Source organism: Lissotriton helveticus, chromosome 8, assembly GCF_964261635.1.
Source record: "Lissotriton helveticus chromosome 8, aLisHel1.1, whole genome shotgun sequence".
Classification (NCBI taxonomy): Eukaryota; Metazoa; Chordata; class Amphibia; order Caudata; family Salamandridae; genus Lissotriton; species Lissotriton helveticus.
Window position 1 is genome coordinate 175,981,611 of NC_136069.1, and position 1,153,433 is coordinate 177,135,043.

The window sequence follows — 1,153,433 nt, forward strand, 5'->3', positions numbered from 1 at the left end:
ACCAACACTCATCCACAATGCACAGGTGGGCTACATTAAAAACAGACTTTCACAGGACAACACACGACTGCTCAGCCACCTCATCAACCAAACAACGCACAGTACAGAACAGGCGGTCATGATAGCACTGGACGCGGAGAAGGCCTTCGACAGAGTATCCTGGCCCTTCCTAGATGCATGCATGCAGAAATTTGGCCTGGGCACTTAGTACAGGACAATGGTCATGGCCCTGTATAACAAACCGAGAGCCAGAGTCGTAGTGAATGGGGGTGCATCTGAAGCTCTGACACTAGAAAGAGGCACGAGGCAAGGCTGCCCCCTATCACCCGGACTCTTCCTGCTAGCACTCGAACCACTGCTAGACATGATAAGGGACAACAAGAACATATCTGGCGTCACAATCAAAGACAAGACGGTGAAACTGGCTGCATACGCTGACGACATCCTCATCACCACTACAAAACCTACGAGATCAATCTCAGCCCTAATGGACACCATAGGAGAATATGCAGCCGCCTGAGGATACAAGCTTAACAAGGACAAATCTGAATGCAAGCCAATGAACGTACACACCACAAGAACCGTGCTGGGGCAATCAGGCCTAGCATGGCAAACAAAACCACTCAAATACCTGGGGCTACTGTTTGGAAGGGACCTAAAAGACACCGTAGAGCACAACGAGGAAGCAATCTTAAGGAAAATAAAAGAGAGACTAGACCTCTGGTCGCCCAAATACACCAGCTGGTGGGGCAGGGTGGAAACAATCAAGATGATGGTAACACCGGTGGTAAACTATACACTCAGCATGCTCCCCCTAGCTATGACGGAAAACTTCCACAAGAAGCTCGAAAAATTATTGAACAAATTCCTATGGAGAGACAAAAGACCAAGAATAAGCCTACAGAAACTGAGACTGACAAAAAACCTGGGTGGACTAAACTTAACGAACTTCAAACACTTCCAAACGGCCTGCCTGGCCAAACAAGGTCTCTTCTGGATCACAAACACCCAAGACTACGAACCAGAGTGGCTGAAGGTAGAAAGGAACATCTTGGGAGGACTAAACCCGATAGCACTACTCACTGCAAACAAACACCCCCTTAGACTAAACCCCATCATCAGACACACCAAAGAGACCCTTGTGAAGGTAGACAAACTTATGGGTCAACGCATCAGAGGAACAAACTGGGAGTCAATCTGGCACAACTCGAAGATACTCTACCAGACCAAAGTCCTCGACAACGAACTATGGATAAAGAGTGGAATCACAACCCCAAACCAGCTAGAAACGAAGAACACCCCACTCACCTTTCAAAACCTCCAACAGCTCCACAGTCTCCCAGATATAGAGCTGTACACATTCCTAAAAATAAAGACGGCCATAACAAGGACAAACCTAAGCAAAACACCACCAACGATAATCAAATACATGGACAACCTCAATGCCACAGGCCACCACACAGCAAAAATATACAAACTACTAAGCCCTCAAAAATCCACGCTGAATAAAAAAGTGATGAACACCTGGGAGGAACTAGCGAAAAGACACCTGAATGACGAAGAAAAAAGCACACTATGGAAATCAGCCACCACCAACAAAGTCACACCACAACTGGCGCAAACAAAATTTTGGCTCCTCCACAGAGCCTACTGGACCCCAGCGAGGCTCCACAAAACAGGTATAAGGAACACAGGAACATGCTGGAATTGCGAAAAAGAGAACGGTAGCCTGGAACACCTCATCTTCGAATGCCAAAAAGTCAGGAACTTCTGAAAGAAGGTAAACAACTTCATCAATGACGTGTTGGGAAAAGACATACCAATCACCTTCGCTGATCTGGCCACAGGGTTCATGACACACAGCCTGGAAAACAAAGAGGAAAGGGATCTAATTGACATCCTACTTCCAGCGGCAGTTAAAATCATATTAACAAACTGGAAAAACACTGCCAAAGCCACCTTCAAAAACTGGATTAACTGGGTCACCTTCCTCAGAGGCGCGGAAAACATCACAGGCAAATACTTGAAAGAACATAACGCCCAAAACGGCATGTGGGAAGCCCTTGATGCACATCTCGAACAAGCCTGACCCTCCCCCTTCTCTCCTTGCTTCTTTCGGTCGGGGGGGACACCGCGCACAAGGAATGTTAAACCCGTACATACCCCCGCCCCCTCTTTGTCTTTCTTTTTTGTGCATACTCTGTACTGTATGTATCCGCTGATATGCATATCTATATTTTAATTTAAAAAATTGGAAATAAAAAAAAAAGGCAAAAAAATGTGGAGTAAAAATATATTTGAGTAGTGTAGCCTTGAATTTTAAAGGCAGCTAGCATTATTTTAAATGTAACTGTGGTGTAAAGGCATGAAGAGTACAATCTGCGGATTAAGGCTTGGGGAGTAAACGTTTGTGATTTATGTCTGATATTCATTAAAAACATATGACAAAGCGTTTCGAGAAGACTCGACAAATTCCTGAATGTGTATTTTTGTAAAGCAAACTATTTTTGAGGACATCAAGTTAAGACATAGAATTGTTTTGGAAACAGTAATTTAAAGTAGGGTATATGTCAGGAAATAGTGCAAAGAGGGAGAACTCTGGAACACAAGTATACTTTAACTCACATTGAAGCAAATAGATGCAAAGAAAGCCAGCGCGCATCATTGACCACTAATCATCAGATTAGTAACAGCAGTAATAGCACCTTGTTTAAACAAACAATGGCTGGTGTTAAGTAGAGAACTATGCGTATTCTCTATTTCACGATCACTTTTGTCACATTTCACATTTAGAAACCCTGTACGCAGCAGATGTTAAAAGGCGTAAATCAAATTCAGAACATTAATACCATCACTGTTAGTTCTGGCAGAGAAATGAGCACAGCCTGAGGCTCAGATATCATAATATAACGCAACTACTATTTCCTGAGTTGTGTAATCTTTTCTTAACTTTGGTGCGTAAAAGTCATTTGTCAGTGAGAACCGTCTGCAATGGAAAATGATTCAAGAAAGTTGAGCACAGCTCCATAATCTATTCAATGTGTTTAGTTACCCCATGACATGTACTAATGAGGTGCACGCTATTATTATTAATGACAAATGGCCCTACAAGCAATAAATAGACAGTCCCAATACTTCAGCGTGCCTGACCAAAGTAAACCCGAACTAGCTGTGCATGAACTCGAAATTGCCACGCACGGTTGAAATCGGAAAAGTGACTTGAGCTGTCTCAGTTACGCCGTCTCAGATCGAGTCACCGCCGGTAGGAAATCACCAGCACGTCAGGACTCTGTACTCGGGTCTGAGTGAAGGATTCATAATTTGTTTCGTAACTGCTGACTCTATGGCTGCACCGCAGAGATCCCATGAGGCCAAGCTGCAGAGCAGCCAATCAGAAGGGCTGCAGCACAGCGCGCGCCGTCACCGTGGGCAGTCAGTTGACCGCACTCTGCCTTCATTCTCCCCAGCTGGGCGGCGCGCGTCCTCCCCGCAGCCCGCAGGTTTGACAGAAGTCAAGGTGCTAAACCAAGAATGAAAATAATTTCAAGAAAATATTCTTTGACTGAGTTACTTGGAGATGAGCTGCGTTTTCGGTTGCTCGGGACTTAAAGGGGTGTACACTTGGAGTAAATGATCTGACCACGTTTGACATTTCGTACGTGAATCTAGCGATCAGCACTTTTTACTCCATTGCTTGAAACCCTTTAGAACGTGTTCTGGAGTAAGGCAATCTAAGGGGGTCATTATTGACTTCTAGCAAAGGCAAATGTGCGACTTGTCCCTCTTTGCTGAGACATAGGAGACACTACATGTCTTGGGGGGCGCAGCCTTCGGGACTCTCCATTGACCCTATACATAGCTGCCAAGGTTTCAGATTGCTATGTGTGAAATTTTCATAATTTTAGTGTAATTATGAGGGACATTTCAAGGACTATGAGTGACACTTTCTCGCGAGCAAAAATCAAGAAATGAAACATATAGGGAAACATAAATATTAGAAATTACACCCATTTGACCAACAAGAAACCCTTACAAGGTTTTAAAACTACTGCAAAGCACCAGAAATTGAAAAGCACTTGTGACCTTGTAACCACCAGATCATAATGTAAAACGAATGAGTAACCATGATATTAAACAAGTTTTTCAGAAGCAGTTAGGTATTAAAGTTCTGTGCACATAAGGTAGACATACACCAAGGTTGGGCAGGGGCACAGGCTGAGGCAGGAAAACATCGAAGCTGGGCTGCTATAGCCTGGTTGGAATGATTGATGTGTTGCCGGACAGATCAACAGAAAAGCCAATTACCAACAGATTGCCATAGCCAGGCTTTGCGACTAGGCCCCTGACTCCTTCCTGGCTATTAATGGTGCGCAGTTGCAGACCATCACAGTGTTGAGTCCAGGGCCTCTCTGTCCCACGTGGGACCCGGCCCAAACAGGATGCAAGGCCCCAACAAAATTCTCACCTCAGCCCTCAGTAGTGTTGCAGGGTGGGCGGAAGAAAAACAACTTGAGTCCTACCTCAGCCAGCCTTTGCCCACTGGGCCCCCCCCTGGATCCCCTCAGGGAATCAATCAGATGCAATCGGTCTTGTCTATGAGGCCTATCGGCTCTACCAATCCATCATGCTGTACTCTTTACAGCATGAACACAAAGAGGAAAAAAAAAGGAGTGATAGAGCATACGTGATCTTATATGTGTGTAATTATGCAAGCGCCTTGTGCATGACCATGTTTCCAAATTGACTCACGAGCCTCTTTTTTGAAATTTTTTTACGAAAGGAATCGGTAAATCACTTTATTTTAAAAAGCGCTTTCCCCCAAATTTTTATTTGAAGTATAAAATTAAAAAGAAATAATTAAAAAACATAGGACTGAGGGGTGGACGGGAGGGGACGGAGAGGGGGGGAAGCAGTACACAAGGGAGAGGAATACTGTGGGATCGGGAGGAGCATGTAAAACGAATTAGAGCAAGAGGAGCATGGGTGAGAAAGAGCATCATGGAGCTGCTCCCATGCTATAGATGATTTGCGTGCAGAAGGATTATCAATGCACGCTGCAAAATTGTGATACTTCCTGTTCTATTTGAATGGCACCTATAAAGTCAAGTCAGAAATTTGTATAGCGCGCTACTCACCCAGAGGGTCTCAAGGCGCTTAAGGGAGAAGGGTTAGTTACTGATCAAACAGCCAGGTTTTGAGTTGCTTTCTGAAGGAGAGGTGGTTCTGCGTGAGACGGAGGTGGGTGGGGAGGGAGTTCCAGGTCTTGGCGCGTAAGTAGGAGAAGGATCTTCCTCCTGTGGTGACTTTTCGGATGCGCGGAATCGCGGCGAGTGCTTGGTTGGAGGAGCGTAGTTGGCGGGTGGAGGTGTAAAAGGTCAGGCGGGTGTTGAGGTATCTGGGTCCTAGGTCGTGGAGGGCCTTGTGTGCGTGGGTGAGGAGACAGAACGTGATTCTCTTGTTGACGGGGAGCCATTGCAGGTCTCTTAGGTGACCGGATATGTGGTTGTGGCGAGGTATGTTTAGGATGAGTCGAGCGGATGCGTTTTGTATGCGTTGAAGTCTTTTTTGCAATTTGGCTGTGGTTCCGGCGTAGAGGGTGTTTCCGTAGTCCATTCGGCTGGTGACAAGTGCTTGGGTGACCGTCTTCCTTGTTTCGGTGGGGATCCATCGAAAGATCTTTCGGAGCATGCATAGGATGTTAAAGCAAGATGATGAGACAGCGTTGACCTGTCTGGTCATCGAGAGGGAGGAGTCTAGGATGAATCCCAAGTTGCGAGCATGGTCCGTTGGTTTGGGTGCGCTGCCTAGGGCCGGGGGCCACCATGGATCGTCCCAGGCAGAGATGATGATCCTAGGACGAGTACTTCCGTCTTGTCAGAGTTCAGTTTTAGGCGGCTATTCTTCATCCATTCGGCTACGTCTTTCATCCCTTCGTGTAGGTTTGTTTTGGCGGTGGTTGGGTCCTTGGTGAGGGAGAGGATCAGCTGGGTGTCGTCTGCGTAGGAGATGATGTTGAGATTGTGTTGGCGTGCGATGGATGCGAGGGGACTCATGTAGACGTTGTAGAGGGTGGGGCTGAGCGATGATCCTTGTGGCACGCCGCAGATGACTTCGGTGGCCTCTGATCTGAAAGGGGGGAGGCGGACTCTCTGGGTTCTTCCTGCAAGGAACGAGATGATCCAATCCAGTGCCTTATCTTGTATCCCGATGTTCCTGAGGCTTTGTACCAGTGTGCGGTGGCAGACCGTGTTGAATGCTGCGGAGAGGTCCAGGAGGATGAGGGCCGCAGTTTCCCCATTGTCGAGCAGTGTCCAGATGTCGTCTGTGGCAGCGATGAGGGCGGTGTCGGTGCTGTGGTTGGCTCGGAAGCCGGACTGCGAGGGGTCGAGGGAACTGTTAGACTCAAGGAAGGCGGCGCTGAGCTCGGCATGTTTCCAGCTTTCTGGGAAAGTAGCGGTGTTGAAGGAGCAGTTGATGATGTCCCGGAGTTGGGGAGCGATGACGGAGTAGGCCTTGTTGAAGATGTGATGGGGCATGGGTCGGTTGGCGATCCGGAGTGGATAGAGTTCATCAAGCGGATGGTGTCATCTGTGCTGATTGGGGTCCAGGCGCGGAGGGTGGTGGTGGGGGGCTTCGGTACATTGGTGAGGGGAGCGGGCTAGTCGCCGAAGCTGTTGTGTGTGTCTGCAATTTTGCTGTGGAAGAACGAGGCCAGAGAGTCGCAGAGGTCTTGAGAGGGAGTGATGCCGTTGTTGCCGGCGCTGGGATTGGTGAGCTCTTTGACAATGCTGAAAAGTTCCTTGCTGTTGTGGGCGTTGTTGTCTAGTCGATCCTTAAATGCTGATTTCTTGGTGGTGCGGATCAGCTGGTGGTGTTTGCGGGTGGCGTTCTTGAGGGCGGTCATGTTGTCTGTGGTTGGGTTTCTTCGCCACGCTTTCTCGAGGGTGCAGCAGTTCTTTTTGGAGTTCTTGAGGTCGTCGTTGAACCAGAAGGCTTTTTTGCTTCCAGGTTTGTTGGGATGGATTTTCAAGGGTGCTAGTTTGTTAGCGCAGTGGGTGATCCACTGTTCGAGGTTGATGGCTGCTTGATTTGGGTCGGTTGATATGGCGGGGGGGTTTCGGTTCAGAGATGTGGTGAGCTGGTCGGAGGTAATTTTGTTCCAGCTTCTGCGGGGAACTTGTTGCGGGTGGTGGTGGGTGGTGGACTTTTTGAAGCTGAAGTGGACGCAGCTGTGGTCCGTCTAGTGGAGTCCCGTGGTGTGATTGAAGGAGATGTGTTTGCTAGAGGAGAAGATTGGGTCGAGCGTGTGACCGGCGTAGTGGGTGGGGGTGTTCACCAGTTGTTTGAGTCCGAGATTGGCGAGGTTATCCAGCAGGGTGGTGGTGTTGTTGTCGTTGTTATTCTCCAGGTGGAAGTTGAGGTCTCCTAGGAGAATGTAGTCATCGGAGGGGAGGGCGTGTGGGCTAACAAAGTCAGCAATGTCTTTGCTGAATTGTGTGCGGGGTCCTGGGGGTCTGTAAATGAGGGTGCCTCTTAGTGTGGTCCTGGGGTCGGTGTGAATCTGGAAGTGGAGGTGCTCGGGGGCTATGAGGGTGTCGTCGGAGTTGGTCGAGATGCGGATGGTGTTCTTGTGGACGATGGCGATGCCTCCTCCTTATTGGTTGGTGCGGTCCCTTCGGATGATCTTGTATCCGATCGGGATGGCTATGGCGATGTCGGGTGCTGAAGAGGCGTTCATCCAGGTTTCCGTGAGAAATGCGACGTCCGGCGACGTGGTGTCGAGTAGGTTCCATAGTTCAATGGCATGTCTGTGGACCGAGCGGGTGTTGATCAGGATGTATTTCAGGTGGTTGTTCTCGGGGCTCTGTTTGGCGTTTGTAGTACTAGTGTGGGTCCTAATGCAGCAGAACTTACAGGATTGGCAGGTGAAGGGTCCATGAGTACGTCCTGGGGCGGCTAGGTGGCAGTCGTGGAGGCGGCCGGTGTTGAGTGCAGTGAGGGTTGCGGCGTCGTAAGTTCGGCGGGAGGGATGGCCTTTGCGGGGGCCAAGGGGTCTGGCGCTGGGCGCGGTCCAGGCGCGGACGGGCGCAGACGGGCTTACCTTTGGCGCGCTCAGGGGGCGCCCGCTGCGCGTGAACACTGCGCGTTTGCCACTCTGACATAAGTGGAGAGTGGAGGGGGGGCGGAGCGAGGGAGGAGCAGCTGGGAGGCGGGAGCGGGGTGGCGAGTGGGTAGGGAAGGAGCGGTGATTGGGCTGAGCAGCGGCAGGGAGCGGGGTGGAGGGGCACAGGGCACAATAAATGGAGTCCAGAACCGAAAACGAAACCAGGGAGGCACAGCGGGCAGCGGTGGCGGCAGCAATCAGGGGGCACAACAATATTAATGCAGGGCAAAAATGAAACAGGCACAACAATTCAAATACAGGGCGAAAAGTAAAACAAAGTGATGTACACGACCAGATCCTTGGCGACCTCAGCAGCTCAGGGGCACACCAGAAGCACAGCGGGCAGCGGGCTGCAATCGAGGGACAGGCACGAGGTGGGTGGAGCGACCGGCTCTGACCAGGTCAGGTCGAGTCACAGCTCCCCGTCTCGTGGCTTGCAGACCTATTCAGCTAGTGGGAGGGAGGAGCAGCTGGGAGGCGGGAGCGGGGTGGCGAGTGGGGAGGGAAGGAGCGGTGATTGGGCTGAGCAGCAGCAGGGAGCGGGGTGGAGGGGCACAGGGCACAATAAATGGAGTCCAGAACCGAAAACGAAACCAGGGAGGCACAGCGGGCAGCGGTGGTGGCAGCAATCAGGGGGCACAACAATATTAATGCAGGGCAAAAACGAAACAGGCACAACAATTCAAATACAGGGCGAAAAGTAAAACAAAGTGATGTACACGACCAGATCCATGGCGACCTCAGCAGCTCAGGGGCACACCAGAAGCACAGCGGGCAGCGGGCAGTAATCGAGGGATAGGCACAAGGCGGGTGGAGCGACCGGCTCTGACCAGGTCAGGTCGAGTCACAGCTCCCCGTCTCGTGGCTTGCAGACCTATTCAGCTAGTGGGAGGGAGGAGCAGCTGGGAGGCGGGAGCGGGGTGGCGAGTGGGGAGGGAAGGAGCGGTGATTGGGCTGAGCAGCGGCAGGGAGCGGGATGGAGGGGCACAGGGCACAACAAATGGAGTCCAGAACCGAAAACGAAACCAGGGAGGCACAGCGGGCAGCGGTGGCGGCAGCAATCAGGGGGCACAACAATATTAATGCAGGGCAAAAACGAAACAGGCACAACAATTCAAATACAGGGCGAAAAGTAAAACAAAGTGATGTACACGACCAGATCCTTGGCGACCTCAGCAGCTCAGGGGCACACCAGAAGCACAGCAGGCAGCGGGCAGCAATCGAGGGACAGTCACGAGGCGGGTGGAGCGACCGGCTATGACCAGGTCAGGTCTATACATGTTGCATAACTTCTATTTGAAACTTTCCTAATTCCATGTATGTGTGCATTGGTGATGCGAGCACAACACAAAACTTGTAATTTTAATTACGCACTGCAGCTGAGAAGACGGGGAGTCTAATCAGCTGCACTGCGTAATTAAAATTACAAGTCAACACAATCAGGTGACTGTACGCACGGCCAGGGTTGGGCACCAGGCAAGGCATGCATACTAGTGACGTTGGTGGATCACAGCTAAGTCGGCAGCCAGGGAGTGTAGTTGTTTAAAAAGCTATGACTACTCTCAGGCCAAAACAAAATAAATCATTACCCCAAAGTGGTCATGATCGCCGCGCCGCTCCTTTCCCAGGTTCACACGCATGGCAGCCAGTGGTACAGATGAGCTTAGTTCTCAGCTACGTAACTTATAAAATAGACTCAACACCGAAAAGTTAGTACTAAATATGCTCACTCGACAGCAGCACCTCCTGGTATCGATTAGGCAAGCCTAATGCTGAGGCACTGCAACAGACGCTGTAATTCAAGAAGCGTTGGATGGCTCATCGCTTAAATTACACGGCAGTCCTCCCTCTCAACCCGCACGCCTGAACAACACCTAACGGTCATCACCCCTGGCCGCTATCCTCCCACACCCTACTCTCCCCCACACCCTGCTCTCCCAGTCCCCACTCTACCTGTAGCTGAGCCCAGCATTTCCGAGATGCAAGGAATCAGTTCCCAGATGTCTTGGTTAAGGTTGGGGCTCTCAAGGCTGGTTGCGTGGTCGGTCCTGTCGTTAATCACCGCAGAGACCTTTAAAATTCTGAAGGAGCTCAGTAAGAAGGAGGGAAAGGTAGACACATTGATTAACTGTGACACCTTTCAGGGATATTTCCTTGAAAAAGTAGCGTCCATATTGTCAGACATTAAGAAAGACAACCCGGTCATACACATCTTGCCACTGTCCCCTTCACACTCCTCAACCCCTACCATCACTAGGTTCCCTGAAATCAATGCTACCTCCCTCAGACAGCTAGTAGCATCCACCAAGTCAGGTTCCCCTGCTGACCCTTGTCCGCCTGATATTTTCCGATTAGCTATCCCGATCTTAGAGGACCAGATCTTAGACCTTTTGAACACCTCATTAGCTACCGGATCATTACCAACCACCTTCAAAGAGGCACGTGTCAAACCATTGATAAAAAAACCTGGGGCAGATCCAACTAGTCTGAAGAACTACAGGCCAATCTCCCAGCTGCCATTTTTATCAAAAGTACTAGAACAACATGTACTAAAATCCCTGTCATCCCTCCTGGAAACCCACCATCTTCTCCAGGAGCGGCAAGCTGGGTTTCGTGCCCACCATAGCACGGAACTAGTAATGCTGTCAGTACTGGATGAGCTCAGATGCATGGCCGACAGTAAAAAGCCAAGCGCCCTGATATTATTAGACCTATCAGCGGCGTTTGATACTGTCGACCATGCACTGCTCCTGGACAGACTAGCTAGGTCCGGGATAAGAGAACAAGCTCTCCAGTGGCTGACAGCCTTCTTATCAGGGAGGACACAGAGGATCCAGTTAGCAGATCAGGTCTCCAAAGTAGGTACCTTAGTCTGTGGAGTCCCGCAAGGGTCTGCGCTTTCTCCACTCTTATTCAACTTATACCTACAACCACTGATAGAATCCCTGGCACACATGGGCTGTAAAGTTTTTAATTACGCCGATGATACTCAGCTATTGCTGAGTATCGATAATACCATATCGGCTCAGTCCTTAGCCCAAGATATATTACGGTTCACAGTGAACTGGATGTCATCCAACCTATTGAAAATAAATCCAGATAAAACGGAGGTTCTTGTAGTTTCTACGTCTACCTCCCCCTGGAATGACTTGTTTTGGCCACAAGAACTTGGACCTACCCCAAAACCTTGCTCTAATGTAAAGAGCCTCGGGATGAAAATTGACCAGGAGCTATCAATGACTAACCAAGTGTCCGCTGTGGTTGGCTCATGCACTAATCTGATCAGGCAGCTACGTAAGCTTGCCCCTCTACTCTCAAGGAGCATGCTCCAAACCATCGTCTCAGCTACTATTGTGTCGAGAATTGATTACGGCAACGCACTATACCTAGGCCTCCCCAAAAACTCCATCAATCGTCTACAGGTCATCCTGAACGACGCAGCCCGCCTGATATTTGGAGTACCTAGGCGGACCCATGCCTCTCCTTTGCTTTATAGGCTACACTGGCTCCCCATGAAACAAAGAGTCGAATTCAAGAGCATGTGCATCTGCCATAAAGCAATCCACGGTCAGGCGCCAGCCTACATAAAAGATAGGCTCAGAATCTATGAACCTAAGCGCGCCCTTAGATCCTCCGATTCCCTCCTGCTATCCTGCCCACGTTTCAAACTGGCAACAAAAGGAGGCAGAGCTTTTTCAGTTCAAGCTCCCACCATCTGGAATAAGCTACCGGAGGTGCTCCGTAGAGAGGCTAACCTTCTCAGGTTTAGGAAAACCCTGAAAACTCTGCTCTTCAAGGACGCATTTACATCTCCGCAGTCAAGTTAACATCTTTATCTCCACTTTGTTCTCTTGTTGCTGTACTTTGTCAGGAGCGCTTTGAGACCTGTTGGTGAGTTGGCGCGATACAAAACTCAGTTAACAATAACAATAACAAATGCAGGGGAAAAGCTGAGGCCAAACATGGGGAAACACCATTGTACAAGCGGTATCCACTGCCCACAACACAGTGGCTTAGCAAGGAGCCTTGAGATGCCCCATCGACTATTAAGCACAATACTTAAGCCCGAGGAGCGTGGACATGGGGATCAACACCGGGGTGGAGGAGGAAGACAGGGATCAGTAAAACCCAGATCGGTTGAAGTAGGAAGACGGTGCGCCAAGCGCTATATAACAGTGAAAGCATATTTATAATGAAGCAGAGTAAAGGGAGTTCACTTTCCAGGCTACACTCACTTTGCTCTCGCCGTGGCTTCAACGACTATGCCCTCGGAGTTTTAGCAGCTGCGTAGAGAGACTGGTGTGCTCCTATGTGCTGAACAACTCCTGCGCAACGGCCTGCCGCAGGCGGCCAGTTCACTCAACTGCTGGAGCACTCTGGTGCGGTGGGTCGGCTCCCTCCGGTGCGTGATTAATTAATTTAAATTAACCGTGGTGCCATCATGCTGAAACTTTCCCTCCAGCCACTGGGGACAGCAGGATGTGTGTGCTACAATACTTTTCCTGACCTCCTGACTTTGAGTCACAGAAGTATGAATGTAGCAAATTGCGCTGCCGGTGGCGAATCCTAGTATACATCATGTTACATTGTAACAGAGTAGCAGCTATAGCTGCAGACTCTGAGCTGGCCCCGGGAGCAGAGTGCAGGGCACGCTGCTACTCCTTCCTTCATCTTTAGTTTCAATACTGCTCAGTGGCCCATGATTACTAGCGCTCCTGCTTGACAGCTCAGGAGACGCTATTATGCGTGACAATGCATTTCAGTGCGGTGATGCAGACCACCAGACTGAAATGCGTTAGTCTAACGCATGATGCGTGATACTTGGCAGGACTGCCTATACAAAGTGCCCGTGGTCTGCAAGTCGTAGATTCCAATAAACTTATAGAATTGCATACATTCTAAATGGAAAAAGTATATTAATGATAAAGGTGGGCATAAAATCACGGTATGCTTTCTTGTTTTTTTTACATGACCTTTGCATCTTAATGCGCTAAGCAAACAAGGGTTGGAGGGTAAAAATGGAAGAATACATAAAATTTTCTCAGTGAAATTCCTAAACCTCAAAATGCAAATAGACTATTCTGAAAGAATGTATGTAGACATTGCTCCAAAAAGTCCAAGGTGCTCTTAATAGTCAATAGTTGCAGAAGATTGGGACCTATACGCAATTTGAAGCTGACCACAGTGGAGCATGGATCTGCTACATCAACGATGTCTGTCCAGGTCAAAGATTTTACCCTCTGACTTTAGTCCTTTAAGCCCCAATCCTCCACAGGAGTAGATTTCTAAAGGCCCCTATGGCTTCAGATGAGGCAAATAGAGACTCACAGGTTTTCAGGCAGAGGCAAACAGCAGGATCCAGCCAGGACCAGTTGCAGCTGGGCAGTTGCATGAAAGAGGTCTCTTGTTTATTGGTTATCCTTGCAGCTCGAATAGGAGGCTAGTCTTACAATACTTTAAATCTACTTCTTTCTCCTGGTCTCCACTATAGCACTGGGCAGTCCTTCAGAACTCTCAGGTTACAGATAGCAGGTCAAGACCTCTTCTATTTTTACTCAGGTCCATGGGCACTCTGAAGAGGGTGACTGGAGGTGCCATATTTAAGCCTAGCACAATCTAGTGGGTGGGAATGACTCCTGGGCATGCTCAAACAATAGGGTAAAAGGTCTTGGGACCAAATATACTTAGTTTAGTTATTTTCAAGATGGAATAAGTCTTCGATCACATTAAACTTGAGGGCTAGGGTTGAATGGGGAGTATATTATGGTAATCCTAATGTATATGGTCATTCTGTGTACTATGGTAATTCTAATATGTCCTGCCATATCTAAAATCCAGTTTAGGCAGCAACTTAACCCCCAGTAAACCCAGAAAATGAAGTCCAGTAGGATAAAAGCAGGGGATGCAGCAACCAGACAGTGGATACACAAGAATTGTCTAGGCATTCTGTTTTCACCCCTTGAAGTCCTCCCCAAGTGTTATACACAAACCCACAAGACAGAATTCTGGTAAGGAAAAAACAAGGACTTCCAGTAACCACACAGTGGATACACAAGAATTGTCTTGGCACCCTGTTTTGCCCTTTGAAGTGTGCCTTAAGTATTATATGTAAAACCCAGCAGACCTGTCAAGCAGGACTTCACACTCAAGCAGTATTTGACAATGCAATGTTAAAAACCATGCTCACAGCTCCCACCCTGCATAACCTATGAGATTCAGGGTAGTCATCTCTGCTCATTCGGGCTGACAATGTTAGTCACAGCTGACCTGTTGTGTAGCTCCTGAGAGTAATTTCACACCTATTCAGATGCTGATCCCTGGCTGAGGGAACTTGGAGAACAAATGCAAATTAGCCTGCAGGAATTTTAGGCAGGCAAAAAGTAACTTTCTTAAAGTTACTTTTCCTTAAGGGTTGTTAAATATATGACTTCATATTGAATTGGGTTTATAATAAATATTAAAAACAATTATTTTTAGTCCTATTCCTGAGATACAGTATCAGCATTTTCATCTGTATTCTGATTTTCTGCATTGAATGGGTACATCTGCCACAGTGAAAAGTAGCTTTTGGGTGCGCGTCACTGTAAAGACTTGTTAACATTAAAGTTCTACATGTCCTACTTGTAAACACCATGCGTCCTTCCTTCTAGTCAACAAAGGGGTGACTGATTAATATTGAAAAGGGTGGTTTTGACCTATCAAAAGGGTTTATTTTGACAAGGCGAATTTCAGTTTTTACACTGCTACGGTGAGGCTACAATGGAAGGTCTGAGGTCAAGTTTTACACTGTCTCTGTGGTGGATGGATCAGTTGGTGCTGCAGTTCCTTAGTAACATTTAACTTAAAGGCCCAGGGTACAACCTGTACCATATATTAGAGACATATTAGAGACATATTGATAAGTTAAACATGCCAATTAGGAGAAGGCCAATTCATCCATGTTCAAAAGGGGGGCAGGCACTTTACCACTGGTTAGCAGCAGTAGAGTACATAGTTCTACAGCCAGTGAAAACAGCCAAAGAACAAATCTAGGGGGACATCACAAAAAAGATGGTTGTTCCCTACAAGTATGTTCTAATAAACACTGCATTAAAATCTTGGCACAGCTCCCAGCTGCGGCATTTTCCACCACCGTAATCTCTGATCATTTTCATTAGAACCACCTCCACCATAGCCACAGTGCTGAGGGCACTGTGGAACCAGGAAATAGATGATTATTGCCAGCCTCTCAATTGACAAACTGTGTGTTCATGAGCAATAATATTTTTATCATATTCAACTGCTCCCATTTTCTCTAGCACTGCACAAGATGGAGGTTGGGAGTTGTTGGAAAATGACCCTCTCTGAAGGTGAAGGGTCACCCCAAACTTTTTACCTTCCTCCTCGTTTTGCTGATTCTTTTTGTTAGCCTTAATACTCTGAGCACTGAACCAATGCTGAAGGGCATGTGCTTCTCCCATAAAACATGGTAATATTGGTTAATCCACATTCGGGATATTTAATACATCTGTAAGTCCCTAGTAGAGTGCACTACCTGTGCTCAGGACCTGTAAATTAAATGATACTGGTGAGTCTACAGCATTGATTGTGCCACCCACACAAGTAGCCTTTTAAAAATGTCTCAGGCCTGCTACTGCTGAATCTATATGTGCAGTGTCACTGCTATGTCGACTTGGCATTTAAAACCACTTGCCCGGCATTATTCCCCCCCTTTTATTACACGTAGGTCACCCCTAAGATAGGACCCAGGTAGGGCAGGGAGCTATGTAAGTAAAAGCTAGAACTTGTACTTTTAGGTTTTCATGTCCTGGTAGTAAAAAAACCTACATTGGTTTTTCACTACTGTACATCTCATAGGTTAAAATTCGGAATTCTTTATTACGTTTGATTAGTGTAATTTCTGATTGAGAAGGAGTAGAGCTGTCATGTTTCATATCATTGGAATGATAATAATAAATCATCTTTGATGGCAAAGTTGGATTTAGCATTACTATTTGTAGAAATGCCACTTTTAGAAAGTTGAAATAATAAGTGTGAAATGCCTGCAAAGAATGTATTTATTTAAATGTTTGATTTTGTAGAAATTCAATATGTCAAATTATGACATTAATAATACAATTCACAATTATTCAAAAAATCTATCCAAGAAGGAAATATTGCTTAAAAAAATAATAATTCAATAGCAGATATTGTAATTTGTATATTCAAAATGATTTAATAAAATACGTATACAAAGGGGTACACAAAAGATCAATCTCAGAAACACATTAACAATGGTTATAGTTGAACAGGGACAACATGGTTTTTGATATTAACAAATGCACATCCCTTCTAAGGGTCTAGTCTGATTCATTTTGAATGCTGTTTCTGTTTAAACCTCACAATTTTCATAGTGGGTGTGTTGGCCATTGAAGTCAGCTCGAGCAACTAATATGAAGTTCGAAATATACCTGCATCCTTAATTAGTGAGTGTAAGGAATGAACAAACACTTTCTTTCTACTGTGTGAGGGCATCGCCTCCACAACTTAAAAAAAATTGTCCCCAGTGATGCATATATTCCTAAATGTAAGGGAGGGAGATGGTTTAAATGGGGAGCAATATATTCTCTCCATCTATTGTAGCAGATTTAGCTTGTATGCATCCCTCAATATATTATTGTACCCTGACCTGTTTTTAAACTCTGCTTAAAAGACAGAGGTCTGTCCTATCTTTTTATGTGAAGAGATTCTGCTAAGATTTAGATGTAATTTGTGACAAGCAACTGTTCAGTTCTTAATAGCGTTAAACCATTCATTCTTTTAAATACAGATCGAAAAAGAAACCTCACCTTCTTACCCATTCTAATGCTAAACCTTTGCAGGTTACCTCTCACACCTAGTTCTGGCACCACTGGAAGCATGCAGGTGTTGGGCAGGGAGGTACTTTGATTGGCCTCTTTGTTATTTTGAAGCTTGGCTTCGAGGCAGCAGTCAGAGAAGGGCTCAGGAGGCCCCGGGGGCTGACGTTTGTGTACCCATATCTTCTGTGTCCCCCACACTTCAAAATCTGGGGGGATAAATCCTGCACATCCCCATGCTTCCTACACCCCTGCCTCTCTGCAGGGTCAACCCCAAACCTTTTGCATTCACTTCTGTTTTCTGAAACCATTTTTGTTGGCTTTTAGGATTTTGCTCTTTACCACTGCTAACCATTGCTATATATCTCTAAAGTGCTTGTGCTCTCCCCCTTAAACATGGTAAGATTGACTTACACTTGATTGGCACATTTCATGTACTTATACGTCTCTTGTAAAGTATTATTATTTGTCCCCAGGGCCTTTAAATTAACTGCTACTAATGGGCCTGCAACGCGTATGTTGCCACCCACTTAAGTAGCCCTTTAAAACAAATTGCAGGCCTGACATTACAGCCTGTGTCTAGTTTTGAACTCCTTTGCCAAAACTACCTTTTTAGTACATATCAGTCACCCCTAGGGCAGTGGCGGCCAGCACAGGTAAACGAGGCTGGGTTGGGTGATAGGGGTGTAAGTCGACAGATGACGGAATAGGTATAGTTAAATAATTAAATTACACCTATTCTGTCATCTGTCAACTTCTCCCCCTGCCGCACCCTGCCACTCCCCACTGCGGTTACCCCTTGCAAAGCGTTGGTACTGCTTGCCAACATGTTGGCTCTCATAAGATGATAAAATGTTGGCCTTTGCTCAACAGGCTAATTCTTTTTTTAAATATGTTTTTATTGATATTTTTGAATTAAGTAAGCATCATACAACATCAATACAATTGTGCCAGAGTATCATTTTCCATATTCCCTATGTAAAAGAACATGGATCACACCTACAATATTTTTGATTCTTGTCAATGTTTAGGCATCTGTTAAATGATACCCATTTCCCACCTTGGTACAATACTTATCCCTGTACAATAGTAACATTTTTTGGTAATGTGTCGGTATCCATTTAATGATTCCCATATCTCATCCTGGTAAACTGTTGGACCTGGCACAATGGTGGTTACTCCTGGCAACTTAAGGGCATTCATGGGATGCTGCTCATTGCCTATCCATGGTAAAATATTGTCCCTCACATCATGTTAATAATTCTTGGCAACTTTTTGATATCCATGGGGCAATGCCTATTGCTCACCTCTGGTAAAAGTCTGGCTTTTCATTGAAAGTGATATTTCTAGGCAACTTTTGTGTATCCATGGCAGGATGCTGTTACTCAGTACTGGCAAAATGCTGGTGCTGGCACAACCCTAGTATTCTTGTCAACGTGTGGACATCCATGGGGTGATGTCTGCTGCCACTTATGGTAAAATGCCAATCTTAGCCTAACAGTGGTAATTCTTGGTAATTGTGGGCCTCCGAATTGCAATAAGGACTAACCCTACAATAATGTTCACCCTGGTACAATGGTAATAATTCCTGGCACATTGTGGGAATTCATGTCACAGAGGTGGTTTTTGCAGTAATGAGTTAATGTTTTCCATATACTGTGGGCATCAATTGCACTCCCATGTCAATTGAGGCTCCTTTAGGGTTGACTTAGTCAGACAATGCTCGTATTTTGTTTGGCTGGTCTTAACTATGCCTTCTTTGGAAAGTGAGGTCTAAATCAAACTAGTCCATTGTTGGAGTAAGATTGACTCTTATGAATTGTCCAAATTTTTAACTGATACCCCGCGTTGTCTATACTTTCAAGAGAATTTGGAAACTGTCAATAAATGGGTGTTTTGGGCCATTGACGGTCTTGCTCCTATCAAACAGTCAAAGTCCACAAACAAGTCCTATGACTCCATGTTTTTTCTCCAGCCATTTGCCTCAGAAAAAGGGGTCTGCAAACAGAAAGAAAAGGGCACCTTAAATATGCTTTAGTGGGCAAGATCACATACAAAATGTTTCTTAACCCTTCCCATGCTGGTGATGGAACTGCTCCGTCACCAGCCTCGGTCGCGCTGTGCTGGTGACGGAGAGGTTCCGTCACGCTGCCCGGTGCTGATTTCGCGCCTGCGCGGCGCGTTCTATTAAGCGGGCGGGGCCGTGACGAAACCGCTCCATCACAAGCACAGCGGTTCCGTCACGAGCATGGGAGCGCCGCGTGGCCCCCCTCCACCCTAGCGCTGCGGCGAAATTGCCGCTGCAGCGAAGGGGTTAAAGGTCATCATAAATCTATTAAGCCACACAGGCTGCTTTGGTCATGAAAAGAATTAACCAGGTGAAGAATCTCTGGCATGAAATCTTTAAATCTTTTCTTTAGTCTAAAGCTTGCAAATTGAACATTCTACCTATGAGATTTTTTGAGAATAAGATTAAAAGACCCCAGGCTGATTTTTTATCCTGAGTCAGGATGTTTATAAGGAGTTAGAACAGACAATGCCCACCCCTAAAGTGGACTTCCCTCCTGACGTCCTACCTGCGATGCCGGATCTCATTATTCCTGTTTTAATAGGTTATTTACCACTTCTCTAGAGACTGCAGTTGTCCCCATGCTTGTAAGCAGGCCAAGATGGTGATGCACCGTTACATCGCAACTTTTACAACGGGAGTCTATTACAACGGAACTTTTACAACGCAGGATCCATTACATCGGATGCCATTACAACGCATGGCATTACATAGCAGATGCTATTACAACGCATGGCATTACATCGTAAGTATTGGTAAGTATTTAATTTTTATTTAATAAATTTAATTAATATTAATTATAATTAAAGGGTTTGGGTTTTGGGGTACAGGGGTGTTTTTAGGTTTCAGGGCAGGGTTTGGGTTTTGGGGTACAGGGGTGTTTTTAGGTTTTAGGGTAGGGTTTGGGTTTTGGGGTACAGGGGTGTTTTTAGGTTTTAGGGCAGGGTTTGGGTTTTGGGGTACAGGGGTGTTTTTAGGTTTCAGGGCAGGGTTTGGGTTTTGGGGTACAGGGGTGTTTTTAGGTTTCAGGGCAGGGTTTGGGTTTTGGGGTACAGGGGTGTTTTTAGGTTTCAGGGCAGGGTTTGGGTTTTGGGGTACAGGGGTGTTTTTAGGTTTCAGGGCAGGGTTTGGGTTTTGGGGTACAGGGGTGTTTTTAGGTTTCAGGGCAGGGTTAGGGTTTTGGGGTACAGGGGTGTTTTTAGGTTTCAGGGCAGGGTTTGGGTTTTGGGGTACAGGGGTGTTTTTAGGTTTCAGGGCAGGGTTTGGGTTTTGGGGTACAGGGGTGTTTTTAGGTTTCAGGGCAGGGTTAGGGTTTTGGGGTACAGGGGTGTTTTTAGGTTTCAGGGCAGGGTTTGGGTTTTGGGGTACAGGGGTGTTTTTAGGTTTCAGGGCAGGGTTTGGGGTTTGGGGTACAGGGGTATTTTTAGGTTTTAGGGTTGGGTTTGGGTTTTGGGGTACAGGGGTGTTTTAGGGTTCAGGGTTGGGTTTGTGCTTAGGGCTAATTAAATTATATTTACCATTTATAAATTAATTAAAATATATTTATTAAATTAAATTAATTATATTATATTAATTACATTTTTTAATTAAATTAATTAAATTAAATAAATTATTTTAATTAATTTAATTTAATTACAATTTTAAAAATATTTAAATTAAATTAATTTCATTATATTAATTAATTAAAATTAATTACAATTTTTATTAAAATTAAATTAAATAAATAGATTTAAATCTATTAAATTAAATTAATTACTATTTTAAAATGTATTTTAATTAAATTAATTAAATTAAATTAATTAAATTAACTTAATTACATTTTTTTTAAAAAGGTATACTTACCTATACTTACGATGTAATGCCATGCGTTGTAATAGCATCTGCTATGTAATGCCATGCGTTGTAATGGCATCCGATGTAATGGATCCTGCGTTGTAAAAATTCCGATGTAACGGAATGCGTTGTAAAAAACCGCGTTGTAGTGACACCAATCCGGCAAAGATGATTTCTCCGCTTAAGAAACCTTCAGTAAATCCTTCTATTATTACTAACTTTAGGTCAATATGGCTCCTGCCTTCAGCAGCCAAAATGCTTGAGAAACATATAAATGTTCAACTTTCAGATTACTTAGAAAAAAAGAATCCCTTACATCCGAGCCAGTCGGGCTTCAGACCCCGACAGACCCCCAACACAGCACTGAAAGCACTTTACTGTAGATGTCTAATTCAATTAAAATCACTGTGGATCAGCGTCAGAACTCCACCTTCATTCTGTTGGATCTGTCGACAGTGTTCAACACTGTTTTCCATACAGTGTTACTGTAGTGATTAAAAGATGTGGGTGTTTGTGGCACTGCATCAGTTTGGATCACTCCTTATGCTCCCTAAAGCAACCCCATTAACTATGGGGTACCTCAGGGCACCTCTTTGAGCCTGAATGTGTATAATATCTATATGACTCTCCTTACTGGCCTTGTTGAGTAATTTGGTTTCAGGGCCATTTCATATGTGGATCTTTAAAACCTGCCTTTCTAGAGTCATTGATTGTATGAGGCTGAATAACTTGAAATGTAATTCTGATATGGTAGAAATTCTACCCTTCGGTTCCGCTGGCGACAATTGAATGGAAAACTGATGGCCAGATAGTCTGCCACCCTCGTGAGGAACCTGGGTGTGAAGTTCGATAACATTTTATCCTTTCGTCCTCAGATGTTGGTGATAGGGTGTTGTTTTTCCTTGCTTCATTCCCTGAAGACATTTCTTGACTTAATCCCTTTAGAATCGCACAAACAGTGGTCCATGCCATGATCACGACAAGGTTAGCTTATGCCAACTTTATGTACCTTGGCCTACTGGACATCCAGATCAATCGTCAGTAAACCATACAGAATGCCACAGCTCGTCTGCTTCCGAAGATTCCTAAATGTTCATCTGTATTGCACCATCTTAAATTTCTCCATTGATTGCTGGTAAAACAGGGGATCTTCTTCAAAGTACACCTTCTGACACATAGAGCCTTTTATCTCCATGGGGCTAAATGTCTTTCTGAGTATTTCCGTCACTATATTATCCAGTTAGAATTTTACAATTCTATGATGCTGTTTTGGTGTGCATCCCTAGTGTGAGGCGATGGGTTCTGCCCATCTAATTCACCCGGATATTTAGCTTTTTAATCACCTTTTCTTAAAAACCTTTTTACTGTGTGTGAGCCTCACAGCTGGTGACTCCCTAACGGTAAATGGACTGCATGTATTTACCGCTAGTGTGCTCCTTTTAAGAGAAGGTTGCTGCGATGCCCCATGGGTGAGGGGCACCTTGCTAGTTATAATGTTTGTGTGCACACAGGTGAGGGCTGTGCGTTTGAGACTACTGTTATGTGCAGCCAGGTAATTGTGCATAGGTAGCCTGGCACAGCGTGTACTCTGTAGGATTGGGTAGTGACCTTGGGTAGGCTCCATAATGTTACACTCATAGGGAAAGTCATTGTGGTTTACTGTCTTGTCTGCAGTCTGTTATACACTTATGGGGAGGACTGCCTTTGAGTGCCATTTCGCTTCCCTTTGGCCTACAGAGACCAGTGATGTATCAAAATGGGGTGGAACCTGTCTGCCAACCCTAAATCTGAGAGTTCAAAGAAGATATCTGTACAGCCTGTGACTCATCCAGTATTGCCATATTTCTCTTCCTCAACTCAGGATCGGAAACCAAGCCTTTTGTCACCCTGCTGTGCCATGTTTATTAGATTTCTCTCCAGAAGCAGGAACAAAGGCCACCTCACACTAAGGGAGCAATTAACAGTGCTTCAGTCAGCTCGTTTGGAGGAAACCAGTAGAGATGATGTATCTGCATCAGGGGATGCTGCGTAGGAAAACATTGGGGGATCCACTCAAGCCATAACTCCCTAGACTCCCCAGGGTGTCTAGTTTTAAGAAATGTGTGGATTTGGTAGGTTCCCCAGATGGCCACCAAGCCCGGGGCAAAATACCCAAGTGACCCCCTTTGAAAAACAAGGTTGTTTTATGATAAGCAATTTTGAAGTCTCCCCAGTATGATTTGGGTAATTTCCTGTTGCGCCCCCTATGCCTACCCACACAAGTGAGGTACCATTTTTATCGGGAGACCTGGGGAAAGCTGGGTGGTAGGAAATGTGTGTCAGCCCAGTGATCCGACAACTTTCCCACACAGAAATGTAAGAAAAACTGGATTATTTTTCTGCTAAATTTAAGGTTTGCAGGGGGTTCTGGGTAGGAAAGCGTTGTGGGGTCCACGCAAGACATATCACGCTGAACTCCACGGGTGTCTAATTTTTTGAGAAATGTGTTGGTTTGGTAGGTTTCCCTAGATGGCCACCGAGCCCTGGGCCACAACCCAGGTGAACCCCTCCTTGCAAAACCAGGTCGTTTTGTGATAGGTAATTTTGATGTCCCCACAATATGTTTTGGGCCCTTGCCTGTCGCGGGTACTTGATCTACCCACACAAGTGAGGTACCATTTTTATCGAAAGACTTTGAGATATGCGGGCTGGGTGGAATTTTGTGGATCCATGCATGTCCCAGAACTTTCCATCACAGAAATGTGAGATAAATGTGTTTTTTTCTTACAAAGTTTGAGGTTTGCAAGGGATTCTGGGTAACAGACACTGGTGAGAGCCTCACAAGTCACCCCATCCTGGATTTCCCTGTGTGTCTAGTTTTAAAAAATGTATAGGTTTGCTAGGTTTCCCTATGTGCCGGCAGAGCTAGGGTTCAAAATCTATTGCTAGGCACTTTGAAAAATAAAGGGTCAGTTTTCACTGTAAAAATGTGGTGTGTCCACGTTGCGTTTTGGGCTGTTTCATGTTGCGGGCACTAGTCCTACACATAGAAGTGAGGTAGCATTTTTATCAGGGGAATTTGGGGAATTTGTGGTGGGTGGAAGTTTGTGGATCACAGAAATATGAGTCCACACATGGACCACACATCACAGAAATATGAGGGAAATGTTGTTTTTCTTTTACAAAGTTTGAGGTCTGCAAGGGATCCTGGGTAACAGAACCTGGTAAGAGCCACTCAAGTAACCCCATCTTGGATTCCTCTGGGCGTCTAGTTTTCAAAAATGTATAGGTTTGCTAGGTTTCCATACGTGCTGGCTGAGCTAGGATTCAAAATCCACGGCTAGCCACTTTTAAAAAAAGGGTCTGTTTTCACTGTAAAAATGTGGCATGTCCATGTTGCATTTCGGGCTGTTTCCTGTCATGGGCACTAGGCCTACCCACACACGTGAGGTACCATTTATATAGGGAGACTTAGGGGAAATCAGAATTGTAGAGCAACTGTTATTACCTATTGGCTTTCTATGCATTTCTGCCCTCCAAATGTAAGACAATGTGTAAAAAAAGAAGTCACTTTGAAAAATGTCCTATAATTCACATGCTCGTATTGGTTACCCACAATTTCAGAGATGTGCAAATAGCTACTGCTGCTAAACTCTATATTTTGTTCCTATTTAGGAAACACATAGGTGTCCTTGATACCTCTTTTTCACTCTTTATATTGTACCAAATGAATTGTTATAAATCCCTTGGTTCACAATAAAAAACCATTGCAAGGTGCAGCTCAGTTATTGTCTCTGGTTTCCTGGGGTTCTTAGTGAACCTACAATTCCTATATATCGCCACAACCAGAAGGATTCAGCGGATGTAACAGTACATTGCTTTAAAAAATCTGTCATACTTAAGGAAGTTACAGGTAAAAACATTGGCACAAATGGCTGCTAGTTTCTATAAAAAACATGTAGGATCTACACAAATGACCCCTTGCTGAACTCAGAATTTTTTCTTCTTTTTAGACATGTACAGCTGTCCAGGATCCATTATTGCTTTAACACCCATTTCTACCACTAACTGGAAGGAGGTTGAAAGCACAAAAAGTAGCAATAATAGGTTATGTCCCAGTAAAATGCCAAAACTGTGTAAAAATGTTGGTTGTCTTACAAAAGTCTGCCTGTCCCTGAAAGCTGTGAAAATTGTGATTTCAGCACCACACACCCTTTGTTGATACCATTTGCAGGGAAAAAACAGATGCTTTCTTCTGCAGCACTTTTTCCCAATTTTTCTCAAAAACCTCCAAAATGTAGCTGTATCGTGGCTAATTTCTGGATCCCCTCCAGGGGAATCCACAAACCGCAGATACTTTTAAAATCCACATGATGTTGGAAGAAAAGGACGCAAATGTGGCTTGGATACCCTATCTGGACAAAAACTTACAGGAGCCTAAGCACAAACTACCCCAAATAGCCCAATAAAGTGGTGGGGCGGCCTAGCAGCGAAAGGGTTAACTCATATGGGCCAGATGTTGCTAAATAGTGAAAATCTATCTCTTACGTTTTTCCAATTGGATCGTGTAAATGTGAATATTATTGCCTAAAGAAGGACCACTAGTGGGCAATACAGAGATTTCAGGTACCTTTTACCTTTACCCAGGATACTGTATGTGTTCTCATGGCTACACATTCTTTAGATACCATGAGATGGCTGCTATGAGTCTCTGACACTATTTGTCTTCGACAATTTTTTCATGTTTGATTGAAGACATTTGTATATTTGTTACACATCTTTGCACTACAGGACATATCGTGCTTTCTACTTGATGTTTTAAGATGGCCACCAGGAGCACAGCATTCTGACAGCTGTCTGTATGTCTAGTCCATGTAGTACTGAAACTCCCTTTTTATCTTATGTTTTATTACATGTACAACCCAGACTTTATAAAATGGATATATACCAACCCTCAGTGCTATCACTGTGTGGCAATGTTTTCTATTCCCAGGATGCTGTGTCCTACTCTGGAACGACACAGCATGTACTCAACATGTCTTGAAGATGACCAACATACATTCTGATACTATTTTGCCTTTTCAGTTATCTTTTCATTATGTCTTGCCTTATGCATCTCGCAGAGCACTTCGTGCTTGCACATATCTTGATGAAATATATGAATTGTATGTATCAAGAGTAACATGTTAGACCAACGTTGGTTCAAGTATTTATTATGTATCTGTATATACATTCTAAGATGGCCGCCACAAGAACAACACTTTGACATAAATATGTATGTGTAGTCCGTTTTTGATGTCTAAACAGGGTATGTAATCATGCTTCACTTGTTATTCTGTGTGTGATCAAGACTGTGCAACAGTTGAAATGCAATACAGAAACGATTAAATTACTTCTGGACTTGCAAACCCTGCCTGAGTGTGCATTTCATTGAACTTGCAGAGGAATATATATATATATATATATATGTGCAAACACCCGAAACGCGTCTGGCCTTTTAAATTGTGATGTGTCTTCGTGATTCTTTATTTTTTCAATTTATCCAAGTGCATTACCGTGCCTAACCAAACGCGTTTCGGCGTACCTGCCGCCTTGCTCGCTCATTTGAGATGTCATCAGTGATGTCACTGACAATGTCATGAATGATGTAATATGTGACATCATCAGCAGTGGATTGCGGGTGCGCGAAATATAGTTAGTACAACTAACTATATAGGAGCAATTTCAGTGGTTTTGTATGAGTGAAATGTCCAGCTAACTATAACACCCCTAAAACTTATAGTTTTTTGAGTGAATTTTAAAGGTTTTTTAAATGCTAATTCCTAACTATATAAGGCCTGAAACCTATGGTCTTTTCAGTGAATTTCAAAGGTTTTTTAATTTCTAATTCCTAACTATATAAGGCCTGAAACCTATGGTTTTTTCAGTGAATTTGCAAGGTTTTTTAAATGCTAATTCCTAACTATATAAGGCCTGAAACCTATGTTTTTTTCAGTGAATTTCAAAGTTTTTTTAATGCTAATTCCTAACTATATAAGACCTGAAAGCCCACCAGGAATCTCCAGTATGCGCCAGGGGACTGCATTGCAGAGAGGTGTAATGAAGCCACGCCCCTTTTTACACTTCTCTGCAACGCAGCCCTCGTGCATGTTTGAAGAGGGGGAACTAATTCCCCTTGCATACTGGGGGCCCCTGGGGGCCAACTAGCCCACCTTGAACCTCCAGTATGCGCCAGGGGGCTGCATTGCAGAGGTGTAATGAGGCTATGCCCCTTGTTACACCTCTCTGCAACGCAGCCCCCTGGCGGGTTTGCAGAGGGGGAACTAATTCCCCTTGCATACTGGGGGTCCCTGGGGGCCAACTAGCCCACCAGGAGCCTCCAGTATGCGCCAGGGGGCTGCATTGCAGAGAGGTGTAATGAGGCCACACCCTTTTTTACACCTCTCTGCAACGCAGCCCCCATGCATGTTTGAAGAGGGGGGAACTAATTCCCCTTGCATACTGGGGGTCCCTCGGGTCCCAACTAGCCCACCTGGAACCTCCAGTATGCGCCAGGGGGCTGCATTGCACAGAGGTGTAATGAGGCTATGCCTCTTTTTGCACCTCTCTGCAACGCAGGCCACTGGCGCGTTTGCAGAGGGAGGACTAATTCCCCTTGCATACTGGGGGGTCCCTGGGTCATATCTGCCCAAACGCCGAAATTCCGAGCGATTGAAAATTACTTTTCTTGAGAAACATTTGGATTTGGATTATCATGTCCTATACTTTGGAATTTTTGAAAGACTGACTTTGAGGATGCTATAAATTACTCAAGTCTGCCCGAATTGTGTGGGTAAAATTGATACCTAGTCACTTTGAATAAGAATGTACTTACGTCTTGTCTAACATTTGGAAGAAATATCTAGTTATATGACAACAGGATACCAACATAACTTGAAGGAAATAAGAACGCCCTGAAGAAGTTCTGTTGTACAGAACGAAACGCGTCAGCTGGCTGTGGTACATAAACTTAAGGAAAATAAAAGCATTTGAATATACACCAAGATTCAGCGCTTCAATAAGGACTCTAAGTGATATGATTTGATTGGACTTATTGTGCAAGTGGTGCTGTGCCAAACTTTGAAATATTCTCCACTACTCTCTACTACTTACTCTCTACTACTCCACTACTCTCTAATACTCACTCTCTACTACTCATTCTCTACTACTCTACTACTCTCTACTACGTTCTCTCTACTACTCACTCCCTACTACTCACTATCTACTACTCTCTACTACTCACTATCTACTACTCTCTACTACTCACTCTCTACTTCTCACTCTCTACTACTCTCTACTACTCACTCTCTACTACTCTCTCTCTACTACTCTCTACTATTCACTCTCTACTACTCACTCTCTACTACTCTCTACTACTCTCTACTACTCACTCTACTACTCACTCTCTACTACTCTCTACTATTCTCTCTCTCTGCTACTCACTCTCTACTACTCTCTACTACTCACTCTTTACTACTCTCTACTACTCACTCTTTACTACTCTCTACTATTTGATATTTGATATTTATGTGCATTTGTATAGCGCTAACGTTCGCTCCCAAGGGGGCATCATGGCGCTGAGCAAGCTGCGGAGAATAACAGGAGGATGGATTTGGAACGGAGGAGACTAGATGGCTGACAGGACAGAGGAGTCTAGCTGTTGGTAGACCCATGTCTTGAGAAGTTTTCTAAAGTTGTTTTCGTTATCTACAGATCTGAGACTGACAGGCAAATTGTTCCAGGCTTTGGCGGCCAGAACATTGAAGGATTTCCCACCCTTGGTCTTATATTTAAATCTGGGGATTAGGACCAGATTTGTCCCAGAAGATCTCAAACAGCGCGGGGGGTTGTAGCGCATGAAACGCTTTGCAAAGTAGCGGGGCCCTGTATTTTGCATTGTTTTGAAAACTGTAAGTAGTAGTTTAAAGAGAATTCTTTTATGCAATGGCATCCAATGCAGCGAATTTAGTGCTGCGGACGCTGATGACCTTCTGGGGAGTTGTAAGACTAGTCGAGTTGCAGCGTGTTGGATGCTCTGCAGCTTTCTGAGAGTAGATTTTTTTACTCCGGCCATAAGGCCATTGCAGTAGTCAAGTCGTGAGAGTATGAGGGCTACCGCGACTGACTTTCTGGCTGCAATTGGGAGGAAATCGAAAAAAGTTTTCAGTGATTTTATTAGTCCAAAGCAGCGGCCGGCAGTGGTCTTGACGTGGTCATCAAAGGAAAGAGATGAGTCAAATTGAACGCCTAGGTTTCTGGCTGATGGAACTGCACTTGGGGGGGCCTCTGATCCAGGGGGCCACCAGTCTTTCGGGCAGAAAGAAAGGTTTTTACCTAATGGGATGATTTCCGTCTTAGCACTGTTGCATTTCAAATGGTTAATGTTTAACCACTTAAAGACATCAGAAAGGCAGTTTTTGAACCGAAGATCAGTGTCGGTCCGCTGCTTGTCAATTGTGACGACCAATTGAGTGTCGTCAGCGTAGGACGTGACAAGAATCCCATGTGATTCTATCACAGCTAAAAGAGGTGCCATATAAATGTTAAAAAACAAAGGACTCAATATGGACCCCTGGGGCACTCCAGATGTAATGAGTTTTTTGCAGGATAGGTGGGGTCCAAGGGACACAGTCTGAGACCTGTTTGATAAAAACGATGAAATCCAGGCAAGGGCTGTGTCAGTCACGCCAATCTCTCGCATTCGATTAATTAGGATGACATGCGAGATGGTGTCGAATGCTGCTGAGAGATCCAACAGGATGAGGACAGCCTGCTTGCCCTCATCCTGCAGGAACTTGATGGAATCAGCTAATTCGATCAGTGCTGTTTCAGTGGAGTGACCGGAGCGGAAGCCTGATTGCTGAGGGTGTAAGATGTTGTGGGCCTCTACAAAAGTTTTTAGCTCTTCATGCACTAAATGCTCCGTGACTTTGCCTAGGATAGGAAGGAGGGAGATGGGACGCATATTCGTCAAATCTGTTGGCGATTTATTCTGTTTTTTCAGTAGGGGTTTTACTGTAGCCATCTTCCATTCGGTAGGTACAAGTCCGGATTCAAGGGATTCATTGATGATAACGTTAATGTAGGGATTGACTGTGTCGATCAAGTGGTGAAGGATGATGGGGGGACAGGAATCGGTAGGCGCTCCTGATTTGCAGGCCCGAATTGCCTTGCTAGTCTGTTGCAGGGAGACAGATTTAAAAGCGGAAAAAAGGGGGTAGTTGACTGTTGCCTCTAAGGGGGTTGTCGGCGGAAGGGGAAAGTCTTTCTGAATATTAACTATTTTGTCGACAAAATAATCTGCAATTTGATTGCAGAGACTCTCTGAGGGAGGTATAGCAGTGGTGAGGACTTTCGGGTGAGTGAAGGACTTGACTATGGTAAAAATAGTTTTTTGGTTTTGGTGTGCTTCCATTATAAGCTTGGTGTAGTATTCCTTTTTGGCTATTTTTATGTCAGAGAGATATAATTTCCTCTGTTGGACATACCTTGTTCTTGAGACCGTATCATATGCTTGTCTCCAGAGTCTCTCTAGTCTCCGACAGAGAAGATGACTCTCTGCTAGGGTCTGGGTGTACCAGGGGGCATTTGGCTTTTTCTTCTTAGGGGCCTTTTCTCGATAGTTGTTGGGCTCAGAATTAGCCGCAACAATTTGGCTCATCCAGGTATGAAAGTTGCGGGAGTCGATTTCGACATCACCAGTTCCAATGGGGGGTGGGGGCACCGGTTGTGACTCTAGTTTAATTCGTTCGGCCACTTTCTTCCAATTTACTGAGAAGGAGGCTTGGGCATGCCTAGGGCTGGGGCGGGTAGTAAGAGGTGTCGTAATGTTAAAAGGAATGAAGTAATGGTCGGTCCAGATTTGGGGTAATGGGGGGGAAGTGGAAAGGGTTGAAAGATTGGTGCATATGCCATCAATAGTGTGGCCGGCACTGTGAGTGGCTGTATTGATGCGTTGGGAGAGTCCAAAGATATTCAGGGACTGTAGGAAGGAAATGGTGTGGGGGTCGACGAGTGAATCCATATGTAGGTTCATGTCGCCAATGAGCGTAAAGTTAGGGTATTGTAACATGAGTGCTCCAAGCGTCTCATCCAGGGAGTTCAGAAAGGAGGTGGGATTGCCAGGCGGGCGATATAGGAGCCCTCCTGATAGGGAGAATGATGCTTTAATTTTAATAGAGAAACCCATGCTTTCCGTGTCCTTAAGGTGACATAAGTCGAATGTGTGGCAGGGAAATGTTTCCTTAATGATAAGTGCTACCCCGCCACCTCTCTACACTCTACTCACTCTCTACTGCTCTCTACTACTCACTCTACTACTTACTCTCTACTACTCTCTACTACTCACTCTCTACTACTCACTCTCTACTACTCTCTACTACTCACTCTACTATTCACTCTACTACTCTCTACTACTCACTCTCTGCTACTCTCTCTACTGCTCTCTACTACTCTCTACTACTCACTCTCTACTCTATTACTCACTCTCTACCTCTCTACCTCTCTCTACTTCTCTCTCTACTAGTCTCTACCTCTCTACCTCTACCTCTCTACCTCTACACCTCTACCTCTCTACCTCTCTCTACACGCACACATATACACATATATATATGCATATGCATTTATGTATGTGTATTTATATATATATATATACATACATATATAAACATATATAATCTGCATATCTATATAAATACAAATATAAATGCATGCATACCTATACATATATGCATACATATGCATATTATTTACATGAAAGTTTTAAAAACACTAATAAAAGCAAAGCTAAAAAGCCACCTCATTACAAACAGAATGGCTTTAACTTAAACGAGGGTGAGATCTATTGCATTTTCAATGCTTGTTTACTTTGGTTCCATCAAGAAGGCATTCAGATGTGTCACACATTTGCCATAAATTCTGAATGTCAGCACTCTAGTTGCTCATTAGATCACTGTAGTAAAGCTACTGCTCACCAGGGAAGTCTGCTGCTAATCATACTTTCTATGGCAAAATGAACCCCCTCATTTTGTTCCTTTTTAAATTAAATGTTTTCAGACTTACCACTTCATTCCAATCAAGATGGCTTCTGGTGTGCCATACTTTTGTCATAAGTAAGAGTGTTAGCGCTCTAGTTGTTCTTTAGAACACTCTGGGACATTCTGTCATTGGGCTATACTTGGGCTACATCTGGGTGATATTTGGGCTACATTTGGGCTCTTTTGTCTCTGGTGGCCATCTTGGGAGACTGCATGTCAGAATGTTTTAATGAAATAGAAGAGGATTTGGGAAGTCACTCAAAATGGGCCCTAATTTTTCTTTCTGCAGCACTAATCATACTTTCTATGGCAAAATATACCCCCTCATTTTGTTCCTTTTTAAATTAAATGTTTTAAGAGTTACCACTTTATTCCAATCAAGATGGCTTCAGGTGTGCCATACCTTTGTAATAAGTAGGACTGTTAGAGCTCTAGTTGTTCTTTAGAACACTCTAGGAGGCTGCAGTAGAACACAAAGAAATCAACTGACAGTCTCTGTCCTTGTTGGATGTACATGTTTTACTGAGAATGTCAGACTTCATTCTCATATGACTGAGAAAGATAATGTGAATTTACAGAAAATATGCTTTCAGTTTAGCTTATAGATCCCCTTCGAAGCCACTGTGGGAAAAGCATGAGATAATAGTTTTCTTTCAAACATGATTCATGATATCCCAGCAGAAGGCTTTTTCACATGGTAAAATCACCTTAGAACACACCACAATTCCTAAAATGAGTATGGTACCATCAACAAATGATTTATAATGTAACTAAAGTCCTAAAAGCCTCTATTAACTACAATGCTTTTTAATGAGGTGCTATCATGTATATTGGTCCCAAGATGGCTGCCAATACTTCTTGGATGAAGTGCTGACAGCCAATCAGATCTCACGATGAGATGTGTGGTTAGGCTCCGCCCAGATATATAAGTGTTTTTGAACTTAATTTTCATAAAAACCACTGGAGCAATTTTCACCAAATATAGCAAAGGCACCTCTGCGTACCAGTCCCTACAATTTTGCCAAGTTTGGTGTAATTCCGTTCAGCGGTTCGGGCTGTAGCCTTGTCAGAACGTCCTATGGAAATTAACATGGGGAAAACACGTTTTGGGACCCCCCTTTTTTCTCAGCCCCCACTTCACAAATCCCCCCGAAACTTTCAGGGAAGGAGCGCAGCGGAGCTGGCAAAAATTTGGGAAAATTACACGCAAATTCCTCAACCGGCGCCAAAGTTATTCCCAAAAGAATGTTGCGGATTTCCTATGGTAGCTAGGTCCTAACTATATATACCTACTGGCTATCGCCAGTAGGTAACATATATATATATATATATATATATATATATATATATATATATATATATATATATATATATATATACATTTCAAAAGCACTCACAATAATGACGTGGCATGTTTGAAATACTTTGTAGTGGAGGCTGTACCTAAGATGCGGAGGGGAGGAAATCGGGAACGCCAACTGAGACAATTGGAGACTAAAATGATTTCGGAGTTTGACAGTAAATGGCCAACTGGGTTAAATAACAATGAAGAGATGCATAATTTCCTCTAATGAGCCCATCTCCCCATGTATCACTCCAAATATTGTTAGACAATTAACACATATGTCACTCTGTTTCTGGTACCCGTATTGATTTACAATGTGTCAGGTTGTTTTCATGATGCTATCTTAATATATAGGTTCCCTAATATTAAGCACAATATGTAAATCTGTCTATTGCTTGAAAACAACACATTTAGAACTTTAACATTGTGCCTGATGATATCTTTTTGTATATATTCTAACATATACATATGTATTTTTCTATTCCTTTTTAGCATTATTCATACCGTTATGAAGAATTATAGAAGGCTATTTATCTGATTTTAACAATATTGTCCTAGGGATATGGGACATTTTATTGTTATTAATATTGATACACTTCTTGAATCATATGGTTTCCACTTTATATAATGTTTCTTTACACAGTCTTGCACAGTTTATGGGCTTTGAACTAGTTCCTGCTTTGTTATTTGCACTATTATAACCATGGAGAATTTATTAGACTTTGTATAAATTCATGCAGTTTTTATAGTCATAAAAAATGAAGTTTTATCATGAAGAAGCAAATCTGCTTTATGTATTTTAGCAGATATTGTAAAAAAGTCAATGTTGTACAATATGATACATGGCGTGCCACTTATATGCAGATTAAGTGATGTATTTAAACTGTTAGCGTTAGTCATACACAGGCATATGCTTCTTCATGTTTTTAAATTATCCTTTACAAAACAGGTTCTGTTTTGATAATGATTCATTTCAAGCATAATATAGAATATAAGATGTCATGATTTATCTTAAGCCTACTTCACAGATTCAACTCGTAATATATGTTTTTTTCCAGTACTAGTTATTTGAAATGAAAATAACATGTATTTCTTCACTCTCTGTGGTCACATGTTTAGCCAGGTACTGAAAGTGAGTGTGCACCTGATAGCATTTACAAACTAATTATGTTCATGGTGAGCACAGTGTAAACAAGGGCTTTTTGAGCTCGAAACGCGTTGTTGCTGAACTTTTGGGTTAAATAAAAGAACATCTTACCTGATCTTCGTGGTCCATCTCCTTCCTCGCCAGCGTTGCAGTACCTGTTTGCTGGAGGTTGTTGGGAGTGCTTCGTTCTATATATTACCTACTGGCGGTCGCCAGTAGGTATATATAGTTAGGATTTTTTCTCTATGGGATTTTTGAAAATTCTATGTCTAATAACTTTGGCGTTTGTGGACGGAATTGGCTGAAATGTTCAGGAAAATGGCACATTTTGTTTCTGAGCAGCCCTTGAAAATCTGGGGGGGTTCGTCAAGGGGGGGCCGAGAAAAAAGGGGGGTCCCAAAACGTGTTTTTAACATTGAGTTTTCCATAGGGCGGTTGGCCTCACTTTTAGCCCGAACGGCTGAATGGATTTGCACGAAACTTGGCAAAATTGTAGGGACTGGTAGCCCGATGTGCCTTTGCTAGGTCTCAATATATGTGCTCCAGTGGATTTTGACAAATTAACGTTCAAAAAAAGATATATATCTGTAACAGCGGACCGGGCAGCGCTCCGGTTCGCGGACTTTTCGCGGTACGGAGCTTTGTGAAGCGAAGCTGATTGGTTCTCCGGCGTCTGTGAACATTCCAAACAGTCCGTAGCGGCCGCCATCTTGTCTCTCGGTAGGATCGAGAGACAAGAGGAGGCCAAAGCGAAGGGGCAAATGACCATAAGGGGGCATAGTAGATCCTCGCTGACCCCCTAGGTTTGATGTGGAGGTTTTAAAAGGGTCCCGCGGGGCAAAAAAAAATAATAATAATAATAATCGAACGGCTGAATGGATTTGCACGAAACTTGGTAAAATATTAGGGACTGGTAGCCCAATGTGCCTTTGCTAGGTCTCAATATATGTGCTCCAGTGGATTTTGAGAAATTAACGTTAAAAAAAAGATATATATCTGTAACAGCGCTCCGCTTCGCGTAACGGAGGTTTGCGAAGCTGATTGGTTCTCCGGCGTCTGTAAACATTGCAAACAGTCCGTAGCGGCCGCCATCTTGTCTCTCGGTAGGATCGAGAGACAAGAGGAGGCCAAAGCGAAGGGGCAAATGACCATAAGGGGGCATAGTAGATCCTCCTTGACCTCTTAGGTTTGATGTGGAGGTTTTAAAAGGGCCCCGCGGGGCAAAAAAAATAATAATAATAATAATCGAACGGCTGAATGGATTTGCACGAAACTTGGCAAAATTGTAGGGACTGGTAGCTCGATGTGCCTTTGCTAGGTCTCAATATATGTGCTTCAGTGGATTTTGAGAAATTAACGTTCAAAAACAAGATATATATCTGTAACAGCGCTCCGCTTCGCGGAGATAAAATTATATCTGTATTACCTAGCTGTTGCTAACACCAGTTAGCGACGGCTAGTAGGAGATAGCGACCATCTTGGGCCCCACTTTGCATGTGAGTGATATTTATCACTAATGACATGCAAAGTGGGCATGCCAAGATGTTAGCGACTGGAAACAGTCGCTAACATCGCTATCTCCTATTATCAACTTTTGGAAATATTCGCGATAAGCGCGAATATCTCCAAAAGCTAGCACCTGCCCTGAGCAGTTCTTAGCCATGTTATCCAATGGGAGGTGGATAACATGGCTAAGAGCATTAGCTCGGTAATGCATGAATATCGCTGAGTTTTCAGCGATATTAATGCATTGCGGTCGTTTTTTATCGTATTTGCGATAAACCTTGATAATAGCAAGGTTTATCTGCGATAATTTCTGACGATGCTTAGCGGTAAAAAAATCGTTGCTAAGCATCGTTAGGGATAAATATCGCTTAACTTTGGTAATATGCCCCAACGTCTGTTAACGTTCGATTCGAAGGAAATCAGGAAGTGTTGAAAAACATTGTCTGCGCCATCTTGTCTTTTTTCAAATGCCACACTTTTGTCGTGCACGGCAGCCATTTTAGATGCCTTGACCAGACCCACTCTGTGCACGCTGTCGATCCTTAGCATGGCTCCCCACCCTCGCAAGCATCTCCCCCAGGCAGTGGTCACCCCCACTCTCTGTCTTATGCATGGGTAATAAACCTCCCCCCATCTGCGCTGCTCTTCCCTGAGAATCACACCCTGTGCCCGCCCGACACCTCCCTTTCGCCCTATTCACTACCGCACCCTCTGACACTCCTTTTCCTCTGTGTCCGATTGTCCAGGCCGGTCCTAGGGTATCAGCTAGCCCTGCAGATGTAGTTTATGGCCCCAGCTGTAAAGAATCACCCCTCTTCAAAGGAGTTATAGTAGATCAAGGCCCACACTCGATGAGATCCGTCACAGCAGACGCGTTCCTATTATCTGAAAACCATCCTGTATTGTGATTGGGGAGGGGACCGAGCCTGAAGCGGAAGATTCCAGGGATGACTCTTTGTACATCAAAGTTTTTACAATTATGTGTCACATTAAAAATATATAGCACTCCGACAAAGTAGTAAGATTATAAAACTTTAATAACTTATAAATATATACAAGAAAACAAAAACAGTAATAACATATAAACATTTTTAGGGAAAAACAACGAAGTAGCGGTCGGCTGTGCGAATAGTCCCAACGCAGCACAACGTCCAGATTTCCGGCGTGGGGCGTCGCGGGGGGTGGGTCATCAGTAGCAAACTGTTGTGCGAATAGTTCCAAGGCAGCAGAACGATGGCACCAAGGTGATGTCCAGTAAGTTGCCGCACTGGTTTTGGTATCCTACAATGCTGCTCCGAATAACGGCGTGGGGCGCCCCGGGGGAGGCGGCGTGAACGGGCCTCTCCAGGTGGAGTGTCATCTGTTGTAGTGGGGCGCCCCTTTACCGTTTCATTTGCCATTCCGTCCGTTTTTGGTCCACTGTGTCAAAAGCCGCAATTCAGCTGAGTTGCGCCCACTCTTGCGGTGCAGCGATAGGCGGCTGTCACAGGACTCTCAAAATGGCGGCAGGCTGTTTCCTTTTTGGGCCTGGTCCACTGAAATGGCCCTGGGACACCTTGGAAATCGGACGCTTGTCTGCTAGGTCTTGGACCCCATTCTCGAAAGCGTCCCCTCCGCCTTGAGGATTCATCAAAAGTTTTGGGGGCCCCCGACTCCTGTAGGCTTCTGGTGGGGAGCGGCTGCCATGATTGCTCGCGGAATGACCACGACGGAGCTACGAGATGGTGGTGCTCTCATGCTGACGCCAGCTTCAGTCTGAAACATCCAGAAACAAGGTGGGGCTTTCATCGTTTGGGGAAAAAAAAAAGTTTTCATCCAATGAAAAGTGTTGTTTTTAGGTCATATGATCAAGCCTTCCATCATTAGGAAACCAAAAGTAAAATGAACCAATGAAAAGTTTTATAAACAAGTCACATGACCTGTTATGCGGCATAGGGTATAAAATGCGGAGAAAATACGTTGGCACGTGAGGCGGCGTCAGTAGCGGACCGATGTGCGAATAGGCCGAAGGCAACACAACGCGCCAAGATCCGGATGGCACCGAGGTGGTGTCCAGCAAGTTGCAGCACTGGTGTGGCCATCCTACAATGCTGAAAGTCGGCGTGGGGCGCCCCGTTGGCCTGTGAGTTTGCGTCAGTAGCGGACCGATGTGCGAATAGGCCGAAGGCAGCACAACGCGCCAAGATCCGGATGGCACCGAGGTGGTGTCTAGTAAGTTGCCGCACTGGTGTGGCCATCCTACAATGTTGAAAGTCGGCGTGGGTCGCCCCGTTGGCCTGTGAGATGGCGGCAGTAGCGGACCGATGTGCGAATGGGGCCAAAGGCAGCGCAACAATATTTTCGGAATAGAAGACACCACAAGGCGCTGAGATGCCAAGATCCGGATGGCACCGAGGTGGTGTCTAGCAAGTTGTGGCACTGGTGTGGCCATCCTACAATGGTAAAAGTCGGCGTGGGGCGCCCTGTTGGCCTGTGAGATGGTGTCAGTAGCGGACTGATGTGCGAATGGGGCCAAAGGCAGCGCAACAATATTTTCTGACTGACACCACAAGGCGCTGAGATGCCAAGATCCGGATGGCACCGAGGTGATGTCTAGCAAGTTGCTGTACTGGTGTGGCCATCCTACAATGGTAAAAGTCGGCGTGGGGCGCCCTGTTGGCCTGTGAGATGGTGTCAGTTGCGGACCGATGTGCGAATGGGGCCAAAGGCAGCGCAACAATATTTTCTGTATGGAAGATACCACTAGGCGTTGAGATGCCAAGATCCGGATGGCACCGAGGTGATGTCTAGCAAGTTGCTGTACTGGTGTGGCCATCCTACAATGCTGAAACTCGGCGTGGGGCGCCCCATTAGCCTGTGAGATGGCGTCAGTAGCGGACCGATGTGTGAATAGGCCGGAACCAGCACAAGGCGCCAAGATCCGGATGTCACCGTGGTGGTTTCATAGTTGAGAGGCACTTCATCTGCAGTGGGGCGCCGAGATCCGGATGGCACCGAGGTGATGTCTAGCAAGTTGCTGTACTGGTGTGGTCATCCTACAATGCTGAAACTCGGCGTGGGGCGCCCTATTAGCCTGTGAGATGGCGTCAGTAGCGGACCGATGTGTGAATGGGGCAAAGGTAGCGCAAGAATATTTTCTGAATAGAAGACACCACAAGGCGCTGAGATGCCAAGATCCGGATGGCACCGAGGTGGTGTCTAGTAAGGTGCACTGGTGTGGTCATCCTACAATGCTGAAACTCGGCGTGGGGCGCCCCATTAGTCTGTGAGATGGCGTCAGTAGCGGACCGATGTGCGAATAGGCCGAAGGCAGCACAACGCGCCAAGATCCGGATGTCACCGTGGTGGTTTCATAGTTGAGAGGCACTTCATCTGCAGTGGGGCGCCGAGATCCGGATGGCACCGAGGTGATGTCTAGCAAGTTGCTGTACTGGTGTGGTCATCCTACAATGCTGAAACTCGGCGTGGGGCGCCCCATTAGCCTGTGAGATGGCGTCAGTAGCGGACCGATGTGCGAATAGGCCGAAGGCAGCACAACGCGCCAAGATCCGGATGTCACCGTGGTGGTTTCATAGTTGAGAGGCACTTCATCTGCAGTGGGGCGCCGAGATCCGGATGGCACCGAGGTGATGTCTAGCAAGTTGCTGTACTGGTGTGGTCATCCTACAATGCTGAAACTCAGCGTGGGGCGCCACATTAGCCTGTGAGATGGCGTCAGTAGCGGACCGATGTGCGAATGGGGCCAAAGGCAGCGCAACAATTTTTTTGGAATAGAAGAGACCACAAGGCGCTGAGATTCGGTTAGCACCGAGGTGGTGTCTAGCAAGCTATGCAGCTGAGTTGCGTGCGCACTTGCGGCGAATAGGTCGAAGGCAGCATAACAATGTTTTCTGAATAGAAGACACCACAAGGCGTTGAGATTCGGTTACCACCGAGGTGATGTCTAGCAAGTTGCCGCACTGGTGTGGCCATCCTACAATACTGCTCCGAATAACGGCGTGGGGTGCCCGAAGGGGGGGGGGGAGGCGGCGTGAACGGGCCTTCCTAGGTGGAGGCTCGTCTGCTGTAGTGGGGCGCCCCTTTACCGTTTCAGTTGCCATTCAGCTGAGTTTCGGCTGCTCTTGATGCTACAGCGACAGGCGGCTGCAACAGGACTCTCAAAATGGCGGCCTGTTCTTTGGATTTGGGCCTGGTCCACTAAAATGGCCCTGGGACACCTTAGAACTCGGACGCTCGATTTTTTTTTCCTTTCCTGTACATGAAAAAAAAGGTAAATGCACGGTACGTTACACGCTTCATCTGCCACGATGAACTCTCCAGAGGAACCGAAAAAAAATATAGTTATGGTAACTATACCATGCATCGTCATATGGAGAGGTGGCACCAATTAATTATAGTGCTGCATAAAAGAGAGATTTGGAGGAGAACCCCTGACCTGCTAGTACATTCATCAAAGAAGTGGCACTGACAGCATCAGAGGCAAGGGAAACGGTCCCAAATATTTAGAAGAACTTTGGAAAGATTAAAATGACATGTTTAGATTGTGGCAATTTAATTTCATGTGGACAGATGAGTGTTACTCTAATAAATACAGCATATGAACATCATCATAGTCGATGGTTGGTAGAGACATTTTGACTATATCCTGGACCTGCCCGTCCTCGCCCAAAATGGCGCCGGAATAAATGGGACTCGTAACTCCTTGTTGTGTACTGGTTGCAGAACCTTGAAATCACGAGATACGTATGCAGTTTTGAAGCACATGGCGGGCGGGGACGAGAATTGATTGAATATTTCGACATCCCTATTGATATTAAGTTCTGATGTGTTATTGATTACTGTACTATTGAAAGTTCGAATTAACGTCACCCATGGTACTTGCCCGCAAATGTATATCTAGATAATTTTATTGTAACTGGCCCTGTCGTATTTTAATTATAAAATGTACGTCCACCGATTCCGTAACTGTTAGACACCTTAGTGCTTGCAACCTAATGGCCCGCCCGTTACGTTCCTCTACAGTGTAAATGTCTACTCATCATATACGATTACAGTTTGCTCCGTGGCCGGCCCACGTGGTTATAGGCTCGTATTTGTATAATGAAATTTTCACAATAAAGGTTTTTAAAAGAAAACATGGTAGTAGTATATACATTGGTAAAGTTTTTAATAATAGTCACTGTTTTAGAATCATTAAAAGGCAAGTGAAATAAAGCAGACCAATTACATGAAGGGTAAAAGGTATAATACGAAGGAACGCAGTAAAGATAAATGGTCAAGGGCTGTTGTGTTTTCTATTCCTGCAACATAAAGTGATCGATAAGAATCTCATATTCAGGCGTATCGGCGACTAAGACAGCAGGTCGACCCTCTTTTGCTCAACGGCTCCGTCATGGGACGAAGAAACGCTCTTTTTCTCGAAAAAAGAATATATTTTACTTGCAGGACAGTTGTAAATTTTCCGGGAAAGTACATTAGCCTGGAACATTATAACATATATTTAAGAAAAAATAATGTTCGGAAGTAATAAAAAGCGTAATTTTTAGGTCATATGACCAAGCCTTTCATCATTAGAATAAGAAAAGTAAAATGAACCAATGAAAAGTTTTATTAACAAGTCACATGACTTGTTATGCTTACGTTACGCGCTGCGCGCCCCGGATGACTTCCGGATGCGCTAACGCGGCACGTCATATGACGCATTACGCGACAACGCAGGTCCAGAATATAGTCAAAATGTCTCCACCAACCAGCGGTCGGAACACAACCCCTTTCAGCAGGCTAAATAGTTCTGTTAAATGACAACAGAAGGGACAGGCAACAAGAACCATCAGTCAAAGAGGGGAGGGCTAGTTCTTCTCTACAGGGTTACATTGGGGCGCTACCGGAACTGATCGAATTGGTAGTCTACAGTGTTTCTGGATGTTTCAGACTGAAGCTGGGGTTAGCATGAGAGCAGTACCATTTCGTAGCTCCGTCGTGGCCATTCCGCAACCAATCATGGCAGCCGCTCTTTATCGTTATTTTGGGCGGGGTGGGTGGCGGAGCCGAGCTGTTTTGCAGCCATCATTGTGTGGAGTTCAGTTCATTTCACTAGTTTTGTATTTGTCATGAGGGGTTGTTCCTAATGTTTCTATTTTAGCGAGGTCAAAAAGAGATCCCATTAGTGGCCTACTGATTTTGCTCGATTCCTTTTCTTTTTTTTTTACACGATTTTTCGTTATCTGCAAAGACTAAACAGAGTATTGCGACTCTGTGTTTGTTTGTAAATAGAGAATGAACCAAAGAGAACCAATTCTAAAACAGTAAATACTTGGATAACAATCAATCAAATGGAGAGAGAAGCAGGCACGACGTATTACAACGGGGGCAAAGGCCTGCGTTAACTACCCTTCACTATGTGCAAAGAGAGAGTACTCCTAATAGAAATGAGGGGGGGGGGGGCACCATTCAAAGCAGATCAGTGTGCATAAACACGAAAATGTTTTCACTTACCACGTACTTGACATTCGACAGCTTATGATATTTGCTATTAAAAAACCATTGAAATTCACTGAAAAAACCATAGGTTATAGACCATATATAGTTAGGAATTAGCATTTACAAAACCTTGAAAATTCACTGAAAAAACCATAGGTTATAGACCATATATAGTTCGGAATTAGCATTTAAAAAACCTTATTTTACTCACACAAAACCATTGAAATTCCATATATAGTTAGTTGCACTAACTATATATCGCGCACCCGCAATCCACTGCTGATGATGTCACATATTACATCATTCATGACATGGTCAGTGACATCACTGATGACATCACTGATGACATCTCAAATGACATCACTGATGACATCACTGATGACATCTCATTTGACATCAATGACCACATCACTGATGATATCATTCATGTGACAATACAATGCATCTCCTCACATTTTAATATAACCTCTGTTTCACCCAGTGTTAAATACAGAGTATAATTTTTGAAACCATTGACACACCAATACTAGTTACTACATATGTACTCACTGATTCCTACGTCTACACACACATTCACTCATTCACCCATACAATCATTCATACATACAATCACTCATCTTTACAACACTATCATATGCACTCATACACCTATACAGACACTCACACTCTGCCACTCATCCATGGAGTTACTCACACACCTAGTCAGTCCTGTAAAGAATCAATCACACTTCCATTTTCTTGTCTATACAGTTAAACATAGAGCACCTTACATTTTCAAACATATACTAACACATACTTACCTTGTTATACAATCATTGATATAAGTACACATTGATCTGCACAGAGTCACACACCTCCCAGCCAGCCACACACACACTCAGTCTCCCATACAAATACTTGGACAATCAATCAATAACCCATATAGTTACTCATATAGCTACTGATCAACACATGCAGCAGTTTACAGAACAACAGACATAATGATGCACAAATTAAGACAGGTTAGTCACTAACCCATGCACTCAGTGAGACACATTTAATCACTCACTCATACAGTCAGTCATGCACCTACTAAATCCTTCGTCGAGACACTTATACATCCACTCATTCTTCAATATGTAAGACATATTTAAACTTTACAGAAACATAAAATCACTGGATGTTGTTATCAGTGATGTCATCAGTGATGTCATTTGAGATGTCATCAGTGATGTCATCAGTGATGTCACTGACCATGTCATGAATGATGTAATATGTGACATCATCAGCAGTGGATTGCGGGTGCGCGATATATAGTTAGTGCAACTAACTATATATGGAATTTCAATGGTTTTGTGTGAGTAAAATAAGGTTTTTTAAATGCTAATTCCTAACTATATATGGTCTATAACCTATGGTTTTTTCAGTGAATTTTCAAGGTTTTGTAAATGCTAATTCCTAACTATATATGGTCTATAACCTATGGTTTTTTCAGTGAATATATATATATATATCACTGCAAAGAACCCTTCAGCACTTCCAGAACGGCGAACTGAGGAAAAACGGACCACCGGGACCTTTTCAATGGCAGATTTTTTCTTTATTTATTCCTTGTTTCCACGACGCGTTTCGGGCATCAAGTACCCTTGATCACATTGCAGGTAAGCAGTACGTCATCATTAATTAATTATACAATTACTCCTTTTTCTCTTTTTAGCGTTTTTTTCACTTTGCACAGCACATGATCGTAAAAAAGTGAAGAAACACTATGGCATATTTATGGCAACGAGACATCAGGAAAGAAAACATTTATACATTACATTGTGTTGGGCTAGCCCTTGAAAGCAGTGTATTATGCAACGACAATTCAGAGCTGATCTATTAAGCCCGAATACATTATTCACCATACATTTAAGCACATAACTGTGATTTAAATAAATAGATAAATATATATTGTCATCTAATTTTTAAAATCACATTAAAACTGCATAAATATACTAAAATATACAATTTATCACATATGTGCAAAATAATACGATGTGCAAAATACTGCAAAAGTGACGATTTATACCAGCATAAATGCTTTTTGCCCTTTTGTGACACAAGTAAAAAGACAGCTGCATAGTGCAGTTATTAATATTCTTTCCAAGGAACTCATATTAAAATGCTTAGTGCTTCTCAATGACCTTGATATATGCCAGTGTTTCATTAAATATATCATGCCCAACTGAATCATACTGAATTGCAAAATGCAGCAATTGAGTTTCTCCTACATCAGAGAAAACTATGGACACCTATTATACATTAGTAATAAGTGATTTAAAAAAAGAGAAGTGATAAAAAGTCATCTAGAAAAAGCGCGAAAAGGCAAATTATCAACACCAGATAGCCACCTGGTGGACAATAGATGAGTGCAAGGAAAAAAAAACCTGTTCTACCAAACATCAAATAGTCAAAAAATCAAAAAATCAAATATCCTATCCCATAAGCCTATTGGATAGTTTCGTTATTCTTGTAATGTTACTCTAAGACAGAGTTGAAGTTGTATAATAGACAATGTCAAGAATAAAATCTTTATTCTATATAATATATATATATATATATATATATATATATATATATATATATATATATATATATATATATACACACACACAATGGTTAATTTTGCTTTATTTTCATTTTGTTTCATTTTGTTTTGCACAATTGCGCCAACTTGTTCCATCGCAGCCCATTTTCAAGGCTGGCTAGGATCCCAACGTCGGCAAGTCCGAGGCAGCAGCCATTACCCCTTGACGACTTTCAACAGCCACAACAAAAGGGTCCATTTCGGGGCATTGTGGTGCTCTTTTTGGGGGGTGTGTCCAACTGCAGGACCAAGCTGTATTATATACACAAAACTCCCTCAAACACGCAGGAAGGCACACTCACAAATCAATGGTTAATTTTGCTCTATTTTCATGTGGACAAGTAGCCTGACGCGTTTCGTTCTTTGCCAACTTTCTCAAAGGCATAGTCCAGTCTTGACCTCCTCACAAACCATTCATCCATTTGCTGGCTTTATAATATTGCCCCTCATTGGACCTCCTCCGTGGATGCAAAATGGAGCATTCTGGGACTTGTGGTTTGCTCAGAAAAATTGTCACAATTAAACCCTCCAGTGGGTAGTACCTGGTCTATTGCTGTCCGTTTTGTTTTGCACAACTGTGCCGACTTGTTCCATCGCAGCCCATTTTCAAGGCTGGCTAGGATCCCAACCTCGGCATATATATATATATACATATTGCTCAGCACGTTTACTGTAAAAACCACAGGTTTCAGGGACGTTATAGTTAGGAATTAGCATTTGGAAAAACCTTAGATATTAACTGATAAAAAACACAGATTTCAGGGACGTTATAGTTAGGCTGACATTTCACACATACAAAACAAGAGAAATGTAGCTCTTATACTTAGCTGAACTAACTATAACTCGCGCCCCCGCAATGCACTGCTGATGACGTCACATATTACATCACTCATGACATGGTCAGTGACATCACTGATCACATCACATCACTGTTCACATCTCAAATTACATCACTGATTACATCACTTATGACATCATCCTGTGAGTGTATATACATATATATACACGCCATGGTGTATTCAAAGAATGAGTGGTTGTATGGTTGTCTGTATGGATGATTTGTTGGGTGCATGACTGACTGTATGAGTGAGTAATTAAACAGGTCTTAGTGATTGAATGGGTGAGTGAATAGTCTGTGTAAATGTGTATATCAGTCTGTCAGTTTGTGTGTAAGTGGCTGCATGGGTTGGTGAATAAGTATGAGTATCTATATGGGTTATTGATTAGTTATTGATTAGTTGTCTGAGTACCTGTATGGGTGCCTGAGTGTCTGTGTGGGTGGGTGAGGGCCTCTGCGACTTCCTGCGATGTATGAATGGGTGAATCCCTGGGTGTATGGCTTCATGATTTTATCTGTGAGGGACAGTATGGTTGAGTGAGTGTGCGTTTGGCTATGTCGGTGAGTGTATGGATGTCTCAGTGGTATATGGGTGAGTAACTGCATATGTGAAAGGCAGTATATGTGAGTGTTGGAGTATACAAGTGACTATGTGTGAGTGAGCAAGTGTGAGAGTGGCTATATGGGTGACTGTGCTTCTGTCAGTGATTGTAGAAGAGGGTAAGTATGTGTTATGAATAAGTGAGGTGGTGTGTGTATAACTGTATAGGTGAGTAAATGGCAGTGTGATTGATTCTTTGGGTGACTGGCTAGGTGTGTGAGTAATTCTATGGGTGAGTGGCGGTGTATCAGTGTCTGTATGGGTGTATGAATGCATATATTAGTTGCTGTATTGATGAGTGACTGTGTGTATGAGTGACTATGGGTGAGTGAGTGGATGTGTGTAGACGTATTAATCAGTGAGTGGGTCTGTACTAACTGGTATTGGTGTGTCTATGGTTTCAAAAATGGTAGTCTGTAGTTTAGAGTGGGTGTATGAACGGTTATATTAGGGTGTGAGGAGGTACATCAGATATTAAGTGGATGATGTCATCAGTGATGTCATTTGAGATGTCATCAGTGATGTGATCAGTGATGTCACTGACCATGTCATGCGTGATGTAATATGTGACATCATCAGCAGTGCATTGTGGGGGCGCAAGTTATATTTAGCTCAGCTAAGTATAACTGCTGAATTTCTCTGGTTTTGTATGAGTGAAATGTCAGCCTAACTATAACGTCCCTGATACCTGTGTTTTTGTGAGTGAGTGTCTATGGCTTTTTAAATGCTCCTTCCTAACTATAACGTCCCTGAAACCTGTGGTTTTTTTCAATGAATTTCTAAGGTTTTTGAAATGCTAATTCCTAACTAGAACGACCCTGAAGCCTGTGTTTTTTTTCAGTGAATTTCTAAGGTTTTCTAAATGCTAATTTCTAACTATACCTACATAGGTAAGATATGTGCAGAAAGAAGGAACAGATATACAGAGGGTGGTAGGAGAAATGCAGAAGGAAGCAACAGAGGTGCGGAAAAAGGCAATAGAAGTGCAGAAAGAGGTGAGAGAAGTATAGAAAGAGACAACAGAGCTGCACAAAGAGAAAAGAGAGGTAGAGAAAAAGGGAAGGCGAGTGTAGAAAGAGGTAATAGGAGTGTAGAGAGAGGCAAGATGGTTGATGACAGAGCCAAGAGAAGTCCAGAAAGAAGCAACAGAAATGTATTAAGAGGCAAGAGAAGTGCAGGAAGAGACAAGAGAAGCACAGAAAGAAGCGAGAGAAGTGCAGAAAGAGGCAAGAGAAGTGCAGAAAGATGCAAAAAATGCGTAGAAAAAGGCAAGAGAGGTACCAAAAAGGCAAGAGAACTGCAAAAAGAACCAACAGAGGTGTAAACAGAAGCCTGAGGCATGTTGAAAGAGGCAAGAGAAGCATAGAAGGGAGCAACAGAGGTGCCGAAAGAGGTAAGAGAACTGTAGAAAGAGGCAAGAGAGGTCCAAAAAGAGGGACAAAGGATGCAGAAAGACACAAGAGGGGTAAAGAAACAAACAAGAGAGGCACAGAAAGTAGCAAGAGGTGTAAACCGAGGCATGAGGCATGTTGAAAGAGGCAAGAGAAGCATAGAAGGGAGCAACAGAGGTGCCGAAAGAGGTAAGAGAAGTGTAGAAAGAATCAAGAGAAGTACCGAAAGTGGCAAGAGAAGTGCAGAAAGAAGCGAAAAAAGACAAGAGAGCTGCATAAAGAACCAACAAAGGTGCAGACAGAGGCAGAAGGGGTGCTGCAAGAGGCAGGAGAAATACAGAAAGAAGCAGCAGAGGTGCAGAAATAGGCAAGAGAACTGTAGAAAGAGGTAAAAGCAGTGCAGAAGAAGGCAATAGAGGTGCAGGAAGAGGGGTGCAGACAGACACAAGAGGGGTGCAGAAACAAGCAAAATAAGCACAGAAAGAGGCAAGAGAAGTGCAGAAAAATGCAAGAGAAGTGCAGAAAGAAGCAAGAGAAGTACCGAAAGAGGCAAGAAAAGTGCAGAAAGAACCAACAGAGGTGCATAAAGAGGCAAGAAACAGCAGAAAGAACCAACAAAGGTGCAGACAGAGGCAGGAGGGGTGCTGCAAGAGGCAAGAGAAGTACAGAAAGAAGCAACAGAGGAGCAGATATAGGCAATAGAAGTACAGAAAGAGGCAAGAGAAGTACAGAAAGGAGCACGAGAAGCACAGAAAGAAGCAAGAAAAGCACAGGAAGAAGCAAGAGAAGTACAGAAAGAAGCAAAGGGAAGTAGAGAAAGAGGCAAGAGATGCACAGAAAAAAGCTAGAGAAGTGCCGAAAGAGGCAAGAAAACATCAGAAAGACCCAACAGAGGTGCAGACAGAGGTGGGAGGGGTGCTGCAAGAGGCAGGAGAAGTGCAGAAAGAAGCAACAGAGGTGAAGAAATAGGCAAAAGAACTGTAGAAAAAGGCAAGAGAGGTGCAGAAGGTGGCAAGAGAGGTACAGAAAGAGGGAAGAGGGGTGCAGAAAGATGCAAGAGGGGTGCAAAAAGAAGCTAGAGAGGTGCAGAAAGAAGCAAGAGAAGTGCAAAAGAAGCAACAGAGGTGCAGAAAGAGGCAGGAGGGGTGAAGAAAGAGGCAAGGCAAGTGTAGAAAGAACCAACAGAGGTGCAGAAAAAGACAATAGAAGTGCAGAAAGAGGCAAGAGAAGTGCTGAAACAGGCAAGAGGTGCAGAAAGAGGGAAGAGGGGTGCCGAAAGAGGCAAGCGAGGTGCAGAAAAAGGCAAGAAGTGCAGAAAGAAGCAACAGAAGTGCAGAAAGAGGCAAGAGGGGTGCAGAAAGAAGCAAGGGGAGTGCAGAAAGAAGCAAGAGAGGTACAGAAAGAAGCTAGAGAAGTGCACAAGAAAGCAACAGGGGTGCAGAAGGAGGCAAGAGAACTGCAGAAAGAGGCAAGGAAGTTGCACAAACAGGCAAACAAGGTGCAGAAAGATGGAACAGGGGTTGGCAATTGTTGGCTGATGGATCTGTAACTGGAAATCAGGTGTCAGTGCTTCAAGATTTCATGGTTCTAGGTGGGCCGACTGAGCCCCACCCGCAAGCTGTACCCAGCTCTAGCCTGCCCACTTATGCGGGGGCGGGGCACACTTTGCAGCAGCCAACTATGGCCACTGTGCTCGTCCTCGATTGCTGCGTGCTGGCTGGCAGCGGGGAGCCCATGGGGGCCCGCTGGGGCTTTTACAGGCTGCAGGTGGTATTATTGTTTTGCCCAGGAGCTGCAGGAGCAGAGAGTACCACAGGAAGAATGTGGGAGGAATGTGGGAGAGATGGACGAGGGGAGGTATGTGGAAGCTTAGCCGCTATGCCTTGGACTCGTGTACCTGCTCTTCTCTTCTGTGTTCAGCGCCGGGTCACTGCACACCGCACTCCGCTCTCCACTAATCCGCAGCAGCCTCTCCTGGTTGCCGCTGTACTGCTAAACTGCACCTCTTTGCCGCCTCCCCTGCTCCGCTCAGCACCTCAGCTCGGTGGCACCAGAACACCACACTGCCTGAACACAGAACCAGAAATAAGCAGCTAGGTAAGTTAGGTTAGGTTTCTCACTTTGCCTCTTTCTGCTCATTTCTGACCTTTATTCTGCCTCTTTCTGTTCATTTCTCACCTCTATTTTGCCACTTTCAGCTCCTTTCTCACCTTTATTTTGCCTCTTTCTTCTCTTTTCCCCAGCACTACGGGGGGAGCCTCAAGGATCCCGTGGTCCCAGCCGGCTCCACACATCCTGTGGGAGCTGGCATTGCTCTTACACAGAGGGTGATGATGAAAACCTTAATGGGTAACCCAATAAACCCTTGGCGTCTTGGGTGCTATAAAGTGAACAGGTGCATGTGCCAACAAGGGAATTGTTTGTGAGATTAATTTTCGTTATTCAAATTATTTCATTTCTAGCAAACTTTCATTATATGTTTACAAAAGAATAATATTCAATTTCCTTTGTCAATAGAGTAACTCTTATAGTTTTAGGTTTCCTTTACATTTGAAAACATCAGCTTTAGTCAAGAAAATATATACAACAAATTAGTCAAATGATAATAATATTTCTAAACACGGGTGAGTAGTAGAAAAATAAATTTTACCGTATTGGAAAATCAAGGGGTATGTAAAGCTCACAATGTAACAGGAAGTTCTATGGTAAAACAGTTATTCATTAGACTTCTCAATGACAATTGTGTACACTTTTTTCTGAAATAAAGATCAGGCAAAATAAGAGAATATAACAAACAAGTGTTGCCTATACAAATCTACTGCAGTAAATAAGTGTGAATGTCGACGTTTCGGTTGATGGGCTGTCGTCTATTCGACCATCTTGAGGACTGTAGAAAATGCTATTGTAGCCCCTTAAGGGATCGATTCGGAAGTAATATGGCAATCAACCAATGAATGTTTGAAACTCGCTTTCTAATCTATGGCAATCAGTCCAAGTCTGAATTGTTGTGTAGCAATGTATACCAAATTTGTTGGTGGGGCAGCGTGGCCTTGTTGCCCGAACCAAACAGAGATCCTTACAATAGGTGAACGAGTGTTGGATCTGGATAACGTAGGTAAGCACAGTTCTGCCGTCTTAGCACAATGCACAAGTTCCTCTCAGTCGACAGCTACACAGAGGGAGCTGCTGGAAAGGCAGCTCCCTCCATGCTGGAGCAATTGTTTCATCTCTTTCACGAGGCAGGAGCACCTTGACAGCTCCCACCCACTGAAAGCAGAGTGTTTGCTTTAGCTTGGCAGGAGCTGTGAGTTTCCCCCAAGCTAAAGCAAACAGCTATATCCCGAGGGTGGGCACCCTGGGACATAGCATGAGCTGTCCCTGGGAGGGTGATAGTGCCCAGGGCCATATATGGTTCCAATAGGGGGGGGGCACGTGGCCCCCCTCCTTTGATTTTCAAGGTCCTGTCCCAGGGAGAGGGCAATCAGCTACATCTAGAGGTAGGAGTGGTGGGTCAAGAAACTGGGGCTTGCTCATAAGAGGTGGGTTCTCATATTTGTTATTAACTGCATAAGGCATAAGACATGTTGGATGTCTTGGATATACTATTTCTCTGACCACGTTAAGGAGTAACATCAGGAAATCTGCATCTTAATGCCTGATAATAAACAATTGGCGGCAGTTCAGAAAATAAGAAGAACATGAAGTGGTGGGCGTCTCTTCTCGTATAATGCTGCCAAGCTTTGGAATCATCTTCCCCTCTGCATCCTCCTGGAGCCAAATTACCTAACCTTTTGATAATTATTAAAAACATATTTGTTTCCCTAACTTTGCCCGGAGTTTGAAGCTGCACCGCTGTTAGCGCTGGGATGCCTCCGGGTAACCACGCACTCTAGAAATGTTTCTTCATTCGTTCATTCATCTTGTCTCCATTCAGCTTGAGAAAGCCCACCACCACCAGCTTTGGATGCTTGTCATGCAGTTTTCAATTGGCACCACAGAATTGTTATCCTACCTATTCAGCTTAATAAGAATCTGGGCTTGTCTCCACAAAACAGCATCTGGAAACCAATGCTGCTCTGTAAAGAAAACAGATGTTGAGCGGTGGGATAGGATACTCTAACATCTATTTAAAATCAAATTTTTCCTCAATCTACTATGTCTCAGTAATGGACTCTTTGGAATACGGTCCAGTTTATAGTCCAGGTTCCACTTGCTTCATTTTTGTAGACGAAAGTGTTGGGGAAATAGTTGTTGTGTTATTTCCAAGACTGGGCTAAAAGAAAGAATATAATTCTAGTTGCAACACAGAAGGTGTTTAATCTGACTACTGTGTAGGTGAGCAAGCACATACCCAGTCTAACCTGATGAGAACATATCCAAGATTGGTTCACAATTACTATATTTGCTCATGATTGTTTATAGTGTCACTTTCACTGCATACATAATCCTTAATAGGTCAATGTGGGAGACTGACCAGTAGGTCATTAACTCTCACTATACCAAGGTAGGAGGATTCACAAATGTAAACATTTCGTTTTACTGAGGATACCCTTGGCTCACCTTTGGCAGTTAGACTTGAGCAGCAAGGTAATTGTAAGACAAACATGTGTAAGATGTTTTGTGCAACCAGTCGAGCCACAACAAAGGTGAAAATTATGTAACTTAAGATTCCATACCAATTTAGTAAAAACAAAAACATTTAATGAGTGAAATACCACAAAGATTTAGAAAAGCAGGTAAGAGATTCGAAAATGATCAAAGAATAAACTTTATGCACATAGGATTCAGTAGTGAAAATACATTCAGCGATTGTCGATGAGGAAATTAAAAAGCCAAAAATGGCTAAAACCCCTCGGGAATGGCGCCTAGGATCTGGAACTCTCTCCCGACCGAAACCAGGCTTATCTCGTCCGCCACACTCTTTAAAAATGAAGTAAAAGCTATCCTCATGGCTAAATACACCTGAACTACTATCTTGATCACTGTTAGTACTCTGCACCAAGCTATACTACATGTTTGACCCTTTTGATTATTTGTATTTAACTGTCTATTACTCACATGTTTAGCTTTGTAACCACCTAGTTGTACTACTTTGTACTCATGTTGGGCTTAGTCGCCACCAATTTGTACTCATGGACCTATTGATTTATCTGTTTAACCATGCTCCCTCATGTACTTCTCTTTGTAAAGCGCTCTGATATCTGCAAGGATCTTGTCCGCGCTATATAAAACTTTCAAAATAAATAAAAATAAGGAAGTATAATCGGGACCTAGGAACAAAAAAGAGCCAATTCATCGGAGGTAGGGGTATGTGCCATCAAACTTTTTACATTTTTAATTCAAAACATTTCTGAAGAAAAATTAGTCCAGTAGGGATAAGCAGGAGAGAGTATCTGAGCAAGGATCCAGTACTTCTGTTATGCAGAGCAGGAACCATCAGTGAGCCTCCGAAATCAATAGAAACAAGCATTAGAAATGCATCCGGGCTCGGATTTATTTGAGTTTGAGCTAATGGCATTGTAAATGCCAATGTATTGTTGCTATGTGTTATGGAGTGTGTTCATGTGGTGTGTACTGCCAGTGATCTCCTTGTGAGTGTGAGAATATTGCACCGTTACTGCCTGTGATGTCCTTCTTGTGAGTGTGAGAAGCTTGCACCTCTGCTGCCTGTGGTCTCCTTGTGAGTGTAAGAAGCTTGCACTGCTGCTGCCTGTGATGTCGTTCTTGTGAGTGAAAGAAGATTGCACCTCAGCTGCCTGTGGTCTCCTTGTGAGTGTAAGAAGCTTGCACAGCTGCTGCCTGTGATGTCCTACTCACTACTCTACTCTACTCACTACTCTACTCACTACTCTGCACTCACTACTCACTACTCTACTCACTACTCTACTCACTACACTACTCACTACTCTGCACTCACTACTCTGCACTCACTACTCACTACTCTACTCACTACTCTACTCACTACTCTACTCACTACTCTACTCACTACTCTAATACTCTACTCACTACTCTACTCACTACTCTGCACTCACTACTCACTACTCTGCACTCACTACTCACTACTCTACTTTCTACGCACTACTCTACTCACTACTCACTACTCTACTTTCTACTCACTACTCTACTCACTACTCACTACTCTACTCACTACTCACTACTCTACTCACTACTCTACTCACTACTCACTACTCTGCACTCACTACTCACTACTCTACTCACTACTCTACTCACTACTCTACTCACTACTCTACTCACTACTCACTACTCTACTCACTACTCACTACTCTACTCACTACTCTACTCACTACTCTACTCACTACTCACTACTCTACTCACTACTCTACTCACTACTCACTACTCTACTCACTACTCACTACTCTGCACTCACTACTCACTACTCTGCTCACTACTCACTACTCTACTCACTACTCACTACTCTCCACTCACTACTCTACTTTCTACTCACTACTCTACTCACTACTCTACTCACTACTCACTACTCACTACTCTACTCACTACTCTGCACTCACTACTTTACTCACTACTCTACTCTACTCACCTCACTACTCTACTCACTACTCTACTCACTACTGACTACTCTACTCACTACTCTGCACTCACTACTCACTACTCTGCTCACTACTCACTACTCTACTCACTACTCACTACTCTCCACTCACTACTCTACTTTCTACTCACTACTCTACTCACTACTCTACTCACTACTCACTACTCACTACTCTACTCACTACTCTGCACTCACTACTTTACTCACTACTCTACTCTACTCACCTCACTACTCTACTCACTACTCTACTCACTACTGACTACTCTACTCACTACTCTGCACTCACTACTCACCTCACTACTCTACTCTACTCTACTCACTACTCACTACTCTGCACTCACTACTCACTACTCTACTCACTACTCTACTCACTACTCTACTCACTACTCTACTCACTACTCACTACTCACTACTCTACTCACTACTCACTACTCTTCTCACTACTTACTACTCTACTCACTACTCTGCACTCAATACTCACTACTCTACTCACTACTCACTACTCTGCACTCACTACTCACTACTCTACTCACTACTCACTACTCTACTCACTACTCACTACTCTACTCACTACTCACTACTCTACTCACTACTCTACTCACTACTCACTACTCTGCACTCACTACTCTACTCACTACTCACTACTCTGCACTCACTACTCACTACTCTGCTCACTACTCACTACTCTACTCACTACTCTACTCACTACTCACTACTCTACTCACTACTCTGCCCTCACTACTCTACTCACTACTCTACTCACTACTCTACTCACTACTCTACTCACTACTCTAAACAATACTCTAAACACTACTCTAAACACTACTCTACTCACTACTCACCTCACTACTCTACTCACTACTCTACTCACTACTCTACTCACTACTCAATACTCTACTCACTACTCTACTCACTACTCTACTCACTACTCTACTCACTACTCACTACTCTACTCACTACTCACTACTCTACTCACTACTCACTACTCTGCACTCACTACTCAACTCACTACTCTACTCACTACTCACTTCTCTACTCACTACTCTACTCACTACTTTCTACTCACTACTCTACTCACTACTCACTACTCTACTCACTACTCACTACTCTACTCACTACTCTAATCACTACTCTACTCACTACTCACTACTCTACTCACTACTCACTACTCTGCCCTCACTACTCTGCACTCACTGCTATGCACTCACTACTCTGCACTCCCTACTCTGCACTCCCTACTCTGCACTCCCTACTCCGCACTCCCATCTCTGCACTCCCTACTCTGCACTCCCTACTCTGCACTCCCTACTCTGCACTCCCTACTCTGCACTCACTACTCTGCCCTCACTACTTTGCCCTCACTACTCTGCACTCTGCCCTCACTACTCTGCCCTCACTACTCTGCCCTCACTACTCTGCACTCTGCCCTCACTACTCTGCCCTCACTACTCTGCCCTCCCTACTCTGCCCTCCTTACTCTGCCCTCACTACTCTGCCCTCACTACTCTACACTCTGCCCTCACTACTCTGCCCTCACTACTATGTGTGTGTGAAATACGTACGTAAAAATCAACTCAAGGTGATGGCAAATAAAACACGCCGCAATCTACATAAATGTTTTTGTTTATTGCGAAAATCTCTGTTAAACTCTAACATATTGAAGGGAGGAGAAAACAGCTACGGAAATGACTCCTCGCAGAGAAGAGGCAAATGTTCGTGTAACAACAGAAATATATTTTCAGAAATATTGAAAGACTGCGCAGTTTTATTTTAGAAGACACGCGGATTGGCGAGGCAAGGGTGCTTGTATGCGAGGTATCTTAAAAAATACTGTGACTGCCCTTGAAGCTACAGGAAACTTCTTTCCATTATCTCAGCGTGAACGTGGCACTCTGACAGCTCCTAATTAAAATGAATGGACTGCCGTGCGCGAAAGGTAAATGTTAAACGCGCGCATGATACATGCAATGCAATGGTGAACGCGCTCACACCATCTGGATTGCATTACACGGGCACTCTGACAGCTCCTAATTAAGATTAATAAGTCTGCCGTGCGCGAAACCGCACACAATATGCCAAATCGGGCGCGCGTAAATTACATATAGCCTATCACGTCAAGGCTACTAAATAGACAGCACAGCGAAGACGAATCACTAGGCAGATGCCAGAAAAAACGCGGCGCGCACTAAAGAATGTGCCAGCAGGACCCCTTTCTGAATTCTTTTTTTTTTTAACACATAAGAGCTCGGAAGCTCCGCCCCCCACTTCGTGGAGGCGTAGGCCCGAGCCCTAAAAAGCTCCAAGAGAAACAAAGGGAGGGCATCATTTACTATATTTTGACACACTGCAGCAAAGCAAACCTTCTTACTGCACTGCCGTGCATCAAAATAGTAATAGAAATATGCTGTATCAACAAGATATGGCGCATTCCTGTCATTCTCCCCTGCGCACAAACAGGAGTCATGTACCAACACAGACACCTTTCTGTCGTTTTGCAATGGTGCCTGCGTTGCAGGTATGCCTTCCTGCACAAAAACAATCATTAATGGCATTTTCCTCTTTCTGTGCGTGCTGCAGAATGCAGCATGCACATAATGAGGAAACAATGAGGAGAAATAAAAGTATTTCTCCTCATTGCACCACTCCTACGCCTCTCCTGGGGAAGCACAGGATTCTGACGCATTCCCGGGTTTACAAAACGTTGTCAATCTGGGAATGTGTCAGGTTCCATGACTGTTGCGTGGGAACACCCCCAGCAACAGCCATGGAACGGCCCTTTCACGCAGAGTAATGTGTGAAAGGAGCCCAGATTTACAAGGCCATGAAAAGTAATGCGGGGTGACTTTACGAGGCCTTATAGATATGAGCAAGGCCATTGTGCTGTCGGCGCATCAAAAAAAGTGATGCACCGACGGCGCAATGTACTTGTAAATGAGGCATGGATTTCTTATGGTTAAAGCTCCATGCAAAGGTGTTGGTTCTGCATAGAACTGTCCATTATTCGTTGTTACTATTGTTTTGTGTGAGCTCACATCTAATCAGTGGGTGCTGCTGTATACCTGTATACAATCCATAATCTGTAGCAATGGATTGCCAGTTTCCGGAGATGGGGAAAGGTCTGAGTCGTGGGTACGGCATTTCCCATTTTTGAGAGTTTTGCACTTGTCATGGGCAGGTGCCACAGTGCACCATCATTCTTTTGGTCGGAGGCCCACAAAAGTTGTATTGTCTCCTTATAGAAAGTAAACTATTTCTTGGATAAATGTTCAGAGTTAGTGCCATTGAACAGTTACATTTTGGAACGCTGATGGGATAATTGCATAGCTTGGACAGGTCCACCAAGACTTCCTAGTATTGTACCAGTTAACTGTACATTCTCCAACTGATCAGAAAACTGTCTCTGGTTCAATGACCTTTTGGTTGCACAGTAACTCGGGCTTCAGGAGTCAGGTGCCCCAGCAAGGAGTAAACTGTTTCATTAAGAGATACGCCTAAAGCAATCCCTAAACTATTGAACACCCACTTTTGTCACAGGTGTGATGCTTTTCGTGCTCCAAAGAGTTTCTTTATATCTGGAGAAGTCTTCAAAGTCCTCAGCAGCACAATCCAAGAAATCAAAGTGAAAGGCCAATATTGTTGAACCCATGGTCATGTTGACTTTGTGGTTTAGTTACGTGTTATCATTATTTGTTTCTTGGTACAACTCTTTCTCTGTGTACAAATAAGCCCCCTTTAGAAATGACAACTTTATTTTAACAAACTTTCTTTTTTATATCCACCAAGTATATATCAAACTCACTCATTACTTTGAAACATAGTGCCTCATTCACAAAGGTCAAGACTGTAAAGTAGGCTCGCAGCCATGATCTGTGTAAATTTCCTGTTTTTCTGGAATCCCGAAAGAAATGAAGGAGATTGCTTTTTCAGACTGTATGTCTACCTTAATTCTGTTGTTTCTCAGAACTACAAATACTGATTGTTACAATAATGTAATTTAATAGCATTTCAGTTTACCAATCTCTTTTGGAAGAGTTGACGTTGGCGAGAATTGAACTCATATCTGATGTCAGCAATGAGCATAACTCACTGAGCTATCTTGCTGGCTTTGAGATTTCCACATGCAGGAATGTAACATTGGAGTGCATTTTTCCAACTTTCTTGTTTTCTCCATGCGTTTCTTTTTTTCTCATGGAGAACCCACTTCCCCAGCTTTGTTGCCTCCCCTTTTCCATCCTGAAAATTGATGTATTCCTGCCATTAACAGGAGTTCACCACTGACTGTTTTCAGGGTAGGTTAATATATACAGATGGTTTGTGAATACTCAAAAATGTGCAAATGCTAAGATGTCCACCATCTTTAAGAGATGTCATAATTATACGGCTCTCACACTCCATGCCAGTCAGCACATTTGCTCACATGGGAAATTGCATCATGGTTGCAAACTGTTAGGTGTGTAAAGCCTATTTTTGAGGACAACATCCCAACAGAAATGGGATTTTGCCAAAATAAATGCTGCTGTGAATCAGGCCCTGTGTTACTAAACCAAGTCAAAACATCCCAGCAACCCCATGCACTCATATATATCTCTGTTTGGTTTGTCTTTTTCAAGCAGACAACAGCACTTTCTCATACCCATTCTGTGGGGTCATTCCACAAAGAAATATCAATCATGACTTGTAGGCATTTATTTATTTGTAGATTTAAGTTTTTTTTTTTTATTCTCAGAGATTTCCAGTATTTATTGGAATTTGTGATAGGTGCAGTTTACCAGGATTATCCATAAGTGTAAGCAGTTACACATTGATTATTAAGGACCCTTATGCACGATTAAATCATCTCCAAAAGTCTGTTTGGAGTTGCTTACTTTTTGAGGTTTTTTCTCCTTTAGGATTTCTTTTCTACAGTGGATAATTCCCTGCTATTTCAGGGTGTTTCCTGCTCATGTCACTTTAAAGATGTAAATCATAACCAAGAAAACCTTTGTAAATACCTACAAACTCAGGAGTCTACAAACCTTTCTGGACATCCCAATCCCAGAACATCCTCTTCCTACGAATGGGAGAGGATTAACTTCCTCGTAATCTGTTTTACACCAAACTAGTGTAATATTATACACTCAAACACAAGTCAGACTGAGCCCCATCACGAAAGGGCCGGTGTTCCTGCAGCCATAATTTCCACGTGCGGGAACATAGGCAGTGGTGGCTCCTCTGCTATGGCAGAGGAGCGTCGCCCCACTACTCTGCGAGCAGTACTTAAAAGAAAAGTAAAATGATAATACCCAGTGTTGTTATCATTTTAGTTTTGTGTTACCTGGTGCGGGTGGGGCTAGACTGCCAGAGAAGGGGCCAGGAGGAGGAGTGGTTGCTCCACTCTAAAGTGCCCATAACAGTCAAGCGCACACTGTATGTTCTGCACCCAGGCTGCATTACAGTCTGGGTGCAGAACATGCCCAGGCCCCCATTCGCCATCTGAGCACTGATCCACTGTGCTCAAACCAATCACAATGCTGCAATGTGATTGGCTAGGGGAGTCAGGAGCCTTGGTGCTTCCTGCTTCCGAGGAGCGAGAGGCAGCGGGAGCGGACCGAGAGGCGGCGGCAGGCCTTAAGGAAATTGGTTTTTTGGGGTTTTTTTTAAATTTACAACCCCATTTACAACCCCTTCTTTCTCCCCTCACCGGTCCTGCCACCTCCAGTAAATAGCAGCCGCCACTGAACTTAAGCTCTATTTTGCCAATCTGAAAATCCAGACGTTACAATCGTGTGCAGATCGGGCAGGGTTTGTGAGCACAAGAGCACCAGGCCCGGCTCCAGGAATTTTTAATTGGGTGGGCCAAGGACGCATTTGGGTGGGCCACTACGGGCTCGATTTGTTGCATATATGTCTAGGCAGGCCTGCTTCAGGGCCCTCTTTTACCTCTTCTTAGTCTTACAAGGCCCAGTAAAACTCACTCTTTTCCAAATCTCTTTTTAATGTTATCACTCACAAAAAGTGTTTTTTCTATGTAATGTTCCTTTGATGGGAAGAGGAGGTTTCTGAGGTGGGAGGATCAGGCAAGTGACACTTCTCTGGCTCCCTCTGTGTGAGCCTTCAGAGAGAATCCCTCTTCATTACTACCTCCACCTGACCACGGACTCTTCAACGCACTCCCTTACAAGCTTGATTAGCCACTATTCCTCTCCAGTGCACCTTATCTCAAAGATGACCTTGGGCTCCGCCCCATGTCAGGCACCATCTCCTGGTAAAAACATTAGTAAAATCACCTTCATACTTAAAACATTGAATAGAGCAATAAATATAATTAGCACGCACTTTAAAGTATGTTCCACAGTGGCCCTTATGGCCCGACTGCTAATTAAATAAACAAAATCAGAAAGGCCATGACAGGGCCGGCTTCAGCGCTGATGCAAAAGTCTTTTTTGGCGCTGCACCAAAAACCTCTTTCTCCATAAATACCTTTACTACCACCTTCCAACAGTGTACCTCATCCGTCCATGCCCCCCTTTTGACCTCTTCCTCGGATTCCCTCACTGCCACACGCCACAAGTGCCCCTCATCTCCCCATAGCCCCTCCCCTTTATGACCTCCTCCTCGGATTCCCTCACTGCCATCCTCCCCCAGTGCCCCTCGTCTCTCTGTAGCCCCTCCCCCTCATGACCTCCTCATCAGACTCCCTCAATACCACCATCCACCCGTGCCCCTCATCTCTCCCTAGCTCCCCCTCCACCCCATGACCTCCTCTTCGGATTCCCTCACTGCCACCCTCCACCAGCGCCCCTCATCTCTCTGTAACCCATCCCCCTCATGACCTCCTCCTTAGACTCCCTCACTACCACCCTCTACCAGTGCCCCTCATCTCTCCCTAGCTTCCCCCTCCACCACATGACCTCTTCCTCGGATTCCCTCACTGTCATCCTCCAACAGTGCCCCTCATCGCTCCATAGCCCCTCCCACTACCTCCTCCTCGGATTCCCTCACTGGCACCCTCCACCAGCGCCCCTCATGTTTACGTATCCCCTCTCTCATATGCATTGAATTTGTTGTATAACGCTGCTCATATCAATGTGGTGTGTCAGTACTTTACACCACGCACACACTTACAGAGACAATGAATCATGCAAGTATGTAAATCAGTCTACAGGGAATGTCACATAAGCCAATGAGGATTACAAGGTGTAGGAATCATAGGTCATCCATTCTGGTGTAGTATATTTTAAGAGGGTTTGGTCTGGGGAAACACAACCTTAGGATTTAAAGAGTATTCCATGGGGGTCAGCTTTACTGATAAAAATGTATATCTGCCCAAACACTCATTTTAGCAACATTAGAATAATGAAAAGACTAGGGAAGTTCTAACTATATCACAAAACAAACAAGCATTGGAAATGCAATAGGTCTCGCACCATTAGAGTTAGTGCTTTTAGAATTGTTTATGGGGTTTTTTTGTCAATGTTTAGCATTTTTGTTTCCTGTAGCCAATGCTAAAGTATTACAAATAAAAAAAGCCATAAACATTTCTAAAAGCTCTAACTGAAATGGTCTGAGAACTATTGCACTGTGTGAGGGTGAGTGAGGGTGAGTGAGGGTGAGGGGTTGAGGGTGAGTGAGAGTGAGGGTGAGTGAGGGTGAGTGAGGGTGAGTGAGGGGGAGTGAGGGTGAGTGAGGGTGAGGGGTTGAGGTTGAGGGTGAGGTGTTGAGGGTGAGTGAGGGTGAGGGTGGGTGAGGGTGAGGGTGAGTGAGGTGTTGAGGGTGAGGGTGAGTGAGGGTGAGGGGTTTTGGGTGAGTGAGGGGGAGTAGTTGAGGCTGAGTGAGGGTGAGTGAGAGTGAGGGTGAGTGAGGGGGTGAGGGGTTGAGGGTGAGTGAGTGAGGGTGAGGGGTTGAGGGTGAGTGAGGGTGAGGGGTTGAGGGTGAGTGAGGGTTTGAGGGTGAGGGGTTGAGGGTGAGTGAGGGTGAGGGGTTTTGGGTGAGTGAGGGGGAGTAGTTGAGGCTGAGTGAGGGTGAGTGAGAGTGAGGGTGAGTGAGGGGTTGAGGGTGAGGGGTTGAGGGTGAGTGAGGATGAGTGAGAGTGAGGGTGAGTGAGGGGTTGAGGGTGAGGGGTTGAGGGTGAGTGAGGGTTTGAGGGTGAGGGGTTGAGGGTGAGTGAGGGTGAGTGAGGGTGAGGGTGAGGGGTTGAGGGGGAGGGGTCAAGGGGGAGGGGTTGAGGGTGAGTGAGGGTGAATGAGTGAGGGTGAGGGGTTGAGGGTGAGTGAGGGTGAGGGTGAGTGAGGGTGAGGGTGAGTGAGGGTGAGGGGTTGAGGGTGAGTGAGGGTGAGGGTGAGGCTGAGGGGTTGAGGGTGAGTGAGAGTGAGTGTTGTGAGAGAGGGGTGATGAGGCCTGGTTGTTGTGAGAGAGGGGTGATGAGTCCTGGTTGTTTTGAGGTACAGCTGATGAGGCCTGGTTGTTGTGCGCTCTGTGTATTTTCACATGGCGTTCTACATTCTTAATGGAGTGCCTGTAACTGTGTATTCCACTCAGTTATCTCCAGTTGCATCTGGAGATCAACCTGGGCGGACGCCTTAGCTGTGCTGCAATAAACCTGCTTGTCTTCTTATCGTGGATTTGGCATCATTGTAATAAAGTCGTTCACTAAAAGAATTACATGAAATTACATTGGGAGATGAGGGTTGGAGGCGAGCTAGTGAGAGAAAGAAGAGGGCCGGCTTTCTGTGTGGAAATGAACACAGAACTGCAGCGGCTCCACTGTGGCGTCTGATAACAAATATTAAACATTATTTATCAGCATTGGGAGCCATTGAGAATGTAACCAGTGATTAGTGCTTATCTACTTCCATCGGATTTCCATTGTCTGCTGCGCAGCGCTCCTAGAGCAATGTTTTGTGCAGCAGGCGCTTAACAACCCCCTTCCCCATGTGTAAATGCACACGCACTATAACTCACTGCAAAGCGTTAAATGTCGCTTCGCCCAACAAATATTCATGACTTGCTGATTGTAGCGAATAAAGCAGATATAAGGCTGGAGACATTGTAGGCGGTGTGAAAAAGCTATGCTGCTTTCTGCCACGCCTATTCCTAATGCTGACATGACATTTTTCGATTACGGCCCCAGGAACGTTTTGGAACTTTGTTTCCTGTGACCGCAAAAACGCAACAGGCTGTTGAACAGCGGCCACCACTGACAGCTTCTGAATGACAGCAAAGTAAATAAAGAGATGGGCGAGCCGCGCAGAACAAAAGAAAGGCATGCTACCGCCATTATTAAAGATGAATAAAGGCACGCGCCGCCATTGTTAATGATGAAGCTACCCAACAAAAAAAAAAATGCAGTAAAACTTTCATTGAATAATTAAAATGTATCAACACATAAAAATGATCATCACTCCCCTAATTGTGCTACTAGATTGCATTAACCAGTTTCGCTGTCGGTGCCCCTCAGCTGAGATTTCAGGGAGAGTGTGTACCCACTGAAAGAACCTCCAGTAACCTCTTTCTTGTTCGTTCTCTGAGGTTCACGGCACAGGAGGACGTTAGTTACGAAGAAGCTGTGGCATGCAGTTACTGTGATTGGAACCTCTGTGCGGAGGAGCATGCGTGGGCTGCTAAAGGGGGCTGGTGGTGTGAAGGTGGCTTAATAGTCTGAAGCAGTAAGGTTAGGAACACGGATGTAAAGGGTACAGCTACAGGAACGTGAAAGCCAGCAGCATGCTTGCCTGAGCCAGAGAAACACTCACAAAGGGAGGAGAGCAAGCATCTGTATACATTAAAGTAAGGCACCCATGAATTGGGTGCCGCTCTAAGCCAGGGAAACGCTCATTCAAATAAACAAGCGAAAGGATCGGAGACACGGCGGGTAAAATAAACAAAAAAAAAAACGAAGCCGGAGGGAAGGGAGGGGAGGGGGGAGGAGAAATGCGACACGGTGGGAAGGGGAGGGGGCGGAGCGGGTCAAATCAACAAACAAGCCGAAGGGAAGAGAGGGGAGGGGGGAGGAGAAATGCGATACTAGATTGCATTAACCAGTTTCGCTGTCGGTGCCCCTCAGCTGAGATTTCAGGGAGAGTGTGTACCCACTGAAAGAACCTCCAGTAACCTCTTTCTTGTTCGTTCTCTGAGGTTCACGGCACAGGAGGACGTTAGTTACGAAGAAGCTGTGGCATGCAGTTACTGTGATTGGAACCTCTGTGCGGAGGAGCATGCGTGGGCTGCTAAAGGGGGCTGGTGGTGTGAAGGTGGCTTAATAGTCTGAAGCAGTAAGGTTAGGAACACGGATGTAAAGGGTACAGCTACAGGAACGTGAAAGCCAGCAGCATGCTTGCCTGAGCCAGAGAAACACTCACAAAGGGAGGAGAGCAAGCATCTGTATACATTAAAGTAAGGCACCCATGAATTGGGTGCCGCTCTAAGCCAGGGAAACGCTCATTCAAATAAACAAGCGAAAGGATCGGAGACACGGCGGGTAAAATAAACAACAAAAAAAACGAAGCCGGAGGGAAGAGAGGGGCGGGGGGAGGAGAAATGCGACACGGTGGGAAGGGGAGGGGGCGGAGCGGGTCAAATCAACAAACAAGCCGAAGGGAAGAGAGGGGAGGGGGGAGGAGAAATGCGACACGGTAAACAAAGACGGACATGCAGGCGCCCGTGACTTTTAAGGTCAATGCGCATGCGCATAAGCTTAATGCGCATGCGCATTGACCTTAAAAGCCACGGGCACTGCAAGGAATCGCCACGATTCCTTGCAGTGTGGATAAAGAGTGGATAACTCGCAATACTCTCGCCTTGCTCGATGCGCATGCGCATCGACAGGCGAGACCTAAAAAAGCAAAGTTCTAATTATACCATTCATGTTTGTTTGCAGCTCTTTGGTGGCAGTTCATTGTTCACTGCCTTTTGTTAGGATTGTAACTTCTGAAGTAACACAAGGATCTCTGTGACAAAGGCAGTAACCCACTGAGCTATCCACATAAAATACAGTGCGTCTTCATTTAAAAAATACTAACAGACAAACGATTGCTCTAAAGCAGGATCATTAATCACCATCTTTATCTGGACATTGCCATTTTGTATTGTTTTATTGTTGACCAGCATTGGCTATGATGAAATGATAAAAACTGTTTAAATGAAGCACATACGAAGTATGCGTCCTGCTGGGCCTGTGCAGATTTTAAAAATAATTTTTTCTGTAACACATTCTCTTACCTACTCCATTAGTCATATTTTGTGTCACAGCCTTATGTGATAAGTAGCTGCAGGGGTCAGGGGGTGACTAGGACTAAACAGACCACTTTTCCGCTGCGCTGCATAGAAAAAGAAATATCAACGCAGCAGGACAGTAGGCAAAGGTTACCAAAGGTTACCGTTGTCAAAGAAAGCATTTGTCCCCTTTCACCATGCAGAGATGAAGGGGTGAAAAAAGTAAACAAAGCCTAATTAACATGTTAATGGTCTTTTAAAGACCTGTTAAGTACTTTGGTGCGGCTGCGATAATCTTAAACTGTCTGTGTGTGTGCGCCCGGGAAGCTGTCTCCCCGGGCTGACACACACGACCTGCGCCTTGCGCCTGTCTTCAAGCCCTCACTGCGAGGGCCAAGGCTCCTGTTTGGGTGGGCCAGGCTCATCTTTGGGTGGGCCGGGCCCACCCGGCCCACCCGCTAGAACCGGGCCTGAAGAGCACCCTGGATCCATATGAGCCCCTTCAATGAAACTTGAAGGAGGGGGTACATGAAATCCTCCCCCACAGTCAGCCCTGAACCTGCTTGCCCCCCTGATGCCACATCCCTGCCCCAGCGTGCTCCTAGTCAGGCCCTGCGTGGTGGTAGCCGCATTTATGAGTGCAACATTCTGTTTTGTGAATTTGCATTCCCAAATCAAGCCATTTGCCACGCGTATGCTGCATTCTCACGCAGAAATGGCACTTTGGAACAATGACTTCAATGTCATTATTTTAGCTCACCTCACGTCAACTAAACAGTAAGGAAGGTAATGATACCAACCATTATTTTCCTCACCCTAGTTAAGTTATACCGAATAAAGAAAAAGTAAGCGAAAAGCTCCGATCCAGCTAAATGAAACCCAAAAATCAAAGTGAAAAGAGACCCCAGGAGATCGCATTTATTTTTTCAAAAAACAAGGTCATAAGTTTCCTTCCTGAAACACAGCAGGAGCCAATCTGGGATCAGCACACATGGGGCTAGCTGCATTCACATTTGTTAAAATACAATTTTTGACGTGCCTTTAAGTGTTTCTAAAAAGTCGGGTACAATTATCATAGGTTGAGGAGCAGAGGCAGTTCAAAAGTATTCCTATATTGAGCCTGTTCAGCGCACAACAGTGCAGCCAGAACCAACCAGCACTGTGATGGATTGAAGCGCCCACTGCCTTCTCATCAGAGATCATTACAGTGGTGTTGCACAAACAGCATCTAACCCTTGAGGTCTGTTAGCTTGTGGGCAGACTGGCTGTCAAAAAAAGCCAGGAACAAGGTGTAAATTACGCAGAGGCGGTTTTCAGGTTCAGACAGCTCTTTGTCCTGTCTCACTTAATATTCAGTGCAATAAATTCAGTGAAAGGGGCATGTGTTCCAAGGAAATACTTATGTAGCTTTAGGTGTGAGTTTACACTTCCCTGGGGCTCTAGAATTTTAGAAAGTTAATACTTCATGGCTTCCAGGCCCCGAGGATATGATAATTGTTGCCTCTCTGGGATGGTACCTTGAAAATCTATTTGCCTGAATACAATTTCAGTAAATGCTATACATCCATATGCAAGTTAAAGCATTAATAGCTGCTGTTGCCTAATTGTGCCGTCTAATCTAATTAAAGGCGCAGTGAAATATTGTGATGAACTCCTTTAATTGCTTTTCTTTCACCAGGTTATTTCTGAGGTCAAATACGTTCTAATATGAGGAAATTACATCGGTATATTAACAATCAAAGACAATATATTGTCTCATCTCGAGCAGTGAGGTTTAATTCTGGAGGAATAATGAAATAGCTCTTGCATTGACTACCCAGTATGTTCTCACTGTCAATCAGTGAGATAGTGTTTCTAATTTCCGCTGCAGTGATGGAAAAGTACATAAGTATTGGAAAATACAATATTTCTCTGCTTTGAAACGTATTGGCTCAGCCACTGCATTTTTTATATTTATCTTAAAAAACAAAATGTATTCACAGATGGCTATCACAGATGCATGCGTGGTTCTTTGAAAGAATTGTCTAATACGTGAAGAAATCCCATTCAAACGTGGCCTTCGTGGAGGCCGATGCATTATTGGTGGCCATCTTTGAAAGCATTTTCTAATATCAACAGATTTTAAGAAAATGGCAGGACAAGAGTATAGAAATTGTAGGTGATTTGGCACGATCTGAATTGATTAAAGGGAAACCTTCAGCTCAGCATTCAAAGCAAGGAAAAAGTTGAAAGAACACACTCATCTTTGCCCTTGAAAGCCATTGCAGAAGTGATTGAGAATCTTTCAATCAACGCAATGCCTCCAATCAAATATTTCTGATCATTTGGCAACTAAAAGAAGTGCACCTGCTGAGGTCTTATTTGTAAGTGCTTAGTGTTGGGGACTAATTTCTGTAAAATGTGCATCTCTGCCAGAATCTAAATAGATTTGTCCACGAAGAATCCATATGCCAACAGCAGCCACAAAACTGCTCTTGAGAAGTGACAGGAAAATAGGCTGGAGCTTGTCCATGATTTTGCATCCTTGAATGTTCTGAACTGTTTAAAAGTTGGAGCCATCAATTCTGCTCTCAATGCAGGAGAAGACTTGAGAGGATAGATTCATCTTTGCTCTGACTGGTAGAACAGAAGTGATTGAGATCTTTTAGGTTGACACAATGACTCCAAGATCATATGGGAGTTTACAGAAGTGCAGCGTTTGCGAAGGCACCTGTTATGTTCATATTGTAAGTAATTCCCATTGAGGTTAATTTTTGTGAATTTTGCATCGGTGCCCGACAGGACAGGTGTATATATATTTCTCCAAGAATTGTTCAAATATCATCAGCAATCGTCCTACTGCTCTTGATAAATAAAGGAAGACCTTTCAGGTGAATTAGCAATCTTAAAACATCTAAAATGATTAAAAGGGGAAACCATCAGATCTGCACCCAGAGAAGGAGAAGATAGGACACACTAGTCTTTGGCCTGACAGTGAGAACAGAAGTAATTGAGACCACATAACTCAAAGCAATGACTCCTCCAATCAAAGACTTCAGATTACTTGGGAAGATAAGAGCACGCCTACTGAGGTGTGTGCTGTATTTATATGTGTAAGTGCTTCCTGTTGATGTTTAGTGTTGGTCTTGGTCCTCTCTACAGGGTCACCACCAAACATTTTGCCTTCACCCCTCCTATTTTCTGAATTTTGTTTAGTTGGCATTAGAACTCTGTGCAGATAACCAGTGATAACCAGTGCGAACGTGCTTGTCCTCTATCCCTAAAACATTGTAAAATTGGCTTACATCTGATTGGCACGTTTTATTTACTTATAAGTCCCTAGTATATGGTACTACATGCACCTGTAAGATGTAGAGCCTGTATTGAAAATGCTATGAGTGGACCTGAAGTATTGTGCCATCCAGTTAAGTAGCACATTAAAACATGTCTCAGGCTTGCCTTTGCCACCTGTGATGCAGTTTTAAAACTTTCAATTGGACCTGGCAAAATAAACATTTTGCCAGGCCTAAACCTTCCCTCTTAATACATATGTCATCCGCTAATGTAGGCCCTAAACCGGTCATGGGGCTAGGTGCATTGTATTTAAAAAGTAGGACATGTGGTTTTAAATTTAACATGGCCTGGTAGTGAAAAACTCCTAAATGTGTTTTTCACTACTGTTAAGCCTATCTCTCCCATTGGAAAACATTGGGTTAGCTTATTACATTTATTAAGCTCACATTTTTTATTGGGAGCAGATACGAATGTCATTTTGGACTTGAACTGTAATTTAAAATCCTCTTTAATGGCAAAGTCAGATTTTAAGTCACATTTCTGAAAAAGCTACTTTTAGAAAGCTTGCATTTTCTTGCCCACCAGTAGCATTTAATTTACTGGCCCTGGGTATCTGAGATACTACTTTACAAGGCACTGACAGGTAGATTAAATATGCCAAACAGGTGTAGACCAATCTTACCATGGTTACCACAGAGAGCACATGCACTTTACACTGGACAGTAGTGCTAAAGTGCCCAGAGTCCTAAAACCAAGACGAGGAGGAAGGCAAAAAGTTCAAAGGTGACCCTGCAAAAAGGGCCAAATCCAACAGGAGCAGATAGGAATGTCATTTTGGACTCAAACTATAATTTAAAATCCTCTTTAATGGCAAAGTCAGATTTTAAGTCACATTTCTGAAAAAGCCACTTTTAGAAAGCTGGCATTCTCTTTCCCCAACCATTTTGTCAGTGTCCTGGGTCACATGACTGTGAATAGCTTAGCTGTTCAGCTTTGTGTGTAACTCCCAGACAGGTCAGAGAGACAAAGGGGGACTAGCTGTTGTCCTGCTTTGAGTGTTGGGTGTGGATCTATTCCCTGCCCCACTCACATTTCAAAAGGCTTGTCTTCAGCACACACAAAGGAACCTAAAACTAGTCTTTTGACACCCCAGACTTCTTGGAGCCTTGGAAGGGAAGGGAAATTCCAGAATGAGATGTGGGGGTAGCCTAGAAGATTCCCCCACTTCAGTGATATAAATATTGGACCCTCAAAACAACTCTTCAGTATACTCCTAGACCTGTGGAAGACTTCAGAAGGATGTTGTGTACTCCAAGAGGACTGCCCTGCTGCTTGAGACCTGCCTTGTACCTCAGAGGACTGTCCTGCTTCTGCCAAAACGCTGCCCTGCTGCTTGAGGCTTGTTTTGCCACCCCCAACCCAGAGGACTGTCCTACTGCTTAATGCTTGCCCTGATGCTTAAGGCCTGCCATGTACCTCAGAGGACAGTCCTGCGGCTACCAGAAGGCTGCCCTGCTGATTGAGGCTTGCTTTGCCCCTCTAGAGGACTGCCCTACTGTTTGAGGCCTGGCTTGCTGATTGAACACAGGATTACCAGAGTGACTCCAAGGACTAGTTGGCTGGCCTCCTGTATGAGCTACAGGGAAATAACAACAAGCTCCAGAGACCTTGACACTTGCATCTGGTCTGCTGGAGTTAGTCCTAGCCCCCCAAGTAGTGCCCCTAAGTCTTGAACCCTTGGTCATGGTGTTAAAAGTGCTGCTCCTGTCTAACCCGAAAAGTTGAGACTTATAAATGTTTTCACTAAAAAATTGTTTGAAAACCTACAGAATATTAGGACCTCACGAACTGTAGGTTGCATTACCCTGTTAAAATGTAACAACAGGCAGAGACAAAATATGTCTGTTCTGGACCTTTAAAACGCAGCAATGGCGTTTCTCCTTCTTTTCGTTTCCTGGGATCAGACAGAGTTTGAGTGTTATAAGTTAAGCACAAGCAGATAAAATTTGATCAGTTTCTAATCTCTACCAGCAGGACGAGTCAGTCAGGCGTAGGGGACATATTTTGTCTCTGCCTGTTGTTACCACAACAGAGGTGATATTCGATTGGGAGTAGTTAGCGGAACAAACCGGATGACTCCCCTTATATTCTCAGGCTGAAATTTAGAAACAAAGTTTTGATTTGCCCTGATGAAGTTCTTCTTATAGAACGAGACGCATTGGCTGTTTGGTGTACATTTCTCAAAATTATAAAGAAGAATAAAGAACTTTGAGTACTTTCAACACTGGATGGACATTTGTAAAGTTATTTTTCTATGGTCATTTCTACAGGGTGGTGCAACCTACAGTTGGTGAAGTGTGTATTGGTTGTTCTAACTGCCCCAGAGGAACGGCAGGGGTAGTGGATTTGCACATGGTGTGAGCATAAGGCTCTGTGCTTGGTTTACAATTTGGAGGGATATTATGTAAAGAGTGAGGTACATCACAAACCTTGGGAGTTTGTATGAGTTAGCTGTTCCCTTGTTGTTTTGTAGAATATTAGGACCTACCTGCTCGCTGATTCGCTCAAGGTGCATCGCCAGTCGGCCCAACTCCATGGGTAGCTCCCGCTACATTCTAAACATTCACCCTCAGTCCAGAGATTTGGGCCTAAATCGATTGTTTTTTTTGCTCACCAGCCATATTCAAATCAGTCTCGACCCTGCTCCCCATGGGAACAGTCCATACCGAACTGCCAGGCCAAGTTCTCCCTGGACCGGAAACAAGCATCCTGGGACTGGTTTCGAGGTATCACCCCTCATTAGCCAGGCTAGCTGGAATCTAGTGTCATAGTGAGCCCAGTACCCACGTCTGGGCATACACTTCCCACTTGGGGTGACTATAGCAACAGAAAAAGAAGATGGACTGAACCTGGCTTGGCAGTTCGGGCTGCACTGTTCCCATGGGGTGCAGGGTTAAGACTGATTTGCATATGGCTGGGTCCAAGCTGGAATGATATAGTGAGCAAGAAAAGGATGGATTTAGGCCCAAATCTCTGTACTTGATGTGAATGTTTGACATTGTTCAGCATTCCATCCATCAACTGTTCTTTTTGTATTTGTCACCCCGACTGGGACAGCATAGAGTGGAGTGGCATAGTGTATCGTGTAGTGTTGTAGAGTGTGTTTGAGTGGAGTGGCATAGTGTGGAGTGGCATAAGTGGAGGGGCAAAGAGCAGAGTGGAGTGAAGTGTTGTAGAGTAGAGGGCGATAGTGTCATATAGAGTCACAGAGTGAAGTAGAGTGGACTAGAGTGGAGTATTGTAGAGTGGAGTGGAGTGTCATAAACGTGGAGTTTCGCAGACTGGAGTGGCATAGCATAAAGAGGAGTAAAGTGGAGTAAAGTGTCATAGAGTGGGGTAGAGTGGTGTGGTGTAGAGGCATAGAGTGGAATAGAGCAGAGTGGTGTAGTGTCCAAGAGTGGTGTGGAGTGTTGTACAGTTTTGTACAGTGGCAGGTTTCAGAGTGGAAGGTTGCAGAGTGGAGGGTTGTAGAGTGCCGTGAAGTGGAGTAGAGTAGCATAGAGTGGAGTGGTGTGTCATTGAGTGGTGTGGAATGCCATAGAGTGGCAGGTTATAGAGTGGAAGGGCTGTAGAGTTGATTGGTGTAGAGTGGTGAAGAATGGCATGGAAGATCATAAAGTGGTGTGGAGGGTCGTAGAGTGGCGTAGAGATTGCAGGGTGGCATGGAGGGTCGTATAGGGGAGTAATAGAGTGAAGGAGTGCAGAATGTCTTAGTGTGCAATAAAGTGTCGTAGAGTGGAGTGTTGTAGAGTGGGGGGATAGAGTATCATAGAGTGGCGTGGCATAGAGTGGAGTGTCATAGAGCAAATGGGCATAGAGGGGAGTGTCATAGGCCAGAGTGTCGTAGAGCTGAGGGGCATGTAGCGGAGGGCTGTATAGTATCCTAAAGTGTCGTAGAGTGGAGTGGCGAAACATGGAGTGGAGTAAAGTGTCTGGATGGAGTAAAGTGAAGTGGTGCAGAGTGGAGTAAAGTGACATAGAGTGGACTGGCAGAGTCGGATGACATGGAGTGGAGCGGCGTAGAGTGGCATAGAGTGGAGTACAGTCACAGAGTAGATTGGTGTAGAGTGGAGTGTCATAGAGTGGCGTAGAGTGTTGTTGAGTGGAGTGGCATAGAGTGGAGTAGAATGTCACCAAATGGAGTGGCACAGATTTGAGTAGAATGGAGTGGAGTGTCATACAGTGGAGTGACAGGGTGAATTGTTGTAGCATAGAGGGGATTATTGTGTTGTAGAGAGGAGTAGCAAAGAGTGGAATAAACTGTCATCGATGGAGTGGCCTAGTGTAGCGTGGAGTAGAGTGGAGTAAAGTGGCTTGGATCGTAGCAGAGTGTAGTGGCATAGAGTGTTGTAGAGTGGAGTGGAGTGGAGTGGTGTAGTGTGCCCCCGAGTGAAGTGGAGTAGCGTATTGTAGAGTGGAGTAGAGCTGAGTGTCACAGAATGTAGTAGAGTGGAGCAGAGTAGTGTGTTGTAGAGTGGAGTGGAGTAGAGAGGAATAGAGTGTAGGAGAGTAGGGTCTGCTTCCTATGGTCACCCCCACTTTTTGCTGTGATTCTCTGGTTTTTCGACTTTAGTGTGTCTGTGGGCCTGCTAAACAGACCCACAGCCCATCTGTTCCCTCTCTAAATTGATTTTTTTTTTTTTTTAAGACCAATGGTCCCAAACTTTATTTAAATTCACAGATAAGCCAGTAAGTGTACATACAGTGTCAGAACAACGGGTTATTGCCACAAACAGCACCTAGCAGATTGCACATGTTAACACAGCAGTTATACATGAGTGAAAATAAACAGTTGCTGGTAGAAATGCATTGGTACATAATTGACTGTGCCAGGGAGTGACTCATGGTGCAGTGTCCGCAGTTCGCAGCACTGCAGAAAGGGCCCAGCGCGTTCAAAAAAGAAAAGTCCACAGTCAGTGCATGAAATTGAGTTCCCTGTACAATGCAGCAGAGGGTAGAGGCAACAACATACCTTCCCATGGGTCATGGGCCGCTGGGTGTCCGCTTCCCAGTCCCGGACGTATCTAAGCAGCTCCATGTGAGATATAGACGAGGAGGTGTGGTCGGGCATGATTAGGGGTACAGTATAATCGGCCTCTGTGTCAACCAAAGAGTGAACTGGGAAGTCTAATACAGGGGGGAGGGAAAAACATTCCAAAAAACTGTTGGACTAGCATTCGTGTGTGTGGTAGTGTACCCAGGATCCTAACTGTGTGTGGTGCATCCGATATGGGCCATGCAGGGGCGGGGACAAGTGAGGAGGCGGCGTCGCCGCGGCTGCGAGGCAAGGGGGGGGGCACAGGCGGCAGGAAGGCAAATGCGGCAGGGGATGTCTCCGCCACACATGGTCTCGGTCACCGGGGGGGGGAGGGGGAGGAGGCGCGCGGAGCGGGGGGAAAGACAGGGGGGGGGAGGGGGGAGGGCAAAGGGGAGGGCGGAGAGAAGGAAAGGGGCGGCGGAGCCCGTGTTAGGTGCGGGCAGCAGTCGAGTGGGCCCTCCCTATGTCGCAACGGGACGGCACTCTATTTCGGCTTGTGTGCATGCGTGGTGATACGCAATCAGGGCAACGTCCCAGTCCTGAGCGATCGGGTATTTCCGGAGTCCAGCGGTTTCCTCCCTGTGAAGTGACACACTCTCCGCACAGGCCCAGGTGGCAAAAGAGCGGCGCCAGTCCGCAGGGCGCGGTGGGTCGGCACTCTTCCAGCGTCGTGTGATAAGACGCTTGGCCGTGATAAGGCCTAAATCCCAAAAGCGCGCCCGCATCTTGGTCTGTTTGGTCCTCTTGTAGAGTCCCAAGAGGCACACTTCCCAAGTCTTGGGAAGAGTTCCGCCCGTGGCCGCCGTCAACATGTCCGAGACCGCAGACCAGTACGGGGTAAGATGAGCGCAGCTCCAGAGTGCATGCAGGAAGTCCGAGTCTCGGAGGCCGCATCTGGGACACGCCGAGGAAGTGAGTCCGAAGTAACGATTCAGTTTGTCTGGAGATAGATATGCCCGGTGGATGATGTAATACTGTATAATCTTGAATCGTGCATTGCGGGGGACGACCCTGGCGCCCGCTAGAATAGCATTCCACTGGTTGTCTGTCCAGTCTGTGCCACGGTCGGCCATCCACTTGTCCCTCAATCTCCGAGAGGAAAATTGCGTGTGGCTGTGTAAGGCTTGTGCAAGCCAATGTACAAGGTGTGAACCATCTCCCATCACGTGCAGGTATTGGATGAGTAGGTGTGTGGACGGCTCGTGACTGAGGTCACCCCACGCCTTTGTCAACTCATGTAGGAGTCTGGCGTGTGTCAGAAATTGACCCACCGGCAGTTCTGTGTCCGTGGCCAAGGTCTCGAAGGGTAACAGCTCCCCGTCGCTGTACAGACCGCCCAGGTCGTCCAAGTCCACCGCAGTCCAGCTGCGTAGTTCGGCCGAGGACAGCGTGCCTGCACCCAGGGGTGTCCCCAGTAGAGGCAGGTTCGGGGCATAGGGCACCGTTTGTTTGGTGAGCCGGAGGCTCCGCACGAGGCACCGCTTCGCCACTGCTACAAGGACCTGCGTGGGGGGGCGGCCCCGCGCCAACGGGTGGAAGAGGGCGAGCGCCTGTACAGGAGATAGGATGGTATCAGCCGTGGCTGTGTCCACTAAGTTCTTACCGCTCAGCCAGTAGGCAACCCACTGCAGCTGTGCTGCCAAGTAATAGAGTTCCTGATTGGGAACCGCTAGGCCTCCAGCGTCCGTGGGTGCAAACAGAGTCTTTAGTGCTACCCGGGGCCTCCCCTTATTCCAGATGAGGCGTCTGGTGAGGGAGTCCAGTTCTCTAAAGATGCGCGCCGGCACATACACTGGCAGATTGGTGTAGTAATAGAGAAGCCGGGGAAGCATTATCATCTTGGTCAGCGCCACTCTGGCGGGCACATTTAACGGGAGGGAATTCCAGAACGTGACCTGGGCCGTAAGCGAGGAAATGGCTCTTATTAGATTCCCCTCCAGGAGGTCTACGGGGTCTCGATATATGAATATCCCAAGGTACCGAAATACCGTCGGGTGCCATCGGAGCGTCTCCCCCATCATGCGTACAGCACACTGCGGCATCTCGCTACCGAACGCATAGGTCTCTGACTTGGCCCAGTTGACACGGAGCCCCAACTTGTCGCCAAATATCTGAAATATGTCCGTGATCGCCGCTGGTATTTGCGTGAGATCTCTGACATATAGCAACAAATCGTCGGCATATAGAGACACTGAGTGGGTGCCATCCGCCAGCGGTATGCCCCAGGCGTCTCCGGAGTTGCGTAGCATCTCGGCCAACGGCTCCATCGCTAAGGCGAATAATATGGGGGAGAGGGGGCAGCCCTGCCTGGTACCTCTCCCGATGCGGATCCTGTCCGAGAACAACCATCCAGTCCGGACCCGGACCTCTGGGGCCTGGTAGAGGAGTCCCACCATCTGTACGTAAGCGTCCCCCAGTTCGTATTTCTCGAGGACTCGGAGGAGGTATGGCCACTCCACCGAGTCGAACGCCTTTTCCAAATCAAGTACGATGCATCCCGAGCGTGGCCAGGCTAGGGTCGCATAACGTTGGATTCTGAAAAAACGGCGTAAATTGTAGGACGTGCTCCGAGTGGGTACGAAGCCATTCTGATCAGAGTGTACCAGGGTGGGGACCAGTGGCGCTAGTCTCCGGGCCAGGGCCGCTGCAAGAATTTTGTAATCGGTATTGAGGAGCGCTAACGGCCTATAGGAGCCGAGGTCGCTCGCTTCTCTACCCGGTTTCAGCAGGGAGACCACGTTAGCCTCGTTCAGGGACGCCGGGAGTTCAGCGTCTTCCAGTGCCGCCCCATACATTTTCAGCAGTTCCGGTATTAATACCAGGGAGTAGGCCTTGTAAAACTCCGCCGGGAGCCCGTCAGGGCCCGGCGCTTTGCAATTGGAGAGGGAGAAAATCACCTCTCGTAACTCCTCACCAGTAAGCGCGGCTCCTAGTTCGGCCTGTTGGGCAGCGGTAGCAGTCGGGAGCTGTAAAGACGCCAGATAGTCTGTGATCTCCACCACCGTGGCCCGTAGCCGCGAGCTGTACAGGGATTTGTAATGCGACGTGAACGCATCATGGATCTGTTTCTGGGTATAGACCTCAACGCCCTGGGTTGTACGGATGGATAGGATCGATGCAGAGTGCGTGTCCTGTCGTACCAACCATGACAGTAGCCTGCCAGGTTTGTCGCCTGTATTGTGGGTGCGTGCGGAATGTGCAGCGAAGTTGATATTCTTTAGGCGCTCCAGCAAAGCAGCGTGGTCCGCTCTGGCCGAGATGAGTTGGGCATCATCTCCCCCCGCTGTTTCCCGTTCTTTATCCAACAGAGCCTCTTCCGCCTGCAGCAGATCTTTCTCCACTTGCCTACGCAAGCTTGCTTGGACACCGAGGCAGCTTCCCTGGGTCACCGCTTTAAAGGCGTCCCACTCGGTTCTCGGGGAGGAGGTCGAGTCAATATTGTCCTCGAAGTACTGTAAGATCTTCCCGGAGATTTCCTCTCGGAATGGACTGTCAAGTAGGAGATCCGGTTGCAGGCGCCACGTTGGTACGGGCGGGCGTGGGCGCTTCCATCCATATACCAGCGTGTGCGGGTTATGGTCTGAGTGTGTCCGGCCTAGGTAGTCAGTGTCAGACACAGAGGGGAGCAGGTCACGGGACAGCATGAATCTGTCCAACCTGACATGTAGGGAATGGGCTCCCGAGTAGTAAGAGTATACCCGGGCGGTGGGGTTCCTGACGCGTGCGTCCTGTAAGTTCCATTGCGTCGCCCAGTCAAGGAGGGCCCTGGATGTCGCCTGTACCGGGGCGATCGCTACCGGGAGGGACGAGCCATCAAGGGAAGCGTCTAGCACGCAGTTGTAATCCCCGCCCATCATCAAGGGTACGTCCGGCCATGACGCCATCGTTGCCGACAGTCGTGTGAAAAATTTCCCCTGTTCCACATTAGGAGCGTAGATGGAGGCTATGACTACCTGCTGCCCGTCAAGTCTGCCCTGTATGAAGACGTAGCGTCCCTCAGTGTCAAGATTGCTGTGTGTTAGTGCAAATGGAACCCCGGGCCGGACCCAGATCAAGGTCCCTCTCGCAAATGCCGAGAAGGTTGTAGCAAATATCTGACCCCTCCACTTACGGCGAAGTGTGGCTACCTCAGTGGCAACTAGGTGTGTCTCTTGGAGCAGTGCAATCTGAATCTGGTGCCTTTTAAGGTAGGAATATACCTGGTATCTGCGTGAGGGTATGTGCATGCCCCGGACATTCCAGGTACAAAATTTAAACGTAGCCATCACAGTGCTGATCACGGTCAAGCACCCATCCCCCCCCCCCCAGTCCCCCACCCGCCCCACCCGCACCCGCGCAGCAGTAGCGAACAATGAGCAGTTTCATCCCACAGCCCCGCCCCGGAACCCAAGGATGCACGCAATAGCAGGACAGTACCAACACTAGTCTCAGAAGGCATAACAGGAACATAAACATAATACCAAAAGGGCAACAACAAAAACAAGTCGCTGCCCAAACGCTCTATCGAGCTCAATCAATCCGTAAGGTCAATGGGGGGATGACTAAATACAGCACTTGAGTTAAACAAGGTAGTTCGGTACGTCCGAAGAGCCGCAGCGGCTCCCTTGCCACGGGCAGTTCCCTCTCTAAATTGATACCATGTACTTTAGGTACATACCAGATTGGTTACTGGGTCACTCTTGTGAGCCCCTGTATAGTGTGCCATAGGTACCCAGGGCATAGGTGCACCTTAGGCCTACCAGGGGCTGCAGCATGTATTGTGCCACCCCTGGTGTGCCTTCCAAACTGACACCACAGGTCTGTTCACACAGCCTGGGTAAGGTGGTGTAATCACTCCTTGCTTAGATATAGTATCCCTATATCTACCTATATATATAGACACACATACACCTATAAGCCACTCCTATCCTAGGCCTCGACAATCCTGGAGGCAGAGTGCTTGGTTTTATGTGAGAGGGTGCCCTAGCATGAGCTGAGCCCCTCTGCAGCTTTCGGAACCATCTCCTTATAGCTGTTCTATGATATAGCCATACCATATACTCTTAAGTGCATTATAATCCTTGCGGTTAATGCTAACTTTGGTTTGGCTTTATCAAAACATGTTGTGTAAGGTGTCAAACACTTTGGAATACTACCCCTTGTCAGTCCTGGCGGCGGGGGTAGCATTCCACCCTTCTAGAGGGAGAAGGCATGTAGTTACTGCTTTACCCGGTTAAAGTTAAACAGAGCCTCAGCATCACAAAATGGATGCTGCTGCCACAGTCACGAGTCTGACCTCCTGCTGCTGGACGAAATTCCGGCAGGGGAGGCCTGGACAATAGGTTTCCTGTCCAGGGAGGTGCTGGCACCTCCCCAGATAGAGCTTTTGTGTATTGGGGCAGGGAGGGCTGCATTCAGTGAATGCTTCTAGACACTGTCTGGGGCACGCATAGCCCAGTTCAAACTGGTTGCTGGGGTACACAGCCCCAGCTCTGGCGTGAAACTGAACAAAGGGAAAGGGGTGTAACCACCCCCTTCTCAGGTCCACCCATAGGAGGGACCTAGCCAGGTAGTCCAGCACCCATCCTTAGTATAAGTATAGGAGCTGTGTCCCTAGGATTTTAGATTACCCTGGATGAATCTTTGAAAGACATATCCTGGACCTTCGACGTTCCATTCTGACTGGAAGACGGAAAATATCTCCCTTGTAGTCAAGGAGTGACCACCCTGTTCAAACAGGCACCAACAGCAACTTTGTCAGTCTGCATTTTTGAGGCTCTTGCCGGATCACAAAGAATCTGCGACACAGGAACTAAACTTCCAGGCTTCTCTGACCCCTACCCATATCCACAGCAAAGCTGAGACCCGTGGCGGACACGAGAGACGTGGGACCGGAACTCCTGGACATCCTGCATTTTGCAAGCTGCACTCCTTCAACGAGGTATCTCGAAGTTGTGCTTTGGGGTGCTTGAAGCCCCAGCCCCGAGCACCATTTTCACTGAAGCCCAGGCCCCCACACTCCACGAGTGTCCCGTGGGCCCCGCTTTTGCATTTGAACTTGATGCATCTTCCTGGTTCCTAGTCCATTGGCTAGTGAGCCCTCTGAAGACCTTTCTTTGAATTTAACTTGCTTTCCTGGTTGCTCCAGGCTTGCTTCAGCTTTTCTGAAAAGGAGAAGTGCCGCAAACCTTGCTGGTCTGCAAAAGAGCCAATCTTTACATCCTGCGTGGGTTGTGGTTACCAAGGCTTGTTGGGTCCAATCTGGATACTGACACTGCAGTTATCTAGATCCATTGTGGGACAGCTCGAATCCAGCATCTAGTCATCGTCGATGCCTCCTGGACCTCATGGCTGAAAAGAGAAGTTCGACTACTTCACCTGAAATCCCCCGACATTGCTTGGTACCTTCATGGTTCCTTCCTGGTCACTGGCTAGTGACCCAGACTCTGTCCCTTCTGCTTTCAAGTTCTTCAGATCTTCTATCCACCATTGGATCCACCCGGACACTTTTCCTCTGGTCGCCTGCAGCACTTCTTTGCAGCTCTCCATAGAAAACTACGACGAAACCCGACACGAAAAGACACCTATGCACCCGGTTTCCCTGGGTGAGGTAAAACGAGTACTCCGGTGCTCCCGTGGGTCTTGACTCTCAAAGTGTCCTATTTTAAAAGGGTTCCATCCTAGTCCATCCGGAAGTGTCCTTTATTTGTATATTTGTAACTTTTACGAACTCCATAGAAAGTCAATGGTAACCCACGCCTGTGTTTAGACACTGCACGCGTCTCCCGTGGGCCTCCTACTTCCTAACCTGTGGTCGATTAGTGCAGCGATTCCACAGGCCCTAGGCCTGCTTTCTAATTCTCTTGAGGTACTTATACCACTTTCTTAGTATATGGTTTGTGAGGCCCCTAGAGCATAACGTATACTGTGCAACTTATCGTATATTAACTGTGTGACTTGTATTGTATTTTGATCTCTGACCTCGTAAAGAGTGCAGAGGGGTTGTGTTTAGATTACATACATATATATTTGATATATACCTTGTGTGGTGTCCTTTCATTTGAAGACTGCTGGTTCATGCTACCACTAGGATAGCTTTCTATAAGGTTGACTTTACAACCGCCATCAATAAGGGTTGATTAGACTGGTGCAAGGTGCCCACTAGAACTAGTGGACATCATATGCCAGGCTAACTTCTCACATAGAGCAGTGCAGAGTGGAGTAGAAAGGCGTTGAGATGAGTGGAGTGGTGTAGAGTGTTCCATAGTGGAGGGGCGCAGAGTGGCATAGAGTTGAATAGAGTGATGTTGTGCGTAGTATGCATGGTGTCGTAGTGCACTGCAATTACAGAAAACATATTTTCAACTGAATTACCATTACATTTGCACAGACATACAGTTTAACTGATAAAATTATACAGCACACAAATGTTAATGTAAGGAAATGACATCACCTAGTGTATTGAATTGTTTTGATTGAATCAAAATATTTGTTTCCAGCATACTTCAGAATTACAAACAAAAAAATGTGCATTGTTTGTGCTTTCCTAATTCTGATATATTCTGAAATATTTGCAGAGTTCATTTAAAGATACTTACATTTTGTGGTAGAACTACGCTTTTCCTTTCATACCCCCAAATTGTCAGATAAATCCTTCCACTCAAAAAAATAAAAGTAAACATCAAGCTTCCTAGACTGAGCCTGACATTTGAATTCTGTCTTTGAATGCTAAGCAAATGTGGCAAGATAAGAACAAAATGTAAAGACCTGTTTACAGAAAGCGAGGGACAAAGACATGCTGAAACAAATAAAGCAAGCGCACAGAAAGCAAGCAAATGTGAGTTACAAACCACAAGGCCAATGGCAAGCAATGGGCAGAATGCTTTCTTAAATCAGCTTTCAGATTTTTCCCATGATGTCTTTAGCACACTACAGCTGCACTGTCTCGTAGGCTTCTACACAAATAGCCAAATAGTTTTCAAAATGTGAATTTGGCATGTATCTGATAGTGATGTATTTCCTATCATTTCAAACTTAGCTAGTTGCAAGGATCTGTGTTCTTTGTTTCCAGTTGTCAGAGTAAGGTACATTTGTTACATTATAGTTGCTGTTTTCAACCCACATTCTTCTAGCCCTATCTGTGTCAAGGACGTAACCGTTAAGTCCTGTGTGTACATCCGGGAAATCCCTTATCTGCATACGTATTTTTCAGCTTCGGGAGCAGGGGAAGTGCTTGCCCTGCCATTTGTATTTGGAGACCTGGGGGAATGAAAGTTTGTGGCTCCCTGCAGATTCCAGAACCTTCCATCACAGAAACATAGCCCTAGGTTGGCTATGTTTTACTGGGTGTTGGCTGAGATAGGGTCCAAAATCTAGAGGAACAGAAATGGTAGAACAAGTGTGATTATAATTTTTCTGGGCCCAGGGAGCCTTCACTTGCGTGGCTGGGTCAGGATCTCCGACCGGGCCCAAGGGCCCCTGGGCTCCATCCTCCAGGCTGCCACAATGCCAAGGGCCCAGGACGTGGTTCATCAGGCCCGGGGAGGCCTCCCTCACTTCGCCTGCATGATAAGATGCCTGCCAGCTCCCAGCTCATGCACTGTCAGGGCCCTCCTCGCAGCCCTGTGCCTGAGGCTCAGCAGGGGTACGAGCATCCAGGCCGGCGGGTCGTCTGAGCTTAGCCATATGGTCGCACTCCATGCTTTACACTGGGGGGACCGGATGGCTGAGCTGCACTGCCAGGCCCCAGGGCAGGAATTCCTGCCCAGGGCTCTGTCCTCCGACCTGCCGCCCTGCCTAATACCCAGGACAGGGGTCCATTTGGTCCAGGGAGGCTTCCCTTACTTGTCCTGGTTCATAAGCTCTGACAGGGCCCCGGCAGACCCTGGGGTGGGTGCTCACCATCCTGGGCTCTGTTCTGAACCAGTTTAATTCCCACACAAATGATTTTCCTAAGTGAAACAATTCAAGAGACTGTTTGTCTGGGATTGGCTAAAATTAAAGAAATGAATGCCCTGACCATTCCCTCAGTTGTCCGCTTCGATAATTGGCAGAGTTTTACAAATTACACAGAAGAACAATTAACTAGCATGGAGCAGAACTATACATTTAATTCTTCGTTTTTTAGTCCTGGTGGGTGGTTATTGTCGCCAGTGGACTTAAATGGCTGTCATACTTGTTTTCTTAATTCCATGCCTGTGATTAAGTCAAGTAGACCTGATCTCCGATACTCTCAGTCAACACATTCTGGTATTGTTAGCACCTAGCTTACTAGATATAGGGTGTGTGCATTGTTAGCACCTACTCAGTAGTAAAGTTATGTCAACAGTAGAACATTCCACACGGTCTGAAGGAAAACAGCATCTTTCTCTCCTGTTCGAGGACATGAATATATCTGATATTCTGTTAGGTCTAAAATCTCCACGTTCTAAAAGATTTATATATGCTACTTATAATGAAATTTGGAAATGTTTCCAAATGGAAGGTGCTGCATGCTTAAGACAAATTGAGCAAGATAATTTAGAAAAAGTGTTAGCTGTTGTTGATAATAGCATTAATATATTGTCATCTCGTATTTATAGCTTGAATAATATTGTGTTGTCTGTTATTGATGTCTGAAAAAAACAGTTAGTTATAGATCCCTTACCTTTGAATTATCCCCAGGCGACAGACTGGATCTGGAAAGTTTTTTCATCTGCACTACCTATGCACGTCGGAAGGTGGCGTTGGTCGGCTCAGCTTCCGTCGTTGGTGTTGTGTCGATGATGTTGCGGTAGCTACTTAGACGCCGCCCTCGCATGCTGACGTTAGTTCTTTCTTTTTTCGCGCCAGTAGTGCAGATCCTGAGAGAGTGGTACCTCCAGTCACTTTTTGACTGAACTTTTTGAGGGACTTTTGTCAATGTCTTTTTGAGTCCTATGACTCCTGGTGCACTTAGGGATGCCCAGCTTCAAGGCTTGCGGATCCTGTTCTTGACTGATGTTGGTTACGGATCGGCACCATGTGTGTCTCTTTTGCCTGGAGCGCGACCACGACCCCAAGTCGTGCTCCGACTGCCAGTCCATGGCTCAAAAGGCTTTGCGGGAGCGGTCCCGAAAGTTTTGTGAGTACCGGCAGTCAGCTCCATGCCATTCGAGGTCCTGGTCACGAGGGAGGTCGAGGAACCCGTCGCGGAGCCATCATCACTCTTCAAAGTGTTCACACTCGGGGTCAGGTAAGTCGAAGCACAAGAAGAAGTCGAAGTAGCATCGTCGCTCTTCGACTACTCCCTGTCGGTAAGCTGACACAATGAGGGATGCGGGCGGTGCTCCTCCCGCGGCTCTGCGTGCGGAGCCTGAAGAGTCAACTCTGAGTTTCTCTCCCTTCCCAGGACCTGGAGTAAGTCCTGCCCAGCTTCGTAAGTTTTACGAGGCGATGCACACCATCTTTGGGCAGCCCGAACCCGCCGGCGTGCCCTCAGGCCCCGTGGACTCGGTTTGGATTCCTAGGCCTTCTTTGCCAGCAGCTCCAGCCCCGGCGCCGCAGGCCCTCCTTAGATCCAGGCCTGGATCCGGATCGGTGCCAGTTGACCTTATTATGCCTCCTCCAGCTACCGCATTCAACGCCGGTCAGAATCCCGCCGGAGTTGACCCCGGCCTCCATCCTGATGTGGACCAGGAGCCAGAGCGGCGTTGTCCGACACCGGATCCGGCACAGAGAGGGGGTTTTTGTGTCCATGTTCACTCCTGGGCTCCCTTTTAAGCCCGATTGGCACCTAGAGGATGATAAGGGGAAGGGTCAGGTGACCCGCAGAATGACCAGTTGGAAAGGGAACAGGACTGGAAAGAGGAACTGGGGGATGCCAGTGGTCTGGACACATCCCCTGACTTTGGCATGTTGTTTCCTCCTACCGTGGCTACGGGGGAGGGAGCTTCATACGCAGTGGTGTTGCATAGGGCGGCCGAGGCTCTCAACCTCGAGCTCCCTACAGTGGCGGTCAGGACTAACCACCTGACGGAGGTGCTTCAACTGCAAGCAAGCTCTTCGGAGCCCCTGCTGCCGTTTGATAAAGCCCTCACCGACATCCTTTTGGGCACCGGGTCCAGGACCAACACGGGGGCTCCCGTGGATAAGATGATTGCCCGACACCACCGTCCAGTTCCGGGTGACCCCACTTTCCTATTCCAACAACCCACCCCTGAGAGCTTGGTGGTCCAAGCCTCTGCCTCCAAGAGCGCATTCGCTACCGCTCCACCGGAGAGGGAATCCAAGAAGCTGGATCATCTAGCGAAGGAAATGTTCTCTTCCGCCAGCTTGGGAATGCGGTCGGTAAAGACTGCATGTCTATTGGGCCGTTATTCCCACTCTGTGTGGGACACTGTTGTGCAGGTGCTGCCTCAGTGTCTGGAGAGGGCCCAGACAGTGCTCTCCCAGGCTATTACCGCCGGGAGGGATGCAGTGAAGTTTACCATCCATTGTGGGCTGGATACCGCCGACTCTCTAGGCAGGACGATTCCCACCTCAGTAGCCCTTCGACGCTATGCCTGGATGAGATCGACTGACTTTTCTGGGGATGTCCAGAATACTCTCATGGACATGCCCTTTGATGGCCGTCGCCTTTTTGGCGACAAAGCGGACAACGCTCTAGAGCATTTCAAGGGCCTACGGGCTACGGACAAGTCCGTGGGCCTCTCCAGCCACCCTGTACAGTCTTCTTTTCCACGAAAGGGGCGCCCCACTACGTTCCGCCCAGAGCCACAGACGATGCAAGTTCCCCAACCTTCGTTGTCCTTGGACGTGGGAACCACCGTCGTGGTTCAGGGGGCCAGAGGGCGGACCAGTCCACCAACACAGCAGCCTCTAAGCCTTCTTAGTTCAACATTTCAGGCCCATCAAATGCCAGTGGGCAGCAGGATTCGCCATCACCTCCTCCACTGGCGCATCATCACGTCGGACAGGTGGGTTTTGCCGATAGTCTGAAGGAGCTACTCCCTCCCCTTCGAGGCTACCCCTCCAGCCATGCCACCCCAGTACCACTGTATGTCGGAGGATCACATGGGCTTTCTCCAACAGGAAGTTACAGCTCTTCTGGCCAAGGGAACCATCAAGCATGTTCCTGTCCCAGAAGTGGGTCGTGGTTGTTACTCCCACTGCTTTCCAGTGCCCCAGAGGGACAAGGGTCTGTGTCCTATCTTGGATCTCAGGAACGTCAATTGCTTCCTCCGGAAGGAAAAGTTCAAGATGTTTACACTCGCTCAGGTCTTGTCTGTCCTCGACCCTGGAGACTGGTTGGTAGTGTTGGACTTGCAGGATGCTTATTTTCACATCCCCGTCCTGCCGGCCCACCGGCGTTACGTGCGGTTCACGGTTGGTCACGAGCACTTTCAGTTTATCGTGCTCCCATTTTGCCTTACCAGCGCCCCTCGGGTGTTTACGAAACTGATGGCAGTGGTCGCAGTTCATCTACGCAGATAACCGGTTCCAGTCTTTCCCTATCTCGACGACTGGCTGTTGAAGGCGGGCTTGCCCCAGATTGTCGTCTCCCACCTCCATTCTACGGCCAACCTCCTGCAATGGCTCGGGTTCTCCACCAGTGTGCCAAAGTGACACCTGATCCCCTCTCAGAAGCTCCTCTTTACCGGAGCGGTTTTGGACACAACATGGTTTTGGGTTCATCCTCCTGAACAGCGAGTCTGGGATATTCTGGCTATGATTCCGATCCCTCAGCCTCTATCCCGGGTTTCGGTCAGGATAACCCTGTGGCTGCTGGGCCTCATGGCCTCCTGCATCCTGCTGGTCGATCATGCCAGGTGGCATATGCAGGCTCTGCAGTAGGACCTGAAGTTCCAGTGGGCGCAGCATCAGGGGAATCTGTCTGATTGAGTCCAGATCTCAAAGGGCACTGCAAGACAACTGCAGTGGTAGCTCACGGACCAGAATTGGGTCAATGGCAGATCCTTCTCCGTTCCCCACCCAGGGCACACAGTGGTGATGGACGCATCCCTTCTAGGATGGGGTGGCCACATGGGAGAGGTGGAGATCAGAGGCCTCTGGTCTCCAGCGGAGTCCTGGCTCCACATCAACCTTCTGGAGCTCCGGGTAATTCGTCTTGCACTGAACGCTGAGGCCTGAGCAACATGGCTGATGCCCTGTGGAGCTGCTAGACAGCTATAAAGGAGATCACCCCTGGTACACCCCCTCAGTGATCCTCATGTAAAGCGCTCTGTTACCTCCAGGTCTAGCCAGCGCTATATAAAACTCTTCAGATAAATAAATAAATAGAATGCATTACTTCCCTCTGACCAGGGAAAAGTAGTGCAGGTGTTCACGGAAATCACCACCGCTATGTGGTACTCCAACAAACATGGCAGGGTGGGGTCGTGGACCCTATGTCAAGAGGCCCTTTGCATCTGGACATGGCTGGAACATCAGGGGATATCCCTGGTGGTACAACACCTGGCAGGTTCCCTGAACGCCAGGGCGGACAAACTCAGCCGCAGGTGCATGATGGAAAAGGAATGGCGTCTTCACTTGGAGGTGATGCAAGGTCTCTTTCAACAGTGGGGAAAGCCTTGGTTAGACCTATTCGCCACCGAAGAGACCGCGCAATGTCAGCAATTCTGCATGTTGGAATTTCCAAGGCGGCACTCGCTAGGTGACGCTTTTCGTCACAAGTGGAGTTGCGGTCTATTGTACGCCTTTCCCCCTATACCACTTCTGCCCAGAGTGCTGAAGAAGATCAAGCGTGACCAGGCCCAAGTCATTCAGGTGGCTCCAGATTGGGCAGGAAGAGTCTGGTATCCCGAGCTGCTCAACATCCTCCGATCTGACTGTCTTTTCGGGAGGATCTTCTGTCGCAGCAGCAGGGGACGGTCCTCCACCCGAACCTGTTCAGCCTCCACCTCCTTGCGTGGAGATTGAGCGGCGGCAGTTGACGTCATTTGACTTGCCTCCCGAAGTTTGTGATGTAATCTTGGCAGCCAGGCGTCCCTCCACTAAGACAGTATACGCCTGCCGGTGGAACAAATTTGTGGCATGGTGCACAGCAAAGGTGGTGGATCCCCTTTATCCCCCTCTTTCTGAGGTTCTCTTGTTCCTTCTCTCTTTGGACCAGCAGGGCTCTGCTCTGGGCACTATCAAGGGCCATCTTTTGGCAATTTCTGCCTTTCTTTGGCTTCCTGATCAGCCTTCTCTCTCTTCAAGTTCCCGGTTGTAAATCGTCTCTTAAAAGGCATAATCTCATTACTTTCCTCTTATTCCCTTCGTTATGCCTCAGTGGGACTTGAACCTGGTATTGACCTATTTAATGTGCGCTGCCTTTGAACCACTTCACAACTGTCCTTTGAGGCTTTTAAGTCTAAAGACTGCATTCCTAGTGGCCATCACATCTGCCAGAAGAGTGAGTGAGCTCCAGGTCCTTTCATCCAAGCCTCCTTTTCTGTCTGTACATCCGGACAAAGTTGTCGTCAGGACTTGTCCATCCTTCCTTCCATAGGCGTGTCATCTCCTTTCACATTGGGCAAACCATCACTGTGCCCACCTTCTTTCCGCCATCGCATCCTTCCAAAGAGGAAGAGAGGCTCTACCGTCTGGACCCAAAACATGCGCTTTCCTTTTATTTGGATCGCACCAAACAGTTCCGGGTGGATGGCCAGCTCTTTCTTGGCTACCTGGGTGCCAAGAAAGGTCGGGCTTTACACAAGGGGACTATCTCCAGATGGGTTGTTTTGTGTATCAAAGCCTGCTATTCTTTAGCAAAAAAGGAGGCTCCAGTGGGGCTGCGCGGCCATTCCACCAGGGCGATGGATGCCACTACTGCTTTGGGATGAGTAGTTCCTCTAAATGACAACTGTCAGGCAGCTACGTGGGCATCGCTGCACACATTTACAAGACACTACTGCTCGACAGCCAAGTCTGGAGAGACGGCTTCTTTGGCCGTTCTGTTCTCCAGGACTCTCTGGTGTGAACTTGGTTCGCAGACCCAGCTCTGGGGTTGGTATTGCTGGGGTATCTTTTCTAAGGTAAGGAATCTATAACTAACAGTTTCTTTCAGATGAATTAGTTACCTTCAGAAATGATATATCTGTAAGAAACATAGGTTAGTTATAGATTCCTTACCGCCCCACCCATCCTCCCCATTCTGCAAACTGATTTCTAGCATTAAGGACATCTTTTCAGGGCCCTAGTTTTGGGCACCAGTGGTCAGTGTCTTGCATGGCTCTGCGTTTCTGGCGCGAGAAGTCATGTACTGAACAGACCCTAATTGCGAAGATTTAGAAGAGTGGTGATGGCTCCGCGACTGGTCCCTCGACGTCCCTCGCGACCGGGACCTCGAACGGCATGGAGCCGACTGCCGGCACTCAAGAAGCTTTCAGGACCGCTCCCACAAAGCCTTTGGAGCCATGGACTGGCAGTCGGAGCACAACTTGGGTTCGTGGTCACTCTCCAGGCAAAAGAGGCACACACGGTGCAGATCCGTAACCGACATCAGGCGAGAACAGGATGCGCAAGCCTTCAAGCCGGGCATCCCTACATGCACCAGGAGTCATAGGACTAACAAAGACGTCGACAAAAGTCGCTAAAAAAATTCTGTCAAAAAGTGACTGGAGGTACTGCTCTCTCCGGATCGCTCTGACTGGCGCGAAAAAAGAAAGCACTGACGTCAGCGCGCGAGGGCGGCATCTAAGTAGTTACAGCGATGTCATCTCGGCGACACGACGCCAACGACTGACATGGAGGCGACCGACACCACCTTCCGACGTGCAGCGGTACTGCTGACTAAAAAAACTTTCCGGATCCAGTCTGAAGCCTGGGGATAATTCTAAGGTAAGGAATCTATAATTAACCTATGTTTCTTACAGATATATCATTACCGAAAGTAAGTAACTTGTTCATTGTGCAGAGTGACATGTCAACGTTGTGTCATGGGCAAAGTCAGCTTAGATCAATTATGCAGTTTAGCTGGACGCTTCAAACACTCACAAATGGGCACATTCAATGGCATTACTTGAATTGCAGTGATTTGTTTCTGCCTTTTAATTTAACATGTGAATTACAATTGATGGCCATGACAGACGCGACCTATACAATGCTGCATTTGGAAAAACTGGAACACCACCCATTCACTAAAGCTGAAACGCCTTCAGCAGTGCAGTTAATACCCGGAGTTATTTCACTGCCTAGACCGACATTTTGATTCACAGCTTGCATGAAACATTTTCCTTTAGGTATACATGAACCCCTAGGTAGCAGTTACATACATGAATTATAGTCACTCCCCTTTGCTTATCTTGGTGAATGTAACGCCAAGGACATTTTTATCACTGGTGAATAATGTGACTCTACTGTCAGACATTCACTTGTTTGTAAACACGTTAAAATCCACAGCCATGCAATACTTCAGCATCCAATTTGGCTTGCTATTTAAAAAGAATCCCAGTTCACGTAATTCTCCCTTACATTACGGTACTTTTTAACGGGAGTTATTTCATGCTTAGTAATCTACAGTGTTGCGGAATACGGACTGCAGTACCGTATATTTTGTCTGTTTCTCAGTTAGTCTCTTGTTGCAACAATGTCTTGTTTTCCCCTCCACATGGCATTGTAGATAGGTCATTATGGCCTTCCATTCCAACTTTAAAGACTGGTATCAAAAAACTAAGCCGACTCACAGCATTATTGTTTCAGCAAGAAATAGCTCTTACATCTGCTTGCGAGACTTTCGAAATGCAGCTGGCTACAACTTCTAGTGAAATACATTCATTGTTAAAGGCTAACCTTCTCCTTCATTTTGGAGAATTTGTGCATCAAATATTTAATGCCTCTAATATGGCAGATCTTGCGCACATTTTAAAGGATATAGGCACCAACCATCTTTGGAGGAATCCCGGCTTCTATGCACTCCATTTTCTCTAGTGTAATGGAGGAGTCCCGTTGCTGTTATTCCTCATTTGCAGCATTCTCGTCCTGTTCCTGCTTCTCTGCAATGGATGCTCCTTGTGAGGGTGCACTGGGACTGCCATCCCTCCAACACTATTGTGAGCGTATGTTTCATATCTCTGGAATGCTTCTACTACAGGATCTGGATCTTGATTGATCTGACATTTCGGCCTGCCTGGTTTATCTTCATGAAACCCGTGTTCCACTGCATCTGGTGTACCTTCGAATGGGCAATGGACATATGATTGTCTTTGCAAACATCCCCTGCCTTGGACTTTGGACTGCTGATGACTCCCTTAGCGACCCTTTTTCAGGACTCTCCCTTGGCTTGCAACTTATACACAATGCAAGTTTTGAGCCACTGGCCTACACGGAGCTGTGCGCATCGGCACATGGACCACGAAAAAAAAGGCTAGGTTGACACAGATGCAGGTTGCCCGGTAACTGTCTCAGCATCAGCTGAAACCGGAGAGCATGTTTGTTCATTGGAGCTCGTGACTTGGGCCATTGACCATGTGCGGAGTCTGATTCCTTCATGGAGTCTTTGGCCTATGAAATGGCAAGTGACAGTATGGATTCCTCTGAAACACTTTAATTATTTTTCCAAATTAGGACTTCTTTTTAATGATAGTTTTCAGTCATTCAATTAATACGTTTACTTTCAAATTACATTTATTATATCTAGTATCTTTCCATGTGCTACTGTCCTGTCCAAAGGGAGGGTGTTGCGTGTTTTCTGCTTGGCCCATTGTAGTTTTCCCTAAGTTACCCTAACTGTGCCCTTTGTAGACCTCATTTTCCATTTCTCACGTTACTATGTAAACACGCTTGCTTTTTGTGTCACATTGTACTTTCACACTGAACCTGAAATGTTTTTGTGTTCTGTTCTTTTCTTGGGATTTAGTCTGAACACCATAAACAAGGTCAAACAACAATGCCCCTTATTATCCTTTCTGGCCAGGCACTAGCACCTAGACATAACACAAGGATGCAGCTGTTATTTGTGTGCACACATGTCCTATCATATAGATGAGTCCATGAACCAAAAACACCCACATGGAAAGAGAGTTCTGAGACAAGAGTGCTGCGTCTGCTGAGATGTAGAACTTCCATCTGTGAATGCTAAGGAACGGGGTCTGCCAATAATCCCAGAGATCTTTGATAGATAATCATTTAGCTTCATTAGCAAGGGAGGGGGGTTCAGGTTACTCTGTCGTATAAAATGACAGGGATTTTTACGGTCGTCTATGGATTATTAACCAGGCTAACAGATTTTTGGATTTGTTTTCTAATTGTGGCACGTATACTGCATTTCAGAGCATGATAGTTTAAATAAATATTCTACACTTCCTTTGTGTCTCCTGGTTATTTCACTGTGGAAAAGTACGAGTGACAGAGTGAAAGGGTGTGTCCTATCACCACGATCCCTGAGAGGGTCGAGAGTGTTGTGTTCTGGGGTTCCAATTCCCTTGTTTCTCTGGTAAGGTTAGGAGGGCAAGTGAGGCACTATAGCTAGTCGGACCCGGACTCATAGATACTGAGGCCAATTCAAGCAACAGTACTGTGTATAGCTGACAGTTTCCTACTTAGAGCACGTGACAAAGCAGGGGCATGGGGGAATCTTTCGTCCCACTGACTGCCATTGTCTGACAATTTACTTTTAGAATTGCAAGTGCAGATTCAGAACAGTGGAAATGTAAAAGTGTCATTTCTCTTCCACTTTCATGGGGAGGGTAGTGAGGCTCAGTGAATAAAACATTGGTAGGTTGTGCATGGCCTGTGTATCTGTGTCATAGGCTGCTCTGAATTCACCTACCATGAAGTCCAAACTATTATGTAAGTAATCAAAATGAACACCCAGATTAACTCTAAAACCCTAATGCAGTAACAGAGAACTTAGGGGTTGGGGAGCGGACATTCCACTTAGGCACTGGACTTCAAGTGAGGAGTTCCCAACAAGGTGTGATCATGGACATTGTAGTTGTTTGATCAGGTCTTTTTAATCTTTCATAACAATGAGGCAGTATATGAAATCAGAACAAGCGGAGAGTGTTATATTTGTGCTAGATGACAGCTAGCCCAGCTAAGAGATGCCTGAGCTTGTAAATTGTAAAACTATTTACTGCAGCTTTTCTCGTGTACAGAAATGGCTTGCAAAATCTCTTTAACCTAGAGGATAGTTCAGATTCCCTGAATAAGGTAAAATGAGAACTTTAAAAAAAAAAGATTTTTAGAAACTCACAATCACACATAGTGCTAGGGCAAAGCTTGTTTTCCAATAGAAGGAAGCACTTCAGAACTCAATTGCTACACCCAGCATATCAAGAATATTGCATACAGAGGCACAGCAAGGTTTCCATTAATCGATTAGGAAGGGTTGTTCAAGAAGTATGAGAACCGTTTTCGTAAAATATAAAAGGCTTGGGGGTGTCCCTCCCACTAGATCCCTCCTCTTTAGTCTCTGGTCTTTCACTACATCTCTCTGTAGAGCCACAGACAAGAATACCACAAAACATGTCACACACGTAGTGCACAATGATGTTCACTTTTCAGTATAATTTTAAAACAGGGCAGCCCCCATTTTAAAACCCTATTCTTTTTCCTGTATCCTTATTCCTCTGGATGTGTTGACAGACCCGAAAAGCATGTAATTAAAAAGGACACCTAGCCATCAACGTCTTTGGCGTATTCTCTTCCGTTTATTAAAACAAATGATTGTAGACTACACCAGGCAAATTTTCAATTACGCTGCATAATTATATCGCATTTTGAAGTACTGGGTTTTTAAGAACCCAGCGGTGCCAGGGAACACACCCTAAGACTTCGAGTCCTTCCTGTCCCAGACTACAGAAACACAGAGTCTTCTAGGTGAAGTCAAAGATCAAATTTATTGGCTGCAGCCAGTAACAGGTATCCTAGAAGTACAACACGGTGTATATTCTCAGGAGACTGCTCAACTTACAAAGCCAGCCATCCCTTTTTATACAAAATATTATGCTTTAAGCAAACATTCCTTATTTTACAGTTGACCATTCACATATTTTGATGACAAAGAAAAAACAGATTCATGATGACAAGCCCATTTTCAGTGTGTCCAACCCACAATCAATTTCCCGGCAAGGCCCAACATTTCCATCAGATATCGGACGGACCCCTAATAAAATCGGGCACCTCCTCCTCGTAAAGCGAGTCATAAAGAAAGAAACAGAGACAGGTGTGTGCGAGATTAGGCATGGTTTGTATGCAATGAAGGGTTTATGGTATGCTGTGCCTTGATCTTAATCTCGATCGGCCACTGGGAGAGGAACTGGCCGAACAGGTTTGGCTTCAGGCAGTGGAGTCAGCTTGCCCAGGTCACACAAAAGTCAGCAAAGGTGTACGTGTCCTTAAGACTCGTTTTGACCTTAGTCATCGGCCTATGTGAGGGCAACCACAAAATGGCTGACATGCACAAAATGGAACCCGAGGGTTCAGGACGAGATTCCTGATTTCAGGATGATCTCGCCACTCGAATGCGACGAAAATGCTCTTACATAGTGTATTCGTCATTCTCGGTCCGCTGATACCAAAATCGTCATGATTCGACGATGTTTATGACGTGGGTCCATAATTTTCAGTACCACAGACCCTCCTTTTGCCCTTACATAGGCAATCAACCTACACACACGCTAATCTGAGTCCAGGTCTATATTCTCAAAATCATTGAGATGTTGCTGTAGCATCATCCTATTGCTTAGCTCGTCCCTTGATACAGGTTTCCTTACACACGATGTAGTACAAAGGCCACATATAGCAGGAGCACACCGTACGCACAGACAGAACAGGAAAAGGATGGCTAAGATCATCCCAATGACCATCAGAATCTTCCATCCCCAGGCGGATATCTGTTCCCAGAACCACCCCATCAACGACCAATCTTCTTTATCCACGTGAATAGATTCAGAGATCTTGTGTAATTTAGAGATGGCCTGGTACACTGTTGGAGCGTTATCTGGAATGAAAGTACAGCAACTCGATTGGATCACTTTGCACACCCCACCTCGGTCTGCAAGTATGACATCTAGCGCAACTCTGTTCTGAAGGGTCATAAGGCGATCCGACTGGAGCTCAGCAGTCAAGTTACTAAGGGCACCGGCAGTTTCAACTACGGTGGATTCAACCACCCTCGTCAATTGCCTTATGTTCCTGCTGTTAACCATAGGTCCCCAAAACGGCAGAAAACCCTTAAAGAAGTCTCCAAATTCTTGTCCCGCAGTGTCTTCTTTACTGAAGAGACCTCTAACTATCCTTGTCTTATGGTAATCTGCCGCAGCTGTGTAGGTGGGTGGCAACAGGAACGAAACAAAACATGTGCCCGAGAAATCAGGGGGCAACCATGTGTAGGCTCTATCATGACAGATGAAATAGGTACCCTTAGCTGCCAGGAACGAAGGGGAAGTCTGAGATGCAAAGACATATGTTTCCGTGCAGATACTTTTTCCTAACTGAGCTCTGGGATTCTTGCCATTACTTGCAGACATAGGTGACCCTGATGGGGTACAATCCAAATCGGGGAGGATCTCTTAGCTCGCTGTTTCTCACTCAGAGTAACTCTGTATCCGGTCACGTTCCATCCAATATATGCTAGTGTCTCATCTCTCGGGATAGTCTCATAGGAAGTATCTTCCCTAATCATATCTACTATACCCTTAACTAGAGCACTATTCTTTGGATTATCTTTTTCAGAACGTAGGGGGTGGACTTCATGTGCATAAATGAACATCGTTCTGTATGCCCACACAGAACCATTATGGCTGAAAGGCAGGACCAGGTAAGGGATACCTTTATCAGTAGTGTGAGGCATAAGACCACACACCCAACAGTTAGTTGTGTTCACTACTAATCGGTGTTGGTGCAAAAGCTGAACAAAGGAGTTATTGATAAACTCTAATCTCCTAGCGGACTCATGTTCAGGTAAAGGGTGAAAAGAATGTGAGGAAACAGTAGAAGGAGGCATGGGCTGTGCTGTGGGTGCAAATGTCACTTGAAAAGAGAATAAAACATATCCTATTAAAAATATCATTATACTAAACAACATGAAAATGCATAATATCAAAAAACGTTTCTTGGTCATCATTCTACAAATTTTAGCTTTAAGGCTCATCTCTTTGGCAGGTCTCTCCATCTCGAAAAACTCCATCCTCTCTAATTGCTGCTCGCGATGGTAGGGTGTTCTATGATAAGGAATGCTTCTGTCAGTCCAGGGCAACTCCCTTAGACCAACCAGAACCGTCGACCTAACGTCTTCGGCTGCACTCTAAAGACTTCGGCAACCGCGACCCTACAGCTGAACCCGGATGGTGGTTCGAAAAACAAAAATAAAAAAGTTTCTCAAATGAGAGAGCTGCACTTTCAAAAATAGCAGAGGAAAGAAATTTTTTTTATTAGTCCATAGTTCTCGGCCTCAGATTATAACGTCTCTTTCCAGGTAATGACTGGTCTTGGAACAAGAGTTCAGGTTCGGTGGTGTCCAATCGAATTGACGGTGGCGCAGCTTCCTGCAAAAGATTGTCACTTTCACGTTCAGAAATTGTTCCTTTTACACGTGCATCGCTGAAAGGCAGAAAGCGAGGTACAGTCTCAGAGTCAGCAATACCCTCCTGGACCCACCGGTCGTACGGCAGAGGCAAAGGAACCCTCTTGCAGTGTACACCGTGGATCCAGTTCTTTTTCCCTTCCACTCGCACGGCTGATCTTGTTGATAGCAGGACTAGGTAGGGGCCTGTCCAGCGGGGCTGATCATTCTTTGTCCGCTGGAAATTTTCCACCAAAATCCACGAACCAGGATTGATAGTGTGACCTGGATCTTCAGAAACCTGAGGCAGAGAATCGTGAACCTGTTGGTGTAAAACACGCAATTTAGCCGTCAGATTATAAAAATAATCAAGCAGTACAGGGTGTTCAATTTCACTGAATTTTGTTGGTCTAGGCACTCCCCATATGTTGGCTGGGCGGCCGAACACGATCTCATATGGACTAAGTCCCACTCGTGAGTGTACAGTCATTCTTGCCGATAGAAGTGCTAATGGTAAGGCATCGGGCCATTTAAGGCCAGAGCTCGCTTGTATTTTGGCCAGTTTCAGTTTTAACGTGCCATTGTAGCACTCTACTAATCCAGCTGATTGGGGGTGATTTGCAGCGTGAAACTTCTGCTGGATTCCTAACCCTTCACATACTTTCTTGATCACTCGAACCACAAATTCACTCCCATTATCACTCCAGACCATTCTCGGCAACCCAAACCTGGGGAAGAATTCTTGACAAGGGTTTTAACTGTGGACATGGCAGTGTTGTCCTTCAGGTTATATGCTTCTACCCATCTTGAAAAGGCACAAACAACAACGAGTACGTATTTTAAGTTGTTGCACCTCTCCATGTGGATGAAATCTAGCTGCAAAACCGCGAACGGATACGTTGGAGGCGCAAAATGACCAGCTGGAGTTGGGGTTCCCCTACCAGGATTGTATTTCAAGCATACCATGCAATTCTTGACCACATTCTCTGCACACTTTGGGATTCTAGAATTTTGCCATACTGGAGCCAACAACTTACAAATCCCTTTCACACGGATGTGTGCCATTCCATGGGCCATTGTAACCACTGCAGGCACATATGCATCGGGTAACAACCATCGCTGATGTTCTGACAATTCAACCCAACAACCATTTGTATCCAATTTACCCGTACTCTCTCTCGATACACTCAACTTTTTCTCTGTGGCTTCAGCTTGAATAGACTTCACACTCTCTATCGTATCTTCACACATTCCAATGTCACCAACCCATCTCGCAGGGCCTGCAACATACATTCAACTCATCACATCCCTCGCTGTTTCTTTTGCGATTTCATCAGCAAATGCATTGCCACGACCAACATCATCAGTAACCTTCTTATGTGCACTGCATTTCACAATCGCGACTTGCAACGGCAAGGTAAGTGACTCAAGAAGCTCATTCACCAACTGACCATGCTGTATCTTGGCTCCATGCGAAGTCAGAAATCCACGTTCTTTCCACAATCGTCCAAAACTATGGGCCACACCAAATGCATACTGGCTGTCAGTATATATAGTCACTTTCATTCCTTTCGACAACACACACGCTCTTGTAAGTGCAATCAACTCTGCTGCATGAGCTGAATTATGTGGGATACGTGCAGCTTCAACAATCGTATGCAAAGTCGTAACAGCATATGCTGCAGTCGTATCACCATTCGGAAGCTTAAAGCATGAACCATCCACCCATAAGGTACCATCACACTCCACAAGAGGAGCGTCTCTGAGATCTACTCTCCCTTTCGTTTCTTCCTCTGTTTTAAGAAAACAATCATGCTGTTCAGAAACATCTGTTTCTGCTACAATCGGCAACAACGTAGCTGGATTCAACGTGTTGCATCTTTTTATGTGCACATGACTCGCTAAAAGTGTCAACTCGTAACCTGACAATCGAGCACTAGTTAAGTGCTGTGTCTTGGTCCTGTTTAACAAAATGTCCACTGCATGTGGAACCATTACAATTAACATATTATTCATCACTAACCCAGCAGCCTGCCGAATAGAAACAGCTGCTGCCGCTGTGGCTCTCAAACAACTCGGCAACGCTCTAGCTACCGGATTCAAATTCGAAGAAAAATACGCGCATGGACGTTGCTTGTCCCCAAAAGACTGTGTCAGCACTACCAATGCACAACCTTCTTTCTCATGGACATACAGTGTAAAAGGCTTACTGTAGTCGGGGGTACCCAACACAGGAGCCGAACACAATGCATCACACAATTCGGTAAAACTTTTCTGACAATCCTCAGACCATGGAAGGGGATTCGGTGTATCTTTACAGGTCAATGCCACCAAAGGTTTGGCCAGTAAAGAAAAATTCGGTATCCATTGCCAGCAATATGACGTGATGCCCAAGAAAGCACGCACTTCTCTCTGTGTCCTTGGCACACTCAATTTTGCAATTGCCTGAATTCTTTCTGGGGTCAGTTTCCTTCCCTCCTTCGATAAGAGATGACCTAGGAAGGTCACTTCTTGTCGACAATATTGCAATTTCGAAAGGGACACTTTGTGATGCAAGTCGGACAAATGACGCAACAATGACAATGTTGCCTCTTTACAAATTTCCTCAGTATCTGCAGCGACTAATAAATCGTCAACGTACTGAATAAGGGTAGCGCCATCAGGTAGACCAATTGTATCAAGCTGTGTTTTTAAAGCCTGACTATATATCGATGGACTCTCACAATAGCCCTGGGGAGCGCATTTGAACCGGAAGCTTCGTCCTCCTAAACAGAAGCCGAAAATATCCCTACTCTCCTCAGCAATTGGGATGCTGAAAAAGGCATTCTTCAGGTCAATCACTGAGAACCAAGTGGCGGAAGCTGGAATCATCGTTAATAAGGCAGTGATATCAGGGACAACTGGAAACTGTGGCACAACTATTTTATTCACCTCTCTAAGATCAATTACAAATCTGTAAACAGGTGGCTGGGAAGGGTCAGTGCGCTTCAAAACAGGCAAAACCGGGCTATTGCAAACGTTGCCTCTTGTTTCTTCAATTACATCTTTTTCAATCAAATCATAAATGATCGCTAGCAACGCTTTCTCACCTTCATTAGAGATCTTGGGGCATATTACCAACAACTAGCGATAATTATCGCTATGTTGGTTTAGCGGCGATATTTTTATCGCCGAGCTGCGGCGATTTTTATCGCTTAGGAGCCTTGATATTATCAAGGTTTATCTCCTAAGTGATAAAAATCGACCGAAATGCATGAATATCGCTGAAAAGTCAGCGATATTCATGCATTACCGAGCTAATGCTCTTAGCCATGTTATCCACCTACCATTGGATAACATGGCTAAGAACTGCTCAGGGGCAGGTGTTAGCTTTTGGAGATATATCTCAAAAAGTTGGTAATAGGAGATAGCGATTTTAGCGACTGTTTCCAGTCGCTAACATCTTGGCACGCCCACTTTGCATGTCATTAGTGATAAATATCACTGACATGCAAAGCGGGGCCCAAGATGGTCGCTATCTCCTACTAGCTGTCGCTAACTGGTGTTAGCGACAGCTAGGTAATAGGGAGATAATTTTATCTCCGCTTTCTTGGCTTTTAAAGCCAAAAAAGCGGAGATAAACCCCCTTGATAATATGCCCCCTTGTTTTGGGGAATGCGTGGCATTTTAACATTCGCTTTCAATGTCACAACATATGGTGGTATTTCCAAAAGACCCACATCATTAGGGCAAGTAGCCCAAAGAATATCAGGAAGAGATAACAATTCTGCCGGAAGTTTATTCTTCGATAAATACATTGAGGAGACCACTTTCTTACCCAGTGTAAGCTGTACTCCTGAAGGAGAACAATACAAGGTTGCATACAATCTTTTCAACATGTCCAATCCTAACAAGTTTTCACCACAACCTGTTGTCAAAATAAGGGGTGCTTCTAATTCACAAGGTCCAACAGAAAGGGACATAGGACTAGAAATCGGGTTCCTAACCGGGGCGCCAGAAAAACCTACTGAAACATTCATTTCGCCAGACAAAGGTGCGCCAGGGAGTTTAGAGTGCATAATGGAACTCTTTGTAGCACCAGTATCCAACAGAAAAGGCTCTGACACACCTGATGTAATCACCTCAACATAAGGTCCACTCTGATCTACTGGAACTGAAACAACTCCCTCTCTTTGTCTATGGCTGTCTTAGCAATCATTACCTTCCATATTTTCATTTTCTGCATACTAGTCATCGGCATAGTATTGAGGCGTCCTATCAGACGCGTTATTCTGCTGATCAAAACTATTCATTGAATTCTGAGGCGGAAAGGAACGTGCATTCTGGGGGAAATTTCCACGTCCTCTACCTCTAGGCGCTTGTGGAACACCTCGACCTCTTGCGCTAGAAACACCATTCATACGCTGTAACAAAGCTGGGCAACTACTTTTAAAATGACCTTCTTCTTTACAATATGCACACTGAGTAGGGCCTACAGGAAAGCGTGGTTGAGAAAACTCAAACCTTTGCGAGTTTCTCTGAAATTGCTGAGGTTGCTGATAATCACGCTGGCCACCACGAGGTGTAAAAAGTTCAATCGGGTCGAGGACAATCGATATTTGCCCGGCGGTATTGCCTCTGTGACCCTCTAGTTATTTAAATCAATGAAGAGGCAGGCGCTGGAGACTGGAAAGCAGGAAACAAGGTTTTTTTATTCTCTCCGGAGGAGAACACAACGAAACGGACAGAAGGTATCGTTCTGAGGTGCTCTAACTGTATTCCTGAGGCCTGGCCTCTTATACACACATTTATGACTTTATTGTAGATTACACATACATGTTAAAGCTTTGATGTACGGAAAAGACATTCTCGGAACTCCCCTTTGGGCCCGTTCCCACACACATTTACAGTTGAAGTCCCCACCCTAGTCACAACAGGTGATGAGCATCGCGCAGCTGGATAATCCGCCGATTCACGGAATGTGGGGGTTTGATCGGATCTCATGGGGTGGGGGCTTTGATCAACCCGGGGATTCTTTGATGGGGGAAGCTTTCTATTGTACGGGGAGGGGCAAGGATGGTATCGGCAGAGCTGGGTGTCGGCTTGGGAACGGGGAGGACAAAACGGGCACACGGGGAAAAAGGGGGTTTGCATCTAAGGGCCGGAGATCATGAAAGGAAAGCAGGGAGGTGTCGCGCTGGGAACAGGATGAGGGCCTGGGGCAGAGCAGCGCCGAAGAAGGGGTTTATGATTCAAGGCAGGTGCAAGCGGGGGGGGTTGGTCAGCGTGCAGGCTTAGTGAAGGCGAAGGGCTATGTCAGGGGCCAGCGGCATGCAAAAGGGTTCGTTCTGATCGGGGCATCTTAGAAAATGGCGGGCGCGCACGACAAGAGTGTGGCATCAGGGGAAGAGGCAAGATGGCGCAGATAATGTTCACCAAATCGTACTAATTTTCAACAGTCCTCCCTTTAACATATTCAAGACATCTTGCTGGGTGTTTTCTATTCGGTTCTACTGAGGTGGGCATGAGAAAGGAAACGGTAGGAACCCTAGATGAAAGAGTTGTAAACAATACATTTTGAGATTTCTCGTTTTTAGGAGGTGCACCTATTTGATAAACTTTGATAAATTTGTTCAGCAGGAAAGTCATAGAAATGCAATACAAAAAACGGTTCTGTAGCGAGCAGCAAGTACATATCATAACGTGAACGGGCAGGTTATTACATATTTCAGATTCGGATTGGAGCATGGATCAATACAATGGCGGCTGGGAGAGAAATGAGGCATAGCAGAAACGGTGATTGAGGATGTCAAATGTTCGAAGTTTACGAGTTCTCATTGTTCTTTGTGGTCTTTCGTTGGCGCTGTTGAGCACCGGCGGTGGAGCTACAAGTCCAGCTCTGTTCTAAGTTCTGCGTTGCAGGGCACGACCCTTTCCTCGCGCTTCCGGTTGGAAAGGTCCTTTTCGCCCTGTGTCCTTTGAGGTGATTGTCAGTAAGTTCAGATGGAAGAAGAGCGTACAAAACAGTCCATAGGGTAGGTCAGGGGGAAAGGGGGATGGAGCAAGGCCAAATTAGGAACAAACTAGGGGAACGAGAGACTTCAAATAGGCGAGCATGTGACCGAATTCAGAGAGCGGGGACTTGTCGACAAGTACTGGACATCGAGCAGGGGCATCAGGTCGACCCTTTCTTCTCATGTTGTCGAAAACAGTGCCTCGTCCTGCCGCTCTTTTCTGTCGTGGTCTCGCCTTGGCTAACGTCGCAGGTGTTCCTTAGTCTGCAGTCAGGCCTCGTGCTCCCACATCCGGTCCTTCTCTCCTCCAACAGCAGTACCCTTAAACAAGTTTGAAAAGACAGTCTTTAGAGAATTTGCAGATGAAGATAATCAAAAAGTCTATTTCTCTCCCAGCTCCAGGCAAAGAATGAAAAATGCCCGTTATGTTAGTGTTCACAACTGGCATATGAATGACCGGTGACGGGTTTGTTGGATTTACTATGACTTTCCTTTACAATTAGTTACTACGCAGGTATTTTGCTGAGAGACGAACATGGCTAAACATTTCCTTTCTATTGATGCATCCTGCTTTTCAACTACTACGGGGTTCATTTCGATGATTTCTTTACCTTGGACTAGTCTGTTAACCTTGTAAAACATCATTCTGGGTCCTAAGTAACCTTTTACAGCCCGATTACTTAATTAGGAAGGACAGGGGTTTTATGGGAAGCAACCAGGGACATATACAGGGGAGGTAACGGGGGTGATCATTTTTTTTTTTTCCGGTTTGGGTATTGCGACAATTCGGGGAGGGGTGGGTCGCGTATTCTGAGGTCCTTGTTTTATACCATAGGAGCCGTTTGACACGTAGTTCCCTTATTTCGGGTCAGATTAGGGAACCTCTGCCGTCTTACCTGTCCTTTCCCTTACGGCCCAACCTTGGCTCATTGACTTCTAGCGGAAAAGGAGAGGTAATGACGCGGCCTCAGGGTGATTGTATTAAAGACAAGTTTTTGTGCAAATACTGACGGTATCTGAAGCCAATTAGGTGGTGTGCTAGGGGTGGCAATCTGCCAATTTCGGGGTTTATCACTCGGAAGAGTGGGAGCGCAAAAATAGAGGGAGAGAGAGAGAGAGAGAGAGAGAGAGAGAGAGAGAGAGAGAGAGAGAGAGAGAGAGAGAGAGAGAGAGAGAGAGAGAGAGAGAGAGAGAGAGAGAGAGAGAGCGTAACGGCAGGCTAAATAGTATACGTGCAACAGAGAGGGTGGCAGTGTATTCAAGAAAGGCTATTTAGTGCATTACACAGTAAAAGGGCATTCACGGGTCTGCGTTAGAATCTTGTAATCATGCAGTTTGAGCATTAGACAGGGTAGAGGGGACGTGCCTTGAGAAAAAGGAAAGAAGAAAGGAGGTACCATGTTGTCGCACTTTCTCGCATTCTCGGTCCTTCGACCAGTTGGGTCAACGTCTCAGTCACACACACATTTCCTCATAGTTTCGCATCATACGTGACATGGGTTCATTCGTCCGGTCAGGTTTAAGGGTGACCACTTTTTATCCGGTTGTGCTAATTTTACGGGTTTGTTCGATACGTGAGTAGTTTGCAGGCGTGCTTAGACACCACCTTGCGGCGCTAGTCCGCTTCGCGTATTAGACATGGCAAGGCTTCAGATCTTCGCCACACCTCGGCTGTAATCTCTGATGTAACCTGCAGAGGGAAAAAAAGGGGGGGGTGGGGGAGACAGCATTCGCGCGCATTCAAATACATGGATTCATAAGTCCTTTACTTACCTCTTACTCGTCTTTCCTCCTCGGGGCAGGGTCCCCGGGGATAGGGTTTCTGGAGTCGAGGGGGGTAGTGTGTCCATATAGGTCGTGTGCGGGGAAACGTAAAAAGGAAACCAGAGGTGCCTAGTGCGAGGTATCTAGTCAGAGGATGTAATTTACTATCGGGATCCTTAAACCTCTTTCAACGCTGTGGCGTTCTAAGGTTCTTCGGTTCTTGGGTCCTTGATACTTTGGAACGTTGTACTTTATAATATTTACATTATTTCATCTCACCCTCCCTTTACATTCCCTCATTTACACCGTTCGTTTTACCCATCCTTGGAAGTCAAGGTCTTCCTCTACGCGAGAGTTCATGAGTCAGTCGTGTACTTTGAAGGCGGAGTGTCGTGTTGTCGATCCGATCCGTCCTCCAGGGCTGGGCAACCATCTTCTTTTAACCTTAAAGAGAGAGCAGAGTAGGGTGCACAAAAAAAAGCTTTCCCGCCGATCCCACATTTTTAAAATAAAGCATGCAATACCCGTCCATAGTTTCAAAAATTTTATTTTGCAAAATCATTTCAGCATATGGATTATGGGGATGCGGTCGTATTTGGCCGGTCGTGGCAACGGCTAAAGTGCGTACAGTGGGGTGTGTCGTTTGCAGCAATAAAACATCGGAAAGTTTTACTCATTCATTTGTAAGGAACTAAAACGTCTATTAATTGGCTGGGGGTTCGGGGGCATTTATTTTCATAATTTAGAAGCATAATCATAATAGCTGTAATCAGATTTCCTATATGCATACCGTACGTGTGCGTCGTAAATGAGGTTTACATCAGTTATAAAAATATAATACATTGTACATTTGTAATCAACATTTGTAATGGGGATTCTTTCATACTGTTCGTCGAGTGAGTTCTCCTTGTCTTTTCTAGCCAAGTGTACAAAGGATCACAAAAAATCTCAGAACATCAAGTTTATATTAGTGCGAAGGAACACCACGAGGCGTTCGTAAGTTCCGATTGATACCAGCGCCATTTTGGGCGGGGCCGGCTCAGTCCGGAAGCAGCATCAGGGGAAATGTTTCCCATTACTGGCAGTTTGGACCAGAGTCCTTTTCGGCAGTTCTAGAATTCATGCTAACGGAAGGTGTGGCAATGTCATGTTTGTTTCGTTGGCGATCAAGGCAGCCGTCCCTTACCGGAAACCTGCGAAGGCCGAAGGTTCCGCCGGGGACCTTTGTAGGATCTTCAAGGCTGCGGAGATGCTGTCGGAGATGGGGGCTCGTGCTCCATGGGGCAAATGTTCGAGTTATATGGCTGGCCAAAGTTACTCTAGTGGCCGGGGCCCGCCTTCCAGCGGACCCAGACGCCATTTTGAGGCCCTACAGGGGCCACTCTCGTCGAGTTTGCAAGAGTGGAAGAGATCCTTCGGAGTGAAAGGAAGAGGTCCCTGTTTTGTGTAAGCGGGACGTTCAGCTGGGGTGCAGCTGTGATGCCCTCACCTGGGGGGGCGCGAGGGAGACTCGTTCGCTTCGTCTCCTTCTCCCGGTGCACCCCATGCCGCTCCTTTTCATCGCCCCGCATGAAGGCCTCTCCACCTCCGGTGTTCCCCAAGTCCTGTGCTCGGTGCTGTGGGAATATGGCCACCATTGCACGTTCGGTGCTGCGCAAGTACTGGGGCGCCACCATGGTGTGTTCGGTGCTGTGGAAGTATTGGCACCATCGCCTGACTGGGGGTGTTCGGCGTCGGGCCAGGGGCTGGGAAACCTCCTACCGGTGGAGGTGGGAGAGGCTCGTCCGCGTCGCCTCTCCCTCCCAGCCCAACTTGGACAAATTGTTGTGGAGGTACGTGCAGGACATCCCGCCGTCCAGGACTGCTGCGGCTGTGACGGAAGAGAAAAGGAAGAGGTGCCTCGTTCTTCTCCGGACATGTGGCGGGACCACTTTAGTCTTTCCAGGCCCGTTGCGGCCGGCCAAGGAGACATGTGGCGGGACTACCTGCAAATGCCCAGGCTGCGGGCTCCTGCCTCTCCTCCGGCTCCCCCATACGTTAAGATTTCCTGACCAAGAGTTGGCGGCCGGGCTCGCCTTATATGGGTTGCCGTTGGTTGGGCGTAGCCGTAACCCTGCCCTACTTTGGAAGGTTCCAGAATGGGGGGGGGGGGCGAATGTTCTGTTTGACTTTCATTTTCTACAGTTTACCGTTATTATTCCTTGTTTGTTGTGCTAAATTAAAAGTTCAAGTTCATTAATGGTCTACGGATTTTGTTTTACCATTTCTTTCTTTCCAGGTTGCTTTTTATGCTAAGTTTCTGCTAACAGAGGTTGAGTAACACGGAAACACGTGTAGAGGGATGACGCAGATTTGTACATTACATACACACAAACTCAGACGGGGAACAGTACAAGTATGACATACAAAGACTCAAGACGAATATAAAACAGTTATTGGTCATAATTATCTCTTTCTGTCTGTGAATTTTAAAACGAGGCTGGGTTCCCGTCTTGACATTGCCCGACCTAGGAGAACTTGAGCATGCCGCTGAGATTTTCCTGGCGAAATCTGTGCCATCGGGCATAATCAAACGTGGTGGTTCTGTCTGGTCTGTCTATGTAAGTCGGGTTCTTCTTTGTCTCGCGCTTTTTCTCGTACTGCCGGTTTGTCGTTCCTGTCGGCCCTTTGCCTTTACTCACGCTCAGTAGAGTCGGGCATTGGGCTTTCCAGTGTCCGACATACCTACAAAAAGCGCATTGGTTTGACCCTAAGTCTGGTCGTCCTTTGCATAGTGTCGGGGGATAAGTCGTGGGTAGCGGTGTCCTGGGGTTGTCCTGTCGGTATATTTCTCTACTTTGTTTGTCCTCGTCTTTTCTCTGTCGTTGCATAGCCTCTCTGCGCCACATACCGAGGCTGTCGAGCATAATTGGCGTTGTCTTATTATTTCGAAGGGCTATTTCTAACGTTTCTATTTTATCAAGGTCAAAGGATCCTGCCAGTGGCCACTGTTTGTCTTGGCTATCTTCGGTATACCTGTGCCATAATTTATTATAAGCTATGGTGACTAACCCATAGTTTATGAACATGTCCTTATTAGGGGTGCCTTCTAGTGGAGCTATATGGTCCACCTCTAACACCCGGTCCGGGCTAAACAGGCTATTTATCAGTGGGGAGAAGACAGACATGACGGCTCGTAACGAGGGACTAAAAAGTCAGCACTGCCTATCTTATCACTAGGTGCAAAGACTAGACAGAATATTTCTATTCTACGTTGTTTGCAGGCAGTGAATACCTCATGGACCAAAAAAAAACCAAAAGACCGATAAATAACAATGGGGAGAATGAGTAGGTCCGCAAAGATCTGCGTTACCTACCCTTTTCACTATCTGCAAAAAGGGCGGTCACTTCCCTGTTTGCAGACAGGGAATCTCCAGGAAACAATATTTTTGCGAACAACAGTTCAGTTTCAAGCAATTATTGAGTGGGGGAGAAAGAAAACAAGCACGGCTGCTACCCTACCTATCCTCCACTGCTTGCAAAGAGAGAGAGCCTGTTGTTTCTCCGTTTGCAGACAGTGAATCTCCAAATAAAAAAAATAAAAATAAAAAGAGCAATACTAGTATTTTTGAACAATCAAGCAATCAAACAAATTTTTTCGCAACTTGTCGTGGCAACACGACCTTACCCGGACCGCATGGACAGTTTCTTGTCTTCCGAATCCAGCGCCCGATCGTCCTCTTTTTCTCGTATTCCTCACGGCACTCCTGATGGTTCCCAGTCAGGACCGTAGATCACTCGAGAGAGGTCTGTTCGGAACTAGTGAAGTTCGGATGATCGGCTGCCAGACGAGGGTCTATTGGGCAAGAGCTCTCCCGACCGTTGCAGTCGTTCACTCTGTCGTCGGGACCTCTCCCACTGGATCCACGAGTCGCTGATGGGCCCCACGTTGGGCGCCAATTGTAAAAAGTTCAATCGGGTCGAGGACAATCGATATTTGCCCGGCGGTATTGCCTCTGTGACCCTCTAGTTATTTAAATCAATGAAGAGGCAGGCGCTGGAGACTGGAAAGCAGGAAACAAGGTTTTTTTATTCTCTCCGGAGGAGAACACAACGAAACGGACAGAAGGTATCGTTCTGAGGTGCTCTAACTGTATTCCTGAGGCCTGGCCTCTTATACACACATTTATGACTTTATTGTAGATTACACATACATGTTAAAGCTTTGATGTACGGAAAAGACATTCTCGGAACTCCCCTTTGGGCCCGTTCCCACACACATTTACAGTTGAAGTCCCCACCCTAGTCACAACAGGTGATGAGCATCGCGCAGCTGGATAATCCGCCGATTCACGGAATGTGGGGGTTTGATCGGATCTCATGGGGTGGGGGCTTTGATCAACCCGGGGATTCTTTGATGGGGGAAGCTTTCTATTGTACGGGGAGGGGCAAGGATGGTATCGGCAGAGCTGGGTGTCGGCTTGGGAACGGGGAGGACAAAACGGGCACACGGGGAAAAAGGGGGTTTGCATCTAAGGGCCGGAGATCATGAAAGGAAAGCAGGGAGGTGTCGCGCTGGGAACAGGATGAGGGCCTGGGGCAGAGCAGCGCCGAAGAAGGGGTTTATGATTCAAGGCAGGTGCAAGCGGGGGGGGTTGGTCAGCGTGCAGGCTTAGTGAAGGCGAAGGGCTATGTCAGGGGCCAGCGGCATGCAAAAGGGTTCGTTCTGATCGGGGCATCTTAGAAAATGGCGGGCGCGCACGACAAGAGTGTGGCATCAGGGGAAGAGGCAAGATGGCGCAGATAATGTTCACCAAATCGTACTAATTTTCAACAGAGGCGGATAAGCTTGCTGTAAAAGAACCTTCGTTTTTAACTCTTTAGTTTTCTTTTCTACTCTATCTTTCTCGTCCTTATCTCTATTTTCGTAATACTGTGCAGTAGCCAATATCTGTGCTGATGAGGAAACGGCCCAAGAACTCTCTGAATCTTTCAATTTTTTACCCAACTCAGGAAGCAAATTATGTACGAACTTGTCAACGAATAGCCGTTGACCACCTTCTGTACTCATATCTTGACCACTGTGGTCGATAAAAGTCTCCTCAAACCTAGTGAAGAAATCAGACACGGTTTCCTCTTTCTTCTGCTTACATGCAGACAATTTGTCCCAATTCACTCGCATAGCAGGCATTAAAGTCTTCATGTAGGTAACGATTTTGCATGGGAGTTCTGCAACTACAGGCTCAGGTTTAGCACCACCAACTTGTCGGCCATCTGCAGCAGCAATATTAGCCCATGTATCACCTAACTCCGGCACATGATCTGTGTGACGAATCAAACCCCATAAAGGCTGTGGAACAACATTTCCAAACAACATGACGATATCGGCTAAATTCCTAATGCATGAGTCTGCAGTTTGAGATAGTTCCTTATAATATCCTGCAGGATTTTTACGGGGGTCAGGCAAAGTCTGCTTAAGGGCCAAAACTTCAGCTCGCTTCCAAGGAACATGTACAAAAACACGCTGAAAATGTGCCGGTATAGCATCGATATTATTAGGGACATCACCTGCAACGGCTTCCTTCCATACCGGAGGAACGTCTCTCATGGGGTATTGTCTTGCTTTCCTCTTAACAGAGGAATCATGTTCAAACAATAACCAAGAAACACCTTCACTCCTAAACGACAACAATGTCGCAACTGCTTTTTCAACATCGGAACCCACAATTGTGCCTTTTGAAAACTCATACCGTACACGACACAGCTCAGGCGGATTGCATTCTAAATCATTTTCTTCCAATTCCTCACTAAGAAAAACACACATTTTCTCAAAAACGTATCTCTGCTTCAGTGCTTCCCACTGATGGAAGACATCCATAACAGAATCTAGCTCATATCTTGTGGGGTCTGTAACCCATTTGTGCGCCAAATAATTCAATGTTTTCCGCTCTCTAGAGTCGGGCATTTGACTACGCAACTGTTTGTGCGTTGAAACAGGGGTCATACTTGTTGCCCCAAAAAGAGGATACAGAAGACTAGCAACTGTATCAGTCATTCTCTGCCGAACAGAAGGAGAAGTCGACGAAAGAACAGGAGGAAAAGCAGAGTGAGGTAAAGCAGATGCAGATGCAGACGCAGAGGCAGTAACAGGAGGAACATCAGAAGAGGTAGTCGGTGCAGTAGGCAGAGTTGTAGGAAGTACAGGGGGATCAGGTAGCAAAGTCAGCGGCCCTTGAGGAGGCTGAGCCGTAGCAGTAGGAGCCAACTGAAGAGGAGCTGGCGGTTGTGGAAGAACCTGAGGCACAGCAATCGGAGGTTGCACAACTAAAGGTTGCGGAGGTGCAGTAGCACTCTGCGCATAGGGGGGTGGCGAATTCAATAAGTGAGACATTAAAGGGTCTTTCTCAAGTTCTTTTGCTGCATTTTGCTGAAGAGGCGGTAAAACTGGATAACATTTATCGATCGCCATTTTACGTTGCCTGTGCAACTGCTCACTCGCTTGTTCTTCCTCATCATCTTTATATTGCATAGCAGCTTGCATTATCGAGATACCCTTTTCTCTTTTATTCTTTTTAGCTAATTTAATTTCTTTCTGTTTGGCTTCTTTTCGCCATAGGCGGAAAGAGTCAAACATCGCCGGCCGGGCTTTCTTCTTGAAAAGTCTAACCTCTAGATTATCTAATATCCCTGTGTCAAAACTATCATATTGGGGCCATTTTAAAACACCATCCTTCCTGGGGTATCGAATCCATACTTCATTATACGTGATGGGGCCCACGCCGTGCTTTACATAGAGTTCATAGGTTGGAGTTCCAATTGGAGGAACCGGACACGAGTCCTCCAATCGGGAATCCCTATTACAACCAAGACAAAACAAATTTCCAAGTCTGCTAAGACCAGGCATCTTCGCTCTCTAGTCTAGCTTCAAACTTCAAAGGATTATCGAAATACGATAGTCTCATGAATACACGAGTCCCTCAGCTTTGATACTTGCAAGTTCCAAATCAAAGATCCCAAGGGGATACCCAAACTAAGAACCAAACTAAGGACTGGGAGACGTTCCACTTATACTTAACTGAGGTATCGATGATGTCACCAGAAGACTCGTCTATCGTTTCGCTCTAAAAATCATCAAAGGGTCCAAGACAGGGCGATAGTCAGGGCAGCAGTCCTTCGTAGCCGTCGGGAAGCGGGGAACCTCGCAGCAAAGACTTTCGGACCACGAACGATATACAGGGGTCGATGAAGTGGTTGGCCTTCCTCCAGAATTTTCACACGAAGCTCCTCACGAACCTCTGGCTTGGACCGGTACCGCTGTAATCGCCCCACGTTGGGCACCAACTGAAGTAATGGGTTTTTAAGAACCCAGCGGTGCCAGGGAGCACACCCTAAGACTTCGAGTCCTTCCTGTCCCAGACTACAGAAACACAGAGTCTTCTAGGTGAAGTCAAAGATCGAATTTATTGGCTGCAGCCAGTAACAGGTATCCTAGAAGTACAACACGGTGTATATTCTCAGGAGACTGCTCAACTTACAAAGCCAGCCATCCCTTTTTATACAAAATATTATGCTTTAGGCAAACATTCCTTATTTTACAGTTGACCATTCACATATTTTGATGACAAAGAAAAAACAGATTCATGATGACAAGCCCATTTTCAGTGTGTCCAACCCACAATCAATTTCCCGGCAAGGCCCAACATTTCCATCAGATATCGGACGGACCCCTAATAAAATCGGGCACCTCCTCCTCGTAAAGCGAGTCATAAAGAAAGAAACAGAGACAGGTGTGTGCGAGATTAGGCATGGTTTGTATGCAATGAAAGGTTTATGGTATGCTGTGCCTTGATCTTAATCTCGATCGGCCACTGGGAGAGGAACTGGCCGAACAGGTTTGGCTTCAGGCAGTGGAGTCAGCTTGCCCAGGTCACACAAAAGTCAGCAAAGGTGTACGTGTCCTTAAGACTCGTTTTGACCTTAGTCATCGGCCTATGTGAGGGCAACCACAAAATGGCTGACATGCACAAAATGGAACCTGAGGGTTCAGGACGAGATTCCTGATTTCAGGGTGATCTCGCCACTCGAATGCGACGAAAATGCTTGTACATAGTGTATTCCTCATTCTCGGTCCGCTGATACCAAAATCGTCATGATTCGACGATGTTTATGACGCGGGTCCAGAATTTTCAGTATCACAATTTATGGTAAAATTATAGCACAGGAACAATGTGAAGTACCAGAACACAAGCTGTTGTTGTTCATGGCACTTTTTATTTTAGAGCTCTCTTTTTTGGATTGAAATGGGTAACCGCATCCTAAATGGACACAAATGCATATTGCACAAAATGCTGGATTTGCATTTTGCCTAATTATTTGTAATTTCAGATAATTTTACTAGAACTGTGCATAATTACACAAAAGCAACCCTTTATCATTAGGAGCCCAGTCATGCCAGGTCACAAAAATATTATGTTTCTCTACAAGGTCTAGCTTTTCTGTTCACAAAGGCTGCACCCTGCACATGCATTCTTAACCTTTCCGTACTTGGAAAAAATCGTGTTCACTCATTAATGGAAAATGGTGGTTTCATTTTATGCCTCACCACTTTCAAACTTCACCCGCCACCCCTGCTTGAAGGACATCAGCTGCTTACAGCCTCCAGGTACGAGCTGGAAAACCCAGTGATTGCAGGGGTTTCAGGTTTGCCTTGCCTGTCACTGTGTGACAGCAACTCTTCACCGGGTGACAGATTGAAGGGAGCCAATATTGTGTGACATACGGTGGCATTGTGTGAGTTTACAAGCCTGTTCTAGGCACTTAACCACCTTAGCATAGCATAGACAGGGTCACTGAAACTATGCAATTTTGTGACAGTGGTGTTTTTTGCATAATTATGGATCTTGTGCATTTGCCACATAATTCATCATCTGCAGATTTAAACAAAAAACCAATTGTTTCTAGCTCAAACGGTTGAAAAGTTACTGGAAATGCAGTTGCAGCGCAGTGAAAGTCCCCTTGCAAAGGTTGACTGGTCTCCTTTCTGTTGCTTATTGCTGTTTTGATGTTAAACTAGTACTAATGAGGTGTAACCTATGCCTAGACAGTGTTAACAAGACCAAAAACGAAAATATAATGAAGTAATACGATCAGAAAATAGGCCGCAGTAAGCCACATCATTTTCTTTTATTTTCCACATCATTTAATTAATCCTTCCGCATAATTTGACCCTCTCCTGCTGCATAATTCAAATGGCTCTGCCCATAGAGTTAAGTACATGTGGTAAAAACAAAGATCACTTGCATAGGATGATAGACATTTTTTTTTTACTCTTTATTCGCAACTGTACAGTGATATTACCAGCATATCCTTTACACTTATAACACAGTACAGTTATTTTCTCGTTTTCTCCCCAACCAAACATGTCAGTCATTTACAAGTACAGCGTGGTATAAATGTCATAGGTAAAAAAAAAAGAAGTACAAAATACCATACACTTTCCCAACATGTATGTCTATGGAAGCGCTTGCACATGCATTAATACACTGTACAAGAAAAACAAAAGAAGGGCCAATACTGAACCTATTATTCAACGTAGTTAATAACAGTCCCACTATGAATAAAACATACCGGTCCGTGATTTTACTAACGTCACTAGTTGTTTTATTTCTTTAACACTAGTATGCATTCAATTTTTAATTTTTAGAACACTTTTTTTGCATGTACAAATTTTTCAAAAAAACAACACAATGGGTTTACATATATACAATATTTATATAAAGCACATCCTACCAAACACATTCATACATCTCACATTCCTATGTACACAAAAAACAATATATACTCCTGTCAAAAAAGTATCTACAAGTTGCTACACGAATAGAATGAATTACATGAATTGTGCAGCTATTTGAATTCAATGCAACGAGAATTAACTCCACTGATTCTCAAATTCAGAGTGGTATTAAATGGAATTTGACAAGAGAGTACTGTCCAACTTAAGGCAAGTCAGGTCGGTCGACGCGTTTCGAACTCCTACATTTTATGGAGTTCTCATCAGGACCAGAACGTTTTCTAAAAGGGAAAACCCAAACGACAAATTTAGGACATTCCCAAGGTGACTCAATGGGAAAACAAGAAATAAACAAATGCAAAAGTGAAAAAGTGAAAAACCGCCAAACCGCACTACATAGCCATACCTTTGCACTATGGTCACACCATTTAGACCAACATACTTCCACAACAACGATCTTCAGACAAGTAGTGGCACTACACAGAAAAGACAATGAAACAAAACATGACTGTCTGTCAAAGTTGTGCCTCGGTAATAATTATGTAACGAGGTAAAGGTACGAGCACTGACCTTTGGAATTGGGGGGCAGAGCACCTGTGATGAAACACAGAGAGAAAGTATTTATTAAAAAGTGACTTGGGTAAAGAACGGAGGGCGGGGGAGATTGGTAACGAGGGGCTTACCTGAGCGGGGCTGCTTCAGATAAAGCCTGCGTCCCTGATTATTCAATAGGGCGGTAAGCCTGTAAAAGCGAAAATGACAGGTCAATATGTAAACCCATTGTGTTGTTTTTTTGAAAAATTTGTACATGCAAAAAAAGTGTTCTAAAAATTAAAAATTGAATGCATACTAGTGTTAAAGAAATAAAACAACTAGTGACGTTAGCAAATTCACGGACCGGTATGTTTTATTCATAGTGGGACTGTTATTAACTACGTTGAATAATAGGTTCAGTATTGGCCCTTCTTTTGTTTTTCTTGTAATTTTGGCTTAGCCTTACTGTTTATCAGCCAAAGCCCTGTTTTGTTTTTCTCTGTATGAGAGCGGACGCTGGTCCGCGAGGCTTCTTGGGGATATTACCTTGTCTTAAATAGATTGAGGTTACCAGTTGTTTGGTGCAATTCGTTTGTCTTCCTGTTTGTTGCATGTTTGTCATCTGTGTTTACACGTTTTCTGTTATTTGTGATGTCTGATAAGGATACGTTCTCGTATACCGAGGACCACATCCAGAAACTAATCAGTGAACCGCCAGTCTTTGCTTCGGCCTCCCTTAGCACTACTGCCAAGACGCAAAACGAATCTGACAGATTGACTAGACTAAAGAAAAAACAAATCAGAACGGACCTACACGGCCACTTTCTACTCCTCCATTTACGTGCAGGTACAATACCATCTGGCCTACAAATCCGTAATACTCCGATGGTCTTCACAGATGACCCTGATTACAAAAAATTCTTTAGTGGCATTGAAACCAAGTGCAGTAGGGACCTTATGGTCCTTACTGTGGAAACTGCACAGAGGATTTCCTTAAAGGAATTAGCCGAGATCTCAGCGCTGGAATTAGAAATTCAAAATAACCAACTCATCACTGATGCAAAGGGATTACTTGAAAAAATAGAAAAAGAAATACTTGAATTCAAAGATTATACAGTTACACAAAAAGGCAGTAAATTTGATCTGGACCAAAGGACCTTTTCATTAGAAACAGTATATCCATTCCTACAGCCTGACTTTTACTCCAGACCAACTCAAAGACGGTTTTTTCAAGAAAATCAAGGACGTTCTCGCACAAAATTCTTGACCTTTTCTGACACGTCCTCTTCCTCGGGAGGTGAGACAGATCAAAGTGATACAAGAACTAATCAATCATATAGAGGAAACCAGCAACAATCTAATCCTCAACCTTTTTTAGGAAGGGGCCAACGCAGAGGGCGCGGCCGGACGCGTCCCAATTACCAACCATGGGAAATGAGGACCAGGAGGCAGTACTACCGGAGCTAGACATCCTGCCTCTATTTAATCTGTCTGATCGTATATTAACACCTTCTGAAATTTCCATTTTAAAGAAAGGGTTATCGTTTGTGCCGGTTCGAGCAACGGACTTCGTCAAAATGAAATTAGAAATCCTTGAATTCTGTCGCAATATCCGATTAAAAATGTTTTTCAAGGATAATCCAATACAAGCAAACAATGAAGTGACTGGGTTTCGCAAGAAATCTTCCTTCTCCCCCCCGTCTACAAAAATCCCCAAGGAGGTACTCACTTTTGAAAGGGCTTTAATGTCAGGTATATCTGCTATAGAAAGCAAAAAACAATTTGTGCATTACAACATTTCAAAAGCAGAAAAAGAGGCTATCACTACCCTTAAAAATGATCGTTCTTTGGTAATAAAAGAGGCAGATAAGGGCGGAGCCATAGTCCTTTGGGATGTTAACAACTACAAAAAAGAGGTCTACCGCCAGCTCAATGACCCACAATGTTATAAAAAGATCAATAAAGACCCAACAAAAGACCTTCAAATGGAATTATCATGCATCCTCCAAGAAGGAAATGGACTGGGCATATTGGGACCTAAGGAATTCATTTTCTTACAGAATAAACATCCAAGGATTCCGACGTTGTACGTCCTCCCGAAGATCCACAAGGACGAAGTGAACCCTCCAGGTCGTCCTATTATTTCAGGGTGTTCATCTCTGATAGAACCTGTTTCAAAATATATTGATTTTTTTCTAAAACCGTTCATAGATGACATACCAGCCCACCTAAGGGATACGACATCTTTCCTCAATCATCTTTCGTCCATCCAATTTGACCCAACTAATCAACTACTAGTTACAATGGACGTAGTGTCTTTATACACGCAGATTCCACAGGATCTAGCGATTGAAACAATTATTCATTTTTTGAACAAAAGAGAACAACCTGCTAGGGTCCCCACTTCATTTTTAGTCCAATTGGCTAAATTTGCTTTGACCAAAAATTATTTTCAATTCGATGAAAATTTTTATTATCAGGTCAAAGGAGTAGCGATGGGCTGGCCATTTGCCCCAGAATTAGCCATTCTGTTTATGGGACTATATGAGGACAAATTCATTTACAATGCCAATCCTTACCTCCAATACATTTCAAAATATCTCAGATACATCGACGATGTTTTTATGATCTGGTCAGGTACGAGTGAGCAGTTGCAAGAATTCATGATCTGGGTAAATCATAGGATGGTGGACATCCAATTCAGTTTTAACTTCTCCAGTAATCAGATAATATTTCTGGACGTACAAGTCTTTGCATCAGATGGGAAACTGGGCACCACACTTTTTCGCAAACCGACAGATCGGAATAAAGCCCTTCACTTTTCTAGTCAACACCCGAGAAGCCTCAGACAAAACTTACTATTCGGCCAATATTTAAGAATAAGGCGTAATTGTTCTACCAAAGAGGAGTTCTTTCGCCATGCCAATGAGTTGTCTGAACGACTAAGCAAAAGGGACTACCCGAAAAAGCTTCTGAAAAACTCTATGAAAAGGGCATGGTGGGTCCCCAGAGAAACACTGCTTACAAAGAAAACACGGCAAGATCAAGGGAGGACAGTATGCGTTACCACATTTGGACCCCAGACACATCAGTTACGCAAACTAGTAATTCAAAACTGGCACTTAGTGAAGGATCTTCACAATGACCTCTCCACTCCCCCTCTTTTCGCATTCAGAAAGGATAAAAGCGTGGCCAACCACATTGTAAGGGCAGCGTTACCAACTACTCCTAAACCTTCATTGAGAGGTATGTTAGGATTACCACCAGTGTCTGGCCATCATAAATGTGGCAATTGCACTTGTTGTGCACAAACCATTGAAGGCTCACTCTTTACATTTAATGGTATTCATTGGAAGCACGCCTCTTTCACGAATTGTCAAACTAAAAACATTATCTATGGAATTGTTTGCCCGTGCCCAAAACTGTACATTGGGAAAACTACCCAAGAAGCAAGACAACGCATTACGCAGCACAAATTGCGTCTCAGGAATCAGACGCAAAATGCACCACTCGTCCTACATTGGCTGACGAAACAACATCAAGAAGATGAATTTAAATGGACTGTTATATCAAAAATTGAGAGTGACTTACGAGGAGGAGATATTGAGGCAAGATTGAGTCAGAGAGAAGCTCTGCTCATAATGAAATATGACACTGCCTCCACTGGCCTGAATGCAATCTCCGAAATATTCAAAGTACAGCCCTGAACTCCCCTTGAGTCTGCGTTTTTCACTTTCTTGTGCTTAATGACACTGTGCTCTGCTTCTCTCATTGTCAGCGTGTGTAAAGTTTCATGAAAAAAATCTCAAGAAACGAGTGTTTGCTCGTTCCGGTCACGTGGGCGCGTCAGACCTCAGTAAACACAGCTGAAGGACAAGGTTTTCTGCACGTCTCAACTAACTGGCGTTCAACGCGGATGTTCCGATTGAAAACGGTAAGCTTCACCGCTTCCCCGTTCCCTGTTAAGCGGATCCGACCCCCGGGCCCCGCAGGCATTGACCTGTCATTTTCGCTTTTACAGGCTTACCGCCCTATTGAATAATCAGCGACGCAGGCTTTATCTGAAGCAGCCCCGCTCGGTAAGCCCCTCGTTACCAATCTCCCCCGCCCTCCGTTCTTTACCCAAGTCACTTTTTAATAAATACTTTCTCTCTGTGTTTCATCACAGGTGCTCTGCCCCCCAATTCCAAAGGTCAGTGCTCGTACCTTTACCTCGTTACATAATTATTACCGAGGCACAACTTTGACAGACAGTCATGTTTTGTTTCATTGTCTTTTCTGTGTAGTGCCACTACTTGTCTGAAGATCGTTGTTGTGGAAGTATGTTGGTCTAAATGGTGTGACCATAGTGCAAAGGTATGGCTATGTAGTGCGGTTTGGCGGTTTTTCACTTTTTCACTTTTGCATTTGTTTATTTCCTGTTTTCCCATTGAGTCACCTTGGGAATGTCCTAAATTTGTCGTTTGGGTTTTCCCTTTTAGAAAACGTTCTGGTCCTGATGAGAACTCCATAAAATGTAGGAGTTCGAAACGCGTCGACCGACCTGACTTGCCTTAAGTTGGACAGTACTCTCTTGTCAAATTCCATTTAATACCACTCTGAATTTGAGAATCAGTGGAGTTAATTCTCGTTGCATTGAATTCAAATAGCTGCACAATTCATGTAATTCATTCTATTCGTGTAGCAACTTGTAGATACTTTTTTGACAGGAGTATATATTGTTTTTTGTGTACATAGGAATGTGAGATGTATGAATGTGTTTGGTAGGATGTGCTTTATATAAATATTGTATATATGTAAACCCATTGTGTTGTTTTTTTGAAAAATTTGTACATGCAAAAAAAGTGTTCTAAAAATTAAAAATTGAATGCATACTAGTGTTAAAGAAATAAAACAACTAGTGACGTTAGTAAAATCACGGACCGGTATGTTTTATTCATAGTGGGACTGTTATTAACTACGTTGAATAATAGGTTCAGTATTGGCCCTTCTTTTGTTTTTCTTGTAATTTTGGCTTAGCCTTACTGTTTATCAGCCAAAGCCCTGTTTTGTTTTTCTCTTAATACACTGTACAGCATTTTATCATCAAGTCTAGCGACCAACAAAATAAAGGATAGGATGATAGACATGTACAATACTCAGGCCCATTTGTAAATATTGTGCAAACAACTCAATAAAACCATGCTATTGTTTGCAAGTAATATTTCACAATTTGTCGTTCACATTATCTTCAAGCAAATATGCATTACATATATTACAAGTTCTTAATTTGAGTCGGCAGTTGGCAGTAGGGGCGCCGCCACTTATTTGTAGGGACCGACACTGATGTTTCTGCATCAGGAATTTATTGAGAACGAGTGAAAAACACACAAACAGAAAAGACGAAGGGAGAAGAAGACAGAAAAAAAATCACAAAAGGAGAAAGCAGCAACCTGCAACAGTGAGCTGAAGGGGGTTCAGAGTGTCTGTAAGTAAAAAAAGTTGCCTGAGGTAGATTTAGGACTCTGCAGCCTTATATTCTGTGAGTGCACATTTAATTACACTGGCCGCATGTTTCAGAGCAGAGCTTGGGCACCGACCCTCTTTCATTTACAAATTAAGCACTGATGGTACAGCAGGTTTTCCTATACTGCACACTTACTATTATTGTATCAGCACTCCACTCTGAAATTGTACAAGGAAATAACCTTTGTTCACCCCAGCAAGTACACACTGTGCATACAATTACGTATTCTGGAAAGATTCTGGAAACGTGTGCCAAATCTGAATTATTAGTGGAATGATCACTGGTGCCTCATTCGTTTTGCTATCATTCTGCTGATTTGTATTTATAATGCGAAGTTATGCATCGTGTGCAATTACTGACAAACAATCGCCAATGTTTGAGGTTTGTCTATAAAGGTACCTGTGCCATGAATGAAATTTCCTGGCAGAACATAACTGCAAGGTAACTTGAGTTATTTTTCCCCATGATGCCCATGTGATTCCTGAAACGCCAGGAAAGGAAGTTTATTTTCATAATGTGTTTGAATTGGTGGTATCTGCAAAACTCTGGTCCAGATGAACCAATATCTGGTCGCAGAATACTCGTCACACATTTCAACAAGTATTTTGTGACCAGTAGAAATTTTTAACAACTCCCCTATGTACTAATACTATACAATCTTATCCTAGAGGGTCGGATTCTGCCCCACCTCAAGAATATTAACGAGGTAGGTCGCAAATTGTGACCCACTACCATTAAGGAAAATCCCTGGGATGATGGCCTTTGGGGTCAGCAGACCACCATGTCTGTGATTGCTTTTTAACAAAGCAAAACTTTTCTTAATGCAGCCTGTTTTTCTTAAAAGAAACGGGACTGTTCTTAGAAAGAAAATTTGTTTGTTTAAGAATTGGCAGTGGTCCCCTAGACCGCTGCCTACTCTTCAATAAACTTTGTTTTCACATGTACAAATGGGAAGGAGCCCCAGGGAACCCCTGCCCTTTGGTGAATACATTAGCACCTCCCTTGAGGTGGAGATAAAATACCAATATAGCGTGATAAGATTTCTGCCAGTAATAATTAATACATAAATACCGATTCTGTATTTGAAAGGGATGCCTACAACACGCTTCTTCCAGAAACCGAATCGGTGTCCATTTTAATCCCATTTTAGTAGTACTCAGAAACCATTTCATACTCCTAAAATGGATTAGAACAATGAAAAAAAGCTAGATTTGAATGTTTGCGACCTTTAAAATGCTTTCTACGTACATCTGACCCTAGAAAAGATAACCTTCTGAAAGGCTCAAGCCCGTACACAGCACAGGAAGATTATTAGGACATTCACAGCTTCTGACATTCCAGGCTTTTTACAAAACAACATATTCATTTCAGGCATGGCCACAAAAATCCAAGGATGCAAAATGCTAAACTATCAGGACTGCTTGAAGCTGTCTCTTTTGGCAAAGGGTTACTTTTGACCAGGTGTCAGCAGAGCTCTACAGGGGAGGATGTGGTCTCATAACTAGACTGCCCTGGGAAACCAAGGTTCAAACCTCGGGGTCGACTTCACATCCTGTGATTCTGGGCACACCACTTAATCTCCCCGTGTCTACCAAAAAAATGAATGTGTCCTTGTGTAACGTAACTGATGCTCATGGAAAGCGCTGCTCCAATACCTTCAAGTCGAGTTCGCGCTATATAAATCTGCAAAAAAAGATATATGTACTTAAATCTGGTGAAGCTTTAGGCACTATAGGAGGTAAAAACGCAGGTGGGAATAGAACGCAGTTGGAGACCTTGAACAAGAACATCCATCCGGAGTTGGGGGCTTTTCTTCTCCTAAACTGGCACCTTTACTCGGGTTCACACATGCTATCTCAAAATCTCCTTTAACATTTAAAGAACGTGACGTTTGCATTTCTTGTGTGTAATTAGGCCTGGTAATGCGACGCCGCGCGGCAGCGGGACAACCATCCATGTGCCGCAGCCCCGCGGAATCACTTCCAGATTTCAACCCAATCTCGCCTGTCTAGACTCTACGTTGCTATTTTTTTTCCCCGCGAGCATCGAGCAGACTCCAGCAAAAAAAAAAAAAAATGCCAGCAACAGAAGGGTTTGTCCCTCTTTCTCATAAAGACGTGGGACAGATCCCCGAGGCGCGCGCGAGAGCTGGGCTCCAGACCCGGTCCCCAGACACGTGTCATCTGAAACTGACGGCGAAGATTATGCAGGCTTCTCAGCGGGTCAGGGCAAAGAAAATAAAAGAGGCTGGAAATGTGTTTCTCATTTCGGGAAATAAAGCAAGTGTGTGTGTGTGTGGGGGGAACCTCTTGACTGGAGTTCAGTTTAGTTTTTTTTTTCTTTAAAGTGCACCGGCCAGGCAGAGATCCTGACTTCACATGGTTTACCGCGCTGTTGAACGAAAAGACCCGTCTAAAAAGGCTATTTTTGGAGGCATAATGTTTTGCCACCCAAGAGACAGGTGCGTTGTACTGTGTGCAGAATGTGTTTCCTAAACAGGCCTAAATAGAGCCAATATGTCTAAAACCACTGTACAGCGGCCTGCCAATAGCCCCGCCCATCCAAGGCCTGCTGAGACCCACGTTTCACAGTTCTTTATGAGCACTCCTGCCTTTTCTGCCAGCAGCAGCAAACGTACCTCAGAGTAATATTTGGAAAAGTGAAACTACATTTTCCAGTATGCTCACTGCTATCGGCTGAACAAGTGTAAGGAAGTAACGCTTTTGTCATGAGAGAGAACTGTTGGGCAGATTAGGGAAGGAATTCATGAAAAATCAGTTTATTTGCGGACTAATATATTGCAAACCACCTATTTCAGGCTGGATTTTTGCCTTCATGGACAGGTTACCCGATAGCGCCGTGCATCATATACATTTTTATTTGAGTCCACCATTTTGTAAATACAAAGTAATGCAACACAGCACATAACGCTCCCCTGCGTTCCCTTACTTTGTTTGAGAAGGCGTTCCAGGGATGGAGCATGGTAATCCCCATACATCCAAACTGGACCACACACACGGATTTTATTGTATTCCCAGATTTACGCTAGTAAACCTGGGAATGCGTCGAAATGCTACGCCTTCTCCAGTGAGGCATAACAAGAAGAAATACGTTTATTTCTCCTCGTTACTTCCCCTTTCTATGTGTGCTGCATTCAGGGCCGGACTGGGAATAAAAACTGGCCCTGGCAAAAAGATGGGCCGGTCCCCCTGGGTGCGGCCGAGCGGTTCGTCAGGGCCAGTTTCGGCCGATTTTGTTACAGGGGCCGATTTTACAGCTATGCGGCAAAAACATCCCTGTAACCAAAATGCCCCCCAGGGCACAAAATCGGCCCCCCACCCCGGCGGCCCGCCGGGGAAACGCCCGGTGCCCGCTATGGCCAGTCCGGCCCTGGCTGCATTCTGCAGCACACATAGAAAAGGGGAAAATGCCTCTAAGAATTGTTTTTAAGAATTGTTTTTGTGCAGGAAGGTGTCCCTTCTTTCACCAAAACAATCCTGTCTACAGCACCATCGTGCAGGGTGCCTGTGTTGGCTCTAGGCAGGCTCAAGTGCGCCAGCACAGGGAGAGAGCTAAAGAGCACCATATCTTAGTAGATATGACGCCTTAGAGCTGTCTCCCTTTCATATAACGCAGTGCAGCAACTGGCCTTGCAAGTAAATCTGCCGCTTCGTCTAATCAGTGCTAGTAAAATGAGCAGGAAATGTAATTTCCATAGTGCATTTGGTTGTTAAATGAAAGTCCGGCACTATAACATGATGTCCGTGATGATACGGAGTCATCTGGAACCTTATTCTAGTGCAGCAATGCTGTGTTGTGGTTCTTCTGGAAGCCAGGAAACAGATCTTTACCAAGGGATGCCATTGACCAATCAGATCAGTTCTCTCATGTGCGGTGTGGACAGCAGGATGTTAGTACTGCCAGTGTGACATCAGTCGCTGAGCTATGCTGTTTCAACTTCACCAACAGGCTGCTCCTTATCCCACACGCCCTCTCCTCCCTGCAGACATGACATAATGTTGTCTGGCTATATAAAGTCCTTGTTCCTTTTCACTCCTACACTCCATGAGCTAGAACAGTTTTTTTCCTCTGAGCCCTTCTATTTGAACTCCTGCCCCAGAATACCACCTCATTAGGCATTTATCACTAACAGAGAAACAAATTACATATTGTAAGTTGGCAACTGATGAACACAGTCCCATCTTAGTAGGTTTCTAACATCATGAATCCCCCAAAACCTCACTCCTTGTGCTTAGAAATACCTGAAGTGCTGCTGTTGCTGTGCGGAACTGATTTATTCAGTCAATATTTATTTTCAGTATATAATGTCAGAGTTCCTTCAGTGAACACATTGGTAGCATTTCCCTTTTAACTGTGTGAGAAGTTAAATAATAATCTGCATAACAAAAAGACAGACTCAGGACACTCCTGCAGGCAAAGTGTTATTGTGGTTCTCATATGTAACCACTCATGAGTTTTGACCTAAATCCCCACCTACAAACATATCTTGACAGGAATTTTCACCAAAACCTTTTTCCTCTTTGAGGCAGGCGAAACGAGGAGACATGTTTTCATTTCTTTGTGTTTTTCCAACTCTGCATGTGTGCTGTATTGTACAGCACACATGTAAAGCGAGAAACGCCTTAAAAATAATATTTGTACTGAAAGGGACCCCTTCCATCCCAAACCTCTGCTTCAGAGAATGCACACACCTTGCACTCTGGCACAAGGGTATGTGCATTGATGCGTGGCTGCCAAAAGTGCACAAGTGCAATGGGAGAGAAAGAATGCACCATATCTTATTAGATATGCAAATTTTTTCCTTCTGCATTTGACGTAAGGCAGTGCAGCAACTTCGGTGCAGCATTTCCTTGCGTCAAAGAATGGTTAATTTGGGCTTTAATCTCACAGAATCTCTCCTACTACTTGTCACTTGATCCTCTTTCACTTTCACTCGCACACACACACATCCTTACACTTACAGAAACATTTTCTCAAACATATGCACACTCTCTATCCTTTAAACATGCTCTCACCGCAGGCACGCCTGCAACATACATTTAAAACTATTTTTACTTACCAGAGCTGCCACCATGGGCCCTAAGTGTGCTCCATTTTTATTTCACTAATAGTGAATAATAAAATATTATTTATTATTAGTATAATAAAAACAGGCAGACAATAAGGAATGCAGAGCCCTTGGTTGTTTTTGCCACCCCTGAGGCCGGGGTTCGCAAGGGCAGTGCCAGGGGTCACAGGGGGCATGCCAGGGGTCACAGCTGCAACCCCCGATGACCCCTAAATTATATCCATTCCCATCCTGGGAAGGCACTTATCTCTACCTTCAGCAGAAAAAAATGCAATATTTTGGGAAATGTCCTTTGAAATATTTATGAAAACAGAAAAAACTATACAACAGGTTGAGATACACTCTGGGAGAGTGTAATTAAGTATTGTTTTTTACATACACAAGAAAAGGTGTTGTTTTTCTTGTGTATGTAAACAAAATAAATCCTTAATTACATTCTCCCAGAGGGTGCGTCTCTAGCTATTTTATAGATTACAAGGCTAATATTTGTCACGGTTGGTTTCCCATTTGAAGATGCACCATTTGAGTTTAAATTGAGGCTGTAGAACTTTGGACTGCCAAATCGATCAGAAGATATATTCAGCCATGCACTGTGGGGACTGTGTGCTATCTATCTATCTATCTATCTATCTATCTATCTATCTATCTATCTATCTATCTATCTATCTATCTATCTATCTATCTATCTATCTATCTATCTACCTACCTACCTACCTATCTATCAATCTGTTTGCCTCTCTATCTATCTAGTGATATGCACATAGGAAGACCACCAGATATCCCCTGGCCATCTAGATGGCTGCTTAAAATAAGATATGAAATACTCACTTAATTCTGAGGTTAAAATTAACAACAAACAACAAGTAGACAAGAAAAGTTTCTGGTCTCCCCCTCTACAATCATCTGTATACTGAGAAAATATGGGATTTCAAATATGAATTGTACCATCTATGGATTTTCCTCTCATATGTTAATTTTGTAATTGATCCAAGTTTATTCCATCTCTGTGGATCACCCAGAATCATTTATTGTCTCAATTTGTGGGAGGATTTGTTTCCATGTATATATTGTTATTTTGTAAGTGTTGAACCCTTATTGTGTAGGACGTATGAGTATGTATGGATATGCTTCTGTTTGGTTGAAGAAATGTGTGTGTGGGATGTAGGATGCGCTTGGATTATTATAATTTTTTGGTGTAATAGTTATGGTGTTTTTATATAAAGCTCAAAATTATATTTATTAAATACATTTGATATTTTTCGCATTCAATGTTTTTGAGGATCATGTTTTGGAAGGCCAGTGTTTCATATATGCAGTACTCATATCAGTGACTATTAGCACATTGGAATTTGTTTACAGGCAGGGAAATTTGGTTTTGATCGTATTCCTGAGTTTCCCCTGTTTTTCTCTGCCTGTTATTAGCTCCCTTCTGCGTGAGTGGTTATGGACAATCAGAATCAAGCAGCACAACAGATTCTTATGATTTTATTTGATTTGAAATTTGTAAAGAGCGACAATCACCCTAAGGCATCTAGGCGCTTGAGACCGACCATCCGGAAGAAGGTTGAAGAGGAAAGTAGCCCGGATAGATGCTAGGCTGAGAAAAGCCAGGTCTTAAGAGCCTTTTTTAATGGTAAAAGACGTGGGATACACCTAAGGGCGAGAGGAAGGGAGTTCCAAAGTTTGCTAGCTGCCACGGAGAATGCTCTGTCCCCCCATTTCCTCTTTTTGTTTCTTGGTACCACCAGTCTCAATTGAAGCGAAGATCGAAGGGGACTACTGGGGTAGCGCCAGCTGAACATAGTTTTTAATCTGTGTGGGTAGGAAATATACAGTGACTTGTGTACCATGCAGAGTGACTTGAAGCTAATATGTTTTTTGATAGGGAGCCAATGCAGGGATTCTAGTCCCTTCCTGGCAGACTGTTTCCTGGGAATATCTAGAACATGTCTTGCCAGTGCATTCTACAGCACCTGAAGTTTGTATTGCATACTCTTATTGGGGAATGTGGAGTGAGTTGCATTTATCGAGTCTGGACATTACCAAGGTCAGTGCTACCTGAATTCATGCTGGTTGTTGGATGAGAGGGAAGAATTCTTTAAGTATATGAGCAAGGTACACTTAGAGATGGTACGGTTCGTGTGAACATTAAAGTTAAGTTCAATATCCATCAGAACTCAAAGGTTCTTTGCCTTCTTGCTTGGAACAGGACAGCAGCCTAAAGATTGAGGCCAACACTTGCTGTTCCATTTTGATGTCCCTGATCCGAATATTATCACTTCTGTTTTCCCCCCTTTAAGTTTCAAGAAGTTAGCAGACATCCATTCTGCCACTTTCGTCAAGAACCCAAGAATGTTTTCTGACATTGAACATGGGCCTTGGGGAAAAATAACCATGATCTGTGTATCATCTGCATATGACACTACCTCCAATCCAAATGAGTGAATCACGGTTGCTAAAGGTGCCACATATGGATTAAAAAGAGTGAGTCTCAGAGAGGATCCCTGCATACTCCACAGGGTAGAACAAAGAAGTCAGAGTGAAAATACTGAAGTTTCACCCTTTAAGATCTCCCTGTCAGGAATGAGGACAGGAGGGCTAGTACGTGATGAGAGACACCAAGATTCTGGAGTCTGTCCTGCAGCAAAATAGGAGAGATGGAATAAAAGACTGCTGACAGATCCAAGAGAATCAGCACCACTCCCTGACCTTCATCCACGGTATGCCTGATGTAATCAGTGGCCGATATTGAAGCCGTTTTTGTCCCATGGTGTTTCCTAATTCCAAACTGAGAGTCACTAAGCCATGATTGTTGTTCTGCACTTTCCATCAGCTGCTTATTGAGATGCAGCTCCAAGATTTTTGCAGGAACTGGAAGCAGGGATATGGGATGATAATTCTTACAGTACCCTAGATCTAGGTTAGGTTTTTCTAAAAGCGGCCTGATATTGGCTTGTTTCCAGCTATGTGGATAAATTCCGGATAGAATCACATTTTACATGAGTTTACATAGGGGCTCTGCTATAGTGTTTGCTGCCAAATGGAGAACTGCAGGTGGAAAAGCCTCCAAGGGTGAACCTGCATGCCTTTTCAGGAGATATTGTGCAACAAGTGGGGGCAAGAGAGCAGAGAATTTTGAGAGACCTCTGTTCTCGCTACAGGGATCCAAAGGTGCTCCATCAATAAGCCTGCTGGATACCAGTGTTTTAGTGGATGATATCCGGGGCTTGGATCAAAGCCTGTGTAAATATCCATAATTTTAGATTGAAAGAAAGTGGTCAGTTGGTCGCAAAACGCTTGTGAGATCTCTGGTTCTGCTATGAGTTGAGAGGTCGAGAGCTGTTGTACTAGTTTGAATAACTCTTTGGTGGAAGATGAGTTTTCAATTTTATATGTACAGTATTTGGAGTTTTCTTCCACCAATACAAGTTTGTATTCCTTAATACTTGATTTGTATAGCGGTCTTTCATGTTCCTCTAGGGTTGCTCTTCAGGCTCGCTCAGAACGACGGCAGGCTTGTTTCACCAGTCTAAGTCGGTCAGTCTGACCCCTAAACCTGCTATAAAAAGCCTGGGTCTTCACATTGATGCGGATCTCTCCATGAGCACCCAAATTGGCTCAGTGATATCGGCATGCTTTGTCCAACTGCGCAAACTGCGCAAGATCAGACGTATTTTTTAGTAAGGAGGCCATCACCCAAATTGCCATAGCCATAATCCTCTCCAAAATTGATAATGGGAACGTCCTCTACATTGGACTCCCACAATTCCAGAGACATCGCCTGCAGATGATTCAAAATCACGCAGCAAGAATCATCTATCTTAAGGATAGGCACTGCCATATCACCCCCCTGCTTAAAGACCTCCACTGGCTTCCAGTGGAGCAACAAGCCTTGTTCAAAGCTGGTTGCATACTCTTCAAAGCAAACCAAGACACCGGCACAAGAGTCATTGTCTCACTGATCAATAAAAACCTACCCAAGCGGACTTTGAGATCCTTGCACCAGAACCTTTTGACGGAGCCCAGAATCCGTCGCAAACATATCGGCGGGCCTAGGTTCTCTTTCCTAGGTCCCATGATCTGGAATGCTTTCCCTGCTTTCCTCAAGCTTGATGGAGACTATCTACGGTTCATAAAACAACTGGCTTTTCACCATGGCCTATAATTAGCTGCATCTGGCTTAAGCTGCACTCTTCTGTCACTTCCTCAGCGCCAAGAAACCTGTTGGTATACGTGCGTTATGCAAATACCCATGTAACATAACATAACATAACATATAGCAGAGGGCTGAAGGACGAAATGTTTTACTGGCATGTAGCTTCAGAGGGGCCAATTTATTAACTGCATATTCCAGCCATGTCGCCCGCTCCAAGATCAGGATCAGGATCCTCATGGGTATGTAGGGAGAATTATTTAGAGTGTTGGTTAGGGTCTCAGCCGAGACTCCTTTCCAGCTTCTAGATCTGTTCGAGGGAAGAGGGGTTCTGTGGTCAGCAGCTATAGATGGGGGAAAAAATCAAATGACACTGCACTATGATCAGACCAATAAATAGGTATGGTATTTTGACAGGTGATTCTTAGATCATTTGAGAAGGTGCTGTCCAGTGTGTGTCCCGCCTTTTGAGTTGGAGCCGTTACTAATTGATGCAGACCGATGCTGGTTGAGCATCTCTAAAAGAGTATTAGGGTCATGATTGTCCCTCTCCTCTAGATGGAAATGAAAGTCCCCTATGATAGTCAGCCAGTTCTCTGCTATAACTGGTTCTAGAAGCTGTTTTAGTTATTGAAGGAACCGCAGTGTAGGTCCTGGGGGGTGTGTAAATCATTAGCCCTCCAAAAGCGCTGGTGGCTGAGAGAAGAGTTTAAAGTGAGTGGCTTCACAGGTGTGGAGAGTCAATCCTGACTCAATGAGTGTTAGAAATGGGATCTCGGGTTGGCTAAAGCCTGCGCCAAAGCCGGATGTATGACGTTACAACGCATGCTTTTACATCGCATGCCTTTACAACACGGTTTTTACATCGCATACCATTACAATGCATAGCGCTTTTGGGTGTTGGATAGTGAATAGTTTAATTTACTATTCCAACTCCAGTCCCCGTGGACACTAGGGAAGGTTATTGGATAGTAAATTAACCTATTCCCTATCCTAGAGCGCCCCCCAGCGCAATGCGTTGTAATAGTTTGCGTTGTAATGACCGCGTTGTAATGGTAGTGCATTGTAAAAGTTTTGTTGTAAGTGATGTTTACCGCCAAAGCCAGGCAGAGACCACCACTCTAGTCAGGGCTTGGGAGTTACACGCCAAAGATAATCCCTGCTCACCCCCTTGGTAGCTTGGCACGAGCAGTCAGGCTTATCCCGGAGGCAATGTGTAAATTGTATGCGCAACACACACACACAGCAGCAACACACTAGGCACACCACAAAAGGAACTCCACACAAGAATATATAAAAATAGCCTTTGTATTACCATAAACACATTACATCATAATCACACAATTTACATTGTGCCAACTGGCACTCGGCAGTATCTACAGGGGATTGTATGCACCTGACAGGGCCAATTGGGCCACTGTCAGAACAATCACAAATCACCAATTGTAAATTTAGCACAAATAATAAATGTAGAGCACAACCAGTAACTACTGGTAAACGTTAGGAACTTAGCATGAGGTTCTGCAAGGTAAACCACACTATGCAATAATCATCACATTAGGCATAAAACATATTAGGCCTAAAAACCCTTAGCCAAACCATATTACGCACTAACCTCATAACCATAAACATCATTAGAGGCATAGATGAGGGCATAAAGGCAGTGCGCAGTAGACATCACATTTAGGCATAAACACAGTGTGCCCCAAGTGGGGGCACAACACATGAAAACTGTCCCCAGGCCAACTGGTCTCTCATAGGGGCTCAAATGCCCAATGTCCAGAATGTCCAGGCGGGCTGTGCACGCAGCAAAGCAAAAGATCAGGCCTAAACGTGGCAGCTGCCCACTACTTGCTGGGCAGCTGTAGAAATTAGCATGGGCACCAGCGTGCCCTCTGAGCCCCTCTCTGGGACTCTGAAACTGGAATGGCCCCCAAGTGTTGCAGCTGCCTTTGCTCTTACAGGGCAGCTGAAATTAGCAAGTCGAACTTGGGCACCACTGCGCCCATGACCCCTCACTGGGGCCCTACGAATAAATTAGGGGCACCGTTGTAGCGCCCGCTGCCAGGTGGGGCAGCTGGTGAAAATAGCACTGGTACTGCGGGGGCTCTAGGAGTCCACACTAGGACTCTCAAACTGGATTGGCCCCCAAGTCCCCGGGTGCCCCCTTACGACAATGTGGCCCCAAAAGAAGTTAGTACGGCAGGGGGGGCGCGGGCACAGGCAATGTGCCCTATGCCCCTCTAATGACTACACCAATGAGCCTTACTCACCGGGCTCTTCTGCAGCTGCATGTGGGGCTCTCCTGCGGCATCTCCGTGGAGCCTCGGAGGCTCCAAGTGATTTAGGCGGCACGTCCTCGTCAAGCAGGCAGTCCGGGGCTCTCTCTTGCTCTCGGGAGCCATGGGGAGAGACGCCGGCTTTCTTCCGTCAGTACAGGAGCGCGGGGTAGGCTCACGTCCACTTCCTGGTTCTGGAAGCGCCCCGCCCACAACAAGGTTGCTCTTTGTGGACTTCCGGGTCACGGCGGTGATCTCGGGTGAGATACGGGGTACGCTCCCGTTCCTAAGCACAAAATCCCTGGCAGGGTGAGCACCTGCTCGGGGTATTACCACCCAAAGTCCCTGGCGGGGTGGGCACCCACTAGGGGTATTACAAAATGACAGCTATACGGTGTAGGCACCAGTTGTCTCACAAATGCGGCAGGCAATGCGGGGTGGGCTCCCGCGGCATAAATAAGCAGAGTTGCGGGGGAATCTCCACGCCGGGGATTCCCCCTCAGAAAGGATCGCAGCCTCGTGCTGCAGGCGAAAACCACAAGCGCTCCTCCTCTTGGCACCACAATAAAGCACTCCTCAGAAATGAAGATTTCGCGCTTCCCAGGCGCTTTAGCACCAAGTTCCCAGGAAGGCAGAAATAGAGCGCTCACCAGGCAACAAAGATATTGCGGTTCCCAGGCTCTTGAGCACCAAGTCAAGAGAAAGTCTTTTGGAATGAAGGGGGGCAAAGGCTGGGCCCAGGCAGGCCAGCTCACTGGGCCCTCCAGCAGGGAGGCAGTCCCGTGTGGCAGTTCCTCCTGACACCTAGCAGCAGCAGCAGGCCCCCCTCAAGTCAGGAACAACAGAGAACCTTTTCATGGGGTCACAGCCCCTTCTTTTATACACATTTTTCCTTTGTTCACTCAGCACAGGGCTGGGGGAAAATCAGATGCAACTAGTTTGGGGGAGCTTTGGAGCACTTTGTTGTGCTCAGCTCCTCTCTCCTTTGTCAGGTGGGGGCTAGGTGCTCAGACGCACCACAGGGGGCGGAGCCAGCATTGTGAAGGAAAGGCACAGCCCTATTCAGGTCCCAGGTACAACTCCTCCCTCCCATCTACATGCAGATCTCCCTATTCACCACTGAACAGACTCATCCTGGCTCCTGGAGCCAAGCACACCATCCAGCCCCTGTCAATCGCAAGCCAGACATGCACTCCACATCAGGCAGGCAGACACACAGCACACAGAAATGCTAACTTCTAAAAGTGGCACTTCTCCAGCAGTCACAATAAATCTGCGCACACCATCGCGCAGCATTTAATCTCACGAGTTTGCACATACCAAACTCGCCCCTGCACTCCTCTCACGCCAGGAATTACCATGGACACAAATATCCCCTTGCATTCCTATGGGAGGGCAGGCTAATCTCACCACATGCACTCAGAGTGCGCACACAGTTTACACTGGGACACAGTGCTAAAGTGCGCACAGGCCAAAAACTACTAATATCAGGTCACATTAAAAGGCAAAAGGTTTATGGGTGAACCTGCCAAAAGGGCCAAGTCCAACGATGAGGCATTTCAATTGTGTTTTAAAAACAATCCCCAACCCCTCCCCATGCTTCCCACCCGTAAATGAAGAAAAATGCATGTATTTAACGGCTTGCTGGCATCTCCGGAGTTGTATGTTTTAAAGACACTTTCATTAATAATCACTTTGATCACTTTGATTTAGTCCCTGCTCCATTAATTTTCATCATCGTTGATATGCCATGACTTAGAACATATTCCCTAAATTGATTGGATCACACTACTCTGATACCCATTGCTTTTCCAAAAACAGACAAGACCCAGTACTTGATATGTTTTGCACTGTAGTCCAGTACTTCAGAGATCATTCCGTAAAGAAAGAAATACAAGGATTTTGTTCCCTCTCAGCATCGAAAATGCATTGATGGGTTTAACAAAAAGGGAGCAAACACTCTTCCACTTCAAGAGTATTATTGCCTATGTGGCCTTTTGCCTGGTGAACCTATTCATCAAAGAAAAATGTACGCACGCTCACTGAAGGAAGATTTGTCCTACAATACCTTCATGAAAACTTAGAGAAAGGCTTCGTTCAGCACTCTATTGCAGGGGACCAATGTTCTTTGTGGTAAAGGTGAATGGACAATACAGGCCATGCATTGAGTATGGAGAACTGAATAACGTTATCAGAAACTTTCCCTCATATGCACGCTTCCTGAGCAGCTTAAATCTGCTGAAAGTTTCTCAAATTTAGATCTCAGCTGGGTGTACAATTTAGAACACGTGCGTGAGGAGTATGAGTGGAGCATGGCATTCAACACCCAATTTGGCCATTTCAAATATCTGCCTCTGTAATGCTCTTGTTGACATCTAGCTTGGATGTATAGATACAAAGTGCCATATCTCAATGACATTTTGATTTGCTCATCTTCCCAAGAGAACTTCAATGTCAGGTTTGAGAAGTGCTGTTGAGGTTAGGAAAGTATATTGAGTATGCATGCCAAATCTACGAAGTGTCTCTGTGATGTTTTAACTATACCCATTTCTCAAATTTGAAATCTCTAAGCAAGGAATAATGTGAAAGCAGTATTAGAGTGGCCCTCTCCAAGAAACGTAAAGGATGTTCAGAAGTTTATTGGTTTTGTCATCATTTTTGCAACAATTCAGAAAGAATTTCTCAGCAGTCCGCCATCTAATTGCTCAATTAACTAAAAAGGGGGTGAAGTGCAGGAGCATGCCTTTAAACTTCTCAAAATACCATTTACTTCTGCTCTGATAAAGAGACCTCTCACTTGCTTACTGCTTTTCACAACCTCCTCCTTTGCCAAGGGAGCTTTACGATCACAAAATTATCCAGAAACGAATGAATTTCATCCAATAGAATTTTACTTCTGAACTTTAACAGACACATGCTATTCATGATTAAGCATTCCTAGTCATCAAGTAATCATTTTCTAATTGGGGACACACTCTGGAAGGAGTTAGAAATAAGATTACAGGATGGATAAATCACAAGAGATTGTTTTACCTCACCACAATGAAATGTGCGAACTCTCTCCATGCTAAATGGACTCTTTTCTTTTCTCCTTTTGCTTATATCATCACATATCGACCTGAGAAACAACATGAAAAAGCAGATGCACTTTCTCATCAGGACTCTGAATCTGATGCAAAGAAAGAAACACTGTGTATTCTAACCCTCTGTGTCTCTTCCACTACAAATGTTTATGACTTTAGACAAGTTCAAAAGGACATCGGAGCACTCAAAGGGATTGAGAAAGAACCCCTACAGATATCAGCTCACAAGGGCCTGTTGTATCAAGATGACACCATGTACTTTCCATGCAAAACAATGCAGTTCAAGTGTCTTAAACGGTACCACGACCCAGGTCACCCTGGTCAGAAAAAGATGACAGACCTTAATACCAGAGACCATTGGCCATCTGATATTAGAAAAAACACCCATAGTTATATTGTCAAATGTTCTGTATGTGCAAAATATAAAGCTTCTGCAGTCCCACTGCAGAAATGTTACAACTTTTCAGCAAACCTCATTCCCAACTGGAACATAATCTCCATGGGCTTTATTGTTGACCTACCTCCTTCACAAGAGTACACCACAGTATTAATGTTAATAAACTAGTTCACAAAGATGAGCCATTATATTCCTTTGAAGCAGTCACCCTTAAAGCTATGGAATTATTCAGACTCATCATTGTGTTTATATTTTTACCTTCATGGTCTGCCTGAGGTCTTTATTACAGACAGAGCAAAATAGTTCCCATCTGGATCAAGTTGATGAAAACGGTTGGTACCAAGCACTTTGAATCTGCTAGTTACTCTCCACAGACAAATGGTAAAAACAACTCTAATCATTCACTGGAACAGTGCCTGCATTGCTTTTTGATGGCCCAGCTCGGTACTTAGTACAGATGGATTTCATTAGTTGGCTTTACTTCTCACTGGGGCACCCACCTTGTTTCTACTCATATGTATTCCTTTCACAAATTATTCCCTAGAAAGTATCTCTGTCAACAGTTCCATTAGTAATCAGTATCCTCATTCTTGCAAAACTCCAAACCATACAGAAAGCCTACCAGCGTTCAGTGAAAGCAAAAGCTGATTACAGGTGTTTCGCCGCAAGGTAACAAAGAAAAGCATTTGATTATGAGGTGGGAGCATGGTCTGCTGGCCTACAAAAAAATTTAACTATTTCTGAGTCCCACTCTGACTTTACTCCTTGCTTTGTGGGACCATTCCTTATCAATAGAAAGATTAGAGTGTCCATTTTACAGTTAGCACTATTTTATTCTGAGTTAAAACCTATGGTCGCAGATGTATCCAACAAGTATCCTCCAATCATGTTAGTTGGGTCACCAGAGTATGAAGTTGAGGAATTAATGGATTCATATATATCTCAAGGCCAGTTTTAATAATTTGTGGCCTAAAAGGGGTATGATATTTCAGAAAGATCTTTGAAACTCACACATTGTGTTCATGCCCCCAGATTGGTGAAGACATTCCATAGATAGATTGTAGTAAATGACTACAAAAACATGCAGGTATATTTGTGGCTTTATCATTATAGACAGGGACTGTGCAGCAGTTAGCATTAACAGTTACAGACAATCCAATTTGAGTTGAGGATTTTATTCATCTCATTGAGAAAACGAGTCTTACCTACTTCACTGTTACCTCGTGACTTTTCAACTTAATCACTCTGGCAATGTTTCACCATCTTTTGTTGTGTACCCCAATGGCAATTCCACAGATATTATCAACCACCATTGGTTCTTTATATTTCACATTGCCTTTTTTAGTGTGACAGGCAGGCACCTTTACCCATACCACATCTCCTACTTCAACATGTTGTTGTAACACTCTTTTCCTCGAATCAAAATATGTCTTCTGGCACTCATGTGCCTTCTCAACATTCTGTATGACAAACTCATGCACATCTTCCATGGCTTTCACCCACCTTGACATCTAACCTGGACATATTTTGCATGAAGGACTACTTCCCCTCAATAATTTAAACAGTGAAACCTTAGTGGAAGAATGTGGAGTAGTACAGTAAAACCTAAGCATCAAACGCACTGTATTTTGTATCACACACTTACTTGCAATGGCCCACTGCACACGGTTGTTCAACACTCTATTCATGCGTTCTACAAGTCTTCATTTGTGGATGATGCAACAAACTTTTACAATGATCAATTCCTCATTGCTGTAGACTATTCTTGAAATTCTACGCTTAAACATTGTTCTCCATTGTCAGAAACAATGGAAGATGGAAAAACCTCTAAGAAGATATCTTTCAGAAAATCGTCTGGAAATAGGCTTTCCTAAAAAATGAATGACTGGCCACTTAGAATAGCAATCGATGACCACCACTGCAAATCAGGATGAAGGAGGCAAAAAGTTAAAAGTGCCAACTAGGTCAATGCCCAGTTTTCCCCATGGTCTGGTAGGGAATCCCATTGGATGCATGTGCAGAGTTCTTACTTTGAACCCCTTTTCTGCATTGGTACATACCACAAAAATCATCCAATCCTATATCCATGAGGGGCTACCAGAAAGCCTCATGCAGCCTGCGCTTTGTCAATGTTTTGCCCAAATGTCCTTCATGTGCTCCACACATTATTCTTGATCTTAACCTTTGGGGTGGTATCAATCTAGCACCACACACCAAAATGCCATCTTCAACAGAAAGTTGAGGTGAAACTTTTTTTGGGGGAAAATCTGTTTATTAGAGTTTTTGTGAATACATATCAACAATAAACAAGATTTCCCAGGTGGCCATACATAATTTGTTATTGCTCAGTACAGACATGTAAAAGTTTACTTTTGCACATATTGAACCGGTCGCAGTTCCTTCTTTTCATCTCTAGGTAATTTTGTGAATAGTTACAGTATCACAGTTACATTTCGATGTCCAAAATCTCGCCTCTCCAGTTCACACGTGAGATCAGACTATTGTGCCTCTTGTGGATGCTTTAGGAACTTCCCTCCTCAGTGGCTCATTCCTCTCCCCTCCCCCTATTTTCACTCTTTTCACCTGCCTGCAGTGGCCCTGTTTGTGTGTTCTGCTCCTGAGCCAGCCGGGTGTGATTGATGTTCCATCAATTAGTTCCGTAGTGGGTCCCCTATATCTCGAGGTCTGGAAGTAATTGGCATTAGCTCTCCGTATGCTATCAGCTGATCCTGGCAGTAGAAGAGGTTGTGCATCCATTCCTTAAACTTAGGTGCTCTGCCCCTTCCCCATTGGCAAGCTATTCTCCGCTTGGCCAATAAAAGCCCCAGGGATGCAAAGTTCCTGACTGATGTTTCTATCTCCGCTGTGTATCCCAGCAGTGTTGTCAGTGGAGTGTTTGGGACTGGGGAGTCAATCATCTGCTAAAGTGCTTGCAGGACTTGTGCCCAGTATTCCTGAATGGCCCACATTCACAAGCCAAGTGCAGGAAGTCTGCTCTTTATTTATTGCATCTTTCGCATCTATCGTTATCTCGGAGTTTAAATCGGTGAAGCCTAACTGGGGTATAATATATACAGTGTAGATATTTGAAGTGTATACAGGGTGTAATCTACTGCTTGCTGACACTTTGCCTGTTTGTTGACAGCAGTATATCCACTGGTCATCATTAATGGCTGTCCCCAGTTCCTCATCCCATTGTGTACAGGATTTCTGTTGCATAGTTGGGCTATGTGATTGGGTGGTTTGGTACAGCATAGAGACCACATGTGTAGGTGTAGTACTTTGGAGCAGGATGTGCAGTGCGACAAGCTTTTCAGGCTCAGAAGGGAAGTCAGGTGTGGCCGTTTTAACCTCCTGATGTAGTCTAACATACAGAAACAGTTCCATTGAGGTGGGTTGGCATTCGCGAAAAAAGGTCTCCCGCGTACAGAAAGTGCCCTTCTCATACAGATCATTCCATGTTAGTCTCCCAGCCCTCTGAAGCATTTGTCGGCAGGCGGTTTGTGCATTACCGGTAGGTCTGGATGGTGTTGTATGCCTAGCAGCCGGCGCAAAGCATGGGTGATTGCAATTGCTTGGCAATTTTCTGCCAGGCTGTATTTGTACAGTCGACTGTCGTCAGGTTTGTTCCTCTCAATTGTTTGGAGGAGCCTAGGAATACTGTGGTAGGGACCGGGTTCATGTAACCCTGTTCCACTGCTAAGAGTGGCATATACGGAGGTGGACTTATCCAGTACTCTGTGCACACTGGAAGTAAAGTTCCAGGTCTGGTGCTTCGAACCCCCTCTTGCAAATGGTTGGGTCATCAGTTTCCCTTTCAGTCTGGGTTGTTTTCCTCCCCAAGCTAATCGTGTCAGCTGGGTCTGAAGAGCTTTTGAAAAAATGCCTTCTGGGCATATACGGGCATATACGGTATATTTATGAATACTTAGAGCTGCTTCAGGAGTATTATCATTTTAATTAGGGAGATTCTTCCCGCTAAGGATGAAGGCATGGATATCCATTTTGTGATTAAATCTGTCAGAGATTCAAGTGTGCAAGCGTAGTTAGTGCGCATCAGTTCTGCCTTGTCTCTCGTTATTGTTATTCCCAAATATTTACTTGTTGCTACGCACCATTTTAGTGGGCAATCAGTCTAAAATCTGCTGACCACTTGAGTGAGGGGGGGTATTTGGGATTTTCTCCAATATATGCGAATTCCCGATAGTAGGCCAAACTGTATGAATTCCCTAAGTAGCAGGTTAAGACTTACGTTGGGTTTCCGTAGGTATAATGTGATGTCATCTGCATACAGGTACACAAAAATCTGCCTGGTTGGGTATATTAACGCATATTCCCTGTGGTGCTGTTGGAGTTTAGCCGCCAGAGGTACCACCGCCAAGGCAAATATGAGGGGGATAGCGGGCATCCTTGTCTTGTTCCCCAGGTGATTTTAAAAGGGGGAGCATGTCCTGTTGATTAGGATTTTTGCTTGTGGCTGGTTATATAGCAGCTGGACCCAGGAAAGAAAGGGAGGGGGAAGTACATACGTTGCAATACGCTCATGAGAAATCAAATGCCTTAGTGGCATCCAAAAACACTGCTACCACCTCTAAATTCAATTCAATTCAATTCAATTAATTTATATAGCGCGCTACATACCCAGCGGGTCTCAAGGCGCTTGAGGAGGGGTGGGGAATTACTTGTCGAATATCCATGTTTTAAGTTGCTTTCTGAAGTCTAGGTGGTTCTGAGTGAGGCGAAGGTGAATGGGAAGTGAGTTCCAGGTTTTAGCCGCCAGGTAGGAGAAGGATCTTCCTCCCATGGTGGTTTTGTTGATGCGAGGTACAACAGCAAGGGCTTGGTTGGAAGAACGTAGCTGGCGGGGGGGGGGTGTAGAAGGAAAGTCGTGTGTTGAGGCATTCGGCTCCAAGTTCGTACAGTGCTTTGTGTGCGTGGGTTAGGAGGCGGAATGTTATCCTCTTATTGACGGGGAGCCAGTGGAGGTTTTTCAGGTGGCCAGAAATGTGGTCTTTACACGGGATGTCTAGTATGAGTCTGGCTGATGCGTTCTGGATGCGTTGGAGTTTTTTCTGAAGTTTTGCGGTGGTGCCGGCGTATAGGGTGTTTCTGTAGTCCAGGCGGCTTGTAACCAGTGCGTGGGTGACCGTTTTTCTAGTTTCGGTGGGGATCCAGCGAAATGTTTTTTTGAGCATGCGGAGAATGTTGAAGCAGGATGATGAGACGGCGGTGACTTGTCTGGTCATCGATAGTGAGGAGTCCAGGATGACGCCCAGGTTCCGTGCGTGGTCCGTCGGGATGGGTGCTTTTCCAAGGGCCTCTGGCCACCAAGAGTCGTCCCAGGCGGAGGGGGAGGTACCTAAGATAAGGACTTCTGTTTCAGACGGCTGTGCTTCATCCACTCGGCTACATCTTTCATTCCTTCATGTAGGTTTGTTTTGGCGGTGTTAGGGTCTTTGGTGAGTGAGAGAATCAGTTGAGTGTCATCAGCGTAGGAGATGATGTTGAGGTTGTGTTGGCGTGCGATGGCCGCGAGGGGGCTCATGTATACGTTGAAGAGGGTGGGGCTGAGTGAAGATCCTTGTGGCACGCCGCAAATGACTTCAGTGGCCTCTGACTTGAATGGTGGGAGGCGGACTCTCTGAGTTCTTCCGGCAAGGAACGAGGTGATCCATTCCAGTGCTTTTCCTTGGATTCCAATGTTTCTGAGGCGTTGTAATAAGGTGCTATGGCAGACTGTGTCGAAGGCTGCTGAGAGGTCGAGGAGGATGAGGGCGACTGTGTCTCCATTGTCCAGTAGAGTTCGAATGTCGTCTGTTGCTGCGATGAGTGCGGTCTCAGTGCTGTGTTTGGCTCGGAAGCCGGACTGTGAGGAGTCAAGGGATTTGTTTGTTTCGAGGAAGGCGGCGAGCTGGTTGTTGACAGCTTTCTCGATGACTTTGGCCGGGAATGGAAGGAGCGAGATGGGGCGGTAGTTTTTGAGTTCAGTGGGGTCTGCTGTAGGTTTTTTCAGAAGGGCGCTGAGTTCGGCGTGTTTCCAGCTTTCCGGGAAGGTGGCGGAGTTGAGGGAGCAGTTGATGACGTCTTGGAGGTGTGGTGCTATGATGGTGTCTGCTTTGTTGAAGATGTGGTGAGGGCATGGGTCTGTGGGGGATCCTGAGTGGATGGAGTTCATCAGGCGGATGGTCTCTTCAGTGGAGATTGGGTTCCAGTCATTAAGGATGTTCAAGGGGGGTGAAGGAGCGGCAGAAGGTTGGGTGGGTTGGTTTCCGGGTTGGTTGTGGAAGCTGTTGTGGATGTCTGCGATTTTGTCGTGGAAGAACGAAGCTAGGGAGTTGCAAAGGGTTTGAGAAGGAGTGATGTCGTTAGAGTTGGCAGTGGGGTTGGTAAACTCTTTGACGATGTTGAATAATTCCTTGTTGTTGTGGGCGTTGTTGTCTAGTCGGTCTTTGAATGCGGCTTTCTTGGCAGTTCGGATCATTTGGTGGTGTATGCGGTTGGCGGTTTTGAAGGCGTCCCTGGTGCTGGTGTTTGGGTCTTTTTTCCAGGCCTTCACAAGGGAGCGACAGAGTTTCTTGGATTTCTTGAGATCCTCGTTGAACCAGGGGGCGTTTTTGCTGCCTAGTTTGATTTGACGTTTTTTCAAGGGTGCTAGGTTGTCGGCGCTGTTGGTTAGCCATTGAGTGAGGTTGATGGCTGCTTGGTTGGCGTTCGAAGAGTGGGTAGGGGGGTTTTGAAGAAGCGATGAGGAGATCTGGTCGATGGTGATTTTGTTCCAGTTTCTTTGTAGAGTAGGTTGAGGATGGTTGTGGGTTATGGTCTTTTTGTAGATAAAATGAACGCAACTGTGGTCCGTCCAATGGAGAGCTGTGGTGTGACTGAAGGAGATATGTGTGCTGGAGGTGAAGATAGGGTCGAGTGTGTGACCTGCGTAGTGAGTGGGGGTATTAACAAGTTGTTTGAGTCCGAGGTTGGCATTAGAGTAAATAGGGTTTGGAGATTATGGGATGTTGCCCATCCGGGCACAAATCCCGATTGATCTGGCAATACCAATACGTTCATTAGTAAACTTAGGCGATTGGCCAAGATTTTCGCTAATATTTTCGCGTCGCAGTTGGTCAGCGACATGGGCCGATACGAATCGCATTTGTCTTGTTGTTTCCCGGGCTTTGGTAGTGATATTATGAGTACCTCCCGTAATGTAGTCGGAAGTGTCCCAAGCTCAAGCGCCTCCTCATAAAGTCTTTTCAATAGTGGGACCAGGCTTTCACTGTATGCTTTATAAAATTCTGCTGTGAGGCCATCCGGGCCTGGGGCCATTCCTGAGTGCAATTGCATTATTGACACCCTAATTACATCCTCTTCAATCTCAGCTGAATGGAACTCCCTCTGACCATCTCCTAACCAGGCTAGCGCTGTGTCTTCGAAGTATGATGCAAATGACATGTGGCGTGTCCTCTGTGTGCTGTAGAGTACAGTGTAACATTTGTGAAATGCCTCCAGGAAGTCTGGTGTTTCCCTGCATATGGTGACCTCTGGCTCCTCCATCTTTAATATAGTGTTAGAGAATCTCGGCTTCCTCCTAAGCTCTGCTAACGTCTTCCCTAACCTTTCTCCTTCCCCAAATTTTTGAGCACGATGCGGCATTCCCTCTCTTCTGTCTCCTGATATTCTGTTAAGTTTTCACTAATCTTCGCTTTTAATTCGCCAGCCTTAGCCCCACCTGGCTGGCACTCTATCTGATGGATATCTGTTTCCAGTCCCCTGGGCGTGTTTCTAATGTCCTGCAGTATGCCCCCTCCCTTTGCGATGCATAGTCCTCTGACAGTGACTTTAAATGCTTCCCAAGCCATGGCAAATGTGGCAACTGTATCTATATTACGCTGAAAGAAATCTGTTATCTCCTGCTGTAATTGCATTTTAAATGGGGCACCTAGGAGGGCATAGGGCGGCAGTTGCCCAGACTGGTATGGCGCTGGTAATCCTGGGGATGTTAGAATTATCACCACTGGGGAGTGGTTGGAATAGGTACGAGCCAGATGTACGGTGCTCGTTAGCCAGGGACCCAGTCCCTTGGAGATCAGCCAATAGTCCAATCTCAAACAGGAGGAGTATGCTGTGGAGTGACATGTGCCTTCTTTACTTGTTTGGTGTAGCACCCTCCATGCATCTAACAGTTTGTGTTCCTGCATCATGTCTTTCATCTGTTGCTGGGCAATCGTTTAGTGATAGGGTTGAGGGTGCGACCTGTCCATACCGGGATTTAATGTGATATTAAAGTCTCCTCCCCACAAAATGTAAGTAGATCCTATAGCCATGATTTTCCCCCAAAGCACTCGGAAGAATTCTGGGTCATCCTTGTTGGGTCCATAGAAGCGAACCGTGGTTAGTGAGTATGACACCAGTTTGCCCCACGTTATGGAATATCGCCTCTGTGGATCTTGCATGGAGTCTTGAGCTATGTAATGGACTCCCTTCTTAATCAATATCGCTGTGCCGCACAAGTATGTTAAATATGTTGCAAAGTTTCGGTGCTCTGCCCAACGTGACGCAAAAGTGTTCGAGCTGGCGGGGCCCAAGTGTGTTTCCTGAAGCATAGCGCAGTGTACGTTGTGTCTATCTAGGTAAGCGAGGAGATGTTGTTTCTTACGCGGATTGTCTAGTCCCCTCACGTTCCACCCCAGAAAATTATAACTAGGTAGGTCAGGTTTTGGCGCCATTTTTGTATCTAGCAATTTGATATTTAGACGGTATGCCACTGCATTCCAGCCTCATGTGCATCAGCCGATCTCTGTACCTGTTTGTCATGTCTATAGCCACCGTTGGCAATATTCCCCCTTTCCCCCCCACCCACATCAGCTTCCCAAACTTGCTGTGTTTGACCTTCCTTCCCTCCCACCCTACAAAAAAGATCCAATTACTGGTTCTCCGCCATCCTCAACGGTCCCCCATCGCCGCACATCTGAAGCTTGTGCCTTGTGCCTTGTGTATTGGGCCTTCCCCATCCCTGTGGGATTTTTCCCAGCCCCCATCCGAAAGATGGTGCAGTATGGCCTACTTTGATAATGTGGTTAGGTCTCACTGTATTGTAGTAGGTCCCTTAACAATGAGGAATTTCTAGCCTTTCTGTTTGCGTTGAGACTAGCTAAAAAATAAAGTGCTAACAAAGGGTACCAAGGAAGACTGCAGAAGAACCAGGCTAACATGCAAAAGAAAATACCCATTGCAGTTCAGGGTTTTCCCCCGGGGGGGATCGCAGGAGGGCCCATCAGTGTCTCCCTGTTAGTTCAGGGGTGCCCTGGCTGTCTTCTGTTGTCCTTTGCACCTGCGGTCTCTGATTATCATATCTTTAATTTGTTGTCCTTCTTTTGTTCATAGCTATCTTTATATTTCCTTTCGCTCCAGTTTTATGGGTTCCTTGTCTTATTGACCAGTCATTCTGTCTTTGACATTGCCGATGGTGACTGCGATCACTCTCAAGATGCTTGAGTTTTTGGGGCTTGTCTAGCTATGCTTTTTAGGTAGTCTGTGACTTGTTCGGGGTTTGTGAAAACATTTATTTCCCCTGGTGTGTCACCCGAAGACGCGCTGAAACAACATCGCATAGGTAATATTGGCTTGTTGTATTTCTTTTTGACAGTGAGAAATGTTCGTCTTACCTCTTGGACCACAATGGTAAAGTCCGAATATATGGCGATGTTGGAGCCTTCAAATGAAATTTTCTGTTTTTCTCATGCTACTCCCAATGCAGTGTCACGGTCACGATAATTAAGTTGTTTGGCGACAATGGGTCTCGGTGAAGCTCCTGGCGGTGGGCGACTTTCAAGCGATCGGTGTGCTCTCTCCACAATGAACACGTCCAAAAATGCTTCTCGTTCAAAGATGGTCTTGAGGAGGTACTCAACATATTCCTCCATTCTTCCAGTGTTCGTAGTTTCTGCCACCACTAAGGTCCTGATGTTATTACGCGAGGAGAGCAATTCTAAATCTTAATTTTTAACTGCTATTACTTTCAGCAGCCGGTCCATGCTCAATAGTTGTTCTTTCTGCCCCATCTCTGTATCCTCGAGCTTGGAGATGTGATGTTCTGCCTCTTTTAGGCACTCATCATATTACTCAATTTTGTGAGTAAATGTGTCCATCCGGGCATTCATGGCGTCCATTTTGGATTCAATCAAATTAAGGCTGGTCTTCATAGTTAAGAGCAGGTCCTTTAGGTCATTGACTGTTGTTTGCTCTTCTGAGGGTGCCTTTTCTGCCATATTTTCGTCTGTATCGTTGTTCTTCACTCAAGTCGATTTCCGAGCCTCAAATTGCAGCTTGGAATGCCTACCGTCACTCTTGCCCATATTGTGGATGTATCACTAAGTTCAAGCGTTGTTGTGCCCCCTAGGTGGGTCCACTATCCCTTATGCTATCAACTGGTGGGTAGGGTTATTTATTTCTGCAGGTCCTGCGCCTTCTTGTGCTGTAGGTTATTGCGTGTTCGCGTATTGCCTTCTCTCTTATAGTCTCCTCTATGCTCCGCTGGCGTGTATATGTCCCATATACTTTTTGCAGGGGTAAAGTTAGTTATGTGGTCTTTGTAGTAAGTGAGGAGGGGTCGTCGTCTGCTTTGTTGTTTCCCCCCTTCCGCACCCTACCCCTAAGCCTGTTGTTCCAATTCACCTTGTAACAAAGAAACAGAAAGAAGGGGGTGGGGGTAGCTCCGGCTCTTTATTATTGGCTTCCAACGCTTCTGCCCTACAGCAGCGTCTTTAGTGTTCGCTCTTTAATATGTTGGGCCGATGCCTCTTGCCTCGTGCGCGGCCTACGCTCTTACACCCTCTGCGCTTGTCTCGGTGTCACATTGCAGTTATTTACTTAGAGGGGAGCGGGAGTCCCCGCCTGTGATTTTCACCCCATGTAGTGTGAAGGCAAGGAGCAGCAGCTTCTTTCCGCTAGTTCTGCCCCCAAGGCCTGGGGGCAGTGGCCATTTTTTGTTGGGTGTTTATTTGGAGGCAGTCCCCCGTGCCTGGCAATCTCCGTTCACTGGCCGCACCGCCTCCCCTGCAGCCCAGCCCCCCTATGCAGCAAGTCTAGTTTTTAACTCGTTCAATTCAGACACACATTTTATAAATTGGAGTTTCTTTGTTTTATTAACATTGTAAAGGTTTTAAATAACCATGTACAATAAAGTATTACTATGCAGCAAGTCCCAGGGCTCAATTTATTTATTTATTTATTTATTTGTAGGTTTATACCGCGCTTGAATCGACTCCCGAAGAAGTATCTCTGCGCCCAACGCCAGTGAACAGGTGGAAGAGAGAAGGACAATCTAATTGAAGGTACTAATACTGGAACAGGAATGTTTTCAACCTTTTCCTAAAGGTAAAGTGGTCCGCACACTGCCTAAGCGGGAGGGGAAGTTTGTTCTATAGTGCTGGGCCAATAGCTGACAAGGCTTTACCACCCTGTCTGATCTTTTTTACCATAGGTACTCGGAGAAGGAGCTGGTTACTGGACTTGAGGGTACGGGCAGGATAATATGAAAGGAATTTTTCTGCCAGAGGGTCCCAGGCCGTGTAAGCCCTTATGGACCACGCAGCAGATCTTAAACGTAACCCTTTGGCGGATTGATAGCCAGTCTAGTTTTTCTAAAAGGGGTTTTGAGGGCGATCTGGGAGGGGCGTTTAGGACTAACCTTGCAGCAGTATTCTGTACCACTTGAAGTCTACCAAGTACTCCGTCATTAGCTGATGCCAACAGCCCGTTGCAATAATCTAAACGACTAAGCACCAGGGCCTGCACCAAAGTTTTCCTAGTGGAGTCTGGAAGAAGGGGGAATACTTTACGGAGGAGTCCTATCACATGAAAGCAGGATCTCACTGTGTTGTTTACATGCTACTTTAAAGATAGATCCTGATCCAATCGTATCCCCAGGTTCTTCACCACCTGCTTGGGGCTGAGGACAGGACCTAAGTCGGAAGGCCACCAGTCAGGGGTCCATAGCATTTTAGCATCCCCGAAAAGCATAACCTCGGTCTTTCCCACATTACACTGTAGGAAATTCGAGGTCATCCACTGGGAGACCGCTTTAATGCCTTCGGAGAAGGATTTTTTGACCTCGGAAGTGAGGGATTTGAATGGGAAAAGGAGCTGAGTGTCATCAGCGTATGACACTGGGATGAAACCAAAAGCTCTCATAATCCTAGCCAGGGGGGCCACGTAGATGTTAAACAGAGTAGGGCTCAAACATGAGCCCTGTGGCACCCCCTTTGTAATCTCTACTGCAGCCGATCGATAAGCGCCCATGTTGACACATTGAGTGCGGTCTGATTGGAAGCTCCTCAACCAGGCCAGTGCCAAACTCTCAAGGCCAATCTCAGCAAGACGCCTGAGCAAGATGTTATGAGATATGGTATCGAACGCTGCCGATAAATCCAACAGCACCAGGACTACCGAATATCCCTTGTCCTGGTACATGCGGAGATCATCTGTTACTGAAAGAAGTGCCGATTCAGTACTATAATTAGGCCTAAAGCCGGACTGGGAGTAGGAATGGGATGTGGGGGCCGGTCAAATCGCTTCCTATGGCAACACGTGGACGGGGGCAGCACCAACACTTACTTCACTTTGGCGCCTCTGTCAGCGGTCAGGAGTTTGCACTGCCTCTCGTTGTGCTGCAGGCCATTTCCCAGCGCACCGCTCAGGTACACCGGTGCGGTCTCCAGGCGCAGAGCTCCCCTCTTCCCTACAGCTTCGGTTTTCTTTGGGCAGTTGTCCGGAATGCTTAGCCCTGTCGCGCCACCTTCAGGCCTTTCTAACTGTTCTCCCGTCTTCTCAGCAGCTGCCTAGTACACGTCTGGGTGTGTACGCCGCTAGCTCCGCCAGATATTTTGCCGTTATCAATCGCTGCCTGTCACTTACAGAAACAGCCCCTTCCCACACCGGTCGATGCAGCTGAGCATCAGTCACCGCTTTGTTCTCATTATTTGGCGATTGGTGGGCTTTTAGGGGAGGATATTAGTGTTTGGTTGTCCCAGGAAGCAAGAGTCTCACACCAGTGCAGCCATCTTGCTCGTGCGCCCTCTAGCACCCCTGTTCAAGAGAAACTTTAACAAAAGTTTGGTACTGGTACGTTACATTTATTTCTTTGGGCCAACCAATTTTCACAAACCTCACGACTTGATACAGTAATTCATCCTTGGCTATCTCTCTCCTCTACTCCATTTCACTTATAGCACACATGCCCTGCATATCAATGGACACTATAAAACAGCTATCATGTTCTTTGTCTTCACTAAATTCTATCTCCTCTTCTTCAAAAGGAACGTTCCATAAAAAATCAGCCCACCATTCTTGTTACCTAGCAAATATGAAAACTCGAAATCATATTGCAAAGGTTTGGTGGGCAACCTGGCGACCCTTGGTGTGTGCTCTTTGATTTTATCCCCAGAGAGGATTTTGACCAAGGGACTGCGGACTGTGCGCAGGATAAAATAATTTCTCCAAATGTAAGAATGGAACTTTCTGATTGCCCACCAACAGGTCAATAGTTCTTTCTCGATCACAGTAAAATTAATTTTGGCTTCTCTCAAGACCCTTGAGACATATCCCAAAGTATTCTCTACAACCTCCATGTTCTGTGTGAGGATTGCACCCAGACCAAAACCACTGGCATCAAAAGTGATAGTGCATTTGTCCTTTGGATCGAAAGGTTCCAGAATGTTGGGACCAACTAACTTCATCCATTCTAAAACTTCTTGACAGCTTTTGTCCCATAGGAACAGTACATTTTTTTGTACAAGTTAGTGAGCGGCTTGACTCTGCACAAGCAATCTGGCACAAATCTCAAATAAAATTCACAAAGTCCAATAATACCAAGATACTCCATGGAGTGACAGATGCGCTATAAAAGTGTCCCCTACATTTACATTTACATTTACATTTACATTTACATTAAAGATTTAAACTCAAAGTTGTCAAAAGGTGTTGTAGCATCTATAATGGCTTTTTCCTAAACCTGGTCTAGGCTCAACACCTTGTTCCAACACCACGTGCCACAAATATTCCACCTTTTATTTTTTAAATATACACTTCTCACTCTTAAGTACAACCCTCTTTTCCTGCATAATGTTCAAAACTTGGATTAATGTGTTGTCATGTTTCTCCTTGGTTTCTCTATATATCAGCACATCATACTAGAAAACTGAAACCTCACTGACCCCCTTTAAAACATGATACTTTGAAAAACAGCTGCTGCTGACGCCAGGCCAAATGGCATTCTACCACATTGGTAAGACCAGATGAGAGACAAATATGCCATAAGATGCCTGAAGATGGGTCCAATACAACCTGGTGGTATGCTGTGGCCAGATCTAATTTAGTAAACGATTTGGACCCATTTATCATTGTCAGCAACTCTGAAAGTTTGGCAGTGGATGGGAATCAACCCAAATATTTTCATTCAGGCTGCGTAAATCTATGCAAACTTGTAAATCCCCATTTTATTTCCTCGCTATGACCAAAGGCAAAAGCCACAAAGACGACTCAATTGGTTCTGTTATGCCCTTGGTGCATAGTTCATTTAGTTATTGTTCCAAATGCTTCTTAACGCTAAACTGTACACTTCTAAGCCTGTGTTTGACTGGTATGGCATCATCTTTTACTTTAACCTGATGAGTAAAACCTTTATAAACAAAAATGAGGGGAGATGGAGGTAAGCGTTAGGTTCATCCTCCAGACTGTGTATGGTTTTTAACGAATCTGTAAATGACAGATCAGAGAACCTAACCAAAGGGAAGGGCTTCAACTAAATGTGAAAAACAACGCACCAAATCAATCAATCAATCAGAGCATTTGTATAGCGCACTCACCCGCAGGGTCTCAAGGCGCTGGGGGGAGGGGGTCCGCTACTGCTCGAACAGCCAGGTCTTGAGCTGCTTCCTGAAGGCGCGGTGGTCCTGGGTGAGGCGGAGGTGGGTCGGAAGGGAGTTCCAAGTCTTGGCGGCCAGGTAGGAGAAAGACCTTCCTCCTGTGGTGGCTCTTCGGATGCGGGGGACGGCGGCAAGGGCGTGGCTGGTCGATCGAAGCTTGCGTTTGGGAGCGTAGAAGTTGAGACGGCTGTTGAGGTATCCTGGTCCTTGGTTGTGTAGGGCTTTGTGTGCGTGGGTGAGGAGCCGGAAGGTGATTCTCTTGTTGACCGGGAGCCAGTGCAGGTCTCTCAGGTGTCCGGAGATGTGGCTGCGGCGGGGGATGTCCAGGATGAGTCATGCTGAGGTGTTCTGGATCCGCTGGAGTCTCTTCTGGAGTTTGGCGGTGGTTCCGGCGTAGAGGGAGTTGCCGTAGTCCAGACGGCTGGTGACGAGGGCCTGGGTGACCGTCTTCCTGGTCTCTGTGGGGATCCAACGGAAGATCTTACGTAGCATGCGCAGGATGTTGAAGCATGACGAGGAGACGGCGTTGACTTGTCTGGTCATGGAGAGGGAGGAGTCCAGGATGAAGCCCAGGTTGCGTGCGTTGTCTGTGGGTTTGGGTGCGCTGCCCAGGGCGGGGGGCCACCAGGAGTCGTCCCAGGCGGAGGGTGAGGATCCCAGGATGAGGACTTCCGTCTTGTCCGAGTTCAGTTTCAGGCGGCTGTTCGACATCCATGTGGCAACGTCTGTCATCCCTTCGTGCAGGTTGGCTCTGGCGGTGGCGGGGTCGTTAGTGAGGGAGAGGATCAGCTGGGTGTCGTTGGCGTAGGAGATGATGTTCAGGTTGTGCTGGCGTGCGATGGCTGCGAGGGGGCTCATGTAGACGTTGAAGAGTGTTGGGCTGAGCGAGGAGCCTTGAGGAACGCCGCAGATGACTTCGGTGGCCTCTGATCTGAACGGGGGGAGGCGGACTCTCTGTGTCCTTCCGGCGAGGAAGGAGGTGATCCACTCCAGTGCCTTCTCCTGGATTCCGACGTTGCTGAGGCGCTGTACTAGGGTACGGTGGCAGACAGTGTCGAAGGCCGCGGAGAGGTCCAGGAGGATGAGGGCCGCTGTTTCTCCGTTGTCGAGCAGGGCTCGGATGTCATCTGTAGCTGCGATCAGGGCGGTCTCGGTGCTGTGGTTGGCCCGGAAGCCAGACTGCGAGAGGTCGAGGGAGCCGTTCGTCTCGAGGAAGGCGGCCAGTTGCTTGTTGACGGTCTTCTCGATGACTTTGACCGGAAACGGGAGCAGCGAGATGGGGCGGTAGTTCTTGAGGTCGGTAGGGTCTGCTGATTGTTTCTTGAGTAGAGCGCTGAGTTCGGCGTGCTTCCAGCTCTCCGGGAAGGTGGCGATGTCGAAGGAGGTGTTGATGATGACCCGCAGGTGGGGTGCGATGACAGCGTCAGCCTTGTTGAAGACGTGGTGAGGGCAGGGGTCTGTCGGAGATCCGGAGTGGATGGAGTTCATCGTGCGGATGGTGTCTTCGGTGCTGATCGGGGTCCAGGCGCGGAGGGTGGTGGAGGGGGGCGGTGGTTCGGTCGTGGCGTGCGTCGGTTGAGTGCTGAAGCTGTTGTGTATGTCTGCGATCTTGTTGTGGAAGTAGGAGGCGAGGGAGTTGCAGAGGTCTTGCGAAGGGGTGATGCCGTTGTTTCCGGCGTTGGGGTTGGAGAGCTCTTTCACGATGTTGAAGAGTTCCTTGCTGTTGTGTGCGTTGTTGTCCAGTCGTTCCTTGAATGCGGTTTTCTTGGTGGCGCGGATCAGTTGGTGGTGTTTTCGGGTGGCGAGCTTGAGGGTAGTCATGTTGTCCGGTGTTGGGTCTCTGCGCCAGGTTTTCTCGAGTGCTCTGCAGTTCTTCTTGGAGCTCTTGAGTTCGTCGTTAAACCATGAGGCTTTCTTGCTGCCGGGTCTGCTCGGCTGGGTCTTCAGAGGGGCGAGGTCGTCTGCGCAGTCGCTGATCCATTTCGTGAGGTTGTTGGCCGCTTGGCTGGGGTTCGTTGTGCTGGTGGCAGGGTTCTTGCTCAGGGAGGTAACGAGCTGGTCTGCAGTGATCTTGTTCCAGCTTCTGCGGGGAACCTGTTGCTGGTGATGGTGGAGCGTGGTTCTTCTGAAGCTGAAGTGGACGCAGCTGTGGTCCGTCCAGTGGAGTCCCGTGGCGTGGCTGAAGGCGATGTCCTTGCAGGAAGAGAAGATCGGGTCGAGTGTGTGTCCGGCGTAGTGGGTGGGGGTGGTCACCAGTTGCTTGAGTCCGAGGTTGGCGAGGTTGTCCAGCAGGGTGGTGGTGTTGCGGTCATTGTTGTTCTCCAGGTGGAAGTTGAGGTCCCCGAGGAGGATGTAGTCGGCGGAGGGGAGGGCGAGCGGGCTGACGAAGTCGGCGATGTCCTCGCTGAATTGTGTGCGTGGTCCCGGGGGTCTGTAGATGAGGGTGCCTCTGAGGATGGTCTTGGGGTTGACGTGGATCTGGAAGTGCAGGTGTTCGGCGGGTGCGAGGTTGTCGTCGGTGTTGGTCGTGATGCGGATGGTGTTCCTGTGGATGATGGCGATGCCTCCTCCTGTCTGGTTGATGCGGTCCCTCCGGATGATCTTGTAGCCGTCTGGGATGGCGATGGCGATGTCGGGCGCTGAGGAGGCGTTCATCCAGGTTTCCGTGAGTAAGGCGACGTCTGGGTCTGTGGTGTCGAGCAGGTTCCAGAGCTCGACGGCGTGTCTGTGGACGGAGCGGGTGTTGAGCAGGATGCACCTCAGGTGGGTGCTGCTGGAGTTCGGCTTGGTGGGTGCTGGTGTGGCGTGGGTCCGGTTGCAGGTGAAGTTGCAGGAGTGGCAGCTGAAGGGTCCGTGGGTGCGTCTCGGTGTGGCTCGGCAGCAGCCCGGGGTTCGGCCGGTGTTGAGTGCGTTGAGTTCGGTGGCGTCGTAGGTCCGTCGGGTCGGCTTCCGTCGGTGGGGGCCAGGGGTCCTGGCGCTGGGTGCGGTCCAGGCACGGACGGGCGCAGACGGGCTTACCTTTGGCGCTCAATCGGTGCTCCCGCTGCGCGCGTCCGCTGCGCGGTCGCTCCGGGGGCATCATAAGAAGGGGGACGGGAGGGCGGGTCTGCTGGTCTGGGCGATCGGCTGGGCCAATGGGCCGGTGGTGGGCGGGGCCGCAGGGGGCCAGCGGCGGGAAAAAGTGGCGAGCGGCGAGCGGGCGGCTCAGCAGAGGCTTGGCCGCTCGGGGGTGCTGGGGGGGCGACGGTGTCGGCAGGCAGGCAGGCAGGCAAGGAGGCTGGCTGGCTATCAGGTCAGCAGGCGAGGGAGCAAGGGGGTGACCCGGCCTCGAGAGGCACAGTGGTCACTCCCGCGCGCAGCCAGGTAATCCCCTTAAGAAGGGGGACGGGAGGTCGGGTCTGCTGGTCTGGGCGATCGGCTGGGCCAATGGGCCGGTGGTGGGCGGGGCCGCAGGGGGCCAGCGGCGGGAAAAAGTGGCGAGCGGCGAGCGGGCGGCTCAGCAGAGGCTGGGCCGCTCGGGGTGCTGGGGGGGCGACGGTGTCGGCAGGCAGGCAGGCAGGCAAGGAGGCTGGCTGGCAAGGAGGCTGGCTGGCTATCAGGTCAGCAGGCGAGGGAGCAAGGGGGTGACCCGGCCTCGAGAGGCACAGTGGTCACTCCCGCGTGCAGCCAGGTAATCCCCTTAAGAAGGGGGACGGGAGGGCGGGTCTGCTGGTCTGGGCGATTGGCTGGGCCAATGGGCCGGTGGAGGGCGGGGCCGCAGGGGGCCAGCGGCAGGAAAAAGTGGCGAGCGGCGAGCGGGCGGCTCAACAGAGGCTGGGCCGCTCGGGGGTGCTGGGGGGGCGACGGTGTCGGCAGGCAGGCAGGCAGGCAAGGAGGCTGGCTGGCAAGGAGGCTGGCTGGCTATCAGGTCAGCAGGCGAGGGAGCAAGGGGGTGACCCGGCCTCGAGAGAAAATTCTCTTCTTGAGTCCCCTCACTCACTAAGGGTTGCCCCTAGGTAACATGCTTCATCATTGGGGCCATCCCAGACAGCTACTGTCTGGGGCGTGCTGCTACTGGCGAAACTACGTAGGAGCACTTTTTGTGAAAAAAGTGTGTAGTGCAGTGTTTGGTGGAGTGGTGATGCTAAAAATACCTAGCTAGTGGGCGATTAATTTATTCCTGCTCCTAGTTGGTATGGATAACAAGGGGTTAATAGTAGGGAGGAAGTTGAACTGTTATGTGTATACTATCCCTAATATTTGGTCGACATGTTTCAAGGTGTTCCCTAAACCTCTTCTTCAGGACCACATGGGGACCAGCTCCATGTGTACCACTCCGTGAGAAAAACAATCCTATACTAAAGAAATAATATATTAAAGAACAGATGCACACCTAATGTGCGAGCAGTACAGTTGAAATCAGAAATTAGACTAGTAGTATCTGTTCAAGGAGATAAAGTGACAAAGAGATTAGTACATATTGCCTACCCACCTCTCACGTGGGCAGGTCCAAACCATATGCAGTGCTTAAATCAATGCGTTCCTCTATAGTTTATGTTGGTGCCCTTAGTAGTAACATTTTTTAATTAGTGCGTGTATCCAGTGTAACATCTTGGAACACATCAGACTACTCTATTGTGAGAAAGCATGGTTAATCGTTGAAAACATTGGTAAAAAAGAAAGAAACACTTGTGAGTAAACATTACAAGACAAAACAAACATTTAAACATACTGTACACAATTTGTAAGAACATTGCCTTATGGACTGCCAGGGTGGAAGGGCTTGTAGTAACCCTAGAAGAATGTATATAAAGTATTTAAGTCAAGGGATGGGCCATAGGTAAAAGCTAAATTCTTGTTAGTTATTCCCCATAGCGTGGCCTGGAGGACAAAATGGGAGTTTATCAGGGATACTGGGTTCCTGTTAGGGAAAAACATCCTACTTGGCTCAGCACTCCTCCGTCAATGACTCCTACTCTTATCCGGGCGGACCGCATATTAGCGTGTCTTCAGCCTGATGCTGTTCAAATACTGGCAGGAAAAGCCGAGTCATGCTTATATGCCTGTAAAGACTAGACCGTGGTTGTAACAAAATGGCCACCTACTTTCGGAACTTTGTCCGCACCATTGTGGGAGGATCATTTTCAGAGTTGGAATTCTTTTTTAAATTAATTTTGTGCATTGTAAAACTGAGGGATAAGTAAATAATCATTTTTTGTCAGCATTTATTGAGGTGATAACCGCAACTGAAAAAAGACTATGACAAAAGAGAACATGAAAAAAAGACTATGAACCAAGGTTAGTGGCCATTTCATTATTGTCAACTTGAAAGGAGAGACTACTCTAAAGCCTATGTTTGATAGTGAGGCAGTAGAATTTAGACTGTTTCTTTTGTATGGTTGTGGAAGAGGTCATTCAGTAATTGCAAGTTCCTTGCATCATGCCAGTGGAGTTACAAAAGTAATTTAGGGTCTCACATGGGAGTCTGTTTGTGGGACCTTTTCTTGGACGTGATTTGAGTACCGTTCGGTCCTCTCATCTGTGACGTAAATAAAATAGTGCTGGAGTGGTATTGGGATTATTATATCTGTATCTCCAATGTACCCAAGGTGTAGTTCCTCTTCTGAACTGTCCCTATGGGATATTATCATTCAGACCTGTCATATCTGTGTGCTATTTGAACACCCATATTTGTACTTTTCAACACACCCCAAATGACATGCGATGGGTAGTGTTAGAACATATGACACACTGTGACAACATCGAACAGAAGCTGCTGGAAAAAGAACAAAGATGGGTGTTCAAATTGCACACAGATCTTGCTATAAGAAATCTGAAGGTTCACGAAAGTGTACCCAGTGTCCTACAAGAACACCCATCGCCCTGAAAAAGATATTCCACCCAATTCAGGTCGAGGTCCAACCCAGAAGGTCGAAGCGTGTTGGCACATTTAAAACAGATGCCAAGAATAATCTTGAATAAGTAATTGGAGCATAAAAAGCACCATCAGTTAAAGCACAATGAAGGTGGCTCACACAGGAACTTCACAATTCACACTCAGACCTCCACAGGACCACACAATATAATTATAGGAGGACCCAACGGTAATAGGTCCCAACATCAAAATGTAAGTTGGACACTTGAATATTAACAGAATTACAAAGATTCAGAATGTACCATAGGATTTGTGCAACGTAGGAAGACACACCTCATTGCTTAGGTTTGTTGTACAAATGTATTCTTTCTTTTAATCATTGTTTCATTTTTGTCACTATATTCATTATTTTTGTGTCATTATGTTACTTGTAAATATGAATGTTATGTTAATTGAAATGTATGGTACTGTTTGTTTTTGGATAAATATGTGATGAAATCCACAATATACATCTTTGACTGAAGGAATCACCTGGCATAGGAGTATTCATTTTGATAATGACAGTTAGGTATTTCATTTGAAAATAAGACATGGGAAATGCTAATCTTTTCTAAAACACAAATCTAAATAAGGACAACTTATTGGTTTAAGCAAAGTAAAGGGACTTGAGTAGCCCTCCGCTTTTGAAATAAATGTAATCTATGGTCTGGGAGGTACTCCCTTGCAGTATACTATATTGAGTCCAACCTCCCCATTCCATAACCGAATCACTCCCCATTAGGAAACTTAGAACTCAACTGAGAGCACACACCTGCAACTACAGCAATGGTCTGCTGTGTGAGTATCACTGCACGCTGAGTAGTAATATGCCAATAATTCCCCAGGGTGTGCGTATTACTGTGCTGAGCTTCAGCTGCAAACATGCACGTATTGAGAATTTCAGTAAAAATCACTAGCGTGTGTGCATCACCACGCTGAGCTTTAACTGCGAACACACACGCTTTGACAATTTCATCAGGGTGTGTGCATCACCGCTCGGTGTCAAAACGCAGCTATAGCTACTTTGCACCCAGCTAACACGCTTAGCGTGTTAATGAAACAACTGGGCTAGGAACAAAAAATAAGCGTCTTTGAGGAAAACGGAAATCCTAAAATGGGTGTTACATCACCTATGTAAGCCAGCTGACATGAGAAAACAACAACTGGTCCGTATGTCCTGCATTCAAGTTGAATTACGTATTTAAAAAATAAAATGGCGTAACACAAGCTACATATGACAGCTGATGTGAACCTAAGTTGGACGGCACTAGGATGTTTCCTTCACAAAATGATCACTCTGGTCTATGTTGTCAAATAGTGCGTGAATGCCAGTTTGTGCCACTACTGCCAGTGTTTGCCCATGCGCACTGACCATATTTCTTCTGTTTGTATGTTTTTTTCCCACTGTGCTAGCGCAATGCTTTAATGCTCCTGGCGTGCTTGTTCTTTTTGTGTTGATAGTGAGTCTGCTGTTTTCCGTTAAGTGAAGTCGTTGACTTGGAAATTTCTTCCAGTGCTGTAGGCAGAGGGACGCTGTGGGGACTCCGATGGCCTCATGGGTTCAGAAGTCACTTCCCATCCTCTTCGCCATAATATTTTGTAGTAAATGACTACAAATATGCACTGGTTTGTGGCATTATTGTTATTGAAAGGAACTACACAGCAGTCAGCACGAACTGTAACAGACAACCCAACTGTCGTTAAACACTCCTACATATAGAATTCTAATGTGGAACTGCATGATACAACTAGGGATGGGTGGAATTTGCGTAGTCGTGTTACGCAAAGTTCAGCGAAATGGTAAAAAATCTCTGCGAGCTGTGCATAATTCCGCGAGCACGTGCAATTGCTTGTTCCGCCCGTTCGCAATGCGTTTTTCCTTTTCGGGGAAGCTGTTTGCGTGCTCGGGGGGAAATATGCTGCGAACTTGCCCATGCGGTCGCGGCCATCTTGTTTCACTTGTCCTGCCCGCTCGTGATGCTTGTTTCCTGTCCGCGAACGCGGATGTCCAATAGCGCGTCCGAGTGACGTGTTCGCGATCGCACACTCTCGTGGGATCGCGGGCCGGCTACCAATATCTCGTGGCGCCGCAAACGGATAGGAAAACTCGTTGGCGAACGTAGGGATCCCGGTAAGTCGCTCCAGCGTGCTCGAACATGCACTTTCAAAGCGCGGACAAGGAAAAAACTCTGCCGCACCATAAATTCCGCAAATTCCGCGAGCAGAGCGGAATTTTCTGCCCAGACCTAGACACAACAAGAGGCTTCTAAAATTCCACAAGTGACTGGAACGTCAACCCTATATTAGCCACTATACAGACCCTTTAAAAGCAAGACCATGGAGTGTTACCCAGCAGGAAGCATTCTTTCGGAAAATTTTGTGGGGGCGAGGTAAGTCAGTATTCAAGTTAGGTAATGGCCTCACAGGGGCTGGAAACGTTGAAGAATGGAATTATTGAATCTTATATGGGTGGGAATAATATACCGCAAATTCCTGGTATTGAACGCATTCTCACTTCCTGGGTTAGGTTCATTTCAAAGTCAAAGCCAAGAGGGGTAGAGACCTATATAGACTTACTGGGACATTAGCTCTGTGCCTGGCCACAAGTTGTGCAATTAAATTGGTGTTTCCTATCCTCTCTTCAGCTCACGCTTGTTTTGCATTCTGCCCTATTTGTTGTCTCCCACTCTGTTCCCTCATTAGTCCCCCTCCTCACTTTGCAGTCTTGGTTGCTTTGTCTCTTGTACATAATTTTTGTAGAGCCTTACATGTGTGTCCAATAACATTCTGGGGCCTCCTCCAGATTCCTGGTCGGCTCAGGCCCTGTCATAGCATCATCCACTGCTGAGCTGGTAAGTCTTGCTTCAGATGTTACCTGTATTTAACATCCAGTTGGTATACATACTGACCTTCTGCCCTATGTCTGCTAGGTGGTCAGATGTACCTAAGATCCATACCATCAAGGCAGACAGGTGCCTTTCCTAGAAACAGACGAGGGACATATTTACAAGGAAATGGCCGAGCGAGGAGCTGCGGCAAAATTACAGCGCTGCACTCTACCATTTTCAAAATGCAGGGATGCGCTGTATGTACATTAATACTGCACATACCTGTGTTTTCCCTAGTACATGCTTTAAAAATAGCTATCTAGCGCTAACATAGACACCCTTGCACTATAGTGCAAGCGCGCCTGCGTTGCAGAGAGTGATTGTTCATGTGCAGGAAGGTATCCCTTCCTGCACATAATCAATAATGGTGGTTAGTTACTTCTATGTGTGCTGCATTGTGCAGTGCACATAGAAGTAGCACATTTTCCATATTTAATAATGGTTTATGTGCAGGAAGGTGTTCCTTCCTGCACATAAACAATCATTAATGGTGTTTTGCTATTTCTATGTGTGCTGCAAAATGCAGCATACATAGAAAAAGCAAAAACGAGGAGAAATAAAAGTATTTCTTCTTGTTGCGCCATTCTAATGTCTGCTAGTGCATGGCATTAGTTCTTGGCACTGCCTCAGATTTACCCATCTCTGTAAATCTGGGGTAGCATCAAAAAGCAATGGGTGTTGTGGTGGAACGCCCACAGCAACACCCATTGCACATCCCTTTCACACAGTTTTCTGTGTGAAAAGGACCATATTTACAAACCTGCATTAAGCCACAAAAGGTTGTTTAACTCCACATTGTAAATATGGAGCAGGGCATTGCGCCACAAGAACGTCTGTAAAAGTGATGTTCCTGTGGCACAATCCCCTTGTAAATATACCCCGAAGTCTCTGAGAGTAAACTCCATTCCTGGATATCTTCCTTACTCCTTTCTCCAGTATACCCTCTAGTCTCTACATCTGGTGGTATTTCTTAGTTCCATAAGACAAAGCCTCAGAAAGGACAAGGGCTTCCAACAGGTCTAAAATATCGAACCCCACATCCCTATGTACTTAAGGCAGATAGGAACCAGTGTTTGGACTATTCACCTTATATGGTTATAAATGTATTCAGGTTGTCCTGTTCACTGTGGAGGATTCATAGATTACAACAATCAGTCAAATAAAGTTGAGGCAGACCACTTCCCCAGGACCAAAGAGTGGGTTCCATCTAAAGCATTCATACCCATGCAGGCTGGTAATCCTGACCTAGAACAGACACAGTGGAGACTCACAATTACCCCTCACATCTCCGGCCACAACTGGAGCTGCAAAAATGAAATGAACCAGGCTGAGTCCTGGAAATCTGTCCACTAGTGGTTTGAGTCTGACTAGTGCTTCTCTTTTAACTTTATGTTTCCCAAGGGATCTCTGCATGTCTCCTAGAGAGCTTCCTATGGTGGAATTGCTATTTGATGTAAGACTCTTGACTCTCCAATACTCCTAAAAGGACAGGGCTGGATCCCTGCACATATGATTGCATTAGTCTGGAAGTTTCACACATTCCTCCAGTCTAGGATTCTCCAACGAGTAGCTGGTGAGCTACTGGTAGTTTTCCAGCTACCTGTACATATCTATCTGGTGTGTAGCCCGGCCTACTAAATTAGAAGATTTTGCTTAGTTGAATTAATATGTGTATATCAAAATGAAAAGCATGTATTTAAGACACAATTGTGTGTATTATTACAACTCATCATTTGATGTTTGTAGAAAAATGGTTGAAGTTCCAATTGGAATGGTTAAATTGCAAATTCTATGGGGGAAAGAGGAGGAGGAGGAGGAGGAGGAGAAGGAGGAGGCTGGGTTGAACAACTCCCCTGCCCTAAGGTGGAGACAGGGTGTCTACCAAATTGGGAAGTTGGGCAGTCACACACACGGTTGGGTGTCATACTTCATCATAGGGCTCGCTCCTCGTCTGGCTGCTGCTGCAATGTCTGACGGGCACCCTATGAGGGGCTCTTTGGCTGAGATCTTTTTCCCAAGCTGTTTGGTGAGGTGCGGGTGTGGGGCCTCGTGGTGTAGGTGTGGGGAACGTGTGTACTGAAGTGGTGTATGGAAGGCTAAAATGAGGCACAGTGGTGCTCCACAACAAAGTTATTCTCCGAGCCCACTGGTCTCAATTGAAAACATAGAAAGTGTCACCGCCGAAGTAGTGGTCAGAGGTGGCTAAGTGTGAATGGTTAACATGTTTCTCCTCTCAGATGTACGAAATCACATGGCGATACGTCAGGACAGGGATACTACACTCCATACACAGTGGTTGGTTACTCGAGGTGAACCAAGCGTTCTAAAACCTAACAGTGAGGTACCTTTTCAATGTATTTAGTATGGACTAAGCTATGCGAAATTAAAGTTATAAACAGAAAAATACAAACCATAAGTAAAACATAAATATTGAACAATCCAGCCTCCAAAATAAAACCAAAATAAAACCATGCATGGGTGGTTAGTGTAACATAAAAAGTGTTTGGCTAGGTCAACACGAAGCAAGATATTTGACAAATATGACATAAAACAGGCACTGAGGTGCGGGTGGTGCTAACCAACCACTGATAAGTACTAGCCAGGAATTAACCCGATTTGGGATATGGTCCGGCTCCCTCAACTAGCTGGTAGAGTAATGCAAGTTACAAAAAGTTAACGTCCTGCTGGTTAAAAGTAAAACAAGGAGATGTAGCCAAGTATGCAGAAACAGTAGTCAAGATGTCACGGAGAGCGAACGCCTGTGGGCATGGAGTCAAGCCCCAGAGGGGGGCAATTGTACTTACAGTTCTCTCAGAAACAAGTGCCGGGAACCTACCCCTTGCTCCGCCTGGTCAGAAATGTGAGGGGTTTGGTCTGGAGAATCCTGTAAAGACAAGGCACAACGCGGAAACCAGAGTGTGCGTACGAGAATGCTCGTACATGTTAGAGCGCGATAGGTCCACATATGGGTGGGGCAGCGGCCTTATTGGATGAGGGCAATACAAAGTAGCACGGGCACATGAGGCTGTATCTCTGTGGCTCGGCGAGATCAGCTCGAGCCATGGGTGAGTGAGATGCCAAAGATACTCAAAATGCTGGGCATAAGTTGAGTTGTGAAAACGTCACCAAGTTAGAAAGTGCTTACATGGGCGAATGTCGTAGTGGTAAATGGACTACAGAGTCCGTATCATTGTGGTATAAGAGACAAGTTGAGCCATTCAGAGGGTGAAATGTCACAGATGTGCATAATATAGGCCACAGCCGAATGCCGAAAACATCACATTATTGGCACATGCAGTCATGTGGGTATGAATGGGCAAAATAGGACATATTGCTGTGGTGTGTGAAATAAGCCTGAGCCAGTAGAGAGTGAGATGTCAATGGCAAGACTCACATAGGCCTCCAGTCGATTACTGATAGTGTCACCATGTCATAAAAGCATTCATGTGGAGTATACCGTGGGGAGTGCGTTTCAAGGCACTATTCAAGGTGGGCATAACAGGGTGGTATCTAGCCAGGTGTTGCCATGGATAGTAGGGGAAATACACCAAGTTGAATCCCCGTGTTATGGGGGTACAAGATAATATGCTCCATAGGGTATACAAAGCCACAGGAGTGCAGGTGCTTTCGTATGGAAGTGTGACCGTGGGCAGGCTGATGGTTGGGGAGGGTGAATTGGTAGCCGTCCCAGAGTAGGATAAGGTGCCATTTTGACGCAATGACAAGGATAACGCCAATGTAGATTCACAGGCGTAATGTATCAGGTGCGGTGAGTTGATACATCAGAGAGTGGTAACAGGTGCGAGGTCCAGTGCTTAGCCAGGGCTGCTATATGGTAACATGATATCCATGTGATAGGTAACTAGGCCAAAGGGTGTCAGAGACACTCTGGAGGACCTATCAGTGGACTTCACTCCAGGAGATGTCCTCGTTGAGTCTGTTCCTGTCGCAGGACAGGTGAAAGATCTAACGTTGTTCCTTCCTGGAGAGTGCTTGCTTGTTCAGGTTAGGGTGTGCTTCAATAATGGTCCATCTCAGACTCTCTGTGGGGTGACCTTTGTCCGCAAAATGTTGACAGAGTATAGTCTGTAGTCTATGGCAGGGAAGGTTGCTATGGTGTTCCATATCCCGACCTTAGCTGCTCTCTTGGTCATGCCAACATAACGTAGGTTGCAGGTCCAGGTGATGGTGATGGTGTAAATGCAGTTGTTGGTATTGCAATTAATGTGTTTCTTTTGAACCCATCTAAAGGGGATGAAAATGGGGGTAGTGGCCTGTAACAGCAGGGCGACCCACAGGGAAGCCTGGTTGTTGCAGTTGTTGTTGGCGTCGGATGGTGGTCACGTGTGGACAAGAAGGTCCCTGAGACTGCTCCTGCATTTAAACGCAAACCTAGGAGTTGGAAGTGTAAGATCCCCTGTCTGTAAGATACGCCAATGTTTCTTGACTATTCTCTTGATTCTGTTAGAATGTGGGGTAAATGTAGTAACATAAGTCAGGACGTCCTCATTGTTCTTGGGATTCTGCTTGAGTAGAACTTCCCTATTATTATTACGGGTCCATTTCCTGGCTGTATTGATGTTATGTGCAGGGTAGTCTTTTTATATACAAGTTGCGGTGCCACCTCATTATAGTCCTGGACAGTGCTGCAGTTACGTCTGAGATACAGGAACTACCCAAAGGGGAGCTTGTCCCTCAAAGCCTTGAAGTGGTGGCTGCCATAAAGTAACAAACTGTTACAGTCTGTGGGGTTTTTGTGAACCGACGTGTGTAGACTGCCCTCTGTCAAGGTAATCTTAAGGTCCAGGAAAGGGATGTGTGTATCAGAGATGGTTCTTGTGAAGTGTAGGTATGGGTTGAGAGTATTGACCCACCTGCAGAACTCATCACATGTAAATCTATCTCCTTTCCAGAGGACCAGGATGTCATCAATATACCTGCGCCATAACAAACATTGCTAACAAACATTGCTAGAGTATGGGTCGGAATTATCAAAAATGCATCTTGCCTCGAAAGCTGCCATATACAGACATGCCAGACTCTGGGCGAAGGTAATCCCCATAAATGTACCATGGGTCTGGTAAAAGAGTTGTTTTTTTAACTGGAAAAAGATCTCAGTTAGAGCCAGGGTGGCACATTCCATGATGAAATTGATCGGTGTGGGGTAGTCCGAGTCTTCTGACCGAAGTGCTGCCTCTGCAACCTCCAAGGTGACTGTCTGGGGGATGTTGGTATAGAGGGCTTCCACATCAAGTGTTACTAGCAACTCAATCTCAGGGGTGGTGTCAAGGGTGTTTATGAGGCACAATACATCCCTTGTGTCCGGTAAGAAGGCGGGGTACTGGTTGGAGGAAATGGTCGCAGAACCGGGATAGTGGTTCAAGTAATGAATCTATCCCGGAAACAATGGGACGCCCTGGTGGGGGGTTTTGGTTCTTATGGATCTTGAGTAGGATATAAAAAATAGGAATCCTCGGATCCTTTTTGACGAAAAAGTCAGCCTCTTTTTGGCTAATCTAGCCCTCAGTTTCGGCAGTAAGCACCTTGGAAGTGATACAGGTCGTCAGGACACCAGTGGGCCCTGATCAACTGGGGTGTAGTACAGTTGATTTGCCAGTTGTTATTGGCATTCTTTGTCATAGTCATCGGTGGATAATATCACAATGGCACCTCCCTTATCTGCTGGCTTGATAGTTATGGAAGGGTCATCAGCCAGAGTGGTGATGGCCGCAGTCTCATCAGAAGAAACATTGTGGAAACGTTGTTTTCTGTTGTTCTTGTCTGCTTCCCTAAAAACTGCCTGTTCGACAGTTAGGCTCTCTTGTAGGAACTGGGTGGCATGGGGGGGAAATCTGGATGGGTTATGCAGGCCTGAGTTATCATGTGGTTGTTCAGGCTTGCCTTGAAAGAAAACCTTCAGGCGTATCTTCCTGAAGAAGTTGTGAAGTTCACAGGATTCACGAAAGTCATCCCGCTTAGGAGTGGGGACAAATCCTACGCCCTTGTTGAGGACCTTCATCTTCAGTCAGTCAGGGGGCCCTGGGATTCGTTCACTATCAGTTTTGTTTGCCTGTCTGGCTCTGGGTCTGTACCTGCTGTTGAGGTGGGGCCTGCCACTGCACCCCCTTGTTTCCTCTTCTGCGTCCTCTTCATCTGCCCCAGCCTCTGTCTAAAAAAGGAGTGGGTGTGTGCCCGAACCTGTAGTAGCATTCTTGCACGCACGTTCTAACCGCTTCCGGTTTCTGCGTTTGGCCTTCCCTGTCACAGGATACTTAATCCGGCTCCAGACCAAACCCCTCACTCTTCCGACCAGGCGGAGCAAGGGGCAGGTTTCCGGTACTGGTTTCCGAGAGAACTGTAAGTGCGATTGCCCCCCATGGGACCTCTTGACTACTGTTTCTGCATACTTGGCTACATCGCCTTGTTTTTCTTTGAACCATTAGCACGTTAACTTTTTGTAACATGCATTCCTCTGCCTGCTACTCGAGGGAGCCGGACCATAACTTGAGTCGGGTGAGTCCCTGGCTAGTACTTATCGGTGGTTGGTTACCACCACCCTCACCTTAGGGCCTGTTTTATGTCACGTTTGTCACATATCTTGCTTCGTGTTAGACTGGCCAAACACTTTTTTATGTTACACTAGCCACCCATGCATGTGAATGTAGCATGGTTTTATTTTGGAGGCTGCTTTGTTCATTATGTATGTTTCACTTAGGATTTATGTTTTTCTGTTTCTAATTTTAACTTTGCATAGGTAGGTCCATCCTAAATAGATTGAAAAGGCACTGCACTGTTAGGTTTTAGAGTTCTTGGTTCACCTCTGAGTAACCAACCACTGTGTAGATAGTGTAGTTTGCATGTCCTGACAAATTGCCACATGATTTCTTACACCTAAGGCGAGAAACATGTTCACCATACATACTTAGCCACCTCTGGCCATTACTTCGGCGGTGGCACTTTCTATGTTTTTAATTGAGATCAGTAGGCTCGGAGAATACATTTATTTTTGTGCACCACTGTGACTTATGTTAGCCTTTGCCACACCACCTCAGTACACACTTTCCCCACACCTACAACACAAGGTCCCAAACCTGCACCTCACCTAACGGCTTGGGAAAACGATCTCTGCCAAAGAGCCCCTCATCGGGGGCCCTTCAGACATTGTAGTGCCGGCCTGTTGAGGAGCAAGCCCTATGATGAGGCATGACACCCAACTGGGTGTGTGAGGGCCCCACTTCCCAATTTGGAAGACACATATTCTGTGGAGCACATATGCTGGACCTTTAAGCGCCCCTGATTCCTCTTTTGTTAAGAGTAAATTGCCAATTCAACTGGGGATTCAACCACTGAGTTGGGTAAAAATAAACATATGTTATTTTAACCCCAAGATACCCTTCACAGTGAACTTGCACTTTACGAATACTCGTTATGTTCTAATATATATACAGTTTATGTTTGAGTGATAAATTAGGCGGCATTGGGGAGATTTATTATGAGCTTGGTTCCAGGTATATCGCAGATATGTCTGTTATGTATTACCCATATAAAGACATTACAAATTGATAAAGCCTTTGTTTACATTAGTGCTAGTATCCCCGCCTGATGCACCTAGGTGATCACTCCTCTTAACTTTGCATGGGTGGCCACTATTGTAATCTTGACTGATTTTATTTATTTAAAAAGTTTTGTATAGCGCGCACATGACCCTAGATGGTATCAGAGTGCTGAATTACGACACATGTAATGGGGGACAATTGTGGCAAAACAGCACCAATAGACAAAATAAAAACAGGTAAATAATTCCATAATAGTGGAGGGGATCAGTATAGCAACAATACAAGATATCACAAGTAGGCAGAAAAGCATGACAAGGTAGGCAGAAGAACATGTATGTTGAATATAGCAGGAAGAGTCGTTCTGACAATAGATGAGGTGGAGCAGACCGTTAAGCAACGAGGACCCGCCAGAGATAGGCTTACACGACAATAGGCCATGACTAAAATTCTAATTCTGAAAAGTACTCATCAGTAAAGCTTTCACTTTCTTTTTGAAGGACACTGTGGATGGATCCAGTCTCGTTTCTGTAGGCAGTGAGTTCCAGATTTTCTGGGCAATACCTGAGAAGGACCGATTCTAAGTTTTTATTTTTTAAATTTTTTTGGTTTAAGCAACAGGGTACTGGAGCCACTGGAGGATTGAGCATTGCCCGAAAGATCTAGCTTTTTTGCGAGGTACAGAGGAGTGTTGAAATGAAAGGCTTTATGGGTCAGATGTAGTCATTATTACAACTGTAGTAATAGTAATCAGGGCTTGAAAATTCCACTGGACCGCTGGCATGGTCGAGCTAAATTTAACAAGGTCGAGCTGTTTTTAGGTCCTACTCACCCTTTCTGGCAAGTAGGAAAACAAACCAACTTTTGTCCTCTGCCTTTGAAAACGGAACAAATGTGACAAGATAACAAGATTTAAAGGCATTTTTATTGCTCACAAAGTTAATGAGCAATAAAGATGCCTTTAAATCTAGTTATCTTGTCACATTTGCTCTGCTTTCAGAGACGGAGGTCAAGTAGGTTGCAGTTAGGTCGAGGACATTTTTTAAGGTACTAGTCCTGCAGGACTATTTCCATTTTGGGGATTTTTCGAGTCCTGGTAATAGCTCAGGATGATTTTCACCGAACATAGGTTGGTCTTAATAGAAAAAAGGTTGGAGGCCCTTCTCTCACCTTATGATTCAATCTCCCTTCCACCAGCAGGTACCCCAGCCTAATGCTGATTGACTCCCTGGCATCCAAACAACCTATTACTTCTCCAACAGGACAGTGATGACTCCAAATGCACTGGCATGCATATGGTATATTATCCGGATTGCTTTCCTTTGTGCAGTTTGTTACCTCTTTGTATTTTTTAAATTTTTTAAATGTACAATGTTCAACCCACAGGGGCAGCTTTAGCACCCAATTTTAATGCTGCATAGCCTCCTCATCACCCATATAATGACGAGAAAAGTTGCAAAGAATTTAACTTTGTAACATCATGAGGCTTACATTTATTTTCAATCTTTCTGAACTTTGCCAAATATTCATAGTTTTAAAAATAAACACATAGCTGAAGAAACTTCCATTGAATATAGTTTGCAACGTCACAGCCCCGCAAAACCACACATTTTGTGGAGTAACCCTGTGTCAATGAAAGATTTTGCAAGTCTTCAGTAAAACAAAAACAACAAAAAAAAAACGTTTTTTCTGGATATTTTCAAACATTGGTAAAATTTTCCAAAGTTGACAAACTTTGCAAAGTCAATAAACGCTAAGCTTTTTGTAGCACCTAGATTTCAGGGTTGAAATGTTAATGCTGCACAGTCCAGATCACACACTTCTATCCGATTAATACTTCAGTAAGGAGTAAATACTGCATTTACAGCTAAAAATAGCCTTACCACTGGCTGTCTGCGAAGGAATTATGGACTCAAAGCCCAGTCACTACAGGTTACTTTACGCTAGTTGTCAAAGCGCATAAAACGGCCCGAAAAATGAAAATAAAGTCTGAATGCATGTTTTTATACCACAACTAATGCATTTGTTGGCAAGGTTCTCTGACAAGCGAAAACCACTTTACAAACTAAAGTCAGAACATTCCCAGTCTGCCACACAGCTCCTATTCTCCCCATAAAGTCACAAATAATTCTCCTGCACAGTTAAATGGAGAGGCTAATGATATATCACTTGCAAAACCCTGGGAGCTGCCTGGAGGAATAAATCTGGCAGAGACTATTATTCACGCTGTAAATATTTAGGCGAGCTGCATATTTTTTTAAGTAGCATCATATCTCTTATGGCATCCGTTTTGTAAAAGTGTTGTCAGCTAAATGTTTGTGACAGATACACAGTATGTTTCCCATCATCTAATCGTGCACATTTTCTCAGTTGATAGGAATTGAGACTTATGCATGTTTACAGAAAAGCCTGTGGTCACCATGTGCTATTAAAAATCCGTGTTTCTTCCTGAACTATCATGGTAGGTCTTGACTACTGCAATATAATCTACACGGGTCTCCCCAAGAAAGTCATCACCGGGTTACAAAGGATATAGAACCAGTCAGCAAGTCAATTTCTTTTATAAGTTCTTGTGGACCTTGGTCAACAGACTGAAGTGGGGCCCTTTGTAGGAAGAGGACCTATTTAAAAGAATAATGCAAATTAAAAGAACCCACACAGCAGATCTGGCATCTGGTGCTGTCTGGTTTATTAACCAAGTTAGCTGCTTCATCAATAATAAGCAGGGTAGTTTTCCTGTCAAATTTGTAAATTGTAAATAAATGTGTCAGTGTGAGTGTGTATCCCTCACAGAGCTGGGGGCATTTGGATTAATGACATCTCTGCCCCACTTTAGAAGGACCAGCAGCCTGAAAGTTCTCAAACTTCCTCAAGCTCTTACATATACGTAGTCTGCGCTTAACATACTCCAATAGAATCCGCTAGAAGCAAGGACCAAATTTATAAACTTCAACCCACCCAAAAGACTACTTTATTCCTTTTGCTGCACGATGAGACTTCCTCTCTTTTCTGTAAAATTCTGCTCTGCCCATGTGGCCAAGTCTGTGCTAGAGAATTATACTAATAAATACTACATTAATAAAGCAGATAGGGGTACAGGCTCAGAATAACTGCAGCAGTAGGCACCACACTATCCACAGCTCCTTCCTTCCTTCGGTGTCTGCAAATTTGATTAAGCAACAATATTTCAAGAGGCTAAAACACGGAGGCAGAACCCTGGGCGTACAATCCCAACAACTTAAATCCAATGGTGAGATCTGCGGTTGCTTCAAAAGCGCAAGGTACTCCGAAGCCTCTTGGTGCTAAAATAAGGACTGATCTTTTTGAAGGAAATCAATACTTAAACAGAAATGTCTTCAAAAATGACTTGAATCTCAGGAGGCTCAGCTAAGCCCCAGGAGAGATAGGAAGGGCATTCCATTATTTTGCTACTGACACACTAAGGCTTTGTGGCTGAATGCTACTGCTCTGGTCATTGGAAGTAAGATAAGTGATTTTGAATTTGATGTAAATGGATGTTCAGAAGTGTGCCAGACAAATTCTTTTGCCAGAATTTCTGGAGTTTGTGATCACAGAGTTCTGTGAACTATGACTAAAGATTTAAAAATTATTCTTTGAGTTGATGAAACACCGGGGTAATATAGCTACCAGGAGCAGCTCCATTTTGGACTAATTGCATTAGAGGTAATGTCCTCTTCGGAGAAAGCTGATAAACTAAAATCTCGTGATAAAGTCTCATAGTCAATTGTATAAGGGCACTGAACCACCAGATTTTCATATTGTTATACAGTGAAAGAGAGAAGAGGTTTTTACAATCTTAGGTTGATAGAAACGTGTTTTGGCAACTTGCATTGCTTGTACATCTAGACAAAGGTTATTATCAATATTGATGGACAAATTCTGAACGAAATTGGCAGGGGTTACCCATGGTCCCATTTCCGTGGGCCATTCTACATTCTTGGGTAAAAGGGAATCCTTAGGGTCAGCAGTAATTTCGATTTCAAGGGGGTTGATTTTAAAAAGTTCATTGACATTCATCATTTAACAAACAACAAGCAAATTGACACTGATAATTAAAGAATTTGATGCGCTATTTTTCTTGACTAGATTAAAGATAAACTGTGTATTGTCAGCTTACATTTAGAAGGTTACACCCATTTTTTTTGTACTTCACTACCAGGGGCTTTATATAAATGTTAAATACCAATGGTGATAGAATTGACCCTTGGGTACCTCCCCATTTAGGATTAGCTGTAAATTGGGTGTGATACACTATCGTCTGTCCATAAGGAAAGAGAAAAAACATTTCCAGACCGTGCTATTGATCCCTATATCTGAGAGTCTTTAAATCAAGATGGTTTGGTCTATTGTGTCGAAGGCCACTAACAATTATAATAAAACTCAGACTCTGGTGCAGTTCAATTTAACGTTTTATGCACTTATGCACCATACTTACACATTTTCGATAACAATGTTCATCCGTATGCATTGTATCAATCAATTAATGTTAGGGGCTGCATTTACAAGTAGTATGACCCACATATATATAAGTGTAATATAAATGTTGTATTCTCTCCTAGTAACTGTATTCGTAGGCTGCGATCTTTTCTCTTGTTGATGATACGACTTGGGCCTAGGCCATAGTTTTTTTTATAAATCCATTGCACATTTCATGTTTTCTGTCATCTACAGGTACCTTATCGAGGAGTGCTCATTAGTAAGAATATAGTCATTATTTATTGCAGAGAACTGTGAGGTTTAGCTTGTCTAATTAAACTTCCTGGTCAGAGTAACTGCTCTCCCCTCCTGCAGCTCCGTTATTGCGCCTCTGCCCCCGCACGATCTGCCTTCCAGGTAAGGTGTTCGAGGACCTCCTTCACCCACAGGCTCCTGCCTGTGCCTCATCCCTGGTGCTCCAGTGGGAGAGCCTTGCTCTTCTGCTGGTCTGCTCTGCCAGCTTTCTGTAGCTTTTGCCTGACTGTGTGTGCCTTGTTTTGGTGCCGCCTCTGTTGCCTTTTTCCCTCTGTGCCTTTCTGTGCCTTTTTTCTCTTTTTTCTCTCTGTGCCTTTATTGTACCCCGTTTTCTCTTTTTTTTTCTCTTTGTGCCTTTATTGTGTCTTTTTTCCCTTTCGCTTCCTCCTTTCTCACTGCCCAGTTTTTCGCTTTGCTCCCTTCCCCACCGCTGCTGCACCCATGGCACCTCCCCCCTGCGTCTTCCCACTCCCACCTCCCAGCTGCTCTCCCTCCCCCAACCCCTACTTAATGCCGGACGTCCGCGGCCCGCCTGCGACCCGACCGCGACCAGCGCCAGGGAACCTGGTCCTCCAACCCACCACCGCTACGACTCAGCAACCCTCCACGCACTCAACAGAAGAAACAATAACTGCCAGCTGTTGACACAGAACAAGACTCCAGGACAGTCCTCCTGCTGACACTGCCGCTGCACTTTCACCCACCTCCTGACCCCCACTGCTACCGCCAACCCACTGGAGGTCAGCGCACCCAAACCCATGAGCTGCATCCTCCTCAACGTACGCTCCCTGCACAGACATGCAGTAGAAATCTGGGATCTCCTCAACACCCTCTAGCGACTTGGACCAACTCCAGCTTCTCACCCGACATCGCAACCTTCCCATCCCAGACGGGTACAAGATCCTGAGGAAGGACCACCCCATTCATTCTAGAGGTGGACTCGCCATCATACACCAAAACTCCCTCCGACTCACTACAGCCAGCACAAACGACTCATCGTCCCCCATGGAACACCTCCATTTCCAGATCCAAATCAATCCCAGAACGACTCTACGTGTCACCCTCGCCTACAGAAATCGCGCCCCGTTCACCACTACCATCACAGACCTCAACGCGCCCCACACCCTCACATCCACAAACTACATACTTCTCAGAGACCTGAATTTCCACCTCGACAACCTCAGCGACCCCAAATCCACCAACCTCCTGGACAACCTCACCACCATCGGACTGAGACAGCTCACCACCACTCCCACCCACAAGGCAGGACAGACCCTCAAGCACATCTTCGCAGGAGGAAACAACTTACTTCAGTCACACCCCGCAACCCCCTGGACTAACCACCACTGCGTCCACTTCTCCTTCTCAAAACCTACCACACACAAGACTACACCATACCCGCATGCAGGAACTGGAGCAAAATCACTGAACAGCACCTCAACTCCACACTCAACCGCTCTCCTCCACCCACCATGACCGACGCCAGCTCTGCAGCCAATGAGCTACACAGATGGCTTACTGACTGCGCAAACACACTCGCCCCCCTCCAGAACTCTGACAGACAATGCACCACGAAAGCCACCTGGTTCACCACTGACCTCCGAGAATCGAAGCACACGTACCAATGACTTGAGAAAGCTTGGAGGAACAGCAAAACCTCAGAAGCACGCACCACCTAGAAGACCGCCATGATAGAACACCATTAAGTCATCAGAACCACAAAGAAGAACTTCATCCAGAACAGAATCCTCTCCAACTCCCGCAACTCTAGTCCTTGGTCTTCACTTTTCTGGCCCCCTTCTTTAGGTCCCCCACCCATCCCTGTTTCCTCGGTTAAAACTCTTGGCTTTAAATTTAATGACCAACTTTCCCTTCACTCTCAAGTCAGTGCGGTTGTTTCCTCAGCTTTTCTTTCCCTACGGACTATTCGTAAAGTCTCCCGGTTTTTCAACCCATCCGCCCTTAAACTTATACTTCTGGCTATGGTGACGTCCCGCTTGGACTACGGCAATGCCCTTTATTGCGGCATGCTGGCGTACCTCATGCGGCGTCTCCAGTTGGTCCAGAACCAGGCAGCTCGCCTCGTGTTTAACCTACCCAAGTCACACCACGTCACCCCCCTCCTCATATCCCTACACTGGCTCCCTGTCCAGCAACGTGCCCTCTTTAAGCTAGGCTGTATCATTTTTAATGTTCGGTCTGGTTCTGCCCCTGCCTTTATCAGCTCTGCTATCCATGATTATACCCCGACCATAGAACTGCGCTCGTCCACCCAACTGCTTCTCACCGTTCCCCGTTTTAAACGGAAAAAATGGGGAGGATCCAAGTTATCAACTGTAGCTCCTGCCTTCTGGAATTCTCTCCCACTTTCCTTGAGATCTTGTCCCCATTATTCCCTTTTCCGTAAAGCTCTTAAAACTTTTCTTTTCTCCCAGGCATTTCCCTTTTAAACCCTTCGCACCTGGCTTCCAGTTCTTTTTCTTCCCCTTGGGTTTGTAGTACTACAAAAAGCGCCATGAAACCGCTTGGTGTACGCGCGCTCTAGAAATATCTTTAAACTCAAACTCAAACTCTAAGGAACTCTTCAGCGAATCCTCCGACATCCCTCCCTCCCAGGACCTCTGCAACAAGGTCAGGACTCTCTACAACTACTTCGACGAATTGAATCAAGGTACCGACACTACACCCACCACCAACCACCAACAACGCCACCCAGCCTACAATCACCGTCTGGACCCCTGTCACCACAAAAGACACCGCTAAGACCATGAGGAGCATACACATTTTCCAAAGAGCCGCCTCTGCTATAGTTCATCTGCACCCTCGTAACAGGCACATTCCCCGACATGGGAAACATTCAGGAGTCAAGCCCCTCCTCAAGAAACCCTCCGCAAACCCAATGGACCTCAAGAACTACAGACCCATTTCTCTCCTCCCCAACGCAGCCAAAGTCACCGAGAAGATCATCAACAACCAGCTCATGAACTTCATCGAATCCAATTCGATCCTTGACACTTCCCAATCTGGATTCCACAGCAACTGTAGCACTGAGCCCACCCTCCTACCCACCATAGAAGACATCTGCACCCTTCACAAATCCCTGATTGATTGATTGAAACTTGAGCCATGGATATGTAGCAAGTAGGGATGGAAAGAGCTCTTGTACAAGGCAGACTGATTGTTACTAACTTGAAGACCACACAGCTGTACTTTCTTTGTTAGACTCTGTTAGACCTGCTCCCAGAGAACTATACTTTCGGATTGGTGGGACGGAGCTTCAAGAACATTCTACTGTGTACTAATTGTCTGTTTCTTAGAATAGTGAGGGTGTTGAGCTTCATGCTTGAATACAGGTTTCACCCACCAGAACCCTAATTTGCCTCTCCCGATGCCGAAGCCATCCTCTTTTAACTTCCCCTTGTCACGTTCGAAGCTTTATTTAGAATAGTGAGGTTTCTTTATCGAACCTATTTACGTTATAATCTGTGTTTTGCACCTCATTATATTTTCCTTCTTCTTTATAATATAAAACTCAGACTGTGTAATTATATGGATATGCACTGCTTTTGAATACATTAATTTTATGAAATTATGGTTATTTGTAACCTGACAAAAATATGCTAATAAGCATTTATGGTTTAGGCACCATCCTCTCTGTCACTATTGTGGAACCAAATTAGTTTCACTGTAATTAAAATGTATTGCTGATTCTAGCTCCTGTTGTAGACGAATCTAGGACTCTATTTAATATTCCCGATGTATGCCCTTATGTGGTTATACCAAATCATATCCTTATATAGGCATAAGAATCATACCCATATTAAGACATAGCCAATGCAGTCCAAGTACGGCAAGGCTACTCCCATAGACTCCTAGAAAGCACAACACGTTCTTAAACAAACCAAGCCTCCAGCAGCCCGGGAATTCCCCCTGTTTCTGTATTGATTTGTCCTAGAACTCCTGGAGTCCTGAAAGAACTGCGAGTTCTTAGTGACGTCTTATGTCCAACCTTACGTCAAACTCGGCCCCTTCCAGGTATAAATATACCAGCATCTGCCCTAGCAAAACACATGGTGGTTTGGAGCAGATTGGCTATTTACTTGCCCGACGCCCTGCTGTAGCGAGTGCCGAAGGAAGCCGACCCTCCCATTGACGCACTGAGAGAGACGCTGTCTTTTCTCCTGCAGAGAAATCCAGCTCCAGTGTTTCCCTGTCACCCTTGCGGGTTGCTGGGAGATCGAGTCCTGAGAGAGAGATACAAGACCTTCTTCATTCTATAACCAAGGTACAGAGCTGATTAGACCCTTAGAGAATTCTCGACTTAGATTCTTGGCAGAAACTATCGTAACTCAAACTATAACTCATTTACTCCTTCCCATGTACTAGGCTTAGGTTAGGTACAACGGGGTAGGCGTATCTTAGAAGCACCAGTTGAGTACGTTTAGTCATCTTTTATCATTGTATGAATTTTATCCATTTTAAGTATCTTATGGCTTAGAAACCATATAAATGCTTTTACAGTATTATTTCATAATACTCCTTTTACTGTACGCACTTTACTTTATGACAAGTATTGCAATTGTAGCAATTCACTTCTCTTGCACGCGAAAGAAGACTGCTCAATAAATAACCACTTTTATTGAAACACCTGTCTCTCTATTTCTCTGCACTTCTGGTGAAAATAAGCATGCACGATTGACTGAGTGAAATAGCTATCTATTGTTTCCGCGACTCCGGAGATAAACTCCTTATTCTTGGGGAAGCAAAGTTGTCATGTTTATGCGGTTGTCAGAAACTAATCCCTTCTTGTGAATTCGAGAAAGTTTCTAGTGACCTCTGAGCTAGCTAGCTACCATAATTAAGTCTAACATATTCAATAGAGACCTAGTCAACCTAAGTCCTACGTATAAACTATTGTTTATGTTATTCCAATGCGCAGAGCCTACTGGGAATATAGGAACTACACTACATGGCGCCCAACATTTGGTAAGGCGATAATTTAACGCTAGATACTAGAGTAACTCAGTCGTGCTTTTCACACAGACCCCTTTTCCCGTAAAAACTCCAATAGACGTCTGGAGTGGGCGAAAGGTTAACATCCGCCAAAACTTAGTAGGAGGAGAATCCTATGTATTAGTTTTTGGTTTAGTCAACGTTAAAGGATACAGTGTTCCAAAATATTGTGCCCCTAATCTTTGTTTCCTTGACACGTGTTCTGCAAACTTTCTGTCAGCAAAAATGCCGGATAGTGAAGACGAAAGGGAAAGAGCTAGAATAGCAGCTCAAGCCGTCCTAGATGACACAGCCCTGCAAAATGACCCGGAAGCAATAATCATCCCAGCAAATGTAAGGAAAACCATAAGTATAAAACTTATAGAAAATGGAGTATCATCAAGAGGTGGTACAGTCATATTTATGGTAGAGGCACATGAAGATCGGCAGACAGAGGTATTCTATTCATGGACAAATTTTCCAGCAGCAAATGCTGTAACACACGAGTTCCACTACTACAAAGTAGAGGAACCTCCAACGGAATACGTTGCCTTCGAGGACGTTGAAATTCCACTAACTTACCAGGAGCATGAGCTCTGGTTTAATGGTGTGGACCTCTTGTTTCTCTGGGTCGACCTGACGCCAGTGGGAATAGCCATGGAGGGATACCTACAGCGCAAAAAGCGAACAACAGCCTACAGGGTTCCCTGTGTGAGTGAGACAGAGGTAAGGGATTAGTTCGCCAGTCCCTAAGCAACGTGTGAAAGCCAATACAAATGCCCAGACAACAACGAGGTAAAGTACGTTTAGGCTGTTTAATGCATCACCAAATGAAAAGATCACTCATCCAGGAAATAAACAATAAAGAAAAGTCAACGATACCCTTCACCGTTCAGCAAGTCCTTGCGGAACCCCCCCTCGGCCGACAATGCCGAGCGAACCGTAGGGCCAACCGTCCTCCGCAAGAGCACCTGTCCTGGTAGCTCACCAACGGAGGACACTGTGCAAAGTAGAGGCCGAAAATGCCTCTCGAGTTCTGCTTGCTGCGGTAGGGTACGAGTTAGGCTGCGGGGTTACTGCACCAGCGGTTAACGTCACCGTTATGAACCCCTTAGCGGTTCTCTGGAGCTTGCCTGCTCTGGAGGACTGCTCAAGACCAATGTCGTTGGTTCAACCCCCTGAGGTAGCAGGCAGGCACTGGGGCCAAACAAGGCAGGGCGGAGGACTCCGCGAACGTTGCTGTGGAAAACGATCCTAGAAGCTCTCAAGGTTCCACACAGGGGTAAGGGAGACAAGCGCTAGCCTCATGCTTCTCCCGGGGTAAGCTAGCGCCGCTAGCGTCCGGCAATATCCGACGCCGCTTCTGACTGGCGGCCGCCATTTATGCCGGGAACAGCCTGCGCATGCGCGCGCACGGCCTTCTGGGTAGTGTAGTTTTCGCGGCGCGGCGATGACGCTGCCTGCTCCGCGCGCTGCCAGTCGAAAGGTGCAGGCTCAGGATGGCGGCTGCCATGACCGCTGTTCGTGCATTTTGCTTCCGGGTAACCGAACCAGGTAGGGGGGAGGTGGGCGGGGGGGTCTTGGGGTGCGAACCTGACAAATGGCACCCTAAAACATCAAAATCACATAAACGGGAACAAATTCCGTTCTGGTTAGCTCAGAAAATTACTCAAATAGAGGCAGCATTCCCTGATAGTACACCTCATAAAAAACACGAAATTCTGACAATCTGTCTACCAATGGGGATCGCACCACATGTGGAAGACTGTGACACTTGGGGAACAGTCTTTGCTTCAATATACACAAAAACACATGGTGTCCCGTCTATGGCGGTTATACCAGACATACTAAGACAGATTAAAAATGAATACGGTCCAGAACCTGCTTTAAATCTAGGTATGAAATTACTGAAAGACTTTAAGCAAGTCTCGGCTATACTACTAGCCAACATAAAAGGAGAAGCAGCATCTGTGGCAATCCGTCAAAAATTGAAAGAAACAGAAATAACAGAACAACCTTTTGAACTTTCCAGAATAATTGAAACATGCTATGAAGAACTAGGTAGAGATAGTTTGGGTGGGAAACCACTAAAACCAAAACTAACTGAAAATCCTGAAAAAACCTTTATTAAGAATAATCTCAATACTGCAAAAAAGAAGTGGAAGGTAATAAACAAATTACTCCCAGAGAAAAACAGTTTCAATCCAGAGGAAGGTCTCCTTAACGGAGGGATAGATCTCCAGAACGGGGGGCAGGTCTCCACAACGGGAGCCCTCTGAAAAAAGATACAACCGTAGAAATAGGGACAATTTAAGAAAACCTGACAGATATCAAGATAATGATACACGTCCCTCTCGATCTTTTCAGACTTCCTCACAGAAATCGGTCAGAACATAAAGAAGAGCGTGTCAAGCCCAAAGACAAGGAACCTGCTCATCAAAGTAAAAAATTACAATTTCCAGAAAAAAAGGTAGCTAGTATTAAAATAAAACATGCCGAGGATTCTGAGGACGCAACTCAAGAACGGAGAATGGGCCCAGACAATGCTAGACAGCGCAGCAGATGTGACCATAGCTCGCAAGATCCTGATGAATCTTCTGGAGACAGTGGACACGAATGAATACATTCAAGTGGAAACTGCAGACACCAGAGTTAGTGTACCCCATAAATTATATGAAATAACATTGCGTATAGAAGGGGACAAAACTAGGAAAATAAGAGGTCTCTTTTGGGAGAATCTATCTAAAGGCTATGATATCCTGCTAGCAGAAAAAGACTGGTCACCAGAGTTTGTCAGGGAGTGCCCACATGGCGAAGAGATGATTATGCCTGCCTTCTCAAATCACATTCCAATTCATAAAAAATACACATATGCTAGGAAATGGGCAGTGGCCCAAGCCCCTGCATTATATAAAAATCATGTAGGATGGGATGAGGATTTTCCTCACCATAAAATTCAGTTAAAAAATCAACCTACTGCACAGAGGCAGTATCCTGTTAAGCAAGAAGCTAAAAAACAAGTCAGGGAGATCTTAGATCAACTTGAATACTTTCCCGTCTCCAAACCGGACGATTCATATTGTCTAGTTTTGGATTACAGACACCTAAATTCTTGTTGCAAAACATTTGCAGTACAAAATTCACACAGTGCAGCACTAATGAATAACATCGTGCGCAAAAAATATAAAACAACATTAGATATTTCAAATGGCTTCTTCTGTCAAAACATTGCACCAGAAAGCAGGTATTTGACCGCTTTCTCCAGTATGGGGGCCCAGGGCAATTTTGTCGTCTCCCCCAGTGATTCAAGAACAACCCAGGATTATTTTCAGCCAGGGTAACAGAGTTACAACAAATTTATGATTATGAGGCATTATCTTATGTTGATGACATCTATCTTACAGACGATGAACTGGAGACACACTTGAAAAGAGTGAACACCATTATACTTGGGTTCGCATCTAAAGGGTACAAATTCAACATTAAAAAATCACAAATTGCCCACCTCGCAGTCCTATTTTTAGGGTATGAGTTATCAAGTGAAGGCAAGAGCCTAGCAGACAACTTCTTAGAGAAATGTGCAGTGCTCCAAGCTCCAAAAACGCTGAAAAACTTACAATCAATTCTAGGTTTCCTGAATTTCGGAAGAACATACATTCTAAACTACGCAGAGAGGTTTAAACCACTCTACGAATTAATAAAACCTGATTTCAAACCAATTAATTGGACACAGAAACACAAAATAATTTTACGATCAATACAAACAGACATGTTAACTAAAACAAAACTGCAAACACGCGAAAACGAACGCAACCTTGTAATCCGAGTCATCCCAGGAAGATGCGGATTTACGTACCTGACCTCTAGTGAGGGAGAAACGGTACCAATAGCTTATAAATCACACTTGTACGCACAAGCTGAAATTAAATTCAGTTCTACTGAAAAAATTCTGAATGCGGTTCAAACTGCTGTAGCAAAAGAAAGAGCCCTAGCACAAGGGAAGAGCATATCTGTTTTAACAGCAGTATCAGCCCTTGAGGCAGTAACAAGACCAAGCATTCCAAATACTATGTCATTAGATCCAAAGTGGATACAATGGGTTGATTCTCTTGCTGCAACAAACGTGATACACGCATTTGATCCCAAAATGAAAAAGCTAGAACATCTAGAATACAAACATGAATGTCATTTGTCGATTGATATTCTGCCTCTCGAACATTACGCCTGTGTAATATACACAGACGCATATGCACAACACTACGTTGTGGATAAACAAGTTTACAATGCGGCATGCGTGATTGTTAAAGGTCGCTGGCGCATAGGTAAATTCAGACCAATGGTCACTAAAACTGAATCACTAAAAAACTGTACAGCTCAGCGAGCTGAACTAAAAGCTTTAAAGATGGCGCTCGAAAATACCGATTGCAAATTCCCCACACTAATAGTGAGCGATTCGTATTACTGCATCCAGTCTTACAATGAATACTTGCAGAACTGGTTTCAAAACAATTTCAAAAATGCAAAAGGTGGCACAATCAAGCATAAAATGCTTTGGGAACAAGTAGTTCTTTTACAGAAAGAACTACAAAAGACTCACGTGATCCATACACTGAGTCATCAACGTGATGGCGTTCACGTTGCAGGGAATTCATTGGCTGATGGGGCCGCAAAGGCAGCTGTGCAAACAGCTTCCGTAGCTGCCATTACCCGGTCAAAAACAAAAATAGACAGCGAGATAAGGCAAGCTGTCAGTGATTCAGTAAAAAACAGTGGTAAGACACTCCCGAAAGGCTTTCCAGTAAAGTACTCATACAGAACTGATGCAAAAAATGCTCCTTTTGCTGTAATCCCTGGAGTGGGGGATAGGGTAATTCCAAACATGGAACACAGGTTAGGACTAATTTTAGCGGCATATGAAGGGCTCGCTTCTGCACATGCTGGTGTTTCCGCCACAGTATCGTTATTAAAACAGAGATATTGGTGGCCACGCATGAGAAAACAGACTAGAAACTATGTTTTAGAATGTGAAATATGCCATAAAATGAAGTTATCAACAGTGAAACGACCTGCACAGACGCCCCTTCTAATCTCAGATAAACCATTAGCATGTGTTTACCTGGACCACTGTGGTCCCTTACAAAGGGATGGCAACTATAAATATATCATGGTCGCAGTGGATTCCTGTACGAGATTCTTTTGGATGTGGCCCCAGCGCTCAGCTGATGCCAGAACTGTTATAAAAGATTTGCGAGTCTTTATCGGCACATACGCAGTTGGCATGCTACACTCTGACCAGGGTCCTGCGTTTAGCTCTCGAGCTTACAAGGAGGCCATTGCCAGCCTGGGCATTGCATTGCGGTACTCTAGTCCTTTCCATCCTGAGGGAAATGCGGTAGTGGAGAGAAAAAACCGTGACATAAAGCAATCTATAACAGCGAGTGTATTAGGTTCGGGTGATGGGTCGGTCAAACATCTAATAAGTGTCCAACGTAGTCTTAATAATCTGCCAAGACATTCTCTAGGTGAAATCACTCCATATGAACTTTTGTTTGGTACAAGAATGATAATCGAAGACCTCGATAGTCAGACTTCAGTGGTGGAACAAAAAACCTTTGATATCAAAGATGGTTTGGCTGTTTTACAGGACTTAAACGAAACAAGAAGAAGTCTAAGTAACACAAAGCTAAAGCCAACGGCCACTGAAGAAAAACCACCTGTCCCAGCAAGACCTGTCAGGATTCCAAGGATTGGGGATCTGGTCAGAGAAAAGATCGCGGTTAAGAAGGAATTTGGGCCTTCTTACAGAAAAGCAGTACCTGTCTTAGCAATCAGCGGAACAAGATCAGTAGTACTACCGCCCCTTGCTGGTAAAAAGGAGAACAGAATTGTATCAATCGACCTGGTAAAACCACAATCATGTGGCCAATAATAAGTAGTAGGCCCAGTGGACTCCCAAGAAGTAGCAGAAGACCAAACCTTGCTACAATCCAAGAGGTTCAAACTGAGAGACTAATCACATTTGATAAACCTACAGTGAATAAAGAAGGACTATGCAACAAAGCCATGGAACTTGTGCCTCTTGAAACCCAAATTGCAACAGTTCGTCAAGAAATACCTGTCTACAATGATGTAGCCTCTGACCATACAAATCCGAAGATTAATGAAAATCCGGAAGCAATTCCAACAATTGACTGAACTGCATCTGGCTACTTCATCAATTTCAATGACTTTTCTGATGATCCAAGTGAACATGAAGACATGCCAGCAAACAAAACTTTGAAAGGAAAAAATAACAGAACTCTTTCATCAACTTGGAGAAACATATCTGATTTCACCATGGATTGAATTGTGCATTGTGTTAGGTGTACTTTTCCTCCTGCTCTGGCTCATTTTGGTTTTAAGCTTGGGAAGAATGATTGATGGAAAATACAGTACAATGGACACAACAAGTCAGAACATCAACTTGGTTCTAAAGCCTCACAGATCTTCTCACATTGAAAAAAGAGAACTATCATCAGTAAACATCACAGCCATTCCTATACCTGGTGGTATAGCATGGGACGCTACTGATTACGACATCTATGGCCCGGTTGAACTCTTGAAATATCCACATCAGTTCAAGGTTTCTTTAAGTGACTTTGTATCACCTAGTACTTTCTCTGATGATTGGGACTTTGATGCTATTAATAATATTATGTCAGATTTAGAAATGATAGCAAAATTTACAGAACATGATTATTTAGAAGGTTCATCAGATTATGAAGAAATGTATTGCTTTAATCATTATGGGCATCACTATTTGCATAAATCTGCTAATCCTAGAAATGCTTTTACTTATAATCAATGGGAACATTGTCCAACACTGCCAAAAGTCAGCGCGAAAACATTTTATGAGAAATTCCCATATTTCTCATGGCTTAATAACACTGATCCAGAAACGTTTTATTTTAAGATTGTAAATAAGACAGGAATGAAAAACATGTTGACAAATACTAAACTGATATATTCTGCAAAATTTTATGAGAAATTGTCTACATTTGGTTTTGCATTTTGGAAAAACAACATTGAGACAAAAACTGTCTGGGGTACAAAAGACTGGCAGGTACAAGGTTTAGAATCATTATTCAGAGCCTGCATGATCCCAGAACAAATAATGTTCCTGAATGACACCATTCAACAAACAACTTGTCTTGGCCTAGCCAAGATAAAGGACTTAAACAAACTGTCTATACCAAAGCCCAAACCTGATAGTAATAGCACTAAGATGTGGAGATAGACGTATCCCATATTTTACACCAAAACATAACTAATCCTAATTGGAGAAAATGGTTGATCTGGCCCACAGACACTAATAACTGTCAAGATAGATTCCTGAACAAAACACAGGGGTTGAACAGAACAGGCCAGCCCCAAGATATTCCCAGAGACAACATCCAGGGATAATAACAACATACAGTGTAGGAAAACTATGCCTTGAATGGCTACAGAAATCCACCCTACCTGAAATTAAGCAACACTTGACCTTTCTTAAAGAAGGGGCTGACTTGTGTGATTTCTTATTGGGACCTCGCAAACAGCGTCAAAAACGTTTCATATACGCCGGTATATATGCTGCTTACAACGAAGCTTAGAAAATAACGCAAATTGAAACTGCAGAAAAAATACGAGAAATTGATCGTATTAATTTGTAAAAAACACTGTCTTTAGTGGACAATGGGTTAACGACTCTGTCCTTCAGAATATATTCACTGGACAGCATTGTATCATCTGCTATTGATATAATAGAACAGGATATGCTAAAGTTACAACAAGGCCAGTCCCAATTACGTTCTATTGTACAATTAGGCTGGACGTTACAAAATCTCCGTTCAGGCTACGTGCCATGGCGACTAATCAACACAACGTCATTGTTTTCTGTCTTTAACCTTACAGATAAACAAATCTCTTTGGCACAAAGAGGGGCAGACTATACGGTGCTGAGCATTGAAAAACTTGAGAGATTACCATTAACAATCTCCGAAAAACCTGTCATTGAATGGATAATACATGGCACCATTACAATTCCGATAACGACTTTTCAGTTTCAATATTGCCAAAAGCACATACCAGCGGGCCTGTATGAAAGGTTGGGTAAAGGGTACATCAAGTCAACCTGGAATTTACCTTACACACATAGATGTTGGAGTGGGGGGAAAAAAGAGGTATTTCTTAGTGGTAACAACTGTAAAAATTCACTACGCGGTACACTTCTGTGTCAAGGAATTAACTTGCATGGAGCCTGCGAAGGTTCATCAAATAACCTTTCATGCCACCTGCACGGCACCCCTGCTACACAAATAGAGCCTTTTTTGAGACAACTTTCCAACGGCAGTTACGTTATGATAAGTGACCGCAGCTGTTGTGGCATGGTGCCAGGAACGGCCTATCTCGTCAGTGTTACATCCAGGGTCACTTGCTGTATGCGAGTATTGTATCCAGACAGCAAACCAGACAAGGAGGCAACATTATGGCCTTCATTGAATATCTCTTCTATTCGAATTTATACTTTAAGCAGAATGAAGTCCATTCTTTTACAAACAACTGTGCCTTTAACTTCGTCTAGAGAAACGTATAATCTGCAAGTCGCAAGGATAGCAGCAGAGATACATGCATTATTATCGACAAATTGCCCCGTGCATTTCGTAGAAATGTTAAGTCAAATCTTAAACATGTCAGATGCCAGTGGCATCGCACATGTATTTTAGACAATTTTTTCGGGACTGTTAGCACCCTTTGAAGCAGTCCTGAGCATCTTCCCGAATTTCGTGCACTCTGTGTTCGGCGGCCTGCCTCTCATCTTGGGACTCGTAGCAGGAATCTTATTTTTGTTCCTTCTGCTCCGATATGGCAAGTCAAGTCACAGACAAAACTCAGGCTACAATGCAAGAGAAGATTCTAGCAATGCGATACCGAGACCGGATTACTAAAGTCCTCGGCTTGGCTTGGCTAAGAGATCTGAATACTACCTGGTTTCTTTCATTCAGACCAATCTGGCAAGATTGCATCCTACCTGTTCTACGATGCCTGCTCTGCGGAGAAGAATGCGTGTTAGACGTCTGTCTCACACTCCCATCAGCAGTACCTATGGATATCGATACATTGTTGGTTCGGTAACGGCTCATGCAACGTGTTGTCCCCAGCGGCTACCTATTCTGATGAAGGCATTCGTTGAGACCTCACCATTACGATTAGGTGGCGGTGAGGTACGAGAGGAAAGCGGCACACAGGTACAACCTTCTGTGACCATTGCTGATCTAGACACCGTGGACGGCAATGCTTCTCACATATGCACTATTTCTACTTTTTCAGACCTGGTCCAACTTTCACCTACTGTCGAATTCTTTGCCAGCCTATCTGAGTTAATGTTCTCTCCTAACAACGAGAATAACTTTTAAAAACACGAGCACACAGCATTCCTGAACTCTGAATTCGGCCTTCAGTTTTGATAAACAGAACTTCTAAAAACTCTGTAACTATTTTTTTTTCCTGAAAGCGAAATTCTTTTTTTCCACGTTCCCAAAATATTTACCTTTTTGGCACATGATACTCTGCTTAAAGTAGAACTATTCTTAGAGAACAAGATTTCTATTTTTAGAAACTCTAGAGACAATATTTTGACCTAGGCTCTAGCACATGTACAGTATTTTATATATTTATTTATTTATTCAAAGTTTTATATAGCGCGAACAAGATCCTTACAGATATCAGAGCGCTTCACAATGACAGGGTAGGGGCAGTAGGAATGAACAGAGGTAATGGGAGAAATGTAGTAGTCACTAACATGAAAGGATAATAATAAAATACATAAAACATATCAATATACAGTCAGGTAAACAGGTAATATAACGGCACAAGTCATTGATCCCATTACAGAGGTGTTCAGGTACACCTTGGGTGTGTGGAAGGCTTATACCAGTGTTTTAGTATAGAGAGCGCACTGAGTGAGGGCATCGGGAGGGTGAATCAGTGACCCAATGTGTCTCATATATTGGTCGGTAGGAAGAAGTAGCGTAGTAGTGTCACCATCAGGTAGAGGTAAAGTGCCAAAGGACAAGGTGAGCATTGATACAAGGAAATGCAGAGTCTCTGATCCAGCACCTATAGGGTTCAGGAGATCTTGGCCAGAAGGATGGTTTTCACCTCTTTCTTGAAGAGTGCAGCGGAGGAGATACGCCTAGTTTCAGGCGGGAGCGCATTCCAGATCCTGGGTGCCATTCCTGAGAAGGAGCGCTTGTAAGTTTTCTCTTTCCTGAATCTACGGGGTTTCAGGAGTAGATTTTTTGAGCTTCTATTGGATCTCGAACCTCCTGATATGGACAATTTTTGAGCGAGGTAGTTGGGTGCATTGTGGTGCACGGCCGCGTGTGTCATAACTGCAATTTTTAGTTGTATTCTGGCTTCAAAAGGCAGCCATTTTAGGGACTTTAAATCTGGGGAAATATGCGAATGTTTTCTTGAGCCAGTAATGAGTCTTGCGGCAGCGTTCAGGGAGGCTCTTAAGGGTGCTGTTGTGGATAGCGGGAGTCCGCTGAGGGTCACAATTCCGTAGTCGATTCGAGGGATGACTAACGCTTGTACAGCAGTTTGGAAGTCTTCAGTCGGGAGGAAGGGTTTGATTTTCCTCAGTGTGTTGATTTGGAAATTAGCTGCTTTTGTGGCTTTGCTGATGTGTTGCTGCATGTTGAGCTTGGCGTCCAGTGTGATGCCTAGGGATTTCGCTGAGTCCACGATGGTGGGTTGGACATTGAGTGCTGTTAGGTTGTTGAGCCATGTTTGGGTGGTGGAAATTTTCGCCGGGGGTGAGATGAGAAGGAACTCAGTTTTCAGAGCATTTAGTTTGAGGTGATTATCGGCTAGCCAAGATTGAGTGTTAATAAGCGTGGAATTCAGATGTTTGATATCTTCCGGAGATTGAAGCTTTAGGTACAGTTGTGTGTCGTCGGCGTACATATGGAATTGGACATTAGAAGCTTGGAGCAAGGTGGCGAGCGGTTCCATGACGAGGTTGAACAAAGTGGGGGAGAGGGAGGATCCTTGTGGAACACCTAGATCTGCAGGCACAGGTGAAGATAGCACATTATCGATCTTGAACTTCTGAGACCGGTTGTGTAGGAAGGACGAAAACCATTTGAGGACCGTTCCCGATAGACCCATTCTAGTGCTTAGCAGCTCCAGCAGGTTCTCATGTTTGACCGTGTCAAATGCTGACGAGAGGTCAAGAAGGATGAGGAGACAGGACTCATTGCGATCAAGAATTTGGAAGGCGTCATCAATTATGTGTGTCATAGCTGTTTCCGTGCTATGTTTCGCTCGGAATCCTGATTGATGAGAATTGAGGAGGTCAAATTGGTCAATGTGTCTTGTTAGTTGTTACAGTCTTGTATAAATATGTGATGAAATGGTCTCAACCCTCTCTTCTGTATTAAGAGCCATTTCATAAATGTAAATTTCATGTTTCATTAAGTCAATATTACAAATGTACTAAAAATATATTATCTGAATGATACCAATGTTTGAAAACGTACAGTATAATACTCATTTTTGTGTATATACCATTTCAAATGCATTTTATGTATTTTGGGGTGAGATGGAAAACACATGCATAGAAATGTTTCGAATTGCTTAGTATTTAGTTATGATGGACATTATACGTGGAGTGGGTGTTGTAGACGAATCTAGGACTCTATTTAATATTCCCAATTTATGCCCTTATGTAGTTATATCAAATCATATCCTTATATAGACATAAGAATCATACCCATATTAAGACATAGCCAATGCAGTCCAAATATGGCAAGGCTACTCCCATAGACTCCTAGAAAGCACAACGCGTTCTTAAACAAAACAAGCCTCCAGCAGCCCAGGAATTCCCCCTGCTTCTGTATTGATTTGTCCTAGAACTCCTGGAGTCCTGAAAGAACTGCGAGTTCTTAGTGACGTCTTATGTCCAACCTTACGTCAAACTCGGCACCTTCCAGGTATACATATACCAGCATCTGCCCTAGCAAAACACACGGTGGTTTGGAGCAGATCGGCTATCTAGTTGCCCGACGCCCTGCTGTAGCGAGTGCCGAAGGAAGCCGACCCTCCCATTGACGCACTGAGAGAGACGCTGTCTTTTCTCCTGCCGAGAAATCCAGCTCCAGTGTTCCCCTGTCACCCTTGTGGGTTGCTGGGAGATCTAGTCCTGAGAGAGAGATACAAGACCTCCTTCATTCTATAACCAAGGTACGGAGATGATTAGACCCTTAGAGAATTCTTGACTTAGATTCTTGGCAGAAACTATCTTAACTCAAACTATAACTCATTTACTCCTTCCCCATGTACTAGGCTTAGGTTAGGTACACCGGGGTCGGCGTATCTTAGAAGCACCAGTTGAGTACGTTTAGTCATCTTTTATCATTGTATGTATTTTATCCATTTTAAGTATCTTATAGCTTAGAAACCATATAAATGCTTTTACAGTATTATTTCATAATACTCCTTTTACTGTACGCACTTTACTTTATGACAAATAGTGCAATTGTAGCAATTCACTTCTCTTGCACGAGAAAGAAGACTGCTCAATAAATAACCACTTTTATTGAAAACGCCAGTCTCTCTATTTCTCTGCACTTCTGGTGAAACTAAGCATGCACGATTGACTGAGTGAAATAGCTATCTATTGTTTCCGCGACTCTGGAGATATACTCCTTATTCTTGGGGGAGCAAAGTTGTCATGTTTATGCGGTTGTCAGAAACTAATCCCTTCTTGTGGATTCGAGAAAGTTTCTAGTGACCTCTGAGCTAGCTGGCATTCATAATTGAGTCTAATATATTCAATAGAGACCTAGTCGACCTAAGTCCTACGTCTAAACTATTGTTTATGTTATTCCAATGCGCAGAGCCTATTGGGAATATAGGAACTACACTACACTCCTTTCAATTGTTTTCAGTCGATAACCAAAGGCCCATACAACCCGTAAAGGACCATGTACAATGACCACATGAGGATCTTCAGGTACAGGTAAATCTGCCCCACCAACTCCAATCTTACCTCTGTCCACTGTTCTTAAATCATCAATTGCAGACAGAAGCTCGAGTTCAGTACTTCCTCTTTGTAAAAATCTAAGACTAGAATGTTTTCATCATAGTTGTATAATTTACTTTAAACAACTCAACCCAATCACAAGCTATTAAATCACAGAGCTATTTACAACTGCTTTCAGCTGAATTCTTTACAGAACCAGGGTCTCAATCAAAAAATATCAGACACAGTTCACAAACAATACTCTTGAACTCCTCCTTTCGCCTCATGCTACTGTATTTTTGTTATCCGCATAGGTTCTCAGAAGTAACAAAATGTGGTCTACAAAGCATTGAAACAAATAAGTAAATAAAAAAATCTACCATTGCCTCATAAATTGTGTAAGGTTTCACCCTGAAGTGTGTGTAATTTATTTTAAGAAAAAAAACTGTATGGGAGGGTAGCTGTTGGTGTACTTGAATATTAATAGTTCATCTAAAAGTAATTATTTGGTAGGTTGACAGGCACGTTTTTATTTATTGAATTAGTTTACTTAAACCCCTTAATATAAAAGTATTATCATCATCTTAAAATGGGCATAGTATAATTTGTTAAAGCAAGAGAAAATGCTAATTTAAAAAAAATATTAATTCATGGCTATGTTTTTTACAATTAAAAATACGTTGTCCTATTGTTAAACATTTCATAGTACAACCAATAAATATTTCGCAAAGCACCATCAAAGCATAACATTAGTTCCATCGTTTATTGTTTTAATGCCTTTAAATGAAAATATCAGCCTTAGATATCTCTTTCATAATTTGAGTAGTTTGGGACTGAAACACAAGACGTGTTCAATAGATGCTTTATAACAGTGTGGTTCCATGGACCATCAAATTGGCGTCTAGGAAGGTAAAGAAGCCTAAACCTCGAAAAAGACTTCTGTGGGTTTTGATATTAGCGTTCATATTCAATAGTCTTTTCATTATATAAAGTTTTTTTATTGTATTTTATACTTGGTGGTCCTGTATCTGTAATATAGTTCTAGATCCAACATAAAGTGTCCCGTCTTGACTGATTTTTTATTAGCAATTTGAATTCTATCCTGCTCATATTTGAAAGTGCTTCAATTATTGGTAATTTATAGTGAAGCAGTAGCAATTGTTAGTTTGATTAGATAAAGATTGTAGTTTCTGAGTTAGACTGGGCAGTTCATTTTCAATAAAGACATTTTTTTTAATTTACTTCTAAGGTGAGGCAATCACAAAAGTAGTAATGAAACTGATGTTATTAATTGCTGTTAATGATGAAAGGCCAAATTTGAGTCTTATGCAACAGTGTGCAGGTGATAGTTTTAGCTTAAAGTTACTTCAAATGCATCGTATAAAAATCTGGTCAAGAATATTTATTGTTTTCAGGCCACGGCTCTGTATAACATTAATAGGGGGTCAGTTTACTTTTTACAGCATTGATAAGATATGGATATTATACGTCAAATTTGAGTCCAATTCGACACCTAGTTAGGAATAGTGGGAAACCTGGTCTTTTCCCCTCTATTATTTAGTTGTACCTGGTCGAAGAAAAAACTGCATACATTATTTTAGTTTCCATTGATTTAACCCATTCAAAATATTGTAGTCTATATCCTGTTTAGTTTTCATGGCAGTCCATTTTTAGTAGTAAAGTTATCAAGCAGTCTGCATACATTAAATGTGTTAGCAATGTGTTGCTAAATTTAAGGGGTCTCACTGTCACTGTGGTCCAAATGTCCAGGAAGATATGCAATATATAGTGAGAAAAGAAGGTGTACTAAAATATATCCTTGTTTTAAGCTATTGGCTGTCCTGATTTCAAGAGTAAATACATTCTTGTTTTAAGCAACTGGATGACCTGATTTCAGGAGTAAGGCCAATACCATCATACAGTTTTATAGTAGCCAGGTTTCTCAGTGCAGATCGACCAGTTCTGGAGCAGTCCGGCCTACATCCTGTTTCTTTCCACTCTATCAAAATCAGTTGAGAAATATAAATTAATATAAAATATTAATAGTTTCTTATCTTTAGTATGCAACACCTTGTTTGCAAGAGTGGCTGTTGCAAAGATGTTAACTGTTGAGTAATGTGTCTGAAACCTGTTTCATGGAATTTTAGTATTTGATTTCCAACTCCCATTGTGACAAGAACTGTAACAGATGTGTGGCAATTTTTTTTATTTCATAGTCAAATAAAGCGATCAAGCCCCTGTTTGTAAATTGATTGTAATATTGACCATTTCCGAGATGGCAAGATTTGGCTGTTTAAAATCATGGTATTATAAAACGCTGTTACAATAAAGTTTTGTTGTCCACCTCTAATGTTGTTACTGCTAATAGGATTGCATCAGGACCTGATGAACGTGATGATTTGCAGCTTTTTATTAGTTTAGCTGCTCTCTCATATGAAATTGAATACGGAGCTGGGTTCCATTTATTGTTTAGAGTCTTCTCCCTATAATTGAACAATGAAGGTTTCCCAGCACCTGTCATTAATATAGCAGTCACATTTTTTCTTTTAGCTTTAATGTTATGATCTGTAATGGGCCAGAATTTGTGACTGCTTTTAAGTTTTATTGCTTTCTAAAATTCTGTCCTTGGTGTTTGTTTATCTCGGTTACAAAATATTTCCTTGTAAGTGTGCCGTTTAGTATTCTGAGAACTAAAACCTCCCTTAGTTTTTTCTTATACTTTTGTTTCATTCTCTGTATAACTATATATTTTTTTGTATTTTACAATGTGGCTGCATTGTTGATCTTAACATGGTAGGATAAAAAGTGGAACACATTACCTATTGATGCCTCCCACTCATTTATGTTTGATGGACTTATCAAATTTTTTCAAGCTATTTAGATCCCATGTAAATTTATGTTCCCACAATTTACTGATTCGCTTGTTAAAGGAACATTTTAATACTATTGTCTTCCTTGCCAACACATTAATATCATCCTTATCAAATATCTTTGCAGAATTTAACTGCTAGCACTTCCACTTTTTAGGTTTATGAACTGAGGTATTTGTTTATACTTCAGTTCAGAATCTCGATCATAGCAGATGCACATTTATAAGAGCAAAAGGATAAACAGGAGCTATAAACTACGCAGAATATTTCCTGCAGTGACAGTTTTATATAAAAGTCAAAAATAATTTATTATTGTAGAGAATAAAATGTAATTAAAAGCAATGTGTCCTGTTAGTGATGATTTGAATTGTTAGCATCCATTCCTCAGAAAGGTCATTGCAGAAGTCAGTTTAAAGTCCAAATTTATGAGGAGAGCAAGCTAGCTATAAGGCACAATTGTAGTTCAAAAAAACTAAATTACATTAAATTAATTACAATTAATAATTTAAAGTTTGTGTTAATGCTCGAGGAGTTATACAATTGATACCAGCTTAGAACTGATTGATACCAGCTTCGAACTGATGGTCACCTATTTGAATCTGGCAAAGGCAGCTCAGACTTCCATCATTCGGAGATCAGCAGAGTGGATACCATTAAATCAGGTTTTAGTAAAACTCAAAATCTAGTATGTTTAATTAAACACTGCCATATTAGGCTCTACATCATAAAAAAATATTCTAGTCCTGGTGCTCAAGCTAAAAAAGTTGAATGTGATATATTATTGGTAAAAAAAAACTAACTTCTGAGAAAGAAGTTCCATATTATGTTATTCAGAGACTGACAATCATGCAAATGCCATACCAGCAATGGTTCTAGGGTGATACCATTATCACATTACCTAATCTATCACTTGGTTCCAGATGTCCTTTGTCACAGGTACAGAACTCCCTCTTACACTACACATCTATATATTGGATTTACCTTAATCACTATGGGGCCGATTAGGATGGCGGATGGACTTGCATCCGTCCGCCATCCCAGAGGTGGAGGGACCGTCCGCATGGGCTGCGGCGGTCCCTCCGTGCAAATTAGGATGTGACCGCCATCCTGGCGGTCACATCCTGGATATTTAATATTGCGGCGGGTGCTGCTTCAAGCAGCACCCGCCGCAATGTTAAAAGTGCATGTTCAACATTTACATGCACAAAGCGGCAGGCACCGCGCGGTGCCTGCCGCTTTGTGCATGTAAATACTGGGGGGTACCATAGGTACCCCCCATGTGCACCCCCCACCCGCCTACACCCTGGGGGCCCGCAACGGGGCCCCAAAATCAAAAGTACACATGCTTTTCCACGGCGGAAAAACCGCCGCGGAAAAGCATGTTTACAAATGCATCCTAATTTGGCTGGCGGTGTCTGATAGACACTGCCAGCCAAATGAGAGCTTTTCCGCCGCGGTTGTAATCCGACCGCGGCGGAAAAGCAGCGGACAGAAACCAAGACCCACCAGCCATCGTAATGCGGCGGTGGGTCTTTGGTGACTCTGCAGAGGATTTTCCGCCTCCTCCGGGCCGGAGGTGGCTTCCGCCGGCCCGGAGGAGGCGGAAAATCCTCCATCCTAATCGGCCCCTATGTGTGGAGCGCTGTGGCAGAGCGCTGTTCACCTGTAGCCCATGAAGATCAAACCTACATGATTAGAAACAGTGTAAGATAGGACACAAAATATGCCAAGCCACCAAAATAAAGGTGGCCCCAAAGAAAACTGTAAGTAGCAGCAATGGGTGAAAGCATGGCCTAGGACTATCTGGCGCTGTGCAACAGCATTGCATGGATAGTGCTGCAGGCAGTGATATGATGGTCAGAGGTCTCATCTTCCCTTACTATTGCTTGCTAATACCGAATTGCGAGAACACCCACTGTGGTTTCTACAGTATGTCTCCCATGTGTTCCTGTTTTCCACTCAAAAAGACACAAACGCTTAGGCTACCCAAAACAAGGGAGTAGTTAGAGGAGATTTTATATGCTCCCTGTAGTGTCTTGCCTGACACAGGGAGACACGGACACACAATATTGTGGAAGAGCTCCTTTATTGCATGCCCTACCTCGTCCTGGTCCATCGGCTAACTGCCGCTCTCGGTCCCTGGCTCCTCCCTTTCCGCCCACCACCAGCCTTCCTCTGGCCGGTCCTAGTGCCCTCTTTACGTGTGTCCATCATAACATCTCCCCCCTCTGTAAACAAAAATAAAAATCTAAAAACACATCATGCTATCTGCATCCTTTACTTTCGCGTCGCTGATGATCGCCGTTCAGATTTCTTCAATGAGGCGCGAAGTTTTTCTCGTGATCCGTTTGGAGCGCGACTGAGGATCAGGAATGTCTTGCTCATGTTCATCAGCAATCATCATCAGTAGTTGTCTGCGGTTTGGTGGTGTCTCTGGTTCTCTTTTCTCAGCTCGCGGTTCAGTCAGTAGTTCCCTGACATTAGGGCTGCACTTCTTCAAGTGCGTCACATTCCAGGTGACTCGTCTTCCGTCGGTTTCCGCGGTAATCATGGTCCCTTTTTGTTGCACCACTTTTAGCGGAGTCTCGTGATATTTGCAGTCTGTCTTTCGGTGCTGTTCTTGCCGTGCCAGCACCCAGTCTCCTTCTTGAATTTCCGTATGTGAGGCATGCCGACGTTCATCTGCATAGTCCTTCATCTTTTCTTTCTTCAGCTTGTCTGTGGCCGCGATCTCCTCATGGTCAGAGTAGAGGTACGGTTCACCCGCTGGGATGCTCATCATTGGTAATCTAGTGCGCACTGGGCGGCCTAGCATGAGGGTGGCAGGACATTTGCCCGTGGTGGAGTGAGGCGTGTTTCGGTAGGCTCTTACCACCTCGTTTAGTGCTGTCTGAGTGTTCTTTCGGGTGAGCTCCGCCTGTTGAATTGCTCTCTTGACCGTGGCCATGAAGCGTTCAACCATTCCGTTCGCTTAGGGCCATAGTGGTGTGATCTTCCGGTGCAAATTCAGCAAAATCGTGGCTGTTGAATGGAGGCCCATTGTCAGATTTCACCATGTGAGGAATGCCCCAGGCAGCAAATACTTCCTCTAGGATTGGTATGGCGCTGGGGGCTTTGGTCGATGGGCACAGCTGTGCAATGGGGAATCTGGAATATTCGTCCATGATGACCAGGACATATTGGCCCGACTTGAATGGCCCAAAGAAGTCAATGGCAACATGCTGCCAGACACCCTCCGGCAGTGGAGACATTTGTAGCGGTGCAGGTGGGTCTAGACGGCTCACAAGCTGACATTGTGGACAATCCTTCAGTGTTGTTTCCACCATTATATACAGTGTTGGGAACCAGACTCTCTCGCGGAGTGCTCTTTTCGTTGCTACTATGCCCCGGTGTCCTTCATGTGCTAGATTTATTACCCCTTGTCTTAGCTGCCGTGGGATCACAATTCTAGTGTCTCTTAATATGAACCCATTGGTCGCTATTGACAGTTCTTCATGGACGTGTTTGAATGCTGCCATCTCTTGGTCGGTTTGTCCATTTGTTTGTGAATGTCGCCAGCTATTCGCTTGCATCCAGCGTTTCACTTCTTGTAGGGTGACGTCAGACTGGGTCGCCTCACAGATGGCTTCCAGCGGAACTGCAGGAGGTGTGGCCTAATCTACCTCGAAGTGGATGTTTCGTCCGCAATCGATTGTTCCGATTCGCTGGTCCTGGTGGGGTGTCTAGACATGTAGTCGGCAGGGTTTGCAGCTTTCCCTGGCTTGTGTATGATGGTGTAGGTATACTCTTGTAGCCTGAGACCCCATCTCTCTGTTCGTGGTGGCATTTTTACTCGAGGATTTCCGAAAATTGTGATCAGAGCTTGGTGATCAGTGACCAGAGTGAAGTCTTTTCCGAAGATGAATATGTGGAAATCTTCACAAGCCCATACAACAGCTAAACTTTCTTTTTCTCGTTGGGCGTATGCTCTCTCCGTGTCTGTTATGTTATGTTATGTTAAATTTAGCTTATAAAGCGCACGTACGCCCGTAGGCTTCATGGCGCTGTAGGAAGTTTTCATAAGCACAACACAACAACAGGAAGACAGTTTAGAACATCTAAGGATAGGCTTCCCTAAAAAGCCAGGTCTTAAAAGCTAGTCTAAAGGCTAGGATATCCTCGTGTGACCTTAAAGAAGCTGGCAAGGAGTTCCAGAGGGAGGCAGCAAGAAAATGAAAGGAGCTGCCGCCCTGACGTAGTTTCCTAACAACCGGCACCGTGAGCAAGCTTTTGTGACCAGAACGGAGGTTGCGAGAGGGGATGTATCTGGCAAGCAGGTTAATGATAAATTTAGGGCCCTTGCCTTGTAGTGCCCTAAAGATAATGCAGCCGGTTTTAAAGGCCGCCCTCTGGGCTACCGGCAGCCAATGCAGATCTGCCAGGCCTAGCCTGATGGACTGCCATTTAGGAAGCCCACAGATCAGCCTGGCCACCTGATTTTGAACCAGCTGCAGCCTCTTGAGCTGCCCGGCTGGAAGGCCCAAATATAAACTGTTTGAGTAGTCCAGCCTAGACAGCACAAGGGCGATGGTCACCTGTATCAGGGCAGAATGGGTAAGGAAATGAGCAATCTTTCTAATCTTGCGCAGCTGAAAGAAGCATGCGGAGACAACTGACCCTACCTGACTTTTCAAGGAGAGGTCTTCACTAAAGGTGACTCCAAGGCTCTTGACCGTGCGGGATTTGGAGGGGGGATTTCCCATCTCCGGAGGCCAAAATTGAGGTCCCCAGCTGAGTTCGCTCTTCCCAGGCAAGATCAGTTCAGTCTTGCCTGGGTTAAGTTTTAGGTGGTTGAGGCCCATCCATCTCTGGATATGAGCCATGGCCTCCCTAAACTCAGTGACAGCATCTGGCGACCCTAGGGGGAAGATCAATTGCAGATCATCTGCGTAGTTAAAGATCCACACTTTGAACTTCCTCAGGGAGTACAAGAGGGGACGCAAGTATAAATTAAATAAAAGGGGAGACAGGGAGGAACCCTGCGGGACGCCACAGTCGTTCTTAATTCTAGGGGCTGTGAAGGTGCCCAGTCTCACTGCTTGAGTTCGGTCAGACAAAAATGATTCCACCCAGCTCAGGGCAGTACCTCTGAGGCCTGCCTGCCCGACACGGCCGACCAAAATAGTGTGGTCGACCGTGACGAATGCAGCAGACAGGTCAAGAAGCACCAGTGCCTGGTGGACGTCCCTGTCTGCATTACACCGAAGTGTATTCTGGACTGCCAGGGTTACCGTCTCGGTCGAATGGCCTGGACGGAACCCAGCTTGATTTGGCTCCAGAAACCTAGTGGTTTCCACAAAGTTGGAAAGGCAATTGGAGACATGAGCCTCCAATATCTTGGATAAGAACGGCAACAGGGATATGGGACGATAATTTGATGAGTCCCGGGGGTCCAGACCTGGTTTATTTATTAGAGGGATAAGCAGGGCATGTTTAAAGCCAGTAGGTACCTTACCCTGAACCAGTGATTTATTTAATAGGGGTAAAATACCCTGAGGGATGGTCTGACCGATTTCCGAGAAGATATGGGGGGGGCAGATGTCATTGGGGGATCCGGACTTTACCCTCGTCAGAAGTGAAGAAAAGGTTTTATCATCAATGGCCGGGAAGGCATCTAGTACAGAGGGATTATAAAAGACGTCATCCAAAGGAAGTGACGTTGGGGAACTGGCGATACTCGATTTAATAGTGACAATTTTTTCTCTGAAAAAATTATTCAGGGAATCACATAACTGCTGCGTAGGGGCTATTGAAGGGGCTGTCCTGTCGTTGTCACAGAGTTCGTTGACTATATTAAAAATATCTTTGGACTTGTTAGATGAAGATAAAATTTTTGTGGAAAAGTAATTGAGTTTGTGTTGACTTAAAATTTTTTGATATTTTTTCCTAGTAACACAGAAGGTTTCCCTGTCCTGTGAGGAGTAGGTGGCTCTCCACTGTCTTTCTTTCTGTCGTACCCCTAATTTAAGTGCTCTAAGTTCCTGGGTGAACCATTTGTGGGCATCATTGCCTCTAATGTTAGATAAGTATACAGAGGGGGCGAACAGATCTGCTGCGTGGAGAAGCCAGGAGGACAGTGCCCTCTCATCAACCTCCAGGTCTTCGCCTAATGGGGGAAGGGTGTTGTTCAACGTGTCCATGAACCCAAGGTGGTCCATGGATTTCCATTTACGGAACTCTTTTCCCATAGGAGGTTTGGCCTTATGCTGCCCTTGGATTTCTAGCGGGAACTGGATGAGATAATGGTCTGACCAAATACAAGGGCTTATAATAGGGGAAAATGGTGGTAAGTTATATGTCCAAATTTGGTCCAGGCTATGACCCTTCTGGTGAGTAGGAAAGTGAATATGTTGGACCAGGTTTAGATCTGTAAGCAGATCCTTCAGTTCTCCAGCCTGGGTGTCTGTCTCTGTTCTATCGAACCAATAATTTAAATCCCCGACTAGGACAGTTTTAGAGTACTTTATTACATGGGAGGCCAGTTGTTCTGCCAAAAGTACTGGATAATTGGCCATGTATTGGGGAGGGCGGTATAACAGAATTAGAGTAAGGGCCCCACTCTCTGAGTCTAGTGTAATTACCAAGTTTTCGGTGTTGGGGAGAGTGAGAGAAGGTAATTCCCGGAAATGAAAAGATTTCAAAATGATTGCTGCTACCCCACCTCCAGCCTTCCCTTGTGCACGATTGGCAGTCAAAATATAATAGTCTGAGGGAAGTGATGCCAGAATGTCCGGCAAGGAATGAGGATTGGTCCATGTTTCGGTCAACAACAGAAGATCTGGTTTTTCTTCCGTCAGGAAAAGAAAGATGTTGACCTGGTTCTTAACTAGGGACCTTGTATTGAGGTAGTAGCATCTCATATTATGTGTTAATAAAGGAGCCGATCGAGGTTCATTCGGCAGTGGTGGAATAGACTGAATATCATCAGCCAGCAGGGGAAGGCGGGAGAGCCCCAGTGTTTGAATACGTGAACAGGTGTGCGAGGGGAGTGAAGAGAGGGCTATTCCTGAGGGGGAGCTAGGTTGTAATGATAATAGATCAAAAGAGGAGTACTTCAAAAAATGGCCAGGGGGTGTGGGCCCGGGTCCCGGTCGGCCGCGGACGGGCGCAGACGGGCTTAACTCAGGCGCGACTCCGGCGCGCCTTCGTCGCGCCCGCTGCGCTCGTCCGCTGCGCTGACACATATGGACCGTTTAAGTAGGGGCGGGACTCGGGGGTGTGGCGGTGATGTCACTGGCCTCGCCTCCCACCTCACCCGAGCAACCCGGCCCAAGATGGCGGCCCCTGCCGCTAAAAGTCCGCTGAAGCGATCAACGCTCAGCCGAGCGCCGGTGCACTCAGGAGGAGTGATCAGGTAGGTGTCCTGGAGTCCGGGGGAGAGACTAGGATCGCGAGTTGGTTCCAAAGTTAAAAAGCGCTCCTCTGCGCTAAATGCGGCGAAGTGTAGATAAAATGATCCAACAATGTCTTTCCGAGTTATGAATGCTGCTGCTAACCTCCTTAGCTGCAGGCGGAGACCCCCTGCCACAGGGTCGTCAGCCTGTGAATGCCAAGGGTAGATTCCAGTCAGCCCTCCTAAGTAGGGGCGGGACTCGGGGGTGTGGCGGTGATGTCACTGGCCTCGCCTCCCACCTCACCCGAGCAACCCGGCCCAAGATGGCGGCCCCTGCCGCTAAAAGTCCGCTGAAGCGATCAACGCTCAGCCGAGCGCCGGTGCACTCAGGAGGAGTGATCAGGTAGGTGTCCTGGAGTCCGGGGGAGAGACTAGGATCGCGAGTTGGTTCCAAAGTTAAAAAGCGCTCCTCTGCACTAAATGCGGCGAAGTGTAGATAAAATGATCCAACAATGTCTTTCCGAGTTATGAATGCTGCTGCTAACCTCCTTAGCTGCAGGCGGAGACCCCCTGCCACAGGGTCGTCAGCCTGTGAATGCCAAGGGTAGATTCCAGTCAGCCCTCCTAAGTAGGGGCGGGACTCGGGGGGGTGGCGGTGATGTCACTGGCCTCGCCTCCCACCTCACCCGAGCAACCCGGCCCAAGATGGCGGCCCCTGACGCTAAAAGTCCGGTGAAGCGATCAACGCTCAGCCGAGCGCCGGTGCACTCAGGAGGAGTGATCAGGTAGGTGTCCTGGAGTCCGGGGGAGAGACTAGGATCACGAGTTGGTTCCAAAGTTAAAAAGCGCTCCTCTGCGCTAAATGCGGCGAAGTGTAGATAAAATGATCCAACAATGTCTTTCCGAGTTATGAATGCTGCTGCTAACCTCCTTAGCTGCAGGCGGAGACCCCCTGCCGCAGGGTCGTCAGCCTGTGAAAGTCTGTTAGACTCCTGCTGGCATATGCTACAATGTGCCTTTGGTCCTCGTCTCTGACATATTGCGCTAGGATGGCCCCTAGGCCTACGGGGCTGGCATCTACTGTTATTTCCGTCTTCTTTTTTGGATTGAAGTACGCCATGTTTTTAGCCGGCTCCACAGCTGCCTTGATCTCTCTGAACGCCCGTTCACATTGGATAGACCACTGAAACGGCTGCCCTTGTTTGGTGGGCATTCTCAGGGGGTGACTTAATGTGGCGTAGTCTGGTATGTATCTAGAGCAGTAGCTAGACATTCCTAGGAATGAGCGTACGTCACCAACGTCAACTGGGCTCGGTGTATCATTGAGCGCTGCTACTTTTTCTGGGTCCGGTTTCATGCCATTTCCGGAGAAGACGTGGCCAAAAAATGTCAGTGTTGGCTTATGAAATTCACACTTGTCCTGATTGAGTGTGAGGTTGGCTTCTGTCAGTGCATGACAGACCCTATCTAGCGCTTTGTCATGTTCTTGAGTGGTTGCTCCATAGACCAAGATGTCATCGCTATAGTTCAGTACATGAGGAACATGGTGAATTGTTCTCCTGATCGCTTCTTGAAAAATTTCTGCTGCTGAGGACACCCCAAAGCTTAGTCTTTTGTATCTGAACAGCCCTAGATGTGTTGAGAATGTCGTGATGTATCTGGACCTCTCATGTAACTCTAATTGGTGATACCCTTTGTTAAGGTTTAGTTTTGAGAAGATCTTGGCTCCGTTGAGTGACGTGATCATGTCACTGATGTGAGGGCCTGGGTGCCTCTCCCTCTCTATCGCCTTGTTAGGTGCTCTCATGTCCACACATAGAAGGACTCTGTTTGTCTCTCCTTTCTTAGGGACCACTACGACCGGGGAGACCCATGGGATTGGCCCCTCGGTCCTTTCTATGATGTCGGCCTCAAGTAAATCTTGCAATTCTTTCTCTATGGCTTCCTGCAGATGAAACAGGATTTTCCGATGGTGTTGTGCCACTGGTGTGATTTGCTCATTGATGTGTAGTCTGATTTGGCAGTTTTTCATCTTCCCACGGCCTTGGAAGAGTTTGGGGAACTTCTTGATGATGTCTGTTTTGTCTGGTTTGTCATCCACTTTGTACAGAATGTCTACCAGCTTCAGTCGTTCAGCGGTGGCCAGACTTAGTAGGCAGTCTGCCTCAGGCCCTTCGATGACATGAATGTAGGTTTGTATCGTGCGATCTAGGTATGATAGATCAGTTGCGAATTTCCCGAGACAGTGGAGTGGTTTCCTTGACATCCACGTGTATACTCCTACATGGGCGTTGGCCAGTTTGGGAGGTGGTTGCATTAGTTGATATTCGGCCACTGGTAGGTAGTTTAGTGACGCCCCACTGTCCATCACAAACTTGGTGTGATGAGAGCCGATTCGGATGTCTAACCGCGGATACTCTTTTAACCGATCAGGATCGGCTACAAAATATACATATTCGTCCCGTTCTTGTGAGATAGGTGATAGTGATCTTGACTCTCTTGATGACGATCGTCGAGATTGATGTGTTCAGCAGGTGTGACAGCTGGATTGTGACGACCCAGTGGATGAATCTCACCTATCCTGTACTGCTCGGACATGGTGACGACTGCTAGAGGGGCGATATTGCCTGTTGTGTTCTCATTGGTCGTCCTTGTGTGACGTCCCACACATGCTTTCAAAGTGGTTGTCTCCACCACACATCCGACATCGTTGGCCTAGGGCCGGGCATGCGTCTGCATGTGGAAAGTCATAGCCGCATCTGTAACACTTTAATTGTCTTTCTGACCTTTTCTTGGTGCGACTTGCGCTTCTGCGTCGGAGACTTGAGGGGTGGTATTGCTTCTTCGATCTGGAAGAGCGCGCTTGAGGTGGGGACTGTCCGTGCACTTGTCGAGACTGCATCCTGAATGCCTGTTCACGTTTCTCATTCTTCCCGGCTTCCATCTTATTTGTGTGTTTGTCTGCTTGATCGTCAACTCTTGTCATCTATTCGATCTCTTCTAGCGGGTAGCTTTTCTTGAGCAGTTTGCGTCTCAAGGGCTCTGACAGGCAGCCTTCTATGATCCTTAGTCGGAGGGCATCCTTGGTGGAGAACTTGTCAAAATCACAATATCTTGCTAAGCGTCTCAAGCGTGTGACAAATGCACTCATTTGCTCGCCTTTCTCTTGCGATGCCAGGTTGAATGTGTATCGCTCATAGTCAACGTTCTTTTTGTGTAGGAACTTGTGGTTGAGTGCTTCATAGACCTTGGCATATGAACCGGTTGACTCAGAAGGCAACTCTTTTATTATCTGGCCCACTTCTTTGCCTACAAGATTCTTGAGAGCGATCAGTTGCTGTCCAGCGTCAGTTACATGGGACTCTGTCATGAAGTCTGTGAAGTCTTCTAGCCATTCTTGCCACGGTAAGCCTATACCCCCACCAGATTCAAGAGTGAGGGGCTCTGGAGGGCATAGGAATGAGACTCCCAACACGCTCATAGGAGCGGGGTCAGCCATTGCACCCGCAAACGTGTCAAATGTGTCACCAAAACCCTTTTCTTGCACTCACCAGTGCTTGTTTATTCTTTCGATTGCACTCGCCAGTGCTTGTTTACTGTTTCCTTTGCACTCGCCAGTGCCTGTTTACTGTTCTAGTTGCACTCGCCAGTGCTTGTTTATTTGTCTTTGCACTCGCCAGAGCTTGTTTGTTTTTCTTTGCACTCGCCAGTGCTTGTTTACTGTTCCTCTTGCACTCGCCAGTGCTTGTTTACTGTTCCACTTGCACTCGCCAGTGCTTGTTTATTCTCTCGATTGCACTAGCCAGTGCTTGTTTGTTTTTCTTTGCACTCGCCAGTGCTTGTTTACGGTTCCACTTGCACTCGCCAGTGCTTGTTTATTCTTTCTATTGCACTCGCCAGTGCTTGTTTACTGTTTCATTTGCACTCACCAGTGCTTGTTTACTCTTTCAGGCCCTTCGCCTGACTGACGGATTGGACAGAATTGCCTGACCTCAAAATGGCCGGTGCGAGAATCTCGTGTACAGCGAGATTTGGCTCGTTTTTTACCGGAGACACCGATGCATTGGTTTTCCACTCGCTCCTTCACTCACCGATCGTTGATTTTGGCTGGCACGCTCTCTTCAGCCTGAACGCCAGGTGAGGTGGCTCTTTTCTTTTCTTTGGCTTCTGCTTCTTTATTTCATCGCCGGGGTGGGCTCCCGGCGAGGCAGGCAGCAACAGGCTCCAGACGCAGGACGTGCCGCATGCACACGCGGTGCGGCGGGGCGAGCTCCGGTCGGGTCACGCACTCTCCCGGATGACTGGGGTGGGCTCCCAGATCGCGAGGATGCTCGCGCTGTGACTCGATCGCCACGCAGTCACCGGCCCACAGTTTTAGGTGCTTCCCCACTCCCAGGAAATGTGCACCGAGTTAGCCACACACACAGGAGTCCTTAACACCTTCGTCGCCAATTGTAGTGTCTATCCTGACACAGGGAGACACGGACACATGATATTGTGGAAGAGCTTCTTTATTGCATGCCCTACCTCGTCCTGGTCCATTGGCTAACTGCCGCTCTCTGTCCCTGGCTCCTCCCTTTCCGCCCACCACCAGCCTTCCTCGGGCTGGTCCTAGTGCCCTCTTTACGTGTGTCCATCATTACACTCCCTCTTTGTTCTTCTCTCACTAGTCTGTAGACAAAGCACCTCTGCTATCCCAGATGTGAGTATGACAGAATGACGACAAGGAGAGATGGGAGAGAAAGAGGCAGAAGAAGAAGAAATTGGAAAATGGGCAGAGAAGTTTACATATAAGGAAAATTAGACATAGAGGACGAGATTTAGTGGTGAGGAAAGGGGTGCTTGGACGAAATACAGAGAGAAAAATATTGCGTGGACAAAATATTGTGTCAAGAACATCGAGGACAAAAATATTGTGAAGGTAATTTTCTATGGGGAAGCAAAGTTTTATTGTACTTAACTCCAGATATACATATCTTGATGACATATATATATATATATCTCTTCAAGGTACGTGGAGTTAAAGTAGTAAATCTATACTTACCTATTTGCACTTGCCTTCTTCATATTTTGATCATCGATATTTAAAAAAAAATCTTTTTATTGACAAAAGCTCGAGAAACCTCATCGTACAGAAACAATATTGTGAGAGCATCAGTTGATCATCGATATTTTTGACAATATTCTGTCCACACAATATTTTTGTCATTGATATTCTATCAGACATTTGAGGAAAGGCATTAGAGAGGTAGGTGGTGTAATTTGTTAGACAATATTTCTGGATCTGTTAATCTACCATACAATTTCTCGCTACTCTAACCTAGATATTATGTACGGATTTGGACAAAACGTCCCCTTATACAGCCACTAAAACAGCCCACCACTTGATATAAACTGTCTTAGACGTAGCCACAAATCTGGTCCACACACTGACCTGACAGACTGGCCCGCTACACTGCCATATTGCATTATAGGCCAGTTCATCCTTGATTAGAATGTGAACTGAAAACTCTCTCTCTGGCCACACAGTTCCCAGTATAATGTCCAGTGCTTAATTTGTGTTTGGCACCGGCACTTAATTGTCAACACAAGCACTCGTGTCTTTTACAAGGTGGCGCCGTCTGGCTAATATAGAGCTGACCACAACAACAGTTAATTATTAATTCAATATACATTAAAAACTACTATTACCTGCTGCCAAAGCCCGTCTTATAGCTTTGGGGGCCTGGAATAGTCTGAATTGTCACACTTGTAGGAGTGAGATGGTTAGTTTTTGTGTTGCTCTCATTGGCAAGATGGCAGGGGTAATGTGTGCTACAAGCTGCAGTGGCCTCCTGACAAAATCCCTGGCCGTTATGTTTAGCATGCCATTACTGCTGACAATTCAACTGCAGCATTTGTCAATTTACATTCCATGTTCCATATTTGGTAATGAGACATGGGCAACAACCAGTGGAAATGGGTGTGCTTCCACACCACTCTCATGCCTACCTCTGCAGATCTCATTCCAAAGGTTTCAGTAGTGCAGTGAGCCCTAGATGCAATCTGGGTAATTGAGGGCCATATTTTCAAACTTGATTTCCATCAAACAGAGCAAGAGCTCCTCTGGCACTGATGATCATTTTGCTTCTTTTTGGTTTTGGGATGATGGGGGGTGTCTCACTAACTTACTTTAATTTCATGAGGTTTGGTAGCACATGATTATTTTAGTCAACTCTCAAGCTATAAATCCGAAATATAATCAGGAGACCTACTTATACAAAGGGCTTTCACCCAGAAAAACGAGCTAATAACCTGCTCATATAAACACACATTGGCTAAGCCAATAGGTCTCGGCAATGCGAGAGCTATTGGTGTTGTCAATGTCTTTTAGCCATGTGCTACAGCAGCACAGCTGCTGTTTAGCACGGCTGAAAATCGTGGCAAAAAGAGCTATGACGTGGCCTTTGCTGTCCATGACACACCACATTTTGTGCTGGCAGGAGGAGCAGGACAAGAAACACAACATGGGAGGTGGAACAAGCAACACAACACGGGAGGGGGTGGAGGGAGTTGGGGAGAAGATTCAGAGGTGGGTAATGTAGGAGGAAACCTGTGATACAATATAATGTTACTTATTCGATACATCCACGCATGCACATTTGCGTGTTCAATGGGGAGTGGGACAGTGCCTTACATCGCGCCTCCCGCCAGTCTGGTGTTAATAATGCTGCTGTAGAGCTCACCTTGGTCATGCCACTGCAGTCCTCCTCATAGTCCTAGCCACTAAGCACAGACGTTAGCTTAATAATATCAGTATGACTTCGACGCTACCTGCAAATGTGTAAACTTGTTGGGTTCCTCTTCTCACTGTGTGCAGCAGCTTGAATTCTTCCTACTTATCAGCGGGACCTTAATACCATGACAGCGCTTGGGTGTCTTGGTACTTGTTGCTGGACTTCAATAATCAAGAACAGTAAAAAAGAACTAAAATGTTCTAAACTATGCTGGCTTTTACAGAATTATGGCGTGGCCCTTAAAACAGTGTTTGTTTGGTAATATTGCCGTAAAAAGTTCAATTGAAGAAAACACCTCCAAGTAAATTCTTAAATTATAAGAAAGACTATTCTTGTCTTGCAGAACATCTTTTACTATAGGTTAAATATTATTTAGTTTCAGGTACTTACTGTAAGCCCATGCATCTATTTTTTACTGATACCTATTTTCCAAAACACGGTGCACATTTTTATTTATCGCTACAATTTTACATGGTACATATTATTTTTCTACTATTTTGTTTTACATGGAATGGCATCTTTTCAAGATGGCTGTAGAACTGCCGCACATTCAACTCACTTTGAAGTCAGAGAAAGAAAAGTAAACAGGTGGTCAAGCAGCGAAGCGGGAGGAGTTTGGGGAACAAGCAAGCAACACTGGGACATGAACAAAAAAAGTACACGCACTTTGAAGTCAGAGAAGGTAATGTAAACAGGACTCCTCAAATAAAAAGGGTTTGACATTTGTTCTTGGTTTTTGAATGCACAGCAAATGTGACAAAATAATAGCAAGTTTTACAGTTTTTTTGTTATACAAACAAAGCTCGGAACGAGTGAAAACATGAGCGCTCCTGTGAAGTGCTCAAAACATAGAAAAAAAGTAGTTCCTAAAACAGTTTCTAGAATGGGAGCAGTGGATGGGTAGTAGTAATTGGTTCAAGCTGTCAGAGAGGTCTAAACACAGGAAGAGGCAGGATGCATGCACGCCATGGACAAATGGGGAAAACAATATGAGAGCAACGATCGAGCCAGCAAATGGGAAGCCTATGGGTGGTCTGAATCCCACAAAGTATATACACAACAGTCTCTTAGAAACAGTGCATGACTGTCTAGCCGAGACCTGAATATGAGAAGCAAATTCTATCGACCTACTCATACAAACCTGAAATACAATCTGCAGACCTACTAATCAGAGGTCTCAGAACCAGAAATGCAAACAGGAGACTTGTTGTTTCAAAGGCTCTAAACCAAAACTACATACAACAGAACTGTTCAGTCAAAAGGACTCTATTCACTACAATCAGTTGTCAAGTGTTTCTTACTTAAACAGCAATGGCTGCTTGCGGCTAAGCTGCTTTTACCTTTAAACCTGAGATGGAATCTAAAAATCTATGTAGTATTAGGGGCTCTATCTTTGGGAACCAATTAGCAATTCTGCCTGTTAGAAAAAAATGGAACTCACACAGCCTTCTGATTTTATCTCTCATGCTCAATGATGCAAATCAGAATTTTGTATTCCTAAGGATGCTCATGGTCCGCTTGCCACTGCCTCATGGGAGGGACTCCCTAATAATTCGAAAAGATTATATTTATATATTACATAGGGAAACGTGCTTTAAGGTGGCAGTCTGGAGGGATGCTCTATAAGGAGATTCTAGGCCATAATCCTGCTCCATGTAAATTCAAACTACCCTCTTCCCTGCCCCAGGTTACATCCCCCTTGATTTGCCTCCACACAGCTTCTTCCATCGGTGAAAGGATCCCCTCAACTGGTCTGCATACTTCGGATCCTGTGTTCTAAAGTTAAAGCCTTTGAGACTGCCTGCAAATGAGCCCCCAAAGTGAATCTTGATGGAATGATGTGAATATGAAAACGACAAACATGAACATTGCCGGCGCCATCTTGCTTAGCGAGGGCCTCTACGTGCGCGTAAGCGGCAACCATTTTAGACACCGCGGCCATTTCGTACTCTGCTAGTCACCTATGTTTCACCCTGACCCTGCTATCATCCCCCAGCGTGCTGACCAAGCCAGAACTATGTACTGGGGCTATAAAACGTTTGTCATCATGACAAGGCCCTGGAGTCGCTTCCCGCCCCAAACCCGTTCGTCCTTTCATCCTCCATGCGCAGGCAAGGTTTTTTGATAACCTCCATCCCTGCACCTGGCTGCTCGATCCAGTCCCAGGTACTGACCAACCCTTGCCGACATAGGTTTATTATACCCACACAGCAGGACTTGTTTCACCAACAAAGGGGCCTGATTTAATCATTGACACAGGCCCTTAGATCTGACCGATCCCATGTGTTTATAGATCCTGTTGAAATGTCCAGCTGCGCGATAGCGATCATCTGTTAGATCTGGGTGGGGGACAATTGCTGCTGGGTTTGTGTGGGAACCTGCCGGGGGCATGGATTCCAAAGATGTTTTACCATGCCAATAAACTTATGCAATGCACCAAAAACTGTATAAAAGGCCAGGCCACGGAGATGCAGTTAGAGTACCTCCCGAAAGCATCCCGGTGTCTGAGTTGATGTGCTCTCCTCTGGAGTAATAAATCTACTTCTTGCCTTCCAGTTTCCAGCACCTGCCTCGTTATTTTGATAGTTAATCATAAAGTAAATTAAAGGGGGTTTGTGCCGAGCAGTATTGGTGGTCTGGAACCGAAACTGCACTTTTACAATTGGCGTCCCAACGCGGGGCCTATCAGCGACACGTGGGTCCGGTAAGAGAGGTCCTAACGACGGAGTGAACATCTAAACGGTTGGAGTTAACCTGGCTTGAGAGGACCCTCGTTTGGCTGCTGATCAACCTGAACTTCACCAGTTCCGAACGGACCTCTCTCAAGTGACCTGCGGTCCTGACTGGGACCTGACAGGAGTGCCGCACTGATATCAGAGTGAGAGGACAAACGGGCGCTGGAAGGGGAAGACAAAGAACTGTCCATACGGTCCGGGTAAGTTCGTGAAAACGACACTCATTTGTTTGATTGATTGATTGTTAGAGCGAATACTAGTATTCCCATTTGAAGTTATTTGAGACATTCCCTGCTTGCAAACTACAGAGAATATGAATATTCTCTCTCTTTGCAGACAGCGAAGAACAGGTAGTGCAGACTTTTGTCTATGGCCCTATTGAGATATTTATATTGACCGATAAATACGTCATGCCTGTTATGTCTAAGTTATTTGGTAATTGTTTTGGACCAGACCGTTTATTAGAGGTCAGTCATCTGGCACCACCGGAGGGCACCCCTACTAAGGACATGTACGTAAAATATGGACTAGCCACTGTAGCTTATAGCGAACTATGGCATAAACGCACTAGGAAAGACCGGGGAAATCAGTGGCCACAGATGGGATCCTTCGACCCCGCTAAAATGGAAGCGCTAGAAATAGCCCTTCACAAAAAGAAAACTACACCAGCTATGCTCGATAGCTTTGGTTTATGGCAAAAAGAAGCAGCCCCTTATTGGGTTCCCCCTAGAGGACAAGGGAATAATGACGACATAAATCATCAGGACGCTAAAGGAAGGGTGGTCTACAATGGGGTATATCAGCCATCGGACAGACAAGACATTCTGAAGTTCCGTAAATCTTTACCGGATTTATGGAAGAATCCTACCGCATTTCAAACAGAACTAGGAAACGCTCTGGGATCGACCATCATGACACTTGCCGACATTGACTTATTCTTTGGGCTATATCTGCCAGCAGATGTATGGAAACAAATTAGGAAGATAGACCACACAGAGCTGCTCGGTTATACCTGGGAACAGCTCGGTGTTCTAGACGAAACCCTGGTCAGAAACCAGTAAAGGCTATATTAGACCTCCCCGACAAGATAGTACAAAAAGTAAACACCATGATCCTGGAGAAAAAGATCGACTGGTCTATAGTAACCACGTGCCGCCAGAAACCACAAGAAGACGTCTCGATGTATTTCTCCAGGTTCAAAACAGTGTTCCCTGATTACAGCGGACAAGACATGTCCACCGCAACCGGACACCACTTGTTTGTCCAAAATTATGTTAAGGGACTGCTGCCAGTAGTATCACAGAAGCTGCAGACCAGCGAAAGCAGTTGGGCAGCCTCTAAACCAGCGGCCATCCTCCAGATGGCCCAGTACTATGAACACCAGAAAAATGAAAATAATAGGGCTACAGAAAAGAAAAAGAAGGATTTGAAGGAACGAGTAATGATAGCGCAACTCCAAGGAGTAAATACAGGAAGGGAGCCATATAAGGGAGGATACCAGCAGAATGCCCCTAGAGCGCAACCGCCCAGAAATAATTCATCAACGCCATATACAGGACGTCAAGACCTAGGACAGGATCAATGCGCGTTTTGTAAAGAATACGGACACTGGAAGTCCCAATGCCCGGTTCTGGTAGGAATCAGTAGGGGCAGAGGGACAAGAGAAATAGTAAATGGACAGAGAGGAAGAGGACGTGGGAGAGGGTACACAAATGAAGCTAGTGAGGAAAGGCCAGGAAGAGCGAACGCATTTGATCATCCCAGACAGAATCAGTACCAACAGTAAGATTACGACAACACATACGACTTTGCATAGGACAGCCAAGGGCAAGGGAGGGATCCAGTTGAGCTCTATGTTGATCAGGAAGGCCCTTATGTTACCGCAAAGGTCCTGGGCACAGAGTCGCCATTTTTGGTAGACACAGGAGCAACACGTAGTGCACTATCCAAACAACTAATCCCAAGGGCACCCTTGTCTGGCTCACATGTGACTTCAATAGGTTTTGATGGTACGCCCTCCACCAACCCTTTGTCCAGACCGATCCCTTTCAATCTTGAAAATAACATTATCGACACGACATTCCTTCTCTCATCCAACACCCCAGATGCCATTATGGGTCTCGACTTGTTGAAGCATTTCCGTGCAACCATCAGATGTTCACCAGACAGGGTACGGGTCATATTATATGACAACCACCAACACCAGAGACATAATCCTTCCCAGCACACGTATCCCATTTCTGAGACCGACACATCCCTACTAGACACTTTGCCATTACATCTGTGGGCTAGGGCTGACTCAGACGTAGGACGAATGATGATTGACCCAGTACACGTGACCATACGACAAGACGCGACTCTACCGAAAATACCACAGTACAAGATATCGCAGAGGGTGAGAAGGCACTGACAGACATAATACACTCACTGGTAGAGGCAGGGATAGTAGAAGAGGTAGTGAGCAATGTTTGCAACAGTCCTATTTTGCCGATCGTAAAGAGACAAGGAGAGGGAGATGGGAAAGCATATCGCTTTATCATCGACCTGCGGGAGGTAAACAAGATTGTAGTGCCACAGTACCCAGTAGTTTCCGACATCACCACCATTCTGACTCTAATTCCGTCCACTGCTACCACTTTCACCGTCATTGATCTAAAAAACGCATTTTTCTCCATGCCTATGCACAAGGACAGCCGCTATCTTTTCACATTTACCCTGAGATCCCGTTCATATAGATTTTGTAGAGCACCCCAGGGGTACACAGAGAGCCCTAGCATCTATAGCCAGGCGCTCAAGAGACAGTTGGACGTCGTACAGTTACCAGACGGGGTAGCACTGATACAATATGTAGACGATATCCTTCTAGCAGCAGACACCACTCCAATAGCCATCACAGCCACCATCCAGCTACTACATTTCCTTGCCGAGAATGGTCACAAAGTTTCCCGAAAGAAACTACAGTTCTGCAAGCCCCAAGTAAAATATTTGGGTCACCTTCTATCGAAGGAAGGGAGGAAACTCACACCCGATAGAATCCAGACAATTCTAGATACTCCCGCCCCCAGGAATCAGAAACAAGTCCGCTCTTTGATAAGCCTCACCGCTTTCTGTCGACAATGGCTGCCGAACTTTAGCCTCATTGTCGAGCCCCTTCTCTCCCTCCTAGCCAAATACATCCCCCTCACCTCTCCCCTGGACACCCGAATGCCAGTCAGCATTCAAAGAATTACGAGATGCCCTTTGTTCAGCATCTGTTCTAGGAACCCCAGACTACTCCAAACCATTCTCCCTCTACACATACGAAAGGGAGGGATGTGCGTTGTCCGTCTTAACACAGTCAATAGGTCACAAACAACGCCCATGTGCATATTTCTCTGCCACTCTCGACCCAGTAGCTAGAGCGCTGCAAGCGTGCTTGCGCTCTGTAGCAGCTGCAGCAGTATCCATACGCCAGAGCGAAGGAATAGTGCTCTCCAACCCAGTCACTGTGTTAGTGCCTCATGCAGTCGACACACTACTCAACCAGACCAAAACCTAACACTTGACTAGCGCACGACTGACAGGATACGAGTTAACCTTGCTGGCACCACACATCACTCTGAAACGATGCACCACCCTCAACCCAGCCACATTGCTACCCCTACCAGAGAACGACCCTAGTGTGACTCCACTGCATGACTGTGTGACACTCACTGACGAACAAACAAAGAGAAGAGTAGATCTCAGAGACACTACCTTTCCAGAGCCAGATGGGGAACTATGGGTGGACGGCTCATGCATCAACCTCCCCGACGGCACCACCTCAGCTGCATACGCCGTCACCACAGCCTGAACCATTCTAGAAACAGCCCGCATTGCCCAATGATCTGCCCAAGCAGCAGAGCTCATTGCCCTCACACAAGCATGTATCTTAGCAGCTGGCACGACAGTAAACATATACACCGACAGCCAATATGCCTTTTGGGTGGTTCACCATTTTGGGATCCTGTGGAGGGAAAGAGGGTTTCTGACTTCACACGGTACACCCATCCTACATGGAGACTTAGTCTCAGCCCTGACAGAAGCAGTCCTCCTCCCTAAGCAGCTAGCAGTGATTAAATGCCAAGCACATAAGAAAGTGACTGATCTCATTGGACAGGGAAATGCACTAGCCGACGTTACTGCCCGAGCCACAGCCGAGGACAGAACCACAACACGAATGTACTTGAGCAAGTCACAAGCTGATAGATGGACTGACGCTAGAATCACTGTAAGGGACATACAAACGACAGGCACACAAGACAAACTGACTGAGTGGGCACGGGTGGGACTAAAAGACGAGGAAGGCTGCTGGAGGACTGCAAATGGAAATAAATGGCTGCTACCAAACGCCTATCTGATCCCCATACAGACCATGGCACATTTACCTGCACACATATGATCTACCCCCATGACTGAACTAATCACCAGGGTATGGCATAACGGCAAGATAGCAGAATCGGCAAAACGGCTAGTGCAGCAATGCATAATATGCCTGCAACACAACCCAGGGAAAGGGACAGTAGTACCACGGAGAGGGTTTGGAGTCCCTGATCACCCCTTTGAGGTCCTCCAAATGGATTACATACAACTAGAAAGGTGCCATGATCTAAAATATGTTCTAGTGATCGTGTGCGCCTTCAGCAAATGAGTGGAGGCATACCCCACTCGTGATAACACTCCCTTAGCTACTGCAAAGGTATTGCTGAAAGAGTTTTTCCCCCGATATGGCCTTTGTAGAATTTTATGGAGCGACAATGGCCCCCACTTCATAGCTGAAGTGATACAGAACATCCTGAAAGGGTTGGGGGTAAAACAAAAGTTCCATGCTGTCTTCCACCTCCAGTCAGCGGGCCTGGTAGAGAGACACAACGCTACACTCAAACTGAAACTAGCGAAGATAGTGGCCACGACTGGGTTGAAATGGCCCAACGCCCTACCATTGGCATTGCTATCAATGCGTTCCACCCCAACTAAACACCGACTGACTCCCTACGAGGTGGTCTTAGGCAGGCCTATGAACATTTGGGCGGCATCGAAACCTACCTCCATTAATGAGGTCCCGGATATACTAATGTCCGATTACCTGTATAAATTGACGAACAAACTAACACTTATCCGCCAACAGGTGCAGCAAGCCATACCAGACGTATCCAGGGGCCCAGGACACGATATCCAGCCTGGAGACTTCGTGCTGGCAAGAAACTTTCAGAGGACGAAGAGTCTAGAACCCAGGTGGACGGGCCCCTGGCAAGTCCTGATCACCACCCGAACTGCCCTTCGAGTGTAAGGAAAACGAAACTGGCTGCACGCACATCATTGCAAGAAATTCTCCCCAACCCTGACAACCGGCGAAGAAGTGGACGTACAGGAAGAGCTGCTAACAAAGGATCGACCAGCCTTGAGTTGCTACCCACAAACAGAGACACTTGAACTGGCAGAGTTTCCCGACCCCACTGTACCATCCAAGAAGGGGTACAACTTGAGATCGTCGAAAGGAGAGTGCTCTGACGAAGCAGGCCACTAACTGAGTCAAAAGTCTCAGATCGGTAGCTACAATCTACAAATGCTACCAGGAGAAACGCTAGACAAAAGTATGTGGTCCTGCCAGTCATCGAGCCTCTTGAAGGTATTGGAAGATCCCGGATGTCCGAAGAACAACAACAAAGACTCTAAAACTGCCAAATTGCTCAGCACAAAGACAATCGCACTTATAGCAGCATCTCTCACCTGTCTCTTGCTAATGGGCACAGTCTGGAACATTGAATAGAGTGCTCCTGCATACAGAACAATGTCACCCACCATGCAACCTAACACCAAGAAAGAACACTATCTGGTGTCACTATCACCACGTCTCCGAGAACGACGCAAAGAATTCTGGAATAATTCTTTCGTACAGCTATTGCATCAGCACAATCTTGCCGCAAATGCCACCAACTGTTGGGTCTGTGGGCTGCTACCACATGCCACTGAACATTCCATTCCTTTCATCCCCTCACCCTTTTCTGTCCACAGATCCTGCCTCGCCTGGCTAATGCTCCTGCAAGAGAGCTACAGAGACAGAGAGTTTGTGTGGGAACCTGCCGGGGGCGGGGATTCCAAAGATGTTTATTCATGCCAATAAACTTTTGCAATGCACCAAAAACTGTATAAAAGGCTGGGCCGCGGAGATGCAGTTAGAGTACCTCCCGAAGGCATCCTGGTGTCTGAGTTGATGTGCTCTCCTCTGGAGTAATAAATCTACTTCTTGCCTTCCAGTTGCCAGCGCCTGCCTCGTTATTTTGATAGATAATCATAAAGTAAATTAAAGGTGGTTTGCGCCGAGCAGTATTGGTGGTCTCGAACCGAAACTGCACATTTACAATGAGGAGTGCTCCTGCTAGTCTCTTCACATTTTTTACTGCCATTTGAGACTGCCATTCACAGGGTGGTCAGCAGCACATGATTGTTAGGTGGCTCCTTGGTCCAGGTCCAGTTTAAATGCCTATGGTGTCCACCTCAACTGGAAGCTGCATCCGGTTGAGGATCAGGAACTAATGCAGCAAGCGTTCGTTCCTGCTGTGGGAGACTGATAACTTCCACCCAATGGCTCAGTCTGTGACCCTGCTGTAGGGCTTTGTCTTAGGGTGGTTTTGGGAGGGGAAACTCTTGGACTGTACCCTTCTGGGTGCCTACTTCCGAGTCCTACCAGAGGGGCCTACCAGAGGTGCCCTACTGCACAACTGAGAAGTGACAGCAGAAGATGACAGAACAGGAATCTTAAAACGCATGAAGAGATACTCTGCATGTCATCCAGTTTTGAAGCAAGCCTTGAAACTCTTACATGATACAGCAGGAATGGTAAGAGTCAGTTGTGAGGGTAGAACATTCCAAATTTCACTAATGTTGTGAAAGAACTAAAGACATACGACTTACAACCTCAGTGGCAAAATTCATATATGGTTAAAAAAACAGAAGTTATTCATCTACCAAAACATTTTCATGCAGTCACTTCACATCACAACAGGACTATTGAATAAATAACTGAAAGTGAAATGCACCAAGACATGGTTTCCTCTGAAAACATGACTCAAACTCAAAAGGGCAAAATTAAAAGGCACATACGAGAGACTGGATGGGTTCTGAATGGAGCATGATCCTAAGGGTTGGAGGCAAGAGTGTCTCTTTTCTTATTTGCTTTGATTGTTTAAATAAAGGCTGAGCTCTTTCAGTAGCCAGAGTGCCATGCTGCCAAAATCAAAACACGTGTTAGGTGACAACCCACCTGCTAGAATGAGTCCCTGGGAAGAAAGAGCCGAGGGCAGACAAAAAACACTGGGTCAACAAGAAAATGTTCTTCTCAGTCCTGGCTCAAGATCATCAATGAAAAAAAGGCAAGACGCCAAAGTACCCCCAAAGTGAGTATACCTGAATTGTGCACCAGGATTCAAGAAGACTAGCCCAGTTCTAAAGAGCAGAAGCGGGGACAAAAATCAAGGACAAAAATAGATGACACAATGGATGATGAAAGCTTAGAAAAGTTCTTCAAATGCGTTGCGGCGTGAGATTTTCATGCACTGACTATATTATATGTGATGGATGCAGGAAATTACATCACAGGAACAAGGGTAAGCCATATTGGATTGAGAAAAAGAAAATCAGAGCAATGAAGTCATCTTCAAATGGTAAGTATGACGTCTGACCACCCCTCCTAACAATAGTCTAAAATATTGGAAAAAAGGCTTCTGGTGACATGAGCCCTATTGAACTTTGGTTTCTAAAATGGTTTCTTTTTAAAATCTAAATGTGACCATCATGAAGGGGGGGATCAGAAGAGACTCCTCACACAAAAGTAAAATATTACATTAATATGTTGAATGCCACGGTGCCAAAAAAGAATTAACCAAGGGCACAATCTAATGGGTTTCCAGTAAAGAAAAAGGATTGATTGAAAAATTGGCATTCTAACAAAATAAATAGTTTGGAAATTAGCACTCTAGAATTGTGGGGAAAGCAAATATCAATCATAGTGAAAAATAGATAGAGCATTCTTTAATGTTTATTAGGTCCCAGGTAATCAGCGGTAGAAAATTGGGACAACAAGAAAAAAAAGGTTATTCTGAGCATATTTCAATAATGGCAATCAGTAGCAAACCAACAGCTGGGCAGATAGTATGGAGATCGTATGGAGAGTTCAAAAACAGGATGAGATTTCCTTAAATGCTGGCATATGTTGACATAATGTTCCTTATAGTTACATGTAGGTCTAGTGTTTTGTTATGTTTGGCTGGTTAATTTGCCAAATGTGACATGCATCAGAGTTTGAGTGCACGTTGATCAGTTAAATAAATGTGGAAATATACAATTATTCTCAAAACACAAAATAAATATGGATAAATACCAATAAGATGGCAAAAAAAATATAGATAAATACAGACGAAAATGTTAAAAAATAAATGCCATAAAGCCCGGAGCCCTAGCTATGAAGATGCAAACAAATTGAGGCCTACTTACAACTCATTCTTTCACACCCTACTTGAGCTTCCTCCCTCCATGGAGCATTATACTTTCTCTATTGGTGCTTCTGAGCACTGGGATTCACTGTCGTCATCCCTCAGTCTTGCACTGCTTCTGTGAACCTTCGGGCAATTGGATATTAAACAATTTTGCTGGAAAAATACTTGTATTCACTTTTTTTAAACCCTTTCACTGGTGAAACCATTTTCCATATATAATTGGAATGTGTGGTTTTATGTCTCAAGTGCTCTATTAAAATTCACTGTCTGCAAAGGGCATAGTGGCAGATTGCAGGGGTAGGATGGGGGGTATCTTCACCAGATCCATTCACCATCTAAGGCGGCTCTCAAAAGGCAACTAGTAACATGACTGTTGTACTTCCACCTTGGTAATGCAGCTACAGCTCCAGGCTGCAAAACACCACCGAGTAACAACATGTGGTACTGCACCCTTCACATTCAGTAAAGTTGTGAGCCTGAATTTGACAATAAGGAGCTTAGGAAGGGTCCTTACAACTGCATCTTTGTAGTCCAGTGAGAATGCAGAAAGGTACTCACTAGAAGCCTTTGGAAATGAAGCCCTGTATGTCAGTAATGATGAAAGGCAGCAAAACACTACCTAGGAATGCTTTGTGGTGGTTCATCCCTAATCACCCCCTCTTGGTTATACAATTGATTAGTCTTTTGCTAGGCTGAAGGACTGCCCAGCATAATCTAGCCAGCGGTCCAGTAAATGAAGCACTAATAGAACTCCTGAGGAAGGTCGTTTAAGGGACAGAGAAGGGCAGGGTGCTGAGAACAGAATAGCTGAAAACTATGAGGTGAACGAAAAAGCTACAGAATACCTTCAAGTGTGCAGATAAAAGGCCCTCAAAAGCCCAGAGATAGACAGGAAGAGTCAGTTCCTTACATTCTTTAGTGTGAAAAAGAAATGAAATCACAAAAATAAACAAAAGAAAATAATATTGTTTTATATAGTAGGCTAGCAATGATACCAGGCTGAAGAATTCTAACTAGTAACAGACTGGGGTACTAAAATCACTAACGCAGCAGTGATGCCAGCTTGTAAAGCATCACTTAGAAAAAGGTGTGGTCAGGGTCGGCCTTGGGAAGGGCAAGCTGGGCACAGGCCCAGGGCGCCAGTATTCCGAGGTGCGCAGCAGGGAGCTGCCTGACTTAATGTTAGGCAAACAGCAGCTCGTCCATTGCACTTGGTCTCAAATGGGTCCTATTAAAGACTTTGGGCCTGATTACAATCTTGGAGGATGGGATACTCCATCACAAACATGACGGATATCCTGTCAGCCGTATTAGAAGTTCTATACGGGGAGAGGTGTGGCGCCACAGCCAGGGTGACTGACGCTGGAATCTGGGGATCACGGTTCAATCCCCGGCTCCGGCGGCAGGTTAGCCCAGCACCATGTGACTCTGGGCAATGGCTCGCTTAATCTTCCCGACGGCCCCAGCGCCTAGAGACCCTTACGGGTGATTGTGCGCTTTACAAATGTGGATTATGATTATAGGATATAATGAAATGTAATATGGCGGACGGGATATCCATCATGTTTGTGAAGGAGTATCACATCTGCCAAGATCATAATCAGACCTTTTGTTTTCAGCCCATAATGTACCTCAGTGTAATTGTTAGCACCCCATCAACCCCCTGCCCTCCTCCAATCTTCCTCATACCTCCTGCCGTCACACTGAAACGACCACCCCATACACAACACACACTTTTTTCAATCCGATTTAGGGCTGGCCGTGGGTGTTGTGGTGCACCCTTGCCATTCACTGACGTTGTAAGGAAGAACTCCATCGAGTAAGGGCTAGTTGAATTGAATCTTAGTAATTCAGTGATGTTACAGTAGTTCTTCTTAGTAGCTGCTTGATGTGGTGCACCACTTGATTACAAACACCACACAGGATGGCTTGTAGTGCTTCCTTTCTGCTCATTCATGGACGATGGCGATCCAGCGGAAGCCCAGGGATGAACACTTCATGAAACCAAATATCTCAATGGGGCCCATACATATTTTCCTAAATGCTCATCCACACTCCCTGGCAAATCCGCTGGGGGATCAAGTTTTGTTATACACTTAAGTTCGGATTAGTTAACTTATTGTAAACTTAAACAATTTAGAACAATATTCAGTATCTAACTAATCTTCACAGATCAACACTCTTTCCTCTGGTCAATGGACCATTAGTTGAGTTAGTTGATGTTGATATTAACAGTTATCTAACTAATTCACAGATCTCAGTGAAATAACCACAGACTTCTGGGTAAGATTCATAAGTTTATCTGAAAATGTAGTCATAAATTAAACACTCATTAATAAAAATTCACAGTGCAAACTCCATCATTCTTCCATGGGAGAGAACAATTCATTTAGTAAACAAGTTCAGTGATACAAAAACACATTCAACAATCAATGCATGAGTGGATAGATGAAGAAACAAAAGGCATCATCAAAATATATTTGCAAAAGAATATGCAAATTTCGAAACAGGATAATAGATACCTAATTTAGAAAATACTGAAAACCACCCCTCTGGCCAAAGTACTGGTGGGGGTCCCCTGAATTAGAATCAGGAGACAAAGACTATAAGACAGAATCAGGATAAGATCGATACTTACTAAACTTCATACAAACCTGACGCACCAGGGCGATTCCCTCTCTTACACTCTCTCCCTCCTCGATATTCTTCCGCAATTTCCGAATCCAATCAGGCTGTCATTTGGATCTGAATCTTCCCAGACTGTTCTCTTCTTCTTTTTTTCCAGCAACTCGATCTGTCTTGACCCTCGATTGTCCTCTTACCATCAGCAGCAGTAGTTAATTATCATTCTTAAGTCACTCTAGTTATAGTCTTCATTTCAACATGTCGCACCCTCAATAGTTGCAAACATTAGTGAAATACAAAACGTGATTGGACGGGGCTAGGGGCGTCTTCATCACACTATACTGTCATATTAATTTTTATTAAAGTTCTATAGTCTCTCAAACCCCCTTCCCCTTTAGCTCATTCACAAAAATGTATTCCCATAGATGTATTGTTGCAATATTTTATAACATTCATTCCAGGCTCCATGGATGAGGTATGCACGTCTTCTTTTTCTCACGTCTTCTGTCCTTGCTCTTTGGCAGTTATTCAACTTGACGGTCATTAGCTCACATTACGAATCCACCAAGCATGCGCGGCTCACTTTCATCCAGCGCCATTTTTTTCCTTCTGTTATCGGCATAGCAGGCCCAAATGTACACTATTAATAAGAGAATCATAAACAGATGTTATTTTCTTACACATATAATTCTCACTGTTCACTACCCACTTCTACTCTATCTTATGTTATTATTATTTTCTCGAGCAAAAGCATTAACAACAGCAGCTTTCTATTAAGTTCAAGCAAGCAGATGCCGGGCATGCGGTGCTTCATGATCCTATGTTAGTCCTTCTTGTGCATGCTTGAGACTTTTCCCTCTCAAAATGAGTCACGTTATCCCTACGCAATTCTAGTTTGCACATGTGTAAAATGTTTTTTCCAACTGAAAGCGGAGTTTAGTCATGTTGCACTTTATTACACATTAATTAAGCATGCATAAAGCTTTCTCCCCTTGTGTTGGTGTAGGGTGTATGTTAGTTTTGTCTCTTCTATAGCTTCAACGATTAGTAATAGTTAATGGAGGATTGCTCTGAGCAAGATTTGTTTTCTTGAATCCTTGTTCGATCAATGGCAGAAGGAGAGATGCCAGTCCTGCTCTGACTGAGCATGCTTGTGTTAGGATGATGGATTGGGTCTTCTCTAGATTGCATCTTTTGAACTATTGAAGAGAGGAGAGTGATCATATGCCTTGAAAATTGAAACAATCATGGCCTTTCAATGGTCTTATTCTAGCTGGGGATCAAAGTGTGAAAGAAGCAGTGTGGGTACCACTGTAGGAGGTGCTGAAGGGGCAGAGTTGAAAAGGGCGGGGCAGAGATCTGGAGCAGCAGACAGAAGGCTGTTCAGGTGCTGAGCAAAAGGAGCTTTAGCTGACATGTGCGGATCAGCAGACTGCAGGGAGGCTGGCACCTGCACTGTATCAGGTCAGAGGTCTGCTCTGCAAATGACAATCAGTGACACAACTGTAGTACAATCATTACTGCAATGCAGCAATGATTCCAGGCTGCAGTGTGTCGCCTAGCAACGGAATGTGTTGATGCACCTCTAAATTCAGTGATATTGCCAGCCAGACCTCCACCTCATTAAGGCCTGTAATGCTGAATCTTTGTAATTCAAAGATACTGTAGATTGACACCCAGTTGTGGCTTGTTGTAAAGCACTCTTGTAACCCAGCAAGGACGACAGACAGAAAAACACCTCCTAGTAACGGTTCTTCGTTTTTTCAGTAAAAACCATTCTGAAGAGACCGGTTCTGATGAACCTTTTATGTCAAAATTATTACCTAAAATGGCTTTCAGCAGAATGACAAAACAAACGTGAAAAACGCCCCCCCCACACCACTCCAGAAAACCCTATTTCCTCTAGTAGTGAGTAGCTAGGCCTTCTCTCTTTCTCCACCATTAATTTACTTCACTTCTCCTAGTCACCCACGTTAGTTTTTTAGGTCTTGCATGAGCCAGCGCATGAGCTGCTCTGGTGAGATTTTTAGTAAGTGGGCTTTCAAAATTCGACCACACACTTTTTGTGTTGCCTAGAGCGTGCGGCCACGCGCACAGTTACACGCACGGGCTCATCTGGCTTTCCTCTGTCGTCATAGCTCATCCACTCTCGTTGGGCACCCTTACAGCGCGCGATCTCGATCACTTACACTTTCACATGCTACGCGGCCGTGTTACTTTCACGGCCGCGCGGCCAATGCTTGTTTCTTTTATTTCTGCAATTCTTTATGACTGCATTTTAGGCACATTTCTTTTGCGTGCAGTGTGTAAAGGGTTTCAGTTTTCTGCCTCTGCTTTTGTTTTACTGACTGTGCATACTTCTTATCTAGGTTTTTATACTTGTGCATCACTGTCTTTGTGTTGTTGCCCCCTTTCTCAAACCCCTCTTTACCGTTTGACATTGGTGTTCATATTCACATGTCCCCTTCTCTGTTTTTTGCACATCTGCTCTGTTTTTATGTTGTCTATTATATCTATGCTTCTGTTTAATTTAGTGTGCACGCAGTGTCTGTCTTTTTCATTTGGCACCCTTACAGCGCGCAATCACTTTCACAGCCGCGCTGCCAATGCTTTTATTTATGAACATGCACTCCATACAACTGCATCTGCAGGCCTCCTTCTCTCCTCAAAGCACGTTTTTTTAATTGCCTCTGCAGGCTGTCTCTAACTTCCCTGTGTTCTTGCAGACTCTTCCCGGCTCATACCTCGTTGGTTCCCCCTTGTGAGTTGTTCACTGTATCCCACCACCCCCTCTCCGCCCGGCAGTGTGCAGTAATTTCATTTATTGCAAGGTTCTTTGCTTGAGTTTTCAGTCTGTAGCCATGGAGTCATGACTGCGTGCCTCTCTCTACAGCAACTGGATTGTATGTATACAGCCGGGAATCCAAGAGTGCAATCGTGCATGTAACCCAGAGAGGCACTGCAGTCACGTAGCTGGCCCTTCCTGTGCAGCAGTGGCAATGTATGCACGTGAGCCTATTATGCTGGTGTGTGTGCGATCACATCGGTGCACAGTAATAGAATCAGTAAGTTTGCTGCAATACAATTACATCTTCTTGGCCTTCAATTTGGATGCACACATTTTTATGGTATAGCACTGTAATCATCCTGTGCATGAATGTGTTTGCAACATATGCATTGTATATGCACAAGCCTTAGTGTTTTAGGAACAGTAACTCTCATCTGTGCCCAGAACGGCAGTCGTTGCTTGTGGACAAACCTGTGTCCTTGATCATCGGAGTGTAACGTACTCGAAATATGTACTTGAACATCTTGTGTAATAAGCAGACATCATGTTTTCATACATACCTATTTTTCATCACTGCAGTGGCATTTGACTCTCCTGTTTAACGGCGTACACGTGCACAACTTTTTGGACACTACTCATTACCTTACAGTCTCTCTGCAGTTACACTCATTGGTCTTGATGCTCAATTATCACCACATATTCACCGGGCGTGAGAGGAGATTAAAACAAGCATTGTTAGTATGTTTTGCCTATGCAAAATCTATTGGCTTTGCAATGTATTTTGCATGCTGCACAGAAGTTGAGCTGGTGTACAACATGGCTCACAAGATCTGGTTCTCTGATAGGGAGACGGGGAGTTGAAGTTTGAAGCTGGGGAAGATATGTGATGAGACAGTCCCTCCTCACTGGAGTCCTGTAAGAGGCCTCCTAGCAAGAGATCAATACTCTGTGGACTGTTTAAATTTAAAGCCCTGCCTGGGGTCCCATTAAATGTTAATCTAGGAGGCATCCAAGGTGCCTGGATTAATGGCTAACTCAGGATATCATTCGTCAAGTAATTAATCACTTAGGGGCATGGCCAAGACACCAAGCATGGCGGACGTGTGAGAGCTGCTTATTACGGTAGCATCTCCTATCTAAAAGCCCCTTTAGGACCCCCCGCCACAACGCAGCATGGGGGGAGCAGCGGTGATCAGTGTCTACCGGGTTTGGCTCTGGAGAGTAAAGAAAAAGCAGAAGAGCGAGACCCAGCACGAGAGCCTCGATTGGCCCAGACGTGACGGCGGTTTGAAGAATACGTAACCCACCCAGGTACGCCTCCGGCTTCGGTTCGAAATACAGGACCAGGGCTGGCGGACCCTACGGCTGAGAAGCAGAATCTGAAACCATGTGGGCGACGCAGTGGAGTGGCCCAGTGGGGTGGGGTGATCTGGTCTGCCACGCCGCAGCTGTGACGCAGGCGATGAGGATGGTAGGGCTAGCGGTGGGAGCCGTGATTGAATGTCATCCGACCAAAGAGCAGCAGAGATTGGGAGTAGAACCGGAGGGGCAGGCTGTGAAGACACACACAGATTAAAGCAGACGGTGTGTCTGATATAGCTGTGCAGTCGAACCGGTAAGTGTGCTGGCTGCACGGGAGGCCCTGGTTCCCAACTGGTTACAAAGCAACCAATTGTTACAACGGGGGCCCGGGGACTGCTGTTGGGCCCCACGCGCTGAGCTCAGGGGGGTGTATAGTATTGAGGCTGTGCCTATGCTGTGAGTGGGTCCAAGCTGAAATTGGGACTGAGCAACAGGGGTTTGCACTGATGCTCAGCCTTCAATGGCAGCCCCGCAACGAAGAGCTTGACTCCCACAGACCAGGAGGACCACACCTGAGACAGAGAGGAGAGGTCCTGAGAGAGTCATGAAGGGGCACGCTCAAAACGAGTCTTTGCGGTCGCCACAGATAAAAGGATTAGGCTGCTCTCCTTACCATTTTGACAATGGAAGAACAGTCTGTACTACAATTAGGACTTAAATTCGTGCCATGTAAAAAGACCGACTACACGAGACTCAAGTTGGAAGTATCGAATTTTGTCGCAAAATTCAACTAAAAACCTTTTTTTGGAATTGTCCATCTTCAACCAACACAGAAGCCACTGGCTTAAGGAACAAATCCACCTTTGTTCCTAGTCAAAATATTCCTAAAGAAGTCCTAGCGTTTGAGCAAGTTTTACTATCGTCTATTGACAAATTACAAAGGGGTCGGAATTTTGTGCAACAAAATATGGGCCAAAAACAACTGCCAGCCATTAAAACATTGAAAGAAGACACTTCAATAGTTATTAAACAGGCCGACAAAGGCGGGGCGGTAGTGGTTTGGGCACGTGACAAATATTTAGCAGAAGGCAACAAACAGGTTAACAACCAAGTCTGGTACAGGCGTCTCTCTGAAGACCCGGTCAATGAAATTCAACAACTTATCTCCGGAATATTAGAGATGGGCCTCCAAGAAGGCTTTCTTGGCAAAAAAGAATACGAATATCTGTCCAAAAAATACCCCAGAACTCCAATCTTGTATTTGTTGCCAAAAATTCACAAAAGCCTCCATGACCCCCCAGGGCGGCCCATTGTTTCAGGCTGCGATTCTTGTCTTGAACCACTATCCCAATATGTGGATTTCTTTCTAAAACCTTTTTTGCAACAAGTAAAATCCTATTTGAGAGATACGACGGACTTCTTGCTAAAGGTAGAGGGAACCCAATTTGACATAGACACCCAACTAATGGTAACGATGGATGTGACCTCCCTCTATACGCAGATCCCACAGGAAGAAGCGTTAGAGGTGATGGAGATCTACTTGGAGATGAGAGAAAGACCGCACCGTGTTCCCACTGCTTTCATTCTAAAGTTGGCCGAGGTTGCATTGAAGAAAAATTATTTTTCATTTAATGGTGCATTTTACATGCAAGTTAAGGGCACCGCGATGGGGTGCCCTTATGCTCCGGAAATGGCCGTATTATATATGGCACAATATGAGGAACGATTTATTGAGTCAAACAACCCATACAAGCAACAGATTGTGCAGTGGTACCGATATATTTATGATGTCTGGCTCCTGTGGCAGGGGAGCCAGACTAGCTTGTTGGGCTTCCACGATTGGTTGAACAACAGACATGAAGACATCAAGTTTTCAATCGCACATAGCAATAAAAAGATGACTTTCTTGGATGTGGAAATAACATGCAATGGAGGAGTTCTAAAATCTTCCCTCTATAAAAAGGATACGGATAGAAATACTATCCTGCATTACAAGAGCGCGCATCCCCGTAACTTGAAGTCTAATCTCCCGTATGGACAACTATTGCGCATCAGGAGAAATTGTACCGATGTGGAAGACTTCTCGTCCAATGCACACGCTTTTAGCAATGAAATGAAAGAAAGAGGTTATCCGAAAAAGCTCTTAAAGCACTCTTGCAAAAGAGCTCGCTTTACTCCTCGAGAAACTCTACTACAAGTTTGACCCAAACCTCCGTTAGAGAGACTGGTCTGTGTCACCACGTTTGGACCTGACACCCACAAGCTAAGGAAATCGGTGCTGAGTAATTGGCACTTATTGGACAACCTTGAATGCCCCTTTCCACGCCCTTTGTTCGCTTACAGGAAAAATCAAAATATAGGCGAACAAATTATGAGGGCTGATGTATCCCTACCAAAAAAGAAAAACGACTTACTGAGTCAATGGAACTTAAAACCAATTACAGGGCACCACAAGTGTGGCACCTGTGTGGCATGTCCCATCACAATCGAGGGCAGTGAGTTCCAACAAGGCGACACCAGATGGAAGCATACAGAATTTTCAAACTGTAAGACCAAAAATGTGGTCTATCTAGTCCAATGTCCTTGCGAAAAGATTTACATTGGTAAAACTACGCAACAGATTAATACTCGGATATGCCAGCATAGGTCACGAATAAAAAATAAGATCATGACTGCTCCAATGGTCGAACATTTCCTATCAGCAAATCATGATGAAAACGATCTGAGATGGACTGTGTTACACACTATCCTCCCCTCAAATCGCATTGTGGATGTAGACAGAATGCTTCTCAAAAAAGAAGCATACTTGATCCTCAAGTTTAATAGTGTACAGAAGGGGCTTAATAACTTGTCTGAAATTGCTAGATTGTAAAAGCATTATTGCCTTGGCGCCATGTAGCAGCCTGGGCGGCCTACTCGTCTCTGCTTGCCTTTTTCGATTAATTCCTGCATTAGATACTCAAGCGGTGCAACCCTTGATGCATTTGCGCAAAATCCAGTTCTGGTTTTGTGCCACCGACATTCCTTTAGACAATAAACTACATGTCCCACAAGTACAAGCTACCCCAGTGAGTCATTTATCTAGGCCAGCACTTCCGGGCTCTGCTTCGTTCACTTGCCGAACAACGGAGACCTGGACTGAGGCTGATACAGGTATGTGGAATCTGCCGCGTCTAGCTTGGTCAAAAGACACACGTGCGCCCAAATAATTTTACAAACGTTGCGGTCTCGCTTTACTTACAGCGGAAGTTTCATCCACACTGACCTGCGAGGATTCAATATTCTGCGTGCTTGAAATACGACGAAGCTACCTGTCAATGGTGCAAGTAAAAGGTACGCCATGAGTTTTTAAAAAAAAACAAACCCGATGCTTAGGGGTTTACTTTTTTACAAAGAGAAAACATATTAAGACTTGTCCTCGTTTTCTCTTGCTTTCAGCGCCCACGATCCCTCCTCCCTGAGGAAATTAGACAGGATACAAAGCTAGAACGGCGAAAGCCGTCAGGGCCTCCAAGTGATTGAAGGTAATTCACATATATCTCACGTAAACATTGTGTGCAAACGCACATGAGGGCATTTGCTTACCTCTCCGATTTTTTCAGGCGGCCCACCTTTTTCCCTTGACTGCACCTTCAGAGGCCCAGATTTATACAGCCAGATTCAGCGTGCATTTCCCCCTGAATTCACTTCGTTTTGCATTTCGGTAGGTTTTACTCCTGCATGAGTGTCACATATTGGGCAGGTGAGCCTACAGGTTCAAATAATAATTTATACTCCCTCCTTTTTCTAATTGTTCTCAACAGACAGACCAACCGCGCCCTGATGAGATTCCAGAGAATCGGTTACTGGAATTGAAACGCGTCGGCTAGTTAGAAAGGATACCATTGAAAATTAGTCCTTTTGACCAGCAACTGCTGGTGTCAAAATTATCCATAAATTATCTGTACTCCTTTCTCACTCTTTACTATATTCTTTTATGTTCTGTTTATTCACTAGAGTTGTAGATTTTGTGTTGTACACATGTCAATATTGTTTTGTTTTGTTGAAAAATTATTAATTATTGATCACATGTCACGTAATTTTGTAGAGTGTAAATATGTACAATAGATAAGTGTCTTTGTGCTGTTTGATGTATCTCCTTCGACAAACTTTGATATAATTGAAAAATTTGTTTGGTATAAATAAAAGTACCTGGTTGAATTTGACAGTGAGCGTTTTCAACTTTCCATAAATGTGGATTCTAACGTAGGTGGTTAGGCAAAGTTTTTGGTGTTTTTGTTTCTCCTTACCCCCAGCATCTGAATCGTGATCTATAAGGCCAAGCCACTTAGGACGCACCTTATCGCACCATTGCCCATTGCTGTTGTCCTTCTCTCAAGTCCTTAATTGGCAGCCATCCCAACCTGGTGATTAGACCCAGCCATGTTGGAAGATACCTGCTTCCAGTAAACATTAAACACTTCCATTTCTGAATACTTCCACAACAATCAAGGCATTGCTAGCTCCTCCCTAATTGAATGGGAGGCCTTTAAAACAGTCATTAGAGAGCTTGTATGGGGCAGACAATAGGGGCTAGAAGGTAACTTCAGAAACATGAAAATGAGATCCACACTTAAGAAAATAGGCTCGATTTCAAAGAACAGCTTTCCGCAAGTAAGAGTAAATATAATCATACTCTGGATAGGCTGCTTACCCTTGATCTCAAATTATACCAATCCAATCCAATCCAAAAGTTCTTTATTTCGGCAATCAAGGCCATAAAAGATGAAAGGAAAACGATAAAATCATCCAGCCATAAAATTTCAATTGACAATAAAAACATCTAATCAATACAATGTTGCAAGAAAAAGTCATAAAAACAGTAGTTAGATTACATCAATGAGGTAGAAAATAATCGATTTACTATGCACTAAAAATTCATCTTCCAGATGAATATTAGCTTTGCAGTAATTGTTTCCTTATAATCCACATAGCTAGTAGGTACTTGGAAAGTGCAAATACAATGCAATTTAAAGTGCTTGATTTTAAGATTCTAAATGCATGTAAACAGTTTCTGAAACCTAGATTCCTACATAGTGGTACCAGCCAGTAATTCCTTGGTCTGCTATAAGTGGGGCAGAAAAGAGCACGTGAATTTCATCCTCCACGCTAGCGCTGCATCCTGGGCAAGATTTATCGTCCGTAGCAGACCATTTGCTTGTGAAGACTTTGAGAGGCAAGGTGCCATACCTCCATTGGATAAAACGTTTCCTTGCAGTAATAGGAAAAATAATATCCATAAATTCTTCAAATTTAAAAGAACTTTTGGAGACCAGGAATTGATCAGTAAGGTTGCCGATTTTTGGGGGTACTTAGACTTTTGTCCTTAAAAATCCTGGTCAGGGATTTGCCGGAGACCTCGCAACAGCCCCGTTCAGGGTCCTCCCACAAGAGATCCAGATCCAGTCGTGAGAATTCTCGTTTGACAAAGGCCAGCCAAGGTATTCTATCAGAACAGCTAAAGCTCAAAACGTGCTTCAGCTCTTGCCTATAGTGTGTCAGTTCTGTGGTAGACCATAACCTATGCCAAAACCTCAGAGGTTTTAGTGCAAGCTCATCGCCTATAGAAGCAAGTCCCAGATCTAATCTTAAGGGTAAAAGAGGAGTGCCTTGTGGTAACGACAAAAACCGTCTGAGGAAATTTGTCTCTACCTTGGTGAGTTCTAAGGTACCGTTGTACCCCCATAATTGTCCGCCATAAAGTGCAGCTGCTCTGGCTTGGGTTTTGTACATCTCCAGTGCAGGGCTTACTGGCTTGAAGGTTGACGAATTTGAGACCTTCAGAATGCCCCCCAGTAGTTGCGATAGCTTTAAATGGGATCTTACTATCTGTGGTCCCCAAGATAGGTTTTCATGCAAAGTTACCCCGAGATATTGGAACGTCGTGACCCTTTCCAACCTGTCCGACCCTAGAGTTGGATTGGGTCTGGTGGTTGCCGAGGGATTTAATACCATAAACTTAGTTTTCTCGGCATTTATCTCAAGGCCATGATCCCTACAGAAGTCCCCAAACCCGTCCAATATCCGTTGGATCCCCATTGGGGATCTGGAGAGCAGGAGAGTAACATCGGCAAACATGATTGCCGGGACCCTCCTGCCTGCCAGCCTTGGGGCGTCATTATTAGGGACATTGTCAAGGTATGATATTACGCCATTGACGTAGAGGCAAAACAGGGTCGGTGCTAGGACACAACCCTGTCTCACCCCTCTGCCAACTGGAAACCTAGGTGACAATGCCCCATCACTTCCACATCTGACCTGGGCGAAATTCCCTTCGTGGAGCCTAATCAATGCATGCAGGAGCAGGGGTGGAACACCCAGTTCCCCGAGAACCGCCCATAATTTCGCTCGCGGCACCAAGTCAAATGCGGACCTGAGGTCCACAAACACCATGTACAGACTGCCTCCCTCTATCTCTGCCGTTTTCCAGAAAAGGAGAACAAGGCAAAAGATCTGGTCCATGGTGGATGTGTTCCTCTTGAATCCTGCCTGGAGGGGACTAAGAATTGCATTGTCCTCCATCCAATCCAAGAGCTGATCTAATAGAAGATGGGCAAAAAGTTTTTGGGGGACATCTATAAGGCTGATCGGCCTGTAGTTGGCTGGGAGCAGAGGAGAGCCCTTTTTAAAAATCGGAACTATCTCTGCACCCAGCCAAGTACAGGGAATCTCCATTCCCCCAAAATTGAATTAAAAATAATATGCAAGTAGGGACCCCAAATCTCTGGTTGGTACCTGAATAAATCTCCTGGCAGTTTATCAAGACCTGGAGCCTTCCCCCTTGCGAGTCTCCCTATTGCATTAAGCACTTCCCCAGTGTGAACTCCAATGGCTCACACTCTGCTGATGGAATTAAGGAGGCTGCCTCTTTGGCCGCAGTGGGTCCGTCAGAATATAGTGCACCAAAATGGGATTCCCATACTGAGGCAGCAATATTTGGCTCTACAGCCGCCTTCCGTTCCCCTGAACCTGTATTAACTAACGACCAGAATTTTCGTGAGTCCCTGGATTCTAGGGCCAATGTTAGATGATGCCATCTGTCCCAGTCACATTCACTCTTAGCATGGGCCATAACCTCTTTGTACTGCCGTCTGAGCTCATGCATTTTATGTTTATTAGTGCCAGACTTAACCGCTAAGATCAGCTCAGGCTTGGCTTTTTTGCATGTAGAGTTGTACCAGGCTGAGGTTGGTGTCCTCTTCTTCCCTCGATTGGACACTGGATAAAAAACTTTTCCCAGCCCATCAACTAGCTCTGCATGAATATGCCCCAGTTTCTCATTAAAATCTGCCGCTAAGGGTTGATTAATCAAATTGTCCATCTCGATAAATTGAGGAAGGGCCAGGTCATAAATTTTTGCTATATTCTATGCAGAGTCCAACAGCTTCCCCCATTTAATCCTACGCCTGTTATTGGATAGTAATAACGCCCCTGTGTCCTGGTCATTTGTTTTAGTAGTAGGACTTTCATTAGGCCCTGGAAAGGCCATTTCCAGACAAAGGGCATTATGATCACTATCAGCCCTCTCCTTTACACTGAAGTCCAAAACCTTGGACCACATGCTTGTTTCCACTAAAATGTAGTCCAAGCGTGATTCATGACCCTTCCTATTGAAGGTACACGTTGAGGGGCTGTCGGACGGAGTACGCCCGTTACAAGCCCTCAAGGCGTTATTCAGGGTAAGGGACATAATCTGTATCTCCGAGGGAGACCATGATTTTGGACTTGGCGATTGGCAAGGGGGAATCCTCCAGTAATCATCCTCACTCATGAGGGCACCCTCCTTTAATCCTGATAGTGGCTCGAACTGGCAGTTGACATCCCCTCCCACCAAAAGCTTTCAGTCAGCTGGTAGTGACCCTAAAAAATTGAATAGTTTGTCTATGGTGGGTGATTCCATTGTCAGACTGACTGGACGTGAATACACATTCACAACAGCTCATTTGGCCATTTGAGAAGTACACACTGGACATCTTCCGAGTGAGTTAACATATTTTCCGCTGTGCAACCTAGATGGGTGGCAACCCAAATTGCAAGGCCTCCTGACGGTCTCCCTTGACCACCCCACCTGGCAGGAACATAGAAGGTTGCAAAGCCCTCCCTCGGGTAGACTCCCCTAGCCCATGTCTCCTGGAACAGACAGATATCGTTGTTATCCACAAGGGAACCCCAGTCTGTGGAATCAAATGTATTAGCAATACCTGCCAAAAATCCATGAAAGTATAGTCATCCTCTTTGGATCCGGTATGGCCACTCTCCCCACGCGGGATTCCCCATCACATTCTGCCTGAGTGGTGGGCGCCCCATCTGGGGAGACCGGCCCAACCAAATCCTCCGAATCGAATACATGATCAGATCCCCCAATGACTACATGAATGTCCAACTGAGAACCTGAGGAACCACTCTTAAGCCTCTTTAGTGCCCGGTCGTCCCCCATGTTGTTGTCAATTTGGGCTCCCATTTCTTCTGCCTGCTCATTGCGGTCGAGTCAGTCTACCGCATCCAGGCAAGCAAACCTGTTCTGCAGGGCTGGGTAACTCTGTGCGGGGGTCTGATTATACGGGGCCCCTTCTAGTCTAACCCCGGAGCGTTTTTGCACTAGGTGCCAACCTCCTACCCTGTCCTGGAAGTTGGCTGGAGGGTAAAAAAAGGACAGCGGGTAGGGCCAGATTAATGACCCGCTACTGTTGTAGCTCCAGTCGCAAATATGCTCAACAGTGCGGGGATTCCTGAAATTGACCAAAATGCAGTCGCCCGGTATAGTTTTGGGCCTACGTCCCACCCATGGAACTCTTCTTACCATCAGTATTTCACTAGCAACATTAGGGGGCAATGGTCTATTTACATTTAGCCAATTTGCCACTTTGTTTTTATGGGACCTGTATGATTCCTTTTCCATTTCCATGTTGCTTAGTTCAGGGACACCAGTCAGGATTACCAAATACGGATTAGTTTCCGGTGGCAAATCAATGCTGGGATTCCTCTTGAATGTTTTCGGGGGCTGAGTCAGTCCCTTCTCCCTTGAATTTATCATGCCCATGGAGCTACTATTACTCAGGTTTTCGCTGCTAGTTACAAAGGGATCCAGGATACAACCTAGGGGCGCGTTGTTGCTATTGATAACACCAACAGATGGAATGGGTGCTTTGTGAGCAGAGGCACCCTCGCACCCAGTATTTGCAGCTGGATTCCCCTGTTCTACTACTTTGAGATTTATCTTAGGTATGATATCCCTTTTGGCCTGATCAAATTGGATGAGCCTTTGCTCAATGCGCCCTAGTCTATCTTCCAATGGTTTCAGCAGGGTCTTAAGCAGGTCACCCAGTATAGTCATTATATGATCATTAGCTACATTAGAACCTGCATCCTGATGAACCACATCCGTGGTGCTTTGGCCTGAATCCTGTTGATGCAATGTCTCTGACCCCTGGACACCCGTGGTATTTTCCACACAAGCTCCCTCGACCACAGATGAAATGACACTTCCAGAGACAACTTTAGCGGTCGCGGCTTTGGCACGCTTCGTTTTCCACCTGCCGCCCACACAAGTCACTGCACGCTTTCGTTTTGAATTGCCCCACCTCTGACTGTCCTTAGTATGTGAGATTGGTTGTTCTTTGGAAGGGTCGACCCGAATTGAAGTGTCCACAGTCAATGGGGATTCCACGATTTGCTGAGGACCCAGTGAGGGGATATGCTCCTCTACGTTGATTGCAGGTGAAGAGTGGACAACGGCTGAAACCAACAACGTGCCTGGTGGTTGCTCGCGCTCCAGCGTGCGAGCATTGGCAATTTTACCCAGCTAGGAGCGTTTCGCCATGGCAAGGTCCTGCGATACACGTCGCTCCATCAGCGATATTCCCTGATCGATCACTGAATTAGCCCTTGTGATAAAGTTATCCAGGGTGCCTGTAAGCTGTCCCCTGGCGGCCATAGTTTTATTTCTCAATTCCCGGGTGGTCATTCCTAATCAAATTTGTTTTGGCTAACACCCAAATAATTGTTCAGTTGCCCTCTTGAATTATGGGTCTTACCAGATGTAAGGCGTAAGGGGGGTGGCCGGGTCCGGGCTTGCTCGGTCTGGAACGGGCTGAAACGGGCGTTGCGGATGAGGAGCCTGTTAATGTAGGGCAGGCAGGCGGGCTGATACCGGTAAGAGGCACCAGCTGTGGTCAAGCAAGGAATGCTGGTCCTCGCAGTCCCGGTATCCCGCTACACAGGGGAAGTCTCCTCTCCTCGTTGGCCCCAATCCAGAACGCTTCAGACAGTCCCTCCAGTGGCCAGGTACAGAGTTCACAGTACACCTCTCAGCGAGCGGCACCCCAAATTATAGTGAAGCTAATTGTGGTGGAAGGGTGTTGTGACTCATAGTTAAGGTGGCATTGGCAACCCGCGGCTGTGCACGGGGAGAGGGCAGGTCGGAGGAATCGTGGGGTACCTGGACATATGCACAGGTGGCATGAGTTGGGTCCAAGGCATCTGGTGTCACCTGTGCATACACCCTTCCATCACAATTAGCTTCACTAGTTAGACACTAGTGACCCTCACCTACAACCACGATTAATCCCTTGATTTTTTAATTCCTTGATTGTCTGCGGAGTGCTTGTCACAGCACACGTCCTGTACACTCACGTATGGCAGGTATTCACTATAAGCATGGTCTGAAAATCCGGTTAGAACTGAAGGTCGAGGATAGGTTCTAAACAAATATCCTTTATGTTCTTTGTCTCCATGTTCCCTTGCAGGCTTACAATTCAGGCAATACATTGTCAGTCCTGATGATGATCCTTAATTTTTAATGGGATCGAAACGCCGTCGACAGTTGATGTAGTTATACACTAGTTCTCCATTGTGTGACTCAATTGTGTTGTACTACATGAGCACAGCTAGATTGATTTTGCTACCTCATTAGCGTCTCACTAGTTTTCTAATTTTGCCTGAGAAATACCTTATCCCTGTAAATATTGTTTTGTTGTTGTGTGCACTGGATGCAGGATTGCGTCCCACTGTAAATTTGTGTGCTATGAAATCCCCTTTTTTATTGTATATTGATTAATAAACAGGGTCCAGCTGGACACCTTATCATTATAGCGCAGATTGTGGCCTTTAATCATTCCAAGTCCCTACAGAAAATTGTAAAGGACCTCTGTTGCTCTATAAACTAATACCCCTGGTCCTTGCTTACCTAGCGGGTTCCCTTGTTCGCTAAAAACAACATGCAATTCGCATAGCGTGAAGTAGCACGAACTATGCAAATTTCGCAAGTGTAGCGTAGTTGGCCGCCCAGGGTAAAAAAAATATATTTAAAAGAAAAGTAGTGAATCACCTCTGATGAGAGAGGACCTGCGGGGTGGAGGGGGGAGTTAATTGACTGATGCCTAGATTCAAGTAGAATGAGTGAATGGGGATGGTGACTGAGGGTGGCCAGAAGGACGTCCAGGGTACCACTTCCACCATCATGGTCTTGGAAAGTAAGGTTTCTCACCCATACTCAGTCAAATATATTCTCAGGATGTGCAGGGAGCAGAATACACATATAATGTGACCTACCACTCCCATAATGGGTGGATACCAGTTGCAGCGGAAATCTCTGACTGCCACAGGGCCTGTGAAAGGGAAAAAAAGACTGCTGCAATGAACACGAGACCTTTGATAATATCATTGAATGCATTCAAGGCCTACTGCGAGTGCTGAGAATACAGCTTAGTTCAGTTTGGATGCATGCATGGCAAGATGCAAATGACAGGGAGTGATGCGAGGGAAAAATATGACTTTCTGAAGCCTCCCTCCATTCTGATCTAAAGACACCCAGATCATCTGTGGCGTTCCCCAAGGATCGTCCTTCAGTCCGACACTCTTCAACGTCTACATGGCACCGTTCGTCAACATCATCTCATACGCCAATGGCACCCAGCTGATCCTCTCCCTCACCAGGGCACCCGCCACCACCAGAACCAACCTCCACGAATGAATGAAGAACAGCCGCCTGAAACTGAACTCGGACAAGAAGGAGGTCCTCATCCTCTGCTCCACCCCCTCCACCTAGGACGACTCCTAGTGGCTGCCCGCGCTGGAAACTACACCAACACCCACTGACCATGCACACAATCTGGCGTTCATCCTGGACTCTTCCCTGTCAATGACCCAGCAAGTCAACGCCGTCTCCTCCTCCTGCTTCAACACCCTCCGCATGCTCCGCAAGATCTACAGATGGATCCCCACTGGAACCAGAAGAACGGTCACCCAGGCCCTCGTCAGCAGAAGACTGGACTACGGCAACGCCCTCTACGCGGGAACCTCTGCCAAACTCCAGAAATGACTACAACGCATACAGAACGCCTCTGCACGACTCATCCTCAACATCCCCCGCCACAGCCACATCACAGCCCACCTGAGAGACCTGCACTGGCTACCCGTCAACAAGAGGATCACTTTCAAGCTCCTCACGCACGCTCACAAAGCACACCACAACACCAGACCAGCATTCCTCAATGAACGACTCACCCTCTACACCCAGAACCGCTGGCTTTGCTCCGCTGACCGCGCCCTCGCCACCGTCCCCCGCATCCGACGAGCGACTGCTGGCGGCAGGTCTTTCTCCCACCTCACTGCCAAGACATGGAAAACCCTCCCCATCGGACTGCAGCAGACCCAGGACCTGCTGACCTTCATGAGACTTCTCAAGACCTGGCTGTTCGAGCTGTAGTCGCACATCTCGGCCCCCCTCCACCACCTCGCAACACTAAAGAGACCCTCACGGGTGAGTAGCACACTTTACAAATGCATTGATTGATTGAGTGATTGATTTCCAACAAGAAGCAATGGTTTGGTGGAAGGTCCTTCAAAGGATAAGAGTAAAAGTAATTTATAAACACAGGATCTCTAGGAAGGCCACTAAGCTTGGTGTAAGTGATGGGAAATGTAATTGGCGCAATAGAAAGTCCCACAGTTAATCATTAAGCTTACTCCCCGACAAACTTTAATAATTGAAATTGTTAATATACTCATGATAGCTTCCCCATACTCTGATGGGGGAGATATTGTACGGGTGAATGGGAACAACTGCACCATTTCCCAGCTCGGATGTATGTGAGAGCAAAGCGGAGGCAGTTTTACTTGAAATTTCCAGGGTGACCAGGCTGGTCCCTGCAAATAAATGTGTGCACCTGTAAATAGGTACCTAGCATTCAGATACACTGACACTCACAGCTTGTCATGAATTCAGTTTGTGATTTCCATTTTTGTTGAGAAGGTAGATCCCCTTTGCTGTTTACTGTTTATTGTAGCAACATCTATGCTGGTGTGAAGGAACTAAAGTGGGAGTAACTGAGAGGCACACCGTACTGCTGGTCTGCAAGAATGTGGCTAGACTGCATCTCTGCTCATCCAGTGATGATTGAATGTTTGCTAGTCTGAACTGATTGTACACCATACTCATGTCACTGATCAAAATAAAAGAAGCAGCAGTGAAACTCTAGAAGGGGCACAAAAGAGGCAGAGTTAGGGGGAGGGCTAAAGGAAGTTGTAAAAATGTAGACATTGAGGAGTAAATAAAGAATTGAACAGAATCGATTAGCTAAAAGACATGAGCACTAGAAACAAAGTACAAGAGATGGACGGAAAAGAAAATAACAAGGTGGGTTAGAGAAAATGATGTGCAGACAGAAAATAGACATAGGGAATAGAAAATAGAGCAATTGCTGGCATGGATGACAACTCACCAAAGCATCAGGGGCAGTGAAAGTGGCATAAATCTGACTGCCAGTGACATCATTGTGGTGCCCCATGTCTCAACCGACCCCTCACTGCTGAGGATCTTGGAGGTCAAGGAGTGGAGCTACAGAAACAGGAGTCTGGGAACCCAGTTTAGCTTCTCTTCCTCTTGCTGCCTTCTGAACCTTAAACAAAGGGTAGCAATTGCTGTACCAGTGTTCCAAAGGCGAGCCAGTGATGAGAGCCGCCACACCACCCTACCCCAATTGACGTCCCCGGGTGCCAGAGATCCAACAGCTACAAAAATGGAGATATGAACCTGACTGAGGTAAAGATAGGAGGATGGGTTAGAGAGATTTAGAGCTTGGGTACATGAGAAAAAGAGGAAGAAGATGAGAAAAAGAGGATCAAGAAGAAAGGTAAACAGAGAGACTTAAAGATAGTGTGTGAGAGAGAGTGCTACAAGAAAGAGAGAGACAGCATTAGAGATATAAATGAAAAGATAGAGGGAAACAGAGAAAGGTAGAGAAGGGAAATGGAGAGAGAGATAAATGGAAAGAAATGATGTAGTAAGAGAATAAAGAAAGGCTTAGAGAATTCGGAGGAGGGTGAGTGAGTGAGATACAGAGGACCATATTTATGAGAGCCTTGCGTCATGTTTGCACCATACAAAGTGGTAAATGCGTGACACAAGGCTCTGAGTCAGATTTATGAAGCCACGTAAAGCCACATTGTGTCTCTTTCAGTGGCCTCATACATCTTGAGTAAGGCAATTCTGCGCAAATCTCTGGGTCATCTTACTCTGCGCAAGGAAGGCGTTCCATGGGCATTGTGCTGGGTGTTCCCACACAACTCCCTTGGCTTTTGATGCATTCCCAGATTTACAAAGACTTGTAAACCTGGGAATGCAACAAAATCTTACTCCTCCCCAGGGCAGGCGTAACAAGTAGAAATATCTTTTTTTCTCCTTGTTTTTTCCTCTTTCTATGCGTGATGGAGGAAAAGGCCTCCATGGATTGTTTTTGTGCAGGAAGGTGCCCCTTCCTCCACTAAAACAACCCTACCCACTTCACAGACACATGTGCACCCTGGTTCAATGGTGCCTAAGTTGGTGCTAGGCTGCCGAAACGACAGAGGGGGAAAGGACAGGTATGCATAGTATTGAATAAATACTATAAATAAGTTCACTTTGACATAGGGCCGTGCAGCAAGGTAACGTGCTGCGCTGCCCTAAACCAAAACCCCATAAATAAGGCTGAGAGTGATAACAAGCACAGAGACAAGGTTACAGAAAAAGAGAGGGAAGGCAGGGCAAGAATAGAGAGCTGTAGAGAGCAAATAATAGAGAGAAAAATGGACAGTATGAGACAAAAAAAGGAAGAGCGAGACCATGAAAGTAAAGGAAATAAAGAGAAGTCAGTAAGAAACATAACGAGAGACAAAGTCCCTCATTTATCAAGGGCTTGCATTTCCACTGCGAAACGCAAGGTGACGCAATGCAATGTAAAGTCAGATTCACTATGCCATGGATCTGCGTGGATTGGAAAATCTGGAGTAACATAAGGCAGTACAAATCCTTACCTTACTCTGCATTGGGAAGGGTGTTACCACGCATCTACCATTGGTTTTTGGTGCATTCTCAGATTTCCTAAGATTATTAAACCTAGGAATGTGTCAAAATGCTACGCCTTCCCAGGTGACGCGTAACAAGGAGAAATATATATTTATATTCATTTCTCCTCGTTATTTAATCTTTCCATGTGTTCTGCAGCACAGGTAGAAAGATGATAGTGCCTCTAAGGATTGTTTTTGTGCATGAATGTGTTCCTTCCTGTACAAAAACAATCCTGCCTGTATCTCAGACACCCTTGCACCATGGCACAAATGTCCCTGTGTTTGTGTTTGGCTGCCACAGCACACCACCGGAGAGAGAGAGCAGAAATGCGCCATGTGTTTGTAATTATGGCACATTCCTGCTCTCTACATTTGATGCAGCAAGTTGTCTTGCTGCGTTGCTCTGCATCAGAATCTGGGCCAAATTTGTGGAAACTAACAGGAGGATGGAAAAAGAAAGGTAGAAAAATAAGCATGCCGGTGCGGGAGCGAGAACAAAAAGGAGAAAAATAGTTGGGGACGTTAGTGACAAATTTCGAGTCAAGGGGTGTGTTGGGTGTGAAAGAGAAAAAAAACAAGCAGAGAAATTGGCTCGTCGAGGAAAGGGTGAACTAGGGGATAGGAGAACAGCTACTTCATCTTCAACAGGATGTAGGAAGAGGTCGTGATGACGAGGAGGGATATTCTCCCCCTATACTGTACAACCCTAGCTCTGAGCCATTCTTGGGGGTTTCTGCCTGTGTTTTTTTTATTTCTCTTTTTTTTCTCTATTATTTTGGCAGACCTTTAGGAATGTCTAGAAGTTAAGGACTTTGCTTCACGGAGCAGAATTCTGCAGCTTGAAAAAGGGAAAGTTATAGACGCGACCACAGAAATGTAAACACGTCTGCAGCTAAAATAACTCGACTTTCATTGAAAACACGCCTCGCTCACAATCAGACTTCTGTGTGCTGCTGGTCTCAATAAAACGGCATACTAATAGCCAGCAATTAATAGATTATGCGGCTGCGCTTTAAAAGGGGCCCTCTTCAGCCGTTCTGCCTATGAAGTCGCCGGGGGAGCTTTCTCTTTAGTCCCGCCATTTTACCGCGAGCTAAAACCGCGAGACTTGGCAAATGTGCTTAGTTACATCAGATTTGTGTAAGCACCGATAAGTCTCGGGATTCCATTCCAACACATAGGCACGCTAGCATACATGCCAACATTTAAGGACCAGGAAGTGGGAGATTTAAAAGAAAAAATCGGGAGAATGAAAATTCCCCATTGATTTCTGATGTAGAAAATGCAATTTCAGGCGGGAGACAGCTAAAATAAAGCCATTTTTGGCTTTTAAAATCGGTAGTCTCCCGCCTGAATCGGGTCTGTTGGCATGTATGCGCTAGCAAGTGTACCCCACCACATTAGTATCATTGTGTGATATTTAATGGCTCCAGGACGTAACACAAGCCATATGAAAGTGTGAACAAGGAGGAGTGTTAAGTTGCTAGTTCCATGCTATCTAAAACACTCACTCGTCCACCAATCTACACACTCCCTGATTCACCCACCAACGTCACTAACTCACTCACCAAGCAGCTCACTCTTTCTGTTCTACCCATGGTTCTTTCCAACCATCCACACACTATCTCATGCACTCACTGATTCACTCATTTACGCACTCACTCACACTCAAGCTCCAATCGCAGATGCATACATTTTCTCTGCTACTGACACACTCAAACATTCACTCACCACCAACACACTCTTTCATTCATCCACTCACTTATGAAGCATGCATTCACTTATTTATTCACAGACACCCTTATTCACTCAGATACTCACTAACACACTTGCTCGCTCACCCATTTGCATAGTAACTCACTTATACGGTCTACACACTAAATAACCCAGCAGTCTACCTCAGAGATGCAGAACCTTTCATCTTCAGATTACCAGTTATTGGTCAATGGCAGGGCCTTAAGTGGGATGAAACAATTAGGGGGACCCTGCAAGGGGAGGTGCCTATATAATTGAGAGTGTGGTTTAAACATAAACACTTGAATTCCCATAGAGTGCCGAGCTACCCGCACATTTGCATAGAGTCACAACTGCAACTGCCATGCGTGAGCATTGCTCTGTGAGCTTTGAAGAGAGGGCAAACATTGGATGACCATGTTTTCTGAACACCTTCTTGTCCCACTGACAAGTACTGAGAGACACTGGCACTCCCTTGAGCCACAAGTCAAATGTGCCCCATTATAAACACCTGTATGCAACTCAATTCGAATGCAAAAACAACAGTTGATGGACAGAATGCAGAACAATGTCATACATTCACCCCACTACAGAGATCTGGGCCTAAATCCATCGTTTTTTTTGCTCATCCTGCCATTCCAGTTTGAGCCCAGCCATATGCAAATCAGTCTTGACCCTGTGCCTCATGGGAACAGTCCAGCCCAAACTGTCAAGCCAGGTCCTCCCTGGACTGGAAACAAGCATCCTAGGACCAGTTTTGAGGTTTCACCCCTTTTCAGCCAGGATAGCTCGATTCCAGTGGCATGGAGAGCACAGGACCTGGGCATACCCGTCCCTCTCGGGGTGACAAGTGCAAAAGCAACAATTGGTGGACAGAATGCAGAACAATGTCATACATTCACCCCAGTACAGAGATCTGGGACTAAATCCATCGTTTTTTTGCTCACCATGCCATTCCAGTTTGAACCCAGCCATATGCAAATCAGTTTTGATCCTGTGCCTCATGGGAACAGTCCAGCCCGAACTGCCAAGCGAGTCATGCATTAGACAAGAGTAATATAATTCGGAAAAAAGGTAACACAGTATCCTGGAAGAAGCAAACACTCACAGGGAATGCAAGGTAAAGCGAAGAACATGAAATCGAAGTAGGACAAACGGGATTACCGTAGAGTTTTTGTACACTCATTGCTCACAACTCAATCAGTGTCTTTGCATGAAAAATAAGCACATGATTACAGGGCCAAAAAGAGACCAGTTTCAATGTCTGTTTGAAATTATAAGCTGGTCTGAAACCTGGGAAACCCGGACCACTTAAAGCCCTGGCCAAGGGTTTTTCCCATTTGGTATTTTGCTTAGTGGTGCATGAGTTGTTTTTTTCAGTTCAGTTGTCAGAGTCAAGGTTTCCACTTCACACAAACTGCCACTATGTTTGATATGTGTGTGCCCTTCAACTATATCATGAGAGAAACAGAGAGGCCAGAGATCGAATTAGTCTACAGAGACTCCACGCCAGATGTATATCTTTACATCGGATGCTGTTACCACCCATAGCTTTATCAGGAATGCAATACTATGCGCCATCAGTGATGTTATAAATACTGGCAATAAACATGTCATGAGTGATGTCAAATGTGAGGGTATGAGTAGTGCATAGTGAGGCGCGAGTTATAGTTACTTCCGGGCTTGAGCTATAATTACTTTAGTTTGCTTTTTCAGTTAATTCCAAAGGTTTTTTGTAATACCTAACTATAACTGTCACTTTAATCTTTGTTTTGTCAGTGAATTTCTATGCTTTTTTTTAAAATAATATTTATTGTTCAGTTCATAACATACAGAACAAAAGCTGAAGAAGAAAAAGAAAAAAACAATGGACAAGCACAGGGATAAATATGTTACAAGCACTCATAACTAGATCTACCAAATATATAATTACACAATAGCGACATTATTATTGCAGCAGGACGTCAAGATGTTGAAGCATAGGCTGCCATACTTTCAGTCCTAATTGTTTCTTTTTCAATGACTTAAGACAATACAAATTATATTCCAAATAAAATATATTGTAAAATTTGGCTCGCCACATTTCGTACGCTGGTGCCTCTGGTTTCAGCCACATTGTAGCTATACACAGTCTAGCCACCGCCATGGCCATAAAAATAAAATAACGATTAGAGTAGTTATTCAGTATGAATTCTGTCCTATTACAGACCCCAAAAAGCAACATTTCCCGATTTATTACGCAAGGCACCTGAGTTGTTTCTAACAAAAATCGTTCAATGCATAAAAAAAGCTGATTTAATTCATTGCAATCAAAAAATATATGTACTATGTCAGCTTCCTCCATTTGGCATCTAAAGCATTTACCATCATACATATCGCCCCACTTCATCATTTTGACTGGTGTATGGTATAAATTAAAGAGGGTTTTATAATGTTGTGTTCTCAAATTTGCAGACATAATTACTTCACTTGCCAAAGCAATCGAAGTTTGTAATGTAAAAACTGAGTTATCTAATCGAACCTGCCATTGAGAATCTTGCAGATCTAGATCGTCTTGTTGCTTAGAAAGTAACATTTCATATAGCATCCCTATCTTTGCCCCTTTATACATAGCTTCAATAAATTCATTACGCAGAATATCCTGTGACCCCACATGTTTATGTAAAAAATCACGTAACTGTAAGTATTTGAAGAAATCATTCTTGGTTATTGTATATGTTACCATTAGATCAGAAAAAGCCATCAATACACCATCCTTATACATATCGCCCAAACAACTTATCCCATTATCACTCCAAACTTTCATCTTTGTATCCCAGAATATCCCCGGGTATAATTCTATAGATTCTAATGGAGTATAGAAATGTAACCGTCTTATGGCCAAAATTTTACATTTCTATGCTTTTTTTAATGTCAGTTAATATCTACATATAAAAGGAAGGTCTATTGGTTTTTTACACACCAATTGGCACTGGCAAGGAATTATTACAATGTCTGTCAATATTCAATATATTTTTTAAAAAGGTTGAGCACACTCTGACTCCACGCAAAATGGCCGCATCCCTTTGACGCTCCCGAGCGTCTTTGACAGTCGAATGGAGATACAGTTTCTGTCCAGTCATGCAACAGAGTTTCTGTCGTCGGAAGGTGAGCACTCCAGGAAATTGGGGCGTTTCAAATTCTTCACAACATTTTAAAGGGTTTTTTAATATACAAAAGTGCTCGGTGATATATATTTGATTTGATGCCGGACATTTTCAATAAACAAAATATTATCTCTTGTGAGGTAAACATTTAAGTCTTATTACGTTGGCAGTGTGGGAGTACTTTGCATTTACTTTTGGGTCAGGACTGTAATTTCCACTTACTTAGCCTCATGGTTATATGGGCTACCAAGGCATTACTTAAAATCACAATTATCAGCTCCTCACTAAGGCGACTTGGAGTATTTAAATTCACATGTGAATACATTCACTGTGGCCTGCATTGCCCTGTGCCCTTTCTATTCGACTTCACTACAGTTGGCACTTTTACTGCCTACCTGCACATTTAGTTGCTTTAATCTAATGTCACACGTGTGAAAATCTGATGTGATGTACCATTAAATGGGGAATTATTATTCGTTCAGTCTTTAATTGACTGAGCTTATCCTTGTCACCATGTGCTCCGTGGTCTACTGACTTTCGTCCTGGTCATTGTTTACTTCTATTCAGCTTTGCTTTACAATGGTTTATCTTGGTCCCCTTACTCCATGTATTTAGCTGTTGATAAGACACATTTAAAGTCCAAGGCGAAATTGCTTTGTGGTTCTTTGGTCCTTCTTGGGAAAGCTTATGGACTGAAATGTGTAACTAAGTCATCCTTCTCCACTGCCAAACCAGTTATCAGGAGATCTTATTATCAATAGGATCTTGGTCAAGAACATCTTTCAGCTACCATGGAGGGGGGATGCGCTCACAAAGGGTCCTCATCTATCTCAGTAATAGGAGCAATTTGAGAGTACCCATCTGGATCTGTTCAAAGACCTAAAAAGACGCTGAATCTTCCTGTAAGTCTCCCTCTCCTTTTACTTTGGAGGACATTATGGAGGAAATTAGGGGCATATTTACTAGGACAGCGATAAATAAACACAACGAGCGCTAAGCGCTTGTTTATTTATCGCCGTCTATCGCAGGAATTTAATGCCCTGGTACAGCGTTATTAACAACGCGTTACTCCAGGGCGATAATATTCCAGGGAAATGGGCCAACATTGCTGGAAAACCAGCGGTGTTTCACCCAAACCGAGATAGCCTTGGTGATACGACCCTGTGGTCGTATCACCATAATCCACCTCCCATGTTAGCTGTGCCTTAGTCAGGAATTTAACAGACGTTAAATTCCTGCTTTAAGGCATAATTAACGGGATTTAAAATAATGCTACCCCTCGTTGATGATATCACAAAGCTGGGTAGCGATATTTTCCCATGGTGTTTTGTTAGGCACGCCTTCTTTGCATCTCATTAGAGATGCAAAGAGAGGCGTGAACAAAACGGGAGCTGAATCAAGGAAACGCGCGTTAGCGTGTCCTTGCAAATAATGCAATATAATTATCGCCGCTTTTCGCCCAAAAATGGACGCAAAAGCAGCGATAATTATATCTTCAGCCCTTGATGATATGCCCCCTAGAGCCTGAAAGTCCTTTGTTGTTGAAATTAGTATCTTGTTTCAGAGTATTGAAGAAAAATGGTCCTTCCATGACCAGCGCATCTCTGCCATTGAACAATGGGTCAGTGATGTGGAAGATTCCACTCCAAATGCTCTTCTCCTTCTAAAAGAAATTACGCAACTTAAGAAAACAACAGAGAATTTGAAAAATAGGAATAGGAAGAACAATCTTATACTATATGGCATACTGGAAAATTCTGAAGGATCTAATATGATTGCCTTCCTACAAAAAGTAATTCCCTCAATAATTCATCTCAGAGACTAAGGTCCTCTTACTATACAAAGGGCTCATTGTTTAGGTCCCAAACCAACACACTCCTCAATTCCAAACCTAGAGGTATCATCAGTCTTTTTCTACAGTTTACAGACTTGATGCAAATGCTGTCAGTGGTGACAGCACCCTACACTGGTCTGAAAACAGAATCTACTTAATGCAAGACGTCTCCAATGCTACTGTCACCGAAAGAAAAAGTTTCCTTTATATGCATCCTCAATTGAAGTCCTTAAGCATTTGATATGGTTAAGTCCATATTTGTTTTTTCAAAATCATATACAAAGATAAACAGTATGCTTTCGAAGGACCGGAAAGTTTGCAAGATTTTCTTTATCAACTGGTCATGAGGATATGTAAACTGTTGCAAATTCTATACCCTGACTTTATTATATCTTTTCTATTTTTCAAGTTGTTCAAATAGCCAATTGTTTATTTAGTTTAGGTTGCTCTACATGAGCTCAAATTGTTGACCCCTGTTTTCCCAATTCTTTTTCAGCATTGGGTCCCAAGAGATGCTCCCATACGTATATGTGTTTTTCCTGCGTAAGTCTTGTACATTGCCATCATTTCTTTTTGTCATTAAGGGTAAGTCCATAGTCTATTTCCTTATTTTGTTCTATATTTGTTGAAGTAGTCCAATTTGGGTTACATTTTTCTTCTCCTCCTTCACATGCAATGTCTCTTTATTTTAGCTTATCATGGCTGTAATAATGATATGTCCATTCTGAGCCATGTTAAGCACATCTTCATTAGGTGCTCTGCACCCCTTGTGTCCTTCGGATCTTCTGTACTGTCATTTTTGTTTCACAAACAATAAAGTCTCTTTTTCCCGCATTGCCTCTTCTACCTACTATTTTAGGTTTTTGATATTTTCCCTTTCACTTTTCCTTTCCTTGTTTCATCTCTTTTATCTCATTCCTCTATTCCCTCTTTTCTTTTCCTATCCTACTCTACTATAAACTGTGTATACCTTCATGTATGTTGCTACAATGTTACAACGTCTATTCCTACCGTAAATCTTAGCGTTATCACGTGGAATTTTAAGGGCGTAAAAAATCCTGTTAAACACCAATGAGTATTGTCACACTTATCTAACCTGAAATGTTAAGTAGGTTTCCTTCAAGAAACCCATCTTACTGAAACAGAAACTCTTATGTTAAAGAAATGTTGGGTTGGTGAAATGTACTTTCCCCCATCTACACTTTGTAAAAATTGTGTCGTTATTCTCTGTCATAAACACCAAAATATCTTATTTATATCTTAAGAATGTGATGTGGAAGGCTGATTGGTTTTAGTCAAGTTTAAGATAAATGAAATCCCCTTTACATTTTTCTGTGTATATGTTCCCACAAACCCGGATCGAGAATTTTCTAAATTGATTTCCAACATGATCACACCGAAAATGTTCTGAGATTTCATATTGGGTGGAGATTACAATCAGATCCTAGACCCATTCCTAGATCACTCATCTTCTACAAAATTCTCTCCACACAAAGCACATAAAACCTTTCAACGCACTATTTCTCAACATTCCCTATCCAACTCCTGGAGAATAGTTAATCTTGATCTTAAGGAATATTCTTTTAACTCTTCCCCCATCATTCTAAAACTAGAATTGATTATAATTTTTTTTGTGCAAAAACCTGCTTTAGCATTTGACTAACTTAGAGATTGTTCTGACTGATCTAGAGATTTTTCATGAACAGATTCATAAGTCAAGATGGAGATTAACAACGCATTACTCTCGTATAAATATTTTCCTACTGCATATGAGTCTTTTGTTTTGGGCTTTTTCAAACAGAATGATCCGGGCGATACTTCCTTTAATTTTGTATGGGATGCTTTTAAAGCTGCATCTAGGGTTTATATTAAATTATGTCTCCTCTGGAAAAAAACTTAATGAAAATGAGGCCGTGGCCCTCTTAACCAATATCAAACACCTTGAACATGCTTACTAAACTTCCAAAACAACAAGACGGATCTGGAAGCGCTGATTGTGGCGAGGATACAATTTAATAAATTATCTACCTAAAAAGCCTGTGGCGCACTGCCTAGAGTTAATGCTCACTATTATGGTGGTAAAAACAGATCAAGTGCATTGCTGGAAAAATACTTAAAATGTAGAAAAGAAAAAAACAACGATAACTGCTCATCTTAAATGCAAAGCCTCTTATGTGGAAAAGTTAAATTTATAAGGGTCTATTCACCATTTCCCGTCTTATCTCAGATAACTCAGCTATTCCTTTTCAAACTCTTTCACATTCATTTAATATACAATCTACATTCCTTAAACAGTATAACATATTGCATGATCTTCTTACACATGCCTAGATAAAATATATCTTGGTCGTTTATATTGCTTATGGTCAAATAAAAAAATGACCAATAAATTCATATACCTTTTATGAGCAATTGGTCTACAAGTGATTACCTCTAAATGGAAATCTGTTGAAAATCTCAACATTAAACACTGGTGAAATTTAGTGTGCCACAATCATAGACTTGCCAGATACAATTTACATTGTTTTCCAATACAATTAAACAAGATATTTTATGGTCACCTCTCACTGCCTACCTTTCTAACGTTGCAAAATCTTATGCTTCTTGATCTTTATTACCAATTCTTCTGTGTTCATTATTACAGTTCTAATGCAGTTTTTACTTGTTTGGAATACTGTGTAATTTTCTGATACTGTATTTCATTTAGATATTGCTTTGGAAGGTAACTTTCTGTATTCTTCCCCCTGTCCTTTCTCTTTCTGTCTTTTCTGTTCCATCCTCCTCATTTGCCTTGATCTTAACAATTGCCATCCATCATTATATTCATTCTTAAAAGCTTTGTATTTCTATTTCTATCGTTTTTCATTGTTTTTTTCTTCATACGATAATATGTTTCTCATGTGGAATGGCAGTATAGTTGCATGTATACCTGTATTGTCAAATAACAATATTAAACCAAACAAAATATAAAAAAGCATGTATAGTCAAACAATATGAAAGATGTGCAAGAATATTTCTTTTACTCTTCTCAAGCCACATGAGGCAGACATAAGGCCAACCACAAGAGACCCCTGCATTACAAAGTTAAAGAGCAAAAGCCCTACTTACATTACAAATATCAACACCTTTTCATGGGTCATGTTCTACAGATGCCAGGAAACAAGGGTTAATTTTTTAAGAATTTCTGGGGGGCTTCTGTTCTGCCTGCAGACCACACAACACCTTAAAATAGGCTGGTGTTATAATATGTAAATTAGCCCACGAAGGGCATTATGGGGTGAGCAGTAAAGCAATAATATATGTTTAAATGCTTATATTACTCTATTATATATTGAGGGGCCGATTCACAGAACTAATCTGAAACAAAATCCTAAACGTACTACTTTTGGTATTCACAGAATGCATTTAATAGTAGTAATGTTAGTATTTTGTCTTAAGTTAATATTTTGTCTTCAGTTTGGATTTTGTCTTAAGTTAGTATTATAGCCTTATAGCCCGCCGTAGAGGGCTATACCGGCTATTAAAGGCCCTCTCCAGCGTTAAAGGCCCCTAGCCGAAGGCGAGGGCTTTTAACAAGGGAGAGGGACTTTAATAGCGGTATAGGCCATCTACGAAGGGCTATAAGGCTATTAGAACATTCTGTCACTAGAGGACAGAATGTTCTAACAAAAAAAACCAAAGCCTTTTGGAAGCGTGAGGGAATTGGAATCCCCTCAGGCTCCCTGAAGCCATTGTTCACAGCCAGAGCTGTGAACAAAGAAACATTGGAATGTTGGAGCTCCAGGCTTATACCAGCCATTATAAGCCCAGAGCACTCCATTGTTTTCAAGGGAGCTCCCAACATTCCAATGTTCTAATTTGTCTTAAGTTAAGATTTTGTCTTGCCAAGCCATGTCTTCCCTGGACCGGAAAGTGTGGCAGGGTATGCTCAGACGTGAGTCCCTTGCTCACTTTGCCACTGGATTCACGCAAGCCGGGCTGAAGACGGCTGGAATGCCACAAACCGGTCCTCGGAAGCTTGTTTCCGGTCCAGGGAAGGCATGCCTTGGCAGTTCGGGCTGGACTGTTCCCATGAGGCACAGGGTCAGACTGATTTGCATATAAGCCATGTCTGAACTGGGGTGGCAGAGTGGGCTAAATAACGGTGATGGATCAAACCCAGATCTTTTGACTGGGTGTGAGTGTTTGATTGGTTCTGATGCTCTGTCCATCACCACCCCCTTTTGTACCGCTTTGGCCGCCATAAGTGTGGCAGGGTATGCTCAGACGTGAGTCCATTGCTCACTTTGCCACTGGAATCAAGCAAGCCGGGCTGAAGACGTCTGGAATGCCAGAAACCGGTCCTCGGAAGCTTGTTTCCGGTCCAGGGAAGGCATGGCTTGGCAGTTCGGACTGGGCTGTTCCCATGAGGCACAGGGTCAGACTGATTTGCATATAGCCATGTCTGAACTGGGGTGGCAGAGTGGGCTAAAGAACGGTGATGGATCAAACCCAGATCTTTTGACTGGGTGTGAGTGTTTGATTGGTCCTGATGCTCCGTCTATCACCACCCCCTTTTGTACATCAGTGAATATATTGGTCATTGACTAGGTTGTATGAATGTCTGTATCAATCTGTGAGATGGTGTCTAAGTGGCTGTAATGTTGGTGAATGGGTACATGAATGGGTGATTGATTGGTTGTCTGAGTGTCTGTATAGGTGTATGAGTGTCTGTGTGGGTGGGTGAGAGGGTGTGTGACTACCCGCATGGATGAGGAGAAGGCGAGTCAGTGGGTGTATGGGTTAGTGAGTGTGTAAGAGAAGGGCTGTATAAGTAACTGAGTGGGTGTATGGCTGTTTCGCTGAGTAAATTGATGTGTCAGTGGTATATGGGTGAGTAAGTGGAAAGGCAATATAGGTGAGTTTTGGAGTATATGAGTGACGGCATGTGTGATGGAAGGAATGTGATAGTGGCTGTATGGGTTAGTGAGTGTGTGTGTGAGGGGCTGTATGTGTGAGTGAGTATGTCTTAATATCTGTATGAATAAGTAAGTAGGTGTGTGTATAACTGTATAGGTGAGTAAATGGCTGCCTATTCAACTCCATAGGTGAGTGAGTAGGTGTGTGAGTAGCTCTATGAGTGACTGACAGTGTGTGAGTGGCTGTATGAGTAGGTATATCAGTGGCTGTATTAGTGAGTGAGCTGGTGTATGAGTAGCTGTATGGGTGACTGAGTGTATGTGTAAGAAGACCTATGACTCAGTAAGTGGGTATGTAAGTACTGGTATGGGTGTGTCAATGGTTTTGAGAAAGCTAGCATGGAAGTTGGAGTGGGTGTAGGTAAAGTTATATTGGGGTGTGAGTAGGTGCGCCAGAGGTTCTGGGGATTTATGAGTGAATGCATAGGTCTCTCAGTGGGTCTATGAGTGGCAGCATGAGTGTCTGAGTGGTTCTGTAAGTGGGTGCATGGTGGGTGCATGAGTGTCTAAATGGATCTGTGAGTGAGTGCATGAGTCTCTCAGTGGGTCTATGAGTGGTAGCATGAGTGTCTGAGTGGTTCTGTAAGTGGGTGCATGGTGGGTGCATGAGTGTCTAAATGGATCTGTGGGTGCATGAGTCTCTCAGTGGGTCTATGACTGTCAGCATGAGTGTCTGAGTGGTTCTCTCAGTGGGTGCATGGGTCTCTGAGTGGGACTGTGAGTGGATACATGAGTCTCTGAGTGTATAACTGACTGGGTGCATACGTCTCTGAGTGGGTCTATGAGTGGCTTTGTGAGTGACTGCATGGGTTTGTGTGTCTAAGTGGGTCTGTGAGTGGATGTATGAGTGTCTGAGTGGATCTGTCAGTAGTTGGGTCTGTGAGTGCGAGGATAAGTCTCTAAGTGGGTGAGTGTAGGAAAGTAGGATCTGCTTCTTATGGTTATCCCCACTTTTTGCTTGATGTTTCACTGTTTCACTAGTCTGACTGGAATCCTGCTAATCAGGTCCCAAGTCTACCTGCTTTCTCCCTAAAATCTTATGCCATGTACTTAGGTACATTTCAGATTGGATACTGGGGTACCCCTGTCAGTCCCTAGTATGTGGTACACATGTACCCAGGGCATAGGTACTACAGAGGCCTAGCATGGGCTGAAGCATGTATTATGCCACCCATGAGATGCCATGCAGAATGGAACTACAGGCCTGCCATTGCAGCCTGTGTAAGATGGTGCATGCACCTCTTACTTTAGATATAGGTTTACTATATCTACAGGTCACTACACTTAAAACCTATCAGTCAGCCCTCTAGCAGGCCTTGACAAACCTAAAGGCAGGGTGCTGGGTTTTATGTGAGAGGGTGCCCCTGGTTGAGCGGAGCACCCCTACAGCCTTCGAAGACCATTCTTCCGGGTTGTCGGTGACGCAGCCAGACACATAGGTAGAGGTGCATTATATGCTAGCGTAAAATGCTATCTTGAAAATGGCTGCAACAAAACATGTTGGTATCAAGCACCTTGGAATCATACCTCCCACACCGGTAACCGGTGTGGGAGGTATGATTTCACCCTTCTGAAGCGAACTTTGTGGGGTACCTGGTCTTCCCGGTACCATCTGTCTCGACCCGGGCAGCACAAAATGGTTGCTGCCAACCAGAGACACATTTCTGCCCTCCTGCTGCTGAGCTAAGCTGGAGCAGGGGTCTGCCACCTCTTCAGGACTTTTTGTTTAAAGAATGTAGGGGGGTGTGCAGACCCCCCATACCTACAGGGATCACCACCTCCCCGGGGTTTTCAATTTAATTAATTAGGGGCACGGGGGAACAGTCACCGGTGAAGGAAACCGTGTACGATGACGCTGAGAAGGAGCAGTGACCACCCGGTGTGCACAAGACAATTGTTTACCATACTAACTGCCTAACGGACTGCCGCTGGACACTGGGCTGAGGGCCTCCGAGGAGGGTAAGAGGGGCCGCCGACTCCGGGGAGTCTTTCACCCCAACGAGTAAGTATTTTGTATGGGGGATGGGTTAAGCAATCTGCTAAGTTGGGGGTGCGGGCGGTTCAAAGTCCGTGTAGCAGGGGGGCAGGGAGGAGGGGAGTTCAGGAGGGGGTTCTTTGCGGGTTTTTTTTGCCCCACGACAAGGGGTATTATTTTTTAGTTGTTTGACTCAAAATGGTAGAGTAAGGCACAACAACAGTGACACAATGACCACCCCACGACAAAGGATACTGCTCCCAACGAGGTTGGCTCAAGATGGAGGGGTAAGACACGATGACAGGGGTAAAATGTGGGACAAGCCACAGCACGGCTCGCGTGGCGGGCCGCACACAGCACGCGCATATATTTCACTCCAGGATAAACATGACACGCGACACACAGACACATCAGATGGAAGTCCTCGGACAACTCCGGTGACACCTCTGCAGTTGCTGTCATGGAATGTACGGGGTCTGGGGGACAAGATTAAGCACGGGCTGGTAATGCAGGGTATTAGAAGATTGGGTCCGACTATAGTTCTTCTTCAAGAGACACACCTAGTGGGCACTGCTAGTCAGGCATTAGATAGACGGGGATATCACATGATAGTACACTCCGAGTTCACTTCAGGATCACGAGGGACAGGCATATTGCTGCGGAAGTCGTCTCCGTTTATACTTCAGTCCACCAAAACGGATGACCAAGGCCGCTTTGTGGCAGCGCATGGGCAATGGGAAGGCAAACCGCTAAACATAGTGTCTGTGTACATTCCACCAGCACTTCATACAGTTGCCTTTCCTGAGCTAGGGAAGTTCCTCCTGGAACTCCCGGAGGGCAACCTTGTCATAGGGGGGACTTCAATGCAGTTGCACACAACACACATGATCGGTTCCCTGTTCGAACACAGACACCTGGTCCCTCCCGGCTTAGCGAATTCCTAGAAGCGCAAGGGCTAGTAGATATCTGGCGGCACATGTACCCCAATGAGCAGCAATACACCTACTACTCCGCTACTCATAATAGTTTGTCCCGCATCGATTACTTTCTCACCCTGGGCGGCGGTCTTCTCACCATAGATGAAGTGCAGATCAAACATAGGGGCATATCGGACCACTCGCCACTGTCACTAACTTTGTCATGCCCGGAGAAGGCCCGTAAAAGGGTATTTCCAATTTTCCCAGGATACCTTAAGATACCGTCCATAAAAAAGGAATTGGAAAAGGTGACCCGGTATTATTTCGCCGAAAACGCGGCCTCGGTGGAATCCCCCACGGTATTATGGGAAGCCTACAAAACAGGCCATTTCGACCATAGCGGGATACAAGCGCGCACAGAGAAGGGAGCTCACAGAACTAGAGTTAGATCTTAACACAGCTAATACAGCGCACATGGCTGACCCGACGGCATACACACTACACTCACTTCAGCTTTGTCAACAGCTCCATGACGACCACTTGAGGCGACAGACAGTAGAAAACATTGCAGCAACCACACATAGAATATATGACGTGGGGGATAAGGCGAGTAAACTCCTGGCCTGGTTGGACAAAAAGAAGGGTGGCAGCAGGAGTATACTGCAATTGCATGATGCAGAGGGGATGTTAGACACGCGCCCCTCAGCGATAATCGATGCACTAGCAGACCACTTTCAGAATGTCTACACCCCTGAAGTCGAAGTGACGGCGGGGGCGGCAATGGCGGCTCTTCGCGATGTATCAACACCGACCCTATCGCAAGACGCGGCGGATGAACTTGAAGCCGAATTGTCGCCAGAGGAGGTGCAATTGGTCATTAATGCGATAAATTCCGGCAAGGCACTAGGCCCTAACGGGATCCCTATCGAACGGTACAAGGCAATGTCGGAAACGCTGAGCGCACCACTGCTGGCCATGTACAAGGAGAGCCTTGAACGGGAGACTTTACCCCTCGATCAGCGGAAGGCGACTATCGTGGCAATTCCGAAGCCGAGCAAGCCGCCCACTGAGTGTGCGTCATATCGCCCGATATCGCTCCTCAATGCTGAAGCTAAAATTCTGGCGAAATTACTGGCTACCAGACTAATGCCACATCTCACGCAGCTGATCCATCCAGATCCATCGGGCTTTATGCCGCATAGGAGTACGGCGTTAAACCTCCGTAGAGTACATGGAGCAGTGGCGGGTGCGCCGCTGTTGACGGAACCTGCAGCCATCCTGTCACTGGATGCCAGGATGGCATTCGATATGGTGGAATGGCAGTATCTGTTTGTGGTACTGACCCACATGGGCTTCGGCCCTAAATTCATTTCCTGGATACGACTCTTATACACGAGTCCAGGGGCACATGTAACGGCGAATGGCCACATTTCCCGTGAGATACCATTGGCCAGGGGGACGAGACAGGGATGCCCGCTCTCACCTCTGCTATTCGCGTTAGTCCTTGAACCACTCGCTACTGTAATTAGAACCACCCCGTTGCTGAGAGGGATACGCTGGGGAGAAAACTGGGAAGACAGAGTCTCCCTTTACGCTGACGACATGCTGATTTATTTGACGGACCCGGAGAAGGGTATCCCGGGACTCCTGACGCTGTGTGATGCACACGGGCGGGCATACGATTAACTGGACGAAATCAGTGATCGATGTACTGCGGGGCCCTTCTCCAACTCTTCCCAGTGGTTGCCCACTAGCAGTAGCGGACACCTCTTTCAAATATTTGGGAATTCACATCACGCACAGCGCCGCCGACTTTTACAAGAGTAATTTACTACCGCTGCTTACTCGATTGAAGAATGATGTGAGACACTGTGATGGGATCGAAATTTGATAACATGCATTATTGGCCTAATATATACAATATAACCTCGTAATTATAAATTCATGTAGTTATAGTTCACTATGATCACCTATTAACTAATGATTCACTTTTGACTTGTTCGCTCCTATTGGTATAAACGGAGCCATTTTGTTTCGTTTCTCTATGTGCAAGTGCTGTTTCCCTGAAATCACGTGGTTACGCTTTCTGCTCGAAACCACGACGGCAGCCAAGCTGCCTACTATAGTTGTTAGCTGGTAGCTCAAGGAAACCCAAGGTCACATCTGCCCTTCTTGTGGGATGCGCACATTCTAGCAGAGCCCGTTCCTGTACTCCCCGGGCTACAGATAGACAGGGAGGCACCTTACTGACCTGCCCCCGGAATAGCTTAGGCCTAGGCTACTAACAAATCAATTGTGCCTTATATGGGTATTCCTCTTGGCGTGCTTTCCTTGTGGGGTGTCATCTTGAACGCATGAAACGTATATATGCTTTGTATTTTGAACATGTAATCAGTCTCCTCTGTTATGTTATGTTATACACATTTTTATAGCGCACAGCTGCCCCAGCAAAGGGGCGTCCCAGCGCTTTTGAACAGGCAAATGGACACATAACACCACACAAACTACAGGACCAGAGCAGGAAAGAGAAAAAGACTAGCAAACATTAGGGAACAGATAAGTTTTGATGGCACTCCTAAATGCGAGCAAATCGTCAAGTGCACGGATGTGGGAGGGAAGAGAGTTCCAGAGTTTGGCAGCCTTAACCCGGAAGGATCGACCTCCAGCCCTACATAACTTGTAACTGTAACCCCTATAGGGCAAAAAATCCTTTAAAAAAATATATGTGCTACAAAAACGTAACAGAGGTGAGCTGCAAATCTGCTGCAAAAATAAAATATGAATTCAGCCCCCAGGTGGACCAGGACCTAGGGGCATTTTTTTTTTAAAGGAGGGGCTCACGGGCACCCCCTCCTAAGGCTTATTGAGCCCTTTGGTCCACCACCTCCCCAGGGTATTATTGATATAAAGGGGGGGCTGCATGGGGCCCCACTCCATTGACTCCATAAGCCCCGGGGACCTCCATTTTCTCAGGAGTTACAGAAGAATTGACGGGGGGCCGCACAAACAACCCCGAGCCCCGGGGACCACAACCTCCCCAGGGCTAAATGAAACCTAATGGGGGGCTGCTGACCCAACTGGATCCCTGGGACCACCACCTCCCTGGGTTCAATTATTTTTTTTAATGGAAGGGCTGCGCAGGCCCCCTTCATGGCCATTTATGACCCCGGGGACCACCAACTCCCCTGGGCCGGCCCATGTAGATCAAAGAATGGGGGCACACGTCCCACCTCTTGGACCCAATAATGGTCCTGCGGAATGCCATCTCCCATGGCCAGCTCCTGCCATGTTCCAGGGTGCCCACCCCTGGGACATAGCTGTTTGCTCTGACTTGGCAGGAGCATTGATAGCTCCCACCAAGTCAGAGCAAACACCCTGCTTCCAGCAAGCGAGAGCAGATAAATGCTCTCGCTTGCTGGAAGCGGAGATTCCATCTGTTTTCCTGCCTGCTGCCAAGCAGGCAAGGAAACAGACAAAATGATTACTTTGACAGACAGGGAATTGCATGTGTAGCAGCTCCCTGTCTGAGAGTAATGCCGGCACCCTCAGGAGACGGAGAGCTGGCTGGGACCGCAGACCTTTAGTTCCACTCGTAGTTCCGGGGAGAAAAGATGAGAAAGAGGCAAAATAAAGGTCAGCAATGAGAAGAAAGAGACAAAATAAAGGTCAGAAATGAGCAGAAAGTGGCAGAATAAAGGTCAGCAATTATCAGAAAGGGGCAAAATAAAGCTGACAAATGCGCAGAAAAAGGCAGAATAAAGGTGAGAAACAAGTAGAAATAAGCAAGATAGAGGTCAGAAATGAGAAAAAAGAGGCAGAATAAAGGTCAGCAACGAGCAGAATGAGCAGAAAGAGGCAAAATAAAGGTGATGAAACAGAAAGAGGCAGGATAAAGGTCATCAACGAGCAGAAAAAGGCAAAAAAAGGTGAGAAACAAGCAGAAAGGCAGAGTTAAACTCAGAAACTTGCGGAAAGTGGCAGAATAAATGTCCGCACTGAGCACAAAAAGGCCAGAAACTCACAGAAAGAGGCAGAAAAAGGGTCAGAAGCGTGCAGAAAGAGGTAGAATGAAGGTCAGAAACGAGCAGAAAGAAGCAAAATAAAGGTGTGAAATGAACAGAAAGATGCAGAACAAAGGTAAGAAATTAGCAGAAAGAGGCAAAATAAAGGTGAGGAAAGAGAAAAAAGAGGCAAAATAAAGGTCAGAAACAAGCAGAAAGAGGCAGAGAAAAGGCCAGAAAAGTGCAGAAAGAGGCATGATAAAGGTGAGAAGCAAGCTGAAAGAAGCAGAATAGAGGTCAGAAATGAAAAAGAGGCAGAATATAGGTCAGAAATGAGCAGAAAGAGGCGAAATAGAGATCAGAAACTAGCAGAAAGAGACAAAATAAAGATCAGAAACAAGCAGAAAGAGGCAAGATCTAGGTCAGAAATGAGCAGAGAGAGCCAAAATACAGGTCATAAACTAGCAAAAAGATGAAAAATAAAGGTCAGCAACAAGTAGAAAGAGGCAAAATAAAGGTCAGAAGTGAACAGAAAAAAACACAGAAAACTAGGGGTGGGTGATAAACTCTGCTCCACCGGTGGAGTTGTCCGAGTTTTACCACTCTGTGCCCCGCTTGGAACGCAGAGTTCGGCAAAAACTCCTTTGCAGAGTGGTTGAGAAAGGGGACCGACTTCCTCCAATGTCTTAACAATCATGCTTCGTTGACTGACTTGTGGCAACAATAGGGGCTCTTGGTCCCCAACGAACATCAGCAGCCAAGTGGACTTCATCTCCCAAACAGTAGTGCGCCAGGAGGCCCTTTTGCAGAGTGGTTGAAAAAGGGGGCAGACCTCTTCCAACGTCTCAGCAATCCCACTGTGGGGGATATGCGAGTGGCAACAATAGGGGTTCTTGGCCCCCAATGACCCTCAGCAGCTAAGGGGACCTCATTAGAGGTGTCCGAGCAATACTCTTCCCGCGCACGAAAATCCACAGAATTTGGCTGAGCTTTTCAGTAACTCAGTGGAATTCACTTTGTGGGCTCCTCCCAGGCCTACAGAAAATGAGCAAAACCCACTCATGCACCCACTCACAGGAAAACACAGACACTCTCATAGCCACTCACAGATCCATTCACTACGTACACCCATACACACACTCTTGCACCCACTTAAAGAATCACTCATACTCTCTCACACCCACTTACAAATCAGCGATGTCATCAGTGATGTCACTGACCATGTCATAAGTGATGTAATGTGAGGTAATATGCTGTGCATTGCACGGGCATAAGTTGTAGTTAGCTCAGGTAACTATAATTGCTAAAGTTCACTGGTTTCATATGAGTAAAATCTGAACTTAACTATAACTATTGCAGTGGGAAAAAAACAAAAATAAATAACATTTTCACATAGGAAATAGATGTTTTGGTTTGCTAATAACTGGTGCCATTTGATGAATTTTCAATTTTTTCCCAATAAAAGTCTCATTCACCTCAGATCCTTCCTGAGTCCCAAAAAATGTTTTCCCAACTTTAGACACAGCTACCACTGAAATGGCTGAACAGAATTACACCATATTTAGCAGAAGACTAGATCTTTGTTAGAAAGTGTGCTTCTGTGATTTGGTGTAAATCTGTTCACCAGTTTTTGAGAATGTAAGGTTCAAAATGTATGTACATTTGATGCCATGGAGTGACTGGGAACCTGACAGATCAAAAGATTCAATCAGATTGACTGCCAGCAGATGTCGTGGCAGCTATTTTAGGACTCTGGACTTGAGTCCCCTGTCCTGAAAATATATTTAAATCACTCAATCAAGGAAATTCCAAAGCGCACAATTGCCAGTGAATACATCCTTGCACTGTGCTTAACAGCTCCAATTCACCCCTATACACCAGATAACATAGTAAAAAACATACTTTGAGCAGCTTTCTGAATTGACTGAGATCTGGTGTCCTCTTAAGAAAAATTGGCTGGCTCTTCCAGAGGAGAAATGCCTGAACCGAGGATGCCCTGCGCTGTCCTGAGAAAGTCTAAAGAGTAGCCTTGGCTGAATGCAAATAGTGGCCAGGGTGATACCTAATAAACTTATCCCACAGGTACACCTGTCCAACCTTATAGGAAGCCCTATGAATAATACACACATACTTAAAGAGAACCCTGTTAGGCAGTGGTAGTGAGGGGGCTGGCTGCCGCAGAATTTTGATCAAATAGTCTGGAGAGCCAAGGAATAAGGAGTTCCCATAGTTTAACTGTATAAGGAGGAAGGCTTGTTGGAAAAAAATATAAGGGGGGCAGCGTAGAGATATCCTGACCCCCTTGGCCTCGTGGCAGTGTCCCCAGTCAAAACAATTATTGTTTTTTAAACTGCACCATTGATCCGCAGTGGATGCACGGATCCAGTTAACTATAACCGGTGAATTTCAGTGTTTTTTAGAGTTTAAAATGTAATGTTTTTAACAGACAATTTCACCTTACTTTACATCGCTTTTACATTTGTATTTTTAAGTGAAAAACGATATAGCCAGATGAAAATGTCAATTAAAACAAAACCTTTTAAACTAAAATAATGACAGAAAATTCAATTGCAGTTATCTCAAGTAGCTATAACTCATGCCCTAAAGTAACTATGACTTGTGCTCTCACCATTCACTGCTAATTACCCCACATAATATATGAATCATGTTCAATGACTGCATTAATGATATCCCCAGTGATATTTGAAATTACACAATTGATAACAACACTGTGCATGGTAAGGGTGTAAGCTATAGCTACTCAAGATAATTATAACTGGTGAATTTCAGTACGTTTGTCAGTTTAAAACATTATTTTTTAACTAAGGTTTTCAGTTATCCGTTTTTACTGATTTTTACAGCTAAATACAGACATAAATAACTCTATTTCCTGCCTGTATTCGTTTTAAAGCTGTAAAACACAGAAAATTGTGCTTCTTGTGAGTGTCTCTCCTTGTTGTCCTTCATGAATGCCAGACCTGCTGCTAAGCAGATACATGCCATGGGAATTTAAAAAGTAGGATGAGATTCCCTTAAATATAGGCATATGTTAAAATATATTTGTATATATTGCCAAAATGTATCTGTTGGTGTAGTGTTTTGTTATATTTGGCTGCTTCATTTGCTAAAACTTGAGTATGAATGCATGATTATAAGTTAAATAAATGTGGCAATATACCATGTTATGACTCAATTTATTCTTAAAACATAAAGTAAATATGGTAAATACCAAACAAAATGTCCCAAAAATAAATATGGATAATGTTAACTAGATAAACACCATAAATCCAGGAGTCCTAGTTTTAACTGACAGTTTCATCCAAGTGTAAGGTGCCTTTAACCTTAGTTTTTTAGTGAATTTCTAAGGTTTTTAATGCAAAGTATTGTAATATTGCAATTCTTAACTATAACGTCACTTTATCTTTTGGGTTTTTTCAGTGATTATATGTTTTTTGTTTCAGTGAATTTCCATGTTTTTTTTAACATGAGTAAAGTAAGTTGTCCATCGCCCTGCGTAGCGTGGGGTTAGCTGCATGTCCTGACCTCAGGCAAGACCCTGTGCCTAATCTCCCACGGGCAGCCAACCCCTGTCGAGCACGGTAAAGGGTTTGACAATGCTTGACAGGATTGGACGCAAGAAAGCAACAGAGGCTAATGTCAATGTGCATTATTGATTGACTCTATCGCAAAATAGCTTTAGGTCATCAGTGTCAAATAATTGGTTACCCTTCTAGGATTTTTTGTTTTCAATTTTAGATTAACTTAGAGATTGTTTTCTTAAAGAGGAAACCATAAATAAACATGCCTACTTACAGTAATAGATACCTGAACAGTGCAGTTTTTCACCCAATAGAACAAAAACAATATTTTATCTACAATAAAGAATCCATTTTATCACTGCATATCCTTGGATAGGCAACAGACACCTCATTCACTCCAACGACTCCCTTGCAGAATAATTGAGAGATTGACTAGGGGTACCATAAGCATACATTTTAAAACATCAAAAACTAAGAGGGATTGTTTCTTTGGGGAGTTCAGAATTCTCAAGTCTGTAAAAATGTGCAGCATCATTAAAGCTATACAGACAAGGCTAAGACGTGATAAATTACTGAAGAACATATTTGCACAACCAACTGTTAATATGCACAAATAATACCTTGAACAATAAATATGTGAAATGTCCCAGAGAACATAATGTGGGAGAGTGCAAACCACCATAAGATAATGGAATGATTCTACTCCAACACAACTTTATAAACCAAGGTAGTTTCAAAAAGTTCCCTTTGCTTTAGAAAAAACCTATTTGTATTTCTATTTTTTTTTTAAATAGCATTACAGTATATTGTGACATGTATTCACATTTACTTTTTGAGGCTGTGTTTCTGCTACAGTGCTTTGGTGTACCATGTGAAAGCTTCATTCAACACTTATCTCTTAACAATAGAAAAGTGTTCCTTTCTAGGCACTCACATTGAAAAGGCTTACAGGTCCTGATTTTGACCATTTTGTTTGCCTTGTTTCACGTAAGAATGGATTTCCACTTTGCCCATGACTGTGGGATAAATGGTGCAGGGTTGAGCCTATTTTAGCATGTATCCGGAGTTAAAATTGCTAATTTTGGAAGAGGAGACAACTTGATCATTAACAATCATACACTATAAAATATTAAAGTTTTGAGTACTGATAATGTAAAATAAGAAACCTACAACTTATATAAAGGCTCATTTATGAAAACAGGTGTGAACTGTGCCATGCCAATGTTACATCATTACATGAGTGAAAATTACACATTTGGGGAACACACAAAGCTTTTTTACTCAAACAAGTGTAATTCAGGAGTGTCAAAAAAAGACAGAGGTGTAAAGTATTATCACAAGTAAAACATACATATGTCATAAACTAAGGTCCTGGTGTCTAGACTGATTCTGGACACCCCGCAGGATATGTCAGCCTACAGACCAGATAGCTCACAGTACCACTATAAGCCCCCTAACCCTACCAAGGAGCGAATATTTCTGGCAACCATTAAACATGGCACCCTTGACCCATCAGGGATCGTGGAAACAGTACAGTACTTTTCGCGGAATCAATCGTGCTCACTTAGCCTCAGAGAGATACACAGAATAAATGCTGGGGAAGTTTTCAATAAGTATTTATTGAAACAGCGTAATTCTAATGTAAAACATGTTTGCTGTGACAATCAGTAGACAGAAGCTAACGTAAGATATTACAAGCACCAACAGTGAATAGAAGGAACAATTCTACCATGGTGCTAATACAGCGAATATATGCAGGCTTATAAACATGACAGTAATCAAGCATACTCCTACGATATGGACCCTACCTAGGTGTACCTAGCATGTATGTGGGTGTGAAGCCAAGAATCCCCTAGGAAAGAGCCAATCCTATTACCTGATGGGAGAGAATGAAGGACCCCGTCTTGGTCACGAGTTGGACACCCCACAAGGGATGTCAGACCACTGTGTGTTGAAGCTTCAGCATGCAGGGACATCTGTGTTTTTGTGTCAGGGTAGAAGTGTCTCCTCCTGTTACCTAGGGAAGGTGTGGTTATTTTATACCAAAAAGATAGCCTCGGGGTTCTACCACAATCGATATGTTGTTAGTATGATTATGTAGATGAGCCTAAATCAATAACTGTAATTGTGCAAAGTGGCCCTGTCACCCTAGGATGAAGATAGCAGTGACTTTTGTACAGGTTATGTTAATCCTGTTATGTACAGGGGTTTTTACTAAGAATCCTCATACATAGTAAATGAGGCTAGTTTCAAGGAAACCAATTGACATTTATTCAATACATAACTGGGTAAAAGGTCAGTGGTAGAACCGTTATGCAGAGCAAGGTAGGACAAATGTAGGTAAAAGGTCACTTTGCTACTTAGGCCTAGGTTAGGAAACAGAACACCCACTCCTCATCTGAGGGTCGATATGGTCAACTAACGCTAAATATATCTTCTAAAACACATAAAAACATTGTCATAAAACCAGTGTCAAAAACATGTTATATGTAAAAAGGATGCTACTACAATTCAAAGCTCTACAAGTCCACTAAGGAATCAATATATGATTAGACTGACCGAGCACATCAAAAGCCATGGTGCTCAGTGAGAGCAGAAGAAAAATAAAACAAAACAATATTTAGCATTCCAATTTGGTTCTGTTTTGGAAAAAGGTAAAATTGTTCCCATCACATGGAGAGCCAAATGCTTATGTGTCCTGTGTGGGAGACACAACATCATTATCCCTCGCATTCGCAGAGAACGGTCCCTGAAACACCTGTTGTATCAGGTCAATGGAGCAAAGGTGATCTTCTCCCATTCCCACAGCAGCTGCTGAGGAAGCACTTAACACCTGTGAGCCTGTTGTAGAGCCGTTGCCCATTCCGCCAGGAGTTGAAGCATCCAGTGGAGGCTCTAAGAATGGCGTCATCATTATGTAAAATGCTGAGGACATTGATGCACGTGGGCCTTTAAGGGGTCCAGTAGTACGTCTATGTCCGGTGGCGCAACTGATGAAAGCGTTAGACACAAGTCCAACACCCATTCGTATCCACAAAACAGGCAGCGAGACACAGGCAAGATGCAGTCAAACCAGACTGGTCTGAACGATAGGAACCAATGCTTGCTTAGATCCCGAAGCCAAGGTGTGCCCAGATGAAGCACTATGCGTTCAAATCAATGTCGGACCAACAGTGCTTTTTCCATGTCTCGATGAACTAGGACGTCCATTGCGAAGCAATAAAATTAAAACCAGGATACCCACTACAAGTAGTAGGACCAACGGAAGCCCTCTAAAAATGCTTCCCAATATGGAGTGTATGCATGCTGGAAAGATTCCAAGGATTGTCTGAAAGGTGCTCCACAGTCCACAGTCCAGAACATATATGTTTTAATAGGTGATACCCCATGGTATCAGATATGTTAATGATACGATGAACCATTTCCCCAAATTGGAGCGGGTAATTCGTACAGACTAGTGCCTGTATCTCAGATGAAGACCTTGCAACCTGGAGATCAAACGTCTCTCGGGCTGAGGTTAAGGCCACATCTTTCTGAAAAAGCCTTTCTTTCAGTTTGCTCAGAGAATCACACTGTATAAAGGAAACATTCAATGAAGGCTATAGCATTGCCTCCCTGACTGTGTGGGTTGGTGGAAAAAATACTTGCCTACAACAAGTAACCCTGGAACCTACTGTGACAAGATTTGCGATGACTGGTACCATCCCACAACAGCCTTGATCATTCAGTAATAAATAGCTCCCATTCGAGAGCAGCTCAAACACTGGATGAATCACGACAGCTGGGGTACCCTTGTTGTAACAGGACAAGTTAGCAACCGAAACATTACAGGTCCCATAAAGTGAAATGTCCTTGCAAACTAAGGACCCACTTAAAGCACTTTCACAGTTTGAACCGTTGAGAGAAACTTGAGTTTCCACATTCGTGCATCTAAATCTGTACGGTAGGAAGGTGCTAGGTGGCGAGGACCAAGATGGCCACACACCAGTGAGGCTCTTGCCAGTCAGGTGCTCGTACAAACATCAGTCTCATCCTGAGTCACTTTTGTACTAAATAATTAGCGGAATCAATATCCTAGTGTCCGGGGGATCCTTTGCAGCTGCTGCTCGACTGCCGGAGTTGCCGCTGTGTACGGATACGCCTGACCTGATCGGCGCCGGCGTGCCGCTTCTGTGTGCCTGAAGTGGCTGCTCGGTCCCATTTTCCACAGGAGCCTGCGGTTTGCTGCTGCTGCTTAGGCTGGGGGCCTCTCCACTGCACCCTCCACGTTGGCCCTCATCCCTGTCTGGCACTACATTGGACCCTCGCTCCAGTTGCAAGGTGAGCAATCGACCTGTCCACAATATTGGGAGCTTGTTGTGGCAGAAAGGCTTGCCTCGCGGTGACGGCCGCCTACATATGCGTGGCGGGGATCCGCTCTCAGAGTGAATGCACTGCGCGTTTCCACAGTGATCTGCGTGTTGTGCAACGTGTTCCCTGAAAGACTCCCTTCTGCCCCATGCGGGCTGCCCGGCTTTCCAAGCTGCCTCTGCAACATACAGTACTGGGCCCCTTGGCAACCTTCTAGGTGCCATTTTCTGCTTGGGCTCTTGACGTTCCTCAGTGACCACAACGGGGGAAGCGATCCTTGTAACAACTGTTGGGCACCGCGGGACTGACATAAGCATACCGTCTGTGATATCTTACTTGAGGACGAAGCTGACGGGTTCCTCCGCTTACTAACGCCCCGAATTAATGTTGCTCTGCATGGCCGCTCTCCCGCCTGCTTGGCAGAGGTGTATATTCCTGCCTGTACCCATCTAGCCAAAATAGATCAATTCTTTCCCGCAACGCTGATCCCAACCAACCCTCTACTTACTCCTGACATCTTCTCTAAATCACACTTGACACTCCTGACACCCACTGTCCCCCTCGCACTCTCCCCCTTCTTCACTTCTCCTTAAGCCCTCCTAACCCATTCCTTCTCCTATTACCACCCTAAACCAGCACTCACACCATTCCACCACTACTCCTCTCATACCCATGCACCAAAAATCACGACCAAAAAACAATGCCTCCTGGCAAAATTTCCTCCCTGTGACTGAGCGTTAAGTCCACAGCATTATTGCTAAATTAAAACCATCCTCCCATACCAAAAACCCCCTCCCTTCTAACCTTGTCCAAGACCTAAAGCACCTCATTGTCCCATCCTGGACCACAATCATCAACACCTCCCTTGCTACTGGAAATGTCCCTAGCTCCCTTCAACTGGGTCAAATCTCCCCCATTATTAAAAACACTAATGTTGATCCTAAAGGCTTAAACAATCTCCGCCCCATCACAAACCTCCCCCTTCTTTCTAAGGCCCTCGAAAAATTTGTCTTGCTCCAATTAGACAAACACAACGAAAAATTCAACCTTCTGGACCCCTTACAATCTGGCTTCAGAAAAGGCTGCAGCACTGAAACTGCCATACTAAACATTGCTGACGACATCCACCACTCCCTTGATAATGGTGAGACATGTCTACTTATCTTCCTTGATCTCTCCGCAGCTTTTGACACTGTTAACCACTTTGCTGTACATAATGTACTCAATGATCGTTTCGGCCTCAATGGAACTACCCACAAATGGTTTGTCTCCTATCTTCAACATCAAACCCAGCAAATTAAAATTCAAGACTGTCTATCTAACCCCACTCCAGTCTACCTATGAGTCTCTCAGGGATCTATTCTCCCTCCCTCTCTCTTTAACCTCTTTATGGAACCCCTCACCCTCATTCTTAAACAAGCTGGTATCAACTACCACCTTTATGCTTTCGACACCCAACTCTACTATAAGATCAAAACCCACTCCGACATCATTCACCTTAATAACACCATCACTAAAATCCAATCCTGGTTCCACCTTAATCATCTGAAACTCAACCCCAAAAAAACTGAAATAATTCTCTTCTCCCCTAAAAACAACCCTCTCCCCATTCAAACCTGGATCTCTGCTCTCTCTCCAACTCAGTAAAATCTCTTGGTATCTCTTGGTATCTCCATTGATAACAGTGTCAACCTCAATGTCCACATCAAAATTTCAGCTAACCTCACTCTTCGTCATCTCAAGAAAATCAAACCCTTTCTCCCAACTGAAGATTTTAAATTAGTAGTTCATTCCCTGGTCATCCATCATGCCATCCTCAACAGAATCCCCAAGGTCCACCTAGCTCCGCTCCACTCAAATCTGTACTCAACCTTGCAGCCAGGCTCATCACCAACTGTAAACGGTTCGACCACATTTCCCCTGCCCTCAAAACTCTCCAATGGCTCCCCATCGAAGGCACATCCACCTACTAAAACGCGTGCATCACACACAAAGTCCTCCACCAAAATGCTTCCTCATACCTTGCAAATAAACTCTGCAAAGCGGGCAGCATACGACCTCTGAGAAGCCCTAACGCTCTCCTCCTTGTCCCACCCCTGCTAAAAAAGAAGTCTACACAATCCTGCTCCTTCTCAAAAAATGCCACCCACATCTGGAACGCCCTCCCCAAAGACCTACAATGTAACCCCTCCTACTCCAGCTTTAAAAAAGACATCAAAATGCATCTCCTCAACAAATATTGGGAGTCTTTACCTGCACCTTAAACTCAATCTGCCATATCTTCTAGGTATTTAACTCTTTGCTCTGTCTAGCTATTTACATGATATGTATAATCGCAAGCCGTTCTTTCTTCTGTTTTTACCTGCTGTTATTCAATGATGTTATTTATTTTGTGTTACTGTTACTAGCTCGGTCGTGTAAAGTGCTCTGATGTTTTGTTATTCCATGATGCTGTATTTTGTTTTCTGACCGTAACTAGCTCTATCATCTAAAGCGCTCTGATACCTTCAGGTCCAGCCAGCGCTATATAAAACCTTTCAAATGAAATAAATCAATCTACGTACGCTGCAACCTGCCCTACCGACCTTGAGGACCCGGCTGTGGCCTAGCAGGTTCTGTACTAACTGGGCTTATCCCTCTTCCCTGAAAGTTGCGGCCTAGTCTGTGGGGGAGCCCAAACTGGTCCATATCTGTGACTGCACGTGAACTGAGTGAACTGAGTGGGTGACTCTTTTCCCCCCTCTCCCAGACGTGCTGTGGAGGCCCTTCTAACGACAGCGGAGCTACTCCTCATCTCGCCCTTGATCAACTGAGCAGGAGTCACTGACCGCTGAAGCCACTTACCCGTCTACACACCCCTGAACTGCACGGCCTGCTCCACGTGTACAATCATAGGGCACACACCTTTGGCATAGTTACAGGCCTACTACACAGATTCAGCCATGGGCAAGACAGACGTGAAACAAACGAAGATACCCTTCAAAGCCCGCAAAACATTTTGGTCTCAATCTTGGGACCAGCCTGCATCTGAACATGGCGAGGGGCAGGAGGAAGACCTGAAAGCACTCCTACTTACGATGCAAAGCAGCCTCACATCAATAGATGCAAAAATTGATGCGATGAATTCCTGCATGGACTCTGTAGTGCCCAAGCTGGAACAACATGGGCACCGGCTGGACGAAGCCGAAAACAAAATCTCTGAACTGGAAGATGGCGCCACAAGCAATAGACAACATCTCTCCCAAATGGACAGACTCCTCAAAATCATCGCAGAGAAAAATGAAGACCTGGAGGCCCGCTCTAGGAGAAACAACATCCTTATCCTAGGCCTGGTGGAGTCGACAATTGCTGGTCGCATGGAAGACTTCATAGAAACGCTCATCATTAAACTGTTCGGGGTTAAGGCATTCTCCGCTCATCTCATCGTAGAAAGAGCACATAGGTCCCTGACTGCGCGCCCAGCACCGGGGTTGCCGCCATGCCCTGTCATAGTCAGATGTGCCCGTCCATTCAACATTATTGGCAACAGGTCTTTTTTAGGAATGTCTAACATGATCCACTCGCCGCTGCAGGCATCGCCAGAGGTGGCCCTTCTAGGCTGCACACATGACTTTGCTCCTGCACACAAGAAGTTTGTCGCCCTGGGCTTTCTAATAGCGAAGCGTAGGGTGGTGTGCCGATGGGGTAGGGCTCAGCCCCCAAATTTAAAGATAGGATACACGACCTTACTACATGGCAGGAACAATCACTCAGTTATGCTGAACTTCTCCCCCCACTTCCAGACCCAGGGATATCTGGAGCCCCTTAACTACATACTTGCTGGCTGCGGAAGCAGCCTCTCCAGATGACATAGGCACTCCTGATAATGATGCAGATCGTGCTCTTCCCCCCCTTATCCCCCTGGGTAGTTTGAGGCATACCCCTTCCCAGATATGGCCCTACAGATGTTCAAGATCGCTCAATAGTTCTCATGTCCCCCAGATCAGTGTCTAATGATCGCCTTTATGTGCAATATGTGATACAGATTGATATTTCGTCTAGTGCTAGCATGACTGTGCTCTTTGTATTTTCTTTTTCCCCTCTTTATCAGATCTCATACGTAAAGCTAGGGAAGGAGGGTTATGTTGCCCCGTTGTGGTGTTTTGATGTAAATTACAGCTGTACTCATCCTCTTTTTTGATGACAAGTCCTTTTGTATTGCTAAAATTTCAATAAATAAAAAAATAAAATAATAATCTGTACGGTAATTCCCAGTACTGGCAGTGTAATATAGCCATGGATTAGCCATTCTGTGGAAGGTGACTCAGTAACGGTGAAAGGTAATTGGTCTAATTTTTTTATGTACAGCATGGTATATTTTGCATCTCCACTTGCCATAACCATCTGTCTTTCTATTAGATTGTATACAGAGAATAGCGTTGTGCTATTGATGTAACATCAGGGCACGTGGCCAAAATGCAATGATTGAAGTGTCCAGCTTAAAAATATAATGGACTGCAATTGCGATTGTCTATGTTGTAGAATAGACAAATCCTTCTCCATTATATCTATTGCCAAAGGCACAATGTTGTCCAGTGGATCAATTCTGGATGATAGTGTGGTCATACCATCGTCGACCACAGCCAAGGCCTTTTCAACGTTCACCTTGTCTATTTTCCGTAGTCTCTCAGCAGTCTCCTGTTGAGAGATTTTCCATAGCTCATTGTAAATAGCATACAAGAAGCGCTTCTGACGTGGCTTCTGGGGACCTAAAAAAAAATCCCTGAGATCCATATCATCTGAGAGAAGGGATAAGTGTTATTTCACTTGGGACAGTGTCAAGGTCTTTAGCCACTCTAGGTATAACTTCCCAACACTGTAAGATATCCCCATCCCTGAGCATTCTCATTGTACACAGCTCTGATCAGGCCTATGGATACTAAACCCTTCAGTGGTACCCCTGAATCGTGACTGACACCTATTTGTGTTGATATGCCAAACCAACTATCCCTTCCAATTGGAGTCTGATTAATTGCAAGAAACATTGTGCAGCATGGCATATAATGTATCCTCACTATGTAGGGAATAGTTTTGCCAACCATCAAAGTGTGTAAGCGAGGGAATCCGAGGTGTGTTCAAGTCCTTGATCTTGGCATGCTCAAGATAGGAAGTCTGTTGCACTGTTTCGTTCAGGAAAATCATTTGATGTGGTACGACGCTTGCTCTAAATAGGGCTTCAGTTCCCTGAACTTGCCATTCTTTAGACTCCCAGACAGATATAGTGTCTATAGTGTCTTTCCAAAAGTCGAAACCATGTACAGACAGCTGGGCAATAAAGGAAGCTGAGTATTTCAGCTTAGTGTTAGTGAGCATATTTTCCTTTGCAGGTGTAGGTGCAAGCCTACAGTAATAACAGGTTGGGTCTGAAGTGTTAAACCCAGAAAAATAAGCAAACTTCTGTGCAAATGTTGTTGAACTACCTTTCGGCGGAGTTGGGCAATGTTCTCATTGATGGTACGTAAAAACATTACGTGGGATTCGTGCTTTATGCAAAAAATGGTGACCATAGTGTTGGTAACAAAACATGGTATCAAAATCAGATGTATCATCATACAATTCACCACTTGAAAATGCAGCAGATTGTTCTAAATCAGACAGCATAGTATTTACAGTTGTTTCAAAGTCCCAATCATCTGAGAAAGTACTGGAGGTAATGATATCACTTAAAGAAATATTAAACAAGTGTGGTATTTTTAAATGTTCAGTGGGACCATATACATCATATGAAACTCTGTCCCAAACTATTCCTTCGGGAACTGGAACTTAGGTAATATTCACTAAGGACAGGCCCCTTTGTTCACGGGGAGATGTTGCATGCGGTTTCAGGACCAAGTTCACATGTTGTACCCCAGAGCGTTCTGGGAGGTAATGTCCATTCAGGAGCAAGGAAAAGACAGTCACTATACCAATCCAAAGGACTAGGAACCGTAGACCAATTGCAATGCAAAACAAAGTAAGTCTTTTTCAGCCAAAGGTAGAAATTATGAATTTGTTGTTCGTGGGGAACAGACGGTGGCAGTAACTCTGGTTCACTTGGAACCGATGAGAAATTGTCAAAATCGATTAAGTAGCCAGACACAGTTCGATCTATCTTTGGTAGCTTTGGTTCTCAGTTGCCTCCCCTCAAGACTTATTCACATAGACGTCGGTATTAGGCTGAATTGAGATCTGTGTGTCATTTGTAGTTTGATGTTGGTCAGTTTCAATGTTGGTAACTCCTTCACTTCATGGAGTGGAGTCTTCAAAGGCTATTAATCTTTCCATCAGAACTTCCTGTATGGTAGCAAGAGGAGATCAGTGGCTACCTAGGAGCCCACGCTGCTTACTGTTGAGTATCGGCCACATAGTGTGGTTTGATCAGATAAATTGAGATGAATCTCTTGTCTTTGCAGCCGGCAAGGGGTGAAAGAAGTACTGTTCTTGTTCCTTCGATAGCCAGGACACATACAGGTGCTCTGTAAGATGGCCCAAATTCTTTTTTTATCCACTATCTTTCCTTTGACCAGGTCCCCAATCTTTGGGACCCAGGGGAGGTCTTGCCGGAACAGCTTTCACTTCTCCATTGGTGGTGCGTTTTACTTGAACGTTGCTTTGTAATGCCCTGGATTCATTGAGTTCCTGTAAAACAGCCAAACGGTCATTGATGTCAAATGGTTTTTCATCCGCCACTGTGCTGCCATAGTCAAGATCTGGTACCCACATTCTTATCCCGAACATGTCTTCATATGGAGTACGGGCCCCCATGGTCTTTCTTGTCATGTTGTTAAGTGCCCTCTAGACCCCATAAAGATGATTGACCCAACTGCCACTTGAGCCTAGATGGTAAGGATTGCTTTAAGTCCCGGTTCTACCTCTCCACGATCAAATTTCCTTCTGGATGATACGGAGGAGTACCGCAATGCTACACCCAAACTTCCCATGGCTTCTTTGTAAGCCCGTGAGCCAAATGCAGGGCTATGGTCGGAATGTAATGTGTTAAATGCGTATGTCCCTATGAAGACTCACAAATCCTTTATAACAGTTCGGGCATCAGCCGAGCGCTGAGGCCAAACCCACAGTAAATTAGAGTATGAATCCACTGCCACCAATATGTATTTGTAAGCCCTAACAGATTGTAAGGGGCTGCAGTGGTCCAAATATATACATGTAAGAGGTCTGTCTGAGATCAGTAGTGGTGTTTGAGTTGGGCATGCTATGGTGGAACCTTTCATCTACTGACAGATGTCGCACTTGAGGACAAAACCCTTGGTCTGTTTTGCAAGACCTGGCCACCAATAATGTTGCTTTAGTAGTGAAACAGTAGCAGTGATACCTGCGTGTGCTGAACCCAGACCCTTGTGTGGAGCTAGGATTAATCCGATCCATGTTTGGTATCACTCTTCGGTTCACTGACAGAATATCGACCCCCATAATATCCCTATACACAAATATCGAGTTTTTAATCTCGATGTCAAAAATATCGACATCCTATATTTATTATTGCAATTACCAAAATATCAACAAAAAATATCGATGTAAAAAATATAGTTGTACAAAATATTGATTTTAATATATATAAATATTAAATATATAAAAAATAAAATTAACTTAAACAAATACATTTGATTTAATATACATTTTAATAAATATAACAAATACAATTAATTAAAAAATGTAAACATACGTATATAAAATGTAGTGTATACATATATATTAACTTTAAAACAATTAATACAATTAATAAACTATTTATTTTAATTTATTTCATAATTGTATTTATAAAAATGTATAAATAAATATATCAATATAAATACATCAATAACATAAAATCTAATAAAAAATTATATTATAAATTAATGGGCACATGCATCAAAATCTGCAATTGCGATTCCTTATTTGCGAAAAATGAGGAATCGCTAATAAGGAATTGCAAAAATCAGTGGATCAAGAAATTCACAATTAAATTGCAATTCCGTAAAAATTGCAACTGCGATTTTTAGTTACTTAGTCGCTAGTAGTGAAATCACTGTTAGAGAATCGCAATCAGCGAAATCGCTAATAGTGAGTTCGTTTCTGATGCAGGTTGATGATATCACAACCAGGAAGTGATGCATCCCATGCTGAATCCAGTGCACGTAAAGAGTCAGAGGAGGAGGCCGACTGCAGGAGCACAGCTGAATGAACCATTTTGGGATTTGGAAAATTGTTCAGGGACATCAGCATGGCTTCAGGATCAACTGGGGAGAAGTCTGCAAATCGCAAGAGGAAGCCGAAATTCAGCGAAAAGGAATTTGAAATCCTCATTGAGGAGGTTGTGAGGAGGCATGACAAGGTTTTTGGAAAGCTGTAACTCCAGGTCCCTGAGTCAAAGAAGAGCGAAATCTGGCTCAGAATCCAATCCAAAGTAAGCGCAGTGGGGGTCACCAACCACACAATATAAGACCTGCGCAAACGCTGGTATGACCTACGCAGCCGTGCAAAGGAGTGGGTTGCTGCCAGACATGTGGAGGCCAAGAAGACAGGAGGAGGACCACAAACAGAAACTGGGAATACACTCCTGGATTACCTAGTGGAGTCCAGACTTCAGCCTGAAGCTGTAATTGGAGTGATGGAGTTGGACACCTCTGCACCAGCCAGTACTTTACAAGGTAAGATGCATGGAAATGTCCATTTGATGCTGAATCCTACAGAAACACCCTCAAGTCAGATCAGGTGTAGTGTTCAGAATCATACTCCATTCCACATTTTACTTGCCACACCCAAATGCATTATGGGGTTAACAGGCAGCAAATCTAATAGGAAAGGCAAGTAGGGAGGAAAACAGCATTGTTGCTTACAAGTACAACAAGAAAGTGGAACATATAGACACTGTGGGGGTCATTTGGATAGTGGGTGGATCGCCACCGCCCGTATGGCGGTGCCGATCTGCCCGCTTAAAACCATCGCACGCTTAGGATTTCCCCCTCGCCACATTACCATGGCGGGGGAGACCCCGGTGGACGGAGAGTCGACCGGGCGGAAAAGCTGCTAACATGGTGGCGGTGTCTGGGAGACACCGCCATCCATATTTGCATTAAAGCGGGGTTGGTGGTGTTTGCCATTGGGGGCCCATAGCGGGCCCCAGGGAACCTGGGGGGTGGGGGGTGCACATGGGTGGTACCTATGGTACCCCCCTGCACCTCCCTGCAGTTCCATGCACAACATGGCAGGCACCGCAAGGTGCCAGCCACGTTGTGCATGGAAGTGCATGACATGCCTTCCTGGCATTGCGGCGGGCGGTGCTGAGAGGACCACCCGCCGCAATGTCAGGAATGCAGGATGCGCCCACCAGTGTGGCAGACGCATCCTAATGTCAGCAACGGGACCCCCGCACCAATGGTGGGCAGTCCTAATCTACGATTGTCCGCCCGCCATCCTAATGGCCCCCTGTGTGTCAGAAAGTAATTTAATGTAACCAGAAAATGCATAATGTGACACACATGTTTTAAAAAGTAAATTAAGATTGCACTGTTTAACATCACAGATGCAGCTGTACAGTAGACAGAGGAATGTGAAGGTGGAGACACCCAGGAGACTCAGGCACAGTCAGGAGTGGCGACACATGTGGCCCAAAAACCACAAACCCTGCACCCACAAGACTCCGGACCACAGTCCCACCACAACTTGCCATGGAAGTAGAGGAGGAGAGCAAACATGATCCCCAAACATCCCAACCTGGGCATACACCATCAACAAGAAAGACCCAATTCTTAGGTGTGGGGCAGCAATGTCCACACCCGGAAGCGCAGGTCAAGGGCACAGATGGGAACAGCAGAGGATGATAGTCCAAATGTCTGGGGTGGGCTGGAGAGCCAAATGCTGAGGGTGCAGCGCCTGCAAGCAAAGAACATGCAATTAATGTCGGCACAACTTTGCACACTGTCAAACAATGTGGCAGACATGAGGGACTGCTTGAAGGAGCTGACTACAGCAGTGGTGGAAGGACATAGACAGTCAAATTAAGCCATACAGGAGCTATGCAGGGTGATTCAGGAGGACCAGGTGTCCCAACGAAGAAGGCATCGCCAATTCTTAGGGTGCTTAGCTAGCTACACCAGACCATCAACTGGCTGAGCACAAACACAGCAGTGCTGTCTCGTCATTCTGTGGCCATGCAGGTCAAAATGAGCCATTGCTGTGGGGATATGACCAGGGGACTGATCCAGGTCACAAATGTAGTTGAGCAATTTCAGACTGCTTCTTCTGGGGGCAGCAATGTATTGGTTGGGGTGGAGAGTGAGGAGGCGTCCAGCCTCAGTAGTCTCTTGGTGCCAGTGACTACATGCTGGAGGTGCACTACTAGGAGTACCACTGCATCAGAAGGCTCCACGAGGGACGTGACTGAGCCCACAGAAAGGTGTTTGGGGGTGCGTGCCTGCAAAAAGTAGGGTGGCATTGGAAGAATAACTCCGATATGGTGATGTCACCATAATCATGCAAATTGTTGTGACTGACATTCAAGTCCAATGATAATGTCATGTAGTAATTTTTTTCACTCACTGTGCTAGTTAGCACCTGGTTTGTGTGTGCATTAACACTACCACATTTATTCATTATACACATCCACCACAGTTAAACCATGCAGTGTCTTGTCTCATCATTACCCACCTTAAAAATAATGCTGTGTAATTTCTGCACATCTCCGTCTCCCTTCTGCTAAGCATTCCCCAGCTGCTGCTTGTGGTGATTGCCCTGGCTGGTTGTCTTCCTCAGACTCGTTGTCAGGCAGTTCCAGGGGTATGCCTCTCCTAGTTGCGATGTGGTGCAACATGGCACAAGTGGACACAATTCTGCAGCAGGTATCTGGTTGGTACTGCAACGCATGGCCAGTCTTATCGAGGCAGCAGAACCTACTTTTCAATATGCCAAAAGTGGGCTCTTTGATGTTTCATGTGGAGATGTGCGGTGCATTGTAACGCTGCTCACTTGTGGTACTTGGGCTGAGGTATGGCATCAGGATGTAGGAGCGCACAGCGCATGGACTGTCACCTACAGGGTAGTAAGCAACAGGTTACTGACTGATGTGAATCACCATTTGCCAAGAGTATGCAAGACATTGAAAGATATGTTTACCAAGCAGATATCCTTTACCAAATTCACCCCCACGGAGACATGTGTGTATGCCACTGTGTCTAAATATGTTGGAGTCAGGTGTGCTGCAAGGGATTGTGCCACTATGTCAGGTAAGGTGTTTTTGGAATGGCAGATGACTCGGATATTAAGTGAATGGTAGGATTTTCTGTTCCTATAAATGTACTAATTCATTGATGGCGGACAAATGGCTACATGAGTTCTGTCAATGCAACCTATTACGTGGGGAAATCGGAGTATCTGATAGAAGTCTAATTTGGTTTGATGCAATTCTTGTGGTGTTGAGGGGAAGCTAATGTGGTGGTGTATCCAGGTCAACATGGCATCAATGAATGATTTGAAAAATCTCGATAGGGCACTTTGTGACACCCGTTCAGCTACAGCTACTATACCCTGAAAGCTACCTGACACTAGTAGGTACAGGGAACATAGGACCTGCACATGAGTGGGTATGTGAGTCTGATGCTGTAGCAGGGGATCTAATTCAGCAATGAAATCAATGAAATCATAGATCATGTCTGCATTTAACCTATACTTGTCATAGATCTATTCCTCTGTCTGCCCAACAATGTAATGCGCACTCTAAAAATGCGCTCCTGTATCCTTCTTCTTCTCTGTGCTGCTGCTCGTAGCCTCATCCTCCTCGCCATGACGTAGAGCGCTGCCATTGTGAAACATTTTGAGGCCTGTTTATATACTTTGCCAATGTTTCCCACCTGTTTCAAGTGTTTCACCTGTTTACCATTTGCCTGAACAATTCAGTAATTTGCGTTCACAAAATTGCGATTTTCCTCAAAATCGCAATTTGCGCTTTTTTATGCATTGCTTTGCGAATCCCAATTTGAGATTCGCAAATAAAAATTCACATGTTTTTTATTCACAACATTGCGATTCTTTGATTTTTGCAATTTTCTTTGATATTCTTTAAATTCTGATGATGCATTGCTAAGGGCTATTTTGCGTGCTCAAACACCTTTGTTAGTGATTCGCAATTTTTGCGCATGGAAAATAGCTTGATGCATGTGTGCCTAAAACATTATACTATTTAAATGTATGTAAAATTACATTTTCAACTTCAGAGAATGCAACAGTAGGGAAAGTGCTGGATAGCAGAGGGGTAAAAATTACTATTATGACTCCAGTCAGAGCAACAGTAGGGATAGTGCTGGATAGCGGAGGGGTAACAATTACTATTCTCACTCCAGTGTTTTCAACAGTAGGAAAAGTGTTGGAAAGCGGAGGGGTAATAATTGCTATTCCCACTCCAGTGAGTGCAACAGTAGAGAAAGTGCTGTATAGCGGATGCGTGAAATTGTATATTCCCACTCCAGTAAGTGCAACAGTAGGGAAAGTGGTGGATAGTGGAGCAATAAAAATTACTATTCCCACTCCACTGAGTGCAACAGTAGAGAAACTGCTGGATAGCGGAGGAGTAAAAATTACTATTCCCACTCCAGAGACTGCAACAGTAGGGAAAGTGTTGGATAGCGGAGGGGTAAAAATTACTATTCCCACTCCAGAGAGTGCAACAGTAGGGAAAGTGTTGGATAACGGAGGGGTAAAAATTACTATTCCCACTCCAGTGTGTGCAACAGTAGGGAATGTGTTGGAAAGTGGAGGGGTAAAAATGTATATTCCCACTCCAGTAAGTGCAACAGTAGAGAAAGTGCTGGAAAGTGGAGGAATAAAAATTACTATTCCCACTCCACTGAGTGCAACAGTAGAGAAACTGCTGGATAGCGGAGGAGTAAATATTACTATTGCCACTCCAGAGAGTGCAACAGTAGGGAAAGTGTTGGATAACGGAGGGGTAAAAATTACTATTTCCACTCCAGTGTGTGCAACAGTAGGGAAAGTATTGGATAGCAGAGGGGTAAAACTTACTATTCCCACTCCAGTGAGTGCAACAGTAGGGAAAGTGCTGGATAGCAGAGGGGTAAAAATTACTATTCCCACTCCAAAAAGTGCAACAGTAGGGAAAGTGCTGGATACCATAGAAGAAAAAAATACCATACACACTAAAACACTTTAAAAAACATGAATATTAAAAAATCGCAAAGTTAATAAAAATTCATATTTGATATTTTAAAAATTACAATTAAATGTTTAAAAGATATCAACAGAACTCATAAACCAATAGTAATTACATATAACAAAAGCTTACAAATACTATATATAATGAAATATTAAATACATTTACCAATAAATATTTATTTTAAAATACAAAATATTTGCAAAAACAAAATGAATGACAAAATAAATTTATTTATTTAATTTCCTAACCTATAACACAACACCAATAACAAAACTCTTCACATTTCTTAATTGCATGTATTTACATATTTTACATAATAAAAAATTCAAACATTGTTACTAATAAAAACATTATAAACATTAATCTACTAAACACACTTTAACACTATAATTTGCACAACACAAACTAAATTATCAAATAATAAAACACATTTAAATCTTATCTTAAAATTAGAATAACTATTCACAACTAATAATTACATTATTAAAATGTATTTAATACCCAACCTTTACCCCTTTTAAAAATAAATATAACAAGAAAATATTTAAAAAGTACCCAAAATATGTATCTATTATTTAACATTAATTACAAATATGTAATAGTTAAACACCATTTACACCTATAAACACCACAACACACACCTACAATAAATTACACAAATACCATACTTAATTAACAATTAATTAATTAAAATTAATTAACAACCAATTATCAATTCATGAATTAAAAATAAATTTCTTCCATCCATTTACACCTACAAACACAACACACACCTATAATTATTACACAATTACCATAATTAACCAACAATTAATTAATTAAAATCAATTAACAACCAATTAATAATTAATTCATAAAAAATATTTTACACATTTAACAGTATACAATTTCGATAAAACAAATATTAATACATACAAATAAATCAATACATTTAAAATAATTACATTACTTCCCACCCTATTCCCCTAAAAACCCACAACCCACTACGGAACCAAAAGCGCAAAATTTATATTACATTTTTTAAAATAAATTTAATATAATTAAACTACTTCCCACCCTATTCCCTTATAAACCCATAACCCACTACGGAACTAAAAGTGCAACATTTATACATTTTTTTTTATAATTACAAAAAAAGTAACACATATATTAAAAATACAAACAACTCTTATACACTAAAACATACATCACATGCATATACAATATAAACTAAAATACATAACAATAATAAATACAATATTTTTAACAACTATGGGCCCGATTCACAGAACTTAATCTGAGACAAAATCCAAAACTTACTACTTGTGGTATTCACAGAAGGCATTTAGTAGTAGTAAAGTTAGGATCTTGTCTTAAGTCTGTCTTAAGTCTGTCCTAAGTTAAACTTAAGGCAAAATCCTAACTTTACTACTACTAAATGCCTTCTGTGAATACCAAAAGTAGTAAGTATAGGATTTTGTCTCAGATTAGTTCTATGAATCGGCCCCAATATGTTGGCAAACGATATTACTTACTTCGATATTTTTGAAATCAATATTACGTACCTGAATTCGATATTCTTGACCTCGATATTCTTGCTGTCGATATTTCTGACCCACGATATTTCCAACTCGATATTTGTGCACCTCGACATTTTGTACTCGATATTCTGTCTCTACACCCACTCTATCCCCTGCTCTTGGAATTTGAGCATACCGACTGTTTTGTGCATCTAACTTGTAGGAGTATTTGAGTGGAAAACCTTTTTGACAAGGCTGAGCTGTTACTCGTAGTGTTTACAGCTAACATTATTTGTCCATCTATCCTCGTGCTGGAAAGAGGGATTACAGCAATGGCAGCAGTTCGCACTGTCTCCTTGGTGGCATCAGCCACTGAATTCCCTTCACCATGCATGCAAACACCCTGATGACTCAATGTGTGAATTACATAAACCTGTGGCAAGCATTCTTTCAGGTTTGCCACCTGTTCCCAAAGCAGCTTGTGCTTTATTGTGCAACCGTGTCAATCTCTAAACCCATTCTGCCCCCAATAGTGAAGATATTCATTGTATGACTGGACACAATAACATGAATTGCACACAATGAGTGTGGGGAATTCCAGATCCATGTTTTTTAGTGCCAGTATCAGGATTTTCAGTGCTGCCAGCTGTGCTGTGCATTCTCCTAAAGACTGCGTCTGTGTATTGCTAGGACAGAACTTGCCGTCCCGCATATGTCCCTTCACAATCGCAGATTCTGCGCTGTATTGCTGTTTACTTGCTATGGTAGGCTAGGCAGATTCATCAGTATAAACAATGTATTCATAGTGGGCTAGAGGCCTTATTTCATTTGGGAGAGGATAGTCTTGTTCGTACTGCAGGAATGCTTGTGTTTTTAATGTAGAATCAAATTTGTAGTCTACATCTGTTGCAGTGAGAGAATTAGCCCATTGTATCCATCGCTGATGCAGTGCTTTTGCATTTGGAAAGCTTGCTTTGGTATCAGCCTCTAAGGTTGGTACTGGAGTCACGACAATTATGCATTTCCCCTGTGCTAGTGCGCTTTTCTCACTACAGCACTTTGTACTGCTGTCAGTATCTTTTCTGTGGATGCAAAATGCAATTCAGCGTTTGTGTACAAATGTGATTTGTATGCTGTGGGTACCGTTTTTCCTTCATTGAAGGTGATGTAAGTGTACACTGAGTGACCCACAATTACACGGATCACCAAATTTGTTGTATTTACACAATGTGTAAGTGTTTGGAAGCTATCATGTCAGCTTGTACTGAACTGAGAATTGTTGTGTCTTCCTATGTCCAATGCTGGACTGAAAAATCAGGTATGATTAGATCGTAGAAAGGTTTAACGCTTTCTGTGTAATCCAAAATGTATGCTCTGCCAAAATTTAGTAATTCTAAAATCGATGTAAACCTTTCAGAGTCTTTTGAGGGAGCAGCGCACATTTTTCTAAAAAATGAGCTGCCAGGCTTTGCCCTTCACTTGATACCTCATATCGCAAAAATAGGATAATGAGGTTGGGCGATTTTTGATTTTTTAAACTTACATTTGTATTCCACATTGGCAAACCCCAGAATTATGTTGTTATCCCTGTTCAGGTATTGCAATAACTCATCAGCCATCAGATAAATATAATCTATGTAGGACAATGCCTCCTCATCACAATTTTGAAGTAACTTCATTACTCTTGCTGAGATCAACCCTAAGGGCAGTCTACAGAATTGTGTTGAGAGCCGAGGGTCGAGAATGCTGTCAAATATCTGCTTCCAGGCACTTTATTTTGGCAAAAGAAACCATTTGAGATGTCGAGTGTTGTTTTGTATTTTTTCCTCACAATGTTATTCATTAATGTGGCACTGTGTGTATTTTGTACTACAAATGTTCTTGTGCATGTGTTCAAAAGCCTGTAGTCTAAAACTAGACAGAATGAATTGCCGGGTTTCATTAGGGGAAACAAAGGATTATTCATGGAAGAGGTGCAGTTTTCAATCTCACCTTGGTACTCAAGTTGATCTAAGATCTCCCTGACTTGTTTCTTTGCTTCATATTTTATTGGGTGCTGCCTCTGTGGAGTAGGAGTAGATTTTAATGGTAGTTTATGATGAGGTGACTCAGCATCCCACCCTACATGATTGCGGTAAAGTGAGGGAGCTAGTGCTAATGCCCACTCCTGCGCGTATGAATATTTAAGTGACTCTGGCACGAGGTCAGAGAAAGCCGGTAAAATTACATCTTCACCCTTTGGGCACTAAATAACAAACATATGCAGCCAATCTCTTTCAGCCAAAAGGATGCCACATCCATATGTCAGATTCTCCCAAAAGAGACCTTTTACTTTCCTGTGTATGTCCCCCTCCATTTGGAGCACAATTTTGTATAAACGATGTGGGACACTTATCCTTGTATCCGGTGCTTCCACCGTGATATGTTCATTCAATGCTGCTGCCACCTGAAATTCCATCAGGTTCTGGAGAGCTATCGATACTTCTGCTGCGCTGTCTAGCACCGTCAGAGCCCATTCCCCGTTCAGTTACAGAGTCCTCAGTAGCCTGGGCATTTTTTATTTTAAGGCCAGCTCCCTTCTTCTGTTTAAATTGAGGTTGTATTTTAAGTTTATCTTCTCGTTTGATTATGTCGTCTGAAGAGCGATGTGTCTCCCTTTTCAGCTTGGCTCGTTCTTCTGATTTGTGTTCTGACCGTCCTTCCCTCTCTGAGTATTTTGATGAACTCTGAAAGGAACGAAAGGAACGTGTATCAGTTTCCTGATACCTGTCAGGTTTTTTGATATTATCATGGTTTCTAAGATTATATCTTTTTCCAGAGGGCTCCTGTTGAGGAGACCCACCCCATGACCGTGATGCATCCTGCTTATTATTTTTTGATTGTTTGTTATCCATTTCTTTTTAGAAGAATTGGGTGCTCGCTTTGAGTTATCCTTTTCAGAATTACCCATCACTTGTGGTTTCCCAGGTTATCTCTATCCAGCGCTGCTTAGGTTTCTTTGATAATCTTAGGTAGTTCTCGCTCCTGTTGTGCAGGAGTGACTACCCTCAGGCATTGGTGTATGGCCACCGATGCTGCCTCCCCTTTTATGCTCCTTGGCATAATTGCTGATACCTGGGCAAAACTGCCCAACAGTTTCATCCCCTAATCCAGGGCACGTTCTGCCCCATACTCATTCTGTATTTGTTTCAATACATCTGGTAAAACTGCTATTGATGGGGTATCATGAGTTCTGGTATGAATGGCAGCAAAAACTGTGCCCCAAGTAGTACAATCCTCTATCGGGGAAGCAATACGTTAGTATTCTGTGTTTTTGTGCGGGCCCTATGGGGAATTAATGCTTCAATCAGTGCTTTTATCTGTGCTATCTATTTGCTCATGTTTAGTAGGCATTCTTCCCATAATCGCGTTCAGTGTCTGTGGGCTGATATTTATCGGAGTCATTTGAGGTTCACCAGCTTGAGTAATCCATGCAGGTTCAATAGTAAGTGGTCGCATTATGAACTGTGGAAGGTTTCTGTATAGTTTTACTACGTCTCAGTAAAGTGTATGTAATTCAGCTGCTGGCAATTTATCAACGGGACTTCTACGTCCACGTATGGAAAGTATTCTTCAGGTGTGTCTTCTTCAATGTAAGTATGAAACAACTGCGTGGTTGCATCTGCAAGCAGGAATTTGACCCAAGAATAGAATACCTCTGTTTTGAATGCCTCGTGTGCCTCAATCATGAAGGTAACACCACAACCCTTGCCAGGAGGCTGTATTGCAATAATCTCATAGTAACTGCATGTCTGCAACTTTCTGTTTCATTAAGAACAACTTCCTGCTCTTCTTCCCCTGCACCTGCAGCACCGTCTCCACTAACGAATGTATACCATTACATCGCATGCGTTTACAACGCATGCGATTACAACGCGGTCGTTACAACAACTGCGTTGTTACATCGCAGTACCATTACAACGCAAATCGTTACAACGACTTGCTCTAGATGGCGCGCTGGACTTAGGAATAGTATAATTTACTATCAGAATCAGAATAAGCTTTATTCGATTTTAAGCATGTAAAATCACATTACCAAACAGACGTTATTATATCTAAATGTAAACATACATGTTCTGAAATTCCTCCTACATGAAACTTTAAAGAGTAAACATAACTCATATAATTGGAGAAGAAAACCATTTTACCGAACATCTTTCTTGCATAATTAAATTCATCGGACAATGGTAATAGGTCCATCTCTTGGCGGGATTTAAGTGTTAATGCACTTTCTAGTCCTCAATATACTTTTTTTAAAACAGGCAATAGCTACAGTAAAACAATCATTGTCTAAAAATTGCAAATATAAAAATGCTGGTCGATATTGCCTCCGGCCGCCTAGCCTTAAAATGGGCAGGGTCCATCTCGTTCTCTGCTTTTTGTAAAATTTACAGAACAAGACCACGTGCATTGTTGATTGTGGAGATAGACCATCACATGGACCGACACTTAACTGTCTAGACCAGTTATTTAATCCTGGGTAACTAAATAAACCATGAAAGTTCTGAAATCTGAAACGGGTTAAGAGGTATCTGTCGTATCGATTTTAGTTACACAATAAATACGGCTGAATATCATGCTTTATTAAAATCAGTTATGCTGAATTACTGTTGTTTTTTTTGCTTCCAGAGAAAATCTGATTGCCTCCAGGTGGCTCATACAGATTCTTTTTAACTCCTTCCTGGAGACAGAATTCATAGATTCAGGAAGATTGTAATAATCAGGGTACCCAAGATCATACATAAAGTTTTTAATATAATTCAGCCAAGCAATCTTGGTAGACTAATCCAACTTCATTGTGTCTTTAATTATATCTTGGTTCAATCCTGTACTGCTGGCAGTCCAAATCTTATGCCATAGTAATACCAGCTGAGCTTTAATAATGTCAGCAACATAAGGAATGCCCAGTTCACTATGACAATTATAGACAGAGGTACTTCCTAGTACTGCTAAAATAAACTTTAAAAAAGCAATTTCGGCACGCTGAATGGATTGCGGATCTTGATAATCCCACACACCCATATCAAAAGTAGCAATGCTCACACATTTAGCCTTGTAGATCTTGAGGAGCATCTCAGGGGGCCTTTTTCCCAATTTTAATGCAAAATTGGCCACCGCTGCAGTCGATTTCATGAACAGGAGACTCCTGCTTTTGACAGCCTGGCGCCAAGAACCAGTGCAATCAAATAAAATGAGTAAGTATGTAAACGTCTTTGTGGATTCAACCCTACTTCCCCCTAAAGGTAGGCTCCTACTCTTCTGTCTTCCCTTCCCACAAGTCATGACATATGTCTTCTTAGCATTCAATTTTAGGCCCAGATTATCCATAAAAGTGGAATAGGAGGAAATGGCTTTTTGTAGGCCTAGTTGAGTTTGGGCCATCAGTAATGCATCGTCCGCATGGAGAAGGGAGGCTACTGGGTGTTTATTAATGACTGGCGGGTCCGTTGCCTTTTCCAACAGCACTTGTTCCAGAGCATTCTTGTAGAGGGTGAACAAGAAAGGTGCCAAGACGCAACCCTATCTAAATATCTCGCCCACAAAATAGAAATCACAGGAAGAAACAGACTGGTCAGGAATGCCAACTATCTGCTCCTGAAACCGCCTATCTTTAAGAAGAAAAAAACCTATGAAAGGACCTTCTCAGGCGTAGCGCCCTGGATTTGGAACTCCCTCCCTGCAAACATCAGAAAAATTAGAAACACAACAACATTCAAGAAAGAAATAAAGATCTTTCTTATGAACAAGTTCCTCCCATAATCTAGATAATTCAAAACCGGAGACTTTCATGGATTTTATTCCCATAGGATCTGATGTAACACCATTATTCTCTACCTCAGAACGTTATTAACTCAGGTACTGAACCAATACCTCGATGTTGCTTATCAAGATTTTTAAGCTATAGTAATTACTATGTCTAAATCGCCATGTACTAAGTCAACATGTTTTCTGCTCGTTTGTACATTTCTTTTTATATTTATATCACATGCTGTTAAGCGCTCTGATACCCATGGGTTACGTACGCGCTATATAAAACTGTTAATAAATAAATAAATAAATAAATAAATAAGTCCTCTTTTTGAACGACGCAGTACATTCCCCCTTGGTACCATATCGTACCTCAGCGGTCACTCCACTGTACAACTGACACAAAAACTGGACCAACGGTGGATCCACCCTCAATTCCACTAAGATGTCCCATAATTTACTGTGTATAACACAGTTAAAAGCGTAAATACAATTTCCCTGCTTTAACCTGGGTGTATTTCCCTATTAGAATGCTAAGATTACGAACCTGTTCCGTAGTTCCCAGCCCCTGCCTAAAACCATATTGCACATCTGTTAAAATATTAGTTTCCTCTGCCCATGTTTGAGGTCAGTTTAAAACAATCTGCCCTGCTACCTTCATCGGAGAATCTCATAAGGTTATTGGGTGGTAGCAGGATGGATTTTGCCGGTCTCCTTTCTTAAAAATTGGAACAATGATTGACTCAGACCGGGTCCTAATAAAACCCTTCACACAACACGCTTGGAGTACCCGTGTTATTTAAAGGAGTCCAGAGGGGAAGATTCGATTTAAACAAATCAATTGGCACCCCATTGTTGTATGGGGTTTTAGGACCTGAGTGAGATTTTCCCGATTCATGCCCATATATAGGTACAATTCACATTGCCCTAATATAGGCATAGAAATCATACCCATATTTAGACATAGCCCATGCAGTTCAAATACAGGCATGGCTACTTCCACCCGTACCAAAAAGTCACAACGATTTCTAAGAAAATCGGCAAAGCAGTCAGGGACATCCCCTTGCTTGAATATTGATTTGCCAAGAACTCATGGAGTTTTCAAAGAACTGCCATTCCCTTGGTGTTCTTTTCTGACGTTTTTATGCTCGACTTTGCGTCAAACTAGGCACCTTCAATGTATAAATATGCCTTCACTTGCTCTAGCAAACACACGGTGGTTTGGAGCAGTTTGACTATCTACCTGCCCGACGCAGCTCGCTACAGCAAGTGCCGAAGGAAGCCGACCCTCCAGCTGACGCACTGACCGGGAAGCTGTCCTTTCTCTCGCCGAGAATCCAGCTCCAGTGTTTCCCTTGCGGGGTGTTGGGAAATCGAGTCCGAGACAGAGATATCAGACCTCCTTCATTCTAAACTAAGGTATGGAGCTGATTTGACCCTAAGAGATATCTTGGATAGATTCTTGGCAAAGAAACTAAACCTATGCTACACCACACTTACTTCTTCCCGAGTACTAGACTTAGGTTAGTTACATTGGGGTAGGCGTATTTTAGAAGCACCAGTTGAGTACTTTTAGCCATTGTTATTTATGGCTTAGAAACCATACCATGCTTTTACAGTATTATTTTATAATACTCTTCTCGCTGTATGCATTATACTTTGCAGCCTGCATTACGATTGTAGCAGTTCATTTCTTTTGCATGAGAAAGAAGACTGTTCAATAAATCCTTTTATTGAAAACGCCCGTCTCTCTATTTCTCTGCAACTCTGTAGAAACGAAGCATTCACGATTGACTGAGTAAAATATCTATCTATTGTTTCCACGACTCTGAAGATACGTTTTATTCTTGGGGAAACAAAGTTGTCATGTTTATGTGGTTGTCAGAAACTAATCCCTTCTTGTGATTTCGAGAAAGTTTCTAGTGACCTCTGAGCTAGCTGGCACTCACTATTAAGTTTAATATATTCAATAGAGACCTAGTCGACCTAGTCCTACGTCAAATCTATAGGATATATTATTCCAATGCTTAGAGGCTATTAGGAATATAGGAACTACACTACATGGCGCCCAACGTTTGGTAAGGCACTAATTTAACGCTAGATATTAGAGTAACTCAGTCGTGCTTTTCACAGAGACCCCTTTTCCCCTAAAATCCTCCAATAGACGTCGGGAGTGGGTAAAAGGATAAAATATCCGCCATTACTGAGTAGGACGAAAATCCTATGTATTAGTTTTTGGTTTGTTCAACGTTGAAGGATACAGGGTCAGATGTAGGTAAATCCTTTTTTCCGACTCCTAAATACCGACTCATACCGAATCGGTATTTCAGAATCGGAAAACGGGATGTAGGTAAAAAAATCGGTAAAATATACCGATTCGGTACAAATCGGAATATCCAATCGGTATTTACCGAATCGGTATTTACCGAATCGGAAAATCCTGAATCGGTAATTCCCATTCATTCCTATGGGCCTTGTGGCCCATAGGAATGAATGGGATCTACCGATTCGGTAAAAACCGATTCGGTAAATACCGAATCGGCAGTTTGAAATATTGACATGTGAGCCTCCTAACCAATCAGGGACACCCACCACACCCCACAACAAAGGCCCAGAGTAACCAACCAATCAGAATGAGGCACCCCTCCCCAGTACCTGGGAGTGGCCACACCCATGCAGGTGCATAGCAACTGAACAATTTGCTTAGCAGGAGGAAACTAAGAGGAGCTGGCTTCCCAGAGCTTACCTGGACATCATAATGGAGTCGCAGGAAGGTCAAAAAGATGGTGGAAAGCGTAAAAGAAAAAGAAAATTCAGCACTGCAGAACTGCAGGTGCTTACTGAAGAAATTGTAAAGCACAACACCCTAATATTTGGGAGACAGTGTCTGCATGTTGCAGAGTCTGTTAAGAGAAAGACATGGCTTGACATACAGGCAAAGGTCAATGCCATTGGGGTGACGCACAGGGAGATCGACGACATCAAGAAAAGATGGTACGACCTGCGCATCATCACCAAGAAGAAGATTGCAGCCCAAACAAAGGAAGCTGGTGTGACAGGAGGTGGAAAAAACAGAGCACCTAAACTAACTGAGCTTGAGGAGCTCGTAGAATCAACCCTGGAGCCTGAATGCATACATGGAATTGGTGACCTGGATAGTTCTGCCAGAGCAAGAAAGAAACAAGGTAAGATGCATGGACCTTCATCCCCACCCATTACCCTGACCCCCTTCCCCACTGTGTGTAAGCATTACACTCCTGAACAGCTTTTACTGGGGGCCAGCAATGCATTATGGGGGACGGAGTCATAGTTACATACATGCAATGCATACACCGTACAATTCAGCAAGGCATGCCACACACAACTACAAGCACACAATGTACACTAGGCAAATGCGTGTAATCAATTTAATTAAGAATTACACACAGGTGAACAACACCATTGACCCTATGTACATATGTTTTCACAGGAGAGTCCTCACGCAGTACAGTACCAGAAAGGGAGGAGAGGGCACCAGCACCTACAAGGAAGGAAAAAGAAAACAAAAGCGCAGGTCATAGCGCTGTAGAGGGAGACAACAACACATCCCATGAAGCCTCAACACCTGAGCGAGCCACAACACCTCTGCCACAATCCCCTCTATTGTTCGGAACCCCTGAGTTGGAAGCACCATCGCATTCGCCAACAACAACGACCAAGTCGTCCATGCAGGAAAGGGCAAGGAGGCATGATGTGCCCCCTCTGAGGATTCTGTAAACCTCAGATGAGGAGGATGAGGAGGGCGAAATACAAAGCATTTCACCTGTGGCTCACAAGGCCAGGCAGCATAGTTCAGCAGGCGCTGCGCGGGTCAGTGTCCTTGGCAGAAGGGCACGTGAGAGTGCAGAGGGGCAGGAAGGAGAGAGTGTCTTCTGTGGGCTGGAGTCCACAATGGTAAAAGTACAGCGCCTCCAGGTGAAGGCAATGTTGGCTGTGCACAGGCAGGTGCGCAGCATCAATTACAAACTGTCACACATTCACAAAGGAATAGGCAACATTGCTGGGAGCTGGAGACAATTGCCAAGGGCATGTCAGACATCACTCAGTACATGGGTGCTCTGTCTGACAAGTTGGACAGGGACCACTTAGAGCGTCGCAGGGAGCGGCAGTGTATGCGGCAGCAGTCCAAGGCCCTTAACCGCTTTGCCACAGCAACATCACTGCTGTGCCGGCGTTCAATTACCATGCAGGATGCAATAGTCCACTGCTGCACAGACTTGACAAGGGGAATGGATAGAGTCTCCTCTGCAATGGAGCAGATGCTCACAAATCAAACAGGCACTGCTGGTGACACAGGTGTGGAAGAGACAGAAGGGTCCACCAGCAGGAGTGGCTCAAGCACACCTGTACCAGAGATGCGCAGGAGCGTCAGGCGCAGCAATGCTGAGTCAGCCCCCAGCCAAGAAATGGATACCCAGCCTCGTAAATCACGCAATGCAGTGCGTGGAAGTAAACATTAAACATTGCCTTCACCCCACAGGACTGCTCCCAGTGAGGGTAACTGTGCACACGCAGTCATGGACACAGACATTGTAGGACAATGGCGTTTGTTCATTTGCATGCTGCAGTGAAATTAAAACCACATTCTTAAAACACTACACCTGTCTGTGTCTCATTAATTACCTAGAAATATCGACGTGTGATCTCTGCCCGTCTCAATCTACCATCTGTTGCTGCTGCTCCTGTTACTTGGGGCTCTGCCTGTTCTTGGTCATCATCAATGTCCTCGTGATGTGTCACCTCCACCTCTGTGCCTTCTTTGGTGGCAAGATTGTGTAACATGGCACAAGTCACTATTATCTTGCAACAAAGGATGGGAATGTACTGCCGTGCACCTCCACTCTTGTGAAGGCTGCGGAACCTGCTTTTGAGTAGTCCAAATGTGCGCTCCACTACGTTGCGAGTTGACCTGTGAGCCACATTATAACGCCTCTCACTCCTGGTAGTTAGATTGAGGTAGGGTGTGAGCACAAAGGAACGCAGGGCATATGCACTATCGCCTATGGGGGAAAAGAGAGCGCCATAAGTTACATATGCATCACACATACATCTGCCATGACTATCAGGGTGTGTCACTGTTGTTTACCTAGAAGATATCCATCGCCAAAATCTCCAGCAACAAGCCGTATGTATATCCCACTATTCTGGAAGATGTAGAACTCATGGGTACTACCTGGATATTTGGCCACTATGTCTGTGATGATGTTGGCAGCATTGCATATCACCTGCACATTGATGGAGTGCGTTGACTTACGGTTTCTGTAGATGTGTTCAGTGGCTGCAGGTGGACAGAGTGGAATGTGGGTGCCATCTATGCAGCCTATCACGTGAGGGAAGTGTGCCAGTTGATAGAAATCAGTTTTTGTTTTTGAAAGTTCCAAAGGTGTGTCAGGGAACTGGATGTAATGTTCCATTCTCTGCGTCATGGCCTCCAGGAACTTCTGGAAAAATCGTGATAGGCAGCTCTGGGACACACCACCAACTGCAGCAATCACACTCTGGTAGCTCCCAAAGGCAAGCAGATGTAGGCTACAGAGCACCTGCACATGGGGTGGGATAGCGTGGGCCCTGGGTGTTGGGTGATCCAGGTATGGGTGGAGGTCCCTAATCAAGTCCAGGATGGTTCTGGGGTGTAGCCTGTACATCTAGTATCTCTGGCTCAGTCAGTTGGAATAGGGTGATCCTCTGTCTGTAGACCTGCTCCTCCCTTCTCCAGACCCTCTCTCCTGCTGCCTGTAGCTGTTGCTGCCTCGCAATCACATAGAATGCCGCCATTCTTGCAAAACGGTTGCATTTTGGGACCCTTTTTAAAGGCTGCACCTGGTTACCACCTGCTTTCAATCCATGGTAAATACCAACTCTTAAATACCGAATTTCATTGAATTCTGTATTTTTTCCCTTTCCTACATCTCGATGGCCCTTTTTTACCATTTCTTATTTACCGAATCGGTAAATAGGAACTCGGTAAATAAGGATTCGGAGAATTCCGATTCGGAATTATACCGACTCTTATTTACCGATTCGGAACATTTTTGGCACCTACATCTCAAATTCAAAATACCGGTCGGAAACGGACGAAATTACTGAATTCCGTCCGTTACCGACCTGTATTTGGCCACTTACATCTGGCCCACAGTGTTCTAAAATATTGTGCACCTTATCTTTGTTTCCTTGAAACTTCCTCTGCAAACTTTCAGTCAACAAAATGAGTGACGGTGGACCCGCAGGCAATAATGCCCTACCAGGTCTTAACGTTACAGGTTTCCAACAAGATGACCAGAATGCTAAAATCATCCAGGAAAACTTAAGGAAAACCATTACTATAAAGCTTATAACCAATGGCCTGTCATCAAGAAGTGGTAGGGTAATTTTTGTAATAGAGGAACATGAGTATCGGCAGACAGAGGTATTCTATTCATGGTTTGTCTTTCCTGAAGCAAATCCTATATCACATGTGTTCCACTTCTACAAAGTAGAGGAACATCCAGTGGAATACACTCCTTTCGAGGATGTTGAAATTCCATTAACATACCAAGAGCATGCGCTCTGGTTTAAAGGCGCCCTACAATATCAAAATCACATTACCAGGCTCGGTCCACTAGGTAGACCCGTAGCAACATGGCCGGTATTAGCCAGCTATACACCACGGTACAAAAGGGGGTGGTGATGGACGGAGCATCTGAACCAATCAAACACTCACACCCAGTCAACAGATCAGGGTTTGATCCATCACCGTTCTTTAGCCCACTCTGCCACCCCAGTTCAGACATGGCCATATGCAAATCAGTCTGACTCTGTGCCTCATGGGAACAGTTCAGCCCGAACTGCCAAGCAATGTCTTCCCTGGACCTTAAAACAAGCTTCCTAGGACCGGTTTCTGGCATTTCAGCCATCATCAGCCAGGCTTGCTTGAGTCCAGTGGCAAAGTGAGCAAGGGACTCATGTCTGATCATACCCTGCCAAACTTATGGCGAACAAAGCGGTACAAAAGAGGGTGGTGATGGACGGAGCATCTGAACCAATCAAACACTCACACCCAGTCAACAGATCAGGGTTTGATCCATCACCGTTCTTTAGCCCACTCTGCCACCCCAGTTCAGACATGGCCATATGCAAATCAGTCTGACCCTGTGCCTCATGGGAGCAGTCCAGCCCGAACTGACAAGCCATGTCTTCCCTGGACCGGAAACAAGCTTCCTAGGACCGGTTTCTGGCATTTCAGCCGTCATCAGCCAGGCTTGCTTGAATCCAGTGGCAAAGTGAGCAAGGGGCTCACGTCTGAACATACCATGCCAAACTTATGGCGAACAAAGCGGTACAAAAGGGGGTGGTTGATAAAAGCTCTCAAACATGTAGTAATTGTAGAGCAGGTTTATTGGTACAACCATCAGCAGCAAGAGCTCAGCAACTGACTCTGGGAAGACTGGAATGTTATCATTCATCCTATGATGTAGTGTACTCTATATTCTATTAAAGTGACAGTAATCATAACACATCCCCTAACCATAATAAAAGATAAAAATGAAACTTACAGGCAAGGAAGAAAATATAAAACATGTAAATAAGTAAATTGTATCAGTACAGAAAAAAAGCATAAGACATGTAAATAAGTAAATTGTATCAGTACAAAAAGAGAACTGTATCAGTACATAATATATTGTATCAGTACATAATATAATCTCTGAATTTCCTAGGCAATTGTTTAGCTCTTCTAGGAGTATTATACAAGTTACATCCTGAAGAGATACCCTTGTAATTGGCATCAAATTCAGGACCATTGATAGAATGATCCTTACACTTTGCTAACATAGACATGTTCCAAGTACAACTATTGTCTAATGTTACAACATTCTTCTTAATAGCAACAATGGTGAAAGGGCCACAAAAAGTGGAAGTACCTTTGTACCCGTGCTTAGGTTTTCTCACAAGCACACAGTCACCCACATTCCACTTCTTCAGTTTAACAACCATCTTATCATCATACCGTTGCTTATACCTTTGTTGATACTTGGTTAACACATCCCTTCTTCTCAACTCGCTTTCTACACTATCATCACAAACTTTCTCCGGAAGCCAAGCTGGATTAAGTTTGGAACTAGCCATTCTTCCCCTCAAAGCTTCAAAAGGAGATTTTTGCATGATAGCATTAGGAACAGTGCGATGTGCCCACCATGTCTCCCTTAACACACCACTAAAAGAAACCTTAGACTCCAAAGCTCTTTGTGCACAACTCTTTACAACCCTGTTTATTCTTCCAGCTAGACCATTGGCTTGAGGAGAATAAAAAGCTGTCCTCTGATGAACGATTCCAAGACTTTTGAGAAAAACATCCATTTCATTGGAGGTAAATTGTACCCCGTTATCAGTGAGCAAATACTTGGGAACTCCTTCTGACACAAACACATCTTTTAGAAATTCAATAACAGATTTAGAATTGACCACCCCCATACATTTTGAAACTACCCACTTCAAGGTATAATCCACTAGCAATACCACAAACCTTTCATACGAGGGCATCAACTCAAAGGGACCAGCAATGTCAAGTCCTACCTTAGTCCAGACCGCAGTAGGCACTTCCACAGGAGAAAGAGCAGTGTGACAAGTAGTGCGTGATTTATCATTAACAGCACACAAGTGACAATCTTTCATCACTGCCTCAACCATACGATCCATTCCTGGCCACCAATATCTTTCTCCTAGACGTGCCTTGGTGAGGCTTCTCCCCAAATGACCTTCATGAGCCAAGTTGACCACTTTTTCCCTTAACTCACCTGGAGGAACTACTCTGTCACCTCTCAAAAGATTATCTTGCCAAAACGTCAAATCATTCTTCACTGTCCAATACAGCTTAAGGTCATTGTCCAGCTCATCATAACTTGGCCAACCTTCTTTAATGACATTTCTCAAAGATTGAAACACCATGTCCTTCTCAACACAATCCAACCATTCATTTTTTGGAATGCTAGATTCTAGTACCCAATTCACACGCTCAACACTCTCTAAAACACATTCTCTTTCAATAGGCAAGCGTGACAAACAGTCCGCAGGTTTGTTATTAGGACCTGGAATGTATTGCAAAGCAAAATTAAACTCTTGCAACCCCTCCCTCCATCTCTTCAACCTTGGTGTCAAATGATCACTTTGATGACAAGAAAAAATCTGTACAAGAGGGCGATGGTCAGACTTAACAACAAATGGAATACCCCACAGATAAAATTTGAAATGATGTATTGACCAAAACACTGCCAAAGCTTCTCTCTCAATACAAGAGTAATTCATTTCTGCTTCTTTCAAAGCCCTTGACGGAAAGGCTACCACAACTTCCTCTCCATTCACTATTTGGGAAAGCACTGCACCAAGTCCTCTAAGACTGGCATCAGTCGTCAAGATGGTTTTCAATTTAGAATCAAAATGACCCAAAGTGGGCATTTTTCCAATCTCCGCTTTTATAGTCTCGAAAGCCTTCTCACACTCACCTGACCATATAAAACGTACACCCTTCTTCAAAAGAGTCCTTGTAGGTTCAACAATACTTGCAAATCCTCTGACAAATTTGGAGTAAAACTCCGCCATCCCTAAAAATGACTTGACTTGATCTTTATCTCCTGGAGCTGGTGCTTTTACAATACTCTCAGCCAGTTCCAGCTTTGGTTGTATCCCATTCCCAGAAATCATATGTCCCAGATAAGTAACCGAATTCAATCCAATGCGGCATTTTTCTTTTTTAACCGTGAGGCCCTTGCACTTAACTTGTCTAAAACCGATCTCAACACCACATCATGCTCACATTCATTCACTCCATAAATCAAAATATCGTCCTGAGAAAACACCACGTTGCGTAAGCTCCCAAGAACCATCTTCATTACTCTTTGAAAACAAGCGGCAGCCGAAGCCAAACCGAATGGCATTTTTTTTTTATTTTTTTTAAAGACGTTTATTAAAGTTTCAGTTATACACAGCGTCTTGCACACAACCCGGAGGCTGGCCGCTATTTATCATGTGTAAAGTATCGCAACATCAATGCAATGGTAACGGCCATCCTCGCCAAGTTGTAAATCGTGTAAATAACATCTGAATACCTTCGGATATTAGTGTTCACAGACCTAGTCCGTCTCATTTTATAATAAATAACCATAACTTGTCTCTACGAAAAACAGGATTAAACCAGTCATTATCAACATCCTACAGGGTTACATAATACAAGCATTTTCAATCGGGTCCTAAGTACGTCATCACATTACGGAGACAGCCCCCTTCACAAGCCACATCCCTAGTCTTGCCTGGCACTCTCTGCGCCCCCCCCCGTCTAGCACGGCACATCTCGTAATTGCAACTACGACCCCCCCCGAGATGTATTCCAAGTCACACAGTCTATATCGCAGCGGCTTAGACCACCACGCAGCACACCTATTCTAAAGACATCCCCTCCGTGCCCCAAACACACACAGAAGGCTATCACCGAGCAAAGACACTGTATCACACCCTCTACGGGTCATCATCAGGTTCCAGCAGTTCCTCCGGGGGCTCACATAGGTTCCCTCGATATTCGTTCCAATTATTCCATATTCTCGACCATTTCTTAGGGCACCCCCTATGCACATATACTGCCCTTTCCGCCACCATTGCTGAGTCCATATCATTACACCACCGAGTACATGAGGGTTTCACACCAGATCCCCATCTCCTAGCAATGTTACGCTTTGCAATGGCCATACCCAGTGTCGCCCAGAGTTGCAATCCCTTGTTCATATCAGTAGGTGACCAAATGTTCAGTATACAACACTTAGGTTCATTCTGCAGCACTACCCCCGCCGCCTCCGATATCTCAAACAACACCTCCTCCCAATATGATTGTATTTTAGGGCACTCCCATAAGATATGATAAAAAGTCCCAGGGGATCCACAACCTCTGAGGCAGGTAGGTTCCGGGGTGCGCCCCAGTTTGTGCAGTAGAGTACGTGAATAGTACACTCGATGTAGTATTTTTATTTGTACCAGTTTCAGTCGTGAAGGTATGGTGGTCTCTCTGGGCGAGGCCAGTGCATGTAACCAGTCCTCATCAGCTATGTCTCCCAGATCTACCTCCAATCTACTGCGGAGGACTACCGTGGGGTCAGGGAGATTATTGACGAGCTTCCGATATGTGAGGGAGATCGCCTTCTTATCTAAGTGGTCAGTGAGGAGTCTATCCTCCAGGGGGGAGGATGCGGCCAGGATTGAGTCAGATGGGATGGCTCCCTGCAAGGCATGTTTGATTTGTGCATATCTAAAGTGTTCATTTTCCCCCATTCCATACTTCTCTCGTAGGGCTGGGAATGAAATAACCTCCCCCCTTATCCATAGGTCTCCGATTGTCGAGATGCCAATTAAATCCCATTGCCTGAAACCTTTCGAATTCGACAGCGTGCCAAGTTTGGGGGTATCCCAGAGTGGTGTGGCTAGCGTCAGGACTCCCTCCCATCCTAGAGCTCTCTGTGCAGTGTGCCAGATCTTGATTGTGTGGGCCGTAGGGCCCGTGAGTGTGTGCCGGCGTTTGTCTGAGTATAGTGCTTTCATAAGTTTGTCTGGGGGGAGAACGGTCCTGTCAAGAGCGTAGGCCGGATCCTGTTGCGGGGCATGCAGCCATTGGTTCACCACCATTAGTTGAGCTGCCCAGTAGTATAGCTTGACGTTCGGCAAGGCAATGCCCCCGTCATACCAACTACGTGACAATTTAGCCTGTGCTATACGGGCCGGTTTACCGTCCCATAAGAGCGCGGTGATCTCAGCATCGATGGACTTCAGATATGGGAGAGGGACCGGAAATGGGGTGTTTTGTAATGCATAGAGGAGTCTTGGGAGTGAGAGCATTTTAAAGAGGGCCGCCCTGCCCAGTAAAGTCAAAGGAAGGGAACGCCAGTGCTTCACATCCGACCTTAGCCTCTGTAGAGGTTTCAGTAGGTTTTCTTCCATAAAAACTGTCTCCTGTGGGGTGACGTATATCCCGAGATATTTAAACCCTCTGGCCACCGTTTGCAAGGTGCAGTCATGGGGTAGCATGGGCGCCGAACCGCGCAATACATACAAGAGCGACTTGGCCCAGTTAATGGTATATCCCGAGACGTCACCATAGGTCTTAAGTATGGCCATTAGCGTCGCTAGGGACGGGGTCGGAGACGTCAAATAGAGCAGCACGTCATCAGCATAGAGGGAGATGCGGTCTTCCCATCCCTCTCCCCAGGAGATGCTTCGGATCTGTGGATCCATACGGATTTTCACCGATAGCGGCTCAAGTATGAGGGCGAATAATAATGGGGACAGGGGGCAGCCCTGGCGGGTGCCGCGACCCAATGTGATCACGCGTGACGTGTGCCCATTCGCAATGACCTGTGCCAAGGGTGCGGTATAAAGGAGCCTAACCCAGCCACAGAAGTTAGGGCCAAAGCCCATCCTCTGGAGCACCGCAAAAAGGAACGGCCACTCCACAAGATCGAACGCCATGGTAGCGTCTAATGAGAGAATTGCGGCATCTTCCCGTAGTGATGGAATGCGATGTAGTATTCCGTTTAGTCTCCGCAAATTAAGGGAGGTATTACGCCCAGGCATGAAACCTGATTGGTCTGGGTGTACCAGAGTTGTGAGGTGAGGTTGTAGACGCAGAGCCAGGAGTTTCGCTAGCACCTTTGCATCTGCGTTCATTAGTGAGATCGGCCAGTATGAGGATGTCAGGTCAGGTGGCTTACCAGGCTTGTGTATAGGGACAATAGTGGCCAACCTCTGATCCGGCGAGAGGGAGCCCCGGTCCAAGCAGTCAGCGTACATGGGAAGCATATGTTGGGTAAGGGTCGACGACATTGTCTTATACAGTTCGATCGGTAGACCGTTGGGTCCCATCGCCTTTCCAGTGTTTAGGGCTGCCAGGGCCACCCCCAACTCTTCCCCCGTCAGGTCAGCCTCTAGGGATTGCGCATCGTCCTGCGAGAGTGTGGAGAGAGGAATGTCATGTAGGAATTGTGTGCAAACGTCTTCTGACACTTCCGCACGTGCTGTATACACTGATTCATAGTAGGAAGCCAGTTCCTCCACTATGTCAGGGGGAGAGGTTGTGCAAGTACCGTCTGTGAGTGTCAATGTGGCTATCCACCTACTCGCCCTTTCCTTCCTTTCAATCCATGCAAGCATTTTCCCAGTCTTATCTCCTAATTCATAGACCCTGTGTAACGTGTCAGCTAACCTTGTCTTTGTCATGTCCTCTGCGTACGATCTGAATTCCTGGGAGGCCAATGTCAGCGTGTGCGTTGTGTCCTCTGTGGGGTCAGAGGCGTGAGCTAACTCCGCGGTCTGGACCGCTGTTTCGAGCGAATCTATGGTCACCCTCTGTGCCCTTTTATGCCTAGTGATAGTGGAGATGGCTTGCCCCCTGACCACTGTTTTGTATGCCTCCCATAGTATCGACGGTGATTCGACCGAGCCTACATTGTCTTCGAAGTAATTCGTGGTAGCTGTTTTGAGCGCTTTAGCAATGGTACGATTTTTAAGATACCCAGGATAGATCGGATAAATTCGCTGTCGTCTGGTGGGGTGCAATGTGTAGGTGAGTAGCACTGGGGAATGGTCAGAGATCCCTCGCGGTAGATGTTCTATGGACGCAATCTTTTCTGGGGGAACGGCTAGTGTCAGTAAGTAGTCCAGCCGGGAAAGACTGCCATGTACTCCCGAAATAAATGTGTAATGTCGATCCCGGGGATGTTTGAGTCTCCATACATCTAACAGTCCCAACGCATCTAAGAATTCTCGGAACAGGTGGTCTGCTCTGGTAGCCTCTCGGGGAGGCTGTCGATCCACAGCAGCATCTGGCACCGCATTGAAGTCGCCACCAATAATTAGTTCCCCCTCTGGGAGTCCAAGCAGTAAGTTACCCAGGTCTTGGAAGGCTCCTTGATGTAACGCAGGGGGGATGTATACTGTTAGTATATTATATGGCCGTCCCTCCCATTGGCAACTGATCGCTGCAAAGCGTCCCTGGTCGTCAGCCCATGTGTGTTTGATAAGTAGGGGTGCATTTTTGGAAACCAGGATACCAACTCCACGTGAACCCGAGGAGAATTCTGCGTGTGTGACCATTTTAAACCTCCAGCGGTTAAGGGCCTGACAGGTCGTTCCCACCAGATGTGTCTCCTGGAGCAATACTATTGTCGGGGCCTTTCTCTTAAGGAATTGTAGGACCAAACCCCGTTTAATTTTGTGGCCCAGCCCATTGACATTCCAGGAGATGATAGTAAGCGGGGCAGTTACCAGCGGGGGTGAGTGTGGGCGAGGCGTTAAAAGGTCTTGGTCAGCCATGATTGTAGGTGCTCTTGTGTGTCAGGAACTTTGGATATAGCATTCGGACCGGGTCCAGCAACATTAAGTATGGGAAGCCTTGACTGTGGTGATGATGAGTGCCTGGTCCTGTGCAGAGGCAATACTGAGAGTGTCCTGCGCCAGTGTGCAGAGTCAGCCTATACAGGAACCTGTGACTATTGGAACTTCGGGACCTGACTAACGAACAAACACTGTTCACTAAGTGCAGGGGCGGTAGTGTCCCTGAATATGAAACTCGGTCAGGGGTCCAATACCAACTATCGTACCGAGTAGTGCTCAGAGCGGCTACAAAACCCTCCCCCTGTCGAGCTAGGTGGCCTATAGAAAATACCAGGCGTACCAGGTGGCCCCGCCCGTGCTGGCGTGGAAGTCCCAGCAGTGTGCACTGGTTCCAGAGTGAGTGTCCTGTGGTCGTGTGTACATATAACCCTAGGAAAAACATGAGACTTAAAAGAGAACAATATAACTTGGCAAACAACCCCCCCGTCCATCCCCCCTCCCTGCCTCCCTGCTATACGGACATAGAACCGCCCGCTCCCCCAACCTAGCAGAGTGCCTGCTCCCATTCCCCCCCAATGTACTTGCTTGCGGGGTAAGTGTTCCGTGGTACTAGTGACCCCATCAGTCACAGTCTGCTCTTCCTGTTCATAGTTCAACGGCAGCCCTTTCACCTCTCGTGGTCACCTGTGGATAAGACTGTGCCAATAAGGAACTCATATTTCAGGACATCGTTCGTCGGCTTCCGGTCCCTCCTCCAGCTCCTTGTCATGATTTTCTCCGGCCGCCGCTGGTGAAGTTTCTGCACTCTCGAACCGTCGGTTTCGTTGGCCTTTGCCCGTGCGTCCAGACCCTTCCACCCGACGCCAACCGTCCAGCCAGTCCCACGCCGCCTCCGGGGTATCAAAAAACCAAGCTTTATGATTATCCACGACCCTAAGTTTCGCCGGGAACAGCATCGAGTAGGGCAATTCCTTTGCTCGTAAGGCCTTTTTGACCTCAATGAAGGTTTTGCGGCGCCGGGCCACCTCGGCCGTATAGTCAGGAAAGAAGGCCAACGTAGAGTTTTGTATTTTGATGGGCGGGGCATTTCGGGCCGCTTGGAGTATGACATCCCTGTCACGGAAATTAAACAGCCTGGCCAATACAGGTCTTGGTGCTGCTCCCGGTTTCGGTGTTCCACCTGGGACCCTGTGCGCTCTCTCCACTGAGAAGAAGTTCGACAGACCTTTTGGTCTCAGTTCGGTCTTGATAAGGTCTTCTATGTAAAGGTCCATCGCCCGTTTGCCCTCCGATTCTGGAATTCCTAGGATTCGGACATTGTTACGCCTAGCCCGCCCCTCCTGATCGTCCAGCTTGTCCTGCAATTTCTTAGTGACCGCTTCCATCCGTTCCATGGCCAGCTGCAGTTCGGAGGTGTCCTCAACCAGGGACTTCGTGACCACTTCAACCTGCGCCACCCTCTCGGTCATTTTGTGAAGGTCCGCCCTCAGTAAGCCGACATCCGAGGAGATGGCCCCCACTGTAGTTTGGACATTAGTGAGCGTCCTCATTAAATCCTCGAGTGTCACCTTTTTTCCTCCGTCACCTTCGGGGCTTTTGCCTACGGACGTGCGGCCTTCAGGGTGTTGCGAGGGGTTCTTCTCGAACGCGAATTTTTCAAGTCTCGACTGAGCAGCGTTGTGTCGCGTTCCTTTTCCCGCCATTCCGCCGTCCCCTCGTGGGCCGTCAGATGTGTCAGCTCCGGCTAGAGTCCCAATGCGTCTTGATCCCCTAGGGTTCGGCCGCACAAGTAGGACGGGCCGTTGAGGAGGCCGTTCCGATCAGGCGTCTGGGGCAGGCTCCGAGAATGACTCAGTGGGTGGGTTCCCCAAATCCGAGGCTGTCCAATGCAGTGAATAGAGCCAGACCGGGGCGAGATGAGGCTCTGGCAGACGGGAACCCCAATGCAGAGCGTCTGGCGGTTTGCAGGCCTCTATGCCACAGTGGCCCCACTGTTACCTTGGGCGATCTAAGTCCCGGGGGGATGAGGGTGCATACAGTGGTGAGTACTCGCTACCCACGTTGCGTGAAATCCTCGCTGGTCCAATGCACCCCCTCCAAGCAGCAACGAGTCTGCAGTATAGGTAGGCGACCGCGCCACAGAGCCTATACGTCGGCGGCCCCCGTCCGGGGCGGAACGGTACCTGCTCGATCCCAGGTGGAGGTCCGGGAAGTCGTCACCTCACCGGTGTGGTCCCGTGAGCAGCCGCAACGCAGGCGGGGTCGGAGCCGCAGGATGGATGACACGCCTGGCAGCGAATGGTCAGGGCCGCCCCGACTCCGCAGCAATGGGGCTCTCCCCTCCCTCCGGTAGCACAGGCGATGGCGGGAGAGGTGAGGGGTGGGTCGGATGCTGGCCTGAAGCCACAGCGGCGGTCTCACCCGCCGCCAATGACGTCCTCGGTTCCCCGGTCTCTGGGAGTTCACCGCCGGCCCCCTCGTTCCCAACCAAGCCAAGGGAGGGGGGGGGGTGTGGGGGATCGCCGACCCACCTCAGGAGCGCACCGTCACCGGTGTTTTCGTCCGTCGTCCGATGCTGGAAGTTTCCTCCGGGCGACGGTCAGAGCAGCAGCGCGGGACTTCCGGTCTGGTCTCCCGGCAGTCATCCACTTCCGGCCGGATAGTGCTCCAGGCCAGGCCGGTGCAGCCACGATGTCAACAGGCCGCAGGCAGGCACTCCAGCACGGGGCTGATGCCGGTGTCGGAGGAACACCGGGGTTTCGGCAGGGGATGCCGCTTGGAGTCGTCTCGTGGAATCGATCGCCAGAACAGCAGAAATCACGGATCAATGAGCGGATTCAGAGATGGGGTCTCGTTTTACCACGGAGCTCCTCTGCTAGGCAGCCATTCCAGTCGGCTGCTAGCCACGCCCCCCCGAATGGCATTCTTAAAAATTGATATGCACCTAAGGGCGTAACAAAAGATGTTAAATGTCTAGAATCTTGATGCAACACAATTTGGTGGTAAGTCGATGAGAGATCAAGTACACTGAAAATCTTCGCTCCTTTCAAAATGCTAATAGATTCTGATATATTCGGAAGAGGCCGTCGATCCACCCAAATCCATTCATTCAGTCCACGTAAGTCCACACACATTCTCGCTGACTTTCTACCATCCTTGGGTGCCAAAACCACCGGACTTAACCACTCCGAAGACTCAATCTCTTGTATCACTCCCAACTTCAACAATCTCTCTATCTCCAGCTTCAAAGGTTCGACCATCATATTAGGCACTTGTCTAACGTTATGCACACACGGTTTAGCACATTTTTTAAGAATTATTTTGTGTTCAAAACCTTTTAAACACCCCAGAGCATCTGAAAACACTTTGGGATAATCAGAAAAATACTTGTTGGAATCACACACACTACCAACAGTTGAATGAACATAAGTAAGCAATTCTTCCATTAACAACACTTGATCTTGAGGATTTTTAGCACCCGGGTTGAGAACTATACCAAAGTCATGTTGATGTCTCCATCCAAGGAGATTATCACCTCTCACAGCTCTGTACACCTTCCCAGTGATCTCCTTGCCTTTGAAAATAATATTAGCTACTATATAGCCTAAAATGTCAATTTTTGACCCATTGTAGCTCAGAGAATTAATATCTGGAGGTAAGAGTGTTACATTTTCTAAATCAACAACTTCATCCCAAATTTTGTTTCCAATTAAAGTTAACGGAGATCCTGAATCTGCCATGAGTTTAAACACATACTTATTCATCCCTATGTTACAAAATGGCATATGAATCTGTTCAGAATCAATGTTTTCTTAATTTCCTTTAACATTTGACACTACCACCGTACGTACAATACCCGATACACCATCACTCATTTCTTTTTTTTTACTTGACTTACACACACGAGCATAATGTCCTTTTTCCCCACAATTATTACAAATGCTGTCTCTTGCATAACAATTCGGAAAATTTGATGTATGAGAAAAACTTCCACATCTAAAACATCGCAATCTCTGATTGGAAAATGAACGTTGTTGATGAATATCACGCTCCTTCGTCATGGGAAACTCTTTACTAGAAGAAGGACGAGCTTGATTCTCCAGAGCATTCTTTTGAGAATAAGAGTTCTTTTGGATCAATTTATTTTTATTCCCAACAGATACTTTAGCAACACTATCATGTACTTCTTCAGTAATATCATCTTCCTCCAACATATGCACCGTATCATGGTTTTTCTTTTTATTATCACTTGTAGTGTGATTTCCTTCCTCTCTGTTTTTCCTTATCTCTTTGACCCAAGTGGAAGTATTTTACATGCCCTCAACAATAGTTACAGCTTCTTTCAGAGTAGGATTCTTTGAAAGTAATTTCTCTTGGACTCTTGAGCTGTTAGTACATCTTACGAGCTGATCTCTCACCAGCGACTCAGACAATTCTTCAAAATCACATGTGCGTGCAAGGGTTTTAAGCGCAGCAACATATGTTCCAACTCGTTCTGTAGGACCTTGTATGCGTGTGAAGAACCTATGATGTTCTAAAACAACATTGATCCTGGGACCAAAATAGCGTTCCAACGTAGACATGGACAATTCATAAATGTCAGAAGGTTCTCCATCTGCTCCACCAACTGGTATAGTGTCCATGCTATCATATACATATCTACCTTCAACTCCCGAATTGTGTAATAGAATTGCTTGCTTCCTGAACGGAGAAAATTTCCCCCTCCCCCCCCCCCAATTGCTATCAAATAAGAGTCAAATAAATTTCTCCATCTTTTCCAAGGAAGTATAGGCTCTCCTTCTTCAGAGAGAAATGGAGGAGGTTGAGACATGCTTGAAGTAGAAGCCATTATGCCAATGCCAAGAAGTATTATGTGAAAAATATAATAACACTTAGTAAAAAAAAATTCTGCTTGTCAATATGTCAAAGTTCCTTTAAAAATAATGAATAATTGCCCCATGTTTTAAATGTAAATATATTATGCCATAAAATACTTTAACTCACTTAAGTTCCAAATCGATCTGTGAATCGATACGCTGCCGTGCGCTTCGGCGTTGTTACCTAAAGTCCTAGTTACGGGAAACAGATCGATGTTAAGCCGTGCGCATCGGCGCTGTGTTTCTTAGCGTTGCAATGAAAATCCAAATCCAAAATGGCTGCCAAAACGTGATGACGCTAGACGTTATGATGACGTCACGCGCCTAGCGTCTAACGCTGTCGGGTCAAAGTTCCAAACTTCCCGAGCAAACAGAGCTGCACGCACAATGGCAAGAAACTCGATCTTCTCTGAGGACACAGTCGTGTGGCAGAGCGAGTACACGCGATCCAGTTCAAACAAAAACACGACTGTGGCCAAAAGAAATAACCAAAGGTAACTTTTAAATAAATATGCTGGCAAGCCAAGTCCAATTAAAAGTTACCTGATCCGTGGTACTGGATAGTATTAGAGATTGCCAAATGAAGAGCAGGAATTTTTAAATCGGTAGTTGCAGGAGTAGCTAGTTGATATCCAAAATCCACAGAAAGTTCACCAAATATCCCAAATTCTCAGAAATAAGTTCGTATATTCATATAAGTCAAGAAGAAAAGCAATGTCAGAGTAGATGAGCACTGATATAAATCCCAAAGTAAATTAAATATCCGAATCCACACAAGATCCACAGTCCAATTTATAGGGGAGTTGATGGTTGTTGAGGCTTGTCCCCCATCAAGCCTTGGTCCTCGTCGCCAGTGATAAAAGCTTTCAAACAGGTAGTAATTGTAGAGCAGGTTTATTGATACAACCATCAACAGCAAGAGCTCAGCAACTGACTCTGAGAAGACTGGAATGTTATCATTCATCCTATGATGTAGTGTACTCTATATTCTATTAAAGTGACAGTAATCATAACACAGGTGATGGACGGAGTATCTGAACCAATCAAACACTCACACCCAGACAGCAGATCAGGGTTTGATCCATCACCGTTCTTTAGCCCACTCTGCCACCCCAGTTCAGACATGGCCATATGCAAATCAGTCTGACCCTGTGCCTCATGGGAACAGTCCAGCCCGAACTGCCAAGCCATGTCTTGCCTGGACCAGAAACAAGCTTCCTAGGACCGGTTTCAGGCATTTCAGCCATCATCAGCCAGGCTTGCTTCAATCCAGTGGCAAAATGAGCAAGGGACTCACGTCTGAGCATACCCTGCCAAACTTATGGCGAACAAAGCGGTACAAAAGGGGGTGGTGATGGACGGAGCATCTGAACCAATCAAACACTCACACCCAGTCAACAGATCAGGGTTTGATCCATCACTTTGCTACTGGATTCAAGCAAGCCTGGCTGAAGACGGCTGTAATGCCAGAAACCGGTCCTAGGAAGCTTGTTTCCGGTCCAGGGAAGGCATGGCTTGGCAGTTCGGGCTGGACTGTTCCCATGAGGCACAGGGTCAGACTGATTTGCATATGGCCATGTCTGAACTGGGGTGGCAGAGTGGGCTAAAGAACGGTGATGGATCAAACCCAGATCTGTTGACTGGAAGGAAGAACGTGTGAAGTCCAAAGACGATCAACACGTTCCAAAAAATAAGAAAACCCAATTCGCCAAAAAGAAGGTAGCAGGTCTAAAAAGTCAGACATGCCGAGGATCTTTGTTAGAAGGGGCGATCTCAGAGGGCCAGGTTGTGCTCACCCGGTCACCCTAAGATCCACCTCTCCCACAGAACTTGCCGAGTCTTGTTTGGGAGGTCCCCACCGGGGAGGACTTCGGGTCTAGGATCGTACACACGGAGCTCACACCACACTATGAACAGACACCACACCGTTGGATTCTAGTAACAAGTTCTTTATATAGCAAATAACGAAGGAAGCACCCTTATATACACAGTGGTCAAGGGACCACAAAGTCTTGGAGGATTCGGGAAGGGGGAAGCGGACAGTCTTTTAGTCTCTGGGTCAGTACGTGGCGTACCCTACGCACAGCTCTCAATCCTTGAGCCGGGGGGTACGGGATGATGGTCATACTGGCTGCCTCACCTCCGTCGAGTCGGCTCGGTCGTGATGGTGGTCTCGATGGTCCAGCCGGACCAGAGTACTCCTCGAGCCGCGACAAGGTCAGCAGGGCTCGATCGGGAGAGGTTCGTGAGAGCCGCGACAGCGTCAGCAGGGCTCCGGTGGTCTTAGAGGTCGAGCCGCGACAGCGTCAGCAGGGCTCCGATGGTTGGAAGTTCAGCTTGAGCCGCGACAGCGTCAGCAGGGCTCCGATGGTTGCAGGTTCAGCTTGAGCCGCGACTGCGTCAGCAGGGCTCCGATGGTAGCAAGTTCAGCTTGAGCCGCGACAGCGTCAGCAGGGCTCAGAGGTTCAGGATGAGTCTTCTTAGGGTCAGCCGCGATCGGATCAGCAGGGCTTCAGGTCCAAGATACAACTGCCCGCTAGTTGTCGGGCGGGCCCAGTTATAGTCCTTTTGCTCTTTGATCTCCGGACCCTCGCAGGCAGAGGTCTCCTGCCCAGGGGGCTGGTCGTTGGCGGGGTCCGGCGGTCGGCTCTTTGATCCCTTTGAAAGATGGGTCCGGGAATTCCCAGACGCCAGCGAGTCTGGAGCCAGCCCTCGGGGAGGCCAGAGGGGTGATCGAAACTGGCCCACAGGGGAGGGCCAAAGGTGTGACAGAAACCAGCCCCTCAGGGGAGGCCGGAGGTGCCATCGAAACTCCCTGGCTTATCTCACTCGGGGAGCCCTTTACCCCCCAGCCGGGACTGGCGCGCCTTTGGAGTCTGGGGTTCGCTGGGGCCGGGGTCACGCTAGGCCCAGGGAGACAGGGATGACGGGAAGGGAAGATGGCGTCCGAACCTTGTGGGGCATGCCATGTTAGGTGCTCGGAGCCGGACGGGGAGCGGGAACGGCAGGCCTGGTCGAGGTTCTAGGGGGATCTTGGCTTAACTGGAGTAGGACGACCAGGCTCGGGGTGTAGGCTACACTAGCGGGGAGGCTGCGCAGGCGACTCGGGGTACAGGCCTACGCTCACAGGGTGTGGAGGGACAGAGAAGGACCACGCCACGAGGCCGGGTCCAACAATCTTGAGGACACAACTCAAGAACGGAGAGTGGGCCCAGACAATGCTGGACAGCGCAGCAGAAGTCACCATAGCTCGCAAGGTCTTGAAGGATCATCTGGAAACAGTGGACCTGAATGAGTACATCCAAGTTGAAACTGTCGATACAAGGGTTAGTGTACCCCATAAGTTATATGAAGTAACACTCCAGATGGAGGGGGACATAACTAGGAAAATAAGAGCACTCTTTTGGGAGAAGCTCTCTAAGGATTATGACATTTTTCTAGCTGAAAAAGACTGGCCACCAAAATTTGTCAGGCGAAGATATCATTATGCCGGCCTTCTCAAATCATATTCCAATTCATTCAAAATACACCTATGCCAGAAAATGGGCTGTAGCCCAGGCTCCAGCATTATATAAAAATAATGTGGGATGGGATGAGGATTCTCCTCGCCATAAAATCCAGTTAAAAACACAACCAACTGCTCAGAGGCAGTATCCAGTTAAGCAAGAAGCTAAAAAACAGGTCAGGGAGATATTAGATCAACTTGAATACCAAGGGGTGATTGAAACATGCACCTCGTCAATGAACAATCCTTTGTTTCCTGTCTCCAAACCAGACAATACATATCGTCTAGTTTTGGACTACAGACATTTAAACTCTTGTTGCAAAACCTTTGCAGTACAAAATGCACATAGTGCAGCACTGATGAATAACATTGTGCGTAAAAAATATAAAACTACATTAAATATTTCCAACGGTTTCTTCTGTCAAAACATCGCACCTGAAAGCAGGTACTTGACCCCTTTCTAAATTATGGGGACACAGTGTCACTTCTGTCGTCTCCCCAGCAATTCACGAATAGTCTGGGGTTATTTTCAGCTAGAGTAACAGTTACTATAAACGTATGATGATGAGGCATTATCTTATGTCGATGACAGACATCTATCTAACAGACAATGACTTGGACAGGCACTTGAATAGAGTGAACACCATATTACTTGGCTCCGCATCTGAAGGGTATAAATTCAACTTTAAGAAATCAAGAATTGCCCACCTCAACTTCCTTTTTCTAGGATATGAGTTATCAAGTGAAGGCAAAAGCCTGGTGGCCAACTTTTTAGAAAAGTGTGCGCTGCTCCAACCTCCAAAAATGCTGAAAAACTTACAGTCAATTCTAGGTTTCCTGAATTTCAGAAGAACTTACATTCTAAATTACACAGAAAGGGTTAAACCTCTCAACGAATTAATCAAACCTGATTTCAAACCATCTAATTGAACTCAAAAACACACAGAAATTTTGCGTTCAGTGCAAGCAGACATGCTAGCAACAACACATTTACAGACACGCGTAAACGTACGCAATCTTGTAATCCGAATCATTCCAGGAAGATACGGATTCCCGTACTTAACCTTTAATGAAGGAGAAAAAGAACTAATAGCTTATAAATCACACTTGTACACACAAGCTGAAATGAAATTCACTTCTACAGAAAAAATTCTGACAGCTGTTCAAACCGCAGTAGCAAAAGAGAGAGCCCTCGCACAAGGAAAACACATAATTGTCGTTACTCCTGTACCTGCCTTAGAGGCAGGGACAAAAGCAAGCATTCCGAATGCAAAGGCTTTACATCCGATATGGATACAATGGGTTAACTCTCTTGCTGCAACAGACGAATACGTTTTTGACCCCTATTTGAAGACTCAAGAATTTCTACAATACGAACAAGAATGTCCTCTGCCCACTAAGATTCTGCCTCTAGAACAGTACGAATGTATAATTTATACAGACGGATCAGCACAGCCCACAATTGGGGGTAAACAAGCTTATAGTGCTGCGTGTGCGATCGTTAAAGGTTGCTGGCCCGATCGTAAATTCCGACCTTTGGTCACAAAAACACAATCTCTCGTAGATTGTACAGCTCAGCGAGCTGAACTACAGACATTCAAGATGGCGCTTGAAAATACTGACCGCGAATTCCCCACACTCATAGTGTGCAATTCCTATTATTTCGTTCAATCTTACAATGAATACTTGCAGAACTGGACTCAAAATGGTTTCAAAGATGCAAAAGGTGGCACAATCAAGCATAAATTGATTTGGGAGCAAGTAGTTCAATTACAGAAAGAACTACAAAAGACTCACGTGATCAATACACTGAGTCATCAACGCGATGGCGTTCACATTGCAGGGAATTCATTGGCTCATGAAGCCGCAAAGGCAGCTGTGCACACGGCTTCCGTAGCTGCAATCACTCGTTCAAAAACAAAAATAGACAGCGAAATAATAAAGTCTGTCACTGCTTCCAACAAAGACAGCGATAAAACATTACCAAAAGGCTTTCCACTCAAATACCCGTATATAAATGATGTGAATAATGTTCCTTTTGCTTGAATCCCTGGAGTGGGGGATAGGGTAATTCCGAACATGGACCATAGATTAGGACTAATCTTAGTAGCACATGAAGGGCTTGCCTCGGCACACGCAGTTGTCTCCGCCACAGTATCGTTATTAAAACAAAGATACTGGTGGCCGCGCATGAGGAAACAGACCAGAAACTAAGTTTTGGAATGTGAAATCTGCCAAAAGATGAAGGTCTCTACAGTGAAACGTCCTGCGCAGACGCCCATTTTAATTTCCGATAAACCATTAGCTTGCGTTTACCTGGATCACTGCGGTCACTTACAGAGGGATGGTAACTATAAATATATCATGGTCGCAGTGGATTCATGCTCAAGATTCATTTGGATGTGGCCTCAGTGTTCGGCTGACGCTGGAACTGTTATAAAAGATTTGCGAGTCTTTATCGGCACATAACCAGTCGGCACGCTATATTCTGACCAGGGTCCTGTGTTTAGCTCTCGAGCTTACAAAGAGGCCAAGGCCAATCTTGCATTGCGGTATTCTAGTCCATTCCATCCTGAGGGAAATTTGGTTGTGGAGAAAAAAACAGGACATAAAGCAATCTATAACAGCTAGGGTATTAAGTTCGGGTGACGGGTGGGTCAAACATCTAATAAGTAGTCTAAAAAATCTGCCAAGAAGTTCTCTGAGTGAAATCACTCCATATGAAATCCTTTTTGGTACTAGGATGATTGTCCAGGACCTTGATCATCACACTTCAGTGGTAGAACAAAAGCCTTTTGATATCAAAGACTGTTTGGCTATTTTGCAGGACTTAAATGAAACAAGGAGAAGTCTAAGCAACAAATTAAAGAAGCCAACGACCACTGAAGAAAAACCACCTGTCCCAGCAAGGCCTGCCTGGATTCCAAAGAATGGGGATCTAGGGAGAGAAAAGATTGCGGACAAGAAGGAATTTGGGCCTTCTTACAGACAACCAGTACCTGTGCTAGCAATCCACAGATCAAGAACAGTGTTAATGCCGCCCCTTGCTGGAAGAAAGGAGACCAGGTTCGTGTCCATCGACCTGGTAAAACCACATCATGTGGCCAATCATAAGTAGTAGGCCTGGTGGACTCCAAAGATGTAGCAGACGACCAAATCTGGCAAATATCAAAGAGGTTCAAACTGAAAGACTCATCACCTTTGAGGAATCTGCAGTGCGAAAAGAAGGACTATGCAACAAAGCCATGGAACTTGTACCTCTTGAGACCCAAATAACAGTTTGTCAAGAAACGCCTGTCTACAATGAAATAGCATCTGACTATACTAATATGACAAGTGATCAGGGAGCTCCAGCGATTTCAAGTAATCCTGATGCATTCCCTATAATTGACAGAACTGCCTCTGGTTATTTCACTAACTTTGATACGTTTTCTGAGGATCCCAGTGAGCCTGAAACGACTCCAACAAATAAAACATTTAAAGAACAAGTAACAGAACTTTTTCATCAACTTGAAAAGACTTATCTGGTATCACCATGGGTTGAACTTTTGATTGTGCTAGGCGTGGTTTTTCTTCTACTTTGGCTAACTCTTGTATTAACTTTGGGAATGCTGATAAGTGGAAGATATAGTAAAATGGACACAGCAAGTAAGAACATCAACTTGATTGGGACTTTGAGACTGTTAATATTATGATGTCAGACTTAGAGATGTCTGCAAAATTTGGACACATGATTACTTAGAAGGGTCCTCAGATTATGAACAAATGTACTGTTATAATCACTATGGTCATCATTTCTTGCATAGATCTGAAAACCCTAGAAATGTTTATAGTTATAATCAATGGGAACACTGACCAACGCCACCAAACGGTAGCTCAAAAACATTCTATGAAAAATGTCCATACTTCTCAGGTTTTAATGTCACAAATCCAGAAACATTTTACTTTAAAATTGTTAATAAGACAGGAATGAAAAGTATGTTGACTAATACTAAGCACATTTATTCAGCTGCCTTTTATGCTCAATTGTCTACTTTAGGCTTTGACTTTTGGAAAGATAACATTGAGACAAAACTGTCTGGGGCACAAAAGACTGGCCGGTGCAGGGACTAGAAGCTTTATTTAGAGCCTGCATCATCCTTGAGCAAATATTGTTTTTAAATGACACTGTTCAACAGACATCTTGTCTTTGCCTAGCCAAGATAAAAGATTTAAACAAACCATCCATACCTACACCTAAACCTGATAGTAAGAACACTTCAGAGGGGGTGGTCGACGTAAAAACAATTTTACTTAAAAACAGAACTAATCCTGATTGGAAAAAATGGTTCATCTGGCCCACAGACTCAAACAACTGTCAAGATAGATTCCTGAATAAGACACAAGGGTTCACATTCACTAGGCCAGATCCAAGATATGTCCAGAGACAACATCCAGGGATAGTAACATCATACAGTGTAGGAAATCTGTGCCTTGAGTGGCTACAAAAGTCCACACTAACAGAGGTAAAACAACACTTATCCTTACTTAAAGATGGTGTTGATTTAAGGGACTTCTTGCAAGGACCTGCAAAACCGTGTCATAAACGTTTTATATACGCTGGTATATATGCCATTTATAATGAAACTTGTAAAGCGACACAAGCAGAGACTGCAGAACGAATACGAGAAATTGATTGTATTAATTTAGAGAAATCTCTCTCTGTAGTTGACAATGGGTTAAAGACTCTGTCATCCAGAATGTATTCTTTGGACAGCATAGTATCCTCTGCCATAGACATAATAGAACAGGACTTGCTCATGCTACAGCATGGACCATCACAATTACGTTCTAGAATGCTTTTAGGCTGGACGTTACAAAATCTTCATTCTGGATATGTGCCATGGCGTCTAATGAACACCACGTCATTGTTTGCTGTATTTAACCTTACAGATAAACAAATCACTTTGGCACAAAGAGGAGCAGACTATACGGTGCTGAGCATTGAAAAACTGGAAAGATTACCATTAACTGTTTTAGAAAAACCTGCAACAGAATGGCTAATACATGGAACAATCACTCTGCCTGTCACAATTTTCCATTTTCAATTTTGTTTGAAACATATACCAGCTGGCGTATATGAAAGGTTGGGTAAAGAATACATCAAGTCAACCTGGGATTTACCATATACACACAGATGTTGGAGTGGGGGGAAAGAAGTATTTCTTAGTGGTACAAACTGCAAAAACGCACTAAGCGGTACACTTTTATGTCAGGGTATTAACTTACTGCGATGGTTCTTTGACCAACTTATCCTGCCACCTGCAAGATTTTCGAGCTGCAGTGATAGATCAAATTTTTAGGCAGCTTTCGAATGGAAGCTATATTATGTTGAATTATCACAGCTGCTGTGGCATGTTGCCAGGAATAGCCTATCTCGTAATTGTCAGCCAGGGTCACTTGTTGTATGCAAGTATTGTTTCCTAAAACTAAGACAGACGGGGAGTCGCCATTATGGCCTTCACTGAACATCTCTTCTATACAAATTGATACTTTAAGCAGAATGAAAGCCATTCTTTTACAAAAAACGGTGCCACTGACCTCGTCCAAATAGACATATGAACTACAAGTTGCAAAGTCTTCTGCAGAGATACATGCCCTTTTATCCACAAACTGCCCTATACATTTTGCTGAAATGTTAGATCATATCTTAAACATGTCTAATACCAGTGGTTTTGTACATGTATTTAAGACAGTTTTTTCGGGACTGTTAGCACCCTTTGAAGCAGTCCTAGGCATTTTTCCAAACTTCGTGCACTCTGTATTCGGCGGCCTGCCTCTCAATTTGGGACTCGTAGCAGGAATACTATTTTTGTTCCTTCTGCTCGGATATGGAAAGTCCAGTCACCAGCGACACCCAGATTACCTTAGAGAACACTCTCCTGGCAATGAAGTGTTGTGAGTGCACGATACAGATTCTGGGCTTGGTTCGTTTAAGAGATCTGAATACCACGTGGTTTCTATCATCCCAACCAATCTGGCAAGATTACATTTTACCTGTTCTACGATGCCTGCTATGTGGAGAAGAATACGTGATTGACATCTGTCTGACACTCCCATCAGTCCTGCCAACGGATGTTGATACTTTGCTTGGTTCGGTAACGGCCCATGCATTGTGTTGTCCCCAGTGGCTACCAATCTGGATGACGGCATTCATTGAGGTCTCACAGACGAAAACTGCTGACGGTGAGATACGTGGATCGACAGGCACACAGGTACCATCTCCATCTCCTTCGAACATTGCTAATGCGGCTGACGCTGACGGCGATGCTTCACATTTTTGTTCAATCGGTCTACTTAATGAAGTGGTCCAACTTTCACCTACTGTGGTAGACGAATTCTTTACCAGCTTAGAAGATTTGATGTTTTCTCTAAACAATGAGACTGACTTTTGAAATTAGCACACAGCGTTCTATGGACTCTGTATTCGACCTTCACTTTTCAAAACAAAACTTCTAACTTTAGAACTCTTTTTTTTACGATTTGACTTTTTCCAAAATTGGATTTTTTTTTGGGGCACAAAGTAATCTGTTTAAAGTAGAACTATTCTTAAAGAACAAGAATTCTATGAAAAACTTCCAATAGACAATATTTGACCTTGTCCACAACCAAAACAATTTATATATTCTGCCATGGAATGGTCTCGACTTTTTCTTCTGTATTTAAGAGCCATTTCATAAATGTAATTTCATGATTCATTCGGATCGCATTTCCAATGTCATACTATATGCTTTGAATGAAAATATTGCTTTTAAAATGCGTACAGCACAACTGCTCTTTTCGTGCACAACCATTTCGAATGCATTTTATGTATTTTGGGTGGGGTTGTTAACACATCATGCTTTAGATATAGTTTTTATGTGTTTAGAACTTAGTAATGTTGTACATAATAAAGTGGAGTGGGTGTTGTATGGCGTTTTAGGACCCGAGTGAGATTTTCCAGATTCATGCCCTTATATAGGTACAATTCACATTGCCCTAATATAGGCATAGAAATCTTACCCACATTTAGACATAGCCCATGCAGTCCAAATACAGGCATGGCTACTTCCACCCGTACCAAAAAGTCACAACGATTTCTTGGAAAATGGGCTTAAGCAGTCAGGGACATCCCCTTGCTTGAATATTGATTTGTCCAAGAATTCATGGAATTTTCAAAGAACTGCCATTCCCTTGGGGTTCTTTTCTGACGTAATTATGCCCGACTTTACTGCAAACTAGGCACCTTCAAGGTATAAATATGCCTTCACTTGCTCTAGCAAACACACAGTGGTTTGGAGCAGTTCGACTATCTACTTGCCCGACGCAGCTCGCTACAGCAAGTGCCGAAGGAAGTCGACCCTCCAGCTGACGCACTGACCGAGAAGCTGTCCTTTCTCTCGCCGAGAATCCTGCTCCAGTGTTTCCAAGCTCCCCTTGCGGGGTGTTGGGAAATCGAGTCCGAGGCAGAGATACCAGACCTCCTTCATTCTAAACTAAGGTATGGAGCCGATTAGACCCTAAGAGAAATCCTGGATAGATTCTTGGCAAAGAAACTAAACCTATGCTACACCACACTTACTTCTTCTCGAGTACTAGACTTCGGTTAGGTACATTGGGGTAGGCGTATTTAAGAAGCACCAGTGGAGTACTTCTAGCCATTGTTATTTATGTATGTATTTTTATGGCTTAGAAACCATACCATTCTTTTACAGTATTATTTTATAATACCCTTCTCGCTGTACGCATTATACTTTGCAGCCTGCATTACGATTGTAGCAGTTCATTTCTTTTGCATGAGATAGAAGACTGTTCAATAAATCCTTTTATTGAAAACGCATGTCTCTCTATTTCTCTGCAACTCTGTAGAAACGAAGCATGCACGATTGGCTGAGTAAAATATCTATCTATAAGTTTATTCTTGGGGAAACAAAGTTGTCATGTTTATGCGGTTGTCAGAAACTAATCCCTTCTTGTGAATTAAAAAAATTTCTAGTGACCGCTGAGCTAGCTGGCACTCACTATTAAGTTTAATATATTCGATAGAGACCTAGTCGACCTCAGTCCTACCTCAAATCTATAGGATATATTTTTCAAATGCGCAGAGCCTATTGGGAATATACGAACTACACTACACCATCTGGGCCAGGGGCCTTTCCATCCTTACTTTTGTTTATCGCCCCAAAAACCTCTTTGTGTGTAATATCCTATTCCAACTCCAGTGTGTGCAACAGTAAGGAAGTTGTTGGATTAGTAAATTATACTGTTCCTTAGTTTAGAGTGCCATCTAGAGCAAGTTGTTGTAACGACTTGCGTTGTAAAGGTACTGTGATGTAACACCGCGGTTGTTAGTAAGGGTAACGCGATGTAATGACCGCGTTGTTAAGGTTGCTTCCCATACTAATAGGCCTTGTGGGAGGAAATAGTAAGGAAATGAGATAAATTTTTTCACAGCGTGGGAAATATTAATCCTTCAAGCTTACATAACCTACAGCCAAAACATAGGTTCAGCTGTGGTGGATTTCCCTTCCCATTCCAGACGTCTCTGGTTAAATGTAAGTAGGGGTCTCTAAGAAAGCACGACTGAACTATTCAGATTTGACCGTTAAATAAGAACCAAACCAACGTAAGCTGCACTATGTTGTGTGGTTCCTAAAGATACATAGGATCTGCATGTTTGTTGGACAACATAAACTAAGGGCTTGGTGTCTACACTGATTCAAGACGCCCCCACAGGATATGCCAGCCTATAGACCAGCTAGCTAACAGTGCCACTATAAGCCCCCTAAACTTTCCAAGGAGTAAATAGTTTCTGGCAATCATCGAACATGACCACTCTTTACCCTTCAGGGATCGTGGAAATAGTACAGTACTTTTCGATCAGTCAATCGTGCTCACTTAGTCTCCGAGAGATACACAGAATAAACGTTGGGAATGTTTTCAACAAGTATTTATTGAACCAGCGTCATTTTAGTATAAAACATGTTTACTGCGATAATCAATAGACAGAAGCTAACCTAAGAGATTACAATTACCAAGAGTGAATAGAAGGTGGAATTCTACCATGGTGCTAAAATAGTGAATATATGTAGGCATATAAACATGACAGTATCCTAACCTTCCTAAGTGTACCTAGTGTACCCAGCATGTATGTGGGTGTGAAGCCAAAAATCCCCTAGGGAAAAGCCAGCCCCATTACCTGACCAGAGAGAATGAAGGACCCCAGATTGGTTACACCTTGGACACGCGGCAAGGGTTGTTAGACCACTGCGTGTTGAAACTTCAGTGTGCAGGGGCCTCATGTCTTGTGTCAGGGTAGAAGCATCTCCCCCAGTTACCTAGGGACGGTGCTGTTCTTTATACCAAAAAGGTAGCCTTGGGTTCTACCACAATCGATATGTTGTTAGTACGATTATGTAGATGAGCCTAAATCAATAATTGTAACTATGCAAAGAGGCCCTATTGCCCTAGGATGAAGATAGCAATGACTTTTGTACAGAGTATGTTAATCCTGTTATCTACGTCATGTGCAGGGGTTTTACTAAGAATCCTCATGCATTATAAATTTGGCTAGTTTCAAGGAAACCAATCAACGTTTATTCTGCAAATCACTGGGTAAAAGGTCAGTGCTAGAACAGTTAGGCAGAGCAAAGTAGGACAAATGAAGGTACAAGGTCACTTTGCTATTTAGGCCTAGGTTAGGAAACATAACAAACTCTTTCATGTGTAACTTGTGAATGAAAGGCATTTGCACTTGTCTGTGTAAAGTAACACTTTAGTCTTTTTCACTACTTCTGGATGATTTAAATCAGGGGGCTCCAACCTTCTCACTGCAGAAAGAGCTACATCTGTAATTTTTTACCTTAACTGAACGACTTTCATTGTTAGGAAATACACAGTCGCTAAACAAAATCTTGTTATTTAATTTAGTGCTCATATGTACAAATGCCTCACATATTTTAATTATGCTTCAAATGTCCAGGTATTAAGGTCATAGGTCATAGACACTCATTATAACTCAAAAGATGCAATGTCATGCCAATAATAACCACAATTACACCAAATCCACCATTTTGCCAATGCTGGACGCCATACCGGCCAGGATGCCCACCATATAAAAGTCATGGCTATTATTATGCAATGGGCAGCCACCATGATGGCTCGAAGTAGACTACTCTTGCACTCAATATGCCAGTGACGGCTGCCAGTATGCCATGACTAGACTAAGAATACACAACGGGATGACCATTATTATGACACTATGCAAAATATTCCCTTAGAAATCAATCACCATATTTACATTTTGAAGTAATACCACAATTGCTGTCAGTATTATCATAGATATAGTATTCAAGAATATATAATATTGCTCAAGTGCATCATATATATCCTTCTTTGCACTGGAATGAAGTACATCCAGAGCAACCATGAACTGAGTATATCAGAACAATTTATTGTATACAATTAATTATCAAATCATTGGAAAACAAATATTTTCAAAATGATACTCACAATATCATATTCAAACGTATAACAATACTAAAAGTGCTTTCGTCCCATGAAATGCATTCGGTCTTGTAAAATGTTTATTTTGCAGGTATATGACACCTATCTTCTGGTGTCTTGCTTTACAACACACGACAGTAGTAAATCCTGGTCACGTTATATTATATCCTGGTAAAACTTCAACAAAGAAGTCAAAGAATTATTTCGAGGTTTTGCAGCTTTAAGATAAAACTAAAGCACTTTTTTTGTATTCACACTGATTTCTATGTTCGAATACGATAATGAGAGGATCAATTTGAAAATATTTCTATTCAATAATTCTAGTACAAAGTAGTATCTAAGGGCCCAATTCACAGAACTAACTTAAGACAAAATTCTAAACTTACTACCATTTTGGTATTCACAGAAGGCACTTACTCATTTTGGTATTCACAGAAGGCACTTACTCATTTCGGTATTCACAGAAGTTAGGAGCTCTAACTTCAGGACTCCTAAATGCCTTCTGTGAATCCCGAAAGTCTTAAAATTAGGATTTTTCTCAATTTAGTAGAAGTTAAATTAGGACTCCTAATTTTAGGACTCCTAAATGCCTTCTGGGAATTACCGAAAGTCTTAAAATTAGGATTTTTCTCAACTTTACTACTACTAACTGGGAAAAATCCTAATTTTAGAAGTTTTGTTATTCACATAAGGCATTAGGGGCCAGATGTAGGTGGCCTAATACCGGTCGCTAACGGCGGAAATTACAGAATTTCTGCCGTTACCGACCGGTATTGGTCATTTGGGATGTAGGGGACAGAAAATCGTCCGAATCGGTAAAGTTACCTACTCGGTAAAGTTTCCGAATCAGTAAATTTACCGAATCGGTAATTTTATCGAATCTGTAAATTGACCGAATCGGTAAAATACCGAATCGGAAAATAAGAAGTGGTAAAATTGTATATTGAGATGTAGGTAAGCCCTTAAATACCGAATTTGCTTGAAATTCGGTATTTAAGAGTCGGTATTTACCATGGATTGAACTCAGGTGGTAACCAGGTGCAGCCTATAAAAAAGGACCCAAAATGCAATTCTTTTTTCACAATGGCGGCATTCTATGTCATTGCGAGACGGCTACGGGAGGAAGGAGAGAGGGAATGGCAGAGACAGGAGCAGGTCTACAGACAGAGGATCACCTTGTTCATGCTCACAGAGGCAGAGATACTCCAGAGGTACAGGTTGGACCCAGACACCATCTTGGACCTCATCAGGGACCTCCAACCACTGTTGGAGCACACTATCCCAAGGGCACACGCTATTCCACCCCATGTGCAGGTGCTGTGCAGCCTACACCTGCTTGCATCTGGGAGCTACCAGAGTGTGGTTGCTGCGGTAGGTGGGATGACCCAGAGCAGCCTGTCACGCTTTCTCCACAAATTTCTTGACGCCATGTTACAGAGGATGGACCATTATATAACTTTCCCTGCAACCCATGCAGAACTGCTCCAAACAAAAACTGACTTTTATCTGATGGCGCATTTCCCCAATATCATTGGCTGCATTGATGGCACCCACATTCCCATTTGTCCCCCTGCTGGCACCGAATACATATATAGGAATATAAAGTCCACCCACACCATCAATGTGCAGGTGATCTGCAATGCCAAGTGCGCCATCACTGACCTTGTGGCAAAATTTGCTGGGAGTACCCACGACTCCTTCATATTTCAAAACAGCGGTATCTATGTACGGCTGACAGCAGGTGAATTTGGTGAAGGATACTGAAGTACTCGGTTTTTCAGAACTTCTACTGAACCGGTAACCCAGCGGTGCCAGGGACACACCCTATGACTTCGGGTCCTTCCTGTTTCAGACTACAGAAACTCAGAGTCTTCTAGGTGAAGTCAAAGATCGAGTTTATTGGCTGCAACCAAGTAACAGGCGTCCTAGAAGTACAACACGCTGTATATTCTCAGGAGACTGCTCAATCTTACAAAGCCAGCCTTCTCTTTTTATACAAAATATTATGCTTCAGGCAAACATTCTTTAGTTTACAGTTGACCATTCACATATTTTCACTACAAAGGAAAAGCAGAGTCATGATGACAATCCCACATTTCAGTTTGTTCAGCCCACAATCAATTATCCGGCAAGGCCCAGTATTTTCATCAGATATCGACGGGCCCCCAATAAAACAGGCACCTCCTCCTAGTAAAGCAAGTTATAAAGAAAGAAACAGAGGCAGGTGTGTGTAAGATTAGGAAGGGTTTGTGTGCGATGAAAGGTTTATGGCATGTTGTGCCTTGATACTATCTCGCCCGGCCACTGGGAGAGGAACTGACCGAACAGGTTTTGGCCTTGGCCAGTGGAGCCAGCTTGCCCAGGTCGTGCAGGAGTCAGCGAAGGTGTACGTGTCCTTTTGGCCTTAGTCACCGGCCTATGTGAGGGCAATCACAAAATGGCTGCCGTTCACAAAATGGAACCCAAGGGTTCAGGACGAAAATGACGATTTCAGGGTGAAGTCGTCACTCGAATATGACGAAAATGCTTGTGCATAGTATACTGGTCATTTTCGGTCTGCTGATATCAAAATCGTCATGATACGAATATGTTTATGACACAGGTCCAAAATTTTCAGTACCACAGCCCCTCCTTTTGCCCTTACATAGGCAATAACCTATACTCATGCTAATCTGAGTCCAGGTCTGTATTCCTAAAATCATTGAGATGTTGCTGTAGCATCATCCTATTACTTAGCTCGTCCCTCGATACAGGCTTCCTTACACACGGTGTAGCACAGAGGCCACATATAGCAGGAGCACACTGTACGCACAGACAGAACAGGAAAAGGATGGCTAAGACCCTCCCAATGACCATCAGAATTTTCCATCCCCAGCCGGCTACCAGTTCCCAGAACCATCCCATTAACGACCAATCTCCTTTGTCTACATGAATAGATTCAGAAATCTTATGCAGTTTGGAGATGGCCTGGTACACTGTTGGAGCGTTATCTGGAATGAAAACACAGCAACTGGATTGGATCACCTTACATACCCCACCTCGGTCTGCAAGTATGACGTCTAACACGACCCTGTTCTGAAGGGTCATAAGACGATCCGACTGGAGCTCAGCAGTCAAGTTACTAAGGGCACCGGCAGTTTCAACCACGGTGGATTCAACCGCCCTTGTCAATTGTCTTATGTTCCTGCTGTTAACCATGGGCCCCCAGAACGGCAGAAAACCCTTCATGAAGTCTCCAAATTCTTGTCCTGTAGTGTCTTCTTCACTGAAGACACCTCTAACTATCCTTGTCTTATGGTAATCTGCTGCCGCTGTGTAGGTGGGAGGCAACAGGAACGAGACAAAGCATGTGCCCGAAAAGTCAGGGGGCAACCATGTATAGGCTCTATCATGGCAGATGAAATAGGTACCCTTAGCTGCTAAGAACGAAGGGGAAGTCTGGGACGCAAAAACATATGTTTCAGTGCAGATACTCTTCCCTAACTGAGCTCTGGGATTCTTGCCATTACCTTGCAGACATAGGTGACCTTGATGGGGTACAATCCAAATCGGGGAAGATCTCTTAGCTTGCTGTTTCTCACTCAGAGTAACTCCATATCCGGTCACGTTCCATCCTAAATAAACTAGTGTCTCATCTCTCGGGATAGTCTCATAGGATATATCTTCTTTAATCATATCTACTATACCCTTGACTAGAGCACTATTCTTAGGATTGTCTTCTACAGAACGTAAGGGGTAGATTTCATGTGCGTAGATGAACATCGTTCTGTATGCCCACACAGAACCATTATGGCTGAAAGGCAGGACCAGATAAGGGATACCTTTATCCGTTGTGTGAGGCATAAGATCACACACCAAACAGTTAGTCGTGTTCATTACTGGTTGGTGTTGGTGCAAAAGCTGAACGAAGGAGTTATTAATAAACTCTAATCTCCTAGCGGATTCATGTTCAGGAAGAGGTTGAAAAGAATGTGAGGAAATAGTAGTAGGAGGAGGTATGGGCGATGAAGTGGGTGCAAATGTCACTCGAAAAGAGAATAAAACATATCCTATAAAAAACATCATTACACTGAACAACATGAAAATACATAATATCAAAAAACGTTTCTTGGTCATCATTCTGCAAATTGTAGTCTTAAAGTTCATTTGTTTGGCAGGTCTCTCCATCTCGAAAAACTCCATCCTCTCTAAAATGCTGCTCGCGATGGTAGGGTGTTCTATGCTAAGGGATGCTTCTGTCAGTCCAGGGCAACTCCCTTAGACCAACCAGAACCATCGACCTAACATCTTCAGCTGCACCCCAAAGACTTGGGCAACCGCGACCCTACAGCTGAACCCGGATGGTGGTTCGAAAAACAAAAATAAAAAAGTTTCTCAGATGAGAGAGCTGCACTTTCAAAAATAGCAAAGGAAAGAAAAATGTATTAGTTCATAGCTCTCGGCCTCAGGTTATAGCGTCTTTTCCCAGGTACTGTCTGGTCCTGGAACAGGAGTTTAGGCTCTGTAGTGTCCAATCGGTTTGACGGTGGCACAGCTTCCTGCAAAAGATTGTCACTTTCCTGTTCAGAAATTGTTCCTTTTATGCGTGCATCGCTGAAAGGCAGAAAACGAGGCACAGTCTCAGTCTCAAAGTCAGCAACACCCTCCTGGACCCACCGGTCGTACGGCAGAGGTAAAGGGACCCTCTTGCAGTGCACGCCGTGGATCCAGTTCTTTTTGCCTTCCACTCGCACGGCGGATCTCGTTGACAGCAGGACTAGGTGGGGGCCGGTCCAACGGGGCTGATCATTCTTTGTCCGCTGGAAATTCTTCCCCAAAACCCAGGATCCAGGATTGATAAGATGTCCTGGAGCTTCAGAGACCTGAGGCAGAGTATCGTGAACCTGTTGGTGTAAAACACGCAATTTAGCCGTCAATTCGTACAAATAGTCAAGCAGTACAGGGTGTTCGATCTCACTGAATTTTGTCGGCCTTGGCACTCCCCATATGTTGGTCGGACGGCCGAACACGATTTCATAGGGACTAAATCCCACTCGCGAATGCACAGTCATTCTTTTTGATAGGAGTGCTAAGGGCAGAGCGTCAGGCCATTTAAGACCAGAGCTCGCTTGGATTTTGGCCAATTTCAGTTTTAACGTGCCATTGTAGCACTCTACTAGTCCAGCTGATTGGGGGTGATTTGCAGCGTGGAATTTCTGTTGGATGCCTAGCCCTTCACATACTTTCTTCATCACTTGACCCACAAATTCACTCCCATTGTCACTCCAGACCATTCTCGGCATTCCAAATCTAGGGAAGAATTCTTTGACAAGGGCTTTAGCTGTGAATAAGGCAGTGTTGTCCTTCAGGGGGTATGCTTCTAACCATCTCGAAGAGGCACAAACAACAACGAGTACGTATTTTAGATTGTTGCACCTTTCCATGTGGATGAAATCTAGCTGCAAAACCTTGGAGGCGCAAAATGGCCAGCTGGAGTTGGGGTTCCCCTACCAGGATTGTATTTCAGACACACCATACAATTCTTGACCACATTCTCTGCACATTTGGGAATTCCAGCATTTTGCCATACCGGAGCCAACAACTTACAAATCCCTTTCACACTGATGTGAGCCATTCCATGGGCCATTGTAACCACTGCAAGCACATACGCATCGGGTAACAACCATCGCTGATGTTCTGACAATTCAACCCAACAACCATTCGCATCCATTTTACCCGTACTCTCTCTCCACACATTCAACTCTTTCTCTGTAGCTTCAGCTTGAATAAACTTCACACTCTCTATCGTGTCTTCACACATTCCAATGTCACCAACCCATCTCGCAGGGCCTGCAAAATAAATTCGGCTCATCACATCCCTCGCTGTTTCTTTTGCGACTTCATCAGCAAATGCATTTCCACGACCAACATCATCAGTCACCTTCTTGTGTGCACTGCATTTTGCAATTGCGACTTGCAATGGCAGAGTAAGTGATTCAAGGAGCTCATTCACCAATTGACCATGCTGAATCTTAGTTCCATGCGAAGTCAGGAACCCACGTTCTTTCCACAATCGTCCAAAACTGTGAGCCACACCGAATGCATACTGGCTGTCAGTACATATAGTCACTTTCATTCCTTTCGACAACACACACGCTCTTGTAAGTACAATCAACTCTGCTGCTTGAGCTGAATTATGTGGGATACGTGCAGCTTCAACAATCGTATGCAAAGTCGTGACAGCATATGCCGCAGTCGTATATCCATTCGGAAGCTTGAAGCATGAACCATCCACCCATAAGGTACCATCACACTTTGCAAGAGGAGTGTCACTAAGATCTATTCTCCCTTTCGTTTCTTCTTCTGTTCTGAGAAAACAATCATGCTGTTCAAAAGTATCTAACTCTGTTTCAATCGGTAACAACGTGGCTGGATTCAACGTGTTGCATCTTTTTATGTGCACATGACTCACTAACAGTGTTAACTCGTAACCTGACAACCGAGTACTAGTTAAGTGCTGTGTCTTGGTCCTGTTTAACAACGTGTCCACTGCATGTGGAACCATCACAATCAATGTATTATTCATGACTAAACCAGCAGACTGTTGAATAGAAACAGCTGCTGCCGCTGTGGCTCTTAAGCAACTTGGCAACGCTTTAACTACCGGATCTAAGGTTGATGAAAAATACGCGCATGGACGCTGCCTGTTTCTCCACAAATTTCTTGACGCCATGTTACAGAGGATGGACCATTATATAACTTTCCCTGCAACCCATGCAGAACTGCTCCAAACAAAAACTGACTTTTATCTGATGGCGCATTTCCCCAATATCATTGGCTGCATTGATGGCACCCACATTCCCATTTGTCCCCCTGCTGGCACCGAATACATATATAGGAATATAAAGTCCACCCACACCATCAATGTGCAGGTGATCTGCAATGCCAAGTGCGCCATCACTGACCTTGTGGCAAAATTTGCTGGGAGTACCCACGACTCCTTCATATTTCAAAACAGCGGTATCTATGTACGGCTGACAGCAGGTGAATTTGGTGAAGGATACTGAAGTACTCGGTTTTTCAGAACTTCTACTGAACCGGTAACCCAGCGGTGCCAGGGACACACCCTATGACTTCGGGTCCTTCCTGTTTCAGACTACAGAAACTCAGAGTCTTCTAGGTGAAGTCAAAGATCGAGTTTATTGGCTGCAACCAAGTAACAGGCGTCCTAGAAGTACAACACGCTGTATATTCTCAGGAGACTGCTCAATCTTACAAAGCCAGCCTTCTCTTTTTATACAAAATATTATGCTTCAGGCAAACATTCTTTAGTTTACAGTTGACCATTCACATATTTTCACTACAAAGGAAAAGCAGAGTCATGATGACAATCCCACATTTCAGTTTGTTCAGCCCACAATCAATTATCCGGCAAGGCCCAGTATTTTCATCAGATATCGACGGACCCCCAATAAAACAGGCACCTCCTTCTAGTAAAGCAAGTCATAAAGAAAGAAACAGAGGCAGGTGTGTGTAAGATTAGGAAGGGTTTGTGTGCGATGAAAGGTTTATGGCATGTTGTTCCTTGATACTATCTCGCCCGGCCACTGGGAGAGGAACTGACCGAACAGGTTTTGGCCTTGGCCAGTGGAGCCAGCTTGCCCAGGTCGTGCAGGAGTCAGCGAAGGTGTACGTGTCCTTTTGGCCTTAGTCACCGGCCTATGTGAGGGCAATCACAAAATGGCTGCCGTTCACAAAATGGAACCCAAGGGTTCAGGACGAAAATGACGATTTCAGGGTGAAGTCGTCACTCGAATATGACGAAAATGCTTGTGCATAGTATACTGGTCATTTTCGGTCTGCTGATATCAAAATCGTCATGATACGAATATGTTTATGACACAGGTCCAAAATTTTCAGTACCACAGCCCCTCCTTTTGCCCTTACATAGGCAATAACCTATACTCATGCTAATCTGAGTCCAGGTCTGTATTCCTAAAATCATTGAGATGTTGCTGTAGCATCATCCTATTACTTAGCTCGTCCCTCGATACAGGCTTCCTTACACACGGTGTAGCACAGAGGCCACATATAGCAGGAGCACACTGTACGCACAGACAGAACAGGAAAAGGATGGCTAAGACCATCCCAATGACCATCAGAATTTTCCATCCCCAGCCGGCTACCAGTTCCCAGAACCATCCCATTAACGACCAATCTCCTTTGTCTACATGAATAGATTCAGAAATCTTATGCAGTTTGGAGATGGCCTGGTACACTGTTGGAGCGTTATCTGGAATGAAAACACAGCAACTGGATTGGATCACCTTACATAACCCACCTCGGTCTGCAAGTATGACGTCTAACATGACCCTGTTCTGAAGGGTCATAAGACGATCCGACTGGAGCTCAGCAGTCAAGTTACTAAGGGCACCGGCAGTTTCAACCACGGTGGATTCAACCGTCCTTGTCAATTGTCTTATGTTCCTGCTGTTAACCATGGGCCCCCAGAACGGCAGAAAACCCTTCATGAAGTCTCCAAATTCTTGTCCTGTAGTGTCTTCTTCACTGAAGACACCTCTAACTATCCTTGTCTTATGGTAATCTGCTGCCGCTGTGTAGGTGGGAGGCAACAGGAACGAGACAAAGCATGTGCCCGAAAAGTCAGGGGGCAACCATGTATAGGCTCTATCATGGCAGATGAAATAGGTACCCTTAGCTGCTAAGAACGAAGGGGAAGTCTGGGACGCAAAAACATATGTTTCAGTGCAGATACTCTTCCCTAACTGAGCTCTGGGATTCTTGCCATTACCTTGCAGACATAGGTGACCTTGATGGGGTACAATCCAAATCGGGGAAGATCTCTTAGCTTGCTGTTTCTCACTCAGAGTAACTCCATATCCGGTCACGTTCCATCCTAAATACACTAGTGTCTCATCTCTCGGGATAGTCTCATAGGATATATCTTCTTTAATCATATCTACTATACCCTTGACTAGAGCACTATTCTTAGGATTGTCTTCTACAGAACGTAAGGGGTAGATTTCATGTGCGTAGATGAACATCGTTCTGTATGCCCACACAGAACCATTATGGCTGAAAGGCAGGACCAGATAAGGGATACCTTAACCGTTGTGTGAGGCATAAGACCACACACCCAACAGTTAGTCGTGTTCATTACTGGTTGGTGTTGGTGCAAAAGCTGAACGAAGGAGTTATTAATAAACTCTAATCTCCTAGCGGATTCATGTTCAGGAAGAGGTTGAAAAGAATGTGAGGAAATAGTAGTAGGAGGAGGTATGGGCGATGAAGTGGGTGCAAATGTCACTCGAAAAGAGAATAAAACATATCCTATAAAAAACATCATTACACTGAACAACATGAAAATACTTAATATCAAAAAACGTTTCTTGGTCATCATTCTGCAAATTGTAGTCTTAAAGTTCATTTGTTTGGCAGGTCTCTCCATCTCGAAAAACTCCATCCTCTCTAAAATGCTGCTCGCGATGGTAGGGTGTTCTATGCTAAGGGATGCTTCTGTCAGTCCAGGGCAACTCCCTTAGACCAACCAGAACCGTCGACCTAACATCTTCAGCTGCACCCCAAAGACTTGGGCAACCGCGACCCTACAGCTGAACCCGGATGGTGGTTCGAAAAACAAAAATAAAAAAGTTTCTCAGATGAGAGAGCTGCACTTTCAAAAATAGCAAAGGAAAGAAAAATGTATTAGTTCATAGCTCTCGGCCTCAGGTTATAGCGTCTTTTCCCAGGTACTGTCTGGTCCTGGAACAGGAGTTTAGGCTCTGTAGTGTCCAATCGGTTTGACGGTGGCACAGCTTCCTGCAAAAGATTGTCACTTTCCTGTTCAGAAATTGTTCCTTTTATGCGTGCATCGCTGAAAGGCAGAAAACGAGGCACAGTCTCAGTCTCAAAGTCAGCAACACCCTCCTGGACCCACCAGTCGTACGGCAGAGGTAAAGGGACCCTCTTGCAGTGCACGCCGTGGATCCAGTTCTTTTTGCCTTCCACTCGCACGGCGGATCTCGTTGACAGCAGGACTAGGTGGGGGCCGGTCCAACGGGGCTGATCATTCTTTGTCCGCTGGAAATTCTTCCCCAAAACCCAGGATCCAGGATTGATAAGATGTCCTGGAGCTTCAGAGACCTGAGGCAGAGTATCGTGAACCTGTTGGTGTAAAACACGCAATTTAGCCGTCAATTCGTACAAATAGTCAAGCAGTACAGGGTGTTCGATCTCACTGAATTTTGTCGGCCTTGGCACTCCCCATATGTTGGCCGGACGGCCGAACACGATTTCATAGGGACTAAATCCCACTCGCGAATGCACAGTCATTCTTTTTGATAGGAGTGCTAAGGGCAGAGCGTCAGGCCATTTAAGACCAGAGCTCGCTTGGATTTTGGCCAATTTCAGTTTTAACGTGCCATTGTAGCACTCTACTAGTCCAGCTGATTGGGGGTGATTTGCAGCGTGGAATTTCTGTTGGATGCCTAGCCCTTCACATACTTTCTTCATCACTTGACCCACAAATTCACTCCCATTGTCACTCCAGACCATTCTCGGCATTCCAAATCTAGGGAAGAATTCTTTGACAAGGGCTTTAGCTGTGAATAAGGCAGTGTTGTCCTTCAGGGGGTATGCTTCTAACCATCTCGAAGAGGCACAAACAACAACGAGTACGTATTTTAGATTGTTGCACCTTTCCATGTGGATGAAATCTAGCTGCAAAACCTTGGAGGTGCAAAATGGCCAGCTGGAGTTGGGGTTCCCCTACCAGGATTGTATTTCAGACACACCATACAATTCTTGACCATATTCTCTGCACATTTGGGAATTCCAGCATTTTGCCATACCGGAGCCAACAACTTACAAATCCCTTTCACACTGATGTGAGCCATTCCATGGGCCATTGTAACCACTGCAAGCACATACGCATCGGGTAACAACCATCGCTGATGTTCTGACAATTCAACCCAACAACCATTCGCATCCATTTTACCCGTACTCTCTCTCCACACATTCAACTCTTTCTCTGTAGCTTCAGCTTGAATAAACTTCACACTCTCTATCGTGTCTTCACACATTCCAATGTCACCAACCCATCTCGCAGGGCCTGCAAAATACATTCGGCTCATCACATCCCTCGCTGTTTCTTTTGCGACTTCATCAGCAAATGCATTTCCACGACCAACATCATCAGTCACCTTCTTGTGTGCACTGCATTTTGCAATCGCGACTTGCAATGGCAGAGTAAGTGATTCAAGGAGCTCATTCACCAATTGACCATGCTGAATCTTAGTTCCATGCGAAGTCAGGAACCCACGTTCTTTCCACAATCGTCCAAAACTGTGAGCCACACCGAATGCATACTGGCTGTCAGTATATATAGTCACTTTCATTCCTTTCGACAACACACACGCTCTTATAAGTACAATCAACTCTGCTGCTTGAGCTGAATTATGTGGGATACGTGCAGCTTCAACAATCGTATGCAAAGTCGTGACAGCATATGCCGCAGTCGTATATCCATTCGGAAGCTTGAAGCATGAACCATCCACCCATAAGGTACCATCACACTTTGCAAGAGGAGTGTCACTAAGATCTATTCTCCCTTTCGTTTCTTCTTCTGTTCTGAGAAAACAATCATGCTGTTCAAAAGTATTTAACTCTGTTTCAATCGGTAACAACGTGGCTGGATTCAACGTGTTGCATCTTTTTATGTGCACATGACTCGCTAACAGTGTTAACTCGTAACCTGACAACCGAGTACTAGTTAAGTGCTGTGTCTTGGTCCTGTTTAACAACGTGTCCATTGCATGTGGAACCATCACAATCAATGTATTATTCATGACTAAACCAGCAGACTGTTGAATAGAAACAGCTGCTGCCGCTGTGGCTCTTAAGCAACTTGGCAACGCTTTAACTACCGGATCTAAGCTTGATGAAAAATACGCGCATGGACGCTGCCTGTTTCTCCACAAATTTCTTGACGCCATGTTACAGAGGATGGACCTTTATATAACTTTCCCTGCAACCCATGCAGAACTGCTCCAAACAAAAACTGACTTTTATCTGATGGCGCATTTCCCCAATATCATTGGCTGCATTGATGGCACCCACATTCCCATTTGTCCCCCTGCTGGCACCGAATACATATATAGGAATATAAAGTCCACCCACACCATCAATGTGCAGGTGATCTGCAATGCCAAGTGCGCCATCACTGACCTTGTGGCAAAATTTCCTGGGAGTACCCACGACTCCTTCATATTTCAAAACAGCGGTATCTATGTACGGCTGACAGCAGGTGAATTTGGTGAAGGATACTGAAGTACTCGGTTTTTCAGAACTTCTACTGAACCGGTAACCCAGCGGTGCCAGGGACACACCCTATGACTTCGGGTCCTTCCTGTTTCAGACTACAGAAACTCAGAGTCTTCTAGGTGAAGTCAAAGATCGAGTTTATTGGCTGCAACCAAGTAACAGGCGTCCTAGAACTACAACACGCTGTATATTCTCAGGAGACTGCTCAATCTTACAAAGCCAGCCTTCTCTTTTAATACAAAATATTATGCTTCAGGCAAACATTCTTTAGTTTACAGTTGACCATTCACATATTTTCACTACAAAGGAAAAGCAGAGTCATGATGACAATCCCACATTTCAGTTTGTTCAGCCCACAATCAATTATCCGGCAAGGCCCAGTATTTTCATCAGATATCGACGGACCCCCAATAAAACAGGCACCTCCTCCTAGTAAAGCAAGTCATAAAGAAAGAAACAGAGGCAGGTGTGTGTAAGATTAGGAAGGGTTTGTGTGCGATGAAAGGTTTATGGCATGTTGTGCCTTTATACTATCTCACCCGGCCACTGGGAGAGGAACTGACCGAACAGGTTTTGGCCTTGGCCAGTGGAGCCAGCTTGCCCAGGTCGTGCAGGAGTCAGCGAAGGTGTACGTGTCCTTTTGGCCTTAGTCACCGGCCTATGTGAGGGCAATCACAAAATGGCTGCCGTTCACAAAATGGAACCCAAGGGTTCAGGACGAAAATGACGATTTCAGGGTGAAGTCGTCACTCGAATATGACGAAAATGCTTGTGCATAGTATACTGGTCATTTTCGGTCTGCTGATATCAAAATCGTCATGATACGAATATGTTTATGACACAGGTCAAAACTTTTTAGTACCACAGCCTCTCCTTTTGCCCTTACATAGGCAATAACCTATACTCATGCTAATCTGAGTCCAGGTCTGTATTCCTAAAATCATTGAGATGTTGCTGTAGCATCATCCTATTACTTAGCTCGTCCCTCGATACAGGCTTCCTTACACACGGTGTAGCACAGAGGCCACATATAGCAGGAGCACACTGTACGCACAGACAGAACAGGAAAAGGATGGCTAAGACCATCCCAATGACCATCAGAATTTTCCATCCCCAGCCGGCTACCAGTTCCCAGAACCATCCCATTAACGACCAATCTCCTTTGTCTACATGAATAGATTCAGAAATCTTATGCAGTTTGGAGATGGCCTGGTACACTGTTGGAGCGTTATCTGGAATGAAAACACAGCAACTGGATTGGATCACCTTACATACCCCACCTCGGTCTGCAAGTATGACGTCTAACACGACCCTGTTCTGAAGGGTCATAAGACGATCCGACTGGAGCTCAGCAGTCAAGTTACTAAGGGCACCGGCAGTTTCAACCACGGTGGATTCAACCGCCCTTGTCAATTGTCTTATGTTCCTGCTGTTAACCATGGGCCCCCAGAACGGCAGAAAACCCTTCATGAAGTCTCCAAATTCTTGTCCTGTAGTGTCTTCTTCACTGAAGACACCTCTAACTATCCTTGTCTTATGGTAATCTGCTGCCGCTGTGTAGGTGGGAGGCAACAGGAACGAGACAAAGCATGTGCCCGAAAAGTCAGGGGGCAACCATGTATAGGCTCTATCATGGCAGATGAAATAGGTACCCTTAGCTGCTAAGAACGAAGGGGAAGTCTGGGACGCAAAAACATATGTTTCAGTGCAGATACTCTTCCCTAACTGAGCTCTGGGATTCTTGCCATTATCTTGCAGACATAGGTGACCTTGATGGGGTACAATCCAAATCGGGGAAGATCTCTTAGCTTGCAGTTTCTCACTCAGAGTAACTCCATATCCGGTCACGTTCCATCCTAAATAAACTAGTGTCTCATCTCTCGGGATAGTCTCATAGGATATATCTTCTTTAATCATATCTACTATACCCTTGATTAGAGCACTATTCTTAGGATTGTCTTCTACAGAACGTAAGGGGTAGATTTCATGTGCGTAGATGAACATCGTTCTGTATGCCCACACAGAACCATTATGGCTGAAAGGCAGGACCAGATAAGGGATACCTTTATCCGTTGTGTGAGGCATAAGACCACACACCCAACAGTTAGTCGTGTTCATTACTGGTTGGTGTTGGTGCAAAAGCTGAACGAAGGAGTTATTAATAAACTCTAATCTCCTAGCGGATTCATGTTCAGGAAGAGGTTGAAAAGAATGTGAGGAAATAGTAGTAGGAGGAGGTATGGGTGATGAAGTGGGTGCAAATGTCACTCGAAAAGAGAATAAAACATATCCTATAAAAAACATCATTACACTGAACAACATGAAAATACATAATATCAAAAAACGTTTCTTGGTCATCATTCTGCAAATTGTAGTCTTAAAGTTCATTTGTTTGGCAGGTCTCTCCATCTCGAAAAACTCCATCCTCTCTAAAATGCTGCTCGCGATGGTAGGGTGTTCTATGCTAAGGGATGCTTCTGTCAGTCCAGGGCAACTCCCTTAGACCAACCAGAACCGTCGACCTAACATCTTCAGCTGCACCCCAAAGACTTGGGCAACCGCGACCCTACAGCTGAACCCGGATGGTGGTTCGAAAAACAAAAATAAAAAAGTTTCTCAGATGAGAGAGCTGCACTTTCAAAAATAGCAAAGGAAAGAAAAATGTATTAGTTCATAGCTCTCGGCCTCAGGTTATAGCGTCTTTTCCCAGGTACTGTCTGGTCCTGGAACAGGAGTTTAGGCTCTGTAGTGTCCAATCGGTTTGACGGTGGCACAGCTTCCTGCAAAAGATTGTCACTTTCCTGTTCAGAAATTGTTCCTTTTATGCGTGCATCGCTGAAAGGCAGAAAATGAGGCACAGTCTCAGTCTCAAAGTCAGCAACACCCTCCTGGACCCACCAGTCGTACGGCAGAGGTAAAGGGACCCTCTTGCAGTGCACGCCGTGGATCCAGTTCTTTTTGCCTTCCACTCGCACGGCGGATCTCGTTGACAGCAGGACTAGGTGGGGGCCGGTCCAACGGGGCTGATCATTCTTTGTCCGCTGGAAATTCTTCCCCAAAACCCAGGATCCAGGATTGATAAGATGTCCTGGAGCTTCAGAGACCTGAGGCAGAGTATCGTGAACCTGTTGGTGTAAAACACGCAATTTAGCCGTCAATTCGTACAAATAGTCAAGCAGTACAGGGTGTTCGATCTCACTGAATTTTGTCGGCCTTGGCACTCCCCATATGTTGGCCAGACGGCCGAACACGATTTCATAGGGACTAAGTCCCACTCGCGAATGCACAGTCATTCTTTTTGATAGGAGTGCTAAGGGCAGAGCGTCAGGCCATTTAAGACCAGAGCTCGCTTGGATTTTGGCCAATTTCAGTTTTAACGTGCCATTGTAGCACTCTACTAGTCCAGCTGATTGGGGGTGATTTGCAGCGTGGAATTTCTGTTGGATGTCTAGCCCTTCACATACTTTCTTCATCACTTGACCCACAAATTCACTCCCATTGTCACTCCAGACCATTCTCGGCATTCCAAATCTAGGGAAGAATTCTTTGACAAGGGCTTTAGCTGTGAATAAGGCAGTGTTGTCCTTCAGGGGGTATGCTTCTAACCATCTCGAAGAGGCACAAACAACAACGAGTACGTATTTTAGATTGTTGCACCTTTCCATGTGGATGAAATCTAGCTGCAAAACCTTGGAGGCGCAAAATGGCCAGCTGGAGTTGGGGTTCCCCTACCAGGATTGTATTTCAGACACACCCTACAATTCTTGACCACATTCTCTGCACATTTGGGAATTCCAGCATTTTGCCATACCGGAGCCAACAACTTACAAATCCCTTTCACACTGATGTGAGCCATTCCATGGGCCATTGTAACCACTGCAAGCACATACGCATCGGGTAACAACCATCGCTGATGTTCTGACAATTCAACCCAACAACCATTCGCATCCATTTTACCCGTACTCTCTCTCCACACATTCAACTCTTTCTCTGTAGCTTCAGCTTGAATAAACTTCACACTCTCTATCGTGTCTTCACACATTCCAATGTCACCAACCCATCTCGCAGGGCCTGCAAAATACATTCGGCTCATCACATCCCTCGCTGTTTCTTTTGCGACTTCATCAGCAAATGCATTTCCACGACCAACATCATCAGTCACCTTCTTGTGTGCACTGCATTTTGCAATCGCGACTTGCAATGGCAGAGTAAGTGATTCAAGGAGCTCATTCACCAATTGACCATGCTGAATCTTAGTTCCATGCGAAGTCAGGAACCCACGTTCTTTCCACAATCGTCCAAAACTGTGAGCCACACCGAATGCATACTGGCTGTCAGTATATATAGTCACTTTCATTCCTTTCGACAACACACACGCTCTTGTAAGTACAATCAACTCTGCTGCTTGAGCTGAATTATGTGGGATACGTGCAGCTTCAACAATCGTATGCAAAGTCGTGACAGCATATGCCGCAGTCGTATATCCATTCGGAAGCTTGAAGCATGAACCATCCACCCATAAGGTACCATCACACTTTGCAAGAGGAGTGTCACTAAGATCTATTCTCCCTTTCGTTTCTTCTTCTGTTCTGAGAAAACAATCATGCTGTTCAAAAGTATCTAACTCTGTTTCAATCGGTAACAACGTGGCTGGATTCAACGTGTTGCATCTTTTTATGTGCACATGACTCGCTAACAGTGTTAACTCGTAACCTGACAACCGAGTACTAGTTAAGTGCTGTGTCTTGGTCCTGTTTAACAACGTGTAAAACAGCAATGCTCTCGCAACCACAAAAACAGTGTGAAAACAGGAAAACAGTGACAATTTAAGATAAAAGAAAGCAGCAGATCTCTATGTTCATGTTCTTTTCCAAATGATGTTTTAATAGGATCCAAGATCAGCCGACACGTGTTTCATCGTGTTAAAGTGGAGTCAACACGACTCTTCAGGGCTAGTATACAGATCCAGGCATCCAAGGTTAGATGCGACAATTCAGTACAGGTTGATGGAGTATCCTGTGAAGATATTGGCGGGTCTGCCAATATGTTTCATACGCCTAGAACCCTGGTTCCAGGTTAGCAAGTGTGTGTCACACTGCTGAATTGAAATGTGAACGCAAAATGTTGCGCGTTTGATTCCAAATCGAGACTAAGCACGTGTAGGTGTTTAGCCGTACCGGGAGGGGATCCGACTGCTGAGTTCTCAGGGTGGATTCTTAGTTTAGCAATCTTCGTGGGTAAATAAGACTGACAGCTGGTATCCCTCCTCTGTATGTTCCCGGTCGCCGTGTTCCATGGACGGCGGCGACCGGGAACATACAGAGGAGGGATACCAGCTGTCAGTCTTATTTACCCACGAAGATTCCTAAACTAAGAATCCACCCTGAGAACTCAGCAGTCGGATCCCCTCCCGGTACGGCTAAACACCTACACGTGCTTAGTCTCGATTTGGAATCTAACGCGCAACATTTTGCGTTCACATTTCAATTCAGCAGTGTGACACACACTTGCTAACCCGGAACCAGGGTTCTAGGCGTATGAAACATATTGGCAGACCCGCCAATATCTTCACAGGATACTCCATCAACCTGTACTGAATTGTCGCATCTAACCTTGGATGCCTGGATCTGTATACTAGCCCTGAAGAGTCGTGTTGACTCCACTTTAACACGATGAAACACGTGTCGGCTGATCTTGGATCCTATTAAAACATCATTTGGAAAAGAACATGAACATAGAGATCTGCTGCTTTCTTTTATCTTAAATTGTCACTGTTGTTTTCCTGTTTTCACACTGTTTTTGTGGTTGCGAGAGCATTGCTGTTTTACAGTTTATGGTAATCTTTGATTGTCTTGGAACGGTTCTAGGGTTATTCCGTTCGCCCTATACGCACCACCCATCAGAACTCATCTCCTCACAGATTGTAACGTATACTCTAGGCAGAGCGCCATTATCTGAAATTCCTCTAAACCCTTTCAGCTGCTTTTCTGTTTAACAACGTGTCCACTGCATGTGGAACCATCACAATCAATGTATTATTCATGACTAAACCAGCAGACTGTTGAATAGAAACAGCTGCTGCCGCTGTGGCTCTTAAGCAACTTGGCAACGCTTTAACTACCGGATCTAAGGTTGATGAAAAATACGCGCATGGACGCTGCCTGTTCCCAAACACCTGTGTCAACACTGACAATGCACAACCTTCTTTCTCATGGACATACAATGTAAAGGGCTTATTATAGTCGGGGGTACCCAACACAGGAGCAGAACATAATGCATTGCGCAATTCAGAAAAACTTTTCTGACACTCTTCAGACCATGGGAGGGGATGAGGTGTATCTTTACAAGTTAATGCTACCAAAGGTTTGGCCAACAAAGAAAAATTTGGTATCCATTGTCTGCAATATGATGTAATACCCAAGAAAGCACGCACTTCTCTCTGTGTCTTTGGCACACCCAGTTTTGCAATTGCCTGAATTCTTTCTGGGGTCAGTTTCCTTCCCTCCTTCGATAAGAGATGACCTAAGTAGGTCACTTCTTGTCGACAATATTGCAATTTCGAAAGGGACACTTTGTGATGCAAATCAGACAAATGATTCAACAATGACAATGTTGCTTCTCTACATATTTCCTCAGTATCTGCAGCGACGAGCAAATCATCAACGTACTGAATAAGGGTAGCGCCATCAGGTAAAACAATTGTGTCAAGCTGTGCTTTTAAAGCTTGACTATATATCGATGGACTTTCACAGTAGCCCTGGGGAGCGCGTTTGAAGCGGAAGCTTCAATCTCCTAAACTGAAGCCGAAAATATCCCTACTCTCCTCGGCAATCGGGATGCTGGAAAAGGCATTTTTCAGGTCAATCACTGAGAACCAAGTCGCAGAAGCTGGAATCATCGTCAATAGGGCAGTGATATCAGGGACAACTGGGAATTGTGGCACAACGATTTTATTCACCTCTCTAAGATCAATCACAAATCTGTAAACGGGTGGCTGAGAAGGGTCAGTACGTTTCAAAACAGGCAGAACAGGACTATTGCAAACGTCGCCTCTTGTCTCTTCAATTACATCTTTTTCAATCAAATCATAAATGATCGCTAGCAACGCTTTTTCACCTTCACTAGAGATTTTATATTGGGGAATGCGTGGCATTTTAACATTGGCTTTCAATGTCACAACATATGGCTGTATTTCCAAAAGACCCACATCATTAGGACCAGTAGCCCAAAGAATATCAGGAAGAAGCGACAACTCTGTCGGAAGTTTATCCTTTGACAAATACATTGGGGAGACCACTTTCTTACCTAGTGTAAGTTGTACTCCCGAAGGAGAACAGTACAAAGTCGCATACAATCTTTTAAAAAGATCCAATCCTAACAGGTTTTCACCACAACCTGTCGTTAGAATAAGGGGTGCTTCGAATTCGCAAGGTCCAACAGAAAGGGACATAGGACTAGAAACTGGGTTTCTAACCGGGGCGCCAGAAAAACCTACTGAAACATTCATTTCGCCAGACAAAGGTACGCCAGGGAGTTTAGAGTGCATAATAGAACTCTTTGTAGCACCAGTATCCAACAGAAAAGGCTCTGACACACCTGATGTAATCACCTCAACGTAAGGTCCACTCTGATCTACTGGAACTGAAACAACTCCCTCTCTTTGTCTATGGCTGTCCTAGCAATCATTACCTTCCATATTCTCATCTTCTGCGAAGTAGTCATCAGCATAGTACTGAGGCGTCCTACCAGAAGCGTTATTCTGCTGATCAAAACTATTCATTGAGTTCTGTGGCGGAAAAGATCGCCCGTTCTAGGGGAAATTTCCTCGTCCTCTACCTCTAGGCGCTTGTGGAGTACCTCGACCTCTTGCGCTAGAAACACCATTCATACGCTGTAGCAGAGCAGGGCAACTACTTTTAAAATGGCCCTCCTCTTTACAATATGCACACTGATTAGGGCCTACAGGAAAGCGTTGTTGATGATATTCGGTCCTTTGCGTGTTTCTCTGAAACTGCTGAGGCTGCTGATAGTTACTCTGACCACCACGAGGTGGGTACGCCAGCTGTAAGAGGACCTTCGTTTTTAACTCTTTCGTTTTCTTGTCTGCTCTATCTTTCTCGTCCTTGTCTCTATTTTCGTAATACTGGGCAGTAGCCAATATCTGTGCTGAAGAGGAAACGGCCCACGAACTCTCTGAATCTTTTAACTTTTTACACAACTCAGGAAGCAAATTATGCACAAATTTGTCAACGAACAACCGTTGACCACCTTCTGTACTCATATCTTGACCACTGTGGTCGATAAACGTTTCTTCGAACCTGGTGAAGAAATCAGACACTGTTTCATCTTTCTTCTGCTTACACGCAGGCAACTTGTCCCAATTCACTCGCATCGCAGGCATTAAAGTTTTCATGTAAGTAATGATCCTACCAGGGAGGTCTGCTACTAAAGGTTCGGGTTTAGCACCACCAACTTGTCTGCCATCGGCAGCAGCAATATTAACCCATGTATCACCTAACTCCTGATCATGATCAACATGACGAATCTTTCCCCATAAAGACTGTGGAACAACATTTCCAAACAACATGTCTATATCCGCTAAATTCATAATGCAAGAGCCTGCAGTCTGAGACACTTCCTTGTAATACCCTGCAGGATTTTTACGGGGATCAGGCAATGTCTGTTTAAGGGCCAAAACTTCAGCTCGCTTCCATGGAACATGTACCCAGACACGCTGAAAGTGTGCTGGAACAGCTGGGGGAACATTATTCAGACCAGCCACTACTGCTTCCTTCCATACTGGGGGAACCTCTCTCATGGGGTATTGTCTCGCTTTCCTTTTAACGGAGGAATCATGCTCAAATAATGACCGGGAAACACCCTCACTCCTAAACGACAACAATGTTGCAACTGCTTTCTTAACATCTGAACCCACAATTGTGCCTTTTGCAAACTCGAACCGTAGATGACATAACTCAGGCGGATTGGGCTCCAAATCATTTTCCTCTAAATCCTCACAAAGAAAAGTACACATTTTCTCGAAAACGTATCTCTGTTTCGGCTCTTCCCATTGATGGAAGACATCCATAACGGAATCTAGCTCATATGTCGTAGAGTCCGTAACCCAGCTGTGTGCCAAATAATTCAATGTTTCCCGCTCTCTGGAGTCGGGCAGTTGACTATGCAACTGTTTGCTCGTTGAAACAGGGGTCATACTTGTTGCCCCAAAAAGAGGATACAGAAGACTAGTAACAGTGTTAGTCATTCTCTGTCGAACAGAAGGAGAAGTTGACGAAAGAACAGGAGTAAAAGCAGAGTGAGGCAAGGTAGATGCAGATGCACATGCAGACGCAGTAACAGTAGGAATATCAGAAGAGGTAGTCGATGCAGCAGGCAAAGTCGTAGGAAGTACAGGGGGAGCAGGTAGCAAAGTCAGCGGCCCTTGAGGAGGCTGAGCCGTAGCAGTAGGAGCCAACTGAAGAGGAGCTGGCGGTTGTGGAAGAACCTGGGGCACAACAACCCGAGGTTGCACAACTAAAGGTTGCGGAGGTGCAGTAGCACTCTGCGCATAGGTGGGTGGCGAACTCAATAAATGCGACATTAAAGGATCTTTTTCAAGTTCTTTTGCTGCATCTTGCTGGAGAGGCGGCAAAACTGGATAGCATTTATCGATCGCCATTTTACGTTGCCTGTGCAACTGTTCACTCGCTTGTTCTTCCTCATCATCTCTGTATTGCATAGCAGCTTGCATTATCGAAATACCCTTTTCTCTTGTATTCTTTTTAGCTAATTTAATTTCTTTCTGTTTGGCTTCCTTTCGCCATAGGCGCAAAGAGTCAAACATCGCCGTCCGGGCTTTCTTCTTAAAAAGTCTAACCTCTAGATTATCTAATATCTCTGTGTCAAAACTACCATATTGGGGCCATTTTAAAACACCATCTTTTCTGGTGTATCGGATCCATACTTCATTATATGCGATGGGGCCTACGCCATGTTTCACATATAGTTCATATGTTGGAGTTCAAATCGGCGGAACCGGACACGAGTCCTCCAATCGGGAATCCCTATTACAACCAAGACAAAACAAATTTCCAAGTCTGCTAAGACCAGGCATCTTCGCTCTCTAGTCTAGCTTCAAACTTCAAAGGATTATCGAAATACGATAGTCTCGTGAATACACGAGTCCCTCAGCTTTGGTACTTGCAAGTTCCAAATCAAAGATCCCAAGGGGATACCCAAACTAAGAATCAAACTAAGGACTGGGAGACGTTCCACTTATACTTAACTGAGGTATCGATGACGTTACCAGAAGACTCGTCTATCGTTTCGCTAAAAAAATCATCAAAGGGTCCAAGACAGGGCGATAGTCAGGGCAGCAGTCCTTCGTAGCCGTCGGGAAGCGGGGAACCTCGCAGCAAAGACTTTCGGACCACGAACGATATACAGGGGTCGATGAAGTGGTTGGCCTTCCTCCAGAATTTTCACACGAAGCTCCTCACGAACCTCTGGCTTGGACCGGTACCGCTGAAATCGCCCCACGTTGGGCACCAACTGAAGTAATGGGTTTTTAAGAACCCAGCGGTGCCAGGGAGCACACCCTAAGACTTCGAGTCCTTCCTGTCCCAGACTACAGAAACACAGAGTCTTCTAGGTGAAGTCAAAGATCGAATTTATTGGCTGCAGCCAGTAACAGGTATCCTAGAAGTACAACACGGTGTATATTCTCAGGAGACTGCTCAACTTACAAAGCCAGCCATCCCTTTTTATACAAAATATTATGCTTTAGGCAAACATTCCTTATTTTACAGTTGACCATTCACATATTTTGATGACAAAGAAAAAACAGATTCATGATGACAAGCCCATTTTCAGTGTGTCCAACCCACAATCAATTTCCCGGCAAGGCCCAACATTTCCATCAGATATCGGACGGACCCCTAATAAAATCGGGCACCTCCTCCTCGTAAAGCGAGTCATAAAGAAAGAAACAGAGACAGGTGTGTGCGAGATTAGGCATGGTTTGTATGCAATGAAAGGTTTATGGTATGCTGTGCCTTGATCTTAATCTCGATCGGCCACTGGGAGAGGAACTGGCCGAACAGGTTTGGCTTCAGGCAGTGGAGTCAGCTTGCCCAGGTCACACAAAAGTCAGCAAAGGTGTACGTGTTCTTAAGACTCGTTTTGACCTTAGTCATCGGCCTATGTGAGGGCAACCACAAAATGGCTGACATGCACAAAATGGAACCCGAGGGTTCAGGACGAGATTCCTGATTTCAGGGTGATCTCGCCACTCGAATGCGACGAAAATGCTTGTACATAGTGTATTCCTCATTCTCGGTCCGCTGATACCAAAATCGTCATGATTCGACGATGTTTATGACGCGGGTCCAGAATTTTCAGTACCACAATTTATGGTAAAATTATAGCACAGGAACAATGTGAAGTACCAGAACACAAGCTGTTGTTGTTCATGGCACTTTTTATTTTAGAGCTCTCTTTTTTGGATTGAAATGGGTAACCGCATCCTAAATGGACACAAATGCATATTGCACAAAATGCTGGATTTGCATTTTGCCTAATTATTTGTAATTTCAGATAATTTTACTAGAACTGTGCATAATTACACAAAAGCAACCCTTTATCATTAGGAGCCCAGTCATGCCAGGTCACAAAAATATTATGTTTCTCTACAAGGTCTAGCTTTTCTGTTCACAAAGGCTGCCCCTGCACATGCATTCTTAACCTTTCCGTACTTGGAAAAAATCGTGTTCACTCATTAATGGAAAATGGTGGTTTCATTTTATGCCTAACCACTTTCAAACTTCACCCGCCACCCCTGCTTGAAGGACATCAGCTGCTTACAGCCTCCAGGTACAAGCTGGAAAACCCAGTGATTGCAGGGGTTTCAGGTTTGCCTTGCCTGTCACTGTGTGACAGCAACTCTTCACCGGGAGCCAATATTGTGTGACATACGGTGGCATTGTGTGAGTTTACAAGCCTGTTCTAGGCACTTAACCACCTTAGCATAGCATAGACAGGGTCACTGAAACTATGCAATTTTGTGACAGTGGTGTTTTTTGCATAATTATGGATCTGCTGCATTTGCCACATAATTCATCATCTGCTGCATAATCTGCAGATTTTAACAAAAAACCAATTGTTTCTAGCTCAAACGGTTGAAAAGTTACTGGAAATGCAGTTGCAGCGCAGTGAAAGTCCCCTTGCAAAGGTTGACTGGTCTCCTTTCTGTTGCTTATTGCTGTTTTGATGTTAAACTAGTACTAATGAGGTGTAACCTATGCCTAGACAGTGTTAACAAGACCAACAAGCATTAGAAATGCAATCGGGCTCGGATTTATTTGAGTTTGAGCTAATGGCATTGTAAATGCCAATGTATTGTTGCTATGTGTTATGGAGTGTGTTCATGTGGTGTGTACTGCCAGTGATCTCCTTGTGAGTGTGAGAATATTGCACCGTTACTGCCTGTGATGTCCTTCTTGTGAGTGTGAGGAGCTTGCACCTCTGCTGCCTGTGGTCTCCTTGTGAGTGCAAGAAGATTGCACTGCTGCTGCCTGTGATGTCGTTCTTGTGAGTGTGAGAAGCTTGCACCACTGCTGCTTGTGATGTCCTTGTGAGTGGGAGAAGCTTGCACCTCAGCTGCCTGTGGTGTCCTTGTGAGTGTAAGAAGCTTGCACAGCTGCTGCCTGTGATGTCCTTCGTGCGAGTGTGAGAAGCTTGCACCGCTGCTGCCTGTGAGTATGAGAAGATTGCATTGAGCATCTCTGTGCTGTGCCTGTTCTTTGTAAGGGACTCTTGCTCTGTTGCTGCTGCTGCCTTGGCACAGTACCTGCTGTGAGTGTGTAAGGGAAGTTTGCACCGCTGCTGCTTGTGATGTCGTTCTTGCGAGTGTGAGAAGCTTGCACCTCTGCTGCCTGTGGTCTCCTTGTGAGTGTAAGAAGCTTGCACTGCTGCTGCCTGTGATGTCGTTCTTGTGAGTGTGAGAAGCTTGCACCGCTGCTGCTTGTGATGTCCTTCTTGTGAGTGGGAGAAGCTTGCACCTCAGCTGCCTGTGGTCTCCTTGTGAATGTAAGAAGCTTGCACAGCTGCTGCCTGTGATGTCCTTCTTGTGAGTGTGAGAAGCTTGCACCGCTGCTGCTTGTGATGTCCTTCTTGTGAGTGGGAGAAGCTTACACCTCAGCTGCCTGTGGTCTCCTTGTGAGTGTAAGAAGCTTGCACAGCTGCTGCCTGTGATGTACTCCTCACTACTCTACTCTACTCACTACTCTGCACTCACTACTCACTACTCTGCACTCACTACTCACTACTCTACTCACTACTCTAGTCACTACTCTGCACTCACTACTCTAGTCACTACTCTACTCACTACTCTACTGACTACTCTACTGACTACTCTACTCACTAGTCTACTCACTACTCACTACTCTGCACTCACTACTCACTACTCACTACTCTCCACTCACTACTCTACTCACTACTCACTACTTTCTACTCACTACTCTACTCACTACTCATTACTCTGCACTCACTACTTTACTCACTACTCTACTCACCTCACTACTCTACTCACTACTCTACTCACTACTAACTACTCAACTCACTACTCTACTCACTACTCTGCACTCACTACTCACTACTCACCTCACTACACTACTCACTACTCTCTTCTCACTACTCACTACTCTGCACTCACTACTTTACTCACTACTCTACTCACCTCACTACTCTACTCACTACTCTGCACTCACTACTCACTACTCACCTCACTACTCTATTCACTACTCACTACTCTACTCACTACTCTACTCACTACTCTACTCACTACTCTACTCACTACTCTACTCACTACTCTACTCACTACTCTACTCACTACTCTACTCACTACTCTACTCACTACTCTGCTCACTACTCACTACTCTGCTCACTACTCTGCACTCACAACTCACTACTCTAGTCACTACTCTGCACTCACTACTCACTACTCTACTCACTTCTCACTACCCTACTCACTACTCTGCACTCACTACTCTACTCACTACTCTACTCACTACTCACTACTCTACTCTCTACTCACTACTCTACTCACTACTCTACTCACTACTCTACTCTCTACTCTACTCACTACTCTACTCACTACTCTACTCACTACTCTACTCACTACTCTACTCACTACTCTACTCACTATGAGATGGAACTTTTCTCATTCTCAAAGTACCTTTCATAGGAATACATGTTGAGCTACTCAAAGAGCGGCAGTGAGACTGACAACAAGTACCAATAAAGAACGTAAAAAGACGTGGTGTTTTATGAACGAGAATTTAGTTCAGTTGTTCTAAATCTTAAATGCTGCCTTGAGCAGTTTGTATTAGGAACATTTAATTGTCGGGTAAAAATTGCATTTTAAAATATGCTGCTTAAGTTTTATTAAAAATAAACGTTGTACTTTTTCGTGTATAAATTCCTTATAATGCGACATGGGTAATAGTTATAAATTAGCCAAATATGCATTGTTCAATTACGCTGAGAAAAAAGGCGATAATGACAGTCGGGTGTTATCACTCCAGATTCCCAGGCTGCTCATTTGGAAGAATTCGCGATATTCCATAGACATTTATTTTTTTGTTGTATATTTTTACCATCTTAAAGTCGTCCTTGAGGTGAGGAAATCCTTTCTTCAAAATCACGGATCAATCGCACTTGAGGAAATACCAACTAACAACACTGACACTTGAGGGTCTATATCATCACATCAGCTCTTTGATAACTTCTCATAACCGTGTTTACAATCATGTGTCAGTATTATTTACGGTTTATCCAAGCAGACAATTTTGGCACATACGAAGAGAGCTGTTAAAGCAATGAATGGCTGGGCCTTTTCTAATAAACAGGGAAGCTGCACATAGTGCCAGTGATTTTCTCTATTTACAGTGCTTGGCCCAGTTCCTGGGAATGGAAAGGGTGGGGAGGAATCTGCATGTGGTAATTAACGGTTCACTCTGCAACTAGTGCACAACACCCCTCTCCACCCCTAGCCAACAACGACACTGACGGGAGAGATAATCTGCTGGTACCTGTGCCAGCACCAGTGCAGAGTAGGCCAGTGCAGAACCGACCATGCAGTGCAGGAAGGGGCATGCCGCACTGTCCGATCTGTTTGGTTTGTGGCAGGTGCCCCATAAAAGGGGCAGGGGGTAGACGGCCTCCTAATGAAATGTGAAATGTAGCTTGAGGCTGCATATAGAAGAAACGATAAGGCATTTTCATTTAGTATTCACCCAGCTGGGCCTAGTAGCACCCCATAAGCCCGAAGAAGGGCTGCAGAAATATCCATATTGGTTTTTGTGTTGCTCCAAGATTGGGCAGGGCCACCGTCAACATTTTTAAATGTTGTTGTGTGGGCTGCAGAAACAGTAGCTGCCCCCCTAGAAGTTCTCACAAAAGTTGCCCTAAGCCTCCTACCGGATTAAATCACTGACCCTGGGAAAGGGTTTTCATGGTTGTACAGCTCTCCCTCTGCCTGTACTTTTGTATGTGAATTCTGGATTTGAGTGCCCATTTGCATGGTTCTAATGCTGTAGTGACAATATAGTAAAGATAGAAAAAATAATGTACACCTTGAATTGTTTCAATAATGTTATATTAACACTGGTTATAATGACAATATAAAGGTATACGTTTTATTTTAGTATAGTATAAGATGGCACCATTCGTACTGAATTCAATTGCGTTGTGTTTGCTTTGTTTGTTTAATATGCCATATCTTTGCTACTATTAAAGTGGTGATACCCTGACTAAGCCAGTAGACCTACCTTTTTATAATTGTACCCTATGATATTGTCTCTATACATATGTTGGAGTACTATGAATTATGATTATGGCTTGCTTGGCTGCCAAGTGTTCTGCAGTAATCACCAAAGGCAGCTCTATCAATCGGATTGTAAATTGTAAAATTATTAATTGTAAATTAAGTTACAGTATTTAGTAGTGAGTGTACAGATAAAGATGTTTTGCTTTTTATAAGAAAAATCACTTAGTGGATAATGATTTATTGAATGTTGCTGCATTCCAGTGACCTGGGGTCACTAATCCCAATCCACCTCCCCTGAGTAGACCTTGGACTACTCTGCTTCATTACGCTGAGAGAGTCAAGTACCATAATGGGGTACTTGGTTCCCAGTAAAGTGAAAGTTGCTGACTTATTACTTGTGATGGAGTCACTACCTTTGCAACTAATAACCCAGTTTCTTACAGATGGTCATGTGCCAAACCCCAAAGGCCAGCAAAGTTTGCATTTGAGTGTTATTATGAGATCCTGTAATTGGTTTGGCTGTCTGTCACACTATGAGTCTTGAGATTAGCAGTTCTGCATTCTTTAATATGCATAGTCTCTCTGAATGAGCAAATGGGCTTAACTTAACCTCTAGGAACCACTTCAAGTGTACTGGAGAGCTACCAGTAGTTCATGAGCTACTCATTAACCACTTGGCTGCTAAGGGGTTTTCCCCTCCCGTGCTGCAGATTTATGAATCCCATTATACATGACGAGTTGACCTTGTTATGAGCACAGATTCAGTGTGCCTCATGACGAGTTCACCTTGTCATTAGCATGCAAGTGGTTAAAGAACCCTGACCTAAATCTATACAAAACGGGCTCCTCAAATGTTCTGGTGATTCATCTAATTCACCTAACCCAAAAGTGTCTTTAAAATTTGAGAGTCTTACGGATGATGCTGGTCATAGCTAGATAGCTCAGAGATGCAATACTCTGGTGTTTCAGTAAGGCCTGCATGGGGCAGTGTTTCACATGCTTCTTTCAGAAAGCTCCAATGGGAAGGCGTGGCCCTTCAGGACAAGGCTGTAATTTTTTCAAGCTGGTGGCAGAGGTCAGGAACTCAAAGAACAGCACAGCAATTTCCCTAACATTTACTTATACCAAGTCCTGGCAAGCAAAAGTTGGAATAATCTTTTTACTGTGTATGTAGGAAACAGACTACAAGAGATCTGCTGCAGCAGAATCAAGCATATAGCATCAGCAACAAACCTTGTGAGTTGCAGCCTACCTGTGCCCCAGATTTGAGTGCGCAGAGTCCAGGAAGTGGTAAGGAGGCAGACGAGTACTGTCTCTTCCCCAAAACAAAGGTTTTTAAAAAAACGATTTTCCCTTTCTGTGATTACTGTCTTTGCCTGTGGTTGTTACAATTTAAAATTGTAGTTTTAACCTGCCTGTCATTGCATATTTTATCACCTGTTTTGTGATTTAAACTTGTGTTTTTTCCTGCCCATGATTTCTTCCATTTAACATGTTGAATTGTGGGATTTGCAGTCCAAACTCTGTAGTTTTTCCCTCTCATTCCAGGTGACTATTCAGTTTTTCCATCCAAATTTCTCCTTTGCTCTGTGCTAAGACCTGTATGTTAAAACAGTGTACCCCAAGCCACCATTTTGTGTTCACAAGCCAGTGAAACAAGCTCCCTGCCCCAGCCCCCCAGGCAACAGGGATATTCTACATCAGAGGGTGCTTCTGAGAACTGTTTAAACTGTGTTTACTGGGGTCTATGTACTTCCAGGAGAGGGAGTAAAGTTTTATTCAAACAGTATTGTTGGATTTCAAGTTAGTGAGGCCTTTACCTGCAGAAGTCCAAAGTGTGGATTGAGCCTGTCTGTCTTCTAGGAGATTATGAACAGGAGAACCAGCTTCCAACTCCCTGGCCAGCAAACCTTGTCTGAGGTTGCTGGGACCTTATATAGTCTGCTAGTGGTTGGTACATGTATACACTGATTGGTGGTTTATCTGATGTTTCTATTGGATTAGGGTTAGCGTCCTCATTGGTTGGGTATTTGAGTGTTCTGATTGGTTTCTGGGTCTGTGATTCAATCAATGTAGGTTTGGGACTTGGGCTAGGATTAGGATTTCTATTGGAAGTAGGGTCTAGGGTTTCCTGTGTTATTGGTTGTTGGGATTAGGGTGGGACTAGAGCTAGGGTTACACCTTTAATTGGAATTAGCGATTAGGTCTTCTGGTGTGATTGGTTGCTGGACTAGTTGTGGGACTCCGAGTGGGGTTAGGCTTTCTATTGGAAGTAGGGACTAGGGCTTCCTGTGCCATTGGTTGCTTGGACTTGGGTTGGGACTACTGGTAGGGCTAGGGCCTCTATTGGACATAAAGATCAGGGTTTTTGAACTGATTGGGTGCTTGGACTAGGGCTAAGATTGGCTGTAAGGTCCTGGTCTCCTATTGGTTCTAGATTTTTAGGGCTAGTGTTGTGATTGGATAGTGTTAGGTCTAGGGTTCCAATTGGCTGACGGGGTCACCTGATTACTAGGGCTATAAAAGGCCAGGGTACGGGCGTCTCAGCCCGGGCGTCGAGGCTAAGGGCGGAGAAGACAAGGGCAGTTGCCTGTTTGAGCCTGTTAAAGGCGGAGAGGACAAGGACAGTTGCCTGTTTGAGCCTGTTCGAGACTGACCAGGACCAAGGCCAGAAATGCTGCCCAATATACATACCTCCTTTATGCATCTATATACTTTCAATGTACTGATGGATTCATATATTTATCACTTTCTTCTAATTTAGCATTTCCAATGCACTTCCCTATTTCTCAGCCTATACTTCGCTCAATATATCTTCTAGACCAACCTTCTGACTCATCTCAAACTTCTTTCTACTACTCTTCCCAATGCCCTACCCTATCTCTCATCCTATACATCTATCAATATATCTTCTACATCCACTCTCAAACCCATACCACTACTATGATCCCCAAAATAACCTTTTCTAGACTCTCTCCTACTCTACCCCTCCTTGCATCATCTGACACCTCTTTTACTATACTGATCCCCCAAAACAAACCTTTCTAAACTCTTCCCTCTTTTCTACCCTTCCCCAACCCTTCTCAATCCAAATAACTGACTAACATATACACCACTAAAATTACTTTCATATTTCACCATACTAATTCAGCACTAATCCCGATGGGTTTCAGACTAGCGTGCTACTTGTGCTTCAAAACCCCATCATGGGTAGCAAGCGCTATATAAATACAAACCTCTTTCCCTTCACTATCCCGCCACCTACCCTTCTCTACCCAAATAAATGCATAACCTAAACCCTACTCAAATTACTTCATATTTTACTATACTCATTTTCAACACTAATCTTTATGGGTTCCGGAGTGGCGTGCTACTCGCCAGAAAAGCGCTTCAACATCCATCAGGGGTAACAAGTGCTATATGAAAGCAAACCTTTCTTCCCTTTTTATCCCTCCGCTATCCTTCTCACTCCAAATAACTGACTTTCATATTTCACCATATTAATTCACCACTAATCCTTTATGGGCTTCCTGAATAGCGTGCTTCAACACCCCATCAGGGGTAACAAGAGCTATATAAATACATACCTTTTTTCCTCCTCTATCCTTCTGCTATCATTCCAAATGCAAATAACTGACTAACCTATCCACCACTTAAAATGCACTTGCATGTTTCACTGTACTAATTCAACAGTAATCCTCTATGGGTCCCAGAGTAGCATGCTACTCGCCGAAAAAGCGCTTCGATGCCTCGTCAGGGGTAGTAAGCACTATATAAATGCAATTACAATACAATTACAATGCATTTATTCCAAATGAAAATGCTGTATTACCCTTTGAGGGCCTACGTCTCCCTTATAAAGTTTTAAAAAGTACTACTGCCTTGTGCATGTGGCCCTCTAGAAGAGCTTAATAATGGTACAATGAAGAGGCCTGGCTTTTCTCACAAGTCCCAAAAAAATGTGTACTTTTTGGGAGAGGCATAGACAGTACTGAAAGAGGTAATCACACATCAAGGTACTTAAAAAAACATATACTTCTAGCATTGAATGCAACAGTGGCAGTGACCAAATTGGCTATAATGGTAATTGATGTAATGACACAGTGATCTTACAGAAGAGATTTTCCATATGAAGCAAATCATGGACAAGCCAATCAATCTGGCCTTGGGACGCCTGCAATATTTTTATTTATTTGATGTTTGCCAATATAGGTAATACTCATCAAAAGTGTAAAAGTCATAATACTGAAAAATGTTGTGGTCTGGATACAGCTGTAACATATGTTTGTTAAAAAAGTATATATTAAAAAACATGAAATCAGAGCAGAAATGAAAACAGAGATTGGCTTTCAAAACTGGAACTGAAGTGGACTACTTTTAAGGCAGATGTGCACATGTGCAAAAGCAAATCCCTGTCACTCACAGCAAAGACAGCAAATGTCTGAAGTGGGCTGAACCATTGCCCCACACATAACAATGCCGTCGGCAAACTACCCCATAGCTCTAGCTTTCACCTTAGAAGAGGTACACTGTGCAATAAAAGCCAGTAAGGGAGGAAAGGTTCCCGGCCCTGACAGGGTACCTATTGATCTTTTTAAGTTTAACACCGATTTATGGGGCCCACTTTTTACACAAGTGTTAGCAGCTTGCTGTGCAACAGGATTCATGAAAACCTGGTCAGAATCTATTATGGTTCCTATATTCAAAAAAGGCGACAGGCAGAGCCCAGCTTACTACCGCCAAGTATTGTTGCTGGATTCTTTGGTCAAGGTGGCGGGGGGCATAGTGCTCAACCGGCTTCAAGAATGGGCGGAAGATAACAATGTTTTATCAGACCTTCAGTTTGGATTCTGGGAGGGTTTGGGTACACTTGAACAAGGACTCAACCTCAATATTTTAATGGGAAAGTACACAATGTCAAGAAAGGGAAGATTGTACTTGGCCTTCGTAGACCTTACAGCCGCCTTCAACTATGTTGTCCACGAGAAACTATGGAACCCCAGTATTGGGGTGGAGGTACCATCAATGCACTTCCTAAGGCAGTTGTATAGTAATACGAAAGGCCCGGGTTCAGTTCAGGCTCAAAAGGAGAATGCACAGCGTTGTTCAACGTGGAGAAGGGGGTTAGGCAGGACTACATCCTGGCACCTTTTCTATTTACATTATACATCAATGGCTTGGAGCAATCCATGGTAGAGAAGTGCTGTGATCTAACTCAGATATCTAGCCGTTGCCTACCCGCCCTTCCCTACGCAGACAACACAGTAATAATGGCTCGAACATCAATGGGTCTACAATGGGCACTTCATAATTACAATGAGCATATGAAAAACGTAGCCCTGAGAGTGAACACTATCAAAACCTTTATAATGAGATGTGGCAATGGCAGTGTGAAGTGCAGAGATATGTACATTGAGAGTAAAAAGTGAGAACCACTACTACATACCCCTATCTAGGCATTGTATTAGATCAGAAGGGATCCTAGTGCCAGGCCGTCAAGATTAGAAAACTACTCTTCATGAGAGCAACAACAGCCCCTCTAACTTTTTGAGGAAACTAGCAAGAAGGCCCACAGTTGAGCTGCTCCATATTTATCGAGCTAAATGTGTTAGTACGGCCATATATGGAGCCGGAACATGGGTATACTGTGATTTGAATCAAATCCAGAAGGTTGAGAACGCCGTCTTAAGATTCTTGTTGGCAGTCCCATGTAGCTCTCCAACCTACATCTGCCATGCAGAACTAGGGTTACCATGCATCTCAGATATAATAAATGCCCAACAGGTTCTGCTATGGCATCGGATTTGGTCTTCAGCTAAAACAGCTTTTAATTGCGATGTCATAAGAGATAGCCTCAAATTAGATCATGCACTAGAGATTTGTTGGTTAAAATATATAAAAGACTTTATGAATAACCTGGGCCAACTGGAATACTATGATGACCCCCTTTCTATGGGTTCCATCTCCAGAAAGGTTTTTAAAAAATGCTGCATGCTGCTACTGGAGGAGGCAATTAGATTTGCCGATGAGGCATCACGACCAACGGTGCAATCGAACCAAATGCTTTTAAGTACCTTTGGTATTCAGCCTTATTTAATGAACATACCAAGTGGGTACGATAGACTTGTATTGACTTGTTTTAGACTTGGTACTGTCCATCATTTGGTAAGCTTCCCAACCATAAATGACTGGTCTAAAACTTTAAGTGATTGTTCGTGTGACGAAATGTCTCTGCAATCCTCAATGCACGTAGTACTATTCTGTAAATATTATATTGCACAAAGGAGGAGGTGGATTAAACCTATTTTGAAATTGTTGGGTTTGAAGCTTTTACAAAATAAATGCTTCTCAAGATACATTCTGCTATTTTTAAAAAGTACCATTAAGTGCAGGGAAAACCATCTGCAATTATAATCACATAATGTAAATTGTTAGGATTCAGTGCTAACTGATTTTAGTTCTTTTTTTATAATGTGGACGATTAAAGATCAATTTTAACAGTGTATTGTAATGTGTCACTTGTTTTTAAAACTGTACGCTTTTATGATTTTTTTATTCAACCATCGAATAAAGCTTATTTGACTTGACTTGCCCCATGCTGTACACAGGGTAGGCAAAAAAAAATGTGACTGCCACTTGAACAGACTAATGGGTGTCCGCGTGAGAGCCCTTGTGAGAGCCTGGAGCCCTTGTAAGAGAAAAAGAGAGAGGGAAAGAGAGAGAAAAAGAGAGAAAATGAGAGAGAGAGAGTGTTTTTTTAAATCAATCTTTTAGAAAACAAGAGGCTGGAAAGACAGCTTAAGCTGTCTCTAAGGCAGACTAAAAACTGAAATGTTCAATTGTTTACAAAGCTTTCTGTTAAAGATCAGTAATGACAAACTAAAAATGTTGCTTGGAACGTCCTCAATTGCAATCACTTCAGTGACTACCTTTCACTCCAGATGGTTGTTGTAAGTACCTCCACTTATTTTGCGCAGGACTCTTCCTTTATTTGTAAAAATATGGCACAGGATGATTAAATGATGGCAGTGGCAGATTGAATTGTGGTAGTGGCATACCACTGCAGGGAAATAAATGCAAAAAGCAAGTTGACTATCTTTACTGGAGGTTGAAGTTTACCCTCTGCGTTTTTCATCTTGCCTAAAGGGGGTGCGGGGATAAAATGTTGTGGGCCCACACAGACACAATATTAGATTGTTAAAGTAAGCGTATATTGTTGGACAACAAAAAGGTACTATACCATAAACCAGTGATAGTCAAAGTATGGCCCAAAGCCACATGCGGTCCTCCTGACCTTTACATGTGGCCCCTTTGGGCAGCAGCAGCACTGGGCTGCTTTTTACTACTCTCAGCACTAACATTAAAAAATTTTTAACACATAATCTTGTGGTAGATATGCTTAAAGGTCTGCACATCTATAAGTCAGTTTTCAGTTTACTCATTCCCAATCTGATGAATTTCCTATTAAATGGTGCTGTTGTGGAGCTATAATACCCACGAATGGATCCCTCGACCCCTCGCAGTCCGGGTTTCGGGCCAACCACAGCACCGAGATCGCCCTAATCGCAGCCACCGACGACATCAGAACCCTAACCGACAACGGGGAAACAGCAGCCCTCCTCCTCTTGGACCTCTCTGCGGCGTTCGACACCGTCTGTCACCGCACCCTAGTGAAGCGCCTCAGCAACATCGGAATCCGAGAGAAAGCACTGGAATGGATCATCTTGTTCCTCGCCGGAAGAACCCAGAGAGTCCGCCTCCCCCCGTTCAGATCCGAGGCCACCGAAGTCATCTGCGGCGTTCCACAAGGATCTTCACTCAGTCCAACCCTCTTCAACGTCTACATGAGCCCCATCGCACGCCAACACAACCTCAACATCATCTCCGACGATACCCAGCTGATCCTCTCCCTCACCAACGACCCCACCACCGCCAGAGCCAACCTACACGACGGGATGAATGACGTCGCCGACTGGATGAGGAACAGCCGCCTTAATCTGAACTCATACAAGACGGAAGTCCTCATCCTGGGATCATCACCCTCCGCCTGGGACGACTCATGGTGGCCCCCGGCCCTGGGCACCGCTCCCAAACCAACGGACCACGCACGCAACCTGGGCTTCATCTTGGACTCCTCCCTGTCGATGACCAGACAAGTCAACGCCGTCTCATCTTCGTGCTTCAACACCCTGCGCATGCTCCGCAAGATCTTCAGATGGATCCCCACTGAAACCAGGAATACCGTCACCTAGGCACTCGTCACCAGCCGACTGGACTATGGGAACACCCTCTACGCCGGAACCACAGCCAAACTTCAAAAAAGACTCCAGCGCATCCAGAACGCCTCCGCACGACTCATCCTGGACATCCGCCGACACAGCCACATCACCGGACACCTGAAAGACCTGCACTGGCTCTCCGTCAGCAAGAGAATCACGTTCAGACTCCTCACCCACGCACACAAGGCTCTCCACGACCTGGGCCCCAAGTACCTCAACGACCGCATGACCTTCTACACGCCCACCCGCCAGCTACGATCAACCAGCCACGCCCTCGCCACCGTACCACGCATCCGCAGAGCCATCGTCGGAGGAAGATCCTTCTCCTACCTGGCAGCCAAGACCTGGAACTCCCTCCCCACCCACCTTCGGCGAACCCAGGACCATCTCTCCTTCAGGAAGCAGCTCAAGACCTGGCTGTTCGAGCAGTAACATACCCCCTTCCCCAGCGCCTTGAGACCCTCCCGGGTGAGTAGCGCGCTCTATAAATGCCGTGATTGATTGATTGATTGACCCCCCTTAGGTATAAATTCACTAGGCTGCACAGCAATGCAGTCTAGTACAATAAAACCAACAATGCACCGAAGCACACAAAGTACGGTTACTCTTATCCAAACAGAAATAGCCCTTTGATCAGCAATAGTTTCTTATACAATCATTTCATTTCATTTTCAAATCTTTATTTCGCCCAGTTAGATCATAAAAGATATACACACAGTCAAATCCATGATAGTTTAGACAATTCAATAAATCACTAAATATAAAATTTGGGCTATGAAGTATTAGACAATTCATCCTCAAAATGTGCTTTAAAACCATTAATACACTAATTTCATTAAGAGGCCACCTCCGCCTTCAAGAGGCGGGTGCGTGCATGCCACATAGCTGTTAAAAACGTTGCCACTGCGAAGACTGTTGGAGGTGACATATCTGTCTTTAGAATTCTGTACGCCGGGGGAAACTGCCTAAATCCCAGATTTTTGAGGAGGGGGACTAGCCAGTATTTCCTGATTTTTTGATAGGCTTTACAAAAAAGTGCTACATGTAAGTCATTTTCTTGGGGGTGCGCACATGCCGGGCAGTGCTCTGTGGTCGGAGGCAGAGACCAAGAACTGGTGAATGACCGTAGGGGTAGTGTGCCGTATCGCCACTGCAGAAATAACTTCCTGGATAGTACAGGGGTCATGCCATCCAAAACACATTCCAGAGAATAAAAATCTTTACATTGGATGAATACGTTCGTTAAGGATCCCACACGCGTGCTGTCCAAAGCAATGGTAAGCTTTAGGTCATAATAAGCTTTTGACAATGCTTTGCGTGTGATCCTAGTACTTGCGTTTGCCGGGTCAGTCCAAAGTTCTGAAAGACCTAGACTCTCGCACAACCTTTTTATGTAGATTAACCATGGAATGTTGGTGGCATTTGATACAGATACAAACTCCTGGAGCTCAGTCCTATAATCAATTAGTTCTTTGCTGCTCCATAATCTTCGCCAGAAGGTTAATGGTTTGAGTCCCAGTTCTTCCGCAATTGGCCTAATTCCCATGTCCAATCTCAAAGGGAGCAACGGTGTGCTTGCTGGGAGAGCTACCAACTGCCTGATGAATTTGTTTTCCGTAATCATCAGGTTTTGGGCAGAAGTGTGACCCCACAATTCACCCCCGTAGGTAGCTGCCCCCCGTGCTTGTGATTTATAGATTTGGATCACTGGGCCAAGTGGACGATATGTTGAGTTATTCACCATCCTGGAAATACCACCGATTGTCTGCACCAGTTTCATGTTGACCTTGGTTTGATGTGTCCCCCATGTCATATTCTCATTGAGGGTTAACCCTAGGTACTCAAATGTAGAGACCCTCTCTAATCGCACTGTACCAAGCAAGGGATTGGGGCGTGTTGAAGGAGTGGGGTTTAGGATCATATATTTTGTTTTAGAAGCGTTGATCTCAAGGCCCCTCTCCATACAAAATTTTAAGAACCCATCCAGTACCCGTTGTATTCCCATCGGTGATTTGGACAGCAGCAGGGTGTCGTCCGCAAACATAATAGTGGGCACCCTGCTGCCATCTAATTTGGGAGCGTCTATGTCGCCAATCCTGGTCAGGTGGGCGATTACCCCGTTCACAAAGAGGCAGAACAGGGTCGGTGCGAGCACGCAGCCCTGTCTCACCCCTCTGTCCACGGGGAATCTATCCGTGAGATTCCCATTCCTGCCACACCTGATACGCGCAAAATTGTTCTTATGTAATTTCATCAGAATGGCAAGTATGTCTATCGGGACACCCAAATCAGCCAGCACACTCCATAGTTTAGGTCTTGGCACCAAATCGAAGGCGGCTCGCAGGTCCACAAACACTGTGTACAAGCTGCCCCCCTCAATTAGTGCAGTCCTCCAGTAAATAAGATTTAAACAAAATATCTGGTCAGTTGTAGACACCCCCCTTCTAAATCCTGCCTGATATGGGCTCAGAGTGGCAGTTTCCTCGAGCCAATTCTGGAGCCGATCTAATATGAGCCTCCCAAAAAGCTTCTGGGACACATCTATGAGGCTGATGGGCCTGTAGTTGGCTGGGCTCAATTGAAGTTCCACAGATGATGGTATGCAAGGTCTTTTTTAATTCCAACAATAACACAAGATCAGCAGCTGACACTTGTTTCGTCCTCCTGGATGTTTTCAAGGCTGCAAAATAATATACTTGTATCTTTTGGTATATAAAAAACAAGTTAAAAAATCGTGCCCAAACTGTGTGGGTGATTCTTCCATAGGTGACCACAGAGATTCTCATAATGACTACAGAAGATAGAGGATGCATCCCCAGTAAAGAGTTACACCTTACCTAAACCTATAAAAAGACAGAGTAGTGATGAAAAGAACAACTCAATGTGTGTTCAGACACAACCTCATGCAAGTTTAACACATGTCATAGCACAGCACTAATGAATTTCTGATAGTGAAAGAAAAGACACTCAGTTCTAATGTGAACAAAGTTGTGCTTAAGCACTACTTGTATAACTATCCAAAGACAGGTTCTTTCCAAATAAGAAATCTAACCTGATAAAAGTAACACGAAAAAAATTGTCACTGAAATGCTATAGGTCAGCAAAGAATTTGTCTTTATCAAGCCACTCGTTAAAACTGTCTCATTACAGTATCAAAAAGAAAGGGGTGTAAGGACAATCGGTATTATTGTATTGACACTTAAGTATCTAAGGTTAGGGAAAAACTATTGATCGACAATCCCTCTCAGGCATTCAACACTCACTGCCCAACGAAGGTTCACTAGTTGTCATATGAAATGCATATAACGTGTTCCAGTAAAAAACGATTTGGTCCAATCATTTGTTGCCTCATCCAGTCAAATTCAATCTGTTTGTAGGTTGCTGTGCCAAGATAAGTCTGCTGCAAATGTGAAAATTATATATTACCAGTTTATATTCTCACAATTGGTGATATAACACTGTCAATAAAAAAGAAATGTGACCATTATTTCCTACCGTCTAACTACTCTGTAGTAGAACCTCATGGATGCCAAACTTCTTGTGTACTCTTCCAAAGTCCCCGTCATCTCTGTCGGTGAACAAGTAGTCATAAAAGTTGAAGTTGGACTAATCGATGTGTCATCCAGGGAGAAGAGACTTTGAATGGTGGCCATATTGTCCTGATTCGAAACTTAGCTCAAAACACAAATTGTGTCTGTTGAGTTGTCGCACCAAGAGGTACAAGAACAATTTGGAAGAAGTGTATTGTTTATTGTATGTTCTTCCATTAAAAGTCGGGCGAATTTCTTTATATAAGTTTAATGTTTGTATTTGTTAAATAAATTCAAATGAATGGACTAATCTATAACCCATTGTTGGACCTGCGATAGGCAAGCCCAGCACAAAGGGGGTAGCCTGGCTCAAGTGATGAGGCAAGTGAAGGCTGTAGTGTTAAGCCGGCTCTGACCCAATAATAACTCCCTGCACACCACACAAAAAGAAGGACACCACACCACTGTTATAGAAAAATAAGTTTCGTTTATGTAAAAGTTCTCTGGGTTTGAAGGAAGTTCACTTAGGTAATCACATTCACATTTCTTACATGGGTTTGATTAGCTGTGTACTGGTTTCTCAGGAATAAATAGTTGGAATCTAATAAATAAATATACTGGATAAATATCAGGATTCAATACATTAGAATAAATATCAGCAATGACTGGAATAAATATCAGCAATGACTGGAATAAATATCAGCAATGACTGGAATAAATATCAGCAATGACTGGAATAAATATCAGCAATGACTGGACAGTTTCCTAGCAGGTTAGATACTGATCGTTTCACATAAATATCACAGGGTCATTCTGGTATCGCTGCCACCAATTAATCACTTTCAGGGTAAACACATTACGTTTGTCATTCAATGCGGAATGCGTGCTCTTACAGTTTTTGAAGTGTTCACGGGTTCGGGCTCTCTGGGCACAAGATACGCGTGATAATCCCTTAGTTGCACTCACAACTCATTGCGCGTATATCTGGAAGATAAAGGCATAAAATGACTACGGCAATTACACTCCGCGGTCAGCCGGTTAAATGCTACTGCTGCCGGAGGAGTCTGTGCGCTTCTGTCAGCGCAGGCGGGGTTTCCGAAGGTGGCTCCAGTTCACGAGTCATGGGACCGTCGAACGGGCTGCCGGAGGGGCCAAAACACCTGCGCGCACAGTTCAAAATGAGACCGCATCACAGTTCCACAACAACGCGGCAACTTCAGGGGTAGAGACGGCCCACCTCACTTCGGCAGCGCCGGTAAGCGCTCCAGTCAGTATGGCACTTCTCCCAAGGGCGAAGGGGGGTTCCAGGGGCTCCACGATCCTCCCTCCGAGCTCACTCACGGGGGGTTCCCGCCCACACACCAGCTCCCAAGTCACTCGGGCAGGGCAGAGACAGTAATCTCGCCCAAATGAAGGCCAGCCTTTCCCCGCCCCAGCGCAGCACCTCACCTTCTATCCACAAACAGCGCGTCGATGGCGGTGGGTTCGGAGACGTCCGAACGCCCGCCAGGAGGCACTTAAGTTGAAGGTGGCACTTTAAGAGTTGCGGTTGCGATCTCACCACTGGGGGGGCGGGGAGGCTCTAACTATGGCCAAAGTCTCTGAGGGGCAATTGGGCACTCGCTGACCAGGCGCTGAAAGCTAGAGGACACTGCTCACGCTTCTGACTGGAGCGCCAGTCAGGGTCCACGCCAGCAACCTCTGCTGCTCTTCTGCCTGAGCTATCAGCTGCCTCAGGGGGTTAACAGGGCAGGTGTCAATCTGGGGTCAAGTCCTCTTCTTCTGGTGTTCTTTGATCATTCTTCTCCAACATGGCCGCCAGAGACTGGGCCTTTTATAGCCAGTGCCCTAGGATGCCAGCACGAGCCAGAAGGTTCTAGAACCTTCCCTGGATATGTCAATGACATGGCCCTTTCAAGGTATCTTTTTGGTCATTAGGAGCCACCGTACTGGGCTTCCTAAGGCAGCCATTTTGTGTACTTGTAACTCCTGAGGGGATTCCTGTCAGGTTTGCAGGTTACACAAAGTGCGCCAAAACCTTCAACGGGTCAGAGGTCAGAGGGGCTCCAATGGGAGTCACTCTCATAGGGGACAATGGTGTCCACCATTTTAGGGTTGACAACCCCAGTTGGTTATGCCACCGGTTCCGTCAGGCGCCTTGTACATAGGTGCCAGGAACTTGGTGAGCAACTGGGCATCAAAGAGCATCTAGCCCCATGGGACAACACACAAAAAGGTCCTGGTAGACAAAGAAAAAGCGACAAATTTTAGGAGGCACGGGGGAACAAAATAAATCATAGTGTGAGGGGACTCTCAGAAGCAGACAGGTCTAACACCCATTATTAATAGAAAGTGGCCATGTTAGTCTCGTTCAACATTTGTTTTTCTCAGTGCACAGCTTGATCAAATAAATGATGGTCTCTACCGAGGCCATTTGTGTATGTGATTTTCCGATGTTTACATGTGCTAATCAATCATTGATTCAAAGTTTATAAATAGATGCATGATTACCTTATTATTACAAATAATGAATATTAGTATAAAAAATTAGCATTAGTATACCCAGAAGTGGTGATCACCAAGCCACAGAGTATAGTGCAGTTTTAGGTACAGAATGTACAATGTACCCCATTTCTCATAGTACTTGAGTAATTGGTATCTCAGTATTTACTCAATATTAGTATCTAAAGCATTTAGAGAAATACATATAGTTCCTTGTCAATGTTTAGGCCTTGTTCTACTGCCCTAAGTTTGATAATCCATTCACTTTCAATTTGTCATAGTCTGGCCATTCTATCTCTGCCCCGCAACGCAGGGCGTACCACATCAATTCCATGAAAACCAAGATTTAACAGTTCATTCGATTTGTGCATTGTATTAAAATGTGTGGCAATGGGATAGTGTTCATCTTTGTTCCTGATTGCGCTCACATGTTCCTGTATTCTTTCTTTAAGAGGCCTTATTGTACTTCCAATGTAAATTTCCAGACAAATACATTTAATACAATAAACCACATACTTGGTGCTGCAATTAATAAAACTTCGAATAGAATAAATGTTGTCTGTGTTGTACTTGAATGGCATGGTTTTGTGTAGTGCAAAACAACATTTACAACATGATCCACATTTAAAAAAGATGTTAAGAACCAAAAGAAACTACAGTGATGAGGTACAATTGGATCATGAACTGAAATTGGTGGAGGACAGGTTTGGAGTCAGTGGGTACACAAAAGAGAACATCAAGGATGCATGGCAGAAGGTTGACAAGATTAAGAGAGAGAGCCTTCTGGTAGCCAATAACAAGAGAAAGAAAACCTGTAGGAGAAGGGAGCGTGCATATTCCGCACATGAAATTCAGACGAACAGGCTGCTCCCAGGGTTTAACTATATTACAGGATTAGTTTTAACATTTATTTTATGTCAACAAATATTTCTGCACTGAACTACACACTACGGTTATTTTGAATGAATGGATGGAGGTTATTCATCTCTAGAGGGAGTTCCAGAGCGGTTTGCCACCAAGGACGCAGTGTTACAATCCAATGTATTCTGGGAGTAATAGTCCAAAGGCATTGTGGTTAATATAAATGACCTAAAGTACAAGTAAAAAACACAAAAAACACAGTTGATGGACAGAATGTAGAACAATGTCATACATTCACCCCAGTACAAGGATCTGGGCCTAAATCCATCGTTTTTTTGCACTCCACACCACCCTGGGTTAGACACTGGCTATATGCAAATCAGCTCTGACCCTGTGCCTCATGGGAACAGTCCAGTCCGAACTACCAAGCCATGTCTTTCCCAGACCGGAATCAAGCATCCAAGGACCGGTTTCTGGCTATCAGCCTTCATCAGCCTGGATAGCTTGACTCCAGTGGTGTGGAGAGCCTGGGACTCACGTCTGAGCATCCCCGGCACACTCGGGGTGAAAATTGCAAAAAACACAGTTGATGGACAGAATGTAGAACAATGTCATACATTCACCCCAGTACAAGGATCTGGGCCTGAATCCATCGTTTTTTTGCACTCCACACCACCCTGGGTTAGACACTGGCTATATGCAAATCAGCTCTGACCCTGTGCCTCATGGGAACAGTCCAGTCCGAACTACCAAGCCATGTCTTTCCCAGACCGGAATCAAGCATCCAAGGACCGGTTTCTGGCTATCAGCCTTCATCAGCCTGGATAGCTTGACTCCAGTGGTGTGGAGAGCCTGGGACTCACGTCTGAGCATCCCCAGCACACTCGGGGTAAAAATTGCAAAAAACACAGTTGATGGACAGAATGTAGAACAATGTCATACATTCACCCCAGTACAAGGATCTGGGCCTAAATCCATCGTTTTTTTGCACTCCACACCACCCTGGGTTAGACACTGGCTATATGCAAATCAGCTCTGACCCTGTGCCTCATGGGAACAGTCCAGTCCGAACTACCAAGCCATGTCTTTCCCAGACCAGAATCAAGCATCCAAGGACCGGTTTCTGGCTATCAGCCTTCATCAGCCTGGATAGCTTGACTCCAGTGGTGTTGAGAGCCTGGGACTCACGTCTGAGCATCCCCAGCACACTCGGGGTGAAAATTGCAAAAAACACAGTTGATGGACAGAATGTAGAACAATGTCATACATTCACCCCAGTACAAGGATCTGGGCCTAAATCCATCGTTTTTTTGCACTCCACACCACCCTGGGTTAGACACTGGCTATATGCAAATCAGCTCTGACCCTGTGCCTCATGGGAACAGTCCAGTCCGAACTACCAAGCCATGTCTTTCCCAGACCGGAATCAAGCATCCAAGGACCGGTTTCTGGCTATCAGCCTTCATCAGCCTGGATAGCTTGACTCCAGTGGTGTGGAGAGCCTGGGACTCACGTCTGAGCATCCCCAGCACACTCGGGGTGAAAATTGCAAAAAACACAGTTGATGGACAGAATGTAGAACAATGTCATACATTCTCCCCAGTACAAGGATCTGGGCCTAAATCCATCGTTTTTTTGCACTCCACGCCACCCTGGGTTAGACACTGGCTATATGCAAATCAGCTCTGACCCTGTGCCTCATGGGAACAGTCCAGTCCGAACTACCAAGCCATGTCTTTCCCAGACCGGAATCAAGCATCCAAGGACCGGTTTCTGGCTATCAGCCTTCATCAGCCTGGATAGCTTGACTCCAGTGGTGTGGAGAGCCTGGGACTCACGTCTGAGCATCCCCAGCACACTCGGGGTAAAAATTGCAAAAAACACAGTTGATGGACAGAATGTAGAACAATGTCATACATTCACCCCAGTACAAGGATCTGGGCCTAAATCCATCGTTTTTTTGCACTCCACACCACCCTGGGTTAGACACTGGCTATATGCAAATCAGCTCTGACCCTGTGCCTCATGGGAACAGTCCAGTCCGAACTACCAAGCCATGTCTTTCCCAGACCAGAATCAAGCATCCAAGGACCGGTTTCTGTCAATCAGCCTTCATCAGCCTGGATAGCTTGACTCCAGTGGTGTTGAGAGCCTGGGACTCACGTCTGAGCATCCCCAGCACACTCGGGGTGAAAATTGCAAAAAACACAGTTGATGGACAGAATGTAGAACAATGTCATACATTCACCCCAGTACAAGGATCTGGGCCTAAATCCATCGTTTTTTTGCACTCCACACCACCCTGGGTTAGACACTGGCTATATGCAAATCAGCTCTGACCCTGTGCCTCATGGGAACAGTCCAGTCCGAACTACCAAGCCATGTCTTTCCCAGACCGGAATCAAGCATCCAAGGACCGGTTTCTGGCTATCAGCCTTCATCAGCCTGGATAGCTTGACTCCAGTGGTGTGGAGAGCCTGGGACTCACGTCTGAGCATCCCCAGCACACTCGGGGTGAAAATTGCAAAAAACACAGTTGATGGACAGAATATAGAACAATGTCATACATTCACCCCAGTACAAGGATCTGGGCCTAAATCCATCGTTTTTTTGCACTCCACACCACCCTGGGTTAGACACTGGCTATATGCAAATCAGCTCTGACCCTGTGCCTCATGGGAACAGTCCAGTCCGAACTACCAAGCCATGTCTTTCCCAGACCGGAATCAAGCATCCAAGGACCGGTTTCTGGCTATCAGCCTTCATCAGCCTGGTTAGCTTGACTCCAGTGGTGTGGAGAGCCTGGGACTCACGTCTGAGCATCCCCAGCACACTCGGGGTGAAAATTGCAAAAAACACAGTTGATGGACAGAATGTAGAACAATGTCATACATTCACCCCAGTACAAGGATCTGGGCCTAAATCCATCGTTTTTTTGCACTCCACACCACCCTGGGGCTAACCCTGCGGCTAACCCAGGGTGGTGTGGAGTGCAAAAAAACGATGGATTTAGGCCCAGATCCTTGTACTGGGGTGAATGTATGACATTGTTCTACATTCTGTCCATCAACTGTGTTTTTTGCAATTTTCACCCCGAGTGGGCTGGGTATGCTCAGACTTGAGTCCCAGGCTCTCCACACCACTGGAGTCAAGCATTCCAGGCTGAATGAAGGCTGATAGCCAGAAACCGGTCCTTGGATGCTTGATTCCGGTCTGGGAAAGACATGGCTTGGTAGTTCGGACTGGACTGTTCCCGTGAGGCACAGGGTCAGAGCTGATTTGCATATAGCCAGTGTCTAACCCAGGGTGGTGTGGAGTGCAAAAAAAAGATGGATTTAGGCCCAGATCCTTGTACTGGGGTGAATGTATGACATTGTTCTACATTCTGTCCATCAACTGTGTTTTTTGCAATTTTCACCCAGAGTGGTCTGGGTATGCTCAGACGTGAGTCCCAGGCTCTCCACACCACTGGAGTCAAGCTATCCAGGCTGAATGAAGGCTGATAGCCAGAAACCGGTCCTTGGATGCTTGATTCCGGTCTGGGAAAGACATGGCTTGTTAGTTCGGACTGGACTGTTCCCATGAGGCACAAGGTCAGAGCTGATTTGCATATAGCCAGTGTCTAACCCAGGGAGGTGTGGAGTGCAAAAAACGATGGATTTAGGCCCAGATCCTTGTACTGGGGTGAATGTATGACATTGTTCTACATTCTGTCCATCAACTGTGTTTTTTGCAATTTTCACCCCGAGTGGGCTGGGTATGCTCAGACGTGAGTCCCAGGCTCTCCACACCACTGGAGTCAAGCTATCCAGGCTGAATGAAGGCTGATAGCCAGAAACCGGTCCTTGGATGCTTGATTCCGGTCTGGGAAAGACATGGCTTGGTAGTTCGGACTGGACTGTTCCCATGAGGCACAGGGTCAGAGCTGATTTGCATATAGCCAGTGTCTAACCCAGGGTGGTGTGGAGTGCAAAAAAACGATGGATTTAGGCCCAGATCCTTGTACTGGGGTGAATGTATGACATTGTGCTACATTCTGTCCATCAACTGTGTTTTTTGCTAAAGTACAAGTAAACATGATTTATAAAAGAACATAGTTGTCAAGGTCTCACTTTGCTTATGTGACATTTCCCTGTTGACAGGGCTTTGAGTGGGATGAAAAAACTGGGGCAAGGGGCATCTCTCAAAGGGGCGTGGTCGATATAATTAAGGGCGAGGCTTAAAAACACCTGAGCTAAAAATCTGAACTTAGCGTAACTTGCCACCCCAATGGTATTTTACTGTTTCTGTCATTGCATCCAGACATATAATACAAGTAATATAACACCTACAACAAGCCAGGACTATTGCCCTTGTCAATGGGTATTAGTTGTATAAGATAACTAGTCAACAACTATGGCTTCATTGTATATAATATTGAAAATGTTTCTGTTCTGATATGATGAGACTGTGAAAGACCTATAACGAAGTACTGTAATGAAGTTACATCAAAGGAGGTGAAGGGTGGTACTGCTGCAGGGTTAAGATTTATTTTCTTCATCTTGAGGGTGAAGGGCAAAAATGGAGAACCCGATAGGGACCCGTCTCAGTACCTGATTTTTAGGTCGAGCCTAGAGTGAACAAGCATGTGCCTGTCTGCGCCTGGACCGCGCCCAGCGCCAGACCCCCTGGACCCCACGCCCGCCACAATGCCAGACTCTGCTACAACACCAGCACCCTCCTCACACTTAACCCCGAACGAGACCACACCTGCTTCTAGGCCACCCTGTAGAGCACCCACGGACCCTTCTCCTGCCGCACCTGCAGACTCACCTGCGACAGAACCACCAAACCACCAAGGACCGGACCCAACCACCTCCGTTGCATACTCATCAATGCCCGCTCCGCACGCAAACACGTCGTCGAGCTCTGGAACCTGCTCGAGTACACCGCCGCTCCCGACGTAGCCTTCCTGACCGAGACCTGGTGGAATGACTCCTCAGCACCCGACATCACCATAGCCATCCCAGACGGCTACAAGGTCACCCGCAAGGACCGCAACAACGGAATCGGAGGAGGAATAGCCGTTGTCCACAAGTCCTCCCTCAAGGTCTCCGCCCACGTGGACGACACCCTCAACACCACTGAACACCTGCACTTCCGGATCCACACCGACCCCAACACCACCCTCAGAGGAACACTCATCTACAGACCCCCCGGACCCGGAGCTCAGTTCAGCGACTCCATCGCCGACCTCGCCAGCACCCACGCACTCGCCTCCATATACAACATCATCCTCGGGGACCTGAACTTCCACCTCGAGAACAACAACAACGCCAACTCCGCCACCCTGATCGACAACCTCGCCAACCTCGGCCTCAGACAACTCGTCACCACACCCACCCATGCAGCCGGACACACGCTGGACCCCATCTTTTCCACCAGCGCCCATGTCGCCTTCAACCACACCACTGAACTCCACTGGACCGACCACCGCTGCATCCACTTCACCTTCAAGAATCCAACAACACACCACCACACCCAACAGCTGCCCCGCCGCTGCTGGAGCAAAATCACCAAGGACCAGCTGACCACCACCCTCGCCCAGAACCCACCCTCCGACACCACCGACCCAGAAACCACCGCCGACAACCTGCGACAGTGGTTCAACGACTGTGCCAACACCCTCGCCCCGCTCAAGAAACCTTTTAACAGCCACGCCAGCAAGAGAGCCACCTGGTTCACCAACGAGCTCCTGACCTCCAAACGCACATGCCGGAAACTGGAAAAGAATTGGCTCCACAAACGCAGACCAGACAGCCACACAGCCCACAAAGACGCCACCCGCCGACACCACCACCTCACCAGGCTAGCCAAGAGATTCTCCTTCAAAGACCGTCTGGACAACAACACACACGACAGCAAAGAGCTCTTCAGCATCGTGAAAGAACTCTCCAACCCCAGCGCCAACCCCAACGACATCCCGCCCTCACAAGAACTGTGCGACTCTCTGGCCACCTTCTTCCACCGCAAGATCGCTGACATCCACGACAGCTTCAATACCACGACCGGCCAGACCACTCCAGACCCCACCATCCCTACGAACATCCCCCACACCAACCGCCTGCTGACCGCCTGGACCAACGTCACCGACGAGGAGACCCGCAAAGTAATGAATTCTATCCACTCAGGATCACCTTTAGAGCCCTGCCCACACCACGTGTTCAACAAAGCAGACGCAGCCATCACACCCCAGCTACGGAGGGTCATCAACACCTCCTTCAAGACAGCGATATTCCCAGACAGCTGGAAACACGCTGAAATCAACGCCCTCCTCAAGAAGCCCAAAGTGGACCCCAAAGACCTCAAGAACTTCCGGCCCATCTCCCTGCTCCCGTTCCCGGCGAAGGTCATCGAGAAAGCCGTCAACATAAACTGGCCCACCATCTTGAGGATAACAACATCCTAGACCCATCCCAGTCTGAATTCAGGCGGAACCACAGCACCGAGGCAGCCCTCATCGCCGCCACAGATGACATCAGACGCCAACTTGAGGTTACGTAGTTTTCAGCCTCACTCTGCTACAGTTGCCATTTTGCGTTCAGCCGCCATTTTATGTTGCCTCACTCAGGCAGCACGGCTAACGCGGAGAAAATGGTCTTTTCTGCCACTTTCAGCTGTTCGATGTTTTTCTCGTCAAGGAACAACCTTTGTCCTTGTGTGCAACACTGATGTCAGGGTCCGGCCGAGTTCGCAAAGCCATGTCTAGACTGATTAATCCATGACTTACTCCACTGTTTGGGTCCCACCATTCTTCTCATTCTTATCTTATTTAACTGGCCTTCGCTATTCTCTCCGTGTGTTCTCTTGTTACATAGCTCTTCTCTTTGAAGCATTCTACACATGTTTTGCCACCTGCAAATCGAATTACGGGTACCAGTGTTGATTAACCTGATGGGAGGAGAGCACACGGGGTCTGAAAGGAGGGTGTGTTTTAGACATCTGATAGCTTGTTTTCGAACTATTCCTATTTGTCAGTTTTGTGTACATTGGGAGTTGTCATTGTAAACTTGTGTTGTATACTAGACTGTGCGCCACAGATTGAAGTGGCAGTCTCTTGAGAACCTACCTGTGTGGTACTTCTTAAATAACTGTGCTTAGCTGCAGCTAATAAAACTACTTTTCTACGCCAAACAGAGTGTCCTGTGTCTCTGTCGGTCGAGGCAGGTGAACTCGGAGATCTTAGGCGTGCCCTGCGCCGCTCGGCCCATAAGGCCGGGTTCTCCAATTGGCGGCCCAACGTGTGGGCGACTTCAGCGGTAGTAGTTTTGCCTGAGAGTCGTGAGGAGCTTCACAGGAAAATTCCAGAGGATTTCGCGAACCACGTGAGCGACCCCTGCATGTCGAAGTGGACCGAAGGTCTTTTGAAGCGTGGCTACTCCTTCCCGACGGCTGCTGACGACTGCTGCCCTGACTGTCGCCCTGCCTTGGCCCTTTGGTGATGATTGGTATCGCGAGACGATAGACGGACATCTGTTGGCGTGAGAAAAGCATTTAGTTAAGTATTTGTTGGTAGCGCCCACTCTCTTTGTTTTTGTATTTTGTTATTCGATTAGCGCGCTAACCGAAGCCAAGGGGTAAGTACGTTTGTGTTGTGACTCTATTGTCTGAAAATCCCTTGACGTTTGTAAGCACAAAATGCCTGGATTTAGTAAGTTTAAGAAATTTTGTTGTTGTGGTTGTTTTGCGGATTCCCGACTGGGGGATTCCTGTCCAATTCCTCCAGTTGGAACTCCTACTTACGAACTTTACTCAAAGCACGGTCTGGGTCCTATAGTTTTTAATGAAACATGGACCCGTTACACTAAAAAGGACAGTGTTTTGCAATGGCCACAACATGGGTCTTTTGAGTCAGATATATTAGACAATTTGGAAGCCATTTTGTTCAAGAGAAAAGCCTGGCCGGCAATGTTTGACTCCTTTCGCCTATGGCGCAAGGAAGCCAAATAGAAAGAAGTTAAGCAAATGAAGAAAGATAAGAAAGACCAGAGTATGTTGATTCTACAGGCTGCCCAACAATTTAAAAATAACGAAGCTGATCAAGCGATTGAGGTGTCAGAAAGACAACATCGCATGGCATTAGATAGATGCTATCCTGTATTGCCTACGGTATCAAAGAGTAAAACTCCTGATGATGATTCTTTTATGTCCCATTTGTTGACATTACCTCCGCCTTATGTGTTAGGAGCTAATGCATCGCCATTACAGCCCGCTGTCAATGCAGCCGCTGTACTTCCTGCACAGTTGCCTGTCCCTGTGATTCTGCCTCAACCCCCTCTGCCAGCAATATCGGTACCCCAATCTCCTGTGCCTCAGTCTTCTCCATCTGTCGTTTCTTTTACTACAGATTCCTCTTCTGTCTTACAGCACACTTTGTCCCCCGTTTTAGTGTCAGATTCCCCTGCAGCTCGACGGCGTTTAGTCGACACTGTTTCAGGTCTTTTGTCGCCTTTCCTTGGACCTCTTTTCTTCTCTCCTGCCTCGTCTAGGAGGCAATCTCGTAGTCAATTTCCAGATTTGGAAGAACGGACTAAATTAGATTCCCTTGCCTATAATTGGATTATGAGTCGTGTACAGTATAATACACGTGATATTTTAGATACTTTCCTTCAATGGAACGCGCCCACACAGAGATATGTATTTGATGTCATGTGTAATACTCTGATTAAGGAATGGGGAGACGTAGATCTAGACTCGCCTCTTCAGGATTTATTCGACATACAGGATCAATTTGATAAGGGACTTATTGTGGGTCCTGCTGTAGAGCATGCTGTTCAGAAACTTGTTGCTTTTCGATCTACACTTTTCTCTCAAAATTCTCTTGAGCCTGATCCCATGGTTCGTCGTAAGACGGCGCAATACCCAATGCGAGAAGTTCCTCCGATATGGAGAGATGCAGTTCCACAAGCAGGTACTGTTCCTGCTCATTTTCAGCGTATATTATTATTATGTTTCTTATATAGCGCCTGAATCGACCCCCGAAGGGGTATCTCCGCGCTTGCCTTGGGAACCCGTCCTGGCTTTTCCCTGTGAGATAGCCCCTACAGGGCATCCCCAAGGTGAAAGCCAGGCATCGCGCCGCAGGGGGGCCTTTGTGGAGATTAAGCAAGCTTAATGCCCAGAGTTGCAGAGTGTGAACCCATGATTAGGTCAGGCACCGAAGCGAGAATTATCGAGTCCATGGACATTTGAGCTCAAGACCCTGCCGCGTCGGGAATTGAACCCTGGTCCCGGGTCTGAACTCTGCTTCAGGGTCTGCCTGCTCTAACCAGTGAGCCACACTTCTCCACATGGGTACACGATCCTTGGAAAAGGTCAGAAGTATTGGCACTCAAACAGTCTTTACCGGACCCTCGTAAGAATCCTGCGGGATATTATAAAGAGCTGTCTCAGACTGTTGACGCTTGTATTATGAATTTGGCAGATATTGACTTACTCATGGGGAATGTAGTCCCACAAGCAATATGGGCCAAGATTCGTAGGCAGGATCATGCGGTAGCTCTAGGTGGTGATTGGGCTGCCATTACAGCTGCGGATGCAGGTCAAGTAGGTGGGGCCAAACCGGATGCCCTGATCACAGAATTGCCTGGAAAAATAATAGATTTGATGAAAACTTTAATGCCTGCGATGCGTGTTAATTGGTATAAGTTAGCGGCGTGTAAGCAAAAGACGGATGAAAGTGTCTCCGACTTCTTCACTCGGTTTGAGGAGACTTTCATCGACCATAGTGGGCAGGATATGAGTACTGAAGGTGGACAACGATTGTTCGTAGACAAATTTGTTTTTAATTTACTTCCAGAATTATCAAATAAATTAAAACAATCAGAGAGTTCTTGGGCTGTCTCTTCCACTGCTCAGATATTGGCTACTGCTCAATATTATGAGAATAGGGATAAGGAAGACAGGGAGAAAGCGGAGAAAAAGAATAAAGACTTGAAAACAAAAGTCCTTCTGCAACAGGCTTATCCCCCTCGTTCTGCTCAACCCTCATTTTCACAGCCCCCACAGTTTCAGAGGTTGTTGCAGAAGCCAGTCCCCTCAGTTCCACGAGCTCCATTGGGCCCCAACCAGTGTGCTTATTGTAAGGAAGATGGTCATTTGAAGAATACTTGTCCAATTTTATTGCAACGGTATGGTGCATCATTGGCGCCACGGGGTCGTGGTGATTCTCGATCCATATCCAGAGGAAGGGGTCATGGTGCGCCACCTCAGGAACGACGTCCCTCTCCCTCTCAAGACTCTACGAATTATTTTGATCAGCAGAATTCTCAATCTGCACAATACTACAATGATGACTATTGTTTCGATAATGAGGACATTGCTTTCCACGCTAGCTAGGACAGCCATAGGCAAAGTAAGGGAGTCATATCAGTTCCTGTAAATCAGGAAGGACCTTATGTTAATGTTATGGCATTAGGTGTTACAGAACCATTTCTCTTGGATACTGGTGCTATGAGAAGTTCTATAATGCATTCTAAACTCCCTGGGGCACCTTTGTCTGGCGTAACAAATGTTTCAGTAGGATTCTCTGGCGCCCCAGTTTCAAATCCTATCTCTTGTCCTTTGCCCATTTCTATTGGTCCATACGATTTGGAAGCTCCACTCCTTTTAACGACGGGAAGCGGAGAAAATGTATTGGATTTGGACCTACTGAAACGTTTACATGCTACACTGTATTGTTCACCCTCTGGTGTGCACCTTACTTTAGGTGATAAGTTGACTTCTCCAATGTATTTATCTAAAGAACAGCTACCACTCGAGTTGCGTTCACTTCCCGCTACACTTTGGGCTGTGGGTCCAAATGATGTTGGCTTGTTGCAAATACCACCATATGTAATTACTGTTAAAGACAATGTTAAGATGCCACGTGTTCCACAATATAAAATATCCAGTGATGGTGAGAGAGCTTTGTTGGCCATTGTTCATGATTTGGTTCAAAAGGGTGTGGTTGAAGAGACTAGAGGAAACGTTTGCAATAGTCCTGTTTTGCCTATTCTTAAATGTACTGATCCCTCTCAACCACCAGTGTATCGTTTCGTAATTGATCTTCGAGAGGTCAACAAAATTGTTGTCCCTCAATTTCCTGTTGTGCCAGATATCACAGCTTTGCTTATCATGATTCCTGCTTCAGCAGGTTGGTTCTCAGTGATCGATCTTAAAAATGCTTTCTTTAGCATTCCCATTGCCGAAGAAAGTAGGGATCTTTTCGGCTTCTCTCTCGGAGGTCGCAGCTTCCGGTTTAAGCGCGCACCCCAAGGCTATTGTGAAAGTCCTTCAATATACAGTCAAGCTTTGAAGTCACAACTTGATACCTTTTGTTTGCCCTCAGGTGCCACTCTTATCCAATATGTGGATGATTTGTTGATCGCTGCAGATTCTGAAAATGTTTGTAAAGCAGCAACTGTATCGCTCTTACGGCATTTGTCTGATTCACATCATAAAGTATCATCTTCCAAGTTACAATATTGCCGACAAGAGGTTACCTATTTAGGTAATCTCTTGTCGAAGGAGGGAAGGCGATTGACTCCAGAACGTATTCATGCAATTGCACGAATGCCTGTGCCGTCCACACAAAGAGAAGTGCGTGCTTTCCTAGGCATTACCTCTTACTGTAGACAGTGGATTCCAAATTTTTCCCTTCTTGCTAAACCACTCTTTTTTTTTTTTTTTTTTGAAAACCTTTATTGTACAGAAAGAGCTCACAAATACGGGCCTACAACCCACCGGGCTGGCCACCACAGAGCCGAATGTCAGGAGCAATGCACAGAGTATCACAGTATACAAAGGCAAAGAAACAGGAGAAATAACAAGCATCTTAGAGCAATCACAGGAGATAAGAATTAGAAAGGTAGGTTTCTTATTTTTAAAGGACGGGTTAGGGAGTACAGGAATATGGCGGGCCGAGAGACAGACCAAAGGGGCGGGGCCACGGCGGGCAGCAATACAATGATCGTAAAAAACACAGGAGAAACAAATACGAAATAGGCATACCAATAAGCACCGGTCAAAACAACAGACATGAGGAAAGGCCATCGCACACATCGTCCAATGCCCGCCCACCGCAGCCACCACCTGTCCCACCGAACAGCACAGAAAAGGACCCAAATACAAGAACAATACGAAACGGACCCCCAATAAAAGAAAAGAACCCCGCATAAAGGGGGGGGGGGGAAAGGAAGGGGGAAGAAGGAAAGGAAGGGACTCTTATCCAAACACCCGCCCCCGGGCGACGAAACAGGAAAACAATAACCCGGTACAAAATAGACATTAAAAATACAGAAAACACACCCAGCAAATCAGAATCATCGTGATACCGGAAAAATACCCCAGAAAGACACCAGGGGGACAGACGACGAGACAGAGCCCCGAAAGAAGGGATACACAAGGGCCATAGAACCAAAAAGGGAGAAGAAAGGAGGAAAAAGATCCCCCAAAAACAGCAACAGACCCCCCCACCCACCCCACAAGCCCACCCTACACCCCTGCAGAAGGCTACGGCCAACCCCCCAGCAGCGTGCCTGTCGCCCTAAATAGAACCCGAAATATAGGAGAAAGAAACAAGGTAGAAACAAAGGCAAAAAAGAAGGGCCAGGGAAAGGAAGGAACAGCACACACGGGAGAGGGCAAAAAACAGTATTATCTGCAACCATCCCACCACCTGTGAAAAGGGGAGAGGCAGAGCCCACGGGAAGTTAAACGACATCAGGATAAGTTTCAGGAGTCCCACGAAGTTACGCAACATCTCAACAGCACATGTCGGTCATAGATCAAAAAACAAGACTACCGCATATAACAAGTCATTTCAGCCCTGTCCGCTTTTGTCCAAGGTTGTAATCATCCAAACAAACAAAGTCCAAACGACGAGGGACACAGGGTTCAGGAGGAAATCCAGCGGCAGTCCTGAGGAGAAACGTGAAAGAAAATACGGAGGATATAAAAAAGTTACAGTACAATCTTCGCACCGCAGGCACAGGTCTATGGACAAGTCCGACGAGGCAAGCCCAGCTGGGTCGGCACAGGCGCCCCGGCCGGGGAGCCGACGTGATGAGAAACAGAAAGGATCATCGAGGCCTGGACAGGATGCAAACGGACCGCAGATCAGCGGCCGAGGCAACAAAGCAGGACGACAAAGGGCGTCGGAGAGTCTCCAATTCAAGGATGCGGGCTCCGCCGGAGGCACAGAGACCAGGAGCACACCAGCCGTACCCTGCAACAAGGAAGCAAAATCCAACGATGGGGGCCCGCATAAATCAAAAAGTGGGTCCGCCTCCACAGGGGAAACAGGCGCAGCCACGGAAGTCCGCCAGGAGTATAGTGCATCCAGGACAACTTGAAGTGCAGGAAACCCTTCACAAGAGTCGACATCCGGGCCGTGTGGCGGGCCCCCAGTGCTCGCCCAGGCCCGGCAGAGACTCCCAGGGTCGGCCGCCATCTTGGGAGCCCAGCAAGCCCTCGGTCGTCGGGGGCCCCGGCCGGAGCAACACCAAAGCAAAAGGAGGTCAGCCGAACTGCGGCGGGGCGCCCCAAGGCAGGAAGGAGACCCACCAGAAGAAGGATGTTCGGCGGCCCCCTCGTGCCGCCGGCTCCGTTCTCCGAGCCCGGGCGGAAAATCCAAAATGGCCGGGTCGGGGAACAAAAGGGGGGACCAAGCCGGATAAATGAGGAGGCTCTTCCGCAGGAGGCAGCGTCCGCACCCCGAGGCCCAGGCCAGTCGGGTCCGCCAACGGGCACAGCCGGCCTATTCGCACATCAGCCCCCGCAACCAGATCCACAGCGCCAGCAAGGGCCGACCATCGCGCTCCGTCACGTCCCGTCGCTGCCAGGAGGTCCAGGCCAGTCCGCCCCGAAGGCTCCGAGCGGGACCACCGCACAGGATCGACAGCACCCAGGATCACCGGAGCAACGGGTAAGTGTCCGCAAAGTGCCCGCGGTACCGAAACACCGCAAGGAGGGCTTACCGGGGCAGGAGAAATACAGGATAATCGAAGAAAACAGGTGGTTGAACGGAGCCGAGCTAAAACGCGGCCATCTCGGTCGCGAGCTAGGCTCCTCCCCCGGCTAAACCACTCTTGGCACTTACACTTAAAGACACGCCCCAGCCTTTGCCTTGGACTGATGAATGTCAAAAGAGTTTTTCTGATTTGCGTACTGCCTTGTGTTCTGCTCCTGTGTTGGGTACTCCAGATTACAGTAAACCTTTCACACTCTATGTGCATGAAAGGGAAGGTTGCGCATTATCAGTGTTGACGCAACGATTTGGCGACAAACAAAGGCCGTGTGCCTATTTTTCTGCAACATTAGATCCAGTAGCTAAGGCATTACCTAGTTGCCTTAGAGCAACAGCAGCAGCGGCAATTTCTATTCGTCAGTCTGCTGGACTAGTGCTAGATCCTACTCTTAATGTTATGGTGCCACATGCAGTAGATACTCTTCTTAATAGGATGCAAATTCAACATTTAACGAGTGCTCGCTTGTCTGGATACGAGTTGACACTTCTGGCTAGTCACATACACATAAAAACATGTAATGTCCTGAAACCAGCAACATTGTTGCCTGCTTTGGATGCTAGCAATGTACAATATCAGCATGATTGTTTTCTTCGCACTGAAGAAGAAACGAAGGGTCGAATAGACCTCAAGGATACACCACTTGTGGATCCGGATGGGATCCTGTGGGTAGATGGGTCATGTTTCAAGCTTCCTAATGGTGAAACCACAGCTGCTTATGCAGTAACGACGTTGTATACAGTGGTAGAAACTGCACGCATTCCGCATAATTCAGCGCAAGCTGCAGAATTGATTGCGTTGACAAGAGCATGTGTGTTGGCAAAAGAGAAGAGAGTGACTGTCTATACCGACAGCCAATATGCATTTGGCGTCGCCCATAGTTTTGGTCGTTTGTGGAGGGAAAGAGGATTCTTTACCTCCCACTGCACCAAGATACAGCATGGTCAGTTGGTAACTGACCTTCTCGAATCACTTGCCCTGCCTACTCAAATAGCGATTGTGAAGTGCAGTGCGCATAAAAAGATTACAGATGATGTGGGTCAAGGAAATGCGTTTGCAGACGAGATAGCGAAGGAAACAGCGAGGAATGTTGGAAGTCGCATGTATGTTGCAGGGCCTGCTAGATGGGTTGCAGAAGCTGGTATGTGTGAGGACACAGTGGAAAGTGTGAAAGCAATCCAGAAGGAGGCCACTGAGAAGGAATTAAGTACGTGGAGAGAAAGTACGGGAATGTTGGATAGTACGGGATGTTGGACGGAATTGTCAGAGCATCAACGATGGTTGTTACCTGATGCGTATGTACTGCCTGTAGTTACTATGGCCCATGGACCAGCCCATATTAATGCACGGGGTATATGTAAGCTTTTAGCTCCAGTATGGCAGAATGTTGGTATTCCTAAATGTGCAGAAAATGTGGTGAAACATTGCATTGTTTGTTTGATGCACAATCCAGGAAAGGGAACTCCAACTCCAGCAGGTCACTTTGCACCCCCTACGTACCCATTCGAGGTACTGCAAATAGACTACATCCATATGGAGCGTTTCAATAATCTCAAGTATGTCCTGGTGGTGGTTTGTGCCTTTTCCAGATGGATAGAGGTCTACGCCCTAAAGGACAACACTGCTTTGTCCACTGCAAAAATACTTTTGAAAGAATTCTTCCCGAGGTTTGGTTTGCCGCGTATTGTCTGGAGTGACAATGGAAGTGAATTTGTAGGTGAAATTATGCAAAAGGTGTGTGTAGGTCTAGGCATTAGACAGAAATTCCACGCGGCAAACCATCCTCGGTCAGCAGGTTTGGTAGAGTGCTACAATGGCACTCTCAAACTTAAGCTAGCAAAGATTCAGGCCAGCACGGGCCTTTCTTGGCCTGATGCTTTGCCTTTGGCACTCCTTTCTACTAGAACAACTGTTCATTCTCGTTTGGGGCTTAGCCCATACGAGATTGTGTTCGGACGCACAGCTAACGTCTGGGGAGTCCCCAGACCCAAAAAGTACTCAGATATCCCCTACCCACTGTTGGTTGATTATTTGCATGATCTCACCACTAAATTGCATGTTATTCGTCAACAGGTCCAAAACGCTTTACCAGAGGCCTCTTCAGATCCCGGACACACCATCCAGCCTGGGGATTGGGTGTGCCTGAAAAATTTCCAGAGAAAAAGGAACCTGGAACCTCGCTGGGGGCCTCCAAGACAAGTTCTGCTTACAACTCGTACAGCTGTCAAGGTCCTGGGGAAAAGACACTGGATCCACGGTGTGCACTGCAAAAGGGTACCATTGCCTTTGCCGTATGACCAGTGGGTCCGAGAAGGTATTGGTGACAGTGAGTTTGAGCAGGTACCCAGTTTCGTGCCGTTCAGCAGTGCACACCTGGATTGGACTAGCTCGGAGAAAGAGGACGATGATGTTCTACAGGAAGCTGTACCCGTTCATCTGAGACTCAATACCACAGATCCCGAACATTTGTTCCAGGACCAGACAACGCTTGGAAAGAGACTATATAATTTGAGGAAAAGATCCCCTAAGGACAATTAATTTTGACTTCCACTTTTTAAATTCTGTTAATAAAGAAAAGTTTTTCCTTCCCTTATCCATCAAGTTACAGGGTCACGGTAGGAGTCTTGAGCTGTGACCTGAATAGTGACTAGGTCAACAGGACTTGCAGTGTCATAGGACGGCTAACAATCACAGCCAATTGATTAAGGAAGATTATCATGAGCGACGCCTTTAGAGTAATGGATAGTGCAGGGAAAGGAAGTGATATTAAAATGTTGAAGAGAGCTCATTATAAGAAATTATTATTTGGTCGTTGTGGCATAGCACTATGTGTTTTAGTAGGTTTAAGTAGTTTATTAGCATGCATAGGATGGATTATTCATGTCCTGCAGTTAGTACCTGTTCCCGTTTCTGTCCCTCCTCCCTCTACTACTGTTTCACCGCATAAGTTTTACTCTCCCAGATCACGAGCAAATGAGAAGAATGGAATATATTAACAATTCGTTTATTCAACTGTTACACCAGCATCAATTGATAGTAAATGTTACTGATTGTTAGGTATGTGGTCTCATACCACATAATACACAAAGAGGAATGCCGTATCTAGTCCTCCCCTTCTCATATGAAGGTTCTGCTTGGGCCTATCTGGCTATGTTTTCCAATGCATACCAGAATTTACTTCGATACCCTTCTGGTGGATCCTATAATGGTGGAGTGGATTTCAGTCATAGTTCTTTGATAAAGGGCATTGTAACTATGGCAAAGATTGCTGATATCATCAAGATTCCCAAAGACGAAAAGAGAGCGTATGATGAGTGGAATATATCTCGCTATACTCTTAGCCTTACTGACAAGCTCAAGCAACAGAGTTCTGCACCGATTTGGGTACTACCCCAAAGAGGTCGTTTGTGCTTGCAAATAAATGGCCAGAATACCAAAACTAAGCAAGAGAGAAGCAACTGTTCCCACACTTATGTCTATACTCCTTCTACACCCGCACCATTAGTGGCTTCACAAGGTACATATTTCATCTGTCATGATTAAGCTTATACATGGCTTCCCACACACTTCTCGGGAACATGTTATGTAGCTTTTCTCCTCCCTCCTACATACACCGCTCCTGCTGATTATCATAGGAAGAGAGTTGCTAGAGGAGTGGTAGATTCAGAAGATACAGCAGGGCAAGAAGGAGGGGATTTTCTGAAAGGGTTTCTTCCCTTTTGGGTTCCGATGGCCAATAGCAAAAATATCAGACAGTTGATCCGTATGGTTGTTGCCACAATCAATGTAACTTCTGGAGCTTTGAAAAATTTGACTGCTGAGCTTCAGGCGGATCGGCTTATGAGTTTGCAGAATAGAATGGTGTTAGACATAATACTTGCAGATAAAGGAGGAGTTTGCAAATTGATTGGGTCCAGTTGTTGCATTTATATTCCTGACAACGCCCCTACAGTATACCAAGCCATCTCTAAGCTACATGTCATCTCTGAGTCTATCCACCAAGATACTGGAGATTGGTCTGTGATGGGATGGTTTTGGGGACTGCTGTCCACTTGGGGATGGAAGGTGCTAACTTTCCTTGGAATGATTTTAGCACTCGTTTTTTCTTGTTGTCTTTGTCTACAGTGTGGTCCAGCCATTTGTGGACTTTGTGCCACAATCTGTGTCTCCAAACCAGTAGCACAACAGACAGAACACATTAAGATGATGGTGCAGCAACATCTTAGTGACCTCATGATCATTGATATCGACTCAGATTGAAATGGGTTCCTTTTTGCTTTGCCTGGGTATGGCAAAAGGAGGGTCTGAGTTTACGTAGTTTTCAGCCTCACTCTGCTACAGTTGCCATTTTGCGTTCAGCCGCCTTTTTATGTTGCCTCACTCAGGCAGCACGGCTAACGCAGAGAAAATGGTCTTTTCTGCCACTTTCAGCTGTTCGATGTTTTTCTCGTCAAGGAACAACCTTTGTCCTTGTGTGCAACACTGATGTCAGGGTCCGGCCGAGTTCGCAAAGCCATGTCTAGACTGATTAATCCATGACTTACTCCACTGTTTGGGTCCCACCATTCTTCTCATTCTTATCGTATTTGACTGGCCTTCGCTATTCTCTCCGTGTGTTCTCTTGTTACATAGCTCTTCTCTTTGAAGCATTCTACACATGTTTTGCCACCTGAAAATCGAATTACGGGCACCAGGGTTGATTAACCTGATGGGAGGAGAGCACACGGGGTCTGAAAGGAGGGTGTGTTTTAGACATCTGATAGCTTGTTTTCGAACTATTCCTATTTGTCAGTTTTGTGTACATTGGGAGTTGTCATTGTAAACTTGTGTTGTATACTAGACTGTGCGCCACAGATTGAAGTGGCAGTCTCTTGAGAACCTACCTGTGTGGTACTTCTTAGATAACTGTGCTTAGCTGCAGCTAATAAAACTACTTTTCTACGCCAAACAGAGTGTCCTGTGTCTCTGTCGGTCGAGGCAGGTGAACTCGGAGATCTTAGGCGTGCCCTGCGCTGCTCGGCCCATAAGGCCGGGTTCTCCAAACTGGCCCTCATCCTTCTGGACATGTCAGCCGCCTTCGACATGGTCTGCCAGGGCACACTAAAGACCCGCCTTCTAGAAGCAGGAATCCAAGAAAAGGCCCTCGACTGGACCACATCCTTCCTCGCCGGCAGGACCCAGAGCGTCCACCTCCCATCCTTCTAATCCGAAGCCACTGACATCATCTGCGGCGTACCCCAGGGCTCATCCCTCAGCCTGACGCTGTTCAGCATCTACATGGCCCCCTCGCACAACTGGTCCGCCAGCACTACCTCAACATCATCTCCTACGCCGACGACACCCAGCTCATCCTCTCCCTCACCAAGGACCCGCACACCGCCAAAACCTACCTTCATGAAGGAATGAAAGCTGTCGCCGACTGGATGAGGAGCAGCCACCTGAAGCTGAACTTGGACAAAACGGAGGTCCTCATCCTCGGACCTACCCCCTCAGCATGGGATGACTCGTGGTGGCCGAACACGCTGGGAACAGCACCGACACCCACCAACCACGCACTCAACCTTGGATTCGTCCTCGACTCCTCCCTCTCCATGGTGAAGCAGGTCAGTGCCGTCGCCTCCTCCTGCTACAACACCCTCCGCATGCTCCGCAGGGTCTACAAGTGGATCCCAACTGAAACCAGAAGGACGGTAACACAGGCCCTCATCAGCAGCAGGCTGGACTACGGCAACGCACTCTACTCAGGAATCTCAGCCAAACACCTGCGCCGACTACAACTCATACAAAACGCCTCTGCACGACTGATCCTCAACGTCCCCCGCCACAGCCACATCACCCCCCACCTGAGAGACCGACACTGGCTCCCCATCGACAAGAGGATTACATTCAAGCTCCTCACCCAAGCACACAAAGCACTCCACAATGCAGGACCAGCCTACCTGAACAGCAGACTCAGCTTCTACGCCTTCACCCGCCAACTCCGCTCCGCCAGCCTCGCCCTCGCCTATGTCCCCCGCATCCAACGATCGACCTCCGGCAGCAGTTCCTTCTCCTACCTCACCGCCAAGACCTGGAACACCCTCCCCACTCACCTTCGGCTGACCCAAGACCTACTCACCTCCAGTAGACTCCTCAAGACCTGGCTCTTCGAGCAATAGCGCCCCCCCCCCAGCGCCTTGCAACCTAAACGGGTAAGTAGTGCGCTTTACAACTGCATTGATTGATTGATTACTCTGTGAGACTTGTTGTGGGGGAGTACAGAGTAGAAGCCCGCCAACCCCACGCCCATGTTTGTTATTGGCTTGTGGCTTTGTCCTTCGTAAATGCAGGCTTTTAATTGTTGAATAGGCTTGTTAGTCCCTCCTCAGTACCACCTTGTCTTCATTAGTACCCACCCACGGTATTGGCCCCTCTTCTTCGGTTGTAACACGGGATGCTTTATTTTAGTCTGCAAGCACTCTTTTCTTTATTGAGTTTCTTACTTGCAGGCACGACGTGCTTAGCTACATCAGCAGGCCATGCCCGCTTTCTGCCTTGTTTGCCCATGTTGGACAGGCCCCACGAAGGGCTTGCTCCCTCCCCGCATGACAGGGCCCAGACACCGGCTCTCCGGGGGCTACCCGCAGAAGCAACCCGCAACGCCTGCTCCCGGATATCTCTGTGTCACGGGCCCGGGCCCCCGGCAGCCCCATTGCCCGGCCCAGCCGCCATCTTGGACACTGCACCACGCGGCCGCGTGGCCTCAGCTCGACCCCAACCCTGGGCCCGGCCAGGCCCCGCCATCCCGGCACCACCATCCATCCAGGAGGTGAACGGACCACTTGGCAGGCTAATGGGAGAAAGAAGTGTCGATGGCTCTCCCCCGCCAGGTGCCGATCGCCCCCAGCCTCCCCGGGTGCTGGCTACACCCCCCTGCTGGGTGTCTGGACTCCCTCATCCCGGACCTCCCGACCTCCCAGTGCAAGGGTCCGGACATCAAAGGGCGCCAGACCTATAACCGAGGAGCCCCAGAGCAGGAAGGCAGTTGTATCCTGGAGTCGAGAGACACCGAGAAGAACTCATCCTTGACGGACTGCTGGCGCTGCCGCAGCCCTGCCTTGTGAACTATCGTCCTGCCTGCTGGCGCTGCCGCGGCCTTCTGCAACCTTCATCCTCGTGGGACCTGCTGGCGCTGCCGCGGCCCGTTGTAACTTCCATCTTCGTTGGGACCTGCTGGCGCTGCCGCGGCCCGTTGCCACCTACGATCTCTTCGGGACCTGCTGGCGCTGCCGCGGTCCGACCCGTCCGACCTCCGAGCTCGAGGATTGTGAGCTACCGCCGTTTCACCTCAGTACCCGTAGGTACCAAGACTGTCCCGCTACCCCCTTTCCCTACTAGAGACTAGAATTGAGAGGATCATCGTGTCCTGATCTCCTTGTATCGTACTACCTTACTTCAAGAACTGCCTATAAAAGGTGTTACTCTGATCTTCGTGTGGTGTCCATCTGTGGGGGGGGGAAGTTACTTGTCTGTACGATCGCTGGAGACGGCCCTCACCGGGGGCCTCTCCCCTTGTGCTCGGCCGACCCTCCAGGTCCCCGTCTAACATTGGTGGCAGCGGTGGGATCCGAACCAACGCGTAACCGTACAGAGAGTAACTCACCCTACGACTAATCCACAATGACGACCAGAGAGAGTGGATCTGCAGAGAAATTCCAGATGGAAAAACTGGAAGAGTACAACCACCGAGAGCTAAAACAATTTTGCATAGAACTAGGCATTGCCACCACCGGTCTGAGCACGAAGAGGACTTCAAACACGCCCTAGAATCCTGGGCAGAGGCAAATATCGCCGGACCCCGGGACCCCGAAGCCCCGGAGACAAACACCACTCTGACGGAAGAAAGGAGAACGGATCTCTCCCGGGAAGAGATCCGAGAACGAGAGAAAAATAGACTACACGAGTTAGAGTTGGCACGGCTCAAATTAGACGGAGAATTGAAACTGGCAGAACAAAAGATGAACTTAGAACACTTACGGCTCCAAGAAGAGCGAGAGGAAAAGCAGAGACAGAGAGAACTCGAAGAAAAAAGACTGGCATACGAACACGAGTGCAAGCTAGCGGAGATAGAAATGCGCAAACAGAACAAAGACCTAGGGGTGCCCGAGCAACCGCGCCCCCCAGGTACTACCGAACAGAAGGTCCACATCCCCAAGGATGTGGTCCGTGAATACTATCGGAACGACGACATACAGCAGTGGTTCAAGGCCTACGAGATCGCCATGACTGCCCACCGGATCGCTCGAAGTGACTGGGGAGCCGGTCTATGGGGGAGATTCGTCAATGAAGGCCGGGATGCCCTGCTGCAGCTTCCGGACCATCAAATGACGTCCTATGACCACATGAAGGCCGCCCTCCTCAGTCGATATGGGCTGACGCCCGAGATGTACCGCCAGAGGTTCCGCAACTGCACCCGGATCCCGGGTACAACCTGGATAGAATATGTGAACTATTTCAGCCGAGCCTTCGAGGGATGGATCAAGGGTAGCAACGTAACAACCTTATCGGGGTCTGAACGCTGTCACCCGAACCGACGCTCACCCCATCCCCCGAGCCGACGAACTAGTTGACCGCATGGGGGCGGCCCGCTACCTAAGCATCTTCGACCTGACGGCGGGCTACTGGCAGATCGGCCTCACCCCCAGGGCACAAGAACGATCCGCTTTCTCCACCCCGGATGGACACTACCATTTCAGAGTGATGCCATTCGGCATGAAAAACGCTCCAGCCACGTTTCAACGACTTGTGAACCAGGTATTGGCGGGCCTCGAAGAGTTCAGCGCCGCATACCTGGACGACATCGCGGTGTATAGCCGCCACTGGTCAGACCACCTCCGCCACCTCCGAGGGGTCCTGCAGGCCCTCCAACGGGCCGGCCTCACAATCAAGGCCAGCAAGTGCCAAATCGGCCAGGGGTCCGTGACCTACCTCGGACACCAAGTGGGGAGCGGTCTGGTGGCCCCCCTCCAGCTCAAGATTGCTGCCATCCAGTCCTGGCGCCCCCCCGTAACCCAAACCGAGGTCCGAGCCTTCTTGGGGCTCACCGGATACTATCGGCGGTTCGTAAAGGACTATGGCAGCATTGTGGGGCCCCTCACGGAACTCACATCCAAGACCAACCCAAAAACAGTCAACTGGACTCCCGACTGTCAAGCGGCCTTCGAGAGGCTGAAGGCCGCCATGTGCACCGCTCCTGTGCTCCAGGCCCCCGACTACAGCCGTGAGTTCATCGTCCAGACTGATGCCTCAGACCATGGCATCGGGGCCGTCCTCTCCCAACTGAACCCCGAGGGAGTCGACCAACCAGTGGCCTTCATCAGCAGACGCCTCCTGCCCCGAGAACAGCGCTGGAGCACCATTGAGCGAGAGGCCTTCGCAGTAGTATGGGCCCTCAAGAAGCTCCGGCCTTACCTCTTCGGAACCCACTTCCGGGTACAAACAGATCATCGGCCCCTGCAATGGCTAATGCAAATGCGGGGGGAGAACCCCAAACTATTGCGATGGTCCATCTCCCTGCAGGGGATGGACTTCACTGTGGAGCATCACCCTGGCCAAGACCACGCCAACGCGGATGGCCTGTCCCGCTTTTTCCGCCTCGACGAGGAGAGTCCCCAAGAGGATGGGTGACTCTCCCCGCCTTCAGCTGGGGGGGACGCATGTTGGACAGGCCCCACGAAGGGCTCGCTCCCTCCCCGCATGACAGGGCCCAGACACCGGCTCTCCGGGGGCTACCCGCAGAAGCAACCCGCAACCCGTCCCCTCCGGGACGCCTGCTCCCGGATATCTCTGTGTCACGGGCCCGGGCCCCCGGCAGCCCCATTGCCCGGCCCAGCCGCCATCTTGGACACTGCACCACGCGGCCGCGTGGCCTCAGCTCGACCCCAAACCTGGGCCCGGCCAGGCCCCGCCATCCCGGCACCACCATCCATCCAGGAGGTGAACGGACCACTTGGCAGGCTAATGGGAGAAAGAAGTGTCGATGGCTCTCCCCCGCCAGGTGCCGATCGCCCCCAGCCTCCCCGGGTGCTGGCTCCACCCCCCTGCTGGGTGTCTGGACTCCCTCATCCCGGACCTCCCGACCTCCCAGTGCGAGGGTCCGGACATCAAAGGGCGCCAGACCTATAACCGAGGAGCCCCAGAGCAGGAAGGCAGTTGTATCCTGGAGTCGAGAGACACCGAGAAGAACTCATCCTTGACGGACTGCTGGCGCTGCCGCAGCCCTGCCTTGTGAACTATCGTCCTGCCTGCTGGCGCTGCCGCGGCCTTCTGCAACCTTCATCCTCGTGGGACCTGCTGGCGCTGCCGCGGCCCGTTGTAACTTCCATCTTCGTTGGGACCTGCTGGCGCTGCCGCGGCCCGTTGCCACCTACGATCTCTTCGGGACCTGCTGGCGCTGCGGCGGTCCGACCCGTCCGACCGCCGAGCTCGAGGATTGTGAGCTACCGCCGTTTCACCTCAGTACCCGTAGGTACCAAGACTGTCCCGCTACCCCCTTTCCCTACTAGAGACTAGAATTGAGAGGATCATCGTGTCCTGATCTCCTTGTATCGTACTACCTTACTTCAAGAACTGCCTATAAAAGGTGTTACTCTGATCTTCGTGTGGTGTCCATCTGTGGGGGGGGGGGGAAGTTACTTGTCTGTACGATCGCTGGAGACGGCCCTCACCGGAGGCCTCTCCCCTTGTGCTCGGCCGACCCTCCAGGTCCCCGTCTAACAGCCCGCCCCACCACTGTTACGAGATTGCAGCTTTTACATTTATTTTTTCACTTGCGGCCGCCCAACATTTCCTTTTGTTTTCATTATTTTTGTCACAATCTCTGCACCGGCGCGGGTGCCAAGATTGCATCAAAAGTAAGAAATAGAAAAAAAAGTGCTTTTCTATTTCTTTACTTTTGATACAATCGTGGCACCCTCGCCGGTGCCGAGATTGTAACGAAAGTAATGAAAATGAAGGGAAATGGTGGGCGGGCGCTTTCAGCACGTAAATAAATAGGAAACAAGTATTTGCAATGCAATAGGTCTCGCATTTATGCAAGTTTAAGCTATTGCCATTGTAAATCACAATGGCATAGATGCATCAAGGTCAAATCCGCTCGCCAAGGGGCAGATTCTCAGAATCTGCCCCTTTGCGACCGGTATTTTTGCATTTGGTATGCATCATCCCAAATGCTAAAATCGCAAATTAAGAAATCGCAAAATTGCGATTACTTGCATTTAAGGAATCTCAAATTGAGATTCCTTAAATGCAATGCGTTAAAGTTTAAAAAATAGCGATTTCGCTAATAGGGCTGGCAAATTACCATGAAGTTGAACTTAATGGTAATTTGCAAAAACTTTGAAAAATGCACGAAAGTGCATTTTTCAAAGTTTCATGTTGCGCACACAGGCATGTGTGTGCGCAACATATGTGCACAGATCAATTTCAGGGGTGCAACAGGGTGTCCTTTGGACACCCCTGCACCCTTGAAATCGCATTCTCAATTTGCGATTCACTAATTGCGATTCGCAAATTGAGAATGTCTTCCCATTCATTCCTATGGGGCAAGGGGAGGTATTCCTTAATTACGACTCGCAATTTGCGAGTCGCAATTAAGGATTTTAAGAAATCGCTATTTTTTTTGTGATTTCTTCATGCATTGCATTTTGCTATTCCTTAATAGCGAATCGTTATTTTTCACTATTAAGGAATAGCAAAAAATGGCTTTTATTTATGTTTTAAAAACCAAAACGTAAACCAAAGGCATTGTCATTTACAATGCCAATAGCTCAAAGTCGCGTAAATGCAAGACCTATTGCATTGAAAATGCTTGTTTTGTTTTATTCCTACCATCTATCGCAAATGTTTGTTCATTTGCATATTTGATTATTTTTTTCTTTTCTCCCCAATTTCTTGAAAATGCTCCCCACATTCCTTCACTCTCCTCTCATCTGCTTCCCCATCCTTATTTTTACTTGCTTTCATTATCCAGAACGCATTTCTTTTTTTTTTTCTTTCTTTCTTTCTTTCTTTCTTTCTTTCTTTCTTTCTTTCTTTCTTTCTTTCTTTCTTTCTTTCTCATGGCCCTGAAGCCCCTTCGCTCCCATCCTTCTTCCCCACCCCTTTCTCTCTCTCTTTACGCACGGTGACACAGAGGCGGATCCTCGCGTAGTAAAAGCTGGAGCTCGGGTTGTATACAGTTACTTTCACTGACCCATGACTGGAGAAAGGAAAAAAACACGAGATTCATTGAGTCCAAGGAGCCTCGTGTGGAGTCCACTGCCAGCGCAGTGAGTCAGTGCATCCCCACGCACCGTCACTCACATTCTACGCACACTACCTTCATCCTCCCTCCGCCCCTCTGGCTGGCTCCTTCCCTCTCCGCCGCACACCCTGATATTACTCTCGCAGACGGGCTGCAGTGGCCAGAGCGCTCCAGCCTCCTCCTCCCGCATCCACCCACCGACCCCCTCCCCTCGCAGCCTGCCCGTCCATCCCTGGAGCTCCTGAACCCTACAGTCCGTAGGTCCTGGCACCTTGTGACCCTCCCCCGCGCCACCTCGAGCCCCCGCGCGCCCTAGACTCGGACCCCGGAGAGACCAGGCACTGGTGGGACACGAGCGAAGCGGACTTGTCCGTGGAGGGAAACTTCTACCAACGGGACCTCTCTCCGCCCGGTGCTGGTAAGTCATGGAATCTTCTATCGACCACTCATCTACAGGGCAGAGCTTTAAGGGGATGGGGAGACTGTCTTGGCCCCCTGGCCCAAAAAACGAAAACGATGCTCTCTGGGGAGGTGATCGTGCGCAAAGGGAGAAGGGGACCAGAGGCCGCTCAAACGATGGGAAGAAGTTGAATTTGAGGCCCCTGGTGGTACAGGGGAACGTGCGCATTCGCGAGCAACCTGGAGAGGCGGTTAAGCGTGGGCTATGTTGGCCTTCAGTGCGCTAGTTCCGGGATGCTGTGGGGAAAGTGATGAATGCTGATGAGCAAGGCAGATTTTGGGCAAGGAGGCAGTCCCGGAGCTGCCTCGGAGGAGGCACAGTAACGGAGCAGCTCGGAAGCAGGCTCGAACCTGGGGGCTGTTTCCAGCCCTCTGCTTTCCAGGCGAGCGCTTTAGTTTGAAAGGAGTGCGCGCAACGCTTTGTTTACTTCCTGCAGTTGCCTGATGGGGAGTGAGTAGTTCTAAGGCGGTCTTCTGTCCGAGGTGGGCCCCTGTGCTCTGTGATGGGTAAACACTGCACTTTTCCGTGTTCCGCTTTCGGAGGGACAAAGTGCGCACGGAGAAAGTGCAGCCTCTAGGGACCCGTGACGTTTCAAGAGCGCAGGGAAGAGGTCCCGAGGACTGGGTTGGGATGGGCAGGCGGGGAACGGTCCTGCTGGGAGATGGATCGTGCAACCGGCACTTGGACAACAGAGACTTGTGTTCATTGGGGGCGTAAAAGGAGTGTCGTTTTTTTGCCGAGGGGCTCACCGATGTCCCGCTCGGAGGATGGCGGACCAGGGGAGCTCACGGGCCTACAGTAGGCTTGGCGAACTGCATTTACGCGATGACATTTCTGTGTGTATTTTTGTGCTTTGTGTGTACAGCTCACGTGCTTTCAGGTGTGACAGCGCCAAACAATGTAAGGGTGCCATCGCCTGTACAACTCTGCGTGACTAAAGCCGGAGTTTACAAACCACTTATAGGACCCTAATTGTGAGGGCAGATCCTTTTTCTAGCTCAGTTTTCATTACCCCCCCTAAAAGATTTATTCTCCCCCTGATGTGCAAATTTCGTTTCAAACAGTGTCCTGTAGCAATGTTCTTTTTACAATCCCTGCCTAACCCCATGGTTTGCTTGTCAGTGGCGTCTTTTTTAACTCAATCATGGAAGCTCAGGCAGCAGCACAACACCACTGAATGCATTTTTAAATAATTCCTAATTATCATTGCCATTACTTTGTTACTTCGACTTTCATATTGATATGTATAGAATTCTCTTTTTTTACTGATTGATTGATGCTTTTTAAATTGTATTTATCTGCATTTTGTTGTTTTTAAATTGTATTCATCTGTACTTTTATGATCTTATATTATAAGTATCGAATAAAGTAATTGACTGACTGACATTAAAAAAACTGGCTGATTTCCTGATGTGGGCAGCCAGTTTATGCCCCTGCCTAGTTCACCTCACTGAAATGTTCAAATGGGGGCACCTGTGCCAGACAGCCAGAACTTTGTTGTCTTGTAGGTAGACATGAGCACAATGTAAATTACTCTGGAGCAACCCTTTGTGATTTTCGCGTCACACTTGCCTCGCAAACTTCCGCCATTATGCTGCATCCCGTAATACTGCCATTCAGGTAAAAATTGAGGGCTAACACGGAATGGCAAAAACAATTACTGCGAATGAACAGTTAAACACAAATTTAAAAATTTGCATTTTTTGCAGTTTTGGGATATTTCGCACACCCCTAGTTGTAGGTTGTGGCATAAGAGCGACTGAGTGGATACTGATTCTGAAGGAGGCGAGTAGGTAGTTAATGCTAATTCTCGTATTAAGGCATACTCTGGTTGTGACAGAACACCTTCATATTTAGGGAGTTAACGGTAAATTCACATTTACTGTTAAACCACCTGAGTTGGAATGGGCAACGCCAATTTTACATCATGCGTCAGCTGTTTGCCTTGTCTTTAAGTAATGTTTCTGTAATTTCTTTGAATAATTTGCTGCAATACCTATCGGTCACATGCATGGCAAATATAGTGCTACAATAGACAGTTATAGTCATGCATGGAGCAGAGGAGCAACTTTTATGAATTTCCAGCAAGTGCATTTTGAGAGACATTTTGAGAGACGGTCACAGCAGTCTAAGGACAGAGATACATGTTCTGCGCATACTGTACATGCTGCAGTGGCATAGCAAGGGTGCCATGGGCCCCTGTGCAAGCAAGGAAAATGGGCCTGGGTTAAGTTGCCCCCTCCCCCCAGCCTATTGGGCCCCCAGTGCCACTGCACCTGCTGCTCCATAAACAAACTATATCTCTGAAACACTATCACACAACATGCAAGTGTTCACAACATTCCATCATCCACAAGATCATATACAGTATGTATATATAAACATACATATATATATGTGTGTGTGTGTGTATATATATATATATACACACACACACGTTTGCTTATACACACACAATGCAATATAACAATAACCATATATATGTATATAAGGTACTGTGTGTGTGTGTGTGTTGGTGTATGCATTTATACATCCACATAGATGCACTCAGACACACGGTTCAAAAATTCCATCGAGAGATACTGGTGATACATTAAGCCAACTTCCATCAGAAACACGAGATGCCCTTATTATGCATAGAACATATTGCCATTTTTTTTATTGTAAGCAATTTGCATAAAAAAGTTTTATTTCTAAAAGAAGACGCCTTTAAGTAACTAATTAAATATTGTACTGTACCGATTAGCTGCATGCTTTAAAAACCAAATATGTTGCTCAGAAAATGGGTTTTAAGAAAAACTTATTTTGTTGTGTGATGCTAGACATTCTGGGCCTCATTTATGAAAGCCTTGCGACACTGATGCGTCACTTTTTCCCATGTTAAAAGTGACGCACCGGCGGCTCAAGGCCTTCATAAATAAGGCCCTCTGTTTGCAGAAGTGAAAGAGTTTTGAAGCTGCTGTGGGCCAGGTTCTGCTAACAATGATCCTTTAGTGCAGTTAGAACATTCAGGGCCCGTTTACCTTTCACAAAAGGTGTTCCTGGTTAACTAAAGGCAATGGTGGCGCTCAGGACGGGGGGTGGGAGGGTGGTGTTGCATTAATCTGAAGGCACTATCAAGGTTAAGGAGATGGGGGAAGAGAATCAGACTGCAATATATATATAGTACAGAGGACTGATGTCATATTCACGAATTATGGAAAGTAATTCATAGGAACCTTCAGCATTAATTGACAAAAAACAGCAGTCTGAGTACTGTACTGTATGATTTGGTTATTTGTAGCGAAATAAACATAGAAAACACACTCCTTAATGTAGAGTCAAAAGTTGCAGTCTTACTATTGGCATTTTTCTACTTTAAGTACATTTCAGGATAGAATTCAAGGCCTTTGAAACTCCTTTTGCAGTGTTGTCATGCCTCTTAGTGCAGCTGTACTTTAAGTGTTGAGTTTTCCACCTTTCGTGGAGTGATTGCCCATTGAACACCTCACAGACATGGGGTGGAGAATGCAGGAGGATATGTTCAGTATTTTAACACTGTGCTTTGTGATTTTCGTGATTTATGGAAAACATTTTACAACGTTACAAAGAGGTTTTGGAACCGTCATTTTTCTTTCAGTAACAACAGCCATATCACTTAAATGAATAGTAAATAACTAAAGGCCAGATGTAGGTAAATGTGAAATACCGATTTCTTAATAGCGAATTTTACCGATTCGCTATTAAGAAATCGTTATTTCCTATGTAGGTAAAGATTCGGTAAAAAATACTGAATCCTTAATTTCCTTATTACCGAATCGGTAATTGAGATTCGGTAATAAGGAATACCTACTCATTCATTTCTATGGGCTTGGAGGCCCATAGAAATGAATGTGAAGACATTCAGTATTAGAGATTCGGTATTACGAAATCGGTAATACCGGGAGGTATTTCAAGGGTGCCAGGGTGTCCAAAGGACACCCTGTTGCACCCCTGAAATGTGCATGTGTGCACATGTGGCGCACATACATGCCCTAAGGGCATGGTTGTGTGCCACATGGCACTTTTAAAAAAGCAAAAAAGTGCTTTTTTAAAGGAAATCGCTAATTACCACCAATTTGAAGTTGGTGGTAATTACCGATTTCTTAAGGCTCAAAAGCACTCTTTAATGTGCTTCCTACATTGCATTTAAGGAATCGGTATTACAGATTCCTTAAATGCAAGAGCAATAAGGAATCGGTTTTAAGGAATCGGTCCTTATTTACAGATTCCTTACCTACATTAGGAATGGCTAAATACAGGTCGATAACGCTGAAATCTACTGAATTTCGGCGTTACCGACCCGTATTTAGACACCTACATCTGGCCCTAAATGTTCACCTTGGCATGCAGTATGAATACAGCCTCAGTATGGTGTCATGACATTTTCAACACACTCGTCCGCAGTGATATAATTGAACCATATATATGTTTAGCTGTTATTTAGCCTCTGTGATTTTGTTTATATAACCACGGATGTATCCTTGTTTGAGGGAATATATACATTCTCAAATGTACCCATCACTGATGGCTGGGAGACACTGTTGGAGGAAACACTGCCATGTTGTCATCTAACAGAGTAGGAACAATTACCCATGCATCCTTCTGTTCAACCATCCATCCATCCATTCCTTTCCATCGAGCCATCCATCCATCCATCCACCCACCCACCCGTCCATCTATGAAGCACTCCGTCCAACCAACCAGCCATCTTCTAAACTATTTGTTATATTCTATGATCTATAACTAAGTCGTTTTTGAGAAATTATGAGGCAATAATTTCCAACATTGTGTTGAATGGGAAAGAACATTGCTTCTTATTGCAGGTCCCAGAGTTTACCGCACAGCCTCACCAGAGCATTACTAGACTATCATTCACCATTACCGGCCACACATTGCTGCTTATCGCAGGTCTCATGGTTTATCCTACAGTCTTTGTAGGGCAGTACTAGACTGTCTTGCAGTGTTACCGGTCATACATTGCTTCTTATTGCTAGTCTCATGGTTTATCCTACAGCCTCGGTAGGGCATTACTAGGCTATCATGCACTGTGAGCTGTCAGACATTGCTTCGTACCACAGGTCTCATGGTTTATCCCACAGCCTCGACAGGGCATTGCTATACTATCATTCACCGTTACCGATCATACATTGATTGTTATTATAGGTCCCAAAGTTTATCCCCCAGCCTTGGCAGAGCATTACTAGACAATCATTCACTGTTACTGGTCATACATTGCTTTTTATTGTAAGTCTCATTGTTTATCCCACAGCCTCGCCAGGGCATTACTAGACTATCATGCACTGTTACCAGCCATACATGTTAGGCCTGGGCAGAATTTGCGCAGGTCTACTTAACTCAGCGAAGTGCTGTAAAAACTCAGCTGTGCTCCACCGAGTTTCATCAGCAGCAGAGTCTATTAAGTCACACTTCTCGCTCTGATTTTAAGTGCCGGGAGTTTGTCCCATGCTGCAAAATCAGTGCAAACAGCACTCGCCGTCGCTGGCGCTATCTTCCTTTCATGTAGACATTCTACTTGAAAGACAGATTCCTTAAAGTAAGCTGCCGCGACTGCCCGCGCTGAGAAATCTCACCAGGAGTAGGTTTAGCGCACATTTTTTCCACGTGAGCGCTCACCAACTTAATGTTGGCAAACCGAATGAGAGTAAAATCTCCGCTCAGCTTCACTTTGCAGAGTTAGTTTTGTGGAAATCCAAGCTCCGTGCGGAGTGGGCAAAACTCTGCAAACTCTACCGGCGGAGCAGAATTCTTTACCTACTGATTATGTAGCTCACCTTTGTCTGTTTGTTTTGCATGAATGGTAATGCTTTGAAAACCTATGACCCATGATCTATATCATTATTATGAAGAAGTCGAAAGAATGACAATTTCTGCAAAATATGAATTCCAAATAATAGAAAGCCTCTATATTTTTACATCTAATATTAAAAAGTACATAATAGGAAATGTGTGTCGTGATCCATCATTGCAATTTCAGTATTCTGGTGACATGAACATCCCACCATGCCTTGAGAATCATTGGCTGCTCTCACTCTAATACATTGGTGATATTATAAGACCATTAAACACAGTTACCCATTAAACAGCCAGCAGCTAATTGAACTCATATATCGTTCGTTAACTTTATTTCGGTTGTTTATGAACCATAAAAGTACAACAAGAAGAAAAATACGTTTAAAAGATAACTAATACACAGGTTACATCTCATTTCATGTATACAATCTATAGGTTAACATATGGTTATGGGATAGCAATTATAATACTAAAACAATAATTTATACATACATGAGTTAAAAATTTAGAGCACATTGGAAGCCCAAGTGGCCCTGAAACTGATTATCTATCTATAGCCAGGGTACCTTGTTGCTTCCGAACCATTCTCCGTCTTGTTAACCACATGTAAAACAGAAATTTAGCAATAGCGGTAACTATCAGTGCATTAGTGTCAGATTTAAAAATTCTAAAAAACTGTAAGTAATTCCTGACTCCTAAATTCACACATAGCTGTATAATCCATTTCTTTCTGCTAGCGGAGTATGCAGGATAGAACAAAATCACATGCGTTAACGACTCATTTGGGTCCTCACAACCAGGACAGCAGCGGGCTGGACCCACTTTCCATTTATCTGTGTAAGAATGCAGGGGTAGTGTGCCGTATCTGAACTGTAAATACAGTTTCTTAGCTAAGACCGGTTCTATAGTATCTAGTTCCTGCTCGAAGCTGTAAGCGTTCTTGGAATCTAGAAAACTATCAGTAAGGCTAGAAGGCCTCACTGATCGAAGAACTTCGTGTAAATTATGATGTTTTATGGTCTCTGCCAGGGTTCGCCTCGAAATGGATTGGCACGCGACCTCCGGATTAGACCAGAGATTCTCCATGCCAATCCTAGACGCCTGCCCACTTATGAATGATAGCCACTTAATCCTTCCTGCACCCGGACAGGCCATCACAATCTTCAGTTCCTCTCTATAGCACTCGAGCTCCGGCACACTCCACAATCTGCGCCAATAAAGAAGCGGGCGTGAGGCAATTGCATCTGCGATTGGCCTCAGGTTTAAATCCAGCCTCAATGGAATTAGTGGGGTGTTTTTAGGTAAGGAGAGCAACTGTCTGATACAATTATTCTCTGTTGTGCTAATCTCACTCGCTCGTCGATGCCCCCAGAGTTCCGCCCCATAGAGAGTGGAAGATCTGGCTTGAACCTTGTATATTTCCAGCGGTGCGCTCACTAATTTATGGACACAAGATTTCTGCATATTTTTACATCTAATATTAAAAAGTACATAATAGGAAATGTGTGTCGTGATCCATCATTGCAATTTCAGTATTCTGGTGACATGAACATCCCACCATGCCTTGAGAATCATTGGCTGCTCTCACTCTAATACATTGGTGATATTATAAGACCATTAAACACAGTTACCCATTAAACAGCCAGCAGCTAATTGAACTCATATATATATATATTTTCATTAGTGCATCGTTGTATGCTTCCTAATTGTAAGGGCCTATTTAGACCTGGGTGGTAAGGAGGCATCTGAGAAAAATAAATGGATGCCCTATACGCCCACCTCTCGGTTTTCCCCCCTCATACAGAGGCCAGTGGAGCACTGTGTTTTTGGTGGCCGACCCACAGCCAGCTCTGCTGTCAGAAACACTCTCACTACCCTGGAACTGCTGATTGGCAGTGGAAGGCACACACTGAAGCCATAGTAAATGCATTTCTTGGCCTGGTTCAGGAGTCTATCCCAGGAGAGATAATTTCTGGTACAGTTCCTAGTGCCAAATATAACACGGTTATAACTAAGTTAAAAGCTAGAGTCTTGCAAGCTCACGTATGTGTGTGATCATGAGTATCATGACTTCATAGATAATTAGGAGTGTTGTGGTTGTACACTTTCTATACAGGGGCATAATTTTAAAATAAGTGCGCAATGCCAATCTGGTTTCAGGTCTTACTGCAGAATGGAGACCACATCCTCACACATCATAGACAATGCCCTCTTGATCACAGATGAAGATGACCCCTGCCTCCTGATACTGCTGGACTCCCCGCCCACATGCCCACCCTGGAGTCCTGCATGGAATTCACCTGCAATGCCCTTCTCTGGTTATCTTCTACCTTTCCTACCAACACCAGTTTGTTCACATGGGCATCTGAAGGACCCAAAAGATTCCCACCACCAGCGGCGTCTCCAGGTTTCCATTCTGTCCCATGTCATCTTCAGCCTCTACATAGACCCGCTAGGTGTTCTACGCACAGATATTAGCATCACGATTCACCAATGATACACAGCTCTACTTAAAAATATCCTCTGCTTCAGACATCCAGCATACTCTTGCATCTGGATGCTGGTAATTCATTGGTCCATGGCCTCCCAGGCTCCACTCTTACACCACCTAAGGGTATTCTGTATGCCACAGTACGTCTCATCCAAGGCCTGAAGAAATATGATCACATCACCCACATTCTGATGGAATTCTATTGGCTCCCCTTGCTGTCCCGCCTCATCTTCAAAACCAGATGCATCATTTACAAAACCATCATGACCAACACGTTGCCGGTCTTGCAGACAAATGGACCATCTCGGGAGGTTCTAGACGTACCCACAGTTAGGACACTATCAGATTGCACAATAAGAAGCATAAAAAAGAAAAAACAACACAGCAGCAGGCTTTTCCATTTATGAACCTAAGACCTGAAATACATCCCTGCATCTGTCATGTCTGCCCCACTGCTGCTCCAATTCAGGAAAGAGTTGAAGACTCATCTCTTGAAAGAAAACAATATCACATTGCATTACCTGTCCACATACCAGCTACCTCTCCTATCACTCATTGACTTTATGCTTGTCCGTGACTCTGCTGCCTGTTGACTAAATTTGTGCTAAAAAAATACTAAAGACAAGCCATATCTCTGTGCTTTGGCTGATCACGAGGCACTGTCAAGCTCTGCAAAATCTCTTAATCAATTAGTGAAAATGTCCTTGGTATACAGGTTCACAAATAAACATTCCTGGTATTGTAAGTGCCATTTTTAGAGTAAAGTGCAGCAGTGCTGGAGACATTTGTTCAAAGCTGAATTGATAAAAGCCTCCTAAGCGCAGAGTTGACTTGGGATTCATAGGAAATCATAGAAAAATATTTTTTGTTTTATCCCCAGGTTTTAGACAATGGTGCCAATCCACAAAAGCATTTTTTTAGTACTGAAAGTAGCATTACCCGTGTTCTCATTCAAACTCTTGTAGGCCTTTGTGTATCAGCCCTGAATCCCCTATTAGTAAAAGTGCAATGATGGCCACAGTTATTTCTATTAGTTCTGATTGCATCTGAATATTTCCTAAATATTCCAATTGTATTACTCTTGTAGATATTTTGGGCACATTCACCAAGGTACGTAAGAGTACATAAAACAGTACTACAGAGTATTACAAGGTATACCCCAAAATGTCTTTGTGAATAGGCCCCATTATGTTTATATACAACATGAAAAAAGGAGAGCATGTATAGCAGTAGAAATTAACAAATACTAACACATCTAATTAAGGTGGTGGCTCACTAGAGGTATTCCCACGGATGGGGGAGGAGAGAGAAACAGAAAGAGAGAGAGAGTGAGAACGAGTGAGAGAGGGAGTCAGAGAGAATGTGAACCTTGAGGTTCCCCTTACACTTGAGAGCTTAGGTTTATTATGAATTCTCATGAGTTTTTTTAAAGTAGCTGAAAACTTAAATTGTGTTTAGTTCTGATGTTCTCCTGAATATCTTGTACAATGTCATGTATTGGTGGGCTACCCTATTATCGCTAGCATATTCCTTTTGATAAACATGGGGGGCCTATTAGCAACAAATAGCGATAGTTATCGCTAAATGCGCTTAGCAATTTTTTTTTATCGACGGATATTATCGCAGAGATAACGTGCTATCAGCAACGTTTATCTCTAAAGCGATAAAATATCCAGCGATAGCGGCTTAATGCGTAAATATAGCTGGAAATCCAGCGATATTCAGGCATCATCGCTAATGGGGACTTAACCTGAATATCCACCTCCCATTGGATATACAGGTTAAGTCATGGTCTGAGCAGGCATTAGGTTCTGGTGATATTCGCGCTTAGCGCACATTTTTTAATCGCTTCGCCTGCCTTGCTAATAGGCGATAGCTGTGTTTGCGACTGCTTTCAGTCGCTAACAGGGTGGGTACACCCACTTTGCATGTCATTAGCGATAAATATCGCTGACATGCAAAGCGGGCCCCAAACCTTTAGCTATCGCCTATAAGCTGAAGCTTGCTAATAGGGCGATAAAGATATCGCCGCTTTAGCTGGAAAAAGTCCAGCTAAAGCGGCGATATCGCCCTTGCTAATATGCCCCATCGTTCTTAGCCGTGTTTTTAAGAAAGGAGATAAATGCCAGCCAAGAAATTATAGATTGATAGCTATATGTTGGACCACCTTACTGCATGGGTACCAACAGCAACACTATTAGCTCCCTCCTGATGATGGACCTTTTTACTGCAGGGGCAATGGATGCAAAAGTCATATAAATCTCTAAAGAGGGTTAATGGAAGACAATGCTATAATGCATACTGTCAGGCCATTAGCATTTGTTAAAATAAGCGATTGAAAAGGATAAACTATCCCAAATGTGTGTTTCTATTGAATTTGTAAATGCCTGTTATAAAGTTTTTTGAGAAACTTATTGGCTATGTGTCAAAACAGTTATTGCAATCAGGTTTTCATCTGAGTCTAAGCTCACTTGCCGCTGAATACTAGAATTCCACATGTTGAATGCTGCAGATCAGTTCATTTTTCTATCGACTTTTAACCAGACATCTAAAGGATCCTCATGGTGGCTCATCGGAATGGCATAGGATGCAAAGCTTCCTCTTCTGGTGACCTGTGCAGTGTCTCTCTGGCAAAGGTCCCATTTTCAAAACCTGTAACCTGTAACGAGCATTGACATCGCTAATAGGCCTGGCTTGCATATTGACTCTCTGTTAAAATATTATAAGACACTACTAAAATGGAAAGCAAAACAAAAACTGTTGCGTTCTGTGTACACTGCCTTTGTGAGTTGAAGTTTTTAACAATGTAACAATTAATTGGACTTTTGAGACGTAAAATAGTACTAAGTGCATTAGAATGCTGTACTCCATGAAAGGTGGAAATATACACAAAAAAAACCAATAACATGGGGTGAGAGAAAGGATTACTCCCCGGAGAGAGGGGCCAAAGTCCACTCTAAGCACATTTTAAAGAACTAAAAACAATAGATCATGCAAACAGCTTCACGGTCATTCCAGACCTAAAAAGAAAGTTCTTGAGGAGAAGGATGGCTGAAAGAAGCAAGAATATCTCCCTGTTCGTTATAGAAGTTGAATTTAGGAGACACCCTTCTAGCACGGCAGGCTTACTTGAAAATATTGTTAGGGATTTCTCCAACAGAAGTTGCCTCACAATGTACTAAGTCAAGGAAGGTGTTTGTGGTGTGCTGCACTGGTTTGATGATGAGCATCTGATCACCTTAACAAACTTGGCATACTTGACTGTTTCACTGAGGATACTGTCAATATTGCTGCATTGTCCCAGTCAGTTTCAGAAGGGGCCACAGTTCGGAGTCGGCACCTGTGGCTGTTGCCGATGACACTAGAGGGGTGCTTGGTCATGGTGACCCTCCCGCTTTGATCTTTTTGGATCTCTCTGCTGCATTTGACAGTGTGTCCAATCAGTATCAGTGACCTGCTTGGCCACCTCATCCTCGCAGATGGATGGGTAGAGATGGACAGCAAACATTTATTTCTAATAACTATCTGAATGGTGTTGCTTGTTCGGGGGGGGGTTCGGGCAGGGGGTACGGGCTAATGCATGCCTTAATGTTCACCCCCCTCCTCTCGTTTTAAATGTAATTGTTTGAACTTGCAGCTATTTGTCTCTGATAATGCACAATGCCCCCCTACTGTATGGATAACATATCCTTACCTCACGGACACCTTTATTTATGTTGCTGGCCTGGATTCAGCTCGTCAGACCGAGTGTCCATCACTTGTTTCCCTTTTGAGTGATGTTATCTTTCATGGTGGGAGCCGCATTAGACCAGTGCAATCGTCAGTTGTGCCTACAGCTAGTTCTGTCAACCTTACCTTTCACATACCTTTCAGTCCAGTAAGTTGAAACGGTGGTTGTATGACATTACAATGCATACATGTACAATGCATGCCTTTACAACGTAGTTTTAACATCGCAACATCCTTTACATCGCATGATTTTACATTGCATGTCACTACTTAACATTTTTAGAAACTACCTTTACGGCGCATTCCATTACATCGCATTATACATTCACAACGCATACCATTACATTGCATTTAAGGTAAGTGTTGCATAGTGTAGGGGTAATAATTACTATTCTAACTCCAGTGAGTGCAACAGTAGGGTAAGTGTTGGATAGTGTAAGGGTACTATGCATTGTAATGGTATGTGTTGTAATGCCTTGCGATGTAATGCCTGCGTTGTAGTGACATGCGTTGTAATGGTATGCGTTGTAGTGGCATGCGATGTAATGCCTGCATTGTAATGACATGTGATGTAAAGGATGTTGCGATGTAATAACTGCGTTGTAATGGTAATGCGATGTAAAAGTTGCGTTGTACAGGCTGTTTCCCGTTACGGTGGAATGTAAACATTGATTGCTATTGTTACGCTTGCCTACCTGGTTCCATGTAGTGTTCCTCAAGGCTCTCAGTTTAATCAAAATACGTCTCTGCTGGCTAGCCTATTAGATAATTTGGTCTTTCGGTTCTTTCTTATTCAGACGACACACAGATTACTCTTGCCATCTCCGACAATACTCATTCAGTCGCTCAGCCGCTGCCCATGTAGGTAAAGGCAGTGGGGCCGGGTGAGTGGGGATTACTACGGACGATGATGAGGGAAAATAAATAAATTAATTTTCCCTGGTTATTGTCAAAATACACCCCCCACACCCGGCCCCACCACTCTTTCCTGCATGTGCCACAGCTGCAGTCGCTGCAAGAAGACAGGTTTTACTGTTTGGCAGGGATGTGACCTGTTGGTCCAATGCTTGGTGGCCAGAGGAACTAGATGCCCTCCCAGTCCAGATTGATTCGGCCAAGAATTTGGGAGTTGTATTTTTTGATAGCGTCTATCTTTTTCATCTCATGCCAATAAAGTCTCATCTTCTTGGCTTGCCATTTTGAAATATCGTGAGGAAGGTACCTCCAGACGCCTGTAAACTTAAAGCTGGTGGTAGCCAATATCATCCTGCACCACAAAGCACTATGGTAACCCTGAGGATGCTTAAGCATCCCTACAAAATGAGAGTCCTACAGAGTACCAGTAAAACGATGCAGCCCCCTTTAACTTCCACATAGACCTCTTGTATTGCAAACAGCCTTTTGCTGCTTGGCAAGTTATGCAAACATATCAGTGGAAACACTGTTATTCCCCGAAACCCATTTGAAAATTAAGAAATACTTGGAAACCAACATTCATTACAGTTAATTCCAGATTAGCCTTTTCTGGTTTGTTTTCCAGCTTGTCTAATTGGGCATTGAAGCCTATATTGAGATGTCATTGTTTTTTATTACGTTTCGAGCCTAAAACTAAGCATGATAAGGCTGTTCCTACACACATTTGCTCCCAATTTTACTATCTATGAAAAGACTTCCAGACTCCCAACATCTCATGTTTGTCTTTCGAGAGGACCCTGCTGTTGCTTTAGTCCAAGGTATCCTGCATTTTAAAGACTTTCCCTGTTGTGAGGCCAGCCAGAGATACGGTCCCAATGCTGGTGTAGGAGCCTGGAAGGGTTAACTGCTCGCAGGAAGCACAATGTGTCTTCAGATTCTTGGTGATGTGAATTGCCCTTACTGCAGTGCTTAATTTGTGCCGGTGTTTGCAAGTGCTTAGTACTTGCACTTATTTATAATCACCATCACTTATCTATGACAGTCTACCACACCGAGGTGCTGTTTTTATATTACAAAAAGTTAAATCCACTGGATCAAGGCCATATTTACTACATTAGGTAACCTGGAATAGTCAAAATGTCACATTTGTATTGCCTGATGGTTGGTATTTGGTAGTGCTGGCAGGGACATTGGGTAATTCTAACCACGATGTCCTCCTGAGAAATACCTTGGGCCCTGGCACTACATTTTGTTTACAAATTAAGCACTGATGAGTCACGCATGAAGTTGTGAGCTTGTGCCTGAGCTCGCAATACGATTCATCTCATAGACTGGAGGTTTTAATAAGAAAATGCTACTTTTCACCATGAGCTTTGATGTATCCAATGTATGTCTGTATTTCTCTAGAGCTCACATGATTGCTGAAACGTCAGCTGGAAAGCATTGACGTTTCTTTCCAGGGAACATTTACATGTAGTACCGTGGCCTACACAAGACGGGCTTGGGATGAGATAGACTTTATTTTTATCTCTGGTTGCAGAGAACTATGGCTGTCAGCTAGAATTTATGTCACCGAATCTTTAAAATATCATTGAGTGGGCTGTGGCGCCACCCAGGGCTGGATTCAATCCTGAGGAGTATTTCTCTTTACCTCATGCTGGTAGTGTTTGGTGTACAATTCTCTCTTCCTTAGAATGCTTGCAAATGCAAGAGAGACAATTGTACATCTAAAAAGTACACTCAAACCATCACGTTTTGTCACATTGATTTCTTTAAGTCTTACATTCAGTATCATTGTCACCACCAACAACCCTACAGTCAATACCACAACTGCCAATACCACCACCACTAATACCACAAATACAAATGCCATCAATGCCAATCCCCTCACCACTACTACCAGCAGTAACATTACCAATACCACTACCACCAATGCAAATACCAACACCACCTACAATTCCTTCACCAATGTGACAATACCATCAGTACCACCACCAATACAAAACACCCACACCAATACACCAATTACCTGTATTAGTACTACCACCATTCCTGCCACCAATACTACCACCAGCACCACTACCATCATCAATATCATACCACAACCACTACCACTCCCACCAACATCAGTACCACACTTCCAACACTAATAGCACTCCACCACCAATGCCACCCATACCACCACTACAAATACCACCACCAATATGACATCATCACCAAATCCACACGACCACTACCTATTCCACACCATCCCATGAGCACACCACCACCAAGAGCACAACACCACCGGTACCAATGCCACTATCAATAACCTCTGCCACCAGTACATCACCAGTACCAAACCACTGCCAATACCACTAAGATCAATACAACCACAAATTCTCCAAAATAAAAATGAGTCCTGGCGCATAGGAGGAAAGATGTTTATGGAGGAATATCTGTCTGACCTTCTTATTTCAATCGGTCTACTAGGGTTTTTTGCACAGCAGCAGGCTTTAAACTCATGATCCCAAAACAAAACATTATTTAAATTGGCATGAGCACATCTGTGGAATTCCTTCTCAGCGTAGGTTAGTGGAAGTAAATATATAATACTACTTGCAACTTTCAATGTTCACATGTACATTGAGTGGCTCCTTTTTACTGGGTAGAGATGTAGAAATGTATTTTTTAATCTGAGCGTACCCAGCTATTATTCCAGTGGCCATCCCACAGATACACCCTTGAAAACAGGAGGAAAAAAGTCATCAATTCAACAAATGTATATCTATATGGAGAATACACACCTGAATATGCACACACTGACCATAAATTTGCCTCTTACCTCCTTTACCACAGAATGGGCCAAGACTCATGAGTCAGCCAGGTTGGCATGCCCCTCCTTTGTGTATAATAAGGAAACAGAAGAGCATATTTTGTTCTTCTCTCCAGCCTACATGAATGGAAGGTGAAAATGGTTAGTCCCTGTTTGTCAGAAAATGTACAGAGGCCTTTCGTATTTTAAAATCAGATGTGAGGTAAAGCCTGGGTTTTGATGTATCACAATATTTGTTAAATTATGAGAATTAGGCAAAAGATGAGTCAGCAACCAATCCCCTGATACTCTTGAGGCTCTATGCCCTCCCTGATTTGTACAGCACTTTAACTACTAGAGGAGGTCGGAGTGTACTGATCATATGGTTTAAGATTTGTTGTAATTTTTTTATGCATCTTACTGAAGGCACCTTCGCTCCCAATAATTTGATTTGAATGTGTATTTTAACTGTGTTTTATGGCAAACTGTCGAAAGAATGATTAGGTAGTTTTAATCTGTCCATCTCAAGTGTAACATGCTGGCCTAAGGGTAAAGTAATGTATTACCAGCCCAGACTTTGCAGATGGTACAACTGACCCTTTTTTAGTCCATCTTACAGGACGTTTTGCTGAGGTTTGTCAGTGTTGCCACAGCAGGTGCATTTATTTATTTATAAAGTTTTATTGCCTAAGCACCAAAGGTTGTAATACTTGTATATTCATTTTATTAGTTTGATTTGTTCTGATTTTGAAATCAAACATCACAGATTGCATCTTATTATGTTTTAATATTTGTATCTTTACTTTTATGGTTCAATGAACCAAAATAAAGTTATTTGCTCACTTGCTTGCATGAATATGACCGCATTTAGATTCCAGGTAAAGTTGGGCCTGTAACACATTTCGAAACAACATTGTCAGAATTACTGCAAAAATATGTACATTGGTCTTCTCAGGATGATTCCAGGACAACTCCAACTGTTCCAAAAGAAAGCAATGATCTGTGGTTTATATGTGGTCAACTATTGATCACTCTGGTATAATATTGGTTTGCATAGTATATTTGTCTGGGGTGTTTAGTTCTAGACCTGGAATAGACAGATATTAACATATCCGCATTACAATTCGCATGATGGGCCATTGTAGAACAGGTGGCCACCTTCTAGAAGCCGTGAATGACATCCACATATGTATGACCAATGTCACCAGCTAGATGCAGAACAGGTGCCTCAAGCTCAACATCAACAAAATGGAGGTCCTCATCTTCTGGAGCACCACCTCCTCCTGCAATGACATTTGGTGGTCAACCAAACTCGGCCCCCCTTCAACACCCATAGAGCACACAGGAAACCTAGGCATCATCTTCAACAGCAAGCTTTCGATGAGAAATCAGATATACGCTGTCTCCTCTGCATGCTTTCACATCCTCTGCATACTGTAGCAAATTTTCAAGTGGCTCCCCTCAGACACAAGACACTAGACGCACCTTCACCAAGGTATTCTTCACCAGCCGCCTGGACTATGGCAATACCCTCTACGTAGGGATCACCAAACAACTTCTGAATAGAATCCAGATCATACATAACACAGTAGCAAAACTCATCCTTGATGTCCTGAGACAAGCCCACATGACCCCCACCTGAAATCACTACACTGGTTCCCTGTAAGCAAATGGTGCCAGTTCAATATACTCACCCATGCCTACAAAGTTCTCCACAACTTGTGCCCACCTAACTCAACCACAGAGTGAATTTCCATTAACCCACCAGACAACTACGCCCCTCGTTCTTCCACCTTTTCATACCCCCGCATCCAAAAAAGCAGGAGTGGTGGTGCGCCTTCTCCGAGGTGGCCGCCAAACATTGGAACAAACTACCTCCGCAACTCCAATCAACACCCACTCTCCACGGGTGATAAGCAGCGCTTTACAAATCCTATTGTATTGTTTAAAAGCATCTTGGTCATATGTCCTCCACAGACTCAACCATAAACTGTATCAGAACTGAGGAGAAATCATACCAGCAATTTTTAATTAAAATTGTGCCTTGGTAAGACTTTGAGGTGGCTTTGCCCAGGGGCGTGGTGTGAACAGATAACCAAATAACCACAAAGGGGTCCCCCCCTGGGAGAGCAGAACGAAGAAAAAGAGAACTTTAACCTCATTGTAGGAAGGAAAGAAACGGTCATTTTAAATAACCCTCACCCACCCGGGTTATCCTATAGTGGCATGCTTCATCATAGGGTTCCTCCCTAACCTTCTACGGAAAGGGGCGTGCGCTACCAGTGAAGATGTGGGAGCACTAATTGCAGGATGTTCCTATACACCTATGTTGACTGATTGGATATTGGAGTGGGTTTACTTATATACAAAAAAAGGAGATTAAAAACAACTAACTAGTGGGGTAAAAATAGTTTATTCACTCCCCTATAAAATATGGGAATGTCAGGAAATGCTTAAGGTATATGACCCACCGTTTCCCTAGTTTACTAGTTTCAAGCCCTACCCCAAGGCATTTCTTCAGGACCAAAAAGGGGGAATGGTTCCACCCCTTGAGTCACACAATGACTATGAATGAACAAAATAAACAAAATGAACATAAATAAAGTAATACAGCACCTAATTGGTCTGTTCAAATTTCAAGGAACATGGTAGAGACCCTGTTAGGCCTCATGAGTCCAAGCAGGGAAAGAGGGATGCCTGTAGTCCAACCTTCGTCAAGATACTCCCTCACTGGGAAGAGACCTGTTCGCCCGTGGCTACGGAGATAACCAGATAACCATCATGAAGCAGTACAACATCTTCCTAAATTACAGATGAAGTTGGAATCCTACCTCCTCTGGCAAACCTTTACAATACATGAAACCCAAATTTGAAAGAAATCAGCTAACTGAATCTGAAAATAATCCATCACAGTGCCTGGAGAAATATCTATGTGAGGCAACACCTACTCTTTCTTTCTCACCCTTACTACCACTATGTCTGTCTCAGTTGCTTATTTTACCCTACTCTTTGTCCCCTTTCAAGGCCTTGAAGTGATTGGCATGTAACAAATTCAGCACACCAGAAACCATAAATAAATGCATGAAAAATGTATTGGTATTTCATTTTTCCAGGTTGTGTTTCTGGCTCACCTCTGCACTGACACCTCTGGCTCAGAGTCTGTATGTCAGTGGATTGAAGAGGGGCTCTGGCAGACCTTCTATGTTTAACCGATGAAGCATGGTTGGACAAGGGGTCTGCAAGAGTCTGTCTACAGTTAGATTTCCTTACATATTAAGGTCACAGAGACCACTTGTAAGTCAAAGCATGTTCCTTGCATGTATCATCCCATGAGATATTTATATTGGGTCTTGGACCTTCCCACAAAAATCACGCAAAATTAGGTTACGTGGTGTGGAAGTTACAGCCAGAGATATGGTCGGTTTGACTATGAGCTGTGTGAGCCTTACGATGATGCAGTTTGATTGAGTAGTTGGAGCAAGGTGGGAGGGGAACGTGGGGTGGGTAGGAGAGCGAACCTTGCTCTACTATGAGGGGAAATGAGACAGGTTTGGAAGGGGAGACATGATAGGAGAGCTGCCTAAGCAGGATGGCATTTGGTGTTTCCAAGTGTCGGAGAGTTAGATGGATAAAGATTGGAAGTAATTTAGGACTACCTATGATGGAGAGATGAAGCAAGGTGGGATATGGAGATGAGGGAGAGTGAGATGGGGATGATTGGGGATAATTGGGTGTGTGAACTCTGGTGGAATATGAGGAGTAACCATAGCTGATAAGAGCCCGACTTAGGTTTAAGCAGGGCCACTGGATATAATGCGGCGGGGGAAGACTATATTATGTGGCAGGATTTACCAAATCATGAAGCAAGAAAAGCCAATTTAAATGACATAAATCGGCACATTTTGCGACAGTATTGCCTCATTATTTTGTCATTTTTAAACATGTTAGCACTATGTGGGCAAAGGTTTCACCTCATTAAAGCCAATTTGACACCCAAATACAGCAATAAGTGACAGAAAGATGACCAGTCAAGCTTTGCAAAGGGCCTTCCACTGCGCAGCAACGTGTTGCTACATTTTTTGTAACTTGTGATCTGTTTGAACCAGAATATTTTTTTGTTAAAATCTTTTTTTCGGCCAATGATGTGGTAAATGCAGCAAATCCATAACTATGCAGAAAATACAGCAACTGCAAGATTGCATAATTCAAGGGGCTTTGGGCGTAAGGGGATTTTTGGTGGTACAGGAGAGGTCACCGGAGCATGAATGAAGACTTGGTGACACCTTAAATTCTGATGTACTTGGGTAGAGGGTGTTGCTATTTAAATATTGTCATCTAGTAGAATGAGGATATAACACCAACTGCATAAACTCTTAAATAGTGCACAGAAATGTTAATGTTTTGGACATGAGCTTTCCAGTGATGGGAAAGAATCAGCATCCGATATTGGAAATCTGTGCTACATTGATTCCTCCACATACCTTGCTAAACTTTTAGGTGTTGCTTAAATAACTGTGCAGTTATTTGGAAGATTACTTGTTGCCAATTCTTTAAATTCTTCAAATTATACATAAAGCAGGCCTTATCTTCAGCCAGAAGAGTAGTACTCCCTAGCCACCTGCTATTGGCTATTCGATGTATCATTCAGTCATCCCAGAAGTGCTTCCTTTGGAATGTATGAGGACATTTTTTTAAATGTAAAATCAAAATAGCGCTTTTAATTATCACACCATTTGTCATATTCAGTTTTGTACAAAAAAGAATCCTTTTTTCCTAGCCTTGGCAAAGCCAAAAGCGCAGGCTTTGATGTTATAAACAGCATTTGTGCTTGCAGCGCATGTGAGCAGAGATTGTGAATGCCTGTGTTTATATGTATTGGCACATTAAAGGCAGTCCAGATGGCTTCACCAATGCTTGTTAAATTGTGGCCACACATCATCTGCCAAGTAATGGTAAAGGTTTAAACTCTTGTACCAGCTAATTATGTCAACATTTTTAAGCGAACACTGGACAGAAAATCACAAAGACATGCTTGACTCTACATACATGAAAACCAAGAATAATAAACTCAACTTTATGGCAAGGCCCGGAGGCCAATATTAGCCTCCCTGCCGTTAATAAAACCTGATTTTCTTCCAATTAAAACTGTGGAAAATCTGCATTTAGACATACCAGTGGCATTTGGTACATGTGGCTATACCTATGTTCTTTATATTCTTTTCATTTGTTCAACAATGGCTCAGGTCAGTCAAAAAAAATATTCTGGTATCTGTAAAGTAGCTCTGGGAAAATTCTCGGATTTAGATTTTCAGTCATCTTAGATTTATACTAAAACATTGGTGTCCAGGTTTACTAAAAGTAATGTAACGCAGCGATACAGCATCTAAAGTTTTTTGTGCAAACACTTTTGTCATTGTGTAAATTCACCTGCACTATCAAGCACAGTTTGTGAACTGGAAGGGGTCCGTTATCATACAAAAACTATGCTTTCAGGCTTTTCCCACTTTATATGTGTACAGAGGAGTGAGTTAGAAAAAATACTGTTTGTTGGAATTTTCAGCGCCGGGTGTTTATTGGTGCTGTGAAATTATTGCGAACTGCACCATGCACAGCCCGAGTGGGCACTCCTTCCTTTCTGGCGCTCGGGTAGATTTTCTAGCTTTCTCAAAGCAAACGGACAGTTTCTTAGGGCGAGCGGTCGCGAGCATACGCGACCACTCACATTGAGAACTCTGACCGCCCGTGTTGAGAAATCTCACTGGGAGGTTGATTTTCCTTGCCCGTGCTCGCCAATTTGATGTTGACGAGCACGAATGAGGAAAAATCTCGCTGAGGTGGATTTTCCTCGCCCGCGCTCGCCAACTTGATGTTGACAAGCGCGAGCAAGGAAAACTCCGTGAGATCCACATAATGCGGAGTGCGGAAACTCATCAAACACCATGAGCGGAGTTCAATGCCAAGACTTAATGCAAAGTGTCAAAAAAGAGGAGAAATCAAAACATTTCCTCCCGTTGCAGGATTTAGGACAAAGCCTTGTCTACAATTCTTTGTAGGTAGGGACTTGGGACAACATCCATGGGTGTTTGCATGGGAATGCCCATGCACCACCAATGGAAAGCTCCCTTGACGCAAAGTAATGAAAGGCAGCGCATTGTGCAACTTTGCTTTAATTTGGGTTACCATCCAATGCAAATTGTGATTTGCGTTGAATTGTAAATCCTATCTGAACACTTTGCGTCAGGTTTGCCTTAGAAAAGTAACACTAACCTGAACCAGAGCATTCGTAGACCTGAGCCTTACTGACTACACAACTCACATGAGAGGAGTATAGACAATGTTATTCGTCTTATAAAAATAGAACCACTGGCTCCTACTTTGATCTTTACAAAGTCATCCGTCTCCACACAAGCATACAATGTGGACTTACAATACTAGCAGCAAAACAATTACAGAGACTCAAAGAGAAGAAAGATAATGAGTAAAGAACTATGAGAAAGGTAACTCAGCTTTAAAGTAATTTACCTTCAATGCATTTGCTACAAACTACCTCCCAACATGTGAATAAACTCTGAAAGGTTTTGCTGCCGCTGATTCACTGAATTATACAAAAAAGGGATGAATGGAATGCTTAAATCAATCTCAGCAACTGATAATTACTCAGGGCCTCATCCCAGTCCATCATTATTTTACACAACATGCCATCTCAGAATGCAAATCAGTCTTGATCCCTACTCCAATAAGATCAGTCCAGCCCTAACTACCAGGCCAGATCCTCCCTGAACTGCACCACAAGCAACGTAAGACCAGTTTTTCCATTATTAGGGCGCATCAGTCGATTCAGTCATGAAGAAGGCAGTAGCAACCTGCAAGGTTACAGCTGTTAATAGGTTGCAAACAACACAAGTCACCCCGACATACCAATAACAATATCAGCAACTTCACAAGCAGGTAACCGTAAAAGCTAATAATCTGCCAAAAGCTTTCACAGTCAAATATAAACAAAGTGCAGGATCCGAGAGCAAGTCTAAAGTGTTTGTCGTTTATCCTTGGAAATCGGAGACACACATTACAAATGAAACGGAATAGGAGGCTCTCATAAAAGTGTTCCTTGAAGGACTAGTTGCGGCCACACTGGTAAAGCTGCTAATTTAATACTGCCTCAGCAAAGATATTGCTTCAAGTCTCCAAAAATATTGGTCACTAGAGGAGTACCACAGGGTTCCTCCCTGAGCCCAGTACAGTTTAATATCTATGTGACGTCCCCACACCCCCGTGCAAATTGTAAGATCATGCAGATTTGAGATAATATCATATGCTGAGGACATTCAACGAGTCATTTCCTTTGGGCATGATCCGGAAAAGATTACATCTCGGTTTGCGAGCTGCAGTAGAGAAATTGCCGATTGGATGACTAACAACTGCCTCCAATTAAATTGTAAAAAAAAGCAAGCAAGTGCTCTTTGGTAAGGCCCAGGAGCTTTGGTCGATGGACTAGTTGCCTGCTGAATTAGGCCTAGCCCCATGTCCAAAACAGGTGGTCAAACATCTGGGCATCAAACTTTATCCATGAAAGACCAGGTCAGCGCCACCTTTGGCACTTGCTTTGCGACAATGCATCTCCTAAGAAAAGTCTTTCCATAGCTTCCCTCCACTTCAAGAATGAGCCTAGACCAAGCACTAATCACAACTCGCCTGGACTATAGGAATGCACTGCTGGTGGCAGCTAATGGCATATTTCTGTCTAAATGTCAACTTGCACAGAACACGGTGGCTCGGCTGATCTGCAGTCTCCCTTCACCCTCTTCCTCTGCGCCATTTTGAAAGCCTCACACTGGCTTCCCATAAGAAGATGTGCCATCTTCAAGTTATGCTGCTTGACTTACAAGGCACTTATCAACTCGTCACCTGCCTCCCTGTATACCAAACTATGCCACTACCAGCCCACCAGACTGCTTAGGTCCACAAATAAGGCTTCATCAAGGATTCCTCACATCTGCACTTCCAGTTTCGGAGTTAGATCCTTCTCATACCTTGCCCCACTTCACTGGAACAAATTCCCTCTGCAAATTCGCACTTACCCAGACCTTTCCAAGTTCAAAAACTACTAAAGACATGGATGTTCTAATAGCACTTCTGTTTTTCGAGTAGCGTGCGCCAAGATACTCCCTTGGGAGTCAATTGCTTCCCTATAACAAGTGTCCATAACCATAACCATATTGGTGACTATTGATGCCAAAATGGACTAAAAAGCACCTCATGCGTATATGCTAACGTTCAACCAGACATTGTTTAAGTCATTCCTTGGAATTGCACACAGCTCACCCAAACACCTGCCATGTAGGCCAAACTAAATCTAACACCCTATCAACCATGCACACCGAAAGAGAACCAGGAAACCAATGTAACTTGGAGGTCAGTTGTAACCTTGGCAGGGATATAATCACTGCATCAATACCACATTACAAAATAATACAAACAAAATGAGATGTGAAACACTATACAAAACTTATAAATAAATACTTAAATCCTTGTTTTATCACTTTGAAATGATGAGACGGATACTTTGAGATGGAATTTGTGAGGCATTTGCCTTTCAGGGCTGGATGGCAGCTGTCTACAGACAGACCCTGTTGTTGCACCACAGTGTGTGGGCACAGCCATGCCACAAAATGGCATGGCAAAAACCCGGCTCACATTCACTCTGTGAATCAGGGTCTTGTGCATTTCAAAGGCACCAGAAATTGTACGTAGTGAGATCTCACTCAGTCAGCTCTCTATAAAATGTATGCTATTTGTCGTTTTGCACCAAGAAGACATGTGATGGTTTTCAAGCACTAAGATTAATAAAACCAAATTCAAATCAAACTTGTGCCATGTCTCTTTTCCCATATTTGAGTTGATCATACGCAAGTAGAATAGTTTAATAGTTTCTTCTGAGGTCTGTTTATGATCGAAATTGTGGGAATAAATTCAAAATGCACTCAGGCTTTCATCCTTTCTAGGTCTATAAACTACCAATTTCCAGTGGGTTTTATTTCTATATATAAATGCTCTACGAATACTCGGAGCTTGAATTTGACACTGCTTCTGCATTGTACCTGGCGGGACTTGGCTAAATGGGCCGTCCTTCCTCTTAATGTCCTGGGAAGGGCGGCACCCTTCAAAATTATTGGATCACACTCGTTCAGTTACTATACACCCTACAAAACTTCCCCTCTTCACCCCCTAATCCTAGTTTAATGGTATATCTGGGATGATACTTTCCTTTCTGTGGGTAAATAAGAATTTGCGAATAGCGCTCTTGAATTGTGTTGAGTCGCCCTATGATGGTGGCACAAGGATGTCCGATCTTCGGTTGTACTACTTGGCCTTGCAGCTCCTTTCGGTCAATGGGTAGCTGTTCGGGGATCCGGGAGAACCTGCATTTGACCTGGAAATCTCGTTTCAGGGCTGACAATAGACCCTGCAATACCTGTATGGTACCTGGCTTTCTTGCTCCTTGCCTGACACCACAAGGACCGTTCTCCTGTGTCGGCGACGGGCCCTCGTCAGATTTGGCGGGACCAACGGTTGATGCATGCGACCCCCTGTGGTTGGGCTGCTGGATGTCTCAGGTTTCCACCTTGCAGGGTTCACTCGCTGGGACCTCATTGGCTTTTTTCACCTTGGAGATGTCTGGAGGGGCTCCCATATGAGGATCCTCCGGGATCTCCAGGAGGAATTCAGTTTCCATAAGACCCAATTCCACAGGTATCTGCAGCTTCGCCAGCCCTGACAGCATACCATTCTCTGTTCTGGGATCAGCCAGAATTTAGCCCTCTGGAGGCCCAAATCCTTTCCTCACCGCTAGGCCGGGGCAATTCGTAAATAAACAACTCTCTGTTTGTGTACTCCCTCAAAGCCTTTGGGGTCTTACGGGCCTGGTGGCAGTGTTGGATTGGTGAACTCGATGATAGAGACTGGAGAGATGCTAGGATCGCCCGAAGGAATTAGTAATTCGCTCTCTCTTATGCCTTATCCAACTCAAATGCCTAAAAACTGCATTTTATACCCCGAGACGGCTCTGGAGAATGCTTGCTCTCCCTACTCCTGCCTAAACTCAATGTGTGTCCAAGGAGGGCAACTTTTTCCATATGGTGTGGGCCTACCCGACCATTGCTAAATACTGGTCCTCCATTTTTACAAGTCTGTTTGAGGTTCTGGGGAGACCAGTTGACTGCTCACCTCACATGGCCTTGCTGAGTATTCTGGAGGATATCGGGGAACCCAGGGGCGAGCGTGCGCTGGTGGGTGTTGGCATGGTTGGTGGGTGTTGGCATGGTTGTTGCTTAGCGTGACACCGTTTGCCGGTTATATCCCCCACGCCTCCAACTATTAAGAAATGGTGAGGAACTGATGCGCTGAGGTCGAGGAGTCCTTTTACTTAGCCCGGGTTGCAACTCGAAGCATATGAAGAACTGGGGACAGTGGTTGGACTTTTGGGGCCTTGACGGAGATTGACATGCTAGCCTCTACTATATTTTCTGCCGGGTGTCACACATGTGATTTTATTATACAGTTTCTGTGCCCTGTTTTGGTCTTTGTTGTAAAATCAATAAAAATGTGGTTTACATTTTTGTTTTAAAATAAAAACAGCTCTAGTAGAAGTGCTTTGGTGAACGTGCTTCATAAATGACAGATCATCACTGTTAAGCCACTGGTCTTTTATGAAGAAAATACAAAAAAATTCAGCCACCTATTTAAATTAACATTACTTTTGGAAACTACTGATAGCCACGCATATTTAAAATAAGAAAAGGCTTAAAAATGCAGCTAGAAAAGAAAAAAATAGCAACGAGAAGATCTGTTGACATCTCGGAGCAAATGACGTAGTTATACAGTTTTCAAAGAGAAGTTTCAGCCGCAGCAGAAATGCACATGTGAACATTCCCCCACCCATCCTTCAGGCTGTGGTTTGTGCCAAATTTGCAATTTGCGTTAAATAAAGAATCTAATTGTATAATTTATATCACATTCTAAAATACTTTGTGAAGTCTGGTGCTCAAAACATCATCTGTGTTTTTCAAGCTGACAATTCTCCAAAACCACAATTGGAAAAAAAATACTGTGAAAAGGTGTGACTTTATTGATGCTGCCAGTGCTTGCTTTAAAAGGTTGCCTGTCATGAAATCAGACACTGAAGCAACTAACTGTTTCCAGACCCCCTCACACATCATCGAACAAAGGGTTACACTATTCCACCTCTGCCATGCCGGCTATTGAGGACTGCTGCTGATGTGCGACACAGAACCCAGACAGAGATTTTATTTCACCTCATGAATATGATAAGTCAGGTTTTTTTGTTACGTTTGTTCGTGTGCATTGAATTTATCAAGAAAAATATAAGAAAGCACATGACGTTTTGCGGACCACAAATTCAAACATTTTATACAGAACGAAATCGCAATTACCAGCTATGTTTGCAAATAAAACACTATAACATAATATATATATATATATATATATATATATATATATAGATATATATATATATACACGTATATATATATATATATATCATTCAAAGTTCGTCCCGATCTCGGGGAAGCACTCCATCACAGGCGAACTCTCAAAATCCTTTTCATTAGGGGAACCGGCAGTTGCATTGCTGAGTTCGTTCACGGCCTAACATGTTTCAGAGCCCCCAGCTCCTTTCTCAAAGGCAAGCCTCAACATCGCGCAAACAATCAATGTGCACACGTTTTTTTCGCTCATTTAAATACCTTTAATAGGTTGCAGGTGGATCATTTCACTAAGGATTCTGGTATCCGTAGTGCACAATGAATTAGTTTCAACCCTCCAGTGGGTGTTGCACGACTGAGGATATTTTCAAAAGTATTTCAACCCTCCAGTGGGCCCCAGTAACTCAATTGCACGGTTCAAATTAAAGCGCTGTGATGTCGCATGCAGGCAAAGTCCAGTCTTCACCGTGCGCCCCATTCCCTTTCTGGGCGGTGCTATCCCCCACGGCCTGGACCGCCGTGTAAAACATCATTCAAAGTTCGTCCCGATCTCGGGGAAGCACTCCATCACAGGCGAACTCTCAAAATCCTTTTCATTAGGGGAACCGGCAGTTGCATTGCTGAGTTCGTTCACGGCCTAACATGTTTCAGAGCCCCCAGCTCCTTTCTCAAAGGCAAGCCTCAAACATCGCGCAAACAATCAATGTGCACACGTTTTTTTCGCTCATTTAAATACCTTTAATAGGTTGCAGGTGGATCATATATATATACATACACACGCACACATATATATTAAGGGGCAGATTTACAAGCCCCTTGCGCCACTTTTGCGTCACTTTTAACATGGGAAAAGTGACGTAAAAGTGGTGCAAGGGGCTTGTAAATCTGCCCCTAAATATCTAAAGTCAAATGCTGCTATTCCCAGATACCAACAGCGCAGCCTTAAATTTTCCTCTTTAAATACGCAGCAATCCACCCGATCTCTATATTCAACCTCAAAACCGATATTTTTTCTAGCTTGGCAGACAAGCTAACTGTTTAAATTCCATCTATATCCCGGTTATGGTAAAATCTTGTAAGTACAGAAAATAATAAAATAATAATTCAAGATGGCCGTCACATTTCCTCTAGACACCGAGATACAACATTTGAGTTCTCATATCCTATCTGTAGCATGCATCTATGTAATCGACAGAATACTCTAATTGTAAAAATACCTCAATGTTGAAGAGTATGTTGAACGGTTAACTACACACACTCATATAATTGCCACAGAGAGGAAAATTAATTTCATTATTGCATAACAACGAAAATTGCTTGTCATGGTAGCCCCTTTAGAGGAAGAGCTATTGTAAGGTTCTATAGTGTGCTAACAAAAGTGTTCTTCACATTTTACAATGTCAAAGAATAATTTCTACATCCTTCTCCCAAAACTCACGCCCTCCACTTCCAGCCCTCTTTCTCTTCAACGTTGCTTCTGTGGACTTCCTTCTTCTCTGTTTCCCTGTCTCTGTGGTTCTACAATGCCTCAGCAACTTTGGTGTAGTGTGGTGGGCCAATGGCCCTTATCCTGTGACAAGGACGACAAAGACACATGGTTACGGTACATGGAACTGGCCCAGGGATTATGCGCCCGGCCCCTTTTATTATCAGGCCCATGACATTAATGACACCTGTGTTGGATTGGATGGCCATCCCTCAAGGGAGTTGCTGATACGCTGGCACATGCTGAAACACTAAAATGAGTCCAGCAGGATCCTTTATCCCTCACAAACTTTATTGAAAAGAAACAAACAAGTCCAACCTGTGGGAGCGAATAAAGCAACACAACAAAACAGCAGAGTCTTTTCAGGTAGTCAGCAGCACAGTACAGTATAAGGGGACAGGTGCAACTGGGAGCATCTGGGCATCATGGAACACATCTGTAATTTAACCAGATGACTCTGGGTATCAAATGCAGTGTAAATGGAGTCCGGATCTCTCGACTACATATCCTTGGGGTTGGAGTCCACCTCTACGATGTTGTTCAGTCCCACCTGCTCTTGTGGTGTTGTAGGTGATTTAAACAGTTCAAACTGGGTGCATCAGGAGTGTTAGTGGAGTCCTCTGCAGAGATTTGCTTTGAGGTGCCCTGGTTCAGTGAAAGGTGAACCTGAAAGGACAGGGTGGACTTTGTCAATGGTCAGACGTCTTTCCCTGAAGCCCTGTGCCTCTTGATACCTGTTGATGGAGCAGCTTTGACTCATCTCTCGTGTCGGGACTCCATTTTGTGGAAATTCTCTTAAGGTCCCTTTCGCTGGGTTGTCACAGGACTGCGTGGGGATGTCGGAGTCACATGTGGTCCGTGCTAAGGGGTCACTGCTGGACTGCCAACAGGGCCACAGCAACCATAAGGGAAGCTAACTCATGGTTAGGTGAGCTCTTGTCAGCAGGACTTAGGTGAACGTGGGGTCTAACAGATAGTCTCTGGGTGATTGGTCCTCCGCGGCACCAGTAGTGCTTTGTAAGTCTTCTGATGTTTCGCAGAGGTTCGGCTTTACTCTGTTGATGAGATGCTCCTTTGTTGTCCGGGGTGATGCACATGGTACTACTGATGATGTTACCATTTAAAAAACTGTCCTACATGTGGCAACGACTTGCTTGGAGTGCAGATAACTGGAGGGCCACATAACTTTTTACATCATTGGTGCAGTTCTTCTTCTTTGGCATTTGCGGTTGCGAGCAGGGATGCCATCTGCCACAAGAAGCGGGTGACAGGTGGCTGGACTGTCGCACTGTGAAGCGTAGTGCAGATGCGCAGTTCACACATTCAGGTGGCTTACTTCCGGTACTCCCGCTGGGCTGTCTCCAGGGACATCGCTGCACCCCGGTGGCTGGCTTGTGTCTGTAGGTGCACTCTCTGGAAGTGGAACGAGTCCCCAGTCTTGTTGAACTTCTTCCTTTCTCCTGCTCATCTGTGATTGTCGGGAACTTCTGTGTGACAGGTCTGTCACACAACTTTCTCTCCTCTTCTCCTTCGCAACGTGATGTTGTGCCCCTCTTCTCCTTTCCAATTCTCTTTCGCAATTTGGCATCGTGCCACGCTTTTCACTCTTCCGACCAGGCTCTCTTGCTGTGATGTGGTGTCCTGCCACATGGCTCATGTTCACTTCACATGGACCTCTCCCTGGTTCTCTCTTGTTCATAGGAATGTATCTCTCCTTCCTCCGTCGACCTTTCGCAGGCCTTGTCCTGTTCATAGGACGTGACTCTTCTCTTTCATGTGTACCTCTCACAGGTCCTGTCCTGTCAGTAGTATGTGACTGTTCTCTCCTCATGGACCTCTCACAGGTCCTGTCCAGTTAGTAGGACTTGACTCCTCTTTCCTTGTGGACCTTCTTAGTGCTCCACTCCAGAGATGAAGGATCACCTTCCTTCTGTCTTTGCTCGCGGGCATAGTGGTTGTGCTCAAGTTTGGTCCTGACTAGGTTTGGACACACTTGGCAGGGTTGGCAACTCCGTGTGATATTCTCAATGTCGGGCCAACTGTGGCCATTCGGTGCTGGTGTGGCTGTCTGGTGCAGCCTCTTTTGTGAGGCATTGGTTCCCACTCTTAGAAGGCTCTCTTTTTCCTGGGCTCATGCCCATGCTGTCAGATTCCCAGGCATGACCCTCTGCGCACCTCTGATTTTGTGCTCTTGGTCTCTCACTTTTTGCAGAGTGCACTTGTGAGTTGGTGCCCCATCAGGCAGTGGTGGGGCTAGTAGACAGTCTCTTGATGGGCCGTCTCTGCTGGTGCCTTGTTTGCCTGTTCCTCTTTCTTGCGGTGGTGACCGTTCACAATTGAGGGCGTGCAGCACTATTTCCTCGCTTGTGGTGCCATCAGATTTTGCATCCCTCTACTAGCCAGTGTGGTACCCGCCCTGGTTATATGGTATACCTTTTTACAGGGCACTGACAGGTACAACACCTAAACCAATCAAGTTGGTACCCCTCTTGGCATGTGTAAGAAGGGCGTGCACCTTTGTGCCCAGAGTGCTACGGCCACAAAAAGAGAGTCAGCAAAAACCAGTAGGACAAAAAGGAAAAGGTTTTAGGGAAATTCCCTAAGAAGGTGCATGTTCAACAGGGAGTGTAAATGTTTGGGGGCCCCCCTGCACCACACAGGCTTGCGTTATGCTCCTGAGGTATGCCATGTCTGCATCAGTCTCTGAACCACTAAAAACTGCCATACAATTATATTGTTATTCTCTACATTCATCAGTGCTAATCCTTTTCTAGATCCTGACACCCAGTCTAGTGTCCACCAGGCTCTCTCTAAACTATTATCTTCACAACAGGAGCAAACGTTCTTCCTTTGACATCATGATTGTATAAAGCCCCTTGTAATAAACCAAGAATGTAGTTATTGTCGCCATCTTTCAGTTACATATAAACTGCTCTAAAGCCACAGAGGGTCATTTTCCAATGCAATTAAACAAATACATCTATGTCTAAATACATCTATAAATGCCTTCATATATGTGGAAGTATGTGTGGTTGAGTAGCTAAATTAATGGTCAACGAAACTGAAATCATAGTTTCTGATCTCACCTTAGGCAACTTTTAAATACATCTTATGTATCTGAGCAAGCACAACTGTACAATATACTGTGTAGTACTCTCCCAACCGCGTACATGTTCCACTACCTCGCATCATCATGTCCTGGTTTCTGTATTTCAATTCTATTCAGATCCCATACATCATACATATTATAGGGAATCTGTTATGGGAGACAGTGGCTACATTCTTGATGTAAGCTATAAGTGAGCACCCACACTGCCCAAACAAAAGGAGCTACAAAGGTAGACAGAATTAGTTAAGAATAAACTTTGTTTACATATTGTAGCTTGGCATTACCAGCAATAAAATCCTTCAGAAAAAAATGAGTGAGGTGTTAAATGTAGTAAACCAAACCAACTAGTAATACAGTTAAGGAAATGAAGAACAGAAATCTAAAACAGTTAAATGATATTAAATTGACATTAAAACGTAGCAAATGGATATGGGGTAATATTATTTTGAGGGAAAATAATTATTCCACCTAGGACATAATTGGGCTAAAATGTCCAATGGCTTTTAATGGCAAAAGTCTGAATAACTTCCAAAAATAGCGAAGTCCACATGTGGAACACGTAAAGACACCTAGGATCCATAGCCAGTAGTTATGACTTTGTACATGATCGACACACATTAGCGTCTAATGTTGGGGAAGGATTTTGTCGTGACCTTCAGTTAAATCTACTACAACTGGTCTAATCAGGAAGTCACGTCTATCAGGCCAGTGTCAATGTCAAATGTGGACGTATTTAAGCCTTGCTGATTTTAATGTGGATTTTAAGAGCTCAGTATTGGAGGAGAAGCCTAGTGTGGTATCATTCATGTAGGGTCAAACTCAGCATCACTTTTTTGATATATTAATGGCCTGCCTTTAAGATGAAACAGTGGTTCCAATGTACCTCTCTAGGTGTTGAGTAGCACATCTGTTAACTGAAAGCATCCTCATAGAGCTTTACAAAAACTGGCATAATCAGTCTGATAACTCTCCCTTGCCCCTAGGGTGTCAGCCACAGGACAGACCTGAGTCTCACAGTGGTCCTTGTGTGTGGGCTTTCAACCTTCATCAACTTTCTACCCAAACTCCACCAGGTTCAGGGTTCCATCATGAAAATACACATATGCTTGATCTCCCGGGTCCTTCAGGCTGCCTTTGATGCATTATTGCATTTTGTTCTTTGTATCATCATTGCATTCCTTTTTTGAGCTAGCTTTCCATCTCTCTTGATTTCAAGTCCCAAAATTGGCATTGTTATAAATGTATCAAAATATTAACTTTTATTGGGGTAATTGTACAGTGAATTATCCACAGACACTTTGGAATTTAGCAGTGTGCTGGTCGAAATAACACTGGCCTCCCAGTACCTAGATGATAATGATTAGTTTGCCATCTTTTTGGCCAATGGACAATGGAGGAGATCCAATATAGGAATTAGCTCAGTGGGATTTTCAGTTGTGGAAAACTTAAATGTCAAGGGAAAGGCACCCACCTGACGCTAAGTTGATCCTGTAAACAGGTAAAGTGGTTAAAAAGAAGTGTAGGGAAAATAACGCATCTAACAGATGGATTTCCAGCTCCATGAACAGATTTCAAATCTATTATACACTCTCAAATGGAATATGATCAAACTTGAACAAATGTATTTCAACAGAAATAAAATATAGATGATTGTACGGCTATTTGGTCTATGTCCTTCATGCAAATACATGTAAGCCTGACATTAGGGTATCATGAAAAAGGCAGTGTTCTAATTGGTGAAATAGAGCACTCAGCTGTGAGTCCACACACTCTACGTCTTGCTGTTCCAACACTGTGTGAACAGTGGCATTTAGATTATCTCATTGAAATCGCACATGTATACATATGACACATGTAAGAAAGTGTATTATTAGTTGGTCGGGATGGGAGTCGTCCACAAGTTATAAGGCAGCAACATTACGTCTACAAAGTCAAGCACTCTAGTGTAGCACTTGACTGTCTCAGGGTAGCAAGGCAAAGCAATGCTAGGCCTACTCAAGGGAGGAGGTGTGGGCTGATACCCCAGTCCGCAGGCACACATCAAACAACACCCAAAAACCAGTGACCACCCAATGCCTTTTATTTTTAAATAGGAAAAGTGCTTTACTACAAACACACTACTCAACACTATAAATTAATTAACAAATATATACATCATAGCACATACAAATATATATCGTGCTAGCCTCCAAATTGTTCCCATCCCTAGTGAGCCCTGAACCCTAAAACCATGATACCCTCAGCATTCACTAGACACATTAAAATGGGGTTCAATTTTCAAAAGACATGCTGTTGGACTTGCCCCTAACTTGTTGCCTTCAACGCTCCTGTTTTCTGAACATGTTTTATTTGGATTTCGGACTTTGCACATTTTAACACTGCTAACCAGTGCTAAAGGATTTGTGATCTCTCCTTAAAACATGGTGATATTGGCTTACACCCAATTGGCCTGTTTAATTTACTTGTAAGTCCTCAGTAAAGTGGTACTATATGAACCCAGGGCCTGTAAATTGAATACTACTAGTGGGCCTGCAGCACTGATTAGGCCACCCACTTAAGTCACCCTTTAAACATGTCTTAGGCCTGTCCCTGCAACCTGTGTGTGCAGTTTTAAACTGCCATTTCAGCCTGGCACAATAAATCTTTTGCCAGGCCCAAACCTTCCTGTTTAATTCAAATAAGTCACCATGTGGGTACACCTTCCACATCTCTAAACCCAGGACCACAGAGTGACTCCAGAGGCTAATTGACTGGCCTCACGGACAGAAGAAGCTTCTAACTACCTTGAACCGAGCGCCTGGACTCTGCCATCTGTGAGTCCTGAACTCGTAAGTGGTGCTACCTCAGTCCTGGACCCTTGCAAGCAGGCCTGAAGGTGCTCTGCTAGTCCATTTGTGGATTAGGCAGAACTGACACATCTCCTCCTTGGAAGGGCGTATCTTCCACAGAACTGGCGCATCGCCTCTGCTACTCGACACATCCCCCTTGGAACTGACTAATCGCCTTTGCTCCACAGAATTCCCCAACGCAAGAATTTTAAGTGGATCCCTGTAGCCGGCCGATGCTCGATCGCGGTCAGCCTGAACATGTGACTTTGTCCACGACGAGATAAGCACAGTTGGTGCTTTGTGTTTTTTGGGGCTATCTTCACTTAAACTGTTCAAGGGCAACAAATTGCACTCTGTCTGATAGGAACAAGGTTAGTAAAGCCAGGGCTTTATACTTGATTCATAGATCTCCTAGCCGATTGATCAGCAGCTTATGGTCCACCGTATAAAATGCTGCAGATAAGTTGGGGAGAATAAGGGCTGCAGCACCACCCCATCCAACACAGCCATTATCTCTTCTGTGGCTTTAATCAAGGTTGTCTCTGTGCTGTGCTCAGGTCGGAACCCAAATTTTGTAGAGTCCAGTAAACCATTGTTTTGGATAAACTGGGGAAGCTATGCGTTCATTACTTTCTCCACAAGTTTTGCATGGACTGGAAGACGGGATATAGGGCGATAATTATATAGCTGTATACGGATTGGGTTTCTTCATAAGCGGGAGAGGGTAGGCTTTTTTCAAGTAAGAGGGAAAAACGCCCTTAATATGCATTGAATTACAAATGGCCTAGACTAGAGATTTGTTCGTATAAGATTGGGTATAAGCTTTAATGCCGAGGCAGGGCATGGCTCTCAAGCAGAGCCAGACTTAACTGTAACAATCATTTTTGTTACCTGATCTGAAGGGACTGGGAATAATTCCGTGAAGGAAGTTTGGACAGAAGTAGTATGAGAGGATTTATCAGTGATGTCGAGTTGTTTGAGGCCTCAAACATGGAATACATTTTGTTTTACTTTATCCCTGAAGCAGTGAGCTAGTGTGTCGCAAAAGGATTGACTGCAGTTAGCTGCTTTGCTGCTTGATATGGTAGTTAGTTTAGTTACTACTTGAAATAGCTCCTTAGTGGAGTTTTTGCTAGCTTTATTTATTTTGTAAAGTAGTTTCTTTTTTCTTTTGTCAGTCGTCATTTGTACTTTGATAGCACCTGTTTATGGGAGTGTTTCTCGAAGTTATCATACTGAGAGTGCCAGCGGCTATCCTGTCTCCAGCAGCTTTGTCTGTCTAATCGGAGTGCCTCAGAAAATCAAGGCACAGAGAGTGTGGTCCAATTAGAAGATGTTTGTTTAAATGGAGCCAGCATAGAAAAAAATAGTCATTAAGTATAGTACAGGATCTTGTTGGAGGATAGGCTGTCTCTGTATCAACTGCTGGGTATTTTGATCAGTAAGGATTGTGTTCCATGCCCGCAAATCTTCGGAATGAGCTGTGCCATTGCTAGAATGCGCGTCTCTCTTCCAACTGAGCATTCCAATGGCATTGCTTACCCCAGGTCCAGGCTACACTCAAAGGTCTCTCCCTTGTGCAGAGGATTTAAATGAGGATGACAAGTTCCACAAGGTAGACATCTCTGCCCAATCTAGAGTGGCACATGATCACTTCACCCCTGACCTAGCCCTCTTGCACAGCATTTTGGGAATTTCCAAGATTGTGCATCAAGTGGTCTCCTGAAAGACCTTCTCTAAGAGCATAAGCCCTGCCCCTAACTGCCAGAGCTGCTTGGTCCTTTCCTTCCAAAACTACAAAGAGGAGCCCCTCCTGTGACTGGCCACAGAGCGTAACCCAGGGCGTAGTACTATGCTACGCTCGCAGAGCGTGCGTAATTTGCGTTACTACGCACTATGCGAATTGCACGTAGCACAGTGCAAAAACGTGTAGCGTAGCGGACATTTTTTGCTTGCTCGAGGTCCTCAATGTCAGATTGACAACTGCGAGTGAGCAAAATCAACATCCTGGCGAGACATTTTCCTCGTTCGTGATCAGCAACATCAAGTTGCAGATCGTGAGCGTGGAAAATAAACCTCCCGGCGAGATTTTGTACGCGGGGAGGTCAGGTTTCTCATTGCGAGTGGTCCCGTATGCCCGCGACCGCTCGCAATGAGAAACTACCAGTCTGCGTTGAGAAAGCTGCAGCTTGAGTACAAATCTACTCGAGCGGCAGAAAACGACCGCTTGCACTGTGCAAGATGCCAATGATTGCACAGTGCGGCCAAGCATCCGGCACTGTGCAATAAGTGCAAACAGCATTTTCCCTACCACACTACGCAGTTCGCGTAGCGTGCGTAGTGCGAAGTGCACTTCGCCTAGCTACGCGTAGCGCTACTACACAAACTATGCTCATCTGGCTACCCTCTTTGTTTCTATGGGGTCATTCCCAGGCCAGGTTCAGTATAGAAGTAATTAGCATATGCAGATTATGTCCCCACCTTCTACTCTCCCAGCTATAGGCCTAATTGCTGGCTAAATGTCCTATTATACTTACAAGATCATTGTTCAGTCTCTGATGACTTACAAAGTGGACGATGCAAACAGCATGTATGTGGGCCCTCCAGCATACTTGATTCTGCACCTTCTGATTATTCAAGATGTAGCTGCTCTTCTAATCTTGGAAATTCCCACATGTTTATCAGTGACACCTTGTTTGCATCAACTTCACTGGCTGCCCGTAATTAAACTGATTCAACTTAAGGCTTTAGCCACTGTCTATAGAGCATTTGAGCAGAAAGGAACCCTCTATTTAAGGAAAAAACTCAAGGCCTCCTGTCATGCTAGACCCTCGAGATCAAATAATCGTAACCGTCTGCAAACTCCTCGTATTTGTAAGGCTACGAGAGTGGGGAGATCCTTTGTGTACCTTTCTGCTAGGCTTTGGAATTCTCTTCCACCTGGTCTACGTTTAGCCCCTTCTGAAGCTACTTTTAGAAACAACCTGAAGAAGTTTCTTTTTTGATTTCTGTTGCTAATTTCCTCTTTGGTTAGCCCAATACTGGCTACATGCTGCGAGCTCCTGGTATCTTCTTCGAAAGCAGCTGTGCGCTTTATAAACATATTGTATTGTATTGTATTGTATTGTATTGTATTGTATTGTATTGTGTGGAGAAGCATTTGCTTCTCCTGCTGGCAAGCAGGAAACTTAACTTGGTCAACAGGGTGATTCTAAGGCATGAATCTAATTAGGAGCGGAGTCAGAGAAAGATTATAAATTGTGAGTGCAGGAGTGGCGATATGTGGAAATTAACGTCAGATCTACATTCGGCATTGTGGCTTGTCCTAGTATTGTGAATCAACTGAGTCTCTAACCTATCTATGGCAAAACTGTAGTTTGGAGTAGATTTCAACAAAAGTGGAGTACACAGAATTTTCAGTAATCACTACAGATTTTCATGGACACACTGTTAATATCCACTCATATGATATGGCCTGCCTAGGTCATCACTACTCTATGATGGGTCCCTTCAACATCAAGCTACCTGCACAAAGAATACAGGCAGAATTACACAGCAATCTCACATGTAACCACCCCAGAGCATTTTACACTAGCTGCATAACAGCAGCAGACATAACCTTAAAAGGTTGACTCTGTTAGTTAGCACTCATATAAGAGAGCTTATAGTGTGAGACTCAGGAATGGAGACTCACAGCAGAAGTCGGTACACCAGATCCTCACACATTTGATATTTGATATTTATTAGAATTTGTATAGCGCAACTATCGCTCCGGAAGGAGCATCTTGGCGCTAAGCACAACAGAGAACCAGCAATAGGGAGCAAGGATCAGATGGCTGCGAGTACCGATGAGTCAGACTGAGAAAAAATCCGGGTCTTCAGGAGTTTCCTAAAAAGGCTTTCTGAGGGGGCATGCCTAAGGTTGGGGGGGAGACAGTTCCATGCTTTGGCTGCCAAAAAAACAAAAGTTTTCCCACCTTTAGTTTTTAGTTTAATTTTGGGCACAGAAATTAAATTCGCTCCTGAGGACCTTAAACAACGAGTTGGAATATAGCGCGGAAAGCGCTTGGTCAGGTAGGATGGGCCGGTGTTCCTGGTAGATTTGAACACCGTAACAAGGAGCTTAAAAAGAATTCTCTTATGGAGGGGCAGCCAATGGAGAGTGCTGAGAGCCGCGGAGGCCGAAGACCTGCGGGGGAGTTTCAGGACGAGCCTGGCAGCCGCGTGTTGCACACTTTGCAATTTCTTAAGGGAGGATTTCTTTATGCCTGCTAGGAGGCCATTACAGTAATCAAGCCGGGAGAGAATGAGAGCCACCGCGACTGATTTCCTGGCGGAGATGGGCAGAAAGTCAAAGAATTTCCTTAGCTGCCTGATCAGGCTAAAACAGCGACCCGCAGTAATGCGCACATGCTCGTCGAAGCTGAGGGACGAGTCGAATTGGACTCCGAGATTGCGGGCTGAGGTGACCGTACTTGGCGGTGCTTCAGAGTTGGGAGGCCACCAATCTTTAGGGGAGAAGAGGGTGCCTTTGCCGAGGGGTATTATTTCAGTTTTGGCACTGTTACATTTAAGATGATTTAGGTTAAGCCAGGAAAAAACTTGGGAGAGGCAGTGTTGAAATCTAAGGGCAGCGTCAGGGTGTCTTTTGTCAATAGTGACGACAAGCTGAGTGTCGTCGGCATAGGAAGTCACGAGGATCCCATGGGATTCGATCAACGTGAGAAGGGGGGCCATATATATATTAAAGAAGAGAGGGCTCAGTATTGATCCTTGGGGTACACCAGAGGTGGTGGATCTTTCGCCAGAAAGAAAGGGGCCTAAGGAGACAGTTTGTGATCGATTGGATAGGAATGAAATAATCCAGGCCAGAGCGGAACCAGCGACACCAATCTCACGCATTCTGTTAATGAGAATGGCATGGGAGATGGTGTCGAAAGCCGCGGTTAAGTCGAGCAGGATGAGGACAGCTTGTCTGCCCTCATCCTGCAAGAACTTGATGGTATCTGACAATTCGATAAGAGCAGTTTCTGTTGAATGGCCTGGGCGGAAGCCGGATTGCTGAGGATGCAGAATGCGTTTGCTTTCCACAAAGATTTTTAGTTCTTCATGAACTAACTGTTCGGTGATTTTGCCAAGTGCTGGGAGGAGGGAGATTGGGCGCATGTTGGATAGGTCAGTTGGGGATTTATTTGGTTTCTTCATGAGGGGCTTGACTGTGGCCTTCTTCCATTCAGTAGGGACGGTGCCAGAATTAAGAGATTCATTAATGATGGCATTGATTGATGGGGTAACAACCTCGATGAGGTGCTGTAAAATAATAGGGGGACAGGAATCCGTGGGGGCTCCGGATCTACAGGTCAAGATGGCCTTTTGAGTTTGTGCCAAGGAGACAGTGGCAAAGTTGTTCAAGGAGGGAATAGTTGTAACGGAGACGTGTGAGATGGGAGGTGGGGGGGGGAAATCGTGATGAATGTTCTTAATTTTGTTAATAAAGAAATCTGCTATTTGGTCGCAGAGGGTTTGGGATGGGGGAATTTCAATTGCCAGTGCCTTTGGGTGGGTGAAGGATTTTACTATGTCAAAAATGGTTTGTTGTTTCTGGTTGGCTGCGTCTATAGCTGAAGTGAAGAATGCCTTTTTTGCTTTTTTTATGTTAAGAAGGTATTGTTTCCTCTGAGAAATGTATAAGGATCTGGATGAGGGATCATAAGTCTTCCTCCACTCTCTTTCCAGGACCCTACACTTTAGGTGACAATCACTGAGGGCCTGGGTGTACCAGGGAGCATTAGGCTTCCTTTTGCCTTGCCCTAATTTTTGGTTGGGGGGGTTGGAGTTGGCGGCAACCACTCCATCCATCCACAAATGAAAGTTTATAGAGTCCTGTGATGCCTCTCCCACGATAGGAGGGGGGTGGGACAGAGGGCTGCGGGTTCAGCTTAATGCGCTCGGCTACTTTCTTCCAATTGATGGGAAAGGGGGTGGGAGAATGTTTGATATGCGAGGACAAGGGGGGTGTGGTCATGATGGAGAAGGGAATGAAACAGTGGTCTGTCCATATTTGCGGTAATGGGGAGGAGACATTTAAGGAAGCCAGGTTTGTACAAATGCCGTCAAGTGTATGTCCAGCCTGGTGGGTAGGGGAGGAGACCAATTGGGAAAGGCCAAAGATCTCAAGTGAGTGTAAAAAGTTGAGGGTGGGAGGGTCTGTGCAGGATTCCAAGTGAAGATTGAAATCCCCGAGAAGGGTGAAAGTGGGGTAGTGGGTCATGAGTGATCCCAAAGTCTCGTCAAGGGAGTCCAAGAATGATGTGGCATTCCCAGGGGGACGATAGACAAGTCCTCCTGATAGGGAGGAGGAGGGGTTGATGTGGATCACAAAGCCGATGCTCTCACAGTCCTTAAGGGAGGCTAGATCGAATGTGTGGCACCTGAAGAGCTTCTTAATAATGATGGCCAACCCGCCTCCTCGACCGCTGGGCCTGTCCCGCCTGAGGATGGTGAAATCAGGAGGGAGGGCAGTTGCCAGGTCGGGGTTAGAAGCATCATGTAGCCAGGATTCTGTGATAAATAGTGTGTCAAGAGCGTGAGACAGAATAAGGTCATGGATGTCTTGTCCATGGCAGGCTAAAGATCTGGCATTGATGAGACCGCATTTAAAGGAGACCGACTTGTGCCAGGGAGGGGAAAGAATGGAGGGAGTGGGGCGTGCGGGTCCCAGGGAGGACCATCCACATGAGCGGCAGGAAAAAGGGCCCCAAAAGGGGTCAGCGGGGGGGTGAGCTTTACAAATCAGACTGGCTATTTCCGGGCGCATGGAAAGCAGCGCATTGGAGTCATACCTGGGAATAGGGAGGATTGGGGCAACGTGGCCCGCGCCCGGCGCGATCCTGGCACGGACGGGCGCAGACGGGCTTGGCTTAGGCGCGGCTTCGGCGCGCAACCGGCGCGCCCGCTGCGCCAGCCCGCTGCGCCGTCTGGGAGGATGACACATAATATAGGGAGGAGGGAGGGCAGGAGGCCGGCCCGACTTGAGCGCTGACCTCGCCTTCCTCACTCAAGATGGCGCCCACCGCCGAGTGATGTAAATAAAAATGCGGCTGGGCTGAAAGAAGAGGAACAGAGGGTGTAAGGAGTGTCAGAGTGCCTATTTTTCACAATTCCCCTTAATATAACAGCCCCCAAAGTTATAAAAAGTAAAAAAACGGCGGTTTCATAAAACGTTAAAAAACGCTCCAGATGTCTGGCAGAAAATGTTACAATCAATGCGCCTAAGATCGCGATTTATCCCAGCTCCTCAGCAGCTCGCAGCCCCAGTTCCCCTCACCAGGGAGAGCACCTGCCTGTCTAAATTAGGGAAAGTCAAGTCATTTGTCACGGGTGCTCTTGCCTAGTAAGCAGCCACAAGTGGTAAGGGTATGATTGTATATCATTCACCAGTCTGTACTGGAATATAGGACAAGGTGCGTCAAACATTGTTCTCCTCGCAAACAGGCCAATTTGCAGAATCAGGCTGTTTGTGATCGCAAAAAATGCTTTTGCGATGCATCAAGCCCAATTTTGCGATTCAGTAACCTGTTACCAAATCGCAAAATGGGTAAGCGATTCGCTATTTGGAAGGGGCGTGTTTAGGGTGTCCCTTCCAAATAACGAATCCTATGCATGAATGTTTCATGACCGTGAATGCGGTCGCAAAACATTCACATTTGACCACCTACTTCAAGTAGGTGGTAAGACATTCGCAAATGGGAAAGGGTCCCTTGGGACTCCTTCCCCTTTGTGAATGTTCGTAAAAGTATTTTTAAGAGCAGGCAGTGGTCCCACGGACCACTGCCTGCTCTTAAAAATATGAAAAGAAAACATTTCATTTGTCTTTTTGTAAAGCATTTCGTTTTCTTTAAGGTAAACGCGCTGCTTTAAAAAAAATTATTGCTTTATTTAAAAGCAATAACTGACATGGTGGTCCGCTGATCTCAGCAGGCCACCATCCCTGTGACTTTTGCGATTCCTAGCGGGTCGCAAAGTGCAACCTACCTCATTAATATTCATGAGGTAGGTCATTTGTGACCCCTTAGGAATTACAGAAAGTGTACTGCACACTTTCATGCATGCCATTTTGTGATTCCCTATTTGCGAATTGCAAAGATTCGCAATTAGGGAATTGCAAATCTTTTTTTAATGCATCTGGCCCATAGAGTTTTAAATATTGTACAACAAAAGCATTGCATCAAAAATATAGACAACAAAAATAGAAAGTAAGTATATATAGATAAATATAGGTAAACCAAATTCCTCATACATGACCCTTCACAGTATCCAAATACATCTTTAAGGTATATAATGTGAAGTAACCCTGCATTACAGGGATGTTTTTCTTGAGGTGTTCCCAGTGATATCAAATATCAAATAGACATTAAGAGCAAAGCTCAACTTGCCTATGATGTCAATAAAAACCTCAAGGTTAAAAACATCCCTGCAATTTGCATTTTTACCCATTTGTAATTATTTTTGTATATGGCTCCACCCCAAATCAAGTGCCCTACTTCCAACATACACAAAGGGGCAGCGGAGAAATGGAGAAGCCATTTGGTACATATAAAAAAGACTGTTTAAAAAAACCTGGACTCCTGCCACCTGCCCACACTAAAAGCTGAACACAAACTCTCTCCTTCCCACTATAAATTTAAAAACCTGGCTTCCTGCTACCCATCCACACCACGCACTGCATATACCTCCTCAGCCACCCCTGTACCCAAAAAAATATCCGGTCTCCTACCACCCACCCTCTGGACTTTACTTGCCCTGTCAAAGCGGGTCTGCGGGATGCAGTTACAGACCTCCTGCGTCTCCTATCTTCTCCTGCGTCTATGTAGACACTGGAAACAGGCCCGGACTGGCCATTGTGGGCACCGGGCAATCCCCCGGTGCGCCGCAAGGGTGGGGGCCGGTTTTGGGCCCCTGGGGACTTTTTTTTTGTTACAGGGCCGTTTTTGCAGCGTTGCTGTAAAAACGGCCCTGTACGAAAATCGCCCGAAAACCGTCTCCGGCAAAGAGCCCGGTTGCACCCCCAACACCATACCCCCTTCCCCTGGGGGCTGGGGGGGCCGGCCAAGGACTTTGCCAGGGCCGGTTTTCGTTCCCAGTCCGGCCCTGACTGGAAATGTGGGAGAAGGTGGGGAGACTGCCATTCCCCAATATGCCTGCACTCTTGGGTCTCTGGAGACCTGGGTATGGCAGCAGAACAAATGGGGCATGCACACTGCCTCTTGGTAACGTCACAACAGTGGTTAACCACTTTGGTTAACCACTGTCTTGATGTCAGCACAGTGAATAAAGGCATTTCTATGTGGTTACTCACAATAAATGCTTCCTAGAGTAGACACTGACAACAGTAATGTTATCCTTACCAACATATATACTTACCTTCACAGTATTGTGGTTGTCAATATTTTTGCTGCACTATCCTTGTGTGGTTGTAGCATGATATTTCTTTATTAGATAGCCTAACACACAACAGATATAACAGCAATAGGTTTTAAATAATGAAATAAGCTACTTTTGGACATATAAATTAGATTGAGGGTGCACTTTTTAAAAACCTGGTTGAAGAAATTTTAAGGCAGAAATATTAGTCATTGGAGATGGTCCTTGTGCCTGTTCAGCGCGGTGAGACCTTCACGAATGACTGGTGCACTCTACAAAACCCTGATGGATTGATTGATGGTCATGTTTTGTAATTTTTTAACTTTCACATGGCCTATTGGCAGCATACAATTAGTGTTGATATCCATACTAATATAATAAAGAGAGAGCCCAAACCTTTGAGGCGGGTAATCTCAGGAACCACAGCACCAATCACAACACCCAATACAGCATTGGAAAGGGTAGTTGCAGCAGAAGGACATAGGCTACGCCCACCATATACATTTAAAAGGTAAAAGAACCGTGCCAGCAAAGTAGTCCCTTGTGGGCGAGTCTGTGTTGTACTGTGGGTGTGTGCTGGGGGCGTGACAAACGCTGGGGGCGTGTGGGACATTCCGCCCTTCATGCCATGTCTCATATCGTGTGCTGTGGGCATGTGCGGGGGGCGGGATTACGGAAAAAAAGCGAGCGTTGTGCTCAATATTTCACTGTTTTTTCTTCCCAGGTTCTGTACATTCCAGCTCCGGGTGTCCACCCTGCTCCCTTTAAGTACCCCTGCACCCCATAATCATAACCCACCCTTACTCCTTAAAATACCCCAACACCCTTAAACACTAACCCATCTTAACCTTATAAATATACCCTGTACCCCAAAACCCAAACCTATCCCTAAACCCTAAAAATACCCCTGTTCCCCAAAACCCAAACCTAGCCCTGAACCCTATAAATACCCCTGTACCTCAAAACCCAAATCTACCCCTGAACCCTAAAAATACCCCTGTACCCCAAAACCCAAACCTAGCCCTGAACCCTAAAAATACCCCTGTACCCCAAAACCCAAACCTACCCCTGAACCCAAAAATACCCCTGTACCCCAAAACCCAAACCTACCCCTGAACCCTAAAAATACCCCTGTACCCCAAAACCCAAACCTAGCCCTGAACCATAAAAATAACCCTGTACACCAAAACCCAAACCTACCCCTGAACCCTAAAATACCCCTGTACCCGAAACCCAAACATAGCCCTGAACCCTAAAAATACCCCTGTACCCCAAAACCCAAACCTAGCCCTGAACCCTTAAAATACCCCTGTACCGCAAAACCCAAACCTAATCCTAAAACTACCCCTGTACCCCATAACCCAAAACTATATCTGAACCCTTAAAATACCCAAACTCCCCAAAACATATACCTCAGTACCCCAAAACATATACCCCTATACCCATATTTACCTTATCCAAACATTAAAAAAAACATGCTTTTACCATTCATGCTTTTACAACGAATTTTGTTGTAAATGTATGCGTGGTAAAAGCATATAAAATGTAATGCCATGCGTTATAATGGCATTGCGGAGTCATGGTACTTTCGTAATGAAAGTATGCGGAGTGATGGTATGCGGAAAGAAAGTTGCTGAATAATGCGTGTTTACCCTCCCCCGGTAAGTACATTGGTGGCACGGCTGCCCACATCTCCAGCAACATACCGATTTGAAAAATGCACAGGTCTCTCTCATTGATGGCCAGCACCGACATACACTTTTAGACACACCTCCTGCCACAAGTTCTAGAATTGCCAACTTTAGAGCTGGGGAGCTACGTTCGAATCTCTGCATCAGCTCAACATCCTGTGATTCCAGGCAAATCGTTTTGTCTCCCCGTGCCTACCACAAATGAATGTGTTCTTCTGTAATGTAAATCGTGCTCATGCCATGTTGTCGAGTTTGCGCTATATAATATTGCAAGGAAAAATAAAGTGCATCAGCAGTGCACTGTGAATCAGAGCATTTCACAGGCCTGTCACAGATAAGAAATGCTATCAAAACGAAATCCTACAAAACAATATACTACTGGCCGGCAGCAATTCATACCCGGACAACGTCGGGACGGGCTGCTAGTCTTATATATAAACACATCTTCCCACAGGCAGCTGCTGGGCAGACCAGTGGGGCACACACATGCATTCAACCTTTTAAATGCTGAGACTTGCTTTTGGAGACATCTGATGAGTGTAGGAACAAGGCCCACTTTAATATATAGTTAAATGAATTGTTAGATGTTTCAGGAGTATGAAATTATAATTTTGTTGGCAAAGTTATGCAACTGAGAAAATCTTTACAATTCGTAAATGTTGCAGAGTTTGTCACATTTCCAAAACTCTGCTTGCGAGCAGGATTTGATACAAAATGTTTTAATTGACCATTATAATACACAAACATTACCCTGAAAAAAAGGTGAGTTTGCGTAAGAAATTGTATTATTATTTGAGAGGGGTGGAAGCCCCACTCAAAAAATAAACAAAATCGTTAGAGTGAACCACAACGTCACCCAAAACTAGTGTTTAGCCCTCTGGTAGCTTGCCACAAAAACAGTCAAGCTTAACTTAGAAGCAATATATAAAGTATTTTTTCAGTATTCAAACACTGACAAAGTGTAAACACAGCCCGAGAACAATCCTAAACCAATGTAGAAAAATTGAGTTCGTTCTGAGTAGGTGTAGGGCTGTGCGCAAGAAAACAATCCTGAGTAGGGCTGTGCGCAAGAAAACAATTCTGAGTAGGGCTGTGCGCAAGAAAACAATCCTGAGTAGGGCTGTGAGCAAGAAAACAATTCAAAGTAGGGCTGTGTGCAAGAAAACAATCCTGAATAGGGCTGTGCGCAAGAAAACAATTCTGAGTAGGGCTGTGCGCACGAAAACAATTCTGAGTAGGGCTGTGCGCAAGGAAACAATCCTGACTAGGGCTGTGCGCAAGGAAACAATCCTGAGTAGGGCTGTGCGCAAGAAAACAATTCTGAGTAGGGCTGTGCGCAAGAAAACAATTCTGAGTAGGGCTGTGCGCAAGGAAACAATCCTGAGTAGGGCTGTGTGCAAGAAAACAATTCTGAGTAGGGCTGTGCGCAAGAAAACAATTCTGAGTAGGGCTGTGCGCAAGGAAACAATCCTGAGTAGGGCTGTGTGCAAGAAAATAATCCTGAGTAGGGCTGTGCGCAAGAAAACAATCCTGAGTAGGGCTGTGCGCAAGAAAACAATTCTGAGTAGGGCTGTGCGCAAGGAAACAATCCTGAGTAGGGCTGTTTGCAAGAAAACAATTCTGAGTAGGGCTGTGCGCAAGAAAACAATCCTGAGTAGGGCTGTGCGCAAGAAAACAATTCTGAGTAGGGCTGTGCGCAGGCTGTGCGCAAGAAAACAATTCTGAGTAGGGCTGTGCGCATTCCCCCTCCCCCACCAGAACTGTCACTGAATGCGCATGGGAGCTCAGATACTCCAACATAATAGTACACCACAGTGGTGTATTATTACGTATGAGTAAAAGTGTAATTTCGTGCTTTGTGAATGCAAAGTGTGAATTTGCATTCGTAAATCAAGCCGTTTCCACATTCCGACAGCATCTGAGATTTGGCCCCAGTATGTGGATTAATTGGTTTAAATTTAAACGTACAAGTATTTTTAGAAATTAAGATTATCAAAACCTCTTAGAGTCAACAGGCAGGAATTGTTTTCAAAATGTTAATAGAACATCACAGTTTGTGCTGTTCTGAAGTAATGGGTTTACTCAGCCGCACAAATCACAGTTATACTGCAAATATAAGTGTGAAAACTGAAACTGCAGTGCAATGCCTGCTTATTTTAGTTTCCTTTTTCCTTGAGTTGTTTTCTGATTACGTAGTATAGAACGATGAATGAGACAGAGAAGGTGCTGTTGACAGTCTAAATAAAACTTTCACATATTCAGAGAAGGATTTGTCTTGGGCATAAAGCAGTCTGTGTCTCTGGTATCATGTGTCCTTAAGCGCTGCTGGTTTGTGGGTTGTGCAAAGGCTGTTTTCCAGGTGGCTGCTTGCACCCAGTAACCTTCGCCTCATAGAATGCTGGGTTCCTTGGTGCGTTGCTCACATCTGCTTCTTCCTGCTTCCTCTCTGTAGAACCCCTTCTGCTGGCTCAAGTTCTCTTGGTGTTGAGCACCTCTGCACTGCTTCCAGGTAGTTTTAAAAGTGATATTTGCACTAGTGACCAGCGCATAACTGATCAATCAGACAAAAGTTATTCACTTTTTGTAGCAGTCAGGTAATTCAAATGTCGGTACCGAGCTGCTGCTAAATTCCCAGATACCAATGCACAATTGACCCACACTTGTGCAACATCCCTCACAAGTGGTGCAATTTACATGATATTACCACTTCTCAAAGACTAATAATAGTAGGGATGTCATAACCTTCACTATAGGCTATTGTCTGGGCATGGCTGGAGTAAGAAGCCACATTACCTGATGGAGTGGGGTATTGGTTAACAACTAACATGCTGTTCCCAGATGGCTTTAGGGAACAGTATTCAACTACTCACAATTTAATGCTTGGTGGATTTAAAATACACCTTTGACTTAGTGAACAGGCAAGTAACTCATGCTGAATTTGAGAAAAGCTCAAGTTATACCTGGCTCTTTCTTGCCTTCTATGCTAACTTGATATAAAAGTAATTGGATATCACTGTGGGTGGCAAATTGTAAGACATTTAGAGAATGAAATGCAGTTCCAAAACAGGTCCAACAAGAATGTGCATCCATTTATATTTTTCAGGGTTCAATTGCATGAAATTTGGACTCATTCACCCCATGTTATAACCTATGTACTACCGGCAAAGTACTGTGCTGATGGTAAGGTAGTTATGTTGCACGCTGAAGGTACATTGCGAATGACTCTAGATTTGATAACTCTTCATCGTATGTCCAATGACATGATTATAAATACAATTACCACAAAATGAAGACCATTGCATCGGAAAGAACAATACCTTGTCATCCAAATAATTCAAAACTCAAAAGCCTTCTGTTTAACAAGAGACTCTTGTGCAGGCACCGCCTAGATCGTAGAAAGTTAAGAGTTGAACGCATGAACACAGCAGCAGACCACGGTCAAGCAACTTCACTATTTTAGTTTAAAAAATTCAGACTGAGTGCAACAACTTCCGACATGTACTGCTGAAAGATGCCTATTTACAGTAAGAGTTCAAGACCAAAGGAAGGTGCACTACATAGAAGTCAGGACAAGTAAATGCTTCGAAAGTTCTTCTTTTTATTGAATTCTTAGAAAAGAACACCTGCACACAGCCAACGCGTTTCGTTCCCCAGTGCCATGGGAACTTCGTCAGGGCTTATAATATATAAAGGTTCAGTAACCGGAGGGATGATTTATTTCATAGTCACTCATGGGTAAGTAAATGGAGATACACGACCAATTCACGTCGTCCTAGTTCAAAGATGAAGCTCTGTAAAATTCAAAAAGGAATTCCAACTCTTCAGGATTTATTGAGATTTGCGCTATATTTGGCTGGTGAAAGGAATCCCATAGGTGTACCAGCAGGATAACAACTTGTAACGGGAGCCCCCCAAAAAACAAAACGACCTAGGCCTTGTGATAGCTTTATTTCAGACGAGGACGTCTTAGTAGTAGTGATCGCTACGATTCTGGTGAAGTCCAATTAGGTTATTAGGGGTACTAATAGGGCGAGGTCCCGGTAAGTGGTGAATTCGGCCTCCACGGCAGTAAAAATCAGAGCTTCCGTAGTAAGAAGACTAGCAGCATGGTAGTTTGCACATGCGTCGAAGAGACTGTTGAATAGAATTGATGGAGAGTTGTCAATTCAGGCATTTAGGTTAATTTTCTTATTTATAGTTTTTAGTACATGTAGCATCGGCATGTTCAAACTAGCCAAATCATAGCCTAGATAAGAAAGAGGGGTCCATATGTAAAGAAACTATAGCCATTCGTAGCTTAGTTTTAACACAGACCATCACCATCACATTTGACCTGAGGGAAAAATGTGCAAAGCCAATGGTGTGACAGCATCATTACATATGTACAGGTGTTGTGGGTTGAAGAAAAGACTAGAAGAGCTGATTTTAAATGGAAAATAAAATGTATGCTCACTAGGTGGAGCCAAGAGAGAGAGAGAGAGAGAGACTATATTACGTCATGGTGGACTTACAATAAGTATACAAATTACTATTGCTTAGAGTGTACAAGACAGCAATAATTGATGACCAATGTAATCGATGACACATGATTACTGTTGTTATTAAGACTGGGGCAGTTGCTGCGTGATGGGCTTAGAAAATAGAAAAGGGTCGAGATATGTTGAAAATTGATTGTGTGGAGGTCATGTAAGGTCAATCGTAAATTTGTTATTTGAATGTGCCAGTCTTAACGAATTGAGTTCACCAGCGATTCAGTTGTTAGGTGAGGAGAATGAAATTGCATTTGTAAGAAAGTGGCAAAATTATTTTATGTATGTGAAATTGTTTAGTGAGAGAGCTCAACTGACTTTCCTTTTTAAACAATTTGATGCTGAGGTTGAATAAGTGGAGCATTGCAGTTTTAGTGGGTGTGGCTCTTCTTGTAACCAAAGTAAATTTATATATACAATAAATAGAGATAAGCCACTCTTGAGAAAACTGGTTGGACCAAAAGATTTGTTCCTTTTTTAGCAGAGATTGTATGCTATGTTTTGGCATCAGGTGCCCTTAGATGTGCACAGAATTAAAGGGCACTGGTCCGCTTTGCATCCAGTAACATCTGCCTCACAAAATGGCTAATTCTTAGATCACTACACACAGGTTCTCTCTCATGCTCTCTCTCTAGAGTGCATCTTCAGCCACAGCACTCAGATTGCAGCGGTATCAGGAGCTTTTGCACTACTTCCAGCCAAATTTGCAGTGAGATTTTCCCTCAAGACCAGTGCATGCGTGGAACGTGCACTTATTAATGTTGTACCTCTATGGAGGTTCTCCAGTCGTGCGAATACACCAAGCAACAGCGCAAAGTATCATTTACTACAGTACAGCGTCAGCACCAGCACAGCTCACATGATAAATATTTGAAAATAAGATATAATTGTCCTCATATTTCTCAGTTGTTAAATTCTGATTGGAAATGTTGAACCAATGTTTGAAGCTTCTATCCCCTAAATGACAAGAACAGGTTTAAAGTCTTCCATCAGCATCACCTTGTAGTCGGGAATATTAGTCCTCACTGCATGTGCAAAAGAACAATAATCAAACTGCTAGAATCACCAGAGGCAGCAGAACAAAAGGGTGGAGCACAGAGGTGCAATGGGAGAAGGTAGCAGAGAACATGAACACAGGGAGACTGTTTCACTATGCTTTCCATAAGCATCAGTCTTTCCAAACTCCCCAAGTCTGCTTCACTGCCATTTTGGTGCACTACTCAGTCACTCAGTCCCTCACTCGCTCACTCACTCACTCACTCACTCACTCACTCACTCACTCACTCACTCACTCACTCACTCACTCACATTTCCTTGCCCCATTCAACTCCCTGGTGAGGCACTGCGCTTGTCCCCATTCAATATGAAACAGGGATATCATACAAAGAGGGCCACCCTTCAGACTTTATGAGAAATGGTTTACCCAGTAGCCGTGGAGTAATCTGCATCTATTATACAAAGTATATTAAATGAATGCTTACCGATTTCTTGACTTGTGTGATTAGTTCTAATTCTCCTTGTTTAAGCTTTGTAGGTTCTTTTGTATTGCACACTTTTGAACCCTCCGGTTATAGACATGATTTACATATTTAAAATCTAATCTCTCTAGATACCGAATTGAAAAGACAGCCAGCACTTTTAGCAAAGCAGGTGGTGTCATTGCCTTCTGCTCAGGTCCATAATTGAAAAGAGGGTAATTAGTAACGGTTATTGCCTACAGGTGAAGGCAATAATGCTTAATTAGACATGCAGAACATGCATATAAATGAGAATTCACATATGTTTTCCAGAAGAACGCATGGAAAGTGACAACTATTTTAGCTTTCCAGCAGTCCTCTAGGAACCCTTTTGCGAATTCCTAGAACTTGGAAACCTACCTCCAAATGCAGGACTAAACCTATGGGTGAAGATTTGCATATTTCTTTAAGACTCGACCAAACATTTTTTATAACAATGAAGGTGTGTGGCTCTGGAGCAAGGAGGGAGTCTGTCAATGGATCCATTGAATATAATCTGCCAGCTTTCAACAATGCTGATCCTATTGGGTTTGATGAACAAAGATTATGCTCAAACTATCACTTTTATCACTTCTGGCATACTACTCCTGAAATCCAGATGTACGCCAGGACTAGTCAAGACTTCCTCCTAGAATTCAGGAGTAAGTCAAGAGTACAACTAGAGTAAGTCTCACCTACTCAAACAAACATCTTTGTGGATTAGCCCCTTAGACATTAAGGAGAGCCTGGTCATCATGAAATCCGCCTTGGACTGAAATATCCGCCATCGCATGTGTCTAAAAGCCAAAAGGAAATACTTGCGTATTATAATTGAATCCAGTTAACCGCACAGGCCATTTTTGTGGTCACATTGGCTGTGGAAGAACAGCCATATACTGACTCATCAATGCGAATAAGCAGGCCATTCAAAGTATCACTGCTGAGGAATCTACATAAAAGATTGCTATTCTGAAAAGCAAGTAGTTTACAATATGTTATCATTTTCTGAGCACTCCATAACAGTATTGATTTAATTATTCACCCCAGCTGTATTATTTTCTTAGTCTGTATTTTCTTTCATGGTCTGTTAATGTAGTAATTAATGCTGTTTGTATTGTATATATTGCATTTTGGTTCTTATTTAGTGTTTGGCTTATGGGCTACTCTGTCACAAACAGGCGAGTTTCTCGTCCGCCTTAATACAACTGCATTAAAGCATGGAGCCCTTGTAATGCGGGAGACAGATATCTATCACATTTTCACAGATACTCTAAATAGATTTCTTTGTGTCACATTCACAAAGATTTCATCTAGTGCAAATTAGTCAATATAATGAGAATCTAGGAATTACACATGCCCTGTTCTGCTGTATTCAAAGAAAATTGCAATTTAGCAATAGTGGAGCTATCGAGATGTCTTTGAGATTCTCATGTTTAAATACAATCTCCAATGATTCCCTAAAGTGCATATCGAATACTTGTGCATACCTGAGCCTGCACTATCGGCACTCTGTGGCTTTTGCCCAGTAGAGTCTCAAACTTTGACATTACTGTATGCTGTTACATGCTCTCATGCATTAAGGTTGGAAATGTATTTGTATTGCCTGCTGGATTGGTTCATACATACCAGGGAACTTGTGCTCAGTACTGTGTATGTTTTGTTTGTCTAAGCTGAGCTTTCGAGAGAGGTCACTCGAGGGAGATATGTTTGGTAGATCACTATAAAGGTAGACTACCATTGCATCTCTATCTTGCGGGGACTTTGAGAAGACAGGAGAATCACGCAGTACATGTCCTTCTAGGTTGAGTTCACTCAAGTCCTACAGAAGCTGGGATGGATGGGTGGATTGTCACTGGCATCTCCTATTCACTCCAGGGAAAATGTGAATCCTGAATCTTGAATTTTGACCCATCCTAATCTAGACCTATCCTAGGGTCATGTGTTTTAGGCATTACTGCAAAGAGACTTCATTTAACCCCTTTGCCTCGGGGCTAATTCCCCCCCCCACCCCCGGCGCGGGGGGAATGGAGCCGCGTGCGGCGCCGTGTTGCTCATGACGAGCTCGGCTCGTCATGCAGCACGGTGGCGCTGTGCTGATGACGAGCTGAGCTCGTCATGACCACGCCCGTTCCAATGGAACGGCCAGCACAGCGGGGGAATTATCCCCACATGGGCGTTCCATAACGGTCATGACGAGCTCAGCTCGTCTTCAGCATGCAAGAGGTTAACAAAGAGACGTCTTTGTTTCATTGTAGTTAGGTACTAACAATAGGTTTAAGGAACAGATGAAAAACATACTGACTTATTCGGATATTGTGTTATTTTAGTATTTTCACCATTGCTCTAACGTATGATAAAATAATCATCTCAAGTACAGCAGCAATGTCACATTGTGTCCATTATCTCTACTACCTTCCTGTGGATTCACAAGTATTTTTTGAACCACTGTCTTCAGTCCATAAAGGGAACAAAATTACCTGTTCACATAATCTCATTTCTCACTTTGAGCCCTGCTAATTGGTGGCTCTTTTGGGCTTCCTGGTGAACACACTGTAATGTATTCTGCAACTTACCATTCAGAAGATGTGGGTTATTCAGAAAAAATTGCAGTCAAGCCTTGTTCTGCAAAAGGTGACATTGTGTCCACTCTAATAAAGGACATTTCAGTCTCCTAAGAAAAGTCTTGCTGAAATGTATGCAATACGTAGAACCAGTTGCTAGGAGAGCATGATGAGTCATTAGAACATACCGTTATTTTCAATAGATAAGTCACTATTCTAGGTCTTGTAGCGTATTTTAATTTTGGCAAAATTCACAAAGCAATCATTGGCAGAATCAATACGCGTGGTTCTAAATGGAAGCCAGTGCACACAAATGCACATTGTGACATGTGCATGCACATGTATCTTGGTGCTTGGGGACTATTTTAAATATATAATTTGAACAGCGCAGACAACCATGTTAGTACAGTACATTAAAATTTAAAAGTATTACATAGGAAGTGCTTATGAAGTGCAGCAAAGGGATGTGATTGGCCAAGGAGCATTTAGCAGATTCTAGACCCTTGTAATAAACTAAGTAAAACAAATACAAATTTATTTGACCGGGATGGAGAACAGGACGTGTGGGGAGCACTTGGGAGTAAAGGATGGAGAGTCAAAAGAGATCACATAGGAAGAGAGGAAATAGCAGAGAAAGCAAAGAAACCCATGCACTCGCATGGAGTGCTCAATAGAAAATAATAAAATATTTATTTCAAATATGCACTGGAAGGAAACAACTCATCCAATCAGAAAACTTTGAGATCAAAATGTTCCTTGTAGGAAAGCCATTGAATCAAGAACAGAATACTGAGACAGACAACAAACAACAAAGCCATCCTATCATGAGCAAGGTGCACTGTTGACCCAAACTCACTTAACGTGTTTGTATGGATTGGAAACAATAGATCTGCCTACAAACAAATAAAGCTGTTGGGGAAGAGACTGGGACCTGTTAATGTTAGTAGGACCTGGGATTTCCACAAATGAGGGTCGGTAGTGTGGAGAATGGCCCTTACAGTACCAATCCATGGAAACATAGCTGATTGTATTATATCCCATGAAATTGTATAGAATTAAAATCATGTATAAAATTCTAATGCTCAGCACGGAAGATGATATACAAGATAAATAAGGGGAGAGGATGTAGCCTTATGACTAGAGCGGTCAACCTTGAAGCTGGGGAAGCTGGGGAACCAGTTTCGAGTCTCGGCAACGACGCTCAACATCCTACGATTCTGGGCAAATCACTTACAGCCTTAATTCATCAAGCCGAATTGCGCTCGCAAAGGGCCAGATTCTGAGAATCTGGCCCATTGCGAGCGCAATTTTTGCATTTGGGATTCATCATCCCAAATGCAAAAATCGGTAATTGCTAATTCGCTAAATTGCGAGGAATTACATTTAAGGAATCTCTATTTGAGATTCCTTAAATGCAATTCATCAACCATTTTTAAATTGCTAATTCGCAATTTCGGGCCGCTATTTACCGAGAGGTCAGACCTCTCGGTAAATAGCAAAAACTTAGAAAAATGCTTTTAAAAGCATTTTTCTAAGTTGCATGTTGCACACACACATGTCCTTTGGACATGTGTGTGCGCAACAGCAGCATAAGTAACAAGGGTACTCCCAGTAATGCTTTCAGGTCTAGAGGAGGGAGTGGCAAACCAACAGCAAACTAGAAAACCTCTATATAGACCTATATTCATTTACAACTAGGCATTGATGCTCATTTACAATTTACATAGGATGCACACATAACTCTGAAATCATTCAATTAGATTTGGTATTTTGAGTACTTCATTTCTTTTATTTTATATCATTCTTATTTCTTTTTGGTTTTTCTCATTTTTTGGTAACAATCTTTACAAAATTATTTTTTATACAGTAGCAAAAGTGACATGTGTACAAATAGCTATAAAATTTACAAAATTAATTCTTTTCTTATCTAGAACCCCAAAACATTGATTCTCTCTTTCATACCATCACTCATACATACTCAATCTCTCATATTCACTATCCTGACATGACTATCACAACAAACACAATGGACAAGGTGAAAACGGCCGTACGCACCAGAGACCCTCATATAAACCATAAAACATAACTGTGGAGAAAGAAAGAAATAGAATGCGAAAGACCATTAATCCCCAATACTAAATCAACACCTTGAGGAGTCTACAAAAGGACACAATATATGTTTTCACCTTGTCCATTGTGTTTGTTGTGATAGTCATGTCAGGATAGTGAATATGAGAGATTTTGTAATTTTGTAAATTTTATAGCTATTTGTACACATGTCACTTTTGCTACTGTATAAAAAATAATTTAGTAAAGATTGTTACCAAAAAATGAGAAAAACCAAAAAGAAATAAGAATGATATAAAATAAAAGAAATGAAGTACTCAAAATACCAAATCTAATTGAATGATTTCAGAGTTATGTGTGCATCCTATGTAAATTGTAAATGAGCATCAATGCCTAGTTGTAAATGAATATAGGTCTATATAGAGGTTTTCTAGTTTGCTGTTCATGTGTGTGCGCAACACCAGTTTCAATTAGCATTTAAGGGGTGCTACAGGGTGTCCTTTGGACACCCCTGGCACCCTTTAAATCGCTATCTTATTTGCGAGTAGCAAATTGCTAATCGCAAATAAGGAATACTCCCCATTCATTCCTATGGGCCTTTTGGCCCATCGGAATGAACGGGGAGTTATTCCTTATTTGCGATTAGCAATTTGCTACTCGCAAATAAGGAATGTGTAGGAATCGCTATTTATTTAGCAATTCCTACATGAATACCGTTTTGCGAGTCCTTAATAGCGATTCGCTATGATTCGCTAATAGGGGCTCGCAAAACGGCCCGTTGATGAATCAGGCTGTAAGTGATTTGCCCAGAATCACAGGAGGTTTTGGCGTCGTTACCGAGACTCGAACCCAGATCCGAGGTCGAGCGCCCTAGCCCTATTAGTGCTGAGCATTTCTGAACCAACATTTGCTATTATGTTGCACTGAGTAAAGCTACATTCTTATTTTATTTAACCTTTTGATTTATTTCTAGTAGTCATGTCGAGAAAGATGAATTGAGAGAGCAGTCGCTTTTGACGGAGTATAAATAAAGCACTCATAAAGTCAAACATAGGTTTGTTTTAGGCTTAAATCACGCTGTGTCTCTGGTATCATGTGTCCTCAGACGTCCACGCAATTAAAGGCTGCTGGTTGTGGGTTGGCAAATACTGCTTTCCAGGTGGTTGCATGCACCCGGTAACCCTTTGCCTCACACCATGTGTGGTTCTTTAGAGAACTGCACACATGTGGCTCTCCTTGTACACAAATGTGAGCTAGATCACAGCAATTGCCCTGCTGTCGGTAAGTTTTCCACTGTTTACATGCTATTTTTACAGTAATATTTTAACTGTTGTCCAGAGCAGAATTTAAAAAAAGTCGGTTTCAGGTAATTTAAATATAAACCCTAAAGTGCTGCAGAGGTACCGGAAATTTGCACAATTAATCAGCACCAGTGAAAAATTACTCATAATCAGTGTAATTTCATCTGGAAACTTGGCTAAGATTTTCTCGAATATTTGGGGAAATTATCTTTTCGCCTTAATCATGATAGTAGCAGCATGGTTGTTTAAGTAAAGTAAAGTAAGCATGTTTATAGAATATTTTAAATTCCAATAGCACATTGACACCTTCTAACACTATGGGACTCTTTGTTGAGTAGAAGTCTGCATTAAACAGCACTGCAGTACTGCAAATCATTCAATTAGAGGTGAGTGGCCGAAAAGCATGAGTACTTTTAAAGAATTAAGGGCAGTAAAACAATTGATGTTTTGATATATACTATTATCCCAAGTCTTTTCAACCAGCACGCGTTCCCATCAGTGTCACATTGGTATAACTCCATTATATACTCACTCACACACTGACTTCCAATATACCCCTAGTTTAGATCTCTGGTAACTACAGGCTCAAATTAAGCACTGCCCAAAGTCTTGTAAGAATAACAACTCATGTAAGCAACTCTTACATGAAGGTCTTTTTCAGGGCTCCCAGTTTAGTTTTGCAGCCAGGATAGTCAAAGAAAAGTCATTATTTGATACTTGACAAGAGTCTCCGATCGACTCCTGGGCCCAGATGCATCAAGCTAAATACCGGTCACAAAGGGGCAGATTCTGAGAATTTGCCCCTTTGCGACCAGTATTTTTGCATTTGGGATGCATCATCCCAAATGCAAAAATCGCAATTTAAGAATTCGCAAAATTGCGATTACTTAAATTGCTATTGCATTTAAGAAATCTCAAATTGAGATTCCTTAAATGCAATGCATTAAAGTTAAAAAATTAGCGTTTTCGCTAATAGGGGGCGCAAATTACCATAATGTTGTACTTCATGGTAATTTTCAAAAACTTTGAAAAATGCACTAAAGTGCATTTTTCAAAGTTCCATTTTACACACAGACATGCCCTTAGGGCATGTGTGTGTGCAAGATGTACCCATATGCAGATTTCAGGGGTGCAACAGGGTGTCCTTTTGACAGCGTGGCACCCTTGAAAATGCAATCTCAATTTGCCATTCTCTAATTGGGAATCGCAAATTGAGATTGTCTTCCCATTCATTCCTATGGACCTCTAGGCCCATAGGAAAGAATGGGGAGGTATTCCTTAATTGCGACTCGCAATTTGCAAATCGCAATTAAGGAATTTAAAGAAATCGCTATTTTGTAAGCGAGTTCTACATGCATGGCATTTTGCTATTCCTTACTAGCGAATCCTTATTTTTCGCTAATAAGGAATCGCAAAATGGATGCTTGATGCATTTGGGGGTTGGTTCTGTGTGAGACTTTAAGGTTTTGGTAAATTACGCACGTCTTACTACTTTCTGAGGCTATGGCGTCGGAGACATCAGAAAGGCTGCTCTGTCCTTTCTCACTTATGGAAAGATATGTGCCGCACATTAATAATTTTTCAGTTCTTGTGTCTCAAAAATAGCTGTTTCTTTCCTTTAATATTTATGTTATGAATTTTTTTTGTAGAGAGCTCGATTGCCAAAAAGGCGTCATACTAAATGAGGATACCACAAAGAAAGAAGTTAGTTTTCAGAGAAGAGCCCCGTTTTCAAGGACTTTCTAAAGGGCAAAAGATTTTTCATGACTTTAATATAAAGTGGAAGCGCGTTCCAGGATTCAGGCGCTCCCAGCACAAAGCCTCTGCCGCTCCAGGATATGCGATCAAATCTGGACAATGGCACCAGTTTGGCAGAGGCTGAGCAAAGAGGCCTGCCTGGAGTATACCAGTTAAAGCTCTTTCTAAGAAAGCCAGGGCTTTGGTCATGCAGTGCTTTGAGAGAAATGCAAAGCGCTTTAAAAGCAATCCTATGTCTCACTGGAAGCCAGTGAAGTTCCCTAACAAACTTTGAAATAGACCAGTGGAGGCTCCTCTGCTAAGGCAGGGTGCCGCCCCACTGCGGAAAAAAGGAAAAATAAAATGATAATAATGCATTTTTTTCCACTGGGGGAGGTTTATGGGGAGGGAGGGGACTGGACTGTTGTCACAGCCAGCAGGGGAGGAGCGGTTGGGGCACTTAAGTGTGCATGACAGTAGTTTGGCCGCCCGTCTTGGACCGGTCAAACAGTCCGTTACAAATGGAACGGATGATGGCCTACAGAGAACCATCCCTTTGTTTGCATTCTTAAAGAAGAAAATGTATTTGAAAGAAGCTCATCTTCCTTAAAGGAACTGTAGCTGCTTTAAAAAATGCTTTCCTTTAAGGAAGGCATGGTGGGGGAGCAGGCAGTGCTCCTCAGGCCCACCGCCTGCTCCCCAGAGGCCAAGTCACCCGATTTGTAAAGGGAAAATATCCACCAGGACACCGTCCCCTTTGTGATTTGGTTACCACCTTCTTTGAGGAGTCGTTAAAATTCCAATGGTTTGTGTGCCCTCAATTGCTGTTGCAAATCATTGATACATCTCAGTGTGATTTGTGAGTTGGAGGGAGTGCCCCTTCTACTAAATGCAAAACCCCATTTCCGATTTGGAAATTCTTTTCTGACTCGAAAAGAGGCTCAATAAATCATTAAATGTCATTTTACAGTCACAGCCTCTATGATTTTATGAATCACAGGCTTTACTGCCCATGCTTCCGTACATCAGGCCTAATAGACATAAATTGACAGAAATCCTCACTATTTGAAGGCGGTTTTTCTTCAAGCAGGGACGCGACTGAAAATGCAACAACAAGCGCTCACTTCTTTCACTAATTTATATGAGGCCCTGTGCATAATGGAATTACCATTTTAGAAGGAATGTCTGGAATGTGTGAAAGATTGCAAACCCTTTAAGCATTTCGGGAAGAAGTGCCATTGAGTTCTCTGATATTCTAAGTGTGACAGCACAAGCACCGTTTGGGTAAATAAATTAGATTACTCTGTGTAAAATGTGATCAATGCTGAACATGAAAAGCACTTGACCAGGCCCTGGCATCCATCTATACTTATGCGCGAGGGCACCCATAGTTACACCTATCAGGATTTTAGGGCCCGATGTACGTCTATTGGATTTCACAACTCGCAAATTGTGACAAATTGCGAGTCGCAAAATCCAATGTACAACAGTGTCTCAGATTTCCATTGGGGTTGCAAATTGCATGCCTCATGAATATTAATGAGGCTGTCGGAATTTGCTACCCCATTGGGAATGGCTGGCACTCCCAGGGATGGTGGCCTGCTGGGGTCAGTAGACCACCATGTCTGGGACTGCTTTGTCAATAAAGAATTTTTTTTAAATGCAGCCTGTTTTCCTTAAAGGAAAACGGGATGCATTTAAAAAAGAAAAAGGAAACTTTTCAGTATCATTCTTAAGGGCAGGCAGTGGTCCCTGGGACCACTGCCTGCTCTTAACAAAATGTTTGCGCATCCATTTACAAAAAGAATGTGTCCCCTGGGGACCCCTTTCGTTTGCGAATGGTTTACCACCTACGTGGAGTAGGTGGTAAACTGCAAGTGTTTTTCTTTTTTTTTGTTGTAACTTTTTATTATAATAAAGAAACATAGAAGAACAGACAAGGCAATGTAACAATAGTACATCAATCGGGCGAGTGCTCAAGGAGGACGGGAGATACAAGTAGTATAATACAGGAGTTGTTGTACACAGGGGAGGGGTCCGGAGGCAGGAAATACAAGATCAAGAACAAAATACACTACCCTACATCAGGAATGTCGGGTCTGGGAGACTGGGGGGGACTAGAGATCTCTGTGAGAGGGGGCGTACATATGTCGCCCCGGTACGAGTGCCATTGATTCCAAATTTTCCCCCATTTTCTGGGTCTGCCTCTCGCCACATATACAGTCTTCTCTCTAAACATGCACCAGTCCATGTTCCCTTTCCAGGCCATCACGGTGGGGGGCCTCTGGGACCCCCAAAGCTGTGCAATGCTGCAAGAGTTTTTTGACAGTAAGTGCAGTAGCAAAACACTCATACATGGCAATAGCACTCGCTATTAGGAAGAGACTCCCTTTGCACGCCCTTCCAAATAGCGAGTTGCTAACCCTATTTTGCCATTCTCTAATAGATTAGCGACTCGTAAAATAGAGTTAGTATATTGTGCCAAAGTTTGTTGCGGTTGCAAATGGGCCAAATGCCCCTTTGCGACCGCAATTAATCATCATACATCGGGCCCTTAAAGTCTTCCTTGTATTTGTTTCTGGCTAAACCTAAATTCAGATTATTATCCTATGGCAGCTTCCTGCATATAAAATGGTTGAGGGGGTAGTTCTGGAATAACCTGCATTTATTATGTTCGGTATATTAAAGTCTATGTCTTCAAACATGGGATTGGTTCAACTTCTCCCTGTCCATCCTTTTTCAGGGTCCTTTGAGTTCAGCAATTTCAAAACTTTAGGTAAGCACAGGTTTTATATTAGAGAATCAAATCTAACCACCCTGGCTGCAGAATCTTGTTGGCCATGCTTTTCAGAACTGCCAATGTCATTGCTGCTCCATCAGAGGGGATCACTTTTTGGTGGTTTCTGTTTGAGCAGTGGTTCTGTCTGTACATTTCAATGTAGGTTGTGTTTGGGTGCACTACAATCCCTTCCTCGCCCTTAGAAGTCTCCTAGACCTGTGGATCTTTGAGACTACATTGCATACTTTCTATATTAATACTAGTTAGCATCTCTGCCAGTGGTTTCAGTGTAGACAATATATCAGCTTCAAAAGTCACAGAAGACTTTAGCTTTTGGGAGAGCCTCTTCGTCATTTGAGACTGGCCATCCAAAAGGTCTGGCTTGAGCTGGAATGGCAGCTCAGACCTTAGGGAAAAGGCAAAGGAAATCCTGGCGTCATCATTGGAGCCAGTCGGCCATGCAGACCATTTTTGTGGTCAAATTGGTTGTTGAGGAATGTCCCTAACTTGACTCATCAGTGAGAACAGCCAGACCATTCAGAATGTCACCACTGAAGAATCTATACGATGTAATGTCAATATTCAAAATAAAGCGGTTTCATTGTATAATTATTTACAGATTGAAGAATGCGTGGATGCTCCATTTAACACTGCTTTTTGCTATTTTTTCAGTCTAGCTTTTTTATTTTCGTGTTCTGTATTTTTTTCATACTATGTGAATGTGATGCATATTATGTTATCTGCATTGTGTGAAATTGGTGGGAAAATAGGTTTATTTATAAGTGCAAATTAATGAATTCATAAATCGGAAATTTGTATAAGTGAATGGATTTTGTCTTATGTAAATTTATTCCAGTATATGGTTTAATTTCACGTGCGGCTCAATATTCTCACTTGAGCAGGTTAACATGAATACTGGGTGACAAGACATGCAAAAGTAGGAGGACTCAAATAAACTCAAATGTTTAGAGTTTTCACACACTTATGCATGCTGTTTCCACACTCAATCACACGTCTACATATACTTGTCAAAGGCAGGAGTAAATGCATATTTGGTGTGGCATGGTGGAGGAAACATTGCACACTGCGAGGAATAGTAATTTTCCCATAGAGAAACAAAATGAAAAGTTTTAATGTATTAACGCACCTTTGCATTTTTTTTTTGGTTTTCTTTACATATATGTCACTGGTAAGGAATGGCACTAACATGGAATTCACAAACAATTTCACAACTATTCCTGGCAATCTTTGACTTTTTCACATTCATAGGAGTATTTCTGACTCCTTTATGAATTATGTGGTAGAAAGATAAAGGGAAGCCTATGGCTGCAACCTTTTGATGAACTTTTGTAAAAGATGCCCCTTGTGTCTAATTCACAAAGATATCCTCTGAAACAAATTAGGAAATTTCAGTCCACCTCTCAGATTTATACCAGCTGTATTAATACTTCATATACATATATTTCTATTGCACAAATATGGAATTACCTGATCAAACTTTAAAATGCTGGTGGTTACTTGAATTACCAATGGTTTGCTCGTAGCTTCAGGTCAACACACCTTTGGGAATGTGGTACAAGTGGCTTGGGTCACTCTATGAAAGATTGCGAGCTTGCACTTTTTACACTGTCCTTTTTGACAGTGTAGTATTACTTGTGTGCATTAAAAATGTTCTCCGATTTGCATGTCACCATGCCTCTAAAAATCAGGGAGACCATACTAAGCCTTATGCATGCTTCTGTTATTAAACTTGATCTAGGATTGCTGCTACTCAGTAAGTGCAGACAATGTGATTAACTCACCAGTCAGTCTGCATTTTGGACCTCCACCACGCGTGTGGACTTTGAGAGGGGACAAGCACTGTCACGGGCCACAAGGGCCCTCCTAGTGTGTATACGGCATCTGTGATTTGGATTTCAATAGTGAGGAAGTGGTTTGACTGCACAGGTGAGCCATCCTCCAGTGTGCACCTATGCATCAGAGCATCATGTGCGGTGTTAGCCAGTGGAAGCATGGTGGTGGACGGGTCATCATTTTCAAAATCAAGTCATAAAGATCTCCACCAGGGCATGACTGCATCCTCTCTCCTTGGAGCCCAACACCCCTCTTTCAAAGGCAAGCACATCTAAATAATATAATCTGCATGGGCAAACCAGACAGACAGACAGACCTTGTGCATACACACACCAGCCTAGTTTTTGTAGGTGGCCACAGGGCATTAGCCGTGCACGTTTCATTGACTGACCCAACCCTCACCTACCACCGTTACCGAGGTTTGATCTGAAGCAAATCTGGATTGCCTCAATTGGCACTATATTCACTCCAATGGAAAACTCTATGAACACTGCAAATTAGCTAATATTAACCCTGGCGCTAACTAACATAGCCCAATTTGTGGCAGAGTAAATCTGTGAATTCTATCCAAATAACCTGAGGCACGAAAAACAGGCAGGAACATACTCCTGTGTGTTCCTCCTACATTTGGAGTGGATTTCCAGCTACTAAGAAAGTCCACAAAGGATTTCTCAACTTGTACTGGGAATCAATGACAGCTGCAGATTCCCATGTGTAATGGTGCACTGTTTTGAGAATATCATGGTACTGATGCCTTACCATTTACACATCCACAGATGTAAAGTAAAAGCATGTTTGCACTATACAAATCTTTATTTGTTTCAGGAGAAATCCTTTTCTTTTTACCCCAATACATTTTCGGGGCTTTGTCTCCACCTTAGCACACCAAACACACTTTAGTAGTTTGTACTTGATAGAAGTAAATTTAGGAGTGTATTAGAGGTTTGAAATTGCATGAAAAATGTTGCACTTACCTACAAACGTTTTGTTTGCCATTTTACATCCCAGTATTTATTTATTTTATTAAAAAGTGTTATATAGCGTGAACATGACCCTTGCGGGTATCAGAGCACTTTACAATTGTTCAGAGAGCAAAGACAAATGGAATCAATAATGACATAGTCGAAAAAAATACAGCATACGGTAGCACCCTGGATAAGAGAAGGTATAACAGAATGTCAGGACCAATAGGTCATAAACAAATTCAAAAATATAAAAGGGGAGCAGTAGTCATCATGGGTGTGATTGATGTGCCATGAAAGGTATGAAGAAGGGAGATCCTAGAATCTATGGAAGAAATGTGTTCATAAGTTGAACTTTAACTTCTTTCTTGAAAGATGCAGTTGAGGGAATCAATCTAATTTCAGGAGGCAAGGCGTTCCATATTTTCGGAGCAATCCCAGAGAAAGCTTGGATGTAGGTTTTCATTTTAAGGAATCTCTGTGGTTTCCGCAGCAAAGTGCTAGACCTTCTGGAGGATCTGCAGCCGCCAGAAAGTTCAAGCTTTTGAGCAAGGTATCTCGGGTATTGAAGTGTAGGGCTTTATGGGTCATGCAGGCAATTTTTAGTTGAAAGGGAGCCAATTGGGGTATTTCAAATTGGGGGTGATGTGGTGATTTCTTTTTGATTCTGTGATGAGGCTTGCAGCAGAGTTAAAAGAGGCCCTTAGAGGAGTCATTTTGGTTCTGGGCAAGCCGCAGAGGGTTGCACTTCCATAGTCCAACCTGGGGACCACAGGGGATTGCACTGCAGACTTGTCATTGGAGGGAAGGGAGGGTTTTAATGTTCTTAAGATGTTCGTTAGGAGGTTCGCTCTTTTGGTGGCCAAACTGATGTGCTTCTGCATGTTAAGATTGTTGTTGAGAGTTATTTCCAGAGATCTTGCTGAATCTACAACATTTGGCGAGCAGTTGAGAGCTGTTAGTTGTTTCATCCATTCCTCAATGAGAGGTGACTGGATGGGTGGGACACTTAGGAAGAATTCAGTTTTTAGAGGGTTTTGTTTGATTTGGTTGAATGGCAGCCAGTTTTGGGTTTTCTGTAGAGTTAAGTTGAAGGATCTGATGTCTTTGGGGAAAGAGTCTTTCAGGTATGGTTGGGTGTAATTGGTATACATGTGGTAGTGGGTATTGAATGAACTCTGAATTTTAGTTAGACGCTCCATTATCAAGTTGAAGAGAGTGGGTGAGAGGGAAGAACCCTATGGGACCCCTAATGTGATCAGAGTGGCCTGAGATAGGGAATGATTAAACTTGAATGTTTGGGGCATATTTACGAGCCCCAGTAGCCACTGGAGTGTCACTTTTTTGCATGCTCTGGTGGCATAGCAACATTTCCCATATTTACAAGGTGGCACCATCCCCCAGATGCATCAAGCATCCATTTTGCGATTCCTTATTAGCGAAAAATAAGGATTCGCTAATAAGGAATTGCAAAATGCCATGCATCAAGAACTCGCTTTAAAAATAGCGATTTCTTAAAATTCCTTAATTGCGATTCGCAAATTGTGAATCGCAATTAAGGAATACCTCCCCATTCATTCCTATGGGCCTAGAGGCCCATAGGAATGAATGGGAGGACATTCTCAATTTGCAATTAGCAATTAGCGAATCGCAAATTGAGAATGCAATTTCAAGGGTGCAGGGGTGTCCAAAGGACACCCTGTTGCACCCCTGAAATCTGCATATGGGTACATCTTGCACACACACATGCCCTAAGGGCATGTATGTGTGTAAAATGGAACTTTGAAAAATGCTCTTTTTTGCATTTTTCAATGTTTTTGCAAATTACCATGAAGCTCAACTTCATGGTAATTTGCTACTCCTATTTGCGAAATCGCTATTTTTTTTAGTTTGATAAATTGCATTTAATGAATCTCAATTTGGGATTCCTTAAATGCAATCGCAATTTAAGGAATCTCAATTTAGAGATTCCTTAAATGCGATTATTGCATTTGGGATGATGCATCTCAAATGCAAAAATACCGGTCTCAAAGGGGCAGATTCTGAGAATCTGCCCGTTTGCGACCTGTTTTTTGCTTGATGCATCTGGGCCCATGCCACTTAATATGGCTTAATGCCACCTCATAAATATGCCTCTTTCCAACGCAGTCCTCTGTGGCAAAGGGGCGTGCAATGGGTGTTGCTGTGGGCGTTCCACTGCAGCACCTATTGCTTTTTGATGCTGCCCCAGATTTACAAGGCTGAGTCAGCATGAAAAACTGCACCATTCTAATGCCATGAATTACCAGGCGTTAGAATGGCGATACAAGGACATATCATTAATTTCTCCTAGTTTTTTGCTCATTCTGCAGCACATATAGAGAGAGCAAATCACCATGAATTATTTTTTATGTGCTGGAAGGTGTCTCTTCCTGTACATAAACAATCACCCCTGCAGCTCAGGCACCCTTGCAACATGGTGGCAGCTTTTTTTGTAACACCCCTAGGGGAAATACAGAGGTGTGCCATAGTCATGTGAATATGGCACATCCCTGAGTTATAAAAATGTCAGAGCGCAGGTCCAACATTTTTCTTGTAAATATGCCTCTTTTTGTTTTGTTCCAGAGAAATGAGGTTAACAAGTTTAGGACTGACCCTGTTAATTCCATTCTATCTTCCAATAGGTCTAGTAGGTTGTCGTGCTTAACCATGTCGAATGCTGAAGTTAGGTCCAGGAGGATTAGAATGCAAGATTCGTTCAGATGGAATGATCCACTATGTGTGTAAGAACCGGTTCGGTGCTATGCTCTGAACAGAATCCAGATTGGAATTGGTCTGGGAGGCAGAATTGTTCTATGTGGTTACAGAGTTGGATGTGTACTCATTTTTCAAGGAACTTCACCAGGGATATGGAATGTTGGTAATAGGCCGGAAGTTGTATGTCAGTGTGATTTGCTGTTGGTTTCTTTAGGATGGGGGAAAGCTGCCCAGACTTTAGGCACTCAGGGATAATGCCTTGAAGTAATGAGGCATTAACAATTTTGGTCCAGAGTGGGAGCATCAACAGTTTGATCTTAGTGAAGAGGTTGGGTGGTAGAGGGTCGTTGAAGTGATTTGAGGGTTTCAGTGTTGCTTGAATATTTGAGAATGGTGCTTTCCTCAAAGTTTTTGAAATAATTCCATGTAATGCTCAGAACATGCCTCAATAAGTAAATACATTCATACATACATTAGACTTTTTTGATGTGTATGTATGCAAGAGTAAATCTATTTAGGAGTGCAGAATGAAATGTGAGTACCTCACGTAAATGCAGCTGCTTGCTACCTTAAAGTCACTGTATTTGTGAAAATAGCTTTGCTATACATAGTCATCTGGTGTTACGGTCTATAGAGCACAGCCCTGCCGTTCAAGGTGGAGAAGGAAGAACAGGAACACACTGAGCTGCTCAAAATTAATGGCTGGTGATTCCACAGTAATGCAGTGCAGTCAAGTTTTGTCGCCCTTGGCACAATAACTAGCTCATGACATTAGAGTGAGGGGCATGGCAGGGTTTAGTTAAGCTCGATATGCTTGCCTTGGGCACTCACTGCTGTGGCCCAGGGAAGTTTCAACATGTCACAGTGCCAGACACCAGTAAGTACTTCTATATTAACTACAGATCCTGTCTGATCACAAGATAATGGAGGGAAGGATGTACTAGCTCTGAGAGTAACCTGCAGTGTTGGCCCACTGTTGACAGTGGGAAATATCAGGTACTACATTGTGTACATCTCCTGCCGCCTATTCACCATTCTTCTCTTAACCCAGTAGAAGACTGGCAAATAGGCAATAGGACAAATAGGTAGTAGTTTGAAGTACCTGATGGACACTGCACTGCCCACCAGTCAAGCTGCACATTTTCTAGTCTTCTCCGCTGTACCAGTGACCAGTGTTCTGCTCCATACCCCTGACTACTGCTGCAGACTGGCCTTTCTATTGCCCCCAGCACCCAAGTCTGATGAACAGAGGCCAAGCTGCTGCAACATCAGGAACTATACTGCCCATCATACATATACTACTTTATAGAAGGTTGCATTGGAGTTCACAGCTGATCTTTAATGTGGATACTAGCAATTCATTCAAGCCGCTTGGCTCCCTAGATGCAAATGATTGACTCTTGCATCCCGGAATTACAGTTCAATGAGCCTGTAAACATTGATACCACCACTCTGCATAAGTGGGAGTGAATCTAAATGCCAATATAGCCACAAAGATGATCGTGTTTAACAACACCATGGGTGACGATATACAGATCATTTCATGGAATACCGCAGGGGTATGTTCAAAGATGGACAACTTAGACTGGGTAACATTGTTTAGGAAATTCAATCTACTATGCAGTAAAGAGACATTGATCCCTTCTACTTGGATGGTTATTGCCAATTTCTTCCTCCAGTTTGTACCATCCACTGCAGGTATGGCTAAGGGGTGCTTGGCAACACATATATCGGTTTTATGTCCTGGTAAAGGTCTATGGTTTACATATTCTTGTAATCATTATCAATTGTTGCATATTCGGTTTACAGCACTACGCAAGGTTCTGTAGATTGACCAACTTTTATTGCTATAATTATTCAACTTGAACCAGAAATAGATAGTTAAACTGTAAACTGTGACAGCTCAATTGTCATATGGGTGGGAGAGATGTTAATATACGTCTGTGCAAATACTTCCTCGCAACAGTCTAAGGATTGATTAATATAAAGGGTGAGGGACGAACCCATTTCCCCCCCAGTCAATATGGCGAGTCTCTTAATAATCTTCTGATGAAACATAACTTAGTTTTCACGTCAATGGTTTATCATTTACAACTACATTTACTGGAGGCAGTGCGGATAGTACAATAGACTATATTTCATCTTAGATGTCTAATTGTAAGATCACACCTAATTGCACCAGTGACCTTCACCCACTTTCAATTTCTCTGGGATTTGGGTTAGGCCCCAAACTTGTACTGGACAAAGACACTGAGATTGATGTCTTGAAAAATAAAGTGGTAATGATCAAATAGAGCAAGATAGACCAAACTTTCTGACTTTCTGATTCGCTTAATATAAACACAGGAGCTTGATTGGCATGTTTCGATGGTTGCACAGAACTGCTTGAGATCTTCATCTCTTTTGACTCACTTTATGTCTACCTGAAATCCCTGTTGACCTCCACCAAAGATTTCAAAGGGACAACGTCCCATAGGTAGTTTTTACTCTGCATGTTCATCTGCACACAAAAACTTTGTGTTTGTCCTAAAAAAGAAGTCACAAAAATGGGAGGAAGTGAAGCTGTGTAGGCAGAAGTATAAGGATGCCTTGGATGGCAGGAAGAAGGACGTAATGGTTAAAGCTCCCAGGAGTCAGGAACAAAGGCTTGGGTAGGAAGGAGATCACACCTCCCTCCTCCCAAGCCAGCTAGTAAATTGGTACATTAAGGCGGTGAGCTTCAATGACTACACTGCCTCTGATATGCATCTGGCTGGCCCTCAAAGGAGGACATAGCCCTCCCCTTGACCCTGGCGCTTGCACCCGGGCAAGGGAGGAAATTCGATATGCAGAGGTGTACACCCCTAGAAAGGCTAGCCACACCTCTAGGGTGGGCAGCCTTATCTAGACACCCACAATAGAATTCTTCCATCTATAGGAGGGCAGAAACAGTGGGTTCTGGGTATAAAAACATGACCTACACAATTGAATGTGGTCACGTCAGGAGCAGATTAGCTGCAGGTACTAGCTGTCCATCGGCTACTAGCCCAAACACCCCTAGCTCCCCAAAATCTAGGATTTAAGGAAACCCCCTGACATGAGAATTTCAAATCTGAACAACTTTTTCCGAAGAGGGACCAAGACTATACCCTTGTTGCTGACAACAGGACTTTGCCCACAGCGCAAAGCAAAAGAGAGATACTTTCTCCCTGAGACAACAGACCTAGAATTCAGTGAGCAACCCTCTTCCCTGGCTAAAACTCAACACTCCCGAAGAGAAGTACCCTTGTGGATGCCAGAAGCACCCTCAGTCTCCCTTGGACTATTTCCACGAATCCCCTGCAAACTGCAGTTAAAAACACTTGCCTGATCCAAAGATTCGTTGGCCATCAGGCCCACAGAGGGATTGCCAAAATCCAGGAGGTCCGGTGCATTGTGGTAGTTGTAGTGTCACCTGCCCCGAAATTTCAGGCTGCTACGCGACCCCCCAGAACCAAGTGAAGTTACAAAAGCTTTTCACTGTGCTTACCGCTGCCAAGGCTTGTTGCTCACCAATCCGGTAACCGACCCCCACACTCAATGACACATCTACAGAGAACATCATGCAACCATCATCTAGTGTCAGCAGCTGTGTACCTGTTGTGTTTTACATGTTGTTTCTTGCAACACTGTGTAAGCAGTAAAAACTGTACCACCCGCTGCTCCTGTTCAGCACCAAGGACAGCCAGAACAACTCTGCACCCGGACTCTACAGACTAGGTAAAATGATCTGACTGTTGAGTCCTGGTCTTGGGGTCTGCATGACCTTAACCCTGTTAGGGTTCCATGTTACTTGAACAGCAAGTGACCAATTGTCACTAGTGGTTTTTGCCATTGACCGCAATGTTATTTTGTCAATGTATTTTACTGCACTTTTTAAATTTTAATATTGCTCCAAAAATCCATAGCTCCAGTTATATTATGCCATTCTGTTTGTTTTGGTGTGCAAATTAGGATAGCAATACACTCTATTTTTATAAATTCTTGTTGTATTTCTCTAAAGTCGTGTCAATAAGTTGTTGTCCATGTTTGTACTTTTAAATGCTTAACTCTTGTTCCTCTAGTAAAGCCTGACTGCTCTTTGCCACTCTACCAGGACTGAGCTAAAGATTTATTAGTGTGAATCTAAGGACCATTTTTAGGGTATTTTGATAATATTACATGGTACATACCACATAATATTCCAGTTTCCTACACTAACCCACAACATAGAATTTATTTGACTTGATTTAGATTAAATACTCAGATTCAACAAAAATGCCCCATCGATATTAGCTAAATCTAATTGTCATTTAAACACTCACTTATTATTGTATTACAAAATTTTGATTCTTAAAAAAGGGAGTGATAAAATGAGTTTTGGCAATAAGTCCTTATTTTTTATTTATATGTAGAAAAGTGCTATTAACATGCAAGAACTCCATGTGTGTAAGCTACGTTTGGCCTTTGGGGATGGGGTATTCGGGTCTATTAAGTCTTGGGGAGGTGGGCTGCGCCGCCCCCCCCCCCCTTTTATGCATTTTGGACCTGGGGGGGTGGAGTACCCAGGGCCTCTTAGAGACTTATTGAGGGAGAAGCACAAGGCTCCCTCCCCCTTGTTATGGAGTTCTGCCCCAGGGATGGGGTCCCCAGGGCCTATTATTAAGCCTTGAGGATTAGGTCCCAGGGGCCCAAAATGGGTCCCACTCATGCCCCTCCTCAAATAATTAAAAGAAATGGCATGCAGCCATGTTATTGTTTTACCTGCGGTCTCGCATGCGTCCCCCAGGATTGTAGCAAAACGCACCACTTTTTTTTATTTCTGGGCCGAGGGGGGTTTCTCTGGGACCACCAACAAGGGCTGGGGGCAGAGTTTCCTTACCCCACCCCCTTATGTTTTAAAAAAAATTGCAGGACAGGGGACTAAGTCCCCTAGTCCTGTAATGGCTGCCTACAGCACTTTTCTTCATGTTGCAGGCAGCCAATCAGAGTGCTCACTCACACTTGAGCGAATCCCTAATGGGAAAAAATGTGGCCAAGGGAAAAACGCCCTGGGCCAATCAGAACCCTCTAATTTTTAAAACTGGGTTTTGAGGGACTCTTGCGAGAGTCTTGAACACAACCGTACAGATATACAAATATATTTCTGCCTGAATACCTCAAAAACCACTGAATGGATTTACACCAAATCATAAAAAGCACACTTTCTGGACCCGGATCTAGCTTCCTTCCATTCAGCAGTTTTTGCATTATCGCTTCCTAAAAATAAAAATGTCTATTGAAAATGCATGGGGATTTAGCATTTTGGGAACCCGCCTTTTTATTTGGCCCTACTTGTCAGGTCACCCCTAACCCTTCCATGCACAAACTAGGCAAAAAAATAAAAAGTTTGTGAGGCGTTTCGTGGTGATTTGTTAAACTGCGCCAAAGTTGTTAACAAAACAAAAAAGGCATTTCCTATGGGAATGCTAACCTAACTATAACTCCCCGTTCGGAGACTATATACACACACACGCACACACACCTCACACGTACATTCAGAGAAAGAACCCTCCCCATCCCGATCCCCAATTTCAGATTTGGTTCACTACACACCATTGCACATCCAATTCAGAACTTAGCATTACATCCCGCCACTTTTAGAATTCACTGGCTTTCCCTTTGTGTACCAGATCTAAATGTCCAAATTCTTGTTTCTTTTAAAGTACCTGTAATAAAGACAATACAACAACATCCTACAAAGAGTAAGAAAAAAAATGCAAAGCCATTGTAGCAGCATGTCTTTGATCGATCAGTATATATTTTTACAATGGGACTCACTTGTGTTTGGACAATTTGGGCATTGACATTCCAATCTATAGATTCGGAATGGTCTGGTTATTCATACCGATGACTCAGGTTAAAGCCATACTTCCACATCCAATTTGACCACAAAAAAGGCTTGGCTAGCTGAATGGCTTCAATTATAAGGCGCCAGGATGTTCTTTTGCCTCTGACCAAAATAAAGCTTGGCTGCTACTGCAGCACAAACCAGGGTTTGTTCCTGATCAGGCACAGAGTTTTCATTCAACCCCAGCCAGAAAAATGTAAATTCAGTCCCTTAAGGGTGCACTCATCAACACATGAAGAGATCTGTCTATTTTAGGTTTGCAGTACTTGCCCTTCTTTTCTGAGCATAATTGTTTTTTTTTCTATGATGTTCTTCTCATGCCAGTGTGCTGCTGATGGTGGTAGACCTGGTGGCATCGTTTACACTTCTATAATGCTTTCTTATGAATCACCTTTGGATTTTCGAAATCCATTTTTTAACATAAAAAAAAATTGGAAAGTGCATGCAATATTATTCTACATCAAAAGCTAGGGAAACGATACATTTGCCATCTGAAAAGCTTCCAAAAGTAATCTTTTCGTGCCTGGAACAGAAATGGCATTGGGTATTCAGAGAAAATACTGGCTGCCAATTAGTATGTACATTATCTGTGGTTTGATTTCGTTTTACAGCCTGTCTAGAGCCATACATTCTAAAAATGCTGAATAAAAAAAGGACCTGGACAAGCATGAATAAGGAGACATAGAGCTCACCACACAATTCAAGAAATAGGCGAGCTATTGTCCGTATTCCGTAGTTTACAACCCCCTACCCAGCCCCTCCCCCGCCCCACGTCACCGCCCGGCAGCACTTCCACCACCGAGCATTACTGGCTCAGTATTTGGCATCCAGCATCTCCAAGAAATTACTCTAGGTGAGAAAGGACATAACCGTCTTTCTGATGTCCTTTTTTTCTATATCACTATAGATTAATCTAGGATGAGGCATTCGGTTGACCAAGGCATCTTAGGCATTATTAGTAGTAGTTACACACAGACTGAAACTAGAGAGAGATCTGTGAAGAAGAATTTCACATCAGAGCTGGGCTCTTCAGTGCCAAACCTTCCAAGGAGCCTAATTAAAATAGGCATCTGGTAGCTATTATGCACAAATGTGAAGTTCCTTGGATCCAAGCCAGGATTTTTCAAAAAGGGAAAATCAAGATAAGTTTGATATAGATAATAATTTAAAAGATTTCAATAAAGTATTTCCATAAAATAGGGGCGGAGAATGGTTTTCACAATAAACTAAGAGATGAGTGAAATCATTCTTTTCATCGGTTGAAAATTATACATGTGGACACTACAAAAAATCTAAAACTTCTTTAAAAAGTACTGCATTATATGGAGCAGCCTGCATGAAGCAATGGACAGGGTTTTAGTGACCAAGGTCTAATGTTGCTTTAAAATAGCTATTGTACATTATGGCAGAAATCAGAAGTAGTAAACACATGCTGGAAAACACCTTGCAGAGTCTGGTTCCCATGTCAAGAGAACCACTACAGGTCCAATGTCGAAAGATGTTGCCACTCACAGAAACACAGAATGCTTTAGAAGTGGAAACATAAATGTGGGACTAGACATTCTTAAAAAAACCTTCCCAGGAAACAGCAACAAAATACAGATAAAACTGAAATAACCCAGAATCTCAAAACTGTTGGCAAATGCATGTTTAACAAGAAAAAATAAACAATGTGCAATGAGGGTCTGAATGAGTGTATGAGGTTGTAAGCGTACAAGAGACTGTTACTGAGCACATGATAAGATTGAACTAATAGGATATCTAGACAGTTATGAGCACTTTGAAAACAATAGGGTTTATTGAAATAAATATTTATATAAAACTTTCACACTGTTACACTGCCCTTAATGTTTAATGTGCTCAAGCTTTCCTGTTTTCTGCTGTCTGCTAACTTGGTGCATGATTACTGTGGTTTTAGATATGCAATGCTGATAAAGTCTCCCCAAAGCATGACAATTGGAATATGGCTATTTGAAGCATACTCACTTCACTCATATTCACTGGCATTTTGTAACTGGTAATTATTAAGGAAAAAATATTTGAAATATTCATAAAAATCTTTAAAAAATGGCCAGTTCATGCCAAGCAATTATACACTAGTGCAGGTCATTTGTGCACCAGTGTCTGGTAATTGTTCGATGGACAGAGCGTGAAGAATGAATTGTGTTCAGTGATCAAACCCTCCATTTTGTGTGGTAAAAGGTTACTGGGTTCATCCAGCTACCTGTAAATGTAATGTGCACTTTAACGACACATGATACCCAAGACACGGCTGTGCCTTCCTCCTAGGATACAACCATGTTTAAATATGTGATTTACATTTAGTCTTAAAAATTATTTCTATTTATAGTTAAGAAGATAATATGAAGGAAGGAAGTGAACTAAAATAATACCTGCCGTTTTCATGATTTTTTCTCCAGTGCAACGTAATTTCAAATTACCATTTAAAAAATTGAAATTTGTATCAATCAATTAAACCTCTATGCTTTCATTAGTTGATGGGTGCAAAGCCTGTGTTGTGCATTGGTCAGACAGGGCCAGTGCTGGTGCAAAATTGCTCATCTCTAGTGCAAAGTAGATTAATCTGACCTAGAGAACTTACTTTTCAGAAACCTGAGGCTTTCTTCAGATCCTAAATGTACTTCTCGAATATTATAATAAAAAAGGTCTAATGTTCCTAATTTCTAAGTATGCTTATATGCTTGAAAATAAAAAATATATATATTTAAATTTCATTCCCATTATATAATTCTATAGTATGAACTATTACACAGGGTTATGTGACTTTGGGTAATACTTGCCATTGTGAAAACCTCTCTGTGCCATTTCAGCTATTATGGTCATTGCATCAAAGATTTGCTCTGGGCCTATGATCAGGAACAGAGATGTTCATGCACATCAATTTTTTAAAGCTGCTTGCAGAATCCTTTCTCGCGTGCAGTTTTATTAAGGATTCCGTGCCGTTTTAAATTCTGCTTTTCAGCAGTGTATTACATTACATTAGTCAGCTAGTTGTCGTGAGTTGAAAGCCTCTGCTGAAGAGATCAAAGCATTTTTGACACTTTTCTCTAGAAAATAAGATATTCGTATGGTCTGAGAATTTGCCAAGGGTTCATTAAATAACTGTGAACAGGATATCAAGGTTTCTGAAAGATTTCATTCAATCTTTGTGGTGCTGTGTTTTTCAGCCTTTATGTCAAGTGGTGCACTTTTTTGGCGAATCAGTGTGCTTCCAGGTACAATCTTTAGCTTTTGGTGTTCTTTGGTTGAATGCTGGTTCCATGGTGGAAGCCAATGATTCATTCTATTCCATGACTTTTGACCATTCGTTCTTTTACGGATAGTCTAGGTAAGGCTACAATTCTGAGAACATCCATAGTCTTAGCCACACTCTATTGGGCAGATTAAGCTTGGCTTCCAGTTTTACTGTTAATAACTTGTCTGATGGAATTTTCTTATATCCCTATCACCTCAGGGATCTCCAGGGTTTCCGGAACTGGTTGATTGTAGATCAAGGCATTCATTTTACTGTATGGAAAACATTTGCGATTTCCAAAGTCAAGTTTCCTTCAATCTTTATTGCTCTGGAAGTCTTGATCAGCAGGCAAATTTAGGATTTAACGATCTACCTGGGATGTATGGGAAGGCTAGTCTTGATCATGGCTTAGCAGAAGTGACAAAGCTTGGTACTTTCCTTGCAGGTTTGGTATGATATGATATTGTCTACAGGGGTTGAGAGGTGGTGAATGTTTGTAAGTTGGACATTCTATAGGCTTTTTTCATTGCTAGAGTCACAGTGGGATCTCTGCATTTACTGTATGGATTTATGAAAAACATTCATGATAGAAAGTATTGTGGATCTTTTTATCATTTTTTTCATCTGTTTGCAAAATGCACAATTTATCCATGTCTTGTGTCCTTCAGAAGGATTTCTGATGTTAAAGCATTAGACTTACCAGCCAGGTTTATTTGTTAAAGGAAGTGTCTTTCTTTTTTTTTTAAATCAAACTTTTAAGGACTGGATGAAGTACTTTTTCATCATGAGCCAAATTGTGTGTAGTTCATTGCATTAACGTGTATGAGGTTAAGACAGTGGGGTTAAGACTGCCACCGCAGTTAAAACTTCTTACTTCTTATTTACTTTGCTGATCATATCAAATTGAATCTTATACACTGACTAGATGTTTGAGGGTTTAGATTGGGAAAAGCTGGAGTCATAAGTAGCTTTGGGGAATTTTCAGTGAACGAGACATATCATCAAAACATTTTAGTATGGTGCACATTTATTACTCACATCAGACGGGTGAGGTGAATCCATCTTAGGGGAATGCTATTGCAAACTGGTGATTCACGCATCTCAGGCTGTTATCAAGGTGGTTAAAACAAGCATAATTTGATCCTCCAGCCTAGCTATGAAATTCAGATATTCATACCTTCTTCATGGAGGACATACAAATGAATATCCATTGACAGCATGAAACTGCACCAGGCCCACCCAATTAATGCATTTGCGGTCTTTCAGCTTTGGAGATACCTTTTCCATTTGAGGAGTCTCGTTGGTCTAGGAAAATAGAATACTGATGTTGTAGACTACACTGGCTGCTGCAAGACTTGCTATAGACTGGATTGGGTCTTCGTTGGCTGACAACTGTTGAGCAATGATTGGCTCTTTTTCTCCAATCTAATCAAGTTATTCACGTTTTGCAGCTGCTGTAAAATTAGCACTAGCAAGAGAATGAATAAAAGTTGCTGCTGTATTGTCACTAAAGTCCTGACTTTCCATGATGAAAGTTAGGAAAATAGGCATGTTTTGAGGATTTACCTGGATAAACTGGGGATTTGTGTGAAACCAATAAACGCCGTAAGCTTAATCATAGCTGGAAGCTTATGGCTTATCAAAAATGACTTGCTTCTTTCTTTGAGATGTGTCCCCATGATGAGTCGCCCCTGAGGATCTGTAACAGCTTTCCTTCTTCTATCAGAACCAATCCCTCTTGTAAAGTCTTCAAAGCGGAGATGAAAACTCATCCAACAATTTCTCCTAAATGGCCCGGCTACCTTCCGCCAGTAGCTATCTCTCCGCATAAAACCAAACAAAAAAAAAGGAAAAAAATGGGGCCACCCAATATGAAGTTTAACTTAATAACTGAGCAAATATTGACCCATTTTTAATCATATTCTTGATCCCACATGCACAAGGAAATACCACGGATCAGATGACCCCTAGTACGAACTAGCACAAACACAAACTGAAGACCCACTGACCTCATGGTCCTACAAGAACAATGATAACCTCCCCACATTAGAATCGCATAAACATGGACAGAGACCTACGAACCTCAGCGTCCCTCAACAAACAACCTGGAAGAATCACTTCCAAAAGCACCCAGCCACAAACTGGAAAAGTTCATACTTTAACACGCCCGTAACTTATAAACGTTTGGGGTCCCCAAGCACTTTGTGGCCTATGGTCCTCCTGGAATTAAGAAAATTGTTTTACTCTTAAAATAATAATCTTGCTCTTGGAATAATACGTGGCTCTGATTGAGATCCCCCCCCCCCGCACACCGATGTATATATTTTGATGCTCACACATTTGCCTTTATATGACTAGCAAAATAAATATTGTATAACCTCTACTGTGGTTAAGAATCTGTGCTATATGAAAACCCATAAACAAATAAATACGCACAGTTTATGAAAGTCACAATGTGATACATTTTTGAGACACCTCGTGTTGATAATTCCTGATCTCCTCCATTTCGGTAGATCGAGATCGCCTCCATTTGGGTAGACCCAGATCTCCTCCATTTGGGTAGACCCAGATCTCAACCATTTGGGTAGACCTGAATCTCCTCCATTTGGCAAGACCCAGATCTCCTCCATTTGGGTAGACCCAGTTCTCCTCCATTTGGGTAGATCCAGATCTACTCTGTTTGGGATCCAGATCTACTCCGTTTGAGTAGTCAAGATCTCCTCCATTTGGGTAGACCCAGATCTCCTCCATTTGGATGGATCCAGATCTCCTCCACAAGAGATCCGTATCTCCTCCATTTGGGTAGTACCAGATCTCCTCCATTTGGCTAGTCCCAGATTTCCATTTGGGTAGACCCTGATCTCCTCCATTTGGGTAGACCCAGATCTCCTCCATTTGGGTAGACCCAGATCTCCTCCATTTGGGTAGTCCCAGACCTCCTCCATTTGGGTAGACCCAGATCTCCTCCCTTTCGGTAGACTCATATCTCCTCCATTTGGTTAGACCGAGATCTGCTTCATTTGGGTAGGTTCAGAGCATTTCCCATCCCCCCTCAGTCACCTCTGCCAATCTAGTTGAAATGTTTTCACTACATAAGCATACTCAGCTACAGACCTCTAGCACCACAGCGTTGATACCATTAAATTAATCTTTTCTTTATCCATAATACAACAATTTTCAGGCAAAGCTAATATGAACTCGACTAACCTTAGTAATTTCACTGTTACGAAGAAAACTGTCACTTTTCATGAAGGTCTAAGTCTGACCACGTCACAGGAATTTCCTGGCTGCCTTCTGCAGGAGGATTAATACTTTTGTGGGCTGTTCTCCCTGCTTTAAAAATGGAAACTACACGAAAACTATCCAGCAGCTTAATGTAATGTTAAAATCCATTCAAAACTGTATTTGGGTTGAGGGCAAGAGAAATAAAACAGTGGCAGTGAAAAGTTTTGTGTGGAAACTATCTCTGAATGTATCCTAAATAATTCCCAATCAGTCACCGGCTCAAAGACCGACTGCTGTAGACAGGAGCTCATGACTGTAGTTTTCTTTTTGCTTATTAATAAAGTGCCATCAACCAAAGGGGAGCCATGAAAAGCAAGAGATTGGTTTCAGAGTGAAATATTATCATTCATGTACATTAAAAAGAAGTATTGATGGGTGAATTGTTTGGACTGGCTTAGAGACAGCTTGGATGTCTAGCCAGTGTAATACAAAATCATAAATAAAAAAGTGCCTACATATAGAGATACAAAGAGAGCCTTTGGCACAGCCACCTTCATCCATTGAACTGTTCAACTGTCATTCACATTTTGCTTCAGCCCATCACAAGACAGTATGAGGCAACGGGCCAGCCTCCTTCAGCCGTTGGCTCTCTTGCACTGTCAGCGACAGTAATTTGTCTGATGACGTACACATCACCTAAAAAGAAGATCACTTTAGTGCCTGGGTTGGCGGGACAGTACTTTACTTTGTCTGTGCATTTTTTACCATTTGTTTTCCTTTTTTTGCGGTCATTCTTACGTGTTGTAACTATGGGCCAGCTGCACTAACATTGGGAATACTGTTTTCCCAATCGCGATTATATACAAATCACAATTCGGAATTCGGTATTCCTAATGTCCAAAACCTTTTGTTTTTAAATAGCGATTCCTAGTAGGTTACAAATCGACCTACCTTACAAGAGCGTTGTGATTGGTCTGAGCGCCAAGACATGGCGCTCAGCTAAGGGCTGTAGTGGTGGGCATGTTCTCCATGCAGGCTGCATGAAGAGCAGGGAAGTGTGCATGACTATCTTAGGCCACCCGAGAGGGTCGACCAAACAGTCACCGCACACAGGAGCATCTACAACTCCTCCCCTGCAGCTCCGCCACGCCTCCTCATGCACTGCCGCAGCAGGAGGAAAAAATTAAATGATAATAACATTTTGTTATTATCATTTTATTTTCTCCTTTCTTTGCTGCTCCTGGCAGTGGGAAGATGCTCCTTCGCCTTTGCGGAGGAACCGCCACTGCTACCTCATGAATACTAATGAGGTAGGTCATGCACATCACTTATGCAAATTCGAATGACAGAGCACAACACAAGCAAAGTTCCAACTGACCAGCAATAGTCAGTAAAGTACTATTCAAAAAAGAGCAGTAACTATAACAGTCAGTAAGGCAAGAGCTTGATTATAGGTGAATCCGTGTTGAGATGTTGACACGTCATTGTAGCAAGTAAACAGCCGACACGTGTTTCGTTGATAGACGACTTTCTCAAGGCTCAGTTCAAAATCAGTATGCGGAAGAAACAACGCAAGCACCCTTAAGTTCCTCCACTGCGTATTTTAAAGAGTGGAATAAAAGCAATCATGAATCCATGAATACAGTTGAGTTAGGCAAACCAGTTATAGTAGACAGGTAGAAGTCAAGGTAAAGCGCTTCCAAAAAGGTATCGGTCCTCCGTTGAGGTCTTAAGATCGAAGTACTCTGCTCAGGTTAATCCCTGGGACGCGCTGGGAGCAGAGTACTTCGATCTTAAGACCTCAGCGGAGGACCGATACTGGAAACCCGCATATTGCATGCAAAAGAAAAGGGGTTTTCCTTGCACAGAGGTAAGACCATCCTAGCTTTTTTTGTCCCTGAAGCAGTTATCCTATGTTTGTCTCGTAAAGTGCAAACATGTTCCATAAGTGTCTCGTCTTTGGAAACAATGTACAATAAACACTCTATTTTGTGTCTGTTCTTGTCCTTTTTATTGAAAGTCCTGGAAGAAATCCAGCAAATATGATCCTTGGTTTGCATTAATGGGGTTGTGAGTTTTGAATCTGAGATCATGGAATACAAGTCGTAAATAACAGTACCACCCAATGAGGCCATTCAATCACCACTAACTCCCTCAAGACCTTCAGAATTTGAACTGCCATTGCAAGATGAAGCATTTACATAATTTATTCTAGCAGTAAGTAATGCTGAAAAGCCTGGAAGAAAAAAGAATCACCATTGCATAATCACATGTTAAATTTGTGTCCGTCAATAAATTGTACTCATGAGAACATGTTTAAAAAGAAAACAATCACAGGCTTTCAATCAAAAATAGTAGCTCCAAAAACAATGTACACCAATTTCCATGACTAGTAAGGTACCTGAGAACCAGGGGTTTATTTACAAGCCCCGTGGGCAACTGGTGCGTAACTTTTCATATGGGAAAAGTGACATACCAACAGAGCAATGGGCTTGTAAATAAGCCCCTTAATTAACCATGTTTCATATTCATCCATGGTGTTAAAACTGAGGAGAAATTAAAGTGAGGTCCCCAGGAAACAAGAAAGAATACCCTCGGGATGCATCCTTAGTGAAAAGACCGAGGTCCCTATTCAGACCCTGTTAAATGCAAGTAAGAGAGAGGAACGGGTTACGTAAGTTCTACAAAACAAGCATTGATAAAGCCAATTGGTTTCACACAATGCTTAAGTTATAGCAAAATAAGTGCCAGGGCCTTCGTCAGGAGGTCACTGCAGCTTGCACCACCTATTTCCCCTGCCTACGCTGCCAGTGGCAGTAGCACACAACTGCGAGCCATTACATTCTGACAAGTGTACCAGTTAAGAGTATTCTAGGCTCCTAAAGCTATAAGAGTGTCTTGGAGAGCAAGTATTATCAAATTTAAATTTACATTGAATTATTAAACATCTGTTTTATGCTCATCTCTAAATTAGACAGACAGTGCCACCATGTAGCATACTGTCATAAGAACCAGTGTTGACAATGAAGTGCTAGTGCAGAGCACCGAAAACCACTGGCTCGAATTAAGCACTGGTCTCACCTTTGGAACCTATTGGCTTTGCCGATTGCATTTGGTGGTGCTGTTAAGAGATGGAAAGCAGTGCAGCATTATCAAAATTAAAATGATTTAAAATAAGCAAGCAGCATAGAATGACAGGGCACTATTTGTTTTATTTATTTTTATTACCGGTTCAGTGACAGGAAGGCACCAGGATAGGCTAGTAAAAAAATTAAGATTTATTTAGCACGAAACGGAAATAAAGAAAAAGAAAAAAAGAAAAGAAAAGAACATGTGTCTATTGGAGGAGGAGGTGGGGAAGGGGAAAGGCAGCATACAGAGGATAGGTGAAGCACAAAAGGGAAAGAACATCACATAAGTAGACAGGCGACAGAGAGCATCACAACACAGAGCACAGGGAGAGAAGCACACTAATCAGCAAGAGCAGCACAGAGAGGAAAAACACATGGACAAGAGAGAGTAACACAGAGCAGAAGACGGGAGAGAAGCACATAAGGGAAACAGCTGGAAAATGTGCACTTGTAGAAGGCTTAAAGGAAAAGAAAGAAAGAGTAGCAAAGGGGAGAAAAGCAGATTGGCGAGAGAGAGTAACACGGTGTAAAAGAAGGATGCAAAGTACAGAAGGAAGACAGCTGGAGATAACGTGCACTTGTGGAGTGTTTAACGAAGAAGAAATTAGAGAGAGCAGTAGAGGGAGAAAAAGCAGATGGATGAGTAAGTGCAACACGGGACGGAGGGGGAGAGAGAAGAGCGCGGTGACAGCTAGAAAATACATGCACTCTCATGGAATGCTGATGCAAAATGGAAAAAAAAGTAGTTCCTGAAAGTGAGCAGTGAAAAGACCCCAGTAAAGAGACTATACTCCAGGGGAGGGTCAAAGAAAAGATGAACAAGGCACACCATTGAATAACAAGCAAGCAAATGAGAGTCACATTAAAGAAAACCAGTGCTAAGCAAAGGGCGAGATTTAAAGCAGCCCACTGTAAGATCTTGGGAAACTGTCAATATGTCTTTTGAGAGCAGACAGCTTGCGCTGTCTGCTAGGCTCGACCGAAAAGAGAATTAACTGGACTGCCCTGGAGAGCCACAAAAGCATGAAAAAGGGGAAGCACTCCAAAATAGCCTACATTGCAAGGATTTGTGAATCAAGCTGTCAAGAAGGATTGTATCATCTATTATGATGAGAAGCATCTGGAGGCAATCCTGCTGCAAACAGAAACAAGGAAAAAATCAAAATGACGTGCAATGAGCTTATGTTCAAAATAGAGAACTGAAGGATGCTGAAAACCACCTGAATAGAAGTAGCTACAAGTTTAAGTATGAAAACAAATTAAGACCACACTGACACAAGTCAGAGCAACACAAAGCCATGACCTGAGTGATTCAAAATCAAACTAGAGTAAATCAACCTTCACAGCATATAATAATACATATACCACTGCAGAAAGTGTAGGTTCTTAGTCACTGAAGCTCTCAATAAAGTTTCTACCAGAGCACCTTCCCTAAAATTGCATTAATTATTACATCACAAACAGACCCATGCAAGATAATCATTCTGAAAAAGGCAGTGTCCTGATGTGAAGCTGTAAATTGCAGAAAGCGAACAGCAGACTAAAGACACCACGAGAAATACAAGAAATGACGGAGAACAATTTGAAAACAGCAGCAGGAATGCCCTGAATCAAAAGTAAATTTGAGATTGTCAGATCCATTAGTAGGAGACAGCAAGGTATGAATTACAATACTTTTAATAAACCAGTAAGTTATTAAACAGAAAATGGATGTTGACCTCTGGTACATACAGGACTAAATAGCAGTTGTTTTGTCATTGAAATGCATGTAGATGATTTAATCAGCATCAAAACAATGTTAAAGTCCAGAAAGCCATAAGCAAATTCCCAATAAAAAGAAGAGAAATGTAATGACCAAAATACAACCAAACTAACCAACATCAGATCAAGAAAACCAGAGAGTGAGCTGGTAATAACAAAATGTCAATAATACACCAAGAAACAACAAAACACAAACATTGGTCAATTCATGCAAGTGATCGGTACTTTAGGCCAATTGCAATGGAGCATGGTGTGTACGTAGCCTAGCAATTCAACACTTTGTCCTTCCCTCTTTGTCACTTTTGTGGAAGCAAAAATCCGCTTTGGAGCAATACACTGAGGTGACCTTGCCATAGGGATCACTTCCTGTCTTTTTCTGCTTCCGAGTTTTACATAGATATTTGGGGTAATTTTAATATCCCACCAAAGAGACACAGATCTGTAAATATTGTGCCCAATCAAGGATGGTGACCAGGGCTTCTGCTGATCCAGCAAGATGGCAGACTGGCAGACAAAACTTAAATTACCACTCTAGTCACTTTGTTTGGAATTCAACTTCGTCAAGCATGACGAGGCCGAAAGAGCCATAGCCATGGATGGCTCCACATGATTAGATGTCTTTTCTTCATGTACTTCCATAATATTGAGTTTTGACTTTCAAAGATTTGGACATCGGCTACCATTATATTGTTATGGGTAGTATATATAGGCAAATTTACTGTTTGTAACTCAATTTCCACTTACCAATTAAAATATAATTTTAGAATAGTAAATCTAAAGTTACCTGTATATACTACTAATGCTAGTCAAAATAATGTAGTTGATATTTTTATAAACCAATATTTAGGACCTTGATATTCAATTTTGCAGTGAAATATAACCCTTCTGTTCAAGGTTCTTCTGAACATTGTTATACTCATGGCAAAAAGGTTGTGCCTTTCTTGGGTAGCCCTTCTCTCGGTTCTCGTCATTCAGAGGCTGAAATCTTTCTAATCCGATCTTAAGTGACAGATATTGTCTTCCTGTGATAGGGATAACTTCTAAGATGAAAGTCACATGTGGCAGTGGGAGAGCTGGCAGTCAGGCAGGCTGAATGAGCCATCACTACTGCAATAGCTCTACCATAGGTCTCAGTAGCCAGCGCTCTCCTGGTTTCTCTGGAAGATGCTCTTCTTTTCTTGAATGCCCCTGAAAACACAGAAGACCAGCTGGCCTGAAACTTTTGGGGCACTTCCCAGTTCTTGGTGACAATGGGAAATCAGGGCCAACCACACAGATGGGAGCCTTTTCATAGTAACCACTGACTAGTGACTGGTGATAAGTTTGACACATTCTAAAATAGTTCCCATGCTCCAGAGCAACCCTGTTTTGCAGCAGTTCCTCTCGTTTTACTGTAACAAATTCCAGAAAATCCTATTCCAGGGGTCTCACAAAGTATCAGTGACCCCCAAGATACTGGGTGGCAATTTCCCCTCAGCCTTCATGGGGGTGGCATATGAAAATGAGAGCTTCATCATTCCTTCCAACCAGATAGCTAATCAAATGTGATCTTAGCCCAGATTGCCTCTGGCGGTGTCTGGATGTAATATTCAGAACTGATACATCACTTCTCCTGCCTATCCTTTCTTGTCCTACCACTCCTAGTCCCACCCAATCAGCACAAGAATCTACACTCCAAAGTCACAATTAGACTATTATCAAGCTCCTCCAAAACTGAATACTCAAATACTGTTGTACTCCTGTTCTTCTTCCCATGATCATCTCTTCACTCCCCTAATCGATGTCACAGATCGTAAGTACCAGTCTAATTTTTGCATTTATACCTGTATTTTATAATTTGAACAAATGTGTTTATATAGATCACTAAATAGTCTGAATGCAAAATGAAATGAAGCCCTCCTCTCCAAATCGACATTGAATAGTTATCCATAGAAAATTTCCCACAAATATCTTGCAAAGGGCAACAGCTGGATATGTTTTGATTACTGTTCCTTGCTGTTAGGAATGTGCCCGCAATCCACTTCCAAAACCCTCACCAATGGTTCAGGTTAAATATCTAGAAAGTAAAATTTCTTCTTAAAAATTCCCAGAATTTTGATTGATCAATACTACACAGATGAAAATGCTTCTTTCAAAAAATGCATCCACGGTAATAACATTTATATTACACCCATTGATAGTTTCTATCCAAGGGGAGATTACTTGCAACCGCCTTTTACTATCCTTACTACTAATCAACTTGCATTCTTGACGACTGGCACTCTCTCTGGTCTTGCCCAGTAGCAATTTATGATATAGTGTGAGGTTACATTTAACTATATATTGACTGCCATACAGTGTGAGGAGAGGTTCAAAGATTTCCTGTCTTTCTTTTGACTTTAATTCTAATCATGCATGCTCACAAAGAATAATGTGTCACTATTACTTAATCTTAATCACTGGTTACAACATGATATGACAAGGATAGATAGATTAAAGAAAATTGATGATGTATTTAGGCATGTCGGTGTCACAGAACTTCATCCTTGGGTAATTTATTAAGACACTTTCGGCTAACATAGGGCCCTATTACGACTTTGGCAGTCCTACAGCAGACGGTGAAATGCGCCATCTGCAGTACGACTGCCAAAGCTGTAGTGTGACCTCCTGGCAGATTAGGAGTTAAATCACGGTCTGGCGAGCGGTCCTGCGGCGGTCTGCTAGGCTGATAGAAGAGCCTATCGTGCTGATGACTGCAGTCAGTGTGCCGACTTCACCTTCCTGCACGGTACGGCATATTTGCTATACCATGCAGGAAAGGGGGCTGCAAATCCGGGGGTGGGGGCTACAAGTGTATATTCCTGGGATATGTTTTGTTTCCTGGGACCTAGTAGCAGGTCAGTAGAAGGGTGCCGGGAAAATCTTAGGCCTGCCAATCTTGGAGGCAAGAGGCATGGGGAAACTCCACCGAACAAGCAATGTTCAATAAAGTACTTCAGTGTTAATGTTTGTTTTAAAGGTGCATGGATAGGTGGTGTCCTAGGTAGGTAAAGATGGGTGTAATCAAATGGTATGTACATTTATATACACACCAGGGAGGTTGTATTACAGAATACTGACACAGAAATATTATGCTACAAGAAGCTCTTAGAAGAACTATTATTGTCAACTAAAATATCAGAGTATGTATAAATGGATACATGTATATTTACTACTCTTAACTACACATCTGATACATGCATACATATAAATATATATATATATATTCTTTTTTTTTACAAAGGTTATAGGGACATTATAGTTAAGCCCAGATTTTACTTGTACAAAACCAGTGAAATTCAGCTGTTATAGTTACCTGAGTTAACTATACTTTTCGCCCTCACACTGCTTATGACCTCACATTTTTTTTTTTTTTTTGCAGAGTTTTATATAGCGCGAACTAGAACCGAACCGAATCAGTTATCAGAGCGCTTTACATAGCACCAGTTACGTTACATGAGGACACACTTTCATTTTTTTTTTAAGGCACAGGGAGATTAAGTGATTTGCCCAGAATCACAAGGGGTTTTTGGCGTCGTTACCGAGACTCGAACCCAGATCCCCAGGTCCGAGGTCGAGCGCCTTAGCCGTTAGGCCAACCCCTCTCCCCAGGATGAGATATTACATCACTCATGACATGGTCAGTGACATCACTGATGGCATCTAAAATTATACCACTGGTGATATCACCTTATGAGAGTAAGTGTTTTAAGAGTTTATGGGTGTTAAACATATACACTAACCTACTGCAAAAGTAGAATTATTATACTAGGTGCACTACTATTGAGTGATACTAGTTTTAACATATATTAAGTGAGTGGTTGTGTGACTGTATGTATCCTTGTGTGTATGGGTAAATACGAGCCTGTATGGCTGTATATGTTGGTGTGTGAGTAGCTGTGTGGGTGAGTGCGATGCTGTGTGAGTGGCGGTATTGGTGAGTGAGTGGGTGTGTAGTGACTGTATGGGTGAGTGAGTGGGTGCTTGAATGACTGTATGAGTGAGTGATATGGTGTGTAAGTGGATGTATGTGTGAATGAGTGGCAGTGTGAGTGGGTGTTTGATAAAGTGAGTTGCTGTGTGAGTGATTATATTGGAGAGTGTCTGTGGAAATGGCTGTATGGGTGAGTGACTGGATGTTCGGGTGCTTCTATGGATGTGTGAATGGGTATGTAAGTGGTTGTGTGGGTGCTTGTATGGGTGAGTGTGGGTGTGTGAGTGACTGTATGTAAAAATGTGTGTGTGTGTCTAGCTGTATGGGTGAGTGTGTGACTATGTGAGTGGATGTACGGGTGAGTGACTGGTTTTATGAGTGGTTGTATGGATGCGTGAATGGTTGTGTGAGTGACTGTACGAGTGTGTACTGCTCCACTGTATGCCACTGCATGCTATGCTACACCACTCTACACTATTTCAGGGTATGCTATTCTAATGTATACTATTCCTCTCTATCCCACTCCACACTAGGACACTCCCCTGTACACCACTCCACTGTACGCTATTGCACTGCATGCCAATCCACTCTACCCGACTCCACTCTATGCCACTCCATTCCACATCACCCCCCTGTACTCTATTGCACTGAATGGCACTCTACACCACTGAAGTCAACGCCACTCCACTGTATGTCACTCCACTCTACAATACTGTATTCTTTGCTATTCCACTGTACCTAACTCCACTCTACCCCACTCCACTCTACGATATTCTACTCTATGCCACTCCAGTGTACGCTATTGCACTGTAGGCCACTCCACGCTACACCACTCCACTGTATGCTACCCCATTCTACGCCACACTATCGAAATCCACTGCACTCCACTCAATAACACTATACTATACTCAACAACAGTCTATGCCCCTCCACTGTACCACACTATACGCCACTGTATAGCCCTACCCTCTACAACAGTGTACACCGGTCAATACCAGTGTACAGCTACCTACTTTACTTTATAGCACTTCATGAGACTCTACTCCACTCTACCAACTCCCTCTAGGCTGCTCCCCCCAAAATATATTCTACTCTATGAGATGCTACTCCACTGTGCTCCACTACTGCACTCTATGCCACTCCAATGTAGGCTTCTTGATGCAACTCAACTGTATATCAGTCTATCCTACTTTACTCTAACATACTGTACCACACTCTACTCTACTTCACACCACTTGATTGTACAACACTTTAATCCACTCTATTCTACTCAACGATACTTTCCAAAACTCTAAAACACACCTGTTCACTGCACTGTACCACACACCACTCCACTCTACAACACTTTAATCCAATGTATACTAGGCTACTCCTGTCTACTCTACCCACACCACTCTACCGTAGAACATGCTACTTGACTCTACACCACACCACCCCACTGGACTCCACACCACTCTACTGTACGCTATTCCACTGTACGCCACTCCACTGTACCTCAATCCACTGTATTCCACTCCACTCAAAGACAAACACTACAATTTAAAACCCATTTTTATTAAAAATGAAAAAACATTGAAAATTAATAAAAAAGCGAAGTGTGCACCTTTGTTATAGTTAGGAAAACTTTGCTTGTTCTTTCTATACAAACCAAACTTAAAACACCGCTCGCTGACTTCTCTAACCAACACCTGGCATGTGTTCTCCGTGTCAGAAGAGCACAGGCCGGAGGTCGGTCATTCCATGTTCTTGCTTCTGCCCTCTGGTAAGCCCTTCCTGGTACCATCAGAAGCATTCAGAACCATGGGGCTTTCCGGAAGGCAGTAAAGACCTGGCTATTTACAGGATAAGTCCTCCACATAGAATTCTCTTTTGTCTTGTCATTTGGAATCAGCGCTGGGAAGCCCCGTTACTGTGGCATCCCCATTGCTGGGGCAGCCATGTGCTCTACAAATCCTATAACATAATATAACATTCTATAGTTATAGTATCATAGTGCTATAGTGCCACAGCAGTATCATCATGGGTGCAGTGAAGAAATCTCAGGAAAGAGAAAATGTGTCTGAGGAGCTTGGCAAGACAGGAGAACGTAATACTTCATAGAAGATGTTTCAGCTTTTAAAACAAAGTTTCAGTAGTTTAAATTAAGACAAAATTCAGTTTACGACATGAAAATGAAAATGAAAATGAAAATACATTTGTACAGCGCGATTGCTGCCCTGAGGCGTCCAAGCGCTAGGGAACCAGAAGAGGTGTAGTGAGACTGTCAGAGACTAGGAGGAAAAAAAAGTAAAAAAACGGGAAGCTGAATGGACATAAATGAGTAACACCCATTTCCAAGGGTTCATCATGCTTATGGCACTTTTTTGCAGACAACCCCAAAAGCAGTAATTTTAGCTCACAATATTGTGCAGTGATCTAAAAGAGGAAGCGTTCCTGTGGCTCGACCTGGAAACTTTCCTTTTCCAGCAACACTGAAAATGTGAACGTTATATTTATAGTCTATTCATTGAGTTTAGATTCATATGATCTGTACACAGTATGTGAAATTTGCTTTTCTTATTGTGTCCTTTCGTCCTGGGCAGAGTTCCGCCTAGCGAAACTCCGCCAAGTGAACAAAAAACTCTGCCACGCTATGCTGAATTCCGCAAGCGGCAGAGTGCGTTAGGTCGCGCTGATTTTTTGCAACGAGTGTTTGTCCTGCGTTGCAAAATCAGTGCGACTGGCACCATGCACAGCGCAATTGGGTGCTGCTTCTTTCTGCCACTCGAGTAGATATTCTACTCCAGCTGCAGGTTCCTCAACATGAACAGAAGGTTTATCAACGTGAGCGGTAGCAGCAATCCGCGATCGCCCGCGTTAAGAAATCTTGCTGGGTGGTGGTCTGGAGTAAGATTTTCCTTGCTCACACTCACCAACTTAACGTTGGCGCGCACGAGTGAGAAAAAAAAAACTTTGCTAGCATTTTCGGATACCCGCACTCTGCGTGTAATGAGAAAAACTCTGCGAACTCAACGAGCAGAGCCAAATTTCATGCCCAGCCCTACTTTCAATAACCAGGATTTTTGGATAGGGCTATGTCATTTGGAGCTTCACTATGAAGAACTAAATACAATCTTTTGAACCTGAGCTCCTAAAATGTGCCATCCCTGTTGAAAGTTCATGCAACATTTTGGTGGTCTTTTGTGTTTAGCTGCTGTGTGTTTCCTCGACGTTGGCCTACGACACATCAGTGGACTTGTGCATGGTTGGTTCCATCAAACACTGCATCATGTGTTTCCACCTCTCAAATGGCGCAGACACACAGGCAAAGGAATTTTAATGCCCCTATTCAAATTAGGGAATGTCCTCTTTTGATTGCATGGACCAGGCATTGCTCCCGACATGTGTATTACACAGCAGACTGTGCAAACATCCATGTCTCTATACGAAAGGTGACATGGGAATGCACACAAAGACACACATGCTCTTTGCAGTCCTCCATGCTTTTGAGATTACAGCCCATATTTTACTTTCTACATTTCTTTCCTCAAACGTCTGCTACACAGAATGCCATGTGTTAGAGTTTTTAGAACCCCAATGTCACATATCAAAAAGTTTTAATCTAAAATCCTATTTCAGTTTTTTAATAAATACTAACCAGCACTTTCTGGAGCTTCCTGTAATATAATATATTAGCTTGCTGCTGATCTGTTTCCATTAAGATTTTTTCCATACCTCATTTCTATGATATTAAATAGTCATAATTTTAGTGTTAGCAAAGGGACCAATTTTTTTCTGGCAGAATTAATAATGATGGAATGCTGTTCTTCACTTCCAGCTTTAATGATTCTATCGAGCCTGGTAAAAAAAGAAAATAATTTCCACATATTTTTCCAAAAGAGATTACAAATTTTCCAGAAATTTGCCTACGAATAATTTGAACATCTGACTCACAGATGCAGTAATGCAGTGAAGCAGAGCACAGCTTTTAACCAGTCCAGCTCTGTGTTTTATACCAAGACCACTAGCCTGGTTCACTAAGAGGCTGTTCACAGGACAATGCTTTACATTCACAATCCAGACAGGAATATGTACATTTACCCTGCAGTCTTTCTCCCCGCAGGGAATCACAACGCGGTGATTCCACATACCATTACTCCGCAAGTCGAAACAACGACTTGCGGAGGGGGTCGCTGGATGTTGGAATAGTATAATTTACTATTCCAACTCGAGTCTGTGCGGACCGTAGGGAAGATGTTGGAATTTAAATCCAACACCTCCCCCCCTCTCCGCAAGTCGTTGTTCCGACTTGCGGAGTAATGTTATGCGGAATCAAAACGCGGTTGTTGTAACAACCGCGTTGTGATTCCCTGCGGGGTAAACGTTGTTTACCTCCAGACAGGCTCAGCATTAGCACAGTGGCTTTGTAGTGACCCACACACCACCCATCTCAATAGTATAAGGGTGTTGAATTGGCTGTGCGCCTCATTGAGCATAGTAGGAAATGGACAGAAGATACCTGACACTATGACTGACATCCTTGTAAGGCACACTGACAACAATGTCACCAGGAGCATGCAGCCATCCATGGAACCCAGTTCTTAATTTGTAAAACAAATAAGTGCCAAGGCCCTCGACAAGAGGCCACTGCAGTTTGAACCACACTTTGCCACTGTACTTACTCTACTGCTAACCATCATACTGCTACAAGTGTGACGATTCAGACTGTTCAAGGCCGCCAAAACTTTAAAAGTTTTTAATGAATATTGAATTAACAAGCAACTATTTTCTGCTCATCTTTAAATTACACAAACAGCGCCACCATGTGGCAGCTGTTATAAGGGCAGGTTCCGGAAATTAAGTGCCGGTACCAAGCACCAGAAATCACCAACTCAAATTAAACACTGATGGAATCACGATTTGCCCCTCCCAATGCCAGGAGCTTGCAGATGTAGAGCGGGAGCTCTCAGAAACTGACAGCTTATGCTTTTCGAATGATTATCACCAGCCTTTAGGATTCGAATGGCAATCAGTGGTATGGGACAACAAGAGTGATCACAAAGCATTTGCGAGTACCTGGCATGTGTCAATGGGGATAGAACACCGCTTTGTCACGCCATTGCTTATTACAACTCATGAGGGTTTGCAATGGCAATAGCAAATTCGACTACACATTTTTTATTGTGAATTGCAAATCTGAACCCTTGTTTGCTAAACTACTTTATTAATCAGACAGATTTTGGGATACATGTTTATATTAAATTGATTAAATATACAATGCAGATTTCAAAGACAGTCATGCTATTAAAAACATATTTGCCTATCTAGAGAAGAAGACCTGGAGCCATCTCCACCTCTGAAGTCCTTTGTAATGGTCTGAATCATTTTGAGAGTTCCTCTCTCTTGCTACAGTTTCTTTGTACCACAAATAAAGCCTTGAAAAAGTTTCAAGTGGAACGAAACACATGCCAGATGTTTCTTTTTTAACCTACAGCATTGCCATCGGTTCGATTGTCTGTCTATAGATGTAACCAACAAGAATTGTTTTTTTCCACGCACTAACAATATTCATATTGACCAACTTCACTGAAAAAGATTGTTCTTAAAATATTCATATCTGAAAAGACTGCCACAATCAGACATTTTATGAGACAATTTTACTTGCATCATTTAAATAAACACAAATAGTCTTAAAAGCTGTAAAGTCTTTGTCACTTCATTAGATGTTTTATTGAATTTAACACAGCTGCGGGAATTCTACCATATTCTTTAATTAGCAGGTTTAAAATGCCCCACTGGGTATTTCGGCATTTGTTAAAACCCTTTAAAAAACAGCAGATCTCCACAGGGCAATGCCACTTTTTTTAAGTCGTATAAAACAAAGACACATTCTACTTACTCTACTGTAGACAAAGCAGATGCCATTTAAAAATGTAATGGCCGTACATATGTTGCACTGTTGAGAGAGCAATTTTGTGCAGTTGACCAGTCAAACTGTGCAGTGTCCTTTGCATTTACTAACCAGTGGAAATGGCATGTGAACTGACTTTTACACCAACTCAAAATTACATTTTACACTGATCGTTCAGTGCTAATGCAGTCTGTGCATACTTGATCTCCTACCTTTATATCTGAAATTGCAACCCTACAATTAGCCCAAACAACATACAAAGGGGAAGATTTACCAATACGGCATGCAACGCAGTACAACGTCCATAATTGCGGCGCTACATAGCGTGAGACGGAGAAAGCAGGACAGCCCATATCCAAACTCTAGTGAGTTGTCGCTATTTGAGCCTGTCTTGTACCCTAAGTGCAAGGGTCAGTGCGTTATGTCTGCCAGGGTACCCTTCCAGTACAAAATCCTTTGCTTAGACTAACTTTAAAACTTTTCTCACGTTGGATAAGTGCTAGTAGTGTGCACAGATGCAATGTTGTAAACGTTGGGGGGAATGAAAGCATTTTGCTTGCTGTTTGTACTGTCGAATCAATAGCTTCTTATCACAGCTGGTAAGTTTTCTAGGTCCACGTGTGATGTGCTGCTCCAGACCAAGTTTTTTTTTCCTCTTTGAATTCTGGGACTTGTAGTCCTGTTTTATAATGGCATAAACAAAAACACGACTCCAAAGAAAAAATATGGGCTGAAATAGCACATCACGCATGGACCTGTGAAACTTGGCAGGCTGTCTTACTGAGACACCCCGACACCCTCTGCTGTTGGCATCAAATTCAGCTGCCTAGTTTTCCTATACCCAGGGCCAGGCCCTGCACACGCATGTAAAAAGCAAGCATTCGCGTGATTTCCAAACTTCTGTGAAGTTGCTTTCAGCATGCTTCTGTTTTTATTTTTTATTTTTATAAACCTGGAAAGAAAAGATTCTTATAACGTGCCAGAAAGATGTTTTTGTTCCCCACCTTCACTTTTAGTCCCGAGACTGCCAATTAGGGCCTTCCATAAATCCTCCATTATACGCAGTAAAAACTAATTTTAGACTTCCTGCCCACGACGATGTCTTGCCTGATTGCTACCAGTTGCGCAGATGTGAACCTGTGCCGGGGACCTCGCTGGTGAGCTGGCGATTTCCCTTTTCTGCCTCACGATGAATGAAATCTCCCTTTCAACGTTTTTGGTTCCTGATTATCCCCAGCTGCGCCCACCTCTCTGAAGTTGCGACACGTTTTTTCAATGAAGAGGAAACCTGAAGGCTTTCAGCTTGTTTCTTGTGAGGATTTTGGATTTTAAATTTATGAGACAAATATCTACGGAAGACCATGTGCACCGGGTCAGAGACGGAGGCTTCAAACCTCCTTCGCAGCTGCCACCATCTTGAGTCCGTCACCTCTTTCTTCAGCTGTCAACGAGCTTTCCCGCCAAAAGCCCACACCTCGTGATGACATATATTTATGTTTTCTTGAGACCCCATCTGATGTCAGCTTTTGCTCTCCCCATGGGTCTCATTTGAGCAACTTTTGAGCACTTATATTTTTTTCAGCTAACACATTTTTTTTGCAAGTAAGTTAGTTAATATATTCCAAATCTAGTTCGACATTATGATGGTCTTTGAATTTTAACAAATAAAAATTCCAGGGACTCGTGGAAATGTTTAGGAGCCTTTAGGCAAGGAAAACGTGGTGGAAAGTGTGGTTTGTGGGTAGAGATTTGTCTGTAGCGCCCCTTTTACTTTCATTTTCTTTTAACCAAAAGTTTCGTGTGAAAGTACTGACCCAGGAAGCACACAAAATTGTTACTACAAAAGGCAGTAATAAAGTATTTCTATTGTGAGAAGTGGAAGGGAACATCTTCTGATTTAATAGAGGAGAGTTGAGGAATAAAGTTAGTTTCTTCACTGTGAAAAGTGTTTTTGCACAAAATGCATGTTAACCCATGCTCTAGCATTCATGCCAACATTTTAGAAGAGAAAAGTGTGAGTTTTAAAAAAAATATTCAGGAGAATATATTTCTCCCATTGACTTCTACTAAGGCCTGCATCGAGTCTTTATCTTTAGTAATATATGGAGCTTGCAAGTATGCTGCTGCAGGATCGGATTTCAGAAATGCATATCAGGGGCGGCCTTAGGCATGTGCAAGCTGTGCACCTGCACAGGGCCGCCAAACCCCAGGGGCCGCCAAGCCAATATATATCCTTAATATAATAATCATATGAGGATGGATACATATTTGCATGGCGGCCCCTGGCAGGGATTTGGCGGCCTCCAGCTCTGTTCCACTTCCAAACACCCTGACCCCCCCTCTTTACTGGCCTCCGCGCATACGTTCCTCCAGGGGCCCCCTACCTACGCCATGAGCCTATAGCCGCCCCTGTGCATATATAGTTTTTTTCATTACCTGTTAGGAGCTCGCAGAAAGCCATGTGGCAACCATTTACAGTGTGGCAAAAATATTGTGCACTGGTCTGAAGAGTCAGGTTGCTGGCAGTGTATACATACTCTAAGTCACAAAAGACCAGTCCCTGCCGCCGAGTAATTGGGTTTTTGAATGCAGGATTCAGGAGGCGGGAGACTCGACTTGAAATCTGTAGTCTCCCGATTGAATCGGGAGGGTTGGCATGTATGCTCTAGGTTCACACCTGGAAATCTATATACATAATAGATATCAAGTGGGTTTCATATAATTTCATAGAAAAATGATTTAATGAAATACTATTACTGAGAGACCATTTCACCTAAACTGCTTAATGGAAATTTTCAGAATGAATGGCATTCACCATTTCATAGAAACCAATTCACAGAATGTTATATTTTTTTTTTAATTGGCCTGTTTTTTGCATGCTTATTTTTTATGGTGTGAATGCAATGTTTGCTTGCCTTACTTTCAGAAACATTTCAGCCAGTGGTATTTTATTCAGCTCTTTACTTCAAGGGATATTATTTTGGATTTATATCTTTTACATTGTCATACACGTACTTCAGATGCTTTTAATTATCTGACCCCTCACCACTCCAAACACAATCCAACCCTCACAATCCCTAATCACCATTTGTGCCTGCCCCCTAAAAATTCCTCACCAGTCAAATCTATACCCATCCCTGACCCCTAAACTCCACCCAGACCTGAACCCTAAAGGTCTTTCTACCCCTAAACTCCAACCATCACTGAACCCTAAAAAATCTCACCATACCTAATTTTCCCTCATCCCTGAACCCTAAATTCTACCGATCTCAGAATGCTGAAAGCCCTTTCTACCCCTAAACTCCATCCATTCATAAACCCTCAAGCCCCTCATTACCTCTAAAGTCCACCTATACCCTAAAATGCTTTCTATACCTAAAGCCCACCTACCAGTGAATCCCCAAAACCCCTTGCCAAAATTGCACCCATTCCTGAATCCTATAACACTTTCCACAAATAAACTTCACCCGTCCCTGACCCCTAAAGCCCCTCACCCCCTATATTCCACCCATTCCTGAACCCTAAAGATCCTTCACTACCATAGTCCTCAACTCATCACTGAACCTCAATACCCCTCATCAGCCTAATACTCCGCACATCCGTGAGCACTAAAATCTCCTCACCATCCCTACACTCCACCCATCCCACAACCCTAAAAACCCTAAACCACCCCTAAACTCCACTCATATATGAAGCCTAAAAACCTTTAACCACTCCTAAACTCCACCCATTCCTGATTCCTAAAATCTCCCTCACCACCCCTAAACATCACCCATCTCAGTAACCCAAAAAACTTTCAGTACCCCCAAATGCCACGTAATCCCTAAACTCCAAATTATAATATGGGATTTTTCCTCAAAATGATCTTTCCTTTAACATGTTCCCTTTAATTTTCGATGTATTTGTATTTCTTTAAATTTGTCCTTCCTTAAAATTGTTTTTCCATCATTTGGTTTCCACCAAAGTGGTTTCTCAGTTTTCAATTTTTCATGAATTCACATATATCAATCCAGTGTAAACCTCTGGAATTCTTTTATTCCCCCCCCCCCCCCAAAAAAAACCCAGAAAATCTATTCCAAATATATCGTTTTGTCAACACATGGGGATTGACTCTTTTATTAAGGCAGAGTCACACAATCACAAAAAATATAGCTTAGTATCAATCAGACACAACCATGCTCACCATGCACAACACAATTATTTAAATTTGTATCATGTTCTATCAGTTTTCTATATTATGTACAAAGAAAGATGACATGGTAATAATAAGTTTATTACTACTGCTTGCTACTGTTTTTACTGTTTCATAGCCATAAGAGTTCTAAATATTTCCTAGTTTAATGGCTCGGACTATAACCATCTTGGAAGGAATCCGCCCAGAAAATGTCAAACTTGTGACCTGCAGGTTACCATGCATCAGCAACATGTCTTTATCTCCTTGAGCCATCCTAAAGGCTTATTAAAATACCCCACACCACTTTCCATAGGAGTAGGAGAGGTAATGCAGAGGCATCACAGACCAGGAGAGGGGCAGGGTATGGAGGTGCAGGTGGTTGTAGAGGGTAAAAGTTAGATATGAGGAGAGGTGTGAAGGTAGTGGCTGTGAGGAGAACCAGGGCCTGAATGACTATAACAAATAATGTTATTGTATTAATATTCATATAGCACTTTACGTCCTTCCCCGTACAAGGGCTGTTGGGCAGATCCGTAGTGGCGGACTGGAGTCCACCCATGAGGCACATGAGGTACCTCAAGTGCCCGGGAGAGCGACAACACACATTCTGATGCAGTCTCTCTCCATGTAACAGCGACCAAGTGGCCACTACAGGCCAGACAACCCCTTTGAGCATAGACTTGGCTGTGTTCCAATGTTCTTTTTCTTCTTCCCTAGTCCTAAAGAGGCCTAAATGTGTAGGCCGAAACGCCTCAACAGTTTGGCTCTGGAGGAGTCCCACTAAACTTCTAATTATCTCAAGATTGTGATACACACCACCTGTTTGTGAGGGCCCTTTGTTCCCTCTTGTGTGTATCTGTACTGGACGGGAATTCAAAGTTGGTCCGAGACTAATTTGGCATGAGGGAAATTCAATTCCAGACAATCTATGTTGTGCAAAAAGCTACAACACTGGTATTCGATACCTAGGAGAGCCACTTTCATATATGCAGTTAATACCTTGTTTATGAACGCATTTGCTGAAAGGGACAGTTCAGAGAAACCACAAAACAAAGCGCCACCAAAACCGATATCATTTGCACAACATTTATTACTTCAAAAAAACTAAACTTCAGTTGATATACTGACAATAGGTTGCACAAGGGGAAGAAACAGAGTTACGGTGGTGGTAGTGATGGGTAGTGAGAGGGAAAGTCATAGAAGTGAAGGTGAAACAATTGGATTAATTCGGTAAATACTGGTAAATAGACCAGTGTTAGTAAAATTAAACCCTTTCTCCCGGCCAAAGACTTCCAAGCTGCTGTACAAGCTTTAGTCATCCTTCGAATAGACTACGGAATTGCGGCCCTCAGCGGTCTCCCACTAGCCACAACAGCACCCTTAAGAGCCTCCCTGAACGCTGCCGCGAGACTCATTACTGGCTCTAGAAAGCATTCGCACATATCCCCAGACTTAAAGACTCTAAAATGGCTGCCTTTTGAGGCCAGAATACATCTAAAAATTGCAGTTATGACACACGCGGCCGTGCACCACAAGGCACCCAACTACCTCGCTCAAAAGCTGTCTATATCAGGAGGTTCGAGATCCAATAGGAGTACAAAAAATCTACTCCTGAAACCTCGTAGATTCCGGAAAGTGAAAACCTACAAGCGCTCCTTCTCAGGAATGGCACCCAGGATCTGGAATGCGCTCCCTCCTGAAATCAGGCTGATCCCCTCCACTTCACTCTTCAAGAAAGAGGTGAAAACCATCCTTCTGGCCAAGATCTCCTGATCGTTATAGATGCTGGTTCAGAGACTCTTCATTGCTTGTATCACTGCGCAATATCCCCTGGCACTATACTCTACTTGTTGGGGGCACCACTACGCTACTCTCTTACTACCGACCAAGATGTGATACACGTTGGTTTACTGATTCACCTGTACACCTCTGTAGTGGGATCAATGACCTGTGCTGTCCTATATTACTTCCTTACCTGACTGTATATGGATTGGTTTTATGTATGTTTTTATTAACCTTGTTATTACCATGCTATTGACTATTATGCTGTTCCCATTATCTCTGTTGACTCCTACTGCCCCTACCCTGTCTTTGTAAAGCGCTCTGATATCTGTAAGGATCCTGTTCGCGCTATATAAAACTTTGAATAAATAAATAAATAAATAAATAAATAGTAGACCTGTCCGTTATTGAAACATAGTTTACACTTGATTCTGTAGATTACAAACATGCATCAATGCACTCTCAAGGTATGTCGGGTGGGAAACTGGTACAGGTCTTGTATGGTGGAGAGCGTCGACGTTTCGACTCGACTAATGCAATGAGGGAAGTTTAGACCTCAGCTGCGAGTCTTCTTCAGGACAGGAAAAGGCAACCTATTCCTGGTGCCTGGCCTGGCTACTCAGGATCATATGAAGAATTGTTGCTCAGTGGGGGATGAATATTGGCCCAAAGTCGCCAATAGAACTGGAATCCGCGGGTTGCAGGGATTCAATTATCCTCCAACTTGTATCTTAGTCACGATTCGAGTGAAAAATCACTCTCCTTGTTTAAGCGAAATCTGTTCGATCCATTCTGCTCGATGACCTTCCTCTGCCCGGAGGTCATCGGGCAGCATGGATCGAAACGTACTGTACCCAGGTCCGGTGACTTGTTGGGTTACCCCGTTTTCATAATGATTATCTGTACTGGACTACATCCTGTATGGACTGCTACTGACTATTAGGTATTGCAGCCATACTGACAAGTTGGCAGAGAGACTAAGTACATTTATGTGTCTTTGATACATGTTGTACTATGTCATTGTAGGATGTGTGAAATAACACACTTTTTGTGTTGTTAATGTGCCATTTATTTGTCTGATCAATACACACCAGGTACTTGGAGATAGTCTTTGCTTGGGATTGAAGTCAAACAAATGAATGTTGTCTTCTATTGTGACATACAGGACTAGCGAGGAATTCATATTTTCACTAGCATAGTCACAATTCAAGCAGTTCCCACTTATTACCATTGTTTTATATGCCATACCTCATGCCCAGGTTAAGGTGGGATTAATAGTCACTCCCCTAGATTGTCGAGAACGTCCTAAAAGTGGCATTTTCAAATTTGTAACTTAAAATCTGACTTTACAATTACGGAGGATTTTTAATTACAATTTCTCAGACAACAAGCACAGAATTCTTACCTGTGCCCAATCAAAAGTTAGCATGTATTAAATGTAATAAGACAAGCCAATGTTATCCTATGTGAGGAGTAGGCCCCACAGTAGTGAAAAATAAATATAGGACCACTACCAGTACATATAAAAGTTAGAAGTACATTTCCAACCTTTAAATTACAAGACACCTTGCCATATGGGCTAGGTGTCTTAGGGGTGTCTGGGGCCTACCTTCGGGTGAGGTATATGGAACAAAAGGGGAGTTTAAGGCTTGCAAAGGGGGTTATATTGCCAGGTCGAATCGGCAGTTTAGAACTGTATTGAGGCTGCAACAGCAGACTTGGGACATGTTTAAGGGGTTACTTAAGTGGGTGGCACAATGGGGGATACAGGCTTACTAGAATCATTCAATTTACAGGCCTTGACCATAAGGTATACCACTTTGCTAGGGACGTATAAGTAAATTAATTATTATAATAAGGTGTAATCTAATTTAACCATGTTTAAAGGAGAGAGCAGAAGCACTTTAGTACTAGCTAAGAGTGGTAAAGTGCACAGAGTCATTAAGCCAAACATAAACAAATTCAGCAACATAGGATGGTGAAGGCAAAATGTTTGGGGCAAGTTCTCCCCAAAGCTGGCAGGTCTCATATATCCCGGCTGCAAAAGTTGTATTACCACTGATGCTAGTGGAAAAGGTTCAGGGGCAGATTTGTCTCAACTTGCTAATAAGGGTAGGGAACATGTCATTGTTTTCACATCAAGTGCCTTGACACCCACAGAGGAAAAGTACTTGGTTACAGAGAAACTTTAGGCTGTGTGTGTGAAGGATCAAGCACTTTTGGCAGTTCATTTGGGGGGCTAAAGTGTTTGTGAGGTGTGATCATAAGCCTTTAACCAAAGCAATCACGTCACAAGGTCTCAATAATGTTTCACCTAGAATAACCAGGCTTTCATTGCAACTTCTGGATTATGTTTATTAGGTTCAGGATGTACCAGGTGTTCGTAAGAAAATTGCATATTTCTTCAGCAGATTACCTTTACCTATTAAAGAGGAAATGAGTGGGATGATTGGTTAGTTGCAGCTCTCGATAGTGGAGATTTACAAGGCATATAAATGGAAATATAGAACACAGAGTTTGAACGAGATGAAATCTTGTTCAAGGTGAAAAAGTGTGTAATTAATGAATGGCCAGAGAAAAGAAACCTCGAGAAAGAACTAACTGCATTTTGGAAAGTAAGGAACAAATTATGGAGAATACGTTTTTATTGAGGAGTGGGAGCTTAGTTTCACAAGGTGGTTTAACCAGTAAGATATAACTTTGTACCATGAAGGTCATCTTGGCATTGTGAAGATGAAAGGGAGGGTCAAACAATCATGTTGGTGACCTACTTTTGACCGAGAAATTGAGAGTGTGGTGAGAGATTGTGCAAAGTGCATCAATTCTGATAAGGCGCAAGGCACACTTAAACCTCTTTTGCATTTCCATTGAGGCCTCACAGATGCCATAAAAATGGTGTGGTCCTGGTCAAGGGAGAGGGGGTTTGCCCAAGTTTGCATTGGTGGTCATTGATCACTTCTGTAAATGTCCTGAATTTTACAGCTGTAAGTAAAGCAGATGCTAAGAGTGTAGTAGAGTTTCTGTAAAGGAAAGTTTTTCAGGGAAGGACTTAAATAAGTGACAATGGGGGCCAGTTTATGTTTGATGTTTTCAAGGAGTACATGACTAAGACGGGGTTGGCGCATGGGATGACTTCCTTTTATCCTACCAAAAGGAATGGTAATGTGGAGAAGTTTAACTATGTGAGCAAAGGCATGGTTGATTTGTCTCAAAGTAACAATTTTGATTTGGAAAGATAAATCAGGGAAACGGTGTGGGAGTGCAGGGTTCCCCATGAGAGGCAACTGGGCATCGTCCCTTTCCATTAATGAGCCGTAGGACACCACGTGCTAAGGATAACTTGGGGTGGATGTCTCGTGCCAGTAAGATTAATTGGGCTCCTAGAGTGGCAAGGGACAGGATGAAAAATGCAGTGGAGAAATATAAAGTTAGGTGTGACTTATTACATGGAGCGAAAAATATTAAGCTAAAAGTGGGAGAATTTGTCAAAACTAAAAAAGGGAGACTGGTGAGAAAGGATGTTAGCACATTTTCTAACCCCCTTTGTGTTAGGAAGATTTTGTGCATTTCTGCGTTGTTGAATGATGGTAAGGTTTGGAATGCCAGTTGGTCATCTTTATTCAAAGGAAGGAAGGAGGTGAACCAGAAGTAGATGAGTAAGATTGGTCGGATGATGAATCTCTGGCAGCTACTCAAAGTATCCATGCAGATATGGCAACACAGTCTATGGTTCCAAATTTTCAGATCGCAAATGCGCCTCAGTCTGATAAGGAAGTTGCATATGGTGGTTGTACTGTTAAGACGAATGGGGTGGTACATTCTGCTATAAGAGATTTTATTTTGAAATCTGGAAGAACAATTGTTAGACCTAGACCCTAAAATGATTTTGTGGTGTTGGCCCACGTTGTTAACTATGTCACTGATGTATATGAATTTAGGCTAATTATCCGTACATATTTGCATGTATATGTTTTTTTATGATATTTACTTAGCCCTGTTAAGGGTTTCCTGTATTCATTCAGAGTTACTTTTTGTATTGTATGCATAGTTTACTTTTCTTTATTTTATTTTTTATTAATTTAAAGGGGGAAGAGGTGTTGGGGTATTGGAATGTTAATAACCATGAGTTCTTATAATTTTGGATGTAGATTGTACTTGTGGGGTGGCATGCCTCTGTAGCCATTTTTCTTCTCTTTTTGCATTTAGATTAGGTTCCAGCCACTTAAAGTTAGAAAGAGCCAACCAAACCTCCCATGTAGACCAACAACTCCCTATTGAAAGCACTGTTGATGAGAAAACTGTACTGCTACAACAGCGTACTAGTGAAATTCTTGCAGTACTTGTTCGCCTACTAGGTTAAGTAATCCATTGTGTTACATGAACTCTGTTGATATCTCTCTTGATACTCACCCACAAAACTCCAACAACACCAAGCAGGATGGCTGCTGCACAGACAGAGTTCACACTCTGGGGTCTATTTACTAGGGCTTTATGCCACCGGAGCATCACGTTTTACGATGATCCAGTGGCCAAAAGCCCTGCTCCATATTTACAATGTGGTGCTAAGCCACTTTGCATGGCTTAACGCTACATTGTAAATATTGTACCCTTTCACGCTGTTTTCTGCATCAAAGGGGGCCTGCAATTGGTGTTGTGGGTGCTCCACCACAACACTCATTGCTTTTTACACTACCCCAGATTTACAAGGATCTGTAAATTTGGGCAGCACCAAAAACTAACTCCATTGAAAAGCAGACGTTAGAGTGGCACAACAAGGAGAAATTATTTTATTTCTCCTAGTTTTTGCTCTTTCTATGGGATGCTGCATTCCGTAGCACACATAGAAAGAGCAAATAGCCTTTGATGATTGGTTATGTGCAGGAAGGTGTCCTTTCCTGCACATAAACAATCATCCCTGCAACACAGGCACATTTGCACCGTGGCGCAAGGAAGTCTGCATTGGCGTTAGGCAGCTTTTTTAGCACTAGCGCAAGGGAAATCACAGGGGTGCACTGTATTCTTGTGACTACGTCGCATCCCTGTGTTTTTAATTGACGCAGTGCACCGCTGCTAAATTGCTTGATGCGCAATTTCTTCGTAAATATGCCCCTCTGTTTGCAAACAACTCACCCTCCTGTTAAAAGCCATTCATGGAATGTTACGTACCTTTTCTCTGCCAACCTTTGACCTGCTATGTGCTACCTTGCTCCCTCTGCTCAGTCAGCCATACCCTAAACAAAACATGCTTTGTGTCATCATTCAAATTACACAGATCCTTCCTATGGAATGCCTTCAGCAATTTCCTGCAACCCACACTTCAAGCACAATCTCTAAACACAAAAATAATTTTACTTCCTCCAGAGGACATAGCTCAAATATGAGTCAAATGGTAAGGCATCCTGAGGATACCCATTAACGTCTGTAGAGACCTTACATTATTTTGTAGGTCCATAAGCAATCATAATACAATTCACAGCTCCCCACTCTTTGGTATGAACTCCATTAAACCTTTTCCTATAATAATACATTATGTTCAAAAGATACAAATGTGAATGATGATGTACGGGCATTCATTGTTTTTTGTGTGGAATTCATTGACTCCCATGTAGACCCCTCCCCTCCCTCCTTAATACCCAGTGTATGACATTCAGCAAGTGCAGAAGGTGGCCACCCTCCTACTGATGGCAATTGGTCAGAAAGGAACATGCCTTACCAACGTTGTTGATATTACACCTACTTTCAAGGGGTAAAAAGAGAATTTGAAGACTCAATAAATTATTCACACAGCCTTCTCCAACCAGGAGCCTCCTTTCCTGGCTGACATATGTGTGCATTATTACCACATATGTGTGCATGTAGCTGGGTCTGAACTGAGGTGGCAAGTGAGCTAAAGAACCATGATGGATTCAACCCAGATCTGTGACTGGGGGTGAGTGTCTGAAAAGTTTCAGCGCTCTGTCCAACATCTCGTGTGTTTGCATAATTACCATAGCAGCCACTTGAAGATCTTCTATGCTCATTTATTAAGCTAAACAAGGATGTTTCCCTTCTTAGGGATTTGATTGTGGTACACACTACCCTGCCTATCTGCAAGCTGGTAAGCAGCCACAGGTAGACATCCTCGTCCCATTGACTTTCCTCAGTTAGGAGCTTCTCTTTACAGAAGGCAGGGCCTCATAGCTCATAGGATCCTCCTGTACAACTATGAAGCTGAGGCGGCCCACCCCCTGTCGCTCTCAGCCCTCAACGGTGGCAGGACCATTTCTTATCACAACACAGGATCACTTATGCTACCACTCCGTAAAAATCTTAATTTGTGCACTTTGCAAAGCTTATAAAGTTGGTGAATAACCAATTGGACAACTGTTACATTTATTTCTGAGGGAATTTGCTCCCCTTCTTGTGATTCTTAATTTTTTTTAGAATGTAGAGATTAGGCATAGATGTTACAATAGCTTATTAAGTAAAATAGAAGAATCAACTATCTCTGTTTTGCCCATGGTATGTTGCAATGGTATGTTTGCAGTGTGTGGAGAAAGGTTACCATATGTGCCTAAAGGGATGGGCAACTCTGTAGACCTTCTCCTCTCATCACCTGGATTTATTATCTTTGTCAAATTCAATGTGACATGATAGGTGGCGAGGATACAAATGCTTCTAATGCAAAGTTAGACAACAACAGTAGATTCACAAAGTCATTGTTTAAACATGTGGATCAATGGACAAGATGGTGCTTTGAACTAAGAAACGTGGGCTTTAAAACGGATGTTTTGGAAACTTAAATTCAACATGAGCACTCCAGATGTACAGGTCTGTGTACCACTACAGAGCAGATGCATTTCTAAAAATAAAAGTTTTAAATGTAAAGTTTATTGAATAGGAAAAGGAGAATTAAATAGTGGGTTCACAATATAAGAACAATGTACTCAATGCATTTGAAATAACTGATGCATTTCTAAAACGTGAACATATATAAGCCTGGTGAAAGTACGATTCCCAAAATACAGTAAGCTAGCCACTGGAAGAAATAGGAGAGGTGAATGTTAAGGCCAGATTCAAAATCGTGTTCTTTAGCACAGCATCTACTGGCTAGGAGCATAGCACCCTTGGTGTATTAACTGTATAGCTTTCAGCGTTTTATGCTGTAATATTGAGCAAAAGAAACCTAATTTTCATCTGTAATCACACAAGTCATCTGTGTTAGCAGTACTCTCAGTAAGGATGTCAGTAATCACATGAAACTGGAGGTCATTGAGGTGGTAAAGGATGGATATAATACTTCCTTGAACATATCTTCTGAAACTTCTCTTCCCTTTTCACCCTCCTACCTCTCACATCCCCCCTCTCCAATCTCAGTTTTCTTTGCATACTACCCCCTTCTATCCTACCAAGGGCTTTCCTTCACTTACCCTGTTTTGTCCAGCTGTCTCTCTCGTTTCCCTCTCTTTACAAGTATAAATATTATACTTTAATAAGCCTACAAGCCCTTGTTGCCACTTCAATAACTACATCATTTCTCCCTCAATCCCCTCCATCCCAGGAGTTCATAAAAACGTTTGCTATCTATGTCGCTTGACCTTTCAACCTCCTCCTCTGTACACCTCCTGGTCTCTTTGTCTTGAATAGCCACCGTATTCCCTTCTTTCCAATTTTCTCCTTTCATGCTCTCAATGAAGACTTACATTTTCTGTAGTTTCCCCATCTCCCTTAGTTTTTTATTATCTGTTATCTTTTCCATTTGCCCTTCTCCCTGCCCTCTTTCTGCATCACCTTCTCCTGTTCCCCACCCCTCTGTTATTCTACGTGGGACATATTGAATACCATCTTTTTACCTTAGTTCCACTGACCTTCTCCTCTGCCTTCATATGTACATTTTCTTGCTTCAATATATTGTTCTCTGCACAGATCTTAATTTTCCTCTTTATCCATGGCTGCCCTGTCATCTCAGCATTTAGAAACATCTTTGTTCTCCCCTCATTCAGCCTCACATGTGGAGGTATGGAATTTAGAGTAGCCGTTGTTTATCCTGACAACCAATCCTGCTCACTTATCTCACATTTCTCAATTTTATTTGTAGCCACTGACACAGATTTCACAACCAATTACAATTGGTACGTCAATGGAACCTGCAGTTGCGATGCATAGGTCTCAGGAGGCTTACGTGGCCATAGCATTCTTTCTTGGTGGTTTGGGCAACATCAAGGAGACTTTTTATCAATGCGTAGAAAGGAGTACTTGTTCTTCAAATCAATATTAAAATTACATGTCTTCCCATATTGTGAAAGCTACAGATAACCAACCTTTTAAAACTGTATATGTAAATATGTTTTGTCTTGGATTTTCTTCAGTTGTCAGAATAAACCTAAACAAGTAGCTGTCTAGCTTATGTGAAGAATTGGGCTCACTGAGAGGAATGTGGATAGACCATATGGTCTAACACTCCCTGTGGGCAGTCGGCATAATTATGCTTTCAGATGCCACCATGAGATGCTGTAATATGGTGTAGCTTCTGTCTCTTTAAAGGTCAGGAATCCTGTATCACTAAAAGCATCCTCCTCCCTCCCCAACTGAATCCCTACCCTGGATGTCTACTTTCTAGAATTGCTTGGTTCTGCTAGGATTCCTTGGGCATGAGAAACCTCAACCATAATACGTTGGGTAGTCAAACGTTAAAATCTCAGATGATTAATGTGTTTGATACAGCTGCAAGTGTTTTCTTCCTATTAACTTAAACTCTTGTAACTCATACATCTGTGGTGATCTTGTCATCAGGCAGATGCTTTGCAGTGGGTGACAGCAGGTCTGAGAGTCCAGTGCTTTCGTTGTGAAATATGCCTCTGTTCCTGTGGCATCATGGGTAGAAACATCAAACATGGCCATGCAAGACATATCACTAGATTATCCAGTATGAATGGACTGGCAATTTCATTCTCTTTCTGTGTGTATCCCTCTAAGTAAAATAACCTTTTTCCTCATCTTTCAGAATAAAGAGTTGGAGAATAAGGATTGTACCACCACAGTTATATTGTAACTCTGTTGAATGGATTTAACTCTCTATTTGTGAATGCAGTTGCATTTTAAAGACTGCAACATATCTCTACTTTTGACTGTATTTCTCATCTTTTAGCATAGCCTGTGTGCCGTATTGTCCCACAGGCAAAAGCATGGGAGTAAGAATAGGAAGCCATCGCTTGTTAGTGAGATATTTAAATTAGATTTCTTATGTATATTTCTCTTAAAGTACCAAGAATCACAAGTGGTAATATTTTTTGCATAGTAGTAATAATAATAATAAGCAGAAGAAGAAGAAGAATCACAGCTGGTATTGCTTATTACCCGTATCTAGTGTGGCCTCCATGAAGTAGTACTACTGTTACTGAATGAGGTGGTGCCTTTTACGGAAGAGTCCCAAAGGGCTCCTGATGTCTTTTAGCGAATGTCTGCCAAAGTTTATGTTCTGCAATTAATTTTTCATAATACTGCCTTTTCATTATGCAGCTAAAGAAGCAATATAAACACATCCGTTTCTGGTAAATTCTTGCTGATTAGTGCTAATAATTCAATGTCCCCTACTTCCAGCCCCCGGCTGGTCATCTCATGATGTAGCACTGTTTCCAAAGTTCTTTAAATCTTCTAGGGAGCCAAAGTATTCTTCCCAGTGGACAGCAGCTCCACTGCCGAGGACCTCTTAAGCTTCCAATCAATACTAGGATCTCAAAAGACATGTTCCAGTGCAGGATGCAGACCATATCAGACAAGTGACTCCAGTGTCTTTGGGAATCTAAATGGAAGGACACCTTCAGCAGCCCTTTAAGAAGCTGCTTGAGGAAGAAATCATCGTCAAGGGATGGACAGCTCTCCTGTAATTTCTTTTTGCTGCTTAAGCAGCTTATTTGTGAATCTCATCACTACTTCCTGACTTGAGTTAAGGGTAGTTAAGTGTAACGCCAATTTAACAAGGACAGGCAAATATCCCATAACCAATCCCTAGGTGTCCACGAGCTACTGGCAGCCACTAGTGGTTGGTCTCTAAGATCAGCATATCACACCTCTTTGGAGTAAAGAGAGGCTGCCAGAATGGCAGTGTAATATAATCATTGTGAAGGAAATGTCACTATGACAGGCAAACCCTTAGGTGGGCATGGCAATCAAGAGACTCTTGGCAAGAGTTAACCTCCCACAAAAATTAACAGGCAATAGTTCTGTTTGCCAGGCTCCTTAAACAGAGTCACACTGCCATCTACACCCACTAGCCTTAGACAGGAATGAGAGTGATACTTTTCCAAGGCATACACATGTTACTTCCTAAAAGACCTTGTAAGTGGTTTGATGACAAGTCCTGTCCTCTTTCGTATTGGTAAATGAGTCTGTGAGTGTTGCTATTGACCAATGTATGTCTTCATTTTGTTAATGAGTTTCCTATGTCTATGAATGAGATCTCCAGAGGGGTCCTGAATATCCAGAAGGCCCTGGCAGGTTTAATCCACCTAATTGTGAGGGCTCTGTAGCATACATGGCTAATTACTTTAAATTCTTATTTAATATTGATCATCCATTTAAATCAGGGACCAGAAGTTTATTAGACTTAGGGCATTCTATTTTTCTCACTAAACAAAGTGAACACATTGCAGTAATGATTTTCCTGAGAAGGCTAAGGCTGCAGACAAAAAAGATGATGTAGGGTATGCAGCGTGCCAATCTAAATACTCCTACATGACAGTACAGGCACAGCATATAAACAGATAACCCATATCACGAAAAAAAGTATTCATGTTAGTGGTTCAATGGTTATCATTGATTGGAGTACAGTTTACCAGTGCAACATGGGCAGCACAATTTCTAATTATGTTTAAGCCATGATGGGAGCAAGTAAGGTATATTTAATTGTGGCATTATAGACTTGGAGGCACCCTGATTCTTTGTGTATACATGTATTTAAAAGAATAAAGCTTTGTACCTGACTGCCAGCCAGCCTTTTGAATTTTGGTGGGAAAATTCCTTCATCCAAACATTTCACAGTAAGTCAACACATCTCAGTTCTTAGAAATGTTGTGTGCTGAAACCTAAAGCCGTGTTTCTGAATACACACCACTAACTTTCTCACGCAGTATCCATCTGGCGACCTATCAACAGAAGTGCCAACCACTATATTTATTTTTGAAACAGAAATCTGATGTTATACCATCAAAAATATCCACAGTGAACTGCGGAGCTCGGTGGTCTGACCCAGCACTGACTTCTGTTCACAATGAAGGCTTTATCAAAATGGCCGCTCACATGTAGGTAATTTTGGGACAAGTTTCCAAAACTGGATCCCTACCTCCACATATTAATCAGCCTTTAGGAGCTGTAACCATAGCTTCATTGTCCTTCATTTAAATCAGTGTTTTGCTGAAACGTAAAAATAAAAAACAAAATCTGGGCAAAAGTGCTCATTCTACTAAAAGAAGCACAAAGTTGGCCAAAGAACACATGAGCACTTCATATGAAATTCTGGAATGCGCAGAAAGACATGTGCATGTGCTCGGCTTTTGGCAAGCAGCCACACACTACAATTACCTCTTACTTCTTTCACTGCACCATTCAAAACGAATTTCTTCATATGAAGGGCATGTCTGTGGCCTCTAAAATCAACATAATTTTAGAAGTGCACTGACAATTAGACAAAGGCAAGTTTATAAACCTTTGACTGTACAAGTGACCTCGAATCCAAGACCTTAATTCCATGAACAAAAATATCCAGTTATCGTTTTAATCAACACAATGCACAGCCCCATGAATCCGTTTTTGAGGGCTTTATTCTAAAAGAAATGCAAATTGAATTAAAAAAACACTTATCAACTACGATATTTCAGAATCCTATCCCTCCAACAGGAGCTATAATACACATTCACCATATGTGAATAAATTACTGACTTACGCCTGCTTCTTTATCCGAACATATGTATGCTTAATGATTTACATACAACAAACACACATAGGGTTGGATGTATTCTGTTTCCTTTACTGTATATTTTCTGTAACGTGCTGTCCTTCTTGCACACTTCCCCTGAAAATGAAGAAAATGTAATATACTGGTGCACTTTCCCATACTTTCTGCCCCACTGGTGCCACACCATGCATGTGCAGGTTAGATGTCCAGACACATGTGGGAAAAATAGCATCACATTTTAATGGCTACCAAATGTTGACTGTATTATTATTGCATTGCAGTCCCTTACTCACTCCTCTAAAACTGTGCTGATAACACCCATTATACTAATTTACCATGGCTAACTTGGAAAGTAAAAAACAGTCATGGAAAAGTTGTTAGCAGTGCCATTTTGTCCTGAGTGAGCAAGCATAATGAGCGAGTGTACCCATTCACAAGAGTTTTAGAAGGAATGTTTATCCAAGAAAATGTTTGAAAAAAATGTGGCCAGGTTACTAACTGTATAGCAACATATCCCAAATATTTTAGTTAAAAAGGAATTACTTTACATACCGTGTGAAGCAAAACTCATGGAGTAGTCAAACACTCCTCGGTTTAGCACAGTACTGCATAGTATTGTTTCACCACTGCATTAAAAGAAGTACTTGCATTTTCGTACTGCTCCCTAAAGTTTGCAAATAGAGCATCACCTGCATTCTAAAACAACACAGTTTCTGCTCTTTGACTGCTTTTCTGCCCTCTTTCTTTTGCCACTCACATTCTCTTATCCACATTTGTTCCCCAGTTCATAGCTCATTTATCATGTTACATCTTTAGTCTTTTAACCTATTAACCTTCCTGTTAATCAATTGTTATTGTTGAAGGTTTCTAATCCAATGCAATAGTGAAGTATAACTCAATCCAGTTGTGTAAACAGCATGCTGATACCCTTTGGTGTGCTTTGTAAAAATGCATAAATAAAAACTGGATTTGGAAAAAGTAGTTTTTGGAAAGTGCAATCAGTATTGATCAAGGAGTAGTCTGATAATAGTAATGTCTAGCAAGGAAACCACAAGGAGAAGCAGAAGAAAGTTCGAGAATGGGGAAACTTAATAATTTCTACAATCCTCAAATCTTGACATTACCACATAGGTGCAGAAGCCTCCCTGAGATGTCACTTTTAAAGATTGATACTTGTACACTTCAGAAAGTTAATACAATGGCTAGAGGGCACATGTGTGTAGGAGTGAGAGGTTCTGTATACTCAACCTAAGGGTTCAGAAAAGTCCCTGAGGTTTCTTCCAAAGCGTGGACACACGGCCTTACAAGGAACTGCATCTGGTTCAGAGCTTCCAATGTCCCTGTGACGTTATAGAAAACAGGATGTGGGAGCACACCGCTGACCTCTCAGGCAAGGTTCGCCCCTGGCATTCTGGTAAACGCAGTCTCTTGTAGCTCGCTCCGATATTTTCGAGTGTTTCGCCAAGGTTGGCACAGATAGTGCTGAACTCTAGACACGTGTTTCTGGTTTATTAACCGTCATCAGTAGGAATACAGTCTTGTATTTTGGGGTTTGCTGAGTAGGCTGCTAAATATTATATCAGCTCCGGTACCTCTCACTGGCGCGCAGGTGCTTCATCCACGAGCTCGTCAGCTCAAAGACTCACGGGAGTACATTAAATAGAAAACAGGATGTGGGAGCACACCGCTGACCTCTCAGGCAAGGTTCGCCCCTGGCATTCTGGTAAATGCAGTCTCTTGTAGCTCGCTCTGATTTTTTCGTGTGTTTCGCCAAGGTTGGCGCAGATAGTGCTGATCTGTAGACACGTGTTTCTGGTTTATTAACCGTCATCAGTAGAGAATACAGTCTTGTATTTTGGGGTTTGCTGAGTAGGCCGCCAAATATTATATCAGGTCCAGTACCTCTCACTGGCGCGCAGGTGCTTCATCCATGAGCTCGTCAGCTCAATGACTCACAGGAGTACTTTAAATAGAAAACAGGATGTGGGAGCACATCGCTGACCTCTCAGGCAAGGTTCGCCCCTGGCATTCTGGTAAATGCAGTCTCTTGTAGCTCTCTCTGAAATTTTCGAGTGTTTCGCCAAGGTTGGCGCAGATTGTGCTGATCTCTAGACACGTGTTTCTAGTTTATTAACCGTCATCAGTAGAGAATACAGTCTTGTATTTTGGGGTTTGCTGAGTAGTCTGCCAAATATTATATCAGGTCCGGTACCTCTCACTGGAGCGCAGGTGCTTCATCCACGAGCTTGTCACCTCAATGACTCACGGTATTACTTTAAATAGAAAACAGGATGTGGGAGCACACTGCTGACCTCTCAGGCAAGGTTCGCCCCTGGCATTCTGGTAAATGCAGTCTCTTGTAGCTCGCTCCGATATTTTCGAGTGTTTCGCCAAGGTTGGCACAGATAGTGCTGATCTCTAGAGACGTGTTTCTGGTTTATTAACCGTCATCAGTAGAGAATACAGTCTTGTATTTTGGGGTTTGCTGAGTAGGCTGCCAAATATTATATCAGGTCCGGTACCTCTCACTGGCGGGCAGGTGCTTCATCCACGAGCTCGTCAGCTCAATGACTCACGGGAGTACTTTAAGTAGAAAACAGGATGTGGGAGCACACCGCTGACCTTTCAGGCAAGGTTCGCCCCTGGCATTCTGTTAAATGCAGTCTCCAGCGCCCAGTGAGTGGTACTGAGACCTGAGAAGACTTTGGACAGCATCTCCAGCACCCCCAAAAAAGTGTTGTTCTCTACTGAAGAAGGACAATTATCCTGAAACACTTGTCTAGAGATACACAGCACTGGCTTCACCAACAAGGGTGAAAAACTAAATCCTGACACCGTGACAAGTGTTATCATGCACTGCATTTATTATGATGCATCGGGGCAAACTGAGTGCTGGAGTGTGAGGCAGTGTGCGCCTACCCCCCTCCTCCCTGTGACTATATAGTCATCTTGTAATTACCATATGGTATTGGTGGAAACAGGTAGTGAGGACCATCTCCCCATTTGGAGATGGCAGGAGCTTAGCATACCACTGCCAGAGGCAGGCATTCTGCCATCCGTTTAACCGGTTCCCTGACTAAACCGCCTCCTTGTAATAAGCAGCCTAAGGATTCGTGACAAACCTTGGCAAAGTGGGGTCACTGCCTTTCACTACCATTATCATTATCTAAAAGTGATCTTACTATCAAGCTTTTACTCAATGTAATAAAATAATGAATTCCAAGAAGATGGCACGGATATATCTGGTGGTAGCTACTCCATCATTTTTTTTTTTTTTAATTTTTTATTGAAAATAACAGACATACAAAGAAAAAACCAACAAAACTTCACAAGGCATAGAAGTAGTCATGGTACAACATCACGGAGCTATGTGGGCAAGCTCAATATAAATCAGTATATGACAATCGATGGAGACAGTGGCAGGGGCAGGTGAGGGGACAGACAGTAAATATATCAGATGTAACAAGTGAACGTCAGGTTAGGGGGACAAAGACTCTTCAGTAGACAAACCGTGGGGGGGGAGTACAGATATTACCCCGGTATGCATTCCATTGGGACCAGACACGACCCCATTGTCTGGGACGTCCCCGGGCCAGGTAGACAGTCTTCTCTCGAAACATGCACCAATCCATGTTTTCCTTCCAAGCGGACAGGGTAGGCGGCTTATGCGAAACCCAAAGCTGAGCAATGTCTCTTTTGGCGACCATGTTACCAAGGGCAGCCCATCTAATCTGCACAGTGTTGTAGTCATTAGGCTCCCATACATTGAGCAGACAGCGCCTACCTTCGGGAAGCAGGGGCACACCCGTAACATTCCTCATGACGTCGTGCACTCTGACCCAGAATCGTACCATCTCCGGGCACTCCCACAGTATGTGGAGAAAGGTACCAGTCATACCACAACCGCGCTTGCACAACCCATCCACGGAAAATCCCATACGAACCAAACAAGGCCCCGTAACATACACTCTATGCAATATCTTCAACTGGACAAACCGCAGTCGGGCAGGGATAGCGACCTCTTTGGGCGAAGACAAGGCCGACTGCCAGTCCTCGTCGTCTTACTCCAAGCCATCAGAGCACCATGCATCTCTAAGGCGAACCAATAGGTCGGCTCTGTTGTTGATAAGTTTTTTATAAATCAACGAGATCGTACAGTCGGGCACATGTCCATCCAGGATGCGGTCTTCTAAAGGGGAGGATTCCGGAATATCGGTGCCCACTGGGAACATTGACAACAAGGCATGACGGACCTGAGCGTACCGAAAGAATTCAGTGCCGCCCAAGTCGTACTCCAGCCGCAGTGCATCGAAGGACTTGACCGTCCCCTTCGACCACAAGTCACCCACCTTACTTATGCCAATCATGTCCCATTTATCACACCCTTTCGTCCGTCACAGAGAACCCAAGCATTCCGAGTCATACAGAGGGGTAGCTCGAGTATATCTACCACACCAACCCAGAGCCGCATTCGCATCACGCCACACTCTCACAGCAATCTTAGTGGGACCGGTCAGTGCTCCACGGCGAACACTAGAGTACAGCGCTCTACTGAAAGATCCTCCCGGAAGGATATGCCTATCCATGGAAAAAGCCAGGGCCAGGCCCGCGGCGTAGGTCGCATGATTAATTGCGCTGAGCTGGGACGCCCAGTAATAACGTCTGATGTCTGGGAGGGCCACGCCACCATCGAACCATGGGAGCGTGAGTTTGGGTAGGGCGATACGAGCACGTCCATCCCAAACAAGCTGCCTCTGCAAGGTTTCCACTTCACGGAAGTAACTGGAGGGAATAGGGTCAAAAGAGTTCTGTAGCGCGTACAAGAAACGGGGCAAAGACATCATTTTAAAGAGCGCCACTCTGCCAAGGGGTGACAGCGGCAGCCTACGCCAGCGAGCTACATCAGATTTAAGTCGCTGAAGAGGGGGCATCAAATTGAGATCATAACGCACAACTGGATCCAAGGAAATATAAATCCCCAAGTACTTAAAACCGGTACTCGCTACCTGAATTGGAAATCTACGCGGCAACGGAGGGAGATCTCGAGCCAAAACGTAGATGCAGGATTTAGCCCAATTGATAACGAGACCGGCGTTCCTGCCGAAGGAGGCAAGGACGTCAAAAAGCACGTTGAGGGACTTCTGCGGAGATGTAAGGTATAGGAGGATATCGTCTGCGTACAAGGAGACGCGATCCTCGAAGTCAGGGGACCATCGAATGCCCCGCATGGACGGTTCCCAACGGAGCCATTCGGCCAACGGTTCAAGAGTGAGAGCAAAGAGCAGTGGAGACAACGGACAGCCCTGCCGGTTGCCCCGTCCTAGCTCAAAGACGCTAGAAACTCGTCCGTTAACCACTACCTGGGCTAGGGGAGTCTCATAAAGGAGCCTCACCCAGGATATGAAGCCCGGCCCAAACCCGAATTTTTCGAGAGGGCCGCCCACAGGTAGGGCCATTCGATCGTGTCGAAGGCCATGGTAGCGTCGAGAGAGACCAAAATGGCTGGTTCCGTAAGCGCCCCTACTCTCGCGAGAACTACGTGGAGTCGACGCAGGTTTAATGCCGTGTTACGGTGCGGAATGAAGCCGGACTGATCCGGATGGATCAGGTCTCCGATCACTGTGACCAATCTGTTAGCGAGCGTCTTTGCCAGTATCTTGGGTTCGGCGTTGAGCAAAGAGATAGGTCTATAAGAGGTACAGCGGTCACGAGGCTTACCCTCCTTAGGAATAACAACAATGGTGGCAAGCCGTTGGTCGAGAGGAAGGGAGCCCGACTCCCGGGCCTCCAGAAACATATCCCTTAAATGAGGCGCCATTTTGTCGGGCTGCTACTTGTACAGCTCGATAGGCAAACCATTGGGGCCCAGCGCCTTACCCGAATGAAGTGAACGGATCGCCGTTGCGATCTCATCCACAGTGAACGGGGAATCCAAAAGGTCCCTATCTGGATCAGAAAGGCGAGGCAAAGCGATATCCCGTAACAGTAAATGAGAATCATCCTCGTCTCGATCACAGACTGAAGTATACACAGTCTCAAAGTGGTTCGCGAAGCACTGAATGATCCCAACAGGGTCCGTGACGCACTCACCATCAGACATCTCCAATATAGGCACCACACGATTCACTCGCTCCTTCTTATCCAACCAAGCCAACAACTTGCCCGCTTTATCACCAACGTCATACAATCGCCCCTGCTGTTCCCTGTACATCATTTTAGCTGCATCTGTAACAAGAGCTTTGTAATCCGCCTGTTTCAAAGCAAGGGAGTGTAACTTTGCACTAGACGAACTAAAGACTGGGATCAGTCTCCAAGGCAGCAATCTCAGATTCAACCCGCTCCACCTCCTCAGTAGCAGCCTTCTTAGCAGCAACAATTAGGGATAAGGACTGTCCGCGGACCACCGTTTTAAAGGCCTCCCACAACGTAACAGAAGATGAGACAGAACCCACATTTTCATCAAAGTAATTCTCAATGGCTTTAACCAGGCTGGAGTGAATCAGGGGATCATGGAGATACTACGGGTTAATCGGTGCCACTCTACCCTCACTCCCAACCCCAACCTCAAACCGGAGCCACAAAGGGGAGTGTTCCGAGATTCCCCTAGGAAGCAGACGAAGTTCCCTGATGGCGGTGGACTGAACTGCGGGCAGTAAAAAATAGTCAAGCCTGGACAAGCTGCCGTGGGCCCCGGAGTGGAAAGTATATTGCGACTGTGTGGGGTGCAACAACCTCCAGGCATCCACAAGCCCAAAGGTCTCCAACAAGTCGCTAAGCCACATGTGCGCCCTAGGCAAGTCTCTGGGTGGGTGTCGGTCCAAGACGCCAGAGACCACAGAGTTAAAGTCCCCCCCATGATCAAGAGCCCTTCCGGGAGCCCCAAAAGGACACCACTCAAGTCAGCGAAGGTTGAGGTCTGTAAGCCAGGGGGGACATAAACCGAAAGTACGGACAAGGTCTTCCCCTCCCACCTCCCAGTGAGCAAGGCGTAGCGCCCTGTATCATCAAGCTTGATCTCGTCAATAGCAAAAGGGAGGGAGGACCGCAGAAGGATGCCAGCCCCTCTGGATCCAGAAGTAAACCCCGCGTGGGCCACGAGGCGGTAGCCCCGTCGGTTAAGAGCCTGATAAGCATTGCCTATTAAATGGGTCTCCTGCAAGAGGACTATATCGGGGGAGTGTCGCCTAAGATACCTCAATACAATACTCCGTTTTATCCTATCTCCCAAACCATTAACGTTCCAGGATAAAAGTCTCAACTCACCGCCCCCCCATTCCCGATGCATGAGAAAAACAAGACCCACATAGAACACTACAATCAATACGGTGCCTCGTGAAGAAACAAAAACATTTACACCCCCTCCCACCCCCCAACTCGCCCGTGACAAACCCCCCACCCTGCACCCCTGCATAAGACTAAGAAGCCACCCCAACTTGCAGTGTGCCTGTCGCCCCATTGTTAAACTAAGCTCTGCTAAGAACCCAGGAGGAGGAAGAGTTCCCGTTCACCCCCCCGCCACCCCCAGGCCGATCAAGGTCCAATAAGTCCCAAGGATAAACTCAGCTGATCCAGCAGACAAAAGTTCGGATGACGGGGTCCATCGACGAAGGTATCACTCTGCTACACCTCCCTCAGCGCCGCCAGGGCGTCCGGAGCGGTCCTGACCCTCAGGCAGTGTATCGAGCCAGTCACTGACAGCACCAGGGCGGTCAAAAAAGAAAGTACGGTCCCGATACACAATCCTCAGCCTGGTAGGAAAAAGTAAGGAGTATTTCAAGCCCAAGTCTCGCAAGTGCCTCTTGACACCCTGAAATCCAAGTCTCTGTTTCTGGACAAGAGGCGAAAAGTCAGGGTAGAAAGAAACGGAGGCATTTTCAAATTTCACTGGTCCTTTGTCTCGGGAAGATTGCAGCACTGCGTCCCGATCACGAAAATGGAACAGCCTCGCAATGATGGGTCTCGGAGGGGCACCCAGCTTAGCCTTCCCGCCGGGAACGCGATGCGCCCGTTCCACCGCAAAGAATTTACTAAGGCCCGCGGGGGCCAAGTGGTTGGATATCAAGTCCTCAACCAGGAGATCAACCCCTTCAGTCTCGGAGTTTTCCAGAACACCAATAAGGCGCACGTTGTTGCGGCGGGCCCTGTTTTCGTAATCCTCAAGACGGCGCGCCAAGAGGTCGTGTGAGGACCGAAGGTTGACAATTTCCGCTTGAGCATCCGAGACATCGGTGACCAAACTAGAAGTCTTCAAGCTCAACGATTCCACTCTCTCGTTAGTTTTCGAAAGAACCGCTCTAATCAGCGTGATATCGATGGCCACCGTGTCGATCTTAGTCGCCAAGGCCTCAAACTGCTGTCCCATGGAGGCCTGCATGGCGGCAATGGCTCCCATAACATCCTTCAATGAAGGGTCCGGGGCCTCTGGGGAAAGGGTCTTAGAAGCGTCCGAGACACGGCTCACAGCACCGGGCGATCCCTTGGCATGTGCGTAGTGATCCATGGTGTTGGTCTGATGTTGACCGCCCCGTAAAGGCGCCTTAGTCTTCCGCTTCTCGAGAGGCTGGCCAGTGGCCATCTTGGAAAAGGGGCCCCGGAGGGGTCCCTGTGACCTGGTGAAAATGGCCGGGTGGAAACGCCCAAAGAGTCAAGAAGGCCAGGTCTGGACTTTGCAAACAAAAGTAGAAAAGAGCCGTGAGCAGGCGGTCAGGGAACCCCACACAAGAGAAGACGGCCGGTCCTGAAGGAGAAGAAGCCGCGCCCCTGCCAGCTGAGCCAGGAAACCGAAACCGAAACTCAGGAGGGGCCGACCCAGCAGGGACCCTTGTGGCCGTTGTTGATCAACTGCTCCTCGGCCCGTTCCAAATCCAAACTCCCGGTCTGCCTCGGAGTGGGCCTCCAAAAGTAGAAACGGAGTAAAAGTGGACCCCGAAGTCCGATTTCGATTTTTCAAGGAGTTTAATGATCAGCGAGGAGTAGCGAACAAAAGCCCGTCGATGAAATCAGGATGGAGTCAGGATAATCATGAGGGGCGGCACGGGTCAGGGGAGCTCTGTGCTCACGCGACCATCTTGGATGCCCGCGTAGCTCCTCCTACTCCATCATTTTTAATTATAAAAGACTAAGATTGTCCCATATTGAGGACCTGTGGCATGAACTTGGCGAACAATACTATTGTAGAGCGAATCATTTTGAGAGAACGGAAAATTAATGGGAAATCAAAGATAGACGAGAGAACACACGATGTGTTATTTCACTGTACTTCTTAAGAGAAATTGCTTTTAATCTATATAGAGAGGTTTTCTAGACCTATATGATGATTCTTTATAAATTAAATGACTAACTCCAGGGTAGTAAAGTTAATTTTATTAACTGACTTATTCATCTTGATTATATTGCTGAGCTGTTCAAGAACAATATCTATATTTTAAGATTTTGTTTTTCTACATATATTTTTTACTTTATTACCTTTATGGTTTTTAGTTTTTGTTTTTGAGGAAACAGGATGTTATTTACTACTTGTGAGACACTTTTGTATGTTGCTGTACAATATGGCATCTGTTGCATTTTGATATTGTAAATTTGTAATGCATTTTAGAGTAATAATTGTTTACAGAAAACTTTATCCAAAGTACAATGCTTTGCTCTCAAGCATTCCCCTATCCTTCTTTTGTTAATGAATGCAGTTAAAAGGGTAACGAATCCAGTAGTATGCGAAAGGTAATATCATTAATGAATCCATTGATGGCTAAATCTCTTCCTAGTTTTTTCCTGTTTAACCTTTCTTGCACTTATTGGCAGTCTCACATCCTGCTCCTTCCATGTTATATTTAGTTCTCCCCCAAAAAGGTTTCAGATTAAATTCATATGAAAAATCCAGATTACATTTTCTGCAGGTCCAATTCATTCCCAAAAAGTTCGAAATGTACTTACATAGTCATAGAACTACAGTTGGAGTAAACAACTGAGTGTTTTTTAAATTCACAGAAATATAAAAAATAATCCTGAGAAACTGCCACATAGTCATACTTTCCAGGACTAGCTCTTAGATTATTTTTTAATTGCAGTTTACACATATTCAAAATAATATTCACAAGTTTAAAGGTAGTAAATGTGCTTTTCCACATGTGGGAAAGGGATACTCAAATACAACTTCTAACTTCTTTTTTTGTTTCTTCATGAGAAAATATTGGGAAACATCCTTTACAACGCAGTGTTTACACCGCATGACCTTTATGACGCAGCCATTACAACGCAAGCCATTACTACGACTTGCGCTGGATGGCACTCTTGCTTAAGGAATAGTTTGATTTTCTATTCTAACACCTTCTCTACTGTTACGTGGGCTGGAGTTGGAATAGAAAATTAAATGAATCCTCAATCCAGCGCCCTCCAACGCAAGTCGTTGTAACGACTTGCGTTGTTAAAACTGCGTTGTAAAGTATCGCGATCAAAATGATCGCGTTGTACTAACGTACATCCGAAAATATTTCCCCATGACTAAACCCCTTCGCCTCAATATGTATTTGGGTTATTCCCACACAATTCCCTCCTTCGGTAGGTATATCTTCCTGAATGGTGGGTATGTGTCTGCCAAGAGTTTGTAAATACCGGAAAACCAAAAGGTTTGTGGGTATTCTCATACATAGGTAGGCATCCTGCTCTGGAACGTTCACAACTAACAGCTCACTTGTAGCAGATATATTAAAGTGTTATATTACACTAAACGGGTGACATGTTCCTGAAGACATACTGATTTACGATTGTAAATGTACAGTTTGTACATATAAAATGTGAACTTTCACTTGTAACTGGAAATATTTGCGCCATAAGTACAAATCAGGGTTGCACATAGCATTACGAGTTGGGCCATTTAAGTTGTTGCTTCTAGCAGTTTGGACAGTATTTTACTCTTATCGATTGAGGATGTTGCCAAACACAGCTTGTTCACAAACAGGAGCTTTAAGCTTTCAGTAGAAATATCTAACAAAGCAAGAAGTGGTCCTTAACTGGGATAAAAATTGTTTAATAGGATTTCTGTTATGTCCTGAGGTTCCAGACGGCATGTGATGTCATTTGCTGTGTTGTTACACTTCTTGCTGAAATAACACAATTGACAGACCACTGGCTAAGAGGTGCATTTAAATAGTGTTGTAATGATGGTTCAATAATGATTTTGCATCTAGAGAAAGTAATATCTTGCCTTTTTAATATGTTCATATTTACAGGTTAACATTGTAATTTGGATTACATAATACCACACAGTATCCTCCATCTTAATATTTTAGTAAATTGTTAATTACAGCTTATTCTACTACATCCACAGAGTTGCTGCTGTAATTCTGAGTGGGTAAAACAATGTACTTGTTTCTCCACAGCTAAGAAGGAAACAGGCTTTGTTTAGTGATGACATAAGTATGGGAAAACTGTCACCTGTACTTTGGAAAATCCCCTCTTCTCCATGGTTTTGGTATGAACCACATTTGGTTTAGTTTCATTGTCTGTTCAATTTTTGTGGAGTTGTGGAGAGGGCACTAGGGGCTGGGGTAGGTAGTCGGATTTGAATGAGCGCGGCCTAACATATATAAGCAGTTGAGCTAGAGACAATATTGATACTGTATATTACTCTATTAAGAAGGTAAGTATTTCATCAAAGGGAATATTTGCATATACTAGAGGAAAGAAACAAGAAAAGAAAGACATACTGAAAAAAAGGAGTGGAGGGACAAAGGATGGAGGAGCCGGGAAGGGATTAAATTGGTATTAGGAGAATCAAAGAAATTGTGTGAGGTAAGAAGGTAAGGTACGGATAGGTAAACTTCACTCAATCGAGAGAATTACTGGTATCACCCCAATGACCATCAGTCCTATCATTCAATAAGTCATTCCAAAATTCAAAACACATTTCCAGTTTTTAATTAATTTTATCTACCACTTTTTCTTCTTGTGCTGCTCGTTGCAGCACCAGTAGCCAATCGTGTTCCTTGGGGTGTGTGGTTGATGCCAATGTCTCAATTTACATAAGTTAGCTGTTGCCAGCGTAGTTGCTGTCCATCTGCGCCTATCAGTGGCTATTCCCACAAGATCAGATGTATCAATTGAACGTGCTAAGTGTGTGGTGGGTCAACTTCTGTATCAGTTATTATAATTAATGATGTGAAATATTTCAAAGCACTTTTACCGATTTAGTCACAGAAACCTATAATGTAAACATTGCAGACGTTAAATGAAATAGCACTGCCATTGACACATGTGAAGAAGCAGCACCATAAAAGAGTGCTTGAAAAGTGCCAGAAAAAGAGAAATTCATTGCTGAATAACAAGATTACTTATGAATATAAAGTTTTCATTACAATTCACTTACTGCTGAAATATTATGATTCTAATGATGTCGCTTAGCATTGCTATTGCCTATCATTTCAAAGCATCATGAACAGAATATGGTGCAATTATGCGATAAAATTAGTTAGGAAGCTGAATCTTACAAACTTTATAGTAGATACCATAATGGTTATAGAAAAACAGAAACTATTTTAGTAGAATTGCTTATAGGAATAATTTACATGTGTGGATGTTGAAAAATGGGGCAGAAGGCCATAGTTAAGGTTAATCAAATTTGTGCAATAATATATTGGTGAAGCATTTCTATTTTCTCTGATTGTAAAATGTATGGTTTGGTGGATTATATCGATTCTAATTGAAAGCTGACACATGCCTTTTTAAGGTCTTTAAACAAGTTCTTTCCTAAGCTATATTTTGCAGTTGCCAAATGCAATGGTCCTTTGGCATTTCTGCAAATGTTTCTTTATTCATTCTGTACATGTATCATCTTATGTTTTAAGGACATTCCTTTAGAGTTCACTATGAAATAGTCTGGTGGGTAAGAGAATTTTAACCCGATGCTATTGAACTGTTGCACTGTATACTTCTTACCATTGACAAACCTGTGAGGCCAGGAAAGTCAGTTCTGTCTCATGGCCAGCATGGAAAAGTATGCAGGAATAACTAAAATGCATTAGGTGATTTCATATTTAAACTAACTATGTGATGGATTGGCCATAGTGGAGGGATACTACGTCACCAAAAGCGTCATCAAAGAAGAAACCTCAAGGGAGGAGCAATGCCATGCTTTTTCTTTCTTTGCAAATGCGACAAACGCATATATACACTACCTATGATTTTATAGACTAATCTTTGACCTCGTGTTTTAGACCATTTTTGTCTGGACTGCTGCCATATCGCAGTTGGTCTGAAATCCTTATGTGACAGACTACTTGACTTGCCCTATTTCCTCTTTTTGCCCATGCTTATGGACTCACCCTTAGTGGACTTTAACTTGATTCCTTTTGTCTTTTTTGCTTTAAACCGTTTGGATGCTGTTAGAGAACCTAACCATCCTCATGCCTTTAATGGTGGTAGGAATCTGTAACTTGTAGCTGATGTAAGTTCCTGAAAACCTTCTTTTGCCTTAAATTATAGTTAGAACCTTCTACCTGATGAATATTTTATAACTATCCTCTTTGAGATTGAACTGTGGCTAAATGTGTAGTTTCATACTGAACTACATGTATGCCACACCATGCAGAAAGGTGCATTCAGTGCTCTGAGAGTGACGGTCTGCCTGTTAGGCTCTAAGAGCGCCACATGACCGCCTGCCAAACCAGTAAAATACTCCTGCTCTGGCAAAAAGTCGCACTGCGGGTTTGGTGTTCCCACAGCCGACAGCAAGCGCTTCAGATAAAAGCACTTTAATGAATGAAATATATAAATATTGGACTGGCTAAGGGTATGATTTGCCTTTGGGAAGGCCAAGAGCATCTGTTATTTATAAATAGCATTTGATGTGCCTGATTTGTCCTAAATATTGTCCCAAGATATCTAAGGATGATGTTTTGCTCTAATGTTTGTGCTGTTATTGCACACACATTTGAATTAAAGAAATGGTCTGTGCCCTTTTTATCGAGCAATGAATATTGTATTGCTTAAGCCATTTGAAGTGATTTCTGTGGTATATTGTGGCATTTCGATTCTGGTGCGGGATGGAAATGTAATATGTAGCACTGTTTACAAAACCAAATACAACAGCAGCCTTATTAATCCATATTCAGTAGACATTACTTCAAAATATTCAAATTATTCCACATAGTATTTCCATGGCCAAAGAAGTCCTTCCCTCTTTGCTAAATGTTTTTCTTACACAATAATGTCAGTACAGTTTTATACTTTTAACAAACAAGTCAAATGTATTAACCGCCTACGCACAGTCCAGGCCGTTTGTGATAAACTGTGTATAGTGCCATATTTCATGATTAAAGAAATGCGCATTAGCAGTTACATGAATTTATGCTTTTATTATAATGTTTCAACTAGGAACTGATTACTGCTGCCTGCAGGATATGCACTGGTATTCATGACATCTTAATATAATAATTAGTAAACTTGATAAATACTCACAAGAATTCTGCTGATTTGTTACAATACATAATGCACATATTTTTCTTTAAAATGAGAAATGCCAACCGCTGCCCTTAGTCGGAGCTTGCAAATGCGTCCACGTGAATGCAGTGCTGAATTTGTGCCAGTGGTTTCTGGTGCGCAGCACCGGCATTTAATTTTCAGCACTGGCACTTATTACAGTCTGCCACATGGTGGCGATGTTTGTCTGATTTAGACTGTAGCACAACAACAGCTGATAATTATTACAATATACATTAAAAATGACTAATACCTGCCACCGAAGCCTGTCTCTAAGCTTTGGGGGCACGGTCTAGTCTGTACTGTCACACTGGTAGGAATGTGATAGTAGTTGTGTTGGTACTTTCATTGGCAGTGCTGGCAGGGTCAATGGGTAGTGCAAGCTTTTATCCGCCCTATGAGGCCTATTCACAAAGGCATTTTGGAGTGCTCAAGGGCATACTTTTTTTGTACTTTTATACGTACTTGTACCAACTTTTGCTAAATGGCCCCAAAACTGGACTATTGAGGGAATATTCATCTACCATTAATGCAAATAGAAAGGACCTAGCTCTCTTTGCACTTTTAATAACAGAGTTGGACATTTCGATTCACATAGGCATGTGAGAGTGTAAAAGCGGACTCCTGTGATACTCTTTTACTTATGCCGAAATGCTGATGTGAATTAGCCCCTATGGAGCAAGGGGGTACAACACCTGATGCAGAGGTTTGCACCTACAGATATATTCCTGGCCATAATCTCAGGAGGAACTACATAACCTTTCATTATTTGTGTTTGGTGAAATGATTAATATGAGGGCAGTAAGAAGTTAAGTAAAATCATATGTATTTTATATATACACCTAGACATAGTAAAGGACTGCATTTGGTATTCATGTGCATTCCTTTCTTACATTTACATAAACTACTTATAACATAATGTGTTTGCAAGTAAGTGTAAAGTTCATGTACATTGATCATTTTTTCTGCTTATTTCTCATGGTTTTTCTCTGACCCTAAATGAAGCCTGAAGCTACTCTTCGCCCTGCAAACTAGCCACATATGTGTATATATATTATACAACGTATTACCATTGTTGAGATAGAGAAGGGACATTAAATGACTCCCCTCAACAATGGTAAGAAATACAATATTACACTCTCTGCATGTGAATATGTGGTTTATTCCAGTTTAAAAAAAACATGTGTAGTGTTTTAACAAAAGATATTTAACCAAAACCAGTCATCAAGAGGCTATATCTGTGCAATACGGTAAAATTACTTTGAAGAACCCCCTGGACTATTAAGAGAGTGTTTTTCCTGTGTAAAGTAACTGTAACAGGCAATTTGTTATGCAGTAAAAAAAAATTGAATCTGACCATATTTAATGTTTATATCTCCAGAGGGAGGCTTCATGTTAATGTTATGTATGGACTGGCTGAATGTTAATGTAGCTCTCTCAGGAGAGCTGAATGCTATGTTCAAGCCTGTAGGCATGTTTTATTACTTGCAAACATTAGTGTCAAAGACAGCAGGTCTTTGTTATATATTGTAAACGCCTTGACAAGGCCTGTTGGCCTATCTTTGTGAATGTGAAAAGCACAATATAAAGGCAACAGGCCTGTAACGCAGCATTATTAGTTTAGACTGTCAAGGCTTGCAGACACAAACCATCACAAGGAATTTTGCAGATTATTGAAACAGACACGGTTAATGGGGTTATCTGCTATCTCTTTATTGATATCTGATTTTACAATGTTTATTCTTGTCAGGCCATGACGGAGGGTTCACAACTGTTGTTCCTGCGTAAACTGTGCATGTATTTGTGTTTTCATAAGTATTATTTAATTATACATGCATTAAAGCACTTTTCCTTTCTAAAGAAAGAGCACTATCTTTGACATTACTTTATTGAGTGTTATTTTTGTGCACTCCTGCACTCTGAGTCAGCCTGGGACTGCTCTGTCTTGCTATCCTGACAGTCAATGCTTAAATGAGTTCTATGTAACCAGTGTGAGGGTCCGTGATATGACACCAGAGGTAAACTACCCCCATCAATAGTGTTGGCACCCAGTAACATCCAATTGCCTCCTGCCTCAGACTGGATTTCGCACACGTTTTGAGCAGTGGGAGTACTTTATGTAGAAGAGATAGTTAGAGATTGATATCTTTAACCACTGGAGTGGAGTATTCCCAGGTTTCTGGTTTTTGAGATATTGGAAATTGGGGTACCAGACCTCGGGGGTCAGTAGAATGGTAGCGAGTTGGCACACTTTCACACATTACAATAATCTCAGTTTAGTTGCATTCATGCAGAGGAAACTCTCCTTAATCTACTGTATAATGGGATCCAAGCAAGATGTGATGCTTACAGTGTTATTTGGATGTTTTCTCTAGAAGGAAAGTTTCTTGAACGTCACCTGCATACATTTAGAAGGTTACCTTATACTGATCATACTCAATTAGCTCATGCTTCCTATGCTTGTAGTTGAAGCAGTGGTACTCCAAATCTTTTTGTAATTGATAATGACACTGGATTAGGTGACTCCTAGAGATTGCAACTTCTGACAATGTAGAGCCATAAAGAGCTAAAACATTTTAATTGCTAGCCTAGGCATCACGTGCAGAAATCATATGTGTCCAGCCTATATCTGACTCTTAATGAACCCTTTTATGTACCTTTAAATACTTTGGATTGGCACAAACACAAATATTCCACTCAAGAACTTGTAAAAGAACTTAATATGTTTCCCTGGCAAAAGGCCTCATACCTAACTTTTTAGGCATTCTGTTTTACCACCTTCTCGTCAAAAGCCTTTTATGCTGCACCAAGCATGGATTCACATACGTTCCAGAGTAATATTGCGAGTTCTTTCATAGATATGTCCGAATTTCACAGTACTAGCCCATCTATGTTCCTTATACCGTACTTGCCAAATTATAACTTTGTTTTTTTATTTTGTACAGGCACTAACCTTTCCAGTAATGTGCAGACTCACAGACACTTCTTCAAAAAGGTTTAGGGAAATTTGAACAGCTTATAAAACATGTGCATTACTCCAATGTGCACATTATTAATCTTACACATTCCTATATATTCACTTGTGTTACTGGAATACGTTATACATTACGTGCAAATGTTTGTGAATTGCACAGTTAAGAGCAGTTTTCCCACAGGGCTTGTTGAAAACTTAAAGCATGGGGTCTACATATTGCAAAGAAGAGTAATCTGGATTCTGTTACTGGCTTTCCTTCAAAAGGAATAGCTCTCAATTTAAACACAAACCCATGAGTATGTGGAAAACATTACTTTTCACTTTTCCAAGTGCAAAATGTAAAATTATACATTTCCCTCACTTACATAAGTCAGCTTTCAAAATGGGGTCAGAGCATCGTTTTTAGAGCCCCTTCAGACACATGGTAGTTGGAAGTGCCTTTACATTTACGCCTTAAAATACTGATGCTCATAAATGCATTGATTAACCTTTCCAAATCTAAACTAGTGGGAGAATACAAATCAGTAATCCAGTTCTCAGGACTTATATTGGCAGTGCAGTTCAAGGAGCTTCAATTCTGTCTGGGGACATTTCAGGTCAAAGGCCATCTGCAGCGGTGGTTGGGCGCAGGGCATTTGCCTAACCTCACTCAGACTGCCAACCCCCTAGCTGTGCACAGCATTTGTCTGTGTATGGGGGAGTGTGGACAACTCCATGAGGGCAGTCAACCACTCTATGTGCCCGGCCATTGGCGAGGTGCAACGGGCGGCCGGCCACAGGAACAAAGAACAGAGTCAAGGAGGTTTCCCAGGTTTCTTGCTTGTGATTAAATCCTGTAGGTAGCCAACACCAAGTCGAGCACAGCTGCCAGGTATGCACATTGCACCCAACCCCACGTCAGTGGCTAAACCACTCCAACTGAGCATGGGCTTTGGCTGTGTACAGGACGGGTTAGCCTTCGGCCAACTTTGAGTGGGCTGTCAACCCCCTACTGTGCACAGCCATCGGCTGCATGCAGCAGGAGATGTTGGCCATAGGTCCTGCCCTCTGGCACTCACAATCAACTCTGCTGTGGGAGACTAACTCCTCTGCTCAGCCTTCAACTAAAGGCTGTTGGCATTTGGCCAGGTTCTGTGGTCAACCCATTGTGAGCTGCCAACCTCCTGCTGCACATGGCCTTTATGAAAGCTTTATACAGTGGGAGGTTGGCTCTGACCAGCCCCCTGGGAGCTGTGAACCCCCCACTGTACACAACCTTCAAGTGTGTGCAGGGGGGGTTAGCTGTACCGTTGGCTGGGTCTTGAGCCCAATCCCCTGTGGGCAGCCAACCCCTGTGGCCATCAACTCTCAAATGTTTGAATTTTTAAAAAAAAATGTTTGCGGGTACCGACACACTCCCAGGATACTCCCTTGCAGGTTTCACCCCTATGGTACCAGAATACTATGCAAGCTTCACTGACTGAAGCATACACAGTACCATGGTACTCTAGGGATGAAACTTCAGCGGTGGCTCCCACTTGAGTACCACAGTACCTCAGTGGAGGGCCACCCAGGCTATGTCGGACTATGTGATTCTGGTAGCCCAAAAAAGACTTCTTTTAATTTTGGCCACTCGCTAGGTCCCAACAAGGGCTAGGGGGTCAGCATATACCCATCATGCCCTCTTATACTATTTTTACACAATTGTTCCACGAAACAGGGACTGTGAGCCGGATGTACGACTATTCCATTTTGCGACTCGCAAATTGCAATGTTTTGCAGCTCACAAAAAGGAATGTACAACAGTGTCTCAGATACTGTTTGCGGTTCATAATGGGGTCGCAAAAGAATTCCCTCATCAATATTCATTAGACAGTTCTATATTTGCGACCCGTTGAGAATGGCCAGCACATACAGGGATGGTGGCCTGCTGGGGTCAGCAGGCCACCATGTCTGCGTCTGCTTTTTCAATAATACAGGTTAAAAAAAAATGCAGTATGTTTTCCTTAAAAGAAAACGTGATGCATTTAAAAAATAAAAATCAAACGTTTCTGTTTCATTTTTTAAGAGTAAGATGTGGTCCATGGGACCACTGCCTGCTCTTAAGAAATATTTTCGCATCCATTCACAAAGATGAAGGGATCCCTGGGGACCGCTTCCCATGTGTGAGTGGCTGACACTAGGTGGTAAATTGCAAGTGTTTAACGACCCCAATTGCATTTGAAGAAACAATTGTACATACAAGTGCGACTCGCTATTAGGAAGGGACATCCTTGGCATGCCCCTTCCTAATGCGAGTTGCAAACTCCATTTTGTGAGCCAGTAATTGGTTACGGACTCAGAAAATCGGGCTTGTACATACCACCACCCTTGTTAGTCATCGTCAACAGGCTGATTTTCTAAAAACTGTCATACTTCTGGCCCCATGTCCCAGAATTCTGTAATGTGTGCCACAACATTTTCTTCTAAATTACGGCAAGTCAATCAAATTGTGTGGTACTCCCGTGGTAAAGTCTGACAAGAGAGAAAGCTCCCTCAGACTGTGAGAGGGCCCTAATTTTTTACTTTTGGTGGCTGCAGGACCAGCTCTCTAGATACATCTATTCTTTTAACCACTTCATGACCACCAGAACACCTCTTTAAACACAAATTTCTCAAACACCAAATAACGGAAAGCACATTTCCTGGGTAAAGTTCTAACTTTTTATTTGTTGTAATACCATTTTTTCTGTAGCTGTGACAGATTTTTCCTATGGGAATTAGCATGGCAAAACAATGTTTTGGGACCCCTTCTTCTATTCTCTCACTTGATGGATCACCTCAAAACTTTCCATGAAGGAGATAAGATGCCGTAGATTTCAAACTTCATCAGTGATGTAATCTTTGCGGCTGCTGAGCATTGCATCATAGTGGTGGAAATTATACTTAGGTCAGTTACACATAACAGGTGAATTTCTGTGTTTTTTGGTTTAAAACCTCTAGTGCTATTTCAGTGAATTTCCAAGTTTAAAAAAAATATAAGTTATAATCTTGCTACATTCTTTATGTAAAACTCCATGTTAACATTAGTTTTTTCAGTGAATTTCTATGATATATATATTTATAAATATATGTATGTGTATGTATGTGTGTGTGTGTGTGTGTGTTTATATATGTATATTACCTACTGGCGGTCGCCAGTAGGTATATATAGTTAGGATTTTTTCTCTATGGGATTTTTGAAAATTCTATGTCTAATAACTTTGGCGTTTGTGGACGGAATTGGCTGAAATTTTCAGGAAAATGGAACATTTTGTTTCTGAAAATTTGGGGGGGGTTCGTCAAGGGGGGGCCGAGAAAAAAGGGGGGTCCCAAAACGTGTTTTTAACATTGAGTTTTCCATAGGGCGGTTGGCCTCACTTTTAGCCCGAACGGCTGAATGGATTTGCACGAAACTTGGCAAAACTGTAGGGACTGGTAGCCCGATGTGCCTTTGCTAGGTCTCAATATATGTGCTCCAGTGGATTTTGAGAAATTAACGTTCAAAAAAAGATATATATCTGTAACAGCGGACCAGGCAGCGCTCCGGTTCGCGGACTTTACGCGTTACGGAGCTTTGTGAAGCGAAGCTGATTGGTTCTCCGGCGTCTGTAAACATTCCAAACAGTCCGTAGCGGCCGCCATCTTGTCTCTCGGTAGGATCGAGAGACAAGAGGAGGCCAAAGCGAAGGGGCAAATGACCATAAGGGGGCATAGTAGATCCTCCCTGACCCCCTAGGTTTGATGTGGAGGTTTTAAAAGGGCCCCGCGGGGCAAAAAAAATAATAATAATAATAATCGAACGGCTGAATGGATTTGCACGAAACTTGGCAAAATTGTAGGGACTGGTAGCCCGATGTGCCTTTGCTAGGTCTCAATATATGTGCTCCAGTGGATTTTGAGAAATTAACGTTCAAAAAAAGATATATATCTGTAACAGCGCTCCGCTTCGCGTACTTTTCGCGTAACGGAGCTTTGCGAAGCTGATTGGTTCTCCGGCGTCTGTAAACATTCCAAACAGTCCGTAGCGGCCGCCATCTTGTCTCTCGGTAGGATCGAGAGACAAGAGGAGGCCAAAGCGAAGGGGCAAATTACCATAAGGGGGCATAGTAGATCCTCCCTGACCCCCTAGGTTTGATGTGGAGGTTTTAAAAGGGCCCCGCGGGGCAAAAAAAAAAATAATAATAATAATCGAACGGCTGAATGGATTTGCACGAAACTTGGCAAAATTGTAGGGACTGGTAGCTCGATGTGCCTTTGCTAGGTCTCAATATATGTGCTTCAGTGGATTTTGAGAAATTAACGTTCAAAAAAAGATATATATCTGTAACAGCGCTCCGCTTCGTGGAGATAAAATTATCTCTGTATTACCTAGCTGTTGCTAACACCAGTTAGCGACCGCTAGTAGGAGATAGCGACCATCTTGGGCCCCACTTTGCATGTCAGTGATATTTATCACTAATGACATGCAAAGTGGGCATGCCAAGATGTTAGCGACTGGAAACAGTCGCTAACATCGCTATCTCCTATTACCAACTTTTGGAGATATTCGCGCTAAGCGCGAATATCTCCAAAAGCTACCACCTGCCCTGAGCAGTTCTTAGCCATGTTATCCAATGGGAGGTGGATAACATGGCTAAGAGCATTAGCTCGGTAATGCATGAATATCGCTGAGTTTTCAGCGATATTAATGCATTGCGGTCGTTTTTTATCGCATTTGCGATAAACCTTGATAATAGCAAGGTTTATCTGCGATAATTTCTGACGATGCTTAGCGGTAAAAAATTCGTTGCTAAGCATCGTTAGGGATAAATATCGCTTAACTTTGGTAATATGCCCCAACGTCTGTTAACGTTCGATTAGAAGGAAATCAGGAAGAGTTGAAAAACATTGTCTGCGCCATCTTGCCTTTTTTCAAATGCCACACTTTTGTCGTGCACGGCAGTCATTTTAGATGCCTTGACCAGACCCACTCTCTGCACGCTGTCGATCCTTAGCATGGCTCCCCACCTTCGCAAGCATCTCCCCCAGGCACTGGTCACCCCCGCTCTCTGTCTTATGCATGGGTAATAAACCTCCCCCCATCTGCGCTGCTCTTCCCTGAGAATCACACCCTGTGCCCGCCCGACACCTCCTTTTCACCCTATTCACTACCGCACCCTCTGACACTCCTTTTCCTCTGTGTCCGATTGTCCAGGCCGGTCCTAGGCTATCAGCTAGCCCTGCAGATGTAGTTTATGGCCCAGCTGTAAAGAATCACCCCTCTTCAAAGGAGTTATAGTAGATCAAGGCCCACACTCGATGAGATCCGTCACAACACACGCGTTCCTACTATCTGAAAACCATCCTGTATTGTGATTGGGGAGGGGACCGAGCCTGAAGCGGAAGATTCCAGGGATGACTCTTTGTACATCAAAGTTTTTACAATTATGTGTCACATTAAAAATATATAGCACTCCAACAAAGTAGTAAGATTATAAAACTTTAATAACTTATAAATATATACAACAAAACAAAAACAGTAAAAACATTTAAACATTTTTAGGGAAAAACAACGAAGTAGCGGTCGGCTGTGCGAATAGTCCCAACGCAGCACAACGTCCAGATTTCTGGACGGCACCCAGGTGATGTTGCCTGGGTGCCGCACTGATTTCGGCATCCGGCGTGGGGCGTCGCGGGGGGTGGGTCATCAGTAGCAAACTGTTGTGCGAATAGTTCCAAGGCAGCAGAACGATGGCACCAAGGTGATGTCCAGTAAGTTGCCGCACTGGTTTTGGTATCCTACAATACTGCTCCGAATAACGGCGTGGGGCGCCCCGGGGGGGGGGAGGCGGCGTGAACGGGCCTCTCCAGGTGGAGTCTCGTCTGTTGTAGTGGGGCGCCCCTTTACCGTTTCAGTTGCCATTCTGTCCGCTTTTGGTCCACTGTGTCAAAAGCCGCAATTCAGCTGAGTTGCGCCCACTCTTGCGGTGCAGCGATAGGCGGCTGTCACAGGACTCTCAAAATGGCGGCAGGCTCTTTCCTTTTTGGGCCTGGTCCACTGAAATGGCCCTGGGACACCTTGGAAATCGGACGCTTGTCTGCTATGTCTTGGACCCCATTCTCGAAAGCGTCCCCTCCGCCTTGAGGATTCAACAAAAGTTTTGGGGGCCCCCGACTCCTGCAGGCTTCTGGTGGGGAGCGGCTGCCATGATTGCTCGCGGAATGACCACGACGGAGCCACGAGATGGTGGTGCTTTCATGGTGACGCCAGCTTCAGTCTGAAACATCCAGAAACAAGGTGGGGCTTTCATCGTTTGGGAAAAAAAAAAGTTTTCATCCAATGAAAAGTGTTATTTTTAGGTCATATGATCAAGCCTTCCATCATTAGGAAACCAAAAGTAAAATGAACCAATGAAAAGTTTTATAAACAAGTCACATGACCTGTTATGCGGCATAGGGTATAAAATGCGGAGAAAATACGTTGGCACGTGAGGCGGCGTCAGTAGCGGACCGATGTGCGAATAGGCCGAAGGCAACACAACGCGCCAAGATCCGGATGGCACCGAGGTGGTGTCCAGCAAGTTGCAGCACAGGTGTGGCCATCCTACAATGCTGAAAGTCGGCGTGGGGCGCCCCGTTGGCCTGTGAGTTTGCGTCAGTAGCGGACCGATGTGCGAATAGGCCGAAGGCAGCACAACGCGCCACGATCCGGATGGCACCGAGGTGGTGTCTAGTAAGTTGCCGCACTGGTGTGGCCATCCTACAATGTTGAAAGTCGGCGTGGGGCGCCCCGTTGGCCTGTGAGATGGCGTCAGTAGCGGACCGATGTGCGAATGGGGCCAAAGGCAGCGCAACAATATTTTCTGAATAGAAGACACCACAAGGTGCTGAGATGCCAAGATCCGGATGGCACCGAGGTGGTGTCTAGCAAGTTGTGGCACTGGTGTGGCCATCCTACAATGGTAAAAGTCGGCGTGGGGCGCCCTGTTGGCCTGTGAGATGGTGTCAGTAGCGGACCGATGTGCGAATGGGGCGAAAGGCAGCGCAACAATATTTTCTGACTAGAAGACACCACAAGGCGCTGAGATGCCAAGATCCGGATGGCACCGAGGTGATGTCTAGCAAGTTGCTGTACTGGTGTGGCCATCCTACAATGCTGAAACTCGGCGTGGGGCGCCCCATTAGCCTGTGAGATGGCGTCAGTAGCGGACCGATGTGCGAATGGGGCCAAAGGCAGCGCAACAATATTTTCTGAATAGAAGACACCACAAGGCGCTGAGATTCGGTTACCACCGAGGTGATGTCTAGCAAGTTGCCGCACTGGTGTGGCCATCCTACAATACTGCTCCGAATAACGGCGTGGGGTGCCCGAAGGGGGGGGGGGAGGCGGCGTGAACGGGCCTTCCTAGGTGGAGGCTCGTCTGCTGTAGTGGGGCGCCCCTTTACCGTTTCAGTTGCCATTCAGCTGAGTTTCGGCCGCTCTTGATGCTACAGCGACAGGCGGCTGCAACAGGACTCTCAAAATGGCGGCCTGTTCTTTGGATTTGGGCCTGGTCCACTAAAATGGCCCTGGGACACCTTAGAACTCGGACGCTCGATTTTTTTTTCCTTTCCTCTACATGCAAAAAAAGGTAAATGCCCGGTACGTTACACGCTTCATCTGCCACGATGTACTCTCCAGAGGAACCGAAAAAAAATATAGTTATGGTAACTATACCATGCATCGTCATATGGAGAGGTGGCACCAATTAATTATAGTGCTGCATAAAAGAGAGATTTGGAGGAGAACCCCCGACCTGCCAGTACATTCATCATAGAAGTGGCACTGACAGCATCAGAGGCAAGGGAAACGGTCCCAAATATTTAGAAGAACTTTGGAAAGATTAAAATGACATGTTTAGATTGTGGCAAATTAATTTCATGTGGACAGATGAGTGTTACTCTAATAAATACAGGATATGAACATCATCATAGTCGATGGTTGGTAGAGACATTTTGACTATATCCTGGACCTGCCAGTCCTCGCCCAAAATGGCGCCGGAATAAATGGGACTCGTAACTCCTTGTTGTGTACTGGTTGCAGAACCTTGAAATCACGAGATACGTATGCAGTTTTGAAGCACATGGCGGGCGGGGACGAGAATTGATTGAATATTTCGACATCCCTATTGATATTAAGTTCTGATGTGTTATTGATTACTGTACTATTGAAAGTTCGAATTAACGTCACCCATGGTACTTGCCCGCAAATGTATATCTAGATAATTTTATTGTAACTGGCCCTGTCGTATTTTAATTATAAAATGTACGTCCACCGATTCCGCAACTGTTAGACACCTTAGTTCTTGCAACCTAATGGCCCGCCCGTTACGTTCCTCTACAGTGTAAATGTCTACTCATCATATGCGATTACAGTTTGCTCCGTGGCCGGCCCACGTGGTTATAGGCTCGTATTTGTATAATGAAATTTTCACAATAAAGGTTTTTAAAAGAAAACATGGTAGTAGTATATACATTGGTAAAGTTTTTAATAATAGTCACTGTTTTAGAATCATTAAAAGGCAAGTGAAATAAAGCAGACCAATTACATGAAGGGTAAAAGGTATAATACGCAGGAACGCAGTAAAGATAAATGGTCAAGGGCTGTTGTGTTTTCTACTCCTGCAACATAAAGTGATCGATAAGAATCTCATATTCAGGCGTATCGGCGACTAAGACAGCAGGTCGACCCTCTTTTGCTCAACGGCTCCGTCATGGGACGAAGAAACGCCCTTTTTCTCGAAAAAAGAATATATTTTACTTGCAGGACAGTTGTAAATTTTCCGGGAAAGTACATTAGCCTGGAACATTATAACATATATTTAAGAAAAAATAATGTTCGGAAGTAATAAAAAGCGTAATTTTTAGGTCATATGACCAAGCCTTTCATCATTAGAATAAGAAAAGTAAAATGAACCAATGAAAAGTTTTATTAACAAGTCACATGACCTGTTATGCTTACGTTACGCGCTGCGCGTCGCGCCCCGGATGACTTCCGGATGCGCTAACGCGGCGCGTCATATGACGCATTACGCGACAACGCAGGTCCAGAATATAGTCAAAATGTCTCCACCAACCAGCGGTCGGAACACAACCCCTTTCAGCAGGCTAAATAGTTCTGTTAAATGACAACAGAAGGGACAGGCAACAAGAACCATCAGTCAAAGAGGGGAGGGCTAGTTCTTCTCTACCGGGTTACATTGGGGCGCTACCGGAACTGATCGAATTGGTAGTCTACAGTGTTTCTGGATGTTTCAGACTGAAGCTGGGGTTAGCATGAGAGCACCACCATTTCGTAGCTCCGTCGTGGCCATTCCGCGAGCAATCATGGCAGCCGCTCTTTATCGTTATTTTGGGCGGGGTGGGTGGCGGAGCCGAGCTGTATTGCAGCCATCATGGTGTGGAGTTCAGTTCATCTCACTAGTTTCGTATTTGTCATGAGGGGTTGTTCCTAATGTTTCTATTTTAGCGAGGTCAAAAAGAGATCCCATTAGTGGCCTACTGATTTTGCTCGATTCCTTTTGTTTTTTTACACGATTTTTCATTATCTGCAAAGACTAAACAGAGTATTGCGACTCTGTGTTTGTTTGTAAATAGAGAATGAACCAAAGAGAACCAATTCTAAAACAGTAAATGCTTGGATAACAATCAATCAAATGGAGAGAGAAGCAGGCACGACGTATTACAACGGGGGCAAAGGCCTGCGTTAACTACCTTTCACTATCTGCAAAGAGAGAGTACTCCTAATAGAAATGAGGGGGGGGGGCAGCATTCAAAGCAGATCAGTGTGCATAAACACGAAAATGTTTTTACTTACCACGTACTTGACATTCGACAGCTTATGATATTTGCTATTAAAAAACCATTGAAATTCACTGAAAAAACCATAGGTTATAGACCATATATAGTTAGGAATTAGCATTTATAAAACCTTGAAAATTCACTGAAAAAACCATAGGTTATAGACCATATATAGTTAGGAATTAGCATTTACAAAACCTTGAAAATTCACTGAAAAAAACATAGGTTATAGACCATATATCGTTAGGAATTAGCATTTAAAAAATCTTATTTTACCCACACAAAACCATTGAAATTCCATATATAGTTAGTTGCACTAACTATATATCGCGCACCCGCAATCCACTGCTGATGATGTCACATATTACATCATTCATGACATGGTCAGTGACATCACTGATGACATCACTGATGACATCTCAAATGACATCACTGATGACATCACTGATGACATCTCATTTGACATCAATGACCACATCACTGAAGATATCATTCATGTGACAATACAATGCATCTCCTCACATTTTAATATAACCTCTGTTTCACCCAGTGTTAAATACAGAGTATAATTTTTGAAACCATTGACACACCAATACTAGTTACTACATACGCACTCACTGATTCCTACATCTACACACACCTTCACTCATTCACCCATACAATCATTCATACATACAATCACTCATCTTTACAACACTATCATATGCACTCATACACCTATACAGACACTCACAGTCTGCCACTCGTCCATGGAGTTACTCACACACCTAGTCAGTCCTGTAAAGAATCAATGACACTTCCATTTTCTTGTCTATACAGTTAAACATAGAGCACCTTACATTTTCAAACATATACTAACACATACTTACCTTCTTATACAATCATTGATACAAGTACACATTGATCTGCACAGAGTCACACACCTCCCAGCCAGCCACACACACACTCAGTCTCCCATACAAATACTTGGGCAATCAATCAATAACCCATATAGTTACTCATATAGCTACTGATCAACACATGCAGCAGTTTACAGAACAACAGACATAATGATGCACAAATTAAGACAGTTTAGTCATTAACCCATGCACTCAGTGAGACACATTTAATCACTCAGTCATACAGTCAGTCATGCACCTACTAAATCCTTCGTCCAGACACTTACACATCCACTCATTCTTCAATATGTAAGACATATTTAAACTTTACAGAAACAAAAAATCACTGGATGTTGTTATCAGTCATGTCATCAGTGATGTCATTTGAGATGTCATCAGTGATGTCATCAGTGATGTCACTGACCATGTCATGAATGATGTAATATGTGACATCATCAGCAGTGGATTGCGGGTGCGCGATATATAGTTAGTGCAACTAACTATATATGGAATTTCAATGGTTTTGTGTGGGTAAAATAAGGTTTTTTAAATGCTAATTCCTAACAATATATGGTCTATAACCTATGGTTTTTTCAGTGAATTTTCAAGGTTTTGTAAATGCTAATTCCTAACTATATATGGTCTATAACCTATGGTTTTTTCAGTGAATTTTCAAGGTTTTGTAAATGCTAATTCCTAACTATATATGGTCTATAACCTATGGTTTTTTCAGTGAATATATATATATATATATTCAACGAAAAACAAAGGTTAAATGGACGTCCAAATTAGGTTCATAACATGCCATTTTAACAGACAAAACCACTGAAATTCACCAGTAATAGTTATCTCAAGTAACTATGACTTGTGCTCTAAAGTAATTATAACTCACACCCCCACCATGCACAGTATTGTCATCAATGGTACCATTTCATATGTTGTAATGATGTTGGCAACGATGTCATAGAGTATGGCTTGAGTGGTGTAATATGTGAGGTATTTAGCAGTCCATGGCGAGAGTGTGAGCTATAGTTACTATAGGCCATGAGTTATAGTAGGTCAGTAGGTAAAGTAGGTCCGTTTTAAATCAACCCTTCTAGTTTCTGAGTTCAGAAGACATTCGTTGTTTGTAAAGCCATTTTCTTCACTTGTTGAACTGTTTTACTTTGCATATAACTGGTGGATTCCCCTTTTATTGTTACAGATATTACATTTTTTTTCTTTGCTTTAGTCTTTTATGAGATTGCAGTTAAAATCGCCTCTAGAAATCATTGTAACTTTTGGAAATTGATCAATGAAAGTACGAATGGGGCCGATTTTGTCATTTCTGATTTTACTGGAGAAATATAGGTATTTATTAAAATTGTTCACATGACACCTTTTGATTTAAATTTGAACAAGACAACTTGTTGCAAATTCTCAATCTGCACATAATAGTTTATATGACAAGCCGCTATGTATGTTGAATAAGAGGACTGAATTATCTTAAAACAAACTTGCCTTTTCTAAACATCTACTAAGACCTGCTACATCCCAAGATCTCATAGTCTTGATCTAGGTGATTAGATTTATTTTATGCCAAATGTTTTCTCCCATTCAGTGCCGCATGTAATTAGTTTCCCAAAACTACTAGTCCATTGCAGCTTTTGGTTACATGATTCTTTGTTGGACCACTCCACTCATGAATGCTAGCCTGGTGACCGTTTTGTTTTAAAGTTACCTGAAGCATGTCCTGATCATGGGTAGTTGTGGAATATTACTGATCAGAGTGTGTGCCAGTTCACAATTTTTTTAATCTTTTCAATCCTACAGACCTCTACACTAAAGTATATACTTATGAGAAGGATCAACATGACAAATGTTTATCCCTAGCTAGAAAGGGATGGAGCATTATGATACATGGTCAAAGCCTCCTCTTGCTTATTAAATTTAGTCCTTGGCTATAATGTGTTAAGCCACGCCTGACCACAAACAAATTAACATGAATTTGAGTGCTGTGATGTAGATATTTCTTTTGTTAAGATAGTTGTGGGGGGCTTTCAATATAGACAAGGTTGTGATTTTTTTTTTTAAGTTCTCATTCCACTTTTACTTTAATCTACCCCAATAAAATGCCTGTATTTGGGTTACATTTAACACAGCTCACAATTTATAATCTACCAAATCCTATTTTGCTGCATCTTATTTTCTCATTTAGAGCTACAGATCAGCTATATCCTCCTGACTGAATTCTCTTGTGATCGCCCAAGATGAATTTGTTTGAGTGTCTATGGGTTTTAGGTTTTTTCTCTTAACATTTGGGGTGTATTTACAAGTCTTCTTCGTGTTACCTACTTTTTCATTATCTTTTGTTTATTTTTTATTTTGAGAGCTTTAGGTGTTCAACTAGATTTGGCTCTATGCAAATTTGGGATTCTGTCTGACTAATTCCTTCTGAGCTTATATTTTCCATTGCATTCATTTTTTACTGTTGCTAGGTTGTGTGTTAGCCTCTTTTTTAAACTTAAGACAGTGCTCTATCGTAAATACTGTCTAGTTTCCTTCTTAGGGGCATTGCTTTTGGGGGTGTTTAGGGTGTTACACCACAGCTAAATAACTGTATTTCTGGTAAATAGTTGGGTACAAGTGCTTTCAGCTGGGTATGGTGAGGTGTCTGGAGGATTTGACTGGAAATTTTACATAAACAAACACACTCTCCCTCACTTAGTTTTAATTGTCTTCATACAATTAAATTAGCTTACAACATATTGGGCCTGATTCACTATGGTACACTAAGACAAAAGTCTAACTTTACGACGTTCAGTATTCACAAAGGGCATTTACGAGTAATAAAGTTAGGATTTTGTCTCAGTTTTGGTCTCCATTAAACTTAAGACCAAAACTCAAGATTAACTGAGACAAAAGTCTAACTTTACTACTCCTAAATGCCCATTGTGAATACTGAAAGTCGCAAAGTTGGACTATCATCCCAGTTTACCTTTGCAAATAGAGCCCGGTGTGTTTTTCTTCACTTAGTACCCCTACCAATCAGCATTCCTCTCTCTTTCCACTGCCTCTTAAGTCTCTCTCAGGAGCACCGCTAGTCGTATAATGTATTTTAACATTATATGCCAGAGAGGTTGTTGGAAAATCTGAAGCTCACACCTCCCAATATTACTAACCAAGCTACGCCCCGTTCTTTCTTTTGAAAACACTCATTTGGACACTGTACTAAAATGTGCCATCATTCAAGAATCTAAAAGAAATCTTCCCTACTTCTATTATATTGCACAGAGTACCAAAATACAGTCTTTATTGAATATTCTCATGCAGCTTTTATTGAGGCATTATGTACGTACCACAAACTAAATCCATGGCCATCATACTCACAATGGTCCACCCGAAGCAACAAAGAAACACTGCTGTAGTAAAACCATTCTCTGGAAATCATATTTACTCAACTTACCAATTGGACACATAATTACAGTTGTGTACGTAATTCAAAATATCCCACCTCTGAAACTTTTCATTCGCTTTTTTGCTTGCAATTGACAGCATATTTTAATCCACTATATTGTGAACTACAATCCTGGAAAGAGAAACAGAGTGTGAGTATCTGTGTGTGTCTGTGTCCATGTGAGGATATGTAGCTGTTTCTCTATGTGACTGTATATGCATGTATGTGTTTGCATGTGCACAGGCATGCATCGGGGCATTGTTAGAATGCATACGGGTGACTGTAAATCTGTTTTCTAGATTGTGTATCCAAACACAACACACAATAATTTAGGGCCTGATTTAGATATCAGCGGACTGTATACTCCATTACAATGGTGATGGATATCCTGTCCCCCAAAATATAAATCCCATAATAGCCTATGGGATTTATATTCCAGCGGACGAAATATCCGACACCATTGTGACAGAGTAACCCATCCGCCGAAATCCAAATCAGGCCCTTGGGGCCTGATTCACAGAAATAACTTAAGACAAAATCCTACACTTACTACTTTTGGTATTCACAGAAGTTAGGATTTTGTCTTAAGTTTGTCTTAAGACAGACTTAAGACAGACTTAAGTTAGGATTTTGTCTTAAGAGGGTCTTAAGTCTGTCTTAAGTCTGTCTTAAGACAAACTTAAGACAAAATCCTAACTTCTGTGAATACCAAAAGTAGTAAGTTTAGGATTTTATCTTAAGTTAGTTCTGTGAATCGGGCCCATAGTCATTACAACAAAGAACACATGAACCTCAAACTAGCCAGTTCTATTGGCTTAACCAATGTTTGTTTTTAAAAGATGCTGAACAGCCGTGTCCCCCTGAGGTGAAAATTTATTTTATCTTGACTTTTCATTGCCAATTTTTAATGTTAGGGACATATTTACAAACCCCTTGTGCCGCTGGAACATCTCTTTTTCCCATGTTAAAAGTGGCACATCGGTGGCACAAGGGACTTATAAATAACCCCCTTAGTATATAGTATGACATTGTGAAGTTTTGGCAATCCATGGTTTAAAGAACCAGATCCTGTTGTGTTGGGTAGATGACAGCATAAGAGTTTGGAGAATATAAATGTAACTTTGTATGATTTAGTAGTCCTATTGTTAATCAGATATGAATTTAGCCTGAAAAAAAGAAAAGACAAGAGGCATTTGACAAAACAGGAACAAGTTGGCTTAATTAAACACAGCGCCCGGGAGAGCATCAATAGAGTTGTGTCTAAAGACAGTCTCAATGTACAGAGCTTTTGGCCGGTAACAAAGACAGTTCTTGAGGTACAATAAAATGATTACACATTCTTGTAAAGCATGTAGTTTGGGCCTAGACATGAACCATAAATACAACCATCTGATATGGGGGACATAGGTGGCTCTCGACCTCGTGGAGAGCTAGTGTGGGGCTGTGTGCATGTGCCTAGATGTTCGGCCTGCAGAGCGCTTGATCACTGCATGTGGTGTGCATGCTGTGTTCCGATTGGCTAAGTGTTCCTAGCTACATGTGGATCTGCCTTTGTGGTATTTGGGGAATGCACGCCTTTGGCCAAACATGTTTTATTGAGGCTAATCTCTTCGGACTTGTTTGTGGTGTAGCTGCCTATCTGTTTGATTGATCAGGGTTTTCTATGTTTGCACATTTGTCTTCGGGCTAAGTGTAACCCCACCTGTGACCTATCAATTGGTAGGCTTGGGTCTGGGTCTGACCACGTATCTCTGACTCTGGGTTGATGGGGTGGTCATCTCGGGTGAATGCGACAGCAAAGATACAACTTTGTTATTACGTGTACATATAACATGGCTGTCGCTGATATCATATTTACCTACATTCTCGTTATTATGAGTACATTTGTCATAGCGTACATCAACATAGTTTCTACTGTTATTGACATTGCTATGTGTTCATAGATTATTTACATTGCATTTACTGTTGTTGATGGTATTATGCGTGCATATATCATGGCATACATTGACATTGCATTCACCGATATTAACTTACATGGGCAAGCTCTGAAAATGTTTCTGACATCTTTACAATTTTTATTCTACCCACTTCTGCTAGGCTTACCAAAGAACAGAAAATTTATGACAGACAAAATTGAACTGGTCAGATTTGAGGTCTTGGTTTCAAGGTCACAGTGTGGTCCCAGAGAATAATCTTCAAGAGCAGGTGAAGTAGATTAAATTCTTGTTATGTTAAATATGCATGCTTTGGTTGGAAAATAGTTATTTGTACACAAACTGGTTCCTTTATACTTACAAGCTGATATGTTATAAGTTGGGTCATACATGGAAACATTTTGAAAAAGGGAAAGAGGGAGGGAAAGGCTATCATAAGCAGGAAACAGGTAAAATAAATCTGTTCTTGGCTTCAAAAATCGCAAATCTCTCGCCTGAAACGGGTCTGTTGTCATGTATAGTTGTACATATGTGATTTTATATATTGCGTATTTTTGCAGAGGCTGACCTACGTGCTTTGAAAACAACCATAAATTAGTAAAAATCAACAAAATACCAAATGTCCTTAAAACTTGAAATCTGGACAACTGAAACGATCATTAGCCTCCGCCTGTTGCCTGCTTCTGAGGGAATCATTGTCCTAGGGCAACCTGCGCTAGGAGGTGGCCATGCGAGGCCAGGGGGAGGAGCCCTCATAACCCCCCATCTGGCGCCATAAGGCACATCGTGGGCTCCAGCTGTGCGGGGCGTGTGTAGACCATGCCCATGCAAAGCCCAGGCCAAGGGCAGGCCCGTCTGCGCCCATCAAAGCCCGGAAGAGACTGGGCTGAGCCACCTCTTGGCACTATTCTCTCGTCAATTTGTCTCCTGTCTAAAGATGTTCTTATCTGAGCATGGTACTGTGATTTTATCATTTTGGGTGTTCCTATTGAATTTCCCAGGGCCTAATACCTGATGGATCGGGCTAGTTTTGTTTAATCTGCCCTGGCGTTAGAACAGTAGTTGGCAGCCCCATCTCTATTTGCACAATAGGGTAAAGGAAAGTGAAAGCCAGAAAGACCATTGATAAATGACACTGGACTGGCAGCTTGCTCCTGTTGTTTTTAAACAACTCAGTGGGGGCCCTCACTGAAGAGATTTATTGTGTAAAAGAACAAAGAACTAACTGAAGACAGAGGCTGGCCTGCTGGCTGCAACTGGGGACTCTCTATCTACAATTCCTAAAACTGTCCTGCCATGTACCACCCAGGAATCATCCAGCAGAGTGAGCCAGGCAGCTTGCACAGACTCAGTAGTCATGGTTGCTCCACCAGACATAAAAGCTCCGGTGGTTTCTCAGGGAGCAAAGAAAGGTAAAAAGGGCTGCCTAAGCCTTTTCCCCAATCTAGCTTAAGTGATTTAATGAAATTGAAAAAGGGGCAAATGGTTGCCACAAACTAGTGTGCAAACCTGAATGTCCCTAGCGTCCCGGAACCAAAACTACTATTGGCTCTTGAAAGTCTCCTTCATAGAGTCGATGGGTTGGAAGATAGGGTGGGCTCTTTAGTAAGCTCTGTTTAGTCCCTCAGGGAACAGATTGGAACTAACATGAGTAGAACAACTCATAATTTGAACACCCTAACATCACCTAGGTGAGTGTGCCCCCCGAGACACCCCAATGTACGAGTCAGCACTCCCCTACTATCACAGGACTTGCTTCAGGAGTAGATGAAGTGGCTGCTTCATTAGTTGCAGGAAACATTTTTTGTAATCCCCGGGTATTACTGCCACAGCTCAAGGTCATTACACAGAGACAATTGTTGGAGCAGTTCTGGGGCAGGGTCTTTAACATCCTCACGTGCACCAACACCAGAGCAGGGATGTCCATTGCCATTCTAGAAAGTTACGATGGGGGCTCGACAGGTTTGTTCTTCTTCCACTGTTACTTTGCATCTCCCCTCTTCCGGCACCCCTATGTCTTGGTTCTTGCTAATGTCCCGCCGGTATTGCATCCAGCCCAGCAAGATTAACAGCAACTCAAGAATAAGGCTGTTCACTGGCTTGCTGGGAGGGCGCCTCCTGAAGTTAGACAGATGCTCTTCGTTGAAATTATCAATGTATGTAGGGTGGGCTGGATAGGTAGTGACCCCAAATCCTTTGGGGACAACTGCATTGTACTATAGAACTCTGGAGTTGGCCCAGTATTCCCTAGTCATATCATAGTCCTGCCCCTGGGATATTTATATAAACTCATGATCACAGAGCCATCTAGCCAGGGGTTCTCTGCTGCAGACGTTTCTAAGCCCCCTGTTAGTGTCCATGCTCGAAACCCAGGGTTGAATCTTGCTTTGTCCAATCTTTACAAGCCCCTAAGTGGACTGAATGATCAAGATTGACTGGGGAGGGACCTCGATATTACAGTTTCCACTTCTGGGTAAACGCCATCTAGGGCCCTCGGGGTCATGTGCTGGATCATAACAGGTTTGCGGGAGATATCTAATGAACCTGACTGATCAAAGACATTTGCACCTATTGATATTATTTGTCTCTAGGAGACATGGGATACAAGAGGGGGATTCATTTAGATGACTGTGCCTCCTTTGCAATCAATGCCTCACACTCCCCAGTGGGGGCTTAGTGAACTTTGTCAAACTTGACCTGTCCTACAAAATGGAAGAGATTGTGGGTATTTCTCCCAATTTGCTAGGGGTTTTCCTCTCATTTAGGAATAATACAAGGATTTTGTGTATTAATATCTGTAGTGCAATTCATGGGAAGGAATCTGAGGACGTGCTGATTTCACTTAGCACTTTCTTACATTCCTTTTGCACTACTCGCCTTAGCAAATATACAGCTTTATTAATCTTGGTGATTTTAATCTTCACCCCCTGGAGAGGTTGCTTTCTTTTTGAGGAATGCGAGAAAGACGAGGGCGGGTTTCAGGACAAAATTCACCTCAAGCATAATCCACAGGATGTTCTGATGAATGAGCTGTCTGGCGCATATAATCTGGCGTTGAGAGCCTGCTCTTAGGTAATAATTCCCCTACTTTCAATTATCTTGGAGGGGGTTCCTTTCAGTGACATAACAATAGCCCAGCAACCCCTGTGGTGCGGGGGCCCCCGCTCCATGGGGCCCCCTCTGGCACTGTGCACAGGCAGGCCTGAGAGCTCCTGTCTTGGTCCGGAGCATGTGGGCCCGCTCCATGCACTCTGCAGGGGGGCCCCTGCAAGTTTCTTCACACCACTGGTTCATTTATTGACTACATTTATGTTTCTGTGGGTTTATTTTCCTCCCTTATCTAATTGTTGGTGGAATTGAAGATTTACATTGACCAAAACCCTTTTTCTGCCTGCTTTCATTGGGACATGGGCAGGCAGAATCTCTCTCCCACTTTAAAGCTCAAGTTAAAATAATTGACATGGGGCATAGATTTAAGTGAGACAAAACTATCCCTGAGAATTTTGTCATTAAGTTAGTTGCATCCTGCTTCTCGGAGATAGAAATGTATCTGAATTCAGAGGCCTCTCACCACACTATTTTATTGGCGTATGATAAAATATGTATCCACATTAATACTGCCCTTACCAGGTCCGCTTTGGTCTGGGTCCCAGGTTTCATGCCAATGGTTTGATAATAACTGTACTTAAGCATGTAAAAAATAAACCTTGTGATACAGGGGTGTTAAAAGAGTGTAGGGCTTTTTATAGAGCTGCAGTAAAACATAGGAAGCTGTAGCTAAAGGATGAGCTGTGGGAGGACCTTCTTTTTGACTGCACTCAAAAAGATAGCACCTTGTTCTATAAGGTTGTTAATTATCTGTTTTTTAAGGGGCGTCCGGTGGTGGATCAAGCTGCTCTTGTCTGTGCCCAAGCTTGGGAGGACCATTTTTCAGCTGTGTATAGGGGGGAAGACTTAGTCTCTCCTTGGAGCACCAAACTGACGCTACAGTGGGAGGAGATTAGAGATGCTATTGTGTCCTTGCCAGTAGGAAAGGCCCCCAGGGCTAAAAGGGATCTCTGGGCTGCTCTCCTTACCCTACACATTAATGCTGCTATTAGTAGTTCCCTGCCTGGTGCCATTCCATCATTGTACTCGTGTTCAAGAAGGGGTATAGGAATGAACCTCCTGTTACACGCCCAACTCTTTAATTGATGTTGAGATCAAGATAATAGGCAAGTTCATACTGAAGAGATTAACTCATTGGGCTGAGGAACTCAACATCTTGTCCAACATCTAATATGGGTTTTGCTCAGGGAGGGGCAGTCGTGGCTGGTGCAGGTAAGAGCAGTGGGGCACGGCGAGGCTGTTGGGGGGTAAATTGACAGATGATGGAATAGGGAAAATAAAGAAATAAAACCACATACCTTGCGCTCGCCACATTGTCGACTATACTGTCGTCTGTCAACTTCCCCTCGCTGCGCACTGTCCCTGACCTGCCCCACTGCCCCCCCCCACTCTTACCTGCACTGGCCACGCATGGGGAGGGACACTGTGGAGCAGCAGCTACACCTCCAACTCGTAATCATCAAATGCATTAGAGCCAAAAGGGGTTCTCTTCACCTTGCCTTCATGGACCTCAGCTCCGCCTTTGATAAGGTTAACAGAGACAAGCTCTAGGCAGAGTTGGGTTCCATGGGGGCGGAGCAGAGTCTGCTAGACTTTCTCAGGGACCTACAACATGGGTTGACGGCTTCAGTCTGTTACAGTGGCAATGGGAAATGCACAAAGCACTTTGCACTTTGATCAGGTGTCCAGCAGGGCTGTATTGTGGCCCCCTTTCTTTTTTTATATAAGTTAATCTCCTACAGAGGGTACTTTCTGTACAGGGCTTAGATGTCTCAAGGGCCGGGGGCAGACTGCTCCTGGCCCTTTTATACGTAGACAATGTTGTTTTAACTGCCCACACTACCAGAAGTTTGCAGCCAGCTTTTAGACCTTTTCGTCGAATTTATGGGCACCCAGGACTTACTTATCAACTTAAAAAATTTGCATGTGATGGTCATGGGGCCCAAAAAAACACGAAAAGGGACACTTTTTCTGTGCAGGGTCAGATCTTAAGTAAGGTGGATAATTGTACTTATTTAAGAATTTTCATAGATTCCGGACTGAACTAGCATCTTCTTATAAAAAAGAACATTGGAAGTTTTGCTGGAGTTAATAATTTCTCTTCCCATTTGGTCCAAAAGCCATTGAACACTATGCTGGAGATTTACAAAGCCAAGTATGTCCCAATCTCAATTTTTAGCTGTGCGATTTGGGGTTACGCTGTTCTAGGGTCAAAAACGGTGGCAGAGAATATATTTTTTAGGGCCCTCTTAGGGGTGGGGCAGAGTACTCCTACTGAGATCTTACAAGAAGAGCTAGGGATGAACTATACTATTGATTTTTTGGGTTGCAACCCCTCTTGTTCTGGTGTGCTGCCTGGCTGAAGGAAGAATGATGTCTCACTAGGCTAGTTATCTCAGATTGAATGAAGCTGGACAACATGCACAATATTCCTTGACAGTTTATATCAGGGAAAACCTTAGAGCCCTTGGGAGGCCGGAGTTATTTCCCAACCCACAGTGCGGTACTTTGCACATTCTTCTAATTTGCCCTTTTTATAAAACCCTCTGACACAAGTTTTTAAAATCTTCATTTTTAACTACTGATTTTTATCAGGTTAGAGCTGCCCTTTTATACTAGCAGCTTTTAGCTACACAGAAAATGCGTTATATATGTGTCGCGGTTTCTTATGGGGGTTAGAGCTCAGGACGCTAAGTTGGGTCATCTTGGTCTTGGCCATGCATGTCTTTTCTTGTCTGTTTTAATCATGATCTCTCTTTCATTGAATATATTCATATTTTTATGTCACATGTATAGTAGGTGTATCCCATGTATAACTGTGATGATGTGGTTTTCTTTCTATATTAATTTGTATGATTTCATTCATAAAATCGAATAAAGTATTTGATGATGAATTCAACATCCTCAAATGAAGCAGTGCAGCGCCTGTAGCTGCCTGATGCTGCTCACCTGTGGCACGTGTTATACTTCCGGTGACGTCGTTTCACCCACTCTCCCCACCACTTCCTGCCATAATTTGGCGTACAGGAAAGAGCGAGCAAAGGAGATAAAACGCTTGACAATTAATGCTTAATTACCTCAAACCACCCCGAAAGAGAGTATTTGTCAGACTGAGCGTGCAGCTAAAATCGTAAACAATGGCAATGGAAGAAGAAGGGTATGATTAAACGTCCAGAAAAAGAAAGGCAGGGGAAGGTGCTGTGTCACTGCACTGTCGCTCCATCCAACTTGTGAGATATTTTTGGGCCAGAGAGATTCTTTCTGAGCACAGACTGCAATTACTGCCCTAAGTAACACTGAGCTGGATTTATATTTGGCAGGACATTTCAATCTGAACTCTTAAAATCGTCAGCAAATGTTATTTTTTGTTCAAAGTAAGCCTTTGAAGTGTAAATGAAATCCCAGATGGAGGGAGAAAAACAATCTGCTCATGGAGAAAGCAGAGGAAATGTATTATGTAAGTTAAAGCACCTACAAGAATAGAAGGTTACAGTAACTTTAGGTGACACAAACTACAGATGGTGGGTACAAAACAAGGGGGAGGGTTCAGACTATGGCAGTCTATTGCACTGCCCTTAATAACAACTGTTGAAACAGTTGAAAGATTCTTTATTGTATAGTTAATTAAAACCGTTACAATGTTCCAAAACATAAAATGCATTTCCTTCACGTGCTATAATAAATTAGATATAAGCAATTGAATCCACATTTTTTTTTAAACCAAGCAAAAATTGCTGAGTTGTAACTGTGACCTATACTATCCTTTCAATAAATTCTCAAAATTGGTTAAAAATTTGATTAATTGACAAATTAATTGTGGCTCCTCTGAGTCCAGAGTTTTTAGTATTGCTGATCGACTGCCCGTAATAACAAGAATCAGGCTTCATCCGCCATTTTCTATTTATAATGGGCATTGCTTTTAATGCCCTTGCTGCTCTCTTTGCAATAAACATTATAAAAACAATCAAAAAGTATATTTTCCTGACTATTGTGGACTTGTTTGCTGTAGACCCACAGTGCCAATGGTGCAGATAATATACATAAGTGAGCTGAACCAGGTTTTATGCGTCATGTTAAGATTCAAAGGTTTGATTCTTCACTATGCCGCCTAGGCCTTTCACCATTCCAAGGTCAATAAAATGAGTGTCACTAGGAAGGGTAATAATGTTTATTAGAACATTGGAATGTTGAGATCACCAATGAAGACTTTGAAGTGTTCATGGCCAAAAATGGCTGGCAAAGACCTGCTCCAACATTCTACTGCTGGCCTTTTTGTTTCTCCTTGTATGATTTAGAACATTTTAGCCCCAGAGGTTACGATCATACCCTTTGTGGCTCATGCTGTGCCGATTATTATTACCTCTTGTAGGAATTTGGGCGTTTAACAACTCCTTCAGCCCTTGATAGCAGGCTATAATGCCTACTTAGAACAATAGAATGTTGAGCGCTCCATTAGAGACAATGAAGTGGCTCTGGGCTAATAATGGTGGGCACAGACCTTCTGCTCCAATACTTTTCTTTCTGTTGCCCTGTGTTTATTTTAGGACATTCTTACCTCAGTGGTTGGAATGCTCTAATAATATTATAGCCCTTCTACTTTAGACTTTGTGGTTGCTACAGGCCCCATTGTCATTATAGACACTCACCTGTGCCTCACTTGAGCATCTAAAACCCATTTCAACCCCCCAGCAGCAGGATATAAATATTAAATATAATTAAGAATCCACAGACACATTAGATTGTGTTGTGTCAATAAAACCATAAATGCAAAGGGATGAATTCTTAAATCCCCACCAGTGCTATCCTGAGAAGCAAACCACTCCTCACAAATCTGCCTGTACAAGTACATATCTGCTTATATGTCGGTCAGGCTTTGTTAGAGGGAAGCGCATGCAGGAGGAGGCGCTCTAAGAGCGTCGTCCACTGTGTCCACTTCCGTTCACGTGCCCTCAGCAGCCAATCAGGGAAAATTAATTAGATTTCATTATTTTAGGAGTATGACTAAAATAATGTACACCAACATTAATGCTCCATACAGGTGTTCATGTACCTGGATTCACAATGCTCAAATGCATTGCAGTCTCCCCAACATGAAATCCGTACCAAATCATAACTTGATTAAAGGGAGTGAAGGGAGCGTGGGGAGTCTGACATATTCATTTGTGAACAAGCATGTAATACCTATCCTGCCACAATCATTGGCTCACTTTTCAAGTGTACATTTTTGTGTTTAGTTTATCAGTATGTTTGCTGATAAATTTGCTTTAGGATATATTCTTTTTTATAAATTCAACCATATAAAGGATGGGATTTTTTTCAAGATATGCATTTGGCTAGGTAGAAAGAATTGAAAGCACGATCAATATATTTTAGGAGATTTTCAAAATTTTAAACGTGCAAGTAATGTATTATTGCAAGCCTTTGCTGTTTTTCAAACATGCCTTTATATGAGAAAAACTTAAATCAAATTAGGCATATGTTTGCCAATGTTTAATACTATTCCTATATTCCATTTTTGTAACATGTTATGTGTATCAGTGATTTTCTCACATGCTCACAAAGCACACACATCTATTCTATAATGTTCCTATACCTTTCCTATAACTGCACCTTCCATCCATACCCTCCACTAAATGCAGTGCTGACACAACATTCTACAGCAGAACGATATTTGTTTCACACATTTATCTCTTTATCAATAAAAATGTTTAAAAAAAAGTTAAATACATAGAGATAAAAAAGCCAATAGAATTCGGAAAGAAAAACAAAGGAAGTGTAATTGATGCCTCGTAGTGTGTTTACTCTAGTTCTGGACTTTTTTTTTTTTAGATATAAGTGATTAGCCAGTGTCTTTTGTACATTTTTCGATTCTAGATTGCCTTTACCTTTTGCTGCCAGACAGAGTGATTACCTCATTTGCCAGCTATGGGTTTTACCGTTTCTAATCTTTAAATATCAGATATGGATAATGTAATTAACTCATGTTTTTCTTTCATTTATTGTAATATAGTTTCATTTCGAAGACGAGTTATTTAAATGGTTGATGGCTGATGTTCGATCATAACATACTAGCCCAGCCTCCACTTGGTTGGTCCTTCTTTTGCCAGCTTGTTGTATTTTTTTTTTTTTAGAAAATAGAGCTTATTGACTTATTAAATTAGTGATCTATAAAGTCTGAGAGGGGTTTACTGCGACCATGCTGAATCGATTTTTTGGAGATGGCAAACCTCCAAAAGACAAGAAGCAATTCTCATCTGAGGAGCTTGTGTCTTTCTCACATAGGTACCAAAGGGCCTCATGAGTTCTTCAGTGGTAATATACAAACACTCAGTCTACGTTATGGACAAACATATGGGGTGCACGTACCCCGGGCCAGATAAATCGCACTCACTGATGAATGTAACACACAATTATTGTGTTCCAAGCCCAATAATACAGAAGTGGCATAAATCAGTGTATTTACACTTGACAAGGAAAAAAGTGTCCAAAAGATCTCTTTACTACAATGAAAAAGGCACTGTGAGAGGGTTCTTAGGAAATGTCCAATACCCGTCAACATCAGTACTTCAGGACTTTGTGATGTACTGCCAAAATGTCAATCCTTAATATCCAAGATTGTTTGCTACAAGAGCCAAAAACTGACAATAAAATCAAGCCATAGTTATCTTTTGTACTCGAAAACCTAGTGGAGGAAGATAAATCCTAGGCTGCCAAACTGGATTAGTGTTTTGGCAGTATGACACAAATAGTCATCTTAATTGTAAATAAGGGAGGCTTTAGGACATTTTTTTCCTTGCCAAGTGAATATAAACTGATTTATGCCACTTCTGTCTGTATGGATTTGGAACACAATACCTGTATGCCATTTATCAGCAGGTGCAATTGATCTGACCCTGTGTACTTGAACACTACCAGTGTTACAAATTTGATATTGACATAAACCCCAGTTGTTTGTCCATAACTTGACACAGAGTACGGTAGACTACACTGATGAATACTTTATCTAACATGATTAATTGGGTTTACATGGTTGGATTTGTATGACACCAACCCTTTGACATTCCTCACTTTTCCTAAAACTATTTCTTTGGAAGTTTCTTTAGTATTTGTAGAACTTGAAATAGTCTCCCAAAAAACTCAGATGAAATTCAAAAATCCTAATATTCCATAAAGCTCTAAAAACTCAACCTGTTCAGATGACTCCTGAAACTGTATAATTAATGGACCCATCCCTTTATATTGTTGGAGCAGGTATATGGGATTGGTGTCACTACAACGCGGTTTTTTACAACGCATTCCATTACATCGGAATTTTTACAATGCAGGATCCATTACATCGGATGGCATTACAACGCATGGCATTACATCGCAGATGCTATTACAACGCATGGCATTACATCGTAAGTATAGGTAAGTATACCTTTTTAAAAAAATGTAATTAAGTTAATTTAATTAATTTAATTAATTTAAATAAAATACATTTTAAAATAGTAATTAATTTAATTTAATAGATTTAAATCTAATATAATGAAATTAATTTAATTTAAATATTTTTAAAATTGTAATTAAATTAAATTAATTAAAAAAATTATTTAATTTAATTAAATTAATTAAAAAATGTAATTAATATAATATATTTAATTTTATTTAATAAATATAAGCACAAACCCAACCCTGAACCCTAAAACACCCCTGTACCCCAAAACCCAAACCCTACCCTGAAACCTAAAAACACCCCTGTACCCCAAAACCCAAACCCTATCCTGAAACCTAAAAACGCCCCTGTACCCCAAAACCCAAACCCTACCCTGAAACCTAAAAACACCCCTGTACCCCAAAACCCAAACCCTACCCTGAAACCAAAAAACACCCCTGTACCCCAAAACCCAAACCCTACCCTGAAACCTAAAAACACCCCTGTACCCCAAAACCCAAACCCTACCCTGAAACCTAAAAACACCCCTGTACCCCAAAACCCAAACCCTACCCTGAAACCTAAAAACACCCCTGTATCCCAAAACCCAAACCCTACCCTGAAACCTAAAAACACCCCTGTACCCCAAACCCCAAACCCTACCCTAAAACCTAAAAACACCCCTGTACCCCAAAACCCAAACCCTACCCTGAAACCTAAAAACACCCCTGTACCCCAAAACCCAAACCCTACCTTGAAACCTAAAAACACCCCTGTATCCCAAAACCCAAACCCTACCCTGAAACCTAAAAACACCCCTGTACACCTGTACTTATTTTAAAAATTACTTTAATTAATATAATAAATAATAAATTAATAATATTAAAAAACATAAATAAATATATTTAATTATAATTAATATTAATAAAATTTAAAAAAATTAAATACTTACCTATACTTACGATGTAATGCCATGCGTTGTAATAGCATCTGCGATGTAATGCCATGCGTTGTAATGGCATCCGATGTAATGGATCCTGCGTTGTAAAAGTTCCGTTGTAAAAGCCTCCCGTTGTAAAAGTTGCGATGTAATGGTGCATCACCGGTATATGTTATTGTCTCCTAGTATTGGTCTATCTATACGTATGCAGTTTGAACCTCTCTGTTTTGTTCCCAGTTTTTTGCATCCTGCTGTTTTGTGTGAAGCACTTCTCTACCTCTGTGGTGCGGTCTGCATTTTATATTATTATTAATAATAATAATAATAATAATAATAATATCAATAATACTGATAATAACAGTAGTAATAATAATAACAATTATTAATATTATTATTCAATCTTTATTGCGCAGCCAGAGTGCTGGTCAGATGGATCAGTAGATTGTCATACAACAAATCTCTGGTTCTACCTGGTGAGCCTTGGCTCACCTAGGTTAACAAAAAACATCTCATAAAGGACTCTAGGCGAAATCCACGTACAGTGAACTTGGTAGAAGTGGTTGCAAAACTGAACTATGTACTAATAGGTTGGTTCACCAAATCGCACTGGGTTACAATTCAACCTATCTCATAAATATTAATGACCCCCTACGATTCGATGCCATCGCAGGGATGGTGGTCTGTTGGGGTAGGCAGACCATCATGTTGGTGATTGTATTTAAATAAAAAATGTTTTTTAATTCAACCTGTTTGCTCTGAAGCAAAACAGGATTCATTTGGAAAAAATAATCTTTAGGATTATTTTTAAAGAGTATTCAGTGATCTGATGGACCACTGCCAACTCTTAAAACATTTAATTTGGACCATTCACAAAGGGAAAGGGGTCACAGGCGGACTCCTTCTCATTTGTAAATGGATTACCACCTCCTTTGATGTGTTGGCAAAAATAGTCATGTTTTGTGATTGCATTTTAGTTTCAAAACATTAATACTTACTGTATAGACTCACTATTTGGAAGGAATGTCCTAAACATGCCTCATCCAAAGAGCGATTCCTTAGGATTTCCTAAAACAATTTAGAGATTCAGTAACATGTTACCAAATCTCTTAATGGATTTGGTAACTTAGAAAACAAAACTTTTGTTACCAAATTACAGAGTTTAAGAGAAGGAATTGCTTTAGCACATTTAGCACCAGATTCCGAGGCTGGTACTAATCTTTTTTTAGGAGAAAACGTTTATTTGGGGCAAAAATGTAGTTACAACCCTGGCACAATTTGAGCATCCTATACGTTTTTGCCTTGATGATTTTCATTAGGTCAAACATGGCACAAAATTGGGTACATTGGCTGTCTGCCAACCTCGCAGTGGCAAATACCAGAGACTGCTAACATGATGTTCCCCAGTCTGATGGGTGTAAAAAAGAGTGAGTCACATATTTTGTACCCAGTAAATACAGCACCCCGAGCAATTAGTATTAATGAGGTGTGCAGTTGGTACACAGCATACAGTGACAACTGTGCAGTTCTCAGGGCCTAAGTTCTCGGCTATCAGATGCCACTATGGGGCCTGTCAAGAAGACCAGAGAATGTACTCCTTTTACAAAGAGAGGCCAACACTACAACAAACCTAGGCCCATATTTATGGCCAAGTCACACAGTGCAGCGCAGCAAGTAACCTTTCGATGCTGCACTGCATGACAGGGAAAGGGCAGTATTGTGCTGTATTTAATTCATTGCAGCACATTCCTGTCTTTCCCCTGCGCTGGCGCTCTTTTGGCTGTTTAGCGCCAACACATGCACTCTTGCACAATGGTGCAAGGGTGCCTGCGTTGTAAGGAAGATTGTTGTAGTGCAAGAAGGGGCACCTTCCTGCACAAAAACATTCCCCTGAGGCGTTTTCCTCTTTCAATGTATGCTGCAGAATGCCGCACACATAGAAAGAGGAATTAACAAGGAGAAATAAAGATTTTTCTCCTAGTTCTGCCTCACCAGGGGAGGCATAGGTTTTGGCGCATTCCCAGGTCTACAACTTCTGGTAAATCTAGAAATGCATTAAAATCCATGGATGTTGCATGGGAACACCCACAGAAACGTCTCACTGGCACAGAGTCATGCAACACAGCACTTTGCGCTGTATTGCATTACTCGATATTTATGAAGCTTCTGAGGGCTACGCAAGGTGGCGTTGCGTGCCTTCATAAATCTCATTTTTAGTTTGCATTTCTCTGGCACCATGTTGCATGGTGGAAGAGTGAAGCAAAGGGACTCGCCAATATGCCCCCTAGTATAGAAAAGTCTAATTTTGGTAGGAACCAACAGTGCTCTTCTCTCTTCCTCCTCCAGAGGTGGAGACAGATGTTTTGCTAAATTGGTTCAAAATGCATTTTTCACCCGTGTAGCCGGCACTGTCGATGTTAAGTGCCAAGACCCCTATTTCTTCTGATTAAGGCGCCTTGTGGGCGATGACTTTGAAAATGGCTGGAAACGTTTCTGTTGGCACAGCTCCTTGACTTTTAAAAATAAAAAAGGCTTTGGATATCAAAGTATGATTAATGGTGACTTATATCCTCAACATGTGCTTTACTACAGCAGACTGTGCTTCTATTTTTAAGTATCCTGGACGTTTTCATTAATTAAAAAAAGGCTTATTCCCTGTTTGAGATAAAAAGCTATTGGTAACATATATATGCATAGCGTTTGAACATCAGTCCCCATGTGTGACTGCTTGCTTGATGGAGAACTTACTTTCCAGGCTGCATGTAATACAAGACTGTATTTATGAAGAACCACATACTTGCTTCATTTAAACCGCCTGATGTTTGCACAGCTGTATCATTTCTCTAAAAGTTCATACGTTGGTAATGCAGGTGCCAGAAGTTGTACATGGAATCTGAAGCAGTACAATAATAGAAGTATATGGAGGACACTTAACAGGGATTCAACATTCTGATACAACGGAATTGCAAAAAGAGTATTTTAAGATCTGTTTATTAAGTGGGATTTTCAGAATTTCATTTTCTTTCCATGCTTTAAAAGTAGTTTGCAAGTATCAGGCATTCGCTGGGTAGCTTTCTATATTAGCGTTAGGACTGCATTGTACAATGTGATTGTTGTGCTGTCCTGCTTTTACTTAATTCACCATAAACCACAACTTGACCTGAGTGTTGTTCAAAAAAGGCTGGGTCAGGAGGATAAGTGGTGCACATTCTGGCTGTCGGACAAAGCATCAAATAGCATATCAGAACATTTACAATTTGGTTATTTTTTATAAAAAGTGTAAAGCGAAATATGGTGGTGAGTATTGAAGTGCCCACATGGTTAAACTCTACCGAGAAGTAAAGTTAGAGCACGTAGTCACACCTTAATTATAGTTATAGAAATGGTTATTATAAACATAATTATTTCTTGAGGTGTTCCATTATGTGGAGCTAAGACTCTCGAAGTGGCCTTTTCATATGCAGTATGTGGAATTTAAGGACTGCTCTGAATTCCGTTGGAGTCAGTGGAGGAAAAGTGGTCTTGTGGCTAGAGGTGCTGACTTTGGAACTGCAAGCCACGTTCAAATGCTGGGGCCATCCCATCCTCCTGTACATTAAAAAATAGGTAAGATGTTCTAGGAATCACGCAAAGCCCTCTAATGCCCTTAGGCCAGGTTACCACTATAAAACGATACACAAGAAAAAACTGTGGAAAAGCCAATTGATCTGACATGGCTGCCAGCCTTCTGTCTTTGGCAATGCGTGTTTTTTTTGTTTGGGTTTTTGCAAAACTTTATTGTTATGGAAGCTGCCGGGCCCTCGTCAAAATCTATAAAAATTGGCTCAAAGCAGAAAAGGGGTTTTGTCTCAAAAAGCATCCATTGCCAAACTAGTCCTTGGCATTTAAGAGACCTACTTTGTGTGCTGACATGCTCCTTTATGAAAGGGCAGAATGCTGTCACTCAAAGGGAAGTTAGCCAGTGGCTGAAGTGGGCTTTCCGACTTCCAGATGGTGTACGTTGCAGCGTACGGCAGATAACTGTGAACAACATAATAACAGACCATTTGATGAAGAAGGCTGGCTGAAAGCCCCTATGAGCATATTATATATATATATAGTTATATATATATATATATATATATATCAACACACGCTCACTGTAAATCGTAGAAAGCAGACGGCACTCCAAGCTGTAGATGTTTTTCAAAAATTTAATAGCAGACCCCCTGCCCCAGGAAAAGACAAACGCGTTTCGCCGAGAAACGGCTTCCTCAGTGTCAAAATTGTAAAGTTACTGCGCCATTATATCTCCCCTCTCCATTAACATCAAAAGAGGACTAAGCCAACAGTTAATCCTGACAATGGCGGACATCTTGTAAAGTGCAAAATGCAATTCTTCACGATAAACATGGAGAGTAATGGCGGTAAATAAAGTGCTCGTGCTCAAAAACAATTAAAAACAAACTCTCACAAAATAAATCGTTGAATACTCGACTTGCGCAGAGGAAGAGGAAATCCTCTATATAGCAGTGCATGCATTTCATGTATTTACACATATATATTCTCCTCGCAAATTTGGAAAAGTCACATTCTTATACAAGAAAAGAATAATGAGTTAATTTACATGGTATCACATGATGTGAAGAATTCATGTAATTATTTTAAACATTCATCATATATTTACAACATTTCCATATCGAGAGAGTCCATCAACAATCTATTGGCATGCACCACGTGGTCTCTGTTTTGATATCAACTACAGGCAAGTCGCAATTCTTATAATTTATTACTTAATAGTTGCTTTTAAAATATCTAGCCCTGTATGGGCATGGGCCTCCCTAATGCGTTCTGTTATTATCCTGATTAATTCTGCAGAACAGAGCTAAGGGGAGAGTTTTGGCAGAAGATTGGTGTCCTAGTTTTGCTTCAGATGTGACCCCATACTTCTAAACAGGTTATTCCCACTGTGTAGTTATTCCAGATGTACCCAAAGTTCTTCATCATTATTCAAACCCACCGGTTTCATAGTCTGGAGGTCGATGATGTATCTCGACTCCATTGCCCTCAAACTTCTGATTTTATCCCCACCTCTTTCTTGTTTTTCCAACTGATCTATCAGATAGAAGGAAAGAAGATCTCTGTTACTGTTGTGGTGGGTTTCGAAGTGGCTTGCCACCGGGTAATTTTTATCTTTATTGGTGATAGCACGCATGTGCTCTAGGATACGTTTCTTTGCTGGATTGATCGTACTTCCAACATACCTCTTTGAGCACGGGCAAACAAGACAGTATACCACGAATATATAGACATATATATTTATGTATATAGTTATATATGGTTATATATATAGTTATATATATAAATATATATATATATATATATATATATATATATATATATATATGTAAAATGTAAAGGTCTTGCCTAGTGTCACACTTACAAAATGAGACAAACTAAGTGGAGTATGCCACAGGGTGGATCACCTAAGGTGAAAGAAATGGTGTTCAGAGGTGCTCAGTATAAGCTAAAAACTGCTTTTCAACAACCACAGAATAGAGGGAATGTTTTTTTTCCATTCTTTATTCTTATTATATTTTAGTCAGCCTTTATTGTGTGAAGTATTTCTTCGGGTTACAGTAATTCTAATCCTATATTACCTTTCATTTGCATGGCTAAGAAGCACTTTTTCAAGGGGTCACATTAAAAATAAAAACTTATATGTTCTAAGTATATCTGCCTGCTGTAAACAAATCCTTGGCAGTAAAACTATTCAAGATGCTAAGTCTTCTGCAAGGCAGGGAACTACATAATCCTGGGGTGGGCTCCTTGGGCCACTGTAATATCACACCTGAGCTGTTGGGGACCCCGGGGGGATACTATCAAAGGGAAAGGGGCGCACCGCCCATCCACCTTTTTGTAGATTTTCTACCTTAGGGTGGGGTCCTCAGGGCCTAACATAAGTTTAGTGCGGGGGCCACACACCTCCTCCCCTTATTTTTACAAATCTGCCTTGGGGGATGGGGCCCCCAGGGCCTATCAGAGGCTCAGAGAGGGAGGCTGCATGCCCCATCTCCTCTATGTAGTATTAGGCCTCGGAGGTGGGGTCCAAGCGGCCCCAATAGAGGCTCGGGCTACATGACCTCACTGCCAGTCCTGCCCCTCAAGATCTGTGTGCCCTTGATCAGGCACTGTTGTCCATGTTGCATGCATCCCTGTCCCTTGCTCCTCCTTTTGATCTCCTACTAGTGCTAGAAGGATTTGTTTGTGTGGTTCAGACAGGGAGAAGGCACAGACTCAGCCACTGGCACAGTGTCAGTTCCTGCCGCTCAGCCTACCCGAACACTTCGGCAACCTATAGCCCACTGTCCACTCCTATTAGAGGTTTGACAGTGGCACAAAGCTGTGCTGCTCAAGTGATGCCCTTAGGATTCAGTGGCACGAAGCTGTGCTGCTCCAGCGATGCCCTTAGGATTCATCCTACAGGGCTGAGCTGGACTGTTCAGACTCAACATGGCTCTCCACCAACATGGCTGCATCATTGAATCAATGTGGAGAGAGACAAATCACCACATGCATACCTTGCTATAAAAAAAGGATGGATTCTCCACCAATGCTAATGATGCCAATAGCTGTACAGAATGCTAAGCATCATCTCCATCTGTGCCCCCCTGCCATGTAATGCCTTTTGTCTATGCTCCACCTGGTTCTAGCTGACACCATCTAGAGAGGGGCTTGAAAAGGAGGTTCTTGGGAACCTGAAAAATGTGTCTGAAAAGGTTGTGCAGCCTGCACCTGTCCTGGGAGCCTGGCAGCTAACCTGATAAACCGTTAAGCTCACATATCACCTTTCTCCGCCTCTGATGCAAAATATATTAATCGCTTAGGAATTTCAAATCACGTATTATGCATGAGTCACTCTCATTTTGGTACTGATTTTCAGGGGGGAACTACTCAAGCAGCAACCACAGTCCTTGTCAGGGTGCAGTCACAAACAAACCCCAAATTAGCTGTGCTCAACTCTTTGGTAGCTTTGCTCAGAGCAGTCAAGCTTAACTTAGAGGCAATGTGTAAAGTATTTATGCAGCACTTCCACCAGTAATAAAGTGAAAATATAACACAGGAAACATACCACAGCAATTTAGTAAATTGTAATAAATTAATTAAGACCAAAATCGACAAAAATCCAATCAGTAGAACTTGAGATATGCAAGTTTAATGATTTCTGTAAATATTGTAACTTGTTGCGCCAGACTGCAGTAAAGTCACAAATTCAGGCTGACCATCATAGAGCGAGGGTCAGCTACAAGGGCCCAACTAGGTCCATTGAACAAGAGTACCTTAAAACCTGAAGAGATGCAGAGTTCCGTGTTAAGAATGGGTTGCCCATCAGAGTTGGGTGATGCAAGGCCCTGGGGAGGAGATGGGCAGTGCAGCGGCTGTTCCGGGGGTCAGTGAAATGCGATGCGATGTTCTTGTATGGAGATGCGTTGTGCCGCGATTGTTCTGATGGGCTGCGTTGGGTGAGGAGATGTCCGTCTCTGGGGATGCATCACCTACTGGCAGTTCCGATGGGCTGTGCTGCGCGATGCAAAGTCCTTGCACCGGGGTTCAAGTTTGTTGGAAACCTGTCCTGTCCCTGAGGCTTCTGAGGGCAGCAGAGCAGCAGGTCAGTGGGGCAGCAGTCCTTCTGGGCAGCATACAACACTGTACCCATGCACACGCTGAAATTATACATATAATATTACTATGTCAAATGCGACAATCATCTCCTACCAAGTTTGTTGTCACTTTATTTTCTCAATTCTTTAGGATGGTGTTGTTATACACCCCTATCAGTGTATTTCATTCTTAGCCAACACGTGTTTCGTCGCTTACAGGGATGAACTTGCGACTTCTTCAGGGCTAAGAGAGTATACAAATATAGGCGCTGCAGTACATAATGTAGTGCAAAGTATGTTCAGGTGCACCCTAGTGGATATATGTAAACAGAGTTGCTTTGCTAAAACAGTTAAAGGTGGAACTCTGTGGAAACTCATGTGTGCATTCATCAAACTATTCATAACAGGATTAATTGAGAGAAGAACCGGTGGATTGAGGAATCTAGTGTAAATTTCATAGCGGATTTGATCAACTGCATATGCTCCGGTGATAATTTCAACATGGAACCTGAGGCTTGATATCCATTTGAATGTAAGTGACTTTTATTATGTTTTAAGGAGAGAGTGTAAGCACAACTGGTTAGCAGCGGTAAGATGCACAGAATCCCAAAAGCCAATACAAACTGGGTAAAAAAAAACCAGGAGGGTTAAGGCAACACATTTGGGGATGACCCTGCAGAAAGGGCCAAGTCCAACACTTTGCAAATTAGCACATAGCAAAGCAGAGAGCACTAAGTTAATAGTGCTGCAGCATTTCACAGAAACCTTTGAAGGTGGACGCTGAGTGTACAGGGAGCTCCTGAGTGCATTTGAGAGACCCTCAAATCTCCACAAACCTCCCTTGAAGAAGGTGAACATGCTCTCTGTAATTCAGGTCACTGATTGTTAAGGTCTGTCTTGACAGTGCAGCTGTTACCAGACAATTATGCGAAAATCAACAAGAGAGAGGTTTTGACTCACCCCACATGCTGGAAGCCAAGAGTACATGTTTTGATTTGGCAGAAGCTGTGTGCTTCCACAAAAAAGTGTTTGCACTCCACGCAGCTGTGCTTATTTCGTTTATTTATCCAACTGCCTGAGCTTGAATTTTCAGGGGCACACACGTGACACTATAATGCTATTAAAGTGTTTTTTGATAACTAGTAATGTATGGTGTTTGTCTTAGTTTCGCAGCAGCACACATGGGAGAAGGGCAATTATGAGGAACGTCTTGCAGTTCCAACACCCTCCCCTTCCATCATTAACTTTAGATTTCAGAGTGCAAATTTGTGTTTGAGACAAGTATGAGATGGCAAGGGCTACACAAAGCTAGTTGGAATTTTAGGTCTAGCTTGACAATACAATTGTGGCTGAACTTGTGTGATCAACAAAGAAGGACTTTCAGAGTACTATTGAGAGAGGAGATTAAGCTACATCCACAGGTTGGGACCGAATTTGATTGTACTGTGAAAGAAATTGGGTTATTAGTTGAGAGGGATGGAAGTCTCAATCAAATAACAAACACAATCCTTGTTAGTGTGAACTACAGAAGCCACTAAATAAACTTGTGCTTAAAAACCTCTGGTAGCTTGGCACACAAGCAGTCAGGCTTAACTTTGAGGCAATGTGCAAAGTATTTATGCAGTATTCACACAGTAATAAAGTGAAAATAAAACACAAGAAAAATCTCAAACCAATGTCAAAAAATAGATTTGATTTTAATAAATAAAATTACACCAAAATGACAAAACCAGACTGAAGAGTTTTTTAAAGTTTTAGATGACAATAGTGCTAAAACGCACAAAGCTCCACTTACGGTTGGTGACAGTGGACCATGGTTAAGTTAGAAGTTCAGGCTGACTGCGATAGAGTGCAGGTAGGATACAGGGACCAGGTTTGTCCTGCTGAAGAGTTTACCTTCTCAAGTCCATGCGAAGAGCTGCAGGTGGAGGGTCACATTGGCGTGGGCTGTGTAGAGTCCGTTGGTGACACGAGAAGCAGGTTGGGCATCACAGATGGTCGCTGCTTGCCATGAAGAGTTGTCATCGCTGGAGCTTTGCATTGGCAGGCATTGGGCACAGTTGTCGTTCAGTGTGAAGAGTATGCTTCGCTGTCATGAGGAGCCCAAAACCTCTGGATTTTTACCTTTAGTTCAGGAGAAAGGCACTCTGATGCCAGCCAGGGGTCCAAAACCTTGGGAGCACGTCTTGGGGATCCAGTCTTCATTCTTCAGATAACTGTGAAGTCATTCTTCTGAACCTTCCACAGGTCCAAGAGTGTTCTGATGAAAGGGTCTGACAGTGCCACTTTTATCCCCAGTTCCAGCCTGTGGATGGAGGATGCCCCCTTTGTCTAAGCTTCCTGCTTTCCTGGGTTTGGCTTCAGACTGTCTAGGGTAACAAAGGGCAGGCAGTCCTAAGTGTGAGCAGCATTTGTCAGTGGCAGGGCAGGCAGCTCTAGAAGTCAGGAAAGGGGTGGGCAGGCCCTGAATCCATCCTTTGAAGCTCAGGAAGGCTGATTACAAACCCCCTCAGGGCATTCTGCTCAGGAGGTGAAAATCCTGCCCTACACCCAGGTCTTTTCATCCCAGTGTCTTGAAGGAATATACAAAGCACCACAGGACAGTCATTCACAGTCATGGGACTCTGGACACTGGTAGAAAGGCATGATTGATCTAAGCAGAACATTTCCAGCTTTCTAAAAGTGGCAGTTTCAGAATAGCAACTTAAAATCTGACTTTACAGTTAAAGGGGATTTCAAATTCTAATATTATAATTCATTTGAGTGGAAGAAGCATTTCTCTATCTGTTTCCAAACTGAAATGATCACTTATTATGTGCAATAGGGTAACTTAGTGTTAGTCTCTTGGGAGAAACAGCTTCACATCAGTGAAAAAGGAGTTTTTCATTGCTAGAGCAATTACAATTTAAGTACACATGTCCTATGATCTGATAGGGACTACCTTGGGGTGACTTATAAGTATTAAAAAGGAACAGAACACTGACAGACCCTCAAACTCCTGACAAAGCTGTATTTTACTACCCCAACAGCAGTCCAATAGGCCATTTTCCTTGCCTGCTCCAGGGCCCCTGGCATCCTTGCAGCACTACTAGTCTCCACCTTCACAGCGCCCACTATATGCTAGGTTTTGATTACTCGGCCAAGCTAGTCCAGAGTTAAGGACATCTGGGGCGTCAACTTTCCATCTCAAACTGAGTAGCTATGTCCTAATTTATAGGAAACATTTGGAATTGCTTCTGTTATTTCTGTGTTGTGTACATTGTGTTACTGAGCACTGTCTGCCACTAATAGTCACTTGGCAATATAGATATCCTCTGAACAATTGTGAATGTCTGGTTTGAAGGGACTCGCTGAAGAAGCAACACTGGGTCTTCAAGAGAAGTTGCAATGTCAGGAGGATCTTCTGTAAGCCTACACTGTAGCAGAAAATTGTATGCAGGCTTGAACCATGAACGTTCTGCATCCTACTCATCGTCCACAAAGTTTGGCAATGCCAACAAAAGCTACCAAGGATGATGGAAGTAGATGGGTGGGACGACAACAGCAGAACTTTTAAAAAAGAAAAAGAAGGGACTAATCCGTTCACTGCCCTGTGCTCCATGTACACAGCTTTGAAAATAACCCATCTGTGAATGAGCTGCCAGCAAAGAAAGAAAAGGGGAAGGGCAATAATATAAAATCTTTAAGGTGCAGCACCAAAGGAACCACAGCTTTTTAATGATGCTGAAGGTATGGGAGTAGGTAAGCTAGGAGTCCCAGATAAATAATGACATGATCTGTACACAAAGGACTAGAGCACAAAGCAAATTAACTTTATTGGAAAAAAAGTTTTAAAATGGATTAGACAAAAACAAAAAATCTCTGCGAGTAGCATTTGGTCTAAACTGGATAAGAAGCTACAGTTACCCTGACACAGAAAGACCGTTGGCCTAACGGCTAAGGCGCTCGACCTCGGACCTGGGGAACTCGGTTCGAGTCTCGGTAACGACGCCAAAAAACCCCTGTGATTCTGGGCAAATCACTTAATCTCCCCGTGCCTAAAAAATGAAAGTAACTGGTGCTATGTAAAGCGTTCTGATAACTGATTCGGTTCGGTTCGGTTCAAGTTCGCGCTATATAAAACTCTCAAAAAAAAAAAAAAAAAAAAAGTTTAGGCCTGACAAAAAGGATTCATTTGTCAGCTTGAAATGGCAGTTCAAACCTGCACTACAAGCTGCAGTGGCAGGCTTGAGACATCTTGCAGGGCTCCTTTAGTGAGTGGCACGATTGCTGCTATCTGCCAGTAGCGTTTAATTAACAGGCCCTGGGTACATGTAGTACAGTTGAATAGGGACTTATAAGTTCATTAAATGTGTCAATGAGATGTAGGCAAATTTCACTATGTTTAAGAGCGATATCACAAGCACTTTAGCACTGGTCAGCATGAGTAGAGTGCAGAGTCATAATGCCAACAAAGCAGGTTCAGCAAACCAGGTGAGTAAAGACAAAAAGTCAACGGAAATACTGTGGCAAGGATGTCAGTTGTAATAGGCCAAATTTGCGTGCTTTCAATAAAAGGACTGCTTGTAAGGCACATTTTGACTTGTGGTAAATCTTGATCTGATACAGCAGCAAGCCAAATATCATAGCTATAGACCTGATCTGTTTATTTTGGCATGTTATGATGAGGTTGCTATGCCTATTGTGAAAAGCATATATTAAAGTCAATAGGCATTTAAGTGCGGATTGTTATTACTTCATATTCAAGTCTGCTGATGGATATTTAGTTACATGTAATCTCACAGATTGCCATAGTAAGCAACTATTTTGGCAATGGCATCTCACAAACCCTGGGGGTTTTCACTGTGAATATTCTAGTTAGACTTTTTTAAGTGGGATTGTATATTATTTTGTAAGCTAAATATTTCTACCTGTCTGCAATGTTATAACTGTATGCATGATGGCTGCCATTATATGTGCACTTGTATAGGCCAGTGTCAGAGAAGCTGTAAAGGCTTTATCAGTTAATTGGGAAAAGCAGTGGCACATTTCAGAAGTTTGATCTGTTTATTTTGAAAAGCTATGATACAGGCATTACTTTAGTAGGAAAGGGTTTTGGTGTTGGCTGCCCCTTCTGGCAAGCCAAGGATATTGAAGATTTGCACTGCGAGACGGTTGTAAAGCCCTGATATAAGAGATAATATATTGCCATGACAACTATCATTTTGTTTAAATTTGCAATTTTATGACTTTATGCCTAATGGTTTCCTTTTGGGAATGTTTACGGGCAGTACAGTAGGCTTGAGTTGGCTATGGTGAAAAGCCAATAATAACAACTATAGTCTTGATCCATGTGCAGGGAAAAGTTATACAAGATGCCTTCAGTCTGGTCTTTTATTAAGTTATTATAAAGGCAGTAGGCTTGGCTTATTATTTGTAAAAAGTATATAGTAAATCCAATGAGCTTCTAACAGTGGATGTTGTCACATTATGTTACAGGCTGTAGAAAGGTATTTGATTACATGTAATCAACAGACTCTGAGAGCAGAATTTCCATTTGGTGATTCCTGCTAGGCCTATTGAAAGGCTTATGTAAATTGTTTTGGCAACTACAATTTTGTACATATTCGTAATTTTACAACTATATGCATCATTGTGGCCAGTTGATATGCACCTCAGTAGGTGTGTGTTTTGTATGCAGTGGCAAGCCGTTGCCACTGGGAAAAATTGGGGCAGTTTCCTTAGCGTGATCTGTTTTTGAAGGATAGCTATTAAAAACCAAACACGCCTTACTTACTTATTGTGAAAAGAATGTGTAAGACACAATAGACTTTAAGGATGAATTGTTCTCACACTATGAGAAAGCCTGCAGGCAGGTTGTCACATGAAACCTCTAAAATTAACGTAGTAAGCAAGGGTTTAGTTGTAAATGAAAAGCCCACTTGGGCTCTAATTAATTTTGCAAATGCATTTGGGAATTAAGTTAACCATGTACTACATATGCTTTAACTTATCGTGCAAATAATTTTTATATTACTCCCACAAGTGAAATCCACAAATTCCCTACATTGTTAACTATTTATATTCAGGTGATAAATAATTTTGAACTCGGTTTAACTTAAATTGCATCCTACGTGTTACCTAACGTTTTTTGCAGCCTTTACTTTTGTTGCCCGGCGAGGTCTGTAATTTTCGAACTCAGCCAGTGGATATACCAATAAGTCTGTCTTCCATGTATGTGATCAGAACACCATGTGACTGTATATAATGAGCACTTCTTGTTTGGTTTCTGTCTCGTGAAAAAGCAGGTTTCACCTGCGAAACGCGTCGAGAAAGCCATTAAATAAATACGCTTTGCATTTCCAAGTGGCCCGGATTTCTTTTCTTGAACTGGAGAAGGTTTTGGGCTGTATACATTGGGACTCGCTATCCCATCCGAGGCCCGCCTTAAGAAAGCGGCAGGGTTCTACAGCGACTCGTTTGGTTGGATATATATATATATATATATATATATATATATATATATATATATATATATATATATATATATATATATATATATATATAAAAATGTATATATGCCTCACCATTTTTAGGATGCCACCAACCGCCACAGGAGTTATTGAGTGCCTAACCTCATCAGTGACACAAAAGCATTTTCATTCATAATCCATACCGAGTGGCATTTCTAATGCTTGTTTTATACGGTTTTAAGATGGAACCATGTATGCGATTTTATTGCATGTCAAACCAACGCGGTTTCTACCATGACTGTGTCTTTACCATGCATGCCTTTACCATGCATGCCTTTACAACAAATTTCATTGTAGAGGCATGATTGGTAAAGGCATATGCGTGATAAAGACAGCCCCCCGCCCTGAGCCAAAAACCCGCCACCCAGCCCTTCAAACAATCCTGCCCTTATCCCTAAAAACTACCCTGACCCCCCACTCTGAGCCCTAAAGCCCAGCCCCCAACCCTAAAAACTATCCCAACCTCAGTCCCCCTGCCCTGAGCCCTAAAACTCAGCCCTTAAAACTAGCCTGACCCCAGCCTCTTGCAGTGAGCCCTAAGACTGACCCAGCCCTAAAAAACACTCTAACCCCTAGCCCTGAGCCCTAAAACGTGGCCCCAGCCCTACTTACCAAGCGGCGCCCTGATCATTCCTGTTCCTCCATGCAATCTCCCCACCCATCCGCTCTGAATCTAGAGCGCTGACTGCCTTTACCACGCATATGTGTGGTTAACGCTTATGCTCGGTAAAGGCAAGCGTGGTAACACTTGCGGGATAAACGCATGGTTCCGTCTGCGTTGTAAATGCCATTTCCCATTTTGTACAAAGTGAAACTATTGTTTCGGATGTCACACCCCTCTCGTTAGGACCTGTTTTATTGAGGACATATTATTTATGGAGAGTGCAAGGCAGTGTAATTATGGGGTAATCCAGAGAAAGCAAACAGATGTGCAGTGCAGTGTGTTTGTACTTGGGGAGGTCGTTTGGCATTCCTCCTGTCAACAGTCGCCAAATAATAGCAGTCTAATGTTTAGTAAAAAAACAAGTTTAGCACAGGCCAAGGATATTTACAGTGAAAGATCTGCTTTTCCTGCTTAAATAGGCATGGTTTATTGTGTGCCGGGACTGGGGAGGGAGGCAAGATGCAGACAGGGACACAGCCACATTGATAAAACATACATAGAACATTTAAAAAGGGTACTGAGAACTTATATTAACTGTATTCTCAGCCCCTTAGCCTTCCCAGTTAAAGTAGATGGAATTCACTTACTATTTGCCTAAAAACAAATCCTAATTGGGACCCTTCTTTATGACCACACTCCTTCACTTACACGTGTTCTTTATCAGGCCTCCAATGAATGACACCTTCTAACGTTTGACCTCCTTTTTCCTTTTGAAGATCCCTAAAGTAACTGTGGCCACCTAAGGAGAAGCTGCGCTCTAAGGGCCAGATGTAGGTAATTCGTATTTACCAATTCTTAAATACCGAATTTTACCGATTCTGTATTTATGAATCGGTAAATATGAAGGGGTGAGATGTAGCTAATTTTAGAATTTGAAATACCGAATCGGAAACATTCGGTATTTACCGATTCGGTAAATACCGAATCGGTATTCCCTATTGATTCCTATGGGCTGTGAAGCCCATAGGAATCAATGGGAAATACCGAATCGGTATTTACTGAATCGGTAAATACCGAATGTTGCAAGGGTGCAGGGGGTGTCACTTTGACACCCTCTAGCACCCCGAATTCAGGCACGTGTGACATGTGGCACACAGACATGCCCTAGAGGCATGTCTGTGTGTCACATGGCATAGGTGTGCATGCACACATGTGCATTCACACCTGGATTCGGTATTTTACCACCCAATTGGATTGGGTGGTAAAATACCGAATCTATAAGGCCTTTAGGACTCAGAAGAGTCCCACCTACATTTGGATTTACCGAATCGGTAAAATTACCGATCCGGTATTTTACAGAATCGGTAAATTTACCGAATCCGTAACTTTACTGATTCTGTAAAATAAAGGCCCCCTACATACCGAAAACCCATTTACCGGTCGGTAACGGCCGAAATCGGCCATTACCGGTCGGTAAATGGCCACCTACATCTGGCCCGATATCCTTTAGCACCTTTTTACCCTCTGGCTACACACTTTAAACCTAACACTCACTTCAAACTGAGGAAATGTCTAGGATGTCCCCACTGTCACTGCAACAGCCAGCAACAACAAGGATTGCCAAAGCCAATAGATCTGGTGTTAACCGCCAGCCTTTTGGCTTTGTCAATTCTTGTTTTGTTCTGTCATAGTTTGTGGGAAGCAGCAAGTCCATCAATTTAAAAAGTAATTGGCTACAGCCAAAAATGTTCATTGGTTTAAAAAAATCTCACATTATCAAAGTAGCCCCTGAAGCTGAAGAGAACTACTTTGCATGTGAATGTGCTCTTTGTGAAAGTTGATGAGCTCTAATCAGAGCTAAACCGGTCGTGAGTTGATTGAGTCCCATGTCAGTGAGGACCAAGCCTGGCATTTCAGGCTGGAGAGTTCCCATTAGAGAAGGGTGAAGACTGATTTTCATATGGCTGGGTCCAAACTGTGGTGGTATGTTATGGAGAATAAAATGGTCTGGGATCTGGCACTGAGTAATTAATAATGGCTGAGATTAATTCAAGCATTCCCAACATCACGTTTTTGTATGCTTCCTTGTGAATGGGCGGCATGCTGTAACTCAAGTTGAAATCAGCCAATGGCTGAAGTGTGCTAACCCACTGCCCCATGATGAATGCTGGAGGGGCTGGAAAACAATTGTGAATGACACAACAGACTAATGGACGAAGTCTGGTCGAAAACTCCTATACATAATTATATCATACATATAACTGTGGAGTAATCAAAAGGTCTTAGCTAACACCAGACCTAAAGAAAACAATTGGTTTGCCATTTGCTACTAGCCTCTTTCGTTTGCTAATGCTTTTCTGTAATATTTTTGTAAAACTTTCCTAGAGATAGAGAGGCTTGCACAGACAGACAAACACTAGCTTGCATGAACGGAGAGACTGAGAGGTTTTCACAGACAGACAGAGATGTACACACACAAAGAGGCTTTTACAGATAGACAGACAAAGAAACTTAGACAGACAGAGGCTTGCAAATAGAGATGGAAGAGGCATGCACACACAGACAGAGAGGCTAAGACAAATTGAGAGGCTTGCACAGACAGAGAGGCTTGCACAGACAGACTGACAGACAGACATACAGAAGAGGAACTTAGAAGACAAAGAGGATTGTACAGAGAGACAGACAGATATAGTGGCGTGAACAGATGAATAGAGAGGCTTGCACAGACAGACATACAGACTGAAAAGCTTGCATATACAGACATGCTTGCACAGAGAGACAGACAGAGAGACTTGCACAGACAGACAAAGAGGCCTGCACAGACAGAATTCTCATGGTAGATAGAGTTGCAGAGGTAGATGGATAGACAAACAGATAAATAGGGTTGCAAATGTAGATGGACAGATAGATAGCACAAGAAATTGAAATAAGTGGCAGAGTTACAATTAGTAATATGTTACTTAAACGTTTATATAAGCAGGACATGCAAGAGCACTGAAAGCACACTAGAAAACCATGCAAGCAGGATATACACATTACATTGGTTTACAAATATAACAACGTGCAAGAGAGCTGAAAACAAACTAGTAAGCCAGCACATATGGGCTAAGTTGGTTTACAAATATACCTGTAGCCCTCAATTAAAATACACACCAGAATAACATACAGGAGTGGAGTTAGAAATGAACTTCATTTCATGCCTACCAAAACAATTACAACTTCATGAAAACTGTTTCAAATGCTAAGCTAAGAAAGAGAAGAAAAAAACATAGAGACCACTCCAAACGCAACTTATAGTGCCATTTGGATGTTATCAGTGATGTCACTGACCATGTCATGAATGATGTAATATGTGACATCATCAGCAGTGGATTGCGGGTGCGCGAAATATAGTTAGTACAACTAACTATATATGAGCAATTTCATTGGTTTTTTAAATGCTAATTCCTAACTATATTAGGCCTGAAACCTACGGTTTTTTCAGTGAATTTTAAAGGTTTTTTATATGCTAATTCCTAACTATATAAGGCCTGAAACCTATGGTTTTTTCAGTAAATATATATATATATATATATATATATATATATATATATATATATATATATATTGCTGTGAGCCGCCATTCGACAGTTTCTGTGCTGTAAAATAAGCACAGCAAAGGAGAACAATACAAAAACAACCTTAGGTACCCTTTAACCCCTTAACTGCTGGCCATTCCACCTCCCCTTCCCCCAATGCAGAGCCTTTTTTGGCCATTTAGGGTAGTTCACGCTTCGGACTCCGTAACTTTTTTCCACATAAGGTATCCACGTCAAATTGATGTCCTTTTTCCAACATCCTGGTGATCCCAAATGTACCCAGGGTTTGTGGATTCCCCTAGAGATGAGCAAATTATAGCTACATGCTAGGTTTTTGGGGCAAAATCTGAGAAAAAAAAACTCTGGATAAAAGTGCCTGTTTCTTTTCCCTAAAAATGGCATCAAATGAACTGCTTGCTGTGCTAAAGTTATTTTCTACGCAGCTCTCAGGATGCTTTATATGTGTATATACTTCAAGGTTTTCCTACAGAAACTAACTGTTGAAATAAAGAAATATTGAAAATGAGTAGGAAAACACAGCCATTTGTGACAATGTTTTTATCTGTAACTTTTTACACAATGGCCGATTTACCAAAGCAAAATACCATTATCTCTGGCAGACCCTTCTGGTTGTAGGGATATATAGGGTTTGTAGGTTCCTCACAAACCCAGGGTACCCAGTGCCAATAACTAAGTTGCACTGTACAATAGTTTTTCATTGTATACCGAGTATAGACCAATTCAAATGGTGAAATACTTAGAGTGAAGAATGGGTTTCAAAGAAACCTATGTATTTCTGAAATTGGCTCCAGAAATGGAGCTTAGGAGCAGTGGCTATTTGTGGGCACGCATACCAGGATATAGTATTGAGGTCATTTTCAAACTGCATTCTTTCTGACACACTGGCTTACATTTGGAAGAAACAAATGCAGCGAAATCCAATTGGTATTGAAAAACATTCTACTAATCTATGCTCTAACATGTCTTCTGATCAAAATGGTACCTCACTTGACTGGGGAGGCCAAGTGCCCACAACAGGAAACAGCCAAAATTCAACATAGATACATCATATTTTTCCACTCAATACTGACCATTTTATGTGAAAGTGGGTAGCTCAGCCAGCACCTGAGGAAACCTAGCAAACTTTCACATATTTGAAAACTAGACACCAGGGGGAATCCAGGGTGGGATGACTTGCATGGTTTTCACCCAATCTTTTTACTCAGAATGCCTTGCAAACCTCAAACTTTGAAAAAAAAGTGTTTTTCCTCTTACTTCTGTGATAGATAGTTCTGGAATCTGCTGGGAACCATAAACTTCCTCCAACCCAGCATTACCCTAATCCTCCCACTAAAAATGGTACCTCACTTGTGCGGGTAGGCCTAGTGCCTACAAAAAAAACAACCTAAAACGAACATGGATACAACACATTTTTCTACTCAAAACTACCTTTTTTTGCAAAGTGGGTAGCTAGGGTTTTGGACCCTAGCTCATCTGTCACTTGGGGAAACCTAGTAATTTGCATTTTTTTGAAAATGAGACACCTGGGAGAATCTAGGGTTGGCTGACGTGTGGCTCTCACAAGTTTATTTGACCCAGAATCCCTTACATTTCTGTGATGGAAAGTTCTGCAATCTGTGGAAAGCCACAAACTACCTTTCACCCAGCATTCTCTCAATTCTCCTGATTAAAATGGTACCTCACTTGTGTGGGTAGGCCTAGTGATTCCTGCAGGAAACGGCCCAAAACGCAACATAGATACCTCACAATTTTACACTCAAAACTGGCTTTTTATTGCAAAGTGTATAGCTATGGATTTTGGCCCCTAGCTCAGCCGGTGTCTAGGGAAACCTAACAAACTTGCACATTTTTTAAATCAAGATACCAGGGGGATCTAGGGTGGGGTGACTGTGTGGCTCTCACAAGGTTTTATTGTACAGCATCCCTTGCAAACCTTAAACCTTTACTAAAAATGCATTTTTCTCACATTTCTGTGATGTAAAGTTCTGAAATCTGCGAGGAGCCACAAACTTCTTTCCACTCCGCACTCCCCTAACTCTCCTGATAAAAATGATACCTCACTTGTGTGGGTAAGCCTAGTACCCATGACACATGACAGGAAACTTCACCAAACGCAACATGGGTACATCACATTTTTCCAATCAAAATTGACCCTTTTTTTGCAAAGTGGGTATCTGTGGATTTTGGGCCCTAGCACAGCCTCACCTAGGGAAACCTAGCAAATATGCACATTTCTAAAAACTAGACAACTAATGGAGTCCAGGTGTGTGTGTGACTTGCTTCGCTCTCACTAGGTAATTTTACCCAGATGCACTTGCAAGCGTCCAACTTTTTAAAAACTCACACATTTTCTTCACACTTCTGTGACAGAAACTTCTGGAATCTGCAGGGAGCCAAATATTTCCTACCACTCTAAGTTCCTACTTGTCCCCCGATGAAAATGGCACCTAACTTGTGTGGGTGGACCACAAGACCATGACACAAAAGACGTTAAAGCACTCTGTTGAGATATAAGGAATTGGGGTAGGTGCCATACTTGGGGCCGTGCTGTGGTGCCACCCATGCAAACCTATGAACTACAGATTTTTATTGTTTAAACTAGACAAAATGTTGTTTTTAGGGTGATGTGCCTTGCATGTATCCCATGAGCTTTTCTTGCCCTCAATCTGTTCCTGTTGTAGGCACTAGATCCAACCACACAAGTGGTGCAGTGTTTATATCAGCATAAGTTGAGCAACACTGGGTGGTAGTAATTTTGTGGATTCCTTCGGGTTCCAGAAGTTTCAATCATAGAAATTTAAAGAAAATTAGTGATTTCAGTTTGAGGTTTGCGGGGTATTGTGGGTAATGAAATCTTATGGAATCCATATAAGGCACACTGCCCTTGAATCCCCAGGTTGTCTAATTTACAAAAACGTCAGTGGTTAGTAGGTATCCATGGGTGGGGGCCAAGCATGGCAGCTGATGGCACAGCTACCCCTATTACCAACCTCTCCATGTAGAGTTTTAGGGCCTTTTGTATCACAGGCTCTTGGCCAGTGAGGCACCATTTATATCAGGAGTTTCGGGGAAATGCCATTTGGTAGTAAATCTGTGCAGATTCCAGGAGTTTTCCTCAAAGAAATATGAGGAAAATGTGTGTTTTTAATCCACTTTTAAAGTTTGTAGGGCATTGTGGATAGATAAATTGTGTGGTATTCAGACGTAGCACACCACCCTGGACTTCCCTAGATGTCTAGTTTTCAGAACTGTCTGGGTTTCGTAGGTTGAATATCCTATCCACCCCTTAGGAGGGGCAGAACATCTAGAGGTCAGCAGGGTGAAGGGGAGCACTGGCACTTGCCTGGGAGGGGGGCACTCCACTCCCACAAAACAATTGCATGAACGCAGTGCCTAGTGAGCTTTCTGCCCCCTATGGGATCATATTGGGGGTAACCACCTCCATCCACTCTTGGGGGCTCAGAAAGGCTGCCTGCTCTGTATTTAGGGTTTGGGCCTTCCCCACTCCTATATTTCTTATTTTAACCGCTTTGCTGCTGTGCACTTTTCGCCGCGGTGCGGGCGGATTTGATGCGTGCACAGATCCGACGGCCCTCAACCGTCCGACGCACACGCCCACCATGACGTTGACGCATGGAAATGGTTAAAAAGTCCCCAGTGTCTAGTGGGCTTCTTGCCCCCCATATAGCAGTTTAAGTAATCACCCCATCCATCCACCAGGGGGGCAGACAGACTGTCTGCTCTGTTTTGTGGGTAGGGCATGCCCCACCCTACATGTTTTTAAAAAAACTTCCCCTGGCATCTAGTGGTCTTTCTGCTCTCTCGAGATGCAGATTGGGGTAATTACCCCATCTGCCCCATTTGAGGCGCAGAAAGATTGATGCCCCATTTAGTTGAGGTGGGGGCATTGCCATGTCAATGTTGGGCGTCTGACCCTTATATTAAAAAATACTTTCTCACTGGGCAGTGGAGTAGGCCCTCCACTGCCCAGAGCGACAGGTGCAGTGTATTTAATAAGAAGGGCATGTAGTTTAAGTTAATAGCCCTGGTAATGAAAACTCCTACATTTGTTTATCTCTCCTCTGGATAACATTGGAGTTACTTTATTACCTTTAATAAGCTGTAACTTCCATTTATGAACAGGTAGACTGGCCTAAATTGGTTTCTAAACAATTGTAGTTAATAGGCCTCTTAATGGTAAAGGCAAATTATTAATCACAATTCTAAAATGACACTTTTAGAAAGTTTTTTTTTTTTTCGTTTTTGTTTTTAGAGATTGAATCAGTGGTCCCCGGTCTATCGAACGAGCAGATAGTGAAAATACGATGGCCCCTCGTGGAGGAAGCTGCAGAATCTGGTTTGAAAACTAGAAGAGAAGCGTGGCGTGCACTTTTATAGGACAAACAGAACTGACAGGACTGCATGACCGAAATTGATACCGAGTGAGGAGCGCGCCCAATGAATGAAATGAAATGAATGAAATGAAAATAGGTTTTATAAAGCGCAGAATAGCTGCCCGGAGGCGTCCCAGCGCTGAAAACTAACAGGTGTTGCCCATAGGGCCAAGTACAGGAGAAGCAACTTATTTGTTAAACAGGAAAGTTTTTAAATTTTTCCTGAAAGAAGTAAGGTCTGAGTTGGACCTAAGATGATAAGGTAGGCTGTTCCACAACTTGGCTGCGTTCAAGGAGAAAGAGCGACCTCCTGCTCTGGATCTCTTAACCTTTGGCACTACTGCCAGCAAGGCATTAGTAGATCGAAGTTGTCTATTGGGAAGATAGGGGGTGATTAAGGTGCGACTAATTAGTGGCCCAGTTTCCCAAAAAGATTGATGGGCAACACAGAGAGATTTGAAGCTGACCCTGTCTTTCACGGGAAGCCAGTGTAATTTTTTCAATCCTGCCTTCACAGAGGTCCTACGGGGGAGCTGGAGCAAAGTTCGGGCGGCACAGTTCTGAATTACCTGCAACTTTTTCAATGTGGAGTCAGGGGTACCAAGGTAAAGCGCATTTCCAAAATCCAACCTGGCCAGTATTAGTCCCTGGACCACAATTTGTCTGGCCTCAAACGGGAGTAATGGAAGAATCTTCTTCAGCATTCTAATCAGGCCAAAACAGGTGGCAGATAGTACAACGGCCTGATGGTTAAACGTCAGGGACTTGTCCAACCAGACTCCCAGGCTCTTGATGGCATCCCTGGGGACTGGGGGGGTACCCAAGCAAGCCGGCCAGATGTGATTGATCGTGGATGGTGCTAGATGTCCCAGCATCATGACCTCTGTCTTGTCTCCATTGAGTTTGAGACAAGACATGGTCATCCATCGATCAATCTTGCTCAGACATTCGAGCAGGTCCACTGTACCCACAGGGTCTCCGGCCCGCGTGAGAGAGACTACCAGCTGGGTATCGTCCGCGTAGGTAACGATCTTAATACCATACGGACGGACGACCCCAGCCAGCGGTCTCATATAGACGTTAAACAACGTCGGGCTTAATGAGGAGCCCTGTGGGACTCCACAGTCTAAAGGCTTGCTTGTAGAGATGGTTGCTCCCTCAAAGACCTGAAATTGCCTGCTGGATAGGAATGAGCGGATCCACTCCAACGCTCCTCCTTGAATCCCAATCTCCCCGAGGCGTTGCAACAGGATGGTGTGATTTACAGTGTCAAAAGCGGCACTGAGATCGAGGAGGACAACTGCCACCGATCCTCCTCGATCCAAGATGCCCCTAGTTTCCTCCAAGACCGCCAAAAGAGCCGACTCCGTCCCATGCTTGGGGCGGAAGCCGGTCTGCGAGGGATCAAGGAGATTATTTTCCTCAAGGAATTTGGTCAAGAGGCCATTGATGTATTTTTCCAATAGCTTACTGGCCCAGGGGAGCAAGGAGATTGGACGATAATTACTGAGATTGGTTACACTCATATTTGGTTTCTTAGCAAGTGCTTTAACCCTGGCTTCTTTCCACTTAGGAGGAACTATATTGGTGGAAATGGAAGCATTGAGTACCCTTAGCATGATCGGTAAGATGGTCTGACTAATGGTCCTTAGAAATCTGGGAGGGGCCGGATCGCTGGGGGAGCCTGATTTTATCTGGGTCATTAGACTAGCTAATATATCCTGCTGTAATAATGGAAAGTTCTCCAGAGTTGGGGATTTATTTTCTGCTGCCCCATAGTTGGAGAGGCCACCAGTGTCTGCCTGATTTTGTGAGTACATGGCTGGGAAAGCAGAGTAGATACGATCTATTTTGTTAAAGAAATAATCCGCCAGCTCATTGCAGCGAGTTTGTAAATCCTCACTATTTATTGGAGACTGGGGAAGTGTAGTGAGATTTTTTACAATTCTATATATTTCCCTAGAATTGGACCTAGCATCATTAATTTTTTGTGTGTAATGCTGGGATTGAGCTTTTTTGATCTCAAGCTTATAGTTCCTGATGGAATTTCTATATGCTATTTTGTCAGGGTCTGTGTATCCCAGACGCCATTTCCTCTCTAGCTTTTTACACAAGCGTTTGATCTCCCTAAGCTCTGTAGTATACCAAGGTGCTGACATCCTAGACCTTTTGGTGCGAGATTGTACTATTGGGAGAATGGTGTCCAGTGACTGAGTGATCCAGCTATTAAAGGTGTCATTAGCTTCTACAGGATCTGTAGTAATTAGAGGGATAGTGGCTTGGAGTTCACAAGCCCACTTGTCAGTTGACAATTTCGGCCAGTCTCGAGCCTCCCGTAAACCTGTCAAAAGAACAGGTGGTTTAGGAATGCACCAGTTTAGCCGGATCAATTGATGATCTGTCCATGGGAGAGCAATAGGGGATTCTGTGACTAAACCTGGGCAGTTACTAAATACTGGGTCTAGTAAATGTCCTTTCTCATGAGTAGGTGAGGAGACAAGCTGGGCCAGCTGAAGAGCAGACAGGTCGGCAATCAATTCTTGGGCAGCATGATCAGCAGAATCTTCAAAATGCATGTTTAGATCTCCCAACAGCGTGAAGTTGGCAGATGTAATAGCCAGGTCTGCGATTACTGAGGGCGCGGAGTCTAGAAACTGTCTGGTCGTACCAGGGGGGCGATATGCTAGGATCCCAGAAAAATTTAGATTAGGTGAAAATTCCAAATTAAACGACACGCTTTCACAGTCAAGAATGGAAATAGAATTGCATCGACATGTGTAAGTATCTTTAAACACTATTGCCAGTCCTCCTCCCCTTCCTAAGATACGGTCTGTCCTGGCTATTTGATAGCCATAAGGTAGTGCTTGGACGAGATCGGGCACCGACGAATCGGTAAGCCAAGTCTCTGTGAAGAAAACCGCATCTGGGTTATGCTCTTCCAGCAGTATAGATATTTCAGTCTGATGCTTGGGCATCGATCTGCAATTGAGAAGGAACATTTTAAAGGAATTCAGATGTTCCATGGGCAAAAAGCCTTTTAGATGGAGATGACAGTGTCGGCACTGGATAGGCAAGTTTAGCGGATGATATGAGTAGGCACACTCTGTTTTTACGAGGGGTCTCAGTCTTAACAGGTCATTAGAGTTGTATTTTATATGGGGGTCCAACAAATGACCAGGGGTCATGGCCCCTGGCCCCGTCCGGTCTCGGACGGGCGCAGACGGGCTTGCCTTTGGCGCGCCTTCGGCGCGCCGCCGGCGCGCCCGCCCGCTGCGCGGACGGGATGATGACATCTTTTTATACAAGTGTGAGGCGGGCGTGAGGCGAGCAACAACTCGAACGCCAACCCTAATTCCCCCCAATATGGCCTCCTAGACCCAGCTTCCCACAGCGTCAGCGCTGACTCGGCTGCACTGGGAGTGGGGACAAGTGCTGGAAGATCGTGAGGTTAGGTGGGTTTAAAAATGAAATAATAATAGAATCAGGCGCAAATCAATTTAAAAGCACACAGTTAAAATACGGTCACAGCCCCCGGCTCAAGCCTCAGGGGTCACACACGCGTTAGTAATCAGCGCGCTCGCGTTACACTGCTGCTTATGTAGGTGGGCGGGCGGGAGGCGAGCAACAACTCGAACGCCAACCCTAATTCCCCCCAATATGGCCTCCTAGACCCAGCTTCCCACAGCGTCAGCGCTGACTCGGCTGCACTGGGAGTGGGGACAAGTGCTGGAAGATCGTGAGGTTAGGTGGGTTTAAAAATGAAATAATAATAGAATCAGGCGCAAATCAATTTAAAAGCACACAGTTAAAATACGGTCACAGCCCCCGGCTCAAGCCTCAGGGGTCACACACGCGTTAGTAATCAAGTAGAAAGAAGTGTCTACGGGGGGCGGAGCTAGCAGCCGCGGAAAATGGCCGCATAGTCCCGGAGCTCCGTCGACACCATCGTACTATCCTTCAATATCCTGCTGTTACCCACGATCCACGTCTCCCCTTCCCTCCCTCAGTGTCGCGGAACATCGGGGGACGTGATTGCCCGACGCGGAACGGATTCATCCAACCCCGGCGGAGCGGGCGGGCTGCCTCCGCTGGGATCCCTGGAAGGCCTGCAATCCACGGCCTCAAGTGGTTACGTGCCCGCGTTGCGTCCTGCGACGTGCGGCAGAATCTGAGCAGCAGCGCCGCCGGCTGTCGGGACCCTCTGCCGGGCTCGGAGAGGTGGCAGAAGCGTGGACGAGGGGTGCGCGGCCATCATCGCCTACACAGCGGACCCGACCTTCGCCATCCCCTACGGTGAGGAGTCGGGTGGGGACGGAGTGCAGGCGCGGCCTACCCTGTTCCGGGGGCGCCAGGGACTCGCACAGCGGACTTTGCGGACTTTGTTTGCGGAGGGAGGAGAGTGTAACTCGCTTTCTCCCCCCACTCCTCCTACCAATCCAAGGCGCCCTGGCCGGCTCACTCAACCCGAAATCGGCCCCTCTCCTTGGGCCCGCGCACCTCCCCCGCTCTCCCGCGGCTCCTTCACCGCGAGGCCTGGGCCTCGCAGCATTACTAGCGGCGGCTGTACTGTCTGGTGGTTGCTGACCTGCCGCTTTGGCCTCTCTCCTGAAACTCCCTGAAGGACTGCTCCAGAGGCTTACAGACGGCGGACTCTGGATCAGCTGCCGCCATCCCCCTCGCGCAAAGGCGGGAGCATTGCAGGAACCTACACACCATGGGGAAGGGAGACAGGACACAGAGCAAACTCCCCTTCTCACAACGGAGAGTCCAGGTGCTGAGCCCTCAGGCACACCAGGATGAGGTTCCGCCTGCAGGTGAACGCCCAGAGGACAACTCGGAGATCAAAACAATGCTCCGCTCCATGGAACTGAATATTCAGACGAATATTACGGCGCTGGGGACCAAAATGGACGCCATGTCATACAGGATGGACCGCATGGCGGAGCGCCTCGACAAACACACCGAGAGGCACGACATGACGGAAAGGCGCATCACGGAGGTGGAGGAGGCCCAGACAGACTTGGATACCGCGAGACGCCGGGCGGATGAGTTGATCAAGACCCTTCAAGACAAGACGGAGGATTTGGAGGCACGGACACGTCGCTGCAACCTTCGCATCCTTGGCCTGCCGGAGACCACTCAGACTGGGAGAATGGAAATGTTTGTGGAAAACCTGCTAACTAACCTGCTCGGAGAAGGAGTGTTCTCATCCATGTTTGTGGTCGAACGTGCTCATAGGTCGCTAGCCCCACGTCCTAACCCGGGTCTTCCTCCGCGGCCAATTATTGCGAAGCTGTTGAATTACAGAGACAGGGACACGGCACTTCGTTTGGCACGGTCCAAGGGAGTTCTACAATACGAGGGCTCGACGATCTCCATCTTCCCTGACTTCACGGCCCGGGTTCAGGAGGCGCGCAAACACTTTGCGCCACACAAGAAACGACTCAGGGATATGGGCCTGGATTATGCCATGCTGTACCCGGCCAAGCTGCGTGTGAATAGGCAGGGACACTCGCACATCTTTACAGACCCTGCAGAGCTGCAAAAGGCGTTGAAGAAATGGGCCCGGGACAAGCCAGCAGAGCAGGTAGACGTTCAGGAAGAAGACGATCAGCAACGTGGAGACAACCAGGAGTAGCCCGGCTATGTCCGCACTATGGTACTGTGCTCTGCCATCTGATCCTTTTTTGAGGTAGAGTTGACTCGGGGTGATCCTGATTTGGTGACACTATACACTGCCGAGATGCTGCGGATAAGAAGGTGTGGGCGGCGGGCACGATTATGGCTCACTGTTGTGGCTGGACTGCACCCAATGTGACTGTTGCTCTCTCTGCTCATTATTGCTGGATGGGTGATTGTTGCGACAATGGGGGTGTGGGTGGGGGGGGGGGGGGGTGTCCCTTGCATTGCTGGGGATATGTAGAATGTATATCGTTGATTTGACGGGGTTACCCATACTTGATGGTGTACGGCGGGGGGTGGGGACTCAGGTTAACAGAGTTGGGTCTTCCTAGACAAGCCTGTAGTGGCTGGCTACCTTTCGCCCACGAGCCGAAGGCTATGGGGTTTCTGGACTTATGGTTGGGGAGGGGCGGGTGGGATGGGGACCTGAGTGACCGAGTTGGGGGGGGTCAGCTGTGGGAGGAGGGTGGATTGTTGGGGTTTGTTTTTGTCTTTGTATGGTTCTTTTTGTTTTCGATTGAACATGTGCTTTGCCATTCTGTGCGGGAACCTCCCTATATGCACGCGGATATTGCTCCCCTTCCATTTCTCCTGCTTGATTGTATAGCTGCAGTTACTGCTAATCTATTCTGTGACTTTATTATCTTCTGCCATGGCGGGTGGGACTGAACCTTCCGAGCTCGCGGCACTGAGCGAGCCGGAACCTGCACACTTAAGAGTCTTAACTTGGAATGTACGGGGCCTAAATGATTTCAGGAAGCTTCGTAAAGTCCTCAGTTACCTGCGCAGACATCATATAGATCTTGCATTGTTACAGGAAACACACTTGCCTTTGACTAGCAAAATGCTTCTTCATAAGGGTCTTGTGGATTGCAGTGTAGCTTCTGGGTTCACAACTCACTCGAGGGGGACTCTTATCTGGGCTAACCCATGCTCCAAACTAACACTGACACCCCTGGAAGTTGACACCGAGGGCAGGTATGTCCTCTGCAGATGCAAGGGCAGGGGCCTTGATTGTATGGTAGTAAATGTGTATGGCCCTAACTTTGACTCCCCAGAGTTCTACACGACTTTGGTGCAGAAATGCGAGCAGTATGAATGCACTGGGATGCTCTGGGGTGGGGATTTCAATCTGGTTCTTGACCCGATGTTAGACAGGTCTGCGGGACCACATAGAAACCCGTCGGCAGCGGCAGGGGTGCTGCAGACTGCAATGACGCGCCTGGATTTACTTGATGTATGGCGGCATAGGCACCATTCCAGAGGTGGCTACACGCACTATTCCTCGTACCACGAAATACATACAAGAATTGATTACTGGCTAGCGTCGCGTCCTCTGGCTTGCAGGGTAAGGGACTGTCTGATTCTGCCCCGCTCACTTTCGGATCATTCTCCTCTCCTCATGCTTCTCGAACTGCCGACGCCCCGTCTCCCCCCGTTCACGTGGCGCTTTCCCCCCTATTCTTTACTAGACGAAGTTTTTCGGGGTGAACTCGCGGAGGAGATCCAAAACTTCTTTGACATCAACTTGGGCTCCGTGGATGACTTCCAAACGCTGTGGGAGACATTCAAGGTATATGTGCGCGGTGTTGCCATGGCCAAACACTCCAGCGTTCTAAAATCCATCAGGCAGCGGCTCCAACTCCTGGAAACACACCTGGCGGAGCTGGAGCAGAGGCTGCAGGCCAGCCCTGACGAGGAAACACTAGTCTCTATTAAAAAACTAGTAACGGAATACAATGAGGAAGCCGATAGGGAGGTCAAACACTTGGGCAAATATGCTACTGCTCGCGCGTATGGCGAGGGTGGGAGACCCGGATCCCTTCTGGCCAACATGGTTCGCAGCGAAAGGCGACAGCTTGCAGTTGGCGAGTTGCTGTCCAGTACGGGTGAGCTCCTGACTGACGAAGAGGAGATTCTGGAAGAGTTTCGACTGTTCTATTCAGCTCTTTATGAGGCTAAAACCACCGGCATGGATGGGGCAATAGATGACTATTTAGACTTTATCGAAATGCCACAGCTATCAAACACACAGAGAGAGTTTCTGATGATGCCTATTCAGAGAGAAGAGATCGTTGATGCCCTGAATAGCATGAGCACGGGCAGTGCTCCGGGAGCCGATGGGCTTACGGTCGGCTTCTACAAGGCCTTCGGGGACCTTTTGGTTCCCTACCTGTCGACTTTGTTCGATGGCATATGTCAGGACGGCTGTATGCCGCCGACCATGCGAGAGGCTCTCATTATTACCCTCCTTAAACCGGGAAAGCCCCCGACAGAACGGAGCTCATACCGCCCGCTCTCGTTGATCAACGTCGATGCCAAGCTATACGCCAAGGTCCTGGCGACACGTCTTGCTCTCTTAATCCCGGAACTAGTTGCTCCTGAGCAGGCTGGCTTCATCCCCACCAGGAGTCTTACCTACAACATACGCACTGTACTAGGGACAATGCAACATGTAAAGCCGGAGAGTAGGGCGCTAGCTGTATTTCTTGACATGGAAAAGGCGTTCGACTCTGTTGAGTGGCCCTTCATGGTCAGGGTGCTGCGGAAGCTGGGACTGGGAGAACCCTTCCTGCAGATGATAGGTGCGTTATATTATGAACCATCGGCTAGAATTCGCCTAGGCAACAGAGTGTCGGACGCCTTCGCAATACGCAGAGGCACCAGGCAGGGCTGCCCTTTATCACCACTGCTGTATGCACTAGTGGCTGAACCCCTAGCGTGCGCACTGAGGGAATACCATAGTCTCGAGGGAATCAGTTTCCCAACGTACAAGATCTGCATATCCACGTATGCGGACGATACCCTCCTCTATGTTAGGGACCCCGAGCTCAATCTTTCTTCGGTGTTGCGGGAGGTAGTCCAGTTCGGAGCGTTATCGGGGCTGAAAGTTAACTGGAGCAAATCCGTCGCGTTTCCGCTGACCCCGGCGACGAGTAGGTTCGAGATGGAATATCCGCTGCAGTGGTCGGAGGATCCGGTTCGGTATCTGGGCATACAGTTGCACCCGGACCCAGACGTACTAGTGAGGGAAAACTATGGGGTGGCCTATTCCAAACTGTCTGACGATATCGATAGGTGGTGCAAATTACCGTTCTCCCTCTCGGATCGCATCGCCCTGATGAAAATGATAGTGCTGCCCCGGTTCCTGTTTTTGTTCAACACCATCCCGGTGACTTTACCGAAGGTATTCTTTAAGACGCTGACCCAAGCTCTCACGCGGTTAGCGTGGGGGGGCAAGCAACCGAGGGTACAGTGGCAAATCCTAACACTCCCATTTGAACGAGGAGGGTTGGGTGCGCCTGACCTAGAGAGATACTATAGGGTTGCGCAAGCAACACATTTGCACACATGGACTCACGGGGATCGTAACATCCCCCACGTGATACTTGAAACCCTTTTCGCCGCCCCTCTCCCCACTCCGGCCACAGTGTTTGAACCGACCTCGCGCAGGGTTGGTTCATTGGATTCAATAACAGCGACTAATCATGCGTGGCACTCTTTGGCTCGGAGCCACGGACAGGATCTTTTGTATTCCCCACTGGTCCCAATTGACTGGGCCGTGTGGCTCTCACCTCTACGGGAGAAGGGGGTCCTATGCGCGCTTCGACAATTGGGCATCCTTACACTGGGAGACCTTTTCAAAGAGGGCACAGCGATCACCTGGACACAGCTGGCGCAGTCACGGCCGCCTGCCACGCTACTGCAGCGATTCCATTTCCACAGACTCCGCGCGGCATTGCGGGACGTGTTGGGCGCGACCATGCAGGAGCCCCCGGAAACCCCGGAACTGACGTACGTTATCAAGACGCCATCCCCTAGTCACCTGGTGTCCAGGCTGTATCGAATGGGCCAGCGTAGCGGACAACACGATCCCTCCAAAGCCCGATCGGCATGGCAACGGGACCTGCAGGCAGAAATAAGCGACTCTATGTGGGAATACTGCTGCCGCAATACCAGAAAGGTTTCCATGAACGCGCGACATAGACTTATTCATTTTAAATTCCTCCAAAGAGTGTATTACACCCCTGAACGCCTACACAGGTATGGCCTCCGGCAATCAGCGGAGTGCGAGCGCTGCCACTCCCCAGTTGCGGATTTCATGCATCTTGCGTGGACATGCCCGGGCATCAACAGATTCTGGGCTGACGTTTTTGGGGAGCTGTGCACCATACTGGAGACTGAGTTACCGGTAGACCCGGCGCTGGCGCTCCTGGGACATTCTAAAATTCTCCCACCGGCGATGCGCCACCTTGCAGACCTGGGACTCATAATGGCCCGTCGGCTGGTGGCGAGATGTTGGATGCGAGGTCCTCTCCCGACCAAAGATGGATGGTCCAGGGATATGCTATACGGGTGCACTCAATCACAGCTTTATAGCGAGCTTCTACCCCCTCGCAGTAGACCGAAAAATTTCTGGGACCAGTACCTAACATATTCTAACAAAAAGTCTGACGCGGAATCGGGGCATGAGGAGGAGGAGAATCCGATGGGAGAGGGGGACGCTGAGGCTCAGGGCTCTATACTTAGTGTTTGAGTGCTTAGTGGAGACCTGGACAAGTAACCGGCTGACTTTCCGGGGGCGATGGGAAGAACTTCCTAGTGTGTCCTTTCGCCGCTGTTTCCAGTGTGTTACTTACAGGGCGGGTTGCCACAGTACACAGGGAGCTCAGAGGTTTGGTGCGGGGGGAGGGTATGTCACGTTTGGGAGGGCGGGTAGGGTGGAGGTATAGGTTTGGAACTCACGCAGAGGCAAGCACTGGGGTAGTTAGGGGGGGTTGGGGGTAAGTTCAGGAGGGGTGGTTGCGAGAGGAGTTATACGCTAGTTTTCAGGGGACGGACATACATTCCATGCCAACACACATATCACACAATGGGAGTGGGTGGGCTCCAAAAGAGGGGGCGAGGTTAGGGAGGGTAGGTCATGGAACTTAGGGTGTGTGTGCTCAAGCAGTGGAGAAGGGGCAGGGTGTCCATTGTTCTCTGTAGAGCTCCTGCTCCGTTGACCTGCCGATTCCACCATGATGATCTTGTATTTTTCTTACATTGCTGCCGGCCTCCGGGTTGTAGGCATGGAGCTGTGTGTGTGTACCGTCACTGAATAAAAGTTTATAACCCAAAAAAAAAAAAAAAAAAAAAAAGAAAGAAGTGTCTACATTAAACTGAAGACACATACAGGTAGCATGCCAGAAGAGTGAATAGATACTTAGTGACCCTGTGGACCGGCCAAAGCTGAAGAACAGACAAACATAAAAGACACGGCCCTGATGAGAACCCGATAACTGACATCATAGGGTTTGAAACGCGTCGGCTTATGAAAAAATTGACTTTGAAAGTCCAGTAGACCAATGAATTGAATTGTGGTCTTGAGAAATCTTTTTTGCTTTCTGAATTTTCAACGTGACGTAGTATTGTCATTGGTGTTATCAAATAACACCCCTCATAATTGTTGTTTGCTGATGAAAATTGACTAGGAATTGCCTTTTGTATTTATATGTACTGTGGAATTGTAGTGTATATATGTGGATTCGTAATGTATTTGTGTGTTAAAGTGTATAGTGTGTTTTTTCTTAGATATTGTTGAAAATGAAAATAATTCAAAAACAATTAAATAAAAAGGTATGAATAAAGTGTACCTTACAAACTTAACTGATATTAGTTTGTTTTGCTCAAATTTTGAGACATAAAAGAAATCGTGCAGTCGGTAATATTGTATTTTTGAATGACTTTTAGAAAGTTGGCATTTTCTTGTCCAACCCATTTGCAGTCTGATCCTGGGTCACATGACTAGGTGTAGCTGGCAATTGGTCTAAGTGTATTTCTCCCAGACAGTGAGACAAAGGGAAGATAGGTGTTGGCAGGATGGGCCACTCTGACTTAACGACAAGGAGGAGCTGTCACCTATCACACTTGTGGATCTCAAAGACTCTGCCTGAGTACATCCCACAATGGTTTGATACTTGTCTTTTGTCACCCCAGACGAGCTGTGGCCAGGACAGGGAGGAAGGGGATGCCTGACACTTCAGAGGGTGGAAACCTCTACACTGCTGGGCCTGCGGAATCTGCCAGGATGAAGGCCTGCTGTGCTGCTGTGCTGCCGAAAGGACTGCCACTCTGCTGGACTGCTACTCTGAAAGACTGAATGACTCTGCTTCCCTGCTGCCCTCTTTCCTAGGTGAGAAGGACTGGGCCTGTATCTCTAAACCCAGGACTCCAGAGTGACTCCATGGTTCCTGCTCAGAAGCCTCAGGAAGTTAGCAGTCTTCCAACAACCTTGAACCCAGCAGCTGAACTCTACCATCTGTGAGTCTGCCATGCCAAGTGGTTCCAGCCCAGTCCTGACCCTTTAGAAAAGGGCCTAAAGGTGCTCTGTCAGCCGATCTGTAAACCCAGCAGAACGGACCCATCTCCTCTGCTCCAACGTACGGCCTCTGCTATGTGGACTTTCTCTGCACCAGGACTTCACATAGCCCTAGCAGCTCCCAGCCTCATTAAAACCACTGCAGCACGACAAATCCCAGAAGAGGGATGATCCAGGACTCCACATCACAAACTCTACAGCTTAATCATAACCATCCGGTTTGTGATGCATCCTCGATGCTGATTTTCGCATCGCAATCCCACTTGTTGGCAGCCTCCTTGACAATGATGCAAAACCTTGCATCGTAGCCTTGCAGTTCCTCAGTACCTACGCTGCGCAATGCATGCCGGACCAGGGCCTAGTATCGCCTCAGCTACACGAATCATTCTTGATGCAGGACTCCACAACTCTTACCAACAAGGATTTAAGATATTCTTGTTTAGTTGTCATAACTGAGTCCCAATAGCTGGCTCACACTCCATCGCGGTCGGCCTGAACTTGTGACATTCTCCCATGCTAGTAGCATGAACAGTTACTCACACTTGCTGCTTTGTGCTTTTAGTGCTATTTTCACTAAGGGCCACATGTACGTACCTTTTTAAAGGTCGCAAATGCCCCGATTCTCAGAATTGGGCCATTTCCGACGATAAAAAGGCTTTTCCCATGTACCAAACACTATTTTGCGATTCGGTAACCTATTACCGAATCGCAAAATGGGTTGGAGATTCGCTATTAGAAAGGGGAGTATTTAGGGTATCACTTCCTAATACCGAATTACATCGGTATGTAGGAATGTTTTGTGATCAAAATGTAGTTGCAAAACATTTGCATTTTACCATTTTACCACCTACTTTAAGTAGGTGGTAACCCATTCACCAATGGGAAGGGGTCTACAAGGGACACCTTCCCTTTTGTGATCGTTTGTAAAAGCATTTTTTGAGAGCAGGCACTGGTCCCACGGACCACTGCCTACTCTTATAAAATGAAGAGAAAACGTTTCTTTTTTTTTTTAAAACACAACCTATTTTTCCTTTAAGGAAAATAGGATGCATTTAAAAAAAAGATTGCTTTATTTAAAAGCAATCACGGACATGGTGTCAGCTGAGCCCAGCAAGCCACCACCCCGATGATTTTAGCAATTCCTTGGGGGTCACAAATTGCAATCTACCTTATTAATATAAATGGTCATACATTTGTAATAGCGATTACCAAATTGCAATTCGCAGAAAATCGCATATAGGTAAGCGCTATTACAAATGTTGATACATATGGCCCTTGAATCTTTAGTATTGCATATCTCTGGTTCTAACTAACAGAGTTTTGTTAATTTGGACTTAATTCATTTATTAAAATTGACCTTATTTTTCTAAATTGATGTGGGATTTTTCTTGTGTTGGGTTTTCACTTTATTACTGTTTGAAGTGTGCATAAATACTTGATACAGTGCCTCTGAGTTAACCCTGAATGCTCTGTGCCAAGTTTCCAGAGGATTGAGCACAGGTTAGTTTGGTGTTTGCTTATGCTTCACCCTGACAAGGATTGGGGTTGTTGCTTGAGTAAGGTTTCACCTCCGAACCAGTATCCCAATTTCTTACACATAGTCCTACTCTGTGCAAATATCCTCAGGGAACGTAATCCAGAGCCAGATCACATGTAAGATCATCCAGTAATAGTCTTGAACTCTTCTGATTCTGAAATCCAAATCTTACAGCCTAGACCACAGTCCACGAGACTACATGAGGGTCAATCTAGGAAGAATTTTGTAGAGACTCCTTGTTGCTATGTGTGGTGTCCTCAATAAAGAAGTAATTAGTCTTAAATCAATTAGTTTGAGATAGAGCTTTAATTAAAGCCTCAGCCACAGGAACAAGCTTCAACTGCAATCAGGAATCTCTACCTGTATTCTAGAATCTCACACGAGATCAGAATACAAGAGCAGGGAGTTCCATAACTTAAAGGTACAAGCAAGGAATATAAAGAACAACATCACACATCTCCCTTCTAATGAAAGGCATAGAACAACATATTAGAAAAAGGTAAATTCTCAATTGAACATAGGATGAGGAGAGAAAGTTATAACGAATAATCTCTTAAATACACAGGAAGTCTACGAATTCTCTGGCTCCTAAAAGAAGAAGAAGTAAAAGAATTGGGATCCTTAATTATATCAAAAGTAGAAAGATGAGAATTTTGTTTCCCATCAAGTTGAACAGGAATCCTTGACTTAACTACAACTACTCTGCTCTTGTTCCAAATTCTTCCATCTTCTGTTTTAATGGCATTTCTAAAGACTTTCACCACTGCTCTTACATCAGTATATTTTGACCAGGATCTGCAACCAACAGGAGCTTTTATCCGAACTAAATCACCCACTAAAACTTTCTGTACATTCACACGATTATTTTTATCATAATAAGATTTCCTTTCATCAAGTTTTCTTTCTTCCCTCTTACGCCATTCACCAATCCCATTATCAACTAAACCTTTATTCAGATCCATCCATCCAGGACACATCCAAGTGTTGGGGACCCTCCCTTTAAACAGTTCAAATGGAGACCTACCAGTTGTGGAATGAGGTGCAAAACGATACGCATTTATTCTTTCTTGAAGAACAGACTTCCAATTTAAACCAGATGACCTAGCTAGTTGTATGGCCTCTTTTAAAGTTTTATTGACTCTCTCAACCGCACCATTAGTCTCTGGGTGGTATAAAGAACACTTCTTATGTATTACACCAGATTTCCTCAAATAATCCTCAAAGAGTCTAGAACAGAATTGTGGGCCATTATCAGAAAGAAGACTATTTGGAAAACTTTCCTTTTTAAAGAGAGAATCTAGGAACTTTATCACCTCTTCTGAAGTAATTTCTCTCATGGCACACACCTCAATCCACCTTGAATAAAGATCAATTAGAACAAAGAGATAAGGTGTGTCACTTACACCTGATAGAGGACCAACTATATCTACAGCTACTTCATCCCAAGGATGTTTAGGTAACAACCTCTTAACCATAGGCATTTGTTTTGTTTTTAATATTTTATCACTAGCACAGCACTCTGGACAGTCTCTGACCAACCTCTCAATCTCCAGGTCCATACCGGGCCACCAAAACTGTAAACGCAAAATTTCTTTTGTCTTCACAATTCCAAGATGACCAGAATGTGCATGAGATAACAGTTTCTTTCTGATTCCAAGAGGTGGTACCATTTTTGTTCCTCGAGTTAAGAAACCAGAGTTTATAGAAAGTTCATCAGAAACAAGAGTCCAAGGTTTCTCTAGGCGAGAATTAGTACTCAAAGAAAGCATAACTTTTTTGACTTCTACATCCTTCTCAAGCTCATCCCTCCATTCTTTTTCTTCAATAGCTCCTTCTGTAATCTCACAAACACTTATGGAATCATCACTAAAACTAAAGACATCCTCTTCATCAAAATTCTCTTTTCCAACCATTCTTGAAAGACAGTCAGCAGATTTATTCGACACACCAGGAACATATTCAACAGAGAAATTAAATTCCTGTAAAGAAACTATCCATCTTCTGATTCTTGACGAAATAGCATCTAAGCCCTTTTTGTCAAAGATTTCTTTTAGGGGTTTATGATCCGAAAAAATGAGTAACTTTGTCCCCCAAATTAAATTCTTCAGTTTCCTCAGTGCCCAAAAAATGGCAAGAGCCTCTCTTTCTATGACAGAATAATTTAATTCCGACCCTCTTAAGCAACGTGAAGAACAACAGATCAAATAATCCTTTCCCTCTCTCTTCTGAACCAAGACAGCACCTAGACCCTTTTCACTTGCATCAGTATAAAGAATGGTAGGCAGACCAGGTACAAATGCTTGGAGAGAGGGAGCCTTATTCAGTTCAGACTTAATTCTCTCAAATTCATTTTTACATACATCAGACCATACAAATTCAACATTTCTTGCTGTCAACTTCCTCAAGTTCTGAGTTTTATCTGCAAAATTGCAAATAAATTTTCCATAAAACTCCACCATGCCAAGGAAAGAAACTAGTTCTTCCTTGTTTTCTGGATCTTTTACTTTATTGATGGTATCCACCAACTCTTTTTTTGGAAAGATCCCTTGATCAGTTATCCTGTGACCTAAATAGTTCACCTCTCTCACACCAAATTTACACTTACTTTTCTTGAGAGTCATTCCTGCATCTTCCAAACGCTTAAGAACAGCACACACACGTAGATAATGTTCTTTCATACTATCACCATAAATTAATAAATCATCCTGATAGCATCTCACACCAGGCAAACCATTTAGAATTCTAGACATAATCCTCTGGAATACTGAAGCTGCAGATACAAGACCAAACGGCATTCTCTTATATTTATAAGTTCCCATGGGTGTAATAAATGCCGTTAAGTCTTGCGAAGAGTCGTCCAATATAATCTGGTGATATGCTGAGGCAAGATCTAGAGTGGTAAAGAACTTGGCTCCTTCTAATGTACTCACCATTTCATCAATATTTGGAAGTGGAAATCTATCAACCACCACTTCCTTATTTAACGCTCTAAGATCCACACAGAGTCTAATTTCTCCAGTTGGTTTCTTCACAATAACTACAGGAGCCAACCACTCAGTAGCCTCAACTTGCTCAATCACTCCATTCTTCAATAACTTATCTATTTCTTCCTTTACTCTTTCTTGTTCTATCAAAGGTATTCTTCTTACCTTCGCTACAATGGGTATAGCACTCTCTCTCAATCTAATATGATGTTTGTATCCTTTCAGACATCCTAAACTTTCCTTGAAGACATTAGGAAATTTATTAGCCAGATCCTCTCCCAAATCTTTTCCCCCATTATTTAAACAAACAGTATCAACTTGATGAATTTGTACTTGAGGATTGGCATTCGGATCTAGAGTAACACCAAGCTGACCTTGATGTACCCAACCTAGTAATATATCTCCCTTCTTTGCAACATAAACTTTTCCTACTATTGTTCTTCTTCCAAGTTCTATTTCTGTCATGAAACATCCCACCATTTTAATAGGTTTATCAGAATACCCCAGTGGTCTCACATCACATTTCATTATCCTTACTTTTCCAGCAAAATGTTTGTCAAATAATTCTTCATCAATTAGGGTTATACGTGAACAAGAATCAAATTTAAAATTAATCATCACATTTCCTACTTTTACCAGGTGAGATGGATGATCAGTCACTTCACATTTTATCTCAAAAGTGACAGTTCTAACTTGTGGTTGTGACTGATTCCATCTTTTCCTTGTTAAATCAGGTCTAAATACTTTTGTTCTACAAAATTTCCCATAATGGCCTTTTTTTCCACACATATTACATAAAATTCTTAAAGCTGGACATATTTGGGAATTTGCTAAGTGACTTGTTTGTCCACATCTAAAACAGGCCAATTTGTTACTCTGTCCTGGTGAAAAATCTTGACTTGCTGAATAATTTCTCAAATTTTCTTTTTCTGAAGTATTTTGTGTTCCCTCTTTTCCACTCTTCTTAATTTGACAAACAATTTCTTCAATTTTTGTTTCATCTTTCTTCTCACTTGAGAGACCTTTTTCCTTTTCTTTCTTTAACTCACTAACACACTTGGTCATATGTTCTACTTGTTTTGCTATAGCTAATACTTCCTCAAGAGGTGGTTCATCTTTCAACCATAGTTCTTTTCTGATGTCATCATGTACACATCTAAGTACGAACTGATCTCTGATCCTTTCATCGAGTGTCATACCAAAATTACATGAGGAAGCCAACTTCCTCAATGAGGAAATATATTCCTCTACAGTTTCATCCCTCTTTTGCTCTCTCAGACCAAAATGATAACGTTCCATAATGGTACTAATCCTTGGTAGATAATGTTTGTCAAGTTGAGCAATTGCAATCTCATATTCATTTAAATTACGTTGTTCTCCTGCAGATAAATCAGGCAAATGTTCTAAGACATCTTGTCCCTCTCCCCCCAAACAGTGAAGAAGAAGAGCAAGTTTTCGTTCCGCACTGAGATTAGTGCCACACACTCTGGCATAATTTGCGAAAATTTTCTTCCACTTTTTCCACTTTATGTTCGGTTCCCCTGGAGTATTTAAGAAGAAAGCAGGTTGTGTTACGTTTTGCATCTTTTCCTTTCAATAAATTTGTCACTTTAAATTGTATTTTCCTTGTAAATTATGTAAATGTCCTTATGTTTAAGAAGGCTATTGTTTACTTATTTCATGAATGAAAGAGGAATCTCTGAGTATTATTTCCTTTGTTGAGGGTCTTTTATTGTCTGTATTATGATGTAAAAACAAGTCTGCGCTGAATGCTTTATGATGTAATTCAGAATCTTGATAGTCCAAGGATGATTGTCTAACGTTCTGTTTTTTTTTTTTTTTTAGTTGAAATTGTTTGATGGATTCTTCAGCATGGAATATTCTAACACCTTTCTTCAAGAAATCTAGAATTCCTTTTATAGAGTCAGGTTCTAGACACAGCAGACACGTTTCCTTAATCAAGTGTTCTTTTTTTTTTAGACGCGTGCAAGGAATACGTGTTATTTCATGAGCTCTTCAAAAGATGCATCACACGCGTTTCCCTTCTCGCGCTGAGCGCACGCGTTCAATCAGAATGTATCTTTCAACACGCTCGTTCTTCAAAAGAAGCATCACACGCGTTTCCCTTCTCACGCTGAGCGCACGCGTTTAACCAGAATGTATCTTTCAACACGCTCGTGATGAAATGCGCTCGAGACAAATTGTGTCCGTTACGTTTACTTCAAGCCCCTTTTATATATATTTCACTCTATTTCTTCGAAATGAAGGTAAACTTCACCGCCCACCAACTCCTCACCGTCTCTTTTCTTTTAGATTTACCGCCGCTGGGAAGACTTCGCTTCCTTTTTGATTATTTTTCAACACAGCCGCTGGAGGAGTTGGGGAATCCTTCTTTCTGCTTGTCAAGTGTTGAGGCACGGTGCAGGGTTCACCCGATCGTCGCCAATTTATGTGGTGTCCTCAATAAAGAAGTAATTAGTCTTAAATCAATTAGTTTGAGATAGAGCTTTAATTAAAGCCTCAGCCACAGGAACAAGCTTCAACTGCAATCAGGAATCTCTACCTGTATTCTAGAATCTCACACGAGATCAGAATACAAGAGCAGGGAGTTCCATAACTTAAAGGTACAAGCAAGGAATATAAAGAACAACATCACACTATGTACATGAAAAAAGATAAGGGAGGTTTGTCAGTGAGGGAGCAGCTGTTTTTTTGATGGAGCAGAAGGAAGGATTGGTGTAAATGAATTGGAGAAAGGAGTTCAAAACTTTAGGAGCGTATCAGGATTGGTTCCAAATCCCTTTTTTGCTGAAGATGGTCGTCCACAGAACACCGTCTGAGCTGGGTTGTCCAAGAGTTTCTCTCATGTTAAAATCTTATAGATTCGGACAGCCTTTCCCTACTTTCTATCATGTATAATATTTTTGCTGCGTAAGATTGCATGTAAGAGGTAAACTTTTCTAGTGCCGCTTGAATCAAGACGTTCATAAATTTCACTTCAATTGCATATAGGTACTATTTTATCAAACTTTACACCAGTTCCATCAAACATGTGTGGTTGTGGTACATCTTCTTTTGAGCAGACACAAATCCTCCAGCACATGCTCTTCAGTACGTTTATTCCATGTTCCTATCGCATCATGGCAGAAGAGAACCCAATGGCTTTAGTTATCATCAGAGGCATTTAGAAGCTTATGTGTAAGTGCAGTGGTACCTATTGATTCTGACCCAGTTGGGAGGTGCACACAAGCACAGTGCAGCTCCAGATATTACTCTTTAACCCTGCCACTCCTGCCCCATTTGGACAACTGCCCTTGGGCATAGTGCAGTCAGTAACATGACTTTGTGTGTTAAGTGCTGGCTCCTGTCATCTGTGTAGGAACTTCAGGTCGGAATGTGAGATAAGTCAGTGATTCCACGTTTTCCCCCATTGAGCTCCAAAGCTCACATTTCTAGAGGTTGAATAGCTCCATAGGACTGAGAGGAAGGATGAGTGATGACGTCAGGGACTGCAATTACCTCGCATTTGCACCTTAGACCTTCACCAAAGCACTGTGGTCTGTAGGCAATGAGAAAATATGGTGAATTCAAAATACTAAAGGATTTTTTTGTTCTGGTAAATTTTGTGGAAACCATTATGACTGCATGTCGCTGAGACCTATTGTTTGCAGTGTGTGGAGTTATTCTGGCTTCTTCTTTGGGGGGGATTGGCCTTCTTCACCCCTCAGACTCCATGCATACCGGTGCAGGTCACACAGGCTTATCCAGATGGAAGCACTTTATTTCTGGCAAAGTTCAGAATCTCCTGTTGTGACTTTTTGTAGGCGTGAGTAGGGCTGAGGGGTTCACTCCAGTCTCTAATATACCTCCGGTCCCTGTGGTACAAATCTGGCCTCGGTTATGAATGAAATGACTGTGGTTGCATCCAACGCTTGTGGGGACCTTTCTGGCACAGACCACAACTCTACACAAATTGCTGCTGGAAGCAAACGCGCCTACCGCGTGGCTCAGGATGGACATAGCAGGCCATGGCTGGAGTTCATCAGCAGTACAGTTTGGACTGCAATAATATTGATCCTTTCATCCGGAGCTCTTGCAGGCTCAGATGCCAAAAATGTAAAAGGTCACCTTTTAAGAAGAGACATCTGAAAGTCATAAGGAAAGAGCCATTCCTCGCTACTGTGTCAGGAGTGACTCAGCCCTCCTTTCCTTCTGTTAAAATGAGTTTTATATGATTTTAACCGCATTTGTAAACGGACTTGAATGAAAATTACAATCTATGGGGAATGCGCAATCCCAGAAATAGTTTACAGGCATTCCATTTAGCTAAATAATCGTAGTCTTACTGTTGAATAAGAAAATGGTGTTATTCTTAACTGAACTACAACATTTGTCAAAGTTCCTATGAGTGATTAAAAGATCGTTGTGTTGTAAGTTAATGAAAATTGCAAAGAATTTCGAATAATCTAGATCTGTGCTTCTCTCCAATATGAAATGACCAGCAGGCAACAAACCCTTGCTCGAAAGAAGTTTCACGTGAGTTTGAGTGTAGTAATGAATGCAGATGAAATCACAGCAGGGACTGTATATTTAATCTGATTATGTTTTTCAGCCAGGACAAGGATGTTCGCTGCCTGAAGCTCTTTTGATGAACCCTAGTGGCCCCTAATTTCTAAATAAGGGAAAGGAAACCGTGGTTTGTCGGAGTGGCTGCATCCTAGGTTTGGGATGGTCTGATAAGGCTTTTGTGTTTTTAGAATGGTCTGTCTGCTAATGGTGCACCCAGTATTCCCGGCTAGGGTGCCTAATGTTATGTTGTGAGCTCATATGAGTTCTAGAGCTCGAGTCCTTGTCTCAGCTCATGCAACGATATGAGGTCACAGCGCGGGATAGGCACTGTGTAAAGGGAAGAAGGTGGACGCGGATTACTGTGTCTGATGTGTTGGAGGTTCGAGTTGGAGAATAAAGCACTTAAATTTACCCGCATTAGAGTCATCTTCATAATTGTGGCGACGAGGATGAGATTCAAACCCATGCGTGCAAAGCACAATGGATTAGTCCTCTTAACACCTAACAAGGGTAAGGGCAATTAGTGTCTGAAAACTTCTAATAGCATGTGGGCAATACCACTTGTATCACCCATTACCCTAACCTCACATAACACAGGCGCAAATTAACACACCCTCTGGCACATGCATCAACGTAGGCTTTTGCAATTCCTAAATAGCGATTTTTAAGGAATCGCTATTTAGGAATCGCAAAAGCCTATGAATGTAGGAATAGCTATAAAAATAGCGATTCCTAAACATTCCTTAATTGCTACTCGCAAATTGCTAGTCGCAATTAAGGAATGCTGGCCCACATGCATCAAGCATTTTTGCAGTCGCAGACGGTGCGATTCCTTAAAATCGGCCGTTTGCGAATGCAAAAGTGCTTGTTGGGATGCATCATGCCATTTTAGAAGTCGCATCTTTTTTACGATTTCTAAAATTGCATTAGCATTTAAGAAATCGCAATTGTGCGATTTCTTAAATGCTATGCATCATTGTAGAAAAATATTCTTTTTTTAAAATTGGAAGTGCAAATTACCACGAAGTTCAACTTCGTGGTAAATTGCGAAATTGATTAAATATGCACAAAAATGCATTTTTTAAACTGTAAAGTTACACACACACATGTCCTTAGGACATGTGTGTATGTAACTTATGCTGAAAAGTACATTTCAGGGGTGCATGGGGGGGTCCTTTGGACCCCCCCCTGCACCCATGAAATTTTCTAAGTGCCACTCGCAATTTCCATTGACTCCTATGGGCCTTTTGGCCCATAGGAATCAATGGAAATTGCGAAAATTAAGTTAAGAAATCGGTATTTCTTTGGGATTCGGTAAAAAATGCGATTTTTACCGAATCCCACAAGAATACCGAAAATATTGATGCATATCATTTTGCATTTCTTAATTTGCGATTCCTTATTTTTCGCAAATTAAGAAATGCAAAAAGACACAATGATGCATGTGGGCCGCTGTCCCATTCATTCCTATGGGCCTGGAGATTGCATGAGCAATTTGCGAGTACCAGTAGGTACTCGCAGATTGCTAATGCAATTTCAAGGGTGCAAGGGTATCAACATGACACCCTGTTGCACCCCTGAAATTGATCTCTGCACATAGGTTGCAGACACACATGCCCTAAGGGCATGTGTGTGCGCAACATAAAACTTTGAAAAAAGCACAAAAGTGCATTTTTCAAAGTTTTAGCAAATTACCATGAAGTTCAACTTCATGGTAATTTGCTACTCCTATTTTTTACCTTTTATGCATTGTATTTAAGGAATCTCAATTTGGGATTCCTTAAATGCAATCGCAATTTAAGAAATCACAATTTAGAGATTCCTTAAATTGCGATTTTTGCATTTGGGATGATGCATCCCAAATGCAAAAAAAACGGTGGCAAAGGTGTGGATTCTGAGAATCTTCCCGTTTGTGGCGATTTGGTTTGATGCATGGGGCCCCCAGTGTTTGCTTTTTGACCCTGCCTCTGACCCTAGAATACAGCTAAAACTGTCTGTAGTGCTAACATTCTAAGCATTATCATTGGTTGCGTCAATTTCAGCTTTCACTTGGGGTGTGCACGATTTAATTTTACAACAAAGTGGTGTGCAGATACCACTACTGTCTTACCGTAGATGTGAAGGGTCCTGCTTTTCATCCATCTTTGTGCCCTGGTGCCATAATCGCAAACTGACATGATTTACTGGCTACGGCTGAAAATGGATTTGTATTTTCTCGCAATTTTAAAACATATTTTCATTGTGACTTTGAAACGGGACGAATTGTAGCTATATTCGCGAAAAACCTTAGAAAGGGAAAACAAGTCCTGATTTTAACAGGGAATTCTGCATTCCGAAAACTTTTCAACCTACATGTATTATTAGGTGTGGGGCGACCAACCCACTGAAAAGCAAACATCCAGATTATCTGGATATACAAAATGAAAACGTATCTATGAGTTGCATGCATTAATTTAGTAGAAATGATTTGTCTATTTGTTGGTCATTAAAACCTGCCTGCATTTGGGGGGATTGTCCATGAATCCAATCGTTTTATTTTTACTTTCAGACCAGGTATGTTCTAAAGATATGTGCGCATAACAATTTTCTATGTATGCACAATCAAAACAAGCAATGAGAATTTAACTAGATTCTGTGCTACAGTAGGGAAGGTAATCCTGCCTTGGAATTAGCAAAATGCTCCAATGTATTTCATGGTCTGAGAAGACCCTTAAAAAGGTGGCAGATTTTGAAATTGTTGGCTTGTACAGACATATACTATGTTTTAAACAAAAGTAAGTATAAATCAGTCAGACATGGGCAAGGATATTTATTGTCAATGTAAAATTCCATATTGCTGCACTCTTTGGCCAATAAGACTACGCTAGAGTTTGAGGCCGTCAATATGTGGCCCCAAAACTGTAGGAGATGCCGGAGGTGAGTGCCTAGTCATTGGCTCATAGCTTGAAAATTAACCACTTTTTCCTTTTACCAGTGGGTGTTTAAGAATGCGTTTTAAGAGGGGGAAAGCTCAAAGTTTGTATGTCCCTCACATTGCAGACTTAGGAGGTAATTTTGACCTCGACTGGCTTTCCTTTCCCAGGTGGGGTGCATAGGTCAGAAACAACCTGGTGTCATAGTAGGCCAAATCTAGTGATCCTGTCTGCTTGGTGGAGATGTCTGTAAAATAAGTGCATCCACCTCTCCAACAGTTGCATTGTCATTCCAGTCGGGTGCTGAGTGGTCCGCCATTTTGAAGCAGCATGCTCGACATTTTGTTTCGCTTTGTAGAAACAAACTCCTAAACAAAGGGTTTGTTGCTCCAAAGCAAATACAAATGCCACTGATGTGAAGAGAATTTTCTCCCTGCCTGTGAGGGATCTTTGAATACTGTCTTTCCTGAACGGCCATAGCTTGCATGGCAAACCCTAGGAGGAAAGAACAATGAGGATTGACCCGCCCACACTTATCATGGTAACTACCACTGTGCCTAGTGGTCTGTTTGTTGCTGGACCGCCAGGTTAAGGATTTCTACTGCTTGAGCAATGCTGATGAAAACCCAGTGGTCTCCTATTTAACCCCTTAGCTGCGGCGGCTATTCCGCCGCAGCGCTAAGGGGGAGGCGGGGCCGCGCGGCACTCCCATACTCGTGATGGAACCGCTCCGTCACGGCCCTCGGATGAGCTGTGCTTGTAATGGAACGGTTCCATCACGGCCCCACCTGCTCTTCAGAACGCTCAGCGGAGGTGCGGAATTCGCGCCGCGCAGGTGTGGCGAGCGGGCCGTGACGGAACAGTTCTGTCACCAGCACAGCCCACCCGAGGCTCGTGACGGAACGGTTCCGTCACGAGCACGCAACGGGTTAAATAGCATGAAGGAAAACCGTAGTTTGTTAAAATAGGTGCATCCCTAATTTACTGATGGTGTTTTTCTCCAGAAAACACTAATGGCCCCCTTGGTCAATTCTAAGTGCTCCAAACCGAATAAGTGTAACTGTTACTCAAAGACAATCAGGACCTCTTGAGAAATCTCCCAGGTTTTCATAATCACTAACTCTTTTTGGGGCAAGAACCTAATGGCTTTGTTTAGATTCTGGTGAGGGGGATGTCCTGATATGACCAAGGTCTACCTCACACCACAAGACTGAGATAAACCTTACAATGAGTTAGGTTTCAATGATCCTGAAAGTGACTAGAGAGTCTGCCCTGCCACCTTGCACTTTTTTTCCCATCCGTGACCCTTATGGATAACATGGCTGTACCATCAAAATAAAAGTCCTCCACATACTGGGACCAAATTTTAAATGTCTTACAAACAGTGCTTTTTTGTTTAAAAAAAAAAACCATGATGCCCTGCCACCTTTCTTACCCTTTCCTATATAGCTTTCCAGTCCTTACACTTAGCTGACCGTAGAGGCTGCTTATAAATGTCACACATGACCCCAAAGTAAGAGGATATACTTAGATCTATGTTGACTTCAATATGTCAACCGTACTTACTTTCCCCATTATTCAAGGTGACAACCAAGAGTGAGATCTTTGATGAAAATTCAAGTCGACCACTGGCAAATGGCTTCTATTGGATCCAATTTTATCCATTGCATTTTGGTAATGAAACTACACAGGTCCCGTCAACAAACAATGTGAATTATATTGGTCAAAAATCAAAATCGCAGCTGTTGCCTATAAACAAATATTTATCTTTCAAAAAGAAATTGGAATCAGCTGCAATTTTGCCCACAACAGTATAAAAGATACAGCTACTCACAGCAGCAAAATAGCCGTGCAAAATCCAATCTGATAGTAACTAGATCCTGTAGAAACCATCTGTAGCTGGTCAATTGGACGTTTCTGCACGGGATACCAGTAAATCCAAGCAACTTGAACAACGCCCACGAGGGTCATATTTCTTGTTCTGATTCACTGTTTGATCTGTAATACAAATAATTTGATTCTGAGGTAGGTGGCCAAATCCTGACACACTGAACTTTGCATTTTTTGATGAGCTGACCTGCTAAAACTAATTTTCAGGGTAATCTGCTGCTTTCATTTTGCCTAGTCAATCGAGTTTTCAAACTAATTCACTTTAAGTGAGCAGATCAGGATTTCGTCGTTTAAATATAGTGCCGGGTGGTCCAGTCTTTAGCATAAAGGAAAATTCAGTTTGAGCATTCGCTGTTCCTGTAAAGAAGTGAATGTCCTATAAACACACTTTGTCTTTGGTGTGAAAGCTGTACAGGGGCTTAGAAGGGCGGCTTATTAGGTTAAAACAGAAACTGTTTGTTGTGCTATTTTATTCAAAGATGTTTCAACATTACCAAGAAATACTAGAAAGAAAATAAGTGGCTAGGAGAACACAATCTGCATCCAATATTCGTTGTTAAATTGTGCCTGGAAGTGGTAAGCAGAAATATAAATTGATAAAATATTGTTGCATTTTTTAACTTCACAAGACTGTACATAATTGAACTTAACTTCTTTTCTATCAATTTTAAAGAGTTTTAAATACCAATAAGGACAATTTACACGAACTGATTTGATATTCTTGTTCATTCTCTGTCTAATACTTTCAGGAACATAGAATGTATTCAATAACATGTCATGTTATATTTTTGCTGATCGCATTTATCCCATTATTTACTGCTTTTTATTTCTCAAGTATTTTTTGCATACCCTCTTTGCGTTCTTTGCCACCAACGGTAACTAGGAACACGCAATTGATATTTTGCATAACAAAAAGTATGTACGAAATTGTATTTTGGGTCACTACTAGAAAGGTGAATACAGATTTGTTGTCATCAGACGGCTCGCCAGTTGCAGTTCCCCTATGAGCCATTCCATATATTTTGCACCACCAGACACTAAGGTACATCAATGCAGTCCATACTGAATTGCTTTCTTAGATAAAACAGCTATCAATAGATTACTAGTAACCACTGAGGAATCCAGAAATAATACTACACATTTGCATACTGTTTTTTGTGTGAAATCACTAGTCACCTCTAATAAGAAAATTACATAGTCACCTGTAATGAGAAAGTGATGTAGCTGCTGAACTGTAATGGATGTGATATCTTGATGTCTGCTGCAGGAGCCAGACAGTGTGAAGGTCAGGTCAAGGGGCAGAGTTACAAGTTCTATTGGAACAAAATAACAAACTTTCCAGATATTCTCAGATGATATTGCAAAATTAAGTCATTAAAAACACCGAAGGAGTGATTTAGAGCAGCTTGTTTAGTTCGTGTATAGCTAAAGTTAAGTATAGGAGAGCAGACATCACACATTAGGAACAATAGCTGTTTTTAAATGTGAAATACCTTAAATTGCATAAAACATTTCTACAACAAATTACTGGTAGTATATTGCGGTGTTTTATTTCTCACTACACCCATTCTACATAGTTACGACAATACTTATTCACATGAGGAGCAAGAGGCAAAGGATTAACGCCTTTTTATGCGTAGGGTTATGGAAAGACCATCTTTTATAAAAAAACATAAAAATAAAGGGCCTGATGTTTGAAATTTCCATTTGTAAAAAGAGGTTGCAAATCACGCACCAACTTGTTGCAAATAAAAAAGGAATTTTTTATCTGATCTATGTACTAATAAGTCAGTTCACAAAATGTTGTATCGTAATGGACAGCAATCCATCCTCCCTCATCAATATTTATGAGGTAAGGCCCGAGTTGTGCATGCCATCACAGTGATGGAGGTGTGCTGGGGTCAGCAGACCACCATGTCAGTGATCTCATTATGAAAATGTTTTAAAGCTTTCCTGCAGCCTGTTTTCCTTAAGGTTTTTTTCCCCAGTTAATTGTAAGTTGACAGTGGTTCCCTGAGACCACTGCCTTCTCTGCAACCAACTTTTCTTTTTACATTCATAAATGATATGTTACCACCTCAATTGAGGCTTCTGTAACTTTCCAATGCTTTATGACCAGATTACAGTTAAAACATTCATACATGCCTTAACAAATACATGCCACTGTGTGGAAGAAACCCTCTAAACACATCCCTTCCAAATAGCGATTTGTTACGGATTTCTGTACCCATTTTGTGATTCGATAACCTGTAACAGAATCATGAAATGGGTTTTCGACAGAAAGCACAAGCTTTGCTATTGTGTATAGTTGTATGTACTAATGCAAGGAACTAACGGTTGAAACTGTGCCGAGTTAAGCTCTTTGTTGGGCAGTAAGAGTAAAATTGGGTTATTAATTGGTGAAAATTCTAGATTTGGCCATGGTTGGGGTCAGCAATTAGCCGTTCCTAGTAGCTCCATGACATCTGAGTTGGCGTGCATCTCATCCCACTGTTGTTGATCTGTAGCTAGTATCCGTGACTGCCAGAGGCCTCAATTCTGTAACTCTGTTTATTTATTTGTGTTGTGTTTTTGCTTTATTTTTACCACATTTGAGACACTGTAAACAACTCCTGTGCATTCTACTCAACACACGATCACTCGGCAAACACGCCACAGAGATCTGGGATGTAATCTCATACCTCATCTTCCTCACAGAGATCTGGCTGAACTCCCCCTACATGCCTGAGATCACCATTGCCACACCCGAAGGCTACAACCCAACCGAACTGACAAACACAAAGGTGGAATTGTCAACATCTACAAGGACACCATCCGCTGCACTACCTCTCCAGATGAGTCAACCCCGATAATGGAGCATCTCAACTTCCAACTCCACACAGACGGTAAAAACACCACAAGAGGCACCCTCATCTACAGACCACCAGGACCTACGTCCCAGCTTCTGCCAGCCCTGACCTTCTTGCCCCAATGGACATCAACTCCGAGCACTAAATCTTCCTAGGAGATCTTATCTTCCACCTCAACTACCCCAGTGACACCAACACAATGACCTCCTGGAAAGCAGAGCAATATTGTCCTCAAGCAACTTGTCACTGACCCTGCCCACATCACAGTACACATGCTCGACCTCATTTTTACGCCCAGCAACATTCAATTACAGCCATGTCTCACAGCTCACCTGGACTGACCACTACAGCATCTACTTCACCATCTCAAGACCTACCAACACTGGCACTATGTTATGTTATGTTATGTTATGTTATTTTTATTTATATAGCGCACAGCTGCCCCAGCTCCATGCCCAGAAACTGGAAAATATATCAGAAAAGCAGTGGAACAACACTCTCAACTCCTGCCTCCCAGACAAAACATCCAACACCCAGAACAGGCGACAAAGAGCTTCTCCCAGTGAATTACAGAATGTGCTGACACAATCACCCCCACCAAAATTAGCCAAATCCAAAGGACCTGTCAGAAGAAGCAGCTGGTTTACAGCTGAGGTGAAATCCACCAAATGTAAGTGCTGAAACCAGAAAGGAAGTGGCACACCAGTAAAGAGACAGCAGATCATACCACCATCAACTAGTACCACTGCCTCCTGAAAGAAACAAAGAATAACAACCTAGCAGACCACATTGATGCCAGCACAAACTGCAGCAAGGAGCTCTTCATTATTGTGAAAGAGTTCTCCAACCAAGCAGCCACGAGAATGACATCACCCCTGCCCAAAAACTGTGTGACACCCTAGCAGACTTCTTCCACAACAGGATTTCAGTCATCTACGAAAACTTCAAACCCCAACCCCTCACAGCCGACAGCATGAGCCTGCTCACCCCCATGAACACTAACCCCAAACACCTGCTCACCAGTTGGAACCCTCACAACTCAAGCCACAATCTCCAGGCGGATCTCTGTGCACTTGAGAGCTCCCACGTCCCCTATCCCCAACACGTCTTCAACCTTGGGAGCAAGACGATTGGCTACAAGCTCCAAAAAATCCTGAACACTTCAATCACCTCGGCCTTCTTATCTGAGGACTGGAAATGCATTGAAGTGATGCCCCCCCTAAAGAAGCCATCCACCGACCCAACTGAACCAAAGAAATACCAGCCTATCTCCCTGCTCCTTTTTCCAATGAAGGTTCTCAAGAAGATAATCACACCATCAACTCACTGAACACCTGGAACACAACAACCTCCTGGACCCCTCCCAATCCGTATTTCGAGTCAACTACAGCACTGAGACAGCCCTGACCGGAGCCACTAACAACATCACAGCCTTCCTGGACTGTGGCGTAACAGCAGCCCTCATCCTTCCGGAACTGACTGCTGCCTTCAATACCGTGTCACATCGCATTTTAATCAACAGACTCCACCGCATTGGTATCCAGGGAGATGCCCTCAAATGGATCGCCTCGTACCTCATCGGAAGAACCCAAAGAATTCTACACCGTTGACACCCAGCTCAACCTCTCGCTGTCAGAAGGCCCATCCATAGCTTGAGGCAACTTCCACAGTTGTATGATGAATGTTGATTACTGGATGAAGGACAACTGTCTCAAGCTCAACTCAGACAAGACTGACGTCCTCATCTTTGGGAACAACACCTCGCCATGGAAAGATGCATGGTGGTGTGCTGAACTTGGCCATCCCTCGCCCGACAGACCACCCCGCAACCTCAGCATCATATTGGACATCAATCTTTTGTAGGAAGAAACATGTAAATGCAGTCTCATCCCCCTACTTCCACACCCTACGCATGCGCTGTAAGATCTTCAGGTGGCTGCAAGTCAACACCAGACGGACTGTCATGTAGGCCCTCATCACCAGCAGGCTGGAATAGGGGAACACACTCTTTGTAGAAATCACCAGACAACTTCTGAAGAGAGTACAGACAAAACTAAATTCAGCTGCAAGACCCATCCTCAATCTCCCCAGACGGACTGCATCACACTACACCTCAATGAGCAACACTCCAGAAGATATGCCAGTTCAAGATGTTGACCCACACATACAAAGGCCTGCACAATGAAGGACCAGCATATATCAACAAACGCATGACCTATCGTCCAGACACATACGATCCTCCTCCCTCTTACTCACAGACACCACCTGAATCCAAAGAAGCAACAGAGGAGGATGCTCCTTCTCACATCTGGCAACCAAAGCTTGGAGCAACCTACTCCTTGACCTCTGGACAGCTTCATTGCTCCAGCATTTCAGGAAGGAACTCCATACCTGGCTGTTCGAATGAACAGATCCCCACGAAGTAGTTAGCACCTCTCGCGCCTTCAGACCCTGGTGTGTTGCTGCACGTTATAAATCCCTGATTGATTGATTGAGTCGTCCAAGCTGCTATCAGTGGCTTTACTGTTGGTACCACTGGCAGGGGCTTTAGAAGCATAAAGCCAACACAACAGTCTTTGAGCCACTTCATTTTCTGTAAAAAACATTTTTAAACAAACCATAAAAAAAGATTTAAAAAAATCTAAACCATACAGCAAAGCTCATCCGCCTAATGTTCACAATTCGGTCCTGGATGTCAGCGGTATGTAGGATTAAATTAAAATTTCTTTGCACCAGCCACAAGGCCTTTTTTAGTTACCTTCAAAATCGTAACCCACACTGCACCCCTGCTAGGAATTTTGATCAATTAGCATTTAAGTGACAAAACATGGAGATCGGTCTCCTAGAGCCCACTAGCCCAAACTCCGGAATGCCTTGAACCTCAGATGTAAACACTAAATATGTAATCATGATGAGATGAATCCCATTGAGGCTGTAGGAAAAGGTAAAATGTGTAATCTCTATCTGATGAGACTGGATTGTGTGAGACAACTGCCGCATGAGGATATCGCAAGGCAACAAAAGAATGGAACCAGGGGTAGGACTGGGCAATGCAAAAGAAAGAGAGGGGAAGTGGAGAAAGGGTAGTAGGATATCTGAGTACAGGGTGCTAGTCAGTATCTAAGACCCCAAATTTGGTAGTGGTAGGTGTGTGGGCTTGACTTTCTCTAGATGTATGAATGAGGTAATTCCAGACAGCACTCAAGATTTGGGGATATATCTGGCGACTGAATTGAGATGTATGAGCTCCTCTGAAAAAAGAGACCCAAGTCCACCAGGTATAGGAAGAGAGATGATTGAAAGATTTTCATTCTGACAAAATCACTTTCACAGCGATCAGCAGAAGGAGATCAAGCAATGCCATGTCAAGGCTTGAAAGTTCAGATTGGTCTTAGATTGCCAGGGTCCTAAAGCCACTATAGGAAAGTCTAAGACAATCGGAGTATTAAAAAAATCAGAGGGGTGGGTCTGAATTTGGTCCCAATAATGAAGTAGTGAATGAATGAATGAAAGATATTTATTAAGCACACATTTTTGCTCGGAGGCTTCTTGGTATTACAGAAACCAGTCAAGGGGTGAAACCTGAAGCATTTCCTAGCTTGAAACAAAAAACCTGATTTTGAAGGATCTCCTGAAATCCTGTAAAGAGGGGGAATTTTTGAGTTCCTAAGGCAAGGAATTCCACAGCACAGCAGTGGATCTGAAAAAAACTTTTTCCACCCCATGTGGTTTTTCTACAGGGGGAACTACAAGATTCTTAGCCATACTTGAGGGCAGTGACTTGCTCGGGGTGTACCACCTGAGATGTTTTTTTTAAAGTCCATTCCCATGAAGGGTACTATAGGCTGTGCATAAGGATTTAAACTGGATACATTGTTTTTCCGGAAGCCAGTGAAGTGCACTAATGCCTAACCTTGGCTGATTCAAATCTAGGACCTTTTAAAAGAAAGCGTGCTGATGCATTCTGCAAAGTTTGAAGCTTTTTATAGAGCCCAACCGAAATTTTAAGATAAAGAATATTACAATATCGAGCCTTGTCAGATGAGCAGGGAGTGGACCATGGAATACCAATAGTTTGTGTGTTTTATTTGTCTGTGAGAGTATGCTTACCCCAATATATAGTGTGTCTTATTTTTATATATTATCTCCCTGTAAATCTCAATTTCTGGGTGAATGGGAATATTTCAGTCTTCTGCACTCACATGCCACTCTGTCCATCAATCACAACGCTGCAATCTTATCTCAAGGACATTTTGGATTGATGCTGGTTTGGGAAACTCTAGGGAGCATCCTTTCTCCCTTCCCATGTTGCTCTATTGCTCTAATTCCCCACTTTGCATCAGAGAAGATTACTCCCGTACTGGTTTTAAGACTGGCCCAGATTCCATAAGACATACAAGAGGGACACTGCCGGTCATACATTCAGAGGAAGGGAAGTACGATGCTTACATCATCTCCAGCCCATAACACCACAGCAATTAAAAGGCAAGTTGGCAAAACCAGGAGGGCCCCTACGGAATCCCCCTGCCACTTTTTAAATAAGATGCAGAACTCTGAGCCAAAGCTCTCAAGCTTCTTTTTACCAAAATAAGGCAGGTCGCCACACTTCCATCCACCTGGAGGGGCTCAATAATCTCTCAGATATTCTAATCTTTTAGATAATTAGGCAAAATATTTTGCAGGAATGTTATTAGAGGAACCCCTGTCGTGGGCCAATGAGAGATCAATCATACCGCTCAATCAGACAGGGTTTGCAAAGCCAGTCAGAACAAATATCCTGGCCATGTATTTTCTGATGGACAAGGCCGCTATGCTTTATTGACTATAAAGCTGCTTTTGATCACGTAATTCGCAATAGACATTGGAACAAATTGCCACGCTCTGGGCTCCCACAGACTCTGTTGAACCTGCTAATTGCTCTCCATATGGAAACATGGTTCCAGGTAAAGTTGTGACAGCTCTTTTCTATCAAGATGCATACAGACGAACAAGGGGCTCTTGCAGGGATGTGTCCTGTCTCCGATTTAATTCATCCTCTCCTTGGCAGACTTGGTACCGGCATTGAATGCCTGCAAGTCACACGCCCTTAGACTAGGAGGTCTAGTACTGTCAAGCTTTCTTTACACGGATGATATGGTCCTGGTTAGCCACACGCAGGTGGGCCTACAGCACTTCCTCACCAATACACAAGAACTTTCCTATACTTGTAGCCTAAATATCAATCTGGAGAAAACAAGGACAAAGACGATTGACAAGAACTTCAAGAGTCCACTGGTCTGGCACTGGGGTAAAACACTTAATGCAATAAAAATACCTAGGCGTGATCATGGACAAGGGGGCCACTTTGCCGCCCAGAGGGATTTGATCAGAAGGAAAGGCCTCGCTTTGGCAGTCACACTAAAGAATATCAGCTTAAAACTGAATGGTCCATCGCTACTTCCCTTAGTTTGAGTCGCACAAGCCAACCTCAAGTTACACCTCGCCAACACAGATCAGTTTGGAGTATGGATCAGAAAAACAGACCCTGGCAAGGCAAGGAGCCTTCATCATCACCTGGAACAAAATTTGGAAGGCCCCACCAGAAACTCTCAATCACTACCTATGTCTAGAACTACAACAGAGATAATCATCACCTGCCACAATCTATCTCAAAGAATGCTCTCGCAGCCCTGGGAATTATTAAGAAAACAAGTGTGGAAATCAATAAAGCTTCTATCGCTGGTCAAAGATAAGTGGCACTAGCAAAGAGGGCCCATGGCTGGATGACTTTGAGCACTTACTTGGCGTGGCAACACAAAAATATTTCAGCCTAGAATACTCAAAAAACTTTACAATCCAATTCCTGAAATATCACTTGGGGCCTACTACAATGTGCTCAGCACCTACAGTATTGGCTCAGGGATTGTGCAGGCTCCACTTGCTGCCGATGTAGTACAGCCGCTAAAGATCTGCAGCACCTTCTATGCACCTGGAAAGATCTCTTGAATTATCGGAGGCAGCTTCTAAAAGTTCACTTTGATCAAAGAGGGATTCTGACTCGGACTCGAGACATGCCATGCTGGCCTGCTTTGCACCAGAGGACTCACAGTTGAACTGTCGACTAGTATAATTTCTGACACTGGTGGCCAAAAAGATGCAAGCTTGTTGAGGTGGTTGCCCATGGCACAAAACAGCTTACAGCTGACCCAAAGCACCTTTGTAAACACCATCTAAATCTACGCAATATTTATTTGTTTTATGCATGGGCCAAAAGCACTTTCACGTTAAAATAATCCTTGTCGAAAGTGGGGTCAACATTAAGGGCCACACCTTCAATGATGCATAATTTTATATTGAGATATATCTAACAAACTCAACTCATAATTCACAACGGTCTACAATTTGTTCACATAAGATTTTATCACTTTGTATCACTTTATGAGATTTTACGCTTGTTCTTTATGTAATGGTTTTAAGTAACTATGCCAATAAAACTTGATTCTGATTCTGGTTTTTAGACTAGGAAACACAATCCCACCTCTTCCCTGGTATGGTTACATATTACATTTCAGCCATTTTCCTGCTATCATGGTACCATTGACTGTTTCAGAATTGTACTGAAAATTAAGTCCCATTGGAGGATGGTTGGATGAATGTTAATTTTATGTTTGTCCATTTGGTTTTATGTTTACTTGGTGCTGATGCATCACGTGTCTAAATAGACCTAAAATTCACCAATTAAAAGCACTTTTTTTAACATTTCATTTGTAGCGCGCACAGATACTCAAGAGTGTCCTGGCGTGGAGCAAAGAGGGGCAAACATCTGAGATTTATGCAAAGAGATATTTTTTCAAGTTCTTCTTGAAAATCAGCGGGTCCTAAATGTTCCGGATGGCGAAAGGGAGAGCGTTCCAAGCAGCAGCAGCTTTCCCAGCTAGAGAGCTGCCTCCAAGCCTCTGACATTTGAAGTGGGGGACCTGGGTGAGGCGCTGGGTTGTGGAACGCAGATGTTGCGCTGGAGTGTAGAAGCAGAAGCGTTTTGCAGATAGATGGGGTCACTCCCATGAAGAGCGCGATGGGCCATAACTAAAGATTTAAACTAGACCCATTCGGCTACGGGAAGCCAGTGCAGAGAGCGCAGGTGGGGTCTCATGCTAGTCCTCGCGGGAACTCAAGAAGAAGTTTGGCTGCCACATTTTGGACTAGCTGGAGTTTTTTTAACAGATAGCCCGGGATGGCCACATAAAGGGCATTGGCGTAGTCCAGCTGGGACAGAATAAGGGCACAGATGACAGTTTCATTCGCCACCATAGAGAGGCGAGGGAGAAATTTCCTCAGAGATTTCAAAAGGCCAAACAGGTCCCAGCAAGTTTCCTAATCTGTGTAGAAAAGGAAAGATTCTCCTCAAACCAAACCCCCAGGTTCTTGGCAGGCTTCCCTGTAGAAGTGGGGATAGGGAACTCAGGGGCCCAAAGAGCTTCTCTAAAATTGGAAGGAAACTTTCCATATAGGAGAAAATCCGATTTATCTTCGTTGCACTTAAATTGTGCGGAAGCTAGCCAATTAAAAATGGAAGACAGACAGTATTGAGCAGAGGAAACAGAGTCCACATTCTTATCCCAAGTAAAGAGAATCTGGGTGTCATCCACGTAGGTCATGACCTTAGCCCCAAGGGCCTCTGCCAGGTACAAAGAAGGGGGCTGAGGGAGGACCCCTGTGGGACTCCTGTGGTCACTGCCTGGGAAGAAGAAGAGGACGGTGGAAACCATATCTGCTGAGCCTGACCTTCCAAGAAGGACCTGAGCCATCCCCAAACAGCACCCGACACACCGATCTCGGTTAGACACGAGAGGAGGAGAGAGTGAGGGACCGTGTCGAACTCCGCCTTAGTATTAGTTTATCAAAGATGCAGACAGGTCTCCGTGCACTGATGCAGATGTAGCATCAAGAAGCTAAATTTATAGTTTTCATCATGTTTGGTTTTAAGTAGCATCGTACTTGGCAGGGGTTTCAGGCACAAGAACAGTTCGTAATATCCACATTTATTAAAAATGACATTCCCAATTACAGCCCAATAAGCCTGACTAGTGGTTAGCCTCACTCATGTTATCGGAGTGTCTATATGAGAGTAAAGCGCCTGGTCCCTTAGACAGAAGCAGATTAGGTCAGAGGAGGAATAAACAGACCTTTGTCTCAGGTTAAAAAATGAGATGATGGAAATGCAAGAGGTTTAGCGGTCCAACCAAGGGCACATAAGATGCTAACATTAACTGATGTATGTTCATGTTCATCTGCAGGCTTTCTTTGAAAGATCCACTATACTATACAATATGCATGAAAGTCAATAAACACCTACCGTATTGTGTAGCATGCCAAGGCATTGCGAGAAATCTAACAACAGTGCAAACTTAATGTATGAGCAGAGAAGGGGCCCAATGCCAAGAAAAAGATTTGGTAAATGCCCCAGTAATACCAGATAACGTATATTATTTTCCATTCCATAACTCATTCTGATAAATGTTGGGGTAATCCCATACAGTAATGGTAATTCTGGGCCCTAAATTACAAGTCCAATTCACCAGCCAACTGGTAATAAGACCTAAATTGTCTACCAGGGTGACAGACTAACTCAATCCTCCATTCCATTGCAGTCAGTCTGAAAAGGCACGAAGAAATCAGCAACCACCATACATAGACTTCATCTGTGGTTTCTTGATTTTTTTAATTTTACATTTAAAAACTGAAATCTGACTGACTTTTACCATTTTGTTCTTGTTTAACTCATTATTTTTTCTTTATACTACATTGGTTTGGGAATGCTATTGATGTGCTTTGTTACCTTGACCTTCTTTTGGTGCTGTTTGAGAAGTTTACTAGTATTTCTCTGATGCATGGGCGACATAATACAATCCAGAGAGAATCAGTGCTATTGTCACCTAGACGGCCTGCTATCAGTTTTCTCTAAAGAAAGGGATAACATTCCTCTCAGAAAACGATTTCAGAAATGTAGTTCATGTCCTCGTACTCTCACATCTGGATGGTGGCAATATCCTACTCAAAGTCCTCCTAGACTCCACACTACCTCAAGGGCATGAACCATACAACAACATCAACCCTATTGTGATGGTTCTTCACTGGTTCCCCTTAAAAGCCTGCACCATCTTCAAAATCAGCTGCATTATCCGCAAAGCTATCATGACGAGCACCCCTACCTATCTAGATGAGAAGCGTACTATCTAGGTTGGCTTTTCATGAAGCTGTAACCAGGACACCATCAAAATGGAGAAGAAGAGCATGGAGGGTAAACAAAAGCAACAGGCCTGCTCCATCTGTCCACCTAGGACCTGGAACAACTTCCCCCATCTCTGACAGGACAGCCCTAATCTTGCTCCAATTTAAGAAAGAGCCAAAGAAAGACATCTTTAAAGAACACTACATCATGATACAGTAAAAGTCCACTTTCTCACTTAGAAACCAGCTACCCTTCCAACCACATCAATTAATCAGTAGATTTGTGGAGCGCTTCTTGTCATCCGTGACCGTATCCAGGCGATGCACATGTTTACTGTATCTTTGCCTATGATTCTGTAGAGCCCTCCTCTGCCTTTTGGCTAGGTTTTTACTATACGAAAACTATATATACTAATTTATTTATTAATTAACAGGTTTATATGTGTGAACTATACCTACAAAGGTGTTGCACAATATTACATTATCAACTCTATTAAAGAAGATGTACAAAGAATGTATGGACATATAGCTCATCAGCCTCTTAAAAGGAAATTAAGAATTAAGATGATGAACAAAGACTCAAAAGGGTCTAGTCAGTGTGAATTAGTATGAAGATGAGTAATGTTGGCACATTACGCCTCTGAGATCAATATTAAGGTTACGTTTTGACTGATGGGGTAAAGATTTCCTAAAAACAATGTTTTTCTGGGTTCTTTTGTGTTTTGAGTGCTGGAATTTTAAAGGGTGTGTCTGTAGCTGTCAGTGGGCATTGCCCTCCTTCAAATATTTAGTTTGAGAACCACATACTCAGGCAAACCTGTGTGTATGGTTTTGTATGCGATGCAGGCTAAATTGAAGAGGCATCTATCTTCTATGGGAAGCCAGTTGGGTTAGATCAATAGTTGAGCAATATCATTGACTTTACACTTCCATGTTATGAGCCTGGCTGCATTGAGTGGTGTTAAATTTATCTTTAGGTTTTCACATTGCAGCAAATCACTGTATTCTAAGCTTCTGATCGCAAGTGCCTTTGCAACAGTCTTGGAATTTTCAAGGTGCTTAATTTCATATCTTATAATAGTTTAACTTGGTACTTTGCTTCTTTTACTAGTGCATCATGAGACTGAATATTTGGGGGCCTGTTTTTTAATATAATAGTCAATTTGTTGAGCCATGTGTGTATGGATGGGATGCAATTCAGATGAGCAATCAGTAGAAATTCTATTTTAAGAGGGTGTTGTGCTTTACTAGAAGTATGAGAAGACAGAAGATACCAGCATCTAGTATCTTAAAAGCATTATCAACAACATTTGCAATGGATTGCTCTCTGCTGCCTCCTTCCCTGAAACTGTGTTACAATACAACATTCTAATATTTTTGCAGAAATGGGCCAAAATAGTGTAATGGCGTGTTTGATTTTTTTTTCAAGGTTGTTCATTTATTGGGTTCCAACTAATATGAAGATGGCCTCATTTTGACAATGAACCAAAGAGGAGGATGAGTTTTATATTAAGGCATACCTGAATATCATTTTATTACCTGATTTCATGATGAGAGAAATTACAATCTTTTTCACCTTCTGTATGGAAAGGCTGTCACAATTATCCCTTCTCTCATTCAGAGAGTCTAAAAATTATGTATTTGATTTGAAGGGGGTAGTGTGAAGTTCACCATCTTGAACAGTTTTCTGGGATGCGTTTTGTCTGAGTTGATTTCCCGTTTGACTTTTACTGCTTTGATCTCAAATACATGTTTTGTATGTTTTCTAGCTACCTTTTCGCTAGATTTTTTATGTTAATGGGAGGTGGATTTTGTATAGATTTGTTCAGTTTCTTTAAAAAAATTGTGTTATGTTATTCTAGAACTATTGCATTGATTTTTTTAATTATCATTTTGTATGATTTTGTGGGGTAAGGTTTTCAATTATGTTAGATATTGTCTTAGTGTATTGGTCTATGATGGCAATGATCTCGTGGTCAGTAGAGATGTCTTGTATTGATGAATGGGCTATGTGTTCCAATCTAGCAGGGTTGATGTTTTGAGGTCTCGTAGTTATTGGTTTAGCCCTCTGGGTTGCCTTCTCCTAACTGGCTTGCAAAAAGATAGAGTAATGCCAGTTTGTACTAGGTCATTGCTGTTAGTGAAAGAAGTTAATTAAGAGATCGTTGCATCTTTCTTCTCACCTCAGAATAAGTTAAAATCACACAGAGATAAGTTATTCCTTGGGACAGTCATTTTTGGAATTATAAATTCAATGAGTTGCTCCACAAAGTTGTCTTGTTTCCACATAGATGATCAATGGTGTATATTTTGATGGCGTCTGTTGGCTGTGTGTTCTTCTACTGAAAGACATTGAAAAGAGGTGAAGTGGTCACTTTCTAGGGACTGGAATACAAATGTGTCTCTGTATATTAGTGCCACCAATCCTCCCATTTTACTTACTCTGTTCAGTTCTATGGTAGAGAATCCCAACATTAAGAAAAAGTACATCAAAGCGGGAACCTTTAATGAGCCATGTCTCTGTTAGAAGCAAATGCAAATACAAAAAGGTGATGGAATGAATGCTTGAAATGTATCTCAACCACTGACGATTGCTGAATATATATAACTGGGTCATTACTGAGGTGACATGGTGGGCAAAATAACAATAAATTGGGAAGTGGCTTGAGTAATTGTCAGTGGCTGAGATTAATTTAAGCATTCCATTCATCACTCATTTATAGTTTAGTGTGCCACCCTAAATGGGCAGGGTATGTCCAGACATGAGTCCCGTGCACACTATGTCACTGGAACCAAGCGGTACCCGGATGATGAGCCCATAATTATGGCAAACCCGGTCCTGGATTGCTTGTGTTCTAATTCACGGAGGACCTGGCTTGGCAGTACAGGCTGGACTGGGACAAGACTGATTTGCATATAACTAGGTCCAAACTGAGGTGACATTGTATGCAAAATAATAATGGATTGGGATGCGGCCCGAGTAATTACAGTGGCTGAGATTAATTCAAGCATTCCAGCCACAACTTTTTTAATACATTCTGTAGGAAGCAAAAGCATTAGGTTATGTGTCTTAATCAGGTATGCAATTTCTAGGTGATGTTTAGCAGCTGATCTGAACCTGTGCAGTATAAGGTTCAAGGTAGGTTGATTGCTATTTATCAATGTTGTGGGGGTTAATGCCAATGTGGTTGTTACAATGAAAGCTTCTTTCTTTTTGTATTTGATTCTCTTTCTGTTAGAGTTTTAAATGTTTTGAAGGTTGCATGTGGCACTGTTGTAAGCCCTTCGTTGTTATTGTATGCTTTCTTGTTGATGATCATCTAAGTCAGTTATTGTTCTGCCTGGATCTACCTTGTGTCAGTCTTTTCTATTGTAAAATGATAGATTTAGTTTATGATAATTATATTTATAGGATTAGACAAAGAGGTTTGAGCGTGATCCAATTTGTAGGATAGATATCTCACCTCTTTTATTAGACTATCTAAGTAAGTGGAATGGGAGTTCATCTCGTGATTAACGTGTAGGATTGAAGGGATTTAAATCTTTTGAAGTGTTGTTCACTTAATTTCTCTACTTATCTGAATATTCCGAGGTAGTGTAGTGTAAGGTAGGTCTGTTTTGTCTCTGCTCTCTTTTTCCTCTAGCATGTAGGGTAACATATTCCTTTGTGCCCTCTTGTAATTTGGAAGTCATTTGTGGCTGGTGGTGTTCTATTTTAATCACCTGGTTATCTGTTGTGGAGATTGACTGGTGACCTAGTCTAACTGGTTAGGTGCGTTCTTGTTTATTAATGAGGATTCATTTGGTAAATTGTATTCTTGGAGAGAGTTGTAAATCTGATCATTTTTTATTCTCTACATTTAGGGTGCTCCAGGAGAGTCATCTAGTATTTTGTTTTGGTGTTTTGATTGTGTGGATGATCAGATCCTTGTTGGTCATAGCTTTACTTCCTTGAGATTTATTTGTCTCTCTTCCCTTAAGCACCGGAGACATTAGGTCTTAGGAGCCTCTAGCTCCAGATTGGCAGAGGTTGAGACATGTAAGTCTGCACCTAGGAATACATCTCCACTCGAAAGTGGTGCATAGCAAACATTTGGAGAGTTATTCTTTTGTGTAGAAGTAGAGCGGCATATGCATAGATCTACTGATTATCCTTACCTTACCTAACTAAATGTACTTTTATTTATCGGGACATAAGTATTGTTACAGGATGATGTAAATTAATTTTATTTTTAGCTGACAACATAAGAGATAAGAGCTATAAGACCCTTTTCATGATGAAATGGCAGTGTAATGTTTTTCCCATATGACTATATATTTGCTTTTATCAGAGATATTTGTAAAGTGCTATTAACCTTCTTGGCTGAGCTATATGGAGTTAAAGTGCATTAACAGGAATTAGCAGTTTGACATTTTCCTGAAATGTTATTAAGAACCAGAAAACAAAGCAGGCCCTGTCTTTAATAAGATCCTGCCTAAAATGTACCTTCAGGCCAAATAGCTATTTTTTTAAAACTCTTTATTTCAGACTGCACAGTATGTCTTGCATCACATCACGTTCACATAGTATATAATACAGTCATTTTTTAACTTTCTTTTCTCCCCAACTGAACTCCATCAGTCTGTAATAATTACGGCTTGACCTGTATCCTTTCTTAACTCAGAGTAGAAAAACATAATATCTCATATTTTCCAAAATATGTCATCTAGCCATGTCCATTATGCAAACATCATTATGCAGGACCTCTTGTCCAATAAGCCTAACATCAGTGCAATTATAGTAAGCCAATCTCTTAAACTGTCCCTCTCCCCATAACCCTCCCACCCCAACCCTGTACGTCTCCTGGTCATACGGATTCAAAAGGAATAACACTTCTTAACATTAATATTGAGCGAACTAGGCATATAATGAAGATTTACAAAAAACAAAATCTGCGCATTTGTGGGATCTTGGGCTCCTACCCTACCCACGCTGATACTCCCTACAGTCCATTCACTGTCACATTCCATCCATCTGTGATGGTAACAATTCCATCTCTTCTAGCTCTAACATCATAATTTCCCATTCTTGTACAATCGGATGTTTCCGTTGTCCTCTCTCCTCTTCCCGTCTCAAGACCGCTCCCTCCTCCTTACCCCATCTCAACAGGTCTGATTGCCACACTGCTATTCCTGGAGGTCTGGGGGACTTCCATCTCATTGTTAAAACCCTGATTGCTAATAACAAAGCCAAATCCGGGAGTTTCAATTGAGCCTTATGTTGTTTAGGACGTTTACGGTGCCCCACCAGACAATACAGAGCATCTTCCGGCACCGGCAAGGCCGTGACTGTACGGAGTATATGACATATTTCCCTCCAGTAACTTCTTATTCGCAGGCAGGCCCATAGCATGTGAATAAAACCAGCCTCGTCCTCCTTACAACGAGGGGAATTGTGGGGAGAGTCTGGGAACATTCTATGCAGCCTTTAGGGGATAAGGTACGCCCTATGCAACACCATAACTTGGATGAATTTAAATTTAACGTTCCTGGACACCTTCTGTGGGTGTTCATTAACCACTTGCCAGGCCCTATCCAATAGTGCTTCCCCGGTGTCCTGTGCCCAGGTATCCCTGAGTGCAGTGAGTGGTGTAGCCGCATGTTCCCTAATCCCAACATAGAGCCAGCGCACCAAATGGCCTCCCATACCCATATGGTATAATAAGTGAACTAATTCATGTTGTGCAGGTTTAAGCCTGTGGAGCCCAGGTGTGTCTTATGTAGTGCGATACTGTAGCGTGTAGCAGGTATAACCTCTGAGGAGCCCCCGTGGCTTGTGAAAAGGAGTCGTGATCTAGTAGAGCGTCATCCCCAAAAAAGGCCCCCACATCCTCTACCCCAGCCTTTATCCAGGGCTGCAACCTACGCTGACTGAGTTTACCCTGTGGTGTCGGAATACCCAACAATGGAACATTCTCTGCAAATGGCACTGCCCTAGATGTATATGCTAGCGCCTTCCTCCAGCACGTCAGTGCTGTTCGCAGAAGAGGATGGCAATCCGGAGAGATCCTAGTCCTGGGCAACAACAGAGAATGCAATTCTCCCTGTGCTAGTTGTTCCGCTGTGAAATTAATCTTGTGTAAGTTCCTGCCCGCAACCCATCGTGCCAGCCACTGGAGCTGACTGGCATAGTAATATCCATGCAGGTCGGGCACCCCGAGGCCACCCAGCTTAGTTCCGATTTGAAGCTTTCGGAGGCTAATACGTCTCCGCCCAGACCCCCAAATAAGAGTTGTCAATATCGTATTCGATGTATTAAATATCTGTTGTGGGAGGATGACCGGGAGATTAACAAAATAATATAGCATGCGGGGAAGCAGAACCTTCTTTGACACAGCGATTATACCCATGACGGATAGGGGCAAGGACGTCCAGAACCCTACACTGCCACGGAGGCCAGCGATAGCCTTTTTAATATTGCCCTCAATCTGTTCATCGGGTGTTCTATATACTTGTATACCCAGGTATTTGAACGTGGTCTGGGCTACCTGGATCTGGTATCTCCCAAACTGCAGGAGAGGAGGGTGTGGTAGATCTCTAAAGTAAAAGCCAGTGGACTTTCCGTGGTTTAGGGCAAGACCGGACACTTCCTCGAAGCAGTTAAAGTTGTTCGCTAGAACCGAATGATCTTCTTCCAGGTCGCGAAAGTATAATAAAATGTCATCTGCGTATATTGAAATCAGCTTATGGGCCCCTCCGATCGAGATACCCATTCGTTGCTCGCGAGCTCTAAGGGCTATAGCTAGGGGCTCTAGCGTTATAACAAACAATATGGGCGATAAGGGGCAACCCTGCCGGGTGCCTCTGTATACTGGATAGCTATCTGAAATGTACCGGCCTCTACGCACTCGGGCCGAGGGATCCGTGTATAGTAGACGCACCCATTTTAGCAAGGAGTCTGGAAAACCAAAGCACCGCAATACCTCGAACATAAATGTCCATCACAGAGAGTCGAACGCCTGCCTGAGGGCCAGCGCTATACATCCGGCCTGAAGAAGATCCTGCGGTGTGGCTAACATAAGGGCATGGAGTCTCCGCGTATTCTATGATGTACTCCTACCTGGGAGGAAGCCGCATTGGTCCGGGTGTATCAGAGCGGGGAGATGGGGTTGTATCCTTAAAACAATAGCCTTACTAAGTATCTTATACTCTGTTGAGAGCATTGAAAGGGGCCTGTAGTTAGTCAGTTTGAGCATATCTCTTCCGGGTTTTGGAATGGACGTGACTAGGGCTTGCATCGTCGATACGAGTAGGTGGCCTTCATATGCTGTCTTATAGACTTTCTCGAGGATGGGCACCAGGGTGTCAGAGTATGTCTGGTAAAACTGTACTGGGAGACCATCCATACCCGGTGTCTTGTTTCGGTTGAGGGACCGGATAGCAGCACGAATGTCCCGTTGTGTGATGGGGCCATCTACCTGCTCTTGTATTTCTTGTGGGGCCTCCGTAGGGAAAGGAGCATATAGTGCTCGCAAGTGATCGTGGAATTGCCTATTAATCTCTGACTGCGTATGTACTATGTCACCTGACCCGTCACGGATCTGTGTGACCACCGGAGGAGGGTCTGTCTGTCCCGCACCAGTCGGGCCAGTAAAGCGCCCGACCGGTCAGCTTCAGCGAGTTGTCGGCGTAAGTAGTCTTTATGGTCAATGATCCTCAGAGTTTCTAATAATTCCGCGTGATCTATATTCCCTGCTTGCAGTTCTCCATTCTTTCCTGGGTCTACACTTGCCTCCCCCTCTAATTTTTTCAGTCTGTTCTCAACTTCACAGAGTCTCTTATGAATTTCTTGTCTGACCCCCACCAGTTGACCAATAGCGGCGCCTCACATCACTACTTTCATAGCATCTCACACCACCAGGTTAGATGTCGCAGAGTCACAATTTTCAAGAAAATAATTGTTTAAGGTGTCAGACAGGGATGTACGAAAAGGGCCATCCTCTAAGAGCAATGGATTAAGTCTCCAGGTGGGCACCGGAGACGACACTCTACCCCTATAAGAGGCCAAGTGTCAGAGGCCTATGGTCAGAGAAAGCTTTGGCCAAGTATTCCGAGGTACTAATCTTGGCGAACAGGGATCTGGAGCACAGCAATCTATCCAATCCTGTGTGTAGGTTATGTACTGGGGAATAGTAAGAATACTCTTGATGGGCCGGGTTTAATTCGCGCCAAGTGTCCACCAGTCCCCAACCCTCAGCCCAGGCCTTAAACGTCTCAGCCATTTTGGTTACTCCAGCCATCTGGAGGGGGGGGTGCGAACTGTCCAAACCCACATCCAGCACCATGTTCCAGTCACCACCCAGAATCCAGGGGATATCCACCCATTCAGATAACGCCCGTCCCACCTTACAAAGAAATGTATCTTGGTCAAAGTTTGGGGCGTAAATACTACCAAGAACCAGTAATGTGCCATCCAGTGTGCCTTTCACCATGATGTAGCTTCCCTGATCATCCACCTTCCGCTCTAACTCTACAAAGGGTGTCCCGTGGCGAACCCATATGGTTGCCCCCCTGGAAAAGGCGGAGTAGGACGTGGAATAGATAGCGCCCCTCCATCTTTTCCTTAGTGTATGAGCTTCGGAGGTTGTTAGGTGAGACTCCTGCAAGAATGCGATCTGTGTGTGGTGCCGTAGTAGAAATGCGTGAATCCGGTGTCTTTTTTGTAGTGCACCCAGCCCACGCACATTCCAGGTAGCTAAGTTATAAGACCCTAATATGTCAGCCATAATCACCAACGCTCTTATCTCGAAGTGTTACAATGCCCCCTCTAAGACGTAATATAAATGGTAGCCAGGAGACGTACTCTTTCCCTCCCAATGTCAAAACTAACTTGGCGTAGCATATTAACATTGCTGAGCTGAACGAGAAAATTAGAAACATAACAATCCAAACACAGGTGCATGCGCCTTTGGGGGGGTGGCCAAGCACTGTTCTCTTCATCCTAACTGTCCTGCCGGATGCCGCTGGCTCAACGGCGCGCCGACCTGGGGGTACTAATCAGGAACTTATTCTCGAGCACTCTCTGGAGGACCCTGACAGGGGGACAAAAGGATCCATCGGGGTATAGCAATCCAAACTGTCCCCGCTCCCAACTCCCGGTCACCAGTGAGTCGGATCCCCTCTAGACCCTGTTCCATGCATCAAAAAGAAATAAAATTCCCCAGTCCCCCTAGTACCTCCCCGCATGCCATAATGACAAACAGCAGCCAAATGTCACAAAAGGATATCAAATTCTTCGGGCAATCCATCTACTTCGGGCCGTGTCTCTTGGTCTCTCAATTGTCCAGCATATCGTCCGCCGCCCTAGGTGTAACAGTTGGGAATAAAATCTTGCTGTGGTCCGAGACTGAGTGAATCGTACTGGTGTCCGTGTCCGTACTGATCTTCTCCTGATCTTCCCGGAAGTTCCCCACTAGTGCAACAGCTCCCAGCTGTGGTCTTCCTTCTGCTGTTCCCGCGGAAGTCCGTGTCGTCCCGGCCTCCTCCCCGAGACAGGCGAGCCTCCGTCGTTTTGTCCTGAACCTCTCCTCGATCCGCTAGCAGATGTATCTTGAGTTGCCACCTGGCTGCCATCAATGCCCATCACTTCCAGCCACTCCTCCACATCCGTGAGACTTTCGAAGAAATGCGTTTTTTTGTCATACACGATCTTTAGGCGAGCCGAGAATAGCAGTGCATACTTCAACTTGGCCTTTTGGAGTTTCTTTTTCACCTCCAGATATGAAGATCTTTGTTTTTGCACCACGTTGGTATAGTCCGGGTATAGCAATATTCGACGGTTCTCAAAATGTATTAGGGATTTTTCTTTCGCCTTTTGCAGAAGGACATCCCTGTCCTGATAATTTAATATCCGTATGATCAAAGGGTGGGGCTGGCGGCCCGGTCTAGGCCTGCCAGTAGGGATGCGATGTGCTCTTTCCACACAGAAGTGCGGCGACAGGCCGTCCATGGCGATGTGGTCTCGGAACCATTGTTCCATGAAGTCCTCTGCGTGGGTACCCTCGCAACGTTCCGGAAGGCCAATGACGTGGATGTTATTGCGTTGATTACAGACCTCCGCATCCTCCACACGGTCCATTAAGGAGGCAACCTGCTGTTGCAACTGCTGGATGGAGGTAGTATGATCTGCCACCGTCGGGGTGAGGTCTGCCATCTCCCGGCCCTGGTCCTTAACCGTGTCAGCCAGTTTATTATCGTCTGCTTTAAGCAGGGAGAGGTTGGTGGTAAGGGCCCCAAGTTGCATCTCCATTGCTGACCTGGAATCCCTAATTTCTTTTAGGATCAAGTCCAGTTTGTCAGTTTGTAGTTCTCCGATAGGGTTCAGCTCAGCATTCCCCGACATAGCTCCTCCATCCTCGGCGTCCTGAGTCTGCTGCACAGCGGCCGGGCCATCCCGGCCCTCCAGCGTCTTTGCCCCCTTCCGGACCATGGCCAGGTATATCAAGGATTGTCCACTCCTTTCGCTTGCGTGCTGTCCAGCACAAGCCCTGTAGCCAGAGCTAGTCCGTAGGGCACAACACATCTCCGCGCCACTTCGTAAGCTCTGTACCACCAGTCCGTAGGGCCCAGCGTAATTTCCAGCAAAGGGGCCGCCGCTATGGTTTTCAGCCCCGGTCTAACCACATCTCCACGTGACCTAGGCCCCGAAACCACACTCCACCTTCTCAGGTTCACCTATTCGCTCTTCGGGTACTGCCTGGCAAGGGGTCGGGTCTTCACCCCCTATGGGTGCACCACCGCGTATCGTGGGAGGGGAATCTCCCAAGTGTAGCCTGTAATATCCGCCACGCTATTGCTCCTCTTTTGGTGGTTGCCTCCTCAATATGGCCGTCTCTGCGCCATCCTCCGGGTACAGGGTTCACTAGAGTCGCGGCACGGGCAGGGGGGGAGAGAATGGAGTAGCCCCCCCTCCCCCGTTCTCCTCACCTCTGGATCCAGCACTCCGGGGCCCTTCAAATGTAAAACATGACTCGGGAGCTACCCGCTCTTGCGAGACCGGTTGTTTACGCCTCCCTCAGCTCTCCGGGTCAGCCGTCCAGGATTATTGCCCGCTCTCCGCAGTTCCGGGCGGGGCCCGTGCCCCGGTCAGCAGTGGTGTCTGTAGACAGGCCTCCGCAACACTGGGCTCCCCCACGGAGCCACCGGGCCAGATACGTCTCTTCCGGTCGCGTTCCTCCGGGCCGATCCAGGCCCAGCCCGCACTCCAGCCCCTGGCTTCTGACTCGGGAGAAGGCCGCATCAGTCCCAAGCTCCGCACAGGCGCCGCGCCGTCTCTTGTGTTGTCCGTCCCTTCACGGGGCCTCCCAGGGGAGTCCACCGCGGAGTGCCGATTGCGGTTGTGGCCAGGGACCCTCCAGAAGCACTAGTCAGGATGATTACCCCCAGGCGGCTCCGGAGCTCAAGCTTCAGCCGACCACCATCGTGGCTGGCTAGCCACGCCCCTCAGGCCAAATAGCTCATTTACAAACTAGGACATTCCTCTATTTATTTATATTACTGAATTATGTATCAGTAGGTAAAATATTCCGACTATGTCTAAACTATGTCTAAACCTATAATGAAAATTGGACACACCATATTTTGTTTATGCTTTTATGCCCATGTCACTGATGCATCAAGAGCTGCATTGATTGTCATAACTACATCACCCTTGACAGTCTGTTTTATGAATAATAGAAACAAAATATAATGATCATATTTGTTATTTGGACTGTATTGACAAATATTTAAAAATATGCATACTTTTTATGAAAAACAAACAACATAATTTTGGGGGGACCATTGAAGTTAAAGGACTGTATATCCTTGAATTCCACTCCCTCCCACTGAGCAAATTATTATTGATTTATAATCCCCAGTTCTCTACCATCTCCTGCCTCATTCGCAAAATAATTGTACATTTGCTCCATTCGGTTTACTCTTGGATTTGGAGTATATTTATAATGTGGAACTTTCCAAAAATTCCCAGAGTCATCTTTAGAAGTTGCAACAGAAGCAGTTCTCCTTGAGTACCCACATATGTAAAGATACAAAGTGTACTTTTACTCATGTGAAAATGCCTAGGAAAAAAACAAACAGTTGCACTTGATAACTTATTTCTTCATGTGGAAACGTTTTTCCCAAGGAGGAACCCAGTCCTCATCCTGCGTGTTCCTTCATCATTCCCACTGTGGGTGCAAATTTACTCCTACCATTAACAGGAGAAAATCTCTGAAAGTACCTACGGCGGACTGGCCATTTTGCCACTCCGGAATTTCCCTGCTGGTTTGCAGGCTAGGGAGATGCTTTCAGCGCAGGATGAGCTGTATTGGCCCAACCATGCCCCTAGTGACAGCCTCCTACAGCGTGAGGCTGGGTTGAACATGTTTGCCATGGCTGATGCAAGGGCTGATTTTGGTTTCCAGTCCAGCCCTGAATGTAATCCAAGGAGAGAATTAGTTGTTAACACCCATAAACTTCAGGCTGTGGATGTTCTAGAGCTTAGGGCTCTGGGTGGAATATTGCCTCTCATACTGAGGCCACTAGTCTCATCCTTACAATTTACTTAGTTCAATGTTGTTTCTTTAACTATAATGCTAATAAACATAAATAAATGGTAAAGCATTCCAACAAGCAGATTTATACATTACCTATATAACAGGCTTTTGGCCAACCTCCTTTGGATAAATGAACTGTAATGCTCACCTGCTAAATATGTTGTTGGACATTTCTTGTTCCTATTACATTTGTGCCAAAAAGCAGATCAAGGGCTGTGGTTTCCAGGTGTTCTTTGCATCTGTGTCTGAAATCATGACTAATGGAGTAGCCTCACTCGGGCTTTGCACTCTGGCCGAACATTAGGAGTCCCTGGGACACAGTGCATGACTCTGCATCCCCACATGCAGACAGTATTTCAACTTGCTACTGTTCTCAGGCGCATCTGTTTTTCCAAACTCGACCCTTTCCATGGCAGAAAGGTAGGAGGCAGTCAGAGTAAAAACACTCAAAAAACCCTGCATGAACATGTGGAAAAGCATGCAAGGTGATTTATTTAACATTGCTCTTTCAATACCACTGATTTAATGTTCACTTTGGTTCTGAAGAAGTACCTATAATGCTGCGAACACAGCACTGTGCAAAGGTTATTTGCAGTACAAGGGTTTGAAAGGAAAGATAACAAGTATTTACCAATACAATAGGTTTGAACTTTCCAGACTCTCTCCAATTAACCACACAGAAGACTGGCATGCACATCTTCGCCGCCTTATTCATCAGGGAAAGGGTATACACTCGTTTCCTGGTCATCGTGCCAGACACACAGGGCTGTGCCATGCTCATCAAGACAATCACACAATACTGCTCAATGCTTATCAAGAGACACACACAGGATTGTGCCATGCTCACAAAGACACAAACACAGGACTGTGCCATGTACATCAAAGCATACACACATGACTGCTCCATGCTCACCAACATACACACAGGACTGTGCCATGATCATCAAGACAATCACACAGGACTGCTCAATGCTCATCAACAGACACACACAGGACTGTGCCATGCTCATCAAGGCACACACACAGGACTGTGCCATGCTCACCAAGTCACAAACACAGGACTGTGCCATGTACATCAATGCATACACACAGGACTGCTCCATGCTGACCAACATACACACAGGACGGTGCCATGCTCGTCAAGGCACACACACACAGGACTGCTCCATGCTCATCAAGACACATACACAGGATTGCTCCATGCTCATCAAGACAAACACACCGGACTGTGCCATGCTCATCAAGACACACACGCAGGACTGTGCCATGCTCATCAAGACACACACACAGGAATGCTCCATGCTCATCAAGACACGCACACAGGACTGCTCCATGCTCATCAAGACACACACACAGGACTGCTCCATGCTCATCAAGACACACACACAGGACTGTGCCATGCTCGTCAAGACAACATAGGACTGTCCCATGCTCGTAAAGACAAACACACAGGACTGCTCCATGCTCATCAAGACACACACACAGGACTGCTCCATGCTCATCAAGACACACACAGGACTGCTCCATGCTCATCAAGACACACACACAGGACTGCTCCATGCTCATCAAGACACACACACAGGACTGCTCCATGCTCATCAAGACACACACAGGACTGCTCCATGCTCATCAAGACACACACACAGGACTGCTCCATGCTCATCAAGACACACACGCAGGACTGCTCCATGCTCATCAAGTCACACACACAGGACTGCTCCATGCTCATCAAGACACACACACAGGACTGCTCCATGCTCATCAAGACAAACACACAGGACTGCTCCATGCTCATCAAGACACACACACAGGACTGCTCCATGCTCACCAAGTCACACACACAGGACTGCTCCATGCTCATCAAGACACACACACAGGACTGCTCCATGCTCATCAACACACACACACAGGACTGCTCCATGCTCACCAAGTCACACACACAGGACTGCTCCATGCTCATCAAGACACACACACAGGACTGCTCCATGCTCATCAAGACACACACATAGGACTGTGCCATGCTCGTCAAGACACACACATAGGACTGTGCCATGCTCGTAAAGTCACACACACAGGACTGCTCCATGCTCATCAAGACACACACACAGGACTGCTCCATGCTCATCAAAACACATACACAGGACTGCTTCATGCTCATCAAGGCACACACACAGGACTGTGCCCTGCTCATGAAGGCACACACAGGGCCGTGCCATGCTTATCAAAGGACACACATAGGGCTGAGCCATCATGACCCACACACATGGGGGCTGTACACGGTGCGCCGGAACACATACAGACCCATTATACCCATGCCAAGCCCATAGATGTAAGCAGGTCAACGTTCATTTTAAACCTTTCATGCTGTGTGTGTTACGAGCATCAGTGGCCCCAAACAGTGCATATATACATGGTCTTGAGCTGTAAGGAGCATCAGTGGGCCTATGCCATGCCAATGTAATGACCCTAACAGATGTTAAAATGGTTGTGAACTGCACACACCAGCAAAGAAGAGGCTCAGTATTCATACAGTAAAGGTGGAGGCGTGCAGTATCACTGCAAAATCAGCACAGTCATGACAGTCATATGTACACAGTCTGCAAACACTCAACAACAGTTCACATGTATGTTGCTCTGAAACGCATAATACTGTAGTAAGATATTTATTAATCAAAAATTGGGGAAAATGTGGCCAAACACACAATTGAAAAGCATAGGGCAAATGAAGGAGGTAATTCAAAGGGTTGGACAGCAGACCAACCCACAGCAGCCTCCTCCAGGGGCCTGAAAAAATATGATCACCCCCATCCTGATGGAACTCCATTGGCTCCCCTTGCCAACCTGCACCGTCTTGAAAATCAGCAGCACCCCCACTTATCCTGCAGACAAGCTCGCCATTTCTGGGGGTTCTCAGCACATTCACAGCAGGGAAACCATCAGACTTGAAAATAAGGAGTCTTAAAAGAAGAAATTAGGCAGAAGGACTTTTTTTTATCTATGCACCCAGGATCTGTGTCAACATCCCTTTATACATGAGGACCGCCCCAACGCTGCTCCAATTTAGGAAAGCATTGAAGACTCACCTCTTTAAAGAAGAGTACATCAAAATGCATTAATGGTCCACAACCCAGCCACCTCTCCTACAACTCGTTGACTTTATGCTTGTCTTTGACCCTGTACTGCACTGCTGTCCTTTGGCTAGGTTTGCACTATAAACTATACATACATAATTACTCTCAGTTAATGCCAGAATGTACTGGGAATGTAGGTGTGTACATATATCTTCTCAATTCTGGCACAACGGAACAGGTGAACCTAGGGGGCAGTCACTGTGGGGGCATCACATGGACAGGGCTTTGATCTCAGCACAGCAGAGGTGTTGGAGGCATTTACCTGAAGGGTTAACTTGCCCATGAGAGTAATTTAGACATACACACACCTCATGAGATACTCTGGTGAAAGGGCTACTGGTATACGGCTGTTCAGTCCAACTAATAAGAAAGCATAAGGGAGGTAGGACTGGGACACACCATGGGGAGACCATTTCAGCAGATATGAGCTTCATCCCGGAGGGACACCAGGCAATAAACGTGTTTTTCACTGCGGCAAGGCCTGCCTCTCCCATGGGATAACATTGGAGTTACCAATTTCCAAATGGGAATAGATAACCAGTTCATGTTTGGTGTCTTTGTAATTGTAATGAAAAAGCCTAATTTATGGTGAAGTGGGATCTTAAATTAAAGTTTTGAAAAGGCAACTTTTAGAAATTTGGAATTTTCCTTAGCCATTTAGTGCCTACAGCGTCTCTGGGTCACATGACTGGGTGTAGGTGACAATTGGGCTTTGTGTATTTCTCCAAGACAGCCACACACAATAGGAAGTTTAGGTTTGCCTGAATGGGCCATCATTGGCAGGGTGGGAGGGAGGATCTGGACCCAGCCCCACATACACTTGAATAGGCAGAGTCTTGCCTCTACACAAAGGGCTGCATACCCTCTGTAGTTAGTCTAGAGCCAGGGTCAGGAAGCTGGGGCACCTGCACGCTAAAAGCTTCTCGCCACTTCAAAGGCACAACCGGGTATAAATACTGGACCTGAGACAACAACTCCTCAATACACTTCTGGACCTGTGGATACTCTGCCAGGGAGAAGAACAGCTGTGATGCTGAAAGGGCTGGCATTTCTCTGGAAGGCTGCTCTGAAGGACTGCTGCCCTGCTGTGCCGACCTGCTGTATGCTGCGTGCTGCCCAATATCCTAAGTGAGAATTACTGGGCCTACATCTCTTGAATCCAGAACCCAGAGTCACTTCAAGGGCAAGTTGCTGATCTCCTGATCTGAAGCCTCAGGTACACAACAGGATCCCAACAACATTGCACCTGCACCTGGACTCTGCTATCTGTGAGTCTGCCCTGCCAAGTGCTGCCCTCCCAGTCCTGGATCTTTGGAAGTGGGCCTAAAGTGCTTTGCCTGCCTCTGTGGATCCAGCATAACTGATGCAATTCCTCTGCTGCACGGCGCAACCCTGAGCAGAATCAATGTATCACTGATGCTGTGTGGATCTGTCTGAACTGTCGCAAAGACCTGCATTGCATTGCAGCACGTCACCTCATCTGAACCGCCACTGCACAATGCACCCTCCGCACAGGCCCCTGCATCCCTCATCAACAGCAGCCTTGACGATGATGCCAGATTCTGCATCGCAGTCTCACAGCTCATCGAATCTTAAGCATCGCCCTGACTGTACAACGCATTCTTGATGCTATACTTCGCATCACACGTCCTTGTTGACATGATCCTCAACAACAACGCAGGACCTCACATCACAGCCTTGCCGCATCTCAGAACCAATGCATCGCTTTGGTTCCACAACATCTTCGATGCGGATTCTGGCAATGCTCAACATGCCAGGAATCAACGTGCTTTGTTCAGTGGACCCAACTAGGTCATCGCGGCCAGCCAGTGTCTCCCTCTGGCATGACCAGATGTTCACAATTGTCACTTTGTGCTTTTTAGCGCTATTTTCACTGAAATCTTTAAAATGGCATATTTCTGATTCTACTGATTGAATTTTTGTCATTTTGGTTTTGTTTTATTTATTAAAAATACTTTGGTTTTTCTAACTTAGAGTGGGATCCTTTTTTGTGCAGTGTTTTCACTTTATTACTGATTGAAATGTTGCACACATTCTTTACATATTGTCTCTAAGATAAACCTGACTGCTTAATGGCAAGCTACCAGAGGGTTGAGCGCAGGTTAATTTAGGGTTGGCTTGTGCCTCACCCTGACAAGGGTTGTGGATTTTGCTTGACCAGGGCTTATACCCCAGTCATTCAACAACTCAATTTCTTACAGGAGGTGTCTGGGTAGTTGGTGGACGGAAATGCAACTTTTCAGGTAGGGAGGCCCTAAGATGTGCAGTGCCTTTAATGTGTGTGAGAAGAATTTGAAATGAGCGCATTTGTGTGTTGGGAGCCATTGGAGCTCCGTGAGGTGCGTGAGGTGCAGAGTAAAGTGGGTTCTGTGTGGGAGGTTGAGGGTGAGTCTAGATGCCGAGTCCTGGATTGTTTGTAGGCTTCTAGTGAGTTGATTGGGGATCCCGGCATAGAGGGTGTTCCCATAGTCCAACTTGCTGTTGACTAGAGTGTCAGCGACAGTTTTTTCTAGTGTTGCTTGGGATCTTTTTTCAGAGAGTGGAATCAGAATGCAGTGATGGCGTTGACTTGTGGGGTCATGTCCAGTTTGCTGTTGATGATTATTCTGAGGTTCCTGGTTATGGGTGTGGGTGTAGGTGTGGGCCCGAGTTCGGCTAAACACCAGTTGGAGTTCCATTGTGAAGTGTACTTGCCGATGTTCATTACTTCTGTCTTGTCAGTGTTGAGCATGCATAAGTAGACATGTATCTGTAACAATTAAAATGTCATGCTAGTGGACAGTCAAATATTCAAGGGCAGGTTTCTCCACAGTAGGGAGCTTCTAGCAATAAAAGTACTAGAATAGAACTTAGAGTGATATTGGTGTGATGTTCCAGTACTTCGTCTGCTGGGGATCTTCTTCAGGGTGGATGTATGTGCTAGTAAGGGTTACCTCCCCCTAAACAAGAAAAGGGCATGAACATGCTTGCTATCTCAGGAAGGATTGGACCACTCTGATCTGAAAATGAGAAACAATGTTTTTCCTGTTTACCCTGGTCAGCGAGGAATTGCCAGGGATACCAAACAAGACATGCAAGAAATACACGCGGTCTCCTGCCGCAATCTCCCAGCACTCTCACCTTGCCCATCCCCTTCTTTGAAATATAAAACAAACTCCTGGCATCCTGCCACCCTGCACCATCTACCTTAAGCGCTACCCTTGACATACACATCCCACCATGCTCCATCTCTCGCTGGTGCCCCTCTTGAGGCCCTGTGATGTTATAAGGGTAGAACCAGTTTGTCTGTTTACTGGTCCAACATCTCAGATGTATGACAGCTGTGTGTGAAAGCCTTCTTCTGGCCCTTTTAGAACCATCCAAAGAGGTGCAGGCAACATTCAACTATAATTCCAAATGCTTTTCTTGCCATGTTAATAAGCCACCAATAGCATAGGCAAAAAAACTATTTTACCCCTGCTCTTCAGCGTGGGGATCAAAGGTAGTGCTGATTGGCAGCTAGCGCCTATTTCGTTAAGCCCACCAGCTTGCACATAATGTCTTATATTTTCCCTTAAAATGTATCTATCTTCCCTTATTGACAACTGAAAAAGATAGCCTTCCATTGTAAATGGTTCTAATGATGTAGCGACGTGTGAGGCATTTATTTGATGCCCGTATGTTTCTTTCTTCAGTATCTAGTTTCCTTGAGAAGTGAACCCCTGGTTTATCGATCTGTCCGGAAATGACGTTTCACATCGTGGCTGGTCCGGCAGCTCAGATCACCGCAAGTCCCAAGCTCTATGTATGCTGCAGATATCTGCAGGACATAGGCAGCCTGAAAGAGTTTTATATAGTGTGTCTGCCAGTTTTCAGACTTGCGTCTTGTATTTGTCTACGTTGTTTTCAAATAAACATATGCCAAGCGTGCGCAAACCTTCAGTGCGTTTTTACTAGATTTTGTTAACTAGTGTGGGCAAAATTCATTTGACACCTGGCAAAATATGTTTTGATGAACAAAACACACCTGATCTCAGTGTATGGAAGGTCATAGGAAAATTGCTGTCAAATGCTCCTTTTTATTTAATAAGTCTGTTTTAACCAAAACCTTTTGATTTCCCCAAAATTAAATATATAATATATCTACTTATGATGCTTTCAGCCACGCCTCTTGTAGTTCCCTTCACTACTAGGGACTGATGTGGCAAAGTGTGCTTTGTGAGGCCAAAAACTGATTTTTTCTTTTAGACATTGTTTTTTAAAAAATTTTATAACGTCGATGGCCTGGCAGTGCCTCAGAAATAAAGTTTTACAAAAATAATGTAAACACAAAAAAAGCATTGACCAAATCAAAAGTCTGGCAGCTGATGTCAGACCTATTGGCTTGCCAAAGCTTGTTTTAGAAAGGGAATCCAACGGGATGCAAGCAAATGGCATTTATAGACTTTCAAACTGTTACTTGATCTGTGTATACCTATCTTATACAATAAACCCTTTTAATCTGTCAACAAATTAAATAGAGGCAACATTATCATAAATGATCTAATAATTATTAAAAAAAAGACCAAATTCCATTCATTATATCAAACTGGGATACTGGCTTGTCTGAACTATTAAGGGGCAGAAGGCACAGTGATGGGGAGAAATGATCAATCAATCAGTCGATTTATATTGTGCGACTAATCAGTGGCAAGGGTACATGGAAACCCAGTGACCTGGAGACATGGTGAGAGGGAAGCACTGGGACATGAAAGGTTCCAAGGCATGTAGGGACTGGGGTAGGGAAACATAAACCCTTCACATGAAAAATACTTAATCACCCGCACCAGGGTTTGACAGATAGTTGAAGGATCATCCTCTCCATAGAGCCTTGAACTGGGCTTATCACAACCCTAAATACATATAACCATACTCACATGGGTAAGGTGGAGGAACGCAATACAATGGCTTCCAATGGATGATCACGGCAGTGATATCCCACAGCAGCAGGCTGCAAAGGTCACACTCACACAAACCAGTGGGATACTTGCAAAACCCATTCTAAGCTACAAATAAGCAAGACCCTCAGCAGTAGGAAAAGCCCAAACGCATATATTAGTCCTTCCAGGAACACTGTTCACATCTGGAAATCTCTCTTATTTAAAATACACACTCCGTCAATATCTTCAATTCCTCCACCGTCTTCTCTTGAAACCCATCACCATCCTGACAGCAGTCACATATCCACTTCAATTTTATTCCTTGTCTGCTACATTGACTACATACTATGTGAGCTTCATTTCTATGCACCAGAAGTCTTGCCTTGGAAGTGCAGTAGAGCAGATTTAAGAAAGTGCTGAGATAATGTTCATGCATATGCTGGTGCACCTCGGCCAACAATGAGAAGCATTCCTTTAGGAGACCGCGATTCTCTGGGCCACATTGAGAAAACCAGCAATGAGAAGAATGAGGTAATCCCTACTGGTGCTATGGGCTAATGGGAAACCCCAACTGAGCCCATAGCACAGATACTATCTGCTTAAACCTTTGGCCATAGAGAGTTTGGTCTTACTTATCAAGGGTGAGAGCAAATGAGTTGCTAAGGTCTAGAGATACGCATCTGGAAGTGAGTGAGGAAGAAGGGTAACCTTGGTCTGGGGGGCTGGAATCTGGAGATTGAAGACATCAAATAATGTGGCAGGACCCTACTAGGCAACTAAGGACCTGATCATGGTGCTAGGCCGCTAGATTGGGAAACTTGATGGCCTATTGACTTTGTTTGTGGTCCCAAATTCCGGAACTTATCTCCCATGTTTATCAGTTGAGATTCAGGTTATTTAAGAAACATGATTTAGGAAGCTGATACGAAAGTGAAATACAGTTTACCCTTTGAATTAACCATATTGAGTTTTACCATCTTGTGCTATAAATTGGAAAACAGCCACTATTGTTATTGGATTACAAAGTAATTTGACTACTTATGCATTTATTTTCTTTATTTTTCAGTTACACCCGGTTTGCTGTTGTATCTGACTTTGATGCCTATAGGCCCTATCTTATGATAGCTTAGAAAGATGTACTCACTCTGTGGTGCAACGAACAATGCACATTTTAATACTTATTTGTCTTCTTTGGTTTGAGTTTCTCTGTATATATATAACAATATAAATGTAAAGATTTTAAGAAGTTGAAAAACCTTCTGCTTTTTTGAACCGCTATTACTGACCATTACTGACTTATAACCTTATACTTGAAATCAGCCATTTGTATTTTCTAGTTTTTGAGTTGGATATCAATTCAATGACATAGGAGGGCTTTGTTATTCTAGCTACCAATAGCACCTTTTTGGAAATGGCCCATTCTGCTGGATCAACCCATACATTTTGCCTTCCTCCTCCCCTTTTTGCTGAACTTGTTTTTGTTGGCTTTAGGACTCTGGGCATTTTACCACTGCTGACCAGTTTTAAAATGCATGTGCTCTCTGCTTAAAACATGGTATCATAGGCTTATCTGCAATTGTCATATTTAATTACCTTATAAGTCCCTTGTAAAGTGAACTACATGGGTTCAGGGCCTGTAAATTAAATGCTACTACGAGCATTCTATTGAAGGAAGCACACTCGATGAGGTCCAAGCAAATTTTAACCTGGTATCAAGAGAGGGACTGAAAGGGGCCTTCATTCCTACATTTAAGGGCAGAGGGGCGAATACGGTCATTGATTATGTTATTGGAACAGGGAGTTTACATGCAAAGTCTAAAAATGCTGGTCCAAGAAACAGTGATATTGTACCACAGTACCAGTGGTGAAGGTTAAAGTGGAGTAAGCTCCCACATGACTCTGTTTTTTAACATCCTCTATTCCACTTGCGACACTGATTTTCAGCCTTCTCTGAGAAATTCTGGGGATGATAAGCTTCTTTGTAATGCATATAGTAGAATTAATGAACAGATTGACAACAGCTTTAGGGCCACTTGCAGACAGAGGGTTAGCACTGGCGAGAGATGGTTCGATTCTAACTGCTCAACGGCCCACCAAAACCTGATTAAGGCTTTAAAGAAATTCCTAGATATACAGTCGAGATAGCAAGGAGCTGAAGCATTATAAGCATGCTATAGTATGCCGCAAAAGATAGATCAAGGAAAAAGCCTGGTAGGGTCTTTAGCAACCTGATCCTCTTAATAACAGTGCAACATTGTGGAAAATCATTAACCGACCCTTTTTTCTGGAGTAGCAAGCGGGGTAGTAGCCTGCACAATCTCTGCTGATGCATGGGTAAATCACTTCTCAGAGATCTATGGAAAGCCAACAGAGCCCCGTACTACTCCATCGTTGGAAACACTGAAGGAGGAATCTACCCTTTGTTTTATGGTAGAGGAGGTAGGGATCACCATAACAACTATAGATAAGAAGAAGGGCCCTCTGCCAGAAAGAAGGACTGGTGTGCTTCTGAAAGGGCCGCCACTCTGCTGTGATCTGCTGGACTTCTCTGCTATGCTGATCTGCTGCCTGCTTGCTTGGGAGAGAGAAGGACTAGACCTGCATCTGTTCACTACTTGAACCCAGAGTTGCTCAAAGCTCTTGTCTGTTTGCCTATATTGAAAGTCTCCGGGACATCAAAGACTTCACTGCACTCAACAGCACCTGGACTAAGCCATTCGGAGAGTCTTGCCCTGTCAAGTGCCCATTCAGCCCTGGGCCCTTGAAGTGGGGTTAAAGTGCTGCAACAGCGAAACCTCCATGCAACACCACTGTTGCGTGGTTCGGAACCAGCATACTTCCTCTGACTCATCGCCACTGCTGCCAGGATCAAAGACATCACTTCCCCAGCTCTGCAGCTCGACAATGATGCATCGCCTACATAACAGGGATCTGACAATGATGCATCACAGATATGCATGGCTCGGATCCGAAGCATCGCCTTCATCTCCAGGATCGACCCCCAAGCATCGCCTCCTTTCCTCCCTGCATCTTGTCCTCGACTCAACACCAAACCAAGGTACTGTTTGAGCTAAGGCTAGTCCCTGTATTCAACCCACACTTCATCGCAGTCGGCCTGAACGTTTGGATTTGAACCCAGTCAAGCACGACCAGAGAGCCCCGAATGGTGCTTTATGCTTTTAAGCACTATATTTTAAGATATTCTTTATAAATTCATAACTGTGGTTCTACTTATTGGATTTTTGTCACTTTGGTCTTGTTTTGTTCATTAAATTAAGCGCTATTCTTCTACAGGTGTTGTATCTTTTTGTGTGGTGTTTCCACTGTTGTACTGTATTAAGTGTTGGACAAAAACTTTACATATGGACTCTCAAGTTAAGCCTGACTGCCCTGTGCCAAGCTACCAGAGGGTGAGCACAGGTTAATTTAGGGTGTGTATCTGACTTACCCTGACTAGGACTGTGGTTCCTGCTTAGACAAGGTGCATACTTCAGGCAACCAGAAACCCAATTTGTAACACACCTCATTTGCAGTAACATGTGACTGCTATGCTTAGAGAAGAACACAGTCATTAGGATGCTTACAGACCAGAGTTGCTACAACTGAAATCGCATTTAGACTTATTTGTAACAGGAGGTGGCAGGACAAGCATGCTTCTAAATATGGCCATCTATTTTGCTACCAGTCAAGGGGTAGAGGCCATCAGAAATCAGGAACTTTCAGAGGCCACTTAAACATTTGCTGTGAGTTCAATAAGACTTCTTCTTTTACTAAATTCCGTTGGTACATGTCAACCATTAAGTCAATATAAATATTCTCTTTCATTTTCATAGGGTGTTCCACTAAATGTGCGCTCTTCAATAGCTGCCACTAATGTACCTGAATTGACAATGAATAAGCAATTAGACCTTCAGTACTAGTGCACTAGCATAGGACATGATAATGTTAAAATCTGATCCCGGGGGATTTAGACTTTAACAGGTGCGATAATTATCACCTTTACAGATTACCAGCCTTATTCATCAACGGGCCGTTTTGCGAGCCCCTAATAGCGATTCATAGCGAATCGCTATTAAGGACTCGCAAAACGGTATTCATGTAGGAATTGCTAAATAAATAGCGATTCCTACACATTCCTTATTTGCGAGTAGCAAATTGCTAATCGCAAATAAGGAATAACTCCCCATTCATTCCTATGGGCCAAAAGGCCCATAGGAATGAATGGGGAGTATTCCTTATTTGCGATTAGCAATTTGCTACTCGCAAATAAGATAGCGATTTAAAGGGTGCCAGGGGTGTCCAAAGGACACCCTGTAGCACCCCTTAAATGCAAATTGAAACAGGTGTTGCACACACACACATGTCCAAAGGACATGTGTGTGTGCAACATGCAACTTAGAAAAATGCTTTTAAAAGCATTTTTCTAAGTTTTTTCTATTTACCGAGAGGTCTGACCTCTCGGTAAATAGCGGCCCAAAATTGCATTTTCGCAATTTTAAAATGCTTCATGAATTGCATTTAAGGAATCTCAAATAGAGATTCCTTAAATTCAATTCTTCGCAAATGTGCGAATTCTTAAATAGCGAATTTTGCATTTGGGATGATGAATCCCAAATGCAAGAATTGCACTCGCAAAAGACAAGATTCTGAGAATCTTGCCCTTTGCGAGTGCAATTTAGCTTGATGAATCAGGCGGTTAATCCCTTCAAAAAGGTGAATAACGTGTAGATTGCGACCTGCTGATCTTTGCGTTGGAAAATTATCGCGGGTGCTAACTTTGATGTATCTGGTAAATACCAGGTGCAAAAAACTGCACACATCTTGTAATTGCGGCTGCAGAACAAATTGGTGTTTGTGCACTGGGTGGCAAAATTAAGATGCACTTGTAATGGTGGCCTTAGGCTTCTAAAATCGTGAATATGTGTGGCTCCTGTCAGATTCAATAATCATAACACCTGATAAAATCCAACGCCAAGGTCTATGGAATTTATCTGATGTGACAATTATTGTCTTTTCCATCTTTTTGGAGAACATCATGCAGGGGTGGGTATTTGCTAGCCCAGGCAAAGTTTCAATTACGCCAGCATAATTTTCGTTATTTCAGGAATTTTGTGTTAAGTTTGTTGCACGAAATTCCCAAAATGACGCCATTATTCCAGTCCTTTGTGACAAAATGATAACTCAGGAGTTCAGGAACACTGTGGACAACGAGAGCGCAAGTGACTGTTCTTCTTGGCACTTCCGTTTTTGGCCCTATAATTTTGGAGCAAAATCCATCCTCATATCTAAATCAGATGTTAGGACGCATGACATGTTAAAATATAGTGCTGAATCCTGGATTTGCATTCCACGTAATTATGTGTAATTTGTGTAGTTTTTCAAAAACTTCACATAATTATGCAAAACCAAATGATTCAAATTTCACTTGCCCTAGCGCTTACATCACCAAAATCTGCATGTCCCAGTAAATACAGGGTCATTTCACCTGTTAAATTCCAGCAGGTGTGACTTGCTGAAAATGAACAAAGGATGAAAACTTAATTGCACCTGCTAATCACAGTGTAAGATAAACATCACACCGCTAATAATTGCGGCCCCTGTGTAAACAAGTGTTGCGAGGGAATCGCAATGTTAAATGTCATCTGTGACCACGCCCTAACTCTTATCAAATCATTGATGACTGCTGAGGCCAGAATTTTGATTACACTCATTCTGTCTGCTCATGAACACCAATTTGGTAAACCACTCTTCCAGGATTGGCCTTCATCAACATAGAAATGCGGTAAAAGTTAGAGAGGAGAATCAAAATTAGGGGCTCTGTTCACAAAAGTAATCTGAGACAAAATCCTCACTTTACGAATTTTGGTATTCGCAAAGGGCATTTAGGAGCAGTAAAGTTAGGATTTTGTTTCGGTTAAATTTAAGTTTTACTTAAGTTAAACTTAAGACCAAAACTTAAGTTTAACTGAGACAAAATCCTAACTTTATGACTTTTGGTATTCACGAGGGCATTTAAGATTAGTAAAGTTAGGATTTTGTCTCAGGTAAGCTTAAGTTTTGGTCTTAAGTTTAACTTAAGTAAAACGTAAGTTTAACTGAGATAAAATCCTAACTTTACTACTCCTAATGGCCCTTTGTGAATACCAAAAGTTGTAAAGTTAGGATTTTGTCTCAGATTGCTTTTGTGAATTGGCCCTAGCTTCTTACCTTTGAACACACTTCATGCAGTTCCTCTTTTCACCATAATGCCCCTAACAGTTTCACCTGGTTTCCAAAATATAGGCTCAGTGGTGAGTTCCTAAACAACTGTACTGTTATCATAAGTACAAGATAAATCCAGCACACTAACCGGTGTTTCTGAGATTTGTAATGTCTTGGAAGACGGGCACTACTCCCTTCTTCTACAGTTTTTGTTAATTTGAAAATGTTGCATCGGCGTATGTAGAAGTTAGTCAAACCAACAGGCAGAAACTTTGCACCAGGAAACACCATTTAGATGAATCACATGCCGTACACTGACCAAATAGCTAGTCATTTCCTCTTACTAGATTGGTCCTGTCTTCCATCACAGAAGTATCGCTCAGGGAAAATCCTACAAAATTCGTGCAGTTAGCTAGCTGTGGCTGCTCTTTCCTCAACACAGCCTCTGATTAATGGAGATTTTTCGATGTTCTTTTTAGGTCTCACCTACAAGACTAATTTTAGCTATCTGGTTGCAGATGAGCTTTATCATCTATTTGCAGTGGGCTTAGAGCACATCCACTGCTTCCTGTGGTTGGCTTTGTTGTCACTCTTTCTTCTTATTCAATGGTTTTACTCCTTCCACTACTTGTGTTTGTACCTCCCATGAAACAGAGTCTCTTTACGATCCTCTGGATTGGCTGATTTATATCCTTCCACTACTCCCTTTTGGGGAACTACGGGGCATATTACCAATAACTAGCGATATTTATCGCTAAATAAGCTTAGCGACATTTTTTCTATCGCCGTGCATCTCCGAATTTTATCTCAGAGATAACGTGCTATTAGCAACGTTTATCTCAAATGCGATAAAATGTCCGGCGATAGCGACTCAATGCGTGAATATCGCTGGAAATCCAGTGATATTCAGGCATTAACGCCAATAGGGTCTTAACCTGAATATCCAACTCCCATTGCATATACAGGTTAAGAACTGGTCTGAGCAGGCGTTCGTTTTCAGCGATATTCGCGCTTAGTGCGGATTTTTTTATCTCTACGCCTGAGTTGATAATAGGCGATAGCGATGTTAGCGACTGCTTTCAGTCGCTAACAGGTTGGGTACGCCCACTTTGCATGTCATTAGCGATAAGTATCGCTGACATGCAAAGTGGGCCCCAAACCGCTCGCTATCGCCTCAAAGCTGTCGCTAACTGATATTTCATATCGCCCGCCTTGCTAATATGCCCCTGCATTTTTCTTTTTTGTTAAGCACTCAACGAGAGTACATGTTTCTAGCTCTCTCCATCGTTTGCTTCTCGCCTCCCCTGCCAGAATATCCCTCCTTCGTTTATTGGGGCACTGTGCCTCGTGTGCCTCTTCTCTCCGCTAGCATAAAAGATGGTTGCAAATGTTTAATTTTTAAAGTATACTAGTCAATATAAGCACTGGTGGTCCTGCACAGCTGTTCTGGAGGTGTATTTATTTGTGATTAATCTAAGCAAAGAACTGCCTGTTCATACAACAGTGATATTAAGTAAAGCAATACACAAAGAGCCATTTGTGGAAATGATGGGGCATATTTACAATGCCCTTGTGGCACTTTTACACCACCGGAGCACCACTTTTGTGACGCTCCAGTGGTGCTGTGTGCCGGCCAATATTTACAAGACCAAGTAAAGCCACCCTGCGTAGCTTTTCATGGCCTTGTAAATACCTTCACACATTACTCTGTATGAAAGGGTGCGCTCCACAGGTGTTGCTGTGGGTGTTCCTACGCCACACCCATTGAATCTGATGCATTCCCAGATTTACAAGGTTTCGTAAACTTAGGAATGTGTCAGACTCTAATGCCTCCCCACGGAGGTGTTAAAGTGGCACAACGAAGAGAAATACCTCCATTTCACCTTGTTGTTTGCTCTTTCTATGTATTCTGCATTTTGCAGCACACATAGAAGGAGGAAATCGCCATCAATCGTAGAGAAGTGTGGCTCAATGGTTAGTAGAGAAGTGTGGCTCAATGGTTAGAGCGGCAGACCCTGATGCAGTAGTCTGGCTGGGACCAGGGTTCAATTCCCGCCTCGGTCTCAATTTCCTCGGACCTGATAATTCTTGCTTTGGTGCCTATTCTAATCATGAGTTACACTCTGCACCTCTGGGAAATAGCTTGCTTAATCTCTACAACGGCCCCAACAACCCTGAGAATGCCTGACTTCACCTTGGGGGTGCCCAGGAGTGGGCTCCTCACGGGGAAAGGCCAGGAAGGGTTCCTCGGCGGTATTCGTACAAGCGCCGAGATGCCTACGGGTAGTCGTGCGCTATACAAGTGCGTAATCATTTCATTTCATTTCATCAATTATTGTTTTTGTGCAGGAAGGTGTACCATCCTGCACAGAAACAATCTTCTCTGCAATGCAGGCACCCTTGTACCATTGTGCAAGGGTGCCTGCGTTGGTGTTAAACAGCCAGTGCAGAGAAAAGCAGCAAGATGGCCTGCAGTGCCATGCTGCGTAATTTTCTAGTAAATATGCCCCTATAGTTTTAAACCTGCTTTCGTAGATTCCCCTAATTATTTGCAGGTTTAAATGCTATCAATCATTTCTAAGGTCCGCCTGCTCTACATAATTGGCTGCCAGAGTAGAGTCCTGCTACTCTTTCACCCAGCACAAAAAAAGACTGTGTTGTAATAAATATGAGACATTGTTAAGTTTAGGATTACTGCAAGAATGGAATGCGTTTTTGATCATTCTGTATTTTACTTCAATGAATTATGCATGTTCCTTCAAGGAATAAGTGGCTTCATCCCTATTGCATTTCAATTTGTTTGTAGCATACATACATTATAAATGTAAACATACATTGAAATCACGTTTAACTTCATTGTCGATACTTTTGTTAGAATTAGAGTAGAGGTCTTATGGTAAAATATAAAAATAATTCGTGCAGCGAGGTAGTAAGGAATTTACCGAGTGTGGTCATAAAACAGCCATAATTCAGAAGAAGTGTTTATTGATTGAAACAATGTGCTCTGAATCCGGGCAGGCTTTCACTGTTTCATTAGAATTATCACCAGTTCACTATAAATCATGTCCTAGTAATGGTGGTGCTGATTATTTTTGAGGACCTTCTGCAGACCAGATTGTAATAACTGTCTGCTTTAAATTAGAAAGCAGTGAAATGATATATAACCCATCTGCTTGAAGGTTTCTCTAGATTGATGGGCTTTGTGAAACATAAGACATCTCTGGTGGTTTTGTGAAGACAATGCAGAACCGAATTTATTTATGTGAAGCTAAGACCCGTGTTTACTTTATTGTGAAAAAAAGTGGCTGGTAATATTCGCTTAGACCTTAATTTACAATTTGTTTTGAAAAATTCCCACAAGGTTACCGCTAAGACAATTATTTACTTTAAAAAAAAAATGATCTCATAAGAGTCTCTATTATACGAGTCAATTCTTGGGCCTCGTTGTTATTGCTCTCCATTTTGAGCTCCAAACTTCACTATAATGGTTAAAATAGTAAAACTGCATGTCTTCCCCAGTTCTAAATGGTGAAACTTGAAATGTGGCATCATGTTGCAACACTATCAGGTCTTACTTGGCGAAATTTGTGAAGAGAAAAACTGCAATATTTTCACACAAGGTAGGAATCCTGACTCCGATTGAAACTCCTGTTGGTGCCCAATATATATATATATATATATATGTACGGACAGTATTTTCAGCAATAATTTAATTGCAAATGTTGCAGGGATAATAGCTATGATGTCATATATGTTGTCATGAGTGATTTAATATGGGGTCATTATGCAGTGCATGGCGAGGACGTGAGTCAAAGTTACCTTATCGCACGAGTTTTAGATACTTGAGATAACTATAAATGGCAAAAATCAGTGGTCTTTTGAGTTATACATTTTCTGTGGTTACTGAACATTTCATCTAATTATGATGTTACTTTAACCTTTGCTTTATTCAGTGAATTTCAAGTTTTTTTTAAATGTAAATTAATATTTTGTTACTATACGTAAAGCCAATCCCCCCGCCGCGCCCGGTCTTAAACCAGGCCCTGATCCAACCCCCCACAGGCAGCCAACCCCATGCTATGAGGTCGGCAGCAGGGCCTGGCCTGTGGCCAAGCCCCTTGAAGGCAGCCAAGCCCACCCGAAGGCAGCCAACCTCATGCCACACACAGCCTTTGGTGATGCAGTACTTTTGAAATGTAATTTTGCCTGTTTTCCATTGGCTTACATATATAGACTGTTGAGTACGGTTAGGAAAAGGTGGGACTTCAATTCCAAAATATCTTGCTACCAGAATATGGAGGACCAAAACTTCAAAATTGTAAGTGTAAATAGGTAGGTATAGATTTACTTCACTTAGGGGCCGATGTATGACCCTTTCATTTAGCGCCTCGCAATTTGCAAGATGCAAATTGTGAGACACTAAATGAAATGTACAAAAGAGTGATTACACTGTTTTGCGATTACCAATGGGGTCGCAAATTGAGAAGGAGAAATGTACGCAGTGGTGGTCCGCCCAAAGGCGTTGAGTGGTGTGGCTGAAGTGGATGTTGTTGAGGCTGTGTCCTGCCTTGTGGGTGGGGGTGGAAACGAGCTGTTTCTGTCCGATGTTGGTGTGGTTGTCCAGGAGGGAGGTGGAGATGGGGTCACTGATAAGTCCAATGTGTGAAGGCATAGCACAGCCTATTCAGTTGCACGTGGGGCTGTACTCAGCTCTCCCCATTCAGGCACACCTAATCCATTTATTGTGTGGCTGTCTGAGATGAAGTCACAAATTCTGTCAGTTACGCATAGTCATGTGACAAATAGAGGTTACTGGCACAAAATGGCAGGAAAGGGCATCTTTCTAAAAATGGCGGTTTGAAAATTGTAATTAAAATGTGACTTTACCGTTAAAGAGGATTTTTCAGTACAATTTCATAGATACCAAAAATACACTGGTAACCTGGTACCAATCAAACGTTAGCACTTATTAAATGTATTAACGCAACCCAATGTTATCCTATGGGACAAGTAGGCCTCACAGTAGTAAAACACGAATTTGGGAGTTTTTCACTACAAGGACATGTAAAACTTAAAAGTACATGCTCAACCTTTTAATTACAATGCACCCTGCCCTATAGGCAACCTAGGGCCTATATTAGGGGTGACGTATATGCAATAACAGTAAATTTAAGGCTTGGCAAGTGGGTTATATTGCCAAGTCAAATTGGCAGTTTAAAACATGTGCAGGTTCTGTGTGAAAATACAATGCGGAACAAAAACAAGTGTGTCATATAGGAACATGCGCAAATATGAAACCGGCCTACATCACGCTCAGTTAGGCTAACATAGGAAAAATGACAATGGGCCATGCAAGAAACACACAACAGTAACACCATAAATATACTGTGGAACCACTGCACTGGAGGCACCTCTAACTTTCTATGCACGAGCAAGCCCTGAATCATAAATACTTAATACCCTGCCTAACACAACATAATGGGTGCATTTGTCAAATACCAAGCCTATTGCCGTTGTCAGGGTGTCACAAAACCAATTTAATGTAAATGTATAGAAACAAACCACAGGACAATCAATATTACAACATTTGAGAAACTAACCTCCTTCTTGTTATATTTAACAATATAAAAAGTAAGGTAGTGTAAATCACATGCATCCCAATAAATCTTTCAATGCTCAATACTACACAATGTACCATTCTTGCATCTATCTTTATACTTATTTCAAAACCAACCAAGGTCTTACAAACAAAAACCATTGAACCATATAATCATAAGACTAAAAGTCCCAACTAGAAAAAGGGTTGAAACAAAAGTAAAAAAAGACTGTATAGGTCTGTCTTGTAAAAAAAAAAAACTGGGAAGCTTTTGGAGAGCAGCCTTGTATCTGATTCAGTGGGACCGCAAATTAACAGGGCTGCTCCCCCCCGCGGCAGGGCATGTGGCTTTAGCAACTCTCTACCCTAGAGGGATTTCACCAATGGGACCGAATACGTATTACATACTTAGGAGATATTTTCAAAGGGTATGACCTAATGTCCATCCCACAAAGTGTCTATCTAGATGGGTTCGGAAACCCAGTTCTTATACCCAAAAGGTGCCTTTAATGTGGGTGGGTGACTTCAAAGGAACTCTCTGAAGTGCACAAGTCCCCTTTCAGCTCATTCCTGTCTGCCAGCCTAGCTATGGGGGTAAATCTGCCCTTTGTGTGGAGACAGGACACTACCTATTCAAGTGAAGTGTACCTCTTCTCCTTCTTCCGGCCCATAATAGCCCATCAGTATGCAGATGAGGTTGAGTGTCCGATGTTGTTGTCTAGAGCTAATGCACAAATGTAGCTGTCACCCAGCCCATTCGTGCATTGGAGACAGACTGTCAAGCACACAGAGCACTAAGTGCAGAGAAATGGCCACTTTCTAAATGGGGCATTTCTAAAATAGTAAAGTTACATCCTAACCCACCAGTAGGTAGGATTTATCAATACCATTCCAAACATATGAATCATCAAAAAGCTACTCCTCTCTGATCAGGAATTGCAGCTTAAAAGATTATTACGGAATTCTCAATGCCGCTCTATGGGAGAGGTAGACCTTACAATAGCAAAAAACGAAATAGGCTGTTTGTCACTAGCAGGACATGCAAAACATATAGGTATTGGGCCTACCTTTTACTTAACTAGCACCCTGCCCTTTGGGCTACCCACGGCCTACCTTAGGGGTGACTGATATGTAATAAAAGGGAGTTTGGGACTTGACATATAGTTTTGAATGCCAATTTGAAGTGGTGGTAAACTGCACACACTGGTCCTGCAATGGCAGTCCTGAGACAGGTTTGAAATGCTACTTCTGTGGGTGGCACAATTAGTGTTGCATCCCACTAGTAGCATTTAACTTACAGGCCCTGGGTATAATGTATATCACTTTACAAGGGACTTACCAGTAAATTAAACATGCCAATCAGGTGTACACCAATCATAAACATGTTTATGGCAGAAGCATATGCACTTTACCACTGGTTATCAGTGGTAAAGTGCTCAGAGTCCCAAGGTCAATAAAAAGAGAATCAGCAAAACAGGAGGTAACTGGCAAAACGTCTGGAGAAACACCACCGTAAGGATGCCAGGTCTAACATTGTATATAGAATTCTTTCAGCCCCCTCTAAAAGTAATTAAATCAAAATATTTGGAAGCCATGCTTGCAAACCTAGCTACTAACGTAATAATTGTAAAGAAAATGTTATGAAAAGATTGAGCTTTAAACAAGCACAATCATCATGTTTAAAAGTAAACATCTGTAATATTTCAGCAGTTTGGAGTATCTTAAAACAAATGTGGAATCAAGCAATTGTCCCTATACAAAAAATAGAAATTAGTTCACTACCCAGAAAATTCCTGTGAACCTCAAGAATGTTATTAGCAGCTTATTAGAATGAAATGATTATGCATGTAATCTGCTATAAAGTAACCTATTGCATATTATAAATGCATTTAGGAATTTACTTATAGTTTTCTGATCCATGACCTACATGGATTCCCATTTCTAATAGTTACACAACAACATCAAAGAGTTGAGGTATTAAAATACAAGTGCTAATTAAAAATGAAAATACAAATAGTAACAATATCAATAACAATGACAATAATAATAACAAAAACAATAAGCAAGGGTCCACACACCGGGAAGGAAATCATTCAGCCAATGTTTTCAAACCTCTTCCATTAACTAGAAGACACAATGTGACATTTTGTATTTTTTTCTCTATCATTGTAAAGAGTAAACAGTAAACCAGTCGCACCCATCATCAAAAAGGAGAAGTCATTTCTGAACTGCTTGGCTGCTGCCCCTCTGCTTGAGATAACACGCATTCCTGAATAAATTTGGATCAGATTGCGCCACATTGTTGAGTTTTAATTAAAGCCTTAAGATTGTGTCCCTACTATTGGTTACATCATTCAGCCGCACAGCCAGTTGATGATTTGCAGTCTTTGAGAAATTATTGCAAAGTTGTCACATGAAAGCTCATAAAAAGAGAACTTTTCTAAATTGCAAATTATCACCGGACTACATGACCAAGTTATTGAAGTGCTGAAGGATGGAGCCAGCAGTTGGTGGAGAGTTTGTTTATGGATACCCCTAACCATTTCCTCACTCATTAACAGAGTTATAAAAAAATGGTTGCATGACAAAATATCGCCTATTGTGACACAGCAATATTGTGTCAAAACAATTATCAACAAAAATATTGAGTTTACATGCTTTGTATGTAAACTTGAAAAATGATCGAAAAAAATATTATGGAGAAGAATATCATCAAAAAAAGGTAAATATATTGGAACTTGACTATATATAACAGTGGGTTATTTATTTAAAATATTAATGTTTAAAATGATAATATCATTACAATAGGTTTAGTTATTAATATAAATGAATATATATATATATATCTATATCTATATATATATATATAGATATCTATATCTATATATATATATATAGATATAGATATCTATATATATATAGGCATACATATATAGATATATAAATATATATCCAACGTAAAACACCCCACGGAGAGAGGCCACTACACCATTTTTGTTCGATCTTTCTTTTAATTGCAGCTTGCCAGAAGGTATGTACGAACAAGCACATAGCAAACAATGTCAGCCAGACGCGTTTCAGGACATAGCTGTCCTTTCTTCAGTGGCCATCGTTGAAACAGTTGTGAGACGGCAAAATCTGCACTTATATTTCAAAGTTCCTGCCCCAGTGGGCATGGTCACAAACAAAGCCTCATGGATCTTGTAGTGCCGTGATTAATGCTCAAGTGAGTCTGCTCTTAAATGTTTTATCATAACAAACATATTCTTCCAAGTGGTACTATATATGTATGTGTGTCTTGTGTGTTCCAATCCAAAAATTACAAAACCAGCCCACTGTTGCGGTATACCCATTTATTCCAATATTAGTTGCCCAATGGGGCCTAATTTTACAAAGTGAAAACATGTCTGTATCATCACAAGTTTGGGGCCAGAGTCAATTGTTTTGAATATTTAACTTCATGACCATACTTATATGAACTTTGATATGACATCATATGCCTTCTGATCTCCTGAAAAGTGACACATTGCAATTAGTGCATTTTTATACTGAGGTAAGTGGATGTCATACCAATTAGTATGTGTGACATGAACCCTGTTGTATATGTGGCTGCAACTCAATTTAGTGGGTTCCACCTAATGGACAATGGATGATGAAGTCTATTTAGATAGACAGTGGAAGTATCAGCATTCAGACAACTATATAGCAATGCGGGTCACTCCTATAGTTCAGAATTGAGGTACTTTAAAAAAAAAAAAATCTTTATTTAAAGGAGTTTACAACAGTGAAGTAATACAAAGTGGAACTAGAAGAAATACACAAGGGAATCGAGAAAATGTAAAAGCTTATCAATTACCATACAAAGTACAGTTCACGCCATTGCTTAATATCATATGGAGAAAGGTGCACCTGTGCAGGACAGAAAAAAAAAAGAAATTTAAGAGAACTAAGAGAGTATTATAAAGGGCGGGAAGAAGAACAGACAAACATACAAGTCACGGTCAGAGAGGCATGAGTATGCAGGCCATAATGAGTTGCATAGTAGGAACATCACAGAGATATACATATGTGCTGAGTCTAGCATTATTTCCTGTGGATGTGCATTAATTATCCTTGCGGTCACCAGTAGGTAGTGATAATTAGGACCTGTTTCCATAGGAAGAGCGTTTTTTCATTTGCCTATAACTTTAGCGTTGTTTGACGAATCCTTGTAAAATTTACAAAACTAATACTCCAATGACTTCAGTTACTGTCTTGAAAGTTTCGGGGTGATCCGTTAAGCGGTGCCGAGGAAAAGGGGGGTCCCAAATGCTTTTTCTCCATATTCTACATATTAATTTGCATAGGAAACTTTAGATACGCCTACAGGCCGAACTGCTGAACGGAAGTACACCTAATTTGGCAAAAAGGTAGCTCTTGGTCCAAAAAGCAATCTTTTTGTCAAATGGTGTAAATCTGTTCATGTAATGTAAAGATTGCTCAGATATAGAACTGTGGCTGTGGTGGATCCGTGACCCCGTCCAATCTCGTGCCTGGGATCTAATTGGCTGCCAACACCATGAAATGTTGGCAGCCATTTTGTGACTCGTTAAACCAAGTCACAAGAAAAGGGGGCAGGATAAAAACACCCTGACCACCTAGACCTCTGTGGGGCGTGGGGATCCTGGCCCAAAAAGCATTAAAAAAATAGCTTGATGGAAGTCATGCTGGATCCACGACTCCCGCCAAAATAAAAAAACCAAAGCAGAGTCTCTCGCGCTTCATTAAATAAAGTCCCACTTCTCGGCCAGATCCCGGGGGCAATTTATGAGTTGATAGGGGTGCTACCGTGCCTCGGGGCCCGCCACCTCCCTGGGGCAAACATAGTAAAGAGGTGCGTGTGGCCCACACAACACCTGCAGCACCGGAGACCGCCACCTCCCTGGGGCTAATTGTTAAAAAAAGAAGGGGCAGGGGAGGCCCTTTGGCCTCTTCGCAGCCTCGGGGACCCCCACCTCCCTAGGGATAATGTAATGTGGGGGCACCGAGGACCCCTCCTACCCCAGGGACCACCACCTCCCCGGGGCTATAACATTTTAATATAGGGGGCCTCACAGACCCCCTAGGCGTGGGGACCACCACCTACCCGGGGATTTAACATTTTAATTTGAAGGGGGCCTCATGCACCCCCCGGCCCCAGGGACCCACCACCTCCCTGGGGATTTAACATATTAATATGGGGGGGCCTCACCGACTCCCCTAGCCCCGGGGACCACCACCTTCCCAGGGATTTAACATTTTCATGTGGGGGGCCACCATCCCAGGTCCAAACTCTATATTTAAGAAATGTGAGAGGGCCCAGGAGACTGCCCTCTTCCCAGGGCAGACCCATACTCTAGGAAGGAGGGAGTGATGAGAGGCCACTCTCTTCCTGGAGCCGTAGATGGCCCTAGGGACCACCACCACTAAGGTCCGGCTACAGCGATGTGCCATGCGTCCCTCCTCCCTTTGTAAAATAAATACATAAATACATAAATAAATAAATACGAATAATAAAAGGGTCATGCTCCGGGGGATAGGGTCCCCAGAGTGAAGTGGCCCACTTGGGGGCTGCTCGGCCACCTTCTCTCTTTTTCTTTTAACGTTACCTGAGCTAACTATAACTTATGCCCCCGCAATGCACTGCTTATTACCTCACATATTACATCACTGATGACATGGTCAGTGACATCACTGATGACATCATCAAGCGCGTGTAAGTCTTTCTAAGAGTTTATGGGTGTTAAACATATATATAAACCTACTGCAAAAGTTAAATTACTATGCTAGGTGCACTACTACTGAGGGATACTACTTCTAACATATATCATTTGAGTGGCTATGTGTCTGTATGTATCCTGATGTGTATGAGTGTGTGAGTGGTTGTATGGGTGTATAGGTAGGTGTGTGAGTAGCTGTGTGGTGAGAGAGATGCTGTGTGAGTACCTGTATGGGTGAGAATGTGGGTGTGTCAGTGGCTATATTGGTGAGTGAGTGGCAGTGTGAGGGCCTCTAAGGGGGGTAAGTGGATAAGTAGTGACTGTATGGGTGAGTGAGTGGGTTTCTGCATTGCTGTATGAGTGAGTGACTGTGTGTAAGTGCCTGTGTTGGTGAGCGAGTGGCTGTTTGAGTGGGTGTTTGGTTAAGTGAGTTGGTGTGTGAGTGGCTGTATTAGAAAGTATGTGTCTGTCTGAATTGCTCTATGGGTGAGTGACTGGATGTGTGAGTGCTTCAATAGATGTGTGAATGGGTATGTAAGTGGTTATGTGGGTGTATGAGTGAGCGCTTGTATGGGTGAGCGAGTAATTGGTTGTGTTCAGAGGCTGTGTGGGTGAGTGAGTGGGTGTATAAGTGACTGTGTATGTAAATAAGTGGGTGCATGAGTCGCTGTATGATTGGGTTTGTGGCTATTGGACTGGCTGTATAGGTGAGTGACTGGTTGTATGAATGGTTGTATCAGTCAGTGAATGGTTGTATAAGTGACTGCGCAAGTGAGTGAGCAGGTGTGTGAGTTACTCTAGGAGGATTGAATGGGTGTGTGAGTACTGGTATGGGTCTGTGAATGAGTGTGTGAGTGGTTGTCTGGGTGTGTGAATGGGAGTACGACAGGTTGTACGGGGTGTGAGTGGGTGTGTTCATTGTTCTGTGCAGGATATCATAAGTGATGTCATTTGAGATGTCATCATTCATGTCATCAGAGATGTCACTGACTATCTCATGAGTGATGTAATATATGAGGTACTAAGCAGTGCATTGTGGGGCGCAAGTTATAGTTAGCACATGTCACTATAACTACCAAACTTCACTGGTTTTGTACGAGTGAAATCTGAAACTAACTATAACGTCCCTGCAATCATTTGTTTTTTGATTGAACAACTAAAGGTTTTGTAATGCTATTTCCTAACTATAATGTTCTTGTAACCTTTATTTTTTAATGTGGAAGTTTCCAGGCAATATGTGACTCTGTTACGTTTATGTCCTTGCTTGCCATTTCTTTATCAGATTTGAGGTTTTCTAATGTAAACTTCTGGGCAGCTTCAAGTTGTTATTAGATTTTTCATCTCCTTTAACAACACTTTAGCACTTTAACATATTGAAATTTGTGGTGGTTTGTACTGTTCTTGCACTTGCACTTCATATCTATGCTCCTTGACTATTCGAAAAATTGTGTTTTCAATTGCTGCTCAAGTTTTTTCTCATAAGAATGTCTTTTTGCCACAACTTTATATGTTTCATCAAATTCAACAAGGTGTTTTCTTTTTTTTTAAGTTCAAGAAAATTTTATTTGATAATAACAAGAGAGAAAACCAGGTGTCAAAACAAAGTACAATGTGATATCAAGGCAAAGATTCTGAGCAGAATAATACGATCATACAAATGTAAGCATTATAATAAAAGAAATCTGGGTAAAAAAGAAAACACGGTAAGCAGAAAATATGAAAGGCATAAAAACATTGGAAAGAATTAAAACAAAATGGTACAATGAAGGATAAGTGGAATGCATCGAGCGACTAAGGAGGTTTAGGAACTTCCTGTTGTGGAGGCAGAGGATGAAACAAGCGTTTACTACACGAATCCAGATAAAGTGTGACGGGAGTCCATAAGTCCATGCGTTTAGTAGCCATACATAACGGGAAAACATGAGCAGTATCAAGTCTATGGTTATGGCATACATTAAACCACCATGCCTTGAAGGAAATTTTGGAAAAGTCTTTCCAGTTGACCGTTATTTGTTGGAAGGCAGCGGCAAGTAATAGATCAACAATCTGAGGCTTCAGATCAACGTCATCCCAGCAGGGGGAAAGGCTACCCATAAAAACATGTGTGTGGGAAAAAGGGATAGTAGTGTGGAAAATTAAATTAATTTGGGCCCAAACCTGTAGCCAAAAATTACGAACATGAATGCATAAAAATAACATATGAAATAAATCAGCTTGTGGTGACGAACAAGACCAGCACGTGTGGGGAGTGTTAGGAAAGCGTTTGTGAAGGTCAGAGGGTGTGAAAAGAAGTCTATTGTAAATAAAGAACAAAGTTTGAATGAGGGTTGCTGCTCTGGAGGATTTGCGAAGTTTGGTCCAGATTTTGTCCCAGAAGGAAACCGACCAAGAGATAGATAAGTCATGCTCCCAGGACTCTTCCACTTTAGATTTGGGTCTTGGAATCGCACCAGCGTGAAGGTACTTGTAAATAGCAGCAGCCTTTGGTGTAGTGCGTAAGAAGGAATGAAGTGTGGAAGTGGGAGTAGATGAAGGAGGAGGAGGGCAAGGCAGAGAGAGGTCATTGTATTTCGTTAGGACTGTGTCTTTAAGCAATTGGTATTTGCGTGCAAAGGAAGTGGGTAGGTCATAGAGGGAGCGAAGGGTGTCAAAAGATAAGAAAGAGGAGTGAGAAAAAAGTTAGGAAATCCACTGAAGACCTCGAGTATGCCAAGTTTTCCAAAAAAAGGGTCTGGCACGTATGAGTAAGGACGTGTTATGCCGTATGGGGGAAGAGAGGAAAGCAGCAACGGTAAGAGGAGGTGAGTGGGTGGAAGAAAGGAGTAATTTAGTGGTAAACTTATGGATCGGAGTAGAGATAGAAGTGGGTTTACGAGAGAAGGAGAGGTATTCAGCAAAGGAGAAGGGAGAAAGAAGGAGGCGCTCAAATTTGGCCCATAGAGGGCATGAGGTGTCAGGGTCCTGTAGCCAAAAAGAGGCTTGCCTCAATTGGAACGCCTTGTGGTAGGCTGGGAAGTCAGGAAAGTTAACCCCGCCTTCTGATTTAGTACGAATCAGACGTACTAGAGACATTCTTGGCTTCTTTTTATTCCAAAGAAAGGACATTAGAATGGAGTTGATTTTCTTGCAAAATTTGGAGGGAACAGGGACCGGAATATTGGAGAGGGTGTAGAGAACAATGGGAGACAACATCATTTTTATAGTGTCAAGGCGACCCCACCAGGATAGGTAAAGGGGATGCCACTTGGATGTGAGATCCGTTAATTTTTGAATGCATTTGGACATGCACAGAGAAACAGTGTCTGGGATGGTAGGGGTAATATGCATTCCCAGGTACTTGATACTGGAAGGTTTCCACGTGAAATTAGAGGCGGCAAAGTCGGGTTTGAAGGTGAATTTAGTCAAGGGGAGGATCTCGCATTTATCGTTATTGAGTTTATAGCCAGATATTTGAGAATAAGCACGGACTTCACTGAGAAAGGCAGGAATGGAAACGGAGGGATTGGAGACAAATAGCAAAATGTCATCTGCATAAGCAGCTAGTTTGACATGGGAATCGGACAATTGAAAACCATGGATGGAGGGATGTTGACGGAGTTTGGAGAGGAAGGGTTCTAAGGCTAGGTTAAAGAGAAAGGGAGATAGGGGACAACCTTGGCGGACACCTCTTTGTAAATCAAAAAAGGAAGATATTTGGCCATTGGCACAAACCGCTGCGCGTGGGTGAGAATAAAGTAGTGAAATTAAGGATATAAAAATAGGACCGAAACCAAACCAGCGGAGGGTGTGAAAGAGATAAGTCCATTCAACCCTATCAAACGCCTTTTCGGCATCCAGGGCAATAGCCGCTAGGGGATGGGGTAAAAGGCGAGATTGAGAAAGAATATTGAAGAGGAGTCTGGTGTTGTCAGTAATGTAACGACCTTTGACAAAGCTCGACTGTTCCTCGCCCAAGAGGTCTGGAAGAAGAAGGTCGAGACGTGCCGCAAGAGACTTTGCAAAAATTTTATAGTCAATATTGACCAAAGAGATTGGCCTGTAATTCTTGCAGTGTTGAGGATCTTTCCCCTCCTTGGGTATGAGGCAGATATGGGCGTCTGAAAAAGAGCCGGAGGAGGAACCTAGGCAAAGGAAGGTGCCAATAAGGGAATGGAGTCTAGGGATAAGGAGTTTTGAAAAGTGGAGAAAAAATTCTACTGTGAAACCGTCCGGCCCAGGGGCCTTGTCTTTCTGGAGGGTTTGAAGCGCTTTGAGTAGTTCTTTTTGGGATATGTCGAGTTCTAAATGAGAAAGGTCAAGTGGAAAGTGGGATGGTTTTTGAATGGAGGAGAAAAATGTGTCTAGAGAGTGGGAAGAAGGCTGAGTTTCAGAGGAATACAAGGTCTTGTAGAAGGTAGAAAATTCAGTGAGGATGTCTGCGTCTGTGTGTTTGAGATTTGAGTCGGCATCGTAGATGGAGTCAATATTCAATTTATTGTGTTTCACCTTGAGATAGTTGGCTAAGATCTTGCCTGCCTTATTTTTGCCTCCATAGAACTTGGCACTAGATTTTAATAGGTACAGGAAGGCGTCGTCCGTAGATTTTTTGTTAAATTTCATCTTAGCATTAACCAGGGCGGTTAAAGTTTGCTGCGAGCGGGAAGTAAAATAAGAATGCTCCAATTTCTTAATATCCAGAAGGATAGCCTTAGTAAAAGTGCGAGCAGCTCTGCGTTTTTTAGCAACAAAGCCAATGATGAAATCTCTTGCCGCCGCTTTAAAGGCATCCCAAATGGTGTGTTTGGGGACAGGGGAGGGATCATTTAGGGAGAAAAATTCATGAGAGAAGGAAGTGAAGGAGGTAGTGAATTTAGGGTCTAGGAGGAGAGAGTTATTGAAACGCCAGCGTTTGGGGCCTATTGATTTGGGTAAGATGTCCAATTGAACTAATGTAGGGGCATGGTCAGAAAGTAAAATTGGACCAATTTCCGCATGAGTGAGAGTTTGGGCAATATTGTGAGTAACAAAAATATAATCAATTCGGGATTGGGAATGGTGGCATGGAGAATAGAAAGTAAATTCCTGAAGTTCAGGATTACATAGACGCCAAGCATCTGTGAGTTTGTGTTGGGAAATAGCTTGAGAGAAGGATTTATGAGATTTGTTGGGGATGAAGTGTGCTTTGGAGTTCCTATCCAGAAAGGGGTCTAAGGGCTGATTGCAATCTCCTGCCAGTATAAAATTATCATCAATGAGTCTGGTGATATGCTGGGAAAATGAGTGCCAAAAAGTGGGATCACCAGGTGGTAGGGGCATAAACATTCAGGAGAGAAATTGGAACATTCTTGATAGAGAGTTTGGCATATATCCATCGGCCGTCATCATCTGATTCTTGAGCAAGCAGGGAATGGGAGAGAGCTTTGTGACATAAAATAGCAACACCATTACGTTTACCATCCCCAGGAGAGTAGTAAACATCGCCCACCCAACTTCTCTTCAATTTAACAGATTCTTCAGCAGATAAGTGAGTTTCTTGCAAAAAAGCAATATCCACATTCAAACGTGCAAGGTGAGATAGAATCCTCTGTCGTTTGATGGGGGAATTAACGCCCTTAACATTCCATGTAATTACGTTCAGAGACATATCAAGTAAGAAAGAAAGAAAATGTTATGAGAAAGAAAGAAGATGCAATAGGAACCCAGAAGATGAAGAAAACCAGAGAGAGTGAGAAAGTCAATAAAAGGCAATGCAGTAGAATGAGAAGGAGAAGGGTGTTGGAAAAGAAAAAAAAGCGAAGGAGAGAGAAATAGAATCAGTTGATATAAGAAATATGAGAGGGTAGACCATGAAGTAATAAGAATGATAGGAAGGAGTTGACAATAGAAAAGTTGTGGAGAAAGAAGAAAGGAAGACACCTGTGGAATAAAGGAAACTAAAAAACTTGAGAGAGAAGAAATCGAAATAAGGAAAGTGAACATTCGGGAGAAAGGGGAAAACATACTTACGGAGGGTAGAGGTGGGGAGGGATGATCACCAGGGAGAGGAGACGAGAAAAAATGAGTGAGAGGGGAGCGCCAGGCAGAGGAAGCAAGCGTCCAATGCAAACGAACCAACAAGTCGAGGGGAAAGCGCCGTACATATTATAAACCTGCGGGAAAAGGGGAGGGACAATATAAATGAGTGAGACAAATGAAGAAAGAAGAAAACATCACAACGACAAAAGATAAGAAGGCGTATAGGAATGGTGTGAAGAAAAGAGAAGAGAAACAAAACAGCGAAGCAGAAGGAAATAATATATAGAGACACTGAGGAAAATTATCTGTCCATCCAACAGGGATGCAAGAGAAGTACGAAAGAGTCAGAGGGAGACATCGAAATTGAAGATAGTGGGGTGCCCAGGAAAGGCAAACTGTAAAACAGCGAACGTCAAACATAAAACATGTAAATTGAGCAAGACAGTGAGATCATATAAAACAGGATTCACGGAGGAAAAGCTGATGAGGCACCAGAGAAGTCCATGTCAGACGACTGTGCAGCATTCAAAAAACTTCTGAGACGAACAGGATCCTCGTAGGTCGTGGTCTTGTTGTTGTGAGTCACTCTGAACAGGCAAGGATGAAAAAGGCCGTATCTGGCTCCAATAGCACGGAGCTCTGGACGCATATCTAAGAAGGCTTTGCTGCGACTGGCTGTGGCTCTGGCATAATCCTGCGCAAAGAAGAGATTGGATCCTGACCATTGAAGACGAGGTGAGGCACGGGCCGCTGAGATGACTTTGAGAAGGTCAGTGTATTCGAGGAAATACATGATGATACCTCTCGGTCGTGAGGAGGGAGAGGAAGTAGAGGGAAGGCGGCCCAGCCTATGTGCTCGCTGGATGTTGAGCGTAGTACCCTCAGGCAGATGAAGAAGTGTGGGTAAAAATGATTTGAAGAAGGCAATGGGATCAGTCCCCTCGCAATTCTCTGCCAGGCCGTAGAGACGGAGATTGTTGCGTCTATTCCGGTTCTCCAACTCTTCAACTTGCTTTTGGAGAGAGGAAATTTGAGACTGCATGTGTGAGACTTTGGAGGATGACTCTTGGAGAGAAGTCAAAGAATGTTCCACTGTCGTCACCCTGGCATCCATCTGAGACCAGTTATCGGTAAGAACCTGCAACTTTGAGTTAGTGTCTTCCATGAAAGGCCTAAGGGCACGAATTTCCTCCAACAAGAGCTCCATGGAGACAGCCGAGGTTGATCCAGTTGGTGATGGAGGAGTTTTTTTGAGGCGTTTCATCGCAACTTTCTCTGGAGGCTGGGCAGGCCGCTCTGTGCTAGACTGCGACATCTGATCAGCGAGCGTCTGAGAGGCTTCGAGGTGCGCCAAAGCAGAGAAGACTTTTGAGTTTTTAATGAATGCACGTCGTGGAGTTTTAGGAGTGCGAGAAATTGCCTTTCTCTCCATGAGAAGGAGGTATTGGAGAAGGAAATGGAGTTCAGGAATAGTCACTGTGAGCCCACAACCAGCTGTGAGTGTGCGCAGGAGCTTTTGACAAAACGATGGTAAGCAGGTTCTCAGGGAAAAGAAGGCTACCTGCGCAAAATGCAAGAACGTCCAGGATTCAAGGAGCTGAATAGGACAGCATTCAGGTCGCTGAAAAAACTAACACATCGATGGTATAGGTAGAGAAGCACCACGCCGTGTGGGTAAAGAAAAATGGCACGTTGTGGTGCGGAAGAAGTTCATCAGGAGAGGAGCACCATAAGTGAAAAAGAGCATGGAGAAAAACGTGCAGAAACAATGGGTATAACAGCTCAAAACTGTAATCCTCTGTGAGAATAAGAACGTGATGAAGTGAAACGTTCTTAATGAAGAGTAGACTGCACTAATATGTGTATGCAGGATGCCTGAGGTGAAAGAAGCAACAGTCATCTAAAATGGCCGCCCAGGTTAAGCAAGCGTGAGGGGAACTTGCGGAGAGCTTGTGCAAAAAGAAAGGTAAAATAAGGGAGAGCTCGACGTCAGTAGTGCCAAGATGCAGAAAATTGTCTCACCAGGTGCAGCTGTAGGCTGGAGGGGCTCCGTGGTGTGTTCGCATGATCACGAACGGGAGCGCCGCAGTACGCGATGACTGAAAGCAAAATGGCGGACGCGACTATCGCTCAGCCGCGTCCGCTACAAAGTAGCTTAAATAAGCATTCCTCTGCGTATAGTAGCCGCCTCCAGGAGCCCGCTGATGTCCGTGGTCTCCGGTTCACAGAGAGCCGCTTTGCAGGTAAGGAGGAGATGAACTACGAGGCGAAAACCCCTTCGGACCTGGAGCGCTCACATTAGAGCCGCCGTCCTCGCCGGGCGCCAAGCCACGCCCCCAACAAGGTGTTTTTCTTTATTTATTTGGTATATGGTTCCAAATATAAGTGGCCTCTTTTTGCACTAGCACTTTGAGAATTCAGCACCTGCACTTTAAGAATTCCTCAACGTACTGTGGTATTTACCATCCGTCTATGTTGCCACGCTGTTGTCTATAATTGAATAATTATGATCTCTGATGATTAATAATCATGTTGTAGAATTGCAGGCCATTATTTAGACAATCAAGTGTCAAATATTGTATTTTTGGTATTCTTTGTCATGGCTTTGTGACCACGATATTTTCATCTGTGCGCATTAACCCCAAAGTCTGTTTATAATGTATATGAGCTCTGTTTGTCGTGTTGTACTGTGGTTGTTGTTTGTTTTCACTATTTAAATGATGGCATTTTGGCAGTGTGTCATGTGATCAAGACTGCGCTCTGATGGTCGAAACGTGCACTAGCCTGAACTAAACTATGTGGCGTGATATAATTAAAGAACCTCTTTGAATTTCAATCTTCAACGTCTGGCGCTCTGTACCTTGTTTGTCTCACCACACATAAGGTGGGCAAGGATTGTTTTTCTCTCTCTCTCTCTCTCTCTCATATATATATATATACTCATATATATATATATATATACTCATATATATATATATATATATATGTATACATATATATATATATATATATATGAGAGAGAGAGAAATTCAATGCATATGTGTGGGAATAAATGAGTGAAGGTACTCTTCTTAATGATCGTGTACCTTAACAGACCTGTGCTAGGCATTTAATCTGGCATTTAATCTGGCCTGGTGGTTAGAATATATATATGAAAAATTATATTTATTACAGAATATTTATATATATATATATATATATATATATATCCAAAGCAACACCTCCGAATGGGGAGCCCCCGACCCTACAGGGCGGCCTCTTACACCGGGCACGGAGAAACCCGGCAATTCCGCACAACGAAGCAACACACAAGAGGCCCATTTCAGTGTACAGGAAGCATTTAATCAAGCTTGCAGCACCATCAATCCTTTGTCCCCAACTAGTTTCGGCACCCTCGGCCTTGATCACGGGTAGGAGTATCAACAACAGTGTCTGTGACTACAAATTTATAACGTTCCTGGTCACCTGACTGATTATGGCATCCAATTCCCAAAATGCACCTTTTCATGCGGGTAAGTACTGGAAAATGTCTCTTTAAGCTGTCAGCAAAATGAACTGTTCAGCACCCTTGTGCATTAGTGATGGGGTAACAGCATTAGTCTCCAAGTGGTAATCTGGCAGGATTCCTTGTAAAGGCATAGTGCTCAATATGGAACTTGCTTCATTTTCATGCCATGTATTTTTGGTATTCTTTGTCATGGCTTTGTGACCACGATATTTTCATCTGTGCGCATTAACCCCAAAGTCTGTTTATAATGTATATGAGCTCTGTTTGTCGTGTTGTACTGTGGTTGTTGTTTGTTTTCACTATTTAAATGATGGCATTTTGGCAGTGTGCCATGTGATCAAGACCGCGCTCTGATGGTCGAAACGTGCACTAGCCTGAACTAAACTATGTGGCGTGATATAATTAAAGCACCTCTTTGAATTTCAATCTTCAACGTCTGGCGCTCTGTACCTTGTTTGTCTCACCACACATAAGGTGGGCCAGGATTGTTTTTCTATCTCTCTCTCTCTCTCTCTCATATATATATATATATATATATATATATATATATATATATATACTCATATATATATATATACACTCATATATATATATATATATATATATATATATATATATATATGAGAGAGAGAGAAATTCAATGCATATGTGTGGGAATAAATGAGTGAATACACGTCTGAATGAAAGAAGTTAGACGTGTAATTCTCTTCTTAATGATCGTGTACCTTAACAGACCTGTGCTAGGCATTTAATCTGGCATTTAATCTGGCCTGGTGGTTAGAATATATACATGAAAAATTATATTTATTACAGAATATATATATATATATATATAATATATATATTCTGTAAGAAATATAAATATCATTTTTCATATATATATATATATTCTAACCACCAGGCCAGATTAAATGCCAGATTAAATGCCTAGCACAGGTCTGTTAAGGTACACGATCATTAAGAAGAAAATTACACTTCTGACTTCTTTCATTGAGACGTGTATTCACTCGTTTATTCCCACACATATGCATTCACTCATTTACATAAATGCTCACTTACTCATGCACTCACCTACTTGCTCACTCACACACCCACCCATGCTCACTCACTCACATATTCCCTGATAATGTCTCTTTTCATGAATTCAATGTTTCTCCCTTTATACAGGCAACTGGAAACTGTGGATGTTGTTATCCCAAGGGCCAAAGTGCTGTTGCCACCAATTGATTACATGACGACAGGTAGGGCTCTTTATTCTAATCTTATGCACTGATATACAATGCTTTTCAATTCGTACTGGGATAACTGTTACCTGGAATTAACATCAATGTGTCAGGGCCAGCATATTGCCATGGATTTCCACCATTAATACAGGTCTATAATTTTACTAGTATTTACAACCATTATGTTAGGGTCAGCATATTTCCAGGGATTACGACCACAATGGCAGGTCTAACATTTTATCAGGAAATACTAAACATTGTGTCAGGGCCAAAATGTTGTCAAGAATTATCACCACTGAGCCAGGTCCACCATTTTCCCAGGAAATCACTTTTGATTAAAGGCTAACATTTTGCTAGGAATTATCAACATTCTGCTAGAATCAGCATGCTGCCACAGTTTACCATCATTGTGCCATGGTGAGCTGCCACAGATTACTATTGTGCCAGAGTCCTGTACTCTCAGAGTGCTGTCTGTGCATTGTAACAACATATGTGTTGCAAATAATGATGGTACAATTATAAAATATTTGTGGATGTACAGCAGTATCACACAAATAAATGTTGATGAAAGGAACAGATGAGCTATCCTCTCAGGAATCCCTTTCTGTGGGACACGAATACCCTCTACCACTATTCGTGGCATGCTTAATTATCAGCCTGCTACTACACTCTCTGTGTTGCCATCAGCAAGGGTGGAGAAAAAGTATTGTTTGGGTTCAAATAGCGTATGGCGAGTTCAACTATTTATAGTGATATACAGCTATAACTGCCTCAGGAATACCCAATCAATTCTGATCCTTTTATTATAGGTTCCCTATACAGTATTAAAAGATTTTACACATATGATTCAAACAAATTGCTAGTGCATTTCTTTAACTCTGTCCATAAATTTGTAGAGATTGCCCATTTTGGAGATTCTTCATGTGTAGCCTTAGAAAATTAGGTAGACCAAAATATAGCTTTGTATCTTATTATCTTTCTTTTCACTTAAAATATTTTTCTGTGAACTATCTTTCCACCTTGCACATCCCCTGTGAAACCTTGGAATATTTGTTACTTCACCACCCTTTATGCATCAGTAATATATGTATCATGGATGTGTATGTAAAGTAGCATGAAGAGTTGTGGCAAATAAATTCCAAGCATTTTTGGATAGGCACAAAGTCGAGGTTGCAAAAGTGTCCACCACATTTGCAGTATGTTTCCCCACCCACTGCATGTGTTGCTGCCCAATTCAACACATCACCTAGAACAGCTGGTCACTCAGAATCTTCAGTTCTGCATGCGAGGTGATAGTTCAGCATTCTTAATATAGATGTTTCTGTTAATTTTCTGTAATTTCTTCTTACTACTATGTCACATATGGTGATTTACACCTGTTTATACATAGATAGGGGCCCTAGATACGTGACCAATAGTGTACATGACAAAACACATCTTGAGCAAAATAAATTAAATATTTGATTCAATGGTATTGCTTGCAAATCAAAAGAGACAATTAGAATTCTCAGTCTGGAACCCCATTGAATATAGAAATCATTGTATTCTTCATTAGGCATCAAGACGTTTGACAGTTAAGGGGTCACTTAGTGTTTCACAGAATGGATGAACCACTATAAATTAGTGGTTCGCCTACCTTGCCAAACTCAATGTTTCCCTAATGTATTTTAAGATGGTGAACCATCTAGAAGTTGGTTTTCATTGGCAGAAATCAGGAGACCTAACTAGTGGAAAATCTTGGAATGATTGTGCATATGTGACAAGGCTTCCAGGTTATTTCCATTTACTATTTAGACATGGCATGGTGGTCCTGACCAGGGAAATCAATCAATGACCTTGAAGCAAATAGAGAGATATTGCTGAGCATCATGACCATTGCCTTTGTGTTTTGAAACTCAAACTCACACTTTGGAAGTTTGTTTTTGAAAAACAGAATGCTTGCACAGTGGTGCCTAAACAACATGGCCACAAACACACAAAAAGTGATGGGTGGAATGCTGGCAAATAGATGGTCTCTGGGCATTATCACCCTACCATCTCTGAAACTGAAGTCCACATGTTTCGGACAATCATCTTGCACCACTAAGGGTCAATGGCCTAAATCAGGACTATAAGATCCATATCTCCCAGTCACTGTCAAGGTCAGTCTGTCAGTTATTTTCGTAGAATCGCAAAGTGTTAATTATTACACCATGCATGTACCTCACTCTTGGTATAAGAGGAGTTTTTCTCTGTAAAAAAGAAAGAATTTTTATAAAACTCACATTCTTTGTTTGGAGGTAAGTGTAACAGGCCAAACACAAAGGAGTGTGGCCTGTCTTACATTCTTCACGATACCTCACTTGGTTGCATTTGTGCAAAGAACTAATAAGTGAAATATTGCAAATTGTGATGCACTGCTGATACAACCGAGAAGCACTTCATGGAAACAAACATAAAATCGGAATATGATGTCAAGAGTTCTCTTACTCAGTCGTTCAAGTAAATTTGCCTTGATGGTTGAGTCTTTCCAAATTGTGATCCAATAACATTCTGGTTAACTAGAAAACAGTGATACAGATTTACTGCTATTTTCAGTATTCTCTAAATCTTAGAGCAAAGTACTTGAGAAAACCATTTAATAATAGCAATAACCTTATTTAACACCATTTTTATGTCCATCTACGTGTGCTTTTGGGCAACAACATGTTCACGCCATTGGGAAGTGAAATAGTGTTAGACACTGATTCTCTTACCAAAATACTCAAAATATAATGCCTGGTGTATTAAGAGAGAGATCACAAAAAGTGGTCACAAAGTGTGTACTGTCTAATTGAGACATACCTCTGATTTTGCCGTGTGACCTGTGTACTAATAGGTCACTTCACAAAATCTATAGTCGCATGGGGCACAAAATGATCTTCAAAATGACCTGACTAATACATTAATGAGGCAGGTCACTATTTGCAGCCTGCTGTAATTGGCTACAACAAAGACAGGGATGGTGGCCTGCAGGGAAAAGCAATGGATCCCATGCACACTGTAGTGCTGGAACCTAGCTGCACCTGACAGGCTAGTAGTCAGACTATTTGCCAGCATTCCACCCATCACTTTTTGTGTGTTTGCGGCCATGTTGTTTAGGCACCACTGGTCAAGCATTCTGTTTTTCAAAAATACGTCCAAATGTGCAAGACTGTGCTCAACGCTGACGGTGAAGATGTGGGAGAAAAGGATAGGTGTATGAGAAAAGGCACACAAGAGACGTTGTCGGGTCATAGTCATACAGCTTGTCTCATCAAATAAAGTGTCTCAGGTGTTCCACAGTCTTTCATGAGTGACAGCTCTTTTATACTCAACAGACACAGGACTACTGTTACTCTCTGCTCTTACAACAATATAAAATTTAAAAGCAGTATTTTCTTTTACATGGATTTTGATGAATGGTAACATTCTACGGAAACTGAAAAAAAAACTAAATGTGTATTATAGTAAATACCTAATATGTCAATAGCACCATACCTTTACTTTTCTAGAGCCAAGGGAATTGTTTTGAGACTGATCCTGTTTTAATGTCCTACACAGTTGCTAATGCTCAACAACATCAGGCAAAAAACATAAATATATGTTCATGAAGGATGTGTAAATAACTTCGTGAAAGCTTAAGAGACAGTTGCTACAGCGCAACTTAGAAGAAAGGGCAGAGTCCTAATATGTTGGTTCAACGGGAAGTTCATGAATCCAACAGTAGTTACCCAATCCAAATAATTAAATCTAACTCACCCTAGTTAATCAATAACCTGATGCTTCTGAAGACAATGCTAGAAGATTTTCAAGAGTTCCAAGTATATGCGGAAATTCTCTGACTAGTTCTAAGAATGTGAGGATAATCATTGATGTGACATTACAAAAGAATTTCCAAGATATGTCCCAAGCAGAACATTTCTGAGAAGATGAACTTAGTGTCCGGCTTGAAGAGTGTACCAGTGCCATGGTTGTCATTTTGGAATGGGTTGCTAGGGTGGGTGTGGATGGCTCAGGAGCCTACACCAGTCCCACCTCATAACCCTACCCCTCACTCTCAACAGTCTAACTAACTCACACATAGATTTTACATAATTCGTGCAGAATGAGTATGAAAGGGCACCAATTAGACCACTTTTTAAGGATAGCTGTAAGAAGGAATGGCATTTAGGGAAATTATGTTTGTTTGGTTAAATACAATTAAATGTTACTGTTGGAAATTGGGTTACTGGTTGATTAGGGTGTCAGACCTGGTCAAATAGCAACCACAATCTTAATCAGGGTAAGGCACAAGCAAACCCCAGACTAACCTGTGCTCAGCCCAACTGGTAGCTTGACGCAGAACAGTCAGGCTTAACTTATGGGCATTGTGTAAAGTATTGGTGCTACACTCCAAACAGTAAAACAGTGAAAACATCTCTCAAAAAGATTCCACACCAGGTTTAAAAAAGTAGAGTAATGTTTAATAAATTAAACAAGGACAAAACAACAAAAATGCAATCAGTAAAACCGAAGATGTTCATATTTAAAACTTTAGGTCAAAATAGCGCCAAAAAGCACAAAGTGCCAACTGGAGATATCTGATCGCACCGGACCTGGAAACAGTTCAGGCCAACCACAATGAAGTGTGGGCTGGCAACAGGGACCCCTGTAGACCTGCTGAACCAAGTACTTTAAATTCTGATTGTGGAGCACTGCGTGGATCTGCGTTGAAGATGCACCATGCAGTCGAAGCGATGCATCGGCTATGAGATGCAGTGAGACTGCGGTGTGAGGTCCTGCCGCGTTGTCATCAAGTATCCCGTTGACGGGCCTTGCTATGCGAAGTCCCAAAGTTGAGGATGTGGCGCACAGCTGACAAATGCATCTGTTGTGAGGAATTGCAAGGCTGCGATGCGGAGTCCAGCCTAATTGAGGCTGCCATCAACTAGAGCTGCAAGGACCTGGGCTGGAGATACGCCGTACTGTCCACAATGTGTCAGTTTCAAAAAAAGCAGGGATGATGCAGGGCTATGTGATGGATCAATCCATGCAGCAGTGGTGATGCGGCGGTTCTGCTTGAGCTCAACGAACATCGTCAAATATTGTCTTGCGAGGCACTATGCAAATTTCTCCCCAGCTTTGGGAAAAAAAGATCACAGTCCTGTTATCAAGGGGCTCAGGAGAAAGTCATTATATTGTAGAACGACCAGCTCACACACGTTTGGAGCAGCCTGACTGGGCCTGGTTACCAGCATTCCTTCAAACAAAGGGGTCGCAGAGTTCCCAGCGCTGTGGGGAGAAAGGAGAAGGGCTTGAGACCTACGATTAGGATAATAAGCTGGAAAGTAGCTGGTCATTACTCTTTAATGGCTAATAATGACTCCATGAATTCTTTTCAAACTAGTGACGTTCTATATCTGCAGGAAACGTCGTCTACAGTGCTTATTTCTATTGGGGGGTTTTAGGCTATTCTCACAGCTGCTCACAAGAAAACCTGTTTGGAAGACCAATGGTGGCCTCTCCATGTACTTGAAATTAGACCTTCAGGTACAAATAAAGGAATGGAGCATTAGTGTAGACGACGTGCAGGTCCTTGTCATGAACGGCATTGTAATAGAGGAAACATCCACTTAAATTACAGTGTTAAACCTGTACGGCAATCCACACAGTGATGTGGAATTAGCAAATGCCACAAAGTTCACTGACCTGATAATAGCCTTCTTCTAGGAACACCTGGGACATAAGTGCATGGTGGCAGGAGACTTCAACACTCAAGATATGTGTCACTCTGAGACAAGTAGAAGGGACCGCAGTCAAACCATTCTGGAAGCCTGCATCAGCGAATTTGATTTGAGCTCTGCTGATCTAACAGGCCCTGTGAAGGGTCAATCACAGCTTATGTTAAAAAACATCTCAACATTGAACTATATCTTTGTAAGCAAGAAGTTCCTAAGTAGATGTGTATGCTATCAAGTCCAACACAGAAGCAAAAGTGACCATCATCCAATTTCCATTGTGGTCGATGCAAATGCAATGATGCATGGGGAGTACAATCTAGCAGGACAAATACAACCACATCAATGTTGGCCCATTAATAAAAAGAATTAAATGTTGCCTGCATGCATGTCCAAATACTCACACTGGAAGCTAGTCCATGCTCCCCAAACTATGGGAAATGAGAAACAGTGGCCAGCAACAGAGAAAAGCTATATTAGGCCTTAACAGCACACACACAAAGCTACCCACAAACAGTGCCCACAAGAGGAAGGCGGTTCTCGTATCTTAATAAAAAAGAATTCAAGGGCAGCAAAAGGAAGTGCCACTTTGCAGAGCACCTATACAGAAGAAAGAAAAGCCTGTGAATGGAAAGCATGCTGAAAGAGACATGAAAACAGCATAAAAAACAAGCTGGATGTTAAAACAAAAACAGAGGAGGAATGGAAACACATACACTGCCTGCTAGTGCCCAGTAAGTCCAGGACATTCTGGATTTATTTCCACAGCCTGGCAAATGGAACCTCAAAGGAGTCGTTGTCCTGGCAAACGAATCAGTGGCACATGCAGCAAGACTATAAGTCGACCCAGATAAAACCAGGGATTCCATCAAGAAGGCATTTTAATAATAACTTAGAAGGTTTGAAGAAGACCCCAGTGGTAGTCTCTGAAAAGGAAACACCAAGCATCTTGAAAGGCAATCGGAAGGATGGAGCCCCTGGGCCTAACGGCCTCCTGGGAAATATATTTGTTAGACGGACCGGGAGGGTCGGCCGAGGATAAGGGGAGAGGTCTCCGGGGAGAGCCGTCTCCAGTGAATCGTACAGACAAGTAACTCCCCCCCCACAGACGGACACCACACAATGATAAAGTTCAACGATACTTTATAGGCAATTCTTCAAGTACGGTAGAATGGTACAAGGAGGTCTGGACTCAGGGGTCCCCTCTATTCTGGTCTCTGTTTGGGAAAAGGGTAGCGGGACAGTCTTGTTACCAAAGAGATGGAAATAGCTCTCAATCCTCGAGCTCGGTGGTGTAGATGAACGGGCCGCGGCGGAGCCAGCAGGTCCCGTGATGGATGAAGGAAGACGACGGTCCGCGGCAGAGCCAGCAGGTCCCGATGAAGGTGGTGGTTACAAACGGTCCGCGGCCACGCCAGCAGGTCCCGACGACGATGAAGGATAGGGTGGTTCCCAAAGCCGCGGCAGCGCCAGCAGGCAAGACGAGGGTGCACAAGACAGAGCTACGGCAGCGCCAGTAGTCCGTCAAGGATGAGTTCTTCTTTGCGTCTCTCGACTCCAAGATACAACTCCCGTCCGGCTCTGGAGCTGCCCCAGTTATAGGGCTGGTGTGCTTTGATGTCCGGACCCTCGCACTTGGAGGTCGGGAGGTCCGGGATGAGGGGGTTCAGACACCCAGCAGGGGGGTGGAGCCAGCGCCCGGGGAGGCGATGGGCGAGCGGTACTTGGCGGGGGAGAGCCATCGACACCTCTTGCTCCCATTGACTGACCAAGTAGCCCGCTCACCTCCTGGGTGGATGTTGGTGCCGGAATGTCTGAGGCCTGGCCAGGCCCAGGGTTGAGGTCGATCGGGGGCCAGGCGGCCTCGTGGTGGAGTGTCCAAGATGGCGCCCAGGATGGGCGCGCAGGCCGGTAGTGGGTCGGCCTACGCGGTCAACAGGTTCGAGTGTAGGGGTCCCTGCGGGGACGGTGGACGTGTAATGGTGGTGTGTGGTACTTGCGTGGCTGGTTCGGGCCTGGTTGGGCCGGGGGAGAGCGGCCCTTCATGTGGCCTGTCCAACATGCGTCCCCCCCAGCTGAAGGCGGGGAGAGTTACCCATTCTCTTGGGGACTCTTCTCGTCGAGGCGGAAGAACCGGGACAGGCCATCTGCGTTGGCGTGATCTGGCCCAGGCCGATGTTCAACTGTGAAGTCCATCCCTTGTAGGGAGATGGACCAGCGTAGTAACTTCGGGTTTTCCCCCCGCATCTGCATCAGCCACTGCAGGGGTCGGTGGTCGGTCTGTACCCGAAAGGGTGTGCCAAAAAGGTAGGGCCGGAGCTTCTTGAGGGCCCATACCACCGCAAAGGCCTCCCTCTCTATGGTGCTCCAGCGTTGTTCCCGTGGTAGGAGTCGCCGGCTGATGAAGGCCACCGGCTGATCACGGCCTTCGGTGTTCACTTGAGACAGGACTGCCCCAATGCCATGGTCGGAGGCATCCGTCTGGACGATGAACTCCCGGCTGTAGTCGGGGGCCTGGAGCACAGGGGCGGAGCACATGGCGGCTTTCAATTGTTCAAATGCAGCTTGACACTCTGGGGTCCAGTTGACTTTCTGGGGCTGATTTTTTGACGTGAGCTCTGTGAGGGGCCTCACGATAGTACCATAGTCTTTCACGAACCTTCGGTAATAGCCCGTGAGGCCCAGGAAGGCCCGTACCTCGGTCTGGGTAATGGGGGGCTGCCAGGACTGGATGGCGGCAATTTTTAGCTGCAGAGGGGCCACCAGGCCGCTTCCCACCTGGTGCCCGAGGTAGGTTACAGACCCTTGCCCAATTTGACATTTGCTGGCCTTGATCGTGAGGCCAGCTTGCTGAAGGGCGTGCAGCACTGCTCGGAGGTGGCGGAGGTGCTCGGACCACTGGTTGCTGTATACGGCGATGTCGTCTAGGTAGGCGGCGCTGAATCCTTCGAGCCCCACCAGGACCTGATTGACGAGCCGTTGGAATGTTGCTGGGGCATTCTTCATGCCGAAGGGCATGACTGTGAAATGGTAATGGCCATCGGGAGTGGAGAAGGCAGAACGTTCTTGTGCCCGGGGTGTGAGGCCGATTTGCCAGTAGCCCGCCGTCAGGTCGAAGATACTGAGGTAGCGGGCAGCTCCCATGCGGTCGATTAGTTCATCTGCCCGGGGGATGGGATGTGCGTCTGTCCTGGTGACCGCATTCAAGCCCCAGTAGTCGACGCAGAACCGGAGTTCTGCTGTGGTGCCGGGGGCAGCTGCTTTGGGGACCAGTACTACAGGGCTGGCCCAGGGGCTGTCTGAGGGCTCGATGACCCCGAGCGTGAGCATTTTGGCTACTTCCTCCTGGATGCAGGCCCGTACCCGATCTGGCACGCGGTAGGCCCGGTGGCGGATAGGGGGGCTGTCCCCCGTGTCCACATCGTGCGTACACCAGGAAGTGACACCTGGGGTGAGGGAGAACAGGCTGGCGAATTGTGACAGGAGAACTTGGCACTCCTGGCGTTGCTCTCGGGTGAGGGCCTCTGAGAGTCGGACCCCCTCTACGGAACCATCTTTCTCCCGCGTTCGTAGGAGGTCCGGGAGGGGCTCGGAGTCCTCTTCAGCCCCATTGTCTGTGGCCATCAGGAGGCTGAGTTCTGTCCGTACAAAGTGCGGTTTCAGTCTGTTAGCGTGGAGGACCCGGAGGGGGTTCCGGGAAGATTCCAAGTCGATGAGATAGGTAGCCGGACCCTTGCGCTCGACCACTTTGAAGGGCCCTGTCCACTTGTCTTGTAGGGCGCAGGGTTCGGTGGGGGACATCACCCATACCTGTTGCCCAGGTTCAAATTCGATGGAGGAGGCATTCCGGTCATACCACCTTTTCATGTCCTCTTGACTGGCCTCTAGGTTGGCTTTTGCTAGTCCTCGGAATCGCCGGGTCTGGTTGCGGAGTGTTAGGAGGTAGCGGAAAACATCTGGTGGGTTCTTTAGAGGGGGCATCTCCCAGCCTTCCTTAACTAGGCTGAGCGGCCCGCGCACGGGGTGTCCATATAGCAGTTCAAATGGGCTGAAGCCCAGGGACTTCTGGGGAACCTCTCGATATGCGAAGAGGAGGCACGGCAGCAGCACATCCCACTGGCGACGGAGGGGCTCTTCCAACCCCCCGATCATCCCTTTGAGCGTGCGGTTGAACCGCTCAACGAGGCCGTTTCCTTGAGGGTGATAGGGGGTCGTGAACCGGTAGGTAACCCCGCACTGTTGCCAGAGAGATTTCATATATTTCGAAATAAAGTTCGTGCCTCTGTCACTGACGACCTCCCGGGGGAAGCCCACCCGGGAGAAGATCCCCATCAGAGCCCGGCCGACTACCGGGGCTGTCACAGTCCGCAGGGGAACAGCCTCCGGGTAGCGGGTGGCGTGGTCCACTAGCACCAGGATGAATCGATGGCCTTGTTTTGTGCGCGGGTCCAGGGGCCCTACGATATCGATTCCGACCCTCTCGAACGGGGTGGTGACCACGGGAAAAGGTTGCAGGGGGGCTTTCAGTTTGCGGCCGCTCTTCCCACTGGCTTGGCACGTGGGGCAAGATCGGCAATGCTGGTGTACATTGTCCCTCATTTTGGGCCAGAAGAAGTGGGTCACCAGGCGGCTATAGGTTTTGTCTTGACCCAAGTGTCCTGCCAGGGGGACATCGTGGGCCAGGTTTAGCAGAAAGTCTCTAAAACGGCGGGGTACCACTAGGACTCGGCTGGCCCCCAGCTCCGCGATTCTTTGCTCACTGTACAGCAGATCATTGTCCCAGTAGACCCAGTGAGTTCCGGAGGTATCCCCTGCGCTTTGGGCTAGCGCTTGCTGGCGGAGTCCCTCGAGGGAGGGACAGGTCTTTTGTTCTTGGCGAAATTGTTCTTGCGTGGGCCCCCCCTCTTGAGGCCACTGGTCGAGGTTAGCGAGGTCTGGAGGTTGAGCTGGTTCGGGGGGGACGTCACGGTCGGTGGTTTCGGCGGGGGCGACCGGAGGCGGTGGCGCCGGCCATTCGAGTTCCTCTGGGCGGGTGTTGGCACGGGCGGTCATGGACCGGGTGGTGACGCACGCCCAGTCCGGGACGCCCAGCATCCCCAGGTGCTCTTTTCGTTCGACTGCTGCCCATGGAGAGCTTTCCAGGTCATTACCCAGGAGGCAGTCTACGGGGGCATCATCTCGGACCGTCACCTTCAACATGCCGGAGACCCCTCCCCATTCGAAGGGGACGCAGGCCATCCGACACAGACTTTCTGAGTTATCGGCTGAACGTACAGGGCAGAGAATGTTTGGTAAGTATTGTTCGGGGGTCACCAGGTGACAGCGGACGGCTGTTACACTGGCCCCAGTGTCACGAAGGGCTTCAGCCCGGCGTCCATTGATGCCCACCCATTGGCTGTACTTCTGGGTATTGGCGGGTAGGGGGACCCGCGGGACCATGTCTCTCCCCCCTAGGCAGGCGAGAGCCATGGCGGCTGGCTCCCATTCTTGGTGTTCCTGTTCATATTCTTCTTGTTCCTCTGAGATCTGTTCCTCCCCCAGAGCAGCAGCGGCTACTTGGCGGGGTCTTGGGCTCTGGTACTGGGGGCAGTTTGGGTCGTTTGCATAGTGTCCGACTCGTTGGCATCGATGGCAGGTAACATTGGCTCGATGTCCCGGTCGCGCTGGGGTGCTGCCCCGGTTGGCCGGGGGGGTGGGGCTGGTAGTGAGGGTGACCGGAGCGTTGCTTCTTCCGCGTCCTTGGCCTCCACCTCCTCGGGGACGGTGCTGACCATTGTTGTTCCGGTTCTGTTCGGAGGACCCATTTCGACTCACTCTGGTGATCTCCCACCGGTCTGCTTCGGCTGCGAGCTGCCGGGGATCCGTTAACTTGCTGTCGAGGAGGTGCTGACGAAGTTCAATGAAGCAATTGTTCGACAGATGCTCCCATACCATAAGATTGAACAGTTGTTCGTAGGTTGTGACCCTGCTTCCTTTGATCCAGCCCTCGAAGGCTCGGCTAAAGTAATTGACATAGTCCACCCAAGTTGTACCTGGGATGCGGGTGCAGTCTCGGAACCTCTGACGGTACATCTCGGGTGTGAGGCCATAGCGGGTGAGGAGTGCAGCTTTCATATGGTCATAGGAGGTCATCTGGTGGTCCGGGAGTTGCAGCAGGGCGTCGCGGCCCTCATTGAGGAATCTCCCCCACAGACCGGCCCCCCAATCGCTTCTATCGATCCGGTGTGCAGTCATAGCGATTTCATAGGCCTTAAACCATTGCTGGATGTCGTCCTCTCGGAAGTATTCTCGAACGACATCCTTGGGGATGTGTACCTTCTTCTCTGTTGCCCCTGGAGTGTGGGGTTGCTCGGGCACCCCTGCTTCTTTATTCTGTTTGCGTAGGTCGATTTCAGCTAATTTCCGCTCATGTTCATATGCCAGTTTCTTTTCCTCGAGCTCCCTTTGTCTCTGTTTCTCCTCTCTTTCTTCTCGGAGACGCAGGTGCTCTAAGTTGATTTTCTGTTCGGCCAACTTTAGTTCAACGTCCATTTTGAGCCGGGCCATTTCCAGCTCGTGTAGTCGGGTTCTTTCTCGTTCCTGGATCTCGTCTGGCGAGAGACCCGTTCTTCGTTCTTCAGGGGCCATGGGGGTTTGTGCTGCGATGTCTTGATCGGGGGTTCCGGCAGCCCCGGTTTCTGCCCAAGATTCCAGGGCCTGCTTAAAGTCATCTTTGGTATTTAGTCCGGTGGTAGCGATACCTAATTCGATACAGAACTGTTTAAGTTCACGATGGCTGTACTCGTCCAATTTCTCCATCTGGAGTTTCTCCGTTGATCCGCTGTCTTTAGTTGACATCGTGATTCGCCGTGGGGTGAGCTACTCTCTGTACGGTTTATGCGGTGATTCGGATCCCGTCGCTGGCCACCAATGTTAGACGGACCGGGAGGGTCGGCCGAGGATAAGGGGAGAGGTCTCCGGGGAGAGCCGTCTCCAGTGAATCGTACAGACAAGTAACTCCCCCCCCACAGACGGACACCACACAATGATAAAGTTCAACGATACTTTATAGGCAATTCTTCAAGTACGGTAGAATGGTACAAGGAGGTCTGGACTCAGGGGTCCCCTCTATTCTGGTCTCTGTTTGGGAAAAGGGTAGCGGGACAGTCTTGTTACCAAAGAGATGGAAATAGCTCTCAATCCTCGAGCTCGGTGGTGTAGATGAACGGGCCGCGGCGGAGCCAGCAGGTCCCGTGATGGATGAAGGAAGACGACGGTCCGCGGCAGAGCCAGCAGGTCCCGATGAAGGTGGTGGTTACAAACGGTCCGCGGCCACGCCAGCAGGTCCCGACGACGATGAAGGATAGGGTGGTTCCCAAAGCCGCGGCAGCGCCAGCAGGCAAGACGAGGGTGCACAAGACAGAGCTACGGCAGCGCCAGTAGTCCGTCAAGGATGAGTTCTTCTTTGCGTCTCTCGACTCCAAGATACAACTCCCGTCCGGCTCTGGAGCTGCCCCAGTTATAGGGCTGGTGTGCTTTGATGTCCGGACCCTCGCACTTGGAGGTCGGGAGGTCCGGGATGAGGGGGTTCAGACACCCAGCAGGGGGGTGGAGCCAGCGCCCGGGGAGGCGATGGGCGAGCGGTACTTGGCGGGGGAGAGCCATCGACACCTCTTGCTCCCATTGACTGACCAAGTAGCCCGCTCACCTCCTGGGTGGATGTTGGTGCCGGAATGTCTGAGGCCTGGCCAGGCCCAGGGTTGAGGTCGATCGGGGGCCAGGCGGCCTCGTGGTGGAGTGTCCAAGATGGCGCCCAGGATGGGCGCGCAGGCCGGTAGTGGGTCGGCCTACGCGGTCAACAGGTTCGAGTGTAGGGGTCCCTGCGGGGACGGTGGACGTGTAATGGTGGTGTGTGGTACTTGCGTGGCTGGTTCGGGCCTGGTTGGGCCGGGGGAGAGCGGCCCTTCATGTGGCCTGTCCAACAATATTCAAAGAAGACCGGGAATTCTGGACACCCTACATGCCCAGCCTATTCAATGAATGCATTTTAACATCATCCAGACTGGACTCCTGGAAAGGCTCCTTCCTGCATCCCGTGCACAAAAACGAAGACAGTACCCAACCAGAAAACTATAGGCTAATAGCCCTACTGAATGTACATGGTAATGTGTTCGTGAAATGGCTTTTAAATGAGCTGGAGGCTTGGATCAATGAGAACAACATCATACCTCAGTACCAGATGGGGTTCAGGCAAAACTTCTCCACCATGGACAATGTTATTGCTCTCTCCTACCTGGCTGCTAAGACTATAGAAACAACAGCACCCCGACTTTAGACTTGTTTTGTTGATTACAGTGCCACATTTGACGGTATCGATTTAAACATCCTATGGCCAAAACTTGCAAAGTGAGGAATACCCAGAAAACTGCTTGCGGCCATCACAGCGCTGTTCACTGACACATGGGTCCAGACTAAGATCACTCAGAATCATGCCACGGCAATAATCTATACAAACAAAGGGCTAAAGCAGGGATGCGTCATTGCTCCCACCTTCTTCAACTTATATACCGCAGACTTGGGCGTGGAACTGCTGAAAAGTAACATCTTCTTACCTAAGCTAGGCCACAACAGACTGCTCATCATGCAGTACATGGACGATCTGGTGCTATTTGATTGAGATGATTGAGATGAAGAGGACAGTGGACATACTTCACCTACATAAAGCAAATGCCACGAAAGCCAAAGTTCTGGTATTTGGTCAAGTATTAAGAAACACCAGCTGGAATGGCATTTGGCCGGCTAAGGATAAGCACCACCAGATAAAACAGCCACGATCACATATTCACTATGTAAATTATACTACAATTTACAAAGTCACTCAGCAGTGGAGATTGGAAGAGTAGTGCGTACGAACTTGCTACCAACGCCATGCTATAGACACCTTGCCTTCCCTGGGATGCTTACCAAGTCACTAGAGCGTTGCCACACAAAAGCCTATAAGAAAATATTCAATATCTCAAAACTGACTCGGCACACAGTGATCCCCCCAGAGTTTGAACTTGTGAAGATGGACCTTGAATGTAAAAAAGACTAATCAGGTGCCACCATTGTGTGTCCAGAGTGGAGTCAGATTCAATGACAGGTGCACAGAACATGATTTTCCAGGACAAAAATAGCACCTGGTCAAAGTGTTTGTGCAGCACCATAGATTTATTGGACCTGTCCCATCCCCAGTGTACGGAAATAACAATAGACTGTCTAAAGAGGACTGTAGACGTGCATGGCAAGCACGTATGTAGGGAGCAGGACATTGAATAAATTAGAAACATCTCTGCTGCAGTGGGTCTTGCCATATCACATGAAGTTATCTCTTGCCTTACTATATTTGAAAGTGGCTTTGAGAAGACAAGCCCTAAAGAACACATTGCTGACCAGGCTTCTAACCCTGCCCATATGCGAATATAGGTCCCAGTGGAAGAACATTTCCACAGGTTGAGGGCAGTGCAGGCTGTGCAATTACCACTCCGAGTCGGCAGCGCACATCATTTGCTGCTGTCCTGCTCTGCTGCATCACAGGCGAGTTTATTTAAGGCCAATTCTTCTGCAAAATGGGATAAGAACGTGCAAAGAGCCACTGACATATATCTACACAACGGCTGTCCCAATCGAACTAGCACAGAGTGATAAGTTCTTTGCTGAAGCTGGAGGGCTCCTTCAAGAAGCTTGGTCAGCGATGTGGCTGGACACTTGAAAATCTTTAGCAAAACTGTGAGAAGGTTTATGATAGACATGCCCTGATAACCTGGCTTTAGCAAGTGGAAAGAATTTGTACATCAGGGTTCTTCACACGTTATTTCTATGCATGCATTCAAAGTGCCTTTTTGACCCAGCATGGGGTACTTTAAGTGAACAGCTTGCTCTCCCAAGAATGTGGATGTTAACATAGGGCTCGACACCCTGGCTCTAGTTTTTGGAGGAACTTTCATTGCACATTGCACTTTACTGCCTCACTTCAAAGGGTCCAGGATTAGGGTGGCACCACTTGGCAGCGTAGACTCGCAGATGCCAGTATTCAGGAGCAGAAGCAAGGTTGCTGGAGGCCTGTTATGTCCCTTAGGTTTCAGATCAGGAGGCCAGCCATCTAGCCCTTGGAGTCACTCTGGCTTCAAGAGATGCAGGTCCAGTCCTTCTCACCCAGCCAAGAGGGCAGCAGGTGAGCACAGCAATGCAGGAGAACAGCAGAGTGCCATCCAGCAGAGTGGCAGTCCTTCAGCAGCACAGCCGTCCTTCTTCCTTACATGGTATCTACAGGTCCAGAAGTGTACTCAAGTGGTGGTGCCTGATGTCCTTCTTTTTTTACACAGTTGTGCCTTTGAAGTGGGGCAAACCTTCTAGAGGTATGCCTTTGCAGTGCACAGATGCCCTGTCTGGCCAACCCTAGCTCTAGACTAACTGCCGGGGTTATGCAGCTCTTCGAATGGGGACATGACACAGCCTATTGAGATGTAAGTGAGGCTGGTCCCATCTCCTCCCTTCCATCCTGCCAGTGATGACCCATTCAGTCACATCTAAGCTCCCCTTGAGTGTGACTGTCTAGGAGGAATTCAGAAAGCCTAGCTGACAACTACAGCCAGTCAAGTGATCAGAGACAGGCTGCAGTCACCAAATGGCTATAGCAAGATAATGCAAACTTCCTAAAAGTGATCATTTTCAGAAATGTAATTTAAAACCTGACTTCACCATAAGTTAGGATTTTAGAATTAAATTCCAGAGACACCAATCTTGAACCTGTTATATATTCCCATTTGGAAATTATACTTGTACAATGTAATAAGATAACCCCAATGTTATCCTATGGGAGATATGGGCCTTGCAGTATGTTATGTTATGTTAAAATAGTCTTATAGAGCGCACAGCTACTCAAAGTGTATCCCGGCGCTAAGACAGAAGAAAACCCAAAGATGAAAGCACAGGAAACAAGTGAGAGGAGAGAAACAGAAGGAAAAAAACCTGAAGAAGAAAAATTAGGTTGTTTGTTGAAACAGCCATGTCTTCAGTTGCTTCCGGAAAATCAACACATCAGTGGTTTTCCTAAGTGAAAGGGGAAGCTTAGTCCACAGTCATGCCACTTGCACTTGAAAAGAGCGGCCCCCTTTGCGGACCCTGCAATACTTTGGGATGACCATAAGATGTTGTTGGGCGGATCTAAGAGATCTGACCGGTACATAACTAGAGACTCTTCTGCAGATGTACTTTGCTACAATACCCTGCATAGCCTTAAAGGCCAGGACCAACGCCTTAAAATGAATTCTACTGCAAACGGGCAGCCAGTGCAAGTTCCTGATATGATGGGTGAAAAATAAATGTAAGAGTTTGTTCCTACCAGGGCATGTAAACTAAAAAGCACGTCCTGCTTTTTAAATACATTGCACTCACACACTGGGCTGTTCAGGGCCTACCCTAGAGGTGACTTACATGTATTAAAAAAGATTGTGTTGGGACTCGTAAAAGGTTTATTTTGCCTGGGCAACATGACACTATAAACTGCATGCACAGGTTCTGCAATGGCAAGCCGGAGACATTTTTAAAGGTCTACTTAAGTGAATGGTATAATCAGTGCTGCTGGCCCACTAGTAGCATTTAATCTACAGTGCCGGGGCACTGTAGTGTACTTTACTAGGGACTTATACATGAATTAAATATGCCAATTAGGTCTAAACCAATGTTACCATGTTTTAGGGAACGAGCACAAACACTTTAGCACTGGTTAGCAGTGGCAAAGTCTGCAGAGTCTTACGACCAGCAAAAACGGAGTCAGCAACACAGGAGGTCTGAAGGCAAAACGTTTAGTGGAACTACACCAAGGATTCCACGTCTAACAGTTACAATCTAGCAAACTCTGTGCACATATAGTTTATGAAGTTCAAACATTACACACATGCACATGTGCATCGTTGAAGAATGGATGTAGATCAAAAATGTACATGAGTTTCATATAAAGACTCATGGACTTTATGAAGTACATATCTTAACATCATTTGAAAAAAGGTTAAAAATCCATGAGCAAAACCTACGCATATTTCAGAGTGTACACTGAATTCTATAACTTGAATCAGCTCATAGCATCGAGTTCTAGAAGGAACACATGTCCTGATTAGATCATTTATTTCTGCACTGTAAAATCAGTACTAGTCTAATGAGGAATCAGGCCTTTATTCAAAGAATACAATCAAAGCTTCGTACAAATCTTTAGAAACAAAACTACACATTCATTGACTAAAGTGCTTGTCTTGGCGAGTAGTGTATGACCTCTTTGTGTGCTGGGGTGGCTGGCAAATACCTTTTACTTACCTCTTTCAAATCTGCCACTTCTCCTCTAGTGATTGACCTTATGGAACGTCTAGTAAAAACATATTTATAAAATATATTCCTGGCTCTATGAGGACCTCCGTTTCTGCAGGGAAGCCCAGATGTTATGGTGATATATTCCAGAAAATCTCCAAGATTCTGTATACATGGTGCATTTTTGCCCTGAAAACGAGCTCGAAATATAAGTGGTGAAGATCACTGATAAAAGCAAATCATTTCTGAGTTATAACGAATTGATAAGGTGTGTCATGCTTTGTAGACCCACCAAGAAAAGAATCTATACAAAAAGTATAAAGCCATGTCAGGCTTGAGTAAGGAGAGAGCTGAAGCAACTTACCCTCATATCCATGCTTCTATCATTCCACAATTCATCAGAGGCTGACAGAAGCAATGTTGTGTTTGTTACTTATAATGGAAGTTGAACTCAAGGTATAAACTTAAAGGCACTCTATATGAGAGAGGTAACCAACAATAATCCACCATCAATAAAGAGCATCTCAATTTCCGTAGCATCGTGATTGAACCAGACATTCTTTGATTGACCTGCTCTTTTAGGTCTTTCACCCTGATGGTGGGGATATTAGAGCACCATTGAGTTCCTTGTGTTGCTATGTTGCGCTTTTGAGTTTATGGTGGTGAATGTGTGTGTCTAATACTACTTCATATACTTGGCCAAAAACTGGATCGGGGATCGGTATATTCGCCAAAGAATTTCTGGCAACTGTAGGGCAGCATTAAGAAGCAGACAGTGCCTACCTTCAATACCGACCTAAAAAAAACTTTCATTAATCAATTATGTACAATACAAGAATCAATTATGGTTAGTCATGCAACCATAGAACATCATGCAGGTCTCACAATGGAAATAAGGGTTTCTTCTATACAAAGGGCCTGATTCTCTAACTGCACTTTTGAATAAGTTTATACTTTTGAGGACATTTACTACTTTTTGGTATTCAAAAACAGCACTTTTGTTAGTAATTTGCGCTTTTGTAGTAATTTACACTTTTGGAGTAAGTCCGGCTCTACACATGGACAACCACGGGTACTGCAAAACCTCCTATTGAAAATAATGGAGGTAGGGACTTAAAATAAAACTCTGAAGGAAATAATGTTAAATTAAATAACATTTTGTAAAATAGTTAAAATATAAATAAATATAAATTAATGTAATTTTTTTTAAATAAAAATAGTACATAATTATTATTAATTTTAAGTATTTTAATTATCTATCCTAAATCTAAAAAATTATGCAACAATAAATTCTAGTAAAAATAATCACATGATTTTGCCTGAACTCTATAAAAATACAGGTTTTATACACAACCTCAGAAAAGTTGTCAGACAATAGACCAGTTTTTAGAAAGACTAAGGGAACTATTTGTCACATGTAATTTTGGAGACATAACAAATTCTTACAGAAACGTTCATTATACAATACAATAAAAAGAAAATGCAAGAGAGATTTTAGGATGCAAGAGTCTACCAGCAAAAAATTAGAAGAATCAGACAAATTCACGAAAGAGATTGATATCAGGAGACATAGGGAAGTAGATGTAGTTGCAATTATAAAGGGATAATTAAAGTAGTAATCATGTAGATGACCGAAACAGCATGCTTGAGAAGGATATGGGTCAGAGGTGGGAGTACGGCACATTCTGTGGACTACAAGGGTTGTCTTGCAGTAAGCAAGGATTCTTGCAAGTATGGCAAATGAGGGTTCCTGCAAATGTTTGTATGGACCTTAGTAGGTTCAGAGTAGTGTGTATATAAGTAGAAGGGTCCGAGAGTCAGTGGACCGAATGTTATTCATTGATGCTGAAGAAGAAAGTGAAGCTTGGAGAATCAAACCCAAGCTAGTTTTGAGGTGAATGGCAGAGTGGTAGACTTGCTAGTAGATCTAGGATTAACTTATACCCAAGATTTTATTTCATGAAAATTTGTTAGAAGAATTATTGCAACTTAGGTATATATAACCCAAGCGTTATGTAGGAGGAGACATAAGTATTGTAGGTGACTTGTGGGTGAATTTTAGGTTGAAAGCACATACGGCAGAAGGTAAGATGTATATTGTACATTTGAAAGGTACTTTCAGCTTTCGTTGCCATTGAAGGAGGTTTACCAGCTCATAAAACTTTCCTTTGGGTGAGCATCAGCAGCCAGTGTCTTTCAGCGTATGATGTATAAACTTATCAGGGGTCCAATAAATGTTCTTTTTTCCCAAGATGACATTTGGTACATATTTACCAAAGGTAAATGGAAGAAGAACACAATCAAAATATAAAGAAAATCTTTCAATATTCAGAAAGATGCTGATTTAACCTTTTGTTGAAAGAGATTGAGGGCCAGATTTACAATAAACTAACGAAGCACGGTACAGCAAGTCATTTTGCTGCGCCGCACTAGTTTAGAAGCACAGTGATACAACATATTTACAACAATATGTCGCATCTCTGAGCTTCCCCCTGCGTTGGTGCACAAACTGCTGCCTTGCACCGATGCAGGCACCCTTGCACCATGGTGCAAGGATGCCTGCGTCACAGGGATGAATGTTTATGTGCAGGATGGATTCCCTTCCTGCACATAAACAACCAGAAATGGTGTTTTACAACTTCTATGTGTGTTGCATTGGCACACATAGAACTTGCAAAACTTCATTGTTTTAATGATTGTTTCTGTACAGGAAGGGACACTTTCTGCAGAATGCAGCACGAATAGAAAGAGGAAAAAAACGAGGAGAAATGAATACATTTCTTCTCGTTGCGCCTCCCTATGCCTCCCCTGGGAGGCGTGGCATTCAGACACATTTACAGATTTAGTATTTCTTGTAAATCTGGAAATGTGTCAGGTTCCATGGGTGTTGTGTGAGAACACCCACAGCAACACCCATGGAATGCCCCTTTCACGCAAAGTGCTGCATGTAAAGGGGCCGTATTTACAAGGACAGGAAAAGTCATGCAAGGTGGCTTTTTCTGCCCTTGTAAATGTGAGACTGCAAAATGGCTTCGATGGTGCAAGGGGCTTGTAAATCTGCCCCTGAGTATTTAGGGTACACAGTATCAAATCAAGGTGTCAATCCCAAAGAGGGTAGGATGCATTCAAAAAAGTTAGCCACATTGTCACAAGGTAAGGATTGATTGCTTTCTTTCATGGGACTCATTGAATAATATGCAGTTTTTTAAAAAACTTTGCGAAGAAAACAGATTCTCTAAAATAACTTTTATGGAAAGGGAAGGAATGCGAGGTAGACTTCCCGTTATGTGTATCGTAGTTCTCCATGGCTCTGACTCAGCCTTGCACCATCCAGGACAGCATATATGCTCATAGCTTTCAACCTGGACAAATATTTTTCACTCTTTTTTCTTATCCAATACCTTTGTGTGTCACCTCTTGCATAGTAGCAGGAGAGTTAGTTGGATATATGTTCTCATGGGATTGCCTGCTTGCTTCATGTACAGGAATATTTATCGAATGCATGTTCTCAGCATTGCAGACACAGCGTTTCATATGCTTTCAAGCGTGTGATCACCTGCTCTCAGAAAGTGACCTCTGCAAGGCATTCCTAGACTAAGTGTAATTAGGAGCCTATCACATGATTTCAACTCAGGCATGTGTCAATCTTATAGGCTACTGTTTGTGCACTTTCACTGGTGCACAGCACTCCCAGTACATCAAGATAGGCATATCCATCCTGGCACCTCTCTGGTGAGCCATTAAGTGAGACCTTTTCAAAGTTCCATACTCCTCATACCTGTATGCTAATTGTGCAATGCTTTAACTGATGATCAAAGGCACTGAAAGCTTGACTCCTTCCCCTCTGTTTGGCATTGGTTCAGGGATGTCCTAAGCTCACTTCAGACAAAATGTATTTTGACTAAATATCAAATACCAAATAGTGTACAGGATTTGGTGCATGAAAGGTTTGAAAACGAAATAACCTCGTTGGGCAAATCACTTGGTTTTGCATACGGCAAATCACCCATTCTTGATCCTCAATGAAGATCACTGGTGCTCTAATAAACTTGTGGAACTCTCTCCATTTCACTTAAAGCACCCAACCAAACGCTTTGTCTTTTGGGAAATGCTGGAAGCACTTTCCCAACACCATGTGAGGTAATCAGAACTACTTTTCAGCGAATGAGCACTACTAAAAATGTTAAATAAAATTAAACCAATAAGGACTAGAAATGTCAGGTATCAGAAGAAAGTACATGCAACTACCTTAGTCTCTCTCAAAACTTCAAATCAGCAGTGATATCCCATATAGAGTATGGGAATGTTGTTCCCATGATAGGTTTACCTGTTTACCTCTGTTTGCCTTCGTTTAGTGCGTCCTACAGTCTAGAACCTGGCTAAAGACAGTACTACAGAATTTGACAGATTCTCTCTCGTTTTTAACCCCCTTAACTGGCTATCTACCACTAAACTCTCACACAACATTCAAAACAACACAACTCACATGTAAAGCCTATACCATATCTTCCCCACATACCTTTCACAGACATTTGAGTTTTTAGGCAGAAACATATTCATCCCACTCATTATGACTCTTCAGTTCAGGAAGAGTACCTCCATCAAAGAGTCCTTCTCAGGTCATGCACCCAGAATATGGCATGCTCTTTCACCACACTCAAGACTCTCCTCTTCCTGTCAACATTTTTAAAACAAACTAAAATCACTTAATACACCTGGATTAACCCCTCTAGGCATTCACTCTATTCTCTGTCAACCAGTATCTTATTTTAAGTGACCAGAATGCCTTTTAAACTATTCTCACATTTTGTATGGATAGTTAGATGACTCTCCTCTCATGTCACTTGGATAGTTGCCACTTGCATACATTATATCTTGTATCAGGAATGTCTTACTCACGACCATCCATACACCGATCTCCATGCTCTTCTCGTTACTATTCCTATCTACTTTAGCCATTTATCTATGCTACGAATTGTATCTGTTAACATCTCAACCTGACTTAAAACGTTTCTCAAATGTATAGCTCTTTGCCTCCCCTTGGGGTTAAGAAGTGAAGTTGAAATATTTAAAATAAATAATCCTATATGTGGCACCTGAGGATCCAGATTCGAATTCTGGTCTTGGTTCTTGACTCAACACTGTGTTATTCTGGGTAAATTACGAAATCCTCAGTGCCTAAAAAATATTGAATGCAGTGTGTGAATTATATAAGTGTAATCCCCACCTGATGTTCACGATATTGTAGATCGTCTCCCATTCCTCCAAGTAATGTAGAGCGCCCAATGACTTTCTAGCTAGGTGTGCTATGCATAGTTAGACAAGTAGGGTTAATTAAAAGCAGCATTTAGAACTCGAGGATGCATTTTTGTGATATAAATACCCCCCCAAATCGCAATTACAAGAAAAGTCGATTGCCAGTTCATTCACATTGTCCCGCTATAGGATTCCTACCCAAATAAAATCTCATTTACCCGATGTGGCATAATGGTGTAATCTTGGGCACTCGTAATGTGCAATGCTGGAAACCATGTGACATTACTCCGGCATAAATTACATTTCACTGGGGACTAATATTAATATGCAAGGGTAAATACCTTTAAGAGTGCAAGTTCACGTTTGGTAAGTTATAATGTTAACTTGCACTCGTAAGTTATGCCATTTGGGTACAAAAATGTCACTTAAAGAGCCAAATGGCTTTGTGAAAACTGGCTAAAGCCTCTCTATAGGGAACTCTCTTGAAGGATCTCAGTTATGTCTCTATCCAGGCTGGCACTAATTCTGTAGCGGTTCTGAGCAGCGCATGCACCACATAGTATCAACCAGTGCTTATCCCTGGGTCCACCATACATCCACGCCGACCCTATGGCATTGCTGCATTTCGCCTGTAGGTTGCCACCACTTCTTAAAGTCTGACACTATCTTCTACGGTAATTTTCTAGTGCAAATATTTAAGCAATAACCAAGGACTGCCAGGTTAGCTAACAGGGGCACACTCACTGCTTCACAGGCAGCCCTATCGTTCACATCTCAAAAGTGGCATTGATTGCATTGGCTTAATTTTGACTAAAATGCATCAAAAAAGAGCACAACCACTTTGCATGTTTTGCTCTGGTGCACACCATATGCTTGATTGCTCCGTTCCCGGGCATACCACCATCAAACATAGTGCAGCATGCTTTTGTTTTATTGTGTCTATTGCTGATGAATAAGGACATCAAAGAGAGATGCTTTATGTAAAGATGCCGTGTGATGAGAAGAAACATTTATTTAAACATTGTTATTCACAAAGAACGTCCTTGAGTAAAATGGTTGCAAACTCACAAATCTGCTTATTGTATCAAGGGATCCGGATAGCACATCTACAGTGACAGAACCTGCCTGTTGGGTATGGTATACTCAGTTTTAGTATTTGTAATGGTATTATGCTTGGTGGTTCAGTGCACCAAGGGAGGATCCGTACTTGAACCCATGGACACAGGCTTGAATCCTAGCGGATGCCATTATCCATTCCGATGGAACTCAGAGTTCTGCTGAGTTGACAAACAAAATACAGCTTTTGGCTTTCACTAGTTCCACGAAGCTCCTTGGGTGAAGTTCCACTAAAAATACACCTGCGGTGATAGCTCAGAAACTGCTCCAGGAACTCATGAGGGGTTTGAGCTTACATTTTGTACCTGGTCACACTTTGGTATTATAGAAGGGACCGCAGATGCTTAATCAACCCCTTCTTCAATATGGAGCTCGGAGATGTAAACATTTTCAAGAGGGCTTGTCTTTGGCACTGTGCCCAAGGTACAACATAGATGGGCAGGCAGGGACAACAAAGTCTCTCTAATTGGAAGAGGTGTCCAGTCAGCACACTCCCCAAGGGTGCCCCTTGGGGTGGAGTATGTGGGTCCCAGGTATCCCAAGGCATACTCCAGCAGTCACACAAACAGCACCTACCTGTGAGGCGATGCCTGCCTCCTCCTCAAACTGCTGCCAGTCCCTCTGCATTGAGGGATGGTTTAGCAGTTAGACATCGCCAGCCCGCCTTTCATTGTTGCCACTTCTTCTGTGCAAGCATAATCTCATACCTGCTCCTTGATACCCTCACGGGTGTGTGGCGGTGTTTTACAAACCCCTGATTGATTGATAGATACCTGCACTAGGGGCAGGACATTTTGCATGTAATGTGGCACACTGTCCATGTCTGCGTTGGGCGCACCAATGCAGGGCGGAATAATGCACCATTTTACAAGATACTGCCCAAGGTATGATATTGTAATGTGCATTGTTTTCTTTGAATTGTTGCTCTCTTGTGTATAGGTTTGCAGGCTTTGCATTACTAACCTTTGTATAGAGTATGTTATAGCTTGTATTTTCTGCTGTGATGTCAGTTTGGTTCTAGTTAGCATTAGTAGTAAGCATGGGCGTAAAATCCGTTCCGCTCGCGAATTTTGCGGATTTTCGTCAAATTCGCAATCCGCGAACTCTCGCGAATTTGCCAAAAATTCTTAAATCCGTGCAAAGCTGATTTTTTGCTTGGTCGCACTTGCCAACTAGAATACTATACAATTTTGCGGCGCTCAGCGTTCACTTACCGTCATTCAGCGTTTGCAGAGTTGTTTTTCTCCATGTTTGCGTGTGCTGCGCCATTTTGGATCTTGCTGCGGGATCCTGCGGGAGTTTGTCGACGTCATCCCGGCTTGCCACCTTGCACAGCGAGAGTTTGGCAACGCGAGTACGTCATAAAGGCCCGTGATCACGCATCGCGGGAGTAAACACTTGCGAACACGTAGATGCGGCGGGCAGCGACAATCTCGCAATTGCGAGATTGCAAAATTTGCAATTTCGCACAAGAAATCCACCAGCAGGCAGCATAAACCTTCAAAATTATGATTTTTATCAGAATAACTCCTCAGGTTGACATTTGCCTGCACTTTTTTTTGCAAGGAGTCCATTTTTGGGGGGGGGGAGTGGGAGGAAGGAAGTGCCCCACAGTCTCCAACTTCCTGTTCCTGTCCAGCAGGCTCCTCCCAGTGCTTTCTTCATGTGCTGGTCACTTTGATTTGGATCTTGACCTGGAAGGGTTACTTTTTGTGGATGCTGCTGGATATTTGGATTTTTGCAAAACTGAAAGCACTCAGCAGGTGCAAAAGTTCAATCTTATCATTAGTAACCATTCCCTGTAGTGCTTCCTGAGGGGCCCCTTCAGAATTCAGTTGCCTACTTGCAACTATTCTATGACCCTGCTCTGACCCTCACATCAGGCTCAGAGAATAGCTACAAGTATACAACAAAGGTCCTGTTAAAAAGATTAGACTGCAACAGAAAGCAATTACAGATAAGGAAGCAGGTGCCAGCCTGGAAGTTCAAATTCAGTGACACATTAATCAGCCCTTAATTCATTCATGTCAGTTGAGGCAGGGCAGGTGTGCTTTTCCCCCCATAATCTACAGTGATGAACTAGAGGGTGGCATGGGTGAGCCAGAGGGTGGCATGGGTGAACCAGAGGGTGGCAGTGGTGAAACAGAGGGTGGCAGTGGTGAAACAGAGGGTGCTGTGATGAACCAGACGTAGAAACAACATGGTCGCGACCGTTGCTACCTGACAAGTAAGTTCGCGTTTGCGAACTGGTAAAAACCCTTGCGAAATGGCAGAAACACTTGCGAACACAAAAAAAAAGGAATCTGCAAAATTCGCGAGAGTTCGCGGATTTTGCGGATTGCGAATCCGTAAATACGCAATTTCGCGGATTGCCAATTCGCAAAATCCGCCCATGCTTAATTAGTAGCACACATGGTGGCTGTGTTATCAATTACAATAGTTCAGGTGAATAAGACCTTCCTGCTGAGCATTGGCTGAAGGACCTTTGTAATGCAGCTGATTTCTGACAGGACTGGGCTTCCTGATAGCCAAAGGTACTTGCTCTCTTGTTTGGTCAGTGTGCTTTGTTAAGGAATCTTTGTGGTTATTAACAGGGCACTCGCATTCTCTGTTAGGTGGGAGGTTTGTCGTTGGCGCACACATGCTGCTAAGGCTAAGCATCCTTTATTTATTTCGGTTAGTGTCCCATCTCTTTGCTCCTAGCTTCCTTGTTACCGCTTTTGTGGGCATATATATGCCATAATTAATGCCAAAATTGCATTTACACAGAAAGAAAGATGAAATGTCCACTGCTAGTGTTCTGGGACTGTGGAGTAACTGTTACCGGAGTGAATTCTGGGACCTTGGAGTTCTTGGCATCCTTAAAGTTGGCCGCTCGTGTGCTGCTCTTTGTGAAGTTGTAGGACTATAGAAACAGCTGTTGTTCCACTTATAATCAAAATGTGTTTATAATTCTTCTGATCGCTTTAAAAAATGCAACTAATATATCTTATAATGGCAGAAAATGCGTGTCTTAAATTAATAGCCGGGTCAACCTGTAACATGCATTGAATATAATGCTGTTCTGTATGCATTTACTCATTTTCGTTCTAGATTTTTTAACTATACATATACGTGTTTCATTGAATTAAAATATCAAAGTAGTGGAAAGAGATCATTGCCTTGCTTTTTGTGAAAGTCGGAGAGAGTAATTTATATTTGTTAACTAAATGATGTGGGATCCCCCACATCACAGAACTATGCTAATGCCCATGAATATTCTTGAAGATCTCATGAGGAGTGGGTCTCTTTGCTTCCATAGTGGGAAGGGTGGTTTACCTTCATTTATTTATCCATTTAGTATTCTTTTTTCACATTACAGGATCTTATTACAAACATCAATCGACTTTTAGGTCGAACATTTGTTAATAAATATTGACTGTGGAAAACCATTTCTGCACTCAACCTCATGTATATTGTAATAGGCAAAAACAAACAAAAAAATGGCATGCAACAGACAGAGAGTATGTGGTTGCGATTGTGGTGACCCGCTTAGTCAAACGGCTTGCTAGAAAATGGATACTGCTGGCAGCCACTGTCCCTGAGTGACACCATTTCACACTTCACACATAACCCAAGACCCATTCCATGGTGCCGGGGTGCCACACTCAGCCACTCTGTCTCTGCCGCAACACTGGGTGGGCAAATGACGTTAGAGGCAAGCAGCCAGACTTGGCTCCTGCAAATATTTCCCCACGTCTCTTGGAAGCTGCACTGTTGTCTTAAAAATGTGTCTCGTTTAATTAAAAACAAGACTCTGCAGTCAAAAAGCAGTTTAAGAAGCCATGCAAGTCGCTAATGCCTTGGCTCCACTGCCACAGGAAATGTGTCATGCAGCCAAAAGTGTGACTTACTTGGCAGGAGGAGAGATTTTCCTCTGCCTATCAAACACAGAATGTTGTTGAGACAGGGCTCGGGTGTCGTGATGTTTATGGGAGAAAGACTACGTGTTCAGTAGCGGCTGCTACAGGGCAGTAGTGGTGAGGCGGGGAGAGGGGGGTTAAAAAAAAAATTAAGAAAAAAATATACTTACCTCCAGGCCTGCGGCCTCTTCGGTCAGCGCAGGAAACAGATAAAACTGAAACGGAAGCTCCAGAGATATGTAACTTGGAGCTTAGGAAGATTCTATGCTTAGGTGAACTACTTGCCCTAGAAGAGCAAATGGAGGAGACTCAAGAACTAACAGACTTTTAAATATGCTACAAATGTGGAATAGACACATATGTGACCCAAACAAGTGGTTATAAGCCTAAATCCAAATTTCGCCCACAATTACCAGCAGGAAACAAGACCGATCTCTTTCAGGAAGATCTTAGAAGGAAACAATAAATATAAAGAAGGTCAAAAAGCCTCAGTGGGAGCTTTCGGCTACCACCAACCAAATGCAAACTGCTATGTCCCGGGGGCGGGTACCCTGGGAGATAACAGGAATCAGCCCTGGGAGGCAGGGGCGTAACACAGGCCCACGCATCCCCCGCAGTGCGGGGGGGCCCTCAAGCTCAAGGGGGCCCCCTCAGCACTGCACTTCGGCCTGAAAGCTCCTAATAGAGTCCGGAGGGGGGCCCTCCACGTACCTGGCAGGGGGGCCCCCTCAATTATCGTTACACCACTGCTGGGAGGGGTGGGAGTCCCCAGGGTCCTCCTTTTGATTTGCACAGGCCGGCTCCGGAAAGATGATGGTCCGCGTCGTCATATATATCGCCTGGGAGGGAATGGGGGCCGTGCATCCCTCCTCCCTCTTTTAAAAAATCAAATTGGCCCACTGAGGTGTTGGTCTCTAGGGCCCTGGGGGTCCTTGTGGCCCCACCAATGTTATTTTACAATTGTAGCCCCAGGGAGGTTGTGGTCCCTGAGGCATGGAGGGGTCCACGCGAACCACATGAGTATTTTTAAATTATAGCTGGGGGAGGTGGTGGTCCCCGGGGTCGGGAAGCCTGTGAGGTCTCTCTGAATGTTATTAACAAGAGACCTGGGGAAGTGATGGTCCCCAGGGCCCAGGGGGGTTAGCCAGGACCCCCAGATTAATATTTACAAAATCCCCAAGGAAGGCGGTGGCTTCATGGGCATAAATTAGCCCTGGGGGGGGGGGGGGGGGGTAGCACCTCTACTTTCCCGGGACCAGGCCTACCCAGGAGCTTTCTTTGAAAACTAGAATGGGAGACTGCACTTGGTTTTTTTCCAAGTTTTTCGTAGAGAATTGGCAAATGTTCACCATTTGGCAGCAAAAATGTAAAGACTTTTTTTCCCCCTTGCTGGGTCTCTCTAGGACTCCAGGACCAAGGCTTGGCAGTTATGGTATTCATACCCTGCCCCCTTTTCTTTTTTCAGCTTTTCATGGGAGTCGGCTGATGCCGAGTCCCAAGATGGCTGCCAACACTTCCTGGTTGAAGTGTTGGCAGCGAGTCAGAGCTCAGCCGATCTCTGCAAGCACCTCATTATTTGTGAAGGTTTTGCGATCACAGATATACAAATTGGGATTTCCCTTAATTTCTCGCAAACTACTGAACGGATTTACACCAGATAACCGAAAGCATGATCTGCGAATCAAAAGCTACCTTTCTTCTAAATTTGGTGTAATTCCGCCTAGCGGTTCAGGTGTAGTCATGTTCAAAACTCCTATGGGAATTAACGTGGGAAAAAGTTTTTTTTTAACCCCCCCCCCACCTCTTTTTCTCGGCTCCCGCTTAATGGATTGCCTCAAAACTTCCCATGCACACCTAAAATCACCGGGGCACTTTTTGGGGGGGAAATTTTGTGAAGATTTGTCAAGTGGCGCTATAAATAAAGCCAAGTCAAAAAACTATTTTTCTATGGAAACATGGTCCTAACTATAACTACCTACTGGCAATCGACAGTAGGTAATTTTTTCACACAATGCAGCAACCAAATTTGCTCAGAAAATTGACAGTTTCAAGTATCTTGTGGGATTTATCACTCCACAGGACCTTCCCCTATACGCAAACACAATGGCAAAAATCTAGAGGAGTAGCCGGATTAAATATCTGGTTGCAAACTGTCAATTCTTTGTCTTTCAAGCAGATCACAGCTTCTTCTGCTCAGGGACCATCTTCATTCTACATCCACATGAAGGAGGTTCTGCTGGGACAAGCTGGGTTGACAGGAAGATCCTGTATTCTTGAGGATCAGTAATGTGCTAGGGCTGTTAGCTCTCAGAGCCGCTTTGTAGTTCCAGATATCTCAGCTGGTGTGAAATCTTTCCAAGCTTCTATCAGGAATTCAGGAATTTATTCAGTGCAGAAAACAGAGAAGTTCCTCTGATTCCATTGGTTACAATTAGTTGGGCAAGCGAAGCAATTTAAATGGCAAAAATAGCTGGTTTCAGATGATCCCTTAGACAAAGAAACTAATATTATGATGCTTTCCTCTCCCAGATTTTGCAGAAATTTGACACCGTTCCTCTTCCAGAGATATGATTGCAGGAAAAAGCTATGCCACAATCCCTTTCACCACAAAACTCAAATATTTTGGGGAAAATCCCCATAGTTCATCTCTCTCCTTTCTCCTAATGTTGGTCCGTTTAATCCATCTAAGGATCATGTAAAATCTCATTCTCCAAGTCCTCATCTGCACCACACATGTGTTGATGTCTGCTCCTATATCTTTAAGCTGGTTCTCAAGTTCAAATGAATGGACTACTAAAGGGGTAATTCACAAGAAGATGTGAACTGTAAACAGTAGATAATCCCGGATATGGATGGCCTCATATAGACAACGCAAACGTGACCATTCCATTGATTTTTTTCATGCAGGGTTACCTACAAGGTGCAATTTGTTTTGATTACATGCTTTGTTTTTCAACCAAGTTTGACACTTTACAATTTGTGCAGCCTGGCTAAAAAAACTTGTTGTCTAAAGCATATTATCTTGTTAGGCGCATTTGGGGAAATCTTGTCCTTTACTTCTGCAGCCAATAGCTGAACTTTATACAACTGCTCCGAACCTGCACACAAATACAGTTAAATTCCAAGGTGTCACCTCAATGATTGTCTTTATAAAACAGAGCTTAAGCAACTTTGAGGAGGTCAGCAGGTTTCGCCTACCCAGAGGCCAAAATGCAGAAATCTAGAACAAACCAAACAATGGGGTAACACTGCTAAAAGATAGATTTTCCGCAAATAGTTAGAATAAAAAGGAATGTCAAGCAGGAAATCACCAAATACACCTCGCAATGATAGAGAAAAGCATCAAGGCCTGCCTATGAATGGGAATTATTTAATCTCCAAATCATTCCTTTATTTTTCTACATATGCATACATCCTGAATCCTTTGCAATACTTTCTAAACGTTTTGCTTCCTATTAATAAATTATGGTATGCCAGCTACTTGACTCTGATTGGTACGTGTGCATCGGTTTGGTGAATTATGCTAAGTAGGTGCCATGTTATAAATGTCACTACAGTTCACGTGACTATCCACCATTTTCTTCCAAGTCAATCCATTTGGAGAATCTTTAATGGAAGTTCATCATGTTGTCTAGATGCCCTGCTTCATTAATTTCATTGTATCATTGCAAACAGAAGTCCTGATATTTTACTAAATTATATTATTATTTAATAAGCTGCTAGATTGGCCTGTTATTCAAATGTTTTTATGATTCAGTTCACGAGGTTCCCTTTTTCCAGACTAATTTGTGTCTGTTTGAGACTTCTAACTTGCATGCCAATGAATTATTCATATCTGGGTTACATAGGATATTAGTCCATAAAATATACTTTTTAGGCATTGATACCAGTATTCAAATATTAAACTGATATTCTTTAGCTATATAACTTGTTAGAAGGAGAACTTCATGAATATGATTTGTGGCAATTTACAGTTCTGCCTAATGAGGTGCAGACTCAGCTTAATCATTGTAAGATGACAGAGAAATTGTACAAATGTGTTTGCCAATTGTAAATATATTTATGAAGTCTGTTTTCAAGAGAGGTTTTAATTAACTTCTGAGAGTGTGGGCTGCTTCTCATTTGCTCTGAATCTTATTGGTTGCCCTGATGAAGGCCCTCTGATTCAAGCATCAGTGGAACTGCAACTTCAAGCTATACTTGTTCCTCGTTTAAGCAGAAATTAATAGTTGTTTATAGTAATTAATTCTGCAGTTGTGTTTTGATTTATTAATGTAACCTTAGAGTACCTTAATTGTAAAGGGCGTAATGTTACTTTCCCCTTGCTGTTTCGCTTTAACACATCGCCACATCACCATTGATCACAAAGTTGCTCTTAGCTGTGTTTATGAGACATTGTAGATGAAATCTCTTGGAGGTCAATCTAAGTATAATTAAGGAATAATCAATATAGATATTGTTTAAACATCCCTTCCCATTGTTTCTATTTACTTAAATTTCAGTATGTAACTTTGGAGCGATTTTCCTTAACATCACAAATGTTTATTCTTGTAAATCATTTTTTCAGTTTGATAATTATGTTTATAAATGAAAATTGTTTATGATAAATTCACATATTCATTCCGATTCAATACGATTCACCTACCTTATCACACCAATTACAGCCAGCAAAATGCAAACCACCTTCTCACGTCCTGTATGTTGGTTTGTTTAGATTACTGTGAAATTACTGCTTTGAGAAAGAGTGTTGAGGACAATTTGTGTACGATTCATGATTTTCACAGTGCAATATATCCTAATGTCAGATATATATAACAAAGTTAATATTGAGGTGATTCACAGTGACATATGTTTGACAATAGTACTAATTAAGTTAGTAAGGTTATTTTAAGAGCATGCTTCCAGGTCCAGCACTGAGTGAATTTGGTTGTATACAGTTTGCTATCTCTGATATAAACCAATGAGTAAGCATGATTAAAATGCTGAACACCATGCAAGGAAATTTAGTTGTTTATGGTGTGTCAGACATTACTCCATGGGAGAGGAGTACATGAATGAAGACAACAGCAGATGGTGAAAAACTGAACAGGGGAGAGGAAAGTGAACTCTTTAAGGAAACAGGTGAATGAGTAAACAGAATGGCAGAGATGTAACTCTACCGGAGACCGGTGAGTATACTAACTGGAAGACAGAGTTGACCCTAGAGAAGAGTGGTAAGGTGGAGAAATGAGAAGCAAATGGATTCCTTTATGGAAAAGATACAAAGCAATGAACAAGGGCAAATTGAGGTAGTCTAAGAAACATGTGGTGGGTGAGTATCTGTGGAGCAGAGGTGATTTAATCAGCAAAATAGCAAAGATTTAAAAGTTAGAAGAAATGCTTGAGTGAGTAAAAGGGAAGAGGCTTGACTGTGTGAAAGAGAGGGGATTGAGTAAATAGGGTGGGACAGACGTTATTAGGAGAGCGAGAAAAAGATGACTGTAATTTGACTCAGTTTCATTTTAAGGCTGGGCCCTGGTCAATAGGACACTTGTAAAAGGATTGAAAACAAAAAGCTACACAAGTGATAGACACTGGGGATATTTTAGCCAGACTCAAATATATATCACATCTTGTATATATTTTCTGTATAACTATTAATGTAAAAGTTCAAACTGTGTCATACCATGTATATATTTTTACTGTATAACGTCTAATGTACAATGTCTGTCTATTGCTAATTTATATACCTATCTCTTAATATTGAAAAAATCCACAAACTCTAATAATTAAGTTCCTTCCATAGGTTAGGCCTTGGTCAATAAGACACTTGAAAAAGGATTGAAAACAAAAAGCTACACAAATAATAGACACTTGGGATATTTTAGCCAGAATCAAATATATATCACATCTGGTATATATTTTCTGTATGACTATTAATGTATAATTTCAGACTGTATCACACCCTGTATATATTTTTACTGTATAACGTTTACTGTACAATGTCTATCTAATGCTACTTTATGTACCTACCTCTTATTGTTGAAAAAAAAATCTACAAACTCTTGTCTATAACTACCTCATTTAATGTAAAGCGCTCTGATACCTAAGGGTCTTGTTCGCGCTATAGAAAACTCTTAAAATAAAATAAATAAAATAAGGATTGTTGGGGCTCCGGGCAAGACGTATTTGGCCCCCCTGTTCTGCCCTGTACAGATCAACCCTGAATGTGTTGCTCATTTACAGCTAATTCAGGCTCCCATGAGTGTGAGTTTAAAAGTGTTGGGGTAGAGGAGGAGCCGAACGCGCGCCCAAGATGGCTGCGTAGGAGTGTAGCTCCTAGGACCCGTTCCCCCGCCCCTACATCCTGACTCTATCCTGCAGCGCTGACACTGCCCACGGTCAGCGGAAGTTTAGCGGTACCCCCTGGTGTTACTCCGGTCTCGCTGTGAAGTTCGGGACTGGAGCTGTCCGTGACGGCGATTTGGGCCTCCAGCACCTGATAAGTCTGGGGCTCGAGTGTGGATTGTAGCCAGCCGCAGATTGAACAACACCCGTGGCCGGGACCGGAAGTTGCCGGTCGTAGTTGGAGGTCCCGGAACTGTTTGTCTGCGAAGGAGGCTGCACTTATTGGGACGCCTTGGGGGCCTGGCTGGGGGTACGCCCCCGACCTCCTCCCTGCTGAGATACAGTGGTGATGCGCCCCGTTCTGCTGGGACTGCTGCAGTGAGGACAGCCCCGTCCGAGGTGTTGCTGAGACCGCCGAGAGGCCGAATGTCGCTGGGGTGCTCGGCTTCTGCCGCGTGAGTGAACGGCTTTCCCCGTGAGCACCGGATTGATTGCAGGACGCATCGGGACATACCTGGTGGCTGGTGGGTCTGCTGAACCTTTGGGAGCCGCATCGTTGGTCTGCCTGCCCGGAGATTGGGGCAGGGGACCTTGTCAGCCGGTGTTTGTGTGGTTCCGGTCCCACAGTACAGTTGGGGACCGGCGTTGTATGTGTTGGTGACGGGGGCCCACTTGTCGATTAGAGCCTGGGGCTAGCATGGCTTTGGATGCGGTCACGGAGGGGATAGTACCCGCGGCAGGAAGTCACCGACGGAGCCCGGCTGCAACCCTGAACAACCCGCACAGGTGAAGATCGTCGGGGAGCCCCCTCCCCCCGACTCCTGCCTGAGAGAGCTGTGACTGCATTGAAGGGGTGTCCGTTTCGGAGGGCAACAGTGGAGAGGCACCCTGTCCCATTGAGTGACGCGGAGTGGCGATTTGCTCAGTGGGGTGCCGGGGAGATCGCCTGGTGATCCGGGACGCACATTGCAGCTGGGAGGCCTGTTGTTGCAGGGGGGGGTGCCCCCCTCCATGCTCCTGGGATCGGTGTGGTCTTCACGCCTGACGTGGACACGGTCCTTCAGGCGATGTGGCTCTCCGCTCCGCATCTGTGACTCCGGTATTACCACTTGAAGACGAGACAGTCCAGTGGTTCCACACGGGGACCTCAATAATCTGCGGCACCCACCTGATCAGGCTACTGAGCGGTTCGCGTAGGAGAGGTTGTCATTACCGGGGAGAGGCTGGCGTGTTGGACTTTGTGATCGACGGGGAGTGTTTCTGGGCGGCCCCTCGTGGCGCATTCACTGCCCGCTGATAGGTGAACCCCTCCATATTGACTCCAGATGGCGGCGTGATCGGAGGGCGAGAAGCCGCAGCCCAGGTCGACTAGGGGATCTTGCTCTATTCAATCCAACAAACTGGATCGATATACACTGCCCAGGGGCTCGCCTTCCGGGCCGGGGCAGATGTTGGGAGGAAGTAAAGACTCTGCTGAATCGAAGGGGGAACCTACGCTGCAGGATGTGATGGCCGCTATTGCAGGCGTTAAGGCCTCTCTGGGGCAGCAGATGGCGTCCCTAGATCATAAGCTGAACACCGTGTCCATTGAAGTCAACCTGCTCCGCGCTGATCTCACCAAAACTAGTGAGAAGGGGATGATGTGTCGGAGTTACAGCGAGAGGTCCAAGCGCTCAAAGACGCCAACGACTTGATGAGCCGCAAACTGGATGATTATGAAGGGAGGGCTCAGAGGAATAATATACGAATAGTTGGCGTTCCGGAGAAGGCTGAAGGTTTGACCCCTGATCTTTTTGTTGAGGACATTGTTCTTAAGCATCTGCAACCGAAGGGATTGAGTAACCATTTTACGATTGAGCGTGCCCATAGAATTCCGGGAGGGCGTCCCAAGCCGGGGGCTCCGCCACATCCGATGATTGCGAGGGCACTCCATTTCAGAGATAGGGACGCTATCCTGCAGGCTTCTAGATCCGGCAGTCCTTTGAACTATGAAAATTCCACCCTCACCTTCTTTTCAGACTTTACTCAGGCGGTCCAGAGAAGGTGACAGAGTTTCATGGGAGTCAAGAAGCGGCTCAGAGACAAGGGTTTCAAATACGCCATGTTATACCCAGCCAAATTACGAGTTGAGGTAGGGGGTAAGGCTTGGTCCTTTGATAACGCAGAGATTGCCTCAAATTGGGTGGAGAGTCTCGCCCCACAGGGGGATCTTTTAGAGGAGGGCGGCAGGGATGGACATGGTGCTCTGGATCAGGAATGATCGGTACCACTGTAACTGGAGTTGCGTTGTTGATGGAAGGGGGTACTGCTTTCTTCTGAGTTAATTTTATATAGTAGTTTCCTTCCGCGGGGTATGACCCACAGCGTAAGATATGTTTTCTATGGACGGGGGCGGGTCCGCGGGGCTCGGGCTTCCTCCTCTGATCTATATTTAGATAGTTGTTAGTTTAGTTATGGGGCGACAGGCACACGGCGAATTGGGGGTAGGCAAACGCCGTGAGCAGGGGTGCAGGGTTGGGGGAGGTGGGATGGATAATGCTTTTTGTGATTGTTGTTTTTCTTTTGTTTTTTTCTTTTCCCTTCCTTTTATCTCAGGTGACATCAATGTAGCGAGACGTTTTGCACGTGGGTTGAATGGGGCAGAGTAGTCGAGACTCAGGGATGAGAGTGATGATCTGGAACGTGAATGGCCTGGGTGACAAGATCAAGAGAGGGATGGTTAGCCAACTTATCAGACAACACTCCCCAGATGTGGCACTGCTGCAGGAGACACACCTAGTTGGTAATAGATGCATGGCCCTCCGTAAGGGGAGGTATAAATTGGTGGTGCATGCTGGGTTTACCACTAGCTCTTGGGGAGTCGGTGTACTGGTCAGGAACTCCTTACCTCTGTCGGTGCAGGCTACCTTGATGGATCAAAGGGGCAGGTATGCGGGAGTCTCGGGGCAGGTGGGAGGTAGGACAGTCACCTTTTTGTCTATATATGTGCCACCCGGCCTCCAGACCAAGACCTTCCAGGATTTGGCTGCGGTTTTCCTCACATTGCCCCTTGGGAGTTTAGTTTTGGGTGGCGACTTCAATGCAGTCTTGGACGGTGAGATGGACCGTAGCCCCCCGTGTGTACTTAGATCAGCACAGAAGTGGCTCCCAGAGTTTTTAGACATGTTCGGACTGGTTGATAGCTGGTGATTGCGCAACCCAACATTGACACACTACACCCACGTATCTGCAGATCACAGTAGTTTATCTAGGATAGATTATATTTTGTTACCTGCGGCAATGGCAACTATGATCCAAGAGATGAAGTTTCTTGGTAGGGGCATATCTGACCACTCTCCGTTATGGGTGCGGCTGGCCCTAGATTTGCCAGCAGTGGGGAAGTTAGCTCCCATTACCGCCTGGCAGCTGAAAGACCCAGCCATTAAGAAAGAGGTACAGCAGATGTCAGACCGCTATTTCCTGGAAAATGTGGGGTCCGTGGACACAGCGCAAGTCCTCTGGGAAGCATACAAAACAGTGGCGAGAGGTGAGGTATTGTCCTTAGCGTCAGGCAAGAAAAAGAAAAGACAAGCGGATGTAGCCCAGAAAGAGACGGAGGTCATTCGTTTGGAAGAGAAGGTGACCATGTCGCCTTCGCCTGAAGGGCTCCACCTGCTAAGGCTCCTGCTGGAGGAATATAAAGATCTTGTTCGAGGTAGAGCTGTGGCCCATGATAATGCCATCCAGAGCCGTATATATGAACACGGTGATAAAGCCGGTAAAATGATTGCGTGACTTGAGCACGGAGAGAGGGCATCTAGGCTAGTACCCGAATTGGAAGGGCAGGAGTCATGTAAGATCACAGATCCTCAAGCGGTGGCGGATGAGTTTTCGGATTACTATAAGAAAGTCTACACGACGGATAATGCATTTACAGAAGCCGACAATAGCGAGATGATTATGGATATCGGAATGCTTAGTCTGTCGGAGGAAGACAGGAGTTATCTTGACTCCGCGTTTTCGGACGACGAAGTTGCGCAAGCGATCAGGCAGATAAAATCCAGTAAAGCAACAGGCCCTAACGGGATACCAATAGAGTTGTATAAATTGAATGCAGGTAGACTTGCCCAGCACATTAGAGCCATGTTTTTGGAAAGTAAGGAGAAGGGTGAGCTCCCATATGACCAACGAGTAGCCATATTGTGGTCATACACAAAGCTGGTAAATCTAAGACACAGTGCTCCTCTTATAGGCCCATATCGCTTCTTAACGTAGAACCCAAAATCCTAGCGAAAATGTGTCCTCTAGGCTGGTCAAGGTGATCACGTCTCTCATTCACCCGGTTCAATCCGGTTTCATGCTTCGTTGTAATACGGCGCTGAATCTGCGTAGACTGTATGGCGTTCTTGGCGGTTCCCCGAAGATACATGAGCCGGCAGTGTTGGTATCTTTAGACGCCACAATGGCCTTAGATAGAGTGGAGTGGCAATATTTGTTTGCGATGTTGGCAAAGTTGGGATTTGGGAAAGAGTTTATCGGTTGGGTTTGATTGTTATACGCTAATCCCCTAGCCAGAGTAGAGGTTAATAATTGCAAGTCGGTGACTTTTCATTGAGTAGAGGCACGAGACAGGGATGTTTGTTGTCTCCTTTACTTTTTGCTCTTTCAATGTAGCCCCTGGCTACCTGGGTCAGATGGGACAGGTCGATACGGGGCCTGCGATGGTCGCCTGCTTGGGAGGATAAGATCTCGCTTTATGCGGACGATGTCTTGCTCTACCTCACTAACCCTAGAGACTCCTTCCGCAACTTTCTGGACGTGCTTGCCGTTTTTGTTAGGTACTCCGGACTGGCCATCAACTGGACGAAGTCGGTACTATTTGTTCTGGTGGGCGATCCTCCGGTGGTTCTGCAGACATGCCCTATTCATATTGAGACCATTGGATTCAAATAATTATTTATCTCGCTTAATCCGCAGTTACGATATGCTAATAATCTAGCTTCCCCATTGAGTAGGTGTAAGAAAGATGTGGAGCGCTAGAAAACCTTTCCGCTCTCTTTGCTTGTCAGAGCCACTCTCTTCAAGATGATGGCTTTGCCTCATTTTTTGTATGTTTTACAGAATTCGATGGACCCGGTCCCAGCGGCGTATTTCAGGGAAATAGAAACTCTTCAGAGGCAGCTCCTGTGGGAAGGTAGGGCTCGTATAGCATTTGGTAAATTGACACTCACGTGGTATGAAGGCGGGATTGGGATTCCAGATCTGCGGAAGTACTACTGGGCCCCACAGCTGGCCGCGGTGAATCACATCGTCTATGGAATCCCCGGAGATCCAGGCTAAGCTATGGACCGGGGTCAGGCCCCGGGGGGTGGGGGGGGGGGGTGATAGAGAGAGCTCTGTATTCTAGACCTGGGAGATTTCCGTTGACTGGCCCAACCGCACATGTGATTCAGGTGTGGCACGCAGCTACTAAAGCTCTGGGGTGGGCAGGCAAATTAACACTGGCCACTCCCTTGCTAAATTCGGAAAAGCTGGGCAGTCTGTGGAAGTCGAAGGGGTTCGATAGGTGGGATCTTATCGGCATCACCCACATAAAGGATGTGTGGGGGAAAGACACAGTGCACACCTTCGAGTCCCTCAAACAACAATATAATTTGCACGATAAAGAATATTGTCGCTATCGACAAGTGATACATGCCCTTGTCACTCACATTCCTAAAGACACAGTGCTCCTGGAGGCATCGCCCCTGGAGGACCGAGTACTGGATGGATTTATTCCCCAAAAAATCATTTCCCTGATATACAGGAAATTGATTAATAATATGGAGAACCCGCTGGTGGGGATTAGAGCTCAATGGTGTGCAGATGGTTTAGAACTAGATGATGAGGATTGAACGGAGGCGGCCTCTTCTCCTAAAGTAGTTGCCATCCAGATGCGGCTTCGCCTGGTGCAACTGAAGATACTCCATAGGTCCTATATAACTGGACCCCGTTTGGTGCGAATGGGACGGGCTGATAGCAGAGAGTGAAGGAGAAAGTGTGGCGAAATCGGCACTTTAATACATACTCTCTGGCATTGTGTTGAGATACAGTTGTACTGGACGAAGGTCCATGATGAGCTGAGGGGAGCTATGGGCGTGGAGATATGTCCAGAGGCCCGGAGGTGTTCTTTGAACGTGTGGGAGCCTACAGATTTAAATGCGTACCAGAAACAGTGGGTGACGATGGCGTATATGGTGGCTAAACGAAATATTGCTCAGCTCTGGGGAGCTAGTCTGCCGCCCCGAGTCACCTAATGGGCGGAGGACCTTGACTGGAGAAAAAACGGTTTATGTTGCCAGGGGATGTCCTAAGAAGTGGGGGAAAATTTGGACCGCTTGGAATAGTTATAGAGGGGAGATCTGTGAACCACCAATGCCAATACTAGTCCCAGAGGCATAAGACTCTCTATGATCCCTGTGCTAAATGTTGTCATATTTAATGTTGTACTTTGCCTCGTACCTCATGTGTTGGAAATGTAATGTGCTCACCTGAGATTTAGTTTTCCCTTTTTGTAATGTCTTCCTTTGTTTTCAATAAAAAGAGTTTAAAAAAAATAAAAGTGTTGGGTTAAAGAAAGTTGGGCGAGAGGTAAAGAGAAGGAGATTTGCTGATTTGTGTTCTAGAGAGGGGTGAGATACAACAAAATAGAGGTAGAGAGAGTGAAAACAAGACTGTGTACAACAAATAATCTAGAAGAGTTGAAGTCATGAGAAAAAAATCACTGCCTGAAAGTAAACTTCTGAGAAAAATGTTTAACTAATTATTGGCATCTAATTCTATACCATTATTATAGCGCACAGCAATTTTAGTTCCCCTACACAAAAAAGGAAGTGGAGGGGAGCCAGCCAATTATAGAACTATTCCATTACTACCTAGAGCTGGTAAAATATTTGGTCAATTAGAGCTGGCTTGATAAAGAATATATTACTACAGACACAGGTTTTCCTGAGGTAATAGGGACTGTTGGCCAGCCAAACCATGGACCAGGTAATCTGGCTGTATTTAACTCGTGTCGTACACAGCCAGATGAAGAAAGTTTCTCAAACATTCTGACATTCATATCTGTATTCAACTTTGTTAATAGATTTAAATTGTGGAATACATTAAACTAGTAAGAAATGGATAAGGGATTGCTGTTGATGGTGAAAGGTTTGCACATGCTTGCATCTATTATAGTGCATCTGGGGAGGGCAGCAACAGCTTTTGTAGTCCATCATACATGCACCAAGGATATGTTGTAGCTCTACTCTCATTCAACCTTTGCTTAAATGATGTTGAAAGCTACTTCAGTAAATGTAATGTTGATGTGCCCAAGTTATAGAATTAGAAATTAAATGTACTTCTTTTGCAGATAGCCTTAATGCTATCTTGATTCAAAATTAAATGGCTTAGATTGATTGACGAATTAGAGAACCCTTTTAAGGATAAAGATCTGACTATCAATTCTGCTAAGACCAAGCTTATAATAATTTCACCAGCCCCCAGCTTGAGAAGACAACCTACAGTTAATGGGCAATGGATCAAGTCCAATTAAGCTTTGATTATCTTGGTATAAGCTTTAACAAAAACCTGGATTGGCATCCATATCTAGAAAAGGCCATACCTGTACGTAAATGAACAACTAATGTTGTATTGAGACTCAAACGTAAGTGAGAACTTTATTGTTTGATTACAATGGTAAACATGCATCAGTGATAATAAAAACGTGTATCAGTATTACTAAAGTATTTACACATGGTACAAAAAGCACGCGTCTATTTTCAAACAATTATTATTTTCTTTAACAAAAAAGCATTTCTTCCTAAGACTGTCCGTTTTAGTCCGTTTGGATCATCACATTGAATTAAAAAAATAAAGTTCATCAAATAAATAATTAAATTAAAAAGGACCTCACAATCTATTTTTGTTAGCAAAAAAATTTACTTAGTCTAAGTTATACAACTTCATAATGAGTACTTAGAAAAACAGTTGAGGGCCGTTGTTGTCCCTGTGGTTTATCATCTGGTAAGGCCACAGTTTTAGTCCGTTTGTATCATCACAGTGAATTAAAAAATAAAGTTTGTCTCTAAATAATTAAAAAGGACCTCGCAACCTATTTTTTTTAGCAAAAAAAGTATATCGTCTACGTTGTACAACTTCATAATGAGTACTTAGAAAAAGAGTTGGGGGCCGTTGTTGTCCCTTGTAGTTTAACATCTGGTAAGGTCACAGAACAAAACCATAGTCATTAAGAATAAATGGTTAATACTCCTGGGGGCGTGGGTCCATTAATATGGAAGACCCCGTACAAATGATGGTTTAATGGACCTGGGACGCACAAGAGGCCAATAAATCGTCTGTGTAAAGCAATGTGATGGAACAGAGGGGTAGGTCCTCCCTTTTATTGTTGACCGTTGTTTACTTGCTGACTCAAACGTAAGAAGGGCAGACAATCCCGTATCATATGTTTAACCATGTATTGGCACAAAGCAGTAGCAACAACATTTTATGGCACTGAACCCTGGTGCTGTAGTAAGACAAGGGATCTCCAAATGTTTGAAAATTGTTTCTCAAGATCCGTACTTATGCTAGGGTCTGGAGCTCCTTAGTAACTTTGTATATGGAGACAAGTGTTTTAAACCTATTTCTGACCTTATTGCATTATGCCCTGTGTTATACCAGTTACGACTGAATCAAAATCAATACTGAACAATATTCCATTCAATTCAATAATTGTTTTCGGTCATGTTAAAATAGACCACAAAAGTACAGTACAATCACATACAGCAAGGCATAATAAAGTGATACAAATGTATCTAAAATCTTTGAGTAAAAATACAATCATAGTACATATAAAACACTGTCACAAAATACAATGTATAAAATAACATTGGTATGATCAGGGCCAAAAACATAGTTCATGTTTGCATTAAATTGGCTATTAGCACAATGCTTCACAATACTATCAATATATCAGACACTATATTTAGAATCTACATTGGAGGTTTTGCCTGGAAGATCTACCAACTATTCCTGAGCAGCATCTATTAGAAATATTCTTCCAGATTTGGTGGTATTTCACACCCTGCAGTTGAGCAGGTGAACCTGCTTGTATATCATACACCAGCTGAATAGGTGGACAGAGTGGTAGTTCACACTGTGCAACAACTATTCATCGTGAATCTGCTGGTATATCACACCATGCAACAGCTGAATAGGTGGACAGAGTGGTAGTTCACACTGTGCAACAACTATTCATGTGAATCTGCTGGTATATCACACCATGCAACAGCTGAATAGGTGGACAGGGTGGTAGTTCACAATGTTCAACAACTATTCACGTGAATCTGCTGGTATATCATTCCATGCACCAGATGAATAGGTGGACAGAGTGGTAGTTCACACTGTGCAACAACTATTCATGTGAATCTGCTGGTATATCACACCATGCAACAGCTGAATAGGTGGACAGGGTGGTAGTTCACACTGTGCAACAACTATTCATGTGAATCTGCTGGTATATCACACCATGCAACAGCTGAATAGGTGGACAGGGTGGTAGCTCACAGCCTGCAACCACCATTCACGTGAATCTGCTGGTATATCATAACATACACCAGATGAATAGGTGGACAGCATGGTAGTTCACAGCCTGCAGCAACTATTCGTGTGAATCTGCTGGTATATCACACCATGCAACAACTGAATAGGTGTCAGGGTGGTAGTTCGCAGCCTGCAGCACTATTCACATGAATCTGCTTATATATCACTCCTTGCAACAGCTGAATAGGTGGACAGAGTGGTAGTTCACACTGTGCAACAACTATTCACGTGAATCTGCTGGTATATCCCACCATGCAACAGCTGAATAGGTGGACAGGGTGGTAGTTCACACCCTGCAGCTGAGCAGGTGAACCTGCTTGTATATCACACCATGCAACAGCTGAATAGTTGGACAGAGTAGAAGTTCACACTGTGCAACGACTATTCATGTGAATCTGCTGCTATATCACACCATGCAACAGCTGAATAGGCGGACGCGGTGGTAGTTCACAGCCTGCAACAACTATTCATGTGAATCTGCTGATATATCACACCATGCAAAAGCTGAATAGGTGGACAGGGTGGTAGTTCACAATGTTCAACAGCTATTCACGTGAATCTGCTGATATATCATTCCATGCACCAGATGAATAGGTGGACAGAGTGGTAGTTCACACTGTGCAACAACTATTCATGTGAATCTGCTGGTATATCACACCATGCAACAGCTGAATAGGTGGACAGGGTGGTAGTTCACACTGTGCAACAACTATTCATGTGAATCTGCTGGTATATCACACCATGCAACAGCTGAATAGGTGGACAGGGTGGTAGCTCACAGCCTGCAACAACCATTCACGTGAATCTGCTGGTATATCATAACATACACCAGATGAATAGGTGGACAGCGTGGTAGTTCACAGCCTGCAGCAACTATTCGTGTGAATCTGCTGGTATATCACACCATGCAACAACTGAATAGGTGTCAGGGTGGTAGTTCGCAGCCTGCAGCACTATTCACGTGAATCTGCTTATATATCATTCCTTGCAACAGCTGAATAGGTGGACAGAGTGGTAGTTCACACTGTGCAACAACTATTCATGTGAATCTGCTGGTATATCCCACCATGCAACAGCTGAATAGGTGGACAGGGTGGTAGTTCACACCCTGCAGCTGAGCAGGTGAACCTGCTTGTATATCACACCATGCAACAGCTGAATAGTTGGACAGAGTAGAAGTTCACACTGTGCAACAACTATTCATGTGAATCTGCTGATATATCACACCATGCAAAAGCTGAATAGGCGGACAGGGTGGTAGTTCACACTCACAACAGCTGAGCAGATAAACTTGCTGGTATATCACACCATACACCAGATGAATAGGTATTATGGGTGGTAGTGCACACTCTGCAACAGCTATACAGGTGAACCAAGTGGTATTTAATGGCCCATAGCAGTTTAACAGGTGGAATTTGTGGTATAACAAACCGTGTAGTAGTTGAGCAGATAAACAATGTGGTAGTCCATGTGCTGCAGTATTTAAACAGGTAAATAGGGAGGGTGGGGTGGTTCAAACTTTGCAGTAGTTGCGGAGGTGAATAAGGTGGTAGTTCACATCCAGCAATATTGAAGAATATTTACTCAATTGAAAAGCCGTGAGTAGCTTAAGAGGTTATTAACAATATCACTCATTGGGACAATTAATTTGGTGGAGCTGCAGAAGTGCCTTGGGTAAGTACTGTAAGTCAGTGGGTATTGAGGCACTGTACCTGTTGGTCACATACAAGCATGAGATGGGTTTGTCCATCACTGTCCACTGAGTCACACGCCACGTCATTCTCCTCCCTGTGTTCCTGCACTTCAGGGCTTAATTTGAGCTGGTGGTTTCCGGTGCTCGTCATCAGCACTTAATTGTCAACAGTAGGGCTTGTAACAGTCTGCCACATGGTGGTGCTGTCTGCATAATTTAACCCCTCGTCTGCTGTTGAGGAGCTCAGCTCGTCATGAGGGACGGTTGAGCTGCCCTCATGATGAGCTAAGCTCGTCACAGCCGTTGGAACGTTCGCACGCGGGGATAATTTCCCCGCTGTGCTGAACATTCTAAAAACAGGTGTGGTGTGACAGGCAGGGCAGCTCCGCTGTGCCTCATGACGAGCCGAGCTCGTCAACAGCACAGCGCCACCGCGCGCGGCCCCCCTGCCCCCGCACAGCGGGGGGGAAACACCCTGCAGCCAAGGGGTTAAAGAAGAGCACAAAAACAGTGGTTAATTCATACTATATACATAAAAATGACTACTTCCTGCTGCCCAAGCCAGTCTTTTAGCTTTGGGTGCCTAGAAAAGACTGAAGTGTCACACTTGTAGGAGAATGAAGATTAGTAATTGTGTTGGTACTGGCATTGGCAGCGTTGGGAGGGGCAATTTGTAGTGCAAGCTGCAGTGGCCTTCTGACGAGAGCCCGGGCGCTTATTAATTTTTTTTACAAATTAAGCACTGCTGCCCTGGCCCTCCGGGTGTATAATACACATGAAAAGAGCAACATCTAAGAATGGAGCAGGCCCGCATCTGAGAGGCAGCTGTCCTGCAATCCTAAATCCTGCTGTTGTTTTCTTTGGGATGGAAGGGATCCAGTTGGGAAGACTTTAATAAAAGCGTGCTTGAACCTTAAGACCGTCCTCGTATTTATAGAAGTTCTTTCTTTAGGAATGCTGGAGCACTCATAAAAGAAAACAGCCATAAATCATGACGTCACTGGCAATCAAGCAGCAGTGTGAAAGTGAGGTTAAATGGTGTGAGCAGCTCTTGCTGCACCTCCATCTTGGTTGCTTATGTTTCACCTCTCACCTGACTCCATACACTGTGTCATGTGTTGGTTTTAATGAGGAGGTGCCCTGCAGCCTGTTGCAATCAGAAACATGTGCCCCCACCTCAGGCTACACAAAGGCAATAACTGCAGACTTCTCCAGCAGCCTCGTCTGACCACAAGCTACCATTATAACCCAGAAAACTCCAGGAATTTTAATACAGATGTCTGGCCATGTATATTAATTTAAATTGAAAGGCTTTTGTATGCTTTCTTCCTGATATTATAGCCGGTAGGCACGGCGTTCCTCTGGCAAGCATCTTCAAAATATGTTTTTTTTTTTTTTGTGGGGTGGAGGGGGGTTAGTTTTGTTTTTTTCTTACATGAAGTGAACGCTCTATATCTTGACGGTGCATTTCTTTGGGGACTTTTGTAAAACAAGATGTTTCATATTTTCTGTGTTCAATTTATGGGAAGATGCAAGAGAGTATGGTTCTGATCAGTGCTCTACTGACTCAAGTTTCAGTATTCTTAAAGAATTTGATTGCCAATAATAAGAATTTAAGTTAATATGGCAGTTTTTTCAGTGCACGTTCCCAATGTGGTTTGTATCTTAAGCACACGAGCTGCTAATGGTGCAGTTTGTGTCTCGTGAGGCGAAGCAATGCCTCTTCTAAGTGAAGACGGAGAATTGATTAACTAAGCGCCTGATGTAATATTTCGGCGTTGCATCTCTTTCGCTATTTTTTTGCAGCTTCTACTACATATGTTTTTTTGGGTCTATCACAGTGCAAAAATATATTTTATATTTGCAGGATCCCTGTCCAATTAATATTAATCAGTGTAAGCAATTAAGTTATCAATGCCAAAGGATGTGAGTCCTTCACCAGTAATAAGTTCGCAATTGTATTTTTTTACTAGGAATCTTGTACCCTGTTGTAGCACTTGACTCTCTCGGGGTAACAAAGCAGAGCAGTCCAAGGCCCACTCAGAGGAGGTGATGTGGGCTAGTAACCCCAACTCACTGGTAGGGAACAACAACACTCCATACATTCTTGTCCAGCCAGTGCTTCTTCTTTTAAAAAGGAAGAGTACTATAGTACGCACATACTACTAAATAGTACACGTTCAATTACAAATATATACATTTAGGTAAATTGAAGTACCTTTGGTGATACTTTCATATCATGTCACACCACTAATGGGTCCCTGACTCCTATAACCACAATACCCACCACCTTTACCATATGAAATATCAGAATATAACGGGATGCCATTATCAAAAAGACTGGCCTGTTGGTTTGTTGCAGTGTCACCACATTAATAACAGAAGTAACATTAGATTTCACCATTGCAATATCTCATTGCAATGAATGGGGTCAGTACCAATAAGCAATACGTGTTATAACCCACCACTTAAGTCAATGGGGGTAGTGCCAATAACATTCATTATGTCTTGCATTATCAGCCATCACAATTATCAATAAAGCATTGAACTGAATAACAGTGACACCCTCCTAAGTGCGCATGAATGTTTGGCCGGCACTCTGGGCCCAGCCAAACATTCATGCACACTTTACATGTTCTCCACCCAGGCTGCATTACAGCCTGGGTGGGGAACATGCCCAGGCTTCCATTCCTCATCTGAGTGCCAAACCACGGCACTCAGACCAATCACAATGCTGCATTGCAGTGTTGCGATTGGCTTAGGGGAGCCTCTCCTGCTTCCTGTTCCAACAGAAGCCAGGAAGAGGACAGAGGAGATGTGGTGGCCGACCGACCAGCAGGTAAGTGATTTTGTAAATGTATTTTTTCAACCCCCTTCCCCTCCTTTCCCCCCTGCCCACCCCAAAACTGATTCGCGGGAGCATCCGCAACTGAAAATAAATATTTTTTCCAACTTTATGCCTGCATCTAGGAGGCATCATTTTTTGATCCAAATCCCTTTCTGTTAACGCTAGTTGATAGGAAAGGTTGTCAACATGTTGGTGGGTGCATGGGAATGTTAATGTACCACCCATGGTACGTCTTTTTGACGCAAAGGAGCGAATAGCTCTACTTTGTTTTACTTTAGGGCCAATTTAAAAAACAATTTAGGATTTGTGCTGGAAAGTAAACATCAAAACAACACTTTGCACCAGGTTTGTGTTACTTTTGTGATGTAAACCAGGCACAAACTGTTAGTATATCTGCCAAGCTCAGGATTTGAAACATAATACAATGATTGGGGGGTGTCATACTAATATACAATTGTATTACTACACAAAGGAACCCTTTATATCAATCCTAGAAAAGCGAATGATTGAGAAGAAAAACAATACAGTTCATAAATTATGCCTTCCAATCTGCATGCTGCACTTTGATGCCAGTTCCTAGGTTAATATGCTATATTATACAAATGTGTGGTCTGCATGTTAGAGGTTGTGCCTGGCAGTGGGAACATGAACCCTCTATGCTACTTTATCATAAATTAAATCTGTGACAATTCACAGATCCATTCATTCAGTGTGTTAACCAACAGAGTTATCATTCCTTTGTTATTATCCCCTGAGAGATGTTGGGCACAAAAAGGTTGCAAGGTACTCCTATTTTGCCTAAAGCTAGCACTGCCATTTGAATTATGCAACATAGCAATAATCAGGGTTCAGTGGGTCGTGGTGCCACTGACAACCTGCATGAAAGGAAGCCACAACCCTGAGTTCAATTCAGTCAAGTGATAAAACAGGGGCAGAAGAACATTAAAAGATGCATGCGAACTAGGGACGCCACATTTCCCCGAGATAAATACGAGCCATTTGTTCACCTTTTAAAATTCTGAAAAATCCTGGCATGGTACTTAAATGTTAGTTTATATGTACTTGTGTGTAATACTTTTTAACATGACTTTTTCTGTTTGCTTACTTTAATTATCTGTCAGGGATCATAAAGGCTCTAGAAGACATTTTTCTTTTCTTCTTATATTTACTGTTTGAATTGTGTACTAATAAGGGAAACATTACTGGCTTTAGGTGATTTTCTTATGTTTTCTGTTTGTAGAAACATTAAAATTCTGGTCCACGAGGTACCGACCCTAACTGAACCAAGGCTTCTTCAAATCTAATCTAATCTAAATCTAATAATTTTTTTTTTTTAATATGAACCAGTCTGAAAATAAATGTTTTGTCGAGAGCGTAGTGTAGTATTCTGCCCTTAGAAGTGTTATGTGATTTACAGCTCCTGCTCAGCCAGTGTTTATGCTGTGTGCTCAATAGAATGTTGGAGTCATGATGCGCCTCGGAATGTTGGGAGACTGGAGGTGAAGTGATAGTTGCGTATGGGCTAGGCAGCAGGCAGGCTGCTCCTTGTGGGGCTCCTCTTCACATCTCAACTCCTTGTTGTCTGGAACTATTCAACATGTTACCTGCTTGAATAAATCATCTTTAACTATAACCTTCCTGTGTGGACCTCCTTACTACACATAGTTCAGCTCTGCTGCCAATAATCGATTGGGCAGACAGGAAGAGGTTTCCAATGCCTCCCAGGCAGCTTCCAATAGGCTGGTACCTATACATGCACTGCAGCATGCGGGCCGTCAGCAAGACTGTCATCCATGACTGCATGATCATGTGAACCCCTTTGCCTCTCTTTTACTTCTACAGCGACCAATGATGCGGAAATGCAAGAGGGAAATGGTGTTCACAGTGCAGGCTATTGGGCGATGAGTTTGTGCCAATTGTTGAGTGCAGTAGCAGGATTATCGTAAATGGTGGACGCTGGTGGCTAGAGCACGCTCTGTCCATTTACCATGAATGTATAGTGAGTGAGAGGTGGTGAGATTTGCTCACAGTAAAAGTCCAAAACCCAGGTAGTGAAAAGTCCAGGGAGATTAAATGGGCGTCACCTACTTTTCAACAATGAGGCAGTGTTCCCTCTGTGCGTCATTTTGAATGTCTGCAAATGCACGGAAGGAGCCCTACAAGGGACAGCAGACATCTATTCTTGCATTCTCATTTGCAAAATGGTGACATTGGGGCAAGGGCTGCAACAAAAACAAATCATTGGGCAAGGGGACATCTTTATAGGTGAAAGCAAGCACAACTTCTGTGCAACACCCTGCAGAACACAGTCAGCCCCCCAATGTCTGCATCTCCCATTTACAAAGCGGGAGTGGTCACTCATGGGCAGCTTCTACAGTGGGGGCGCATTACCAATACCATTTGCGTGCCAGTGTTTCAGCAACTCCTTTCATGTAATCGTTAGCATATTGGTAGAGCCCACCTTCATGCCTAAGGAGGTTCTAAGCAGGCTTGTCTGAGGTTTGCAGGGCCTGAGTAAAAAACATCAAGTCAGGCCCTACTTGGCTATGTTCGTTCATGCAAGGAGGCAAAAGCTTCCGATTTTAAGTAATAAAGATAATGTCTTCCAGGGAAAGAGACAATATGTCATCTCTAGTGTCTGGCAGTATCTAATGTTATGTCCATCCTAGCTGTCTCATCATTATCAAAAACAGTCTTTGTATTCTAAATCTATAAATACATAATGCAGCTTAACCATGGAGCCTGGAAAATTGTGGAGACAGGGGAATAATGCCCCCTTTTGCCCTCCTCTAATGGCAGATTTTTCAACAGCCTTTTCATTGTCATGGACTCCCAGAGTCTCCGGAGTGCCACAATGTCCCGGCACAATGCATTCATAGTCACGCTACACTCATTTTGGCTATTAATAGAAACTGGAATATCAATTTCCCATTATTTAAACAGTTTCCTTCCCAGACTATCGGGGTACACCCAGGATAACCGCAGCTGGAATACTTCTAATGGAGGTGAGGTCCTCCTAATAAGTGGTAGCCAGTGGGCAGGCCCACCAGATGTGCAAGGATCCATCAATGTCTGTCAAACATGATTGGGAACATCCTCTGCAGCTTCCCTGACTTGAAGTGACATCCCATCAACAGTTTCACTGAGCTCTCTCTGTGTTGGACTGGAAGACTGTGCTTGTATATATCTGTCCATAGCTCTCTACTCAGTTTGGGGCATTTCCCTGTCAATATCTATTTTCCATGTATTTTAGTAAGTCCTTCCAGGGTGCTTCAGTGTGTGGTGGAAGACTGTGATTCACCCTTTCGTACAGAGAGAAAATACAATTTCTCCCCTGGAGTCACTGGTCTCGTGGCAGCCTCCTTGATAACCGGCTGCATTACCGTGCATCAGAGTTGGTGGCCTTTAAATGTACTCCCTCCTCTAATTTAAATTCAGGTTTGCAGTCAAGGAGGAGTCTGATTTGGACTTCCTCAAACATGTCCAAAATCATCCTACAGTCAGCTTTTTCCCAGTGCTGGAATGTTGTATTTGTATGTGCTGTGATAAACTCTGGGTTGTCACGCATCGTTGACTGCGGGGAGAGGAACGTTCTTGTGATCTAGAATTTCAGTGGTATCCTGTCCCATACATCTAATAAGGCTTATCAATTGACTATAATATGTGATCTGGGGTCAATGTTTCCTTGGCAACCATATCAGGTCCCATCGGGATTTCCCAATGACTGAACTGTCAATGACCAATCCTTTTCTAAGGTCCTCTCTCATATCTTTTTGAACTCCTGACCAGGGTGCAATATGAAATGAAAATGATTTTTATAAAGCGCACATAGCTGCCCTGAGGCGTCCAAGCGCTGTCTATTGAAGCTGAGAGTGCGGTTGCCAGAGAGGATATATCCAGCCCGACTACTGTTTATTGAACAGGAACGTTTTCAGTTGCTTACGGAACGAAGTGAGTTCTGGGTTGGACCTTAGATGTTGGGGGAGAGCATTCCACATCTTGGCCACATTAAAGGAGAAGGAGTGGCCGCCCGCTCTGGTTCTCTTTATTTTGGGTACTATTGCCAAATCGGCATGGGTTGAACGCAACTGTCTGGCAGGATGGTAAGGAGTGATAAGGGAGAGATTGATTGCTGGGCCCGTGGACCAGAAGGCCTGGTGAGCGATGCATAGAGATTTAAAACTGACTCTCTCCCTAACGGGGAGCCAGTGTAGGCTCATTAGGCCAGACTTGACAGATGACCTGCGAGGGATTTGCAGAAGCATCCGAGCAGCACAGTTTTGTATTGTTTGTAGTTTCGCAGGGTAAAATCAGGTGCTCCCAGATACAGGGCATTACAGGTTGCTGACTGTTACATCAAGCTGTTGTCCTCAGTCCAACAATCGAGCAAACGATGTGAAAGTCTTGTACATCAGACAGGAACTGGCACAAAAATTAAGTGCCACACTACAACTCACAGATATTGACATTGATGTTAGGAGACTGTGAACAGGAGAGGGTTCTCAGTCACCTGATAGCTCAAAGCAGGACTCCTTAATGCAGATCAAATACCTGTGCCAAAGTGCTAACGCTGAATTCCAGGAATTACCACGAATAATACACAATAATTCATTGTATAACTTTAATGTAATACCTCCAGTTTGTCATTTACATTCCCAGGATTAGGATGGGCAGAGACATCCCAGCCTACCTCACAAATTGTGTAAAATGATTCAAAACGAGTACAGCTCAAACCATATTTTGGGTGTGCAGCACTTTATTTTATTTAGGAACAAAAAACCGAACATAGCTTTATTCTGTTAGTCTGGAGTTCAGAAAGGAGAAATAGAGCAGCCACTGAATTTATAAAAACCCATATAATTAATCAATCCCCTTAGGTCAGAAACACAATGTATGACGATGATTTTTAACCCATGGACATATTGGGGTCTATAGAATATGACATGCACATCCCATCATCGCTCAGCAGCAGGTCGGGAGCGTTTAGGGAGGCTAGTTCTTCTGGGAACTAGAACAGTGCTTAGATTGAAGATGAGAGACCATGTAACTCCAGTGCTGGCCTCCTTACATTAGTTGCATGTTAAAGCTCTCATTCTCTTACAACTTGGGCACAGTTTCTGGTAGGCTGAGATGAGTTGTGGGAAGTGACGTTATGCCAAACACACAAACGGTGATGGGAAGAATACCTGCAATATTTCTAACCAATGGCAATTGCTTGGGTAGCATTCCAACCCATCATTCTTTTGCCCACCATGCTCCTCCAGATTGGACCCAGTCATATTCAAATCAGTCTTGACCCTGGTCCAATAGGAACAGTGCAATTTGAGTTGCCAGGCCAGGCCAAGTCCTTCCTTTACTGACAGACAAGCAAACCTAGATCAGATAGGGGCTCGTAAGTCAGCTGTAGCTTTGTTCTAGTGGCTCAGTGAGCCCACATCCGCACATTCCCTTTTCACTCAGGGCATAACACCAAACACATAATATGGCATGGGAGGAATGCATGCAAAAAGCCCTTTCCAATCAGGGCATGACATCAAACACTTAAAAGAGGATGGAAGGAATGTTTGCAAAATATCTAACTACTGCAATCGCACAGCATAGCATTCCGACCCGTCGTTCTTTAGCCCCCCCATCATACCTCAGTTTGGACCCCACAATATGCAAATCAGTCTTAACCTTGCTTCAGTAGGAAAAGTTTAGCCACGCTGGCTGGCCAAGTCTTCCTTGAACTGGGATTCATGCAACCCAAGATCGGTTTCACCCTGATCAGTTGGGTGTAGCTTGGTTCCAGGGGCACAGAGAGCATGTTACGCATGTCTGGGCATACTCTTGCCACTTAGGGTTTTACATTAAACACACAAAAGATCTTGGAAAGAATGCTTGCTATAAGTCTAACCACTGGCGACAGCTCGGGTAGCATTCCAACCCATCATTCTATGTCTCCTCAGTTTGAACACAGCCATATTCAAATAAGTATTGACTGCTACAATAGGCACAGTGCAGCCTAAACTGCAAGGCTGCATCCTCTCTGAACCAAAAAGGATGCAGCTCAAGACCCGTTTCTGTGCCTCTGGACGAAGCATCACCTGACTGATGAGTACAATTGTTTCAGACTATTTTATTCATCAAACGTTTGTGCTGGATTCAGATTGGCTGATATGGTCTTTTGTTGGTATGACATGATGCTGTCACTGCGATCTTATGGAGAATGTCACCAGAGCTAGAGGCGTGTTCATTTTGCTGTTTCAAACTGATTTGATGCTGGAAAAATTCTGCTAGCTTCTCATTTTATTGATCTCCTAAATAAAATATGAAATGTTTCCATTGTCAGTGAATGAAGTAGGTTGTTTTGCTATGAATAGGGTTACACATTGAAGACTTGGGCTTAGATTCTGGGTGCATGCTTAGAGCTGACAGCAACTCCAGAGGCGAGACAGAGGTTCTGTCAGAAGTTGTGTTGGAAACGCGGGCCAGTAGTCAGTTTTTTATTTTCAGTTTAATTAAATCCTTTTACTTCAAACCACTGAAGTTGTACAAGGAGATTTGCTGTGGTTTTCTTTCCGTTACGTCCTACACTCATCACTGATGTCGCTAATGAGTTCAAGACTTTTTTGAATAGTAATTGTTGTTGAATGTTTATTTTGTGTTCTGAAAGCACCCCCTTGTATTGTCTAGTAAGCCAAACGTAAATTGTGAACATGGATTCATGATGTGTTATTTCAACTACACAATTGTGGTCTTAGCAATCAGGGAAACATTGTGTTTTCAGCATTAAGATTGACACAGCACAATGCCCCTTCTGTAAAATGCAACTGAAAGAAAGTTGTTTTCGTTTTATTTTCCATGTGTTCATTGTGGATATCAAATTGAGGACGCAATAGAGAGTTTTGTCAAGATAATATTACAATATTTGTGGCCATACTTGGTGTGATATAGTGTGGGAACATGGAATAAGTTCGAGGAGAGGCTGAGGAGTTAATTATAAGATTACGAAGAACCACAGGTCTGTTGGTATAGTCCAGAGAGCAATGATTGTATGTTTTGAGATGCCCACAAGTTCAGAGACCAAAGTTAAAAATTCGTAGCTGATAAGGTTAGTTTGGAAGTCACATGCCATCAACATGCAAGTACAAGACAACGCGAGAACAGGTGACCTCCAGAGGAACCAAGAAGCGCAAGCGGGGTGGGATACAAGGTTGTTCCATAGACGCAGAATGTTTGTGCCAACCCTTCTTGACCACTGGGAATTTTTCTGAGTAGAACTTCTTCCATTGTCCGCCCATTACTGTCGAAGAGATATCAACTTTACACATCTCAGCACTGGCCGCCACCAAAAGGCGTAGATTATCAAGAACTGCTGGTCCTCATCTCCTATGAATGAGAACATATGCAACCCCAGATGTGCTTCAGGACATCATTCCATATCTTTGTGGTATGGACAGCCAAAGCTTGGCTGTAAGCATTTTCCGCGAGTATTCCTGCATCAGTACAGTTTGATTCCGGTCATATAAGACCCTCTAGAAATGGATACTATGCTGGTCAGTCAGATTTTCTGGTGCTGATGCAGTGTGTTTTCAAGAGGATTGTGGCCTGGAAGGGAACAAAAGTGCCTCCTCAATGTGGGGGGGTGCACTTGTGATAATAGGCTAACAAGGAGGTTTTGTCCATCAATGAATGGTTTCTGTTGGGTTGTGTGCCTTTTCATAGGAACATTACAGGGGATATTTTTCCATTTTTTGTCTCACTGTGTCCTTTCAAAGAGAATAAATGAATGAACTGGAATGGCCCAACTTGTATTGGCTACTGCAGTATTAACGGTCTAATAACCTGTAATTATGCCAGCAGCGTAGCAAGAAATATTGTTTGTAGTACTCGGCAGCGAAGCGAAGCAATTCTGCCATGAGATGTAATTGTCTTATGGGGCAATGTGTGCACTGTTCAGAAAAACGACCAGGCACGCTGGGAAAGTCTCACCACAAAGGCTGAGAAGCATCACAGATGCTCACATATGCCTGACAGAAACAGCTTTGTTTACAATGCTTGTATGTAGGTTTTGACCGCTAACAAAGTTAAAACAGTCTGCAGTAAATATATTGTGGCGAAAAAGTACACTGCAAAAAAGTTGTGTCAAAAATGTCATCTACTGAAAAAATAGAATGAAAAAGTTGTAGCTACATATTATTTTATTTAAATATTGTGCATGGTCGATAAATATCCAGAGTTGAGAAGACAGCACTTCTGCAATATGCTAAGCCCATTAGAACCCATACTCATAGGCACAAAAAGCATCTGTCTATGCGGGCCCAGACAGCTTCCTACTCAAGGAATGCTTAAGGCCTGGATATCTGGACTCTGAACGGCCGGTCCCCAGTTCGCTTCTCTTCCAATAGCCATTATCATGCCATGTTCCCCTGATGCCACTAAGATCCAGTGCCTCAGTGGGTTCGTGCCCCTGCTCACATGACTTGACCACGCCCTCCATGGAATAGCGCTTGAATGAATTCCCCATTTGCTTCGGTCCTCAGTTCCTCGTGCCTCCTTGCCCGCTGCGTGCCGGGGATGGAGCCCAAGGGCCCTAACCCCGAATTGACCCGCCAGTTTCTCCAAAATTAAAATCAGAGACTGGAACTCTGGCCAGTCATGAAACAAGGCTTTACTCACGCCGAAATATCTGGGGCTGCTGCCTTAGCGGTTATCAGGCAAAGACGAAGTTAAAAAAAACAAGGATAAAAGTTGACTGAGTGTTTAGCGCGCAGCTGGTTTCAATACAGTGTTCTAAAGCTGCAGCTTAACAATTGACACTTGTGTTTGCTGTGGCGCGGGAACGCGGCCTGATGCAAGCCATGGCAAACACAATTATTTGCATATGTGAAAAGCGGCTACTGATCGCCAGCGGCCAAATGCCGGGGATGGCCAATTTCTCAGGCATAATTGCATTACTACGCGGATTCTGGGCCCTGTCCTCCCTCAAACTTCGGGTCATGCAACTATTTCTGTTGCAGGGGCCGTGCAGAGCGCCATGGCTGCCTCTGTAACCCGTGTGTTTATTTTTTTATCGACAGATGTTGCAGTCAGAAAGGCCAGCTCCTGGCAGATGATTAAACCGTTTAGTGACATATTTGACACTATAATTATACAGCATTCTGGGTCCAGTGCATTCCAGCTTCATGGAGGGGGGGAGAGCCAGGCAGATGGCGCGCTCCGAGCCGCCGCGCTTTGACCAAGATTCGTTTGGCGGGACCTGGCACGGAAGAAAGCCTTCGGAAAGTATTTTTAGCGCTGGTCAAACAAGACTTGGTTGTCTCGAGCAGGCAGACTTGGGCTCGTGAGCGGCACTGAACGTTCCTCATTTGATGACGTCACGTTGAGTTTTGAGATCGATTTCCACTTCATTCATCAGAAGGCCGTTGTAAATTTCGGGGCGTATTTACAAGCCCCTTGCACCACTTTTGCGTCACTTTTCCCATGTTAAAAGTGAAGCAAACGTGGCGCAAGGGGCTTGTAAATCTGCCCCCACATTTTTAATTATGCTTTCTGTGCTAATTGGCAATCCAAATTGTTTGTCACATTGCGAGGGGAATATGTGTAAACGTTTTTCAAAATAAATGAAATAGAAGAATGGTCTTAAGTGTTGGGGACACTTTCCTTTCTGTTCGTTGTGTTTTCAATGGGTCTAAAGCTGTATGTACTTGCTGCTTCTGAGGTCCTCGTTAGAGGCAGACATTGGCCACTCTCTGATGACTGCCCTCTGCTGTTTGTTTCTCCGGGAATGCACCTAGGGAAGGGGATTCCTGTTCATCTTAAATTTGTGGCATATTAAAGGGTGACCAGATTTTCAGAGCCAAAAAACATGAAGAGCAGAGACATAGACATAGGACTAAACGTTGGCTCTGACCATGGTTACTTAAAGCTGAATACTTGCAGTGAAAACATTTAGCATCTATTTTCCACATTTATATGTATTTATGTATATATACTGCTGTTGGAACAAAATGAAACATTCCCTCCCCCATGGTGTGTAGAGCTCCAGGGGCAGGCTGCTGCCAATCCCGGCATTGGCTTATGGGCTCTGCAGACCTGGTTCACCCCTCATTAAACCGTGCTGTGCTGCTGCTTGAATGAGGCGAGACAGCACAGCAAGCAGCTCTTTAAGTAAACTAAATTGCTTCCCTGGTGTGATAAGAGAAGTGCTTAATTTGAGCCACTGGTTTCCGGTGCTTGGCACCAGCACTTTATTGTCAACACCGGCACTTAAGACATTCTGCCACTTGGTGGTGCTGTCTGGGTAATTTTGGAATGAACAATACAACAGTTGTTTATTAATTCAATATACATTAAAAAGGACTAGCACCTACTGCTCAAGCCATCCTTATAGTGTTGGGCGACTGGATTACTGTGAATTGTCACACTTGTAGGAGTGTGATGGTTAGTAGTTGTGTTGGTATTGGCAGTCCTGGCAGGGGTAATGGGTGGTGCAAGCTGCAGTGCTCTTCTGACGAGGGCCCTGGCACTTAATTTTTTACAAATTAAGCACTGGTCATCATAACAGGACTGGTTGAACCGTGAACCTGTACAACACTGTGATTAACATGCAGGTTCACCCGACCCTCTCTCAAAAACCGTGACATGTATTTGCTTTAGCAGAAAGTGTCAGTACATTGGGACAGTCACTAATAAAACAGGACTGCCCGGGCAAATCGAGGACGTTTGGTCACCCCAGGCATCTAATCTCTGATGTGTGGTTTGGGTTCACACACACCAAGGTCTGCGGAGGGTGACATAGTGAGGCTGGATTTGTCCCTATCAAGAGGCAGCAGCGTACTTTGAACAGAACATCAAACTGTTTCCTTATGCAATTAAGTCAACAAATTCGCACAACCAAGACACTTGTCTCAAAAAGAGAGAATTTCCCAGGCTATAGCAAAAGGGACCGGGTTGTTATAATCACTAAAAATGTAAATTTCCCTTTTGATGTTGTTTACTACTCCTATAAAAAAATTGCGTACATATTACAATGAACCAAAGAAAAAGAGCATAAATGTCCCCAGATATAGCAACACGTAATCTAGATTTATATCCTTGGTATTTTTATTGTTTGCATCTTTATCTAAAAATCAAACAATGTTGTGTCATATTTAAAAACATTTCATATTTCATTTCGCAGAACACATTTGTATAGAACTACAAATAGGCATTTAAAACGATGATATCTTTTACAATAGTTTTTTCAACAATGACTAGAAATGGTCAAACAGATTTTATATATTTCCTAGTACATATCACAATATTAAAAAGCATTAAAACATAATTTTTATAAAACAAAATGACTTTGTCCTCTTGTCGACGCGTTTCGGTGTGTCATGGAGTTAAAAACACCTTCTTCAGGCCCAACAACATATAATCACAAAGTGCTCAATGTTATCAAACTAATAAATCTAAAAATAAAAGATACATACAGTTAGATGCAGAACGTGTGCTCAGAGTTAATTTTAATTTTCTTTGGTCCAATGTATTACACTATATTGTGACACTACTCTATTACTAAATAGTGCAATTGCTAAAATGCAAATCTAAGCATTATTATATCACTATTATTCAACCTTTTGAGGCAAATAGATTTCTTTTGTCAATAGGGTTATCACCTATGTAACATTTCACTAGTACCAACTGGTGCACTTGCTTTATTGCAATTCTAAGCATTGTTTTCTACCTTCTGGTTAACCTCCTAAGGCAAATATATTTCTCTTGTCAATAAAGTTATCACCCCTCACGATGGATTCTTACCCTCTCGCTGTAACCACCAATTGTGTAGGTCCCCACGTCCTCCATAGCTTACCCTTAGTCGGGATTCAGTAGGGAGTACGTTGTGAAATTATCGTACTATTTCTAATGTCCCACTGTATGTCACTTCATCGAATCATCAAATCTAGGGGAATTTACAATTTGAGTAATTTTAATTTGCTCAATTGCGAAAAATAAAATTAATTACATGATTTTGTCGGGATATACTCATAATTGATATATCAATCCCTTTTTTTATATTCTTTAAAGGAATAATGGAGGTTTGAAAATCACCCCCCTTGTTGGGTCAAGGAGTAAATGATATCAATATATGTGCCGGGATTTCATCTAGGCCTATCATTTAGTATAAGGTTTACATTAATTCAGTCACTCGTTGACGGCCGATATTTTTATTAATTTTCTAAAGCGTTGCCTTTTCTAAATAGGAAGACGGTGCTAGTGAATAATGGGATACAGTTTTCCTCACCCTATTTGATCAATAGATATATACATGGTTTCAATGAGTGTATTAAATTCAATAGTATGAGGTTTGCATCAAATAACTCACCCGTGAGAGGCCTGTATTCTCACAGTATTTCTTTTAGAACCATAGCCTTTTGTTGAATGCTGGTGCAGTGTTCCACCTTTGAAAATACTACTGCCTTTTTTCAATTAGGTCAGAGGTATATTTATGGAATTAAAGCCAAAGACAACCAAGAGGATGATTTTAGTTACTAGATTCATTCCTTTTAGTCTCCTCATTATATTTCTAGCTTTTAAATAGCGGTTACATACCTACTTGGGCCCTATCTCTATAGATACTAGGGAAGTGTTAAAACACCTTAATCGTACAGTCTATTGTGTTCCAATCACAAATTAAATTCTGTTCCAAACAGATTAGGCTAGAATAACACGTTTCATAGATATATTAAGTTACTAAAAGCGCTTAAATCTCGGTTTTTTTTTCAATTGTTGTTACAAACGCCCTTATTTATTTATTCTTTAGCAGGCCTTATTTTCTTTTATTACATCACATCGGACCCCACCTAAGGGCTATGCACTCCTTAATGTTTTGTATGAGGAGCATTGCTTTAGCATTCAAGTCCCCTGTCCTATGTTGTATTCGAAATTATTTAAAAGTGGATACGTTTACAACCTTCGTGCATTCGAATACCCAACAGCAACTATGGAGCAATTAAAACTCCTTACCGTGTTAGACGCCTCGCGTCTCTGATGTCAGGAATAATGAGCGGAAAAAACTGCACCGCTATGTTGCTCGCGTTTAATTGCAATGTGCGTGTGGCCATATTTGTAATTTTAGATCAGTAACAGTTTGAGTGTGCTAATCATTTAAATCACTACTCAAACTTTCTTGGGCCCATCACATACCACGTTTAGGCATACCGTTTTCAGAATCCTTACTACTAATTCTAATGTACATAAAATACACGACAACCACTGTATGTATTTGTAAATGTGGGGCTCAGGTTGCATGCCCTGTGTAAGAAAATCAGAGTTTGGTACAGCGCCCTCTAATCAGCTAGGTGGGTGTGCAGATGCGCAGAATGTATTTTCTCTACTGAAATGTGCCCTCTAGAGGCAGAAAAAAGAACTGCATCCACTGGTGGCCTTTGTAGCTCACTACATTATGGACCACATGCCCCCATTCTCTGTTATGTGATCTTCAAACAAATATGGCCATAATTCCTAACTCTAAAGTTGCTCAATTTCTAGTTTTGATTCTGAGAAATGGTAACAAGCATTGGCAAAGCCAATAGGTCTGGATTGTTTCTGCTAATGCATGGAAATAGCACTCATGCAGGCCTGCGTTCGCATGTTTTAGCATATTAAAAATAAGCTGGTTGGGTTTTAGGGCAAAGAGAGGAGTGAAAAACCTGAACACTTAAGTTAAAGCCAGAGTAGTGGGCAGTAAGATGATATTTAGTAGACACTATAGATGCATAATAGGCACATAACACTATCATGCTGTTCATCAGGTAGTTAAGAGATTATGCTGCGAAGACATAAATGACAAACTCTGATTATCATCAACATGTTGTTTTATATAGTAGGCGTTGGTGAGATTTGCATATTTGTCATTTGCATAATTATAGAAAATGTAAGAAAAATCATATGGAATTATGTGTAATTATAAGAAATGTAAAAGCAGCATTTGGACGTATGTTGTGACACAAATTGTGTCCTCATGCCCATTTTTGATGCAGAAAGAATTTTGTTAAAAAATATAGCACAAAAAACACGTGCTACAAAAATAAGCCAATCACATTCTGGTCATTTGTGTTGTTTCCCTGCGTTCATGTCACATTTTTCTGTGAACAGCATTCAAGTATGCGACGTGGCTTAATAAAATCATGATTTTGATAATTCTGTGTAACAACTGTAATTCAAAATTACCGAAATTATACCAGGTTACCTTGGTATAAAACAGTTCACCATGGCCTAATACACAGCTTTCTGCCTAGTTCAAACCATGCCATTTTATCAACCTTGGAACAATAAAACACTGAGCCGCCCAAGCTGGTATGAGTAATAAAAGTCGCCAATCCCGTTTTTTTGACAGGAACAAAAGAGAAGCCCAAGTGACTCTGACTTAGCACAGAACTGCAGCCATGCAGTTAAAAGGACCAGAGCCGCAAATGGGAAAAGTACATGAAGGTCATTTAGGGGTCACCAGTGCCACATGGTTAGAATAGGCCTGGGTAGAATCCCCACCATTTCACATGCTCACATTTCCTACTTTTCTTAAACACTGAGACATTTGACATACATTTTCTTGTATGTTTATGCAGAATAATATTCTCTGAAACAGCATTCCTTACATTTCCACTTTGTAGGCATACTATCACAACACCTTCAACATTCAGTACAAGGGATAATGTTCACTGTGCAAATGTTGTTGTTTTGTTACTGTTCATTAGGCGACAGAGCTATCACAATAGAATAAACAATAGCAGCCTGACTGGGCCTTCTGCATGCCCGCATGGGGGATGTTTATTGTATAAACAGCATCACCTACTTGTTTAGTTAGAGGAACATTTTGCTGATACTGTGAGGTCTCTACAAGCCAGAATTCCCACCAGCTTATTCTTGTCTATCTCTGTGAAAAAGAAGGCCCAGCTCTCCACCAAGATGAGCAACCTGATGACGCTTACCCACCAGTGATGGAGAGTTAGATCATCCCTACAGGGATTTGGTAGATTCACCCACCCTAGACAAACTGGGTTAGGTAGCGCTAGGTAGGAGCACAATATAATACCATAGTTATATGCCAGCATATATTCACTGTTATAGCACAATGGCTGAACTGTTAATCTGTTTCACCATTCTCAAAATGTGAATTATGCTATTCTGTTTCCTTCTATTGATTATTGGAGTGCATATATTCTATACAAGATTGACAATGCTTCAATAAATATTGAAATGCCTTTGCATGGATGTATGCTTTTACCACGCATGCTTTTACCACGCATGCATTTACAACGCAGGTATTACAACGCAAGTCGTTACAGCGACTTGCGTTGGGGGGCGCTGGATAGTGGAATAGTTTAATTTTCTATTCCAACTCCAGTCCCCGTGGATAGTAGGGAAGGTGTTGGATAGAAAATTAAAATATTCCCTATCCAACAGTACCCTCCAGCGAAAGTCGTTGTAACGACTTTCGTTGTAATTCCTGCGTTGTAATGGTAGTGCGTGGTAAACGTTTCGTTGTAAACGATGTTCCCCCTTTGCATAAGTGACTGAATAAAAAGGTTTCTAGATCTGTTACCACAATTTCCTTGAGTAGTCAGGGTTGTCATGTTCTGAGGTTGCACATTCCATCTGTTATCTTGACAGGTTAGGGGTAGAGATGAGGCACTGTGAGCTAGCAAGACTAAGGTCAACATATCCTGAGGGTGTGCTCAGAATCAGTCTTACACAATCCTGATGTTTATGTTGTTCAACAAACGCACAGTTTTACTTAGGAAAGTATAAGCTGTACAACACCAGAGGTAGCTAATGCTGAACTTGGCATGCTCCTCTGAAACCCTACCGCACCCAGCATAAAAGGAAATATGGACAAGAGGAGAAGGGGATGATTACATGTTTGGGAGTACTAAAGCCTTCCCATGTTTGTAGAAGCCAGGCTGCTATTAAACTATAGCCTGGTGCTGCACTGGAGCAGGCTGCAGTCTACAGTGAGTGGTTCAATAAGCAAGGCTTTTATTGCTGCCAAGATCGGGTCCTGGAGAAAAGACACTGCCCCCACCCCCGGGTGTGTTCTGGGCACCATGTAGATGCACAGACACTGCTTTCTGTCTGCAGCAGGGGCAACTTGTTGTTTTGTGCTGGAGCCCATGTAGGCCAAGTAAGGTCTACTGATTGATCGCTGGCTTGCGGCAGAGTCTGAGCCGACAGTCTGCATGTCAGAGGTGTTTATGGATGACATTGGTGAGGGTGATGGTCCAGCTTGTATCATAGACAGATGAGGTTCGGTGGAGCAGCGTCACTTGCCTAGCTCATGGTCTATGCGCAGACCATGCTGAGCGAGTATAACAGAGAGGTGGCACACAGAAGGTAAGAAAGGAAGACACACCTCTTTAAAGAACATTACATCATGGTGCTACATTTATCCACACAGTATCCAGAATGACATCCCTAGAGCCATCGAAACCACTCCAACGATGCTTCAATTTAGGAGAGAGCTAAAGACTCACCTCTTTAAAAAACACTACATCATGACAATAAAAGTCCACCTTTACAGCCAGAAGACTGCTTTCCCTCCAATACAATTTTTTTACTGTATTTTTGCCTTTCATCCTTTTGGCCAGGTTTCAGCTATACAAATACCACATATATATGTACTAGGCCTGGGCAAAGTTAAAATTACATCGGCATAATTGACGTAATTTTGAGAATTTTGCATTACGTTTGTACACGGAATTATGCACCATTGAAAGTGTGTTTGTGGTAAAAACGTACTGCAAACGCATGAGATCAACAAACCTGAATGGCTGCTGTTCATGATGCATTTGTGTAAATGCGTCCATGCACCAAAATTGGCACATTTCACACTACAACATACATACATGATTTAGACAGACTATTTTCATGTGAAAGATAGAAAATGCAGTATTAACTGCAAGCAGTGGTAACATCAATAGGTCTGACTTTAGATTAGTTAAATGCTTGGTAAGTGGTGGGTGGGTAGGTTTATAGTTATTTAAAGCACTGGGAAGCTCTTTGTATCCATAACTCTATGTGTTGAAAATAGAGGTAGGTGAGGATTCACCATTCACCCTCAAAGTCGGTAAACTTCACCCTCTGTGAAGGTGCTGATGCTTCCCACGTTCACCAAGGCATAGTTTTAACCACTCATTTATTTGTATTTATTTAACACTTATATGGCGCAACAAATCATCCCCAGGGGGATCTCTCGGCGCCTTGGCAAGACACTGGCAGGAACCACGACCAACACAAACCCCTAAAACAACTAGGTTTTAGGCTTTTCTTGAAGTGTCCCAGAGAGTTACAGCGGCGTATCTCTTCCGGTAACCTATTCCAGTGAAAGGGGGCAAGATAGGTAAATGCACGCCCTCCCGTTCTCGATTTACACGGAACTGAAAGGTTTTGATTGCTTGACCTCAGATGGCGGCCGGGATGTAAGGCCTCATCTTCTTCCTTAAATATACTGGCCACAGGCCTCGTCTTGCCTTAAACACCAGTGTGAGAAGTTTAAAGACTGCTCTTTTTCTGATGGGCAGCCAGTGTAAGGCTTGCAGCAAGGGTCAAGAAGGGGAACGTCTAGGCTTATTCAAGCCATTCTTGCAGCAGTGTTTTGCAGTACTTGGAGCCTAGAGAAAAGCTCTTCTCTGGCTTCTACCAGTAGTGCATTGCCATAGTCCAGCCTGCTCACCAAAGTGTCTGAATCAGGGTCTTTCTTGTATCCAAGGGGATCCAAGGATATACCTTTCTTAGCATTTTCAGGATTCCGAAACTCGTGCTCGAAAGTGCTTTTACATGATCTTCAGACGATAGTTTGTTGTCTAACAGAACTCCCAAATTCCTGACCTGCTTTGTGAGGGAAGGAGACTTCCCTCAGTTCCGTGGGCCACCAATCTGGCGTCCACAGTTCCTCCACCTTCCCGAACAGGAGAATATCTGTTTTGTTGGAGTTAAGCTTGAGGAAATTATCCCCCATCCAGGCCGCTGTGTTCAGCATACAGATCTTAAAATTAGCCCTGGTGACAGCAGGATCTGATTCGAATGGGATAATCACCTCATTGTCATCCACATACGAAATTGTCTCAAAGCCATTAGCTCTTATAATGGCGGACAGAGGGGCCACATATATGTTGCACAGAGTAGGGTTTAAGATGGACCCCATAGGCACCCCCTTGTCAAGTGGGGTGGTTGCTGACACATATGAGTCTAGCTTGACACATTGTGATCTGTTTGCCTGGAAGCTTTGCAGCCAAGCCAGTATTACACCTCTGACACCAATCTCCTGTAGTCTGCAAAGCAGGATGTTATGCGAGATGGTGTCGAAGGCCTCTGAGAGATCAAGAAGCACCAACAAAGTAGGGATCCCTCTGTCTAAGGACATTCTAATGCTGTCAGTGAATTCGATCAGGGCCGCCTCCGTGCTGTGACCTGCTCGAAAGCCCGATTGAGCAGGGTCCAGTTATTGATTCTGTTCCAGATAGTCTGTCAGTTGTTTGATCATCTTCTCCATGACATTCGAACAACATGGGAGAAGGGAAGCCTATTATTTTTCCTCTCAGCTGGGTCTGCTGACGTATTCTTCAAGAGAGGTTTGATTGATGCTCTCTTCAACTTGTTCGGGAAAATGGCAGTATCCAAGGAGATGTTACAAACTGACGAGAGTGAGGCAGCTAAAACCATGGCCAATTCTGCCATAATGAAATGTATGACATTGTTCTACATTCTGTCCATCAACTATGTTTTTTGCAATTTTCACCCCGAGTGGGCTGGGTATGCTCAGACGTGAGTCCCAGGCTCTCCACACCACTGGAGTCAAGCTATCCAGGCTGATGAAGGCTGATAGCCAGAAACCGGTCCTTGGATGCTTGATTCCGGTCTGGGAAAGACATGGCTTGGTAGTTCGGACTGGACTGTTCCCATGTGGCACAGGGTCAGAGCTGATTTGCATATAGCCAGTGTCTAACCCAGGGTGGTGTGGAGTGCAAAAAAACGATGGATTTAGGCCCAGATCCTTGTACTGGGGTGAATGTATGACATTGTTCTACATTCTGTCCATCAACTGTGTTTTTTGCAATAATGAAAGGAGGGGCGCAATCTGACTCTGACCCTGACTTTGTTGCTGCAAGTGCCTCCCCTACTTGCTCCGTGGTGATGGTGGTCAAGTTTAGGTATTGAGGGGTCTCTACTCTGTGGGGTAGGCAGCCTAGGGGTCTCTCCTCTCCCCAGAGAGTTATAGATGTTGTCTATCTTTTCTCTAAAGTGGGTGGCCAGGTTGTCACATAATTCTTGAGTGTGGGGAGCCGCTGCACTGCTCACTATAGGGTCACCCCTCAGGGTGTCCCAGCCTTTGGATTTCCACGGTAGGACAGTTGACAGTGAAAAGGTGGGGACTGGGGAGATGCTCAAGCTCTGGATGCAATGTCTAGACTCAGAATCTGATTATGAAACATGTTTACGGTAGGGCCTCTGATGGAGACAACAGCCAAGCAGCAACAGTCCAGTCACTGAAAGTTGCCATAGTAAGAATGGTTTCTCACTGCTGCAGAATTTCACAGAAGGTGCCATTTTTTTACTTAGCAGTATTGCACTGTACGCAGTTAAAACAAAAAGCTTGTAAAGTTTCAAGATGCTCAAGTCTACAACACCTTTTTAAAATGTCAAGTAGCTAAATTTCACAATTTCACAGAATGTGCTGTATAATTTGCATTCTTTGAATTCATATTTGTTTCCCAGCTGCATGGTTTAGACAATACTGCCTACTAATTTCCTACTCCATTGCTGCTTAATTCCATTGACCCCACCTACAGTTGATCAAGTTCGAACATTTTATCACAATATACTTGGTAATACCGATTATTATAAATAACAATGGTGTAAAATAAAAAACTCTGAATATATTTACCTGTTACTTTTCTTACAGTCTGGTGAAGCATGTTGTATGCTAAATTTTATTTAAAGAAAACTCATTTAATACCTAAACAGTGTTCACTGAGTAGTAATACGCAAATCATTCAAAAATCCCACAGCAGGTTGGACCTTTCTGTCAAAAAATGAAACTAAAATAGCGGGTGTTTTTTTGGGGTAATCAGCAAATCATTCTCAAATTTTCAGGAGCAATGTCATCATGTTAAAAAGAAAGTATGCTTGTGGAGTTGTGTGTGTTTATTTTCAAAGCATCCTCAAATCATTAAGAACAAGTGGACCTTATGAAGTTATCAGATATCCATTTTTAAATCCTCCTGAAGTCATAAGAAATAGTCAGACCTTTTGAAGTTATCAGATAAACATTTTTCAAATCCTCCTGCAGTCATCAGGAATAGTCACACTTTGTGAAATCATTTTATACTCATTCTTAAATATTTCTGAATTCATCAGGAAAAGTCACACCTTGTGAAGTCATCAGATACTCATTCTTACATCCCCCTGAAGTCATCGGGAATAGTCACACCTTGTGAAGTCATCAGATACTAATTTTTAAATCCTCCTGCAGTCATCAGGAATAGTCATGCCTTGGGAAGTCATTGGATACTCGTTTTTCAAATCCTCCTGAAGTCATCAGGAGTAATCACACCCTGTGAAGTCATTAGATACACATTCTTAAATCTTCCTGAAGTCATCAGTAATAGTCACACCTTTTAAAGTCATCAGATACTCATTCTTAAATCCTCCTGCAGTCACCAGGAATAGACACATCTTGTGAAGTCATCAGATTAGGTACTCATTCTTAAATCCCCCTGAAGTCATCAGGAATAGTCATACCTTGTGAAGTCATCAGATACTCGTTCTTAAATCCCCCTGAAGTCATCAGGAATAGTCACACCTTGTGAAGTCATCAGATACTCAATTTTTTAAATCCTCCTGAAGTCATCAGGAATAGACACAACTTGTGAAGTCATCGGATACTTATTTTTAAATCCTCCTGAAGTCATCAGGAATAGGCACACTGTGTGAAGTCATCAGATACTAATTTTCAAGTCATCCTCGAATCATCAGACTCATGTTTCTAAACTTTGCTGATGACTTCAAGAGTTTTATGATGTTTGATGATGTGAAAATGACTTCTACAATAGCTGGATGATCATCCAATGACTTTGGGATTGCATCTAAAGCAATACTGTTTGAACTGGGGAAAAAGTCCTCTTCTGGCACAGAAGCCTAGCTACCCTTCCATCACTTGTATCTTGCATTCAAACCTGAACAGTGATCCACTGCCTTTCAGGTACGTTTGTGCTATGCAAATACCACACATATATATATCACCATATATACATACATACCTACACATACATCCCATTCTTGTAAAGGGATCAACACTGTCCTGTTCAAGACCTGCCTGACCTTAGTGGTCTCAGCCCAATGCAATCACATGCACAGATTAAGCATAAACTCTTCAATGTTGCACAACAATCATTACGTTCTCACTTCAATCCAAAGTACCAAAATGGCACTGCGAAAAGGCATAGCTTCAACATAAGGTCAACTGCACTCAGTTGCTTTATCCGGTAATCACCTATAATGGTAATTCAGTAGTGTGTACACTACAGTCACCATCCCACTTGGTAATCTCTAGGACAGCAACACAATGCACTTACTTTCCTTCAAAACCCAGAAATGTGTAAGAGACGAAAGTACACATTTTATCATGAATAATTCTCACTCACCTGTACCCTTTTCCTCTCCAAAGGAAGAACCCTAATAGCTGCTAGATTTATTTGATTTTTAACGTGTCTAATAAGTTACAGATTTTATTGAGTATCTCTGTTTTTACAAACTATATATTTTTTAAACTTTTGCTTTAAATTGCTTTACAAAGCAAAGCTTGGCACCCTCCGCTTTTACGCGTCCAAAAACAGAGGAGCTCTTCTGGCCGACCTTTTACACTTAGGGACCCGCTGTCGATGATCTGGGTAGTGAGTGTCATAAGAAGCTGCCATTTTGAAAGATGCTCTTCAGTACAAACATCTAGACCGGGCACAAACTATCTACTTCCAACTCTCACAAGTCTGCAGCCCAGTCTCATGAGACCAGCTGTTGGCCATATTGGTAGTAGACTGACAGCACTATCCTAAATGTTTTTTGAGAAAACAGAGCCTTTTCATTAAATATTCATTTGAAAAAGGAAGGTGCCAAAAGAGAGGGGAGGAATCTATTATTAAAAGGAGGACAAACGTTTGCCTAAATTATATATTTCCGAGGCCAAGAGACACTAAGAATTACAAAGGGCTCTTTGGTGACCTAATACTGCATACTATCACATAAAACCGAATCCTGCTATTCTTTTTGATAGCACCTTCAATAATGGGCTCACTTATATATCTATATCGCCATTAAAACTCTCACTTAAACAGAATGTAAAATACATAATTTTCGGAGATTACAGGTTACACAACTGCCAATCACATTAATATCGAAACCGACCCCTGGAATTAGCTGGGATCTGTTAAAGTCGCACATGTGCGGCCCAGGCACAAGCGAGGGTGCTGAAAAACTGGTGAATTCATCCAACACTTGATTTATTTCAATGTGTTCCCTTCCTTGAGGAACTGCTTTTGTAAACATAAGAGAGAAACAACGGATCTTCACTGCGCTGCAATATAAACGTCCAAGCGCACACCGTTTTTGTACGAGAAGAGCAGAGGCTTTGCACAAGATCACAAAATGTACTCAGGCAGGGAAGCCGTGATCAGAGTTTCAGACCGTCAAGTTACCCCACAACACTTTTTACCCACCGCAGTGCAATTGCTGCTTGTTGAGCATCACCCAGTGAGTGTTGTTAGAGAGGGCTGTTACAGCTGAGGGCAAACAGAATCCGACTGAAAAATCTAAAAATTACAAATAAAATTAAAAATGAGCAATTTCGACGAGCAACACAGACAGTGTATGTTCATAATCTGAAGTTTTACAGCGTAGAATGTTGTTGCCTTTTCTTGTCCAACAGACACCAGGAGCACAGACTCGCCACAGGCAGCCAGGTGTCACTGTTGTCTTTGGAAAAAGCTTTTGTTCAAATCTTCCTCTTGCCAAAGTGTAAAACGAATTTGATCTCCGTACGTGCCATGTTGTAAAAAGTATAATAAAATGTCTCCTACTCGTACAGTACCCACCGGGCCTCAGAATACTGTTATTCTTGGTACTGTGAATTATTTTGGTTTGTGTCAGGTTCCTTCCTTCCCACGCTCGTTCCTGCTTCCCATCTTTCTTTCTTCCTTCTTGTATTCTCTTTATATCTGACTAATCTCATTCTTTCTTTTTTCTCTCACTTTTTTCGTTATGCGGATTTTTTTTACGTGCTTTCCTTTGTTACCTTTTTTAATTGTTCGTTTCCCTCTTTCACTCTTTATTTTTCTTTCACACTTACTTTACTTTATTTCTCTTTTTTTCCCTTTCCATTTTGTTTTTTAATGCCTTTCTATTTTCTTTTCTTTTTTCATTCTTTCTACCTTGTCGTTTCCTTTTATTTTTTTCTTTCCGTTTGGTGATCAGTAGTTTGAATAATTGCAGAACCAACTCAGCCTTTCATTCTTATTATGCCGGTAAATGGAGTGCCATTTACTTGTGTGATAATAACACCTTTTATTTGGGGTTTCAGAGATGGCAACACTGTGGTATTAGTGACTGCATCAAACCAAGTTAATAAATACATCAATAACAGCTTGACATTCCTTAAAATTACTAGACTGACTTTCCAGTAAAGATTTACCAAAGCAATACTTGGTTGAGGTATTTTTTATAACTGTCTTAAGCTAGTACAGAACCTTTAACCGCAAGAGACACTTCTCCTTGCTCAACACTGCCTTATGACCTGTGGCACTGGAATTATGTGGCAACGGAAGACAAGTTATGTGGCAGGCAGGCCCGGTTCTAGCGGGTGGGCCGGGTGGGCCCGGCCCACCCAAAGATGAGCCTGGCCCACCCAATCAGGAGCCTTGGCCCTCGCAGTGAGGGCTTGAAGGCAGGCGTGAAAGGCACAGGTCGTGTGTGTCAGCCCGGGACAGCTTCCCGGGCGCACACATACAGACAGTTTAAGATTTTCGCAGCCACACCAAAGTACTTAACAGGTCTTTAAAAGACCATTAAAATGTTAACTAGGCTTTGTTTACTTATTTCACCCCTTCATCTCTGCATGGTGAAAGGGGACAAATCCTTTCTTTTACAACGGTAACCTTTGGTAAGCTTTGCCTCCTGTCCTGCTGCGTTGATATTTCTTTTTCTATGCAGCGCAGGGGAAAAGTGGTCTGTTTATTCCTAGTCACCCCCTGACCCCTGCAGCTGCTTATCACATAAGGCTGTGACACAAAGTATGACTAATGGAGTAGGTAAGAGAATGTGTTACAAAATAAATTCTTTTTAAAATCTGCACAGGCCCAGCAGGACACAAACTTCGTATGTGCTTCATTTAAACAGTTTTTATAATTTCATCATAGCCGATGCTGGTGAACAATAAAACAATACAAAATGCCAATGCCCAGATAAAGTTGGTGGTTAATGAACCTGCTTTAGAGCAATCGTTTGTCTGTTAGTATTTTTTAAATGCAGACGCACTGTATTTTATGTGGATAGCTCAGTGGGTTACTGCCTTTCTCACAGAGATCCTTGTGTTACTTCAGAAGTTACAATCCTAACAAAAGGCAGTGAACAATGAACTGCCACCAAAGAGCTGCAAACAAACATGAATGGTATAATTAGAACTTCGCGCTTTTTTTTGTGATATAGTTAGAACTTCCCCAGTCTTTCATTATTCTAATGTTGCTAAAATGAGTGTGTTTGGGCAGATACACATTTTTATCAGTAAAGCTGACCCCCATGGAATACTCTTTAAATCCTAAGGTTGTGTTTCCCCAGACCAAACCCTCTTAAAATATCCTGCCCACCAGTATGGATGGCATGTGATTCATACACCTTGTAATCCTCATTGGCTTATGTGACATTCCCTGTAGACTGATTTACATACTTCTATGATTCATTGTCTCTGTGTAATGTGTGTGTGGTGTAAAATACTGACACACAATACACTGATATGAGTAGCGCTATACAACAAATGAAACGCATATGAGAGAGGGGCTACGTAGAGATGAGGGGCACTGGTGGAGGGTGGCACTGAAGGAGTCCGAGGAGGAGGTCAATAGGGGGAGGGGCTACAGAGAGATGAGGGGCACTGGTGGCGTGTGGCAGTGAGGGAATCAGAGTGGGAGGTCATGAGGGGGAGGGGCTACGTAGAGATGAGGGGCACTGGTGGAGGGTGGCAGTGAAGGAGTCCGAGGAGGAGGTCAATAGGGGGAGGGGCTACAGAGAGATGAGGGGCACTGGTGGAGGGTGGCAGTGAGGGAATCAGAGTGGGAGGTCATTGGGGGAGGGGCTACGTAAAGATGAGGGGCACTGGTGGAGGGTGGCAGTGAGGGAATCCGAGGAGGAGGTAGTGGGAGGGGCTATAGAGCGATGAGGGGCGCTGGTGGAGGGTGGTAGTGAGGGAGTCTGAGGAGGAGGTCATGAGGGGGAGGGGCTATGGAGAGATGAGGGGCGCTGGTGGAGGGTGGTAGTGTGGGAGTCTGAGGAGGAGGTGGTGGGAGGGGCTATAGAGCGATGAGGGGCGCTGGTGGAGGGTGGTAGTGAGGGAATCCGAGGAGGAGGTAGTGAGAGGGGCTATAGAGCGATGAGGGGCGCTGGTGGAGGGTGGTAGTGAGGGAGTCTGAGGAGGAGGTCATGAGGGGGAGGGGCTATGGAGAGATGAGGGGCGCTGGTGGAGGGTGGTAGTGTGGGAGTCTGAGGAGGAGGTGGTGGGAGGGGCTATAGAGCGATGAGGGGCGCTGGTGGAGGGTGGTAGTGAGGGAGTCTGAGGAGGAGGTCATGAGGGGGAGGGGCTATGGAGAGATGAGGGGCGCTGGTGGAGGGTGGTAGTGTGGGAGTCTGAGGAGGAGGTCATGAGGGGGAGGGGCTATGGAGAGATGAGGGGCGCTGGTGGAGGGTGGTAGTGTGGGAGTCTGAGGAGGAGGTGGTGGGAGGGGCTATAGAGCGATGAGGGGCGCTGGTGGAGGGTGGTAGTGAGGGAGTCTGAGGAGGAGGTCATGAGGGGGAGGGGCTATGGAGAGATGAGGGGCGCTGGTGGAGGGTGGTAGTGTGGGAGTCTGAGGAGGAGGTGGTGGGAGGGGCTATAGAGCGATGAGGGGCGCTGGTGGAGGGTGGTAGTGAGGGAGTCTGAGGAGGAGGTCATGAGGGGGAGGGGCTATGGAGAGATGAGGGGTGCTGGTGGAGGGTGGTAGTGTGGGAGTCTGAGGAGGAGGTCATGAGGGGGAGGGGCTATGGAGAGATGAGGGGCACTGATGGAGGGTGGTAGTGAGAGAGTCTGAGGAGGAGGTAGTGGGAGGGGCTATGGAGCGATGAGGGGCACTGGTGAAGGATGGTAGTGAGGGAGTTAGACGAGGAGGTCTTGAGTGGGAAGGGCTACAGAGAGATAAGGGGTACTGGTCTCCAAGGAGGAGGTCATGAGTGGGAGGGGCTATGGAGATATGAGGGGCACTTGTGGCGTGTGGCAGTGAGGGAATCCGAGGAAGAGGTCAATAGGGGGGCATGCATGGATGAGGGGCACTGTTGGAAGGTGGGAGTAAAGGTATTTATGGAGAAAGAGGTTTTTGGTGCAGCGCCAAAAAAGACTTTTGCATCAGCGCTGAAGCCGGCCCTGTCATGGCCTTTCTGTTTTTGTTTATTTAATTGGCAGTCGGGCCATAAGGGCCACTGTGGAGCATACTTTAAAGTGCATGCTAATTATATTTATTGCTCTATTCAATGTTTTAAGTATGAAGGTGATTTTACTAATGTTTTTACCGGGAGATGGTGCCTGATATGGGGCTGGGGTCCAAGGTCAGCTGTTCGGTAAGGTGCACTGGCGAGAAGTGGATATTCAAGCCTGTAAGGGAGTGCGCTGCAGAGTCCGAGGTCAGGTGGAGGTAGTAATGAAGATGGATTCTCCCTGAAGGCTCACACAGAGGGAGCCTGAGAAGTGTCACTTGCCTGATCCTCCCACCTCAGAAACCTCCTCTTCCCAATCAAAGTAACATTACATGGAAAAACACTTTTTGAGAGTGATAACATTAAAAAGAGATTTGGAAAAGAGTGAGTTTTACTGGGCCTTGTAAGACTAAGAAGAGATAAAGGGGGCCCTGACGCAGGTCTGCCCAGACATATGTGCGACAAATCGAGCCCGCAGTGGCCCACCCAAATGCGTCCTTGGCCCACCCAAATAAAAATTCCTGGAGCCGGGCCTGGTGGCAGGGCTGGCTGCAAGCAGTAAAAAAAGAGAGCAGATAATGTGTCAAGAAAAGATCATTTATATAACGTATGCATTTAAAGGAAAATTCACGTGGCCTATCTTTTAGCATAATTTAATGCTTGTTTTGACATAAATAACACACATTGAGAGAAAGGGGACACCAATGCCTCATTTTTTCGACACATGCATTTAAATTCTAAAGCAGGCTTTTAGTTTCAAGTTAACTTTACTCAATGTAGTGCGTTTTTGGTTTTGCTAGTCTGACATTTCTCTCGCAGTAGTGGATGCTTTGAGAAAAGCGTCTGTGTTGAAATATGAATTTGTGTGACTAACAAAACAACACACTCTCATGAAAAAGAAGGCATCATGTTTCCAGCGTTTTTTGATTTGCATTATAGTACTTAATGTGTTTTCGTCGTGCTGCAGACAAACGCCCTTTCTGTAGTACACGGGATGTTTACACAACCTGGGCAAAATGACCACGTCTTTAAATAGTTGTGACTAGTAAACTTTTGCGAAGTGCGGGTAGGGTACGCCTCGTGGCATCCAGTAATCTCAAATTTAAATACATTTTGACCCTTTTGAAATAGAAACACATTTTTTTGTTGAAATGTAAAAATTATCCAGGAGGCAACGGATTACAGGGTGAATGCGCTCAATGCATTCTACATGGAAAAAGCATAACCACAGAATCGCATTTCTTCAGTGAATCTTATATCAATTTACTGCCAAGGAACAACACATTTAGAAAATCACGCATCCTGTACCATGGCCTTATCCGGGCTTTAAGTAGGCCGGGTCCCTCCGGGACTGAGACCTGATAGTAAATAAAACTGTAATGGAAACGGGCGCCCTGTTCATGTCCTTAACTTTTTTTGCCATCTAAAACATTGATCGATTTCTGAACAGTGAATGTAAGAAACGTTAAGGTAATCCACAACAGCGAATTATTTCCATTTTATATTTTGCATATTTCCTTAATTTTACATTTCGTAAAGGTTGTAGCTATTTCCAGGACGTTGGGTTTCTGTATTTTTTTCGTGCAGCATACTACTCTAGGATAGCGCTTAGTTTGAACCGAGTTGCTTCCAGGTGCTTATACAGGCCAGGATTGAGAGGTCTGGAGTTGAGGCTGAAGGCAGTGTGAGGTTCTCAGAGGGCCTGTCAATGGGTTAAAAATGTATCCAGAATACATGGTCACCAAATCTCTGGCCTCTCCCTCAGAGCAGAGACAACAATGGTCTTGTATCTTGGTTGCAATTGTTATTCTGTGCGAATTTGCTTGAATGAACAGTTGCCAAAACAACTACTGCAAAAATAAAGTGGTGGAGCAAATAATACTTTTTTTAAAAAGCACTTACCTGCTGCTCCTGCTACCGGCAGCCTCCGTGCTCCTCAAGACGTCCAAGGGTCAGCACAGGCTCCCAGACTCCCTACCCAATCCAGATGCTGCTTTTATGCTATGAGAGCAGGGCCAGGATTGGTCTGAGCAGCCTGGTTAGGCGCTCACTAAGGGATGAGAGCCTGTGCCATTTCTCCACCGGCTGTACAATACAGCTGGGTTGGAAAAATCTAAGTGGGCGTGTTGGTTTGGCCGTCCTAAGACGGCAAGCCAAACACAATCAGCAGTATCGGCTGTCAGTGAAAAATAAAACAATAATAACATTGTTTTATTGTCATTTTATTTTTTATCTGCAGTGGGGCAATGCTCCTCTGCCATTGCTGAGGAGCCGTCACTGGAAAATGCAGTGTTTACAGGTGAGTGGGTCTGTTATGTGTTTGGAGGGAGGTCAAATGAAGGTGATGTGTAGACTGCATTTAGAAGAGAGTGAAAAGAGAGTGCTGAACAGGAAAGAGATGTGATGTAAGATAGCAGATAGAGGCGATGTGGAGAGGAAAGGGGCATACATGCAGAGTGAAACTTACTGGAGAGATTGAGACACTTTGAAGACCACTACTGTCTCCACAGGCCTTAGTAATGTTTAATTCACAGTCTCGCAATTTCCGAATTGAAATATTTTCAATATTATTTACAAACCTTATCTTAAATAGCTAACACCCATTGACAAAGCCAAACGTTCTGGGTGGTTTTCGATGTGTGTCAGTTGTTGTATTATATTTCTGGATGCAGTAACAAAGCTCAGAGGGCCCAAAATACCACTCAACAGGCACACTATTGGAATCACAGGAATTTAGTTTATGTGTTTAAGCCACACCTTAATTACATGGGCCACACCCCTTATTTAGATCCCTACTTTTTTCAGCCCACTTAAAGCCCTGGCCTTAATCTCATACCAAACTCAACAGAGACCCACAAGTTAGGTCATATGTGTGCGGCACTCCATATCCCATATGTGATTACAATTACAGGATGTCGCGCGAATTTTGGAATTTGAATCCCACCAAGATTGGTCAAGCATTTCTTCCTTCTAAGAATAAGTGGAGCACCCCTAGATTGGGTAAAAGTAAAACATGTTAATAATAGCACCTAGAAGTGGCAGAAGTGCAGGATGAAGCGCTTTATAAAAAATATTAACATAAGCTTATCCTGCGCCAGAGGACTCGCCATTACACAGAACATAGCCTGAAATATCTAGACCTGTGTTCCGTGTGTACCGAAACGAAAGTAACGTGGATCTATTTTCAAGAGCCAACAGTGATTTCAAAATGGACTGTCGTGCGCCCTCTGCTGGCAAATGTGAGAAAGCCATATTTGCCGACAATTTAGGATGTCTTAAAAGAGAATGTGAGTCATGGGGCTTTTATTATTCTTTGTGCTTTTGTCTGCTCTGTTTTGAACTCCTCACAACCCATCATTTGAAATTTAAAAGAAAACCTGCCTTTGTGTTAGAGTCTGCATCAACGCCTTCTTAAATATGACACATTTTTCTATTAGTCAACTAGGCCTTTAGCGAACCCTAGTTATTATAGTCAAGTTATGCTTTTTGAAAATGAAAAATCGCACCCTCCCTGGCCCATCTTCATTTAGATAGTATTTACAGGTCATTTATAGGGGCTTCTTTGAAACGAATAACTTTATTAGATAAAGTAACAAAAATCACCTCTGCCGCATGAACTTCAGAAAGAACCTTGTGTCAAAAAGAGAACTCAGTGGGTTCATGGTATGATTCAGGGATCTGTTTGCACCGTGGAAGTCACCAGTTGTAATCCAATTAAGAATAACTCAGCCTTTTGTCCTTCCCAGGTCGATAAAAGGAGTACCATATACTTGGATAACAGTAGCCTATGCTATTTGCAGCACCGTGAAGGTGCCCTTTTGTGGCAGCAAGCACTCTGTAAAATCATATCATCGCTGCTTGACACCCACGCTGTCGCTGTTGTATTCCTGGAGCCAATCGTTACAATATATCATTGCAAAAACTGTGTCTGCCTGTAATAAGCGTGGATTAAACGTGGACACTGCACAAGGCAATGTTTGGCGTTATATTAGGATTCATATTTATTAAAAAATTCATGCAGCATATTAATTTACCTTGCTGCACTACGTGATAGGGAAAGTACAGGAATGCGCTGTATCTAACATTATACAGCGCATTCCTATCTTTTCCTTGCTGGCGCACAATGTGCTCCCTCGCACCAATGCAGGCATCCGGGCACCATGGTGCAAAGATGCCTGCATTGTACACAGGATTTTTTTTGTGCAGGAAGGGAGATCTTCCAAAACAAAAAGAATCCTGAGAGGCATTTTCCTGTTTCTCGGTGTGTTGCAGAATGCAGCACACATGGAAAGAGACAAAAACGAGGAGAAATAATGATAATTATCCTCGCTACGCCTCACTTGGAGAGGTGCAGCATTTTGACGCGTTCCTAGGTCTACTAATAATGGTAAATCTGGAAGTGCGTCAAAACCAATCTGAGGATGCATGGGAACACCCACGCTCCACCAATGGAATGCCTCCCTGGGGCAGAGTAACGCAATGCATCAATTTGCGCTGCCTTGCTTTAATCTACATTTATTAAGCTATGCAAGGTATGCAACCTATTTCGTGTGGCCTGGTACATCCAATTTAAGAGTTGCGTCACTCTTGCGTCCCATTGTGTGGCGCAAGGGCAACACTAGTCTTTGATATATTTGTCTGTAGATGTGGGCGAGCCAACAATTTAACAGGGAGGGCTGAGCCAGAGGGTCTGGCTTGGCTCTTAGAGCCATTGCACGAGCTGAGCCCTGAAAATGTTTGCTACATAAATCGTGCACAAAATCATGTAAAACTAAGATAAAATCTTTTGAAAATGCTAAACAAGTATTTCTTTCCCACGCAGGAGCGTTTCACATGAGAATGTCAGATCATATCATTGCATCGAAAGATATTTATTAAAAGTGATAGTTTTAAAATATGTAAAAGAAGCATTTATGCACCCCCATCTGATGACAATGCCAATAGCGACCTACCAGGCAAGTCTGTAATGTGCTCCCTACATGTGACCTTGATTTTTATTTCACAGAGTTCAAAATTATAGTCTATTAAGTTAACACTAGAAGTTTTGGTACAGTGCACATTCTTAACACATGTATTTAAAGGTGCTTTCATTTGTGATAATGTAGAAAAACAGCCTCAGTAAAATAAAATATTTGCCATGGGATCACACAGCTTGGTTCCAAGTCTTTTGTTTTCAAAAAGGGCAATTTCGCCACTAGGTGGCAGAGTCAGACTGGGAGATGTCTCACCTGGCCGCCTTGAATGGGGGTGCAAGGACCAAAGCAGAACTCCCTCAATAGCCCCCACCCCCACAGATTGGGGAGTTTATTTGCCATAGAAACACCTGAGTAGCAGATACTTCTAGGAAGTATTTGAGTAGCAGTCAGAGGGAAGCAATAGGAGACAAATGGGTCTTCTGAACACCACAGTTAATATTCAAGGACAATTGACGTTTTCCCTTTACCGCGCCGGATAACACCCCACGCTGGCATGGGATGTCACTGTATGGCGTCTTCCCAAATACACTAAGGGGCATATTACCAACAAGTAGCGGCATTTATCGCTAAATAGGCTTAGCGATGATTTTTTTTATCGCTGCCTATCGCTGAATATGTTAGCCGAGAAAACATGCTATTAGCAACGTTTTTCTCCATTGTGCTAAAATATCCAGCGATAGCGGAGAAATGCGTGAATATCGCTGAGAATACAGCGATATTCACGCATTAGCGACGAAATGCTCTTAGCCATGTTATCCACCTCCCATTGGATAACATGGCTAAGAACTGGTCTGAGCAGGCGTTAGTTTTTGGCGATAGTGGAAATATTTCCATCAATTCGCCTGCATTGCTAATAGGCGATAGCGACGTTAGCGACTGCTTTCAGTCGCTAACAGGTTGGGTACGCCTACTTTGCATGTCATTAGCGATAAATATCGCTGACATACAAAGCGGGCCCGAAACCGCTCGCTATCGCCTAAAAGCTGTCAGCAACAGCTTGCTAATAGAGCGATAGAATTATCGCCGCTTAGCGGCTGAAAACGGCCGCTAAACCGGCGATAATTGCCTATCGCCACCCTTTGTAATATGCCCCCCAGATCGGCATGTTTCAGGCTGCATGCAGGTCAGACCTTACTTCGTGTTTCTTTATAATAGGGACTGGCACATCTTCAACAGGGTAAGCAGATGTAGGCAGCATGGGGTGTCATCCTGCGGGGTAAAGCAATATATTGTGTTCCTTAATTTCTTACATTTACTTAGAATATTTTTTTATTCCTTCTTTATTTTGAAATCCATCCAGCGACCAGTTTGGTCAGGTTTGTTTAACATTTATGCAAGACAGATCGATCTCATTAAAACTAATACGATGAGATCAAATTGCAAATTCTTTTGGTTTTTATTGCAAAGAATATTCAAAAGAGCAATACAAGTCACTAAAAAATATATATATAAAAAAGGTCACATAAAATCTATGTCTATCATAATAAAATAAAGCATTAAAGATATTATGTTATCTACGTCAATAAATGTCAAAAATAGTCATACCGTTCAGAATTCCTCATTCTGATACTCACCCCAGATTGCCACCAGTCTCCTCATTGCATTAATTCTCTTATGATGAATACATTAAAAAGAACACCGTTTTATTTTCATCCACCATTTTAACTCCTTTGGAGAACCTACAATGTTTCCCTTTTTCTGTGATAAGGGCGCCAGCAAGAATCATATACATTTTTATTTCCCTTCCGAAATGCTGCAAAGTAACAATATTAATAATAAATAACTTGGTATTTGTAAAGTGCAAATTACTCACCCGTAGGGGTCTCAAGGAGCTGGGGGCCGTTGGGGAGATTAAGTGAGCTGTTGCTCAGAGTCACATGATGCTGAGCTGATCTGCCTCTGGCGCTGGGAATCGAACCGTGGGCACCACGCTGCGGAGTCAGCCGCCCTGGCCACTGCGCCACACCTCTCCCCTGAAGTAGAGACTTGAATCTCCGCCTACTCTCCACCCATTTTTTCTATTGGCTTGTGTCATTGTCCACTAAACTGTGGATGTTCTTTGGTCAATAGGCTTAGTAGTCCCTCCTTAGTGCTGCCTTGTCTAATTTTGTAACCTCCCATGGCAATACCCCCGTTACATGTGTTGTTAATTTGTAGGTTTTAATTACAGCCTCTAAGCACTATCTTCACAAATAGCTTTGTTTTGCCTGCTTTTGCAGACAGGACACGCTCTCTCCTAACGCTTAAAACATTTTTTTATAGCACGGGCGCCAAACTCATTTGCAATGTAATAGGTCTTGCATTTGCGAGAGTTTAAGCTATTGGCATTGTAAATGACAATGCCTTTTATTTATCTGTTTTAAAAATAACACATAAATAAAAGGCATTGTCATTTACAATGCCAATAACATAACATGTGTATTTGTAAAAGCGCACGTTCACCACTACGGGTATCTTGGCGCTGAATAACAGATGTTTGTTGTTACCCCACTCAATGGTACTTATTTTATCGACTTCAGATGGATGAACAGCTGAGTGGACCCACCAGGATTTGAATCTGTGACCATGAGGTTGAACACAGGCCCCTGCAGTAGACGCATTAGTCCACTGAGCCACCAGACCCGGCTGAAAGAGCTCAAACTCTCGTAAATGCGAGACCCATTGCATTGCAAATGCTTGTTGAGCTGAAATAGCTCAAACTCTCTTAAATGCGAGACCCATTGCATTGCAAATGCTTGTTTTGGCTAATGCCTGACATTTAATGAATGCTCAAATATGGTTGATTCAAGAGTTTGCTGAACCGCTGAAAATACTGGTTCTGATTTAATGACCGATAAAGCATGCATCAGTGTTTCGTTCTTAATTTCAGATTGTGTTCTTGGAGTTAGGAATGCATGATTGAAAATACCACATGAAAAAATCTGCTGGCAATGCTTACTTAAAAACTGCTGGTGCCAAGATGCCCAGAACATTGATTCTAAATGCAGAGACCATGGTGAAACTTTAGAACAATTATTGACTGTTCACAATACCTCTTTAAGACGAACGCCCGCAGTTACGTTTAGTTTAACCCCTTCGTTGCTGCCGTCGGCCAACGTCCGTCGCGAGCACTACCTTGGTAGCGCTGCACACGTCCGTTGGCCGACGCGGCCCCGCCCACACAATAGAACCCCCGCACTGCGGCAAAATTATCGCCGCGGTAAAGGGGTTAATTATCATATTCGACTGCAACTTTTCTTTTCGACTTGTATTCTTTTAATTTATCTTGCATATGTTGTTGAGTTTGTGTTTGTTTTTGTAGTTGTGTCAGTGGGTGAATGCAAGAAGGAGTCAGTGGATGGATGACTGGATGCATGAGTAAAAAGATGAGTGGCAAAGTGCATGTGTGATGGAGTGACTAAACCCATCAGTGACACACAAGACATGTTCATTCATAAGCCTAAACCACTGGCATTGAAAAAATGCTTGTTTGTTTAGCTATCTGCAATCGTCTACATGTTTCCTGTAAAGGGTAGTTTCTGCCCTCCTTTTCCTGTTGAAGCAGTTCTATAAAGGAAGTTCATTTTGGTAGCGTTTAAAGGGGAGTTTTATGGAGCGGTGGAAGTAATTGAAATCCTGGTGGAAATGTTTCAGGCAGTGCTTGCTTCCTGCCCAAGTGATAAATAAAGCATCTGTAAAAAGGAAACATGCCAGAGATTTGTGCTGTTGCTCTTTCAAAAGTTCTCTTCCCGGCTGGCCATACACAAGCTTAGGATGCACACATAGAATCAAGAAAGAGAATTGTATCTGCCACTGAAATGCATACTCTTGTCTGACTTGTATATTGTTTTTCAGCACATGCCATAGTATACTACTTTATAGAGCCACAAAGCAAGGAATTGAACACTCACTGATGAAATATGCAGTGAGCTGCAGTGCACAGGGTTGAATCCCAGCAGGGCTCACAAGCCTTCCAGGAGGTTGGTAAATTGATTTTCTTTAAGTCAGGTAATAGCAGCACCTGCTATTTACAGCGCTTATAAATGGCAGATCTGTCAGATGAAACACAATCTAAAAATCAACTTGTTATCATAAGCAAGCTGTTAGCCATAGTGCAGAATAAGTCACTATGTGGCCCATCAAAAAATGCACATATAAACACAACATTTAGGCTAATGCGTGTCCTTGGTTTGTGACTTGGGTGATATTCATGTCCAGTCCCTTTACGTTCACATCTAAGACAAAGTATATGCTTGCTGTTTCAGTATAGTGCTGTGTTGCATGACGTTACTCGGAATTTGTCTAAAGCACTCCTGCGCCGACGACCTCGCACCACTAAAGAACCCTCCCAGCAGACCCAGAAGCAAGAAGGTCCCCTGGTTCACCGACGAACTCAAGGACTCCAAGAAGACCTGCCGCATCCTCAAGAAAGCCTGGCGCCTCGACCAGACCACTGACAACATGACCGCCCTCAAACACGCCACCCGCAAGCACCACCAGCTCATCCGCACCACCAAGAAGAAATCACTGAAGGAGCGACTGACAACAACGCCCACAACCGCAAGGAACTCTTCAGCATCGTCAAGGAGTTCTCCAACTCCAGCACCGGCAACAACAACATCACTCCTTCACAAGATCTCTGCGACTCCCTCTCCTCGTTCTTCCACCGCAAGATTGCCGACATCCACAACAGTTTTGGCACACCATCCACACACCCTACCGTCGAACCAACGCACTCCACCGCCACCCTTCGCACCTGGACCACGGTGACCACCGAAGACACAGCCAGCACGATGAACACCATCCACTCCGGATCTCCAACTGACCCTTGCCCCCACCGCGTCTTCAACAATGCCGACTCCACCATCGCACCCCAACTACGGAACATCATCAACACCTCCTTCAACACCGCCACCTTCCCGGAGAGCTTGAAGCATGCCGAGCTCAACGCCCTACTGAAGAAACCAACAGCGGACCCCACCGACCTCAAGAACTTCCGCCCCATCTCGCTCCTCCCTTTTCCTGCCAAAGTCATCGAGAAGATCGTCAACAGACAGCTTGCCGCCTTCCTCGAGACAAACGGATCCCTCGACCCCTCGCAGTCCGGGTTCAGAGCCAACCACAGCACCGAGACCGCCCTCATTGCAGCCACCGACGACATCTGAACCCTGCTCGACAACGGGGAAACAGCGGCACTCATCCTCCTGGACCTCTCTGCAGCGTTCGACACTGTCTGCCACCGCACCCTAGACCAACGCCTCAGCAACACCGGCGTCCAAGACAAGGCACTGGAGTGGATCATCTCGTTCCTCGTCGGAAGAACACAGAGAGTCCGCCTCCCCCCGTTTCGCTCTGAGGCAACCGAAGTCATCTGCGGCATCCCGCAAGGATCTTCACTCAGCCCCACCCTCTTCAACGTCTACATGAGACCCCTTGCTGCCATCGCACGCCAACACAACCTCAACATCATCTCCTACGCCGACGACACCCAGCTGATCCTGTCCCTCACCAGAGACCCCGACACCGCCAGAACCAGCCTACACGAAGGGATGAAAGACGTCGCAGAGTGGATGAAGAACAGCCGCCTGAAACTGAACTCAGACAAGACGGAAGTCCTCATCCTGGGACCATCACCCTCCGCCTGGGACGACTCCTGGTGGCCCCCAGCCCTGGGCACCGCTCCCAAGCCAACATACCACGCACGCAACCTGGGCTTCATCCTGGACTCCTCCCTCTCGATGACCAGACAAGTCAACGCCGTCTCTTCATCATGCTTTCACACCCTCCGCATGCTTCGCAAGATCTTCCGATGGATCCCGACCGAAACCAGGAAGACGGTCACCCAGGCCCTCGTCACCAGCCGACTGGACTACGGAAACACCCTCTACGCCGGAACCACAGCCAAACTACAGAAAAGACTCCCAACGCATCCAGAACGCCTCCGCCCGACTCATCCTGGACATCCCCCGACGCAGCCGCATCTCCGGACACCTGAGGGACCTGCACTGGCTCCCCGTCAACAAGAGGATCACGTTCAGGCTCCTCACCCACGCACACAAGTCTCTCCACGACCTGGGCCCCAAGTACCTCAACGACCGCCTGACCTTCTAAACGCCCACCCGCCAGCTACGGCCTACCAGTCTCGCCCTCGCCGCTGTACCACGCATCCGAAGAGCCACCGCCGGAGGCAGATCCTTCTCCTACCTGGCGGCCAAGACATGGAACTCCCTCCCCATCCACCTTCGGCTGACCCAGGACCACCTCGCCTTCAGGAGACAACTCAAGACCTGGCTGTTCGAGCAGTAGCGGACCCCTTCCCCCAAGCGCCTTGAGACCCTTCCGGGTGAGTAGTGCGCTATACAAATATTATGATTGATTGATTGATTGATATGGTCTTGTAGCTCTGTTGACTGTTCTGAAAAACATTTTTTCTTGAAATTTTTTAAATAAATATATATATTTATATGTATATATATATATATATATATATATATATATATATATATATATATATATCCACTCCCACGCTTACACTATGAAGTAAGCAACGAGACATGCCGATCCAAGGTGCTTCAATTCAGATTTATTACAGGCACAAAAAGTCACATTTCGAACTCAACAGCTCTTGGTCACATGACCTTTACCTTGAATACACATTGTTTATAACTGCAGATAGCATCCCAAACAATATATATATATGTATATACATATATATATATATATATATATATATATAAGGATTTCACCAGCCGCTGCACTTCGTAGTTCCCAGCCTTCGGCGTCGGTGCCAGCCAGCGGCAGCAGCAGCCACTCAAATTTCATGGAAGATCTTGGAAGTTGCCTCAAATGACACGAAAACAAGATGCGGCACACCAGAAGACGGCACAATATTTTATTGTGCAAACTATTTTTAGCCCTGCTGATGTTTTTGAGACATCAATTTAACATGTTACTGAAGCTGACCTTAAGCTGCCTTTCTTTCTGACGGGGAGCAGCGAAGTGTATTACCACCTTCATCCCAAATCTTCTGCTTCTACAGGGGCACTGATCTAATGTATAATTAACTGTGCCCGAGCTATATAGGGTGACTGACTGTACACCCACCCTACTGTCTGCCTAGAGACACAGACTCACCATTTCTCAACAAGATACTTGTACTGGCTTTCCACAGGAACTGATCACAACCATCTGCGACTGCCCACGTGGAAAAATCTCGCTGGTAGATGGTCTAGGGTTGGATTTTCCTCACTCGTGCTTGCCAACTTAACATTGGTGAGCTTGAGCGAGTAAAAAACCCTGCTCTGCAAAGTTTTTCAGAACTCCGTGTGCTTTGCAGAGTGCGAAAAATTCCGCAAACTGCGACTGCGGCAGAGTTCACTGCCCAGACCTACTTATGACCTCAAATATTACATCACTCATGATATGTTAAATGACCTCATTGATGACATCACTGATGACATCCATGATAACATCGTAGTCCAGCAGAGGATCAGCCTTTTTCACAGGGTAAAATTACTTTAGAATACACTACAATTCCTTAAATCAGTATGGCGCCACCAACAAATGATTTATATTGTGACTGTGATCACCCTTTATATGGGCTTCTTTGCGTGAGTCTCAAAACAAGCTTCCACTATGTACACTTCAATGGCTGCTACAACATTTTGTACCTGTTGTGGCCAGACAATCAGCTTCACCCCAAATGCCCTTGGGGACAGGGTGTGCTCACCCATTCCTTTTATTAATTTCCGGAGCATGTTTGGACACCAATAGTCCAGATATACCTAACCTTTTAACATTTTAACCCCTTAACACCCACTGAGCACCTATTTAATAGCAAAAGTCTTGAAAATGGCTAAATGGATTTACACCAAATAATGAAAGAAGGCTTTTCGAGTAAAGTTCTCATTTTCTACCAAATGTGATGTATTCAGCCATTTTTTCTAGATCACATTCTAAAATTTCCTACGGGTATTAACATTTGAAATCAACATTTTAGGACCCCCTCACCCTTTTTCTTGGCCCCAGGAAGTTATAGTTAAGACCTGGTTTCCATAGGAAAAGCGTTTTTTACTTACTTATAACTTTGGCGCCATTTGGCGAATCTTCACAACATTTTCCAAAATAGTTCACGGTATGTTTAGTTCCTAGTTCTTCTTGGAATATTTTGGAGTGATCCAAAAAGCGGGGGATGAGAAAAAAGGGGGGGCATCAAAGTGTATTCCTTATGCAATTTCCATTAGGGATTTTGAAAACGACTACTGCCCGAACTGCTGGACAGAATTACACCAAACATGGCAGAGATGAAGCTGTTGGTCCAGAAAGAACCCTTTTTGTAGTTTGGGGTAAATCCATTCAGTAGTTGCAGAGTTATTACAAAAAAAAGAGATATAGATATCTAGAAACGCAAACCATCCACAGACCTGAGAGATCTTGTGATAAGATCTGAATGGCTGCAGGCACAACCAGGAAGTGTTGGCAGCCATTTTGGGACTCGAACTCAGCCGAGTCCCAAAAAAAGAGAAACAAAAAAAGAAGGGAGCAGGGTAAGAATACAATGATCCCCCCTAAGCCGGGTGGTGGTTTCCCCTAGGGACCCTGCAGGGCCGCAAAGCATTTTATTTTCTTAATTTTGCCACAAAATCACAGGTGGTTCCACACATTTGTGGCGAAATTGGACCAGGTTCCGGGGCAAAATTAAATTAATATATTGGGAAGAGGGGGTGCACATTTTCTTTCAATATACATTTTGTCATGCGGAGACTCCTGGAACCGTGTTGGAGGATCTTTATCTTGAAGATAACGCAATTTATGCTTCTGAAGGGTCAATGATAGGGAGTGTTGGATGTGACAGAGATGGTGTTGTTTATAGACTTCCCTGATGACTCCTGTATCATGTAGCCGGTTGAGTTTCTGCTCTGGAAATCTAGGTTACGCGTTGGGCTTTATTACAGTTGACCATCCTTCTGTAGCCATAATTGTTCTCAAAAGTAAAGAGGCCCAATCACAATGCTGTTTTGGGGGGAGCCCTATTGTTGTACCGCCAAGTCTGGTTGCCTGTACCTTTAAAACATTGAAAGAGAACTCTTTGCTCATTTGTGTGTGATGTATCTTTTTGTTGGGGCTGACTGTGGAGGGGCTGAGCTTCCATTGGTGCAGCAGGTGAAGTGGCACCAGGGCTGAAAAGTGTGAGGGGCCCCCTCTACCCTGATAATTGCTGTGTTTGATCATTCAAACGTAGCATTTCTTTGCGGTTACTAGGGCCCATAAAAGTGGCTACGCTACTCTGGTTGCTGCTGCTCCTCTCCCTCAAGGTGCCAAATATCTCAGGCCATTCTGCCATACCTTGCCTGAGATCACTTCTCAGATGTGCCCTTTGGTTAAACACATGCACTGACAGCACCCTCGCCTGCAGATTACTGGGGCTGAATTCCCAGGATTCCCATGATTGTCAGAAAATGTTCATTTAAAGAGAAGACTTTTGGCATTCTGCAGCACACAAAGAAATGCTTTGAGGGATTGTTTTTTTGCAGGAAGGTATCCCTTCCTGCACAAAAACATGTCTCCTTGTAATGCAGGCATCCCTGCCAACTGTTCCCAAACTGAAGTAATCACTTATTAAATTTAATAAGGTAACCTTATGTCATTCATTTAGAAAGCTACACTTGTTGCAGTGAAAAAATGACTTTGGTGGGTTTCACTGCCAGGTCATGTAAAACATAAGTACATATGTGCTACTTATAAAAATACTATGCTCCCAGCCCAATGTTCATTTGTGGCCTTTTTTAGAGTGACATTAGTAATAAAATGGAAGGTTTAGGCCTGGCAAAGGGTTTATTTTGCCAGGTCGAAAGAGCAGTTTAAAACTGCACTGCAGGGGGCAGTAGCAAGCCTTAGACATGTTTTACAAGGTTACTTTGTTGGATGGTGTTGGAAATGGGATCCCCGGCTGGCCAGGGCTTTCGCCAAAGTCAGTCAGAGACCACCACTCCCAAGTCAGGGCAAGGGAGTTACACGCCAAGATAACCCCTACTCACCCTCTAGGTAACGTGGCGTGAGCAGCAAGGCTAAACTTGGAGGCGATGTAAGTTAAGTATTTGCGCACGCACCCCAGCAACAACAACCAAAGGCCCACCACAAAGGAAACTCCACACAAGGTTATATAAAAATAGCCTTTGTATTACACCAAAACACATTAGATAAAACACACACTTTACAATGTGCCAGAGGCACGGGCAGAATTTACAAGGGGATATTTACAAGACAGGGCCACCTGGACCACTGTCAGGAATCAGAAGTAGCACTTTCAGAAATAGCACTTAGTACATAGAATATAGCACAAAATAGCACACAACCAGTAATCACTGGTAACAGGACCTCACTAGCACCACCTGTACTAGGGAGAAAACAACCACCTATGTATCACAATACCTGTAGGGGTGTAAGAACATACACATGATGCAATGCATGACATTCATTCAGAGGTGTAAAGGCACATGACGCATAAACAATACATTCAGAGGTGCATAGAAAGTACAATTGCGCCAAACTCACGTAAGTCACCACCTGTGACTGTCCCTAGGCCCTCTGGCCTTGTTGGGGCTAGGACGCCCTGTGTCCAATGTCCAGGAGCCTAAACGTAGCAGTTGCCCACAAAGTGCTGGGCAACTGGCGCAACAATGTTTGAGCCTGCCAGGGCTCAAGAACAACAATGGGGCCAATGTGGGAACCTTGCTGGGCTCTCAGAACACTGGTGGGGCGAACACGATGTGGGAGCCTCACAGGCTCTGCAGCAACAAAATGTCCCCCTGAGCCTCTCTGGGCTCTTCAACACAACTTTGGCGCCTGGAGCCTCTCTCCGGGCCCTAAGAAATGACTGTGGCCCTCCAGAGCCTCTCAGGGCTCGTGAAATAATTGCCCCCTTGAGCCTCGGGGCTCGCAAACAGAAAATGCCCCCGAGCCTCTCATCAATCTGCCACCTCGAGCCTCTCAGGGCTCAAAAGCAGAAAGGTGCAGCCTCACTGGGCTGTTGGGGTCCCTCACGGGGGACCCGGGAACACTGGGGGTGCCTCGAGCCTCTCTTAGGCTCGAACACCAAATGGGGTGGGCAGCCTCTCAGGGCTCGAGTGAAACTTGTGCCCAGCCGTTGGAGTCCCCCTCTCTGGGACTCGGAATCCGGAACTGCCCCCAGAGCCCTCTCAGGGCTATAAAACAAGTATGAGGCCAGAGCCTCTCCGGGCTCAAAGAAGGAATGCCCCCGGGGCCCCACTCACCAGCTTGTAGGCTTCCTTTCTCGGCTCCGGGCTGTGTGGGGAGAGACTTCCTGCCCCTCTCTCTCTCTCTGGGCATAGGCTGACTCGGCAGCCAATAGCAGAGCAGCCTCCCTGACGAGCCTCCCTCCTCGGCTCTGGGCACGCTGCTGAGGCAAATCCCGGGGAAAGAAGCAGGGGGTGAGAAAAGCACTCCGAGCACTAGCAGGCCATAAAGCTCCCCTTGGTCTAGGGTTTCAGCGAAGGCCCAAATGAAAATAAAGCGCTCCCAGCGCTAAAAGGCAATTAAAGCGCTCCCCAAGCGCTATATGCAAAATAAAGCGCTCCTAAGCGCTATGGACACTAAAGCGCTCCCAGGTGCTTTAGGAGAGCACAAGTCCAGTTAAAAGTCCTTCAGGCAGGCAAGGGGGGGGGGGCAAGGCTGGGCCCAGAGCCAGCACACTGGGTCTCCAGGCAGGGAGACACCCCAAGTGGCGGTCCTCTGGCCCAGCAGCAGCAACAGCCCCCTCAGGATCCTGGAAGAGAACAACAACTGTGGGGACACAGCCCCATTTTTATACAGTGCTTCCCTTTGTCTGAAGGTGCAGAGTGGGGGCGGAACCAGTCGCAGCTGGTTCTTGAGTACTCTGTTTACTTCAACCACCCTCTCTATTCACTGGCAGGGCTTGGGTCATTAGACACACCACAGGGGGGCGGAGCCAGCATTGTGTGGGGAAAACCCAGCCCATCCAGGACACAGGTACACTCCTCCCACACATTACTCATGCAAATCTCCCACTCACCACCGGGCAGACCCATCCAGACTTCCTGGAGCCTGGCATGCCAGCCAGCTCCAGCCAATCACACGCCAGCACCCTCACAGCACACGTACAGCCATGTCTAGAAATGGCGCTTCCCTACTAGACACATACAAGCCGCACATACCGTTGCGCAGCATTCACTCTCACGAGTTCACACATACCAGACTCAAGCCTGTACACCCCACGCATCAGGAACTACCAGGGACACATACATTCCCCATGCATTCCTATGGGCGGGCAGGCCCAGCCCAGCACATGTACTCAGAGTGCGCACGCACTTTCCACTGGGACACAGTGAAAGTGCGCAGAATCCCAAAAATCACCATTGCCAGGTCACCATTTCACGCAAAAAGTCTAGGGGTGAACCTGCCCTAAGGGCCAAAGTCCAACAGATGGCACAATAAATGCTGCAGCCCATTTGTAGCATTTCATTTCCAGGCGCTGAATACCGTTTACTATGGACTTCTAAGTAAACTAAAAGAGACAATTAGGAGTATACCAATTGACCATGTTTGGTAGGGAGCTCACAAGCACTTTACCCCTCGTTAACAGGAGTGAAGTAAAGCAGACATGGGATCAGCAAAACCAGGGTAGTGAAGACAAAAAATCTGGGGGATAACCACGCAAACGATGATCATTCCCCACTGACTATTTTTCTTGCCAAGAAGGTGTTGAAGTTCGCGTGTTGAGATTATTTTTATCCGGTTCACAAAGCCATGGATAGGCTGTTGTTAACTTAAGCCTACTGTATGTCAGGTACGTGATGCGTGGTTTTGTTATTGTATTTTTAGCTATAATCTACACATACGTTTAGGTGCTTATTTTTATTTAATTAAATAAATTGGTGGATATGAATACTCTCTCTTCTTTGTGCTATTCAGTCTTGTCCATGCTCTTTCATTTTACATACCAGCTCCTTGGGCCATGAGGATGCTATGGTTGGCGAACATTCGCTGTGTTTACTATTACTATTTATTATCTGTATATATGCGTTTGATAAACTTTTAACCGCTTAACCGCAGCGGCAATTCCACCGCGGTGGGGCGGATTAGCGCAGTGGGCGGGGCCGCGTCAGCCAACGGACGTGCACAGCACTACGAAGGTAGTGTGCGCGACGGCAGTTAAGGGGTTAACTCTCCTTCGTATAATCCGTCAATATCAGTTTCTGGAATGGGGCTTCAGATTTCATTACAATGATAGCGAATAGTACATTAATTACGCCCATATTTCCGGGGCTTATTCAATTAACAAACCTGGGTAAGCAAATTGAAGGGTAAATTGTTCTTCTCTTTCCAATGGTGATAAATAAAGAAAACATGGGGGAAAACACAGCAGCATGCCCATAAAACTCCTCTACATATTCCACCACATCACGCCACTGCTCGTCAGAGGTCCACCTTAACCAGAATTGTTCGCACAAGGAATTCAAATTGCCAATTACCTATCAATTTCTACAAATATGCTGGTTCAATCTGGGTAGGTTTTAGTCAGTTTCTTCACCTTTTTGTAACTGAGATTGAACAGGACTCAAATGCATGTGTTTTGTCTAACATGGATTACCTTCAGCTTCTCGTTGTAACAGGAGCCTGTATGAAACTTTGACAGAGTATGCCCAGACGTGGGCCCCTTGCTCACTTTGCCACTGGATTCAAGCTAGCCTGGCTGATGATGATTGATTAGCTAGAAACTGGTCCCAGGATGCTTGTTTCCGGTCCAGGGAAGACATGGCTTGGCAGTTCGGGATGGACTGTTCCCATGAGGCACAGGGTCAGACTGATGTGCATATGGCCATGTCTGAACTGGGGTGGTGGAGTGAGCTAAAGAATGATGATGGATTAAACCCAGATCAGTTGACTGGGGGTGAGTGCTTGCAATGTTCAACACTCTGTCCATCATCCCCTTTGGATTTGCTTTGTTTGCCCTAAGTTGGTAGGGTATGCCCAGACGTGGGTCCCTTGCTCACTTTGCCACTGGATTCAAGCTAGCCTGGCTGATGACAGCTGATTAGCCAGAAACCAGTCCCAGTATGCTTGTTTCCGGTCCAGGGAAGACATGGCTTGGCAGTTCGGGCTGGACTTTTCCCATCAGGCACAGGGTCAGACTGATTTGCATATGGCCATGTCTGAACTGGGGTGGTGGAGTGAGCTAAAGAATGATGATGGATTAAACCCAGATCAGTTGTCTGGTGGTGAGTGCTTGCAATGTTCAACACTGCGTCCATCATCCCCTTTGGTTTTGCTTTAATTTTACATACTAGCTCCTTCCAGGATCCTACGGTTGGTGAACATTCGCTGTGTTTACTATTACTATTTATTATCTGAATATATGCGTTTGACAAACTTTAAACTCTCCTTTGTATTATCCTTCAATATCCGTTTCTGGAATGGGGCTTCAGATTTCATTACAGTGATAGTGAATAGTACATTCATTACGTCCATGTTTCCTGGTGTGTCTGGAGCTTATTCAATTAACAAACCTGGGTAAGTAAATTGAAGGGTAAATAGTTCTTCTCTTTCCAATGGTGATAAATAAAGAAAACATGGGTGAAAACACCGCTGCATGCCCCTAAAACTCCTCTACATATTCCACCACATCGTGCCACTGCTCTTCAGTGGTCCAAATTAACCAGAATTGTTCGCACAAGGAATTCAAATTGCTAATTACCTTAATTCCTACAAATATGCTGGTTCAATCTTGGTAGGTTTTAGTCAGTTTCTTCACCTTTTTGTAACTGAGATTGAACAGGACTCAAATGCTTGTGTGCTGCCTAACATGGATTCCCTTCTGCTTCTCGTTGTAATAGGAGCCTGTTTGAAACTTTGACAGGGAGCATTTGGCAATCACAGACAGGTTCTTATAGACGCTTTGTGCTGTACGGGTATAGGGAAACCCCTGTTCAGCTACCTCTCTGGCTCGTTATGGCATTGCTCTGCATGATCATTTTCCACATAGCAGAAATGTCTCAATAGGCCCTTCGTGTATTACACGGAGCTTTGTCTTGCCCAGCGCAGGGGCGGCTCTAGGCTCATGGTGGCCCTGGGCAGGGAGCGTTGGTAGGGGGCCCCCGGAAGAGGGGGTCTGGGTGGGGCGGAGCGCAGAGGCCAGTAAAGAGGGGGGGTCAGGGTGTTTGGAAGTGGAACAGAGCCGGAGGCCACCAAATCCCTGCCAGGGGCAGCTACGCAAATATGTATCCATCCTCAGAGGATTATTTTATTAAGGATATATATTGGCGTGATGGCCCCTGGGGTTTGGTGGCCCTGTGCAGGTGCACAGCTTACACATGCCTAAGGCCGCCCCTGCCCAGCGAGTCCTCATGCAGCTTGTATTTTGCCATTAAAAGGGAATACTGCCTGAGATATTAGGACCAGGGCATGTGGGAAACACTCTGCTTGCCTGCTGGACTTCTGCATCCTAGAGTCTGATGTATTCGGGAAAAAAAAAGTCCTGACCCGGAGCAGACTTCTGTCCATGTGGACAAAAGCCAATGTCAATAGTTTGCAATTGGACAGACTTACGGGGAGGGAGATCACAGGGACCAATCCAAACTTAACAATCCACCTTTGTAGGACTTTTGTACTTTTTCTAGACAGAAAAATATATTTTTGCGTTATATTTAGAGACTGAGACGAACGGGAGACCACGAGCCTGAAATGTATGGCCGACTCAAGAAGAGCAATGACCATCACAGAGCATTTCATGAACTTTGCAACACCAAACGTCAGTATCCCCGGAAACTGTAGGTGAAGGTCATGAAGCCATGATAGGATACAAGTCTCTGGCAGTGCCTGTTGATGAGAATTGAACACCATAATCTCTATAGAAAACTGGTTGGGGTTCTGCATTTCTTAAAACTATCAGGAACTGGAGCCACCTTAGTCCCACTCAGAGCATTTTATGCAATATCTCTTCCACTCGCTGATGGCTCTAACTCAAGTTTCTAACCTTTCTGAACTCTTCTCAGATATGTCCTTCGGCTTCTTCCTGCTGGACATCTTCTTGCTCCATAGCTTTTCTAAATGTAAACAGAAAAGCTTTAGACAGACCAAATTGCCAGCTCCAGGGTGGCCGCATGCATTTCTGGGTTGGCCTCACAAAAGACCTGATTTGCAAAGAAAATGAGAAATGTTCTGCTGCATATCAAACTCTTCTAGTTGAAGCTAATTTCTGACTCTCTTTGAAGTCACATAACATTTCTGGGAGTGACACTAGGGCTGCTGCAGCTTCCCGCAAGTATTTAGGTGAGTAAACACTTTTGCATTTGAAAATGTTCCATGTATCTGTAGGTCTGAATATTTAGATGTAAGGCCACAGTTTATTTGCACCGAATATATTTTTTATCCCCATGGTTAAAGCATTACTCCTCAGGGTTAAAGCAGCAGTGCTATGTTCACAATAAAGTTGTTTTTTTTTCTCTCCTTTCCTACCTTAAAACAGTTTTAACAGTGCTTCCCACTAAGGGCCCAATTACGAACCTGGAGGCGGGCGGTGGATGTCCACCCACCGCCGCGCCAGCACTTCGACCACCCTATTACAACTAGGATGATCGGACTGCCATGGGACCGCCATCACTGTCGCAAGGGAACCGCTGTTCCCTGGCAGTATAGAGACATCAATATGCTTGGGGGACTGCCAATGTCCTGCCAAGCAAAATTATGAGTTTCCTCTCTTCCACTGTTTTCTTGGCGGTTCCTCCTGCTTGGAAACCATGGCGGAGTGGAAACAAAGGGGGCCATACAATGCCCCTTTGAACCTCTGGGCCCTGGGGTGCACTGGGGTAGGTGCAGTGGGGCACAACAAGTGCCCCCTGTGTGCATGCACCCTAGTTCCTGCACAGCATGGACATTATAGAGTGGAGTGGTGTGGCTCACTGGTTTGAGGCGGCAGACCCGGAAGCAGAGGACGGCCCGGGACCAGGGTTCTATTCCCGACGCGGCAGGGTCAAGGACCAGGGTCAGCGGACTCGATAATTCTCGCCTCGGTGCCTACTCTAACCAGGGATCACACTCGGCAACTCTGGGCATTAGCTTGCCTCATCTCCACAACGGCCCCCCACATACGCCGGGGATGCCTGGTTTCACCTTGGAGATACCCAGTAGGGACCATCTCACAGGGAAAGCCAGGACGGGTTCCCCAGCGGTCTACAGCGCAGAGATACTCCTTCAGGAGTCGATTCTAGCGCTTTAGAAACCCACAATTAATTAATTAATTAATTAATTATAGTCTATGCCTTGCATTAACTTTTTTTTGGCATTCCCACTGCGGTGCCCATTTTCAGACGCACCGCCGTGGGACTTAAAAAAAAGCCTGCCAGACATGAGAAATACTTGTAATCTGGTGGGCGGCCGACCACAGGTTTGGTTGGCTAACTACCTACAAAAGATTTGTGAACACTGTAAAGTTTTAAGCACAAACTCCTCTACATGGGGTCAGACTTTCCACCATATGAGGTCAATAAAATGAGAGACATTCAGGCGGATAACAGTGACCTCACACTGCTACCCACTCACAACCAGGGCCATGCTTTATAAATGGCAGCAAAAAAAAAAAAATCAAAATGAAAAAAACAATGTGCACCCACACTTTATAGTATCATAGAGTTCAACGACTCAGGCAGTAGGCCCTGCATAAAAAAATTATTATGAATATATTTCCAGGCGCGCTTAGGTCTCTGGCGTCCCTTCCTCGCTTGCTTCATCCAGAATAATGCAATGTCGCTTTGACCACTAGAATGTCAACAGCTTAGGTAACTAGGAAGTCAGGCACGCGAGGTCTGTTGTTCCCTCCTCCTTCTGGGGCCCTCGCGGGACAGCGTACCCTGGAACCAAGCAGCAGTTGGCCCGTTGGGTCTTACATCTGTATCCTGCACTGGAAGGGCCAACCCGCTGCTAGCACATCCTATCACACCTGCCCAGGCAGACGTGGGCAATTGACACACACTTTTTCTTTTTTTTTTAACAAAAATTGAAATATCTTCTGGCACGCACCATCAAGAAAAACAACATTGTTTTCAGGCTGCCTTATCTCTTCGCTCCCAAATATCCTGTTCCTCGAGCAGCCACAGCCAGGACCAATAGAAACCCCTTCCTGTCATTTGCTGACTTCATTTCCCAGACTTAGCACAATCTCATCCGCTCCAAACAACCTTGTCTAACCTGCTGTATGGTCAGCGTGAAGCCAGCATTATTATTGGTGATTATTAGCGATCGATACCAGCGGGATCATGGCTAGCACCATCAAGGTAAGGTTGGACTTCATGTGTCTTCATGCTGGTATTTGCTTGGGGTTTACTCTTGCTATCGCTGAGGGATAAGATATGTTGTGGTTGGGCAACACCCTTACTGCCACAATGGAAGGCAGCACGGTTTCCTCTGCGGTGCCTGTTAAATTTCCTTTTTCCTATTTCAGCCATCCGCAGTGCTTTAAACTTCGGGAAAAGGTGTTCCTTTGCTTTTTTAGCCTATAAATTCATGATCGGACTTGTAGACGAGGCTCGTGGTTGAGTGATTCCCTTTACTGTTGCAGACAAGGTTCCAAGTACGAACTTTGTGATTTGATGTGTGTATATGGACGCAAACAGATGTGTTACTGTGTGTTTTTCCTTCCAAGAGGACTTTATCCCTAGTGCATCTTTTTCAACTTTTTCCACCATAATTGTTTTTTTTAAGCATCGTGACACAGCTCGGGATTGAGTGCAGAGTATCTCACGGTCTTTTAGCGTCTTTTTAAAAAAATTTTAATGTACACACACAGATCGCAGATTCGTTTTTGGGTAACCCATGCTTGGGAGCGTAGCGTGGAATTTATTTTGCTCTTGCAAATATCGGAGAATGGATCAGTGTGAAATTGCATTTGTACGATTAAAATTCATGAATTGATTATGCCTCGTGACTGCTGCATTTGACAGCTTGTTTATTGTTCAAATTTTGATGCAAAGTCTTCGCAGCGCTAAGCGGGGGATGCGCTTGAACAAGTGATGCTCAAAGCATTTACACGGACCTTGAAGCACTTTCTTATCTCTGTGAGAACAGTTGGGATGCATCCGTCTGAATCCGTTCTTCGCCCTGTGTCTGATGCGCTGCGTTTATACAGCACGCACCCAACCTTAGCATGCACCGGGGGAACTGAGAAAGGAGCACTGCAAGCTTCCAAGAAACGTCATTATAACAGATCAGATCAAAAATATGCTGAGGCAAAAACAGCAGTGATACGCTGGGTGAATAAAACTGATTGACACTGTCCGTTCTACCAGAACACTGTTCTGTGCACACTCCCTGAGCACACACCATTTATTCTACCTCTAGACTACCCGAAACTGGACCCTTAATGTTTTATTCAAGTTCCACTCTCCATAGTTCATTTGCAATACACCATACAAGCTATCAGCACATTGTACTTTGCAGAGGCGCAACTAGAGCCAAATTTCGGGGGGGGCTAAGAAAAAATTTCGGGGGGGGGGGCTGAACCTTTAATCAGTAGGCAGAGTGGAGCTGCAGGGCCTCCAACAAGGGGTGAAACAACAGCTAGGCCTAATTAACATTCAAATGGTCTTTTAAAGACCTGTGAAACGTTCGGGTGTGGCTGTGTGTGTGCCCAGGATCTGTCTCATCCCGGGCTGCAACACATGACAGTGGGGGGGGGGGAGGGGGAGGGGCAGAAGCCCGGTGAGTCCAATGGGTGTTGCACGCCTGGTACTTTGCATGCTACCTGCACATTGCACCATGTATGCTTCCTTTGCATTATACTTTGTACCATGCACACTACGGGGCATATTTATGAGTGCTTTGTGCCGCTGGAGCGTCACTTTTTGGAATGCTCCAGCAGCTCAAACAACAAAATCATGTGTATGAGGTCACGCAAAGCCTCTTTGCTTGGCTTTGAATGGCCTCGTAGATATGGAGTACGGCAAGGCTGCGTTGACTTACTCTGGCGTCGGGACGTGTACCATGGGCATTGAAGTGGGTGTTCCAATGCAACACCCATGGATTTTGACCCTTCCCCAGATTTACAAGACCAGGTAAACCCTCGTAATTGCCAGACAATACACCTTCCGAGGTGAGGCATAACGAAGAGAAATAACTTTATTTCTCCTCTCTTATTCCTCTCCTCTTTTCATGTATGCTGCATTCTGCAGCATACATGGAAAGAGGTAAACACCTCTCAGGATTGTTTTTGTGCAGGAAGGTGCATCTTGCTGCCCAACAACAATCCTGCTTACAACACAGGCACACTTCCACCTATGTTAGCCTAGGCTGCTAAAATGGCGCTAGGGCTGGAGGAAAGGACAGAAATGCACCGTATTAGATCAATGTGGGTCATTCTTGCCCTTTCACTTTGACGTACGGCAGAGCAGCAAGGTGACTTTGTCCATCAAACCCCATAAACGAGGCCCTTCCTGAACATTCCATCGTGGGCGATGCAATCTGAATCCTCTCTGTCAAGAATGTTCTTTGCATCAACTTGGACATGTTATCTGAACATTGCCACATACGTGCTAATCTACATTTCCACCCTCCTTTATACCTTCCAATGCTACTCTTCAATATCATTCATATTTTGCAGATCTTGCATAGCTTGTTTCCGCTTTTACTTGTAAAAGAGAGAGGATGTGGCCTAACGGCCAGATCTGTCATCTATGAAGCTGGGGAAACTAGGTTCGAAACTCGGCGTCGTCTCAACATCCTGGGATTCTGGACACATCACTTAATCTCCCATACAAAATAATAATAATATGGCATTGTGTAATATAACTCGGGTCGAGTTCGCGCAGTGTAAAACTGCAAGAAAAAATGAATGTGTGAAGACGTGTTACTTCATGCCATATTACCGAAGGAGTCTTGCACTAACAAGAAAACGGAGGAAACGTGTTGTGTGGTTATTGCTAAACAGTAGAATGTCAAATGATTTGTTAACGTGCTTTCTGATACGGATATTAGCAAAGCGATCCTAGTACATACTGCGTTAAAAAAAACATTTTGCACTAATTGCGACTTATGATATTGCCTGCGAAATCCTTCGTTCTTTATCAATTTATAAAATTGAGAACACTGATTAACCCTGTTTATGATAATTATACAGAAAAGAGAACAAATGCTGCGAATCAGTTGCTCTATGTTCTGCCCATGTTTGGTATTTACATTTTGAGCGAAAACTGCTTGCTTCAATTCCTTTTACATATGTAAAGAAAATCGTGCAAATGGTACGTCCCATTGTGTTGACAAATTTAATAATAACATTACAGTGCAATGTGAAATTTCTCTAACTGTCACAGAAAAGCGGTAGTGATTGCGTTGGTTGGCTGGTCCAAATTCCCCTGCAAAGTTGAGCATTTAAGGTCCTAATATCTAAAAATAATCATAAAGTATGGGAGGGGGAGATTTACGCCTCCTCCTCAAAGTATGTTTTTGATTTTTTTCTGTTTACAAACATTTCCATAAGTCGGCCTGCAAACTGAACCTCCTGGGTAAATGCACATTTTTTATACACCCCCAAGAATTGTGGAAGTGACCCGTTCCGCCGTTCATCCTGTAAGGGGACTGTACATTTCCGATCATTTCCAGGGTCTAAAGTTGTCGGAGAGGAGCTTTGGAATGTATACATACATGCATGTTTGTGGGCCTTCCCAAACGTCTAAGGGTAACCACTGCATGAAATGCCCACTTCCCACCACTTGCGTAGTAATGGTGTGGATAGTACAGTGGTAATTTAATCTAAAATAGCAAAATAAATTGCCACTGTATGCAACTACATGCCATAAAACATGGCGACTTAAAAAGGCCAACCAAAATGCTTTTTTTCAAAATGATATAATTTTTGGAATTTCAACCATTTACCCACACAATATTCCTAACAAATATGTCAGCAAGACATTTATAACCATTGAGGCGTATTTATAAGGGCATTGCGCCACCAGAGCGTCAGCTTTTCCGACGCTCCTATGTCAAAATGCCCTGCTCCCTATTTACAAAGTGGTGCTAAGCCACTTTGTGTGGCTTAACGCCACTTTGTACAGTCGGCCCCTTTCATGCAGGTATCTAAGGGAAACGGTCATGCAATGGGTGTCGCTGTGAGTGTTCCACCGCAACACCATTATTGTTTGACGCTCCCCCAGATTTACAAGGATCTGTAAATCTATTGCAGCGCCACTGAAAAGCAGGTGTTAGATTGGGGCAACGAGTAGAAACTGTTGTATATCTCCTTGTTTTTTGCTCGTATTTCAAAATTGTTTATTTGCAGGAAGGTGTCCCTTCTTGCACACAAACAATCATCCCTGCAACGCAGGCCCCTTTGCACAATGGCACAAGGGTATCTGCATTGACGCTAGGCAGCTTTTTACACGCTGGTGCAAGGGAAAATACAGGGGTGCACCGTATTATTGTGAATACGACACATCCCTGCGTTTTTCAAATGACGCAGTGTGGCGCTGCTAAATTGCTTTCAGCGCCACACATTAATTTGTGAATATTCCCTAAAGTGTCCCAAGGGGTAAAAAGGAAAGAGAAAGGACTTTACATAGTTTGTTCTGGAATTATTCTCATTTTATTACAAGGAAACAGACTTTTAGAAACGTGAAAAAAGAGGTGGAAAGAATATTTTGTGCCCACCTTGCATGAAAACTTAAAATGCGTCTTTAATTTTGTCACTCAACTCAAAATAAAGCAGTGCATATCTATTTAAGATTAATTTTGTTATATAAGTGTTCCCTGAGTGAATCTTTGGGTCATTTAGACCTTAGTGCAGAATTCGGGCCCAGTTACAGAATTAGTTAGTTTTGAGTTTTTACACCCTTTTTTAACTGTGTGTATCACACAAACTGTATTTTTGCCCATATTCCGCATTTATTTATGAATTTTTCAGTTTTTGAGCTTTCTTTTGTGGCTCATACAAGTAGGAAAACTAGCAACCAAATTTACACCCAGCTGTCTTCAGAAAATCGTAAAGATTAGGGGTGTACAACATTGAAAGCTTGCTTAATTTGCAACTTTGCAATTTTGCTTTTTTAATTTGTGGGCTTTGCAATCTGCAAGGGTCACAAGTGTTTTTATAAAAAAAAGGGTGGGAGCCACAACTCACCTAATCCCGTCCCCCGGGATGTACTTCGTGGCCATAGAAAGTGAGCAGAGGGTGCTGCTTTGGGTGAATGGTCCGCCTCGGATATGACTCCAAAAATTTGTGAGGGTGGCATGATGGAGGAATAGGGCTCCCAGATATAAATAAATACTATTGGGCTGTTCATTTGGCAGCCATCAATCAATGTACGTACTAGCCCCATGATGATCCTGGGTATAAAATGGACAGATGTCTCTTACCGGGGGACCTATACCAGGGCACTCTATTCCAGGCCAACAAAAATGCAGCTGACGAGGCCCACGTGGCACTCTGTCCAGGTGTGGTATACGGCTCAAAAGATCCTGAGTTGGACAAAGAAAATCACGCTGGCCACCCCTCTGTGGGACTCGGAACAACTGGGTACCTAAAGGAAGAGAAAAGGCTTCGACAGCTGGGACATCATAGGACTATCCACGGTGGATGACCTATAGAGAAAGGGAAAGTACTATCCTTTTAGTTTCTGCAACAAGAATACGAACTGGCGAATGTAGAAAGATTTAGATATCTACAGGTGCAACAAGCTGTATAAGCAAATATCCCAGTGGGAGAGACACCCCCGAGGCCTCGCCGTTGGAGGATAGACTCTTTGACGAATACATGCCTAAAAAAGCAATACCTTGACTTATCAGAAATGTATCAACCTCACACCTGACCCCCTCGCGCAGCTCCATGGGAAATGGGAAACTGATCTGCCGGGGCTAGAAGAGGATGATTGGTTGGAGGCATTGGCCTCCCCCAAAGAAGTCACAATTTCTTCCAGGCTTAAACTGTTGCAGCTGAAAATACTTCACAGAATATATTACGTAGGACTAGCACTGGTCAAGATGGGCTACATGATTGATTCTAGCTGTAGGGGACAGTGCGGTCAGGAAGACACAATCATACATATAATTTGGGAGTGCACAGACATCATTAGGTATTGGTCAGAAGTCCTCCACTGTATGGAGGAGATTTTGGGATTGAGTTTGGCACCAGAGGCTAAAAGGTGCCTGCTGAATATCAGGGAACCTACGGACCTAAGTAGCAAAGAGAAAATATGGGCTATGTTTGGCCAGTTGGTAGCCAAAAGGAGGATCACTAGAATGTGGCAAGAGGCTCCAACAGTAAGCGCATGGAAGAAAGACATGGACTGGTGCATGTTCAGGGAAAAGACAGTGTATGTATCCCGGGGATGCCCTAAAAGATGGACACAAATATATGGGCAAATGGAATGCATATAGAGGGAATATTTGTGCTCCGCTTTCTTCCTCCCCCTCTCTCCCTTGATGAACCAGAGACTAATGAAGCAATTATATATTGATTGCTTAATGTGTTTAAACAAATGGTGTAAAATGTACATCCCAAAGTACAGTATTTTTAGATTCTGTGTTCAAGTACTGTGATGTTTGTAAGATCACTACACTTTCATCAATGAAACGTTATATTAAAAATAAGGGTGGGAGCATATTCAGGCAGCTCCTCTGCTATGGCATCGCCCCACTGCTTTCTCGCAGTGCAAGAAGCAAAAGCATAAATGGTTATAACTTTGAGTTATTACCATTTATGTTTTTTTTGCCAGTGGGCGGGGCTGCACTGCTTACGGAGCTGCAGGATAGGTGAGGAATGGCTTGCCCATTCCTGAGTGAGCAATGGCTGTTTGGTTGGCCCTCTCAGGCCGCCAAAACCAGTCATGCGCACTCCCTTGTTCTGCAGGCGTTGCAGTCTGTATGGAGAACATGTCCACCCCTACAGCCCCTGGTTGAGTGCCATGTCACGACGCTCAGATCAATCGCGATGCTCCACTGGAGAGTTGTGATTGGCCTAGGGGTGGGAGCCTGGCCGCCTGTTTCCTGTTCCGACCTGGAGTTGGACACAGGCAAGCAGGAAGGAAGATGGCGGCGACAGAGATGTACGTTTAATTTATTCTTATTTATAATTTTTTTCTGCACCACGCAGCTGCACTGTCCATCCCCCAAGCATGCCTGCCCCCCCCACCCGCGAGCCGTGCCGGCCGCCCTGCTTTGATTCAGCGGTAAACTTTGCTACACAAGTGGTAACAGGAGGACTGTCATGTTAAACTTACTTCTTGCTTTAATTGGAAGCCAATAAATGGCAGACAAAATGGTTGCGACATTATCATACTTTCAATAGAAAATGTGTGTCTTCAATTAACGTGGAATTTGGCCTTCTGGGGATAAGCCTTTCTAGTGGCCAATCAGTGCACAGCGTTGCCTTCCGCCATGCCCTCCACCTGCCACCTCTCGTCTTGCCTGAAGCGCCCTTACGAGGTAGGCTCTATCCATAGGTAGCACTCTCTTGGTACATACGGTGATGTGTTCCTGCTCCCTAAGCCCTGCTGCCCTGCCCCCATGACTGCTGGACTCTGACTTTAGCTCTGCCAAGTTAGCTGTGGGCAGAGGAGGTGATCTTTAGCCAGTGACAGGACATGGCCGTCAGTCATGCCCCATGCACTTCATGTGCAGGGCTTGGCATTTGACTCCCCTCTCCTAGTCTCCGTGCGCCCTGAGTCCCTGGACCCAGATTTCAAACCACGCATTATTAGGCTGTAGGAATGTCTCTTGGAAACCAACTTACACACAAACAAAGATGGAAAAGAGTGCGTGTTTGTGGACTCAGTGATTTCATTAATGCTGTCCTGGATGATGTGATCTTTAATATCAGCTCTGATGTCATTTTTGATTCCATAACTTCATCGAGCATTTGAGGGCTGTTGCATTTCAAAGCCCTCACAGTACAGACTCGGAGTGGCCGGTTCAAGCAGGAGAACTCCACAGTTATGATTCTCCTAATTATGAAAAAGTATCTACGCTACTCATGTTATACTTTTTTGCTTTTGACAAAGTGCCATACGCTTGTGTGAAATCTTTCCCAAAAACTCCTATGGAAATGCATATCTTAGGCATGCTTGTGTACATTATGCTATCACCACTCATGTAAAACCAAATGATTAATAATAATATAGTCAGGACAAAGAAACGGTAATACCCACATTACACGACATGTACATCACCTTTCTCAGCATGCAAGCAAAACAAACCCAAGGGTATATATGGCCAATACGCAAACAACACTCATGCAGACACCACTGTCCCAAAGCTGCCATTTCCACTCATGTATATTTCCTTCAAAGCATAAAGTTATTCCATTGCAAATAAATACTTTTATGCTTAGATCATGTTATGGAGCTTCTGGCACCAGCATTCAAAATGCAAGGAAGCAAATGTTATGCGGCTGTGCACACGATACACATGTGATATATACAGTGGTCGAAGTGGGGGAAAAAAGTTGGGGAACTGTGGGCGGAGATCAGGGGGCGGGAATAACCTAAGGATTGGGTCAGTGGGCGGAGTCAGAGGTGTGGCCAGAGAGAGCAAATCATTCTAATTTTTAGTGTTTGTTTGGCATTTCCCTACCTAGTTGCGACTTATTAAGTTATTTAATTCAACCAATGGATACACATGTATTTAAGGTTTAATGAGTTATTGACATTAAAATACATTCACAAAGTAGCATAAATTCAGCAGACTTTATTATACATATAATTTCTTGAGGGGGAAATGAGATATTGTCAATAGTACATAAATCATACATATGGATGTAATGTCTACAGTAATCTGTAACACAATAGTTGGTTTATGAGAATGAATCATGTCATACATTTGTATGTCAGGTCCATAATAATCATCTGCAATACTATACATTGCTTGTGCGAATAAATGCATCAATACCTTTCCACTATGTGTGTTCCTGTATGGATGTAAAGGCAGACAGTGGTATTGCAGCCTTACAAGTGCACTTGATCACTAGAACAATATATGTATTCGTGTTCAGAGGGAAAAACCCTTATCCTCTGAATATTCTTTACAAGTTGCTGTTTATTATCATCCTTGTCTTTCTTTCCTTACTCTCCCCTCTCTGTCTCTCCATCTAGCGCTTCAAACTCCCCTTTCTCTTCCATGTTCTCCTTTTCCCTTCCTTCCCTTTCTCGTTGCCTCTCTCACACACGTTATTTCCCTCCCCCACCGTTTTCTGTCTAAAACTCCTGTCACTCTCTCTTTCTCCACCTCTTTCTCTGTCTGTAAATCTTTTTTGTTCTCACTCTGCTCACCCATCCCTTTCCACTTTTTGTCTCTGTCCTCTTATTGTTTTTCCCATCCCTTAGAGAGGAGTTCAAACAACTCCTAGGGTTATTTACCTAACCTGCAGAGAAAACTAAGGTCTGCGGCCTCATTCCCAAATAGGGCTGCCACCTGGACAGTTTTTACCTGCATGACCAGTATTTTATTGCCCCAGCCCTTACAAAAAATAAGAAAAGCACCTAAAAACGGGCGTTGCCCACCCCACTCATTGCTCACCCTAAATGGGGTCAATTGGGCCCGTCATACTAATGGGACCGGTGCAACTGCACCTGCTGCACTGTTGATAGCTACGCCTCTGTTGTCCATACATACTTCAAAAAGCAAATATAAGATACAAGCACTTTCAAAAGTTGTTTCTCTCTCGCTAGTCATCAGAGTAAACAAAACAGAGCAGCCATGGTACCAAGGAAGCCAGACGAGTTTGACTTTAGTCCTGTTTGAGTACCAGGTCCGGCCCTTTTGCAGCCGCGCAAAACATGAAAAAATGGCCGGTATTTTCTCTTGGAAAGGTGGCAGCCCTGTTCCCAAATGACTGAGAAGATCCACATTACCCATAATCGAATTTTAAGAGAAAATAAACGTGAGAGGATTTAAAAAATATATATATTGAAAGCACATGTGCATTAACCGCTGGTTGTGTTGAAATGAACGCTGAGGTCTGGAAGTGAAAATAGGCCCCAGTGTTAATAGGAAGCAGATGCACGTTGTTTGTGTCTGCTGCCACACGTGTGAATCGTGTTCCTAGAAAAGTTTCACGGCGCCCCTATCTGAAAAGTGCGCACGCTGACGTCATTGGGACTAGCATTACTTTTATTGCATGAAACTTAACAGTTCAGTTTGTACAAAACTGGTATTTTAAACACGTTCACATGGAGAACTGCTGCATCCCACTCTGCCGTCTCACGCTACCTAGTGTTCTCGTGCCCTATTTACAACGGTGTGTAAGAAATGGGGAATAACGAGCACGAATACGTAGTGTTGTTGTACTGCCCTTGTAAGTTTCACATGTGTTTACCTTTGCATGGGAACTTACCACCAGCTAAAGGCTCGTGTGAGGTATCTGGGCTAAAAGAGTGCAATTTGGACACAGCTCCTAGTCAGAGCCAGTCAGCACTGGATTACATCTGGTAACATAGGGGCATATTACCAACAACTAGCGATAATTATCGCTATGTTGGCTTAGCGGGAATATGTCTATCGCCGCCCTTCACCTGTTTTTATCGCTGAGATACCTTGCTATTAGCAAGGTTTATCTCAGGAGCGATAAATAACAGGCGAAATGCGTGAATATCGCTGTCAATACAGCGATATTCAGGCATTACCGTGATGATGCTCTTAGCCATGTTATCCACCTCTCATTGGATAACATGGCTATGAACTGGTCAGGCCAGGCATTAGCTTTTGGAGATATTCGCGCTTAGCGCGAATATTTCCAAAACTACGCTTGTGTTGATCATAGGTGATAGCGATTGCAGCGACTGTTTTCAGTCGCTGACATTTAGGCATGCCCACTTTGCATGTCATTAGCGATAATTATCGTTGACATGCAAAGTGGGCCCCTAAATGCCCGCTATCGCCTACAAGCTGACGCTAACTGGTGTTAGCGACAGCTTGGTAATAGGGCGATAAAATTATCACCGCATTAGCGGGAAAAAGTCCCGCTAAAGCGGCGATAATGGCCCTTATAATCTTTTAGCAATTAACTGCCCATCAAATGCGAATGGGTGAGATAGTCGCCATTGTAGTGTACCATTCACAGTTTCTTGTATACATAACATTTGCTGCTTCATCTCTACGAAGAGTGACTTATTTTTGAAAAAGTCATAAAGATCTCAAAAAGTTCTGTTAACAATTCACTCTAAAGTGTAACCTTGAGTCCACCTTGGCAGTAAAATGCCCATACATGCGTAACAAATGATGGTAGTGACTAGTCGCAGTGACGCACACAATATATCCAGCCCTTGGATGTGTTCATCAGCCAACATACTCATCCGTTTACACTGTGAATCTCGCTGTCCAGAGAAGAGGACCCATCCCCAAAACATGCAAAAAGCCTATTTTTAAAGTGTCCTTAACTTTGAAAATAGGTGAACACTTGTGAATGCATCTTTAAAGGAAAGAAAAACGATCAACAACAAAACACATAACTACATTGTATTATTATTAAAGAAAGCTATTTCCCCAAAACTTGTATATGCGATTTGTTTTTATTCTAGAAAGACATAGTACAAATAAGTGGGGAAAGTAAACTGATGACCATGCAGGGCTAAAAAAGGACATAAAAAAATGCAGTGATACTAATATTATATATATAACTAAAAATCTAAACATGTAGAGGAAATGAAAGGTTCCAACAAACATGTTACTTAAATAACCCATTAAAAACGTAATCAACAGTTGCCTGGAGGTGGGAGTCAGTGTCCGTAGTCATACCAATGGTCAGATGCCCTAAACATGCACATATGAATTATGCATAGTGGACAGCCATAAATCATTTACTATACCCAAACTAAGTGGCAGTCGTGGAACCAGCACATAGTGCTGTTTGTGGTATACAGAGTGCTGTTTAGTATAATTGAGCAGCGACAAACATACACCACTGCTGTAATACTAACTACACATGCAGTAGTCCTGCACACTTTACATAAATGGCAATTACTTGCTTGGCCTGGGGCATAATCCATCTAGAACAGGTAAATCTTGAAATATCCAAACCCAGTTCCCACATATTCACAGGTATTTCCTCAGAGGGTCCTCGTGCATGCCATGAAGGAGTTGAGGGTGTCATACCCGCAGAACTCTCTGTAGTGTAGCTGAAAGTAAATGTGATGAAGACCTGTTCACCAATGGCAAGTTTGACAGACCATGCAGCACATAATATGTAGGTCTCCACTGAACAGCTATTTGTTCAGTGGTCTCCTCCTGGGTAAGGTCACTCCTGGAAATGGCCCTTTTTAGGGTGCATTCCCTCAACATTTTGCTTTTTTCCCTTCTGGTTTTCCGCTGATCTACATGCTAGCCTTAGGACTTTGAGCGCTTTTGAAACTGCCATTCAGTGCCAAAGCACTGTGCTTGTTATATTCAAACTGGTGATTGGTGTAGACATGATTCGTGGATTTGAGTTAGCTGTAAGTCCCTTGTCTAGCAGTAAGACATATTCCTGGGCATGTAATTCAAATGCTCCCCCGTGGACCGGCAGCACTGGTTGTGCCACCCACGTAAGTAGCTCTTCAAATGTTACAAAGGTTTGCCATGGCAGTGTCTGTATGTACTGGTTACTGTTACTCGGCTTTGCATTTAAAAAGCTACTTGTCAAGGTTCTGAATGTACTCCCTGGGGGCAGGGTGCAGTGTTGGAAAGAGGTAGGGTATGTGCGCGGGTGCACTATATGCACTGGTAGTGGCACTGGATGGTGTGTTTGGTACAGTAGGGTCACATTCTCGCAATGGATTGAAATTAGGGATCGGTGGAAAGGCTATTGAGTTGTATTTACTACGTGTAGAAGAGTAGCAGCATAGTGTTTGATATCAATGAGTTACTAATAGCAAATACTCTCTGGTGGTGTGACTGGATTGGACATTACTAATGTGGAAATCCCTTAATGGGAAAGTGGGCATTTCTGTGCTCATGGCTCTGTGTGCCTGCCAGCCTGTCTCCAATCCACATCTGGGTGCTGGGGTGCAGCTACATCTGTGAATTCCTGCTAAACAGGCATAAACTAGGGGCTCAAGTGAAACTGCAAACCTCTTAATCTGAGGGATCTTCTTAGCATTGGGGTGGAATTGGCACCTGCATTCCAAGTGGCAGCGTCTTGGCCCCACTAAAGATATTGATCAAGCCTCATGGTGTAGGATGGCAGACAGGACAACATTTAGAGAGGGCCCGTGCATTTCAAAGGTGGCCTTTTGAGCTGATCTCATCTTCAAAGGACATTGTGTGTATAATTACTGGGGCTCTGCCCTCAGGAGATAGAGACGTATTTGGGATTGGAACCATAGTATCCAGGTTTTACGCTGGGTCACTGGCAAGAGTAACTATTTGGGCAGGAGGGATTACAACTGGATTATCCACAGGCTTGTGGTGGCCTTGGGCTTGTTGCGCTTCAGGAAGGGGACTATCACTTGGTGGATTTTGCGGGGAAGTTTCTGGCCTGCAGCTAATTGCCAACTGTCACAGCCCCCATCCCTAAGCTCTCTCCAAGGGCCGGTTGGCTGGCCTGATGTCCATGAGATCCCAGGGGCAGAAAGGATCTCCTTGTTTCCACAAAATGTTAAGGATAGCACAGGGTGCGGAGGAATTGGCTGTAAGTGATCGTCTGTTGGCACAGGGACCGTCCTTAGTGTGCTCATAAAGATCAGTGGCCCACCTGGGGTTACGATATGTGAGGAGTTTGAGGGGGAAGTTTTCTGAGTCCAAAGGGAGCCATGCTTGTAACCAGAAACCTGTGCTACCTTGCACTCCATAGCGTGGGTTGTCCGAGGCCATTTGCTGAGTCCGTGGGCTTGAGCTGGCAGCCTAGACTGACTCCAACCTCCAGATTGGGAGGATGACAGGGCCGGACATCGCGGCCTCCATCCGAGGCCGCCGGCTCCCTCTCCCCAGACTTATGCCACAAGATACTTGTTTGTGGAGAATATCTGGACTGGACTCGAGGGGTCTTGTTGTGCCTTGTGAGCACCCACAGCTGGCTGCCTGGAGCAACTGCAGCTCGCAACTCCACCGAGAGGGGACACATTTTTCCAATTGAGATGCGTGCCAGCTTCTGGTGTCACTGTTTTTGCGTCTGGGGGGATAGTGATTTGCACTCGAGAATGATACACATCGCCAGCAGGGGCAACGTGTATCATTGGCTGGTGCCGTTAAAGTGACTGAAGGTCTGGGTCATGAGGCGTAGTCGAAACCTGTGATTTCTTGTCCATTGCAACTGTATGCGATATTGGGAAGTCGGGTTTTATAAATACCTATGAATAATGTATATATGATTATGCCATTTAGCTGCTAAAGGGAGAGTTCTACAATTGCATATAACTGTAAAGTATTTATCCAATATATATTTTGTGCTGATTTTAATGTGTGTTTAATACAAAAAGCAGTGTTTTATACATACAGTGTGCAGACTTTTTGTAGAGTATGCAGTGTGTTGCGTGGGTGGTGTTGTGCCAATACAATACACTTTAACCCTGAGGATAGGTGTGACTGCTCTGTGCTAAACTACCCAAGGATGAGCACAGGCTATCAGACAAGTGTATCGTACTCATCCTATCTAAGACAGTGGATTCTGCCTGCCTCTATGCATCCCAGCTAGCTACAAACCACAGAGTCTAACTGTCACCAGTAGGAGCCATTCGTGGATTCACATACAAAGCAGGAAAATACCATTTCCAGGCTGGGTTCAGGGAGCAATTGAAACACATATGGATCATTTGTGCTCTGACTATATCATGCAACATATGTATCCTCAAATGTAATACACTACAGCTGTCTTCGATTATAAGTGTCTGTAAAGAACAACACATGGGCTCTATCAAAACATCTGGATGTATTTCAAGACAGCTGGCAGCCCTAAATTATCAGCTTGGAAAGGTCTTACAAAGAACACAATAACCACAGATTGGGCAGATAATTTAGGCCCAATTGCCATATAGCAGTCTTTGTATTATGTTGCGTAATAACTTTTTTTCAATTGTTTTGCAGCTCAGACATCAGTTGTGATGCAAATTCTTTCTTTGATGTCAGTTACTAGTAGTATTGAAGCAACAGTTTTGCGGATTTAAGACTATGCTTTCAAACAAATCAATGGAGAAATTAGTTGTGCATGTCTATTTTTTTAAAAACATTTTCTATATTAGTGTGTAAGCACATTTCACTATGGTCAATGAAACAAACATTACAATTAGGATTGAAATGTTTGTGCAACCAAGTGAATAGCTGAATGGGAGAGTTGATTGGCATTTTTAGCTTAATTTTGGATGTCTTTGCTTGTCCTGGGCACAATATTACTGTAATTCATGAAACATAATGAAAATTAACTATTTTGACCAGTTTGCATGATCGTGCTACAATCAAGGGTGAAAATGATTCTGGAAACAAACAAAAATATAAAAAATTGGAGTCTGAAGTATCATAATATTATACTGACTGTTCTTAGGGTGCAGAAATGTAATCGTGAAATTAAGAAAAATAAAACTGTATAAATGTACATAGAGGGAAAACATTACAAATACTCACAAAAACTTACATTAAATAGAGATGGAAGATATTTCATTGTTTGGGGTCAGCTTTAAATCAACACGTTTGTCTATAAAGATGACATTAAACAAAATAATTGTTTTTCTTACCATGTGCTGTGAATGACTTATCAATAAGTTTACAAGAATCTATTTATGAAACGAGAAAAGCATTGATAATGTTGGCTTCACCTTTTGTTTTAGAGTTATTTACATATAACCTGTAATTTTAATATCATTTTACAACTTTGTTTGTGGCAAATGTCTCTAAATTAAAATTATTTTTCAAGCCCTCCCCACTTTTGGTCCAAAAACTGCATTTGTAAAAAAACTGTTGCAGGCTATTTACACTTCTTCAGACAAACTGCTGCTCGTTCTCTGAATTCAGAGATAATGTTCCACTTTCAGGTAATTTTCTGCTTCTGCAGTTAGATTTAGAACTCAATGCATGACATTATGCATGCTATAGAGAAATATTTCAACTTACACAGGCAGGAAAATACCTGTTGTCGCATTACATTAAATCAGGCCCCTTTCAAGTACCATATACTGCCTTAGTTTGGTATTTTGGTATTACAGAAGAGGTCTGCATGTAATACCTAATACTTGCCCATTGTTGGAGTTGCTGCAGTTTCAAAAGTTGAGAGTCATGCACAGTGGAGTCACTAGCCTTTTAATGAGTTTCCTGTGCTAGTGCACCTTCTCCCATTCCAGAAATCTGCATATGGGGAATTTAGCCACTGGGGGCGCTTTTATTGTTTGACACCCGACAGGAGTTGAACATTATTGCGGGATGAGGGTTGTATGACATTACAACGCATACTTTTACATCGCATGCCTTTACAACGTGGTTTTTACATCACATACCTTTACAACGCAAGCGCTTTGGGGTGCTGGATAGTGAATAGTTTAATTTACTATTCCAACTCCAGTCCCCGTGGACACTAGGGAAGGTGTTCGACAGTAAATTAAACTTATTCCCTATCCTAGAGCGCCCCCCAGCGCAATGCGTTGTAATGGTTTGCGTTGTAAAAGTTGCGTCGTAAAGGCACTGCATGGTAAAAGTTGTGTTGTAAAGGATGTTTCCCCAGGATGAGGGTTCCAAGGGCAAACCAGAAGTAAGCCACGTATTACAGCGATCAGGGCGACACGCGTTTTGCCACGGGCTGTTAGCAGGGTCTTTGGAGTCCAGCATGATTGACCTCAGCCAGGCACTGGACCCACCCTGATGGGTTTCACCAGGCCCTCCTTGAGGGGTTGTTGAATAAACAGAACATTCATAGGCATGTGTTCATCAAGATTTGGGAGCAGGCAAGGGTGAGCCTCCCTCCAAGTACGGGCGTTCCTCAGCCATGTTTTTAAGCGCTATGGTGGCTCATCCAAAGGTTTTCACAAGCAGCCGATGGATTCACTTTGCCTCGTGTGGAAGGATCTATACATGGTGCAGCTGTGCTTATGTTACGTATAATAGCTGCTGCATTGTGGAGCTGTTGGCCATACAGGGGCCACAGTGTGACTTTGCTGCACTTTGCTCTGCTTATGCTTTCACTTCCATCAAGTTGGACTTAACACAAGTGACATTATCACTTGGGAGTGAGTAATGGCAGCTCATCCATTTGTGACTTAGCGATGCCCTATCATGGCTGCAGACCAACTCCTTGTGCATGCCCCCTTTGTGTAGGAGGGCTAATACATAAAATAATTCACTCATGAGTGAATTTCTTCATGTAATAATTATGCATTTATTTATTTATTTTCAGTGATGCATCACCAATTACAGTGTGGCATCCTGAAAGTAATATTATGATTGAGTTACACAGTTAAATGGTATGTGCATTACTGGTACCCAGTATACGTGCTGTGCAGTGGGGCACACATGCAAAGTAGGAAAAGTTTGAAGAAATTCAAATATTACTCTGACTTAATGAGTGCCTTGAGGAAGCGTTACTATTTGGCACAAAAACGGCCTACCATTGTTAGTAGATAGGGATTTGCATCAAAATCTATAGGTGGTAGAATGTGGTCGCCCATGTACCACACACATTCCTTGCCCAATGAGGCCTCACCTATGCAAAGTAGCACAACGTGCTATCTGCATTACTACGTAGCTAAGTTACAGTGCACATAAAGTTATGCACTGGAAAGTAAATGCTCCATCAACATTCTGCACCAGTTTGCACCACTTCTTCAAACTTTGCACTGTTGAGAAATCGGCCAAAAAGTGTATCTTACTGAATTGGTATTTGCACCAAGCAACTATTGCAGCACTGACGTTAGCACTGATAGACTGTTGCGAAAAAAACAAAAAACATTTCTTGGGAAAATTTGCTAGTGCTATTATTGGTGCAAACTTGCACTTCACCAGAACAATTTTTGGCAATGTGGCCAGTGTGTTCATTCTATGGACCACTTTTTCTCAGTTGAAGCGCACAGCTCTCTACTGAAGGGATAATGTTTTGGCACTAGACTGCCTATGTATGTGACAATGGCTGATACATCCTGGACACATCCTTAGTCTGGGTTGTGTCTTTGGTCTGGTGTATAACCATAATGAAGTTCATAAACCAGAAGTTCCTATTGCAAATATATAGAGTATTAAGCAATCAGCATTTGTAAAATGTAGCACTGTCACCCCTGGTGGTATCTGGGCGCTGGGGTGCGAGGTCTCTATTGAAAGCCAGGACTTGAGGAAACAACGGGAAGAGGGAAGAAATGAGCAGTAAAGGCAAAGCAGAGGGCAGAAAAACGAGCAGAAAAGGCAAAACAAAGGGCAGCAAAACGAGAAGAAAGGCAAAACAGAGCAGAAGGGGGCAAAACAGAGGGCAGAAAAACTAGCAGAAAATGTAAAACAGAGGGCAGAAAAACAAGTAGAAAAGGCAAAACAGAAGGCAGAAAAACAAGCAGAAAAGCAAAACAGAGGACAGAAAAGAGCAGAAAGGCAAAAAAAAAGGCAAACCAGAAGGCAGAAGAATGAGCAGAAAAAGGCAAAAGAGAGGGCATGAAAACAAGCAGAAAAGGCTAAACAGAGCAAAAAAAGAGCAGGGGAGGCATTAACAGAGGGCAGCAGACAGACAGACAGGCAGCTGACAGTAGTGGATTGCGAGCAAGCTGGGGAGGAGAACTGTTGCTGGGGGGACCTGCTCGTTTTTGTCCACCCTTTATGTTTATGTGACCATAAAAGGATTTGACATGCGAATCAGGAGAACTACTCCAAAGTCAAAAAATGAAAATTATAGAAAGTACTCACATGGGTCACAAAGTCTAAGCTTCCCGGCCTGGCCCATGACCTTGGAAGCTACAAACCGAGAGGCTGTATTTCACTTCCCCTAAGTTTTGAAAAGAGGACAAGGGATCAGTAGAAAACCATATAAACTGCCCCTTTTCCCCTACTCTTTACCATTGTTATTATCATTGACGTTTTCTCATTCAACAATTCGTCTCTATGTGCTCCCTGTAAGTAAACCTACTTGCTGACCTTTATTTCTCTTAGTAAAGGTTTGACATTATTCATTATGTCAATCGTGATGAGTTATGTGATGTCTCCTATGATGTCATTAATGATGTCATTTGTAATGTCATGTATAAGGTCATGTTTGAGATCACGAAAATGCATTGAAGGGGAGTTAACATGCGGATTCTGCTGTTTTTTATATTTAAAATTACACAATAATGGCAGCCATTTAACTTAAGTTTTTTGAGGGAATTATTTAGTGCTTATATAATAGCCAGTACTTACTGATAAGAGAAAAAAAACAATACTTCATTAAAATGTTGACAGTACTTTTATGAGGTTCTGTTATGATATTAAAGGACAAGTTCCATGTGTTTATGCCCACTGTGCCAACTGGGCATGGCCTCTGGGCACAAGGAATGCAACCAGCCCACTTGCCACCATAGCGGTCAGCCGTACTTAGCAAGGTATATGTACAGGGCCTGCCCTTTTGCCAACCCCTCTGCCACATGTCCATATGGCTATAACAGCAGACACAAGAAAGAGAGGAAGGGGCCCTGAAGCCAAGTTACACCCTTGGGAGATCTTAACACTAGTTTGTTGGAGTGTGCCACAGCACTGTTCTTTTGGCTATACAGTAAATAACGATTAAGAATGAGGATTCATATGACAAACATCGAAAGTTTTTTATTTTTTAAATTTCTTGTGGGATAACATAGCACTCGGTGCACTTCATATTCCCCTCTAGATCCCATAAAAACCTAACTCCCTGTCTGGCCACCTACCATACCTCCACTCTATTTACATTTCTGTTCCACACCCTTGTTCATATACCATCTTTTTACCTGGCGTCCAGCCAACTTCTCACAACACCCTGTGGGCTTTCCAGTCCGACACACTTCCTCATAGGAAAAAAATGACTTGGCATCCAGCCACCATCACTCACCACCCTCTGTGCATTCCTGCCCACTCCCAACCTAAAGCCATGCCCCACATTCTCACATTGAGAGGGAGGAGCCAGCACTGTGCTGACAGCCGCTCTGAGACCCTCGTGTCAGCGCAGAAAGCTATTCCTACCATCGGAGGTCCACAAAGACCTGCCGCTGAGAGGGGGTGTAAGTATGGGACACATGAGCACCAAGTCCATCCCTCTGCCTCCCCGGTGACTCTAGTGGCCCAAGGACGGAGAGGGACCAGCATCACTGACCGCATGGGCTTCAGGGCCTAGAGCGTCACTGCTCCAATGCCAGAGCTGCTGCTGTGACACCAGGTCAAGGAATAAATTGGCTTCCAAACCCTTTGTATTACATACCTCCATGACAATGGTTGCAAGTTAAGGAAGCGCTGATGGGGAGTTTGCATGCACAGCAGAAAACCAATCTTTGAGCTTTTTTCCATCGCAAAGCACAAAGCTATGACAATGGTAAAAAAAATAGGATGTCCTACTGTGAGAACCAAGACATCTTGAAGCCCTTCTCATTGCATAAGAGAACTAGAGCCATTGCCACTCATGACACAGTCATCGCCTGGTTATACAACAGCGCGTTGCATGCTATTGTTCTTTTCCTGACCCTCTCCAGCACTCAGCCTGTTTGTTTCTGCCTCTTGGCAGACACTCAAAGCAGCCTGTTAAACAATGTGACATTATTCACGATCTGTTGCTCACTCGCTCATCGAGTCACGTACCGTGCATGCTGTGCGGTAAAAAAAACTAGAGGTCCGGCAGTAAAAAACACACTGAGGGCTTCTGAGGTAGGACCACAATTGCTACACTAGATCACCCATCATGAAAGTGTAGGTGATAATCAGGCACTCGAACCTCCATGGATCCAGTCTTGACACACCTGTTGTATCCCTGATCACTGGCCTGGGTATAAACTTAATGACATAGTTCAGCATCGTTAGCCGGGCTGCAATATATTATAGGCATGCAGAATCTGTGGAAGATGCCCTACTTGTCCCACTGATTCACAAAACAAATGCTGATAGGACGACTATAGACTGATACTTCCTGTGTTGGCTTCCTGCAAAGATAAGGGGCCAAATCAGGCAGCACAGTGCAGGAAATGCGTTCAGAAGGAATTTCCGGTCTATAGCCCTCTCCTTCAGTATTCATTATCCTTCTTAAAGGTGCCCAGCCTCTTTGTTTCAGATCTTAAGGTAAGCCTTGCTGTTGCTAAAATGGAGAAGCACCTGTATGTGCCCATTTGCCCTGTGCCCACTGGCGTTGCGTGCCAGGGGAAGACACGAGAAGGAGCTTTCCTCCGTGGACTCTCTGTTGTGGGAGGCCCTGGCGGCGCACGTGCGTGCTCTGCCCCTGTTATCTCGGCAGACATACCCAGACATTTCTATTGTCCTGAGGGAGCGTATCTCACTTTGTCCTGGAAACCAATGCACTTCCTGTTATGGTATGCGGTCTCGTGACTGATTCGCCAGTCACTCTCTGCAGAATGAAAACACGCGGACTGTAACAGATGGGTGCTCTGGGGGCAAACGGGACAAGAGCCCAGCCCCGGCCACGGCCCCGTGTGCATTGGCCTCAGAGCACAGGTCCACAGTTCACGCTGTGCAAGACTCGAACGCAGCACTCCTGTTATAAAATGGCGGGACTGAAATGTAACTGTCGGTTTAAAGTAGGAAACCTTACACTCAAAAACACTGATACCATCCATTCATCCATCCATCCTTCCATCCTTCCAACCATCCACCCATCCATCATCCATCCATCCATCCACTCATCATCCATCCATCCATACACATCCATCCATCTATCCATCCATCCACCCACCCATCCGTCCACCCATCCACCCATCCATCATCTATCCATCCATGTATCCATTCATCCCTCCACCCGTGTCACAGTATGAGGATATACATGTTCTTATTCACAACTTGCTTTAATTGTAAGAAATATAATTAGTTGGTCGAGCTACATTTACTACCACATTGTATAATGATGGTGGGATGATGATAAGCAATGTGAGGGCAGTTTTATAGGAGCTAAATGCATTCTTATTCCCAGTACTCATAGAATGCATAAAATGTCCAGAAAAGTTCTTATTTAAGGGGTGCCGTCAGAAGTCCAGAAGCAAAGATAAACCCTTACCCCTCTCCCACCTGGGGATATCTACCTGGAATTCCCTCTCCCTTAATTAATATTAATGTTGTGAATCAGTACCCTGAAAATTTGTTGTTTTCTGTGTTGCTGCTTTCAATGGTGTGGATATAATACTGAGAAAGGGTTGTATGACTTTACAACTCATGCCATTACCCCACATGCCGTTGTGACGCAAATCTTTACCCCGACTTGCTGTCGGGCGTGCGCTGGAAGTTGGAATAGCATAATTTACTATTCCATCTCCAGTGTGTGCAAAAGTAGGGAAGGTGTTGGAGTTAAATCTAACACTTTCTACACCCTATAACAAGCCTTTGCTTTGCAACGACATGCCGGGTAATGGCATGTATTGTTATGCATGTGTTGTAACAGTTGTTTCCCCTGAGAAAGCAATACTACTGCCACAGGGAATAGTACTATGTGCCACACAGTATAGTACTATGTGCTACCAGGTATAGTACTATGTGCCACACGGTATAGTATCATGTGCTGCCAGGTATAGTACTATGTGCCACCAGTTATAGTACTATGTGCCACAGGGAATAGAACTATGTGCCACCCAGTATACTACTATGTGCCACCAGGTATAGTACTATGTGCCACACAGTATAGTACCATATGCCGCCGGGTACAGTATTATGTGCCACCGGTTATAGTACTATGTGCCACAGGGAATAGTACTATGTCCCACACAGTATAGTACTATGTGCCACACGGTATAGTACTATGTGCCAAACGGTATAGTACTATGTGCTACCAGGTATAGTACTATGTGCCACACAGTATAGTACTGTGTGCTGCCGGGTATAGTACTATGTGCTACCAAGTATAGTACTATGAGCCACCGGTTATAGTACTATGTGCCACACAGTATAGTGCTATGTGCCACCATGTATAGTACTATGTGCCACACGGTATAGTCTATGTGCCGCCGGGTATAGTACTATGTGCCACCGGTTATAGTACTATGTGTCACAGGGAATAGTACTATGTGCCTCACGGTATAGTACAATGTGCCACCGGGTATAGTACTATGTGCTACCGGGTATAGTACTATGTACCCCACGGTATAGTACAATGACCCACTGGGTATCGGACTATATGCTACCAGGTATAGCACTATGTGCCACCAGGTATAGTACTATGTGCCAGAAGGTATAACACTATGTGCCACTAGGTATAGCACTATGTGCCACACAGTATAGTACTATGAGCCACCGGGTATAAGACTATGTGCTACCAGGTATAGCACTATGTGACACAAGGAATAGTACTATGTGTCACCATGTATAGTACTATGTGCCACACGGTATAGTACTATGAGCCACCGGGTATAGGACTATGTGCTACCAGGTATAGCACTATGTGCCACAAGGAATAGTACTATGTCTCACCAGGTATAGAACTATATGCCACCGGTTATAGCACTATGAGCCACAGGAAATAGTACTATGTGCAACATAGTACAATGTGCCACTGTGTATAGTACCATGTGCCACCAGGTATAGTACTATGTGCCACTGGTTATAGTACTATTTGCCCATGCAAAAGTACAATGTGCCACTGTGTATAGTACTATGTGCCACAAGGTATCATTTGTTTGACGCCGGGTCAGTGCCAGTGTAAGCATTTTTGTATCCCTCAAAAACAAAGCTTATGTCTGTGTTTGAGTGACCCCATGTCATAAAGTTTAATGTGTTTAATTGTTTGGTATCACATGGGCTTAAATTAACAGAACATGGATAATACAATTTACAGTCAGTTGCTCCTACGATAGGGCCCCGTAAAATGTCTTGATCTGGGGCACACAAATCCTAAAGGTGAACCCGGGTCGGTTAACTTTTCCCAGGCTTTTACGATGCTTTTGTTTTGCAATCACGGTTTTAGCTGTATTTCTGAAATAATGTTGTCTCTGTTGTTGGTGTATGGGGGGTATTCAATGGCAGTTAAATATCTTGCTGTGCTGCTCGTATTCCTCTTTCTGTTGTTGGTTACTAATAGCTAGCTATAGCTCAGCACAGACCATTTACTCCCAGATTCGCATAGGTAAACTTTCACTTTTGTGTACGTTTACGTTTCTTTTGGTATTCACAAACTACGAGTTCATAGTGAGTTTACGACTGTGTACACTCCGCACTCAGTGCATAAAAGATAACACTCTCCTATCTTTTTATGTGTGGAGTTTTCCATCCCTACTGCGGAATTTCCAGTCGTAAACTTGCTATGAACTCATAGGCATAGATGCATCAAGGTAAAATCAGCTCGCAAAGGGGCATATTCTCAGAATCTGCCCCTTTGTGACCCGTATTTTTGCATTTGGGATGCATCATCCCAAATGCAAAAAGCGCAAATTAAGAAATCGCAAAATTGCGATTACTTGCATTTAAGGAATCTCAAATTGAGATTCCTTAAATGCAATATTAAAATAAAAAATAGCGATTTCGCTAATAGGGATCGCAAATTACCATGAAGTTGAACTTCATGGTAATTTGCAAAAACTTTGAGAAATGCACTAAAGTGCATTTTTCAAAGTTTCATGTTGCGCACACACATTGCCCTGGGCATGTGTGTGCGCAACATATGTGCACAGATCAATTTCAGGGAAGCAACAGGGTGTCCTTTGGACACCCCTGCACCCTTGAAATCGCATTCTCAATTTGCGATTCGCTAATTGCGATTCGCAAATTGAGAATGTCTTCCCATTCATTCCTATGGGCCTTTAGGCCCATAGGAATGAATGGGGAGGTATTCCTTAATTGCGACTCGCAATTTGCGAGTCGCAATTAAGGAATTTTAAGAAATCGCTATTTCTTTAGGGATTTCTTCATGCATTGCATTTTACTTTTCCTTAATAGCGAATCATTATTTTTCGCTATTAAGGAATCGCAAAATGGGTTCTTGATGCATCTGGGGGATAGTTTGTGAATGCCATAAACAAATGTAGAATGCCATAAACAGATGTAAGCTAACACAAAAGTTTAAGTTTACCTTTCTGAATCAGGCCCTGAGTGTTTAGAATCATGTTTTGAATGGCTTGAGACTGGCAGTATTTCTTTGAATGTGCAGGTTTGGTCAGCTGATTAAAGGCACCTATTTTGAATCTTAGCCACTGCTTTATGGGCCTTGAATGTACAGGCATTTTATTCGTGCAGAGGGGTCCTTTCATTAATTACACCAGAGTTCTACAATTCTTTGTTGAAAATTAGTCGCAAAGCTGATACGAATAGAGGAAACAAGACTACAGCACCCTGTACAAATACTAAATAGACAGTAGTGTTCAATAAATAATTCCAGACTTATAGGTGTCTCATATGGGAAGTGGTTTCCTTTGTCTTGTCTGATTTCACCAACTACCTTCCAAACTACTCCATCATATCAGCAGAAGTCAAACTTCAAACAGTTAGCCCTCAACCTCAACAGGAGCCACACAACAGAAGCCAGATGTTCCTAGTGCTAGACACACTCAGCTGTGGAAAAAAACGTTAGGGCTTCTTCAGAAAAAAATATGTGGAAAGTATTTAGCAGCACCAAAACAACATTAATGAGAGAAAATGAATCAGATAAAATTCCCTTTAATAAAGTAAAAAGAAGAAAACTTGAATGATCAAGATGGCAGCAAATGCTGCATAGGACCTAGAATTATAATTTTATAATTAGAAAAAGAAAAAAAGTTTCCATAGAACACACTGGACAATGTAAAAGTTAGCGTTCGTCTATATGGGTGACCGAATCCTAGGTGCCTTTTCAGGTTGATCGCAGTGAAGCATGGGTCAAGTATAGCACAGAGGCTAGCAGCTGTCAACAGTTTTACATTCTGACCTGGTGTTCTGGAGGGCAGACTCCTGCAGCGTTGCAAAGGCAGAACACCGTGGTCCCACTGAAGCCTTAAATGTTAGTGGCAAGCGTTCAGAGAGCGACCATTTTGAAAACTATAACCACCAAACTCCTCTTGCTGCTGGGGTCTCTTTGCTGCTTCGCTCTACATTTGGACTTTATCACTTTTTTGGAGCTAAAATCCTCATGCGAGGCTCGATTAGAGTCTATGGCCATCAGACAGGGTTCCCATTGGTCAGACATGTGGTTTCTGCAGCCCCAAACTTCATTGCAAAATGTTAGATGTGGGACAAATGAGAAAATCTTGCCTGTTGCTTTCTTGAAAAGTATAGACATCCAGTAGCGGTTCCTGAAGGGAGTGCTGCAGGGCGGTGAGGCGGGGCGGGGGAGGGGCAGGGGCAGGGTGGGGGGTAGTAAACTACGGCATACAGTCAAACAGAGTTAAGCAACTAAGTAAATAAATAAAACATATTACATGACGCGCACTGCATCGCCATTTGCTGAATTACAATGGAACGTATGAAAGGTTGACTATTGATCCGGTGCTGTCTCCCTAAAAAGGGATGTTATCTCTTTTATGGGACAGCTTCCACCTTATGAATGTGTGCATTTGGCATGTGGGAAGAGAAAATGACTGCAAAACATTCATTGTGCAAAAAAAACACTGACTGAGTTGCAACCTCAGTACATCATAAAGCTAACCCTTTTTCTTGATCCCAACATTATTAAAAAAACGATTTTTTTTGCACATTCATCAAAACAAGGCACATTTTAAAATACCTTACATGTTCCTATTTTCTTTCAAAACATTGACATAACAATCTGGACACACGCTTGTAGTTTGGCTCGTCCAGCCCTTCTCCATTGTCATCTAAACCAATGTTAACGTTTGGTAAAATGGCGCACCTGTTGTTCTACACAAGAACACTCTCAAACTATTATATTTGTACTATCCTGCTTCTGCTACCTATGTGTAGCATCTGAGTATAAATCCAATATACACTATAACTCCAGAATCACAACATGACCTTCTTGAAATATACCTCACTCGCTATGGATTTTATTAAGCTTTAATTTGGCTTTGCGGTCAGGAGTAAGTTAGTTTAGTACTGTTCTGTACAATTTGGTTATTTGTAGTGAAACACATAGGAAATACATGTTCCTTTATATTAGCATATTGTATCCAAACGAGAGAAGAGTAGCAGTTCCTTCCAGTGGTAGGCTAACAGTGGTCACTGATTGCACATATTAAGATTTTCATGGGAAGAATGTTGCTTGAGCAAAGGGAGATGATTTCAGCAAGTGAACAGAGGTCTTTGAATAGTCAATGCATTGTTAGGCTTGGGAATCTAAATGACTACTAAGAAGGATGCCCCCATTTTCTAGGTTTCCCATCAATTATTGAAAACAATTCACAGCTGCTACCTAATTCCTCTGAATTTAAGGTTTTGAAAACACTGCTATTGTTGCACTAACAATTGCCAAACAATCCAAGGCTAATTAACAAAGGCTTGGGAACATTTGAGAGCATTACTCCATGTGTAGGTAATCCTACAAAAATTGAGAAAACCATTCTATGTATATCTAACTCCTGATTTTAGGTACCCACTACTTGTTTTTGCTTATTTACATACGTTGCCCACACTGACACAAGCACATTATAGAACAAAATTACTTTGTTCACATTTACAAATTGAAAGTAAGATACGTTCTAGTTTCCCACCAGTGAAACGTTCGGGGGGAAAAAGTTTCTCTGGTAGAAACAAATACGAAATAAATCACATCTCTTTCCTCATATTTTCCCAGGTATAATTCCTGTTATAGTCAAATCTTGTGTGTCTACTTCTAGGCATTTTGTTTAAGAAATTGGCTGCCCTGTCAGTAACAGGAGAGGAGAGAGAGGGACTTTTCATTTTCCACCAACTTCATAAAGTGACTCCTTTCCCTTTTCAAGCTTGAAGAACTTCCTTAGACTGCCTCAGTGGCAAGGCACATATTTTGTCTATTAGCCTCACTGTAGAAATAGACATACATGCGTTCTTTCATTAGTAGGCTGCTAGAAGTAGTTAAAAGTGACACAGTGCATCATTTAGTATTAGCAGTGAACTCGAGCGTAAACCCTGCACTTAAGTCTGAATGTACTATGCTTTACCTTCTGATTTTGCATTTTGAAGTGAATATGGGGAATGACAGAAGCAAACTTTGTAATTGCAAATGTTTTATGGGTAGTGGTAAATGGCAGTGAAAATAAACATGCAATCAAGTACAATTTGTGCCCAGCTAGCAAAAGAAAAAAAAACTAAAATATGTGTAAACATAATGTGTACTCAGTTTCACAGTTTACACCTTACTCCAAGTAAGCAACAAAATGATCAGGAACAACAAAGGTGACAAGGGACGTTCTTGTTGGGTCCCTCTGTGGATAGGAAATGTTTCTGACAGGAACCCTACACAATTAACTTGGGCTGTGTAAACCTTACTCCAAATAAGCAACAACTTTATCAGGAACATCAAAGGTGACAATGGACCTCCTTGTTGAGTCCCTCTGTGGACAAGAAACGGATCTAATAGAAAACCTCCACAATTAACTTGGGCTGTGTAAAGCCATCTGACTTCGGCTACAAAGTCCTCACCCAACCAGACCCTCCACAGTGTTATAAACATATAGCTCCACTCAATTTGATTGAACGTGTTCTCGGAAACCAGGGATAAGGCTAGGGTATCTATCATCTTAAAAGTCTTTCGAAAGCCAAAGGAGATAAGTCAGGGTTCTCATATGTATATGCAAGGTTCTATCAGGCACAAAGTCCACCTGTATGAAGTGAATGAGTGTTGGAATTACTTTTTTAGAAAGGAGGTCTATATGCTAGCAAGAACTTGAATGTCTACATTGAACAGGGAAATCGGGTGGTAACTCTTGCAATGAAGATAATCTTTCCCCGTTTTTGTAAAACTGCGATTAAGGCCCTATTAGAGAATGGTGATAGAGTACCAGACTGCACTGCTCCCTTGAATACCTCATATAGTAGGTACCCTTTTTCTGGCCTGGTCCATCTGTGAAACTCCCTAGGAAAACCATCTTCACCCTGCACCTTGTTGTATGGGAGAGTAGAAGTGGATATGGTTTGGAAGATTTCATCCTTGGTGATTTCCCCCTCTAGAAGGGCTCTACCTTCTGCTTTGAGGTCAAGATTAGCGAAGAATTGCTCCTCTCTGCCCCCATCCTCTGTCAATTCTGGGCCATACAGGGTCTGGTAGTATCAAGATTAATTTTCAAAGTCAAGTGACACTGATTATTACAAACAATAATGCTTCCGGTTGAAGGATTCCTCAAAACATTGTTAGTGAGTCTAGAATGATGCAAAGTGTATAACTGTGCTTTGATTGGCACAGGTCTGTCAGTGCGTTGTTGCTATAAAGATTAACTCTGGCTTCGAGTGACATCCTGGGTTAGGAGGTCCACCTCACAATCCGTTACACGCATTCTTACCAGCTCTTGGACGTTTTCTGGAGTATGTTGAAACAACAGTTCCCCTGATGCAATTCCTGTTTGTATTAAGAACAAAACACTGCACATTCTTTCACAAGATCTACAGAAGCTATTGTCCCTCAGACTGCTGTCCTTAAACTTAACACAAGTGCCCGGCTCCGCTACAAAAAACATGTTGTTCCTCTTTGATGACCCGATGCACAAGGACATCTGAGAAACTCACAATGAATCCCAGGACGACTCCTGGAGAAAGTAACCATTCAGAGACTGCAGGTATCACTTACTACTGTAAGGTATATGCCAAAAGGATTATCACAGAGTAAAATCCGTGCACACATAATATTGATGCAATGCGCATTTGCACAGTTATTTCTTTTCTCTGTGTGGGATGAACGTCTTCTTCTGTACCATTAGGTTTGGAGGTGGAATATTCTCACCCAATCTACACACGAACTCCATTTTACAACAGGAGTACAATTGCATGCATTGAAAGGATGGAAACACGGCTGGATCATTCTATCAGCCATTTCTGGGGTGGTGGAGTCAGGAGTGAGGGTGAGACTGAAGCAATTGTAGAGAGTGCGAGAAAGAGCAAGAGAGAGGGTTTTGTTCACTTATCTTAAGCATAGGTGCCCATAAATCTCTGTTATCAAAGGGGCCACAAGTAGTGCATATTTACCAATGGGGAGCAGGACATCCCCCCTGGATAACAACAGCAGCATGCATGCACTCCAATGGGACTGAGTCACAAATGCAAAATATGCTTGCAAATGTATTTACACTGACGGTCACGGCTTTAAGTGGGCCGGGTCCTGCAGGTGCTCAGCACTTGCAGTTCTAAAAAGGAGATGCTGAGACCGGTCCCTATCGGGCTCTGCATTTTTGCCCTTACCCTCAGGGTGAAAAAATATTCTCAACTCTGCAGCAGTGCCACCCTTCAATACTTTTAAGGTAACTTCAAAGAGACTCGTTATGGTTTGTTCAGTGTATCATTTCAAAACTGAAGCCTTTTCAGTGTTCTATACAGCAAAGCCATAGTTGTTGCTTATTGTGACCGTGCGAACGCGCAGCGTTGACGCGCAGCGGGCGCGCCGATTGTGCGCCGAAGGCGCGCCAAAGGTAAGCCCGTCTGCGCCCGTCCGCGACCGGATCGCGACCAGCGCCAGAACCCCTGGCCCCCACCGACGGAAGCCGACCCGACGAACCTACAACGCCGCCGATCTCATTGCACTCAACACCGGCCGCATCCCAGGATGTCATCGAGCCGCCCCGAAGCACACCCACGGACCCTTCAGCTGCCACACATGCAAGTTCACCTGCATCCGGACTCACCCTGCACCAGCACTCGCCAAGCCGAACACCAGCAGCAGCCACCTCAAGTGCATCCTGCTCAACACCCGCTCCGTCCACAGACACGCCGTAGAACTCTGGAACCTCCTCGACACCACAGCCCCCGACGTTGCCTTCCTCACCGAGACCTGGATGAACGCCTCCTCAGCGCCCGACATCGCCATCGCCATCCCGGAGGGCTACAAGATCATCCGGAGGGACCGCACCGCCAACCAGACGGGAGGAGGCATCGCCATCATCCACAGAGACACCATCCGCATCACGACCAACACCGACGACACCCTAACCACCGCCGAACACCTGCACTTCCAGATCCACACCAACCCGAAGACCACCCTCAGAGGCACCCTGATCTACCGACCCCCGGGTCCACGCACACGATTCAGCGAGGACATCGCCGACTTCATCAGCCCGCATGCCCTCCCCTCCGCCGACTACATCCTCCTGGGGGACCTCAACTTCCACCTGGAGAACAACAACGACCGGAACACCATCAGCCTGATCGACAACCTCGCCAACCTCGGACTCAAGCAACTGGTGACCACCCCCACCCACCTCGCCGGACACACACTCGACGCCGTCTTCTCATCCAGCAAAGACGTCACCTTCAGCCACGCAACAGGACTCCACTGGACGGACCACAGCTGTGTCCACTTCACCTTCAAAAGATCAACGATCCACCACCACCAGCAACAGGTTGCCCGAAGAAGCTGGAACAAGATCACAGCCGACCAGCTCACCGCTTCCCTGAGGCAGCACCCTCCCGCCAGCTCAGCGAACCCCAGCCAGGCCGCCGACAACCTCACGAAGTGGATCAACAACTGCGCGGACGAACTCGCCCCTCTGAGAATGCCACCCAGCAGACCCTGCAGCAGAAAAACACCATGGTTCACCGACGAACTCAAGAGCTCCAAGAAGAACTGTCGAGCCCTCGAGAAAGTCTGGAGAAAGGAGCCAACCACGGACAACATGACCACCCTCAAGATCGCCACCCGTAAACACCACCAACTGATCCGCGCCACCAAGAAAAATACATATAAGGACCGGCTGGACAACAACGCACACAACTCCAAGGAACTCTTCAACATCGTGAAAGAGCTCTCCAACCCCAACGCCGGAAACAATGACATCACCCCGTCGCAAGACCTCTGCAACTCCCTCGCCTCCTACTTCCACAACAAGATCGCGGACATACACAACAGCTTCAGCAACCAACCAACGCAAGCCACAACCACAACAACGCCACCCACCACCACCCTCCGCACCTGGACTCCGATCAGCACCGAAGACACCATCCAAACAATGAACTCCATCCATTCCGGATCTCCGACTGACCCCTGCCCTCACCACGTCTTCAACAAGGCCGACGCTGTCATCGCACCCCACCTGCGGGACATCATCAACACTTCCTTCGACACCGCCACCTTCCCTGAGAGCTGGAAGCACGCCGAACTCAGCGATCTTCTCAAGAAACCCACAGCAGACCCCACCGACCTCAAGAACTACCGTCCCATCTCGCTCCTCCCGTTCCCGGCCAAAGTCATCGAGAAGACCGTCAACAAACAGCTGGCCGCCTTCCTCGAGACGAATGGATCCCTCGACCCCTCACAGTCTGGCTTCCGAGCGAACCACAGCACCGAGACCGCCCTCATCGCCGCCACCGATGACATACGAACTCTGATGGACAACGGAGAAACAGCGGCCCTCATCCTCCTGGACCTCTCCGCGGCCTTCGACACTGTCTGCCACCGCACCCTAGTACAGCGCCTTGGCAACATCGGAATCCAGGACAAGGCACTGGAATGGATCACCTCCTTCCTCGACGGAAGAACACAGAGAGTCCGCCTACCACCGTACAAGTCAGAGGCCACCAAAGTCATCTGCGGCGTCCCTCAAGGATCCTCCCTGAGCCCCACCCTCTTCAACGTCTACATGAGCCCCCTCGCGGCCATCGCACGCCAACACAACCTCAACATAATCTCCTACGCCGACGACACCCAGCTGATCCTCTCCCTGACCAACGACCCCGCCACCGCCAGAGCCAACCTGCACGAAGGGATGAGAGAGGTAGCCGAATGGATGACGACCAGCCGCCTGAAACTGAACACGGACAAGACGGAGGTCCTCATCCTGGGCTCCTCGCCCTCCGCCTGGGACGACTCCTGGTGGCCCCCCGCCCTGGGCACCGCACCCAAACCGACGGACCACGCACGCAACCTGGGCTTCATCCTGGACTCCTCCCTCTCCATGACCAGACAAGTAAACGCCGTCTCCTCGTCTTGCTTCAACATCCTGCGCATGCTACGCAAGATCTTCCGGTGGATCCCCACCGAGACGAGGAAGACGGTCACCCAGGCCCTCGTCACCAGCCGACTGGACTACGGCAACGCCCTTTACGCCGGCACCACCGCCAAGCTCCAGAAGAGACTCCAGCGGATCCAGAACGCCTCGGCCAGACTCATCCTCGACATCCCCCGACGCAGCCACATCTCCGGACACCTGAGAGATCTGCATTGGCTCCCGGTCAACAAGAGAATCACCTTCCGTCTCCTCACCCACGCGCACAAAGCCATACACGACCAAGGCCCGAGCTACCTCAACAACCGGATCAACTTCTACACTCCCAAGCGCCTCCTCAGATCAACCAGCCACGCCCTCGCCGCCGTCCCCCGCATCCGAAGAGCAACAACAGGAGGAAGGTCCTTCTCCTACCTGGCCGCCAAGACCTGGAACTCACTCCCGACCGACCTACACCTGACCCAAGACCACCTCTCCTTCAGGAAGAAGCTCAAGACCTGGCTGTTCGAGCAGTAACGGCACCCCCCCCCCCAACCCAGCGCCTTGAGACCCTACGGGTGAGTAGTGCGCTCTACAAATGACCTGATTGATTGATTGATTGATATTTGTCTTAGGCTACTAACAACCATTGACAAAGCCAATACTTCTGGCTTGTTGCAGGTGTGTTGTTACTTGTTGTGTGTATATACATATATATATATATATATAATATAAAAACCAGAACAAAAACCAAAAACAGCAACAAAAAGCCACAGGAGAAAAAACAGACGGTGGAGAAAAACGAGGCCAAAATCAACAACAGAACAAATCACAAAACAGACGCCACAAACGCCGGTAATGGAAGTACACAACGAAACAGACAACACAGTTATTAACCTAACAGATATGGAGCTGAATACACAAGAACTTGAAATTTTAACCCTTGGTCTAACATACTGCAAAAATACAAACTTTGATTATGCCCAAACGCGCATAGATTTGTTTCAGTACATTCGAAAACTAAAATTACAAAAGTATTTCATAAATTCAAGCAGACGCCAAACAACAACTATGCAGATTGAGGACAACAGTCAGAATCTGACAGTGGCCAACATGGAGGCTCTGCAAAACCTGATTGATTTGGAACAAGAAATAGGAGGCGATGGGATATCACGTAGTGGAGCCGCCACTGAATCTGAGTTGAACATCTATGCGACAATCAAAACGGATTTCAAACCGAAATCAAAATTTATGCCCATGATGCCCAAAGACAATCTAGATCTATTCTCAGACAATGTCATCAAAGACCTAAAAGAACTGTCCTTTCTAAGCACAAAAGAGTATTGGAAAGAAAATGGAGACCACACAAGAAAATACAATAATCTAATGACAAGAATAAAAACAAGAAGTGACATCGTGGTAAGGTGGTCGGACAAGGGGGGCAATGTTGTGCTGTGGCCCCTACACATGTACAACAAAGAAGCCAGTACTCAACTTCAAGACAAAGACTGCTATATGAGAATAAGCCCAACACACAACGTGGGCATCCAAGAGAAATATCATAATGAGCTGTATAGATGGAAAGGAATGGGTCTCATCAGCAAAGATGAATTCAACTATCTCAAAAATGACTACCCGGTAATACCTCAACTATATCTGATACCGAAGGTGCACAAAAACGCAGAAATACCACCTGGGAGGCCAATAATATCAGCAATTGGCAGCCTATTTGAAAAAACAAGCATTTTCATTGACGCTTTTTTGCAACCTGAAGTCAAAAAACTCCCGGCCTACATCAAAGACACTGGGGATTTTCTGTCAAAGATCTTCGACATAAAATGGCAAGACAATTACCTCTTTATGACATTACATGTACAATCTCTGTACACCAGCATCAGACACCGAGATGGATTAAAAGCCATGCAACACTATCTAGCAAAAAGACCTATTGAACTATACAACCACACGAAAATGTTGTTGGAAATGGCAGAATGGTGTCTGACAAATAACACGTTTATTTTCGACAGACTGCATTACAAACAGCTACAGGGATCGGCTATGGGAACTTGCTTCTCCCCCAGCTATGCGAATTTGCATATGGGCTGGTGGGAGGAGCAGGTACTCAAAGTCGAGCACTCAGAGATCATGCAAAACAACGTTGTGATGTATAAAAGATATATCGATGATATTTTTATTCTGTGGCAGGGCAATGACAGAGATGCAGAGAATTTTGCTCTAGCTCTAAATGAAAACATGCTCAATTTGAAATTTACATGTAATGTCAGCACTGTAAACATCCAATTTCTTGATCTCGAACTATATGTACAGAATGACAAAATACAAACACGCACATTCAGAAAACCAATTGCAGGTAATGCCCTTCTCCATGCACATAGTTTTCACCCTACACCTTTGAAACAGTCAATTCCCTATGCAGAGTGCCTTAGGATGACACGCAATTGCAGCACCCCTGAGGGACTTATTATTGCCAAACAGGATCTATTTAAGAGACTAAGGAAGAGGGGGTACACTGAAAACACGTGCCAAAGTGCAGAGGTAAAAAGCAGTGCCAAAAATAGGAAAGATCTTATTTTCCCCAAGAAAGTTGTGAATGATGAGGACCACAATGAGAGAACCCCACCAAGACTAATAACTGGGTTCAACCGCTACCACAACAACCTCCGAAAAATGTTGAGAAAACACTGGCCGTTAGTCCGGGGGGACACTAGCATAGGTGATACAGTGGGTAGAAATCCCTTGATCACATTCAGGAAGGCCAAGTCTATGAGGAATGAACTCGTCTGCAATGCACCAATACTCAAAAAGACGAAGAATTGGCTAAATTCTCAAAAAGGCTTCAAAAAATGCATTAAGTGCAAGGCATGCACACACGGCGTGAACACTACCACAGTTCACGTTCCGTTTAGAAAAAAAACGTACATACTGAGGGACGCGTTCTCATGCAATACTGACTTTGCAGTATATGTATTGGTGTGTGCATGCGGTAAGAGATATGTAGGTTCCACAATCCATCCAGCACACGTGCGGATTCTACAGCACTTGCGCGCTATCTCCAACAATGACCCGGCATACCCGGTAGCCAGGCACATCCATGATGCACACCGAGGGAATGCCAGTAACATCCAATATTTTGTTATTGACAGCATTCCAAAAAGCACCAGAGGCGGCAATCGCCCGCTGGCGTTGCGCCGTTTGGAGTCAAGGTACATTATACTGCTAAACTCCAAGATCCCATTCGGTCTGAATGCGGACGAAGCCTTAAGTGCCCATCTCTAAAGCAGAAATTTTATATCTTCCTCTCTCCAAGCCCCATTCGTAAAACATCTGCAGTTCACGTACTACAACAATCACGGGATTTTACATAGGCACATAGAGCACACTAGGACATGGCCATGTCAGTAGCACACACCACCATAACAATTTTGAGCTTAACACAGTTAGCAACACAGTAGAACATACCGTTATATCGTCTCCCAAGCCACGCACTCTACCTAGAGCGTAACGAAATGTGCGTTATACTACATAGGTCCACCCTGTTACCACATGCCATGCTTCTCATGGAGCCACTAGTTTCGGTAACCAATTGGTATTTCCGAATCTTTTGTATCGCGCCGATCCAGCCACATATGTGTGTGACACACAATCCAATTACACGCAGGCCTTGTCTAAATTAGCTACACAATTTTTACTCGGGGGCCTGAGCTATCAGACGGCGGCAAGTTGAACCGGCAGGGCCGGTACAGGCTTAAACGGGTTCTGGCTCTAAACACGAGAGTTAGTACCTACGATCTAACGACGATCACCAACACAGCACTGCATTATCCAGTAACCTACCTTAGAGTGCACTAGTAACGGTGGGTATCCGTGATCTGCATGAGCCTTCCTCGGGGGGCATCGCGGGGGAACTTTCCGTGTGCGCGTCCTGAGCGCCTATGTGGCGCTGCCGAGGGAATGAACGACAGGCAAACCAGATGGACTACTAGGGCAGGACCTATATTCTGGAACTTTCATGGCAGGGACCATTTGAAATGTGTAGCACACTGTGTCAATTTAGCTCATTTCACTTGTTTGTTTTCACTTTTTCAAGTTTATTTTACTTCGAGTTTTATTTTAAAACCTCAATTCAGATGTCACTATTTTCACATGCTGAATGGCGAAAAGGTTACAAATTTAAAGTATTTGGTGATGTTTAAATGTTTAATTTTTATAATAATGTTTCCTGAATAACTGCCCTTTATGCGTACTTTAAAGTGCTATAAGACTGTGTAAGACAGGTTTGCCACATATGTAACCATGGCAACATCTAGTCTAAACCTGTTACACTAATGAAGAGACACACCCATGCATGTGTACATATAAGTACGTCCTTACCACAATTGCAGATGTAGTGAACAAGGCGGTAACGCCGAAACGCGTCTAAGCAGCAACTGATCTAAGGAATAAAAGTTTGGATTCAGATTCACGGAGTCAGCGCCTTCTTTAATTGTAAAGTTTGGTATGCAGGAATATATATATATATATATAGAGAGAGAGAGAGAGAGATGCAATGACAGAAGCAGCAAAATATCAGTCTTGCGGGCACATATTATTGAACAAGGTTCCACTTTAACTTCAGGAATTTTGGCCTTACATGCTGAGAAAGCTTTTGGTAAAATTAATTGGCAATTTTTATTTCATGCCTTATCATCATTTAATTTTGGAGAATTCCACTGAAATCAAGAGAGCAGAATGGATCAAAGATTGACAGAAGTGGTCAATGGCCAAGAGTTTACCAGAAAAGGACTAGAACACACTGGGGGCCAGATGTACTAACGTATGTTGCGGGCGCAAATGGGTTTTAGACCCGTTTGCGACCACAAAAATCGTGTGGCCCATGTACTAATCCTATTTTGCGAGTCGCAAATCAATTTGCGACTCGCAAAATAGGATTAGCAACTTGCTATTAGGAAGGGGCGTTCCAAGGACATCCCTACCTAATAGTGAGTCCATAACCCTTGTATGACTGTTTTGCAACCGCAATTGCGGTTGCCAGACAGTCGCAGTTTACCACCTGTCGCAGAAGGATTGTAGACCACTCACAAACAAGAAGTGGTCACCAGGGACCACTGCCTGACCTTAAAAAATTAAACTGAAAAGTTTAATTTCTAATTTTTAAATGCATCCTATTTTCCTTTAAGGAAAACAGGCTGTATTTTTTTTTTTAACTGCATTATTTAAAAGTATGCCAGATGTGGTGGTCTGCTGACCCCAGCAGGCCACCATCCCTGGGAGTCCCAGCCATTCCCAATGGGGTCGCAAATTAATATGCATGAGGCATGCAATTTGCAACCCCATTGGGAATCGAAAACATTGTCTCAGACACTGTTGTGCATCCCAATTTGCGAGTCACAAATTGTGAGTCGCCAGTGCCACGGTCGTACATCTGGCCCTGGATGATTAAACAAATGATTCAATTGGGGTCTCTAGATTCACTCTATTGCTCCTGAGACTTGAAGTCTGTCGTATCTTTATCAGACATAAACATTTCTTCAGGAACTATGCTATGTGGAAGAATCGACCACTGTGTCTTCAGATTATCAGAATGTGCCCAGGTGTCCATAGGGAGCGGGCCTTCTGCATCAATTTACAACATATTGGTGACGCCTTAGACAACGTCTGTGCTGTGTTGTAATGAAAATGGTGCAAACAAATGAAAAAAGTGAAAACGGGGTGAAACATAGTTGTTTTTAAAATAACAATATTTTGGTATGTAAATAAACACATATCACTCCTCCTTTTATCAACGCCAATGCCAAAGAGGTTTAACCTTCAATTTCAAAAGATAGTCACTTCAGAATTCACCACTTTTGATGACATTAATGTTAAGAAAATATAAAGACTTTGCTCAATAAGAAGGCTTTTGAAAAAAATTATAATAAAAAGTATGGTAATATTTGGAATGAAGTGTATTTTTATTTAGTAATTAAAAAAAATATGTTCCATAAAAAAATCCTCTCTTAGAACGCCCTAATGATACAAAAGGTGTTCAATAAGGAACAAACAGCCATATACATCAAAAGGAATGTGTATGTAGCCAGCCCTCTTCCATCCTCCAGATGGACTAATCTAGCACAGGGCAAAGTACTTCTGCACACTCAGGTGGAAATGTACTGCCTCGTGAATATCAAATTGTGCAGCTGCACAAACAGGGATAGTGGCTCACTAGGGACAAAAGACACCTATCTCTCCATCCTCTTTGCAAAGCACTCACATTCAAACCTTTGCCCATTGAAGATGCCATCGTGTTAACGAGGTCATAATACATCTCAAATGCCTAGCTTAGATCATAACAACTTTCTAGAATGCCAAATGCTCCTGAGTGTTAGAGATGCAGGACTGGAAGAAGAGAAATTGTTTTTCCTTTACACTGTATGCCCCCTTTAACGGGCATGGTCAGTTCAGCCGTTCTCCAATTAGGGTTCTGGTAGAACTCATGTTGATGCAAAGCTTGGAAATATGTCCTTGTGAGCTAACATCAAGTCGCTTCCCTACCTCTTAGCCTTGCGGCTTGCATTGAGTAACAATGTGTGCATGGAGTTCCAAAATGTAGTTTTGTAAATGTAGTTTTGCACAGTCCAATGCTTGTTTATTTGTTCCAAAAATTAAACTGCCTTTGCGTTGCCTTGCGATGGATTGGAAAGGCAGTAGAACTTAGTACAAGTGGCCCACAATGTTTGAATGTAACATGATAAAGAAATGTTCCTATGTCCTTGATTAACTGCTGGGTTCTTTGTATATTTTTCACGTTTGCGATGGCTCTGTTGCATGTTTAAATTGTGAACTGTTCCGCGACTTGGCTCTTAGTTTGGGTCTTGGGCCCAATGAAAACACTGGGGACTCACATTGGCTTGGCTCTGCCTTCAAATGCTTTGGCTTTCAAATATCTACTGTCCAGGTGTTGCATCAGTCTGGTCATGAGCCAGACCGCTGGTGGGTCCGGTACCATCAGTGGCAGTAGGCAGCCTCTGCCACACCTTCATCCTTCCTACCAAAAGCCCGGTTCCAACTCGGGAAGAAGATTTATACCTCAGTGGAGTCAGGGGAAAAAGAGGGAAGGAAGCGGTCCTCACCACCAGCCGACAGGTGGCAGCACCTCTCTGTTGCCCTTTGTTTCAGCTCCCCTCTTGAAACACGGCTGGCTTGCCAGAAAACTGTAGTGTCACCTATTGATACTAGGCAGCGCAGGCATGCATGCTGACATCAGCCATTGGCAAGGGCGAGTACCGGCCATGGTACTTGTAAACCTCACGCTGTACTAATTTAGATAGTAGCATATACTAGCGCCTTGGTATACATTCTGACGCCAGGAAACCTCCTGTTTGAGGAATTATAAATCCTGCTTCTCCCCGCCTACATGAGTGGTGACTGCAGGGAGTTGACTTTGAAAAAAGTGGGCAGTCAATGGGAGTGATCAAGGACATGCAATGCAAATTAGAGTCTCACCCAAAATCTCACACCATTTGGCAATTCACAAACATTCAGAAGATCGCTCTGCATTCATCTCATTTAACCCACTTCTATGAAATAATGAGCTGGAACAAAAATGCAAATCTACTGCTTTTGATCAATGCCCGATTTTTTATGTACTAACATATTCTGTCCTGCTGGACTAAGGATTGTTTCTGTCATAGACCAAGTGAAATATTTCCACCTTCCACTCCCGGAAGCGAAGACTCATGCTGTGCTGATATATATAATCTGTGCCCCCTGCTGGTGGGGACATAGATGGTATTTTGCTTTAGGGGAACCTGGTTTGGGAAAAAGAGGCTTGGACAGTGCAGAGCAAGGTGCCATGAGCACTAAGACAAGAATAAGCAAAATGGCCTCCCTTTCTCAATGTATGGAGGGGTTTGGTAGGGAACATCAGTCATAATTGGGTGCAGTATGCCTCCTAGTGTCACTGCACATGCTGCACTGTTGATTACTACGACTCTGGGCTTGGATATGGTTCACCTACGAAAAAATTAAAGGCAGATTTTCGACTCAAAAGTCGAAACAGGCAGGAGCATTCATTGACTGAGCGACCCCTACTGGGGAGCAGAAAGTCCCTTTCTACTATCACTCAGTTCACATTTGATTCCTTAGAGACATTGGGGTCTATTCACGCAAACATTCTTGAGTACCAAAAGCAGCATTCCTGTGGCACTCTTTTACACTCACTTATAGGCCTTTGTTATTTGGCTCCAACCAAACTAATAGGAATACAAGGGGAATAAAAGATGAATACAGACATGCAATTAGTACAAATATAAAAAAAACTGTGCCTTCTTTGGACACTTGACTACTAGGGAGTTGGATGTTTTGTGTCGATTAAAAGGGGTGAAAGTGTGCCTCAAGTACTCCCGTAGTATATTTCCTTTATTCCCTCACTATGTGATGCTAAGGAAATTCCAATGCAAAAACAGAGATGTGCAAAAATAGACTTCCATGCAGTGTCTAGGGTGCCTCTTGACCACTTTTCTACTGGCACCACCGTCATTTCCCCGCTGGTACAAAAAAGCAAAATCACCTATTGCTGGTATTTTTAGCCCTTATCTGTACATACTTCAAAGAGTAAATATAAACACAAACTACTTTTAAAATGTGCTCCAGATCTGTGAAACGATCCCTGCCTAATAGCTAAAGTAAACCAAGGGATAAAAGTAATGTTACAAATGAGCCCATACGATTTTGTTCAAAATCATATTTAGTATCATGTCCGGGCCTTTGTAGACTCTTAAAACAACAACACATGTTCGGTATTTTTTTCTTGGAAAGGAGGCGACCCCAGCAGAGTCACTATATCATAGTAAGGTTTATTCTGCAGCGACCCCTTTAACTGGAATTAATTTGTCATGTCGTTACCTAACATCTGCAAAATAGCTTGCATACTCCTCGCCTGGAATTCAAATCAGACAGTTTCGTATACGTGGGCCGAAAATGGGCGCGGCCCCTTTAACGTTGTTTGCAACAGTTGGACGCAGCTTGTCAGGTGAAGGTTAATTGCTCTCCCGTTGAAGCAGCTCTGTGCCCAGATGGGTTATCAGGGCCCAGCACTCGCGACAATATTAATCTCGTTTCCGGCACGACTTCCTCTTCCCTCAACAGATTTCTCGGAGCTGTCATCGGCGCTCACCAGAAGGGTGGATGGGCCGCTGGGAGGGACGCGGAGCCCTGCGCGCCACGAAACAATGCGCAGAGAGTGTCCTATCAGCAGGGAACATCTTTAGGGGACAGCACTTTCGGTGCTCTTTCAAGAGCTGTGATTCATAAACATCGCTCTCAGTCAGGCCCCACTGCCTCGCTCCTCGACGCGTTCTTCACGCATTGAAAAAGTGAAGGGTCAGAGAACTCGCGCATTAACACAGGAAGAAAGAAGTTTCGCGCATTAACACAGGAAGAAAGAAGTCCCAGATGTGGCAAATTAGCACACCGTAAGATGGTCTAGTTTTATTATTTTTAATTTGCAGTAAAAACATTCTTTTTTTTTTAGATGGCCTGAAAGTTAAATTAAAAATTAAAAAAAGTGATGGATGGGTGGAATGCTTGTATTATTCTCAGCCACTGGTTTATTACTGGAGGTTGCATTCTAGTCCATCATTGTTTTGTCCACCATGCCACTCGTGACAGAGACCAGCTATATGTAAATGAGTTTTGGTCTCACTCCAGCCTGAACCACCTGGCCACATCCCCTCCAGCCTGGAAAACAAGCAACCTAGAGCAGTTTTGGACCTTTGGCCTTTCAGCCAGGGTCAGCTTGAGGTGGAGATACTCATTGTACCTGGAGCATCTGAGATGGATGAAATGCTTGAAGTAACCTCAGCCACAGGTAAGTTCTCAGCCACAATCCAGTACATTATTTTTTGTCCATTAGCATGCACTCTAGACAGAGCCGAGCCATATGCAAGTAAGTCCTGGTCCACTTGCTATAGAAACAGTCCTGCATTCATTGCTAGGCCAGACCCACTGCAAATGGGAAAATCAGCAACCCTAGAATGGTTGTGGCCTACTTAGTAACCCTTACCCTTAAATGATTTACCTTGTATTTGATGTACTATGTAGTGTCCCATGGTGCTTAATTTTCCCAAAGTTATGTGCCATGGCTGAAGGTATTACACACGGGTCCACTGAGGCTGACACAACCCACATGTCTCTTTAAATTGCAGTTTTAAGGTTGTGTGTTTATCATTTTTCCAGATACGTTAAATAGTTAATTTACCCACCAAAGAACTTTGCATAAAAATCACAAATACAGTGTCACCATGTGGTGTTTTCTCATAAATATATGTACATGTTAAAAAAATAAGTGCTGGTGCTGAGCACTGGCAAACACTGGCACAAAATAAGCACTGGTGTCCCTTGATGTAGTTGTTTTGATATAGTGACTCATGATACAGAGAGTCATATGTAGTGTGGGTACAACCACAAGGGAAATTATGATTTTGTCTAGACCTGTTGAGCTTGCGTGTATGACAGTTGGGTCTGGCCATATGACAAATGAGGTTGGGCATATGATGGTGAAGTCTGGGAGCATAATGCTGAATCTTTAGAAATGCTTGTTGAGCTAGGTATATGATGATTGTTCTAGGCATATGATGGTTGACTGAGCATTTGAGGCTGAAACTGGGCATGCGAGGAATGTAAATGGGCATAAAGGACTACACAGGGGCTTGTAAAGGGAAAGCTAGTGCACAATGGCCACACCAGGGTAAATTATGTCTTTACTTGGCCTAAGGTGGCTGGTCTTCTGGCATTTCATGAACATCTTAGCTATGATATGGTTGGTTACTAAAAACGGTTTTATTTGCTTTAGTAACTGTGAGAATTTTTTTTTGCAGGCTCACCCTCACTTTCTGCACCTACATTTTGACTAATAGGTACTGGTGAAATGACTTTGTAGTGCACCGGGCCCTGCTGACCAGGCCTTAGCTCATGTGCTCTGATCCTTAAAACTCTGTGTTTAACTGGCTTAAACTCCCAAATGGCATAGGTCAACTTACTATCCCTAGTATATGGTACCAGGGGGTGCCTAGGGCCTGTACGTAAAATGTCCTTCGAGGACTGCAGCACAATTTTAACAAACATTTCAGTAAATTGTCATCAAGTGGGAAGAGACCTGGAAGCCCTTTGGCTATTTAGTCTCCACATCCCCCGAGAACAAGAAACAGGCATAAGTTGGCACCTCTGGAATCACGGCCTCAGGTCACATCTAGATTGGAAAGGAGACTGAAAAAGGACTACCCTGCCATTCTTTGGACCCAGCAAGGAGAGGCTGCACGGTGAACAACCTTTACAACGAAACTTTTACAACGCACTACCATTACAACGCGGTCATTACAACGCAAACCATTACAACGCATTGCGCTGGGGGGCGCTCTAGGATAGGGAATAAGTTTAATTTACTATCCAACACCTTCCCTAGTGTCCACGGGGACTGGAGTTGGAATAGTAAATTAAACTATTCACTATCCAGCACCCCAAAGCGCTATGCGTTGTAATGGATTGCGATGTAAAAACCACGTTGTAAAGGCAGGCGTTGTAATAGCCTGCGTTGTAACGTCATACATCCGGCTGCACCAAAGACTAGACTGCACCTGCTGCTTCTCAGCTCAGGGTGGCAAAGAAAGGAATGTGCCTGTGGTGTCCAGCTTGAGGAAAGTTGTCCCGACCCCAAGACAGAGAAGGTGACACCAAGAGTCAGTTGGATTACTCTCTGTTACATCTACAAACCTATAAAAGCGGAGAAGCCTGCCCCTCAGAGACCCCAGCACAGAGACCGAATAACTGCTGGACACCGAGGTGCAGCCTAGGAGACTGATACCCAAACATAAAAAGTTACACCCAATGCTGCTGGACCCAGGAGAGTTGTCGGAGTGCAGTTTGGTAGCACAGCACGAAAGCTACTACAAGTTAAAGGGGAAAGCTGGTTTCAATGTAACCAAAGGCCAGCAGACCAATGACAACTAGTTTTGTGCTCGACTTCAAGGGACATCAAGCCCGAGCCCAAAGTTGCCCTACCTTGTTCATGGTTCAAGGGGTGGCCACAGGAAGATCCACAACACCAGCTCATAATCCTCAACATCCTTGAGCATCTTCAGCATCCTGCATTCCTTGCATCAGCACCAATCCATTGTTTCTGACTGAAGACTGCTTTTCTTGCGAGGTAACTGTTCAATGGTCAACTGGACCTTATTGGTCTCTGTGACTGACTTTGGGAGTTGGTCCCGCAGAGTGCCTTTATAGATGTTTTCAAATTACTTGCTATGGAAAACCCTAAACCATAAATGATGATGAGTTACAATGATTTATTGTGCTGAAGGGGAAAGCTGTGATTTATTATATTTTTAACACCTTAACTGCTGCGAATGTTCTGCGCCAGTGCGGAACGTTCTATTAAGCGGGTGGGGCCGCGTCGGCCAACGGACGTGCGCAGCAATACGGAGGTAGTGCCCGCGACGGCCGTTGGCCAACACCCGCAGCGAACGGGTTAAATTGGAACCCTCTGATGTATGTTTGTCATTGAGGTGTCTATTTAAGTAGAAACATAAAACCTACATTTATAAATTGTTTGATTTTTATTGTGCTGCGTTTTTTAAAAATTCAACTCTTTTGGCACTTCTTAATGCTTTATACTAGTTCCCTTGACTAGCTAAGGTTTTACAAACAAGCCTGATTGGACTTAATATGGAATTGTACCTTTATTACACAGTGAGGTGACACAAGCCAACATACAATAAACTGCGATCCTCACAATTACTTTTTTTATTTTATTAACCTTACACTTTAGTTCAGTGATATCCCTTCACGTTACGTCACTAGGGTCACAGGTCATGCAAATTGCTTCTTGTGATTTCAAGGAGCAATGTCTTATGATGCACTTCTTGTAAAATCATCCATGTCAAACATTGCACATTTTTAATAGTCTTCTTATCTATTGACAAAGTGTTTTTTATTGGTTGTATCTCACCCAGTTACATTCCATTCTGAAGCAAGCAAATGAAAGTACCAACTTAGTTATGGAAGACTCAGTGTATATTACTACTTCTCATTTTCCCTCCTAAAGTTTAGAGAAGTATTACAAAATATTCTTACAAGTCTTTATTAACAATGTTCTAGCGAAATGTAGTATAACGAAAATCTAAGTATTATTACAACTGGTATTTTAAAATTACCTGTCGCAATACATGTGCCTTCATTCTGCTTCTCCTCACGATCCTTCTTTCACTTGCCACTTACATCCACCCTCTTGTGGCTCATGTATTGTAAGTGCTGCAAAGGAAAGCAGCAGCAAGAAGATAACATCATAAAAAATCCTTACTTGCCTTTACTTATATCTTGTCAACATGCCCTCTCTTCTGGCTCTCATGCCCATCCTATTATTCAACCAATGATGCTGCACAATATGGCAATTGTGAAGAAGAAAATACTAAGTGATGCTTTATGTTTGCAGTTGTAACCGGGAACGACACTCTTGTTGGTAATCTTGTTGGGAATTGAAATGTTAGGTTAAAGGATGTTAAGCCATAGTCTTAGTTGGAGAAGTGACCGAGATCTCGAAAGGAGCTGACATTCTGGGCCCGATTTCTGACAGTCTGTCGGAGGCTTTCCGCCCAACATCCAGGGTTTCCCTCCGACCGCCATATTATGATGACTGCAGTCAGAGGGAAACCTGCGGGGGGATTCCAATCCTCTTCCAACGGGCTCACAGAGCCTGTCGGAAGAAGAGCGGAATTGCAATCCCAAGAATAACAGCCTTTCTGATATGGAAAGGCTGTCGTAAAGTGACTTTGTGTTGCCCCCCTGGCCCACCAATATGGGGGCTGGGGGGCAACTATGGTGCCCCCCCCTAAACATCCAAGCTTGTGCTGCTGCCTTTTCTGCCTGCTGCACAAGTTTCCATTGAAAAATGGATGTTTGCGACCGCCCAATGGAACTTCCGACGCAAGGTGGGACGGTTCCAAACTGCAACGTCTGCCCAACATCATAATGCGGCCCTCTGTCTAAAAAAGGTTATCTTTTTTCTGTATGCAGTTTTTGACTCGCCTTTGATGGTATGGCTCAAACAGAACAATACGTGCAGTATGAGCCCAAAAGCTAGCAAGGTCAATAATACTGTACGTAACTAAAATAACCTAAAACATCCAACCCCAACCTGTGCTTGTTAAGAAGCCAAAAATATAATGTCACCAAAATGAATAAATTCAAACATAGGAATCAAAAGGTATAATGAGCACTCATAGGAAAGCTGTGAGAAAGGTTTTCAATGTTGTCCAATGGAATTGCAAAAAGGTAAAATAAATGTTGATATGTTCTCCATGCGGTTAAGGAAAAGTGTGCACATCTTCATGGCCATATCGTCACACTGCAGTCCACTTTTCACAATTGAAGGAGGCTTACGACAACTCTGCATTATTGTCCACCAGAAAATGTCCAGTTCTAACTTGAATTCCTTCAGGTAGGCAGCAGCTTACTCTCTTGTCAGACCTTCTGCACCCTTCAGCCTCATGAACAATGATATAGAGGGTCAATCAGTAGAAATATCCAATTTGTTCCAACTGGTCCACAGAATGGGACTAACAAAGGAGCGAGTAGGCTCCTGTGGCAGGACCGGGAGCCCTTTAGTCCTGTCGGTCAGAACCTTGCAAAAGCTGTAGCAGATCTTCAAGAGAGAGCGGGAGACACTTCTTGCCCCTTCCTACACAGAATATCTATAGCTGCATAGCAAACCGAAAAGTCGTACTAGCTCGTTAGTTCATACTGGGTCTTGACCCCTAGAAACAAGTTTTTTTACTGGCACGAGTTTGGACAGATAAATAAATAAAAAAACATAAGAAGTGTGGAGGGGACGAACAACGGGCAATTTTAAAGCGTATGCCAGTCAAATATTGGAAATAGCCAATCCAGATAATGTTCCCAGGCTGACCACTCCCATTTTGCAGCAATGTGAAGCGTTTCCTTTTTCTGACAATACAGTTTGTCTCTTCCTGGTTATTGTGTGGCCGGGCGTTTGAAGTAGCAGATGGCATCCTGGCTTCCCAGAATGTGGAATATATGTTAACCAAGACACTAGTGTTGAGGGCTTTAGAATGCACTCAATTGAGCAAGCTCATGAAGATTGTATTTCACATTTCTAAACTTGTAGGAGAGTAGAAGGAAATACAAATCTAAATCAACTACCAGTTTTTGCAGTATTGTTTACATTTACACTGCAGATTTGGAGGCCTATTCATGAAGGTAAATATGGATGTATAATTACTAATACACTACAATTACTACTACATGTAGTGAAACTCAACATTTTTCTTACTGTTCGCCATTTCCACATGTACTACTGCTAGTAACTTTGCACACCGTGGCGTCCATCTCTGTATGGGAACATTTAGGAAAACATATATTAAAGTTTACTATTCTAAAAAAAATCAATAAAAAATATTTTAATGTATAAAATAAATGTAATCTAATTTCAAATATGTATTAGTATCCTAGAGCCGGTAAAATAAAAAGTATATTAAATATTACATTTAAATATATTGACTTAATTTATATATATTTCAACCAATAACTAAAATATCTTACGCTCCTTAACATTTTTATATTATTTAGTATGTAGTAAATTTTGTTAAAAGTTATAGCTTCAATTTATGTCAGTTTTAATGATTTACACAAATTAATAAATAAGTATATTATTAAATTTGCAAAGAATACACAATTAATTAATGTTACTTTTTAATTTACACAGATGCACATATATACATTTCCAAATTTCCAAGAACAGTCATGAAGAAACAGGCCCGTACTCCCAGACTGTGGTGCAAAAATCCCTGGTTGGTGACGCATTTTGGCAAATAATGCCTTTGCCAAACCATACAGTGCTCTGGTGTGTTTCTAACATACATGCGGGAACACAAGGGACAAACACAAATAAAATTAGAGGCCATACTAGTGGTGTCCAAACTCCATTAGTCTTTCTTTTAAGAACAAAAGTTCATTGATTACTATATAAGTACCAAGGACAACCTACATTCAACAAGAACCATGAAATAAAATGAATATGATGAACTTTCCATCCAGCATGCAATCCAGTGTTACCGCTGTGATTGCAATATCTCTTTTCCTACACTCATAATACAACTTAGCACACATTTAACACTAAGACTTGCAAAGTTTTAGAATCAAATGTATTCAATTATTTTGAAAGACCCAGCCTATTAAAAGTATTTTTCATTCCAGACTAGAACACTATGGGGTTTATTTACAAGCCCCTTGTGCCGCCAGTATATCACTTTTTCCTATATTGAAAGTGGCGCACCAGCCGTGCAACGGGCTTGTAAATAAGCACCTATATTTGTTCGAATGTCACTTTATGTCATTGCTATGATGTTACTTCTCATCTTATTGAAAAAATATTGTCTTATTTCCTAACAAAGCAAAACAATTAATATTAATTTCATTAATGTAAATATTACCTTATTGAATGGTTTTCGTAAAGGAAATGCAGGGACCGCCCAGCTTCAATGTCTTCATTCTCCTCCCAAGCATCAGATTTTCTTGCAATAGTGTGTACAGACAGACTGCAATGTCGCAACCCAGATGAGTACAGCAGCTTGGGGTCAGCCATTTCTCATCAGGATGTTACATAATACAATGTGCTTGGGACATGGAGTGCTACCTTTGTAACGTGTGTATCCTATTACCAGATATTTGAATCTGGAATCACATTTAAAAAACACACATACTCTGTTTTGTGGCTTCGATGTAAATTTGCTGCGTCTGATTTGACAAACACAATGTTTTAGGGTGCAGAGAGATCTGGTGCTTGTAACCCTCCCCCTCTTTCCCAACTGCTTCAGTGCTCCTATAGTACCTTGTAAGTGTGTGGGTGCTTGGTAAATAATTAAATCAAAAATATAAATAAATTGCACACTACTTTGTATCCGAGTCACACAAACGTTTCCAACAAAAAGTGTTACATGGGAAAAAGGTACATTTCCTGATGACCAGAATCAGGATGGTACAATGTTCTGACCATCAATCCCACTTAAAACAGTGCAAAATCTTATTTTCTGATATCCTAAGTAAAATGAGAAAATCGGTGCTTCCTGGTGAGAGTCAAGAAAGTCATGTATAGTACATATGGGGCTGTAACCTAAAAACATAGTTTAAACACACAAGGATGACTAAAAAATAATTAAAAAAAGGATAAGATAAAGATAAAGAATGGAAAAAAGAGCACTGTCTAATTAAAGAATAAGCCCAACAGCCATGGCACTGGAGTGCACTGTATTTTAGGCAGATCTGCACGTGATCAGGCAAGACAGCCAATGGCTGAAGTGGGACGACCCAATTCCCTATGATAGGGAACAGAAGCAAAATGTGAATGACAGTTGAACAGACCAATGGATGAACATCGCTGACCCACAGCCCCTCTTTTTCTATATAAATGCCTGTCAATTTTATGCATTTTATTTAATTATCTAAGGCTAGTGAGACAGATAATGCTGTTGCTAGGCAATATCTGAAAAAGGTGGAGTAAGCATATGTATGTACGAATTAATATGGTATTTCTATAGCACAAACATAGTCAAAAGGCAGAAAAGTGCTGCTCAGAGTCAAAGACAAGCAAACATTTAATGAGGGATAGGTGAGGTAGCTGGGTTGTGGACGTTTAATGCATTGTTACGTAGTGTTCTTTGAAAAGATGAGTCTTCAACTCTTCCCTAAAATGGAGCTGCATTGGTGCAACCCGGGTGGATACATAGATGTTGTTCCTGATCCTGGGTGCATAAATGTAAAAGGCCTGCTGCCTTGTTTCTTCTTTTTCAAACTTCTGAGCCTAATGGTATCCTCAGGAGCGGCCCATGCAGCTAAGAGCGTTGAGGTGGGATTCGACAGATGATGACGAGGGAAAATTAATTATTTATTTAATTTTCCCTCGTTGTCGTCTGTCTAGTCCCTCACCTTCCCCCGCCCTACCACCCCACTGCTCTTACCTTCACGGGTCGCTCCTGGGTGTCCTGACTGCAGGTGTGCATACATTTAGAGTGCAAAAGTGTCCCTAAGAGCAACAGTGCCTTTTGCTCCTCCCTAAACCATCAGATTGTCTCCTGTTTATCCAATCCTGTACAATTGGGTAAAAAGGCGTAGTCCCAAAAATCTATCATTATTTTAGTTTTGCACCTATACTCATTGAAAACCTTAATAAGTCCAAACAAAGCAATACATCTATGAAAAATGTACATTTGAATCTATAAATCAAATGTAGTTCTCTCGCTCCAAACGAGGCTATGAGCTTTGCTTCTGATGGGACAATGGCAGTGCAAATGTATGGCGTTCTCCTGTCTTACCAAACTCTAAATGAGACTTTAATATCCTTCATCTTAAAAAGTTATTGAATGCTACCTGCCTAAGCATAGCCCTTGCTTCTGTGCAGCAATTGTGCCACTTTAATACAAAAATTACTGTTAACACCTCACTCATTACTCTCTTATTGTGAAGCATACATGACACTACAATCTTACACTGCTGCTCAATTAATACCAGAAAGTATTACCAAGTAACAACAAGACATAACCTTAAAATAAAATTGGTTTAGTAAATTCATTTAAATGCATCACAATTTGCTTTCAAGATCTTCATATGGACAGTCTCCTATGGTTTCTTCAGTGTTCACTTCAGTTTGTTGCCAACATGTTTCATTCAGACATGCTTCATAATTAGCCAATTATACTTTCTGGTAATAATTCAATAGAATGAAGTAAGGCTCTATGTAAGTATTTATAATTAATGGTTTTAGTAATTTGTTAGCCGCCAAAGTCAACTATATACTTGTCTTGCTAGCACCGTTTTAACTGTGTGTTTAGTGTTCATCCAGAATAAATGTACACTTTCTGGGCTACTAACAAGAGGTGCAGTCTTTCTGTACATGAGGTGTCTATGCCTGCTCTGCTGTCTATAGTGAGAAGGCCTTAAGAGTTCTATAAATGTATTAAACCGCACTTGATATGTGAGCTGAAGAAGAGGTACACAACCTATATGATGTATTTACATAAATCATGTCTACCAGATACATGAACATTTAGAATATTATATAGGGGCATTTTCAGCCTGTTTTCTATGAGCGTCCTATCTTCTCAAAAGTGTTCAATCTTTTTCTCTTCTATTCGTGTAGCCCAAGTCAGTATCAATGGAAACCCCACTCGTCTCCTATAAAGTGGTTGCATGAATAGGTATAGGAAATATACACTGCAACAGTGACAAATTTGTCAAACTCACTACGTTTGCCACCTTTGTGAAGTTGTCTACTTAAAAAAAATTCACAGCATTGTTAAAAGCCAACTTAACAATTGCAGTCCGTACAAAGAATATTTTTTCATTGAGACCTTAGAAAGAGTGGAAACTTTTGGTTGAGGTATTGGTAGAGACACACCATTTGACAATTATGACAGCTTTGATTGTCATTAATAACTTTATTGGTAATGGTGCAGGGTCAATCTCCATCCACTTCATAATGGGAGGTGCAGAACAATTTATGATGCCATTTACAGTTTTCCCCATCAGTTAATTCAAACATCATCTGTTTATGCAATATAATCAATGCTGCAGGCAAATCCATGCACCACTTTCACAAATCTGTTTAAGAGATAAATCGATTCTGTGCAGGAATACCAAAGGGCCGGATTAAATATATTTTTAATAGTGGGAATTTGAATACGTTGGTTGTAAATTTGCTCAATATTCATTGTTAGCACTATATTGCACCTTGTAATGTATTTTGTTCATTGTTGCTCATGCTAGTTAAATAGTAACATTTGCATAGCAGATCAAAATAATGTAAACCCATGTTGCCTCAAACAAATTAAAAGACCGCTGGCACAAAACTGATCCGGCCCTCTGTGTACTTTTTAAATGCAATTGCTCACATTTTAATACTTGCTGTAAGATTACACGAAGCTGCAAAAATTTTACAATCTGGCTATTTGAAGTAATCTGATTCCAAGGTGTAGAGGTTTCCAGGTTTTATTTGAAGGAACTGCTTGTTAATTTTCCAACACCTTGAAACCTGTGTCTCATGCAGATCAAGTTAAATGACAATACTTCGTACAATGGGATAGCCAGATGTTTGCAAGCATACCAACAGGATGCCAAGCCAAACACATAAAGGGGTTTACAACTCTGTGAATAGCTCTTTTTGTAGCTCAAAACAGGGCTTTTCAGTTGCTATAAAATATGCAGACGCAACATTTGTTGTGCAATAAACAGAGAACGTGGCCTGTTCGTGTGCACACTAACGTCTCTACTGGAAACTGAACAATGTTGCAAGACACTTTGCATGCAACAAGGTGCCATTCATTGCTATATTTCCTTCTCAGGGAAAGTGGCATGAAGCTTCAACCTACAACACACATTAATCTTACAATATTGTGATAGTGCCATATGCCTTTGTATGATATTTTAACTCTTCTTAAGCTGCGTTCCCCTTTCAAATGTTTTTTGGTTTCCACTGATTGGTGTGCACGAGTACAAATAGGGATTTTCACATGAATTGAGAGCAGTAAAGCCACACCCAGAAATTCATGCCATGCTAAAACTAATACAATATACTAGTACAAATTCAAAACGCCTTTATAATAGACTTGCTCATTTGATGAAGACTTTAAAGGTACTTTTTATGACTTGCTATTACATTTAAAAAAAGAGTATGAATAAAAAAAAACACTCAAAGATTGATAAACGAATGCCACATGGTTAGAATCCTGAACACCTTTTGGGCAGTGGGGGCAGGTACACTTCTACTTTGGAAACTCAACCAGGTTTCAGTTAACACTCTTAGGGTGAGATGTACAAAGGAATTGCTATTTGGAAGAGGTGTGCTCAGGGCATCCCTTCCAAACAGCAATTCCTTTTTGCATATATTAATGTTTGGGGACCGAATTCCGGTTGCAAAACAGTAATACTTTACCAACTCCTCAAATGAGTTTGTAAGAAATTCACAAGCAGGAAGGGGTCCCAAAGGGATCCCCTCCCCTTTTGGAATAAAAAAAAATAATAATTCCTACTGACCACTGCCTACTCTTAAAAAATGAAAATTACCATTTTCATTTTTCTAAAACACATTTTTTAAGGAAATTTGTTGCTATTAAAACAAATGACAGACATTGTGGTCTGCTGACCTTAGTATGCCACCAAACCTGATGATTGTCATTCGTAGTGGGTTTCAAATTGTGACCTACCTCATTAATATTAATAAATAATTAATTCATGGTATTCATTCAGAAAGAAATGTGGAAATCGCTAGTCTGAGGGGCCAATTACGATGTCAAGCAGAAAGCCTCCTCCTGACAGTTGGAATTTACTCGACCATGTCGGAACCCTCCCGACCAACTTGGTCGGTTTACATTCTGACCGACTCATTACGTCGGAGCACATAAACTGTACAGTCCTTCTGAATCGGTTCAGACCGGCTCTCGGAGTATCTGTGTCAGTCAGAACCTCATTGTACACCCCTATGGACAGCGTTTCCGTCCTTGGGATTAGGCTGCTGGTTTCCAAAAGCCTGTTGGTGCGGGTCGTTCCGACACAGAAAGTGACTTTGGGGGCCCTAGCATGGCCCCCTCTATCATGCGGCCTCCGTGCATCATGGTCGCATCATAATTGGGCGGGTGGAACTGCTGACTGCGAGTTGATCGGTCCCGATTCCAAGTGGGTGTCAGGCGAATGCTTTTCGCCTGTCATCGTAATTGGCCCCTTAATGGTCGTACATCTGTCCTATTATGATGAGCTGCTCAATCTTACTAAAATAATTGTTCTATGCGCTCTGCACTCTGTTCTGTAATGAGACTTCCAGATAAGGATCTATCTGTTTAGACAGTGCTGGCTCTATTATCATCTCATACTTTTTAAACTTTACAAAATGATCCCTGTCATGATTGAAACGCATCTGCATGTCTTTTGAAACTCACTCTAGGCACTGCATCTTTTAAGGCATGTTTTAGCTGAATTGGTAACTAAACTGAAAAACACATCTGAGATATGGTACAGGTATCCACAGCATAGGAAATACTTTTAAGGTGGAATTGCATGTTCCCTTCCCTGCAAATAAATCAATATTTAAGCTGTCTGTGCTGTGAATTACTTGGTAACCCCACCTAATCATTGCCGTAACACATGAGATTGGGTAGATGAGGTCCAGACATAGGGGCATATTTATCAAATATTCCTTCAGCACCATGAGGCACTTTGTGAAAGGTAGGGGGCAGGAATGTGCCATATTTAACAATATACAGCACATTCCTGCTCTCAGCCTGCGCTGGCGCACAAACTTCTGTCTAACAGCAATGCTAGTGCAAGGGTACTTGTGTTGTAGCTAGAATTGTTTTTTGCAAGAAGGAACACATTGTTGCACACAAACAATCTTCTGTGCCCTTTTTCTCTATGTGTGCTGCAGAATGCAGCACACGTAGAAAGAGAAAAAAGGAGAAATAAATATATTTCTGCTCGTTATGCTGCATTGTGATGTATTCCTATGTCTACCACTAATGGTAAATCTCGAAAAGCAGCTAAATCAATGGGTGTATGCATGTGACCTCCCATGCACCACCCATGGAATGCCTCCCTGTCGAACCATAATGCAAGGCAGTGACTTGTGCTGCATTGCTTTACTCTACATTTACTAAGCCATTTACTAAGTTACACCAAAAAGACAAAAATCCAGAACTGGAGATATGAATTTTAAAATTTTGAATAAAAAATTAGCAGTAAAAAGCGAAAAGCACCGACTGTGGTTATCAGATCATGCTAGAATGGGACAGAGTCAAAAGTTAAGACTGATCGCATTGGTACTCGTGTCAGATACAGGGACGAAGTTCATTCCAGAGGGAAGCTTACCTTCTGACTTAGAAACATTTATAGAGGAAAGTAGTTATCAACGAGCAAGCTGGATACTAACCAGGGCTTGATGATAGTGAGTTGCTACAGAGCGGGGTCCCAGCGCAGTCATCCATGAAGGAGGAAAGGCTTAGAGCAGACAAAGTCTGATGTCTGTGCCTAAAAGGGCTTCAACGAAGGTGGGTTGCTGCTCAGCATCAGTACAGAGGAAGCCCTCTGTGTTCAGACTTAGAAACTTTTATGGACTTCAGATCACCTTCAGCAAGGCAAACCAACAAGCTCAGCCAACCAGCGATTTAATATCAACATCTACAGCTTCAATGGTAGTCCGGGTTTCCAATTGTTCTCCAGGCAGAAAGTTGGCAAAAAACAACGTCATTTGGGGACAGAGGAGTAGCACTCTCCCAGCCAAGGGTCCAGGTCCTTGAAGGCAGCACTTGGGGGTTAGGACTCACTCCAACAGAGGCCAGCAGCAGGGTCGGGGGCAGGTACAGTTGGGCCTCTGAAAGCTTGTAGTGTATGTGTAACTCAAACAGGAGATCATCCAACTGATCCTTAGTTTACTTCTTTGTTCAAAGCAAACAGGTACAGGTTTCCTTATGTTTTTTCAGACAGCAGGGGAGTCCTTTTCTGATTCTCCACAGATCCAGGAGTGCTTTCATAAGGATTCTGGGTTTGCCACATTTATGCCCAGTACCAACCTGCGAGTGATGGTAACCACTTGCTACTCCCTAGCCAATAGAATAGAAGTTGTCTGGGGTGACCTTACCCACTTCTGCTGCACTCCCTGTGTGTTTTACTATAAGCAACCCCACAATGACCCTCTTTCCCTAAACCCACCATGACAGAACCATTCCTCTCCCTTTTCCCTGTGCCTACCCAGAAAAGGTGGGGTATAACAGTTCTGGGGCAACTCCCTCTTCCCACTGGATTTGGAGCAATGCCGACTAGGAAGACAAAGGGAAGAAGACCTAGGTGTAATTACATCGGCCAGTGTCAGGGTAGACATCATTTGAAGCTCAGACAGGGGCCGGGCACATCCCTCCAAGCCATCCTCTTAAAAGATGAAAAACACCTCTCCGCCCCAAGCCTTTTGTCAGCTAAATGGGAGCAGTTCACATCTCACCAAATGGGAGCCATTCAGCAGTCAGGTGACTGTGGCATTAAGGCCCTTTTGGCAAAGGCAGAGAAATGACAATGTTCTAAAAGTGTAATTTTAAAATAAATATATAAAAAGTGACTTAACAATTAAGTTACTATGCCACTGTTGCGGTAGATGGTTTGTTGTCCAGTGCCTGGTCTTGCAGCTTGTTTTGGAGCTAAGGTATAAAGCTAATAATAATTTACAACAAGGGGTGGTGATGGACAGAGTCTCTGAATTAAGCAGAGTACTCTCACCCAGTCAAGAGATCAGGGCTAGATCCAACACCGTTTTTTAGCTCATTGCACCATCCCAGTTTCAAGGTTCTGAGCTGGGATGGGGCAGTGAGCTAAATAACGGTGATGGATCAAGCCCTGATCTTTGGACTGGGTAAGAGTGGTCTGATTAATTCAGACACTCTGTTCATCACCACCCCCTTTTCTGAATCGTTTTTGGCCACTATAGGAGTGGCAGGGTATGCTCAGACATGAGTCCCTTGCTCACTGCTCCATCAGGATTCAAGCAAGCCGGGCCGACGAGGCTGAAATGCCAGAAACCGGTCCCCGGTAGCTTGTCTCCTTTCTGGTAAAGAATTGGCTTGGTAGTTTGGTCTGCCCTGTTCCCATGATGCACTGGGCCAGGGACAGACTAATTTGCATATAGCCAGGTTCTGAGCTGGGATGGGGCAGTGAGCTAAATAACGGTGATGGATCAAGCCCTGATCTTTGGACTGGGTAAGAGTGGTCTGCTTAATTCAGACACTCTGTTCATCACCACCCCCTTTTCTGAAAGGTATAAAGCTAAGGTATAATGTGATGTTCTGCAAGTAAGGTGGTGGCATGTTCAAGATAACCTTATCTGAATTTCTCATCGATGCATTTTGACATGATGTGGGCAAAGTCTTGTTTGCTTGGCAGTACTATGCAGACTATTTGACTTTTGAGCTATTTATTTTAGTTTATTTACTTATTTAGAGTAGTTTGTGATATAGTGTAACCCATACTTATAAGAGGGACATCCGAGAACTGTACAATGCATAGGAGCAATTAATATACAGTACAACGAAACTATCTATATTCACACTGTTTGCATTAAAAATGTGTGGGGTGTCACCAGAGCATGAGGGTTGAGAGTAGTAATATTCCTGAAAGTAGGCGTTTCAGTGTGTGTTCCATAATGCCAGTGGAGATTGTAATTTTTATGCCAGATGTCTGTTGTTGTTCATGGGGAGAGGTTTAAAGTTGTGCATGCTGTTTTGAATCTAATCTCTAAAGGGTAGCCACCTTAGAAAGGCAAGAGCCAGGGTTAATCTTTCAAATCTATTGGTAAAGGAGACATATCAAGCAGCAGCGTGAAGGATAGACTCATGACTGTAATGAGTAGATTACTTGCACAGTCAATTCTACAAATAATCATTACTTGCGCAACCCAACTTAAGTCAGACGTAGAGAGGAAACGTTCTGTATTTTTTTAAATTGCTATAAGGTGCCCTCAGCTATTGATCTGGCATGTGTGTTGCAGTGGAGTATGAGCAAGAGTAAAAACCAATGGATTTTGAAGTAATAACTAGGCCCGGGCAAATTGTTAAGTGCGCCAGAGTATTCAGATTATTTTCAGTGATTACACGTTACTCTTGTAATGTGAAATTACCAAATGCCAGCTTCAGTAATTTAGAGTAATTTGGGGCTTACTTCTTACTGCAGGAGCACAGGGACAAGGAACTGAGAGAGAGCAAGAGGCAGCCGGCAATTCCTGTTTGTGTCCTGTAGCATTTAGTGCTATTTTCTGAGCGCAAAATACATGGTATGGCCCATTTTGGATGCAAGGGTGCTTGATGCACTAAGAAATGCTGCCAAATGCTGGGTTACGCGTCTCACATAATTAGGAGTAATTTTGCTGTAATTAGAAGTCATTACACGAGAGAGAATTTCGCCAGACCCCCCCCACCCACCCAGTAATAACTATCTTCAAAGCAGTCTTCAAAGAATTAAGGGGCCGATTATGATCGCGGTTTTCCCGCATCCTCCGGGCTGGTGGAAGCCACCGCCGGCCCGGAGGATGCGGGAAAACCGCTGCGGAGCCTCGAAAGACCCACCGCCATATTAGGATGGCTCGTGGGTCTGGCATTCCATCCGCAGCTTTTCCGCCGCGGTCGCCTTCCGACCGTGGCGAAAAACCTCTAACATGGCTGGCGGTGTCTATCAGACACCGCCAGCCATATTAGGATGGTGTAAAAGAGATGCTTTTCCGCGGCGGCTTTTCCGCTGTGGAAAAGCATACGGACTTTCACTTCGAGGGCCCATTGCGGGCCCCCTGGGTGAAGGTGGGGTGGGGGTACACATGGGGGGTACCTATGGTACCCCCCTGCATTTGCGTGCACAAAGCAGCAGGCACCGCGCGGTGCCTGCCGCTTTGTGCATGCAAATGCGATGCATGCATTTTTAACCTTGCGGCGGGTGCAGCTTGAAGCTGCACCCGCCACAATGTTAAAGATAGAGGATGTGACGGCCACCCTGGCGGTCACATCCTAATCTGCTCGGAGGGAACGCCGCAGCCTTTGCGGACGTTCCCTCCTCCTCAGGGGTCGCGGACGGACTCAAGTCCGTCCGCGATCATAATCGGCCCCTTAGTTTGTATAGCCAATCAGGGGAAGTCTTGCCATTTTGTTTAGCCATGTTGTGTGCACGATAGTGTATGGGTTCTGCATAATGTGTTCTGTTTGAGAAAGATGAATTATGGTTCGAACTGAAAAGGTGTTATTAAGTGTGTATGGCTTGGGAGTAGTGATTTTAGGTGTTTATTAATAGTCAGTTATGGCATATTAGGGGTTTTTGGGTGCTATGGCAAGTTCTCCATACTATGCATTGATTGGTTGGTTGTGCGAGGTATTTTGCATTTGACCATGAAACTTGAGTCACATTACATGCAAGTGTGGTGTTCTGTCAAGTAGGACTTTATGGTTACCCAGTGGGAAAGAAGCGCGGTATAACAAACAATACAAAAGGTGATACGTTTTTGAAATGTCAAAACTTATGTCATAATATGTAAAAAAAACACAAAAAAAACCACTGCAGATTTTAGAGACAACAATGCAATGCAGTGTTGGATGTAGTGATACGTTCTGAATTCAAACGTCTCTCCGCTGGTGGATAGCATATGAAGAACCAATGTTAACTTTACACTTATAGATGCATGCATTCAAATAGAACAGCATGGAATGAACATATTCCATTCGGTCATAAATACACATTACTTGATACAATCAGGAGCAAACAGACATATTCTAGTGCTTCTGTGGGTGCTTTGGTTTTATGCTTTACATAATTGATTTAATGATTTTTTAACATAACACAACATGATCCATCACTCAAGTATTTACATTTGAAATTACAAAGTATTTTTACTTCCATTATTGTCAATTCCACCGTTTCAAGTGAGTGCATATTTAAAAGTAAATAATCATGTATGCTGACTAGGGTTAATTCCTTTCATGTTTTTTTTAGGCCCCAATCTCAGCGGTTCGTAATGGGCCACACCCCTTTATATTGTTTGCATTCAAATAGATGTTATTTATTTACGACCAATTCATTGGCAAGATATTGTATAAGTACATGGTATCTTAATCCCGTCTCACATAATAAAATGACAAATAATACGATATTATGTCATTTATTGTTTATTGCATAATTAATTTTTAAGCATTGCAATGCCCACCTGGTACTAAAAGTATAGACAACAAAAGTTAACCACAGGCAGGCGCCATCATATTTCATATGTAGTTCAAGTAAAATGTTTGTAAAGATATAACTGTAACCAATTAAGATCACAACATTATAAACTCATTAATTATTTTGCAGAACAACCAAAAAAAACACAAATTGCAGGAATCTAACCACCATAATAATAAATAATAATGTTAATAATAATAAAAATAATAATAGCATTAATAATTTGAGATATTATCTCCATTTTGGTTGTTATTATTATTAATGTCATTACTGTCAGATGACTGAGATGCTCATTTATGATCATTAGGTTAGGTCTATTTACTTCCTCGCTTAAGGATCCACACTCTTTGAACATGCTTCCTTAAAGTGGTAGTACTCGAGATTTAAAAAAAATATACATACAAATCAATGTTTAAGCTTGCCTTTCTCTAATACACACTTCTAGGAATGCGTTTCAGCCTTATCCCTCTACGGTGCTACTGGTACAACCATAAGGATGGTGAATGTAATACGCGATGCAGATGGTGCGAGTAAGCAAAGGGGCCTATAATACATGTGATCTGCATATGCAAAGCCCTAAACCCCTTTAAGGCACTGATGGCTTTGGCCAATATTCTGAACCTTAAATGTGAGGTCTAGCTTGGCAGCCGTTCTAAAATTGTGTAAAAGGTGATTCATGCCAGCTATCTGGAGTTTTAAAATTTTATGAAAGAAGCAACCCTCAATCCAAAATGATCATGACTGATTTAAAAAGGCTACTTTTCAGCTGCATGGAGGACTTTGATCATTTGGGTCCTATGCGGACTGAACAAGGACACTGATCAAGATGGTGAGAGGGTATGGTGGGTCACAATGGTTTACTGAGTAAGGGTTGACAGAGGGTGGGGTTGATGGTCACAATTTTTGACCCGTTGGAACAACCGATTAGGATGCTCCTTTGTTTGCATGGAGCACTTCAGGACAGTAAGCCACTCTGCTTTACTATGGCTAATGATTAGTTGATGTGAAGGTTAATGGGTCATGATGGCTCACTGTGAATGGTAAACTGTGGATGGGGTTGTTTGATGTAGAAAATGATGGGACTATAAGCTAGCTACCTTTTCCCCTTTTTAGGTCTCGCTGGTGTTGCAGCGTGAATCGCTGCCGCCAACGAGACTTATAGTCGCCGTGTTTCCTCCCAAGGGAGACAGACCTGGGCACGAGCCGATTCAGGTCTGGGCACGAGCCGATTCAGGTCTGTGGACGCGCTTACATATAAACCGCGCACGCGCACACACAGCGTTACTTAAGCCGGCCGCACACACGCACGTGCACACACAGGCACACACACCCCCGCGGCAGCCCCCCCTACAACTAAGCCCCACTTACCGCTTCAGCCGCCACTCCTGACCTGCTGCCAGCACGGGGCTCTCCCTCAGTCGCTCACCTCAGTCGGGAACGTGGGAGGCATCGCACGGCACACTTGAGGACTCCGCAGCTTCACCTGTGCTCACTTGTAGGGCTGTCGTAGTACAGGCCGCAACCGCGCCCTCGCATTCTGACTCTGCTCCGGGCAGCTTCACTTTTCTGTGGCTCGGCCACAACACGAAGAGCCGGTGCTGGGTGTCGTTACGATCGGCCCCCTCAGAAATCGCCCGAACTTCATCCGCTGGTAGAGAGGTAACACCTACCTAAATTTCTGTCTGAAGGCTGCCATTAACCCTTCTGTGACATTTTGACTAGAAACCAAAATATCGGAATCTCGGTACGCACCAAACATTGCTTTGTGGTGCGTAACACATTAACAACAAAATTCACTCAAGACCAATGATGGAGAAAGTCAGTCACTGCTAACGGTCCCGATGCGGTTCTATACTCCGCCTCCTCCCAGAGTCCTCTGCGGCCTAACCTGCTGCCGGCGACGTCACTGAGCGGGTGACGCTGGGCGCGCGGCCGTCGGTTAGCGGGCTGCTGCTGGCAGGGAAGGCGCGAGAGCTTCCATGGCCGGAGCAGCGCGCCGCCGCGAGCCACTGCTGCTCCTCTGCGTCACGCTAACGTCCCTGGCGGCCTTCGCCGCCGCCGACCCCCGGGGGCCCCCGCCGACCCCCTGGACGACGAGTTCGGCGACACAGGCCCTTGCAAGAGCAAGTGCCGCCTGCGGTACGGGCGGAGCGGCCCCCGCGCAGGTGAGTGCGCCGCCGGGGGTCCATGGGGGAGAACGGAGCACCTGCGTGCCGTGCTATTTACAGGGGGTCTGGCAGTACCTGCCGCACAGGTGCAGCCTGTCTGTACACAATACGCTTGGAACCTGGCACTGCAGCTCCTTGTGTACCAAGCGATGCCTCTGCACCAGTGCGTGCCCGTCCATGCCACTGTATCATTGCATGCCCATGCATGTGCACCAGTGCGTGCCCGTCCATGCCACAGTATCCTTGCATGCCCATCCATTACATGCCTGTGCACCAGTGCGTGCCCGTCCATGCCACTGTATCATTGCATGCCCATGCCTGTGGACCAGTGCGTGCCCATCCATGCCACTGTATCATTGCATGCCCATCCATGCCATGCCTGTGCACTAGTGCGTGCCCGTCCATGCCACTGTATCATTGCATGCCCATCATTGCATGCCTATCCATGCCTGTGCACCAGTGCGAGCCCGTCCATGCCACTGTATCATTGCATGGCGTTTCATGGCCATGCCTGTGCACCATTGCTTGCGCCTGTCCATGCAACTGCATCATTGCATGCCCATCCGTGGCCATGCCTGTCAACTAGTGCGTGCCAGTTAATGCCACTGTATCATTGAATGCCCGTTCATGGCCATGCCTGTGCATCTGTGCGTGCCTGTCCATGCTTCTGCACCCATGCGTGCCCATCCCAGACTGTGCACCCATGCGTGCCCATCCCAGCCTGTGCACCCATGTATGCCCATCCCTGCGTGTGCCCTCGTGCATGCCCAGCTATGCTTCTGCACTAGTGCATGCCTAGCCATGCCTGTGCACCACTGCATGTCTTTCGCTGTGCATGCAGCTGTTTTTGTGTACTTTCACCCTGTCCTGTTTTAATGACCTTTCACTGACTTGTTTTTTATGGTCACCACCACACTCTCGCTTTCATTCCCTTTGCATATCTCCTAATTATTGTAGAAGTCCTGCTGTCTAACCTGTCTTCTCTCTTTGGCCTCCACACTCTCTCTTCCCTCCTCTCTACGTAACTGGTCTTCTCTTCGGTTTCAGTGACTCTTCCCCTTTAGCTCTCCTCAGTCGCCTGTCTCTCTTGTGCTCGCATAGTCCTTGCATTCTCGCCCTCATGTCTTTCTCTGAGTGAGGTTACAGGCTTAACATGCTTCAGATGAACTCCCACAGCTCACTAATTCAGTTACTCACACAGAGAGGCAGGTCAAAAACCTCCTTGAATTACCTTTGGCTCACCTTCAGCACAGGCCTCGCTCTGCTAGAGGTGCATTATTCGGCATTTGCAATATATTACAGGCGAAATAAAAAATGTAAGACTAAATATAAAAAGAAAGAACATACTTTTAACAAGGTACTTATTTAAAGCGAACTACGGTAAAAACTGGAGAAAAAATACACTTTTCATACAATTTGGGAAGGGTCTGGTTATAATGGCTTACAGTGGCGGGAAAGTGTGGGAAGAAAGTCAGACCATCTCTCTACACCCCTCTCTCTCTACACCCTTCTCTCTACACCCCTCTCTCTCTACACCCTCTCTCTTTACACATCTCTCTCTCTCTACACAGCCCTCTGTCTCTACACACCCCTCTCTCTACCTCTCTCTCTTTTCGTTACAATAAAATACACTGAACATAATCTTCACAAACGTTATTTACAAAAGTTTAAGCTTTTGCCATTATAAATTACAATAACTTTTATTTAAGTATTAATTATTTTAAAAAAATAAAAGCCATTGTTATTTGTAATATCAATACATCTAAGTCACGTAAATACAACACATATTGCATTACAAATGCTATAGGTGTCACATTTGCAAAAGTTACAACTATTGGCATTGTAAATGGCAAAGCTATTAATTTAGCTATTTTCAAAACCAACACATAAATACAAAATGTGTCCTTTACAATACCAATAGCTCAAACTTCCCTAATGCGAGACCTATTGCATTGCAAATGCTTGTTTAATGTATCTTTTCTTATTTATAATATTGCTTTCAGCTGTCGGGGAGGAAAATCTGGTGAAAAAGACATTAGGGGGCAGTGTATGGGACACTTTGTGATGTTAAGTCTAGGCTAGTGTATTGACGCAAGTTGAACACCTGTATTCGCCTACTTCCACTAGTTTTGAAGTAGTATTTTCTTACCAATGCTTTTTAATTTGCTAGTGTGCAGAGATGTAATGATTTTAATTATTCAAACATCAATACATTTTCACATTTCAAATACAAATGAACACTGAACATGTCATCTCCTCACTAAGCAGGTCGCTGGGACTTTTTATATTCTTCTTCTCCAGATATTTGTGCTTTTGCCACCATTTGCTCTTGTGGTATCAGATGCAGTAGTTCTTTAGTTATACCATCATCTTTGCCTTAGTTGTGGTCAGAAAATGAACCTACATTTTCCTCTGAGTGTATTTAGCCTTGGAGGATTTACGCTCTGCAGTTTACTTATTTCAACATAGTCTTCTACTGTCACTGGACTACAGACCTCATGTTCTAAGAAAGAATAGATTTGCATAAAGTGGTGGCCAATTTTGCAACAACCTTTTTGCAAATCCATTCTGATTTTGCGAACCGACATAGATAGAGATACTTTGGTTTTTAAAATGCCAAATCACAGACAGTCAATACTCATTAGCCAGGTAACAATTTATGGCACTATGTAATTGGCCACGTTCAAATGGATGGTGGCCTGCAAGGGTCAGCAGACCACCACTTCTATGATAATTTGAATTACGAAAACATGTTTTAAATTGAAACATGTTAAACATGTTAAATTAAACATGTTTTGATTGGGAAAAAAAGTTTTTTAAATAAAACGTTTCCCTGCCAATTCTCTCTGAAACTTTGTCCAAGATTCACAATGAAGAAGAGGTTCATAGGGGACTCCTTCCGCTTTGATAATCAGATAACAGCCCTTCAGGTGTCGTTATCGCATTATGAAAGAAGACCATAAACCATTTGCTTCAAAAGCGAAACCCATGGATGTAGTTATCTCACCCTGCCATGACAGACTATTGGTCACATATGGAGATCAATAAGAGAAAAAAAGTACTGTTCATGCACTGATGAAGCATCTCAATTATTATTCAAATGGTAGCGAGTGATGAAGGCTTTTAGGAATTGGATGTGTATCATAAAAAAAGAATGCACATAACATGGATTTCGTTTAACTGCAATATAATTTCCTGGAAGCCAGGATGTGATAAGCTCTGTTGAAGACAATGGCATGGCCGAGGGCCAATAATCAACATTATAAGTGTTCTTGTCCAGCATTCCAGTGGTTGTCTCTCTGTTTAATATAGAACATTCTATGTTCGGTGGGTGGAATGATCTAATACATTTACCAGCCTCTTGAAGTCATGTCAAATTTTACTGAGGAGGAGGATGAGGAATGGGGAATCTCTAAACTGAATAATATTGACATCACTAGTAATACCAATTTAGTGTTCCAGGCCTCCTCCCGCACTCTTAGGTATATTTTCTGAGCCTGCAAAGGGCGTACAACATCAAAAAAGGAATCTAGATATACAGTCAAAAGGGCTCACTGTAGATCTAGAATTGATTATATTTATTGGATGTGTCTCTTTGGCCTGACTGATTGATATAATAGTTTTTGAAAGGCCAGATAGTGCTCATAATGCCTTGACACTAGATTTAGGTAATGTACCCATATTTTCCCATAAGCAAAACATTGTTACATTTTTAAACCCTATTTAGAGGCGGGTAACGTGGCTAGTTTTTTAAAGGAATGATGTTATTTTATCTCAAATATACACAGTCATAGTGCTTGGGTTATATGTTAAATGTTTTTAACAAATATGAGCTAGAACTGCAGCTATCATTAGGTATATTTATTGTATTATTAGGTGAGATCAAAAAGTTCTTTATAAGGAAGGGAAGAGTAAGACAATAAGCAACATAAAGTAGAATGGTATAATGAGCTTTGTAACGCGACGAGGGAAGAGTTGATGGGTGCCATTAAAAATGGTTGTAGGAGTACCTTAATTGACAAAAGGAAACTACAAAACGTTTGAAATACAAGCCATGAGCAAGTGGGAAGAGGAGATATGGAGAGATCTGGTCTAATCATGAAAATGCAAGAATAACTTCATATTGCTTCTAACTCACGCATACCAGTCATTAAAGTCCTTCTTCATTGTTATTGGTTCTCCAACATCGGTCTGGACACTGTCAATTATATCAATGTGATATTTAATAGTAGTAATGTAAATATGTCCATCACTGTCAGGATCACAAACAACCCACTCCACCAGACACATCACTTCCTTTAGCTGTTTGTGCATCAAGGGGCTAGGTAAAGGTCAGAGTGTACTTTCTTTTCCAGAGTTACCAACCCCAAAACAACAACAAATATATCTAAAATATATACAATTTGAGACAGTTGTAGGGTACATATTTTGTTTAATCGTAGTATGGTCAGGTAGGGTATCAACCAGCAAACCTCAGTTAGGAATGCATTTGTATATCTATGGTATTACTGTTCTAACTTACCAAACATAAAATTTATTTTTAATATATTTCTTCGGAGCAGTATGTCAGTATTTGTCCTTTGTTGTATATCTTCTCTTTTTGCATCCTAGCCAACACAGATGTGGGGCCTGGTAGAGCACAGTGTGTAAAACAATGAAATGTCATGTGGACATTCTCCTTAGAATATGTCCCAAAGAATCATAAACAGAATATCAACAGGAGCTGCTGACATACATCAAATAGACTAGAATAAGAAGCTTCGGCATCAGTAGATTTGAGTCAAGCCCGACAGTCGAGAACAATAACAAACACACTGCAGGGAGCGAGCAGTATCTGTACAGTCTACTGTACAGAGCAACAAAAATATTGTACTGCACCAGCCATGATTACTCCCAAGTGTATGATCTAACCATCATTTTAAGAAGTTCGAGCCCAAATCATAGAACTTAAAAGTTTGTGGAGGTTCACCAATTGTTTGTCATGTCCGTTTAAATGGACAATCTGCAAACTGATGCGTTATCCTCAGGAGTAAATAAAATCTACCAGCCAAACAATGATTTTTTATCTGTAAATCTTGATCATGGATTTTCATTTTTGAATCTCCAATCACAGATCAGTTTTGTCAAATATAAATTCCATGAACATGTGCAAAAATAATTTTGTGAATCAGACCGAAATTTATTTTGTGCAGCACATCACTGACGTAGAACGTCACTGATGATAACAATCATATACATCCGTTGCCATTTATTAAGGTCTAAAATGATCATTCAAGTCACTTTTTGCGCATTACCAGAGAAAGATTATCCCATAAATTCAGCCTCTTGTCATCTCTTAGTACGTTTACTTATGAAAAGAAACAATATATTTGAACATTGATGTATACCAGAAGAAACCGCATTTTAAATGCATCACCAGCTTAGAATGATTCTTGTACCTCTTTTAAGAGATTATTGGAGGGTAAAATTCGGAAGGTATTCACATTGGAAAGAGGAGATCCATCTCTATGCCCGGAAGGAAGCCAAAATCTTATATTTTAGTCTATGTTTAAACAGTCTGCTTGCCATGGTTTCAAAGGGTAGACAGGCCCTGTAGGACTGGGTTTGCTCCCTGAACCTTATCTATAGTCTGCTCAACAGGCTCTCCCAAATGCCCAAACATGCTAATCCCATACTGCAAATGCAGAGCTTTTAATAGATGATATCCATTTTGTGATTTTTGGATTGATTGTTCTTGGAACGTGAGATGTTAAAGTACACTTCTCAGTGGAACGTAATTAAATTGTTTCTCTTTTGTTTACATTTGGGAAATTTGGAGGCTACAGTATTCTACATCACCAGTAAAAATGATCTGCATTTGTACCAAAATAATGTTCCTAATTTAATTTAATTCCAGAACCTCAACATTGTTGGATTTTCCCCTGAATGTAAAATGCTTGTGTCAACTTGGTGGCTGTAAATCTATAGTACAGTTATTACTATATTGACGTTGTTTTGTGTTTTGATTGGTATTTTGAAAAAAGTGTCTTGATTTGATCATAAAAGTTCCATTGCATATGGATTAATTAAAATATATTAAAATGCAGTTTCTTGGAGCAACCACATTACAATTATTACAATAATTGCCATCTGATTTGTTATAAGTAACAAAATTAACGTGTTAATCCATTAGTTCTATGATTCATATGGGCTTGAAATATTTCCCATTTTTTCCCTACATAGAAAGATATATTTGTACTATAAGTTATTTATCTATACATATGGAAATAAAAAAAGTCCAGGCAATACGATTCCTAGGTCCAGCAATGTAGCTTGACACATTTGGTTGAGTGTCTATTATTACAGTAAATTTGTTAATCCGTCTATATGCTATTTGTTGACAGTATTTCAATATCATGTACCTCTTGTCTAAATAAAAAGGTGTTTGTATAATTTGAAACATACAGGTTTTACAATGAGAAGAAGGGCATATCTGTGTCAAGTAAACTTCACCCACCTTTATTCAGTTTACCGAATTCCGCATAAAGGGGGTTCTAGCACTTTCTTTTAGGAATATATAATGATGTAATGCAGAGCACTGGATGTTGTTTAAAAACATATCTTGAAAGTAACCAACCCTAATCAACTCATGTCACAAATGTCAAGACAGTGGACTCAGATAAACTACTTTTGCTCCAATTTTTGAGACTTCATATGAGTCCCCCTTTGAAGCTAGGAAACCTGCAGATGTGTTAAACATTAATCATTAATAGTAAGAGTTGTGGTGGACACTGATTTATCTAGCCAAGTAATGTGACGATCTATGAAAAGCTTTAACTACAAACAGGAATGTCACTCAGTAATTACAATTTATTAAGGCACTTAATAAACCATGTCAGTATTTCAGGTCCATGCAAAATGGCTAATCCCAAAACCTTCTGTGTTTTAACTTTTTCCTCTATTTAAATCAAACTACCTTCTTTAAGAATATTCTTACTCACTAGGAGTAGCTGGTTAGCAGAAGCTTACAGTTAAAAATTGATTTAAGCTTTATTTATTACAATTTAACAATTTATCATCTATATATGTACCACTTACCCTGAATATGACCCTAGCATTTTTTTTAATTCCTTGGAGAGTTTAGTTACATAATGTAACCCTACGTTTACAGAGACTATTATTTAGTGGATGAACGTAAATGTTGAATAACAAATGGGTCAAGCATAACCAATGGTTTACTTATGAGAAGCAGACTGGACAAACAAGAACTAATTTTCATGCTTGTGATTCTGTTGTGGAAGAAAGGTGTAAATCACTTCATAGCTAAATATATCAAGCATTCCACCTTTCCTGTTCTTTTGAGAAGGGTGGGAATGTTGAGGAAAGGAAAAGTGGGTGATATATAAAGAATCATAAACATGATTGTCCTTCCCTCAATATTTTCAGTACCTATGCAAGACCTGAAATCTGACTCCTGGTGGATAATTACAAGGACATGGAGCAGCACAGCACTGAATCCCATTTCGCAGCGCCTCGCTGCGTCATTTAAAAAATGCTGGATGCGCCGTATTTACAAGAATACTGTGCACCACTTTGTTTTCCCTTGCGCTGGCACTAAAACCTGCCCATCGTGAACACAGACACCCTTACGCCATAGTGCAAGGGTGCCTGTGTTGCAGAGAATCATCCCTGCAATGCAGCCAGCCTTACACTATGGAGCAAGGGTGTCTGTGCTGCAGGGAATGGGGGTTTGTGTGCGGGAAGGGACACCTTCCATGCTCATGACAATCTTTAAATGCAATTACCTCTTTCTATGTGTGCTGCAGAATGCATGAATGGAGGCTGTATAACAAGAAATAAAGCATTAACACAGCCAATAGGTTTCTCTGATGAGACCAACTGGTTTTGCCAAAGCTTGTTACTAGTTCGCTCCCCTTTTCAGACTGTTAGGAAAGAAGACAATGGAAGCAAATTAATGAGACTTAGGCATATGAAGGTCTGCTGAAATCCTGCTCATTTAATTCATGGACTAGGATCTGAAGGTTATTATAAAGGGAACAGGCTTCCAAAAGGAAATCCTCATTGGTATACAATGGGAGTTTAAGGGAAATTCTGCTGTCGAGATGGCTGCTGGGAGGGAGCTCACCCAGTACCTGTGGCACACGTTGGTATTAAGACTGGAATTAAGGAGCATATGTGCAAAATGATGTCGGAGGTCTGTGCTACGCCAAATTTAAACACATGGACGTGCCGTATTCACATGAATACGGTGGTGCACCCCTGTGTTTCCCCTAGTGCTGGCACAATAAAAGCTGCACAGTGCCAGCGCAGGCACCCTGCTGTCATGTTGTAAGGGTGCCTGCGCTGCAGGGACACCTTCCGGCTCATAAAGAATCATTCATGGCAATTTTCTGTATGTGTGTTGCAGAATGCCATATTTTGTTTCACTCTTGCATGCACGGACTGCATAAGATGATGCCATCTGCATGTGGCTAGTTGACCTGTAAATATGTAAAATCCTACTGACTGTTTTTATGACCCTGTTCTGACATACCGTATTATGTGACATGAATGGCTCCATTTGTCAGATTGTGAAGTCATCATGTCTATAAAAGTCACGTAAATGACATGAAATCATGAGCAGCAATTTCACAGCTGACAATTACAATTGCAGAAATGAGCGGGTGTGTAATTTACACCTGGGGCGGCTGCTCGATTAGAGCAGATGAGCGCCGTCCCCTCCCCCCACCACCAGCAGAAAAAAACACGATAATAAAACAGATTTTAAACCCGTTTTATTATCTTTTTATTTTATTCCCCTGAACTCACCACCAGGACTCTGATGAGTCTTGGGGGTGGGTCCAGGGGATGACAATGCTGAGGGGGGAGTGGCGGCACTCCCTATACTGCGCATGAGGTGTTTGGCCTGCCGTCTCAGGCCGGCCAAACTCCTCATTTTGTAGTGAATCTCTCTCCAACCTCAGCTGCGTTGCTGGGGTTGGAGAGAGCGGGCACAGGCTCCTGGTTTGCCTGGGAGCGCATCTTGCTGGCACTTCAGCCAATCCTGAAACTGCTCTCATGCAAGAGCAGCTTCAGGATTGGCTGCATGGCAGGCTGGAAGCCTGTCCCCTGGGCCAGAAGAAGGACGAAGTAATGCACGGGAGGTGGCAGTAAGGTAAGGTTTTTGCTCCACAAACCCTCCCCACCTCCCTCCTCTGGCATGGCCCGCACCCCGCCCCACTTTGGCTACTGATTTACACCCAGGTCTGAGTATGACTTCTCTGAATGGGAATGACATGCACTCTACTAATCCTGGGCGTAGTTCGTGTAGTAGCGCTAGGCGTTGCTATGTGAAGTGCACTTCGCACTACGCAAGCTACGCGAACTGCGTAGTGTGGTAGGGAAAATGCTGTTTGCACTGATTGCACAGTGCCGGATGCTTGTCTGCACTGTGCAGTCATTGCAAACCGCATCTTGCACAGTGCAATCGTTCGTTTTCTGCCGCTTGAGTAGATTTGTACTCGAGCAGCAGCTTTCTCAACGCGGACTTGTAGTTTCTCATCACGAGCGGTCGCGAGCATACCTGAGCACTCTCAGTGAGAAACCTGACCTCCCCGCTTTGAGAATCTCGCCGGGAGGTTTATTTTCCACGCTCGCGATCGGCAACTTGATGTTGCTGATCGCAAACGAGGAAAACGTCTCGCCAGAATGTTATTTTGCTCACTCGCGGTTGCCAACTTGACGTTGAGGACTGCGAGCAAGCAAAAAAAGCCCTCTACTCTACGCTTTGCGTGTTTGCACTGTGCTACGTGCAATTCGCGTAGCACGTAGTTGTGCAAACTATGCACACTCTGCGAGCGTAGCGTAGTCCTGCGCCCAGGGTTACACTCTACACACAATTTCATCCACTCCAAAGTGTGCAAACAAGAGTTGCATACACTTTGCACCAGCGACTTGCAGGTATCAATTGCAGGTGCAAACCCCAATAGCAGGTGCAATTTGTGCCACATTTTTAAATGCCGTTTTGGATGCAAACTGGAATTTCGGCACATGCATTGTATTTACGACAATATTTATAATGATTGGCAATTGAAAAAATACGCTAATTTATATTACAAAATATGTATTTGACTTAGTTACAATTGTCTTTCAAAGAAGGATTCCACACGTGCATATTTTGGCACTATTTTTCCGCGCACATCCTTTTTAAATGCCACAAACCCCAAGCGACACATCAGTTAGAACTGCCGTCTATGTGTGCTACCCCCAGCCTTTGAAACAGCTGGCCAGCTGCCAGGCGGTATCTACAGTCACTCTAGCCTTCACCCGTGTAGCTTCTCGAGTTCTCCTTCCTTTTTTTTCTTCAAGTCCCTTGGCAGTGCCTGGGCGGTGTTTTCGTCTTCTTGCTGCAGCGCATTGTTCTGTGGTAAAAGGGTCTGCTCAGAGTTCACACTTCAACTTCCTGTTGTTCTTCTGGGAAGCCAAGCATGGCATTAAAGATATGGCGATGATTTGTGGGAAATGTGCTTTGTTTGGGTAAACAATCCAAGGCAAGCCAGCTCTTAAATGCATTTTGCAAACTGTGTATAGTTTTTTCTCCATTGTTTTGTCACGTGTGAGGTCAGATAAGCAAGCTAACTGCTTTTCTTTCATGTATAGCAATCTGCTCCCTGTAATGTCAGTGTTACATCCTAATGGCTTTTGTAGGGTTCGTGCTGAGCTCCTCTAGGCAGGAGAGGTGTGGTGCAGCAGCCACAGCGGATAACTCTGGAGTGCGGGCTAACAGTATGATCGCTGGCGGTAGCTTAGCTCAGCATTATGTGACTCTGAGCAATAGCTCCCTTAATCTCCCAGATGGCTCCCCAGCGTCTGGATACCTTTAGGGGTGATGAGTTTATGCTTTACAAATGAGTAATTTTTATTAATTATAGACATGGTAATTTCCTAAAGAAACTAATTAGAAAAGTAACAAACATACATAACAAACATAAGTTCCAGGGCCCAAGGTACTTCACGGAAGGCCACTGCAGCTTTTCAACCTGCCAGCGCTGCCAAACTTGTAGCCAAAATACTCTAATAAATGTGACCATTTACATGATTCCACGTCACTAAAGCTATAAGGATAGCCTGGACGAGGTATTGTTATATTTATGTACATGTATATTGAATTTTTAAACAATCCGTGGTTGAGCGCTGCTCAAAAATAGACTGACAGCACCACCATGTGGTGGATTGTCAGAAATAAATGCTGGTGTTGAAAAAATAAGTGCCAGTGCTGTGAACTGGAAAACACCTACACAAATTAACCACTGCTCTGATGCAATACCTTTCTGCTTAGCTCTGATTGTATCATCTTTTTAGGCATGCTGTATAATTCAACGTTTGCCAGCTTTGGTCCGAAGACTTATATAGACCACATGAAACAATCAAGGAGGATTCATTACCTTAAAATTCTGAGGGCGCTCTAGTTATTCATCATCCTCGTATCAAATAATTAAGAATATCAATTGCATAATGACTCTGAATGAGGACATTTGGGCAGAACAGCAGGTTGGATTCAATAGAGACTAAACTATTATAAAACAAAATTCTCTGGAAGGACTCTAAGCATTCAAGATAGCAAAAGCATAATAATCGCAGCCTGTGTCTAGTGGGTCATGAGCCAAAGGAGCCAATGGCTGCAGAAGGAGGCTGTACAGTGGATTTTAGGAATACAATATGTTTGTCATGAATTTTGCTAGCATCAATATAGTCCATGAAGGAAACTTCTGCTTTAGAAGAGTCCATAGTAACAGAATCCCCACTCGAGCCATTCCCAGGCTCCATCATCCACTTAGGTCAGTCTGTCATTTCACAGAGATTTCTAATCGCTCACTTACAAATGGTTCAGTTTATTCTTGCTGCAAAAAGTCCCTAGTGGGACCCCTCTTTAAGAACCCAAATACCAGCCAGGCAGGTCTCAGCAGTTTAAGGACAACCTCCTCCTGCATATTTTAATAAAATATGCCATAGATAACTTTTGGCATAGTTGGATACAACTATATTCTTAATCCAGTACTATACGGTTTCTGTCCCTTCCATAGCACAGAGGCGCCTCTTCTTGCTATTGTGGATGAACTCAAGCTTATAACCGATCAGGGTGGCTCTGCTGCCTGGCAAACATCCGGAACTACGCGGCCAGAGCCACACGTTTCGGAAGCCCGCAAGTGTAACCACCCTTGCCCGAACAACAAATGTGCCTTAAGCACACCTATGGTTTTTAGGGCTCGGGTTGGGGAGAGGGTTGGTTTTAGGAGGGAGGGAGGTAGTTTTAGGACTCAGGGCGGGTAGGGGTCGGGGGTTCAAGTCTTAAGCATGGAAATGTGTTTACCAAAAATAATTTGAAAATGCGTAAATCGTTGTAAAGGCATGCGTGGTAAAGGCATATTCGTGGTTAAAACCTGCGTTGTACAGACTGGGTGAAACCGGCATGCATGGTAAATGCATGAATGGTACCATCATACAACCCTGTTGCCCTTATTTTACTGAACCAATTTGCAACATTAAGAAAATGGTTTTTAATAGTACTTAAAAATCCAATTTGAGGACATCAGTATCTGCAAAAAGGCTTTTAGGTGGATCACTTTTTGTCTGGACAACAGGCAACAAGTGGTCCATCTTCCTCCCTTTTACTCTTAATTTAAAGATATTTCGCAAGGCATTCTTCAGGGCTCTTCTAGCAGGCCCACACTTTTTAACATATATGTTGTTCCTCTAGCCAAACTTATATTTCAATAGCATTTTGTATCATGATGTACGTGGAAGATACTTAACCTATCATCCACCTCAACCGGAATTCGTCCAGAACTAAAGCTTCTAGGTTTCCATGCTGTAAAACATTAAATGGATAGGGTCTAACTCTCTAAAACTGAAAACAGATAAAACTGATGTACTCATCAACGGAGCAAACCCATCAACTTGGCTACAGAGATGGTAGTCTTCCATCACCGGTGACTCACCTATGCCAAACTTGCTTTTTCTTTGATAAATTACTCTCCCTCTCTTGTCAGATCTACAAAGTGTGCACTTCCTTCTTCTTCCTACTGAGAACCTTATGAAAATGTTTTCCTTTCTTTCCATTGGATTTTAGTTGAATTGTTGTCCAAGAGGTAACTTTATTATGCCCTGACTACTGCAATTCCCTCCACTTTGGCCTTGTTGCCACTGTACTTCTCTGACGTCAAAGGGTAAAAAATGCAGATGTTCATCTAATCTTCAACACACCAGTCACTCTCTCTCCACTCCCCTTCTAAAAACTATTACTTTTGTAGAAATTAGCAGTTTAGATCATCATCTTGCTTTTTACAAAGTGCTCAAAGCAAGGATTTCTCCCAATTAGAATGATACATCTCTAACTCACACTGTGTCCATTCTTTGCTCCTATCTTTTCTGGGTAGTTGTTCTCCCCTCCTGGCCCCCTCAGCACCAGAATACAGTTGTAGCTGACAGTTCATGCTTTACAAATATTTATATCAGTCAATCTTGCATCAGCCTACAGGATTATTATTGTCTCAACTTCTTTCTAGTGGCTGTTTGAATGTTTCCTTCCATCTCCATTAGGGTGCACTGGGGCTATTTTACAGCTGTGATACAACTCAGTCAAGATAATCTGGATGCATTCTTTTAAATTACTGCAAGAATTATTCTTTCATTCTAAGATTTCTTTTGTGATTGGGGGCTAGGCTTCTTTGGGATTTATAATTAAGAGGAATTGTGCTTATTTCTAACTTGGATAATGTGCTTCCTTACATTCTTCAGGTGGAAAGCTCTTGTAAAGAAGGTCTGTTGGAACTGCAGCACTTAATATGGGAGCCTTGGCCACCATCACCTTTATTGTGCGTAGTGGAGAACCAGTTATTTCTTTTTAACTCTGGATAGAGACACTCGACTTGTTTTGAGAGGGATTTGTGCTTGTTTACCAGTTACGACCTGGATAATGTACATCCAACCCTCCTTCACTGGACATGCTCTTGTGAACAATCTCTAATGATTAAGCAAGCCATCCCATACTGAGTCTCAGCCACTATCTAATGCTTGCACTTTAAACCATGATATTATACCCTGTCTCTAATGACAACTAATACTCCTTTACTGGAAATACAGCTCCTTTCTCCTTTCTAGGTAGACTAGCTATAAATAATCATAGAGGTTAACAAAAGCTCGGACAGCAGGCAGAAAAAACATGTTTGTTTATTGGTTATAAGAGCTTTTCTTTCACAGTAGCAATATTTCAGTAATTTGGAGCATTTTATCGTGAATAAATATTGGCGTGTTTTGAGCTTATTTTCGAAAAGGTTGTGCATTTCTCCCTTTTCTGATCTAAATACTCTATTTCTGTTATTGTAAGTTCTGATAACAGTAATCGTTGAATGTCTGCACTTTGTACCACCCTTTGATCGCACACGACTCTCTCTAATAACAATTGATTCATATTTAGTAGATACTCCTCTCCATTCTCCTAGCTCTGGATACACATAAGGCTACAGTTGTATGTGAGACTGTCGAGATCACAAATACTGACTTACAAACATATTGACGCCTGAATATTCCATTGTATATGGTGCTTACATTGTGCAACTGATTGCAACACTTTAATATGTCCCACATCGATAGAACAGATACTTGACAGTAGTGGAACCTCATGCACCAGAAAAAGGATATCAGACTGTATCCTGTCATTTTTAGATCACTTTCCACTGGATAAAAGCTAGCCTAGCTGAAGAGGGTTGTTACCCTGAAACTGGTTCCAGGATGCTTGTTTCCGGTCCAGAGAAAACATGGCTTGGCAATTCGGGCTGGACTGTTCCCATGAGGCACAGGGTCAGACTGATTTGCAAATAGCTAAGTCTGAACTGGGGTGGCGACGTGAGCTAAAGAACGTTGATGGATTCAACCCAGATCTGTGATTGAGGATGAGTGTCTGAAAAGTTTCAGCGCTCCGTCCATCATCTCCTTGTGTTTGCGTATCCCGTCTTTGACAGATTTTCTCACAGTGGCATCTGATTGCTTACTGGAAATTGTGGAGCAAGTGGAGCAAATGTTTGAAAAGACTTATGGCCTGATTTAGATCTTGGTGGATGGGATTTTCAGTCACAAATATGACGGACATCCTGTCCTTCGTATTACAAGTGCATTGTATCCTTTGGTACTTGTAATATGGTGGACGGGATCTCCGTTACATTTGGAACAGAGTATCCCATCTGCCAAGATCTAAATCAGGCCCTTTGCATTAGATCCTGTGAATATAAGGAAAAGGATGCTGTCAAACTCTGGAATACGATAGGAAGATATGCATTGTACTCTTTAAATGTATCAGTGATGTACGTAGAGAAATTGAAGATTTTAGGTTTCTTCATTTGATATCTTTTTTTAGCTAGAAGGCAGAACATATATCTTTGGACCAAAACATTTCTAATATGTAAAATCCCCCCCAAAAAATGTTAAACAGATGGAAATTATCAAAGCATATTTTATTGCGATATCCAAGGTAATTATGTAAGATTGTCAATTTTAATGACTACAACATTCCTTATGTTCTATTGTGCTTTGTAGGAAGCCTTATCAGTGGTGAGTGAAGACCAGTCACTATTTGAGTGTACCTACGGGACTCCACACCTTGCTAAGACGGAGATGACTGCATCCTGCTCCAGTGAATATGGACAATCTTCCAAGATGAGCCCACGTGTCCCTCAGCAGGATTGGTTATCTCAACCCCCAGCAAGAGTGACCATAAAGATGGAATGTAACCCACACCAGGTGAACGGGTCAAGGTAATTTAAGGAAGCTTTTTCACTAAAACAGTTTTTTCCAAGCAATGAACTCCATATAATTTCAATGTATTTATTTAATTGATTTGCATGATGCTAAGCAGGTCACCAAGTCTTACTTTGCAGTCCTAGATGGCAGTAACTGGCATTGGTGGATGGGATGGCCTGCACACGGTGTAATAAAAGAGGTACTAGGGACCTTCTCTAAAAAAGTATTTGAAGATTGGACCTACAGTATTGAATTTGTTTTACCAGGAATTAATGACGTTATTTTTGGGCTGTAGTAATATTGTTGAGGTTCCTTAGAATAAATCAGAGTCTTGTCACTTGGTTTTGTTCTTCTTTTGGGTTCTGATGTGGACTAGGATGTAGAAGTCCAGCCGAGGCAGGAGCTGGGCTCTTCTGAGTTCAGCTTTGTGGTCTGAATGTAGTAAAGGTCGAACATTTACAGCATCATGAGCTGGGAGTTAAAGTTTTTTTTCTTTGCCTTAATTTTCTGACATCTGTGTCATAATCCGGGTGTTTTTCTAATCATACACATTTTGCTTGTTCTTCTTGTTCAGTTGTCCATTCCATGTTTTTCTAATCATATACATTTTGCATTTTCTTCTTGTTCAGTTGTCCATTCCATCAGTAGGTAAAAACTGGCTGGATTTCCTATTACCATAATCTAGGTTTAAACCTTTTCTGACAACCGAACATAAATAACACTAAACCCTTTAGGGAAATGAGTATGATGGGCTTGGTTGTTTTCGAGTTGAATGCGAATTTGAGAGCCATCAGTGTGCACATGAAATTGAAGCTCCATTGGGTAAATAGAAAGATAGGCTTGATGTAAACATACTGTTCAAGGGCCAGCATTGTAGTAGTGATTGCATTACTTTTTATGTGCTATTTAATCAGTTGGCAATGCAGAAATAATGAACTAAAACAACATAATGGCTGCACACTGCTCATGTTCTTATATTTACATTGCTCTTTGCCTTTATTCCTTTTCTAAATTATTTTAATAACCTTTTTTCTGTTTTATATTCTTTTTACAAAATCGTTTCATATCTTTGTTATTACCTTTATTTTTGTTTGGTGGTGGCATGGTAGCCTGTTGCTGTAATTGCTGCATAATACAAATGTACATTTCGTTGCAGAAAAATATGAAATCTAAATAACACCATATAACTTCAGTTAAATATATCCTGTTGCACCCACTAGCAATCCACCTCATATCGGCATGATAACTGTCAGCAGCTCCTTGTGCGGGGCAAGTGGCAATTGGCCCTCCCAGCAGAAAACGCAGACAAATCACCCTACTTCTCATGCCTGTAAAAAGGAGTCGGAGAAAAAACTGTTCATCGGTTGCAATGAATCAGTTGTAAATGTTTGAAATTCTTGAGGGGCAGCTAGATGGCCAATAGCAGACCAGTCCTATTATAAAATGGATTTTCAGACCCCAGCATACAATAGAGGTAAAATATGAAAAGGAAAAACTCTAGAGACCACAGTAAACAGAGGTGATGCCTCCCACCCATGCTAATGTTCCTGATCATAGTTGGTAAGACGTTTAGTTTTGCACACCATGGGTAAGTCGGATCTTAGGTGGGATTTTCTGGAATCCTTAAACCGCCCATGCCTGAAATGTATCTGTCAATCAGAAAGTTCTGTTTCCTAGGAGCACTCCCTGGTCAGTGGGTTCATCAGTAAACTGACAAGTAATCAAAGGACATCTAGATATCTGGGAATTTGAAGATTCGTCCCTGAGAACCACAGAAACAAGGGCCCACTCATTTGAGTGGTGGTCCTCCATTACACTACATGCGCATCTCACAGGTACGCAATATCATTTCAACATTGCATTTTCCTTCCCGAGGACCTTGAGAGATTACCAATAAAATGGTGCACCAGTACAATTTCAGTGACAGAGTTTAAGCTGAAATGACATATGTTGCTGAAGAGTTTAAAATGGGCAAGCTAAGAACGAATTATTGTCTTGTAATTAAACTGGCGATGAATGAATGAATGACGTTACTTGTATAGGGAAAACAGCTACTCAAACAGAGTGTCCTGGCGCTACAACATGAATATGTGGGGAGGAGAAGGAGTTGGAAACTTGCTGGCCCCAAAGATAAATCCTTAGGGTTTGTGGAAGGCAGTTTCAGTTTCAAGACTCTTTTACCTTTTTGCTTTAATATCCCATGCAATCATCCAAATCCAGCTATGTTTCATTGATGTCTGATGAAGGTAATAGATGGGGTGTTCCTTGATACCTTCACAGTGAGTTAGTTTGCTTATTTGTCATATATGTGTTTTCAGCAAAGGGGAGAGGCGCTAGTTGTAACATGTGTCTAGTTTCACATTCTGAGGTCACTGAATAGCTTTATCTTGTTTCTGACAGCTTGCATGGCAGCCTGCATCACTTGAGGCTCTTTTCTCTTTGAGGTTGACCTCTTTTAGACACTGGCAGCAGTTCTACAACCAGCATACATGCTACCTGCATCTTATGGATCATTAGGGCCGATTTGGAGCTGAGTGCACATAGCACTTGCTCTCTATTTGCTCACACAGTTATCCACCAACACTGACTCGGTACAAGTTGACTCCATCCGCATTGGTCTGGAAGTGGGTGACAGGGCGCTGTTGGTCCTGTTAGACCTATCTGCTGCTTTCGATACGATCTCGCACCATCTTCTCCTGACCTGTCTCCCCTCGATTAGCATTGGGGGTTGGCCTGGAAGTGTCTGGCGTCTTTCCTCGAGGGGAGGAGACAGGAGGTATGGTGCCATCCCTACTCAGCCACTTCCCATAAGCTGAAGGTTGGTGTCCCTCAGGGCTCTGCCCGGAGCCCGACCTTGATCAATATCTACCTCATACCTTTGGATACTTTGGTAGAATCGCTAGGGGCAAAAATTGTGTCTTATGCAGATGACTCCCAGCTGCTGTTCATGTGGAAGAACAAAGAGCCCTGCCCAGGCAAGTTAATTAGTACTTGGTCTCTGTGGTATTTGTGTGGCTGTCTGTAAATCAGCTTAATGTAATGCGGGAAAGACAGAGCTGATTATCATTGGCTTGGATGCAGAAACACCCTTGCAGTCTTTCTGGCCACCAGATGCTCCCATCCCCCCTTATCAAAAATCAAGTGGTTAAAAACCTGGGCTTTAAACTTGATAATCAACTACTATTCCATACCCAAGTAAACTCAGTAGTGGACACCTGATTTGCCCTCTTGCGACTTCTTTGGAAATTTTTGTTCCTTTTGTCTTTGGAGGCCAGACAATAAGTGATTCAAGCCCTGATCTTATCTCGTCTTGATTATGGGAATGGTCTTTACTTAGGCATGCCTAAGTATCTGACGGACAGGCATCAGCTGGTCCAGAATGCAGAGGCTCGAACTATCTTCGAGCTCCCCCGTGATGCTCATGTGTCAAGCCTTTTGCGGAGTCTTCACTGGCTTCCAGTAAGAAAAAGAATTATCTTTAAGTCACTACTTGTGACTCAGAAAGCCTTATACAGAATGGGCCCTGGCTCCGCAAATCTTTTCCTAGCCAGTACCCCACGTATCAAAAAGGCTAGGTCAGGGGGAAAGGCTCATCCCTTTGGAACAAACTGCCTCTGACCCTTAGAAGCATTAAGTCAACACCCGTGTTTCGGAAGAAGCTGAAAACGTGGCTTTTTCTCCAGCCCATAACTCTTTTCTTCTCCTACCATTACTTTTCAGCATCCAGCGCCAGGACACTCCTTGGAGTAGGAGCTGCACTCTATAAATACATCTAGATAGACATAGACAAGATACTGTGAGTGCAAATCTGGAAAAAAATTGAAATAGAACATAAAAATGTACAGTGATTTTGGTTATAGAAGTTTGTCCTCATTTTTGTGTCAATGTACTAATAGGGCACGAAACTCAGAAAATGTCTGACACAAATGTTAGCAGGGGTGATCTTGCAACCTGTTTTTGCATCAGAAACCCACTGACACTGCCCAACCTTTATGTGAAGCTAGAGGTAGGAACTAGCGTGATCTTTGGAGTAGATGATCATTGTATTTTGGAAACGGCACATTTGGCTCCCAAATTAGTTAACATAATGTGATTCTGTAAATATTCAACATTGTACAAATTCGGTTTTACAAAAGATTAGGACGTCGATTAGGATGGGACCCCCGAGGTGGAGGGACCGTCCGCAGGGGCAGCGGCGTTCCCTCCATCGGAATTAGGATGTGACCGCCACCCTGGCGGTCACATCCCGTATAGTTAACATTGCGGCGGGTGCTGCTTAAAGCAGCACCCGCTGCAATGTTAAATATGCATGCTTTGCATTTGCATGCACAAAGCGGCAGGCACCGCGCGGTGCCTGCCGCTTTGTGCATGCAGATGCAGGGGGGTACCATAGGTGCATCCCCCACCTCCTGACACCCTGGGCCCCCCAGAAGCAAATCTCCACATGCTTCCACATGCTTTTCCACGGCGGAAAATCCGCAGAGGAAAAGCATGTTTGCACACACATCGTAATTTGGCTGGCGGTGTCTTGCAGACACCGCCACCAAATTGCGGTCAACACCCCGCGGATCAGCGGTGGTGATCTGGCGGGGGGTGTTTTCAGGGTCCGCGGCGGTGAATCCGCATCCTTCGGGCCGGCGGTGGCTTCCACCGGCCCGGAGGATGCGGATTCACCGCAATCTTAATCGACCCCTAGGTTTGTAAAAGTTTGCAAAATTGTTTCTCTCATACCTTATTCATGTTTCATAGTACATCATTTGAATTCCTGTAAAATAAGGCCTTGTTCATCAGCGAGATATGTCTGGCAAGATATGGGCTACGGGGATGGGTTCTAAGCACTAGTGTCCTGTAAAGCAGGCAGGAGCTGGTCACATCAGTGTGAGAGGGGCAGATTTTACCATACTTCACACGTTGGCTCAAAGATGAAAAGCACCCTTTCCCTTATTTTGCCAGCCTGTCAACAAATGCAAGAGGTTAATAAATTGACTTAAAACACAACCTTGACCACTGATCACCTTTTGTTTTACTTATTTTCTCATGTTCTTATGTTTGGTCGGGGCCATATGGTTCGCAAAATGGTTGACATACTGACAGTGCTTAATTTGAACCAGTGGGTTCGAGTGCTGGCCACCCGCAATTAATTGCACTTAATTCCTCTATCCCTTGAAAGACATTGATATTTCAAACTGGGTCTTACCTCACTAACTATTTGGCGTGAGAGTACTTGCTATTTATTTACAGATGGATCATTATTAGACCAGGCACTCCTAGCTTTGAAGTGTCCACACTGTTCAGGGTGTTCCCACTTTTCAAGCTCTTTTCATACAGCGCTAACTCTACTGTAAGTCCTGTTTCTTAAGTTTTGAATTTTGTCAAGTCAGAAAATGTATAACATGTACTCTGTGGGCGATTTAGAAGACTGGATGAGGGATATATTACCGACTTTAATAGATGTGGAAAATGTAAGCACCCACCGGCTCCACTGTACTCTATTTTTGTATATGCGTCGGAGATCATATAACCCGAATGAAATTCATGATTTGTTTTCACAAGCAGGCTGCCCGCCTCCTGAAACCAGGAGTGACGACTGCTGGTATCCATAACCCAAGGTGCTAATGAATGAAAAACATGACATGATATAAAGGGGATTGGTCTTAAAGTCAACAACCGTTGGCAAAGCCAATAGCTCAGATCTTGCAAAGCCTGAAATATTTTGATAAACATTTTCTTGCAAGCATATGCAATAGACATTAAAAGAGTAAACGTAATAAAAAAGCACAAAAAAATGCTGTTGTCTAAGTGTGATAAAAAAAATAAAAATTAAGCACATGAAATAAAAACAGATTGACTTATCAGCCATGGGATTGAAGTGCACTCATTTTATTCAGATGTGCACATGTGCAAGAGCAAAATGCCATGCTCACAGGGAAGAAGGCTCATTGGTTGAAGTAGGCTGACCCATAACCCCATGCAGTAGGCTGTGGTGGGCGGATTCAAAATGTGAGTGTCACATGAACAGATAAAGGTATGAAGAGGGTTGCCCAAAAGCCTCATGCATATATGTTTGTCTTTTCTTTTTTTTGTTTACAAAGCATGAGACTGGCAAGACTACTAAAGCTGTCTCAAAAGCAGACCTAAAATTAGCTGGACTCATGTTTACATTTGAACTCTCTGGCAGCCACAGTAGTTTTCTCTAATTGCTAAACACTGTGTGAGTCAAAGACGTTCCATCCAATCTGCCACACCCCTCCATAAATATCTATTTGGCAATTCTGCCACTGAAGCCAACAGCTAGCCTTACATTTGTCAAGGCAACATGCTGTGGACATTAAATCATTTATATGTGCACTTTGCTCCTTACGATGGAGTCCAGTCCATAAAATGTGATTATATATATATATATATATATACCTATATATTGCAGCTCACATACGCAGCAAACACCACGCAAAGACGATACCGTGTGCTGGCCAAAAGTTAATTTCAATTCAGCCCTTCGGATGCGTTTCGCCTGACCCGCAGGCTTGATCACCGATATACCTAAATATATATATATTGGGCAGTAAGTAGTTCCCTAGTCTCTCGGTAGCAATCGAGCTTCCTGGTGTCTTCCTTCATCTTACACATGTTTATTGATTCAAAATCTCACCACTATGCTAAGATTTTTTGCAGATAGTGCTCTAAGGATTAAGCAGAAAATAAATGCTGAATAAGCTGAAACAGTCTAGTGCAGCACATTTTGTTGCCGATTGGTCCCAAACTTTAGATTCAGTAGCCCCTCACTAGACCCCTCAAAGGTTTGCAGGTTATATCCCACCCTGAGATCAGTTTGGGATCTACTACTGTTATGGGCAGAAGTAAATTGGTGTTCAGGATGGGTAAGTAAATAACTTTATTTGGTCTAAACGAGACCATAAAAGTACATAAAACATGAACCCACACATCAATCATTAAAAAAAAAGAACACATTACATCCAGGTCCATGAGATAGGACTAAATTGTCTTATTAATAATCATTACATCACTAAAAGCCTAAAAAGGACCTCAAATACGTGTTAAAAAGATAAATTAAGCCTTACCTGAAACAATTCCACCATTGTCCTGCAATAAAGCTATACACACAACGTGTTTATACCACTGTGTTTAAGCCCAACTGTTAATGCCTCAGATGGGCATATTACACATAATTTCTAACAAATAAATGAACGTATGAAAAACAGTGAAATATGATTAGGTGCATTGTACGTGAGATCAACTTCTCCCAAAGGGAGCATAAAACACTCAAATGGGATCATACCCATCAGGATGGGTAAAGGTAGGGACCATCCCCATATTGTTGGTGGGATCAGGAAAGAGTTTCTCCATAACAGAAAAAGTTACAAAATGCACTAATTAATTGAGTATTCCTATTAAAAAATAAAAAACATATTATTTTCAGAATGTTTGGAAAATCTCAATTCCGCCCTTAGTGGACTTTTTGGCCATGATGGGATTAAGAGTGGTGCAGAAAAATCTGCACCGCCAGGATTTTCCCTGGACAGATTATAGCAGTGAAAAGCAGGCAGAATTTATTGAGTAAAAGGTGCGTTTAAGGATGGTAAATCTATATAAACCAATGCACAAACTACATATTTCAATGGTGATCCCTTATTCAAAACCCATAATGGTGGGATTTTTCTGCCCCAAAAATTACTGCACCCCTCATCACCTGTACTTCTGGTACAATATTTCCTGATAAGATCAAGAGTCCTTTGGATCAAGTGGCTGCATTGATGCTGCAGGTTCTAGCGTGCTGATGGTTGTTTGCAACCATTTAACATCTATGTGCATTTTTCTTTTAAAAAGTGTTTCTGATGCAGAATCCCAGTCTGGGGTTCACTTTGGTCCTATTAGCTTCTTAGGGGAAGTGAATCTAAATATGTCTACAATCTCAAAATAACAACTTTAAAAAATGATATTCTACACTAGCAAAAATTGTCAGTTAAACAAAGAACACGCATTTATTTTTTACTTATTTATTTTGTTTGAGGGAGGGAGGGGATCTCCAGGCTGCTTGAGCAGAGGGTCCTATAGTGGGAGCATCTTTGGATTTGTTTCATAGATAGGAATGTAAAAGTAAGGCAGAACATTCTGAAGATGACTGTCTTTCCTTGTAACCCATTGTAAAGTCTGTGGTGAGGATAGCCATTGTGGGTTTAGCCCACAGATGAGTGACACTGCAACTTGTGCACTTGCTGGAATATTTTGTTTTGGTAATATAGTAGTCCACAATAGTGGAATGAATGTGAGAATTGAAAATAGATTTAATTTCAGAGGGGTCTCTGTTTGGAGGGAGGAAGGGAAGAGATTTTATTCAGCCATTTTAGTTGCAATAAAGAGAACTTAACCACTGGTCCAATTTGTGACCAAAGGCTGAAGTGCTATAATAGAGGATGCCAAAGATCCTGACCTAAGTTTTGATTGGACCCAAAGGAACAACGGAAGTTGTAAATGGAAAGATGGGCGTAATTTTTATGTACACAGTTTGGTGATCTTAGAACTGGGATTTCAGTCTTGGAGCTGTTAAATTTTGAGTCTGAAGGTTTCTTCATTACCGTAATTGAAATATCAATAAATTAGTTCTCTTCGCCTGTACTTGATTATCAGCACTGTAGGCTTGGAACAGCCAGTTGTGAGATCATATGTGGTCCTTGAGATGTTTAACATATATGTTGATGAACATGGAAGTAAAATGTGATGGCTGCATTACCTGGCATGCCAATGGACATGAAGAGGATGCAAGTGCACAAAAGCTGATCTCTTTTGATTTGTTTTCAGAAAACAATGGAAAGCTTTTAGAGACTGGTCATTGCATCATTGCAGGAGGATCACGTGGTCTGACATGCTGAAAATGGCAGTCTAGCTGATAAGGACCTGGATATGGATACAGCAGAGTCCCAGGTCAACTATCTCTAGAATGTCATTTCACACGTTAGTGGGTGTGGTTTCCCTCCTGTGCTTTGGGTGGACGTCTAATTGGCTTCAGTCTAAAAGCTGCATTATTCTAAGTGGGAATGTGGCTGAAAGGTACTACTTTTCCCTGACAGTAGATATCCAACAAAGTCCTGCGCTGGGGCTGTAGGTGTTTGTGCCATTTTGGTCCTGTACAGGTTTTTTCAGGAGGGAGTGAATTTAGAGTGTTTAAGTGGAGGTGGGATTTTTCTACTTTGCAGGAATATTTAATAAATGCTGTGATGAATGGGGCAAGAGTTGCATTATATTTCAAGGCAGTGTCAGATGCCTAAGGCGGTGTTTTATTAAGCATTATAATAGAAATATCCATAGGGATGGGGATGTGTAGGCCAGTGGCATCATAAAGATCTTAAGATTGGGTCATCATGGTTGGGAAGCATGAAGGGCTGCTAAATGTTCTCACCACTTTGAAGAGTTCATAAGGGAAATCAACAGCTTATTGCACTAAACTTGAGGAAGATCTTTTTTGACTGGCAAAATAGCCCTGTAAATGTTGGATCTGGCATGTGTTAGGGCGTGTCATGGTAGACATTTTGTTTCAGCCTCCTAAATCATCTTCTAATGTATTATCCCATGTCTTTAGATAACATTGCTCTCATCTATCGCTTGTTTACCTTTACACTTTTAACATCTGTAGATTTGAAAAGAGTGTATTTGACTGGACACATATTCTAATATCTTCCTAGCCGAGCACCTTTCACCAAGATCTAGAACTGTGCTGTTCAGTTTGTGGTTGGAGAATTGCTGTTGACTTTACTGGCACAAAACATAGGCTAACAGGCAATGACTGGTTGTTGTGACTATTTACTAGCAATGCAAAATACTCTTAACGTTCCACATTTTAATAATTGCCCTTGGCACTGTTGAGTTCTGTGAGGAACTGTTTGGCACTAATGACTTCCAGCACATAACCTGAGCTGCCTAAGCTGCTGAGTTGGCACATACAACACGTTCTGTGAAGGTGGCCATTTCTTTATCCATGCTTGTCTTTTTACTGAGGTCTTATTTGGGTTTGGCTTACATGAATGATAGCACCACCCATAGCCCTGGGGCAGCATTGAGGTGGTGCCTACTAGGTCAGCAAGAAACACCTTCCAATGAAAACAAACGCTAGCCAGGGAAGCTTAATTTAATATGATACAAGGAGTAGTATATCTGTACATGAAGTAGGGCGTTGTTATCTGAAGCAAGTAAAGAGACTTATACAAAATGCAACAAATGAAAGGACAGCAGAACGTTACACCCAAAAGGAATTCATGGAAATATTTACTCTTAGATGTGTATTTGTTCATATGGTGGTTCACCAGTTATGTGGAGAATTATTCTATAAGGTGCAGTTTGGAGACCGAAATGTGCATATATTGCATTTTGCATTAGCTTTTAAGATCAAATATTTCCATTCATTTAATGAAAGAGGTTTAAGAGAAATGCTAAATGCATCAATGTGTGAAAGTGGACTGGATTATGTGAGACAATTTTCCATATAGAAAGGGGTTGTATGTAATAAAGTTGACTTTTAAAATGACGACTACATTAAAGTCGAAATGAGAGTTAATACTGTTGTGTCCTTCATTATTATCTATGAAATTTACAAAAATGTTGAATTTTAAGAGAATTTAATTACATGCATTCCTTCATTTACCTAACTGTACCCTAATAATGCCTTAGTACTTCTTCCTTTCTTGAACCCTTAAAACCACAAACTACCCCTTAATGCAGCCCTTTCCTGAACCCTAAAAAACCTCAGTACCCATTTACATACCCTTCCCTCACCCTAAATAAACCTTGCTACCCCCTTAATGCTGCCTACCCTTGAACCCTAAAAATCCTCACTACCCTCTAAAGCTGCCCTTCTCTGAACCCTAAACCCCCTTATTATCCCATAATGCTACCCTTACCTAAATCTAAAAAGTACTTACTTTCTGATTGTTACCCTTTTCTGTACCCTTAAACCCCCTTACTACTCTTTTATGCTATCTAACCCGGAACCCTAAAAAATCCTTACTAACCATTAATGCTACCCTTTTGTGAACCCACAAACCCTCACTACCCCTTAACACAACCTTTCCCTAAATATTGATTTACCCGTATTGCTACCCATTCCCTGACCCCTAAAAAAAGATTTACCACACTTTAATCCTACCCTTCCCTGAGCCTTAAAATAACTTACTACAATTTTACACTATCCATCCTTGAACCCTAAAGCCCTCTAACTATCCCTTAATGCTGCTCTTCCTTAAAAATACCTAACAATCCCCTGACCCCACCCTACATGAACCTAAAAACTCCTTACTTTCCTACATTGGTACCCTTCCCTGAACCTTTAAAGTCCTACTCTCCTGAACCCTAAAAAAGTATTTACTTCCCTTTTATATTACCTAGCCCTCATCCCTAAAAAAGCTAATAAATACCCCTTAACTCTATTCTTCCCTGAACCCTAAAACGCCCTTAGTACCCATTAACGTTACCCTTCTCTGAACCCAAAATGTCCCTTATTACACCATAATGCTACACCTTAAAACCCCTTCCTTTCCATTAAAACTACCATTCCCTGAATCCTATAAGCTCCTTACTAGTCCCCTCCCCCCTTTTCCACCGCATTGTAACTACTCCTCCCTACTTTAGCAGGATGCTCCTTTGCCAATGCTCCCAGTATGCTTACCTGTGCCATATAAGACACAACCGATATGCTCATTTCCATTACTTTCAGTGACAGAAAAGTGGCATATACTCCTTAGTGGTCAAGCATATTACCTAGCTCTATGTTCTAGCAGCATGGCAAATACCATGGTAGCCAACCAACATCTTGCTGCTATGATGCTAATCTTGTTTTTCCTCCTCTGGAACATGTATTAAATCAAAAATGGCACAATCAGACTTCTAGACTTGAACATGTTTGCAAACCCATGCTCAGATGAAGTACTTAATTCTGTGGTCGGAACATTTGCCCCCCCTGTTTCTTCACTGCAGGCTAAATAATACCATCCCGGATTCTTGGAAAGGGGCTGTCATCCATCCAATCTACAAAAGGGGAAAGAGAAATGACCCCAATAACTATAGAATGATAGCTTTCCTGGACGTCAAAATACTACGCTAACAATTTATTGGAAGAGCTGTTGGCCTGGGCAGATACAACAAAGCGACTCCCTTTCAATCAGACCGGTTTCGTGGCTAAATTCCGGAACAACAACTAATTTACTCACCCTAACCATCTTGATAGAGAAGTCGGCAGTCCAACGCAACCAACTTCACTGCTGCTTTGTTGATTTCAAAGCGGCAATTGACCCGGTGCCCTGGGGTTGGTTATGGTGAAAACTAGAGCTTTGTGGCATACCTCCGACCCTTCTAAATGCCTTAATTCAACTATATTCGGAAACGTAGAGTGGAATGAAGTTGGAAGAAGGCCCCCATGACTCTAGGAAGATTGAGACCAAAAGTGGTGTTAAACAAGGCTGACTGCTGGCCCCGCTTCTGTTCAATTTTTCCATTTCGGATATGTCCTCAACACTCAACAGTGTTAACAGCCACACCCCCCAATTAGATGGAACCCGCATCAGTAACTTACGCCGCCGACCTTGTGTTACTAAGTCACACAAAAGTAGGCCTGCAGAGGCTACTTGTTGAGCTGCTCCCTTATACAACAAAAAATCTTCTTGAGCTGAACTTCACAAAAATAAAAACTATTTCTTTCGGGAAGCAAATGCGGCAGTGTGGAGGGTGGTTCTTTAACAACAAAAAGATCGAATCAGTACCCCATTACAAATACTTGGGGATTTTCCTTGACTACAGAGGTTCACTTGTAAAGCAGAAAGAGGCATTAAGGGCCAAAGCTCTGTCCCTTTAGGTGCCTCTGTAAAATTGTCCAAACAGCTACTCGGCCCGAGTCTAACTCCAATGCTGAAGGTGATGAAGGCAAAGATAATCAACTCCCTGTCATACAAGCATGAGATCATGATGGGCGCAATAAGCGCTTCATTAAATAAATTAACCATCAAAATCTTTAAACGCACTTTTCGCCTGCTAAGATCTGCATCGCCAGCCAAGGTTAGACTCGAACTAGGTGTATTAGACCATCATGGCGTCGAGGCACATGCGTTTATAAAGCTTTATAACAGATTTCATAATGCCTGGGAGGGCAGCCTGGAGGCCAGACTTTGGAACGAAATACTGAACTGCCATTCCAGCCACAAACATCAGCTTCACCTGGACTACTGCCTGCAACTACTCGGTGTCAAGGAATATTGGGGAACAAATCCTTCTCAGCCGGTGCTTCTAGCTGTCATCAAGAGAAGCGTCCTGCTGTGGTCTTTCCACTCCAACAGGGAAACACTGTCTAGAAGGAAACATGCCTGAGCGGTAATTTCTGATTTTAAACCGCGGGTTGAATCATCTTATTTATCAAGCACATTTGCACTTTTTTGGAAGCTAAAGTTTATGGCCCTGAGGATGGGTGAATGGCTCTTTTTAAAGAACCTGCCCGAATGGCGCCGCTGCATTACTAGTATCAAATGCAGGAAGTGTGGCTATCACTCCAAAGCTATGGAGCACATAGTTTACGCATGTCCCGCCATGCTCATTGACAGACGGTCTTTACTGTGGGACGAATGGAATAATCACGGAGTACAAACATGTAGACAAGCCATAATCGCTGCCTTGAATTCAGACAATACGCAGCTGAACATTCGGTTTACCAAATTTGTTAACAGAGCGGCAAAATTGTTGGGCGATAATAGTGCTGTAAATCTCCCTCAATCCGCTGCACTATAACACCGCTTCAGGTTCAATGAATGAACTCTTGATTACTCAGTACTGTCGATTGGAACATTGCCTTTTGCTTAATATTAATTGTTTGCATGTCTTCAGATGGCTTTTCGAAAATGCTAGTTTCGCAGTTTTTTTTTATAGATTAACAAAAAAAGGTGTGACGCTTCGCCTGACCCGACACCCCAGTCTCTGATTGTCTAGCAATTAATTTCCTCTTGAATATTATAATTACACACCCCTATTTTAGATATTCCTAGTATTAATTTGAGTCTTTTAATGCTTTGTTTCCTGTACATAAGAATTGCATGAGCTTTTCAATTTCAATCAGAAAAAATAGTAATGGTTTTAAGTAATCACACAATAAAGTATTATTATTATCAGTACTTAATTTGCAAAACAATAAGTGCCAGGGCCCTCAAATGTCAGATATGTTATAATCACCAGTTTACTGTGGATGCCTTTGACTTTTTTCAGGAAATCTCTACATTAATAGGGAGGGTAGAGGTCGATGTGATAATTATGGGGAGAGAGCTAAATCTGGTCTACAACCTGTTGTTGGATTCCACAAGCCAACATACAAGTAAGAAACCATGGACACTACTTGTCCTTCGTGAGATTACAGACACCTATGACCTGCATGATGCCTGGTGTCTGCAACATACTACCACTTCAGAATACACTTTCTACTCAGTGCCTCACGATGTGTGGATGAGACTTGATTATTAGTTCCTCTCTTCAAACGCGGCTCCGTAGATGACTGACATGACCCACCTGCCGCGCACACTGTCTGATCATTCTCCGGTGCGAATGGTGTTGGAAGATCCTTATGGGGGTTGCCTGGAGTGTTGCTGGTGATTCCTGGGCATTTCGCTTGAAGATGGTTTTCTGTTCAGATCTACATAACTCCATCCCCAAATACTTTAAGCCTAATACTAGCTCATTCTCCACTCAAGCTACCCTATTATAGCTTTTAAGACATATATTCATGGGATATGCATCTCTAAACATGACATACGCACCCAACTTTCCCGTATAGAAACTGAATTACATGACATTGATCATGAAGATTCTCATTCACACAATGGGTCTCAGTTGCACCGTTGGTCTGTCTTACTTACTAGTTTTGTCATCTGGCTGAAAAGGGGACGGCATACTTTGGCTAATATGTTCCTGCCGATCGATATTATGAGGGTGAACACCCTGGCCGCATCCTGGCGTGGCTTTTACGTCTTAATATTTCATATGGCAGCTGCCAGGCAGATCTCTGATAAAGAGAGTATCATGACTGAACTCTTATAGTACTATGAGCAACTATACTACTCCCGTACAACAGGGTGTTCTGCTGTAATTGCTGAGATTGGATAGTGTGGATTACTGAGTGACAGAGGCAATTTTTAAGTGAACCTAACTTCTGTGAGGAAATAATAATAGGCTATAGATCCACTAGATGGATCCAATGCCCCTGTACCAGATAGGCTCACAGGCACTTTTTATAAATCATACAAGCATATTTTTGCTGCGCACCTGCTTGAAATGTATGCAGAGGCACTGGAAGTAGGTATTCTCCCACTTATGTTATGGGAAACCGTAATTAATTTACTGCTGAAACCTGGGAAAGAACCCCACCTAGGTTCCTCTAACCGGCAACTCTCATTACTTTATCTTGATAATAAAATATTAGCTATGTTTATTGCTTCAGGATTATCTGTCCTGACAAAAACAGATTATTTTGCTCGTTCAATCTGACTTTTTTCCCCATAGATCCACAGGGCTAAATCTCCAGAAAACTTTTGCAGTATTAAACAGGATCTCACCTGATCTCCCAGTAGCGGTTGCCCTTTTAGGTGCCGGGAAGACCTCTGACTGTTTAGAATGGTCCTTTTTAAAAGCCACCTTAGATAAACTGGGACTTCCTCGTGGGAACACAGCCCTTATTATGCTCCTCTATTCAAGTACAGCAGCTCATCTGAGAGTCTCTTACTGGCCCCCTTCAGTGTCTCGAGGGACTAAATAAGGATGCCCTTTTATCGCCGCTTCTTTTTATCGTTTCTATGGATCCTTTGGTGCGTTATCTGCATGAGAAACATATCTATTGTGGCCTCCGTTTCACCTCTGTCCCAATATTGATGTTTAAGTATGTGGACGATATCCTTCTTTTTTGTCCACCTCCCCTGACAATCTCCCTCCTCTCATACGAGAAATCATACCCTTTGGTGGTTTTGCTAGCAACAACATAAACGGGGGCAAGCCAGAACTTTTCCTTCTCACTGATGCTACCAAACATAAGACCATTGAGTACCCATTGATCTGGTGCTCTGACACCACCAAATATCTAGTCATTTTCCTGCATAGGGAAAAAGAACAGATAATCTGACTAAGCCGTGGGCCTGCCATTGATTGCCTGTCCGTACAAATAGATCGTTGGATTAAGCTTCCCTTTTCACTTACAGGCGAGGAGCATTAAAATGGTCGTCCTCTCTTGTTTTTCTATATTTATTCCTCAACATACCAATTCCACTAACTAACAATTTCTTTACCACCCTCTTGTAGCATCTTATACTGGCTGGGTATAGAACCCGCATCCAATGGGCTACCCTGGTGTTACCCAATGAGTGTGGTGGGTTAGGTGTACCTGATCTGCTGTTTTACTACCTCTCAGCACAATGTCATTTTGCGCATCATTGGTGCCACCCAGACACTCATATCCTATACATGACTCATGAGAAGGAGCAAGCACGGCAGGTCGTAATGTTGTCCATACTTCACAAAGGCATCCCCATGGACCCCTCCAACATACAAACGCTTTCAACTACTAGTTGGGAATTGCGGAGTCTCAATCACCGTTTAGTGGGAAGTATTCTCTACTTGGCAGCCATACACTTACTGAACAATCCTCAGCTCCCCCTCACACAACAAAAGCTGGTTCAGTGCACATTATCCCAACATGATATACATACCATTGCGACCCTTTCCTGGATAGTCACGCACGCTGATGGCACCCTTTTTGGGGATGCCACATACATGGACCAGTTCTATGACGTTACAATGCATGCTATTACCACGCATGCTGTTACAACGACTTGCTGTCTGGGGTGCGCTGGAGTTTGGAATAGTATAATTTACTATTCCAACTCCAGTCTGTGCAACCGTAGGGAAGGTGTTGGAGTTAAATCCAACACCTTATACCGCCTACAGCAAACCGTTCCACAGCAAGCATGCAGGGTAAAAGCATGCATTGTAAAGCATGCGTTGTAACAGTTGTTTCCCACATGGACCACTTTGTCCTTTGCCGCATTCATGACGCACTGAGGCCAGGAATGCCTTCCTACCCACTTGCACCAGATGAGTTCCCTCCTTTGACACTTATTATATCAGATACTGATGGGCGAGAGTGAGTTTCCAAATTGTACTAAACATATAACTATTAAACCCGCTCCAGATAGGAGGACCAGGGACGCCTAGGATTGCGACCTGGGACACTCACTGGAAGATAAATCCTCGTATTACTGCTGTACACAGACTAAACTCATTTCTTGTAATCATAAACATAAGCTTTTACATTTAGAATTCTTACATCGGGCCTACATCACTCACAGAAACTTAGCGCGCATTGACCCTGCATTATCCTCCCAATGTTATAGATGTACACCCACTGAGGCTGACTTCGCTCATTTGACTTGGACTTGCCCGCTCATAAGTTCCTATTGGAAGCAAATCTTCTGCTTGATTTCCACCATGACCTGAGAGAGCCAGCTAATGGTACTCCTGGGTTATGTTAAAGATCTTCATAAAGGTATCCACAGATTCATCGCCATTTGCCTAGTACTCGCCAAACAAGGTCTGGCACTACATTGGAGCAGTAAGTCTTGTCCCACTGGCTCCACAGGGTTAAAGAGCATGATATATTGTGATAAAGTTAATGAAGACTACGCCACGCTGCAACCTTCTACCTCTAGACCTAAGGATATCTGGCAATCACTGTGAGACTACCTACTAACATTGGATATTGCTTTATTAGATTAACTTGCTAAATTTGGGGGTTTTCTTTCTGCTCAGTGGCATAAAGCCTTCCTTAGAGAACTAGAAGGGACAGCTGCATGACCATGTTACGTTTGCAATGCCATCGCTCTGCTACTGTTATATACCTGTGGTCATTCAGAATGTTCTTGTATATACCTGACATTTACTTTATTATGTGATGCTAAATCACTGTATTCATATATATGGGAATTTTGTTGCTGTATTGTTTCTTTACTAAGGCAAATAGATAAATATATATATATATATTTTAATACGCTTTTGCTTGGTTGAATTAATATAGCTATACCAGAATTGAAAAGCATACATTGGAGATTTGCAAAATACATAAATACATTTAAAGCTGATATTTAAGTGATGAATAATGTGATCTTGTCTGACGTGGTCACTATTATAACACTAATAATTGTGGGAGCTCGGAATTATTTTTATTGAACATATGTAATTCTTATTATGGAAAAGGATGGAGACCCCTGGTTTATACTCATGAAAAAGCTAAGCAAGTGTGTGCACTTGCATACAAACGTTTTACGAGATACCAATTCAACGCACCAAGTTGAGTCAAGGTGATCCGATCCTTGCCGAAACCCCTATTTAAGCAGAGGTCAGAAATATATGTTAATCATATGTTATCACATCTTCTAATTACCGGTTATGATAAAGTTTGACCACCAGGTTAAATTTCAAGGTCAAATTTGCTGGAATTCAATAAGGTACAAGTCCTAATAATAACCAGAAAATACAGATTTTAATGTTGCAAGCAGCAAAACACAAGTTATTCCCCATTGTAAGAGGAGCACTTGTTATAGGTGCTATTTATTGCACCTGCTTATAACGAGGGCCTTACAGTGCTTTGGAGAAAAAGCAGAAGCATCTTGCTGATCCTTTTATGATGGAAGTATGACCCTCAATCTGCGTTTCTCAACATTATAAGATGGAAGTATGCGGGGACCCGCCAGCATGCAATAGGAGGAGAGGAGAGGATGAGTCCTAACGGCTAGAGTGGACAACCTCGAAGCTGGGGATCTGGGTTCGAGGCTTGTCAGGGATGCTCAACATCCTGTGATTCTGGGCAAATCACTAAATCTCCCCATACCTAACGAAAAAATGAATGTGTCCATATGTAACACAACTGGTGCTCATGTAAAGCTCTCTGATACCTTTGAGTCTAGTTTGCGCTATATAAAACTCTAAAAATGTATTGGGCTATCCTTTCTGACTCCTAGGGAATTAGGCCTGGCTTGCCGCCCCTTACCTTTTTGAAGAAATGACCTGCAATCTGTCTATCTGAGCATTAAAAGAGGAAAGTAGGCTGATGCATTTCGAAAGACCCCCACCACATTAAGGCTGGCCACATTGTCTCTTGCTAGCCTTGCTGATTCCTAGCCATTTGCTCCCATCTTGCAGACCAGTCCCATTGCAGAGATAAGACCAGCAATATGCCTTTATTAGCATTAGAAGATGCGTATATGTTATAGAAGAGGTTTGTGTTGGATATGATTCAATAAGGAAACCAATGTTTAAACAACAACTAAGAGTTTGACTATCCCTTGAAAGCAATATAGAATCAGAGATGGGTCCCATTACTATGGCAATCACAGTTCCACAGGCTCATATAACGCAAACAAAGCAAAGTCAGTGTTGGCACTTCTTTGTTAAGTGGGGGGTATTGTGGTTTTTGGTCTGGCTATCACTAGATCGCAGGAATTCTCGCGTGGAGTAATGTCGTTATAATGTATATTCGTTGAACATCGTTTTTACGTGGCAGTGCCTGCTCAGACTTTTCGACACTCAAAACCAGTGTATAGGGGATGTTGAAGGGTGAATTAATGGGTGATCGGCGGCAGTGTGCAGGCACACACAAGCAGCTGTTTCCCTACAGTTTCCCACAGAAGCCAGGGTTGGCTGTCGTTATTGCTTCGGTTGCCCAGCCTGGTCTGGGCCCAACTGTGACTGTCTCCATCTGCAGTGGTGGTCGTAGGCCTCAAACAGATGCAGGCAGCAAGATACTCCGGCTAGGAGTGTGTTGTGCAACTCGAGGATGGGGAAGCGAGCAGGGACTGGGGTGCCCTATGTAGTTTGTGGGTTGAATTACTTACATGTTAATTTTTCTCACCCTTTATTGTGCATCCCTCTTCGAATTGTAATGAAATAGTGTATCCTGGTGATGGTATTTTCTGTAATTCTTTCATAAAGTGTGCCATCATGTAAAATATTTTGTTTCTTTGGGCACTATTTGTTTCTATTAATTCGAGTTAAAAAAAATGCAAAGTTATTTGATGTTATTGATAATTCTAGAAGTGATTCCTTTCTGTCAAATATACATTTATTGATTTTGTTGTCATGGAAGATGCTTTTGTTAGTTTTTATTAATTTGTGGAATTAAAAACTTACTGTTCATAGTAAAAAAAAAGTGCACCTTTCTTGAACAATCTATTTTTGCTTTCTTAATATATTTTATATGAATGATTATATTTTATGTAAGATACTTTGCTATGCTATATTAAATTGTGATTTCAAAAGCCTGTTTAGTGAGAGCAATAGCAAAAGTGCAGTATTTCTATATGTTTTTCTTTTTCTATCAATGTATTTGTTTAATATAATATAAAGTTTACTGAGAATTATTCAATGCATTAGAACAATGGAAGTTAATTTGGCGGTGAGAAAAGTTAATAAAGAGGAAGCGAAATCATCACAATAATAAAGACTACACACATATCAGCATACTATAATCATACACATTAAATGTTGAATCATTTGAAAAGTATGCTAATGTGCTAATGAAACGAAAAAACATTGAAATTTGTCAGTAATAGTTTAGTCAAATAAATATAACTATGCCACGTCATACAACACTTATACTCTCACATATTATACATTGATGACATCACTAATGGCATTTCAAATGCCAGATCCTACACTCAACCCACTGTAGGCTGTCAGTTTCTTAATGAAGTGGCCAACCTCAATTGTTCATGGCCTTTGGAAATACACAGCAGGTGTTGTTAAGGGGGCCTAGCCTGTAGCTAGACTCTGCACCCAGTACACCATGGGGCAGTCAACCTCTGCTGCTAATGACCGTCAGCTGCGCGCTGCAGTGGTTACAAGCAAGCCCTGTGTCCTACACGCCATGGGGCAACCAAGCGGGCCTGGATATAGGACAGGCCCTGCTCCCAACCCACGAGGAGGGTGCTATTATTGCTATTTTCTATAACATTTTATACCCGTGGTACTAGGAAGCTAAAAGAAGTACTGAGGAAACTCACGGGACGCACACTCAATGCGTTCCTGTAGTAATCAAAGATGGGCACTTGTAAGCAGGTATTTAGGTAGCCAGTAATAAAGGTTATAAGAAGAAGGTTTATTGTTTAAGATAAGTCTTAGTTACAGGTAGTAAGTAAGATGGTAAATAGCCCCACCTGGAGCCGCATCCATGCTGCTCCTCCCTCTCTCCCCAACTAACATACATCCACACCAGGCACTCAGCAGTATTCCATTACATCACACTCACACTGACTGAGCAGCAGGGACCTGGTAACTAACATAACGGGGAACTAACATAAGTATCTGTTGTCCGTTAACATATGGACAACTGATACTTTAATAATCACTTCATGTAATCCTCTGCAGGACTTAGGTAAATAATATTGCACCTAAAGACATTCACATAACAGGGGTGCAACACCCACTCTCACCCACTTCTGCACACACTAAAACATTGAAGTGCACTATTTGCATCACTGTTGTGCAACAACCACACTCACCCCATTCTGTAACACACTAGAACATTGAGGTGCAAAATTCGCATCACTGGGGTGCAACACCCACAGTCACCCCCTTCTGCAACACATTAGACCATTGAGGTGCAACACACTAGGATGCAACGCACAACCCCTACTCTTCTTCCAAATACCTTAGGACAGACATTTCACAACATTAAGGTACACGTCCTTACGACGTAACACCACGGTATAAAACCCCACCCCAGAGTACACAACTCTACAATGGAATGGAATGGAATGGAAACTGTTCTTGTATAGCGCATGGCTACCCAGGAGTATCCCAGCACTTCGAACATAGGGAGGCGGAGTGGGCAGGTTTTTTTTTTTTTGTTTTTTTTTTTTTAAGGAAAGAGCCAAGTTTTTAGTTTCTTTCAGAAGGTGGGGTGGTTGGTTTTTTGACGAAGGGGGAGGGGAAGGGAGTTCCATAATTTCGATGCCTTGGTAAGAGAAAAGACGGCCTCCGGAGCGGGACTTCTTAATTCTGGGCACTTCTGCCAGGTGGAGGTCGTTGGAGCGCAGGCTCCTGGAAGTTTTATAGGGTTTGATGAGATTGGTAAGAATGGGGGGACCTTTGCCCTGCAGATTTTTATGGGCAATGCAGAGGGACTTAAAGTGTATACGTTCCTTTATGGGTAACCAGTGAAGTGAACTTAATGCTGGTTTGGCTGAGGTGCGGTTGTTCATACCAGTCAGCAGTCTAGCCGCTGAATTCTGGACCAACTGGAGCTTGTGAATAACCGAGGTCGGGGCTCCCAAGTAGATGGCATTGCCGTAATCGTGCCTGGATAAGATCAAGGCTTGGACTAAGATTATTTTGGCCTTCTCAGGCAGCTGGGGGAGAATTTTCCGTATAGATTTTAGCAGACCAAAGCAGGTGACCGCTGTTTTCCTGGCTTGAACTTTAAACGAGAGCTCCTGGTCTAACCAGAGTCCCAGACTCCTAATTTCACTTTTTGAAGTCGGTTCTGAGCCCATGCAGGCTGGCCAAAGTGTGGAGGAGTTAAATATTGCCTGCTTGCCTAATAGCATTAGTTCGGTTTTGTCGCCATTGAGCTTGAGTTGGGACTGACTCATCCAATTGGCGACTTCTTCCAAACAGGCACTCAGGTTCGTGGGGGACTGTTCTGCTTGATTAAGGGACACTACGAGCTGTGTGTCGTCGGCGTAGCTGACCAATTGAATCCCGTAGGATTCAATGTAGCACCAGGATACCCGAACCCATGCCGGAGTACACCACTCTACAATATAATACAAGGGTACACAACCCAACACTAGACTACTCGACTCTACAACTTAACTGCAGGGTACACAACCCCACACTAGAGTACACAACTCTACAACATAACACCAGAATACATGATCCCACATGACCCCACGCTAGAGTGCACAACTCTACAAGGTAACACCAGAGTGCACGACCCAACGCTGGAGTACATGGCTCTACAACACACCATGATACACAACCCCATGCAAGAGTACACAACCCTACAGGGTGACAGTATGGTACACAACCCCACAAATCAACACTAGGGTCCAGAAATCAGCGCAAGCGTACATGACCATTCACCATAACACTAGGGTTCTGTACAGCTAAAACTCACCTTGTTCCTTCATAGTGACACTTCTCAACGCTGGAGTCCAAGACTCTACAGCACAACACTAGGGTACAAAACCTCACAACCCAACACAAGGATACACAACCCTTAATACTCAACCCCTTTCTGCATCACACATGCCACACACCTCTAAGGTTCCAAAGTAGTTCCTTGAATCCATATCTTTAAACCTTGCTCCTTATGTGTGGTTCATTTTATTAATCATTGTTAGTGTAGTAATCGAAGGTAGCCAGTAATATAGGTTATAAGAAGGTTTAATGTTTAAGTTAAGTCTTAGTTACAGGTAGTAGAATGGTAAATAGTCTCACCAGGAGCAGCATCCTTGCTGCTCAGTCCACTCTCTCCAACTGACATTCAATCCCCACTGTGCATAGCAGGGGATTGCCACCCCTGCTGTATCCAGCTCACCAGAAGGTTGCTCCTCTCTTATTTTTATATTAATATTATTGGGACTTTAGTACTCCTGCAGTTGCAGGAGGGCTGCAGGTGTACCGAGGTCCCTCAAGGGCCCACTTTAAGTTCCACGGTACCATAGTACGGGTAAAAAACAACAACTGTTTAAAAACAATGTATATAATAAAGGTCCCTATGTCCCCCACCCCCAACGTGGACCTGGGAGTCAGGGTGTGCTTACCCTGGCCGTTTTAATGCCCTTTTCCAATTTTTTTCAGGACTCAGGGACGATGTCTCTGAGACCTGTCATGGCATCTGCAACAATGTCCTTGATTTTGTTGCCAGTCAATCAGACTGTTATATCTTGGAGATATATAACTTCAAATTTCTGTAACAGTTGTAAATCTAGACTTACCCATATAAACTTACCTTGACCATATAGTGTTAACTTAACTTTTGTTGCTGCAGTTCATTATCCTGCAATCAACTTTGTGGAAGAATGCACGGCTAAGTCCCTTGCTAGAAAGAGTAATAAAGAAATGAAAGGTGTATATACATTTTTAAACTACTTCATCGTATGGGAGAGCAATCTATTTTTCTGGGCAAATAATATATAAAACATTCTTGTCTGTAGCCCTGTAACCATTTTTATTCTCAATTTTTAATTTACTTCAATCTAATGTTAGTGCGTTCCATCTCCCTTGATATTCAACTCTGGGAAACACTGTGAACAAGGACATTCTGCCAATCCAAGAGTGCTGGGTGTCTTCACAACTCACTTTTCCCATCTGGTCAAGACAGGATTACTTTTGGCGTCTGCATACACAATGCCTAAATCTGACTTAGTGTCTGCCTACTGCAGAGCATACTCAGTTCCAACTCTTTATAGAGAAACAGTTCTGTGGCTGCTCCCATTTCACAGTGGCTAGTAATGTGTCACAATATATCATTTCAATTTTCACAGTAAACCTGTTACATTATAAAAACTATTTTTGGAAAACTAAAATTTCTTGTGGCTGTGTGTGTCATCAGTTATGTTTTGAAATGTTCCATCTTACTCTGTATATAAACTATACTGTTTCAAGAATCTTGCCAATTTTTTTTTGTGTGGAAATACTGTTGTTGTTTGTGGTTGCTTTAACTATCAGATTCAAACTATTTTCTTTTGGCAGACAGAGCTGTACTCAACTACACATTTTGATTTTCTTCAGATTAGTTGATGATGAATTGATTTTATTACATTCACTGGCCCTTAGGCCTCTTTTTTGTGGCCATTAGGAACAATGTGGTAAAATGGTCTTGAAAGTACAACCCTTTCACATGATTTACTCTGTTGTTCGAAGACGTATTTCTTGTAACCATAATTCAAGTTGTGAGAATGAGAAATCCCTTCAATTTTGTGATAGCAGAATAATAATTTTTTTGTTTCAGGAATTGTTTCTTGTTTATTTCTGTCTGCCCTCTCTGTGATGATGTCAATGTTGATCTGCATCTATGATGTCATCAATGACAACAAGTGATTTCTGTCTGCCCTCTCCGTGATGATGTCAATGTTGATCTGCATCTATGATGTCATCAATGACAACAAGTGATCTCCTCTGCAGCATGTATGAGCATATTAATGTTGCATTGTGGTAATAATAGTTGTTTCAGTTCAAGTGAAGATAAGATTATATTATAGATCCTTGCCATCACTGAATTTCACCAGTTATGATGATCTGTGTAACTCTAACTCTGCCAGCACGCGGCTCATGACGTCACAAGTGCAGCAACCAATGAGATCGTTAGTGATATTCTGGATGACATCACCATTCATAATAGTACAGGTTTACCTCTGTGATGTTGTCATGCACACTTTAGAAATACATTTATTCCACTCACAAGGAGTGTTGAGGTAAGATAACACTCATGAATGTGATGTCCCCCTTATTCTTAACAAATTAGCATCTTGTCCCATGAAATAACTTACTATGAATTCCTGCCTCCCTGAGGTGTGGTGTTGTTCTACAGTGCCTTTTCTTTGTACAAGAAGGTTTTTTCCATCAGCAAGTGTATGTGTTTATCCCAAAGGGACTGTTGTGTTTTTGTGGCCATGGTGTCCATCATAAGTTATCTCAGTCCTATTAGTACTACCATCCATGGACCTTCATTTTACTGAATTCTTGCTGCAGGCACATATCTTGCAACTTGAGGTGTTCCCCGTGAACTCAGATGTAGCTGCCGCCTACTCTCTCTTTCAAACGGCTCAACATCTGTTCTCCAACTTTTCTCCACCTATTATGTCTTCCATTGTCAGATGCTGCTCAACAGAGTTTCTGTTATATTTTTTGTCTTTCTCTTTATAGTAATGCACTGTTCCTGCCCTCTGTGCTCTCCCACCCAGCCCTGACCCAGGCCTCCGTTTAACTGTATGGTTCAGACTCATTCCCACAGTACAATGTGCACTATTTTATAGATAGTTTTACACCACACAATCACAATACATATTCACATAGCTACCCCTGGAAATTCTTTAAATAGTCTGTGCAACCTCAAGGGTCATTACACTAATACTTTAAATAGTCTGTGCAACCGCAAGGGTCATCACACAAAAGATGTATGTTATGTTATCTTATACATTTTATAGAGCGTTCAGCTGCCCCAGCGAAGGGGCGTCCCAGCGCTAAAATGCAACCGTCATAGGCAGATCGAGTGACACACAGAGAGACTGGTTACACAGGAAAGAGATTTTAAGGGCTTTACGAAATAGCACATTATTTTGGATACTTTCAATACTCACAGTGAGGGAGTTCCAGAGCTTCGGAGCAAGAACACGGAAGGAGCCCCCTCCTGCCCGTACTCTCTTTACCCTGGGAACAACTGCCAGCTGCTGGCACTTAGAGCACAGCTGGTGGTTGGGTATGTAAGGAGATTAGCCAGAAAATCGGGGGGTTGGAGAGAGTTTTAAACTGTATACGTTTCTCCACCGGCAGCCAATGCAGTCTATATGAAAATGTGTAGCATATTCTTCATAGAATAGAAATGAGTGCCTCGTTTTTTTTTAATGGAAATGTGTGAACAATCTACTCCTCCGAGGGTGCAGGAGTAAGCCCCTGCTTTTGCAAAAACATCTGTTTAGCACTTGCATTTATTGTGGGTTGCGAAAAGTTGAGAGTTGCAGCTTTTTTTCATTGGCTCTTTGTAGACCTCATGCAGTCCTTGATTATCTATGGTTGATTTGTGATGACGCTCTTGGAAGCTTTTTTCTCAATAGTCAAGTCTAGTGTAAATTCTGTTTGCAAGCACCGTAGTTTGCCCAATGTGTGCATAGTTACTTGTTGTAGTCTTAGTTGCTAATAGTGCTCTCTTTTTTGCAGATGTACAGTTTCTCATGTGATTTGCCTATTCTTATTTTCAATAGTCTTGTTTGAGATCCTTCCTCTTAGCATATTCTTACTACAGGTATACACTTCCTATGCTCTGTGCAAGTTTTCATCATTTGTGTAACTCTTGAAGTGCAGTGTGTAGATGTGGAGTTTGTGTTGCAATACGAAATTGAAACTGTAACCTTTCACTGGGTGCGTTTACAGACAGTCAGAGCAATGTTCATTAAAAGGAGATGTCGGTCACCTGGATCACAATATCGTTTTGTGTTATGTGCTCTGTGGTTATATTTCTCTCCCTCTTAACTTGAAATAATAATATTAACCCATTTGCACTTACACATTGCCTTTCACCTAGGGGCCACTTCTTTATTCTTTTATTTCTCTTTTAGCAATTATTACATGTGTTCGACAGGATATATTGAACATTACTCAGCTATGTCATTAATCATTGATCTCTTTTAGAACTCCATGTAAAGAAAATTAACCTACATATAGATGGACATGCACCATCCTAATCGTTTCAACACTCTACCATGAATTCCAACAAGCAATTCTTCGACGTGGCTAGATTTATTTGCAAATAGTGTATTTTTTAAATGCCCACAATAGGGAATTATTGAGTGTCTCATTAATCTACAAAATGTACTTTCCATAGATTTTGTTGTTCTCCTGGTTGTCTGATTTGTGGAGGTATGATCTTGTCTGATTATATAGGCACTAACAGTCATTGCATTGGCACCTGCCCTACAGGTCTGCAGGTGTGGTAACCTACACGGTGGAGGGCTGGTAGAAACTTGGTGGGGTCTGTTTTTGAGAAAGTATGTCTGCTGACTTTCTGGGAGACATTTTGTCAAAACTGAAATCCTGCTGGCAGTGGCCACCATACCATGGTGGCCAGTTAGCACGTTTCAGTAACAAACACCCAAATATTAGGATTTGTTTCAGAAAAAGAAAATATCAATGGACCTGGTGCAGAGGGAGTTTTTTTCTCTGCGTATGAGAGTGGAGAAGGGCCAGGTGATCTCGGGCAGGATAAATATACATTGGAAGGCCCTAAATAGAGCAGTCCTTCTATTGCCTTGGTCCTGTGACTCTGTGCTTGGTGGCTGCCATGTCAGAGGTGGTTAACAGTTGAACTATGGGGGGTTGTGGTGTCCTAATACTGGCAGGTCCCCCAACTTTAAATCAGAAGGCAGAACCATGGGATTACATTCATTTACTTTAAATTCTTACTGATGCCAGTATTTCACTGTTAGTCCTAAATCTTTCGTGATATACAGAAACAGGGTGTACTGGTCATTGATTTGAAACTAATTGTCATTATGTGGAACTTTTGCGCTTTGCCATTGACCAGAAGTTGACAATAATGCGTTTTTGAAGTAAAGGTGCCCAAATTTAGAATCAATCTGCCTTTTCAACTAGTGCATGTTTTGGGACATGTGAAACATATTGTGCTTGTTTTTGCTTATTAGACAAACAGGGAAATAACGTCTTATTTTTTCAGAGACATTTGGGAATACTTGTTGAGTGGATGTACTTGAGGTTGAAGCAGAAAGCTTTATTGGTGATTTATTTGAGAGGCACAATTGACAAAATTATAACCCTCATGTTCAAATAATTCTCTAGGCCTTATGTACTGCAAAGGCCACATTTTCTCCTTACAGCAGAGGTTTGCGAATCCTCTTCTGTAATATGGACTTTTCCCCATATTTCGCTTCCTACACAACACCCTTTTTCTGTTTTTCTCTTTCTTGCACTGCATTGAAGTTGGACGATAAAAAGTAATGATTGGTTCCCAGAAATTGAGTGACCATGCCCACCACCTACCACTGCCACCTTTCACACTTTGTCTCTTTCTGTTTTCCCTTTTTAGGTCGAGCATTCAAGACCTCTTGTATGTACTTTAGTATATTCTTATTATATACATATATGTGTATGTACATTGTGGGCTCTGGAGATCAGCCCTAGGACTTGTCTGCTTCCACTTAGGGACTTTTATTTCAGTTCAACTGCCGCTATTTAACTGTCTTGATAGAAAACGACCAGCATTCATTTCTGCTGAGAGACTTTCTTTTTTCTTCTCTGGCAACTGCCTCTATTTAACTTTCTTGATAGAAAACAACCAACAGAGGTCAGTAAAATACCAGAATCACTTTAGCATTCTCTAGATTCCAGTCCAAAGAAATTGTCTTCCACAAGCACCAGTAAACAATAATATTTTTTTCAATTCTTGTATTTTAAATGATATGACCACAGAAGGACCTGTTTTTATATTAAAAACAGAGCTTTGGACTATTCCATTTCCAGCTGAAAGGGAATATTTCTCTCCATGTGTTCCCATACATGGTGTGTCACACAGGTTGGTGACTACTTTCCCTCCATGTTAAAGAACAGTAGATGTTTCAGCACCCGGGCAAATGAGCTGCATAGCTAAATACATAGAAGGTCCAAAGGCGAGACCGATTGCATTGCAAATGCTTGTTAGGACAGGGTGTATCTGTCTGTTGGTAGCACCTATCGCCTCCAATATCGACTTAGTGCAGATTAAGATGCAGAATCTTTCTTTTTTACTTCAGTTCCCCGCTCCTGATTTACTGACTTTGTTTACCTATTATTGTGTTTGCCCAACCCTGGTGCATTTTGGAGTCACTGTGCTTTGACAGGTTGAGTTGTAAGTACGATGTTTCACTGCTGCTCCCAGGACCTTTAGTCGCAATGCATGAGGGACCAGTTTTCCACCTCTTTCTCCTTATTCTCCCTGCTCCCTTCTAATTTTCTTCCCGCCCTTTTTATTTAAAAAGTAGCCCCCAGAGCACTTGCATGCCCACACAGCACCCCATCTAGCGCTTGCATCTAATACAGCTGCAAACAGCCAGCTTTCAATATTTTTATAATGTTTCAAAGATGGCGCCAGTGTGTGTTCATGGTAGGTGTCCATCCTACAATGCTTTTTCCTATGATGTATGAAAAATCATTCCAAGATGGCTGCTGTGCGTCCTCATGCACAGCCAGCCATCCTGGAATACTTTTTTTACAAAGCTTAATTAAAAACATTTCAAGATGGCTGCAGTGTGTGTGCCCACATAAAAGTGCATACCTGACAAATATCTTGGAGTACTTTTTAAAAGCATCCCAGGCAAGACCTATTTGATTTGACTATATTTTTTTCTCCCATTTTCACCGTTTTCTTTTTTGTTTTTGCACTATATGACATTGCCTAATTTTTTTCTAAATCATCTGGATTGGATGCTCGTTGTATCTACAAAAAGCTTGCTAGCTGAAAGGTATTTATTAAAATGAAACAAAATTAATTGTGAAGCCTGTTTGACAGGGCGTGATAAATAAGCTGGTCTCCTGACAATCTCTTTCTCAATTTAATTTAAATTTCAAGGCTTTATTTGATTATAAAAAACAATCACAAAAGCATACAAGATATAAAACACAGGCTATGGACATTTCAGTAGAAAAGAAGAAAGAAAAACAGCTGATCAATAATGGGAATAAGGGAATTAAAACACCAAGCTTTTCCTATCTTTCTCAATAGTGAAAGTAATAAAAAGGAGACCAATGACACTGGACGAGACAGTTTCAGCTGGCATGCCTGTAGATTCAGCGTGGGTTGATATGACTGTGCTTGCTAGTATAAGCAGAGTGAAATATGTCTGTCTTTCTGAATATCATCCTGCAACCAATCACCACATTTTTATAACGACTGGTATTTGATAATAAACCTTCTAACATACAAGCTCTTGGATGATCTCTTCTGTTATGATATTTGCTTCAAAGCATGTGCACATGTTATTGATGAGCTTGTAATAAACACATATTTCAAATGATAAATAGCCATTATCTTTCTTTGTGGTTTTCTACGAATATTATTATTATTAATATTATTATTATTATTATTATTTGATGCTTGTAAAGCACTCAGCTACCCCCAAAGGGGGTGTCCCGGCGCTAGGACAGGCGAAAGATGTGGGAAGTCATCGAGGCCTAGGAGTTAGAAAACAGCCAGGTCTTCAAGTCGCGTCAGAAAATAGATTCAGATTCAGCCAAATGCAAGGACATTGGCAGGCTGTTCCAAGCTTTGGCCGTGATCACTGCGAAAGCTCTGCCACCCATTCTGGAGCGGCGAAAATGGGGAGTCACCAAGAGACGAAAATGGTTGGATGTGAGTGAGCGGTTAGATTGAGCATGCTTTAGTTGAGCTCTAAGGTAGACTGGGCCCTGACCCTGCAAAGCTCTAAAGGCCAATACCAGTGACTTAAACTGAATGCACCTGGTCACTGGAATCCAGTGGAGCTTCTTCGGGTTGGGTGAGGCCTGCAATATTGCCCCTCTGTAACAAAATTGTTCGAAACTGGCCCTAGCAAACAGCTTGGTCAAAACCCATCGACCACTCCACCTACACCCTCCCGGGGCCAGCGAGAAATTTGCAAGGGTCGGTTTCGGTTCTGAGTCCGGCTCTGAATGTAATGCTCATGACCTCACACTTGTTGTAACAGATAACTTTACAAATTATACAAATGAGTGATATATATCTTATCTTTAACATTATCACGAGATGACTATGGATACAGTATAATTTCATCGTTTGTGTATGTGTTGTAATTTCAAGATGTAGTGATAAGTCCTCTCATTTATGGTTATACATATTGTGGAGTCATTAGCATTGCATTTGTTTTTCAAGGTATGGTATGCATGGCAGGTGTGCTTGGTATGGCTGTAATCATAACTGTACTTTAACTGCGTTTTTAAGCTAGTTTCAGAGGTTTTTTTAGAAGATGTATTAAGGTCCTACAACTCAGCTACCCATAACTTCACTTTAACTGTGGTTTTACAGCGTTATTTTCTTTTTATTTTATGATATGCTACATCTAACAACTATAAAAAGAATCCTGACAACTGTGTGGGTTGGACTTCAGATGTCTGTGAACATGGATTGCCGCAGTCAACCAACCTTCCATGCGGCCACCTGCAGATGCAGAGCCTGATTTATAAAGGACCTAGGAACTCGTGGTGGAGGCCCGGCAATTGTGGGAAGTCTCCGCACACAGGGGTGGAATACCCATAATGAGAACTATCATTGCAGAGATTCCAATCTGAGTGCAGAGTCTCCCCCTTGTCTGTCGGGCCTCCACCATGTGTTCCTAGGCCCTTTGTAAATCAGGCCTGACGTTTGCAAATTAAGCCCAAATCTAGTGTCTCATCATTCTGTGCCATTGTTATTCACAAATTAAAGCTCTTTTGATCCCCCCTTTAGTTTTACACTTGCATGTCAGATCTGCATGAAAACTGGGCTCTATGTACTGGGGACATACCAACAGAAAACTAAACATGTATATATTTCTCACAGATTTTATGCAGATTTGTTTCAGGGTGACAAAGGAATTAGCAAATGAAAAGTTTTGCTCCCTCCCTTTAATTATGCACCCTTAGATGGACATGCATGAAACTCAACATAGTACAAATGTAAGAAATAATAAACACATTCTTTCCCAGTGGGAACCACAAAAAGTTACTAAACTAACCAGAACTTAACCCTGTTATCTCTTGGCACAAAAGTAATCAAGCATTACCTAGAGGAAATGCTAAAGTATTTGTGCAGCTCACAAACAGTAATAAAGTGACAACATAACTCAAGAAAATAAATTCACCAATTTATAAACATGGAGTAAATTGTAATAAATGAAATGACTCGAAAACCCATTAAATTCAATCAGTAGCACTGGAGTAATGAATAAAAAAATGTTTAATTGAAAAATAGTGCCTAGAAGATCAAAGCAGAAGATTGGGTCAAATTCAGACTTTAATGTTGACTGTGGTGGAGCACAGGTTGGATACAAGGAGTTGATTGGTCCCAGTCTCGATTTACCTTCAGACTTAGCAAAATTCTTGAAGATTTCCTGGAGAAGGTAGAGATTTCAGAGGGGCATGGCAGCAGGATGTATCAGAGGAGAGGCGATTATCATTGGGGAGCTCCTGGACGAGGTTGCAGTGAATATTTCTACTTTTGGACATAGGCGATTTTTTGGACATCGGATTCCTCCAGCGAGACAAGCATGCAGATTGTAACCGAAGAGGGTGAGAGGTTCAGCAGAAAAAGATTTGCGGCTACAGAGATTAATTTTGCAGGAGATGTGGTGAAGTCAATCCCACTGGCCATGCACATTCATCAGATCAGCTGGTAGGTAGGCCATGGTCTTTGGAGACATTTTCTTCAAGTCTCAGGTTTTGGTTTTTGGTAGGAGAAGGACACTATAGCTCTACACCAAGGGTCCAGGAACTGTGGGGGCACAGCCTGGGGCGTATGACTCCCTCTAGAAGGGATCAGAGCAGCAGGCAGGCACGTTTGAGGGTCTCTAAAACGTGTTGTATCCCTGTAGCTCACACAGGAAGCCAGACAGCTAGTCCTTGGAGTCACTCTGATGGTCATGGGTTTAACCCGTTCCATGCCACAGTGGGCATGTGCAGAGAACAGCCTGGGGCCCTCCGAACCCCGCCCACTCATTAATTTGCCCACACAGTGGCAGAATTGGCGCCACGGTCAATGGGTTAAGCAGCAGGTCCAATGTTCCTTCTTCAGGCAGCAGGACAGCAGGACTGTACTTCCAGCAGCAGGTCAGCAGGGGTGTCCTTCTACTGAGTAATCCACAGGTCAGAAGTGATTCTGAAGAGTGGGTCTGGGGGTCCAATATTTATACTAGATCTTGTATTGGGCTTAACTTGCTTAGAGCCTGCTAAATGCTAAATTAATTGCAGATTCATTAAACAGCACCAAAGTTATTAGCACCAGAAAATGATCTGTCCCCCTTTTAAACCTTGCTGCCCTCCCCCATGTTGGATCTGCATGAAACATGTCCCATCCAGAGAAGACTACACATGTACATTTAAATGGATTTGTCAAAAGATTGCTCTCCTTGACAGATAAGCACACATTCAACAATAAAAAGAAGTAAGCTAAATATGCAAAGCATTAAATTTGTCCAGCAGCACTAATTTCATAGGCCATAAAAAAAGTCCAACTATAAAGTTAGCTCTAATTTGTATTCCTTCAATGCCCACTCAATAGCTTTTTCAAGTGCTGATATCTCTAAAACTGCTGACTAGATGTACACCAAACCATGCAAAGTCACTCTTCTGAGCAAAATCCTAGTTTCAAGTAGGAGTGGGTATAACTCACATAATTTGCTGTAGCAGTGGCATGCAAAATTACGCAAGATTACACAGAATTTAGCGAGGGACAGAACGCATCCTTTAGAGCTATTTCTGAGAGCAAGATGCACCCACTCGCTAAATTTAATAGAACATGAACAGCAGCAACCAGCAGCTGCTCGCTAAGTTTGTTGTCTCTGTGGTGGGACTTTGGTGCTATATTACACATAATTACGCAAAATCATGTCATTTTTAGTTATCCATTAAAAGAGTAATTTCAAATTACTGGAATTACTCTGGCATTATTCAAATGTATCCCATACCTTGTTTCAAACCAATTTTGGTGTAATTATGTTCACCGAAGTTTTCTGCAATAAACAGCAAACATTAATATTGGAGATAAAATTGGAATTTCTGCTTTTTTTTACCCACCAGTTCTTTTTCTGTCCCCTAATGTGCATCTACACGAAAGTTACCATGCAGGAACCTACACCAAAGAAACTTAAAAGGCTTTGTGCAGATTCACCAAACAATCCCAAAGTTATCAGCAAAACAAAAAATGGTGCAGACCTACCTAGTCAGACCTATTTCGCTTTTAATTGCATTGTTTAGCTTCAGAGACAAGCCAGCATTTGAGATGCTGTGGGAAATACAACATTTGGAAGAAATATGATTTCCATATCCAGTCTTGCCAGGATAGTAGTACAACTCATACTATCGAATAGAACACATAAGGCATTCTGGTATCAAAATATATCGCCACATCAACAGCAAATCACTTGTCTGACATCAAAATACATCTTAGAACCTTTCAGACAAAGTTAGTTTAATATACCACATGTGCACAACATCACATTAAATTATGCAATTGACCTACCAGGTTGCTAAATACAACAGGTTTATTAGGCAAGGCAGGTGACTGCATGCCCCAGTAGGAATTAAATACAGCACCTTTAGACTAGACCTATTATTGCAGAGAATAAATATGAATATTCAGCATACAGCTTACTGGAGATGCAGCTTTTCTTCAACAAAACACAGTGACAGAAGATTACTTATGTTCCAAGAGCATGGCCAAACTGGATAAAAAGCGCTCACAGACTCCTAAAACCTCTATGTCAATATACGTAGTATAGGCCCCATGTACAGATGCCAAGACCGTGATTAAATAAAGTAAGATATTTGAACCAAAAATTTAATTGTTGGTCAAAATAAATTCATAAAATAGAGCAAACAACTGAAATTACATTTGGTGGGGGAAAATATTCACGAAAACAGTTATCTTCATACTAATTTAGATGGGGGTTGATTTAGGATTATCATTTATTACATGAAGGACATATTATAATAGTGGACCAGATCACCATACAGGCAGGGCATGAATGGTGGTGGAAATTTCGTACTGACTTTTTGCAACCTGTCTGTAATTTTATGTTGCAACCTATGTAGTAAGTGGTTGCATTGTAAAATACAGGTAGAGCACTATTCGTGACCCCGTTTGTGATTGTGAACGGGACTTCAGACCTCCATCCACGTGTTTGAACTTCCAAAAGGGTTTGTTTTTTTACAGCAGCCTGTGTTCCTTAAAGAAACAGGTACTGCTTTAAAAAAGGTTTCCCGTTTGGGAAGACATCGTGGGGGGGGGAGGGGAAGTGGGTGAACGGGGACAGCTTGCCATCTCATTTGAAGTGTCATGAACATTTTAATGTTTTAGCAGCGTAATCATATCACAAACGATTCCTTCATCTCATTGTGAATCGCACACTTTCGCACCTCCTCTTATTTTTTTGTTGTTGTTTTTATTGAGAAATAAGGTGTAATTCCATTAAGATCCAATACATATTCATTTCATACATCATAAAGAGATATAAAATTCATAATATACAATAAATTAGTCAGCATTATTCGATAATAATATAAATACAATCATGGATCATGGAAAATTCATACATTCATTTTAAAAGCATAAATCAGCTTTAAAACTCCTAAATAATGTGATCATAAAACTTAATTTTTTAATTCCTCCATTTCTTCAGTGGCGCCCAGATGTTCCTACCAAATTCTTGTGACTTCCTCCCCTTAAATTCATATAAACATGCCTCTAAATTATGCATACCCTACAGCCTGGAGAGCCACATATGAAATGTGGGGGGCGATGGTGTCCTTCCACCCAGCAGAGATGAGGATTCGTAGTACCGCAACTGCAATGAACAATAGCGCTTGGGTCTCCCTCCCAACCTTAAGTTTAACATTCGTCCCTGTAAGAACCAAGGTAGGGGATAGATCAATGTTAAGACCTAGCAGCCCCCCCAAAAAACAGAGTTATCTCACTGCGTATTAAGGCCAGATTGGGGCAATGATAAAACATGCAGAAGGTCTGCCGGACCTGTGTAGCATTTAGGGCATTTATCGTCTTCTCTTATCCCCCACCCGTACAATTTTGGCCGGGATATAGTATAGGTTAAACAGAGACTTATAATGTTGAGCCCTCAAATTTGACGCTCGAAATACTTTCTTACTTAAGAGTAGGGCGAGGTCTATGTCAACATCAGGGTCCCCCAACTTCTGCGCCCATGTGGCCTCAGTTTTCTCCAAATCATCTGGGAGGCCCGGCAGCAGAAGATTATAAGCTGTACCTATCTTCTTTCCCCCTTTTTTTAAATATTCAACCATTTGACTGTCTGGGGGCAGCAGAATCTTTGGTCTATATGCTAATAAGGTTCGAACAATTTGCCCATGTAAAAACCAGTGACTGTCGGGAATCCCATATTTCTGCTGTATTTCACCGAAGCTGAGGATGACGTCGCCTGTCATAATATCACCCAGGCATCTTATCCTATGCTCCCTCCATACAATTCAGTTCGCTCTTTGGCCCAGGTGAGGAAATAGAGTAGATTTCCACAGATTAGTATTGGCGTTTATTTTAGGGATCTTCAAGATTTTACTGATAGCCTTCCAGGTTCCCCAGACCCCTTCAATGATCTTATACCTTGTCTTCCTATAATACCTTCGATCCACCTCACACTGCAGTAATCCATAGGCCTTCCTCCCTAATAGTAGCTCAAAAATAGAGGGAGGGTCCTGACTCTCAATATGGCCTTCAAATGGTAGGGGATCAGATTGAATCAGTATATTCATTTGCGTAAGGAGGCATACTAGATGGTATAATCTAAGATTCGGCATAGCCAGGCCTCCCCTATCCCATGGTAATGACAGGTGGTTAATTGAGCGTCTGATTTTGCCATACTGCCAAACAAACCTGACAAATGTGGCTTCAATTTTCCTGATCACACTTTCCCCTAACAGCAGTGGAATTGCCCTAAACAGGTATAATATTTTGGGGAACATGGTCATTTTTAAAACATTCACCCTGCCAATCAAAGATAGGTGTAACATGTCAATTCTTTTCAGATCTGTTTCGATTGAGTTGATGAGGGGAAGATAGTTCTCTCCAACCATCTTCTCAACTAGTGCATTCATTCTGACCCCAAGATAAACAGCTGAGTCTACAAATCTATGATCAGTCTTCGCGATATTTTTAGTATAGATAAATGGGTTTTCCCCTCATTTAACCGATAGCCAGATCAAAGCCCAAATTCATTGGACAATTGTACCAGTACAGGCATTGCTTGGTGTGGGTCCGGAGTTATTATCGCCAGGTCATCGGAGTAGGCAAGCAGTTTTGTAGTAAAGCCATTAAACACCACAGGGCTAATTTGACGGGAGGCCAAAATTCTCTGTATAAAAGGATCTATATATAAGGAAAACAGGATCGGAGAGCAAGGGCAGCCCTGGCGCGTCACCCTCTTGATCACTATTTTATCCGACCGTTGCCCCATAACCATGACCCGAGCCACTGGGTCAAGATACATAGCTTTAATTGCCCTCAGGAAGTTACTACCAAAGCCTCTGCCGGCCAGGATACCCCAGAGAAAGTCCCAGACCACTCGGTCGAAGGCTTTCTCCGCATCGAGGAGGATCATGGCCATCTCCCCCCCCCCGCAGCACCATGGGCATCAAATAGCGCTATTGCCCGTCTAGTATGATCAGTGGTGCCTCTCCCAGGCACAAACCCATGCTGCCACGGGGAAACGAGACGGCCAATAACCCCCCCAACCTGCTAGCCCAGACCTTAGAGTATAACTTTGTGTCCGCATTAATTAGCAATATTGGGAGATAAGACCCCGGCAGTTCCTTTGGTTTCCCCTTCTTATGAAAGATAACGATATTAGTCTCTTTCCAAGACTCTGGTATAATACCTGAATACAAAATCCCATTAAATAGATCTAGTAGAATTGGGGCGATCTCCTTTTCTTAGCATTTATAGACCTCGAAGGGGATTCCGTCAGGGCCCGCAGCCTTGCCTGCAGCTAACTCCTGTAGGGCCTTAGTTAATTCCAACATATCTAGGTCTCTATCAAGTTCTTCTTTACACTGTGCATCTATACCAGCACCACCATCTACATAGCCAGGGCCCTGCTCACCAGTCACACCCTCCTCGTCATACAATTTTTGATAAAAGTTCTGAAAAGCCCTTAAAATATCTTTAAGCTCTGTATGCTCCTTGTCTTCATCCTGTATACAGGAAATTAAATTCTTAGTCCTCTGTTGTCTTATCTGCAAAGCCAATGCCCTACCCGCCTGTTCCCCTGTTTCATAGCGTCTTGCCTTAGAAACCTGGTACTCGCTGGTTTCCTTCTGTATAACTACTTTCTGGAGATCAGCTTTAATAATAGTTATTCTTTTTAAACTCTCCTGTCCATCCCGTCCTTGGCCTATATCCTTAATATGCTGCTCTTCAGCTACCACTAACGTATCCATAAGCTTCTCAATCTCTCTCTTATCATCTCTCCTAAGCCTAGCTGAACAGCTTATCGTCTCTCCCCTTAAAGAAGCCTTAAAGGCATCCCACACGCTGTTCCGGGACGTGCTATATCGATTAGCATCATAAAACTCACCAGCCCATTTTCTAAGATGTTCCACGAATCTGGTATCTAATATTAATTTCCTCTCAAAAGACCAGATAGTTTGTTTTCTCTTAACTTTAGGCACTACACAAAACAACACCAGGGAGATCAGGAAGTAGTCTAACTTAGAATACCTCAAATTAGGACTAGAGAAGTAGGTGTAGCCTAGATCTAAGGGTTCCTTGACCCCCCACACATCCTTGAGGCCATGAGACTTCATAAGAGAATCAAGGGCTCGGAACACTCTAGGTTTCCGCCCAGAATAACCAGCTGGCTTATTCCAATCTACTGAAATATTTAAATCCCCACAAACTATTATGGGCGTTGGCTAATTGGCTAGCTCCCCTTCCAAGAAGTCAAAGATTTCTGGATCATCCTGATTAGACCAGTATATCACACAGAGAGTATAACCTAAATTGAGTTCCACTATCACCCATCTCCCTGAGCTATCGGCCTTGTGACGCTTAGCCCCCCTAAATAGGGTTTAGCTAGGATGGCCACCCCCCTAACTGTTGATGTTTGGGATGAGCAAGCCAGAATTTCAAACCCCCTAAAATTCATCATATTTCTTTTTGCCCAAGGGAGATGAGTCTCCTTTACACAAAAAATATCAAGGTTATTATATTTGGAGAAGTGTCCCACCCTTTGACGCTTCCTCGCATCATTCAGGCCACCCAAGTTGGCTGTACAAATTTTAATGCTTGACATATCCTTGTATCAAATTTCCCTGGCGAGCCTGGATTATTGTTATAACCTTCAATGAGACCTTAAGGCCAATAATATTTACCTTAACACACCTTATTTTCTCTTTTTTTGCTTTTTCCCCCAACCCCTTGTCTTTCCCCCTCCTGACCCCCCACCCCGTTCGCCCCCCACTCCCCTCTTGCCCTCCACCCCCCACCCTTTCCCAGCATCCCTGCACCCTTGCTCGTGAGGCGCTCAGACCAAGTCTGTGCGTGTGATGGTCACAGTGAGAGCAGTGAAGCCCTTAACACGATAATACGAATCAACATCCTGTTACCCCTTACAACCTTCTGAAAAAACCAAACTCCGAATTCACCTGACCCTTCGATAATACTTCAATAGTGCTTCAAAAACCAACATATATACGTTCAGCATTGAGTGATTCTACTTCCCATAAGAGTCCAAATACTCTTTGGCTTTAATCTCGGAGGCAAAATAAATAGTTCTCCCTTCATTGATGATTTTTAACTGAGCTGGGTTGATCAGGTAGGCCTGCATTTTTTTCTCCTGAAATGGGTTGATCAGTTGCCTAAGTCTCCAACGCCTCTCCTCCGTTGCATGGCAAAAATCCGAGCGGACAAAGAAAGAGACCTCCTCCATGTTCCTCTTAGCATCCGGTCTTTCCTTCTCCGCGATTGCCTGCCTCAGCACGAAATTGCCCCGAAAAATTAGAATTGCTCTGGGTTTGTCGCCCTCCTTGGTACCTTTTTTTATTTTAAACGGGGTGCGATGCGCTCTCTGGATCTCCGCTGCCCAGTCCCAGCTTGAGAGCTCCGGAAATGCCTGCTCAAATAGTTTAATAACGTAGGCTCTGACATCGGACCCTTCCACTCCCTCGGGTACCCCAAGAATCCGGAGATTATTCCGTCTGAGCCTGTTCTCAATGTCCTCCAGTTTCCACTGGATGTCTATTACTTGTGAGTTTTGGGCTTCGACCTTGTTAATTGCGGCTGCTGCCTCTGCCTCCGTAGAGACCACTCTGTCCTCCAGATTAGTGACCCGATCTCCCAGGTTAATACAGGCCTTGGACAACTTCCTAAAAGCCCCCTGTATTTTCCTTACAGCGGCTTGAGACTTTCGACTATCCTGCCGGGCTTCCTCTCTGTGGGCCAAAATCTCACTATGAATAGTTTCCAGAAGTGACATCTGGGCAGCAGCCCCACCCGGGATCCCCTGCAAAGGCATTGCTGAAGAGTGGTCCCAACTAAGCTCGTGTTGAGGGAGCTCGTGGCTTTTCGGCCCCGCTTGAGGTTTGACTACTGTTACCGGAAAGCCAGGCTTGGGATCGCTTTCTGCGTCAAGGTCTGAAACCACGTTGGAGCCAAGATCTTCTTCATCATCATCATCCTCTGACCACTCACCTCTCTCCGACACTGAAAAATAACATTCGCTCGGGACCTTTTTATTCTCTTTTCCCTTGTCGGCTTCCGGGCAGGCCACCACGTTCTCCTGATCATGCCCATGGTGTGCCTTTGTTAGCTCGCCGGATTTCTGCCCATCTTGGACTTCTGCCTTGTTCTCGACTTCATCCAAACCAGCTTCACTCCTTTTAATGGCACAAGCAGCTGGTCCGGCATTAATATCCCCTGGCTCGCACTCATACAGTTTGTTATTGCTGATAGTCCCATTTTCTATAGTCTCGCTTTCCAAATTGCCTGGGGCATCAAGCTCAATTATATCAGCTCCTTTCACCATACTTTGTCCTGCGGTACTCTGAGGCAGAGGGGGGGTCAGTCAAATCAGGCACGATTGAGGAGGTTACATCATCTCCTGCCTCTAGTTCAGCCTCGCCTCCCTCCCCCGCTAGTGTTGTAATCTTTAGCCCCTTCTCTATGCCAGCCTTGGTGAAGATATCTGCAATTGGGGCTCTGGCTGTGGCCTGCCTCGTTCTAGCCGCCATCTGCTTTCTTACCGGGGGGGTGGGGTCTGTATTTTGCCATCAGTGTCTCCCAGTGCTGTCTCCACTCCAGTCTTCTTTTTCTTTTCAGCGGCGGATTTTCCTCCCGTATTAACTTTGAGAGCCATTGCCCTTTGTCTTTTCTCTGCCCAAAGCCTCTTTGTGTTGTAATCCCCTTTGCGTCTTGCTGACTTCGCCAGCTCCTCCTCAGACGCCGCTCTTCTCCGCGAAGCCCGTGGAGTTTTGCCCGTGCCCCGCCCCTTCTCTCTCCGACGGGTTCGGGAACACACAGAGAGAGCGGACCGGGTCAGCTCCTGAAGCAGCCGTAACGCCGAGCCGCGGCAGGTGAGTGGAAAGAGCATCCGTTTAAGTGCTCCGCCGGTTTTATTTATTCAGTTCCCGCAGTTTGTTCCTTTACAGAGGGATCAGGGACCTCCGGAGTGAAAGGGGAAACATCCCCATGGTTCCGCTGGGGTGATTACTCGAGCTTCACTGCTCTGCTGTGCTCGGCCACAACTAGGCGGCCACCATCTTGCCTCGACTCTCCCACCTTCACACCTCCTCTTAACTGCAACTTGGAATGTTTCGCAAAACTCCTGTTGCGATTCAGTAAGGGTTTTCCAAATTGCAACAGGGGTTTAGTACATTGTAAAAACACATGAAGCTGTTGCATACTCCTTGAGTTTGTAAATCGCAGGGTTTGTGACCGCAAAATTGTTTCGTACCTCTGGCCCAATGTCTTTTATTCCTCGCTGTATGACAATGTATACATTTATCCGTCCTATTTCTGATCTATCTCTGATTTTTTAATACTTTTTTCTATAGAAATGACAAGTATTAAAACTATGGATTTTGAGCCAATTAACTTTGTGCTGATCTGTGCATTGTTAAAATTGGGAAAATCAAAGTGTGTGTGAGGTCATACTTGCTACTTCTCACATGATAAATGTAAAGCAGATGGCTGGGAATTTTTCAACACCATAACAGCCGTCAAGATTCAGAAAGTGCTACATGACTTATTTTTGGGAACACACATGTGATAAGCATTAACTTCTTCATGAATCGGGACATATCCTCAAGTGACTGCATTACAAGACCTCAGTGCCTACCTACCATCAGGAACACTGTGAGGATTATTGCCTGCGAGAGGCGAAAATGCATTTTGACCATTACACTTCCCAGTGATTAAAGCCACATTTGCAGTTTCCAGGTGGAATACAATGCCAGTTGTTGTCCTCTGCTGGTGTGGCAGTAAAGCTTTACCTCAAGTAATGATTGTGATTGCCCTAGCAACAAGGAAGGGAAATATAAAAAAAAGTTGGTAGCCACAAATTATTTCTGATCATCTAAAACTGGACGCAGATAAACATGTGCTGAGTTCTCTGTGTTGTATTTACATTTCTTTTTACATTACTTCAAAACTTTTCTGAAAAATTTATTTTACTAACTTTGTGTCTTGTGAAGTGGAGAACAAATCTTTATCGTACCTGTCAGAAATTGGGTTACCAATTTTGGAGGAGGGCACACCTACCAGCTTAATCCAACCAGTGTGGTTAGGTCACAACACAGTTCTGGCAGAATTTATGTTCAACCCCTTGTAGCTATAGCACAAGCAACAAGCAATCCCCAGAAAAGTGTGAACTACACAACCATGAACTGTACAATAAAATTCCCAAACCAATAGAGGAAATGTAATCAGCAAAATGACACCAAGATCATCAAGGTGGGTTAAGGGTGACAGAAAATATTATTTTTGAGGTCTAAAGTCAAAAAAGTGTCTGTAAAAAGTCAAGCTCTGTGGAAAAGCAACAGCTGGTGGTGGACCTAAGTGCAATTTCAGGCTTACCGTGGTGGAGTGAAGGTCAGATACACCAAGTTGGTTTTCTCAGTCTAAGGTTTTACCTTCAGACTTAGCCTTCGACCAGTGAGAAAGTTTCTTCTGGCCAGTCCTGCAGCCTTTAGCTCTTCATGGCGGGCTTTTGGCACCAGGTTTCCCTCCAGCCAAGTCTTCTGGAGGGAAACCAGAAAGCTAATCACTTGACCCAGGGAGAGAGCAGTTCCCAAGCCTAGGTACCAGCAGGATTCAGGAGTCTTTGTGTGAGTCTTCTTCTTTCAGCAGGAGTCAGGGGTCAAGAGTCGTCAGAAGTGAGGGATGCTCTTCAGGCAGTCCTTTTCTTCATTGTCATCTTCTATGGTCCAGGAATGTACTGAGGATGTGGTTATTGAGGTGGCAGAGTCATACTGGGTACTAGCCAACAATTGTAGAAAATTAACTACTAATTCCTAACTATAACCCTCTTGACCTTACTCCTCGATTTGCAGCACTTCCTCTTTGCATTACTGTAAAATTATTCAGTATCAGTCAGGCCTATCTTGAGCTTGTTGCCACCTTCCCTACCTGACAGCATCAAAGGTTTTCCTTGCTACTGTGGCTCTAGTCTGACTGTAAGGGTAGGCTCTGGGAATGTATAGGAGACTCCCTTCCTTGGCATCTCAAAATCAAAAGAGGTAGTGCTAAAGCTGCCCATTTGTTCTGCTAACAGGTACTATCCACTCCCAATTAGCTAATCCATAGTGGTCAGCAGTTAAAACCTATTGATCTTTTCTGGGCATGTAGGCAAGCCATTGACCTCTGTGACAGAGTCATTACCTTTCCCAGCCAAAAATGTATATTCCAGCTCTGGAGGTGTGAGGCATGGCTGAACTGGTTCTAAGTCGGTTCTGGCACAGGCAGACTAAAGTACCTTTTTGCAAAGTTACTTTTCTGCTTACTTTATCATAAATCCGATTTCAATATTAAGTCAGAATTTAGAAATAACTTTAACGTATTTTGGCCAGGCCTACACAGTGAAAACGCTTTTTGGGTCTATTTTACTGTGAGACCACACTAATCCAATATGTAGTGTATCCTATTTTATGTATTAGCACTTGGGCTTATAAACACTTTATAGTTATGACTATATTAAAATAAGCGTTTCCAAAATTTGAAAGACATTTTTTTCCTGCCATTTGTAACTACAGTACAATCAATCTGCAGCTTAACCAGGGAACACTAATGTTCCTGACAGATATATGTTTGTCACTTATATTGGTGGTGTACATATAAACTCTTTAGGCTCCATTTACAATGGGTTTATAGGGATGTTAAAGAGGCCAACTAGGGAGTTATGTGCTTTAGAGGGGAAGCACAATCACTTTATTACTGTTTACCTCTGGCAAGGTACACAGAGTCCTAAAGCCAGAACAAAATAGGGCCCAGAAAAAAGTCTGCGGGGATCATGCATAAAACATGGATTTGCTACAATAATCATATGTGTAGATCCAATTAAAGAGTAATATAATACTTTCTAATAAACCATGCAATTTTCCTGCCATCTGCTTTAAGTAGTGAGTATATTTCTTTTATAGAAGGTATGATTTACAAAGCGTTCCAGAAAACTCCACAATCCAGTACTGCTCTACAGGCTGCAGAAAATCAAATTTGATAACATGCCACCATAATACTATCTTGTGAACATTGAACTATGTCTAAATGGTTGACCTTGTGACACCCACATTCATGACATTTCACCACAATAAAGATTGTCTGCCTTTCCTCTGTTTGTTAAAAAATATGGAGTGGCAATTATAGTAAGTGGGTGCTATGGTCTCTGATCCAACGTGGTATTGGGCCTCTCAAGCCACAATTAGCATGTGAATCACAGCAACAAATTTCCAAAACTTGGATAACAACACTCATGATCATGCCCTATGATGGGCATGAGCTGTAACATATACATGTGGAAATCATTTATCAGTGATAAACCATAGAAAAATCATAGATAACGCTTTAGATATTATACTCACCACTAGAACTAGATTCTACTAAAGCGATGCTATATTCATGTGATGGACTTTAGTTCAGGTTTGGGTGCAGTTGTGAGACAGAACAGGAATTTGATATGTGTCAAAATAGTAAAAGGGTCAACACTTGGTGACAAGCCTTTTTTATAGAATTGCCCTTTTAGATTCTTTACCCCATACCTTAGTCCTCTGTAGGCCTTAATTTGAGTAAGGTGTAGTGGAAAATCATTGTATTTCAGGTGGAAATCGTAAATGTGAATTCTCTTCACTATGAGAATAGTATTCAAGGGCCAATTCCGCCAGTGATTCTCATTTGGAGACCCCAAGTCCTTCATGAACTGTAGAATGTACATATCCCATCAAACTGTAAACCACGCCCTGAACGTGCATTCCAAACTCTTGGAGCTAAAGATACTGGGGTGATCACTAAGCTTTCATGTTTCTGCTGAATAGGAGGAGATTGCAAATGGGTCTGAATTCTTGTATCGTGGTACCTTCATTAGACTAATCACTATTTCACTCACATTCCCAGTGTAATTAGCAAAACTTCATGTATAGTATTTTAATTACCGCTGTGGGTGTAAGTTGTAATAATAGATACAAATGAACATTGGTTGTGTGCTGATCTCTCGTCAATGATACCCCTGGACACCAAAAGTCATCAGGAGGGTGCAGGCAAAATCATAATTGGAAGAATTTGGTTTAGTTCATTGTAACACAGTAGAATTGGTGCTGTGAGGCTTAGAGTTGTATATGGATGTGTTTTAATTTTTTTAATGTTTTGTTTGTTCTGCTCTGGTACCCAGCAGAAGGGAGACACCTTTAAGCAGAATAACACCTGAGTGTAAGCTCCATGGAAATCAGTTCTAATGCCACGTCAAACCAGATCATGTCTAATTATATTTGGTGCTGATGATATTGTGAATTTGTTTTTTACAAGGAGCTCTCCAGATGACTGCAATGTGGTAAAAGGAGGGAAGATGGCCAGTGGATCAGACAATGTAGGCATGAACTACAGCAGTTACATAGAGGAGAAGCACATCCCACCACCAAACATGACAACCAATGAACGAAGAGTCATCGTACCAGCAGGTTAGTTGATAACAGGCACCATGTTTTATAAAGAACAAGAAAGTATAAAGCTGCTTCTGCTTGCTGGTGTTTTTTTTACTAACACGTCAAGAAAGATACAACACTCATTTACATTAATATATAGGAAAAATTATATTTTGAGTGTTGAAATTGTTTGACAGTAAACACAAGAAAACCAATGTAAAATAACATGCATAACTGAAAAATAGGTTCGCATTTTGGTTATATGTTGTGGAATGTCATCATGTTTGAAGGTGCCTAATTCTAATGGTCTGATTTAGCATTCAGCAGTCCAAGCCCCAAAGGTGTTGTACCACAATACTGAGTGCACAATTTTGACTTAAATGTATTTGCATGCAGGATATCAGCCACCACAATATCGTCAAGGTAAGTGTAAGGCACATGTATGGAGAGTTAGGAATTGTAAATAGGCATTTACCTGTATATACGTACCCTGTTCAAATATTGATCATCAATATACTACGCTCTATATTTTTGCAGATGATAGTTTTCGCTCTTGATATTGTGACATTCATCTCCACCAAGCCACTGGTGTAGAGTAGAAGGGAACTGCTACACATGATAAAACTCCATGGCATCTTCACCCTGACCTGCCCAGACTGCTCTGGCTCTGCCCCTTTGGCTCCACCACTTCCCCATGACTCTGCCTTCATTCAGCTCTATCTCCCTTGACCCTGCCTTGTGCAGTGACATTCTTCCTAATGGTCCAATGCACCAAGGAAATCCTGGGAATGTTAGTCTTGTAAATACACCTCCAGAACAAGGGTAGATATCCGGAAACCACATCAAAATATCCCAGTGTATCCGACCAATATGGTTACGCTGGCAGTCTCCCACAGTGAATGCGGTGGCTCTTTTGAGACTTCAGAGATATGCCTAGGTTGTTTCAGAGTGTCGGCCCCCACATGCAAAGGGTCTATCCTGTCTGTTACTTCTTGTTGGACATTGTACATTAGACATGTTTGGAAACATATTTTGGGTTTGAGCACAGTTAGGAGTAGTTTGTCGAGATACCATAGTCACTTCCCCAGTGCACTCTCCAAAGTATGCATGAGTCACAAACAGGGAAAGGACCATGAGGTTGTTATATTTGATGACTTAGAGGAGGTAAAGTAACATACCAAATACATGGGAAAAACAGGTCAAATATTACTCACTATTGATGCCTCATGTAGAGTATTGTCCCCATTCGAATATGGTGAACTGGATGGGTCAAAGACGAACCACGAAAGTGAAACATTATTGAAACCTCTAGTTATACGTTCTTAATGATTTAAGTGTGCACATTGCAGGAATTGTATAATAGCTTTACTTTGAAAAGTATTTTAATGCAGTAGAAAACCTCTGAGATATAAAAATGAGAATGTATGATGTAACATTCATGAGGAATATTAGAAACTATAATTTCTGACATACTCAGTTGGGTTGAAGGTTGTATATCCGAATACTGTGTACAAAAATGTAATTTTACAATAATGTCCCAACCAAAATATCGACTACCAAAATATTATGAATGTAAGTATATATGAATATACAAGTTTAGGTTTTCTGCTCTAAATTCCACCTCTCTGTAACTTGATGATATGTGTATTGTCAAGGTACATATATGTGAAGTTAACAAGAGTAAATCTATACTTACTTATACGTATTTATTTTCGTCATATTTTAGTATTCAATAGCCTAACTAGAACATTTAATCTATATTTGAGTCTTAGATGAATGCATATTAATTTCCTTTTCAATGATTAACATTTCTACTGAGTTGGTCTGTAGGAAATACACCTGGTAGATTACAGTACTGAGTTCATAGTCTTGATATCAGCTGAGAAGAAGCTCTCACTCCGCCGGACCAGAGAAGGACAAGAAGTGTAAACCTTTTCTAAGCCCTAAGCGTACTCCTCTAGCTAATATCTGGTAGTCGGGTCAGTCATTAAGACTACTCCTTAGAGACATGCAAAAAAGTATGTGTCATAAAAGTATATCATAACACAATACTGATAAAGCATGCAAAATGTTACAATAAATGGGAACGTTTTACCACACACATTAAGAAAATCATATAATCTGGTCAAAAGGTCCCATTCAAACAAATAGTAAATAACGCTTAATGTAAGACAATGGAAAGATGCATAATCTTGGAATAATTTACAAGGTGTACTTAGGGAAATTCCCGCATGACATACTGCTTAGGTTCAATCTGTAGAGACAATACAATGGTTCTGTGGTTCTCTTTCCACGTACCACCAGGCAGTTATCCTAAAATAAACTCTCTCTTAAAATCATCAATGACATTGTGTGTTAGTTCTCAAAAAAAGGTGTTTGACATCACATATAATTTTTTGTGGTGCAGATGACACAGTGCTCATTGCTGCAGTGGTGTGAAATATAAAAATACATATATACATTTGGGATGTCACAAATATATGTAGATCCTCAGTTCAGTGTGCACTTTGAATACTATATTAATTCCAATGGACACTGGCCAATCTTTATTACAGTGTTGATGTTTTTACCCACCCCCAAGTTTGTGTGGATCTCTTCAGGGCATATACTTGTTGTCTGGCACAACACCTCCAACCTTTGTGTATCCTTCGCTTGCTGAGTCGTTTCTAGCCATGATACCCCTAAATGTTCTTAATCTCAGCTTTAGTTAAAAGAAAAAGGCAGTCACAATCCAATCCCGGTACATCATGGCACGGCGACAGCCTACTGCATCTGCAATTCCAAAACAGTTAGTTGTCAGCGTTGTCAGATTGGCTGTAGAAGTGGGACTGGTCACATTATTTGCCTTCTGAGATAGTCATAGTTATGGAGCAAAAAACACTATCCAGCCAGACAGAGGTGAATGTTGTATCTAAGGAAGCTGCCATCAGACTGGTGGCCATGTGAGCTTGGCCTAATGCCCAAGCCTAAACTGGTTGTAAAAAACCTAGGGGTACGCCTTGATCGAGCACTCTCTTTTAAACAGCATGGAAACTGGATGGTTGGCCAATGTTTCCATGTTATTGGACTTCTACGGAAAGTTTTCCCAATATTACCGGATTCTACCAGGAAAACCTTGGTGCAGGCACTGATATTGAGCCGCCTTGATGATTGCAATGGACTGCTGTTGTCAGCTAATGAGGGTGTACTTGCAAAACTCCAGGTGGTACAAAATACTGCAGCGAGTCTAGTATTGAATGCCCCACCTAGAACCCCATCTAAACCTCTTTTAAACAAATTACATTGGCTTTCTGTCCGTAAAAGGATCAATTTTAAGATATGCTGCTTGATCCATAAGAGCCTACATGGATGTGGCCCTTCCTATTGGAACAATAAATTCATCCCATACAATCCTACCCGGGCCCTGAGGTCAACTTTTATTGAGAGTACCAACGGCAAGGAAGGTCAGACAAGGTGGAAATGCTTTGTCAGTTGTCAGACCCACCTGGTGGCATAGACTCCCTCTCGATCTCAGGCAATGTCCAGAACACTTAAAGTTTAGAAAAAAACGTAAAACATTTTTATTCCAGATATAGTCTGTGCGCCCTCGGATGACCAATGAATCAAATACCAACTTGTTGCTATTGCTTCTTTTCTGTTCTCTTTTTACTTTCTGTGCGCAGAGATACTCTGTTAGAGTCGATTCTAGCGCGTTATAAATCCATAAATAAATAAATAAATAAATAAAATTCCAAATCACTGAGCAGGGGTTTGTGATGAAACAGAAATTTGCTGGAGTATTTTCAGGTCCAGTAGAAGAAGCAAATGACTTGTTTTTGGAGAGTGATCTTACTAGCTTCTGTTGAACCGTAATTTCAGATATAAATATGCTGCAAGCAAAAAGAACGTTTGTCCATCAGACAAGGGTGAATCTTAATACAGATTGGTACTTCAGGGACTTCTCAGATCTCTGATGAATGTTTGCACATGTCTACAGTTATTTGACTGAAAAATTACTTCCCAACGGTACTTCATGTTATGTTATGTTATGTTAAAATCATTTTTACCGCGCACGGTCACCAGACGGTTTCATAAACAATAGCGAAGGGCCAAAACAACAGGATTACTCATAAGCTAATTGAAAAAGATGAGTTTTGCGAAAGCAGGTATAATTGGGACAGAGTCGAAGTGAGATCAGAAAGGAGTTCCACAGTGAGGGGGCAAGAAAAGAAAAGCACGTGCCTCCATGCTTTTTGCGTTTATACCTGGGGACAGTTAGAAGGTTGTGGGCGATGGACCGGAGATTTCTTGAGGGAATGTGACGCTTAAGGCTGGAGGAGGTGAAAGCCGGGGCAAGAGCAAGGAGGGCCTTAAAGACAGTACAGCCCAATTTGAAGATGCAGCGAGAAGCCACTGGGAGCCAGTGCAATCTCCTCAACAGGGGCGAGACATGTTGGTGTTTGGGCTGTTGAAAGACCAGTCTGGCCGCCTGATTTTGTACCAGCTGAAGCCGATAGAGATGGTAAGCAGGAATCCCAACATAGAGGGAGTTAGCGTAGTCGATACGGGAGATGACAAGAGCGATGATGACAAGTATGAGAGCCTCAGTAGTAAGGAACCTACGGATTTTGCAGATCCTGCGTAGATGGAAAAAGCAGGAAGATGTAACAGCATTAATTTGGGGCCTCATAGATAAGTCACTGGATATAATCACACCAAGGCTCTTCACCAAGTTGACAGGGCAGGGTGGAGGGCCAAGAGAGGGGGGACAAAAACTAGAGCTCCAAGGGTTAGAAAAGTAAGGGGCTGAAAAGGTGGACAGATGAACTGACTGAGAGCGCTGGTGCAGAAAAGACCTGATCCAAGTTAAAGCCATGCCCTTAATGCCCGCATTATTGACACGGTCGATCAAGATAGCATGATCGACCGTGTCAAAAGCAGCCGATCGATCTAGTAGAATAAGTGCCTGGGCCAAGTTCTTATCGGCGCCTTGCCTCAGCACATCCATTACGGCCACGATGACAGCTTCAGTGGAGTGAGCAGATCTAAAACCGGCTTGCTGGTCATCTAAAAAAGAAGACCCCTCAATGAATGCGCTGAGGCAACGGGTAACATAGGTCTCCAGAATTTTCCCCAAGTAGGGGAGAAGGGAGATCGGCCGATAGTTACTCAGGACAGAGGGATCAGCACCAGGCTTTTTAAGTATAGGGACTACAACCGCCTGTTTGAAAGAATCCGGGACAGAGCCTGTGGTGAGCGAGTTGTTAAGAAGTGCCAGCGGGGGATCAGGGCATGCCAGAAAGGCAGCTTTCAGGATTTGAGGGGGACAACAGTCATTGGGGGAGCCCAAGCTTACCATGTATAGCAGAGAGATAAACTCGGTCGGGGAAATGGGAGGGAACACATTAAAACGACAGGGGTTCATAGGGGGTAAAAAAGAGGGAATAGACGAAGAAGGAGGAGGGATATTGTTTTTAATGGTGATTATTTTATCAAGGAAAAATGAATTAAGGGAATCACCGAGGGCTTGTGTAGGTTGAGGTTGGACAGTGACACGGTCTGGCAAGGTAAGTTCCTCCACAATTGAGAAAATATCCTTAGTCTTAGAGGGGGAATTCAGGATTTTCTGAGAAAAGTAGGATGTTTTAGCCAGAAGGATAGATTTTTTGTAGAGTTTTAATAGGTCGACATATGCAATTTTTAATAGTGGGTCATAGTTGCGCCTCCACCGGCGCTCAGCTTGTCGGAGGGCCAGTTTGTCCAATTTCAGTTGATCCGTGAACCACCGCTGAGCGACGTGAGGATGTTTAGTTTTAATGGTTCTTAACGGGGCCACTACATCGCTTGCATGTACCAGCCACTGGTAGAGGACATCAGCATGGGCAGATGTCGAGGCCATGTCACTGGGGGCTGTCGTAGCTAGAATAGAATGAAATTCTGTGAGATTAGCTCGCTTCCAGTTACGCGCAGTAAAGTTAGTAGTAAGTGGAGGGTGGCAGGGCAAAATGAACTTCAGGACAAAAGATATAAAGGAGTGATCAGACCAAGGGCAGGGATATACTAGAGGAAGGGAAATATCAAGATTGGCCGTCCAAACTTGATCGAGGGTATGGCCCTTGTTGTGAGTGGCCACTGTGATGTGCAGATTACAATTCAGGCCAAGTAAAAGATCCGTGAATTCTTCAGAAAGGCGACTTTCACAGGGATCTGACGGCCAATATTTAAAATCGCCAATGATAAGAATTTTGGCGGAATTAATAACTAGCCAGGAAATAAGGTCTCCAAACTGCTGGGGAAAAAGGGGCATATAGTCAGGAGGTCTATAGACAAGGACACAGATAAAGGAAAACCTAGGGGAAATACATTTCAAAGTGCGAATGTCAGTTTTATGAGGAATGATAGTTTCAAGGATGGTGAACTTATATTGAGAACGAATAATAGCTGCAACCCCCCGCCTGCTCTACAGACTGCCCTGTTGGACTGTAAAATATAATAGCCAGTAGGAACAGCGGCGAGGATGTCAGGGGTAGAGTCATCAGTTAACCAAGTCTCCGAAAGGAGAAGAATGTCTACTTTATTATCTTTTATAGCAACAAGAGGAACTTGTGGGCGGACAATATTAACAAGGGGTCCAGTGTACGTGTCCAGGACTAGAGCGCGCAAAAGGATACAAAGTTCCCCATGGGAAGAGGTTTATCTACAGAGGAGAGATGAATACAGAGTAGACCATCAAGGAACCAAGGGGTTCCTCTGTCGGAATTGGAGAGCCTCACACACCCAAGGCGTTTAGATGTGGAACACACCCTGACCGTAGGGTGTACAGTGTCATCATTGGCTCACTGCTCCTCGTCAGACCGGCGCTGCAATGTCTGACGGGGTGCCAGCAGGCACCCTTTTGGCGGAGTTCTTTTATTCCTTGCCGGTGGTGTGTGCGGGTCAGGGAGGTGATAGTGTAGTCGGTGTAGAGAAAGTGAGTGATAAAAAGGGTAACCAGTCCACAATAGAATTTATTGGTGTGGCTGCTCAACCTCACTGGGTCGGTTGAGTAGAGGGCCAGAGGTCCTGCTCTAATTAGGCGACCCTAAAGGAGATTAAAAAGGGCCTCGCAGTCTGCTCCCGTGAGGCCAGCGCTGTCTGGTGGTGATGCCTTAGTCCATGCGCCAGCGGCCAGAGACACCTACCCCTCACGCTCGCGGCACCTGGTCAGACCTCTGGCCCTCTACTCAACCGACCCAGTGAGGTTGTATTTGTATTGTGTTTTGGTTTTCTTGTTGTGTTTTCTAGCACCTTTTTCACGTGTAGTACTGTTTTGGTCCTGACGAATCGCCGGATGGCGAGAAACATATTGACCACACTAGGGGGTAGAGCTAGGTTCTGATACATCACACAGTGCCTCGCTCCCCTCTCACCCCCCTTTTAATCAGGGAAGCAGCCACACCAATAAATTCTATTGTGGACTGGTTACCCTTTTTATCACTCACTTTCTCTACACCGACTACACTATCATCTCCCTGACCCGCACACACCACCGGCAAGGAATAAAAGAACTCCGCCAAAAGGGTGCCTGCTGGCACCCCGTCAGACATTGCAGCGCCGGTCTGACGAGGAGCAGTGAGCCAATGATGACACTGTACACCCTACGGTCAGGGTGTGTTCCACATCTAAACGCCTTGGGTGTGTGAGGCTCTCCAATTCCGACAGAGGAACCCCTTGGTTCCTTGAAGGTCTACTCTGTATTCATCTCTCCTCTGTAGATAAACCTCTTCCCCTGGGGAACTTTGTATCCTTTTGCGTACTTTATTATCTTCCAACAACTGAAATATATCAAGCTGGTGCTTCACCAGCGAGCGGGTATTGAGGTAGACTTTTGCCAGAGAATGTGGTACCGATGGCCTTGCGACTGGTGGAGTAATGGAAGAAGCACTGGAAATAATGGGAGTACTCAGGTCGTGTGTACCTGGAAAGGAGCTCTGAGAGGTCAAGATGCCGCAGTCCCGGGCGGCACAAATGGCACGGGGATAGAGTGGGCCAGAGCATTGGAGGGCAAAGAGATCCTTGGAGGAATAAGTTATGCGATGGGCTTAGTGGGAGGCCGCTGGACGCGGCCGGCCGCGGACGGGCGCAGATGGGTTTAACTTTGGCGCAACTTCGGCACGAAGTCGGTGCGCCCGCTGCGCTCGTCCGCTGCGCTTCCGCCAGGTCACCATCTTAAATAGCCCAAGGGGAGGGAACAACTAGCGCGCTGACCTGCGTCGACAGCGTGGCCGGCGGGAAGTGGTGTAGGGCGTGTTGCTCGCTAAATGACCCTCTGCTCGATCGGCACACAGCCGTGGTGGAACGGGGTCAGGAGCAACAGAGGCAGCAGGTAAGTAAATTAAAACAGTTTTAAAATATGCATCTAGTGTCGAAAATCACACCATAGCAATATATACAAAGGACATACACACGGAGGAGGCTAGCGCTAAGTGAGCATCAAGCAGCCTGGCTTGCCGCTATTGTCACAGGGAGCGCGAAAGCCCACCCCTTAAAGTAGCCTGGAGCGTTGCAGCAACTAGCGCGCTGACCTGCGTCGACAGCGTGGCAGGTAGGAAGTGGTGTAGGGCGTGTTGCTCGCTAAATGACCCTCCGCTCGATCGGCACACAGCACACTGACTTTTGCTATGAGTGTAAACTAACATTATAGGGCTTACCCCAGGTTAATCACTAAACCTGCGAAGTCCCCTCTGTGCCAGGCAATATATGCTCAATTACTGGGCTGCACAAGACATTAGTCTTGCATGCACAGCCTACCCACGTGTGCACACTCATGTGTGCATGTGTTCACAAGTAACCAGCCAAGTGCCTCTTACCCTAGCTGCATCGCAGCGAGCTTGTCTTAAAAAGCTGACACTGGAGTTTATCATTCACAGTCCATTTACTGTGGCATTAATGTGGGTGAGACAAATGTAGTGAGACTCACCCAAAAGTCCATACCGGGTGGTCCAAAAAGCAAAACATCTGGATGTACTGAATGGTTGGAACCCAATTGCAATATAAGGTACCACCACAAACTGGGCACATTTTTATATGTTTCCTTCACCATGTCATGCAGCCGGAGGTATTTCTAGCATCATACAGATGCCCCTGTATTTCAGACTTTACAGCTCTTAAACATTTCAGGTTTGGAAAGCACATACAGAAACAGATTGGAAGAGGAAAAAGATGTGGCATTGCAAGTATGGACAGTGTGGCTAGAGTTGTGAGCAACAAAAAGTTGACATTAGTAGGTATAAGCTCCGCCAAGAGGTTATTTTGTTACACCAATGGCTAACAAAGGGCACAGGGAGGAAAAGGAGAGAGGTTGATAGCAGGGTCCTCCTTTGATAATGGAAGTTAACTAAGAGTGGCTGGGGGAAATGCACAAGGTATAAAATGCAATAGCAAATGGATATTACATTAAAAAAATACATTGTCCTACATAATGCACAAACGTTTGTTTTAAGAATTATATTTAAGACTCACATTAATATGATCTACATGGTCTGTTGAAAAATTATTACAACCAACTCAGCAAGGCTCACTTCTCAAAGACATTTTGAATAAGTCTCAGTTATTCACCAATTGAATGAAAATTAATACCTCTCCTATGCTTTTTTTCCCTTTACAAATGAGGTCTAACTGTGTTATATAACGCACCTAAATACGACAACAAAATGTTGCACCAATCTGATTTATAGGACATTTAATAATGGATATCATGGGTTGCACTGTGTAAGTCCTACAACTGCTTGTTTGCGTAATGCTACATGTTGGCCAATGGTTTTTGGAAAGGGGAATGTGAGGCAATGCTTGGAAGTGGAGAGTAAAAGGCCCAATGTTCCCAGTTTTATACCACAGGCACACGTCAGACCTGCCAATTGGTAATTTTTTCTGACTGTGTGTGGAGGGGGCGTGGCCATGAAGGGGTGGGGTTTAGTAACAAGCACAGCCTGAGACACTTCTGACTCTACAGCACCCCCTATCACAATGCCTCCCCTTCTGCCCACCCCTACGAAAAACCAAAAAGAAAGCTTTTGAGGTAGCCGCCGATGTCCTGGGGTGGTTTCACACGTTGTATTGGACATCGGCTGAGCTAGGCCTTCAACCAGTTAGCTTGGAACCTGCTCCCTGCAGGGGTTTCCAGCTAATTATGTGTCCACTGTGTGATATCGGCTTCTCACCTGGTGACCGTGTGAAAGGAGCCGATAACGTGTGACACACGATGGGACCGTGAGAGTTGGCAGGTCTGACACATCTAACTAGAGAGGGAGTACTCTTCCACACAGGCAGCCAACTTACAGGTCAAAGATTGAAGCCTGCCTGTTACTAGGGCAGTGCCCTGGCAACAGGGGTTGCACCAGAAAAGAAAGTAATGCTGGTTAAAATAAGCACACGGTGTCTGGGCCTGCATAGCAGGCATCAGATCCCAACATAGACAATAAACCTATGGGGATGAAATATATGGACAAATCATGGTCAGACAGACTATCATGAACTGCTCAGAAAGGGCGCCATGCATGACAGTGGTTCTAGAGAAAACCATAAAACCTCTGCCAATCCTCGCAGCCACGTATCCACCTCCAGGACCTTATTTTTGTTGCTCAGCACATGCTGCTAGGCTCTGCTTGTCAGACTGTGCTTTTTTCGGTGATACCGTAAAATGTTATGATACTGGGAAACTGAGAACATATTTCTTGTTACACAGCAATGCTTTTCAGTTATTTTGCAAGGCATACAAGGATTGCCAAATGTACTAAAGTATATTCGTTCCTGTTTTGTTTAAAGCAGTTTAAGTAATCAATTCATAAAATAAAGGGTTTCAATGCAATAACAGATAACTTAAGCCTGAATGGTTTATTATAGTTTAAGTACTGAAAAGGCAGAAAATATTTTTTATTGCACAAATCTGGCTCATGGGCATTTTACATAAGCACTCGCTCCACATAATTTGGACACAAGTCATTTGTTCACAATCCCAATTGGTGGGAAATTATCTGGGTGAAAATAATAGATACAATGCAAAACTCTGTAATCTGTGTACAAAACACCGATAAGGCATGTTATGCCTTATTTTGATTTGCAGAGCTCGGTGTGAGTGGGCAATGACAGCACCGATAAATATCACCACTGCGGAATCGGTATTTCCCTGGTGTGGTCATTACACTACCAATTACCTCCTAATGGGGTACAAAGGGGTACAAAAAAATACTAATTGGCTAAAAGCTGAATTTGAATGCTTTTAATTCTGTATCTCCCTTGAAGTGCGTTCAAATTTATAATTTTGTAGCGGCACCAAAAATATTTGGTTGAAATTCAGTTATGTGATTCCCAGATGTTTCTAGTTCCCCGCTCAAATGTTGTGTACATGATGATGTGGCAAAGGTTCTGGGAAAAAACAAGACACAAATCAAACCCATATTTTGTAGATGAGATTCATCAGAGCTTGGAAAGTATATATAGCATATTTTATGAAGTGTTATCTCATTTGTGAAATAGATATACAAATCATACATTGAACACAGTTTCTGAAGCTGTTCTTATTATAGGAGCGCTGAATGAAGCACAGAGCAGACCATGCACTAAGGCCGCATGTGCAAACAATGCATACAGTAAATAGTGGTCGCAATTTGGGTGCTGACTTTTACTGAATGCATTGCTATTTTGCGACCCGATTAATGTACTGATGGCTTGCGTTACAAAATACCAAATTGTAGTGTTTCGCAAATCAACATATCTCATGAATATTAGAGGTAGCTCACAAACTGCAACCCTCTATGATTCGCCGCCATCACAGGGATAGGGGCCTGCTGAGGGCAGCAGACCACCATGTCTGTGGTTACCTTGAAGTACCGCAATCCTTTTTAGGTCTCGCCTAGGCAGCGAATGTGCTGTCTCATTGAGACATGCAGTATATGCTTTACCAGGTGGGACCCGCCTCACTTTTTCCATTTGTTATTGAGTGGGTCTTTCAAAATGTACAACTTGCTATTGGCTAACAGTGTTCCGAGTCCATCCTTTTTTCCTGTTGTTCACGCCTATGGCTATTGGCCCCTTTACTTGTATTAGTCCACTTTTTTTTGGTCTGTTGTTTTGGGGAGATCTATTTTTTTAATGTGCATTGCTTTTTGACAGAGTTGAAATGTTTCAGCCCGTGCCGAGTGTGTTTCCCAGCACCTATCATTTTTTTTACTTTGAGGCAAGCGCGTCAATATTTGATCTTGTGCAGAGTGTGTTTCCCGACACAGATATATTTTTTTACTTCGATGCAAGCGCGTGCTCTCCCCAACCAACTTTAAGTTTATTTATTGCGAGTTTATTTATTGATGATTAAGTGATTCAGCCCTCGCCAAGGCTCGAACCCTGTTCTCCCGCTCCCAAGTTGGCAGCAGTATATGTTGAGCCACCTCCTCACTTCCATTCTCTGCACCATTTGTTTCAGTTGGTTTCAGATGCTACATTTGCCCGTTTCAACCACGTTTTCTTAAATGTTATCTGTCTCACCCTTCCACGTGAGTTTTGTTATTTTTATTTGTCAGTCTCCACCCCTTCCAAGATCGCTGTTTGTTTATTTATAATTATGTGATACAGCCCACCCAAGGCTCGAACCCTGTTCTTCAGCTCCGAAATCCGCAGCTTTCGGAAATTTCGGTTTCTTGCGTAGATTGCTTAACAGCATTACAACAAAAGCATCCCGAGTGCATGGAATTATGGCAGAGTGGGTACTCTCTGCTTCCAAATACCTGTTTGTGACTGAGAAGTACTGGTACTCTCTCGTTACAAGCATTGCACCGCTGCTGATGGGTTCTGGTACTCTCCCTTCCAAGTGTAAGAACGGCAAGTACTCAGGACCCGGAAGAACCTGCCTGTTTAAAGAGCTTATCATCAATGGGCCTCGTGAAACGTCCTGACATCACAATACCGTCATCAGTTGAGACGTCACTTAACTTAAACTCAGGCCTGTGAGGTACTTGTGTGACAAGGCTACCTTTCACAACCAGCAATTGAAGGACCTTGTTCAAATCTAATTTGAAAAAGTGACAGACATTTTGTGATAAAAAGATGTACGCCCGACTCACTCATTTTTGGCTTCACTTTACCATTTGGACCAGGGTGTAGCTACCCTTGGTGCAGCAGGTGCAGCAACACCAGGGCCCAGAAACCTGGGGTGGGGGCATTAATCCCTGATATATACCAGTGCTGTCTCTATGTCAGCAGCGGAATATCTCTAGCGTGATAGACGTCTCTGAGTGTTGATTGAAGGCTTATTCTAAGAATCAGACATAGTTGCACTTGGAAATGCATGTTTCTATTCTTTAACGAGATGATTGTCACTAAATGGTTTTGTTGTGGGCATTTTTTAAGATGAGATGGGGTAAGGATGTTTTATTGGATTGGTAAAACGAAATGTATGGTATGAAGTGAAAATCGAAATGGATTTTTATTCTAATAGCAGACTTGTTGTTTAAATGCAGCTTGTATTTCTTAAAGGAAAATGGGATGCATTAAAAAAATGAAACTAACCATGCTCGAGCCAACACAATACATAAGTAAAGAATGACAGACTGAAATTTGCTCCTGGTGAGGTGGGAGGGGTATTAATTCTTTTTTAATGTTTAGCTACATTATAAGTTAAAACATGCCCCACAGACGCAATTTCAGCTGCAATTCTAACCCTTTGATAAAATATCAGAAGTATATTTTCAACAGGTAACCCAAATTAAGAGCCCAGTGCTGGGACCAGGTACTTGTTATATTTAAGAAATTAGAGTATATTTCTTTACACAATCTAGTAATTAAATGGCACCCATTTTATTAACTCCAACTCTTCATCAGCAGGTTCTAGAGACAAACGCTTAAGACATGAAGTCATCTTAAAATTATTTTCAAGTGTAGTAAGAGATCTTGGCAATGAAAAGTTTGGAGCAATATCTGGGGCTTTGATAATTGAGTTTTGCAGCAACACTTCAATTACAGGTCCTTCCCTACAGGATTTGAACCTCCTACCTTGTATAGGTAAAACGAGTAAAATACATGTGGGTGAATGCAGTTCTAGCATGCTGATGTTTACATTTTTTCAATTAAAAGTGCACATAGAAAAATTACTTCGGTGCCCGTGGGAAGGAGCCAATTTAATGCACTGTATTACTTTGAAAGGTGCTCTGAAGTAAAACGGCTATTTTATTCCACATAGCTCGGCTTTCCTTTATGTGAAACTTTTTTACTATGTGGTACACTGGAGCCTAATGGCGTTTATGTACTTTTTGTTTTTTAATGAATGAATAAGAAAATAAAAAGTAGGGTTTTCTGTCTTTTTTTTGCTTTTTCCCCCTGAAAAAAATTACTTTTTATGGGCTATTACACTTGCTTTAAAAAAAAAATCTTCTCTATGAAACGTTTTGAAAAAAATACAGAAAGACCCCAAATATTACATTCAGCTGCCCCTATATGGAACTATTCAAAAATCAAAATTGGAGTTTACCCTATCACGTGAACACAATGGATCTCGAAAGGAGCAAGTCACACATACACCAGATGATCTTCATTGGCACACTGTATGCCTTTGAAGGGTTACAGCAACCTTTTTGTTTGAATTACTAACGTTGGAGATGCCACCAACTGCGATATTGTATGTCATGCATCCTGAGGGAAACCTTAACCTCAGTACAGCCTTTCCCAATATATAACTCTATACATAATTGGGGTCAACACAAGTTAGTAGCATCTGATCACCGCACTACATTCTAATCCTATGCAACAAGCCTTGCGAGACAAATACCAAACACAACTAGCAATCAACTATACAGATGAGCAATGGTCCTCAGTTCTTGAAATGCATGGCTGTGGGTTGCGTGAATCCAAATGTAAGTTTACATTTCATAAAACTTTATTATGTGATACTGGACAACAACTTGTCTAGCTGGAGTCGGTGGTACACAAGCTGGTGCTGAAGACAAGTGAGAGGTGCCCTATGTCATATACTATGGTCCTGCATGCACATTACTAATTACTGGGCAGAGGTTTCAAATACCCTAGCTACACACAGTGACACCACCTTTCCGCTCATCCATGCAACTGGCACTCATACATGACTGAGTCTTCTGACACGTCTTCATCTTCAAAATATATCAACCTCATTGGTAGTGATGAAGATATGTATGCTTCACCACTGGAAATATAGGATCTTACAAACTCACCAGAATGATTAGCAGAGCTTTTCTTACAAGCCTTGTAAAAGAGGGTAATATGCAAAGTACAAGACACAATGGATATTTTTGAGAAAGTAGGATTCCCTGTACTAGAAAGTAGCTCATGTTATATACTCATAATGAAGAAATATGAAATGCTCGGGAAACCAGGGCAAAAATAGGATACTAGGCACGCACCCCGGACAGACCTTTGAAAGAGCATTAGATATGGATCCAAGATCATGGACCTTGAATACATAACTCTATGGATGCATCTTATAGACACAGATCACAGCTAATATTGGTGAATTATGGACACGCAGAATCCCTCTACACCCCCCAATCCTCCTACTCCTGTTTCCTCATTGTTCCCTTCCTAGCTGAGAGGTTTGTTTGTTGCACACTGACATGTTGTCACTGAATTTAGAACTTCTATGTTCATTTTTTAGTAACTCCTTCAGATCTTAACAAGTGAAATATTCTGAATTGGCTGTTTGATATATGACACAAAAACACTGTTATCATATTCGTCACTGTATTGTTAAAAGTACCAACATTTTATATGTGCTTTTGTCATTTTATTGTTACCTTTTCCATTTTGAAAAATAAACACATCATTTGGCAAAAAAATCTTTCACTTTGTAAACTTCAACCTCATCAGTGAAACCAAGATGCACTCTTTCAATATTGATCTATCCATATCCCAACTCATACATCAAAACCATCCTTGCTAACATCCCCCAGCACCTCAACTGAAACTCACAGATTCCTCCTTCTTTATTAGGACCGACCACTCTATTTCATAGCCCAAAATGTTTAGCACAGGAGCTACAACCAACATCATTTTCACTATGTTGTTGGCAGTTCAGACTGTCTTTAGACTCCCTTAAATGTACCATTGTGTAAATACGATTTGCCAAGAAAGACATATTATTTACACAGAGATAAGACTAGAGACGACTGGGTTATGGTGTACATAACATGTACCACTTAAAAGTCGTCTTGTACAATATATGTTAAATAAGTAACTAACTCACTTTCTTATATGCATTTAGATCCAACTTTGTGGAGCACGGACCATGTGCGACAGTGGCTGGAATGGGCAGTAAAAGAATATGGTCTTCCAGATGTTGACATCATGCTGTTCCAGAACATTGATGGAAAAGAATTGTGTAAAATGACCAAAGATGACTTCCACAGACTCACCCCAAGCTACAATGCAGAAATATTGCTCTCACACCTTCACTACCTCAGAGAAAGTAAGTATCAAAGTTCACATTGTAAAAATAGATAACCCATTCTCTAGGCTTGATCTACATTGAAGTCAGGAGAACTTCAAATTAGTCAGGATAGAAAACAATAAATGTACAGATTGTTTATAATATAAAATATTTAGAAGTGCCAGTGGTAGTCACATAAATATAGATAAATGTATTCTGTTGTCAAGTGCTATTGCAGGTTTGTGGCAAGTTTATTATATTGCTGAACATATTATTAAAAAGAGCAGTAACATTTGCTACAAAAACATTACAATTCTCCTAGAAAACATCATAATGAACAACGTAAAAGCCACTGAAATTTGCCCCTTAAGTGATTGGCACAACTAGAACCCCCCCCCCCCCCCCATGCGTTGCTCATTGTTTCTTTTCATATAAGTTGTTGATCCATGTTTTTTACGCTTTGTGTCTGTTTTCCTTATTCACTTGATATTCTTACATAAATGTGAGTTGGATATTTATGTTATTTGTATCTTATTGTACTGTTTTATAGGTTTTGTTTGGTTTCTAAGCACTGCACCTACATGCACTTTCTAGGGGATGCCTAGTCACTAAGGCTGGTCACGGGCTGCAGCCATACACTGTGGCTTCAGGGTTCAGAACGAGTCCTTAGACTACGCACCGAGCCATGTATGCATCACCTAATGCATTCAAGACATGACCCATACCCCCAATAAATTGGTGCACTGTGGCCTTTCTCTGCATTGTGTAGCAGGTCTTTCTGCAACCAGAGCCAATGAGGACTGTGAAAACATCCTATGACCAGGCTACCTGTCCTTAAACTCTGAAAGGTGAGGTTTATAGACATGCCAACAGGGTGTAGCCATAGGTCAGACCCTGTACCCAGCCCCTCAACACTGCCTGCACCCCAGAGCCTGCTGGGAATAAGATTTGACCTTTCCTATTAGGCCCTGTGCAGAAAGGAGAAATGTCAGTTATACAATGCACTACCTGTGCCTCTCGAGTTCAGGTTGAGACCAGTGGCCATTTCTTCTTCACCCTAGTACCTGATGAGCATGCCAGTTGGCCCTGGCTTACTGGTGCTAGGGATAAATGTGGACATCAGCCACTTATTTTGCCCAACCTTCCCACTATTGGGTAGTAGAAGCACAACATACTATTTGGCCACAATTAGTTATAAATCTCCCTACTGCAATTACCTGCTAGGCACAGTGTGTGGCCTTCAGCCAAGAACTAGGCCTGATTTTGGTCTTTGCGGATGGGATACCCCATCACAAATGCTAAGAATGTTCCGTCCGCCGTATTACAAGTTCCATATGATAGAACCAAGATTGTAAGCAGGTCCCTAGTTCCAGAATCCTGCCCCGTGCCTACACTCTAGGCTTTAGCTGTGTCTCAAAGATACTGGGCAGAAGGAAGGGCTTTCAGCCATACACTCACCCAATGCCTTCCTCTGCCCAATTGTAAAGGCCTTTCACCATGCCCTGCAGGCATTGTGCACATGACATCACCTTCAGCTACAATCTCTCTCCATTCCCCCATCTCCTTTACTGGCTGGACCTTCAGACAACAATTTTTGCATTCTCATTCACAAATTATTTGCCGTACGAACCTCAATGTAAAAAGTAACTTTTTGTCCCTCTTTAAGTACTCCCACTCAAAAACCTTTCACACAACTTTCCAATATCAAACTTGATTGGAACTATTGTGTTGTGGCAGGTTCAGTCCAAGTCATGTGCAGAGTCATCATGCAAAGTCAAAACCATAAGCAATTCAATGTTTTTTGTTTCACTGCAATCACAAACAGTATGTACCAGTACAATGGATTCTAGACATAATCCATAAACCGGTGTGCAATCTATAAGTGTCCCAAGGCAGAGAACAGATGAGTATAGAAGTAGGGCACAGGTTATTGTTAGGGCTGCAGGGCCAAAAGGTGCTTCCATGCTACCTCACCCTCAGTTTGCAGCAAAACATGTTTTACCTATTACCTCTCCCTCTCCATGATCATGGCAAAATGGCTCTCACTAGTGTAAATGCTATATGGGGCTATTATAACATATTATGAAAATATGGTCAAACGTTTCTTGCTATCGTTATTACTTTATCTTTGCGTTGGATTCAGGATGAACTACTCATCTGGGTCAGATTAACCATTTAGTTTTATATGTTGACTTAAATGTAAACATTTCTTCTCTCTCAGCTGTTTGTTATTATAGAAGCTGCTACTATTCAAGTACTGATAAAGCTGCAGGAATTAATTCTTTGCTCTGATGAAGCAACACCTCTAGGCCGTAAAACATGCATTGGCGAAAACTTACATAAATTATTTGATGTTAAATAAGGAATTTATGAGCGTTTGTGTAAATCTTGACAAGGATGAAGGCTTGCACTTTGACAATTGTTTTGATGATCACCAGCTACATTTGAAGATTTTTTTAAAATCATTTTTCATTGAGAAATAAAGAAATATCTGTTTTTGAATCTTCTGATGCCACCTATTTTTGCTTTTTGTATAAAGGGAGGAGCACATCCCTTTGCACGAAGAGAAAGCAAGGGGAACACCCCCATTATTGGTGTGGCTGAAGGGGGAAGTTTTCTCCAAAGAAAAGAAAAAAGGGCAAAATGTTATCTAGTGCATTTGCATGCACTCTTTCTTCTCACATGAAATATGTGGGTGCATATTTTTATTTGAGCAAATAGATGTCTTGATGCCTGGGTTGCTAATATGGCAGACTTGTCTAAACAGTGGTTTGGCTTGCTGCCATAACCTTTTAAAGCATCCTTTAGTCTACCAGGTACTCGTAGTTTTAGGCCTGAATGGTCATTAGATGAGGTATACAGATATCGAAAAACCTGTTAAGGGCCCTAGCCCGGCTGCTTATGCTCCCAGCAACAGAACGTAGAGGTGTGGTTTTGGAAGAGAGGTACCGGGCCAAGAAATTATGCAGCAAGCAGTGTTATCTGAACCTGGAGATAAGAGGCATAGACCACTGAAAGGGGACAATACCACCATGCCCTGTGGAGACACATTGAGGGTTGACGTAGGGCGCAGAGACATGGCACTGAGTAGACACCATTAAGCATACAAGATGGCAGCTGAAATGAATGCATCCAATGATGAAGGCAGAGGAATTAGGAGAGAAGATCTCTGCACCGTAAGGGGAAAGGATCTACAGCAAGGTGGAGGCCAAAAGTGTCCACTCCCATGCCTGAGGTGGTTGGGTGGGAGTCAAAAGCATTCGTAGGATCTTGACACCCCCCGTGGGTGATTGCAGGCCAAGAGTAAGGCTTAGGACTCTGAGCAAATACTAGCTGTGGGACAATACCCGTTTACAGAAGGTGTCTAGCAAGTCTGCAGGGAGAAGTCAACCTGCAGATAGATGAACAGTGGCAGATATAGTGCCCCACTGATGCTGCCCCAGTAAAGACAGATCTAAGGGGCCAATTAATGGCTGATGGCCCGTTGTTCCCCCAGGGGGACGGAGTAAATTACTCTGCCCCCCCTTGTCGAGGCACTGCCCACCAAATTGATAAATGACTGCCAAGCTGGTGGTCAGTGATAAAGCATTGGCAGGAACCCCCACCACTAAGGTTCCTGGCAATGCATATTTCTGTTTGGTGCAGTGTTCCCAAAATGGGAATTTATTTTTCAAAATAAAAAATAATAATGCTCCCCTCACCATTGTAATTATCTTCCATGGCGGGGGAGCTGTATTTACATTTTCACTATCCCTCACCACCAGGGTATCCCTGGCTATTATGTACAGTAAAGAAATGACTAAATGTCTATCCATCCTGATTGGGTGGATATGTAGCCATTTCTCAGGTGGCCCATACTCCGTCAGGTCATCAGAAAGGTTTTGCTGCGGCGGTGATGAATAAGTAACCACCGTACCCAAACCTATGGTTCACCTGCAAATAAATCGGGATGGCGGACCATCATATTGGCGGTGTGTATTCTCCATCACCAGTGCGACAGGGTATACACACCGCCAACATATAAATTGGCCACTAAGTGCCTAGGGAACTGAAGAGGCAGGCCAGAGCAGTGGAGTAATTCCAAGCAGAATGAACTTGAGAGAGAGGTGAGTAGTGTCAAAGTTGCCCCCTCCCCTTTCAAGGGTCTGTCTTACCATGGGAGGGCGCTCAGGCAGCAGCCAAATTTGGATTGAGGGCTTTCAGCAACAAACAATACCCAGCCAATACCCAGCCCTCCCACATCTATCATTCCTGTGGGGAAGTGTGGCTCACTGGTTAGAAGTGGCAGACCCTGAAGCAGAGATCGGCCCGGGACCAGGGTTCAATTCCTGACGCGGCAGGGTCTTGGGTCAATGTCCGCGGACTCGATAATTCTCGCTGAGGTGCCTACGCTAACCATGGGTCCCACTCTGCAACTCTGGGCAATAGCTTGCTTAATCTCCACAACGGCCCCATCAGCGCCGGGGATGCCTGGCTTCACCTTGGAGGTGCCCAGGAGGGACCATCTCACAGGGAAAGCCAGGACGGGTTCCCCAGCGGTATACAGCGCCAGGACACTCCGAGATGGAGTAACAGTGCGCTTTACAAGTATACTTACTTACTTACTAGCAGAGGCCTCAGGGGAAGTGATAGGGCCCCTGTTCCCTAAAAGATCAAAGAAATGGTAAAACAGTGTGTTATTATTTACTGCAGCTGTGTTGTAACTATTATTTATTGTTTTGAAACACTGCATTACCTTAGGCCAATCGCTGGCCCCACCGCACTGTGGACATGACTAAATATACATGTCTTTGACCATGTATAGTGGGGGATTAGGTATAACCTGGTCAAAAGCCAAACCCTATCTTCAGGCCCCTGGGCACTTAACATATTGTGCACATTCTTTGGCCCTGCACAGTGCAGATTAATTGCACTTCCCCTATGTGGAGAAGCCCCACAGCTCACAGCCTGTTGCCATGCACAGAGGTATTTGATGAAGAGCCTGGCAGAATGCAAAGCCACCTTATGGCCTTCTCCCATGTGTACTAAATGGTTGTATGACATCACAACGCATGCTTTTACCACGCATGCCATTACAACGCAGTTTTTACAACGCAAGTCGTTACAACGACTTGTGTTGGGGGGCGCTGGATAGTGGAATAGTTTAATTTTCTATTCCAACTCCAGTCCCCGTAGATAGTAGGGAAGGTGTTGGATAGAAAATTAAGCTATTCCCTATCATACAGTGCCCTCCAGTGCAAGTCGTTGTAATGACTTGCGTTGTAATGGTTGCGTTGTAATGGTAGTGCGGGGTAAAAGTTGCGTTGTAAAGGATGTTCCCTGTACTAAATGCATTGCACATGGTTTTCAGAGATGCACAATGCGGGTGACGTCCAGGGAAGGCCACACCCTATGCTAAGTCATTTTATGTATATAATCTACAGAGCACAACCATTAGCAGTCTTGGTTGTGTGAAAAGAAACCGTTCCTTTAGCCAAGCCCTGCACATATTTCCAGTATGACTACCTGCTGCTCATAGCATTTAGCGATCTAAAGCATACATTTGGTGCACCCAACCACCATGTGGACCCATGCCAAATGCCTATTGACAACATAGGCTTTTGTTTCTCCATCCCTTTTCTCACATTTCAGCTACGGGATGCTAGTTTCATGAAACACATACATTCAGTTAAGGTGAGCAACGCTACTATAACCACCCCTATGCACTGTTCATGACCTTAGACTTGAGGTTATTGATTGCAAAATTATTTACATTATTAATAATATCAAGTTGCTATGGGGGCTGCAGCACTCTGAGCACATCTTAGCAAAAGCTTGTCCTGGTGCCCAGAGTGCAATTGACCTAGCCAAAGAACAAGTACATTAGGTTGTAGGGTAAGGGATGAAGAGCATATTGCGCCCTTCTTTCAGAGATCACTGGACATGGTAGAGCAGGAGGGGCAATTAGAATCCCATTTACTGCCAGTAAAGTAATTGTATAGCATAACAGGCGTAAAAACTCAACTTTTTCTTTAACTTAAAATGTAACTTTCACTTCATCATTCAAAAATGATCTGAAAATAATTCAGTTTGAGAGGCGTTGCTTATCTGTACCTTCAAAAGGTTATTTTTGTGACTCAGCTTGTTCTTTCTGCCAATGTAATTTTGCTTCCATTGCCTAAGTTCCACTGCTACTATTCTACTTCCTCCCATATGTTATTCTATGTAAGAATTGTTACTGTGCTAACTTAGGATATACCCCCAATCTATACTCTATAACTATGAAAAATTATGTTTGTACCCCTCTTTCTAATGAATTCAAGAGTGAGTAATTTGACTTCTGTTAAAAGTGCTAAACATCCCTTGGGGTCAGGATAACACGTATGAACACCTCAGATATCTAAATATTTGTTAAATAAATCAATATACACAAATTGACTTACTTGGAAGTCTTAGGGTGAGATAGCACTAACATTGCTATCCCCAATATCATTACTGCAGACACAACCCTTGCTTCAACACTAATCCTAACCCTTACTATGATGCTTATACTATCTCTGCACTGGTACCAGTATGCTGTGTGTGAATGGCTTAGAAGGGTTACATGTCCTCTTCTCAGAACCAGTTTGTACTGAGATACACTGGCACTGTATGCTATTGTGAGTTTTTTTATTTGTATGTGAATTTTCATGAAACTTTTAATAGTGAAAATATATCAACTTGGGTTTGCTCATAAACATATTGGGTGCAGATCGAACAAAAGGGACAATTCTAAGAGTGTCTCAAATATAACATTTTTCAGGTCAATTTCTATAGGAAATGGTTGTTAAGTGAGAATGCAAAAGCCAATGTGATGCCCATAATGAGTAAATACCACAAGGATGGATAGCCTGCACATTGTGTGAGGCATTTTGGACACTCTGGCTGGGGGTGTAGGCACAGGGTTTGGCCACATACATACAGTGTACTATGCACCTACTAGCATTGGTCGAAGAAGAAGCCCACCAACAAATTAAAAAGACATACACAGACCTGTGCACGCAGCCTGTTTACTGCCTTCCTCATATTGGTGCTCACACAGCAGCAGTTAAATGCATTGTTTATTGCATGAACTGAAAATATGCAGTAAGATGTATATGTAGATTGTCATGTTACATCTATCTATCTATCTATCTATCTATCTATCTATCTATCTATCTATCTATCTATCTGTCTATCTATCTATCTATCTATCTATCTATCTATCTATCTATCTATCTATCTATCTATCTATCTATCTATCTATCTATTATTACCTTTGTGTCCGAAAATAGGAAGATGTGAAGTTCTCTTTGTCATTCTCTTTAGTCCTCCCCAAACTATAAATTGTTTAAGTAAAATTAACAGTTTAAACCAATGTACAGAGCAGATTTGAGGATTTTCTCCCAGTTCTCAGAACGTCTTCACTTCAGTATGAGCTATTTAAGTTCACCATTGGCATCTGTTTTTTAGATGTACACATGGTGAAACTAGTTCAGTAACTGCGTGCAAAGAATAACATTAGTTCTTCCTCACAAAAAGCTCAGCACCATATTGTAGTTAACTAGAAGTAAATCATCCTTCATCTCATCACGTTGTAGGAATGCTCTGCTAATTGTACTTGAAACCTGCAACCTAACAGGGATTCATCTTTTGGCTTGCAGACCTTACAAGCTGCAAGGATTAAGGCTTCCACTTATATAGAAGAAATATATAATGATGAGAATATGTATAAAAAGCTATTAGAGTTGGTAATCACTTTTGCATAAACTATTATAATTGTGTGATTGAAAATCTGAGTTAATCCTTTATAAACATCTATATAATCTCTAACTCCTATACATAACATTTAAAATAAAAAACACAAACATGATGGTGCTAACATGCATGCATGCCGACTCCCAGTCACACATTATGATGCAACGGCTGGTTTACAAAACCCTCCAACCTGGTCTGGTAAATAAATGGTTAAAACTGGATGCACATATTGCCAGTTATATTAAAAGGAACTGTGGTGGAAGAACTATAAGAGCTGTTAATTATTTTAACTTAATTCCAACTTTGTTGGGATGTTTAGAAAGGAAAATTACTTGTCTCCCTTTATTTAACTATAACTAATTAATCCCGTTTTTCGTGAATTTTAAAAAGCTGGAAATGCTCATTAAACATTTTTAAAATAGGTCCAGCGTGTAGTAGTAAATTGAAGTTTAGTTAGAAAAAAATGTAATAACAATATTGAGTTTGAATGAATAGTTAAACAATTCTATACATTTCAAAATACGTTTTACAGAGTTACAATTAATTAAAATGTTATTGTAGCAAATTCTCAATTACAGTGTCTAAAACATTGTATGACGTTATTGAATGATGTATTTAACTTCGATTTTAAAAATTCCATTTGTTGATACATTAGTATAAATTTTAAATTAGTTTTGAAAGATGAGGCATTGCATTTCAAGTTATCGGATTACAATATATTATGACATATTTTAATATTAGATAACACATTTATTTAGTTTCAGTTGAAATTAATACCTAAAAATTCTACCTGCTTAGGATATTCAATTTTGGAAACAATGGGGCCATTTAAAAAGTACACCAGCAGTTTTAAATGACTTGAATTGCTAATTAGAAAAGTCAAAAACATTTCAAAATAAAAATGTTAAAATGTTAATAAAAGAGTACTTATTCTTGAAAGTGTTTAAATACTTTAAAAGGTTTTTTAAGAATTTCTTCAACAGTGTAAATTAATTACAGTAGGATCTTTTTATTATGTTAACAGCTGAAAGACACCGGTAAGAAATTCTATCACAGGTCTGTGTAATGAATCTTGTTCGGCCATTTTTTCTTTTAAACAGATGAGTTACTTAAATAATTCAAATGTATTTGGGAGGTAATATAAGTTTGTTTCAATAAGCTCTTAAATATTTTAGCTACACCATTTTAAACATGTTGAAAGCCATTATTAAACTTTGCAATGTAAATGTAGTAGCTATAAGGAAACTGATTTTTTAGGTCTTTGACACAGGCTGTGCCAAGCTCTGAGATGCAGTTGAGCACTTTGCAGAGAAAATGTTTATCATGATAATAACAATGTTTATCATGTTAATAACATCTTGGAAACATGGGGTCAATGCTGTATAATCTGAAGTGTGATATTGGCTGAGACCCCATTACTGAAACCAGAACATGACAGGTTGAGTGGTTGGCATCAGGTAATTTAGAAAGGTTGGACATGTGCTATCTGGATGCTACGTGAATACAATGGGCCCTATTAATGAAAAATAATCATAAAGGCACTAGTGGAGATCAACATCCCCATCTCAACATTCCTTTACCATCTTTTTCTATTCACAAACATTCACAGAAGTATGTCTGTAAAGATAAGCCATGCGCTGGCTTAAATGCATACTTCTTGGAATATTATATGACTTTTTCTAAGGGTTCCTACTAGAGTGGCATTAAAGCCTCCTGTGCAAATGCAAATTTTGTTCCACAAGGATTTTTTTCTGTGTGGAGGAAGCCCTTCCCCTACACCTTCACTACATTTAGGAGTGATGTGTTCTCTTTCACAGCTGAAAGGGGAGCTACTAAGTCTCAGAGCATTTCCAGGTGGGAAAGGGGTCAGGGAGGTGTTTTGTAATGCTGACAAATGTACAGTTTATAGGCATTCCCGAACCTCCAAGGCAAACCACACGTTGGGATGTACTGCTGTTGATTTCTCCACATTCATAGTAGAGACATTTGCACATGTATTTACACCCTCCAAGACTCCCTTTGTGGATTCCTGGCAGGCATAAAAAGGTAAATTCAGTCACAAACATAGGGCCTAATTTAGATCTTGGCAAAGGGGAATACTCCGTCACACACGTGACAGCAATCCTGTCTGCCGTAGTACGATCCCATTTTATCCCATGGAATCTTATAACGGTGGACGGGACATCCGTCATGTTTGTGATGGAGTATTTCATCCGCTGAGATCTAAATAAGGCCCTTAGTTTTACTACCAATTGTACCGTGAATAGCCCGGCAGTATGTTGAGAAACACGGCCACATTGTATGTACCTGTGCAAGCTTTTGCTGTCTAACATCCACAGAAAATCACGTAGAGACAAATAATTTGCAGAAAATGTGACCCTTCCAGACATTTCCAGAACTTTTTCCAGTTGCACATTTTAAGCCAAACTTTTATTTGTTTGCCTATATTATGTATGACGTGCCTGCTCAGTGCAAATATTAATACATGATACATAATAAATAAAAAGTTAATTTGGTCAGATTCAACTTGGTTATATCTAATAATTGATGCATTCACCGAACGAATATTTAGGGTTGCCTTATTTTCATAATTCAATGTCTTAGCCACATTTTACTTAGTTGCTCGTGCTAAATTAAACTTTCTTTAATAAGGCTAGTAAAAACAAGATTTACAAATGCAGTAGGTTGAACTAGACACTGATTAATACATTTATTGATAGGTCGTGATATGTTAGGGTCCAGAAATAGTCTACGACTTCCACGTTGTGACAATTGTAGTTCATCTCCAAGACCATACTTGATTGTCGATTTTATACTCCCCTTTCATCTTATCTGCTCAAAATAAGAAACTGCATGCTTCTTTTGGGTATTTGTATATGTCAGTAGATAACTGTCACTCAAGACCATCCTCAGAATGTGCACCTGCCTCTCTACTTCTTTTTTACCTCTTTCTTGCTTTAAGCACGTTTATAAATGGTAGTGAAAGATCCATCAATTAACTTGCCTTGTCATGAGTAGGCATTCTAACCCTGATCATTCATGTTGCAGCAAATGAAAGTTCTGGATAAAATACCACAAATTTACCCCTGTTTGAGCAGAATATTTTTTAAAGCATCAGTTAACGGCAAAGGATATTCCTCAGCCATGTGATCGCATTTATTTAAAAGGTTATCTTAAAAATGCAGAACTAAGAGTATGCATGAATGAGTAAAAAACTTACATAATGTGCTTATAGCACTAATCATTCTTGGTCAGGCTCTATTCTGTGTGATCCCCACCTTCTATTTTGTGCCGTTCCAATAATTTGTTTATAGTGTACTGTAAGATATTCAAAAAATCCATATAAATGATTTGAAGTATGAAGGAAAAGCAACATTTGCAGTTTAGAAGTGCACCTACTTAAAATGCTACTCTGGTTCAAAGTATAAAAAAGCTTGTCTTTGGTGTCTTAATCTCCTTTCACTGGATAACTGCATGTATATGCTCAGACAACTGAGCTGTCAGAAAACAGTGTGTGTTTGAAAGTAGTGACAGCATATGTTTTATCAATAAGTACCTTTTCTAAACTGAACAATTATACATCTTGGCATATGATCAATTCTAAATAGGCCCTTATTGGGTATTAACAAAACATAAATTGATTTTAAGAGAAAGGTTTAAATTTACTTTTCATTAAGGTCTTGCTTTTGTTTTGTTTTGTAGCTCCTCTTCCACATTTGACTTCAGATGATGTTGATAAGGCCTTACAAAACTCTCCACGGTTAATGCATGCTAGAAACACAGGTAATGATGCCACTCATCCCTCTATGAGAACGCTGCATACAAGGCAAGAATCTTATGTTATTTGTAATACAACTCTGCACGAAGTAGCACACAGTGTGTTTCACAGCAAACAGTATTTTAACAATGGCGGCTCTACTTTAGAGATGCCTTATCAAACAAAGTCACAATAAGCATAGCACCTATGCATGTAAAATATAGAAATATTCAGTTTACAAAGCATATATCAACTAGCAACACTGAAACTTAGTTTACATTTATGATTCCCATACTATCATGATGTGTATTAAGACTGATACAGCAGGTTTTCCTTGAATACATTATTGCATGCACTTTAGAAGGTATGATGAATACTACATCAATGACCATAGAAAATGGATTAAAATCCATCTAGTAACATGAATGCCCCTAGGTAATATGACTGGCAAAAGCCTATATGGCAGGAAATTTGCAATATTTGGATTCTGATTAGTCACTTCTTGTAAGTTATCTTATATTGAGACTTAGAACCTCATCAGCATGCATGCAACAGGGTGTTAATTACAGGAGATGCAAAGCAAGAGAGACCTCAGATTATTTCCAGCTGAACTCTTTTACTGTCATACATATAGACCCTTCATTTTGAGACTATTGGACAGCGAGAGACAGGCTATTAATAAAGATAACATGGGTATATAATTACTTCCTAATACGTTAGATAAAGGTTATGTTACAGGTAAACAGGTAGTTTGCAATGTTCTTTGCAAAGGAAAACCCAGGTCCTTTTAAATAATTAGTAACGCTGAGATGCTTTTCTGCCTAATAGTCTAATTAGTTCCTTTAAAATATATTCCTGTTGGTAGAGTCAATATTTACAAAAGGTTTGATAAATATGTAGTGTTGGAGATGAAAGGAGAACTATACAAGATCCTATAAACAGTATGAGTTATACGAGGTAAAGGACATCCTCATTTCTTCAAAATGTTTATCTTTTTCGCTCCTCACTCCCAAAATTCATCAATGTCCTTAGTGTCCATGTTAGCGGCGCCCACCACTTTCTTTGCAGGATCAGTTTTCCTGTTCACTCTTTGCAGAGTTCACACTGTGCAGGGAAGTCACTCAATTCTGCACTAGGAATGGGGGCAAAACAGGCCCTGTTACGTGTATTGTGCCCACAAGTGATATTGCTCTGACTGGGTACTAGAGGCCCCCGAACCCTCCTGTACTTGTCCCGTTGCTCCAACCAGTGATTTTTCAATAGCTGATCCCAAGGTTTCACCCATCATAGGAGACACCACACCTGCCTTGTCCAGAGAAAGTCACCTCTCCGTCCTATCTACTTCTTTTGTGATTGCACCCACTGCTTTTACCAAGAAAGAATCAATAGTTCCATGGTTTGAACCCTACAGGGAGCTCGTGGGTGCTGCTTTCCTCTTCCCCATATTACCCATATATGGCAAACGCACCTCCTGGCCATGGGGTAGAGTAATAACAATGTCTCAAAATGCTGGGCAGGTACTCACATGCTGGGGTTCTGTTGGCAATAACTAGCGGCCGGTTGAAAACCAATTCCTTGAACTCCATGTGGATATTAAAAAAAGACATCTCTAACAGTTAACATCTGGCTAACGAGGGGCCAAGAGAGTGGGCCCAGCCACGGTCATCTGCGGGTTGGGCACAGACAGGCTCTCCCTTTGCCCGGGCTTGGCCCGGGCATGCCCGCATGTGTCCCGCGCTGCGGCAGCCCTGGTTGGGTTATGAAGCACCTCCTGGCGTAGAACTGCTGATGCGTCAACAGCCGCAAAGGATGCTGGGGCACGTAGTCCTGGTCCTCCGCCCCCTCTTTCAACACTTGCATCCCTCCTCACTCAATTCTAACTCATTGTGCTTTATTATTATCAGCCATTTGCAGCATGTGCTTGTCCTATGCAGGGCCGGACTGAGAACCACAACCGGCCCTGGCAAAGTGCTTGGCTGCCCCCCCCCCTCCCCCTTCCCACGCAGGGGGTTGGAGGTGCCGCCGAGCTCTTTGCCGGGGCCGGTTTTCGGCCGATTTTGGTACCGGGCCGATTTTGCAGTTATGCTGCAAAATTGGCCCTGTAACAAAAACGGCCCCCAGGGGCCCAAAACCGGCCCCCACTCGTGCGGCGCACCGGGGGATTGCCCGGTGCCTGCTATGGCCAGTCCGGCCCTGATCCTATGTTACATGCTAGGCCTGAAAGCCTCTCCACTGGCTTTATTTTTGATAAGGCTCAGGAAATTCACATGTCTTAAATTCCCACTTATTCCCATTTGCCCAACAGATTGAAATCTGTGGTTAATATTTCACAACTACACCAATAATACCCAACTGTTAATGAATCTATTACAGAACAATCTAGGCATAACTTTACAGAATGTTTGTGCCAGATTACCAGCTGACCATAAATGAACAATTTAAGTTTAATTCATCCAAGATGAAGACCATGTGCGCTTATGATACATCTGAAAAATAGGCTCATATTTCTGGCACATGGAGCAGTGTCTTTACGGAGCGAGGTGCTTTTTGACAGTGATCTATCTATAAAATGCCAAGCTGAAGCATTTATTGTACCAGCCTCCTTCTAATGTAGGCCTAAAATGTATTTTGTTACAATGCTATTATCTTCCCTGTAAAATTCATACACGAATTGCTTTTGTGTTATCATTTTTGTAGTGGGAAAATTGAGTTAATGGGGCTCTTCAAAAATAGTTGATTGATGGACTTCAAAGGCCAAATGCTGCTGCAAGACTTCTGCTGAAATATCTGACTACACATTGTAACTCTGGTTCTAAGAACTCTGCTTTGACTGCTGCCGCAAGACATCTAGATATTCCGGGGTTTTGCATGTTAAAACCATACTCCTTCTAATAAGATCCTCCTTATTCCATATTTTGGTAGTTCACAAAGTCAATTATGGGTGTCCAAGGCTTCTCAGTACATGCACACAAACTATCAAACGACTTGCCCTATCAGCCAAAAGATCTCATGAGCCCCCTATATGTCACAAGGTAAATTTCTTCAGTAATCTTTAAAATGTTTGTTGTACTTAGAGGGTATTGTATTGTATAGCATTATAGTATTTGCTTAGAGTTTCATAACCCTAATGAGGCTCAGAGTCCTTCTGAAAACCCTATTTGTTGGCATGGCTAGTAAAGTAGGGGGTTTTAGTGTGGCTTATATGAGATCTGTCTGTCATGCATGAACTGAAAGGAATGGTTCAATTGTATAGCAATTTTCTTGAAATTGTGCTTGCTTGTGAAAAGTGACACAGAGCTATAGCAAATAGTGGGGCCTGCTGATACATATCATCATACTTTAATAATCTGATATGCATGATCAAGTCATTTGCTTGTCAGTTCTTTACCATCCTCTGGAATTCAAGTGGCTGTACTGGATCCTTATTTTTGATGGGAATTGGTTCTTGTACTAGAGAGAGAACTAGAAGGAGCGAGGAAGTCACAGAGAGACACTGAGAGAGAGTGTGTGTGAGAGAGAGAGAGACAGAGAGACAGCGTTGTCACCAAAACCAGCCTTCCTAAGGAAACGAGGCTCATCTGGCATAAATTCATGGATGACCCGGTGTGTGCCAAAAAAAGTTTTGAATTACATGCATCTGGGCATAGGCAGTCAGTGGAGTGATCAAAGGGCAGTAAAGATGTGGTTGTGCATACATAAATGCCTGAGTTATCTGGCATCCACATTCTGGATTGTCTGCAGTCTGAGCTTGATGAAGAGAAGAGACACAAGGTACACAGTCCCTTGGCAGTATTGTGGTGTAATAAGAGCAAAGGGATGGTGACCTGGACCCAGAGAGGGAATCCTAGAGGTGATGTGATGTGACATAGAGTTTGCTTGCTATATGCCCTTAGTTTGGTGAGGTCATGCTGATTTAATAGTGAAAAGGTACAATCCAGTCATTGTCTATAACAAAGGTTTCACCTCAGTGTAGCAGTAGCATTAGGTCGGTGGACCTTCTGTCAGTTAACTGTGGCAACAATTTTACCTTCTCCCACATCATGTGTGACATGCTGAGGCATTGCTGAATGTATAGCTTGTGTTAATTTGCATTTTGGTACTTGTATTCCTGCATTTGGAACAAAAAACTACATGTATCAGAAGCCCGTCTATCCTTATGCTTTCCAATATGTCCCCTTCCTTTTTTTTTCTTTACTTCCATTGGTAGCTCAAAGACAAATAGCAGGAAATACACACATGATAACGCAAAGGCTAATGACTAACTTTGTGGGAAATTAATTTGTCAACAGTAACGTTATCAGGCAGTTAACAGGTTTACGTTGTGTGCTTTTTAGCTAATTATGGGATCACTTTGTAGAGTTGACTTCAAGACTACACTTTCCTTCAGCCACAGACAGCGATAACATTGTGCAGGCTGAGTTCCACGGGGCCTTTGCTGGCCAGAAATGCTTATGATGTTTATCGAAAGGGAAAATTCTTCCTGAGTTTTGGTGACATCACCCACATATAACTGCCTGCTCTCTAGGTGCTTTAAGAGCTCTTATACCGTTTTGATGTTGCTGTATTAACCCCTTCCCTGCGGTGGTAATTCCCCCATGGTTCGGGGGGCGGGGGTGAGCACGGCGCCACGGTGCTGGTGATGAGACCAGCTCATCATGAGTCACAGTGGAGCTGTGCTCATGACGAACTGGTCTCGCCACGACCCCGCTCACTGATTAATTCGCCCGCACAGGCGGGGAATCAAACCAGCTCGTCATGAGCACCTCTTCGGTGCTCGTGATGAGACCAGCTCGTCATGAGTCATAATACCGCTGTGCTCATGACAAGCTGGTCTCGTCATAACGGCTCCGCTCCGCCCACCGCGATTGATTCCCCGCCTGTGCGGGCAAATTAATCAGTGAGCGGGGTCGTGGCGAGACCAGTTCGTCATGAGCACAGCTTCACTCTGAAGACTTTGAGACATGGTGTCCAGCCTGACCATGACTGGTGTGTTTTTGTGATCGTGGAGCGTGTGACTGGTGTGTTTTTGTGATCGGGGAGCGTGTGACTGGTGTGTTTTTGTGGTGGGGGAGCGTGCAACAGGTGTGTTTTTGTGGTGGGGGAGTGTGCGATTTCCCTCCGCACAACCTCCCAATGTGAAGTCACAATGTTATAAATGCCTGGTTGGGTTGTATATTTTTTGCATGTAATAGTTTATCCTGAGCCACCGTTAGGCACAGTACGCCATGTTAAATTCACAGTTTAGTTCCTATGCGCCTACTGACTCCTTCAGCTATTTTAACAATAATCTTCCGTTTCTCCTAAGAAAATATTTTACCATTTTGCATCTTTCTGCGCGTTGACTCTCACCCGTGTCTTTCATACCACATGTTATTGCATGCTGGCATCTATTAAACAAGCACAGTCAGAGCCAATATATTTGATATGCAGTTTGAGTTTCCAAAAACATTTAAAGAAAACCTGTTATAGGTAAAACATAAAGCCAAAATGTACTTTTTGTGTACAATATATGAATGAAATTATTTAATATGTGATGATATTCTTTCATGCATTACATTGCAAGCACCCCATAAGAGGTGGAAAAGTGCAGAAAACAGCCAATATCATACAAGAGAGAAAGAGCTACTACTCTGGGTGTATCTAATGTTCAGCCTGCGTATGTTTTAAAGTATCAGGTACAGTAGGTCAGCAGAAAGCTGTGCTGTCACGCTAGACCTAAAATCGGAGGGGTGTTTGTAATGTGCAGCACCAGGCTTTTCAGCACCTTTCCATTCAATCCTTACTTCTGCGCCTGACTCCTACAGCTTTCTTTTCCTATCCTGCTCACTCATTCTCTATCCAATCTTAGCCTTAAAATCAGCATCGTACTTGCACTCCTTTCTGATTAATTTTTCTGTGCTCGCTATGCAAATGTGACGTACAATTTGCAAATCACCATTACGCGACACACCATCATCTGGCTCTTCAACCACTCCCTACTCACTATTCCCCGACATGAAGGCAACCATAAAGACCCCAGATAAAACCCAATCAGATTAACCTATGCCATTCTTGCCACCTTGCCTCATATTTTACTGCACCTCTTTTTCACCCACAGTCATCGGGAGGCAAGTTACATTTTAAGCCTCAACAACTTTTTGAACTGCTTCTAGACTCATTTTCACCATAGAGTCTTGAACCTTTGCACATTGGCCTAACAAAATATTTCACCTTCATTCTGATCCTCCTGCTGCATTGGAAACAGTTCCTCACAACTCATAATCGCATCAGCTATTTTTTTTTAACAAATGTTATTGATTTCATAATTTGAATGGTGAGCATTGCCCATGAGGCCGACATTTAATAGGTAAACAAAAGATAAAAGGACAAATAAGAAAACAAATACCTGCATGTTCATTCCTGCCCCACCCTCCACCCACATTCCATCAATAAGCCATCAGCATCTCTAACCTTGTTAAGAACCTTAGTCTTCTCACCTTACACCATCATTCATGGCAACATCATCCCCTCTTTTGATTCTATTTTTGCTTCCATGCATTCATATATAACACCCAAATAATCATGATCTTTATCCTTCGCCATATCTCCTATAGCAAATGTCTGACTATATAAGTCCTGTTCAACACTGTTTGGCAGTAGCCTGCAAACACATATATTATGAACCTTGTTTATTGTTGTATCCACTGCACAATAATGTCCCTTTTTGCACATTGGATTGCTCCGGCTAATAACTTCCACTCCTTTTAACTAAAAGCCTAGGGACACTGTATTCCCTTCATTCCCTTAACAGCCACAGTGCTGCGATTCCAGCAACTTTACTTCCTATAGACTCCTCTTCACATCATATTTTGCTGTGCTAAAATGCTGAACAACAGTGTAATCCCCTGGTGGCAGCTCTACAATACCAGCCTTGTCATAGACTTCCCACACTACTCCTTCATACCGTGAAAAAGTTCTTTATTTTGCCACAGGGACAATGTTCAGTCACCAGACTGAGCCCTTTGCACCTTTACTAGTCCTAGTGTTCGAAACAGTTTTGATCTTAGTCCTGCTCTGTCTTGCGCAAACAATCCCATGAAAACCGCTGGACATCTATCTAAGAGCTACACCTGCTATTCCATGTGCAGATCCACAATGACTCTTCAGCAAACTATACTCTCCTGAGCTCTGTGTTTCTGAAATGTCCCCATCATCTATTAAAGTTTTTAGTAACTAGAGCATTGTTTACCTAGGGTAATAATATTGTGAATTAGTTTATTTATTGCCAATATTGCATCTTAAATATTCTATGACATGCTGTAGTTGATTAAATCAGTGGGAAGCTCATATTTATGTGTCTTGCTTACTTTTAGGGGGTGCAACTTTCATTTTCCCAAATGCTCCAGTTTATCCTGAGGCAACGCAAAGAGTTGCAAGCAGAACAGGTATGCCTAAGAGAGGGAAGGGCAGTCAATTGTATGGTGATGGCTTATTTCCAATGTAGCTAATCCTGATGGTGGCTTGGTAGCTTCACTAATCATTGGGAACCAGTTTGAAAATATTTTTGAAAATGTTTATTTCACTGTATGTTACTTTTAGCATCTTCTGCAGACTTCAAACTTTGGAATGTCGGGGATCATATTGGAAAGACTGTGACCTCTTAGGGCTCTTTCCTCCACAGGGGCAATAGCATTGCCTAATCTGAGATTCTTTAGCAGCTAAAAAATCTTGTCACAGGTGATATTAATGGGCCTACTGACCCCCAGAGGTTTACTGTCATTCTCATATGTGTGGTATCCAAATCCCAATAATAATCTAAACCCAAATATTTCAACATCCCAAAATGTACAGAAGTTATTTTGACTCCAATGTCTACAGTTAATCTAGCAGCTAGAGACTACACTCTGATTCAGAATAACACAATTTAGCCGAGTTAAACAGAAATAAATATTGGAAGCGTAAAAGACAGAGTTCTAGGCCAAAATAGGGCAAAAATATAAATGTTAATACAAAATAGTCAAAATGTGGTACAGAGAAAATACATGAAATGTCATAAAGGCTCAAATGCAGAATTCCCAATAATGTGAAATCATAAAATGTATTAATCCCTAGCTAAGCAGAATCTCAACAAAAAGTCATAGTGTCAAACTCCTAAAGATGTACTGACAAATCCTATATAGATTCTAAGGCAAATGGACATAGAAAATGAAAGTCTATAGCAACAGCAGTCCTAACAATAGATGTAAAACCCAACAAATCCTCAAAAGGAAAGACCAAAAGGAAGAAGAACAGCTAAAGCCCAAGAGTTTTTATATACAAATCACACTTTCTATTATTAGATTCTGAAACTTCTGCATAGTATGATCATCGCTAGGGGGCCTTTGGCAAATCAAAAACAACTGCGTACATTTTTTTACATTCTAACACTAAACTATTTCTTTAGGTAAGAGAAATCTTCCTCACAGTAACTGCCCTCTGGAGAAGATCCCCACAAACTGAAACATCTTTCTAAAAATAGCTCATAGAATTTGTACATCCACACTAATACTTCCAGCAGAAGTCATGAAATGATACTTGGGGTATGCAATCGAAGCTTCATTTACAATGCAAGCTTTTCAACAACATTGTATATCGATATTAATTTGACTTCGTTCACTTGGTGCACCGTGGATACAATGGGAGAGATGACTTGCAGCGTGACACTGACTTGCTAGGGTGAATGAGCAGGAGCAGTTTGAACACAGTAGCAGAAACTACATCCATATTAGAAATAATGGTGTCTTGCATAAAAATATGAAAAAACTATTTATCTCATTGAATACACCTCTAAATTACCTAGGTAACTAGTTTCAAGTGCAATATCATTAGTTCTTCGATTACGACGCTAGGGGTCAATAAAAGCACTAGTAATGAGAAATAATTTTTATACAAGATTAGCACAGTTTGCATATTTTTGAAAATGCTCTGACATATGGATTTTCACTGGGAAATCGTGGTCACAACACCAAGCAGGAGCTCCAGAGCCCCATACATGTCACATCCCAGCTGTCTAAAGATATCATTTGGACAGATCAATTGTATTCCGATGCATGCACGAAGAAGGCCTTCAATGTCACCTATGATAGCAGGTGATATTGCATTTCTTTCTTTTCATTATGCATTATGCATTAGAATGGAAACTGATATATTATAACTCCTGACTAGACAATATTTTACTTAAACAATGATCACACAGCACAGAATGTCCATGTTTTTCATTTGTGAATCATACATGATGCAAATGTTGCAACCTTTCACATTATTTCAAAAAGGGACAGCTCTACACAAATTGTAAAGTTTGCAATACAAAATTATTATAAAAAGGAAATGCAATGGAAGCCTTTATTTTTGTGCTGCTCATATACATAATGGACAAATATTGACTGTATTTTAGCCACTGTCTCAGATTCTGATTTTGGATGGACTCTTAATGCCTTAAAATAATGATCATCTGATGTACTAAGACTACTGCTTTTTCCAACAGATACTTTGGTGAGCACAAATATGGTACACCATCTTGCATAGTGTGGACGTTAGGGGGAATGTGAATTTAAACTGTTCTCCAAAGTGTTGATGCATTAAATAACATCAAGTCCATGTGATGCATCTGCTGAAAATTGAATAAAACAATTTAGGAGGACTCTTGTTCTGGGTCAAAGTCTATGTAGATTCTGGCCCTGAAAAAGATAAGGCTGCACACCTCTACATTTCAGATACAAAACAATAGTTTTGAACTATAGTATAGGTTCCTAAGCTCCATCCATCCAACCAACCATCCATCCATCTATCTCACCTTGAGTAATTTTAAGATTGCAAGGCCTAAATATTCTGGCTAATAGCACTGAGCATGTGCGAGTAGCAAGTCAGCCTTACTCCTCCAAAGGGGTTCCAGTTAGAAATCACATTTGCTCTTGTTGTGCTCACATATTGTTTCTATCTGAACCTTTTGAATCTCTCAGCTAATATAGCTTGGAATCTGCTAAACAGGCACAGCTTATTGCTAATTTTAAAATAGCTTCCTCTTGTTTTCCTATGTAGCTGCTATTAATTAAGAAGTTGACTGACACTCTTCATGAAAATAGTTTGCCTCCATGAGGTGGAACTGAATAATAACCAGGACACTCTTAATTGACTATTTATGTGCAGGATTACTTTTGTCTTGCCATAGGTATGCTTATCTTAAACAGTTTGGGAAAGTGCTTCATTTTCCTCTTCGCCAACCGTTGCCTCCATTTTGAGCTTGCAAATCTCATTGCTGTAAGTTGCTGTAGGTTATCCAAGACCATTGCTAAGCTTTTCATAGAAATATTGTTACAGCATCTAAACATTTGAAAGATAGACCTTGCTTTTGGAGGAAATTTTGATGTGAGAAAACAACTTCCAAACGTGACATTAACATTTCAAATAATGTCTCCAAATCTGCCTTCTATCACCTATTTTGGCTAATTCATATCCTTTCAATCCTTCACTTTTCTCAGAAACCCAATTTAATGCTCAAAGTCCATAGCCTTGATTATTGCATATTGCAAAGTCTCTAACAAGTCAATCCCCAAACCACAAGGGGTTCAGAATAATGATTGTTGCCTCCTTTTTAAGTGTGAATGGCTACAACGCTATCACGCGTTCTCAAAGGAGTCCATCCTTTTTCTTCCAGTAAAGGAAAGAATACATTTGAAATCCCTTGGTTTCTTCCATAAGACATTGTGTTCCCAATAGCTGGACCACGTCGCCAGGCTATTCAACCTTTATCTTCCATTAAGAAAACTAAAATTAGAAAATCACACTTTACTCTCTATCCCACAACTCTGTTGCAAGAAGGACTTGTCAGATGCAAGGATCATCTCTGTCTATCAAAAGCCCTCCCATTGCATTTTAGATTGGAAAAGATCTTTCTCTCCTTTAGAAGGTAATGCGTTTCATTTGATCATTTGCCTAACTATTGCTGTTGTCACTCTGACCCTTCTGGTTAGATTCCAAATTGCAGCTACTGCTCACCTCCTTGGGTGGATTTTACACTGACAACACTTCTAACACGTTTACAATCTTTTTAGTTTTATTGTCAATTAAGGGTGGGTGAAATTGAGTAATGTTTTCATGCAAAATGTCACAAAATATAAAAATTTCACAAAAATATGCTTATAGGGGAAATGTGGTTTGTTGGTGTTTGCCATGCTTTTTTTCACATGCTTTGGGTAAAAAAACATCTTACAGGAAACTGGCAGGATACTGGTTTGAGCAGAAAATGTCTCTTGGTAAGATTTTGTCTATGCAAATGAGTCTTTTGCATAAAAAAAATAATCAACATTTTTCATGCAAATTTTCAAGTAATGGCAAAAGCAGATTTTTGCTGTTCCTTTAGTAATTACTTGGAACCACACAGCACAAACCGAACCCCATAAGAGAGGCATATGCATTAATAGAACGTTGGTCCCATCTGCCTTGTCCTTTGCTGAGCCAAGGTAATGTAATTAAAAAGAAAATTCGATAACTGTCATGTGTTATACCTTTCTTTTTGCCAACACATTTATTTTAAATACGTTTTTTAATTTGTCACTACTTTTTTAAGCATAAAGGGTCTGCGAATACCTTTGTTTAACTTGGAAGGAAGATAGGGTTGTCTTACCTGTTTTTAACAGATATTTCTGGGACTGTATTGGCAAACAATTCCTGGCTATTCAAGACTCACCTATATCCATCTCCATCTATTACTGTAATGCTGGTCTCTGACATGCCCTGTAAAAAAGATAATCATAAATTTGATCACCTTCATAGTTATGGATCATTTTAGCACATCTGTAGCACTCTTCAAATAGTAAGGACATGTTCCCTTTGTTCAAACTAGAATATGTTAGTACTAGAAGACAATATTACCAATATTACAAATGAGATATACCTTGCCTGAGATGCAAAATGCTCATCGGCTAAAACCAAAAATAAATGATCAACTACACAAATTCTTTTAAAGAGCTGAGATCAAATGAATTCTCACAAAATAAACACTTTAAAAAATGTGCAGTTGCAAACGTATCTTCCCTCAAATATTTGATTTACCCCAAGGCAGATACAGATTCATTCAGCAGCTTTTCCATAGAACTGAATCCCTAACCATAACTACTTAGTGGTTATTTACCACTACCCATTGCCTCTCTACCCACATTGCTGGTTAACCTGAGAGGGACGACAAAAAAGAGTATAGTGCTCTAGGGAGAGTAAGGAACATTATTCTAAATGCCAGCGTTATAAAAGTATCATCAAACTACATGTGTAAGGGAATGGGACACTGATGTAGCAGAAAAACGTTACAGCAAATCCAGAGCCCACCTCAACATCTTTGGTATTTAAATATTTTGCACAAGTGGATGGCCTGATCCATAAAGCGTTTTTGTACAACTAAGTTTAACCTAATGGTACATACCTTTAATGTAATTCATATTCACATTTACAGAATAAGGAATGGCAGACTTTACACACATAAAAATGCACGTCTGAATTCTGAAGTGATGCAACCATTGCGGTGGGGAGGGACTCTTTAAAGACAAACCTAGCTGCAGTTAAAGGTTTGAGAAGACTGGAGACAAGCATAAATTCATAGATTTCTAGGAATTCACTAATAATTAGGAGACAGTTTTCTATCCTGGAAACACAAAAAACAAGTAGGTCTGTCCAAATGAGGAGGGCACTACTCCATGTTGAATGCCGGGGACAGGCTTCCTCCTTGTGAAAATATTTCCCCCTTAGGGAAAGTTAAAAAAAATGGACGTTCAAATTCATATATGTATTTCATTTACTTATGTAGAACGCTACACTAATTATGCATGCAGACATTTTACACTTTGATTTACATGATTTCCAGGAACACGCTTTGAGAATGCCAAAATGGTCAGAAATACCACATGCACAAGTAACCATGCAATAGTACTTTTCTGAATATGCCTATTATCCTTTGTGGATTGAGCCCTCAGCGTTTGTTTCCCATGAATACCCTTTGAATGTGCTCATTTAGAGATTGATCATAAATTGGGTGTGAAATGCCTCAATCATTCTCTGTAACCCTAGGTACAGAACCATATAACCACGTGCACATTTTATACCCACTGCAAATTAACAATCTATATGTGCTTATTCATAAGAATCGGGTATCACTATCTTTGTGAAGAACTCAGACAAAAACTCTAGCCTTCAGAGTAACAATGGAAGTCAGAGATGTGACACTACAGGATTACCCACCCACAGGACTGAAAACATGACACACTATTTGTTACTTCACAAAGAATATGAGGCCTCTCTGAGGATTTCTAAGATGGCATAGCTTACCTACAGTATTTAGATAAATAAAGTTTTACATATATGCAAAGTAGCGTCCATATATGTTGCAACATATAACCTGTAAGTGCATTTGCACTTCCTACTCACATATAACCTGTAAGTGCATTTGCATTTCCTAACTATTTTTTCTTTATTTTTTCTCTATGTGTACAATACTTCTCTTGTCCATTATCCATATAATAAATCCCTTCTCCTACACTGCCAATAATGGTTTGTGTTCCCCTTTACTGGTTATAAAGCAGATTTTCTCCTCCCATTAGTTGGAGTAAATCTCTGATCTTTTTCAAGGGAGAAACTATGGTGCAAACGTTTTAGGAATACTCACATATTAGTGAATTTGTTAGTGTTTGCCATTAATTATAGGTGCCCTGACCCTGGAACAGACGCAACCATGGAAAATATACTCTTTCTTTTTTTAATTTATGTAATCAAACATGTATGTTAAGCTTCAGAAAATGCAAATATAAAACCATATCTGTTATTCAACTGACAGTAAACCCAGAACAAAGTTGTAGTAATCTTTATATGTTCAAACTACTATAGAATACTTTAAATACATTGATAATAGTGTCTTTGGGCTGCGAATTTGGCTAATTTCATTTCGCCTTACTTTCTTAACGCCCAAAACCTAACTATATTGGGTGATTTAAATCTCCACTTGGAGGACAAGTCAAATAGTATAGCTGTGAACCTCCTGGAGGATTTTACTGCTCTGAATATGGCACTGCAAAACGAGGGCCCTACTCACAAAGCAGGACATTTGTTGGACCCCATTATATCTAACATACAGGAGTTAAAATGGCTTAAAACTGACCCTATTTGTTGGTCCGACCATTTTCTAACTCTCTTTAGTATTACCCTTAGAGAACCCAGGCAGCCATGCTCCACCCGGCCTCCGATTCTTATGAGAAATTGGAAAAGGCTGGACCTGATTGAGCTGCAGAACGCACTAAAGAAATCCCCCCCCGTCCTGGGTTGTGATATGGATAAAAATGTGTTGGAAACCCATACATGGTTGGAGAGGGCAGTTGACACTTGTCTACCTATTGCCAGGTGTAGAGGGAATGTCCACCGCCCACCGGCTCCTTGGTACACTGAGGATCTCAAATTAGAAAAAACTAAGTGTAAGGCGCTCGAACGGAAATGGCGCAAACACTATGACCCTCTAAAAAAAGAGATCTACCGTAAGGCCAGAAACCTTTATCACTCGGCCTGTACGAGAGCCAAAGCCTGTTATGTAACAGAGACTATTAACACTGCTGCTAACAAAGCACAGACTCTTTTTAATACAGTCAAAGAACTAGCTGGAGCAAATTCTATGGCTGCTGCACGCCCCCTTACCACCCAAAAATGTCAAGACCTTGCCACCTATTTGTGGAAAAGATTGAGACCATTATTGCCAATATCAACCCTCCGTTGAGAGACGGCAGAGAAGTTCTGCCTCCAGTTAGATCAGTAGGATGCCGGCTTGATTCCTGGCCAACTATTTCTTTGGAAACCTTGAAGTCTTTGGCTATCTCTATCAAGTCAGGCTCTCCTTGTGACCCTCTCCCTATTAGCATTTTGAGCCAACTTGATGACTCTGCTCTGAAGATCATTTCTGAGACATTAAATGCCTCTATTCATCTGGCTAAAGTCCCAGCGTCCTGGAAGCACGCCATGGTCAGCCCTTTGCTGAAGAAGCCTTCTGCTGATCCTGAGGTGCTGGCCAACTATCGCCCCATCTCCCTGCTGCCTGCTTTCTCTAAAATTTTGGAGAAACACATTCACGGTGTACTTACCACATTTACGGAGAATAACAACTTACTCCACTTCTCCCAGTCAGGTTTCAGGGCTGGTCATTCCACAGAGTCCGCCCTCCTGGGAGTCACCGAGGAGATCAGGGGGCTCTTGGACGTGGGGCAAACGGTTGCACTTGTCCTGCTTGATCTAAGTGCAGCCTTCGACACCATCTCACACGACAGACTGATTACCAGGCTAAGTGAGGATGGTGTCGGAGGGGCAGCGCTGGCCTGGATTAAATCCTATTTGTGCAACCGGACGTTTCAGATCTCGTCTTCACAGGCTCAGTCAGACACCTTTGTTTCGCCCCATGGCGTGCCTCAGGGCTCAATTTTGAGTCCGCTATTTTTTAACCTGTATCTCCGCCCTCTCGCCGATCTAGCAGAGCGAGTTGGTCTAGAACTCATGACCTATGCGGATGATTCGCAGATTATTTTTTCTCTCACCAATTCGGATCCTTCATCCCCTTCTGTGCTGAAACTAGGTCTTCATGAAGTCTTCAGCTGGATGTCAATGAACCAGCTGAAGCTCAACGGGGAGAAGACGGAGATCCTTCTCTTAGGTAAAAACAGAGACCTTTGGCAGGATACTCATTGGCCGCCATCTTTGGGCGCTTTTCCTATTCCAGCTACCCAGGTCAGAAATTTAGGGGTGCACATCGATGACACACTATCGATGAAACAGCAGGTCAACAAAGTGGCTGGTACTTGCTTCACTATCCTCAAATGGCTGCGGAAGATTATCTGGATGTTGCCTGCTGATACCCAGAAGACCGTAGTCAATGCCCTTATTACATCTCGGCTTGACTACGGTAACATCCTTTACCTGGGTTCCAACTTAGCCGTCATCAGGCGGCTTCAGCTAGTCCAGAACTCCGCAGCCAGGTTGCTGTGTAAAATCCCCAGGACAGCAAGGATTTCTAAGCACCTTAAGGACCTGCACTGGCTCAGGGTGGAGAACCGGGTTCGGTTCAAAGCCCTGACCTTTATGTTTAAAATAAAGGCAGGAACCGCACCAAAGTATTTGCAAAAATTAGTTAGGCCCTACTCTCCTGCACGTAATCTCCGCTCTTCAAATGGAGCAAATTTTGTGGTTCCCAGATTTAAACTGGCCAGAGTGGGAGGGAGATCCTTTTCCTATCTGGGACCAGTCCTTTGGAACTCCCTTCCCCCAGCTCTACGAAAGGAGGAAAACTTTGCCAGCTTTAAGAAAAGCGTCAAAACCTGGCTTTTCAATAAATAATTGTGGTCTCTGGCCGTTTTGCTTTCTGCGTTGTTGGTTTCTTAGTCCTGGCGCCGGGAAACCCTTTGTGGGTATCTGCACGCATTATAAATGCAAAAAATAAATAAATAAATAAATAAATAAGCAACAATATAAAAGACTTACTAATTTAGAACAGTAGGATTAAATGGAAAACGTTAAAGAAAAAATACTAAGTAGGCCGCTGTGGTAAAGAGTTACTGAAGAGTCATTGGATATTTGGGAACTTGTGAAGTGGCTGAATAACTGCACAGGAAAAAAGCCTGCATTACACATCTTATAGGGTATAAAAACCAGTAGCTTGGCTTATTTTATGTTTTTTCAGCAAAATATTTAAGATATATTTTGAAGATATTTTTATTATTAAAAATGTAATATCTGGGCAGTTCATGAAATTGGAGAATAATACGTTTTGCCCCCTGTATCTAGAAGAGTAGTAATTTCCCACATCCCTAGTTTTCATTCCCAATGTTAGAACAATGAAGCTTCTTGAAGCTTCTTTCACAAGTAGAATCAACTCACCGTGACAGAGGTTACTACGAAAGCATCAAATGACAGGTGCTCAGAATGCCTGCAAGATGGTTTAATGATTTTTTGGACAATATGTGGTGGATACTGGTTGGGCAGAGCAGTCACCTCAGGTGAAATAATACTCTATTTCTAGCCTGGAGTTCCTGGATTTCCTTGGTATGGGACCATCAGACCATATTTTACCAGTGAAAAAATTCAGCCTGTAAAATCACTTTTAAACTGGAATGCAAGTCCAGCCAAGCTCTTTGCCCTCACCCAACCATCGTATAATACTCGTGGAAGCATGTAATTCCCCCCCCCCACCCAATCACATCCTCCTCTTCCATCTTCCACCATCTCTGCCCCTCACTCCCCACACCACTCACCACTGCAATTAAACCTGCTAAATGTAGGTGGAAAAGGACAGTGTTAATTCACAAAGAATTGGGAATTCTGTGCAGAACTTCCTCTTGACTAGCCCAGTCAGCTCAGTTGTTCCCCATTCTGGGGCGATTCTTTCATAAGAGTCAGAATTATATGTGAGGATATTGGCTTGAATCATTTTTGCTACATGAAATCCCTGCACCACAATCAACATTACTTGCAATTGGGGCTCATGGTATTAAACAGTGGGCCTTTAGAATGATTAACAGTAAGTGCATCATGGCTGTGAACTCAGTAATGGCACGGTGTTGCCTGCTAAAAGAATTGCGTGTTAAAATACCATCTTTTTATTAGGCAAATCTGGGACAAGCTCATTTATATTTCATTGAGCGAGCCAGTTTAGTGTTTAATATCAACCCATTTGAGGGGTATCTCAGATGTTTTCCCCAATAAATAATTTTTTGAAGAGTGGTAAAAGACTAAATTGGTGGCAAATGGGACTCAGGATTTATTTACATGTCTTAATATTTCTACTGCATAATAATTAATCATGTGGACAATCCAGTCATTATAGAATTTGAGAAGTCATAGATAATATGGCAAAAACATATAGAATACATACAAAACAAACCTTTGCTAACAAACACATTATGGTAGGCTAAGTAGTGCTCCTCAAAATAATATGCCTGATGGAGTAATGTGGTACATGTTTGTAGAGATGTGCTCTAAAGGGACATATCCAATATTTTGTAGTCAATTTATAAAAAATAGACCTGTCTGTGACAGTATTACCATTACCAGCAGACATGCCTGCCCTGCTTAGGGTATGGCTGGAAAAACTGTTGCATAACCATCTCTAATATTGTTACCTCTCTTTAAAACTACATATACCCTGTGGAACCTCAAGGCAGCCAAATACCCTTGCAACAATTATGAGGAAGCCTAAAGTAATTGGCTGTGAAAATCCTCTTAATTTCTTGCTACAAATGTAAAAACAAAATCTGGTAATTGTTAAGTAATTACCATACTTTGTTTGATGACCTGACGACATTCTGACAAATTTATAATTGCAGGCAAAATCATCTGGAATTCTTGTTTTTGAATCCTGGCTTTACAAGTTCACCAAAGAGAGTAAGGCTTGGCAAATAACTTGAATTAAGAAAGAACAAACCGTTAAACAAGCAGCTGGTACAAAGAAATGCACAACAAGGTAGCCATTGGCATATATTATTAGTGAATGGATTTCAATGGCCTGAATGCATTGATGGTCTTAGTCTGAGAGTACAATAGCCTAATAAAAAAACAGAGAAAATACCTGGAGACATTGGTATGCTTAATAGTCCACTCAAGCCTTGTTTTTAACATGTCGCTTGGCACTTTGATATTCAAAGAAAAGCATATTTGTCAGAGGATGTATGCTTACCTTTCATATCATGTTGGTGTTAAAAAAATCTAATTAAGATCTCATTTTATTTCATTTCCTTTAGAATGATTGTTTATTTTTTCAGTTTTTGTTTTTGTGAAGAGTTTGCAACAAATTTTCTTCTTTGTTGTGATTGGTAAATGGAAAACCTTTCTTGCCTTAGATTTTAGAGGGCCAAATTTCTTGTTATGATTGTGAAAATATACTGTGAAATTTAGATGAAAGAGTAAATGAATCACAATTTCAATATTTAATATCCTTTGAGAATAGTTACTGTTTTTTCCTTATGAATCTCATTATTTAGTAGATAAGGGCATCCACTGGCTGTGCTGACCAATTTAGTCACTAACTGCATATTGATGACAATGGTGCCCTTGAAGTGCATGGCTCACTCCATAGAGGTCCAGGACAGCCCCATGTCACATAAAAATAGTACCAATGGGATGCCTGTAGAAATGGGTGAGGGAGACAGCTGTCAGGAGCACACAATAAAAATTTGAGTTTAATTGTGATTTGTTCTCCCTTCTATAGTATGTTACTTTGTTCATGAAATATAGATGTGCCTTGACTCAGTCATTCCCTAAAACATGAGGCAGTTTTCATTAGAGAGTCACCAGTATGTATGCTGTTATGAGAGCCATCATTATAAGGACGCCAGGCTCCATATTGTAAACCTCAGCAATTAATCTTAGTAGAATTGACTCCGGCCAGCGTTTCTTTCTCAACTAACATTTTATATGTTCCATTCAAGTACCACTGAAAAAGGTACATCAATTCTATTATAGTACTACATATTTTGTCACCTGCATTAAAAATGAATTTAAGAATTCTTTGGGGAAATAAGGCAATTTGAAAAGAGATTTGGAGATACTCACTTCTTTTCAGTTGGTTATGGTTGAGCTGGATTTGTTTTGTTCCACAGATATGCCTTATGAACAACCACGGAGGTCCGCTTGGACAAGTCACCCTGCACCCCAGTCTAAAGGTGTGGTATTTCATGCATGCCATGATTTGGATGTATTCAACTGCAAAGAATTTTTGGAATGAGAATGTACATTCATTAACAATCAAGATACATATGGCCAGATTATGAATTTTTTTTTTCTGTCTGTGCTAATGCGGAATGTTAAAGAAAATGTATGTGTTTTTCTGTCATACCCATATTGTTGTATACTCAAATGATGACTCATCCTCTACCTGGGGGAAATATTGTGTGCACGAAAATGTGTGTTAAATTTTCATTGATCTCAAATGTTTTATTGATATTCAACAACTCCACTTACATTTGGAGACGGGACTCTCCCATTCCTTTACTTCGTCCCACTTATCTACCTAAGTCAGATTGGTTAAATATTATTTTATATTTGTAGTAATCCCCACAATATGACCTGTGTGGATAGACATGTGCTTCCCAAAGTTGCCTTTCTCAACCCAAGTATTAAGAAAAATAGTTGGTTTTATATATTTTTAAATATTTTTCATGCCACCCTATGGGAGGCATAGGAGTGGCGCAATCTCCTCATTTTTTACTCCTTCTATGCATGCTGCATTCTGCAGCAAGCATTAAAAAAGGAAAACGTTGCCAATGATTGTTTTTGTATAAAAAGAGTTCCCTTTCTGCACAAAAACAATCATCCTCGCAATGTAGGAACCTTTGCAACATGACACAAGGGTGCCTTCGCTGGCGCATGGCAGTCACTTGTGCGCCAGCGCAGGGGGAAAGCACATGAATACGTCATAGTGTTGTTAATACGATCCATCCCTGGGCTGTTAAAATGACGTAGCTTGACGCCCCAAAGTGGCTTGGGTGCCACACTATGTCATTTTTTGGTAATGAGGCCCATAGTTACTAAAATGGGTTTAATCACCATTGTGCATGAGTACCTTCCACAATTAAGACGGAACCAATTCTCACAAACGTACCCACAAATGACAGTTTGCCTGTATTTGCAGTTTGCCATCAGAAGAATAACTATATTCACACCTCAAACATAACTTTGGCAACACAGACAGATTTTCTACAGTGGAAAATTGTGTGCCAAACAATTCTGCCATTCTTTAATATGGATTTTTAAATTATATATAGACAAAGTTTATTGTATGCACTTAATATCTGAATCCATGAGTCTGTCCCAACTTGAATCCTGAATTTTTCCTAACTTGCTGAGTTTGTGCATCATTTGCAAAGGAATATGCATGCGTGAATCTTCCCGACTACGTAAATCTTCCATACGTGCACAGTTTCTGCACCATTTCCAAAAGAATATGTATGTCTATAGAATAGTCTACACATGCATATTAGAATTGCACAGATTGCATGCAGAGCTAGAACTTTATAAATTACTCCAGAGTGTTTAAACTAGTAGGTGGGATGGTTTCTTTGACATATTTCAATCTGATGGTTGGATCGAATTGGTGGCAATTTACCAAAGTTAATTGAGGTGAAATTTGAAAATGAGTTTGCATGAAAGCTACTTATTTTGTGCATGCTTTTTAAAGCCTTTGTAAAATAATTATCATCAAATGGAATACAGCACTTTAATACTGGAGTTATGCAAATTTAGAATGTGTTATACTTGCATCTGGCATGGTTCACGGACATATTCATAATTTAAATAAAGTTATATTTCCAGAGGTCTAGTCATTAGTCTACCACTACGTGGCAACTGAATCTTTACAAGAAGTTAAGTGCTCTGATGGATGGAAGAATTTTTCCCAATTGTTGATTTTTTGTTTTTAATATCACTCGTTTATGCTTGTACTTCTTCTATCTTTGAAAATGGCCAATGCTCTTATGTTTCTTAAATATGTATAGCAATATGGTGGCCAGCTGAGTCCATTGGGACTCCTAAATAGAAAATCTATTATTTCAGTGGAGGTTTCATGCGTATTTACCATTTTTATAATACATTTTTGGGTGGACATCGAGCTCAACATATGTAATGGGGCACCATCTATGTATGGATATATTAGTTACTTTCACCAGTATTGGCCATTTACATAAAACTAAGTGCTTTAATACATATAGATTTATGATTATACTGTTAACACCAGATTCCTATTCTTGGCTGCAATAAATAATTTTCTTCTGTTTGCACCTTTCTTGGATTAACACCCTGTTCTAAATCCAAACTGCATCACTGATTAATTCTTTAATTTGGATAACTCAAGATTTGCTGACTGATCAATACTATTTAAGGATTAAGATGTAAATTCAACACTGCCAAGTGTGGTGCAGAAGCAATCATTTTCTTGTCTTGGAAACGTAGGGAGTTATTTACTAAGGGTTGTGCAGGCAACTGAATGGCATAGCGCAATTTTGTGTTACACCCACAGCCTTTTATAATGGCAAGTAGATCGATGAAATGCTTTATGTCACACAAGCAGCCACGCAAAAACTTAGTAAATAACCCTCAAAGGTTTTAGTAAACCCTTATTTGATTACTTGCTCATAACTTGTTTTACTTAGGAGTAAAGTTACTCTAGATTTTCATATCCCCAAGCAAAATTACATTTTGCCATGTGGGAGGTCTTTTTACCTGTCGGAATAAAGCTGTTATTGAGCCACTTGTTGCAATCAGGTTCCCTCTTATGTGCATTTATGTTTGGCAGCTACATAAATTAGTTTTTATTGTGTACACACTCTGAACCTTAGCATTAGAGAATGTGGCAGAAGTTCTTTTCCAGCACGTGAGCCTGTGCAGTACTTCCGTTTACATTCCAAACGTTTGGTGGTGCGCCTACTGTTTGTTCTAAGTGTGCCAAAAATATTTCGCAAAGAAGTTGTAAAACAGCATGAAATGAAAGAAAAGTAGTCAAAGCCTATATGAAACATTTGCAACATTGTAATTCAGTGTGCCTTATTTTTGTCCTTATCCAGCAATCCAGCCACCACCTCCAACAGTGACTAAAACAGAGGATCAACACCCACAGTTAGGTAATGTCACCTTTTATGCTGAGTTTTTATTTTTTAAATATAATTCGATATGAAATTATTATTATATGCTATACAATGTCATGCCTCGGTCATAATTAAAACCACTAGCTCTATTTATTTTTTTAGTGCTGTGTAAAATTTGTCAGGTTTTTGAAAAATTGATCAAGTTTTTTTATTTGAGGAACCGCACAAAGTACGGGATTTCTTGAAAACATATCTGTTAAGAATTGCTGCAGGACAGTTTTTTTGTGGGAGCAAAGGATTAGGGGTGGGCGGAATTTGCGGAATTACGTTACGCAAATCTCTGCGAAATGGTAAAAAATCTCTGCGAACACGCAGAAATTCCGCGAACACGCGGAATTGCTTGTTTGCGATGCTTTTTTCCTGTTCGCAATTACTGTTTGCGTGCTCGGGGGGAAATATCTCTCGAACACGCACAATACAATTGTATTGTTATGTAATAATGTGGTAAAAAAAAAAACTTTGAAACTTGCATATACATTCATTTATGTAAAAAGCAATACATATAAAACAATGCATATAGTGTTGTAATCATTTAAATGTTTTATACAAAAACGTACAAGAATGCATGCGAATATGTGAAAACATAGTCAAAATCATTAAATCGAGGGAAAACTATAAAACAGCAACAGATAGCCAAGTACAGGTAACCTTTCCATCCATTTAACCAAAAGACTGAAAAGCAAAGTAGAAGATTACAAGGAAAATAAAAATAACATTTGGCCGAAAAAAACAATATTTCCATTTAGTTATCACTGATGAAAAATATAGTTTTGTAATTTCTTAATGACATGGTCTTTTCAATCAAGGCTATTGTTGCCTAGTCAGTCAAAAACAAGTAATCATTCTTCATTTCTTAAATCTATAAATTTCTAGCCATTGCATGTCATTTGCCCTAGAGCTTTGATCTGCACTAGGCATTTGTAATTTCTCTGCACATTTGAAAATCATCTGAAAACATGACAGATTATCTCGAACTTCAGTCTGGCCTCCAGTAGAATTCAATGACGCCTATAAAATGCTGGTGTAATGTAGTCAAAGTTTTCAATGTAAAACATCCTGCATCATGGTAAATTGCTATTCAGGGGAAGTGGCCAAGAGAGGATTAGAAGCCAATCAGCATTTGTTTCCTGATAGCACACAAGACAAAATCATAGCCTATACCATAGAGTAAAAAAAATAAATGTTGGGGTTCTCCTTCAGAAAAAATTGCTAATATCTAACAGATTGTATTATAGCCTTAGGATCTGATTAATAAAACACCTTGTATCAAGACTGAGAAATACGCATAGTGCACACTTCTGCCGTGTAACATGGGCAATTTTTGATGAGATGGAGGCATCATAGCCTGTGATCCTGCAACTCAGGATGAGATAGATCTATCATATCTCGGGATTGCACAACTCTTAATGAGACAGAAATGTCAAAAGCAGGGATCGTATGCCTCACAACGACATGGATAAATCATGTCCTGGAATTTCATAGCTCATGAGGAGATGGATATATCATATCCTGGTATTGTACAACTCATGATCACACAATTATATAATTTACTGGGATCGTACAACTCATGATGAGATGGACATATGATATTCTTGGACTTCATAATATGGATATATTGTATCTAGGGAGCACACAACTCATGTTGAGATGAACAGATCGTATCCCGGGAATGCATAATTCATGATGAGATTGCTAGATCCCATCATACCCTGGGACCATACAGAGACATATAGTTCATATGCTGGAATCACATGATTCACTGTAAGAAGGTTATATTATATCCTAGGTTCACCCAACTCATGAAGAGATTAGTATTTCAGATATAGGAGTCACACAACTCTTGATGAGGTGTACATATCATATGCTGGGATCATACAACTCATTATGAGATAACAACTCTTTATGCAATACATATCTCATATCCCTGGATTGCAGAACTCATGATGATATGATTCATATCCTGGGAATATACAAGTCAAAGATAAGATGAAGATAGCATATCCTGGAATTGCACAGCACTCCTCAACAAAAGAATCGCTGACCTCAGAGCACAACCACTAGTAACTAGGCTATTTTGCCTTGCCATCAACACTGATAATTACCTTAAAATCTTAAGATGCCAAAATGATGCACAATGTATTACAACTCCTCACAGTAAATTGTTCTAAATATAAAATATTCTGTTAGAAGCAGCTGGTGTAATTATGTTTACTTACAGTAATTTGTCACATTTACAACCAGAGGTAAACATTCATACCAGACCCTAGTTTTAACCTACAATTGTTAACAAATTTGTTCTTCGTAAACAGACCATTGCCTACTTGAATCAATACTAATTGTTTGTTTGACTGACAATGAAAAATAAATATATTGTAAAAACATATGAAGTATTTAAATGATCATCCAATTGTTAACATATTTCTGAGAACATATAAAAGCTTAGAAATCTGGTTACACAAACACAATAGCAGAAGTTGTCATTCTTCCAAGTATTCCCATGAAAAAAGGATGCAGTCATCCTTTTTATCAATATTTCAAATCAGTTGTTCTTTCCACTGTCATTTATTTGAAGCTAAAAAGTACAGGAGAAATTACATGGACCCTGCAATGAAAAAATATCTTATTTAGGATTTAGGATGTAATGCTGCTCTGTACCAGAGTTAACTTAAAGATTTAGATTTATTTTGAAAAGGCCTATTTAGGTCTCCACTTAACAGATGACTCATCAGTATAGGGATTGCTATACAAATAGAGGCTGAGAAGTCTGAATTCTGAAATATTTAAAGGTAAAAAGTTTCACAACTATCAACTATTAATTTACTGAACCAATCCATAGACTATCATCTTTGTGAGTAGTATTCCGCTTCATTGTGGAATTCATTAGGGGCTTTCATTTGCCAAAGAGCATATACGACAACTACTGTAAATACACATCAGTGCTGGTATCCAATTTGAAGTATGGTGTTACAAAGACACATTCATTGAAGCTTTTGAAAAGTGTCATATCAATTGAAAAAGTACAAAGCAAAATAAACATCAGATAGAAAAACTATATGAATGAGCAAATTGAACTTGGGTTGGATAGAAACAGAATAACTGATCTCCATCCACCATACAAGATGAAAATATCTAAATGGTGCATGCTTTCAATTTCACTTCATATTAACAATGTATATTTGTCCAATAAATGCAACACTTAAGAAGTATAACTACATCACGTCAAAAAGTATCATAATGCAAACATGAACTTAAGTGTTTAGGATGAACTGTGCTCTTTGGTGCTACATAGCACCAACAGTTTATATTAAGTGTCCATGCAGTAAGGACTCCAAAAAATCACTCCACACAAAAATGTTGTAAAGACCAGAGTCTTTTATTTTCTGCAAAGCCAGTGTTATATCTATAACATTGTTCAATATTTGTGCAAAAAATTATACTTACGAAGATATCTTGCATCTGGTTAACATAGGCAATCTGTAAAGATTGTAAAGACGGCCGCACCAAACCCTCCTGCTTCTCTCCTGACCTTATCTCCCTCCTCCCCCTACCCCCTACCCCTCTCCGCTCTACTCTTCTCCACTTTCCTGCTACTGACCTTTGCCCTCATCTATCCTGGCCCTTACTCCCCACCCTGTTTATCTGTGAATTTTCCCTCGTCAATTGAGATCTAGCTATTTTGTCTGATGCCCGATGGAGCTACCTGGTTTAGCTATAGGGGAGACAGGCCGGGGATTCCCTCCTTGGACGTCACCTACCCAGTCGGTCTTTAGACAGACTTCCTTTAGGCTCTCCTGTCGCCTCTTCCCGCATCCTCCCTCTATTTATGTCTCTCCTTCTCTCCTCTCTCAATGTATTGAGACTGAACTATTTTGTCTGATCCCCGATGGAGCTACCTGGTTTAGCTATAGGGGAGATGGACCGTGGATTCCCTCCTTGGTTGTCACCTACCCAGTCTGTCTTTAGACATACTTCCTTTCGTCTCTTCTTGTTGTCTCTTCCCTTTTCCTCCCTTTCTCACCTCCCCTGCCCCCTCCACTACTTTTCTCTCCTTTCTCTCCTCTCCTAATTGTATTGCCTATTTTTTGATGCATTGTGTAATTGTTGATCTTTTTCTGTTACATTGTTGATTCCCATGTAAAGCGCTCTGATACCTTTGGGTCTAGCCTGCACTATATAAAACTCTTTAAATAAATAAATGAAGTCCTTTTATCCAGAGGTTATTTGTAAATGCCAAAGTACATTTGTGCTCTTACATATTATATTTTGTATTTGAGCAGATCCGTATCAGATTCTTGGGCCGACCAGCAGTCGCCTTGCAAATCCAGGTGAGAAGACTTCTTAAAAATGATCCATGACAAAATGTTTGGTCATTGTTTTGACTTTACAGTTACTAGGTAACTTTTGCATAAAAGTAATAACATACAATCTGTGTTTTAATGTGTTTTTATGTGTCTGTTAGTGTATGTCATTCTTTTAGAAAATGCAAATCCACAGATATTTGTTTTTTTTAGAAAATTGATACTTTCATTTAAGCAGTTTTCCCAGTACTTGGCTATGCTAGCTGCTCCTAATATAGTATGTGTTATCTTCGTTTGGTATTTGGTATGGGTAATGGCCACAAGACATTACATAAGGATAGGTTCCTGCCTATGGCCACATTAATGGATATTGTTGGTATAGGCCATGCTTGTGCCAGTATTAACTGGCACTGGCTGAAGGTCATGCCTTTGGGGTTATGCCTGGCATTGGTATGTTGTGTTGGGACTGTGTGAAGGGCATGCCTTTAAGTCCTGCTCTCTCCAGGCATAAATGCCCAGCCATATCTTGCTCAGATTACAGGGAATGGAAAAGTTATACCACAGCAAGTCATATGAATTTCAAAGAAAAGACTTTGTTGAAGGGGTATTAAGGTTTGCAATAATGTTCACTTGCCTACCTAAATTGACGGTTGTGTCCTTATATCTGAGCACCAGGATACCCGTAGGGTGGCAGTTTGCGCTATATAAGAACGCCTACAATACAATACAATACAAATTATTTAGAAACTTACACAGTGGAATGGAAGCTGACATTATGGTTATGAATCAAAATGTATTAGCCATTTAAATTCACCAGTTAATTTTACCTCACACATGACACCGTAGATGAGTCCATCACGGACACATTTGAAGCTTTGTGTCGGGCATAACTACACCGGGGATGACATCAGTATTAATAGTCCAAGTAAAGTGCAAGTGTCACAATGTCTTATAATATTTCTGTGAGGATTGTGTATCTGTGATAATTCAAACATACATATGTCAGCAATGCTGATTCTGCAGTAAGTAGTTATTCTTCAAATTGGAAAATAGCATTCTACCCTAAAATGTCATAAACCATAGTTGGGGTTGGAGGTTTTAGAATAAACAAACCGATACGAGGTGGGTTCTAGGGAAAATCTTTAGAGACCATACATAGTTACATTCCCTCATAAACTATACACATACTACTGAGTAACTGTAGGTCTAAACAGAGAGTGTGAAAGCAAGTCGGACCACTGACCTAGAAACTGTGCAAGGTACTTCTTCATGCACAGTTTCTAGGTCAGTGGTCAGACTTACTTTCACACTCTCTGTTTAGACCTACAGTTACTCAGTAGTATGTGTATGGTGGATGTTTTAGGCCTAGATATGCAAACTCCAGTACACCCTTTTACATTTAGGTTGGTCTAACATGCTTCTTAGTCCTTAGTCCCTGTTTAAGGTTGAGGAAACAAAAAGAATTTAGAGAAAAATAACGGGAAGATTGGACGTGGCAACACCCTATGTCATAGCTGCAATTTGCTCTGTGCCCATTTATATTCTAGTTAACAAAACAATGAAAATTTAAAAAAGAGTAATGAGTTAGGAATATTGTGCACAGTGCATGGCCTTTGCCAGCTGCCTCGAAACCCACATGCCATGTCACCTGGGTTCTCCGGCATTTCCAATGCCATGCCATGCGTCGACAACCCTACTTCAGTTGTGCAGTTGTGGATCCTTGTCATTGGCATGGCTAAAGTCCATGCATAGTGCTAAGTACCTCGAGTATGAGTGCTCACCTCACCATTGTTAAAACATTCAAAAATACAACTCATGCACATCAAACCTAATGATAAATCAACTGCACACAGCCAATAAGTGAATGGCTTACTACTAAACAAGTTAACATGTTCAATGCTTCACTGTACCTCCATGTAATTATTCGCTTATCACTTTCACATGTTTGCATCACAAATCAGTTTCATCCACTAATACAGTAGCACTTTTACAGATGAATTTACAAACCTCACCCTTACTCCATACATTAATAACATCAGAAATAATTAGTGCATAATTTTATCCTACCATCCACCACCACAAAAACAAATAGGAGAAACTCACTGTTATCTCATAGCCAATGTAAACCACAATCCCCACATCCACAAACCCAAACAAATGTGAAGCGATATCTTAGATCCCATCATTACTGTCTTACTGATTGTCACATGCCACCACTCACCCATTTAAACTGGACAAATCATTTCAGAAATGCTGTGCACCATGAAGACTAAAACCTCCAACCCCTAGTATACTTAAGAGCTCTTGGACAGCAAATGAGTCATCAGCTCAAATGGAGCACAGGCCAACTTCTAATGATGGCCTCACAAAACTGAATATCTTCAGTCTTATCAATGCAATCTGATTTCAACAGCAAAGCCATGCTCCATACAACCAAAATCATTAAGCCTTGAATAGAAGCAGAGCCAGGTGTTGCAAGCCATGGACAACTGCCTTTTTGAAATCACAAGACATTGAAAACAGCACAATTACAACAACATCCAATAGACAATTATGACTAGCAATCACCAAGCGTTCCTTCATTAGAAAAATAATGAAACATCTAGAAGCCTTACATCTACAAGGACATCTTGATAACTAATCAAATAGGCTTTAAACCCAGTGACAGCACAGAAACATCTGCTGGTCAAGTCACAGATAACACTCACCACCTTTCTTATAAGGGCAATATTTGTCCCAAATTTCCATCTGCATTGTTGAACAGTAGGTAACCAGCAAAGTCCTCTCAATGTATTAAAACTTACTTTGGTGGTTCTTTTTCTTCCTCTCTGAAGGGGTACAGTTCATCTTGGTGGACACATCCCACTACTAACTTTGCCATTAAACATTAACCGCATATTTGCCCAAGGCTGTAGCCTCTTCCCATTCATCTTCAATCTGTATACAGAACTATCAGAATCCATCAATAAAGACAGATCAGCGTTCATATCCATCTCTAGCGCAGAAAATCCACAAGCAAAGACTTTAACTGTCCCACATACTGCCTAAATATGTTAAGCACCTCTTTGAAAGCAAACCATACAAAGTGACACTGTGGTCTTAATTTATGTGTTGGTGGAGAGGGAACTTCATCACAATGGTGATGGTGTTCCCTCCCCTCCAACATAGTGGTTCGCCCACCCAATTTATATGCGTGACATCTCTGTCACTACCGTGGCCATACTTCTCCAACAGCCTGATAGATTAACAGCCATTAGAGACTTGGCTATGTGGCCCTCTGCCCAATTAGAATGGGCTGACTTAAAGCTGTTTTTGCTGTCCGTCACATCCAGGCAAAGCCTTGCGTTAAGGGAAAGTAAAACGCACTACATGCCCCCCTCTCACTTTGGGAGATAACTCCCGTGGTGAGGGGACGATGATCTATTTTATTTCCATACAGAAAATCCAGCATCAGAATTTACTTTTTACAAAAAAAATTAAACTGTTTGGTGCAAGCCTCCATCATGTTGACGGAGCCTTGCACCAAACTGCAAAAAGCATTGACAGACACCATGAAGGTGGTTCCTGACAATGTTTTAGAAATGATCTCCTGCTTGGCATGTATTTCTAAACCTTGCGGGCTACATTTCGGTCAGGTCAACAGATTGATTTACTCCATTGAGAACGGCATAGAGATGAGCCAACTGCCAAAAATGTAATTAGGCAGTGTATCCTCATTTTCAGCAAGCAACCTTAGATCTAAGCAGTGGTTAATTTGTGAAAGAATAAGTGCTGGGGTTCTCGTTAGGAGGCAGCTTGCAACAGCCATTTTCTCCTATTATCACCGCCTATAATAGAACAAGCTACTAACCATTAAACCCTACAAATGGGGAGAGAATGTAGCATAACTGCGAGAGCTGGCAAATTTGGAGCTCAGGAACCAGGTCCGAGGCTCTGGGTAGGGTCAACATCCTGTGATTCTGAGCAAATCACTCAATGTCCCTGTGCCTACAAAAATTGACTGAGTCCTTAACTGGTGCTGATGAAAAGCTCTCCAATACCTTTGGGTTGAGTTTGCACTATAAGCACCAGTGTTGACGATTAAGTGCTGGTGCCGAGCACCAGAAATCTCTGGCTCAAATGAAGCATTGGATCTAAGGCTGGCTCATTAACATGCAACTTGCTGGATTATTAGACTAGTCCTGACAAAGCTGAGTCAGCAGTTGCAACACAAAATGGTATGTTATATGTAATTTATAAAGAGCAAACTATCATCCTGGGATGGGTGAAAAACCTCACTTAATAATTTGGTAGAATTGGTGTTAACAGTGAAAAGTCAAAGAAACATAGTCAATTAAATTAATATTGTGGGAAGAACCCGACTTTTAAAGGCTTTCCTGATCTTCAGAAGATTGCTCTCCCTCTTGAGGTGAACTGGAAGTTTAGTCTATCCTACTGCTGCTGATGATGAGAAGGCTCAACCCCCTGAGCAAACAGTGATGAAAATTGGGTACCACTAATAAATATTGAATAGCTGATTTTAGCAAACTGAAAGGGTGTATCACTTCAAAATAGCACATCTCGAGGAGAAAACTGCTTTAAGCCCTTGGGCGCAGCCGCAATTCTGCGCCTGTGCAGCCGTTTTTAAGAGTGGGCGGGATCATGACGGCCCCAAGCCGTCATCAGCACACGCCCACCGTGATGCATGACGGACGGGGGCCGTCATCAGCATAGAAGGGGTTAATCACCAGGCACAAAGACTTGAAAGTAATGTGTTAACTGACCGGAAACGAGTGAACAGAAGGAGGCCCTGTGAAATATCATCTCTAGCTCCAACATAATCTAGTGGAAAGTGTCTTCCTTCACTACTGATCTTTTAGAGGGCATAACGGAGAAGCAGAATTCTGTTCAAATGGAAGTTGATTTTATAGCAGGAACATCAAATATTGGAGTTATTAGTCAGGAAAGAGACCTATAAGTTTTCTGACCTTTAGACCAGAGGAGATAATTAGACAAATATTTCAAGGTTCTACCTGTTGTATGCCACAATATTGATTCCTGTCACATCACCCTACATAGATAGCTGGACCTTAATATAGTCTAAGGGTATGTAGAGATCTACTATTTATTAACTCTGCTTTGATGATATTACAAGAGTGAATATTTTGGCCACAAAATATATGTGTAAGTCCATATTTCGCCCATAATATTGTGGTACAATACTGGGCCAGTGTCATGAACTTACAAATCAGCATCCTTTGGCCAGACATGTACTTCCTTGGAAGGTGAGGTGAGTGGTTTTACAAAACATTATGCACGCTTGTTTTTCTAGTTGTGAAAACACTCCTGTGATGTAGCACTGTAGCAGTTCGTGCAGCTGCCTTTTATTCACATTTTGTATGTTTTATTTGCTTATGAAAAAGATATTTGTTTTAATGTCAATCAGTATTGGGTTTGGAAAGCAACTCACACAGTGCCACCATATGTCACACGATTTTGGCTCACTTCGCACAGTCACCTGGTGAGGAGCCAAAATCACACAGTGGCAGGCAAGACAAGCTGGAAACCATTGCATGTAGTTTGCGGCCACAAGCAGCTGATGTCCATTAAGAGGTCTGAAAACACCCCAGGACCTTGGTAATTTTTTTTTTGGGTGTAGAGAGGGTGGTGGGAGGCAGAATGCTTGTTAGATAGCTCTCGGCACAAAGCCATGTCCCCTCCAAGGCTCTGCACCCTCCCCACATGAGAAATGTATTTACAGGTTGGCAGGTCTGCATTTGGTCACTAATTTGTGCTTTGTACTTTCCAGATTGTTTATAAATCAATTTCTGGTTTGGTACAGCACATACATACAGCCGAGCATTTCAAGCATGGCTCATCTTCAGTCTTCTATAAACCCCACTGACTCCATTGTGACTGCAACCCTTACTATCCCTGATCTTCTGTGGGGCCTGAGAGGTGTGGAAGAGAGGGTGTTTTCTTGTTGGCTGTGAGGGGGTTATGGTAGAAGTGCCCAGAGCAAGAGAGAGCGTGAGGGGCTTAGACAGAGGGCAGGTCAGGTGAAAGGTGCAATGACATGACCAGGAGACCTCAAGAAAATACCCATCAATAGCAAAGCAGCACATCCCTCATGTAAATACACCCTTCAGGGCTGAAGAAAACCTTATGAGAAGCCTGGTCCCCCAGTGGACTGTTTGGGAAAAGAAGATCATGGTGCTTGACTGCTAATCCAGAAGTACCCCTGAGAAGGGACAAGCCCATGGTGTCAGCAAAGCCTCCTTTTTAATAGTTGTAATGCAGAGGGTGTGTTGCATAGAGGACCCTCCCCAGATCCACTTTTGGGCAGGAGTAGCCCATCCCCCTTTGCTCAAGGCATTAAGATTTCCTCCCAAGGGACACTGACCTCCTTGGATCAAGGAACAATAAGGGTGCTCACTCGCCCCTCTATACCCGTATCTAAGGGGGGCAGATGCAAAAACTTGGCGACTCCTGTGCTGGCTCCTGAAGCAGTGTCAGTTGGGCAGGGAGCCAGCAGGGTAGGAGATGGTTCCCTTTACTGGCCTATTGAAAGGCAGCACCGGGTGTCCAAGTCGGCACAGGCACCCAGTACTTAAAAAAGGAATAAGCAGTGCAAGCCTGCATTGTTTTACGAAAGGGGTTGCATTTCCTGCACTGGCAAAGCGGGAAGCCGCTAATAAAATATACACACCCAAGCAGCTGAGCAGACTCACCCCGTAAACCTCTTTGGAGGGCCTTAAACATTAGAAGTTTCATGCTGACCTGGTGTAGGCTTATAATGTGAATGGAAATTCATAGTATACATCTGTAAATATTGCTGAAAAGTATGTGTGCTTTACCGGTTAACACTTTATGGGTGAAATCTGTGCTACAGCACAGTTTCACCATGCATAGCCCCAAAGATACAGGTCAGCTGTCAATCCCAGGGTACAAATGTACCACAAGTGCAGATCCAAATTCACTTTTGTGATAACTGGACTACTTATGGGACTTGGAGGATTGTCATATTTTCCTGGCTCGGCTCATAATTAGATTCCAAGCCTTTGTCCCCCCCCCCCCCCATCTGGACCGAGTTAGTTATTCTGCTGACCAGCAGGAAGATCAAAGTCTTCCCCACACAATAGATCCATTTGCCAATGCTAAGACCAATTCCTGAGAAAGGAAGGGGTTGGTACGAAATCTGCATGTGCTAATTAACACTAGAGTTTAGGGATCCCAATTTTTTGGGTCCTAAATGTTATCGTCCATAGTAATTTCAATGGTGTTGATTGTTTTGTGTGAGCTATTTGTCTCTTTTATTGGCGTGATGACACTTTAACAAGACCAATTGGCCTACCTTTTGAGAACACACCTCCTTAAATTATGTCTACGAAATGTGGGAGGTCCTGCAGTTACAGGGTTCCGGGCTTGCTAGGGGTGTAACTTGTTATGTGGTTGTTACTATAGCTATTTTCATCTGGCTACATGTAGATATTTGTAAATTAATGTTTAGTATCCATCAGTGTGTAAGTAGTAAACTTCTTTTCTTTTTTGTATAAGAAAAAACACTGACTAGACAATAATTTATTGAGTGTTATTGTTGTGTAGCAGCATACTGGGGGTACTAACCCACACCACCTTCCCAGAATAGGTCTTGGATGGCTCAGCTTCCCTATCCTAAAAGAAACTTGGTTACTACTAAATCGAAGGTTGTGGCTTTGTTGCTTATCAGCTCAGATTCTTCGCAACTAATGACTCACTTTCTTACAACAGCAAATTGCCAGTCTTCAATTATGCTACCCAAAATAATTTACCCTCAAAGAATGATGAAAAAAGAATCAATTTAATACTAATCGATTCATGATAAATACATTTTCTTGGGCAATACAAATTAACCAAGCTATCAATTAAAAGAATTGCTAATTCGATTTGACAAATTAATTTGATTTGGAGTATCCCTATTCAGAATAACAAGAAATATATAAATGCTTGTCCCTAGAAAGGGCAAACCAAGTGTGCAACTTTGGGACTACATTGTTGTTCCGTGATTTTTTTTTAACCTTTACCACTGACTAATTATATACAAGTTGAATAACTGATATGTCACTGTAATTCTTTTGCAGACATTACTAGTACGCAACACCCAACCCTGTTTTGAATTTTGTTTCCCTAAAATATTTTCTTCTTTTTGTAGTTTTTCCTTCGTAATACGTCCCTGACTCAATTGAAAATTGCAATTGATCCAGGCTATATCGCAAACAATTCTTGTTCAGAGTGTCTTCCTCAGAATTAGTATGCATTCCCTGTGTAACATAAATAGAATAAAGTAAATTTGATTGTTTTCTCTGTTATCTGCCATCTTAATCCTCATTTGCAGCACATCTCAGAAATTGAACCCAAAATGAAACCAGCAATAATTGACCATCATTAGAATTTGTCATTTTATTTGGTTGAATATTCAAAATGTATACAAACAGCTCTGTACTTATTCCTGTTTTCTGTCTCATCCCTTAGGCAGCGGGCAGATTCAGCTCTGGCAATTCCTGTTAGAATTGCTCTCCGACAGCGCGAATGCAAATTGCATCACCTGGGAAGGCACCAATGGAGAGTTCAAGATGACTGATCCCGATGAAGTGGCCCGACGATGGGGAGAGCGGAAAAGCAAGCCCAACATGAACTACGACAAACTCAGCCGTGCCCTTCGTTACTATTATGACAAAAACATAATGACTAAAGTTCATGGGAAGCGGTATGCTTACAAATTTGATTTCCATGGAATTGCCCAGGCTCTGCAGCCCCATCCTCCAGAGTCGTCGATGTACAAATACCCCTCAGACCTACCCTACATGGGTTCCTACCATGCACACCCTCAGAAGATGAACTTTGTAGCATCTCATCCACAAGCATTACCTGTGACATCTTCCAGCTTCTTTGCAACCCCCAATCCATACTGGAATTCGCCAACTGGAAGCATCTACCCAAATACCAGGCTGCCCGCTAGCCATATGCCCTCTCACCTTGGCACCTACTACTAAATATCAAAATACACTTCTCTATGGAATATGGACCCTGATCAATTTTGATGGATGTAACCTTAAAGTGCCTTATAGGGATGTATAATGTTATCTCCATGAGGAGATGTTAAATTGACTCTTTGTAGGGTGTAGAAGAGCAGTGTAACCAATATGCACAGACGTTAAACGTGCAGTATAAAAAAACAGAGACGCTCTGGAGCAATGGAATGAAGGATGCACACAAAGCAACCAAAGGAAAACCTGAGGGTTTAATGTGGCCTTATAAAGTTGATAAGCTTTTGTATGTCCTTATAGGCATCCCACCACTGCAACATGGGACTTTATCACAGAATTTACAGACCCTAGGGTGACATGATGGTGACCTTTCTAGCACAAAATAAATGACTATCTTAAAAGAAGCTACCTGTATTTAAACATAGGGACATATCAGATATATTGCTTTCGTATGGAAGCTGACGTGGATTATGAAAAGGCATTATTTTGGTCTCGTGCTCTTTGCATTCCATTTGGTGGAGGGATGTTAGCTATTTCAAGCTGTGAAGACTGCCCACATTTCTTGATAATGTTACATGAAGCACGAGCCACAGAGATTACTGGAGCCGGGAAGGTGCTGAAGGGGAAGAGGATGATGAAGGGGCCCCCCCAGGGCTTTAGTGGAACAAAGGAAGAAGGCAACATGGTGGACCATGAACTTTGGATTCTGCAGAGGCTCAGGATTTGCTGATTGTGGGACTATTAAGGCGAGTCTGATGGACGCTAAAAATGAATGTGATCAGTATTATGCAACACAATTCTCAATATAAAAATGAATGCATATGGCATTCGGAAAAACTGAGAAAGAGAAGTATATGAAACAGAGCAGATAGTGCATCTCGAAAATATTTGTAAAACTGGAATTGTCTGATATTTAAAATGGAGACAGTCAGGACCTCACCATTAAAATGAGAGTTCAGTGTTTACCTGTTCAAGGTCAAGGGCAGCTCACCCCATAGTGCCAAAGTGTTCAATCATTCCAAAGGAGCTGTTGTCAAGCAGGCGCCAGTTTTATACTTTATTTTGTTTTTTTGATTCGCAAACGCTGTGCGTTTGTCAGACCGAAGTATACAAGGCAATGGTATTTTTTCTTTTTTTATATAAATATATAACTTATGCATTTATACACTACGAGTTGATCTCGGCCAACCAAAGACACAAGAAAGGGAAAATTGTGGCCTTGAAACTTAACTCTGTATGCTTAATGTTTACAATATGAAGTATTAGTACTTAGAATGCAGATTGTATGCAATAAAAAAAAAGCTTGGCCGGGCATGGCAAATGAGATTTAGACTGTCATCTGCATTTTAGTCACCAAGATGCCTAATTAAACTTGTTTCTAAAATATACAAGCACCTGCTTTTGTTTAATTTGTTTCAAATTGTAACTCAAACGGTTTCTTGTTATAGGAGAGATGACTGGAGTTCCAATCGTCACGCAGCTGCCTCATAACAATAGTGCCAATAAATGCAAGGCATTCATTCCGAACCAGAAAACAGAATATGGGGAACGCACAATAATTGCATCAGGATTTATTTGGTTTCATTTCACGTATATAGAGTAAGAATGAGTGAATTGGTTTGGCAATCTGAGGGCTTATAGACATTCTCAAATAATTTGGGGTACAGAAAAAAATTGATGTAATTGATGCTTCCTATTGTGAAAGCAAGACAATATGTCATTTACAAGATTCAATGGTTGGACTGTACAGGTTACAAAAAGACTCATTACCAGGCCCAGCATCCCTTCAAAACTGTTAAAATGTGTATAACAGCATCTCATTGCTCTTCATAAACATTTTATTTTTCCTCCAAAAAAACCACAAATGGCTTGTAAAAAATAAAAATAAATCCAGTTTAAAATTGCCAGCACACTTCTTACTAGATAGTTTCTTGAGGTGTGTCATTCAATAGCAAAAGGACACAAAAGTTTCTCTGCCAAGCTGGTTCATTTAACATACCGTTTTTTATATATTTGTTTAAACTGTTGAATGCATGTTCATATTTGATAACGGCAGTGCCTGAGAAGAAAAATGATATCAAATAAAACAATAACATTTAAACAACACTGCAGTGACATACAATAATAAATTCTGAAGCACTAAATGTAGTAAAATCGGCTAACTGCCAAAGTGGTTACTTCTTACAAAATAGACCCATCAATCCGTAAGCTCAGAGTGGGGGTAAGGTCAGGGTGGGGTTGCAAATAAGAGCGGAGTGGCTGCTAAATGCTTTTAGGGCGGGAGGCGGGGGTAGCAGAGAAGCATAAACATCGTTGGTGGTGTCACAGTACATCATGTCCCAAATCCAGGCCTTCACCACTGGCGGCGATGTGTCCCCCCCCAGTGCAAGGAGACTTGTCTTTTAGCCAACAGCAATGCAATTGCGGTAAAGCGTCTGATTCCAGCCCCCAGAGGGAGAACATAACCCAGTAGGGACAGCGAGGGCGCAAGTTCAGATTCAACCATAATCTCTAAATGTTCAAACACCGCTTACCAAAAAACGAGAACTTTCGGGCAATTTCAAGCCAAATGGATAAAGTCAGCATGCGCAGTTGCGCATCTCTAACAAGTGTACGGCTTACTGCGGTCCATCTTCGCAAGCAGCACAGGGGTGATGTAAACTATGTATGGATTTAAAATGTTGAAGCTTATGTTTGTAGGTATTGGATAAGTAGCGTGTTCGCTTGCAGCAAAAAGTCCACATTTTTTCAGTGAGAGTGTGCGCCAGGTCACCATCCTAGCCGCCCTCGCCCCCCCCATCCCCGGGCATAGTGTGTGTGTGAGATGATACAGTTCGGAGACCAGGTGTGTGCCATCGGATGATGTGACTATTGTGGTGAGCGGTGGGAACTCAGGGGGCTCCGCAGCCAATGGGCGATTCACAGCAGCCAACTACATACGTGTCCTGTGCTCCAAGAGGCGATCCAGCACAGAGATGTCACAGACCTCTGTCAAATCTGCCATTATGCACACATGACCATCCATGAACATGTCACCCACAGTCTGAAGCTGGCAGCAAGTGAGTGCTTGTTTTTTTAAAGTTTCGGTGGTAGGAGGTATCCATGGATTATCCAAGAGTGGCAAATGCGGCCTTCAAGCATCTGCGAAGGCGTCCCCAGGACCAACATGTAGTCTCTGCTGGCGTCCTGCCAAGGCCCCGCAGGAGAATAGAGGAGAGAGGATAAGGACGGGCATGTGTGTGTGGGTAGGCCTCAGAAATTGCAGTCTCTCATCTGAATGGTACCAGAAATAAGAGTTGTGTGCCTGTGCAACTAAATAATATACAGAAAAGTTGGGTGTATACCAAAGCCCCCACGAATGAATGGCTGAGTGAGCGTCTGCCAGCCAACTTGTGGCCGACCCCCAGCCCAGACAAGCTGCGTCAGCATGCCCCGAAGAGTATTAAAAAAGGTGACCGTTAGCGGGATGGGGATATTTAAAAAGATAAAATAAAAACCGTGGCAGGATCACCATCTTGATGATCGCGATTCGACCAGCATTTGATAGAGGAAGTGCTATCTGCGATCTAACTTCCCCGCAAGACGGTCAATAGCCCGGCCGTAATTGAGACGTATAACCTCTGAGGCCAAACGATGCAAAAGAACTCCCAGGTATCTGGGGGGGATTCACACCAACACAGGGGAAAGTCCAACACAAACGGGAGGGTGGCCTCCATCAGGGGAAAGACCTCTGACTTTGCCCAATTGATTACAAGTCCAAAAAAAGCAACAAACCGCACCACCTCTTGAATAACGGGGAAGAGGTCGGAATCCTGCTCCCGGACAAACAGAAGAATATCATCTGCATATAAGGAGGCCAGAAGAGGGCCTCAATGTAATCCGATCCCCTTATTCAGATGTCATTCATGCAAATGTCGCACCTACGGGTCCATCACTATGATGAACAGCAAGGGCAAGAGTGAACACCCCTGCCTGGTGCCGTGCAAAAGTAAAAATTTGTTCAAGATCTCCCCGTTCATTCTTAGTCGTGCAACAGGGTTAGTATAGAGAAGGCGGACCAAGGAGCAAACATTTTGTGGGAAGCCAAGTTTACTGAGGGCCGCCTGGAGGAACTCCCACTCTAGGGAGTCAAATGCCTTCTCTGCGTCCAGCAGTATCGACGCGGCTGGGAGAGAGGGGTTTTTCTGATTGATAATCGCAAAAAGTGTGCGCAGATTCACTGACATCGAGCGATTTTAAACAAATCTCAATTGTAGGGGGGAAATGTTCTGGTCAACAATTAGTGATATCCGTGTTGCAAGCACTTCAGCCAGGATTTTGTAATCCTGATTTAAAAGAGAAAGGGGTCTATATGATGCACAACTATCAGGCGGCTTGCCCGGTTTGAGCAGTAATGTGATAATCGCCTCCCTCATGGTGAAAGGCAGTTCTCCCGACTCCAGCGCCTACGCATATACTTCTAATTGATGTGGAACCAGTAACGTTTTATAGGTTTTGTAGAACATGACAGTAAGGCAGTCCGTGCCAGACGCATGAGAGCCATCCAGGCTATCTATCGCTTCCTCGATCTCATCAGTCCCGATAGGCGAGGCCAGGAATTGCTGTTGTCCCTTCTCGATCCAGACCATCGCTATTTAGTTCAAATAGTCAGTTAAGGTGGTGCCAGTCGGGGGGAGCGTGAAGAGTATAACCAATTGTAATATGTCAAAAAAGTTGAAAGAATGTCTGCACCATGTGTAACACGTGTAGCGTCCGCTGTTTAGAGTTGGGTAATGTACGTGTTGTGCTGCAGAGGGGTAAAGAGTTGGGCCAGGGTGCATCCTGGCCTTTCTCCCTCCCCATCCACGCGGGCGCACACATATTTCCACAGGTATGTAGCCTTGCATAACGCAAGTTCCTGAAAATCGCTCAGCAGCTTTGCACGTGGATGCATCGGGGAGGGGGCCACACCGCCAACGCCCAGGCATCCAAATCACACAGTGTCCACTCATTCACGTCAAGGTCTCGGCAAAGTGTACGCAAGACGCCAGCCTGCTTGGCTATGCAAACACCCCTGACATAGACTTTAAAGACCTCCCATAATGTGGCATAATGTGAGACCGAGAGGATATTTGTCTGAAAGTATTCCACAATTGTCTCCTGTACTTTGCTTTTAAAAACGGTGTCCAGCAGTGCCTCAGTAGGTAAGCGCCAAGATCTGGAGTGCTGTGCCATGTCAGGGAGTGTCAATGTCAGCAACACTGGGGAGTGGTCTGAAAGGGTTTGGGCAAGTGGTCCACTTCTTGTAGCGTTACTGAGAGGGCAGGAGTTGTGTACCATCTATCTATGTGGGACTGTGTGCCATGAGGTACAGAGTAGAATGAGAACCCCCTGTCTTCTGGGTGCCAATGTCGGCATGCATCAGTCAGTAAGTGTGTGTGCAAATAGGGCTTGAGTTCCACTACAGAGGAAGGCTTTGTGATATGGCTCACTCCTGAGGTGTCTACATCTGGCTGCAGCATGAGATTGAAATCCCCCCTGAATATGATAGAGTCAATCAGCACACCAGTGATGTGTTTGGAGATCCTGGTGAAGAAACCCCTGGCATCAGCATTTGGGCATAGACATTAATAAGAATAATACGTTTTGTGCCCAAACTCCCCACCACCTGCAAATACTGTCCCTCAGAATCTCCTATCACTGTCTGGGGTACAAAGGGGAGTGCTTTATGAATTAATATACATACTCTGCGAGTTTAGGTGCTATAGCTAGCAAAGAACATATTACTACCCCAACTAGCAGCAACGCGGTTATCAGAGTTGGGAGGGTAGTGGGTTTCCTGCAAGAGGGAGATATGAATATTGTGCCATGCCAGATGGGCCATCACCTGGTGCTCCTTGCGTGGAATTGATAGGCTTCTCACGTTCCACATCATGCACCGTAGTTCAAGGACCCCTGCCCCCCTGCCCGCACCCCTTACGGTGGTCTCAGTAGTGTGTAGCCCAGTATGTCACTATGTGCAAGCCTGTGTAGCTCACCAGCGTGAAAAAAGATGTCCTGCAAGATATGAATTAAAACAAATATAAACAACCCGTGTACCCATCCCCCCACCCACATCGGATAGCCACCCAATCTGTACCCAGTGAATCCCAATACATATCAAACAAGAAAGGAACAGAGAAATAAGATTACACTAAATTGGAGATCTACTGGGGGGCAGCAACGCTCTAAGCAGACCCCTTAAGAAGCTATAATAAAGCATGCATTAATGGGTAACCACAATCACATAGGACAGGTACAGTCATTATTGCTCCACAAACTGGGAGAGAAAAGAGAGGGTTAAGAAAGAGAGTTTTTGCCCCCAAATCCTGGCAACGTTAATGGAGCTTAGTTCAGTGCATCCACCTATGTTGCAACAGCACCGTCATCCCGGGGGAAACACAGTTGTAGGCAGCAGTTTATCATTACCCGGGGGAAGAGCCCCAGCCTGACTTGAAGAGCTTCCAAAAATCAGCTGCCTCTCCAGGTGTATCAAAGATAGAAGCCTTCCCATTGACACATGGAGGCGAGACGAGTACAGCATGGCATAGTAAACATTCGCATCTTTCAGGGTGCGTTTGATTTCTTATAATTTGCGTCTTGCATCCTCCATCGACTGGGTTGAAATCTGGTTAAAGGGACAGAGACATTCCCTGCCTCTCTGGCCCGGTGCAGGGCAAAGTCTCTGTCACGGTAATTGAGCATTCGCACTATGACAAGGCGCAGAGGAGCCCCTGGGCCGATCTAGGGGCCAATGACCTATGGCTTGCTCCACAGCGAATGCGGTGGAAAAACTGTCTCTGCTGAACATCTCAATCAACAATCGTTCTATGTACACCTCCATAGGGCCAGTATTGGTTGTCTCCACCACCCCAGCTATATGTAGATTGTTGCGGCGCACCTGTGCCTCTATCTCCTCCGCATTCACCACTGTTGTTTTCAGCAGGCGCTCTGAACGGTCCAGACTCTGGGACATTGCCACCTGCGCGTCCTCCACATCAGAGACACATCAGAGACACGCTGTTCTGCCGTGGCATGCGGGTCTCATGCTGCTCCAGTCGACTATGCATGGTGTCCATACATTCCAAAACTAATAGGGTAACCCAATATTCCCAAGGAACTGGGTATAATCAATAATACAATAGAAAAATGTTCCTAAAGGAGTCATTCAATATTCTTTTTACAATTTTTCAAATTTGTCACAGCAGTGAACACGAATTTCACAGTACTCGAGAGACATATATACAATGCAGTAGTTATTTTATTGCATTACGTCATATTCTTTTTCATTTGCATAAGTGTAAATCATATGTCCTTTCATATACGGCAACCTAAATATGTACTGTTACTCAGTTCCTTGACATGTACAGTACTTGCTGACACTTTTTGTATACAATATGGATAGTATTTACATATCTACCATATATACATCATTCGACAATTCTATACAATTCAGATTCAGTGATACTATTTACAAAGAAGTGTCGTATCGTCGACGTTTCGGTCTCATATAGTACAATTCATCGAGACCATCATCAGGACACGTGTTGCACCATGAACCTATCACAAAATAATATATATATATAGTCAGAGATCTGTATATAATCAACCTCGAGAACATAATCTGAATCGTCTGCCCACACCAAACTGAATGGTTTAATCTGGTGTCCCAACAGTTGTGCCAAAGAATTAAAAACTCCTATATTTACACCTATATATACAAACTGTGGTCATGCCCCAAATTGACATGCATCCACACCTCAAGTGTCAATGTGAAATAAATACATCAAAGTACTCACAACAATGTGACTCATCTATTCCTACATGAGACAAAGGTAAGCAACACATTAGCTGAGCCGATGCCTTACTCGCTGTTCAATACTTATAAAAACACTTCCAAACAACTCTATCCTACCTTCTGCTTCTTTTAATTGAACTTCCTAAACAAAAGATGGAATATATATTTATATATAGTCAGCTACTCATTTACATCCAGTTTGTGCATAAAACCATTGCACAGGTCAGCGTTCCTACTTACAGTTCACGGGCAGTCACAGAGGTATAATCAATCTACCTCTTCGGGTCTGTATAAAAACAGAACAACGAAGTAACATTAGCCAACTGCCTCCATCTATATCGGCTTACAACATCATCAAATCTGTTCCTTAATTCACACGTAAAACGTACTTCTATGGGAGTTAATCGCAGCACTGGTAACTGCATTAGTCAGCAAACCGTTAGCCGCTGATGGCGTTGTCCCAGCATTCTAAGTACATACTCGCGATCACGTGAGTATGCGTATGACGTAATGCGTCCTCCAGCTTGGGGCAACAGAAACTGCCTGACTATTCATTGATTTAACCATAAAGGTCAGGCAACCCAAACGAAGAACCAACATATTGCGTTCTAAATGAAGCAAAACTGACTATGAACTCGTGTACACGGAATCTCACATACTCAAAAGCCCTCTCGGGGACATAATTGTACCAGCAATACAACACATATTAAAACATGACTCTGGATCATCAAAAACGCTTAGCAATTTTCTGTCAAATTTCCGTGGGCATCCGCCCATCAGTACACATCAATCCTATTTAAGACACCAAATAAAGCCTGGTTATTCATAAGAGTATCCTAATTGAACTAGTTCAATCTTATAGTGCATCAGCAAGAGGGACATATCTAATTTAACAGTAAAGAAAAGAACAGAGATTGCCTGATAAAGGGTACATCAACCAATGGCAACCCATATGGTCCATATGGTATAGAATGATAATGTTACCTTAAGTCCCTCAATCTAGAGATTATACAGTGTCAACTAGGGGTCGGCCACTTCAGCGTAGGGTCGCCAGCACTTGCCACTCCACAAAGGAATTTAATCCCTTGGTAACAGTATTGGCCGACCAGATCCATCTGTTTTCTTTCTGTCTGAGCAAACGGTCCACATCACGTCTTCTTTTTGACTGTTTAACAGTTTCTAAGACAAACCATTGCATCTCACATGGGGAATGTTTTTTTCTTAAGATAGTGTTCCACCAAAGGTGCTGTTTCAATTTTGCATCCTATTCTTGATTGGTGTTGCATAATTCTTTTCTTTACCTCCTGTGTGGTTTTTCCTATACAATACCGGGCACACGGGCATTTTATGCAATATATAACATTCTTGGTTAAGCAATTCGTATGATGTCTCATAGTCCAATTTTTACCGTTTATACAACACGACTTTGTTATACACGTAGTTTGGCATGCTACACATGATCCACAGGGGTAGTGCCCTACTATGGATGCTAAACCCCAGATGCTTTGAATTGTGCTTATAGCTGGTTCTTTGTAAGCTTTTACAAGGTAGTCCCTCAGATTGCGTCCTCTTTTAAAAGCAAATCGCGGTAGCGAAAGCTGAGGTTCAACCTTTGGGATTAAATGCCAATTTTTTGTCACTATCTTTTTGATCAGATTGGATTCTGATCCAAATGTAGTGATACATGTAACTGAATCACTTATCAAGTCTTGTTTTATTTTAGGTTCCAGTAGAGCCTGTCTGTCATAGTACCACGCTCTCTTCATTGAACGCTTCACCAATCTATATGGGTACCCTCTCATGGATAGTTTGGTTTGTAATACTTTTGCCTCTTTAAAATAATCCTCTCGTCTGGTGCAGTTTCGTTTAATTCTTAAAAACTGCCAAAATGGGAGATTGTCACGTAAATTACGTGGGTAGTGGCTCGTGTATTTAAGAAGCGTATTACGCGCTGTAGATTTAGTAAAAAGGCTGGTTGATAATGTCCCCTCATCATTCCGTACTTTCAAGTCGATGGCCTTGAAGCCCGCCCGTAGTTCAGCCATAATGGCGGCATTGCCCTCCAATGCAGGGGGCCGGGAGGCTAGGGGGTCGTCGCGCTCAGGAGGGTCCCCCATTCTGCGTCATCTTTGGCCTCTCATTTGGAGGTCTTGGTAGCTTCGAAGGGGAGCCTGAGCTGTTTTGGGTCCCCACGACCCATGATAGGCAGGAGCAAGCAGCGTTGTCAGGAATCAGTGGTGAACAGCTCCCTTCCACCAGGAAGAAAGGGAAGGGGCTTCAATATGCCTAAATGTAAGGCCCAGGACTGGGTACTAACCAGCTCAGCTCCGCGCCACAGCCATGGCAGGCACATGCGGGGTCATAATGTGTGTTTCTCACCCCGTGCAGAGCATAATACTGGGGAAGAGGAGGAAGACTCACTACATGGTTGGGTGCCAATCTGACATTGCTGCTGCCACTGGTGGTCTGCGGGGTCCGTTCATCTGCCCTGCTACAGCTTTTATACAGGGCTAGACGCCCTTCGCGTGTGGGACCTACGAGGCGCCCACACCAGCAAATTTGGATGGGAGGGATTCTCCCAACATCCCGGGGGGCTCGCGAGTGAGTAGGTGACTCACCGGGTCCTTCGGTCTTCAATTCCCTGGCCATCGGTTGCTTTAGCGGGATGCTGCACCAGGCCGCAGAGCTCTGGCCTCGATTAATACTGCTCGCCACTCCTCGCTCTGGTCGGCCCCGCCCTCAGGCTCGCCCACAGCCCCTGTCACCAGGAGGCCTCCAAGGGCCATGTCAGGCCAGCCACGCGGAGTTGCATCATGCAGACAGTAGGAGTGTCGCAGCCAGTGTCACCACACTCGATCACTGCCCCATGATCCCAGGCGGCACAGCGGCTCTCCAGAGCTCAGTTCTCCAACATTGAGGGCAACAAGGCAGTATAATCCACTAGGCCACTTGGGACCTTCACAATCGAGTGACCATCTTGGTGCTCAGTCCGGCCACTCCTCCCCTTTTAACATATAGTTGAAAAGGAATACAACCAGCTGCTGGAAAGATGGCAGCTTAGCCTACAAACTCTACCTCCACCTCCCAAAAGAAATTATGACAAGAAATCGTCAAAAGTGGACAAAAACTAAGAAAATAAGCCACCAACATCATGGCCTCTCGTCATTGATTTGTGTTGACCACAACTCTCATTAACTTGTATAGATGTGAACAGTTGGGTACAAATGGTGGCTCAGTCGAAACACATGCAATAACATTGTGTCTTTTTCTGCTCACTGTTGCCACCACATGTCTCCAAGACATCTCTGTAACTTTGAGTCACTCGGCTCTGCTCACAGAAATCTATGATTTCAGGCAGGGGAGTAGCTTAGTAATGTAGATTCAAGGGGTGTGATTTTCAAATTTCCCAACTAAAAAAAGCAGTGGGCTGAAATGTGGATGGGTGAGATGACTGTTGGATTGTTCCCATGAGGAGCAGAGTCAATACTGATTTGCTTTAGGTGGTCCTTGGGGCAGATATAGGGTCTGATTTAGAGTTCAGCACTTGTCCAATGACACTTATAATAAGGAGGATGGAAAATCTGTTATGTTTGTGATGGAGTAACAATTCCACCATCTCTAAAACAAGCCCTTAGTTTGGTGATGTGAGTACTCTACCCGCCAGTTTCTCGGTTCCCTCGCCCAAACGTTTATGCTGATGGCGTAAACCTTCATCTGTCGGCCCGAAGGAGTAAAGGCCGTTGCAGGTAAGCCATCTGAGCATCTGCCCTATTTAGACTGGATGGTCAGATTAATTTTTACCATCCATCATTGTCAGGTATATCCTGGCAGTGAGGGACAGTGAAACAAATGACACCCATAGCATGGGAAAAAACTCTCATGGTGTAGGGGGCATTAGTCTTTAATTTTTCCGAAAAAAAACCTTCTGCTTTGGAAGTTTGTTTCTGAAATATAGAAAAATGTTTTACGGACGGCTATCATGTTTGACAGAGCTCACCATCAAACATTTCCTACAGTGACAAGAACCGCAATAGCCGTGGGTCCTGCCAATGTATTGAGATGTCTTTGGGCTGGCGGATGTAAATGTAAAGTTTTCCGCAAATGTTCTGCATTTTTCTCCAGCCGCTAACCCTAAATCAAGCACTCTGTTTAGTATGTTACAGTGGGCATAAAACAATGAGTTGGACTGCTAGTCTGCTTAATTGCCAGTAGGTAGGTTATTTGTAAGCATATGTCCCATCACCTTTTCGGTGTTTGATTGCCAGTAGTATGTCTGGAAACCTGGGACTGGTGAAGCTTTCAAGCCTACTACTGCCAATGTCTACGAATTACCAAAAAGTAGTACATATGCATCCATTAAAAGAGTACTTCTACGGCTGTAGATATACTATGTATATTGTTAAATGGTCACTTTATATATATATATATATATATATATACACACACACATATATATATATATATATATATATACATATATATATATATATATATATATATATATAGTTAAGCTCCTGATTCACCTGATAAACCCTCTTAGTGAAATCAGGATGTTGAGACAAACCAACACAAACATAAAGACCCGACTCAGGGCCTCTAGAACTAACTACCAAGCCACAAATGCATTGATTTGGGAGGTGTCACACTCCAAATACCCCCTCCTGAAGCTACAGCTCTGATTACAACTCACATTCTAGCAGCGAAACAAAGCATAGAACAGAGTAATAAATATAAAATAGTATAATCAGTATACAAACGTAAAAGCAGTGTACTGGTGAAATCTTCACTCTTTTCACAGCCCACTCTCTTCTCCATGTCTCCTGTTTTTATAGTAATAAGTGTCAAATTTAGGTCAAAGAGATGTCAAATGTAGCAGAAACCAATCAAGGAAGTATGAAGAGAACTAAAAATTAACCACTGGAGTGGTTGTCTCTAAGGAAGGAAAAACACAAGCCAACTTACAGTTTCAATATGGAAATGAGTTTGAGAAAATTAAGCTCAATGCAACTGGCAGAGCATTGATTTCATTCATGATGAGATAGCCGGAATGTGCATAGATATGAATACACTGAATCTAATGCTGTGGGAGAAAGAACATCACAATAGCAAGCTGAATGAAACTGACATGTCACAGAGAAAGGTTCAACAGCACTGCCTGCAGTCCATGAAGAAAAAACTAATGGAAATAAAAAACAGGACCAAAAGGGCAACCCTCAGATATTTGGATTCCAGACGAAAGAAATATGCAATTAATTGTTAGCAATTAGTAGAAAGATAATTGCCAAATCAGTCTTCCTTTCGACAGAGACCTCTAAGAAGAACTCATCACGGTAAACACACAAGGCACCCATGTATTCCCATCTGTAAGCCATCACCTTACTGGCACACAATCACAATTCTGCAGGCTGGTATACAGAACTCAAAACTGTCAGAGAAAGGCAATGCCCACTCTCCAGGACTGTGTCAAAGAAATAGTGAACACTAGCAGCATCATCATTAGACTTAATAAAATGTGTACTGAATAAAATATAAAATCTTCATTTGCAGTCTAGCATATTTTAAAATATACTTCGAAGATAGATACCTATTTTGTTCGATATCTATTAGTCTTTGAAAAATACATATTTAATCAGGAGGAAGATGAAATGGACTTAGAAAGAAGCGCCTATGCTAAGAATGTGGTCTTTCGGAGAAATAACATTATGAGATTAATGCTCAGTGTTACCATTCCACTCATTACCATTAGGGAGACTTTTATGTATTTTTTATCAGTTATTGCAGGAGTGAAGACACTGATTAGAAGAACATTTTCATTTAATTTCTCTACTAGTCCAATTAACATTAACAAGAGCATATCCTGTTAAAAATGAGGGGGGATGCGGGTGTTACTACAGGAGATCTAATTTGGTTATAAAAAACTTAAACAAGTTAAATACAAAATGCATTGATGCAATACTTTTTGGGATGAAATATCTGACAAGAAATGGTCTCAGAATTATAAAATAACAAACAGAACAGGAAACCAATGTATTGGCACCATGCCTTTGAGGTGGATGGATTCTACCTAATATCCAAAAGAGTTACACTAATCCATGTGTATTTAACATTTATACACTTACCAAGATGACCAAGCATTTTGGAGAAAATTCAAAGAAGGAAGGATATTTATTGCCGGAGGATACAATAACCATAGATGGTGGTGGCTCTAACCTTCTGTTTGAACCTGATATTAGAAGGACTATCCTCTCCCAAACGTAGGTCAGTCTAAGCCATCAGACGTGTAAAAGTCATGTGCAAGAGTTCTAAAGAATATTTGGTGCATACACAATCACACAATGAGTTGACTTGTCTTACCCTATTCTCACCAAAACTATACAAGGATTGATTCATGTTTTGGTAACTAATAATTCCAATATTCAATATACCAGTAGTCAATTTGAAAATTGGATCATACGTGTGTGCATATGACACAAAACTGAAGGATGTTACCAAAATTACCAGAGACTACAAGACCCAGATGATATCAAACCAATTTTAGATGAGATAATCAAATATCATAAAAATAAAGGACCCTTTGTTACAATCAAATAAATAGAATGATATGACAGCCTCAATTAAATGAAAGTGGCTCCAACCAAGAGATACACTCAGTATAAAAAAATAAATATAAAAGAAAGAGAAACTAAATAGAAGAACTAATAATAGTCATAACAATAGAAACAATGCAGTTATCAGTAAAATGGTGGTGATAGAACTAGAAAAAACATTGGCTTAGAAGCGTTGTGCTCTTAACAAGACTGGTAAAATAATGGCACACTCCTAAAAGTATAAAAAAAAATCTAAATCCAATTCTAATAATCTCTCTTGTTCATCAGACAAACATGTATTGAACAACAGTGAAATGTCCTAAAGAATAAAGAACTTCTATCAAAAACTTTATTACAAAGACTCCCCATCTTCAACTGAAACTATAATACCATACCTAAAACAAAACAAACGACTGTCCTTCGACATGAATTATGGATTGAATTTAGAAAATATTATATCATAATTGCATCAAGGCATCGGTGCGATTCTGTTAACTTTGAGAAACAAAGCCGCATACCCAAATGGGCTTTCTTTAATATTTTACAAACCTTGAAAGATTTAATCGCAAGGTAAAGTGTTTTATTTATTTAATTACTTACCTTGCTCCTATCCGTCGTATGTCAGACTCCACTACCACCCCGCCCTTCCCCTCCCCACCCCGCAGCACTCCCTCGGCGAGCCACCACTGTAAAAAATAGAAAGTTTGATGGCAGAAGCCATCAAGATCATGATCCGAAATCATGCTAGGTGTCACATAACCAGTTCATTATATATGTATTGTTATATTACATTTTGATAGTAGTTTGGAAGCAGATACCTCGATATTTTATGGTATATATTTGACATTGCATGACCCATTTTTGTTCCTTTTGTGCAGTGAACATTTAGCAGTTTAATTTCAGATTTATGCATGTTAAGTGTGTGATTATTATAAATATGAAAAGGCGTTTCTCAGCAGTTATTAATGGCTTCCATAACCAAAGGAAGATATTTATCTACCTGAGAGCTAACTAGGGTTATGTTCTCATGACAGACTGCAGCTTTAAAGGATTTAGAAACAACACCTCTTAGATGTCTACAGAATTCCAGACTTTGACTAATAACGCCCTGATGTTGAGTTGCACGGGAATTTACCATTACCATGTGATAAATCTGCACCAACCAGTAGAAGGAAACTTCCCTTTGAGAGATATTCGCACACACGCAAGCAGAGATTGGCTATTCACCACAACCAATCAAATTCTTCCTACGTGTAATGTAAAACCTCCACTCCCTAAATAGGTACCACCAATATTTAGAAGTTACACAAAGCTAAAGCTGTACGTAAATGCACAGTTACAGCTTATCAACATAAGACATGTACAAATTGTATATCTTCATAAATTAAAACTAATCATGTATCACATAAATATAAAACACAGTATATTGTGACACCACTCGCAATACGGCGCAACACAACCCACAGGGATACAATAACACTTTTAAAAAAAAACAGTTTTAATAACAATTGGGAGAACCCTACAAAACAGTACTCATGTATCTGTTATATGTGCTGATCCATTATCTCTATTAAGCAAAAGAACAGATGAAGTTGATATTCTTCATCTATGTTCCCTGGTTAAGAACAGATACTGCAAAACGAATACATTGATGCATTACAGTAGATTGGGAAAGATTACAAACACCTTCTTCAGGACAGCATGATAAGGAATAAGTCTCCCCCAGTTCAAAGATAATTCATTCAATGTCTACAAAAAAACATACATACAATAGAAATTAATGAAAACACCATAAAATGGCACAATGTGGACAGAATCAAAAGAAAGCTTTTTGTATTCAAATGCTCAGTAGTACCCAACTACTAATGTACCCATTGTTTTCAAATTGTCCCATACAAGGTGAGGGACCAAATCTCGCAATACATTCACTTTCAACTTTCCACCTTGGAAATGGAGCTCGTGCTATATGTTTCCAGGGTCTGATCCACCAAAATACACATGAGATAATGCACCTTTAGATACGGAAAAGGGTGGTGGTTTGTCGGCACCAACTAAAAAGACGCTTATGGGCAGATTACGAGTTTTGGTGGTGCAGGAGTGGGTGGTACACCACCATCGCATCAAGCACTGCTGAGAGTAGCTGCTGCCCGCCCACCAGATTACAACTTTAAAGTGGTCTGGCAGGCGGGTGGTATGGAGGTCCAGCAGCGGTGACTCTTTCTAAGGCTGCGGTGCCTTTGAAAAAGGTGTCGCAATGGGACCACACAAGAAGTATCCTGCATGGCATGGACTCGAAAGTCCAGCAATAGTTGTTAAGTAATCCATCTCCCCAAGGTTTCTATTCTCAGCACCTTTGCTGTCATATTACCAGCTAATTTACACATATTTAGAATCTTAGTTGTGCCACATTTTGTCAATCCTCAATTAAGTGATCAGAGAATTTTGGTTATATATCTTCATTTATTTGTGTTTATTAATGAATTTCTTGATCTTTCTTGAGGTTTGTCCTATATAAAGTTTCCAACTTAGACACTTTATGACAAATGCAATATTTCTACAGTGCACTTGAAATAATTAAATAATAACATACTATCAAGTTTTAAATCTTGTGCTACAACAATATAATAGTGTGTATAAAAATATCGTGATGCTAAGTATACATATGTAAGCAAAGATTTGCTCTACTCAACTCCATGCTTGTGTACCTTTACAGTGGGTACATCTTCAAAGTAGGTAGATGTGGAGTCAGGATTATTAAAGCTATACTTACCTACATATATTTACCTTCATAATATTTTGGTAGTCAATATTCTGGCTATGATATTTTTGGAGCACAATAGTTTGTGCTCGATATTAGATATTTAATAAGTATATTGTCCAATTATAGGATGTATTAATGTTATTCCCTTAATTATATTGTTCTAGTTGACACACCTATGCAAGAGCATATGCCATTTTGCTTGGCAGTCAGTGAAGATAGGGTCTCTTTTGTCTTTGCACATTGAATAATATATTTCTTTTGTTCCCCTTCTGTATATGGTCAAGGATTTCTCCAAAGTTATATTTTGTAATCCTTGTTCACTTTTCAAGACTTCACTGTCTACTCAAAATTTTGAAAATCAATTGCGATTGGTTAAAAGATAAGTTTTATCCTACCAAAAGATAATATGTTGCCCTTTAAAACATGCCTAAGGCCTGCCATTTCAGCCTGCGAACAGTTGTAAACTAGGAATTAGACCTGCCACAATAAACCTCAGGCTTAAACTTCCCTTTTTAATAGATCTACATCCAAACCTCATCTCTCGAAGAGATTCTCTCCCTGAACGAAGCCCTGAAACTCACTGTTCAATGGCTAGCCTCCAACCATCTCAAACTCACGCTAAGAAAACTGAATTTCTCCTAATTTCCCCTCCTAATACCAACCACGAAATTCAAACATTGATTAACGCTATCACAGCCTTTAATTGCCCACCGACCATCGTGGACTCGGCCAAATCCCTGGGAATTACCCTTGACAGCAATCTGAACATGCAGGACCACATCAATTTGATGGCCAAATCAGCCAGATTCTACCTGAGCTACCTTAGGAAACTGAAACCCTTCCTGGATGCTCCTGACTTTAAAATGGCTGTCTAAGCACTCGCCATCTCTAGACTGGAATATGGCTGCTCTACCCTCTCAGGTTTACCCAAGATCTCCCTGGCACCCTTAAAAGCCTGCCTCAATGCAGCAGCCAGACTACTTACCGGCACAAGGAAATTCGACCATATTTCCCCACACCTGAAAGCTCTGAACTGGCTTCCCTTTGAAGCAAGAATAACGCTTAAGCTAGCATGCTTCACACACAAGGCTTTATACTCAATCTCTTCTGCATATCTTGCACGGAAACTTGTGATTCCCGGAAGAATCAGAAACTCCCGGGCTGCCATAGACCTCTAGGCTCCAACCTGCACGCTTTCGGGGGAAAAAACTACAATCGGGCTTTCTCTGGAGCCCCTCCAAGAATATGTAACTCTCTCCCACCTGACATCAGAAAAATCCCTTCTCTGCCCCACTTCAAAAAGTCAAGACCTTCCTTATGAGTAAATTCCTGTTGTAAACTTTGCCCTCAACCACCACTATGGCCCTGATCTACGTCTGTCTATTGCCTTCCCTCGGAATACCTAGTCACCCCACCCAGAAACCTGAGATCTTGTCTTGAGTAATGCTAAATGTAGTCTGTAAATACGTGTCCCATCTTGAGTAACTGTAAATGTAATTTGTAAATACTTGTCCTTCTATCTCTTATGTGGCAATTCTAAGCCTTTGTGTACAATGCTATGTTTCCTGTATAGCGCTCTGATACCCTAACAGGTCAAGTTCGCGCTCTATAAAACACAGTAATTAAATAATACATATGTCTTTCCTAAGGTTATGGCAGGCCCTAAACAGCCCACAGGGCAGGGTGCAGTATATTTAAAAAGTTGTACATTCACTTTTAAGTTTTATATGTCCTGGAAGTGAAAAAACTTCCAAATTTGCTTTTCACTACTGCGCGGTCTACCTCTCCCATATACTAACATTGGGTTACCTTCTTACATTTAATAAGTGCTAAAGTTTGATTAGGAACTGGTAGAAATGTCATGTTTGGTCTCAATGGAACTGTGATTTAAAATCATCTTTAATTGTAAAATCGTATTTTAAGTCACAAGTCTGAAAATACCACTTTAAGAAGATTGGTATTTTCTTGTCCTAACCATTTGGTGCCTGCAGTCTGTGGCCTGGATCACATGGCTCTGAATAGAGTAGCATTTGGCCTTTCTGTTTTCCTCCCAGACAGCGATACAAAAGGGGACTAGCTGTTGGCAGGATGTACCATCCTGCCAGGAAGGGAGGGGCAGAGCTGTTTCCTGACCCACATACATTTCAAAGGAGCTGCCCCCAGCATACTCACAAAGAACTTGACGCCAGTCCTTTGGCACCCTACCTCCTGGAGCCTGGACAGGGGAGGAAGAACTTTTCCAGAGCCAGATGTGGGGTGGATGTCGAGACCTTTCTTCTACTTCAAACTGATGGCACCAGGTATAAATATTAAACCCTCAGACCAACTCTTCAGTACACTCCTGGACCTTTGGGGGACATTTAGAAGGGATGCTTTATACTTCAGAGGACTGCCCTGCTGCTTGAGGTCTGCTTTGTACCTTAGACTACAGAGGACTTCCCTGCTGCTACTATAGGACTGGCCTGCTGCCCTACCTGAAACCTTAAGAGGCTGCCCTGCTGCTTAAGGACAGCCTTCTCATTGAACCCACAACTACCAGAGTGGCTCCAAGGACTTGTTGGCTGGCCTCCTTTTCTGGGCTCCATGAACACAAAAAGCCCCAACAATTGGAACCCTGCACCTGGACTCTGCCTGAAGTGAGTCATATTTAACTTGGTATATGTCAATATTAGCCTGATGGACCATGTGTGTTTTAAACCATTGGGCAAGAGGGCAAAGCCTTGGGGGGCTTCCTAATTTCCTCTGGCTGAATAGAACACTTTGGAAGTGAACTTTTATAAAAAAAACAGAGCCAAACCAAGGATCTATCTCTCACCCCACGTTCTTGTTATAACCGATTCCATAGCATTCCGTGGTCTGGGTCATCAATGCCACAGTATAATTCAATGTTCTTGTAGCTTTGTTCTCTCCCAGAATGGAATTAGGACAATCAGTATTTTCTCTCTTTCTCATCGGCAACTTTACATGAACTATAGGGTTGGTTATTTTTGTCAAAAAAGTTGAAATAGGCCTTGAGTTAATTGGTAAAGATCGACTCAAACTCAACTTTCTTATTGGAAAGGTAACCGCATTTTAAGTGGATCAGACTTTATTCTCTCAATAAAGGAAAGCATTGATATAACAAGATATATCATATGAAAATAAAGAAGTAATTGTTTAACTAAAATTACATGACCAGGAGATGCGGCCTGGCTACATTTTACTCAAACTGCTAGAGAGAAAGTCAAAACAGGTAAATTGTGTTTTTAATAATACAGATGTGAATATCTGGTGTTGAGGATCTTCTATGAAATTAGAAAGATCAAACTCAATCCTGCTTCCTATATTAGCAATCTTTAGGATGAATAATTCACTTAAGGAATTACATTTTGGTAAACTATAAATAAAGTGCAGTCATCAATCACCAGACCAATTTACTCTTTATATATTCTAAATAATCAGGAGCTCAAATGATAAGTTCTATCTATATGGCTCATATAATGATAATACTTAGCACGCACAATTGTTTTATATAAATGCAATAATGATTTTTATATTTCATTTCATTGTCAGATTTATGTCTAGTCTTTAGCCATTTTCTTTCCAGCAAATGGCCAACTGATTTTAAACACAGTTCCTTAGAAAACAAATGATTAGACATTTTCTTTGGTTAATATCTTTCTTTAACTTTCTGTAGCAGGCAAATTTGAAATTAAACTTGTTCAACTTTGTAGCAGGAGTGATGCACACTGAGAAGCTCTGCTACGGCCTCAATATCCTGCCATAACCGACATCTCACGGAACCCTGAGGCCCGCTGACTGCCCTGCAATGGCGGGGGCTACATGGACCTGCACGGAGCAGGTTCGTGATGAGCAGTGGCACCTCTGCACTGCCTATACTGGAAGTTGCTGGTGTGCTGTGGCAGTATGCTACACCCAATGGAATGACATCAGCGGGTGGTGCTGGCACAGGATGGGCACGTAGGACCAGAGAGAGCCTTCAAAGGCCGCGGCACAGCGGTGTGACTCCACGGGGTCAGAGGTGGTGCGGAGGAGCTCCGGGTGTCTACCTACCTCTGAATGTTGCAGAGGGCCGACCCTGGCTGCGAGGCTGTGGCGTCAGTCCCGGGCCGGTGGAAGCCCGCTGCTCCGGTCCCAAGAATAACTGTGCTAAACTCCCACATCCCACGTGCACGGAAGGGGTCAAAAGTCAATCCCCCTCCCTAGGGCAGATGCATTAGGCAACAGACCTAGCCGGACACTGTAGGGGGTGCGGTCAGGAGGTGGTCCCTTTGTCAGACAGCACCTCCTGGCGGCCTGCACAACCACTGCTCAACATCAGGGGCATGCCCGAACCCGCTTATCGTCTGCCGGATAATGCCCAAACTAGGAAACTAATGCCAGAAGCCCAGGCTGATTACTCACACCGCTTTGATGATCCTGGACATCAAATCCACTCTAGGGCCCAAGATAGACTCACTATGCATCGAAATGGGCCTCATGCATGAAGATCATAAACGACTGAAAGACAGGGTTGAGAATTCTGAATCAACGCTGGCAGCACTGAAGCCGACGGTAAAGGCGGCAGACGAACAGCTTAAGACTCTGCAAAAAGAAGTGGAATACCTTTGGAACCAGGTGAAGGACCAAGAAGGAAGATCCCGCAGGAACATGTGTGTATAGTGTGCCTCCCTGAGCACAACGAGGGGCTAAGCATGGAACTCTACCTCGAAACCTGGATCATCAACACGGTCCTCAAGGGCAACCAATCTAAATTCTTCTCTGCTGCTGAGGGACCACAGAGTGCAGAGTGCCCCCCCCCCCCATCCAGGAAGTCCACCGAGGCCCTTGGTGTCACAACTCTTCAACTACCATGACAGAGATCAAATATTACAAGCAACAAGAACACGTTGCCCACGGCTGATCGAAAACGCTACTGTGCACATATACCAACACGATGGCAACACCAATTTCTGTGACGCGTGACAGAATGCATTAGCTCCCACCAGGGGAGTTGCGTCTAAACCTCAACAATGATGGCAAACACAAAGACGCCGTTGACTCTGGAACAGACATCGACAGCAGGGGCCCACCAAAGATCAAGTGTTGAGGGAAGGAGCACAAGCTGTGCATTTTGGTGGCGGGGGATGCCCCATCACCGACAGACTGGCAGCATGCAGCAGTGATGAACGGGGGATCCTGCTGTCCCCCCACAAATGTCTGATGACCTAATGTGACTGCCCCTACACAGGCTTGCTGTATAACCCAAATTCTGTGTGAGTACTAGCATGGTCAGTCACAGTGTCCCTACCTGAAGATTCTTATACAAGACTATTAATGGCTTCGAGCAATAATCTATACAAGCGGGCACTTCGAGCTCCCCAAGCTGCACTCGCTTCCCACTGACATTGTGTGTCTGATACAGAATCACTGTATTATAATTCTTTCTTTTTCTCTCCTATCTTTTTCTCTTTAATCAAAACTTCAGTTGTATTGCAGATAGGTGCTGATGGGTGCTGATGGTCGTCTGCCCGTTGGCATATAGGTGTGGAAGTTGGGGTTTGTTATTGTTTATATTGCGCTGTCTGTGCCACAAAACAGTATCCATCATTCATGATGAACATAATTGCCCACACAACAAGTGGAGTACGTACACCTAAGTGTGGGTAGGGGACACTCTATTGACATATGTTCGTTCAAACCACTTTTTTTCAGCTAGCAAAAGCCATAAAAGTACACCACAAACAACCATTTTCATACGAAAAGTACATAAGATCATATTATCACATTTTGAATTCAATAAAATATACCACAAACAAACAATAAAAGAATACCGGTAAAAAGAGGTGACTTGTAATTCATTAATCAAGCAATAAAATGGTTATATCAATATATAAAATCAACCAACAATTTAAAATTTCTAGCATACTTTCTTCCTATTTCTAAATGCTGCCACCAAACAATTCGCAACATTACAAATCTCCCAGGGGTTATTTAACAGCTGCAAATATAGTAAGGCAGGTCTAACTTGCACAAAACACCTCCCCTTTAAGATAGGACTTAAAAACGTTCTCTTCATGGGGCTAAAATGGTCACAAAACCTTATAAAATGTAAGGTATCCCGTGTTGAAAAATTGTCACATGTACAGGGGCCTACATCATTTACCCTACTTCACCCCTGTACATCTGCTAAAAGACAATGGATGAGATTGAAACGGAACCTGGTTAGAAGAAATTGGTGAAAATGTTTTGTGACAATTGTCAGGTACGGTTCTGTATATGGGACTGTCTTGAACAGGAAATGGGCTTTCACCATGGGTTTCACAACCTCCAACCCCTCTCTCTCTGCAGACAGGACGTTTAAAAATTGTACTTTAACCCATGCCAGGTCCTCTTTCACTATCTTTTCTGGGGTGACAAAAAGTTCTGGTCATCCCATTTTACCTAGCATTGATTTGACATATTGTATCCATTGGATTCTTCTTACATTGCCCAGCTCTATACAGTCCTTGATAATTTCTCTATTTAGTGCCACTTCCATATTAATCCATGTCTTTAGCCAGCATACCACAGGACCCAGCCCAATTTGGTTGTCAACAAAATCACTACCCAACTCTTGGTGAATAGCAGAGGTAGGGGTAGATTGGGGAACCGCCAGGAGATATCTCATACATTTATTTTCAAGTTGCTGAAGTTCTACTAGAGCTTTGTATCCCCAAATCGCAGACCCATACCTTGCTTTAGCAATACTTTTAGATCTATACATTTTGAGCAAAGCTTCAAGGGGCTTCCTCGTAGTCAGGATACAAAACCTTGTATAGCAGCTATGGTCCTAGACATTGCAAGTTTTTTCGCCCTTAACTGGGGAGTCCTGGAGCCTCTCTCATAGAATAAAACTTCCAAATAGGAGACAGAAGAAACCTTTTACAACTCAACCCCTTCACAATGAAATGATTTGGATTTAGGGCATACTCAGCTAACAGCATACTGGAACGAGGTGGCCGCCACACTCTCTGAGACCACGGCCACGATGGTTACATCGCTGGGCCCTTACTTTCTGCAGGGCATAACCAAAAGCAACGCATGACGCAACATCATCAACAAATTTCTAGACCTAGCCAAGTGCAAGCTGGCTATGTCCTGGAAGTAGAACTCAGCACCATATATACATGCATAGATCATTGACCTTCATGGGGCATTAGTGGGCGAACATGAGCTGACACATGGCAACATTCTAAATCACCCCACTGCTATCAATCCCCCATACTGGCAATGCTCCCCCCGACCAGGGACCCCCAAAGGTCTAACTTAATACTCAATTGTAGTCCCTCCCCCACCTGTTGGCTTCACCCATCCCAGCACCAGCTGGCTCTTCTCCCCTTCTTCCCACCCCTCGCCACCTTTCCGCCCTCCCAGGATGAACACACAACCTAGTTACAACTATAAACTCACAAGGTTAGACAGGTACAATCAGTTTGGCAGCCACAGTCCACAAATTGTTCAATTACACTATTGCGTTCACAATAAACCATGACCAGCTTTATTAGGTCATCAAGGCGTTTCTTCAGGTGCACGACAGACAATAATGTGTTAAAAGTTATGTTAATAGTGTTATATGGAACTACAGAAGATCACAGCAGCATCGCTACTAATCTTAAGATTGTGTCAAATGCATCAGCTGTTACATTGTAGTATGTTGTCGTACAATAATATGTATAACTTCCATTGCCCTCGAGACTGTGTAAGCTAAATTGAAAATCAATAAACACTATTAAAAAAAAAAACTTGTTAGCAGAAGTGTTACATGAGGTTTAGGCCAATGTTGATAATACAGTAAATTACTTATCAACGATTGATTCTAAATTGCTTACTCCAACACCAACAATGTCTACCTGGGGTGATTGTTCCTGATTTCTTTAGGGAATTTAATTAAGACCTGATGTTCCTATGACAATGGTGTTATTATCTCATTAATAATAATATGAAAATCAAGTATTAGAGTTAAAACAATGCCCTACAGATTGTGTTGGACCATGTATGCGCTGAGGAAAACTCTATATATTAAGTAAAGCAAAAATATCTATTGTTAAGGAATAATAAGCAACAGTAAGCAGAAAAATGAATACAGTATTCTTGAAAGTATTTTAAAATTACTTCATTTTATTAAAGGGACAGTAAGCCACTGCTGCTAGGAATATAGAGTCAAACCCTGCACATCATTTAACAGGTACCTTATTCAAGTAATGACAATGTATATTTGTTTCCTTTAAACTAAAATAAACAGAAGAACAACTCCATTTCTCTTACCCATTCTTCAGGCAAATAGCATAATATGAAGATGAAGTATACCATTCAAAACAGAGTGTTGGGTTTTGGAAAATTACATTTATGTGATTGCGATCAAGTAAAACTTGTCACCCACAAGCAAATCAGCAAATTGTGCCTAAAGACAGGAAAAACATTATCTGATTATGCAATTTTTCCATTATCTGAATATGCAACGCCTATATTCACTTCATTTTTCCATCCTCAAACATCCCTCTTCTATGAGTCACTAAGCATGAATATGCAGAGAACAGGGCTGCTGGAGAAAATAAGTTGAATGCAAAGTTATTAACAACCACCAAATCATCTAGGGGTTTCAAACATGGCCTGAAAGGTGGTAGGGCAGTCTGCAAAACCTCTTTAATGTCTACCTGTGAGTTAAGGGTATTCAATATGTTACCCCTCTCTCTCTGCAGTGTACCTAACCTTGTGAATAAAGAAAAACACAATTATTTTGATTCAGCCACACTGTAGCATGCATAATTTGAAATAAAGTCCAATCTTTTTTTTTACTTTACATTCTCTTGTAAGATGTGTTAATTTTTTCCACATATTCCTTATTGTGGGACAGATTTGTGGCTTCATATTGAACCACGGTACAAAAGGGGATGGTGATGGCTGAAGAGGGCTGAAAGCCCGAAACCGGTCCTTGGATGCTTGTTTCCAGTCCAGTGAGGACCTGGTTTGGCAGTTCGGGCTGGACTGTTCCCATGGGGCACAGGGTCAAGACAGATTTGCATATGGCTGGGTTCAAACTGGAATGGCATGGTGAGCAAAAAAATGATGGATTTAGGCCCAGATCTCTGTACTGGGGTGAATGTATGACAATGTTCTGCATTCTGTCCTTCACCTGTTGTTTTGCATTTGTCACCCCGAGTAGGACGGGTATGCTCAGACGTGAGTCCTGTGCTCTCCATGCCACTGGAATCAGGCTATCTAGGCTGAAGAGGGCTGAAAGCCCGAAACCGGTCCTTGGATGCTTGTTTCCAGTCCATTGAGGATTTGGCTTGGCAGTTCGGGCTGGTCTGTTCCCATGGGGCACAGGGTCAAGACTGATTTGCACATGGCTGGGTTCCAACTGGAATGGCATGGTGAGCAAAAAAACGATGGATTTAGGCCCAGATCTCTGTACTGGGGTGAATGTATGACAATGTTCAGCATTCTGTCCATCACCTGTTGTTTTGCATTTGTCACCCCGAGTGGGACGGGTATGCTCAGACGTGAGTCCTGTGCTCTCCATGCCACTGGAATCAAGCTATCCAGGCTGAAGAGGGCTGAAAGCCTGAAACCGGTCCTTGGATGCTTGTTTCCAGTCCAGTGAGGACCTGGCTTGGCAGTTCGGGCTGGACTGTTCCCATGGGGCACAGGGTCAAGACTGATTTGCATATGGCTGGGCTCAAACTGGAATGGCATGGTGAGCAAAAAAACGATGGATTTAGGCACAGATCTCTGTACTGGGTTGAATGTATGGCAATGTTCTGCATTCTGTCCATCACCTGTTGTTTTGCATTTGTCACCCCGAGTGGGACGGGTATGCTCAGACGTGAGTCCCGTGCTCTCCATGCCACTGGAATCAAGCTATCCAGGCTGAAGAGGGCTGAAAGCCCAAAACCAGTCCTTGGATGCTTGTTTCCAGTCCTGTGAGGACCTGGCTTGGCAGTTCGGGCTGGACTGTTCCCATGGGGCACAGGGTCAAGACAGATTTGCATATGGCTGGGTTCAAACTGGAATGGCATGGTGAGCAAAAAAACGATGGATTTAGGCCCAGATCTCTGTACTGGGGTGAATGTATGACAATGTTCTGCATTCTGTCCATCACCTGTTGTTTTGCATTCATATTGAACCAGGCATGCAACCCCACTCTTTGAGAAGTTGGTATTCATCAAGGCCATCCTTTCTCTTGGGAAAGAAGGAACAAGACAAGCAAGTTTCCCCTAACAGAAATCATGATAAAGAAATCATGCAATGGCAAAAACAAAAGGCCTGGCCTTGGCAAGCTTGTGGAAAGTGTTCTTTCTATTTGTGGGCATGTCTCTTGTAGGAGCATGCCGAGAGCAATAAATTGCAAAGGTAATGGCCATTGAAAAGGATCTACATAGAAGCTTTGTGCACATGGGGAGCCAAAGCATGGATGCATAATGTAGGATGCTAAGATTCCTGCCATTCTGTTACATAGAGTGGAATATAACCCCTTACCAATAATTAAATACTTGAAGGGCTTTTGTGGAAACACTAAAGCCTATCTGTTGAAGCAAAACATCTAGAGGAAGAAAGGACAGGGATTTCATCTAAAGCGTATGCAGTACTAACTAGAGCTTGGTTTAATTTGAAAGTGCTCCACCCAACCCCTTACGTAACAATATTACTGAGCTAGTTTACCGTATCTGCCTCTAAACATGAATTCTAGTGAGAGGAAGATTCTGGGATTGGTGTGCCCATATTTGTCTCATTATTACACATCAGTTCCTACAAATTATAAAACAGAAAATGCGTTCCAGAATGGGATTTCAGATCAAAGGATCATGCCTTAGTTTTGACCGATTCTGTGTGAGACTTGTACTATGATCTAAGCCTCTGAGAGATCCTATTCAACTGGTTAACAGGGCTTCTAAATAACCCCCTTTGCTGTAGATGAGTATAACTGTTTGACCATTAACATATGTATTTGAAAGATCCTATCTAACATATCCCTCATTACTTTGAATCACTTTTAATTTCCTCCTAGAATGTAGTCTCTCCATTTCAAACTCAAAACCATTTCAAAACCTGCGATTGCTTGTTTCGCATGCAAAGTTAACATAACCTGCCAGAAGACCTCATGTCATTTGTGACTCCTTAATCCAGGTATGCATTTTTTTCTAATATGGTTCTGCATTTCGGAACTTGAAGCTTTGTGTTTTTTTCCTTATTTTATAGCAATTGGTTGGTGACTAATTTGTCAGACTGATGGCTCTTTCTAGCCATACTGTCCAGGCAAGCCACACCCCCATTGTTATCACACTCCGCCACCACAGCTTTCCATCTAACTTTTATTCTACAGTAGGCCAGTGAAATTGTCAATGTGAAAAAAGTGATTGATCCTTTTAGCTTAATGCAAATTAGCAACAATATATGAAGTTTGCATATGTGATTCCATGACCAGGCAGATGTTTCTAAATTTTCAAACATTTGGCCTTTGTTGGAATATGGCCCTCTTCGTAGGGTTACCCTAAACATTTTGCCTTCCTCCCCCTCTTTTTCTGGCCTTCTTTTTGTTGGCTTTAGGACTCTGAGCACTTCATCACTGATGACCAGCTCTAAAGTGCATGTGTTCTCTCCTCTAAACATTGCTAATTGGTTTACACCTGTGTGGCAAATTTGATTTACTTGTAAGTCCCTTGTAAAGTGGTATACCATATATCCAGGGCCTGTAAATTAAATGCTACTAGTTGGCCTGCATGCAATGTGTGTGATTTTACAATGGAAGGGAAGTCTTTTACCTTCAATAATGTCAAAATAAACTTTCACACTTTCTCAAACTGCAATAGATGCAATGTAATTTATCTAATTCAATGCCCATGTCCTAAAGTGTATATTGGCCAGACAACCCAGAAAATTAAAACTCAGATTGGACAGCACCGGAGCAGGGTGCGATGTAAAACCCCCAACGCAGCTCTTGTGGAACACTTCATACAGACAGGCCATAATGAAAATGACATTAAGTGGACAGTTCTAAATGTTCTCAAACTGCCCCCACGACGTGGTGACTTGGCCCTCCTTTTGAACAAAGAAGAACTCAAGTTGATAATTCTTATGGACAGCACAAGAACAGGACTGAACCGGAGCGAAGATTGGACTTCTCTCCTTTAAACTTGTCCCAGTGAAATGTATTTCTCCAATTCTGTAATTCTGGAGTCTGAAATGCCTCTTTTTAATTTAAATTTTCTGTGATATATTTACCACTCCCATCTAACAACACTGACTGTTAATACTAAATGAATTCTTTCTATGTCTTTAATTTCCTATTCTTTGCTTTACTCTTCACCTCTCGCTTGCTGGCTTTTTTAGCCTCAATTACCTCACTGTAACTCCACACACTCCCTCACCCAAGATGGCCACCATGTTTTCATCATCATTTAAACCCCCTCTTGGAGTGTCGCTCCTGCTGACGCCACCGCGCACGGCAGTTCACAAACACTCGCAATCCGGCTTGTAGGTAAGCGTCCAGTCTGCCTCTCAAACTCTTGTTAGCCCCTAAGCAGCTACCGTCTACTCATTGTTGGATTGTTCCTTCGACAGGCATTGTCCCCCGTAAATGTCAACCGACGAGGAGATGAATTCCCGCGGTGCCTCTATGATCTACACCAATACCTGTTTTAATCGTTCCAGCAGGTAAAGTGCCCCACCTTTTGCGACACTATTTGCCTCACCCGACGTCATTGGCGCTCGATTAATTTTGTTTATTAGCCCTTCCAGGTTCACTGTCTGGCACATTAGCGACAACCATGAGAGACATTTCTGGCATCACATAGTTTAACCTGTGTGTGAGCCAAACACTGAAAATTGTTTCCCATTATTCATGTGTGGTTCCGCCTGCGTGAGGCCCTCTGCACCCCCTATGCCTTCATCACAGGTCAGGACCCATTGTCTCTATTTCTTGTCCAGTGTTCACGTCAACTCACCAATTGACTTACTAATTAGATTCCTTCACGCATGTGATAGTCTTAGCCAGCTTTCACTTGTCGATATCGAATCAAGTCACATTTTACCTCACCCCTGTCTCACTCTGTCGTCGCGGTCACTTCACTTAAGCCCTCATTGGCAGAATCACCGCTAGACTTTTCTTTTCCTCTCGTAAATCTCCCTTGAATATTCCTCCTTGACATGCATCAGGCACCTCTGCTCACCGCATACCTGCACCGCCCATTGGAATTGTTCATGCATGGCTAATAATTTCGCAACAAGGTAATTGCGGGCCCGGCCATTTCCATCACTCGGCTGGCTCCTTATTCTTTCTCTTCGTTTTTCCACCTCCAATTCATCACAGGTTCCACTCACTTCACAATGAAGTTGCCACAATTTGCATGGTTTGAGTATATATAATGTGAAAACAAAGCTATATGATGTCCTTTTTCTAAAGCTTTCCTCGCCTTTTCCCCCCATTCCTCCACAGGCTAGCTTTCAATATTCAGGCATATGTTGATAGTCCTGATGATGATCCCAGTATCTGTTGTTTAGGGATCGAAACGTCGACCAGTAATATAGTTACACACAAGCTTACCAATGTGTTTTATCCGTGTGTTAACTATTTGTGGATAGCTAAGATATGCATTACTACTGATCCTAAGCATCCCCTTTGCTTTTGCCTGAAAAACATTTTTGTTTATTTCTGTTTTGTGTTGTTTTTGTGTATTGGATACAAGAGTGTATCCCACTGTATATGTGTCCTTGTAAAATTCCTCCATACCTTACATTAATTAAATGCCGTGTCTGGCTGGACACTTTTTTCTTTGAATATAGCACACATTGTTGACTATACTTCATTACAGTTTGGTTATCAAATGCGTTTAGGACCATTGTTGTTTTATGAATTGCTACCCTAGGTCCTTAACTACCTATAGGGTTCCCTTGTTTATTTATAACCACTAGTTGGCCTGCAGCACTGATTTTGCCACCCACAGAAGTAGGCTTTCAAATCTGTCTCAGGCTTGCCACTGCAGTGCCTGTGTGTGCAGTTTACTGCCACTTCAACTTTGCATTTAAAACTACTTGACAAGCTTGAAACTCCCCTTTTATTACAGATAAGTCACCCGTAACGTTGGCCCTAGGTAGCCCTAAGGGCAGGGTGCTGTGTAAATGAAAGGTAGAACATGTACTGGCATGTTTTGCATGTACTGGTAGTTAAAAACAGCCTATTACTTTATTCACTATTGTGAGGCCTCCCCCTCGCATACCCCAGCATTAGGAATTACTAAAAAACTTTTAAGTTGTAATTCATGGTAGAGATGAGTAGCTTTGTCATGCTTCATATGTTTGGAATGGCAATGACAAATCCTCTATACTGGAGAAGTTGGATTTAATAAAAAACACACACATACTTTTTACAGGCCCTGCTCTAATTTGACCTCATTATTGATTTCTGAAGCCTTTGGGGTTTATTTACAAACCCATTGCGCCACTAGTGCGTCACTTTTTTTGTCGCACAAGCAGCGCAATGGACTTGCCCATATGTGCAATGCCATGTAAAGTCACCCTGCATGACTTTTCATGACGTGATAAATATGGGCCCCTTTCACGCATTACGCTGCTTGAAAGAGGCATTCTATGGGTGTTGCTCTGGGTGTTCCAATGCAACATCCATGGAACTTGATACATTTCCAGATTTACAACATTTTAGCAAAACTGGGAATGCATCAAAATCCGGCGCCTCCCCAGGAGGCATAGGAATGGCGCAACAAGGAGAAATACTTTATTAATGATTGTTTTTCTGCAGGAAGGTATGCCTTTCTGCACGAAAACAATCATCCCCACAGTGCAGGCAGCCTTGCACCATGACGCAAGGGTGCCTACACTGGTGCGTCACATCCAATTGTGCGCCAGAGCAGGGGAAAGCACAGGGATGCATCGTATTGTTATTAATATGATGCATTCAGGTGCTTTGAAAATGATGCAGCATGGCTCAGCTAAATGGCTTGTGGCGCCCGCTGCATCAATTTCTTCTAGATGAGGACCTGTGTTTTTACAACACCTCATCTCTAGGGCAAGAAGCGCAAAACAATGCAATTTTATATTAATAATTGAGTCTATGTTTTATGACATACATCTCCAAAGAGGGCGGTGAAAGTTCACAGAGAAATAAAAAAGAAGAAAGCCTCATACCAGATGACTTGGAGTATCTTCAACACCTAATAAAAAAATGGAAAGTAGGGAGCAGCTCCAGAGTTAGGGGGCAGAGCTGAGTCCAAGAACATCTTTATCATAGAGTTCATGGCGAGGTGGGTTTTTAATCCCTGGAAATTTTAAACAGCCTCTACCTAGCTTGAGTGTTTTAACGGGTTAGCAATTCAGAAATATATCAGTTTCAAAGCTGCCTGGATGGTCTAACACAGTGGCCCTTAACCTTTTGACTTCTGTGGACGCCCACTTAATCATTACTGGAATCCGGGGACTCCCCCTGAATCATTATTTGAATCCAGGCAGCCCTCTGAGTCATTACTGGGAGCCGGTTGACCCCGGGTTAAGCAATTTGGATGACAACACACAGAGAAAATAGGCATTCATAAAAACACAAATGGTGAAATAATTTATTTAATTTCCAAATACATATTTTTTAAATCACAATTTTCATGTTAATGGGAAGGTTGGGGCTTTTTGAAATTCAACTGTGGCCACTCATGAGGTATACTGTATTCTGTTTGATGCATTTGCACTGCTCCCACAAACCCACCTGAGAACACCAACTTAAGTTACAGCCTTCAATTGCACATTTCTTGCCATATACATAATATTTTTTTATTCTTAATTTTAATTTTGCTTCTTTATGTACAAAAACTATATGAATCTGTTAATATTGATTACTTTTCTCAACAGTCGCAAACCCCTGGAGTAGGTATTGTGGACCCTAGGGTCCCCAAACCCTCAGGTTCAGAACCACTTCACTATCGGATCAATAATAATGTTGGCCTTCTTTTCTGATTAAAAAATTTGTTTAATATATACCTACTCCCAATTTGAGATCTTAAAACCACGCCTCATTTGTTGTGCCAAAGAACATGAGTAAAGAGTGAAGGGGTGGGGAGGGGGGTGTGATCCTTTAGGGAACTAGTAGACTATTATCAGATTTAGGAAAACGTTTAAAACCTTTCTCTTTATACTATATTTCAAGATAGGTAGTTATGACAGGGTTTTCTGAATCAGGTTGCCATTATTTATATTCCAGCCCCTTAGGTTCCCAGAGAGTGGATGACCTTTCATAAATAAATACATAAGTCTAAAAAATGTGGAATAGACACTTAGACAAAGGCTTCCTTTTTGAGATGCTTAATGACAGTAAGCAGCCAATACACTTTTGTGCCTTCTTTTAATAGCCTGTTTGCAGCTAGAGTTTGAGGGCCTCATTTATGAAGTTTTGCTGTATGTCAGCGCATCATGTCTTCCTACGGCAAAAGAAAAGGGCAGGAATGCGCTGTATCTATAAGATATGGCGCATTCCTGTCCTTTTCCCCTGCGCCAGCACACAATGGGTTGCCCTGCGCCAACGCAGGCATCTTTGCACCATGGTGCAAGGGTGCCTACGTTAAGGGGATGATTCTTTTTCTACCGGAAGAGAAACATTTCTGTACAAAAATAATCACAAAAAAGGAAAAACGAGGTGAAGTAAAGATATTTCTCCTCGTTGTGCCTCCCTTATGCCTCCCCAGGGGAGGCGTAAGCTTTTGGCACTGCCTCAGATTTACGATTTCTCGTAAATCTGGGGCAGTGTCAAAAGGCCATGGATGTTGCTGGGAACTCTCCCAGCAACACCTATTGCACGCCCCTTCAACGCAGAACACTGCGTTAAATGGACTTATATTTATCAGGCAGCATTAAGCCAAAAGAGTGGCTTAGTGCTGTCTGTTAAATAACACGCAGGCTTCTACAAAAAGTGACGTTCCAGAGGCGCAAGGAGTCTCATAAATGAGGCCCTGATTTCCTGGCCTCTAAATACAAGGGGTAGATTCTTGAAAGTAAAGGCTTCTGCAAGGACATAACCCTACCCAGTGCCGGTGGTGGCTGACATCTACGGGGAGGGGCTAGCAGGCTCGCACGTGTGGAAACAACATTTTTAAAAAAACGCACCGGATGTCTTATTTCTACGACAGCAGCTCGGCCACCAGGAAACTCCCTTAACCAGCTGGGTTAGAGATATTTAAAGTGCGCATGCGTGGCTGGCTGTCGCAAGATGCCCAGCAAAAAAGACATGCACACTTTAAACAGTGCATCGACAGCCCTCCCCGCTGCTATCACTCAGCAGCGGCCCGGCCCCGTCCTGACTCTCTTTTCGGGACGGTGATGAAAAATAAAATGGTAATCAACTACCATTTTATTTTTCATCTTGGGGGGTAAATTGAGTGGGGTGATGCTCCCCCTGCACCGTGCAATGTGCTTGTGTTCTAAAGGAAGCACCACTGGGAAAAGATGCCAGATTTAGACCATTGTGTCTGACTAAATACAGAAAAGCTTATTACTATATTATGTTTTTCTCATTTCTTTTTTTACCTTATTAAAATGTCAGATCCCTGCCACAGGAAATGCTTGCTCTTTGTCTTTCTGACTGTTTGCTTTTGCGAGCATGTGTCCTTCCTCTGTGAGCAAAATTGAGACTGGAAATGTAAACACTCGAAAGAGCCTCCGTTTTGGAGCTTGACCGTGAAAAGCAACACAGCCATGTTTTACAGAGTTACCAGAAGCGAATGTTGTCGACATTTAGGTAAGCAAATACACAACTGTCTAAATAACTATATAATTTTTTAAAGTTTGGTAGCAAAACTGCCATGAATTGATGAGGACAAGTTTGGAAAGCAGTCCTTCATAACAGAGTATCTCTTACAAAATTAGAAAGAGCTATAAATAGTAAAGTCTCCAGTAGTTGCGGGGCTGGAAAATGTTAGTCGCTTGTTATTTCGGTCTGTTTAGGCCACACACCTTAAACTTCAGCATATAAATCGTGTCATTTGGAAGATAAACGGCACAGTTCACTGACATGTTGAGCCGGACATGAAATGTTGGGCATGTAAGACCTTTTGATTTTTCCTCACAACATAAGACTGCTTTTGTGACAGTCCCTAGAGTGCAGCTCTGCAATGATTTGAGGTTGGCTCAAGTTAGGACGGAATGATTCAAACCTTTATAGTTTCCCCACAAAAGATCAGTGTTTGCCTTGCTTACTTGAGCCAAACAACATAGTGTTTTTGGTTGAGTTTTTAATAGTTTTGTGCGAGAATTAGGAACTAAGGAAAAATAAAATGACATGCATAACATCCAAAAGATTGGTAAAAATTATTCCTACAAACTGAAAATCGTAATAATAGTTACAAATCATGACCTGCGCTTATACTAAGCTAAAATGGGAACATATAAGCGTTGGTGGAATAGTATGGGACCCAGTCAGATACCCAATCCTGCAGAGGTCCTTGAGCCGGATCCATAATTCGGGAAGTTCCAACCATTCACCCGTATTCTGGATTGATTGAATATGCCAACATTGGCACAGAAAGCTATGCCAACAGACAGGCACTGTGTGCATCGCCATAGCCTGCAGGGGAGGGGATTGCAAATGGAACATACCATCCATTTCTTTTGTCCAAGGTGAGTCAGGGTGGTGTAGCATTCTACATCCGACCCTGGTACATGCAAATGATGACGCCAGACACGGAACTTGGTATTACACGTCTTTATTTGTCAAAGTGTAACCGTGAACTAAACATTCTATATTATAAATTCTATCATCCACACCCACGCACTTTTGTCACTATTCTACGGAGTCCATAAGGAACCAAAAGGGTCTCATCATCTCTAACTCCCAATACACTACATTTCCCCCTTTGTTAAATAAAAAGTACCAATAATACATATATACATTACAACTCTTCAATAAGTAGTTTTTGTGCTCAAATCAATTGCCCTGATGTGGTCATGTGAGTTTGCAGAGTTACAGAAGTGTCCATGACTGGCACCGATGCCAGAGACGCTGGTACAGTAATTGGGCTCTCTAAGGGGCATACCAGCAAGGGCTTTATCTCCGCTTTTTTGGCTTTAAAAGCCAGAAAATCGGAGATAAAACCAACGCCCTATCAGCAAGAGGGTGCTAACATGCATATTCGCATGTTAGCACCCTTTTGCACTACGCCTACCTTTGCATCTCTAATGATATGCAAAGTGGGAGTTCCTGACAGACACTACATGTCAGGACATCAATAGCGCGGCTTCACGCTATCAGCAAGGATGCCCTAGTATTTTAGGAGTTGTTAGTTTTTGGAGCAAACTGCTGTTTTCTCCAAAAACTAACGTCTGCTAACTTCTTGACTTAGCCACCCCTAACATAGGGGGGTGGATTCTGCTGATACGACCACAGGGTCGAATCAGCAAGGTTATCGACGTTTTGCAGGAAACATCGCTGGAAAACCAGCGATGTTTCCAGCAAAACAGCGATTTCCCCGCTGTCGCAGGAATTTTTATCGCCTTGGAGATACACGGTGCTAATAACGCGATATCTCTGCGATAAAAACCTGGGATAACGGGCGTTAGGGAAAGGAGCGCTAAGCACGCTTTGCAATAGTCATCGCAAAACATTGCTGATATGCACCTATATGCTTAGGTGGCCAAATCTAACTTTTCGACTCATGTTGGTTCGTTTAGATACAAAAGCCTATGATTTGGAGTGTGTTCAGCTTCAGAACTTTTTCAGGATCTCATTTATTGAATAATACAGGCAGTCACAAATGCTTTAAATTACAATGATGGCATACTAGTTTTGGGGAAAACACGAAAGGAACATGATAAAGCTCTTACACAAGTGTGTTGTATACTTGCAGATGCAGGTCTCAGAGCACTCTCGGTTCTCCGGGGTCATGGGTTTTATGTAATCCCCTATCCCGTTGCCAGTTTTAGCATCCTACCCCAGCCTGGGTACATGCAACTGATCACATACAGGGCTTGGTATTACATGTCTTTCTTCATCAGCATGTATTCGTGAACTGGATATTCTACATTACAAATTATATCACCCACCCCCATGCACTTACATCACTATTCTAAGGAGTCCACCAGGAATCAAAAGGGTCCCATCCTGTCTAACTCACAAGACAGTTGTTAGATTTGGAGGTCTCTAGTTGGCAGAGGTAGGTACCTTTGACCAAATAGGGACCCTTGCGTCTAGTCAGGGTAAGGGGGTACACTCTTAAAATAACCCCTGATCACCCCCTTGGCAGCTTGGCATGAGCAGGCAGCTTTATCTCAGAGGCACTGTGTAAAGCATTTGTGAACACATATAGTAACCAAAATAACCCCTGCTCACCCCCTTGGCAGCTTGGCTTGAGCAGGCGGCTTTATCTCAGAGGCACTGTGTAAAGCATTTGTGAACACATACAGTAACCCAGTGACAACACTACAGATGGACACCCCACAAGTTGGATTATAAAAATAAGTATTTTTTATATAGACTTAACACAAGACCACAAACAACAAAAATCCACAAATGGTAGATTTAGCTTAGTTCTCTTAAAATGGTAAATGCGACACTTTGAGTTCAATGTACCTTTGGATGCCAAACGCTATACAATGAAAGTGTTGCATGGGAGGTGATGCATCGGTTCCTTACACGCAGGAACGTTGATGCGTCGGTTTCTTACTGCGCTTCCGTGGCGATGCGGCCCACAACGCCGTGACGCGATGAAGATCCGGAGCAATGAAACAAAGATGGCGTCTGCTTCTTGATGCAACACGATGCATGCACGCCTGACGGCCGTGCGGCAACTCAACGATTCTTCTGACCTGCGACAGGCCCTGCGAACGCTTCTCCGATGATTCGAGACGCTTCGGTGAGGTGATGCGACAACTGCAGTGGCGACACCCTTGTTCAGTGATGCGACGACAGCGGCTGTGGCTACGACACTCTTCTCACGTGATGCGAGACACTTCTGCAATATGATGCAACAGCTACAGCGGCGACACCCTTGTTCGGTGAAGCGACGACAGCGGCTGCGGCGGCAACATGCTTCTCCGGTGTTGCGAGATGCCTCTGCGATGCGACAGTTACAGCGGTGACACCCTTCTTCAGTGATGCGACGACCGCGGCTGCGGCGGCGACACGCTTCTTCTTCGTGAGTTGCGTATCCAGCTCCTTGCGACACGCAGTCCCTCAGAAAGCCCAACACAACTGCAGGCACGTCCAAAGAACTCTTGGGGAGCTGGTGATTGAAGTCTGTTGTCCCTGAGACTTCAGCAGGAGGCAAGCTCCTTCTCAAGCCCTTGGAGATCCTTCACAAGTTGCAGAAAGTACACACAAAGTTCCTCTCTCCTTTCTTTGGCATTCAGGCAACCACTGCAAGCCAATCCCCCAAGCAGCACTTCATCTTAGGGATAGTCTCTCTTTAGACTCTCTGGTTCATCTCCTCAGCAAAGGTTTCTTCTTGTTTCTCAAAAGTGATCTAATTCTCTGGGTTCTGGGTCCCCCTTTTTAGGTTTCGCACCTGCGAACCGATCGTAAAGCGATCGCCGCAGCAAAACCTATTGCAATCGTTTCTGCTTTCAAGGAGTCAAGGGAGACAGGAGACAAGTGATGTGCACGCGCGCGTAAACGGATCAGGTCACGCACGCTTCCTGTCTCCCATGGCTCCTTGGAAGCAGAAACGCACGCACACACACATACAGACCCCCCCGCCGCCGCCGCGCATACACACACATAGAGAAACCCCCAAACCCCTCCCGCCGCCACACATACACACACGCACGCACACACACACATATAGAGAACCCCCCGCCGCCGCCGCCGCGCATTCACACGCACACATAGAGAACCCCCCCACCCTCCCCCACAGCCGCGCATACACACACGCATGCACACACACACACACATACATACAGAACACCCCGGCGCTTACACACACACATCCCTTACCTCGTCTCGGCGTGTTTCTCATCGCAGCTTGCGCAGGGACAGCCAACGTGCACACGCACGGCGACGGCGTCTCCTGCGCTACAACCGTGTTTCGGTTTCGAGGCCTAACCTTGCCATTGGCTGTACTACCGCCAACCAGCACTTGTTTTATTTTTTTTGCATTTCCGTTGCATCGTCTCCCTGGCATTTTGATTGAACTCTGGGACATCGTCGCTCCTTGAGCCTTTAGTGAGGGCGGCACGGTAAGGCACAAATAACCCCGCCGTGAGCTCGGGGGGTCTCCGTCTCTTTGGATTGTTCGCACAGGGTGTTGGTGAATGGGGAGAGTACGGCGTGCAGGCTGAGGGATGGCGTATGTTGGCCGGGGCAGATGCAGCGGGATGGGACAGGGGAGCTACACAACTTTTTCAAGGTTTGCTGGGGGGACGTCATTAATGACTGCGGCATTCAGGCTAGTGGTCGCCCGTTCATGCACTTTGAAAGTATGCAGGGTGCCATGGGGGACTCTGTGTTTGGGAGGGGGGCGGGGCAGTGGTTCACGCCCCCTCCCCAAAAGAGGAAACCATGCCGAGCAGCATAACGCTGGAGAGGGGCGTGCCTGTGCAAGATGACAGAGAGTGCACTTCGATTTATCCTTGCTTTTTGAGAACATCCTTCGACACTTTGGGACTCTAATGGTCGGAAAGGTAGTGGATGAAGAGTTCACCGCGCTATTGAAAAAGTAATGACGTATTATATAATAGTCGCCACCCTGTTTCCTCCTCCCCGTAAAAAATAGCATTCCTGCCTGTATGCGCCATGCTTGGGTCTTAAAAGTGGACTTTTTAGCAAGTGTTGCTGAGGGGTTAATGCCGGTATACCTCTGCATCTCACCCCAAACGTTACTTTTGTTAAAGTAAAGCACTACACCGGGGAACCACCCCTCTCGATAGAATTATGTTACGTGAATCAGGCATAACGTATATGTTCGCGTTAAGGGTGCACTGCTACAGCTGCGCCGGTAATATCGTTGGTGATCCAGGGGGCGTGGTACGGGTGCTGCGTAGGATGGACAGTGGAAATGTACAACACCAGCAGGCACTGGCTGCACGCTTCGATGGGCACTGTAAGGGGAGTGGCTGTTTACCTTCTCAAAACTCTCACGGCTTCCCAGAGGACTCCTCTAGGGGCGTCTTACTAGTACTCCATCACTCCTTGTCTTTTCCCGCCCTCTCTCCCTTTCCATGGCGTGACAGGCATTCTCACAAGGAAGCTGCAAGCTATCTGCGTTGTTCACCTCCTTCCACAAGACACCCATCTCCTTAGCGCTCACACATCAACAAACCAAACCAGCCCTCCTCTAACCACAGCGCTTCACATATTCCTAAAAATGCCTGCCCCCAAGCCACAGCATAGCCCGCCTCCTCTGCTATTCCACCCACACTACGAGCTCCACCCTCCGCAAATGCATCGCAAGCCATTCACCACCCCCGAATATAACTAGCACTGACAGCCCATCTCTCACACATTATGCCAGCCTCCTTCTGCACAGTGCGCATACTTCAACAACGCATCTCCCTCAAGCCACAGCCTCTCTTCGCACCTACCGAGCCCTCCCACTTTCATTCCACGCCACTGTCTTTTCCAGCCTCTTTACCCTCTAACCGTGCCTCCTATAGTGCGAGACCCTGGGTACTACTCGCCCACCTCGCATGCACTCGTCGGCCTAACAGCTGTGAGCCCGTGCCTGAGGTGCATCATCAGAGCTGTGTGAATAATAACTGCGTCAGCCCGTGCGTGAAGTGCATAGTCAGAGCTGTGTGAATAATAACAGCTGTGAGCCAGTGCCTAAGGTGCATCATCAGAGCTGTGTGAATAATAACAGCTGTGAGCCCGTGCCTGAGGTGCATCATCAGAGCTGTGTGAATAATAACTGCGTCAGCCCCGTGCATGAGGTGCATCATCAGAGCTGTGTGAATAATAACAGCTGTGAGCCCCGTGACTGAGGTGCATCATCAGAGCTGTGTGAATAACTGTGTCAGCCCCGTGCCTAAGGTGCATCATCAGAGCTGTGTGAATAATAACAGCTGTGAGCCCCGTGCTGAGGTGCATCATCAGAGCTGTGTGAATAATAACTGCGTCAGCCCCGTGCCTAAGGTGCATCATAAGAGCTGTGTGAATAATAACAGCTGTGAGCCCCGTGCCTGAGGTGCATCATCAGAGCTGTGTGAATAATAACTGCCGGCGGCCCCGTGCTGAGGTGCATCATCAGAGCTGTGTGAATAATAACTGCGTCAGCCCCGAGCTCAGGTGCATCATCAGAGCTGTGTGAATAATAACAGCTGTGAGCCTGTGTCTGAGGTGCATCATCAGAGCTGTGTGAATAATAACTGCATCAGCCCCGTGCGTGAGTTGCATCATCAGAGCTGTGTGAATAATAACAGCTGTGATCAACAGCATACTCTTGCACACACTCTCACTGCTCACCAATTCAAAGTTTGCTAAAAACGTTATGCAACGCATTGTCATACACAATGCCAATAACTCAAACTTTAATGCTGCGAAACCTATTGCATTGTAAATGCTTGTTATACACAGTTTCTCTTTGTTCTCTGAAGGCAGAGAGGCCTTTGCCTAGTCCAAACCAGTTCTGGTCAGTTGTGGAGCACTCTGTTTACTTGTCTCCTTCTTTCCTTTAACAGTGCAGGCCAGAGACATCAGACGCACCACAGGAGGTGGAGCCAGCATTGTGGAGGGAAGGCACAGCCCTATTCAGATCCAAGGTGCAACTCCTCCCACCCATCTACATGTAGATCTCTCTATTCAGCCCTGTGCAAACTCACCTTGTCTCCTGGAATCTCCCAGCCCCTGTCACTCAAACTCCAGACAAAGAACGCACAACCTAGCAGAGGCAGGCTTGGATAGTTAGACATGAAAATACCTACTTTCTAAAAGTGGCATTTTCAAACACAGAATGTTAAAACCAACTTCACTAAAAGATCATTTTATCATTCTGAGTTCAGGCATACTAAACTTGAGATTTTACCTAGTTCCCTGAGTCAGTTAGGATTATAAGATGTAATTCACTATTGGGACATACCACACACTTCAGGGCTTGTCCTACCTTTTACCTACAATGCACCCTGCTCTTGGGCCTACCATAGGGGTGTCTGGTATGATGAAAAGGGAAGGTTTAAAGACTGGCAAGTGGGTGCACTTGCCCAGTCAACATGGCAGTACCAGACTGCACACAGGCTCTGCAATGGCAGACCTCAGACACACTTTACAGGCTGCTTCTGTGAGTGGCACAACCAGTGCTGCAAGCTCACCAGCAGCATTTGGTTTACAAGTCATGGGCACACTCAGTGCACTGTACTAAGGTCTGACAAGTAAACGAAACCAGCCAATCATGGAGTCACTAATCCATACGTCAATTTACAATAGGGAGGGCATATGCACTTTAGCACTGATCAGCAGTGGTAAAGTGCCCAGAGTCATAAAACCAACAAAAACAGGTCAGACAAAATACAGGAGGAAGGCAAAAACTTAAAGGGTGACCCTGCAAAAAGGGCCAAGTCCAACAACATGTATAGATCCCCTCATCGCTGCTGTGCTGAGTGGTCGCTCCCCAGTCTCTCTGACGAGACCTGGTATCGTTGTGCTGCGTTTTCACCTGTGTTGCTTCTAAATTAATTCCGCCTGAAGAGTAATTGTAACTGCATCGTTTAACAGCGCTTCTCACTCATGTTGCTTTAAAATTAATTCTGCCTGAAGAGTAATTGTAACTGCATCGTTTAGCAGCGTTTTTCACTCGTGTTGCTTTAAAATTAATTCTGCCTGAAGAGTAATTGTAACGACATCGCTGTGCAGCGTTTTTCACTCGTGTTGCTTTTAAATCAATTCCGCCTGCAACTGCTTTTACATTATTTCCGCCTGAAGTGTATTTGCATTGCACTGCCCTGGTCGCTGCTTCGCTTCACTCCCGCTGACCTTGCCACAAATACCTTTACTTTCCAAGCGCGATAACCCCCGGCGCTCTGCTATGCCCTCCCCTTCGCTGCCATTTTGTTGATGTTGTTGTTGTGAGCAGCGTGCGTCCTCTTGAGCCCGCCCCGCCTCCCAGCTGAGCCGCCCTCCCACTGACTATATACAGCGCTCCGTATCTGGAAGCGCTGTGATCCCCTCATCGCTGCTGTGCTGAGTGGTCGCTCCCCAGTCTCTCTGACGAGACCTGGTATCGTTGTGCTGCGTTTTCTCCTGTGTTGCTTCTAAATTAATTCCGCCTGAAGAGTAATTGTAACTGCATCGTTTAACAGCGCTTCTCACTCGTGTTGCTTTAAAATTAATTCTGCCTGAAGAGTAATTGTAACTGCATCGTTTAGCAGCGTTTTTCACTCGTGTTGCTTTAAAATTAATTCTGCCTGAAGAGTAATTGTAACGACATCGCTGTGCAGCGTTTTTCACTCGTGTTGCTTTTAAATCAATTCCGCCTGCAACTGCTTTTACCTTATTTCCGCCTGAAGTGTATTTGCATTGCACTGCCCTGGTCGCTGCTTCGCTTCACTCCCGCTGACCTTGCCACAAATACCTTTACTTTCCAAGCGCGATAACCCCCGGCGCTCTGCTCTGCCCTCCCCTTCGCTGCCATTTTGTTGATGTTGTTGTTGTGAGCAGCGTGCGTCCTCTTGAGCCCGCCCCGCCTCCCAGCTGAGCCGCCCTCGCCCCTCCCCCTTCCCACCATATATGATAGATGTATTAGCGCGCAGCGTTCACGCGCAGAGGTCGCGCCCAATGCGCGCCGAAGGTGCGCCAAAGGTAAGCCCGTCTACGCCCGTCCGCGCCTGGACCGTGCCCAGCGCCCGTCCCCCTGCTCTATGCCGCTCCCAACCCCCCAGAGTAACTTATGATACCGCTACACTCCTCGCCCTCAACGCCGGACGCACTCCACTTTGCTGTGAAGCCACCCCAGGACGTACCCACGGCCCATTCTCCTGCCTCTCCTGTAAGTTCAACTGCGTCAGGACCCTCACCAAACACACTTCCTCCACACACAGCTCCGAACCCAACGACTTGAAATGCATCCTACTGAACACCCGCTCGGTCCACAGACATGCAACCGAACTCTGGGACCTAATCGACACTGCGTCACCTGACATCGCCTTCCTTACGGAAACATGGATGAATGCATCTTCTGCCCCCGACATCGCCATAGCCATACCGGACACTTACAAGATCATTCGAAAAGACCGCACCAATAAAAAAACTGGAGGAGGCATCGCCATCGTCCATAGAAACACCATCAAAATTACAACCAGCTCTGACGTCAAATCTTGCAACCGCCGGACACCTCCACTTTCAGATCCACACCGACCCCAGGACCACACTTAGAGGAACTCTCATTTACAGGCCCCCAGGCACCCGATCTCAATTCAGCGACGACATCACTGACTTCGTCAGCCCGCACGCCCTCGCCTCCGAGAACTACATTCTTCTAGGAGACCTCAACTACCACCTTGACAACATTCTCGACAACAACACCACCACCCTTCTGGACAACCTGTCCAATCTCGGACTCAAACAACTTGTTGACACCCCCACTCACATAGCCGGACACACGCTCGACCCTATCTTCACCTCCAGCAAGCACATCTCCTTCGATCATACTACAGCCCTCCACTGGACGGATCATAGCTGTGTTCACTTCAGCTACAAAACAACCCTGACCCACAACCGTCTACAACCCATTCCCCGAAGAAAATGGAACAAAATCACCACCGAACAACTCCTCACATCACTCAGCCAAAACACTCCCACCCTGGCAACGGACCCAGACCTAGCGGCCACCAACCTCAGGCAATGGATTACCCACAGTGCGGACGAACTAGCACCCCTGAAAAAACACCAGTCGAAATCATCCAGCAAAAAAGCTCCCTGGTTCAATGATGACCTTAAAAAATCCAAGAAGACATGCCGCACCCTGGAGAAGAATTGGAGAAAAGAACCAACTTCAGACAACATGGCCTCCCTCAAGACAGCCACCCGCAAACACCACCAACTGATCCGATCCGCCAAGAAAGCAGCACTTAAGGACCGTCTCGACAACAATTCTCATAACAGCAAGGAACTCTTCAATATCGTCAAAGAATTCACCAACCCTCCCGCAGCATCCAACGACATCACTAACTCCTAAGACCTCTGCGATGCGCTATCCTCCTTCTTCTACAACAAAATTGCCGACATCCACAACAGCTTCAAGAATACTCCCAATGACCAACTCACCCCACCCACTTCAGATCCCACCCCTCCAACTAACTACCTCAACTCCTGGAACCCAATCACCATTGAAGACACCATTCGCCTCATGAACTCAATCCACTCTGGCTCACCTTCTGACCCCTGCCCCCACTTCATCTTCAACAAAGCTGACTCCATCATCGCTCCCCAACTCCGCGATGTCATCAACTGCTCCTTTGACTCCGCCACCTTTCCAGAAATATGGAAACACGCCGAACTCAGCGCCCTTCTGAAAAAACCAACAGCAGACCCCTCAGATCTGAAAAACTACCAACCCATTTCCCTCCTCCCTTTCCCGGCCAAAGTCATCGAGAAAGCCGTCAATAGCCAACTAGCAGCCTTCCTTGAATCCAACAACTCCCTGGATCCCTCACAGAACGGCTTTCGAGCCAAACACAGCACCGAAACCGCCCTCATTGCGGCGACCGACGACATCCGAGCTCTCCTGGACAACGGTGAAACAGTGGCCCTCATTCTACTCGACCTCTCCGCCGCCTTCGACACTGTCTGTCACAACACCCTCATACAACGCCTCAACAACATCGGCATACAAGGAAAAGCCTTGGACTGGATCATCTCATTCCTAGCCGGGAGAACACAGAGAGTCCGACTCCCCCCATTCTACTCAGAGCCCACTGAAGTCATCTGCGGCGTACCTCAAGGCTCCTCACTCAGTCCCACCCTCTTCAACGTCTACATGAGTCCCCTCGCCTCCATCGCACGTCAACACAACCTCAACATCATCTCCTACGCCGACGACACCCAGCTAATCCTTTCCCTCACCAAAGATCCCAACACCGCCAAAAACAACCTTCACGAAGGTATGAAAGAAGTTGCCGAATGGATGAAACAGAGCCGCTTAAAACTCAACTCAGACAAGACGGAGGTGCTCATCCTAGGATCCTCCCCCTCAGCTTGGGACGACTCCTGGTGGCCTTCCGCTTTGGGATCTGCGCCCACACCCACAGACCATGCACGTAACCTTGGCGTCATTCTAGACTCCTCCCTCTCAATGTCCCGACAAGTCAATGCCGTATCGTCCTCCTACTTCAACGTCCTTCGCATTCTCAAAAAGATCTTCGCTGGATCCCCCTCGAAACAAGAAAGACTGTCACCCATGCACTGGTCACGAGTCGACTGGACTATGGCAACACACTCTACGCCGGAATTACAACAAAATTGCAGAAAAAACTCCAGCGCATCCAAAACGCATCAGCGAGACTCATATTAGACATCCCGCGCCAAGAGCACATCACCAGTCACTTAAAAAACCTCCACTGGCTTCCCGTCAACAAAAGAATTACTTTCCGCCTTCTTACCCACGCACACAAAGCCCTTTATAATCTAGGACCCGAATGCCTCAACTCCCGACTGTCCTTCTACTATCCCACCCGCCAACTAAGATCATCCAATCAAGCCCTCGCCGCAGTCCCGCGCATCCAAAAAACCACCATGGGTGGCAGATCCTTCTCCTTCCTGGCTGTCAAGACCTGGAACTCACTCCCCACCCACCTCCGCCTTACTCAGAATCACATCTCCTTCAGAAAAGAACTGAAAACATGGCTATTCGATAAAAAGTAAACCCCTCCCTCCAGCGTCTTGAGACCCTCTGGGTGAGTAGTGCGCTTTATAAATACATGAACTTGAACTATAAAGGAAAAGGAGAAAAATCTAATACAGCATAAATTACTAGAAGACAACCAATATAAAAGGAAAACATATTTGCAGTTTATCATACTGGTGTAACATTGTAGGGTGGTGTAACATTGTAGGGGGAAATGAGTTCCTGCTGTACTAAAGGGATAGCTAACGGATAAGCCCATCCCATGACGTTGGATAATGTGTGTTATATTTCTTTTTTTAACTCCTTACAGCAATTGATGTTTTTAAATTTTTAAAGTTGTATTTTACTGTGTATCTTTTATGACAGTCATATGTTGAAATAAAGATAAATTCATTCATTTATACTGAAAATAGCCTTTCTTATTTTGCTTTTTCCCTTTTTCTGTCTTTCTCACCCAAAAAAAAAGCAAAATCAAGAATCCTGACTTTTTAACCAACTGCACTTTACATTTGGGCCATGCTGTGCAGTGTTAGCCTTTAGAAGGGTGGCCGTAATGTGACAGCTGGTAAAGTGCTAGGCCAAGACTGTCTTTCATTGTCAAACATCACTAGGGGCCACTGGGCAGCTCCTCAAAAAAGTGTGATTACACTCTCACATCAATTTGTGAACGTAGACAGCAGTAAAATTACAAGGGGCAGATTCACAAGCCCCTTGTGCCACGTTTGCGTCACTTTTCCCCATGTTAAAAGTGACGCAAAAGTGGCGCAAGGGGCTTGTAAATCTGCCCCCTAGTGTCAAAATATGTAAACATTACATGTACCAGAACGTAAATTGCTGTGATCTTACTATTCAGAATTTGCTGAATATCTCGTGCCACTCTTGGTATAGAGGTTGCAAGCTAATCATTTCCTGGACCTGGTTCCGGCCCCAGAACGGGTCGAAATTATTTATTATTTTATTGTTTGATATTAAACATCTTCCAGCTATACCATAAAAAAATCACCCACTTTCCCACACTGAAATTCTAGATTTGTATGGGGCAATTAGCCCATTTGACCACACGATGGCAATAGAGTTCCACAAATAAAGAGCGTCCCTTTGCTTAAAACGATCAGACTATTTCGAATGCATTTTTTATTCCATACATATGGGCTCCCGAAGCGGCAGTATTAAGAGGAAAATGTAGATGTTTTTCAGGATAAAAAACGTTGTGAGTGTTACGAAGGAAAAACAAAATGTAAGTAACGTGTTAAGAAAAACATCCGTTCCCAAAATTGCATGCACATAATCCTCACGAGTACACATGTACGCATAACCACACCACCACCAGGCATTCAGTCACATGAACGTGCCATTAGCCAAATGCTGGGGTGTAACCAGGGCCCTGCACACCCTACGGCGCAGTAGGGGGGCGATCCCACCCGCCTCCCACCTCCACCGGGATTGCGCCCATTCAGCTCTATGCCATTTTTTATTTATTTATTTATTTATGCGATTTTCTATAGCGCGAACTTTACCCGAAGGTGTCAGAGCGCTTTACATAAGCACCAGTTGAAAAACATAAGGATTTAGGATTACATGCCTTACAAAGAGGATACACACGAAAAAAATTGCAAATGTACAAGATGTAAAGTCACGCAAGGAGGAGATACAAGTGGATATACTCTAAGAGTCACATATGAATGGTAGATAGTATAAAGGTCTACTGCATATACTAGTGATTAGAGTTATCTCCATATACATAGGAAAGAGATACGAGTGGATATACTCTAAGATTCACATAGAAATGGAAGAGAGCACACGGTCTACTGCGTATACTAGTGGTTAGAGTTATCTCTATATACATAGGTTGGGGATACGAATGGATATACTCTAAGAGTCACATATGAATGGTAGAGTACAAAGGTCTACTGCATATACTAGTGATTAGAGTTATCTCTATATACATAGGGAAGGGATACGAGTGGATATACTCTAAGAGTCACAGAAATGGAAGAGAGCACAACCGTCTACTGCATATACTAGTGATTAGAGTTATCTCTATATACATAGGGAAGGGATATGACTGGATATACTCTAAGAGTCACATAGGAACGGTAGATGGTACAAAGGTCTACTGCATATACTAGTGATTAGAGTTATCCCTATATACATATATATACACACATAGTAGATTTCCTCAGGCAGAGTTCCCTTAAGTGGGGTCGTAGGGGGGACGTGGTCACAACACCAAGGGAGGGTGGGAGGGAATCAAGGGTAAGGAGAGAAGGGAAGGCAGAAAAGGGAAGAAACATTTGAGGAACATCAAGGGGGAAACGAGGGAAAAGGGTAAAAGACGAAGGAATGGACAAGAAGACAGGCCGGGGACCAGAGAAAAACAGCCGAGAACAGCAGCAAAATGGTGGGCAGGACAGAAGGAAAAGTAAAGAAGTCCATGAGTGTCTGTGGTCCACAAATGCAGTGCCTCAAGTGATACCCGTATCGGGGTCTGTAATTATGATCATCCGACTCTCCGATGCGTCTTATAGGAGTGCCCCTGGCCAAAATGAAGGTGCCCTGTCCGGCCTGATTCCTGCTTGTAGATGTGCACTCTGGTGCTACATGGAGTCGAGCTCACCGTGTGTGGTCTCGGCCATTTTGGAATCAGGCAGACCTCGTGTCATCTGCCTTTGAGCCTCTGGTGTCCCCCCTTGTTGTGCTTTGTCAATTCTCAGGGTGACCACCGGCGCTGGCTTTTTTCTGTGCGTGGCCTCCGCTTCAATCTGCCAGTATTCAGCCCAGTATTCAGCCCAAGGGTGCCTTTGTTGCGATGTCAGCCGCCGCCCGCCATCTTAAAGTCAGGTATTGTGTGGGGGCACTACTCCGGTGTCCCGGGTCGCCCCGCAGCTGGCCTCCAAGACTGGCTCACCGCTACAGCTGGTGTGCGCTCCGTTCCAGCACCCGACGGGTGTTCTCTTTCCAGATCTCAACGGAGGATCGCCGCAGCCCGCCAGTGCACTCCCAGATTGCATGTGCGTCGGGTCCGCTGTGGCCATTCTCTGCCGTTGCTGCCAAGATGGCGGTGCGGCGCGAAGTGACAGCTACCTCTGGAAATGCTAGTAAGATGAGGGGGGGGGTTGGCGGTACCAGCGATGCGTCCGTGTTCTGGCCCCCAGTAGCTGCCTCAAACGTTCACTGGAGTGGGGAGATTTGGCACCTGGGCGGGGGACCGTGCAGCAGCATCCCCACCCGCCCTCGGTCTCAACCGCGGCTCTCAGGCATCAGACTGTGGGTCATGGGGGAGGGTGCTCTTTGTTTTATTTATTTGTGGGTTTCTGTATATCTGGGAGATATGGAAGACCTAAGGCCTCTCGCCAGATTCTTTCGGGGTTTCCCATCGTTTTGCGTTATGCCACTGGACAAATTAGATATGCCTCTTACGCAGGGCACAAGTCCTAAAAAAGTGGGGGGACTCTGACGTCATGACAGGAAGTGACGTCACGAAAGGTGGCTTGCACCATCAGACTCATTGCCTCCCCTCGCTCACCCCTTAGATGCGATTGCATCAGAGAAGCCAGCACGTGAGCAGCGTTCTGAATGAGCTCCGATCTCGCCCCAGAGAGGCCAAAGAGTGAATGTGTGGCTCCATTGGCTCCAGTTATCGAGCTCCCAATAAAGTAAGTGGGGGGGGACCCGCACGGTACCCCGACTCGAGCCCTGCTCTTACGTCAGTCCCAGGATGCTTCGTGAGACATCGAACTATGCTTTTGTTGCAGTATGTTTTTACCTGTAGATTTCTGATGCAAACTAATGTACAAGCTGCAGTCAAGCGGATGGACCTTTAATTCTAGACTGAGGCATGACATAACAAATCAAATACATTTGAATAACGTGAAGCACATTTGACCCCACAAAAATGACAGAGGCTTATATGTGCAAACTGATTAGCAAAGTTTCCAGCTCAAATCATTCCAATTAGTCATAATTTAGTAATCAATCCATAAATGCGTTAGTCACTATGATTCAATTCAATTCAAAATTTCAAATACAAAGACAAACTGTTTAAAGTTGTCATAAAATAAATGAAGCAGGCACACTTTCCCATGAAGGGAAATTCCCTAATTTGCCAAGCTACAGTAGTCGGGAAGGTTGGGGAGAAGTCAGGCAGAAAGTGTCAGCATGATAAACCTGTAAAGGCTAAATCGAACGACTCGACCTAAGATTCAGTCATGCAAGAGAGAAAGGGATTTACCCAGGAGTCTTACTCCTTCAGGCAAGAGGAAACTAAATAATCTCTAAAGGGAACAAAGAAAGCATTTCCTCAAAGCAGAGCGGACGGGACATCTAAAATAACAAACAGTATCTACGGAAAAATACAACTCCTTACGATTCCCATTGAGAGAACTAATCAGGATAGAATATGTTGCGATAATAGAAGTTCCAGTTTGTTTGACCTGGGCCTCTTTGAAGGGTTGTCCCTAAACTTTTTGCCTTCTTCCACCTATTTTTCTGACCGTCTTTTTGTTGGCTGTAGGGCTGTGGGCATTTTACTACTGCTACTCAGTGCTAAAGTGCACATGCTCTCTCCTTTAAACATGGTATGATTGGTTTACACCTGTTTGGCATATGTAATTTACTTGTAAGTCCCTTGTAAAGTGGTATACCATATACACAGGGCCTGTAAATTAAATGGTACTAGTGGGCCAGCAGTGCAGATTGCGCCACCCATAGAAATATCCTTTCAAACCTGGCTAAGGTCTGCCACTGCGCAGCCTGCATGCGCAGTTTACTCCAACTGTGCCTTGGCATTTAAAACTACTTGCCCAGCTTTAAACACTCCTTCTACTACATTTAGGTCACCCCTATTAGAGGCCCTTGGTAGCACTATGGGCCGGGTGCTCTGTAAGCAAAAGGTAGGACATGTGCCTTCATTGTGTGGAATGTCCTGGTCGTGACAAACACCTTATTTTGTTTCTCACTACTGTGAAGCCTACTCCTCTCATAGGCTAGCATTGGGAGTTCCCTTATATGTGTTTAGGTGGAAATTCCTGATCTGAAAGGAGTAGTGTTGCCATGTTTGGTATGTTTAGAATGGTAATTGGAAATCCTGCTTACTGGTGTAGTTGGATTTTACATTACTATTTTAGATATGCCACTTTTAGAAAGTGGGCAATTCTCTGTACTTAGAACTCTAGTGTTTTGCAGCCTGACTCTGGTCCGCATCTAGGACAGAGTGACAGTTACACTTTATGAATACTTTCCAGACAACCACCACACAGGGAGCTTTATCAAGTAGGGTCGCTACTACAAGTGATTGGAGCAATTGATGGCGCAAATATTGCCTTACTGCAACCACACGCCAGAGAACAAGTCTACTGGAAACACTTTCATTCAATCAATGTACAAGTTGTCTGCTTACTGGATTTGTACAGCACACTCATCTGCACGCATTTTCCCAGCTCTGCCCATAATTCTTTCGTACTATGGAAGAGCTCCACAAACCTTCAAATGTCACAACGTGGACCTGGCATGTTGGTCAGTACAATCTTTCATAACATTGTTTTGGGAATTTCTAATTGAATAATCTACAATTGTTTTACATTTTTTTGCACTTTTTTTACATTCTATCTAGGAGACTCAGCTTATCTCAACCAACTATGGTTGTTGGCACCGCTGAGGAATCCAGCAATGCTAGGGAAACTCTGCATCAATGAGGCCTATGGAAGAACACTGCAGTCAGTGGAGTGGGCTTTTGGGCTCTTAGAGGCAATATTTAATTGTACGGACAAAACTGGTGTAGCCCTCCTCTACTCACCCTATAAGGTGTACAAAATCACAGTGGTCTTCTCCATACTCCATAACATCTCCCTGCGATGGAGCATCCCTTACATCAGAGAGGATGGATCTTGAAATGCCAAATGAAGGTGATAGAGGTGAAGAGGAAGGAGTTGACTTACGTCAAGATGTCATTGACAACGTCTTCTCATGAATGTAAGTATATCTTTAAATGTTATCACTTTCACCTTTACACCAACTATTGATGTGATGATGAGATAAATATGTGGTGGGAATTTGTTAGGAAGGGTAATCAGGGAAATTCAGGCCAAAGGAGTTTGTTGATCAAAGTTTTGACACATTGACTACTGTGCTCAGTTACATTGTTAATCTATGATTGTTTTGTGAAACAGTGTCCTCCAAAAGTTGACTTTGTAATGTGTCTTTTATGCTATGTTTGATTGGTAATATTTTTGTTTTGATCTGTTTTAAGTTCCTTCATCATGTCATCTTCATTTGGACATTTAAGAGTTATGACATTTGCAGATATATGATCCTGTTTTGAATTTACAAAAGAAATATGGGTTGATCCTGGGAAAAAAAGACAAAAAACTCGGGGTGTACAACTCTTATATCAAGGCAACCTGCACTGTGAATGAATTGAACATTTTAAGATCACATTGGACTTGTTCTGTGTCATGTATTGGCACCAAGGCAATATGTGTGCCATCATTAGCTCAAACCACATGTGGTAATAGAGCCAACAGTGGCGGCTCATCCATAGGGGCGTCGCCTCACTGTTTTCTCGCAGTGCGAGAAGCAGAAACATAAAATGGTAAAACTACCATTTGATGTTTCTGCTTCTTGCACTGCGAGAAAACAGGAGTGCCCGGTTGGGGGCAGGCAGGTGGACCGTCCTGCTCGAGGGCAGGGGGGAAGTGGCCTGGAGCAGAGGCTGCGCTGTACCTGACGGTGAGGTAGGTAATGTTTTTTTTATTATAATTTTTTCTTTATTTCCCACCTGCGCCTCTCCTCCCTCCTGCGAGCATGCCAGCCGCGGCTGAATTACAGTAGTAGTGCAGTGAGCGCGGGTAAAGCTGGAGACGGTGTTAAGTCTGTAATAATTACTTACAGGGGCAGTGCGGTGTGAACGACTGGTAAAGCTGGAGCCCGTGTAACGTTTGTAATAGTTAGAGATGTAGTGCAGTGTGAGTGTGGGTAGCGCTAGAGCCCGTGTGTATTACAGAAAGCGGTGCAGTGTGAGCTTGGGTAACACTGAAGCCCGTGTAATGCGTGTATTACAGCTGCGGTGCAGAGTGAGCGCTAGTGAAGCCGGAGACAGTGGCACATGTGTAATAATTGCAGCAGCCATTCTTGGATGCCCTGAGTTTTGATTTGCCAAACGTGGGATTTACAAGTGCGCTATCAAACTATCGCCTGCTCAGTAAAATCCTGTTTTAAGAATTACTGGGGAGGCTGCCTAGGATCAGAAGCAGACCCATTATTCAGGCATCTGCGAGCTCCCGGGGCTGCAGGCGTGTGTTCACTGAGGCAGCTGGCAGGCATGCCGGCCGAGAGCTATTGTGGCTTCTGGGAGGAGTGGGGCGGGACAGCTGTGATTGGGGAAGAACAATAGGGGAGAGGAGCTGCCTTTCAGCTTGGGGTCAGTCATTCGTGCATCAGTTATTATTTTTTATCGTCTTGGAGTTGTTGTTATAATATGATTTCAGGTCTTACAGTTATATGGCCTTATTTGCACTTGCTCTGTTTGCACTCGCTCGAGTCAATAAGCTGCCTCCACCTGTTTCCCCCAATTGTCTCACCAGAGACACCACCAGTATGGTCAGGGACGCCGCCCACCCCCTCCCCCAGCGCACCGCCACCACCATACCCCCAAGGCCAATGGACTTACACTGGATTCTTTGGAATGCAGGGGGCCTTGCGACCCCCCCGGCCTTATTTATTAAAAACATGAAAACAAATTAAAAATTGTTGCAAAATAAACATTTTTCACTGACATAAAATATACAAAATTCAGACATTAGATTACACATGATGTAGACAGGTATCCAAGGGCTAACCTTAACAAATCTCTAATACAAAGAGTTTCCTAACCTAATCCAACATCGTACATATGAATTTTGCATATCCCAACATTTTTGGGCCTACAGCAATGTCTTAACCAGTGTCAGATCCCTATTAACCAGCTACGCCCTCACGTGTGAGTGCGCATGCGCAGAGGGCCCATTTACTGGGAGAGTATTTCCCCCCCTCCCGGTTACCCACGTACACTCCCTGGACTCCATTGATCAAACAGGGGGGCCCTTACACTCTGCGCCGTTTAATGATGTCATAGTGTCCGTGCGGGGTGACTACGCAGCCAAAAGAAGAAAGCGTGACTCCCCCCTTCCCCCGCACCCATCCAACCAAGCGGATATCCTGCCCCTGGAGTTCTAGGAGAGGCCAATGGCCCCTCCCCCTGGACGAGCCCATTCGTAATGGTGCCGCCCTCTAAGGACCTTCAATTGACTGCTCACCGATTATGACCTTACCGCCACAGGCCAGCATAGTTGACCGACTATCTGCCCCCCCACATCCTCCTCCTCCTATAGGTCATGCCCCCCTTGACAACCCCACTAACCATGCTACAATGTTCGCTGCCAGTAATTCATTCCCTGCCCTGGACAAGTGTACTCCGTCCTGCACGTAGAATTGATCGCCCCAAATGCACCCATGAGAGATATTCTGTAATTGAGGTGACCGAAACAGCTTCTCTATTTTGTTGTTGACCCTCTTTACCGAGTGATTCAACGCCCTAACAGAAACCCCCACTCTCCACTCCATCCTAGGGATCATTTGTGACCAAGCTATCGTGCAGCCTGGGAGTATCTTTGCTATCCAGCTTGCGACTGAAATCATCTCCTCCAATAAAACCCGTCTACCCAGTTTTGCCAAATCGTTGCCTCCCACATGCACAATGACTACTGATGGAGGTGGAGTGTGTTGATCAAGCAATTTCCCAAAGTACCTTCTAAACTGATTGATACCCAGACCTCCTTTCCCATGGAAGGATACCCTGAAGCCGCACTGTTCTGCCTTACGTACAAAATCACCTGAAAAGAAAACAGAAGCAGCACGCCTTACAAAGAATGACCTACAACCCATGCTACTCGAGTCCTGTTCCCTTGTTCCGTCCGTTGCGATGAAGTTGCTTGCCATTGCTGACCCGGTCCCAGTTTCTGCCCTGCGTGACAGGCTCGTGAAACTGCAAGCGAAACAAAAAAACAACAAGCGTCAGCGCGAACTTACCATGCACTTACAACATGTGCAGCTGCACATAGCGTTTATAACAATCGGAAGACCATCTCCCAATGCACTTGACATTGTTCGCTTGAAACCCTCTGGCTGTTGCTTCAGTGGCCGCCCCTATCCTGAATGAATGTGTGCCCAAATCCTTGGGATTCAAGCCAGCCTTGGAAATCGTCATTGCCAACACCCTTTGAAACTGATATTTTGTTAAAGGGGTACCATCCGCATGCACCAGCAGTGCCCCACCCCCACCCCCCTTGTTGGTGCCCGCTGACTAAGGAAGGACTCTACGTGTCTTACCGGGCAGCAAGGATTAACCCGTGCCCGGTAAAGAACCAGGCTATTCCCTCTGGCTTCCTGATCAGTCTTTGATCTGAGTATAGTGATCAATAATGTGTCACCGAGTATTTTTGTGTGTTTTACGCGAAGGCCACCACTGTTATCTTTCTTACTTGCAGCCACCAGTTCACCCACCCGTAAGGCCCCATAGAAGGCCAGCGCGAAGTAAGCCCTAAACAGCAATACTTCCCCAGGCGAACTACATGTGTCTTCCAAAGCTTTCAGCAGGGCTGACAACCGCTCTAGGCCAATCGGGTGTCTAGAACCCTTCACACTCCCCTGTAACCGCCGCCAACCCTTGAGTGCCTTCCTGACTAAGAAAGAGTCCGTTGGATCCCTGACCCCTCTTAATTGTGCCACGAAAGACACTGCGGCCTTATGCCTGCTGGCTGTTGCAGCAGAGCGCCCTTCCCCATGTAACCTAACCACGTACTGGATAAAACTCCCTTCCTGACACCACTTTTTTGCCCCAGTCCGGACCCAAAAAGGTGCAATAAGACAGAAACTCCCCTTCATAAGCTGTCCTTGTCCTGGGCGCTAGACTGGCTGCCACGAGGTTTTGTAACTCGGGGCACTGATTTCCCAGAGTGTCGTTGAGAAGTGTGTTGGTGTTGCTTCTGCGGATGGTAAATGCTGAACACCTGCATCTTAAAACGAGAAAGTGCGTCAGCCGCGTTATTCAGTACCCCATGAACATGTTTTGCCCTAAACTGAACATTCAGTTTCAAACAAATCAACACAATTTCTTTCAACAGGCGTAATATCTATTTACACTGTGCCGCCTGCTGATTGATACACTCGACCACCGTCATGTTGTCTGAGCAAAATATTACCGATTGGTTGCGCAGCTGCTCGGGCCACACAGACAATGCCACCCAGATTGGGAACAGCTCCAAAAAACCTATGTTACTGGTCAGCCCGTTCTCGTCCCACCAAGTCGGCCATCGTTGGGCCATCCATCTGTTACCAAGTATGGCGCCAAACCCCACACTGCCAGCAGAGTCAGTCCATAAACCTAACTCTGCTGACGTGGTGGGGGCCCACTCCACACCACTCTGCCATTGAAGTCCTCCAGGAATGCCAACCAAATACGCAGGTCCTGGCGAACCACTGCCGACAGCCTGGTGCGATGGTGCCCCTCCCTGAGGCCAGTCATAGCCTGGGCGATGGAGCGCGAGAAGGGGCGCGCCATTGGTATTATCCTTAGTGCGAAGTTCAGCTGACCCACTGTCTGTTGTAGCTGGTGGAGCGTTACTTTCTCATTCCTAAGGCATTGCTGCAAAGTTGTCTTGAATTTCAGGATTTTTTCCGTGGGCAATCTGAAACAACCTTCAATAGAGTCTAATTCTATTCCTAGAAATTCTAAGGATGTTGCCGGCCCAACTGTCTTCCCGGGCGCTAGCGGGACCCCAAAACCCCGCATTAGCACGCAAAATTCCTGCAATGCATTCGCACAGTCCTGTGACCCCACTGCGCCCAGAAAAAGGAAGTTGTCCAGATAGTGCATGACATGCTGATGCCCAGTTACCTGCCTAAAAACCCATTCCAGAAATGAACTGAATTTCTCGAAGTAGGCGCAAGAGATAGAGCACCCCAAAGGCATACACATATCCATATAAAATTTGCCCTGGAATGAAAACCCCAGTAAGTGTTGGTCACACGGGTGCACCGGCAGCAGTTTAAATGCAGATTCAATGTCAGATTTCGCTAGCAGCGCACCAGGGCCCACACGTCTCAACATGACAACAGCTTGGTCTCACACTACAAATGCTCTCATCTATCGCGTCATTCACTTAAGCGCCCCTTGGTGCTGATAGGTTGTGTATAAGTCTGTACTCGCCTTCTTCTTTCTTTGGGACCACCCCCAGGGGGGAACACACAAAATTATGTACCGGGACATCTGAGAATGGCCCAGCTATCCTTCCTAAGCGCAGTTCTTTTGCACTTTTTGTAGCCACCACAACTGGATTGTGCTTCACTGACAATTGATTTCTACAGTTTGGTGTCCCTTTAAAACCTTCTGCTGGGATCCTGAAACCCCAAGAGAAACCTTCATGTAGCATTCTAGCGGACACATGATCTGGATATCTATTCAGCCAAGGAGTCATAGCCATAATATCAGTGGGTGACTGGGATACCCACCGCTCCACCGTTCTATTCCTGCTTCTTCGTTCCCCTGTTTCCTGAGGCATTACCTTTGGAGCAGCAGTTTGTTTCAGGATGGGAAGAGTGGCCACATAGGGCACATACATGCCTGAATTTGCAAGTGCCTTGCGGTCTGGTGCAAGCTTGTTTGTTAAAATCCCAGCAGACCCCCTTACGGCCCCCGCCGCCCCCTGCTCTATTTGGCATCTCCCCACTCTGAACTGGCCGAAAGGGCTGCTGTGGTTTTGCAGAATAGCTCTTGGACCAGCCAGTGCTAGGACCTGCACTTGCTGCCTGCACGGTGGTGAACTGCCCATACCATGACACTGCATCCATCCTATCCCAAGTTAATGTTGAGTCAAACTCCTCTGCTTTCCTAAATGAGACATCATACTCTCTCCACCCATCTCCACCATATTTCTCACTGAAATTGGTGATCCTACTCTGATAACATGCCAATTACGCCTGCAAATTTGGAGAACGCTCAGCAATGATTGCCACGAACACTGAAAATGCCCTAATCCAATTGATCAGTGTCTTTTCTACCCTGAATCTAGCCATTTTTGCCCGCCATTCACTCTGCAACATCCACTCCGTCTGAGTCTTGGCATACTCCATCTCCCTGGTATCAATCAATAGGAAAAACATGTTAACATATTTGCCCGCCCAAATTAGTTCTTTAACACTTTGGGTCACATGTTGTGCCAGAGGTTCCCTCCTGGACGGTATTGTACCTTCCCCCAACACCGGCAATGCCACATCCTTACCATTTTTAGCGACACGCGCAGGATCAACTATCTTGTATTTTCCCCCATCGCAGGCCGCACTTGTTGCCTGAGGAAGAATAGGAGGACCCGCCACTCCACCAGCACTATTTGCCATCCTGATCTTTGCCACCATCCTCTGCGCTTCTGCAGTGGTATCCTCCACGGAGGATGGTAACATTTCCCCTATCTTTAACCGCCGCTATCTGAGCTGCCAGCTCTGGAGGAACTTGCCCATCCCCGGGAGATGTAATTATAACAGGAATGGGCAAGCCTAAACCCTGCCCCGGGGTAGGTGCTGGCTTTGGCACTGGTAGTGCTGGGACGACAGGGGGGACCACCACAGGAGCAACATTCGGTGCTGGTGCTGGACTCACCGGGACCGGTATCGCTGGTGAGCCTCCCGGAATTTGTGGTGTGGTCACGGGTGTCACCGGCGATGTGGGCACTCCCGCAGGGGAACCCCCTTCTATTCGAGACTTAGTGGCCCGGCCCTTATCCCTCTTGCCCCTGCCCCGAACAGTTAATGCATCTAAATTACCCCTGGGCTGGGGGGGCACTATGGTCAGCTTTGGTCTCCCCGATGGCCCCGCCTGATCTTCCAACCTCTGCCTCAATTCAGCTACATTCCTCCCCAACTGATCCACCTTCCCCAATCTCTTGTCCATAGCTGACATTTTTCTCATCATACTCTGCAGCATCGTCTCCATGTGGGACCGCTTCGTACCACGCCCACTGGCCATTCCACGCTACTCTTAACGTACACGCTGACACCTGCTGGCCACTTATCGACCCGATTTCCCCAGTACCTGTATAGTTGGAGGAACACAGGCAGGCCGTAAGCACTACGCGACTGTGACAGCGAACACCAGCTAGCCTGAGTGTTTGGGCGAGTTTACTCAAGCCCGGCGGCCCGCCAGAAGCAGTGAAGTGCAGGCCTACCCGTGTCCCTCTGCTGGTGCTGTCCTCCGTGCTTTGCCCCGTCCGTTTTCTCCACTGGCAAACCACTGGACACACCCGTCTACGTATCTACGATGAAAAGGATATTAATAAACCGTACTTTAATCACACCAGACAGTCTGAACACTCCTTGGACCCTTTCTGTTCAATAAAACCCCTATCTGGCGTGCAAACCCAAACTTGGTGGCAGAACCTTTCTGAAAATTCACTCCCCACCCCAGTATTAGTCCCAAAAAGTGGAGGGACGCAGAAATCGCACACAAGTATGGGCAACTGATAACTACTATTGTACCACACCTGTAAGCCCTTTGCCAAGGGGGTTCCCCTGCGGGAGTGCCCACATCGCCGGTGACCCACACACCTCTGCTCCTCTTTTGTCACAAACTACCTCCCAGGAGCTGCAGGAAACAGGGGGTGTTGATCGATCTCCCATCCAGGTACTAACCAGGCTGAACCCTGCTTCACCTCACAGTGCGCGGTGGCTGAATGATGCGAGCGTGACTCCAATAGAGTGCTCGTGAACCCCCACCCTTACCGGCGTTTAAAACACTTTTCAATACCTGGAATTGCTGCGCTTTATAAATTGCACGAGCGCGCTTTAGTCTTACCGGAGAGCAAATCTAACACCGGCCCTTCAGTGGCTCCTGCGCCGTGTTTTATTTCAATTATCGCCTGTAAGAAGTGGCGCCGGCCTCTGTTGCCCCCCACGGAAAGGCGTCCTGCCCTGGGGAAGGGGGTGCATCCTCCTGCGCCCCAACCGCGTGGTCGCGCTGCAAGTTGGGCTAGAGAAGGCTCGAGCAGACAAGCATCTTCCCCAGCAATCCGCCGCTTACCCTCTTCTCGCGGACTAATCCCAGCGCCTGCACCACAGACCAAAATACCATTTAGAAGTGAAGGGAACCGCGTCTGCCTGGTGTACGCTCGCCTCCCTCGGTGAATGCAGCCGCCCGACGCCTCCTCTTCACCGCGATGCGGCCGCCCGGTCGTTCCCGCTCCCGGCGTTGCTCCTGACTTCACATCCCCGTCAACCTGGAACAAAAAGAAGACGATTAAAAGGTCCAAAGCTCAATTCGTCCTCACAAGGGGCTCACAGGGGTTAAGGGTGCAGCCTGAGGAGCGCGGGAACAAGAGGATGTCTCCCGCGCTCCCCAGGCCTTTTAAGCAGTGTTAAAGGGGCCGACCAATTTGCATTGGTCCGCCCCCCCCCCATCCAGGTCCTCCCACTTGCACCCGGAATCAATCAACTGCTTCTGGGTCAAGGTCGTTACCCCAACCAATCGGTGGCTGGGCGCGCTCCACCGCGTCATCAAGACGCGGCTCTAGGGCACGCCCCACCATCGAGGGTGCTACGGGGAGGGGGGCGGGGCACCACGCCATACGTGCGGGGGGACTGAGCGGCCCACCCTTTCCTAGTGGAAGCACCCCAAAGTCCCCTCCATGTCCACCTGAAGTGCTGACGTGGCTGTGAGAGATGAAGAGTCTGGCGTTGCTTCCGAGAGACACATTACCAGCCGCTGCAGACGGATCGATGCCTCTGATCAGAGCCGAGCGGATCTCTGTCTGCTTCACAGCCAGAGCCCTCATGCATTCAGGGAAATGTAGCGTTTAGAGTGAGAATGGGCTGAGCAGCGCTGGCTCTCACAAGCAGGGCCAGCATTAGCGCTCGGCTACCCGTGTTTAATTGCTGCAGGGGACCCCAGGAGTACTGGGAAGTGAATATTGTAGCAGCGGGGGCTAACCTTTGATAGCTGATGAAAGGGATCAGAACCCGGGCTGAGTCAAACTCTTTTAGTCTCAGAATGAATGGGCCAGGCAAATGGAGGCGAGTAATACCGGTAAGACTGCTCTGTGAGCTACATGCTCACTGCTGACATCTACTATGATCTGCAGGCCACTGGAGAGAATCCTGGGAAACCCTATTCATCCTATCAGCCTTCCGAGAAGCAGCGCATCTTGTGTGAAGTGCTTAAAACCAGCAGGAACGCAGCACAGAGTGGTGCGTAAAAGACGAACCTCCACCCTGCTGATCCAGTAGCCCCAAGGTCAGGGTACCCCTGACCCTGCACCAGCCTGAACTGCTAAGAACCCGCAGATTTACTTTAACTCTGAACTCCAGTTTATGCCTCACGTCCATGCAGCTGACAAACCCACCGCCAGCTTCCACTCTCCAACAAATACTCACATCTTTCCAGAGTGATCCCTGCGACCAGTTCACGAGAGCCATTGGCATGGCACGACTGGATTACTGGATCATCTACAGACCTACCCTAGACAACCATGTCAGGCCTTCAAGGCAGCGTGAAGGTGGCATTGGTGGATAGTGTGAGATGCTAGAAACAGTGGGCACTGTAAAAGGTAGCACAGGTGAGCTCTCTCTCCCACACTCTATATTGCTCTCTGTCTGTTACCATACTTTGTTTCTGCCACACTCTCAACATCTCTGTGTGGTCCTCTGTGTAATAACCTCCTCCACGAATCCAACACCCAGCAATTTCTTAAATGATAAACAATTCAATCGTATTGCTTTATTAACCTTCCTGCTTCCTCAAGTTTGCTTGAAAATGCATCATTTGTCCACTCTTTTTAAAAAAAAGTTCACAGGGAGAACCCCTTCATACCCCTTGTAGGTTGATCCGATCGCTCTCTACGCTCGCTCTACGTAGTACAGTACGACAATCATTTTACGCCTCGCCACTTTCAAATGTCACCAGCCACCACTGGGAGCCAAATCATGCTAATCTTCCTTCGCATTGGCAAAATCCTCATTGTGTGTAAGGTGTATGTAGCTGTTGATATGTCTTATCACTGTAAAGCATACCACTTAAACGTGGTAGTAACATTCCACCAGATACTGGAACAGTGGATTGAATTTTTTGAGTGTCTACAAAATGCAGTACTGCCATGTACTTGTCTATTGGTGTTATTGATGTGGGATTCCTTATGCGAGCCAGAAGATCTGGCTCCAGCTGATGACATGAGTCAACGATAATTTGCTTATTCAATTTGATGGTTTGGGATAAATTCTCCTACTTCCATGTTGGCATGTTCTGTAACTGTACACCTGAAAACTGACACTGAGTGTTACTGTCATGTTTGGAATGTTATGTTAGTGAAAATGCTGACAAACAATTATTGGTCAAATGGAATAAACATAGTAGTAGAGAATTGACTGGTATATTATTTGGGGAAATCATGGTTGGGACTTGAGAAAAACATTCCCTACTTACAAATTATCTATGCTTACACAATCATTTGATTTTTGTCACTGTAAAGTTGTGATGGCAGAAAACAAATGCATTGCTAGAGTTGAGATATACAACACTAATCTCTGAGTTGTTATTTAATTGAACTAAATGTGAAGAAATTAATCAGGGTGAAAATGAAAAAGCAAACCAAAAAGTGAAGAAGTCATTCATGGTAAATGAAACCATAGTTGAAGAGCCAAAATTGTTTGAAGTCCAATGTCCAAAATATGACTGGCAACAGAAAGGTAAATGTGTCCAGAAATAGTCCACAGAGTGAGTGGTAGTCATACACTGGAGGAAATTAGGGTTGGGGTTTCTTGCTGGTGGTGGTATAGGTCTTGCCAGGTTGCATGTTATGCGATTGGAAAGGCTTGGTTTAAATGTTGCAAAATTACAGTGTGGACTCTGAAGGAAAAAAAATGCTGTTATACATGTGTAAATATGATGGTGCTTTTATCTTCACTTTTGCAAAAGCTCTATATACCTGGAGACAAGTAAACGACCCATAGGCATCGACTATGCACAGTCATCAATGGTAAATGATTTCAGAGTTCCTCCGCAGTTTCAATCTGTTGCTGCTCTAACCTCAGTAAACTTCGCCATAGCACCCTCTATTTCTCATTGTGTGGTGCGGCCCATGCTGCGGTATCCTCTACCCTACTCCTTTGCATCTTCCACTGTAATGTCCATTCCTTGCTGCACAGGGCAATTTTGAAGATGGGTTTGTGTTACATAAGTCTCACACATGTTGCACAGTGGTGGCCGCTACTGTGTAGTTATGGTTTAGCCACACTTTAGTTGAAAATGCATTTTTTATTTGCATATCATTTTGTACACTGTAAGAAAGTAGATTATTATTTGGGGTGGGAGGTAACTCTCCTCATGGAATAATAACATTAACTTGTCACAGCGAACCCATATGTCACTAGGGTAGCCTGAGCTCAACTCCCTCACTATGGCATAGAGCAGACAGGCTTAAATGAGGGCAATGTGTAAAGTATTCAGTATCAGAACAGTAATAAAGTCAAAATAACATATAATAACAATATCTAAACCAAATTAGAGAACTAGAGTAAACTGTAGTGTACAATATGAAATCAAAATGGAAGAAATTGAGTAAGACGAACCAGAGATGTGAATTTCTCAAATTTTTAAGTAAAACAAGTGCTTAAAAGCCATAAGCATCTATGGAAGTTGTGGACTAGAACTGAGGCATGATTTAAGCCCTGGGTGGATACGTCAAATAAATTGGTCCCAATGAAAGTTTGGAAGAAAAAAAAGTTAGAAAAAGTTTCTAAGTCCTACTTCAGAAATGGACTTTGTCACTTTTTTGAAGAAAAGTGTTGACATTTAATTTAAGTCTCAATGCGGAATGGAACTTTGGGACTAATTTATATGTTGGCGGAGAGGGAACTCTGTTACAATGGAGACGGTGTTCCCTCCTCACTAACATATTGGTCCACTTGCCTGATTCTCTGCCATGATTAAACCCCTCAAATGGCCCTGTGAAGTAAAGGTGCTTGCTCCCCGCCCGCCCGATTTAAATGCAGGCAGACCATAGGTTGAACCATAGTGGAGACTATTCCATCTTTGCCATGATTAAACCCCTTCACTAGCCCTGGGTAAGGACCATTGGATGAGAACGGTATGTAACGTTTACAACGAAATTTTTACAACGCACTACCATTACAATGCAGGCATTACCACGCATACCATTACAACGCATTGCGCTGGGGGGCGCTCTAGGATAGGTAATAAGTTTAATTTTCTATCCAACACCTTCCCTAGTGTCCACGGGGACTGGAGTTGGAATAGAAAATTATACTTACCACTATCGAGCACCTCTAAGCGCTATGCGTTGTAATGGTATACGTGGTAAAAACCGCGTTGTAAAGGTATGCGCGGTAAAAGTATGCGTTGTAACGTCATACATCCGATGAGGACCTGTAATTCTACCCACATGATTTAGATGGGGGTAATTAGAGGTCAGTTTTCATTGCACATCACCGCCAGGAAACCCTGGAAGTAAGGGGCAGGGAAAATTGCTAAATGATCCCGTCATCATGAGAGAGGACTCTCATGGCGAGCATTTTCTTTATTATTTAAAAAAACAATAATTTAATATATAATAATTTAATAGTATTATTTTTGGGAAATAAAAAAAGAAAACAGTTTGGTGCTAGATTCCATCATGTTGACAGAGCTCTGCACCAAACTGCATAACAATTGTCAGGATCCGCTTTGACAAGTTCCTGCCAAAGCTTTATAAATGACTGCCAGCTTAGCGGTCATTTCTAAATTAGGCAGCCGTCTAAATTGGCCCATTGTTACTTTTTAAGAAGAAACATTCTTCCTGCACAGGCCTCTGTTAAAATTTTATCCACTGGCATGAAACTGAAGACTGGAAACCTGCAGCAGGTTGGACACACTGTATGTCAGGAAAATTGGAGATTCATCACTGAAAATTTTCCAGGTTCCATTGCAGAATGGGACTTTGTTCTTTTTTCGAAGTTAAGGGGCCTTTGAGTGAGACATATCTGAAATTCTCTCTGACGCAGTGGAATTGCCAACCAGATACTTTTTCCCACAAGTCCTGCTGAAGGTCTGGAGGAAAAGTTTTCAAATGTTTACAAACTTTCTATTGGTGCCCAAACAACCACAGGAGTACACAACTAAGGCCTCCAGCACTCAGGGGAAGGCACTTAAAGATTCTCAGGATGTCAGACAGAGGCCAATAGCAAATTTCTGTCTAGGTCCAGTTGTCACTGGTTAGCGGGGCACTATAGGGAAAAGTCCTCTTGCAGTTTGTTGTGTCCCGGTAGCTACACAGGAGGTCAGCCAAGTGATTCTTGGACTCTACTTCTTTGTCCTGGATACAAGGAGGAGCAGAGCCAGTAGTTCAGGGCTCCTCTCAGGTCACAGACAGCACTCCAGTCCTCTTCTGATCTTCTTCAGGTCCAGAAAGTGATCCTAATCAATGGGGTAAAGGTTCCGGGGGACCTTTGCCCTGCTGTAATCAATACAATCCCACAGCGCCCATCACTCTCAAAGTTCAAGCCGGAGAAACACTGTCTTCCTTGTGTAGAGTATGTGTGCCCACCGAGAGGAATGGCCGAGGTAATGAGTTGGTCCCTCCTCTGTGGTCACTAAAACTGGGTTTTGGATTAGCTTTGCTCCTATTCGGTCTGGTGCAAGCCTGATTTCCAGGTGTCACCTAACTTCTACTTGTGACACGCCCCTTTCAGGTTAACTAAGTTCTTGGGCCCACCAGAACTGGTCTTCTTGCCAAGGGAAAAAAACACCCTTCAACTCCCTTACAAGCCATTGTCCCTCCTCTGGGAGCAGTTTTCACACCTCATCAAAGCCAAGTACAGGCAGTGCAGTGGCTGTAAATTTAATGCAAATTAGCGTCCAGCAGCTTCAGGCAGGGGGAAGGTAACTTTTGAAAGATTACACTTCCGATATCTGCATCTGGTGCAAGTCAAAAGTTATAGATTAAAGTGTATAATCTCTACTTTTCCTTTTGCAATGTGCAAGTTACAGCCTGACCAGAGACAATATCGTTTTAGGCCAAGTCAGTTGGGGAACAAGCCATCTAAAATATCCCATATGTTCTACTTTTAAATGTTATGCACTATACCTAGTGGACGGCAAGGTGTGCTAAGGGGTGACTTATTTAATAGTTAAAATCAGGGTTTCCTACCTATCAAAAGGGCGATTTTGATATGTCTGTGCCGCAGCATTCTAGCTGCTTTTAGGCTACACACACATGGTAGGCTGTAACAGTTTAACAGGTCCAATCTGTGGATGGCACAATAGATGCTGAAGTCCACATGTTGCATTTAACTTCCAAGTACTGGGTATAGTTTCTATAGCATATACTAGGAACTAATCATGTTTAAAGTGGGAGCACAGACATTTTACTCTAGATTAGCAGGGGTAAATGTGCACAGAGATGTAAGTCCAGTAAAAATAGGTCCAGAAAAAGGTGAACAATCAGAAAAGGCAGATTTCCTACACATATGTTGGATTTACAGCAGGTTTTGCAGTCTCAAGGGGACCAATCAGAAAGGTATTGTTGAGTACCTAAAGTACTCTTTTACATCCTCTTACATGCATTTGTGAATTGGCCTGGAACATCCAACTCTTTATTGATAAAAATGCAAAGAGGGCACCGTCCTTTCTATACTACTAATTGTATGAGAATATTCCCTGAATATTCCCATTTTATTTAGATTTTAGTTGTTTTATGGCTAATTCAAAAAGGAAGAATGTAGAAGGGTACCCAATAAGTACAATGTTATGTGATCCATAATGCCTTTGTGAATAAGCCTCTTAGAGTATGCAGCTAAACCTTGACATGCCAATTTTTCTGCACTTCTGTTTAGGCTGAAAGGTTACGAGGGAGGTCAAACAAGTGTTTTTCCAAATTGGGACCCCATAGGAAGATTTGCTCACCACTACAGCAAAAAATGCTGAACACATTCATACCAAACTTGGCATGAGTGTGCCACTTTCTTAAGAAAGTATGCATATGGTGTTGATCTGTTTAGTTTTCGTTAGGATATTAGTAGTTGAAAAGGTGGGCATGATAGGGTTTGCACTTTGGTATATTTTGACCAATTTTTAATTTCTATTTTTGTTTATAACTTAAGGACTGTTTGATGAATATACATGGAATTTGGCATATACCTAGCATGTTGGAGTAGCGCTTGGTATTTCTGAATTTGTGTAGATCAAACAAGGGGAGTACTGTTAATGTGATGAATTTGCCCCAAAATTGGCAGATGTTTGGAAGGATTAGTTTAATATTGGTATGTTAAGATTTGTTACAGTACATCAACGGGAGGTAAAGTTAAAAGGGGGGGGTCAATAAAATTGTATTTTCTATTTACTTTGGTGCTTCATTATGAATCTGCTTTAAACATGGTACCAAATGGCAAGCTACACCCAGTGCACGTTTTTCAGATTTTGTGCAGATCCCATGAGGGCAGGGTGGGTCGGATGAGGGAAGTCAAAGTAAAAGCTCCACACATTTTTGAATTGCTTATACCTATGCCACTGTTTCATGGGTGCATGTGAAATATGGCAAAGGTTTTGCATTTATATTATGCTTTTTTTTTGGTTTAAATCTGTTTATTCATTTTCCAACATTCTCAGAAGCCAAGTTACACAAGACAATTGGACAGTATACACTCATCTTCAGTATGTATTTCCTACATGAATGTACCATTCGCAGAAAAACATGACTCCAGTTCAGCAATTATCCCTTTTACCCCGCAATCACGTGGGTAGAGTTTCTTTCTGGACAGCCGTCTGCATGTTTACACAGGTATTAAACTTTGAGCTCAACGAAACCAAAAAAAAGGGGAATCCCCCCCCAACAGTAACATTTGACCGGTGATGATATATCAGTTCCTGCGTAACGGGCACGCCGTCCCTCCCCCATGACAAAACACCTACCCCATCATGTTGAATCCCCCCCGTAATTACGCGCCCTGCGGCCGTGCCTGATGACCATGTAAGTTGCTATGTACTTGTGTGTGTGGAACATCCCGGGCCTCCCCATCCTGGTTCGCACTAGTTTCTTCGGGTGTACTTGCCTCACCTGCGCGCTGTCCAGTCAGAGTACCCCCATCTGATTGTTGTAAGGAGTAGTCTCTCCCAGTGGACTGCTATGGGCTCCTTCCACAGGCCTAGTGTTTCCTCCCACTGTATGGCAATTCCCCCCGATTTGGCCCATGCCACGCCACGCCTGCGCGTGCAGTGGGTCCTGAGCCTTCCCGTGCTTAGTGAGGAGTCGTTTGGCCACCACTATGCCCAGGTCCAGGAACCTAGACGTCACCTTTGCGGCCGGGGTTCTGTGGAAATGGTGTAAAATGTATGTGGGCCAATTGAAAGGTATGTCGCGGCAAGTACACCTGCGCAGCTCCGCGCTGATGTCATGCCAATAGGTGCAGAGTCTACGGCAGTTCCAGAGCATATGTACTAGCCCCAACCCCTGTTCAGCACATCTAGGGCAGATTGCGTCCTTCCAGTGGAAGTATCTATTAATTAGGTCAGGTGTGAGGTATGCCCTGTGTACAATGAATAATTGTATTTGTCGAAACCTCATGTTCCTGGGTATACATATTGGAGTCTGCAGTATTCGGTCCCATTCTTTATCCCGCAATTGGTGCCCCAGATCTACCTCCCACTTCTGTTTAAGAGATGCCAGGCTGATCGCCGTGTGTGCCCGAAATGCTGCTGCAAACCAACGGATACGTTGATGGCCTCTATCCATGACATGCAAGTATTGTATGACAAGGTGTTGTTTGGGTTCTACCGCCAGGTCTCCCCATTTGGCCGTGAGTGTTGCAATCAGTGATCTGTGCATGAGGAATTGCCCCGGTGGCAGGTTCTCCTCCCGGATTAGGGTATCATATGGCAGGAGCGCCCCATCGCGGTAAAGGTCCCCTAAAGTCTGTATGCCTGCCGCGCTCCAGTCCGCAAGTCTTGGATGTGTAAGTGTTCCTGTCCCACTAGGGGAGCCCAAGAGTGATTGCGCAGGTGGATAGGGTGTCAGCATTCTAGTAAGGTATAAACTCCTGCGGTAGCATTTGTACGCCACCACTAGGAGGAGAGGTGTTGGCGTTGCTGTTTTATTGGCAGGGTGGAATAGGCTGGTTAAGTGTTCTAGGGTGTGTTGGGATTGCACAGATGCCGTATCGTCACGTCCCCTATCTGCAAGCCACCGAGCTATCCACTGCAGCTGCGCTGCCAGGTAGTAGTGCTCAAGGCAGGGCACTGCGAGTCTTCCTTGATCAGTGGGTAAGTGCAATTTCGACAGGGACAGCCTGTGTCACGAGTCGCCCAAATGAAATCCCTGAGCAGTTTGGTGAGTGGAGTAAAAAATGCTGCCAGGATGTATATAGGTAGGTTGATGAAGTAGTACAGTAGTCTAGGGAGGATCACCATCTTAGACAGCGCCACCCTGCCTGTGATTGTCAGCGGCAACTTGGACCAAAATTTCACCTGTGATCTGATCGCCGTTAGCGCTCTCCCCAGGTTCCCATCTATCGGATCTGACGGCTGGCGGTATATTTGAACACCTAGATAACGAAAGGTGTGCGCCTGCCACTGCACCCTAGTACCGTTTAGGGTGTATCCCGGGTCCTGGTTCCCTTCCCCAAATGCATATATGCAGGACTTGCCGGCATTCACACGGAGTCCCGAAACGGCAGCAAAGTCTCCGAGGACACGCTCCAGTTGATCCGGTATATGCGCGATGTCCTGCACATAAACTGCTATGAGGGGCTCGATGGCAAGTGCAAATAATAGGGGCGATAACGGGCAACCCTGCCTGGTGCCCCTTCATATTGGCTCCGAGACATAGGGCCCTAGTCTTACCCGGACCATATGTCCCCGGTACAGGAGGTTAACCATCTCCAGAAAACCCTGATCCAGACCGTATCTCTGCAACACTGCTGTTAGGTAGTTCCATTCCAAGCAGTCAAATGCCTTTTCCAGATCCAGTACAAGACATCCCGACCTGGGCCAGATCTGTACGCTGACGGACGCCACCCTGAAGAATCTCGGTAAGTTTAGGGATGTGTTCCTTTTGGGCACAAATCCATTTTGGTCAGAGTGTATCAGGTCAGGGACTAGTAGAGCCAGGCGCTCCGCCAAGACCTTGGCTAGGATCTTATAATCTACATTAAGTAGCGCCAAAGGCCTATAGGACCCCATAGTGGTTGGATCTCTGCCCGGCTTCTGCAAGGACACCAGATATGCCTCACACATTGAGAGGGGCAGCCTGCCTTCCTCCGCTGCCGTTATGTATAGCTTATGCAAGTGTTGCAGCAGATACTCTCTATTGGCCTTGTAATATTCAGCTGGCAGGCCGTCAGGCCCCGGTGTTTTTCCCGACGCCAATGACCGAATCGCCTCCCCAATTTCCTCTAGTGTGAAGGGGTCCCCCAAGGACTCCGCGTATTCCCCAACAGCTGCGGGCAGCTGGATCTTCTCCAAGAATCCCTCAATGTCATGTACAGTGCAGCAAGTCGCGGTGCCAGGTTCAAAATTACAAATATCAGAAAGAAGGTACCACGCACCTGAAAACATGCAATTCCACAAAAGCTGTATTCTATCGGAGGTTCAGAATCTTTATGCTGATTAATTCCCAACTCCCTTACCTCACTACAGCGAATGTTATTCACTTCTAGCAAGATGGGGGAAAGGGGAAATGGGATTTTTAGAGAGACTCCACCATGCCTGCTTCTCCAGAATTCTTAACTCGGATACTCTGGCATCTGTAAATACAAAGTTACATCATTACTAATCCTTCTTTACTCTGCTCTTTCTCTCTCTCTCTTTTCTCCGATATACACACTCCCTCCTAACTCTCTCTCTCTTATTACCTTTATGTATTAGTGGATTTGCCTCTCTCTAGTTGTGTCTTGCGGAACTTTTTTGAATTTGTAAATATGAAAGTTGTGTTGTTGCTTCTCTTCAATAGTTGAAAAGTCGGTAAGGCAAAATATATATATATATATTTGAACATACATACATCAGTCCTTGGTCAAATATTTTCCTTGTCTTTTATCCTTCTCTTCTTATTTAAGTACTGCAATCTTTGTCACTGTCCAGTCTGACCTTTAATCAGATTCCAAGGTTTTGGCTTTTCATTTTCATATATCTAATAGTCTCAGCAAAAGTCTTTAGAATAGATGTCGTCTTCTATTACTGAATCTTGTCGTAAAACTCTGTAACTGAAAGCGCTGAATGCCCAAGTCGAAATTAACTGACTTCTCTAATTTCGCTTCCGACTTTTACTGCTGATCTCTGTTGTCGTATGCGCCTATTCAAAGGAATGACTCACCAATCATCGCTGCTTCACACTCTGGAGAATTGTGGCTTCAACTGGATACTTCTTCGTAATTGACTCAAATTACGATCTTTGAAAAATTACCGCGACTGCCACAAACATAAGAAACTCTTCAAACTCTCTCTTGTGAATTTACAGCCTCGCGCTGGAACTTCTTTAACATTTAATAGCTTTTGTCTCACAATTGACACTAGTAAATAATACGGAGAATACATGTCAAACCGTATCGCCCAAAAGCTTCAGTTGAAGTGCGCCATTGGAAGGTAATTCGTGCACGATCTCACAACCTTCCTAAAACACTAGACCGTCAACCTCTGTGTACGCTCCGCTAACGAGCGCCATGTTGTAAGCGGTGCAAAACCCAACGTAACCTTTTTTCCTCGTTTTCTTACCACGTGAACACTAAAATCCTTCCTCCTGACAGTTTCCCCCACCAAGAATCCTCCTCCTAACTCCATAGATTTTTTAGGATGAGTCAAATGGAATTCTCGAACCAATCTTGGGGCATGAATGTTTGTACTAGGTTCCCAGAAACGATCCTCTGGACCAAAACCTTTCCAGTCAATTAAATAATAAATTTTCCCTTTCTTCAATTTAGCATCTAAAATTCTGTTTACTTCAAACTCTTCTCCTAATGGAACCTGAATTGGATCTGGATGTAAATCTTTTTTCATACCTACAGGATTTCTTTTGACTAAAGAGACATGAAAAACTGGATGAATTTTGCAGGCAACTTAATTTTCACTGTGACTGGATTAACCATCTTATCTACTTCATAAGGACCTACAAATTTAGGTTGAAATTTTCGATTTCCTTTTAAACGCATATGCTGCGTGGATAACCAGATTTTATCTCCAGATTTAAAAACAGGATTTTTTCTTCTTTTCTTATCTGCCTGTTTCTTTTGAGTTTTCTTAGCCTTAATCAAATTTTGTATTGCTAATTTATCATTTCCTTGCAATTTCTTCACTTTCTCTTCCACTGCAGGTACTAAACTCTCTGACTTATCTAAAAAGGTATTTGGGTGTCTACCAAAATTTAAAAAGAAAGGTGCAAACCCAGTAGAGGAATGTACTGCATTGTTGTATGCATACTCCCCTGCCCAAATTAAATCTGGCCAATCTCCCTCGTTTTCCATCAAATAGAGACGCAAGTACTGCTCCAACCCTTGATTCACTCTTTCTGTTTGCCCATCTGTCTGCCGGTGGAAAATAGTGGACAAACGAGAATCTACTCCCAACCTACTTAAAAAGGCTCTCCAAAAGCTTGAAGTAAATTGTGAACCTCGATCGGAAATAACCACTTTGGGAATTCCATGTACCTTCACTATATGCTGAGTAAACAAAGTAGCTAATTGAGTTGAATTTGGAAGTGATTTGAAGGGAACAAAGTGAGCCATCTTAGTGAAATGATCAACCACTACCCAAATAATGGAATAACCCTGACTAGAAGGAAGATCTACTATGAAATCCATTGAGATTGTGTGCCAAGGTGAAGGTGCAAGGGGAATAGGTTGAAGTAATCCTTGAGGGGCTTGACGTAGTGATTTTCCCTTTACACAATTTGCACAAGTTGCCACATACTGTCCCATCTGAGTGTCCAGCCCTTGCCACCAAAAATTACGCCTAATTAGTTCTAAAGTCTTTAAAACTCCTTTATGACCTGCAAGAAGATCATCATGACAATGTTGCATTACTTCCCTTTGTAATTTAACACTAGGTACAAACAAAATTCCACGATAATATGACTTTCCATCTCTTATATCTCTTTCTGGATCTTCATCTTTCTGTCTTATCATTTCTTCTTCTGACATAGAATTCTTGATTTCTTCTTCCAACTTCGAATAATTTATTACTCCAATAATCTTTTTTTCTGGGATAATATGTTTGTCTTCAGTGACTTCCTTGTGGTCTTTCACATTTAATCTAGACAAAGCATCAGCCTTTCCATTAGCTGAACCTAGTTTATATGTTAAAAAAAGTCATAATCTGCAAAAAATAAAGTCCATCTCAATTATCGAGGAGTAAGCGTTTGAGCAGTCTTGAAAAATTTTAAATTTCGATGATCTGTATAAACTGTCACTACATTTTTTGCTCACCATTAAATAATGCCTCCTTTCCTGAAAGGCATCTTTTACTGTCAACAACTCTTTATCTGCTATTGAATAATTATTATTATTATTATTATTATTATGCGTTCTTATATAGCGCTCGATTACCCGTAGGCATCTCGGCGCTTGCCTTGGGAACCCGTACTGGCTTTTTCCCTGTGAGATACCCGTACTGGGCATCCCCAAGGTGAAAGCCAGGCATCCCGCCGCGGGGGCCGTAGTGGAGATTAAACAGCTAATGCCCAGAGCTGCAGAGTGTGAACCCGTGATTCGAGTAGGCACCGAAACGAGAATTATCGAGTCCGTGGATATTTGGGCTCAAGACCCTGCCGCGTCGGGAATTGAACCCTGGTCCCGGGTCTGACCTCTGCTTCAGGGTCAGCCTCTTCTAACCAGTGAGCCACACTTCTCCTATTTCTGCTTCAGATAATGTTCGTGACTTAAACGCTACCGGATGAAGTTGGCCAGTTATTTTATTCCTTTGTGACAAAATTCCTCCAATAGCCTGGTCCGAAGCATCAGCCTCAACATAAAAAGGTTCATCTATGTTCGGATGTAAAAGAATCAGAGCTGTAGTGAATGCTTCTTTCAGTGACTGAAAAGCTTCTTCAGTATCTTCTTTCCACTCAAATGGTTCTTTTTTCTTTAAAAGACGAGTAATTGGACAAACCTTCTCAGAAAAATTTGAGATAAACGTCTGTAAAAATTAGCAAATCCAATAAATCATTGTATTTCTTTGACATTTGATGGAGACGGCCAATCTCTAATTGCCCTTACTATAATATCACCCATTGCTACACCTTCTGGAGACACAATAAATCCTAAAAAATTCCACTCTTTTGGTATGAAAAACGCATTTCATACTCAAAATCATTCTCACATGTTGTACATGCTCCACTAAATTAGCAGAGTAAATGAGAATATCGTCGATATAAACTACTGCGAAACGATCAAGAAATTCTCGAAGGATGTCATTGACAAAATGCTGAAAAGCAACAGGAGCATTACACAGACCGAAGGGCATTACTTGGTACTCAAAATCGATAGAGCTGGGTGTAGTGGTCTGTGAAAGCCTTGTGGATTTCGTGTTGGGTGTGCACTAGGATGCCATCTGAAGTACGAATGACCCCTATGGGATTATGAGCATATTCCTGCCGTAGCAGCCACACCAGTAAGCGACCCGGTCTATCTGCCACAGCATGTGTGTGAGCCGTATGCGCTGTGCAATTAAGACACCGGAGTCGCTCAAGCAGGTCCGCATGTTGCTCCCTAAGTCTCCCCAGTCTGTCAGTGTGCACGCCATCCTTCTCTCCCTCACGCTCGTATCGTAGCAGTTGGGGCTCTAACTTGGCTAGCGAGGTGGATAATTGTTTCCGAATGTTCCACGTGGCTCCCAGGCAATAGCCCCGGACCACAACCTTTAGCGCATCCCATACTATCAATGGGCTGCTTGCTGTATCTTCATTTTTTTCAAAATATGCCAGTATGGCTGTTCCTAGAGATGAGCGGAACTCGGGATCTTCCAGTGCCGTAGGTTATAAGCGCCACGTGGGCACCGGGAGATGGCCAGTGTCCCAACTGAGCTGAATTTTCAAGGGGTTATGGTCGGAGTGTGTCATGCCCAGGTATTCCGACCCTTGTATGAGGGGGAGCAATGACAGGGAACCCACCACCCTGTCCAGCCATACGTGTAGATCGTGCACCGCCGAGTAGTAGAAATAAACACAGTCAGTGGGGTGATGTGTGCGCCATAGATCTATCAGCGCCCAATGTGTAAGCCAATCTGTCAATACTTGGACATTGGACACTGCTGTTGTCCAGTTAAGCGGGGGGAAGGATCTGTCTACTTGTACGTCTAGTACCGAATTGTAGTCCCCGCCCAGCAACCAAGGGAGTCCAGTGTGTGGGTCAGCGTGAGCGAGAGCTGCAGCAGGAAAGAAGCCTGGTCAACATTCGGGGCATAGATCGAGCCGAGTAGTATCTCCTGGCCATTGAGCGCCCCATGTGCTAATGTGTATCTAACATTGGGGTCTACGTCCACTTTAGTGCACCTAAACGGTGTGCCAGCCCTCACTCAAATGAGTGTGCCCCTTGTGTGCGCCGAATATGTGGTGCCGTAAATTTGTCCCCTCCACATACGGCGCAGCCGGTCCAGTTCCATCTGTGTCATGTGGGTCTCCTGTAGGAGCGCAATTCCACTGTGATGTTGTTGCAGATATGCAAAGACAGAGTAGCGCCTCGCAGGTGTGTGCATGCCGTGGATGTTCCATGTCAATATGTTAATGCGCGTCATTACGCGGGTTAGGAGTCAGGGGATGTGTTTGTAGGGGTCCTGGCAGTGCACTTGGATTACATGATTTCCCTTTGTCATACCGGTCTGGTGCAATAGGAACCATAACTGAACTGTGAACAACATAACTGTATGGGCGAACCCGGGCAGGGGTCCATCCAAACCTTTATAAGAGAACATCAACATATATTAGGTCAATGTGTTGCCTACGGGGTGTGTGCCTGGATGGTATTCGGTTGCAACTATCCCCTCCTATAGCACCGTGTGAGGCGTGCCCCTAGCAAATCCTGCTGGGTGTGGTCCAGGGGGTAGCGTTATTTCGCAAAAGTAAGCTTCACAGCAGGGCAGTTGAGAGCGTGGGCATGTGGATCGGAAGTGTCACGGTCCCCCGCCCAATGATTAAAGAGCCTGCATTGCGCTTCGGTCTAGCACCACCTCAGTTCTCAGCCCTGCCGGGGGCCTTGCTAAGTATATGTGCATAATGTTACTTGCGTGAATCACCCTTGTCTGGACGTCGATCAGTTTCAGCCTGCTTTATCCTATGATCTCATCCGCTGTCTGAGGGGTGACCACCGGCAGGTAAGTGTCCTCTGACATGTCAATAGACGGGAGGATGGCCCACTGACCATTATCGTGTCTTGCTCATGAGAGACTGATGTCCCTTTATGGGGTAGAGAGCTCAGGGTCAAGACTGCTGTCACTGCATTCTGCCTCTCCACTCTCATGTTGGCTGGACTCGGAGCCGCTGTGGTTGACTTGGTTTTCCGTTGTTGTCGTCACCTCCTTCGTCTTCTGCTTTGCCGATATCCTGACTCTTCCCCCTCTGTATCCGATGGCCTGGTGCCCGACCACTGGCCAGTTTCTTCCAGCCAGTCCCATGCTTCCGTTGGTGTCTCGAAAAAACGAGCCCGTCCTTCGTGACCACCCTCAGCCTGGCAGAGTAGAGCAAGGAATAAGGGATTTGCAGCTCCCTGAGTTGGCACTTCACGGCCATATAGTTGCTCCTGCGCTTCTGCGTTAGAGCCGTATAGTCCGGGAAGAACATGATTTGCACTCCATCAACCTTTATCGATCCCAGCTTTCTTGTTTCGTGGATAATCACGTCTCTATCCCTATAGTTGAGGAGTTTAAACAGGAAGGGTCGTGGACGTTCTCCCGGCTTCGGCCTCTGCGTCGGTGCACGGTGTGCTCTTTCCACCACGAACTGCTCCGATAAGGTACCCCTGGGTAGGAGGCCCCGGAGCCAAGTTTCCATATCGTGTTCTGGATTCTTCCCTTCATTTCCCTCAGGCAGGCCCACCACTCGAATATTGCTGCGCCGGGAGCGCCCTTCTGCATCTTCCGCCCTGTCTTCAAGGGCGTGTATACGGTCGATCATATCCTGCAGTACCGCAGCATGACTATTTGTGATCGGTTAAAGTTCTTGAATTGCCTGGCCCTGTGTAGCTACCTTGTCCACCAATTTTCTGTGGTCCATGTGTAGTAGCGTGAAATCTGATGTAACTTTGTTGATCCGGCTCTACAGGGAGGCTCTAGTTTGGTCCAGAGCTGCATTAATCTTCTCCACAGCCACTAGCATCAGGTCCATTTTAGTTTCTAGTGCGGCGGATCTGGAGTCCAACTCTTCACTGTTGTTTCATTGCGCTTGGTCCTGACTATTCACCCACGCCTGTTTTAGCTGCTGTTTGTCCTGTAGGCGGCCCATTGCCAGTTGTTGTGCTGTGAGCATTTGTTATATTCAGCTATGTTACCACGCACCTTGCTGTTATCCCACAACGTGTTGTCCACTACAGTCGCCTCTCTGGTCACTGCGTGGGTCCAGGGCAATGAGGATTTACCTTGTTGTGTCATCACAGTGCCTGAGTCCCCCTGTAAGTGAGGCAGCAGAGTTCACTGGTTCGCTCAAGTATTCGCAAAAGTAGATCAAACGGGCTCCTCTCAGTCCACGCGCCAACTCCGTGATCCCGCCGACCCCAGCTCACATCATACTATGCGCTCCAGGAGTCAGGCACTCCGACTTCTACGCCGGGTAAGACTCCGCACCACACCTCCGAGTTGCCGGCGTTTTCTGTGAGTCTCTGCGTCGGGAGGGGGAGGGAGGATTCTGGAAAGGAAGAGAAAGGTCTCCTATAGCTGCAGTGCCTTCAGGCGCATGTGCCACAGCAGCTCCGACTTGCCCCGGCAGTTAGTCCAGCTATTCCCATTGAGGGGTGATCGGTTCTTCCCCCCCTCAGCTGCTCAAGTGCGGTGGCTCCTGCTTGCGCCCCCTGCCCGCTCAGCTCTCCTCTAGAGCAGGTGCGGTTGTGGGGTTCACCAACGTCCCTCAGGACCCCGTGGCTGTTGGGGTTCCCGCGTCGCACGTCCCCTTGACTTGCTATTCTTCTGTGCCCCAACAGTCTCTGCCTGTTCCCAGCAGACGCACAAGTCGATGGTGTGCTGCGACCGCATCCCCCGGCTGCAGTACCGGCACTCCTGAATTCAGATTGCCCCCCCCACCACTTTGCACCAATCTCCTCCTAGCCACAGTCCAGCATGTCAGGGCGCCTTCTGGATGTCAGTTGCCTGGCCTGCTGCCGCAGGGTTACTCTTCGGTGGCCATCTCCACCACCACGCGCCCCAGCCCCTCCGCCTGGGGTGTACTCTTGCTGGCTGTCCCCCTAATCCACACCAACGGGGATCCTCCCGTCCACCCCCTCCTGACGCGCACAGGGCAAAAGGCGTGCCCCGGCTGCCCGCGCTGCTCCACAGAGGCGGGGGAAAGGTATCCACCTCACTGCAGCCTCACAACATCCAGATCTGGTGTGGGGGGGCAGGGTTCCCTCCAGGGGGTACTGAGCTCTTCTCCCTCCCCCGGGGCAGGTAGCGGCGCTCTCCCGCATCTCAGGGTAACTTGTGTGAAGGGCCGCCTCTGCTTCAGCAGCCAGCTCGAACTACGGCGGGCGCCATTTTGTGTGTCTGGCGCGCCGGCTTCCCGACTGCAGGGCCCCGATCGGTCCGGTTCAGGATACTTCTGCGGCGTCCGTATACCAGCACTGCTCCTCCTGCGATCCCACAGCGCCCAGTTTGTGCCACCCGGCAAGGAGACGCAGTCAAGATGGGACAGTTCCGTCCCGAGCCACAGTCCAGCGCGGGCCACTGCCGAGCGCGTCCTGCAGCTCTCTCTCTCGTCCCGTCCCACCGCCGCGCAGGGCACCGCAGCGCCGGAGTCGGCGATTCGCGTCTCACCAGGTCCGCAAGCTCCCACTGCTAGGATGCCTGTGTTTGATGTGCACAGAGTACGCTTCAGGATATTTTTGATGGATTATTAGGTGATAGTGGGACGGAGCTCTACAAACTCGCGTCCGCCTTGTTGGCCGGCTAGCCACGCCCCCTTTATATTATGCTTTTTATATCAATATCATTCAGTTCAATCAAAGGAGGGTGCATTTAAAAAGAGAGCAATGAGGTGTTTCATTTTCTAATACATTTGGCACAGTTCCCTGGATCTGAAGGTATTGTGGTAGAGGTGTAGCAGGTTTAGCTTTCTATTGCTATGTCATGTTTTCAGTAAATCCATGGAGGGGCAAAGCTAAATGGGACCAATAAACGTTGAATCCACTAATAACTGTGGGACTGCTTCATTGGCAGATAGTAAATGTAGCCCAGTACAAGAATATCATGTTTGATGCAGATGATATAGGGGATAAAGTCACAGGAGAGGATCAAAAAACCTTTCCTTTCCAGTAATTCTGGTGGTGTTTGAGGATCAGCATGAACTTTTTGGCAGACTGCAGGGCATATTAGCAAGGGTGTTGTCGCCACTTTAGCAGCACTTTTTGCCGATAAAGCAGCCATTTATTTATCGCCCAATTACCAAGCCGTCGCTAACAGCAGTTAGCAACAGCTTCCAGTCGACCGGTTTGGGGCCCGCTTTGCATGTCAACGATATTTAGCTCTAATGACATGCAAAGTGGGCGTACCCAAACTGGTAGCGACTGAAATCAGTCGCTAACACAGATATTGCCTATTAGCAATCCGCGCGACACGATAAAAAAAACGCGCGCTAACCCCGATTAGCACCAGGATTTAACACCTGGTAAAAACCTGACTTAGCCATAATAGTCAATGGGAGGTGGATTCTATGGTAAGCCCCCACTTGCCTATTAGCGAGATTTTTCTTAGTGATAGGATTTTTATTGCTGGAAATCTCGTGTTAAACATTGGATTTGCTGCTATCGCTGGATTTTTTATTGCCGTGGAACTAAACGTTGGTAATACTGTGTTATCTCCGCGATAAATTCCAGCGATAGGAGGCGATTAAAAAAAATTGCGCCACATGCGGTTTGCGATAATTTTCGTAAGTTGTTGCTAATATGCCCTTGCATGTTTAGCCTACTCTAGGTGAGCTTCATGCAGCCTTGCCACAGAGGGGCATTTAAGGGGGGAGAAAAAAAGGTGTTAATTTCCTAATAATGATGGCACCTTCTGATGAATCTGTGCAAAGTTTGGTGGATCCATTGGCAGATCCATTGGCAGGACAAAGTTCAAGAGGAGAAAATAATTATTTTGCTGATAACGTTCACATATTTTAATGAATCTACCTGAAATGTGACAGTTAAACTTAGTTTCACTCAGCTCAGGCAAGGGGTCAAATTTACCAAATTTATAACTGCATACCTGTCCTCATACATCAAAAACACAAACCACCCTATGCCAACATATTCTCCATAAATCTCCACGCAGTCATTATCATGCATGAACGCCCTCATACACTCACTCACCCACCATCATAAGGCGATACTTCCACCACCATACACCCAGATACCAACATCAGATAAACTCATAACAAAATTCCTTTGCTAAAAACATACATCGGAAATTCACTAAAAAACACGTAAATTTAAATTAAGTTTCATGTAGTTCATTTACTTTTCTCTGAAAAAAACTAATAAAGTCACTGAAAAAAACAAAGCTAGGATTATGGTATGCTTCAATTGACAGACCTTAAAAACCGCTGGAATTTACCAGTGCTGGTATGTATCAAAAAGTATAATTTGCGCACCCAGCATGCGCTGGTCATGACCTCACAGATGACATCTTTATTTACATCACGGGTACCAACACATAATACATCACCCGTGACATTACAGGGGCGTGCTTTATGCTTCATATAGCATACCAGAACCGGCGAATGTCATGGGCTTTAATGTTTTGCAATTAAATAATAACGTTACTTTTACTGTGTGTATTTTTCAGTCCATCGTATGCCGATGCCACACCTGCTTTGCCATAAAAGCATCACCCAGTTTGAAATCATGAGGAGTCAGTTTTTACTCTGCCGGGCAAAATTGAGAAGAAGAACCATTCTTCTTCCAGAAGGTTCCCATCTCTGTACTTCTTCCGCTCTGGGCGCGTTCATGTATTTGAGCTCGTGCATGTCGTCCTTTGTACACCACGTGTGGTCCTCAAACTGACATCTCAAACTGCAAGTACCCGAATTCATTTTTCATTTGAATTTTTTTAGCCAAATCAGAGATTCTGAATTGTTCGTACCTCTCTCTCAAAGCAGGAAAACATCTTAAATACCCAAAAAGGTAAAAACAAAACAATGTCATTGAAAATGTAGTTACAGTAAACCAAATAAAGATAATCATTTTTTTTAACCGGAATTATTCCATTGCTTAAATACACTTCATTGTCATTTACTTTGTTCTTTGTTTGCCAGATTCTTTTACTTTAGTTACTGTTAAGTGTTATTCAAGATTAGTTATCTCACTTTCTGGTTGGCTTACGCAGGCTGTGTTGGAAAGGCAAACATCATTATTGGGGGTGGCAGGTTCTCTGTATGCAAGTCAGTCTACATAACCTTCAGATGTTAAGGGCCCACGTGAGGAATTCTGTAAGCGAGGTTAAACCGAAGACGTAATCGCAATAATAAACATTGACAAAACCTGTAAATAATGAAAAACTGTGTAGGCTAATTGTGCCAACAGGAAAATCCATGTGAAATACAGAAAGACATGAAATTAGCTGCAAGGCATCAGCTAAGCAACATTTGGCAGCTGACTTCAACGACAACGAAACGTGCCATCAAAAAACGGACAGAAATTAAAATTACAACTAATGTGCATTTACAATGCACAGACCATAATATTCATTTTTAGACAACAGAATCTCATAGAAACGCACTGCATGGCCATGTGTGCCAGACAAATATTGGATCCATCAGAGTGCATGAAGTTAATAGCAAACATAAACTACAGGTAACAAGGTTACAATCAAAAATACAAAGCACAACCGACACATTGTTCATCTGACACTTTGAAATACATAGTTACGTGGACGTGTAAAACAGAGTTTAATTTGATCTGGTGGTATCCGGTGCCCGGCACCGGCACTAGTTCTCAATACTGGCTCTAAGACAGCTAACCCTGGGCATAATTTGCGTAGTAGCACTACGCGTAGCTAAGCAAAGTGCACTTCGCACTACGCAGACTACGTGTAGCTATGCAAACTGCGTAGTGCGGTAGGAAAAATGCTGTTCACACTGATTGCACAGTGCCGGATGCTTGTCAGCATGGTGCAATCATTGCAAACGGCATCTTACACAGTACAAGTGGTCGTTTTCTGCCGCTCAAGTAGATTTGTACTCGAGCGGCAGCTTTCTAAACGCAGACTGGTTTCTCATCGCGAGAGGTCACAAGCATACATGACCACTTGCAATGAGAAACCTGACCTCCCTGCGTTGAGAATCTCGTCGGGAGGTTTATTTTCCACGCTCGTGATCGGCAACTTGATGTCGCTGATCGCCAATGAGGAAAAAATCTCACCGGGATGGTGATTTTGCTCACTCACGGTCGCCAACTTGACGTTGAGGACCGCGAGCAAGCAAAATCTGCCCGCTATGCTACGTGTTTTTGCACTGTGCTACGTGCAATTCACGTAGCGCGTAGTTGCTCAAACTCCACACACTTTGCGAGCGTATCGTAGTGTGCCACCCAGGGTTAATGACAACCCACCACATCGCGGCGCTATCTGTCTAATTTTGAGATGAGCTCAACAACAGTGTTTAGTAGTATAACATACATTAGAAATGACAAATACCTAGGACCATGTCATTGTTTTAGCCTTGGATAGCCTGAAAAAGTCTGAATTGTCACACTTGTATGAGTGTGATGGGGTCGTAGTTGTATGTTACTCTAATTGGCTAGCAGGGTTGATGAGTGGCACAGGCTTTAGTGGCTTCCTTAGAAGGGCTCTGGCACTTACATTTTTACAAATTAGGCACTGGATAAAACTAAAGGCCTGATTTAGATCTTGGCAAGACTAATGCCGTGTGAACAATAGAGATGGATACTGTTCCTTTAAGAATCGTGTTTGAAAAGTTTGAGATGTGCAAGCCAAACACCAACTGGTCAGTGGTGGTGGCAGTGTTGTTGTTGAGAGCACTGGGAGGAATAGGGATGCGGGGATCCCGCTTTGGCGGAACTAGAGTCCTCACACACCCAGCAAGCTAGGTGTCATGCTTCATCATTTGGACTTGCTCCTCATTGGGCCGGCGCTGCAATGCCCAACGGGCACCCGCGAAGGGGCTCTTTCTCGGAGGGTGTGTGGGCTAGGAAGGTGTAGATATAGTGGGGTGCAGTGAGTGCGTTAAAAAAGGTTGGATATTCCAAATAATTTTTGTTCCGGTTGGTAATTCACCTTATTAAAAGAGTGACAATATCCTCATGGAGAGGTGGTCAGTTGACCCTATGCTCAACTCTTACGGTCGACATGTTTCTTGCCTCGTGGTTAAAAATACCGTGGCAATTCTTCAGGACCTATATTGTGAAAAAGTGTTAAAGAATGGGGGGTATGTGTGTGTATATATCTACACTGAATGGTGTTGCTCAATGTTAACTACCATCCAGGGGGCACTACTATGGTACTCTGCTGTAGTGCCAGTCTGAAGACCTAGGGAGACACAAGGGTTAGAGAACAAGGAAGAGAGGAAATAGATGACATCAGTCCTTCTCTATCATCTAAAATAGATTCTCCTTAAACGGTAATCAGCAACAACTGTTTCCTCCTTATACATATTCTAGATACCGTACTCAATCTTTTGTAAATAGTACAACGTCAAACATTAAAATCCTAAAAATCATAAAAACCTAGAACAAAACTCCATTTGATGGTAAGTATGTCCTGTAATGAAAGCTTAAACACCCTATAGACATGGGGTGATGTCGAGTGAGATAGACAGGTGTTCCACTGCTGGTCCTGTATGTCGTACTGGGTTTATGCTCAAGCTAAGCGTGTAAATAAGGAAAGGGAAGCGCAAAATGGGGCCCTGTCAAGGTCTGGGCCCAGTGGTTAATTTACTAAGTGCAAGAGGCGTGTTATGACGTCAAAACTCACCTCCCTGAATTCAAAGAGATGCCTCAGCTTGTACGGGGAGTTTCTAAATAGGTTCCCTATGTGGTAAAAAGGGGGTTGACACAAGCATGTTGGTTTACTAGGGTGGCAACAGAGGAGAAATGTGTGCTTCCAATTTGTTTGCCGGAGATACTGCCCGTCCTTCCCCCTGCAAGGGCCCACCCCCCTCCAGCCCCTTGAGCAGAGCGGAGATCCGGGCGTGCTGCAAAGCAGTTAGCCAAGGATCCGCAGTACCCCCGGGTGGCGGCGGTCCCCCCGGGGTTGGGAACCACAATCAGGATGTCGGAAAAGGAGACAAACAGCCGCAGTCCACCTTGCGGACCTTAAAGTCGTCCCAAAGTATCTGAGCCCTGTTAACATTACCTTGCTGATGGTGGAGCCACGCTGGATCGCCTACCCCCGCTCGCCGTATCAGGAACGCCGATACCGCTGCCTGCCGTGGTGTCTGTTTCAGTTCCTGTATCCGTGCGCGTGTGACGGGGGCGTGTCGCTGGCTGACTCACGTTCCAGGCAGGTGCTTGCGTGAGACCCACTGACGCCTGTGGCCCACTGTAGCGGCCATCTTACAGTGTGTTAATATCGATGCTGGTATGTATGCTAATCGGTTGGTTGCAAGGGGAACTACTTTGCACGGTCATATTCTCAGTTGTAGTAAGGGCAATGGGTGAGAGTGTGTACCCTAATATGTGTTTAGGGACAATGGCCTAGACTCAGCTATTATGGAGAGCGGGTCAGGAAAACGTGAAAATAAGTAAAAAAATAAGTAAAAAAGAGGGAGGGGATAATATATCTGTCCCTGCAATTGGCCAGGTCAACCGATGTGGTAATAATCCCAATATCATGATGTAGAGATATGCCAACTCCCTTCCTTGGTTACTGTCTAGTGTTTCGCTCAAGGACAGGTATTACCTTGAGGATATCGCCCCTCAAGTACATAATGCACCGGGTGGTGCCGGTGTGGAGGGTTTTTGACTCATGGTACACATTAGGTGGAAAAAGGCCTGTTGTTGGTGTAGCGTGAGTCATCTAATGTGGCATGATAAAGAACAGGGCTGCAGTGTTGGAATAGTGCAGAGTGAGATAAAAGGGACATACATTCATACATACATCCGTTCTATCGGGGCTCATCTGTTGTTCAGGGTAGCCCAAGGGATGTCGTCATTGAGCCCATTTATTGTTGAAGACAAGCGGTGTATCCATCGTTGCTCAGTTCTAAAAAGTGCCTGTTGTGTGGTTCTGGGATGACACTCCAGTACCACCCATTGCAGTGAGTCTGGAGTATGGCCCTTCTCTATGTAGTGTGTGCACATTTTGGTAGTCACCCTCTTGCAAGACTAATGCCGTCCCACCGCGGCTGTGGTCCCAAGTGCTCTATCAAGTTGACGGAGGTCCACTGATGTATTTTGATGTTGTTTGGTGAATATTTAACAAGGACCCCCTGAATACATAGATACAAAGGTTCCTAGGTCAGGGAAAGGCACACTTGACAGAAAACAACCTAGGCAGCTTATGATTTAGGTGAACACATATAATAATATAAAGGAACACTAGACTGGAAAGTTACTAAAAAACTGGGTAATTTTTATTAATAATTAAAAATTAAAAACAGTCAAACACAATTCACAAGTTTCAGTTCATATACATCAAAGCGTTGACAAGAATAACAGAATTAGCAAAATTAAAATTATGTGTGGTGTATTCACCATTAAAAGTATATAACAGAATCCTACATAAACATAGAAAATTGACAATTCACTTAAATCATAAGCTGCCTAGGTTGTTTTCTGTCAAGTGTATTTTGATGTTGTGGCAATAGACAGGAGACCACCACAGCGGCAGTCTTCTCTGCTGGCTAACAGTACTCTTTTGAGCAGATTTAGATGTTCCCATTGTGCTGGCTGTGTCCTGGAGGAGGTGTCATGACAGAGTGAGGCCATGGTTGCGTGGGGATAGGTAAGTGTTACTTATTATCATCTCAGTACACATATATGTTAAGAATCCATCAATATGTATATGTAGGTAATGTGTAATGCCCATATTTTTACATATAACATTACACACAAACAACATACACACCCTATTGCATATACACCCACACCCGCCACAAAAACCCACCTCAGATCCCAGTGACAATGGCTTGGCTGAGGGTCCCGGTCAAGTAGCAGCAGCATAGGATGAACCTGGACAGTGGTATTCAAGTCGAAATCAGTGGTGGAACCCTGTAAAAAGATGAGTTTTCACCTCTTTTTCTTCCATTCCGCTAACTTCAGATTTGAGGTTTCACTGCCACAGTTGCCTCAACGGAAAGGCACATCGTAATCTGGATGGTGGAAATCTAGGCGGGACTCCCTCTGACTGCAGCTTCTGCCTCTGATGTCGTTGACGTGGGAGAAAGATTCTGGTGGAGGCCGAGGGACTGCAGCAGTCTTTCTTCCATTGACCAGCCAACAACTAAACCAAGCGGGCAGACAGCCAAAGCGGTGGGCAGGAAGATCGCTGACAAAGCGACAGCTGGACCGGTCTCCCCAAGATCGAAATCCGGCCTTAAGTCCTGAAAAGCTGGAAAGTTGTTAGGGAACACAGGTAACCAAGGCACAAACCCATTAGCCAAAAGACAACCTACTGAATTATTTTTCAGCAACTTCAGGGCAATCCGCGAATTATTCAAGAATCCCATTGGATATTGCACCCTTAAAAGTCCATCATGCCCTCCACATTCCTACCACTCCTTATTTCCATGGGCATCCTTACAGGAATGCAACTCAAATCTCGGAGGACACCAGATCTAACCATTATGTCACACTACAGCATGCCATAAACCCAGACCAGCCATCCTTGACCACACCATGCCATGGTCCATATGATATATCATTTACAATCCAATTAAAACAGTGATAGAGATTTTGACCATGAAAGCATGAGAACAGAGTGCCACCAGAAAAATCCTGTACACAAGTTTGCTAATTCAACAGTGTACATGAATAGTGAATCTGTACAAATAAAAACACAAAAAACTCAGAGTATAATGAAATAAGGATAGGGAAAGCCAATAATTATTGTTATTTTGGGGGGAGAAGGAGTTTGGTTATAGTTGGGTGACTTTGATTATGTTGCTCTCAGGAAATAAAATCGAGAAAAGAAGCAACTTTCTGAGCTTCAACAATATGGAAGCTGCAACTTGAGTTAATTTTCTAATCAGACTGCTTTACAAGAGTAAAGAAGATGATGCTTATGCTGTAATTAGGAACGTAAAAGGTATGCACTGCAAAATATTGTTTACTAATACTTCTGACAAAGAAACAGTATTGTTGTTGCATCAGTGTGGAAGTTTACAGGTATGCATGTCTATGGTAACAAAAAAAGATGTAAATTCAACAGTATGTTTTAATGTAATCAAAGTTAAAACACATATTATGATTACCAATGTGTCATTATAGCTATAAATGTAACACCAATTTTGAAAATGCATATGTTGGTTGAATATGAATTTACCTTGAAAAAACAAAGACAAGAGGCAGTTGGCAAAACAGGAACAGTTGGTTTAATTAATTGCATAGGCCAGGAGTACAACCCCCAGAAATGGGTCTGAGGATTGTCTCAAAGAACAATCAATTTATGCAGGTTTATATTCAGTTTTGAGTACAATAAAAGTACATGCAGGGATCCTTGTTTGGAAGAAGTATGCGAGCCCTGTCTGTGGAGTCATAAAATAATAAAAGTGATTTCTGATAACAAGTGCAGGTGGGTCTCAACCTTCCGTGGGCACAATGTGGGCCAGTGGGTGGTGTGTCCAGATGTTGGCATGAGGGGCGCGTGATATCTGAGTGTACTGTGTGTGTTTTGTCCTGATTGTCTGTGTGTTCTTAACTGCATGTGATATCTAACTTTATGGTGTTTAGGAATGCGTGCACACCCCTGGCCATGTGTGCTTTATTGGAGCCAATTTCCCTGGACCATTGTGGTGTCGCTGCGCTTATCTGGGGGATGGACCTGAGATTCCTGTTCACGCATTTGTCTGCCGACTACGTGTCACCCCACCTGTGACCTGTCAATCAGGTACCACAGGCCTGAGTTGCCGAGCCTTCTTGATCATGTATTTTCGAGTCAGAATTGGTGGAGAGTTCACGATGGGCGAATTTGACAATAGCGTCGGCGCAGGGGCGGCGTGTGGGTGCTCCGACTGTGTCATCCTGGCGATCGCGACACCGACGAGGGACGCAGAGCCGCGGACGGCACCTGCCGATGTGCAGGGGTGCTGCTGGCGAGGACTTTCCGGATCCAGTCTGACACCTGGGGGTACCTGTTTGCACCTACCGCGGAGACCGAGCAACCTTGGCCGATGCCCGGTGGAGTTGTCCTATGCAGCTATAGAGGAGTCTGGCCCCTTGGCCGTCACCTCCACACAACGCTAAGGATGCCTGGCCTCCACCTTGGGGGTGCCCAGGAGTGGACACCTCACAGGGAAAGCCAGGATGGGTTCCACAGCGGTATTCGTACAAGTGCCTTGAGACCTTTGCGGGTGAGAAGTGCGCTATACAAGTATCAATTTATCAATTTTACATTTTACCTACCCAGCCGGTCATCTGACATTGTTTATCCTCGTCTCCCCGTTATGTGTCTCCTTCTCTCCCCCTTCGATGGAACAATGACAACGCCCCCTGGGCAGATACCAAACCTGTTTGTACCTACCGCGGAGACCGAGCAACCTTGGCTGATGCCCGGTGGAGCTGTCCTATGCAGCTATAGAGGAGTCTGGCCCCTTGGCCGTCACCTACCCAGCCGGTCATCTGACATTGTTTTCCTCTTCTCCCCATTCGTGTCTCCTTCACTCCCCCTCCCTTTGTGATTCTTTGATTCAAACGGTTGTAACTGTGTAACCTGTAACTTGCTGATTCAACTGTTATAACTATGTAACCTGTAACTTGCTGATCCTCATGTAAAGCGCTCCGATACCTCCGGGTCTAGCCAGCACTATATAAAACTTTGCAAATAAAAATAAATAAATAAAAAAGTTAAAAGCGTAGCAGATGTTAAAGGAATGCAGACAGTATGCTCCTTGTGCACCCAGGCAGTATGTGGCTGAATGCCATGCTTTCTCAGCATGTATTCAGGTAATTCCACTGCACAGACTGCACATATGTTGCTGCAATCACTGATGGACACAGATGCATAACTTGTATAAAAGATGGGGGGGAGGTGAAAGCGAGGAGCAGATTACTGTGTGAAAAAAGGACTTCTTTGATATATGCCTAACTGACACCATGTATTTCAGGAAGGGGGTGTGGACGGGCAAGCCTTGTAGTCTGCCCTTTCCAAGATGGTGGTGTATCCAGGAAAACATATCTGACGTATCTGAGATTCCCAATCCCAATTAATCTCTTTAGCTATGATCTCAGTTCCTGTCTTAATCATATATAAGGAGGCATCTACAAATGATGGATACATCAGAGCAAATTTGTTGTCATTTGGAGCTTGGTGCTTTGCTATTGATCACTACATTAACATTCATCTACAATCAAGAATTTTACATTTGCCAAGGAGGGTTTTTTATCCTGTCTGGTATTTATTGGTCTGGGTGAAAACTAAATGACATCAGTGTAATTTGCATAATTTTGGGAATTTCACATTGCTTGGCTATCCTGTTTTAGGTTTAAACCGCTAACAATTGATAAAACCCCAACAAACAGGAAATAGCTGTCATCACTGTAAACATATAAACAGTGATAAACACCTGCACAACCACAAACTAAAATGCTATTCAAAGAAAGGAAAGTGAGTGACAGTGAGTCAATTTCTTTCTTTCTGAAGGGGCTAACAAAATGTAACTTTATTATAGAAAGTAGCAGCAGATTTTTCTGCTTGAGTTTTTTTATTTAGAGATTTCATTAAAATATAGTTTCTTCTTCCTTTTTTTGTTACCTTCAATTTTGTGTTCTTGGAATTAAGGTGCAGGGTTTAGAAGCTTGTGTTAGGTCTGATCTAATTATTGTATACACTGTAAGGAGTCTGGCAATATCAAAATCATATTCAATATTTTGTCAGTGTTTCTAAATGATGAAATGGCTAGAATATTGGCCAATATTTACTATCATATTTACGCCAGACACAGAATAAGTACAAAAAAACATATTTTGTAAACAATAGAAAAACACAGTTGTTATCTAATTTGAAAGGTAGGCAGCTGAATAAGCACTGATTTCAAAAAGGTATGGCAGATGTTGAGAAAAAACACTGAAATCCACACAAGATCAACACTGAAAACAGGACAGCCTACGCATTATGCTTGTTGTGTGAAATTCCCAAAATTACAACTTTAGGCCACTTTGCATAATTGTGCATTTATCATGATAAATATTTACCACAGTATGTGGCATTTGTGGTGAGAATTTACCACTCATGAATGTGAACAACAGATGGCGATCAGCTGTTGTTTGCAGTGCTCTGTTTAAATGCACCCGCATGCCAAACATTTACAGAAACACAAATTTTGTGCTAAAATATGGCGCTAGATGACGGATCTGAATTTACAGTAACTACGTGTAATTTAGCATATTATTTCTGAAATTTCAGTATGTGAAAGAAAATTACACAAATTTCGCACACCCCTATAAATTATTTCCTCCTATTTGGAGCCCTCCGAAGAAGTCACACATTTCACATGTACTATTATGTGGAGGGTGGTGCTATGGCTTTTTGGAGGCATGCCCTTCCCTCAGGCAATCAAGAATGCATTTCAACAGACCATCCCAGTGTCCTGGACTTGACAGGGTTCAACACCAAATGATTCATTATGTTTTCCTACACTATGGATGCATGCCAAGTCCTAGTTCAAGAGTTACAACAATTATGGCTGCAGAAGGTGGTGTTAAAGCAAACTTGCATATTGCAGTCTACAGATATCGTAATTGTTTCTACTAGTGTTCCACACTCTTCTTGTAAAACAATTAGGAGCATTTTTTCCTGCTGGGCACTTTATTTTTTTCCTGCACAATTTAGTTTAGATCACTCAAAAGCGGGTTACTTAACTGATTATTTTACTGGACATGAATTGGCTGGAACAACTTATTAGTAACAAATTCATAGCCTTGTCTGGAGACATGTAATGATATTCTATTATTTTTTCAGAAAATATCTCAGCATCTTGACTTGGAATATTCTGCTGAATAAGCTCGGTGCGACAGGCAATGTGTAATGGGTGTTTTGGCTTATGTCACTCATTTTCTTCAAGTGGCAACTGAAACAACTGCAGTTGTAAGAAATTAGATTACTCACATTCTGAACTCTTCTTTTATTTTATACTGCCTATTAAGCACAGATTACAGGAGAAAATAAAAGACAAAAGTAAGAATTACTCTAGTATGTACACATTGTCCCAAGAAGAGGCATTGCAAGTTGGAGCAGTCCGGGAAACTTTAACTGAAGATACAAAGTTCAGTTGGTGAAATGCTGGTGTGTGTCTGTACTGGTTTGACGCTGGACATACAATTCAGACATGAAGAATGTAACACGCACGTAAGGATCTCCTGAGAAAGAAAATACAGGATTGTATAATCTTCTTTAAATTGGATAATCTGTGAGTAATGCTGATAAACATGTGTTCCTTCTACCAATTGCTATAGTAACAGAAAAAGTAAAAGTTGATAATACTTCTTCATTTTTGAATAGTGGGACCTTTAGAATGTTTATTGATCAACAACAGGCCACAAAGAATAATGGGGCATATTATCAAGGGATTTATCTCCGCTTTTTTGGCTTTAAAATCCAAGAAAGCGGAGATAAAATTATCTCCCAGTCAGCAACAGGGTGCTAACACGAAAATTTGCATGTTAGCACCCTTTTTCTCTACGCTTCCCCTTGCATCTCTAATGAGATGCAAAGGGGGCGTTCCAGAGAAAAATAATAGGAGAAATGTTGTTAAGCGACATTTCTCCTATTATCAAGGATTTCGCTAACCCTGTTAGTGATAAAAAAGCAGCGCTAACCGCGGTTAGCACTGCTTTTTTTACACCTGGTATTTTCCTGACTTCGCTATGATATCCTATGGAAGGTGGATATCATGGCTAAGTTTGTGAGCCCCTATCATCAAGCTAACTCCAAACTTCGAGAGATTATCATTGGTTTTCCAGCGATAATCTCTCATTTGGCAGTTAGCACAGGGATTTTTATCACTTCTGAGATAAACCTTGCTAATAGCAAGTTATCTCTGCGATAATTTCCAGCGATGCTTAGCGTTAAAAAAATCGTTGCTAAGCATCGTTAGCGATAAATATCGCTAATCGTTGGTAATATGCCCCAATATTTCTAAGAGACCTAACAATTTATTATTATTTAAACTGATGATCGTTCACCATTTTTTCCAGTCCAAAACATAAAGTTGTTGCAAGTGACATTTTGCACAGCAGGCTTTGATGGCAAAATGAAACTTCCTCCCTTATATAGCCTGGAAAGGAAGAAGAAGCATGTTAACGCAATCAATCAATCAATCAATCAATCATGCCATTTGTATAGCGCACTACTCACCCGGGAGGGTCTCAAGGCGCTTGGGGGGAGGGGTATGCTACTGTTCGAACAGCCAGGTCTTGAGTTGTTTCCTGAAGGCGAGATGGTCCTGGGTCAGCCGAAGGTGGATGGGGAGGGAGTTCCAAGTCTTGGCAGCCAGGTAAGAGAAGGATCTTCCTCCGGCGGTGGCTCTTCGGATGCGTGGTACGGCTGTGAGGGCGAGGCTGGTGGACCGTAGCTGGCGGGTGGGCGTGTAGAAGGTCAGGCGGTCGTTGAGGTACTTGGGGCCCAGGTCGTGGAGAGACTTGTGGGTGAGGAGCCGGAACGTGATCCTCTTGTCGACGGGGAGCCAGTGCAGGTTCCTCAGGTGGCTGGAGATGTGGCTGCGTCGGGGGACATCCAGGATGAGTCGGGCGGAGGCGTTCTGGATGCGCTAGAGTCTTTTCTGTAGCTTGGCTGTGGTTCCGAAGCAGGGGAATTTAGGGTTTAAGGAGCAAAACTGAAGATCCGCACTGAGCTCAACTGGAGCTAGGATATGGAATTCACAGCCACAGATCTATGGCATGCTGTCTGTCTGGGGCTTGGATCACATGGCTTGAGGGGATAGCTCTTTCAGGTTGCATTCTAAAAACCTACCGAGCCTTATGATTACTTCCGAACTGAACCATTTCCACACATCAATATATATTTGACCACTTGTTTCAGGTCTTACCTGCTTCTTCAAAAGGAAAGGCGATGACGAGCCCAAGGGTAACCAGAACACTGCTCCCAAACATTGGAGAAATAGTACAAAAAAGGCAAATGTTAATGTTAAAAGATTTGTAAAGCTCCTGGGGGCATATTACCAAGCAATAGCGATAATTATCGCTATTGCTTGGTTAGAGACAAAATTTTACCGCTGAGCTGCTGCGATTTTTATCGCAGATAAACCTTGGTTTTACCAAGGTTTATCACAAATGCGATAAAAAACGTCCGCAATGCATGAATATCGCTGAAAAGTCAGCGATATTCATGCATTACCGAGCTAATGCTCTTAGCCATGTTGTCCACCTCCCATTGCATAACATGGCTAAGAACTGCTCAGGGCAGGTGTTAGCTTTTGGAGATATTCGCGCTTAGCTCGAATATCTCCAAAAGTTGGTAATAGGAGATAGTGATGTTAGCGACTGTTTCCAGTCGCTAACATCTTGGCACGCCCACTTTGCATGTCATTAGTGATAAATATCACTGACATGCAAAGTGGGGCCCAAGATTGTCGCTATCTCCTACTTGCTGTCGCTAACTGGTGTTAGCGACAGCTAGGTAATAGGGAGATAGTTTTATCTCCGCTTTCTTGGCTTTTAAAGCCAAAAAAGCGGAGATAAATCCCGTTGATAATATGCCCCCTGGTTTCTCCAAGGAGTGTCCCTGTGCTGGAAGAAGAGCACCAGTCGGCAATCAAGTAAAGTTGGAGTCGTCTAAAGAACCAGACGGCTTTACTTACTTTGCAAATGAGAAAAGAAGGTAAAAATACCAACACTAAGTTAACGCAAGGGGAGTGTGAGGTAAGAAAAGCTAAGGGGTCGATTATGATGGCAGACGGAAACGGGATCCGTTCGCCACGGATGCGGCCAAGATACTCCCGACTGCGCCGCGGAGAACCCGCCGTTGCGATTAGGATAAAAATGCCATTAAACTCCATCCGTGGCGGACGGAGTACAGCAAACCCCCTCCGCGGCGGACGGAGTACACCTGAGACCGCCGCAAGCGGACGGAACCCAAGAAACTCCGTCTGCCGCAGACGAACATGACCGCGGGAACAGGCACAGCCACCGCAATACCTGCGGATGCTTCGTTCCCGCGATTAGGATAACGCCGCCAGTCCCACGGAACTCACCCCCATCCACGACCGCTGCGGAAACAATGCTACGAGAAATCCAGCATCCCAGCGGAAGGACTACACGGACACCATCCCTACTGTCAAACCAATTCACAAATGGCTGACGGAAGTAAATACAAAACACACTACACAGGACACCCACCCACCTGAAACACCCACACCAATCACAAGCCACAATGACAACCCCCCAAGCACCTACTAATCCACTCAAGTCAACACACCCACCTAGCACCTGACTGCCATCAACCATTGGGACACAACCACGACACAGACTATAAAATTACTCCCACCCACTCCCACAGTCCTTTGCATCACAGCATAGCTGCTAGCAAGAGGCCCGAGACGACGAACAGCAGAGACAAATTGCACACATACAACCACCACCCAAACACACCCACCATACAAACACTCACCACACCATTCCTACACACCACACACCTCCCAAAACAATCAACCCACACCTTGAGCACCACACACCATGGCACCCCAAAAAAAAAAACCAAATTCACGGAGACAGAGTTGAAGGTCATGGTGGATGAAATCATCCGTGTTGAACCCCACTTATTCGGGACACTAGTCCAGCAGACCACCGTGGCCCAGAAAAATCACATGTGGGACAGGATAGTAACTCGGGTGAATGCGTCAGGGAGCGTGCCAAGGACAAAGCACGAGATCCAGAGGCGGTGGCATGACCTAAAAACCAGGGTCAAAGGCATCCGTGCCAAAAACCATCTGCGAGCACATCACACTGGCGGCGGCACACCCCCGGAGCCCATACCCTATACTGATTGGGAGGAAAAGGTGCTGGGCATACTGCACCCAGAAAGCATGGAAGGAATTGAAGAAGGAGAAGAGGCTGGTAAGTAAAAACCAAGCACCACGAGCACATAGACATGGCCTGCCTCACACAACTGAGAAGAAAAAGCTCCCAGGCCCTAACCTATGCATGTGGGCTACATACTCACCAAAATGTAAACGACTCCCAACAGGCCCCCATGTCCACAGGGAGGGTGGTGGAGGGTGGGGTGTGTGTGAGAGGCGGGTGGGGTGTGTGTTAGACCAGCACTACAACTCCCAACAGGCCCCCATGTCCACAGGGAGGGTGGTAGAGGGTGGGGTGTGTGTGAGAGGTGGGTGGGGTGTGTGTTAGACCAGCACTACAACTCCCAACAGGCCCCCATGTCCACAGGGAGGGTGGTGGAGGGTGAGGTGTGTGTGAGAGGTGGGTGGAGTGTGTGTTAGACCAGCACTACAACTCCCAACAGGCCCCCATGTCCACAGGGAGGGTGGTGGAGGGTGGGGTGTGTGTGACCCACTTGTGGGACACCCCCGCGCCGCACGGCCACCAGCTGCTGCGTGTGCCCCCAGTGCCTGCCTCTGCCTCAGCGCCGGCCTCGCAGCCGCCCTGAGAGCTCTCCTTGGTTTTCCCCCGTTTTTGTCCAGAATTTGTGCTTGTTTCTTTATTTCTTCCTGTGCCCTGATCGCGTGTAACTGTATTTTTCCCCCGTTTTTGTCCAGAATTTGTGCTTGTTTCCTTATTTCTTCCTGTGCCCTGATCGCGTGTAACTGTATTTTTCCCCCGTTTTTGTCCAGAATTTGTGCTTGTTTCCTTTTTTCTTCCTGTGCCCTGATCGTGTGTCTCTGCATTTTTCCCCCGTTTTTGTCCTGAATTTGTGCTTGTTTTCCTGTATCTGCCGTCTCTCGTCGTGTTGCCCACCTCGCCGCCCCCCGCTCCCGCTTCCCGCCACCGCCTTCAGCCCCGCCCCTTTTCTCTTCTGTTTCCCTCCCCGCTCCCGCCTCCCAGCTGCTCCGCCCACCCGCGCACTTGGCCTTAAATGGCGACCGTGCGACGCAGGTGAGTGTGACCCACTTGTGGGACACCCCCGCGCCGCACGGCCACCAGCTGCTGCGTGTGCCCCCAGTGCCTGCCTCTGCCTCAGCGCCGGCCTCGCAGCCGCCCTGAGAGCTCTCCTTGGTTTTCCCCCGTTTTTGTCCAGAATTTGTGCTTGTTTCTTTATTTCTTCCTGTGCCCTGATCGCGTGTAACTGTATTTTTCCCCCGTTTTTGTCCAGAATTTGTGCTTGTTTCCTTATTTCTTCCTGTGCCCTGATCGCGTGTAACTGTATTTTTCCCCCGTTTTTGTCCAGAATTTGTGCTTGTTTCCTTTTTTCTTCCTGTGCCCTGATCGTGTGTCTCTGCATTTTTCCCCCGTTTTTGTCCTGAATTTGTGCTTGTTTTCCTGTATCTGCCGTCTCTCGTCGTGTTGCCCACCTCGCCGCCCCCCGCTCCCGCTTCCCGCCACCGCCTTCAGCCCCGCCCCTTTTCTCTTCTGTTTCCCTCCCCGCTCCCGCCTCCCAGCTGCTCCGCCCACCCGCGCACTTCGCCTTAAATGGCGACCGTGCGAACGCGCAGCGTTGACGCGCAGCGGGCGCGCCGATTGTGCGCCGAAGGCGCGCCAAAGGTAAGCCCGTCTGCGCCCGTCCGCGACCGGACCGCGACCAGCGCCAGGACCCCTGGCCCCCACCGACGGAAGCCGACCCGACGAACCTACAGCGCCACCGACCTCATCGCACTCAACACCGGCCGCATCCCAGGATGTCACCGAGCCGCCCCGAAGCACACCCACGGACCCTTCAGCTGCCACGCCTGCAAGTTCACCTGCATCCGGACCTTCCCTGCACCCGCCAAGCCGAACTCCAGCAGCACCCACCTCAAGTGTATCCTGCTCAACACCCGCTCCGTCCACAGACACGCCGTAGAACTCTGGAACCTGCTCGACACCACCGCCCCCGACGTTGCCTTCATCACCGAGACCTGGATGAACGCCTCCTCAGCCCCAGACATCGCCATCGCCATCCCAGAGGGCTACAAGATCACCCGAAGAGACCGCGACAACCAGACCGGAGGAGGCATCGCCATCATCCACAGAGACACCATCCGCATCACTACCAACACCGATGACACCCTCACCACCGCTGAACACCTGCACTTCCAGATCCACACCAACCCGAAGACCACCCTCAGAGGCACCCTGATCTACCGACCCCCGGGCCCACGCACACGATTCAGCGAGGACATCGCCGACTTCGTCAGCCCGCACGCTCTCCCCTCCGCCGACTACATCCTCCTGGGGGACCTCAACTTCCACCTGGAGAACAACAACGACTGCAACACCATCAGCCTGCTCGACAACCTCGACAACCTCGGACTCAAGCAACTGGTTACCACCCCCACCCACCTCGCCGGACACACACTCGACGCCGTCTTCTCATCCAGCAAAGACGTCACCTTCAGCCACGCAACAGGACTCCACTGGACGGACCACAGCTGCGTCCACTTCACCTTCAGAAGAACGACGATCCACCACCACCAGCAACAGGTCGCTCGAAGAAGCTGGAACAAGATCACAGCCAACCAGCTCACCGCTTCCCTGAGCCAGCACCCTCCCGCCAACTCAGCGAACCCCAGCCAGGCCGCCGACAACCTCACGAAATGGATCAACGACTGCGCGGACGAACTCGCCCCTCTGAGAACCCCACCCAGCAGATCCTGCAGCAGAAAAACACCATGGTTCACCGACGAACTCAAGAGCTCCAAGAAGAACTGTCGAGCCCTCGAGAAAGTCTGGAGAAGGGAACCAACGACGGACAACATGACCACCCTCAAGCTCGCCACCCGGAAACACCACCAACTGATCCGCGCCACCAAGAAAAATGCATACAAGGACCGGCTGGACAACAACGCACACAACTGCAAGGAACTCTTCAGCATCGTGAAAGAGCTATCCAACCCCAACGCCGGAAACAATGACATCACCCCGTCGCAAGAACTCTGCAACTCCCTCGCGTCCTACTTCCACAACAAGATCACGGACATACACAACAGCTTCAACAACCAACCAACGCAAGCCACAACCGCAACGACGCCACCCACCACCACCCTCCGCACCTGGACCCCGATCAGCACCGAAGACACCATCCGCACCATGAACTCCATCCATTCCGGATCTCCGACCGACCCCTGCCCTCACCACGTCTTCAACAAAGCCGACGCTGTCCTCGCACCCCACCTGCGGGACATCATCAACACATCCTTCGACTCCGCCACCTTCCCCGAGAGCTGGAAGCACGCCGAACTCAGCGCTCTCCTCAAGAAACCCACAGCAGACCCCACCGACCTCAAGAACTACCGTCCCATCTCGCTTCTCCCGTTCCCGGCCAAAGTCATCGAGAAGACCGTCAACAAACAGCTGGCCGCCTTCCTCGAGACGAATGGATCCCTCGACCCCTCACAGTCTGGCTTCCGAGCCAACCACAGCACCGAGACCGCCCTCATCGCCGCCACCGACGACCTTCGAACCCTGATGGACAACGGAGAAACAGCGGCCCTCATCCTCCTGGACCTCTCCGCGGCTTTCGACACTGTCTGCCACCGCACCCTAGTACAGCGCCTCAGCAACATCGGAATCCAGGAGAAGGCACTGGAATGGATCACCTCCTTCCTCGACGGAAGAACACAAAGAGTCCGCCTACCACCGTACAAGTCAGAGGCCACCAAAGTCATCTGCGGCGTCCCTCAAGGGTCCTCGCTCAGCCCCACCCTCTTCAACGTCTACATGAGCCCCCTTGCGGCCATCGCACGCCAACACAACCTCAACATAATCTCCTACGCTGACGACACCCAGCTGATCCTCTCCCTGACCAACGACCCCGCCACCGCCAGAGCCAACCTGCACGAAGGGATGAGAGACGTAGCCGAATGGATGACGACCAGCCGCCTGAAACTGAACTCAGACAAGACGGAGGTCCTCATCCTGGGCTCCACGCCCTCCGCCTGGGACGACTCCTGGTGGCCCCCTGCCCTGGGCAGCGCACCCAAACCGACAGACCATGCACGCAATCTGGGCTTCATCCTGGACTCCTCCCTCTCCATGACCAGACAAGTCAACGCCGTCTCCTCGTCATGCTTCAACATCCTGCGCATGCTACGTAAGATCTTCCGGTGGATCCCCACCGAGACGAGGAAGACGGTCACCCAGGCCCTCGTCACCAGCCGACTGGACTACGGCAACGCCCTCTACGCCGGAACCACTGCCAAACTCCAGAAGAGACTCCAGCGGATCCAGAACGCCTCGGCGAGACTCATCCTCGACATCCCCCGACGCAGCCACATCTCCGGACACCTGAGAGATCTACACTGGCTCCCGGTCAACAAGAGAATCACCTTCCATCTCCTCACCCACGCGCACAAAGCCCTACACGACCAAGGCCCGAGCTACCTCAACAACCGGATCAACTTCTACACTCCCAAGCGCCTCCTCAGATCAGCCAACCACGCCCTCGCCGCCGTCCCCCGCATCCGAAGAGCGACAACAGGAGGAAGATCCTTCTCCCACCTGGCCGCCAAGACCTGGAACTCCCTCCCGACCGACCTGCGCCTGACCCAAGACCACCTCGCCTTCAGGAAGAAGCTCAAGACCTGGCTGTTCGAGCAGTAGCGGCACCCCCCCCCCCCAGCGCCTTGAGACCCTACGGGTGAGTAGTGCGCTCTACAAATGACCTGATTGATTGATTGATTGATTGAGAGGTGGGTGGGGTGTGTGTTAGACCAGCACTACAACTCCCACCCCATGTCCACTGGGAGGGTGGTGGAGGGTGGGGTGTGTGTGAGAGGTGGGTGGGGTGTGTGTTAGACCAGCACTACAACTCCCAACAGGCCCCCATGTCCACAGGGAGGGTGGTGGAGGGTCGGGTGTGTGTGAGAGGTGGGTGGGGTGTGTGTTAGACCAGCACTACAACTCCCAACAGGCCCCCATGTCCACAGGGAGGGTGGTGGAGGTTGGGGTGTGTGTGAGAGGTGGGTGGGGTGTGTGTTAGACCAGCACTGCAACTCCCAACAGGCCCCCATGTCCACAGGGAGGGTGGTGGAGGGTGGGGTGTGTGTGAGAGGTAGGTGGGGTGTGTGTTAGACCAGCACTACAACTCCCAACAGGCCCCCATGTCCACAGGGAAGGTGGTGGAGGATGGGGTGTGTGTGAGAGGTGGGTGGGGTTTGTGTTAGACCTGCACTACAACTCCCAACAGGCCCCCATGTCCACAGGGAGGGTGGTGGAGGGTGAGGTGTGTGTGAGAGGTGGGTGGGGTGTGTGTTAGACCAGCACTGCAACTCCCAACAGGCCCCCATGTCCACAGGGAGGGTGGTGGAGGGTGGGGTGTGTGTGAGAGGTGGGTGGGGTGTGTGTTAGACCAGCACTACAACTCCCAACAGGCCCCCATGTCCACAGGGAGGGTGGTGGAGGGTGGGGTGTGTGAGAGAGGTCACTGAAAAGTAATGTATGCCAAACAAAACATGTCATGTCCAAAGTATTGATCATCAAAACTTTTTTCCCACAGGTGATCGCAATTTGACTGGTGGAACCAGCAACCCGCCGCCACATTCTCCTCACTCACATCCAGGACTCTCTGGGGACGATGCCACAGCCAGCTCCGGTGCGGAGGAGGAAGTGGGCCAATGCACACTGCCAGGGCCATCTGGCACACTGGAAATCCCTGCCTCAACAACCGTGGCCTGTGTCACTCCTGCAACACCTGCCACAGTGAGCTGTAGAACCACCACCACCACCATTACCACCACTCCTGCCTGTGCCACCCTGCCTGACCCACCGCTAGACGCAGGGCCATCAATATCCCAGGCAAGCAGGGAGAGTGGACGGGAAAGGGAAGAGCCGAGGCAACATCCCCCAAGCAGGAGTACCTCACACCGGCGAGCTGGGGAAGGACACCCACCCCATCCTGCCGCTGAGACACTGGAAGCCCTAGGCAGAATCCAGGCTTCCTATGAGCGTGGGCAGGGACATGCTGATCGTGCACACCAGGACATGGTTGATAACACCAATGTGTTGCGGTCCATTGACAGCCGCATTGGCCAATTAGTGGACCTCGTGGCCCAGCACACATCACTGTGGAGGGTATGGTTAGAACGCAACCCCCCCTCAACCAAGTGTCCAGCCGCCACGGTCAGCAACACCACCGCCACCGCCACCTGTGCCCCTGGAGACGGATGTGGCCCCTGAGCAACCTGCCCCACAAGCTGACTCCGCACCGCCTCCAAGACGGAGGGGCCGTCCGAGGCTGGATGGAGGGGAGAGCAGTGGGGATGCTCCATCTACACGCTCTAAGTGGGGCCGACAATGACTCTAACACTGCCTGAGGCTGCCATCCACCCGCAAACTATCCTGTCCCACCACGCCAAGTATTGGCAGAGGTCTGCTGGACTAGCCGGACATCACGCAATGTGGTGTCAGCACGGACATTGCATCTACCATGACCTTCAACTCACACTCCCCCAGCCAACACTTACTTGTATATATCCACCAGCACCAATGCACAACCTGTAAATAAATTTAACTTACACACTCAATGATGTGTTGACTCCATGTTTATTCACATGAATAGGCCGGTCACCCACCGCTGTGCCAGGCCGGTCACCCACTGCCGGGCCAGGCCGGTCACCGGCCGGCCCGGCGGTTGTGCACCGGGCCTGGCACGACGGTGGGTGACCGGGTGTAGTTAACTTGTATAGATGAATCACGCAGGTGGAACTTGTACATGTTAGGTTCATTCGCAGCACAGAAATAAACAAGCAGATCACCATCTGGCCAGGCACCAACTGCCAGCATAACAATTCCTAAGTAGAATCATGACTTTAGGAACACACTAAAGTTCCACATAAGAAACAGAGAAAACAGACGGAATGGATAACGCTATTTACAACACTGGGCCGGCACGGGGGTGGCTGACCGGGCCGGCCCGGCGGTGGGTGACATGCCTGGCAGGGACGGTGTACAGTGGATGATGCAACGTGACTGTAAGGGGGGGTCATGAACTGCCATCTCCATTGACATCATCAGAAGGATGTGTTGGCCTGCACCTCCCCCGCGGAAGGCGTGCACCGCCATGGTGGCGCCACTGATTGAACATTGTTGCAAAAGATGCAACCGCCGCGGAAGTGCGCACTTGCGGTTGCCGATGTGTGTCCGTGACGGCACGTGCACAGGCAGCCAATGGGAAGGGGTCACGCGGGGCGCGTATGCGCCATCGACAATGGCGGAAACAGTGCACCGCCACACCAGGGCCTGTCATTGGGCCTTTTCGAATGAGGCATCCAGGGGGAACCAATAGCTGGCCACGTGTGCCACTGACAGGGGCTCCGGTCCCTATGTATGTGTGACTTTCAGAAGCACACATTCACTGCTTCGATCCAGTGCTGCCTGTGACCATCACCTCGCCCTGCTGCTGCTGAGCTGACCAACGGCTGCTGCCTGTGACCATCACCTCGACCTGCTGCTGCTGAGCTGACCTACGGCTGCTGCCTGTGACCATCACCTCGACCTGCTGCTGCTGAGCTGACCTACGGCTGCTGCTGTTGGGCCACAGTCCAGGACCTTGCCATGGAGAGAGTGCGAGAGAGCCGGTCGCGTCCCTTCACCGCAGCGGAGCTGGATGTCCTTGTGGACGGTGTGCTCAGCCACTACCAACGGCTCTACGGTGCACCCGGACAGGTGGTAAGTACAGTGGTGTACATGTTGTTGGTCATGAGGTGTTCAGTGGCTCCTGTCTTCTGCAGGCCTGCCGGTGTGCTGTGGGACCTTTACATGTGTAGTGCTGAGCATGGCAGCACGTTGAATCGTGTTCCTGCGATGTTTGTGCATGTCATACTGTCCACTTACGTTACCCTCTTGTCTCCCATCATGGCAGGTAAAGCTGCACGTTCGCAAGGCCGTGTGGAGGACGATAGCACGTGATGTACGGGCAGTGGAGGGGTTCAATAGACGACACACACACTGCCACAAGCGCTGGGACGACATCTCCAGGCTTAGCAAGAATGTGGCGGAGATGACACTGGGGATGATTCCAAGATCTACACGTCTGGCCCGCCGCACCATGACCCCTCTTATGCACCGTATCATTGCTGTGACGCATCCTGACCTGTCCGCCCAGCTGAGTGGGGATTCACAGCAAAGTAGCGGTAAGCAGATTGTATGTGTATGTTACTTGGGCCTGCAATGCATGTATTGCTGCTCGGACACAGTAGTGGCTTCCGTGGTGCGTATGTTTAGCTGAAATACCATGTAGGCGTGAGTAGGCGTTGGCATCCATGTCCGTCAGGTGGACAGCCCACTTGCTTGGTAGTTTAAGGGTTCCAGGACATGCCGTTGAGGTCTGTGGTCCCATGGCATGACATGTGTGCAGATAGTAGGGGTGGGACGTGTGCAGGATGTGTGCTACATGTACAATGTATGTAATTGAATCCTAGATCTGTTGTCCTTCAGTACGTGTGTGTGGCACTTACTCACACCGCCTTTCTCTCTATTTCAGCTTTGGCAGAGGGCACTGACCCGCAGACGACGGAGATGAGTGGTGGCAATGCTTCCGAATCAGAGGTCGCACACACGCAGACTGACACTGAAGAGGGCAGCCCCGGAGAGGGGGACAGGACCGTCCCTGAGGACTCGCATATGGAAATACCATCGCCCTCATACTCAGAAAGTGTTGGTGAGTCTGCACTGTTGGCACAGACAGGGAGTGGGCAATCGACACCTTCAGTCGGGACACAGCACACAGGGCCCACACTGCCACCCACTGCAACATGTACTGCTCGTGCTCGCCAGAGGAGGGGGAGCAGAGTTGCCTTCAGTGCAGGAACCGCCGCCCCTGCCCCAGTGACACAAAGTGCACTTTGTGCAGAGGCTGTTGATCTGCTGCGACAGCTGTGTGTAGGGCAGACCAACATGATCAATGCATTCCAAGACCACGATAGGAAGTTGGGGCAGGTGGTGGCATTCATGGAGGGGATGCATGGCGATGTTGCTGGTCTCCACAGAACAGTTCAGTCATTGGCAAACACTTTGTCCTCAGCCATTGTACAGTCGCATAGACAGGGTGCTACTTCTGCACAACCATCCACACCACTTGATGGTACAGGGGAGAGTGAGTCTTCAGACCAGGCCTTTTATTCTGGTTATTACACTAGGAGCAGCCACAGGCAGCAAGGCAGGGCACGGAGGGCACAGACACCATCCCATAAGCCTGTGATCTCTTTATCCGAAGACGACGTGTCCAACACTGGAGTTGACAGACATGATCATGGAGGGGTGTGTATGGAAATGGATTCACATGCTACACAGCCATCCCCCACCAACGTGACCCCCAAGCCAAGGCCACCTCCCAAGAGCAGGGAGACTCCCAGGGACAAGGACAGTACCAAGGAAAGGCCACCTCCCAAGAGCAGGGAGACTCCCAGGGACAAGGACAGTACCAAGGAAAGGCCATCTCCCAAGAGCAGGGAGACTCCCAGGGACAAGGACAGTACCAAGGAAAGGCCACCTCCCAAGAGCAGGGACACTCCCAAGGACAAGGACAGTACCAAGGAAAGGCCACCTCCCAAGAGCAGGGACACTCCCAAGGACAAGGACAGTACCAAGGTGAGGGCACCTCCCAAGAGCAGGGTAGCTTCAAAGGAGAGGGACACTACAATGGACATGTCTGCACCCAGGGACAGGGCACCGGAAAGGGATCAGGGCCATTCCAGGGACAGGACACCTCCGACGTCCAAGGCACATCCCATGGCCAAGGGTTCTCCCATGGACACGAGCACCATCAAGGACAGGCATATTTCTCCCCTGGCTGCACTGAGGATGATGTTTAAGGAACGTACAACACATGTATCAGCGGTCGAGTCCCCCCATACCTCTACTCCCATCCACGGCCCACTAAAGCAGAGGAAGGAGTACACTGTTGTTGCATCCCCCATTACACATGATGCAGAGGGCAGAAGGCAGGCCCACAGCAAACGGCAGGCAGGGTCCAGCACGTCCCCAGAGAGCAGACCACCACAAGCACATGATTCACCTTTGATGTCTGGTGATGCCACTCCACTTACCAGTCCAGGCATGTCCGGGATACCCCTACGTTTCACAAAGAAACGGAGACACACACCAGTGAGACCTGAACACCCCAATGTCGCTCCAGTACAGCTGTCCCCAGCTCCCAGAGCCACCCTGCCTACTGGCCCATACAGCCCTGTGGCTCACCATTTCAGTGGTCCTAGTGGCTCAGCTGCTGTTCACTCACATGTGTCAGGTGCAGGCATGGTATTTGTTGGTCAGTGTACAGGGACATGTCCGGCAAGTGTGTCTGGATCTAGGGCTCATGTGTCAGTGAGTAGATCGGTGGCTGTGTCTCACACTCCTGGTGCTGGTGCTGGCGGTGTGTCTGGGTCTATGGCACATGTGTCAGTGAGTAGATCGGTGGCTGTGTCTCACACTCCTGGTGCTGGTGCTGGCGGTGTGTCTGGGTCTATGGCACATGTGTCAGTGAGTAGATCGGTGGCTGTGTCTCACACTCCTGTTTCTGGTGCTGGCGGTGTGTCTGGGTCTATGGCACATGTATCAGTCACCACAGCTGTGGCTGTGTCTCACACTCCTGTTTCTAGTGCTGGCGGTGTGTCTGGGTCTATGGCACATGTGTCAGTCAGTAGATCGGTGGCTGTGTCTCACACTCCTAGTGCTGGTGCTGGCGGTGTGTCTGGGTCTATGGCACATGTGTCAGTGAGTAGATCGGTGGCTGTGTCTCACACTCCTGGTGCTGGTGCTGGCGGTGTGTCTGGGTCTATGGCACATGTGTCAGTGAGTAGATCGGTGGCTTTGTCTCACACTCCTGTTGCTGGTGCTGGCGGTGTGTCCGAGGCGAGTTGTTCAAGCAGTCCACCAGATTCTGTGATGTGAGGTCTAGTTGCCATCAGTCACATGTCATTTTAGTTTGTGTGTAGATTGACGAATGTAACCACCTATGTTTTGTAAATCTCCTTGTGACGGGTCGCTTGACACACGTTCTTGGCTAGCCAATGATGTACCTGCTCTGTTGGGCACAATGCCCTGTTGCTCTTCTGATACTGCATTCTGCCCTCTGATGTGCTGCCAATGATGTACCTGCTCTGTTGGGCACAATGCCCTGTTGCTGTTATGATACTGCATTCTGCCCTCTCGTTTACTGCCTCTGATGTACCTGCTCTGTTGTCCACAATGCCCTGTTGCTGTTCTGATACTGCATTCTGCCCTCTCACGTGCTGCCAATGATGTACCTGCTCTGTTGGGCACAATGCCCTGTTGCTGTTCTGATACTGCATTCTGCCCTCTCACGTGCTGCCTCTGATGGACCTGTCCAGTGCAATGGACTGTTGATGCACTTAGCCCCTCTCACGTGCTGCCTCTGAAGGACCTGTCCAGTGCAATGGACTGTTGATGCACTTAGCCCCTCTCACGTGCTGCCTCTGATGTACCTGCTCTGTTGTCTACAATGCCCTGTTGCTGTTATGATACTGCATTCTGCCCTCTCGTTTACTGCCTCTGATGTACCTGCTCTGTTGTCCACAATGCCCTGTTGCTGTTCTGATACTGCATTCTGCCCTCTGACGTGCTGCCAATGATGTACCTGCTCTGTTGGGCACAATGCCCTGTTGCTGTTCTGATACTGCATTCTGCCCTCTCACGTGCTGCCTCTGATGGACCTGTCCAGTGCAATGGACTGTTGATGCACTTAGCCCCTCTCACGTGCTGCCTCTGATGGACCTGTCCAGTGCAATGGACTGTTGATGCACTTAGCCCCTCTCACGTGCTGCCTCTGATGTACCTGCTCTGGTGGGCACAATGCCCTGTTGCTGTTATGATACTGCATTCTGCCCTCTCATTTACTGCCTCTGATGTACCTGCTCTTTTGTCCACAATGCCCTGTTGCTGTTCTGATACTGCATTCTGCCCTCTGACGTGCTGCCAATGATGTACCTGCTCTGTTGGGCACAATGCCCTGTTGCTGTTATGATACTGCATTCTGCCCTCTCGTTTACTGCCTCTGATGTACCTGCTCTGTTGTCCACAATGCCCTGTTGCTGTTCTGATACTGCATTCTGCCCTCTGACGTTCTGCCAATGATGTACCTGCTCTGTTGGGCACAATGCCCTGTTGCTGTTCTGATACTGCATTCTGCCCTCTCACATGCTGCCTCTGATGGACCTGCCCAGTGCAATGGACTGTTGATGCACTTAGCCCCTCTCACGTGCTGCCTCTGATGGACCTGTCCAGTGCAATGGACTGTTGATGCACTTAGCCCCTCTCACGTGCTGCCTCTGATGTACCTGCTCTGTTGTGCACAATGCCCATGCTCTTGGATTTTCTGATATGCAACTATTATGTTGAATAAAGCTAATAAATCATGTTTTGTGGTTTGTCGCTGTCATTCCTGGTTGTGTACTTCAATTGTGTATATTTTGGTGCGTTCGTCAATGTATTTCCTGTGACATGACACTCCCCCTCCCAACGTCACAGCTCTGCCAGGTACTCCCCTTCCAACAGTAAATGGTGTGTAGCGTACCTGCGTCGTCGTCGATGATGGTCCATGACTTGCTGGTGGAGGATCGCGAAGAGTATCGGAAAAGCGTGTAGCGCTGGGTCCATGTGGGCGAGCTGCTTGTGGTGGGTATCTCTGCAATGTGTTGTATCTTCGCTGTGGGGAATCCGCCGTGTTCAGGCAGGTTGTTTTTCCGCAGCCGTTTTATGTGTGTTTTCCGCCATCGTGATTTGGGGCACGGTCGGAGACGTCATTCCGTACGGCGGTGTCTCAGGATTGGTTACGTCCGCGGCGGGGTTGGGTGTAGTTCCGCGGCGGTGCTTTTACCGCCTACTCCAGGACGGCGGACGTCCTTCCGTCCGCCATCCTAATGAGCCCCTAAGTGTGAGCAATACAACAATCAGGAACCATATAACATAAAAAAGTTGTTAGGCATGTTGTTTAATGCTGGTTCTGAGCCTGATTATGACTATAGCGGTTCAATGAACCGCTGTAGCCATGGTGGCAGTTCAAGCACCCTATTACAACTTGGACGGTTGAACTGTAATGGGACCGCTGCAACCGCCAGGTCTTGAGGCCACAATATGGTTGGTGGTGCCTCTGCAGCACTTCCAAGCATATTATGAGCTTCCTCTCCACCACAGTTTTCATGGCAGTGAGCCTGACATGACAACTGTGATAGTGAAGAAACAAAGCTGCATGGCCCCCTTTTTTACTGTGCCTCCTTGTGTGCATGTACTTCAGTTCTCAAACTGCCTTTGACACACCTATTGAGGTGCCGTTTTTTAGAGGCACTACCGTGGGGCCACCATAGAAACGCCTCTCAGACATGAGAAAACATTTAATCTGGCAGGCGATGCTCACACTGCTTAGGCGGCGTGGGAGCATGGTGGCAGCGTGGCGGCCCACTCCCACACCACACACCACCAAAGTCTTAATCGGGTCCTGTGTCTTTATTGCCCTGTAAACTTTCCCATGCTACCTCCTACAGTCTCATGTGACCCATTCCTAATCTATGTTCCAGCCTCAACAGGCTAGGACACTTTCTGAGTAGCTGCACACTCTATAAATCTGTTATTTCATTCATTCATTCATTTATTCATGCATTCATTAATTCATGTATTCATATATTAATTCATTCTCCACCCCTTCTAATGACCTGACTGCTGGAGCACCTTTACTTTTTGGACCTATATTGGACCAAGAAATTCAACCCTGTATTGAAAACGTTTAAATCAAATCACAATCAAGGTAACATATTGTTGGAAGTTGAGAAGTACTGAGGACACAGGACACAGCTGACGCAAGTACAACTCGTTTATTGGTCATCCACTCTCCTCACTGGGGAGCACATCAACATTCTACAGTAAGCTTCACAGTGGGAGAACCCAACAGGGGTCAGGGAAGAGGGGTGGATGGAATGTACCAAACCAGGTTCTAACACATCTCCCTTCCTATAATGAGTTCCCACCAAGCATGCCAAAAGGTTACAGGTTCACAAAACAACTAGTCGTCTACCCGAGGGGGATAACATTATTTACCTGCAGAGAAAAAGTTATGGCAGTACTTTTGCAATGTTGTCACAACTCCACCATTGACCATTATCAAACTGAACAACATTTTTTAACACTTTGACAATCTTGCTAGGCGAATAGAACTTGCTGATATCAGTTCCCAATTTATTGTTCCTTCTGGCTTGCGCCATGTCCCCTACTTCCCACCTTTGGAACTTCACACCATGTTTCTTGTCATACCATTGTTTGTATTTAGTTTGATGTTGTTTAACCTTCTCTCCTGCCTCCTCCCTGTCCACATTCCTGACTTCGCCCCCATTTAACCAACAGGGGTTAAACTTGGTACTAGGCTCCCTCCCGCGTAAAGACACAAAAGGAGAGACCCCAGTTATTCTATTGGGCGACGTGTGGTAGGCCCACAGGCATTCCCTCAAACAATCCTCAACATCATGTCCATTTATGGTGGCAAGCTGGATATTCTCTTTGATAACCCTATTTGCCCTCTCCACCATGCCATTGGCTTTGGGGCAATAAAGCGCTGTGGTCTCATGTCTGATGCCAGACATTTCCAGAAAATTCTGCATTTCTTCGGAGGTGAATTGTACCCCATTGTCGGTAACTAAAATGGAGGGGATACCCTCTTCACAAAACACCTCCTTGAGGAAAAGGATCACTGCTCTGGTGTTGATGTTATGCACAAATTATTGCTTCACCCAGTGGGAGGTATAATCAATCAGAACTAACATGAACCTCTTTTACGCCCCAAGGTTTTGCATAGGTCCGATGATGTCTAATGCTAGCTTATTCCATGGCTTGGTTGGAACCTCCACTGGAGACCAAGGTGACTTGTGTACTACTTTAGCCTTATCACTTTTAGCGCATGCTCCACACTCCTTGACAGTTTCCTCTGTCATGTTGTCCATTTTAGGAAACCAAAAATTCGTTCTTACTCTTCCTTTTGTGGCGCTTCGCCCAAAGTGACCTTCGTGCGCCAAGTCTATGACTCTCTTCCGCAATCCCTTTGGTGGAATTACTCTGGTATTTCGGTAGACTTTTCCTTCAATGGCACTCAATTCATTCCGTACCTCCCAGAACCCTTCCAGCTCTGCTTCAACATCTCTTTTATTTTTGGGCCATCCTTTCTTGATCTGCTCCACTAGCACCTTAAGTTCATTGTCTTCCTTCATACTCTCTTCCCACTCTTTCTCTGTGATGGTAGGAAAATCCATCATCATTATGGGGCTGTCCAGTGCTTCCTCAGGTCCCTCCTCCTCCGGTAACGGTGACCTCGAGAGGAAATCAGCAATGATATTTTCCTTGCCCGGCACGTGCTCGATTTGGAAATTATAATGTTCTAACCCCAAGATCCACCTGCTAATGCGTGGGGTGCAATTCTCCAACCCTTTCACGGAGAACACATACATGAGGGGCTTGTGATCCGTCCGTATAGTGAACCTCACACCCCATAGAAAAAACTTAAAATGCCTGACTGCCCAAAAACACGCCAGGGCTTCTCGTTCTATTACAGAGTAGTTTTTCTCTGGTGGAGAAAGGCTCCTGGACGCATAGGCAATCACCTTTTCTTCACTTCCATCCTTCTGGACTAGGGTAGCCCCCAATCCATAGTTCGATGCATCTGTTGCGAGGATGGTTCTTTTGGTCGGATCAAACGTACCTAGTGCTGGGGAGTTAATGAGATCATCCTTCAAAGTGTTGGCAACAGCTTCCTGCTCCTCGCTCCACGCAAATTCTTTGTCTTTTTTTAGCATTTCTCTCATGGGCTCGCACTTTGTCGCAAAATTGTCCACGTACTTTGACATGTACTCCATGAGTCCCAAAAAGGATTTGAGTTCTTCTTTGTTGCGCGGACTAGGCGCTTCCTTCACTGCACGAATCAAACTTCCTTTAGGTCTGAAACCTTGTTCTGTGATGGAATGGCCCAGGTATTCGACTTGCTTCACCTTAATCCTGCACTTCTCTTTTTTTACAGTTAGGCCTGCATCCATGAGTTTTTTGAAAACCTGCCTTAGTACCTTGTCGTGCTCTTCTGAGTCTTTTCCATATACCAAGATGTCGTCTTGGAAGCACATAGTGTGTTCTACTCCTTCGAGGATCTTCTGCATGACTCTCTGAAAAATGGCCGTCGCTGACGCAAGGCCAAACGGCATTCTTTTAAACATAAAGGCTCCAAAAGGCTGTGAGGGGCCTTGAGTCAGGATGCAATTCGATCTGGTGGTACGCCATGGATAGATCTACTACACTAAAATATCTTGCAGGGCCCATTGTGCTTAGCATCTCATTTATGACTGGCAAAGGGTGTCTCTCCACCCAGATGCAGTCATTTAAACTGCGCAAATCCACACAGAGGCGGATGCCATCGCCACTGGATTTGGCCGCTAGAACAATAGGGGCCAACCACTCAGAGCACTCAACCGGTTGAATAATGTCCAAGTCGCACAACTTGCGCAGTTCGTTTTCTAGAGGCTCTTTCAGTTTGAGGGGCACAGTGCGCAAACCATGCACCACAGGTTTGGCATTTTGTTTTAGCTTGATCCTATGTTGGAAGTTGTGCAGGCATCCTAGCTCCTCTTTGAAAAGCTGGTTGAATTCCTCGCAGATTTTATCACTTCCCGGGAACTTTTCAGTAAGCAACACCTGTTCTGCACTATTGGGGTCCAGAATAATCCCCAACTCCTTTTGATGAATCCATCCCAAAAGGTTTGAACCAGACTTGACCACATATATAGTTCCATGTGTTTTCCTATCTTTAAATTGTAGTTGCACCTACTTCATCCCCAGTAGGGGTATACTGCCTTTATTGTATCCTGAAGGAGAGATATCAGGGTTCTTTAGATCACTAATCTTATTTTCCCCCATGGACACATAGTCATCTTTATTTATCAAGGTGAACGGAGAACAAGAATCAGCAAACATTTCAATGCGTTCATCGTCAATTAATACATCGCATTTAGGATAGATGGAATTCACAGTGTCATCAACATCTTTTACCTGTAAAATAAACTTTTCCAGTTTTTGTTCAATACATTTCACTTCCCTATTAGCACCTCTTTCAGTACCTCTTTCATTCTCTCTAGAGTGTAATTCACCATCGCGGCACACCCTGGCAAAATGCCCCCTTCTATTGCATTTCTTGCAGGTGACATATTTGGCTGGGCATTGGAGAAAGGTGGCAAAATGGTTGTTACTGCCACACCGGTAACACTTTGGACCCTTCTCTCTGTGCTCTACCTTGGTACTGGCACCTTCCCTGAACTTCATCTTGTACACATCTATTCTCTCCTCTGCATCACTTATGGTAGCTACTATCTCCCCCTCTGGTTTCATTTCCTTAACACACCTTGCTGTATGTTCCACAGACTTCGCTATCTCAACAGCTTCCTTTAGCCCTGGATTCTTAGCCAACAGTTTCTCCTGGATGCGTGGATTATTAGTACACCTTACCAATTGATCTCTTATTAGAGAGTCAGTGAGATCCCCAAATTCGCAAAGCTGAGTCAGCCCCCACAATACTGCAATATAATTTTGTACTGACTCCTGTTTCCCCTGACATCTTTTAAAGAACTTATGGCGCTCAAGGACCACATTTATTCTATCCCCAAAATGCTTCTCTAATTTTTCCATGGTCTGCACAAACACATCCACTTCCCCCACCGCATTCTCGTCTTGCTCTGGTACAGGTAAATTCTCATATACTTTACGCCCTTGCACACCCAGATTGTGTAGTAAGATATGCTGTTTCCTTATGGAGTTAAACCTCTGTCCCCCAATCGCTATAAGATAGGACTCAAACAGCTTCACCCATTCTTTCCAGCTTATCTCGGGTTCCCCTATGTCATTTAGGAAGGGCGGGGGTTGGTTCATGCTTGCTGCTGCCATGGTGGGCCAGGAAAGTAGACAAAATTTCTTGCCACAACAGAGGAAATGCAGAGCAGAAACCCAAGAATTTCTATGTGTCTTCCTTCTCTATTATGATCAAACTTGACAGAGAAAAAAACACTGCACAGCAAATAACCAGAATATATTGGTGAAACGAACACAGTCTGACCCTCGAACAACAGGGCGGAAATCTCAGTCAGAAACAAAAGCAGACAGTGCGTAACTGTCACTGAAATCCTTTTCCTCAGCTGACTCCTGCGGGAGAATTATTGCAGACTAAAATAATGGCAAGTCACTAGATTACCTCAGTTTACCAGCGGAAGGTTACACAAGTGTTGGCGCGCTCACAGCCTTGAAACCCGGCCCTCTGCGCAGGGTGCGCCGGTGAGACACAACACTTGGACGTTTACCTCAGGAAATGCGAGCTGACGGATAACGTTGCAGGGCCCCGAATGTAAGTCTGTCTTGATGCTTCTGACAGGAAAGGGCAGGCTGTTATGCTCTGAGGCGTCGCGGATGTGAGACACTGCTCACGATACTTCCCGCTTTCCCCACACAAGACGCAGGCGCTGAAGAAAAGCACTGCTGGGCCCCGGAAGCACCCTGTCACGGTGACTCGCACAGGGTAGACGGGCTGGTACCCTCTGAGGCGTCGCTGAGCTGAGACACTGCTCGCGGATACCGATCCCTCACACAGCGTCTCTCCACACTCGGCTGAAGGAGTAAAGGCTTTCAAGGCGCAGCAAGTGTCCAGGCGCGCACAGCAGGCAAATTCCCTCACAGGCTCGCAGCACAGGTTTCAAAGAGCTAGATCGAGTGGAAAGCACCTTGGCAAGGATCACCGCCGGGAAGCTGCAGCGGTCACCAATAGACCTCTTCTGCCTACGCGAACACAGCTCGCACAGCCCTCTTCACCAACCAGGTACACATTAGGACAGGGGTTTATGAGGGCATACGCGTCAGGATACAGTTCATGCTCCTCTAAAAACGGCTTAGAGAGAGGCCCCCCTTCCGTCTTTTCTTGAACGTTAGACTTAAAATCACAGGGAGAGTCAATTCCATTCACCGCTTCTTCACGATCCCACTCCAGGAATATAGATCGCTTACCGCTTGCCACTAAGCCTTACTTCCAAATTCTTTATTTCTTCTGTGTGGAGAGAGCACACAAAGGGGAGATGACCACCACTGCCCCCTGCACAGTTCCGTCGCCAGTGTTGGAAGTTGAGAAGTACTGAGGACACAGGACACAGCTGACGCAAGTACAACTCGTTTATTGGTCATCCACTCTCCTCACTGGAGAGCACATCAACATTCTACAGTAAGCTTCACAGTGGGAGAACCCAACAGGGGTCAGGGAAGAGGGGTGGATGGAATGTACCAAACCAGGTTCTAACACATATCTTTTACCTCCTATAAAGGTTAACTTAGAATCAGTGTATAGAGCAGACGTTTTTACAAAACTTGGCAGATGAGAAGCTAATATTTATCACACATAAAGAAAGGCTAAAAGTGGAAGATGGCCCTTCACAACCCATCTGGACATTTTGGATTTTGTGCAATGCCATTTGGGTTGTGTAATGCTACTGCTAACTTTCAAACATTTTTAGATTCAATGTTCTCTTATGGTGTGAATCATTTTGCATTTTGATAACTTCTCAAAAACATTTTCTGAACATCAAGATTATGTAGGTTTAGTACTGTAAAGACTTTAGCATCATCATTTGAATTATAAACCTGTGACGTGTGAGTTTAAGAAAGAAGAACATGAATATCCTGGATTTAGATTTAATTCTTCTGGCAATTCCATTGATCTCAAGAATGTGCTTCATCCTGTGAAAGTGAGCAGGCTACATGAGCTGCTCACTCCCAATTTCTCTCTTGGCAGCATGCCACTACCAACTCAAATAACCAGTCATTGCAAGTTTCCCAAAATGAGAAGAGGGGCCTGGGACAAGAGAGAAAAGAGGGTTGACACTCCTACTGTGGGACGTTACCCTCTATTTTGCACTTTTATGTCAGTCACTGGTTCTGCCAGTGTTTCCTTCAGTTTAGCTGAAATTAGAAGATAACTAATTAACTCAATATTTTTCAAGCCTTTCTATCAAGCTTTGATAAACCTTCCCTTAGTGTTGCCCAAATCTCTACCTTGTGTCCCAGCTTTCCCGTCTAGGAGGTTCTCTGTTTTTTCCCACCAGGATTTCCTTTCAGTGCACTGAGTTCCTGCAACACAAGCACACATAAGTGATCTTAGTTCTTTCTTAAAGCTCTTTACTACTTTCGACTTCTGTACAGTAAATCTCATAAATTGCTGACTCAAGTGTGCGGTTAGCTCTTCATGAGCCTTCTGTTTTGAAAATATACATAAATTATTCATATATTCTGAATTTAAATTCAAATATAATGCCCTTGCTTTCCTTAACCATTGTATCTTCAAATGTCATTGCATCTTACTGGTTGCTTTACAAGTTTCAGGCCTGCAACTATGATTCCACGATTTTCCATGAATGCTCAAGCGTGCAAGTGCATGAGTGCTAATGCTTGTAACTTGTAATCAAGAAGAAATACTCAGCTTCCCCTTGGGTAAAGGTCTACAGCAATACTGCCATGCAGCTTATATTGGAACATCACGATACCAGTATTAAAATCGAATAGCAAAATTAAATACTTGGGTATAGAAATCTTAAACAACATTGACGAAATAGCTCAAGTGAATCTGGTGACAAAAATTAAGGAGATGAGGAAGCTATTAAAGGCATGGAACTGTTTATCTCTTACTTTTATAGGGAGAGCGAATGTTGTTAAAATGGCTATTTTGCCAAAGTTTACGTTTCTTTTTAATGCCATTCCCTTGGAGTTTAAATCACAGATGTTAAGAAAGAATCAGAGTGAAATAAACACCTTCATCTGGGCCTCCAAAGGAGTTAGGATAGCATGGAAAAAGCCATGTCAAAAAAAAAACCGAGGGGGGATAGCCAGCCCAGACCTTATGGCATACTATAAAGCCTTTAACTTTAAAAATATCAGGATACTTCTTAAATCACAAACTGTCTATACTGCCTATTGGAAAGCTGTAACGAACAATGATTTCTGCCTCTATAAGTTTGGCCATCCAAAGTACTTTAAAACAATTAAATGAAAGGTTTCAAAGTCAGCATTCAAAGTATGGTATGAAATAAGGAAATCATGGAAACCCCGTACTACAGCGAGCATGCACCAGTCTGGGCACTCCAGAATGCTTGAAAGACTCCCTTGCAGACCCTTTAAAAAAAGCTGTGATATTGAGATGGAGGAGCTCATAGAACATGGTAAACTATTAAGTTGGGTTGCATTACTGGAGAGGACGAACACAACCATTTCAAGGTTTAAATATTATCAGCTGGTAACCTGGTACAAGGAACAAGAGACAATGCCAGTTAATATGGAAGGAATAGAGGATGAAATTCTAAAAGATCCAGCTCCAAAAGAAGTTGCCAAATGGTACTGTTTTTGACCCAAAGAGATGAAGCTGACTTTAATACACCAGACGATAATTGGAAGTACATCTTCCCGGATCAAGAATTGCAACAATTATGGCAAGTATCTTGCACTATTTTATGGTTTACTAGCAGCCCGTCCCGACGTTGTCCCGGTATGAAATAGAATGTGTGTAATGTGTGTATTTGGCAAGGGCAATTTATTTTAAAATCTCGCGGTAGACAAAATTTTTTGTTTCATTCGAATAGGGACGGAGAAGGTCCAGCTGCAGCCCTGGTTGATGTTAGCAGGCGCGTGTAATTGGTGTAGTGATCCGCCGCCTGAGCCCGGCTACAGCCCTGGTTGATGTTAGCAGGCGCGTGTAATGTCGTTGAATGAGAGAGTTATCAGCCGCGGGTAAATCCGTTTAATGAGAGAGTTGAGTGACAGCGAGTAGGAGAGGCTGCAGTAATTGTCCCCGCAGACACGCTCATTTGCGTGTTCCCCCGCTTGAGGCCCAGATGCAGACCTATTTGATGTTAGCAGGCACGTGTTCCCCCGCTTAAGGCCCATCTGCAGCCCTGGTTGATGTTATCAGGCGCGTGTAATTAGTGTACTGATCCACCGCCTGAGCACAGCTAGAGCCCTGGTTGATGGTAGTAGGCGCGTGTAATTTCGTTAAATGAGAGAGTTCAGTAACAGCGCGCAGGAGAGGCTGCAGTAACGTTACTTACCAGGCCTCCAGGTGAACGCGTTTGTCACGCCCCCAGCACACGGCCACAGCAGACGATCTTCTGATTAATGGACGACCCACATGGCATGAAGGGCGGAATGTAGCGCACTCCCCCTGCGTTTCTCACGCCCCCAGCGTGCCCCTTGATGCGGCGCAATTGCGTTCACATGGCATGAAGGCCGGACACACGCACCCAGTGTTTCTCACGTTCCCAGCGTGCCCCTTGATGCTGCGCAGCAACGTAATTGGCCCTTGTATGTACGACTCACATGGCATGAAGGGCGGACACACGCCCCCAGCGTGTGTCACGCCCCCAGCACACGCCCACAACCCAAGATGTGATGGCCGTACTACTCGCCCCCAGCGTTAGTCACGCCCACAGCACAACGCAGACACGCCCACAAGGGACTACTTTGCTGGCACGGTTCTTTTACCTTTTACATGTATAGAGGAGTTGGCCCAACGGCTAAGGCGCTCGACCTCGGACCTGGGGATCTGGGTTCGAGTCTTGGTAATGACGCCAAACATCCTGTGATTCTGGGCAAATTACTTAATCTTCTTAAGAGTCAGGAGAATTTCCAGGTGAGTGTTCTATTAGGTTCTGATAGTTTCACAGGAACACCATCTAAAAGAATGATTGCTTTTCAAAAGATCAGTGTTTATGCAGATCACATTCTTACACCACATTGGACCTTGGGGGTATAACTATGAATGTCAAGAGTTGTGGGCATTTCCAGGGCTAATAGACACTCTATAAGAGTTGAAAAGTCTTAGCAGCATTATAAAGAAGTTACTCCTGCCATATGAGCACTTGCTCAAGCATGGGCCTGCAATGTGAGCACTTGCTAAAGTGCTGACGTGACACAAATAGGCATATTTGCAAGACAACGGCGGAAAGTGGCCTTAAGCCAAAATTGCTAATGTTGCGCTCTGCCATTCTGAAAATACAGGAATGCACCGTATTTACAAGAATGCGGTGCACCCTGTTGTGTCGCTGCAAACAGAAGCTATGTGGATACAGGTCTGTAGCATTGCCTTTTTCTGTTTCTTCTTCTCGTGCCCACATGCACATCTGTCCCAGTGCCCTTGTTGTCCTTGAATGCCCACCCCACTTCCTGACTGGAAGTGATATCCGGTTGCTGTCCCCTTCTAACATTCGGGTGCAGGGTCCTAGTGCCCTCTGACGCAGGTCACTACATCTCCCCTTTGTGGAAAGAAAATGGCGGAAAAATCATAGAGAGATCGAGCGAGAGAGAGAGAGAGAGAGAAAACGATAGTTCCTGATCCCCCTTTATTACATTTCCTCAATCAGTCTTTTTGGCCTTTTGCTCACTCTTCTTGGACATGCTCATTCCGTTTCCTTCTGTGGTCTCTCTTCTTGTCTCCCACCATTGTGGGTCCTTCTTCCCTTGCTGTCCATAACTTCCTCTTTTCCATGTGTTTCATTGTTTCATTGTTCTTGGCTGCTGTGTCTCCTCGGTCTTCTCCCATTGTCTTTAGTCCCTTGAAGTGAGAGCTATTTCAAGTGATCCGGTAGGGGACCGATGCAGCTGTTATCATTAGCCCCTTGACATATAATATTGTCAGTGGTTCATCTGAGAATGGACTGTCTGATTTTCTCGATTGCCGTTGGCGTACCAACACTGAATCCCCTTGCTTCAGGTGTGATGAAGTGGCATTTCTTCTGGCTCTGCATAGACTTTCATCTTGTTTTTCACTTCCTGGTCTCTTGCTGCAACGTTGTTGTGGTCTGGTGGGGCCTTTGCTTCTAGTTGAGGTAATCTTGTCCTGCTTGTTCTTCCCAGCACAAGTTCATCTTTCATCCAGTTTCAAATGGTTAGTGGTTGCGCAATTAAAGTGTAATGAGGAGAAGTCTGAGATTCTCCTCTTTGGAAAATTCCCTTCTAACGTCCAGGAATCTCTTTGGCTCCCTGAGTTCCCCTTGCCCAGCTCTGTAGGGAAGCTTGCCAAGTATTTGGGGGTGTGGTTTGACGAGAGCCTCTCTTTCTCAAGCCATATCAAGAAGCTGGCCGGCAATTGTTTTGGTCTCCTCAAGACTCTGAGGAAGTTCTTTCCTCTCCTTCCCAGGCAGCGAGAGGAACAGTCACCTGTGCACTCATTCTGTGCCGGCTAGACTATGCCACTGCTCTTTACATTGGCATTCCAGGCTACTTGCTGAAAAAGCTCCAGGCGGTCCAAAATGCGGTAGCTAGACTTCTTTTGGGCATCTCTGCCATGAATAGCATGCGATATCACCTGCACTCACTGCACTGGCTCCCCCTGGCGGAAAAGGGTAAAGTTCAAATAGTTGGTTTTGGCCCACCAAGCTCTGCATGGCCTCGGCCAACTCTATCTACAAAAATCGTTCTCTTTCTATGTTCCATCTAGACAGTTGCGCTCTATGTCCCTTTGCCTTGCTCAGGTTCCCCGATTCAAATACCTGAGGCTAGGAGGCAGTTCTTTGACAAGGAAGGCCACTGTTGCTTGGAACGCACTAGCCCTTGCCCTACGCAACATTCAGGACCCAGCAGTATTAAAGAAAAACTTGAATACACATCTTTTCGCTTAAACAGACACCCTCACCCTTTTTGGCATCGTGCCGGAACACTTGTGAGTATTGTCATATAGATAGGCTTTGCCTTCACACTGTGTTAAGTTAGCATGAGCTTATTAGAAGTTTAAACACCATTTTACCTTTCTGCTGCTTCTGCACACGGCACATATTGTTATTAGAGCTTTGAGCCTAGTAGAATATTCTGCTTCACACGAGAATAATATGTTTTGCTATTGTATCAGCTTTGCTTGGTAAGCTATGTCTGAACAGTGAGTGCCGAGGCCTTCAAGGTTATTTCAGCACAGTGGTTATTGTGAGGTCTGATCTGTGCACGTTCTAGACATAACACATATGCAGCTGCGGGCAACTCTGGCTTTAGGCGCGTTTAATAATGCACTGCACAGAGCATGCACACACACTTGATGAATATTCGCATGCAGAGAGCTGGTGGAAGATGATGTGATCCCTTTCCACTAAGATCAGAGGTATGGGGCCGCCCTTCTAAAAACCCAAAGAGACCTTCTTTAGATATATTATAATATACTAGCAAGGGAGGGTAAGACTTAGGTGCCATTTAGCCTTCTTCCCTTTAGCAATTTAACATGCTTTCTCCCTTTGTATTTTATGGACTAGTAAATATGCTGATAACCTTGTTGCTTATAATATGTTTGCTTGTATTAGCTAAGATACTGTGCCTGAGAACACGGCATTAGAAATAAACATTTCAAACTTGCACTTGTCTTCATTTACTCTTCGTTCTGGATTGATATGTTGGTATAACGAAAGAGTGTTCATGTGTTCCACGTTACCTGAGGTGTTCTAAGTCCATGTTCTGGGTTGTCTAAATCATTGGGGGAATGGAAGAACCAATGAGACACTGATTGCTAGTCTGGTAGGGGATTTTGGATACTGAGGTGAGTTTGGGTACACCCTAATTCACTAAGGTTCTAGGTCTCTATGCACAGATCTGTGTAGGAGCAGAATCCCTGCGACATGGCGCCCAATCATTGGTGGTCTTATTACATGACACTTGAGTAGTGCTTCTATTAGTCCTTAACCCCCTTCACTATTGTTTCCGGAAGGCAGTGGTGTCGGACAAACCTACCTATAGTTACATAGGTCTTTTCAAACTTGAATCTTTTCAAACGGTTTCCTTTTGAATTACTACCCAGTTGTGCTACTTAGTTTTTATTATACCTCTTTCTTACTGTGTCACTATGGCTGACGTTGACATACCGCAGCATAGTCGGATTGCGGTTCGCAATCATTTGCAGGCGTATGACGTCGGGTTGGATGGCATGGCAGTTATTTTGTTTGTGAGTGCGGAAGTGGCTTACCCATACAAAATGTTCTATTCGTGTGTGACCTTCCCGGCTGTGAACGCGAATACTAATGTGTTCGACACTTATACTGCTACTGCCGTGCCTCAGGAATATGTTCCATATAGGACATAGGAAGTTCCGATTAATGCTTGGTTAAGACCTTTGTCCATTCTAGGTGCTACTTGGCCTGTTTTGGCTGGATTTACTCTGCATCCTAGACATGGAGCAGTTCCCGTTGCAGATTTACGGCTGTTACACACAGTCGCAATTAGTGTAATTCGGTTGTTAGTGCAATGCATTACCCACAATCTCCCGGGCGGGGCCCTGGGTGCTGTGGCGCATCCGGCTGGATCAAGCGGTATGAAGCTCAGTCCTGTTATGGTTAATGCAGTGATGGGCAAGCGCCCCCAGGATAAGGATGATATGCCTTTCTGGCTTGCCGAGAAATTTGACCAACTGGAAGCAGTATTTCCTAACACAACTCCTGTTGAAAAACACAGGATTCTGACAATTAGTGTGCCTAAAGACTTGATTCCAAAGGCAGGTGACTGTGAGTCCTGGGGTAAGATCTTTGCGGCGGTGTATACGAGGTGCTTCGGCACCACGTCAATGACCGTCCTTCCCTCGGTCATAAAGCGTGTTCAAGATGAGCACGGATCTGAGGCAGCGGTTGAATTGGGTATGCGGCTCTGCGGCAGTTTTGACGTAGTTTCAATCTCGTACTTGCGAATGCCAAGGGAGATGCAGTAAGCTTTCAGGTGTCTAATGCTTTGCAGGTGGTTCCCGATGCTGATAAACCCCGCCAGTTACCGAGAATTATTACGGCGGCTTCTAAAACCGTGGGTCGTAACAGTTTGGGTGTCAAGCCTTTTTCTGCAAAAGAGAAAAAGCAACCCCAAGGGCAGAAGTCGGAAACAGACGATCAGCCAAGGCTAAGAAGCAAAATTGGCCCAAAAAACAAAAACAGGGTAAACAACAGCAACCGAAACAGGGGTCTCGTCCTGCTTCACCGGTGCCTGCACCTACAGAACGTGTTTATGACTTGCGCGATCGCGCGACGATAAAATCACCTAATCGTTTTCAGGTTTCTGAACAACGCTCTCCTCGTTCCTTTCAGGACTCATCGGCCTCATCGACCGGTGGTGGAGGAGGCAGCAGAGGTCAGGGTGGCCAGCAGGGGTGCGACCAGCCCCGCCCGAAAGACGGTAAAGGCAAGCAGGACGATTCAACACCGAAAAGACCCCAGTTTCAGAAAAAGAAAGTTGCCGCTTTAACAGCGAGATATGCCACAGATAGTGAGAATGCAGCTTCGGAATCTGACATGGGCTCTGACCTTGCTGGACAGCGCGGCAGAGATTACCATAGTGCAAGAGGCCCTGCGTCCACCACTGAAGGTGACAGCGACTGACCAGTATGTTGTTGTGGAGACAGCTGATACCAGAGTAGTTCCCCCTGATAGACTTTATAACATAGTCCTTTTAATTTAAGGTAACATACAACATACCATAAATGGGGTATTTTGGGAAAATCTTACAACTACCTATGATATTTTGTTAGCGGAGGCTGACTGGCCCTCACCTTTTGGGCTCGCAGCTCCGAGAGGGGAGGAGGTGATCCTCCCTAGTTTCGCGCACACTGTCTCAAAGGAGCATGCGCTGAATTTTGCAGAAGAGTGGGGTAAAGCCCTAGCGCCGGCTCTGTACCGTACTCACTGTGGTTGGGATAAATTTTCCCCACGAGATTCCCTTATGGTCTATGCCACAGCCTCAACCTCAATATCCTATACAACGCAAAGCTAAGGCTTCCGTTGCGGAACTCCTTGAACAATTGGAATATCAAGGTGTAATTGAAACTTGTGTGTCACCGATGAATACCCTTCTTTTTACTGTGACCAAGCCAGACGGCTCGTTCTGTTTGGTATTGGATTACTGGCATTTGAACTTGCATTGTCGTACCTGTGCAGTACAGAATACCCACGGCTCTACTTTAGTGGATGGTCTTGTGTGAAAACGGTTTAAAACCACACTTGACATTTCCAATGGTTTTTTTGCCCACAATTTAGATGGTCTAAGTTCCTAATGGACCAGTTTTACAAGTGGCGGCAAACAGCGCCAATACAATCGTTTACCAATGGTCTGCAAGAATAGTCCAGGCGTGTTTGCTGCCCACATTGTCTCTCTCCAAGAGAGAGTGGCCACGGATGCGTGTTCGTATGTGGATGATATATATCTCACAGACGACGAGCTTTGGGCGCACCTGTGTCGCGTAGACCGCATAATTTGTAACTTTGCGGACTTCGGTTACAAATGCAACTTTGCAAAGTCTCACATTACAGAGTACACAGTGTTGTTCCTGGGCTATGAGCTCAACAATGAAGGTCGAGGATTGGCTCCTCACTTCTTGGAGAAATGCGCACAACTGCGCGCTCCTACAACTCTGAAAAAATTACAGTCCTTGCTGTGATTTTTGAATTTCGGGCGTACATACATTCCTGTATATGCCCAGCGTATCAAGCCTTTGTATGCTTTGATACAACCTACTTTTACTAAATCATGTTGGCTGCCAGAACACTCAGCTATTTTGAAATCTTTGCACGCTGATCTTCTAGAATCTAAATTCTTACTGACTCATGATAACCACACCAACCTGGTGATAAGAATCATCCCTGGGGCAGTGGGTTTCACGTACCTTACTTTTAACGAAGGAGACACAGTACCTATTGCTTACAAGTCACACTTGTACACTTCGGCTGAAATGCGATTTTCCTCTGTGGAAAAAGTGTTGACAGCAGTGCAGATGGCGATTCTTAAGGAACGTGCACTGTCGCAGGGAAAACGCATGTTGGTTGTTACCCCGTATCCTGCATTAGAGGCAGTGACGAAAGCCAGTGTACCAAATTCTAAAGCTTTGCACCCACGGTGGATATAATGGGCAGCATCATTGACGTCTCTTGATGTCACGTTTATTTTTGATGCCTCCCTGCAGTCGCAAGAGTTTTTGTCGTATGAATTTGTTCATCCTGCGCCTTTGGCTATGCGGCCTTTGGAGGATTTCCATTGTATCATTTACACTGATGGTTCGGCGCATGTTGCGCATGGGTCTAAGCACGCATACGTTTCAGCTTGCGCCACTGTGGTAGGTGCCATGGTGAACGATGAGTTCAAGTCCCGGGTCGTGCACACGCAGACTTTAGGGGACTGCAACGCACAATTGGCAGAGCTTCGTGCTCTGATGCTTGCATTGGAGTACGCTGATCCTAGTGTGACGACTGTTATTGTGAGTGATTCTTACTACTGTGTCCAGTCTTACAATGAAAACCTGTTCTTTTGGATTCAGAATGATTTTCGTGATTCCAAGGGTAGCACAATAAAACATAAAATGATCTGGGTCCGAGTGGCTGAGCTTAAAGAGCAGTTGCCACTCGTGTTTGTAATTCACACTCTCGGTCATCAGCGCGTGTGAGTTCACGCTGTTGGCAATTCGTTGGCCGATGAGGCTGCAAAATCAGCAGTATCATCATATTTGGTTGCAGCAGTTACACGTTCCAAAAGTAAGATTGATGATGACATCTTGGCAGCCGTTGCTGCCACTGAGAAGTGAAGTAAATATCCTAAGGGGTTCCCTTCGAAGTATTCATACCACTTAAGTCCTGATAAAGTTCCTTATGTGAAAATACCAGACGTTGGTGAAAGGTTGATTCCCAACGCGGACCGCAGACACACTCTGATTACAGCGGCCCATGAAGGTGTGGCGTCTGCGCATGCGGGCGTTTCGGCTACTGTGGCTCAGTTACAACAACGTTTCTGGTGGCGGGCACTGTACAAACAGACGCGTGATTATGTCCTTCAATGTGACGTTTGCCAGCAGATTAAGCCTTCAACTGCTGCGCGTCCACCCCAGACATAGTTGTACATTTCTAATAAACCACTTGGTTGTGTTTACTTAGATCACTGCGGTCCTTTTTCTTCTGATACTGCGTATAAGTACATCTTAGTAGTAGTTGATTCATGCACACACTTTGTGTGGGTGTGGCCTCACCTCAGCGCTGATTCACGAACTGTCATAAGAGACTTGCGTGTCTTTGTAGGGATTTTTGCCTGTGGTACCTTCCATTCGGATTAGGGTCCGGCGCTCGTCTCCAAGGCGTATAAGGATGCCATGACTTCGTTGGGGTCCAAGTCAAGTTTTTGTCTCCATGCAGACCTGAGGGTTATAGTGTTGTGGAACGAATGAACCAAGATTTAAAGCAGTCTTTGACAGCTAGAGTTATAGGCACTGACAGGAACTGGCTGGCCCACCTCAATAGCGTGCAGCGTGCTCTAAAAAATCTCTCTAGAAGGTCTCTGGGTGGGCGGACCCCATACGAGATGCTCTTTGGTATCAAGATGTTTATACCGGACCTTGACGGTCTAGACCAGGCGGCTGTTGCTGCCTCCTTTGACATAGATGAACATTGCAATGTTTTACAGAATCTACAAGAGACGAGAGACAGTCTTGCAAAGGAACATTTGCCCTCCATCTCGGATGATGCGTTGCAGATCCCGGTAGTTGGCTGGTTACCCCAAATTGGAGAACTGGTTCGAGAGAAGATCGAAAACAAGAAAGAATTTGGTACCACTTATCGAGCTTCAGTTCCAGTGATTGGTGTGAAGGTCACAAGAACAGTCATTTTACCACCACTTCCAGGTCGTAAGGAAAACAGGTATATCTCCATTGACAATGTCAAGATACACAGAGTGGCCGATTCTTCTTAGTATGACACCGACAGTCTCATGTCCTTCGATTCTGTTTGGCCCTTACCTGCTCTGCTGGGAGCATTGTGTTGGGGGCTCCAGGCTGCTCTAAACCCCATGAGGACACTGCCAGATTCGACAGCCCCGCCGCTGGGACCGTGGAGGATCACAGTTCCCAGTGTGCTCGTGGTCGCACACACTAGTCGTCAGAGCCAAGCACCCGGAGGCGCTTAAAAGATCGTGCTTTTTCTTCTGTTTGGCCCTTACCTGCTCTGCTGGGGGCATTGTATTGGGGGCTCCAGGCTGCTCTAAACCCAGTGAGGACACTGCCAGAGGACACTGCCAAATTCGACAGCCCCGCCGCAGGGACCGTGGAGGACCACAGTTCCCAGTGTGCTCGTGGTCGCGCACACTAGTCGTCAGAGCCAAGCGCCCAGAGGTGCTTAAAAGATCGCGGAGCCTCCCGCGTGCCTCCCGCGGCGCCTCCCCGCGGCGCCTCCCGCGGCGCGGGACGGTTTTTCTTCTGTTTTGGCCCTTACCTGCTCTGCTGGGGGCATTGTGTTGGGGGCTCCAAGCTGCTCGCAGGATCTCATGGATTGGCAGGTCACCCAAAGTGTGTAGAGGTGATTGTGTGGTCCTGAACTTTGGCTCTCCACATATAGTGAAAACGATTCTTGAAAGGGATGGGTCTAGGCTTTGTAGTGAGGTAGATATTAGCATCTTACCCCTGGGTTTCTTTTACAGGAATAATACATCACTGCCGTCGGCTTTGGGCGAACTACTGGCTTCTCGTTCAGGCCCGGGCCCCTATGAATACAATGTACCTACATATAACACCGTTAGCCTACTCTCAGGTTTGGACAATACAGACTGACTGGGCAATCTTGTAGGAAATGCTGTGTCACTCACACCAGTAGTTCCCGCGACCAAGGGCTCCTTGGTATTGACACACATCCAGAATGATCAACCCGCTAACATCGGCATTGGAGGACCAGTACAGAGTAGTAACTCAGCTAGCCCCACTACATGTCTAGTAAAATAATGTGGTACACCTTACATTGAGAACAATACCCCACAAGCGGGGGATTGTGCCCCGCCTAGGAGTAATTCATGCCCCCGCGAAAGTACCACAGAAACGATGCTACAATCTGTAGGTTTAAGGATTGGTTCCTGGAATATAGCAGGAATATAGCAGGATTGGTTAATAAGACAGTGTCAAGTGAATGGTCCTTTGATATTTTGTCTTTTGAGGAGACATGGGCAGTAGATCAAGTTGTTCGTCCTAGTTATATTAATTTTCACAAAAAAGCAGCACAGGGTGAACGGGGTCGCTCCAAAGGAGGATTGACAACATGGGTCAGGCAAAGTCTAAACTGTAAGTTGGATGAGATATGCATTGATTCTCCGGACATTCTCATTATTAGGATTAGCAAGTGTATTTTCCCTGACTTTTTGCTAATTAACGTTTATTCTAGAGGCCTGCAAGGAGGGAAATCTACTAATACTATAGCGTCCCTTGATGATTTTGTAATTAATTATGGAGGTGGAATCCATATATTAATGGCTGGTGACTTTAACTGTACTTTTGAAGCCCTGGATTTTCATGATATGTTTTTAACTGTAGAGGAGGAAGAAGAGTGGTCAATCCCCCCTCTTGATCTCGAGCGAATTAAGAGGTGGTCCAGCGCTTCACTACAACTTAAAGTGCTGTGCCTGGTACATGGCCTGAGAGCGGCAAATGGTCGCTCCATAGCAGACAAAAAGGGGTTGCCCACGTATGTTTCAGGCTCACGTAAGAGTCGTATAGATTATTTTCTTTTATCTAAGGAGCTCTGGGTATTTTTGATAGATATGAAGGTCCTTTCACGCCCGGAAAGTGACCACAATCCATTACTCCTTTTTATGGAGGTGAAAAACTGTAATATTGGATTAACCCAGGTACCACAGGCAGACTCGATTGAGGTATTTTTAACAAATGACACTCGCCGGCTCAAATGGTCCATTGTGTCAAGCAATGTAGAACAATTGAACCAGATGAGTAGCATGTTAGCTGAAGCCATAGCTACTCTGCAGGACGATAATGCACAGGGTTCCCTCTCACTAAGGTCCATGATAACTTTTTATAGTCTTAAACATTTTTTTACCGCCAGAACCAAACCAGCGCATACTCCAACTACACAGAAGGCTGCTGTTTGGTACAACTCTGCTTGTCGTTCTGCCTATAAACTATTAGCTACTGCCATAAAAAATAAGGATGGTGTTATGATACGTGAGAAAAGGAAGACCTATGAGGTCGTTCAATCTCAGGCCAAGAGGGACTGGGATGAAGATCATTGGAGGGATCTGCTAAAATCCTGTACGGGTAGAGACATGCGTTCTGGCATTTAGTGAAGTGGGGAAATATGGATCAGTGTATTACACCAAATAATAATGTGGCACCCGATTTATGGATAGACCACTTTAAGGGCCAGTCTGCAGCCAGTCCAACAGATATTGAGATTTTTGTGATGCCATCCTCTATTCCTGTAATATCCTTTACCAAAAAGGAAGTAGAAACTGCTCTCCATCAGGTTCCAAGAGGTAGAGCCCCAGGGCTCGATTGTATTCCCGCCGATGTGTTTCTATACGATGTTGATTCTTGGGCTCAATACATTCAATTGTTACTAAATGCTATTGCTCAAGGTGCATCCCTGCCCAGTACTTGGGCAGGTGCGGTTATCTTACCTGTTTTTAAAAATGGAGATCGTTCAAACCCTGGCAATTACAGGCCCATAAGCCTTATTGATTGTATTCAGAAAGCTATTTCCAGGGTGGTGTTAGGCAGAATCCAGGAATGGATGAAGGACTCAAATATCCTCTCTAATCTTCAAGCAAGATTCCGGCAATCTATTAGTTCTGTGGACCAGGTTTTAAAATTTATTTTGATATATTGGCGATCTGTTACTATGGGGAAAGGGACCATTTATGCAGCCTTTGTTGACTTGAAGTCAGCGTTCAACTTGGTTCCGTGTCCTAAGCTGTGGTCTACCTTGTTGAAACTGGGCTTACCACCTGAGCTTTTGGCTCTTGTGGTTAAACTACATACTGGTAATTATGCCCAGGTTAGGTGGGACCCAGCAGGTTGGACTACTGGAAAGTTCCCGGTTCAGAAGGGAGTGCGTCAGGGATGTGTCCTTGCGCCAACTCTCTTTTCCATCTACATAAATGGGGTTGTAAATTATTTTAATGATTACCCCACAGATGCTCCCTGTCTAGCCGGAAATAGGACCCCCATCCTAATGTTCACCGATGACACTCTTATACGATCGAAAACTAGGCAGGGTCTTCAACGCACTCTAATTAGATTTGAAGAGTTTTGTGCAGACCATGATTTATTGTAAACGTTGATAAAACTAAGTACATGGTCCTGCAAAACTCGAAAAAAGTCATCGGTGAAGTCAAAATGATAGATGGGTCTCTAGAACAAGCGGAGACATTTTCATACCTGGGGGTACTAATTGATAGGAAACTAAATTGGAAAGCACAATTAGATTATCTCTCTGCAAAACATGCCCAACTCTCGGGAGTTTTGCTTAGGGAACACAAACGTTCATACACCAAACCAATAGCCCCAGTCCTCCAGATATATAGCATAAAAATTAGTGCATCAATCTTATATGGGGTCGAGTTGTGGGGTCATGCCAATCTGGACAACCTAGTGTTGGGCCAGAATACGTTTTTGAGGTCTCTCATTGGTCTCCCCCAATCCACTCCTCCAGTTCCACTCTTTCTGGACCTGGGTTGCCTATCAATCAGTGATGTGACTAGATACAGGCTCTTAGCCTATTGGAGGCGGCTTTGGGTTACTCCTGAACTTGCCCATTATGCCCAGGCCGTCTTAGAGGTGAGCGACCTTGATATTAATCATAAAATTGTATGGTTTGGTGCCCTAAAAAACCTGTTATATGAGTTAGGGCTGGAACATTTGTGAGTTACTCCTATGGGAAGTGTTTTCCCCAGTAAGACAGAGCTGAAGGTAGCCTATTGGAATCAGGTTAACATGAAGCGGTTTTCATCATGTTCACATGGCTCTTTGACAATGGCTTTTTTAGAAATAAAACATGAAACCAAACTGGAGGGTTACTGGGATCTTATTACATCTACTCGTGACAGGAAATTATTCCACCAGTTTAGGGTAGGCTCTTTGCCTTTACATTCTTTCACCTCTAAATGGTGTATAGCAAAGTCTAGGGTTTGTCTTTTTTGTCCTGATGCTAATGAGACAGCGATTCATGTTTTTTTTGTCGGTCATGCATACACTATACCCAGACGAATATGGGTTAAACCTATATGTGCTAATATGGGCACTAGATCTAGCCGTGAGGCATTCATAATTTTAAAATCTTCCGTTGATGGTCCATTAGTGGTTGGAACTGCCAAGTTCTTGGGATGGGTGTGGGTGACTAGATGGAATAATGCGAGATCTATGTAACCGCTCCTGCTTCTGTTACCTTCTTATTATGTAAAACTTTTTATGTTTATGAATAACCTTGTGGTCTAATCCTCCCATATTTTAAAAAAATAATAACTTAGCCAATACCTACTAGTAAGATGTTAATTATGGTCTGTTTTTTTATGTTTTTTAAAAAAAATCTCTTAATTATTAATGAATTGCTTGCTGTTTCCAGGGTGGCCAATGTATTTAAGTCCTTGTATTTACAACATGTGTTATTATCACTTGCCTATTTTTAATATGTTGTCTAACTTTTATGTTTTTTTTACAAACCAAAATAAAGTTTATAAACTGAAACTGAAATTCTGTTTTGGCCCCGGCTTCTAATCCAGTGCCTGATGTTGCCCTCGAGATGCCTGCAATTTCTAGTCCTTTATTGAGCCTGGTTCTCAACTTGATGAAACTGACTACACTCACCCTACTGACTTATCGATGCCTGATTTGCAAACTCGCTTGGCTACAGAATCCAGATTTTCATTTGACACTGATTCACAAGCATCGAAAAAACCTTCGAAGGTCTCTGTTTTGGCTAAATTGTTTAAAAAACATTTTTTGATTTCACTTGGACCTACATTTGGTTGGTGCTTTTTTCAATTTACCTTTTCATGTCAGTTGGCTTTGTGGTGTATTTTTTTCGACTTGTCAATGGACACTATGTCGAGGAGAGAACATGTATTCGACATATTAATGGAACATTGGCTCCCCATTCCTCATCGCACAGATTGAGGAGAGACTTGGCTTTTGTTAACATCACTGCGTGGCCTGTTTTAGATGGGATTGTATGGTATGCTGTTCGTTTTCAAATTCATGGGCCCACTGAGGTTATAAATGTCCCTAATGTGCTTAGAGTTTCTATGGGGGATGTAGTAAAACAAAACATACGTTCTGATGAGTGGGATGTTCAGGCCCTAGAAGCTTTGTTTTCTGATTTGAAATATTATGTTGCCTTTGATGCTGAAGATTTGTATTTAGAATCTGCTAATTATGGTGATTTATATTGTTTCCAACATTTTGGCAATCGCTACCTGCATAAAACTAATACCAGGAGGAACACTGTAAATTATACACAATGGGAGCATTGTCCGGCTCCTATACAAGGCAGTTCTGCTTCCTTTTTGAAAAGGTTCTCTTATTTTACTGGTTTTAATCAGACAAATCCCAATGCATTTTATTTTAGAATGACCAAAAAGTCCACATCCAAATTTAGACTTACCGATACTAAATTACTGTATTCGAAGTCCTTTCTAGACCAGTTGGCTGTAGGTGGCCACGAGTTGTGGAAGGATACCAATGACCTTAAATCAATTTGGCCTTCTAAAAGCTGGCAAGTGCAAGGCACTGAGGCTTTGCACCGAGCATGCCTCATCCCGAACCATATGTTGTTCTTGAATTCTACAATTTCACAGACAACATGCTTTGGATTGGCTACTACTAAAAAATTAAACGCTCCTTCTTTTCCTGAGTTAGAAGAATATTCCGGTTGGAATAATGCCACTACATTTTCGATCAGAGAGTTACAAACTCTGTTGCTAAATTCTTCCTTTAACATATCCAGTTTGGATCCTAAGGGTTGGTTGCTCTGGCACAGAAGTGCTGATTCTTGCCAGCATCGTTTTCTGGGTTTGGCTCAAGGCTTTACACAGGTTAGGGTGGATCCCCGTTTTGAAAGTGACCATTCTGTTACTACCTATTCTGTAGGCAAATTATGTCAGAATTGGCTCAAACATTCCACTTTGGCATCAGTTAAGCTGCATTTATCTAAACTGACTGACGATGTTGATCTGAATGATTTTATAAAGGGCCCGGCTAACGGTAGATCAAAAAGATAGATATATGCTATTTACAACGAAGTCTGGAAAACTCCCCAGATTGAGGCGGCTACACCCGGTAAACCTCTGGAGCCCAGAACTACCCCTCCCATCACCAACGGAGCCTGGAGGCTAATTATCGACTCAAATTTTCAAAACTATTTTCTTGAGACAGACACCACATCTTCGGATGATTCTCCCGTCTGTAAAGACGTGGCTCTATTAGCTGCCGGAATACGGCAAACGTTAGACAAACTAGCCCCCATGCGGGAATCGAGGAAAAAACCAGAACCGAGAAATGGTACACCCCTCACCTCAAAAACCTCAAAAAGGAATGCCAAAAAAATGAACATTTATGGAGACAGACGAAAGATAGTGAAGCAAGATCAAACTATATTACCAAACGGAAACAATACATCTCGGCCATTAAAGACGCAAAAAAGGCGTATTTTACTCAACGCATCCATGAGAACAGCAACTCAGCAAAAGAACTGTTCAGAATAGTGAAGGAGCTTAGCAAACCATCCAGCACCTCACAAACCCTCATCCCCTCAACCGAGGCCTGTGAGCGCATCAGCACTTTCTTTTCTGATAAAATCAACAAAATATATTCCACCTTCACCCCCCTAAATACCCCTAGCATGCCGGACAACCCTGGCAAGCATATAATGACATCAGAAAGATGCAATGACCAATCAGACTCAGGCAATGCACCTCGTCTAACCAGTTTCCAACTACTCTCGGAAGAGGAGGTACTAGCGGTATTGAATACAGTCAAATCCGGATCCCCCTCGGACCCCTGCCCCCACTTTGTGTTCTCCAAAATTGCACCCACGCTCTGCCCCCTTGTCACCCAACTCTTCAATAAATCGCTCACCACCGCTACTTTCCCTGAGGCCTGGAAACACGCCTCCGTGACCCCCCTTTTGAAGAAAGCAGGATCCGACATTTCTAATCCAGAGAACTACAGACCCATTTCCCAGCTTCCCTATCTCTCCAAAGCCTTGGAGAAATCGGTCAACATACAATTGACCCGGTATCTGGAAAACAACTCTCTCCTGGATCCCTCCCAGACCGGTTTCATAGCCAACAATAGCACCGAGGCAACGTTGCTGGCAGTATCGAACAGTATCAGATGCTCCACTGATCAAGGGGGATCGGTGGCGCTGATACTGCTTGACCTGTCAGCGGCGTTTGACACGGTATCCCACGACTGCCTGCTAAACACACTCCTGAGTAAAGGAGTGCAATCAACAGCATTGAACTGGATCAGATCCTTCTTGAGCAATCGTACCCAGGCAGTACACATGGGTCAGTTCCACTCAAAACCCAACCCCATAGGCTGTGGGTCCCCCAGGGGGCCTCATTGAGCCCCACTCTTTTCAATGTCTATATTTCATCACTGGCTGACATTGGAAGGAAGTGGGGCATTGGCATATGCTCTTATGCTGATGACACACAGCTGATGGTGGCAATGGATGAAGGGACTGAGACAACAAAAAAAAAGCTACACGACTGTCTCTCCGAGATGGCCCAATGGATGCACAACCACTGCCTAAAACTAAACGCTGGCAAATCGGAGATTCTCCTGTTCGGGGGAGCCAAACTTATATGGGACGCCACATGGTGGCCACCCTCACTAGGACTGGCCCCCCACTCTAAAACAACACGCGAGAAACTTGGGGATCATCATGGACGACGGCCTGTCCATGAAGGACCATGTCCGATCACTCTGGGGCAAGGGTTTTGCCATACTTAAACTTCTCGCAAAGATATTCCCCTGGATACCCCTGGATTGCAGACGCTCAGTCACCCAAGCCCTACTGGTTAGCCGCCTGGACCAACGCAACGCATTATTCGAAGGAATGAGCGAACAACTCTTCTCCCGCCTTCAGGTCTTGCAAAATCAGGCGGCCAAACTGGTCTGCAATAAAGGCAAGCGAGACTCGGCATCGGAATGCCTAAAGAAACTTCACTGGCTACCGATGCGCCAGAGGGCTGCCTTTAAACTACTTAGTCATACGCACAGAGCTCTTCATAAAACTGGCCCCACAATTCTCCAAGGTAAGATCGACTTCTACGTTCCCAACAGGAACCTACGATCGAGTCAATCAGCTCTGGCCAAACCTAAGCGTATTTACAAAGTCAGAACAGGTGGCCGCGCCTTTTCCTACCTGGCAGCCAAAAGGTGGAATGACCTACCTTCCGACCTAAGACACACCACAAACTATCTTCAGTTTCGACAAAAACTGAAAACTCACCTTTTCCCTAAAACATAACCCTCCCTAAAACATAACCCCCCAGCAATGCCTTCAGCAGTCTCTCTTGGTTCATAGCGCCGTGATATCCCTTGGGATGAGTGTCGCGCTTTATAAATAACGCAAATAAATAAATAAATAAAGCATTAGGGCTAGAGATCAGGCTAATTTAGAAAAAGTGCTAGCAGTTGTAGATAATAGAATTAATACACTTTCTTCCCACATTTACACATTGGATAATATTGCATCGTCTGTTGTTGATATTGTGCAGGATGAAGTGTCTGTTTTGTACCATGGTCAAAATCAATTGAGTTCCATTATGCAGTTTGCTTGGACTTTGCAAACCTTGAAAGCTGGCAAAGTGCCATGGCATTGCATGAACACCTCATCATTGTTTGCCCCGTTTAATTTGACTGACAAGCAGCGTTTACTGTCAATGAAAGATGCCTCTTTTTCTATGTTACACATTGAAAGGTTGGAACTATTACCGTTTTCAGTGTCAGAGGCCAATTCAGCAAGGTGGCTTATCCACGGGTTAATAACACTGCCGTTTCCTCTGTTCAAGTTCAATGGGTGTGTAAAGTACTTTGCGATTGGTAGATATGAATCTCTTGAAAGAACTTATCTCCATGAAGCTTGGTCGCTTCCATTTACCTATAGATGCCTTAGGGAGGGTAAAAAAGTTTATTTAAATGGTGAAGATTGCACTGAAACACCAGATCATTCATTGATGTGCAGACATATCCAATTGCATGGCTCTTGTAACCAGAATGAGCCGAATTTGGCCTGTATTTTGAAAGGTACACCAGTGCCGGCAATTGTCCCACATTCACATTACTGGCGAACGGGAGTTATTTACTTTTAAATAACGAGGATTGCTGTGGGCTATTAGAAAGGCATTGCTTATGTGGTTACCGTCAGTGAGCGTGTGGTTTTCTGTAAGAATGTAATGTATCCACCCCCGCATGGGAAGCTTGATGTTTCTATCTGGCCCACGATTCCGACCTTGAAAGCAGAGTTCAACAAGATGAGTCGCATAAGAGCTCTATTGTCCCAGAAAGAAGTTTCCCTCACATCTGCTCGTGAGACATTCGTCCTTCACATGGCTAACACCCGCACAGAGGTGCATGCTTTATTAAATACTGACTTGCCCTTGCTTTTCGGTGAATTAATTCACACAGGGCCAGATGTAGGTAAATATATTTTACCGACTCATAAATACCGAATTTTACCGATTCGGTATTTATGAATCGGTAAAATATAAGGACGGAGATGTAGGTAAATCCAGATGTGGATTTACCGAATCTGTAAAAGTCGGTATTTACCGATTCGGTAAATACCGACCGGTAATGCCCATTCAATTCTATGGGCTTTGAAGCCCATAGGAATGAATGGGCATTACCGATTCGGTATTTACCGAATCAGTAAATACCGAATTTCACAAGGGTGCAGGGGGTGTCACTTTGACACCCTCTAGCACCCCCAAAACAGGTTCGGGTGCCATGTGGCAGGCATACCTGCCCTAGAGGGCAGGTCTGCCTGTCATATGGCACAGGTGTGCATGCACACATGTACATGCACACCGGAATCGGTATTTTACCATCAAATTGAATTTGATGGTAAAATACCGATTCGGTAAGGCTTGTGGGACTCAGAAGAGTCCCACCTACATATCAAATTTACCGAATCGGTAAAAATACCGATTCGGTCTTTTACAGAATCGGTCATTTTACCGATCGGTAAATTTACCGATTCTGTAAAAATATTCCCCCTACATCTCAAATTCCATTTACCGATCGGTAACGGCCGAATTCGGCCGTTACCGACCGGTAAATGCCTACCTACATCTGGCCCACAATCTTTAATGCATCCTCCACAACGGGGCTGGCGCACTTTTTAAAGTTGTAAGCAGTGGCCTTGTGACTTCATTTCAAAGTATATTCGGGGTCTTCCCGGCTTTCTTTCATTCAATCTTTTCCAGCCTATTTGGTGGATTTCCCATTCTACTGGCTCTGGCTGCAGGCATTCTTTTGCTGTTTTGTTTAATTCAAAATGGATGCACGTCCTGTGTTTCGAGACGAGCTGTCACGTCTGGCACTGTTTCGCAACAGAATGCTTGAGTACTATGGAGCGCTGCCTCTTGCAACCTTAAGTGCAGCTTATGGATTATCGTTTCGGTTTTCCTACTTTACATGTGTCCAGCCTGTTTTTCATTGCTTGTATTGCAATTTCGACTGGGCCCTGGATTTGTGTCTCTGCAATACGGTGTCTCCCGATGTGGATTATAATCAGCTTATGAGCCCCTTAGTTGCTCATGAATGGCTTTGTTCTGACAGAGGTATTATGGCCTTTGCAGCGATGCATGGAATACTGGGTCGTTGGAATGTGTTCGCAGCGGCGCAAGACTTCTTGGCACACAGCTTCATTCAAAATCCACCGAGCTGTCCTCTGATGGTGCTAGAGGCTCCGATAATTGAAGAGCATGTATGTTCTTTCCCACTGTTAAATTGGATGGCTGAACTGTTTTCAGATGAGAACAGTGACTTCCTATTGGAGGCTGCTGCTGCATATTTTTCACTTCAATGTTAGGATGAGCAGTGTCATCGCCTCGCTCTCCCATAATCTAGGTCATTTGTTGGACATCGATTTTTTTTTTATTATTATAATTTTTTTCTTGCCTCTATGAAAATGTCTCTGCCTCAGGCCTATTGACTTTGCCACGCAAATGACTAAATATACTTGATTACGTGAATTTTACAAGACGGGATTTTTTTTTTTTTTACCTTGCGCAGATTTGAGCTGACTGTCGTTCTTGAACACTGCATTTCAGAAATTTGCCCCATATCTTATCTTATCTTATCCGTGCTCGGATCAAGGGAGGGTGTCATATAGATAGACTTTGCCTTCACACTGTGTTAAGTTAGCATGATCTTATTAGAAGTTTAAACACCATTTTACCGTTCTGCTGCTTCTGCACAGGGCACATATTGTTATTAGAGCTTTGAGCCTAGTAGAATATTTTGCTTCACAGAAGAATAATATGTTTTGCTATTGTATCAGCTTTGCTTGGTCAGCTATGTCTGAACAGTGAGTGCCGAGGCCTTCAAGGTTATTTCAACACAATGGTTGTTGTGAGGTCTGATCTGCTCACTTTCAAGACATAACACATATGCAGCTGCGGCCAACTCTGGCTTTAGGCGCTTTTAATAATGCACTGCGCAGAGCATGCACACACACTTGATGAATATTCTCATGCAGAGAGCTGGTGGAAGATGATGTGATCCCTTTCCACTAAGATCAGAGGTATGGGGCCGCCCTTCTAAAATCCAAAGAGACCTTCTTTAGATATAATATAATATACTAGCAAGGGAGGGTAAGACTTAGGTGCCATTTATCCTTCTTCTCTTTAGCATTTTAACGTGCTTTCTCCCTTTGTATTTTATGGACTAGTAACTATGCTGATAACCTTGTTGCTTATAATATGTTTGCTTGTATTAGCTAAGATACTGCGCCGGAAAACACGGCATAAGAAATAAACATTTCAAACTTGCACGTGTCTTCATTTACTCCTCGTTTTGGATTGATATGTTGGTATAACGAAAGAGTGTTCATGTGTTCCACGTTACCTGAGGTGTTCTAAGTCCATGTTCTGGGTTGTCTAAATCATTGGGGGTATGGAAGAACCAATGAGACACTGATTGCTAGTCTGGTAGGGGATTTTGGATACTGAGGTGAGTTTTGGTACATCCTAATTCACTAAGGTTCTAGGTCTCTATGCACAGTTCTGTGTAGGATCAGAATCCCTGCGACAGTATCCGTGCGTGCTACTAATCAAAATAACATAATATAACATCGTCCCGTGGAGCTGTGTGGGGTGTTTCAGTAATCTCTTAGTATTTGAAAGAGCACTTGTCCTATGGAGATCTGCGCTCACTTTGCTCTTTTGACTGCTTTCTTTATGTTCCCCATAAACCTCTCCACCATGCCGCTTTGCTTTTGGCCACAGAGGCGTTATTTTCTGGTTGCGAATGCCTAGGTAGTCCATGAACTTGCAAAACTCCTCTAATGAGAAAGGAGGGCCATTGTCTGTCTTTAATGTTTGTGGAGAACCCCAGGCTGCAAATATGTCATCAAGTATTGTCAACATTGCTGTCACTGACGTTGACGAGACGTGTCGTACTATGGGAAATCTGGAGTACTCATAAATGACCACTAGCAAGTCATTGACCATGTCCAATGGCCCATAGAAGTCAGCTGCCAACATTGTCCACACTGCCCCTGGAAGTTGCGACAAGATAGTGCTCTCCACGAGTCGCTCCCAGCCTGGGAACCATACTTTTTCCTGTAGCATCTTTTTTGTTGCCACCATGCCTCTATTGGGCGCATGTGCTAGGTTTACAGTCTGCAGACGTAATGCATTTGTTATTACTAACCTTGTTCCTCATAGTATTATTCCTTTTTCAGTCTTTGAGAGTTCTATGTGTATGTTTTTGAATGCCAGCAATTCTTCCCTGTTAACTCATTCTCCCATGGTGCTGTTGCTGTTTAAGTGTCATCTACATCAAGGAGCTAAAGGGGGTGAAGAACAGGTCGCCCCCACTCATGGAATCATAAACAACAATGGAGCTGTTTTAAAGGTGAACATGCTGCTCAGTGATCCCTCCAAACGTGTACAGTCACCCAGCTCTGTGTGACGGAGCAGCGATTATCCTTATCCCATCTCTTCAGGAGGGACCTGAATCACCTGCTATTCATTAAAATCAATTGTGTCTGTGAACTCTGTCTCCCACGGTCTATCCCACCCTCTAGTGTGAAATGACCAAACATAAACAAGAAAGAATAAAAAGGTGAGAGAAGATTGGCAGTGCCTCACCGGAGTAACACCGTGGGAGTTTGCAGACTGGTACTCGCCTGCATGCTCAGGTTCTCATCATCAGCGACTGCCAACCCTTACCAAAAATTGTGGTGAAGAAAGAAAAAGAACAAAAGGACAAATTGCTAAGTGCGGTATCACGCATTGCTGGTGCACCAGATAGTTTGTCCGGGCATACAGCAGTATAAACCCTGTAAGGAGTGGCAGGATTTGAACTGAAACACTGTTATTCCTAATCTAAAACCAAGCTAGACAACACTGGCTATATTGCTTCATTCCGTGCTGTATGTCTGCTCACTTAAAAACCAACATGTTTCAATGCCAGGGGGAACTAACGGCAATTTCATCATGGGAAGGGTCAATTTTCAACACTGCACCAATGGTTGTCTATTTTTTATATTTTATGTACTGGGTTGTTGCCCTTCGGGGGCATACCTGCATTCCCGTTTACTTGTGAGTGTGTGCTAGTCCACAATCACACTGGCCGTCACATTTGCTGCAGAGCGTCAGTCGTGACCGCGCGAGTGTCTGGCATTAGCTCAGCTCCACCAGTTTACGTGTCTCCATCTTTGCTGTCGTGTTTTCATTTTGTTTGCTTGTATTGAGGCATCCCTCGCTGTCTCTTGTTCTATCTCTGCGATTGTTATTGGTGCAGGAGTGTTCTGCCTTAACACAAAATTGAGGTATTCTCCTTCCATTTATGTGTTTTCTGGTGCCAGTGGTAGGGGATGTCGTGACATGTAGTCAGCTGGGTTGTATTCCTTTCCTGGCTTGTGCATGATCTTGAAATTATAGTCCATCAGTCTTATTCCCCAACTTTCAATGCTTGGCTGTGTCTTTGCATTTGGGTTTCCATGTTTTGTCGCTAGGACCTGATGGTCTGTTACAATGGTAAATGGTTTCCCGTAAATGAACATGTGGTAGTGTTCACACGCCCATAACACTACTAGACTTTCCTTCTCTGGCTGAGAGTATGCCCTTTTAATGACAGACAAATTCTTGCTTCCATATGCAACAATTTGCCTGGGCGAATCTCTTCCAGGCATGTGTTGTGCTAGGATTGCTCCTAAACCTACTGGACTGGCGTCCACAGTCAGCTCAGTGCATAGAAATGGGTCAAAATAGGCAAGATGATCTACAGCCATTACTGCATGTCTAATGGCCTCATATGCTCTACTGTCCAGAGAAATTTCTGACCCTGCTTTGTTAGGTCCTGAAGAGGTGTGCTCACTGTGGCAAAATCTGTTATGCAGCGAGCACAGTAGCTTGCTAAACCAAGAAATGACCTCACTTCCGCTACTTCTGTTCGAGGTCTTGCTTTTTACAGTGTCTCCACTTTGCTGGTGGCTGGCCTCATTCCTTTTTTTGAAAAGATGTGTCCGAAAAATACTAATTTCCTTCTCCCCAGTTCGCATTGTCTTCATTTAGAGTTAGACCTGCTTGTTCCAACTGGTTGCAGACCTCACGTAGGGCCTTGACGTGCTCCTAATCTGAAAGGCCGAACACCACAATGTCATCACTGTAATTCAAACTGTTCTTCACCGGCCTTATTACTTGCCTTATGATCTCTCGCAATATCTCTGCTGCAGACGATATTCCAAAGCTGAGTCGCTTGTAGCGAAAAAGACCCATGTGAGTGGAGAAGGTAGTGATGTACCGTGATTTCGGATCAAGCTCCAGTTGATGGTATCCTTTACACAGATCTAGCTTTGAAAGTCTGCATGCGCCAGTGATACAGCTGATTATGTCATTGCGGTGAGGCCCAGGGTGTCTCAGTCTCAATTGCCGTGTTTGGTACTCTCATGTCGACGCATATGTGAATCTTGGAGGTATTCTTCTTTGGTACCTCTACAAGTGGAAGCACCCAGGGGGTCGGTCCTTTGGCTGGCTCTTTGATATCCTGTGCCAGCAGGATTTTTATTTCTTCTTCTACCTGTGGTTGCAGATGTATGGGCACTCTTTGGTGATGCTGAGCCACAGGTTTGATCGCTTCATTGATATGCAGTGTTATTTATTTTTCATTTAGTTTGTAGGTCATTGCTGGGAGACCCATCACCTGTGCGGTGATGTTGCTTAGCAGACAGGGTGCTGGAATGTCTCCTCGTAGTACATGTATTTCCTCTTTGATTTACCTTTCTTTATAAGTTAGTGTCTCTGTGAACGCCCCCATGTTCACTACTGGTTTCCTCGAGCCCCAGGTTAATACATCAACAGTGGACGGTGATAGTGGCAGTTTCACCCTCATCTTCTCATATTCTGACATGCACATGATGTTGCATGTAGCTCCACTGTCTAATATGAAACTTGTGGTTTGACTCCCTACCTCAATGTTCACTGTCGCTGTTTTCTTTATCTGGTGTTTTTCTACAAGATGAATGTGTCCTGGGTTGCGCTCTTCCGTTGGGGCATCTGACATCAGATACAGTCGTTCTACAGCCTCTGGCGTGTTTGCTACATCTGATTCAGCTGAGAGACTGCGATTCTCTGTTACCATGTGCCTTGCATACCTACTTGTCAGTGTCCGTGGTCTTGCTGGTCTTCCTTGCTCACTTTTGAATTGTTTACTCATGCAGGCGCTTGCTTAATGGTTTTCTCTTTTGCACTTCCTGCATTTGTGGCCCATTGACGGGCACACGCCGGCATGTGGACACAAAAGTCCGCATCAATAGCACGTTCTTTCTTGCTTCTTTCTTGGTGGCAGTATATTGTCTCTCTTCTTGATGATTCCAGTTATGCGGTTCGCTTGTTCCACTCTTCTTGCCTTTTCCCAAATGCCTTGTATGGGTTGTTGCTCTGGCCTCCGCTCGGGCCAAGATCGGTATTTTCTCCAGCGAGGACGGTTCATTCAGAATTTGTGCGCAGAACTCCACTGACTGACAACCTTCAATGATGTGCAGTCGTATTGCTTGTTCATTGTCAAACTTATAGAATTCGCAATATGTAACTAGTTTTTCCAGTCTGGATGCAAAATCACAGAAGGACTCCTCTGCTAATTGACACATGCTATTGAACGTGAACCTCTCGAAATCTACATTTCTTTGACAGTTAAATTTGCCTATGAGACACTTTATCAGTCCCTTGTATGTTGCTGTTTGATCTCGGGGAAATGATATTAACAGGTCTTCAACCTCATTACCTACGAAATTTAGAAACAAGTCTATGTTTTGGTCATCTGTGTATGCCTTGCATATGGCGCGCATGTATCGTTGAATTGTCTTATCCATCTCTCCCTCCTAATGCCTGTTTGTGGCTTTGATAAGCTGAATGGTAGTGGCCTGCGGAAGATTGCATTTGCGCTATTTTTGACGCTTGCGTCTTCTGTCATTTTGTTGTGGTGCCTATCTTTCTTTTGTGTGCAGCATCTTCCTTTGCACTCTTTTCTTTCTTTATATTGCCCTTATATTGTTGTAATTTCCTTTCTGTTTCTCTAGCCTCCTATATGCTCTCCCGCCTGAACTTAAGATGGCCACGGAGATCTCTGTGGGGCGAGATTTCATATATTTTCAATAGCCTGACCTTAAAATGGCCACCGGGTCTTCCTCAGCCTTCTATTGGCTCTCCCGCCTAACTTCAAGATGGCTGCCCAGCTCTCACGAGGTTTCAGCTTGAAATATACTCGCGGGAGGCTCGGGCTGTCTTTTCAGTTGGAGGCCAGCTGCGGTCATGGCACTGCTTCTTTTCTGCTCACCTTCTTGTTTTGATGCGGTCGAGGTGGGCTCCCGATGTCACGCAGTCCATTGTACACTGACTCCTGTCTCCCGTCTTCCATCTCCGCTCTCCTAGCGATTGGGGTGGGCTCCCGATTTCACGTTTTCCTTTTGGGGGCACGACGGACAAGGGTAGGCTCCTGGTTATGTTTCCTCACGACCGGGGTGGACTCCCAACATCGCATTTCCGCTCCTTGTAGTCGGCGGACCAGGGTGGGCTCCTGGCTTAGTTTGTACTTTGTAGGGGGGGCATGCGCTTTTGGTCGCTTCTGGATTTCTTGATTCCACCTCATCATCGCCAGTTGTCATGTCGCTGCAAACAGAAGCTACGCCAAGACAGGTAGGTCTGTAGCTTTGCTTTATTCTGTTTCTTCTTCTCGTGCACACATGTACATTTGTCCCAGTGCCCTCTTTGTCCTTGAATGCCCTCCCCACTCCCTGACTTGAAGTGGTGTCCGGTTGCTGTCCCCTCCCAAACATTAGGGTGCAGGGCCCTCTGACCCAGGTCACTACACACCCCTGCATTTCATCTAACTCTGGTGCTAATTTTAGCTGCCTTGCACCAACGCAGGTACCCTTGCACCATAGAGCAAGGATGCATGCTCTGCAGGGAATGATTGTTCATGTTCAGGAAGGTGTTCCTTCATGCACATAAATAATCAGTAATGGCGATTTGTAACTTCTATGTGTGCTGCTTTATGGAGTAGCGCACATAGAAGTTGCAACTTGTCATGTTTAGTTTGAGCATCAGTGCGCATGTGCTGTTTGCAAGACTTGCTATAATCACTCTACGGAGTGTAAACCCACCTGCTGCTTGAAATTGGTGCACTTCTGCATCGCTTTTATTTCCTGGCTACTTATTGGTTTGCTCCCCGATCCATCATTTCTGGTTTTACATGAAGAGCACCAGCCAACTACAGTTCCCCTACACTCGTAAGGGTTATGTGTTCTTTAGGGGCTACTTGTTTACTTAAATTCATACTAGTGTTCCTTGTGCTGTTTGTTCCTTGCACTTGTTTATTTTTGCGCCACAGCGGCTGCTTTATGGCCACCACACATATGAATTGTATGTATTTGTGCCCCGTCCTTTATATTTAGCATGGCGCATGCTTCTATTTAGTTTTTTTTAGCCACTCACATAAATTGTATGTATTCTGGTGCCGCAGCGCCCGCTTTTATGTTTTTTTTTATATGCCTGCTTCATGGGCCGCCACATACATATACATTTTATGTGAATGGGTGCCATGCTTTGTTTCACCATAGCGCCCGCGTTTGTAGGCGGGTGCAGAGATTCACCTTTCCACGCATGAATAATGGCAGTTTATCCATTATTGCTTATTCCATCGCCTTGGGACGTTTTTGAGAAATGTTCTTGGTTTTGTTATTTAATTGTGTATTTTCTATTTCAGCCTCTCACTATTAGCTCTGTTCGAAGCTGATGTTTCTAAGAGATGCAGTTTAAGTAGCACTTTCCCGCATTCTGCGCATGAGCTGGACCACTGTTCCGCACTCACACAGATGGAACTCCATTAGTCCATAAGTGGTTCGAGGCGGCGCGAGTAGTCTAGGTATCATAGTCTCCATCGCGGCGGTGAGCACCTGTTGCCACTGCCTAATATTGCCCGTTTTTATGGGTCAGATGACTGCAGGTTAGAGGGAAAGTGACAGCTAGAGAACATGTGAAATTACATGACAAACGCGCTTTATCAGCACACTTGTCAAAGGAGGCACTGACAGACTGCTTCTCAGCGCTTGCGTCTCTGACATAGCGGGGGAGGGAAGGAATTGTCAGACGCTAGGATTTTTATTGAATGTGTTGTGCTTTCTTTTTAGATCTGCTGCGTTGTACATCAGAATGTATGATATACCAGGATTATTTGTGGGTGTGAGAGCCCTATTCTGGCAGATTTTAGTCACCTTTAGCGTCTCTTGACTCTCCTTTGGTCTGCGATCAGTGTTTGACAAATCTCTGCTAGTAGCACCCACTAGAGTACATCAAGGCGCTAGCATGACCTGACTGCTGAGTTATTTCTAGTTCTAATTGTCACCACTAAAGATCTACTGTACTGTACCTCTTCATATGGTGGGCTGCAGCTGCAGGGACACGGGCGGTGGTTTAGTGGCTCCTGGTGATCCCGGGCTCAGCTGCTTGTACATGACAAAATGTACATTTCAAGGCAAATTCTTTTAAACTTTAATTTTGAAAGGTACATGCAGGAACTTGCTTTTGATTCGTTTTATGTGTTACATAATAATCAGTACAAAAGGTTCAGTCTCTGTACAACAGCCTCTTTCAGTTTAAAGGTCAACTGGATGATATCAAGATGTTTTCAGTGTATACTTTTTTTCACTCTTGTGTCTAGTTGGGTTATGTGAGTGGGCTTCTTTGTGTTTATGTGGGTGCGCATGTGGCATGTGCATGTGATCTCCCCCTCTCTTTTTTGCTCCCTCGTCTTACTACTTCACCCAAATCGCCCAATCTCTTTTTGAATAAGGACAAAAAAGGCTGTGACACTGTGGTCTTTATAACACAATACAATGCATACAGCAACCACATATATAACATTTTAAGGAACAATTGGCACCTGTTGATATCTGCCCAGTTGCCAACGGGTACAGTCCAAGGTACACCAAAAGTTTTCTATGAGAAGGGCAAAACTTTAAAAAAATGCTCTGTCCTAGCTAAAAGAACGGAAACAAGAAGTAGAGTCTAATAAACCAGCAGGCTTCCATGTATGCGGATGAGTAATATCTGTAAGTTTGGACTAAATATAAAATGCACGTTCAAATATACCACAGGGAGAGAATTTAAAATCAGACTTTCATTAACTGCAATACGACTGCGCCTGTAATAAGGTCTATATAGGAAGCAGTGTACACATTTTAAAAATACGTGTTCAGGAACACATTAGGGACATAAAGAACAAGGATGACAAGTCCCTGTCACAGTACACATACATGAAACACATTCAGGAGAACAGACCATCTGGTTCCATGCAATTGAGAGTGTACAAGCCCCTGAGAGGGGCGGAGATAGGGAGAAAACACTACGCTAGGCAGAAGCGGGGTGGATTTGCCGCTTAAGAGCCATTTCTATGGGCCTGAATATCAAAAAGTGAAAAGTATCACTTCCTGTAGACTACTTAGAAGAAACTCACAGTGATTCTGATAAAACCATCCAAGGAATGATATTGAAAAAATAACTTGGGAGACCCATCTGTGTTAAATATCTAGGAGCTAGTAAAAATAAGATGTGTGTGATATTGCTGTGAAATGTCTTTAAGCATTGAAGAGATCTTTCAGGTTTGTGGGCATTAAAAGAACATCTGGGTAATGTTACTTGAGATTATGCTGCTAACTTCTGTTTCCGCATTCATTTTGCAAATGTCATGACTATGAATTTAGATTTTAAATTGTCACGCATGGGACCCAAATCGAATAAAATTTTTCCTGTGCCCATGATGGAATAACAGGAAGGGTTTGCTATATTTTTATGATGTGAACAATGCGAGGAATTGGTACCTTGATATCCAAGGACTCAGGAGAGCTTTGGATGCAAAATTGGTGGCGAGTATGTTAAAGATTGGAGGGATTTGTTAGCATGAGCTGAAAGCCATTTTGTATTTTGGCAGCCATTTTAGTTAGCCATGTGCTCGCCATGTGCTGTTTCCCTCTTCAGAGCCTTGCGCATGCTCAGAAGGGCCTAGCTAGTAGAATGCACCTGCTTCTCTTGTATAAGTGTCAGACTATTTTTGCTGCTGTATGGAGAAGTAACTCTCCTCCCACTTTGTTGAGCAAGCAGATCTTGCATGCCCATATTAAGCATTTTGCATGCTTACATGTGCCAGGACTGTCCCTTGATCTTATGCTGACTATGTAACCCTAAGCATATATAAGGCCCCAATTTTATTTACTCTTTAGACTGCCTCATTCAGTTGCTAAGGCTTCTGTGTGACGTAGTCTCCCTCATCTGAGGTGAATAAATGCATTCTTTTTATATTTCAGCTTCTGTGCCAATTTCTTCTTTGTTGGTTTGAAAGGTCCAAGTATCTGTGAGACCCCTGAGAAGGTTTCTATGTTCTTCAAATGGCGCTCCAACGTGGACCTCATCAGAGAAGTGGCTATCTAAGGGAGTGATCTTGTCAGGAGACAGACATCTACTGAGGAGGACAGGACAGGACTCTACTAAGGAAGTACTCTGTGCAAGAAGATTATGGGGATTCTCTGTCTCTGCAGCCCAGTATATTTCTGAACTTCCTGATTTTGATTCTCCACATGATGTTTACCACTCCTAAGAACCTTTTTGGCGTGAATATTCTAAAAATAAATGACTGTTAGGTCATTCAGAACTTGGCAGTTAGAATTTGGACACAATTTGATTGGTAGGAGTCATTCTGCGGCACTTGCTGTTGGTTTTTGATGCTTTGGATTCGTATGGTAGTTTATTAACACTTACTGTGGCTTTGGATTTGTATGATTGGCCAATATTTGTATTTGTATGTATGTAATATATAAATTGCAATTCATGTAGGCAGGTAATGAGGATACTTTTCTCTGTTATGAATTGATTTGAACGGCACACAGTACAAGAGTACCTTAAGTGCTGCTTTGATTAAAATATTTGCATATGTTGCAATGATTTTGGCATGCCTGTTTCAAGCACACATCGAAGAATGTGTTGCTTTTTGGAGGTACCATAGTGAGATGTGAAGTGAATTAGCCGGCTCACCTGAGGGAATACCTAAATAGGTTTAGGTATAAAAAACATATTTCTTCCTTGGTGATTCTGTATCCCCATGGAATTAAAATTTGTTAATAATACAAACAGGGATCCTTTTCTTCGCACTTTTATAAATGGAGATATGCAGAGCTATTTTTGGGGTGTTCTTCCAGCCAAAGCTAGTGAAGTGAGTGTATTTTGGCTATTTGAAAATGAAACAGTCTGTTGGGATGTTTTTTGCAGTCTTTTGGAATACTATTGAGAAGCTCTTCTTGTAAATATGACTTACAACTAGTATTTGCAAATGGTTTGGTTTAAGTACAGTTTGTGAGCTGTCCTTCGTTTCTGTCCTAAGTGTTGATCTGTGGGTTAATCATGTGTTTAAATGTCTATGCGGTTTGTTGTTTTCCCATTAGTTATACTTCTGTGAGTAAATAGCGATTGCACTCTTTGTGTAAGGATTGCTAGCCTTAAGCACGCTGTATCATGTGTTCTGAGTGTATGACCCCTTCTGTATATGTCTGGAATGAGCTCAATGTGTTTGTTTGTGTTTTCTTGCTGTCATCAGTCTGTCATGCAAAATGTCATTTAATTAAAAATTAAATAAAAATCCAGAAATGAACCATATGATATGCTAAATAACTGCATGTTACCATTAAATGTATAGAGCAAGCAACTATGCACATGTACAAACTGCAAATGCTTAAAAGATAAAATTAGAATTCACATTGAATAGGAATAAAATAGGCCTCAAAAACGAAATTGTGTGTTTTGCAATAAATAAACAATTATAAAATGTTAAAACATTTTCCTTAGATACATTGTGTTAGATATAAACAGGCAAACACATCATCTGAGTACATTTTTGATGAACTAACACACATATTATAGAACATGCATTGAAATGCCTCAGTTTTAAATAGACTGCCACCGTGCTTACCTTTCAACACAAAAAAAGCTTTCCAACAGCTGTGTTTTAACTGCCCCTGAGCAGCAGCTGTTGTTTTGATTGTAGGCCACGGAGAGACAGGGCTGTTGACTCAGCTAAGTGGAAACATGGTGTAAAACCCTGCATTTCAGACTGCTGTTTTAAAAAGTTACAAAAATCAGGTTCATCATTTTGGATAACAGGAAAACATTTAAAGTAAGGATTTCCTTTCTTAAAGCCTTTTTTTATAAGCATATTCGTGGTTCTGATGTTAAATAATTGTCCTTTTAAAAAGTGGCGCAAAATGTTTCATGTTTCAAGTTAGGCTTCTGTGCTTAGGTTTATGAATGAATGTGTCCAAATATGATAGGCAAGGAATGCAGCTTGCTTTTCATATGTGGCATTATCAAAAATGATTGGTTTTATTAAAAAAAATATGAAAAATTATTAAACAAATAAGTGCTTTTAAATTAGTTTTTTTATATTTATAAAGCTTAATACTCATACTGTGACCTCCTAGCATCAAAATTAAATTTACATTGTGTTGTACCGCAAAATGAGGAAATTTGCATATGAAATATCACTCTGCGCAGGTGTAAAAACTCATTTTTATAAGGGTATATATGATATTTCTGTTGTCCAATCTCTGGAATTTGTAGAGAACATTCTGAGGATGACTATTATGCAAACAAATTATAGTATATTCCTTTTAAGTGCCCCAAATATAAAAGTCGAATTTTGGCAAAATTCACTAAATTAAAAATAAATTCTGCAATTCAGAGCAGCTTTTAAAATGCCTTATGCTTCAGTAAATGCATACATTTAGGTATAATACAGATAGCTGACTTCTATATGGTTAGACAAGTATATTGCACACTGCTTATAATTGAAAATATGTATAAAAAACCAGCTGAAGTTATTCTTTTAACTCTACACTGACAAACAGGGGGATAAGCGCTTTCTAGCTTTCTGTCTCTATGGTGACTTTGAATTGGGACAGCCGCATGGCAACCCTTGAATACAGAATAGGACAGCTGGGAAGAGTTAAATGTCAGTTCTATATTTAGAAGCCTAGCATGGCTCCCAGAGTAAAGTTTGCTTTGACATTTTGACCTCTCAAACTTTTTGAAAGGCGACAGGGGAGAAAAGGAGAAGTTTTACTTTTTTTGGCAAAAGTATGCACTTTATGTACTCATATGATAGAAAACTATATAATGGTATATGTGAACTTTGATTAACAGATAAGCTTTGCCATTTTTATATACAGCACTAATGCTTTTAGTCTGAGGATTACTGTAAAAAAAAATGAGGCAATGACATTTAGTTTGACTTCATGTGCCCTCATGTTTCACTTGTACATTTGCTAAAAGGATTGGGGGTTGGATATTCATATTCTTTACCTCCTCAAATGTACTATGTACCTCCTATAACTTTGGTTATGCCCAGTTGCTACAAATAGGGGTTGATAGTGTTGACAGAAGTGAAACCTGTTTCAGGTTTCCTACTGTCAAAATGGGGGAAGGAGGCTAGCTCCTCTACAAATTAAGGGAAGGTAAAATGGATGTTGCTCTCTCTTTTTCTCAATTTTTTTAGCCTGTCTAAGCTGTCTGTGAAATAGCAATGAGACATTTAATTGGCTATTCAGTAATACTGTTTTAAACATTGTTAGCATAAATACAATGAATGAATATATATGTTATGTTACTGCCCATCCTGTTTGATGAAATTATGACAGGATCAGTAATCTAGATTGTTGTTCCCTTATTTGATCTTTAAGGGTAACTAGATGTGGGTAGTTTTTTTTCTACAAGTCGTAAGGTGATAACACCATTATTATATGTTATTCTCATGCTACATAGTTTTGCAAGGGCATTGCTAGCTTTTATTATCTAGTCTGTGTAAATAAACTGACAGTCCTTATTAGAGCTGATGTTGCATAGTTTGGATCATGAAAAGTAGAAAAAGGGAAGATGCCCATGTGATCCTTAGCAAAGATTTTTAAAGGAAATTTTGTTTTATAGACAAGAAACCCTGTTAAATTAGCAGTGTTTGATTTTCCTGTTACTCCTATAACATGAGAGCATGGTCCTAAGAGTACAATGTAGGTGCTTTTATTAAGAAGAATCATTTTAGAAGTGTCTGCAGTCCTGTACAAGTAGTTTAAAATCTATAAGTAAAAGTGTAGAACATTTCCTTTTTTTTATCTTGAGGGTTTCAGATTAGTACACAAAAATACACCAATGTAAGGATTTAGGGTATGTCTATGTTGTTTTTCTCTTTTCCTCTGAGTTTAGTAAATAAACACAGACTTCCTTGGCTGCTTGGGATTGGGTGATGTATTACTCTTGTCAGTTCACCAAAGAGTTCCTTTTATACTTGCCAATAGGTCCAGGTTGTTGTTTTTTTCAATCTCACATAGATGAAGTGGTTCTTGGGTGCCTTGCTAATATATGGGGCGTCCCAAGACTAGGAAATATTCTGAGACTATCCTCTCTGTTGATAGATTGTTTCTATGCCTTGTCTGAAGGCCATTTGTTCTGTCCATGAATAGATATTTGCTGCCTTACAATCATTGCCAGAGGGGCCCGGACATCAGATTCAGCCTGGGGAGTCAGCGTCAGTACCAGTCCAGCTTGAAGCCAAAGTGAAGGTAACCAGCACAGGCATTGCTGGCAACCAGGACGTCAGTGAAGGCGGAAGCCCTGAGATGAATTGTGTACCCCTGCCACTATCTTGGGCGAAAGACGGGGTCACAAATACGTTTTTGATGCCCAGCTGAGAGTCACAGACCGACCAGAATGGTGAGGAGGCTTTGCTTGAGGTGACCCATTTTGAAAGAAGGGTTGCTTCAGAGATCCTAGCATCAGGCCTCTGAATCCTGGTCCCGAAGTGAATGCAAGTTTGCTCCTTTGTTTGTTGGTCAAGAGTAAGGGTGGGCGTAGTGCACGTAGTGGGGCTACGCGAAGCTCCGTGAAGTGGGGGGGAGCTATGCCCACCCACACGCTTCGCGTAGCCCCACTACGCACTGCCCGCCTCCCTCCCGCCCTCTTCTACAACCCTAATTTTAATATTAAATGCAGTAAAAATAATGAAAAAGAACTTACCTTGCATGCGGCGTCCCGGGGCTCCTTCTTCCTGTTGACGCGCCGACTTCTTCAGACGCCCACGCATGCGCATTCGTCTGAAGAAGTCGGCGCGTCAACAGGAAGAGGGAGCCCCAGGATGCCGCATGCAAGGTAAGTTCTTTTTCATTATCCTCTGAGGCATACGACTGACCTGACCACTTTTAAAAAACTCCTGAAAACACATCTGTTTCAACAAGGGGTCTAGACGCCCTGCTTAATCTGTCATTGTTCTCTCCACGCGCCAGGACACTCTTGAGTAACAGTGCGCGATACAAATCCATTTATAACATAAAATATTAATAATGAAGGGTAGCGATTATTTAAATCGCGTTAAGTATGCCTTAACGCAGGAATTTAACGTTTGTTAAATTCCTGACTAAGGCATACTTAACATGGAGGGTGGATTCTGTGGCTAAGACCACATGCACTATCATCTAGGATATTGCCGTTTTCCACCATGGAAAACGGCGATATCCACGCATTCTCTGGAATTATTATCGCCTTGGTAATGCGCATTGTTGATAACGTGCTAACCGGGGGATAAATTCCAGAGATAGCCGGCGATAAATATGCAAGCGCTAAGCGTGCTTTGCGATATTTATCGCCGGCCCTTGTTAATATGCCCCTATTATCACTGGTGTGACTGGTAATCACGTTTTATGAACTTTGAGTTGCAGTTGGTTGCTTAGAGTATACATTTATGGAACCATGTTCTTGGCGTTGTTACATGAGCCGTTACAATTTCATTGAAAATGTTCTTATGGAAGAAATTAACTTGACAACTGTATGTTTGTTCACTGGTTGTCTATGCCGAAAACATATGAAAATATGTAAGTTTTGTGATATGAAGTCGCCCACCCTTTGTGCAAAAAATGCAAAAAAAATTCTTATTGTTGGAAATATTATGTGTTGTTGCAGTCAGTCCTCCCCGTCTCTATAAAAGCTTCAGTAGGTTGAAATTAGGTGAAATACTGTAAACAAGTTTGAGAAATAATACTTACAATGTAAATAATTGGTTTATTTTGTTTTTTCTCTTTGTGGCACATTTTGACAATATGAATTACTTTTCCTCCACAATTTGTACTGTGTTTGTCTTAAACACTTGTTTTAAAATGTAAATATTGTGTGTTTTGGTGCATATTTCATTGTATATATTTTGTACTTATTTGTAGCACTGACGAAGACCTTCTGGGTCGAAAGGCGTTAGCTACAGTAGTTTTTAAAGAAGAATTTTCAATAAAGAAATCAAGATAAAAGAACCTGCTGAAGTCCTGTGCCTCTGTTTACGTTGCTTATGTCTGCAAATTATAATAATGTCTTAACTCATTGGAGTGTTGAATCATTGTTTAGGATGTTAATATTGAAGGTTTATTTTTACTGCACATAAAAGGCCCAGGAAGTGGGTGAGAGCACTTTAATAAAAACAATATCTGTGGCAATAACTACTGGCTGCGGAAAATATTAACCTCAATAGTACCACTTTAGTACTTGAATTCAACAATAAGCAACTGTACGGTGACAAATTAAACTTTGTAGAGAACAAGTCAGTGGCCAGCAACAAGTGTCATTTTTTTTGCCTTCGTTTGAGCTACGAAGTGTTTATTGTTGTAGTCTGAAATTATGCAATAGGTTGTAAAATATATGTCCTGTTTGTGAAATACACAGTCCTGTTGAACATCTTGTGGCTTCAGTAGCATATAATTCCATTGTTGTTACTTTTTTTCCCAGCCAGCATATTACTTGTGTCTCCCATGCCTTATAACCTATTTCCCATTTTCTGGTTCTCCATCGCAGTAAGGTCATACGGATGGCAATAGTGCTAGGCAAATATAATCATTCAACTACATACAAAAAGCAAAAGTAAAAAACTTTGCCATTTTAACTCCAAGAGCTCTACTTTTCACAAATGTGAGACCAATTGCAATGAAAATGCTTGTTTAATGATTGTTTATGTGCAGGAAGGGGTACCTTCCTGCACATGAACAATTACTAGTGGCGAATTCTACTCATTTGGCCAGATTAAGACCAGGTTTTCCATGATCTTATATTTGGTGCTGCCTCCTATTTATGCCACCCTTATAAATCAGGGGCAGCGTCAAAAAGCAATGGGTGTTGCGGTGGAACACCCACCGCAATACCCATTGCCCGGCATTTTCCCGGTAAGTGCTGAGTGAAAGAGGGTGTGTTAAGGAGGAGGTGTTAAGCCACATTAAGTGGTTAAACACCACCTTGTAAATAAGGCAAAGGCTTTATTGCTACCAGAACATCACAAAAAGTGATGTTCTGGTGGCAATAAGCTCTTGTAAATATTGCCCAAAGTTTCCTGGGATTTCCGAATCTGTTGTGTCAATTTCTGAAGAGCTTTGCAGAGTTCACTAGTGATATCTCTAGTTGTTTTAAAGAAGAAAAGCATAAAGAAAGTCTTCTGTTGGGATGTTCAAGACAGAAGGCATGTTGAACACTCACAGAGATGTTTGCTCCCAGTTCTTGTCATCCTGATACTTCAAGAATGTTTTTATGGTGAAAGATACTTCTGAGAGTGCAACTGGAATGTTTTGTTACAAGAAGAAGATAGACAAGAACATTATGGGGCATATTCTCAAGGACTTATCGCCGAGTTAATGGCACTTTATTGCAGCAAAAGTGGCGATAAATGTATCACACCATTCACAAGCTGGTGTACACAGCCCATATCACCAGTTTAGCTGCAATAGCAGCAGCAAAAAACATCGCCACAGATGACCCCGGCAACTATCGCAATGAGATGCAGAGTAGGCGTTCCTGTGCCAAAAGCCGCGTCAACAGCACTATGCAACATTCTCAACGACCAGCCAGATCGGCGATAAGAACCCAAAACATGCGATAAGTCGCGTTAGCAGCAGGAAACTAACACCTGCTCTGACCTGGTGCAAAGTCGGACGACAGCCTGCACCACAAAAGGGAGCCCAGCCCAGAGCCACACTAGAAGAACAACAGATGCCATGGAGCCAACCAACATGCAGCGCTGAGCCCCAACAGGGCCGCAACACCCAACTCCACCCCCCCGAACCCCTTCACCCCCGGACCACCACAGAGGCAGCACAGACAAAGACAAGGGGCAACCATCCTCCCCATCCTGGCCACACCATTGTCCACAGGCTGACGGTACCAACACAGCGGACAAGCAACGTCCCACCACAGACAAAGCTGCTGGCTGTGCTGCACTTGTTGGCCTCTGGTACTCTCCAACCAACAACTGCCTGAGTCGGAGGAGTCACACAGCCCAATCCAAGTCCCTCACAATGGTCATGGATGACACCATCAGCTTGGTACCCCACTCTCTATACTCCCCCCACTGCGCAGGAACAGTCGGAGACCAAGCAAGGCATCTATGGCACAGTTGGCTACCCGCATGTCTTAGGGGGCAATTGACTGCACACATCTCCTACTTGTGCCCCCTGGCAACACTGCACACAAGGACCGCAACAGAAAGCACACATATCCCATCAATGTGCAGGCAATAGCGGACCACCGGGGAATCTCCAACAACATCGACGCCAACCACCCAGGCAGCGTGCATGATCCCTACATCTTCCGACAGTCCATCATCAACCAGCACCACCAGGATGGCACCCACAGAAATGCACTGCTCATTGGCAAATTCCACATGAACACACCACACACCTCAACTCCACAAACAAGCAACTCACAACACCAGGAATGCACACGTCACAAGCTCACATACAACATGCCAAACAACTTGCACACCTACCAGACACGAGAACACAGCTTACTGTGGAAACTGGGCCAGCCATGTACATAAGCCATCAACGGCATGGCACCTCAGCCACACAATAGCAGAATGTGGGAAGAGGTGGGGACAAGGCATGTGCGAAGGAGGCAAGTGACCCATGAATGAGAATGTACACAATGCTAAGTGTGGCGTGGATGTGAGGGCCAGACTACAGTATGCAGCCTACACACATATCCATGTCGACACAAGCCGCTAGTGTTCGGAGTGCAGTGGAAAGTGGACGCAACCATATCACCCCAGCCAGTGGGGAAGGTCACGGCAATGTAGCTTGTTATGTCCCCCCCCTAAGCATGAGCGGAGTGGGCTGGCCTGGCATACACCAGGCCAGCGTAGGGGTGTGAATAAAAAGCACGTTACTCTGGGCGTGGTTCTCGTCCGAAATGCCCAATGTCTCTGCCAGGGCAGCACCTCTCACCCCACCATGAGGACGACTTCGTTGCTGTGAGTAGTGTTGCCAGCGATCCTGTGCACCTGCTGCACCCTGGACCGCTGGTCCCCGAACCATTCTTGCCCGCCCCTGCACACCCAGGACTCAATGCCCACCTGCCAACACTGGTGTGTGTCGAAGAGGGCCCAGCACATGCTGGTGCAAGCTCCAAGCCAGAGGGCCGCAACCCAGGCAGCCTCCTCAGACCATCACGGGCTCCGCAATATAGGGCCGCAGCACTCGTTTCTCGTCGACGTACTCCACTGGCATACCCAGCGGACAAGTAGGTCACACATTTGGAACTGAGTCTTAATTACACGAATGCAGAGAACATTATTTATGGCAGAATATATGTCACTATACTCCCTTCAATGTGGTGCCATCAAGTCTGTGTATGGACTCTAAACAAATGTGTCTGTAGGCCCATGCTGACAACTGCCCTCGGGCCACACTGTGCTGGAGTAAGACACACATTTGGAACTGAGTCTTGATTTTGCAATGGCCGAGTTCATACCATTGTCCCAGTATCATCACAGACTGCAGCCCCTCTCAGCCCTGGTGCCACTAAGTCTGTTCCCCGACATTCATGGACACACTCTGATTGAACTTTGGTGACGCCTGAGTCTATGGACTAGGGGGTTGTCTTCATCCTCATGTAGCTGATACCGAATTGGTGGTGAAAACAAGGCTTTAGCATTCCACTCCTCAATGTGCTGCTTCTGGAAGACTTCTGCCCTCTGCATCATGCCCTGGAGGACACATTCCACTGTCTCCCGCGACCCTCCGCCACATTCACCTTGGACATCGATGAGGACCTGCATGTGGCCCTATCTCAGTGCACCGCAAGTCACCGTCCCGTGGCGGTGTTCCTGTGCCGGCCTTAGTGCATCCGAGGCCACTAATTGTGTGCTGGTCAAGTCAGGGCCCATTCTACTGAGGTATTGGATGTCCTCTGAGATGATGGCCTTGGGGTCATCAACGCCATGTGTATGTGGCCCTGTGCTGTCCGCTGCCTCCAGCCTCAACTGCGGTCCACCAGGGCTCACACATCAAATCGAGTCCTGACCAGCACGGACGTCGCATCACCGCAGGAGGCACACGCCACCACCACCAGGATCACCTCCAACTGCCATCTGCCAGAGTCGAAACAGTGGTCCTGACAGACTAACGGAGTTGCTCACACCTGTCGTGGATACCATCATCGGCCTCATACCCTGCTCAGCACTCCAGGTGCCACTAACTCAGTGCACCGCAAGCCATCGTCCGTTACTGATTGAGTTTTGTGCTGTGGATAGGTTACGCAGCAATGTCACCTCAGGTAGTGTGGGAGACCTGGGACGGCGATGAGGAAGATGACGCAGGTGTAACCAACCCCACTGTAGCTGCATCAGAACTATCCCGAAGGGATGCAATCCTAGGTAATCCATTCACATGTGCACGCTCAGCTTTAGTGCTCCAACCTCAGTGCACTACAAATCACAGACACTTATGTTTGCATTTTGGGTGACCTCTGTTCTTGCTCCCGCTACCACCATGATGCTTCGCAGTTGTTCATGTTATGCTGGTGTTTTCTGTTTCCGTTAATGGTGATCACTGTACAAGTTGTTGCCAACATCCAACCACTCACTGTGGGCTGGCTACACTCACCCCACACCAATCCAGCACAGGCGTCACTGTACATGTAGCCCTGCCAATAAAGGGGCCGGGTGCACGTGCCCGTGGCCAGTTCCACATACTATCTGCATGTGTCTGTGTGGTCATGATGTATGCATGAGGGCCCCGGGCCCTTCAACATTATTATGGGCTGTGTACAGCGGATGCAACCATGTCACCACAGGCAGCGGTTTGGGCTTGGCCATGTAGCTTTGTCGTCACCCACGCAATACGTAAGAGTAGTGGGCTGAGCCACCGTACGCAGGTCTAGCACAGGTATGTGACTGATAATAGCGTGGCTCTGGGCGTGGTTCAGTACAGGAAATAGGGAAATGAATGTGTCGCTGCAGCAGTGTGGGTCTCATTTGCAGTATGTCAGGGGTCCCTGAAGGGAATTAAACACCCACATATGTGATCTGATTTGTCTTACATGTGTTCCGACCCCACCCGCACCTGTTCGGCCACCTCCTTTTGGCATTCTGACACATGGCATTAGGATGCCATGTGTGGGTCGGTGCTGTGTTGGGAGCCAACTGTGCTTGTGAGTGTGCTTTCTGCTGTGTGGTCTGTACAGGGGTTGGGATCTCCTCTATGTTGCTTGGCTGCTCTGCTCCTGGTTGTGGGTTGCCTAGGATGTCCATGAGTTGTTGCAGGATGTCGGTGTCGAAGGTGTGGTGGTCTTTTCCAGCATCACTGATGAGTGGTCTGGTCTGCTCTGCTGGCGTTGTGGTGTGTCCCTCTGCAATGTGAAGGTGGAGATACATGTTGGCATTGTGTTGACATGTATGTTGGTGCATTGTTCTTGTTTACATGCAGACTTTCTGACAATGACCATTGTGACTGTTTGGGAGGTGCTGGATTTAGATGCCGGACAGTGGACATTTGGCTTATATGACGGATGTGAGGTTGTACGCGTACATTTCCATCTGACATTTTCCAGCTCTGTCAGATGTAATTGGCTTGTTTCTGTGCATGTGCGGAGCCAGTTGTGTCCTCTTTTCTGCAGTGTTGTGGTTGCACATTGTACCACATTGTTGTCAATGTGGATGTGCTGTTATTGCTATGTGTGTGTGCTGCAGTGTGCCACGGGGATCAGGGACATGATCCAGGGTAATTGTGAGTGTGCAGTGTGCTACACATCGGTGTGCATGTGTGTCACTGTGACTATATCCCCCGTCCCCCCAGTCCGTGGTCGTTACTCACCCTGTTGATGCTGTGTCAGGTCCTCTCGAGCTGTGTCCAGACTCCCGACTCCTTGCACCGGCTCCACGCTGATGATTGTGGCCTCAGTTTCCTCCAGCTCCTCCTGTGGCGCAGGACTCCCACCTCCTGTTGCCGTTGCTGCCTTCCTGTTGGCAGCGGCTTTGTGCCTGGTTTAGATTTTCACACCATGCCAGCACCTCTTGGCCTCCTCCATTGGCCTCTTCGACACGACACTCTGTCTGCATTCACAGTAGTCTAATTGTGGGTCAGTTGATGGTAGTTTTCTGTCACCTCCATGATGCAGATCTTGTTTTCTAGCAAACTGTACCCCGTCTTCCTCTCCCTCTTCTCCTTGGCCTTCCCCGACCCGGTTGTTCCTTGCTGGTGGTCTGTGGGTCTTGTGGGGTTCGCGTTGGCCTCTGCGCTCGGTCAGGGTGCATCCATATTTCTACGCACTTTAGATTGTTTCTGGAGTGTTGTTTTTGTAGCTTTCATAGTGCATTTTCCTGCCCAACGCGTGTGGTTTGCAGGCCTGCCGCTGGTTTTCGCTGCTTTTTGTATCACGATTGGCCTCATCACAACTTTTTTTGCGTTCCTGTTTCACCTTTTTTTCGGTGTGGATGCGTTATCTGTAGACTAGCGCATGGTACCGCTGTGTTGTGAATACTTAGTTAACAAAGCATAATTTTCCCGTGATAGATTGCGATGTTGACGGTTGCGTTAAGTTACTTTTGTGATGGTTATCACACGTTCTTGAAAATATGCCCCAATGTCTCTTATTGTCTCATATTTGATCAGAATCAAAAAAACATTATCTCTCTTCAAAGAGATGAAAATGGCCTGTATTTAATGGTGACATCTTTTGATGGGAATACGTGAGCCATTTGAAATTCGAACAGATCGTTGGAATTTGAAGTGTTTGCAAAATCTTCAATGTAGTATTAGTTGTCAAGCTCTATGAGCATTTTTTGCACAGCATGAGTTAATTATTCCTGGCTCGAAGAATCTGTTGACTAATGCTTTATCTCAAAACTATTAGGGGCTAGATGTAGGTAATTCCCATTTACAGACTCCTAAATACCGAATTTTACCGATTCGGTATTTAAGAGTCTGTAAATGGGAAGGGGGCAGATGTAGGTAATTTTAAAATCTGAATTACCGAATCTGTAAAATTTGGTATTTACCGATTCTGTAAATACAGAATCGGTATTTCCCATTTATTCCTATGGGCTTTGAAGCCTATAGGAATCAATGGAAAATACCGATTCTGTATTTACAGAATCGGTAAATACCGAATCCTGCAAGGGTGCAGGGGGTGTCACTTTGACACCCTCAAGCACCCCAAGTACCGGCTTGTGTGACATGTGGCACACATACATGCCCTAAGGGCATGTCTGTGTGTCACATTGCACAGGTGTGCATGCACAGATGTGCATGCACACCTGAATTCGGTATTTTACCACACAATAGGATTGTGTGGTAAAATACCGACTCTTAAGGGCCTGTGGCACTGTAAAGTGTGCCACCTACATTTGTAATTACAGAATCGGTATATTTCGAATCGGTAATTTTACCGAATCGGTAAATATACCGATTCTGTAATTTTACGCCCCCTACATCTGAAAACCCTAATACCGGTCGGAAACGGCCGATTTCGGCCGTTTCCGACCGGTATTAGGGCTCCTTCATCTGGCCCTAGGTGACATAACTCCCTTATGATCAACCTGTGACTGCAACTCAATATGTATTTGGAAAAGTCAATATTTCTTAGGCAAAGTAAAGCCATCTCAACAACAGATTAATCCAAGAGACCTAGGGTACCTTCAACAAAAGACTACTTTTGTTTTACAAAATGTATTTTATTTTGTGCCAACTATAGGACTTCAGTTCGATGTTCTGAGAGTGTGTCATGACTCAGTAATATCTGGTCATAGAGGAGTGAAGATTATGTTGGAATTAATATTACAATCTTTTTATTCATTCTGATGTTAAAAAATCTGTTTTTGCTTTCCCAGTCTTTGTTTACCATAAGTTATTACACTGTAAGCCTTTTGGATATGTACAACATTTACCTGTGACCCAGAACCTTGGACCTACAATTTCTGTAAATTTCTACGTAGTATTTTTTGACTTCATTTATTTCCTCATACCAGTGCTTAAATTGTACAAACATGAATGGCAGAGCCCTTGTCAGATGACCCCTGCAGCTTGCACCACCCATTGACCCTGACAGCCCTGCCAATAAAAGTACCAACACAACTACTAGCTATCACACTCCTACAAGTGTGACAGTACAGACTTGTGCATGCCCCCAACGCTTAAAGAATGGCTTTAGCAGCAGATATTAGTCACTTTTAATGTATATTGAATGAATAAACAGCCGTTGTTGTGCTACTCTCTAAATTAGACAAACAGTGCCATCATGTGGCAGACTGTAATAAGTGCCATTGCTGAAAATTAAGTGCCGGTGCCAAGATGTCATCAGTGATGTAATCAGTGATGTCACTGACCATGCCATGAGTGATGTAATATGTGACGTCATTAGCAGTTCATTGCGGGGGCGCGAGTTATAGTTAGCTTGGATAACTATAACAGATGAATTTTTCTGGTTTTGTATGAGTGAAATATCAGCCTACCTATAACGACCCTGTGAATATCTAAGGTGTTTTTAAATGCTAATTCCTAACTATAATGTCCCTGAAACCTGTGGTTTTTTTGTGAATTTCTAACGTTTTTTAAAAGCTAATTACTAACTATAACGTCCCTGAAACCTGTGTTTATTTCAATGAATTTCTAAGTTGTTGTAAATGCTAATTTCTAACTACGCCTACTTAGGTAGGACATGTACAGAAAGAGGAAGAAAGGTGCACAAAGAAGCAAAAGAAGTGCACAAAGAAGCAACAGAGGTGCAGAAAAGGGCCTACTTTGGCTGTACCTGTCCACAGACTCATACAAACTGAGAACATTTAACCACCTATAGGAGAAGCTACCCACTTTTTTATATTACCATCTTCAGATGCATAACACATGTGAGAATACATATACAAGTAGACATATACCTCTGTCATGAGTACACACAGACCTTTAAACTTGACAGCTTGCACTTCCTATTTGAGTACAGAAAGAGGCGAGAGAAATACAGAAAGAAGCAAGGGAAGTACAGAAGAAAACAAGAGGTGCAGAAAGAGTAACAAATGAGCAGACAGAGGCAAGAGTAATGCAGAAAGAAGCTAAGGAGATGCAGAAAGACATAAGAGAACTGCAGAAAGAGGCAAGAGAGGTCCAGAAAGAAGCAATAGAAATGCAGAAAGAAGCAAGAGAAGTGCAGGAAAATACAACAGAGGTGCAGAATGAGGCAATAGAAGTGTAGGGGCAAGAGAAGTGCAGGAAGAGGCAGAAGAAGTGCAGAAAGAAGCAAGAGAAGCGCAGAAAGAAGCAAGTGAAGTGCAGAAAGAAGCCAGAGAAGTGCAAAAGAAGCAAGACAAGTGCAGAAAGAGGCAAGAGAAGTGCAGAAAGAGGCATGAGATGTGCAGAAAAAGGCAAGTGAGGTGCAGAAAGATACAAGAGAAATGCAGAAAGGAGCAAGACAAGCACAGAAAGAGGCAAGAGAAGTGCAGAAAGACACAAGAGAAGTGAAGAATGAAGCAAGAGAAGTGCAGAAAAAAACAAAAGAAGTGAAGAAAGAAGTAGGAGAGTTGCAGATTGAAACAAGAGAAGTGAAGAAAGAAGCAAGAGAGGTGCAGAAAGATGCAAGAGAAGTGCAGAAAGAAGCAAAAAAAAGTGATGAAAGAGGCAAGAGATGTACAGAAAGAAACAAGAGAAGTGAAGAAGCAAGAGAGGTGCGGAAAGAGGCAAGAGAAGTGCAGAAAGAAGCAAGAGAAGTGAAGAAAGAGGCAAGAGAGGTGCAGAAAGAGGCGAGTGATGTGCAAAAAGAGGTTAGAGAAGTGCACAAAGAAGCAACAGAGGTGCAGAAAGAGGCAAGAGAAGTTCAGAAAGATGCAACAGAGGTGCAGAGGGAGGTGTAGAAAGAGGGTAGAGAAGTAAAGTATGAGGGAAGAGATGCAAAGAGAAAGACAAGTGAGGTCTAGAAAGAGGCAACAGAGGTGCAGAAAGGGGCAAGAGAGGTGCAGAAAGAGGCAAGAGAGGTACAAAAAGAGGAAAGAGAGGTGCAGAAAGTGGCAAGAGAAGTGCAGAAAGAAACAAGAGGTACATAAAGAAAAGAGTGAGGCACACAAAGAGCCAAGAGAAGTGCAGAAAGAGGCAAGAGAGGTGCAGAAAGAAGAGAGTGAGGTGCAAATAGAGACAAAAGAAGTGCAGAAAGAAGCAAGTGAAGCGCAGAAAGAGGCAAGGTGCAGAAAGACGGAACAGGAGTGCAGAAAGAGGCAACAGAGGTGTGTAAAGAAGCAAGAGTAGTGCAGAAAGAGGCAAGTGAGGTGCAGAAAGGCATGAGACATGCAAAAAGATGCAAGAGACGGGCAGAAAGAGGCAAGTGAGGTGCAAAAACAGGTGAAAGGAGTACAGAAACAGGCAAGAGAAGTGTGGAAAGAAGTAACAGAGGTACAGATGGAGGCAAGAGAACAGCAGAAAGAGGCAACAGAGTTGCAGAAACAAACAAGAGAGGTGCAGAAACAGGCAAGAGAGGTGCAGAAAGAGGCAAGAGAAGTGCAGAAAGAGGTAAGAGAGATACAGAAAGAGGCAAGAGAGGCTATTACCAATTTAACAACCACATTTAGCAATAAGTAAACATTCTAGGTTTGCAGAGGTCCTTCCACCAAGCTGTAACACTTGTTGATGGATTTTTAGTAACGTTTGAGCAGTTTGAACCAGAAACACATTTTTTTTGTTCAAATCTGCATATTATGCAGCAGATGATGGATTATGTGGCAAATGGGGAAAATGTATAATAATGCAAAAATCGGTGCAGTCGAACTGTCCCATAAGTCCAGTGTCCCTGCTCATACCTCTAACTAGGTCCAGAAGTGCTCCTCAGTAGTTCCATTTTTTTGTCTCATTGAGTTTATAGTTTAGCTTCTATGGAAACGAGGAAGACTAAAACTGAGGTTACCACTTCACAACACAGACTACCATACCCCATAATGATTCTCCATAACACATAATCCCACTCTACATAATTCCTGTACACTAAATACCACACACTTTCTATCCACATCATTTCACTGCACAACATACCACATAATTCCACAATGTACATCCACTTCACGGCAAAAAACATGAGTAAAATATTTTTACATTTACAATGCCAATAGCTCTAACTCTTGTAAATGTGAGACCTATTACATTGCAAATGCCTCTTTAACTAGTAATCAAATTTTCAGAGTGGTGGAGAAAGGGGGCTAGGCCTCTGACAAGCGCTCAGGAATTCCACTGCATAGGACTTACAGGAGGTACCAGGAGGGCTTCTTGGCCCCCAAATTCCCTCAAGAGTAAAGTGAACTTCATCCCCCAACCAGTAGTGTGCCATGAGACATGTTTGCAGAGTGGTGGACTAAGGGGGTCATGGCCTCTGATGACCTCTTAGCAATCCCACTGTGTGGGACTTACACGAGGTAACAGGAGAGGTAGTTGGCCCCCAAGGACATCATTGGTGGCCAACAACCCCTTCTATTACCTCCACTAAGTCCCGCACAGTAGGATTGCTAAATTCTCATAGCAGGCCACGCCCCCTTTGCCCACCACTCTGCAAACACTTTTTCTGGTGCACTCTTGGATATAGATTGTAGTCCCCTTTACTGCTGGGGTCCTTAGGGGCCAACTAGCCTACCTGTTACCTCCGGTAAGCCCCACACAGTAGGATTGTTGAGAGGTGGACACAGGCCACACCCCCTTTCTCCACCACTCTGCAAACATGCTTCCTGGCGTGTTCTTGGTTGGCGGATGAAGTTCCCTTGCCTCCTGAGGGTCCCTATGGCCAACTTGCCCTCCTGTTACCTGCAGTAAGCCCCACACAGCTGGATTGCTGAGTGTGTTCAAAGGCCAGGCCCCCTTTCTACACCACCCTGCAAAAGCCCCTCCTGGAGCACTGCTGCTTGGGGGATAAAGTCCACTTTAGTCCTGAAGTCCTCAGGACACAAGGGGACCTCATCGCTCCACTAGCAGTGCACCAAGATGTGCATTTGCAGAGTGGTTTAAAAAGGGGTGTGGCCTTGGACCACCTCTCAAAAATTCCACTGTGTGGGGCTTGCTCGAGGTACCTAGTGGGCTAGTTGACCCCTAAGGACCCATAGGATTCAAGGGGACTTAATCCCCCAACCCAGAACACACCAGGAGGTGCGTTTGCAGAGTGGTGCAGGGAAGGGTTGGGACCTCCGGTGAGTTGCTGCTTTCTTGGGGCTGTTTGGCCCCCCTTCCCATAACCCTTTTGGGCCCTGGGACCCCACCCCCGAGGCCTGAGCCATTGTTTAAAAAAAAAGAATTCAAAAGGGAGGGGACATGAGGCCCTTCTCCCGAGGCCGATTACAGCCCCGGAGACCCCATCTCCCGGTGCTAGGACTTTCTTTAATTACATTTTTTAAAGGGGAGGGGGGCCATTTGGCCCCCCTCCCCATGCCAATTTTGGCCCCGGGCCAGGCCTTTTTATAAAAAATATTTTGTGATTTAAGAAGGTGGCCCGCAAGGCCCCCCTTCCCTAGGCCAGTTTTGGCCCTGGGGACCCTATCCCCCGGAGCCTGCCCTTTATTTTTTTATTGAAGGGGGGCCCTCGGCCCCCCTCCTGAGGCAAATGTAGCCCTGGTGACTCCATCCCCTGAGGCATGGTGAATCCTTTTTTCATTTTTGGAAAAGGAAGGGGGGCCACGAGGCCCCACGGCCCCGCGGTCCCAGCTGGCTCCCCGCATCCCGTGGGAGCCGGCATTGCTTTTGGGTAAAGTGAGCTGCTGACATGCAGCTTCCTTTGCCCAAAAGCAATGCTGCTTCCCTTCATGAAAGCAAGGGCAGTTTTTCTGCTCTTGCTTCAACGAAGCCAAGCAGATGTTTGCTATGGCACGGGGGGATGACATAGCAAACTGCAATGTCCTGGGGTGAGAATCCTAGGACATTGCTCGGGCTGACCCTGGGGGGGTGGCGGTCCCCAGGGCCAAGGAGGGCTCCTGGAGGGGATGTGCGTGGCCCCCTACCAGCATGTTTATAACCCCAGGGAGGTGGTGGTCCCCGGGGCAGGGGGTCCTCAACTGACTCCTGCCCAAAAGCAATACTGCTTCGCTTCATGGAAGCGAGAGCAGTTATTCTATTCCCAATACCTTTGGTGCCGATTAGAGAATCTTTGCAAAATTTTCAAAATTCTTGTCCGCTCCGGTCCGCTCCTATCTTGAAGGTTTCGGGGTGATTCGTCAAGCGGGGGCCGAGAAAAAAAGGGGGGTCCCAAAACGTGTTTTCCCCATGCATTTTCCCATAGGAAACTTTAGACACGGCTACAGCCCGAACTGCAGAACAGAATTACACCAAATTTGGCAAAAAGTTAGCCCTTGGTTCAGAAAGATCCCTTTTTGTTTAATGGTGTAGATCCATTCAGTAGTTGCTGAGAAAATCAAAATTTAAAAAGTTTCGATATCTATGGCCGCTGAGGACCCGCTCACCCTCCCGATCACGAGTTTCATGCTAATTGGCTGTCAACACTCCAAATCAGGAAGTGTTGGCAGCCATCTTGTGCCTCGGTATTACCAAGACACAAGAAATCTGGTAAACAAACGCCAAAAAAAAGAAAAAGGGGCAGGGTAGACATACCCTGACCCCTAGGCCTGCTTAGGGAGTGCCAAAAGGGCCCCCAGGGCCCCAAAAAGATAATTTATTTAAAGGGCAAAATGCGCAATGGATCTGCGGAAAAAAAAACGAAGCATGGGCTCCCGCGCTTTGTTATTAATTAGCCCCCGGCTGGGCCAAGTCCCGGGAGCAATGGTTATATTATAATGGGCCCCCCAGCCCCGGGGACCGCCACCCCCGGGGCTTCTATAAAATATTGGCAGGGGCACATGGCCCCCCCGCAGCCCCAGGGACCGCCACCCCCGGTGTCTGTTCAAAAAAGCTACCTGTGTGGGGGGCTCAAACCTCCCCACACGCCCCCGGGATCGCCACCTCCCCAGGGCTCTAATTATTCAAATTCGGGTGTCCGTGACGGACCCCCAAGCCCCGGGGACCACCTCCCCTGGTGCTTTGCAAATGTTGGGAGGGGGCCACGTGGCCCCCTCTTGGAGGCTATAATGGCCCTAGGGGCTGCCACCCCCCAGAGCCGGCAAGGCAGCCCTCCTCCAAATAAAAAAAGAACAAAAAATGGCCATGCCCCGGGGGATAGGGTCCCCAGGGCGATTATGGCTACTAGGGGTCAGGCCCTGGGTGATAGGGTCCCCAGATGCAAGATAATAGGGGTTTGCAGAGTGCTGCAGGGAGGAGGTGGGGCCTCCGGATTAATTTTTTAAGAAGGGGGCTGTGTGGCTAGTTGGTCCCCAGGGTCCCCCAGTATTCAAGAGGAATTAATTCCCCAACTTAAAATGCCCCACAGGGCGTGTTTTCACATGTCACCTTAGGCCTCACCCCCTTCCTTCATCACTGTGTAAAGCACCCCCTGGCGAGTTGTAAGTGGGGGAATTAATTCACCTTTAATACTGAGGGTCCCTGGGGCAAAATAGCCCACCAGATACCTCCAGTATGCACCAGGGAGCTGCGTTGCAGAGATGTGTTCAGATGCCATGCCACTTTTTACACCTCTCTGCAACGCAGCTCTGTGGCGCTTACTGGAGGTACCTAGTGGGATAGTTGGACCCTAGTGACCCTCAGGATTCAAGGGGACGTAATCTCCTAACTTAAAACGGACACAGTACGCATTTACACAGTGGTGAAGGGAGGGGACAGGACCTGTGGTGACGTGTGCAAACAAGTCCTGTGGCACATTTTCAGTTGGGGAAATAATTCCCTTTCAATCCTGAGGGCCCTTAGGAGCCAACTAGCCCACCAGGTGTTTTCAGTAAGCGCCACTGCACTGCGTTGCAGAGAGGTGGTCCAAGCCGTGCCCCTTTTTACACCTCTCTGCCACGCAGCTCTGTGGCGCTTACTGGAGGTATCTAGTGGGTTAGTTGGACCATAAGGATTTAAGGGGACTTAGTCTCCCAACTTAAAACGGCCCCAGAGTGTGTTTACACAGTGGTGAAGGGAGGGGACTGGGCCTGAGGTGACGTGTGCAAAAACGCCCTGTGGCACATTTTAAGTTTGGGAAATAATTCCCCTTCAATCCTGAGGGTCCCTGGGTGCCAACTAGCCCAACGGGTGCTTCCAGTAAGTGCCACTGCGCTGCTTTGCAGAGAGGTGATATGGCCGTGCCCCTTTTTACACCTCTTTGCAACGCAGCTCTGTGGCGCTTACTGGAGGTCCCTAGTGGGCTAGTTGGACCCAGGGACACTCAGGATTCAAGAGGACTTAATCTCCCAACTTAAAATGGCCCCAGGGCATGTTTACACGGTGGTGAAGGGAGGGGAAGGGGCCTGAGGTGACGTGTGCAAACACGCCCTGTGGTGCATTTTAAGTTGGGGAAATATTTCCCCTTCAATCCTGAGTGCCCTTGGGAGCCAACTAGCCCACCAGGTGCTTCCGGTAAGTGCCACTGCACTGCTTTGCAAAGAGGTGATCCAGGTCGTGCCCCTTTTTACACCTCTCTGCAACGGTGCTTACCCCAGGTACCTAGTGGGATAGTTTGACCCTAGGGACCCTCATGATTCAAGGGTCTTAATCTCCCAACTTAAAACGGCCACAGGACATGTGTGCACACATGTCACCTCAGGCCCCCCTTCCCTTCACCAGTGTGCAAACGCAACCTGTGGCGCGTTTTAAGAGGTATTTTTAATCCTCCTACCCTAATATATACTAGTGGCTTACAGAGGAGGTCATGCCAATCACAGAGGTACCCCAAAGCATAGTGTTCCCTAGTTGATGTAGGTGTTTTCATTGTATTCTAAGTGTCTTCTAGCTTACCAGTGGCTCACGCCTAGTTAGTCAGAGTCAGTTAACACCAGTACCTCTATGAAAAAGTTGTGGGCACAGGATGAATTTGGAACAAGGCCTCTTTCTGCGCCTTTGTTGGTACGTTCTGCACATGTCTTGCTTCTTCCTGCACTTTTCTTCGTCTTTAAGGACTTCTGTTGCTTCTTTCTGCATTTCTTTTGTTTCTTTCTGTGAGTTTTTTCTTCTTTATTCACATGTCCTACCTCTGTAGGCATAGTTAGAAACCAGCATTTAAAAAACCTTAGAAATTCACTGAAAAAAACATAGGTTTCAGGGGAGTTAGAGTTAGCTGGACATTTCACTCGTACAAAACCCTAGAAATTCCCATGTTATAGTTAGTTCAGCTAACTATACCTTGCGCGCCTGCAATGCACTGCTGATGATATCACATATTACATCACTCATGTCATGGTCAGTGACATCACTCATGACATCACTGATGACATCTCAATTGACATCACTGATAACACTCTCCCATCAGCGCGTTCAAATTAAAGCAAAAAACAGGAGCATTTTGGGCTATGCTCTTCTTCTGAGGCTACTGATGTCTGCTATCAGCCCACTGGGGTTTCAAGTTAGTTAAAGACTACCAGTCCCAGAAGACCTTGTGGTTATTATACTCACCTGAGTGCAATATTTGAATACATTTGGAAGTATTTCTGGAGTCCTTTTGCTGGCAGTCATTGAGTAAGCAGTAAGCCTCAGAAGAAGGGCATAGCCCAAAATGCGCCAGGCACTGCTGGCGCTGGATGCTCCTGTTTCTTGCTTTAATTTAAACACACTGATGAGACAGTAAGCCCCGCACCTTTGGGTAAACTGTGGACTTTGCATAAAATATCGCCGGCCGGGGGCGCACTGCCGTGGATTCTAACGGCTCCGCTGCTGGTCTATTATCAGCGCTGCAGATACATCTGGCGTCAACTTGAAAGGGTGAGAACTGAGCAGAATTCCTCATGAATTGGAACTATATTTTACTTGATGTCTGCTATCAGCCCACTGGGATTTCATGTTAAGGACTACCAGTCCCAGAAGACCTTGTGGTTATTATACTCACCTGAGTGCAATATTTGAATAAATATCGGAGTATTTTTGGAGTCCTTTTGCTGGCAGTCATTGAGTAGGCAGTAAACCTCAGCAGAAGGGCGTAGCCTGAAACGCGTCAGGCACTGCTGGCGCTGGACGCTCCTGTTTCCTGCTTTAATTTGAATGCACTGATGGGAGAGTGAGCCCCGCACCTTTGGGTAAACTGTGGACTTTGCACACATATATATATATATATATATGTAACCAAGGCCTCTGGGTAGGCCGAAACGTTGTGCTGGCGAGGTGCGCTTCCACTAAACAATAAAATTGAATGCTCACCTGCAAATTGGGTCTTCCGCTCTTTTCTACGATTGGGATACCATGACGAGAGTTCCAGTGGCTGGATTGAAGATTGCAAGCATATATATATATATATATATATGTATATATATATATATATATATATATATAATACTTTTACTACTGTATCAAAAAACTATGGATCCCAATTTGAAAATTTGATCAAATAGGAAAATACAGCAGCAACAATGAAGGGCAAGTGCCCTAATACATAAGTATAGCTAATATATATATAATTTATGTTCATTTCAATTAGATTTGATGAAGGGGGACACAACGGTACACAACACAGTAGATAAAAAACCCACTAAATATAAGAAAGTGCAAAAATAGTTCAATAATCAAATCGAATCTAAATAGAGCAATAATACTTGTACCATTCCAAGTATAAGCAGCATATGTGTGGTAATTTACAAAGTGCAAAGTGCAATAAAGTGCAAATTAGTGTCAAACCGGCTAATTCATAATCTGACTTTCAGTTAGCAGCAGAAGAAATTGAGAAAGTGCATACAGTGCATTATATTCACAGACCTTAACAGGTTAAATTCAAAATTCAAATAAGTTATTCAAATTACAGAATACAAAAGATAGTTAAAATTCCATTCCTAGTTTTAAAGTCCCATTAGCTATAAAAGATCACCCTCTGCACGTATAAAACTGGTAAAACTATAAAAACAGTAAAACCAAGTTAAAATCATGCTCAAAGAAACATGAAATTAAACAGTAGATCTAAAAGCTTCATAATGGTAGTGGAAATATGAGGAGGCATTAGAGAGGACCTATAATGAAGTAATGATATTTTAATATGCATAATTCTCGTAAGCAGAATATAATTTCTGATTATTTTAAGAATAATAGGAAGTTGTGAAGGTCCTCCCCCATATTGAGACCATACGGGATTTAACTGTTAAGAAGTACTATATAGTGGCTCTCCAATTGTCTCAGTTTCTTTTCTCTATCTCCTCCTCTTTTAGAGACCGGAACCGCGTCAATAACAAAATATTTCAAGTCGTTGAGATTGTTATTGTGAACTAATTTAAAATGGCGCGCCACTGGATAACAGACAGACAAGCAGACAGCAGACAAGCAGCCCTGTGGCAGAGGGCTTGCGCGCTGGGCGCTGGAAACATTTTTTAATACCTTTCTCTTCTTTGCTGACTACAAGCAGCCCCACTGCTTCCTCGCCGCACTAAATACGAGCGCTGGACGGCAAACTTTTTTAAAACTCACCCCTCCCATCCTGGCCGGCTGACTCCTCCCACCTCCCTCGTCACAAGCCTATTTATACGTCCTCCATGCGTCAGCGCAGCGGACGAGCGCAGCGGGCGCGCCGTAAACGCGCTGGAGTTGCGCCAGAGTTAAGCCCGTCTGCGCCCGTCCGCGGCCGGACGGGCCCAGTGGCCATATCCCCTGCCTCTTTATTGTCATATACATCTGGACAACTCCTTTCCTGCACTGCTGTTGTACCCCTCTCCCCTTCTCTCATGCAGCACCTCGTTACACTAGGTATCTATGTCCCTCACGTAGACCGTGTCACTCCTCCGCGCTCTACGCCTCTCTTGCCTATTCTGGACACCAGACTTCCCTCCACGACAACCTCATTACCTTCTCACTCTGCCTCTGCTTACCTCCTCAACACTCGTTCGGCAGGCAAGCATCACCTGGAATTGTTCAACCTTCTTACCACTGACTCCCCTGACTTTCTGTTCTTAACGGAAACATGGTTCACTGAGGCCTCTCTCCCTGACATTCTAGCCATCCTCCCCGACTCTTACTATGCCCTCCGGGCTGACCGCCCCGATGGCAAGACCAGGGGGGGTGTTGCTATGATTGCCCGATCCACCCTTCAATTCCAGCTTCTCTCCCAACCTTCTATAGCTGGGGTGGACTTTCTGGTCGCTCGCTCCACCAATCTTTCCGCGCCTCTCACTGTCGTCCTTGTCTATCGCCCCCCTCTGAGTATGCCTCTGTTTGTGGCCTCCCTGCAGAAACTTCTTGCTACACTTGTAGTTAACAACTCTTCTGTGCTCCTGCTAGGTGACTTTAATTACTGGCCAGGTGACCCCAGGGAGGAACTAGCGTCCAAGGACTTCACGGCCACTCTTTTATGTCTCAATTTCAAGTCCCATGTATTGACCCCTACACACAATCTTGGACACACTCTGGACCAAGTTTGGTCATTCCCGGACATAGTTTCTCCCCCTAGCATCCTCCCTTGTACCTGGTCCGATCACTCACTCATTTCCTTCACTATTAACATCGGTTCCCCTCACAAACACCCCCGCCCCAAGAACGTTTTTGCGCGTAGCTGGAATCGTGCTGACTTGTCTTCCCTCTCTCATTCCCTTGCTTCTTCTCCCCCTGACCTCAATGGCATTTCCCTTGATTCACAGGCTGCTGCAGTTGGCAACTGGCTTTCGTCTGCCTGTGATCTAGTAGCCCCCCTCAAGCTAGTTAAGTCCATTCGCCCACACGAGGCTCATCGTTGGTTCAACTCTGAGCTCAAGGTCCTTAAATTGGAACTCAGACGCTCTGAGCGCCTTTGGCGCCGTAGCTACTGCCCTGACCTCAAGGAGAAATATAAATCTCTTCTTAAAGAGTACAAGAAAGCCATCCTTGTGACTAAGTCTAAGTACTTCTCCGAACAAGTAATCCTTTCGGCCAACAAATCTAAAGAGATTTTCTCCTTGGTCAACAATTTGGCTACTTCTGATCGTGCTTGCCCTAACTTTATTCCTTCTCAGGCCCTCTGTACTTCTTTAAACGACTTCTTCATTGAGAAGATCGTTAAAATTAAATCCAACATTTCTATCACTCCTTTTACCCCACTTTACTTTGCCCCCTCTGTGCCTAATTCTTCCTTCTCCTTTTTTCCACCTCTTTCTTTGGACTCCTTTTTAGCCCTGCTCACAAAAATCAAGTCCGCTCTCCTACTGACTGTGCCCCTGCTCGCATTCTAAAAACTCTCTTTTCTTCTTGCCCTGCTACCCCTCTTTCCCTCCTTAATGCTTCCCTCTCCACTGGATCGGTCCCGTCATCATTTAAATCTGCTATTGTTTCCCCCATTCTTAAAAAACCTGGTCTTGATTCCTCCCTCCCTTCTAACTTCAGGCCCATCTCTCTTCTTCCCTATCTTGCTAAAATTCTGGAATCTTACGTCACTTCTTGTCTCTCCACTTATGTTGAGCAGAACCAACTTCTCGCTTCTCACCAAGCGGGTTTTCGCTCGGGTCATTCGACCGTATCTGTGGTGCTCGCCGTTCTTGACGAGCTGAAAGCCAAGGCCGACACTAATTCTCCCCAAGCTTTGGTTCTCCTCGACCTGTCCGCTGCGTTTGACACGGTCGACCATAACATTCTTTTGGACTGTGTCAGCGCAGCGGGAATTAGAGGTGTTGCCCTTTCCTGGATCACGTCCTATCTAACAGGACGTTCACAAGCTGTTCACCTCCCCGGTTTTTCTGCCCCTCCCCTCTCGTGCCCTGCGGGGTTCCCCAAGGCTCTTCCCTTTCTCCTCTTCTCTTCAATCTTTATATCCATCCACTTATCTCTTCTCTTCTTCAGCTGGGGGTCTCGGTGTTTAATTACGCAGATGACCTCCAGCTTGTCTTTGACCTTTCTTCTTCTTCTCACTCCTTATCCTTTTTTCGTTCCACCATGGCTTTTATTTCTGGGTGGATGGGCGCCAATCACCTCAAGCTCAACCCAGACAAGACTGAGCTTGTTCTGACTGGCGGCTCATCCAGCCCTTGGTCCTCTGCTTTCTGGCCCCCTCCCTTGGTCCCCCTCCCACCCCGGTTGCCTCCGTTAAAACATTGGGCATCAAGGTCAGCCAGGACCTGTCGATGCATGGCCAGGTCAGTGCTGTAGTATCTTCCTGTTTTCTTTCCCTTCGGTTGATCCGAAAAATTTCTCGTTTCTTTTCCCTTGAATCTCTTAAAATTATTATTTCTGCCCTCATCACTTCCCGCCTTGATTATGGAAACAGCTTGTTCATGGGCATTCCTGCCTACGAAACCCGCCGCCTCCAAGCAATCCAAAATCAGGCGGCCCGTCTCATCTTCCACTTGCCCAAAACTCATCATATCACTCCTGTCCTCAAATCCCTTCACTGGTTACCCATTCTGCAGAGATCCTTGTTCAAACTTGGTTGCCTTGTTTACCGGGCCCTTGATCGCTCTGCACCGGCGTTCATCAACTCTCTTATCTCCTCCCACACCCCTGTCCGCACTCTCCGCTCATCTTCTTCTGCCCTTCTCACGGTCCCCCGCTTTCGCAAAACTCGCACTGGTGGGTCTAGATTTTCTGTTCTTGCACCCCGGTTTTGGAATTCCGTCCCTCTCTCTATGCGTTCTATTCCTATCTTTTCACACTTCCGTAAAGCGCTCAAAACATTTTTGTTCGCCTTGGCCTACCCCTGTTAATTCTCCCTGGCCTTGTTTGTTCTGCCCCCCAGACCTCTCAGCGCCAGGAAGCCGTTTGGCCATCGTGCGCTCTACAAATAATTTCATTCATTCATTCATTCATTCATTCATTCATTCATTCAACTGGGATCGGAATGTACTATTGTCCGCAAATGCTGTAAAATACGGTTAAACACCTGGAGTTTAGTACTCCCAATGTACTGCAGATTGCAAGTACATTGTAAGACATATACTGCGTGATCTGTCTTACAGGTGTACAGACTATTGATCTTACTAACAGTCTCTGAGAATGCTTCATGATATTCTATAGTGTTAATTCCAAACTTACACTCTCTACAAGAGCTGCATTTATAAAAACCAGGGCCTAGATGTATCAAGCCTTTTGCGATTCGTTAAGGCCGAAATTCGCAGAATTTCGGCCTTAACTAATCGCAAACGGACATTTTGCATCTTTTGGGATGTATGAGAAATTAGAAAAATAAGGAATCGCAAAAAAATTGCGATTCCTTATTTTGCTTAAGCATGTATGAAGCTTTTTCAAATTGCGAATTCTGGTTAAGAAATCGCAAATGAACACCAACTTGAGGTTGGTGTTAATTTACTAATACCTTTCAAAATTCACAATTTAGCAATTTTGAAGGTGGCATGTGACACACATGTAAGTTTCAGGGGTGCAGCAGGGTGTCCATGAGACACCCCTGCACCCTTAAAATAATTCTCAAATTGCAATTCGCAACTTGCGAATTCGCAAATAAAGAATAATAAGGAATCGCAAAAAAATAGTGATTTTAAACATACATCCCATTTTGCGATTTCTAATAGCGATTCGGTAAAAATCGCTATTAAGAAATCGCAAATAGGAACGATGATACATCTAGGCCCAGTTCTTTTGGATAACCAATTAGATTTTATAGTAACTTCAGGGCTTGTTTTAACCAAGGCATCCCTCATAGAGGATGCTCTCCGAAATGTTATCGCTGGATGGTCCTCCAATAAGGGAGCTAAAGTGATATCTGTCCTAAGGATAGGCCAGTTAGATTTCAAGATTTGCCTGATTTTACGTTCCTGGCAATTAAAAGTAGTGATAAGCCTAATTTTGGTTTTCTCAGCCCCATTATATTCAATTTCTTCCGGGATATCAGTAACAACAGAAGTTTCAACTGAAGAGATGGGGCCATTAGCCATCACTTTGTTCATGGAGTTTATAAGCTCATTTTTATTATAGCCCCTGACTAGAAATCTCTGAAATGAATCCTCCAGACAGATATTTAAATCCACCTCATTATTGCAAATTCTCTGTATTCTTAAAAATTCCCCATATGGAATACTTTTAATTAGGTGGCGAGGGTGATTACTTTGGGCATGCAGAATGGAGTTACCTGCCGTAACTTTTCTACTCATCCGGGTCTTGATCTTGTTATCAACAATATAAACTTCTACATCAAGAAAGTCAACTTTGATATCATCTATAGTGGCTGTAAATTCAAGATTCAGATCATTAATGTTGATCTTTTTGACAAAATCTTCAGCGGACGCCTTAAAACCCTGCCAGAATATAAAGACATCGTCTATAAAGCGCCACATGTTGAGGATACCTATTTCAGTGTCCTCCAAACAACCACAGGGCCGACCCAGAACATGCTTCTCCCACCAGCCCACGTGTAAACACATGTAACTGGGGGAGAAGCATGCCCCCATGGCCACCCCCCGCAGCTGTTGGAAAACCTCGTTATTGAAGAGAAAATAATTATTTTTGAGGCATAAATTAATCATTTGGATCAACATCTTACTATGATCATAAAATCTTATATCCTTTTCTGACAAGAAATGTTCAATTGCTCTTAAACCATCACTATGATTTATGGACGTATAGAGAGAACAAATGTCCATTACCAAAAACTGATAGTCTGGTTTCCAACAAACTCCATTCAATTTATTCAAGAAATCAATAGTATCTCTTATGTATGTTGGAAGAGCCTCCATAAAACTGTGAAGAAAAAAGTCAACATATTTAGATATAGGCTCCAATAATCCGTTTTGGAGAGGTGCCTTTGTGAATTTTGGGCAGTAAGTACGATGTAGGAGTAATCGGATGATCTTACTTTAAAAATTCAAACTCCTTTTTACTTATTAGCCCATCTCTCTTCCATTGTGTCAAATCTTTATGGACTAATTGTTTCACCTTGTTTAGTTCATTAAAGGAGGCCTTTCTGTAACATAATGGATCATTCAACTGTCTCTCAGCCTCTTTAATATAGACACCCGTGGCCATAGAACAACATTGCCACCCTTGTCAGCTTTATTCACTATAATATTGCCATGATTGTTGATTTTACGAATAAGAGTGGAGTATTGTTTGTCTCTATAGCTCCTATGCTTCTGATTTAGTGCCACAGTACGATTCAAACTCTTAAGATCTTCCATCATTCGATCATTAAAAATGTCAATAGCGTCCCTAGGCATCAATGGGACAAATGTGGATCGGGGACAAAAAGGACTTTTTGCAGCGCTGCCACTCCTAATACCCATGGAATTTAACACTTTTTGAGTATTCTCAATTGTTTCATTGTCTGAGTCTAAAAGAGAATGTGCCGTTTTCAGGGTCGTGGTATCAGATATAGAAAAAGCCCTACTCGATTGAGATTCTTGCAGAATATTTGTGGCTTGATCACTTTTTATGTTCAAGGTGTGATATTTCAGACGCTTGAGTTTTCAAATAAATTTGAAAACATCAATCCTAGATTGGACATATTTAAAACCATTTTTTGGGCACAAGGAAAGACCCAAGGCCAGGAGTTGCATTTCTGCAGTATTTAAATCCAGGTCTGTGAGATTAATCACTGTATTTTCATTGTCTTTGTATTTTTCATTTTTTTTGAATTTTTTGGGTATTTTCTCCATTTTTTCATTTTCTTTTTCTGCATTTAATATTTTATCATTTTCTATGGTGTGAGTGGAGATGGTGCTGGTCATTAATTCTATTGAGGATTCCCCTGTCCTCTTTTCTTCTTCGCAAAGCCGCCTACGTTTCCTCCTCTCCTTGTGGCATTTATTGCGCCTGTGGTGCCTTTCACTTGTTGTGTGCCCCTCGATCTTAAAGTGTTGCGCCGGTCTTCCACCATAAATCCCAATTCCTCTGATGGGGTAAAACTGCTAGCAGCAACTTGTTGGTCATTATTATCATCTGCTGAGCCTGTGCTGCTGTATATGGAACTCAGATTCGTATCCGATGTCGCAGGAGCAATAATTGGTTGAATTTGTGGCATATGAGCTGAGGGTGCTGTGTTTGTTAAAGCTTGTCTTTTTACTGATTCAAACTTTCTTGAGAAAGTAAATATTTTACCATTCTCATAATCGGATTTATCTCTTGAAAACTTGATAGCTTTGCGTGTTTTTATTGTGCTCTCATGTTTTTCCAAGCGTTTCTTTATTTCCTCTCGCCCCTTGGTGATAGCCTCTTGTTGCTCCATAGCATTCAGTTCTAAATTCAATGCTCTATCTGAGCCATTATTTCCATCCTGTCAATTTCTGCGTACTTCACCAGGATGCATAAGGGGATTAGGATTCTCAAATGAGGGCGCTATTAGTACCCTCAAGCCTCGGGGCGCTCTCCCAGCTTCTTTATATTTCTCCAAACTCTTCTTCTCCCACCATTTTGTACGCTCTGTTCGGAGCAGTTTTTCCAATTTTTTCAATTTCGTTTTTACATCATCCGACTCACCGCCGTGGATTCTAACGGCTCCGCTGCTGGTCTATGATCAGCGCTGCAGATACATCTGTCATCTACTTGAAAGGGTGAGAACTGAGCAGAATTACTCATGAATTGGAACTATTTTTTACTTGATGTCTGCTATCAGCCCAATGGGGTTTCATGTTAAGGACTACCAGTCCCAGAAGACATTGTGGTTATTATACTCACCTGAGTGCAATATTTGAATAAATATGGGAGTATTTCTGGAGTCCTTTTGCTGGCAGTCATTGAGTAGGCAGTAAGCCTCAGCAGAAGGGCGTAGCCTTAAACGCTTCAGGCACTGCTGGCGCTGGACGCTCCTGTTTCTTGCTTTAATATGAACGCGCTGATGGGAGAGTGAGACCCGCACGTTTGGGTAAACTGTGGACTTTGCACATATATATATATATATATATATATATATATATATATATATATATATATATATATATATATATATATATATATATATTCACTGAAAAAACCATAGGTTTTACACCAGTTATAGTTAGCTGGAAGTTTTACTCGCATAAAACCATTGAAATTCCCACGTTATAGTTAGTTGGACTCATTATAACTTGCGCGTGCAATGCACTGCTGATGACGTCACATATTACATCACTCATGACATGGTCAGTGACATCACTCATGACATCACTGATGACACCATCCAGTGAATGTGTGTATTTCTGAAAAATAAATATTAGTGAGTAATGTTTAAATATTTAAATATATGTATTATTGTTTCACTTTGTGTATAAGTGGCTGCATGGGTTGGTGAGTAGCTACATGTGTATGTATATGGGTTATTAGATGTTTTTCTTAGTATCAGTATGAGTGTTTGTATGGTTTGGTGGGGGTATTACTTAGCACATAGATGCATGAATGACTGACTCTCTCTTTGTATGTGTTTTGAAGACAGCATATGTGCAGGACTGTATGGGTGGATGAGTGTGTATATGTGTGTGTTAGTGAGTGAATGACTGTCTCACTAGTGTCTTTATCAGTAACTACATATGTTTTAATCTAGTATATGTGAATATTGATGTATATAAGTGAGTATATGTGAGAGTGAGGGATTGTGAGAGTTCCTGTTTAAATTAGTATGTGTTTCTATAAGTGATTGTTTAAGAGAGTAAGTATGTGTAAGTTTCCTTAGAAGTAAAGTGGTAGTGTGTGTATAGCTGTATATGCAAATAAATGGATGTTCAATAGTTTATTTGCATGTGTGAGTATGTGTATGAGTAACTTTTGGATGCCTGTCAGTGTGTAACAGGATGTATAGGTGTATCACTACATATGATGAGTGAGTATATGTATGAGTGACTATATAGAACTGTTGGTGAATGAGTGGATGTGTATATAGATGGTGGAATTATTGAATTGGTTGTTGTAAGTAAGCATGGGCGTAAAATCCGCTCCGCTCGCGGATTTTTCGGATTTTCGGCAAATCCGCAATCCGCGAACGCTCGCGAATTTGTCGAAAATCCGTGAATCCGCTCGCGGCGGATTTTTTGCTTGGTTGCGGCGCGCGGCGTGGTGCACGGCGTTCACTTTCCGTCATTTTAGCGTTTGCCGAGTTGTTTTTCTTTGCGAGTGACGCGCCATTTTAGATCTTGCTGCGTGTTCCCGCGGGAGTTTGTCGCCCGCGAATACGTACTCGCGGCTTGCCACCTTGCACAGCACACCTCGCGAGAGTTCGCAATTGCGAACACGTAGTTGCGGCGGAAAGGAACAATCTCGCACTTGCGAAATAGAGATTTTGCAATTTCGCACAAGAAAATCACCAGCAAACAGGATAAACCTTCAGAAAATTATGATTTTTATCAGAATCACTCCTCAGGTTGACATTTGCATGGCTTTTTTTTTTTGCAAGGAGTCCATTTTGGGGGGGGGGGAGGAAGGAAGTGCCCCACAGTCTCCAACTTCCTGTTCCTGTCCAGCAGGCTCCTCCCAGTGCTTTGTCCATCTCCTGGTCACTTTCATTTGGATCTGGAGCTGGAAGGATTACTTTTTGTGGGTGCTGCTGGATATTTGGATTTGAGGCCTTTTTGACTGTCTTTGGATCACTTTTGGATTAGAAATCAACTTTCACAAGTAAGTTTGTTTGGGGCATTACAGTTGCTGCAAGTAAAATTTTGGAACTTTTTCAGAACATTAAATAAATTATATTGTGGGTAGCCACAGTATCCAGTAGGACCAGGGTTGGTTAGGGGTGCATGATACAACTGTTTTGTTGAATTTAAACACCATTGAGGCCATGGATGGGCTGGGATTGTGCTGATTTTTGTCTTTTTTTTGGGACTGCTGGTGGGGCCCTTTGCCCAGGGGTGGTGAGTGTTGCATGGGCCTAGTCTTTCTGTGGGGTGTCTTCTTAAATTTAAACATAATTGAGGCCATGGATGGGCTGGGATTGTGCTTATTTTATTGTTTTTTGTCGTTTTTGGGGGGCTGCTGGTGTGGCCTTTTGCCCAGGGGTGGTGGGTGGTGCATGGACTGAGTGTGCCTGTGGTGTGGTCTCACTCTCTTTAATGTAAACATCATGGATGGCATTGGATTGTGGTGATTTCTGGCTGTTTTTCTGTTTTTTGGGGGTGTACTGTTGATGTGGACTGGTCATGTGGGTGGTGGTGGTGGCCATCTTGAGTGCTGGCTGGTACAGGCAACATGTGCCTGGGGTGTAAGGGGCCATTTTGAGGAGAGGCAGTGTCTGAGGCCTGCACTTATTTTGCCTACTTTTCATCCATTATGCCCAGGGGTAGTGAGTGTTGCATGGGCCTAGTGTTTCTGAGGGGTGTCTTCTTGAATTTAAACACCATTGAGGCCATGGATGGGCTGGGATTGTGCTGATTTTATTGTTTTTTGTCGTTTTTTTGGGCCTGCTGGTGGGGCCCTTTGCCCAGGGGTGGTGAGTGTTGCATGGGCCTAGTCTTTCTGTGGGGTGTCTTCTTGAATTTAAACATAATAGAGGCCATGGATGGGCTGGGATTGTGCTTATTTTATTGTTTTTTGTCGTTTTTGGGGGGCTGCTGGTGTGGCCTTTTGCCCAGGGGTGGTGGGTGGTGCATGGACTGAGTGTGCCTGTGGTGTGGTCTCACTCTCTTTAATGTAAACATCATGGATGGCGTTGGATTGTGGTGATTTCTGGCTGTTTTTCTGTTTTTTGGGGGTGTACTGTTGATGTGGACTGGTCATGTGGGTGGTGGTGGTGGCCATCTTGAGTGCTGGCTGCTACAGGCAATATGTGCTTGGGGTGTAAGGGGCCATTTTGAGGAGAGGCAGTGTCTGAGGCCTGCACTTATTTTGCCTACTTTTCATCCATTATGCCCAGGGGTAGTGAGTGTTGCATGGGCCTAGTGTTTCTGAGGGGTGTCTTCTTGAATTTAAACACCATTGAGGCCATGGATGGGCTGGGATTGTGCTGATTTTATTGTTTTTTGTCGTTTTTTGGGCCTGCTGGTGGGGCCCTTTGCCCAGGGGTGGTGAGTGTTGCATGGGCCTAGTCTTTCTGTGGGGTGTCTTCTTGAATTTAAACATAATAGAGGCCATGGATGGGCTGGGATTGTGCTTATTTTATTGTTTTTTGTCGTTTTTGGGGGGCTGCTGGTGTGGCCTTTTGCCCAGGGGTGGTGGGTGGTGCATGGACTGAGTGTGCCTGTGGTGTGGTCTCACTCTCTTTAATGTAAACATCATGGATGGCGTTGGATTGTGGTGATTTCTGGCTGTTTTTCTGTTTTTTGGGGGTGTACTGTTGATGTGGACTGGTCATGTGGGTGGTGGTGGTGGCCATCTTGAGTGCTGGCTGCTACAGGCAATATGTGCTTGGGGTGTAAGGGGCCATTTTGAGGAGAGGCAGTGTCTGAGGCCTGCACTTATTTTGCCTACTTTTCATCCATTATGCCCAGGGGTAGTGAGTGTTGCATGGGCCTAGTGTTTCTGAGGGGTGTCTTCTTGAATTTAAACACCATTGAGGCCATGGATGGGCTGGGATTGTGCTGATTTTATTGTTTTTTGTCGTTTTTTGGGCCTGCTGGTGGGGCCCTTTGCCCAGGGGTGGTGAGTGTTGCATGGGCCTAGTCTTTCTGTGGGGTGTCTTCTTGAATTTAAACATAATAGAGGCCATGGATGGGCTGGGATTGTGCTTATTTTATTGTTTTTTGTCGTTTTTGGGGGGCTGCTGGTGTGGCCTTTTGCCCAGGGGTGGTGGTGCATGGACTGAGTGTGCCTGTGCTGTGGTCTCACTCTCTTTAATGTAAACATCATGGATGGCATTGGATTGTGGTGATTTCTGGCTGTTTTTCTGTTTTTTGGGGGTGTACTGTTGATGTGGACTGGTCATGTGGGTGGTGGTGGTGGCCATCTTGAGTGCTGGCTGGTACAGGCAACATGTGCCTGGGGTGTAAGGGGCCATTTTGAGGAGAGGCAGTGTCTGAGGCCTGCACTTATTTTGCCTACTTTTCATCCATTATGCCCAGGGGTAGTGAGTGTTGCATGGGCCTAGTGTTTCTGAGGGGTGTCTTCTTGAATTTAAACACCATTGAGGCCATGGATGGGCTGGGATTGTGCTGATTTTATTGTTTTTTGTCGTTTTTTTGGGCCTGCTGGTGGGGCCCTTTGCCCAGGGGTGGTGAGTGTTGGATGGGCCTAGTCTTTCTGTGGGGTGTCTTCTTGAATTTAAACATAATAGAGGCCATGGATGGGCTGGGATTGTGCTTATTTTATTGTTTTTTGTCGTTTTTGGGGGGCTGCTGGTGTGGCCTTTTGCCCAGGGGTGGTGGGTGGTGCATGGACTGAGTGTGCCTGTGGTGTGGTCTCACTCTCTTTAATGTAAACATCATGGATGGCGTTGGATTGTGGTGATTTCTGGCTGTTTTTCTGTTTTTTGGGGGTGTACTGTTGATGTGGACTGGTCATGTGGGTGGTGGTGGTGGCCATCTTGAGTGCTGGCTGGTACAGGCAACATGTGCCTGGGGTGTAAGGGGCCATTTTGAGGAGAGGCAGTGTCTGAGGCCTGCACTTATTTTGCCTACTTTTCATCCATTATGCCCAGGGGTAGTGAGTGTTGCATACTTGCATGTCCGTTGTCTTTCTGTGGGGTGTCTTCAATGTAAACATCATGGATGGCATGGGATTGTGCTCATTTTTCTGTGTTTTGTCGATTTTTTGGGGTGTATAACTGAACTGATGTTCCTCTGTCTTCCATTGCTTTTAGGTGCACAAGAAGACTCAAGAGAACCACCAGTGCCAGGAAGAAGTCCTGCAGCGGTGTGTGTGTGCAGCATAACGTCACGCGACGTCACGTCTGGACACAGAACCCTCTGCAACTCGTGCAACTGCTGCCTGCTGACCTGCTCTGAAGAAGATGGCCCCAAAAAAAGTAACCCGTAGCTCCTCTAGCAAGAAAGGTGCCAGTAAGGAGCAGAAGAAGCAAGTTACCAAGGACACTGGTGTGCCGCCCGCCCCTTTTTTTGGGAGTAAAAAAAAAAAGTATGCCTGCAGCAGCAGCGGGATCTGCTGGGGACCAAGCTGGCAGCAGCACCCCCGCTCCATTGGGCTCAGTGCCACCACCACCACCACGCCAACTTAAGTCCAAGCCCTTGAGTGCTGCAGAGGCAGCCAGTATAGTTCTTCAATCACCATCGACCAGTGATGTTGGCTCATCGCAAGAAAGCAGCAGCAATGTCCCTCAATCAACACAGGTTGTTGTAGCTCATCTGACGAGTGTTGAACAACCACAGCCGCAACAACAATCACATGTGCAAGTACAAGCCCAAGTACATGTGGAAGGAGAGGCAGCGCAAGGAGATGCGCAAGCAGAGGTGCATGGAGGGTCACAAGTGCCCACAATAGTTGTTCCTCCCGAAGTAGGGGCACATCAGGAAATCGACAATCAAGGCGAGGTATCATTTGAGGAAGCCACTCCTCCTGATGATCCTTCATTGTCTTCCACACCCCTAGCAAGGAAGAGATCAAGGGTGGTGTCTACATCTTCTTCAAGCACACCTCCTTCTGATGATACGGATCAAACTTGGGAACCAGCACCACAGCCGTCTGAGAGTGAGGCACACCATGATCCAACAAAGGTACTTAAGCGTAAAAGGAAGCTCGTCCAAAGTCTCAGACTTATGGAGTGTGATGAGGCTCAACAAGAAGTGGCGGATACTGCTGCTGATGAAGACTCTGCCAACGACGACCCAGTCATCATAAAGGTCACTGCAGCCCCAGCGGGCATGCAGCAAACAGACATTTTGACCCTAGCCCGAAGAGCTGCTGCGCGTGATGATGATGATGATGATGTTGTCGATGAGGAGGCAGTGGAAACACCACAATCATTGGAGTTAAGTAGTACACCAACTCGTCCCGCTTCCATATTTCTTTCTGGCAAGAAGAGACCTGCGTCAACCTCGACCTTAATTAGTGGCGGTGAAAGTGGAAAACGTACAAAAGTTGGCCAATCCAGATCCTCCACTTCATCTGGCATTAGCTTCATGACCACCACCACCAGTATCGCCGCCTCCTCCAGGTCCCACAGACACTTCAAGTCCCCAGTTTGGGACTTCTTTACTGTTTGTCCCAAAAATCCAAAGTTTGCCATTTGTACCCTTTGTAAGCTTGCAGTTAGTCGTGGTAAGCCAGGTAGCAACTATGGTACCGGCGGCCAGAGTGGTCATCTTGAGAGAAAGCACGCTGTCAAATGGTTTGCGCACCTAGCTGCGATCAAGAAAGGCCAAAATCAAGGAAACGTTGATGTTTCATCTGATGTTGACGAGCAGGAAGAAGACGTGTCAAACACTTCCCTTACACCCAGTACCCCTCTCAGCAGCACACCCAATGTGAGGCACACTAAGAGTGTTGGAGCGAGTGAGACACCAACGCACAAAAGTTCACCAGCGAGCAAAATTGGGTCAACGAAGTCATTATCAGCCCGTAAATGCTTGGTCCAGGGCAACATTAGAACAATGCTTACTTCAGAGGTGCCATATGAACGCAACCACCCACTGACGCGTCTGTATAACACTAAGCTGGCTAAAATGCTAGCTGTGGACCTTTTACCTTTTTCTTTTGTAGAAGCGGTAGGTTTTCTTGAATTAGTTGCAACGCTCTGCCCTAAATGGAAGGTTCCGAGCCGGTTCTATTTTGCCAGAGTTGCGGTTCCAGCACTACATGAAGATGTGCTGCAGGCGATTGGGGCAGCTTTGCAGAAGAGTGCTGTTCACACAATACATCTGACAACAGACATGTGGACCAGTGGCCCAGGCGATGATTACATGTGCATCACTGCACACTGGGTCTCTTTTTCAGGTGTTATAGCAAAGCTAAACGCAGGTGTTGACCCGGACCAAGTTTTCAAAGCTGCTCGGAAACATGCAACACTAGCCATGTTTGGCTTGGAGAAAAGTCACACAGCAGAAAACCTTTTGCAAGAGTTTAACAAAAAGGTCTTGACAATGCTATCCCCCCTAAAACGCAAGATTGGTTATGTTTCCACGGATAATGGCGCCAATGTAGTTAAGGCCATGTCGGAGGGTGGCTATGTTAGAGTGCCGTGTTTGGCGCACTGTATCAACCTGGTAGTTCAAAAATTCTTGAGTGATAAAGAGAGTCCAGCGTTCGAGGTAATGGCCACCTGCCGCAAAATGTGCAACCATTTCAGCCATTCTTTTAAGGCCCGGAAGCATCTGCGGAGACTGCTACTTCAACGTGGAATGCCAGTGAAAGCACTCATCCAGGAGGTGGCAACACGTTGGAACTCAACCTTCTACATGCTTGAGCGTCTGCATGAGCAGTATACGGTACTCGATCACTATTTCTTGACAGAGGCTACATCTCAGAAGGAGGACCTGCGGATGAGTAAGGCGCAATGGGCCATAGTTAAAAGCCTGACAGACATGCTTCGTCCTTTTGAGTTCTTCACGCGTGCAGTCAGCCAGGAGGACTGTAATTTGGGAAAAGCTATCCCATTGTTGTGCATACTGGAGCACCAACTGATGGCGGTTTCTTCTGAGTTTCAAAAAGATGAAAAAAAAAAAAACCATTTCATTTTGTCTGAGAAATTATTACATCGCCTACGTGGTGATGAACGTCTTAAAAACATCAACTCAGATCAGCATTACATTTGTGCTACTATTCTGGATCCACGCTACAAAAAGGCGCTGGCAGACAACGCATTCTTTCCTTTCGCTGATGCAGATGTTCAAAAGTACAAACATTGGTTAGCCTGGTCAGCCAAGAGGTTTGAAAAAGAACGGCAGGTTATTGAAGGAGAAGCCAGTACATCAGCATCAGCAGGCCATCCGCAGTCACAAGAATCCACTTCTGCACCTGTGGCTGGGGCACAAGTGACCTCTCAGCCGTTAAAGACACCGGCAACTGGATCATCTGCACCACACACAATGACAACACTAACAGTGGCTGGGGAGGAGGATTGGCTAAGTTTGATGGGGTATGGTTCTCGAAAAAATGTCACAGGCACAGCAAAAAGTAAGCAAAGTGGAGGAACAGTTGATGACCTTGAGTCGATGGTGCAGGACTATCTGAATGACTCAACAGTGGTCTTTCTTAATGAGGAGCCATTGCAGTATTGGCATGGCAAAAAACAATTGTGGCCACAGCTCTACAACCTGGCTATAAACTATTTGTCTTGCCCACTCGCAAGTGTGTCTTCTGAACGTGTTTTCAGTGCTGCTGGTGGCATTGTAACTCCCAAACGGAGCCGCCTATCGCCCAAAAATGTGGAGCGGCTGACAATGATCAAGATGAATCAGCACCTCATACCACCAGATTACAAAGTGCGAGAAAGCACGCCACATGAAGACGAGGAGGACAGCAACGTAGATGAGGGGATTTTTTCTCTGTTCGGTGCCACTGACCTCATCCAGCCTGAATTCGCAGAGTATGATGACGAAATCTTGTTCTTATTCCCTGACACCGAGCCCTGAAAATGAGACAATCAATCAAGAACTTTCTTTTTCGTCCTTATTCACTTTTATTCCTGTGTGCTTTGTGTCTCTCTTTCTTTGTTTTGCACAGTTAATTTAATTCAAACTTTAATCACCTAATCCCAAAAACAAGACCATCATCAGAACTGTCTTCACTTGTTTGCTTATTGATTTGAAGGTGCCGCAGTCTACATTCCTCAGGTTCACAAGTTCTGAAGAACATGCTCCTCTATCCTCCTCCTCCAGACTGCGATTTACCTCCAAGCAGAGTGCTGGATTACGCACAATGAAGAAAGACTCAGCACTTGTGGGGGTGTTGTACTTCTTTGCGGGTGAGTTGACGGTTTTGGGCCCATTGCTGTGAAGCTCTAATAATGGACAAAAGTGTTTTGGACCAAATATGAGGTGGAAATTTCTTGCCGTTTTTGCTGACTTGCTTGCCTTTGAGGTGCTCTTTGGCGGGGTTCCGGGGGTTTGTGTGTAATTTTTGGTGTCTGTCGAAGCACTGCTGCGACAGTCTAATCTTGATTGCATTTGCTTTTCAGGAAATTCGTGGTGGAAAACAGGAGTTATGATGATTGATGATGATGACCTAGCTGAACAGCGCGGCATTTGGAACGAAGGCCGAGAGATATTGTAACTTGTAAGTATGAGATTTAGCTTTTTCGCTGTTTGGGGGTGTTGTCGGGTGTTTTTTTGCGGGTGGGTTGGCGCCGGCGGGTCTTGCCTGGGGCATTCCTGGGAAGGTCTAATACCGGATACAAGTGTTTTGGACAAAATCCATAAGGAACAGCCTTTTTTTTGCCATTTCTTCAGACATCTTGCTCAATGTAGCGTTTTGGGGGGCTTCCTGCTGTTCGTGGGTGGGTTGCGGCCGGGGTCTCTGTCGAAGCACTGCTGCGACAGTCTAATCTTGATTGCATTTGCTTTTCAGGAAATCCGTGGTGGAAAACAGGAGTTATGATGATTGATGATGATGACGACCTAGCTGCACAGCGCCGCGTTTGGACCGAAGGCCGAGAGACATTGTAAGTATGAGATTTAGCTTTTTCGCTGTTTGGTGGTGTTGTGTCGGGTGTTTTTTTCCGGGTGGGTTGGCGCCGGCGGGTCTTGCCTGGGGCATTCCTGGGAAGGTCTAATACCGGATACAAGTGTTTTGGACAAAATCCATAAGGAACAGCCTTTTTTTTGCCATTTCTTCAGACATCTTGCTCAATGTAGCGTTTTGGGGGGCTTCCTGCTGTTCGTGGGTGGGTTGCGGCCGGGGTCTCTGTCGAAGCACTGCTGCGACAGTCTAATCTTGATTGCATTTGCTTTTCAGGAAATCCGTGGTGGAAAACAGGAGTTATGATGATTGATGATGATGACGACCTAGCTGCACAGCGCCGCGTTTGGACCGAAGGCCGAGAGACATTGTAAGTATGAGATTTAGCTTTTTCGCTGTTTGGTGGTGTTGTGTCGGGTGTTTTTTTGCGGGTGGGTTGGCGGGTCTTGCCTGGGGCATTCCTGGGAAGGTCTAATACCGGCTAGAAGTTAGTTGGACAAAATCCATAAGGAAACACCAGTTTTGGCACTTTTTGTAAGTTAGGGTTCGTTAGGGTTAGCCCTAGCAGCAGGATTGCATGTGTTTAGGGGGGTTCGATTGCAACGCGGTTCTGTTGTTGTAGAGCACTGTTGGAGCGATGCTGGCTATGGATACTTTTGCTTGCAGGCAAGTGGTTTGAATACAATCCACGGTCTGTATTTGGGTCTACTGTTACTTTCAAAGTACGTTTTGTAACCATTTTTCTGCTAGGCATCGTTTTTGGAGATATGATTGGGTTCTTCTACATTTTTGCGACTGGCTTTAGTAAGGGTCTTGGTGGGAGCATTGCTGGGAAGGTCAAATTTTGTTCTAAAACACAGTAGTACACCCACCTTGAGGGGAAAGATCCGCTATAATATTTTGGCCATACTTATTGATCCTTAAAAAGGTGACTCAGACAGAGCACGCAATTTCAAAAATATTGTACTGTCTATTAGGGAAATCAAAGTGTCACTTTTTGAACCACACAGCGTACATACCTTTTATTTATTTATCAGTGGTATTGTAATAGCACTTCCTGTTTTCCGTTCAATAATTACAGGCCGGGTTTCAGTCAACATCCGCCAGGCAGGCAGTGGACAGGGTGTCTCTTCTGTCAGTGGTCACCACCACATTGATGGACGAAGCGTCAGCTGGAATGGAGGAGTGCCGCCAATAAGAGGAATTGTTTGCTGCATGCAACTTACTTACCAATTTCAACAGGACAACTCCAACAACATACGCAATACAGATACAGTATCCATTGTTGTCTTTTATTCTATGAGTGTGACTGCATGTGCTTACCTTTAGTTTGTAACCAAAGATTGTCTGTAAACTCTGTATCTTCAATTATTGTTTGTCCATGCTCTGCTTTTTTTTTCTTCTCTCAACAAAACCTACCCAAAAAGAAACCCCCATTCCCATCCATTTTACAAACCCTAACCCTCTTCCCCCGGGCTGTGTTGTTTTGCTTGATGTCTGACTAAAATGACATCAATAATTCCACACACTTGCTGGGGAGGATAAGGTGATAGCAGCAACAGGCTGGTGAAGGAATACGAGGATATCTTCTAGACTTACTCAGCTTCAGTACTATATCTTCTAGTAGTAGTAGCCAATGTCAAATAAATTCAACGCAAGTACTAGTTATACTTGCAATACTTTACCATTTGTTAGGCTACATTATGGCACTGTTCTAGTGTACTGTCACCTGCTATTTTCTCGATCGTACCGTAACCGTTGTAATGCTACAGTAAGGAGTACAAACAAGGTTTCGTTTTCTTTTTTTCCATAGGCATGCAACTGCCACTGTGTCACACCACTAGTAACACCGCAATGAGGAAATGTCACCCGCCCAGGAATGACAACGTTAATCCCCATTTCACCTGGAGCCAGCCCTGGGCCTAGCCCTAATTTCTAACACAAATTACAGGTAAGATAAGCGTTTGGTGGGAGGTAGTATAATGGAGTATTATTTCGGAGTAGACAAGAGATTGACGGTTGTACTACTAAAGTCCTACGACTGTTCAGGAAAACAAAGTTACTGTTACACCCCCGCCCCCCACCCACCAGACTGAAAAGCAGTAAAAAACAGGTATGGTCAGATAAAGTTGAAAAATATATTTATTTATCCCTAACAAAATAATCTCCCTCACCCACCCTAACCCCAACGATTGTCTCTGAAACGTCCCAAAACGATCCCAACTCCCAAATCCCACCCCCCAAAAGTCTATAAAAAAAGGGCAAGGGACACTCCACTACTGGAGGGTGCTGGTGCTGGTGCATGATGCGGCATGGGCATCATACTCCTTGCGGAGGGTGGCAAGCTCGGAGCGGAGGCCCTTAACCAAGGTCTTATACCTCAGGACCTCCTGCTCCAGGTTGGACATGCGGACTCGTAGGCGGCGTTGGCGTTCCTTGCAGCTCCTGTGGGGGGCAGCTGGTATTTCGGGTGCTTGGCGGTGGCGGTCGGCTTTCTTAGCCCGGCTCGGTCCCGCTGGTTTAGTCACGGAGGAGGATGCAGTGGTCACAGTCGAAGATGTTGCCCCGCTCGACTGCGTGTCCTCCTCCTCCTCCAGGGCCACCAGCCGCCGATACTCGGCGACTGTGGCCTCCAGCCTCCGTTGCCGGGCCAATCTAGCCTGCTCCCTCCTTGTTGTTGATTTGGAAGGAGCAACTATATGAAGAAAGAAAGACATAGTCTGTAACCAATGCTCCTTATTAATAACACAAAGTGATTGAGCCGAAAGTTGGGTCACAGAGTACAAGTAGCAAATTGAAAGCACAGTACATAACTATTGAGGACAGTATCTATGTAACCTCCCACTTCTGCATCCTTGCTCTAACAGTAGTGGTAGTTTAATGAACTAATTCTACGACCACTATGGACTTCCATTACAGTCGACTATGACAGTACACCAGTCTTATTCTTCTTCTTCTCTCTTGTTTAGGGAAATGGGTACGTTATCTTATGCAAGCCGGCAGAATGACATGGACACAGCACAGTGAAGTTGCACCCGAGAAAAAAAGTTGCACACCATGATGATGGAGACAGACTTGCGTTACTGTACCGGTCCAGTACATGCAGGTGGTGAAGCTATTACTTTTCTATTACGGGTGGCACTGAGAATACTCTGTTACAAGGGCTACTGCTTAATTAATTTACCTTTCACCCTACAGTGCAAATGAGTACTAGAAAAGGAAACTGAAGAAGCTAACTAATTTGATTATCTATCACTTCACATGGGACGTATTTAATGACAGATGAGATGACTTTAGGTGCTTTGCTTAATATTGAGTGAACACAGTGATACACCCACACATGAATGACGTACTACAAGTAAACTAAAGTTATTAAGAGAGGTACGGAGTGTCCACCGTAATAACCAGATATATGCTGTGAATGCAAACGCAATACAAAGTACTGCTACTATTCATGGTAGTATTGGACACATTTACAATTTCTTTTCCTTGCCTTCCCTGCACTGGGACGGACGTGCGGGTGCGGTGGTACATGCTCTTCAAGGTAACACTTACTTCACCTGGCGACCATCTACTCTCTCTAGATACACATTTGCTATGTAAGAGTCAGAGAATACCATGCTCCAGGCATCCATTCATTCAAAGTATACGCACACATACAGTTTCTGTTTCACCCACCCAGGCTGCTGTCCTTCCACCCATCCTTGCTTCATCATTGACCCAGCCATGCACCATACCATATTCTTTCCTTCCCAGCCACCTCTGGGTCCAAGCAAACACATATCGTTCTTCTTTGCCAGCCATCATACAAGTTCGCGTCCCACTTACTTACACCCTTCTTTCGCTTTTCGTTCATCCCATCCATCACGTTCGTCTAAGAACTTATTGGGATTCTTCTCACCAAAAACTTCACAGCTAAGTCGAAGTACATTTCGAGGAGGCTACTACCTGGTTGATTTGTAATTGTAATACACCCGTGCAGAAAGCACACTATGCAGTCTTCAATCTCAATAAGTAAGGAATATATAGCTTACCTGTTTCCGCCACCACCGTTTGATCCCCCACAGGAACGGCCACCAGCTCTTCTAACGCCGCCTCCTCCCCAGAGGCCTCCGAGTCCAAGTCCAACACAGCCACCTCCGCGCTGGCCCCGTCACCAGATGTTACACCTACAAAGTACATTTAAGAAAGTTAGAATACACCACTCACTACTATATAATATTTGGTCTAGGAGAAATGTTAAAAAAACAGAATACAATGTAATAATTTGTGACTGTCTACTCCATAGTAAAAATGTCCCATTTTCCAGGGAAGGCTGTTGTCTTGCTGCACTTTTATGCACAACTGATGAATGCTTGCTTTTGATTTTTAACACGCACCACTTTTTCTCCTAACAGACAGAAGCTTGACTCCTGAGTCCTAAGAACACGACCAGGATCAAGTTCAAACTAGGTGAGAGTTCGGCTCGACCACAAGAAATGTGTCCAATTAATCGTCAGCACTAACCACTTTTCCGTTTACAGTTAAATAGTTTTATGACAAAGTAGATTTTAATAAATGTGTTTACTTTTAATAAAGCTTTTACACTTAAATAGACTCTGTGGTTTTTGTTCCTCTAGACTAGAGTGGATGAGCTAAAGGTTTTGGAATTTTTGCAAGCATGAGTGCCTCTGACACTTCTTGACTGTGCTGTGACTCCGTACTACTCTCTTGTCCTGCGTACGATAATCTAGAGATCATTGGGGATCTATAATCGGTGACTTCGGGAGCTGAATGACTCTGCCACACTATCTAGTCAGTAAGGAGACAGTGCATAGAGGTATTGCTGAATATAATGGGAGTCCAATGGAATTGCCAAATGCCCAATCTTAGTTAGCTACACAGACAGACTAATAAGAATAGTCTAGTAATACCACAGGGAGTCATATTCGAGGCAGGATAAGAATTTATATCCAGTCTACAAGAAGATCAAAGACGATTTAGAAAAAATCGAATGAGGAACGCTAGGAAAAAATAGGTACTGTTTAGTAAAATGTAAACTTACTGGGGCCAGCAAAGGAGCCCTCGCCTGCCCGATCCTGGCCTGCATCCTCAGCACCCTCCTCCTGTGTCCTCTTGCCCTTGGGGGGAGCTGATGTACAACATGAAAGAAAGAAAAACCATAAAACATGGATGAGATTTTTCAACCAAATCAAACATTTCAAAAGAACAATAACAACATATTTTGGAAAAATAGCAAATAGATAGACAACTATTCCACGGGATCTATCTCATGTGGTATACTACGTTATTCGTATTGCCTGATTTGCGGAACGTTGACTTAGAAAGTTCCTATGTAACTCAATAAACAGACTACTAAAGAGGTTTGCCTAGGCCTGGCACTGCAGGCAGTAGTGCGCAACACGTGACAGACAAAGTCCATCCTGCTTGCAGATCAGTGAATACTCAAACTATCAATCCACCCGCCACCACCGCCACTATTTCTTCTGATAGCCATGTGACTGTCTAAAGGAAGGACACTGGACTTCAGTCTGTTGGGGCTGATTTATAAGTCCCTTGCGGAAGTTGCGGCTGATTTTCCTCCATTGTTGCGTGCCTTTTCTGACGCAGCGGCAGAACAAAAGACTCGCCATGGTGTTGGTGCGGCGTATATATTAAAAAAAAAAACACATATGGGCATATGGGCGATGCATCACGTTGTAAAGCCCTGCGCCATCAGGGGGCGTTCCGGCGCAAGGGAGGGCGTACCTGCGCAGGAACGAATCCTAAAAGTGGCTGAGGGAAATCTACAAGATGTCAATCAGTCATTTTTAGGACAATGATGCATGACTCAAACCCTGCGCGCTTGAAGCCGACGTACGGCTTGATGCAGCATTGGGGAGATAGGGTACCCCAGAGCATTGCTGGAGCTGCGCCATCGTTGGCACGCAACTCCAGCAATGCGCTGCCTTTACGGCACAGATGCGTAAGGCTTCTGTGACGTTTTGGGCCAATGGGTGGTGGTGGCATGGCACACAATTACTGCCGCATCCCTGCTACTTTGCAGGGATGCGCCGGTAATTGAAAATATGACCCTTACTGTCTAGCATTACGCAGTTCTTTTCTTTACAGTACACTCATACATAATTTCTCAGGCCAATGAAATGCTTCTGAACACAACATACAAAACAAAGAAGCATAGTAGCAAGCAAGGCTACTGAGAAGGAGAGCAGTGCACCTGAAAATGAAATGCATAGAAGATTTTGAAATATAATTTACCTCAATGTAATCGGCAGCATTATTGCTCTTGGTAAAGAACAAAGATTTGCAAATAACAGAGCAGGATAAAACAGAGTAGTAAATGTACTACTACTACTACTCACCAAGCCCGGGGACCTCTACGCCGAGCGCGTCCAGCAAGTCCCGCTCCCGGTCCATGACATCGGTCCAGCGGTGGGTGGCCTGGTTATATGTGCGCCGGACCCCAGAGATCTTGTACATGGCCCGGCACACCTTCTCCCACCGCTGGCGGCGCTCCCGGATGCCATAGCCGGTCGCGATCTTGCCGCCTCCCAGGATCGTCTTGGGGAGGCGGCGCTGGACATGGAAGATCAGTGCCGCCACTTCCTCCGCGCTGAAGATCTCCCTCGGGACCACTTGCTCCCCCCTTAAACGCCCGCACGGGAGCCGGGCACGGGGTGCGGGACCCTTCCCCTTCTCAGGGTGCTTCCCGGCTCCCTTTACCATGGTCTGGGCAGAAATAAACTTAAATGATAAAGAAGAAATAGAATAGTGAAGAAGAAAAGAAAAGAGTTTAAAAAAGTAGTTTAAAAGTAAATAAAAGCTGCAGAAAACACAAAAATATAGAGCTAGAAAAATAGAGGGTTAGATAATAAGTAAAATTAGATCAAAAAAACTTCAAACAAGCAAAGGATGGCAGAGATTGAGAGAGGATACAGAAAGCATGCCCAGAACCATAGCAATGAATGAGAAACAAGATGGCCGCGCCCGTTCACGACCGCGTGGGTAAGTTCGCGCGAGATTTTCCTTGCGAGTACGCGCGAAATTGTACTAGCGAGCAGCACACTTTGCGAGATTACACATAGCGGGCGGAAACGGAATTACGTCACGCCAACAAGATGGCCGCGCCCGTGTACGACCGATAGGGTAACTTGGCAAACGAATAGCTAGAAGCGCCTCGCGAACACGCGCAAGATCACGCGAACATACACGTCGCAACAAAAACAATTTTGTATTCGCACGTATTCGCGGCTTCCGAAATCGATCTCGCACGGATTCGCGCCCCAAATAACGCGCGAAATTGCAAAAAAAACGATTTTAGCTAAAATGAAAGCAATGAGCAGGTGCAAAAGTTCAAACTTAACATTAGTAACATTCAAGGTAGTGCTTCCTGATGGGCCCCTCCAGAGTTTGCAACAATTCTATGACCCTGCTATGACCCAAACAGCAGGCTCATAGAATAGCACCATAAAGGTCCTGTAAAAAAAAAAATTCACTGCAACAAAAAGCAAATTACAGATAAGGAAGGAAGCAGGTGCCAGCCAGACTGGAACTTTCAAAATTACTGACACATTAATGAAACACAAATTAATTGATGGCAGTTGAAGAAGGGCAGGTGTGCTAGCTTTTTTCAACCACCATAATCTACAGTAATAAATAAACCTAATAGGTGCCTGTGAGGATGTACTAGAGGGTGGCATGGGTGTCCCAGAGGGTGGCAGTGGTGAAACAGAGGGTGCTGTGAACCTGTGATGATAAACCAGACGTAGAAACAACATAGTCGCGGCCGTTGCAAGCCGAAAAGTAAGTTCGCAATTGCGAACTTGTCCCAAAATCGGCGCGAACACAAAAAACGGAAAAATCCGCAAATCCGCTAGAGTTCACGGATCTTCGCGGATTGCGAATCCGTAAATACGCAAGTTCGCGGATTGCCAATCCGCAAAATCCGCCCATGCTTAGTTGTAAGTGATATGGGTATCTCCATTTTTTTGAAAATTTTTGTTTCTATTTTTGAATATGTGTTTCAAGGGTTACATTACAGTGAAAGGAGGTCTCTCACTCTGTCACAAGGATGGTGTCATCAGTGATGTCATCAGTGATGTCACTGACCATATCATGAGTGATGTAATATGTGACGTCATCAGCAGTGCATTGCACGCGCAAGTTATAGTGAGTCCAACTAATTATAACGTGGGAATTTCAATGGTTTTATGCGAGTAAAAGTTCCAGCTAACTATAACTGGTGTAAAACCTATGGTTTTTTCAGTGAATTTAATAGGTTTTTTAAATGCTAATTCCTAACTATAACTGGTGTGAAACCTATGGTTTTTTCAGTGAATTTCATAGGTTTTTTAATAGCAAATATCTATAGGTATGAAAGTAATAATTTTTTGTAACAAATTTTAAATTGTGTAAATATTTATATATTGTTTTTTATTGTTTGCCCCGGGGCGCTCCCGGGGCGCGTACCGGTGAACGTACGGGTGAGCGCAATGTGACGAAGCGCCCCGGGGCGCGTACCGGGGAGCGTCCTGAGAGCGCTATTCCCGCGAACGAAAACAACATCATGACGTTTCGCGTAGTCACGTGATGCGTCATATGATGCACTGCGTAAGCGCACCCGGAAGCACGCGATCGCATACGATCAAGCAATGTCTCGACTCGCTTACGCGGCGCGCCCCGGGGCGCGTAGCGTAAGCGCGTCGGGTCATGTGATCTGAAAATAACACTTTTCATTGGTGCAGATCAGTTTTGGTTTCCAAATGATGAAAGCTTGGATCATGTGACTTGAAAATAACACTTTTCATTGGTCCAGAACACTTTTGTTTTCCAAATGATGAAAGCCCCCTCCTTTTTTCCTTATTCTGACTTTGTCCTTTGACTGAGGAAGACCTGTTTCGAGTTCTATCTCAGAAAATGGCTACAGTAGTATCAGCAGCTGGAGCATCTGGCCCACCACCACCACCACCACCATCTCAAAGACCACCAGAAGATTATATTGGTGGTGAACAGGAAGAGGAGGAGGATGAGGAAGAGGAGGCACAGACAAGGGAGTTCCTGCCAGAAGATAAACAGCCCTACAAACCCAAAGAGCACTTTGTATGGCAGTTCTACAAACTCCCAAGGGGTTTTAAAAAAGTCAACGCAGCAAAGGTGACTTGCTTAATTTGTGGTGCTGAGCTATCCAGGGGGAACCCTAACAAAAAGTATTCCTTCGGGAATCACACGATGATTCGCCACATGATGCGTGCTCATCCAAACAACTACTCTAATGCAGAGTTAAGGGACGTCTGCAGTAAACTACCCCCATCAACGTCTCGACGTTCAACATCAAAACAACCCACTCCATCGGGTTCGGGGGCAAGAGACACATTGGCTACTATCCAACCAAAGTTTAATGATTACAAAATTTTATGCAAATATTGTAACAAGTTACTTGCTTATGGTGAGCAAAGCATTGAACTTATCATGGTTTCTGGTGATAACCATAAGTGTCCAAAAAAACCCTAATTTTTCCTGATTTTTTTCATGCTCCAGTTGAGCCATTTACAATTCCCTGTTTTTTGTTCCTCCCCATAAAAAATACAAAAAAAATATAAAAGTGTTCAGAAAAGCCAAAAAAAGTACAAAATGTTCAAAAAAACATAAAAAAAATATAAAACAACAAAAAGAAATAAAAACTGTTCTTTTTAGAACTACCTTTACTTTATAAAAATAAACCTATATTTTTAAAGAATCTGTGTCAATCTTTTTTCTGCAGGGTACGCGTACCGGTACGTGCACCGGGGCGCGCACCGGGGAGCGCACCAAAAAAAAGAAAAAAAAAATTAATGAAGGAGTTAGCATGAGGGAAGAACGCAAAGAGAGTAATGTTAAGAGAAAGAGAGCTAGAGGGAGAAACACAGAGGGATTGTTTACTACATAGTTAAAAACAGACAAAGTGTAATAGGGTGAAAATGAGAAAAGTAAAATCACTAAAGGAGCGAAAGAAGGGAAGAGAGAGGAAGAATACTAAACTAGAGATAGTGGGAGAATGTGAGTGGGTGTTGAAAGAAAAAGATAGGACAGAAAAAAATTGAGAATGAACGGTAGTGGCGTAACTGGGATAAATGAAGAACGGTGAGGGAGGGTAAGAAAAGACCAGTTAGTATAAGTAAAGAGGGGTGAAAGAGAGTGAATAATTGAATTAGGATAAGAGATGGGGAGTGACAAACACAAAGGACAGAGAAAATAAAGGTAACAGTACCTGAATGGGTTTGAGTGAAATAGCAAAGAAAGATAAGTAATGCAGTTTGTGTGAGTTATAGGGAGTCAGTGGGTGTAGGTCGGGGTGTCGGTGTGTAAGGTGTTTCTGTGGTTGTGGCTGTGTGGGGTGTTTCGGTGTGGGTGGAGGTGAGGGTGTGTGAGATATGTGTGAGGGGTGTATGGGTGTGGGGGGTATATGTGTGGGATGTATGTGTGTGTATGGAATGTGTGTGTGTGTGTGAAGTGTGTGTGTGGGGGGATTTTTTGTGTGCATGAGGTGTGTGTGTGGGGTGTATGTCAGAGGTGTGTGTATGTGTTGGGAGGGGGATGAGGTGTGTGTGTAGGAGTAAGGTAAATAATTAAGAAAAACAGAATGAGTGAAGAAGCAAAGGAAGGGAACAGAGGGTAAGTGAAGTAAAGAATAGGGACTGAAAGAAGTTGAATATGAGAGGGGAAATAGGGAAATTGGAGTAAACATGGAGAATAAGAATAAGTGAGGGAAGCAGAGTAAAGAAACAGGAGTGAGGTTGGTTGAGAAAATATTAGTGAGCTTAAAGCAAAGGGTGATGACAAACTACATTTTTTTAGTCACACTTACCATATAATAAATGTAACTTTAATTACATTTTTTTACTACACTTTGTATCTGTGAAAGAGAAAAGAAAAAATAAGTTATAATTAGTAAAATATGTATTTTAAATTAAAAGATACAAATGAAGAGGTTAAAAATCATAACAGTGTATCTAGAAATAAAGTAAGAGTGAAGGACACAGAAAGGGAAATAAAGTAAGGTAGAAGGATAAAAAGAGAAAAAAAGAAATAGAATGAGAGCAAATTACTAAGAGTAAGGCATATAGATTCACTGACACAGAGGAAGAGAAGAACAGAGAAATGAACTGAAGGTAAGAAAGATACTAAAACAATGTGAGTTAGCAAAACTAAATCAGGAAACAGTAGTAAGTAAAAAGATAATGACTGAGACAGAAACAGTCTAATTAAGGATGCATTTAGAAGAATGAGGAATAGAAGATAACTGAGAGTAAGTGAAGAACAGTCATAGAGTGAAAGGATGAAGGGAGAGAGGATAATATACAATGATTGAGGGAAATGGAGTGAGGAAGTTAGTAGACAGACACACTAAGAGAAAAAACTGAGTGAGGTGGAGTACAATGAGTGAGAAAAGGAAATGAGTAAGGGATCAAAAAAAGGAAAGAGAGGAGAAGACGACTAAAACAGTGGTACTGAGAGAAAATAATTTGGTGATGAAAGTAAAGAGAAGGACATTGAAAGAAAGGAAATGAGGGATAGTAATGGAACCAGAGTAAAAGAAATGGGATGAAGAACGATGAGAGAGGAGCAGTGAAGTTGTTGTAAAAGAAATGATAGAAGGTAGATAAACACAAGTGAACATAACACAAGGAGAGTGAGGCACTGAGGACATAGAAGTAGTGAACGAAAAATAGATAGAAAAGGTCAAAAGCAAGGAGCAAACAAAGATAAGCAAGGGAGAGTGGGTGATTTATAGTGATAGAGTGTGATAATACTGCTGAGTGAGTAAACAGGAATTACTAAAAGAGCAAAGGAGGAAAATACGGAAAAGGGAAGTAAAGCAGAGAGACTGAAAGCTGAAAAGTTATGCAGGGGAGAGAGGGGGTGCAGACAGTTGAAATGAGAATGAAGGCTTGTCAAAGAAGTGGAGTAAAAGAACGGAGGTTACAGAGAGTGAGAGAAAGACATTATAAGTGAGTAAAAAGAGCTCAAAGAGGATGGAAAAAGGAAAGTGAGTGTCAGAGAATGGGAATACAATTTAATTTACACAATCCAAAGTATAGAATAACTTGTACAACATGTTACATAGTTTATTTTTGCTGTTCTCAGAATATATTGAATTTCACTTAAAACAGTGAGTTCAAATTACTCATCATATGACAGCGGGAAAAAAACCCACAATCTAAAAGATTGTGTTTTTAAAAAAACCTTTGATACTGACAAATGACAAATATACACTAATCTTTGATTGACTTACTTTTCCTTGAGGCCAAATAGTATATCATGGAGGTCCTTTTCTTGTTGCAAAGTACTTTGCTGTTCAGTAAAAAATCAATTTCATCGACTTTCTAGAAGAAAAGCTCCAAGAACATCTGAGATATTTTCAATATTTTCATATACTCCTTGTTTTCAGTCATGACTCTTTACTCATTCCTGCACCTTTCCATTTGGCCAAATAGTGTCAGATGTATGAGTATATATCAGTACTCCTCCCGTCTTCATAGGCCAATTACCTTTACCTAAATTTTGGCTGTAAAAACACTAGGTATGAATTTATAAAGCCAAAAGGCAAACGTTCTTTGAAAGTCAAATGAGTGTCGTTACATTGGGTCCAACCTTTAGAAGTTTTTAAATAGCATGTGTAATGCCCTGATGTTGTAGAAGGACCGTCATGAAAAATAATAGCTCCAGTTGTAAAGGTTCTTCCTGATATCGATAACTGAGAAGCCACGAAATTTTTAATAGAAGTTGTCAATTTAGTTCCATCAGGTCTACATCGTTGGAACATTATAATGACACAGTGACCATAATTTTGTAGAAATAATGTGGACAGCATTGCAGACTTACATTGGGTACACACCATATTGTGATCCGCTGCTTTAACTAGATTATTAAAAGGCACTGATTTGCAGTCTGGTAAAGTCAAATGTATAAATCTTTCAGAGTCTATTCTAGTAGTACTTGATGAAGCACAGTTATCACAGTCATGTTGCCATTGATAAGAAAGGTTAAAAAGATTTTTTATATCTACTCCTTCATCTTGCAATACATCAAACATATACATTAAAAATAGCTGACAATCCTGCTGAATATTCTGTGAAAATTGATTTTGACCTGAACATATGTCTAGAAGATTTCTAATTTCTGAAACACTTTCTATTTTTGCTCTATCACTGCTACATTTCTCTAACACAGAATTCAATAAACAGCACAATGTTTGTTCCCGATTTTCGACAATCTGTTTTTGTAAATTTTGAAGAAAAAAAACAACATTAACTACTACATTAGCATAGCAGTTGACACCAGAACTGTTTTCAAACTGAAATCCAGCAACATCTTCAACAGAATCATTTTTCTTTCTCTTTACAATTACACTTTTATCTACTTTATGCCTTTTTTCTGATACCTCACTGCAATTACTCTCATTTCTTCTTTTTCGGCCTACCACACGTTTTTCAATCAGAGGATATTGAGGCAAATGTGGAGCATACTCTCTTCTTAACCTATTGTATTCTTTAACACAATGTAGATCTGCACAAATCTTTGTTTCATCACACTCAATCAAGTACAATCCTGATAAAGTTCTGACTCGTGATAATGCCACATATGCCATACCCTCTTTAAACACAGAACTTCCAATGTTCACCAAAGCGCTATCTACACTTAAACCTTGAGACTTATGAATTGTCACCGCATATGCCAAACAAATAGGAAACTGTTTTCGGCGAACATATAAGTCTTTCACGAGCAAAAATCTAGCTGAACAACGACAAATTTGTTCTATTTCATCAATGCCATCAAATTTAATTTTTAAAATTTCAATTCCATCTCTATTTTTGTAATTCACAAAACCAACAACATGACCCATTGCTCCATTTACCAGACCTCTTTCAACATTTAAATTCCTTCTCAAAATGATACGACAATTTAAACACACATTCAGAGTCTTTTCAAAACCAGCAGTTTTAGATATAGTCTTCTATAATGAATCCAATTTTGATTTCAAATTTACAGACAAAATAATTGTTGCTCCCATATGCTCTATTTTATCTGTAGCTTCCACTTTCACTATCTCTTCATTTTCTAACTGTAACATTTTGTTATTGAACATGGAACATTCTTTCAGAGTTGGCATCAAACATATGCCAGATTTCTTCTCGTTAATTTTCTTAAAAATATTCTCTGGAAGAATGTTTTCATTTGGGTACAAATTTGAAATTATTCGTCCATGTAAAGCTTCTTTCCCTTGCTGACTTAGTTTTCCGATTCTTACATCTTGTAAAATATTTTTATAATCTTCATCCTTTGCCTGCCGCATATTTTGAAGCAGTTCTGCATATTTGAAGTTTAACCATATATTAACGTTTCCAATACTCCCTAAGCACGTCCTGGTATCTTCATGTGTGAGCATTTTGAACACAGGTTGTCCTTTCACTGGAGTCAACTGCAGAAGATCTCCAAAAACAATAATATGTTTTCCTCCAAATAAGACATCACAGTCTGTTCTAAGAATTTCTTGCATTCTCAAATGCACAAAAGCAAGCATTATATTTGACACCATGCTTACTTCATCAATGATAAGAAGTTTCATTTTCTTCAGGACTCTCGAAACTTCGGAACACGCATCTCCAGATAGCTTGTGATACTCCAATTTGTTATCATGCTCCACTGGCAGCATCAGTAAACGATGTAAAGTAATCCCTTTAATGTTATGTGCTGCCAGCCCAGTTGGAGCGGTAACAACACAAGACAGCGATGATTCAGTCCTTTTCTGCAGATAAGTTGCAATTGCTTTAATCAGAAAACATTTTCCAGTTCCCGCTTCTCCACTCACGTACAGTTGGACAGGCTTAAATGATGTACATGAGCACTCTTTTTTGTCATGACTGAATCCATGTTCAATCTGTTCTGTGACTTCGTCATATATCTGTTTCTGCTCAAGGTTTAGTTGTTTCACCAAATCTTCTAAGTTAACTTCATCAACTTGAGCTTGTTCCATAGCTCTTTCCACCTCATCCATGGCAGTGGCAGCTTCATTTTGGATAATTGGTCCTCCAAGTGGATCCTGACTCAATGAAGCAGAACTCTGACTGTCTTGAGAACTGTCTCTAGCAATCTCTGCAGCAATTGTGGCTTCTTGCTCTATTTCTTTGTTCAACATTTGCAGATAATTTAGAAAAACAGGACATTCTATGGTATCCTTGGTTGCATTAAAAGAATCTTCGTAACAGAGAAAATCTCCAAGTAGTTCCTCTTCTGTACGCCATGGCTTAAAGAGTTGCAAAAGAGCTAAATAGTAAAATTCCCTTTTCTCTGGATTTTCCCAACTCAATTTTCGATGATTAATCAAATGGCCTTTTTTCTGTCTCACTAGACATCCTTCACACCCAATGATAGCATATATTCCATTGTTAATATCTTCTCTGATGGTCCTCTTATAAATATAGTTTTGCAGAACTTCATACAAACAAACGTTCTCAAGATGACTACTTCTATTTGGATAGTATGTATCCAACATGTTGGTCTTCAAAATATCTGTACTTTCTGGTTCTTTTTCCGCCAAATACTCTATTTCTTGTACAGATTTCAAAACTCGATTTCGTGTTGCAGCAAGACCTAGACTCACCCAAATGATGGTTCTAGATTTGGCATATTGACTTGCTGATGACAATCGATCAGAACATTCATATGCTCCAATTTCTCGATGCAACAACATCTTCAGACTGTAACTGTATAATTTCTTGCTTAGACTCTTTTCATGTGAAATGTCCTCCCACATTTCCTTCAGTTCTGTCTTTTCTTTTTTTGTGATGTAAGACGTCACATATCGAGCCACAGCAATAGAGTTGTCAGCAACGAATTGAATATCCATGTTAGCATTCCACATGGACAAAATCACTGGGTTGTAGTCGTTGATGTACTTGGACTCTTCGTTTCTTTTTAAATTGTATGTATTTTTTGGTGATTTCCTCGTCACAGTATGTCGCAGAGAAGACATCAAATTATTTACTCTTCCTTTAGAAATCACTGGTCGTGGAAAGGCGAAACGACATTTTGTGTAGAACTTGTCCTTGTTTCGAATTTTCGACGACAGTACTTTCCACAACGATGGGATTGAAAGCGTAAAACTTGTTGCCTTAAACTGTTTTCTTCGGTAGTTTTCGGAACAGCACATGTTGAATACTCTTCAATGAAGCTCATCACTGTCTCATCCGAATCTGTTCCAAATTTGGGTGCATCTTTAATCCACAACAACATATGTATGTGAGGAGCACCTCTCGCTTGATACTCCTTTCTCCAAAAGAAATCCAAAACCTCTCCAAGGGGAGGATTTTTTTTGTTGGTAATAAAAGACATCATAGCTTCAAATCTATGATTGAAATATCTGCATACATTTACTGGATCCAAAGAACACAGTTCTCCAGGTGTTTTGAATTCTATATTTTGTATATTTGCATTTGCCTCTCGTAAAAATTGAAGTAAGTCATCCCATGCATACTCGGCACAGCTAAGAGTGAGGAACCATGTAGGAGTTCCTAAGTTTCTTAGCATACATTTCAATTCCCCATGACAACGGTACCAATACTCGTTTGTACCACGCTGACATGCCATGAGATTGATTAGATGAGATTCCAAAATATTATCTTGCAGATTCACTTTCTCCATAAAGTCCCTCGCCGAAACATTTTGCAGATGTGCTCCACTTTTCAATATATGGTTTACTGCATAAGAAAGCCCAGACAAGTCACTTTCATACAGTAGATGAAACAAATAGGGAATGCATTGACGAAACCTTGGATCTTCAGCATATAATCTTACAGTTCGATATTCAGATGCAGGAATTTGAAGTGGTCGATCATCATATCGTCCACCTCGACCTGTTGGAAATAGCTGTGGAAAACAACGAGCTTCCAAACTTTCTGCCCATACACTAACGGGACTTCCTTTTGCTGCTTTCATTTGAAACAATTCAATTGCATTCCCCATTACTTCTTTGGAATGCAAAGGATGAACAGTATAATGTTCATATATTTCTTCACTTCTAGAGACATCAACTTTTTCAATTTGGCCGACTGAACAATCACTGTCTTCATCTGCAGCTGTTTCCTCTGCTGCAACACATACATGTTTATAATACTCATTGTTTTTGACTAAATACAACGTTGCCTTTTTGACTTTCCTAACATCCACTAAATCTTGCCAGATTTTTTTACTCCTTGTCGGAACCCCATTAACTAGAAAACTAAAGGTTCCTCTTCTACTTTTTCTATACCAATTGTATCAATATTTCTTTTGAAATCTAGAGGCAAATAAACAACTCTTCCCTTTAATCCTCTCTGCAAATCTGTAGGAGGCAATTTCCCTATCTTAGGCTCCATGTGAACAATTGCCTGAAAAGGGTGGACACATTGAATCAAAATAGACTCATATGTATTTAAATCCATCAATTCAGGGGGAATGTCTACCAACTCCAGAATATTATGAACAGCTCTAGCAGGCATTCTGTTTTGATTTAATTTATCATAACAATATTTACAAATACGCTGATCAGAACTCAAATCAAAACAATTCTCCACCCACAAATAAGTTGCAAAATCCTTCCACTCATAATTATTCATCTTTTCACTTTTTACGTATAAATCAACTAATCTAGTTTGATGCTTATAATGACTTCGTCGACAACACACACAGGTAAAATTCGGCCTTTCACTAGATTTCACCTTAAACCTGGTAATTTCCTGCTCAAACTTTTCTGTACTTGAAATCTGTACATTGTCTTCCACATTACCTTGAATTGCTGTGTCAATTTCTAAACTATCCTCTATTTTATCAAAATAACAAATCTCAATTTCTTCACAAATCTTCTTCACATCTAATTCAGTTCCATGCAAAAGAGCACTGTTTAATTGTTTAAGCTTAAGTGCTGGACTTTTTGCATAATACAACATTCTCACTAATTTCCTCATTTTGGTATGATGCACTGCTAACATCCTAAAATGATGAAAAACACTCTGACAGACTTTTCTAGAAAGACAAGCCAGTGAATGGCCTTGCAAACCTGTCTTTTCTCTCACTCGGCAAGCATCTAAGTCTTGCAACAACTTCACTTTCTGCTTTAGACTTTTCTTACTATATGTACGTAAGAAATTACAAAACAAATCAATTGATTCCTGTCGCACACTACATATACGACTACACTTCCAAGTGTACACTGGACCCTTAGTACGTCTCCCTAAAACTTCATCAGTTAACACCTCTTCTGGTTCTCTAGGCACAAGTTTCTCTTTTTCAATCGGACAACCGTCTTTCACTTCATACGCTCGACCACTGGTGTCAACTGCATGCACTAAATCATTCTCCTGGAAGTAACTCTCCTCATTAAAAAATGGCTCACAACTTGAACTGTGCATCCATTCTCCAGAAAAAACTTTACAAAAATTAGTCCGATTAATTACTCTTTTCCATCTACTGTTCGATTTGAAAACATCAATTGTCTTGTTAAGTGTCCTAATTCTATTGATTATTAAAATAAATAACTTTTTCTTAACTTCAAAAGCCTGATCAACAATCTTCTCTACACTTTTTTTTTCTTATAAAAAGCAGCTCTCTGTTTACCTTTCCTAATGTTTTTTAACAAATTTAAAACCCCTTTATTGTGAAACATTCGTCTACGAATGTCTCTAAACTGATTCTGCCTTCTATTCCTATACATATTATTCTCTCCTGCTGCAGTTGTAGGATTCTTTGAGGTTCTCTCCTTCCTTTTCAAATTTACTCTCTCATTTTCTTTTTCTACATGCTGTCCATCATTTTTTTTTAAAGTACATATGTTCCGAATAAAAGACTTAGGGGCCGATTAGGATGGCGGTTTTTCCGCATCCTCCGGGCC

The 1,153,433-nt window shown here is 44.1% G+C and overlaps 1 protein-coding gene across 4 annotated transcripts; it reads left to right on the forward strand.

Annotated features, from left to right (window-relative positions):
- The first annotated feature begins 389,411 nt into the window (after positions 1–389,411).
- On the forward strand, positions 389,412–946,300 carry ERG (ETS transcription factor ERG). 4 transcript variants are annotated; one of them, XM_078656846.1, is made up of 12 exons: positions 389,412–389,685; positions 536,215–536,322; positions 657,083–657,156; positions 834,193–834,410; positions 880,913–881,064; positions 897,266–897,469; positions 908,888–908,968; positions 916,295–916,366; positions 928,568–928,630; positions 931,526–931,582; positions 935,884–935,931; positions 944,395–946,300. In XM_078656846.1, exons 4-12 carry the CDS (start codon positions 834,271–834,273, stop codon positions 944,913–944,915), a joined length of 1,338 nt encoding a protein of 445 aa, XP_078512972.1. In that variant the 5' UTR covers positions 389,412–389,685; positions 536,215–536,322; positions 657,083–657,156; positions 834,193–834,270; the 3' UTR covers positions 944,916–946,300. The 4 variants fall into 4 exon arrangements, with proteins under 4 accessions (XP_078512972.1, XP_078512973.1, XP_078512970.1 ...); XM_078656847.1 differs by lacking the exon at positions 389,412–389,685 and adding an exon at positions 518,111–518,127; XM_078656844.1 differs by lacking the exons at positions 389,412–389,685; positions 536,215–536,322; positions 657,083–657,156 and adding an exon at positions 755,542–755,911.
- The last annotated feature ends 207,133 nt before the right edge of the window (positions 946,301–1,153,433 follow it).

Bases quoted from the DNA above. Each gene is read 5' to 3' on its own strand.
- ERG (XM_078656844.1), top strand. The intron at 834,411-880,912 runs GTAATTTAAGGA...GTTTTTTACAAG, and splicing joins CACCAGGTGAACGGGTCAAG to GAGCTCTCCAGATGACTGCA. The intron at 935,932-944,394 runs GTGAGAAGACTT...CTCATCCCTTAG, and splicing joins CAGTCGCCTTGCAAATCCAG to GCAGCGGGCAGATTCAGCTC.